Here is a 994,749-nt window from a genome sequence, read left to right as displayed (position 1 = left end):
CAGCTAATTTTGTATTTTTAGTAGAGATAAGTTTCCACCATGTTGCCCAGGCTGGTCTCAAACTCCTGGCCACTTAAGAGATCCGCCCACTTTGATCTCCCAAAGTGCTGAGATTACAGGCCTGAGCCACCGTGCCCGGCCTCATTAGCTAGTGACTTTGAAAAAGTTATTTATACATATGTGCCCTCACTTACTCATGTCTAAAATGGTAATGATATAATAATAGTAACTACCTCATAGGATAATTACTATTTATTTCATTGCAAGAAAATAGGAAATAAAATGTCTTTGCCTTTGTGAACTATAAGGTGATTTAGTTTCTTGGGATTTTGGTTTTTGAGACAGAGGATAGATAGTACATTTACATAATTTAAAAAGGTGTACATAGAGAAGCCTCACTCTCACTCTGCCCCCTCCACGCAGTCCTCATCTGGTCGCCTGTAGGTAACAGTTTTTATTCATTTCTTGTTTATCTTTCCAGTACTTTTATAAGCAAATACAAGTAAATTAAAATATAAATGCTTATTTCTCTAATTTTCTTATGGAAAAGAAGCATAGTATGTACGCTTTTTGACCCCCGAGTTTTTTCAACTTTTCATTTTGAAATGATTTCAGACTTGAAAAAAAATTGAAAAAGTAGTACAAAGAATTCCCATAATCCTTCACCCAAATCTCCCAAGTGTTGACATCTTACATCACCCACGGTACAAAGATCAAAATCAGGAAACTGGTCAGGCGCAGTGGCTCACACCTGTAATCTCAACACTTTGGGAGGCCAAGGCAGCCAGATCACTTGAGATCAGGAGTTCGAGACCAGCCTGGCCAACATGGTGAAATACTGTCTGTACTAAAAATACAAAAATTAGCTGGGTGTGGCGGCGCGCACCTGTAATCCCAGCTACTCAGGAGGTTAAGGCAAGAGAATTGCTTGAATTCAGGAGGCAGAGGTTGCAGTGAGCCAAGATGGTGCCACTGCATCCAGCTTGGGTAACAGCCAGACTCTGTCTCAAAAAAAAAAAAAAATCAGGAAATTAACATAAAGACAATACTACTATATAATTGACAGAGCTTATTAAATTGTCACTGATTGTCTATCTAATTATCTAACTTCCCCTTTCTTCTTCAGGAGCCACTCAGGATCCCACACTGCAGTCAGTGGTCAAGTCTGCGGTCTTCTCCCATCTGTGATAGTTCCTCCATCTTTCCTTGTCTTTCATGATCTTGAAATTTTTGAGGAGTACTGGTCAGTTACTTTGTAGAATCTCCCTCATTTGGAGTTTAGGTTATCCATCCTTCAAAGAATATCACCAAGGTAATAAACCCTCAGTGCATCCTATTAGTGGGATAGGATGCTGTTATGTCCTACCACTGGTGATGTTAACCTTGGTTGCCTGGTTCACGTTGTGTCTGCTGGGTTTCTTCACTGTAAAGTTACTATTTTTACCTTTGTAAGTAATAAATATCTTGGGAGAGATAGTTTAAGGCTATGCAAATATCCTGATTCACCTCAAATTTTTGCCCAGTCATCTTAACATCTATTAGTACATTGTGCCTGTAATAATTATTACTATAGTGTTTGCCTAATGGTGATTTTTCATTTCCCTCATTAATTATCATGATTTCCTCATTTATGATTATAAGTAATTGAAATTCTATCTAGAGAATTGCTGTCCTTTCTCATCCATTTGCTTGCTTATTTATGAGTATGGACTCATGGATATTTATTTTATGGATTATACTACCATCGTTATTTTATTGCTCAAATTGTCCCAGCTTGGCCATGGGGACCTCTTTCAGATTGGCTCCTGCACACTTGTGGCATGCCCCATCCTTTCATGAGCACTTCCTTACTTTCTTGCATTTCAAGATGTTCCAGGCTCTTCTTGTATTTTCCCTGCCTAGGGCCTGGAATCAATCCCCTCTCCAGGGAGGCCTGGTTCCTTTTATTTAGAAACAAAAATCTGGCCACTGAGTGTGTTTATTGCCACTGGATGTCATTGCTTCTAGGGTGTCACAGAGAACAGAGCTTGAAATAATACATATGTATACTAACCCATGCACATCTATATTTCTGTAACTGTATATACATAAAATGTTAAAAAACAAATTCATACTGTGATATCTCAGATTCCAATCTAACATGACAGGGTTCATTCTAGCCCCACTTCCTCTTATTTGTAACTTCTTTGGCAGTGAGAAACCTGGCTCTCAACATCTCTAATACATTTACATTTGACCCTTGAACATTGTGAGAGTTGGGATGCCACTCCTATGTAGAGTCAAAAACCCACAGATAATTAAAAAAAAATTTTTTAATAGAGTCTTGCACTGTTGTCCAGGCTGGAGTGCAGTAGCACGATCATAGCTCATGGCAGCCTCAAACTCCTGGGCTTAAGCAATCCTCCTGCCTCAGCCTCCCCAGTAGCTAGGACTATAGGCACGCACCACCATACCCGGCTAAAAATCTACATATAACTTTTGACTCCCCATAAACTTAAGTATTAATACTAATAGCATACTGTTGACTAGAAGCCTTACTGATAGGTTGATTTGCATGTATTTGTATATTGCATATCCTTAAAATATAGTTAGAGAAAAATGAAATGTTCTTTTTTTTTTTTTTTTTTTGAGAGGGAGTCTTGCTCTGTTGCCCAGGCTGGAGTACAGTGGCGCAATCTTGGCTCACTGCAAGCTCCGCCTCCCAGGTTCACGCCATTCTCCTGCCTCAGCCTCCCGAAAGAAAATGAAATGTTCTTAAGAAAATCATAAAAAAGAGAAAATATATTTACTGTTCATTAAGTAGAAGGGGGTCATTCTAAAGGATGGTCATCCTCAGCATGTTTACACTGAGCAGGCTGAGGAGAAGGAAGAAGAGGGGTTGGCCTTGCTACCTCGAGCGTGGCAGAAGTGGAAGAAAATCCCTGGGTAAGTGCACCCTTGAAGTTTAAACTTGTGTTGTTCAAGGGTGAACTGACCTATTTGTTCAGCCTTAGGATACACAGAAAGTAGTTGCAGAATCCCTAACACCCCATGAGAAATGTATTAACCATATAGTATTTGTATATGAGGTCAAAACCCTATTTTCCCTAGGTGCTCAGGTTGGTTCTTTTCTTCCCCACCCCCTTCAGTGTGGTTATGTTATTCATCTGTATTATGGTTGGGTTCTTTTGGGTTTTTTTATTTTTAAGAGACGGCGACTCACTCTGTCATCGAGGCTGGAATGTATGGAATGTAGTGGCACGATCTCAGCTCACTGCAGCCTCAATCACCTGGGCTTAAGTGATCCTCCCGCCTTAATCCCCGAGTAGCTGGGACTACAGGCGTGCGCCACCATGCCTGGCTACTTTTGTATTTTTTGTACAGACGGGGTTTCACTATGTTCCCCAGGCTGGTCTCAAACTCCTGGGCTCAAGTGATCTGCCCACCTTGGCCTCCCAAATTGCTAGGATTACATGTGTGAGCCACCATGCCCAGCCTGATTGGGTTTATTTGTGATAGTTTGTGTTCCATTTGGGGCTCCCAAACATCTTGATTAATTTTTTAAAATTTGCATTCAGTAAAATTCACTCTCTGTAGTTTGCAGTTCTATGGGTTTTGACAATGTAGAGTCATGTACCTACACCACAGTCATGCAACACAACAGCTGCCTCAGTCCCCCAAATCCCTCATGCAGCTCCTTTATAATCAACTCCCCCCCAACACCCCCTATTTTTGGCAACCACTGATCTGGTTTTTGTCCTTATAGTTTTGCCTTTTCCAGAATGTCATGTAAGTGGATTTGAATGTGTAGACTTTGGGGTCTGGCTTCTCTCACTTAGCAGAATACATCCATCGTACTCTACAGGTCACAATCCACTGTTATTTATTCTTATTGGTCCGATTTCCTAGGTTTGGCTGTTTAGAGCCCTTTCAAGCTGGTTCCTGTGATCTCTTGACACATCTTCATCATTTCTCTAGCATTTCCTTACTTCCAGGCACCACAAGCTGGTTCAGGATCATCTTACACTTTCCCTTTCCCAGCCCTGGAGTCCTCACCCCATTTTTCCAAGGACTGGTGGAGACCTCGAGAATCCCCCTCCAGTGGGCAAAACAGCCGACTCCAGAGAAGGCATGGAGAGAAACTCACTTATCCACTGCAGCGTACAAGAGAGGAGAGAGAGGAAAGAGCTCTTCTCATCAGAAGGTGGCCAGGTAGAGGGGCTAAGTGCAGACGGGTGGTTAATATGTAATTCAGGCTGGTGGTGGCACATACCAATGCTGACACCATTAAGGATCTACAGCTTCTGCGATTCCCAGCAAGATTACCAAACAGCATTGGGCATAAAGGGCTAGTCAAGGTTTCCAAATACCATGCTAAGCCTAGGATGCCCCCTTCCATCTTGATATGTAATCTCATTGCCTTTATACCCACTATCCCCCCACCTCCCTGCCATTAATAGCCTCAGCAGCGAAGCTACACTCATTGACTAAAACCCCACCAAGTCGGTCAGTTACCTCAGTTGAGAACCCCCTTGACTGCTCCCTAAAAATTGTGTATAAAACTTGTTTTTAAAATACTTTTCAACACCCCTTTGCTAAAGCAGTTTGTGTCAGGGGCTGCTGTGACAGTCCCCTGGGGGTTGCTATGGGACTGGTGTCCATGGATTGTAAGCGACACCTAGCTAGCAGTGGGCAGCTGGCAAGCTACATGGAAGGAGGGTTGCTTTTCCTTTGAAAGGAGAACATTTCTTCCTTCAGGTTGTGAACAGTTAGCCACAGGGGGTGGGATTTTACTTAGGAAAGAGAGGCTGCTATGGGACTGGGCACCCACTTGCCATGGCAGCTGGGAAAGGAGAGGAGTCGGTGAAAACTGGCTGGGACTCATGCTCCGAGGACGCACCGGCTCAAGCTACCATTTACCAGCTGAGTTCAATGACTGTGGGTGAGGCAGGGAAGCCAAGGGGAGCCTAGGGGTGAAGGATTGCAGTGGGGGTCAGAGAAACTGCAGGTAGCAGGAACCACACTGGGTGCTTCGGTGCCTGTTAGGGCTCCCTCCCTGCCCAGGGCCAACACTAAAGACCAGATCCCTGACCTGGACTGCAGTCCCACTGCTGCACACAGATGCCCTTGTGGTCATTCAATGAAACTTTGGGTAAGTTGCATTTGTCAGTTGGACGGATCCCCACATATTCCTGCATTCCAGGCATGACTCAGAAGCCATTGCTCCCAAGAGCCTGCCCCAGGGGGGCAGGTTTGGATGAGACTCAGGTGCGTGGACCATTATAATAGCCCCACTAAGATGGGACTCAGGTCAAGGAGGACAGAGCATCTTCTAGTATAACAAGTAAGGGTCGCCGGGCGCGGTGGCTCAAGCCTGTAATCCCAGCACTTTGGGAGGCCGAGACGGGCGGATCACGAGGTCAGGAGATCGAGACCATCCTGGCTAACATGGTGAAACCCCGTCTCTACTAAAATATACAAAAAACTAGCCAGGCAAGGTGGCGGGCGCCTGTAGTCCCAGCTACTCGGGAGGCTGAGGCAGGAGAATGGCGTGAACCCGGGAGGCGGAGCTTGCAGTGAGCTGAGATCCGGCCACTGCACTGCAGCCTGGGCGGCAGAGCAAGACTCCGTCTCAAAAAAAAAAAAAAAAACAAGTAAGGGTCCATGGATGTTGGTCTTTAGATACTAAAAAATAATCGTTTTTGTAAATAACAAAGGGAATGGCAGGAGTAGCCAGTGATCTAAGGCAGTGGAGTGGTTCTCAACCCAGTCTGCACATAAGCGTCACCTGGGGAACTGTTTCAACCCAGTGATTCTGTGGCTAGAGTGCAGCCTGGCTTGGATTTTTAAACACTCCCGCCTCAAGTGATTCTAATGGGTGGCCAAAATAGAGAACTCCTGCTCTGAGGAAGAATCACCTCTAAGCTAAAGAAAAGTTGGACCCCATGAGTATAACCGATACTGTCATACCTTGGAGGTAGCATGCCATAACGTGGTTCAGTTCCTTATTAGAGGAAAGTTTCCTCGAAGCTGAATCTGCATTTGCACACATTATATCACCCTCTGGAAACAGAGGTAAGAGTCAGGAAAGCAGATTTCCCCACAAGCACTTCTTATACTTGCAGTGTAGCTCGCCCGTTAGATAGAAACACAAGGCTTCATTTTCTCTTCGCGTTGATTTGGTGATTGTCCCTGGTCACTGAATAGGGGAGCTTAGGGGTCACACACTGCTATGAGGAAAAGCAGCATTCACAGTCAAAGCTCTGGTGAGACCAGCATCACAGGTCCCGGGGACGTCCCAGTGTCTGACCCTGAGCAAAATTGTGCAGCAGGCTTTGCGCCCACACTTCCTGGCTGAGAATAAGGAGGAGAGGTTTCCTATGGTTGGAGGTTTTGAGCAGCAACGTCTACCACGACCTCCAAAGTGAACCTGTAGGCAGAGGCCCCAGAGAGGGGGTGAGAACAGAGTCGGTGAGGGCCTGGGGTGCTAATTAATGACCTTGGCATTGGAGAAGGATGGTATTAGACTTTAAGAATGAGACCAGGCCGGGCACGGTGGCTCACGTCTGTAATCCCAGCACTTTGGGAGGCCAAGGCAGGCGGGTCACGAGGTCATGAGATTGAGGCTAACACGGTGAAACCCCGTCTCTACTAAAAATACAAAAAAATTAGCTGTGTGTGGTGGCAGGCGCCTGTAGTCCCAGCTACTTGGGAGGCTGAGGCAGGAGAATGGCGTGAACCCGGGAGGCGGATCTTGCAGTGAGCCGAGATCGTGCCACTGCACTCCAGTCTGGGCCACAGAGCAAGACTCCGTCTCGGAAAAAAAAAAAAAAGAATGAGACCAGTCAGAGAGAGGTGAGTCAGGAGATGTGGCAGTGGTTCCAGTGGTAACACATCTGAGAGTCACTTCAAAAGTCACCCACCCTTGAGGTCATCAACTGCCTTAATAGACATGGGAACATAGTCACTGAGAGTGAAGAGACCCACCTATGGTCACACAGCCAGACAGGGGCCTGGAGAGAGTAGATGCCTGCTCCTTCATCTCAATCAGTCCTGTCCATTCTGAAAATGCTTCCAAGCACCAAGCATAGAGCAAGTTTGAACTCCACGCTGGGGACGTAGTGGAGAACCCTGTCTTCAAGGAGGTCAGCCTCAGCTCACACACCCTGCACTGCTTTCCCATGCCTGCTGTGACCAATTACCACAAAGCTACTGGCTTAAAACAGCACACATTTATTATCTCACAGCTCCGTAGTCCAGGAGTCCAGCATGGGGCTCACTGGGGCCAAAATCAAGGTGTCAGCATGGGTGCATTCTTTTCTGGAAGCTCTTGGGAGAGCCCATTTCCTTCCCTCCCTAGGCCCCCACATTCCTACCACATGGCCCCCTTCCTCCATCTTAAAGGCCAGCAAAGCCAGGCGGATCCTTCTCGCACAGCAACACTGGCTACTCTGCTGCCTCCTCTTCCGCTATTAAGGACTTTGATGATGATATTGGCCCCACCTGGATAATCCAGGCTCGTTTCCCAGTCTTAAAGTCAGCTGATTAGCAATCTTCATTCCATCTGTTAACTTCACTCCCCTTGGCTGTGTAACAACACACTTAAAGGTTGCAAGGATGGGGACCTAGACATCCCCGGGGACCACTATTGTGCCTACCACACTTCCTGTGAGACTTCGTGACCACCTGGTTGTGGTGGGAGAAAGGCTGGGAATCCGAAAGCTCAGCAGAGCTGAACTAGGTGTCAGAAGAAGAAAACTCCCCCCAGGTGATCATCCCAGAATGGAACGTTTGTGCGGTACACAAAGCGGCCAGAGAAGGGCGGTCTGAACTTCAAGGATTTGTGTGTGCCAACCTCACCTGATCACCCAGACAGTGTTTGCCGGAAAGTGGAAATGTTATGCGCGGTCAGGGAGGCCAAGTTCTCTCCCAGGGCCAGAGGCATAGTGTCTGGAATGAGCCAGAAGTTTAAAAACTAACCTGTTACGAAATCAGCCAAGAGCAGAAAGGGCAAATCGTCCTGGTCCTGCCCCGACCCCACCCGCTTGCATAACTCTGAGCAAGCAACTGCGAGGGTTTAGAGACCCCAGAGGACTTCCCAGTTCCAGCCAGCAGGTGGACGGTCACGGAAACTCCAACCCGAGAGGATGGATTTGGACCGGAAATAGTCTCCCAACTGGTCGCCCTGTCTTTAGCTCCCTCTTCACCTCTCTGCTGCCCCAGCAGTCTTTCTAGAGGGCCAAGCAGAGCACACGCATCCAGCAGAAGCCCTGCGGTAACTTCGTGGATCCTTCACAGTAAAATCCTTGCTCCACAGAGAGTCAGGCAAGGCCCCACACAATCTCAGCCTTGCGCTTTGTGTCAGCAGCTCGGTTTCATGAAAACGCAACCATCTTTACATCTTCCAGGCCTCTGGAATGAATTCCGCTTCCTTTTCTTTCTGGAAAACTCTGAGTCACTATTCAACACCACGTACCACTTCCCCAGGATTCCCACTAGAGCTGTGTGGCCATTGCTGCTCTCTGTTCCCAGCCGGGATTCTGCTGTGCTGAGCACCTGGAGGGCAGGAGAACTGTGGTTTCATACATGTCCCGGGGACCTTCTGAGCCTGGCTCAGTGGGCGCTCCAGAAATGTTTGTCACATGAAGAAGGATTATAAGAGGTTGGCACGCTCTGCTTTTCCAGTTCTCTTGGAATTAGGAATTTGGAAATGGAATCCGAATGAGTTTTACTAATGTCTGAAATCGGACTAAGTTCACACCTAAAAGAAAAATCACATTGGCAGATCTGATAGATAGATGGCATTCGTGGTCACAATTAATGACCTACTGTATTCATGCCCTTGGCAATGTGAGTTTACAATGCCTCATTAAAAGGTAGAGCGTATTTTCTCACCCCTTGTACCTTGGCCGGTCTTGTGACCTGCTTTGGTCAACAGAATATAGCAGAACTGGCAATGTGTCCTTTAAGTCCAGGCCTCATGACGCCTTTACTGCTTTTGCTCTTCTCTTAGGACCCCTGACTCCGCTGAGAGAACGAGCCTGGACTAGCCTGCTGGAGGAAGAGAACAAGCACGGGTCAGTCTGTGGAGTAGAACCAACTCTTCCTACCTGAGGCCATGCTAGACAGGCCAGCCCCCAGCCCAGCTGCCAGTGACCACTGAACAAGCCCACCTGGATTCAGCCAGCCCAGGCCCAAATCACCAAAACCACCCACCACCATGTAGACATGTGCCATAATAAATGGTTGTTGCTTTCAGCTACTAGATTTGGGCGAGTTTTGTTACACAGCAAAATAGACAACAGATTAGGACAGCTGACGGCTTAGAAGCAAATGAGAATTGAGTGCTTGGTTATTCTAGGAGCGGAAAGGAGGGAGTTTATTGTTTTCGTTATTAAAGTTTCATTCTAAGGAAAATGTTCCTTCCTCCTTTGATCTACATACACTGTGATTGCTTTTCTTTTCTTTTTATTGAGACAGAGTTTCACTCTTGTCACCCAGGCTGGAGTGCAGAGGCACGATCTCCACTCACTATAACTTCTGCCTCCTGGGTTCAAGTGATTCTCCTGCCTCAGCCTCTCAAGTAGCTGGGATTACAGGCACTTGCCACCATGCCCGGCTAATTTTTGTATTTTTAGTAGAGATGGGATTTCACCATGTTGGCCAGGCTGGTCTCGAACTCCTGATATCAGGTGATCCATCTACCTTGGCCTCCCAAAGTGCTAGGATTACAGGCATGAGCCACCGCTCCTGGCCTATGATTGCTTTTCATTTGCTTCTTCCTGGAGTTCACTTGGGATCAAGAAGCAGCAATGGGCTCCAACATAATCTTTTCCTGAGTGGAAATAATTAATTCAGTGCTTCCTGAAATAAGGAAGCCATCGGAGACCTGTTTTTTGAACCTACCTAATGAGCCTGGGATCTGTGTTCTGGATGCTGGCTTAGAAAGAGGCTGGGTGCAGTGGCTTACGCCTGTAATCCCAGCACTTTGGGAGGCCAAGGCGGGCGGATCACGAGGTCAAAACATTGAGACCATCCTGGCCAACACGGTGAAACCCCGTATCTACTAAAATACAAAAAATTAGCTGGGCATGGTGGCGCATGCCTGTAGTCCCACCTACTCAGGAGGCTGAGGCAGGAGAATTGCTTGAACCTGGGAGGGGGAGGATGCAGTGAGCCAAGATCATGCCACTGCACTCCAGCCTGGGGATAGAGTGAGACTCCGTCTAAAAAAAAAAAAGAAATAAGTTTTGGGCCTGGTGGAAAAGATCAGTTGAAGAAGGGTTTATTGGGGACATCAAAAATAAGAACAAAGATAAAAGCCAACCTGATTCTGAAATTTTAACAGAGGTGGAGGTGAGATGTCAGGCCAGGGAGTCAAGGCCCTGGAATCTGAAGTGTGAGGTGGTGATGGTCATTTTACAGGTATTCTGAAGACCTGAGGACCCTATGATAAACTCAGCATATCCAGAGCACATTTATGTGTGTCCCAGATGGTTTGGGCTTGCTCTAACATTCCCTCATAACTCACCGGGCCTGATTCAAGGATAATTTGGGAATTGCCTCAAAGTAAAGTTCAGAATTTTTCTTAGCAAAGGTGAGTAAGAAGGACAGAGGGGTTGTTACCATCACTGATATGTATCCACCACTCCAAGCCCAGCTCAAATCCCACTGCTTCCCTAGCCACCTAACTGAAGATGCTCCCTCCCACAAGCAACTGCTGAGGGTTGCAGGGCACATATCTTGACTGGCTTGACATGTAACTTAATGTTATCCAACTGCTAGCCTTTACAAGGGTCCTACCTACTTCAGGTGCAAATGCTCAGCCTTTAAACTGGGCAAATAAATTTTGAGGGGGATCTTGGGAACCCAGCCACCACTTATAATGTTGCTTCCATGAGAAACATGTTCTCTGTTCTCAGAGAAAGGCTGGGAAATGACCTTTGGTTGGTGCACCAGGCATTTCCAAGACCGGTCAGCTTTGAGCATGGGGGAAGCACATTCTCCTGGAGGACTTTCTAATTTTACTTAAGAAACACATTCACATATATTTTGCATGATTTATGTGTCACTCCAGTTCAGTTCAAACTCCTTTAATTAGATTCTTCTCCAACCTCTGATGCAGAGGTAACCTCTCCCTTCCCTAACCCTCAGCACGCTCTCAGTCAAGAAGGCTTTTTCCCCTGACCCTTCTCAAACACCTCAGCTGTTTGCTTCCTGGGTTGCTGTGCTGGCGGAAGGGCCATAGTTTGGAGTCATTATTCCACAAAGTTTGGTGGCCATATGTAATCATCCATTCTTCGTGTCTTGATCCACAGAAGACAACTTTCTGCCTCCAGAAACAGTTGTGAGACCAGGCCCAAGAGTGCACAGCCATGGAAAGCACTCCCTCCTGAGAGGGGCTGTGGAGGATGGCTGTGGAGGATGCCCAGAGGCAGATGGCAGATTAGCAGAGCAGGCCTGGGGGCCTTAGGCCTGACACCCCACCTCAGACTACTACTTTGCCCAGGATTTCTCTTTTCCAATTCTTCTCTTCTTGTTTATTTTCCAATAAGAACTAAATATGGAGCTATGGAAAATTTCAAACATATACAAAAGTAGCTAGAACATACAAAAGCCCCCATACACCTATGACCCAGCTTCACTTGTTTACTTACAGCAAATGTCATTTTATCTATTCCTCCACCCAGTTCCCTTCATCATGATTATTTGGAAATCAATGCCAGGCATCAGATTATTTTTTTCTCTATTTCAGTAACTCTAAAAAATAAGGGCTGTGTGGTTTTTTTTTTAAAGAAATCACAATAAAAATAAATTAACAAAAATGCTTCAGTACTAGCAAATATCCAGCTAGTATTCAAATCTCCAAATCTGTCAAAAGCCACAATTTTTCTTTTCTTTTCTTTTTTTTTTTTTTTTTTTTTTTTTGAGATGGAGTCTAGCTCTGTCGCCCAGGCTGGAGTACAGTGGCGCGATCTTGGCTCACTGCAAGCTCTGCCTCCCAGGTTCACACCATTCTCCTGCCTCAGCCTCCCAGGTAGCTGGGACTACAGGCGCCCACCACCACGCCTGGCTAATTTTTTTTTGTATTTTTAGTAGAGACGGGGTTTCACTGTGGTCTTGATCTCCTGACCTCATGATCTGCCCACCTCGGCCTCCCAAAGTGCTGGGATTACAGGCATGAGCCACCGTGCCCGGCCCCACAATTATTTTTTTAATGGATTATTTGACTCCAGATCAAAGAAGGTCCACATATAGCAATTGGTTGATGTGTATCTCTGAAGTCTCTTTGAATCCATAGGTTCCCCCTTGGTTTCTTTATTTTTTTACTTTAGAATCTATTAAAGTAACTGGGTGGTTTATCAAATGGAATTCCCTGCAGTCTGGACTGCATCCCCTTGGTGTCATTTAGCCCATTGCTCTGCCTCTGTCCTTCCTGTACATTTGTACTGGAGCTAGGGGCTTGACCACAGTCAGGTTCACCCAAGACTCCTTGGGTAGGTGTGTTCCTCCACAAGAGGCACAGCATGTCCCCATGTCTCTGTTTACCATGTTAGTGGTGGTTGCTGCTTACTGCCTAGATCCTTAACTCACAGGAGCTGCCCTTGGTTTTTGCTTTTTTTTTTTTTTTTTTTTTTTTTTTTTTTGAGACAGAGTCTTGCTCTGTCGCCCAGGCTGGAGTGCAGTGGCGTGATCTCCGCTCACTGAAAGCTCCGCCTCCTGGGTTCCCGCCATTCTCCTGCCTCAGCCTCCCGAGTAGCTGGGACTACAGGCACCAGCCACCACGCCTGGCTAATTTTTTGTATTTTTAGTAGAGACGGGGTTTCACCATGTTAGCAGGGATGGTGTCGATCTCCTGGCCTTGTGATCTGCCCGCCTTGGCCTCCCAAAGTGCTGGGATTACAGGCGTGAGCTACCACGCCCAGCCTGGTTTTTGCTTTTAAAAGTAAAATATAATGCATACACTATAAAATTCACCATTGTAAAGTATACAACTCAGTGGTTTTTAAAGTATATTCACAAGGTTGTACAACCATCATCACCATCTAACTCCAGAACATTTTCATCACCCTAAACTCTGTTGGCATCATGCCTTAACCTCCCTTTTTCCCAGGCCCTGGCAACCACTAATCTACTTTCTGTCTCTACGGATTTTCCTATTATGAAATTTTCATATAAAAGGAACCATTTGTGGTATTTCATGGCTGGCTCCTTTCATTTAGTATAGTGTCTTCAAGGTTCACTCATGTGGTAGCATGAATCAGTACCTTATCTGTTTGTATTGCCAAATAATATTCAATTGTGTGAATCGACCACAGTTGGTTTATCCATCCACCAGCAATGGACGTTTGGGTTGTTTCTGCTTCTGGCGACTGTGAATAACACTGCTATGAACGTTTGTGTACAAGTGCTTGCGTGGATGTGTGTCTTCATTTCTCTTGGGCACAGCCCCTGGAGTGGGACTTCTGGTTCATGTGGCAGCTCTACGCTTAATCTTTTGAGGAAGTGCCAGGCTGCCTTCCACAGTGGCTGCCCCATTTTCTATTCCTACCAGCACTGTGAGTGGGTTCCAATGTCTCCACATCTGGGCCAACACTTGTTATTGTTGTCATTTTGATTACAGTCCTCCTAGTGGTACCCATGGTTTTTGAATCATTGCCTAGCCAAGCTCAAGCTGTGCACACATAGGAATACAGCTCAAATATACAGTATTTCCAAGGCAGGTAGCTCTGGCCTCCACCTGCTACTAGAGAGATAAAAATTACACACACGCTGTCACCTGTCACACACACTCTCACACTCACACATACTCTCTCCACACACACACACTCATACAAGCACGGTCCCTACCCTGTTGGTGTGCTGCAGGGAATGAAAGTTGAGTAAGGCACAATCCCTGCCCTTGAGGAGCTCAAGGTCAGTCCAGGAGACATCGCCTGGAGTTTCCGCTGGTAGGAACAGAGGCCCCTCCAGCAGCTCAGGTACAAGGGAAGGTTTGCTGTGAAGTCGCCCAGAGGGTCTCACAAGTGAGGACCTGATGGAAACCAGCCCATCCTCAGGAGCAGGGTCTCTCTCTACCCTGTTTGTCGCGCTCACTGTCTTTCCTCTGCTGCCTAGCTTCCTCAGTTTACCCCCAGCCCCTGCCCCCCAACCCCGGATTCTGACTGACAAGTGACTGTGACTTAGCCTGGCCCTTGCCCTCAGCACCAGCCGCCCTCACCCAATGGTGCAGCCTCCATGTCTCAATTCCACATTCTGCAGTAAGCACAGGTTTCCACACCAGGCCCCAAAAGACCTTTGAGGGGTTCTGCTTGATCGGGATCCCTTGATTCAGTCATCCGTGGCCAGGGAGAAGAGCAGGAGCCTGCAGAAGGAGAGAGAACTGGCCGGGCTTAGTGGCTCACGCCTGTAGTCCTAGCACTTTGGAAGGCTGAGGCAGGTGGATTGCTTGAGCTCAGGAGCTCAAAACTGGCCTGGGCAACATGGTGAAACCCTGTCTCTACTAAAAACTACAAAAAAATTAGGCGGGTATGGTGGTGGGTGCCTGTAGTCCCAGCTACTCAGGAGGCTGAGGCAGGAGAATTGCTTGAATCTGGGAGACGGAGGTTGCAGTGAGCCAAGATCGCGCTACTGCACTCCAGCCTGGGTGACAGAGCAAGACTCCGTCTCCAAAAAAAAAGAAAAGAAAAGGAAAAAAAAAAAAAGAGAGAGAGAACCTTCCAGCATAAGCAGTCAGGGCGAACACAGCCACATCAGAGGTGGTGGGGTCTGAGCCAGGCCATCAACCACAGGGAATCAGAAAGAGAAGAGCGCTTTCTACTCCAAGCACAAGGGTGGGACATGACAAGGGGTTTCAGGACCCCACAGGTGAGAGGTTTGGAGTGAATCAGAAGCGGAGGAAAGCAAAGAGGTGGCCTTTGTCTTGTTGATCCAGGTCTTGATTGTTAAACTGGAGAGCACCGGCCCAATAGAATTTTTGTCGTTTTCTAAGGTATTTTTAGCTACAAAGACCTTTTGTTTCCACATCAAATATTACCCAGAAGCTTCCTGGATGAATCCGAGAAAAGCAGGATGGCTCTGGTCACAGCAGAGGTGAGGACAAAGTCACTGGCCCAGGACCCCTCATCCCTTCATCGTCACCCCACAGCTTCCTGCAATGACTCTCCCCAGCTCCTAGGTCCTGTGGAACAGTGACAACCGCTGGTGGGCGATGGGGAGCTAGGGAAGGGTTTTCTGCAGGAGAGTGACGGGGCAGAGAGGCAGACACAAGTGTGAGAGCCTGGGCCACAGACATGGAGCCACCTTGAGAAGGAAGAGGAAGCAGCATTTGGGCAGTTTGAGGATAAAAGGAGAAGCCAAAATAACAGAGTGATTCTGAGCCTGGTGGTCTGGAGTCTGGATGTCAGGCAGGGGATGTAGTAGGTGAGGAGAGTGACAGCTGCTTTTTAGACATGCCGAGTTGATGGTAACGGCAAGAAAAAAAACAAAAAACAAAAAGGTTACCAGCTGGCCACAGTGGCTCACACCTGTAGTCTCAGCATTTTGGGAGGCCGAGGAGGCAGGATCACTTGAACCCAGGAAGTTGAGGCTACAGTGAGCCGGGATCCTGCCGCCGCACTCTAGTCTGGGTGACAGAGCAAGACCTTTTCTCAAAAAATAAAAATAAGCTGGTCTCAGTGGCTCATGCTTGTAATCCCAGCACTTTTGAAGACCAAGGCAGGAGGACTGCTTGAGTTTAGGAGTTCAAGACTGGTCTGGGCAACATAGTGAGACCTTGTCTCTACTAAATTGTTTTTTCTAATTAGCTGGGCATGGTGGCACAAGCCGGTAGTCCCAGCTAGTTGAGAGGCTGATGTGGGAGGATCACTTGTACCCAGGAGTTCAAGGCTGCAATTAGCTGTGATCGTGCCACTGTACTCCAGCCTGGGCAACAGAGTGAGACCCTGTCTCAAAAAATAAATAAAAATAAAAATAACGTTTTCTAAAAAAGGTTACCCCATACACTGCTGAGCTCTGAACAAAAGTGAGGTCACAGCAGCTGCCCAAAGAAGCAAAACAAGGTGGGCTTTCAGAGAGGCCCCACTGTCTCAGGAAGAAGGCAGGCAGCCTAGGCTTTTCCTGATTGGGATGAAGAGGTTTAAGGCCCAACACAAAGTTGGAGTTAATTAAATCACACCAAATTACAGTAGAACCTCATTGTTCCAATGTTGGTTCATTTAAAGTAACAACTATTTCTTTTTTTTTTTTTTTTTTTTTTTTTTTTTTTTGAGACGGAGTTTCACTCTTGTCGCCCAGGCCGGAGTGCAATGGTGCAATCTCAGCTCACTGCAATCTCCGCCTCCTGGGTTCAAGCCATTCTCCTGCCTCAGTCTCCAGAGCAGCTGGGATTACAGGTGCCCCCCACCATGCCTGCCTAATTTTTGCATTTTCAGTAGAGACAGGGTTTCTCCATGTTGGCCAAGCTGGTCTCAAACTCCTGACCTCAGGTGATCTGCGCGCCTTGGCCTCCCAGAGTGCTGGGATTACAGGCATAAGCCACTGTGCCTGGCCAAAAATAGCAACTATTTCAAAGTCACTGCTAGTCCCCAACCAACGAGACACCTTATTACTGTTTAATGAAAGTGCTGAGATAAGCCGGACCTGGTAAATGCAAAGACCAGCAGGGGTTGGAGAATTTTTCTTTTTGTTCTTTGGATATCAAATTAATAAGGTTTTATTGTAGGAGAAGTTGAGGTACCCATATGCAGTGATGCCAGCAGAACATTGCCTGCCAAGTAATATTGCTCTAAAGTAGTTAATTTTTCTCCCTGGCCTGGGAACCTAATACATTTAGAGCTATAACTTCTAGAGGTCCCCCCCTCCACCCGCCCAAAATATTTCCTTTGCATGTTAGGAGAATCTAGTCAGTCTACATAAAGCCAATTTTTGAAAAAGTACTATTCAGTCCATCAACTATTTATTTTAAAAACAGTTAGTAGTTAACTATTGTTTTCAAAATAGAGCACTGGACCGGGCTCGGCGGCTCACGCCTGTAATCCCAACACTTTTGGGAGGCCAAGGTGGGTGGATTGTTTGAGTCCAGCAGTTTGAGACTAGCCTTGTAAACACAGCAAACTCCATCATCACAACAATAAAAAATAAATAAAAATTAGAGCACTGGCCAAGTGTGGCCTCTCATGTGAGGTCATGGGTCAGCCTGGCCTCTGATCCAGCGCTGAGTGGGAAGCACAGGTGGGACCTGGCTTCCTACAGGCCTGCCCCATCCCCCGCCCAGATGCAGCATTTGTTCCTGCCCACAGGGGTCTTCAGCCCCTGCTCCGGGTCCTTGTCAATTTCACTGTGGCTGCAGGGCCCTGGGGATCACCTCACCATCTGGCTGGCCTTGCCCAAGTCCCTGGGGTTGACTGTACTTGTTTCTGACGCTTCCATGAGAGCTCAGCTGTGGCTCAGGGGCCAGCCACGCCTGCTCATTTATCTTCCCAAATTTGGAATCCCTGCCAGAGCCCGGCTTTGGTTAGCACGGGCCGGTCCCATCTAGAAGACGGGGGACTCTCTCAGGAGGATGACTGTCACTTTTAGGCCACATACAGTTTTGTAGAAACAAATGAACCTGTTTGCAATTTGAAAATTCATTATCCTCCCTTTTGGTGCAAAGAGCTACTTTAAGAAGACAGGTACAGATTATTCTGGGAAAAGGGATTTATCATTGAAAGAAGCTGTCTTAGCTCCCTCTCTCCTCATTGCCTCTTCCCTGTCAGCCTGCACAACGCAGGCTATTCATCTGCTGGGGCTGCCGTCATGAGGGAACAGTTGGGGTGGCTGAGCAGCAGTGCTGGAGGCCACAAGTCTGAGCTCAGGGGCCGACGGGGTTGGTCTCTCCTTGGCTTGTAGATGCGGCCTTCTCCCTGTGTCTTCACGTGGTCCCCGCTGTCTGTGCGTTGTGCCCTGATCTCCTCTTCTTATAAGGACACCAATCATATTGGATTAGAGCCCATTCCCAGGATGTAATTGTTCCCTTAACTCTTTTCCTGTTTAGCCCAAGAACACTCACCAGCAGCTCTTGCAGCTGCAGCATTTACCCCAAAGTAATTTGGTCACAAAACATTTCGCTTTTATTATTTTCGCTTTGCTCTAGTGTATCAACTTTGGAAACAAAAGACATCATTCTGCATATAGCATTCTGTCTTTAGTAGTGGCATTTCCATTTAGAAAATATAGTAATTCTCGATGGCTGAAAATGTCAAATCCGAGAAAACGTGGCATTCCTACGTGATCGTTCTCAAACAGTTGTTGGCCATAGATTCATTTGATGAATCTTGTTTTTATGAAATAGATGATTCTAATAATTGAGATGATTTTGATGTTAGTTCTGTTTAGAAATAACTCCAAGAACAGTTTTTAAATTTTACTTTGACATCGAAAATCAGTCAGGTTTGTTTATGTAAAATGAAATGAGCTCTGGCCAGGCACGGTAGCTCACGCCTATATTTTGGGAGGCTGAGGCGGACAGATCACTTGAGGTCAGGAGTTTGAGACCAGCCTGGGCAATGTGGCGAAATCCCATCTCTACAAAAAAACAACAACAACAACAACAACAAAAATATTACCCAGATGTGGTGGTGTGTGCCTGTGGTCCCAGCTTCTCGGGAAGGTGAGGCAGGAGAATCATTTGAACCTGGGAGGCAGAGGTTGCAGTGAGCCGAGATCGTGCCATGGAACCCCAGCCTGGGCAACAGAGCAAGACTCTGTCTCAAAAAAAAAAAAAAAAAAAAAAAAAAAAAAATGAAATGAGTGCTGGCAGTGGGCTGCACATTTTTTCTAAACAGGAAAAGCATTAATTATTTCTTTAAAGAATGTAGCACCTGGCTGGGCGCGGTGGCTCAAGCCTGTAATCCCAGCACTTTGGGAGGCCGAGACGGGCGGATCACGAGGTCGGGAGATCTAGACCATCCTGGCTAACACAGTGAAACCCCGTCTCTACTAAAAATACAAAAACTTAGCCGGGCGAGGTGGCAGGCGCCTGTAGTCCCAGCTACTCCGGAGGCTGAGGCAGGAGAATGGCGTAAACCCGGGAGGCGGAGCTTGCAGTGAGCTGAGATCCGGCCACTGCACTCCAGCCTGGGTGACAGAGCGAGACTCCGTCTCAAAAAAAAAAAAAAAAAAAAAAAAAAAAAAAAAGAATGTAGCACCAAATACAGTCACATTCTGAGGTGCTGGGGGTTGGGACTTCAACATATGAATTTTGGAGGGGCACAAGGCATCCCATGACACATGTGGGAACCGGTATAATCTCTACAGAGACTAGAATTTAGATTTAACAGCTTTAAATAGCTTCAATTTATTGGTAACATACAAAACAAAAAAAATTCGAAGCCCTTTACATTCAAATTATTGAATAAAAAATAAGTATTTCTACAATGTATAAAATGTATGCTATGTTTATTAGTCTCACTTGTTGCTAACCTACTTTATGTTTCCTTACAGAAAATTCTTGACCTTTTATGTTTCCTTTCAGAAAATTCTTGACATTTTATGTTTGAGAGAGATTATACAGAAGGCAAATTTTTGTGAGTTATACAATAATAATACTTTAATACCAATTCTGTTACGAACTTCATTGTCACTATATTTAAATGTCATAGTAATTATTTTTATGTGGCATTTTAAAATAATCTAGATTTCATGCAGCATTATAAAACTAATTGGGGCCGGGGGCACCGGTTCACGCCTGTAATCTCAACTCTTTGGGACGCCAAGGCGGGCAGACTGCTTAAGTCCAGGAGTTTGAGACCATCTTGGGCAACATGGTGAAACCTCATCTCTACAAAAAATACGAAACAAAACAAAAAATTAGTCAGACATGGTAGTGCATGCCTCTGGTCCCAGCTACTCTGGAGGCTGACATAGGAGGATCGCTTGAACCCGGGAGGCAGAGGTTGCAGTGAGCCGGGATTGTACCACTGCACTCCAGCCTGGGCGACAGAGCAAGACCCTGTCTCAAAAAAACAAAACAAAACAAAAACAAAACAGAAAACAGTGTGAGAAGGGTTCATTACCCACCCACCCCACCCCCAAAGCTGTCCAAGCTCCTGACCCCATACAAAGGCAAACGATGCACTCTGCAAAGCTGCCTGCCTGGCCCCAAATGCCAAGTCAAACCCACCACTGCCCTTGCATGACCTCTGACCCCTCCACCTTCAATCTAGACCCCACACCTTTCCCACCATCATCTCAGGTCAAGAAGAACCTTGATTAAAGGCCTCCTTCCTGTCCCTGCACCTCCAGACAAGAAAGGGCAATGTTTTCAGAGACAGATCAGATTCTGTTAAAACATTTAATAAGGTCAAGATATCTTAAAATAGTTACCAGACACAAATAGATGGACTAGTACATGGACAGCAGCTCAGGCATGGGATGCTACGTTTCTTATTCACACATCAGCTCTTGACACCATATTAGTAAAGGTGGGGGCAGGGGGCACATGCCACGGCCAGGGTGGAGATGCAGCTGGCCAGAGGGAGCTGACCCTTCTGTTGAGTTGAACCCTGGGGATATGCAGCTGCTGTGCAATGGTGCCACCTGATGGTACTTTGTAGAATAACCATTCTCGTAGTTTCTCTTCCGTCTGTAAGCTCCTAGAGACTGAAATTTCACATTGGTTTCCCTGTTGTCTATTGTTGTCAAATGAGAAGTGCAAACGTCAGTACTCACCTCTCTTAATTTTCATCTCTCTAAAAAATGAAATCTCAGCTATATTCACTGACATATTATGGAAAGAACACTGGACTTAAGAGATTTGGGTTCAGATCCCATTTTTGGCAACTTACTAGTTACAGGATTTGGGGAAGTTACTCAACATCTGCATGCCCATTTTATGATCTGGAGAATGGAAAGAATAGGATTCTTGTGGGGATTACGGGAGGTGATATATGCACATCTGCGCCCATAAATCAAGCCTGGGTGTAAATCAACCCCCAAGTAAAGAGTCAACATTATGCAGTCTCTGAAGGAGGCTCAGCCAGCTCTACCTTTAATGGCTGGGATGTACTTGTCTTTTGGTTCCTTTCCACCTGTTCGCCAGCAGTGGCTAAGGTTGTGATGGAGGCCATCCCTTAGCAGGTGAGTCGAGACCATCCTGGGCAACATGGTCAGGACCAACCTTGGGCCTCTGTGCAGGGCAGTGCCCACCCTGATGCCTACACTGGTCAGATTGAGAGCATAGACATGGGGCCATGACCTCCATAAACCCCCACCCAGTGCCACGTGGCAGCCCAAGGAACCCTCTGAGCCCTGGGTTCTTCATCTGTAAAATGAGGCTAACGTAACAAGGGGATCTACTTAGTAAAACAAAACAAAACTAAAATACAGTTCGTCTTCTGGAGTGTTTTCTTTTGTTTTGTATTGGAGTGTTATTTGTTACTTATTATTGTTATTTTACTCTATATTCCCAGAGACAAATAAAACGTAAGAGGCTGTTCTTGCATTACTATAAAGAAATACCTGAGACTGTGTAATTTATAAGAAAAAAGGGTTTTTTTTCTTTTAGGTTTTGGTGTTTTTTTTGAGACAGAGTTTTGCTCTTATTAGCCAGGCTGGAGTGCAATGGTGCGATCTTGGCTCACTGCAACCTCTGCCTCCCAGGTTCAAGCAATTCTCCTGCCTCAGCCTCCTGAGTAGCTGGGATTACAGGCATGTGTCACTACGCCTGGCTAATTTTGTATTTTTAGTAGAGACAGAGTTTCTCTATGTTGGTCAGGCTGGTCTCGAACTCCTAACCTCAGGGGATCTGCCTGCCTTGGCCTCCCAAACTGCTGGGATTACAGGCATGAGCCACCGCGCCTGGCCAGAAAAGAGGTTTGATTGGCTCATGGTTCCGCAGGCTGTAAGGAAGCCTGACCTCCGCACCTGCTCGTCTTCTGAGGAGGCCTCAGGAAGTTTACGATCATGGTGGAAGGTGAAGGGGGAGCAGGCACGCCACATGGCGAAAGCAGGAACAAGAGAGACAGCGTGGGGTGCGGGGTGCCACACACTCTTCAATGACCAGGTCTCACGAGAACTCACTCACTATGGTGAGGACAGCACCAAGCCATGAGAGATCCACTCGCATGATCCCAACACCTCCCACCAGGTCCCACCTCCATCACTGCAGATCACAATTCAACCTGAGATTTGGGCGAGGACAAACACCCCAACTGTATCAAGCGTCTTCCTTCCCCTTTCTCCCTTCCCCTCCTCATTCTGGGGAGAAGAGGCCGCTTTGTGTTTCTGAAGGGCTGAGTGTTCTCACCCACCCCCAAACCCCCAAGAACTCTTAGGTTTCAGGCCCATGGCATGTGGGGAGAGGTGGTCCCAGAGAAGCAGGGCGTGAGATCGGCAGCTTTAGTTGAAGAGGCTGGGATAGATGGGGGGCAGGGGTAGTGGTCTCAGCAAATGGTGAGGAGTGACGGGGAAGGGTGCCCAAGGCTGCTCAGGGGGTAGAGCCTGAATAGCCAGAGGCTGAGCTTTGACTCATCAGCACTGCTCCCAGGACCACCGTGGCTGAAGAGTGAATCTCTCCACAGTGCCCAGGGCATCCTGAGGCCCGGAGGGCCAGTTCCCTGAATGGTGCAAGACCCTCTCAGGTCCACAGGACCCCAGGAGCCAGGAAGCACAACAAATTGGATTTCCTCCCATGCTGAGTAGATGGAAGCTAGAAAACCAAAGAAGGCCAGGTGCAGTGCCTCACGCCTGTAATCCCAGCATTTTGGGAGGCCGAGGCGGGTGGATCACTTGAAATCAGGCGTTTGAGACCAGCCTGGCTGACATGGTGAAACCCTGTCTGTATTAAAAATACAAAAATTAGTTGGGCATGGTGGCACACACCTGTAATCCCAGTTACTTGGGTGGCTGAGGCACAAGAATCGCTTGAACCCGGGAGGTGGAGACTGCATGAGCCGAGATTGCACCACTGCACTCCAGCCTGGGCGACAGAGTGAGACTGTCTTTCCCCTCCTCCAAAAAAAAAAAAAGAAACAAAGAAACAAAGAAAAAGAAAAGCAATGGCCCTTGCGCCAGAGTGTCTTACAGGGAGTCCACACTGACACGCCCACGGCGGGAGCTGCTGAAATGGGTTCCCAGCCCAGTGCTGCCCTGTGACCGCCGCCACCTGTTTCCCGCTTTCCTGGCCACTGTACATACATTTGTTCATGTTTATAGACTCTGAATATAGAGACCCCACACAAGAAGAGAAAGACTCAGAAAAACAACGTTATAATCTGCTTCCTGAGGCACCCTGCCTGCAGGAAGTGCTTTTCACAGCAAGAAATTCTGACTCCAGGACCCATATTTTTAGCAGGAACGTGGTCAGTCAACACACATCCTCTGGGCCTGCCCTGGACCAGATGACCAGGAGGAAGCAGCCGTGAGTCACAGGGAGAAAGCCGGTGGCTCTGACAGGGATGCCTGCTGCTCCGCGGGGAAGCAGCTTCCCCCTGGTTTCAGTTAGAAATGTCAGGGGACGCCTGCCCACACAAGGCTCACGGGAACTGTGGAGGGCGGTCCCGCAGACCACACTCAGCAGGTGCCTACCATGGCTTCTCTCCTGGCAGGCGAGGACTTCAGTTTTTCTCCATGGCTTGGCCAACCTGCTCTTTTATTCTCAGAGCCACAATCACCCCCCTCCTGCCCCAGCCTGGAACTCTGTGAGTCCCTCCACTATAGTAATCAGCACAGCCTAGAGAGGGCCAAGTCCTCCCGTGCCCCCAACATCCCACCTTCATGTTACAGCGAGACCCAAAATGTCCCAGAAGAAAAACGAACTCCATCACACACCAAAAGACGTGAAATCACCTTCATAATTTGGGAACTATAAACCTAGTTCTATTTGTTCTGTAACGTATTTTTCATGATCAGGAAATGAAGACAAAGAAAGGCTCTGGGAATTGCATTATGGAGAGGACACCATCTTCCAGGCCCTGCCAGCTCAGGGCTCCTGCCTTTCAGCCCCTCCAGAGCTGAGCCCGCAGGGCTGGGGGGCCTCTCCCTGCTCCTGAGCCACAGAAGCCCAAGGCTGGCCCTGAAGACCTAGCAGCGTCAGGCGTTTGCAGCCCCCTTTGCCTATGAGGGCTGTTAAGAGAGGTGTGGACATGGGCCCTGCCCACTCACCCTCAGAGGAGGTTGGGACTTCCGTCCCAGCAAGAGTACCCCTAGGACTGTGGAGTGCAGACGACAGCGACCGGTGACGAGGTTTCCGGTGCAAGGTCTTCCCCTCCCTCCCTGCAGCCCGATATGGGAAGGGCCACGATCCGAGCCCATGTTCATGCTGCTTCTCCAGGAGGCCTTCCCAAGCATCTTCTCGATGCCGAGTGACTCACGAATTCCTCATAGAAACAGACCTTGAACGGGATCTCTCTTCTTGCAAATGAAGAAACTGAAGACCAGTGATGCACTGGAATTTGCCTCAAGTCACACAGCAAGTAAACCAGCAGAGCCAGGAGGCTCCTCTGCCCCCAGGCCAGAGAGGGCTTGCGATCTGGCTTCCGAGCAATAGTTCCCAGCTCCTGGGACATTACAATCACCTGGGATCCCCACCAGTGGCCTGACTCTCTGCAGGTGGTGCTTGGAAGGCTGCTCGTGGTTCTCATGCAGCCAGAGTGGAGAACCTTTAGATTCAGGCATGGAGGTTCCACCTGGTTCCAGATCACGTGGCCATGTGGTCTCAAGAAAGTCACAGCCCTCCTGAGCCTCGCTGGCAAACTGCTATATAATAACACCCATCTTCCTGATAAGGAATCCACAGAAGGTTCCAGACCCTGGACCTCCTTAGGAAAACAGAGCAGGCATTATAAGATGCAATTGAATAAGGGAAATTTTTCATAAGCTTGGAGGGCTATGGTTACTGGATTCAAAAGAATAGTTTTCTGTCTTATCACATAACCATTTGAAAAGTAGTAATACCCATTCTTTAACAGAAGTGTATTTGGGGCCAGGTGCAGTGGCTCTCGCCTGTAACATCAATACTTTGGGAGGCCAAGGTGGGCAGATCACTTGAAGTCAGGAGTTCGAGACCAGCCTGTCCATCATGGTGAAACCTAATGGTGAAACCTCGTCACTACTAAAAATACAAAAATTAGCTGGGTGTGGTAGAGCACGCCTGTAGTCCCAGCTACTTGGGAGGCTGAGGCAGGAGAATCGCTTAAATCCAGGAGATGGGGGTTGCAGTAAACTGAGATTGTGCCACTGCACTCCAGCCTCGGCGACAGGAGTGCAACCCTGTCTCAAAAAAAAAAAAAAAAAAAAAGCATATTTGGAATCAGTCCCCTCCCACGGGGACCTCTCTCAGAAGGTCAGCCCACCGCACAGTGGCAGGCACGTGGTAGCCCCTCCATAAACGGCTGCGCGAGTGCAGTTGAAGTGGGAGGCCGGCATCCTTTCAATACACTCTGCCGCATTGGAAGAAGCCTGTGCAGGACTAGACAGTTGTCCTTCTGGGGCAGGCTCTTGCCTCCAGGCCAGTTGCATGAGTGCAGCTGTCTTGAGAGACTGGCAGGCAAGCCACACCCCATGGGACTGTGAGGTGCTCTCACGGTGAAGACCAAGTGCAGGTAGCACTGGCTTTGTGGTTCAGAGAAAAGTAGACACTCATTTCCTTGGGGAAAAAAGTATTTATCAAAGCAGGTCTTTCCCTCTTGGCAAAGAACAGAAACATGTCATTTTCTCCAGCAGTCTGAGCTGAGATTTGGGGGCAAATAACCATTAAACAGAGACACCTGATGGGCACGGATGGTCCCTGTGGTAAAGGTTGGCTGAAGAATTACAGGTAATAGCGAGCCATTGTGGGTTCTTGAGTGGAGGAGGGGCATGACAAAGCTGGGCTGGAGAGCAGAGGGAGGAGGACGGTAGAGCGGAATGTCACAAGGTTCTGGGGCCCTGACTCCCTAAGTGCAGGAAACTGCTGAGTTTTGAGGTCACTTGGGCCTCCTGCCTCTCTGATAGCTCCCACCTGCCACCCCCAGAGGCCACCCAGTCCAAGTGTCTCATGAACTGCTAGCATATGCTGAGCAAAAGAAAGTGTGTGGCTGTCCCATTTTTTATGCACCAAGCCCTGAGGCCAGAGGCACCACCCCTCCACTTGGAAGATTCTAAGGGTGGTGGCAGTTGTCATCCTTCTAGGGAAGGTGTGGCCTTCTAGAGCCTAATAATAGTGACAGCCATAACTGCCGCTTATGGAGGATACTCGTGAGACTCATCTGCCTGGGCCTCACCCTGACACGGAGGCTCCCTGACCTCACCTTTGGCTACTCGCTCCTCCCGTCTGTCCCACTGGTGGACCTGATGCTGTCCTTGGCATGCTCTTACCTCACACCTGCTGTTCCAGCTCCCTGGGATGCTCTTCCTCTTGGTGTGCTCATAGCTCCATCCCTGAATTCATTCAGGTCCCTCCTGAAATGTCACATTCTCTCTAACACAGCGCCCACCCATCCATCCTCCCTCTTGATTTTTCTTTTCACTGACCACACCTGACACATGTAGTTGTTCCTTTGCCTATTGTCTGTCTCCAGCCACCCCACGCTTGCTATGAGCTGCCCTGGAGCAGGCACTTTGATTGGTCACCACCACCTCTGCAGTGCTGACAGCAGGCTTGGACCATCCCAGGCACTGGATTAATGCACCTGTGGAGTGAGCACCTGTGAGGGCAGGGCCAGAGGACCATTTGCCAACCCTAGATCAGGACCATGGCAGACACTGACCCTCTGAAACCGAAAGGCTGGATGGAGGTGGTGACCTCCAGAGGGCCCCCGCAGTGCCGGGACCCCTCGCTCAGTCGGGGAAGGAAAAAAGGAAGGCGCCTGTACAGCTCCCTGGATCTCCTTCCTTCCTCCAGGACCCAGGTCCCAGCCCCTCGCAGGGTAAGAAATGACTCATCCTGCGCTCACTCCCGGCTCCTCCCTCTCCTGGCTCCCCCTCCACCCCTGAGGCCACCCATCCTGACTGCCGGCATCCACCCACCCTGCACTGCTTCCTCCCTGGCCTGTTCCCCTGCTTGCAGGCACCCTTGTTCCGCATGCGTGCGCTAGCTTACGGTTTGTCTTTCCATCTCCAGCCACACTGTCCCTCAGCAATATCATGTGAGCACACACGTGAGCCACATATGTGGCTTTACATGTTTTAGTAGCCACGTTTTTAAAATATGCTCCTGCAAGCTCAAACAGGTAAGTAGCCACCACATTTTTTTTTTTTTTTTTTTTTTTTTTTTTGAGATGGAGTCTTGCTCTATCTCCCAGGCTGGAATGCGGTGGCACGATCTCTGCTCACTGCAAGCTCCGCGTCCCGGGTTCACGCCATTCTCCTACCTCGGCCTCCCCAGTAGCTGGGACTACAGCGCCCACCACCTTGCCCAGCTAATTTTTTGTATTTTTAGTAGAGACAGGGTGTCACGTGTTAGCCAGGATGGTCTTGATCTCCTGACCTCGTGATCCACCCGCCTCAGCCTCCCAAAGTGCTGGGATTACAGGCGTGAGCCATCGTGTCCAGCCGCCACCACATTTTTTTAAAAGAAGCATGGAAAATGATCTTTTATATACTTTTTCTTTAACCCCATATATCCAAAAGATATATAGTTTCAACGTGTGATTCACACAGGTTGCATATCCCTAATTTAAAAATCCGAGTTTTGGGCCGGGCGTGGTGGCTCAAGCCTGTAATCCCAGCACTTTGGGAGGCCGAGACGGGTGGATCACGAGGTCAGGAGATCAAGACCATCCTGGCTGACACGGTGAAACCCTGTCTCTACTAAAAAAATACAAAAAAACTAGCCAGGCGAGGTGGCGGGCGCCTGTAGTCCTAGCTACTCAGGAGGCTGAGGCAGGTGAATGGCGTGAACCCGGGAGGCGGAGCTTGCAGTGAGCTGAGATCTGGCCACTGCACTCCAGTCTGGGCAACAGAGCAAGACTCCGTCTCAAAAAAAAAAAGAAAAAAAAAATCTGAGCTTTGAAATTCTCCCAACTCCAAAAGTGTTTGAGTGCTGACATGACTCCACCAGAGGAGGGTTCCGCCCCGACCTCCTGTGCCGGGTCGCAGTCAACATCCAGCCAAAACTTCTGTTTCATGCACAAAATTATTTAAAATCTTATATGAAGTTAGCTTCAGGCTATGTATATATGGTGTATACAAAACATATATGAATTTCACGTTTAGACTTGGGTCCCATCCCCAAGATATCTCACTTATGTATATGCAAAAAGTATTCCAAAAAACAGAAAAAAATGCGAAATCCAAAACACTTCTGGTCTGAAGCATTTCAGATAAGGGGTGCTCAACCTGGTTAAAGTATGGAATTTTCTGCATTCTTTTCTTCTTACTAAGTCTTAGAAACTCAGTATGTATTTCACACTCACAGCACATCTCAATGTAGATTTAATCACATTTCACACAGCAGCCACAGCCAGTGGCTTCCTTACTAGACAGCACATGCCTGAAGGGCAGGGACTCAGTCTCCCCTGTTGCTCTGGGTTCCTGGGCCCAGACAGGAGCATACAGGAGCCAGAGTGGGTGCTCAGAACATGGTTATGATGAAAAAAAGTAGAATGTTGGCCAGGCGTGGTGGCTCACGCCTGTAATTCCAACACTTTGGGAGGCCAAGGCAGGCGGATCACCTGAGGTCAGGAGTTTGAGACCAGCCTGACTAACATGAGGAAACCCTATCTCTATTTAAAAAAATACAAAAATTAGCCAGGCAAGGTGGCGCATGCCTGTAATCCCAGCTACTCAGGAGGCTGAGACAGGAGAATCTCTTGACCCCAGGAGGCAGAGGTTGCAGTGAGCCAAGATCGTGCCACTGCACTCCAGACTGGGTGACAGAGCAAGACTCTTTCTAAAAGAAAAAGGAAAAAGAAAAGTAGAATGTTAGCGCATGACTCAGTCACTGGGTACCCCCGGAGCAGGGATGCACAGTCCAGGTGTGTGAGGGGGTGAGTATGTGTCCCTGTGCATTTGTGAGCTTGTGAGTGCCGTTGTAGTGTGCATGGATGAGAGAGTTCAGAGCTCTGAAATTAGACAAGCTGTATCAATCCATCTCTGCCCTTTCTTTTGGAACTTGGCTGTTTTTTCTGTGAAAAGGGGGATGGGGACACCTTCTAATCACGGAGTGCGGTTGGGAAGATTCAATGAGATGGTGCACACAAAAGCAGAGGGTGCCGACTGCATAGACGCCTCCTTTCCTCCCTTCCTCCTGCCTTCCAGCTCATGCACTTGGTCATTGTGCTGTGAGTAGAGTGCCCCGTACATGCCAGGCCCCATGGGCACTTGCTCACTGCTGTATTTCCAGCTCTTAGCACGGTGCCTGACACATAACAGGCACTCAGCATAAATATTTAGTGAGGGAATGAATAAATGAAGGAATGAATGAATGAATGAATGAATGGGTATCAAGGAGATTGTAGCTGCTGCAGCTGTCAGTGCACCCAGAAACCAGAGGAAGGCTCCCTGCTGCGGAAGAGCCTGGCAGGGTGAGAGGGATGGGCACGGCTGTGCTGTCCTGAGACCCAGGCTGTGAGCTCCATCCACCTGTGTCCCCACATCTGAGCAGCAGCGGTTTGCATTGGGTACAGCTGCGGGGACTGCTCAGCCTCCCTGCTAGAGGCAGTGGTGGGTTCTTCTGAGAAGATCCTGATTCCTTCCTTATCGTAACGTTTACACCACAGAACAAGGCCTCGGGGTTCAGCATGTTTGGCATTGGAAATGGGTAAAAGGCATCACCCAGATTTATTTCTAAAATGCGCCTGGAAAAAATGCTCAGGGAAGAATTTATTTTTGCAAGTGGGCTTCTGCCAGACACAGATTGTATCTTTTGGGAAAATGTTGTCCAGGCTAATGAGGGAGGAGAGGCACGAAGTAGGATCGTGTGTTTTACTTCGAGGCCATTGCTAAGCAGGGATCTGGGGCTCCGAGGGTACCTGGGGGTCCAGGAGGGACTCAGGACCCAGCCCATGGAGGCTGACTGGGGCTGCAAAGGGCATGACCTGAGCACTTTTCTCCTGTGGAGGAGCCCCCTCTCTTACTTCGAGTAACATCTTTTCTGTAAAGTCAGGTGGAAAGTGGATTACAGGATGTTGAGTCCCATCTCCAATGCGCCAGGAAACCCTCTATTTAGGGAGCGCATGGCTCTCCATCATCTGAGACGGAACCGCTTGATGAGCCTGAATCTGGCTCTAGTGCCTCATCCTTGCCATATGAACAGTGGCCCAGGTTCTGCTAAGCAAGGATGAGCTCCCTGGGCAGAGGTCTCTCCTTCGAGGTGAGGAGCAAGCTGACCGCAGAATCCTCAGGGGCCTTAATCCCCCAAGGGCTCTACTGGCACTGAAGGTGGCCATGGCAACGCATCCACCTCATAGTAGCTCGTGATTGAAAAATGCATCAGAGAGGTCTGGGGAAAGCATCCCAGCGAAGGAGCCCGCCTCACTCCCCTTTGCCCTGTCCTCCCTGGGCCTTTTCTGGGTGCTGGGGGAAGGGTGGGTACAATGCAGCCAGGGTACACAGGGAAGGTGTTGTGTCCAGGTTTTTGCCCACATTAAGGGTACACCATGAATGTGCCTTTGGCTAGTAGCTTCTCACTTGTTCACCAGGATCTGGACCCCCCAACCCTGGGACCCCCAGTCTTCACAGTGGCTCTAGCCACTTAGTCTCTACTCTCCAGGGTCCTGGTGTAGCCCTAGTCACCATCCCCATCCCCCATCCCTCCCGCCCTCCTAACAGCTGTGCGTCCTCTGCATTTCCGTCCGTGGTCCTGCTTTCCACCCATCCTGCACTCCATGAAGGCAGCAAGGGGGGTCTGCAACCTATTTTCGAGATATCAAAAAGCCCAGAGGAAACCATACGTTTACCTCAATGACGTTCCCAGACTAAATAAAACATTAAGTTTATTTGCTTTGGGCTGGAGTCATATCAACCCAGTGTGGCAACTGTGGTTATCTTGACTGATCAGAAGCACTAATTGGCAGTTGGATGTCTTTGATAAATAAAACTCAAAGAAATAAATTATTATTCAATAAATGTAGTTTGTTAGGTAGTTAAAAGCCTTTAAAACATGGAATCCCTTGAGGAAAGAACTAAAAAGGGTCTTTTTGTGGTGAGGGGGTGGGAACGTCTGATCTGCACCAATGTGATATTTTTATTTAAAAAAAAAAAAAAAAAGCACACACATTTTCCACAGCCCTCTGATGCCAGATTTCTCACTGGTGAGTTTGACTTCATAGCATTCCTACAAATAATACGTTGTTCATGCCTGCTTTTCCCAGAATGTGATTCACCAAATCCTGCTAATAAGTGTTTCTTGGGAATTCATACGAAAGGATCCATGATCAAAAATGTTTGGGCAAAACTATGAAGCAAAAGCAAACCATTTATTATGGGATTCTTCAGGGTTAATCGAGAATCTGAATCATAAATCCACAAGAAGGAGATAGAGGATGCGGCATTCCCAGCTGCTAGCCTCAGGATCCATTTTACAAAGCACTGTTTCAAGTAACAAGTGTTCCACCAAGCACACTTTGGAACACACAATGTTCCTGATATGATGACATAGGTGACTCAAGACCCCACTGACAGCCATAGGGACAGACAAAAATAAAGAGGAGGAAGAGGGATGGAGAGGCAGTGGAGGGGCAGAGGCGAAGGCAGGCCCCAGGACAGGGTGGACATTCCTAGCATCCCTGCAGCCAGAGCTCCCAGGACTGGACACTTGCTCCCCTACAGAATGGAGCTGCCAACAGGTGTGAAACGGGTGTGGCTGACAGGCCATGCTATCCCAGAGACCTGTACTCAAAAGAAATAGCTCAAGTGACCCCAGAAGATTTTGCTTCATTTCATCTCCAGTCCTTATCATGTAATTGCCTGTGAAAACCACAGGAAGTGGGAGTGCACCTTGCAAGCCACCGACTCCTCCCTTCTTCAGGCCCTCTGAATGACTCTTTCCTCCGGGGTCACACAGCACCTGCACTGGGCCAGGCTGGCAGAAGAGCAGAGCACACAAAGCCACCTCTTGGCTTGCCCACAGCACACACGACATGATTCTCCATGTACAGTTACGGTTGTGGCTATGTGACACGTCCAGATGTAACATGAAAAATTAAGGGACACCTCCAGATGTTCCCTCCACATACACACAATTCCAAAGAGGCAAGATCCTGAAATGGTGCAGGGAAGGCCAATATGGAAGGGGAGGGTGTCGGTGTGCTCCTCAGGAGGCCTTCTCCGAGCAGATGCACAGACATGGGGCCGGGTCTGCTTTCTGGACCTCCTTTGCAGGGAAACAATGCAGCGCCTTCCCAGGAGAAAGGAGACAGTGCCTGGTGGGCAGCTGTACAGGAAAGGAACAAGGGAAAAAGGAAAAGGACACACATTCAACTTCCGTGACACACCCGGCCCTTTCACCCATACTCTTCTTTGTTTTTTTTGAGATGGAGTCTTGCTGTGTCAACGAGGCTGAAGTGCAGTGGTGTGATCTCAGCTCACTGCAACCTCCACCTCCTGTATTCAAGTGATTCTCCTGACCCAGCCTCCCGGGTAGCTGGGTTTACAGGCACCCTCTAACACACTTGGCTAATTTTTGTATTTTTAGTAGAGACAGGGTTTCACTATGTTGGCCAGGCTGGTCTCGAACTCCTGACCTCAGGTGATCCATCTGCCTCAGTCTCCCAAAGTGCTGGGATTACAGGCGTGAGCCACTGCACCCGGCCCCCATATTCTTTTATTTCAAACTCATAGATGGCCAGGAATGTAGCTTCATTACCCGCATTTTACAGATGAGAAACCAAGGTTCAGCAAGATCCATGGATAATTAGTAAGGGTCTGTCTGGCTCCAAGGCCCACAGCTGCCCCCTATGCTATTCTGGCTCTAGGAAATCGGGAGACCTGATTTGCTTTAAGGAAGGTGGATTCCTGGCCAAGAATTCTGTGAGAAGACCCGGGAGACACAGCTGAGAAGCTGAGGAGGGCTGTTTCAGGAGGAAGCTGAGAAGTGCCTCTGTGGTTCTGGCTTCCCCGGTGTCCAAGTCAGAGCGAATGAGGCAATGGCAGAACAAACAGGCAGGTGCAGGCTGACGGCCCCCAAGGCTCTGGCTAGAGAAGAGGCAATGCCACTGACTCTTCGGGTTTTGCCATTTGAACTTGCACAGGCTCAGCAATGATGTGTTTTGGAAATAGTTGAAAAGCTTCAGCAGGAAGAATCTAGAAATTATTTCCGCTAGTGTTTTCTATTTGTGTGGAACTTTTCCCTTTGTAAGGCAAATTCATATCCATACTCTCTTCTTACTCATGTGAACAGCCCTGGAGGTGAGGAGTAGGTAAGTAAGTAATTAGCGTTTCCATCTGACAGATAAGCAAACTGTGGTGCAGGAAGCAAGGGAAAGACATCATTTATGCCTGACAACTGGCTGATGGACAGAACTCTTACTTTCCCGTCTTTGTAATCCAGGGCAATAAATATCTAGTCTAGAAACAACTCTAAGATGAACCAGTCAGTGACCTGAATAGCTGAGCCCAGTTAACATCTGTGGTGGAACTAGGACTCCAGGATCCCGGAACCAGAGTCTCAGTTTCTTGTCCTCCTGCCATCCCGTTTCTAGACTTAACATAAGAAGTCACCTTCCATAGCTTCCAAAGGCTTTCCACCCCACAGTGGCGTCCTGTCTTTGGAAACGCTTTTTGGTGTACTGAGAGATGATCACCAAGAGTCACACTGACCAGGATTCAGTGACTTCATGCGCAAGCTATCTTCCTCCCAGGCAGTTTCTGGAATTTACCCAGAGGTCTTGTGGAACCACATGCAGATGACTGTTTAGTAAATTAACCCTGGCGTTAACGGTAAATTTAATGCCAGCACTTCTTTCCAGTGACCTTATTTGTTGAGTCAGACTTAATTCGATCACAATCTTTCTGAGATCAAGGATCCAAGTCCCTGGGTGGTGTGTCTCTGAGGCATTCTCAGACTAGGTACTGCAACTCAATCGCCTTAAGTGACGGGAAAAAATTCTGCCAATCATCAGTTTGGCTGCCTTTATTATTATTATTATTTTTACACAGTGAACTCAACCAGGTACTTTGAAAAGCAGACATTAATTTATCATTAGTTTTCTATGAGTATTGTCATCAAACATTAGTAGGATTGAGTAAAACTGAAATTCATCTTAAAGGGAAAACATTCTAAAATCTCTGATTGGGACAAGCAGCCAGTTTAGGGCAGTTGAATTCTGGAGCTCAGTGATTTCCATTTGTTATTGACACAACTTCTATTCTGTGAGAATAGAAAAGGGCTGATTATGAAGTTCCTTATTAGGTCATGTCAGTGACAGAGACAACCAACATTTTAAGACACAAGAAGAGAGAGTTACAGAGTTACCAAGTCATGAAGATAAGGAAAAAAGAAACAAGATAAGTTAAAATAAATAAGCATGTTGGAGCCCACATCAAGTAAACAACTCTTTTTAATTAAGAAAGAAATTTAAAGCATGAAAGAAAAGGGGCTTAAAGGCAATTTCTGTTAGTGTGAGGTATTTTCAGGAAAGAATTAGGGCAACCAAGGATTATTATTTTCTTAAGCTTTTGATTGAAATCTCAGACTTTCATCCCTTCTTTCTGCAGTTAGAAAATCAAGAGACCAGGGGCCCAACCTCCGACTAGAGGAAACTAAAAGCTGAAAATAAGCTAAGACTATAGAGATTCCTAGGGGGCGGTCAGTGGGAGGGAGGTGGCTGCTCAACCAATCTTCTGAGTAACTGGGTTTTTCCTGCCTGGCTTTCTGTCTTGGCCACACAGAACATCAGATCACGTCTGACTCCACACCTGCCCTTCCAGGCTTCCTGCCAGAGCTGTACCCTCCCAGCGGGCCAGTCTCAAGCCCTCCCTCCCGCAGGCTCCGTGGAGCTCTCCTCCGTGCAGCTGCCAGAGGCTGTTGTCTCATGACCACGTGTGGCTCTGCCTCCTGGTAAAAGCGCAGACTCCTTGGGGCACAGTCCCTTTCTTATTCCTTTTTTTTTGGCGGGGGGGAGGGAGTCTTCCTCTGTCGCCAGGCTGGAGTGCAGTGGCGCGATCTTGGCTCACTGTAGCCTCCACCTCCCGGGTTCAAGCGATTCTCCTGCCTCAGCCTCCCAAGTAGCTGGGATTACAGGCACCCACGGATAGTTTTTGTATGTTTAGTAGAGACGGGGTTTCGCCATGTTGGCCAGGCTGGTCTCGAACTCCTGACCTCGTGATTCGCCCACCTCGGCCTCCCAAAGTGCTGGGATTACAGGCGTGAGCCACTGCGCCCATCCCATTTCTTATTCTTTACAGACATCCCACATACAAGACTGCTGAACTTGGCTTCTGAACAATACAGGTAGTTCAGCTCCTTGCCGTATGAAAAGAATTCACTAAAATCTCAAACATTTAAAAAAAAAATCTGTTTTCTCATTGGGGGAAAAAAATCTCTTGGCTGCGAAGGGGTCCTTTATTAAGTTCACACCATGTAATATTACACAACCATTAAAAAGAATGAGTAGGGACCCGGACCGAGGCGGAGGCCAGGGCAGCGCGTCCCGGAGCGGAGTCCGCGCTCACTGCAGCCATGCGAAGACAAGGATGTGGACCCCGCGCCCCCGCGCCACACGCCAGCACTGTCGTCTACCTGACTAAGGCCTTCAACCTCCTCGTGGACCGACCCGTGACCCTCGTGAGAGGTCCCAGAGTGGCAGCACGCAAAGAACAGGTATTACTACTACCACCGGCAGTACCGCCGCGTGCCGGACATCACCGAGCGCAAGGAGGACATCTTGCGCATATATGAAGCCGAATGCAGCGGAGGAGGGACTACAAAGTCGATCAAGAAATCGTCAGTATTATCCAGGAGCGGCTCAAGGCCTGTCAGTAGAGCGAAGGAGACAACAACAGGCAGAACCGGGCCAAGGAAGTGCAGCAGTTCACCCAGGTGGCCCCGGCCTACCAGGACCGCTAACAGGCCCTGGGGGCCCACTGTTCTGCCGGAAAGTGCCGGGCCAAGCAGAAGCAGAGGATGCTGGGAGAGAGAGCAGCTGCAAAAGCGCCGCTGCTGCCGCCTCCTGAGGCAGCTGTAGCTGCCCCTGCTGTGTGGCTCTGCTTGACTGTCGCTATGTTGCTGAAATAAAACCCTGCAACCTGAAAAACAAAAAAGAAAAAAGAAAGAAAGAAAAAAAAAAAGTAGTTAAGAGGCGGGGCACGGTGCCCAGGCCTGTAATCCCAGCACTTTCGGAGGCCGAGGCAGGTGGATCTCTTGAGCTTCGGAGTTTAAGACCAGCCTAGGCAACATGTCGAAACCCCATCTCTACAAAAAATACGAAAATTAGCCAGGTTCAGTGGTGCATGCCTGTAGTCCCATCTACTCGAGAGGCTGAGGTGAAAGGATCGACTGAGTCTTGGAGGCCAGGCGGCAGTGAACTGTGACTGTACCACTGCACTCCAACATGGGCAAGGGAGTGAGACCCTGTCTCAAAAAAAAAAAAAAAAAAAAAAAAGAATGAATAAGATTGATATCTACTCATCTGAAGGGATTTTCACAGTGTATTTATTGTTAGATGAGCAAAACAAATAGCAGATAATTGTATATGGTATGATCCAATTTTTGTAAAATAGTGACAAAAAGGAATGACAACCTTTATGTGTGAATATGTTAGAATGAATAAGGAGAAAAGTAGTTTTCAATAGCTGGTACCCAGGCTCCAGGCATAGGGAAAGGGACTGAAAGGATGTAAGAAAAAAGCAGTTTTAAAGAAAGCACTTACAAATAAGCAGAAAAATGCATGCATTTGTGTAGTTATTGCAGGTTATCATGTAAAAGTAAAATTAAAACATACACAAACCCTTAAAGGTCAACTTCAGAGTTTTAAAGTAATTGTGGTACAAACACACTTTGAAATTTCTCCTGCCCGTAAATGAAGACAGAGGGATGTGAGGGGAGGAGTGACCTGAGGAGGGGAAGGACAAGAGCAGGGGAGGGACCTGAAGGGGGAGCGACCTGAGAAGGGGAGGGACACGAGGGCAGGAGGGACCTGAGAGGGGAAGGGACCTGAGGGGGAAGGGACATGAGGGGGCGAGAGACACAGTGGTGGGGGAACACAAGGTGGGGAGGGATAGGAGGTTGGGAGGGACCTGAGGGGGAGGAAGACACCAGGCGGGGAGGGACCTGAGATGCGGAGAGACATGAGGACTGGAGGGACCTGAGAGGGGGAGGGACACAAGGGGAGGAGGGACACAATGGGGGGAGGGACACAAGGGGAGGAGGGACACAATGGGGGGAGGGACACAAGGGGAGGAGGGACACAGTGGGGGGAGGGACACAAGGGGAGAGGGATATGAGTGGGGGAGAGACAGGAAGTGGGGAGGGACCTGAGGTGGGTGGTGGGGGGGACCTGAGGGGGGAGTTCTGACTGAGGAAGAGCACAGAGCCCCCAGGACAGTTAAAGACAGAAAACAGGTTTTCTCCTCTTCCTTCCTCTTCCTCCCTTTTCTCTTCACCTCCTCCTCCCCTCCTTCCTTTCTCCCCCTCTGCACCCTGCCCTCCTCTTCCTGCCTTCTTCCTCTCCCTCCTCCTCCTCCAGGAAACTGCCTGGCTGAGTGGGATTTGTTCTTCGCCCAGGACGTGTCTGTCTCCAGAGAGCTGGTGAGCCTCTAGGGAGAGGGCAGGCCGGGTCTCACTCCTCCTCCTGCCCATCCCAGGATCTGGGAGATAAGTGACTCCTCCAAGGTCACAAAATTTATTACCCCCAAAAACAGGCCTAAGATCCCACTCCCCCAACCCAAAGGCCCCAAGTCACCGAATCAGGTGGCTGGAAGACATCAACGTGGGCAGATGTTCTGACTGCTCAGAAACCCCTGCGGCAGGAATTACCTCCAGCCCCGCCTCCCTGGGAGCCCATTGCAGAGTTTTCATTTTCCTGCTGGGAGGGCTCAGGGAGCAGAGTCCTGACGCTTTGTGCCTCAGAGACGCTTCCAAACAACCTGTCTGGTCCTTTGACCACATGGTGGGCTGTCCAAGAACACTGGTTGGCTTCCTCTGCCTCTCCGTACCCTTCCCCTGGACCACAGTGTGTCTCCCCAAGGGCTACTAGGATGGAGGGTGCCGGGTGGCGGGTGGGTACCCTGCCAAGGCCTGCTCCCCCCCCACCGCGGCCTCTGCCTGCGAGAACTCAAAGGGGTTACAGGAGTCTGCAAGGGTCCCCAGAAGAGTCTCCAACACCCCTTCCCCATGCTCTCAAGCTCAGTGGATGCCCCCTTTCTATTTATTTGCACGAGCTAGAAACTTGGGGCTCAATCCTGACAATTCCTTCTCTTTTATCTCATGGGAATTCATGGCCAAGCCTTGCCCTTTTCATCTCCCAAATGCCCCCGGGCCCAATCCCTCTGCCACCATCCCTGTCCAAGTTGCCCCCATCTCCCGGCTGGACCCCCGCAGGGACTCCAGGTGCACCCCTGATTCTCTTCTGCCTCCCTCCCAGCCAGGTGACTGGGGATGTCTGGAGTCTGGAGGGGAGGCCAGGGGATATGGCTCCTTCCACACAGTTTCTCCCAGGCAGCTGGGGCGGAGACCCAGTGCTCCAGGCCATTCTCCACGAACAGCCAGCATGATTGTTCTGAAATAAAAATTGGATCTGTTTCTCCCCTTTTTAAAACCATCAAAGGATTCCCAGATGGCTCCTCTGATCAAGGCACACCATCTACCTCTCCCAGCCTCAAGAGGCCAACCCAGCCCATTCACCTCTCCTGGCTCCCTTCCATGCCCCCAGCTCCGTGTTCATCCTTCCAGACCCCAGGCAAGCTCTCAGGAAGCCATTTTCTCTTCCTTCTTTACCCTTCCCTGTTTCTAATCATGCATGGATGAACATGATCATTTGATTCATGTCTTCCTGTATCGGAATTTGTCATTGTCACAGCACATGCTAATAATCATTCCGGAATATTTGTTGAATTGAAGGGCTAGAGAATTGCAATCGCATTCAGGTGAAGGCAGTGACTATGGATACGGGATTGGGAAGATCAGGACCCCCAAACTCAGGATTCCAGGAAGGATTGTTGAAAAGGGGGCCATCTTCATTGACAGCTGAAAGACTAACAGGACATCTTCAGGCCAGGGCACTGGGGCAGGAGGGGTGTGCTTTGCTGGTAGCAGGTGCGAACAAGGCCATGGAGGCTGGGAGGATAGAACAATAAGTAATCCACAGGAAATGGTGAGTGGGAGATTAAGACAGGACCGATGGGCTGGGATCAGGTTACCCAGAGCCTTCAGCTCAAAGCTGAGAAGGCTGGGCTTGGTGCTGTGGGCCATGCGGGATCCTGGAACACTGATTTTAGCATGGAGACCCCCTTACTAGTATTCCTAGCACAGGTGCAGTACACAAGCATCATTGCTGGAAGGGAACCAAGCTCATGGAAGCCCAGCCCTTTCACCTGGCAGATGAGAAAGCTGAGAGGGAGAGTGACTTCCTCAAGGTCACACAGGTGACAGCCAGTGTGGTACTCTTTTCTAAAGAAAAGAAGGATCATCTCAATCAGGTGTCCACCTGATTTGAGCTCCTCATCATTCTTTCTCCTTATCACTCCCAACAGCCAACTTTCTTTTTTCCTGATGTTGGAAAATAAGTTTGCTCATAAAATCATTCCTCCTGGCTCCTGCTCTGTTGGCCCTAGCTGCTTAGAAGGCCTGGCTTCCTAGCCTAAGTAACTGTATGTACTCACATATAAGGGGACCTGGTTCAGTCCCTCCCCTTTGTGTACCTTAGTTTCCAGTCTATGCTGCTAACCCCAGGCTTCCAGGAAAATCGGTGCAGGGAAAGCCCTCTGCCTGGCCAGACATAATGCAGATGACTGTGCAAAAGCCCTGTGGCACCCTTGGGCTAATAACTTCACCCAGCCAGCGAGGCTCAGAGGTGACCATGAAGACCCTTGTGGAAACTGACAGTAACTCTCCCCGTTAGCCTAGCTAGGAATTCCTTTTCCTTCCTTCCTTCCTTCCTTCCTTCCTTCCTTCCTTCCTTCCTTCCTTCCTTCCTTCCTTCCTTCCTTCCTCTTTCTTTCTTTTTCCTTCCTTCTTTTCTTTTCTTTTCTTTTCATGGTGGCACAACCATGGCTTACTGCAGCCTCCACCGCCTGGGCTCAAGTCATCCTACAGCCTCAACCTCCTGAGTAGCTGGGACTACAGGCATACACCACCACACTTGACTAGTTTTTTTGTTTTAATTATTTGTGGAAACAAGGTCTCATTATGTTACTCAGGCTGGTCTCGAACTCCTGGGTTCAAGTAATTCTCCCACTGCAGCCTCTCAAAGTGAGCCAGTGTGCCGGGTCCTAGTTGGCCATTTCCAAATTATTTTTAACACCTGTCCTCAGATGTCACAAAGAAGCAAATGGTGGTGCCAGAGTACCTGAGCCACTGGTGGGCTTCGTCCACCCATGAGGATCAAAGAGGAAAAGAAGAAAAGCCCGCCAACTGCAGCCCGCCACGGTTCCTCTTTTAAACCCTATTAGATCATATCGTCCCCAAGGATTGACTCTGTTCCTCCTTAAAGGACTTGTGAGTCACTATTTTTTCTGAAAACTTACTCTACAAATGCAGGAATCCCCATAGCAACCATTCTATGTCTTTGGAGCCAAGAGAAGGAAGTACAGTGAGAGGCTCCCTGTCTCCGGAGGAGCCACGGCCTCCTGTTTACAGACGTCTGAGAGACCACGAAATTGGCCTGATCTTCAGATTTCTGCTGAGGCAGAGGCTAAAAGGAACATCTACCTGGAGAGCATAGCCAGGGATGTCCGCACCAGGGCAACGCGTAGGGACTACAGAGGAGGACTGGGCTGCCTTGAGGTCTGCAGGCCTGGGAGACCGCCACCTGGTCTCCTCAGGAAGTGGCTGGGCCTAGGCTGGGCCCTAGACCCCTCCCCAGGCTGCTCTGCGGAGGACTTCCCTCACTTCACTTTCTTCCCTTTTCTCCTTCCTTTTTCCCCCTTGTATCACAAAGCATCTCCTCTGTCCTTGACAGAATGGGAAGAGAATTGGAAAAACCACCACAGGTCACTGTTAGTCTCTGGCGCTCAATTCAAAGGGAGGAAACCTGGCTGGGTGCCCTCCTTCCACGCGAGCAGGAACGGAGGGGCTGTGTTGGTCCTGGTAGAGGAGTGGGGTATGTGTGTGTGCATGTGTGTGTGCATGTGTGTGCGCATGTGTGTCATGCATTTGTGTGTGAGTGTATGTGTGTTCGTGCATGTGTGTGCACGTGTGCGTGTGTGTGTACATGTGTGTGCGCATGTGTGTCATGCATTTGTGTGTGCGTGCATGTGCGTGCATGTGTGTGCACATGTGTGTGCGTGCATGTGTGTGCATGTGTGTGTGGATGTGTGTGTGCTGTCACCGCGGTGGTGACGGCCTGGTGCCATCAGCTCTCTAGAGAGCAGTCTCTCTCTTCCCACACCACCTGCCACTGCTCCTCCCGCCCTCCCCTGGAATCAACTTAGAGGAGCACCTGTTTATAGCTTCAGGGATTTATTTCTACAGGGCCCTGGCAGGCAAGTGGCCAAGATGGTCTTCAACTCCTGAGACAGGAACTCTCACATCTCCTCCCACCCACCAGCCCACCCTGAACCTCCAAGGCACAGAGAAGCAAGGGGCTGGGAAGTGGAGGGTCTGGGCCCAGCCCAGCTGGAGGCAGAGGGCGCTTTCCCACTGTCTGGGGGTGCACTTGTCCCTCTCCGGTTAGGCTAGGTGTCTTCCGCGGCCACCCTCCTCCGTTCCGGGTCCGGGTCCCGTTCCGGCCTGCCCTGCTCACCCTGACCAGCCACACCCACTTTGCTCTGGGGCTTCTCATGAGGAGCCCGGTGGAAGGGAACGATAGGGTCTCAGGCTGGGTGAAGCATGGGTCTCCTCAGCACCGCCCACCCACCGCCTCTTGGCTTCCGTCTCTCACGGCAGGAGCAGGGCCACCGCCTGCCGCCTGAGCTCCTGCCAGCTGTTTCCCTCTCCCGCAGGACAGACCCTCACCTGGGGGTTGGGTTTGCCCACCCCTGGGGACCCTGGGGAGGGAGGGAGGGGAGCAGGAGGAAGGGAAGGCACAGCCACCCAGGGGGAGGGGTAGGAAACCCGGATACTCCCTACCCGTTTCCTACATGGACACCCAGAGCTCAGGGCAGCAGACTCCAGACTCCAGGCGCTTCCTCTGCGGGGCGGCGGGGCGTCCACACCCAGGTACGCGGGGCCAGGCCACCGTCAGCCGCTTCTCCTGCACTGTGCTCCGCGTGTGCTTGGGCTGCAGAGTTTGCTCCTCCTGGCGTGCCCTGCTCACTGCTCACCATCCCAGAGAAAAAGAGAAATGAGAGCCCCTTGTTCCCCATCCATATTTTAAGGGAAAATACCATGCAAAGGGCTTCACATGCATCTCCGTTTCCAACCTCCACGATGGCTGCTGTCAGTACCACCTTCTTCTTCAGTGTGTCTTCCTGTTCAGCATCCATTCACCGCACATTTCCTCAGCACCACTCTGTGCCTGGGCCTGTGTTCGTTACTGGGAAAAAGACAAGTTCTTGTGCTCAACTCTGAGCAACTGTTGCTGAGGAAGGAATCATCTATGAGATGTGGGGGTGTGCAGCCACCGCCCTCCTCCCTCCTCCCTCTTTCCTCCTCCTTCCATCCTCTTCTCTCCTTCACTGGGGCCTGCTTTACTTTTAAGGGCCTAAAATGGCCTTTCTTTTGTTATTATTATTATTTTTATTTTAGAGACAGCGTCTTTCTTTGTTGCCCAGGCTAGAGTGCAGTGGTGCAGTCATAGTTCACTGCAACCTCAAACTCCTAGGCTCAAGCGACCCTCCCAGCCTCCTGAGCGGCTGGGCCTACAGGCATACACCACCACGCCAGGCTAATTTTTTTTTAAAGATGGAGTTTCACGCTGTTGCCCAGGCTGGAGTGCAGTGGCACGATTTCAGCTCCCAGCAACTTCCACTTTCCAGATTCAAGCAATTCTCCTGTCTCAACCTCCCAAGTAGGTGGGACTACAGATGCACACCACCACACCCAGCTAGTTTTTGTATTTTTAGTGGAGTTGGGTTTTTACCATGCTGGCCAGGCTGGTCTTGAACTCCTGACCTCAAGTGATCCGCCTGCCTCAGCCTCCGAAAATGCTAGGATCACAGGCGTGAGCCACTGTACCCGGCCTAATTTTTGTATTTTTTGTAGAGACAAGGTTTCCCTATGTCGTCCAGGATGGTCTTGAACTCCTGGCCTCAAGTGATCCTCCCACCTCAGCCTCCCAAAGTACTGGGATGACAGGCAAGAGCCATCATGCCTAGCCAGCCACTTCTCACCGTAACCTCACATGGCAAAAGAAATGATGGTTCTCTCTGGGACCTCTTTCATAAGGGCATTAATCCCATTCATGGAGCTTCACTCCTTATGGCCCAACTTTCTCCCCAAAAGCCTATCTCCTAATATCATCGACTTGGGGGTTAAGATTTCAACATATGAATTTTGGGGGACACAGACATTAGGACCACAGCAAACAGTAAGTTTCTTCTTCTTACTAATGAATATCCCTGGGCTGAAGTTTGACCCTGAGTTATGAAATTAGTCGTTAGTTGGCCAGGCGCGGTGGCTCAAGCCTGTAATCCCAGCACTTTGGGAGGCCGAGACAGGCGGATCACGAGGTCAGGAGATCGAGACCATCTTGGCTAACACAGTGAAACCCTGTCTCTACTAAAAAAATACAAAAAACTAGCCGGGCGAGGTGGCGGGCGCCTGTAGTCCCAGCTACTCGGGAGGCTGAGGCAGGAGAATGGCATTAACCCGGGAGGCGGAGCTTGCAGTGAGCTGAGATCCGGCCACTGCACTCCAGCCTGGGCGACAGAGCGAGACTCCGTCTCAAAAAAAAAAAAAAAAAAAAAAAAAAGAAATTAGTCATTAGTTGTTCATATATCACTCACAATGCCACAGAAATGGGGCTGTTCCCTCAGGCTAAGCACAGCTGTCTCTAGCCTTGTTGGTGAACTGCCTTGGTGATTGGCCTGCCTTCCCCACTAGGCTGAAAGTGATTTGAAAGCTCTCTCCTAACCTCCAGCCCCACCCAGGTACCTTAGAAATCTCAGTGATTGACCCCTTGCCTGGCACAGAGTAGATTCAAAACAGTATGGAAGTTACCAGATCTTATGACCTTACCTGATGGGCAGAGGGAGCTTAGAAATGGGAATAGAGCTAGTCCTAGGGCACCCAAGGGGCATATCCTGGCCTTGCCACTTCCCACCTGGATAGGCTCTGTCCTGAACATCCTTGACTGTAACACAGGAATAACAATGTCCATGTCATGGGATTGCCAGGAGGATCTAGATTATGTACAGAAAACTGGAGCAACAGGTGGCAGGCACTCTCCCACAGAGGGTTCTCTAAAGCAGCTCTCACATTTGGAGTTGAAATTTCCAAGGAAGAGGTTCCCAGTCAACAAGCGTTTTTTGACTGAAGCAAAAACTACTGTGAACCCAACACTGCTCTAAAAAATTTGAGTAAATTTAAAAAGAAAAGGGAGCTTAGGATCAACGTGGAGGTTCCTGATCCTCCGTGCTAAGTGCTGGGGCTCTGAGGCCTGAGAACAAGAGCGCGATGACTGAAAAGTAGTGAAGGAGAGAGCAGAGATGGCCAGGACCAGATGGGGGCAGAGAACCTAGAGAGGCCAGGTGGGGCCTCACAGTGTGGACCGAGTGGGGAGCAGAGGGCCCTGCGGAGATTCATCCATAGACCAAGCAGGAGAATATAGCTTCTGCTGGTGGATCCTACGGCTGCCAGAATGGTGGCTTTGACTTAAAGCCAAGGAGGGTGGCTTTAAGGCTTTGAAGGAATAGGCTTCCTCTTCAGCGACCCCGGGAGAAGAAAGAGGGAGATGAGCCAAGGGGCTGGGGTCCACAAGAAGTAGCACACCCAGGCGGGGCCCACGAGAGGGTTCCCTTGAGCAGAGGGAAGTGACAGCAGGGGCACGCCCAGAAATGGCACCAAGTATTTCTGGGGATGGCTCCGCTGACTTGGGTCTGAGAAAGGTAAGGCAGGGGTGAGGCCACCCTGGCATGCATGTGGCGACAGGCAAGTGGAGGGCAAGCATAAAGTGCCACTTTAGGCCCAGGAAGGCCAGCAGATAGGGGCTTTCAGTCAGTGTGGCCCACGCACACGGTAAGTATGGAAGGCTTTTCCTGCTTCCAAATGAGGTGAGGTTCTGACTTCAATGATCAGGAACTTCCATGCTGATTCATCCTAAATTCCTTTTTTCTGTTTTAATACACTTTAGTTTTTAGAGCAGTTTTAAAATCACAGCAAAATTGAGCAGTAAATATAGAGATTCCCCACATACTCCCTGAGCCCGTGCATGCATCGCCACCCTCATTATCAACACCCCCGCCAGAGTGGTATATTTGTTGCAATTGGTGAACCTACACTGACAAGTTATAACCACTCAGAGTCCACTGTCACTCAGTTTACATTAGGGTTCACTTTGGTGCTGCATAGTCTATGGGTTTGCACACATCTCTAGTATGTGTCTACCAGTATAGTAATATACGCAGTAGTTCCAAAATATACAGAGAACTCTTACAAGTCAAGAATCCAGCCTGGGCAACAGAAGGAGACCTCATCTCTATAAAAAATAAAAAATGAGCAAGGCATGGTGGTGCATGCCTGGAGTCCCAGTTACTTGAGAGGCTGAGGTGGGAGGATAGCTTGAGCTCAGGAGGTCAAGTCTGCAGTAAGCTGTGATTGTGCCGCTGCACTCCAGCCTGGGTGACAGAGCAAGACCCCATCTCAAAACAAAAACAAAAACTCGACAATGAGAAAACAGACAATCTGGTTTTACAGCGGACCAGAGACCTTTATAGACACCTCATCAAAGAAGATATACAGATGCAAACTAAACATGAAAAGATGCTCCATGTCATATGTTATCAGGGAAATGCAAATGAAAACAACAATACCACCGCACACCTATGAGAACAGCCAAAATCCAGAACTCCAACAACACCCAGTGCTGGCGAGGACGTGGGGCAACAGGAGCTCTCATTCATCGCTGGTGAGAACGCAGCCCCTTTGGAAGACAGTTGGGCAGTATCTCACAAAACTAGGCATGCTCCTACCATCCCATCCAGCAATCACACTCATTGGTATTTACTCAAAGGGGTTAAAAACTTATATCCATGCAAAAATCCACCCATGAATGTTTAGAGCAACTTTATTCATGATCACTGAAACTTGGAAGCAACTGAGATATCCTTGTGCAACCAAGATGTAGGTGACTGGATACATAACTGTGGTACATCCACACAATGAAATATTGTTCAGCACTAAAGAGGAGCTACCAAGTGTGACAAGACATGGAGGAAACTTACTGTCAAGTGAAATAAGCCCATCTGAAAACACTACGGACTGTATGATTCCAACTAGATGACATTCTGGAAAAGGCAAAACTATGGAGAAAGTAAAAAGATCAGCGGTCGCCAGGGCTTAGCAGGAGGGAGGGATGAGTAGGTCTGCAACACAGAAGATTTTTAGAATATCGAGTTCCTTTTTTATTTTATTTTATTTGTTTTTGAGACAGAGTTTCTCTCTTGTTGCCTAGGCTGGAGCGCAACGACATGATCCTGGCTCATTGCAACCTCCGCCTCCCGGGTTCAAGCGATTCTTCTGCCTCAGCCTCTCGAGTAGCTGGGATTACAGGCGCCTGCCACCACGCCTGGCTAATTTTTCTATTTTTAGTAGAGACAGGGGTTTCGCCATGTGGGCGAGGCTAGTTTCGAGCTCTTGACCTCAGGCGATCTGCCTGCCTCGGCCTCCCAAAGTGCTGGGATTACAGGCGTGAGCCACCGCGCCTGACCGTGAGCTCCTTTTTCAAAAGATGAAATGCTACAGCCCAAATGCCCATCAGTGGATTCATGGATAAACCAAAAGGGACAGCTCCATACTATTATTCAGTCGCAAAAAAGAATGAAGTACTGACATATGCTACAGCACGAATAAGCCTCAAAAACACTGGGCTCAATGAGGACTGCTCCTCAGTCACTGTGCCCTTGTTCTCAGGCTTCAGTGCCCCAGCACTTAGCACAGAGGATCAGGAACTTCCACGTTGATCCTAAGCAACCTTTTCTTTTTAAATTTACTTAAATTTTTTAGAGCAGTGTTGGGTTCACAGTAGTTTTTGCTTCAGTTTTTGCAATAAGCCTGACCGGAAAAGGTCACATATTGTATGATTCCATGTATATGAAATATCCAGAAGAGGCAAATCTATACAAACAAAAAGCAGATTCGTGTTGGCCAGGACCCCAGGGAAGGAGGGGATGGGAAAGTAACTGCTTAATGGGTGCAGCGTTTTCATTTGAGGTGATGAAAATATTTTGAAATGCGATACAAGTGGAGTGTCCTACATTCATGATGTTGACATTCAACATCATGAATGTCATTAAATCCCACTGAATTGTACACTTTAAAATGGTTAATTTTGGCCAGGTGCAGTGGCTCACACATCTAATCCTAACACTTTGAGAAGCCGAAGTGGGAGGACTGCTTGAGCCTAGGAGTTCAAAACCAGCCTGGGCAATGTGGGACCCCATCTCTAGAACAACTTAAAAAATTAGCCGGGGGTGGTGGTGCACACCTACAGTCCCAGCTACTCAGGAGGCTGAGGCAGAAGGATCACTTGAACCTGGGAGGGGGAGGCTACGGTGAGCCATGATCATGCCACTGTGCTCCACCCTGGGTGACAGAGTGAGACCCTGTCTCAAATAAAATAAAATGGTTAATGTTAGGCCAAGGAAAGAGGATCAGTTGAGGAAAAGAGCTCAAGACCAACCTGGGCAACAAAGCGAGATCACATCTCTATGAAAAGTTTAAAAAATTAGCTGGGCACATCTGTAGTCCTAGCCACTTGTAGTCAAAGGCAGTAGGATCGCTTGAGTCCGGGAGGTTGAGGTTACAGTGAGCTATGATCGCTCCACTGCACTCCAGTCTGGGTGACAGAGAAAGACCTTGTCTTTAAAAAAATAAAAGAAATAGGCTGGGCATGGTGGCTCACCCCTGTAATCCCAGGACTTTGGGAGGCTAAGGTGGGAGGATCACTTGAGGTCAGGAGTTCGAGACCAGCCTGACCAATCTGATGAAACTCTGTCTCTACTAAAAATACAAACATTAGCCAGGTGTGGTGGCAGGCCCCCTAATCCCAGCTACTCGGGAGGCTGAGGCAGGAGAATCACTTGAACCCGAGAGGCGGAGGTTGCAGTGAGCCGAGATCAAGCCATTGCACTCCAGCCTGGGCAACAAGAGTGAAACTCTGTCTCAAATAAATAATTAAATAAATGAAATAAAATAAAAAATGTTAATTGTATGACTTTATATTATGTACATTTCGCCTCAATTTTTTTCAAAGTTTGCACGTTTAAAAACCAAGATGAAATGCTCTGAGGGGTTCTTCGACTACGGTCCAGCTCCTCAGGAAGGCAGGACTTACTCTCCCAGCTGCCCGGACACTGCCCACAGACAGGCCTCAGCTGTCAGCTCCTTCCCTTCCCTCCCTTCCCCTCCCCTCGCCTTCCCTCCTCTTCCCAGGTGTGGACCCCAAGAATTCGCCCTAAGTCAACCTCTTTCGTGCCAACCTCCCTCTCTGAGATGGCTTCCTGGGGACCCTGGCACTGCTATCCCCTATGTGAAAGCTTTATGTACACATGCAAACCGTGGGATCATCATCTTACTGCCTGGGGACCGGAGGCCAGAATGTACTCTTTGTCCTCACGTAGGACAGACTGCAAGGGCCCCGGTGCCTCTGGTGTTTCTGTTTTTATCATCTGAGGAGCAGGTTTGCAGAGTGGGCCCTGTTGTAGCATTTTGGTTTCGCAGTTGCTTTGGAATGCTGCCAGGACAGGGCCTCTGACTCGGGGGAGCTCTGCAAAGACATTCACCCAACCACTCTGATCCCCCAGGTTACTCGTTCCAAGGCTTTTAAAAATAGAAGCGTGAAAATCATTTAATTGCCAAGACGCCGTAAGGTTCTGGCTTCTATGGCCATGGCCAAGTTGGAAATGCAGCCTTGGAGATGCATGTGGAAAACAAGTGCTTGTTTTTCCTCCTCGCCTCTGACTTGGATGCAGCAGTCACGCTCGGTGAATATTATCTTGTTCCCAGGCCAAGAGTCATGTGCTGAGCAGCGGTCACTGGACCATTGGTGTAGCAAAGAGGTCGGCTGTTGGTACTGTAATTACACCCGGTGGCGCAGGTTTCCGAAGCAGCCTCTCCTTCCACCTTTGAGCGCAATGAACCGGGCTAAAGATGGGAGTGGCAGAGCCCAGGCAAGCCATGCAATCAGGGCCTCAACATTTCTGCCGTCTTATCTTCAAAAAGCAAACATCAGAACCGCCTATTTCCACAGGTCCAAGCAAGTGTTTTGAAAAAGCATTTTAAGAGCCCGGGATAAAGAAGGATAACATATCAAGAATGTTCTTAAATGCAGCAAATTGAAATGTGTGATATTTTGCAGAATCAGGCTTGACGTTTACTTTGGTGGAAATTATGAGAGCAGAGTCGGCTGAGCACGTGATGATGTAAACAAGATGTCGACGTAGAGGAGAAGGAACAGGCTTTTCCAAAGCTACAAAAAGCTTTCATTTCCGTCTAGTAATTGATAAGCTAATGATAAACCGTTTTCATGTCTTCATTAAAGATCCCGAAGGAGTTTTCCACCTGAAACTTATCTTGCCTAAATTTCCACGTGCGCTGGAAATAATAAAACTGTTTCATTTAAAACATATAATTCAGATTGCATGTTACTAATTTGGTGAGGCTTCCTCCACATAAGACAGATTGTAGTTGATGAAACGCCACATCGATTATGTAAAATATTAAGACATTGATGATGTGGAAACAATATAAATGATATTATATTGAAGGAAGGTTGACTCAGTTTTGTTGATGGAGTGCAATGCCAACACCAGCTGGTGTCAGCTTCTCAACAGGTGCCACAGTGACCGCACTGAACGGCTAGGCCACCAGAGGTGGGGAAGTGTCCCCAGGAAGAACTGCCGGGATAGGAAGCAGATCCTACTAAGCCTAACCTGGATTTTGAGTATAGCTGTGTCTGATAAATTTCTGCGCCATCAGCCTCCAACAAAACATTTGCTGTTTTGTGTGGGAAAGAAAGGAAGCAATAAGAAGTGTGTTTTGGGGCTGGGTGCAGTGGCTCACACCGAAATCCCCCACTTTGGGAGGCCGAGGCAGGTGGATCACTGGAGGTCAGGAGTTCGAGACCAGCCTAGCCAACATGGTGAAACCCTGTCTCTACTAAAAATTAGTCAGGCATGGTGGCAAGCACCTGTAATCCCAGCTACTCAGGAGGGTGAGGCAAGAGAATCACTTGAACCTGGGAGGTGGAGAGTGCAGTGAGCTGAGATCACGCCACTGTGCTCCAGCCTGGGCGACAGAGTGAGACTATCTCAAAAAAATAAAAATAAAAAAGTCTGTTTAGGGTGAAGGTGCCTGGGAGCAGAGGTGAGAGAGGTGAGGAGCAGAAAGAACCCTGTGGAGCCTGTTCCCCAGCCTGGCCCCAGGAGCTAACAGAGGAGCTCTCTGTCCCCAGTAGAGAACAGCCTGGTGGCCATTTTCACAAGGGTCTTGGTGGAGCACACAGCACAAGCTGAGGTTCCAGGCCTCAGTGAGAGGGCGGGACACAGACTGGAGAGTGGCTCTCATAGACGCACGCAAAGCACAATGTGGCCACAGGAGCGCTGAAGCAGTTACCGCACCGTTTAGCTACTTGGGAGGTTTGCTCTGAAGGGACACAGACCTGGACGCAGTGCCTCAAAGATGCCATGGCAGTGAGGGGACAGCACTCGTGTGTGCTTCACCATCAACACACACACGTGCGCGCGCGGACACACACACACACATACACACACACACACACACACACGTCACCCCAAGGCTCCAGTGGGAGACGATGAAAGGACCGGGAGCGGGCCCCGCGAGACTGCATCTGGAGGTTCCCAGAAGGGCCTGGATGAGTTTATGGGGAGCCTCTGTGGTTCTGGGTTATGCGAGTAAAGGAGGTGGATGAGGGAATGAATGCCCACGGAACTCTGGCTATGAACTTGACTAGCACTGTCCTGGCTTTGGTGGGAGAGTGAAACTGGGAAAAACAACGCGGATGCGAATTCCGAAAAGCAGGCTTGAGATTCTATCACTAAAATCCCCAGAAAGACTTCCTGCTTGTTCCAGGAACTTTCCGGGAAGAGGGCCGGGCAAGAGAAGAGTTTGTGGTTCACATTGCTGGCAAAGGCAAGGCAGCCATGAGCACGTCCCACTCCAAGTTTAAACTCTTCGCTCAGGGTAGTTTTGGGGATATTGTTATTCTGCGCAAGAAACTCTGGACTAAATGGCAATCAGGGTGGGATTTAGTGTTCCTCTAAAGTCCGCTCTGCATCTGGAGGCCTAAGCAGAGAGGTTTGCTTTGAAGGAGATGACACAGCTGCACTGTCTCCCTTGTCTCCCTCGTCTTCTACCCCCAGGAAAAATGTGGGCCAGGACTCGTGGTCTTCGGGTGTTAAGACAGAGCCAAAAGGATCACCGCCAAAATGAATAAGATTAAAAAGTGATCCTCCAGCTCCTTCCTATTTTACTAGCAGGAGAATCGATGGGCTCGGCACAAAGACCTGGCACTGGAGTGAGGGAGGGTGGCACCAGCTTGAATGATGCCAAGCAGCATTTTATTGTAAAAAAAATATGTTTTTTAAAATTTGCTGTTGACTTTGAAATACAGGCAGTAATTCTTTTTCGAAAAGATTCATCTTCCCCACTTTGTCCTCTTAGGCTTTTTGAAATGAACCTGACTCCTTTGAGCAGGTACCAGCCAGATGTGCAGGGCAAGAAAGTTGGGGGCAGAGGTGGGGGGCGCGGTAGCAGGGCCCGTGGGAGGTTAGTCTCTTTCCAAGAACGTTTGACCCAAGGACTGGATAAGCCTAGCAGGGTTTGTACAAGATTTCCCTATTGGACGGCTTCCTCCACGAGGTTCCCCATAAACTCTATTTATGAAGCTAGAGCTGTAGCCATTGAGTAATTATTGGAACAAAGATCAGAATTTTTGGTTTAAAAAAGGCATGTTAGGGGCAGGTGTGGTGGCTCACGCCTGTAATCCCAGCACTTTGGGAGGCCAAGGCGGGCAGATCACGAGGTCAGGAGATCGAGACCATCCTGGCTAACACGGTGAAACCCTGTCTCTACTAAAAATACAAAAAATTAGCCAGGCGTGGTGGCGGGCGCCTGTAGTCCCAGCTACTCGGGAGGCTGAGGCAGGAGAATGGCGTGAACCCGGGAGGCGGACCTTGCAGTGAGCTGAGATCGCGCCATTGCACTCCAGCCTGGGCGACAGATCGAGTCTCCATCTCAAAAAAATAAATACATAAATAAATTTTTAAAAAAGGTAGGTAAGGTCAGGGTACACACACAGTGGGTTAGAGAGCCCTCGGGGATGGGGTGCTGCTGGTTTCTAGTGTAAACCTTGAGTTCAAAAAAGTATCCGTGAATGTAGATCAAGGGGCTCTAAGTCCTTCCTGTTGACAATAACTATTTGCAAGGGCAGACCAAGCAGATCCACTCAGGGGACCCCTCTCCCCCAGCAGCACCTGCACGCTGTGCGGGTCTCAGCGGCGCTTTGTTAGCATCCTGGGCCCCACCGCCCTGGTCTGCAGCCCTCTCAGCTCTGTCTCACCGTTGCTGGTCGGATTGTCACCCCACACAAGCTCACGGTCTGTAGTTCTGGCAATTATTTCTGTGCACGGAAGTGGAGGTGGTGGTGGGTGTATGGACTGATTTGAGTCCCCCTCAAATTCACATGTTGAAATCCTAACTGTAGTAATGCACAGTGTGACGGTATTTGGAGAAGGCCGGGAGTAGTAGCTCACACCTGTAATCCCAGCACTTTCGGAGGCCGAGGCGGGTGGATCACTTGAGGTCAAGAGTTCAAGACCAGCCTGGCCAACACGATGAAACCCCATCTCTACTAAAAATACAAAAAAATTAGCCAGGCATGGTGGTGCATGCCTGTAATCCCAGCTACTCAGGAGGCTGAGGCAGGACAATTGCTTGAGCCTCAGAGGCTGAGGCTTGCAGTGAGCCGAGATGGTGTCATTGCACTCCAGCCTGAGCGACAGAGTGAGACTCCGTCTCAAAAAAAAAAAAAAGAGTCTTTAAAGAGGTGATCAAGGTAAAACGAGGTCATGTGGTGATCCCTAACCCAATATGACTGAGAGGAGATCAGGACACTGACAGGCATAGAGGGAAGACCCTGTGAAGACATAGGGAGAAGAGGCTGTTGACAAACCAAGGAGAGGGGCCTCAGAAGAAATCAGCCCTGTGGACACCTTGATCTCAGACTTCTGGTGTCCAGAATTATGAGAATACAGATTTCTGTGGTTGAAGCCCCCAAGCTGTGGTGCTTTGTTTGGCAGTCCTAGCCGGCTAAAGCAGTGGAGACGGTTGCTAGAACTGCTGAGGCCAGCGCTGAGGAGACATGGGAAGGGGTGGTCTGTAGAAAGACTACTGGGGAAGGCGGGAGTGGGGTGGTGCCAAACAAAGCCCTGGGGGCAGATCTGGGACCGAGAAGAAGACCAGCCCCAGAAGGTGAAGAAGGGATTGCAGGGAGATAAATCAACCTATCAGGGAGGGCAGGGCAAACAGGGCCATATCCCCTGCCCCAAACCCCCTGATATATGGCCCCTCCATTCCAGAGGGGTCAAATCTATAACTGCTAAGAACATGAAGGAACAGCCAAAAGTACACAAGACCCATTTCGTAAGACATGAAACACAAGCCACAGTTCTGTTTGTTCTCTGACAAATGTAAACATCATACATTTTTATTAAGAGAGAAAACGAAAAGCAAAGAATCCACATGAAGCTCTCTGGGGAGCATCCCGTCACTGCCATGTGCAAGAAATCTGGCCTTCACCCACATTTTAGCTCTGTTGGCCAGGGGACCATGATGTCCCGTCCAGGGCCACACTGGGATGTTCGTGGGCCCAGGCACTTCTGCCTTCATGAACTCCTTTATCCATCAATAGAATATTTAAAGTTATATTTTATGGCTGTTGGATAAAGATAAATATGTTAATATTGTCTACTAAAACATTTTCTTCAGCCTAAAGGTTAATGTCTTCCTTCTTATTTTAAAGACACAAAACGACTTCCACGGGCGCCCAGGGCACTGTGGGCCTGGCACGGTGCCGACTGGCCAGCCCCATAGGGAACCCGCCCTGGTCACGGTGTGGGGGGCCCTGGAGCCAGTCCAGAAGGCACACAGGTCAGGAGGGAAGGGGTGGCCTGGGCCCCCAGCTAGCTGAGAATGGGTTGCAGCTCTTGGGAGACGGTGAACCAGACTTGGTTCTTAGTAGGTGAGGCAGGGAGCAGGGCACACGGAGACAAGGCCGAGATCCAGGCACCGGTGCTACCTGGTCCCTAGAGAAGGCAAGGACTGGAGGGAGAGCGCGGCGGGGCCTGCAGCCAAAGGACCTCCACACCACCGCTGCTGACCTTCCCCTTGTGGTCCTTGGCTCTCCCTTGATGAGGGGCACGGCAGTCCCAGAGCCTGGGGCCGGGCGCAAAGATGCGGTCAAGCGGCCGTAGGGGTCGCGGCGCTGGGCGCTCCCAGAAAAAGGCAGGGGCAGGGGCGCGGGGCTGGGCAGTGCCGGCTCTTTTCTGATGGATCATCTGCCCCTCGGTTCGCTGTCCCGGGGCTGAGAACCCAGAGTCCCAGATGGCACCTCTGCCAGGTCACAGCCGCTTCCCACGGCAGGGGGCGCCCCCGCGCTGGAGGTGAGAGGCCAAGGGCCGGGGCGCGGGATCACAAAGGCAGCTAGGCCCAGAAAGAGCCCCGGGAAGAAGTCCGGGAAGAAGTCCAGTTGGAAAAATAAATCAAATGTTAAAGTAATGCATCGTTCCTACGCCGGCACCCCACCTCTAAAAAGCCCTTTCCCGTGCGGGGCTCTCCCTCCTCGGGCTGTGCGCGTCCTCCCACAAGGGCCAAGATACCAGCTCCCCGCACCCCGGCCAGGAACACACACGTGACTGGCAGGAAGCGCTGGGGCGAAAGCCCAAGCTGCCCTGCCCTCTGAAGGCTGGGAGTCCGGAGGGTCTCCCCGGGCCACTTGTCTTGGTCTAAAAATAAACACGGGGAAAGGGAAGCAGAGACACACCCTCCAGAGAGAGCCTGGGGGGCTGCCTCTGAAGACTGCGCGCGGCTGCTCCCGCCCTCACGCCAGGAGCCCACTCGGTGGTCTTATTTGTAATGAAAACAAACGTGGCCCTTTCAGCAGCTGAGGACAAACATGAGACGAGTATAGTCAGGGACAGATGTTGAGGAGAAACAAAGGGAGGGTGTGTAGGAAGCGCAGGGCAAAGGCAGGCAGAGCCAGTATTGCAGCAGCCTTTGCTGCAGGCTGGGAAGTTTCTAACAATGCCGGGCTCTTGGATGAGCAGTGAGATTGCAGCATTTGTTTTGAAAGCGAGGCAAGGAGTCACGAAGCCAGGCAGAGAGGGTCATGGAAAGCGGGGTGACAGAGGGAGAAGTCCGGGACAGTGGCTCTCCTCTAAGGCCTGGACCTAGTCCTCTTCTCTCTCCAACCTCTTTACAATTTTCATCCATGGAAAGTGAAGCCCAGAGAAGTTAAGTAACTTGCTTAGGGTCACACAGCAAGTTGACAAAAACAAACATACACGAAAAAATAAATCACGGCCAGGCACGGTGGCTCACGCCTGTAATCCCAACACTTTGGGAGGCCAAGGCAGGAAGATCACCTGAGGTCAGGAGGTCGAGACCAGCATGGCCAACATGGTGAAACCCTGTCTCTACTAAAAATACAAAAATTAGCTGGTGTGGTGGTGCATGCCTGTAATCCCAGCTACTCGGGAGGCTGAGGCAGGAGAATCGCTTGAACCTGGGAGGCGGAGGTTGCAGTGAGCTAAGATCATGCCACTGTACTCCAGCCTGGGTGACAGAGTGAGTGAGACTCCGTCTCAAAAAATAAAACACATATAAATATAAAATAAAAATAAATCAGGGATGCAAGCCCCAAGTAACTGGACTCCCAGTCCAGCGTTCTTGGTCGAGTTGCTCTTTGAGCCATTCAATCAACCAATAATTACTGAGAGCCAACTATGTGTTAGGCCTTACTCTGACCCTGATCTTCAAAGTGGTTTCTCAGGTGTTTGGTTCTTACCATCTTCTACCAAAGTCCAATCCATACACCGTACCTTGGCTGAGCTCCTCTGGTTCTTCTCCAGACCTGCTCCCTCTCTTAACTGCAAGGCAGTGCCTTTAATGGGCTTTTGGCATTCTGTCTCCAGACCTCCCCTCTCATCTGAAGGGCTCTCAGGAGAACAGAGAGAAAACCAGCCTGTCTCCAGACTGGCCTGTCTCAGGGACCGGGAACTTCACCCCCAGTGAAAGATGCAGACATCACAGCGCTGCAGAACAGTAGAGTTAAGTGGCTCCTGCACATGGCTGGTTGGGTCTCTGGATTGTTCCTGATCATAACATTTCACCTTTGTTAAATGCTTTCCACCTATCACGTAACCTTCTAACTACCTCCTTGGTTGGAGACAGGTATTAGCCCCATTTCACAATTAAGAAACTGAGACTTAAAAGGATTAAAGAGTTTTTTAGAGGAGAGAGAGCTCTTCCTTACAGAAGGATCCCAGGTAATAAATGTGAATGCTCCCCCTCCAGGAGGTGGCACTTCATTCCTTTGTCCTGGAGTTTGACCTCGCTTAGTGACTGGCTTCTGATGCATACAATGTGGAAAGGGAAAAGTGGTAACTCCACAGTGGAGGAAGCTGGCAGGCACCACCTGAAAAAAGAGATCAAGGTTAACATCAGTAGTGATAAGTCCCATAGGTACCATGTACCTCTCGAATAATGTGATGAGGAGGACATTTCACCTCTGTGTGGCACTCTTCCCCCAAAAGCATAACCCCAGTCTCATGGCAAAACACCAAACACACCCAAATTGAGGGACATTCTACAAAACCCCCCCCCTGCCCCACGTACTCTTCTAAATGTCAGAACTCAGGCTGGGCGAGGTGGCTCGCGCCTATAATCCCAGCACTTTGGGACGCTGAGGCGGGCGGGTCACCTGAGGTCAGGAGTTCGAGATCAGCCTGGCCAACATGGTGAAATCCCATCTCTACTAAAAATACAATTTAGCCAGGCGTGGTGGTGCGCGCGTAATCCCAGCTACTTGGGAGGCTGAGGCAGAGCAAATCTCCTGAGGCAGGAGAATCGTTTGAACCCAGGAGGTGGAGGTTGTAGTGAGCCAAGATGAGGCCACTGCACTCCAGCCTAGGCAACAGAGTAAGACTCAGTCTCAAAAAATAAATAAATGTCGGAAGTCATGAGAAAACGAGGAAAGATTGAGAAATGGTCACAGACTGGACACATCCTAACATGCAACCTGGTATTCTGCACTAGATCCTGGAACTGGGAAAGGACAAGATTGGAAAGCATGGTGAAATCTGAAAAAAAGTCTGTAGGTTAGTTAACAGTAACATACCAAAGTAAATTTCTTAGTTTTAATCGGTGAATCATGCTCACCTTCAGAGGGGAACTTGCCTCCTCTATACCCCAGTGTCGGCAGGAAGGGCACAGAGTTCTCTGCGACAGCGCCCCTTTTTCCAGGGAATCAACCAGCCCTGTTTTTTTCTGAGCACCCCTACAGTCTCTCTGGGCAAGGCGTAGTGATACATACTAGGGAGGAGACGGGAAGAGTCTGGCGTTGAAAGATTCTCCCATCTCATCTACAGCCTTTTTAGTCTCTATTGAAAACGATTTTAAACTTCGAAAAATGAATCTAATTTATTTAGTTAGTATAAATAATCTAATGTATTTAGTAGTCCAAATAATGAAATCCTTATTCAATGATTGAGGAATCTTTATGGCCCCAGTCCATATCCACCTCTACCAACTAAGAAGTGTGGTTTCTGCTTCTCAGTAGCAATGAGGTCTAAGCCAGCATTTCATCCGAGCTTAGGTTCCTAACTTGCGTTTGGCGTGGGAAGAATTCAGTGGCAGATGAGAATGCCAGGAGACAGGGGAGCCATAGGCGGGGGTGGAGAGGGGACAGTCAGGATTGGGACACCACAGCAAGCTCCCTGAGAAGGGAATGAGCCTTCCTCCTCATTGCTGCAGAAAGGAACATGGAGGAGCCTGGAAAGGTGGGACTTCTAGCTCCAGGATAAGTGGGATCAGATGTTAGACAGTCTTACTCTGATCGGATCATTTGCCCATTCCTAAACCAATCGCTGTAGCCGTAGGGATGAGGCACTGGGTAGGTTAGATGTGTAGCGTGTATTCTGGGGCCAAGGAGCAGGACCAGGACACACAAACCACGAAGACAGAGGTGGGTCCTGGAGGGATTGCTGCCAGTAGTCGGGTGGATACATATGGGGCAGGCACAAAACAAACACAGGAGACAAACCACCGAGATGAACCTTTGTCGTTGGGTCCAAATACCTCCTCTTCCTGAATCCATGCACGCACCAACAACAAGACAATCAGAGGGACACTTCGCTGTGCAATGTAAAGAGACAAAGTCTTTTCGCATAGTGACACCCAGAGGATGTGTTTACCGGAGGCTGAGCTTGGTTGTGTACAGCGTCTCATTGTCTTTCAGATGCTCCATCTGCAGGATCTGAGGGCCCCTTCCCTCTGCCCATCCAGAATAATTGGCAAATCCCTGGTCTGGCAAGAAAAGGTAGGACTCAGAAGAGGAAAGGGGGTGGAGATAAGAGGGTGCCATGAAGAAAGGGTGGGGGATAAGGCAGCCATCCTTGGAGGCAGCCCTGCAAGCTGTGTGCAAAGGATACCACGCATTGTGGAACAGGGTATAGCGCCGACTCAACACGCACACCCCTGCCCTGCCCCAGGCAACCCGTATGGGCTGAAAGAGATGACTTAAACTAGGAGTAAAGTACCAAATTGTACATTCTTTATACAGCCAGCCCTCTGTATTCATGGATCAAAAAATTCAGATAAAAAAATGAATTATAGCATTTGTACTGAAGTTGTACAGTCTTTTTTTTCTTGTCATTATTCCCTAAGCAATACAGTGTAGCAACTACTTACATAGCATTTACATTGCATTAGGTATTATAAGTAATCTAGTGATGATTTAAAGTATATGGGAGGATGTGTGTAGGTTATGTGCAAATACCATACCATTTTATATCAAGGACTTGAGCATCCATGGGTTTTGGTATTCACAGGGCTGGAGGTGGCAGTGTCTGGGATCAATCTGCCACAGATAGCAAGGGACAACTGTACTCCGTGAGTGCTTGGCTGGCTAACACAGGAATACAATTTAGTAAAGAACTCTCTACCAGGGAAGACTCACACCCATGAAGACTGAAGATTGAAGATTTGAAGATTTTTCTTTTTTTTTTTTTTTTTTGAGACGGAGTCTTGCTCTGCCCAGGCTGGAGTGCAGTGGCCTGATCTCAGCTCACTGCAAGCTCCGCCTCCCGGGTTCAGGCCATTCTCCTGCCTCAGCCTCCCGAGTAGCTGGGACTATAGGCGCCAGCCACCTCGCCCGGCTACTTTTATTTTTTATTTTTTTTAGTAGAGACGGGGTTTCACCGTGTTAGCCAGGATGGTCTTGATCTCCCAACCTCGTGATCCGCCCGTCTCAGCCTCCCAAAGTGCTGGGATTACAGGCTTGAGCCACCGCGCCCGGCCAGATTTTTCTTGTAGTATAGTAACTTTGTGTTAACCTATTTCCCATCTCCCATTACACTGTGATATCTTCGGGGTAGCCTATTCCTAGCCAATGCCATGTGGGGCACAAGAACTGCCCAGCTGAGCCCTGCCTGAATTCCTGAACCATAAACTCATACTAAAAATGATTTGTAATTGAATAATTGATTGAATGAGGGAATGGATGTGAAACTGAGAACTGCCTGGAAAATCTGATTTATTTCTACCAAGGGGACCCAGGGTCAATGGCTGGAGGAAGCTTTTAACATCCTGCCAATTCAAAGGGACTCCTTTCTTGGTGAGAGCCTCCAAATGGGTTGAGAGAGAATTCAGTGCAACTTAGCAATTATGAGAATCCACGTGCAGTGGAGGGGTCCCTGCTCTAAAACTCCCACCACATTGGGCCCGCAGTCCCCCAGACCAATGTTTGTGCTTGCAAAACCATTGCTCCTATTAACTGGCTTTGTCACCACGGTCAGGTCCTTCCTGACTTGGGCCCTCTTGAGTTAACTGCTCCCTCCTTAGGTCCCAGAGTCCTGTGTCCTCACCCTGGGGAGCATGTGCTACAATACCTTGTAATTTCTTACCACCTTCTTGGCCTCTCCTGCTGGTCTGAGTGGTGGCCGTCTTCAGATCTCCCTTGGCACCCAGCACCCCACATTTTTAGGGATGAGGGAGAAAAAGCAGCGGGTGCCATAGCTCAGCTTCAGCTCCTCCCAGCAGGGAACTGGAGCTCAAGACTGAAATGTATTTTGTTCCTTTATTTATTTAGAGATGGAGTCTCACTCTGTCACCCAGGCTGGAGTGCAATGGAGCAATCTTGGGTCACTGCAACCTCCGCCTTGGAGGCTCAAGCGATTTTCCTGCCTCAGCCTCCTGAGTAGCTGGGATTACAGGCGCTTGCCACCACGCCTGGCGACAATTTTTTTTTCTTTGTATTTTCTAGTGGAGATGGGGTTTCACCATGTTGGCTAGGCTGGTCTCAAACTCCTGACCTCAAGTAATCCGCCTGCCTCAGCCACCCAAAGTGCTGGGATTACAGGCATGAGCAACTGATCTTGGCCTATTTTGTTCCTTTAACTTATTATGAAAGTTTCCTAATGCACATGAAAGTAGGTGAGAATCAAAATTAAACTTTCGTGTATCTTCGTGTAGTTTCACTAATTATCAGCATCCTGACATTCTTATTTTGTCTACCATGTACTTTGGGCTAGAATATTTTAAAAATAAATACCAGTATCACATGATTTACCTGTAAACACTTCAAAATATGATGTAGAATCACTGATTTTGGGGTTAAATGAACTTCAGAAGTCCTCCTGTGTTCAAATGGGCCTGGGCTTAGAAGCTCTGCAGTGGGTGCCCGGCTCTGGGAGACGCCAGCTACAGCAGGAGGGGGATGCAACATGGATGCTGGAATCAGCTGTCTGCCTGGGTCCTGGGAAAACGCCTGACCAACATGGTGAAAGCCCGTCCCTACTAAAAATACAAAAAGTAGTTGGGCGTAGTGGCGGGCGCCTGTAATCCCAGCTACTCAGGAGGCTGACGCAGGAGAATTGCTTGAACCCAGGAGGCAGAGATTGCAGTGAACCGAGATCACGCCACTGCACTCCAGCCTGGGTGACAGAGCGAGACTCTGTCTCAAAAAAAAAAAAAAAAAAAAAAAAAAAAAAAAAAAAAAAAATTCCTCCACCCCTTATTATTTGCATATTACAAGCAAAGCAGTTTATGCTTGGAGAGGCTAAGCGACTTGCCCAGGGTTACTCAGGTAGTGGAGGGAGAAGCAGAATTCCCACCCAGCTCTGCTGAACTCCGATGCCCTAGCTTGCCTGGTGGCACCCACAACCTGCCCTCAGTGTCCACTTCTGAGTTTATCCTGGGCAAGAGAATGGTCCATAAACGACCTCCTGCCCAATGGTAAACAGTGGAAGGCAGGCTCCTGTGTTTCTCGTGGTTGGTGGTAAAGGTTGCTTTTGAAAAGTAGCTTTTGGGGAGGTTTAACCTTCGTCTGAGAGAGAGGTTTTAGGAAGTGTGTTAAATGAGTGGGGAAGTGTTACTTGGGGTTTCCCAGCACTCAACATGCACACTGCAGGGGCTGCCCTCCCCCACAGCACACTGCGAGATCCTGTCCTCCAGCGCTGCCCACGCCCAGCCGTGGGCCTCATTCCCCACTGAATCTCCTGTCTTTGATGTCGGGTATACCCAGTTCATCTCTTTCATATCACTACAAAGGAGCCTCCTAATTACTTTGTTTAGACAGCCTCTTCTCCAAATATTAAACATTTGGTCTTCCCAGGCCCCCCAAGCATTTAATATCATCAAGGTTGTTGCAAAATCCACTTTCCCCCAACTGGTTGGCAGATTCCTCTCTCTCTCCATTCCCAGCCTCCCTGGGCAGATCTGGACAAGTCACCCCACATATTCTTTTCCCAAGCAGGCTGCTCTTGGGACACAGCCCTTCTCTTCTGGTGAGAGGGTCGGAGCAGTGGGGTGAACCTTGAGCGTTTTCTTCAACCTCAGCCCTGTTGGGAAGGCCTGGAGAAGGCCTGGGGAGACCCAAGGACTCAGGGGTGACCTGTCATGCCTGACGCAGGCACGTGGGGCATCTCTGCCTCTGGTGGTGGCAGGCCCAGCACCAAGGCCAGAACATCTGCTTGCCTGTGGGGAGACAGACACTTCCTGGTTCCAGATCAGAAACTGCCTAGAGTAGCTGCGTCTCTCCGGACACCAGATGCTCGGTACCTGCGGCTACAGTAGCCTCTCCCCCTTCAAGAAAAAAAAGCCACCCTAATCCTGGAACCTGTCCCTCTCCCGAACCTCCACGGCCTTGCCACCACTTCCTTAGGTAGAGAAGTTGGTTCACGTTTCTTCCTATTCAACAGCTGCTAGTGTTCGCCCTTCTAATGCCTCCCTCCTGGTCCCGTGGCCCTTTGCCAGCTGATGTCATGGGCACAGCGCTATGTCATGGGTCTGTGCTATGCTCCCTGTTCTGCTCTCTCTCCATGGTGTGGATGGTCCCCAGAAGGACTCTGTGGCTTGGGACTGCTCTCCAGACATCCCTCCTGTCTCCTCATGGGCCTTGTTGCTCTGGCTGAGCAGAAAACAGCCTCCCCGTTGCCCCCGTCCCGTACCAACGCGGGGGTCAAGGAAGGTTTCCAAAGGGACATTTGAGCAGAATCTTTTCCTTCTCTCCTTCCCTTTCTCCTTTCCCTGCCTTCCCATCTCCCTTCCTTCTGTCTTTCAACTTTTTATTATGAAAAACTTCACTTTCAAAAGTAAAGTGTATAATGAACCCCCACTTCCCTATCTCACCCAGCATCGATGCTGATAGACTGGGCCAATCTTGTTTCCTTGAAACCGCCTAACCCCACTTCCCACCCTCGAACACTGGGTGGCATCGAAGTGGATTCCAGACAGCGATTGTATCATTCTCTCTGTAAATACTTCAGTGTGTATCTCTAACAGACAAGGACTTTTAGAAAAACATAACCACAGTATCACATCTAAATGTATCAACAGTAGTCCGGCCAGTGTTCGAATGTCCCCTATTGTTTCATAATTGCACTTTATTTAAAGTGGCTTGTTTGGATCAGGATGGCGAGCAGACAGACTTCAAGGGATTGAAGGGTGACACATTTTGGTGTGAGTGTGGGGTGGTGGTGGTGATGGGGAAGGATACTCTCATGATTCTTGGACACACGATTGGCCTACTGCAGACAGCAGGGATTCCCAATTTTTTTTTTTTTTTTTTTTAGACAGAGTCTTGCTCTGTTGCCCAGGCTGACCTGCAGTGGCATGATTTTGGCTCACTGCAACCTCCACCTCCTGGGTTCAAGCGATTCTCCTGCCTCAGCCTCCTGAGTAGCTGGGATTACAGGCAGGTGCCACCATGCCTGGCTAATTTTTGTAGTTTTAGTAGGGACGGGGTCTCACCATGTTGGTCAGACTGGTCTTGAACTCCTGACCTCGTGATCCGCCTGCCTCAGCCTCCCAAGGTGCTGGGATTACAGGCGTGAGCCACCGTGCCTGGCCAGGACTGCCAATTTTTATTAACCTCTAGTGAACTCATTTTCACCAAATCATTGTTTCCTGGCCAAAAATGTCATTTCAGACTCAGGGGTGTGTCACTCCCTCCAGGCAGCCTTCCCTGCATCCTGGTCCCCAGTCACCCAGGCAGGTGTTCTTGTTCTATACCTGAGTCCACTGTCTTTCCCAGGTTACATTGTTTGTAGCTCCTTATAATAAGCCTTCCTCAGGGGCAGCATGTGCGGGACACAGTCGGGTCTATTAGACATGTGCTACTGAATAAGGAGGAGGTCAGTCCTTATCCGCTTCTGATTTGCTGCCCTGTGGGTTTGCTTTCTTTAGGTGGGTTAGGAAGTGCCTCCTATGTGCAATGCATCTCTGAATTCCTCAGTTAATTCTCACAACCGTCACGTAAGCTGATGCGATCGTTGATTATCCCCATTTCACAGAAGAGAAATGGAAGCTCAGCATGGGTAAGTTGACTGGCCACACCTCACGGTTGCCACATTGAAGGTCCTTCCTACCTCCTGTTGCCCCACCCACCACCAGGGAAGAGCCATTTGGATCACCGGTCCTGGCTGGAACACTCTAGAAAATGCCCACAACAGAACAAGATGGCTGCTGCCTCTCAGCTGCAGGAAGTGCTTCCTTTCACTATTTCTGTTCAAGTCTCAGGGCCACTACCCCCTCCCCATCCAACCTTTCTTCCCCAGCCCAATGGAGCTGAATTCTCCCCTGCTTGCATCCTCAGCCTCTGGTGGCCAAGCAAGCCTAGAGCAGGTACTTCAAAGCTTCCTGCTTAATTGTGCCTTCCCTGCGCATTATTAGGCAGAGAGTAAAGCAAACAAATAAAATGCACATTTTCTTCTGAGACCTGTGCAGGATGGCACCGGCACCATCCTCGGTGTTGTTTGTGCTCATGGGGGGCTGGCTGCCCAGCTTTGGACTGGGCAAGAAGCACTCTGGTGCTGGGACATGCTTACCTGTTTCTTCCTCCTCCACCCCTGGACAGAAGGTCGGTGGTTCCTGGAGAAGAATAGTTCCTTTGTGTTCTCTTTCCTTTCTTCCCGTGCCTAATTAGGAATTATGCTTGGGAATCAAGCTAATTAATCTCTGCCAGTGCAGGGTGAGATCAAGCTGCTTGCATTATCAGTGTTGATCAATAACTCACTGCTGAAAGAATCTGAAAAACAACCCCGCTCCTTTGAGCACAGGCTTTAATGAGGAAGAGGCGGGATGGCCCCAGGGGGAGGCCTGGACCGAGGAGGCAGAGGATCCTCTGGTGAAGCTACTAGCCATTGCCTCCTGCATGTGAGGGCCCCACCCCCCGCCCCCCGCAGGCAGGGCTTTCTAATGCCCAGGCCCAAGCCAGGGGTGGGAGCTTCATTATTGTGCTGCCTTGTTGTGTAACCCAACTTGTCTTGAACTGCTAAGGGGGGTCACTGGGAATACTCAGAAGATGGCAGAAAACATGGCCAATGGCTGGGTTGTCTTTCAGGACAAGGTGACCCCTCTGGCTTACTGACCAGAGGCCAGCCAGAGGCCTGCTCCCAACCCTGGGCTGCCACCTCAGTCCAGCGAGGACCAAATATCCAGGAGAAAAGATGCAATCTTGCAGGAAATGGAGCTGCAGAAGGCCTGGAGAATGAGAGAAAGCAAAAAATCCCATAGGGCTGCAAGGGACAGGGGAAGGAAGGACCTTACCGTGGGAGTAGGAGAAAGGTGGTCTGGTTAGAGCTTCTAGAAAATTTGTGCTGTGTCTTGGGGTCCTCATGGCCTAGGCAGGTATCTTAGTGTGTTTTCTGATGCTATGACAGAATACCTGAGACTGAGTAATTAAAAAAGAACAACAGAAATGTATTTCTTACAATTCTGGAGGCTGGAAGGTGCAAGACGGAGGGGCTGGCATCTGTTGAGGGCCTTTGTGCTGCGTCATCCAAGGTGGAAGGCGGCAGGGCAAAACAGCCCCGGAGGAGAGCCCTCATGACCTCTTATTAGGCGCCCCCTCAACACTTTTGCATGGGGGATTACGTTTCCAACATATTCGAACTGTGGCAGAAGGTTAGATCTTCAGAGATACAGAGATGGCTCTTGCCTTTGGAGGGAAAGATGCAGTTGTTTTTCTTCCAAGGAGACTATCAAGAAGCCGGAGAACCAAAAACAGTGATAACTGAGAAAGAACTCTAGGACTGAAGGAACTTAGGATGGTTTTTAAGACTTTTGGAAGTCTCAACTTACGGGCTCACTTGTTGCCCAGGATGGTTTCAAACTCCTGGGTTCAAGCGATCCTTCTGCTTAGGCCTCCCAAAATGTTGGGATTATAGGCAGGAGCCACTGTGCCCTGCTGTCTTTGATAATAGCCATTTTGAATAGATTTAAAAGTTTTTGTTGTTGTTGGTTGTTTATTTTTTTTTGAGACCGAGTCTCACCCTGGGGCTAGGCTGGAGTGCAGGCTTGCTCTATGGACCAGGCTCACTGCAACCTCTGCCTCCGGAGTTCAAGTGATTCTCATGTCTCAGCCTCCCAATTAGCTGGGATTACAGGTGCATGATACTATACCCAGCTAATTTTTATATTTTTTATTAGAGACAGGATTTCACCATGTTGGCCATGCTGGTCTTGAACTCCTGACCTCAAGTGATTCTTCTGCCTCAGCCTCCCAAAGTGCTGGGATTACAGGCATGAGCCACCGTGCTCGGCCTAAAAGTTTTTTGACAAAAAATATTGTATGTATTTATTGTGTACAACGTAGTGTTTTGAAATATGTATACATTGTGAATGGCTCAAATGAGCTAATTAACATATGCGTTATCTCACATAATTACTTTTTGTGATGAGAACACACAAAAAATTATATTTTCAAAAATATAATACACTAACTATAGTCCCCATGTTGTATAACAGATCTCTTGAATTTATTTATCCTGTCTCACTGAAATTTTGTGCTCTTTGACCAACATTTCCCCAGCTCCCTCACTGCCCCACCTCTCGCCACCCCCAGCCAATTTTTCTTTTTTTCCCCAAGATGGAGTTTCGCTCTGTCTCCCAGGCTGTGATCGTGGCTCACTGCAACCTCTACCTCCTGGGTTCAAGCAATTCTCCTGCCTCAGCCTCCTGAGTAGCTGGGATTACAGGTGCGTGCCAGCATGCCTAGATAATTTTTGTATTTTTAGTAGAGATGGGGTTTCACCATGTTGGCCAGGCTGGTCTCGAACTCCTGACCTCATGATCTGCCTGCCTCGACCTCCTAAAGTGCTGAGATTACAGGCGTGAGCCACCGTGCCCAGCCTCAATTTTTTTTTTTTTTTTTTAACATTCCAGATATAAATGAGATCATGTAGTATTTGATTTGCCTGGACTATTTCACTTAACATAATGTCGTCTGGGCTCATCCATGTTGTCATATATGACAGCATTTCCTTCTGTTTTAAGGCTGAACAGTATTTAATTGTGGAAATATACCATGCTTCCTTTATCCATTCATTCACTGATGGGCACTTAGGTTGATTCTGTATCTTGGCTATCGTGAATAATGCTGTAATGAACAAACATGGGAGTGCAGATATTTCTTTAACATACTTATTTTATTTCCTTTGGATATATACTCAGTAGTGGGGTTGCTGGAGCATATGGTAGTTCTATTTCTATTTTTCTGAGCACCTCCATACTGTTTTCTATAATGGCTGTAGTAATTTACATTCCCACCGACAGTGTACAAGGGTACCCCCTTCTCCACTTCCTTGCCAACACCTTATCTTTTGTGCATTTTTTTTGGAGACACGGTTTCACTCTGTCGCCCAGGCTGGAGTGCAGTGGTGCAATCACAGCTCACTGCAGCCTCGAACTCCTGGGCTCAAGTGATCTTCCCGCCTCAGCCTTCCAAGTTTCTGGGTCTACAGGTGCACGCCACCATACCTGGTTAATTTTTATTTTTTGTAGAGACGGGCTCACTTTGTTGCCCAGGATGGTTTCAAACTCCTGGGTTCAAGCGATCCTTCTGCTTAGGCCTCCCAAAGTGTTGGGATTACAGGCAGGAGCCACTGTGCCCTGCCATCTTTGATAATAGCCATTCTACTATGTGTGAGGTAATATCTCACTTAGGTTTTAACTTGCCTTTCCCTGATGGTTAATTATGTTGAGCACTTTTTCATATACATGTTGACCATCTGTATGCCTTTTTTTGAGAAAAGTCTATTCAGGTCCTTGGCCAGTTTTTAATTGGTTTCTTGGTTTTCTTGTTATTGACTTGTATATTTTGGGTATTAACCCCTTATCCGAATGTGTGGCTTGCAAATATTTTTTTCCAGGTTGTCTCTTCACTGTTGATTATTGTTTCCTTTGCTGTGAAGCTTTCTAGTTTGATATAATATTATTTGTCTATTTTTGCTTTTGTTGTCTGTGCTTTTGGGGATCATATTAAAAAAACCATTGCCCAGACCAATGTCATGGAGCTTTTGTCTTGTTTTCTTTTTTTTAATCTTGTTTTCTTCTAGCAATTTTATAGTTGCAGGTCTTATGTCTAAGTCTTTAATCCACTGTGAATTTATTTTTGTGTATGGTATGAGATAAAGGTCTAATTTCATTCTTTTGCATGTAGACAGACGATTTTCCCAACACTATTTATTGAAGAGACTGTCCTTTCCTCATGTGTGTTCTTGATATCATTGTCAAAAATCAATTTTCTGTAAATACACAGACTGACTTCTGTGTTTTATTCTGTTCCATTGGTCTATGTGTCTTCTTTGTTGTCAGTACTGTACTGTTTTGATTACTGTAACTTCTTAGTATATTTTGAAGTCAGGTAGTGTGATGCCTCCAGTTTTGTTCTTTTTGCTCAAGGTTGCTTTGGCTATTTGGGGTCTTTTGTGGTTCTATTCAAATTTCAGGCTTTTTCTATTTCTGTGAAAAAAAGTCATTGAAATTTTGATATGGGTTGCATTAAGTTTGTAGATCACGTTGGGTAGTATGGACATTTGAACAACATTAACTCTTCCAATTCATGAACGTGGTCTATCTTTCCATTTATTGGCATCTTCTTCAATTTATGTTTTATAGTTTTTAGTGTATCAGTTTTTCACCTCTTTGGTTTAATTTATTCCTAAGTATTTAATTTTTTAAAGCTTTTCTGAATGGGATTGTTTTCTTGATTTTTTTTTTCAGGTAGTTCACTGTTAGTGTGTAGAAATGCTACTAATTTTTGTATGTTGATTTTTGTATTCTGCAACTTTACTGAATTCATTTGTTAGTTCTAAGTTTTTTGGTAGAATCATTAAGGTTTTCTGTATTACAAGATTATGTTGTCTGCAAATAGGGACAGTTAAACTTCTTCCAGTTTGGCTGTCTTTTCTTTCTTTTGCATAATTGCTCCAGCTAGGATTACTATGTTGAATAGAAGTGGCTAGAGTGGGCATCCTTGTCTTGTTCCTGATCTTAGAGGAAAAGCTTCTAACTTTTCACCAGTGAGTTAGGATGTTAGCTATGGGTTTATCATAGATGCTTCTTTATTGTGTTAAGGTACATTCCTTCTATACCAAATTTAATAAGATCAAATACATTAAAATGAGCTCAAGTTCCACATTAAATAGCAATTTAGTTTTGCTATAACAGTTTTGTATGACTTTTGTAATTGTTTTTGAAATTAATTTCATTTTGCATTTTTTTTTGGCACCGTAATATTTTTTCAGATTGCAAACATTTTCACAAGCTTTGAAAGACTTGGAAATCTTGCACATGGCGCTCACCAAGCCCAAAGACAAAATGGCTCAGAGACCCTGGGGACCCAGCGTAGTGGAACACTGACCCTCAAGAGAGAGAAAGCAGACCCTGGCAGAAGGCAGCAGTGGCACCACATGACAGTTTGGGGAAGGGATTGAAGGTCTATGTCAAAGAGAACAGAAAGCCCCTCCAGGCTGTCTTCTGGTAGTAACTAAAGAAAGATAACAAACATAGGAAAGCTATTTCTACTCCCATATACATGCTCCAGCACAGGCACACGTAAGAAAGCCTAGGGTTGAGGGCACTCACAGGGAATTGTGAGCTTCCTAAGCCAGGTGGCCACAAAGACGCGTGGACAATCTACTGACCCAGCAAGCAGGGACTGTCACTTGTCCTGTGAAGAACACCAGAATACAGCTGGCCTTTCTTATCTGCATGCAGGTCCCATATCCAGATTCAAGAAACCATAGATCAAAAATATTGGGGGGGGGAAAAACTAATTATAAATTAACAAGGGGCCACGCACAGCCATCTATAATCCCAGCACTTTAGGAGGCCAAGGCGGGAGGATAGGTTGAGTCCATAATTTTAAGCTCAGCCTGGTCAACATGGGGAGATTCCATCTCTACAAAAAATAAAAAAATTATCTAGGCACGGGGGTGCACTCTTACGGTCCCAGCTACTCTAGAGGCTGAGGCAGGAGGATTGTTTGAGCCAAGGAGGTTGAGCCATGTATGTGCCACTGTACTCCAGCTTTGGCAATAATGTACGACCCTGTCTCAAACACCACCACCACCACCACCACCACCACCACCACCACCACTACAGGCTGGGCATGGTGGCTCACGCCTGTAATCCCAGAACTCTGGGAGGCCAAGGCAGGAGGATCACTTGAGCCCAGGAGTTTGAGGTTACATTGAGCTAGGATCATACCACTGCACTTCAGCCTGGGTGACAGAGCAAGACCCTGTTTTCAGAACAAAACAGTGCAATACTGAAAATAATGCAGACAAAAAACCCATGCAGCATACTAATGATTTACATAGGATTTACATTGCATTAGGTACTATGAGTAATCCAGAGATGATTTAAAGTATGTGGGGGGATGTGTGTAGATTGTATGCAAATATCGTGCCCTTTTATATAAAGGATATGAGCATCCAGAGATTTTGTTATCCTTAGGGGATTGTGAAACCAGCCCCCAACAGACATAGAGAAATGAAGTTGCTAAACACAGCAACTTTAGGGGCTAGTATCCAGATTACACACCAGAGCCAAAGAAGATGGAGGAGGAATGGGATTCATTCTTCGGATAATACGTCTAGGTTTACTTGACTGTGAAATGCCAAAGGAGAAGGAACTGCAATTTTTAGAAGACTCATTGGCCCAATGAGATCAGCTATTGTCTCAGTGACTTCAGAAGACCCTTTGGTTTTATTTTGCTCTTTTGTAGGAAGATGATGAAGTGCTGTGGAAGCCATGAGGTGCACCTGAGGTCTCCTTTCAAAGATAACCTGTCGGGAAAGAGTGGTTAGCTGTCAGCTTCTGGCTGTTCAAACTGAGGCCTCAGTCTCCTCAGGTAAATCCCAGTCAATGACCGACCAAAACAGGGACACTGATACTACTTTGCCATTCCTGCCCAACACAAGCCTCCTTCGTCGGCAATCTTTGTGCCAGAACACCCCCACTGGGCTGCTCAGGCCTTCTTCAGAACTGCAGGCAGCCTGAGGCTCTCCCTGCCTAATCCTCCTTCCTTACACGCCCTTCTTTTAATGTCAAACCTGCAGCATGGTCTGAAGGCCATCCCTGTCTACTTTTGATTCCTCACCCCTTTGTTTTTCACAGGTACATCTCCTAATAAATCCTTTGCCCTTCTAACTTCCTCTTGGCATCTGCTTCTTAAGAACCCAAACTGATACAGCTGTCCACCCACACAGTGTGACTGGGTAAAGCCTACTGGCTTACTCTTTTTTTTTCTGAGACACAGTTTTGCTCTTGTTCTCCTGGCTGTCGTGCAATGGCGTGACCTCAGCTCACTGAAACCTCCACCTCCTGGGTTCAAGCGATTCTCCTGCCTCAGCCTCCCGAGAAGCTTGCATTACAGGCACCTGCCACCACAGCTGGCTAAGTTTTGTTCTTTTAGTAGAGACGGGGTTTTACCATGTTGGCCAGGCTGGTCATGAACTCCTGACCTCAAGTGATTGGCCTGCCTTGGCCTCCCAAATTGTTGGGATTACAGGCGTGAGCCACCATGCCCGCCAGACTCACTCTTGAAATGTGAAGGTCTAAAAAAAAAAAACCTCTTAAAATGTAGCCACGGGAGGGCACTGAAAAGAAATGCAATTATTTCATTGGATGGCTGCAAAAGAATGTAGACTCCTACAAAGATGGGTTGACATCTTCTGGGGGTTTATTTCACCATTTACCTCTGACAGGATGGCTGAAGAGGAATCATCCTGGGAGTTGGTTATAATATTATTTATTTAAAAATATTTATCATTAAGTACTTATTATGTGACAAGAACCATAAGAGCTTTCCATACATTGTTTCATTCAATCCTTACACAATTCTAATGTTATCTCCATTTTTCAGATAAGAAAATGAAGTTAATCAGATGTTGAGCTTAGATCTGAATCGAGGACTATTTAATGCCAAATTCTTTAAAGTCTCACACACACACACACACACACACACGTTTAAATTTTGAGTTTCCAAGGAAAAAGAAAACATGAACTGTAGGAGAGAAACATGAAATAAAACAAATATGGAAGAAAATGAAGACACTGAGTAGAATTGGCCTAGAAATCTAGAAAGAGAAAGTAAAGGCAGGGAGGTTTTGTAGGGAAAGTTGTAAGTGTCTTGATCTGTTACTAATTATGTGTTCTTAGAGACATACAATCTGAGTCTCAGTTTTCACAGATCTATTAATGAGGTCGTTTACTAGATGGTCTCTATATTTCATTTCAGCTCTTAAGATTATACATTTTCTTCTTAGAGATTTTTATCATTTTGTATAAAATCAACTTAACAACCTTAACAGTTTTCACTAAATCCCACAAGAAACAAAATGTTCTGTTAGGCACCCAATGTGAACAGTGGATTTCATAATTCACCAAGAGAAGCAATCTGCCAGCATACCAAGAGGATGTGACAATCACCATGGGTTTTGCATGCACAGGTCCTACAAAAAGTCATTCACTGTCAAAAAAAGTTTGTCCAGTTTGTTTGAGGTTCTTGCTTGGCATGAAGTCCTCATGGATAATCACTATGCTTTTTTTGTGGTTAAAAACTGGGATAAAAGCAAACTTTTATCTTTTAAACAATAAACAATACCATTACCTAATTATGACACACTTTTTCTGTGAGAAAGGGTATGGGAAATGTGAAAAGTGCTTTGAAGAATAACTTAAAAAGCCTCATTTGAGTCTTTTTCCATCTTCTTCATTTTTCTCTAGATCTACAAATGAGTAGATTTTCTATAACTAGTAATTGCTGTTTGGTCAATCTTGAGGAAAAGGGTAAAAGGCCACTATCAGTAGTGAGGGCAAGAGGAGAAAAGCACAAGCTGGAGAAGCTCTAGACCAGATTGCCAACTTAGCTCCACAACCCTGATTCTGTCCTGAAGGGTTTCCCAGATAATGCAGATAATGCAGTTAGGAAAAGCAGTGTGAGTGTTTCTGGGATGAATGAGATGGAGAAAAGAAAACAAAATACATTATTATTTGAGAAAGAGTAATGTAAAAAACTCACTAGTTTACTGTGTTAAAAAAAAGATGGCACATTTATTGCTACATAAATGTTATATACATATTGTGTTTTCTGTTACAGTGACAGAAAAAAATTTGAACTTCTTGCTGCTGGTTGAAAAGGTTTATCAATAATACCTTGAATTTGACACAAGATACAAATCTGCAATAAACCAACAATGGAAACTGGAGAACAAGATGAGAAGCAATTCATCTCCAACAATTAGCTCTTACAATACTCCATAGGTACTACACGGTATGCTAGAATCCTACTATGGTCTTAAAATGCTATTGTAAATTTCTGATATTAATGAACAGGTTATGGTAAATAACCCTACATTTTTACTACCTAATATAATAAAATAAAGTAAGAAACTTTTTACTGAAAACTTTTTGATTTCAAAAATCTAGAAAGAGTAATATTTAGAATTCAAGAAATTTTCTTACAAGATTATTGTATAAAAGACTAGCTACAGTGAAAAATAAGCCAAATGTTTTTTTCTTTCTATTTTATGAAGGAAAGCTTCTGGGCATACTGCAAAGTCTAATATAGCGAAAAAGACAACAAGCTCTGAAGAAAAAAAGGCCAGGCAGTGGCATATGTTCACTCACACATCATAAGCAACAACTTCTGTTTAGCTGATTAACACTGAAATGAAGAACAAGGCCACAGATAGAGTCTGATGTAACTGGAGAATATATGCAAATTAAAGTAACCAAAAAGTCCACTAAGTTCACAAATGACTGACTTGTTAGGAATCATCCTGATTAGAGTACCAGAAGTTCTGTCCTGTTTTTGTTCTTTCAAATTAACAGAAATCTTTAAGCTACATAGTGATTTGGGTCCTTTCCTCTGTGTGCTGATTGCCACTGTTGATGTTGGCTATAAGGAATTATTAAGCCAAGATACCTCGTTTAGCATGTTTTTCTCTCCCAGGGTTGTTGTGGTGGAAGACAGGTTTCATGGAAGTTCAAAGTGATTATGTCTTTGAAAACAACTCCTAAGGATTAGAGACAGAGAGTGCCTTCATGAACAGTATTAAGATGGACTGACAAATACTGGTTTAATGCTAATCTGGCTCATCATTTTGGGACAGGGGCAGATGGTTTGCAGTTGATTAAATCACCCACTGAATTCTTCCCCATTGACCAGCCATCCAAATGACAGAGAAATAAAGGCTAGGATAAGGAAACACGGGTGACCATTGCTCTTGTATTCCATTAGGTAATTAGCCTCAGAGTGGTGTGTTCATTTATCACACTACCTGCCTTGGTGACTACTGGGTTTTGTTATGTTCACCATAATCACAGCCTGAAAAAATCGTCTTTGTATTTTAAATGTATTTTGTGCTTACTTACAGCTAACACTTTACAAGTACTGTATGTAGTACTTACTGCTTGGAAAACAAAGCAATTTCTAAAAAGTAGATTCTTCCCTTGTAATTTACAATTTTGCTGTTACAAGCTTTCCTATGAGATCTAGAAGCTTGAAAAGTCTTGGTTATTATTAGAAATAAAGCAATGTTTATTTGGGGGAAAACCTAGAGAACAAAATTTCCCCTTTTAAAATCCTAGCTAGGCTATGGTCACAGATGGTCTCTGCTTACCACTGTAAGGTAAATGTGCAAAGCACACAGGGCTGCATGGAGGAGGCTGGACTGTGACCATAAACTATTCAGATTTAGAAATCAAATATAACACCCACAAAGAGAAAATAAAAATAAATCAAAAAATGAGAGCAAGAGAAATGCTATTCCAAGTGATATTTTCCTATTTCATGGAAAACACTATTCATATGGCAAAAGGATAGGAGAGGGCAACAAAAGACTTTTCCCTTCCTTTTTAAGACACTAATAGGTATGCCGGGAATGCTAAGGGCCAATGGTTGTCACTGCTTTGTTCTCTGCACGTGAACCGCTTTAATGTATGCTGGCATCAGCTGAGTGTAGATCAGCTTTCCACATTAACTTTTTCCCTTTATATGTAGACCTTACAGTTTCATAACAATAAATAAAATTTGTAGTTACAATGCATTTGTCAATTCAGTTTAGGCACAAGGCAACTTCCACGGTGAGTGGAGAGATCGAGACAGTCTCTGATTGTGCAGAAGCGACACACTGCTTGCAACAAAATGATTTGTTGCAAACATCTCATGGGCTGATGTTCTATCTGATGAGCTTCCTATCTTCACTTCTGATGGAAGTGTTGACCAGTTGCTTTGATCGTAGGATTACATTTGAGTTTCTTGCTTCAAGTGTTTTGTTTTTTCTTCTCCCTCCTGTCAGGTCTGTGTCTTCAGATAATCTGAGTTGTCCAAGTCCTTATGAGGAGAGGTCACCTTCTATCTAGCCTACTGATAACTCTGGAACTGTGGCAGGGACAGCCAAGGGAGAGGACAATACCAGTTAGTACATAATTATTAAAAATAAAACATCTTCCCCCTCCCACCAACAAAACAAGCTGGTATTCCTCATCTATATCCATGTCTGCACTAAATTTGTAGTCTGCTAAGTGACTTCATGAACTTCTTCCTTTTAAGGTATAATGAAATGGTTTTACTTGATGTGTATGGTAAGGTTTTTTGTTTGTTTTCAGACAGTGTCTTGCTCTATCACTCAGGCTGGAGTACAGTGCCATGATCATGGTTCAATACAGCCTTAAACTCCTGGGCTCAAGTGATCCTCCCACCTCAGTCTCTGAGTAGCTGGGACTACAGGTGTGCACCACCACACCCGGCTATATGGTAAGATTTTTAAAGGAGATCATGTGATTACAGAATCACAAACTATAGGAGTATAAAACAGCTGCAGCAATGATGCAAACTTTCATTTTAACAACACTCAAGTTGGCAATAACTGAGCTCTGAGGTGCTACTCATTCATTCCTCAGTAGTGAGACAACAGTAAAGCCCTCAATTTGCTGCTGCCTCCACGCAACCACACTGTGTTAACAGTTTACATTTATTTCATCTGAACTGAGAACACTTGAGGTCAGAGGCCATTTTGCATTCATTTTCATATTGGTCCCAGTTCCTGGCACACAGTAGGTCCTCAATAAATGTTTACTCAATATTTATTAACATTTTATTCTATTAGTACAAATTCTATACATACTTATGTTCCCAATATAATATATATAGTGGTAACTCTGTAAATATATTATATATATAAATATATATATATAATTATACAGATGTATATAATATACATCTGCCCTGTCTCTTGTTGCTTTTAATCTGCTATCCAATTCATGAAACCAGGTAACTATCTTTATGAAATTAGCAACCTTAACTCTTCCTTTCTTTTACCCTAAATGAAATCTTCTGTGTGGTCTGGTTTGACCCCATATATGTAGTGGTGGTAGGAACTAAATCCCTCAGCAAATGGTGAGTTACTAATATTTGTAGTTTTTCTATCAAATTCCAGACTTTCAGTTCAAAATGAGATAGCCACAAAACTGACCAAATGAAACATATATATATGTAAATATATAATATATATCTATTTAGTTAAAAATTAACTAAATTAATAAAATAGTTTTAGATATGATAGAATCGTAACTTTTACTTCCTTATTAAACAATAACCACAGTATTGTTTAGGTACACAGCGATGCTCTTAGGGATGGAAAACTAAGATATTCAAAGCTACTTGGCCTACATTACATGATAGCTAATTTTTGTATGTTTATAACCAGTCATTCTGTGGTCACGTCTTAGCCATTTTGATTCTAGTAGCATTTTTCCTGCTGCCCTGTCTCTTGCTGCTTTTAATCTGCTATCCAATTCATGAAACCAGATAACTATCTTTATGAAATTAGCAACTTTAGCACATATTCTAAGATGACAAACACTAGCCTATACAACCTACGGAACAAAGTGCATTCACTACATGTCTCATATCTTGATGCCTTTTTAAACTTAAAAGAATTCTTGATCCTTTTTTGATAGGTGGGAATGCCCAAAGTTTAATTTTAACCTAAGTGAGAAAATTTCCACATTATAAAGAGATAAGGGTAGAGCTATGAAAGCAGTATGAAATACAGAAGTAGTAAAAGCACAGGAAGTAAACAGAAGGAAATGAGACATGAGAATGAGAAGACAAAGTTGAAGGAGTAAGAGAGAGACTGGGAAGAAAACAAGAGGAAATGGGTAGAACTAACTAGAGCGAGACAAGAAAACTAAGACATAGGCTCCAAGAGAAGTGTTAGGGCAGAATGACTAGTGCTCTTTTTCACAGCTTGGTGGTTATCTGGGACCTGGGCTTAAGAAGTTACCTCTCCCATCACTCTTCTTTGAAATAATCTATCAATTTAGAAAGTCTCTTTTGCACTGATAAATAGTGGCATGGTTTTATTTTAAAACTTCAAAGTTAAATTTTTTAGCTGGGCTCGGCGGCTCACACCTGTAATCCCAGCACTTTGGGAAGCCGAGGCGGGCGGATCGCTTGAGGTCAGGAGTTTGAGACCAGGCTGGGCAACCTGGTGAAACCCCGTCTCTACTAAAAATACAAAAAAATTAGCTGGGTGTGGTGGTGTATGTCTGTTATCCCAGCTACTCAGGAGGCTGAGGTGGAAGAATTGCTCAAACCCAGGAGGCGAGAGTTGCAGTGAGCTGAGATGATCGCGCCACTGCACTTCAGCTCAGGTGACAGAGTGAAACTCCATCTCAAAACAAACGAACAACAAAACCAACAACAACAAAAAATCTCGAACAAACAAAAAAACTTCAAGGTTTATTTTTGAAACAAAAATACTTATTGTTTCATAGTAGTCTATATTTTCTGTAGAGTATGAAACAATGATTTAGGTTTTAGAGGATCTGTAAACTAGCTCTTGCCTAAAGTCTCTGACATGTACAATCTCTTAGACTGCTGGATACTTTCTGTGGGGGAGGTAGTTTGAGGTTTTCTCCAGTGTGCTAATGTTACAGTTATAATTGACTTATGAAATAACTGCCTTAACTCTTTCCTTCTTTTACCCTAAATGAAATCTTCTGTGTGTTCTGGTTTGACCCTATATGTGGTCTCATTTGACCCTCTATATATAGTGGTTGTAGGAACTAAATCCCTTAGGAAAAGGTGAGTTAGTAATATTTGTAGTTTATCTATCAAATATTCTATCAAATCCCAGACTTTCAGTTCAAAATGAGATAGCCACAAAACTGACCAAATGAAACTGCACTTGGTATTTTTTCTGTTCCACACCCCACACTCATCTGCCTTTACTTACTACTTTTAATCTGTTGATAAAATTGGGAAAACAACTACATACTGCTGAAGGCAGGTTATAAAAGTGAAGTTACCAGCCGGGTGAGGTGGCTCACGCCTGCAATCCTAGCTCTTTGGGAGGCTGAGGCAGGTGGATCACCTGAGGTCAGGAGTTCGAGACCAGCCTGGCCAACATGGTGAAACCTCATCTCTACTAAAAATACAAAAATTAGCCAGGCATGGTGGTGCACACCTGTAATCCCAGCTAGTCTACTCGGGACGCTGAGGCAGGAGAATCGCTGGAATCTGGGAGGCAGAGGCTGCAGTGAGCTGAGATTGTGCCACTGCACTCCAGCCTGGGCGACTCCGTCTTGAGGAAAAAAAAAAAAATCACAAGGAACTGAATTGTGTTTAGTCCATGAAGAGAAAGATATAAAGAATATTCCTTGAACAAGTAAAATTCCACCAGAGAGAAGGGCATTCTAGCTCTACCATATATAATAACTTCACATACATTAATAGATTCTAGAAGGTGTTAACTGATGTGCTTGCAAGTGGGGAGGAAGCATCATATCATAAACTTGCATTATTGATCCAAATAGAAGTAATAACTTTTTCATATATAAAGGCTTCATGACAAAGAGCTAGATAATTAGCAGAAAACTGGTTGATGATATAGTCAAGCATTTCTGAATAAAGAAATGAAGAACATGAGTGGTAGCAAGAGCGTTTTCTGATGGTTGAGTCACTTTATTATTTCTTCTTGGATCAGGAAGACACTCATGTAAATGGGTAAACATGACGATTCAGAACAGAAGAACCAAAGTCACAAGGTACTGTCACACTTTGAAGAAAATGGTAACTTTGTATAAAAGGACACTGGCTCTCTAAGTCTGATAATGTAACAGAAAGACAAACTGTTGTATTTCAAATTACCTGTGACCTTTACAATGGCCACTGCTCACTAGAGAATTCTGTTCAAAGATTCTAACCCAGTTTAAGATGAGTCTTCAGGTTATTTCCTTGTTTCTTTTCAAACCCGTACTTACCTGGCTGATGTTTACATATGACCCATAGGGTTGGTAGTTTCACTAAGCCCAGGATGGGTTCCTGGCAGTGTGGTTGGCGGCTCTGCCGATACGGCAGAAACTTTTTCTTCTTCCCTTCTCTTAAGGCAGGCTGCTTTGGGGTTAAGGTTCCTCTCTAAAACAGGAGGAAAGAATTTTTATCACTATGGTTTTAAGTTATAAATTAGGTCTCAAGCTGACCAAATTGCGTTATTTTCTTTCTGTGGGGATTACCAATCTCTGTGTAACTTCGTTCCAATACTAAGTACCATCACATAGAAGAAACAATGTGCTCACACAAAACCTCAGCGTTGAACTGAGCCTCCAGATTTATACTTCTAAGTGACCATTTTGTGTTTTCTTCATTTTTTTTGCTCATGATTTAGTCTTCTAGGGTTTGATTTGATTTAAATCAAAATGCTACTCTTCACTCAAACATTTTGGCAAATGCTCTTGTTATTAGGCTACCAAGTCTCTTCAATGTCCTGCTAAGACACGGTACACTGAATTGACATGAATGCTGACATCTTGTACTTAGAGAGAGACATCTGTGCTTTATCTAAAAGTTACCAGTTCAGAAAAGGATAAAGTAAGACATATCCTCAGCTATTCCTCTAAAGCAGTGATCCCCAACCTTTCTGGTATCAGGAACTGGTTTCGTGAAAGACAATTTTTCCATGAACTGGGTATGGGGGGAAGGGAGCAGGATGGTTTCACGATGACTTAAGCACATTACATTTATTGTGCACTGTATTTCTATTATTATTACATTGTAATATAAAATGAAATAATTATACAAGTCACCATAATATAGAGTCAGTGGCAGCCCTGAGCCTGTTTTCCTGAAACGAGATGGCCCCACCTGGGGGTAATGGGACAGAAGGACAGGTCATCAGGCATTAGACTCTCATAAGGAGCAGGCAACCTAGATCCCAGATACCTTGCATATGCAGTTCACAATAGGGTTCACACTATGAGAATCTAATGCTGCTGCTGATCTGACAGGAGGTGGAGATGCAAATGATGGGGAGTGTCTGCAAATACAGATGAAGCTTCGCTGGATTGCTCTCTGCTCACCTCCTGCTGTGCAGCCAGTCCGGTTCCTAACAGGCCACTGGTACCGGTCCAGAGCCCAGGGGTTGGGGACCCCTCTTCTATAGGAAATGTGCCAGTTCAAGGGAGAGGGATAGATAGCTGGTGCACATGTTACTTTTCTACTTTGATATATATGTGAAACGAGATGACTGAGTTGGTCTTTCTATTGCTGGAGGTGTTATTAGAAGGGTGGTAAAAACCTCTGCTGCTTCTTATTTTTATGATAACAAAGAAGACCGCATGGGATCTGTGACATGGGCATTTTCAAAAGAAGTTAAAGAATAAGCTGAGAAGTACAAGGATCACTTGAGCCCAACAGTTGTCAAAGGTGCAGTGATTGCACCACTGCACTCCAGCCTGGATAACAGAGGGAGACACTGTCTCAAAAAAAACAAAAACAAAAACAAAAACAACAACAACAAAGAGAAATAGGGTGCTATTGTGAGAAATAAAGGGAAAGAAAATCCATCAAATCAAAGACCCACTGGATCAAAATCTACTTACACACTACTATTCCTATTGGATTTTTTAAAAAATGAGTTTTAAGCCCAAGATATCCATAGCTTCTGATATAGTTTTTTATTTGGTTATTTGATTATAACATACAGGTTAAAAGTTGTTCCACATATTTTTATAAATGGATTAAAATGCCCTAATGAATATAATATAAAGGGATCATTTATAATTAGTATGGAATGAAAATAGTATTTTTTAGAAGTTGTAATATTTTATGTCAGATTTTCTTGAAATGAGGGCATAGCCGATGTATCATTATTACAGCTCTCCTTTTTCCATGTCTCCACCCCACCCCCGACCATTTTTTCAGAGATGGGGTCTCACTACGTTGCCCAGGCTTGCCTTCAACTCCTGGGCTGAAAGGATCCTCCCACCTCAGCCTGTCAAAAAGCTGGGACTACCAGCAAGTGCCACTGTGCTGGCTTTCCCTTTAAAGTAAGGTAAAAGTGGATTTGAATGTATATATTTCAATCAACATTTACAGCTTGCATTGAAGTTTTAAAAAAGTAAACAAAACTTCATTACGGTAAACTTAGCTGACTCCTGACTACCAGTGATGCATATTAATAAAATTTCATTTTAGAGTTCTAATTTTCTAAGCCCTTGTATTTACGTAAAGACACAGAGCCTAAACAACTATGAGAAGAATGAATGAATGAAGGAAGATATACTCTTAGTTACTGTAGCAGGATAACTAGTAGGAGAAAATACCATGTTCATCATTATGTAAAAAATATTAAGAGCTACTTTCTTAATAAGTAGTTGTGCACCTCTAACAAATAAAGAGTTTGTCCTTCATCAGTTTGTTTTTTATAAGAGACTGTGGGCCGGGTGCAGTGGCTCATGCCTGTAATCCCACCACTTTGGGAGGCCAAAACAGGTGGATCACCTGAGGTCAGGAGTTTGAGACCAGCCTGCATGGTCTCTACTAAAAACACAAAAAATTAGCCGGGCATGGTGGCAAGTGCCTATAATCTCAGCTACTCGGGAGGCTGAGGCGGGAGAATCACTTGAACTAGGGAGACGGAGGCTGCAGTGAGCTGAGATTGCCCCATTGCACTCCAGCCTGGGTGACAAGAAGAGCGAAACTCTGTCTCCAAAAAAAAATAAAAGAGAGACTGTGGAGGTTAAGTCTCATATAACGACCCGAGAGACTGAGAAGAGGGCATAAATTAGTATGTAAAACTTAAGAGGAGAACGTGAGATGTGAAAATTTTCCAACTGAAAAAAGGCTCACATTTCTCTTTATAATGGAAAATTGCTCTTAGCTAACAGTGACTCTATCACACCAGGATCTAAGAGACATGATGAGAAATGCTGGGAAGGACCAGCACCAAAAACTCAGTAAATTAGGCAAGATTTTCCAGATTCCTAGAGTCAGACAAAGAACACTTCTGGCAGGAGGAACAATACTATGGCAGACTCTAGGAAATGTGAAGTAAATACACAACTTTGCTTCAGAAAAAGCTAAGGCTACTCTTTCATACCTCTTGGTGTGAGACAGAAGACCACAGCAAACGTGTGTTAAGTAGCCAGAAATGTCTGGTACTTCTCATTACCTGCAGGGCATGAGAAATATGTCTTCCAAAATTTCAATTAGGGGAATTCAATCTATTGACTTCTTATGTAGCTGAGGACTTCACTCTCTTATAACATCAACTTTGCAACATGTTTATAGCAAAACTTTTGGCACTCACTAGTCACTTCTGACATTATTATGACTAGGAAAATATTTATGTTATTACGACTATATGGAGATAGCTGCCGAAGTAAGAATTTTACAGTAGCCTGGGCAAGATAGTGAGACCCTGTCTCTACAAAAATTTAAAAATTAGCGTTCTGGTACCCGCCTGTAGTCCCAGCTACTTAGGGGGTTGAAGTAGGAGCATCACTTGAGCCTGGGAGGTTGAGACTGCAGTGAGTCATGATTGTGCCACTGCACTCCCGCCTGGGCAAGAGAGCAAAACCCTGAGGAAGAAAGAAAAGGAAAGGAAAGAAAAGAAAATACAAGACAAGAAAAGAAAAAAAGGAAAGGAAAGGAGAAAGAAAAAACAAAAGGAAGGAAAGAAGACACAAGGAAAGAATGAAAAAGAAAGAAATAAAGGCAGAAAGAAAGCATAAGACAAAAAGAAAGGAGAGAAAGAAAAAGAAAAAAGGAGGAAAGAAAGAAGAAAAAGAAAGAAAAGAAAAGAAAGAAAGAGAGAGAGAGATGGAGGGAGGGAGGGGGAGGGACAGAGGGAGAGAGAGGGAGGGAGGGAGAGAGAGGGAGGGAGGGAGAGAGAGGGAGGGAGGGAGAGAGAGGGAGGGAGGGAGAGAGAGGGAGGGAGGGAGAGAGAGGGAGGGAGGGAGAGAGAGGGAAGGAGGGAGGGAGGAAAGATTTGATCCTTTTGTAGTTCATGAGCATGATGACTGGGTGTTTACGAGTGTGTGTGAGATGTGCCACCCTCCAAATTTGTTATGACCTCAGCACATTGCCCATCTGACCTTAACTTGGAAAAAAAAAAGAGAAAGAAAAACTTTTTTTTTTACAGTAATTGCTCCCTTGCTCATATAACTGTTTATTTTTCCTATAGTTACTTGTTTTTTCATGTTAGTAATGCAAATTCCATCTCCCCAACCCCACCACTGAATGCTCCAAGAGATCTAACAAATGTCTATCAATATATTTTCCTAATCTTGAACACATCGTATTATCAATTAATTCCATTTTCTTTCCTTGGAAACCTTTCTTCTGCTGCTAATAATATTCAATTTTCAATGGATTAGTTGCTCTCTAGGCCCAGTAGCTCTTGTCATGGGATTTCTTTTTGCTGTTTTTCTATGTTAAATCCTTTGTTTCCTGGATTCTATAGCATTTGTCTTTGTTGATTATGCACTTATTTGGCTAAAGCATATGTTCCAGATGCTTTCTGAAGAAATATACATGAGCCAGGTGTGGTGGCTAATGCCTGCAGTTCCAGTTACCTGGAAGGCTGAGGTGGGAGGACTGTTTGTGCCAGGAGTTTGAGACCACCCTGGGCAACACAGTGAGACCCTGTCTCTATTTTTTAAAAGAATGTACAAGGAAGGTAAATTTTTAAAGGATTTGCATATCTGAAATATCTTTTTTTTTTTTTCTTCTTTGGGATAGGTTCTCACTCTGCTGCCCAGACTGGAGTGTGGTCCTACAATCATAGCTCACTGCAGCCTCAATCTTCTAGGGCTCAAGCGATCCTCCCACCTCAGCCTCCCAAGCAGCTGGTACTACAGATGTGAGCCACCATGCCCAGCTAATTTTTAAAAATTTTTAAGAGATGGGGCCTAATTATGTTGCTCAGGCTGGTCTCAAGCCATCCCCTAGGCTCCAGCGATCCTCCTGCCTTGGCCTCCCATGTGCTGGGATTATAGACATAAGCCACGGTGCCTAGCCAACTCAATTTTTTTTTTTTTTTTGAGACGAAGTCTCACTCTGTCGCCAGGCTGGAGTGCAGTGGTGCAATCTTGGTTCATTGCAACCTCTGCCTCCTGGGTTCAAGCGATTCTCCTGCCTCAGCCTCCCTAGTAGCTGGGACTTCTTGTGTGCACCAGCACACCCAGCTAATTTTTGTATTTTTAGTAGAGACGGGGTTTCACCATGTTGCCAAGGATGGTCTCGATCTCTTGACCTCGTGATCTGCCCGCCTCAGCCTCCCAAAGTGCTGGGATTACAGGTGTGGGCCACTGCGCCCGGCTGCCAACTTAATTTTTATTTAGAGACAGGGTGGACTTGGCACTGTCACCCAGGCTGGAGTGTAGCAGCATGATCATAGCTCGCTTCAGCCTCAAATTCCTGGGCTCAAGTGGTTCTCTTGACTCAACATCCCAAGTAGCTGGGACTACAGGCACACACCCAGCTTATGTGGAATAGTTTCACTCTACTTTCACCTTTGATTGTCTGGCAACGTATAGAATTCTAGGCTGAAACTGGCCAGGTGTGGTGGCTCACGTATGTGATCTCAGCACTTTGAGAGGCTGAGGTAGGTGGATCACCTGAGGTCAGGAGTTTCAGACCAGTCTGGTCAACATGTAAAACCCTGTCTCCACTAAAAATATAAAAATTAACTGGGCATGGTGGTGTGTGCCTGTAATCCCAGCTATGGAGGAGGCTGAGGCAGGAGAATCACTTGAACTCAGAGGGCAGAGGATGCAGTGAGCCAAGGTCACACCACTGCACTCTAGCCTGGGTGACAGGGCGAGACTCTGTCTCAAAAAAAAAAAAAAAAAAAAAAAAAAAAAAAAAAAGAATTCTAGGTTGAAATTATTTTCCTCAGAAATTTGAAGGTACTGCTCCACTATCTCCTGGAATCCAGTACTACTGTCCAGAACGCTGATGATATTTTGATTCTTGTTTCTTTATCTGTAAGCTATTTATATTTTATCTCCAGAAGCTTTAGAATATTGTTTTTACCCTAATGCCCTGAAATTTTATGATTATGTATTTTAACTTCAGGGCATTTAAGAAATCAATGTGTTTAGCACAAGATTAGATCTTACCACTCTTGAGACATGTATTCTTTGGTACTTAGAAACAAATAAGTAAGTACCACTATTCCATCGACTTTCTATCCTACATGCAGCTTTTGCTATTTCATCTGCTATGGTCTCCTCTCTCATTTGTCATTGTGGGTTAAAATAAATGTCATTTTTATTTATGTTAGTGGGAATGTAGGAAAGACTGTAGTATCATCACTGCATATGCTAAGTCTACCACATTTAACCATCTCATTGCACCAGAATCCCCTGGGGGCAAGGTTTGGAACTGTTTGAGAAAAGAAAAGCTTCAGGTGCTTCTGGGACCAGCCAGATTTCAAAACCACTGTCCTAGACCATTTATCTTCAAACTCACTTGGAGAACAGGAAACTGAAAATCTAATAGTTCTCTTATCACTAAATTATCAAAAGAACAGTGAGCTGACTGAGCTGACCTGTGAAAGAGCTTGAGAGGAGGAAATGTTTAACCACTGAGTCCTGAGTAATGCCGACAGTACAAACTTGAAGGTCATTTGTTTAATAAAAATGGCAAAGGTATAAATAACGTAGTCAGGAAAATGGAAAAGCTTAAATTGGCAGTGGGGACTTAGGGTTTGACAGGTGGGGCAACAAGGCACAAAAAATGCTCTGGCACAATCTGAGGCTTAGAAGAGAAGCCACTCTTCTCACTCTTCTCTGGGATGAACTGCTAGACCTGGGTCAGCTTGCCTCCTGGTAAAACTACTTATCCAGGGATTGTGACAGGTTGGGTCACAATCAGATACAGTCTTGAAGCATCATCCCAAACCAGAAGGGAAGCCCGAGTGCAGAGGATGCCCAAATAGGTCATGTAAACAAAAGCTGATTTTATAGAAAGTGCTGGATCAGGGACTGCGAAGGAGGGTCCCTGTAGGGATGAAGAGGCTCTCACAAGTGATCAAGTCACCAAAATAACTCAAAACTATAGGTAAATCAAGGAAAAGACAGTGGCTATACAAAACTCTGAAGGTGTTGCCAAAGACAAGGCACAGGTACTGTGGCCTGTATGAAGGGTTCTAAACCCTATATGACAGCCACCATAGTGTCCTTCAAGGAGCCTGAGCCCAGGCATGGTGGCTCAAGCCTATAGATGCTTGAGGCCAGGATTTCAAGACCAGCCTGGACAACAATGAGACCATCTATACATACATACATACCTACATACATACATACACACATACATGTCTTACAAAGATCCCTGGGCTTTTATGTAAAGTCCTAAGACAAGGCTTCAAGCCCAGCCTGAAGGCAGGGGAGAAGTAGGCTTTTCTGAATATCAAAGCAATCCCTAATGAAGTTACAGTTCAGTGTATTTGAAATCTGTTCAAACTCTCATCAAAGACTCCTTAGACAGAGCTTTGCAGAACTGTATGAAATAGTCAGTACCCATAACAGACCAGAAAGTCAGTAGTAAGAAAGCCTAGATGATAGATTTTCTCTCAGACTCAGCTTTTCTGTTCTAGGTGCCCACATGGAACCACCGCAAATTCCAATGTTACAAATGAATAAGGTCCATCTAGGCATGGTAGAATTTATGTTTTATTTATTTATGTTTGTGTTTTTCAAACACAGAAGTATTTCTCGTTTTAATGGCTTAGATCTGAAGTAGGTATCTCTGTGTTTAAAAAAAAAAGTTTTTTAAAACACAAATGACTGCATTCTGATTCTAATGCACTACAGGAGGAAAAGATGCTGTGTACTAAAATAAATTCTGGTACTCCTCTTGACCAGACAGTAAGATTTTCACAGCTGAGATGGAGGCAGTGGCTTTAACAATAAATGGCTGGGTGAGGTCAGGGTAGAAGATATCCTGGGCTGAAGAGGAGGAGGAGGAGTGTACTTGAACTACTGAACATAGGTGCCTTGCTGCCTTCAGAGCGAGACAAAGGGTGTCAGACACAATTCAAGAAAAAAAAAAAAAAAAAACATTGGTAAAGTGACAGGAGGTATCAGTAGTTCAAGGAACCACTGCTTCTGCCACAGGTGAGTGGGTAACAATCTGCCTCCTTATGGATATCCCAAGGGAGTCTATAACTCTTTGAAGATTAGGTTTCATTAACATTTATACTCCACAGATATTTCAAGGACCTTGGGAGAAGAGGAGCAAGTATCCATTTTTAACGTTAGGTTGATTATACACAAAATGATCTATCCCTCATTCTTATTCATTAAATATATTGGAGGGAAGTGGATGAATTAACTACTACTGTATATATTTCTGCAAGTTTGTTTAAGTTCTCTAACTCTGGTTTTCCTAAGAAAGAGTACCCGTTCTGCAATTTATGCTGAGGCTCCATGGCTGTAGTTTTCAAGCATCTGCCCACCCTATTCTTTTTTGAACCTTCTTCACACAAAATCAAAAGAATTCCTCTCAGAGAGACTAGTGGTCAGATCTGGAACCTAGGGCCACATCTATGAATTCCTTGCAAAAAGGCTTAGGATATTTTAAGACAATATGTAAGTATATGGAGAAACTCAAGCTTGATGGTAAAACCTCTTAAAGACAAGAAGTTTCTATTATTTGATAACCCAGGGTCTAGGACATCGCTGGCTGGAACACAGGAGGTATGCAATAAATACACATTGAACAAATGAAGTTTCAAAGGTTCTTCAAGGCTGCAACAAACTTCCTGAAAAATGAGAGTCAGCAGTGGGTGAGCTGTTTTGCCCTTAAGGACACACAGGCATGCCAATGTATGTTAGCCCAAAAAGTTTTTGGTGTTCCTGATCTGGGGTCAACAAAGAAGCCCTGAGACCTTATTTATATGGGTGTAAAGGTATCTGGCAAAGGCAGAAGGGACCATGACAAGGCATCCTATTAACCAGCAGGGCATGGTAGATACTCTAAAGTAGAGCAGGCAAGAAAATGAATACAGAGAAGTAGGAAACACATAAAGAGCAGGGAGGAGGGCAGGTCCAGGCAGGTAAATTTGATGGTTGAGAGATCAGAAGCAACCAGAGCAAAGGGACACAAAGCACTACTGCTGAGCAGCAGGTAGAGGCTGTTTGTTCTCTGCTTTGTTTCACAGAATTACTCTCTAATGGTCGAGAACACTGAGCCCACAGATACTGGGTAATACAGTGAGACAGAGGTGAGAATACAAGAAAAACGACCCTGATGATACAGTAGCAGAAGTACTGGGAGAAATAACAAACAACTTCCCCAAGCAGAAGAGCAACTATAAACAGAAATGTCTGCCCATCTGAAGCAGAACAGTTATACATCTCGGCTAAACCTACTTACCTCTGACTTGCTGTTCTAGACTAAGGATGACTGCCACAGCTTGATGAAGAATAAGGAGTTTTGTTTGGGGTTTTTCACTCTTCAAGTGAAGTTGACACATTCGGCCAAGCTCTTTGAATGCTTCATTAATATCCCGCACGCGTAAGCGTTCTCTGGCATTGTTAGCCATCCGCCTCTCCTTCTCCCTTTCTATCTTCTGTTCAGGATTCAAATCCTCATCTTCATTAGTACTGCTAGAAAATAAAGTAATGACAAAGTCTATTAGGTTCCCTATAAAGTAAGATATGCTGATTGTGCATAACTATAAAGTGTAAAGATGGATATGAAAACTACCTATAAATTTTGTAAACAGTTGTAATAGGTGCAGTTAACATGACTGTATATTCCTTTCCAATTTTTCTTCAATGCACATATGCAGTCATATAGTTGAAATATACCACATACACACACTCTGAAGTGCATTTTTCATTGCACATTATAGCATAAAGATTTCTCCAGAAACTCTTCATAAATATAAGATCAACAACTACATAATATACCAGCACCTTGCTACACAAAATGTGATCCACAAATCAGCAGCATCAGTATTACTGGGAGCTTATTAAAAATACTGGAGTAGAATCTCTCAGGTTCTACTCCCATCTTACTGAATTAGAAGCTGCATTTTAACATGTTCCCCAGATGACTGATACATTACAGTTTGAAAGCCCTCCTAGTACATGAATGTATAATTTACTTAGCTTATGCTCTTAAATATACTCTGGCGGTTACCTGGTAAGAAGAAAGAAGGAAAGCTTAAGATACAGATTGAGAGAAGTATCTCAGAAAATGGCTATTTTTTGTTCTAGAGAGAGATTATCATCAGTGGTGATGATTATAAAACACGGGAGAAAAGACACAATTTTTTTGAAGGGCAAATTGGCAAAATGAATCCAGAGCCTTAATGTTTATTACCTCTTGATCAGCAATTCCAACTTTGGAAATTCATCCTAAGGATATAATTAGAGATGCACATAGAAATTTATGTAAAAGGAGATGATCACAGAATTATTTACATTAGAAACATATTGGGATCTAATAATAGGAAATAGGTTAAATAAATCATAGTACATTCAGACAATGCACCGTTATGTAGTTTCTAAAATCAAGCTGCAGATTATGCTAAGTAAAAAAAGCCAGTCATGAAAGATCACATACATACTCTACAATTCCATTTACGTGAACTTCTAGAAAAGACAAAACTATGGGAACAGAAAGCAGATCAATGGCTGCCAAGGACCATGGGATTGAGGAAAGGGACTCACTACCAAGGGGAATAAGGACATTTTTTGAGGTGGTGAAAATATTCAACATTATGAATATGGTGGCTGTTATATAACTTTTACACTTGTCAAAATGACAAAATATACACATTTTAACATACATACAGACTGTATATTTAAAATTAGTGAATTTTATTATTACATGTGTATTAAGCCTCAATAAAGCTGATCCAAAACAAAAACACAACACTTTAAAAAAATACATTGTTGAGGTGGGTCACTTCCAAGATGGCCGAATAAGAAGAGCTCTGGTCTCCAGCTCCCAGCAAGATTGATGCAGAAGACGGGTGATTTCCGCATTTCCAACTGAGGTACCTGGTTCATCTCATTGCGAATGGCTGGACAGTGGGTGCAGCCCATGGAGGGTGAGCTGAAGCAGGGCGGGGCATCGCCTCACCCAGGAAGCGCAAGGAGTTGGGGGATTACCCTTTCCTAGCCAAGGGAAGCCATGAGTAACTGTACCTGGAGCAGCAGTACACTCCTGCCCAAATACTGCGCTTTTCCCATGGTCTTTGCAACGAGCAGACCAGGAGATTCCCTCCCGTGCCTGGCACAGTGGGTCCCAGGCCCATGGATCCTTGCTTGTTGCTAGCACAGCAGTCTGAGATTGACCTGGGATGCTTAAGTTTGCCCGGAGAAAGGGCATCTGCCATGCTGAGGCTTGAGTAGGCAGTTCTATGCTCACAGTGTAAACAAAGTGGCAGGGAAGCTCGAACTGGGTGGAGCTCACTGCAGCCCAGCAAGGCCTACTGCCTCTCTAGATTCCACCTGTGGGGCAGGGCGTATCTGAACAAAAAGCAGCAGACAGCTTCTCCAGACTTAAACAGCCCTGCCTGACAGCTTTGAAGAGAACAGTGGTTCTCCCAGCATGGCATTCGAGCTCCGATAATGGACAGATTGCCTACTCAAGTGGGTCCCTGACCCCCATGTAGCCTGACTGGGAGACACCTCCCAGGAGGGACCGAAAGACACCTCACACAGGCGGGTGCCCCTGTGGGACGAAACTTTCAGAGAAAGGATCAGGCAGTAATATTTGCTGTTCTGCAGCCTCTGCTGGTGATACCCAGGCAAACAGGGTCTGCAGTGGACCTCCAGCAAACTCCCTACAGACCTGCAGCTAAGGGGCTGGTCTGTCAGAAGGAAAACTAACAAACAGAAAGGAATAGCATCAACATCAACGAAAAGGACATCCACACCAAAACCCCATTTGTAGGTCACCAACATCAAAAACCAAAGGCAGATAAAACCTTATCTTTGTGGGGTTTTATCTACCCAGCCAGAGCAGAAAGGTTGAAAATTCCAAAAGCCAGAACGCTGTTTCTCCTCCAAAGGGACACAACTCTTCATCAACAAGGGAGCAAAACTGGATGGAGAATGAGTCTGACAAGGTGAAAGAAGCAGACTTCAGAAGGTCAGTGACAACAAACTTCTCCAGGCTAAAGCAGCATGTTCTAACCCACTGTAAGGAAGCAAAAAACTTTGAAAAAAGGCTAGACGAATGGCTAAATAGAATAACCAGTGTAGAGAGGACCTTAAATGACCTGATGGAGCTGAAAACCACAGTACGAGAACTTCGTGAAGCATACACAAGCTTCAATAGCTGATTCGATCAAGCAGATGAAAGGGTATCAGTGATTGAAGATCAAATTAATGAAATAAAGCGAGAAGACAAGATTAGAGAAAAAAGAGTGAAAACAAATGAACAAAGCCTCCAAGAAATATGGGACTACGTTAAAAGACCAAATCTACGTTTGATTGATGTACCTGAAAGTGATGGGGAGAATGGAACCAAGTTAGAAAACACTCTTCAGGATATTATCCAGGAGAACTTCCCCAACCTAGCAAGGCAGGCCAACATTCAAATTCAGGAAATACGGAGACCACCACAAAGATACTCCTCAAGAAGAGCAACTCCAAGACACATAATTGTCAGATTCACCAAGGTTGAAATGAAGGAAAAAATGTTAAGGGCAGCCAGAGAGCAAGGTCAGATTACCCACAAAGGGAAGCCCAATCAGACTAACAGCGGATCTCTCAGCAGAAACCCTACAGGCCAGAAGAGAGTGGGGACCAATATTCAACATTCTTAAAGAAAAGAATTTTCAACCCAGAATTTCATATCCAGCCAAACTAAGCTTCATAAGTGAAGGAGAAATAAAATCCTTTACAGACAAGCAAATGCTGAGAGATTTTGTCACCACCAGGCCTGCCTTACAAGAGCTCCTGAAGGAAGCACTAAACATGGAAAGAAACGACTGGTACCAGCCACTGCAAAAATGTGCCAAATTGTAAAGACCATTGACGCTATGAAGAAACTGCATCAATTAATGGGCAAAATAACCAGTAGTATCATAATGACAGGATCAAATTAACACATAGCAATATTAACCTTCAATGTAAATGGGCTAAATGCCCCAATTAAAAGACAGAGACTGACAAATTGGACAGAGTCAAGACCCATCAATGTGCTGTACTCAGGAGACCCACGTCACGTGCAAAGACACACACAGGCTCAAAATAAAGGGATGGAGGAAGATCTACCAAGCAAACAGAACAAAAAAAAAAAAAAAAAAAAAAGCAAGCAGGGGTTGCAATCCTGGTCTCTGATAAAACAGACTTTCAGCCAACAAAGATAAAAAGAGACAAAGAAAGCCATTACATAATGGTAAAGGGATCAATGCAACAAGAAGAGCTAACTATCCTAAATATATACACACCCAATACAGGAGCACCCAGATTCATAAAGAAAGTTCTTACAGACCTACAAAGAGACTTACACTCCCACACAATAATAACGTGAGACTTTAACACCCCACTGTCAATATTAGATCAACGACACAGAAAATTAACAAGGATATCCAGGACTTGAACTCAGCTCTGGACCAAGTGGACTTAACAGTCATCTACAGAACTCTCCACCCCAAATCAACAGAATATACATTCTTCTCAGCACTACATCGCACTTATTCTAAAATTGACCACATAATTGGAAGTAAAACACTCCTCAGCAAATGTAAAAGAATAGAAATCACAACAAACTGTCTCTCAGACCACAGTGAAATCAAATTAGAACTTATCAGGGGGGAAAAAAAAAGTAAACAGTGGTTAATTCTGAATAGTGGGGTTTCTTGTGATTTCTGTGTATACTTTTCTGTATTTTCTAAATTTCTGTAATGAAAACAGACTACATAATCAGAAAAAAAATATGAGGGAGATGCTCTGTAACAGCTTATAGAAAGTTCTATTTATGATTCAGATATAAATTACTGACCATGGCTTCTCAGAACCTTGAAATAATGTGCAAAAATATCAGACATTTTTACCTCTTCTTTAATACCCTGAGTATTCTAATAAAAGAACAAGTACACAGGCCAGGCATGGTGGCTCATGCTTGTAACCTAAGTGGTTTGGGAAGCTGAGGCGGGCATGGGGGAACTACCTGAGTCCAGCAGTTTGAGGTTATTGTCCACTGTACTCTAGCCTGGGTGACAAACAGAGACCCTGTCTCTAAAAAGTATGTAATATCTTACCTACTAATCACTAAGAATTATATAAATGCATTCTTTTGACAAAAGAAAATCACTGGTTCTTTGACTTCAAAAGGGCTTTTAAAGATCAATGAGCCCAATGGTGTCCACAGATAGCCACTCACTAGAATCTCCAGGAGCACTTAAAAAACACAGCTTTCCAGATCTCACTACCAGGGATGCTAGACTCACTAATTTAGTGAGTTTGGGTTGGGGCCTAGGCACCTGTATTTCTAAAATGTTCCAGGGTCTGTGCAGCAGGGCTGAGAACCACTTCAAGACCTAGGATCACATAGCTAATTGGTGGCAGTATAATGATGAGATGTCAGGTCAGTGCTCCATGGAAGCAAGCCTACACCATACACTTAAAATTATCACCATAACATTACCACTGTAACAGTAGATACAGCATCGTTATTGAGTGCTTACTGCGTGCTATACAGTGTGCAAAGGGTTTTACATGCATCATTTTCAGGTTATTCCTACAAGAATCCTGTAACAGAAAGTCTGTTTTTAGAGAAGAAGAAACTGAGCTCAAAGACTTGCCCAAAGTCACTTGGCAAGTATGTAATGGAACCAGAATTCAAACCCTTATTTTGTCCAAGGGTCATGTTATTAACCTATTCATTATTATGGACTATTACTAACCTATTACGCTGCCTCCTAATTTCTGATGACCTATAATATGGGTCAGCAAACTGATCTATGAGCTGGTCATCCGTATTTGTAAGTAAAATTTTATTGGAACAGCGATACCCATTTGACTTTGGCTACTTTTGTGCTATGATGGCAGAGGTGAGTAGCTGTGACAGAGACTGTATGTCCAATAAAGCCTAAAATAGTCACTATTTGGGCCTTTATAAAGAAAGTTTGCTGATTCCTGATCTATAAGATGATGAATACAGAGGAAAGATGTAAATTGTTTCCCTTAAAATTCTATTTGAATGAAAACTATGTAAGAGTTAAGATGCCTCCATAGAGTGGTCTCTGAATTCCTTGACACAGTTTTTCCTTCCTTATGCCCCTGATAGTTGAGTACAATGCATATTAAAGTAACAACATTAACATCATAAGATTTCCTTTTTCCCAAGATAAATGTTTAGGTGTTGAAAACAGTGAGAATGTCAAAAGAGCAAAAGGACCCGTTTTAAGTACGTGAATGACAGAAAGGACCATTCTGCTTCTTTTAGTTTTATCTACTATCCTCATTGCGCCATAATTCACCACAAAGAACGATGTTTTAAATCTGTATAACATATATACATATCATTGATAAATAAGTATGTATGCCAAGAAATAGGGTGTACCACAAATATACTAAATGATCTAACTTTTAAATTTTCATCAAAAAAAGTATTTTTTTTTAGAGACAGCATTTCTGTGTGAGCCAGGCTAGAGCGCAGTGGCATGATCACGGCTCACTACAGCCTCAAACTTCTGAATTCAAGCAATCTTCCTGCCTTACCCTCCCAAGTAGCTGGGACTACGGGCGTTTGCCACCATGCCCCGCTGGTTTTTATAACTTTTTGTAGAGACAGAATCTAGCTATGTAGCCCAGGCTGGTCTTGAACTTCTGGTCTCAAGTGATCCTCCTGCCTTAGCCACCCAAAGTGCTGGGATTATAGGCATGAGCCACTGTGCCTGGCCTAACTCATCTAATTTTAATGTAGAACTGGAAGAAAAATTTGAAGGAAAAATCTGGAAATCACTTGAAACTAATGTACTATGTGTCTTTATTCACACTTCAAAGCAAGGTCAAGTCCATTTTCTAGAAAACTCCATGACATCATTCTGTCTAGAATACTTCCTTTTTCATACTTTTCTCAAATTACTATTTAAATGTTTGTTAAAAACAAACATTTTTTGAGAAGGACCGATGGTAAATATTCTCAGCTTTGGTGGGCCATATAGTCTCTGTGGCAACTATTCTAGTCTGGCAATGCAGTATGAAAACAGTCACAGACAATGGGTAAATGAATGGGGCATGGTGGTGTTCTAATAAAACTTTATAAAAACAGGCAGCACCCGGGCGCAGTGGCTCACACCTGTAATCCCAGCACTTTGGGAGGACGAGGTGAACAGATCACTGGAGGCCAGGAGTTTGAAACCAGTCTGGAAAATATGGTGAAACCCTGTCTCTACTAAAAATACAAAAATTAGCCAGGCATGGCGCCTGCCTGTTATCCCAGCCACTTGGGAGGCTGAGACTGCAGTGAGCCAAGATCACACCATGGCATTCCAGCCTGGGTGACAGCGAGACCCTGTCTTAAAATACACATGTGCGTGCGCGCGCGCGCGCGCGCACACACACACACACACACACACACACAAATAAAATAATAAAAAAAAAAATAGGCAGTGAGCTGGGTAGGCCCATGGGCCATAATTTGTAGACCCCTTGTTTAATTAAATCAGTCTTACCATATATTTAGCCCTTATATTAATATACAGTTATGAGCCCATAATAACATTCTGGTCAATGAAGGACTACATATATGACAGTGGTCTTATTATATTGGAGCTAAAAAATGTCTACTATCTAGTAATGTAGCTGTGGTAAGGCTGCAGCACATTAGTCATGTAATACATTGTTTGTACAGGTGCTGATATAAACAAACATACTGTGCTGCCAGTTGTATAAAAGCATGCAATGAAGTACAGTACACACTACAGCAAGTCCTCAATGTCATTGATCAGTTCTTGGAAACTGCAACTTCATGCAAAATGACATACAATAAAACCAGTTTTATCATAGGTTAATTGATATAAATAAGAGGTAAGTTCCTAGAGTACATTTCTGGTGATGAAATACCACCAAACTTCTAAATAAAGACCAAAATACACTTCTAATATTAAACAATGAAATAAATGTGAACTATTCATACATTTAAGAAAGACTCATAAAAATAAGTAAGATTATTATTTACCCAATTATTCCAGTTCAGGGTCAGTGGGAGGCTGGAGCCTAGCCCAGCAGCTCAGGGAGCAAGGCAGAAACTACCCTGGACAGGATGCCATTTCATTGCAGGGCACACTCTCACACACACCCACACTCTCTCATACTGGGACAATTTAGACACATTAATCAACCTAATGCACATTTTCGGGGTGAAGGAAGAAACTGGAGTACTCAGAGAAAACCCACATGAGGAGACGTGGGAAGAATGTGCAAACTCTACAATGAAAGAGGCTCCAGCTAGGAATCAATTTTTTTTCTCATCATTTCACAAAATGATGTTTTTTGAGGACCTGCTGTACTTGATAATAATAACTAGTTATGTTATTGGTTTATTTATACTATACTATACTATACTATACTATACTATACTATACTATACTTTTTATCATTAGGGTATACTTCTAACTTAAAAAGAAAGTTGGCTGGGTGCGGTGGCCCACGTCTGTAATCCCAGCACTTTGGGAGGCCAAGGCAAGCAGATCACTGGAGGTCAGGAGTTCGAGACCAGCCTGGCCAACGTGGCGAAATTCCATCTCTACTAAAAATACAAAAATTCACCGGGCGTGGTGGCAGGCACCTGTAGTCCCAGCTACTCTGGAGGCTGAGGCAAGAGAACTGCTTGAACCCGCGAGGCGGAGGCTGCAGTGAGCTGAGATTGTGCCACTGCACTCCAGCCTGGGTGACAAGAGCGAGACTCCATCTCAAAAAAACAACAAAAAAAGAAAAGGTTAACTGTAAGACCTGAAGGCAGGTCCTTTAGGAGGTATTCCAGAAGAGGGCTTTGTTACCATAGGAGATGACAGCTTCCTGCATGTTACTGCCTGTGAAGATGTTCAGTGGGACAAGATGTGGAGGTGGAAGACAGTGATATTAATGATCTTGACCTTGTGGAGGCCTAGGCTAACATGTGTGTTTGTGTCTTAGTTTTTAACAAAAAAGTTTGAAAAGTAAAAAAAAAAATTTAAATAGAAAAAAGCTTACAAAGGCCGGGTACAGTCGCTCATGCCTGTAATCCCAGCATTTTGGGAGGCTGAGGTAGGCAGATCACTTGCGGTCAGGAGTTCCAGACTTGCCTGGCCAACATGGTGAAACCCCATCTCTACTAAAACTACAAAAATTAGCCTGGAGTGGTGAGGGGTACCTGTAATCCCAGCTACTTGGGAGGCTGAGGCAGGAGAATCATTTGAACCCAGGAGGCGGGGGTTGCAGTGATCTGAGATGATGCCACTGCATTCCAGCCTGGGTGACAGAGCAAGACTCCATCTCAAAACAAAAAAAAACCAAAAAAAAAACAAAAAAAGCTTACAAAAGAACTTAAAGAAAATATTTTTGTATAGCTATATAATGTGTTTGTGTTTTAAGCTATCACTACAAGAGTCAAAAAGTTAAAAATAATGTAAAAGTTTTTAAAGTAAAAGACAAACAGTAAGCTAAGGTTAATTTACTATCGAAGAGAAATATGTTTTAATAAATGAAATATAGCCTAAATGTACAGTGTCTGTAAAGTCTACAATAGTGTACAGAAATGTCCTAGGCCTTCACATTCACTCACCACCTGCTCATTGAATCACCCAGAGCAATTTCGAGTCCTGCAAGCTCTATTCAAGATAAGTGCCCTATACAGGTGTACCATTTTTTATCTTTTATTTTTACTGTGCCTTTTAGGTGTTTAGATACATAAATTCTTACCATTGTGTTACAAATGCCTATAGCACTCAGTTCAGTAACATGGTATACAGGTACACAGCCTAGGAACAGGTTAGGTTTGTGAAAGTATACTGTATGTTTGCACAATGATGAAATTGCCTAGCAATGCATTTCTTAGAATATATCCCGTTGTTAAGTGACACCTGACCATATTCAAATACTAATTGATAAAATCTAAATGTCCGTAACACACAATTTAACTTCTTTTAGCTATTTTACCTTCTACTTGTCTAACAGACTAAGCAACTTGAGCGAAGAGATATAATTATATTTTATATATAGTCCCTCAAATGGTGTAGTATGAAGGAAAACATAATTTTGAAATCAAACCTTCATATACTTCTCTTTTATAGGGATGATATGGTGATTGAGACAACATACACAAAAATCCTAACACGATATCTAGAACATAGCTGGCAGTTAATAAATGCATGACACCCAACTTCTCAAGTATTTTTACCTACGGAAAATGAGTAAAATTTAAAACCTGGATGCTAACAAATACCTTGTTCTGCCTCTAGATGAAACCTTGATGTCTTTTTGGGAGGATTCATCATCAGACTTCATGTCATCTGATGAAGGAGGTTCATGAAGGTTTTCATCCTTTTCTTTGTTTTCAGTCTTGATTTCTGTTGTAACAACAGTTCCAGACTGACTCTGCAAGCCACCTAACAAAGAGGCAAAGGAAAGATAAAAGACGAGACGCATTTATGAATTAGAGCTAAGACAATAAAAAGCTTTCTAGCTGGTGAATATCCTTAGCAGTTACAGGGTTAGGATGGAGGTTTGAAGATGTAGGAAAGTATACTATTTAGAGCTGAAAAGAATATGTCCACATCCTTGTGCTTTTTAACAGCATTTATATTTAAAAGAACAAGTCTGACCCCTATGACCAGTCTAATGCTCACTTTTAGGCACTATTTAACAAAAGAACAAGGATGAGAAACAATGGATTTTAGAAACTAACTTCTAAGATGCTGCAGAGGTAAAGGACATAAGCTTAACATCTTCCTGGATACACAGTAAAATAGGCATCACGGTTAAATGTAACTGGGAGAACTTTATTTTGGTGATCTTATTTGCACTTTTAAGTGCTCTATCTTCACACTTATTTGTAAGCTCTATTGGAGCAGTGATCAAGTTTGTTTTTTATCGAAACTGTATGTCTCTTCAATCAAACGATAATCTCTAAAACAACAGCTTCCATCATTCAGAGCTCTCAGTATAGTCAGAAATATCTGTCACTGCCTCTAGGGACCATGAAGACACATTCATGAGGGAAAATGTCTGAGGAAGAGGGACATGACAGAACAGGAAGAGGTAAAAGATAACTGGTAAATACTGAACAATAGTCTATACGTGGATCTATTCACCAATAAGTATCTGTAATTGTCAACCTAGGTGGGCCAGTTGGAACCCTAAATATCTGCTCTCCACAGTACTATCTGGAATTCCCTCACCTAAATGACTTTTGATTCACAGATGTCAATCCAGCTGTGAGAAAGGTGAGAGTGTTTCAAATGGTATCTCTGTCTGCATTAAATCTGAAAACCAACAATACAGTTACCTCTATAATTTTCTTGTGTTTTATGGTTCAGGTCTGTGCTTGAAGTAGTGACTGTACTAGACAGGACTGAATGATTGCCATTGAGACTGACAGAGTCTTCCCGATGAGTTCCAACCTAAAGTTAAAGAAAATCCACAAAAACCCAAAAATAAAAAAATGATCAAGATAGTTCAGGGGCAATAACTGTCCAAATTATTCTACTTGGTTTAATAGAGAAAACAGTATCACTCATCTGATTTCAGCAACTTTTTCTGGATGTCATTACTCTGGTTTTTGGGGAGAATTTCAAAATATTAATACTTCACAGTAGTACTGCTTTTAAATCAAAAGAACACATACCGTTTTTTAAAAATGAAACTTCTAATTTGTAAATTTTAAATCCCACAGAGGGTGTTTGTGAGAAACAAATGAGCTGATAAAGCATTCTATAAGTCACAATGCACTACACATCATAGGGTCTATTAATAATCCTATATAATCAGTCGGAAAATCTATTTCATATAATACCTAAATACATTAAAGTATGCATGAACTGGCATTGAACAAAATACTTCTACATTCCAAGCAATAGTAGTATTTATCTAAGTTTGTCCCTCTATCATATATAGTATCTTATTTTTTCTCTGTCTCCCTTCAAAATTTTTGAAAGAGCAACAAAAGCAATACAAAATTAAAAGAATTTAGGCCGGGCGCGGTGGCTCACACCTGTAATCCCAGCACTTTGAGAGGCAGAGGCAGGCGGATCACAAGGTTAGGAAATCAAGACCATCCTAGCTAACATGGTGAAACCTTATCTCTACTAAAAATACAAAAAATTAGCTGCGCATGGTAGCAGGTGCCTGTAGTCTCAGCTACTTGGGAGGCTGAGGCAGGAGGATGGTGTGAACCCGGGAGGCGGAGCTTGCAGTGAGCAAGATCGCGCCACTGAACTCCAGCCTGGGCAACAGAGCAAGACTCTGTCTCAAAAACAAAACAAAACGAACAAACAAAAAAACAAACAACAACAACAACAACAAAAGAACTAAACAAAAGTTGTGCATTGCTAGGCAGCAAAATTGGCATGTATTTTTATTTTTAGCTTTAATCAAACTTATATGAGTCACAGTTAACCTGAAATAGAAAAGCTAAAGCATGCAAACACCATCAAACAGTCAGCTATTGCAATATTAATATACATAGAAAAACTTGTTACAGATGAAGTTTTCATTAGAATAGTAGCAGACGTGTCAACTAGAAGATTAAGTTTTTAATTAAATAGGTTTATTGCCTGGAGTTATACATGAGAACCACGGTTTTTCAATAAATCCTTCAATCCTAGTAAACTGCCAAGCTTTGAATCCCTCTTGAGTAATTAATATAGCTTTTATCTTCCATGACTTTGTATGATTTTACCCTAAGAGGAACAAATACCCCTATGCGAGTTTATCCTTTGGTTTTTCTGTGAGCTAAACAAAAGGAACCAAAGCAAAATTTTAGGTAATACAGGTCATTTGGTAGTAGATCTAATTAGAATAGATTCGTTCTTCCACCACACTTTCTAAGAAATGTTTGTGTTTTACACTTATTCTCATCTTTATTTTTAAGAAGCCCATTTAGCGGATTTTAAAATTTAATTCAATAGTTACTTTTAAAACGATTTTAGGATTGGTCATTGCTGAGCACTATTTGTGTCACTACTCCCTTAGGTAATAATCATGCATCCACTACACCCTTTTCCTAAACCACACAATTTCACCATGTATTGGAATCACAAAATCTTAAAGCTGGGAAGGGACCACAGAAACTATGGCAGACTTCCATCCCACTTCCCACTTTCAGAAAGTTTCAGTATTTAGTTGTTCCCCTAAAAAACTTGAGAAGAATCTGAAGTACTCAACCTAACAATCAGTAAAGAAATGGACTGTGAAAATTGTATTTAAGAGAGCAAATTATTTTTAAAATGTTTCAAGAAATTCTGTTTCAAGGGTATCATGGTCTTGTTTATTCTTAACGAACGAGGGTGCTTTCTTACTATGAAGTACTCAGTGATCTAAGAGGAAAGGAAGTTCAAAATCCCATTTTATAAAAATAGATATGGGCAAACACAATATAGGGCTGCAAATTCTTTGGAACCTTGGAAGATAAGGCCTACTCTAAAGATTAAATACATCTAGGAGAATTTTGATTGGCTGGGGAAATAATTGTAAGTTAAAGTAAAAGCTGAGGTGTATTTGTATTTATAATAATGTGGACTTGAAACTTCGATGATCCCTGGCAATATGTGCTAATTCTGTTTTTACATAACATTTTGAACTATCACACCAAGTAATTTAAAAGGAAATAGCCTTCTAAAATTTAAATTTTAAACATATGTATACTTAGTGTATGTTACACATGTGAAACATTTTATAGCTATGTAAGGCAATACTACTGACAGTAACAAATTGAATTTTCACTTATCTAAGTGATGATACATCTGCTGAATTCTGATTTCCTTTTACTTCAGTATAAATAATTCTTTGATTTTTTAAAAACTCAACTGTTAAAAAAATGTCTGATCATTATCTAAATAATAAATCTTAGAAATTGTACTTTTCCCTTAAGGAAAATCAGAAAGGGTGCTAGATTTGTTTTGCAACAGAAACACCAGCAAATATTTTTACACTATAGAATAATACAAACTAAGTATTTTCTCACATGAACTTAAACATAGTTTACAAAAGAAAAAATTTAACTGGCACACACAGCAAAAATATAAGCCTTTAAAAAAAAGGCCTCAGACTAGAAGAAGGCTTGAAGTCTGGAGTTTTTCATGTTAATGAAGTTAGCAGGAACTTTTTCTTTGTAACTTGATTCCCCTTGCAAATGGCCCTCATATATTTTCTGGAGAATTTGACTTTCACAGTTCTTACAGTTCTCTTTAACCCTTGCTCTCCTGGGCTCCCAAGTCTTCCCTTTAATCTGCAGCTCCACATTCAAATGGCTCTGTCTACACATACAACAGGTGTATAAACAGTTCTTTGTCTGAGCCTAGAGCCTGTGGGGCCAGCCAGATAGGACTCAGTTTAATTGTTCACCTCGTTAGCATACAGCTGACAGGCTGCGGCTGTTGGGGGAGTAGCAGGGCAAGGCAAACCCCAAGGCCTGCTACCCTCTATGTTTCAATGATTATGAAGAGCTCCAGTTCAGAATAAAAGGCCCATGCCATTAAATGACACCATCCTGCATACTCAATCTTCGCCATCTATGTATGGCCTTACTTTTCTGGGAGCCAACAATGGACTTGTTTCCATTTAATTTGGCCAATGGCTTTAGCACTCACAATGGAAAAATGTTAAATCGAATTAGTTGATTAATAAGAGGTCTTGTGAATTAAGGGACAAACGGAAAAACAGTATGAATTCCTCTTGATTTTGAATTCTATTCTAATAATTTGTTCAATTTGTACTATTCACTGAACACTAATGATTTAAATTAATCACTATTAATTTACAGATTGGTTAAAGGATCTTTATATACTGCCTACTCCAAGATTTTGATTTATCTGGAGAGAGGTTTTACTAGAAACTTGGTAGTATTACATTTGTTATGGTTCCTTTTAAATATTTCCATAAATGTATCACCTCTACGTTTTTCAAATTTAAAAAAAGTTGCCATTTTGAACAATTGTGAATTTTAAAATGTTACCAAAAGCCTTAAAAAGCACTATAATGTAGTCTTAATAAAAATAAAAATTTTAAAAATTGCCCATTTAGGAAAAATTACTTGGAAAGAGTAAAAGAGTGGTTAAAAGTAAAATCCTTCTACTCAGTTGAAACATAGACACACAACTTCTACTGTATTACAAACCCCTTTACTAAAATTAAATACTGTCCAAATGGAAGATTAAAATGATTTCAAATTTATTTTGATAAATGACAAAAATGCCAAGATAATTTTGAATAAAATATTACCCTATTTGCCTATCAGTCTTTACTTAGTCTTAAGTCTCCTGTAACTAAGAAACATATAGTTTCTCTAACTGCTTTAAAATTTAGAAAACAGATATGATTTATATTTTTAAATGATTGTATAAGGCAGACTTACATTTTATAATTTAACATTATTTACTGTGCTCTCATACAAGAATATGTCACTTCTTCAACCACCACTTAACAACAAAAAACCCAAGCAATACCAGAAACTAAGAGAAATGCCTGGATTAAATTTTATCAGGACTTGTAACAATGAAATCAAAAGATCTCACAGATAAAATTTTATCCTATGTCATGAATAATAAACTGTTTTAGATCTGCATCAAGTTTCCATTAGTACAAAATGCTTCGAATTTCATTTAGTTTTGGTTTGAAGTTACTGTCTGATTGAGAAATAACAGTACTTTTCATTAAAGAGAAAGGTCCTTCGATGGAGTTATCTTGTTGGGCCTAGGTACTTAGGTATTACAGCCATAAATCGATGGGATGTACACAAACTTTATACTGCAGAGAGCTCTCTGAAATGCTCAAATGAAATTCATGATTCTCTCTTTTTTTAAAATGGATACAGAATCTCACTCTGTCACTCAGGATGAAGTGTGGTAGTGTGATCATGGCTCACTGCAGCCTTGAACTCCTGGAACAAGTGATCCTCTCACCTCTTCCTCGCAAGTACCTGGGATTATAGGCAGGAGCCATCACATATGGCTAAGATGAGGTCTCCCCATGTTGCCCAGGCTGATCTTGAACTCCTAGGCTGAAGCAATAGTTCCACCTTAGCCTCCCGAAGTGCTGGGATTACAGGTGTAAGCCACCATACATTGCTAAAATTCGTGATTCCTTTTATTTTCAGTTTTCTACTAAAAAATTTTTCTTCTCAGTAGTTTATTCTAAAAGTTTAGCCTTAGCTAAATAAATGGGAACAAAACTAAAGCCAAATGCTGACATTTCAATAGTTCTAAAAACTCTTGATTTCGTGTTTTAAAATTTAAATGACATATCAATATCAAATACTAATGAGGACAAGGAAATGCTTGGCCAAATGGTTACTGTGTCTGTGTAAACTTTACACTGCTAGCAGCCTTGATCACTGACTTGTCTGTACTGCAGATTGGGAGCTGACCTGTCTGTACCTCTATCTAATCAATCTATCAATCTATCTATCTATCTATCTATCTATCTATCTATCTATCTATCTATCTATCTATCTAATCTATCTAAATATATATTATACATATAAATAAATTTATATATATATATATATATTTTTTTTTAAGAGACAGGGTCTCACTCTGTTGTCCAGGCTCAAGTGCAGTGGTATGATCATAGCTCACTATAGCCTCAAACTTCTGAGCTCAAGCAATCCTCTTGCCTCAGCCTCCTTCTGAGTAGCTGGGACCACTGGTGTATGGCACCATGCTCACTTAATTAAAAATTTTTTTTTTGTAGATACAGGTTCTCACTTTGTTGTCTAGGTTGGTTTCAAACTCCTGCTTCTAGCAATCCACCCAGCTTGGCCTCCCAAAGTGCTGAGATTACAGGTGTGAACTACCATGCCTGGCCTGTACCACTTTTATCCTGCCATCAACTCTTACTCTTCCACTATCAGTGTGTCTTGGCTCGCCTCAAGTATTACAATTACTTCAACAAAACTCTCAAACTACTCATGAACATAAGCCAAATGTTACAGGCTCCAAGAAAAAGAAAAACATGCTAGCCCCATTATATCTGCTGGGGTGCCAATTTATGTTATAAATCAGGAATTCCCAAGGTCTGGCCTGGAGCCAAATCTTGACCTTTGTTTTTGTAAATAAAGGAGCTTGTTTTTGTAAATAAAATTTTATTGGAATACATCCATGCCCATCTGTTTTCATATTGTCTATAGCTGCTTTCATATTATATTGTCAGAGTTAAGTAGTTGTGACAGAGACTATATAGCCTACAAAGCTGAAAATATTTACTCTCTGGCCCTTTATAGAAAAAGCATATTGAACCCTTTTCTAAATACTTGGAGGAAAAGTGATATATTTAAACCCTACAATTAGGATTCTGCCCATTAGGATAAAGTTCCATTATAACAAAAATGTCATCTGAATGTTCTGTGGAGGTTGTGAAAATACCTACATTTATCAGAATAATTCTATTCTCTGCAATAAACAAATGGAATAATGAAAAGCAAATGTTTTTGAAAGCAGCTGACCTCATGAATTCTATATGGTGGTACAAAATTGCTGATCAACAAGTGTGTCTGTGATCACTTTGTAAGTTTGGCCACGTAGCCTCCATTATCAGGAGCCTAAAACACACTGAACAACAGCTTGGGCTAGTTGCTGTGGCACTAATGTTGCAGCTCAGACTAAGCCAGACTCACCTCATGTCTCAGGAGACCATTTTTTCTAGACTACTTTGAGATTTTTTTCTTTTTAACTTATGCGAATGCAGAAAAAGATAGACAAACTTCTGGAAAGTTGTAAGAGACCAAAAACAAGGCGGGGAGGGAGGGTGGGGAATTGATTCCAGAATGTAAAACCACATTATTTCTTAGTCATGATCAGTTAGGAGGATGTATGGTTGTGACCAGGGGAAAATAAAAGCTGGAGATTAACTCTTGGAGACAGTTGGCAAGAGTTACAAAAACGTGCTCCCAAAATCACACACTCTGCAAGAATATGAAGAGTTGATGCCATACAGGTGGGCGCTGAGCATGTAAACAAAGGGATCCCAGTAGTACTAATGGAAGTCCTCAGACATGGAAAAGAAACCACCACGATAAGACAGTCTTCCTCAGTAAGATGCCTACGACTCTGAGGGGATAGTCAGTGGCAGACTAATCTTCCTTTCATTCCATCCTTTGGTCTTTTTGCTGAAGCTGAGAACTGAGGACTCAGCAGCTAAAAGGCTTACTTCAGAAGGACAGGAGATGAATACTGACTCACCTAACAGTGTCAGATTTTGTCAGCTAATAACTTTATATTTTGAGGCTAAGCCTGGCAGGTACATCTTATCTCCACTGCTAAAAGTATTACTGATTGTGTCTGGATGAGATGAAAATAGCAGATGATTTCTGGCAGATTTTCCACAGCTCTGTACCCACTAAGGTGGTAAGGACTGAAGAGAAGGCCGTGATAGACACACTGAACAACAGCTTGGGCTAGCTGCTGTGGCACTAATGTTGCAGCTCAGACTAAGCCAGACTCACCTCACGTCTCAGGAGACCATTTTTTCTAGACTACTTTGAGATTTTTTTCTTTTTAAGAATATCTCTGGCTGGGTGCAGTGGCTCACGCCTGTAATCCCAGCACTTTGGGAGGCCAAGCTGGGTGGATCACAAGGTCAGGAGTTCGAGACCAGCCTGGTCAATATGGTGAAATCCCATCTCTACTCAAAATAGAAATATTAGCTGGATGTGGTGGCGGGTGCCTATAATCCCAGCTATTCAGGAGGCTGAGGCAGGAGAATCACTTGAATCTGGGAGGCAGAGGTTGTAGTGAGCCGAGGTCACGCCATTGCACTCCAGCCTGGGTTACAGAGCGAGACTCCATCTCAAAAAACAAACAAAAAAACTATCCCTGCCAGACCTTCTGTTGTTGTTCTGAAGTGGGCAGTACATTCCTTCAGCATATAGTGGGAGCTACTTTCTTAGTTATAAGTTTTAGGGTGCCATCCAATGAAAGAATTTTTCCCTCTAACAGTCCTACTAAAATGCATTAGGTTTTTAGGTGGCTTTGGAGGACTAGATTTTGATAAGTCTCCCTTCCTATTATGGAATATCTGAAATTGGTAAAAAAACAACTTTCTCAAGACAGAAGTCCCATTTTATGCAAACTCCAACTGGGAGGAGCCAGATACATATTAAATACTGTAGCTGATAAGTTGGAATAGGAGCAGTAAGCTAGTAAAAGTGAATAATTAAAAAATCATTAAGAGGTAAGGAATAAGAACTGCAAATATTGCTGCTGAGACTAACTTAAAATTCAAGCATATTGATTTTGAAGTCATGCTTCTAAATAAGGATAAACAGTATTTCAACAAATTATTAATATTCTGCATTCATATTTGTAACAAATTCCTTTAATTATACCATAAAATCATATTTTTTTCTTTCTTTCTTTTTTTTTGGTGAGACAGGGTCTTGCTCTATTGCCAAGGCTGGAGTGCAGTAGCACGAACATGGCTCACTGCAGCCTTGACCTCCTGGGATCAAGAGATTCTCCCACCTAAGCCTTCCATGTAGCTGGGACCACAGGCACACGCCTCTGTGCCAGGCTAACTTTTTTTTATTTTTTTGTAGAGATGGGGGTCTTACTTTGTTGCCCAGGCTAGTCTTGGAACTCCAAGCAATCCTCCTGCCTTGGCCTCCCAAAGTGCTAGGATTACAGGTGCGAGCCATGTGACATTTCCTCATTCTACTAGTTTAATAACTTACATATGTTTTGACACATATTAGCTTATCAATAGCAATAAAAAGTACTTTAAAAGGAGACTGATTTTCAAGATTTCCTGACATTAAAAAAAACAAAGGAACACAAAACAGGCATCTAATGTTACCCATGCTGCTGAAAATACAGTTCTCAGAAAATAGGCAGCCTTGTGTGATGTTTAACTTCAGAGGCTCAAAAATGAGTATATATGTATGTGTATGATATGTGAGTGTGAGAATCTGGAACCAATCCTATCTTACAGAATACAAGCCTTCAGCATTTGGGGCGCATAATTATTTTGATGATAGGTAATGGTTTACACCTAAAAATCTGCTTCGTAGAAGAACATTTCACAGCATGCAATGAACCTTAAAAATCATGCCATAAACATGCAAACACATGGTATAAGTTTAAAATATCAGGTTCAAAAAGAATTTCATTTCTTTAAAAGATAATTTGAATAAAAAATAATGTAAGATGGTAAACACAGAATTTTTGATGTGTATGGCTGTAGAATGAACATCCCCTCTAAAAAATTACCATTTTTTTTTAAAAGATGGACTGAGTTCTTAAAAATTCTCTTTGTGGGTTAATCTAAAATTGTTTCCTTTATTTATTACTGAAATTACAGCCATTCTTAAAACTACATCCCCACCAAGTTTGGGAATAAAGTTTAAATTTGGACCTGTATAAATTACAGTTTCACATTCTTTCTACCATTGAAGGCTGGTTCTAAATTACAATAAACAACTTTTCTAGACCAGAACTCTTGCTATTCAGATTTCCTATGCACTATTTCAAGGCAAAAACTGTGGTGCCAATTATTACACATCTGGAAAAAAATCCAAGTTTAAGCTAAAAATGATCTTTGTAGAAAGCTTCTGCTTTTTGCACAAGGTCACAAGAAGATTTTATGGACTAATACTTAGCCAATACTTTACTGCCAAAGACAGCAAAGAAAATTCTGAAAAGTCAGTCTTTACCTTCCTTTCGGAAAGATCCTCTTCCCAAAGATTTCATTAAAGACATTTAGGACAACAATCTTTAGGGTTTACTACAAAAAAGATGAGCACGATTTTACCATTGAAGTTGATCGACTGCTTGCAACAAGGCTTGATCCTCCATAGTTTGAATTGAGGCTTCCAATTGGTGCATTATGGGATGGTCCCAATAAACTGTGTATATCACTGTGACCAGTAGGCAAACTGGTGGAAGGTCCCACAGCATGGTTCCGCAGCACATGGATTGCATCATCCAGTCTGTCTAAACGATCCTCCATTCGAGACTGCTGTATGGATTAAAAAAAACATGGAGGTTATTGCTGGCATCTGTTAGATTCATTAACTGCTATGTTTCCTACTATGTGATATGTGGAAGATAGCAAGTGAAATGCAGTATCAAGTAGCTTCAAAAGCAACCACCTGAACTATAAATCAACAGCAAAAAAAGCCTATCTGTCTGTAGATTATGCTAAATTTTCAAAGCTTCAGAAACAAATCACTGCTTTATAAAATGAATTTACCAAACTACCATGAGGTTATTTCTTTTAGCCTCTACAAAAGATGAAGGACACTATGTCATTTCTCAATAAGAGTTTCTTAAAAAAAAAAAAAAAAAAGTACAACCTATATTTTAATACTGATCTTTGAATGATGGCAATTTGGGGAAGGGACCTCAAATCCAGTAAGTTTAAGTTTTAATTTTGTCTTAAGTATATAAAGCACATGTATCTTATATGGTGAACACATCCAGATATGTTCTTTGACAAAACTAAATAAATGGTATTGTCTGTGTGTGGATACACACATGCCCCATACACAAACATATTAGAATTAAAAAAATCAAAAGCACATGCCAGTAGAGCTGTTTTAAAAAGGATCACTTTCAACAACATAAGAGACAAAAGTATTCCTATATACTATGATAAAAACTGAAATAGTCAATTGTTTGATTTTTAAAGACTGGAGTCTGTACAACTTAAAGATTTTAAATGAATAATGGGAAGTATAATTAATTGAAACACAAAAAAGGCACCATCTAAAAGAAATAGTACCTCACAGACATCCTTTAAGAAGGACATTGCATCTTGCAAATGCTCGTGAAGTTGCTGCTCAACTCGATTTTTCTGGCAAAGTCAAGACAGAACAGGAGGCAAAGCACAGGTTAAGATTAACTCCAAAAGAGATGAGGAAATAGCTGATATGCATGTCAGCATAACATGTTAGTAAAGTTAACGCCAAGACGTGCGAGATCTATTTTATTAAGATATGAAAAGGCTGGGGTTCAACAGGGAAGTTATGAGGTTAGCATCTAAACAGCACACATTGCTTATAATTGCTTGCAAAATACATGAAAAGCAAATGTTCCTTCAATTTAAAATGTTCTGTTAGTCACAGAAAAAGAATGTTTCTCTTTGCAACCTGGAATTACGAATGAGAGCATGACTTAGCATTCCATCAAATCATCCTTATTTTGTTTTTATTATACCATGTAATTCTGGGTTACAAATACAAGTATACAAAAGCAACAGTAGTCAACATTCTCCCACAAATTCTTCACGCTCAAGTATCTAGAAGGTTCCTTTACTGCCTTGTTAAATAATGTTTTGCTTGTATGATTTCCACAATACACTTTTTTTTTTTCCCACAAGAAAACATGGCAAATAACACTTTCATGACAAAAAACACTGGTATTCACTTAAAATTTTTAATGGAAATGTAATAAACCACACACAGTATTATGAGAAAGGGTAAAATACAAAAGGGTAAAAATTTTGCATTGCTGGATTAAATTCTCTTGCTTTTACTTGTCTTTTTAAAAAAAGTTTCCCTTTATATGTAGACATAGAAGTATAGAATGATTAAGCCCTAGATTTGTCAAAGAAACAAAAATCCTCCTAACAAAATTTTAACATCAGCTGTCCTGACACCAGAAGCCTGATGTCCCAAAGAACAGATGGCAAAAAGCATACCCAATGTGTCTTATATTGTTCAACTGAATCAGCCATTTGTTAGCAAAGAATTCGTGTGCAATGCTAGCCTACTGTTTCTTTACTGTTATGCCAGATTTACTAAAAACAAACAAACTCTAAGCTATCAGATAAAATTGGTGTATAAGAGGCTCTTACCAGGGAGTGGAGTGAGTTTTCATAGCTTGGGGATGAAGGTGCTTGCCCTCCAGGTCTGGGCCACTGACTGGTACCTGTTAAAACCCAAAAGTACCCACACACCTGGGTTAACTCAGTGATCTTGATAATGTTGTGAAGGAAAGGGTAAAGATACTGAATAAATAAATTTACATGAATATTTTTGTTCGGCCTTCAGCACAGTATTGGCTACTTATAAGCCCAATACATTTTTAAAAATCTTTCATTATTAATAAAAAAAAATGTAGGGAGCTGAGAAAACAGAAAAAAAAAAAAAAAAAAACCCTGTAATTTAAAATACAGCTACCTTTATGTTTGCACATTCTTTAGACTTATTCCACACACCTATGTATCTTGAGAAAATGCACTTACAATGTACACACTTTTAAAATTCTGTCCCCCTTCCTCTAGCATTGTACAGAAATTTTGGTAATACTATTAATGATTACATTAATATTCCCCTTATTCTCTACACTTAGTTTTTTTTGTTTGTTTTTGTTTTTTGTTTTTTTGAGATGGAGTCTCACTGTCGCTCAGGCTGGCGTGCAGCGGCATGATCTTGGCTCACTGCAACCTCTACCTCCTGAGTTCAAGTGATTCTCCTGCCTCTGCCTCCTGAGTAGCTGGGACTACAAGCGTGTGCCACCATGCTGGCTAATTTTTTTTTTTTTGAGACGGAGTCTCGCTCTGTCGTCCAGGCCAGAGTGCAGTGGGCCAGATCTCGGCTCACTGCAAGCTCCACCTCCCGGGTTTACGCCATTCTCCTGCCTCAGCCTCCCAAGTAGCTGGGACTACAGGCGCCCGCCACCTCACCCAGCTAGGTTTTTTTTTGTATTTTTTAGTAGAGATGGGGTTTCACCGTGTTAGCCAGGATGGTCTCGATCTCCTGACCTCGTTATCCGCCCGTCTCGGCCTCCCAAAGTGCTGGGATTATAGGCTTGAGCCACCGCGCCTGGCCTTTTTCTTTTGTTTTGAGATGGCATCTCGCTCTGTTGCCTGGGCTGTAGTGCACTAGTGCCATCTTGACTCACTGCAACCTCTACCATCCAGGTTCAAGTGATTCTCCTGACTCAGCCTCCCAAGTAGCTGGGATTACAGGCACACACCACTACACCACGCTAATTTTTGTATTTCAGTAGAGACGAGGTTTCACCACGTTGGCCAGGCTGGTCTCGAACTCCTGACCTTAAGTGATCTGCCAGCCTCAGCCTCACAAAGTGGTAGAATTACTGGCGCGAGCCATTGTGCCTGGCTTCTACACCTAATTTGCTTAGCCACTATTGTTTCACTGCTAGACATTTTGGTTGTTATCACTCGGCTATTATGAACAGTGATATAAGTAAACATTACTCTGAGTTTTTTTCCCCCAGGGGAAAGGATGTTTTGAGGATAGTTATCATTTCTGAATCAAAGGGTATACATAAATTAACGTAAGGACAAACTGCCTTACCAAGGGGTAATATTAACTGATTGTGCCTTTAGCAATACACAGATGAATAAATTTCCCATGATTCTAAATGATCTTGGGTCATCTGTTTAAAAATTTCCCAAAATAGTTTATACTAAATACATTAACTAGGAAAATATTATAAAAACTTCTGTAAGATGTTGTTTACCCTGTGATGTTAGAAAAGTAGAAATCTAATTTAAAAAATAAAGATAGAAAAAGAAAAGATACAAGTTCAGAGTATAAAAAGAAAAGCATAAAAAAAAATTCATCCATATGTTAGACAGAAGGCAATGTTTTAATGGTCTTGTGAAAACACCTTTAAAAGCAAAAAGACAAAAACAACTGATCAAAATCTTCATTATTTCATGATTGTGCATCTGAAAATAAGTCATTTACAGAATAAAGACTATTTAATTAAATATATATTTTTATTCTTAATAAAAGCTTCAGTGACAATTTGAATTATATTAGAAATCAAAGTTGGAAGTTGAAGGTTTAATTTGTCTCACTCTAGAACCTTTTATTGCAGGTCAATTTGCCATATTTAGGAAGTTAATGTGACACTACAATTTATTTGTCTTAGAAAAACTTGAGGTAAATTAGAACTATTATAGTTCATTTTAGCTGAACAAGACTATTTATTTATGAAACAATGTAGTAACTGTATTCATCAATTATATACATTTTGCAAGATGAAAAGTTGGATACAGATTCTTCATAACCTGATTATATTTCACAATTATATGCATACTGTTATGATTACATAAACACACTTTAAATACTAAAATTGTGAGAAAAAATATGCACTTCAGTTAATTTTTTTTTTTTACTTACAAGCAAATTATAAACAAATTATTTTGAGGACCATTAAAGGCTTCTTGCTAGACATACAAATGTAATCATAAATCAACTACAAACAAATTATGGACAATCTAAAATTGCTCATTGCTTCAAAAACTTGTGGGCTAATTTTATAATTAAAAGGCTGAACTGATCAACCAGAAAATCTCAGTAACTGACTATATGCAAAATATATAAAAACAACCAGCCAACACCTTAATGCTAATTTCAGTGCATTACTTCTTTCTAAGCACTGATGTAGAATTATGAATTTTAGGTGACCAGTTTAATCATAATCGATTTTGAAAAATACCTTTAATTATTAAAAAAGAATTTATCTTAATGTTGGTAATACTTTACTTTTCAATCATTTTGTTCTACTCCTTTCGTAAGCCCCCTGTAATAGGAGCCTGATCATCAAATTACTTAGTGTGCAACATTAACACAAGTTTTATGTTCAAATGCCTCAGAATTGTCAGCATGCATCTGCTTTTGCAAAACATGCAGTTTTTGTGATTCTTCACTAGCTTAATATTGAGGAATCAGATGTGCACACTAAATTACTCGGGTAATAAATCATCTAGATAATTTTTGGTGCTATTAAAAAACTGTACAAAGGTCTATCTTCAATGTGTAACTCATTAAACTGGGAAAAAATTTAGATATACTTAAACTTACTTTGTTTTTATTACAGGCTGGCCTGTTCTAGTGTAACGCACTTTGTTAAAGCATGCTGAAGTCAGGTAACTGACTTAACATCAGGCAGTCTGACAGGTAATAAAAATAAGTAGCTCATCAATTAGTAGAACTGATTAGAATTTCTCTTTCTCTCATTTTTATTTTTTTCTGTGAATGCTCTGAAGATTACTATTGAGTACTACAATTATTGAACTTTTATTCACTTATATTCCAGAAGGAGGTAATGAAAGGCAAAGGAAGACTTTGCTTGTTTGCCTTCCAAGCTCCCTTAGTAAACTTATTCTCTTACTGCAAATGCTCATCTTTTCCTAAATAACTGTAGTAAACAAAGCCATTCCTCTCTTCTATCTTGTGGCGAGAGCACTGATTTTGTTCACAAGGGGTGTGGGAGATGGGTCTGTCGTTTCCTAATAGGAACCAGGAGAGAACAATTCTGTTCTTAGCCCTAGGGATAAATCCAGATGCTAAGATAAACATGGTGGCACCATTTCTGTTGCAAGTAACTGCATTAGGCCCAGTGCTGGCCAATAAGACATAAGGGGAAATCTGTTTAAGAGGCTTCTGGAAAAGGATCCTCAGAATAATTTTTAAAAGACTCTTAAAAGAAATAGATGGGATACTGAACTTGAGTTGGAAGAGGTGAGTCTGGTCATCTGGTCTCAAAATGAAGGTAAAACTGCTGCCTGGTGGCCCCCAGCCCTCCGGCCGTTGCCACCACTGTAGGGGTGGGTGGTGGGGGAAGACGGCCATGATTCAAAGGAACCAGAGCTTTTGAGAAAACTTTTTATGGTGGTCTGAGCTTTGAAACTACAGATGATAGTTTAAGAGACATTTTGAGAAATGGGGCACACTCACAGATTGCGTGGTAATGAGACCCCAAACAAAACGTTCCAGGGGCTTTGGTTTTGTGACTTATTCTTGTGTTGAAGAGGTGGAGGCAGCAAGGTGTGCTACACCACACAAGGCTGATAGGTGTGTAGTGGAACCAAAGAGAGCTGCTTCTACAGAGGATTCTGTAAAGTCTGGTGCCCATCTAACAGTGAAGAAAACTTTTGTTGGTCGTATTAAAGAAGAAACAGAAGAATATAATTTGAGAGACTACTTTGAGAAGTATGGCAAGATTGAAACCGCAGACGTTAGGGAAGACAGGCAGAGTGGAAAAAAGAGAGGATTTGCTTCATTAACTTTTGAGGATCATGATACAGTTGATAAAACTGTTGTTCAGAAATACCACCACACGGGCCGGGCGCGGTGGCTCAAGCCTGTAATCCCAGCACTTTGGGAGGCCCAGGCGGGCGGATCACGAGGTCAGGAGATCGAGACCATCCTGGCTAACATGGTGAAACCCCGTCTCTACTACAAAATACAAAAAAACTAGCCGGGCGAGGTGGCGGGCGCCTGTAGTCCCAGCTACTCGGGAGGCTGAGGCAGGAGAATGGCGTAAACCCAGGAGGCAGAGCTTGCAGTGATCCGAGATCCGGCCACTGTACTCCAGCCTGGATGACAGAGTGAGACTCCGTCTCAAAAAAAACCAAAAAACAAAACAAAAAAAAGAAATACCACCATGGTATTAATGGGCATAACTGTGAAGTAAAAAAGGTCCTTTCTAAACAAGAGATGAAGTCTGCTGGATAACAAAGAGGTCATAGAGGTAGATCTGGCAATTTTATTATGGAGGAAACTTTGGAGGTGGTGGAGGTAATTTTGGCTGTGGTGGAAACTTTGGTGGAAGAGAAGGCTATGGTGGTGAAGGTGGTGGCAGCAGAGGTAGTTATGGAGGAGGTGATGGTGGATATAATGGATTTGGAGGTGATGGTGGCAACTATATTGGTATTCCTGGTTATAGTAGTAGAGGGGGCTATGATGGTGATGGACCAAGGATATGGTGGTGGTGGTGGAGTGATGGAGGAAACTTTGACGGTGGTAACTATGGTGGTGGTGGAAACTATAATGATTTTGGGAATTACAGTGAACAACAGCAATCAAACTATGAACCCATGAAAGGGGGCAGTTTTGGTGGAAGAAGCTCAGGCATTCCCCATGGTGGTGAAAGTGGTGGATATGGTAGCAGAAGGTTCTAAAAACAGCAGAAAAGGGCTACAGTTCTTAGCAGGAGAGAGAACAAGGAGTTGTCAGGAAAGCTGTAGGTTACGTTGAGACAGTTGTCCCAAATGCATTAGAGGAACTGTAAAAATCTGCCACAGAAGGAACGATGATCCATAGTCAGAAAAGTTACTGCAGCTTAAACAGGAAACCCTTCTTGTTCGGGACTGTCATAGCCAGTTTGCAAAAAGTGTAGCTACTGACTAATGCAATGTAGTGACAATAAGATGTATATTCCTGAGGTCTTTTATCTGTTGTAGTTTTGCCTTTTTCTTTTCACTACATCAGTCATATTGCCCTGTAAGTTGTGGTAGTGGCACCGGGAATAAAAAATTAGGGAATTTTTAACTGAAAAAAAAAAAAGAGAGATGGTCCTTTTTTCATCTATTGGAGATTGTTACGTCTGCATGTAGTACCTTGAACCACACTGTCTTTCTACCAGTCTGAGGAAGAACTGCAAAGTAGAGCATGAGCCCTGACATAGGGGGCCAGGACCTCACCACACAAGATTATAAATCCTCTTACTGTTCAGTCTAGCTGAGACAAGAGTTTCTTTTCATTTTAGCCTAAAGCATCCTAACTGATACAATATCTCAGAACTTTCCTCCTAAGCATTCTCTGTGTAGAAATGTATGCTCTTGACCTGAAAAGTTTCTAAGGAAAACATTGGGGATTTAAAGAATGACAGCCTTAGAAGCTGCTTATGTGGCTCTGCACATGTGTATCTATCTTTAAAAGACTTGTGCTAAGTCTAACTGATGCTCAAAAGCATAAGGAATAGGGCAAGTGTGGAGAATTCCACCCACACAGTGGGTAGAATTTTTTATTCTAGATAACAGGCCATTGCCACACAAGATGCAAAATAATGTCCACATATTTATATAGGAGCTCTGGTTTGCTCTTATTCTTTTCCTTCTCCCTTTGACAGTGAATATTTTATCACACAGTGCTTTCCTTTCTTCTTTCCATCTCATCTCTGCCCTGCTATGGGTGGGCAGGGGTGTATGTGCGTTTAGGTAAGAACCATAGATACAGGAGACAGGAGAGATGGACCTGCTTAAAATCAGTCTTTGATTTGCTGTTTCAACACAAGTATGTGAAAGTACTTTTCTTTGATTATGACTGCTGAATTGAAAAAGAAGCCTTCATTACATAATTCAACAGTCCAGATTTTCATTAACAACCTGAATTAAAGAGAAAAAGAGAGCATCACCCATTAAATATCAAATAAAGATGAAGGAGAAAATGTGAGATTTTACTTGTGACCACTAGGTTTTTGGAAAATGTCTAAATCTTGGATTCTGCACTTGACTGATGACCCTTCATAGATGCTGAGCTCTGCCATGGCCTGCCTTCCTACTCAGTGTTTATTAAAACCAAAGGATACTTTGGCAGCTATCTTACTAGACAGACAAGGAGAGGTAGTGGGAATGCTGATACGGATACCTCAGATGAGAAAGTGAAACAAGCTGTGACAAAAATGACATTGATAATTTTAGTAAAACTGTGCAAAGAGGGTGAGTAGGGTTAGAGTTACATCCTTCTTCCTGTAATTTCAGCTCTGCTAAACAACAACTTTAAGTCAATGGGTCTTTCATAGTCTTGTCTATGTGGGGAACAGCTGTTTAACTTTTACTAGACAGCTGAAGCCCTGGTGTCTGGGAGAGTGGCAGAACCTGCTCATAGCTGAAAGCAGCTGCCAGCAGTTCATCCCCAAACCGGAATGCTTCTTAGTAGAGCCACAAAGCTAATACACAAAGCATAGGTGATGGTCCATGCAAAAAGGCTTAACAACAACAACAAAACTGCATGGACTTAACTAATGGCTTGATTAGGAAAACAGAATTGTTCCCTCAACTGTTGTTGGAGGAATATGATAACTTTATCCAGTTGCCTAATGCCTTTTCCTCAAAACAATCTAATATATTTTTTCTTCAGCAAGGCTTTTCTCCAAACACTGCTCAGAAAAAAATAGTTCAAGTTTTAAAATTATAGCTTAAAAGATATTAAACATTTTTATATATTTATTCCTAAGAAATAAAAAAAAAATCCTGTTTACAATAACATCAATCATGTCTCAACAAATTTATACTATAGGATAGTATTTAGAACTTGTCTAAACTAATGTGAAAAATATTAAGGAAAAAAAAAATGTGGGCCAGGCGCAGTAGGTCACGCCTGTAATCCTAGCACTTTGGGAGAAGGATGAAGCAGGTGGATCACTTGAGGTCAGGAGTTCGAGACATGCCTGGCCAACATGGCCAACTCCATTCAAATGGAGTTCATCTCTACAAAAAAATACAAAAATTAGCCGGGTGTGGTGGTGGGTGCCTACAATCCCAGCTACTTGGGAAGCTGAGGCGGGAAATCCCTTGACCCCAGGAGGTAGAGGTGGCAGTAAGCCGAGATTACGCCACTGCACTTCAGCCTGGGCAACAGAGTGAGATTCGGTCTCAAACAGAACAAAACAAAACAAAAACAAATGTAAACCACTTATTTTCACTAACAATATTCATCCACCTTCACAGAGAGTTCTTTCCTTAGCAGAAAAACCACATCATTCCCAAGAATTTTTTCTATGTGAAATAACTTAGTTGACCTAAAAATAAAAACAGACTATCTAGCAGAAGTAGTTATTCATCTTTGAATCTTACCTGCTGTACATGGTAAGTGTGGAGAACAAGGAAGAAGTTACATGTATTTTAAAATAAACTAATCTTATATATTTTACATGCTATCTTATAAAAACAAATTTTGGGGGGGGGGTGGGTATGGTGGCTGACACCTGTAATCCCAGCATTTTGGAGGGCCAAGGTGGGAGGATGCTTGAGCTCAGGGGTTCAAGACTAGGCTGGCCAACATAATGAGACCCAGTCTCTACATAAAGTAAAAAGATTAGCTTGGCATGGTGGCATACACCTGTAGTCCCAGTTACTCAGGAGGCTGAGGTGGAAGGATCATTTGAGCCCAGGAGTTGGAGGCTGCATTGGGCCGAGACCATACCACTACACTCCAGCCAGGGCAACAGAGTAAGACCCTGTCTCTAAAAAAATTACTTCAGAAAAATTTTTGATTTCATTCTTTCTCCATATTTTATCTTAATTCCAATTGCCTTGTCTTATTTTTATCCTGTTGTAACTACTGTTCTTAGAAATGATCACAAATTACATTAAGAATCAGGGAAGATATTAATAAATAATTCAAAATTAGCAAATATTTTAATATTCTCCAAAGTGAATTCAAGAGGAAGGCTCTCTTTACATGCTTTCTTATAGTCAAATCTAAATGATTTTTCACAAATTTTCATTAAAGTTTGTTGAGAAATAAACTAGAAATATTTCTAAGTAGCCCCACACGTTAGAAGTTGTTAGATAAAACACAAGCCTACCTGTGAGAGGTGAAGGTGATCCAACTGGTGTTGATGGATTTGATGGAAAACTACTGCTGGTATGGTCAGGAGAATAAATCTAACCAGAAAACAAGAAATATACATGTATCAATAAGTGACAACAGCACATACACAAATCCATTCACATGGAGTTATTTTTATAATCTAGTTGTCACCCTTAAGACTTCAGAGTGAAAAAATTTCTCATCAAGTTTTAGACTGTTTCATCATACAGAAGCCGCAGTTTAAAAAACAGATTAAAAAGTATATATATTCTAATATGAGAGGAATAAAATAGATCATAAGTATTTATCTTTCTAGGTGAAAATAACGAAGTATTTGTTAGAACAGAAAAATAAGAAGTACCTACAAAGTTAACAAATCTGACAATCTTTCTAGAATGTGGTATCTTTAAAAATAGTCACCTCAGAAAACTATTAATACTATCTTTTAGAATGGTCTTTAAGGACAGTTTAAAAGTTGAACAAAGAAAATAATCTTTTTAATGGTTACCCCTTATCTCTCATTTAAAAAGTTACTCAGTTTGATCAACCACATTTTTGCCAATTTTAGCTCCAAATGATTGAGTGTTGTAAAACATTAAACTTATTCTCAGAAGACACTTTTGTCACCCTTGAAGAAAGTGAAAAAATCCTGATATGCTTCAAAAATTGTTTCCAAGATGATTTGTGGACTTCAAATCCCAATAGGTCAACTTTGAAGAGGATAAATTATCGGGATGCATAAATTTAGGTATTCTAGCTTAAAGTTTTGTTGCAATACTTTATATTTCATATTGTCAAAAATAAATGGTGACAGACATTAATTCAAGTTTATCTAATTCAACAGTGAACACTTTTTTTGAGATGAAGTCTCACTCCGTCACCCAGGCTGGAGTGCAGTGGTGCAATCTCCGCTTAATGCAACCTCCGCCCTGCCCCAGGTTTAAGCCATTCTCTTGTCTCAGCTTCCCTAGTAGCTCAGACTACGAGTGCGCAGCACAACGCCTAGCTAACTTTTTTTTAGTAGAGATGGGTTTTCGTCATGTTGCTCAGGTTGGTCTTCAACTCCTGACCTCAGGTGATCCACCCACTTTGGCCTCCCAAAGTGCTAGGATTATAGGCGTGAGCCATGGCGCCTGGCAACAATAGTAAACACTTTAAAAGTCCCCTTAATCCAGGCACCAAAGGCCCATCCCTAAGATCTCTTCTTGGACAATCCTATTCTTTTAATAGGCATAATGATCATTTTCATTATCTCGGCACTTAGGGCAGAGAAAACAACTTATATGGATAAATTGTGGTTAAATATTTCAAAAAGGAAAACTACTTGCAAGTGCAAAAAGTCATCTGAGCGCAAAAAGTCATCCAGTAGAAATGACCTTGCTTTGAATAAACTTAGACCTCTAATGAATTTAAAGAGACCCAATTTACAGCATACAAGGAATTTCAACATTGTTTTTAAAGAAAGCATAATAATGTTCTTTCAATATTTGATAAAGTCAGATATTGGGACAGGTTCATATAAAACAAAACTCTACAAGTCACAATTGACAAATTTCATTTTTTTTTTTTTTTCTGAGATGGAGTCTCACTATGTTACCCAGGTTGGAGTGCAGTGTTGCAACCTCCACCTACCAGGTTCAAGTGATTTTCCTCACTCAGACTCCCAGTAGCTGGGACTACTGGTGTGTGCCACCACGCCCGACTACATTTTGTATTTTTAGTGGAGATGAGATTTTGCCATGCTGGACAGGCTGGTCTTGAACTCCTGACCTCAGGGGATCCACCCACCTCAGTCTTCCAAAGTGCTGGGATTACAGGTGTGAATCACCACAGCTGGTCAAATTTCATTTTTTAAAAAGGTAACAAGCTTTCAAATAGTAAGCAGCCCAAAGTCTACCTTCCTTTGACTACAAATGAATATATCCACTTCAAATAAAATATGCCAGTTTGTATGATGTTAGTAACTTATAATTGTAAATGCCTTTATACATCAACTATCTCAAATAGTCAGGATCTAGACACTGTAATACTCTCTTTAAAAAGCTATTTTGGAAAAGTAAAGCTATGGAAAAGAGTTCAAAACACTTTGGGAGGATCTAGTAACAGAGAGATAGTATAAGATCAATATTAGGCTGGGCACGGTGGCTCATGCCTATAATCCCAGCACTTTGGGAGGCTGAGGTGGGCGGATCACCTGAGATCAGGAGTTTGAGACCAGCCTGGCCAATATGGTGAAACTCTATCTCTACTAAACATATAAAAATTAGTCGGGTGTGGTGGGCAACTATAATCCCAGCTACTCGTGGGGTCTGAGGCAGGACAATCGCTTGAATCCGGGAGGCGGAGGTTGCAGTGAGCTGAGATGGAGCCACTGCACTCCAGCTTGGGTGACAGAGTAAGACACCGTATGAAAAAAGAAAAAACAAATCAGTATTATTGGTTTTTAAGTTGTTACCTTTTAAAACATTCATAGGACATGTGGTAAATTAGCTTGGAAAGGTATATTTTTGTTCTTAGTGGCTTTGCACACATACATTGATTTATTTCAACCACATAAGTAAATTAGGGAAGGTCATCAAACTTCAACAGAAACAAAACATGTTTCAACGTACCTTTTCCTTTTCTTTCTTTTTTTTTGAGACAAGGTCTTACTCTGTCACCCAGGTTGGAGTGCAGTGGTGTAATCATGGCTCACTGCAGCCTCAACTTCCTGGGCTCAAGCAATCCTTCCACCTTGACTTCCCAAGGAGCTGGGACTATAAGCCCCCACCACCACACCCAACATTTTTGTATATTTTGTAGAGATGGGGTTCCGCTATGTTGCCCAGGCTGGTCTTAAACTCCTTGAACAAAGAAGCGATCTGCCTGCTTTGGCCTCCCAAAGTGCTGGGATTACAGGTGTGAGCCATCGCACCTGGCCCTCAACATACCTCTTTACCACTGTAAACCACCATTTCTTATGTTCAAAATTCAAATAATTATACCATTTATGAGCAACTGATGCTCATCTTTATGAAATATGTCTTGACTACAATTTTGGCAAGGGAAGGAAAGGTTGATAACACTGATGGTGGATGGATGAGTGAGAAATTTTCAGTTCTATGCAAAACTGTGATTATTACAAACTAGCCCAACTCATGAAGCAGCATTTTCTGTCACATGCTCCTGCTTACACTGTATTTCTAATCATCTACATTTGTTTGTTGCCTGTTTTTTTCCTTTCCCATGGTAAAATGTAAGCCCCAGAAGAACAAGGAATTTGTCTTATTAATGTAGCCTCAGATTCCACAAGAGTACAGATAAATGGTGAGGGTTCAATGTATAGATACACAGCTGTCATTAAGAATGAAAAGCATAATCCTTGCTAGGAATTTCCATTTAAGTGCTTCTTTTCAGTCCTTGTATTTGATAAGGTCCCTAGGGTCCACCTATTTCACTCTTCCATTTCCCTTAATGTATGATTCCCCAGAGTTCTAGTCTCAGTTTTCTTTCATTTACCTGTGCTTTATCTCTTGGCAATAGTAATCTTTGTCAAATATCAACTAACACATCCAGGTGAATGACTCCTAAATTGATACCTCTCTTGTCACACTGGTTGCTAGACTTTTCTATCTGGACATGCTCTTTTTTCATCTCAAGCTCAGTTACGTCCAAACCTAAATTTTATATTACTACCCTAAGCTTCCCATCCTTCCCATCTCTTTTCTTCTACTTAGGTTAGCAGCACCATGCTTATGGTTACCATAAGTACTCTCTCCTCTTTTCCTCTACTACTCTACTCTTCCCTCTGGAGACACCAATATCCACAATTCTCTAATGTTTCTGGGACAGGCACATGTCATAATCACTGCCATGACACCACTTTAAATTTTTACTCAAACTTGCGGCTGGACTACTTAAGTGTTTATATTTCTAGTTACTGCCCTCTCTTTCCATCCTATACATAATTGCCCTGAACTACTCAAATGTACTCAAAAACTTTTTTTTTTTTTTTTTTTTGAGACAGAGTCTTGCTCTGTTGCCCAGGCTGGAGTGCAGTAGCATGATCTCGGCTCACTGCAACCTCCGTCTCCCAGGTTCAAGTGATTCTACTGCCTCAGTCTTCCAAGTAGCTGGAATTACACAGGCGTGTGCCACCACCCCCGGCTAATTTTTGTGTGTTTTTTTTTTCCTCTTGTTTTGTTTTTTTTTTTTCGAGACAGAGTTTCACTCTTGTTGCCCAGGCTGGAATGCAATGGTGCGATCTCAGCTCACCGCAACCTCTGCCTCCTGGGTTCAAGCTATTCTCCTGCCTCAGCCTCCCGAGTAGCTGGGATTACAGGCATGCACCACCATGCCAGGATAATTTTGTATTTTTAGTAGAGACGGGGTTTCTCCATGTTGGTCAGGCTGGTCTCGAACTCCCAACCTCAGGTGATTCCACTGCCTCAGCCTCCCAGCCCTTATAATCTACTTTTAACCTACATACCCTATTATGCAAACAAAATATTTTTTCATTTGCTAAACACAGCCTGTCATCCTTTCAGAACGCTTGTTTCTTAACCTCTCCCAGATGGAATTCTACTTATCAAAGTTCAGTTCCAATGTCACTTCCCCATTTAAACATTTTCACCTTCCTTATACTCTTAGAAAATAGTATGAACTTCTCTTTGCTCTTTTACTTCACACTGTGTTATGCATTATCATTATTTGTGTACCTGTCTTCTCTCCTTGACTACAAGCTCTTTGAAGACAGGAAACTTATACTGGTCAACATTGAATCCATTATTGTATGCCAGTATCTTGTACAAGCAGGTGCCCAATGTATGTATTTTTAACTTGAGCAATTAAACTACAACTGAAATTTCCTATAATACTAACTGATAAAAAGCAGGACTCAATAAATAGTAGTATTTATCTTGGTATTTATACAATGTGGGTCAGCAACAGAAATACTAAGGGCAAAAGAGCTTGTTATAAATATGACTTAATTTCAAATCAGTTTTATGGCATAAGCTTTGAGAATAATCATATGGTGAGGTTTCACTATTTCTGGGAATTAGTGTTGATGTACTAAGCTGTCCATATCACACTGTTAGGTAGGCATGGGCTTTTGAGGGTAGAAATGGACTACCAATCCCGATTTTCCTTGAAAACTCTGTCCTTACACTTAAAACAATCCCTAACCATGTCAACAACTGGTGAAAGCTCCTTTATATCAAGGAAAGGAAGTAATAGTTTAGAGTCATATAAGAGCACTATCTTTAAATGACTTAGTGAAATGCCCCAATGCTGTATGTAAAATTGGTGTAGACTTAAAAAAAAAAAATCACTGTCTAAACAGGAGAAGCAGCACCAAAAACATATCAAGTATAAAAATAAGTCATTTCTGATATTTTTTCCAAAAGCAGCTTCTCTATTTGTACAATAAAAGCCAACTTTTTCACTCATCCATCACAGTCACTGGTTCTACTTTACCAGTTAAAGTGATGACAGACAGAATTGTTATCAATACTTTTCCTAAATTTACAGATAGCCCTGTAAGTTACAGGCCTTTTTAAAAAATCACTTTTACTTTCATAAAAAGAATGTCTATGGTGGGAGAGGAGGAGCAATACATTTGAAAAGTATGATAACACAGCCTATTGGATCACAGGTCATTTCACTAAGCTTTATATCTGAGTGTTTATTTTATTACCAAATCACAAACAAATCATACTTATTCCATAGAAATTGTGCTACTTTAAGTTCTAAACACAGGCTTTATTTGGCAGAGTATTCTAAATCAGGAATACGTTTCTTTTCATACTTCCTGGCCTTAAAAGAACTCCTACACTGATGTTTGAAGGTAAGAATAAAAAGAAGAAAAAAAATCAGTTACTTAAAAAAATAGGGGTAAAGAGTGATTTAGAGTCTAGAGTCTAAACAAAGTAAGCACTCATTCTGCATGCAGTCCATGGTCCTCATACTGTTAAATGACCAATAATGAGTAACTCCCAATACCTTCTGCCAGGCTTAAACGGTAATATGCCTCATTTTACTCCAACAAATGAGACTCCTCCTCCTATCAGTCATGGTCTATTCCAATCAGCAGGGTGCCAATAAGCCAGAGGCTAATGAAAAGGGCTTTAGACAAAAAAGAAACAATGGACTGCTACCAAGCCGAACCCCGGAACTGTGAGCCCAATTTTTTAAACACTACAGTGCACATTTCAGTTAATCTTTATTATGCTAATGTTATTGAGTCTAAGGAACAAAGAAAGTTATTTCATGAATTACTTTTAAACATCAACTTCCCTGAATTTTCTTTTCTTTTGTTAGAGACTACTGACCATTTATCCAGATTAATACACACATACATACACACATACACACACACACACACACTCTCTCTCTCTCTCTCTCACTTTTTCCCTTGCTCTGAGGTAGAAATCAAAACATACATTATCACAAAGAAGTCTGATATAATCAACAAAGTTAAACAGTCTTCTTGTTTGATCTCCTCTAAATTAAAGACCAAGTGTTTTGATATGGTATTAGGCACTGAAATAAACCAGATGTTTCTTCCTCTATATAACTCTCCACGGGCACAATCTTAAAGGGTTATTGTCTGGCAAACGTTCAGGGAAACACATTAGAAATGGCACGAATATCCAGATTTTCCTTTCCTTCTATCTACCCTAGTTTTTCTTTCTTTCTTTCTTTCTTTTTTTTTTTTTTTTTATCTAAACTAATGCATAATCCACAGGGCTTTGGGAACTTTGTGTAAATACTTTCATGTACAATTCTCTTTCTTGCTATCCTGAGATTAAGACCACAATTATCCAGGCTTAAACCTAAAATAAAGGAACCTTTGCAAATGCATTATCTGGCCTTACATGTTTAATCACACAGTATTCTGTGTGCTCTTTAATACCTAAACTGAAGAACAAAGGTTGTACCCTCTGATGTTTCACAATATGAAAGATCTTTTAAGACATATATCAGACAATTGGGGAAATAGAATTACTTTTTAATGACAATAGCATAGTGTTCTCCATCTAAAACCAGATGCTATATTAAAAGCGTCACATTCTAAAGAACTTAAAATTTCAAAATAGTCAGAGTCACCATTTCAAAAGATCTATAATACCTGACATAAAATTATGATATGCATGTCAGACTCTCAAATGTAATCCTCATTAAGTTCCTTCTCCTCATCTCTTCTAATCCTTCCTATCCCCAGATAATATAATGTTTTTCTTTTTCAGTACATTTTGAGTGCACTAAACATATATTAAAGTGAATGTGCGTCTGTAAGGAAAGTTGGAAAAAGAATGTATTTGGGGAGGTGTCCGGCTAGGAAGTGGGGAAGCAGATGGACTGAAGGAAGGGATTTGAAATGTGCAGACTATGGCATGCAGTGATGGAGCAGATGGAATGCATCACCATCAGCTATGACAGAAATGATTTATGGAATGACCTGGCTGCTCCTGCCTAGTAACAACACAGGATGACAGAGCTGAGTTTCTATGACAACCAAAGCCCACCCACTAACTAGATTAAACATTTCTTCACTGGATTCCATTCACAGTGAATTTGGGTTTTCTTTTCCAAATGCCATTTTGGTTTGGCTAGTATGCTGTTTATAATACGGGAAGATACTCAAGGATGTGAAGGGTAACAAAATGAACTTGAAGGGCCACTGAGAACATCACAAATTCTTGCCTGCCTATATGCCAAGGTTCCCTGATAGAAGCTTTTCTTTAATAAAATAAACAAACGACCTTTGAGACAAAAAGCCCCCAAAATGCAGCTTATATTTTAAAAAGTTATTTAGCACTGAAAGTTCAAATGTTATTTGTCCTGCTACATGCGAAATATCAGTTACTAGATTCTTCCAGAATCAGGAGAAGGAATATGGCAAGCCAATCAAATACCTGGGGACCTCTCAGATTTAGTATAGAATAAAATTTTCTTCCTAAATAGGTCATTTTCATCAGGTGACAGTAAGTTGAGAAAAGGGTGAGATAATTTTCTTTCATTCTCATCAATACCCTGTAAGAAAATTACCATAGCACTGCACTTTCTGGATGTATGGAGCAGTGGTTAGGAGCAGAGTCTGAAGCAGGTCTGATCAGGGTTCTAATATATATGGGCTTTATCCATGCTAGCTTATGAGTCCCCTAGGGCAAGCTGCTTAATCTTTCTGAGCTCAAGTTACTTAACCTTTTAAACCGTAGTTCCTCATCTGTAACGTGGGGATAACAATGCCAACCTTACAGGGCTTTCTTGAGGATTAAATGAAACAGGGCATGTAAATACTTAGTATAGGGCCTAGCACCTAGTAAGCATTCAAATTATAGCTGATAAATTTTGTGGGTTTTGTTATTATCATTATTATTATTATTATATGATCCAAGACAGAACTCAACAAACATTCACTGAGCTCCATTTTGTGTGTGCTTCATCTCTACTGTGTAGTAGATGAGTCTGACTTGGCTTCATTTTCCAAGAAGCTAGTATTCAGCTGTAGAGAAAAATTTATTTACAGAAACAATATACAAAGAGGTTTATCTCCTTAAATATTCAACAGTTGCTTCCTACTACTCAGGTATTAAAAGTGCTCTGCCTTCTCCATGAATGGCAACGAATGTATCTGCAAGTTAATTGTACTTCATAGAAAATAAAAGACAATTCTGTGGGAATTATAAGAAGCATACTGCTCAGAAAACAAGAAGAAAAAAAATCATCTAAAGTGAAATTTTAGCAAGTGCAAATCACAAGTGCCCCTTTTTAATAATTAGATTTGAATCTGTTGTAGATTTACTGAAAAATGCTCTCCCTTCTAGTTTTGGCATTCTGAAAGAAGAGATTTTAATGTTTTAAGAATCAGATATTAAAATATAATCACTGCTTTGTCATTAATGTTCTGATGTGATGTATGTGAACTAGTTGCTCAAGAAAATACTATCAGAGTCCTTCAAATCAGTTTTACTCATTTTAGCATGATTCTTCAATGAATCTGGCTTTTTTGCGGAGAAGGCTCTCATTTCCTATCCCTTGAGTAAATTAGGTGCAGTTGACCTTTTGGAAAAAAAAAAAAAATACCGTACATAAAATGCTTTTGATCTTGGAAAAGCTCCTTATAAAGGCACTTCATTCTCTGGATCAGAATACTGAGTTATCTTTCGTGGCTCCACTTGACTTATATTAATGGGCCACTTACTAACTATGTATTTAGAAGAAATAGATTTAATGATTATTCTTGGCAGTTTGTGCTTTAGATGACTTCTTTTTCCTCTTCCCAGCATTTGCTGTACCATAGGCATAGCATTTAAGGGCACATATCAATACAAACCGAGAAAAACTCTAAATGTGTAATGAAATTGATTTTGTTACGTCTACACTCTTTAGATACTTATCACCTACAAAATCTAATCACTGTATTCAGCAGTGTAAAATTCATTCAGTAGAATGTGTAAAATCAATACTTACAGATGCCAAAGCCTTTCCAAGTGCATCACCTGTCTGTGAGCTTCCAGCAGCATTCCCTCTGGTTCCTGGATATTTCATAGAGAAACAAATCAAGAATTTTACCAGCAAATATATTTTAGTACTCTGCCATTATTTCAAGGGTGTTCTCTATTGCCATCTCACATCCATTACAATAAACTAGGAAATACTCTGCATGTGTTGTACTTATTAATAAAGATGAGTTCTTTACCAGTCTCTATATTGATGAAAATAAAAAAGCTTCTTGTCTTCCTGTCTTTCACTTTTAAATTCAACACCAAAAAATATACTGAAAGAGGGGCCAAGGCCAGGTGCGGTGGCTCATGCCTGTAATCCTAGCACTTTGGGAGGCTGAGGCAGGCGAATCTCTTGAGCCCGGGAGTTCAAGGCCAGCCTGAGAAATGTGGAGAAACCCCACCTCTGCTAAAAATGGAAAATTAGCTGGGCGTGGTGGTGTGTGCCTGTAGTCCCAGCTACTTGGGAAGCTGAAGCTGGGGGATCACCTGAGTCTGGGGGCGGAGGTTGTAGTCACAGAGTGAGAGAGCTAAGAGAGTGAGACCCTGTCTCAACAACAACAACAACAACAACAACAACAAGGCCACATGTGGTGAGTCATGTCTATAATGCTAGCATTTTGGGAGGCCGAGGCAGAAGGATCACTAGAGGCCAAGAGTCTGAGACCAGCCCTGGCCACATAATGAGACTCTGTCTCAACAAAAAGTACAAAAAAAATTAGCTGAGTATGGTGGTACATGCCTGTAGTCCCAGCTACTGGGGAGGCTGAGGCAGGAGGATCACCTCCTCAACCTTGGAGATTGAGGCTGCAGTGAGTCATGAGTGTGCCAGTGCACTCCAGCCTGGGTGACAAAGAGAGACTCTGTCTCAAACAAACAAACATACATACATATATATACACACACACACACATATAAATATATATACACATATATAAATATACACCCATAGATATACAAAATTATATACATATATAAATATATATACACACATATATATAAATAAAAAAATATATAAAAAGATATGGGGGTCACTGAAAATCCCCAAACTAGGTTTTAGGAAGTTTTGCCAACTCATAAAACTCACCTAGAATGCTATCTGATCCATTGATGGGAGGAGTGTGTGAGGCAGCAACATAAGGTGAACTGCTGGTACTGCCGCGATGAAAGCTGGACATTGGTGGAAGACTCGTGTTTATGTCTGTTGGTGAAACTGAATGTGGAGGATAACTCTAGATGGAAAGAGATACGATCTATTAAATATATTTTCTGAATAATATTTACATATAGTGGACAACTATAACAGGTCAAAAAGAACATTTATAAGTTAGCAGCTAAAGAGTGCTGCTTATAGTCATTTATTTTTTAAAATGGCATGGTAAATGCGGTAAGCCTTGAAGTACTTCAAACTTCAGAAGTTTTGGCAGAATCAGATTTTACACTTCTAATCCAAAATGAAACACAAGTGAGGACAAAGTGTTGCTGTACCCTAGTCATGTGTTATAGCCTACCAAGCGGTCATGTGAATGAAGGTTGCCATAACTACTGGATTGAGACATGTGGGAAGTGGAGGTCCCCAGAATTCCACCAAAACCAGGCTGGCTCATCCCATTTGATGAACTCCAAAGGTCAGAAGAATTGTGGGTCCCATCTAAGACAAAAAGAGAAATACAAAATTTTCCTTAGCTAAAATTTTTCTTGTATTTTGATGTTGCTTATAAAAATTCAAGGGGTACCCTCCAGATATTTTTCCTCCCTTTTCCAACCTAGTCTTCTACCCACTTTTCTTCCCTCTAAACTGTAAAATTACCATTTAAAAAGGAGAAATTAACATTTTAGTTAGGGAAAAAAGTAATCTAATCTGTAATAGGCAGGCCATTATAAAAATCTTCAGAAGATCTAAATTCGTATCAAGGAAGATAATAAAAATTCCAAATTTGGAAATAGGCTAGATTTATTTTTAGTTAAGTGGTATACTCATAAATACACAGAAAGTTATTAATCCATAACATGCAATGTGCATAATATCAAACATTTTGAAACTGTGGAATAAAGAAGTTTCTCTAAGAGTAAAACTAAGTAATTGATAATTACCACATTATAGTTAGCTTTCAAATGAAATGTGTTAGCAATGACTTCACTCAACAATATAAAGTCAAGGAACCATTTATGTAGTAATTTATTGCTCCCATATATTTGCTTCCCATAGTACAAAACCACAGGAGACCAAATAAAAATGATTTGCTAGACATGAAGTAAAGGAAATGCAACACTTTTTCTCTCTTAACAAGTCTTACTCTGTTCTATGATATTCAGTCTTTCTTTATATCGGTAATTCTAGGCATGATATGAATCCATAAATGAAGCAAGAAACTAGAGTTAACAACTTTCATACACTTAAATTCTAAAATGAGCAAGAACAGCTCTATTTTTTTCAATTTAAGACCTTTATAAATTCAATCAATACTGGAACAGCACGCCAACGGTTTGCTAGATAATTCAATTAAATTGCAGTCAGTAATAAACAGCACTGGAAAATTATAAAGCTAAATTTTAATTTCCTTTAGCCAAAAAAATACCTAGATAAGGCCTGAATATAGGTATTCTCTTTCCTAATACTTTAAAATACTGGCTGATATACAGATGACTGCAGTAGTATTTGGCAGTTATTTGGTAGTACTTACCTTGCATAAAGAAAGTGCTAGCGAACATACTGGTTGGTGGCTTAGGAGATGGATAACTAGGAGATTCACGGTTGAAATCATCTGAATTTGGGGATGGTGCATATACCTTAAAATTAAATGGTACATTTAATTAAAATGTAAATGACTATCATATTACTTACATAAAATGAGTTCTATATTCTGTAAGGGGCTTAAAAAGGCCTATCTAATTTTTACAAAGGGCTACCACAAATGAAAAGAATATTGCCTTAAATCCACATAAATAATGTCAAACTTAATTACCATCCACATGTTTTTTTTTTTAAACTGGTTATTAGAGAAAAATACAACTCTAAATATCTCTGTAATGCATCTTAGTATGACAGTTACACCAAGTGACTGAATAAGCACTGAACTGGCTTACCAAACACAAACCTCACGTAGGCTCATGATTCAAAATCTGATGGAGCAAACAAGTGTCCTTTGAATACAGCATAACATAAAACCTGGGTTCATAAAATTCATTCTTTTCAGTGTTACAAGATTCACCAAATAAAATCAAAATGAGTATGATTAAACGTTGCTATCTTTGTTATAATTAGAAGGTAACTATCAAAGGCATAACACTTCTTAACTTGGTAGAGTTAGCAAATAAATTAAAAACACATTGCTAGTACACTTTCAAGTCTGGCAAAGCTTTAAGAAAAATCTCATTTAATTTATTAGAGCAGTATTAATTTCCTTTGATAAACCCTTGCTTTTAGATAAGCAAACTGCAAACATTTTGAATTAGCAAATGGCCAACATTTGCATTCCTCTGGAAAACTAAATGGGCAGCCAAATAACCTTAATGATCAAAATGTGATCACACTATTCTCTTAACTACTGAAACAAAGGTGGAAAACAAATAATATCTAAAGTGATACACAGTCTACAAAAGTCAACCAGAAGTCAGGAGGAAGAGAAAGCTAAGCTATTGTGAGCAGTGAATGAAATAAACTAATTTTGTTTTAGTTTGAAGTGATACATCCATTAAATTCAACAAAATAAAAATTTTAAATGTTGATTGAAATAGAATAACATTAAAATTATCATCTATTATAAAAATCATATATCAATTTGTTTGCATAAGCATAGAAAATTTCTAGAATTACACACAAGAAACCTGACAGTGGTTAGTTACATCGTTAGACTGCGAATTGGGAAGGAGGACTTTTACTTTATGTTCTTCTACATAATTTGATATTTTACCCCAAGTTTAAGGAAGCGCACCAAGATTAAAATGGGATCCCAACTTTTTATTTACATAAACTGTCAATTATATTAATTTATTCTTTCTTGGAGGTATTAACTGTAAAGACCTCTTGCAAATTACCCTAATCTTCCCAAGACTCAATTCCCTCTTTTGTAAAATGGTGTTAACACTGCTTGCATGAGGAGATTGATGGGCAGATCAGATGAGATTATATATAAAATGTTTAGCACAGTGCTTTGTACAAAGTATGCAGGCAATAAGTATTAGTTAACAGTATCATCTTTCATTCTAATAGGAGCAGTTATGTTGCTAAACATTACCTGTTCAATACTCAAATGCTGTTCCTTACAGTGTTTGTCTAACGTGAGCCTAGTTATATACACAGTTTATTCTAAATAAAAGGTAATTTTTACTCTGTGTGCTGGTCCTGATAATGCTAGCACAGGTGATTTTTTTTTTTTTAATGGACTGGCATTCAGGTTTGTTTCCTACCTTTCACATCCCAGAGATAAAAACATGCATCTGTGGTTCCTGAGAAGTCTTGGAAAAGATACAGTATATTCCTAAGAATTATCTAGAAGGATCCCCTAGTTTGAGGAATATGGCAGAAAAAATGGTTTGTTCATCACACATATTAAACATACTTTTCTGGTTTAAACATATTTCACAAATGATTGTGTTGAAATAAAATAACTGACTATATACAAATGTGTCTGCAACGTATTGTACAGCCTGATAGGCAGATGAGGTTTTCAGGAAAGGAACTTTGGACTATTTTCTTTTAATCAAGTTTCATCTTTTAAACTTAGCCCTAGCTAGAAATCCTCGTGTCCCCTTTCTATATAGATTTCCTCAAGCCAAGCTAAAACCACGAACAACAACAAAATAGAATAAATCCATAGAACTATCCAGAAAATACAATGAGAATCAAATTTAGAAGACAGCACCCGAACATATGCTTTCTATCACAAATGTGCACTTACTATACACACCATCCTTGATATGTACGGATGAAATATAAAATTCTCTAATTCCATCTAGGTTATAGACTGAAACAGTATGTAAGACTCTCATACTTGATATTTACGAAAACACTCCAGTTTTGATGTGTCATTTTACACAAAAATGGACATAATTTGTCAGTTTAAATTTTTACATAATTTATCAATTTATATTTCTTTATCCTTATTCCCATTCAATTCACTGTATTCCACACATTAATATACTTACATTTTTAAAATTTGAAGATGGTTACAATTACAAAAGGAAGTAAAAGGATAAACTTTACTGATTTACAAATCACTGCTAAATAAAAGAGAATATGCTGATCAGATAATGGTTTATTGACGGTTGTCATGGAAAGCAAGAAAACTAAGAAAAACCACACAAAGCACAGAGACTTGCCTTCCCTTACTCAAAAAGTTTGAAGTTGTATGGAGAAAACGGCACATTTTAGAGGTAAAGTTTGTTTTTAATGCTATATCTTTCAAACAGATTTTGAAAACAATGGACTTTTAAAGGACAGACCTTATAAATGAAAATGGCAAAAAAAAAAAAAAAAAAAAAAAAAAAACACACAAAAACAAAAAACTCCTACTATATCATTTTTGTACTAACACGAGTTCAAAATTTTTATACTAAGAATGTTTTGAAATATATGGCTTTCAAAGAGGTACATTTACCAGCATTTCTAACACAGGCTAAATAAGCTAAATAACTTTACTTTTGGTATCTTAACTATAGCTTGCAAAAACATAGATGCAATGTTATGAAGCAGCAGTCGTGCCAGTCTTGATTTTTCAGATCAAAGACTTCTTGCGGCAAAGCACAACTGATGTGGTCTCAAAGGCTTTATTAACTCCAGATGTAGGGAAATAGTCAGCCAATTCCACAAAAAGAGCAAGTCTCTCTTAGTTACAATCAGTACTGGCCACAAATTAAAACCAGACTGCTTATGTCATCTGATCACCTGAACACAGATGCCAGTTTTTTCCCCCTAGTTAATGATCTAATCATTGGTTGAAATCTGAAGGATGATTTTGTATCATGACAATCAATCTTAAAATTAAGAGAAAGGAATATATATGCTTTAAGATGATTAAAATCTACCAGGAGTCTAGGAGTCAAACTATTTTAAAGAGAATAGAAAAAGCGTAAAATTAAGTAATTTAAGATGTTCTATTAAAATGTGGTAGACATTTTCTTTAGAATTCTATTCTCCTTTTCAGAATGCCAAGCTCACAGTAGCTACCATGGGACCAACTTTTTTCCCAAGCACTTATACTCTCCCCTGTAAGAATGGTGTTAAGAGAAATTTTGGATGTGTAGTGAACGGACAGTTCTAACTTGAAAGAAGAAAATAGAAAATCTAATGGATACCTCCCCTTCATTATCAAGTCTGTTGAAAAGAACACATTCACATTAATAATATCTTGCATGTCCTCATCAGACTCACCATAAAGCAACTTATAGCATACTTTGGGGATGAATATTTACGGTTACTCTTTACAGTGATAACCCAATTATCCTGGAAATGTTTTAGTTCATACAACAAATTTGAGTAAAACTGGCAAAGACAGATCTCTTTTTTCCTGCTCAGATGATTCAGTTTAGTCATATGGATAACCCCAAATTCAGGGCATATACTCTGTTCAACTCTAGAGGCTGGAGCTGTGTACTGTGCTCCCGATTTCTATACATCTTTCCTATAATTAATACTGGAAACATTCCTGTGAGGCAGGGAGGCATAATGACTTTCTGTTACTGAGAAAAAATGCAAAGACGCAGAGGTTTTGCTAAAGAAGATAGTTCTTTTTATCTAGTCACATTCAGTGATAAGACAGAGTTAAAGCAAGATGTGATTATCCATACTTCAAAAAATAGATCCACAGCCTATGTGGTGGCATTTTCCAAGTGATGAAGAGACAGGAATTTTCTTTAGTATGTGAGAATAGTTATATATCCTAATTGAGATACCCTTCCAGAGAAAATGAGAAGAATGCTTTACATGAGTATTGTCCAACAGATTTCTGTGATGATGGAAATGTTCTGTATCTATGCTGTACAATACAGTAGCTATTAGTCACATGACTATTGAACACTTGAAATGTGGACAGTGCAGTTGAGAAACTTAATTTTAAATTTTATTTTATTTAATTTAAATACCATTTGTGGCTACTGGTTACTATACTGAGCAAGACAGATTTAGATCCTTCTTATCCAGCAGTTTAAGATTGTATAAATTATTTTGAAATATATTCTAGAATTCTTAAAAACTCCAAGGCCTATGAAAACCAAAGTCAGCCTACATTCTGAAACATTTTGAGAACACCTTCACCTAATTTGGAATAAAGAAGTATGGAGAAGGCTATCTACTTTTCTGAACACGGTCTGACACAGAACTAATTACCAAGATTTCATTATGTTTGGGCTTCTATTAGATCTTCTGTCAAGATGGTTTGAATAGCTGTTCTCTTTAAGTTCCAATATGTTCAGTATCATTAAACACTTTAACACATGCTAATGTGGGCCTCAAATATGTGAAAGGTCTGTGCTAATAACAGAAATTATACTCAGCATAATTTACATCAATTTACCAAAATAACAAAACATAACAAAACTATTTGGCTAACTTGCCCTGCCATAATAATTTTAAAATGAAAATATGATATTATATTCAGGAACATCCACTTTATCCGGTATCTTATATAATTACATTTAGTATTAAACAATAAAAACTTTACTAGATCTAGCTAAGTACCTAAAACCTGAAAAAAAAAAAAAAAAGGTCTAGGTCAATGAAATATTAATAAAAGAATATCCCAACCTAGGCCAAACCCTATATTAAAAAACTGTAATTAAGACTCTAGGCCTATAATTTTAAGAATATGTACATTTAAGAGTCAGCACTAAAAAAACTAGGTAATTTTAAGATTTTTAGTGTTTAAATTATTAATTTAATTTAAATTGATTAATCTCCGCAAGTTCCACACGTAGCAATATATACAACCAACTTCTCTTTCTCAATTTTGTGGGATTGAAATTTAGTAAAAAGAGGCTGTTTTAAGAAGAATAAATAAAATTTTGCTTTAATAACTATACCCATTTGTATAAGAGTTCTAGGAAGATATCAGAAAATTAAAGACATTTCCTAAAAACCATTTCCTATATATTTTTCTGATCATTTTCAGATCATTCTGATCTGTTATTTTGTATCAATACCAATCTTATATATATTCTCAGATAAAAAGTATATATCCTTGGCTGGGCGTGGTGGCTCACGCCTGTAATCCCAGCACTTTGGGAGGCCAAGGAGGGTGGATCATGAGGTCAGGAGATCGAGACCATTCTGGATAACACGGTGAAACCCCATCTCTACTAAAGATAATAATAATAAAAAATTAGCCAGTCGTGGTGGCGGACACCTGTAGTACCAGTTACTCGGGAGGCTGAGGCAGGAGAATGGCGTGAACCCGAGAGGCGGAGCTTGCAGTGAGCCGAGATCGCGCCACTGCCACTGCACTCCAGTCTGGGAGACAAAGCGAGACTCCCTCTTATTTAAAAAAAAAAAAAAAAAAAAAAAAAAAAAAAGAGAGAGAAAAAAGAAAAAGAAAAGCATATATCAGTAACCTAAATGGTAACATTTAAAAATTTCTGAAACTTACGCCTTCTCACTTTCCTTGTTCCTTCTGTAATCAAAATTTAAACAATGCAATCCCAAAGAAAATAACCTAAAAATCTAAATATTAAGATGAGTCTAATTTAATAATTCCCTAATATCTAAGAATATTTCAACAAATGACAGATTTGATAAATATCTCAATGCTTTCAGTATTTTCATATTACATAAAATGGCGAATTCTGCCATAAAATCCAATCTGCTACTACAGTTTTTAATGGTAATTTCAAGCCTGAGGGGGAAAATATTTAGATAGTTCCAGTAAAAATACCACAAGAACTGAAACCACAGGTATTATAAAGCAAAACGTCTGAAGTACAAAGACTGACTCAGGCACATACAAGCCATCTCTACAGAAGATTCTTTTTATCTAATTAGCCTGTTAAAAATGCAACTTGAAATTCTGCAAAAGGGATAAATATGTGTTTATATTTTCAACAGTTTCCTAAGTAAAAGGACCAATATCTCTTTCCAAAAATTTCCAGAGACATGTTTATTTTCCAGGGAAAATAAAATGAAATTTCTTTTCTAACAACAGTAAAAAAAATGAATTCTAGTTTTCAGTACAAAGCATTTTAAAATCAACTGCTGCTCTTACTGTGTAACAAACACAGTTGAATATTACTGGTTTTCAACTGTGAGAAAAATTCCTTCTAAGCACATTTACATTAATCTTAAATTAATATTACTGGGCATATCACTGGTTTTCTAGGTAAATCAAGCACATTTTAATTAATCTTAAATTAACATTACCGGGCATATTACTGATTTTCTACGATAAGTGCTATCATTTTTCTAATAATCTCAATGTTTTTCTTGAATTATGGTTCTAAGGGACAGGGTTTGAAACTTGTTTGCTAGGATAATATACTGAACAAATTAATGACTGACACACATTACCTACCTACTTAAAAAAATTGAGATTCAACAATATTACACCTGATCCCCTTTGATATACAAGTAGAAAGAAACATAAATTTCTCTCAAAAACATTCATAAAGTTGACCAGTGACAACATACCCTCTAGTATGTAAAACTGTAGCAGGAGCTAGTTTTAACTCACTAGTATTTGTATTCACTTGAATCAAGAAGAGAAAACTTTCTTGAGCTCACACACTATAGTCTCAGATATTTTTGGTAAAGGGGAAAAATGCGTAGTAGGTTTATGCTGAAGTCCTTGTCATTCAATGTCTTCAGCATTCTATATTAAGAGAGTTAAAAAATGACTTCATGTTTTCCCTATTATAAAAAATGTTAGATTTAACTCTTTTGGGCCCATGGACAGTCTGGAAATTTAAATTAATTTAATTGTATATTCTTCTCTCATGTTAACGAGTAATAAATATCCCAACGGAACACGAACACAGCTGTATACAGTCACATTAGTTTTTGTTCTTTTATTAACTGAAAGTGTTTATTTTAAAAATAAGTCTTATAAGTATTTACAATGTAATCTTACTTACTTGCTACTCTAATTCTTACAAAAAAAAAAAAAAAAAAAAATTCATTGGTAGGCAGGTGCCAAAACCATGGCTAAACCAATTTTCAGTATGATTAATTCTACTAGAAGAGGAGACTTGCTAAAACATATATGAAAGTTTTAATTTTAAATTCTTAAACAAAAGTTGATAAAAATCTGCTTGACTAACCACATCAATTAGTATTCATGAAATTGTTACTCTGACCACACATGCAAAAGATTTGTAAGAGTGGCTTAGTGTTTTTACCGGTTACATTTTCTTTGCAATGTAGTATACATATGTATTTTTACATATCCAAATACACATTGGATCCAATGTAGTGTATTTTAATGTAAATGGGTAGTTAGGATAAATTCAGTTTGACCCTTTGCTATAGAGAATAATTTACATGTCCTTGGATAAAGGAGAAAATGTGCTTCTGGGGGATTGACCTGGGTTCAAATTCTGATCTCAGTACTTACAAACTAGGTGAGGCTGAACCTCATTTTCCTTATTTATAAAATGAGCTAGTTACAGCTAAATGACAGTGGTTGTGAAAATTAAATCAGATAAAGTTCCGAGCACAGTTCCTGGCACAGAAGAGCCCTTACAATCACGTTAGTTTCTTTCTGTTTTTTCCCAGATTCCATTCAAAGAAGCTTAATATTCAAAATGTGTGTCTAGCATGAATTTTAAAACTTGGATTTCTGTGTTGTTTCTCAGAAGATTAAAATAATTTCCTCATACAATGAAAAGGCCATCATGTCTGTTCGTGTGGCAATTTTTATACCTGGAATACTCTATAGAATCTTTTAGTCTAAAACCAAGAAAAATGGAGGCTGGTCAGAAAAATGGAGGAAGGCACTCCAAAATCTTAAAGGTAAAAAAAACATGAGAGTCCTTTTCTCCCCCAAAACTTTTCCTTCCTTTGCTCTTAAGACTTTTCTAACTTTCTGTGTAAAGGACAAAATTTATTCAAATCAGCGAGAAAACTGAATTGCAGGCAGAGTTCTTTATAAAGAAGGAATCTCAGAAACCCACTATTCTCTCCTATTTTTTATATTTCAAAACAGTATAAGGTGCAAAATAGTTTTAATTTTCATACTTACTATAAACCCATATTAATACCTTATAACATGATACAGAATATAGCTACACAAAAATTACATATAATACAAAACATTAACCCCTTCTCTTTTTAAGCAGTAGGAAAAATTGCATTAACATTTTTGGCTTTTCTTTTCTACACCTATATACCCAAGTCTGTTACATATCTAACAATACAATAATGGCCATACAATTTTAGGTAGCAAGATATCAAAAAGCTCTTTGGTCTTCAACTAAAAAACAAAAAAAGAAAAAAAACTGGAAAAAAGTGAAAGAAAGCTTTCTGTTTAAGAGCAGGCCACTTAGGGTTTGTCACTCTCTCATAAAACCTGAAATGGGATGTTAAAAATGAAACAATGTGAACTTATTATTAGCATTTCAAAATACTATTTTGTTCTATCATTTAAAAAATCTATAAAATGAGATTAAAGAGTTTAAATTTAACCTGTTCACCACAAGAAGTATATTAAAATTCTATAACTTAAGTGAAGACGTATATTTCACTTAGAGTCTAGAAATGTTAATGAAAGTGCTAGGTTTTACTTTAAGGCATTGACAAGTAGGTATTTCCCAACAGACACTAAAATAATACATTTATATAATCTTGAGACAATGTAATTATATACCATGATTTTCTTATTGAAGAAAACTGAAGTCATCACAAAATAATAATGTTGCTAATGATTTCTAATAATTACTAAAGAATAATTTTAAAAACTAGAGGTGGGTAAAAATAAAATACATACAAGTCTAGGGTCTTATGATTTGGAGAACTAAGTCAATATATCATCTCTTTATTTATGTATTTTTCCAGAACATGAAAGTCACCTTTGACCTGTATTAGGCACAGACTATCAATTTTTCCAGGCTACACTTCTCTACCATACCAGCTATGCCACCTACCATAAGCCTGGAAATACCACTATCAAAGCTCTCCCCACCCCACTCCCAATGTAGAACAAAGAGAAATGTAATACCATAACCTATGCTTTCGAAAGAATAAAATCTAAACTCACTTTGAGTTAGTCTTGAAGTTTCAGGGTTCTATATAATTAATTTTACTGAACTTATACACGTGCACGCGCGCGCGCACATCTCCCCCCACACACATACCCACATACCATCTTCAGACTGTTTTACTTAAAATCAGACACAAAAGAAAATTATTTTCACATTTGAAAGACAGCTGGCAAGAAAATTACATAGAGATTAAATAATTCACTCATCCATCTAAATCTACTTCTTACATTATCCAAAGCTCTTCTTATATGGGCAGCTTGAACATATACTTTTTATTAAGTTTAAAGATGTTTTGACTTGCTTCTCATCTTTTTTGAAAGCTTACCCAAAAGTTCACAACCAAACACTGGCCCAGTCCAGAGAGCCCTTACTAAAGCAGTCAGCAAATGAAAAAGTGCTTTTATTAGTTCTTCGTACCCTAGTTGTAGCCATAGGCTACTTTAAAACATTTCCAAGTGATAAAAAGGGAAGAGACAACCATATCTAATTTTAAGCCTATTTTAGTAAAATGTAATTGAATAATCTCTATAACTTAAAACATCAACATTAAAAATGCTCCCCCCTCCCCTTTCACTAAGCCCATATATGCATTTTTTCATTAGACATCTGAGGGTAAAATTATTTTTGAAAGATTTAGAAGGAAAACACTGAGTTTCTGACATAAACTAACACTGTTATTCATTAGTGTACCTTTTAGTAATATTTATCAAGTATCTTACCAAGATAGCTCCTATTGAAACTTTCAGAGTTTACTCTTTTTTTTAGAATATATAAAATCCTCTGGCTTATAGATTTTTTTGTAGAAACACAGTAAATTATTAACACTAGGTAATTAATTTAAAGAATAGAACTCTTGTTTAGCAAAAAAAAGTATTATTTTAAAACACCTAGTCATGTGCTTGCTATAAATCAACCAGAAGTACAGTGCATTCTTTGGAAAATGTATAAATGCATTCTTTTAAAAAATAGTGATTTATTTCATGAATCCACACAAGGTCAAAATTCTAGTTTGATTGGAAACAGATGGTATCCCAGAAAAGTCAGGCTCTGGACTTGAAACTCTAAACAGGAAATATGGCCCTTACTAGCTGACTGCTTCCCTAATCATTACCAGAGCTTCATACTTGTTATTTTTATGAATCTCCTAGATGACTTTCATCTTTTCCTTCCATCTACAAAGCATCAAATAATTCTCAATACATATGTGTGTATATACACATTTTACATAAGGATTTGTTTACAAGATACGAAAACATAAAAACAAATGTACTTTCAAGCTCATTGCTAGTAAATATCAGGCTAATAATAACTCAGAAATTCAAGTTTATTTTCTACACTATCTTAAAAATAAAACGAAAGCCAACAATTATCGGGTAGCTATGTAGCAGACAGGACTTTACTGACACTACTTCTAAAGAAATCTACGATCTAGGCTGGGCGCGGTGGCTCACGCCTGTAATTCCAGCACTTTGGGAGGCCGAGGCGGGTGGATCACCTAAGGTCAGGAGTTCGAAACCAGCCTGGACAACATGGTAAAACCGTGTCTCTACTAAAAATACAAAAATTAGCCAGGCATGGTGGTTGGTGCCTGTAATTCCAGCTACTCGGGAGGCTGAGGCAGGAGAACCGCTTGAACCCGGGAGGGGAAGGTTGCAGTGAGCTGAGATCATGCCAATGCACTCCATCCTGGGTGACAGTGCAAGACTCCATCTCAAAAAAAAAAAAAAAAAAAAAAAAAAAAAAAAAGGAAATATACAATCTAATATATTGCAGAAAAAGATAAAACAAAATCTCACAGATTTTAATAAAAAGCGATTAATATATACTGCTTTCCATTAAACAAGTGAATTAGAAGCTATATGAACAAAGAAAAAGGCTTACCGTTTTCCCATTGTAGTAATACATCAAAGAATTGCTGCCCATTCCAGGGACAGGATAAGCACAATACATGTTGATTTTGAAAACGTTACTATTTGTAGCTAATGCACACAGCTTCTCTCCAAGACATATATCCAAACAGGCAAAGGGAGTAAGTCTTCAGTACTATGCATCCACACATGGATCTACTCAAAAGGAACTTATGCAAAATAGGACTGAACCAACTCACAGAGCACAGAGGGAGGGTTTATGCTGTAAGTAACCTCTTTCAATTTCTTTCAAGTCCTTGCATTGGTGGAGGATACCAAGAAGACAAAATTTGAGGTATTAAAAAAATACAAGTCACTTGTAAGTGCTAAATAGACAGATATGTCCTGAATAAAAATAACCCAAGAAATTATTAGATTTGTCTCATATATACATATATACACACACAAAGGCAGGCAAACTGACAGATTTTCTGCTAATCTGTTTTTAGTTTTAATTAAATTAGAGCACTTGTGGCAGAGAAACCTAGCTTGCTACACCTCCAGCCTTACCATCTGGCATGGTCTAAAGTTGCTTCAACTTTGATAAACACATGATCAAGTAATCAGGAATTGGAAACACTGAATCATGTGTAACAAGAAGGATCTAGACAGTTAATCTTGTATAAAATCACTTCCTGGAGAAAGCGGACCATCATGCAAATACCTCTTAACTAGCTATAACAAACCATACTTTAAGTTACAAAAATTATGTTGAAGAAAATTGAAAAGAACACATTTTATTAAAAAGCGTAGTCCAAAAATCAGATAGATTATCTTGAAAATAAATTACCTGTTTCTAAAACAGAAACATTTAATAATACAGATTTTGTTATAAACCTCCTTGAATTCTTCATAAACACCAATTAAAAGTTCATAAGATCTTGCAATAGGATTGCTCTTAAAAAAAAATCCACACATCTTTCATATAAAGTATGAAAGAATAAACTGAACAGTTTCCTATAAGTCTTTCCTCTGTTTGTTATTGTTCTTAATACTTTGTATATTCATATTTTTATGTTAATACTCACATTTCTCAGACAGGAAAAATAATAAGTGTGGGAATAAATGTCTTACAGACATTTCTAACTCATACTTCGAAGTCAAAAGGTTTTGAAAGTTGTCTACAAAAACATACGTCTCTCACACAGACACGTCTTGCTATTTAAATGTTTTCCAATCAATCTTTTGCTGTAATTATAACCTGGAAAACAGAATAGCAACTTTCCCTTTTTGTCTCATTTCCCTTCATCAAAACCTCTTTGTACTATCCTTCTCTCTGTGCCTTGTAGGTTCTAACGGGATTGTATTAATCAGAGGAGAGCTCACAAGCTGCAAAAGGGGCACATCACTTTTTTTAAAGGTACCTTTCATGAAGCACAAATCCTCTATGAAATATTCTAGGAATATACACTACAAGGGACCCACTATCTCCCCAACCTCATTTTTATTAACACATTGATCAAATTATAGTAACAAAACTAAATCAGACAATAAGGCCAACTAACTTCACAATATTTTAAAAGCTGATAGTATTGGAACAACAATAAAACCTCCCCACACTCTCCAGATATAGAAAAGGCTAAGCAGCAGCTGCAAAAGAACATCGCTGTACAGCAGACTATTAAAATGCCAGTCTACGGAGTGGTTTGTAACTTCCTCCCTCCTGAGAGACCACAAAGACCCATTTCAATCCTTGCAGAACTGTGTAAAAAGCTTTGATTTACAATTAACAATAGCATGCCTTAAAACCATTCAAGTAAATTTTAGTCTTCCATACACAGTCTTTCTATACTGACAGATCGGCTACTCTAAAAACAAAAAACAAAAAATAAAAAACAAACAAAAAAAGGAAAATCAAAACCTAATCAATAAAATTTTCCTTATTAATTATTAAAAACACTTACTTTTCAATAGAAATTGAGGAGGAACAGGGAGAAGAGAGCCACAAAAAACTGACAATACTTCAACATTTTTATAATCATCGCTTCAATCTGAGAAAACTTTTTTATATTGGTTAAAAAACATCCACCTATTATGACAGTTAAGCCCATTTCTCTGACGCCTGGCAGAAAACAGAGAGGGTACTTACTATGTTGTCTGATAAAACAAACATCATAATGTAAACCCAACTAAGCAACCTTGGTTATTAAAGCACAATGAAAATTTTAATATTTTAACACCAGTTCTTTATTTTAGAGGCAATTATATGATAATCTGAAGAGAATAAACATATATTCAGATAAAAAAGAAATTCATGGTAAAAGCCAAACAGTATAATCAAATTTCCTTAATGAAAAAAAAATGCACTTATTTATTAAACACCTAGGTAAGATTTAGTGTTAAACATGAAACCTGAATGTGAAACATAGTTTCTAAAGAGAGTTGAGTAACTAATTAAAAGCTTTTGCTTCTACTTTTCATTATTCCCCTAAAAAACATAAATATAAAACTCGTACATGTGTAGGTAAGACCTCCCCTGCCAATACACACCACAGTCACTTGGTATACGCTACTGCCTAAATTGATGATAGATATAAAAACTAAAAACCAAATCAAAACTCTATGCCTGTATCTATAATTATATGATACTAAAAGCTCATTCTTCAAAAACAGTAAATCATCAACAAAACTGGTGGAATCTACATAAAATGCCCCTATATTCTACTTGTATGCTATGGAAAAGTCTTTTAAGTTTGTTGCTCCAAAACAGCATTTTTCTTGAAGCCTGTCTTACCCCCCAAAAAACTAAAACTGTTTGATGTAGATGGTCATTGCTTGATTGCCATTATAAATTATCTTGTACAATAAAATCTTTTTTTCTCTGCTCCCAATTTTTTAAAAAATTAATTTAATCTATGCAACAGCTGTAGCACAATTTCTTGTCCTAAGGAGAATCATATTACAGGAAAAAAAATGCATATAGATGGATCAAGTGCTGTTTTAGTCAATGCAGTTGTTTAATCTTTGCTTTTTTTTTTTTAAAGGAACATGTCAAGGGTTAATCCTGTGACTCAGTCTGACAAAACGAGTCAGCTGGAGACAGGGCCAATTTTTAAACCTGATTTCAGACAGGCGTGCAGTCTGCACAGGAGCTCTGAATTGTCATGCACTTTTTATCCAGAATTGTTTCCACCTACAACTCTACATAATCACTTATGTGTTACTCTAAGATTATGTGATCTGACTCAATATTCATGTCACCTAGTTCAAAAATATAAAAAATCAAGTTTTACACAAGATAGGAATCATTGTACACACTAGCAAAATGATTAATGAAAATGCCAGAGGACCCTGAAAAAACACATAACTTGGAACCATACATCTTTTATTAACAAACTGATGATTCCTGGTTTAAAGATTATTGCATTTCACCAATTTTCAAATATGCCTTTTCCTCCCAAATGTTATCAGGATGTTATGTTTGTTGCTATTCCAGCAGTCATTAAGCACAGAACTAAACTAGGCAAGAAACAACCATAATGTGCTTTGCCTAAAGAAGTTAATTCTTTACTGATGATTTAGGAAAAGATGTTTTCAAAAAGTCCACCAAGTAAGAGCTCTCTGGAAACTTCAGTTTAAATTCCAGGCTCCCATGCAAAATTTCCCTCTTCCATCTTACATTTCTGTTGATTGGGAAGCAGATCTTCCTTGGAGAACTATATAAAATTTCTTAGAGTTATCCCTGTAGTATTTTTATCTACTTTATTAGCTCATTTTTATCCTTATATTTGGATCACTATAACAGTTATAGCTATTTTTAAATGATCCTTAAGCAAGAATGTTTCCAAAGGTAACATAAAATTCTAAATAGTTTTTGAAAGAAAATTTTTAATGGAAGTGAATTATGTATCTTGAATTAGTTAACATAGGCCAGTTAGTGGTTAATCTTACTGTATATTCTTCTAAAACAAACAGGCAACATTCCACTGTCCCAAAAGCCAGAAGATCTGACTGGAAAAGTAAACCTAAAACCCACTCATAAGATTCCTCATGAAAAGTTTCAACATTATTTCTAAGTGAATCAAATCTTGGAAAATAGACTTTCAGAGTAATAAATGAAGTCAATCTTAAAACCTGACACATGAATAACTCCACGAATGAACTCTATATTTTCCTAAAGGATGAACTCAGCAAATAATAAATTATTGGCTGCAAGGGAGGTAGGGGTGAGGATAGATTTAAGAGAATAGTGAGAGAATCTGTAAGTGAACAAAATTCAGAGCAAAAGAACTTTCCACAATGCCTCTTCTTCCTCCTCTATCTTGTAAAGAGATGACATGTGAGTGAATGCTGTCTTTCAACTGTGCAGTGTTTTAGTTAGCCTTGCTAATTAAGTCAGATATCAAAATTCCAGGTTTTATATCTGAACATTATATTGCAGACTTTTCTGGTAGTATATGCTACTTTGTAAATACAGTCATTCCTAAATGTTCAGAAAGTTGTTCTTCTGATTTTCTAACATCCTCACATTTTAGAAAATTTACTTCTGCAAGAAACAAATTAAGAATATAAAACTCCAGTGAAATAATACACCATTTTCAAACCAATTCACTAGAATTCAATGCATATTATTTAAAGTTAATAGTGTTATAGATCTAAAATCAGTAGTGCATCTTCTAATTCAACAATCACTCTCATCTTGCTGATACCCAGTCTATCAGTGAAAAGCCTTCTAATTACTATCTTTCCACTGTATGAAAATCTTAAAAATCGAAGACTTGATTTTGTGATCTTTACTCAAGTGACATTCCATGAAAAAAACTGTTCCAATTAAGCCTTAATTGTGATTACCAAAATCTTAACCAAACCAATAACAGGTGGATATTAAAGATTAGTCTGAGTACTGGTAAACGACTTATTTGGATATCAACACATATAAATATACATTTCTCAACACAGTGTAAAGACACATGGTAAAATTCATAAAATAGCATCTGACTCGGATACAGGATATCAGATGACTGTTTCTTTACAAATATCTCAAGTCTAAAATGAGTTTTAGAAATGCTTAATGATTAACAAAATAGAAAACCCCTACCTATAGAGTCAATGGAAACAATCACCTCTGTAAACTGCATTTTTAAGGTAAAAGAACAATTAATTTCCTTTTGACAACCATATGACTATAATGAGGATATGTAAAAACAGCCATATCTCCTGGAGAAGAAAGCAAATAAATCTCTTTCTGAGGTGAATAAATAGTATCCCTCCGATATCAACATGAATAGAACTGACAGATCATACAAAGCTTCTAAAAGGCAATCATTAGATAACCCTTCAAATGAGACAGAACTATATAATTACTGAGAATATGTAAAATCTGAAGCAAATTGCATGTTTCTTTTGATCACAAACTCACAATGACAAAGCAGTTTTCTTTGAAAAATTAAAGAGGGGGGGATCCCGCTGCCCCTGCATCTCTTGGCTGTCCTTTCCCTTTCCTTCCCTTCATGAATTGCAGTTTGTCACTTCTCATTTACCACTTGAAATAACACAGTAAGAGAATCATTAACTATGTTGCAACTTGACAATTTTCCTGCAGATGGCTCTATAATCACAGGACTGCCTAATGGTGTGTGTATGCACACATTAAAAAAAAAAAACGATCAGGATGAGCCCCAGGTTTTTAAATTCCTCAAGAAACCAGCACTTCTGAAGATGTTTCAAGACTGACATAAGGCTTTGCACTATTGACTCGTTAGGCAATCTAACAACAAAACAAAACTGTAGGCAAACAAAGCTATCGTTTAAAATCATCTGTAAAGCTAAATAATTTTTGTGAACATGATGTCTTGGGTCAAATTAGCTGTCTCTTAAAGAAAGTGCCACCCTTTTTTTGTTTCTTCTTTTGGCCTGTGTGATTTTCTATTCTTCTGAACTGGAAAACACCAGATCCTTTCAATTTATGAGAAATGGAACAGCACCAAGATATTCTATTCTATTTAAAATTTATTTTTAAAAAGACTAGAAGTAACATCTGCATCTTAGCCCAGAACCATTTCAAGAATCTGCAATCCAAAGCTGTAAGTAACTTATACATTAAGTTATTTTTGGTCCCCAATCTATATTTTTGTTTCAGTAAAAATTCTTGCTAGTGGTAGTAATTTTTTAATACTTCTTACCTCTAAATAAATACTGAGTCTACCAAAACATCCTGCCTCACATCTGTGATAATAAAGCAAAAAAGCAAAGCTAATTTTTGCTATATTCACTGGAAGAAATCATACAGATCTTGAACTTATGAAAAGATGTATCTTTTAAGAATGGTTTCTTATTACTAAATTCTGGTGACCATTCTCAACAAAAGCCAAAAAATACTTCAGTTTGAACACACATCTAAGAAGAGTGAAATCAACAGGGAAAAAGATGGGAAATGGTGTCAGTCATACATTTTCAACAAAGAACAATGCAAAACAAGCATTGTCTGACAAGTATTTGGTATGCTTCACCATTCCTAACAATGACAAGTGTCCCTAAACAGACGCTGGGAAACAGATACAAAACTTGGAAGAAATTTGTTAAGCTACTTGCTCTATGTAGCTGTAGCACATGTGTATGCAGTAGGGCAGAAGTATTCTCCCTATCATTCTATGTAATATAAGATGGGCTACTCAGGTCCCAGAACACTGTGGCGTTATATCACGTAATGCGAAAGAGCACTAAACTGGGAGTCAGGAGATAGGGATCCAGGTTTCAGCTCTGCCTCTCAAGAGGCATGAGAGCTTAGAGTAGGTCGTCGACTCTCCCTGAGCCTAATTTTCCATTTCTGTAAAATGCAGGCATTAAACTAGGCCAAAGACTTCCTAGCCATTTCACCACTAATAAAACATTTTATTATGCACTCCACCCCAAAACTCTGAATTCCTATTATGAAAGATTTTTGTCTCTCAGAATTTTTTAATTCCATTATGATAAACATTTTTCTCTCTTAAAAAGAAAAATCAAGGCAGGGTATGGTGGCTCATGCCTGTAATCCTACCACTTTGGGAGGCCAAAGTGGGAAGATCCCTTGAGCCCAGGAGTTTGAGACTAGCTCGGGCAACATGGCAAGAACCTTGTCTCTACAAAAGTCAAAAAATTCGCTGGGTGGTGTGCACCTGTAATCCCAGCTACCTGGGAGACTGAGGTGGGAGGATTGCTTCAGCCCAGGAGTTCATGCCTGCAGTGAGCTATGATTGTGCCACTGTACTCTAGCGAGGGTGACAGAGAGACACCCTGTCTCTAGAAAAACAACAACAACAACAACAAATGAACAAAAACAAAAAAGAAAACGCAAAGCCATGTAACTGCAGTTCAGAACTTCAGATTAAAAGGTAAATGAAGCATTGCCATGCTGAGCTGAAATAATTCCAGTGAAAGAAACCTAATGTTTAGTTACCACTTTATTTCAGTAAACTACAGAATCCACAGAATTCGTTAGGTTTTTCTGATGTGTATTGAATCTTCTTGTATTCAAGATTCAAGCTGTGATCCACTGGCATAGATGATACCAGGTGTCCACACCGATCTTAAATTGTGTGTGTGTGTGTGTGTGCGCGTCTCTGTGTGTGCGTGTGTCTCAAAGTCTTGCTTTGTTGCCCAGTCTGGAGTGCACTGGTGCAATCTTGGCTCACTGCAACCTCCACCTCCCAGGCTCCAGCCATTCTCATGCCTAAGCCTCTAGACTAGCTAGGATTACAGGTGTGCGCTACCACACCCTGCTAAGTTTTGTATTTTTAACAGAGACAGAGTTTCGCCACGTTGGCCAGGCTGGTCTTGAACTCCTGGCTTCAAGCGATCTGCCAGCCTCACCCTCCCAAAGTGCTGAGATTACAGGCATGGGCCACAATGCCCAGCCTTAAATTGCATTTTTATAATCATATCTGCAAGAGGCGTAATTAAAAGTCTAAAGCCTCACATGAAATGAAAGGATGAACCAAAAAAGGAATCTGAAAACATAATTACAACTTCTCAGTTCTAAGACAAGAGTCCAAAAGCTTTGTATTCTAATAATATTTATGCCAGCAAATGAAGTATCTAAAAGACTAGTTATATATAACTCCATTGCCTAGTAATATGTTCATTTAAAACCATCGTCTTTCTTTTTTATTTTTATTTTTAAAGTATAATTGACACAAGGTCTCACTTTGTTGCCCAGCCTGTTCTTGAACTCTTGGGCTCAAGCAATCCTCCCACCTCAGCCTCCCAAAGTGTTGGCATTAGAAGCGTGAGCCACTGCTCCCTGCCCTATCAACTTTATCTTGAACAAAATAGTAAAACAAAATAAAGAAAAGCAGTGACATCCTATGATTGGTAACAACTCTTACCTAACCTTGTCATTGTTTAATTTACTCAGTAACTCTTTTGATTTCTCAGTAATGTGCAATTTATCTACAAGTCATATATTTTATGTTTAATATAGCATCACCTGGAGAACAAAACATTTGTGGCTATGCCCTTCAAATAATATATAATCCTCTCCAGAGATGGCCTTGTTATAATTTTAGCAAGCAACACAGAGTTAAGGAGTCAATATGGGAGCTCATCTTAAGTAAGTGGGCTGCAGCTCCTGTACTATTCTATAATAAAGATGCAGTGCCCATCTATGACTTGTTTCTTTGCTCCTTTTGGCTGGAGAATTTAGTAGAGCAGTAAACAGGACTATGACACACAAATATGGCTGTAATGAATATGCAGGATGGAAAGTTTACAGGATAAAGTAAGGGAGTAAAAGGTGAAAAACGGGTGGCAACACTACAGTAACTTTATAGGTGCGCGATCTTGAGGACACTTCCTTGCTGTAACACTGGCGATTTCAGACTGAAATGATTGTTATATAAAAAAGGTTCAAACTGTGTTACTGTTGTTAAAATGGGAATAAAGATTATATGAATATAAGAACACGATCTTCTAATGCTAAGACCTCACATCGGAAAACAAATGCATGACTTCCTAGCGCTAATCTAATTCCTAGCTAATAATCTAATTCTTATCTAATAATTCCAATCTAACCAAGGGGCACACTGTCCATGTAAATAGAAATAACTACAGTGTTCTTTGCTGCTGAAAAGACATTTATTTTTCTGATGAAAAACTGGAGCTCTCTCTTTTCCTCCCCGAAAAGTGTTTACAAAGTTTAAGCATGTTATATGTTTTATAATATAGTGAGTTAAAATATACCGTTACGTAGTTATCTTTCTCCTGAAGATAATTCAGATTATCTAGCATGTAGCTTATACCTTCTCTGAGTCAGCTGAGCATGGTCCAGAAAGAAGAGCTATGGCTGTATTGCTAATCACTTGCCTTTGTTCATTTATTCAACAAATAGTTATTAAATATCTGTTATGCACCTCTGTGCTGCAGGTGCAATAAACAACATAGATAAAATAAAATAAAACATTATGTTGGTCCTGGGTAATACAGATAAAGAATAAACAAATTAGGGCAAATCAGATGGCATAAAATACTGTAGAGAAAAATACATCAGGAAAAGAATGAGGAGGTACTAGGGGTATGTTGCGCTTTTATATAGGATGGTCACAAAAGATCTTCATTGACAGAGTGATATGAGATCAAAGAGAAAACTAGTCATTTGGACACTAGGGAAAGTGTGTTCCATGAGAGAGAACTGCAAATGCAAAGGCCCTGAGGTAGGAGTGTGCTTGACATCTTTAAGAAGCAGTAAAAAGGAGAGAATGGCTAGAGTGAAGTGAGGGAAGGGCAGAGTTGTAGAAGACGAAGTCTGAGAGGTGGCAGGTGTCTTGTAAGCCATTTTAAAGATGTTGGTTTTACAATAAGGGAAGCGTCTGGAGGATTTTAAGCAGAGGAGTATATGACCTGACCTAGATTTTAAAAGGATGCTCCTGTGTTAAAAAAATAAAAACAAAAACAAAATAAAACTGGGAGACCAGTTGTAAAGCTGTTGCCATAATTTAAGAAAGAGGTAAAGGTGGTTTAGACAAAGATGATAGCAACATAGGTGACCACAAATGGTTAAATTCTTGAAGAGAATTGTAGTAAGATAAATATTATATAAGACTGTCTCTGTTTTAAATTTATGTCAATGACACCATAACTTACTTCCTTTAGAAAAAGAATTCCTGTATTGTTGTTTTCCATACTTTTCTTTCACGTGAGGACCATGGCCCTATATTTTTAATTAGGTCCTCCTAAAACAATGTAGAATTAATGCTGATGGCTGAATTACCTGTAATTTTCCTGCTTTTTGTTTTGGTTTTGGTAAAATACTCCTATTTTGACAACTAGGAATTAACTGCATAATTGAGGGGAGAAATGGGACAAATAATTCAGTTGCTTTTACAAAGAAAGCCAGTTAACTTATTGAAGGTTTGAACAATCAGAGGAGAAGTTAAAAAGTACAGCTTAGAGCAGGAAGTCATTAACAGGTGATGTTTTCCTATTATAGATACATAAAATAATGGCCTTGTAGTCCTTATTTTTATCCCTTTAATTCAAAAAGTATTTCCTAAATACTACATCATGTGTCTGGAGAACAACAATTATGCAACAAAAAACATTTTGGGCTGGACACAGTGACTCACGCCTGTAATCCTAGCACTTTGGGAGGCCAAGATGGAGGATCACTTGAGGCCAGGAGTTTGAGACCAACCCTGGCAACACAGCAAAACCTCTTCTCTACAAAAAATAGAAAATGTAGCCGAGTGTAGTGGCATGTGCCTGTAGTTTCAGTTACTCAGGAGATTGAGGTAGGAGGATTGCCTCTCTGCTTGAGCCCAGTAGTTTGAGGCCACAGTGAGCTATGATGGCACCACTGTACTCCAGCCTGGGCCACAGACTGAATCCCTGTTTCAAAACAAAAAAAAATTTTTTTAAGTTCTTTCTTTCCAGGCTGGGCACAGCGGCTCACACATGTAATCCCAGCACTTTGGGAGGCCAAGGTGAGTGGATCGCTTGAGTCCAGGAGTTTGAGACCTCCCTGGGCAACAAGGTGAAAAACCCTGTTTCTACAAAAAATACAAAAATTAGCCAGTTGTGGTGGCACTCGCCTGTAGTTCCAGTTACTTGGGAGGCTGAGGTGGGAGGATCACTTGAGCCCAGGAGGTGGAGGTTGCAGTGAGCCAAGATTATGCCATCACACTCCAGCCTGGGTGACAGAGTGAGACTCTGTCTCAAAACAAAACAAAACAAAAAACAAAAAAAAAAAAAACAGGATGTTTTTCCAAAGATCAAGGTTATCTTTTGACTATAAGAATTCTGGCCATGTGCGGTGGCTCACGACTGTAATCCTACCGTTTTGGGAGGCTGAGGTGGGTGGATCACGAGGTCAGGAGTTCAAGACCAGCCTGGCCAAGATGGTAAAACCCCGTCTCTACTAAAAATACAAAAAAATTAGCCAGGTGTGGTGGCGGACGCCTGCAATCCCAGCTACTTGGGAGGCTGCGGCAGAGATCTGCTTGAACCCGGGAGGTGGAGGTTGCAGTGAGCCAAGCTCGCACCACTGTACTTCAGCCTGGGCAACTGAGCAAGACTCTGTCTTAAAAAAAAAAAAAAAAAGAATCTTGAAGACAGAGTCCATATTTTATTCATATTTAAATCCCTAAAGTCTAAAGTAGTTCTTCATTCACAATAAAGACTTAGTATATATTTGCTGATTTTGACAGAAGGGATTCATATTCTCCTCACTGGGAGTCTACCAGATGGAGCCCATACTAGTAGCAAAGAAGTTTTCTAATTCTCATTTAAGTTACTGATTTCTGAAATTTTAAAATATCTTTTGTGTTACTGGAAAAGATACTGAAAACCATGATTTCAAATAATGATGAGTTTGACAGTTTAAAAAACTAACAAGCTCAAGTCAGAAAACTTGAAGTAGACATTCTTACTTATTATTTTTGTTGTTTTTTGAGACGGAGTTTCACTCTTGTTGCCTAGGCTAGAGTGCAATGGTGTGATCTTTATCTCGGCTCACTGCAACCTCCACCTCCTGGGTTCAAGTGATTCTCCCGCCTCAGCCTCCCAAGTAGCTGGGATTACAGGCATGCCCCACCATGCCCGGCTAATTTTTGTGTTTTTAGTAGAGACGGGGTTTCACCATGTTGGTCAGGCTGATCTCGAACTCCTGACCTTAAGTGATCCACCTGCCTTGGCCTCCCAAAGTACTGGGATTACTGGCGTGAGCCACTACACCTGGCCTATTTATTGTTTATTATTAGTACTAGACTCATAAAAGCAAAAACGGGAACTATTTAAGAACCATATAAAATTTACTTAGATTTCATAGGGATTAACATTGAAAAAATGAATTTTCTAGGAATAGAAGATATTCTTAATTTTTCTATTAAGCTTTTATGTTTAGATCAGAAACACGTCGCATGATTCAAAAGAACTGGTTTCACAGTCATACTTGGGTTGGAACCGATTCCCAAGGTGCCAGCAACTATCTTTAACTTTAGGTTCTTCTGATTTTAGTTTTTTGGGTCAGGGTCTTGTTCTGTCACCCAGGTTGGAGTGTAGTGGCATGATCACAGCTCACTATAGCCTGAACTGGCTGAAGTCATGCTTCCAACCTTAGCCTCCTGAGTACCTAGTACCACAGGCACACACCACCACGATCAATTTTTTTTTTCTTTTTTTTTCTGTAGAGACAGGGTCTTGCTATGTTGCCTAGGCTGGTCTTGAACTTCTATTCTCAAGCACTCCTCCCATCTTGGCCTCTCAAAATGCTGGGCACATGGCCCAGCTTTAGGTTCTATCAGAAAGTTGGAACAGGAAAAAAGATAGAGATTGGCACAAGTATATCTAAGTTTAAGTTAAAAATTTTAGTAGGACTGTTTATATTAGTCAAATTATTTAAATACAAACCATTTGAATTTAAATCTAATTGTTTCAAATAAGCATTTATTAATACTTCTATACATGGACTGCTTTTGATGTCCTGCATATTATTACCTAACATGACACTTAAATCCGAGAAAAGTTATGACACTGTAGCACCCACTGTATAAACTGAGGCTCTACCATTATTCTACCTAGGAATATTTTAGAGTAAGGCAAATAATAGTGCTGGAAAGTATCTGTCAATACAATAAACTCTGGCCCAGGGTCTTAAGGGACTAAAGAATGCAAGATAATGAGGCCGGTTGTGATGGCTTATGCCTGTAATCCCAATACTTTGGGAGGCCGAGGCAGGCAGATCACTGGGTCAGGAGTTCGAGACCAGCCTGGCCAACATAGTGAAACCCCTTCTCTACTATAAATACAAAAATTAGCCAGGCATGGTGGTGCACACCTGTAGTCCTGGCTACTTGGGAGGCTGAGGCCGGAAAATTACTTGAACCCAGGAGGTGGAGGATGCAGTGAGCCAAGATCGTGCCACTGCACTCCAGCCTGGGTAACAGAGCGAGACTCTGTCTCAGAGAAAAAAAAAAAAAAAAAAAGAAAAAAGAAAAAAGAAAAAAAAGAATATAAGGTAGTGAATCTTAATAAAACCAAGGAACAGGCCTAAGAAGTATTTAATTTTATTTTTAACTCGTTAGGTCTGTTTTTCACTGGAACTACATTTACCTTTTCTTTAAATCTAGTGCAGGTTGGCAAACTTTGGTTTGTGGGCCAAAAGTGGCCACCATCTATTTTCATAAATAAAGTTTTACTGTAATACAGCTATGCCCATGTATTATGTATCATTTGTGGCTGCTCTTGTGCTACAACAGCAAAGCTTAGTAGCACATCAGAGACAACTGGCCCACAAAACCAAATATATCTATAACATACCCCCTTTATAGAAAGTTTGCTGACCCCTGGTCTAGTGCATTGAGGAAAAGTAGAAATTCATGCTAAGATATAAGTTGGTTCTAACAAATTTGGCATAAAACATAATTCCTAGAACCAATTATTTTTGAAAACTGATAAAATATTGGCACATTACAGATACTGGATTAGGTATTAAAAAATTATAGATAATAAAAAGAGAAAACCTTTGAATGGTCAGTACTTTAAAATGTCTTTGAAGTCGATTCAATGAATATAAACATAACAATTAGAAACCATCCTGAGACTAGCAATGTTTTTAAAATGCTTAGAAGTTTAACAACAATGTAGCTATACAGCATACATTACAGTCCTTGAAATAAGATATAAGTAAAACAAATAACTTTTCAAAGCAAAATCATTACAAAGGGAGTATTAGTGAAAGTAAATTTCATGTAAGCAAATTACTTAGAATGTAAATGCCTTTCCTAACTTAGAAATCTAGAGCCCCAAGCATCCCTGGTGATAAAAATGTGAATTTCTTAATCTAATCCTTCTTTTTAATACTTGAAAAAAAATCCTTAATCATATTAGGTAAAAATTTAAAAAAAAGTCACGGTTCTACTAATGCTGAACACCCTGTGAGTGGCCTTAAACTCTAAAAGCATTTACATAATTCAACCATATATCCTTTAAAAACCGTATGAGTTACACACACACACACACACACACACACACACACACACACACACACACACGCACACACACACACAGGGCTTTATCCTAGATCTGGTTTGTGAAGTCTCAAAGATCTTATCAGCAGCCAAAGAGTTCAATAAACCTTAAAAGCTACCTGTAAATGAAATGTAGTCATGTTCTTCTTTTAAAAGGAATAGAGAAGTCAGAAAATAATAAATAACAAGTATCACTGTATACAGCCATATCAGTACAAACAATTGGATCCATAGGACTCACTCACTGGTTACTTTTCCTTCTGCTTTTTGGTTTGAAATTACATCAAAGACATTACTGACTTCTCACAAAAATCAGCATCTGAGAACTACACATTAAAGGCTATTCTGACACTGTTCTAAACAGTGGTTATTGTCAGCATAAACAGTGGCTACTTCTTATTAATGTATGAAAAAAATCACTTATGACTAAACTGAATATAAGTTTGCAATGGATTATTGGATAATCCATTTACATACTTAACATACAAAGGTTTTTCTGCAAGTCTGACCCATAAGGTCAGAGAATGAATAAGCCACTTTGGAAATTTTGTATCACAGTAGCCTTCAAATAGAGATACCTTATCTAGCAGTCCGAAATAAGAACTCTTAAGTACGTACAGTTGTTGTGTGTTCTCTACGCTGTTTGCCCAAAGAACTAAGCAAATATCTATTCTAATTCATGTTCAAGTTCTGGAGGGTTTACTCATGAAGTTCAGCAAAAGCTGGTACTTCATGTAAATACTATTTATTCCAGAATCAGTAGATTTCTTCCTAGTCTTAAGGGCCTTAGATCATTGTTTATTTTTATTTTTTTTAAGACAGGGTCTCACTCTGTCAACCAGGCTGGAGTGCAGTAGTGTGATCCCGGCTCACTGCAATCTCAACCTCTAGGGTTCAAGCAATTCTCTCTCAGAGTAGCTGGGACTATAGGCACACACCACTATGCCAGCTAATCTTTGTATTTCTTCATAGAGGTGGGGTTCTATTATGTTGGCTAGGCAGATCTCGAACTCCTGGGCTCAAGTGATCTGCCTGCCTCCGCCTCCTAAAGTTTTGGGATTATAGGTGTGAGCCACTGCACCTGACCGGGCCAGATAATAGCCTATAAACACACTCTGTTATCTTGACTTCCTAGTGACTTCCACAGGACTCTACTCACAGAATATTTTTCTTGCTGCTCATCTTACTATTTTCATGGATAAATTGGAGCTATCAGTTTCTCTATAGTTCTGACTCTTGACCTTTTTCTTACTGGTTCAGATGGCTAGGAAGCTCTTAAACCATAGTTTTGTAAGTATTCATTTCCACTCATCCGTTCTGTTTGTCATCTCTTTCCAATTAAAAAAAAAATCTTCAATTTAGACACCCTCAGGATTTAGTATTTTTTTTCTTTTGAATATTCTTATTCTACTTAGTATGTACAGGAACATGCTAGATTATTAGACATGGTCTAGTAGTCTTTATGGTTTGGGAATACCTCAGGATATTTCCAATTGTCTCAAAAGGTATCCCTACATTTTCAAGTTTACTACAACAAATGACTAAAAATTCACATTTTTTTTAAAAGAGCCATTCCCAACAAAATGAAATTCCATAAAAACTTTAGGAGAAAGAAAGGCATCACTTTCTTACTTTTTTTCTTTTTTTGAGACAGAGTCTCGGCTCCGTCACCCAGGCTGGAGTACAGTGGTGAAATCACAGCTCACTGCAGCCTTGAACTCTTTCAGGGTCAAGAGACGCTCCTGCCTTAGCCTCCCAAGTACCTGAGACTACAGGCACATGCCACCATACCTGGACAATTTTTAAAATATATATTTTGTGTGTGTGTGTGTGTGTGTGTGTGTGTGTGTGTGTGTGTGTGTAGACAAGGTCTCACTATGTGGCCTAGGCTGGTCTCAAACTCCTAGATTCAAGGGATACTCCCACCTTGGCCTCCCAAAGTGCTGGGATTATGTAAGCCACTATGCCTGGCCCCATCACTTTCTAAATTACAGTCAATGACTAATTCAAGGGCCACTGAGCTTTGTACCTGTCTGCATCAAACCAAGAAAAAGTAGAGTCTAAGCTGCTTTGATTCATGTCAGAAACAATAAAGTTCCTGATACTGATGGAGAAGAGTTAGCAAATTTTTATTTGCAGGCAGAGCCTTCCTCTGTCACCCAGGCTGGAGTGCAGTGGAGTGAACATGGTGGGCTCAAGTGATCCTCCCACTTTAGCCTCCGAAGTAGATAGAACCACAGGGGGTGCCAATCACATCTGGCTAATTTTTTTGCAGTAACAGGGTCTCACTAGGTTGAACTTTTGGGCTCAAGTGATCCTCCTGTCTTGGGATTACAGCCACTGTGCCCTGACAAAATATTTTTCTTGATGGAGTAAATTACACTTTGAGAGTTTAACCAAGAAATGATGGTAACAGCTTTTGTGGGAATATATACATACACACTTTAAAACAATGTACAAAAGATAGCATGACACTTGATTAAGAAACAAATAATCATTCATCAGGCTATTTATGGGACTGCAAACAAGTTATATTCAAAACTTGTAAGACATGTCGTTTTTATGCAGAGTTAATATTTGATACGAAAAGGGTATTTTCAAATGCTATAGAACAAGAACATAACTTTAGGTATTTGGGTCTAGGAAGGCATTTCAAATCTCTCTAGGTATTTACTTACATTTTGGAAAGACTTGTTCTGATATATCTTGCTTCTTCAGAATTCTATTATCTACTGTAGCATATAAAAAAAAATGAGCTATGTTTGGAAATACTAACACCAACTTAAGAAATAAAGAATAAAGAGCAAAGAAACTTTTCTCCACCTAAGAAATGCTTCAGAGGGCCATAAAGATGTTCAATCAGTGATTTAAAAAAGGAAAAAAAAAAAAAAAAGCGCTGACTCCTGAGAGTTCAGAAAACAAAAATAATTGGAATGAATTCTAGGGGCAGCCGGATTTGATTCAACAAGTTTTCCTTCCTTTCGTAGATTGTTTTTCTGCAAGTGAATGCTTTCTAAACAACAATAGGAGCTGCTACAATTTACCATGCGGTCATTAAGTGCCAGGCACATACACTATATACACAGGTGGAGGTAATGTGAAAACTTTTTATTTCACTATAAGACTTATCCTTTTTTATATCTTCAAATTTTTTTGTTTGCTTTTCATCCAAATTTGGTAAAAATGAAATGCTAAACTTCTTTAAATTTCAGGCTGTAGTGGTATGAACTAGCTATAATAATGAAGAAACATGTACTGAATATCTAGGATACACCACACATATAGTAGGTACATAATACTCTCACAATAACATCTATGATAGGAATTATCATCCCCTTTTACAAATAGAAATCGGAGGTTCACAAAAGCAACTTCTCCAAGGTTATAAAATAAAAAGCTAAGGGCAGGCTGCGCGCAGTGGCTCACGCCTGTAATCCCAGCACTTCGGGAGGCTGAGACGGGTGGATCACGAGGTCAGGAGATCGAGATCATCCTGGCTATCTCACATCTCTACTAAAAATACAAAAAATTAGCCGGGTGTGGTGGCGGGCGCCCGTAGTCCCAGCTACTCGGGAGGCTGAGGCAGGAGAATGGCGTGAACCCGGGAAGCGCAGCTTGCAGTGAGCTGAGATCATGCCACTGCACTACAGCCTGGGTGACAGAGCAGGACTCCATCTCAAAAAAAAAAAAAAAAAAAAAAAAAAAGCTGAGGGCAGATAAATAAAATCCATTATATGCTTCATTGGGAAGTCTGTGGTTTTCTACTACTGTAGGTCCTTAAACAACAAAGCCAAATGAAAATAAATTTGATCAGTAAAAACATACTTGACAGAATAAATTTGTTTTAATTTAATATACTAAGCAAGATATTTTCTGAATAAACCAAGGTATTAAATAATCAGATTTTAACACTCAAAAATAAAATGGTGTTTGATATTAAGTTAGGTTGTAATCTTGGCCCTATGTGTGATTTTTGGCAAGTTAATTTATGTTTTTGAGTCTTAATTTTCTTACTTGTAAGTAGGGAATATTAGTTACAGAGTTGTTTGGCAAAAGGTTGAAGATTAGAATATGGGTAATGGTTAACAAAGTTCCTCACACATGAAGTGTTGCACCACTAACACAGTGACACTGAGGCTGTAAAGGATGCTAACAAATACATTACAAATGTTTCCTTTTTTTTTTTCCCCCACAAATTACCAGGAAAAAATCCTGCCCCAAATCCCCACCCAGAGATTCAAAATTCCCTTGAACTTTGTATCTTAGTAAAGATCTGATACAGATGAAAAACAGCTGATGTACATGCAAAGAACAAAGACAAGAGTTGGCAGTTAGAGAATGGGAGGGGAGGTTTAAGAACCCTAAAAGGGAAGGAAAACACCCTGCAAAGCCAAAGTACCACCCATGCCTTTGGAAACTCCCAGATAAAACTTTAACAATTATAAATGCCTTCCATTATCTCTTGGCCAGAATAGTTGAGGTGTTTATCCAGGGTAGACTGCTATGACAACTTATCTCTTCTCATATCTGTACTGATTTCATGTGTTCCCCAACTCAGTCTATCTCTGGAGTAGAAGAGTGGGTTTGCTACAGGAAAATTACAAAGGTTGCAACTTGTATAGAATCTAGTAACATTGTACTTTTAGATGTGACCTCAACATGTGTTTATTTTTTCACACCTCTATGCATTTTACCTGTCTGGTTCATTCTCTCCTTCTCTAACAGATGAGCTGCTACACATCTTTCCAGACACAACTTAAAGGTCAACTCTTCCTGAAGCCACTATAGTAGGGTTAGTTCTACCTACCCTATGTCACCAGAGCACTTGGTACACACCCTTACTTGCTTCACTGCAATATAATTAATTTCCTGAATGCCTGTTTTTCGTATAAGATAGTGAAGTCCCTGAAGACAATTATGGTGTTTGTATATGTTTGAATTCTCAATGTCCAAGCATTATTCTACTGTTGCTGCTACAAAATTCCACTTTTCCCAATCTTTAAATCTGTCTAGAGAAGCAAGTGGAGAATCTCATGTGCTTAAAAAACATCACTTCTTCATCAGGAGGAAGAAAACTATGCTCACTATTTTTTTTTTGGTTATTTATTGAGCATATCAGTTTTAAAACTGTAAGTATGTAACATTTTAGACCTGAAAGGAACTTCAAATTTCCCACTCCAGACATCCTAAGGGCTGACTAGTCTAAGGCTATACAGCCAATCAGTGACTGAGCTGGGCAGATTTGGGTGAACCATTCACTTAATGTTACTGCCTATACTGCTCTAATGATATTTAATACGCCCTAGTTAGACCTTCATCCACAAGCAAAAGTTACTATTCAGTTGTTCTGGAGAGAGGAAAAGAGAAGCTGAGGTATGTACTTATGATACCTAAATATAAATCAGTTTACAAAAAAAAAAAGTCTCTCATCAATGCTTCATGATCAGATTATACAGATTATCAATGCTCTGCATGCTAACTAACTCTGCCTATTATTTTTTGTATCAGTATCAGCAATACCAACCTAGTCCTTTCACTGTTTTAGAAAAAGTAACACATATTTTACAGATCAAAGATAGAATGAACAAGCAGCAAACTGATGAAATCTGAATGTTACTGCCAAATTTCCAATATGGTTTGGAAAGTATAATAGTCAAATCATCATCAAATAAAATATACATAGTCAATTTTCATTTTTATACTCAATTTTTCTTACAGTTTACATGTCAAAAGTTTATAGTTTGCGTATTTTTCAATAAATGCTCTGAAACAGGAAATCACAACTTAAAATTCCATTTTAGATCCGGAGAAGGTAAACAGTATAATCTTAAGTGTTCTTAGGACTTATTTTGTCATTATTTATTAAAATACCTTCTTTTAAAATCTTTCACAGTTAATTCTAGAAGTGGGAAAAGTATCTGTCTTTAAGGTTTTGTTGTTTTCTTTTTTAAATACTTGAGATTTCAGCCGGGTGTGGTGGCTCACACCTACAATCCCAGCACTTTAGAGGCTGTGGCAAGAGGAGCACAGAGCCCAGGAGTTCGAGACCACCTTGGACTGGAGAGAGACCTCCTCATCTCTACCAAAAAAAAAAAAAAAAAAAAAAAAAAAAAAGCCAGCCATGGTGGCCAGTCCCTGCAGTCCCAGCTACGTGGGAGGATGAGGTGGGCGGGTCGCTTGAGCCACGGAGGTCAAGGCTGCAGTTTGCAGTGATTGTGTCACTGCTCTCCAGCCTGTGTGACAGAGTGAGATCCTGCCTCAAAAAAACAAAATAAAACAAAAAGGCCCTGAGGTTTCAACACAGCATTTTATCTAAAACATATTTTCAAATAATTAAAATGAATTATTTATACGTCCTTAATAACATTTAATGTACACTAATATAGCTAGTAAAATACAATATATAAGTAGGCTTGGCTTGCAAAATTTCCTAATGGTTCTCAAAGAAATCAAGGTTTCATCAGAATTCAGTGACTTGTTACAGATACCTGAGACAATACAGAGAACTATCTATAAAGAATGCATAGTTACAGAGGTAACTATTCATTACCTCCAAGTAATGAATGTTATTATGATTACAAATGTAAGAAATGCTGGTGACCTCCAGTGTCTACTCTCTTTCCAGGCTGTTCTGTCCATTTTGCTTTAAAAATCAAAGGACTATGGAACACTGAAAATACATTGTTTCTTAATGTCAGGTTAAGAAATGAGATGAATTTTTCATTCACTAATCTGTTTTTTTAACCTGTATAGTTCTACTAAATATTAATGTGCAATTTAACTTTTATTACTTTCATTGAATTATAGTAATAAATTACAAGAAAATTGCACTGTTACATGTTTTAGCAGTACTGTCAGTTTTAATATGATTTTCTGTTAATTTAACAGAAATCATCTGTTATACTGTTGAATCACCTACCCCTGCATAGCACACAACTGTTAAAATGTAAATTGCCCAACTATTTTTAGCTGCTGCTGAAAAAAATTCCTGTCTTCGGGAATAATGATTTGAGGCATTGTGTTCATTTTGTTTATCAAGCAGCTATTCAGCCTCTAGTGGGCCCAAGTGCTTATGCAAGCAAAAGCTTTTTAAGAATGCCTGCAGCTGCAAGCCAACCTTCCAGGTAGGCTGCAGGTTCAGAGCACAGCTGCCCTAGGCTGCATAAAACTCAGATCCATCTGGAACTGAGTTACAAAGAGGATTTCAAATTCGACTTTTCATGTATCACACGGTAGAGAAGGCGGGGGAAGAACACAGAAAAGAAGGCAGGCAAACAACCGAAAAGATGGTATCTCTACTTTAGCCTTAATAAAAAATAAAAAGCTCAGACCCATGCTGCTCCTTCTAGATTACTACTTGCCAAGCCGGATATTCCATTCAGTCTATACTTCGATGAGCTGACTCATCCGGCAGCACCTGCGCCCATGTGTTAAGTACTGCCAAATAAAAGCCCAACATCCATTTACACAACAAAAAGATGTACCCTACAAGGCACTGGGGCCTCAATCCAACAGCCTCATGCCCCATTTGTTCTAAGCAAAGGGAGAAGAAAAAAACACTTCCTTTCTTGCACCAGAGATTTAAAAATTGTAGGTAGATTTATGGTGCAGGTTCATTTACAAGTACTTTTACTTCTTTAAAGAATAAAGTATATTTAATAGCACAATTGCCCCTACAGTATTAGATTATCATGGCCATTAATGATTGTTCCACCAAACCTTTCCAACCTTCTTCATCAAAGCCCTTTATTCTCAAAGGATACATTTTTGAGCAAAGAGGGATCAACAAACTAGTTGCTTGAAAGCTTTCCTGATGCTAGGCTGAAGTTAGGAAAGGCTTAATGAAGGCTTTAAAACCCACAAGGGCTTCACAATGAACATCTGACTTTGTGATTTATGCATATTAATAACCTCAGTCCTACCGAGGCAAGCTGAGCCAAACATGTACTCCGAATCTTAATGTCTTTAGCTCCATTGGGATTATTACAAATGTAAATTTCTAAGATTTTCAGCTATTAATCTCTGTCTGTCCTCCTGTTCAGCAACATAATGACTAATTAAACATCAAAAGACCTGTATAGGAGATCATCTTTGACAGCTACTGGCCTAGTCCTCTTCCCAAGAGGGGAATTCAAATGACAGGGACAAGGAGTAAGAGCATATGAGTAAGCTACAAATCATTCCAGAGAAATCTAAAAACCAAACATTAAATGTGGATTTACCTCAATCAATGATTTTGTTAAGCACTGAACAATTACTATGTAAAGTATGCCCACTGGCATCAACCGAATGTACCCATGTAGCAAGGAAATACTGAACACTTGAAATCAGTTTGTTTACCAACAAGTTAAAAAAAGATAGGTACTTACAGAAGAAGGCAAACCAGGAGGCACCTTTCTGACTTTTTTTGCTTGCAAGGGATCTGCAAATGGAAAACGATACATTTCATCAGCATATTATACTGGAAAGAAATTAAGACTTCAAATGAACAGAATAACTTTTCCCCTAGTGTCTTTCTTGTTTTCCAATATTTGGGAGTAAGCAGCAAAATACAGTAATGAGGGCCTCATTCCTTTTAACTAGTCCCAGCAAAAAATAGGTTCTCCTAAAAAAGTGATACATTCTGAAAATACATACCCCATAAATTTGGGAAGATGACAGCAAATGAACTAATACAAGAAAGAAAACAACGAACTAGTACGAGGGAAAGGAATGAAAATTACTTTTTTTTTTTTTTTGAGATGGAGTCTTGCTTAGTCGCCCAGGCTGGAGTGCAGTGGCGCGATCTCAGCTCACTGCAAGTTTCGCCTCCCGGGTTCACGCCATTCTCCTGCCTCAGCCTCCCAAGTAGCTGGGACTACAGGCACCTGCCACCACACCTGGCTAATTTTTTGCATTTTTAGTAAAGACAGGGTTTCACCATGTTAGCCAGGATGGTCTCGATCTCCTGACCTCGTGATCTGCTCGCCTCGGCCTCCCAAAGTGCTAGGATTACAGGCATGAGCCACCGCACCAGGCCTAGGAATGAAAATTTCTTAAGAAACTGTTCTGCCGGACGTGGTGGCTCAGGCCTGTAATCCCAGCACTTTGGGAAGCCAAGGTGGGCGGATCACCTGAGGTCAGGAGTTTGAGAGGAGCCTGGCCAACATGGCGAAACCTCTCCTCTACTAAAAATACAAAAAAATTAACTGGGCCTGGTGGCAGGTGCCTGTAATCCCAGCTACTCGGGAGGCTGAGGCAGGAGAATCACTTGAACCCAGGAGATGGAGGTTGCAGTGAGCCAAGATGGCACTATTGCACTCCAGCCTGGGCAACAAGAGAGAAACCCCGTCTCAAAATAAAAAAAAAAGAAGCTGTTCTGTGCCAGGTACTATACTAGGTACTTCAGAGTTTCATTTGTAGAGGGGCACTTAGTGTAATAGGTCATGTTGATAATATGACTCCTTAGCAGAGTCACATTTAGTGTCTGCATCACACTGAGAATTAGGCTTAAAAGCATATTTTAAAAACTGAGAGCTAATGCCATGCTTGCTATCCTATAGATTTTAAAAATATTAAATATGGGCACTGACAAATGCAATGTCATTCAGTATTAGACACATTTACTTTTAACATTATATTGCTATAACCACAACTACAGCATTAATTATTGTAAAATTTGTCCTTGAATGTTTATATTTCCAGGAAACAACCTGACAGAGAAAGTATATTTCTTTCTTAGAATTTATCAATATAAACGAAAACATGAGTATTTCATATGTAACCAGTCTCACTTGATGTGTTAATTTTACTTATATGTAAAATATAAAACTTGTTCATCTTATTTACTGTAAAACAAAGTGATAAACGCAGCATTCCAGGTTTACACAAAAAATGCATCAGATTCAGGATTTTCTGAGGAGCTCATTATTAGGAACACATGAAGAAGCTGATGTATACTTTTGAAAGCTGTAAAAATGGGAATTAAACAATCACAGCACAATCATTCCTCAGTATCAGTGGGATTGGTTCCACAATCCCTGAGGATACAAAAATCCACAGATGCTCAAGTCCTTTAAATAAAATGGTGTAGTATTTGCATATAACCTACATACATCCTCTTATTTACTTTAAATCATCTCTACATTATTATGCATAATACCTAATACTATGAAAATGCTATGTAAATAGTTATACTGTATTGTTCAGGGAATAATAACAAAAAAACCTTAAGTCTATACATGTTCAGTACAGACTGAATCACCCATTATAAAGTTTTTTTTCTATCTGTGGTTGGCTGAATCCGCAGATGAGAAACCTATGGATGCAGAGGTGGCCTCAAGTGATTCTCTGGCCTTGGCCTCCCGAAGTGCTGGGATTATATTTTCCTGGTCCATAAATGACACCATACAATAAAACATGCAGTTTAACCCATTTGTTTTTCAGAGACAGGGTCTTGCTCTGTTGGCTAGGCTGGAGTACAGTGGTATGAGCACAGCTCACCGCAGCCTTGATTTCCTGGGCTCAAGCAATTCCCCTGCCCTGGTCTCCTGAGTAGCTAGACTACAGGTGTGTGCACTGCACCCAGCTAATTAATTTTTTTTTTTTTTTTTGTAGAGAAGTGTTTCACTATGTTTCCCAGGCTGGTTTTGAACTCCTGGCCTCAAGTGATCCTCAGGCCTTGGCCTCCAAAAATGCTGGGATTATAGGCATGAGCCACCATGCCTGGCCCCAGCTTAACCCATTTAACTTTGGGCTGGGAATTCTCTACAGTGAATATCCCAGGAGGCTGCAAAGTTAAAAAGGCAACTTTATATGTAGCATATTAAGAAAACTGTACACAATAGCGAAGGGGGAAGCATTCATTTCCTACCCCAAGAGGCAAGCCTATATTTCCTTAAAACAGAAGTGCCAAAGATGAACAACATCTGGCACACTCTATATTTGTAAAACCCCAACTACTCACAACTAATATAGCATTCCCTTGAACAAAAGTCACATTCTTTGTACGAAAACAGTCAACTGAACTGTCCCTACCAGTTTAGAGCCTATCATTCTACTTAGAGGTCACTATTAGCAAAAGATTTGTTTAGGCCAGTTTTTCCGCTGCCATGTGAAAAGAAGTTTTTCTTTTGTATTTGGTTACCTACCACTACACAATCAAATACAAAATGTCTGATTTAAAATCATGAGAGCCTGGGATTCACCAATCACTTCTGGGAGGTTGCAAAATATAACAGCTAAGAGATGGCTGGGTGCGGTGGCTCATGCCTGTAATCCTAGCACTTTGGGAGGCCAAGGCAGGCAGATCACTTGAGGTCAGGAGTTTGAGACCAGCCTGGCCAACATGGTGAAACCCCTTCTCTACTAAAAATACAAAAATTAGCCAGGCACTGTGTCGTGTGCCTGTAATCTCAGCTACTCAGGAGGCTGAGGCAGAAGAATCGCTTGAGCCCGGGAGGCAGAGGTTGCAGTGAGCTGAGATCATGTCATTGTACTCCAGCCTGGGGAACAAGAGCGAAACTCTGTCTCAAAAAAGAAAAATACATAAATAGAATAAAATAGAATAAAATAAAATAAAAGAGAGGAAGCTGGCTGGATTCTAATTTCAGCTCCATCACATAGCAACTAGTTACTTAACCGTCTTTGAGCTTCAGTCACCTCCATGTAAAAAGGGGGTAACACATCCTTTTGTGTATTTCATGTATTGTGATAATACATGAAAGACGCTTAGGGGAGTGCCTAACAAGAGCGAGAGACTTAACACATTTTAGCCATTATTATTAGGTTTCCATTAAAATGTGGGGGAAAATGATTATAAATTGGGTAATTAGAAACTGTTGTGCAGCATGTTGATTTCCTAAAGCATCTAAATAGTTTGTGAAGATGCTGAGGTTGATGCAGATCATGTCAAGAGTCCTTTTAAACTCTGAGATTTTTATCAATAACTGCAATGCTAAGAAAGATCGGCTAACACTGAGAAATAGCCATAAAGAACGTAATAAGAACCCACTAAATGACATTTACACAGGAAATGGGTGGGCCTCTCTGGGCATCAAGAACTACCATATCCCAACTCAGCCTTGGCCAAGTTATTTAGCTTCTCTGGGTCTTGCTTCCTCATTTGTAACATGAAGTTAACATTACAACCTCATAGAGGTTTTGTAAAAATGTAATGTGTACAGCAACACTCCTGGCATGGAGGAGACAATCAATAGTGTCTATCATCATAATCAAAATTAAAATGAAGAAGATACAAGTTTTAATTTATAGAAAACCTGAATTTTAAGTCTGGATTTTTCTGAAATTTACTCCCCTCTTTCCTAGTTATTTCAATAATTAATTTTCCCCCTGAACTTAATAGTGTGTTAGCTTGTATTAAGTGCTTCTTGTCACAGTATATACTCATACAGCATACTAACAAGTTATTTTTCTAGAGTAACACTGACACATCTAGACTCCAATGAATGTTCCTATTCTGAATAACTCATTAGGTAGGAAACAAGATGGGTGATGGAAAAATGCATTTACAATTTATCCTTTCTTTTTTTTTTTGAGACGGAGTCTTGCTCTGTCGCCCAGGCTGGGGTGCAGTGGCCGGATCTCAGCTCACTGCAAGCTCCACCTCCCGGGTTTACGCCATTCTCCTGCCTCAGCCTCCTGAGTAGCTGGGACTACAGGCGCCCGCCACCTCGCCCGGCTAGTTTTTTGTATTTTTTAGTAGAGATGGGGTTTCACCGTGTTAGCCAGGATGGTCTCGATCTCCTGACCTCGTGATCCACCCATCTCGGCCTCCCAAAGTGCTGGGATTACAGGCTTGAGCCACCGCGCCCGGCCTTATCCTTTCTTTAATAACAAAAAGCGTACTGGTCTAAATCACCTGGGCTGACTTAATAGTACACATACTAAATCATCCATAATACTGAGAAGTGGATACATCTAATCAGAGTTCTCTATGCTGAATATGATGATCTATCATAGTGCCAGTTTATACTCACAAGCAGACCCTAGACCCAGAGACCAGGAATATTTCACCAAAACACAGATTAATATAAAGTAGATACATAAATATGAAGCAGTCAACAAATGCCTGTGCAATAAAAAACTATGACATAATCTTTTGGTGGACTATATATTAGAAGCTGGCCCACTTTTAATTTAAGAATGCTTTGCAGCTTTAATTTTCTTGTTTAAAAGATTTTTGGTAGAAATCACCAAAAATTCTGACATTTAAACACAGTTTGGATAAAGCATCAAGGAACACCTAAGGCTTGCTGTAAGCAGCAACACAAAATAGACTGGCCTGGTTAGGCTACGTATAAGACATAAAAGAAGGAAGCTAATGAAAAAATAATTGGGTTTGAATGCTTCATATGCAGTTTCCTTTTGCAATAACGTTTCAGAACTAGATAGGGGGGATAGCAACACAATGTAGTGAATGTAGTATATGCTACCTAACTGTACAATTTAATATGGTAAATTTTACCTCAATTAAAAAGGAAGTGGAGTGTAGAAGCAAGTAATATGCAAAAGACAATGAACCTGGAGTTAGAAAATCTTAAAATTTTATCCTAAGTACTAATTATATGAATGTGCCTGCCCTCCCTTTTGACCCTCAGTTTTTATGTTAAATCTATTTATAGCAACTGACTAGCAGGATTGGTGAATTGATAAGATGAGAATGTACATAAAACCACCTTGGAAATTTTGTTATATGATTTTTGGTAAAGAATAAGTTATTAACATTAGAACATGAATTTCTAATTACAAGGAGGAAAACTAGTTAAGTCTCATTTTTCACTACTTAGTTGCTCATATGAGGACCAAGCAAGAGCATTAAACTGGCTGTTTGAAACTTGTTAAAATTATGGCTTACAAATTGAACAGTCATCCAAAATTATTCATGGTCAAACCTTTCATTAAAAACTTATAATGTATTTGTAAAAGTAAGAATTTTGATAATTGATAATTTCTTTTATTAAATATCTAATGGATGTATTATTTTTGTGCAATTAAGCCCTGACATCAACATGACACCCAAGAATCCAACTCTCTTCTAATTAAAAGCACAGACAGGGCTGGGCGTGGTGGTTCACACCTGTAATCCCAGCACTACGGGACGCTGAGGTGGGCAGATCACTTGAGCTCAGGAGTTCGAGAGCAGCCTGGGCAACATGGCAAAACCCTGTCTCTACAAAAAAGAAAAAACTAGCTAAGCAGAGTGGCACGTGCCTATAGTCTCAGTTACTTGGGAGGCTGAGGCGGGAGGATGGCTTGAGCACAGGTGGTTGAGAATGCAGTAAGCCAAGATTGTGCTGTTGCATTCCTGCATGGGTAACAGAGTGGGATGCTGTCCGAAATAAACAAACAGGAGAAAAAAAAAAGCACAGCCAGAAGTACACACTATGGGGGGAAAAACAACGTTATTTGTGGGATGGGATTTGTTGTGTGATACACTCACCAAGTGCTGCAGAGTCATGGAGTGGTCTCCTCCTGGAACTTGTAGCAGAGAATGAATAGTATGCTGTCCCAGGTTTTCCTGAAGAAGATAGCTGTGCTGGGCTCCCAAGCCCCAGATCTTGTCTCAGGAGACTAGACTATAAAATAAGGCCAAGGAAACAAGTTATTTTCCTGCTGATACCGATCCAAACCTAAAAATTTCATCACTTCTGAATTTAAAGTAACTTCAGCAATGTCTTAACTTAGAACGCACCGAATAAGTATGTTTTGAATTCAATTAGACCACTGCTTTCAGCCCATACCTACTTTCTCTTTTTTTCTCCACCCTCACGTTGTCTGCCTTTTTTTCTTTTTTTTTTCTGAGATGGAGTCTCACTTATTTGCCCAGGCTGGAGTGCAGCGGTGAGATCTCGGCTCACTGCAACCTCTGCCGCGAACATTCAAGCGATTCTCATGCCTCAGCCTCCTGAGTAGCTGGGATTACAGGCGCGCACCACCACGCCTGACTAATTTTTGTATGTTTAGTAGAGACGGGGTTTCACCATGTGGGCCAGGCTGGTCTCGAACTCCTGACCTCAGGTGATCCACCCGCCTCGGCCTCTCAAAGTGCTGGAATTACAGGTGTGAGCCACTGTGCCCAGCCACATTATCTGCTTTTTAATAATTATGTAGATCCATACAATCTAAGAGTTAAAAGACACTTTAGTGGCTGTGTAGTATCACATTTTTAATCATCAATACTTTTGAAAAATGGTCACTAGTCTTTAATACTTTCATGAGCACATATGGCAGCAGAAATTCTGTTCTTCTTCCTTTCCTTTTTTCTTTTTAGAGATGGATCATGATCTGTCACCCAGGCTGGAATGCAGTGGTACAATCACAGCTTACTATAGTCTGGAACCTGGGCTCAAGTAATCCTCCTGCCTTAGCCTGCTGAAACACCTAGGACTACAGGCATGTGCCACCACACCCAGGTAATTTTTAAAACTTTTGTAGAGATGGGGTCTCCCTATATTGCCCAGGCTGGTCTTGAACTCCTGGGCTCAGGCGATCTTCCCACCTTGGCCTCACAAAGAGCTGGGATTACTGGTGTGAGCCACTGCAGCTGGCCCATTCCTGCTTTCTTTATTTGTGTCTCATGACATGAGTTTGAGAGTCCTCCTCACCATCTCTTTTTAACACCATATTTAAGCAATCTATGTTAGCTCATATTAAGAGGTTAAGAACGATCACATGCTTATGTGGTTCTTCATTTTGTTGCATCTGCTGCTATTAAGTCATGTCCCTCCAATGTTGTACCTGTTCGGTTTGTGCTTTTTGGTCCCAAATATAAGATTTAACATTTATCTCTGACAAAATTCATCTTGTTATACGTGGTCCATCATCATCATCCATTCCTATCTTTTGCAGATTCTTAGTCTGTCAACCAATGTATTTGCTAGCCTTTTTAATGTCTTAGGCATCGAAAATGTGATTAAGAGAAAACCCATCAGGATGACAAGGGTGAGGAGAGAGCCCTGAGGTATGCTACAGTGACATTATGAGACTTTGTCAAGTGCTTCATTTATAATTCAGAGATTCAGCAGCCCTAACCTACTAACACAGTAACCCTATCACAAAACAAATGAGGTTAGTTTGGCAGAATTTTACTCCAAGATTTCTGGTAGCTGGAATGAAATAGGATCACAAAGATTTGAAAGATAGGAGAGGGAAAGAAGACCTCAAAAGGAAAGGGGGTTGAAATACACTTGAGAAAATACTCTCCAGGGAAAAGAACTGTGATTCTTCTGGTACATTTACGAATCCCCCATCATATATTTAATACCCCTTACTGCCATCACCATACTCTTAAAAATAGTTGTTTCAGCCACCGAGTATCACAAAGGAACTGAGAAATAAACCTCAGTTCTGGTCAAAAAGCGGCAGCAGAACTTTGGAACAGTAGCCCTAATAGCCCAATCTCTGCCTCCAGTCTAACAGTAAAGAAAAACTCTCATTTAAATGACTTTTCTTTGGTGTTTAAGCTTTTTAAAAAGTTGAGGTGGAATTTATATAACATAAAGTTAAACACTGAATGTTTTCAATCAGTGGCATTTAGTACATTCATAATGTTGTTCAATCGTCACCTCTCTATGTTCCAGAACAGTCTCATCACCCCAAAAGGAAACTCCATATCCATTAAGCACTTACTCTCCATTCCAGCCTCCCCCAGCCCATGGCAACCACTAATCTATTTCTGTCTCTATGGATTTGCCTATTCAGGATATTTCACACAATTGGACTCATACAATATGTGGCCTTTTGTGTCTGACTTCTCATATTTAGAATGTTTTTGAAGTTCATCTATATTATAGCATGTATCAAAGCACTTCATTCCTTTTTAGGATAATATTCCATTGAATATGGCTATACCACAAATTGTTTATCCATTCATCCACTGATGGACATTTTAGTTGTTTCCAGCTTTTAACTACTGTGAATAGTACTGCTATGTATATTCATGTACAAGTATTTGAGTACTTGTTTTCAATTCTTTTGGGTATATAACTAGCAGTGGAATTGCTGGGTCGTATGTGTAATTCTATGTTTAACTTTTTGAGGAACTGCCAAACTGTTTTCCACAGTGGCTGCACTATTTTACATTCCTACTAGCAATGTACAAGGGTTCCAATTTCTCCATATCCTCGCCTAGTTTCTGTTTGCTTTTTAAATTACAGCTATCCTTGAGCGACAAAGTGGTATCTCATTTGCAGTGGTTTTGATTTGCATAACCGTAATGACTAATGATATTGGACATGTCTTCATGGGCTTGAGGTACATCAGAATATCTCCTTTGGAAAAATGTCTAGTCAAGTCCTTTGCCCATTTTCCAACTGGGTTATCTTTTTGTTGTTGAATTGTAAGAGTTCTTCATAAACTCTGGATACTAGGCTTATCAGATATATGAATTGCAAAATTTTCTCTCATTCTGTAGACTGCCTTTTCACTGTCGTGATAATGTCCTTTGATGTACAGAAGTTTCCAATTTTAATGAAGTTTTTTTTTATATTGTTGCTGATTCTTTTGATGTCATATCTAAGAATCTACTGCCAAATTGAAGGTCATGAAGATATACTCCTAGACTTTCTCCTAAGAATTTTACAGTTTTTTGCTCTTATATTCAGGTCCTTGATCCATTTTGAGTTCATTACTGTGGGCTAGGCGTGGTAGCTCATGCCTGTGATCCTACCATTTTGGGAGCCTGGGCTACATAGGGAGGTCCCATCTCTACAAGAAATTAAAAGAATTAGCCAGGTGTGATGGTGTGCACCTGTAGTCCCAGCTACTCAGGAGGCTTGAGGTGGGAAGATCACTGGCGCCTGGCAGGTTAAGGCTGCTTGAGCTTTGATAGCGCCACTGCATTCTAACCTAGGTGACAGAGTGAGACCCTGTCTCAAAATAATGATAATTATTATAATTTCTGTATATGTTGTGATGAAGAAGTACTACTTCATTCTTTTGCATGTGGATATCCAGTTATCCCAGAACCATATATTGAAGATAATACTATTTCCCTATTCAGTAGTTTTGGTATCTTGTTGAAAATCAATTGGCCATAGATGTTTAGGTTTACTTCTGGACTCTCAATTCTATCCCATTGGTCTATGTTTTAATAACTGTAGCTTTGTAGTAAGTTTTGAAATTGGAAAGGGTAAGTACTCCAACACTGTTCTTTTTCAATATTGTTGTGGCTACTTGGGATCTTGAAATTCCATATAAATTTAAGGATCAACTTTTTCATTTCTGCAAAAAAAAGGCCATTGGAAGTTTGATGGGAATTGCATTGAATCCACAGATGGCTTTGGGGAATACTGACATCTTAATATTAAGTGTCCCAATGGACTGAATACCAAATGTGTTTACATTTATTTAAGTCTTGTTTAATTTTTTCTGGCAGTGTTTTGTAGTTTCCAGGGTACAAGATTTATATTTCATGTTTAAATTAAATCTTAGTGACTTTCAAGGGAAATGAAAAAAAATTAAAGAAATTAATTCTTATGTATTTGATTCCTTTAAATACTATTGTAAATTGAGTTGTTTAATTTTTCGTTTATTACTAAATAAACTATATATCCTGCAACTTTACTAAATATATTTATTAGCTCTAATAGTTTTACTGTGAATTCCTTAAAATTTTGTATATATAAGATCACATCATCTGCAAATAAGGATAGTTTTACTTCTTTTATAGTTTGGATACCTTTTATTTCTTTTTCTTGGTTAACTAATCTGTTTATTTTTTTGAGATGGAGTCTCATTCTATCGTCCAGGCTCCCAGGCTGGAGTGCAATGGCACGATCTTGGCTCACTGCAACCTCCACCTCGCAGGTTCAAGCGATTTTCCCACCTCAGCCTCCTGAGTACCTAAGATTATAGGTGTGCACCACATCTGGCTAATTTTTGTATTTTTCGTAGAGACCGGGTTTCACCATGTTGACCAAGGTGGTCTTGAACTCCTGACCTCGTGATCTGCCCACCTCAGCCTCCCAAAGTGCTAGGATTACAGGCGTGAGCCACCGTGCCCAGCCACTAATCTGTTTAGAACAAGCTTGTCCAACCCACAGCCTGTGGGTTACATGGTCCAGGATGGCTTTGAATGTGGCTCAACACAAATTCGTAAACTTTCTTAAAACATTAAGAGATTTTTTTTGCAATTATTATTATTCTTTTTTGCTCATCAGCTATCATAGTGTTAGTGTATTTGATGTGCGGTCCAAGACAATAATTCTTCTAATGTGGCTCAGGGAAGCCAAAAGAATGGATACCCCTGGTTTAGAATTTCCAGTACAGTGATGAATGTAAGCAGTAAAAGTAGAAAATACTGTTTTGTTCCCAATCTTAGGGAGATGGTTTTCACACTGTTATCATCAAGCATATTAGCGCTGGGTTTTTTGTAAATGACCTTTACCAAATGGAGTAAGCTCCCTCCCTCCTATTTCCAGCTTGTTAAATATTATCATGAAAGAGTGTTGGATTTTGTCAGATTCCTTTTTTTTTTTTTTTGAGACAGAGTCTTACTGTCACTCAGGCTGGAGTGCAGTGGTATGATCTCAGGTCACTGCACCTCCACCTCCAGGTTCAAGCAATTCTTGTGCCTTGGCCTCCTAAGGAGTGGGATTACAGATGTGTGCCACCACGCCTGGCTAATTTTTGTATTTTTAGTACAGACAGAGTTTCGCCATCTTGGCCATGCTGGTCTTGAATTCCTGGCCTCAAGTGATCTGCCCGCCTTGGTCTCTCAAAGTGTTGGAATTACTGGTGTGAGCCACCATGTCCAGCCGAGATTCCTTTTTGGCATCAATTGAGACAATCACATGGGGTTTTTTCCCTTCTTTCTATTAGTGTGGTGAATTACACAGATTAATTTTCATAGGCTGAACTATCCTTGCATTCCTGGAGTAAAACTCCCTTAGTTGTGATGTATAATCTTTTCGATATGTTGCTGGAGTCACTCTGCTAGTAATTTTGTAGAGGATTTTTACATCTATATTCAAAAAGGATATTGAGCTCTAATTTCCTTTGTCTTGTAATATTTCTGTCTTACTTTGATATCAGAATTATGCTGGCTTTACAGAATTAGGCAGTGTCTGAGAAGAACTGGCATTATTTCTTCTTTAAATGACTGGTAGAATTCACTAGTGAAGCCGTTTGGTCCTGGACTTTTCTTTTTTTCTCTGAGATGGTCTCGCTCTGTTGCCCAGGCTGAAGTGCCGTGGCTCAATCATGGCTCACTGTAGCCTTGATCTCCTGGGCTCACGTGATCCTCTCATCTCAGTCTCCTGAGTAGCTAGGACTACAAGTGGATGCCATCACACTCAGTTAATTTTAAAATGTTTTGTAGAGATCAGATCGCACCATGTTGCCCAGGGTGGTCTTGAACTCCAGGGCTCAAGTGATCCTCTGATCTCAGCCTGCCAAAGTGCTAGGATTACAGGCATGAGCCACTGGGTCCTGCCTTGGACTTTTCTTTAATGGGAGGAGTCTTATTACTAATTCTATCTCTTTACTGGTTTTAGCTCTCTTCAGATTTTCTATTTCTTCTTAAGACAGTTTTGGTAGTGTGTTTGCATCTAGGAATTTGTCTATTTCATCCAGATTATTTAATTTTTTTTAGCACACTATTATTATTCATAGTAATCTCTTACAATCCTTTTTATTTCTGTAAAGTCAGTAGTAATGTCCTCTATTTCCATTTGTGATTTTAGTAATTTGACACTGCTCTTTTGTTTCTTAGTCAATCTAGCTAAACGTTTGCCAATTTTGTTGGTCTTTTTACTTACTTTTATTTTTGTTTAATTTTTGAGACAGGAGTTTGCTCTGTTGCTCAGGCTGGAGTGCAGTGACACAAACATGCCTCATGGGAGCCTCAACCTTTCAGGCTCAAGTGATCTTCCTACCTCAGTCTCCTGAGTAGCTGGGACTAGATGTGCACCACCACACCTGGCTAATTTTAAAATTGTTTTGTAGACATGGGGTCTCACTATGTTGCTCTGGTTGGTCTTGAACTGGCCTCAAGCGATCCTCCTGCCTTGGTCTCTCAAAGTGCTGGAATTACAGGTGTGAGTCACAATGTTGATATTTTTAAAGAACCAATTTTGATTTTGTTGATTCTATTGTCTTTCTTGTCTCTATTTTGTTTATTTCTGTTCTAATCTTTTGTTATTTCCTTTCTTCTGCTGGTTTTCAATTTAGTTTGTTCTTCTTTTACTTGTTTCTTTTTTTTTTTTTTTTTTTTTTTTTTTTTTTTTTTTGAGACGGAGTCTCGCTCTGTCGCCCAGGCTGGAGTGCAGTGGCGCGATCTCGGCTCACTGCAAGCTCCGCCTCCCGGGTTCACGCCATTCTCCTGCCTCAGCCTCCCGAGTAGCTGGGACTACAGGCGCCCACAACCGCGCCCGGCTAATTTTTTGTATTTTTAGTAGAGACGGGGTTTCACCGTGGTCTCGATCTACTGACCTTGTGATCCGCCCGCCTCGGCCTCCCAAAGCGCTGGGATTACAGGCGTGAGCCACCGCACCCGGCCTTTACTTGTTTCTTAAGGTATGAAGTTAGGTTATTGATTTGGGTGTTTGCTTCTTCTTAAATGTAAGTATTTACAATAATAAATTTCCCTCTGACTATGGCTTCTGTTGCATCTCCTAAGTTCTGCTATGGTGTCTTTTCATTTCCATTTAATGCTTCAGTTTCTTTAAAGCTTATTCTACAATGTTGGAGCATGAAGCAAACAATGTACTAAACCAGCCAAAGGTCATTCATCACATCTTTCAGAAATACTCATAATTAAGAATGTAATTTTGCAGACTCCTCAAAATGTACAATTTTCTTTAGATAAAGCTGATACATTCCCGTATTAGAGGAAAGTAGAGAGAAGACAATTTCAATTACCAGGCAATATAATGTGTATATGAAGACTACATAATAATAATTATTTAGCATTAATTGTACAAATTCCAATAGATACAACATTTGATACACTGGGAGAGAAAGATGTGATTATCAGACCTAAAGGAGAAATAGTCTCCATTAAAATAATAACCTCCAGAAGAATTGATCAAAAGAAGAAAATTATCAATATAAATATAAACAATAGGCATATATGTATTCTATTTATATGATAGACCATCAGCTATGAATTTTCTGATGGTGTTATCTGCCTGAGAGTAGTATGACCTAGAAATCATTAAATCTCCCATAGATACTATACTGAAATTTCCATTGTCACGTCTGTTTTGAATTTCTTCCTTTCATTTTGCCCAGGCAGGGCACATTCAACGCTGCTTCAATGGCAAGATCAGAATACGGCTCGTAGTACACTAGATGGAACATTATTATTACCACATGCTTAAGGGCAAGGTCAAGTACCTTGAAGTTTTCCTTTAAAAATCATTGGTATTTCAACAGGATTTTTCCTGCTAAGTGCCAAACTGACTTCCATTGATATGTTTTGAGGTACCTGCTGCATTTATTACTTCATTTGCATTTTCTCACGTGAAAGACACATATGAAGCTGGTCATAACATACACATAAATATATCGGAAGGAGGGACATGTGTATATCTCTCAACAGTGTCCCTTACACTAACATTCCCTGGCATACAAATTCTTATGGGAATATAAGATAATGATTTATATTAGGGGTAAAAAAAAAAAAAAAAACAAAACAGAGCTTAGAGGAGAAAGTGGGTCTGTTTTTGAAAATACTTTTCTTGAAATATAGTCTCAAATGAAACACAATTCATTTATGTATTGGCTATGGCTGTTTTCATGCAATGGTGTAAGAGTTCAGTGTTGCAACAGAAAAAGTATGGTCTGTTAAAACCTAAAATATTTGTTATCTGGTCTTTTTGGAACTTTTTTTTTGGCTGCTAATCTAATACGTCGGAGGAGGGACAAAGGACTAAGTCTGCAGGGTGGTGAAGATAAGTCTGTTTGCTTAATAAGGTAAAGACAAACTTTCAGATGAGTAAAAGTTAGCCAGTGAGCTATTTCTTCAAAGAAATCAAACAGTAGTCACAATAAGGGCTAAGAGAGGAACAAAATAATCTAAATGATGAAAAGGAAGTGTATTTCCTGTATTTCTAAAAGTAGACTGCAAGTCTACACAAATACTGATGTTCTGGAAACAGCACTGGTTTTGGAGTTAGGTATCCTGAGTCCAAATCCTGACTGGTAATCTTGGGCAAATTATCTAACACTAATGAGTCTATTTCCCTCTTCTACAAATAGCTCACGAGGTTGTTGGGGGAAGTAAACAAGGCCTAAAAGTAAAAGTATACAGCACACTTATTGGCCCTGGTTAATACAAAAAACTCAGTTTCATTTTTTTCTTTCCCCATTAATTCACTACATTCTAAATACTACAAAAGAAATAAGATGAATATTTTTATTCTGTTTCCTGGGCATAAACATTTTGTCTTAAGTAAGAGATCTGAGATTTCAGGAGATCTTGTCTGCCCTGAATCCAAGCTGACTGGGTTACAACTCCCAATGGCTATGGTAAGAAAGGATGTTGGAAACAGGCAAGAGAATAGGGGCAGAAATGACAGATCCCTAGAGAGGACTGACAGATGCTAAATCCAAAGAGGATGTGACAGATTCAAGCAATATCAATTAAGATCAAGAATAAATAGGAAAATATCAACTCATTCTCAAATGATTTAGCAGAAGTATATTTGTGTATATAAAATCACATGCAGCACACAAACATATATTCATACACGCAGAGTGAGTAGAAAGAAAAGGAGTGTGTATACACAAATGTGGTGAAATGTTAACTGATGTCTCTTGATGAAGAGCACATGGATGTTCACTGTATTATTCTTCAACCTTTTCTGTGGGTTGGTAACTTTTCAAAATAAAAAGTTGGACTAAAGAAGAAAGCACACTTTCAAATGTACCATCTCATTTAGGATTTACAGCAATCTTAAGCATTATATAGATTTCATATATCACAGTGATAACAAGTAGTGAAACCCTAATTTGAATCTAGGTCTGCTCAGAAAGTCCTTTCCTCAATATAACAAGACTTCTACAGTAACTCGGGAACATGTATCATTTTTAAGATTGTTAACTTGAAAACAAGTAAGTGATTTATAAATGAACTTGTGGATTAAAATCCTAAGGCTGAGATACCTACAGAACACATATTGGCAGATTTTTTATCTATGCAATAGTAAACAAAGAAAAAAATGAGAACAAATATTTTTTAAGGAAAAAACAAGCTTACTTGCTACCAGTTTTAGTGTTGATAAACCTTCTTCCTCACTATAGATAAATCTGGATATGTGGTTAGGAAATGCCCTGTCTTCTTGTTCCATAGTGAATACTAATGCCAAAAAAGATGCAAAGGTTACACTTCACTCAGCTGTCCTAATCAACAGAAATAACCATTTTCTTCTGTTTAATCTGTATCGTGATCCATATGATTAGGCAAAATAAATATAGAAAAAATTGTTTCTTTTTAAGAATACAAAACCATATTTTATCTTATTAAAATGAATCGTTCAGTACTCTAAGAAATACAAAAAGTTTAAGAAAAAAATTTCTCCACAAGGACTTGACAATCTACAAAATAATATTTAACAAACCAAAGAAAAAATACAATTAAAAAATCAAGTGCTAAACTATAAAAGCCTAAGATTTTGATATTCTAACACTAAGAAAATAATATATTTTTCTTTATTTGATTCTTCAAACATTTAGGCAACACTGAAATGCACATAAACTATTTTTTCTTTTCCTAAAATAAAATTAGATATCAGCTCATATTATTGATTTTTCTGTCTTCCTGAAATAAATGAGAAGCATTATTGATTACTTCTGATCTTGTCCTGGAGGTATCTCTGGCAAAAAGAATACAGAAATATCCCAGAGGATACAGAACTAGGCAAAGCAGTTTTATTGTGCCAAGCTATCTTATTCAAGAGAGAATTAGTATTCTGAAATTGCATAGTACGAATTTCTTAACATATTTTTGGAAAATAATCTTTTTTACAGTCATCTAGACTATCTTTTATAGAAAGATATATATATTCTCTGTGAAAAATATATCAATACTATTAATAAAAGGTTATCTCCCAAAACACTAACGCAGCCTAGATGACTGGCCTAGATTATGTGATAAAATCTACAATAAGTAAGTTATATTTTGAATTACATATGACACACCTCTAGCCTGTGAACAAAATTTCCAATTTTTAAAACTAAGGAACTGTAACAGCCTATGTGATACATATATTTTAAGTTTTTTCTCCCTCTTCATCTGTAAGAAATAGCCTAATTTCCAGATGTGAACTTGATGAGTATAAGACTTGGTGGTGATAATGAACGAAAAGTAAACAAAAGGAATAAAGTAGTAGGTAGACTTGGCCAACATCCTTTATTAATGAGAACTCTTGTTAATTATATTAGAAGGTACTCTAAATATGATTTTGTAGGAAGATGGAAGAATATCCTGTGTAAAATGGTGCTGTTCAGTAAGCTAGGAGGATTCAGAATTATACTGCAATAATTTGGATAGTCTTTATTCTCAAAAGGGAAAATAAACTAGGCACAGTGGTATGCACCTGTAGTTACAGCTACTTGGGAGGGTGAGGCAGGAGGATTGCTTAAGCCTCAAAGTTTGAGGCCAGTCGGGGCAACACAGTGAGACCAAAAAATAAAAAACAAACAAACAAACAAAAAAAACAGAAAGGGAAAATTAAGTGTTGAAAAACAGGCTTGCTTTCTCAGAACTGAGTTTTGTTAAATGGCTTGGCTTAAACGCCAAGCCACTCATAACTTCACATCAAATAAGGGCCTAATTAACCCTAGGTCAAAAATTATTAGCATCATTTTATGATTAAGATTTAGAAGTACTAACCTATTAATTTATTTAAGAAAATTAGATGGAGAGTACCTAATATGTTATACTCACATATCTCAAAAAATTTAAAATATTGGTATGAATTCATGGAACCTCTGCTGTGTTATAAAAGAATTCTATAGACTTCCTTAATTTCAAGCCTATCTTATACCCCTGAAATTGTATGCAGTTTTAAATATGTAAAGGCAAGCAGCTGTTCAAAAGATTGATCTTTTTGGGGAGGGAGTATGTGGAAATTAAAGGAATAGAAAGGTATAAAGCACAATTATAACAGAATACATAAACTGTTAAGATTTCACAGATTCTTTATGCTATAGTACCACGTGTTTCTTTTGTCACTGAGGGATCAAGAAACAAAATTGTTCTAAGAGCAGAATTATTACAGTATTACCATATTTGCAGTTGTTCTAATTTTGAAAAATCACTGTGTTTTAGCTGTAAATCCATTTGAAGTTTCAGAGATTATGACAGAGTAACCCAAGAATGATAAAGAAGCCTCTTACCCCAAGTCATAATCAGATCAAAATCAAAGGGTGAGGGCAACTCAGGGCAAAGTATAAATGTTGGGCTTTAATAATATTTCAGTCTTTGTTAATTTTCTACAAACGATTAAAAAAACTAACACATTTCAAATTTGGAAAATATGGCCATTTGTGAAATAATTGTATTATGATGCAAATTCATTTACATTGAAATTTCAGGGATATGTTTGCAATTATCAGCATGTTGTTAAAGAATTCTATCCTGAGAATCTCATTAGATAGTGATGCAAACTACAGTTATCATTCTGAGAACAAAGGGATCTTGAATGAGTAATCAATAGCAACTGGCAGAAAATGAGACATTAATTATGATCCTCTCTAGTGTTTTGTCTAAGACAAGATTTCATTAAATGCTTTGTGCAACCTGAATAGTTCTAAGTCATTACTAACACTTTGGACAATATATTAATTTGCAGGAGGAAGGAGGGGGGGAAACAGAAAAACAAAAGTGAAAGAAAACCTGAGATGCTTCTAATCCTTTCCTAAGGTCAATAAAAAACCACCAGCCACCACTAGCCAATTGTTACATTGGTTCTTTTAGAAATCCCAAATCTTATAATCTCAACATAGCCTCTTGAAAACTTAATATTGTCTATACTTAAAGTATCATGCAAGTTTGAGAAGATAATGACAGTCATCCATCAAATGTATCCTGCCAACGAAATCAGCCCAATCTTTAAAAAAAATTGTTTCTTTTTTCGAGACAGAGTCTTGCTCTGTTGCCCAGGATGGAGTGCAATGGCATGATCTCGGCTCACTGCAGCCTCTGCCTCCTGGGTTCAAGCAATTCTCCTGTCTCAGCCTCCTGAGTAGCAGGGACTGCAGGTGTGCACCATCACGCTTGGCTAAATTTTTTTTGTATTTCTAGTAGAGATGGGGTTTCACCATGCTGGCCAGGCTGGTCTTGAACTCCCGACCTAGTGATCTGCCTGTCTCAGCCTCCCAAAGCGCTGGGATTATAGGCATGAGTCCCGTGCCCAGTCAATCAGCCCAATCTTTCTAGCTTAAAAAAAGAAAATAAACTACGCATGTAATATTACAGTGCTAAAACGTGATAATCTAGCAGTTTCAGTTTCCTAATCTTCAATTACGAGTCGCAATAGGAAATTTTACCATCTTAATTTTTCTTTTTCACTAATTTTTTTTTTTCTCAACTTCCCTCCCAAATCTTTTATCAGCCAATGAGAAGATATCACAGTAGAGAGATCTGGGATGTAGATCACTAAAGACAGACTTCTTAGAAATAAAAGAAATATGAAGAGAACAAGCTAAATGTCATTTTAATATATCCAATATTTAAATAATTACATATATGCAATAAGAATGACTTTCCTTTAGGAATGTATAGGCTTCCATAAAAAGTTCAACTTCCAAAAATGCTATAGGGGATTTTTTGAAAGCAGTCTTATGAGGTTAGTAGTGAGCATATTCTAAGCATGTCTACTTCAAAGTGAGTTTTTCTGAATGTCTGAATTTATTACTCTCTTATTAAAAAGGCCTAACTGAATGTTTTCCTATGTGTTACCAGTATGCCTTTGCGACTTTTCTTTAATGAATACAAAGAAGCCAGCTGTGTGAGGTACTAACATTAGAAGAACAGGAGATGAAATCTTACTTCTCTTTGGTATTTGTGGAAATGGTGTTATGTAGTCCTACTATTTTCAGAAGAGTTCTAATACTTTGAAGTCACTGTTTTTCTCTTTAATACCAGCTTTAACATGGAACAACTAAGTATCCTCTCTTCTCAATTCCTTGCATTTTCGTAAGTATAATTAAGAGTAAATAAACCCCAATATAGCATTAGGCATATAGTTAGGCATGCAATACTTCAAAAACTGAAAATTACACACTAGACATCTTCAAAACATTAAACTTTTTAGTTTAGAAAATTTCATATACACGAAAGTAGGAAAAAAAAAAGTACAATTAACCTTCATGTTAATTGTATCACCCAGCTTTGACAGCTGTCAACCAGCTTTGACAGCTAGCTGTCAACATTCTGTTGTTCCTGCTTCATTTGTTCTGCCATCTCCTACCCCTTGTTACATGCTCCAAAACTGACAATAATCCCTTATCATGTAATAGCCAGTATGTGGTCACCTCTTTTTTCTGTTTTGAGATGGCATCAAATCTCTACCCATTATTTAATAGGCTCTTTTCTCCTGAAATAAGTTTACAAAAGAATAAATGGACTTTCTGAAACTGCTTCCAAAGAGCACTAAGTATCATCAAAAGTATAACCATCAATTTTCATGGAGAGAACAGAAACAAAGAAACAATGAATGCAGCCTGGGCAACATGGCAAAACCCCGTCTCTACCTAAAAAATATAAAAATTAGCCGATTGTGGTGGCACATGCCTGTAGTCCCAGGAGGCTGAAGTGAATTACCCAAACCTGGCAGGTCGAGGCTGCAGTGAGCTGTGATCACACCACTGCACTCCACCCTGGGTGACAGAGTGAGACCCTGTTTCACAAAATAAATAAGTAACTAAATAAAATAAAATAAAAATAAAAGAATGAATGAAGCTTTTTCCCTGCCAAGTAAGCCCTGCATAATCCAACACTCTCTCTCTCTCTCGCATTTTAACAAAAATAGGACACTACAAGTGTCTATTGACTGGGCACGGTGGCTCACACCTGTTATCCCAACACTTTGGGAGGCTGAGGCAGGTGGATCACCTGAGGTCAGGAGTTCGGAGCAGCCTGGCCAACATGGTGAAACCCCGTCTCTACTGAAAACACAAAAAGTTACCCGGGTGTGGTGGGGGGAGCCTGTAATCCCAGCTACTCAGGAGGCTGTGGCAGAAGTGCTTAAACCTGGGAGGCAGAGGTTGCAGGGAGCCGAGATCATGTCATTGCACTTCAGCCTGGGAGACAAGAGCAAGACTCCATCTCAAAAAAAAAAAAAAAAAAAAGTGTCTATTGCCTGATACTCCAAGATTAGACTTTCTTTCCACAAAACAACTATGTTCCAAACAACCCACGAAACGTAGATCACTCCGCAGGCAGCTGATGGCTTGTTAGTCTTACTTATACGCTCTTTTCTAGATTACATGGTTCAGATTCAAACAACATTTTCTCAGTGCCTACTGTGTGCCAACTAGTGTGCATGTATGTCCCTTTCACATGCTACCTTATGAGTCAATCATCTCTGGATAGCTTCCACATCAATCCAAGAGCTAGTCTTATGTTTTCTTAATCTTCGTGACTCCAACAATTCCCTAAATCACCAATCTACTCCCCAAAGGAGGACTAGATTGTTAGCCCTGGAAACCACTTGACTTGTGAAATCTGCAAGTCCAATATTTAACTCTTTGACATAACCTCTTGTTCTCATAGAGCCATTATTCTCTTATTACTTACTGCAAGTGTTCTTTCACTGCATAACCACCAATATCTTGACCTTTTTTCCAGTCACAAAGTTTAATCATGGCTTCATTTCCTTCCTTTGAAACCTGGTCTATTACTTTAACCATTCTCTTATCACTACATCAATTCTCCTATCCTTCTAATATTGACCAGTTATGAAATCTTGGGAAAATTATATAACTTCTTGAGGCTTCAGGTTCCTCAGCAATCAAATGGGAAGGATAATAGTAACAGATGCAACAGCAGCAACAATACCACCATCTGAGTATGTGGGGACTAAATGAAATTATGCTTATAGGATCAAGTGACTGATACATGCTAGTTATTATGTAGCATCATCATTGCTAACCTATCTAACTGGCCTGCAATCCTGATCACTATATTGATTCAACCATTTGCTGTCTGTGCTTACACATGTAGTTTGCTGGGTAGTATTAGCATAAAAGTTGAAGCACATACACATCCATATAGGTTAGTATCAACAGTAATTTCTGGTCACCAACCTCAGATGGATCAACACCATTTGGAAAGCCTTTTACTTGTCACTAGAGAGTTCATGGAATTGAGAAACATTTTAAGGTCTTCTACTTCTTTTTCTTTAGAGACAGGATTTCATTCTGTCACCTAGGCTGGAGTGCAATGGTGTGATTATAGCTCTTAAACTCCTGGGCTCAAACAATCCTCCTGCATCCACCTCCAGAGGAGTGGGAATACAGGCATGCAACACCATGCCCCTTTTAAGGTCTTTTATTTCAGTCAAACAACAGGTACTGTAATCTCTCTATTATAAAATGCCAGTAAAGTGGATGTGTACCCTCTGCTTGGAAACATCCAGTGAGAGGAAAGTCATTTATCTACCAAGGTTTAATATTCTACCCCATTAACAGCTCAACACATGACAATATTTCTTTTTAAAATTAAGCTGAAATCTGGAATGCTTAATTTCTACCCATTGTCCAACTTTTTAACCTTCAAAGTTACAGAAAAGTTGAATTATGCTTCAAAAACTTAAAAGATGCTCTTCATGTTACTTGAGTAACTAACTTATTAGTTCTCTGAATGAGTTGGTTTACTTATGCCTGTTCTGAAACACGTTTGCTCAGAATAGAATACAGTGCCAACTTTCCTGTTCTAAATATTATGTTTCTAATAATTCTGCCCAAGACTGAGGCTACTATTAGGTTTGTTGTTACATAAAGATCAAAATTGCTGTTTAAAACAACTAGTTTTAATTAATCCTCTTGGGGAAACAGCAGGCCAGTGTAATCATGTTACAAAGCAGAAATGATCTTGTTCTTGACATTACCATAGAACAAAAGTCTAGAAAGGACTGGAAACTTGTTAATTCACTGTACCTAAACCTCCTGCCATGAAGAGAAAAACTGTAGAAGCCTTAGGTAACCTTACAGAGTTGTAGAAATTCTTTTTTTTTAAGAGACAAGATCTCACTCTGCCACCCAGGCTGGAGTGAAGCAGCATGAACATAGCTCACTGTAACCTCAAACTCCTGGGCTCAAGTGATCCCCCTCAATCACTTGAGCGATCAGCTTCCTGAGTAACTAGGACTACAGGTGCACACCACCACCTGCAGTTAATTTTTAATCTTTTTTTGTAGAGATAGGAATCTTGCTAAGTTACCCAGGCAATTTGAACTCCTGGCCTCAAACAATCCTCCTGCCTCAGCCTGGAATGCTTTATATATCCTGGATATCAGTCCTTTGTTAAACATACGCTTTGCAAATACTGGACTTCTAGACTGTGGCTTGCCGATTTATTTTTTTTTAACCTATGTCTTTTGATAAGCAGAAGTCTTTAGTTTTTGTTTTGTTTTCTTCCCCTAAAGAGACAGGGTCTTGCTATGTCGCCCAGGCTGGCCTTGAAATCTGTAACCCAATTTAGGAAGAACTAACATCTAAGTGACAGTAAGCCTTCCAACAGATGTTTGAGTTTTCACTGTTGACGCTTTGCCATCTTCTGTTACATTTTTCCTCAGTATTTCATGCTTTTGGATACTACTATAAGCAGTACTATTCTGTTAATTTTATTTTCTAATTTTCACTGCTAGTGTACAGAAATACAATTAACTTTTTAGATTCACTTTGTATCCTATGATACAGCTAAAAGTACTATTTATTTTTAGAAGTTTTCTTGATGATTCCTTAGGAATTCCTATGTACACAAACATGTCATCAGCAATTCAACTTATTCCTTTCCAATTTCTATGACCTTCTTTCTTGTCTTCATACACTGGCCAAAACATAAAATGGTGAGAACAAAAATTCTTACCTTGATGCTGACATTAGGTGGAAAGCATTTAGTCTTTCATCATTAAGTATGCTGTTAGCCATATATTTTTCCATGTTTGTCTTTTATCAAATTGAGGAAGCTACCTTCTATTAGCTTGCTGAGAGAGAGATTTTATCATGAGTATTCAATTTTGTCAAACACCTTTTCTGTATCTATAGAAATGATCATATTGTTTTTCTTCTTGATGCTGTTATAATGTGGTGAACTAAATACATGGATTTTCAAATCTTAATCCAAACTTTCACTTCTGATACAAACTACACGTGTTATTTGAGTATTGCCAGGATATTGCTCACCTGATAAAAAGAGCTGAGAAATGTTCACTCCTCCTGTTTTCTAAACTAACTTGTATAAGATTGGTATTTTTTTTTTCCCTAAGCATTTGAAAGAATTAATCATTTGAAAGAAGCCATATGACCCTTATGCTTTCTTTGTGGGAAGGTTTTTGACATGAATTTACTTTCATTAACAGATATTCAGGCCTGGTGCAGTGGCTCATGCCTGTAATCCCAGAACTTAGGGAGGCCAAGGCGGGGGGATCACAAGATCAGGAGTTTGAGATCCGCCTGGCCAATATGGTGAAAATACAAAAATTAGCTGGGCGTGGTGGCAGGCACCCGTAGTCGCAGCTACTCGGGAGGCTGAGGCAGGAGAATTGCCTGAACCCGGGAGGCAGAGGATGTAGTGAGCCGAGATAGCGCCACTTCACTCCAGCCTGGGCAACAGAACGAGACTCCATCTCAAAAAAAAAAAAAAAAAAAAAAAAAAAAAAGATAAACATCTATTCAGATTTTGTTTCAATTTGTCTCCTTTTGGTAAGTATTTTTCAAGAAATTCATTTATTTAATCCAAGTTGTCAAATTTACTGAATTAAGTTATAATGTTTATTATATTCTTAATGTATATATGATTCACAGCAGTAACCTCTCTTTCATTCCTGGTACTGGTAATTTGTGTTCTTGTTCCCTTCTCCTTGTTAACTGATCTAGTTAGGGGTTAACCTTATGATTTATTTCGAATAGCCAAATTTTGATTTTGTTAGTTTTTTCTATTACATTGATTTCTGCTCTTATTTGTAGTATTTCCTTCTTTCTATTTATTTTGGGTTTACTTTGTGCTTCTTTTTCTAGCTAAGTTCTTAGGGTAGAACCTAGGTCATTCACTGTACATCTTTTCTAATATAAGCATTCAAAGGTACATTTTCCTTCCAGGCACTCGTTTAACTGCACCAACACGTTTTGTTATCATATTTTCATTATTATTCAGTTAGAAATACCTTCTGAATTTCCTGTGGTTTCTTTTTAAAATGATGCGTCATTTAAACATGTTGCTTAACTTCTGAACATTTGGTGTTTTTCTAGATATCTTACTGACATTGCTTTTTGAGACAGAGTCTTGCTCTGTTGCCCAGGCTGGAGTGCAGGAGTGCAATAACTGCTCACTGCAGCCTTGAACTCCTGGGCTCAAGCAATCCTCGTGCCTCAGCCTCCTGACACCACACTTGACTAGTTTTCTTTTTTTTTTTTTTCTTTTTAATTTTAGTAGAGACACAGTCTAACTATGTTGCTCAGTCTGGTCTTGAACTCCTGAGATCAAGTGATCCTCCTGAATCGGCCTTCCAAAGGGCTGGGGTTACAGGCATGAGTCACCACACCCAGTCTTATTGACTTCTAATATAACTTTGTTTTTTATTAAACTTTTATTTTATATTCAGGGGTACATGTTCAGGCTTATTATATAGATAGACTCGTGTTGGGGTGGGGGGGTTGTTGTACAGGTTATTTCATCACCCAAGAAGTAAGCCTAGCACCCAATAGTTATTTTTTCTGATCCTCTCCCTCCTCCTACCCTCCACCTTTAAGGAGGCCCCAGTGTCTATAGTTCCCCTCTTTGTGTCCCTGAGTTCTGATCAGACTTCTTACTTAAGTCTTTTGTGTCCAAAGAACATACTTTGTATGGTTTCAAACCTTTCCAATTTACTGACACTAGTTTTATGGACCAGCATATGATTCCAGCCTGTTAGTGTAATGTGTGCCCCTGAAAGGAATTTATGTTCTTCAGTTGCTGTATGCAGAGTTCTATACATATCATTTAGGTCAAGGTTGTCGATAACTAGTTAATTTTGTTCTACATCTTATACTAAATTTTTTGTCTAGTTATTCTGCAAACTGCTAAGACAGAAGTATTCAATTTTTCAAGTATGATTGTCAATTTGTTTATCCCTCTCTTTAATTTTATCAATTTTTGTTTTGCTTCATTTGTTCTGAAGCTTTCTTATTAGGTGTATACACATTTATCATTGTTATGTCTTTCTGATGTATCAACTCTTTTATTATTTTACTATTATAAATGTCTGTATATGATACTGGGTATAACAGGAAAAAAGAACAAGGAAAAACCAAATGGTATAAGCTTATTTCCAAACAACTAAGAGTTAAGTAAGGTACAGTTTTTAAAGTTGTCATTTTCTCAAGGGTGTAATATCTGAACTCAGATGAAACTTCACACTTTCTGGAAAAAACCAAGACCCTGCCATCTTCTACATTTAAATACTTAGAGAAAAACTTAAACTACTTGAATAAATATTTGCTTAAGAGGTATAAAGGAAAAACTTTGTTATACTGATAAAGGATTTTTCACTTAACTGGTAGTTTTTAAAGTAATATATCTATTGTTAATAAAGATGCTGGCTTCTATGCTCTGTGTTTGATCAATAAAAAAATTTAATTGCAGAATGATCTATCAGTGTTTCCAGTAATACTGTGACATGAGTTTCTTTTCAATGGCTCATCAGTTAATGTGATTGCTGTGAATGTAATATGAGGACACTCATTTAGCAACATATTATTACATCATCTTAACATGAAGTAAGGCCCATCAGGCATTATTAAATTAGTCTGAATTTTGCAGTATGTCAGCAGCATTTTATGTACATTAATAGCAGAGTTAATGCCCCTTGGGGGATTCTGTTGAAGAAAAATGGTTTCAACGTGGTGTTTGGGTATCATTTTAGAGTCACTATTTATATTTCCTTGGATTTGCTTTTGTCGCTTGTGAATAGGTAAGACAAAATGGCAGCGTTAAAGTGTATTTTTTGTCCCTCCTCTGACTCATTATAATAAATACTGTCTGGAATACGTGTTTTTCTTTGAATAGTTTGTCCTTGCTGCAGAATAATGTTTCCACTCTGCTGAATTTTAGGCTTCCTCTCTGGGGCTCACAAATTGCTTCTACGAATTCTTAAAAAAAAAAAAGGTATCTTTCTGTCATTTGAGTATCTTTAAATCTTGTATATAGCAATATTGTTATTTTGTATCAAACATTCTAGTAGCCTTGTTCTTCTCTTTTCCATAGGCCTTCCTGATCTCTCCAGAATATTTATAAACTGTTTGTCAAACAGCAATCATATAGTTTCCTCTAAGGATAACTCCTATTGGCTTATACAGAGGAGTTGGCATGTACAGAGGAGTTGGGTTTCTCAAAGCACGAACTCGAGTCCATGTGAATCAAAATCACCTGGACATTCGTTAAAAATCTAAATTCCCTCTGGGAGTGGTGGCTCTTGTCCGTAATCGCAGCTCTTTGTCAGGATGAGGCAGGAAAATTACTTGAGCCTAGGAATTTGAGACCAGCGTGGGCAACACAGTGAGACCCCATCTCTAAGAAAGAAAATACAGAAAAATTAGCAGGGCATGGCGGGTGCATGCCTGTAGTCTCAGCTACTCAGGGAGGTATATGAAGACCCAAATTACCTTTTGTTATGTGGGCCACATGAATTTAGAAATTTAATATTATGTATTTATTTTTTGAAATGTTTTCACAAGCCCATACACTTTAACTTTCAGAGACCTACTACGTAGGTGGAAGCAGAAACTGCTTATCTTATCTTTCAGATGAAGAAATCAATGCAGAGATGAGACTTGAACCTAGGTCTCTTGACTAAACCTTATATCCCTTGAGCCCAGGAGGTCTTGTGAGCGCCACTGTACTCCAGCCTGGGTGACAGAGTGAAACCCTGTCTCAAAAAAAAAAAAAAAAAAAAAAAAAAATCCCTATCTCCTTCTCAAACAAATTAAAATGAAGGAAGGTAATAAGGGCACAGAGTTGAAATCTGAGGGATTCCTATGCTAAAGTATAGTCATATAGCCAAAACACTCAAGCATGAGTTTAGGTTTCCCACTTGCTAGATATGTAACCTTAAGCATAATACCTTACAAGAACCTCTGTTTACTACTCTGCAAAATGAGTTGTTGTTAAAAGAATTAAATGTGATTATGTTTAGTTCAATGGCTAGTTCAGTTAGTGCTCAGCAAATGGTAGCAAATGTTATTACAGTGCCACACATTTAGATTTAAAATAAATGTCTTTTGATATAAGAATTAAATCTGGTACAAATGCACATTAATCCTTGGTAAAAACTGTTAAGATTCCCCTTTGCAAAAATGGACAATTACATTAATAGAACTTATTGCTGACTAACTAAACAGCAATACCTTTGCCAAGAGGGTATAAAAATGTTGAGTGAAAACATTTGAACATAATAAAAACATTAATATAAGCATGGACTATGATTTTAGATGTAGCTGTGGTCTCAAAAAGCTTACAATAGTGTTTTCCTCCCCCCTCAAGTTTAGCAGTAACGTTAACATTAGACCAGTGGCTCTCAAACACTTAGGTATCTTAAAAATAATATTAAAGATCCAAAATATCTTTTGTTATGTGGGTTACATGAATTGAGAACTTTAGAATTATGTGTTTATTTTTTGAAATGTTTTCATAAGCCTATACAGTTTAGCCTTCAGAGATCTACTAAGTAGGTGGAAGCAGAAACAGCTAATCCTATCTTTCAGATAGAAATCAGTGCAGAGATGGGACTTGAACTTAGGTCTCTTGACTCTAAACGTTTTGTCTTACCCCCCTCAACTGACATTTACTGACCTTCTAGTGTATGATCAGGAACTGAGAAGAGCACTTTCATATATCTGATAAGTAAACAAATTTGTTATGGTTATAAGGTATTCTTATACTATGATAATACATATAAGATTCAACACTGCCTAACTAAGCTGCTGTCTTATATTTAAGATGAAGATGAAAAGACTTTTAAGGCCCTGAAGCAGGGTGGCAGACAAGTTAACTTAATGATATGTCACAGACGCAGTCTGCAGAGCTTACAAGCTTAAACCTACATGATTCTTTGTAGTTACTTTTATCAATCATTCATTGTCCAAATGATATAACTTAGTTTGGTTATTTATTTATTTATTTATTTATTTTTGAGACAGAATCTTCCTCTGTTGCCCATGCTGGAGTGTAATGGTGCAATCACAGCTCACTGCAACCTCCGCCTCCTGGGTTCCAGCAATTCTCCTGCCTCAGCTTCCCAAGTAGCTGGGATTACAGGAGCCTGCCACCATGCCCCACTAATTTTTGTATGCTTAGTAGAGACGGGGTTTCGCCATGCTGGCCAAGCTGGTCTCCAACTCCCAACCTTAGGTGATCCGCCCGCCTTGGCCTCCCAAAGTGCTGGGATTACAGGTGTGAGCCACTGTGCCCGGCCGCAACTTAATTTTTAAAATTTGGTGTACTCTGAAGAGATTCAGAAGAGTGATGGTTAGGTGGCCTACAAAACTCGCACAATGAGTACTATAGCCAAGATCAGAAATTAGATCCACAGCCTCCAGTTTAGGTCATTTATGAACTAAAATTCAGACTATGAAATTCAAACAGTAACTTCTTAAAAAAGAATGAGCTCTGATATCAACTATGAATTGCAGAAATATTACAATCACCAATCCACATCTGATATAGACCAAAAAAGAGGGTATTTTGGTTTTCATCAATGGATATTGCTAAAACTATACAGAATAAATCGTATATCTTGGTTGGCCTTAAAGTACTGTTACCTTTGAAAGAGGTCAGAAAGGTACCTTAATGGAGGCTAGATGTTCAACTGCTGCTTTTCTATTTTTTACTGTGATCTGAATAAGCACTTACATTCTTTGGTTCTCTGCAATTTTTAACTAGGCATGATCGGTATGCTGGTAAATGTTTAACAACTGTTTAAGAAAATGGAAGCCCTGAATTGTAACATTTTTGGATTTCCACAGTGTAAACACTTCCTTGATGGCCATTTTTTTGTTTTTATTTTTATTTTTAGAGATGCAGTCTTGCTACATTGCCCAGGCTGGAACTGTACTACTGTGCTTAAGTGATCCTTCTGCTTTGGCTTTCCAAGTAGCTGGGACTACAGGTATGCACCACAGTGCCCAGCTCATAATAGTCAATTTTAAGATACCAGTGTGATGTCAACCATGCTTGCTAAATTCCTAAAAGTTTAACAGATTTGGCTCTTGTGAGCTAGTAAGAGCTGGTAAAGCAAAACACTGGCTATGACACAATGCTAATCTATATATATTTTAAATGACTAGGATAAAATAAAGCTAACCATAAATGGAAAATAAAGCAATCATTAGTAACACTAAAACTTTAAAAAATCACTTGGATGAAAATAGAATAAGACTGCTTGGTCTGAAGCCAAGAAATCTGAGTGTTGGTCCAGTTACTACCCCCAACTCTATGAAACTTAACAAATCACTTACTCAGACCATGCCTATTTGCCATTAAGGACATGGGAATAGATGATCCTTAATTTTTACAATATATTGATTTTCTCTCTCTCTTCCTTCCTTTCCTTCTCCCTTCTTTCTCTTCCTTCCTTCCCTCCCTCCCTCCCTTTTTTTTTCTCTCTCTCTCTTTCAGACAGAGTCTCACTGTCACTCTGGATGGAGTACAGTGGCACAATCATGGGTCACTGCAGCCTTCAACTCCTGGGCTCAAGTGATCCTCCTGCCTCAGCTTCCCAAGCAGCTGTGACTACAGGCATGCACCACTACACCTGGCTGATTTTTACATTTTAAGTAGAGACAAGGTCTCACTATGTTGCCCAGGTTGGTCTCCAACTCTTGAGCTCTAGGGATTCTCCCACCCTAGTCTCCCAAAAGTACTGGGATTACAGGCGTGAGCCACCGTGGCCAACCTACTACAATACATTATTTTATAATGGGAAGGCATATCACAAAACAGGATGTTATGTAAAACTCTCTTAGAGGCACAATTATGAAATATGTATTAAATGGAGTATTATTAGCACAGCAGTTAAAACTGGCTCACATGCCCATGCCTGCCTGAAATTAGGGTAGGCCCTCATGTAAAGCATGCAGATGGCAGAAAACAAATTTAATATGTTCTGCCTTTCCTTTCTATTCTTTTTGGCTTGATTCTGATGGGAATCTGCAGGTGAATTGTGTGTTCAGGATTCTCAGTCTAAAGATATGAGGAAAAAGGCAGAGAAGATGCCCATTAGCAGAAGCACAAAATGCTAGAGAAGGTGGACAGTTGAAACAAAAATTCCAAGTCGGGGAGGGTGTGAAGCCTAAAAATTGGTAGACGCAGGATTGAAAACAAAATGCTTCCAATATTAATGATCAGTTTGACATTACAGGATATTCAAGCTATGCAGATCAATCATGTAATTTTTATGTACCAGCAATTATGTTTTCTGTGAGAAAATATGCAAGAAAAATTCTCAGAAATGACAGGCATTTTGGAAAGGGGTAGAAAGATAACTGCTACTTTGTTTCTAGTTAAAATGGAGGTGGGTTATGAAAATCTTTGATGATAAAGACAGCCTGGTAAACTGGGGAACTGAAACAATTTTAAGCAGAGAGAGCAAAAAAACAACATTTAGTTACAAATTAAACAAACAGTAGTGAAATAAATTCATCATTTCTATCTCATCTATTAATAGAGTCTTTATGTGTTTAAAAACCATCTCATTGCTTTTTTTAATTATTAAACTTACTTGACAGCCTGGTAATCCAGTATCTCTGCTGTACAGGGAAAATGAGCCTCTCTCTGATGTTTTTCCTATAAAACAAAAAAATTAACTTTATATAAAACTCCTCATTTATTGACAATCAAAATTCTAGACTATTCATGGTAATTATATTGCAGTTTAAAAATAGAACAAATTAGAAATAAGAGGATACAATCCAATAATTTGTAAAAACTTGCTATCATTTCAGTCAGTCTGAGTCAAATTCTGGGCAGGATATAGTGACTCACGTCTGTAATCTCAGCACTTTGGGAGGCTGAGGTGGGAGGACTGCTTTAGTCCGCTAGCTCAAGACTAGCGTGGGCAATAGTGAAGCCTGTCTCTACAAAAAATAAAAAATTAGCATGGTGATACATGCCTGTATTCCCAGCTACTCAGGAGGATGAGGTGGGAGGATCACTTGAGCTATATAAAGTAACATGTAAATACTTTATTTTCAATGTATAGTATTTTAAAACACAGTTAAAAGAATGAAAAAGACATTTATACAGCCAACAATATGGTCCATGTACCCACTAGTTATAATGTTTTCCCATGTTTGCGTCAGATTGAACCTTCTTCTCTTCTTTCTCTCTCAAAAATTAATACAGTATTGGGCCGGGCACGGTGGCTCACACCTGTAATCTCAGCAGTTTGGGAGGCGAAGGCGGGCGGATCATGAGGTCAGAAGATAAAACCATCCTGGCTAACACGGTGAAACCCCGTCTCTACTAAAAATACAAAAAATTAGCCAGGCATGGTGGCACGCGCCTGTAGTCCCAGCAACTCAGGAGGCTGAGGCAGAATTGCTTGAACCCAGGAGGCGGAGGTTGCAGTGAGCCGAGATCACACCACTGCACTCTAGCCTGGGCGATAGAACAAGACTTTGCCTCAAAAAAAAAAAAAAAAAAAAAATTAATACAGTATAGACATAGCTCAAACCACACCTCTGGATAACTATTATCATAATATTGATGTGCATATTTACCATGTATGTTTTGTACTCTTAAATATATATTCATATTCTCGAACAATATACATTACTGTTTGCATTTAATACATTTAACAGATGGAATTACATGCTATTTATCTTGAAACCTGCATTTCCATGTATTATGTTTTGAGCTATGTGTTCATAACAGATCCCTAGTTTGAGTATCTTTACTGCTATACAATGTTCCATTATACAAATAAAACCAGTTTATATATTCCCCTACCGAAAGATAGTTTTTATATTTGTTTGTCATGAGCAGTATTGAAACAAATATCCTTGCACGTCTTGTAAAACACACACACACACACACACACACGTCCCTTCAGGATAGACACAAATAAGGGAAACTGGTAGATTAAAGGATGCTAACTTTCAGCTTTACAGGCATTGATTACCTTACTATTCTCAGAAGTCACCATGCCCATTTATATTCTTCCCAGAGACATGTAAGAATTCTTGCTGTGGTGGGGGGCAGTGGCTCACGCCTGCAATCCCAGCACTTTGGGAGATAACATGCCAGAGGCAGGCAGATAACCTGAGGTCAGGAGTTCAAGACCAGCCTGGCCAAAATGGTGAAACCCCATCTCTACCAAAACTACAAAAACTAGCCAGGTGTGGTGGCACACACCTGTAATCCCAGCTACTCGAGAGGCTGAGGCAAGAGAATCATTTGAACCCAGGTGATGGAGGTTGTGGGCAGTCAAGATTGTGCCATTGCACTCCAGCCTGGGCGACAAAGTGAGACTCATCTCAAAAAAAAAAAAAAAAAAAAAAAAAAAAAAAAAAAAGAATTCTTATTGTGACTATACCCACTGATACGGTTTGGCTGTGTCCTCACCCAAATCTCACCTTGAATTGTAGGTCCCATAATCCCAACATGTAGTGGGAGGGACCTAGTGGGAGGTAACTGAATCATGGAGGTGGTTACCCCCATGCTGCTGTTCTTGTGATAGTGAGTTCTCACAAGATCTGATGGTTTTATAAGGGGCCTTTCCCCTTTTACTTGGCACTTCTTGCTGCTGCCATGTGAAGAAGGATGTTTGTGCTTCCCCTTCTGTCATGATTTTGAGTTTCCTGAGGTCTCCCTAGTCATGCTGAACTGTGAGTCAATTAAACCTCTTTCCTTTATAAATTACAGTCTTGGGTTATGTCTTTATTAGCAGCGTGAGAACGAGCTAATATACCCACAGTTCAAAACTTTCATGGCCAAGTATCAGGAATAGAATGGGCCAGTTCTTGAGGGAGAATGGATGTTAAGTCTCACAGCGTTAACAGTAGGGTACTCATTCATAGGTATTCAATATACTAAGCGAATTTGCAATGTAGCATTTTTGAGGTTCAGTAACTAACGCCCCCAAACATGGTGCTTTGACATGCTGGATTGAAGCAGCAGCCTCAAGGTCTGTCTAAGTCATGCCCTCTCCACCAGACCCCTCCCCACAATCTTCTGTTTTTTGCAAAGCACAGAATGAAGTTGTTCTCTGAAATTCCCTATCTATTTAGAAAGCGGACCTGCCAAAGAAGAACACAACTGTCTTCCCTGAGTTTCAATTATTCCTTCTATGCCAGTCATTCTAAGTTGGCATTTCCCTTCAGTCTCTGCCATCTTCTTGTTCCAAGAGGATTTCTGATCCATTTTGATTAGATGCAGGGAAGGCTGTGTATGTCAGAATTCCAAGTGTACAATCCTGTAATGGTTTTATTTTGTAATAACTAGTTTTATTTAATTCATTTATTTATTTTGAGACAAGGTCTTGCTCTGTTGCACAGGCTAGAGCATAATTACATAATTACAGCTCACTGCAGCCTCCAACTCCTGGGCTCAAGCAATCCTCCCAAATCAGCCTCCCAAATAGCTGGGACTATAGGCGTTTGCCACCACGCCTAATTTTTTAAAATTTCATTTTTAGTAGAGACAGGATCTCACAGTATGGCCTAGGCTGGTCTCAAATTCCTGGGCTCAAAAAATCCTCCTACCTCAGCCTTCCAAAGTGCTGACATTACAGGTATGTGTTACCACGGAGGCCTGGCATTATTATTACAAGGATTATTTTCCCTATCTAAAGGGTTAATAGATGTCAGATTTAGAATTGTAAAACTTCTACATCAATTAGTCAGCATGACATGTATACTTTAATGAAAACGATACTAGTCCATTTCTGAGGCTTTAAAAAAATAATTATGTATCATATCAATAAACAATTTTCAACATCCTATTCACGTGTAGAGTTTTTTTAATTAGTGAACTACATTTTTTATTGATTGATTTTTTTTGAGATGGAGTCTCACTCTGTCACCCAGGCTGGAGTGCAATGGCATGGTCTCGGCTCACTGCATCATCCGCCTCCTGGGTTCCAGCGATTCTCTTGCCTCGGCCTCCCAAGTAGCTGGGACTACAGGCGTGTGCCACCACACTCGACTAATTTTTGTATTTTTAGTCAAGATAGGGTTTCACTATGTTGGCCAGGCTGGTCTCGAACTCCTGACCTTGTGATCTGCCCACCTCAGCCTCCCAAAGTGCTGGGATTTCAGGCATGAGCCACCACACTCAATCATGAGTTAATAATGTATTGTATTTTGACTCAAATGTCCTAGTAAGAACTCTTAAAAAAAAATGTTGAGGTGGAAAAAGGAACAAGGTTAGAGGTGAATATTAGCTCTGTTTTTAATAATGTACAGCTTTTAAATACAATCTTAATTATCTGTGTGGAAGCTACCCACATAATAGATCATTTTAAAAAACCTAAAGTTTTAAACTTACTTTCCTGTGCTTATTAACATTCCTAAAATTTCTTATCCTTTCATAAAGGACATTGAATTCAGAGAGAACGAAAACTAATTTAACATAAGCTGAAGATGTTGCAAAGTAAAAGTTTCTTCTGAAATGAAAGTTGATAGCTTGTTTTCAAAATGATACTTAATCTATTCAAATAAGAATTTGAAATGCAAATACATTTTTATTTCACCTTTCATTTATTAGAAACTAGTTATTTTCTTAAGGACTTATACATTTGAGTATCCTTGAAATATAATAATGCATACTCAGTCTAAGACTTAGGAGGCATTCATTTTTAATTCTTTCAAAATTATTTTTCACAAGAACTATTTTCATGAATTAAAATTAATCATATACATTGTCTTTGTTTTATCTCAGGCATCTGATGTCAAAAATCTTTGGCAATTTTTAAACATAAAAATACATGAATGAAGTATACAGACAATTCAGCTGAAAACAGTTTAAGAACTACTAGTAATGTAACACATATCTAATTTTCCTTGAAGCACCTGTGAAAAAATTATTACAAAGAACTTTCTGGGATAGTCTAATACAGGGTTTTTACTAGACCCTTGTGTTGTGGGGGTGTGGGTGTGTATAGGTATGGATGTGTGCACATGTGCATGAGCCTCTTGAGCGGACTTCTCAGAATCATGATTATAAATGTACAAAACAAAATATAAGTATTTTAATGTACAATGCCATGTAATTGTCAAAATGTTCTTTTAAAAACCTCATATTTCCTATAATTTATTAACACATTAATAAGATTTAGCAGCAGGACTAATAATAATTTGAAAGCATAAATAACAGTTTAAGATACCTGCAACAATTATGATATGAAAATATCTATTGTTCTACTGGTGACAAAGACTGTAGGTACTGTCTGGACTATTTTGCTATCCTTATTCAAAATGGAAGGCCATGCAAACTTTCACTTAGAGATTGGTAAAAATAAAGATGACAATTTTTTCCCATTCAAGTTCATTGATTCTCCTTCTGTCCTGGGATTCTCTGGACCCCAGGTTAAGAAACCCAACTCTAGTAGAATAGCAACATATTACTGGAAAATATACAAGAATAATACATATATATGTATATTAAACCATTAGATACATAACATGTGTGCAAAAGTATTTTAAGTAGCTAAACTTACATGGTTTACATTAACCAGATCCAGCATTTTCTGACCTAAACTAAAAATTGCTCAAGAAACGACAGATAATTTTGACTAACTTATACAGTATTTAAAACATTTATTCAATTTATACAGTATTTAAAACATTTACTCAAGAAACAGCAAATGACTGAAGTTCATAACATTATTTTCTCCAGACATATAAACTCTTAGAGGCATTAGTTACCCTAACAAATATTCTCAGACTTAAAAAAAAAAAGTTATCTTGCTCTACTTAGTTGCAACCTTTCAATGCTTACAGAAATACAAACTTTTGCTATTCTTTTGACATAAGATACAATGGGCAGTCAAATTGAAGGTGGGAGTGGACAGGCACAGTTCTACATTCCCATTTCTCTCCATCTCAATTACAAATATCCAAGCATTGACTAGACAGAAGAATCTAAGATCCATACATTCCATCAAACATTTATGGGCTAGTCACTGACAGATGAAGAGGTTAGGAGATGAGGAAGACACAAGCTTCTGGCCGGGTGCTGTGGCTCATGCCTGTAATTCCAGCACTTGGGGAGGCTGAGGTGGGAGGACTGCTAGAGCTTAGGAGTTCAAGACCATCCTAGGCAACACAGTGAGACCTGACCTTTATTAAAAACAAACAAACAAAAAACTTAGCTGGGCATGGTGGTGCATACCTGTAGTCACAGGAGACAGAGGTGGGAGGATTGCTTGAACCTGGGAGTTTGAGGCTGCAGTGAGCTATGATAATGCTACTGCATTCCAGCCTAGGAGACAGAGTGAGACCCTGCCTCAAAAAACAAAAAACAAAATACAAACAAAACAACCCCTGCAAGCTCTACCCTCAATAGGTGCCAAACAATGAAAAAGCTTATAGCCTACTGGATGACCAAGTTTTAGAAGTACTGCTACATTTGTTAGATATTTAGCTCTTTTTAGTGACAGAAATCTAGTATTTGATAATATATATTTATTAAAAATACCACAAAGGTTTGAAGGTGCCTGATATGGTTTGTGTGCCCACCCAAATCTCATTTAGAATTGTAGTTTCCAAAACCCTCACATGTTGTGGGAGGGACCCGGTGGGAGGTAATCGAACTATGGAGGTGGTTACCTCCATGCTGTCCTTAAGATGGTGAGTTCTCATGAGATCTGATGGTTTTATAAGGGACTTTGCCCCACTTTGCTCTGCACTTTTCCATGCTGCCACCATGTGAAGAAGGATGTGTTTGCTTCCCCTTCCACCATGATTGTAAGTTTCCTGAGGCCTCTCCAGCCATGCTGAACTGTGAGTCAATTAAACCTCTTTCCTTTAAAAATTACCCAGTCCCAGGTATGTCTTTATGAGCAACCTGAGAACAGATAAGCCACAATCCACACTTGGAGAATGGTGTTCAGTTTCACTCTTCCTTCAACATGCAAATTTAGACCAAAGCAATTCTACAATACTCTCATGGTATGTGCTCTGTTCTTATCAACAGAAAATAATGTATTGATGAGGAAACAGCCAGAAATAATGATATTATGGAATATAAAGCCTGCTCAGCATTTCTTTCTGCAGCAATACAGTAAATACCTAAAAATTTCCAGACAAGTTTATTAATTTCAATGAATAGATACTATTCAAGAAATAACTGTTGCCTTCACAAGTAGCAGTACAAAATAGAATAGCTTCCCTATCTGTATGAAAGCCAATATTATTTCTGTTCATTTTTGTCAGATATTCTGATCTGCATTCATAAATTTGAATTCAGCATATTTAACACAGAAAAACTCCGTGTGTTATAATTTAAGTATTTAGCATGAGACTGGTTTTTCTTAAAAGCTAAAAGCTTAACCTAGAAACAATTCCTGGATGTTTCAAAAAAGTTAATGAGATCAACATTACTATGTTCAAAATGAAGTATTTCAATGTGTAACTCATATGAGCTTTTCCATATTTACTTTTCATAGAAACAATGTGAAACCCTTATATAGACAAATCTAAATGTTTGTGCACAAATCTAAATTTGAGGACAGTTTTATGAGCAGACTATCCTCCTCCCCCTTGAGTGTCTTTGAAAACTCATTATTTACCTTACCTTTTTGTTCGTGGAGAACCTACTCTTCTTTTGTAGGCAAACTCTATCAAAAATACCATACAATTTGAATCATACTAACCATATGGAGAAACACAAAATGCTAACTTACAAAGTGGGCAAATCTGCAATGCCGTAGAGTATGAGAGCAAAGACCTGGGAATTCTGAGTACTGGATTCATCTCTTGGCTCTTGCTTTGCTCTCACTGAGTGAACTGGGAAAGTTACATGTCACTTAACATCAATGACCCCACTCACTCTTTTAGTAAAATCAACTGAATAACATGTATCTCCCACAGACCCTGCACAGTTTAATTAATACTTATAACGTATTCAGAAATTCTTGTCTAGAAGATACTGTTAGAATTACAGACTTTATTTTGGTAGTAATCTGCTCAAACGTACAGAAAAAGAATCTAAAAAGGATCTTAATTGACCAGATTTTTTGTTTTTAAAGAAAAGAGAAAGGGGATTTTAAAATAAATGCTTGCCTATTTTCTTCACAACAATTTGTTTAAGCATTATTGGCTAACATTTGTGCCAACCACACTGCTGGCTACATTGAAGATACTTAAATATCTAGTGCCAACAAGCACAGCTGCTGGACTTCTATGCCCTCCTCTTGTTCACTCCATGCCAAATTACTCACACAGCTATGAATGATGAGGCAGCAGCATAGGAAAATGCCAAGTGTGAGTGAGATTAGTGATAAACCATAGGATCCCTATAGAGGTCAGTGATTAGCAAGTTCCCAGTTGTAATCACTTTTCTAACCCGGCCTTTATCTCATCACATATGCCATCTTAATTTTGCACCAGCTTCCTGTGATGTGCATCAGAACTGTAAGCAGCTTCCCAATCAATAATTCTGGCAGAATTGCTAAGGTGCCAATGGAGTATCCTATTATCCTGATAAAAGCACACAGTCAGACCTGGGCAATTTGAATAGGCTTTATAAATGACTTCCTAGGCTGAGTGCACTGGCTCATGTCTGTAATCCCAGCAGTTTGAGAGGCCGAGGCTGTGGATCATTTGAGCCCATGAGTTAGAGACAAGCCTGGGCAACATGGCAAAAACCCAACTCTACCAAAAATACAAAAAATCAGCTGGGCATGGTGGTACACACTTGTAGTCCCAGCTACCAGGGGGGCTGAAATGGGAGAATCACCTGAGCCCAGGAAGTCTAGGTTGCAGTGAGTCATGATTGCACCACTGCACTCCAGCCTAGGCAACAGAATGATATACTGTTAAAAAAAAAAAGAAAAGAAAAGAAAAGAAAAGAAAAAAGAAACAACTTTCTGAGACTTTAAAATCTATGATGAAGTACTCTAGGATGGAAGCATTCACCAACTCAACTATCCTTCCTCATGCTCTCCACCTCTCTCCCCTTAACATCAGATTTGCAAATTAAATATAAATAGGTGAGGATGAGAAGGACTACAGAAAACAGTTTACATTTCCATCATTAGAATGGCCAGAAGAGCACAATTCGATTTGAGAGGGTGAGGTGGGTGGGTAGTAAAAAATTCTAAAAGAATGAATGGGGCAGAATTACATAAATACATTTTGATTAATTTCAGTCACTGATCAGAACTTTCTGGGCCTGGCATGGTGGCTAACGCCTGTAATTCCAGCCTTTTGGGAGTCTGAGGCAGGCGGATCACGTGAGGTCAGGAATTCAAGACCAGCCTAGCCAACGTGGTGAAACCCTGTCTCTACTAAAAATACAAAAATCAGCTGGGCATGGTGGCACACACCTGTGGTCCCAGCTACTTGGGAGGCTGAGGCAGGAGAATCTCTTGAACCTGGGAGGTGGAGGCTGCAGCGAGCCAAGATCGTGCCATTGTACTCCAGCCTGGGTGACAAAGCAAGACTCCGTCTCAAAAAAAAAAAAAAAAAAAGAAGAAGTAAACTATAATTATAGGTAGCTCAAAATCAACTTCCATTTTTGAGTCACTTTTCTTAACAGCTGGATTTTCTAAATTGTCCTTGATAACATAATTTACATCTGTATTGTACCGCTGCTTTGCCTAAAGTTCAGAATTTGAGTTTTCTTAATGTCGCCACATTTCCCTAACCACATGTTGTTTAGATTTAGAAATAAAGACATTTTCATTTTTTATAGCAATTCAAAAGATTATAGAACTAGGGGGCTGTTTTTCATGAAAAAAAAAAACACAAAAAACAAAAACCCATCATGAATGTGTATTCTTTAAAAATAATCAAGTCACCTTGGTGTCTTAATGTGTATCTCATTCTTAAAAAAGGATTTAAAATAATTTAATGGTTTACAGCTTTCTAAGGACTACATAAACTGAGCTAATCATTCAATGCCTTAACCTTATTTACTCCAAAACATTCTTTTTTTTTTTTGAAACGGAGTCTTGCTCTGTGCCCCAGGCTGGAGTGCAGTGGCGCAATCTCGGCTCACTGCAAGCTCCGCCTCCCGGGTTCATGCCATTCTCCTGCCTCATCCTCCCAAGTAGCTGGGACTACAGGCGCCCACCACCACGCCCGGCTAGTTTTTTGTATTTTTTTAGTAGAGACGGGGTTTCATGGTGTTAGCCAGGATGGTCTCGATCTCCTGACCTTGTGATCCGCTGCCTCGGCCTCCCAAAATGCTGGGATTACAGGCTTGAGCCACCGCGCCCGGCCCACTTACTCCAAAACAAAGAAAAAGTCAAGTAACAATCACATCACGAGATAATTTGGGGGAAGACAGAGGGAGCAAATTATCATATACATCTACTTTTGGCATCTCATTTCCTTCCTGACATTAATGTATCTTGGTATTCACACACTTAAATAATTTACTCCTTCTGACACACTGACTCTGTTTCCACCAAATCCTTGTGTCAATGCTCGTCTAAGAAATTTCTTGCATTATACAATGATAAGCAGCACATTAGGATCATTGTTGCTAAATCCCATTATTTTCTCACATCTTTTTTGTATTTTGACTCTTTAATTTAGACCATGACCTTACCAGGCAAGGTCAGGGTCTAACTCTGTTTTTTATGGCACCCAGGGACCAGAAGGCAGATGCCACTTGTTCAGACAACACTGGTCTGGAATTCTAGCCTTGTTTTGTTTGCGTGCCAGGGACAGATTCTACTCCAAGGCTCCATCTATGGCATAAAGCCATGTGAAGGCAGAGAGACAGCTTAAGAGAACTGTGCTCTAAAATAGTAGATAATAAATGATTGTTAATTAGCCAGTTCCCCTGACAGCAAGAATTGGAAGAGAAGGAAAGAAACTAGTCAATGGAACTGCTACCATTCATCAACTATCTGGTCATAAACAGGCCAACGGAATGAAACAAACATGGAAATAAGAGTCAAGAGGATCTATTTCTGTCTCTGATGTGAACTAGCTATGTGAGATACATAAGTCATTAAACCTCTCTAGACCTGTTTTTTTTACCTGAAAAATAGAGTGGGGTGGGGCAAGTGTGGACTAGATGATTTCTTTTAATGCCCCGTGAAATTGATATACTCATCAACTCTTTGCTATTAATAAGACATACCCCTCTGATGGAATGTCAATTTGGGCACTGCACATAGTAAAAAGGATAAGCCGCTAAAAATGGAGGGATTTTTATAATAATGATGATGTGCAGTTATAAAACCAAAGTGTAAACACTTGTTTAATACATTGAGAATTTAGCTATGAATATATTTGCTGAATATAGCAAACTGAAGTCAGTATATTTAAAATTACCAAGACTTAATTCTATTCAGATTAAGAAAAACAAAATGTCAATAAAATTTTTTACTGAGACTCAACAGCCTCTACCTATGTAATACAGAAACGAAGCACATTTTGTACACTTTGTGTGTAAAGAAAATACATAGATAGCCACCAAATGGTAACTATTTCATTTTGTTGAAACACATGGAGAAAGCCCAGAAGGGAGTCTTAAATCCTGCTTAGGTTCTACTAAGACTGTATGTATGTGTTTTATGTTCTCATTTATTTATGAATGACAGGGTCTTGATCTGTTGTCCAGGCTGGAATGCAGTGGCGCATCACAGCCTTGAACTTGGGTTCAATCCTCCTGCTTCAGCCTTCCAAGTAGCTAGGACTACAGGCACACACACAGTGTGTTGCCCAGGCTGGTCTTGAACTCCTGGCCTCAAGTCAGCCTCCCACCTCAGTCTCTCAAAGTGATGGTAGTATTACAGGGGTGAGCCACCATGCCTGGCCTGCTAAGATTTAAATACAGTTCTTGCTACATGAGGACAGAATATGACACGTTCAATTTTCACTGAGCTGTCTCCAGTACTGCAATTTACTGCCATCCTATGTTTGAGTTTGAAAATAGGTAAAGGCCAGTCTCAATTTCTTGATGGGTCATAATCCAAAGTTCATTTGTGAGTAAGGCATAACTCAAAAATCTTATACATTAACTCATTATAACTGGATACACAAGTAAATTCAGATCACAGTGTGTCTGAGTAGATATTTGGTGAGTGGAGGAATGAGGAATGAAGAATGGAAGGAAAAAATGAAGAAAGGAAGAAAAGAAAAAAATCCTAACACAGCGTAACAATAAATTAGAGAGGAGGCATGGGGTAATGGTAATGAACGAAGACTCTAGATGTACACTAACCAGGTTTAAATTCCTACTTTGTTGCTTATTATCAGTATTACCTAACGGCTCTATCCCTTAGTTGCCTAATCTGTGAAACAAGGATAAAAATAGTTCTACCTCACTGGGTTTTTGTGAAGATAAAATGCATTAACATCTTAAGTGCGTGGAACAGTGACAAACAACTGGTAATAAAATTGTAGTTATTATTTTTGAACTGAAATGTACTGACTAGAAAATACATTTGACTATATTATACAATACTATATTGTCTATATATATCTTAAATGTTTGTGCTTAAGGAAAAAGTCTTAATTAGAACAGAAAAAAAGTAGATTCTAGGCAAAGAATTTAAAGGAAACTTCTGGATACTTTCAGGTTTTAAAATTCTTTATGCCTTTCATTTCATGAAAATTTAACAGTGTCGGTCTTCTTAGCATTAATGAATGGATATCTGGATCTCTGTATACATAGTCATAATCTGTTCACAACTGAAACATACAAAGATTCACCAAAGAAAGTATGCAAGATACAGAGAAGGTGGTAGAAACACCTGAGAAGTAAAAACATAAAAGAACAGTCTAAAATGAATTTCAACAGAGTTTTAGATTTTGTAACATAGAGGAAAAAGGGTAGACATATCTGAATATAATCTTTAGCCTGCCTATTCCTTTTTCCCTAAGGTCTGGGCAAAGTGGTTTTAGGGGAGCACCTTCGGTCTGATGGTTCCAAGTTACTAGTTCAAGATAGCTTGGTTGTTGTTTGAAGCTCACGGGGGAAAGAGGGGCAAACCATTTTTATTCAGTAAAAAGGAGGGCCAGTGTTAGCAGTGTGTAAACAGATGTTAAGTAGTTCACTGTTTAAATGTTTTTATCTAGGCAAGGCCCTATTCTTAAAATTATGTGCAAAAACCACTGGAAAACAGAGAATCAAAAAAGCCAAATGCTTATTTGCTCTATCTCTTGGTATCTCTCTGTCTCATTTTAAAAATTTGCATTATATTACTGATATGGCTGAATTTAAGTCTGCCATTTTCTTAGATGTCTACTGTTTATCTCATTTGTTCTTTTATCTTTCTCAAACTTTTTTTTCCTTTTTTTTTTTTTTAAGACACAGGGTCTGGTTCTGTCACCCAGGCTGGAATGCAATGGCGTGATCACAGTTCACTGTAACCTTGAACTCTTAGGCTGAGATCCTCCCACGTTAGCTGCCCAAACAGCTAAGACTACAATTAGCTTTTTTTTTTCTTTTTTTGGTAGAGACAGAGTCTTGCTCTGTTGCCCCAGCTGGTCTGGAACTCCCAGCCTCAAGCAATCCTCCCACCTCCCAGTGTTGGGATTACAGGTGTGAGCCACTATGCCCAGCTCTCAGCCTGCTTTTAGAATGAGCATTCCATTTAATGGCCACTATTGGTAGATGAGTTACATTTCTTTTTCATTTTTTAGCGATTGCCCTCAGTTTACAATATACATCTTTAACAGCATCTACTTTCCAAAATCCTTCCTCCCATATTTTAGGTTACTGTTGTTATATATTTTATAAAACCCACAATATAATGTGCTAATTTTGCTTTAGACAGTTATTTTATAGTGTGATTTAAAAGGATGAAATGTATGTCTTTTATATTTACTTTCATTATTACCATTTCTGGAGCTCTCATTTCTTTGTATAGATTATGGGTTGGCACACTATGACTCATGGCCTGCTTCCTGTTTTTGTAAATAAAGTTTTACTGGAAAACAGCCATGCTCACTTGTTTAAGTATTGTTTATAGTTGCTTTTGTGCTACAATGGCAGAGTTGAGTAGCTGTGACAGAAACAGTCTGACCCACAAAGCCTAAAATATGTAATATCTGGCTCTCTACGAAAAAAGTTTGCTGAGTCCTGGTGCAGATCCAAGTTTCTGTCTGGAGTGACATTCCCCCTGCTTGAAGAACTTACTCTAACAGTTATTGTGGTCTGCTGGGAATGGATTTTCTCAGCTTTTCATATAATCTGAAAGTCTTTATCCTCTTTTTTAGGAAAATATTTTCAACAGATAAGTAATTCTGGGTTGACACAGTTTAAAATTTTTTAATACATTAGAGATGTCACTATCATCTTGCTTGCAAAGTTTCTTAAGAAAAGTCTGCTGCAGTTTATCTTTGTTGCTCTATACATGATGTGGCTTTTTTTCTGCCTCTGGTTGTCTTCAAGATTTTCTCTTTATCTTTGGTTTTCAGCACTTTAAATATGTCTAAGGGAATGTGTGTGTGTGTGTGTGTGTGTGTGTGTTGGGGAGTTCTTGTTGTTTCTTAAATCTTGAATCTATGGTTTGATGTCTTTCATTGCTTTTGGGAAATTCTTGGCCATTATTTCTTCAAATATTTCTTCTGCATTATTATCTATCCCTCTCCTTCTGAAACTTTAATCATACACCTATTAGACTGATACTGTCCTGCAGCTCTGATCTTTTTTCACTTTTTTTCTCTTTGTGTTTTAGTTTGGATAATTTATACTGGCCTATATTCAAGTTCACTGATTTCTTCAGCAACTGGGTTGTCTACTGATGACCACAAAGGAATTATTTACCTCCGTTTTATTTTATTACTACCATTTCAACTTGACTATTTCCATCTATCAGTTAAATTCCCCATTAATTCATGCATGCTGTCTACTTTTTCCACTAGATCCTTTCATATCTTTGTCTGATAGTTCCAACAACAGGGCCACCTTTGAGTCTTGTTTTGTTAACTCTTTTGCCTCTTGACAATATTTGTTTTGTTTTTCTTTTGCTTAGGTGCGTGACTTTTACTTTTGATGGATGCAGGAGATTGTGGGTAGAAGAGCAGTACATTTAGGCCTGGAAATGGGTATGCCTCTTTCCATATAAGGACTTTAGAGTGAGAAATTCAGACAATTACTTAGGAGTTTAGCTTGGTATGACTGTTGTTGTGATGTCTCTGAGTTTACGAGAGGCTTCAATTCCCTCTAGAGATCACCTGTTTTGCCTAGTGTTTAGCATGTGGCTGGGGTGCTGTAAAACTTTTCTGTTAGCCTTTCATCCTCAGCTTTTAACAGATGGTATAAACCTGTGCTTGAGAGTGGGTCTCTCTTCAAGTGTTTGCCCCTGCCCCAGTGGCAGACTGCTATTGCTTAGTACGCCTTAGGCTTGTGATGGAGGTAGTTCTCTGTTGTTTTGGTTCAGCCCCAGTACTTACAGAAACCATGTGCTTGGGCCTCTTTGAAGGGTTCAAAAAAGTTAAAAGTTTGTAGTTTATCAGGCTTTCCTCCCTTACCACTAGAATGAAAGCAGCATTCTTTTTTTTTTTTTTTTGAAACAGAGTCTCACTGTCGCCAGGGTGGAGTGCAGTGGTGCAGTGGTGAGATCTCAGCTCACTGCAACCTCCACCTCCTGGGTTCAAATGATTCTCCTGCCTCAGCCTCCCAAGGAGCCGGGACTACAGGTGTGTGCCACCACACCCAGCTAATTTTTGTATTTTTAGTAGAGACACGGTTTCACATTGTTGGTCAGAATGGTCTCGATCTCTTGACCTCATGATCTGTCCTCCTTGGCCTCTCAGCGTGCTGGGATTACAGGGGTGAGCCACCATGCCTGGCCAAAAGCAGCATTCTTTATAGTTTTCCACATCCTAGATAGAAGCTGGAGGTCCTCTGATCTTCATTTTGAATAGTTTCTGTTTCTATGCCTACAAATTCACTGATTTTTTTCTTCTGAAGTGAATTAGCTGCAGTTAGTATCAACCAGTATATTTTCCATTTCAGATACTGTATTTTTCATCTCTCTAGAAATGACATTTAGGGGGCTGGGTGTGGTGGCTCACACATATAATCTCAGCAACTCAGAAGACGAAGGCAGGAGGATGGTTTGAGACTGGGAGTTTAAGACCAGCCTGGGCAACACAGTAAGACCCTGTCTCTTAAAAAAAAAAAAAAAATTGGCCAGGAATGGTGCATCCTTGTAGTCCTAGCTACTTGGGAGGCTGAAGCAGGAGGATCACTTGATCCAATAGTTCAAGGTTACAGTGAGCTATGACAGCTCCACTGCACCTCAGCCTGTGTAACACAGAGAGACCTTGCCTCCAAAAAGGAAGAAAAAAGGGGAAAGGGGAAAAGGGAAAGGAAAAGGAAAAGGGGAGGGGAAAGGATGGGAGGGAAGAAGGAAGGAAGGGACGGAGTGGGGAAGGGAGGGGGAGAGGGAGGGTGGGGGGAAGGGAGGGGGAGATGGAGGGAGGGAGGGAAAAGAGGTAAATAAATAAATTCTGTTTTTTTCATAGCATCCATTATCCCTACATCATATTCATTATTTTACTCTACATTCTTGAGCTATCAAGCATATTTATAAAAGCCATTTTAACACCCTTGCTTGGTTACATCATCTCTCTAATTTCCTGGACTCTTGTTTCTACTGATTACTTTTTCTCTGGGTTACAGGGTATATTTTTTTTCTTGTTCTTTTCATGTCTAGTAAGCTTTAAGTCAATGCCAGACCTTAAAAGGTCTGTATTTCTGGGTGCTAGATTTTGCTGTATTCCTTCAAAAAATGTCAGACTTTGTTCTGGCAAGCAGTGAAGTGACTTGGAATCAGTTTGCTTCTTTTCCAGGTTTGTCTTTAATATTTCTAACAGTGGGTCAAGAACACCCTTCAGTCCAGGTCTAATTTAGCACCACCAACACAATATCCTTTCGAAGACTACACACACCCTGTTAATTATAAGATCTTTCCACTTTGGTTCGTTGGAGGAAGAATTATTCCCAGCTTTGTGTGAGCTTTCCCTGGTCTCAAGTTGTTTCCTCTCATGCATATACATGCATGTACATATCAGTACTTGGCCAAAGACTTGGAAGCAAACTCTGAAGATCTTGAGCTCCCTTGCTATCTCTGTGCTGCTTCCTTTTTACCCTATAAATCCCAGTCCCTTGGCTTCTCTGAATTCTGATTTTTGTCTTCTCAACTCACAAAGACTGTCAGGCTGTGTTTGATTACCTTGTTCTCTTTTTGTTGTGGCCCAGAATCTTCCTCCAGGCAGTGAGAGAGTCGGGTAACTGCAGGACTCACCTTGTTTTCCTGCTCTCAGGAATGCCTATTGTCAAATGTCTGAAAAGTAATGATTTAGGACCATGATGAAACTTCCTAAGATTTTTATACCTCTTAGAAACCATTCCACACACCCCTTTAAAGGAAAAAAACAAAAAAGCTTTTTCCTAGTCTTTCTCTCTCAAACCCATTTTTACAGATCAGAAAAAGCTAGAACATAACAAAACTTGACTTCTGTAAATAATCAGACTTTCAACAAACAAAAACTGCTTAGAGTAGTGCATAAAGTAGAAGATAACCTGAAAAGATGGATCTACATTTGCTACTATCTTTACTTTTTGGAGTAGCCTAAATTAAAAACATCCTACTCAGGGAGACTTTACCGTAACAGATAATGGGTTTGATAAACTCTTGGACAATCTAAAAACTTTGTTAAACTACTTCTGTTTTTATGATATTGTGCTCATTTCCAACATTAGATGTTTTATTTCTAAAATACTTTGAATTCCACTAAGTCTGCTGACATATTTGAATTTAGAACAAACTGCTCTAAGAATATGATCTCCTGCACTAACTACACACATAGCTATTTCTAAAAGGTTGAAAAGCTGGCAATTTTCCAGTTCTTTCTCATCATTTCAGTTATGAAATACAATGTCCAGTTTCTTGTTCTCTTCTATTTTCTTTGGCATGTTGTTGACCAGTTCTCTAAATTCACTATCATGTATTTTGTTGTGTAGGTCTTTAATTCCTGGCCCCAACCCCTGCCCACATGCATATATTCTAAATTTATGCTACAGATAACCACAGGGCATGAAAAATACTGGTGAAAATTGCTATTATTAAATTATGCTGCTTCTTAAATTAGAGGTCTGTCTCTCACTATGCAAGTTAAGTCATATTTACATTTATTTTGACACTTTTATATTCAATAATTTAAAAACTCACCGATTTCATTAAAATATTTTCACAAAACTATATGCTAAATAACAGTAAAATTTATACTTAAAAATTTTAAAGCACTCCTGTGCTTTCTTTGAGGGATGTGTATATCCTGGCATTGTAAACATAGATTTAAGACCACACCTAGACCTGTCTCACGTGAGAAAACTGGTCATGTTGTTAGTTATAATGCTTGTAAGTACATTTGAGCTTTTTGTTGTTGTTGTTAAGATGAGGTCTCATTCTGTTAACCAGGCTGCAGTGCAGTGGCACAGTCCTGGCTCACTGCAACCTCCACCTCCGGGCTCAAGCTATCCTCTCACTTCAACCTCCTGAGTAGCTGGGACCACAGGTGCACGCCACCATGCCCAGCTAATTTTTGTATTTTTTTTTTTTTTTTTTTTTTTTTGCCACATCACCCAGGCTGGTCTCGAACTCCTAGACTCAAACGATCCACCCACCTCGGCCTCCCAAAGTGCTGGGATTACAGGCATGAGCCACTGTGCCTGGCCATTTGAGCATTTTTTGAAAAAACAATTTTTCTAAACTTGCATTTTATCATTTTCCTGGAACATTCGAACCTTCCAAGTTCTCTCCCACTGAAGGCTGCTGGTTTGGCTTGTTAGCCCCTCTGCGTGAACTATTCTTTTGCCACAGCATTTAAGTCTGCGAGGGAAACTAGACATTTTTCCTTTTTTTTTTTTTTAAACAGTCTTGCCCTACTGCCCAGGCTGGAGTGCAGTGGTGTGATCATAGCTCATTCCAGCCTCCAAACCCTGGGCTCAACAGTCCTCTCACCTCAGTCTTCAAATAGCTGGGACTACAGGTGCATTTGCATTTATTCAAATATTATTTCCTCAGAGAAGGGTTCTTTGACTATACTATCTAAAATAATCCCACTCTAGCCTTTTTTTTTATTATAATGTTAAAAAAAATTGACCTGGTACAGTGGCTCACACCTGTAATCCCAGCACTTTGGAAGGTCAAGGTGGGAGGACTGCTTGGGCCCAGGAGTTTGAGACCAGCCTGCACAACACAGCGAGATCTTGTCTCTACAAATAATAATAAAAAAAATTAGCTGGGCATGGTGACGTGCACCTGTAGTCCCAGCTATTTGAAGGCTGAGGTGAGAGGATTGCTGAGCCCAGGATTTGGAGGCTGGAATGAGCTATGATCACACCACTGCAATCCAGCCTGGGCAGCAGAGCAAGACTTTGTTCAAAAAAAAAAAAAAAAAAAAAAAAATTGTCCAGTTTCCCTTGCAGAGATAATGAATCTTGGTCAGTAACCTTTGGTAAAATCATTATAACTCGCAATTTCCCCTTTTCCTATTATAAAGTTTAGGAACTCTGTTTTAATTTGTATTGCCACTTTATCTACATTTTACTACCATTTTCCATATTTGTATTTTGCTATTATCACATATATGATAACTGAACCCAAAACTCCTTTGCATTTTCTGTTCCCGTGACTGTCTCTTTCCATTCACAACTTTATAAAATATGCACAAGGATTTAATTGCATCTTTATAGGTTTTTTATTTTATACTTTCTGTTTTTTGCCCCAGAACATGCAATGATCTCAGTTAGTGCTTTTATGGTTAAAAGTTTATTTTGGGTAAAGCTTTAAAAAAAGTATAAAATGCCTTAAAATATTTCAATGAAAGATTATAGCAGATAAGCAGGATTAATTTAAAAAACAAACTATTTGGGTATCAGAAGTAGTTGTTTAATAGGATATAGATTTAGAGTTCCCAAAAGGTATCTTATGATTAAGGAAATAAATATAAAGATAGATCTAAAGGGTTAGATAACTATTAATACTGAAGTTAAACAAATACCATGCTTACTGGAATTCAACTTTCTAGAAGCAATAAGTTTAATAACTGAATATACAGTTATACTGTTAGTACTGAGAATAAAAGAGGGGATCCAGAAATGATTGCATTTATTTCACTTTCACTTCCTCAACTTTTTGGATTATATTCAGCCAATATCTATTTAAGGAACTGCTTTGGAAGGCCCTTATGTTTTATGCAAGGCACTGCTATTTTCCCAGATGAATAGAATATCCATTCTCCAGCTCCAAGTTTCCATGACAATAAAAACAAAACATTCATCAGCACCAACTTGGTATTTTATGGCAAATGCAGCTGCAGCTTATAACAGTTCAATCTTTATCCCAACTCATTTCTGCCTAACAGAGGCACTATATTTCTCCAAATCAACTGAATTATTTTTACAGTGATTTTCCCCACCGCAGACCTAAACACTAACAGTGTGTTATACCATCTCTAATTATCATCCACTCTTTCCAATTTCATGCCAAATACAATTAAAGGTTCCTGAATGTTGCTAAGAGCACATTTGATTTGTGAAATCTGAAAGCTTAGTTGATTTAAGTATTACAGCTTTAGAGAAAGGTATAATATTTAAGCTTTCATGATTAACTACAGAGAAGACAGAATTTTGGAAACGAAAGACACAGTAAACAAAAAGCTAAATTAAATTCAGTCATATTATGGTAAGACAGTGCCCCCTTGTGTCTTGGTATTTCTGCCTTGACTAAATCCAGTATTCATTTCCTTAGAGTTCTATAATATAAATTTGAATATTTTTTTGTATCACAGAAATAAATAGAACTTGATAACTCTCCTAAGACAAAATCCTAATTTAAAACAATATGAATACACTGGCTATTACATATCAGTGATTTTTACATGGATACTCTGTAACATGGCGAAAATGTAACGAATTTGTATATTTAGTAATTTTATTTTAAATTTCACATTTAATTTACCATTAGTGAGAGATGTTGACAAAGTTTTAAGAATGAAAGAAAAACTTGGTATTGGTTCTCCTGTGTAACCACTTTATGCTAGTATTGGTTACCCTCATTATTACCCTGGGGCAAAACTTGGTATTGGTTCTCCTGTGTAACCACTTTATGCTAGTATTGGTTACCCTCATTATTACCCTGGGGCAACTAATGAGTTTGAGGCTTTACTTACACAGAGAACAAGACTGTATTAAATAGAAGAAATTAACATGAAATGTTAAAGAGTATATGTAATAACTATATGAGTCATACTGTTACAAATAGCTTCAAAAATAAAAAAGTCACATAAAAACATCATTCATGTTTTAACTCCACTCAAAGTGTAATATTCAGACCAGAGGCAAGGCCATGAAGTTTGTAAAAATTATGAATCTCAGGTACCACACCAGATGATCTGAACTAGAACTTGCATTTTACAGCAAGATTCTTGGATGATTCTTATAAGCATTAAAGCTTCAGAAACGCTGCTCTAAACCCAAATGCCTTCCTACCCTCAACTATCATGCAGTAGGAGCAGAGTAGCATAAGGAGAGGCTGATTGACCATTTGGGCATAGTTAGCTTTTAGAGATTAGGTGGATTCAAAGAAAGAAAGAATCAGGAACAGCTCTAGGAAGGCATCCCTGAGTATATAAGCTGAAGCTATGTCAGCCTGCTTACCAAAGTGATTTCTACACCAACTCTTTTTCCCTTTTCCATTCTCTGAAATATATATTTTTTAAATGACCATCTAAGATTCTATCAATCTGTGGTCAATATGAGTGACCAAAAAACTTCAAAATGCAAATAATGTAAGAATTAGAAGTCCATCACTCATTGTCAATGATTCCTAGTATGTATTTTTTTACATATTTCAAACTACATTTACTATGCATTTTCTATCTTATTTCACATTCACCAATCCCTTGATAATCAAGTTTTATTATTCCTATTTTATAAATGAGAAATCATTTATAAATGAGAATCACTGAGGTCAACCTCAGTGATTATACCAAAGCTCATAAATGTAGTGAAGGCTGAGCACATTGCTAAGATTCAGGTTCTGATTCCAAATCCTATGTTCTCTGTACTATAACACATTATCAATACTCATTAATGTAAATAAGCTTAATTAGATTGCCTTTCTCCCAACATTAGCTATGGATAGAGTATCCTGCAGAATAACTTGAGAGCAGAAGACTAAAGCAGCACAGTAGCCCTGGGCATATAGAAATGTTCTTATTAAGATGTTTAATGTTCTTAAATAAAGGATGTTCTTATTTTCTGGCTCATCCATATTTTGATTTTCTACAACAAACATTGTATTTAATATAGAAAAAATATTTTTAAAAGGATGTAGTATATAGTATATTCCTTACAGATAAGCTAAAATCTTTAAAAGAATTCATGCATGTGAAGTATCCCATATAACATGCGCACAAAGAAGTCAGGTCTGCCAGGCATAGTGGCTCATGTTTGTAATCCCACCACTTTGGGAGGTTGCGGCAGGTGGATCTCTAGTGCTCAGGACTTCAAGACCACCCTAGGCAACATGGTGTGTGACTGTAGTCCCAGCTACTTGGGAGGCTGAGGTGGGAGGATCGCTTAGGCTCAGGAGGCGGAGGTTGCAGTGAGCTGAGAGTATGCCACCACACTCCAGCCTGGGCTACAGAGTGAGAACCCGTCTCAAAAAGAGAGGGGGAAAAAAAATGAAGTTAGGTCATTTGATGATTTGACTTATCCAATCATCAGTACAAAACAGTCAGAAGTACAGGAACACAAGTATAAGAAAACAAAGCCTATAAAGTGTAAGAACTCTAAGTAATTTATATAATTAAATGCTACTTATTTACATTAAAAGCATTTACATTAAACAGTAAGATGTCATCAAATTATTTTCAAGTAAGTTCAGGAATATGCCCTATTCTGGTCCAGAATGTAAACTTATTTGTACTACGCATCATCTATTTCTCTGTCACTTTCATTTTAAGAGTTAACAAATTCCAAAAGATAATCCTTAGTATGTGCCTCGTATCTATCCCTTTCTTTCTGCCCATAACAATCACAATCTTGGTTTAGATACCTGTGGATGAACACATAAGCATTTGCCTCCCAACTGATACCCCTGCCTCTAGTTTCTCTTTGCTCCCATCTATCCATACCAGAACACCTTCATCATTACATTCCACTGTTCAAAAACTAATAAAAGTTTCCCAGTGCATATGAAGGTGGATCAGGATATGCTATCCTAAAATATTCCACTTTGGCATAAGAATTATTTTGTGCTGAAGGCATTTCAATTTCTGAAATCCTTATCTGCCTAAAAGCAGAGCCTCCTAAAAGAACTCAATTGTCATAAAAACCCTCCCCAGGAGGAACTCTAATCTCTCTTCCTGAAGACAGAAGTCAGCACCACACCCAGAGAGACACTGACACAAAGTAGCCTATCTTCAATCTATTATCCTGAAGACCCAATTATTTTTATAAAAAGTCATTTGCTTACCATAAGTGCCCTTACTTTCCCCTCTCTTTCCTCCACCAAGTTAGGTATACAAACTCCAAATTTTAAACAGCCTTTTGAGTAACTCATCTCTGGGTACACTCATGTGTATATGCAATGCACATACGAATAACTCTCTGCTTGTCTTTCTCTTGTTAACCTATTGCCACACAAATTTTCAGGGCCCCAGTGAAAAAACCTAAAACTCAGCTTAAAACCTAAAATTTTTTTTCCTTCTCTATACATGGAATACAAAATCCATTTTTTAAATATCCTGACACTGAGATTTCCACATTCAGGTACAAAACAACCCTTTGTGTTGCTGTTTTGGTTTAATTTTTAAAATGTCCCAAGCTTACAAAAAAGTTGTTAGTAAATGAAACTTTCTCCCCTTAGTTATTTTTGAGAATAAACAGCAGACATGATGCTCTACCACCCACAAACACTTCGGTGTGTATGTGCTGATGTGTATTGTACAAATAAGCATGATAGAACCATCAGAATCATCTAATTAACATTTGTACATTACTATTTTCAGACCCTATTTGAATTTTTCCAAATGTCTCAATAATGTCCTTTAACAAAAGGACCAAGTTCAGAATCGTGCATTAGCTTTACTTCTTTTTTTTTTGGTGGGGGATGGGGGGTACATAATAGGTGTATATATTTATGAGGTACATAAGATATTTTGGTACAGGTAGACAATGCATAATAATAATGTCAGGGTAAACTGGGTATCCATTACCTCAAGCATTTATACTTTGTGTTACATACTATCAGTCCAAATATACTTTTAGTTATTTTAAAACTTACAATTACTTTATTAAGTGCAGTCACATTGTGTTATCAAATGCTAGTCTTATTCTTTCACTTTAACTTTCTTGACTTTCGCATCCTTGATACTGTAGCTTAGAATGTCCCTCAATTTATTTTGCATGGTATTTCCTTAAGATTAGATTGGAAAGAGTAACACAGAAATTATGCTGTGTTCTCAATGCACCCTGTTAGGTGGCACATGAATCTGAATTATTCCATTATTGATGTTGAATCGACCACTTCATAAAGGTGGTGTCTGCCAAGGCTCCTCAACTGAAAAGTTACCTTTTCCCACTATAGTTGATAAGCATTTTGTGAGAAGGTATTTTGAGACTAGGTAAAAATTCTATATCTCATAAAACTTTATTCATTTATCAGCACAGTTTACATATCGGCATAGACTCATAGTTTCCTACTTTATTCAAAGAAGTATAAACCTATTACTATCACTATTTATTTTGTTGTTTGAAATGTACAAATTTGGCCAGTGGGAGCCCCTTTAGCCTGGCTTTTGTAACCTTCTAACAATTCATCATCATTCTTTGAGCACATCCTTCCTTTCCAGAATAACAAGATGCTGCTCCAGGCTCATCTTGTACTCTCCCTGCCTCAGCCCTACAATCAGTCATTTCTCCAAGAAGCCCTGGTTCCTTCTGGTGGAGAATGGTATGCTGAAACCAAGATCTGGACACTAGAAGAGGACACTGATATACTGATACTGGGGTTTTGCTACTCTCAGGTTCTTTGAGTGAACACAGCTGAGGAAATCTGTATATACATATCCATATACATACACATACATATATATACACAACATGGTTATATCTGTCTATCTATCTATCTATAACAATATGAGTAAATCCTGATATAATCAATTCACATCCATGCTCTTCTGCACAGAAGCTTTTATCTCACCTCCTCTTATTTTTGCTGTGATTACTGGCTTCAAAGAGAGTGCTGCACAAAACCAAGGAATGTAGCTATACTCTTTCTCCCTTGAACTATTAAACACCCAAACTATTCCTCCAGTTTGTGCTTCTTCCCTTTGTGTCATTCAAGGTTGAAATACTCTTCAACCAAGACTTCCTAAATTTTTGCCTAACCTTTCCACAATCTATCTAATCTTCCTGTTCCTACCTACCTATAGCAACTGCCCCCCTGTGATCTGTCACTGCAAATTAAGGGAGATGTGCCTAGGCTGACTGATTTCTGATACTTGAATGCAGAATTATACGGTCCACATAATTTAAAAGGAAAAGATAGTTCTTTTCTGAGTTGCAAATTTTTCAGCTATTTCCAGTGAAATAACTGCTACTTTAATTAAAAACAACAGCGAGTGGGCTGGGCGCAGTGGCTCATGCTTGTAATCCCAGCACTTCAGGAGGGCAAGGTGGGCGGATCACCTGAGGTCGGGAGTTTGAGACCAGCCTGACCAACATGGAGAAATCCCATCTCTACTAAAAATTCAAAATTAACCGGGCGTAGTGGCGCATGCCTGTAATCCCAGCTACTCGTGAGGCTGAGGCAGGAGAATTACTTGAACCTGGGAGGCGGAGGTTGCGGTGAATAGAAATCGCGACACTGCACTCCAGTCTGGGCAACAAGAGCGAAACCCCATCTTAATCAATCCATCCATCCATCCATCAAACAGTGAGTGGGGAATGGTTAATGTCTGCTTTTACCACTTTCATTGAAGAGTGTTTGCTGTCATTTCTCCACATCTGGAGAAAATGCATCACTATCTGGGGCCACAGTAAGAACAATACAAGCAATCTAAAACTTGTTCACGGACAGTGACTAAGAAAACAAATACATTTGAAATCACAGGATTTCATACTAGTGGAGAAGTATTTCTGGAGAAAAAAGGTGATAGCCTGATTTAAATGTCTGAAGGGCTGGTTGTCATTGTTTGGTGTGATCCTCAAAACATATTTGGGACCAAAGTGGGAAAATTCTAGAGAGACTGATTTTCTAAAAACACATCATAAAGACCTACCAGAGATATCCAAAGATAAGATAAGTACCTTGAGAGAGAGAGAGTATTACATTATTAGAGATGTTCAAAGCACAGATGGGACAATACCTTAACAGAGTTGTAAAGGCATGCAAAAAGGCAAAAAAAGGGAAGTACTGAACTTGAGGTCAGAGGTCATAATATACTGGTTAAAATCAAACTGCAGAGTCAGATAGACCTGGGTTTGCAGCAAATGTAAATTGTTCAATCCTGTGCAAACCAATTACCTCAGCATCAGTTTCCTCAAATATAAAATAAAAAATTTTGTTTGTATCTCATAGAATTTGAATTTAATGCAAAAATATACACAAAAGCTTAGCCCACTATGTGTCCCAAACAAATACTTAAATAAATGCTCTCTGTAATAATTAAATGGCACTTTGTAATCAGCAGGCCCTAAGTGATGGAAGGCTTTACTATTAGGCCTTAGATCTATGAATGCAGGAACCTTATCAAACTTGTTTCCTTTGTTTCCCCAGTCCTTAGTATAATGTCTGGCACTTAGCACATGATCTATAAATATTTGTTGAATAAAAGGAGATTAAAATACTCAAGAGTTGTTGGATGATGAACCTTTTAAGGTTCTTTCTGATCCCGATAACCTGTCTTTATGAATCTGACTACTCTAGGTACTTCACAGAAATGGAATCATAAAGTATTTGTCTTTTTATGACTGATTTATTTCACTTAGCATATTCATTCAATTAGGATATTATCAAGACTCATCCATGTTATGGTATGTGTCAGAATTTCCTTTCTTTTTAAGGCTCAATAATATTCTGTTGTATGCATATACCACATTTTGTTTATCCATTCATCCACCAACAGACACTTGGTTACTTCCATCTTTTGGTTAACTGGGAATAATGCTGATATGAACATAGGTGTACAAATGTCTCTTTAAGATCCGGCTTTCAATTCTTTTGGGTATGTACCTGGAAGTAATATTGCTGGATCATATGGTAATTATGTTTGATTTTTTTGAGGAATAAACTATTGTTAATTAAATGGCAAATTGCCTGTCCGATTCCTGTGGGAAAGAGGGCATCTACTATACTCCAAGTGTTAATACTGATGATAACTGAACCATAGGACTGTGAGTGAATGAAGTTTACTGTCTCCTTTTTTGGCTTACTGTAATTTCCCGATCTTCTATAGGGAGATTATGGAAATTAAAGAATGAAAACATAAAGCTTTTTTGGTACTATTACTTTTTTCTTGAGTGTCATAGCAAATGCTTAAATATTCCTAGCCCCTAAACATTAGTGCAAGCATACTTTTTCTACGAGTGCAGGCCACAGCTATAATGCTCTAACTTTTTTTTCTTGGTTTAAAGAAGTAAACATTAGAGATTTTTTAGTGTTTGCAAATAAAGGTGATGGCTAGGAACCTGGAAGATCTCCCTGGAGGTTTAGTTATGCAGGAGCAAAGTCCTATGTAATGAGTGATACTATTAATTTTTCCGGGAAAAGGGCTAAGATTCACTAAAGTTTGCATAGTCTAGAGAATCTATCTTGTGCTTCCAATTATCAGAATCACTGCTAACACCCTTAAACTGTTTAGGGATGGATAGCAACAGGCAGCTGAAATCTAGTTATATGTATGACAATTTCTGAAACATCTATACAATAGAACATTAGGTCTTTGCTTTGAAAATTTAGTGTATGTAATTAATAGCCATAAAATGGATTATAAAAGACCATCATTCTTGTGGTACACACGAGTAAGAAATTTTAAAGCAGAGAAGTAAGGGGACAGAGATTACGAGATTACGAGAGCAAGAGGAAAGGATATTGGAGAAGGAAGAGTAACCAGAAAAAGAGAAGTCAAGGAGAGGTGAGAAGGGAGAGAGAAAAACAGACTGAGACTGACTGAGATTAATTTTGTCTAAATTATAGACTAATGTGTTTGGGACAGTCTAAATATGATCTTATCTAGAGGACCTCTCAAGGTCCTTTCTGGAACTGGAATTATGTACAAAGCTTAATTTTAGCTCAAGTTTTCAACTGAAATAAGTAAATGATCTCAGCTACTGGTTAATATAATTATATATTCACTTACTTAAATTTTTCTGTTTCAGAAATATTAGTTACAATATTCTAAACCTGAAATTTTGATCATTTAGTAACAGCAAAACTCTTCATTTAACTGAAAACATCAATTGGTAGCATGTGCTTAAAAAAGAAATGACTATATAATGGTTTATAATGAAAATACCTGGTCATTTGATTTTTATCCATTAACCCCAATAAACATAGTTAGGCCTCTTCTAGCTCTACCTCTTTCTGCCTGTTGCCTTATTTTAACTGTCCCCAAATGAACTCTTTTGAGAATAAGGCATTTTGAAAACAAACAGCTACCATCTTCTTACAACTGGCTGCTAGAATGGCTTATAAAGTGGAATATATGAATTACCCATCTAAGCTTTACACTTTTCCTATGGTTAGATAGGAAACAGATCTGATTATCTGTAAAGTACTTGTCTGGAATAGACATAGCAGTTGCCTAAATTTCCACTGGAGGCAGCAGATTGCCCAAGCAAACGCACATCCCATGACTTCTGAAGGTTTTAAGCCAGGAATGGTTAACAGGGTAACAGAAGAAGGCTTTAAGATAAGGCACATTCCAATCTTAGAGAAAGCTTCTTCCAAGATCTGATTTAAACACTGAAACCCAGGCTCAGCTGTAGAGAAGCAGTGTTAACTGAAAAAACATGAAAAACAGAAATATTTAGTTAATGCTGAAGTGTCATTTCAGACATGAGCATCAAAGTTTAATTTCATGAAATATTTAGCCATCAGTGATATTAACAAGTAAAAGTAAAATGGAAAAACTGGAAATTCTTCTCTTTTGCCTGTCTTTGTTCTCTACCAAGGAGAGAACTGGCTTAAGGACGGGCCACTGAAAAGAGAAGAATAAGTAGAACTTGTGGTAATATTCTATTTTTTTTTTTTCTTTTGAGATGGAGTCTCACTCTCAGCCAGGGTAGAGTGCACAATGGTGCAATCTTGGCTCACTGCAACCTCCACCTCCTAGGTTCAAATGATTCTTCTGCCTTAGCCTCTCGAGTAGCTGGGATTACAGATAGCTGCTACCACGCCAGCTAATTTTTGTCTTTTTAGTAGAGACAGGGTTTCACCTGGTTGGCCAGGCTGGTCTCGAACTCATGATCTCGTGATCTGCCAGCCTCAGCCTCTCAAAGTGCTGGGATTACAGGCATGAGCCACCATGCCCGACCTAATATTCTTTAAATTAAGTCTTTCTTATAAGCATAGTACCTCAGAATTATAATCTCTGCCAATATAAAAATAAACAAAACATATGCAAATTATTACACTCCACAAGTGAAACAAATCTAGATAGCAGTTGCAGAGTCACTGTATTATGGAAGCAATGCCATCACAACCAAATACCAATAGTTAAAATGTATTAAACCCTACAACTCTTCCTACATTCTCAGTTAATCCACAAATATTTTTAGAAATAATATTTTAGGCAATTTAGATGAGTAACTTCTAAAATATTTTGTTTGAATATCATAGATATTTTTCAATATAATATAAGCCCTTTATACCTGTGTCAAACTTTTACCAAAGTGGAAAAAAATTTCATTATTCATTAACACATCCTTTGTAAATTACAGTATTTAAAATACATGGGGGAAAATGTGCTTAATTTATAAGCAATGCTGGGTATCACATTAAGAAACACTGCCAGGGCCGGGTGCGGTGGCTCACGCCTGTAATCCCAGCACTTTGGGAGGCCGAGGCGGGTGGATCACGAAGTTAGGAGATCAAGACCGTCCTGGCTAACATGGTGAAATCCCATCTCTACTAAAAAATACAAAAAATTAGCCGGCGTGGGCGCCTGTAGTCCCAGCTACTCGGGAGGCTGAGACAGGAAAATGGAGTGAACCCTGGAGGCAGAGCTTGCAGTGAGCCGAGATCACGCCACTGCACTCCAGCCTGGGAGACAGAGCGAAACTCCGTCTCCAAAAAAAAAAAAAAAAAGCACTGCCAGGAGCAGTGGCTATTGTCTATTGTCTGTGATTCCAGCATACTGGGAGGACAACAAAGGCAGATGACTTGAGTCTAGGAGTTCAAGACCAGCCTGGGCAACATGGGAAATTCTATTTCTATAAAAATTAGCTCAGTGTGGTAGTCCCAGCTACTCAGGAGACTCAGGTGCGAGGATCACTTGAGCTTGGGATGTAGAGGCTGCCATGAGGCATGATAGCAACACTGCACTCCAGCCTGGATGAGAGTGAGACTTTGTCTCAAAAAAAGAAAACATCTATTACAAAATGGAGGAAAAGGGATCTTCAAATCTAAAATACTTATTTTGATGTCTCTGAAAATTTTATTGTTTCTTTGAGGGAAAGTTCACATATTTCCTTTATACGTATTAGTGTGAGATAACACACTAGAAACTGACAGCTATTTCTCATACCTTGGAATGTAGAAATAAGAAATATACGTTGATCTGTTAAAAGCTGTGACTTAAGTCATGGGAATTATTGTTTTTATGTTCAAACATTTAATTCATAGTTATGATAGGACACTGTGACTTCATAAGAGGAATAAAGAGCAAATGTCTCCCGAGAGCAAAGAAAAAAAAAGAAAGCATGGTATTCAACATGGCTTCCCAGCCTAGTTTCCTTCCCACTTCCAGTGTTTTTTGACACAGCAAAGATGGTTAAAAAGCTTGGCCTTTGACTTCTGTGTATGTCCCAGGTACTCAAAATAAACTTGCAAAGATGTCAGCAATTTTTAGTGTTTAGAAGCTGCAAGGAATAGCTGTCTTTATCTACTGTGCTCAGAGACAGCACATTACCTAATGTGTCAAGGACACTGTAGATCAATATTATAGATCAATGATTTTATTTAGATACATTATAGATTTCCACATTATTTAACTGATGACATCAGCTCTATATTCCACCTAAATACAGAGCAGAAGATAAATGAAGATCTAAATTATTTAAAAAGAAAGTGAAAATAACCAAGTCAGCTAGTTTTTTTTTTTTTTTTTTTTTTTTTTTGGCATTACAAGCTCATTTCATGAAAAAAAATTCCAGATTTTTTTCCCCTCTAACAGAGCTAGAATAGATCTCAGTTCTTAACAACAATGTATTTAACCATTCTAGGTAACCAGCCTTTCGTTACACTGATCATTTTGCCAAAGTGGCTTTTAGTTTTCTTATTTCCACCAGATAAATTAAGAGTAACTTTCACAGGGATACATATAAAACAAAGAAGCCAACAGTCAGCAACTTTATTACTGCTTGGCAAAATAACAAACCTTTTCTTCTATTACATGTGATATACTGCAGTTAAAGAAAAACTGGATGCTTTTTAAGAAAGGTTTTCTATCTCAAATCTTACAAATCAAATTCATCTCAGAGAGGGCTACTATTTAATAAGCATTACTAAAATAATTTCATAATTGACACTGCTTGATCATTTATGTTTACAAACCGGAAACATCTGTAAGATTGATACAGACAATTTTCTAATCTTGAGAGGAAAATTCATTTTGGATACTACTGTAAAGACAAAAGCAGTATCAGCTTATATACACCATGCTTTTAATGTGCTAAATATACAGAAATAGTCTCTTTCGTAGCATTTTACCAAAAAAAGTGCTCAGAATCCATGTTTTCATTTTAACAATTTTCCCTTCGTTTACTTTTTAATATTTTGATTTTTTTAAAAAAAGTTATTTTACCAATTACAGGAAGGAAATAAAAATAAATGCAACTCTTTTATGTAAAGTAAATCCATCTGGATGTTTGCTGCATCCCATACTATAAACCTGTGATCCCCAACCAGAATGAGTTATAGTAAAGCTGCAGGCAAAATTGTCTCCATATACCACAATCCATTATCCCTGTCAAGTTAATGTTCCATGTGGAGCCATATGGCACGGGTACACATTCAACAAAGGAAATTCCTTAAACTTGTTATAATCAGCACTTGCAGTCATCCAAAAAACTGACATAAACAGCTTTATTGTGTTTAGTGCATTTCAGTTAATATCCATGACAAAAACAGGAAACAGTACAGGAAAAGGAGGAGGAATGTGGCAGTGCACAGCTATTAAAAAAAAAACACACAAAAACCCTCAAACTGTACATTTCATAATTAGATTTTTTTCCCTAAGCAAGTGATTTTCAATTACAGTAAGCTCCAACCTCTTGACAGTGATCCACTGGGCCAGATTTAAGAGAGAGAGAGAAAAAAATTAATGGCATCAATTTTCCATGGTATGAGCAAATCTAAATCTTGAAGTCTTAATTGTATCTGATTCATATAAGCCATTTCTGGCAAAATAATGAATGATTTGAATTTTCATGTTTGTTTTCTTTCTACAGTTTTCTCATAATTGCTAAAATCTAACGGTGCTTCATTAAAAAAATAAGGTAATTTAAATAAAGTATCTTTATATGCATTAAGTGTAGGTCACAGATGAATCAAGGGCTCCCAGAAGCCTTTGGTACCTGGCACAGCCCTGCACATCAAATTCCAGTCAAGGTACAAGTAGAGCAGAACTTCATTTCAGCCCCCGCAGTGACAACAATAAAACGCTGAGAAAACACACTATCAAATACTGAACTCAGCATCAATTTCTGTTAATTACAGCCTTGTCAGCAACGTGATTATTCAAACAACTCATGCAAATGTTAATGAGGCCTTATTTGCATATTTATTTTTTCCTTTGTTGAAATGTCATTGATTATTACATTCTACTATGATGAATGTGGCTGATGATGTGCTCTGATATGTAATTAGTCATTAGGTGGAATGAATAGATCAATTATGAAAAAGGACTAAGATTAAGAAATATCAAACAAGACCGCCCAATATAACTATAGAATCTTTTAAAAAAAGAACCTAATAAATAATTTCTTGACATTTAAACTGCAACATCAGTAGTTTTCAATAAATAAACCACCACTCTTGCGAGGTTAAATGAAAGCTTAAAAATACATCAGTACTCTGATAATCCAATTATGATCACAGAAACTATCTTTTAAAAAATTGCAAATCACTCCAAGTGGCATATCAAAACAGCAAACAGCAAAAAAGAACAGATTTTGCTTTAAACTTGCACAAATTAGAAATACAGAAAGTGTAATCTAGTATGAAGAGGAGGTAAAAATAGGTAAAAAGAGAAAAGCACATAACATCCTAGACAGAAGGAGTAGGAACCTGATGGAGAACGACTACCTAAAGGCAAGGTACGCAAAAACAAACTCCTTCATATCCCAATTTGTTCTTAGAGGAAAAGGATTATTTGGCTTCTGAAACTGTTTGCTGTAACTATTCAGCCAGCACTTGCTATTCACAGATGGAAAAAAAAAAACAACAACAACAACAACAAAAAAAACACATTACTGCAGACCAGATGGGAACATTCCACATGACCAAACCAATCAATCACCTCGGTGGGGCGCAGGTGCAACACAGCCGTGTAGCAACACACCATTTCACAGTCTATCGGGCACAAACACATGGCCACCAATCAATGGCACCCTGAGGACCTCGGAGGGGGCAGGCTCTCTGGAGTCTTACTGGTCCATGCCTGATGACTTCATAATCACACATCATTTCATTCACTAGAGGATACAAACTAGCATTCTAATAACCTTCCACTGAAAATGGTCATGTTGTGCATATTAATACAGGGTTGTTTGGAGTGAGGCAACTGACTTTACACGGCAGGCGAGGCGAGGCACGCAGTGCTAAAACAACCTGAAGCTACAAACTTCTTCCTATTTGAAGATGGCTATTCTGTTCAGGCTGAGATCAATTGTAACATGATTCATTCTGCCACATCAAAGTTGGCATGCAAGGCTCGTATCCTACACAAACAACTGTTAAACAATAGTATGCTTGAAAAGATAAAGGACAAAGGAGGATGAAAGTAAAAATGGTAGTTGGTAATCTTGTATGAAGGATAAGAAGGTTTTGCATTCTTCTGAAATAACCTAACTAAAACTGAATTGCAAATAAAAATTAGGTGACCATGAAAAAAATTTAAATGTATAGTCATTGGCTTTTTCCTTACATTCTCCCGGTGTGTGAGGGGTGACTCTGTATAGTGTATAATTACAAGAGAAGATAAATAGAACAATTTTCAGCAAACATTGCTATAATTATACAAAGGCAGAGCTCCATGATCTGTTAGGTAGCATCCACAGAGCTCCTCTCAGTTCCTTTAACTTAGAGAGCATGTAGGCAGGGATATTTTGGATAACTTAGTATTATGAATAACTGATTCACTATATGCCATGTACAGATGACCCAATTTAAAAAGAAAAACCAGGAAAAATAGGTTTCATCCTTAAAAAAAGCAAACCAGCAAACTCAAATCCTTGACGGGGCAAGAATGGGCATACACGTGTTTAACCAGTAGATTTCTTTGATAATTCAGAGGGCAATTTGGCACCTTAAAGATCCTTAGATTCCATTAGGAACATCAATCATGAGAGCCAGAAATCATGTGGAAACCAGTGTAACACATGTAGCCGAATCTGAATTGACCCTTTGACAACCCTGAAAGTTGACTTGGGTGATTAATTTTTGCTGCCAATATGTCGATTTGATCTCGCTCAAAAACAACAGGTAGAAAATCTAATTATTTCACATTTCAGATATGGATGCTGCATTTTTACTCGTAGATATAAATACTACACTTAGCATAAAAGGCTAATAGTGATTATATACTCTACAGTCTAAAAGAAAAAAAGGTACACATTTGATGAAAATATGCCCACTACAACAGAGATTCCCTTTGGGAAAGAAATCTAGGGATTAGTCAAAATAAGATATTATTATTATTATTATTATTATTATTATTATTGGTCGTTTTGTTTGTTTTAGTGAGGGGGCTTGCTCTGTCACCCAAACCAGAGTGCAGTGGCACAATTTTAGCTCACTACTACCTGGAATTCCTGGGTTCAGGTGATTATCCTACCTCAGCCTCCCAAGTAGCTGGGACTACAGGTACATGCCACCATGCCAGGCTGGATGATGTTATTATTCCACAAAGAGAAAGCTGACAAGATAAACTCACTGGTGGTTTATTATAAACCATTCACTTTAAAATGCATACCTAACTTCTTTTCCAAATCTCAGACTAGAAGAAGATACAAGACTCAAATCAGAAGACTCAGATTCTACTTCAGGTTCTTACTATTTCTTGTTTAGCCTTCATCAGATGAAATTATAACAATGACTTCAATTTATTAATCTGTAGAACGTTTAGAGAGGACCTTGAAGTTTCTCTTCATTTTATAATCTCCCTTTGTGGTCTGACGTAACCTTAAAGGCTCTGTCTAGTCATCTTCAGGGATGAACAGAGATCAAATGTGCCAGTTCCAAAAGTACAACAGGAAAAGCATTATGAGATATACTTATTGTTATAAGTGGTCATTTAAAATTGATCATGAGTGACTGCTTTTATGAGGATACAAAGACCACCACTCCTTTGGTTTATAGAAGCATTAGTAAGTAAAAACAGTAATACTGGACTTAAAGTTTGCTTGCTTTCTAAACAGAATAACACCACCATTTAAAAAATGGTATCATGTTACCCACCCATTCCCCAAACAACATAATAAAAAGATCATAAAATCTCTCCAAACAATTTTCTGAAGTACCTAACAGATAGGTTGAGCTTTCCATGCAATAACTCGGTTAAATCTCAAAATAATGCAGATTATCCCCATTCACGAGAAATGGAAAAACATAAAGAGTAGTGACTGGTCTCATCAAAGCAGCAGGAATAATTAAACAGCATTCAAAGCTCTTAACCACCAGGTTTATCTTGTGTAACCACCAAAAGACATTTTCTCTCTTTTTTTGATTCCAAATTCAATCCTAAGTGAAAGCACCTACGTCTGAACCTTCTGCCTCCAAAGACATAGGAAATATCTTATAAAAAATATGACAATAATGCTCTGAAAAGCAAAACAGAAATGAACCCTCACTTTTTAACTACTATGAATACAGAATTAAATAAAAAATAATATAGAAAGGAGAGGAGGGGAGCTCTGGAGTCATATAAAATTTAGTTTAAATCCCGATTCCATGACTCACTAATTTTGACTTTTGGACCAATTATCTAAATTTTCTAAACTTCAATTTCCTGATATGAAAAATACATAGTAATTCAGGCAATACATACAACTCATAAGTTGTGAAGATTTTATGAGCTAATATATGTAGTACTTAGTAACGTGCATCACACAACAAGCACATTTTTCACTATCATTTAATATTAATAATTAAAAATAGACTAATTTGAAAATATCAAAACCAGAAAAAAAAAGAATCTCTTTAATGCTCTACTTTCAGTTCAGAAACAGTTCTGATCCCAACTCTGTTGTTTAAAATAATAGTACTTCACAAGAAAATGGATGGCTCTCTTCTGGTATCAACAATAACTGCAGACACTGGCCAATGTATTCCTCAGCTGGTCCCGATAATACACTCTAGAGAACCTGAGTTTGCAAATCCTGCCAAAAGAGTAGGGGTTTCTCTTTTGTCTAAAAAGATTTCTATTTTTTTCTTTCTCTGGAGTTGTGTGAAGTTAAAAAAACAAAAACAAAAACAAAAAGTCAATATGCACATAATTTACAGATGCTGCCTCTCCAGAATCCACAAAAAAATCAAAATGGTCAATAATACATGTCAGTGGTCCTGCTCACTATAAACTACATTTAAAAACAGGTTAGCTTTAAGGTAATAACATCATCTGGAAACCATAGTTCTTCAACCATTCTAGCTGAAACAGTCTTTGGTGGTCATGCATCAAGACATTCATCCAAAATTGAGCCTTTCATCTGTTACAGACATTTTATCCTAGAGAGGTCAAAGTGTAAGGAAAACACAGTTCCTTAGGGACATTACATTTCAAACGAATCTAAAGACAGAGTCTGTTAAATTAAATTCCTTGAAAAGTTTTTTTTTTTAATAAATCAGCTATTTTTGCTTTTACAGCAAAGATATAAAAGTATCATATACAGCAGCTAAGTTTACCTACTCCAGGGAGCCATTTCACAGTAGAGGAGCATAGGCAAAAAGGAGGGGTTGTTGGGGGAGTACAGTGTTGAATCTAGTAGGAATATAAAAAATCTGCATTTGAATCTAGCGTTCACAAGCTAACTGTCAGATGAACCCTGGTGAATTACTTATGTGTCTTCTCTCTAAGCCTCAGTTTCTTCATCTGTGAAACTGGAGAAGGAATGGGAAAGAAGAAATTAACGTTTAATAAATGTCTTCTAAGTGTTAGGCTCTGTGCTGGGGGATTAGATATGTCTTTTTATTACATCATTCTCAAAAATAGTGCAAGGCCAGAACCACTATCTCCATTTCAGAAATTAAATCACTAAATCTCAGATAGAGTTTCCTCCAAAGAAGACATACGAGTAGTCAATAAACCCATGAAATTATGCTCAATATATATTTGAGACAGGGTTTTACTCTGTTGCCTAGGATTGGAGTGCAGTGGCGCGATCACAGATCATTGCAGCCTTGACCTCCCCAGGCTCAGGTGGTCCTTCCACCTCAGTCTTCCAAGCAGGTGGGACTACAGGTGCGTGCCACTACACCTGGATAATTTTTGTAGAGATGGAGTTTTGCAATGTTGCCCAGGCTGGTCTCGATCTCCTGGGCTGAAGCGATCTGCCTGCCTCAGCCTCCCAAGGTGCTGGGATTACAGGCCTAAGCCAAAGCATCCAGCATATGTTCATTATTAGTCATTGGAGAAATGCAAAACCTCAATGAAGTTTTCATACCATTAGGATGGCTAAAATAAAAGGAACAGACACATGTTGGCAAAGATGTGAAGAAACTGGAACCTTCATAAGTTGCTGATGGGACTATAAAATGGTGCCAAGCCATTTTGGGAAAAAGCCTGGCAGTTCCTCAAATGGTTAAACACCAGAGTTATATTACCTGGTAATTCCACTCTTAGGTATACACTGAGAGAACTGAAAATACGTCCATACAAAAACTTGTACAGCAAATTCACAGCAATATTATTCATAACAGCCAAAGAGCAGAAGCACTTCAAATCTCAGTCAACTGATGAACAGAAAAACAAAAAGTGGTATATCCATACAATGGAATATTATTCAGCTATAAAAAGAAATGAAATATTGATTATGTAACATAACACAGATGAATCCTGAAAATATGCTAAGTAAAAAGAGTCAGTCACAAAAGACCACAAATTATGTGTTTCTATTTATATGCAATATCCAGAATAGGCAAGTCTATATATAGAGAAAGACAAACTGTTGCCAGGAGATGGGTGGAGGGGGAAATAGGAATTGACTTCTAATAGGTATGGGGTTTCCTCATGGGGTAACAAAAATGTTCGGAAATTAGTGGTGATGGTTGCACAACTCTAAATATACTAGAAAACCCTTGAATTGTATACTTTAAAAGGGTAACTTTATAATATGTGATATATTTCAATGAAAGTATTATTAAAAACACTGAAGTAGAGAGCAGAATTGTGGTTACTGAGAAGGAACCCAAAAACCCCACTGAATTTCAAATATTTTAATAAATGGCAAAACTTCTCACATAGGGTTATGAAGATTAAATGAACAGTGCAAAAGCACTTTGCGTGGTGCCTAGGATAACTGAAGGTTCTTAATGAAATGGGACTTCCTTTTTCCTTTGTCAAATGCAGAAACAATAGAAGTTAAATATGATCTTGATTCTAACTTGATAGCTTAATAAAGCTACCTGTTTGTCATCTGATTAGCAAAAAAGGAGTGCAATTACATGTTTACAGATGTACAGTAGGAAAATCAGTATATACCTATCATTAGTATAAAAGAAAATGGACTTACTAACAGCCCACACTTGAAGCGGACATATGTATAATGAAAATATACTGAAGACAGCCAAATGAGTTATGCACAACTGCACAAAACTCCAAGGGATCCCCTCCAAATGAGTCAGTCATGGATCATCTCAGGAACAATGGAGTTGTATCCATGAACATTATATCCCCCTTTTTAAAAAGGAACATTATTGTTAAATGAATTTGGTAAGCTCATAAAATTGTTCTAATTTCAGACTTAGATATTCTGATGTCCAGGAACAGTACTTAAATGTCAAAACAAACAAGCAAAAAATCTGTGTTTCATCCCATTAGATGGCTCCCCTGAGAATTGTAACAGTGATCAAAACAGGACCCTATATGCCAATTAATTCATCAACCGAGGTAATAGTGAAGAATAAGTAGGGACAGCTCTTCCTATGGGGCACTATAACCTCTAGAAAGAGTTCTCTGTATCTATTCTTACACTTTCACTGTGAGTGACTATTTGAATTATTAGGTAAATAATTTTTACTATTTACTATATACTCACACTCATTCACTCAACATTTCACAAATACTTCTCAAACTCAGAGGACTCACTTTGTTTAAATCGGTGCAGGAAGCACTGGGAAGATACTCAGAATCCTGAAATGTAAGGAGATGAAAAATTTTTCTATATAAACAGTGATGGTATTTATATGATAAACCCTACTCTATTACGTTGTTGCTTTTACTTGTGTGAACTATGAATGACCAAAAACTATTAATGATGAAAATATTAACCATTTTTGCCTCCTCCGAGTTTAGCAGAACTTCTTGTATATTGTAGTTGTTTTATAAATATTTACTGGATGTATGAATAAAAAAAGAAGGAAAAGTACAAGCGGGCCAGGCAAGGTGGCTCACGCCTGTAATCCCAGCACTTTGAGAGGCCGAGGCGGGTGGATCACCTGAGGTTAGGAGTTCGAGACCAGCCTGGCCAACATGGTGAAACCCTGTCTCTATTAAAAATACAAAAATTAGCCGGGTGTGGTGGTGGGTGCTGGTAATCCCAGCTACTCGGGAGGCTAAGAGAGGAGAATCGCTTGAATCCAGGAGGTGGAGGTTGCAGTGAGCAGAGATCGCGCCACTGCACTTCAGCCTCGGCAACAGAGCAAGACTCAAAAACAAAAAAAAAACAAACAAAAAAAAGTGCAAGTGAAGAGTAAGAAAGAATATATATTTATTGTTTTGATTTATTTCCATGAAGAAAGGACCCTACCTATGTTCCCAAGACACAAAATAGCCACATTGGACAGACAAAATTATGGCCAATTACAAAGAATCTTGATAATCTATAGTTTCCGTGTACTGTCTTGTCACAGAAAATTTCCATTAAACATTAACAAACATGTAGCATAGAGATCCTCACTGTGACCTTTTGGGAATCACTGGGGAGACCAGATATTAAGGGACATCAGATAATAAAGCAAGATTGGTAGATGCAGGCTGGTTTAGGGCACATCAATGATAAAAAGATGGAATCTAACTAAGGAGCCCAAGACTGACATGACCAGAGAAACATATTTAACTTCCAGCAACTGAGGTTTTTCCAACATGTAGATTAAAGGAAGGGTTTTGGTTTTTTGTTGCTTAAAGCAATATGCATGAGAAATGATTCTCCAATACGACTGAGACAGAGCATGTTATACTGGAAAGGATGGAGAGTAGAGATTATGAAATCTGAAATACTCAGTTACCTTTTTGGTTTTATAATATAAGTAGAAGGCTCAACCAAATTTTTGCTAATAACGTTATAAGGATGATTCAACAAGGAAGCACCTTTGAAAAAAAAAAACACCGCACTTATGACAAATTACTATGGATTGTCGAAGTCTCAATTTAAAAAATCAGATGCTTTGTGTTTTTTTGAGATGGGGTCTCACTCTGTCACCCAAGCTGGAACGCAGTGGTGCAATCTTGGCTCGGTGCAACTTTCTCCTCTTGAGCTCAACTGATGCTCTCACCTCAGCCTCCCAAGTAGCTGGGACTACAGGTGCGTGCCACCATGCCCAGCATTTTTTTTTTTTTTTTGTATTTTTCGTAGGGATGGGGTTTCATCATGTTGCCCAGGTGGGCCCATGCAATCTGCCTGTCTCAGCCTCCCAAAGTGCTGGGATTACAGGTGTGAGCCACTGTGCCCAGCCCTAAAATTAGATTCCTTATACACAAAATCTAAGTATGATAAACCTAAAGATTATAAAATACCATATTTACTGGAGTTACTAGTTGATTTAATATCTTTCTACAATTTTATTTTTCTATATGTGAAGAAAACAAGCTGAGAATTGCTTCTATTTACAAAAATGTATGCCTTTTACTTAAAGGGCTATGAAATAATTTTAAAACTACAATAAGCAGGAAAAAATTTTAAGTACAGCACATTCTGTATTTACCAAAAATACAAGTATTAATGTTAAATTCACCACTGTAAAGAGAAAACTTCTTGCTTTCTAGAAATTAGCTATGTGTCACAAAGTAATAAAGTAAAACTTAACTAGCCCATTACCATGGCTATTCAGAAATTCATTGTTAGGTTGTCTGGTATTTTGAATTTTAAAGGCTAATACGTAATAACTTTCTATTTATTTATTTCACGAGTCTCATCACTCATTCTACTTGTAGGTTTGCCTGATGTAACAGTAAAATAATAATTGCTTCATTTGTTGTTTGCCTTAAGTTAACAAGGTACATCCTATTACCAATTATAGCAGTAGTCATATGATTTTATTCAGGCTTAGCTGGATCCACTACAATAGAACTTACAGAAATATTATAAAGTCTTTGGTCAACATTTTATTTTCAGACCTTACCACTGGATAAAGGAGAACAAGACCAGTTAGTTACATTTCAGGCCTCAAATCACGCTTGGTTTTCTTAGGTTTCCCTGCATATAAAAGTTCCAAGTAAGTTTTCATAACGATCTGGTCAGACTGCTGAACCTCGGCATGAAAGCTTGGTTATCTGTCCCCAGTGGGATCTGTATCATCACCCCATTCAAATTTCCCATCCAGTTGATATTTTCTTCCTTCTAAGGCAATGCTTAGACATAATGCCAGGGGATATGGGGGTGGGGGAAGAAATATAATCAGGTTGATGCAACCAATCTAAGAAAAAATAAATATTTCTGAGAGCCAAGACATTGTGTCTGGTGAAAATGTCAGGGCACTGACAGGATATTAGCAGTTGGAGGCCAGCACAAGGGCTTCTGGAACATGGCTGTCTGCATTTCTTCATTTTGTAGAAGAATGTAGCTGTTACCTGCAATACCTGGGAATTCTGGAACACCCATTGTAACCAATTCAGTCGGCTCCATGAAGAAGGCTCCCATCACGCTGGCCAAGGTGAAGTCAACCAGAGTGCCCAGAATTCTACAGGGGATTACGGAGCCAAAGACGCCCAAACATGCTGGCTCCCAAATTCCCTAGCCAGTCCCCGCACTGTTTGTCATAGCTGTACTATTTAATATTTTCCTCACATCAATGTTTTGCTGAAATCAAGTAACAGAAAATTAAAATGATAAACCTTTATGGAACAAAGTAGAATCAAAAACATGGAAACCAAAGTATATGAAAAACTCTACAAGAACAGAATGGAAAATCAGCAACATTTGCTATGAACAGAAACTTTCTGCTCTAGATTCTGAGCCAGAGGCCTTTAGAGGGGAGACTCAAGAATTAAACCAGACACAGTGGCTCACATCTATAATCCCAGCACTTTGGAAGGTTGAGGTAGGAGGATCACTTGAGCTCAGGAGTTTGAGACTAGCCTGGGCAAGAAAGTGAGACTGTGTCCCTATGAAAAAAAAAAATTTTTTTTTTTTTTTTTTTTTGAGACAGTCTCGCTCTGTCGCCCAGGCTGGAGTGCAGTGGTGCATCTGGGCTAACTGCAAGCTCCGCCTCCTGGGTTCATGCCATTCTCCTAACTCAGCCTCCTGTGTAGCTGGGACTATAGACACATGCCACCACGCCCAGCTAATTTTTTTTTGTATTTTTCTAGTAGAGATGGGGTTTCACCGTGTTAGCCAAGATAGTCTTGATCTGACCTCATGATCCGCCCGCCTCAGCCTCCCAAAGTGCTGGGATTACAGGCGTGAGCCACTGTGCCCAGCCTTAAAAAAAAATTTTTTTTTAATTAGCTGAGTGTAGTGGTGCTCGCCTGTAGTCCCATCTACTCAGGAGGGTGATGTTGCAGTGAGCTGAGACTGTGCCACTACATTGCAGCCTGGACAACAAAGCAAGATCCTATCTTAAAAAAAAAGAACAAAAAAATAGAGAAGTGGTAGAGTTGCCTTAGCAGCAAATGGAGACTGTCTACCTAATTAGAAGAAGTGAAAGACTTTCAAATAAAAGACTTTCAAAGAATCTTACTATGGAATTCAAAGTTATTTAGCTCTGTGTCAGTATCCCAAATAAATCATTTAAAGAAACAAGAAAATTAAAAAATTTTAAACATTGTTAGCAGTGGTTTCAGCTTCAAAATAAAACTCATTACCAAAAATAATGCTAATTATATACTTTCTATTGCAAAAGCCTCAGACTTTCATTCACTTAAGAATTATTTTCTTTCATGCTCATTCACTTCATTTAAATCATCAAAGCCATATAAAAGCAAAAATTTTCTCACATAGCAAAGAGCTAAAGTTTAAATTTAACAAGAAAGAAACACACATAAAGGCAGGAAGTTTACTATTGTATCATTCACTGTTGTGAATGAAATCTGTCTTTTTTGCTTCAACGTTGGTAATTACTTTGCATTTAGTTTAAATGTTTGATTTTCTCATCCACTCAACCTTTTCTCCACAATAATTTGAGATCCTTTCCATTAAATTGTTTTAAAAAGCTGGTTTTTAGTCTGCTCTGCTTATCTATTTTACGTAGAAAGAATAAATCCCTTTCAAATCTCTATTCTTTTTTCTACAACTAATGAACACATCCTAGTTTATGAGCCTCACTTTTACAAGGCTTAGTTTATGACCAGTTTGTAAGAGATTTAGTGAATACACATTTTTCTAAATACTGCATTCCAAATTTAATTTTATTTAACAGATACATTCCAAAGGTCCTAACAAAAACAAAACCAGGAAATAAAATGATGAGATGAATTGGCTCTTCTGGTGGTTCTCTTTGAAGCTGAGAAACTATAATAGTAGCACAGCACTGCATTTTAAGAACATGTACTTTGGAGTCAGAGAAATCTGAGTTCGTCCTACTTCCTCAATCACAACTTAATAGCTGCTAAGGCAAGTTTGTTAGTTGATCTCTCAAGTTTTGTTTCTATACTCATAAAATAATGCTGTTAAAATAATTGAATGAAATAATGAATATAAACACTTCTTACAATGTCTGGCTCAAAGGTATGTGCTGAACAAACGGTAGTTACTAGTGTATGATCATTATTATGAGAGTTACATTCTCTTTCTGTTGTTTTTGGCCACAAACATGAAGTGCAGTGATAATGTTTCAGGAGATCTAACATACACCTCTCCTAAGAATGCTTAAGCTCTGATGAAGGGGACTTAAAGCTGTAACACAAAGCAAATTTTGTATTTCCTCAAAGGTGCCATGGCGAAAAAAAATGTGGAAAAAAAAAATCAAGCAAGACTTTAAAAATGAGGTGATGTTTGAACAGGACTATGAAGCATGGGCAGGTTTGGGGGTGGTTTTTTTTTTTTTTAATTTTATTTTTGTACAAGGAAACAAGGAGACAAGCTGCAGGAAAAGTGAAAACATTTTAGATAGAATAGCATATAGTAGACAATAAATGTTGGCTAAATATGTAATAGACAAATAAAAATCTCTATTTTATTCTAATCTCACCCATGGGTATACTGTGTTCACCCGCCATCATAAAAATACGGCAAAGACAATCTAATAAGTTATATATACCTCCACAAAACTCCAAAGAATCTTACCCAAGAATTCCAGAAGCAATAGAGCTGTATCCATGAACATTATTCCTTTTTAAAGAACATTGTCAGACCATTTGTGCTGTTGTAACAAAAATTCCATAGAATAGGTAATTTATAAACAATACAAATTTATTTCTCATGGTTCTAGAGACTGGGAAGTCTAAGATTAAGGCGCTAGCAGGACTGGCATCTGATAGGGGTTACTCTCTGCTTCCAAGATGGCACTTTATTGCTGCATCCTCTGGGGGGAGGAATACTATATCTTCACATGGCAGAAGGGCAAGAGATAAATGCTGTGTCCTCACAGGGTGGAAGAGTGCAAGTGCAAGAAGGTGTGCCTTTTGATCTTGAGCCACTTTATAAGGCGTTAATCCCATTTATCATAGTGAAGCTCTCTCATAATTTAATAACCTCCCACAGGCTACACCTTTTAACACTGTTGCATTGAGGGTTAAGTTTCGACATGAATTTTGGAGCAGACACCATCATTCAAACCATGGCAAACACTATTGTTCAAATAAATTTAGTGAACTCATAGAACTGCTCTAATTTCAGAGTGAACCGAATTCATATTTAGCTAATAACCATAAATGTATTATTTTAACAGTGACAAAGTCTGGTTCTATTCATCAGTGAAGTTAAGCTTCATCTTTATCCTAGACTAGCAAATGAACCTCAGTTTCTATGTCAGTCATGTAGCCTCACAGGTAGGTGTCATCATCTACACAGCCTATGGAATGTATATCAGCTCCAGATCATGCCAAAATGTTACTTCAGTTTCAAAAACTGATATCCATAAAACTCTTCTTCCAGATTACCTTTCAGTATCAGCTCATTTGCAGAGGAGAGACAACAGGCATTTTCCTTTCCTTTCTTTTCTTTTTTTGAGACAGAGTCTCACTTTTTCACCCAGGCTGGAGTACAGTGGTACAATCATGGCTCACTACAGCCTCGATTTCCTGGGTCCAAGAGATCCTTCAACCTCAGCGTCCTGAGTAGATGGGGCCACAGGCTTGCCACAACAGACATTTTCTGAGCCCACTTAACAACCAAACTCTTCCAGTCTCTCATTAAAGAAATTGTCTGACTTTCCTACACATTGAGATTACTCACTCAGGTGGCTCTCACAGGAGATCAGCATTTACCAAAAACATTTTAGGAGAAGGATCAAAATCTTACAGGTCCCATATGTAAAATTAGATATGGTGGGGCATAGCAAAAAAATATAGAAATATAATTGTCCATATAATATAAATAAAATATGATAACATTGTATTCTTCAAGAAGCTGGCAACCTAACAGGAAAGACAGATATGCATCCAAATAACTATAATGAAAGCCAAAACATATTCAGAACTGTAAGTCCTGAGATCTCATCAATGGCAGGCATCATATAATCTATATACAGTTTAAAAGCAGTTCAACAAACAATTATTGAGCACTTGATATATATCAGGTATTGGATAGGGCCAAGGGGAGAAATGAATCAAGACATCCTATCTTCAAGAAAACTCCAACCTAAAAGCAAGTGTACACAAACAGCAAATTTCAGCATTACATATACAGGGAACCACAGACAAAAGAGGAAGAGAGCACTGAATCCAAGCTGGGAGGTTAGGCAAGGCTTCTAGAAAAGATAAGCATGAGTTGAAAACTCTAGGACGGCAAAGTCATAAATGCTTCCATTACCTATGTATATCCAAGGAGTTAATACAGTGTGTAGCATATGGAAGAAATGCAGTAAGTATTGATAAATGAACTGACAGATTTAATCACGCAAAAAAAGGTATGAAGGGCATTTCAGTTAGGGGAAATAATATGAAAGAAAAGCATGCAAACATAAAACACTTCAAACTAAATGGGTAATTATAAGCAGGTAAATAGTAGGACCTGAGACTCATGACAAGAAATGACAGGAAATAAGGATGGGATATTTGAATATCCTATATTTAGCTAAGGTTCTGAGACAGAAACAAGGTTGGTGGTCCAAAAAACTTGTAATGTAGTAATGTAAACCACTGACTTTTTTAAAGAGATATAAAGCACTATGGGAAAGCGTAAGAGAAAGAGATGAATTCCTATTTAGGATTGCCACAGGATCACATGATGAATATTTACCAAGGATCTGCTAAATCAGTGATATTGTGATTCCACTGCCCCTTCCTTTAAGAGTTAAAGTATTCTAAAATCCAAAGTATACAGTATCCATATGGAGTGAGGGCTGTTGGATAAAGCAGGAGGAAGAGACTCTATTTCTTAATTTTGTTTCCAAATAATGCAAGGATGAAAAAAGAAACTTCAATTTTACTAGCTGGTTTACAATTATACTTGACTACAGAGTCTCAAAAATAGCATACAGTATCGTATCTAGTATGAAGAAGATACTTAAAAAAAAAAAAAAAGTTCTCAGCCAGGTACTGTGGCTCATGCCTATAATCCCAGTGGTTTGGAAGGCTGAGCGGGGAGGATTGCTTCACATCAGGAGTTTGAGACTAGCCTGGGCAACAATGTGACACCCTGTCTCTATAAACACTGCCCACCCACCGACCTGCTGCCAAAAAGCAAACAAACAAACAAACACCACTAGCCAGTCATAGTGGCTCATACTTGTAGCCCCAGCTACTCAGGAGGTTGAGGCAGGAGAAGAATCACTTGAACTGGGGAGGTGGAGATTGCAGTGAGCTGAGATCGCATCACTGTACTCCAGTCTGGTGACAGAGTGAGACTTTGTCTCAAAAAAGAAAAAAAGAAAGAAAACCTGTGAGGGTAGGCATGAGATAAATAGCCCTTCATTAACTGCAAATTCATGACTAATCTATCACAGTACATGATAAAACAAGTGAGTTATTCTGAGAGAGTGGTTGATAGATAATACATTACCTCCTTTGGGGGAAAAAAAGGAAAAAAATGCTAACTTTGAAAATCTGAACACTTTCTTTTTAACTCTATCTTAGGAAAAAATAAAATATCTTCAAGCAACTATGTAGATACACAAATATCAAATTCAAGTATGGCTAGTGAAAGAATTACAAATCAGTTTCTGGAATTCTAGCTAACTCTAAAGACACTTAGATTGCCTTTACACTGGTTAAACAAGACAAGAAAAACTGGAAAAGAAAATCACATTAGACATAAAAATCTGAAAATATACTGGTTGCTTGGCTGTCTATCTGGCTGTCGAGGCAGAATGACTAGTGATTTGATCCAGATAGGTAAGTCTGAAGAAGTAACACGTATATGCACAATGCAACCACTAACTGAAAAATCTAAAACTGAAAATGCAACCACTAACTGAAAAATGGTAAAAATTTCTCCACAGGTTAAGTTCAGAAGGTTTCTGATAACTGGGAGGCAAGTTAAGGGTAACAGCACTGTCTGAAGCTTAATCAAACTGGTAAGATGTCAAAGTATAATTCAAAAAAAGAAAAAAAAAGATACTTCAAATGAAGAGCACATACTACTGATCGAAAGCACCCATTAAAGGGAAAACAGGACCTTCATCTGTATAGTTTCTAGTTCAACTGCATCCAAAGTCTCAAGAGACAGTCAGTGATTCTTTAAAATGGGTTAACAGAAATAAGAGTTAACTTGCTCAGACAAAATTCTTTCCTAATGAATCACTGCCCTTCAATTTGCTCTTTTATTTAACGTTTACAAAGGTTGTTATTGACGTTTGCTGTATATCACTGCCAGGGGACCAAGCTGTGTCTGTGCTTAGAAAGAATACAATGGTGACAAGGCAGAGTTATAATCAACATAGAGGCTTGCCTTCCTCATACTGCCAAATATATCCTGGCGAAGCAACCTCATCCTAGACACTGCATAGCCAATTAAATTGATCATTGTACTGAATACAAGATAAGCTTTCTGCAATGCAAGAATTGATAGAACAAAGATAACAGACAAAAATGACTCAATGAAATTATCAACAACAAAACTTTATTTAATATTCCTTCCCCCCCTTATATTTCTATGGACTACTGAAATATAATCTCTTCACAAAATAAAAACAATTTTTATAAAATATCTGCAAGTTTTCCATATTTACAGTCTATAAAACCACTGTGGAAATAATACAAGTATTTTAATAATAGTTTTCATATTAATAATGGCATGATTCTAAATGAAATAAAATGACCTTCATCCTAAGTGGGGGGAAATGTTATTACAAATTTTAATTTACCAATAACAGAAAATGCTTGAGTACTATCAGTGTGCCAGGTACTACTGCATCAAGTATGTCCTTTAATTCTCAAACCAATATTACATTGTAAGTGTAATTACTATCCACATGTATATATTAAGAAACTGATGCTTACAAACAAGAGCCAGAATTTGAACCCAGATCATACCTGAAGGACAGTAGCGCTAATCCACAATAACAAAGAAGTTTTGCTCATTCACGGCAGAGCTTAACATTATAGCAATATAAGAGGCTATTTTCTTTTTTCTTTAGAGGCTATTTTCTGTCAAAGTTAGTAATATCTAATTATAGACCTAATTTTTACTAGTAAAGAAGACGTTAAGACCCTTTTTTACTACCTCTTTTATTAGGTTTTAAAGATGCTAAGAAGACCAGGTGCAGTGGTTCATGCCCGTAATCAGAGGCACTTTGGGAGGCAGAGGCAGGGGGATTGTTTGAGCTCAACCTGGGCAACCTAGTGAGACTCTGTCTCGACCGAAAAAAAAAAAGGCCGGGTATAGTGGTGCACACCTGTAGTCACAGCTCCTTGGGAGGCTGAGGTGGGCAGATCACTTGAGCCCAGGAGGTCAAGGCTGCAGTAAGCCATGATTGCACCACTGCACTCCAGCCTGGATGACAGAGCAAAACCCTGTCTCGAAAAAGAAAAAGAAAAAAAAAAAAGAAGGTGTTAACAGCTGAATTTTAACATAAGGCTTTTTCTTCTACTTTAGCTCTGTTCTTCCCCATAAACAAAACTGTCATTAAAAGAACAAACCTACATGACATGGTTAGCAGTTTGACACTGACGCCAAACGATGATGAAATTTGGAAACTTTTAGTATTCAAATCAACTCACACCCAAAAAAGGGAGTCTTTAAAAGTTGTTAATAAATTACTTCATTATACTGTCCCCAAGCTTCTTCTCAGCTACCCTATTGCAATTAACCAAAATACTTCCTTCTCAGGTATTAAATTACACAGAGAAAAATAAAATAACAGAGCATTATAAAGGACATGAGAATGGCAATTATTACATAAACTGTAACCTCCCAGATGGTAAGATCTTATAGCTCTATCATTTAAATAATTATTAAAAGAAAATCTGTACTTAGAAATATTACATAATAATATCTACCACTGGGTTCAGTGGCTCACTCCTGTAATCCCAGCACTTTGGGAGGCCGAGGCGGGTGGATCACTTAAGCCCAGGATTTTGAGACCATCCTGGGCAACATTGCAAAACCCTGTCTCTACAAAAAATTACAAAAATTAGCCAGGCATGGTGGCATTTGCCTGTAGTCCCAGCTACTCAGGAGACTGAGGTGGAAGGATCTCTTGAGCCTAGGAGGCAGAGGTTGCAGTGAGCTGGGACCATGCCACTGCTTTTCAGCAGAGCCAGAACCTGTCTCAAAAATAAAATAAAATAAAAAATATACCACAGTAAAAAATAACAGATTATTCTTCAACCTCTGAGATCCATAATCTTATCTGAAACTCAGCTACATAAGGAATCTAAAGTTTATTGGTTACCTGTGAAAATGTGTATATGCAGAACCCAGGGTCAGTACACAGGATAGTTAAAATAGGCTTTGGAGTCAAGGATACCAGTACTTCCCTGTCAGTACTGATAGTGTCAAGTAAAAAGATACTTAATCTTGTCATGCTTCAGTTTCCTCATCTGTAAAATCTGAGGATAAAATGAGACAATGTTATGGAAACAATCAGGACAGAATCCAAAACAGTAAGGAACTATGTAAATGGTAGTCTGGGAACTAGACAGAAGAGAGAGAGAAGGAAAAAGGCATTTTTTCCCTATTTTTCTGAGTTCAGGCCTGGAAGGAATACATCTTTGTCTTCCTCTTCTCTCTCATCTTACAATCTTCTCCTATTGCCTAGCATCTCTCTGCTTACCTGGTGCCCAGGGTGCTAAACTCTTTACCCTAGATCCCATCCCTTCAGTAAATTGTCATCCATAGTACACCACACTCCAAAATGACTGACCTTTCTCACACAAAACTTCTCTGCTAGGAATTAAGCAACCAAACTTGACTAATTTATAATAATATATTAACATTCTGACAGATTATACTTATGAACCCAAATCAATCACTAGTGGAATATAAAGCATTAGTGAAACAAAATTAAAATCTAGGCAAAAATAGTATGGCCTTCCCTAAAAATCTGCCTACAGGCTTGTGCTTTTTCCTACTTACTACAGATTCTTCCAATATAATTCACATCTTCACCAGGTCCTAAGTATTTTCAAAATAGCCTCCATGACAGTATGCAGGTAGTAATAGTTGTTTGTAAGATGCTAATGCCACTAATGTCACTGCTAATTTCACCAAAAATTATTAGAACGTATATTCTGATGTTGAAACCTTAAAAATTACATATATTCTTTACAACCAGAAGCTAACATCAAGACTAAAATACACTTATGTTTCATTTATTAGTTTATGTAGCTCACTTCACAAATAAATGAAATGAAGTACATTAGAGTTATTGCAACAAGAGGAACTAAACTATAATGTTTGAATAGAACCCTGAACCTTTGATCTTTAATTCTTCCAGTTAAAGGGTGGATAACCATTATCTATCCCATGAGGTAAACAGAACCCAAAAGAATATTTATTTTCCAAAACTACAGAAAGAGAACAAATCTAAACATTCAAAGTACTGTCAGTGCAAACCAAAGCTCAATCAGACATTTAACTGTTTGAGAATTAACATTGCAGTCATGCAACATAAACAGAGAGCAAAATAAAGATGCTTCCTGTTGTCTATTTTCCTTCCTTGTTGGATTACAAACCCCTCCCCCCTCATTTTAGTACTGAGTTTGGTAAGAAATAGCTTTCATTCATTCACTTACTCAATATATATTTCCTAGTGCCTCCTTCAGGCAAGGCATAATGCTAGATGCCAAAGATATAAAACAACCTAAAACTCAACCAACTATATCATGAAACCAAGAATGCTATTTGGAAATACAAACATTGAGATTTTTGTGAAACTAGAAACAACTGAGAGGAATTCATGTATCCTAAGAAATGCTTACAAAGGCTAACCCTTTCCACCCTACCTGTCCCACTACTACCTCCCTTAAAATCATAACTGTTTATAAAAACATTGTATGTGGGGCATGGTGGCTCACACCTGTAATTCCGGCACTTTCAGAGGCCCAAATGGAAGGAATGCTTAATTCCAGTAGCTCAAGACCAGCATGGGCAACAAATTGAGATCCCATCTCCACAAAAAAATAAAAATAAAAAAATTAGCTAGGTGTGGTGGTGTGCACCTGTACTCCCGACTACTCGGGGAGCTGAGGTGGTAGGATCATTTGAGCCCAGGAGGTCAAGGCTGCAGTAAGCCATGATCATGCCACTGCACTCCAGCCTGGACAACAGAACAAGACCCTGTCTCAACAAACAATTACAGTAGGTTAAATGCCAATATTTTCTTCTACTGGCTGTAAGTACCTTGGGATGATTGCCAACTACAACCACTTCCCCAAGTAACAAGCTCCTGATAGAGTAATAAACAGAACATGTAATATGCTCCTATGTCAAAGAGTAATAAATAATCACATATTACTGAGATAAACAAGTTTTCAAAAAGGGATCACAAAAAATTAGTTGTCAGGCTTAAATACGGTTCTCAAAATGGAAGTCACTCACTAAAGTCCTCCATCCCTATTGAGAAGATCTACGACTCTAGTTCAAGAATGGGGCCAAAGCCAGGTTTCATCTCTAAATTTACTATTTTATTTTCTTCTCTTTCAGATAGGGTCTCAGGTTGAAGTGCAGAGGCATCATCACAGCTTACTGCAGCCTCAACCTCCTGTGCTCAATCTATCCTCTTGTCTCAGATTCCTAAGTAGCTGGGACTACAGATGCATTCTACCACACCTGGCCCAGCTGATTTTTTTTTTTTTTTTTAAGTAGAGATGAGCTCTTGTTATCTTGTCCAAGCTAGTCTTGAACTCCTGGTCTCAAGCAATACTCCTGCCTTGTCCTCCCAAAGTGCTGGAATTATAGGTATAAGCCACTGAGCCCAGCCTAAATTTACTTTTCAACAGGAGTTCTGTATCTTCCAGCAGACAGTGACAGTACTCCTTTCTTGAAAGGTAAGGGGGATGTTAGGAAATGAGCATTAAAAGAAAAAGAAAAAGAAAAAAAGAAGCAAAAGAAAGGTTAGGGATTGCCAGTCAAGAAATGCTAATTTCCTGAATACTGCTGTATTTCGGGCATACTGTAGAAGATATAGTTAGAAATATAAATAATAAAGAGACCTGCCCTCAAGCAATTTATAATTCAGCAGAAAAAGACAGAGGTGTACACATATGTCTATGATAAATGGTACTAAGGTATGCTACTCAGCAAGCTGCACAGATCATTAAGGAAATACAAAAGAAGCAGTGATTGTCTATTTCTGAAGCTACAGATGTCAAGCATAAGCTAATCCTTGATGGATAAGAAGAAATTCAGTGTCATCTAGCAAAGGCAAAAACTTGTGAAAGTGAATATTAGCTCTAGAAATAGGGAGTCACTGGGATATGGCTAGAGTGTGGGATACTTGGTAGAGACGAAGATGAGAAAAAAACAAAGCTTGAGCCAGAAAATGAAGATCTTTAAGTGCCATACTAAGGAGCCTAGAGGCTTTATCCTAGAGGTAGGACACACAGAACAATGATGTGCAGGAGATCCACGAGAACTTCTTGCCATGAAAAAGCAGAATTCTTAATTGAAACTTAAAGTATTCAAACTGAAAATCATGTTTTAGTTAAATGAGTTTGGATTTTATTTTTTTTTCTTACTCAAATAAAATGCTCTATATCCCTACAGCTTAATATGGAATGTAATGTCTAGACAGTATTCTATTTTTATACTCATCATAAACTTATTAAGTACCAAGTCAGAGTCTTTAGTAATTCTTTTGAAGGTAATGTCTTTTTCATCTTGATATTTCCCATACTTTTAAGCATAGTGTTTAGCACATAAAAGGTACTCAATAAAATATGAGATAGTATAGTAAAACTCTTACAGGAAAAATTATTAGAATTTGTGCTATACCAAATCAATTTCACAAAAATGATTGTCTGTCCACTGGTTTTCCACAAAAAATCCAGGCCACCTACACCTTGCTGGAAGCATGGAACCTCAACTGCTATACTCCTTAGATTGCTATACAGCAATCTAAGTGGCCCTATCACAGTTCCTCTCCTTGAACATTTGTTGAGATCAAGTTGCAGCTGGGCCAGGCACAATCTGTCACAGTTAGACAGCTGAGGGCATTCCAAAGAGTAGTGTTCCTTCCTCCACATTATCTGCCAAAGTAGTCATCTACCTTCAGGCAAAGCTAACCCAAGGCCTGTCCCTGAAAAAGCTACCTGAGACTTGGCTTCTTTGCACTATAGTCTTAGATCACTGGAAAGTCAGATCACCTGAAAATTCAAGTGAGATCAGGCCACAGGGCTAGTCCTGCCTGGAGGATATTCCCACCCCCAGGTCTTTCTACCCAAATCTAGAGAGCTGTAGCCCTCAGCTGTCAGCAGGCTCATGTTTCTGGACTAAAAAATTTTGAGTACAATTTTCATTCCCACCTTAAGACTGGATGAGGGGCAGAGGATTTCCTTCCCTTCTAAATCACATGGAAAATATAAACTATACTCCAGAAATATTCCTGTGATTACTATGAAGTTAGATTTCTTTGGTAATCTAAAAGAAGTGGAGGAGAGAGGGGTTAGCATCTTGTTCATATGGCATTTTTGGGTAACTCTGCACTTTCTCCTCTTCCACTTACAAACTGTTTATCAACAAGCCAGCCAGGTGCGGTGGCTAATGCCTGTAACCCTAGCACTCTGAAAGGCTGAGGCTAATGGATTGCTTGAGCTCGGGAGTTCAAGACCAGCTTGAACAACATGGTAAAACCCCGTATCCACAAAAAATACAAAAATTATTTGGGCATGGTGGCTTGCGCCTGTAGTCCCAGCTATTTGGTGGGGCTGAGCCCAGAGGATCACTTGAGCCCAGGAGGCAGAGGTTGCAGTGAGCCAAGATTGTGCCACTACACTGTAGCCTGGCAGATGGAGTGAGACCTTATCTTTAAAAAAAAAAAGATAAACAAACCAAACCTACCTATTCCTCTGTACCACACAAGCAAACCAAGAGAGGAGATGGGAGTTGGGCCTCCTGTGGCTGATGGTTGTCATGGGTGAAGTCCAAATTGGGTTGCAAGGCTTACTGATTAGTTCTATTCCCCTTTGTGTCATCTTCTCTCAACAAGAATATACCAAGGACCTCAGTCTAAATGATCTCTCTTGCTTAGGTCTTAGAGAGAGAAGGAATTGTCCCTACCCACAGTGATCCCTGAATTTCTCTTTTATGAACACAATGAATACCTAGCAAAAGTTGCAGACACTGTTTTCGTAGAGTTTGGCTTGAAACTCACTGGGATCTGGACACTCCACGCCTCTGTCCAGGGTGAAATAACACATTCCTTCTACCAAGAAGCCAACCAGAATTCGGCACTAGCTAGTTGTCACAAACTCCATCTTTAAAACAAGAAAAAAGCTACAGTACAGTAGGATCACAGCAGGCCAAAAAAGAGAGGGCATTAAAAAGATGATTCCATTTCAAGTCCAATGTATGGGACTAACACCAGGCACAATGCATCTGAGACAGAATATAAATGTGTTCCTCATTAACTAGAATTCTACATTTCTGTCCGCTGACCCATTTTAGCCCAGGAAACCACACTCTGCCATTTTAATCTCCTATTACCATATCAAACTTTCCCCCCTTTTCGCATAATAATTAATGTTGGCAATAATCTGAAGGTAAAAATTCTAGAGTGTTTCAACCTTTTAAATCAGTTGGCATTCTAACCAAACACAGGGGCTTACTTTCAGTTTCCTCATTTATATAGTGAGATGAACCAAGTCCCTTTTTCGTTTTCAACACCCAATGTATCCATTCTATCTAGGGCCAGCCCAAGCAACCTGTAAAGACAGACTGAGCTTCCTAAATTAAAGGGTTTTGTGGAACTAGACAGAAAGCAGCAACCTTCATTACTACTCCTGCATTATTTTCTTCCTGTACCCAAAAAATCTCAGCTTCTCCAATTAAAAGCAAACTTTCAACCAAATTCATATGAGCAAGTCAGAGAAAATAAGTAATGAGCACCATGGAAAGAGGACTCCAGTTTCTCAACTGGCAAAGCATTTGTTTAGATTCTGTATTAAAAATGAAAATGTGATACACATTAGGTCAGAACCTATTAACACAAGCCAAAAAGATTCAGTGTGATAGTTTCACACTATCTGTGTCACTAATCTATTCTGCCAGTGCTTTCAAGGCAAAAGCATGGTTCTTTTCCCCTACCATAGTATATTTAAAAAAGAATTCCTTAAAATTAAAAAATCTTAATACTCAGATAAACAAATATTCATTTTTTAGCCTACCTTGATCACGTTAATTAAATCTTTCTTATTGTGTGCTTTATTGACCCTTAGAACCATTATCTTTCAAGGTAGTCAATTATGACACTAATCAGATATATTATACATTGTTATGCTATCATGAGAATGCATGCTGAGAAAAGTGTATCTTTACAACTTGCTGGGTAATTTAGGAGTCATTTTTACTTTTTCCAAATTTCTACTTTGCTCTCCTACGACATTAAATGATCTACACACTCTCTCATTAGAAATATTAGAACTATTTGTGTATTCAATTAAAATATTTCATCTATCATATACAGCTCAATAGCAATTCTAACCACTTTAATTTGTTCCCTCACAAATTAACGTTTTCTAGATACCTTACGTGTTCATTTGCATTAAGTAGGAAACCTTTATGGCTGACTTAATACAACTGTGATTTATGGTAATACATAAATGATTTAGATAAGAATATTTAATGACATTTTAAAAATCCCTTAACATTTTTATGAAGATAGAAAGTCAACTTAAGCTACCTTTGACAAGTTCCATGCATTTTAAAATATACAATAGTATCCATCTCAACAAAAACCTAAAATACTATATGCAACAATAGGTTAAGATAAATAATCTCAACTAGTCAGTTAATGGCTAACCTAGGCCATAGGTTCAAGTTAACTAACTATAAGAACAAATTAAAATATCTGATATTAAGACAAGAAACAGAAATTCGAATACTCATAGAAAAAGGATAAACAAAATACAAGGAATTTCAAAATTCTTTAAATGTCACATAAATTGATATCCTATTTACAATATTAACAATTATCATTATTGTGCAGACTTCTAACTGCCTTATGGGAAATAAGAAATATGTATTTTTTAAAGACTGGATGTCTCATTCCCTTCCTAAAACAGGATCTCAGTACCTTTACAACAGCTGACATCTTAGCCCTTTTAGCTTTCCCCAGCGGACTCCACACACTGAGGCACAGCTACAAATGCCCAGAGAAAGAAGACCTACTGGGGAAAATTGTACTCTGCTTAGCTTTGCATGCATCAGTGGGCTTCACGTGGATAAATATATCCTACAGCCAGATTAACTGACACACTGAAGCAAAAAGGGAAATTTGAGATTTAGCCACTTCATCCTAAACCTCTTTTTAAGCAAGGGGTGGTTTACTTTTACTTCAGATTTCACATATACAAGAAAACAAACAAAAAAACACCTGTCCCAAGGACCCATCCACACAAATACTAATCATTTGAAAAATATTTCTGAAAACTTTAAATTTATAATGCGCCATAGTTTATTATGACTTTAAAAGAGCCACTATTATAGTTTTTGTGTTGTGGACAACAAAATTTTTGACAACACAGAGGAAAGTATATTTTCATCTGTTATTGGCTCTTTGTACACATTTTTAAAAAAATAGAACTTTTAAACAAATTGAGGACAATTTTAACAAATTAAGTAGAATCTTTAAAAACCCAAAGGGAAGTTATGAATTAGCTCACTGACATTTTTCTCAACTCCATTTGCAAGAACCCACTCCTACCCCCAACAATGTCCCTCACCCCCACACCAAGAGCCTCCAATCCAAGCCAGATCTCTAAGGAATTGTTTGCCTACAACACCCAACCCTGGGGACCACCAGAACAACCTCACCCACATTCTCAAACTCTCCTTGTAGAGCCAGTTTCTTCTGGCTAGTAGAAAACTGAAATTGTGTAAGAGTTTCCTAAGTAGTAGTATCATTTTAGGGGAGAAAAAGGGACTCTTCAGATTTGATTGAGATTAGAAAAGACAGTCAAAACCTAATCCTCAAACCCCACTTCTTACCCAGTAAACTTGAGGACAAACCCAGATATAATTTGTTTCTGTGTCTTTCTGTCTATCTTGCTCTGGGGTTGGGGGTAGGGGAAGAAGAAAGGTGACAGGAATCAGCCCTAGGTAAAATTTTATCACTAAAGAATTAACTCTGAGATGTTCCAATATTTTCCTCCTATACTGCCTTTCCCTTACCCCAGACATCAATATGTCTTCTTACTAAGATGTTTTAGATAAGTACTTAATTATGAAATACAGATTATCTTGATTTTTGAATATTCTCAAGTTGTTGATGGTCTTTGATGCTTCCCATTTCCTACTGCCCAAAGGTACAAGAGTACTATGCACTCAAGGGAAAGGACTAAATGTTGACCAAAAAGTTCTTCTCACTTGCTAATATCACTCATTAGAATTGTAGTTTCCTAAAAATAAAAATCCAAAAATATTCTTGACTTAGAAATTCATGGATCTTCAGTATATGTGTATTTTATTTATTTAGAGACAGACTCTGTCATCAGGCAGGAGTGCAATGGCATAATCATGGCTCACTGCAGTCTTTACCTCCTGGGCTTAAGCAATTCTCCAACCTCAGCCACTGGAGTAGCTAGGACAACAGGCATGCGCCACCAACCCATTTTATTATTATTTTAAAATTTTATTATTATTATTATTATTGTTACTATTTTGTAGAGACAAGGTCTCCTTAGGTTACCCAGACTGGTCTTGAACTCTGAGCTCAAGTGATCCTCCTGCCTCTGAAAGTGCTGGGATTACAGGTGTGAGCCACCATGCCTGGCCAGTGAACCTATACTGACACATCATTATCACCCACAGTTTATAGTTTACATTAGGGTTCACTCTTGGTATTGTATATTCTATTGGTTTGAAAAAGCACAGATTTCTTGTATATTCTTTCAGAGATACTCTAGCCAAACACGAAAGTGCCTACTATTTTTTAATTAAATTTTTTATTTTGGAATAATTTTACATTTATAAAAAAGTGTCAGTACAGAAAATTCCCATATACTTTTCATCCAGTTTCCCCTACATCTTACATAACCATGCTACATTTGTCAAAACCAAGAAATTAACATTAGAGCATTACTATTAACTAAACTCAAGAATTTATTAGAATTTCACTGTTTTTTCCACCTATGTAATTTTTCTGTTCCAAGATCCAATCCAAGATACCACATTGCATTTAGATATGTATCATTTCTAACACAAATCAGAACAAGCTTCTCTGCACTTAGCCTTTTTTACTTAATGTATCTCAGAGATCTTTCTATCAGCACCTAAGGATATCACTCTGATGGCTGTGTAATATGCCATGTATGGATATGGAGTAATTATTTACTTAACCTTTTCTCTAATTTCTGGTTGCTTTGGTCCTAGACAGGAATTGTTGCTGTCTCCCATGTGATTTGCTTTTTATCCCTATGCTGACAGTAATCAACCACTTTTTAAATACCCCTTATAATGAACCTAACAACTCATATTTATGGAACACTTTGTACTTTATGAAGTGGCCACAATGTTCAATCCAACAGTCCTGTAAACTTACACTGATGTCCCCATTTTGCAAGTGAAAAAAATAAGACTCTAAGTGACTTGTTCAAGAGCATAAATAAAGACCAAACCAGGGTTTCTCATTAAAAACTTTTCGAGATCGCCTGGCCAACTTGGTGAACCCGTTTCTACTAAAAATACAAAAATTAGCTGGGTGTGGGATGCACGCCTATAATCCTAACTATAACGCACGCCTATAATTTGGGAGTCTGAGGCAGGAGAATCGCTTGAACCTGGGAGGTGAGGTTGCAGTGAGCAAAGATCACACACGCCACTGCACTCCAGCCTAGGTGACACAGTGAAACTCTGTGTAAAAAAAACCACCACCACCACCACGAAAACAACTTTACATAATTATGCAGGTACAATGAGGCACACACAAAGGTTTAAAGACATGTTCCCTCACCAGGGAGCTGCAATTTAACTGGAAAATCAAGTTTATAGGAACATTAAGAGATAGAGATACAAGGCAGTATCTATTAAGGATATTCATACAAAAAGAAGAACTTGTGTTAGAATTTGAAAGCTAAACAACATATATGCGTTAGGAAGATAAAGACCAGCAAGATTGGTCGGGCACAGTGGCTCCCGCCTGTAATCCCAGCACTTTGGGAGGCCAAGGCAGGTGGATCATTTGAGGTCAGGAGTTCAAAGTCAGCCTGGCCAATATGGTGAAACCCCATCTCTACTAAAAGTACAAAAATTAGCTGGGTATAGTGGTGGGCGCCTGTAATCCCAGCTACTCGGGAGGCTGAGGCAGGAGAACTGCTTGAACCTGGGAGGCGGAGGTTGCAGTGAGCAGAAATCATGCCACTGCACTCCAGCCTACGTGACAAAGTGAGACTCCATCTCACAGAAACACCAAACCAAACCAAACAAAACACCAAAGACCAGCAAGATAGGTGAGAAAGGAGGAGGGATAGGGAAGAATGCCTAAATCCTGCTCAAAGGAGAACAAGGAGATCACTCAGACCAAGTAAAACCTAAACAAAATAAAGATTTATGGCCGGGAGCAGTGGCTCATGCCTGTAATCCCAGCACTTTGGCAAGCCAAGGCCATCAGATCACCTGAGATCAGCAGTTTGAGACCAGCCTGGCCAACGTGACAAAACCCCATCTCTTCTAAAAGTAGAAAAATTAGCTGGGTGTGGTGGTGTGCACCTGTAGTCCCAGCTACTCGGGAGGCTGAGGCAGCAGAATCACTTGAACCTGGGAGATGGAGGTTGTGGTGAGCCCCCATCATGCCACTGCACTCCAGCCTGGGCAACAGAAAAAGACTCCATCTCAAAAAAAAAAAAAGATTTGTTCTTGTGGCTCCACACAGGGAATCCTGCTGAAGAACCAATGTGCTTAGTGTATCGTGACAACTGTCTTATTAAGCCTCCCAAGAAAAGTTTGCCAATAATATTTTTGGATTTTGTGGCTAAACATTTTTTCCCTTCCTCTTATCTTCCAATTATGTTACGAGATAGTCTTATTTAAGTATTTTTTTCTGTATAAACATAATACATGCTCACTGTGAAAGTATAGTATCTTTTCAGATATACGGTGTATCTCCTGACACTTCCAATCAGACCAATGTTAATTTTTTGATATTATTATTTAGATTTTATTATCTACACATATTGCAGTAATACATTACTCTGCCTTTCCACTATGAAATACTGTATAAAAATCCTATCACAAAATACTATTTTGAAAAGTAAGTGGGTTTTTTTTTTTTTTTTTTTTGGAGACAGAGTCTTGCTCTGTCACCCAGGCTGAAAGGCAGTGGTGCAATTTTGGTTCACTGCAACCTCCGCCTCCCGGGTTCAAGCAATTCTCCCTCCTCAGGCTCCTGAGTAGCTGGGATTACAGACTCCAACCACCACACCCAGCTAATTTTTTTTTTGTATTTTTAATAGAGACCAGGTTTTACCATGTTAGCCAGGCTGGTCTCAAACTCCTGACCTCAAGTTATCCACCTCTCCCAGCCTGAAAGGTAAGTTTTAATGAGTGCAATGTTATTCATCATATGACCATATTATAACTTAATTAGTCCCATATTGGGTGATGTTAATTTTTCTTTACAAAATACTGTGTGTGGCAAACATTGTTGCATACACATCTTTATGTGTATTTTCAATTACTTCCTTGGGTTAAATTTCATTGTGGTAGAGCTAAGACACAATGTCTTCTTTTATTGGGTATAAAAATTCATTTTCATAACTGTGTTTGGGACTGTTTTCTTTATACAATTTGCATTTAACTTTTCCAAACGTACATCTGAAAAGTAGCTGGGACCACAGCAGGTGCCACTGCACCTGGCTAATGTTTCAAAAAATATTTTGTAGAGACAGGGTCCCAGTTAAACCCTTAAGACAGAAGACAGCCTTAAGTTGAAAGTGAATAGCATATAATAACCAAAAAATTCCTCAAACCCTAACCATTAATCACTGTACATGAAATTTTTAAATTCTGTATTTTATAAACTGCATCAAAATCCATAATTTACATTTATCTTACAAAAATTACTTATACACAGCCTAGAAAATGCTGTATTTTTATTGCACATATACTTTGGGGAGATTCTCATATGTTGGGCAGTACAGTACTGCCCAACAGTACGCTTTTTTCATTACTGTGCTATTCTCACACTATCCTCTCATCATAGATTCCCTCGATAGATTCTTTGCAGCTGTTCTCTGAAGGCTTCTCTCTACATTAGGCTGCTCAACAGAGATGCAACTGCCCAACTGCCACACCTCTATTAAGCAGCCTAATTTTTACCTTTTCCTCTTCCAATGCAGTAGTACACTAAAGCTACAATCTTATATTGCTATCTTGAGAAGTAGGGTTTTTCTAAAAGATTTCTGATTATAGAAAACTAAGGGAAACAAAGGATTTCAGAGGGAGAAAAATCTGACATTTGCCTAGAAATCTGCCCATATCATATTTGAAAGCAAAACAGAAAAACAACTCACCTAATTGGTAACTTACCATTCTGTATAGAGGCAGTATAGCTCCTCAAACTTTAGTGTAATTCACCACTACAACCACCAACCATCGTGTCTGAATTTGTTTTTTAAATAAAAAAGAAAAAACCTGGTACTTTCTATAAAATTTCACATATATAACTTTTTTTTTTTTTTTTTTTTTTTTTACAAGAGTCTTGCTGTGTTACCCAAGCTGGAGTGCAGTGATGTGATCTTGGCTCACTGCAACCTCCGCCTCCTGGGTTCAAGTGATTCTTCTGTCTCAGCCTCTCTAGTAACTGGAATTACAGGTGCGCGTCACGACGCCAGCTAATTTTGGTATTGTTAGTAGAGACAGGGCTTTGCCATGTTGACCAAACTGGTCTTGAACTTCTGACCTCAGGTAATCCACTTGCCACAGCCTCCCAAAGTGCTGGGATTACAGGCGTGAGCCACCACGCCCGGCCATATATAACTTATTAACTCTTCAACAAATTGGCAGAGTTACTACTATTTAAAGTATTTTTGTTAAATTATCTAGAGCAAGACTGGCAAATGTAGCGTATGGAACAAATCCAGGCCACCAACTGTTATTTTTATAGCCCCAAATCAATGATATCTAAGTACTTATATAGCTATTTAAACATGTAGGTAGTTACATGTTTATGGCTTAGTTCATAAGCCATGAATTATATGTTTATGGCCTAGTTCATTGATTATCATTGATTTTGGTATCCTGGACCACAGACCTTAGACTATTTTCTATCTGGCTCTTTGTGTACAGTTTGCTAATCCCTAATCTCAGGGACAAGCGTGGAAAAGTATGTAAGAGAAATTAATAAAATTTAAAATTAACTATACATTTACTAATTGATTTAATTTGCTGTGAAGTGGCCTAGTAATGTACTCCCATTTAATTGTGACTCCCTAAAAATTTCATGGAACTTAGAAATGTGATAATCCTCCAGAGGTATACTCAAACTAAAAAACAAATATGTAATGCAAGAATGACTGTGGAACCACCAAACCATACCACATATATGGAAATACCCAAGCAAACATTTTTCAAGATAAAGAAGTATTTAAAAACTCATCCTCATATATGTATGTGTGTGTGGGTGCATATGTACGTGTGTGTGTATCAGAAAGTCCTGAAATACAGGTAGAATGGCAAGTTCTAGTGTTCACAGAAACCTAAAATCAGGGGCTAGGCATGGTGGCTTATGCTTGTAATCGTAGCTCTGTGAGAGGCCAAGTCTGGAGGATCGCTTGAACCTAAGAGTTCAAGACCAGCCTGAGCAGCGCAGCAAGACCGTGTCTCTACAAAGAATAATTTTTTAAAAATTAGCTGGGTGTGGTGGCACACACCTGTAGTCCCAGTTACTTAGGAGGCTGAGTGGGGGGATCACTTGAACCTGGGAAGTTGGGGCTGCAGTAAGCCATACATGTGTCACTGCACTCCAGTCTGGGCAACAGAGCAAGATTCTGTCTCAAAAAACAAAAATCAAAAAAACCAAAAACCACCACCACCAGAAAAAGCCCCTCTAAAATCTAAAATCACAAATAAAAACAACAAATACCAAACTGGAAGTCACAAAAACCATGAATTATGAAAGGCAAAGGCTGAATTTTCCAGGAAAAAAAAGAAGCTGAGATGTGGATATAAGGAGGTTACAAAAATGGTGAACTGACACTCAAAATAGGCAACTGTTTTATGGGGCTTCACATAAAACGTGAGGCTTATTCAACTACAGCAATGTAGTAAAAAACCTATACAACTAAAGGATCAGAATGTAATGGAAACCTTCAAACAATAGTAATATTTGTACAATTTAAACCAAAGCAATTCAGTATATGCTTTCAAATTTTTTTAAAAAATTAATTTGATGGCTAATTAAAACTTATATAAATACCATTGCCACTAATCAAGCTACTGTTAATTCTTCACTTTGAAAGAGGCCCTAGAGTTTTCAGGGTACGGGTAGTACCAGTAATACCTTCCCGTACTTCTATTCTTTATGACATATTATTTATCCAGTTCAAACATCTATGAGAATTTTAATATGAAAGCATTTATTTTACATAAAACATTCTGAAAGCCTTTATTAAATGATGAAGGCAGCATCTTTACTATAAGAAGTGAGTCTGGGCCAGGTATAGTGGCTCATGTCTATAATCCCGGCACTTTGGAAGGCCAAGACAGGAGGATCACTTAAACCTAGGAGTTCAAGACTAACCTGGCCAAGACAGCAAGACCTCATCTCTATTTAAAAAAAAAAAAAAAGAAGAAGAAGTGAATCTGAAATGTTACCACATAGGAGGCATGATCTGTTAATGTTGCTCTAGGACTTTTCTTAAATCAAAACAGTGTCCCAAATTCTCAACTGCGTGCTATGGTCTGCTTCTGAAATTATATGCATACAGCAGAACTGTCAAGCTACAAAAGCTCCTTAAAAGCAATCTTTCTCTTATTCTCTAGTGACCAAGTAGCCACAGCCCCTGTCATCCACCTCACTACAGGCAAAACTCAGAACATCTCTGGTTAAGAGTTCACGTTCACTTGGCTAGAACTAGACACAAACAATGGGATGATTCAAAGAAGAATCATTTATCAGATCTATGCAACTGGCCCACTATAAAACAATAAGGATCCATAAAGATGACTACTGATCATAGACAATGCACACCCAAGTGACAATGAGGAAATGCATTGGATAAACAAATAACAGTAAAGGTGGTCCGCTTCATTTAAGTCTTTGGAGTTTGCAAGGACACACAATTAAGCCAATGTTGTGAGCTCATGAAAAAATCCATTAGACCAGATAACTTAAAAAAAAAAAGAAAACAAAACTCTGTGAAATATCCTCTACAGATAGTACGGCAGTCTCAAGCCAGAGTCAATCGCTTTGATCAATCTTCTGTTGAATATCTCATAATATATAAACAGAACAAATCCACTGTAAGTTGAATACTATGCAAAAGACTGAAGACTTGGTGAGGTCCATGAAAAAGGTGTTAAGGAGCCATTTAATCAAATATAAAGTCATTAATGGATTAGGATCTGAGTTAGAAACAGTGGGTTAATAACTAAGGAGAAAAAGCAACAAGATTCAAATGTGAAATATAAGACATATATTATTACCATATAAATTTTCTGAGAAAAACATGCCAAAAAAAATCAACAACTAATTCTTTGTTTAAGACCTAGTGAATAATATATAGTTCACTTTTTAATATTATATTAATTTTAATTTTTGAAATAGTTTTTAAAAATTCAAATAAAACATTTTTTTCCCTGTATTTTCTGAAATCCTGGTTACTCTTTCAAGTAATTCATTCTAGGATGAATTATCCATAGATAAGAGGGATCTGAGTCCATACAGGATTCCTCTGGAAAGTGTGGAACCTCTTTCAAACTAAGGCGTTGGTATTACTTTGGTCTCTTGCAGACTGGGTAGAAAAGAAGCCTTCAGGTCATCTCTGGCTCACAGAAACAGCTTCAGCTTCAAAGAATGGCTATCAAAATTCATTCTAACCATAGAAAGAGAACTGCTTTTTAGGCTGTAGAGGCAGGGCAGGGGCATGGAAAAGGTGATACTGCCAGGAACAGGATGTTATAAATTAAATGCACATTTCCACTGAAAGAAAACATTCCATACCACTAAGGAATAAGGTGTCTTACAATATAATATAGCAACCAGGGAGCAATCTGGAAATATTAGAGTGAGGGATCTAGAGAAGGAGAGACCAGAACACTGTATTCTCACCTTTTCCCATTTCTCACATCCCCTATTCTTGGCCCAATTTGCCTCTCCAGTTCTTATTCTTTCAACAAAACATTTGTAAGGTGAAAGAGGGAGGCCTGATGACCTTGTTTAAACCCCTAGGTCCCCCATGCTCCAAATCAATCTACTCCTAGCCTTCTTAGATAAATGGGTTAATAAACACCACTTTTTGTTTCACCCGGTTTAAGTTAGGTTCTGTCACTTATAACAGAAAGAGTGCTGACTGGAATAAATGCGACCCACAGTAAAACTTTTCCTTATCACCTCTAGTTGTGCCTGAATGTAATCTCTTCTGAATGTCTGTAAGAATTTATTCGTATCACTGACATTCTGCCATGTATATTAATTATTGAAATTCTTATCCCTCTATCACACTAAAATAATAAAGTCTGAAAAGATAGACTGAATATTATTCACTTTAATATTCTACCATTCTCCCACACAGTACTTTCCTCTGTAAAAGGCAGAAAAGGCAGAAAAAGGGCACGGTAAAGGGCAGAAAAAAAAATGGATGAATGAATACATGAAAAAGATGGAGGAAGGTATTCAACAACTCAGACTGGTTAATGAGAGTTAAGCAGTAGTCAAAGAAAGAAAAAGCAGAGCTATAATGCAAAAAAAGGTAGCAAATGAAACAAATGGTTGAACACGAGAAGTTAAAAAAAGGGAAAAAAAAGCAACGTAGAAGAAAGGGACTGTGTACTAATTAGAATCAAGAGGGTCAAGGCCATGTTTCTTTTTCTGTTTTGTTTGTTTGTTTTTTAGAGATGGAGTCTTGCTCTGTCATCCAGGGTGGAGTGCAGTGGCGCGATCTCGGCTCATTGCAACCTCTGTCTCCCACATTCCAGCAATTCTCCTGCCTCAGCCTCACAAACGGCTGGGATTACAAGCATGCGCCACCATGCCTGGCTGGTTGTTTTTTTTGTTTTTGTTTTTGTTTTTTGTATTTTTAGTAGAGATGGGGTTTCATCACGTTGGTCAGGCTGGTCTCGAACTCCTGACCTCAGGTGATCCTACAGCGAGCCATTGTGCCTGGTCAGGGCCATGTTTCAAACTAACGAGTCATTTCATTTTTCTTGGCTTTAGTGCCTTCAATTGTATCTAGGCTCCTTTCATTCAAGTTTCTCTTGGTGCCAACATTTTGTGTTTGTCAGTACAGCCAAAGGTCAGAGAATGTAGATCAATGAATATACAATCATATTCTTTCATGAAACTTAGGCTTAATAAAACAGTAGAAAAAGTAAAAGGCCTCATCCTTATGAAATACTATCAAATCAGATACTATTTCCCTTAAACACTTCATAATCATTTTCAATATCTCATCTAGTGAAGAAATTTCAAGTACATCAAACTTACACATTTTTTTTTTTTTTTTTTTTAAAGACAGGGTTGGATCTATTGCCCAGGCTGGAGTACAGTGAAGTGATCTGGCTCACTGTAACCTCCACCTCCTTGGCTCAAGCAACCTTCCCTCCTCAGCCTCCCAGGTAGCTGGGACCAAAGGCATGTGCCACCATGCCTGGCTAATTTTTTGTAGAGACAGGGTTTTACCATATTGCTCAGGGTGGTCTTAAACTCCTGGGCTCAAGCAATACTCCTGGCTTGGCCTCCCAAAGTGCTGGGAATGTGAGTCACCCCGTTCAGCCAAAATCGTTACTTTTGAGGGCAGGGTTGTATTACCCTTCGATAGTCTGAAAATGGTGATTCTACATATTTTGTAACTCTAGGAGATTTCAGAATTTTTCATAGGTTATAGAGCAAGCAGTATCAAGTTTACAAAAGAATTTTCTCTGAAATTTGGTTGAGGTACCAGATATATGGAAAAATAGTATACTTGGGCTTAAATTCCCAGACAAATCCACTGAAACCTATGTAATCTACAATGAAATGGAAATAAAACATAGAAGTTTTACCAGAGGGGCCCTTTAAGTTCTGAGATACAGAAGGTGGAGTTAAGCAAAGACATTCCAGCAGCAATGCGAAGACACTTGGTTTGCTTATAAGTCAAATGCTTATAAGCAGAGGTTTGACAATAATATACTTGAGCAATTAGACCCAACCTGTTAAATGAGTTAACATGCCTAAAATAAGTTTCAACAGTATATACAGTCTGCCCTCTATCTGTGGGTTCCACATCTGTGAAATCAATCAACCACAATTTGAAAATATTCAGGGGAAAAAAATGGATGGTTGCATCTGTGCTGATGTACACAGACATTTTTTTCCTTGTCATTATGCCCTACACAATACAACGTAAGAACTATTTACACAGCAATTACATTGTGTTAGGTATTATATGTAAGTTATAGATGATTTAAAGTATATAGGAGGATGTGCGTGGGTTATATGCAAAAACTATACCATTTTATATATACAAGGGAGTTGAGCATCAGGGGACCCAATCCCTCACAGATACTAAGGGATGACTGTATAGCAATTCTATTAACATCATGCTATTTTACTTTTCAGAGATCTTTCATGATCTTTTTTTTTCCCTTAAAAAACCAGAAACATTTCTCAGTGTCCCATGGAAAACTAGTTTCTCAGAAGCTAATGATGCTTTTTACAGAAAGCCTTCTGTGCCTAATGTGATTTTGGGGTGTAGGAAGCTAAACAAAGTTAAATCAGCTTCTTTTTTCAGAGTCTTTAACATTCCAAAGAACAATCTGAATTTCTAAGAGGGAACAACTGACACAAAATGGTGTCCAAAGTTATTTCACTGTGGAATCGTGACTTTTTTCAATGGTCATCCCTCAAGATCAGTGTCTCCGTAATTATGGTTTAAGAAAATGCTGCGCTAGTAAAAAACCTGAGATATGAAGAAAGAATAGGTATCTTAAACACCTAAACAGTGTGGCCTAATGGAAACAGCATTTAACTAAGAGTCAAGAGATACAAGTTCTACATTTAGTTTTGACATTTACTGGCTTTGTGACCTCAGAAAGAAACACTTAATTGTCCTCTGCCTTAGTTTTAATCATTTGCAAAATAGCAATTATAATTCTAGTTGCAGCCTTTTTCAGGGTTGAATAAAAGTTATTAAATTTATGAGATTATGGAATTGTAAAATTCTAGAGCTGTATAAGACCTCTGAAAATTCTCAGCATTACCTTATCAGAAAGGCAATGATTATTTTCAGAATCTAGATTAAAATCCACACCTCCTAACTCTCAGCCCTGCAATTTCCCCCGTACCACCACACATTACATTCACTCTTGAAAAGAAAAATTGTTAACAAACCATCTCTAGAGGCAAAATAGGGTCTCAGAAAGGAACACAATTAAGGGTCTCAGAAAACAAGCAAAAGTGAAGATAATCTTACACCTTAAGTCTCCCTTTTATCACATATAGACATACATACATCCTAAAATAAGTAAAGCTTATAAACAAGTAGGGATAAAAAGATAATAGTAGTTTATTACACAATCACTTGGGGATGGAAGGCAGGTAATTCTGTGAGAATAATTTGTTTCTAAGTTCAACCAGTAAACTGATCCTGCCATCATCAAAAATATGACTAATTATGAATAGGTAAAGGAAAACAAATATTACTGAAATTAACGAGAGAATCAAGGGTGGAGAAATGGACCAGAGCCGGAAGAAGCTTGAGATAGACAAGGGTACTTGGTGATAGTAGACTTGAACTGACCATGGGATTCACTGCTATGGTCAAAGCTTTTCATCTAGTTGTAATATTACAGAGTACAGAATTGCTTGATGCTAATTACCTAGTGATGTGTCAAAAAGATGTACTTATTTCACTTGAAACATAAGAAAAGCCCTCTTTCCCATATTGACATATCCACAGGAGAATTCTGCAATTCATAAAAGAAACATTAACTGATTCAGCATAAAACACTTCAAAATATCTACATGAATATATAAACACACTTTTTGTCGCAAATAGTTCATTACTGAATTGTTATCAACCCTTGTTAGACAAAATTTCACATTTTTGCAATGTACAAAATCATTAAAGTGCCTGGAAGCTCTATCACAGAAGACAGTAGTGCTTTATAATCCACAATTTCTTCAGGCAAATGTGCTTATGGCTGAACATAATACTCAAAATAACAACATTCCCTAGATCTACAATCCCTCCCCTACTTAATGGTGTTTTTATATGTTGACAGCAACATGAAATGTTACTGCTTTCCTTTTAGTTTTAACTGTTTCTGAACATTCATCATTCACAGCACCACTCTCAACTGTTACCTGTAGAGATGACTGGGTATCAACAGTTCCAAATGCTTCGAATACTACCATACACATCTCAGCAGAACTTTAACAATTTAGGTTTTTCAGCCAGAAACTCCCTTAAATTATCAAACAGCCAGAAAAGTCAGTCTATAGATTGTAATTCTACATATTGCTATAAACCCACATGTTTGGGTGTCAGTTCAGTTACTTCAGCTCATATCGAGTTGGACTGCCTGTTGCTATATGGAACTGCATTGTGATTTAAGAGGCATTCATTTCCAAAAGCAAGCTATTGTTGTGCAGATTGTTTACACTGTTGTTAGACTAAGGTATCTCATTTGATCATTTTTACTGAAAATAAAGATAAGTGAAGTATATCAGATATTGCCAATGACCAGTGAATTTCTTTTGAACCTATCTGCTTAATCATTTCAGGGTTCTCTCTCCTTCTTTTATATATAAGTAAGTATTTTTACATTAGGTAGTTAAAACTCACAAATAAAACGTATGGTCTGGGCCAGACATGGTGGCTCATGCCTATAATTGCAACATTTTGGGAGGCTGGTGCAGGAGGATCACTTGAGGCCAGGAGTTCAAAACCAGTCTGGTCAACACAGTGAGGCCTCATCTCTACAAAATAAAAAACAAAAAAAGTAGCTGGTGTTGTGCTAAGGAAGGAGGACAGCTTGAGCTCAGGAGTTCAAGGCTGTAGTGAGCCATCATCATGTGACTGCACTCTAGCTTGGGTGACAGAGTGAGACCCTGTCTCGAAAATAAGAAAAGAAAATGTATGGTTTGTATATCTGCATCTGATACAAAGTAGTACCTAAACAATGTAGTTCAGATGAATGCAGAATTTTTCATTTGAATTGTTAAGAGATCAATCTACTTACAAATAATTATTTACTTCAAGACTTTTTTTAGATGTTGATTTTATACACAGGGTATGGATGACTATTAAAAGTATTCTAAAAATCATCTGAAAACTAAAGAAACCAACAAGCACATGCTTGTAATTGCTCCAACTGAGAAAATGTTACCTCAAAGTGAATTACAGAAATATTGTTAGTCAACATCTGCTCAGAGCAAGTGACTGACATATACACCTCTTAGTATTCATTTAATTTCCACACTTGTCCTGTACAAAATTTTAATCGTCATCTTGGCACAAAGCTGTGCTAATGATGAAATTCCATTGGGCCTAAAAGTCATCTCTATGAGTGAAGAATAAAGGTAAGAACATAAATACAAAAAGAGCAATTTCTGATTTTTTACAGTTCAGAGTTATATTCTCAATTAAGAAAGCTTAGTTTAATCCAAAATTACAAAAACATTGACTTTTACTTGCCCTACTACACTTAATATAAATTAAATCCTACTTGGGGAAAAGTTATACTCCAAAAGGAAATTATTTGGAGTGTTACATGGATTTTACTTTGATGGCAAGCTGAATTAAAACTTTAAAAAATAAATTAGAAAGTTTTCCCTACGCAAATAATTTACTATAAACCTAACTCTGATTTTTTATCTGGAATGATAACACATTTAATACCGTGATTTTCAACACAAGTTTCATTGCTGATTAGATTTTTTTCACTCTTCTGTCATACTCTAATGGTTCTTCTGGCTTCAAACTGTCAACCACCTTAGGCAAAATCCACACTAGACAATCAGACTCTGTCTCCTCAACACTACAGAGAATAAAGGAAACAAAGACTGTGCAAAGCAAATCATTTTACAGAAATTGCAGACCACCAGGATTTGGGATTTGGGTAATCTACTTAGATTAGTATGGCTGTGTCTTAAAAGGATGATTCTAAGATCACAATATAGGTCATGTCCTTAAGAAATAAAATAAGTAATGAAATCAATGTCTATTACACAAACTTTCAATATTTATATGATGCCAATAACTGGTAAAACAGTTATAACTGGTAAAACAGATGAAAGTTTTTGTAATATGCTCAGCCCCAGCATAAGCAAGAAAAAAATGTCATAAAACATACAGATTATTTTCAATCAGGGTTTGCAAAAAGGTAAAATATTTACACATTTAAAAAACGGTATTCAAACTGAAAAAAAACACGCTTGGGTTTATAATTTTAGACTGAACAACTTTAAACTTTCATTTGAGACAGAGAAGGAGAAAGGAAAGGAGGGGTGTTTTGCAGAGCATGATTAACCACAAAGGTTTTGCCAAAACATAAAAATCAGGTTTAGATGGTAATTCATACCCTTCTTGAAAGTGCAACTTCACTTCTTCAAATCAAAACTTTTAAAAAGTCCTAGTATGAAGCCAAGTGCTTAAAACAATGCTGCAATATCTAAATGTACTATGTTTTAATCAAATTGTGCCAGGAGAAATAGTGTCCAATGCAAGTAAAATCTGCCTAAAATCACTGCTATGTTACATTTTTAATTACAACATAATACTACTGTTAAGAGAAATAGTAACATCACAAATGCCCCTAAAACAATACTTCTCTGCCCCAGAACACATGTAATGCTTGAGGTCACAAAGACATTGTCAAAACTGACAATCAAAACACTGCCACTTCCTTTTTTGACACCAAAACAATAATGCTTTAAGAGAAGACTCCAAATTTTCTGGACATTTGATCCTCAAGCTGTGCTGAACAAGAAAAGCCCTAAATGCCGCTAGAAACTCAAGAACTTTCTTCTAGATACTTACCTGTCCCTCCTGGACAAAGGGATAAAAAATGTCTCTGACCAAAGAAGCTTTGAGAAGACTACTTGCAGAGAATTACCAACTTACCCATCAGATTTGAGTTCATGAAAGGTGTTGGGGACAAGCCGTCATGGGCTCCTAATCGACTGTCGTTCAAGTGATCACTGTAATGAGGGCTGTCTGTAAAACCCTAGGGGGAAAAAAGATCAGAGTATTAAAGAGATTATTTGGCAGTCCCGCTAATTGAGCATAATGACACTCACCTAATTAATATACAGACTTACTTACACATGGTCATCTCTAACCAAGTTTCTTGTTCATTATTTGAAAAGCTAACAGCAGAAGTGCTTCTTTTATTCCTTTTAAGATGTTAATGTCAAAAAACATTTTCTCAATGATCGTAAAGCAAAGTGGATTTCTATAAATAAACACTAACCATGAGCACCAATGTTTTCAAAGTATCAGCTTTTCTGATGGGATGGGGAGCTATAAGAATTCTGTAAATTATTACTAAAATTACCTCTAAGATTACTTTACATCCAAAGGGAAGTACAATGGATAATTTTTTTAAAAAAATGAATTAAGAAAATATATTTCTCAATTGTAATAAATTAGGGAAATGCTTATCTTTATCCTCCTATTCAATCCCTTCCTCCAGACCCTAAAAATAAAGGGTTAGGCAATTACAAGTTTGACTTAAAATACTAAAACTAATCCACAATCAATATGCTAGAAATGAATCCTTTCCCAAATGGCAAATATTCAACAAAAAAGGTCTATTTATACTCATTTTAATACTACTGTAGTATAACAATATATATTCCTACAGAAACCGAGCTATGTAAAAAGGAAAACAATTATTAAAAATAGCTGATTTAAATTATTAAGAAATTACAAACACCATAAAAACAATAAAGCTAATGTTACTTTTCACAGTAGCTGTTATTACATTTCTCCTTATAGTTGAAAACATACTTTTTTTAAAGCAAAGGGGAAAAAAGGTAAAATTTACAAACAAAAACAAGTGTTACAAAATTACTATGTAATGAAACCTGGACTGGTTCTCAGACTTTTACACACTCTTAAGTACAGCATCTCTTCCAAAATCATATTGTTTCTAAAGAAGGCTTTGAACTCTATTAATTAAAACTGCAGGTCATATATATCTCTGCCAATTTAAAACCGACATGGTAAAAACCAAACAAATGTATAAGAAGCCCAAGTAAGAGACAAAACTACGCTGGCTCACAGAAACCAGAAACCATCCAGAATCCCCTGGGACTAAAAAAATCATGAATCACTGAACATTTATCATTACCCAGACTGCAGGCTACCATTTAAGAGGACATTAGTGCGACTGGAACAGGCCTCACTATCTTTGCAGGCATGCTGTCAGTTCAATGAAAGGGCTAGGAATAGAGGGCTAAATAACTGTCAAATCATTACAAAGTTGCTTATAGATGCATGTCACAACTCCTTCTGCTGTTCTGTTTTAAAACTAATCTTCTGGGAGTGCTAACTCCCAAATAAATCTTTGTTTCATTTTTACATACTTTAGAATTACTGATAGACATGTGATAGATAGACATTCAAGAAGAATCTGGGTGACATTCACAACTTATGACCACAAGTGTTCTCTGGTAACCACAACTGTAAGTCCTGCCTGATACAGCCACATTTAGTAGACCCTATATATGAAATAGGATGGCTCTTAGCTAACGTCACCCCATAGAGTTTACCTTTTTTTTTCTTTTTTGGAGACAGGGCCTTGCTCTGTTTCCCAGGCTGGAGTGCGGTGGCGTGATCACTGCTGACTAGCCTCAACCTCCCGGGCTCAAGTGATCCTCCCACCTCAGCCTCCCAGGAGTAGCTGGAACTATAGTAGTGCACCACCACACCCAACTAATTTTTTAAAAAAATTTAAGAGATGAGGTCTCACTATGTTGCCCAGGCTGGTCTCAAACTCTTGGGCTCAAGAGATCCTCCAGCCTTGGCCTCCCAAAGCGCTGGAATTACAGGCCTGAGCCACCACGCCTGGCCCATAGAATTTGCTTTTACTACTTAAAATGAATACTAAGTGACAAATCACTATCTCACATACATCTGGATGTTCTCTCTGCCACCCTTCCCACTGTCATTCTTAGGCACACAAAGGAAGGCATCAAAACCTATAAACATACTCACTTAAATATTGTTTGTCATCCTAAAACAATACTACTCTAGAAAAATGGCAATTAAAATGTGCTTGCGGAACAGCTACATTGTTCACACTACATTTGAATGCTAAAGGAGAATGAAAGAGTAATTTTGCATTCTCCCAGTTCTCCTCATTCTTGAACAACAAAAAGTAAAAACACTGCAGTTTTTTTTAAAAAAATTATTTCCTAAAGCACCACTATATAAATATATCTAAGTTTGAAATATATTTATGGTGTCGCTAAATGACTACACATAATTTATTAACTTTGTAAATTACACGTAGTGTCTTTTACCCTGCTAACCTAACCTTTTTGCTGTTCCCACTGCTAATGACCGGGATTGTCATAGTGCACCAGAAAATAGGAGTCTATAAATTTTTTTCCTCAAATACAAGCAAGAGTTGGACATGAATCCTCAATATGTACTTATTGGGATTATATGCATATACTATTAATCCACATATCAAGTATCAGTAAGGCATAATTTCTCTCATTTAAGGATAAAAATTAGATATTTTCCCCAACACCTTAGAGGTTCAATTTAGCAAAAGCAACTTTGTTTAAACGTCACTGTCCAAGAGACAAGAAGGGAATAATAATTCTTCATCTACAGGTGCAAACTGATGCTGGGAGAAGGAACAATAGACTTGCAAAATGTTTGTCACAGTTTTACATTACATACAACTGTACACCAAAACTTCACTTCAAGGACTGGGGGTAGTTTACTGTTTGGGATTATTCCTGTCATTCCTTTCACACAGTAGTAGTAATACCCACCCAGAGTATAACTTTTGGTGAAACAAGGTGAATAGTTATGAGATAATTCACAAATATTTAAATAAGATTAGCACAAGTCATATGTTTAAAATCGGTTCTAGAAATGTACAACTATTAGCATGTCAATGTATCATCTAGTTGACTGATACCTACAGCAGTGCTTTGCAGACTTCAATGTTCTTATCAAACAAGTAGAGATCTTGCTAAAATGCAGATTAACATGCATAAGGTCTTGGGGGTGGGACTTGAGATTCTGAATTTCTAACAAATAGGTGATGCTGATGCTGCTGGCCTACAGACTACACTTCTAGTAGCAATAACTTAGACAACTTGGAATAAAGATCTCTTTGATAAACACAGAATAAAAAGGTCTAGAAAGGTGACAGTCAGGCACCCCCCACTGAAACCATATTAAAACACCAGAAGTTTCCAGATAAGTATAAATTAGGCAGAAACCCCACAGTTTAAAGAGAAAAAAAAAAAAAAACTACAGCAATTAGAATAGCAAAATGTTTTTATGTATGTATTCATCCATGTAGTTTTAAAAGTAGAAGGTAGCTTAGCTATCAAATAGAGTCCCAATGAAAGAAATAGGTTAGTTGACTAGGAGTTTAAACTTCTTCTCGAATACCAATAAGCATGGTTGCTCACAGAGCAAAAGGGAAAAATATCATAAACCAGAGCACTCACAGGGCTGACAGAATAGAAGACAACAAAGCAAAATAATGTAGTAACTTCCAACAGGCTGGAGAACACAGGTTGAAGGTAAATGGCCTAAGGGAGTGGTTGCAGTGACAAGAAAAGAACAAAAACCAAGCAAGCAATGGTTAAGTTGGAGCTGGAGTGGATCAACCAATGGGACTGGTAAATGAATGCTATTTCAATTTTAAAATATAAAGGAAGTAAATCAGTGAGATCATTAAATATACAACTATTATGCTGCATATTCTAAATTGATAGAAAGTTACTATGCTAACAAAACGGGTCAAACATGGCTCCCAGGACTCTTAATTAAGATCTTCAATTCTATTAATAGCCACTAAGGTAAATGAGATTTTTTAAATACATGAGATGATATACATCATGAAGGACAGAGCAATACTATCAGAATTATCTATTACACCAGCCTTTTAGCCACAATATGCTATTGAACACAAAAATATTTCCAAATACAGCCTAAACAATCACTGTTCCCATCTTATAAAAATGGAAAGCACTCGTTATTAATAATTGATAAAATCAGTTGATGCATGGAAAGATTACAAAAACCATTAATTTCTATACTTAAAAATATGTCTAAAATTTAGTTGGTAAATCTTAAATAATTCCATCTATGAATGCATAATACTTCACAAAAGCTTTGATACTACAAAATGTGGTCTATAAAGATTTCATACTTTTCTCTATGTTCATTTCCTGATACAGGAACTTAGAAATGTTAATCTCTGCTACAGTATGACAACAGACCTGAAGTGATCAAAGCAGCTTCCATATTTAAACTAAACAGCACATAATCAAAAAAAAATTTTTTTTTGAGACATGGTCTTGCTGTTGCTTAGGCTGGAATGTAGTGGCATGATCACAGCTCAACGTAGCCTCAATCTCCTGGACTCAAGCAATCCTCCCACTTCAGCCTCCTGAGTAACTGGGACTACAGGCACACACCATTACAGGCACACACCACCATGTCCAGCCAATATTTTTATTTCTTGTAGAGATGGGGTCTCCTCTGTCGCCAAGGCTAGTCTTGAATTCCTGGGCTCAACAGAACCTCCCATTTTGGCCTCCCAAAATGTGGGCAATCAAATCTTTCGTTGTATCCAAGGTGGCGGGGGGGAGTGAGGGGGGGAGAGAGAGCGAACACATCTAGTATTATTTATATAATAGTACTCTTATCTGGTTTCTCACTTCAAAAATACAAGAATTTTTTTCTTTTGGTTAATTTTTAAAATGGCTCATTTAAATAATTTATCTCATCTAATTTATAGAGTATCATCACCAGAGGATCTTTCCCAGTTCAGAATACACTTACAATTTTACAAACATATGTTGTTATTTCTTTGTATGAAAATCAGTTTAAAAAAAGAAACCACTGTTTTTAAAATTCTACTAAAAAAAAAATCTTCAATTCTTTTCAATGGCTTTTTTTATGCAAGGGAGGAAAAGATGCTCTTTGAATAAAGATTACTTTCTCAGGAAAGCTTTCCCTGACCCTAACAAGACCAAATTAGGTGAGCTTATTCTGTGCTCCCACAGCAGTGAGCATTCCATCATTGCATGGCTCCTACTTATTAAAACTGTCTATGTAATTATCCATTTAAATTAAATCATAATTATCTGTTATAATTACACAGCATAGTGTAGTGGATAAATGTGAAATTTTTGGAGCCAGACTGGAAGGTAATTCCATCTTTGGTACATACAAGCTGTGTGGCATGGGGCATATTAAAACTTTCTTAGCTCAGTTTCCTTATCTGTAAAAATGTAGATGATGGTAATAATAATACCTTCGCTTCACAGGTTGTTACAAAAGGACTAAATGAGTTAATATATGTAGCACTTGGAAAAGTTCCTGGCACATAGTAAGCACATAATAAATGCTAGCCATTATTATTATTATTATTATCATCATCATCATTATCCGAGTTACAGACTATGTCTTACAAATTCTGATAGTACAGGGACCCTATGTTTTTTTCTTTTTCCCCCAACAATGACATCCTCAAAATGATGCCTGCCACATACATAGCAGATGCTGAATAAATGACAATGACAAAGGGATAGGAGGAGGTTTTAGCTGCTAAATCTTTAAAATGCTGCTGAGTTTTCGGTATTATATATGTCCAATCAGTTTCTCCATAGACCTCATGGTAACTATCAGAAAGAAAGGTGGTAAGAAACTAGCTTATCTAACCGGATTGAACAAGTACCCACAGGTTTCTGGAATTCAAAGAGTTATAAGATTTCCCACGAATTACTGAAATCTTATAGCCTCTAAGTGGACAAAAGCCAGCAGAATCAGCCAAAACCCATAAGCCATCAGAAAGCTCTGGACAAGGCCTGGATATAAATGAGTGTTTATGCTTCGAAGTGAAATACTAATAAAATGGAAAGTTAAAAAAGAAAGAATAAATGCAGTTTCAAAGAGAGAAAAGTGCTCTTACTGTACTTCTGTACTTATCCGATGATAAATTGCCAACATTAATGTCTAGATAAATAACGTTATACTTCATAAAACAAATCCTTGAATGTGACTGTCTCTCAGTTAAACACAACTATGAAAAACTCAAGTGGGTTGACTTGATCACAACAGTCTCTTACCTGAGACTGGGAATTATGTTTCTAGTTATCACTCGACTCTCACAACGGACAAGCACACTAATGGGCATGCAGTAGGTGACTAATAAAATCTGTTAATGTAATGAATGAATGAAAAATAAACACTACTCCAGTTAATGAATCAGGTCTACATCTGAAAAAGCTACTTAATAGTATTTTAAGATTCTGATATCCTTTAACAGGTCAATACTAATATATAATAAAATTTCTTAACAGGGAGATGGATTCTGTCATCCAGGTCCATAAATTTCTACAGGGCAAGAACTTTTTATTCCTCTTCATAATCCCAAAAGAGACTAGCACAGAATTTTGTGTGTAATGAAGTGCTTAAATTTTTGTTGAGAGGATGAATAATCTCTTCAGGTAACATTTTATGCATGAATGCTAAGTAGTTTTATAGAATTACTCTAATCCAAGGAAAAGCGAGCCTTGAATTGGCCTAGGTAGAAGGAAGAGAAGAATCAAAAACTTTTAGAAATAGAAAGAATATTCAGAAAATATGATGGATACATGAGATGCTGCTTAGCACAAGGGCCAGTATTTTTATAAAATTACCTGTCCTTAAAAACTGTACTATAAAGTGTGATATATCTAAACATTTTTTGGAAACAGTTTATTCTAATGTATTGACTCTATACCCGTAAAAGGTTTACTGAAAGATTACATTCACATTAATATACAATTTTATAATATACATTTATAATATACAATATACAATTTTCTCCCTTTGCCTTCTATACATTCTTTATTTCCAAGAAGTATTCTTCTGTGAAATACCAGATAATATTTTTTAAAAGCCAGTCTTTCGCAGATAGTTTGAGAAGCACTAATGTACATCCTCAGTACTAAAAATGTGGTCCTTAAAACTGACTTTTTGGCAAATTCTGGGAGTTTGTTGAAATGCAGAAGCTCTGGCAGAATCCTAGGCCTAGTGAATCCAGAATCTGCATCTTAACAAGATTTACAGGAGATTTATAAACAAAATGAAGTTTGGCAAGAACTGGTTTATATTATCCTGTAAGCCACAGGGTCTGGTACACCGTAAAACAGTATTAGCCCTATTATTTCTTTTTCTAGTACCACTAGCACTACATCAAATCCTAAAGAGCTCACATTGTAAAACCACAATTCCACTGTCATGTTCATAAATCTGTCTATCACATACTATATACAACTAGTAAAATTAAGAGTTAAAATATTACTGTCCCCCTCCCAAGAAAATCTCACCTTTTACATAATTTAAAGCTTTTATCTTCTACTACTATAAATAAATGGTATTATCACTGAGCATGTAACTGCTCAGTAAATATTTTTATTATTTCCTGATATTTGTAAAATCAGTTAAAACAAATCAAACATAAGGTACAACATAATTTTATTAAAACCCATGCTTAAGAAGTAACAACTAATTGCAAGAAGAGAGAACATCAGCCAACGAGCAAAACCATGTTCTTACATTCAGAGGATAATATATTTTAAAGTAACTTTAAAATACCAATCCCATATGTTGAATGTTTATTTTATAACAACAGGCTGGAAAAATAGGAGCAAAAAAATACATAATAATGCTTAACTTCTATAAAAATTTATAGAGCTGGTGCGGTCGCTCACACCTGTAATCTCAATACTTTGGGAAGCCAAGGTGGGAGGATCACTTCAGCCCAGGTGTTCGAGACCAGCCTGGGCAACACAGTGAGACTCTGGTGCTACAAAATACAAGAAAATTAGCCAGATATGGTAGAATACGCCTATAGTCCCAGCTACTTGGAAGGTTGTGGTAGAAGAATCCCTTGAGCCCAGGAGTTGGGGGCTGCAGTGAGCCAATATCACGTAACTGCATTCCAGCCTGGGCAACAGAGCCAGAGCTCTTCTCAAAAAATTTTTAAAAATTAAAAACAAATAAAGTTTACAGAAAGAAGACTAGAAAATTAATTATAAAAAGTTTTAATATTTTTTCATTTTATTTGCCTATATTTTCCAAAAATTCCTAAAACAATCATTTATTTTTCTAAAAGATATATTATTTCTCAGTTTTTCCGTTAACATGATTAAAATAACATATACCCATTGCAGAAAATAGAGAATGTACAGAAATAGCATCAACTAAGCAGGAAAAAAATCTCTCATTTTACCTCCACTGAAATGCAAACGTCAACAAAATATGACATATTTTCTTTCAATTTTTAAATGTTTCTAAACTAGTCCAGACATATTAAAATGTACATAATAAAAAGCCATGTGCCCACGACTCAACAAATAGAACATTACCAGTATAGTTTAAACCCCTATGTAATTATAATTCCCATTAGAAGCAAACACTATCCTAAATTTATCATTTTCACACATTACTTAATACTTCCATTACATATATTATCTAAATGATATATAGCATCATTTTGCATGTTTCTACATAGTATCTTTTTTTCTTTATTCAGTTAACATTCAATATATAAGACTGATGTATGTTGACAATGTGTAGCACTGGTATATACATGTCAGTCCTATATAATATTCTACTTACAAACATACCACAATTTATCCAGTTCCCTATTGACATTCAGCTTGCCTCCAATTTGTCCCTATTACAAATAAGGTTGTTATAAACATTTTAGGAGTATGTCTCCTTGAACGAATTTATATGAAAGTTTCTCTTGGGATCAATTATCTAAATGTGAAATTACTGGTTTGCAGGGTATGCTCGTGTTCAAATTTACCAGATACTGCCAAACTGTTCTCTAGAATAGAAATATATTATCATTTGGGGGAAAGTCTCATATCTCTTGCTGCATCATGAAAGCCCCAAACTTATGAAAGGTGGCTTTCAAAATCCCCTTGTAAGTTGTATGTAATTTGTGACACACTTCCCAAACGATAAAAAGCAAAGCAATCATGATTACATTTCCTTATCAGTTCACTTAACCCTTAGTGTAGCTACATTCTTATCTGAAATAGTTTGGCTTGGATCCAAAGGCAGTCCTTTTCCATAAAAAATGTTCAAGGCACATTTGTTAAATGAGTTAATCTTTGCTAGCCTCCTCAGTTCATCTTAAGTTTCTATAAATAAAGTTGCATACATTACTCCAGGCACCAATAGATTAAAATCTGCAAGAAATACCATATATTTTTAGTTTGTCACTGGTATCCTATCTTGATAGCCAGTGTTGTGTGGACTGTTAAGAGTCATGGCAACAAGGTTGGCTGCTCCTGATTTTTAGATTCTGACCCATGGCCGTAATAATACATAGTTCATGATTAAAATAGTACTGCATTATCTTGGTAGGAACCATTAAGACAGTACTTTTGAATTCTGTTACTAGTCAGGGAAGTTGACCATGAGCCATTTATTTATACTGCCTCTTCCTACCCCATGACTAAAGCCAATCATCTTTAAGGGTAAGTTCCAATTCAAAGTAAAATAGGGAAACAATGTTTCTTTAAAAACTGGCTCACGTATGTGCTAAATCCCTGACCTAGATTCATTTCCTTGAAGGTGAAAGTAGATAAGCCACAGCTGATAGATCAGTGGTTCCTTCCAGGAATATATTACCAAACTTTCACTCATCCTCCCTAATTTGAGGTTTTGTGTAACAGTATTAACCATAATAGCATGGGCCAGCTGCAGCGGCTTTTGCCTACAATCTCAGCACTTTGGGAGCTGAGGCTGGTGGATCACTTGAGGTCAGGAATTCGAGACCAGCCTGGCCAACATGGTGAAACCTTGTCTCTACTAAAAATACAGAAAACAAACAAAACATTAGCCGGGTGTAGCGGCATGTGCTTATAGTCCTAGGTACTTGGGAGGCTGAGGTAGGAGAATCACTTGAACCCAGGAGGTGGAGACTGCAGTGAGCTGAGATCGCGCCACTGCACTCCAGCGTGGGTGACAGAGTGAGGCTACATCTAAAAAATAATAACTATTATAATAAAAAAAATAATAGTATGAGCATACATTTGGCGATACCATTTGCCAGAACTTAGGCTAAAGGCTTTATTCATTTAATCTTTACAACACTATGAACTAGTCACTATTATTCCCATTCCACCGATGAGGCAAGAGGCACAGAAAATTTACACAGCTCACCCAAAGTCTAACAGTAAATAGTAGGATGGGGATTTGAATCCAGGCTGTCTGTCCAGAGCCCACCATGCAATGTTGCCTTTCTAGTAATAACTGCTCCTCCCTACAACTATTGTGAATTGAACGGCTCAATGATAGGCTGAAGCCATACAAAATGAATAAATCTGTTCAAACAGTAATTCATAAGTGATAAAGGAATGAAAGTAGGAAAATGCAACAACAAAACAAACAAAAACAAAAACAAAAAATTTTTAACTACCCAGTTTGGCAAATGGTGCTCACAATAGTGGAGACAGTCATAAGAGCTTTAGTGAGCTGTTTGGACTGGGGGACTCTGATGAAGCCACAAACAAAATGGGAAATGGAAAAACCTCCGCTGCTAAGTGGACATCTACTGCAGACATTTTTATCTACCGCAGAACTTTTCTCTTGCCCAAGGTGGGAATAGGTACAGTAGTCTTCTGGGATGCTAAGATAATTACCATGGAAAATGTAAACAGAGGCATCAAAAAACTTAGAGGCAAATTTCTACAGCATCAGAGCCAGTAGTAGAGTACCCTTATGTTAGATAAAGTTTATGATAATGATTTGGCAATTATAGTTAAGAATTAATATTCATTAATAATTAAATGGGAAAGGCTATGTAACTCTGTTCTAATAAAAGGCATCCGAATGGCCTAGTTGTAATGCACTGACAACTGCAGAAAAGGAAATTATTCACATAGATACAAAATCTTTAGGGTCAGGGCCCTAAATCCAACATCAATTGAATGCTCAACAAGAGAAACAGCATGATAGGGGGCACTAGTCTTACTTAGGGACTCTGATTTGTTGCAGCACTGAAGCTTCCCAGAAACAGCAACTGAATGCAAAAAGGCTTGTTAAGAGACAGACCTATTATCTCCTTCCCCAATTCCTAGACCTCTGAAATCAACAGTGATTATCTGGCTAAAGGACACAGGTGTCATGTGAATATTCCAACAAAGAACGGGCAATGAAGGAAGTCTTCATGTCTATTTAACACCAAAAGCAGACAGTACCCCTGCTTTCAGATGTACAGTATACAGTTTCTCTTGCAAAGTGTTCAGCAGTTGAAATGCTAGAACTCCCTTTGAAAAACAGAAAGGTTTCACTATCAAGTTATGAGAGGTAGGTGTAACTGTGAGTATATAACATATACAAAACCTAACTTTTAGAGATAATCTTTAAATGATAAATTAGCTTCTTAAAACTAAAATATAATCCTGTCAGTAGAGACTTGTATTTTCAATGAGCAGCTTAGTGAAATAACTCAACAGGTTTTTCTTGGATGTGGAATAATTCCTCATTTTTAACTTTTGTAATTTTTCAATTTGAAAGAGCATCTAAATTATTTTTTAAGAAAGTTACTGTTTTAATTTGAGAAAGCATTTTTAAAACGATCTTTAAGTCTCCTTAAATATCCCAAAATCACAGCTTCAGAATCTGTGAATCTTCCTATTAGTATGTTAATACTTTATAGATTTATTTAAAGAAAATATCTCTTCAGGTTAGCCCTTATAAATACGAAGAATAAAGGAAATAAATTCTAAATACACTGTCCTCCCATTTCCATAGCACTTTTGTAACTAAAGAACATTTTACTTATTTCTGCATGGTTGTCAGTCTCCTTTCACTGGAAAAAATCAGTAAATAAAGGCATTTCCTTCTCTAATGACGTTGGAGAACAAGGCTGAGGAACAACCGCCAGGGGCTACTCATTTCCCAGTTTGAGAAACATCTACTAGAATTGAATAAAATCACACAGCGGAGGGATTTTGTGGTTATTTGTGTGTCCAGATATACTGACTCGTATCTTACCTCAATTGATCTACTCAAACTATGTGAATTTATAAAAAATGAAAGCAGAAAAAGAACTACTGTTCCACTCCATCCCTACTCTACCAAAAAGCATTGATTTGTATCTTGGAGTAAGCATGAGATGTGGAAGTGCCAGCAATTCACATGGATTTTTTAATGCTTCTCAGTGGAAGCATCTCCATCCATGGCCATGATTCTAGTGTGAAAAGTAATATTCTCCATATAACATGGTATGAAAACACAAGTCAGCAACTTCATCTAGTACACAATCGAAGAAATAACTATCTGACCCATTACCAGAGAAAAACTCTATTCTGATGTGTGTATGTAAACTGTGAAGCAAGTTTAAGTGGCATTACTTTATTGGAATAGTTCCAGCTAATACATGTAATTAAAAGTAAAAAGCAGTTATTTCCTAAAAAGTAAAATTACACTTGAATTCAGACATTTAGTCCAAATTGATTCTGCTTTACTATATTTGCACCCAATGCAAACTTTTCACATACTTACAAAAATGAGTTAATTACATTTGCACAAAATATAAAATTTTCAGATACTTACATAGAAGACCAGCATTCCTTTCATAACAGGTCACAGTATTACCTTTCTTTTCTTATACCCTTCCTAGGAATATTAAAGCTAATTGTGACACAAACTGAATTGTCCATGTGATCAAATATGAAGGTTTTCATCAGCAGCAATAACTGAAATGAATTTCCTGTCTGCTTTGAGTTCTAATATTTTTAATGCATACTGTCAATCTCTATCCTAAATGCCAGGTGTGTTTTTTGATACTTCATCTTCTCGTCTTACCTTCTCTCGATTTTTAGCCCCCATTTTCTCCTTCACTACTCATCTTATTTTTTTACCTATCTCTTCATATATGTCAATCCACTTATTAATGAAATTAAAGAAATTAAAATATGTATATGGAAGAGTGACAATGCCTATGTATATATGTGTAGTATTGCCTATAATATATTAGGCATTGTGCCAGATGATAGGATGCAAGAATAACTAAAAGTCTTTGCCTTCAAGGAGCTTACAGTCACAAGAAAAGAGAGACATTATCTGAAAATATTTTAATAAACTGAATAACCTTTTCATGAGGTCTGGGCCTGACATGCATGTACCACATTACAGCTTCCAAGGTTTGATTACTACAATTGGACTCCCTAGTAGTCTAGGGGGCAGGATGATAATAAACGGTAAAAATTTAAATGAAGTACAAACCAGTCTGCCAAATTACAAGTTAAACTTGCTGGGTTTTGTATGAAGAGTTTAGAAGATGCTGATACACCAGCACAGCTTCAAATGGGAGCACCAAAAGCAGAACAAATACTGTTAGGCAGGCAGAAGTCACATTAAGATTTGCTAAAGAATACCCTAAAGCAAAATGAAACATATTGATAACTGGAAAATAAAGTGTCAATCACAACTAAGTTTTATTGAGTAACGTGCCAGCACTGTTAACAATATCCATGCCATTCTGTCAGTTAATTTAACCCATATAACTTATATATTGAATAATACTATATTTCCCCCATCTGATAGATGAGACAATAAATGTGTTATTTAAGTTTGTGGTATCTAGTTAACAACAGGTAACTAACACAAAAATTAAAAAGAAGAAAATATTATTAACAATCTTGTCAATAAATTTGAAGAAGTAATACTTCTCAACTAATTCTTTCAGGCCAGGATTAGCATGATAACAAATTCTTACAAAGAAAGTACACATACAAGTTTTTTTTAAATAGCTACAGATCCGCCAGGCATGGTAGCTCACGTCTGCGATCCCAGCACTTTGGGAAGCCAAGGTGGGCAGATCACTTCAGGTCAGGAGTTGGAGACCAGCCTGGCCAACATGGTGAAACCCTGTCTCTACTAAAAAAATACACAAATTAGGCAGACATAGTGGCGGGTGCCTGTAATCCCAGCTCCTAGGGAGGCTGAGGCAGGAGAATCACTTGAACCTGGGAGGTGGAGGTTGCAGTGAGCTGAGATCGCGCCCCTGCATTCCAGCCTGGGTGACAGAGCAGGACTCCATCTCAAAAAAAAAAAAAAAGAAAAAACAAACAAAACTACAGATCGATATTACCTGAATGTAAAAATTCTTAATATTTTAGCAAATTAAATCAAACAATTTAAAAATGGCAATACATACTAACCCAGTACTAGATAGCCCAAGAATGCAGCGTTGCTTTAATATTTTTAAAATATTAATCAATATAACTTCTATAGTGACACACTAAAAAGGAAAAATCATCTGACCATTTCAACAGATGCAGAAAAAATCTTTTATAAAATTCAACATCAATTTTTCTTAAATACTCTCAACAAATTACATTGACAAAGGAACTTCCTCGATCTAACAAATCACATCAATAAAATCTATAGCAATTATCATGCTTAATGGCAAAACACTGTCTATCCCTAACATTAGGAACAAAGTCCATTCTTAACCACATCTATTCAACATCATACTTGAAGTTATAGCCAATTCCATAAGGAAAAAAAAAATCTGGATTAGAAAGGAAAAAGTTAAATTCTCATTAACTGACAGACAACACATTCTTCAAACAAAATCCTCCGGAATGTCCAAAAAAGCTACGATAACTAGTGAGTTCAGCAAGGTTTCAGGACGCATCGTCAATATACAAAAATCATTGTCTTATATATTAGATATGAGCCAAAAAATGCAATTAAAATACTTATAACAGATCAAAAATTATGAAACATTTAGTTAATAGATTAAACAGAAGATGTGCAAGACTTGTTCACTAAAAACTATCTAAAAATACTAACAGAGATCATGTCACTGCACTCCAGCCTGGGCGCCAGAGCAAAGCCTTGCCAAAAAGTTAAAAAAAAAATAAAAAAAAAAAAAAAATATATATATGGAAAGTAAAGATTTAAATATGGAGATATATCATATGCATGAATTGAAAGCCTCCACACTGTTAAGATCCCCTCCAACTGATCTACAGACTCAATGTAATCCTAATCAAAATCCTACACAGCTTAGTAGAAACTGACATACTGGTTTTAAAATCTCCAATGTATATGCAAACAACATAGAATAGTTCAAACAATTTTGAAACAGAATAACAAGGTGGAAGACTTATACTACCTGATACCAAGATTTATTTTAAAGGTATAGAAATCAAGACAGTTACGGTATTGGTGTGAAGATAAATCAGTAAAACAGAATACAGAGCCCAGATATCGATCCTCACATATATGGTCAACAGACTTTTAACAGAGATAACAAGTTAACTCAATGGGAGGGAAGAAAAATCTTTTCAACAAATGGTGGTGGCAAACTGGACAGCCTTACGAAAAAAAAAATTAACGTTGACCCTGACTTGACATCTTATACAGAAACAAACTCACAAAGGATCATAGATCTAAGTTAAGAGCTAAATGTTTACATTGCCTAACTTGCTATTTCTTGAGACTGCTACTAGCAGTCAAACTACATTTCTTAAGTAATATCGAGGGCATTCTATGATGGAAAAAAATGTAGGAAGAAGTTTATTCTTCTCCTTTCGTAAAGATTTATTATTTACTACCACCTATTAAAAACTAAGAAATCTAATACCACAAAGAGCCCATTTAACTAATACATAAATGTTTTAGACTACGAAGCTCTGTATTTGTACACTGCTTGTTAATATGCCATTAAGGACAGTTTGAGAAATTATGATCTTATTCAAAATTTTTGTTTTACACATTAGAAATCTGATGCCCATCCGAACACAGTGGCTCATGCCTATAATCTCAGCACTTCAGGAGGCCAAGGCAGGAGGATCACTTGAGCTCAGGAGTTTGATAACAGTATGGGCAACATAAGTGAGACCCTGTCTCTACAAAAAATTAGCCAGACATGGTGGCACAGGCCTGTAGTCTCAGCTACTTGGGAGACTGAGGCAGAGGATCACTTGAGCCCAGGGGGTCAAGGCTGCAATAGGCCATGATCGTGTCACTGTACTCTCTAGCGTGGGCAACAGAGCAAGACCCTGTCTCAAATTTAAAAAAGAAAAAAAGAAAAAAAAAGAAAGGAAGAAACCTCATGTCATATCCAGAAAAAGTGACCCATTTGACCAAGTTCATTTGTCTAATGAGAGAACTCAGGCTTAAATTCTCTGTTCCTTGTGTTACAAAACAGATTATCATTTTCACTTTGTATACAATATGCCCTGGAGGTTTCATAAGCAAATATTCCTTCTATTTCTGGACTTTTACGCTCCCCTAGGCCATCCTTATCACAGCTTTTATCATTCTACTGTACAATAATCTCTGTTTTTCCCATAAGAATGAGGACTCCCTTTATGAAATATAAACTGATGATTTTTGTTTTGCACAACTAATTTCAGTGACAAGAAAACAGTGAAATCTCAGTAAAAGCTTCATGAATGAAAGGAGTTGGAAAAAAAGGATTTCCATGTTAACAACATAAAGATGTGCCTACAGAATTCCAAGAGACTACAAAACTCGAAGTAGGAAAGAAAGATACTGAGGAAAAATAATATAAGGAAGTAAGGCAAAATTAGTGGAAAATCAAGAATAATATGCAGACAGCAAAAACTCAGAAAAGTCAACTCAATAAGATGCAACAGTATTACCAACATGGAGAAGATATTTGGTTCAGAACAGCTGGCACTTAATTGCTTAATCACAAAATAATTTCTAGACCTAAACACCAGAATATACTCTGCTCCACGCACAAAGCAACAAACTGATTACGATGTAAAATGACATTTAAGTAATTATTTCATTTTATAAGAAAAAGGTTAAAGCATCAGTTCAATATGTTGAAGGGAAACATTTCAAGCTTGTTCTCAGAATAAAAGTGTTTAAGTATATGACAACAAAAATACATGACACAAAAATCTAACAATTATTGATGATACCAATCCTTTGGCCTACATAAGCTAATTTAGGTCTCTTAAATGCCTTAGAGATGCATATCCCTTTAAACAGATTTGAGGAACTGAAACCTCTTCCTTTCCTAGACTGTATTAATCTGCAATCTGTTATAAGAATATAGATTTGCATAAATTTACATTCATAAGAATGTGGGTTGCCCTATTTCTTTTCCCCAATAATCTCCAAATCCCAAGATGTGCAATACAGAACTTTCCAAAAGTTCAAGTGTGGTGCTACACCTCTCTAATCCCAACTATTCAGGAGGCTAAGGTGGGAGAGACACTTGAGCCTGGGAGGTCAAAGCTGCAGTAAGCCATGACTGTGCCACTGCATTTCCAGCCTGGGCGACAGAGCAAGACCCTGTCTCAAACAAACAAACAAACTTCTTGCTGGGTATTTAAAAACTCCAATAGTTCATCATCTTTTCAGGACATACTCCAGGAATTCAAAACAGCTGCCTCTCCAATGACCATCCAAGATTTGAAAAATTCCTAACATCTTTCTTATTTTTTAAATCAAAATGGGCATGAAATTTCTCATGGGAGTGTAAAAAGAAGTACAATGTATAGATTTCCATATGAGCTAAATACTGTATAAAACTTCCTCTATTAATTCTTGCACACTTCCTATGAGAAAAATTTCTTTGGAGATGAGAAATCTGAGGCTCAGAAATTAACTCTCTCGTCCAAGGTAAAATAGAGTGAGTGGTAAAAACTAGAAGCAAACATGTCTGATTCATCCTATAGCTCATTTTTTTTTAATGTATAAAATGTAAATACTGTTTTTATAAGAAGTAAGATGGCAGTACCGTTATCTTAAAACTTCTAGAGACTCTGTCCTTAAAGTCCTGCACAAGTAGAAATAACCGTTCTGGGGTCTCTTATAATTTGGCAAATGCAACATAGTAAAAAGGGACAGTAATTTAGAGACAGCCTGGATAAAGTCCTAAGTATTTAATATAATATCTGGTAAGTTATCTACCTTTTCTTTTTTTTTTTTTTTTTTTTTTTTTTTGAGACGGAGTCTCGCTCTGTCGCCCAGGCTGGAGTGCAGTGGCCAGATCTCAGCTCACTGCAAGCTCCGCCTCCCGGGTTCACGCCATTCTCCTGCCTCAGCCTCCCGAGTAGCTGGGACCACAGGCGCCGCCACCTCGCCCGGCTAATTTTTTGTGTTTTTAGTAGAGACGGGGTTTCGCCGTGTTAGCCAGGATGGTCTCGATCTCCTGACCTTGTGATCCGCCCGTCTCGGCCTCCCAAAGTGCTGGGATTACAGGCTTGAGCCACCGCGCCCGGCTATCTACCTTTTCTAAGCTTCAATTCTGTCACCTCTAAAATGGAGAGGATTTTAAAAACGGCTTCTTGGTGAGCTGGTGTGAAGATCAAAGCAGGTAACGTGAAAGTGTGTAAGCTAAATTGTGACAAGTGCTGGTTACGATTTCATTGTTATTAATTAAAAAACCCAAGTGGGTTCAAAAAAACACGTTCAGCCAGAATTTATCCTACTTTTTATTCCCACGAATAAGCAATCTCTAAACTTACGGAAAAAATATTAAACAGGCTGTCAAGAAAGACCTCAACAATTACAAAAAGGGACATAAAGATTCAAAGATTAATATGCTTTGATTTTTACTTATTAACTTTAAAATCTGAACAATTAGTTAGAAGATTAAAAAAGAAAACTAGAGATTAGATCAGTCCTGATCAAGATGTTATTTCATGGGCCTACAAAGTTAATTACAGTAAGGTGAGAAATTGACATGAAGGTTATTTCCAAAAAGATCTACAGCAAAGCTTCCCAGTAAGTGTTGTCCCCAGGAAGAAAGGCTAGTCTGAAAAAAACATGAAGCTTTAATTGTCTTAAAATGGAAGCATGGGCAATCTGATCAGTAGGTGCCTTCTTTCACTTTAAATATCTGCTGGCAAGAGATTTAAAGGTGCTTACATCATCACAACCCAATTTTTTCTTATCCAAAAACATTAACGTTATAATTTATAGGCAGGTGCTGTTTCAAACAGAACTAAGAGTAAAAACATTTTACTCTTATGGTTTTATTTAAATCTAACTTTAAAACACACCCTTTTTCTTACTCAAAGTTTTCTTCATATCAGAGCATTCAGAAGGAGCAGTTATATAACAAAACAGAGATTAATGGGAACATAGATGCAATATATAGAAAACACTTACTTTAATTCTCTGACCCTTCTGTCTTGCTTTGCTATTTAACTGCTTCATCTCGTGTATTGTACCTGAGATCAAGAGGCATAAAATACTATTTCAAAATTTGTGTGTCCTTTCTAATTACTGTATTTGATCTCCTAGTAGCTATGAAATGTATACTTTTTTCCCTTCAAAAATAACAACAATAGCAAACACACAATTTTGAGAAAATATCTATACTAGAGAAGAAAAAGTAACACTAATCTTTTACCCATCAATGCTGACAAAAGGGACAACTGAGTAAAAGCTATTTTATATTTCTTTATTCACACAACTCGATTTTCCCAGGTATTAATATAAGGAAAACTATTTATCAAAATCAAGCAATCTGGTTTAATACAATCATAGCTAACTTGACAAAGCCTAAATAAAAAACACATCAAGTTTAATTCAGGAGTTATCATTTTGTGGGTGAAGTGAGTCTACATGATTTTATATCTTTCCCAGTCACCTAGTTGTACCAGTTTTGTGTTTTCCCCTTTGTGAAATTTCTTATATAACTTTGCAGTCTGGCTCCTATCCTCCGAATCCAAGTCTTATTTCATTATGAGTGGGTCTATGTACCATACTTTCTTTTTTTTTTTTTTTATTTTTTTTTTTTTTTTTTTATTATTTTTTTTTTGATTTATTTTTTTTTTTATTTTTTTTTTTTATTTTTTTGTTTTTTTTTTTTTTTTATTTTTTTTTTTTTTTTTTTTTTTTTTTTTTTGTTTTATTTTATTTTTATTTTTTTTTTTACTTCAGATCATCCTATTTTTTGCCACTCTTTCACCTTGGATCCATTCTTCATACCACAGTAAGTTAATATTTATAAAACATTTTGTGTATAAAATCTATTTTTAATTGGCTCCCAAAGAATAGATAACATTTTTTTTACAGAAATGTTATCCAGCCTCATCTCATACTATTTTCCCACAAAGTAAGCTGATTTATTATCTACCGAATTTTGTAATGAGACCACTGTACTGTCTCCATCATTCCACATTTCCAGACTTTCTTCCAGCCCTATTCAAATGCTATCTATCCTTTAAGAGTCTACTCAAACACTTCCTCCTCTATTAAGTCTTTCTTGACCATCCAAAGTAATCTCTCCCTCCTCTGGAATCTCATAGTAGCCAATAAAATTATTTTGGTAATTAACTATTTGCTGTCTAATTATAGCGTCTCCACTTCTGTCTTAAAAGAGTTAAAAAGTTTTCTGGTTTTTTTTTTTTTTTTTTTTTTTTTTTTGAGATCAGGTTTCACTCTGCCACCAGGGCTACAGTGTAGTGGTGCAATCTTGGCTCACTGCAACCTCTGCCTCCCCAGCTCTAGAGATTCTCCTGCCTCAAACTCACGAGTAATTGGGACTACAGCCAACACCACAACTGGCTAAATTTTTTCTTTCTTTCTTTTTTTTTTTAAGAGACGGCGTTTCGCCATGTTGCAGAGGCTGGTGTTGAACTCCTGGACTCAAGCGATCCACCTGCCTCAGCTTCCCAAATTGCTGGGATTACAGCTGTGAGCCAGCAACTTTTTTTTTTTTTTCTTCACTACAGCCTCGATCCCTGGGTTCAAGCAATCCTCTCACTTCAGCCTCCTGAGTAGCTGGGACCACAGCTGCACACCACCAGGCCTGGCTATTTTTTTTTCTCTATTTTTTGTAGAGAGGGTGCTCTCATTTTGTTGTCCAGGCCAGTCTCAAACTCTTGGGCTCAAGCAATCCTCCCATTTTAGCCTCCCAATGTGCTGGGTTTACAGGCGTTGAGCTACCATGCCCAGCCTAAAAAGTAACTCTTTAGGCAAATATGACTTATATGTCTAAGCATATTTCCTGAAGTATAAGATACACATTTATTCACCTTTAACATTTAAGAAACTGAATGCATTTACAAATCTCAGCATCTTAAAATTGGGGGATCATGGTTAAGTCCAACCTCCCGAAAAGCAGGCCACCTATACTGTTCTTATGCCACTGGGCTCTGCTGGAGGAAGGAAACTACAAGTTGCCTCTGCCCACAGACACATTCTTAAGGCATCTGCTGTCAAATGTAAATGAACTACCCACCAGTTCCTTCTACACCTCCAGGCAGTATCACCCTGCTGAGGTCAGAATGACTTCTGTTTTTTGTATAGATAGCACATTAGAAAAACCAAGGTTCTATTATCCTATTTCTAACTCACTACCTACAAACTATAGAGAGGTTCTTAGCCAAGCTCGTCCACATTAACGAAAAAATACTGAACTCCTGTTAAGAATGGAGAGAGCACTAAACAAAATTAAAGTTCCCTTTAGCCATATCTGGCAGGAATGGTCCAGGATTTGCAAGAGAAATGACATTAATCTCATCCAGATAATCTTATAGGCTGATTTTAGTTTCCATAAAATCTGAAAGCTTATGTTTACTTTCATTGAGTTTTTATTTAATTTTGTTTCCCTTATCCCAAGTCCCCAATCTATGGCTTTGCCTATGAACTTTAGAAGACTGAAGAAATACTTAAATCCTTGTATCCATGTATTTTCATTTTCAACCTAGTTGGGTCTATGAGGTTGCTGTCTGTTTGTGTTTTTGACATCTGTTAAATGACCACTGCTGATGCTTTTTAAATGAACGGAATCCTCTTATCCCTTCATTGCTATAGGTATCAGAAGTCATAGCATATATTAAAACAAAAAGCCTCAGAACATACCTACTATTATCCCTTAATAAAAAAAAAAAATCTCTGATATCATCTTGTGCTGAATCATATACAGCAGCTAAATCAAGTATTTTAAAGCTAAATCATTATCACACACTGGTTTTCCATTTTCTACTAACAGGTATAAGCCCCAAACTTTAGTGAGGTAGTTATTATTAGTACCCATCCCCTTTAAATCAATGGAAAAAAAAAAAAAGATAAAAGTAAAAACAAATAACTTGCCCAGAGTCACAGAGTGAGGAGGTAGAAGTGCCAGAAATAGAACCCAAAACAGCTTGATTTTAATGCTCAAGCTCTTAAATTCTATGCTATTCTACCCCACAATACACTATACTTGCTAGGTAAACTGTTCTATCATATTATGTCCCATGTCCTCTTTTATCAGCTGCAGACCCTCTTCTCTTTTCACCTTTCTCTTCTGTCTTGTCCCATTCCTTCAGGATATGGCAGAAAATGTATAGTTCTTTGAGTTGGGAAGTACTAAAGTAAAGGGGTTAAAAAGCACTAGCATAAGATTCAGAATATCTGAGTTCTGTCATGCCAGAGGCTGTCATTAACTAGTCACACAGCCTAGCCAAATCTCTACATACAGCACAAATCTACACTTGGTCAAATCTCAAACTTGTCGTTTCAGTTTCCTCATGTATGAAATAAAGAGACAGAATATATATAACCAATGCATCTTTCAGTTTTGAAAATTCCATGATACTGTAAAACACAGACGGAAGAAAGAGCAAAAAGATAAATGACTTTCATTCTGCAAGCCATAATACAGACAGAAGAGAAAACCATGGTGGATATTTAGCAATTTATTTTTTTAAAAAGCACCCAAGCTCTACTCAACTTAATGTAGCTTCTTTTTTAAAAAAATAACTACTATAAGATTATATATAGGCTGAAAAATGTTCATGATTAAAATGCCAACTCTTGATCACTGATGATTCCTATAAATCTAATTCCTATCAGCAGTTTCCTATCAATGAACTCAATTCTACCTTTTAAATTAAGGATTGACCAACTCTGTATCTTAGAAAAGAGCATCAATATACTTCTCTCTCTCCCACTCCTACCCCAGGATGCAAAACTCAATGGTACTTTAATACTCCAGAGCTTGGCATAGGTTGGCTAACACAGTTAAAAAGGCAGAGAAACCAAGATGACCTGGCCTCTTGACATTACCACAAACTCAAATAACTAGACATTCTAGAAACAGAATTTGTACATCAAGAAATATAACTATGAAAATGTACTTCAAATTACTATAATAGTAATAGCAGTTATCACTTATTATATCAATAAATGAAATACTTCACACCTATTATTACATTTCATCTTCACCAAAACCCTACAAAATACGTGTAAAATTATCATAATTTTAGAGACCAGAAAACTAAGACACACAGAAGTAACTTTCCCATGGTCACACAGTACGTTTCCAAATCACTTATTACCATTAATACCACCACCACCTACTTCAAGCTTCATCTTAAATCAACGTTGATTCTTTCCTTCCTCAACCTCCCAGCTTAATTAATCTAGTAAATCTAATGATTGTTCCCCGATTTGATTATATTCAGCAAACATGTATAGAGCACCCATTACGTATAAGGTGTTATACTAGAGAGACTGGTAACTTTTATATCCAATTTTGGCAGGAAGAGACTGTTGCTTTCCCAAGAAAGAAATGAACAGCTGAAGAAGAAGGGAAATTGATTTTATTTATGTCCTTCATACATTTAAAAGAAATAAAAGTAGTTAAATTAAGCATGACTGAGTTGGCAAATAATTCTCACATATGACACTTAGAATACAGCATATTTGCAAATGTATCCATGTGTTTAAATTCATGTAATTGTTAAATACAGATCTAGTGAATTCTGAGATACATAGGTTTAAGGCCAACACTTATATAGCACTCATCACATATCAGACATTGATCTATGCAATTTCCATATATTGCCTTATTTAATCCTCAACAACCTCATGAAACAGATATCATTATCCCCATTTCACAGATGAATAAACTGAAGTACACTAGATTTAAATAACTTGTCCAGAATTTCACAGGTAGTAAGTGGCAGAGTTATGATTTATACCCAAGCAGTATGATTTCACAGTCTGCTCTTAAGCGCAGCCTTCTGAAGACAAAAAAAAAAAAAAAAAAAATCTGAAACTAGAATAAGTCATTAACACTTTAGTGAACAAGAACCACCACAATATTCTCTGGTCTTTATGCCTAGTACACCAACATTTCTATGTAATAAAGAATAAAAAACAAGGGAGAGAGGGAACAAACTCATTAACTAGATCTCTTGCCCATGTCTAAACTACCTGAGATTTTAATCACTCCTTTCAGTCTCAGGTGCTTTACCTTTATCACCACATTCACAAATTTCTAAAACTGGAAGTGCTATTCACAACATGATTCTATCTATATGTTCACGTGTGTGTCTATGCTCTCTGTACAGGTGGGCAGCAGGTGAAGACTGCAGAAACCAGGACTCTAACAAAAGTCGAGAGGTCTGCAGCTTACAAACCACAAATGTTGTGTTCCTTCCCTCTGGGTGTCTCAAACATGCTGAGACATGCTTAGGAAATGTGAAATCCACATTGCCTAAGAATGCCGACCATGCCTACCATTTCTTCTATAACCACTCTTAGGCACAATGTCTATTTTTATGTCAACCTAGTGAAATCTCTTCACTGAATGGACTGCTGTAGGTACTTCTGATAACCAGAAACTTAACCACCTCTACACTGCAAGGCTACTTTTCAGGTGGATTTGGTAAAAGCAGGGGCAGACACAGACTGCAGCTGTGCTAGAGTGACTTTTCCTAATTCTGAAAGAATGGGTATAAGCCTAACACGGAGATGAGAAGTTTGTGACCACTTAACTACGTGACTCAGGTGGAGCTCATTTATGCACCAAGGCTACTATAGTAGCACGGTATCTTACAATTAAAGTCAGGACCCTGTAAGGCAACTAGCATACATAGCAAACATTTCCCTTGAAAAGCTATTAAATAAAGAATAAGTTCAATCAACATGACTTTGTGTAGCTACTCCCATACAGTAACATATAATTATACAATATTAATAGGGTTCATTTGCCAAATACGGTTTCATATTATTGTAAAGAAAGTATTGTTTCTCCCTTATAGTTTAGCATGGGAATGGGAGAGGGATAGAATGGCAGCTCAGACAGTTCAATTCATGTAAGTTTAAAGCATGTATATTGTATCTCCAACAAATTACTAATTTTGCAGTATCTAATACCTTTTTTTTGGTCTACTAAGCATTTTTAAATGTCATAAAAAGTATAATAAAAAATTTCCATTTAGTGATGTTACTGAAAATCAAATTATTTTTAAATAATGCAATTTGCTGACAGAAATGTAATAGTTACATAATATGATAAAGTCTAAATAAATTTCATTTACGTGATTTTTACTGAAGTATCTGCAATTTCACTGTTTAAGTTGACAAATTTTTAACAAGTCAAAACTAGTCTTTAGCCAACATTAATATTTATTTTTGAATTTAAGAACCTCAATGTACTTAAATAAGAATTTACGAAATTCAATATACTAAAATAGGAGAATGAAGTACTTTAGTTGAGATTCTTATTAACACAATTATACCCATTTATGCTTATGATTATGAAAAAAAATGGTCAAGATGGTGAATGGTGTTAAAAGATGAAACCCCAAAAGCTGATAATTTCCCTATAAAGTAGTACTGAGGGAGGCTTCAAAGACAACCATAAAGTTCTCCTTGGCAAGAAGAGTTAAAGGGAATAACAGCTGGAAATTGGATCCAGATTTCTGTTTGAAAATGATACCAAAAATCTCTTAACTATCTCACCAAACCTTTTAGATTTAGACGATGACTAGGATAGAAGGAGAAAAATTAGTGAAAGAGTGGATTTCAATGGCAACAAAAATAAAGAAGGGTAGCATTAAATCTTCACTCTGTCTGATCTCTCAATAGACAGTTAGAAATACATATGCGGTTCTATGGTTCTATGAAAACTAGCTTACTACATAATCAATTTAACTTTTCACTGTACATAATACATACTAAAAATAAATAAACTAAGTAAAATACAGCATTTCAGTTTAACCTATAAATAGCAAAAAGAAAAGAAAGATTGCTTTGGATTTCATGTCTGAAGGCAAACTTAATTTGAAGATCATAAATTACATAAGTGTTTGGATACATTAGTATGTTTTTTCCTCCTAAAATCCTATGCAGCACTCAAGGGGGGCGGTAGAGGAGTGGGGAACAGTGAAGAAAGCCTGAAAGAGAGATAAATATAAGGCACCCAGCCACCATTTAATACATTCTAAGAAATAACATGTTATTACAAAGTAACTCAAGCGTCTGAAAAAAATAATCCAATATTAATTAGTAGTATTGTGGGTTTCCCACTACATAAAACTCCTACCTTCAAAATCTAAACTGGATCCTATCTCACATGTTCATAATAATACTCAAAGAATCAGAAACGTTTAAGAGTGGAAGGAAATTTGGACATCAACCAGTTTAAGTAGCCTCAAGACAAAAACAATGCGTCCAAGATTAAATGGCTAAGACAAAAATAATGTGTCCAAGATTAAATGGCTGATTCACAACACAGTTGATAGTAAAATTCAAGTCCTGACATACTCAGCATACGGCTCTTTACACTACAATGTAGCTTTCTCAGCCTCTGATTCCCAAAAGTGAAACACAAAAACCCACCTTTAACAGCCTCTTTATGCATCTTTTTGGATTCCATATGACTATCCCAGTTCTTTCCAAAGGATTTAAGATAAGTTATACATAGGCTACAGCCAAATACAACAGTAAAACCCCGTATTTTAAAAGGTATTTTAACTCAGCATTTTTCAAAGCAAACTTGTGTAATCCATACTGAGACTATGCATTTCAATCACTTACTCAGTTTTCCTCCCATTAAGGCAATTTGCTTCTAGGGTTAACTACCCATAAATCTTAAGCTTGTCTCTTTCTTCTCTTGGTTAATTCTGAGAGAAATGAGAAATTCATTCACTTAAAGTATGGCCTTTTGGAAAAAAGTCTCTCTCTCTCTTTCTCTTTTCTTTTCTTTCTTTCTTTTTTTTTTTTTTTTGAGATGGAGTCTCACTCTGTGGCCCAGGCTTGAGTCCAGGGGCATGATCTTGGCTCACTGCAACTCTGCCTCCCAGGTTCAGTGATACTCCTGCCTCAGCCTCCCAAGTAGCTGGGACTACAGGTGCCCACCCCCACGCCTTGGCTAATTTTTGTACTTTTAGTACAGACGGGGTTTCACCATGTTGGCTAGGCTGGTCTCGAACTTCTGACTTCAAGTGATCCACCTGCCTTAACCTCCCAAAGTGCTGGGATTACAGGCATGAACCACTGTGCCCAGCCTGGAAAAGTCTCTCTTAACCCCGTCAGTTTACCAGAGAAAGTCTGGGAGCAGAGTGCTTAATTTTATTCCAATTCTTTGATCTAATTTTCCATTTCCTGGTCTCATTTTATAAAGTTTTGGGGTTTTTTCTTTTTGTTTTTTGTTGGAAAGGGCTCTAACCTTGTGACCTTAGTGTGCAGAAAGATGGCTTGGTCCTATTTCCTCTTAATTGTTAACCAAGAAATGTCATCCGTAATGTCTGTTTTGATATGCTTCCAAAAGGCAGGGCTACTGAGTTCCTGATGCAAAGGGCTGATGACTGTTGAAGCAAGGATGAGGGAGAGAGGCTGGAAGCTGGTACGTTGAAAGCCACTGCCATCTCGCAAAGCAAATAAACCAAACATATAGAAAAATGGCTAAATACATATGGAGAGCACTTAGGCATTCCAAGCTCTTTAGTACAGAGTACTGTAGACAGTTCAGGTGTACAAATAACACCAAGAATATTTAACTGTAGGAAATAAAATAAATCTCCAAAGTTTGACAGCTTATAAAAAGAACTAAATGTACCAAAAAGGTACTGGGTATTCTACTATATTTCCATGAAAAGAAATTAATTTTCATTTCTCATAAGAAACAGAGAATATATGAAAGAAATTACTCAGTCTGCCAAATTACAGTTTTAATCAAGGGTTGATCAGCAAACTTACTCTAGATGAATCATAGGAAGGACTTGGTTGACCACTTGTTCCCCAAGATGTTGTACCTCCTCTTTCATCCATACCTAAAAAGAGAAGAGAATAAAAGATGTATCTGAAAACATACTTTTGTGGATTTTTTTGGTATGGGACAGCAGAGTACAATTCAGCAAGTGGTATTTGCGTTTTCATGGAACAGCTAAGTACCAATCCTTGCCTCAGAAACCTGTAAAATATAAGTTACTTCAAAGTATCTTCATCATTGTTCCATCAATCCTCAAGCAATGCCCTATGTAAATTATAGAAATTCAGAATTAAAATATTTCTTTGCAGACTTTAGGATGGGTCATAGTCTCTCCATCCCGCCCCATGCCCTGCACTGCTACTTCTAGAAGTAGATGAACTCCCAAACTTTGTCTGGTTTAGTATTGCCTACATGAAAACATGAATAATTCATTCTTCATAGTTAAGCCCTAGAAAATGAAGCAAGACAATCATTTGATTTAATAAAGTTGGTTTCTTTCTGATCACTGATCAGATATTCTTAACTGATGACATCAAACTGAATCTAACTATATCAACCATATCAAATCAACATTAGTTATATAAAATCAAAATGACACTTTTGTGGTAGCAGTTCCATCTCTTCTAAAATAACACACAATTTGATTTCAAATAAACAGTTCCACTCTTATGAAGGTGGCAAAAGAAAATTCACAGTGAGAAATAATGAGTTGCCATAACCAACAAAACAATTCATTGTGCACCCTTAATGCATCTTCGGATACTTGGGTTCCATTATTTTCACCTCCCAATCAGTCCCCAGAAAAAGCTGGAAGACTTGGATATCTCTCAATTCAGTCATTTCTACCTCTTCTGTTTTGAAGACTCCAGTCTTTTTCATCTTCGACTGCTAGCAGAGTACACTTCTCTAACCCCTTCTGAGTTTCATTCTATGATGAAATTCATCAACACAGAAATAGTTGACTTCTTTCTTTCATTCTTTCATGAGAACAGCCTGGATATTACAACGATAACATTCTGCTAAGTTTAGAAATTATCTTTCTTTCAAGATATTCCTGGAAGTCCCTCTGTAATTTCCCTGTAATTTAGGTGAGAATGTGGTATGTAATAAATTAAATGCCACACATTCTCCACTAATTTGCAATGATTACCATGGCTCTTTTATAGTGACAGAATTACCAAATTGAAAGGATGGGTAACAAAAAGCAGGGAAGGGAGATGGGTCAGCTTCCAAAGTAGAATGTACTAATTACTAACTTAGTTATTAGGACCCTATTATTTTTATGAATCTGTACTTCTTGTATCAAATGATTAATGCATATTTTAATAACTTTTTTAAAAGAGTTAATACAAAAGATGAGTATCTAGTATAGACAACATTGCAGGCACAATTTCAAGTGAACCAGAGGCTTTGAAAACACAGAGATTATGTGAACAGTGTTTTGTTCATTCCTGTGGAGCTCGTATTAAAGTTCCAAATTTGAGAGATATTCTACGAGTTTGGGGAATGTGGTGTAAAAAACACTGTTACTGGCTGGGAGCAGTGGCTTCCGCCTGTAATCCCAACACTTTGGGAAGCTGAGGCGAGTGGATCATGAGGTCAGGAGATCGAGACCATCCTGGCTAACGCGGTGAAACTTCGTCTCTACTAAAAATACAAAAAATTAGCCAGGCGTGGTGGCGGGCGACTATAGTCCCAGCTACTTGAGAGGCTGAGGCAGGAGAATCGCTTGAACCTGGGAGGCGGAGGTTGCAGTGAGCCGAGATTGCACCACTGCACTCCAGCCTGGGCAACAGAGCAAGATTCCATCTCAAAAAACAAAAACAAAAACAACAACAAAAAAAACACTGTTACCATCTCTCCAGTATCATTAGATACCACTGAGCTATCTTCCAAGCATTTTCTTTGCAACCAACACTGTAGAATAGCAGCAAGTATTCCTCTAAGAGTCAATCCAAGAAAAAGGCGACCATAAACCTACAAAATCCACTAATAAATGGAACTGCAAAAAATTTTATGAAAAGTTGTATTTTAAAAAATCACTTTTATTGAACATATAATGGAAAGTGATTTTGATGAATGTTGTCCTAATGAAAATAATCAAACCATAACTTAGTCTTTTTATGACTTTATATTTTCTTATATCAAATGATTAATAAATATGAGGCTTATGTGTATTTTAATTTTTATCTCATTTAGAGGCAGGGTTCTTGTTCTGTCATCCAGGCTGCATTGCAGTGGCATGATGATAGCTCACTGCAACCACAAAATCCTGGGCTCAAGTGATCCTCCCGCCTCAGCTTCCCTAGTGCTAGGACTATAGGAACATGCCACAATGCTCAGCTAATTATTATTATTATTTTTTATTTTGTAGAGACAGAGTCTTACACTATGTTGCCTAGGTTGGTCTTGAACTCCTGGCCTCCAGCAATCCTCCTGCCTTGGCCTCCTAAAGTGCTGGGATCACAGGTGTGAACCACCATGCCCAGTTTTGCATGTATTTTAAATACATTTGTAAAAATATAGAGAGGGAGGAAAAATGGGGGCCAGTTACAGAGAACATCTCAAGCAAAATTTAAGACACACACAAAATTATGTGAAACTATATATTCAATTTTCATCAAGTGACTTCTATAAAACAAAGAAAAAGCAAAGATTAATGAAATAAAATGGTAATTAATTAGGTGATGGAATCACCAGCTAAAGAGTAGTATATACCACTGATATTGGACATGACAAGGGGCTCAAAGAATGCTATAGAATAACAAGAATCTGGCTAGGTTTTAAACTCAAGCTCTGTAGTTTTATTGTTAACATATCCAGACTCTTAGTAAAAGGTCGTGGCTGGTACTGACAAAGGCAAGAGTCATCTTTTAGCATCAATGACTCCTTTCTGCTAAAGACAATGGCTGTACAAACACAGAAATATGACAGGAATAATAAACTTTCCAAAGCTTCAGCCATAAGACCAAGGTAAGCAGAAAAAGGAAATTACACACAGAAGATAAACCACACAGATATTATACAAATTGACCAAAATCTGAAAAAAATACTTATTGACAAGAAAATACACCACAGTTGCAATACAGTGATGAGGGGTAACATTTTTCCTTTTAAGGTATTTCTGAATTATCATTCCCAGATTATTTTCATCATTCCCATTTCTAGTATATGCATGCCAATTCAACAATTTCAGAGAAGTTAGTTCCTTGACTCATATACTAAAATGGTAGATGTAAGAGAAAGTTCAGCAATAATTAATGATAGAAACACTTTTGAGTCTTATTTGACTTTCTAATAAATTTTTTCCATTTCTATTCAACATGATTAAAAGGGGTGATCAATAATAGAAAGACTTCAATTATCCTTTTCCTTGTTAATCTTTTATGTAAATAATCTCTTAGTACCTGCTTTTCTGAATGGAACCAATTAAGCAAAATGCAATATATTCTGATTCTATATGCTCCATTTTTAAAAGCATGCTGTTTTAACTTGGTATTTTCCAGTAAGGAACATTAAATTCTAGACCTCATACCTAAAAACAATAGTTTGTGAACTTAACAAAAGCAATCTGCCACCTTCTTTTGTGAAAACATTTAACAAGTAACTAAGAGCAATCATAAATTACTATATATACAGGCAGTTCCCTAAAAGGCTGAGACCTTAAAGAAGGAATAAAAAGGTGAAATTCAAGTTTTTAAGGTTTCAGAGAATAAGACTCTTAGAGGAACAGGTAAACTTCTTGGCCAAGTCCAACATTTGCCATTACTCCCCTTTCTAGGAAGAACACAGATTTAGACTACCTTCTTATGCTCTACTCCCATCTTAGTATTTGACCAAGAGTATTTTCTTTCTAGTGTCAATAAAAAACTATCCCACAGCTTCTCTCCTATTTCTTCCCTTTCATCAAGCCACCAGAGTCCTACAGGCATCTCTAGGTTTTGATCTACTACCAAAAACTGGAAACTGGATTTTTTTTTTTTGGTGGGAGGAGATGCTTTTCTATGCCCGAAGCACCTATTGTGTTTCCCTCCATCCTCTCCCCCACCCCCCACCACATATAGGCCCTGTGAACAAATTATTATTAACACTGTGGAGTTTTAGTAAGTAAAGCAGCCTGAAAGTAAAAGGGAGGAATCAGGAGCAAAGCTGCTGACATGAACACCAGTTCCTTCTCTTCCCACTTGCCACTACCAGACCTATCACTAAAGACTCCGACACCCTGAACTAAGACTAGGGTAAAGTGAGAAATAAGACAGGAAATGGGAAAATATTTTCAGTTAGTAGTGGTGAGTCTGATGAGCCAAGAAAGAATGAAAGGATGAAACAGGGAGACAGCATACAAGAATGAGAGAAATGGTCAGGATATCCCTGCAGCAAAAGCAGTAAGAAAAGCAATTCAATCTGGCCATACTGGTAGGGTATCATAAATGAGAGCCTTCCCTGTGGGAAAGAGACACACATATAGTTGGGAGCAAGGGCACAGGGAAAATCACATACACATTTCTCTCTTTTTCACCCCCACCCTCTGATGCACATGTGCACTGTGCCTTTAGTAGCACTGAAATCAAATTTTTATTCAAGAAAGTAAAATGTACTCTAAAAATATCAAATCTCAGCACTGTCATAAATAAGGGAAACATAATATACTTTGCAGGATTGCCATCTGCTGTAGGGGGATCCAGCAAATGATTTGATGAAAGAATTCTGACTGGAGATAGCTATATCACATAACCAAAGCTATGAATGTGTCTGTCTTTAATAGTGTCTTTATTCAATTCTATTTGTAGAGTAAGGATATTCCTTTAGATAAGACTCAAAGGCTGCAATCAATTGTAAATTAATATATACTTAAAAAATCAACACCAAGATTTTTTATTGTATTTTTCACATTTTAGATGCTCATGAAATAAATCTACAAATGCATTTTCCCAGAAATACATTGTGAAATAGGATCAATTAGAATATAATGACAAGTGCTTTGTTATTTTGCTACACATTAATAAAAAAGGAAAAGCTAGGAAAATATTAAAATTGCAAGGGAATTTAATAGAAGTTAAAACATGCTACCTCATCTGAAGTATAAAACATTATAGAGATTTTTTTTACTTGTAAAAAATTTAGGTTCTGTGCAGTGAATTGTCAAATAAAACAGTCTAAAAACCAAAAACACATATGTAAGAAAGTAAGTCCGGTAGAAAGATTAGAAGGAATCGCCCTTTCTGGTCATCCTTAATAATCCAATCAGAATTTTTGTTTGGCATTGTTGAGACCAAAGATTTACAAGTACAGATGTTCCATTAAAGTCTTTAATGCCACAGTACAGTACAATAAGGTAATGAACACATGGCTAATTTCATTAAAAAAAATGGCTAATTTTGAAAATGACTTTCAAACACAGATTTTGCTATATTATTGTTACTAGCCATATCACCCTGATACAAATGCCCTGTAAAGATACAAAAGGAAAATCCAGTGACCGATTTAATCAAAGAAGTAAGAGTACAGGGCCAAAAGGAAATGCCAAGTCTGTCTCTTTAAGAAAAACAGAAACTGCCTGATGGCCAGGAATTGAAAGTAATACGTTCCCAGGGGTCGACTTGGGAATTGTCTAATGGGAACTATAGAGTGATCTGGTGGTCACTGTATCTTAAAAGATTTGTTCTGTCTGAACAGACATTCCAACCCTGACAAAGCCTCTTGAGCTACCTTTAAAACTCCCCTAAACTAGCTGTCAAGTTTCTAGAAAGAAGGAAGGGTCCTCCCTACATACCAGAGAAGCAAGTATTCTCCCAATCTAAATACCAAAGCCCTGTACCTGAAGACCAATGCCAGTGTTTTCTTCCATAGAAGCACTACAAACAGTTTTAAAAAACGAAAAACAAAAAACAAAACCTTGATGCGATTTTTAACACAATCAAATCATCTCTGACCTGCATTACTATAATAGTTTCCTAAATGTTTTTTCTTCTTCTTGCCTCTCCTACTAAAGCAACCTTTTAAAAACAAACCAAATCATGTCCATCTTGTGCTCAAAACCTACCAATGGCTTCCCAACTCATTCAGAATTATTAATAAACGCAATGGTCTACAATGTTTTACAGGTTCTGCCTCCTACCTCTCTGAACTCATCTCCTACTATTCTTTCTCTTACAATAGTTACTATAAATCCTAGGGCTGGTGGAAAGAAAATATCTAGCTAGCTTGCTATCAACTACATAAAGGCTCTGGGGAGTGAACAAAAACAGGCTGATTTTGGATGAAAATATAAACTTGGAAGAAGAGACCAGAATGGGTGAGTTTCTCTTTTTATCAGCGTTCAGGGACCAGCACAGGTGAGTTTTCCATTCTGAAACCTTTGTCCTGCAGGCAAGCAGCCATAACCTATAGTAACTAAAATTCCAACAGAAACCCCACTGTCTTTTTGGCCTGAAGGAAAAGAGGACAGAGACAGGACGACCACAGTCACCAGAAAGAGAGGATAGAATCCGAAAAGGGAGAAAGCCAGAAAAGAGAGGTCCCAAATTTTTTATTTATCTCTGCCCAAATATTTGGCTGAGTACTGGAACACCATTCACAGGGCAGGCATAAGGCAGTTTGTAGCTGAGACTAAAAGAACCGAATTGAGATTTGAGCATCTACCAACTTCAGGCAGGAGATAATTTTTGCTATGAGTCTAACCAAAAGCAAATGGCTCACTAAAACAAATACATCAAAACTCTTTGGAAGAACATGAAATAAGCCAATTTTTCCACAAATAACATACATAATATCCAAAATTCTTTGACAGTAATATGTAACTCAATCTCAAGGGAAAAGATAATCAACAGAGGCTAACAGCAAGATGACCCAAAGTAAAATTTTCAGACAAGGACATTAAGGCAGATGCTGTAACTATGCTCAATGAAGTAAAACATACATGCTTTTAATGAAAAAAAAAAAAGTGAAAATATCACGAAGAAAAAACATTTAAAAAAACTAAAATTAAGCCAGGTGTGGTGTCTCATTCCTGTAATCCCAGCACTTTGGGAGGCCAAGGCAGGTGGACTGCTTGAGTCCAGAAGTTTGAGACCAGCCTGAGCAACATGGCGAAACTCTCTACAAAAAATTAAAATTAGCCAGGCACGGCAGTGTGCTCCAGTATTCCTAGCTACGCGGGAGGCTGACACTGGAGGATTGATTGGAGCCCGGGAGGCAGTGGGCGCAGTGAACTGAGATTGCATCACTGCACTCCAGCTTTGGTGACAGAACGAGATTCTCTCTCATAAATAAATAAATTAACTAAAAATAACTAAAATTGGCTGGGTGCAGTGCTCAAGCCTGTAATCCCAGCACTATGCAAGGCTGAGGCAGGTGGATCACCCGAGGTCAGGAGTTCGAGACCAGACTGACCAACATGCGGATACCCCATCTCTACTAAAAATACAAAAAAGTAGCTGGGAATGGCGGCGGGCGCCTGTAATCCCAGCTACTCGGGAGGCTGAGGCAGGAAAATCGCTTGAACCTGGGAGGCAGAGGTTACAGTGAGCTGAGATCGCACCACTGCACTCTAGCCTAGGCAACAAGAGAGAAACTCTGTCTCAAAACACACACACACACACACACACACACACACCCCTAAAATTAAGTATCTGAAATTTAGAAAGAAATTTCCTGGATGGTTTTAAGAGTGAACAGAGACAACAGAGTAATAGTAAGTGAACCTGATGACAGATCATCAGAAATTATCCAATTAATAAAAAGAGAAAAAGGATTAAAAGAAAATGAACAGCGCCTCACAGACCTAAGGAAAGATATTTAAAAGACTAACCTAAGTATAATGAGAGAATAAAGAAAATATGGTAGAAAAAAGTGATTGAAGAAATAAGGCCAAAAAATTCACAAATGCAGTGAGAGACACAAATTTACTGATTAAAGACTGTATACAGTGAACCCCACAGAGTATAAATAAGAAAACCATACACAGACACAACATAGCCAAGCTGCTGACAACCCAAAAATAAAGAGAAAAGTTTGAAAATGGCCATAAAGTGACATACTAAATTGAAAGTAACAACATTTCAAATAACTAAGAACTTGTCTTCAGAAACTATGAATGCTGGCAGATGTGAAAAAAATATCTTTAAAGCGCTTGGGGCTGTGGGATGTGGGAGAATGATTATTAACCAGAATTCTATACTCAGCAAAAATATCCTTCAAGAATGGAGTTGAAATAAAGACCTGTTCAAATAACAGAAAATTAAGAACTCATTACCAGCATAACTCTGGTATAAGAAATATTAAAAGAAGTTCTTCAGGCTGAAGGATAATTTTTTTTTTTTTTTTGAGACAGAGTTTTGCTCGTTGCCCAGGCCAGAGTGCAATGCTGTGATCTAAGCCTACTGCAACCTCTGCCTCCCAGGTTCAAGCGATTCTCCTGCCTCAGTCTCCCAAGTAGCTGGGATTATAGGTGCGCACCACTGCGCCCAGCTCATTTTTGTGTTTGCAGTAAAGATAGGGTTTCACCATGTTCACCAGGCTGGTCTTGAACTCCTGACCTCGGCCTGATTCGCCTGCTTCGACCTCCCAAAGTGCTGGGATTACAGGCGTGATCCACCGCACCTGGCCCAGGTTGAAGGATAACGTTATCAGAGGAAAACCTGCATCCTAGGGAATAGTATCATATATAATAAATAAAAAGACTAATTTTTCCTTTAATGTTTTAGAACACATAGAGCTTAGGAGAGAAAAAATGATTTTCTCTCCTAAGAGTTACAATGAATTTAGATGTAATACATATGATAACTATACTATAAAGGAAGGCAGTAAACAGACGTATAAAGTCAAAAGAGTTCTGCCTTTTACGTGAAGTGGCACAATATTAACTCTACATAGCCTTTGAGAAGTTAATGATGTATGTTAACATCCCTAGAGAAGCTACGGGGGGGGGGGGGGGAAGCAGAGGCATTGCAAAAAAGCCAGCTAATAAAAGGAGTTCTAAGAAAATCCCACCCCAAAAGAATGGAGATACAGTAAAACAAAATACAGTTTGAACACAGAAAACAAACAAATTAGTAGACCTAAATCCAACCATACAATAAAACGTTCCACTTCTGTCTGGGAAAGAAGACAGAGAAGTGATGAAATAGATACTCCTTTTCTCAGTGGGAGCACACCTCATTGCTCTGTGAGCTCATAAGGTTCATGTTGCTGCCCTTCTTGAACAAGACAATTAAAATTGGGTTTGGTGGTTAGAAAAGGAAGATGGAAACACTACAAGTGCACTTACCCATTAAACAAAAAATATACAACACAAACCAACGTGAAAGTGCAAAGGCTTTTTGTTTTTTGTTTTTATGGTACTCATTAGGATCATAAGTCAGTACCAATAAAGCAGTTTCTGCATAACTATCAAGCACATTTTAGTGGATTTTTGCTGATTACCTAACACAATTTGCTATGTAAAAACAGCTGTGTGAGCAATTACTATTATTAACTTAATTCCACAAACAATTCTATTCATTTCCTGTAATGAGGCCCATGCACTCCCTGGTTCAAGTCTTAGACCATTAATTCCTATAATGACAACACACTCTGCCTCTCTCAGAGGAACTCTAAAAATTTTCCTTTCATATTTTCCCTATATTTAAAAATTTCCCTCATAGTACCAAACTACCACCCAATTCTTTCCATACTCAGAAAGAAAAATTTATATTCATCACCTTCACTCCTTACCATTTACTCACTCATTAATTAATCTCTTGCTATCTATCATCTTCTGGATCATACCAGTAAAACCAAATGCCAGGCACACAGCAGGCTCTCAGCAAACATTTGTTTACAGGATAAAACTGAACTCTTTCAGGTCATCAAAGCCATCCTAGTCATAAAATATAACTCTTACTCTTATTCTTCATTTCTTTGATCTCTATAGCATAGGTCAGCAAACTTTTGCAATAAAGGGCCAGATGATAAATACTTTACGCAACTGGAGGCCGATCCCTTCCATACCAACTACTCAACTCCACAACTCTAGCAAAAAAGCAGCCACAGGCGTTATGCAAACAAATGGGAGTTGCTGTGTTCAAATAAACTTTATTTACAAAAAAAAAAAAAAAAAAAAAAAGGCGATGGGCTACAGGTTATATTTACCTCTGTTCTGCGGTGCCTGATCCTGTTAACCACCTCACCTTCACCACATTGGTCTTGTGAATGTCTTGGATGTGACAAAATAAAAACAGCCAAAAAAGCAAAAACAGACAAGTGGGACTACATTAAACTAAAAAGCTTCTGCATAACAAAGGAAACAACAGAGTGAAAAGGCAATCTACAGAATGGGAGAAAATATTTGCAAACCATAACTCTGATAAGGGGTTAACGTCCAACATATATAAGAAATCCCTACAATTCAACAGCAGAAAAATCCAAATAAGCCAGTTTAAAAATAGACAACACATGTGAATAGACATTTCTCCAAAGAAGGCATACAAATGGCTAACAGGTATATCAAAAGCTGCTTGGCATCATAAATATCAAGAAAATATAAATCAAAATCACGGTAAGATATAATCTCACACCTGTTAGAATGGCAATTATTAAAAAACACACACACACAAGAAAACAAGTGTTGATGAGGATACAGAGAAACTACAGCCCTTGTACGTTGTTGGTGAGAATATAAAATGGTATAGCTGCTATTAAAAAAATGGTATGAGGTTCCTTTAAAAATTAAAAAACAGAACTATCATAATGACCCAGCAATCCCACTACTGATTATCCAAAACAATTACAATCAGCATCTAAAAGAGATATCTGTATTCCCATGTCAACTGCAGCATTATTCACAATAGCCAAAATGTGGAAACAACCTAAATGTCCATTAATGGATGAAGTTATATTGTTTACATGAGCACTATCTAACATGTCTCAAATTAACAGCAAAGGCCACATTCAGGTCTTACTCTGTATCACCTTCAATGCTGAATACACAGAAAAGCTCACTAAAGAAGTTTTTTATAAACAACATGACACTGCTACTTAATATAAGGACAAGTTTTCTAGTAGCAGCCATAGTTTTTTTGTTTTTTGTTTTTCTTTTTTTTTGAGATGGAATCTCACTCTGTCACCCAGGCTGGAGTGCAATGGCATGATCTCGGCTCACTGCAACCTCTGCCTCCCAGGTTCAAGTGAATCTCTTGCCTCAGCCTCCCAAGTAGCTGGGATTACAGGCACCCACCACTAGGCCCAGGTAATTTATATATTTTTAGTATAGAAGGGGTTTCATCATGTTCGCCATGCTGTCTTGAACTCCTGATTTCAGGTGATTCACCTGCCTCAGTCTCCCAAAGTGCTGGGACTGCCACACACCTGGCCTAGCTATAGCTTCTTATCCACTTACGTTCACTCTCCCAGTCTCCCTGGTGAAGGGCATGACATTGCAAGGCAGCCTTCATAAAAGATACAAGCGATGACCAAGGCACAGAACAAAGGTAATCACACCAAGAATGCACTCAGCTGAAAGCCCTGATACAGCACACTGTTCTCATGAAATGGACTAAAAAATTCATACAAATTTGTTATATGTATGAGTGTACATATGTAAGCAAAAATTATTGCCATGTAGATTTCTAAATTCTGAACTCTCATAATGTCTAAACCTTCCTGATTTCAAAATATTATTACAAAGCTCTAGTAATTAAAACAGTATGGTCCAGACATAAAGTCATGTCATTAAAAACAGAATCACAGACCAATGGAACGTAATAGAGAACTCAGAAATCCATGCATGTATGGTCAACTGCACTTTGACAAGGATGCCACGAATACATAATAGGGAAAGGATAGTCTCTAAAAATGGCAATGGGAAAACTGGACGTCCACATGCAAAAGAATGAAATTGGATGCTGATCTCACATCATATGAAAAATTCAACTGAAAATGGATTAAAGACTTGAACATAAGACCTGAAACTATAAAGCAAAGAAAAAAACCAGACTCTCTGGGTAAGATCCAAATCTATATGGTTAAATGAAGGCACTCCCCAGTCAATACGGCATGTGGTGGCTAGACAAGCAGAAAGCCAGTGTCTTCTTTGCTTAAGAAGTCAGAAAACAGGCTAGGCGTGGTGGCTCATGCCTGTAATCCCAACACTTTGGGAAGCAGAGGCAGGAGGATCACTTCAAGTCTAGGAGTTCAAGACCAGCCTGGGCAACATAGAAAGACCTCGTCTCTACTTTAAAAAAAAAAAAAAAGAAGAGGAGGAAGAAAAGGCAGAATCCAGAAAACAGAATTTGAGAATGCCAATGTGACTGGAAATTATGGAGGGAAACACAAGGGAGCAGAAAGCCACAGCTGAGAAAGGTCCAAAAATTTACATTTAATTTCCCCTTCAATCTTTATGACCTCTCAACATAAACGTGAGGAAGAATACAAGAATCCCAACTAAAAGCAACAGCTGGAACACTAAAATAACTGATCACAGATTTCAGATGCTGGCTACCACAGCAGAGACTAATTAGAAAGGCTTGGTAAATAATCTGGGCTTTCTACAGACCTGCCTTAACAAAGCAAAACACCATGCCTCAAGATAATTAACCAATAATGTAACTACTTACCAGAGCAAAAACAAAACTGCAAAAATTAACAAAAGCCAAAACTCCTACAATGTATCATTTATATTTTCCAATATGAAATTAAAAATTACTAGATGTGTGGTGAAATAAAAATGTGACCATTAGTCAACATATCCCAAAATGACAAAGATGTTGGAATAATAAAGGGATTTTAAAGCAGTTATTATAAATATTCGAACACGTTAAGAAAAAGATAGTCAAAATGAATGAACAAATGGAGGCTCTTAAGAGAGAAAATCTTTTAAAAAAATAAAATTCTAGCATTGACAAGTATAATATCTGAAATGAAAATTTCATTGGATAAGCTTAACAATGAACTGGAGCAGCAGAAGAAATGGTAAGTAAAACTGAACACACATCAATATAAAATTATTCAATATTAAAGCACAAAAAATACTGAAAAAATTAATAGTTTCAGCTACCTGTCAGATAACATTAAATGGTCTAAATGCATGTAATGAGAGTATCAAAAGTATGTAAGACAAAAAAACTGGCAAAAATTTCCCCAAATCAGTGAAAACAACTTGTAGATCCAAGGAACTCAGCAGTCTCTAAGTTGGAGAGAACTACAAAGCAAACCTCACTAATGCACCAATAGTCAAAATGCTAAAGTGCAACTGCAAAGAAAGAAATCTTCAATTCACCAGAGAGAAGATAAATTACATAAGGGGAAAATGATACGAAGACTTATCAGAAACAATAAAGGAATGACACCCTTTAAGCATGAAGAGGGAAAAGGAATGTCACCTCAGAAATCACTGACTAGAAACCCAAACTACAAGACATGCTAAGTAGAGTTTTTAGGCTGAAGGAAAATAATACCAGATAAAATTCACAACTACAAGAAAAAAGAAAGCATACAGATGGCAAATATGTGAGTACGATAAAGATGATTTCTCCTCTATTTTGTTTAAAATGCACGTGATTGTTCAAAGCAGAAACTATAAAGTTGTTTTGAAAATCCTGTAACATTTTTATGACAAAGAATAAGAAGAGGTATACAGAATAATACTTTTCAAGATCCTTAATTTTACATTGATATAGTAAACTAAAAGCTCTGAGTAAACTGTGATTATACTGTAATTCCTAGAGGAACCCCTAAAAATAACCGAAGGAGGTCCAGCTAAAAAGCCACATTGAGGAATTAAAACTGAATTTAAAAAATTTGATTAATAAGTCAAAAAGGGCAAAACAAAGACACAAAATAATTAATGGCACAAAAGAAAACAAATAGTAATGTTACAAAACTAAATATATCAATTAGCACAAAGAATTAGAGAGAATGCAGAGCAACTAGAACTGTCATGGTAAAATCAGTCTGGAAAACTGGCAATTTTTCAGAGTATTAAAATAATTCTAAACTCTGACCTAGAAATTCCAGTTCATGGTAAATGAAAAAATATATATATCCACAAACAGAATTACACAAAAGTGTTTATAGCAGACTTATTTGTAATAGCCAAAAACTTGAAAGAGCCCTAATGTCTATTATTGATACAATGAAATACTACCATTCAGCAACAGAAAGAACAAACTGCTAATACACACAACAAGGTGGATAAATCTTGTGAGCAAAAGCAGCCAGACACAGAAGAGGACACAGTATCTCATTCCATTAATGTGCAATTCCAGAAGTAACGAAACTAATCTATGGTGACAGAAATCAAAACAATGGTTGTTTGGAGTGGGTAAGGGTTGACTGGAAGGAGACATGAGAGATCTTTCTGGAGTGCTGCTGGGTAGGTTCCTGGGAAGCAGACGGAAGTATCTGCAAAATAGATTCACTGAAAAATGCTCTCATGTTCAACCTATGAGTTGAAGGTGGGGCAAAGGGGTAAAGGGAGAAGCTGAATTGAACTACACAGCAACAAATGCCTCAGCTGATCACATGGGAAATTCGGGAGCTGGGATGACATTTGAGAACTGTCCCAAATTGCTGCAAGTGGGCCAAGACCTTTATACCTCTCCCTCCATCCCACGGCCCCCAGAAAGTGGACACAGGCGGCCTCCAGAAAGTGGATGTGACCATGGTCAAGATGGCTCTCTTTAGCCCAGAGGGTAACTCTTGAAGAGCAACTGTGGTTGAGTCTTTCACCAACACTTCCAGCAGCTGGAGGAGTAAGTAATACTATATTTTTATTGTACCTTTTCTATGTTTAGATACACAAATAATCATCATTGTGTTACAACTGCCCACTGTATTCAGTACAGTCATATGGTACAAGTTTGTAGTCTAAGAACAAAAGGCTATACTATACAACCTAGGCGTGTAGTAAGTTATACCATCTAAGTTTATGTAGGCACTGTACCCTTTATGACGTTAGCAATAGAATGAAATCACCTAACAAGGCATTTCTCAAAACATATCGCTATTAAGTGACACACAACAATGGGGATATGTTTTGAGATATTGTATATTTACACTTGATATTCAAGAGGGAAAAAGGTTTTTTCAGTTGAGGCTAATATTTTCTTTATAAAATTTCCAGAAATATTTATTTTCTCTCACAATCCAAATAGAGAAAGGTGAAAAATCAAGAATTCTTTTCTGACATTTTTGTAATATTGCAAGATAGTTACTGTTCAAGGCAGAGATCTCCATAAGTCAACCAATTTTTGCTCATCTAACCCCATTACAATTTCTTATATTAAGAATCCTTATTAAACTACTCAAATTATTATTGTTGAGTAGTTTTAGGTATACAAAATCACTTATCTTGTTCAGTCTTTCTGAAAGTAAGATGGTAATCAAGATAGCAACAGAAGACAGTAACTTAACAGAACTATTTATAGAACACACTTCCCTTTGGTAACCTTAAAATACAAGTGAAGGGCTAAAATCTCACCATTTATTCTATAAACATCTACGATAAAGTAACTTGTTTGTACTACCAAGCATCATTTTAAATGTTCTAAGTATTATACAGAATACCTATCAAGTATGTAAAACCCTTTAGAAAAAGCAATGTCAATGGCAAAATGCTGGCAAAATACTTATAGGTGACAATATTTCCTTAAGTACAAATTTATTCTAAATTTGCTGTGTCCTTTAGCTGAATTAGCCATGATCCCCACTTTAAAATTTTCAAACCAAAGAACTTGTAAAGATGAAAGGCATAGTTTAGTTTCATCTCTGCCTATGAGCAAGAAACCAGACTGAGCTTAATTTCCTCAGTTACAACATTAACAAGATTGGGGAAAAAATGGGTAAAATATGAGAAGTTTATATATTGTTCGGAGCTGCCTCAGGAGGCAAGAAGGGAAATACTGTTTCTCCCTTGGTGTGCCTTTAGTTAAAGGAAGATATTTATCGATAGTGTGAAGGAAACTTGAGAGATTAAGAACATTTAATATATGCATTCCAATAGTTAATTTAAGAATGTCAGCCAGGCATGGTGGCTCACGCCTGTAATCCCAGTACTTGGGGAGGCCAAGGCAGGTGGATCACTTGAGATCAGGAGTTCGAGAACAGCCTGGCCAACATGGTGAAACCCATCTCTGCTAAAAAATAAAAATAAAAATGAAAAAAACATACAAAAATTATCTGGATGTGGTGGTGTTAGCCTGTAGTTCCAGCTACTCGGAAAGTTGAGCCAGGAAAATGGCTTGAACCTGGGAGGCGGAGGTTGCAGTGAGCTGAGATCGTGCCACTGCACTCCAGCCTGGGTGACAGAGCGAGACTCCATCTCAAAAAAAAAAAAAAAAAAGGTCAGAAAAAACGAATCTAATTGATGTCCTTCCATAACCAATTTCTCAAACTAGTTTCTGAGTTTCTCTTCAAGTCAGCCAAGAAAGCAGAATATAGTGAACTCTGTAATAACTATGTAAGGTGACAAACTCAAGAAAACATGCTTTAGAATTAGCTAGACCCAGGTATGATGCCAAGTTTTGATATTTGCTAGCTATGTGATGACCCTATCTAAGTCTGCTTCTTCCTCTGTTAAATGTGGGTTGATAACAGTATGTAACTCAGAGTGAGGCTGAGAATTAAATGAGATGACGTTGGTAAGGCATTTAAATACAGTGTCTGTTATACAGTTAAATGCTCAATAAATGTAAACGATCTGAAACTGTAAGGAAAGGCTTTTCACTCCTATTGTTAGAGAACTCATTTGACAATTTTTTCAGTGAAGAAAATCATGGAAGGCAGGCATCTGCTGCTTTATGAAGTTGCTGGGTCTGAGTTGGATTTCCCATTTGTGGTACTGCCTCTTCCGGTATCAGTTCCTCTCTGACTGGAGTATTGACAGCCTGCTGGAGCAAACAGCCTCTGTACATAAAACTTCTCCACATGGCTAGGCACAGTGGCTCAGGTCTGTAATCCCAGCACTTTGGGAGGGCAAGGAGGACACATCGCCTGGGTCCAGGAGTTTGAGACCAGACTGGGAAACATAGCGAAACCCTGTCTCTACAAAAAATACAAAAATTATCCAGGCATGATGGCATGTGCCTGTAGTCCTACATGCTTGGGAGGTTGAGGTGGGAGGATCGCTTGAGCCCAGGAGGTAGAAGCTGCAGTGAGCCATGATTATGCCATTGCACTACAGCCTGGGTTACAGAGGGAGATCCTATCTCAAAACACAAAAACAAAAACACAAATAAAAAAAAAAAAACCTCAACATGAACGACTTATTATAGCAAGTGATACATAAGATATTACCACAGAGCGTAACATTGACACAATCCTGATCCCACTGCTCTTTAAAGGCAATCAGGCTGCAAAGATACTCATTTTTACCACAAATCAACTCTTTTCCTACCTTGATGAGAATAAAAACCTAGAAAATGAAAAAGAAACAGTATTCATCTTATGGGGGAAGAAAGAATTTGAGGTATTAATCTAGACATAGTTCAAGTTGTTTGTCTTGAATGCCACACCCTTTTTTGCCCCAGTTTCCTTTTCTGAAAAGGAGATAACATAGGTTTTGCCTACTTAAGTGGTTCAGCATATAATATGTCTGGAACACATTTTACACGTGGTCATTTCTAGGTGTCTATAATCACTTACCATCACAAAATGGTCTCCCTGCACTGTTTCACTGAGTTGTTTTAAAAGATTAACACATGACAGAAAATATGTTACTGTTTTCTACAATGATCTAATTATATCTGCTTTCCACTGCTGAACATTTTCTACTCAATAAGCATTTAGTGAAAATCTACTATGATTCTGGATGCTTTCTCATTCACTCCCCCACCAAGTTTATCTTCATTGCTTTTTGTATGGTAGGTTCATCAGTATCACAAATGATCAAGAAAGTTAAACTCAATAAAACAGATGTTTTCTCCCAAAATAGCCCATTCCACTTTAAGTCCACTAACCTCAAAACATGTATTTGTATGGAAAACATAACAAATCCATGAACATTTGAAAATAATGAATTATTACTAAGCAGATGTCATCCTAAACACAGTCTTATTAAAAAAAAAAAAACTACCTGAAAAATCACATAACTAAAGTCAGCATGAAAGGCTCTACTTCAAAGAAAACATCCATAAAATTTTGACCAGAAAAATGGATAAAAGCAAGGCTGGAAAAAAAAAATTAGAATAGCTAGAAAAGAAAAAAAAAATGGTAAGGCAAATTAGTCACAAATCTGGAACTCTCTCTGAGAGTGATGATTCATTCAACGAGTAGAATATATGCCCTGTAAATTTATCTAATGAACAAAAAGTTCATTTTAAAAACTAGTAATTAAATGATGATATAAGTAACTTCACTTAAAGAATCCACAGGTAAATTTTTTTTAAGAGATGAGGTTTCATCATGTTGGCTAGTCTCATCTCAAACTCCTGACCTCAAGTGATCCGCCTGTCTCGGCCTCCCAAAGTGCTGCGATTACAGGTATGAGCTGCCATGCCCGGCTGGTAAATTCTTAAACAGTGAAAAATTTAAAACTCAAGCAGTAGAGCTTATATTATCATATAAATTTACTATGTGTTCTGACTCTGTTCATGTTTCTAAGAGTATATAAATTCAGTAATACAGTATTAGCTACTATTTATCCTTTTTTTTTTCACTTTCCCATTTAATTCAAAAACTGTTTCTTCTTGTTTCCAATTTGAAAGTGTCCAATCTGAATGTAAAAATTGTACTACTTTTTCTCTTTTATATGTTAAGCTTTTTTAAATAAAAACTTTCTTTCCATCACAGTTTTTGGTAAAAAAGCAAGATACAAGAAAAAAGTTTAACGTGTTAACTTTAAAAAGAATGCATGAGGGGGAAAACTGAAGGGAACTAAAAAAATAATTTCACTTGCAAAGTTGAATTTTTTTCTTCCTTTTACTATTTTCCAAAATTTCTGAAATAAGTTTATAAGTTAAAAATGGGTTTTCTTGAAGAAATAACTTAAACCAAAAACAATCAATGGACAAATACAAAACTACTAGCCTAACACTTCACAGAATTCAAATACAATCAGAAAGACTTCTAGAAATTCAGTATCTTTTACTTTGCTAACATTCTGTTGATCTAAATATTACTTTAAATCAATTAAGAATACCCAATTTCTCCAAAGAAGACATACAGGTTTCTTCTTTGTATATTCTTATAGGTATATAAAAATGTGCTCAACATATCTAATCATCAGGGAAATGCAAATCAAAACCACAATTAGATATATATCCTCACACCCATTAGAATGACTATTATAAAAACACACACACACACAAAACATAAGAACATAAGTGATAGTGAGGACATGAAGAGACTGAAAGCATTGCTGGGGGGAATATAAAATGATACGGTTGCTATGGAAAACAGTATGGCAGGTCCTCAAAAAATTAAAAATAGAACTATCATAATGATCCAGCAATTCCACTTCTGGATACTTATCTAAAAGAGTTAACATTAGGATCTCAAAAAGGTATCTGTATTCCGTTTATTACAACATGAATAGCCAAAATGTAGAAATAACCTAAATGTCTATTGATGGATTAGTGAATAAAGAAAATGTAGTTTTAGTGGGTCTTTAGATGAAAAATAAAGAAAATGTGGCACACACATGCAATAAAATATTATTTAGCCTGAAAGAAAAAATTCTATTACTCGTGATAACACGAATGAACCTGCAGGATAACATGTTAATAAAATAAGCCAGTCACAAAAGGACAAATACTGCATAATTCCACTTATATGAAGTATCTAAAGTAATGAAACTCACAAGCAGAAGGTAGAATGGTCATTACTGTAGAGTGGGGAACTGTTACTCAATGGGGACAGAGTTTCAGTCATGCAAGATGAAAAAGTACTAAAGATCTGCTGTAAAACAATGTGCACACAGTTAACAATACCATACTGCACACTTAAGAATTTATTAAGAAGACAGATCTCATGTTTTTTTAACCACAATAAAAAACAAAAAAGTAGACCTAAGAATTTATAAGAAAAAATATTTATATGTAAGGCTGGGCACAGTGGCTCACATCTGTAATCCCAGCACTTTGGTAGGCAGAGGCGGGAGGGTCACTTGAAGCCAAGACTTCGAAACCAGCTTGGGCAACATAGTGAGATTCCCGTCTCCACAAAAAAAATTTGTGGAGAACGAAGAATGCTGCCTTTCACTCTTATTTAAATCAATTTGTTTACTTAATCCCATTACTAATGTACTGTGGTTCTTCATATTTATGAAAGTCATTTTGGATGTCATAAGAAGAAGACATGACCATTATACATCAAAAGTTTACTGAACACATTTTTTCCCTAAGCCTTGGATTGGGACCTGGATTGGGAATCCAGGTATGGTGGTGCATGCCTGTAGTACTGGCTCCTCAGGAGGCAGAGAGAGGATGATCAATTCAGCCTGGGAGTTTGAGGTCACAGTAAGCGATGACTACGACACAAACTTCAGCCTGGGCAACAGATTAAGACTTTGTCTGTATACATTACAGCAGGAAAATCACGGTTTTTTTTGCATATACCAAAAAGTGATGCCCATTTCTTTAGCCATTATCTTTTTATTTCCATAAGAACACTCTGTTTTCAATCCTTTATCTTCAAAGAAACATTACTACTTTTGTTTCCCTTCATCCATGTCCACCTGATGAACCACAAATGAGCCAGACCCAAACTTGCTAAGGATTCACTTTATTCCCTCCCACATGAGACAAGAGGTTGCAGTGAGCTGAAATCATGCCACTGTACTCTAGCCTGGGCAACAGGGCAAGACTCCGTCTCAAAAAAAAAAAAATAATAATAATTGAAAAATAAAATAAGGTAAAAGATACTTTTGTAATTAAATTGACTAAATGGGCATGCAGGCAACAGCTTGAAAATGGCAATTATATTAATATAAAATATGTTGCCAATATACCAAGAAAGGATTCTAATTACAGGTCCCAATCCAAGGCTTAGAGAAAAAACGTGTTCAGTAAACTTTTGATGTAATGGTCATGCCTTCTTCTTATGACATCCAAAATGACTTTCATAAAATGAAGAACCACAGTACATTAGTAATGGGATTAAGTAAACAAATGGATTTTAACAAAAGCGAAAGGCAGTGTTCTTCATACAAACTAACTGGCTACTATAAATTTTGAAAGACCATTTTCCCATTAAAAAAAAAACCTCAATTATTTTTGCCTTTGTGTAAGTGATGTCTTTTGTATTTTTAACTCCAAGAGTTGCCAAAATAAGCCCATTTACATGTGATGCCTGCAAACTAGCAAATTTACATTTGGATTTTGTTGGCTTTGAACCTGCATTCTGTTCTCTTCTTTGTGCCATTGTTGTTTTTAGGTTTGGCAGTGGCTCTAGATCTTTGTTTAACTTAGTTTCTTTGTCTAACTTCTGCAGTATACACACATTATAAAATTAGCATGAAAGAACACTTTAGCTTTCATCACCACAACGAATTCCCACTGTGGCAAAGGCTTTTTTGCAAATTATGCTTATGTGAATACAAAGGGAAAAACATAGACATAACACCTAATTTATCCACCTGAAGACAACATAAAAAGTAAATAAGAGAAAGAACTATTTGGTTCAATAGTATAAAGAAAACATTCATCGTGAAGATTAACATCCAATTTTAACGTACTCAAAGCTGAGTAATTAGAAAACAGAGACCCCAGCAGTCAGAGCTAAATTTGTTTGACTGCCAAATTGACCATCTTTCTTTTAATCTTTATTGTACTTTTCTATCTTCCAAAGTACTGCATCTGTCTTCCAAAGCATTTTTAGTTTTACCAAATGTAGAAGTAGTACCTGATGTCAGGTAGGACGTCCTGCCTCAAATTCTTCATGTGATTATAAACATAATAGTTTAATTTGTTAAAGATAATACATAAGAGCCTCATCATAGATTCACGTAAGTTAATCAGGCAACAAATATCAGTAATTTAAAAGGGATTTTTTTCAGTGTGGTTTTCAGAACACTATGAGGAAATGTTAAATTGTACAAAAATAGCCAATATGCACTTAAGCAGAAATTTTGACTGTAATAACATTCACAACACCCAACTACATAATCACAAAGTCAGTTGCCTTCACATCCATATTATACGTTAATTACCCTAAATGTAATTTTTCTCCCTAATCAAGGCAGTAGTATAATTAGGAAAATTCAAAAGAACTACTTACATTGGCTCTAAACTGTTTTTTGTGTTTACATCTGATCATGAGATATTCTCAATATCAAGAGAGCTCATGTCTCTTCAAAAATAAAGAAATCATAGGGTAAAGACCTCGTTTGAAACGGCTTTTATCTTCTCCTACTGAATACTAGCCTAAAAACAGCTGTCTCTTAGTTTGAAGGTTGAGCTCTTCCTCATATCACTTCTGGAGGAAAGGAAAGGCAGTAAACTTTTCAGAAAGTCAAACTCCTACTATTCAGCCAATTTTTACGGAACTCCTTTCCATCTGTTCCCTGACATTTCAGTCAGGTTATGCACTTGCCAAAGAGCTTTCTTCCAATACTGAATCCACTGGTGAAGACAAATGGAATAAGATCAATTTACTTTTAACCAACTATAATTAAAGGATAAAAAGCCATCGTGATGTCAAGATAGGCTCTACAATCAAATATGCAGCCCATGTTATAAACAAAATCAGGAATCTAGATTGAACGATAAATCAGTGGTTCACAATTCTTTGTTCTTTTGTTGCACTAAAAATGTACTCTACAATGGGGAGATAAAAAAGGATCCATATAATCATGTATTCAGAGACAGAAGATACTTTTTCAAAAGAAAGAAATAAAAATCCTGAAGAGGAGTTTGAATATTATTTATAAGTTACTCAAAAAGCCAATAATAGAAGTTCTTATTCAGGAAAGAAAGTGAGATAAAAGAGATACTCATGAACTCTGGTTCAGTATTTACTGGAAAACTTAATCAAGAGAGACCTGAAGTAATTTCTGAAGCAGAAGTTAGAATGTTGGATCAAAGAGTAATACAGTTATATTAATATAAAGAAATTACTAGGTCTGGATGACAGGCAATCATGACTTCTGACAATCTCAAAGAGCTGTGGCACCTAAGTGATAGTTACTGTGTCAGAGGGCAGGAATGTTACTAGTAACTCTTGTCCTTTAGGAGGTCTGGAAGAAACCCAAAACTGTATAAGTAAATGGGTCTCATGATTCCTGAAAAGCCATTCTGCAACAAGAAGGTCCACTGACTCAGTAAGTAAGCATAACCCACAGACAGACACAAAACAAAGTTTATTACAACGTTTATTTTGGGGGCAGCAGGTAAAAAAGATTCTACCACGTGGACTATTCGAAGCAACAATAAAAATAAAACCTGAAGTTATGATAAAATTAAGGATTTTTTTTGGTCATAGGTAAGGAAAGGTCTGACAGAGAAACAAAACCAATGACCAGAAAACACTTGCTGAAGTAGATGGAGAGGTATGAATTGAATTCCACTAATGATCAGAAAATATAAATAGCCTGAATGGGAAATCAAGTTAAATACCTGGGTATACAAATGACAATGAAGTAACTGGCTAACAAAATGCGAAGATTGAGGTTGAAATATTTCACAGAGCCTCAGAAATGGGGTAAACCAGGAGATGAGTTTCAATATGAACAAATATGTAACAAAAAACAACCCAAGCTCTATTTATTAGACATCAGGCATTAATTAATGACCTCTCAATTATAGCATCAATTACACAGAAAAGTGAACACGGATGTGTTCACTCAACCTTAATACAGTAGAAGACAGCCTTCAATGTACCTTTAAACAAATTAATAAAATCAAAAAGGCAACAAGTGGAAGAATACTTTGTAAGTTTTGTGAATTAATGGTATGGAATGAAGATACACCAAGCAGTCTAGGCTACAGAGTTAAGGTGAAAGTATCATTTGACAATTAAGAGCTAGGCACATATCACAAAAATCATAGCATTTGGAGTACCTTTTCCTTTTTCCTCATTCACACAAGAAAAAAAATCAAAGGCCTAGTCACCTATCCAGTGTCCTCTCAGCTAACTACAGTACCAATAATGTACATATATTTGCATATACCCAAGGAACCACTGAACTTCATCACAATTCTAACGTTTACCCCTATGTCTACAATATACTTGGAACAAGGACTAGCTAAAGAATAATGCAGATCTCCCTAATCTTCCTTTCCCCTGTTCCCAAAGTAGCAGTTTCCTACCAAATATAACAATAATGCTCACTACAAAAAATTTTTACATAAACTCTATGGCTTCTTTGTCACTTTTCTTTTTCTTCACGTTACAAGTTACATTTTATTATCCTCTCCTAATTAAAGGAAGGACATGCTTTGGCAAGAATGCAAAGGTAAGAACAGCATATTTTCAGGCTGGTTGAATCACCTCTAGAACCCTGAAGTCGAAGACTCAATCTGTGATATCACAAAATAGTACCCAGATATTTTTTCTTTTCTTTCCCTCCCTCTCTCCCTCCCTCCCTCCCTCTCTTCCTTGTCTCCACCACCCCCACCTTCTTTCTTTTTGAGATGGGCTCTCTGTTACCCAGCTGAAGTGCAAGTGGTATGGTCATGGCTCACTGCAACCTCTAACTCCTGGGCTCAAGCAATCCCCGTCTCAGCCCCCTGAGTAGCTTGGACCACAGGCATGCACCCTCATGTCCAGCAATTTTTTTTTTTTTTTAATAGAGATGGGGCCTCACTACGTTGCCCAGGTTGGTCTCAAACTCCTGGCCTCAAGTAATCCTCCTACCTCAGCCTCCCAATGTGCCAGGTGTGAGCCACCACACCTACTCCATACTTTTCTATTACTGAGAGTTTGCCCTACCCCAGCTTCCTAACCAGATGTTGTAAATAAATAACTATTAATCCCTTTTTAATAGAACAGAAATTTTTTCACTTAATTTTGTTTTTACTCAAACTCTTATGAATATTAAGAATCTTACAGTTCTGAATATGATAATATCCTATGATTTGGTTCAATATACATACATGTACTAGCACTGGAAATAAAGTCCTTCCTGAAAAAGGAATACTGGTTTTCTGCCACTTCTAATTAAACCACATGTGTAAGTACATGTGTGTGAGACAGATCAACTACATATTCATAAGTATAAAAAAGGAAACGGAAATCAGTACTAAAATTGATACTACCTTCCAGTTAATTTGTCCATTAAAAAGCAAGGGTACTATTTACAGCATCAGAGAATCAAAGAAATGGAACATATGCTCATAAGAAACCAAACAATTTTCCAAAGCAGTCAAAATTGTTACCAAGACCCAACACAACGTAAGAGGACAATCCAGAATGGCTTCTTTTTTCTCCTTAGCCTCTATTCTCACTAGAGCTCTTGATCTTCTCCTGTCCACTTACTTCATCCTACAGTTAGGGAACTTACACTACTTTTTTTTTTTTTTGGAGACGGAGTTTCACTCGTCACCCAGGTTGGAGTGCAATGGCACGATCTCGGTTCACTGCAACCTCTGCCTCCTGGGTTCAAGCAATTCTCCTGCCTCTGCCTCAGCCTCCCGAGTTGCTGGGATTACAGGCGTGAGGAACCATGCCCAGCTAATTTTTGTATTTTTAGTAGAGATGGGGTTTCACCATGTCGGCCAGGCTAGTCTCGAACTCCTGACCTCAGGTGATCTGCCTGCCTTAGCCTCCCAAAATGCTGGGATTACAGGCATGAGCCACCGCATCTGGCCACTTATACTACTTTTTAAATTTGCAGAGGATGTCATTTTTTAAACTACCTTAATTTTCTTACCAGATTTTATCACCTCACAGCAAACAACATAAGAAAATGATTACACTTTAAATCACTTACCTCCCTGTCCAGTTAAAAACAACTGACTTCTTCCCTTAACTGAAACAACCACATCATCTCAACACGCTATTTATGTGTAGCTGTCCTAATCCTTTGACTTACTATAAGGAAATGTTCAAAAACTTCTTCTACACAGAGGAAAATAATATAGGATTTGCTTCTCTCTTTTCTCTGCTCCCCTTAAAAGTCCCTCTGAGAGATGATACCAAAAACACAAGCAATAATTTTTTTAGAAGGGTAAACAGGACATCATGAAAACGAAAAGAAACCTAAAACAATCTACAGAATCACATAAGGAATTTATATTTAGAATATTTTATAAAGAAATATAACAACTCAGTAATTTTTTTAATTTTCAATTAAAAATGGGCAAATAATCAAAATAGTTCTCCGAAGAAAATAAATAGCCAATAAGCACATAAAATAGATGTTCAACACCATTAGCAGCCACTAAGGAAATGCAAATCAAAACCACAATGAGATACCATTTCACAACTACTAGGCAGTCTACAATTAAAGAGACAAATAAAAACAAATGCTGCCAAGGATTTGGAAAATTAGAACCCTCATATGCTACTGGTGGGAATGTAAAATGGTGCAGCTACTTTGGAAAACAGTCTGGCAGTTTCTCAAAATCTTAAACAGAGTTATTACATGACCTGGCAATTTTACTTCTAGGTACCTACCAAAGATAAATGCCGGATTATAAATCCAGTCAACCCCCCCTTTAAAATATCTCTTCTCCAACTCTTTTATTCCATTCCTATGACTTCTTCAGTGAAACAAACAAACAAAAAAACCACCTTTATCTATATCAAACTTTTATCTATATCAAGATACCTTAATTACCATTATCACTGGCGTGCTGTTCAACTAATTCCACACATTTAGGGAAAACCAAAATGCTTTGAACAGCCACCGTTCAAAATCTTTCAAGAACCTCTCAAAGCCCAAAACTATTTAATGTGTCAGTCAAGGCAGCAGTCTCCAACCTTTCTGGCACCAGGGACTGGGGGTAGGGGGTGGGATGGTTTCGGGATGAAACTGTTCCACCTCGGATCATCAGGCATTAGTTAGATTTTCATAAGGAGTGCGCAACCTAGATCCCCCCCACACATACAGTTGACAATAGGGTTTGGTTCCTGTAAGAATCTAATGCCACTGCTGATCTAGGAGGTGGCTCAGGAGATAATGTCTGCTTGACCATCACTCACCTACTGCTGTGCAACCGGGTTCCCCAGTCTGTGCCCAGGGGGTTGGGGACCTCTGAGTCAAGGCTTCTCACAATCTGATCCTGATCCAGTTTTCTAATTCCATAAGACCTCCATTAAGAGTCTTCTAATCCTGAAAGGCCAGGCTTTTGATGCTTTTTCCCCCAAAATATAAACAAAGAAAAAATTTTAACTTATCTAAACCACCCTTCAAAGTTCATTAAAAGCACCTTGTGACAAGACTACAAACACTTCTCATGCTCTTATTTGAATAAAATTATTGTTTCAGAGACTGGGCACCAGTGGCTCACACCTATAATCCCAATACTTTGGGAGGCCGAGGTGGGAGCATCACTTGAGGCCTGGAATTGGCAACCAGCCTATGCAACATAGTGAGATCCCATCTCTACAAAAAATTTTTTAAAAATCAGCCAGGCATGGTGGTGCATTCCTGTAGTTCTAGGTTCTTGAGAGGCTGATGCGAAAGAATCGCTTGAGCCCAGGAGTTCAAGGCTGCAGTGAACTATGATCAAGACACCGCACCCAGAATGGGTGACAGAGCAAGACACTATTTCTGAAATAAAATAAGATAACATTACTCTTTCAGGAAACACTATCATTTAATCACTTTGGAAGTTTAAATCCCCAAGTCATTCACTGTGTGTAACTTTGTACAAATTACTCAGATTCCCAAGACTGTTTCTTCATCTGATAATTAAGGTAACTGTACCTATCTCATTGCGGGGTTGTAAGAATAAAAGAATTTGTGTTAAATACACATAGAAGCACTAAGAAAATGTTAATATTATTAACAGTTTCTAACATATGTGCAGTGATCTGGAAACTTATATGTTGAGGAAAATATTTTATGTTGATATTATTTCTTCTATGGCACCCAGAAAATGGGAAATTATATGTTCCTAAAAAAAAAAAAATAGGAGAATCACAGCAAACAGAATTTTAAATGACAACATCACCTATTCAAATAGTAAAACTTACAGATTATTTCTCATTGTTTTGTTAAAGGCAGTATTGTGAAATGGAAATAACACTGACCGGGAGACAGTGTACTAGCTCTGGGTTTAAGTCACTATTATACTGCTTATTAACTATATGGTTTTGGGAAGCCATTATAATTAGATACTGGTCCTTCATAAGTAAAATAGAGACAATAGCACTATTAAAAATCACTGTATCATAAGTATGAAATGGAAAGTATACAGATATGAGATTACTTTTAAAACTACATACATATCCTTATAAATCTACATATATGTATCATTTAAAATATTTTCTATTATGTATTATATTGTCATAATTTATGAACCTGTTCACAACAGTAAGACACAAGTCTGAACATATGAAACCATAAATGATCTTAAAATCAAACATTATTAATTTCCTTTGTTTCTCCAACACTGCAATCCCTTTCACAGGCGGCAAATTTTACTGAGTTCAGCTACAAACTCAACTAAATAAAGGGCGAGCTCTTCTTACCCAGAAGTGGTCAAGTGTAATGACAAAACATATGGCAAAAGGAAGAAAAAAAAAAGTCATCAACAAGAAAAGCAAAAACCTAAAGATTCTTCCATTCATAACGTAATAGTTTATTTAAACCAAAAACAACAACAAAAATAATCTCAGTGACTCAAGTAAAATCTGAAAATGTGATCATTCCAATATATATCAATTAGGTGATCCAAGCACCCCTAAGTAAAGAGAAGCCATTTGCTTAATGAAGTGTTAAATTGTATCCAAATCCAAACAGGTACTATCAAAACTAATGTGGTGATCAAAGATTTAAAGTAGCTCACTAATAAAATTAAATTGAACTATATACTACTTATGTCTCAATTTCATCACCAGGATACCATTAAACAAGTCTGCAGGATGAATAGCTCTAGGTAAACATTCTTTTAGAGAGCAAACAGCATTTACATGGACTCTTACATGTCATTTCATCATATCCATTTCTAAACCATTCTTATTTGTGTTCCCTCGTAATAGCTACTCTGGTGTTTACTTTCCTTTTGGACCTGTATAATCCCTACCAAACATCTACGGAGCTGTGAAATTGGAGGATTTTAGTTAATGGTACATCTTTAGAATTAAATAAGCAAGAAAGCTAATAATTTTTACTAATATATCATAAAATTCTATAAGTAGAAAAACAAGTAAGAACCTACTTTCTTTCTCAGGGCTGTTCATGTCCCTGCAGTACCTCACAAGTAGAACATTTCTATAGATTAGAAAATAAAGGCCATAAAAAGCCAAGCTATTGTACATACCAAGAACTGCTCTTTAAAAAAAGTCAGTATCTTGCCACCACTATTCACACCAAGTTTTGATTCAGTTCAGACAATAATGTGGGAAAAACATTTGCCATTACTAACTGTGAAATCAATAATTCCCAAAGTCACAGGAGTCAGGATTTACCTACTATAAAATAAAAATTCCATGTTACTGCCTCAATATAATACCAGTTCCTTTTTAAAATTATTTTTTAAATTCTCATGCAGTAAAATTGACTTTTTTCACTTTAATGTATACTTCTGACTTTTAACACAATCACAGTTTTCAGCAATTATTTCTTCTTCCTTTTTTTTTTGCATCACACTACTTTTCTCTCCTTCTGGAAATTTAATGATATAAATTTTAGCCCTAATGTTACCAGCCGACAGTTCTCTGAAGCTCTGAAGTTTTTTCCATTTTTCTCTTTATTGTTCAGATTGAAAAATTTCAATTGACCTGTCTTTATTCACTGACTCTTTCCTCTTTCATCTCCATTCTGTTATTGAATCCATCCACAGATTTTTAGGTTATAGTTATTGCTTTTTTAGTTCTAAAATTTTGTTTCCTCTTTACCTTTTACTTCTTCGTTGACACTTTTAGTGTAACATTTGTGGCAGAAATGTTTACAGTTGCTTATTCAAGCATTTTCATAATGGAGGGCTTAATGTCTTTGTCAAATAATTCCAACATTTGTATTATCTTGTCACTGGTGTCTGTTATTGCCTTTACCATTATGAATTATTTATGGCCTTTTGTATATCAAGTAACTTTGGATCATATCCTTGACATTCTGAATAATGTGCTATAAAACTAAGGATCAGCCAGAGGCAGTAGCTCATGCCTGTAATCACGGCACTCTTGAAGGCCTAGGTGGGAGGATCACTTGAGCCCAGGAGTTCAAGACCAGCCTGAGCAACACAGCGAGACCTCCTTTCTACAAAAAAATTTAAAATTAGCCAGGCGTGGTGGCATGTGCCTGTAGTCCCAGCTACCCAGGAGGCTGAAGCAGGAGGATTGCTTGAGCATGGGAGGTCCAGGCTGCTGCGAGCCCTGATTGTGCCAGTGCACTCCAGCCTGCATGACAGAGTTAAGACCCTCTCTCAAAAAGCCAAAACAATACAAAAAACTCAGGATATTCTTAAATCCTATAAAGTATATTTATATTTTTGTTTTAGCAGGCAATCAACCTATTTAAACTCAGGCTGCAAGTTCCAATATGCCCTCTGTAGGTTGTGGTTCCAATGTCAGTTCAGTTTTCAAAGCCTTTGCAGTGTTATTTGGATTATTCCTGTAGGTGTGCCATCCAATGGTAAGTCTACAAACCTGGGTGGAGTTCTATCCCATACCTGTTTTTAAAGTCTTTTTAAAATATGCAAATTAAGATCAGATTCATGAACCCAAGTGTCTGTATATGACTTCACGAGGTCTCTTTCCCAAGCTCTTTCCTCTCTTTTCCAGTTTCCTGAGGGTATCTTTTTCTGTCCTCCTGCCTGAACGAGGTCACTTTTACAACCGCACTGGTTTGGTGAAAAACACTGAGAGGATAGAGTAGAAAAAGCAATGGGCTTTGGCTCTGCCTCTTGGAACTACAGTTCCATCAAACAGAGCTGAAGGTACCCTCCGTCAGGGTTTTGGTTCCTGCACCCAGCGGTTGTCAGCTGATGTCATTACCACGTGATTGCCTGGGACTAAGTTGTAAGAAAATAGGGGAAAAGGAAAAGAAAAAATAACAAGGGATGACCTTAACTCCCTCTATGCTTTTCATCCTTTCTCACAGCTCAAGCCAGAGCTAGAGAGCTTCTGGATCTGGCTATGTTTTTCTGCAGTGTTCACTTCTAGGTTTCTGGCTGTACTGAAAGAGATCTCGGAGGTTTGTTGGTATTTTGAAATCTGATGTTCTTTCTCTATCTGCCTGCAGCTGCTGACCACATATTCTGTCCAGATTTTATAATTACATTCATTTCTAAAGAAAGAGTGCTGTCTGTTCACTCCATATTACCCAGAACCGGAGAATATTATCCTCTTTTAAATAAGTAAAACAAGCTGAATTACTTCATGTCTAAATTCTGAGTTATAGGGTCTGATTATTAGCTTAATGATACTGTCTAATATCCAACCATGGTGAGAAGCCAGGTCAGAAAGCCTCAGAAGATTGATCTGATCCCCCAAACCTCAAGATAAACAATCCTTTTAGCCAAGCTCCTGGCCGCAAAGATGACAAGGAGATCACTGATAAACACTTCAACCAAATGCAGAGAAGAAAATGTTTATCCGAGTTCTACAAGGCCACATCAAGCCCTTAGCAATCACTTGACAGGAGCCAACATTCTGAAAACAGGAGTAGCCCACAACACTTACAAATAAAGGTAAGAGGTAGAAAAATATAGAGATAGTGGCATCTGATTTCTAAAACTACGTGGAAATATTTGCATTCTATTCCTTTTGAGAATACAAACAACATTATTCTTAATTTAGAAGGCAAGTTACTATAGAAATAATTATTCACACAATAAAAAATGACAAGTATGTAGCTGCCTTTAGGCTTTATTCTGTCTGAATGGCAAGTCAAGTGGTTGGCATCAACTATATAATCCTTGAGATAGGCAATTGGTTGGATTTGATGAATAAATAAAGGTTGGTGAGTCAAAACTATCTCACATGAGCCAGTCACATTGCCTAAAATCCCACTAGAGTAATTCACTTCTACCAATGTGAATTATGGTTATACACATGGCAGATAATGTGTCACATACTAATCAGAAAATTACTAAGAACTGAATCTCATATATATACAATTAAGATAAAGATGGAAATTAAATTATATTTTCAAAATTCCTGCCACTAGGTATAAACAGAAAAAGAAGAGGAAGAGGAAGAAATGGAAACAAACTAAAATTTCTACAATGTCTGAGTTTCAGCAGAAAGACAATGGGCGATAGTTTTCCTATTTTTTAATTATGTCCACATATCCTAAATCTTTCTAATGAACGTGATTACTTTCAAAATAAGAAACAAACACTTATTAAAAATAAAAAAGGCAAGACACAGTGGCTCTTTCCTACAATCCCAGCATTTTGAGAGGCTGAGGCAGGAATTTGAGACCAGCCTGGGCAACACAGAAAGATCCCATTCTCTACAAAAAAATAAATAAAATTAGCCAGGTTAGCCAGGTGTGTTGGCTTGCACCTGTGGTCCCAGCTACTCAGGAGGCTGGGGTGGGAGAATCAGTTGAGCTCAGGAGCTTGAAGGCTGCACTGAGCTATGATCATGCCACTGCACTCCTGCCTCAGTGACAGAGCAAGACCATGACTCAATTAATCAATTGGTTAATCAATCAATCAATAAAGCAAACTCCTGCCTCAGTGACAGAGCAAGACCACTACTCAATCAACTGATTAATCAATTAATTAATCAATAAAGCAAACTCTACAAATTATCATATGATCCAGTAATCTTATTCCCAGGTGAGATTTGAAATGAAAACTATAGAAATGAAAACTTATGTTCATACAAAAACTTGCACAAAAATGTTCATAGCCACTCTACTCATATCTCCAAAAACTATAAACAACACAAATATCCTTTAACATGAATAAACAAATTATGGTATATCCATATAATGTAATATCACTCAGCAATAAAAGGGAAGAATCTACTGATACATATAACATAGTTGAATCTCACATGTAATTATGCTTAGTGAAAGAAGCCAGTGTCAAAACATTACATACTGTATTGTATTATTACATTTATATACAGTCTCCAAAAGATAAAACTACAGTAACAGAGATCAATGGCTGCCAGGGATTAAGAGTTGAGAAAAGGGGAAAGTAAAAGCCTGAACATGGTTTATAGGGTAACAGAACTGTACATATCTTGACTGTGGTATGAATTACACAGAGCTACACATGTGTTAAAGTTTATTGAATTATATGCCAAAGAAGTCCATTTTACTCCATGTTAATTTTTTAAAATACAACTTAAAAACAACACAACTGAACAACCCATATAACATATTACAAAGTATACTTTTCTCCAAGTAATAAGGTGGAGAAATAGTAAAAAATAAAAGAAATAATAGATATAATTCCAATCAAACTTCTAGCAAGCCTTTCTAAAATGAAACTGCAAGCTGATTCTAAAGCGCATATGGAAGTACAAAGGCTCAGAATAGGCAACATAATTTTTAAAAAGAAAAACAAAGTCAGGTAGGCATAAATTACAATAGACATAATGATTAAACCAAGAATAGAGAGTACAGAAATATAATCAAATACGTGTGGTCAAATGATTTTCAACTAAGGCACCAAAAAAAAAAAAAAAATTCAATGAAGACACAATAGTCTCAAACAAGTGATGCTGGAACATCCAACTACGTAGTGGAAGAACCACTCTTTCACAGTGTAAATGAAAATTAATTTGAAACGGTTACGATATATGTAAAGCCACGTGTGGTGGTTCACGCCTGTATTCTAGCACTTTGGGAGGCCAAATTGTTCGAGATCACTTGAGGCCAGGAGTTCAAGACCAGCCTGACCAACATGGTGAAACCCCGTCTCTACTAAAAATACAAAAAATTAGCTGGGCATGGTGGCGCACATCTGTAATTCCAGCTACTCAGGAAGCTGATGCAGGAGAATCACTTGAACCCAGGAGGCAGAAGTTGCAGTGAGCTGAGATCGTACCACTGCATCTCAGCCTGGGCAACACAGTGAGACTGCCTCCAAAAAAAAAAAAAAAAAAGAGGACTACATATAAAATCTAAAACCATAAAACTTATGAAGAAAACAAGAAAAATTCTTCACAATTTTGCAGTAAGCAAAAATGCTTTTTAGACAATACAATGAAAGCTTTGGTAAATGATCCCATCAAAATAAAATTCTAATGCCCCTCAAAAGACTATTCAGACAATGAAAAGGCTGGGAGAAAATATTCATATTACATCCACTGACAAAATATTTTATATCCAAAATTATGAAGAGTCCTTTAAATGTAATAAAAAGCTGACAATTTGATTTAAAAACGGGCAAAAGAAGATACATAAATGAACAACAAGCACATGAAAAAATGTTCAACATCATCAAGCATCAGGGAAATGTAAACTAAAACCATAATAAGATACTACCACATGAATAACAAAACTTAAAATGACTGACGATACCAAGTGTGACAGAGAATGTTGAGCAACTGCAACAATAATGTGTTACATGTGTTTATTAGTACATTTTCACATAGCTATGAAAAAATACCCAAGACTGGGTAATTTATAAAGAAAAAGAGGTTTCAGTTGGGCACGGTGGCTCACGCCTGTAATCTGAGAGGCCGAAGCGGGCAGATCACCTGAGGTCAGGAGTTTAAGACCAGCCTGCCCAATATGGCGAAACCTCGCCTCTACTTATTAAAAATACAAAAATTAGCTGGGTGTGGTGGTGCGCGCCTGTGTTCGCAGCTACTCAGGAGGCTGAGGCAGGAGAATAGCTTGAACCCAGGAGACGGAGGTTGCAGTGAGCAAAGATCGCACCACTACACTCCAGCCTCGGCAACAAAGTGAGACTCCGTCTCAAAAGAAAAGAAAAAAGAAAAAGAGGTTTAATGGACTCACAGTTCCACATGCCTAGGGAGGTGTCACAATCATGGCAGAAGGTGAAGAAGAAACAAAGGCAATGTCTTGCATGGCGGCAGGCAAGAGAGCATGTGGAGGGGAACTGCCCTTTATAAAACCATCAGATCTCATGAGACATTCACTATCATGAGAACAGTAAGGGAAAACTCACCCCCAGGATTCACGTGGGGAATCCTATGACACATGGGGATTATGGGAGCTACAGTTCAATATGAGATTTGGGTGGGGACACAGCCAAACCTATCAATATGGGACTGTAAAGTGGTACAACCACTTTAAAAAAGCACTTTTCCACTCTCTCAGAGTATTAACAATACAGTTAACAATGTGACCTGGCAATTCCTCTACTCAGTATGTATCCAACCAAAAAAAATCACCATAAAAAACCTCACATAGAATTTCACAACAGATTTATTCATAATAGCTTAAAAACTCTAAAATGTCCAATTATACATCAACGAATGAATGGCCAAATAAACACTGGCATGTGGCAAACTATTATTCAACTAAGATAACTAATTTCTGATGCATGCAACAACCTGGATAAATCTTGAAAACATTCTGAGTCAAAGAACCCAAATACAAGAGTTTATCCTTACAATTTCATTATTATGTAGTTATTTCTAGAACAGGCCAAAGGTAATTTACAGTGACAGAAATCTGATGACCAGTTCCAAGACACACGTGTTAAAGAAAACTAACTGAAAGGGGCTACTTTCTGGAGTGATGGACATGGTCTCTATCTTGATTAGAGTGTATACATCTATCAAAACATCTCAAAACTAATTTTATCATACATTAAAATGTGTATGTTTTATTGTATATACAGTCAGTCCTAGGTATCTTCAGTTTCTGTATCTGCAGATTCATTCAACCTCAATCTGAAAACATTTGGGAAAAAAATAAAACAAAATAAAAAAAATACAAATAAAATAAAAAATAATACAAACTAAAAAATGTAGTATAACAACTATTTACATAGCATCTACATGGTATTAGGTATTATATGTAATCTAGAAATGATTTAAATTGTATAGGAGGATAAGCATGGGTTATACGCAAATACTAAGCCATTTTATATAAGGGCCTTCAGCATCCATAAATTTTGTTACCTGCAGGGGTCCTGGAACCAATGCCCCATGGGATATCAAGAAGTGACTGTATGTATGTTATATATACAATATTTACACATATACAATAAAATACATATTATGTAAAATGCATATATAAATTAAAATATATAAAACGAAACACTACACCGGATAAAATACAATGAAACTATAAAACAAGCAGTCATACAAAGCAAAGCTTAATACACACTTATTTACTGGGTTGAATGTTTTTCCCTTAAACTGTAAATGTTAATGACTAAATCAGAAAATTTTTATCAGAGAAGCACAGAAAATTTGTGGAGAAAAGTTGGCAGAAGTCTTAGGATTCCTCTGGTCCTCTCTTCTAGTTAGTTCAAGAGTCCTACCAACAGCAACGTGGACTGCTGCTTATAATAAATCAGTAACAGGACACTAGGCCTCTCAAGACAGTCTTTTTCACTGCTGAAACCCATATTCTCTCGAAAGTTCTCTTAAACTCTTAAGTTAAACTTTTAAACTGGCATGGAAATCACGCTCTTTCAGAGAAGAGTTTGGCACACTATTGGCTGGTGAAATCTAGCCCACTACCTGTTTTTACAAATAAGGTTTTGTTGGAATACAGCCATTCCCATTTGTTTACCACGTATTGTCTATGGCTGCTTGCTTTCATGTTACAACTGCAGAGTTAAGTTGTGACACAAAGCCGACAATGTTTACCTGGTCCTCTGCAAAAAAAAAAAAAAAAAAAAAAAAAAAAAAAAAATTCCTAACTCTGTTATAGAGGAACACGAGAGAAATCTATATTATCTTCTACATGACAGCATTTATAAATAAAACTCTGGAGAGTATTATTGCTGTACATTCTCAGTCTTCCCATTCCCAGTTTTTTAACTATTCCTACAAGAACATTTTCAGTAGCACAAATCCAAACATGTCTTTCTAAGACATTACAGTTGATGAGTGACCCTCTTAAAGTATGAAAATGAATTCATCATCTCAGCTAAGATTAGAAAGGAACACTACCATCCATGATTCTGACACCATATTTCTATTAACATAGTTTAAGGTTTCATTAACTTCTACATTGCATCACACTGGTGACTATCATTTTTTACGTAAGAACTTTTTTTGTAATTTGATGTACAATAATTACTTTTATAAATAAAAACACTGCATGAGGAGCTGTCCACCAATTCTTTCAATGTAACTTCTCTGCCTCTGGAGACCAGGTGCATTTCAAGCATTTAAAGCTCTTAGGTGGTGATCTTCTCTTTCTCTTCACTTATTATAGGCTACAATTCCATCCCATTGTGTCATTTAATACATGATTTCCAGATTGAGGATTATTCTAACTGAAACAAAACAGGTTCTGTGGTCAAAGTTGCAAGGGGAAAATTCAGGTGCACAGGTAAGAAATGTAAAAAAGCAAGCAGGAGTGTGCCCCCAAAGAAACCTCAATAAATGTGATTTTAGTGAAAAAGGCACAGGCTGGGGGCAGTGGCTCATGCCTGTAATCCCAGCACTTTGTGAGGCCGAGGTAGGCGGATCACTTGAGGTCAGTAGTTCGAGACCACCCTGGCCAACATGGTGAAACCCCGTCTCTACTGAAAATACAAAAATTACCTGCACATGGTGGCAGGCGCCTGTAGTCCCAGCTACTAGGGAGGCTGAGGCACGAGAACAGCTTGAACCCATGACGCAGAGGCTGCAATGATCTGAGATCGTGCCACTGTACTCCAGCCTGGGCAACAGAGCCAGCCTCAGTCGGGTGGGGGAGACACAAACGTATAAATCATATAGGACTAGATTTGAATTTAGGTTCTGTTCCATCTTAGCTATGCAACACATTTTCATAATTTCAAAAGTAGATTAAAAATACAATGAATAAGCCAGATACTACCTTTCTATCTTTAAACATAAAACATAACCTAACATTTTAATGTAGGATTTACCTTTTCCTAACCTCAGCCTTCTAGCTTGAAGAATTCCTCCCTCTCCCTTACCTACCTTATCCCAAAGGGAAGTGAGCTTGTTGACTAATGTGCATGGTTCTTTTATATGTGGAGCTAGTGTAATAAAAAGCTGCCAACATTACTGATTGGCAGTATTCTTCCAATTACTGACTGGCACTATTCTTCCTATTATGGAATGGTCTAAGGCAAAAATTCTGGGGTTTTTTGTTTTTGTTTTTTGCAGTATCGGCAAGCTCCTTTGGCAGCAGCTCTAAAGCCATGAATTCTGATCATCTTATCATTAATAAAGCTGACATTCTAGTCTTCTTATGTCACTCTCTTGTATCTTATTTTTCATTTGGTTCCAAACTCAGGATCAAGAACCTTTTTTGGGTCGGGTGCAGTGGCTCATGCCTGAAATCCCAGCACTTTGGGAGGCTGAGGCAGGCAGATCGCTTGAGATCAGGAGTTCAAGACCAGCCTAGCCAACATGGTGAAACCACATCTCTACTGAAAATACAGAAAATTAGTTGGGTGTGCTGGTGGGCACCTGTAATCCCAACTACTCAGAAGACAGGAGAATAGCTTGAATCCTAGCAGAGGTTGCAGTGAGCCGAGATCGCACTACTGCACTCTAGCCTAGGAGACAGAGCAAGACTCCGTCTAAAACAAAACAAAACAAAACAAAACAAAATAAAACAGACCCATTTTTGAGTATGGGTCCTCGGATTACTTTTCTACTTTGCCTTTCTTGCCTGAGCCACACTCCTAACACATTATCCACAGTTATTTGTCTTGTTTCTTTAAAGCAGGGGTCCACAACCCCTCGGCAACAGATTACTACCAGTCTGTGGCCTATTAGGAACCAGGCTACACAGCAGGAGGTAAGCAGTGGGTAGGGAGCATTAAGGCCTGAGCTCTACCTCCTGTCAAATCAGTGGTCACATGAGATTTTCATAGGCACATGAACCCTGTTGTGAACTATGCAAGGGATTTAGGTTGCACGTTCCTTATGAGAATCTAATGCCTGATGATCTGAGGTGGAATAGTTATATCCCAAAACTATCCCCCACAACCCTCACCATCCACAGAGAAGTTTCTTCCACAAAATCAGTCCCTGGTGCCAAAAAGGTGGGCACCTTTAAAGTATAACAAAAACTAATGCACTTGCAAAGAAATAAATACAGAATCATACAGATTTGTTTTTTCTCCAATTTATTGTTTTCTTATTTACACCTAATTCAATAGCAAGTTTTGTACCTCCTTGTGTTTGAGTCTTTCCAAACATTCACCTCAGTTTTCACAAAAAAACTTCTTTATGAATCCAATCTGCTTCATTTTAAATAAATAATTATTAAGAGGTTTGGGAACCAATATAATTGGCTCTTGGTAAGGGTACAACTCATATGATTGGTGCAGAAGTATGAAAGTAAACTAGAATATAACTGACAAGATACAACGATCAATAAGTTGTGATCATCAATTGGTGTATTTTTCAAGCAGAATGGGGAGGGGTGGTTACTCTGTTTGGTAAAGAGAGCTTCAATGTCCTCACCTTTTAAAACTGAAAATACCACTACCTTTCTTTTAAAGTTCCCATGAGGATTAAATAAAATAAAAGACATAAAGTACCTAGAAGTATCTGGCACATATCAAGTGCTCAATAAATAAGCAAGCACTGAATAAAACCAAACTCCATACTTAAAAAATAATCTCTATGAAACAAGTCAATGTTGTTCAAATAATCTGCTTGAGGTAAAAATTGGAGGTGTTATCTAGGATTATTTCTTATAATCCCAGCTAAACTTTTAGTATGTCAACCAAACAAAAATTTTAAATTTAAAAATTTTAAATTTAAAAATTCCTGAACAGCACAATTATGACATTTAATGTCTCTTATACAGCAGAAAGAGGAAGAGCCTCAACGTACTTAAAAGAGAAGGAAAACCACCTGGAGCTGTGCACATTATTCACCTCCCACCTGTGTAAGCTAGAAATAGTAACCTGTTCTCCTTTCAATTCAGAAATCTCATTAAATTAGGGTATTACCATTTCCTTCTACTAGTCACATGGCCCAACAAGAAAAGATCTGTCTGACCACATTAAGAAATGCTCATCGTCACTGGTCATCAGAGAAATGCAAATCAAAACCACAATGAGATACCATCTCATGCTAATGAGAATGGTAATCATTTAAAAAGTGAGGAAACAACTGATGCTAGAGAGGATGTGGAGAAATAGGAACGCTTTTACACTGTTGGTGGGAGTGTAAATTAGTTCAACCATTGTGGAAGACAGTGGTGGCGATGCCACAAGGATCTAGAACTAGAAATACCATTTGACCCAATGATCCCATTACTGGGTATATACCCAGAGGATTATAAGTCATGCTACTATAAAGACACACACACATGTGTGTTTACTGCAGCACTCTTCACAATAGCAAAGACGGAACCAACCCAAATGTCCATCAATGATAGACTGGATCAAGAAAATGTGGCACATATACACCATGGAATACTATGCAGTCACAAAAAAGGAGGTGTTCATGTCCTTTGCAGACATACAGATAAAGCTGGAAACCATCATTCTCAGCAAACTGTCACAAGGACAGAAAACCAAACGCCGCATGTTCTCACTCACAGGTGGGAAATGAACAATGAGAACACTTGGACACAGGGCGGGGAACATCACACACTGGGGTTTATTGGGAGGTGGGAGGCTGGGGGAGGGACAGCATCAGGAGAAATACCTAATGTAAATGACAAGCTGATGGGTGCAGCAAACCAACACGGCACATGTATACCTATGTATCAAACCTGCACATTGTGCACATGCACCCTGGAACTTAAAGTATAATAAATATATACATACATACATATGTACATACATACATAAAAAAAGAAAAGATCTGCTTGACAAATATTGATCACCAGGGTTTACGATTAAAATAAAAAAAAATGTTAAACTATTTGAAATCGTACTTCCGACCATTATAGGTCAAACCCACAAAATAGAGTATACAGTTGTCCCTCAGTACAAGCAGGGGACTGATTAAAGATCCCTGCACATACCAAAATCAGCACACACTCATGTCCCTGTGGAACCCGCCTATAGGAAAAGTTGGCCCTCCATATATGCAGATTTCACATCCCATTAATACTGTATTTTTGATTCACGTTTGGTTGAAAAAAAAAATCTAAGTATAAATGGACCCACACAGTTCAAACCCATGTTGTTCAACAGTCAACTGTACTAAATATAAGAACTCATATCTGTTAGGTTTCAGTCACTGTGGTAAAATCGTAGAAAGACCAAACACGTCACTTCTGTGTAAAGAACAAGCATTTTATCCTTGGTGCTGTCCTATATAAGCCTGTTTTCCTAAGACAGATTCTGAGGCATGTAGCTCATTCTGAACAGCATTCTCAAACTGCTTCCTTATGATTGGCAAGAATCCTGAACCACACCTGTATGCTAAGCCACTGTTGATGCCAACGTTTCCTGTCCAATCACTAGTTTAACCTGCTAGCTCAAGAGCTTACCTATGCCTTCAGCATGACACAATGGCCTCAGCTTTGCCCTTGAAGCTAGAAATGCTATGAAGGTTCTGCCCCAGTTCTTTGTCCCATGCCCTCTCTTGACCTACACTCTGCCCAATGATTAATAAGAAATGCTCACACCTTCCATATTTGAAAAGTTAAACTTTTTTAACTGAGATTTTTGTAAGCATGTTCATAATTTTGTTCTATATGGGACACCAAAGAAGCAGAAGAGATAATTCCCACTCTCAAGATGCTCTTAATGTAATTGAAGAGCATATGGGGAAAGAAGTAAACATAAAATTAGTATAACATACATAAAGTCTAAAAAAAAATAAGGTGATATGTCTTACCCTCTCCATCTATCTCATATAATAAAAAAATTAAACCTTGTTACTCTTGATTTCAAACATGATATAGTTCCCCCTTGGTTTTGAAGCTCTTCACAAAAATAATCCATACCCCCTCAGTTTCTTATGCACACCCTACTCATGCTCTTCCGTGAAGTCTTCCATGACTAACTAAAAGAAAGCTTAGCATTGTTACACCTACACATAGTCCCAAAATGCTTCCACATATGCCACCTGAAATAACATGCTTACCTAAGAAAAATAAACCACTTAAACAATATGTTTATTTATTTGAACACATTCCCCAAGTGACCTTATCCATCTATTTAGTAGATGGTTATACTAGCTTTGAGTAAGACATAGTGGTTCTCTATACTGCTTGTCTACCTTAAATGGCTTGAGCATTTGGAAAATTTAATGTTTGAGGCAAAATATAATACATGGAAATTAGGCAACAGGTTAAATAACAAGAGGTGTCCCTCTCACTACTTCCACATTTTTTCCAAATGAAAATAAAGTACCCTTTAAAAATGGTTAACCTACTAACACCTGCAAAACATTGCCATGCAAAATACTGTTTCTCCACTTCTATACTTTAAGAAATACGTATTGAAGTCTCTGCAAGAGGACCTCAAGATGAGCTCAGTACATTTGCTTCTGCTCCTATCCCAGTTATCAGCACTTTCACCACTCATCCCCTAACCACGTGTTAAAACTATGCTATGTAAATAAGGCACACGTGTCCTAGACTTTCTGGTGCAATTCCTATCTTACATACTTTTCATGAAGTTGTCAAATGTACAATTAAATATAACTGGGTTTTTCCTCAGAAAAACAAGAAATGGGGAAAGGATTCCCTATTTAATAAATGGTGCTGGGAAAATTGGCTAGCCATGAGTAGAAAGCTGAAACTGGATCCTTTCCTTACTCCTTATACGAAAATTAATTCAAGATGGATTAGAGACTTAAATGTTAGACCTAATACCATAAAAACACTAGAAGAAAACCTAGGTAATACCATTCAGGACATAGGCACGGGCAAGGACTTCATGTCTAAAACACCAAAAGCAACGGCAACAAAAGCCAAAATTGACAAATGGGATCTAATTAAACTAAAGAGCTTCTGCACAGCAAAAGAAACTACCATCAGAGTGAACAGGCAACCTACAGAATGGGAGAAAATTTTTGCAATCTACTCATCTGACAAAGGGCTAATATCCAGAACCTACAAAGAACTCAAACAAATTTACAAGAAAAAAACAAACCCCATCAAAAAGTGGGCAAAGGATATGAACAGACACTTCTCAAAAGAAGACATTCATACAGCCAACAGACACATGAAAAAATGCTCATCATCACTGGCCATCAGAGAAATGCAAATCAAAACCACAATGAGATACCATCTCACACCAGTTAGAATGGCAGTCATTAAAAAGTCAGGAAACAACAGGTGCTGGAGAGGATGTGGAGAAATAGGAACACTTTTACACTGTTGGTGGGATTGTAAACTAGTTCAACCATTATGGAAAACAGTATGGCGATTCCTCAAGAATCTAGAACTAGAAGTACCATAAGACCCAGCCATCCCATTACTGGGTATATACCCAAAGGATTATAAATCATGCTGCTATAAAATCACATGCACACATATGTTTATTGCGGCACTATTCACAATAGCAAAGACTTGGAATCAACCCAAATGTCCATCAGTGACAGACTGGATTAAGAAAATGTGGCACATATACACCATGGAATACTATGCAGCCATAAAAAAGGATGAGTTTGTGTCCTTTGTAGGGACATGGATGCAGCTGGAAACCATCATTCTCAGCAAACTATCACAAGAACAGAAAACCAAACACCGCATGTTCTCACTCATAGGTGGGAACTGAACAATGAGATCACTTGGACTCGGGAAGGGGAACATCAGACACCGGGGCCTATCATGGGGAGGGGGAAGGGGGGAGGGATTGCACTGGGAGTTATACCTGATGTAAATGACGAGTTGATGGGTGCTGACGAGTTGATGGGTGCAGCACGCCAACATGGCACAGGTATACATATGTAACAAACCTGCACGTTATCCACATGTACCCTAGAACTTAAAGTATAATAAAAAATAATAATAAATAAATAAATAAAAAAACCTGGGTTTTTATAAATGTGAAATCGCCTTTGCAAAGATTATGACAGTGAGAGAAGTCTAGTATGGCTGACCCCACCTTGCTTCTAGCCTCACAGGATGGCTGTCCTAACTCATTCCTAGATACTGGCCAAGTTAACCATGGGAGAAATGTAGTTTATGATTTAACTTGGAAGCAAGGATGATAACAGTCCCTCCCTAAAACTAATCCCCCTCCTTGCTCAGCGAATGAAAATTAATGAAAGGTCACAAGGTTAGAATTACAGGAGGGACATGAATTCTAATAAAATGTAGGCATAGTCTATAATCTTTTGCTTCTAGCGAGTCTTGTGGCCAGAGGTCACAAGACTTGTGACATTCCCAATTGCTCCTATAGAACCTAAGGCTGGTCTTTTGAGATATTTTTCAGAATTTTTCATTCTGACAACAGACTGGCTCGACTGGGACCCGTGACTCATATCTCAGTCGGTCCTGTGGACTCCACCCAGAGGTGGGTGGACTCAGCACATGAGAACCGTTTTTCTGTACCCCTGTAATTTCATCCTCAACCAATCAGCAACAGGATAATTCCCTATCCTCCTGGCCACCACATTACCCATTAAAAACTTTAGTCTCCCTCTGAGTTCTCAGGGAGGCTGATTTGAGTAACAATAAACTCTTGTCCTTCTGTTTGGCCGGCCTTGCATTAAACTCTTTCTTTATTGCAACAACACTGTCTCAGTGAATTGGGTTTATCTATGCAGCAGGTAAGAAGAGCCCATCAGGAGATTACAAGTATATGACACTTTGAAAACAAAAGAAGTTTAATTCCAAAGGAATTAAATAATACTAATCTGTTCAAAACACATGGTCACTACATTTATAGTAAAAGGCAGTGAGTAAAATACTTCTGAAATACCTTCAATATTGTCTGCTAACAAGTTGTACTTCAGCCAGTGCTGGCTACCAAAGTATTAGAACTTTGCCTACTTTCTCATTAGGTTGATTCCTAAAAAATCTTTTCTACCAAGGTATCAATTCCTCTCATTCTTAACAGCTACCAAATTCCAAAAACACTTTGGTCTTGACTTAGGCCCTGACTCGAAAAAAATAAAAATAAAAATAAAAATAAACAAATAAATAAAGCCCAGAGAGGCTTTAAAATGAGACAGCAATTACATCCTACTTCCTGCCTCTTGAGCTATGTAGTCATATGTTGAAACTGCTTGCTACTGCAACAAGTAGCTATAAATTAACCTAATGCCACACACATAGCTTAACAATGTATAGCCAATCACTAATCAATGTTATTTCTGTAAACAAAAATTCCTAACAACTTTGTATCAGTCCACCTGTTTTGCCTCTAAAAATTCACCTGTAACTGCTGCTAATCGATGTGTATATTCAGAGCAACTTGAATCTATGCTCCCAGGTTGCAATCCTCAAGCTTGGCCCCACTACGCTCTCTCTTTACATTAATTTTGCCTCAGCTTGTTCCTTTCAGGTCAACACTTTAGTTTCCTAAGTTACTTTTTGACTGGCTTTCCAAGATCCTTCTACTAAAATGTAAAATTCAACAGCAGCACCTCAACCCTCACTGGGTGATTGATTCTTACACTCCCTGGAGTTTGTGATACACATATGTTTACCAAATTAATCTGGTGTCCCTTGCCTTCTTTCCCAGATTGTATTATCTGACAATCCCTTTTCTAAAACTGAGTGAAGAAGAAATATACATGTATATTTAAAAAACAAGTAAGTAAGGCCATATACCAGAGTCACCAGGAATTCAGTGCAAGGTATGACTTTTTAAAATCTAAAGAATGAGGCAATGTTCAGGCAAAAAAAAAAAAAAAAATTAGACCTTCTCACATTTCCTGAGGTTGTTTACAGTTTACTTGGTGGGTTTTAAAAACTATTACCAATAATTCTGCACTGAACATCTTTGTATACCTATTTTGATATACCTACTTTTGCAAATATATTTAAAGTAAACAACATTGGGCTAGCATGCTACAGCAGGGCTCTGCAAACTTTTCTTAAAGGAACAGATAAGAATTATTTTTGGCTTTGCCCATATGGTTCTGTTGCAACTACCCAATTGTGCCTTGTAGTGCAAAAGCAATGATAGGCAATACAAATAAATATTGGTGCGGCTGTGTTACAACAAAACTTCATTTACAAGAAATAAGCAGTGAGCCAGATTTGTCTCAAGGGCGATAACCTGTGACTCTCCTTAAGTCAGCTAGAGGGCATATACATTTAAATGGCATTGCTAGGCTGAAGGGTATATGCCTTTGGAATTTTTATTTACTTCTCAAATGGATCTTTTATTACATGGGGCTACGAGGCCCTCAAATGGACACTCTAGAGAGAGCACCCATAATCTCAGTGTCAACTGTGTCAAGGGCCTGAGATTTTGCCCTACTTATAAACTAACAAGGTAGCCTGCCACCCTTTCAAGGATGAAGATAGAAGACAGGAGACTCAGATCAGAGACAAATGACTTTATTAGTCACATCCCAGCAAGGAGCATAAATATCAGCATATCTGCATCAGTTCCCTTATCCCCACATGTCATGACAGCAACTGGATGGGCCCAAACGGATGTCTGCATACCCAGTGCATTTACAGGAAGGAAGCCTGAGTTTAGGAAGCCCAGATCTATAATGCACAGTAAGCATGGCTGACTTTTGCTCTGGAGAGAGAAATTATCTCTATTATATACACAGTAAACATACCTGCCCTTTGTTCCAGAGGGAGAAACTATGTCTATTTTCCATGGTTGTTTACTATACAAGCATCGTTGAAAGGATAGTCCGAAACAAAGGCAGTCAGTGCCTCTGCTTGCAAAACATGGAAATGCAAGAGGCCCAAGGAAAATCACCTTCTAACAATACGTACCCCTTGTTTCTATATTGTCTTAGGCTCCCAGTGAATTTTTCTATAAGTATGCCATTCCATCAACCAAGCTGATTAATGTGATCAACAAAGGGAGGACCAAATGTATTTAACTTGCTGTATGAATTATGTAATTAAAGCTGCTACAAACAGGAACTCCAAGCAGTAAGGTGAGGTCAATCTACAGTACTGACTTCTAGTAGGTCCTCTAGGGTCTTGGACAAAATCAGCTAAACAAATCCCATCAACCATCAAAGTCTACCTCAGAAATTCAAGTGGCTTCCTCCTTATGTTTCTGTGTTGACACTTCCACTTAAACTAAAGCATTAATCCAAGTATAGCAAGATGTACTGGCAATTACACGGAATCTACCTTGTAATCTGTCTGACCCACGAAGAAGTCCAAGGCAATTCTATCATACACAGCAATTCTGGCTAGTGACTTGATGCTGACCTGAATACCTTTTAAGAGATAAAATCGTAACACGAATCATTTCAGCTGAAGTCAGGGACTGATTTCATAATACCTATCCTAACTGGATGACTCCATCCTAGAGATAAACTACCTGCAGGGTACATGTAAATAATGAATGAGTCAGCCCCTCCAGGAAATTCCCCCAAGTAATAATCTAGGTTAGCCTTATTTTGGAGAAATCTCAGCAATCATATGAGAACTATATGATGTTTCCTTAAATACCTAAAGGTCTCTTAAAATCACTCTTACAATACAAGTCATTATGTTTCTGGTATGGGGGCAAATTAATGTCTGGCTTCTATATAAGAACTAAGGGACTAAGAGGTCTTAAGATGGCCCTGGAAAGAAAAGTGTTGTTTACAATTGTTGGAACTCCACAAGCAAGATATAAATCAGTCAGGGCACAAGCCCACAGAACTTCAAACAAGGTCTTCCATCAGTTAGGATTCTTATTTTAGTTCAAATAATTGAGTCTCTAAGTCCTTGGTTTTTTTTTTTTTTTTTTTTTTGGAGAAACTGTCTAAGAAACATGGCATGGGGCTATGTAGCCCTCAAAGGGACACTCCAGAGAGACCACCCATAATCTCAGTGTCAGCCATAAAGGGTCTGAGATTTTGCCCTACTTCAAAACTCAGCCAAACCTCTCCTGTTTGTCCAAAGAACAGTCAGCTGGCATTCAGCCACTTTATGGAATAACTGAGCAATGGCTACAAAAATGGGGGTAGGGAAGACATCTGAAGATATTGACAGGTATTTTGCATGGAAGGTTAGAGTGTTGGGGCTACCCTTGCCTATGGGGAATGACAACCAAACCATGGGGTGAGCCATCTGGAAAGGGGTGGTAGACTTAGCACTATGTTAAATTTAAAGCGTTTGAATTTTGGTTTTGGTTTTTCAATTAAGACAAGGTCTGGCTCTGTCGCCTAGGCTGGAGTGCAGTGGCACAATCTTGGCTTACTGCAACCTCTGCTTCCAGGGCTCAGGCGATCCTCCCACCTCAGCCTCCCAAGTAGCCAGGATTACAAGTGTGTACCACCACATCCGGCTAATTTTTTATTTTTTGTAGAGACAGGGTTTCACCATGTTATCCAGGCTGGTCTTGAACTCCTGAGCCCAAGCAACCTGCCTGCCTCAGCATTCCAAAGAGCTGCGATTACAGGTGTGAGTCACCACACCTGGCCTATTTAAGGCACTTGGAACTGTTGATAATTATCTCCTCCTCAGACTCAAACCCTTCATCTGGAGCAGTCAGTACAAACGAAACAAGAGCATTAATAATAATAATAATAATAATAATAATAATAATAATAATAATAAAGGTCCAGAGAACCATTATACCTCTCCACCCCCATATGTTGACCCACAAGGACCACTGTAGGGAGACTTAGTTATCTGTATATTCACCAAATGGTTATCATACATCTGACGTAGGACTGTCAACCCTGCAAAAGAATCGGAGTTGTTGAGCCAGAAATAATTTTTAAGCCTCTAATACCCTTTTAGGTAGGCTGCCACCTAGAGGGTGTACCTAGCAGGCTGGCCTGTGGCAACCTCTGAGAGAAAGAAAAAGAAAAAGACACATCATGCCCAGGAATTTTCAAAGTAAGATCTATGAATTCCCAACCTCTTTCATCCTGATCATTAACCAGGAAGCAGCCTATCCCTCTCTGGGGATAAGCCACATTCAAGTGACCAAATTGCTTACTAAGGACCAGGAGGAAATGAGAGAAGGTCAGACTTCTTTTTTTTTTTTGAGTCAATTTTGTGACCACTCCAACACTCAAAAATACTGGATTTCCACTGATGGTAGGGAATGAGGAAGGCCCACTGAATATCCTGCCTAAGAACCCACTGCAGAGTGGCTTTTGGGATAGAAGGCATACCATCATGAGGATGCAAATGGCCCCACAGGCTGAGTAACACATAACATAAATTAGTTTCAAAGTTCACAAGTGTGGAGAAGTTGGCTTATCAGACTGGTGCATCAACACTATGATATGAAAAGGTATCAACAGCAGTAAGGTAGTATCAATAGATCTAAGGAGTCAAAGGTCCAATGTAGTCAAGATGTCAGCAGCAGACAGGAACCCATGCAACATGACCTAGATTACTGCAACACAACAATGTCAATTTTGGGGAGGAGCCACAAGTTTGAAATACAGTAGTGTCCTCTCCATCAAAAACACAGAGTACTTTATATCACCAACATCTTGCACCTTACCATTTTTATTTTTCAAAAGAGATGAAGGCAAGTATCCAATTGCTAGGGTATTTAGATTTCATTGGATACATTTAAAAGAGCAATGCAACCGCTTTATTTTTAAATGTCAATACCAAACATCCAAATTATATCTTTTGCAATTATTCAACTTATAATTTAGAAATTTAGGTTTTAACTTAAAAATGCACAAGTAGTTTCTTCAGGTAAAAAAAGTCTGATGAACTTCTCTACACTATAGTATCTCCTCTACACTATGGAAGAAATCCTTTAATTTCACTATTTCAGGATCGGATCTTAATGAGCCACAGGACTTTCGAAATGCTTCAACTGGACCAGATGCAGTGGCTCACACTTAAAATTCCAACACTTTGGCAGGCCGAGGCAGGCAGATCACTTGAGGTCAGGAGTTCAGATCAGCCTGGCCAACATGGTGAAACCCAATCTCTACTGAAAATACAAAAATTAGCTGGGCTAATTTTCGCATGGTGGTGCACACTTGTAATCTCAGCCACTTGGGAGGTTGAGACGGAAGGATTGCTTAAACCTGGGAAGTGGAGGCTACAGTTAGGGGAGATCATGGCATTGCACTCCAGCCTGGGTGACAAGAGCAAGACTCCATCTAAAAAGAAAAAATGCTTCAACTGTGGCAATACCTGCTTGTCAAGCTCATTTTCTTACTGTAAAATTCTATTTTCCCCAAAGTCTATATAACATTACCTGGAATATAGTAGGCACTCGATAAATATTCACTGGATAAATGAAAAGTCTGATGCCAAATATTAATTTTTATTCTCTTTGCCTTCCTAACACACTGCCACGCCATGTGAGGCAGATTATCTCAAGAAACCTAGAGAAGAGACTATGTATATGGAAATACCATACTATCATACAGTTTCACACACATAAAAAAACATCTATGGTATCTTACATATAATGATCCCAAAACAATTTCTAAAAGTACTAACTCTTAGAGACTTTTAGTAAATCTTTAAAGCAGTTAAATCAAAGCCTCTTCACTGTACTCCAGCCAGGGCGACAGAGCCAGACTCCGTCTCAAAAAAAAAAAAAAAAAAAAAAATCAAAGCCTCTTACTCTCAATCAGAGAAAAAGAAAGAAAAGTAATATAACTGATCCCTGAGGCATAAGGGAAACTAGAAAGAAAAATAAGCAAAGAAACCAAACCAGATTCAATGGAATATTCCTGTAGAGAGTATTCTGACAAACCACCAAGTTCCCCTTAATGGAGGACTCAGAGTCCCTGAGCAGACTGCCCAAGATTATGCTCCTTTCCCAAGGCAGCCCACAACCAATGCAAAGCTACAAGGGCCTAGAAATCTAAGTCCAGCTCAGGACTTAGTCGAGGATGTCATTGGAACCGAATCACAACTCAACTTTTCCCTCTGTCCAATCCTGCTTCCTTCCCCTCTGTTTCACAGACGTTGATCCAAAGGGTACTCACTGAACATCCTGCACACTAAACTCTATCTCAGGCTTCCCATGGAATCCAACCTGCAATAATTCCTGAGAGCCACACTTGTAGATCAATGCAGCATACAAGAGTTAGAATAATAGTTTCTACTTATGTATCTTAACAGGTGAAGAAACAATACGGAAGAATGAAAAAGCTACCACTACTTCTCAAACAGTTCTAATGGAACCAAAATATTTTCCTTTAAAAAAAATCAATATATACCAAGTTACGAACATATTAAACATCTCAGTGTATATATCTATTACCATTATTTTGCAGGCTAGGACAACACTTCTTTCTAAACCCAAATAACAGTAACTGAATATATATATTAATGTAGTATATTAAATGTCAGATTATTCATGGTCTGTTTTATGTGGTTTTTATATTTTAATTTCTAATCAGAACAGAAATTCCCCATGTAAGTATTCCATTTTCTCTAAGCAAATTAAAAACCAGAAATATATTCTCCTATTAAGATCCCTGCTTAAGAAGAAAATCCTGTCCTGAAATGTAACAGCAGAATGCAAACACTTAGAAATGATTTAGAGATCCTATCAGTAAAAGTATCATTTCCTATATATGCCATTACAAGCAGCAAGGTTAGAATATGAATTAATTACATGAAGAAATGTATAAAAACACATCCAAATCCATTTTCATAGCTGTTTCTCAAAATGTAATCACTTCTCTTACAAGCCCTTGAAATCATAAAATAGTTTAAAAATTGATGGAAAGTCTGCCCACAGACTCTCTGTAAATACCTGACTGAAAATCAGTTTTTGCATACAAGGTACTGGGGGTTTCTTGAGGGTGCAGACGGTAGGAAGACTTGGGGGTCCTGTAATTAGTACTTCCAGGATAGTTTTGGTGTCTGTAAATTAGGGGTGACAGTGGGCTGGTTATGGTGAGTTTCTTCTTGAGGGGTAAGAACAAGGGTCTTTGTTAATGAAGGTAGTCTCTGGCTGATTGTGGAGGGTGCAGATGCTTTCGTAAAACACAGTTTTTGTATTAAACCATTCTTACATTGCTATAAAGAAATAACTGAGGCTGAGGAATTTACAAAGAACAGAGGTTTAATTGGCTCACGGTTCTGCAGGCTGTATGAGCAAAGACCTAGAATGTGCTCCTGATGAGGGCCTCAAGAGGCTTACAATCATGGTAGAAAGAAAAGCGGGGGCAGGTGTCTCACATGGGGAGAGCAGGAAGAAGAGGGGGAGGATCCCTGACTTATAAACAACCAAATCTCACATTAACTAACTGAATGAGACCTTACTTACCACCAAGGGGATGGTTCTAAACCATTCATGAAGGATCTGCCCCCACGATTCAATTACTCCTACCAGGGCCCCACCTCCAACACTGGGAATCACATTTCAAATAGAGGTTTGGAGGGGACAAACACCCAAACCACATTAGTTTGTTTCTTTAACATTTATTTTTTTTAAAAAAATGATTGCTACTGTGAACAAAATTCTTATTAACCATTTTATACAGTTTAGATTGATGGTGTCAAGTTGAGTCCAGTAGAAAGCCAGCACAAACTCAAAGTCCTGCCTCACCTTAAAAAGGACCTGGGAATTTTCCAACTCATAAAAATTTTTAAAAGTTCAGTTCTACCTGTCCAACTCTGACTCACAGCAATATGACTAAATAAAAATGGGGCCACATGAGCTGCCAGAAATTATATTTTAAGTTATATAACACCAAGAACATCTGAGGACTTAACCTACTGAAAGAAGAGTTTTTAATCATCCTCCAAAATCAAGAGTCTCCAAACCTTTTCTAGAAGTAGACTGGCCACATCAGTCATATAAGAAACTATCCATCAACTTCAGTAAACATGTTTCTCACTCACCCTGGAGCTGTTTTTAAATACTCAGCAAATTAGGCAGTAACGATTTTCCTTATTTTTGCTTTAAGGAGCAGGAAAAAAAGCTTCCCTTCATAAAGAAGTACCTCATACAAAAGAGATCAGCTCTGACCACCTAAGAGTCGAAAAATTCTCTTCCAGTGAAAGAAAGTGAACTGCTTCTAATGTGTCTTTCCTTTTTTCTACTCTTTGTCATATCAGTACTATGGACAGGCTTATTTTAAAATCTTACTTTTATAAATAATTTATTTTATTTTATTTTTTACTTAAAGATAGGCTGCATATCTTGGTTATTTTTGTTTTCTGGGCTTTTTCTGGTAAAGGTGGGGGCTGGTCTTGAACTCCTGGCCTCAAGTGATCCTCTTGCCATGGCCTCCCAAAGTGTTGGAATTACAGGCTGACTTCTGCTTGCCCACTAGCAAATAAAATCAGCGTTATCCATGTTCTCCACTTGAGTCCAAATTTCAGACTCTGAACATTCCCCGACTTTCTCTTACAGTTAAGGAGTTTTTTAAAAAAGGGAGGGGACTTTGGGATTGGAGACAATTAAGTAAAACATATTCTGCATGCAAAAGGAAATAAAATCAGTTATATGCAGAGTAAAGAGTCAGAACTTGCTAATAAACCTATGTTAAACATACAAACCCACAATGGATAAAGAAAGCACTAGCTGTAAACCTGACTTCCACATTTACAGAGTCCCTGTGCTTTCCCCAACCGGTTACTTATATTTACCCTCAAATATATAAATCCAAATACCTTATTTCATCCACAAAACAATTAGTTTTACATAGAGTCACACAGAGCTTTATGTTATTTTCAAATTGTATGTGGGAAATTCTATGAAAAATGTTTAACTTCAACTTGGGCTAAGTATACGAGCCATCCAGGGACAAAAAGGACATCACCTGTGGAACCTAGAACTTTATGTAACACACAATAAATGTGAGTCGAGAAATTAAGAAATGTCCCACGTGAACTTAATCTTTGCTTGTCTATAATCCTGATATTTTTTCAGTGTTTCTTCTGTTTTCCCCATCTCCCTTTCTGTAAAAGTAAGAGCATCAATTTAACACACTTATAGGATACGAACAGTAAAGAAAAATATTCAATGAATGTTTTCTAATGGTGACAGCAAAAATAGTACTGTGTATCAGGAAATTTTGCCATTCTCATCTTTGGCTATAAATCTACAGAATACTTAGTATTCACAGATAACTGGCACTGGATTTTTTAAAAGCCACCTAGTTCATCCATATAAAAACAGGACTATTAGGCCATACACAGTGGTTCATACCGTAATCCCAGCACTTTGGGAGGCTGAGGAGGGCAGACTGCTCGAGCCCAGGAGTCTGAGACCAGCCTGGGCAACATGGTGAAACCCGTCTCCTCTAAAAATACAAAATTAGCCAGGCTTGGTGAAGTGCGCCTGTAGTCCTCCCAGCTACTTGGGAGGCTGAGGTGGGAAGATCGCTTGAGCCCTGGAGGCAGAGGGCACAGTGAGCCAGGATTGTACGTTTGCACTACAGCCTGAGTGACAGAGAAAGACCGTGTCTCAAAATAACAACAACAAAAAAGCAGGATCAAATTGTCACAGTTAAGTATTGAAAAGAAGGTTTGACTGGGATTTTAATTTCAAAATGAAAATTATTTTTAGAAGAACTTATACCATTTTATTTTACAAATTTAGGTCATTATTAAAACCATGTGCTAATTCTGAGGAGAATCAACACAAATTGACTTTGCTTATCCAAACAAAGGTAATTTTTCCACAAAGTTACCTCTTAATTCTTTGGTATCTAAACACTTCAGATACCAAAGGCCCTTTTATGGACATCATGAAATATTGCAATTTTGCATTATCTACAGTTTTGCTTTATGTTCAATTTAAACTATACTGTCACTAGAGAGCAACCAATAAAGATTTTGACTCAATGGACGTGGCTAGACTCTACAGCTGTGGGATGTTTGAATGGAAATGACTGAAGAGATGAAAACTTTTGTTTCCCTCTGTAATCTCTATCTGTAAAAACCTAGGATTATGAATACTTGTACAATAAGGACTTCAATAAACTAATGCCTGAGGGATTTAAGAAAATTTAAAAATAAACATTAATTAATCCTGATGGCTTCAAGAAAAAGCTATTGAGTAAAAATAGTTAATATAGCCAAGCCTGGTGGTGCGTGCCTGTAGTCCTAGTTACTTGGGAGCTGAAGCAAGAGGATCACATGAGCCCAGCTATGACTGCACCACTGTACTCCAACACGGGTGACAGAGCAAAACCCTCTTAAAAAAAAAAAAAAAAAAAAAAGAGTACTTTTACATGGCTAATGTGAGTGGAGTTACCATATATACCACAAATCACAAATAACAATTTTTTAAAAAATTAAGACAATAAAATGTATCCAGAAGAACACACAGCCAGGCACAGTGGCTCACACCTGTAATCTCGACACTTTGGGAGGATATGTTTGAGGCCAGGAGATCATGACCAGTGTGGGCAACAAAGTGAGACCTCATCTCTACGGGGGAGGAAAAAAAAATCAGCCAGGCCTGGTGGCATGTGCCTGTAGTCCCAGCTACTCAAGAGGCAAAAGCATGAGGATGGCTTGAGCCCAGGAGTTCAAGGTTGCAGTGAGCTATGATCATGCCACTGCACTGCAGTGAGAGAAAGAGAAACAGAAAGAGAAAAACAGCTATGATCATGCCACTACACTCCAGTGAGAGAGAGAGAGAGAGAGAGAGAGAGAGAGAAAGAGGGAAGGGAGGGAGGGAGGAAGGGAGGGAGGGAGGGAAGGAAGGAAGATTTGTTATATCGTTTTCCTTGATTTTTCAGAAGGTATTTCTCAATCTGTCAGCATCTCAGACTTACTATATTAGTCAGTCTTCATTATACAAAAAATCACTGGAAAGCTAGAAAAGACCTTAGAGATAATCTATTACTACCTCTTCATTTTACAAAGGAAGAAAGTTGGGACCAAAAAGGCAAAGTGACTCATCCAAACAGTTTATGGCAGGGCGAGGGATCTCAATACATAATTCTTTCTCTTATTACAACGTGAAGAACATTTACCATACTCCAAAACACTCTCTTAAACAAATCCTTTATTTTATCTTTTTTAGTGGTTGTCCTCCTCAAACAGACAGAATACATGTCAAACAGAACACATCATACCTTTTTCGTTTTTATCTACTCAAAGTAGGTTTGCTAGAAATATCTTCCTACAGGTAATTGTGGGAAAAGACAGAAAATACTGACCCATGCTTGCCTTTCTGAAAACATTTTAAATTTGGTAGATAAGGAAATAACCTTATTTTCATCTACATGATTTACTGTTTCTTGCAGAAGAATATTTAGGTATATATTAGGATACTTAATTTTATTTAAAAAGAAACTGAGGAGGAAATGTTTCACATAATTATATGATGTGAATACCTATGCTTTGTAGAATACAATGTATAGACTGTGAAAGAGAAGCTATTTAAAACATTTCATTAACCTTATAAATGACACAATTACTATACAGTAATTCCTCAAAGTATTTACCTAAAAAAATCTACTTAACATGGTGCCAAATATGCTTTATCTAGCTTGTTAATTGCCATACCTCATTATGTTGTTGTTGCTGTTGTTGTTATTGTTTGAGATGAGGTCTCACTCTGTCACCCACGCTGAAGTGCAGTGGTACGATCTCGGCTCAGTGCAACCTCTGCCTCCTAACTCAAGCAATCCTCCCACCTCAGCTTCCCAAGTAGCTGGGACCACAGGCGCATGCCACCACACATGCTAATTTTTTGTATTTTTGGTAGAGATGGGGTTTCGCTGTGTTGGCCAGGCTGGTCTTAAACTCCTGAGCTCAAGCAATCCACCCTCCTCAGCTTCCTAAAGTGCTGGGATTACAGGGATGAGCCACCACACCCAGCCAATCACTTTTAAAAGGAAAGCTATTTTAAATCAAGAGCTATCTCGAACTCCTGACCTCAAGTGATCTACCCACCTCCATCTTCCAAACTGCTGCTGGGATTACAGGCATGAGCCACCATGCCCTGGCCAACATGATGAAAGCTGGTCTCTACTAAAAATACAAAAATTAGCTGGATGTGGTGGTGGGCACCAGTAAACCCAGCTACTCGGGAGGCTGAGGCAGGAGAATCAACTGAACCCGGGAGGTGGAGGTTACAGTGAGCCACGATAGCACCACTGGACTCCAGCCTGGGTGACAAGAGTGAAACTCCATCTCAAAAAAAAATTAATAGCCATCTTAAAACAAAGCCAGTCCTGGCAAAGTCATAATTTCTGGCAAAAATAAGTATAGTCTGTGAGAATAAAAACCTTATCTAATCTCATCATGAAATTCCAAATATCTAATACATCACTGGTTCCTTGTACTTTTTGTGGCAATAATATACTGAAATTAAAATCATAAAAGTGTTCAGCTCAATTTATTATTAAGCACATAGTACATGAATGGTGCTATGACAGACATTGCAAACCACAGAAAAATTAGACATCCCTTGCCATAAGTGACCTTACAGTCTAATAAAAGTAATAGCAGTATATCCAATAAAATACAGTAAGTTTGGCAAAAAGGTCTATCAAATAAGAGTATAATAATCCACTGAAGGGCAACAGACTTTTCACCTGGAAAAGAAAAGGCTTAGGGTACTATTTAGCTTCTGTAAAATACTCAGGCTGAGGGTGGTGGCTCACATCTGTAATCCCAGCACTTTGGGAGGCTAAGGTGGGAGAATGGGTTGAGGTCAGGAGTTCGAGACCAGCCTGGGCAGCATAGTGAGACCTTGTCTCTACAAAAAAATATATTAAAATTAGCCAGGCATGGTGGTGTGCACCTATAATCCTAGCTACTGGGGAGGCTGAAGTAAGAGGACCGCTTGGGCCCAGGAAGCCAAGGCTTAAAGTGAGCCATGATTGCACCACTGCACTCCAGCCTGGGTGACAGACCAAGGCCCTGTCTACAAACAAAAACAAAAACGAAAAATTAAAATAAATTTTTAAAAAATAAAATACTCAAAAGGCTGTTATATAGAGGAGGATACAGGTTCATTTTGTTTTGATAAAACAACAGAAATGAGATCTATGGGAGACAGTTGAAGGAAGGCTAAGTCTGCATTTCCTCAAGTTTATTCCATAGATCACTGATCCCTTACCTCTCTCACAAAAAATACCACGATCATATAAATCTAGGAAACACGTGCAGTGTTTATATAATACATGCAATACTAGAGTTCTTCTGGGAGATTAAAAAAGGTACATGAGTATTAAAGAGGTATGCTAAGGAAATCAATTTAATTTTGTTTAATCAAGTGTTCTCCAAATATTTCACCATAGTTTTTGTTGCTTTATCTATTTTTATTTAAAGAATACCTAAGAACACCCAGAAATACTAGGAAGTGTCAATTAATAATGCTTTTCTAATAATGACACCCTGATCATAAGTCTTAGAAGGAAGGACTATGCTTAAAAATAGTAGTAGAGAGGTATTTATATCATAGTGTTTGGCTGGTATCTCTCCCTCAGGCACAAAGTTTTGAACATGAAATGATTTCAATGAATGGAAGAAAAAACAGTCCTCTAAAACTGCATATAGTATAGCTAACACTTTAAAGAGCAGAATGAATTTCTAAATTTTCCTGAAAACTTAGAGAACTGAATGTAAACTCACAATTTAACAAATGAACAGGCCGGGCGCGGTGGCTCACGCCTATAATCCCAGCACTTTAGGGGGCCGAGGCGGGCAGATCATTTGAGATCAGGAGTTTGAGACCAGCCTGTTCAACATGTTGAAACCCCATCTCTACTAAAAATACAAAAATTAGCTGGGCCTGGGGCCTGGGGCCAGGCGCGGAGGCTCACACCTGTAATCCCAACACTTTGGGAAGCCAAGGCAGGTGGATCACAAGGTCAGGAGACAGAGACCATCCTGGCTAACGTGGTGAAACCCTGCCTCTACTAAAAATACAAAAAAATTAGCTGGGCATGGTGGCATGCACCTGTTATCCCAGGTATTCAGGAGGCTGAGACAGGAGAATGGCGTGAACCCGGGAGGCGGAGCTTCCAGTGAGCCGAGATCATGCCACTGCACTCCAGCCTGGGCGACAGAGCGACTCCGTCTCAAAAAAATAAAAAAATAAAAAATAAAAAAATTAGCTAGGCACAGTGGCGCGTGCCTGTATTCCCAGCTACTCGGGAGGCTGAGACAGGAGAATCGCTTGAACCCGAGAGGTGGAGGTTGCAGTGAGCCAAGATTGTGCCATGGCACTCCAGCCTGGGCAACAAGAGCAAAACTCCGTCTTGAAAAGAAAAGAAAAAAGAGAAAAGAACAAATGTTAAGACCCACGTTTAGGTTCTTTAGCTCAATTTTTAATTATCAATATTCTCAGGAGAGAAGAGAATAATTATACAGCTAAAATTAATTATATGAAAAAAGGCAAAAGTTTATCTTAACTTAAAGTGAGAGTCGATCTTTAAAGAAATTACATCACTGAGAACAAAACCAATTTTCTTCAGTTAAGGTCAACAGCCCATCTATCCCTCAAAATGAAAGCAGACTGGTGCACTGCCATATAAGAAGCCTGAGCCAACAAACCTTTACAAAATGGAATCTGAAGAAAACGTTCTATTTGATTTTAAATTTGCTATGAGACCAACCAAGTACTGAGGAGAAAAGAAGAAGTTGAAAGCACAGGAAACAAATAAGAACACTAGCTTCCCTCTTCAGTCTGCACAGGTACCCAAGGACCATTAGATTCAGTTGATCTTTATTATTCATGGATTCAATATATGCAACTTTGCCTATTTAATGAAATTTATTTGTACAGTAGCTGGGCCTTCCAGTCATTTGCAGACACACACGGGATAACAAAAAATCTGAGTCACCAAATATGCACATTCCCAGCAGACATCGAGTAGGCTTTCTTGCTTCAGCTCTTATAATGTAAACAAGAGTCCTTTCTGCAGCCTATTGTGTGCCACGTTTTTTGCATTTTTGTGTTTCTGTTGATTATTTCACTATTTCATGGCCCCCAAGTCATTTTAAGTGCTGCCTAGTGTTCTCAAGCACAAGAAGCCCACAATGTGCATTATGGAGAAAATAGCTGTGTTAGACAAACTTAGTTCAGGAATGAGTTATTGTTTTGTTGATTGTGAGCTCAATGTTAATGAATCAACAATATATGTCTTTAAACAGAAACACACATAAAACATGTTTATGTATTGATCAGTTAACAAAAATGCTGTGACCAGATGCTCACAGGTACCTAACCCTGTATTTCCCCTAGGAACAATGGTTCAGTATTAACTAATTTGGTGTCCATGACAACTTTGTAGACCATACTACCTTGACTGAGAAGCCACCAAAGTTACCCATTACCCTGTGTTACATTACCTCCAGATTTCCTCAACCCACAGAAAGTGGGCATTTGCAGAAAAAGTTTTCAGAAATGAATAAATGTTGGTTAGATTTCTCACGTAAAAGCCCTTAGGAAATGATCATGTTCCTCTTGTAGAAGAATGAATTTTTCTAAGTTTGCTGTTAACCTAGTAGTGGCATACTATGAAAGATGTACAGTAGTTTTAAACCGTAAACTCTCAGCTTACCAGTAAATTCAATTCACTGATTTTAAAAGTGATCCTCTTTTCTCAGATGCAGAATTCATATCATCTGTTGGTTTTCCCGGTGCAAGTATGTAAAGGATTCATCTGAATCAATCATTGCCTGCAAACTGTTACAGCAGTACAGCATGAGAACAGCCATAGACTGTCTGCTTTATCTGTTTAAACGTGAAGCTTTACAGAGACATACAGAATGAAAACTAAGTCTCCCTTTCGATTGACAGCTCATCAGTCAAAAGGAAAGCTTTTAGAAACTTCTCTCAAGTCACTTAGTTTTCTTTTTGAATTGGGATATATCTATGTGGGAATCTAGAAATGACATGCTTGACTGATAACTGTCTTTTGCTAGCTCAGTACTCTGTATTATGTCAAAAAATACATGAAGGAGTCAATTAATTACAGTCAGTCAACACGGGTAGATGTCACTACACAGGAAGAAATCTCAGGTTTATGAATATGAAGATATATGTGTTAGGTGGATTGTATTTGTTTTAATACACTTTATATGGTAAGTAATGTAAACATTGTGACTGAGTATGATTTTAAGGGCACTCGCCTAGGGAGGAAACACAGAAGGTTTTTTTTTAAAGCATATTTGGTTATTCCTTTGTGTTCTCAATTTTCTGGAGAGTAAAATGTGCAAGAAGTGTTTGTTTTCTCATGGGGCATGTGGAACAGGTGACTATACCAAAAACAACTCCCACCCCATCTCTTCATCTGGCACACACAACACAATCACCATCATGTCATTGCCTGTTGAGACAACTCCCAGTTTTACTCTTTTAGAGCAACTAAGCACAGGTCACCACTTGTGCTCCAGTCGCTGACTTCTGAACATGGAAAATGAAAGCTATACTAAAAAAACTAGGGAAAGAGATAAGCTTCTCAACTTCAAAATACCTATCATCTCAAATCCAAATTCAAGGCTTATTGATTTCTCTCTTTCTAGAAAGTTTCATGTTCTCCTTCAATCCAGACAGTTATGTAAGGGTTGTTGTAACACCTTCCATATCTGGACTCTTTCACTCCTATGGCTTTCCAAAGACAGTGGCAATCCTTCTCTGGTGGCTTTCACCTTGAACTCTTACAAAAAAGACAACCTCTAGAATAAACAATGGAAGCAGGTTGAACTAAGAACCAGTAACTCAAAAGTATGTCCTATTGATGTGATTATATATAACAGCAATTAAGAAATTTTATTGACAAAAAAATTAATGTTTCAGGAAAAACTGGAGAGTATGGAACACATGAATGACCCTTCAAGGAAAGTCAGACAAATCCAGAATGTGAGACATCCCTAGACAGGTGCTCTGCTTTCTGAAACATCAGGTATAAGGAAAACTATTTTAAATGAAAAGAAACTAAAATATGCAACAATCAAATCCAATGAATATTTTTAAAATCTATGGAAGACATTTTGGGAACAATCGGGAATGTAAATAGAAATCATGTCAGAAAATTGCTGTTAATTTTCTTTGTTATAATAACGCAGGGTAAGTAGGAGAATGTCCTTTTTGGTGGAAATGCTTACTGAAATATTGCAGGCTGGTATTCAAATCTGTGAAACCTACAAAAAACAATACAATTTGTGGAATTCCGGGACAATGAAATATAAATAGGCACTAGAAATCCCAGCACTGTAGGAGGCCAAGGCAGGCGGATTACTTGAAGTCAGGAATTTGAGACCAGCCTGGCCAACATAGCAAAACCCTGTCTACTGAAAACACAAAAATTAACCAGCCATGGTGGCACATGCCTATAATCCCAGCTACTCAGCAGGTTGAGGAAGGAGAATCGCTTGAACCTGGGAGGTACAGGTTGCAGTGAGCTGAGATCGCACCACTGCATTCCAGCCTGGGTGACAGAGCAAGACTCCGTCTCGAAATAAATAAATAAAGAAATAAAAAATAAAAAATAAATTTTAAAAATTTAAAAATTTAAAAATAAAAGCACTAGAATTATAGAAAAGAAAGGTAAAATTTATTTCTAGAAAAAAAATGGTTGTAGAGTCCTAATAAACAGGACACCTGCAAAATAAAGCACTAAGAAAGAATTTCAGCAGTGAAAAACTAAAATAAAGAAATAGGAGCCAAGCGCTGGTAATGGTAAATTTGACACAGATCATACCTCAGTGGCGAAAATTATCAGGCTTGGTGTGCAGAACTAGAAATCATTAATAAGGAGGCACAAATAATAAAAACAAAGTGAGACTCTGAGAAGTGGCAATGGAAAAAATCATCCTTTATGTTTTTGAAGAACCAGCTTTTGTGTTCACTGATTTCTTATTTTTAATTTCATTGATTTCTGCTTTAATTTTTATCATGTTTTATTTTGCTCATACTGGATTTAATTGTACTTCTTTAGTTTCCTAAGGCAGAAGCTCGGATGGTTAATTTTCAATCTTTCATCTAGTTTCTACATTCAATGCTACAAACTTCCTTCCAAGTACTGCTTTTGTTGCTGTATCACAAATTTTGATAAACTGTTTTTATTTTCATTTTGTTTAAAACACTTTCTCTCGAGGTTTCTTCGTTGATCCCTGTGTTATTTAGAAATGTATTATCATCCCTTATTTTATATGTTTAAAAAAAAACAGACTTCTGACTTCTGGCCAGGTACAGTGGCTCACGCCTGTAATCCCACCACTTTGGGAAGTCAAGGCGAGAGGATCGCTTCAGCCCAGGAGATGGAGGCTGCAATGAGCTATAATGGTGGCAATGCATTCCATCCCTGGTGACAGAGAGAGATCCTGTCTTTAAAATTTAAACAAAACAGATTTCAAGAAATGAAGTAGATTACAAAAGGTCAAAAAGAAAGTTGGTCACAGATTTTGAGTACAGGAAATATGTTTTGTCTTTCAAATACTAGTGCACAAGTGAATGAATACTCCTAGTTATGAACAAGAGAAAAATGAGAAAGTTTAGCATTTGATTAAGAAATGAAATTTAGGCCAGGCACATGGCTCATGCCTGCAATCCCAACACTTTGGGACGCTGAGGTGGGTGGATCACTTGAGCTCAGGAGTTTAATATTTTTTATTAATTATGAATTTTTCATTAATTATGAATTCAACTTTTTTATTGAGACAGTCTCATTCTGTCACCCAGGCTGAAATGCAGTTGCTCCATCTTGGCTCATTGCAACCTCTGCCTCCCAGACTCAAAGGATTCTCAAGGGAGGCTCAGCCTCCTGAGGAGCTGGAACTACAGGCATGCACTACCATGCCCAGCTAATGTTTGTATTTTTAGTAAAGATGGGGTCTCACCACATTGGCCAGGCTGGTCTGGAACTCCTGACCTCAAGTGATCCTCTCATGTTGCCCTCCCAAAGTGCTGGGATTACAGGCACGAGCCACTGCACCCAGCCAAATTCAACTTAATAGTTAAAAGGCTATACAAGATCATCTGCTTCATCCTAGGTGAGTTTGGTAGTTACTGTTCCAAGGAATTAGTGTATTTCACCTAAGTTGTCAAATTTACGTGCATAGAGATTTTTAGTATTCCTTATTACCCTTAGAATTCCTGTGGAGTTTGTAATGATATCACTTGTTTGGTTGCTGATACTGGTTTTTTATGTCTTCCCGTTTTCTGCTGTATTGCTAAAGATGATCAATTTTACTGATCTATAAAAAAGGAAACTCAGCTTTCAATGTCACTGATTTTGGCTAGTTTTACTGCTTTTAATTCACTGACTTCTCCTGTCACTGAGGTTTATTTTGTTCTTTGACTAGTGTCTTCCCCCACCACGCTCGCTTTTTTTTTGAGACGGAGTCTCGCTCTGTCACCCAGGCTGGAGGCGCGATCTCGACTCACTCCAAGTTCCGCCTCCCAGGTTCACGCCATTCTCCTGCCACAGCCTCCGGAGTAGCTGGAACTACAGGCTTCCGCCACCTCGCCCGGCTAATTTTTTGTATATGTAGTAGAGACGGGGTTTCACCATGTTAGCCAGGATGGTCTCGATCTCTTGACCTTGTGATCTGCCCGCCTTGGCCTCCCAAAGTGCTGGGATTACAGGCAGGAGCCACTGTGCCCAGCCTCTTTTTCCCCATTTTTTTTCAGAGACAAGTCTCACTCTGTCACCAAGGCTAGAATGTAGTCACGTGATCATGGCTCACTGCAATCTTCACCTCCTGGGCTCAAGAGATCCTCCTACCTAACACGTACAAAGAGCTGGGATGACAGGCACACGCCATCCATGCCCAGCTAATTTTTTTAAAAACTTTTTGTAAAGATAGATGGCGATCTTGCTATGTTGCCCAGGATGGTCTTGAACTCCCAGTCTCAAACAATCCTCTCATCTCAAACTCTTAAAGCACTGGGATTACAGGCATGAGCCTGCAGCCTAGATTTTTTGAGCGGGAAACACAGATTATTGATTTGAGGTATTTCATGTTTTCTAACAGCGCTGAATGTACTAACTTTCCTTTTAAATACTGCCTGGCAGCATAAATTTTGATACATTAATATCTTCATTTACATTTAGTTCAAAATTTTCTTTTATTTCCCATGAGGCTTTCTCTTCTACCCAATGGATTATTTAGAAGTCTGCTGTCTAATTTCTAAGTATTTGGAGATTTCTGTGTTATTTTTCTGTTACTGATTTCTAATATGTTTCCATTATGATTTGAGAATGTATTTTTTACGAGTTCAATTCTTTTCAACTTGTTAAGGTTTGTATTAAGACCAAGATACGGTCTGTCTTAGCGCATGTTCCATGTATACTTGGAAAGAATGTGTATTCTGCTGTTGTTGGGTAAAGTATTCCATAAAGGTCAATGAGATCTAGCTAGTTGATAGTGCTGTTCAGACATTCTGTGCCCCCTGGTGATTCTGTCTACTAGTTCTATCTATTCCTAAGAAAAGAATGTTGAAGTCTTCAATTATAAATGCTGAGTTCCTTGTGTACTTGGAAAGAATGCATATTCTGTTATTATTGGGTAAGGCATACTACAAATGTCAATTAGATTTAGCTGATTGATAGCCTCCTTCAAGTATTCTTTTTTTTTTTTTTTTTTTTTTTTTTTTTTTGAGACAGAGTTTCGCCCCTCTCGCCAAGGCTGGAGTGCAGTGGCACAATTTCGGCTCACTGCAGCCTCCACCTCCTGGGTTCAAGCAATTCTCGTGCCTCAGCTTCCCTAGTAGCTGGGACTACAAGCACGTGATACCACAACCAGCTAATTTTTGTATTTTTAGTAGAGAGGGGGTTTCACCATGTTGTCCGGGTTGGTCTCGAACTCTTGACCTCAAGTGATCCACCTGCCTAGGCTTCCCAAAGTGCTGGGATTACAGGCATGAGCCACCACGCCCAGACCACCTTCAAGCATTCTATACCATTAGTAATTTCTCTCTACTAGTTCTATTCGTAAGAGAAGAATGTTGAAATTTTCTATTATAATTATTGAGTTCCCTATTTCTCCTTTAAGTTCTATCAAATTTTGCTTCACGTATTTTTAAATTCTGTTGTTAGCTACTTACACATTTAGGATTGGCAAATCAATTCTTTTATCAATATGTAATGTTCCTCTTTATTCGGGTATTATCTTAGCTCTGAAGTCTGCTTTATTTATTAATATAGCCACTAGGATTTTCTTTCCAATAGTGTTTGCATGCTATATCTTTTTCCATCTTTTCACTTTTAACACACCTACATCGTATTTAAAGTAAGTTTCCAACAGACAGCATAAAGTGAGTTTTTTTTAATGTACTCGACAAACTCTTTTAATTGATTTGTTTACAGCATTTAAAAATTCAATGTAATTACTGATGTATAAGAACTTACATCTACCATTTTATTATTTGTTTTCTCATTGATCCCTGTTTCCCCTTTCCTGCCTTCTTTTGGGTTATTTGAATTTTTTTTAACTTTTATTTTAGAATCTGGGGGTGTATGTGCAGGTTTGTTACACAGATACACTGGGTGGTGAAGTTTGGAGTACAAATGAATCCCTCCTCCAGGTGGTGAGCATAGTATCTAATAAGTAGTTATTTTTCAACCCTTACTCCTTTCCCTTCCTCCCCGTCTCATATTACCCAGTGTCTAGTGTTCTCATTTTTATGACCATGTGTACCCAATATTTAGCTCTCACTTATAAGTGAGAACAAGTGGTATAGTTTTCTTTTCCTGCATTAGTTCCCACAGGATGATTTTCAACTGCATCCATGTTGCTGCAAAGGACATGATTTTGTTCTTTTTATGGCTACATAGTATTCCATGTATATGTGTACCACATTTTCTCTACCCAATCCACCACTGATAGGCATACGTGTTGATTCCATGTCTTTGCTCTTGTGAAGAGTATTGGAATGGACATACGGGTATATGTGTCTTTTTGGCAGAACAATTTATTTTCCTTTGAGTATATACCCAGTAGTGAGGCTGCTGGGTCAAATGGTAGTTCAACTCCCGGGTCTTTGGGAAATCTCCAAACTGCTTCCCACAATGGCTGAAATAATTTACACACTCCCACCAATGTGTTCCCTTTTTCCATAGCATTGCCAACATCTGTTATTTTGTGCCTTTTTAACAAAGCCATCCTGACTGATATAAAATGGTATCTCATTGTGGTTTTGATAGGAATTACTCTGATGATCAGTGATTATGAGCATTTTTTCATATGTTTGTTGGCTACTTGTAAGTCTTCTTTTGAGAAATGTCTGTTCATGTCCTTTGTCCATTTTTAATGGGGTTATTTGCTTGTTGATTTAAGTTCCTTATAGATTTTGGACGTTAGATCTTGTTGAATGCATAGTTTGTGAATATTTTCTCTCATTCTGTAGGTTGTATGTTTACTCCCTTGATAATTTCTCTTGCTGTCCAGAAGTTCTCTAATCAGGTCTCAGTGGTCAATTTTTCTTCTAGTTGCAACCGCTTTTGAGGACTTAGTCATAAATTCCTTGCCAAGGCTGATGTTGAGAAGGGTATTTCCTAGGTTTACGTACAGGATTTGTAAAGTCTGAGGTATTACATTAAAGTCCCTAATCCATCTTCAGTTAATTTTTGTATACACTGATAGACGTCTAGTTTCATTCTTCTACATATGGAAAGCCAGTTATCACAAGCAACATTTATTGAATAGGAAGTCTTTTCCCCATTGCTTAGTTTTATTGACTTTGTCAATGATGAGATGGTTGCAGGTATTTGACTTTACTTTTGGGTTCTCTATTCTGTTCCATTGTCTTTTTTGTGCCAAGACCATGCTGATACCAAAGCTGGCAGACACACAACAAAAACAGAAAACTTCAGGCCAATATCACTGATGAATACAGACACAAAAATCCTCAACAAATACTACCAAACTGAATCAATCCTCAACAAAATACTACCAAACTGAATCCAGCAGCACATCGAATGGTACTTCACCATGATCAAATAGGCTTTATTCCTGAGATGCAAGCCTGGTTCAACATACACAAATCAATAAATGTGATTCACCGCATAAATAGAATTAAAAACAAAAACCAAATGATCATCTCAATAGATGCAGAAAAAGCTTTCAATAAAATCCAACATCTCTTCATGATAAAAACCCTCAACAAACTAAGCCTTGAAGGAACATAACTCAAAAGAGTAAGAGTAATCCATGATAAACCCACAGCTAATATCATACAGGGCAAAAGTTGGAAGCATTCCCCTTGAGAACTGGAACAAGAACGCCTACTCTTACCACTTCTATTCAACATAGTACTGGAAGTCCTAGCCAGGGCAATCAAGCAACAGTAAGAAATAAAAGCCATTCAAATAGGAAAAGATGAGCTCTCTCTCTTCATGGACCATATGATTCTATACCTAAAAAATGCTAAAGACTATACCACAAGGCTCCTAGAGCTGATAGGCAACTACAATAAAGTTTCAAGGTTCAAAACCAATGTACAAAAGTCAGCATTTATATACACCAGTAACATTCAAGCTAAGACCCAAAACAAGAACATACTCCCATTTACAGTAGCCACAAAAATAATAAAATATCTAGGAATACAGTTAACCGAAGATGTAAAAGATCACTACAAAGAGAATTAAAACACTGCTGAAAGAAAATTAGAGATGACACAAATAAATGGAAAAACATCCCACGCTCATTGACTGGAAAAATCAACATCATTAAAACGACCATACTACCTAAGTACCCAAAGCAAATTACAGATTCAACACTATTCCTATCAAACTACCAATGTCATTTCTCACAGAACTAGAAAAAACTATTCTAAAATTCAAACTGAACCCAAAAAGAGCCGAAATAGCCAAAGCAATCCTAAGCCCCCCACCCCACTCAAAAAAAAAAAAAAAAAGCTGCAATCATCACATTACCTGACTTCAAACTACACTACAAGGCTACAGTAACCAAAATAGCATGATACTTGAGTATTTTTTAGTATTCCATTTTAATTTATCCATTGTAATTCTAACCTACCTATTTATTTTGTAAGTAGTGGCTCTAGGGATTATAACATACATACTTAACTTTTCAGAATCTATTTGGAATATTTTACTCTTCAAGTGGAACACAGATGTTATATATGATACCACAGCCACTGAAAATCACATCAGATAATGTTATAACTTTTCCTCTCAATTGTCCAATGCATTTTAAAGAATTCGTGTGGAGAAAAACCATCTACAATATTTACCATTTCTGTTTATCTTCTTTCATTCCTAATGTCAAGTTTTCTTCTGATATAAATTTCCCTTCTGTCTTAAGAACATCTTTTAGCAATTCTTTTAGATCAAGTCTGCTGACAACAAATACTCTTAGTTTTTCCTTTACCTGAAAATGGCCTTATGTCACCTTCATTCCTAAAAAATACTTTCGCTAGTTATAAATACTTCTTTTCTTTCAGTACTGAACAAATTATTTTTTCTTCTTTATTCTTACTCCCATGGTTTCTGATGCAAAATCTGAAGTCATTAGAATCACTGCTTCCCCCAAGGAGCAGTCATTTTCCTCTGGCTGCTTTCAATAGTTTTTTCCTTGTTTTTAGTTTTCATATTAATTATGACACATCTGGGCATCAATTTCTTTGGATTTATTCCATTTCAGGTTCTCTGAATCTGTATGTTTGTGTCTTTCAATAAATTTGTGACGTCTTTAGCCACTTAATTCTTCAAGTATTTTCTCAGAACCACATTCTTTCTATATGTTGATCACCCCTTCCATTGTGAGTTGAAATCTTCCTGGTTCTTCATGCGTTAGATAATTTTGGATTACAACCTGGATGTCTAAAAATATTGTGATGAAATTCTGGTTCTTGTTTAAATGTCTAACACTTTATTATTTTCCCATAATATCCTGAGACTCTGTTCAATTTTTAAAAATTCTTTCTTCTCTAACATTCAGATTTAAAAATTTCTATTTACTTATCTTCAAGTTCACTGATTTTTTTTCCTGTCATTGCATTCTGCTATTGAGCCATCCAGTGGTCTTTTTCCCCCCACTTACTGTATTTTTCAGTTCTAACATTTCCATTTCTTTACATCTTCTATTTCTCTGCTGAGAGTTTTTCATAAATTTCAAGAGTATTCACAATTAGTTTGTTGAAACATTTTTATAATAGCTACTATAAAATCTGTCAGATAATTCCAATGTTATTATCATGACAAGTATATGTTCACTGCCTCTTCTCATGTGAGTTGAAATTTTCCTGGTTCTTCATATGTTAGATAATTTTGGATTATAACCTGGGCATTTTAACATATTGCTATGAAACTCTGGTTCCTGTTTAAATCCTGTGGACACTGGTAATATATTTGTTTTAACAAGTGATTCATTTGGTTAGGCTTAGGCCATGAGCTCCAACATGGCTTCTATAGGCATGGTTCCAGCATCAGTTCAACTTTCAAAGGCTTATGCTGTGCCATCTGAATTTGTCCCACTTTTGTATCATCGAATGGTTAGCTTGGGTGGCAGTCTTTATTTCCAAGTATGCAGAGCTCACGGAACTCCTCTATGAAGAACTTTATGGTATTGCTTTTCCAAGCTTCTCCTTACATGTGGTCTCAGCACTTTTCAATTCCTGAGGCATCCCTTTTTATTTCTTCATCCAGAATGCTGGATCTTTGGTACTCTGCTTGGGTCACACTTCTGATACCGTATCTGACTTGGAAACAAGAAATGGAAGGACAAAGAGATGAAGAAGGAAAAATAAAAAGCAATGGGATTTGTCAACTGGAGAGGAAAGTTCTCATCCCTCAGTTTTGACCATGGGCTCCTGCTGTAACTTCTGCTGCCATTACCACAGGGTTGCTTGGGAATAGGGCATGAGAGATGGAGAAGAGAAAAAAATGGCAAAATTTTCATTCTGAACTTAGCAGTTATCTTTCCTTTTCCTTGAACCAGAAGTAGCAGGCATCTTTTAGAGCTTTCTGTTTCAGATTGCCCCACTATTAGGTTTTAGACTGTGTTAAGTTGTCTGGGGAGGCTGGAAGAAAAGAAAAAGGTAAACTCACAGCCAGTGACATGGTACTCTGAAAGCTAGTCTTCTTTCAAATCCCACCTGGTATTATTTATTCTGCAGAGTCCAGGAGAGTGCCATCCATTTTCCCCAGGTTTTACAGATGCATTCAGTGAGAAAGACAGTGCGTATGTGATTAATCCATCATACTTGCAAAATGGAACCTCTAACTTCTTCTCAGTTGCTCAGTTCTCACTGACACATGAACTCCTCAAACATCCTTATAAAAAGATATCAGTAATTTAAAATAAGACAATAGTCCTAAGCATTCTCCTTCCATTCAGCAAAATTGCCCCAATTCACATGGTAACTAACTCATGAAAAGATAGCACAACACTATTAACAAAATCCGATCATGTTTTGGCTAAACAGCTTTTATGACTACAGACGATCACTGCAAGGTCCTCAAAATTTTATAGTGCATTATCAGAAAAGAAGAACTCCACTTCCTCACTCTTTAGCCTTTATAAAATTCACAATGGCATAATGTACGGCACATCACTGGGTATTTACGTCTGTGATCCATTTACAGGTAATTAGGCACGAATCACCATTTAACAAAATGTTATGTGACTTTCAATAGTAGATCCAAATTAAAATTATTCAGGACATGTTTTATTTCAGAAGAATGGCCCTTAATCTCTTTTAAACTTTGGCTGCTACGTGAGAAACAAAAGTTTTAAAATTTAGTTTTAATAACTACAAGTAAAAATCAACAGCAGAAAGAATGTAGCAGTAAAACTTAATTAAAGGAGACTGGATTTAGCAGCAAGGCTTAAATTTTTATTTATTTATTTACTTTGAGACAGGGTCTCACTCTGTCACCCAGGCTAGACTACAGTGTAATGATCACAGCCCACTGCAGCCTCAACCTCCTGGGCTCACATCATCCTCCCACCTCAGCCTCCTGAGTAGGTGGGACCAGAAGCATGCATCACTGTGACCAGCTAGGTTTTTTTTGTTTTGTTTTGTTTTGTTTTTTGGCTTTTTTTTTTTTAGTAGAGACAAGATCTCACTGCATTGCCGAGATTGATCTGGAACTCCCGGGCTCAAGTGATCCTCCCACCTCAGCCTCCTAAAGTACTAGAGTACAGGCATGAGCTACCATGCCTGGCATAGGAGATCAATTTTTAAGGAAATCTGAAGAATCATACGACAAGAGTGTTTATCTCTATAATAAACTTAAAAGTTGTTTTAACCAACTTACTTTTTCTATACCCTGATTGTTAAAAGACAGTTAACTCTTGTACAATGTATTAATCAATTATGATAATTATTTCCCTAAATAAAAAAGGGTACTATAATTGAGATTTAACTTTGTATTTCTGACAGAAGAGTATTTGAAAGGAATTAAGGTACACAAAAAATGAGTAGTAGCTCATCTTACTTTAGTTGAAAAATGTTAAATGTCTTGCATGAAAAGTTACCCTAAATGTCTTTTAAATCTTTAGACCATCTTCATTCAAGAGGCAGGTATATCTCTACATTCACAGACTAAAAAGAACATTTTCCACAGTGCATATTGATGAGATAACATTTCCTCCAAACTTTATATAAATAGGTCCAAACTTTACTGTCAAGCAATTAGATATTTGAATTGAGTAAATTAAAACCTTATATTGTAGCAATTAGAATTATATGGACGATAACATAAGGTCACAAGTTCAGCCCTTTCAATGCAAATTCAATATTCCACTTTTTCCTATGCCTCTATATCTGATCAACCATTTTATCTTGTCCAACGTGGGACACTAGTCATTAGATGGAAACGGAAGATTGGTGAGGAAAGAGGGGGAAAAGTAAAGGAATCAGGAAAGAATTGGATGCATAAATCAGTGCAAATCCTTCACTATTAGTGAAAATCAACTGCATACGTGAGATGGTGGGTGGGAAACATCATCTTTCATTACATGACGAAGTTACATAAGGGAAGCTTGGGAGATTAAAGCACACCCCTGAGATTTGTTAACAAATCTGAAGACTGGCCAGGCACAGTGGCTCACATCTGTAATGTCAGCACTGTGGGAGGCTGAGGTGGGAGGACTGATTAAGCCCAGGAGTTTGACAGCAGTCTGGGCAACATGGTGAGACCTCATCTCTACAAAAAAATTTAAAGATTAGCCAAGTGCAGTGGTGCATATCTGTGGCCCCAGCTACTGTGGAGGCTGAGGTAGGAGGACTGCTTGAGCCTGGAAGGTAAAGGCTGCAGTGAGCCATGATCATGCCACTTCACTCTCCAACCTAGGTGGTACAGCAAAACCCTGTCTCAAAAAAAAGAAAAAGAAAAAAAATTCTCAAGAGTTATGAAGAAATTTTAACATAGGTGTTCTGGTCAAAGTTGCTAAAGTTTTTAAAGTTCAGCGGTATTTCAGAATCATGACCCAAGAACACTGGGCTATCAAGCTACAAGTTCTGCAGTAAGGATGCTACAGGCCTACAGATATGTAGAGAAGTGTTAATAACAAATCTGCAATAGAATTTACCCCAGAAACCTGTAGATCCAATATGTTTTAAACTGCTGATTAGAAGGGCAAAGAAAAATAGATACACCATGTCCCTCTAAATGTTCCTGTAAAATATAAGCACCATGAAAAAAAACCATCTTATGATGGAGTTTTCTTTGAATAAAGCTTTGGCATATATTTATCCTATAACTACAAGTCTATAAGTTTGTAAATCTGTCCTAGAAAAGGGGCCAAAACACTCTGAATTTTGTATCACTTGTTAGGGATACAGTTTTGAAGTAACAACATTAAATCTTATTTTGCTCTACTGATGTTGCCTAAAACACATTTTCTTTAACACACACACACACACAAACACACACACGATAAAGATAAACTGGAAAAGCTTTGCACATTACATTGAAAATGGTATAATATTTACCACATAAAAAAAAAAACTATGCTTAAAAATAAACAGTATCACTGTAACACCAAAACTACTGAAGTTTTTGACTGCTGAATACATTTTAAGGTATTAATACAATTTTTATCCTAAAACAAGTAAGACATTTCATTTTTAACTACTTTATTGTCCTTTCAATCTTTACTTGTTCATATAGACATATAATCTAATAAACTCTACTGTTTAAGTCCATCTCTGAAGTTAGAAAAACAACCAGGTCAAGGAAAACTAGGTTTGGGAGAACAACCTTGACATTTCAAGGCCAAACACTTTAGGCAGGTCCAACACCTCCTACACAGTATCCTCATCTCCTAGTATCACACCCATATGTAACAGTTTCCTGTTTCCTGAAGAGGGTGCATTAAGTTCACTTTGAAGCTCAGTTAGTACTTTTACTAGGGAAACAAAAAGTACTATACTTTACTAAGTCAAGGTCAGCCCACCCTCTAGAAACCAGCAAATTGACTCCTACAGCAGTAAGACTAGAATTACAGTCTGGGTCCTTGGGTTTTAACACATACTGTCTCAGTGCCTTTGAGGCAGTAATGTCAAGAAAGATTTAGACAGTCACACACACTGTAAAATATAAATACAATACAAGCAAACGAACCTCTAAAGCAAAGGTTTGCAAACTACAGCCAGGAATTCCAAATCCACCCAGCTGCCTGGTTTTGTTTTGTTTGTTTTGTTTTAAGTCCTGCAAGCAGAGAATGCTACAGACAGAATTTGTAGGAGAACACAGTTTTTCCTTTAGAGAAGAGTTCAGCAAACTTTTTCTTAAAATGTCAGATATGAAAATATCTCAGGCTTTGCAGGTCAAGAGGAAAAATTAGGATATAATGTAGGGTCTCATAACCATTTAAACTATAACCATTTAAAATGCAAAAATCATTCTCTGCTTGCAGGACTTAAAATATTTTTTCTAATGTTAAAATCTAATACATTACAGAAGCAGTATGATCCCAATTTAAATGTTGGTATATATATAATATGTAATATATGCAGAGAAAAAAGATAGGTAGGAAATCAACATCAAAATGTCAATAAACAGCCATCTCTTGGAAAATGTTATTTTTAAAACCTTTATTTTTTTATGTACTTTCCAAAGTAAATTATCATTGCTATAACCAGTAAACAGTTTAAACAGATTATAGTATACTTTTACAAGAAAATATAGACCAGAAGTATCAATTACTTAAATTTAGCTATTTAGTTATATGATACAGCTTCAGTAACACTTTGGTATTCACCACTACCTATACCTCACACTGTTAAGAATGAAGATGGTATTTTTACATCTTTTACCATTCATAAATAAGAGAAGGCCCTTTGTTTTGAATATGTGCAGTCAGACTTGCTGATCTGGACTTTCAAGGTCACCACTCTGGAATTAATTTCAGACACATAATACACTTTAAAGTTCAATTCAAATACTAATTGTCTACTATATTCACATTAGCTTCAATGTTTCTTTGAAAACACAGTGCAAGGCCGGGCGTGGTGGCTCAAGCCTGTAATCCCAGCACTTTGGGAGGCCGAGACAGGTGGATCACGAGGTCAGGAGATCGAGACCATCCTGGCTAACACAGTGAAACCCCGTCTCTACTAAAAAAAATACAAAAAACTAGCCGGGCGTGGTGGCGGGCGCCTGCAGTCCCAGCTACTCGGGAGGCTGAGGCAGGAGAATGGCGTAAACCCGGGAGGCGGAGCTTGCAGTGAGCTGAGATCCGGCCACTGCACTCCAGCCTGGGCGACAGAGCGAGACTCCGTCTCAAAAAGAAAAAAAAAAAAAAAAAAAGAAAACACAGTGCAAATACTTTGACCAAAACCCTAACATTTAAAGTCATATTGGACAGTACAATTTCTTGTTGACAGTCACTAAACAGTTCAAACAAAAATACAGCCATGCACCACATAGTGACATCTGGGTCAACAACAGACTACATATATGACAGGTCCCATAAGATTATAACAATATTTTTATTGCACTTTTTCTATGTTTAGATACGCATTGTGTTACAAAAGTCTACAGTATTCGGCATACTAACATGAGCAATATGCTGCACAGGTTTGTGGCCTAGGAGCAACAGACTATACCACACAGCCTACTGTAGTAGGCTATATACCCCCCTAGATTTATGTAAGTACAATCTATGAAGTTCATATGACAAAATCACCTAATAACTAATTGCTTACAACTTATCCCTGTCAAGTGACACATGACTATATTTTTACTGACAGAAAATAAAATGTTACTATCTTTTAAAATGGTATTTCTGCTAAAAGATACAATTAAACAATTCTGAATAGTATTTTAATGTTCTTGTTTAATAATCACTGCCTATATGTTTTAGCTGTTATTTTTAAGCACATTAACTTTATAAGCATAAGACAACATACTAATATAAGTGATATATGAAAAACCACACGACCAATTTAATTTTAACTTGGTAAATAGAAGGTTTACACTGAATGATTAGAAAGCATTTTCAAAGTTTCATCTTCACTGTGTTCTGAAGCAAAAACGAGTGTTTGCTACATGGTTTATTTCCTGAGTTTATCTTGAAAATGCACATAACTTTTACTTCTGGATGATGTTAAAATCCAAATTTAATTCTGCCAAACCACGAATTTAAATTAGAATACCACACATCAGTCTACAAATGACAACTTTTCTTTCCAAGTGTCAGTCATATTTCTGTTCCCCTTACAGCACAACGTTAATTGGTAAACAATTTAATCTCATTAAAATGTAAAAATAACTTTTTAAAGTAAAAATTATTGAACCTGACATGCACCAAAACTGTAAAGCAGTAAAGATTCCAGTTACTTAACAACGACTAGTCTTAAACGCATATAAAATAGCAGCAACAAGAAATTTTCTCCTCTCCCTCTTTTCCTCATGACAGAAGCAGACACTCGAAGCTTAAGCATTTATTCTGAAGACACAAACCACACTCCTCAGATTCTGTTAGTAACATTTAAAAGTAACTAATTAGGCCAGGCACTGGTGGCTCACGCCTGTAATCCCTGCACTTGGGGAGGCCAAGGCGGGTGGATCACCTGAGGTCAGGAGATCGAAACCACCCTGGCCAACATGATGAAACTCCGTCTTTACTAAAAACACAAAAAATTAGCCAGGTGTGGTGGAGGGCACCTGTAATCCCAGCTACTCAGAAGGGGCTGTGGCAGGAGAATCGCTTGAACCCAGGAGGTGGAGGTTGCAGTGAGCCTAGATCGCGCCACTGAACTCCAGGCCTGGGCAACAAGAGCGAAACTCATGTCTCAGGGAAAAAAAAAAAAAGTAACTAATTAAGCTCACTTAATATTGCATTACTGCATGTTGCAAGAAGATATCAAAATTCAAGTATTGGCGTTATCCTCAAAAACTTATATTATTCATTAATTAGTAATATTATAGACCAAGATTCCTTTTATTATCAAAAAATAGCCCAAGATCTTCAATAAATCAAAAAATGAGTTCCTTACTTAACAGAAAACACTATTGAATACTTTGAAGTTTTGTTTCATCCCAAAAAAGTACATCCTGCTATGTATTACATGTACACTAATTTTGTCAGAATTATATTTAATTCACATATTTTATAGGTTAACAACACACCTTACAAATCTACTAATGAGAGATAATTTTGTCATTCATTTTGGGCTAGGGTTTTCTTTTTTTAAAAATGCAGACATGTATTTAGTAAATTGAGTTTAAAAGATACTGTGTATATAAGGATATACATAAGAATATATAAAGTAACTTCTGTTGTGAACAGCCTCTTTTTAAAACTTTAAATAATTTACTCCAAAAGATATGCAAGAATATAATACATTATAAAACTTCTGGTAGATTTCTAATTCTGGTTTCTGCCATAATAAAAAGGAGGGGTTTAAGCTGAGCTGATTTTTTGACTTAAAAGATTTTTACACAGTCAGCTACTTACAACAGGACATACTGTAATACCAAAATGGAAACTACTTAATCAACATTTCCTCAAGAAAGCACAGATCATACATAAAAGCCTATAAGCGTAGTTTTTATTTCAAAAAGTAGCATTTACATTTTATTTATCAACAGAAGCTCAACTTTTTTCTCTGGTTTTGTCACCACATTCAGTTAATTTTGGTCAACATTGATAATATACACACCAAAAACCAGAAATGTAAGCAGAAATATAAGGTAATTCATTTATAATGTTAAACAAAAGCATACTTTCTGTAACCAACACAGACTGCTGGTTACAGAATAATTATGATCCTGTTCTCATGCTATGTCTTTTAAAAACTGTTTCTGTAAAGGATTTCAGCCATTCAGAAAACCCAACAGTTTGTGAATCACCCAATACACAAAATTTCGTATTTGAAGTTTCAAATTGTAGTCATCTATAGCATCACAAAAGAACTGACAAAAGATCAAAAACTGCTGGGTGATCTCAAAATGTCCCTCTTCCCTTTCTGTCCACTTCTCAAAACATACAGTTTAAGTTGATAAAAATTAAAACCTCATAACTGAAATTCCTTCAGCCTCACAGTTGGTCCTGTTGGTTTTACTACATATAACTTCTATCATCTAAGAAAACTTGCAGGAAATCTTTAGTCACTGAGTTCTTCATTTAAATAGGAAAAACAATTATTCAGAATTAAACACATTATTGTAATAGGCTTCATGGGCTTTGGTGTCCTAAAAGGAATCATTAAAACTAGATTTCATTAGGTAGGTACTATGGGGTAAATAATGATATCCTCTAAGGACCAGCTTTTCTTCACTAAATGCCATCTGTTCTGTAACCTTAATTTACATGGCTCAAATTCATTCATACATTTTTATAAAGACAAGAACTATGGTTATAAGCACACTTACTTCGCTCTTTGGTATGAAAAGGGAGAGTTTGATAATGCCAATTTGGTACCATCTACGTATCTGGACAAATTAACCAGCTAAGTCAAAATAAGCCATGGTATGAAGATCGGTAGGCCTGAGGGAAGTAACTATATTAGTTTAGTAGCCAAAATTAGTTTGGCTTCTGACTCACAATTTTAGTAGTCAAAATTAGGTTGGCTTCTGACTCACAATTTAAAATAATCCTTTGCAATATTCTTCATTTAATTGCCTCATTCTTTGTGCTTCCTCTTCACAATGTCTAGGCTCACTTCCTAAGAGTTTTCTTGCAGAAATCAGCATTTATTGACCTCTCAAAGAACACACACTTGCTGTTGTCAGCAAAGAACACAGGATTGGAGAAAAAGCATTGTAGAAGCACTGGAAGGAAATAAAAGTATATCTTCTCATGAAATAATAATTGTACAGATCTGGGACCTTAAAGAAATACTGAACATTTTGATATATAAAAAGAAATTATGTGCATTCCAACCCTAGAGTTCATTTCCTCTGATTCAGGGCCTGACTTTTAGTTGCTATAATTTGAGTAGAAAGATAATTTCTACCACATTTACTGGTACTAAGATGGTTAAGCAATATTAGAGCCTCACTATTTTTCAAGGTGTCTTAGCACAGTCTTACAAAGGTTCTTAACAAAAGTACAAGCCTCTTGAGGTCATCGGAGATCTGAGGGGACTTTTCATAATGGTAGGGTGTTAATCTCTATAGTCTGGCCTTTCTCCAATTTAAACCATTACCTAAACTGCTTACCTAAACTCCTATTACTGATTCAATTGGCTCACGTATTCTTCATTCCCAATCTTGAACCACAGTCCTTGCACACATTTTTAAACAGGCAAGGTAAAATGGCTTCTTTGGGTGCCTACCTACTACAGAAAATATTTCTTACTCCGTAAGAATTAGTAAAACAGTAGTTTAAGCTATACTGTGGTATGACTATTTGAATATTTTTACCATTATTTTGTATGGTACACAGAACACTCTAATTGTTTGTGATTCTACATAGTCTTGGAATTTCAAGGTTTCATCTCTGACAAGAGAATTTGTTCATGATCAGCTGACGTGCTAAACACAGCTGTGAAACTGCAATTAAGGTCTTATTTCACACCATGTTAGGTACCAAACCTGAGCTAGCACAAGGATGAAACAATGCTAACAGGCCCGGTTAACCACTCCCCTTGTCCCAACCATCCACCTCTCTCTCCTTCCCCACTCCTCACACATACACTCACACACACCATGCACATGCTTTTCCTAAATTTGTATATAGTTATATGTACACATATGTATAATGTATAAATGTGTTCATGTGTTTATATATTTACATAATTTCAACCAGAAACATATATGGTTCATAAAGGTGAAAACAGAAGAACAATGTATCTTCCTCTCTTCACAAGAATAGGTTCTACATATCCTAAGAAACACTAAAGAAAAAGAGGTCAATAATCCAAAATTCTTTTTTTTTTTTGAGATAGGGTCGCACTCTGTTGCCTAGGCTGAAGTGCAGTGGCACAATCATAGTTCACAGCAGCCTTGACCTGGACTCAAGTGATCCTCTCACCTCAGCTTCCCAAGTAACAGTGATGACAGGCATGTGCCACCCTACCCAGCTAATTTCATTTTTATTTTTGTAGAAACGGAGTCTCAGTTTGCTTCCCAGGCTGATCTTGAATCCTGGGCTCAACTGATCCTCCCGCCTTGGCCTCCCAAAGTGCTGGGATTACAGGTTTGAGCCACCATGCCTAGCCCCTTGTCCAAAATTCTAAAATCTACAAAGTTTCAAAGACAAAAGTTTTACATAACTTATTTGATGGTAAAATCTGACCTGAACTGAAATGCATATTAGTATTTTTCAATTCAGAAATGCTGATATATTTGATTATAGGGTTCTGCCATAGATCTCTCTAGGGAACGTTACATAATATATAGTATTTACCACTAATTCAGTTTTTAAAATTCAGAATATTTTGGATTCCAAGGCAAATCTAATTTCATGGTTTGAGGCTAAAGAACTGTGCAGTAATATCTTTGTATTTTAAAACAGGTTTATACAATTATTTTCCCTCTACAGCTTTCTTGCAAAAAGAAATGCAACCTTCTATCAGTTCCATTCACAAAAAGAGAAAGGAAGGAAGGAAAGAAGGAAGGAAGCAAACAAGCCACAATAAGGCTCATGTCTTTAACTTCTCTCTCTAATAGTTACCAATCCCCCTTTTGCCACGAAAGGCTTACACTGGACTACAGGCAGCAGCAGCAGCCAAAGAATGACTATGGGTGACAAAGTTAACAGGACAGAGCTGAATACATACCAAGGTTCACAGAAAATAGGTATGCCAGCAATCTTGAATCATTAAGATTGTCCATATTCTCACCGCTACTACTATTTCTAATAACTACCTTGTATAAGAATATTTTGTTTCTCTCAACGTGCTTCCAAATATGTCATTTGACCTTCATACACTGTGTAGTTCCTCAATATGACCATTTCATATAATAATTCATTTGCAGAACTGTTACATATTTTAATCCCAAACTAACACCTACCATATATTTACCACCTACTCCAAAGCTACTTCAAAAGCAATTCAGAATGTATATCTACTACAAGAAAAATCAGATAATGTATGCTAAGACAGACTATAAATGACTTCTCAATTAGCAGTTACTTTTTGAATTAGATGAGCAACTGTTTCTCTTGCAGATACAGAATTTGTTTTTAATTAAACCAATTTAAATCACTAGAGAGAAGATTCCATTTAATCTATTTTCTACAGAGAACGCATTCTTCCTCCTTGAAAGATTAATGTATGGTTTACAGAATCAAGGTATAAATTTAAATTTTTTTTAAAAAATGTAATAATATGTTGTTTAAAGCAGCAATGTGTTCAATAGTTACTAAGGTTAATTCTGCAAATTTGTTTGAAAACTGACTTGGGTAATTCATTCACAATGGCAAATGAAGCAGACAGTTATTAGGTCACTGCAAAGTGAGTCAGCACCAATTCAACAATTATGGATTTTTCTGGAAATCTGTATTACATGTAATCACTATCAAAATCAAAAGATTTTTGAATTTGCCTGTATTTTTAAAAAGCATAAAAATTCTAAACCTTGTTTGGAGCATTTTAATTACCTTAATTAAACATATAAAATGTGATTGTCTAAAATTAAATTCAGTTACATCAACTAAAGAAACCTTAGAGCTTTGAAATATTCATCATAGTCACTCTTTACCTACTTTATTCTTTTTTAAAACAAGCCCCATGAGCTTACGTGTGCCTTGCTCCCCACTATTATTTCTAAAGCCTACCTGAGTCTCTGGAGCTTCGAAGATAGTCAAAAAATAATTGTTAAGTGAATGAATTGGTAAATTATATCTAAATTTAGAATCAAGAAAAGCTGCAGTTGACCCTTGAACAACACAAGTTTGAACTGCATGGGTCCACTCACATTTGGGCTTTCTCTCCCCAGTAAAAGTTACACCGAGTGTACCTGCCTCTCCTGCCTACCATTCCACCTCCCCACCTCTTCTGCCTCTCCCACCTCTGCAAGACAGCCAGACCAACCTCTCTCCTCTTCCTCAGCATGAAGACAATGATGAAGACCTTTATGATAATCCACTTACACTTAGTAAATACATTTTCTCTTCTTAATTAGGACTTTCTTAATAATGTTTACATTCCTCTAGCTTACTTTCTTGTAAGAATACAGCATATAAAACATATAAAAATATGCTATCAGTAAGGCTTCTGGTCAACAACAGGCTAATCGTAGTTAAGTTTTGGAGGAGTCAAAAGTTATATGCAGAGTTTTTGTTGTGTGGGGAGTCAGCGCCTCTAATCCCCATGTTGTTCCAAGACTGACTGTATATAATATAAGTGTTATAGTTTGAGTGTTTTTGGCCTCTCCAGAATTCATGTTGAAACTTAATCCCCAATGCCACAGTGTTGAGAAGTGAGGCCTAACAGGAGATGTTTATGTCATAAGAATTCCACCCTCATGAATAGATTAATACCACTATAAAAAGGGCTTGCAGAGGTGGTTTTGTTTTGCTTCTGCTATTCCATCATGTAAAGACACAACATTCCTTCTCTCCAGAGGACACAGCAAAGAGGCATCAATGCATGGCTCCATCAAGACATCTCTTAGAACCAGAGATCAAACCTACTGACACCTTGATCTTGGACTTGGCAGCCTCCAGAACTGTGAAATAATACATTTCTGTTCTTTATAAATTACCTAGTCTCAGGTATTCTGTTACAGCAGCACAAAACAAACCAAGATATAAAGTAAACTTTCAGTAAAGAATCTCCTGAAGAAAGCTTATTATTTCAGTAACCTCTGATAAATGCAGTATCCCCCACATGACTTCTACAAGTTCATATTGTTAGATAAGTCATCATTAGCCTGGAATTTATTACTGAAAATGCAGAAATATGAGGCTTCTTGCTTAAAACCTAAATAAATCTATGAAAGTGATGACCTAATCTTCCATAAATGTCAAATACCAACCTCTAGTTTTGAGTATTGAGAATTTAGGTGATTCAATAATTTATCCAACAACTATGTACTGTGTGTCCGGCATTATGCTAGGCATCCCAAATAAGCATATAAATAATATCTATCTTCAAGAAAAGCACAAATCTGAGAGAAGAGAGCCACATGAGGAAATAGCCAAACGTGACTAGCAGAATGAACAAAATCTTACAGGAAAAGAGAAGACAACTGAAATTGGAGACTGTGTGCACAGATGACATGACAACTGATCTGGCTGTCACAGTAGTGGGAGTAAAACATGGGAGATGAGGAAATGCTAAATCTAAGGTGTCAGATAAAGACTTTATGAACAGCAGGCACAGCATGAGCAAAGTGTCTTAGTCTGTATTGTACTACAACATCAAAATACCAGAGACTGGGTAATTTATAAACAGAAATTTACTAGCTCACAGTTCTGGAGACTGAAAAGTCTAAAGTAAGGGCGCCAGCAGCTTCAATGTATTGTGGCACCATCCTCTTCTGAGATGGCACTCTGTTTTTTTTTTTTTTTTTTTTTTTTTTGAGAGGGAGTCTGGCTCTGTCGCCCAGGCTGGAGTGCAGTGGCCGGATCTCAGCTCACTGCAAGCTCCGCCTCCCGGGTTTACGCCATTCTCCTGCCTCAGCCTCCCGAGTAGCTGGGACTACAGGCGCCCGCCACCTCGCCCGGCTAGTTTTTTTTTTTGTATTTTTTAGTAGAGATGGGGTTTCACCGTGTTAGCCAGGATGGTCTTGATCTCCTGACCTCATGATCCGCCCGTCTCGGCCTCCCAAAGTGCTGGGATTACAGGCTTGAGCCACCGCGCCCGGCCTGAGATGGCACTCTGTACACTGCCTGGATTCTTATACGGCAGAGGACAGAAAGGCAAGAAGCAAAAGCGGGCCAAACTCACCCTTTTGTAATGGCATTAATCCCACCCATGGCCTAATAACATCTTCAAGGTCCTACCTATTAATACCGTTACAATGGCAATTAAGTTTCAACATCCGAGCTAACTGGGAGCCTGAGACAGAGGGGCGTGCCACTACCCCCCGCTAATTTAAAAAAAAAATTTTTTTTTTTTTTACATAGAGAAAGAGTCTCTTTTATGTTGACCAGGCTGGTCTCCAATTCTTGACCTCAAGAAATCCTCTCATCTCGGCCTCCCAAAATGTTGGGATTACAGGCATGAGCCACTACGCTCAGCCAAAACAAAAATCTTGACTTACAAATGAACAATGGCTGATACATATGTAAACTATCAGTATATAAATCTATAATAGCTTCATCTATTCTACATTTTGGACCTGGCCTTCAAAGTTGGATATACTAAGAAAACACAATACAGACACAAATCCACTGTTACGATTAACAGGAAATTTTCAGTTACATTACACAGAGTATCCAATAAAACTTCTGCAAATGAATACAAATAACAAAGATTTTCAGGGTACAGGTCACAGAAGTTATACATTAAGAATTCACAACATTTAGATAGCAGGAACAGTACTGCTAAGAACTTTGATGCCTAATCTTCATGACCATCAAGTGACCAAATAAAGAACATACTAAGTAGAAATCTGTAATTTTTTTCTTCTAAGGAAAGCAACACTAAAAATCTATAAACATTTTTCATTGGCCCCTTCTGATTCACATACTCTCTTACTCTATTCCTTTAGCTATTACATGACCATTCAACATGTTTCTCTCAGACACATTCTGCTTCCTAAAAACACTTTCAAACATGCTACAATAGAATGTTTGCCTTCCATAGTTTATAAGCATATCATAAGTCAGGATCTATTTCCTCTATCATTGCTCATCTCTCAGGAATGCATGGTTCACAACAAGCAAGTAATATTTACTGAATGACTCAAGGTATAGACTAAATTAAGTAAAAATGATTTTGTTTGGGGGCTCAGAAAAGTCAATGGGAGAGATATTTTAAATAAAATCAATGAAAAGATGAAAAGTAATTTAAAAACTGACCAAAAAAAACATGATTTTTTGAAAATTTCAAATAACTTTATGGGTACATATTACTGTTGACAATAAACTTTGTCCGGTAGCTTCTTATCCTAAAGACTCAATTTTCAGAATATAAAGTGTAAGAAAGTAAATCAAACTTCCTATTAAACGTAAGAAACAAAAGTAGGAGTCAAAGTAAACAAGAAAACAAAAAGGAGTGACCTAAGCAAAATGTCAGCCATCCAAACACTGCATGTTCTATAAAAGCATTATTAACAGACTAACAACTCAAGTGATAAGCTATGTTCTAAACTGCCTAGAGTTGTGCTGTCCAATGAGGTAGCCACCAGCACATTTTACATAATTAAAACTACATAATTAAAATTAAAAATTCAATTGCTCGGTCACAGACACATTTGACAGGACAAATTAAAAAGAAAACTTTCCATCATTGCAGAAATTCTATCTTTAGAATTTCTTATGAAGAATAAAGCTCCCTTGGGCTCTTTAGTTGGGACTGCTGAATACTTAGGCCAGCAATATCTGGCCTAAAGAGCTAAAGAGAGCTTTCATTCTTCACATTTTTCTATCAAGGAAATAAGAGTATTTTGCTTTAGTATTTAACTATTCTTATTGACTACTAAAAACAAAAGAATTATTTATATCATGTATGTGAGATACAGACAAATAATGGAATAAAAATATTCTCTCCTGGAGAAGTAACCACAATGCTGAATTTAATTTTTATCATTCCCTGCTTTTTAAAACAATTCTGGCAAATATGTTTCCCTAAAAATGTACTATTTTGTCTGGGTAACTCTCTATTAGTGGAATCATGATTTTTCTTTATATTAGGTATTCTTTTCACTATTTTCACTAACTCTGAACTTCATTCTCATTCATATAAATACTACTACTACAATTTAAAACAATTCTGTAAAATATGTTTCCCTAAAAATGTATTGTTTTGTCTGGATAACTATTAGTGGAATCACGGTTTTTCTTTATATTATGTATTCTTTTCATTATTTTCACTAACTCTGAACTTCATTCTCATCCATATAAATACTACTACTACTTGATATAATACCAAAAAAACCCAGTTTTGTTCAGAAAAAAGTAGAAATCATCATCCGAATATTGAAGCTGTTCAAGTTACAAATACAAGACTTAAGGTTCCAAATGATTCTCTATCACACAAATGCATGCTTTTTAATATACATTTAACTGATTATAAACTAAAATGAGAATAGCTTCATGCATCGAAGACAGATCTTTGTTACCATACATATTTTATCTTTTTTTATTTTTTTAATTATTGAGCAGCAGTTGTCAAAGAGTGATCCTGCAACCAGTAGCATCAGATCAGATGAACCTGTTAGAAATGCAAATTCTAATTGTCTGCCCCATCTCCAAGCCAGTAAGTCGAAAACTCTGGGGATGAAGTCAAGCAGTCTGGTTTTAAAAGTCCTCCAGGTGATTTTGATGTGTGCTACAATTTGAGAAGCTCTACAGAAGCATCCTAACATCAGTATACATAAGATATTAAAAAGTTGAACAAACAAATTTCTAACATTTAGCCAATAACCAATTGCCAAAAACAGATTACTTTTTCCTTTTGTTGAATTTTACAAACTTCAGCTCAAAAATATTGGATTCAAAACAATTTTCAACAGCCAAAACACACAAAGCTACAAACGCCATCTCCGTCTGTCTCTACCTCTCTGTGTGTGTGTGTGTGTCTCTCTCTCTGTGTTTCTCTCTACACACACACACACACACAGAATATCGAATTTTTAAATTAACTGTTTTCTAATTCTGTTCACCCAGATTGGAGTGCAGTGGTGTGATCTTGGCTCACAGCAACCTCTAGCTCACTGCAACCTCAACCTCTGCCTCAGTCTTCCTAGTAGCTGGGATTACAGGCACATGCCACCACTCCTGGCTAATATTTATATTTTTAGTAGAGACAGGATTTTGCCACATTGTCAAGACTGGTCTCAAACTGCTGGACTCAAGCAATCCGCCTGCCTCGGCCTCCCAAAGTGCTAGGATTACAGGCGTAAGCCACCACACCTAGCCTTAAAAAAAAAAAAAAAGTTCCCCCATATGCCCTGCCAATACCTTGCAACATCTTAATTTTGAACTTCTGTCCTCCAAAAGTGTCAGGGAACAAATTTGTTATTTTAAGTCACCCACTGTGTAGTAATTTGTTATGGCAGCCCTAAGAAACTAATGGAACTGCTCAATATAACCTTCTGCAAAGACGGAAATGTTCTAAATCAGCACCATCCAATATGGTAGCCACCAGACACATATAGCTATTGGGCGCTTGAAATGTGGCTAGTGCAAATGAGGACCTAAATTTTTATTTTAATTAATTAAAATTTTAAAATATGTCCCCTCACATTTTTTCCTTGAGATTTTGTGGAAGGAGGAAGAAACCAGTTGTTTGTGCTATACAGTGTCCCAGAATCTCAATTTTTCTTGCTGCTAACAGCAAGGTTGTATCTCCTTGCTATTATTTACTATTTTCCTCTTCAGTATTTCCCGTAAGTTAGTAGGTGAATTTAGATGTTTGATCTGATTAAGATTCAACTGTTTGGCTGGGAGAGACCCCTTCACAGGTGGTACTGTCTTACATCAGGAAGGAAATGTGTCTGGTTGTCTTTCTTCTGGGAATATTAGTATTCATGATCCTCAACGCCTAGATTCCTTGATTTATTAGGGCTTTAAATACAAAATTGTGACTTTCTAATTTTGTAATTCCTTCCTCATGTAATAGCTGTAATAGTTCTATAAAAAGAAACTTCCTTTTATCTACTATTTAGTTGTCCAATGGTACAGTTCTTATAGAAAAGACAGAATGAAAGCTCAATTCTTTCCATTTTCCACTTTAAAAAAAAAAAAAAAAGTTTCCTGAGTATCCTCCACCAGTGTAACTAGTGATCTTTTAAAGAGTCATTATGAACTCATTCATTTAAACATAGACAGTGTGGCTCAATCCATAGCAAATATTATCTTTATTTCTGCTCAAGTTGTCCCATTTTTAGCCAGCTATTAATTTTTCAAATTGGACCCTGGGTCCTTCTGAAAAAGCCCAGTAGTGTTTGAAGCTTCCATTATCTAGTGTGACAAGATGTTTCATGTTTCTCTTGTACATTTCTTGCCTCAGATATAAAACCAGCCATTTGCCCAAGTATCTGATTATATTTAGTGATAAATACACAGGAAGCTCTCAATTTAGATACAAAGAAAATTTGTCTTTTAAAACCTAAAGTTTTATTAAAATTATAACTTGTAATTGGCTATCTGTTGCCTGTCTGATATAAAACTTAGAAGTGCCTCACATGAAATAGTAGGAAACAAACAAAACAAAACAAAAAACCCTAGTTTTTAGCATATGCCTAGCTACTGGCATATTTTATTTTTTAACATATTCACACAGATAATACAGCTAGGCCGGCTTTATTAGGTAAATTCATTTTTTTAGAATAATGAGATTCTATTAATTTGAAATGGCTAAAAGAAATTTCAGTCATTATGTGGATAGTTATTAACAATCATTAAAAGACCCATCATTCACAGATATTTTCTTTCTCAAAGTACAGTAATGCCATTATATAGAAAGTTTATTATTAACTATTTTAAATGCAAGGTTTAATAGCAAATTCAGTCACTCTAATACAGCTTTAATTCTTGCTTTAGACTGCATTTTGTCAACTACAGATAAAAGCATTTTGATTACTAATATTTTAAAGACCTGTTACCATACCCTTATTAGATGGCCATAAGCCAAATGCCAGTACATAAATTCAAATGTCAAAAAAAATTTAATCTACTAATCACAAAAGATATTATAAACACATTGTTGCCCTTTGTACATAAGGTAAAAATGTTTGCTATATATTGTCCCTTACTAACATTTTATGAATATTGCAAATGTTTTTATTAAAGAAAATGATGGGAAAACATTTATAAAATTAAACCAAATATATTTTAAGGAGGTCCACTATTCAAAACTAAAGAGCCATATGGCTAATGATTTTTTAAAATGTATTAAACAAATACATTCTGTAAATGGCTAAACTACAAAAGCAAAGATAGCTTCTAAATGAATTTTTTGGTAATGCCTTACGACACAAGTTTAACCAATGATAAAACTTTTTCATAAAAATCACTTAGAAAGCAGATCTAAGTAAAAGGTTGGTATAGAAAAAAAAAAAATACGAAATTAGTTGTTAAACAATTTAGGGCTGGAATCCTAACTCTGCCTCATTATTTTTCCAACTTCAGACCAGTCTTTTAACCCATTTGTTTCTCATTTTCCTCCTATATAAAAACTTACAAACTATTATCTAACCTCTAGGATTGTTGTAAACACAACACAGAAGTACTTTGCATAGTATTCTCTCAAGGAATCTAACAAAGTGGATATTTAATAATTTTGTTATTCTTCCTTCTCTCAAAAACATATGCAGTTTCATTAAACTTTCTGTAAAGTATCTTTTTATTTTTAACATTTTATTTTACATTATTTGCAAAAGAGTACAGAAAAGCCGCAAAACTAGCACAAAGAATCCCAAGTCTTCACCTAAATCCCACATGTGGTAACATTTTGCCACAATTACTTTATCCTGTTCTTTTTCAAAGAATCACATTTGCTACAACCATTTCTTCCTCTCTGTTTTCCTGTCTACCTGCATATGTTTTCTGAACCATCGGAGAGGAAGTTTCAGACATGATACTTTATTACTCTGAATATTTCAGTGTGTTTCCTAAAAAGAATATTTTCTTAAAATCAAAATACAATTTTCAAAATCAGGAAACTTAAAACACTGAAACAATACCACCATTTAATATATAGGCCTTATTCAGATTTTACCAATTGTTCCAACAATGTCCTTCACAGCAAAAGAAAAGCCACGAACACTGAATGCACTTATTTGTGGCATCTTTAATCTGAGTAATTCCTAAATTTTCGTCTTTTGTGATACTGACATATTTGAAGAGTACTTCTCAGTTGTCTTGTAGAATGACCTTTAATGTGAGTCTGTCTCATTCTCATGATTAGATTCAGGTTTTAGATTTTTGGCAGGAGTAACACAAAAGTGATGGTATCTTCTCAGGGCTCTATATCAGGAGACACTTGTCAACTTGTCCCTTTACTGGTGATAAAACTTTAATCACATGGTTACAATCCTGTCAGCAAAATTTCTCCACTGTAAAGTTACAACTTTCTCTCTGGAAATAGCATCTTGTGAGGCAGTACCCTGAATCTATGTATCTTGTTACTCATCAAACTTTCACTTTGGTAGTTTTTAACATCCATTAATAAATTACTTATCAATGTATGAATCAATTATTACCATAATGGTTGCCAAATGGTGATTTCCTAAATCCATTTTTCCTTTTATATACATTAGTTGTTATTCGCTACAAAAGAGCAACATTGCCCTCTTCATCTATTTACATCTGTATGTACTCATAGATTCTTATTTTATTAATGAGTTATAAGCCATCACTATTATTATTTATTTTGATACTGACAGTAGCACAGATAAGGCCAGTGAGAGTCCTACAAATGCCCTGTGTCCTTTTGCTCATCCCTATCATTCTTTGAGCACTCCTGAATTTCTCAGACGTCAGTGCTTTGTATGTACCTCTTACCAGATAAAGTCTGGAAATAAATTAATGTATACACATGCATACATAGTCATACATACACATTCATATATGTACATACCTGTCTCATCTATAACTATTTCGATTGATGATCGACTGACAGATGGGAGGGAGGGAGAAGGGAGGGAAATGAGTTTATATTGATACTTTGAATTCTAGTGGAAGATTACAGTATCTCTTCCTTTGAGTCTTCTCCCTTTCTACTTTTAAAACTCCCTCCTCCAACACTAAAAAACCTGGCTTCTATTACCCATAAAATATTTATCTGTTTGCTTAATCCTGGTATACCATAGAACATAGTTTTGGTTTGCTAGCCTGTAGCTCTGCAGGAAAAAGGAAAGCCTAAAAACTAGAGTTCAATATTTTTTAAAGTTACTTTTGTCTTCCTTCCTGAAGCTATATAGTCCAAACACTGTGTTCAAACGTTGTTCTGTTACCCTTTCCCCATAATTATGTTACTCATTTGAAATACAGATGAGTTCATTTGTCTCTACTTTAGTCTATTTTGATTTTTCTCTGTGATTTTTTTTTTAAACATGAGAAACATTAACATGGTTCCAAGTTAGAACTATACACTAAAGGTATACTCAGTACTGTCACAACCTCCTCCATTTCCTTTCATCAGATTCCCATCCTTCATTATTTCTACCCTAAACCTACTAACTGTGTCTGTGGTTCCTGGTTTATCTTCTCTATGTCTCATTTGCAGACAGATGTATATTATCTTATCTTGGCTTCTTTCCTACCTAAGGAAGTGTGGTATAGATGCTCTTTTACACTTTGTTGTACTTAATCATACAATCCTAAAATCACTATCAATTCATAGAAGTTTCCTTTTTCTTTTTCACATCTGCATTTTGTGGCTATACCATAGTTTATACAATCACTTTCCTATGTAGTGACAACTAGGCTGTCTCCTAGATATAACTGTATTTTGCAATTACAAATAATATGTATTATTTTATTGCTGGAAGCAAATCTTCAGGGTGAATGCCCAGAAGTGGAATTGCTGGATCAAAAGTAAATGCATATGTAGTTCTGTTAGATGCTGCCAAAGTTCCTTCCAAAAGGCTGTACTAATTAGCATTCTCATTAACAATGTACAGGAATGAATCACAGATATTTTAGTGATGGAGAAAAACCTTTTGAGCCATAAATCACTAAGCATAGGTAACTCACTTCTTTTATAACAGCTTTATTGAGATAAAATTCAGAGACCATATAATTCACCTATTTAAAATATAAAATTCAATGGTTTTTAGTATATTCATAAGAGCTGTGCAACCATCAAATTACCACAAGCAATTTTATAATATTTTCATTACCCCTTCCTCCAAAAACCCCATATCCTTAGTGGTCACACCTCCTTCTTCCATCTACTCCCGCTATCCAACTCTAGGTAACCACTAATCTACTTTCTGTCTTTATATATTTGCCTATTTTGGACATTTCATTAAAATGTATGGATCTTGGTTGACCAAGGGTAACTGAATCCCCAGAAGGTGAAACCACGGACAAGGGAAGACTTCCCAGAGTCCAGAAATATTAAATGGAAAATTCCAGAAACAATTCATATGTTTTAAATTGTGTGCCATTCTAAGTAGCATCTGAGTAGCATGATGAAATCTTACACTTTCCCACTCCAACAGAATATGAATTATCCCTTCGTCCAGCATAAACCAAAAATAAAAATTCTAAGCCCCGCAACTAACTGTGAGGACCCCACCTCTCAGCCAAGGGCATTCTAAAGTAAACCTGAAACAGTAGTTCAGGCCACGGTGGAAACTGTCCATAACTTTGACCTATTTTTCTGTTGGGTGTCTTGCTGTTTTCTTTTTCCACCATTTTTTTTTCTTTTTTGAGACACAGTCTTGCTGTTGCCCAGGCTGTAGTGCAGTGGCGTGATCTCGGCTCACTGCAACCTCTACCTTTTAGGTTCAAGCAATTCTCTACCTCAGCCTACCTAGTAGCTGGGATTACAGGCGACCACTACCACGCCAAGCTAATTTTTTTATTTTTAGTGGAGATGGGGTTTCGTGATGTTGGCCAAGCCGGTCTTGAACTCCTGACGTCAAGTGATCTACCCACCTTGGCACCATGGCTCCCAGGCCACCCTCTATTTTTAAAGGTTCTTTATACATGAAGGATAGCCCTTAGTCCGTGGTAAACATTTTTCTTACAATTTTTTTTGTTTGTTTGTGTTTTGAGACAGGGTCTAACTCTGTCGCCCAGACTGGAGTGCAGTGGCACAAACACTATAGCCTCAACCTCTCAGGCCCAAGCAATCCTCCCACCTCAGCCTCCTGAGCAGCTGGGACAAAAGGCATGGACCCACGCCCAGCTAATTTTTTTATATTTTTTGTAGAGACAGGGTCTCCCTATGTTGCCCAGGCTAGTCTCAAAATTCCTGGGCTCAAGCAATTCTTCTGTGTCAGGTTCCCAAAGCGCTGAGATTACAGGCATGAGCCACCACACCCAGCTGTTTTCTTCCAATTTTGTATCTGTCTTTTGACTTTGCAATTACTGTTTTTTCCCACGCACAAGTCTTCTCTTTAATTTTTACAAGTCAAATTTATCAGTCTTTCCTCTTCTTACATTGGGATTTAAGACATAGAGAAAAACTCTCCCTATACCCAGGTTACGGAAGAATTCATCCATATATTCTTCCTATATTTGTAGTTTCCTTCTTTTACTTTGGGATCTCTGTTCCACTGTTCCATTTAATGGGCCAAAGACAGAAATCTCTTTTTTTTTTTTTTTTTTTTTTTTTGAGACGGAGTCTCACTCTGTTGCCCAGGCTGGAGTGCAGTGGTGTGAACTCAGCTCACTGCAACCTCCGCCTCCCAGGTTCAAGCAATTCTCCTGCCTCAGCCTCCCGAGTAGGTGGGACTATAGCTACGTGCTACCATGCCCAACTAATTGTATTTTTAGCACAGATGGGTTTCACTATATTGGCTAGGCTGGTCTCAAATCCTGAACTCAAGATCCGCCCACCTCAGCCTCCCAAAGCTGGGATTACAGGAGTGAACCACCGCACCCGCCTGTAATCTTTTTTTCAAATTAAAAAGTCCACCTTTACCCCAGTGCTCTGAGATGTCAAGTTTACCATATAATAAGTTTCAATATACTCTTAGATCTATACCTCAGTTCTATTCCACTGGTCTGTCCACATGATATTTTTTAAAAAATCTAATTCACAAAATGAGACAGACTAAATGTAGTTTAGGATTCCTTCCATCTAACTTTTTTTTTTTTTGAGATGGAGTCTTGCTCTGTCGCTCAGGCTGGAGTGCTGTGGCGCGATCTGGGCTCACTGCAAACTCCACCTCCCGGGATCACGCCATTCTCCTGCCTCAGCCTCCCGAGTAGCTGGGACCACAGGCGCCTGCCATCATGCCCGGCTAATTTTTTGTATTTTTTTTTTTTTTTTTTTGTAGAGACAGGGTTTCACCATGGTCTCGATCTCCTGACTTCGTGATCCACCCACCTCAGCCTCCCAACCATCTAACTCTTAATAGGAAACTTAAACCACACACACAGTCAGCCATTAATTATGTCACCTATATGTCTGGATATGCCTTCTCAAGTGTCTTTTGCTGATCACCCCAACTTCTAAATGCTGAACTGCATACACAGTCTTCTGATGTCATCTTCATCCTGTGCTCCTAACACTCACTCCAATCCCACAGATTTAAATTGCATATATATTCAGATGACTCCCAAATTGATACCTCCTACTCACATCTCTACCTAGAGATCAAGACTAGACCAATTCTCCACTAATACCTCCAACTGGGCCAGGCGCAGTGGTTCACACCTGAAATCCCAACACTTTTGGAGGCCGAGGTGGGAGGATTGCTTGAAACCAGGAGGTAGAGGCTGCAGTGAGCCAAGATCGCATCACTGCCTTCCAGTCTGGGTAACAGAATGAAATCTTGTCTCAACAACAACAACAAAAAAATTCTCCAACTGAATGTCTAACAGTATAGTGTATCTTTTTTTTTTTTTTTTTTTTTTTTTTTTTTTTTTTTTTTTTTGAGGCGGAGTCTCGCTCTGTCGCCCAGGCTGGAGTGCAGTGGCTCGATCTCGGCTCACTGCAAGCTCCGCCTCCCGGGTTCCCGCCATTCTCCTGCCTCAGCCTCCCGAGTAGCTGGGACTACAGGCGCCGCCACCACGCCCGGCTAATTTTTTTGTATTTTTAGTGGAGACGGGGTTTCATTGTGTTAGCCAGGATGGTCTCGATCTCCTGACCTCGTGATCCGCCCGTCTCGGCCTCCCAAAGTGCTGGGATTACAGGCTTGAGCCACCGCGCCCGGCCAGTATAGTGTATCTTAACATGGTTTCCTAATCATATGTCTCAAAAAAGAAACCAAAACCTATTCCTCCAGTTTTCTTCATTCTCAATTAATAATAACTCTATCCTCTTTCTGTAGCACAGGCCCAAGATCCTCAGTTCTACCTTCAATATATATCCAAATTTTAATCACACTTTCTATAGTCTCCTAACTGGTCTCTTCTTTCTACCCTATTCTCTACACAGCAGCCAGAGTGATCCTACTGAAGTTTATGAAAGGAAAACAGATCTCAGGACCCCAAAATCACTAAGCCAAGTGAAAAGTCAGGCTGGGAGCTGTGTCAGGTAAACCTGCCTCCCATTTTATTTCTAAATAAGATAGTTACAAAGATAAAAAGCTACATACCTCCCTCACAATTTGCCCACAAGGAAACTCCTTGTGGACAAAGGACAAACAGAACACAATCACCCCTCTGAGGCTCACCTGAGACAAATGCATATGATTGCTTCCGCTGCCCTACTGTTTATGAAAAAATGCAGATTAACTAAGTCAGACTAAAGTGTCTATTAGTGGAAGACTAATCAAGGACTCAAAAGAATGCAACCTTTCGTCTCTTATCTACTTATGACCTGGAAGCCCACACCTCAAGTTGTCCCGCCTTACTGAACCAAACTGAACCAATGTACATCTTACACATACTGACCTATGTCTCATGTCTCCCTAAAATGTGTAAAAGCAAGCTGTACCCCAGCCACCTTGGGCACATGACATCAGGATCTCCTGAGGCTGTGTCACTGGCACGTCCTTAACCTTGGCAAAATATGCTTTCTAAATTGACTTGAGACCTGTCTCAGATATTTGGGGTTCACAAATCCAAGTCAGATGTCAGTGACTTGTCTCTTAAATGTTAGTCTTGTCATTTCACTCAGAATAAAAGCCAAAGCCATGTTGTACAACCAAATAGCCATGTTTCTCAAATTGACTGAAAAGCAATCTTATTCCTCTTAGGTTAGTGCTATAAAAGTGATATGAGGCCAGGCACAGTGGCATGCACCTGTAGTTCCAGCTACAGGAGGACTGCTTGAGTTCAGGAGTTCAAGGCTGCAGTAGCTACGACTGTACCTGTGAACAGCGACTACACTCCAGTCTGGGGAACACAGTGAGACCCCCATCTCAAAAAGACAAAAAAGGTAATATGAATGGATGCAAAGGAAAATAACGAGAGCCAGCTTTTTCAACTTTTTCTTATGAAACCCAAGCCACAAAACAAAAATCAAAATTACATTCTTGACTGCACGCGGTGGCTCACGCTTATAATCCCAGCATTTTGGGAGGTCAAGTCAGGTGGATCACCTGAAGTCAGGAGTTCGAGACCAGCCTGGCAAACATGGCAAAATCCCGTCTCTAATAAAAATACAAAAATTAGCCAGGCGTCGTGCCACGCACCTGTAATCGCAGCTACTCGGGAGGCTGAAGCACAAGAATCATTTGAACCTGGGAGGCAGAGGTTGCAGTGAAGCTAAGATTGCACTACTGCACTCCACCCTGAGCCACAGAGCAAGGCTATGCCTCAAAAAAAAAAAAGAAAAAAAAAGAAAAAAAGAAAAAAACATAATTAGCAACCAATAAGAAGCTAAAACGATATTTTTTATCTAGCTAAAAGACAATTTCCTCTACATAACTAGCTTAATATAAAACAACATTTACACTTTTCTGGCAATTCCACTATGGTTACCATGTTTAAGTTCTTCCCAGATAAGAAAAGCTCCAATGGCTAGAAAGCATCTGCCTTGACACTTGATCTTCAATTTGTATCCTAGTGCAGCTGAGTTGTACAACCCCAGCCCCTCCATCCTTGGCAACTTGTTAATTTTTCTTGAACCCAGAACAAGTCCCAATGATCTGATCCTCTACTTTCTCTCCTTTGGGTTTGTACTAATACCTTACATATAAAAGTGAGCAAAAAACCAAGAGCAAGAAAAGAAGCACATCTGGTCCTTGGCAGACACAGTCCTACCTGTCCTCCTCACTCAATGAATTAAACAAATATACAAACAGAAGAAAGAGAAGGAGACAGATTTAAAGAAAGGCAAACAAGAGCCAAGAGTTTCAGGAACTACATAGAACCATCAAATCAGTAAGCTAATTGTGTTCCATCCAGTACCAAAAAGTGTCCTTGACAAGTATTTTCAATTGGCAAATCCAGTCTCTATTCTCAATCATCAAAATCCCGACTCAAGCGTTTTTTTTTTTTCTTTGTAGTTACAGAAAAATTACTTCACACCAGGACAGGCTCACAGGTAGTCAAAACAATGTCCACTAGCAAGGTATATTATAATTTAATCCAGTTCATTTAAATATTTGTAATCACTATCAATAGCTATGAAGTCCTTGATAGCTCAATTTATAATCATTGACACTACAGTTCAGGCTGAAACACATTTAATATATATAAGCCATTTACTTTTATACCTTCTCAAATTTTGCTAGGTGAGCAAATAAAAAAAAATAAGTGAAATTTTTTTTAGAATCAAAGTCACCTGAAGAAAAAATAACAACAGTCCGGGTATCTGGTTGGTGGACATCAAGTGACTGCAATCAATCAACTATACCCAGAGACTAACAGAGAAATAAGACAGAAAAAGAGCTTCAACAAAGCTCATGCATTCTTCTCCACAAGAAAAGCAAAAACCATTCCCAAGGTCTCTTGACTCATATCAACACAATGTATGATTTTAACAAGGCTTACCTACCTTATTAACCTCAGGGGGTCCATTTTTAGTAGGTTAGATTACACAGCACAATGTTAGGCTGGTACAAAAGTAATTATGGTTTTTGCCATTGAAAATAATGGCAAAACCTAGGGGTTTTTTTGCCATTGAAAGTAATGGCAAAACCTAGCTTTTTTGCCATTGAAAGTAATGGCAAAACTTAGGTTTGCACCAACCTAAATAGAAGCCATAAAAAAAAAAGGGGCAACTAAAAATTCACAAATTAAGAAATAACTATAGATAACAAGGAAACAATTAAAATGCTATATATAAATACACAATAATATAAAAAATTAGCATATAATCAAACATTCCTTTCTCTTTTTGTTTTTGTTTTTTGTTTTTGGTTTTGGTTTTGGTTTTTCAAACGGAGTCTCGCTCTGTCACCCAGGCTGGAGTGCAGTGGCGCCATCTCGGCTCACTGCAAGCTCCGCCTCCCGGGTTCACACCATTCTCCTGCCTCAGCCTCCTGAGTAGCTAGGACTACAGGCACCCACCACCACGCCTGGCTAATTTTTTGTATTTTTAGTAGAGACGGGGTTTCACCGTGTTAGCCAGGATGGTCTCGGTCTTCTGACCTCGTGATCTGCCCGCCTCGGCCTCCCAAAAGTGCTGGGATTACAGGCATGAGCCACCGCACCCGGCCCAAACATTCCTTTCAACCTTCATCGTAAGACTATAAATTATCATTATATGGTCTCATGATGCAAAGTACAACAAATATTCATGACTGTATCCCTGATAAAGCTAGATATTTGGTAAGCTTTTAGAAAATAAAATATAATTGTAATACATTTTCTAAAGATTTCAATAAAAAAATCACTAACACAAAATATTACTTCAAGAAAATTCACATAAATGTAACTTATACTATCAGAGCCACTGACTAATTGTACGTGAATTATTAACCATCAAACCATTTCCCATCATGGACAACTGAGTTGTTTTTTACTCGACTTGCACTAAGAGAATAACTATCCCGCAAATGGGGGAATATCCCTAAAGTTTTATCAGACCCAAAAGACCCTGGCACTCCTCTAAGTCCTATACATTTCCCTAGACCTGCTCAGCGAACAAATGCAAAGAGCAAATGGTGATTTTGAACTTAATTCTGTATTTTAACTATTTCTTTAATGAATAATTACTTTTATTACCATTTCCAGATATAATATACATGCAAATAACTAATGATTCTTTCCCAAACAGGATGAAAAAAATTCTAAAAATATTTGATTCAGCAGCTAGTTTCACCTTCCTCTTCATTCAGATTGTAGGAAGAAAATCTCAAAAAGTTTTTGTAGTACTAAAAACTTCCCAAGTTTATAATAAATGGGTCTAAAAAGTGAGAACTGTATTTTACATTTGCATGCAGTAGTGTTGCTTAAAACTGGGTTACTGTTTCAATATTTTCTAATAAATCAAAATAGCAAGACTTCTACCAGGTCCCTAGAATTACTTTCCTTGCCATTTTTAACAACATTTACTTCTTGGAAAAAAAAAATAGAAGAGAAAAATATAATTAATATACAGATTCAGCCAAGCCATTCAAATATGAGGAAACTGAATATAAAATAGAAATGATACTGTATGTCCCATTCTCAAGAACCGTTTCACATAAGAATTAAGTGCTAGTGCCTTTAGTCATCCACTGTAGGCATCTCCTAAGCATCTACAATACTACTACTTAAGTGTCATCCTTGAGAGAACTGAAAAAACAGTTCTCTAAATCATTTTCTGGGTTCTTCAGTTTAAATGAAGAATAGTGGTTGAAAAAGATCTATACAAATTATCACTGGCTCTAGGACCAAACATTAAAAATAGGAGTATCCCTGATCTAGGACATTATCTATGGTGACTACTTATACAACTTATCAAAAAGCTAAATAAATGATCTATTATTTGAATATGATTTTTGCCACTGACCCATTTAAAATTAAAACTATCAATTAACTAGTTGTTACTAGGTATTAACTATGTGCCTGGTCCTTTATTATAAGGCACAAGAGTGGAGTACAAAAATTCTGACCACAAACTTATTACTAAGGAAATAAGTTCAACACACAACACATAAACAAAAATGTGTAAAATCTTATTAAGCTCCAAATGATTTAAAACATAAATGTTAATCAAAAGTTAGAAAAGGAAGAAATCCCTGTTGGTTACAAAAGTCAGAGGAAACTTAATGACAAAGGTAAAACTTGAGTAGTGTTTAGAGAGGCAGAAAAATGAGAAGACATGCCAGGCAGGAGATACATCTTGAGTAATGGCTGGGAAGCAAGCATGAACAGCCAAAGAACAAAACCATGAGCGAAAGCTGAGATTCAGAATGGAAAAGAGAGAGAGAGAAAGTTGGTGAGGTAAGATAAGGATCTTGAAAACAGCAGGCAGATCACAGAGTCTGGGAATTTATTTTTGTCACTAGTTTTTAAGCAATACCAAATTCTAAGCTGAGTGATTTGTAATGATTTTTATCTACTCTTAAAATTAGAAGCAATTCATATCAGAATGTATTACACCACAATGATTTCACCAAAACTTTAGACAATTTTAGGCCGGCTAAAACATTACATGGTACATGCTTGGAAACTTGTTCTTGAAACAGCAGACTTGAGAAGACAAAACCTCATATAAATAAATGTTTTGAAGAAAAATTAGCATTGAGGGGGAAACTCAAAATGTATTTGCCATCAAGTTAAAGCTCAAAATATATCTGACCTCAAGTTAAAGCTAATACTAAATGCTTTTATTCCTTGACTACTAGCCTACAGTTGTATGCGTATTCCTTTCCTGTCAACACACAGCAGCATTTCAAAAGACCCAACTACTCTGCCAAGATTTTTGCCTTCAAAGAACCTTTGTTGCCATAGCAATCTCATGTTCTCCCAGGAACCAAGTTATGATACATATATGAACGTTGTCCAATCTCCCCAATTCCTCCTTGAGACACAGGGCACAGCCTAGCACAGCTGTACCAATTTCTACTCGCTATAACACAGGGTATCAAACAGTATTTGACAGTTCATAAAGAACGAAGATTACTTAAAAATAAGTAGGTGCATCCAAAAAGGTGAGAGAAGGTTGTGGGTAGGAACCTCCTTTCATATTACAAAGCAGATGTTCTAAAGTACAAAGGCAATGAAATAAAACACTGAGTCCAACTCAAATTTAATCAGAGTTCCCCCTTTTCACATATCTCAAAACACTCTTTCTGAAAAAAAAAAAAAAAAAAAAAAAAAAGCAAAGATAAAAACCATAGAAGCCTGGCACTTCAGTTAAGAATGTCCCCTATCCTTATATTTTCACTTGACTAAAGATTTAACACCTTAATCGAAACCAACAAAGCTAAATTCTGCCTAGAACTAAAGCTTTCCTCAGGAGAAAAACAGCATATACTGTCAAAATTTCATAAAGAACATATCTGCTAATAAATGGCACATGTGGAAAAACCACAGCCAGAGTTCAAAGGTATGTTTCCAGATGTAAAATATTTCTGACCCAAAGAAATTTTTTCATCTCTTTTCAAGTTATATTGCCCCACATTCCCAAGTTGAAGTTTTCTGTATGCTCAATTAGTCCCCAAGTTAACACAAAATACCATGACAATAAAAAACAAAAACAAGTACTATAATAGAAAAGGCTAGAATAAAGAGTATTTAAATGCTGGATTATCTTTTGTACTTGATTTTTATTACAATTTCAGAAGATGATTGTACAGAGGGTAAAAAAAAAAATTGGCCTTAACACACATTAAATTTGCTCCAAAGAAACACTTCCAGGAAAACTCTAAGATTTTTTAAATATACAAATCATGACCATTTAATTCTTCTGTATAAACTTCATCAAATCAACAGTCTAGACACAGGCTACTGTAAAGTCATTAAATGCACACATAACACAGCTAATTTCCACTTCATTAGGTGTTCTCACTGAACTGAGTTCTTGAAAGTCAAGCTGTTCACGTTATCATTCCAAATATTTGGTAGGATTCCACAGCTTAAAGAGACATAAAGATGTCTCAAGAGTTGCAATTTTGTATCAGAAAGTAACCTAAGAGATGATCTAGTAACAACCTCTTCTTTCTTTTCAATAGGAAAACTGAGGCCTAGGTAGGTTACATCACTAATTGGAAGCATTTTCTCTTATTTGAACTGTGGTGGTCCGGTTCGCTTTTTGTTGATTTGTTTTTTACATAATTACATTCTAGTCTTTTTCTTCATGTTTCTGGAATCTTTTCTTTAACATGGATAGTAATGTTGATTGTCCCCACTGCCAATAAAGCTGTTTTCTTTCTTCAAAGGAAGCTGTCCAACATGAATTGAAGATCAGTGACTTCAATCACTGGTGTTTAAACTGCAACATAGAGCACTTTGCTAAGCAGCACTGACAACAACTAAACCCATCAAACATCAGTTACACAAATTCAACCGTTTTCACACCTTACAAAGTAGTAAAGAGAAATCGCACTTTAAAAGTAGCTAAAATTAACTACTGAAGCTGTGGCTTTCCAAGTTATTTGACCACAATTCACCATTAAATATATTTTATATCACCATCAAGTGTACACAAGCATATACTCATGTAACATACATTTATATACAACATATTTATACAACAAACTAAAATGTCATAAAAAACAATCCTGTAACTACATGTGATACACTCTCATAGCTTCCATTCTATTCTACTTTTTTACCATGCTGTATGAGATTTGAAGTGTTTTCTCAACCCACTAACTGGTAATGACCAGTAGTTTGAAACATGAGGAAAGTTATCTATTGTAAATTACATTACTGATACAAGCCCCAAAAAGAAGTTTTCATAGGCAGTCATTCTGCAAACATTTATAAACATTTACCACATGCACAATACTATGTGTTTGACTATGCTGTGCTAGATACCGGACTATATGGTTTTGCGGTTACTTACACAAATCTAACTATGGAGCCTGTACTCTGGTGGTTTTTATTTTAAAAACATGGTTGGATACATGATACTTAAAAATGGAATGCAGACATGCTAATCCACTTGCTCATTAAGAGGTTTTTTCTAGGTATTTTTTCTAAGATGTTTACAAGAATCCCAAACGGTATATGTTTCTATTGCAATTATTAGTACAGCATACAAGATTTCTCTCATCTATCAGACGTATGGAGCTATAATGACCATATCCAATACACCTTCATTATCCTCAAAGCAATCAGCCCAGTGCCTAGCTAGCATACTGCAGGTACTTATTTAATGAATTGATTCTTTTTTTTTTGAGACGGAGTTTTGCTCTTGTTGCCCAGGTGGGATCTCGGCTCACTGCAACCTCCGCCTCCCAGGTTCAAGCGATTCTCCTGCCTCAGTCTCCCCAGTAGCAGGGATTACAGGTGTCCGCCACCATGCCCAGCTAACTTTTGTATCTTTAATAGAGACAGGGTTTCACCAGCTTGGCCAGACTGGTCTCGAACTCCTGACCTCAGGTGATCCACCCACCTCAGCCTCCCAGAGTGCTGGTATTACAGGTGTGAGCCACCGTGCCCGGCCTAATAAATTAATTTTTTAAACTAATTCTTCGAGGTTGAGAATCGAAATACTAATTTTTAAAAGAATCATGATTAAAGAGAGGGAAAGGGTTTATATATCAAAGAATTGGGATAAAGTACAATACAGTAGGCCGGGCACGGTGGCTTACGCCTGTAATCCCAGTACTTTAGGAAGCCAAGGCAGGCAGATCACCTGAGGTCAGAAGTTTGACACCAGCCAGGCCAACATGGTGAAACCCTGTCTCTACTAAAAATACAAAAATTAGCCGTGCATGGTGGCACGAGTGAGACTCCATCTCAAAAAAAAAAAAAAAAAAAAAAAAAAAAACACACAACATACAATACAGTAGCTTTTGGTCGACAAAAGCATTTTGGGATATACCTATCAAAATACCTGAAATATCAAAGCAAATCTCTTTAAGACTAACTTTTGCAGCAAGTATTTCGTGGGACTTTAAAAATTACTTACAAAAATAGAACTTTATTGTAAAGCTGACTCAAACTAAACCAAATCCCATAAGGTATTAATGAAATCACTATTCTAAAAAGGAAATTCATCTCACCATTAGGAAACTGTAATTTAATCATTTCTATACTGAGTAAATATGTCCAATTCAAATTATTTGGGAGCTAAGTCAGAATACAAATAAATTACTTGTTTGACAAATGCATTTTCAAATGTTACAACTCAGAAGACAGTGATTTTATCTGTAAAATATAATATTGGGTTGGTGCAAAAGTAAGTGTGGTTTTTGCCTTTTTTAATTGCCTTTTTTAATGGCAAAAACTGCACTTACTTTTGTACCAACCTAAGTTTACAGCAGCTATGTTTTTTTTTTTTTTTTTGAGACAGAGTCTCACTGTCACCCAGGCTGGAGTGCAGTGGCGCGAACTCAGCTCACTGCAAGCTCCACCTCCCAGGTTCATGCCATTCTCCTGCCTCAGTCTCTGGAGTAGCTGGGAACTACAGGTGTCCGCTATCAGGCCTGGCTAATTTTTTGTATTTTTAGTAGAGACAGGGTTTCACCATGTTGACCAGGATGGTCTCGATCTCCTGACCTCGTGATTCGCCGCCCTTGACCTCCAAAGTGCTGGGATTACAGGCGTGAGCCCCTCACCCAGCCTACAGCAGCTATTTCTTTTGATTTTTTTCAAGTTGTCAAAACACTGGAACAATAAGCTTGCTACTTTTTTTGTAAACCAAAGCAATTGACACAGATGCCTGTGAACTTCTAATTCAATATGTAAGAAGTTTTGCTTGCACCATTACCAATACATGACCAATTTCTAAACAATTTTATTATTTTTATTTGTAAATAACAAACACAACCATTTTAACAAAATAAGCATGATACCCGAATGTAAAACTTTTTCTTCTGTAAGTAGATTAAACAGCCAAGTCAAAACAAGAAACTTAAATATTGATTAAACTGTCCCCAATTTCTCAACTTTTATTGGATTAGACTCCTCGAGAAAAAAAGGTTTAATATGTAAGGTGTTTCTCCTATAAAAACTGAATTATTGCTTCAGCTTTTCATGAACCTAGGTGGTTAACTAACATTCCTAGCAACTTCAAAAGTTGTCATCAAACAGAAACTTTGTTCTCCCTACATGAAACAGCTGACAGCTACTAGGGAAGGGAGAGCACTATTTTTTTCTCAAGATTTTAAGGTAGCTCAGCTGTGCCATTTCACATCTCAGGTGACAGAGTGACTGAAAATCTAGTTTAAGTTTTTGAGATGCAGATATATCCTACCATTAGCAAGTTGTAGCCTCTCCATGGAAACAACGGATACTCACAGGCTATTAAATTCATAACAGAAATCAATCTTTCATCCATATATACCAACAAGAATGCCAGCTCATAGTAAATGCTCAAATATTTTTAAATAAACAAGTATTAATATTTGAGCACCTACTGTGTGCCAGACATTGTGTTGGACCTAAGAATACTTCAAGAATATAGACAAAGTCTCAGACTTAAAAAGAAACAACAATATTATCATCCAAATGATACCTGCCACCAGAAATAAACAAAAAAATTCAAAATAAGACATGACCCAATAAGCCAGAGATTTCTCATTCTCACCTGCTGTAGAAGACAGCATAACATATATATATAAAGGGCACTGAGGTTGAAACTCATTTCCGGTTTCACAATCCACTAGATAAGTAATATAAACCAGGCACCCCAAAAATTAAAAGCTGAATTTATTTTATTTTACTTATTTATTTCTTTGGTAGAGACAGGGTCTCACTATACTATTCAGGCTGGTCTCAAACCCCTGGCCTCAAGTGATCCTCCTGTCTCTGCATCCCAGGCCTCCCAAAGTGCTGGGAGGCATGAGCCAGAATGCCTGTCAGCCTTATTGCACTTACACACACACACACACACACACACACACACACACTCTCTCTCTCTCTCTGTCTGTCATATATATGCATACTGTATATACTGTCCAACGCTGCACAATCCAACAAAACTTTCTGCAGTGATGGGAAAAGTTCTATATTTGTACTCTCCAGTATGGTAGGCGCTAGATACTTGGGGCTTTTAAGCATTTGGAATGTGGCTATATCAAAAGAGGAATAAATTTTTTTTAACTAATTTAAATGTAAATAGTTAGAACCTCTGACTGCCATAAAGATAAGAGTAACAGAATTAGATTTACACTTCATGTGAAAAAAGGATAAAATGGAGAAAATAAAAGAAATAACTATTTTCCAGACAATGGACAACAGGCAACAAAGGACAGTCATCTCTAAGGGAAAAGAAACAACTAGATGAGTTCCACAAATGCACAAACTTAACAAAGCTAAGAAAGTTTGCAGGCCAGGGTGCAGGAAGAGGAAAGAAGATGGGAGACTGACAGACTCACTGAGATCAGAACATGACTATGGATCTCACATAGTCAGCAGGGCAGAGAACCTGAGAGCAGGTAAAAACTCCTGCAAAAAGTTCAACTTGAGTACTAATTGGCACGTGCATGTGAGGAAACTACCTGAAGACTGAATAAATCTAAAAGATAAAAGGTACCAGTGCCAAGCATTCACACAAGGCCAGTAATAATGCTGTTCTCAACAGCCAGACTGGAAAATTTCAGGAATCCTGGGACACCGAAAGAGCACATAGAACACATTTCCTCAGTAGTGGAGAATAATCAACCCTAGACTGAGCACTGCTCTAGACTTACCTAACATATCTTTAAAAGCAAGACCAGAAAAAATCAAGTAGTTTCAAAGTAATTTAGCTAAATTCCAGAACAAACCTCTAAAAGTTCCTAGAAAAACAAAATATACAGCACTCGCCAAGATAAAAGCCACAATGTCGGGAATCCAATAAAAAATTACCAGGCAGATAAAGAAGAAAAAAAGTACAAACCATACAGAGGGACAAAATTAATCAATTAAATCTAAGCACAAGTGACAGAGATGTTACAATCAACAGACAAGGATGTTAAATTAGTTATTATGTGCTCTATATGTTCAAAAATTTTAGAGACATAGAAGATATGAAAAGACACAAACCAAACTTGCAGAGGTGAAAACTATAATGTATGAGATGAAAAGTACACTGAACAGAATTAATGGCTAATTAAACATTGCAGAAGAAAAACCAGTAAATTTGAAGTCGTGGAAAAGAAACAATCCAGTAAAAAATACAAAAGACAAAAGAGAATTTTTTTAATGAAGTGAGCTGTGGCACAACTTCAAGTGTTCTTCTATATATATAATTAGAGTTTCTGAAGATCGGGAAGGCCCAGTAAATTATCTGAAAAATAAAAAACTTCCAAAAATTTTCAAAATTTGGTAACTGTAAACTCAATGTTTTACTCTGTTTTGTGCTGCTATAACAGAATACCAAAGACTGGGTAATTCATAATGAATAGAAATTGGCTCACAGTTCTGGAGGCTTGGACATCCAAGATCAAGGAGCCAGAATCTGGCGAGGGCCTTCTTGTTGCATCATAACATGATGGAAGCATCACAACACAGAAGGGCAAAAAGAGGGCAACAGACAGAGCAAGAGGGGGCAAACCAACTGCCATGATAATGGCATTAGTCCATTCTCGAAGACAGAGCCCTCATGACCTCTTAAACATCACACCTTCCAACATCATCAGAATGGCAATAAAACTGCAACATGAATTTTCAATGGTACAAACATTGAAATCACAGCATTCACAGTTCCAGAAAGTTGAGCAAATACCAAGCAAAAGAAACATGAAAACATCATAACAAGGCACATAATAAAATTGCTCAAAATCTGTAATTAAAAAAAAATCTTAAAAGTAGTAAGAAAAAATATATACTTTATATGGAGGAATAAACATAAGACTATCATTAGATTTCTCACTGGATATTATAAAAACAAGACAAGCAAAATTTAATATACTGAAAGAAAAAACCTGTCCATCTAGAATTCTGTACCCAGGAAAAATATTTTCTTAAAAATTAAGACAAAATAAAGGCATTTTCAGACATGAAAAAGCTGAAAGGAATTCATTATCAGCAGATCAGTACTACAGAAAAGGGTAAAGAAAGTTGTTCAAGCACAAGAAAAATGATTAAAGAGAGAAATATGAATCTACAGAAATATGAAGAGCAATGGGATGGTAACTCCATTAACTATATGGAAATGACATAATATCACTTCAAGTCCACTGATAAAAATTGAAACTGAATACTGTAAATCATAAAACCACTAAAATAATAACGGTTATATCTAATAAGGCAACAAGGTGACAAAACAGAATAAAAAATATTCTATTAATACAAAAGGAGGCAAAAAAGGAGGAAAAGGGAACCAAAGAACACACGAGATAAAAAGAAACAAATGGCAAGATAATGGATTTAAACAGAGCCATATCAATAATTACATTAAATGCTTCAAATTAAAAGCAAAGATTTCAGACTGGATAAAAAACACAGAACCCAATTTTATGCCGGTAACAATAAACACACTTTAGATAGAACGCAGTTAAACGTAAAAACAAGGAAAAAAGTGTACAATGCTAACATATCAAAAGAAACCTGAAGTATATATATAAACATCACACAATATGGATTTCTGAGCAAATATTATCAGAAAAAAGGGGTCATTTTATAATGATAAAACAGTCACCTGATGAAGAGTACATATAATAATAACACTAAGGAGTAATGCACTTAAGGACAGAGCTTCAAAATACGTGAAGACAAACTGATGAAACTGCCAGGATAAATACAAAATTCACAATTCAAATTAGAGATTACAATTTCCCTCTTTTAATAATTGATAGATCTCCAAAACAGAAAACAAGAGAGAATATGAAAGACTTGAACAACACTACAAACTAAAATCACTTGATACTTAGAAAACACTCCACAAAACCTTGCAGAAGACACACATATTTTCAAGTTTCTACAGAGCATTTGCCAAGGCAAACCATATTTCAAACCATAAAACAAGGCTCAATATATTTAAAATGACTCAATTCACACAAAGCATGTTCTCTAACCACAATCAAATTCTTTTTTTTAAATTTTTATTTAACTATTTTTATTATACTTTAAGTTCTAGGGTCCATGTGCACAACGTGCAGGTTTGATACATAGGTATACATGTGCCATGTTGGTTTGCTGCACCCATCAACTCATCATTTACATTATTTCTCCTAATGCTATCCCTCCCCCAGTCCCCCACCCGTCAACAGGCCCCGGGTGTGATGTTCCCCTCCCTGTGTCCAAGAGTTCTCATTGTTCAGTTCCCACCTATGAATGAGAACCTGTGGTGTTTGGTTTTCTGTTCTTGCAATAGTTTGCTGTGAATGATGGTTTCCAGCCTTATACATGTCCCTACAAAGGACATGAACTCACCCTTTTTTATGGCTGCATAGTATTCCATGGTGTGCATGTGCCACATTTTCTTAATCCAGTCTATCACTGATGGACTCGGTTCCAAGTCTTTGCTATTGCAAATAGTGCCACAATAAACATATGTGTGTATGTGTCTTTATAGTAGCATGACTTATAATCCTTTGGGTATATACCCAGTAATGGGATTGCTGGGTCATAAGGTATTTTTAGTTCTAGATCCTTGTGGAATTGCCACCACTGTCTTCCACAATGGTTGAACTAATTTACACTCCCACCGACAGTATAAAAGCATTCCTATTTCTCCACATCCTCTCCAGCACCTGTTGTTTCCTGACTTTTTAATGATTGCCATTCTAACTGGCGTGAGATGTTATCTTGTTGTGGTTTTGATTTGCATTTCTCTGATGACCAATGATGATGAGCATTTTTTTCATGTGTCTGTTGGCTGCACAGATGTCTTATTTTGAGAAGTGTCTGTGTTCATATCCTTTGCCCACTTTTTGATGGGGTTGTTTTTTTCTTGTAAGTTTGTTTGAGTTCTTTGTAGATTCTGGATATTAGCCCTTTGTCTGATGGATAGATTGCAAACATTTTCTCCCATTCTGTAGGCTGCCTGTTCACTCTGATGGTAGTTTCTTTTGCTGTGCAGAAGCTCTTTATTTAATTAGATCCCATTTTCTATTTAGGCTTTTGTTGCCATTGCTTTTGGTGTTTTAGTCATGAAGTCTTTGCCCATGTCTATATCCTGAATAGTATTGCCTAGGTTTTCTTCTAGGGTTTTTATGGTTTTAGGTCTAACATTTAAGTCTTTAATCCATCTTGAATTAATTTTTGTACAAGGTGTAAGGAAAGGATCCAGTTTCAGCTTTCTACATATGGCTAGCCAATTTTCCCAGCACCACTTATTAAACAGGGAATCCTTTCCCCGTTTCTTGTTTCTGTCAGGTTTGTCAAAGATCAGATGCTTGTAGATGTGACCCACAATCAAATTAAACTAGAAATCAATAAGAGAAATATCTCTAGAAGGAATATTCCCCCAAAGTATTTGGAGCATGAATAACACACTTCTAAATAACTGGTAAGTTAAAGAAAAATGAAACGAAAAATATTTTAAGCTAAATGAAAATAACAACCCAACGTATCAAAATTGGTGTAATGCTACTAAAGCTGAACTTAGGAGAAAACTTACAGCGCTAAAGGTCTATGTTAGAAAAAAAGAAAGGTCTCAAATTGATGACCTCATAATCCACCTCAAACCAGAAAACAACTAAATTACATCCAAACTAAGCAAGAGAATGCAAATAATGAAATCACAGCAGAATTCAAAGAAATGGGGGAAAAAATAGAGAGAGAAAAAAAAAAGCCAAGCAACTCAAAAGCTGCTTCTTTGAGAACATCAAAAAAAAAAAAAAAAAAAAAACCCAACTGATAAACATTCAGCCAGAGTGATCCAGAAAAGAAGAAACAATCCATTTCAGGAATAAGAGCAGGAACATCACTATGTATTTTACAGATACTAAAAAGGATAATAAGTTAATGTTATAAATAACTAACATATTTGACAACTTAGATGATATAAACCATCTTTGAGAAACACAAATTATCAAAGCTTAATCAAGAAGAAATAGATTATCTAAAGAACGTGGCTCTGGAACTATTCCAGAAACCAAATTTGTAGTTAAAAACCTCCAATGAAAATCTCTACAGCTGGTTGGTTTCACTGGTGAATTCTACCAAACAGTTGTAGATTTAAGGGGAAAATAATACCAATTATAATCAAACTCTTCTAGAAAAAAGAAACACACCAACTATAAGAAAACTCTTCTAGAAAATTAAAACTCCTCTAGAAAAATTTTTTAAAGCAAACATTGTAGAAAATAAATATTTCTGCATGTATTTTACATATCTAGCATTACATCGATGTCAAAACCAGACAAAAACACTGTAAGAAAAGTACAAAGCAATATTCTTCATAAACACACATGAAAAATTCTAAATAAAATTTAACAAATCTAATATAACAACACATATAAAGAATAATGCCCCATAACCACACGAGGTTTATCTGAGGAATGCAAACTTAGTTTAACAATAAAAAAATTAATCACTGTAATAAGCCATATTAACAAATAAACAAAGAAAACCTGTGTGACAATCTCAATAGAGAAAAGACATCTGGCAAAATCCAACCTCTATTCTAGGAAAATCTCTTAGAAGCTAGGAATAGAAGGAAACTCCCTCAATTTAATAAAGGGTACTATAAAAAAAAAAAGGCCACAATTAACATCATATTCATAGGTAAAAGACTAAGGCTTTCTAAGATCTAAAACAAGACAAGGATATCTGTTCTCACCACTATTTAAAATTGTACTAGAGTTTCTGGAAAGTACAATCAGGCAATTTAAAAAAGGCATCCAGATTGGAAAGCAAGAAGTAAAATTATCTTTATTCACAGACTACATGACCGTTTATGAAGATTATCCCATGGAATGGAATCTACAGAAAGTACCAGAATTAGTGAGTTTAGTTTGCGCAGTATACAATGTCACTACATAAAACTGTATTTCTATATTCTAAAAATAATGAGAAATCGAATTTTTACAACAATGCCATATATAACAGTATCAAGTATGAAATAGAGATATATGTGACAATACATGTGAGAGATCTATACAGTGAAAACTACAAAACACTGCTGAGAAAGGCTAAAAACGACCTAAATAAATGGAATGCTACAGCATCTACATGGATCAGAAAACTCTATTAAGATGTCAATTCTCCCCAAATTGATCTATAAATTTAATGGAATTACAATCAAAATTCCAGAGACTTTTGGTAGAAACTGACACAACAGTACTGACACTTACAATGTGGAACTGACACTTACAATGGAAATGTGGAGGACCTAGAATAGCCAAAATAACTTTTGGAAAAAAACAAAAGCAAAAAAAAAAACATGGAAGACTATACAAACTGATTGCCAAGATTACAAAGCTTCAAGAATCAAGAAAGTGTAATATTACATAAAAACAAGAGATCAATGGACTAAATTACAGAATGCAAAAAAACATACACATGTATTTGTGTGTGTGTATATATATACACAAAAAAAGTCTTTTTTATAAATGAAACACTATTTTTGTTCACAAACATGTAAAGGTACTCACTTGAGAAAGTAATTTATGGAATGTGTTCAACAAATGGTGTTGGAACAGTGGCTCATCATATACAGACACAAAAAAACTTCAATCCATACGTCACGCCATATTACAAAAACTCAAAATGGATCACAGACCTACATGTAAAACAAAATCTTAAAAGTTCTAAAAGTCAGGCCGTGTGCAGTGGCTGGCACTCTTAACCCCAGCACTTTGGGAGCCCATGGTGGGAGAATCCTCTGAGCCCAAGAGTTCAAGACCAGTCTCGGCAACATGGCAAAACCCCGTCTCTACGATAAATAAGAAAATAAAAATTAGCCAGGCTTATTCCTGTAGTCCCAGCTACTGAGGAAGCTGAGGTGGGAGGATCGCTTGAGCCTGGAAGGTCGAGGCTGCAGTGAGACATGATCATGCCATTGCACTCCAGCCTGAGCAAGAGAGCGAAACCCAATCTCAAAAAAAGTTCTAAAAGTAGGCATAAGAAAAAACGTTTGTGACCAGTTAAGGAAAGATTTCTTAGATACAACACCAAAAGCACAATCCTTAAAAGAACAACTTGATAAACTGAACTTCACCAAAATTAGAAACTTCTGCTCCTCAAAAGACACTTCTTAGAGAATGAAAAGACAATCCACCTTGTAGAAAATATCTGTAAATCATGTATCTCATAAAGGACTTGTACCCAGAATACACAAAGAAATCTCAAAACTCAGTAACAAAAAACAACCTAATTTTTAAAATGGACAACAGATATGATGATATTTCCGCAAACAAGATAAAAGATGGCAAGTAAGTACATGAAAGATACTCAACATCATTAGTAATTAGAAAAACGCAAATGAAAACCACAGTGAGACAGCACTGCAAACCTATTCTAATGGCTAAAATTAAAAAGAATAACCATACAAACCATTAGAAAGTACAGAGAGGAACTGAAATTCTCATACACTAGAAGTGGGAATGTAAAATGATACAAGCGCTTTGGCAGTTTCTTAGTGAGTTAAAGATATATCTACCATATGAATGTCCACACAAAGACTTGCATAAGAATGGTCATAATGGCCGGGCACAGTGGCTCATGCCTGTAATCCCAGCACTTTGGGAGGCCAAGGCAGACGGATCACCTGAAGTCGGGAGTTCAAGACCAGCCTGACCAACATGGAGAAACCCCATCTCTACTAAAAACACAAAATTAGCCAGGTGGAGTGGTGCATGCCTGTAATCCCAGCTACTCAGGAGGCTGAGGCAGGAGAATCGTTTGTACCAGGGAGGAGGAGGTTGCGGTAAGCCGAGATCACGCCATTGCACTCCAACCTGGGAAACAAGAGCAAAACTCTGCCTCAAAAAAAAAAAAAAAAAAAGAAAAAGTAAAAAGAAAGAAAAAGAAAAAGAAAAAAAGCATGGTCATAATAGCTTTATTTGTAATATCCCAAAATTGGAGACAACCCAAATGGTTCATTAACAGGAGAGGAAATAAACAAATTGTGATATATGAATTACAATTAAGAAAAAAGAATAAACTACTGGTACACAAATGAATCTCAAAATAATTATGCCAAGTTAAGCCAGACAAAACACAGCATTCTGTGTGATTTACTTATTATAAAACTACACAAAATGCAGCCAGGCACGGTAGCTCACGCCTGTAATCCCAGCACTTTGGGAGGCCGAGGCAGGCAGATCACCTGAGGTCAGGAGTTCAAGACCAGTCAACATGGTGAAACCTCATCTCTACTAAAAATGCAAAAATTAGCTGGGCATTGTGGCGCGCACCTTTAATCCCAGCTACTCAGAAGGCTAAGGCAGGATAATCGCTTGAACCCGGTAGGCAGAGGTTGCAGTGAACCGATATCATGCCACTGCACTCCAGCCTGGGCGACACAGCGAGATTCCATCTCAAAAAAACAAACAAACAGAAAAACACAGTATAGAAAATGCAAACTAACCTACCATGACGAAAAGATCAGCAGTTATGTGGGAGTAGGGACGGGAGTATGAAGGAGTACAGACAAGAGGAATTAACAAATGTAGAGGAGAAGCTCTTGAGAATAATGTGTACATTCGATCATCTTGATTGTGGTGATGGCTTCCCATTTAAATTAGCACACTAAATATGTGCTACTTATGCTAAATAGTTGCTAAAAATTTAACCACACATTGCTAATGGCTACTGTACTTACTAGCACAGGCCTGCTATAAAGTAAATCTAGAGCCTTTCCCTTTTCCTGTCTTCCCCACTAAACATGCCTTTGCCTAGCACACTAGCAAAAAATGCACCAATTCTCTAGACACAAGTAGCTGCTTTAACCTCTGTAACCCCATGACACTTTAACCATTTCTGTTAAAGCACTTTCCAGGTTGTATTATTATTTATCTGTTCACGATGCCTTCCCCAACAAATTAGCTCTTCCAGAAGGGTCATATCCATGTCACCCTTCTATCCCTGAAACCAAGCACAGAGACTGGCACAAATTATGTGTTAAGTATATGTTAAATAAATGTCGGTTAAATAAAGCTTACAGTTCAACTCTTTTTTAAAAAAAGTTTTTCATAAGCCAGTCTTCTTGCATTGTTTTTCTCTTCCAAGAAGCACCGTGACAATTAGCTAGGTGTATATAAGAAAACTACTAAATCATCCTTGCCTAAAGGAAATGCTTTTAATTCATACATAACCGAGTTTCAAGCCTTCTTCCTTTTTGCAGACTGAGTTTTACATCCATAATTGTCATATAATAAAATTACTGAATGTCTGCGTGTAACAATGTTCTATGTACTCAGAATAAATATTAAATAAAACAAAGTTTTTTTTAAAAGGAGTTTACATTCAGTGGACTGTCATGCTTTTGGTAATTTTTTTAAATTACTGAGATAAAACTGCACATTAAGACATATTCCTAATAATACCAGCAAATGCAGAAATACACAAATTGTGTTTAATTAGGGTACAGAGTAATGCAACAAGCCAATGCGATAAGTAGCTGAGAACACCTAGAAGATAAACATTTAAAATAATTTAATGTAATCAAGACAAAATCCAAAATTTCAATATATTTTTTATGGTTAACAACTATTTTGCCTTTTCAGAGGTCTGTGAAAGTGACCTTTCTTGGAAGTCATGAAATTGGATATTTTGTCTCATGCATAGTCACCCAAAAAAATCTGCCTGGAATCAAGAGAAATCAAGCCAAAAAACCAGTTAACTTAAAGGTAATTTGATATTTGGCCTTGTCTATTTCTTCTAGGCTATAATATCTCTGGGGAAAGAATGTGACTTTTAGTGTCCTTACCTGGGAAACGAGTGAGCATTTTCTTCCTTCTAGTGATACAGCAAGATGAGTGCAAGTGGAAGAGGTAGGAAGGTGAATAGGCAAGTAATGCTTGCAATACATTTTGATGTTTCTACAGAGGTCTAAAAACTGTTGTTACCTCTGTACTTCTGGCTGTAACCTCTAAGCTTATTCCATTATAAACTTCAGGCCCCAGCTTCATTCTGAGGAGACTGCACCATTGAGATCACTGGTTTGTTTTCTTCGACTCACACAAAACTTTACTGGTATTTGTTATTTCACTGGTATTCACTCCAGTTTAAACATACTCTTCTAGAGTCAAGGTATTGTTTTTCAAGGACTGTTTTATACAAAGATTTCCCTGAAGCTAAGTAAGCTTTACATACTAAATTCTTCAAAAAAAGAAAACTTTTCCCTAAATATGAACTCTAATGTTCTGAAGTTACAGTAATTTTAGATCATTTTTTCCAATTATCATGACATCAGGGCAACATTATGCAGGCTTTTCTGTATAAATCCAAAGCATGGACTTTAGCAATAAATAATACTTCACATTGTATACTGCACTGTCATTTAAAAAGCATTTTCAGGTGCCAGCTACTTAGGAGGCTGAGGTGGGAGGATCAATTCAGTCCAGGAGGTCAAGGTCGCAGTGAGCCATAATCAGGCCACTGCATTCCAGCATGGGCAACAGAGTGAGACCCCACCTCAAAAAAAAAAAAAGTATTTTCGTATGCATCATCTCATTTAAACTTCACAAAATTCTTATATATGACATTTATTAACCCTTACAAAAGTGATAAATAAATCACACAAAATCAAAACCCTGACATCATCTCAGATGATATACTCTGCCTTAGAGCCAACTAAATTAAGATGAGTTCCTGTCAATTACATCTGCAGGCTCTCACTTGTATTCTCACCCAGCTCTGCTCCATGCAAGGCCATCATTTAGACTGTACACCCAATACCCCCAGGGGCATCACTTACATTGCACTGTAGTAACTGACCGGATATATGTGGTTGTCATGACTTCATTAATACTGCCCTCATTCAAGTACCCTGCCTCCACTCTTCCACTACACATTTTCTGTTAACCGTATTTACCTTCCAAAAAGGAAAGAGGATTTCTGATTTGAGCCATGATGCAGTAACTGGGACTAGAGAAATCTTCTACTGCAAACAATTAAAAAATTAGAAAACACCCATCAAAAGACTGCTTTCCAACACTGGAAAACAAATAAGACTGTGATCCCTGAGAAAAGAGAAACTACTTGAACTCTACCATCATCCTGATTTCCTATCTGGAGACAATTTGTAGATTACTGTGCAGAAGAAAAGGGATTTTTGAACAGAGCAGGCACACTGAATTGAGGGGACAGAAATTAAGAGTTCTGGGAGGAAAAGGCAGCCGGAATTTGTAGAGCAGAGGTCTAGAGGAGGAAGCCAGGCAGAGAAAGATTTCCAGAAACCTGCAGGGAGTCTCCTTGGAGTCCCGCTATACTACTAATAGCAAATCACACACACACACACAAACACACACACACACACACACACAAACTCCACAACTGCAGGCTAAAAACAACCAGAGTTGTAAACTCAACAATTCCCAGAGCTCAAACAGGATTGGGAGATGTTTTCCGTTTGAAGCAGTGTGAATACAGCCTAAACGCCGAATGCCCAAAGCATTCAGTAAAGAACTCAGAATGCTTAGTAACAGAGCTAAACTATTCCTAGCAAAAAAGTTTCTCTAAGGCAGGACACAGTGGTGCATGCCTGTAATCCTAGCAATTTGAGAAGCCAAGGAAGGCAGATCACTTGAGGTCCGGAGTTCAAGACCTGCCTGGCCAACACAGTGAAACCCTGTCTCTACTAAAAATACAAAAATTAGCTGGGTGTGGTGGTAATCCCCGCAACTTGGGAGGCTGAAGCAGGAGAATCGTTTGAACCCAGGAGAGAGAGGTTGGAGTGAGCCGAGATCGTGCCACTACACTCCAGCATGGGCGACAGAGCAAGACTCTGTCTCAAAAAAATAGTTACTCCAGACTCACTCTCACAAAAGCTTAAAAACAAGTCTTGAAGGGTCTGAGTTGATCTCTAATAACTTAATTTCCTGCCCGAAAAAAAGCCTTACATCTTCAAAAAACAAAAAATGACAAAATCCAAACACTCAATAATATAATGCTCACTGTGTCTAGAACTGAATCAAAATCTACCAGGCATGTGCAGCAGCAGAAAAATGTGACCCATAACCAGAAGAAAAATCTGCCAATAGAAATAGACCCAGAATAAAAAGGAGATACTAGCAAAAACTTGAAAACAACTCTTATAAATTGCTCAATGACTTAAAGAAAAACAGGAATATCTTGAGGAAAGAAATGCAAGACAATCTAAAAACAAAAGAGTTTCTAGAAATAAAAAAAATACACTTTCTGAAATGAAAAGTTTATTGGATGGAATAAACAGATTAGATACTGCAGAAGAAAAGATCAGTAGTCTGAAGACACAGTAAGAGAAACTATTAAAACTGAATTGTAAAGAGAAGGAAAATTTAAAAAAAAATTAGGAGAACCCGTGGAACGGTATCAAGAGTGCTAATATATGTGTAATTGAAGTCCTACAAGGAAAGGTAAGAGAGTGGACCAAAAAATATTTAAAGATATAGTGGCCAAAATGTTCTCAAATTTGATGACCCACTATAAACATACATCTCAAATACCCATACACAGAGAAACCTTGCCTTAGTCTGTTTTATGCTGCTACAACAGAGTATGTGAGACTGAGAAATTTATAAAGAAAAGAAATGTGTTATCACAGTCCCGAAGGGTGGAAGTCCAGTATCAAGGTGCTAGTATCTGGTGAGGGCCTTCATGCTATGGCTGTCTCAGACTATGGCAAAAGGCAGAGGGAAAAGCAACACCATGCAAGAAAGAGACACAGAGGGCCAAACCCACTTTTATAACAACTCATTCTTGAGATAACAAATGCACCCCTGAGATAATGACTTTAATCAATTCATGAGGATGAAGCCCTCACAGCCTCATCACTTCTTAACAATATACCTATTAATACCTATTAACACCATTACAATGGCAATTAAATTTCAATGTGAGCTTTGGAAGGGACATTCAAACCATGGCAAACCTCAATCAAATTAATGAAAACTAGAAAATCTAACAGCAACTACAGGAAAATATTACATAGAAAAAATAAAGATCATTATTGCAGACTTGAAAAATAATGAAAGCCAAAATACAATGGAAAGACACTGTTTCATTGCCAAAAGAAAAAAAAAAGGTCAATCTAGAATTCTACATCTAGCAAAAACATCCTTCAAAAGCAAAGGCAAAATTAAAACTTCTCAGATAAGCAAAAATAAAGAGAATTTATTACCTGCAGTCCTGCACTATAAAAAATGTAAAGAAAATTCTTCGGGCAGAAGGAAAATGAGACAAGATGAATACCTGAATATACACAAAGAAATGAAGACCACTGGAAATTGAAAATACATGGATTAATATAAACTCTCTCTTAAGACGGATTAAGAAAAAAGCAAAAAGACACAATTTCCGGTATCAGGCAGAAAAGAAGAAACATGACTACATACCTTAAACACAATAAAACAATAATGGAATATTGTGAATAATTTCATACCAATAAGTCAATATACAAAAATCAACCACAATTTTTATATATCAGCAACAAACAATTGGAAATGTTTTAATGCCACATGTAATAGAACCAAAGAATGTAAAAACTCTTACGGATAAATTTAACAAAATGAGTGCAAGACCTCTAAACTGAAAGTGTAAAATATTACCAAGGAAAATTTACAGAAGATCTAAATAGATAAGAGATATGTTCATGTATTGGAGGACTCAGTACTGTTAAGATATCAATATTCCCCAAATCCCAGCAGGCTTAATAGAAATCGACAAGGTAATTACAATTTATATGGAAAGAGACTCTCTTAATATATCAAATGGAAGAATTAAGCCCTTCCTCCAAACACCTCTATTTACCATTTTTTACACAGTCTGTATCATATTCCTCTATTTCTCATGCTATTTTGCAGTTGATGTTACTCAGTGTTTGTTTAATGTAGTGTGACTTGCTAACTTCACTGTCCCCATGGCAAGAAAGTTCACAGAACAATCAATATTCTAAGAAAATATCTTGCACACTAAAATTTACAATGCCAGGAATACTGCCAGCCTGTCTTTCTACTCTGGCTCCTGGCAAGTAGAACCCCTAAAGAAGGGAAAAGAATTTTTTACTTATTTTATACAGGTTTACCAAAATGCAAAAAAATATATATATATGAAAAATAAAGGCCACTAAGTGATTTATTTTTTAATTCCCTTGTCTTAGCAGCTTGGTAATCTAGGCTCAACGTTTAAAGCAATTACAAGGCAACATATCTAATCCACAATTATTTATTTGGATAAGTATTATCTTGCTCTCGGCTGAAAATAAAACTGACAACCTGTTTCTAAAGCCTTCAGAGTCTCAATCACTTAATTCTTTTCCAATCTATGCATTTTACAAAGTAGTTTTACAAAGTGTTTTCACAGTATTTGCTTCTGCAAGAGACAAGATAAGGTTTCAGTTTAATTCACCGTCTGTTATAATATGGCCCTATGGAAATAATAAAATCCATTTAACACAATACAATATATAGCTCGACAAATGAAAACTTTTGTTTTGAACACATTAAATGAAATTTCAAGTTTTTCATGTTTGTTTCCACTAAGTAATGCTTCATTATCTTCAGAAAGAAAACAAGTGGAAAACGAAAACCTCATATTCTAAATTTGAAATAAAAGACACACACTTTAGTGGTTCTAAACTGCAGCCAGACTGGCTGCCTAAAAATTAAGTAGGTAGTTTGTTAAAAATTAAGATTCCTAGGTTCAACACCAGTTTCATGACACTGGAATGCCTGGGGTTGGAGATCCAGGAATAATTTTTTAAAAGCTCCCCAGGTGACACTAACACAATGTTAGGTATGGATTAGGCAAGAGCCAGTTCCCTTTCTAGAACAATCCCACCATCAAATACATTATAACAATGACTTCACCAAGTTTTTATATTAAATGAGATATTTGATAACAGGATATTAAACCACTGTCCATGAGACTCACTTTTAAACAATTTGAACTAGCTATTCCTGCATTATTTTATGGATCAGCTTTGAAATCTAATTCTGCTACTTAGTAGCTTTGTTACTCAACCTCCTGAAGCCTGTTTCCTTTTCTGCAAAAATGGGAGTAAAACTGAATCAGCTTCAAAGAGTTATTATGCAGAGTATGTTAAATAAATCATATAAAAGTGTGCCTTGTACAAGGGCCTATACATAAGGAACTATTTTATTGAATGATTTTTATTACAGTAGGACTTGTTTGTTTTCTAAACAAGGAGAGTAAACTGAAATCTTATGATTCTCAAGAAATGCTAATGCTCTTTATTTTTTTAGCTTAAGTCATACGTATGTAGAATTACGTATAATCAGGTCAAATCATTACACGTATTTTAGAAAATTATAGATCCTACTAAAATCAGTATGGGCTCAATAATGTCCTTCACATAGTGATCCCCTACTATCCTCTTGTTAAATGAAAAGGTGAAGTTGCAGAACTATTTGTTCCCTATTGTGTAAAAAATAAAAGGCTATGCATCATTTACATATACATGAAAAGCTCTAAGAAGAAACTGAACAGAGGAAGATCTCTGCCAAGGGAGTGGGAATGAGGCATAGGAAGGAACGACTGTGTTTCTCACCAAATATCCTTCCATACTGTTTAAATTTTTTAGCTTAGGCTTAAGTTCTTGCAATTTTTCAGAAGTAGTTAAAACATTTTCAGTCACATGACACAGGCTTTCAAAATTTTTAAATTTGACACTTTCTTTCTATGTCACCTAGAAGGCTGGCGAAAGCCACTGCAAACAGATATAACACACTTCCTCTGCAAACAATACGTTCATATCTGAACTGACAATTTCATTAAAAAGCCAACAAAGTCTTTAAAAAAAGAAATGGAAAGGAATATAAAATTAAAACCACTTTAATTTTAAAAAACTGAAGACTTACTTTAGATTTTGCCTCAAGGCTTTTATACTATTTATTTACACCTAAACCAGTTGAGCCGTATCAAAACAGTTCTATGTTATCCATATGATACCATAGCAACTTGCTCATCTTACATCAGGCACTAAACAAACGCTTTCCTACAGTTTTCCAAGACTATCTTTACATTGAAATATATTGCTTATAATATCCTCTTATAAACAAAGACAATAGTTGAAAAACTCCAAACTGGCAAAGAAGCATTTGATACCAGAAAATATTTTCCTAACACAACCCAGCCTGAGGATTATTTTTAAAACAAAAAGTTCTAAACATCAGGTACTCTTTAAACATCAATGAGATAGTCAATGAAAACAGTCAGATTATTATTAAATGTTAACAAAAGCTCCTTTTTCTGAACTTTCTTGCTATTCAGTGAGTATCTTCACCAAAAAGTGGCATTTATATTTTTTGAAATGTGTTTACAAACATAGCTTTGTTTCACAAAATTCAAAAATACAAAGCCTCCATTCAAATCATAAAAATACCAATTATCTCATCTTAGAATCACTGAATAAATGCAAACCTGCTCTTTTCACAGACAGCAAATGGGCACTTTCACAGAACCAAAAATCAACCTTAAGACTGGCAAGGCGGCATCTCAGAAATCTGGAGGTTTTACAATCAATGAAAGTTACTATTTGAAAAACAAAACAAAACCAACTCTATCAGGCTACACAAGAAAATATATCCTACATATTTCAGAGGTAAATCATATGAGGATTGAGACACAGAAAAGAGTATTCTAAGAGACAAAATCTCAGATCAAGTAGCCTTAAGTTAATGAGAAGCTTACAAATGAAGAATGTTTTGTTCTAAGGAAGATGACTGAGATGAGAATTATTATGTTTATCAGAGATCATACCTCCAGATTGATATAGCCCTAGAGCTCTCCTCATAAAATGCCTTAACCTTCAAGAGATGCTTTTCCGGCTGGGCACAATGGCTCAAAAAAATAAAGAGAGAGATGTTTTTCCTAAAACAGAATTTTTCCAAATTCCATATACGAGAGTAACAGTGTCTCTCCAAATTACATCAAGGCAGTCAGCTCAATTCCTAGTTTTAAAAAAAAACAAGAAACAAAAACAAAGGCCGGGCGCATGACTCACACCTGTAATCCCAGCACTTAGGGAGGCCGAGGCAAGGCAGATCACCTGAGGTCAGGAGTTCAAGACCAGCCTGGCCAATATAATGAAACCCTGCCTCTACTAAAAAATACAAAAAATTAGCTGGGCGTGGTGGCTCATGCCTGTAATCCCAGCTACTCGGGAAGCTGAGACAGGAGAATTGCTTGAACCTGGAAGGCAGAGGTTGTAGTGAGCCAAGATGACACCACTGCACTCCAGCCTGGGCAACAAGAGCGAAACTCCATCTCAAAAAAAAAAAAAAAAAAAAAAAAATCTTTTTTGAGAAAGGGTCCCATGCTATCATCCAGGTTGGAGTGCAGTGGCACGATCATGGTTCGCTGCAGCCTCAATTTTCCTGACCTCAGGTGATCCTCCCACCTCAGCCTCCTGAATAGCTGGGACTGCAGGTACATGCCACCACACCTGGCTAATTTTTTTAGTTTTTGTAGAGACAGGTTTCACCATGTTACCCAGGCTGGTCTCAAACTCCTGGGCTCAAGTGATGCACCCGCCTCAGCCTCCCAAAGTGCTGGGATTATAGATGTGAATGACTGCACTGGGCCTAAAATAATAAAAAATAATTTAAAGGCCTGGCACGGTGGCTCACATCTGTAATCCCAGCATTTTGGGAGGCCGAGGTGAGAAGACTGCTTGACGTCAGGAGTGTGAGACCAGCCTGGTCAACATGGTGAGACACTGTCTCTACCCAAAAAGAAACAAAAAAAAAAGAGTAGCTGGGCATGGTCATGCACACGTGTTAACCTCAGGAGGCCAAGGCAGACGGATCCTTGAGTTCAGGAGTTCAAAGATGCAGTAGGCTATGATCACACCACTGCACCCCAGCCTGGGCAACAGAATCAGACCTCGTCTCCAAAAAAAAAAAAAAAAAAAAAGAAGAAGAAAGAAGAAGAAGAAACAATTGCTAAACACATCATGTCTAGATGTGCAGTCTAACTTCAAAATATGAAGACAACATAGTTCCTACAATCAACAAAAGCAGCTTTGGCCCCAAATTCTAAAACCAAAGACGACAGAGTATTAAATAAAAGGTTCACCTCTATCACGAGTTGACCAGGAAAATGAACTCTTAATTCCATTAAATAAGACTAACTTTTTCTGCTTTTATGACAGTTTCTTCACATCTACTATAATACTAGATTATATAACCTCTCCTCCCTGGCCCAACTGGACAAAAAAATCAAGGTTGTTTTAGAAAAACTATTGTTTCTAAAGTGTTGGCCAGCTACTGGCTTCCTAGAGTCCTCATAAAACAGAGCTCCCTACCCAGTGAATCCCAGAATCACACAAGCCATTCTCCCCTTAGTCTCACATTACTAAAAACCAAAAGTGCTATATAACCTGTCACAAAAACAAAACAAAACAAAACAAAAAACGCACTATGAAAGTTTCACTTCTTTTTGCTTTTCAGAGTTAGAGCTGACTGTGGTTCTACAGAACCAGCTGTTTTCACATACAACCTCCATGGGTTTACTACTTGGCCACCTCTTGCTCATCCCTGAGCAGAGTAAGTAAGAACACAAGTGGAACATTCTCAAAAATGAACACCTCACGTCTCCAGTCAGCTAATCAACATAAGTTTCAGTGCTTCCTTAAAGCCTCACCATGCAGCTTGTGCTAGGAAAGAAAACGCAATTTGGGGAATTTAATATCTTTCCACCAACCTATCACACATCTCCAACCCTAAATCAAATGGTCAGTTACCAAGTGTTTGTTAACCTCAAAACATGGTACTGTGCAGAAACACAAGTGTAAAGCACTATCTTTGCTTCCACAGAGTTTATAATCTAATATACATACAGTAAACAACAAAAAAATCCAAATGACAGTATTCTAAAAAATGTCATGGTAAGTAAAACCTCAGAATTTCCCAACAGAAATACTATGTTCAATATTCATCAAAAGCAGGCATCAGACTTTTTCTAATCATAGGGTTAAAACTCTGGAGGCTGACCAGCTATTATACAATAATTAGTTGCACTCAAAATCTACTGACTATAGCTGCCATACTGACCTTAGCTCTGTCTTCAGTGGTTAAAAAAAGGAATTAGTACTTTCCTCTACCCAAGAGTCCTTAAAATATGTGAATGCTACATTTGTAATGTATATATCTGTATATGGATGTATACAATGTATACATTTTTACAAAATTATGACCTGAAAAGGCTGGGGAAGATTTCATAAATGAAAGAGAATTCAAATGGCATAAGAATGGCAAAGAGTATTCAGGTTGGGAGTAAAGAATAACTGGAGTAAGAAGTCAAGTGAGGAGAGACCAGTGTAACTGAACCACACAATTCAGACTGAAAAGCAGTGAATATAACACTGGCTAAGGTAAGTCTCCATCAGATTATTGAAGAACATAAATGCTAAGGTGATGCTTTTAATGGTTTTTATAGCCAACAGGGAACAAAGTAGATCCTGAGACAAATCACAGGAAGAAGAGGTTTTAAGTGTATGAAATGGACTATGTTATGGACTGAACGCTTGCACTCTCTCAAAATTCGTGTGTGGAAGCTTTAACCCTGAATGTGATGGAGCCCCAATGGAGATAGGGCCTTTGAAAGTTAGTTTAGTCTAGATGATGTCATGAAGTGGGGCCCTAATGATGGGTTTAGTGCCAGGGAACATCAAAGAAACAAGCAGCAACACTGAAATGGTAATAAAAAAATTACCACCCCAAAAAAAAAAAAAAAAAAAGGCTCGGACCAGACAGATGCACAGCAGAATTGTAACAGACATTCAAAGAAGAATTTGTACCAATCCTATTCACACTATTCCACAAGACATAAAAACAGGGAATCCTCCCTAAATCATTCTATGACTCCAGTAACACTGTAATACCAAAACTAGGAAAGGACACAACAGAAAAAGCAAACTACAGGCCGGGCACGGTGGCTCCCGCCTGTAATCTCAAAACTTTGGGAGGCCAAGGCGGGTGGATCACGAGGTCAGGAGATCAAGACCATCCTGGCCAACATGGTGAAACCCTGTCTCTATGAAAAATACAAAAATTAGCTGAGCATGGTGACACGTGCCTGTAATCCCAGCTACTTCGGTGGCTGAGACAGGACAATCGCTTGAACCAGGGAATCAGAAGTTGTGGTGAGCCAAGATCGTGCCACTGCACTGCAGCCTGGCAACAGAGCGAGAAAAGAGAAGAAAGAAAGAAAGAAAAGAAAGAAGGAAGGAAGTTAGGAAGGAAGGAAGGGAGGGAAGGGAGGGAGGGAGGGAGGGAGGGAGGGAGGAAGGAAGGAAGGAAGGAAGGAAGGAAGGAAGGAAGGAAGGAAGGAAGGAAGGAAGGAAGGAAAGAAGAAAAAAGAAAAAAAGAGCAAACTACAGACCAATACCCCTGATGAAGACAGATGCAAAAATCCTTAACAAAATACTAGCTAACCGAATCCAACAGCATATCAAAAAGATGATCCATCATGATCAAGCGAGTTTCATACCAGGATACAGGAATGGTTTAACAGACACATAAATGTGATATGCCACACAAACAGAACTAAAAACAAAAGTTACATGATCATCTTGATAGATGTAGATGTGGGAAAAGCATCTGACAAAATACAGCATCCTTTTATGATTCAAATTCTCAGCAAAATCGGCCTATAAGGGCCATACCTCAATGTAATAAAAGCCATCTATGACAAACCCACAGCCAACATAATACTGAACAGGGAAAAGTTGAAAGCATTCCCTCCAAGAACTGGAACAAGACAAGGATGCCCACTCTCACCACTTCTATTCAACATAGTCCTAGCCAGAAAACCCGACAAGAGAAAGAAAGAAAGGGCACCGAAATCGGTAAAGAAGTCAAACCGTTGCTGTTTGCTGATGACATGATCGTACACTTAGAAAACCCTGAAGACTCCTCCAAAAAGCTCCTAGAAGGTTGCAGTGAGCCAGGATCACGCCACTACACTCCAGGCAGGGAGACAGAGCGAGACTCTCTCTCAAAAAAAAAGTTCCTAGAACTGATAAATGAATTCAGCAAAATTAACGTATACAAATTTAACGTATACAAAATTAAAGTATACAAATCAGTAGCTCTACTATACGCCAAGAGCAACCAAACTGAGAATCAGATTAAGAACTCAACCCTTTTTAAAATAGCAGCCTAAAAAAACTTAATACTTAGGAATATACCTAACCAAAGAGGTAAAAGACGTCTACAAGGAAAACTACCAAACAGTGCTGAAATAAATCACAGATGACACAAACGGGAACACATTGCGTGCTCATGGATGGGTAGAATCAATATTGTGAAATTTCACACTGTCATTGTGAAAATGACCATACTGCCAAAAGCAATCTACAAATTCAATGCAATTCCCATCAAAATATCACCATCATTCTTCACAGAACTAGAAAAAAAAATCCTAAAATTCATATGGAACCAGAAAAGAGCCAGCACAGCTAAAATAAGACTAAGCAAAAAGATCAAATCTAGCATCACATTACCTGACTTCAAACTAGCTGTAAGGCCATAATCACCAAAACAGCATGGTACTAGTATAAAAATAAGCACACAGACCAATGGAACAGAATAGAGAACCTAGAAATAAACCCAAATACTTAAAGCCGATCTTCAACAAAGCAAACAAAAACTAAAGTGGGGAAAGGACACCCTATTCAACAAATGGTGCTGGAATAATTGGCAAACCACACGTAAGAGAACGAAATTGGATCTTCATCTCATATCTTATACAAAAATCAACCAAGATAGATCAAGGACTTAAATCTAAGATCTGAAACTTCAAAAATTCCAGAAGATAACATTAGAAAAACCCTTCTAGACACTGGCTCAGGCAAAGACTTCATGACCAAGAACCCAAAAGCAAATGTGACAAAAACAAAGATAAAGAGGTGGGTCTTAATTAAACTAAAGAGCTTCTGCACAGCAAAAGAACAGTTAGCAGAGTAAACAGACAACACACAGAGTGAAAGAACATCTTCACCATCTATACATCCGACAAAGGACTAATATCCAAAATTTACAAGGAACTCAAACAAATTAGCAAGAAAAAACGAATAATCTCATCAAAAAGGGGGCTAAGGACATGAATAGACAATTCTCAAAAGAATATATACAAATGGCCAACAAACATGAAAAAATGCTCAACATCACTAATGATCAGGGAAATGCAAATCCAAACCACAATGCAATACCACCTTACTCTCACAAGAATGGCTATAATAAAAAAATCAAAAAAGAATAGATGTTGGCATGGATGCAGTAAAAAGGGAACACTTCTACATTGCTGGTGGGAATGTAAACTAGTACAGCCACTATGGAAAACAGTGAGTGGATTCCTTAAAGAACTAAAAGTAGAACTACCATTTGATCCAGCAATCCCATTATTGGGTATCTACCCACAGGAAAAGAAGTCATTATATGAAAAAAATACTTGCACACACATGTTTATAGCAAAAAATACGGAATCAGCTCAAATGCTCATCTATCAACTAGTGGGTAAAGAAATTGTGGTATACATATACATGATAAAATACTGTGCAGCCATAAAAAGGAACGAATTAATGGCATTCACAGCAACCTGGATGGAACTGGAGACTATTCTCCTAAGAGAATTTAACTCAGGAATGGAAAACCAAACAACGTATGTTCTCACTCATAAGCGGGAGCTAAGCTATGAGATACAAAGGTCTAAGAATGATACCTTGGACTTTGCGGATTCAGGGGAAAGGGTGGGAGGGGGGTGAGGGATAAAAGACTACATATTTGGTTCAGTGTATACCGCTTGGGTGATGGGTGCACCAAAATCTCACAAATCACTACTAAAGAACTTACTCATGTAACCAAATACCACCTGTTCCCCAAAAACCTATGGAAACAAATTTTTTTTTTTAAAAAAAGAGAGAGACACCACACGAGACCCTCCCACACACACATACACTGAGGGCACAGTGCGAAGGTATCCCTCTGCAAGCCAGAAAGAGAGCCCTCACCAGAAGGCGACCATGCTGGCACCCTTATCTCCCCTTATCTCAGGCTTTTAGCTTCCAAAACTGTGAGAAAATAAATTTCTGTCATTTAAGCCACCAGATCTATGGTATTTTGTTATGGCAGCCCAAGCAGACTAAGACAGACTGGAAAAAGAGAGCAACTGGCAGCAAGAAGACTGCTCTAAAGAGACTACTGCAATGTCCAGTAGCAAAGCAACAGATTACAGAGCAATCAATTAGCTACAGAGAAAAATAAGCTACCTCACTTGGCCCCAGGATTTTTAGAAGTTATATTCAAGAACCCTCACTACCCATTTCCAAGGTCTTTAGTTTTGCTGTTTCACCTACCAGCTATTCTCATCGTTGCAATTTAAGGTAGATCTTCAAGAAAGCATTAGGAATTATTACAAAGGGAGAAGCTGAGACAGAGGCCCCAGAATTTTCTTGAGTCCAGTCAAGCAACTGTCAAATCACCCCATAACCCTTTTCTCCCAAACCCAGTAATGTCTTATTCTGAAGAACAATCAGCAAATAGCTCCTATGAATGCCACAAATACACTGGCCTCCATCAAAGCTACCTCAATGGCCCTACTGGCACTGGGTTCCAAAGGAACCCAATAGTCCCCTTACTTTGATTTGTCAATTCCCTTCTTCAAAGTAATGTGAAAACTTCTGAACAATACAATCACATAAAGAGATACTTAGAAAGTCATGGAAAATACCAATATTTCCCAATATAAGGTAAGACAGGTGTTTTATATACCCAGACAAACACTCTAAATGGAAAGGGACAATACTGGATGCTGCAGGAACATCCTCATCACAAAGTCCTAATCACAAAGAACCAGGAAACAGTAGCATCATCAGCAGACAGCTCCAAGTCCTGTCATTCAAGGATATGACTAAGTCTCAGACTTTCTTGCTTCAAGCACAAGCATACAGCAGACAAGAGAGTTCCTCTTGCGTTTTGTAACCTCATCTCTGCATCCTCTCCTCATCACTCAGGAGTATAAAAGTATATCTGAACTTTTAACTCGTTAACTCTTTAGTGTCACTAAAATTTTGTTGAGATTACTGCTTATCAGTACAAAGTAAAAGCAGACTCTTCCTAAGAACTATTCAGCTGTCACACATTCATACTTAAGCCTGGGGTTAACCTTGTCACTACAGCAGATCCTCAACAAGCATTTTAAAAACTGAGCTGAGAATAAAGGACTCAAGGGCACTAATATGGGGGCTCTATGGTTTGGAATATAATTAACAAAATCCTCAAAAAGAATATGCCTGAGGATTTATTTTACTTTACTGCTTCAATTCCCCCATTTAACCAAAAAGACTCATCCGAACAATTCTGAGATTCTGATGAATTATATACAAATATTATATATATTTCATTCTGATGAAATATATATTTATATATAAAATATGTAAATTACATATTTAAAATGATAAAGAGTTCCATAGGCTAGTGTTCCTCTCAGTCACCTGATTTAATCTTCAATAACTGACCATCAGAAATGTTTAAGTTTTACATGAAGATTCCCTTTCTCCATATGTATATGAAAAGCTTGGAATCCCTTTCAAGACTTTCTACGCCACCTAATAAAATAACTAATATCTGTACAGACCACAAACCTCCACATTTTAGAATTTTCATAAAAATTTTTAATCTGCTCATTATCATAACCCCCTAAGGCAGTATTTTTATTGTTCTCATCTTAGACATAAGATAAACAGACTCAGAGAGGTTAAAATATGCTGCCCTAGGATCACATATCTAGTAAATACTAAAGCCAACACTAAACCAAAACTTTGTATCTCCAAACTGCTCCTCTTTCAAATATACCATCACAATGTATCTCTATTCTCCACTACCTTAAACAAACCATTCTACACAGAATAAAAAACAGTGCATTAGTAGATACTCACTCAAATACCTACAAATGCTCTTTAACAACAGCCCAATCTATTTCTAAATAAACATACAAAATGAACTAATCATAACCCTTTCAATATTAGCATTAATACCTTTCATTTAATGAATTAAAAGTTCTGTTCTGTTAAAATATCTTCTGTATGTTTAACAACATTTTTAAACTACTTTTGGAATAAACATTTTCCATCCACTTTAACTTGTTTTTATAACTAAACACTAAATCTTTGAAAAAAGGGAAATAGAAAAATTAAAATTGTCCATACTATGAAGCAACCGTTCTTTTCTCTGACCTCAACTAAATGATAGCTGTGAATATTCCAGTATCTTCCAACTATCAAATTTCATATTCTTCCCAACGCACAAAGTCTAAAGACAGCTTAGCAATAAGACCACACAAAAAAAGAATTACGCTTTTATAAAGATATCTTAGGTTGTAGCTATTTATATTCAATGTCTTGAAATACTAAAGTCCTTAATTAACCATTTTATGGAGGCTTTTAATTACACTGTTTTCTCCTTAATAAAAATAAATCAGCCAGGCACAGTGGCTCACGCCTATAATTCCAGCACTTTGGGAGGCAAAGGTGGGCAGATCACCTGAGGACAGGAATTAAAGAACAGCCTGGCCAGCACGGTGAAACCCCATCTCTACCAAAAATTACAAAACTAGGTGTGGTGGCAGGTGCCTGTAATCCCAGCTACTCGGAAGGTGGAGGCACAAAAATCGCTTGAACCCGGAAGGCAAAGGTTGCAGTGAAAGCTGAGATCGCACCACTGCACTCCAGCCTGGGCGACACAGCTACATGCTGTCTCCCAAATAATAATAATTAAATAAATAAATCTTGAAGCACTTTTGGAGAATATCAACAGTACCCCATTTAAGACTTCTTTTTTTCTTTTTGTCACCTTGGCTTCAGATAAGACTTCTTATTACAACAAATTTCAAAGATTTCTAGAGATACTAAATTCCTCCTCAAGACAAACCATGCTCTTGTAGATTGGTATCAGTGCAGGTGCAACTACAACTGATTAGAGTTTGCTACTTCTGAGGGGCAATAAGAAACCACAGGCAAATGTATTTCACTGTTGATTTCTCTATTTCCTCTGTAAAATTAACAGTTACCAACTTCCTACAAGAGTTATGAAGCAAATAGCATATCAGTAAATATTTATGAAGTACTGTTATCTTCACTGATTTTGCTTTAAAACAGTAAGACTCCTCCCCTTCCCCCAATCATTCAGTGGACAAAGTCCTACTGCTATTATAACGTATTCCGCAAGTCTCCGGAGTCAAACTCCATGTGAATAGAGTCTGCTCACTACAGGCACTGTTCTTAAGCTTGAGAAGAGGGATTATACAAATATGAAGGCAAGAGAGACCCTGGCACTATGGCATGTTTTGTGTTCCTGCAGTACAGCATCTCAAACCCCTACAAACTTTAAATGGATTTAATTACTCAACATTGTATCATGGTTCTTAAGACATAACACTAGCAACAGTACAAGCAACAGGCTTGCAAAGCCACCAGAAAAGTCAATGGCCTACTGGTCTACCTCTCAAAACAGACTACCGCAAACTAGTTTATTATACACTTCATTACTACTTTCATAGTTTATATTAAACAGTAGTGCATCTGAGCCAATAATAAGCTCCTGAGGAAAATTTCACACTCAACAGAATCATAACTTGTTTTTAATTAAGATGCCTGTAATGAGTGTATTTCAGGAATAAACATCATGATACTAATCTATGAAAACTTTTCACCAATAAAAAGGAAAGAATAAAGTTTACCAAAGACTGATTTTGTGTGTTCCCTACAGCAAAGTATCTTGGTTCTACTTTTTCTTCTTGAAGATGACTATTAGGATTTTCTTAACTGTTTGCTCTCAGTCAGAATTCAAAAGAGTATGGTCAGAGTTGAGGCTTCCTGGTAGCAGAGCTCATATAATGCTTCTTATGTATACAAAATGGGGACCAAATGAAAAGAACTCTACTCTCCTGATAGTACCCTGAAAATTTCTCCGCATGCTTTAACTGATCAGAGAAGTATCAGCACACTCGTTGGCCCAAAAGATGAGAAAGCTTCTCTCTCCTCAAAACAGATCTTGATTCCCTAAATCAATGTATTGGATGGACTACTCAAAGCATAAAACTCAGCCTGAAAAGCTTATATTCCAAGAAGAATTTGCTTTATATAAACAAGTCCACCACAATTTTTCTGTTCTGTATTTAAAATAATGAAGTCTTTAGTTTAGACTTTTGAGAACAAAAAGTTCTTACTGTGAGCTGAAAACAATCCCTGGGGTGGGGGGTGAAGGAAGGAGGGAGAGGAGGAGAGAGAGACAGATCTCCATAATACCTTTTCTAAAATCCATGGGGCCAGGTGGGTTTTAGAACTGAGTTTTTCAGACTTTAGAAAGGAAACATAGTATATAGGTACATATGTCATATGCTACAAATCAGCTCCTGGCAACCACACAGGAACTAGGAAAATAGAGAATGTCAACGGCCTCCTTTCAGATAACATCAGATTTTGCCATCAAAATACTTCATGCTGAAATTAATTGTGGTTCAGATCTTTTTGGATTTCAAAATTGCAGATAAGGGGCTGTGGATCTCTAATAGGGAAAAGGGGATCTTGACGAATAATAAAATATGCTATCACCTAGAATAAAAAAAAAATTGCTGATGCTTAGATAAAAGATATTTAGGATATTTAGGACTGTCTTGAAATGGCTCTAATTACCTACCTAATTGGAAAGTTATAATCATTTCAAGTTATATGTTCCTATCAAGAGATTCAACATGAAACACTTTTCCCTTTAACTTTATTCCCAACTGGGACTAACACTAAAAAACATTTTCTAAAATCTGAGTATGTCAGTACCAAGCAGATAAGTAAATGGGCCTCTGAACCACATGACAAAGTTGGCTAGATATAGTGGGGTTTCCAAATAGGAAAAACCTAGAAGGATCCTGCAGGAGAACTCAAAGATTCTTACCCTTGGCACAAGGGCCCATATAAGCTCAGATTCTCTAAACTGACCTGTGGCCAAACCACACTTTCGTTCAAAGTGAGCCTAGCATTTTTTCTTCTCCAAAGGTACAAACAAACCGCTTACTTATCCCCAACTACCTCAGAACAACAACATGCCTCTGGGACCAAGAAGCTGGATAACGGTAATTCCCTCCCAGCAGGGAGACCTGCCATGCCTAACCAACATTCACAACTCTGGCCGACAGCAGCAGCGCATTCGCTCACTGACTGGAGCAGCCATGATTATATTAAGTCCAACCTGTGTTCATGTATCAGCTACCAATGAAGTGATGAAAAAGTAATTATGAGTCTATCTTGCTCATTTTTAAAGCCTGACAATAGCTCACAGGCAAAACTACCAGAAGCAAACAAACTGACAACCTTTGAGGGAGGCTGCCTCCACAAAGACTTCCATTTGGCAACTAGAATGATCTTCCATAGATTACCACAAATGTAGAGAAACCCCCTCAGTTCAAATTCAGGCACCTTCCTAATACCACAGAGCTGACAAAATGACATCTTGGGCCAAATCTTCCCAATTTTAATAACCAAAATATAGTAAGTTATGGTAGTAGTGTTTTTTTAAGAAAAAAAAAGGTAGTATTTTCTGTCCTGTACCTTATCTCTAATTGTTTTATTACATTATGTTGAAGGTTTCATCCCTGAGTCACCACCCAATGCAATAAAAATTAGTAACCAATCTCTAATCCGTTTTCTTTTCTGTGTGATCTTTAAATGTGATCTTTAAGTCCCCAAGCAGCTTACAGTAGCTTAGATGACTCACCATAGTCTTTATGAGAGCACATTTTTAACCTGGAACACATAAGAGCACATTTTAAACATGCAACAAAAAAACCAAAGCTCTCTCTATAAAAATTACATTTTCTTTCCAAGTCAAGGGTATCTTTAAAAACTACAGGATGATCTGGCTGGAAACAGAAAAAAGTTTCAAGTAACAGTCATGTTATTAACAAAACTATCTGTGCTTCAGTTTATGAAAATAACAGTTTTCTTTCTACCAAAACCATGTTTCCCCCTGATGTAATGATCCCTTTTTACAGGCTTCTATAGGAGCAAGAAAAGGTGCATGAAAAAATACAGCTAAAGATATGCTCTAGAGTTGGGCTTCTCATTAAGGATTGGCCAGCATTCCATTCCACCTTGACCCTTACCCTCAAAGATACAAACCAAAACGAGAGGAAGGTAATGCCATAAGCTGAAAATGATGCAACTTTAGAAATTCAGTTTTACTCAGTGATTAATGAAAACATATTTAAATTACTGCAAATAGTTGTGGTAGCAAGTAGAAAATAAAATGTACATGAATTTTTAAGATACAATTTCTTCCACTCACTTGCGACATGCTGCTTCAGGCTACCAAGGGAGTTTATGTTCCTTCTTCTCTGCCATTAAGGAAAAAAGTGAAGACGCTCTACCCTAGAGACTCTTAACATTCTCTCTAACCTGTTCCCAGGCGTTCTATCCTTTCAAGTCAGGTAATTTTTATTTTACTTAATTATTTAGACTATGCCTTACTCCAGAAAGAATTTCAAGTACCTGGAGAAATAATATGGACAAAATACTACATTTAAGTGGTGGCGATACCTAAGCATGGAAAAGGAGTTTCAAAAGGTGTACACATTCTGTTCATTATTCTGCACTCTACAAAGTAGAGTCTACAAAATAATAACATTAAGAAGAAATCAACTAAAAAAGAAAAGTTAAGTTTCTTAGGTACTTCATGACTTTTCAAAACTACTTACATGCCTGATAACTTCTCAGACTTCATATACACAATTTTATGGCACTAAAAGCAACTTTGATTTGTTGCTCTTGTAGGGGTATTTCCTCACTTCCAACCCCACAGACAAAACATTTCATTTTATCCAAAGTAAAATGAGATAATGCCCATAAATTGCTTATCACAATGCCTAGCATATAATAGGAATTCAATAAACACTAGCTATAATACTGGCTATATAATGATTTCTAATAGAATCATTAGTATTACCAAGAATACTAATTAGAAGGTACCACAAATAATAGCAGCTACCATTTCTGAAGCAGCTTTGTAGGAGGAAATATATAGATAACCTTATTTAATCTTCACAAGGATTCCATAGGTGGGCATTATTACCCACTTCTCACAACTGAAAAAAGTATAGCTCTGATTACTTAAATGTCTTGCCTAAGGCCATCCTACTAGTAAGTTGCAAGTCATCGATTCCAATCCAGTTGTCTGGCTCCTGAGCCCAATTCTTTCCACTACACTATACTGCCTCTCTCACAAAAAGTCAGGAATTCAAGGGCTCTCTCACTGACAAGACTCCAATTAGATTCCACTCCACTTCAATAAGCACAGGTCAAAGAATGACAGGAATTCCCTCCAGTCACCACACAACACATTTGTATACAAGCACAAATGTGCTCCAAATGTCATAATGCATTCCATTCACATACTAATAAAATTTTGTATTGTTACATTAAATAATCAACCAAAGTCACTAATTTTATGCATGTAACTCCACCATTAACATCAATCCCTGGTCTGATAAATTATCTCCCTCTGTGTTCATTTCCCTAAGGGAATTCATTAGCTTTAATTATTAACTTGTAGGCACAAAAAACAAAATTTGCATCTCCTAACCAAAAGAAATCAAAATGTGGGCAAAAACATACACACAAAAAGGTGGTCAGTACTACATTATTTATCATATCAAAAAGCAAATTAACAAAAATCCCTAAATGTCAAGTAGTAAGAAAATGGATTTGTTAAGATATGCTATATTCATTCCACTTAAGAGCATGTAACTATTTTAAGCCAAGTTAATAACAGGAGAAAATGTTAATGGTAGAAAATTAAGTGAAACAAAAAATAGGACATAAATGAACTAACATTAAGTTACCAACTTTGTAAACAGAACTATAAGAAAAAAAAAGACAAAAAGGAAATAAACAATTTTCTCTGGATAGTGAAATAAAGGTAATTTTTCCCCTTTTGCTTTTTCTGTTCTCCAATTTTCTTTTCAATTATGACTATGTAATAACTTTATATGCAGAAAAAAGATGGTCTTCTTTTTAACCAACATCTTTACTGAGCATACTTCCCTCATAAATCTTCAAATTAGCCAGAAGAGTCCCCGGTCATGTGAAATATAAAATGCAAAAAACAATTCAGCGTCTTTATTACCTCCAGCATTGCTATCCTCCAATTATGTCAGAACTGCAATCTTGAGTCATTTCTCTTACCTACAGAAAGCCAATCCTTCAAATTCTATCAATCCTTCAAATTCTATCAATCCTTTACTTCTGATATTTTTCCTTTCTATTCCCTACACTAACACCAAATGCAATCCCTCACCAGCTCATCCTAGATTGGCATAAAGGCCTCCAAAGTAAATAAATGCCTTCCTTATTTTAGTGTCTCACCACTAACAATTTACTCCACCACAGCTAACTATGTGCTAGGCACTATTCTTGGAACTTTACATGTATTAACTCATTGAACACTCCTAACAACCTTATAAGGATAACTACTATTATTAGTCCTGTTTTACAGATTAAGAAACAAAAGCAGAGAAGTAACATACCCAAGATCACCCAGATATTCACTGGTAATTTCTGGATCTGAACACCTGTAGTCCAGCTCCAGATAATATGTAAATATGAGCTCCCCCAGGAATTAAGGAGTGGTGACAAATACAAACCAGCTTCTCTCTCTCTGAACTGTACAGGCCCTTGGATCAAGCTAAATTCTTATTTCCAGGTCTCTCCTCATGCTATTCCTCAACTGGAAGACCAGTTCTTCTCTTCCCTAATTCATTGTCCATATCTCCATCACAACTTAACTCTAAACTCAATATTTTTGAGTTTTCCTTAAGCCAGTTCCCTGACTCTTCAGCACAGCCTCTTTCTTATGGACTCAATGTGAACTACAATAATGTGTGTTTGCTGACATATTCTATGTTAAGAGAAGTATTTTACTTCCCATCTAATAATAAATGTCTCCACCTTTTTTTTTTGACAGTCTCCCTCCGTGCACCCAAGAGGGAGTGCCATGGCGCAATCTCGGCTCACTGGAACCTCTGCCTCCTGGGTTCAAGCGGTTCTCCTGCCTCAGCCTCCCCAGTAGCTGGGACTACAGGCACGTGCCACAACACCTGGCTAATTTTTTGTATTTTTGGTAGAGACAGGGTTTTGCTACGTTGGCCAGGCTGGTCTCCAGCTCCTGGCCTCAAGTGATCTGCCTGCCTCAGCCTCCCAAAATGCTGTGATTACAGGCATGAGCCACCACGCCCGGGGGAAATGTCTCCACTTTTTCTGAGCAATGACCTTCTCCATTTCCCATCTTCCCAAAAACTGCTAGAAGAATGCATAGGTAGATACTAAATAGTTAATTGATAAAAATGAGATACTTATGGCACAACTATTTAACAAAGGAAACTGTCATTCATTAGTCTTTTGAACTAATACATTTAAATATTTGTCTTCTCATTATCTTCCCTAAACACAAACACTTTTAGATTTGTAATTTCAACATTCCCATCCATAAACATACTTTCAAGTGATACCCAAAAGCAGTCTTATTAAATGATCTTTTAAAAAGGCATTCCGGCCGGGCGCAGTGGCTCAAGCCTGTAATCCCAGCACTTTGGGAGGCCGAGACGGGCGGATCACGAGGTCAGGAGATCGAGACCATCCTGGCTAACACCGTGAAACCCCGTCTCTACTAAAAAATACAAAAAAAAACCCAGCCGGGCGAGGCGGCGGATGCCTGTAGTCCCAGCTACTCGGGAGGCTGAGGCAGGAGAATGGCGTAAACCCGGGAGGCGGAGTTTGCAGTGAGCTGAGATCCGGCCACTGCACTCCAGCCCGGGGGACAGAGCAAGACTCCATCTCAAAAAAAAAAAAAAAAAAAAAGGCATTCCACACATTGTCCAGAAATACCACTTTTTTTTCTTTTTCAGGAGAGCCTTTCTAATAGTGTTACTTTTACTTTCTTTCAGTGAGATTACCCAAGTCTTTGACAACACTAGGCAGGCAATGACATTCCAGGAAAGATTACCAATTGTTTAAGAGCAGAAAAGACTATATGGCTTTAGTAAGACAGTATTATTTATTGCCCAAATAAGTGTAAAATTTGAAAGTTGTTTATAGTCAAGGCTGGATATCTTCATCTTTATCTTCCCATTTCAAAAGGCTTGTTTAAAAACTCAAAGATACAGCAAAGGATATCTTGAAGACAGAAACTTGAATTTGTGTTTAAATGGCTAATGAAAACAAAAATATTAATCGTAGGTATGCCTCACTATATACAATAAACAAGCCCCTAAAATGTTGTGATCTAATCAAATTGTTTTTCAAATCCATGACAAGCAATGAGTACGGCTGGTGGGGAAGGGAGAACACCATTTTTTGTTTGTTTGTTTCTGTTTTTGGAGACAAGAGTCTCACTCTGTTGCCAAGACTAGAGTACAGTGGCGCCATCTCAGGTCACTGCAACCTCTGCCTCCCGGGTTCAAGCAATTCTCCCACCCCAGCCTCCTGAGTAGCAGGTGCCCACCACCACGCCCAGCAAGTTTTTGTATTATTAGTAGAAACAGGGTTTCACCATGTTGGCCAGGCTGGTCTCAAACTCCTGACCTCAGGTGATCCACCCACCTCGGCCTCCAAAGTGCTGGGATTAAAGGCATGAGTCACCGCACCCGACCTTGTTTTTCAATTGTTCAGGAATTGTTCTGAAAAGTATACAATACTCATGGTTGTAATCTTGTCTCTAATTTTTATGTTTTCCAAGTTTGAATTTTCATATACAGGTTTTCTCTAAAACACTCCCTTGCTACCTTTTACCTTAAATGAGCCACTTAATACCAGACCATATTTGTCCTAAAATATATTTTTCCTCACACACCTGCTAACTCTGTGGTTACTCTCATTAATCACTACAGCTTACCTGAAGCAAATGTCTAACATGGCTCAATATTAACAAGTATGTATTACTACAAATTATAGCTATTATAAATTTCAACACTAATATGTACATCATATGAACCACACCCTACTCTTAACCTTAAAATACCTTAAGTGAAAGGTCAGACCTGGTTTCCTCTCTCAAATCACCACTTCTATTTCTATTATAGTTCAGTAAAAACCCACAGTGGTACAATTTTGGTTTTCTCTTGATTTTGTTCTTGATATGTTCAAGTAATGCTATGGCAACTTGAAAAGCTTACTCCTCGTTTAACAGGGTAAGAAGGCATTTAGTAATCTTGCCATTTTTTAAAATTACTTGAAAAGTGGATGCAGTTATAAAAGGCCAATACCAAGAATCCCTGGGGTGACAGAACAGTTTCTGTATCTTGACTGTATCACTATCAATAACCTAGTTGTGATACTGTACTAATTTTGCAAGGTGCTATTATTGCAGGAAACTGGGTAAAAGGCATATAGAATCTCTGTATAGTTTCTTACAACTGCATATGAATCTATAACTACCAAAAAATAAAAATACTGAAGAGTAATTTAATGAGAATTCATTTTTCTGGCCCTATGTCAGTATTTTCAAAAAGCCTATAAGTACATCTAAAAATTTCCCCCCCGACCAAAAAAGATCAGTAACTGAAAAATGAAAATCTGTATTCCTTTTTAAAAATTAAGAGCCAGTAAATACTTCCTACAATTATCTCTGAAAAATTTGGGCAAAAAGAAACCTATACTGTTACAAAAGTCTGAATTCAATAAGAAAAAGTAAAGCTTTACATAATACTCAAAATGACATTCTAGATAGAAATATCAGAGAGATGCTCAATATCTACAGATGGCTTACAAAATGACAACATCCCTTACTATTCGGATTCCAAAACAAAGGAAATTTTCAGATATCATAACAAACACTTAAATCTACTAAAAACTAAACCCAAAATCACAATTTAGACATACACACTCAAACCCTAAAGTTGAGGACATGGATTTAAACATCTGAACCATTTCCATGTTGTCAATCCTTTTAACAAACTTTCCACACACTGCCCTTTCTTTCTAAACACTGCCCTAATCAGAGTACCCCACTTTTCACTCCTACAGAAAGAAAAGCTTCTCTCAAGGTCACTTTAGGAACACTTCACACAGCCCATCATACCAAGTGAACAAATTCACTCTCACCATAATGCAAAGAAAATTTTAACACCTTGATGAAGGAATAACATAACAGATCCTCAAGACAAATTAGTAGTAAACACACCTTTATCTTTTCCATAGTGACTTCTGACACGCAAATAACTCAGCTATCATGAGTTATTTGTTTTGCTTCAGGAATAAGATTAAAGATAACATCACATACTATAGTATATATATATATTCTTCCAGTTAAAAAAGTTTCTGAAGGTATTATATATTGTTTCTCAAAAACAGCCCACTGTGAAATTGAGTCTTCCTCAAAAAGGACAAATAAGAAAGGAAATTACAATACCCAACTATAAACTCTAGTTTTCATAAGTCAAACAGCATGAGGTTTTTATAAATATTACTCCAAAGACAAAACAGAAAACAAACAAAAAACTCTAATCTTTACTACGGCAGCTCTTCAAAAGGAAAGTCAGATCTTTAGCTCCTTAATAGCTGCAAATACATAGGCATTAGGGTGTATTACATAATATCCTTTGAAATCAGGGCAGAAGATTATTCAAATGTCAATAAGGTATACAAATATAAATTATATAACTAAAATAATGTTACTATACCAATTTCTTTTAGACATTCCCTTTAAGAAATGGCCACAGAAAAATTATATCTACCAGTACATCTTGATTTGAAAAACAATCACATGCCATTTTCTCTTCCCCAAATTCAAATTCATTCACTAATTTATTAAAAGTCACAGCTTATTACAACTTTTTGTAGCATTTAAAACAAAACACACAGATAAATAATGCTAAGTTCACTGCATACAGGTGTATAAGTTCAAACCTTTCAATGGATAACAAATCTAACTTTTAAAACTAAAAGTTCCTACTCCAAATAATCAAATACGGTGATCATTTGTAATGTAGAAAAATAATTTTTTCTTTGTGTAACGCAACATACTAAAAGTAGTCCAAAAATTGCTCCAATGTCATGCTTGTAATCCATATCCCGGTTCATATATATATACTTTTAAATTTCACAGACTACATAAATCCTTCTTAAGTTTAAAAAGTGAAATAAATATAATTGCCTTTATTCTAAAAATAGAATGCACTTCTAATAGCAAGTTCCTGGAGTTCATGTTTGTATCAGTGAGTGTCCAGTTATATATATTTACCACAATTTAAGCTGGAACAGTAGGCAACAGTAATATCATGACTTATTTTTAAAAAATACTAAGCATCATCTACTATGTATTCGTCAAAGTAAATTTGAAGGTTCCTGAGAATGAATTATTAGTTGCAAAAAATGAGATGTATCAACACCAGTAAAGAAATACAGCCATCTTCTACAACTTTAAAATTATTAAATTTTCTCCCCCCACCACAAAAAAGTAACAACTTTCAAATGATTACCAGTAAAAGGAAGGAGATGAGAGAAGAGTTGGGACTTGGCTATCGTTTCATGATGTCCTTTTGATCAAGAATAATATTAGTCTTTAACCTACTTAAAATTCAAAAAAACACCTTCATTTCACTCACTTAAGATGATTAAGGACATACTATACTTTCCCCACAAGCTGTAATTTCATAATTAAAAATGAATTTTAGTAAATTAAATTAGTATACAATTTTTAAAAACAAACTTTTTAGAATGTAAAGTGGTATGAAGTGTTTAGGTGGTTATGAAATTAACCTTATTTTCTGATGTTTTATTCTCACAGTATTTTAAGAAATCAACTATTATTTTACCAGGGGAAATAAAAAGCACCCATCAAAGAGGAATTACTGAGTTTCAGCCCAGAGATCTGACAGTTGGTTTTCTTAAGATGATGCTGTCATAGCTTCAGTTATTTTTTTCATCTCTGAGCACAAAGAAATAAATTTAAATTAAATAAAAAGTTATAGCTTTTGTACACTGGAATGAACCTTGCTTCTAAAATATTTTAAAATTAGGAGTTTTTAAAAGTTAAAAAAATGAAAAAATGCACTTTTAAGAAAAATGGGATAAATGTTTTAAAATGGAGCACAGTAGTTATAAATGTACTGAAAGTAAACTTAAAGAGCACTAGTGTGTAGATCTACTTTAACTTACTCTAAACATTACCAGAATGTAATCTGGATATAGGACAGAATTCAGTCATCTAATAGGTATTTACAAATAAATCTAAGTTTCTATTCATTTTGAAAAGTTAACCCACTAACATTTTAAATAATTGTCAACGAAACTACTGATTTCCTACAGATTTCTGAGGGAACTGTCATCTTTTAAAATTAATAAATCTTACTAATTATCACTTGACTCAACTCCACCTTTTATATACATATATTCAATAATATTTAAATGTCATGCTTTCTATTTTTCTACTAAAATGTATCACACCACCAAAATATGAGTCTTTAGTTTAAGACATCATCTTACCTGATCCACTGAATTGACTGCTTCCCAGTGTAGTTGGTCTAGTTTTCCCACTATTAACAGGTGGGGAAAACATCTGCGAAATAACCCAAATATATCTGTTAGTCCTGAAATTCTTCTAGATTCCTTGCAAACAAAAGTCCACCAAAAGTCATTTATCAGTCATTATACTTCGGAGGAAAGTTAAAATAAAATTGGAGATACATTCAGATCCAGAGAGGCAAATACACTGAGTGATACTATTTCCTAATTAATTGGAAATAATGGCTACATTTCGTTCTGAAGACCCGATCATTTACATGGAAGATTCCAAGATTATTAAGTTTACACAGTATATTATTATCCATGATCTTTACTGTGGAACTAAATGAATCTCATTACGTTTACATTACATCTTAATATACAAATACAGTCAGAATTATGGCCAATGAAATTACTACATACAGTAAGGATTATAACTGAATTGTATAAAGCAGGTATAGGTGCTGCCTCCTAACAGCAGTTAATAAAGGAATTAGACCCATTAAAAATAAAAGCAGTGGGCCCTTCGGTTTCAGTTGATGGTTTTAAGTTATTTCCCATGTTAAGAACATAATACACACACACGTGTGTGTGTGTGAAGGCTAGAAATTCTAGCTCTGGACTACTTTTCTTGTCGCTGACATCTTTCAGGTACCATAAACTACATCTGATATTGGAAAGGAAAATGGTGAGGAGCGTTGAAGAAAAAAACAAATTTTCATATAAAGTCCAAGATTCCTAATAATCATCGGGGTGGGAGGGTGACTCAACCAAAGGTCATAATTACATTGTTCTCCTTTTAACTGGTTAAATCAAATGACCCCTCTGGCATTAAAGTTTTAAATGTGCAAGTCTAGACATTACATCAAAGTTCAGGTGTCCAACTTGGGAGAGCTGGACTCCGGCCCTGAGAACTACTGCTCAAGCAGATGGAGTTCACGCTGTCTAGTCCCCACGTTGCTTCCCTCCACCTTTTTTTTTTTTTTTTTTTTTTTAATCCTCAGCAGAACCCCAAGATGTCGTAGAAAGCTCTCATACCGCACTGAAGTCCAGCAGGTCGCTCAGCTCCTTGTCGGTCCCTATAGCGGCCATGCGTTGTTGCTGGGGATTCATCTTCGGCCACTTCTAGCAGGTCCTAGGGCAGAGGAAACGGGCTCAACGAGAGACCACCGAGGCCCAAAGTGTGTGAGGGGACACAGAGCCGTACTGGGGAAGATTACGGAAGAGCGCTGGGGGCGCCGGGATGACTTCCAGGACCCCGACTCGCTCCCACCGCCGAGCGAGGAGGGGGCGGGAGGGCTCAGTGCCCGCGCCGGGTCCCGGAATCCACGCGTTCCTCGGCGCGGCCCGAGACCGACACGGCGGCTCCCGCAACTCGCCGCCTCTCCCGCAAGTTTCCGAGCCAGTCTCTGGCCCCTCCTCGGCGCCCCCTGCTCCGCGCCGCCGCCGGGTGCTCAGCGCGCGGGGCCCGGCCGCCGCTGGGGTCTCGAGGAGCCGGGTGAGGGGCAATTCGGCGTCCAGCGAGCGGAGCGGCGGCGAGCGGAGATGCGAAGTGACTCACTCGCTCGGCAACAATAGAACTGACAAGTTGCAGGGAACGCGCCGCTCGCAGGCCCGCGTCTGCGGCCGCCGCCGCCCGGACGTCCCCGGCGGGCCCAGGGGGTCGGAAAGCACCCCCGGCGCATCCAAGGGCGTTTTAAACAGAAAACAGAAACGCCGACAACTAGTCTCGCTCTCGTCCGGCGTCCTCCTCCCCAGGCTCGGCCTCCTCCCACTTTTGCTGCCCTGCCCCGGACCTGCCGAACAATGAGCCTGGCTCCGCGGCCGAAGCCGCCCGATCTCCCGCGCGCCCCGGAGCCTGGGCGCCGGCCCGAGTCGAGAGCCGAACGGGGCGCACAGGCCGAGCGCGCCGCCAGCGGGCCTGAGCGCCCGCGACTCGAGCCTCCGCCTCCACTCCGCTCCCCAACTTGGAGGGGACCCCGGGTTTGGCGCTGTACAAAGGGGCGCGGAGTTGAGGCGGGGGACGGGGGCGCCCCCGCTCCAGGAGGGACGCGGCGGCGTCCCGCAGCCCCCAGCCCCGCCGCGCCGCCCCCTCCCGCTCGCTAGCCCGCAATTACCTGCCGCCCCGTCTCCGCATCCAACCACCCCGATTAAAGTTCACTTTGGCCGGGAAAGCGGGCTTGGGCTTCCCCTTGCACCGCCCAGCGGCTCGGTTCACTTTGCCCCGCACGAGCTCTCTGGTCTGGGCGGGGGAGGCGGCTTTCGGGCCTGGCCGCCCCTTCCTCCCGGGGCGGGCTGTGGGTCCCCCCGAATAGAACTTGTGGGTCTCCTCAGGCGGACATTTTTTTCGCTGAGGCGGCCTCACCACCGCGCTCGGCTCGCCTCCGGATCCCTCCGCGCCGGGAAGAGCCGCGAGTTAACCCTTTCCTCCCCGGCCCGCTCCGCCGCCTAGGAAGTGGGGCCGGCAGAGGGGGCGGGGAGGAGCCGGCGGGGGACTGGGAGGAGCCGCACCGCGGCGGGTGGACAAAGCCCGCGGTCGGGTGAGGCGGAAAGGAGTTGGGGCCGGCAGGGAGGTGCAGGAGGCGCTCGCAGGCACCTCGAGAAGGAGGCCCCGACCGCTCGCCGAGGAAGCCTCGTCCGGGCCCCCTGGGAGCGGGGCGGCAGGCACTGTGGCGCCTCCTCGCGTTGGTCTTGCTGGTGGTTCTCGGCCCCCGAAGCGGAGCGACGGGGACACAACTGTGGGAACATCTGGATCCACAGCCCAGGTCCCCGAACTTCCCGCAACGCGAGGCCGCAGAGCACTGAAGGCTGCCATTCCCGAGCAGGTCACGCTGGACGCCACCCTAAGCTGGGCCCAGAGGCTCCCGCCCAGGAGGGCTGCAGTGGGCGCAGACACCGCGCGCGTGGGGACGGGAGACCCAGCCTCCTCGGCCGTTCCGCGAGGAGGCGCGGCCGCTCAGATTCGATGCTGAGCCGAATGCAGGAGAAAGGGCAAACCTCCCTCAAACCAGAAAAAGCCGTGTGAGCTTCAGGTTCTCAAATACCCCACTCACCAAGACCCCACATCTCCAATCACCTCCTCCCACCCAAATCCCATTCGGAGCCACAGAATTGCACGTGGGACGAGTTCTTGGGAATGGATCAAGCCAGTCTCTTCATCTAACGGAGACAGCCCAGGGTGGCTCTGTCACACAGCCACTGTCTTGTGCGCAAGTTCTGAACTTGGCCTCAAAGAAGCCCCAGAGTAGAAAGAAGACAAAATAAACCTCAGTTCTTCGATTCTGGGCTGGAAGTGAGATTTTCTTGAATGGCAGCCAGTGTTTTGACTCTTAGGTAAGTGAGTGGGTAAAGACCAGTAAGGCCCACGCAGAAGAAACACTGAGGAAAGAAGACACAAAGTAACAAATGGAAGGAAGCAGCCGACGCCTGAGGACAACATGGCAAGAAGGAGCCTTTGGATTCCGGACTGGCATGGAAAGAGAGGTAGATTCAGCTACCATATGCCATTACTGTACTTAGTACAGTTGTCTCTGTATCCGTGGGATTGGTTCCCGGACTCTGGATTTTCTAAGATGTTCAAGTCTGTTACGTAAAAATGGTGTGTTTTCCCATATACTTTAAATCATCTCTAGATTACTTATAAAACCTAATACAATGCAAATGCTATGTAAATAGTTGTTAAAGTGTATTTAGGGAATAATCATCCAAAGAAATCTCTATATTTTCAGTACACTTTCAGGCTATATTTCAGGTTCTGTATTTTCCTATATTTTCAGGCCTGATAAGCCTAACTACCTTTTTTGTTTTCAATTGGTTGAACCCCAGAATTTGGAAACCCCAGATACAGAGGGCGGATGGTACAACCGGAGCTGTCAGGTGGATTTCCAAGGCTCTGCATTGGCTGTACCTAAAATTTATGACAGATCCTGTGGTGGCCTAGACTCCCCAATATCCACTCTTCCTTATCTGGGTAAACAAGCCCAGTTCTTAGTCACATCCCTGCTCTGCCTACTTACAGGGGCAGGTGGTTCCAATCTAAGCAACGTAGCACAATTCCAACCTAAAACAGCATAATCCCATTCCCTGCCACAGTTATTGGTTGGCAATGGGCGTAACGTATTTGGGCCAATGAGAGAAGCAATTTCCTGGTCTTTCTTGGGAAAAGTTTTTCTTCCTTTTTGTGAGAGCGCTTTTTTCTACATGTCCCCAAAAATCGGGTCCCCTGGATGGTGGGTAGCCATCTTCCAAACACAAGTCTAGTCAGGTTAAAATAAAGCAGACATCAAGAAAACATACATTGAGATCTGATCTTAGGTGACTTTTTTTTTTTTTTTTTTGAAACGTAGTCTGGCTCTGTCACCCAGGCTGGAGGGCGGTGGCAGGATCTCAGTTCACTGCAACCTCCATCTCCCAGGTTCAAGCGATTCTCCTGCCTCAACCTCCCAAGTAGCAGGGATTACAGGCGTGTGCCACCATGCCCAACTAATTTTTTATTTTTTTAGTAGAGTCATGTTTTCACCATGTTGGCCAGGCTGGTCTCAAATTCCTGACCTCAAGTGATCTGCCCTCCTCAGGCTCCCAAAGCACTGGGATTACAGGCATGAGCCACCACACCTGGCTTTGGTGACATTTTTGAGGCTCCGAATCAAGCAACTTCTGAGTTCTTCACTGATTAGACCAATCGGATTCGAATTTTCTGTTGTCTGTAATCTAGTATGGTCTACACAGTGCCAGCCCAATGACCATTTTTTTAGTAGCAAAGACATAAACATAAACATCAGGTAGGAAGTCTGATTAGATAACTTAAGGCCCCATTCCCATGTGTTTGAGTTCATTCTCTCCTGCTACTAACAGAATACCATAAACTGAGTGATTTATAAAGAAGTTTATTTGGCTCATGGTTCTGGAGCCTGGTAAGTCCAAGAACTGGCGTCGCTAGAGAGCCTTCTTGCTGTGTTATCCCATGTAGAAGGGCAAGTGAGCACACACAACAGAGAGTAATCCATTCATGAGGACTCTACCCTCTTTGACGTCCCTCTTAAAGGTCCCAGTTCTCAACACTGTTGCATTGGGGGTTAAGTTTTCAACACATGAACTTTTGGGGGACACATTCAAACCATCGCACTGCGATAAGATTCTATGACTCCATGGTAAAACTGGAGAGAAATCTTGGGGAAGGAGAAGGTATGTGATCCCACATGTAGGATTTATGCTGTTTTCAAGATTTTCTTCTCATCCTTCTCACACAACTAGCGCAGAGGAAGAATATCTGTCTGCCCAAACCTTTAGTCATAGGGGCTCCCTCATTACTTAGGGACTGATTGGTGAAGTTTTTCATATCTATTATGGCCCATATAGCTTTACTTTATAATTTATTTTCTTTATTAGATTGTGAACTCCTTGAGGGTTCGGACCGACATGCATCTGCCAGTACCATGCACCTAACATAGTGCCAAGAGCATAGCAGACCCAAAAAGGAGGAGCTGGAATTAAAGGTATCATTCATTTGACGTTATAACTTGAAATTATTTTTCATAATACAGCCTTTGCATGTGTCTTTTTTTTTTTTTTTTGAGACGGAGTCTCGCTCTTTCGCCCAGGCTGGACTGCAGTGGCTGGATCTCAGCTCACTGCAAGCTCTGTCTCACGGGTTTACGCCAGTCTCCTGCCTCAGCCTCCCGAGTAGCTGGGACTACAGGTGCCCGCCACCTCGCCCGGCTAGCTTTTTGTATTTTTTAGTAGAGACGGGGTTTCACCATGTTAGCCAAGATGGTCTCGATCTCCTGACCTTGTGATCCGCCCATCTCGGCCTCCCAAAGTGCTGGGATTACAGGCTTGAGCCACCGCGCCCGGCCGCGTGTGTCATTTTTAATAAGAGAAAATGATTCCCACCAGTGAATCTCCTATAATAGCTCTGACTTACAAAGAAGACAAAAAGAATATAAAAAGTGGAGTTTTGTATCACTTTTAACTCATTTCTGGGCCTTTGCTGACCCATCTAGATAGATCCAGAAGCCTTTATTGAAAAGTTCAGAGAGAAACAATTAAGTAATACAAATTCAGCATTAATTAATAGTACTATTTCTGTAGTATAAGTTAATCACTATCAATAAATTAATATTGAAAAGTATTTAATGTGCATTTCTTACATGCCAGGCATGGTGTTAAATGTTTCAGGACAGAAAGTCTAAAACCCATACTGCCCTCAAGGAAGTTACAATCTAATAGATTTTTTTTTTTTTTTTTGAGACAAGGTCTCACTCTATTGCACAAATTAAAGTGTTGTGACACAATCTCAGCTCACTGCATGTTTGCCTCCTGGGATCAGGTGATCCTCCCACCTCAGCCTCTGAAATACCTGAGATTACAGGTACATGCCACCATGCCTGGCTAATTTTTAAACTTTTCTTTGTAGAGACAAGGTATCACTATATGGCTCAGGCTGGTCTCAAACTCCTGGGCTCAAGTGCTCGTCTCACCTCAGCCTTCCAAAGTGCTGGGATTATAGGCACGAGCCACCATGCCCAGCAATCTAATAGAGCTTAATTCACTGTCCATTCACTGTAATCCACTACTGGACAGACATAGGAATTCTGTCAACATGGTTTCAGCCTCCCCACGCACACAACACACACACTTCATCCTTGAACACACCTATGCATATTTTATCAAGGACACCTGAGTTGCCCGGAGAAACCTTTATAGTCAAAAGGAAAAGTAGCCAAAGCAATGGGCTTTTTGCTTCCTTGGCAGATTGACTTAGCCTTGGCCCCTTTTTAGAAGACAAGTATTCTAGGAAGCTAAGAGGAGAAGGAGAGAAGAGAATCAAGTCAGGTGTTAAGTGGGAGTAGTAAATTGCTATCTGGATGAAGTGACTGGCCTCCTAACGTTATCCACTAGGATCCAAGATTGATGGCTAATAGACCGTCTGGTAGCTTCCTGCTCTATAGGAGAATAACTGGCCAGGCGCAGTGGCTTACGCCTGTAATCCCAACACTTTGGGAGGCTGAGGCTGGTGGATTGCTTGAGCCCAGGAGTTTCAGACCAGCCTGGGCAGTATGATGAAACCCTGTGTCTACAAAAAATACAAAAATTAGCTGGGCATGGTGGTGTGTGCCTGTAGTCCCAGCTATTTGGGAGGCTGAGGCAGGAGGATTGCTTGAGCCTGGGAGGCGGAGGCTGCAGTGAGCCAAGATTGCACCATTGCACTCCAGCCTGGGCAATGGGAATGAAACCCTGTCTCAGAAAAGAGAAAAGGAGAATAACTATCCCCTTGTGATCAACAGGAACAATTTCTGTAACAGTGAGTTTAATAAGAAGTAGTATCCTCAATTCATGGCACTACCATCACTGATGAACGAAAAGCCAAGACCTTTTACTCTCTCATGAGCCAAATTCTACTAATGACCAATGAGATCATTCTACTAATGATAATGAGAATGTCTACTCTCAGCATTCTTTTCCACCAACCAGCAAGAACCTCCCACTTTTGTGGTATTTCCTGGTAGTGATTTCGTTTTTTCTCTCTGAATGTTGATAGATAAAATAGTTCTCTACTCTTTGCTAATATCATTTTTATCCACTATTTAGGACACTTAGATGGCTTATACAAATGCTATATTCAGATTTGAGGACATGCCCCCCCCTAATTGTCACTCAATATCTTACACTCAATATCTTTTTCCCCTTTAGAATCTCTTCTTTCATATTTTAAAAAAACACACATTTACACCAAAATCAAGACAAATTCAGAGGCCAAGAAAGGAAAAAAAACTGTTAAACAATCTAGGGCATCAAACTTAGAGAGAGATTTCCATTTTTTTAAACTTAGTAGAGTTAATCAAGCAAAATGAGTAATAACCTTTCTCCATATTTCTATGTATATCTTGGCACAGTGCCTAGCAAGTAGTAAATGCTCGAAAAACATGTATTGAGAAATGAATCGTTATTCACTTCTAGGTAGAGATGGCAGTTGAACACATGGTCCAAATTTTGTTCCTTCCCAAAACCACATTAAGACATCAGTAATGAAATTTTCAAAACAATTTTTTTTTTCAAACAGGGTTTTGCTCTGTCGCCCAGGCTAGAGTACAGTGGTGCAATCATGGCTCACTGCAGCCTCAACCTCGTGGGCTCAAGGAATCCTCCAGCCTCAGCCTCCCGAGTAGCTAGGATCACAGGCGCACACCACCATGCCCGGCTAATTTTTGTATATTTTTGTAGAGACAGAGTTTCACCATGTTGCCCAGGCTAGTCTGAAACTCCTGGGCTCAAGTGATCTGCCTGCCTCAGCCTCCCTAAGTGCTGGAATTACAGGTGTGAACCACCGCACCTGGTGCCCCAATTTTTTGTTTGGTTGGTTTTTGTTTTGTTTTGTTTTAGACGGTGTCACGCTCTGTTGCAGGCTGGAGTACAATGGTGCAATCTCGGCTCACTGCAACCTCCACCTCCCAAGTTTAAGCGATTCTCATGTCCCAGCCTCCTGAATAGCTGGGATTATAGGCACCTGCCACCATGCCCATCTAATTTTTGTATTTTTAATAGAGACAGGGTTTCACCATGTTGTCCAGGTTGGTTGCGAACTCCTGACCTCAGTTGATCTGCCTGCCTTGGCTTCCCACAGTGCTGGGATTACCGGCGTAAGCCACTGTGCCCGGCCATATTGGGTATCTTTTTAAGGAAGGAGGGCCTAACTCATGTGTTCTTGTAATAGCATGATGGAAGTCAGCTTACATATTTAGAGATTTGTGTAGGCTACTCCCACAGATTAAGGATTAATTATTCCAAAATAGATACTAAGAAAAAAATCAAAAAGCAAAGAATACCATATCAAAGCACGTGAATAAATCCTCCCTTTTGCCAGTAAAGTAAAACTTGTACAGACTAAAAACTTAAGTATTTGGTGATTTGCCAGTCATATGATCAGAATAGGGAAGGGATAGCTGTTGTTAAAAGAATCGTTGTTGGATGCAATGGCTCATGCCTGTGATTCCAGCACTTTGGGAGGCCGAGGTGGGTGAATGGCTTGGGCCCAGGAGTTCAAGACCAGACTGAGAAACAGGGAAACCCTGTCTCTACAAAAAATTTAAAAATTAGCTGAGCATGATGGCACATGCCTGTAGTCCCAGCTACTCAGGAGACTGAGGCAGGAGAATCGCTTGAGCCCAGCAGGTCGAGGCTGAAATGAAAATGTCATTTAATACCACAAAAATGTCCTTTAATGTAGTATGGTTGTTTAACATAGTGGCCCACACCTGTAATCCCAGTACTTTGGGAGGCCAAGGGGAGGATTGCTTGAGCCCATGAGTTTGAAACCAGCCTGGGCAACATGGCAAGACCCCATCTCTACAAAAAATAAAAAAAAAATAGCTGGATATGGTAGCATGCACCTGTGGTTCCAGGTACCTGGGAGGCTGAGGCGAGAGGACTGCTTGAACCTAGGAGGCTGAGTCTGCAGTGAGCCGTGTTTGCACTACTGTATTCTACCCTGGGTTACAGAGTGAGACTTTGTCTCAAAAAAAGAAAAAAAAAATTGTTTAAAAAGATGATGGTCATTCATCATATTGGACTATGACAAATATCCACTACCATTCTTTTGCAGGTTTGGTTGTAAAGGTAATCAGTAGAAAGTTATGAATGAAAATTTAATTTTTCAAAAGCTTGAGTACTTATAAATTCAGCTGCTATTTTGTAGACTCTTAACTGTCTCTGGCATTCATTTATTCTTTCAGTTTTTCATCAATTGAATAAATATATATTAAATACATACTTGGTGCCAGAACTGTCTTCTATGCTTGGACTATACTAATGAAAAAACTAGAAAAAAAAGGAAAAAAAAAAAATCCTGGCTCCATGGAGCTTACATTCTAATGGGTTGTCTTCAGTCCCTGTTGGTACTCAACATCAATTTTCAAACTTTTAAATTCCAAACAAGGACAGGTTAAATGGGTAAAGCAGAATAAGTAATCTAGTCTTTTTTCAGATTTTGAATACAGTTCTATTTGTTGGCTTAGTTCCTAAGCACCTGCCTTTTCTTTTTTTTTTTTTGACACAGAGTCCCACTCTGTCACCGAGGCTGGAGTGCAGTGGCACAGTCTTGGCTCACTGCAACCTCTGACTCCCAGGTTCAAGTGATTCTCTTGCCTCAACCTCCGAAGTAGCTGGGATTACAGGCGCCCACCACCATGCCTGGCTAATTTTTTTGTATTTTTAGTAGAGATGGGGTTGTTGGTCAGGCTGGTCTCTAACTCTTGACCTCAGGTGATCTGCCCACCTCGGCCTCCCAAAGTGCTGGGATTACAGGCATGAGCCACCACGCCAAGCCTGCACCTGCTTTTTCAAATACATGGCAGGGATGTATTCCAAAAAGGTATTTGGTGTTTGGAACGCTTCTCTCATTCTAGTGGGTAACTTGAGATCTAACTATTAGAAATATGCATATGAGAAGCTGGGCGTAGTGGGGCACATTTCTTGTCCCAGTTATGCTGAAGGCTGAGGTGAGGGGATTGTTTGAGCCCAGGAATTAGAGGCCGTAGTGTGCTGTGACTGCACGTGTAACAGCCACTGCACTCCAACCTGGGCAACCGAGTGAGACTCTGTCTCAAAAAAAATAAAAGAATATTTGAAAGTCTTGTTCCATTGCCCACTTGCTTCCAATGTTGTTGTAAAACAATGGATGCCATTTTTTACTTTCAGTCCTTTCCATTTGTCCTCTTTTGTGTCCTGTCTGGAAGCTTAAAGTTCTTCTCTTTGTCTGCTGTGTACTCAGATTTCCTGATCACAGACTTTGGTGTAGATGTATTTTTAATCCATTGTGGTGTCCACTGGATGAATTCATTAAATTTGGTAATTTATACTTCAGTTCAGAGAATTTTTCTTAGATTATTCATTTACTTCTTTTTTTTGAGCTCTTACTATTTGAATTCTGAACTTCTTGAACTGGTCTTCTCTGTCTTTCTGCTTTGCCTTCTAGGAAATTTCCTTCATTTTCTTTTCTAATCTTTTTTTTTTTTTTTTTTTTTCATTTCTACTTTCCTATTTTCTTTTCTTTTTCTTTTCCTTTATTTTTATTTTTATTTTTTAAGTAGATACAGTGTTTCACTGGTTTTGCCCAAGCTGGTCTCAAACTCCTGAGCTCAGGCAATCCATCCACCTCTGCCTCCCAAAATGCTAGGATTAAAGGCATGAGCCACTGTGCCCAGCCTCCTATTTTCAATCCTAAGGCTCTTTTTTTTATATCCTGAACACTATTTCTTCTTTAAAAAAAAATTATTCTGTCTGCTTTTGTTTCATGGTTGCAACTTTCTCCTGACTCTCTCTCTCTCTCTCTCTCTCTCTCTCTCTGTCTGTATATATATATATCTCATGTAACTCTAGAAATAGTAAATATTTCTAACTATATATAGTTTTCTTTTCTTTCTTTAGTCTCTGTTTTCACCAGTTCACTTTTTGTTATTTCAATTTCTCTCTCCCACAAGAGAGTCCTCCCTCAAATGTCTGATATTTGTTGGTTGTGTGTCATATTTAAGAATCGAGCAACAAAATGCTGATGGTGGGTGCCTGTAATCCCAGCTACTCGGAAGGCTGAGGCAGGAGAATCACTTGGACCCGAGAGGCAGAGGTTTCAGTGAGCGGAGATTGCGCCATTGCACTCCAGCCTGGGAGACAAGAGCGAAACTCCGTCTCAAAAAAAAAAAAAAAAAAAAAAAAGACACCCAATACCAGAACCCTGCAGAAGGGAAAAGATTGACGTTGAATACATGAATACACAGAACCAGACCTGAGATTTTCAAGGGAATAAGAAAATTCTTTCTTGGTTTCTTCAACTCTTCTTGTGATCTCAACTATCTTACCTGAAAACAAGCAAATAGATATCACTTGGAACGGTGGTTCTCATATTGTGATTCCTGGATGAGTAGTATTACTATCACCTGGCAACTAATTAGAAATCCAAATTTTGGGGCTCCATTCAAGACCTACTCAGTGAGTAGAACCCCATTCCAGAAATTCTGAGGGTTGGGCTAACAATCTATTTTTGTTTGTTTGTTTGTTTATTTGTTTTTTGAGACTAGACAGAATCTCGCTTTGTCACTCAGGCTGGAGTGCAGTGATCCGATCTCGGCTCACTGCGACCTCCGCCTCCCGGATTCAAGCCATTTTCCTGTTCCAGCCTCCCGAGTAGCTGGGACTACAGACGCACGCCACCATGCCTGGCTAATCTTTGTATTTTTAGTAGAGATGGGGTTTCACCATGTTGGCCAGGATGGTCTCAATTTCTTGACCTGTGATCCGCCCGTCTAGGCTTCCCGAAGTGCTGGGATTAGAGGTGTGAGCCCCCCGCGCCCAGCTGCAACCCATTTTTTTAACAAGCCCTTCCTGTGATTCTTATGCCCACTGAAGTTTGAGAAACAATGTCTTTAGAATAGTGGCCCTGTGAGGTCCTTAACAGCTCAGGAAAATTAAGATGAACATAAGTTGGGCTGCCAGAGTACATTTACCTTGAATAGATAAAAACTACTGGAGAGATGTATTTAACAAGATACAGCAACGCTAAAAAGAATAAAAATGCATTTAAATTAACCTTTTTTTTCTTTGAGACGGGAACTTGCTCTGTTGCCCAGGCTGGAGTACAGTGGTGCAATCACGGCTCACTGCAGCTTCTACCTCCTGGGCTCAAGTAATCCTCCTGCTTCAGCCTCCCAAGTAGAGGGAACCACAGGCATGCACCACCACGCCAGCTAATTTTTGTATTTTGTGTAGCGAGATCTCACTATATTGCCCAGGCTGGTTAAATTAACCATGTTTAAATGGTTGCTAAAAGCAAAACTTATTACTGGTGAAAAGTCCAGAAAAAGGACACTATGTGACACCAAGTTCAGCTCTCACCACGTGTCAGATCTTGTAAATCTTTTCTTACAAGTCACTGGCATCTTAGGAAAATTCAGTCTGTTATAATAGTCAATCTGTTGTTTATTTGAACATTCATCAAAAAATCATGGTCAGTATTCTCAAATTCTTAGTTGCATATGATCAGTTTCCTTCAACTAGGAGTTCTTCAACGGTAAAGGTTTATATTGTATTTATTTTTTCTTATTAATAGATGTGTCTTCCTACTAATGCCAATAATCCCTCAGTAGTTGTTTATTAATTAAATGAGAAATTGTATTTTCAGTGAAAGTTACCTTGTCTTGATTCCCCTGGGTGATTTCATAAAAACGAATTGATTGATTTGGATTAGATGATTTAAATTGCATTTAATTATTCACACTTTTATTTAAGAAGAGTTAGGGAACAATTGTTCTTATATACTGCAGAAATATTTTATTTGGGGACCATCTGTTGAATTTCTAATTTCACTCCACTGGCATTTTTTATGCAATTACACATTAAGTTTTTGTGATTGGGACATTGTTCTTTAAATTTGAGATGTCTTAGTATAATTTTTCCTATTCTATTTGCATTATAAGCCTACTGGAGTTTTTTTTCTTTTAATTGTTTCTAATCTTTAAACATTAAGCTCAAATGTTCACCTTAAGCTTTCAAACTGTGTTCAGTAGCACAATAAAAGAATGCCATTGAACATTTTAAACATCTTTTACATTGAGGGATATCTACTTCCTCTGGAATTGGGAACGAAAGCTGAGGAAAATCGTAGATGAGATTTGCTCATTATTTCCTGGGTCTTTGGCTACCCTCTTCCACTCTATTTCTAATGATCTGATATTTTCCATCTCGGCATTATTCAAGTTTTCATAAAGTATGGTTGATGGGATTAAAACTGCCAAATATATAAATTTTCTTTGCTTTCTAAATCTGAGTTGCATTTAGTCTTTAGATATGACTTAAAATAGAATTAAAGAAAGTGAAAATGAAAGCATTAATAATCATCTAGAATATACTTTCATTTACTTCAGTAACATTTTTATTTGAACAAGGGATCTAGTATTTTATTTCCCTTTTAGCCAAATAATACAGTTTTCTCAGAAATGTAGCTTTGTTACATTCATTTATTGAATCAAAAGTGCTCTGATTTGTTTTTCCAATGAACTCTGTAAGAACAGAAGCATTAATCTATAAAAAAAAAACAACTCTAACTTGGCTCTCCCAAAGTGCTCCTGTATTGACTTGTGTGACTGTCAGTCACACTTGAATGAAGCTCATGATGCTAATGAGAAATCAAAATCATAGGCTTATCCCCAAAGGATCTGTTAACTTCTCTCAGAGAAGCAAGGGTCTCTTCACACAGATCAGTCTTCTGTTCCTGACCACCTCAAAAAGTATTGGTCCCAGAAGGACAGAGCACAAGAATGTGGCTGACCCATCAATAACATCCATGTGTGTTTTTTTTTTTTCTCCGTCTGTAAATTGAACTGATTTACAGCTAGGTACACACATAGGGAACTTAAAATAACTATCTGAAACATTAGGATGATTAGCATCAAGTAATAGGTAAAACAGTGGGGGTGGGGAGGAACACATATGCTCAAGTGGGAACTTGTTCTCTGCATTTCAAAGATATCAGTGCAATATTCTTAAAACCTGACTCTTTTAGTCAATATGTCTAAGTGGTTTCATTGTTTATTCTGTCAATTAAATAGAAACAAAGATCTAGACACAGTAGACAGTTCAAAAGATTTACATTTTAAGACGAAGTACCTAACAGAATATTTATGAAAGACGGCTTTAAAATAGTTAATGTGAGTACCTATCAAGGATATGCAAGTAAAATGAGATCCCATGTTACAACTGCCAAATTAGCATGGATATTTTAAAAAACATGATGATCAATGCTGGTGAATATGCAGTGATAGGCACCCATAAACACTGCTGGATAGAATGTAGATTAGGAATTAATAAATTAATAGTAAAAACCACTATGGAAAGCAACTATTCAGTATATCTCAAGAGCCTTCTAAACGCTCATACTCCTGACCTAGTGATTCTACTTACAAAAAATTTCTACTTTCAGGAAAATAGGGTAAAAGTTTTATTTGTAAGGAAAAACATTATAAGATTTAAAAGTAGATATCCAGTAAAGAGGAATTAATAACAAATTATGGTAGATCAAGAGAATTTTTAAATCTATGGCATTTTTTTTTTATCCATGGTATTTTTTTAATGAAATTCACAAAGTTTTTCTTACAGTTGGAAAAGGCTTGTATCAATGTTATGGAGAAAAAAAGTAGGCTATGAAACCATAAAAGCATAATCTCTTTCTGAACTTACTCTTTCTTACATTTGATAGTAAAATTCAGTTTCTCTGATTTAACCAACCAGTGACATTCTCTGAAACACCCTGAAATTTACCCTTTGGTTTTTTCCATTCCTGGTTTCCTTTGCCAGCCCTTCTCTACACTCTTAGTCCAGTGCTTAATTTCCCTTTTAGGCAAATAATACAGTTTTCTTAGAAATGTAGCCTCATTGCATTCATTTGTTGAATCACAAGTGATCTGATTTCTTTTTCCATCCTTGCCTTAGTGTTAATCTGCCAAACAGGCATGTAAAATATAAATAATGTTTCTTACATCTGTATTTTTTTTCTTGTTTTTCTTGTTTGTTTGTTTGTTTTGAGACAGAGTCTCACTCTGTTGCCCACATTAAAGTGTAATGACGCAATCTCGGCTCACTGCAACCTCTGCCTCCTGGGCTCAAGCAAGTCTCCTGCCTCAGCCTCCTAAATAGTTGGGATTACAGGCATGTGCCACCACACCCAGTTAATTTTTTGTATTTTTTTTTTTTTTTGTAGAGGTCTCAAATTCCTGACCTCAGGTGATCCACCCGCCTCGGCCTCCCAAAGTGCTGGGATTAGAGGCGTGAGCCACTATACCAAGCCTAAAAACTATACCTGTATTTTTAAAAAATCTTGTATACATAAATAATTTTGTTTATCCTTCATAAATTAATTGTCCCTTTAGATTTAATATTTGTTGGTTTTCTGAATCCTAAAATGATGCCCTGTTATATTAAAATGGAAAAATACAGAAATGTAAAAAAACTGAAATAAAATCTCATATAGTTCCACCGTATAAAGACAACTTTTAGTAGTTGAGAAAATTTTTTTCTGGTCTTCATTATTTGTCAAGGTTAAAGAGTTGAAAATAACTGGATCTTGTGCCTCTTAAACTCTATTTTCCCTAAACAAAAAATAAGAAAGAAGAAAGAAATAAGAATAAGAAAGAATGTATATTTCATTTATAATCTCATCAAAACGAGATAGCCTAAAGATTTTTTTGGTATGTTTCCTCTCCTTTCTAATCTGTGTTTATGTACATTCATGTGTATACATACATAATATATATTACAAACTTAAGATTATGCTCTCAATACAAGTTTATAAACTAATTATTTTATGAAAATTTTCAAACACATAAAAAAGTAGGAAGAATAGTATAATGAATCCCTTTGAACCTCCACCCAGCTTCAACATTTATTGAAACATTTCTACCTCCAGATTAATTTGAAGCAAATATCAAATCATTTCATTCACAAATATTTCTTCATTTACATCTAAAAGATAAGGACACTTCTAAAAAATATAATGACAATATCATTGTAACATCTCACAGTTTTCATTTAAATGTTTTAATATCATCAAGTATTCAGTGTTCAAATTTCTCCCAATTGTCTCATGTTTCTTATAGTTAATTTGTTCAAAATTGAGATCCAAATAAAGTTGCATTATTTGATATGTGTCTTAAGCCTCTTAATCTTTTGCTTCTCCCTCCTTCTCTTCTATTTGATTTGTTGAGGCAAAATTGAGTTGTTTGTCCTATAGGACCTTCCTTCCTTCCTTCCTTCCTTCCTTCCTTCCTTCTTTCCTTCCTTCCTTCCTTCCTTCCTTCCTTCCTTCCTTCCTTCCCTCCCTCCCTCCCTCCCTCCCTTCCTTCCTTCCTTCCTTTTTCTGTTTTTGAGACAGGGTCTTGTTCTGTCACCCAGGCTGGAGTGCAGTAGTGCAATCAGGGCTCAATGTAGCCTTGACCTCCTGGGCTCAAGCGATCCTGCCACTTCAGCCTCCCGAGTAGCTGGGACTATAGACACAAGTCACCACGCCTGGGTAAGTTTTTTTTTAAACTCATACAGATCAGGTCTGATTATATTTTCCAGGCTGATCTTGAACTTCTGGGTGCAAGCAATCCTCCTAACTCAGCCTCCCAAAGTGCTGGGATTATAGGTGTAAGCCATCACGCCTGGCCCATAGTGTGAATTTTCTAATTGTAACTCCTTTAGTGTAATTTAACATGTTTCTTTATCTTCTCTATTTTCTTATTATTTAGATACATAGGCTTGATCAAATTCTAGTTTGATTTTTGGCAAGAATATTTGATATGTAATAATGTAGGAGACAAGTATCTGCTTGTTAATCTTTTTGAAAAGTTAGTCATCATTAGTGATCATTCCCTAACTGCATTATTTCACTAGGGATTACAATATGATGATACACTGTCATTTCTGTGTCAATTATCAGCTGAAATATTCTGTAAAGAGGAAGTTCCTATCATCAACTATTGGGTTACCCTGAGGTACAATTTATACATGAGAAATGAACTAGATGCTTAACTCATTCTCTGTATTTACCAGTTTTTAAAATAATAAGTTGGTTTCTTTGCATCTTCCAAAAGTACCAACAGAGGTTTTTTTTTGTCTTAGAGTATCAATCTGAGCTGACTAAAACATATTTACCATGCATCTATCCATTACGGATGTAATTCATGCTCAAGCTGTTCCTCACCTCTTTGTTCAATGGCAGCATCTCCAAGTTTGTTCCTGAGTCCCTTTTGACATGACTTAGAAGTCTTTTATACTTACTTTCTGATGTGACAGAGAACCCAGCAAAAGGTTATTTTGTTTGTTTGTTTGTTTTTGAGACAGGGTCTCACTCTGTCCCCCAGGCTGGAGTGCAGTGGTGCCATCATGGCTCAACTTCCTAGGCTCAAGTTATCCTCCCGTTTCGGCCTCCCAAAATGCTGGATTACAGGTGTGAGTCACCTTGCCCAGCCAAAAATGTTATTTTTAATGGCTGCATCGTATGCATATACTATTATTTATTTAACAGGTCCACTGTTTTGGGGAAGGGGCTTTATATAATTTCTAATGGTTCTCTACTATAAATACAGTGATGCACCAAATAATGACATTTTGGTCAATGGTGGGTATATATGATGGTATATATGATGGTGTATATACATATGTATATACACCATCTATATATAGATGGTAGTCCCATAAGATTATAACGGAGCTGAAAATTTTCTATCATCTAGTGATGTAGTAACTGTTGTAATGTCTTTGCACAATGCATTACCTTTTCTATGTTTAGATACACAAATAATTACCATTATATTCCAGTTGCGTATAGTATTCAGCATAATAACATCCTATACAGGTTTATAAGGCTATAACACATATCCTAGGTGTATAGTAGGCTATATCATCTAGGTTTGTGTAAGTGCACTCTATGATGATTGCACAGTGATAAAATCACCTGATAATGCATTTCTCAGAACTTATACCATCGTTAAGTGACACATAACTATACTAAGCTATTTTATAGAAATAGTGTGCATAGGTGACTGATAATGTACTTATAAATGTTTTCTCTATTATTTCTCTCTGTTTTCTCTAATATTTCTGTATTATTATTTAATGTTTAAAGAAAGGTAGCCGGGTGCGGTGGCTCACGCCTGTAATCCCAGCACTTGGGGAGGCCGAGGCGGGTGGATCACTTGAGGTCAAGCGTTTGAGACCACCCTGGCCAAGATGGTGAAACCTCATCTCTACTAAAAACACAAAAATTAGCCAGGCATGGTGGTGCATGCCTGTAATCCAGCTACTTGGGAGGCTTGAACCTGGGAGGTGGAGGTTGCAGTGAGCCGAGATCACGCCACTGCACTCTAGCCTGGTTAACAAAGCGAGACTCCATCTCAAAAAAAAAAAGAAAGAAGGTAAGGCTAGTTGACTGGTCTATTTGTGGTCTTGCCTATAGACCAGGGTACATCATTCAGTCATCACAGATATCTGCCTCTAGGGTGGGGCTTGCAAACAATGAATTAAAAAGTGGAAACAAATGTGATATAAAAACTCGGAGAGATGGGGGCAAATACATATTTAGGTTCCCAACACTCATTAGTCCCTGAGGATATTCTGCTTCTTGAAACTGTAATCCCTCTCACAGTCCCTGGACAATTCATTGCTCACCAAGAGGATAAGATAAGCCTTGGTGGGAGTATGATAAATGGAAAATTTTTATTGGTAAACTGTATTGGAGGTGGCCCACTTTTAACTACACAAAAGGTAATAAAAGGAAAGTCAGTGTCTCCCAACCACCCAAAATTGCCTGTTTGGCCAGTTGGAAATAACTGGACTAGCTAAATGTTAAAAATGAATTAAGCCATCTTACAAATACATATAATTGTCATACATTTATTTTATTTTACTTTGGAGACAGAGTCTCAGTCTGTCATCTAGGCTGGAGTGCAGTTGTATGATCTCAGCTCACTGCAGCCTCCACCTCCCGGGCTCAAGTGATGGTCCTGCCTCAGCCCCCCAAGCAGCTGGGACTATAGGCACACATCACCACGTCTGACTAATTTAATTGTATTATTTGTAGAGACAGGGTTTCACCATATTGGCCAGGCTGGTCTCCTGGGCTCAAGCGATTGGCCTGCCTCAGCCTCCCCAAGTGTTAGGATTACAGGCATGAGCCACTGACTACATTTTAAAGTACTAAAAGTTTTCTTTAATTTCTGAATGTGATACTTCTAATTCTGATTGACATATCATACAATCTGCCTCTTTCCCAGAACGTTTGAAAACTATTTTTCTAAAATTGCTGGGCATAGGCAGCAACTCTTTTCTTTTTTTTAAGTTTAATTTTATTTTAGGTTCTGGGATATAAGTACAGGACATGCAGGTTTGATACATAGGCAAAATTGTGCCATGGTGGTTTGCTGCATATATCAACCCATCTCCTAGGTATTAAGCCCCACATGCATTAGCTATTTATCCTGATGCTCTCCCTCCCCCCGCTCCCCTACCCCCGACTGGCCCCAGTCATGTTGTTCCCCTCCCTTTGTCCACGTGTTCTCATTGTTCAGCTCCCACTTATAAGTGAGAACATGTACTGTTTGGTTTTCTATTCCTGCATTAGTTTGCTGAGGATAATGGCTTCCAGCTCCATCCATGTCCCTGCAAAGGACATGATCCCATTCCTTTTTATGTGTGTATAGTAGTCCATGCTATATATGTACCATATTTTTTTTATCTAGTCTATCACTGATGGGCACTTGGGTTGATCCCATGTCTTTGCTATTGTGCTATAATAGTGCTACAATGAACATACACATGCCATGTATCTTTATAATAGAATGATTTATATTCCTTTGGGTATATACCCAGTAATGGGATTGCTGGGTCAAATGGTATTTCTGGTTCTAGGTCTCTGAGGAATCACCATATTGTCTTCCACAATGGTTGAACTAATTTACATTCCTACCAACAGTGTAAAAGCATTCCTACAGCCTCGTCAGTATCTGTTGTTTCTTGACTTTTTAATCACCACTCTAACTGGTGTGAGACAGTATTTCATTGTTGTTTTGATTTGCATTTCTCTAATGATTAGTGATGTTGAGCTTTTCTTCATATGTTTGTTGGTCACATAAATATCTGCTTTTGAGAAGTATCTATTCATGTCCTTTACCCACTTTTTAATGGGGTTGTTTGTTTTTTTCTTGTAAATATAAGTTCCTTATAAATTTTGCATATTAGATCTTTGTCAGGTGGATAGATTGCAAAAATGTTCTCCCATTCTGTAGGTTGTCTGTTTACTCTGATGATAGTTTCTTTTGCTGTACAGAAGCTCTTTAGTTTAATTAGATCCCATTTGTCAAGTTTTGCTTTTGATCAACTCTTCTCTTCAGGAAGAAAATGAAGTTGTAATAGCAGTCTCCAGAAGTAACCCAGCAATGATATAACCGAGTCATCACATACTTTCTTTATTTACTCAGTCTATATGGTCAGGTTCTGTGAGATAAAGGTGTTATTGGTCAAAACTCATTAAGTGAAATTAGTTAAAATTCATAGGTATATTAAAAAAATAACTCTTACCTCACAGAACAGTTAACATTCACCCTTCAAATTATAGAGGACCTCAAGCATCAAATGCTTAAGCAGAATGCAGAGTGTGCTTGGATTTGTGCAGTTTCCATGACACTTATAGTCTACCATGCCAAAATAGAAAACTGATATAAATGCATTTCAGTAGGCAGTTATGTTAATTTCCCATTCTTTTATTTCATTTTTCTTAATTATAAGGTGAGGGTTGTGTGGATGATTGTAAGGATGATTACTGGATAACATACAGGATGTCCAGTTAAATTTGAATTTCAGATAAACAAGGAATAATTTTTTAGTATAACAAATATTGTATGGAACACACTTATTTTAAAAATTATTCCTTGTTTATCTAAAATTCAAATTTAACTGAGTGCCATGTCCTGCATTAAATCTAGTAACCCTATGAATGAGTAGAGCAGAATGATGAGTGATCTTTGAAAATTTTTTTTAAAACAGTATGTCTTATAGAGTAACACTTCTCAAACTGTAATATTCATACAAATCACCTGACTGCTTGTTAGAAAGCTATATTAGTCCATTCTCACACCACTAATAAAGACATACCCAAGATTGGGTAATTTATAAAGAAAAAGAGGTCTAATGGACTCACAGTTCCACGTGGCTGGGGAGGCCTCACAATCATGGCGGAAGGCAAAGGAGGAGTAAAGGCACGTCTTACGTGGTGGCAGGCAAGACAGCGTGTGCAGGGGAACTGCCCTTTATAAAACCATTTGATCTCATGAGACTTATTTACTATCATAAGAACAGCATAGGAAAAACCTGCCCCATGATTCAGTTACCTCCCATTGGTTCCCTCCCATGATATGTGGGGATTATGGGAGCTACAACTCAAGATGAGATTCAGTGGGGTCACAACCAAACCAGGATCTGAGATTCTGGAAAGGATCTGAGATTCTGCATTTCTTTCTTTCTTTTTTTTTTTTTTTTTTTTTTTTGAGACGGAGTCTTGCTCTGTTGCCCAGGCTGGAGTGCAGTGGCACGATCTTGGCTCACTGCAAGCTCCGCCTCCCAGGTTCACGTCATTTTCCTGCCTCAGCCTCTCGAGTAGCTGGGACTACAGGCACCCACCACCACACCTGGCTAATTTTTTGCATTTTTTAGTAGAGACGGGGTTTCACCAAGTTAGCCAGGATGGTATTGATCTCCTGACCTCGTGATCCACCCACCTCGGCCTCCCAAAGTGCTGGGATTACAGGCGTGAGCCACTGCACCCGGCCTGAGATTCTGCATTTCTAACAAGCTTCCGTTTGATATTGATGCTGCTGCTCCATGGACCACTCTGCAATGCTGTAGTGGATATCTGTTTTGGGGGGAATTTTTGTTTTTGTTTATGTTTTCCCAGCTGCCCAGCATCTGAACTGTCTAAGCTTGGAGAATGCACTGGTATGTGAGTCTTAGAAGGAAGTAAAGCCTGATTCTCACTTTCTAGAAACTGATAGAAGTTGAAACATAGTCACTTCACCATCCTCCCCTGCAACTTGGATTCAGGTGCATGAGCTACCCTCCTCTAATCAGAAGCACCTGCATGACTTTGAGTCAGGAACTAATAACACAAAGGAGCAAGGATAGCTGTCAGTTCTCTCTCTCTTGCAATGGTGCAGTTGTGGACAAATTGAGTTCCCAAAGCAGTGGTGTTGGTGCAGAAAGGAGCAGAGTCTAACATGTCCAGCAGCATTAGTAATAGTAATCTTCTCACTGGACTGCCTCTGCAGCATTATTTTGGACTTTGGTCTTGGCTGCACCGCTTTGAGCTTGGTTCTCAACTCACATAATGATTCTGTGGGCTGTCCAATTCCTTTGCTACCAAATCGTACAGGATTGATTTTTGTTGCTTGAAACTAAAATCCCCAGTGAAGCCAAAGGGTCTGCCAGAAACTAGCTGGCTTGCACAGCCCTTTCAGATGGCAGTATGTTTATGGAATGCCACCTAGGTCACCACACAGCATGATCTTTGCCTCACAGAGTGAGGAGGGTTCACAGAAAGAGGCAAATGCCCTCTAGGTTGAAGGGTACCTATTTCCTGGCATACATTTCTATACCTCCTCTGAAGAGGAGGTTTCCGACAATGACTGCTTTTGGCTTAATAGGACGAGATTTATATGCTAACCCTGTCACCAACTAGTTATGTGAGTTTGGGCAAATTAGCCTCTATGAGCTCCATTTCCTTGGCTGTGAAAGGGAGTTAAGACGTGTTTTTATTATTGGATTTTTTCACATTATACATGATTATTTTACAACTTTTTTGAAGTATAATTTACATATCATAAAATTCACTCATTTCAAGTGTACAATTCAAATACTTTTAGTAAATTTATTGAGGTGTGCAGCTATTATTATAATCCAATTTAAAAGCATTTTCATCACCCCCAAAAGATCCTTCATGATCATTTATAGTTAATCACCATTCTCACCCCTGGCCCAGGAAACACCAATCTGCCTTCTGTCTCTATATGTTTTCCCTTTCTGGACATTTTATATAAACAGAATAATACAATTATAACTACTTTTTACACTAGCTGTTTCTGCTATACAGACAGTCCCTGATTGACAATGGTTCCACTTAGGATTTTTTGACTTTATGATGGTGCAAAAGTGATTTACATTCAGTAGAAATTTTACTGTTGAGTACCCATACAACCATTCTATTTTTCACTTTCAGTACAGTATTCAATAAATTACACAAGATACTTAGCACTTTATTATAAAATAGACATTGTGTTAGACAACTTCCCCCAACGGTAGGCTAGTATAAGTGTTCTGAGCGTGTTTAAGGTAGGCTATGACATTCAGTAGGTGTATTAAATGCATTTGTGATTTACAATATTTTCAACTTAAAATGGGCTTATTGGAATATAATCCCTTCATAAGTGGAGGAGCATCTGTATAGTGAGTTTCCTAAAAGCCTATGTCTCTATATCTAACTGAATTGTTTATCTACAAAAGGCATAGCACAGTGTTTTATATATAGTTAAGTGCTCCAGATAAGAAACAAAACACTGATACTTTTCCTATGAGGTGGTTGTGGTGAAGATTAAATAAATCCATTAGACTTTTGCTACTCCAAGTGGTATCAGCATCACCAGGGAGCTGGTTAGACATGTAGTCTCAGGGCCCATCCCAGACTTAGTGAATTAGAATCTGTAGTTTCACAAGATCCTCAGGTGATTCATAGTCTCATAAAAGTTTGAGAAGCACTGTTATATTGTAAGTTCCTTGAGGGCAGGGATTACGTGTGGCACATAGCATGTTCTCAGTAGTATTTTTTGTTGGAATAAATGAATGGTGCCACATAAGAAAGCATTGTGTAAACTTAAGTCTTACATACACAGGACTTTAAGTATAGGACTTTAAGTCCTATGTACACAGGATTGTGAAAGAACAGCAGTATAGATTTTGGGCTTAACTATAAAATCTTTTAGAGAAAGTTTGGACTGGCACTTACAGTTCTAGTTTACTTATTGAAGCAAGTATATTTATTTTTCTTATATCTGAGTGACAATTCCATAGGAAACCCAGTTTTTGATAGGAAATATAATAGTCCCTTAACTGAAATTGACTTTATAGTGAATTTATTAGCATGACAGTTAATTATGAAACTTCGAAGATTGACAAAGAAAATTTATTCGGTTCCATTTTCTGTAAGAGATAAGACCTTGATGAACAACTAAGAAGCTGATGTCAGGCTTTAAGGGACAGGATTGCTAGATGTTGTATAGTTATTATCAACCTCTAACAAGGAAAACCCATCTAGTTTTCCACTTACAGTGTTCCAGCTTGAAATGCTTTAATTTATTCATTTAATCATTCTTCAAATCATCAAACATTTATCAAATTTGTCACTCTGTGATGAGTGCTGTGCCAGGACTTTCTGATGGATTGCCAGGTACAATATTCTTGAGGAGTTCCATATCAATACAATGACGATACCTTTTCAACTACATGGGCTAACGATAGGCTTTTTATGATTTATGAATTCACGAATGTTAAAGTCTTAAAATGCTATTAAAATTAAACCACATTGTTATATATTTAGCAAGTCTATTGAAAAGGGTAAAGTTATCTTTTCCAGATAAATCCAATCGATATGGTTAACACTTACAGAATAGGAATTGCTTGTACTTAGGGTTGTTCAAGGAACATAAGAGGAGTATCCTGGCAATTTACCATTTACACCTACAGGTCCATTTTTTACCCTATTTGTCTTGAATTTTACTGGAAGCTGAACTCTACAGACTGTGCCACACAAGCCCTCTGGTTTCTGGATTGGTCAATAGGTGGTACCAACAGAAGTTTGGAGGATGGGAAGAAAAGAGGACAAGTGTTTATTCCCCAGTCCTTTGCTGGGCCACATTTCGGCAGTGACTGTATTTCTTTATTTATAGTAACAGCCTTTGTCAGGCATCCCTTTCCGAGCTACAGCTCTTACAGGGTTCCACTAATAGCTCCCCTCGCCTGTTCCTTCAAGCTTAAGTTCTCCCATTGTTGCCAGTCCTTAAGTGCTTTACCATTCCTTGTTGGTTCCCTTAACCACTTCCATCCCTCTATAAATTATCCCTTTATTAAGCTCTCGTTACCTTCGTAGAGTGTGCCATCTTTAGTAATAAAAGAAGAGGCCATAAATCAGCTAGTATCTAAGGACTGCCTGCTGAGTTGGCACTGTTAAGACATATAATACATGATCTTGCTCTTGAGACACTTACAGTCAGCCCAGTGAAGGAGATAAAACCAACACATGTGAAGCAATTAGGAAACACTACACATTGGTATCTAATGAGACACTCCGTTTGTTTGCCTCTTACTAACCATTCACCCTTCTTCTGACAACCATCGCCTGATTTTCCTCTTCTGTTACTTCAGTCAATGTCTTTTAGGTGGAGTAAACTTCATTTTCAAAAACATTAATGACATGAATCAGCTCTGAGCTACTGGATTCCTCTAGCCACATGTCCCAATCAGAGCCAATGAAATGTAAGAAGACTATTGCTGGCACCTGTGAGAAGGAGGCATGCACTCTTCCACTGAGATTGCTAACAGTAAGGATTATGTAAACTTGAGCTGTTAGCAGCCACCACATGGAGCCTAAAAATGAAGCCAACACAAGACAGAGTCAAGAGATGAAAAGAAATAGAATTCTAATGACATTGCTTAAGCCCTTGGATCAAACTATGCCTTAAGCTACATACATAACTAGTTTTTCACTAAAATAGCTCTAACAATTCATAAATTGGTACCAGGAGTGGGGATTAGTAACAGAAAGATCCAGAAATGTTGAAGTAGTTGATTCAGATGAGGCCTCATTGGTATCAGGCTGGGACTTTAATAGCAAAGCAGTAGGTTAAACTGACACCTGTTGTATAGGGGGATTCAGAACATGTGCCTATCAAGGATAAAATGTAAAAGGGCCTGTTGTTAAAAGGTCAGATACTAAAATATATAAACTATTACTTGTTAGTTTTTAGTAATGTCCTATAAGAAAGACTCAAACTTAGGACTGAGATTGATTTATCTAAGGCAGAGAGGAAAAGATATCACTTTGCTACAAGTGAACATTTTTGCTTATAGGCTGCAATAAAAGAGGACAGAAACATCAATAATCTGAAGCCATAAAGGGTTGAAAAAGCCCCAAGAGAATGTTAATGTTAATGAAAGCAAGAATGGATAAGATTGGCACTAGGGAGAAGTCTTAATACACTCAGGCCTCTTTCAAGCAATTCCTGCCTGCTGAGAAAGGTAATAGTTATTCAATTCTACTCCCTCCACCACCAGCTCACTCCCTCCCCTTGCATCACTCCCTCCCCTTGCAAACCCAGTGGCTATTGTTTCAAATTGTTATCAGGCAGAAACCAAAATAGAGGCCTTTAAGTTAGAATACCAGGGCCTATTACTAAAAGACAAAAATGCTCAGATGAAAATCTAGATTCAAAGACTGAAGCTTAAAAAAATCCTCTGGCTTTGGAATTCCCCCCCCCATGGAATTGGCCAGATGCAAATAGACTAGAAGTTTACTAAGAATTAAAGAAAACTGGGCCAGGTGCAGTGGCTTACACCTGTAATCCCAGCACTTTGGGAGGCCGAGGCAGGCAGATCACCTGAGGTCAGGAGTTCAAGACCAGCCTGGCCAACATGGTGAAACCCCGTCTCTATTAAAAATACAAAAATTAGCCAGGTGTGGTGGCACATACCTGTAATCCCAGCTACTCAGGAAGCTGAGGTGGGAGAATTGCTTGAACCCAGGGAGTGGACATTGCATGAACCGAGATCACACCATTGCACTCCAGCCTGGGCAACAAGAGCAAGACTTTGTCTCAAAAAAAAAAAAAAGAAAAAAGAAAAAAAAAAAGAATTAAAGAAAATTGTACTGTGAGAGAAACCCTAAGTGTGGAGAAGAAAGGCTCGGTTACTTAAGCTTAACACAATAGATATTTATTTTTCACTTTTGTAAAGTCCAACATCAGTGCCCCTAAGTAGCAGGTGGTCTTCTACAAAATCATTCAACTACCCAGACTCCTTCTATCTTATGGCTCTACTGTCCTCCAGGTCCTTAGAGACCTCTCGGTGCAACCAGAAGAGGGAAAAAAGACTGGCAAAGGCATACCTACTACTTAACCAAATTGGCTAGAAGTGGTACACATTACTTTCACTCATATTCCAGCAGAGATAGTCATGTGACTTCAGCAACATTAACAAGGAGGCTGGGAAATGTAGCCCCTGGCTAGGTAGCTAGTTCTCAGCAACAATTGTATACAACAGAAGAGCTTCACAACTCTTGGATGGTAAAAGCTAATTATCTTTGCCATAGGAAGTGATTTTTCAATTCCCACTAGATCAGGAAGGAGAATGCTGAAGAGGTGTAGTCCCTAAAGGATTCTCCTCCCCATTGTCCGTTACAGACGTAACCATGGAGGAAATAATGAATGAGAGATCCTCCAAAAATAGAACATATGGCAGCCAGATTGGTTGATCAAAGAACTTTCTCCCCACTCATGTTACGAAGCCCTTGCTATCCCTGTCTAGTAAGATATGACATATGCTATGAATTGGAGACATTTTGTGTTTGTCATTATTCATATTTCCAAATAAGAGTTTTCATTGCAGTTGTTCTTTTTTTCTGTCATTATATATTAAGTATTTTCTAGTTAATTTTATCATATATCCTTAGGTTACTAGGCCATGAAGAACTTTATCAAATTGCTTTATGATAGAGAGGCATGCATATCACCTTACTATCCTGGACTTGGGAGTTATTTGTAGGACCTAGATGTGAGTACATTTTGGGTGGTAAAAAAAAAATGTCATTACATTGAGTAGCCATAGATATCAGTGAAGGCATATGTAGGGAAAGAATGTTTGGAGACCTCAATAAAATACCAGGGATGTGTGTGTGTCTGCTGTTTCCATTACCCAGGACACATCTGCTCTTTTTCTGATAACCATACCCCTATTTTAAGTCAAATCATCTGTGCCATTCATGTGTTACCGATAGACACAACTCCTGGGATGGGCTTGTGAATCAGTCCAGGCCAATCTGAGCATCTTATTCTTTTGGCAACACTGATTGGCTGACAAAAGAATGGGCGCTTGACCTTTGTTGGTAGTGAGGATGGTCTGGAGCTTCTGGTTGCTCATTTGTGGAATGAATGAAGCAAACAGCAGAGGGGAGTGCTAACATGTGAGGAAGAATCTGAATCTCTCTCTCTCTCTCTCTCTCTTTTTTTTTTTTTTTTGAGACAGAGTCTTGCTCTGTCACCCAGGCTGGAGTGCAATGGTGCGATCTCAAGATCACTGCAACCTCTGCACAGGTTCAAATGGAGAATGTGAATCTTGATGATATAGTTGGAACTCTTCAGCCAAGCCATATCTAACAGAACTATCTTCAACTTTTCAGGTATGTGAGAATACATTCCCTTCTCACTTTACACCAATTTGGGTTGGATTTTATGTCACTTGTAACCAGTGGATCCTTACTGAATCAAATACTAAGTTATGTGAGGATAGATCCATAAACAAATACATATAGGAATGAGTGAATATAAATATACTTCTGGGGAAAACCTAACTAAAATGGAAGTGGTAGACTGAGGAGTGGTTCACAGGGTAGAAGGGAAATAGACTAGGGAAAGAGCTTGAAATTCAGTCAGCGCCGGGCACAGTGGCTCATGCCTGTAATCCCAGCACTCTGAGAAACCGGGGCAGGTTGATCACTTGAGCCCAGGAGTTCAAGACTAGCCTGGGCAACATGGCAAAAACCTGTCTCTACAAAAAATAAAAAAATTGCCGGGTGTGGTGGCACATGCCTGTGGTCCCAGTTACTCAGGAGGCTGAGATGGGAGGTTCACTTGAACACTGAGAGGTAGAGGCTGCAGTGCGCTGTGATCACACCATTGCACTCCAGCCTTTGCACGTAGGCAACAGAGTGAGACCCTGTCTCAAAAAAAAGAAAAATAAATTCAGTCAGAAGAGTTTAAATTTAACAAAATAGAAAATTTAGCCATAAAGGTGCTGAAGCACAAAGAGATGTGCTAAGAGTGAAGATTTAAAAGAATTATTCTGGCAGGTTAGATTGGAGTAGAGCAAGAAGGAAGTCAGAAAGGTTACGTAGAAACTGCTGAACTAATCGTAGCTGGCAACATTTAAGGGCTTAGACAGAGACCCTGAAGTAGAGTCAGAGGAAGGGATTTGACATGAGGTATTTTAAAGGATAAATTGAAGGCCCTGAGATGACTGGTTAAAAGAAATAAAGGAAGGAATGGGTAAAAAATGACATCTATGTATTCAGCTTGGGTGGCAGAGATAGCAGTGGTATCAATGAGAAAGAAGGGAAGTGATTTTGGAAAGATGAGATTATGAGATTGGTTTTTGGACCTGTCGAAACCGGAAGATGGCAAGATGTCCAATTAAATACATTGATGAGATAAAGAGGCAAATATACAAGTTGGGGGCAAAAAAGGTAACATTAAAGATAAGGATTTGCACAGAAGAAACACTTGAATCAATAGTTGTAGATGAGTACAAGAGGGTGAGAGAAAAGCAGAAATAAACACTGCTAGACCGGGAGGAAAAAAAATGGTGTCTCATGGTGTCTCTGAATGAAATGAAATGTAGTGTCTGGTGGAGACACAGGAAGAATGTAGGACACTTTAGTGCATACAAAACTTAGAGAACTTTCAAATTATGTTAAAAGTAAATACCAAGCACGCACATACTCATCACCCCATCTCCAGCCTTATTTCCAATTGTTTTTCTGGCTTACTGCACAGCATTCACACTGGCCTCCTTTCTACTAATTCAAACTCACCAAACTGTCTCTGGCTGCAGAGCCTTTGCACTTGCTCTTCCTTCTGCCCAGAAACTTCTCCCCACCCCCTACAACCCCAATGTTTGCTTGGCTTTCTACCTCATTTCATCCAGACCTCTGTTTAAACATAACTTCCGCAAAGAGGCCTTCTTCAATCAACTTATCTAAAATATAAAATAGTGTCCAACTCTCATCTGCATCCTTCTTTGTCCTTCTGCTCTGCTTTTTCTTCATAGCGCTTTTCCCTACATGACATTATACAATTGTGTATGATTGTAAATGTACTATCTCCCCCACTGGAGCAACTGTAATGAGGTTCCAAGAGTGCATTCGTTTTACTCACTGATGTATGTCTGATAAGTAGAACAGAGCCTGGCACAAACAAAGCCTTCAATAAGAGTTTCTTTCATGATGAATGAGTGAAATGCGGTAATTAAGATGAAAAGAAAAAAAATCACAAGAGGTCCCAGTCTAAGTCACAATTCCTAGAACATGCCTGTCATTTCACCCAAAAACTCTGCTTAAGGCTCTCACTCTGGCTGCATCTCCTCAAGGGGAAAGGAATTAAGGGAAGTTTGCTACTGCCAACGCAGGGACTTGGGATACGTTCCTGGATGATAGTGGTAAGAATGCTGTTTTCTCCAGAATTACTTCGTTAGTAAGAGACATGTCCAATTCCAAACTTCACAGACTTCACTTCCTTCTCCAGCTGAGCTCCAAGTGGAGCTTTGAGAGAAAAACAGAAGGGTGATGGCTGGAAGACTCAAGGCTTCCAAAGTATTCCTCTCCTGAGTATCAGCAACCAGGTGAATCTCACAATGAGTAAGACAACTTGGAAGGGGCAAGAGTCACGTGCTTGAGGGGAAAGGGCACCAGGGTGCAATCTCTGCTAATCCTTCTCTATACCCAGCTTCCCGCTGCGGCCTGTACAGAAACAAGCACGCAGGCACTTAAGGGGACAGTGGTTTCACCGCGTCCCTCCCGGCGGCGGCTCCCCACCTTTCCCTCCTCCCCACATGCCCCTCCCAGGCTGCAGGCTCGGCAGCCGACTTCCGCTGATCCGGGCTGGAGGGAGCCCAGAATCCAATTACTCTTCCCTAGGGAGCGCAATCCACCCGTCTGGCCGCAAAGAGCGGAGCCGGGGTCGGAGAGCCGCAGAGGCCGACCCTGCTCCGCCCGCCCCCACTTCCCGCCGCCCCAGCCTCAGGTTCGGCAACCAGGGTGGGGCGAGCAGAGCCACGAAGGGGCGCGCGGCACTGCCGCCGGGACTATTTGTCCTTCCGCGCGCGGCCCGGCACGGCACGGCGCGGCGAGAGGTCCGCGGCGCTGCAGCCCCGGCGCCGACGTCGGCCGGGCTGAGTGGCAGGAGATTAGCCAAGGGCTTCCCCCGCCGCGCGTCCTGGCCAATCGGCTCTGCGGGCGGTGCTCGAGGGACGCGCACACGCACTTTCCAGAATCCACGCCTTCCAGTAACAGCCTCCAGCCCCGCGACGCTGCCCTTCCGGCCCCCTCTCTCTGTCGGGCCTGCTCCGGTTGCGGGCCTGGACCCTGGCCTCTGGCCTGTGGGCTTTTGCGTGCTGCTCCCTAAAGTGACAGGGAAACGGGGCAGGAGGTCCAAGGGTTCCGTAGGAGAAGGAGACTTAGTATCTGTGGCTCTCCCACCGTCCCGGCTTCCCTAACCGACTGGGGAGTGAAGCTCTAGAGATGGATCTTTGGGAGGAAAAAACTGGACCTCCCTTCGGGTTCTTTAGAGTTTAGGTGAAGAACTCTTTCAGTACCATTGAGTGTTCTCTAGTAAGATGATCTTAGACTGATGAGTTTCTCGCTTGCTTTAAAGCTGTGGTCAGAGTACTTCATATATCCTTTCCTTTCTGCATCTGGGGGAAGGAAAAAAACAACACTTTTTACACATTGTCAGGCCGCAACGCAACTGACATACATGCTAGAAGGAGAAGATGTTATATTATGCCTTGTGTCCTCTTTTGAATCACATTCTCCTGAGATGTGGCTGACCCTTAGGCCCATGGTGTTCTTGAATGTGATTGACATGCGTGTTTAGCAAGCTAGTGAGAAAGAACCAGGGAAATTGCTATCAAAACAATTACATACAGGGACATCAGAACAAAGGCTTGAGACCACTGGGGAATGAGGGACCATCCCAGTTCTGCAACGGATGCCCTCGGGGTTGGTGGCCAAGTCAGATCTTTGTGTCTTGCTTCTTCGTAGCATACTGAATAGAACTGTCTTCACCACGCTCACTATTTCAGTGTGTTATAAAAATAAGGTGAAAATGTTGAAGGTTTTGTTTCGGGTGGAGGGAAGGTGGTGCCGTTGAAAGGCACTCTCTGAAGGGAAGATTCTGTAAAAGGAAGCCATTTTATCTGCCTACAATTTGGTCATTTCAAAGAAATTTAATATACATGTGTTAAGACTATATGCTGAGTTGTGTGCTATGTGGTCTTCATAAGAGTTATAATCTAGTAAACCCAGCTAACTCCTGCATTCTCAGATGGTTTCCCATGTCTGTGCCAGTTTCCATCCCTAAATTCTGGCCATTTTAATTCCCTATTTCTGCTCAAAGGCTACAAAGCATTGCTAGATACAGGTACAGAACGGTGCTGTGGTAGGAGCTCCCCAGTTGAGTGTAAACTGTGGCTGTAGTCCAGACGTGTGATGTATCTGTGGAACTGATGGCTCTAGAAGCCATTTGACTGGAGCGATTGAGGAGCCTCCTGGGACAGAACAATCTTTGAGGAAGAAGGAGCCAGACACACTGAGCTTGAGCTAGGAACAAAGACAAAGTCTTGGGAAGGGAGAGGTCCTTTTGTATTCAGCCTTGTGTCCTGACCCTTGTCTGAATCCTGTAGGAGTTGGGGAGGAGGAAGAAGATGGAAGGAGGCTGTAAGTGAAAACTGAAATACCTGTGTCAAACTTTTTAACTTCCAGATTTCACATTCATAACACATGCCCTCACTTCCTCCTTTAGTAGAAAAAAAAATCAAGGTGTCAACAAAAGTGCAAACAACAGGAAACCTGACTAGAGGTGGAAATATGAAAAATATGGAATTTATTATCTCATAAAATAAGTTTGGAGAAAGGTGGTTCCAGTATTGGTCGGTCAAATAACTTAGGGAAGTTGTCCATATCTTCACATGATAGTAATTTCTCCTGTCATGTCGCTTCATGGCTAAACGATAGCGTTTGCTTGTCTTGATGTCAAATACAGTCGGGCATCCAGCAAAGTAGCAAAGTATAGGGATACTATTTCTCTCTCCCTCTCTCTCTCTCTCTGCCTCCCTCCCTTCCTCCCTCTCACAGTAAAGGAAGGGAAACCCTTTTTAGAGGCTTCTAGCAGAACTGAGTCCCACTGGGCAGAATTGTGTCACACATGAATCCTAAACTGATTATTTGTAAGGGGGGTGACACTAATCGTAATCTACTCCTCATGCTGGGGAGAGAAATCACCCTTTGTGAACACATGGAAGGATATAATCAGAACAACATCAAATTTTGCCAGAAAAAAAGTGGCTATGGCTTAAGCCCCAACAAGTTCCTTAATTTTTCCTTTCCTCTACCTCAGAATGTTTCTATATCTACTGTTCTTCATCACCTCCAAATTGTTCTCTTTATCCATCCCCTCCCTTCCCCTCTCCTCTCCTTCCCTTCTCTCCCTCCCTTCTCTCCCTTCTCTCTCTCCCTTCTCTCTCCCTCTCTCCCCTGTCTTCTCTTTCTTTCTTTTGGCAAAAGGGTCTGGCTCTGTTGCTCAGGCTGGAGTGCAGTGGTGTGATCATGGCTCGCTGCTCACTGCAGCTTCAACCTCCTAGTGTCCAGTGATCCTCTCATCTCAGTCTCTTGAGTATCTGGGACTATAGGCACAAGCCACTATGCTCAGCTGATTTAAAACACTTTTTTTGGGGGGGCCGGGTGCAGTGGCTCATGCCTGTAATCCTAGCATTTTGGGAGGCCGAGACAGGTGGATCACAAGGTCAGGAGTTCAAGACCAGCCTGGCCAAGATGCTGAAACCCTGTCTGTACTAAAAATACAAAAATTAGCCAGGCGTGGTGGCACACATCTGTAATCCCAGCTACTCAGGAGGCTGAGGCAGGAGAGTCGCTTGAACCTGGGTGGCAGAGGTTGCAGTGAGCCAAGATTGCGCCACTGCACTCCAGCCTGGGCGACAGAGCAAGACTCCATCTCAAAAAAAAAAAAAAAATTTCATAGAGACAGGATCTCCTTATATTGTTCAGACTGGTCTCGAAATCCTGGGCTCGAGCGATCCTCCCACCTTGACCTTCCAAAATACTAGGATTACAGGTGTGAGCCACCACACCCAGCCATATTCTTTCTTTACTACCTCAATAGAGAGGTGAACCAGCTCCATTTCAAGACCTGGCCTTCCATCTGTCTGTCTTCCTAAGATCTTACTCTTCTCCTAGCCCCTCACAGTGGTTAGGGGCTAAAATACATGCAGGCTATTCTACCTGGCACTGTGTTATTAAGAATCAGAGGAGAGCTGAAGCCCCTTTGGTTGTTCCAAGAGAATTCAGATTGAAAACTGCAAGAACATATCCAGATCTTATTGGGTGGGATTGGGGAGGATGCGGGGAGATGGGAAAGGGCATACTTTATCCTCTTCTCCCTTGGTTCTATACCTGGGGCTTCTCCATTGGCTCAGCAATGTGAGAGTTCCATTGGCTGAATTGGGGGAGGGTGAAAGGGAAGCAATATGGGAGTCCTTGTCCCCTGGAGATTGAGTCCGACCTCTATTTCTTTGAATCACATCCTGGAAGAACTCTGATAATGGCTTGGCTTGAACCTGAAATGTGTTCCATTTTTTCCTTATACTCATATTTATTCATTTCTTTCATTTAACAAATATTACCTGTTGACTGTTTTCCAAGTACTGTGCTGTGTGCTAGGGAGACATTGGTGAGTAAGCCAAAGTGGAGTTTACTTTCTGGTGGGGGAACTCTGTTTCTCCACCAGGCTTGGCTTGAAATTCCAGGTTATCTCACAGGACTAGAATAAAAAGTAAACCTAAAAGCAAGACTGAGTCATTAACTCTATGCAGCATAACCTGTGTTTTAATCCTTCACAAACAACTACCATTATTAGTACAAATTATTTTGGTTTTTACACAGCTCATAATGTTTCATATCTTTTCACTGAGGCCATTGTTTCAAACAATTACAGTTTCCAACAAGATAAACACCATGTAGGGCAATGCACTTGTGGTACAATATGCTTTATTAATAACATGGCTTGTCAGCTGAGCAGGCGAGGCTATGGATGGATGATTACAGCAGAAATGGAGTCTGTATCTGATGCAAGTGTATGTATCATCCGAGTTGTTACCCTATCTCTGCTCACAGTCAGGAACCTGTCAGATCTTATTCAGCAGAATGGTTTGTAGATGCATTGAAAGGAGATAAAAATATTTACTGTTACCTACCTTCCTTTGGCTACACTTGCCTGAGGATGTAGAGTAAAATAAAATTTGAATTTTTTTAACGTTTCAAAATTCACCAAGGTTTGTTACATCCACTTTCATTTTTAGTAGAAAGTACATTCTCCAAAAAAGTGCTACACTATATTGAAATATAAAACTGCTTATATATTTCCTACTAATAGCCGTTCTGCTTCAGATGGTATCATGGACCCTTGGTGTCTAATTTATCTGGACAGCATCTGAAGTGGAAGTAAACCAATTCGGACTGCAGGTTCTGAAACGTAAGTCAGAGAAGGTGCATGTAGTAGAAGTGAAATGAGAGCATTTAAATGAAATATTAACCCAAGTCAATCTGAATGAATTCCCCTAGCACCTTGGTCCATGAAAGAAGCTGTAACCATTTTAATCAGTTGCCCCACTTATGACCAAGTGCATCACCCTAAGAAGTCAGTTAATTCATCTCTGTGTTTTTGTGCTCTTATTTTTACAAGGTTAAAATCTCTAGTGCCCCTGTACTTGGAATTCAGGAGAAAAGAGAGTTATACTCTTTCTGAAATGTAGCTGATAATTATCAATCAGTTATCAACAGGAATTTATTGAGCCCCACACCTACCCATCATTATATACCCAGGAACTAGCAAGCACCTTACACATAAATGCTAAAGAAATCTTTATTGCATGAGTGAATGAGAAAATAAATCAATAAGTCACCTACTGTGTACCAGATTCTATAGTATAACAGACATGAAATACATTCCTACCTTTGAGGAACTAATCATCTATTGAAATGAGATACATATAAATACAAATGTACTTAACAATTAAAGTATTAAAAGCGAAATAAATGTTATACTCCATCATCTTCAAAGTAGAATTTCCAAATTCTCAGTGCTGTGAATTCTTTCCTAAAGTTGTCCCATTGCTTACGGTTTTGTTGCATAAAAGTGTTAGAAGATGTTTAATCAAATACTTCTAAATATAGAAATGTTTCATTAGGAAAATATTCTGTAGGGTTTATATTCTTTTTATATTTTAATTAAAGTGTGACATTGACATTCATACAGTAAAATGCACAAACCATTACCCAAATAAAAATATAGAACCAGAATTCCTTTCCCCCATGACCTTTCTCAGTTAATTCCCTTCTTCTCCCGACCCCCATAGGTAACCATTATTCTGACTTCCTCCATAGAGCAGTGTAGCCTGTTCTTGAAAGTTGTATAAATGGAACTACACAGTATGTTCTCCTTTGTGCCTGGCTTCTTTTGTTTAACATTGTACCTGTATGATGCATCCATTAGCAGTTCATTATTTTTAATTGTTGCAAAAATGTTATTTTCAAAGTGGTCTATGGACCTCTTAGGGTTCATGAGAATTTTCAGGGGAGACTCTATGAGTAAAAATTATTTGGATAATAATTTAGGATTTTGTTTATGTATTTATATTTATATTTTATTTTATTTTACTTTATTTACTTTTTGCTCTGTCGCCCAGGCTGGAGTGCAGTGGTGCCATCTCAGTTCACCACAACCTCCATCTTCCAAGTGCAAGCTATTCTCCTGCCTCGGCCTCCCGATTATCTTAGATTACAGGCATCTGCTACCACGCCTGGCTAATTTTTGTATTTTCAGTAGAGACGGGGTTTGACCATGTTAGTCAGGCCGATCTCGAACTCCTGACCTCAGGTGATCTGCCAGCCTCGGCCTCCCAAAGTGTTGGGATTACAGGTGTGAGCCACTGCACCTGGCCAGATTTTATTTATTTACTTTTTTCAGTGCATTGAGGTCTAAAAGCAATGATGGTTAAAAGTGCTGGCATATTAGCACGAATATTTTCTTTCCTTAGGTTTATACTTTTTGTGTCCTCTCTGGAATATCGTTGTCTAACCCAAAGACACAAATATGTACTCCCATGTTCTTTTTCTATAAGTTTTATAGTTTTAGGTTTTACATGTAGGACAATGATCCATTTCAAGTTAATTTTACATATGGTATGATTTTAGAGTATAAACAGTCTTTTTTTTTTTAAATTTTGGAGGAGATGTCCACTAAAATTGTTCCAGCACGACTTACTAAAAAGGCTACTGTTTCTTCCTCTCACCATTGAATTACCTTGGCACGTGTGTCAAAACTCAGTTGACCTCATACATATGGGTCTATTTCTAGACTTTGCAGCCTGCATGATTAATCTGTATATCTATCCTTTTGCCAATGGCACAATTTGGGGAGAATTGTTATGTTAATAATATTGAATCTTTTGGTCCATAAACATGGTATATATCTCAACATATTTGTATATTATTTTATTTCAATGTAAATATCTTTTGTTAGATTTATTTAAAATTGTTTTATATTTTTGGTATTATTGTAAAGGGAATTCCTCCTTAAATTAAATTTTTCAGTAGTTTGCTGTTAGTATATAAGCATATACATTTTAATGTTTGCCTTACATAGATTTTTATATATTAACCCAGTATCCTGTGACCTTGGGAAATTCACTTATGGATTCTAGTAATTGTTTTCTAGATTCCCTGGGATTTTTGCATTAAAAATCATATAATTTGCAAATAGGGACAGTTTTACTTCTTCTCTTTTGATCTTCTTTGCATTTATTTTTCTTTCCTTCTTATAATGGTTAAGACCTCCAATACGATGTTGAGGAGAATTTTAGAATAGTGGTCATGGTATCTTTGCCTTGTTCCTATTCTGGGGGAAAAAAATTCAGCCTTTCATCATTAATTATATTGTACTTATTTTATAGATGCCCTCTCTTCATTTGAGGAAGTTCCCTACTATTTCTGATTTGCCGTAAGTTTTTATCAAGAATCAATGTTGAATTTTTGTGAAATGCATTTTCTGTATCTATTGAAGTGATCATATGGGTTTTCTCCTTTTTTTGTTAATATAATGAATTTCATTTATCAATTTTAAAATGTTAAACTAACCTTTCATTCCTGAGATAAGCCCTACTTAATCTTTAAGTGTTACTCTTTTAATATTCTATTGATTTGATTTATTAGTATTTTGTTAAGGATTTTGCCTCTATGTCAGTAAATGATATTGAGCTGTAAAATGTAAATACAATCTTTGTCAGGTTTTGCTATTAAGCTTATGTTACTGTATTAGTTTGTAGGGCTACTATAAAGAAATGCCACAGAGTGAGTGGTCTAAACAATGTAAATTAATTTTCTCACAGTTCAGGAGGCTAGCAGTCCAAGATCAAGGTCTTAGCGGGTTTGGTTTCTCCAGACGTCTCTCTCCTTGGTGTGTAGATGGCTGCCTTTTTGCTGTGTCCTCATGTGGTCTCTTCTCTGTGTACATATGTGCCCCTGGTGTCCTTCCCCTTATAAGGACGCTAGTCATATTGAATTAGGGCCCTACCCTAACAGCCTCGTTTTAACTTAATCAGCTCCGTAAAGACCTTATCTCCAAATATGGTTACAATCCGAGGTGCTAAAGGTTGGAACTTCAGCATACAAAGTTTGAGGAGGCACAATTCAGTCCGTAAAAATTAACCTCGTAAAATTAAGTGGATGGTGTTTTCTCTTCCTCTCTTTTCTGAAAAACATATCCTCCTCTCTTCTCTTTTCTGGAAAACATTTGTGTAACTTTGATGTTTTTACCAGTGAAACCATCTGGCCCTGAAGTTTTCTTTTTGGGGAGGTTTTTCATAACATACTCAATTTGTTTATTAGATATAGGCTTATTCAGATTTTCTGTTTTTTTCTTGTGACTATTTTGGTGCATTGTAATAGTTTAAATGTAATAGTGCATGCTAATAGTTTAAAACCTACAAAACCATTGTATTGTTGAATTTGTTGGCCTAATGTTGTTCTCTTATTATGCATTTGATGTCTTGCTGGGCATGGTGGCTCACACCTGTAATCCCAGCACTGTTGGAGGCCAGGGTGGGAGGATCACTTAAGGCCAGGAGTTTGAGTCCAGCCTGGGCAACATCCCAAGACCTTGTCTCTACAAAATGTTTTTAAAATTAGCTGGGTGTGGTGGCATGCTCCTGTAGTTCCAGGAACTTGGCAGGCAAGGTGAGAGAATTACTGGAGCCCAGGAAGTGGAGGCTGTAGTTAGCTATGATTGTGCCACTGCACTCCATCCAGGAAGACAAAGTAAGACCTTATCTCCAAACAAACAAACAAAGAAACAAACAAACAAACAGAGCTTTCTCAAACTCTTCTTATTTAAAATGTTATACCTTTTAAAAATAAGAGGGAAAAAAATCAAGATTCATCTGATTATTCTGGATGCTTAACTTTTCCATATAAATTTAACAATTAGTTTGTCAATTTCTACAAATAGTTTGCAATTTTGATTGAGAGTGCAGTTAGCCTGTAGATTAGTTTTGTGGAAATTGCCACCTTAACAATTTTACATCTTTAGATCCATGAACATTGTATGTATCTCCATCTATTTATATCTTCTTCAAATTCTCTTGTCAGTGTATTGCTGTTTTTAGAATACATATCTTGCACAAGTTTGTTGGGTTTATCCCTAAGTATTTTACATTTTTGGTGGCATTAAAAATGGTACTGTTGTCTACATTTCAGTTTCTAGCTGTTAGTTTAATATATTTTTATATATTGACATTATATCCTGTGAACTTTCTAAACCCATTTATTAAATCTAGCAGCTTTCATGTAAATATTTCTGGGATTTTAATGTACATGATATGTTACCTGTGAATAAACACAGTTTTATTTCTTCTTTTTTTTTTTGAGATGGGGTCTTGCTCTGTTGCCCAGGCTGGAGTGCAATGTTGAGATCTCAGCTCATTGCAATCTCCATCTCCCTGGTTCAAACAATTCTCCTGCCTCAGCCTCCTGAGTAGCTGGGATTACAGACGCCCACCACCATACCTGGTCAATTTTTGTATTTTTAGTAGAGATGGGGTTTCACCATGTTGGCCAGTCTGGTCTTGAACTCCTGACCTCATGATCTGCACACCTCAGACTCCCAAAGTGCTAGGATTATAGGCGTGAGCCACCATGCCCGGCCTATTTCTTCTTGTCCAATCTGCATGCCTTTTATTTCTTGTCCTTTTTAAAATTTCTTTTTCTTTTCGTATTGTATTATACTAGATTCTCAAGTAAAAGCAATGAATGAAGACATCTTTGCCTTGTTTTTGGCAATAGGAAGAAAAACATTTAGTCTTTCATCATTAATCATCATATTAAAAATAGGTTTTGCTTCATCTTTCATGAGATTGGGGAATTTCCCTTCTCTTCCTAGGTTGCTGAAATTAGTACATGTCTTTAATATTCTATGTGACGAAATGGGAAGTACATGTGAAGTACTATTGCTGCATACAGAAGTATGACGATTGCCTCAAGAAAGCACTTGTGTGATTGAGTAGTGAAGTGAACTGATTACTTCTTTTTGTGGAACATTATTTTTACTTAAAATAACCAAGGACAAACTATGACTACGTAGACTTAAGTATCTGGCAGATATTTTCTCAAGAAAAAAAGAAAAAAAAAAAGGTTGTGTTAGACGAGGAAGACAACTGACTATATTTGCTAACATTTGTAACATTTGCATTTTAAACCAAAAATTTGAATTTTGAAAAATGTATTTCACTATCCTGGGGCTTAACATCTTCCCAGTACTTTAAGACTTTTTTGTGGTGGTGATATCAGCAAATGTGATTTTTCTGATGTAAAGAAAAATGTCAACATTTGGAAGATCTATATAATTTAGTGAACCAATTTTTTTTTTTTTGAGACGGAGTCTTGCTCTGTCACCCAGGCTGGAGTGCAGTGGTACAATCTCGGCTCACTGCAACCTCCGCCTCCTGGGTTCAAGCGATTCTCCTGCCTCAGCCTCCCGAGTAGCTAGGATTACAGGTGCCCGCCACCATGCCCAGCTAATTTTTGTACTTTTAGTAGAGACAGGGTTTCCCCACGTTGGCCAAGCTGGTCTTGAACTCCTGACCTCAAGTGATCTGCCTGTCTCGGCCTCCCAAAGTGCTGGGATTTCAGGCACAAGCCACTGTGCCCGGCCTCAGTTGTATTCTATTAAACCAAACTTTAAGAGATTTGCAGGCCAAGACAGGCAGATCACGAGGTCAGGAGATCGAGACCATCCTGGCTAACATGGTGAAACCCCGTCTCTACTAAAAAAAATACAAAAAAAACTAGCTGGGCGAGGTGGTGGGCGCCTGTAGTCCCAGCTACTCGGGAGGCTGAGGTAGGAGAATGGCGTGAACCTGGGAGGCGGAGCTTGCAGTGAGCTGAGATCCGGCCACTGCACTCCAGCCTGGGTGACAGAGCGAGACTCCATCTCAAAAAAAAAAAAAAAAGAGATTTGCAAAAGTGCAAAATAATTTTTTTTTGGAATATATAGTTGTACATAAAAATATATGTGTTAAAATGTACTGATTTACTACTGTTATTTTTTTGTTTTGTAAAACATATATAACATACAATTTACCATTTTAACCATTTTTTGGTGTACAGTTGAGTGGCCTTAAGTGCATTCACGTTGTTGTGCCACCATGACCACCATCTACCTATCTCCAGAAATTTTCGTCTTCCCAAACTGAAACTGTACCAATTACACCAATTACACAGTAACTCTCCATTCCTCTCTCTCCGGAGCCCCTAGCAACTACAATTCTATTTTCTATCTCTATGAATTTGACTACTCTAGATGCCTCCCTCAAGTGCAATCATACAATGTTTGTCTTTTTGTGTCTGGCTTGTTTTACTTAACATAATGTCTCTAAGATGTATTAATGTTGTTACTGTTATTTTTAAATTAAATTAATGAATATAATTTTTTTAAAAATCTCAGTCTTAATTTTTTTTTTTTTTTAAGAGACAGGATCTTGTTCTGTTGCCCAGGTTGGTTCAACGGTGTGATCTAGGCTCGCTGCAACTTTGAACTCCTAGCCTCAAGTGATTCTCTCACCTCAGCCTCCCAAGTAACTAGGGCTGCAGGTACACACCACCATGCCTGGCTAATTAAAAAAATTTTTTTTTGTAGAGACAGTGCACAGACTGGTCTCAAACTCCTGGGCTCAAGTGATTCTCCTGCCTCAGCCTCCCAAAGTGCTGGGGATTACAGGCATGTGCCACCACATTTGGCCTAATTTTTTTCTTTTTGAGATGGAGTCTTGGTTTGTGGCCCATGCTGGAGTGCGGTGGTATGATCTCAGCTCACGGCAACCTTTGCCTCCGGGGTTCTAGTGATTCTTATGCCTCAGCCTCCTGAGTAGCTGGAATTACAGACTACGAGTAATGCCCAGCTAACTTTTTGCATTTTTAGTAGATGTGGGGTTTCACCAGGTTGGCCAGGCTGGTTTTGAACTCCTGGCCTCACGCGATCTTGAAGAGATCCCCACCATACTATTTAATGAAGCTGGGGCCAGCTTAGAAATGAACTCTTATGTTAATTTACCCTCCTTTCCTGCCTCATTTGCCTGTTCTGCACTCTTAATGTCCTCAGATTACACCTCTCAATAAAGTACTGGTCCTTAAATTTGCTTAGACTTTGTTTTCTGGATAACTCAGGCAAAGACAATGCCCAAAACAGTATAGCAAGTGCTTAAGAAGATATTTTATAAATAAACTAAGAAAAAAATTGGCTGTAAATATAGAAATATAAATAGTTTTCCTTTAGTAAATTGAGAATTCATGACAATAGGAGCCGTAAAATTGAGATTAAAAAAAAAACACAACACTTTCAGCTACGTGTATGACATTGACATTTTTGTAGAATATTTCCTTTTTAAAAATATAATGTTTATTATTTAGGATTTGTCTAATGTTTCCTCATGATTACATTCAAGTTCTGCATATCTAGTGAGAATGCTTCATAAGTGATACTGTGTCTTTCTTAGGGAGTCATATTTACAGGTTTATACATTATGTCTGTAATATCAATTCATCATCTGGCCAAGATTGCTATTCCTTTTTTTTAACACGTGCATTTAAATGTCTCTACTTTTCTCATTTATCATCTCATCATTATTATCCACCTCAAATAATATAGTAGGCTTCATTTTTATTGCCTCCTGTTTCAGCCCCTCACGACTACCAACTAAAAGGTAAAAACCACAGAGGCAAGGATGTCTGCCTGTTGTTTTCAAGGATGTAATATTTTCCAAATGTGTGTACAGTGCCAACCACATATTTATTGAATGCATGAATGAACAGATGATGATTCAGATTAGTAGATCAGAGAATTTGTGTCCTTTATGACAGAACATTATTTTAATTTTTTTAGAGTCAGGGGATCTCACTATGTTTCCCAGGCTGATCTTGAATGCCAGAGTTCCAGCAATCTTCCCGCCTTGGCCACCCAAAGTATTGGGATTACAGGCATGAGCCACCGTGCCTAGCTGTGCCTAATTTATATATTACATTTTATCATGGATACATATATTTAGGAAAAACATAGTATATATGGGGTTTGGTACTATCCACGGTCTCAGGCATCCACTGGGGGCCTTGGAATGTATCACCCTCAGATAAGGAGGGACTACTACTACAAAATAATAGCTTTACTATTTTTTCCAGTTCTGTGTACATTTGTAATCAACAGTAAGAGAGTTTTAATGTTTTGACAAACATTTAAAGGTCACAGGATAGTCATAATTGTTCCATTGATTATTATTATTATTATTTTTAGGACAGAGTCTTGCTCTGTCACCAGGCTGGAGTGCAGTGGCGTGATCTCAGCCCATTGCAACCTCTGCCTCCCAGATTCAAGCAATTCCCCTGCCTCAGCCTCCCAAGTTGCTGGGATTACAGGCACGTGCCACCATGCCCGGCTAATGTTTTGTATTTTGGTAGAGACGGGGTTTCACCATGTTGACCAAGATTGTCTCCATCTCCTGACCTCGTGATCCACCTGCCTTGGCCTCCCAAAGTGCTGGGATTACAAGCGTGAGCCGCCGTGCCCGGCCTCCATCAATTATTAAGATCACTTTGCACAGTTTCAGCTTGCACTCTCATTTTTACGGTTCTGCACTGCCTGCACTCTCTGCATTCAAGGGAAGGTGCAAGTTAAATGCTTAAAAATGAAAAACAGAATGTTCTTACCATAGACATGATCTGAAAAAAATGAAGAACCACTGACTGGAGATGATTAGCTGTAGATATTAGCCTCCCATTTGGATCAATCCCAAATCTCTATCTCCAGCTTAAGTTTCCAAGTGACTTTCGGGCATTCTACCAGCACTTAGTATGCAATACATCCAAAACTGAACTTCATCCTAACCCTCCCACCTACCAAAAAGTGCCAAGCAACTTGATTCTCTATCATAGAGTATCAGTTAGGATTAGTTTTGATGGCTAAACAGAGACCTAAAATAACAGTAGCTTAAACAAAGTAAAGATGAATTTTTCTATCAAAATAAAACTCTAGGGTTAGGCAACCCAGGGCTAATTCCAGTATAATGAATCACCAATTATCAGGAATCTAGGCCTTTCCTATTTTTTGTTCTATAATCCTTACCATTAAGCTTTTATCTTCAAGTTACTTCGTGGAAACAAACCAGCTGTGGGTGCTCGAACCTTGCCATTCCAGGCAGAAAGAAGAAAGGTAAAGAAAAAGTGCCGCCACTGCTCTTCGAGATACTTTAGCAAACTCTCACGGATGCCCCATCCCAAAATGTCTGCTTATGTCTTATTAGACAATCCGATCTGTAATGGAGACAGAGAGACGTGGTTTTTAGCTGGGCACGTTGCTATCTTTTATATTAATACCATATGGGTCAGTTACATAGAAAATGAGTAGAATGAATATTAGGCAAGCAATTAGTGATCTCTTGTCAGACTTCCTTAATGATCCTACGATTCACCTAGTCATCAAGCCAGAGACTTGGGGGTTATCTGAGACTCTTCTGTCTCCCTCACTGCCCATATCCAAGGTTAGTTTATTATACTTTCTAAATATCTTTTGCATTTGGAACTCCAGTTTTTCCTTTGATGCTCTATTGCCTAGAATAGTACATGACAGAGATTGTTGATGTTTATAAATGTTTGTAAAATTCTGATTCAATAGCTACTTTTCCTACAACTGGGGGAAGTTATGTCAGTGAACTTTACATCAGAGTCTTCAAATAATATTCAAAGAACATTCCTATTATATTATAAAGTGTAATTTCTGAAGTTCTTTAAGTTACAAAGCAATTTCCTATTCTCCAATACTAGTGGGAATTGAATTAGTTATTCAATTTCAACAATATGAAACGTACTCCGCTCTCTGATATTTAATGTTTCTTAATTGTATAACTTTGTTAGTAGCTTCTTTCTCTTACACTCTCTCCTCCAGAAGACCTCTATGGGACTTCCCTCAACCTGCCCGCGCGCGCGCGCGTGCACACACACACACACACACACACACACACACACACACAGTGGTGGCCTCAAGAATCTTGTTCCTTACGAAGTCAAAATGTCAAACATCTCAATGGCAGGTATGAAAAACAGTAACTCTGTCCCTGCTGAGCCACCTGCTGAATATTCCATATGCCAGGTGCTAATTTTAGGAGAAAGAAAGGAAAGTTTAAAAATGTATTCTCTTCTCACTGCTCAGCAAGAGCCTCCTTTCCTTTTCTTCTCAAGCAGCTGCAGCAGAAGCTTATGTGAATGCAAAATACAAGTGGTATTAGAAACAAGGCAGAATTTAAAAGAATTCACCAGATGACTTAAACAAATAAACCTATTGGGTTAAGCTTATTGTTCTGGAGAGACTAAACACTGTGACTGGCCTTGGATTGATGGAATTCACTGGAATAGAGCAGGACCGACAAATTGGGATAAAATATTTGGCAGTTGTACTTTGTCCGAGGACAAATGACCAGCTTACTTTAAATTCATTCTCTGCAGCTGGGGAGTGGGTGGCCAGGTCTGCATCATACCTATTGTAGCCGAGTAACATTTCTTGACTTTGACAGGCTGCCCCCATTTGATTAGGTATTTTACAAAACAATGTACACCGCAGATCATTTGCAAAATGTTTTTGTTTCTCCAATTCCTGACATTCTGGGATAAATGAAGACCTCTGCAAGCTCTGAACATGCTCACACACACAGTGGTGGCCTCAAGAATCTTGAGGTTGTTTTGACAAGCTGGAAAATAGACTATCTGCCAGCAGTCTGCAAGCCAGAGCTTTAATAGTAGTCATATTACAAATGCTATTTTCTCTTTGCCTTTATCGTATTCCTTTATAACTCTAAGTATTTTATTTGCTCAAATAGTTTATTTGAACACAGCAGCATTGGAGTGGGCAGTGGGAGCGAAAACACAGAGACCATTGTTGCAATTTCTTACTGCATTTGAAATAATAGTTTTATTAATTTGCTTTTTCCAACTAACATTTCATGCAAAGTTGATGCCATTTCAACGTGATTCTGTATGATAAGTTTAATGTGTGGAAATTCGGATATCTAGAAGTTATGAAACAAGGAACCAATTAGGTATACAAAAGCTGATGACTCACTATAGAAGTATTCTTGGCCTACTGTGTTGTGTGTTAGTAACCATGGCCTACCCCAATTCCCATTTCTTTTAGTTGTGGAAGCTCTTGTGACTGCTTATCCCTATGTTTATTTACTGCTCTTTTTTTAAATCTGTGCCTCTGTGATGTTTCCTCATCTCCTAACATTTCTATTTATTCATTTTAGAAGCTAGACGTCTGCAGAAAGTGCTAGCTAATCAGTTAAGAATTATTCTTTATCCCTTTAGTATTTGTGTTAAATGTAAATGTAATCCTAGGCATTTTATATTTTAAATTGGGGGCTTATTTTGGAGATTTATTATTATTTTGTCAGTAATTATATTTGGAATTTTTCATTCTTAAATCGGATTTTATTTTTATTATTTATATATTCTTTTGAGACAAGGTCTCACTTGGTGCCCGGACTGGAGTGCAGTGGTGTGATCTCGGCTCACTGCAACCTCCACCTCCGCCTCCTGGCTCAAGCGATCCTCCTGGCTTAGTCTCCCAAGTTAGTAAAACTACAGGTGTGCGCCACTACGCCCCGCTAATTTTTGTATTTTTGGTGGGGGTAGAGACGGGATTTTGCCATGTTGCCCAGGCTGGTCTTGAACTCTTGGGCTTAAGTGATCCACCTGCTTGGGCCTTGCAAAATGCTGGGATTACAGGTGTGAACCACTGCACCTGGCCCAAATCTGACTTTATGATTGAAGACAGATCTTCCTAAGAGTCTGCTTTTTCCCACAAAAATAATTATTTTAGGAAGAACAAATAAAAATTTAAATAAAAGGAGCCTCTAATTGACCTTCAACTGATAGTCACAATTTTGCAAAGGAGAGGACTCTATCAGCTCTCTCGTTCCTACCTCACATCTTCCCCACTTAGTGCAGCATGGTCTTGGGCCAGTTACTTAACATCGCTGAGCCTCAATTGCCTTATCTGTGAAATGTGGATAAGAATAGTACCTACCACTAGGATGTTTATAAGGATTAAGAGTTAATGTGTACAGGCTGGGTGCGGTGGCTCACGCCTGTAATCCCTGCACTTTGGGAGGCCAAGGTGGGCGGATCATGAGGTCAGGAGATCCAGACCATACTGGATAACATGGTGAAACCCTGTCTCTACTAAAAATACAAAAAAAAAAAAAAAAAAAAAAATTGGCCGGGCGTGGTGGCAGGCACCTGTAGTCCCAGCTACTCCGGAGGCTGAGGCAGGAGAGTGGAGTCAACCTGGGAGGCGGAGCTTGCAGTGAGCTGAGATTGCGCCACGGCACTCCAGCCTGGGTGACAGAGCGAGACTCCATCTCAAAAAAAAAAAAAAAAGTAAAGAGTTAATGTGTACAAAGTGCAATGAACCACACCTGGCACGTAATAAAAGTTCCAAAAAATATTAGCTATTGTTATTGTAAAATTACTTCTATATAGATACATTTTCCTATCCTTTCTACTTTTCTTTCTCCTTCCCACATCAGCTTGTGAGAGAACAAGTCACTTCTAAGGATGCTAGGAGATTAGGAAGTGTGACCTGAAGCTGTAGTCACAGTCTAATCGTTTTGATAAACCCAAATGTTTAAATCCCAAAGAAAAAAATGTTCACGAAGACTGCCATATTGCACAACTCCAGGGGGCACCATCCACTTGGTAGTCAGAGTGACTGCTGTTCCTAAAATTGTGCAGTGGACAATCCATGCAGCTATACATGGTAGCTCTGCATCCCACCATTCAATTACTTTGTTTATTTTCCTCACAATTCATTGTTTTCTGTTTCATGTAAAGTTATGTGTGCATAATGACATTTTGGTCAGTGATGGACTGTGGACTGTGTTTAGGGTGGTGGTCCCATAGGCTTATAATACAGCATTTTAACTGTGCCTTTTCTATGGTTAGCTATGTTTAGAAACACAAATACTTACACTGTGTTATAATTGCCTACAGTATTCAGTACAATAACATGCTGTCCAGGTTTGCAGCCTCAGAGCAATAGACTATAACATGTAGCCTAGGTGTGTAGTGGGTTATATCATCTAGGTTTGTGTAAGTACATTCATGATGTTCACACAATGACGAAATCACCTAATCAGGGATTTTTCAGAATGCATCCCCATTGTTAATGCATGACTGTATGTGTAGTTATATACACTCACTATATGACACACACACATAAAGCTTATCCATTGTTTTCCTTATACAAGTCTTTTTTTTTTCTTTCTAAAGGTGTTGACATTCAACTGGGAGTTATATGTGTTTGTGTGCATCAAGGTTTATATTCACACCTACATGAAGTATTATAGTGATAGAAAAATGCAAGAAGGTAAAGAATAAATTACATTTAACTGAGTTGAAAATGCTCATAATTTATAAACATGATTGCTTTTTCTTACCTCTATGAGATGATTACAAATGGCTCAAAGCAGAGTATGTGAATAGAACCAAAATATTTAATTAATTGATCATTGAAGTGATAGGGGCTGATAGTAGATTTCCTGTCACTAAATAAAAGACATAGTCAAGCTGTGATAAGTGTGATTGGCTAAATATCTCCACGATGTGTATGTCCGCTTTCTGTCATGTGTCTGTAGACACTGCTGGTGATTTGAATCAATATAACTTTTTTTATTATTGTGAATAAAATGCTTCATTTAGTTAGTTGTTTCTTTGACATGAGGAAAAATTGTTCTCTGATGAACTACTTCAAGAAATATCCATTGAATTTTGAATACTGTAATAGTTTTATTTCAACTTATGACCAGGAATGGAACTACATACAGGTGGTACTGAATTTCTACAAGATCCTCACTGCCATTTAAGCAACACAGATGTTTTCTTTATTCTTAATGAGTTAATCCCACTGCCATTCAAGCACAAGGAAGAAGCAGAAGATGCCCAAAGGCCTGTGTAGTTAAAGGGAGTAGAATAAGCAAAAAGCCTAGCTAATCTACAAATTTGATAATTCACCCTTGAATAATTGAAAGTTTGATATATTTGCATTAGGAATGTGTGAATCAAGAGCACTGAAGTTCAACACATGCTGTGCTAAAATTAAAACAGTACTCAGATGGACTGAACCATGATTTATGATGTGCTTTTTTCAGTCTTTGGCATAGAATTTCCCTACTTACAAAAGAATCACAATGGAAAATACATAAAACTGTAGCTTTCCCTCTTGAGATGAATATTCTGCATATACTGATCTCTTGCTTCTTAAGTTACCATTCAATTCACTTCAACAGTCGTATAGTGAGCACCTTATAATGCTATTTCTGAGGATTCAAGGACGAATAAAACATAAACACTGTTCTTAAGTCGTTTTCTCTCAATCTAAAGGATTGAAATAAAGTCAAGGCATCAAGGTACTGGGTTGGGGAGGCATGAAATAAAGTGTGAAAGGATGTAGGGCAGACATTTGGGTCTTGTTGTTTATAGCACTTTTTTTAGTAATCACTGTTAAATTGTTCTCCTACCCAGATTGCTTCCCCTATCTTTGTCAGCTCTTAGTATTGTCAACCTATCTTGTCTTGGGTTTAATAAAATATTCATCTAATAAATATGTGTGTTAAATTCTTAACGTACAAGTAACTTTTTGGGTGTTGTCAGTGACACAAAATGATTATCTTATAGCTGCTCACAATTTTCAATATTGGTTGAAAAGAGAGTCACAGGAACTAACCCCCAAACAAGTCAAATGATGATTAACTTTATCATAGGATTATAAATAGCACTCAATGGGGACAATGTGAAGTCAGAGTTTAGTGTGGAGAATCAGGTTCTTGACCAAGATTACACCACTGGTAAGCAGCAGAGCTGGGGTTTGAAACCAGGGCTACCGATCGCCAACATCAGCATTCTTTTTACTTTAAAATTGCAACACAAAATAACATCATAAACATCATTGCTTATCACAGACATAGGCAACGTTAAAATTGTTTTCAGCATTTTGTGTGGAACGTTTACTTATTATTATACTTTTGATCTATTGAGGGTCTTTTAGGGCCTTTTTCACACTCTGGTCTTCCCTTCACCTAGAGAAAAACTCCTTTCTTTAGGATGCAGTGTAAAGAAACATGGACACTGAAGTATATCGCTGGTTATGTAGAGCCGGGGTCGTCAATCCCCGGGCCATGGACAAACTTTTCCCCCATCTGTGGAAAAATTAACTTCCATGAAACCGCCACTGGTCCCAAAAAGGGTGGGGAATGCTAACATAGCGTCTTCAGTTTCCTCATCTATAAAAACCTTGCAGGGTTGTGGTAGAGATTAAATGAAATAATTAATGCAAAGTCTCTAGTATAGCATGTCACTGACGGACCACTCTGGAAAGGTGAGTCATCTTCCCTTGAATTAAGATAAAATATGCCTTTAAGTCAATCTGAGACAATACATTACAGCTGACAAGGATTGGAGGCCTATCTTGTTTACCTCCGTTGTTGCCCAGAGTGGAGCATGGAAATCCAGTGCACTGATACTCTTCTCTCAAGGTCATATTGACGAATGTAAGCAGAAGAAGTTTGATCATGTTTCTGTTTCTGTTTCTCGGGAAGTGACAACCTACTCCTAAAACATATTAAATAACTGGTCTGGATTTGGGGGACTGTTATCAACATTTAATAGTTTCAATAATAAGATTGTGGGAAAATAATTTGACCTTCTGTAATTGTTAATGATGTTGAACAACTTTTTATTGGTTTATTGGAAATTTATATTTTTTTCCAGCGATTTGTCTGTTAATGTTCTTTGTCCCTTACTTAGTAATTTTCAGGAACTCTTGATAGATTATGGAATGTAATTTTTTTTTTTTTTTTTTTTTTTTGATACCGAGTCTCGCTCTGTCGCCCAGGCTAGAATGCAGTGGCACAATCTCGGCTCACTGCAACCTTAGGCCTCCCAGGTTCAAGTGGTTCTCCTTTCTCCTGCCTCAGCCACCCAAGTAGCTGGGACTACGGGCATGCACCACCATGCCTGGCTAATTTTTTGTATTTCTTAGTAGAGATGGGATTTCACCATGTTGGCCAGGCTGATCTGGAACTCCTGACCTCATGTGATCCACTCACCTCTGCTTCCCAAAGTGCTAGGATTACAGGGGTGAGCCATGGCATCTGGCCTGTTGGTATATCTTTTAAATATATAGCTTATCTTCAAAAGATACACTGCATATCTTTTAGTTAGTTTACGTTATCTTTTCCATACATGAATTCTAAAGTTTTATGTAGCCCAATCTGCCAAATCTGACATGCCCTGTGAAACTCTCTACAATTCAAGGCTATATATATGTCTTCCATGTCCTAGTACCATGTGTTCAAAACAGTATACTTTCTCCTCTGAATTGCCTTTTCACCTTTGTCAAAAATCTGTTGTCTATATATGTTTGCATGGTTTTATTTCTGGACTCCATCCTGTGCCAACGATTTCATTGTCAATCTTTATGATCAATAATTGCACATTGTATTGGTTACTGTAGCTTTACGATATGTGTTGAAATCAGGTAGCATTAGCTCTCCAAATTTTTTGTTCTTTTTCAAAATTGTTTTGGCGATTGTAGATCCTTTGCATTTCCATATGAATTTTATAATCAGCCTGTCAAATTCTGCCAAAAGGCCTGCTTGAGATGGAAATGAATGTACAGCTCAAATTGGGAAGAACTGATAACCATATTGAGCCTCCTGAAGCATGGAAAAGGTATATTTCTTCATTTATTCAGATTTTCTTTAATCAGTGTCAGTAATGTTTTGTAATTTCCAGTATGCAGGATTCTTACATCTTTGGTCAGATTTATCCCTAAATATTTTCTAGTTTTTGATGTTATTATAAATGATATTGTTTTAATTTTTTTAAATTTTCACTTGTTCATTCATGGTAAATAGAAATACAATTGATTTTTTAATATATTAATTTTGTATCCTGCATGCTTGCTAAACTCATTATTAGTTCTAGTACCTGTTTTGTAGATTCTGTAGAATTTCCTACATAGATGGTCATGTTGTCTTCAAATAATGACAGTTCTTCTACTTTCTTTTCAATCTGCGTGACTTTAATTTATTTTTCTTGCTTACAACCTCCAGTTAAATGTGTAATAGAGGCGGTGAGAGCAGACATAATTGTCTTTTCCCAATTTTAGAGGAAAGCTTTCTGTTTTTACAAGTATGATGCTAGCTGGGTTTTTTTTTTTTTTTTAATAGATGCTGTTTATTAGATTGAAGATTCCCTTTTATATGTAGTTTGCTGAGATTTTTTTTTTTATCAGAAACTGACGTAGGATTTTTTTTGAAGGCTTTATCCGTGTCTATTGAGACGATTATATGCTTTTCTTTTTCTTTTTCTTTTTTTTTTGAGACGGAGTCTTGCTCTGTGGCCCAGGCTGGAGTGCAGCGGGGGTATCTCAGCTCACTGCAAGCTCTGCCTCCCGGGTTTACGCCATTCTCCTGCCTCAGCCTCCCGAGTAGCTGGGACTACAGGCGCCCGCCACCACGCCTGGCTAGTTTTTTGTAATTTATTAGTAGAGACGGGGTTTCACCGTGTTAGGCAGGATGGTCTCGATCTCCTGACCTCGTGATCCACCCGCCTCGGCCTCCCAAAGTGCTGGGATTACAAGCTTGAGACACCGCGCCCGGCCGCTTTTCTTTTTAAGTTTGTGTTTATATGGTGTCTTATATCATTTTTTTGAAAGTAAAACAACTTTGAATTCCTGGGATAAAGCTAACTCAGTCATGATGTTTTATCCCTTTTAAATATTGATTGATTTGCTAAATTTTGTTTAGCATTTTGCATCTATGTTCCTGAGGGATACTGGTTTGTAAATTTTTTTTTCATTATGTGTCTGTCTGGTTGTAATATCAGAGTAGTGGAGAAATCACAGAATTAGTTGGAAAGTATTTCCTCTTCAATTTTTTGGAAATTTATGAAGAATTAGAATTATTCATTAACTGTTCATTCATGAATGTAACATTCATTAAATGTTTGGTGGAATTCACGAATAAAGCCATCTGGATCAGAGTTTGCTTTGTGGGAAAGTTTTTTAACTGAAAATTTTATTTATTTAATAGATATATATATTTTTGTTTTGTTGTTTTATTTTCGAGACACAATCTCAGGTCACTGCAACCTCTGCCTCTTGGGTTCAAGTGATGCTACTGCCTCAACCTCTCAAGTATCTGGCACTCACCATCATGCCCTGCTAATTTTTCTTTATTTTTAGTAGAGTCAGGGTTTCACTGTGTTGGCCAGTCTGGTCTCGAACTCCTGGCCTCAAGTGGTCCACCCACCTCGGCCTCCCAAAGTACTGGGATTACAGGTGTTAACCACCTGATGCCTGGCCTATCTCTTTATATTATCTTTTTTCTTCTTGAATGGGCTTTGGTAGTATGTGTCTTTCATGTGTTGGTCCTTCATCGAAATTGTTAAATATATTAGTTTGTGTTTGTTCATAATATTGCCTTATTATCCTTTTAGTATCTGTAGATATCTATATTGATGTCATCTCTCTGACTCCTGATATTGGTAATTTGTGTCCTCACTCTTTTTTCCTGATCAATTTAGAAATTTATCAATTTTATTAATCTTTGCAGGGTACCAGCTTTTAGTTTCCTTTTTCTTCCCCCCAACCTTTTTTTTTTTTTGAGACAGAGTCTCACTCTGTCACCCAGGCTGAAGTGCAGTGGTGTAATCACAGATCACTGCAGCCTCGGCCTCTGGGGCTCAAGTGATCCTCCCACCTCAGCCTCCCAAGTAGCTGGGAACACAGGTGTGCATCATTCCATCCAGCTAATTTTAAAATTTTTAGTAGAGACAGGGTCTAGCTATGTTGCCCAGACTGGTCTCGAACTCCTGGCCTCAAGGGATCCTCCTGCCTTGGCTGCCCAAAATGCTGGGATTCCAGGCACCAGCCATCTTTCCTTTAGCTTCATTGATTGTGTCTCTGGTTTTTCTGTTTTTGATTTTGTTTTATTTCTTTGATTTCTTCTCTGATATTTATTAATTCCTTCCTTTTGCTTATTTTGGGTTTAATTTGCTTTCTGTATGACTTAAATCCTATTATGTTTATTGTAACTTGTTTTGTGGCACAAAATATTGTTTATCTGGATAAAATATCCCATTTGCACTTGAAAATAATGTGTATTCTGCTATTGTTTAGTGGACCTGTCTATACATGTCAATTAGGTCATCTTGGTTGATAATGTTTGAAAAACCTGTATCATTACTGATTTTCTGCTGACTTGATCTATGAATTATTGAGAGGGGGTATTGAAATGTTTTATTAGAATTGTTGATTTTCTATTTCTCCTTCTAGTTCTATTAATGTTTGTTTCATGTATTTTGAAGCTCTTGTATTAATTAGGTGAATAATGTTTTTAGAATGTCATATCCTTTCGGCTCATTGACCCCTTTATTAGAATGAAATGACCTTTCAAACTCTCTAGTAACAATCTTTGCTCTGAAATCTAGTTTGTTGGTCATTAATATAGCAATTTATTCTTTCTTTTGTTAATGTTAGCTTTCTTTTCCATTTTTAAAATTAACCTATTGGTGTTTTTCATATTTAAAGTATATTTTTTATAGAAAGCATAATATTTTCTTGCTTTTTAATCCAATCTGATAACTTCTGTCTTTTAATTTGGTGTGTTTGGACCATTTACATTTTTTTCTTCATATTTATATATCTTTTATTGACAAATAAAAATTGTATATATCTATGGTGAAAAACATGTTTTGAAACATGTATACATTGTGGAGTGGCTAAATCAAGCTTATTAACATATGCATGATTTCACAGTTATCTTTTTAAAATTTTTATTTTTAAAAAATTTTTGTGGATGCATGGGTAGGTGTATATATTGATGTGCTACATGAGATGTTTTGATGTAGGCATGCAGTGTGTAATAATCACATCATGGAAAATGGGGTGTCCATCCCTCAAGCATTTATCCTTTGTGTTTCAAACAATCCAATAATACTCTTTTAGTTATTTTTAAATGTACAATTAAATTGTTTTGATTATAGTCCCTATGTTGTTCTATCAAATATTAGGTCTTATTCATTCTTTCTAACTATTTTTTTGTACCCATTAACCATACCCACCTCCCCAACACAACTCACTACCCTCCCCACCCTCTGGTAACCATTCTTGTATTCTCTAACTCCATGAATCCAATTATTTTTATTTTTAGATCTCACTTGTAAGTGAGAATATGTGATGTTTGTCTTTTTGTGCCTGGCTTATTTCACTTAACATAATGCCTTCCTGTCCCATCCATGCAGTTGCAAATGACTAGGATCTCATTCTTTTTTATGGCCAAATAGTACTCCATTATGTATAGGTACCACATTTTCTTTATCCATTCATCTATTGATGGACACTTAGGTTACTTCCCAATCTTGGCTACTGTGAACAGAGCTGCAACAAACCTGGGAGTGAAGAAATATGCTGACTTCCTTTCTTTGGGGTGTATACCCAGCAGTGGGATTGCTAGATTCTATGGTAGCTCTCTTTTTAGTTTTCTGAGGAACTGTTAAACTGTTCTCTATAGTGGTTGTATTAATTTACATTCTCACCAACAGTGTATGAAGGATCCCTTTTCTCCACATCCTATCCAGCATTTGTTATTGCCTGACTTTTAAATAAAAGCCATTTCAACTAGGGTGAGATGATATCTCATTGTATTTTTTTAAAACCTTTCCTATGATGCTGATCATTGTAGTTTTTATTTGCATTTCTCTGATGATCAATGATGTTGAGCACCTTTACATATGCTTGTTTACCATTTGTATGTCTTTTGAGAAATGTCTATTCAAATCTCTTGCCCATTTTTAATAGGATCATTAGATTTTAGTTATCTTTTTTGGGTGATAAGAACTTAAAACCTACTCTCTTAGAAATCCTCAAGTATACAATATGTTGTTATTAAATATAGTCACCATGTTCTACAATAGATCTCTTGAACCTGTTCCTCCTAAATGAAATTTTGTATCCTTTCATCAACTTTTTCCCAATATCAGCCTTCAACCCTGAATCCCTAGTAACTACCATTTTAATCTCTGCTTCTATGAGTTCAGACTTTTTTAGATTCTACATATAAGTGAGATCATACAGTACTTGTCTTTCTGTGCCTTGTTTATTTCACTTAACATAATGATAACGTCCTCTAGGTTTATCCATGTTGTTGTAGATGACAAGATTTGCTTCTTTTTTTTTTTTTTTAAGGCTGAATTTCTTTAACCATTTATCTGTTGAGGGACACTTAGATTGATGTCTTTTTTTTTTTTTTTTTTTTTTTTTCAGTTGAGACGGAGTCTTGCTCTGTTGCCTGGGCTGGAGTGCAGAGGCACGATCTCGGCTCACTGCAACCTCCGACTCCCAGGTTCAAGCAGTTCTCCCACCTCAGCCTCCTCACTAGCTGGGATTACAGGTGCATGCCACCATGCCCGGCTAATTGTTGTATCTTTAGTAGAGACAAGGTTTCGCCATGTTGGCAAGGCTGTCTTGAACTCCTGACCTCAAGTGATCTGCCTGCCTCTGCCTCTCAAAATGCTGGGATTACAGGTGTGAGCCATTACGCCCGGCTGCCTAGCTTGATTTCATATCTTGGCTATTGTGAATAATGTTGCAATGAACATGGGAGTGCCAATAGCTCTTTGATATATTGATTGCATTTCCTTTGGATATATACACAGCAGTGGGATTGGATCATGCTATAGTTATATTTTTAATTTTTTGAGGAACCACTATACTGTTTTCCATAATAACTATACTGATTTATGTTCCCACAAACAGGCACAAGTGTTTCCTTTTCTTTTTCTCCATATCCTTACCAAGACTTGCTATGTTTTCTCTTTTTTGATAATAGTTATTCTAACAAGTGTGAGATAATAGAAGTATCTCATTATAGTGTTTTGTTTGTTTGGTTTTGTTTGTTTGTTTGTTTTTGAGTTTTTGAGACTGAGTCTGGCTTTGTTGCTCAGGCTGGAGTACAGTGGTGCGATCTTGGCTCACTGCAACCTCTGCCTCCTGGGTTCAAGTGATTCTCATGCCTCAGCCTCCAGAGTAGCTGGCATTACAGGTGCGTGCCACCATGCTTGGCTAATTTTTTGTATTTTTAGTAGAGACGGGGTTTCACTGTATTAGCCAGGATGGTCTCAATCTCCTGACCTTGTGATCTGCCTGCCTTGATCTCCCAAAGTGCTGGAATTACAGGTGTGAGCCACTTCGCCCAGTCCTGTTGTTCATTCTTTTATCTTTCTGTTTCATCTCATTTAATCACCATAATAACCCAACAAGACAGGAACTATTATTATCCCCATTTTTCTTTTTCTTTTTTTTTTTTGGCGGTGGGGAATGAAGTTTCATTCTTGCCACCTAGGCTGGAGTGCAACGGCGCGATCTGCGCTCACTGCAACCTCCGCCTCCTGGGTTCAAGTGATTGTCCTGCCTCAGCCTCCCAAGTAGCTGGGATTACAGGCATGCACCACCACGCCCAGCTAATTTTTGTGTTTTTAGTGTTTTAGAGATGGAGTTTCATCATGTTGGCCAGGCTGGTCTTGAATTCCTGACCTCAGGTGATCAGCCCACCTCAGCCTCCCAAAGTGTTGGGATTACAGGTGTGAACCACCATGCCCAGCCTCATTGTAGTTTTAATTCACATTCCCTGATGATGAGTGGGTTGACTATTTTTCCATATACCTGTTGGCCATTTGTATGTCTTCTTTTGAGAAATGTCTATCCAGGTTCTTTGCTCATTTTAAAATCAGGTTGTCTTCTCACTGTTGACTTGTTTGAGTTCCTTATATATTTTTGATATTGACCCTGTATCAGAAGTGTTGTTTACACATATTTTCTCCTACTCTGTCAGTCATCTTTTTACTCTGTTGATTGTTTCTTTTGCTGTGCAGCAGCTTTTTAGTTTGATGTAATTCTATTAGGGTTTCCAGTATGACTGGGGGAATAGTGTATTATGTATTCTTTTGTGTCTGGTCTGCTCTTCTCTCCACTCAACATTGTATCTGTAAGATTTATTTGTGTTGTTTTATGTATCAGTAGTTTGTTACTTATTGATTGATATCTAACATTCCAATATGTAAACAAACTACATTTATTTACCAATTTTATTATTGATGGACATTTAGATTGTTTGGGGTTACTATGAATAAAATTGCCGTGGACATTTACGTAGGAGTGGTTTGATAGGTATATGACAGCACTATGCACTAGATGCTGTGAGAGCGCAGATGGATGTTTCTGGGGAAAGTGAAGCTTGAGCTGAGTTTTTAGGGGCGTAAGAGGTGACTGATGGGAAAGTAAAGGAGAGGTTTCTAGACAGGAAGAAGAGTCATAAGCAAAAAGGAAGAGAATCAGTAATAAATTATAAGAAAGGAGGCAGAAAAGAGACCAAAGTGGTACGTGGACATTGTTATGATAAATTAAAGAGCTCAAACTTCACCCCAAGGAATTTCAAACATGGTAAGATTTTCTTTCAATAAAAGTATCTCTGATCACAGCATGGAAAATGGATTGGAGAAGGGTGGAACTGGAGACTGGGAGACCTGTTAGGAAGTTTTGGTGAGGGGCTTTCCAAACCAGATAACAAAACATTATGTTATAAAGTTACAACAGTTAAGTCACCATGGTAGTCTACCAAAAAAAAGATAGATTTGAATGTAAAATTTGTGTATGGTAAAAATAACACAATGCTACTGAACAAATAATAAACTAGGGAGAAAATATTTCAATATATATAGTAGACAAATTGTAACTATATTAATAATTCCCTAAGATAAATAAGAAAAGAGCAAAAAATCTAATAGGAAAATAGGTAAGGAATACAAAGGGGCAATCTACAGATGAAATACAAATGGACAATCATGAGAAAATGTTAAACTACTGCCTAAGTGATTATGTCTAAAATTAAAATAATGAGAAAAAATTTACATCTCAGAGTAGCAAAAGGTAAGAATATTTATGATATCAAATGCTGGCTTGAGAATAGGGAAACACATGTTTAAAATATAAATTGGATGGCCGAGTGTGATGGCTCACGCCTATAATCCCAGCACTTTGGGAAGCCGAGGCAGGTGGATCACCTGAAGTCAGGAGTCCAAGACCAGCCTGGTCAACGTGGTGAAACCCCATCTCTACTAAAAATACAAAAATTAGCCAGGCCTGGTTTGCCTGTAATCCCAGCTACTTGGGAGGCTGAGACAGAAGAATCGCTTGAACCCGGGAGGCGGAGGTTGCAGTGAACCAAGATTCCACCATTGCACTCCAGCCTGGGCAACAAGAGTGAAACTCTGTCTCTAAAAAAAAAAAAAAAAAAAAAAATTGGTGCAATCATTTGGAAAGCAACTGGCACGTATCTTTTGACCTTGAACACGTTACAGGAAATATTTGAAATATTTACACAGAAATTTTCCCAGAAATATTTTCACTATAAAACAAAGATATACTTCCAATGATATTCATTTGAATGTTGCTTATAATAGTAAAAGCATGGGATAATCTAAGTAGGGTTTTGAGAAGCTGTGTTACATCTATACGGTGGAACACTCTTCCTATTTTTTTAAAAATTAAGCATATATATATATATTTCAAGAATAGAAAGGTATCGACAGTATGCTATTGGGTGAAAAAGGTCAAGTTCTAGAAAATAATGGAAGGTATGATGTTATTTTTACAAACATTTTTTAAATGTAGCATATGTCAGAAACTGGGCCATTAACTAGTGATCCAGAAAAGAACAAGATAGAAAAAGTTCTGGCAATTGTGGAGTTAAAAAATTGTCAATAGGTTAAAAATCATTAACCCCTGGGGAATGCAAATGACAGAAGTGAGAGGGGGAAGGATGTTTACTTTTTCCTTTATTTACATATTTGGATTATTACATTTTTGTCAATAAGCAACTTTTGCTTTTGTAATTTAAAAACTAAGCCTTAAAAGAAGTCAGTTATACTATTTTTATCAAATATTTAAAGCAGTGGTAAAACCAATTAACATTCTTGAAAGTGTGAAGAAATGGATGCTCTTATACTCTGTTTTAGAGAGCTTTCATTTGCATATACATTTTGGATTGCAACTTGGTAATATATATTTTTTAAAACCTTAAAAATTTGCTTTGATACAAAAATTTTCTAGGAATTTATCTTGGGGAAAAATTTAAAAGTATGAAAAAATCTACAAATATGTTCATTGCAGCTTTCTTTATAACAGTGTAAAATTGGCAACAACTTAAATATCCTTCAACATGGGATTGCTTAATTAAATCATGGTACAAACGTAAAATTTAAAATGACTGTTGGCAGCATGTCGGTTGCCACCCTAACCGTCATTTTCCTTTTCTCCCTTGCTAACAGAATTGCCATTTTTTGAAGATATTGAGTGGCAAGATGATCAAGGAAGACGGGTGCAGTTCAGGTAGTGAATTGTGATTGATGATGGTCACCTTACACCCACGTATTTGGTTTAGGAGTTGACAGATGGTCTATTTCCGGTCAGTGAGACATCAAAGTAGTTATTTATGGAGTTTTTTGGAAGTATGCATTATATTTAAGAGGTGTATGAAGAGAAAACTGTTTATTTTCACCTTCTTTGGATATTTTGTGTGAAGATGTAAGAATGTGATGCTTGGAGCTATGTAGCTATCTGAGGCTCTTGAGAGAAAGCCATGAGTCACAGAGAAACCACCCAAAGCCTTCACTGTTGAATGGTCATGACCAGTTTTGAAACTGTCTAATTCCAGACTTTTTAATTATTAATTTTTTTTGGTTGAGCATCAACATTACTTACAAGTAAAATTGACCTGATTGATAAAGCTCTATACGCAGTGAAAAGATGTACAACTCTGGAATTAGCTTATGTTGAAATCATGGGTAGCTCTTACTAGTGCTACTCACCATTACACCATGAACTATTTACATAAATTATCAAAGCCTTAGTTTTCCCATCTGTAAAATGGAAATAATATAGTTTCTATCTTATAAGGAAGTTTTTAATGTCAGTGACAAATCTTTATGTATATATAGAGAGAGTTTAGCAGAGTGACTTTAGTGAAGCTCAGTATTAACTATTGTTAATAAAGTAACAATATTAATCTATACTGATATAGAGGGTATACATGTAATATTAAGTGCTGAAAGCATCATTATGTACAGCAGTTACCATTTTATAAAAATAAATATATATCCCTAGAAAAATTCTAGAAATGCATACCAATTAAGGTATTATTAATAATAATGCTTATCTTTGGGTATTAGGATTACTGATACTTTTAATTCTGTTCTTTTTATTTTTCTAAATGTTCTGGAATTTTAAAAGTAAGCATATATTATACACATACATGTATATATATACACACACACACATATATGTTTTAAAGCAGTTAAATTTGGTGGGTGGTATGAAGAGGCAGAAAGAATGGAAAAACCTGCAGAGAATATTCAGAAGGAGTGAGGAATAGGGAGTGAGAACAGCTGCAGAAGCAAAGGGAGGAACTGATTTTAGGAAAGGGGTAATCAACATTATGGAGTGCTTCTGGAGAGTGACAAGTCAGATAAAGATTGAAAAGCATTCACTGACTTTCGTCTTACGGAGACCAGTGGTTACCTTAGAGAGAACTGTGTCAACTAAGAAACCAGAGTGCAGTGAAAATGAGAAGTAAATGCTCAATTAAGAAAGGAGTTGAAAAACGACTAAATGGCAAAAGTAAATGTATATTAATCTTTCAATAAGCTGGACTGTGAAGAAGAAAGAGAGGGAGTGTTTCAGGAAAAATCCAGCAAAGAAGAGATTTAAGCTACAGAATGGGAGAGAGAGTAGTTAGGGCAGGGGTCCCAAAGAGGCAGAAGAAAATGGTATCCAGTTGTATTTGTGTAGGAAAAAATCTTTCAGTGAGAATTTTCATCACTTCATTTAGTGGTGTTTTTCGCTCCTTTAATGGTGTATTTTGAGGGACAGAATTTCATAATTTTAATGTAAAATATTTTTCATTATTGTCAGTGATTTTATGTCTTATTGTAAAAATAATTTCTTATCCCAAGGTCATAAAGATGCTCGCCTATATTCTCTTCTAAAAATGTTTAAAATTTGCATTTAAGTCCATAGTTCATCTTCAATTGATTTTTGTTTATGGCATGAGGTAGACATCTTATTTCATCAAAAAACGATAGCCAATTATCTCAGGTTTGTTACTTTTATTCATTGGTATTTGGTGGTACCTCTGCCATGCACAATAGTGATTTGTAAGAGCTAAGTGTTAGCATCTCTCCCCAACTGTGCATTCCCTGAAGTGATACTGGTACCTTGAAAGCAGGCAAGTTTTAGTATTTACACATGGAAATCAGCAGGCAACTACAAACAAGGCTGTTTTGGCTGGGAAGCTGGCTAGTTCGTGATGAATGGCTTTTGCAAAAAGAATCTAGATTCTAGAATCTAGATGCTAGATTTGAATTGCTAATATTTTGGTAGATTTAGCATAGATTGTTGCATCTATGTTCATGAGTGAGATTAATCTGAAATTTTTTTTCTTGTAATACTTTCGCTTGGCTTTTGAATGGAAATTGTGCTATCATTGTAAATTAACTGGGAATTGCTTTCTTTCTTTCTATTCTCCGGGAAAGTTTGATTAAAACTGAAATTAACTCTTTCCAGTAGAACTTATCGGTAAAATCATTTTGGGCCTGCTATGGGGGGGTGTGTGTGTGTGTGTGCGCGCGTGTGTGTGTGTGCGCGCGCGTGCGCACACGTGTATGTGCATGCATGCACATGCCTGTGAAAAGATTTAGGGTACTGACACAATTTCTTTTTCTTTTTTTTTGAGACAGAGTCTCATTCTGTCACCCAGGCTGGGGTGCAGAGTCGCCATCTCGGCTCACTGCAACCTCCACCTTTTGGGTTCAAGTGATTCTTGTGCCTCAGCCTCCCAAGTAGCTGGAACTATAGACCCCCGCCACCATGCCTGGCTAATTTGTGTATTTTTAGTAGAGATGAGGTTTCACCTTGTTGGCCAGGCTGGTCTCGAACTACTGACCTCAAGTGATCCACCTGCCTCGGCGGTGCCAGGATTACAGGCCTGAGCCACAGTGCCTGGGCAACAATTTCAATATTGGTTGTAAGACCATTCATGTTTTCCTATTTTTATTTCATTTTTTTTCTGTTGTTTTTCTGGAGTCCATTTTCTAAGAAGTTGTCCTTCTTACTTAAGTTATCAAATCTATTGGTATAAAGATTTTCTTAACATTCCTGTGTTAGCTTTTTAATTATGCTTGATCTGTAGTTTTTAAAAAATTTTCAATATTTTAATATGTGTCTCCCTTTTTATTGATCAACCTTGCCAGAGGTTTGCCAATTTTGTTGGCATTTCAAAAACAACCTTTTTCTTTGTTGATGCTCTTTGGTGTGTATTTGTTTTCCGTTTCTTTAATTTATGTTTTGATTATTTTCTCACTTTTAATATCTTGTTCTGTTGCCCTTTGTCTAATGTTAAAAGTCTGGCCGGATGCAGTGGTTCACTGCACAGTGGCTCACTGCCAGACCTAACTTTTAACATTAGAAAAAGAGCATTTTTGGAAGCCAAGTTGAGAGGATAGTTTGAGGCCAGGAGTTTGAGATCAGCCTGGCCAACATAGTGAGACCCCTGTCTGTACAAAATAAATAAAATTAGGTCTTATTACTTTTTAACCTTTTCTTTTTTCTGAAATTTGGCTATATATTTTCTCCTAGCACTACAAGTTTTGATCTGTACTATTTTTGTTATAATTTAGGTCAATTTTTTAAACTTCCATCATATTTTTCTTTATTCCATGAATAATTGCTAAATATATAACTTTTTGAATATTTTAAAAATTTATTTATTGTGACTATTATACTGTATATAATACTGATGCATCAACATTTATCAAGACTTGCTTTATCTCCTAACACATGGTCCATTTTCATAAACACTACATGTGTATTTAGAAGGTTACAGTTTTTGCAGTTGCTGGGTACAATGTTCTATATATTTCTATTAAATGAAACTGTTCATATATTCCTTATCCTTACAAGTTTTAAAAATCTGTTTTACTGTTAATTATTAAGAGAGTTTCTTAAAATCTGTTATCTTGATGGTAGACTTGTCAATTTCTCCTTGTGATTTTGTCAATATTTGATTTATACTAAAGGTGAGTTACTATTTGAATAAGTTTTTCTCAACATTTTATTGACTTCTACATGAAACTGACCTCTACATTAAACTTGAAATAATAGTTCAGTGAACATTTATATATCTTTTGCCTAGATTTACGAACCACTAACCTTTGCCACATTGCTTTCTCTATTTCTATATGTGTATGGATGAATATATATGTATATATTTTTTAACATAGAGGTGAAATTGACATAAAATTAACAATTTGGAGTGCACAATTCAGTGGCATTTAGAACATTCACAATGTTGTGCAACCACCACCTCTATTTCTAAAACATTTTCATCACCTCAGGAAAAGCCTTATATCTACTGAGCAGTCACTTCCTACTCCCCCAACCAGCTCTTGGGAACCACCCATCAATATATCTCTACGGATTTACCTATTCTAGGTTGTCCATGTAATATGGGATCTTTCTATTTGGCTTCTTCATTTAGCATAATCTTTTGAAGTTCAAGCACGTTGTAGCATGTATCAGTACTTCATCTCTTCGTAAGACTGAGTAATATTCCATTATATGTATGTACATTTTGTTTATGTATTCATCTGTTAATGGACATTTGGACCATTTCTATTAATACCTTTTGGCTATCGTGAATAATGCTGCTATAAACATTTGTGTAAAAGCATCTGTTTGACCTTCTGTTTTCAGATCTTTTGGGTATATAGTTAGGAGTGGAATTGCTGGCCATATGGTAATTATATGTTTAACTTTTTGAAAAAATCGTTATCTGTTTCTACAGTGGCTGCATCATTTTACATTCCCACTAGCAATTTGTGAGAGTTCTAATTTCTCCACATCTTACCAATACTTGTTATTTTCCAGTGATGACAATGATGATTATTACTATTATGGCTCACCTAGTAGGTATGGAGTAGTATCTCATTGTGGGTTTGATGTGCGTTTCTCTAGTGACTAATGATGGGGAACAATTTTTCATGTGCTTGTTGACAATTTGTATAATCTTTTTCGGAGAAATAGCTATCAAGAACTTTGCTCATTTTTAAATTGGGTTGTCTTTTTGTTATTGAATTGTTAAAATTCTTTAAATATATTATGGACAGTAAACTCTCTCTTTTTTTTTTGAGACAGAGTCTCGCTCTGTTACCCAGGCTGGAGTACAGTGGCACGATCTTGGCTCACTGCAACCTCCACCTCCCGGGTTCAAGCAATTCTTCTGCCTCAGCCTCCTGAGTAGCTGGGATTACAGGCATGTGCCACCACGCCCAGCTAATTTTTAGTAGAGACGGGGTTTCACCGTCTCTACTAAATATTGGCCAGGCTGGTCTCAAACTCCTGACCTTGTGATTTGCTGGCCTCGGCCTCACAAAGTGCTAGAATTACAGGCGTGAGCCACCACACCTGGCCTCTGGACACTAGACTCTTATCACATATATGATTTGCAAGTATTTTCTCCCTTGTGTCAGTTGTCTTTTCATTTAATAATGGCCTTTGATGTATGAATGTTTTTCATTTTGATAAAATCAAGTTTATCTATTTTGTTGTCTGTTGCTCACGCTTTTGATAGCATATCTAAGAATCCACTGTTCAAGGACATGAAAATTTACCCCTATATTTTCCGCTAAGAGTTTTATAGTTTTCATTCTTACATTGAGGTCTTTGATCCATTTTGATTTAATTTTTCTATGTGCTGTGATGTAGGGGGTGCCTGTTTATTCTTTTGCATGTGATATTCAGTTGTCCCAGAACCATTTGTTAAAGAGACTATTCGTTCCCCATTGAATGGTCTTGGCATTCTTGTTGAAAATCAACTGGCCATAGATGTATGGATTTACTTATGGACTCTCAATTTTACTCCATGGTTCTACAGGTTTATCCTTATGCCAGTATCACCTTGTTTTGATTACTTTAGATTTGTATAAGTTTTAAACCAGGAAGTGTGTGACTTCCAGCTTTGTTATTCTTTTTTCTTTTTGAGACGGAGTCTCGCTTCATCGCCCAGGCTGAAGTGCAGTGGCACGATCTTGGCTCACTGCAACCTCTGCCTCCTGGGTTCAAGTGATTCTCCTGCTTCAGCCTCCCCAGTAGCTGAGATTACAGGCGCCTGCCACCAGGCTGGCTAATTTTTGTATTTTAGTAGAGACGAGTTTTCACCATGTTGGCCAGGCTAGTCTCAAACTCCTGACCTCAAGCGATCTACCCACCTTGGCCTCCCAAAGTGCTGGGATTACAGGCCTGAGCCACCACGCCTGGCCTGTAATTCTTTTTCAAGATTGTTTTGGCCCCTTGTAGCTATATGAATTTGAGAATTGGCTTTTACATTTTTGTGAAAAGGCCATTGGAATTTTGACAGGAACTATGTTATCTCTGTAGATTTGGATAGTATTGCCATCTTTAGTTTTCCAATCCGCCAACACAAGGTGTGTTTCTATTTATTTAGCTCCTCTTTAATTTCTTTCAGCAATGTTTCAGTGTAGATGCCTTTCACTTCCTTGTTTAAATTTATCATGAGGTATTTTTGTCTTTTGGATGTTATTATAGTGGAATTGTATTCTCACTTTCTTTTTCAGATTGTTTAGTGCTTCTGTATAGCAACGGAACTGATTTTTGAGTATTGTATTACACCTGCAATTTGGATGAATTCACTTATTAGCTCTATTATTTCTTCTGTGGATTTTTTTTTTTGAGACTGAGTCTTGCTTGTCGCCCAGGCTGGAGTGCAGTGGTACGATCTCGGCTCACTGCAAGCTCCGCCTCTTGGGTTCACGCCGTTCTCCTGCCTCAGCCTCCCGAGTAGCTGGGACTACAGGTGCCTGCCACCACGCCCGGCTAATTTTTTGCATTTTTGTAGAGACGGGGTTTCACCATGTCAGCCAGAATGGTCTCGATCTCCTGACCTTGTGATCCGCCTGCCTTGGCCTCCCAAAGGGCTGGGATTACAGACGTGAGCCACCGCACCCAGCCTTTTCTGTGGATTTTTTGATATTTTCCATATAATAAGGTCATCTGCAAAAAGGAATAGTTTTACTTTTTCTTTTTAATCTATATTCCTTTTACTTTTTTCTTGCCTAATTTCTCTAGCTAGAACTTCCAGTAAAATGTTAAATTGTACCTGTGAAAGTGGACATACTTGTCTTATTCCTGATCTTGGGAGAAAAGCTTTCAGTCTTTCACTATTGAGTACAGTATTAGCTGTGGGTTATTCATAAATGCCCTTTATTATGTTAAGGAAGTTCCTTCCTATTTTTAGTTTTCTGGGTGTTTTTGCTCATGAAATAGTATTGAATTTTGTCAAATGCTTTTCTGCATCAATTGAGATGATAATATCGTTTTTCCTTCATTCTATTAATGTGATATGTTACATTGATCGATTTTTGTATGTTGAATCATCCTTACATTCTGTAGATTCCTGGTATAAAACCCATGTGGTCACACTGTGTAATCTTTTAATATGCTGTTGAATTTCATTTGCTAGTATTTTGTTGAGGAGTTTTGCAACTATATTCATATATGCTGAGTATATTGCATATTCTCCTGTGGTTTCTTTATTTGGCTTAGGTGTCAGGGCAATGCTGGTTTCATAGAATGAGTAGAAAGCATTCCTTTCTCTTCTTTAGGAAGACTTTGAGAAGGATTGATGTTAATTCTTTATATGTTTGGTATAATTCACCAGCGAAGTCATCTGGTCCTGGAGTTTTCTTTGTTGGGAGTTTTATTATTATTATTACTGATGTAATCTCTCTCTCTCTTTTATTTTTTGAGTCCTGCTCTGTCACCCAGGCTGAAGTGCAGTGGCACAATCTTGGCTCACTGCAACCTTTGCCTCCTGGGTTCAAGCAATCCTCCTGCCTCAGCTTCCTGAATAGCTGAGACTACAGGTGCATGCCACCATGCCGAGCTAATTTTTTGTAGAGGCAGGGCTTCACCATGTTACCCAGGCTGGTCTTAAGCTTTCCTTCTGCCTCAGCCTCCCAAAGTGCTAGGATTACAGGTGTGAGCCACTGCGCCCTTTTAAATGTAAATGGTTGTTGCTTGATGTTCCCTCTGACCCCTGCTTTTTGCTGTATCCCATTGGTTCTGGTATGTTGTTTTCATTTTTATTTATATCTAAGTATTCTCCAACTTCCGTTGTGATTTCTCCTTTGATCTATTCATTGTTTAAGAGTGTTTTTAAATTTCCCATATTGGTGAATTTTCACAAATTTGTTATTTGTGAATAAAAATAGTTTTCCTTTTGTTAATTGATTTTTAGGTGCATCCCATTGTGGTCAGAGAATATACTTCCTTTGATTTCAATTTTTAATAATTTATTGAGACTGTTATGTGGCCTAATATATGATCTCTCCTGTAGAATATTCTATGTGCATTTGAGAAGATTGTTTATTGTGTTGTTGGATAGAGAGTTTTATCTATATCTGTCAGGTCTGGTTTATATAGGTCTAGTTGGTCTAGGTCAGTGCTATTCAATCTTTTGGCTTTCCTGGGCCACATAGGAAGAACAATTGTCTTGGGCCACACATGAAATACACTAACACTAACCATAGCCGATGAGCTAAAAAAAAAAAAAAAAAAAAAAAAAAAAAAAAAAAAAAAAAAAAGAAATCACACACAAAAAATCATGTCTTAAGAAAGTTTACAATTTTGTATTGGGCCACATCCAAAGTCATCCTGGGCTGCATACAGCCTGTGGGACTGCAGGTTGGAAAAGCTTGGTCTAGGTTGTTCAGATCTTTTATTTTCTTACCAATATTCTGTCTGGATGTTCTAACCCTTATTGAGAGTAGGGTATTGAAGTTTCCAAATAATATTGTAGAGTTCTCTATTTCTCTCTTCAATTCTGTCAGTATTTGTTTCATATATTTTTGAGTTGTTTTGTTTGGTGCAAATATGTGCATAATTTTTATATCTTGTTGATAAATTGACCCTTTTATCAATACATGATCACCTTCTTTTTCTCTTGTAGCAGTTTTTGGCTTTAAGTCTAAAGTATAATCATTCCTACTCTTTTTTGATTACTATTTGCATGGAATATCTTTTTCACTCTGTATTAATTTCCTAGGGGCACTGTAACAAAGTATTGCAAATAGGGTGCCTTAAAACAACACAAATATATCTCTTACAGTTCTGGATGCCTAAAATTATAAATCAAAGTGTTGACAGGATTATGCTGTTTCTGAAGCCTCTATGGCAGGATCCTTTCTTGCCTCTTCCAGCTTCTGGTAGTCCCAGGAATTCCTTGGCTGATAGCTACATAACTTCAATCTCTGCCTCCTTCTTCACATGTCTTTCTTCCTGTGTCTCTTCTCCTCTTCTCTCTCTCTCTCTCTTTTTTTCTTTTTTCTAAAATCTTGTTTTTATTTTATTTTATTTTTTTTAGAGACAGGGTCTCACTCTGTTGCCCAGGCTGGAGTGCAGTGATGCAATCATGGCTCACTGCAGCCTCAACCTCCTGGGCACAAACAATCCTCCCACCTGAGCCTCCCAAGCAGTTGGAAATACAGGTACATGCCACCACACTTGGCTAATTGTGTGTGTGTGTGTGTGTGTGTGTGTCTGTGTGCATGTAGAGGGTCTTACTATGTTGCCCAGGCTGGTTTCGAACTCCTGGCCTCAAGTGATCCTCCTGCTGTGGCCTCCCAAAGTGCTGGGATCACAAGTGTGAGGCACTATGCCCAGCCTTCTCCTCCTGTTATAAGCACACCAGTCATACTGATTTAGGGCCCATCCTAATGACCTCATCTTAATTCGATTATGTGTGCAAAGACCCTATTTCCAAATAAGGTCACATTGACAGGTGCTGGCTGTTAGGACTTTAATATATCTTTTAGAGGAACATAATTTAACCCACATACCATCCTTTCACTCAAATGATTTGTGTCTTTGGATCAGTCACTTGTGGATAGCATACAGTTGCATCGTTTTTAAAAACACACTGTGCTGGGGCCGGGCACAGTGGCTTACACCTGTAATCCCAGCACTTTGGGAGGTAGAAGTGGGCGGATCACGAGGTCAAGAGATCGAAACAATCTTGGCCAACATGATGAAACCCCATCTGTACTAAATATACAAAAATTAGCTGGGTGCGGTGGTGTGCTCCTGTAGTCCCAGCTACTCAGGAGGCTGAGGCCGGAGAATTGCTTGAACCCGGGAGGCAGAGGTTGCAGTGAGCCGAGATCGTGCCACTGCACTCCAGCCTGGTGACAGAGCGAGCCTCCATCTCACAAAACTAACAAACAAACAAACAATAAACCAAAAACACATCATGCTAATTTTTCTGCCTTTTGATTTGAAAGTTTAATCTATTTACATAAAGTAATAACTGATAAGAAAGTACTACTTATGCCATTTTGCTCTTTGTTTTCTGTATGTCTTTTTAAAAAATTCCTAACCTTTGTGTAAATACTACCAGAGTAAAGACTTTTCTAAAATGTCAAAAAAACAACAGATGTTGGTGAGGATGCAGAGAAAAGGGAAACTCATACACTGCTGGTGGGAATGCAAACCAGTACAACTTCCATGGAAAACAATATGGAGGCTCTCAAAGAACTAAAAGCAGAACCATCATTCCATCCAGCAATCCCACCACTGGTTATCTACCCAAAGGCAAATAAGTCATTGTATCAAAGAGACACCTGCACCCATATGTTTATCACTGCACCATTCCCAATAGCAAAGATATGGAATCAACCTAAGTGTCTATCCACAGATGATTGGACAAAGAAAATATGGTATATGTATACCATGGAATACTACTCAGCCATTAAGAAAAAGAATGAAATCATGTTTTTTGTAGCAACATGGTTGGAACTGGAGGCCATTATCTTAAGTGAAATAACTCTGAAATGGAAAGTTAAATACCTCATGTTCTCACCCATAAGTGGGAGCCAAACAATGTGTACACATGGACATCAAGTGTGGAACAATAGACACTGGAGACTTGGAAGGTGGGAGGGTTCGAGGGGGCTGAGAAATGAGAAACTACCTTTCGGGGACAATTGTAGACTATCTGGGTGATGGGGACACTGAAAGCCCAGACTTCACCACTACATGGTACGTTCATGAAACAAAACTGCACTTGTACCCCCTAAATCTACAAAAATTTAAAAAAAAATACTTTTCTAAAAGAACTTTTAAAGACACCTGGTTTAATCAAGTACAATTTAGTTAACTATGCAGTTTTAGCATACTTCTAATTAAGTATTATAATTCATAATAATAGCAAAAATATACACGATACCTAGAGTTAACAGTGTTCACTCTAAATGTTTGGTCATGATATCATTATGAAGGCTTCAAAAAGTAAAATTTATCATATGCTTTATTCTTAATTCCATATTTTTCTATCAGCTCTTCTGCTTTAGAAATAAAGGCACTCATTGTATCTTCCTTTGATAATCCTTTTTGGAGGTTCTGTGCTTCCCATTTGGCCTTGCCTTTTAATTCTAGCATTTCTGGACACTCAATAGTAATGTTTCCAATTTACAGCTTGTTTCTAAAACCCATAGAGTTCTTTCAGTTCTTCATCATCTGGTCTTGTTTTCAGCTTCCTCACATCTTCCGTGATCATGTCAAAATCAGCCTGCAGGGACACGGTAGCTGGCTGGGCTGTTGCTGCTCTCCAAGCACTCCTTCTGTATGTCTTAGGCCTTTTTTGTTCCTCATTTCCTCCATTACTGCCTTCTTTTGTCTTGCATTGATTTTTTTTTTTTTTTGTAGTGTACCATTTAATACCCTTCTAATTTTCTTGACCTTTTTTAGAGACAGGGTCTTGCTCTGTTGCCCAGGCTGCAGTGCAGTGGCATGATCATGGCTTACTGCAGCCTCAAACTCCTCTAATTTTCTTATCAGTATGTTAAAAAATTTTTTAAGTAGTTACCACAGAGGTTACAATTAACATCATAAATTTATACCAACCTAGTTTAAACTGATCCCAATTTAGCTTTAATAGCATACAAAAATCTCTGCTCTATACAGCTCTGCCCATACTTTATGTTGTGATTGTCACAAATTATATCTTTATATGTTGTGTGTCCATTAACAAAAATATATAAGATTTTTTTCTTACTTTTTTTGTTATTTAAGCACCAAGCACAGGAGAAGCAAGGATACAAGAATTTTTATGTATTTATCTCTTAAATCACGTGGGAAATAAAAAAAGGAGTTATAAACTAAAAATACAGGAACACTGAGTTTTATATTTATTTATATACTTACCTTTACTGGAGTTCTTTATATGGCTTCTTGATATGGCTTCCAGTTTCTGTCTTCATTTCAGCCTAAAGGAATCTCATTTAGTATATTTTTGTAGAGCAGTTTCACTGGGAATAAACTTTCTTAGCTTTTGTTTATCTGGAAATGTCTTAATTTCTCTCTCCTGTTTGAAGGACAGTTTTGTGTTTCTGGATTCTTGGTTTACTTAAAGAAAAAGAGAAGTGGGGAGAGGAGGAAAGGGCCAGGGAGAGAGAGAGGGAGAGAGAGAGAAAAGGTAGAAAAGGAAGAAAAGATGTCTCTTAGTCGGCTTTGTATTGGAGCGCTCCTTCAGTGTTTAGACAAGCTGTTTATAGCTCTGCCTTCGCCTTCACTTCCTGCTTGCATTGAACCTAGAGATCAGCCAGAAGTGGAAGCTAATCTTCCACATAGATCTTCTCAGGTCTTTTCCAGCGTGTGTTCTACCTTGGGTATGCACATGGCTTTCTAAGTTCCCCAATATATGTGGACACTTTTGAATGCCTAATTTTTCAAAGAAACTCTCTCCCTGTCTTTTCCTTCCAGGCTTTCAGCATATCTATGGTTTGCCTCAAGTGTAATTTTTTGTCCCAGGTGTAGCATGTTGTTTATTGGTCTTATAATGTTTGCAAGGAATGCTCTTTGCACAGCCACTTTTCTTCCATGAGTAAGTCTGAGTTAGGTGAAACAAAGGCAAGCTCCTTGTGTCAGTCCTTCAGGTAACTTTCAGACAGGTTAGAAAAGACAAACATGATTCTTTGTGAATACGATCTGCTCTTTTATCTCTGGAGCCAGAGTGAAGGGTCCAACACTGGCTGCTGTCTTCAAGATTTTCACTTAGTCTGGGAGAAAGGTGGAGCAAAGGCAAGTGAAAATTGAGCAAAGCTTTCTGGCATTTTTAATGTTTGTTTCTTGATTTGGTGTTCAGTTTTTTGCTGTAAACCTTTGACTGTTTTCCAGAGTTTTGATAAAGTTGATTGCTACAATTTTGCTCAATTTATCAGTGTTTCTGTGGAAGAAGAGAGTGGGGGAGAGGAGGAAAGGGCCAGGGAGAGAGAGAGAAAGACGCTCCCTCTTGCACCATTTTAATCAGTGTCACCATATATCCTTTTTAATGAGCCATTTGAAAGTAAATTGCAAATATCATAGCACTTCCTTCCCCCAAACTTAAACAGTATATCTTAGGAAAATACAAGTGTATAGGTATACTCTCATCAAAGACATTTAACATTGATACCATATTATTATCTAATATACGTTCTATTATTAATTTTCCTCAGTTGTCCTAATATAGCTTTTCCCTCCATTCCTATTCAAGTATCACACAAAGCATGGTGGCAAATGTGTTTTTAATTGCTTTATTTTCCCAGTGGATTGAACCTTTTGTTGAGTGAAGATGCTGAAACTAACTTTCACTCATAAGAGCTGCAACCCATAAGAGCTGATGTTAAATTTTTAGAATTTTGTGAGTCAGTTAACTTCACATTGGTGGCTTGAAATTGGCCAAGGTAAGGATATTTTCACTGCAGAAACTGAAAAACACTAGAAATAAGTCTTCCCCTTCCCCTGAGTGCCTATTAAATATTTACCAGTGTACTATAGCTTTTTATCAATGTCTAGGGATTCATTTTATTTCTGATAATGTTTTTTTCCTTAAATATTTGTCTTAATACTATCATATATCTCCTGGATTTTATTTCCCTGGTACATTGTTTTTCTTTTTTTCCCCACTTTTAATCTTTCTTTGTCTTTATAGTTGAAATAAATCACTTTAAGGCAGCATGGGCGGTGGCTCACGCCTGTAATCCCAGCACTTTGGGAGGCCAAGGTGAGTGGATTACCTGAGGTCAACATTTCAAGACCAGCCTGGCCAAAATGGCGAAACCCCATCTCTACTAAAAAAAAAAAAAAAAAAAAAAAAAAACAATTAGCCAGGCATGGTGGTGGATGGATGTAATCCCAGCTATTTGGGAGGCTGAGGCAGGAGAATTGCTTGAACCTGGGAGGTAGAGCTTGCAGTGAGCTGAGATCATGCCACTGCATTCCAGCCTCGGTGACAGAGCAAGACCCCATCTCAAAAATAAAATAAAACAAAATCTCAATTTGACAATCTTTGATTGTAACTTAGAGTTTAGTCCATTTGGACACTAGTTATTATTGATATATTTGAATTTATCTCTGTTTTCCTTGTGCTGGATTATGTCCTATTTGACCCCCTTCTGTCCCCCACTACTCCCTGTAAGTCACTGATACTATGTGCTGCTCTGTGGCCTATGAGGATGACCTCTACAGCATCATCTGGGTTCCCTTGCCATCTGGTTTTGGGTTAAGTTCATAAATACGACAGACCCATAGGTTTGGGAAGGTGTTCCTCCCTACCTGGCTACCATCTGTCAGTGGCTGCAGTCTGTTATGACTTTAGCTCCTGTTGGGAGGTGCCTCTTTCTTGGTTCCAACTCTTACTGAGCTCCGTTGACAGAGTCCTCATCTCTTTCTCTACCAGGCTTTGGGTTAGTATTGGTTTCCCACTCTTGCTCATCTCAGTATTTTTCACTCCCCCTTACTGGTTCCCTTAAACCTGCCCTCATCTCGTTAAATGTTTCCTTCACTAAACCCTTTTCATGTAAGCACTTCAAATGTGTCATGTGTTTCTTTTGGGACTATGATTGATATAATCTTCTTTGCAGCTTTTAAAATGTCCTTGCTGTTTCCTTGTTTCTTTTTTCTCATATCCCCCATTCTTTCAGCTTGAAGTTTTTCCCCCTCATTTTACTTTTTCCACTCTTTAGAAGTTATATATTCTGTTTCTATTCTTTTAATGATTACTCAAAATATTTCAACAGAAATAATTTGCTTAAGAGATTTTTAGGACACTTTAACTCTGATAACCTTCCTCTTAGATTATAAGCAATTTTACTCAATTCTTTAATTCTGTATTTTATTAAACAAACAAATTATATATTAATAAATATGATCATATATACTCGTGCCTGTTTAGAGATCTTAACATGTTTAAAATTTTCTTCATCAACTTTCTTTTGCATTACAAACTCTCCTGATAGGATCATTTTTCATTTTTCTAAAGTACATGCTTATAGATCCCTCTGGTAAGGGTCTATTGGTAATACATCTTCCATGGTGTTCTTTATTGGAAAGTGTATTTATTTTGTCATTATTCTTCAAAGATATTTTCACTGGGTATGTAATTCTAAAGTGACATTTTTAATATTCTAGGTTTCTACTTGTTGCAATTGAGAAGCTAGCAAACTTCACATCTACCTTCCTTCTTTTTGTTCTGGCAGCTTTAAAATCTTGTTTTGTCTTTGGTATGTCATAATTTTTCAGTGATGGTCTTGGTCTATATTTCCGTTTTATTTATTGTACTTGCAATATATTGGACTTTTTGAATCTAAAGATTCATGTCTTTAATTATGTTGGAAATATTAGTAACTCTCCTTCATTTTTTCATTCATTCCCTTTCAGTATTGCAAGTATATATTTGTTAGAGCTTCACACTCTACCCATTTTTTTGTTTATCTTTATTATGTATATTTTATCTCTCTGACTTTCTATGTTGTACTCTATGCAGTTTTTTCAGATTTATCTTTCAGTTTACTAATTATTTCTTCATCTCTGTCTAATCTGCTGTTTAATCCCAATACCATAGTTTGAATTTTTTCAATAAATATATTTTACATTTCTTAAAGTTCTTGTTGGTTTTACTACTCTACTCATTTATTATAGACTCATTATTTGGCTATATTTTATTTTATTTAAAAATGTATTAGATGTGTTTATTTTATATTCTATATCAACTTTATATCTGAAGCTTTTGTGAGTCTGATAATGCAATTTTTAAAGGCTGAGACTTGTCCCTGATAACTTATTTCTTCATGTCTCACTATCTTTTATTATGGATTTATGTTCCTTGAGATTTTATTAGTGGGGTTTTTTGAAAGTCCCAGTTGAAACTTAATTTCTTGAGAGAAATTTGCTTCGGTTTTTACTAAATGCCTGGGGACACTACCAACCTAAGACTTATTTAAATACAAATTGTTTCTTGTGTTTTGGGGGGGACATTCAGATTCTGTATATTCTGTCACTAAATCCACTTGAGAGCTTGCTTGTAGTTTTGAATTATCAAGAATAACTTATTTCTGAACTTTATTTATGGCCAAGACTGAGACAGGCAATTTTCCTTACCATTTTCCTCTATGAGTAGATTGTTTTCTAGTTCACTCACTGAGAATATTGCTTTTTTGGGATTCCTTACTTTATGCAAAGTCCAGTATGATAGCCTGCCTCCCTTGGGCCCAGGTTCTGTCTCTTGTCTGTCATTCTGAATGTTCAGTGATAACCAGAATAGGGGAAGAGGAAGGTGGGGAAGAAATGGGGAGATGTAGGTCAGGGGATGCAAAGTAGCAGATGTGTAGGATGAACAAGCCTGAAGATCTAATGCACAACATGAGGACTATAGTTAATAAAATTGTACTGTATTTCGGATTCCTGCAAAGTGGGTAGTTTTCAGCTGCTCAAAAACAGTAACAACAAAATTAATGGGTTACTATGTGAGATGATGGATATGGTTATTTGCTTCACTATAGTAACCATATCACTATCTAATATATCCCATAACCTCATGTTGTATACTTTAAATATATACAATAAAATTTATTAAAAAGTTTTTTTTGTTTGCGAGCTAGCCTGCCAAGAACCATAATTTTATATTGCTCCTGGATAAGGATAATCTTTATCTTATTTAGTTTAATCTTTCTCCTACTCTTAAGCGGTCATGTTGTTTCAGTTTTTCCTTATTAAGTACAATAGTGGAGTGAACATCTTTGCTTTTATGTTTGTTGCTTCATTAATATTTAAATTGTTTTCTTGAGATAATTTCTGAGTAGGATTTCTGGGTCAAAGGAAAAATGACTATTGATGCAAAAGAAGTTTAGGAAGTAGGATCAACAAGATTTGGGTGTAGGAGGTGAGGCAGAGGAAGGAATCTAGTATGAGACTTAAGGTTTTGGCTTCGGTAACTGGGTAGATGATGATGTCATTAACTAAGATTGGGAATACAGGTTAAGGTGGGTGTGTGCGTGGGGAATGATAACAAGTTCAGTTTGGACATGTTGCCTCTGAGGTGACATGTAGGTAGAGAAATTTTTAGTAGGCAGTTGGAAATACAGGGCAGAAGCTCAGGAGAGGGTTTCAGGCCATAGATACGGATCTGAGATTCACAAAGTTGGGATCCTCAGATCCCTGAGATTCCTTGGATATATTTTCAGTGGTCTGTGTTCACTAGGTTGATTTTTACATTTATGCTTACATTCATGCTTTCATTTCAATAATAATCTGAATTATTTGGATGACCACTTCATGAATGAATATTGCCAACTTACTTCGGTGTCTGAATTGATATTTATGTTCATAATCTTGCTGGTGCCAAATATCACAAAGCTAGGCTTAATATGTGAATGATGCAAACAGGTCAAGTGCAGACACAATGGTGTCACTGTGTGCTTGCCCATGGGAATGAAGGTTTCACAGTAGTTTGAACAGAGAAAAGAGGTGGGAGAGCTGAATCATCACATGGCACACAGTTCTATTTTAATTAAAAAGGAACTATGTTATTAGCAGCCAGTCCTATATTCACATTGTAAGCTGACAATTCAGTTTCAAGAAAACAACATAACCACATAAATTAATGTTCATTTCATTTTATGAGTATTTTGCAATTTTAGTTTTATTTGCATTAACTTAAAAAAGTTTTTAGTTGTATCACTGTATAAGAACTATCAACATGGCTGGGTGTGGTGGCTCATGCCTGTAATCCCAGCACTTTGGGAGGACATGGCGGTGGATCACTTGTGGTCAGGAGTTCGAGACCAGCCTGGACAACATGGCAAAACCCTATCTTTAGTAAAAATACAAAAATTAGCTGGGTTAGGTGGTGGGCGCCTATAATCCCAGCTACTCAGGGGGCTGAGGCAGGAGAATTGCTTGAACCTGGGAGGTGGAGGTTGCAGTGAGATGATACCATGCCACTGCACTTTAGGTTAAGTGACAGAGCGAGGCTCTGTCTTAAAAAAAAAAAAAAAAAAAACCCAAACCAAAAACAAAACCAAAAACAAAACCCTGTGAACTCAAGTAATTTACATTTAGTTTTATATTTAAGTAAGTAAATAATAATATAATTTAAAAATTTTAGTCAATATTGAAAACTTAGGAGAGATATTTTTCTTTAAATGACATTTGTACATTACACAAATTTTTGTGCAAGGACTGAGGCATGAATTTCAATGGGACTTATGATTTGCAATATAGAATAAGAAGAAAAAGGTACTAAGATGGAACCCTGGAAAGTATCAGAAATTAAGGAATTAACGAAGGGAGAGAGAAAAACTTGAAAGTAAACCCAATGGTAAGAGAAGAATAAGAAATCTAGAAGAGAAGAGAGTTCTCAAAAGGAGAAAATTGAAAAACATCCTTGAAAGGCACAGAGATAGCCTTGGCCCAAACATTTTTGATTGAATAGTAGTGTCAAAAGTCAAATTTTTGAAGTTGAAGAAATGAATGGGAGGTGTGACTGTGGAAACTTTCCTAAGTTTGGCTATGGTGAAAACAACGAATGCTTCCAGAATGGGGCACAATGTCACTATGAATGCAAGTGTTTGAGCATGTTTATTTGTTGAACAGAACAGGCTGATGGCGAGAAAATCCATATATAGGTGAAAGAATGAGGTTTAACATTAACAGAATAAGATTTTAGAAGAGATGGGACTCTGGCCAGGCATGGTGGCTTACGCGTGTAATCCTAGCACTTTGGGAGGCCAGCCCAGGCGTTCAAGACCAGCCTAGGCAACAAAATGAGAACCTGTCTCTACGAAAAATAAAAAAAGTAGCCAGGTGTAGTGGCGCACACTTGTGGTCCCAGCTGCAAAGGAGGCTGAGGCAAGAGAATCGTTTGAGCCCAGGAAGTTGAGGCTACAGTGAGCCATGTTCACATCACTGTGCTTCAGCCTGTGTGACAGAACAATACTATGTCTCAAAATAAATAAATAGATAAATAAATAAATAAAAACAGAGACTTAGTGTGATACAGATGACAAATGGCAGGATTACCCTGAAGGGTAATAATATTGTGATATTCTTCTTTTGAGATGAGATATGAGGAAGTTTAAAAGTGGAAACTGGAGTTTATGCTTGGTGGCTTCCAATTTTCTGTGAAGTAGGGCCAGAGTGATAGGGAGACAGTATTATGAGGTTCATGAAAGCAGTGGTGAAGATTTGTAATAGTTATTATGGGAAATGATCAGGGAACTTAGCAATACCGAATGCCTTGCTGAGATCTGAGTTCTAGTCTTGGCGGTGTCACTGACTAGCTCTGCAAATTAGGCAACTCGTTTATCTTGTCTGAATATTTGTAGAATAAAGAATTTGGAATAGGTAATTTCTGAAGTGCTCTCTAGTCTGCAAATGATTTAATTTATAACTCAGGCACTAAATCCTTTACAATAAGTAACCTAACAAAATAAATGCTTTATTTTCCTCTTATAAGAGTTACTTGCAGAGCAAAAATCTTAAGCCATTTTGGACAACATCTAATCTGAAAGCCCATGTCAATAATTTAAAAGCCAGTTAGAATAGGAAAGGAAAAAGAAATGGAAGACTTACTTTTTCTCCTCACTTGTGAAATGTAGCAATCATCCACCAAAACTAAACAACACGAAACAACACTCATAGATCCATGAACTACAATAAGAAAAATAGTGAAAGAAATTATTGTTAGTGTCTTTTTGGCTTCTAGCTCCTGAGAATTTCTAAGTGAATTCAGCTATGAGTTAAATCATTATGAAATTCCAGTGAGGAATTGAGGAAAATGGGACAGCCTCAAGGAATTTCTTGTAACAGAATTCACTCCAAAGATCTAGCTACAGTGCCTTTTAAAGGAAAGAATGGCTCTGAATAAATAGAGGCTTGACAGTGACTGAAAATGTAAATTTAATGGTTCTTTTCTCTGTGCTCTCAAGCATTTTGTTCATAATTACACTTTTTAGAATTTAAATTTAATTTATAATTTGAAGTGTTAATCAACCAAAGTAACTTCCTGAAGATCATATCTGGCCTTGCAAAGAAAGTTAAAACTACAATGATCAATGACAGGAAAACTAACTCTTTATTTTTCCATTGAAAAAGTTTTTTTGCTTTAAAAAGATCAAAGCAATAGTAAAGCATCTCAATGCCTGACATGCCAGAAAATCCAGGACCGTATGATTTGCTGAACAGCTTATCCTGGGACACTGGGAAAGCGACTTTTATGGAGCCATGTGCACCCGCTAGACTCCATTGTGTCCACCTGGCTGTGCCTCTGTGGAGGAGGAAGAAGCCTCCAGTAGCAGGCAAGGTGCTCGCCTTGCCAACTTTCACACCATTTATCTATTTACACTTCTGCTTCCCACCAGAATCTGAGCTCCTGGAGAACAGGGGAATTGCTTAATTCATCTTTTTTTCCCTAGAGCCTATAACAGCAACGTGCATATAACAACTTCCTAAAATATGCTTATAGGATCAATGAATGAGGCAAATCTATGATCCAGTGTTGCAAATAATTAAGTGAAGAGTATAGAATAATTTCCAAACATTTTTAAGGTATGGGCAATAATAGTTCTTTTCAGTTATACTAACATGGAAAGAAATGACATCTGGCATCTTTCAAAATTAAGGATATATATATATATATTCCTGAATACATCTATGAGCATATGTTGTTTTGATTATTTCCACATATCTCTTGCCAGGCCAACTTTTCTTTATTTTGTTATTCCCCTGATTAAGGATCCATGATGCTTTCTAGGTGCATGATGTATTGGTTTGGAGCCTTAGGACAATCTAATAAAAAGCAGAGTTTTCAATTAAGTCCAAGATTTCATCAGCATTGTGTAATGGAAATTACATAGAATCATATTATGTGGGCATAATTATTACTCAGTTCTTATCTGAATGCTAAGCAAAAACAAAAAAGAAAAAGAAGAAAAAAATGTATCTGAGTAACTGGGAAGTCCGGGAGATTGCATCTGGCTGTAGGCACAACTGTTCCAAAGACTCAAACCATGTTGCCACGACTTTGTTTCCATCTTTATTTCTCAGGTTCACTTATTTCTTCTTGACTTCAGTCTTCAGTTAGGATTTATCCTCTACAAAGGCAAGATGGCTGGCCTCCAAATGCCTCAGGCTCACATCCTTCAAAGTAATCTCCAAAGTAGAGAAAATCTTCCCAATTAACTTCAGAGGAAAAGTCTGGGGGAGGACTCTGCTTGGCCTAAACTATGTCTTTATTTGCTAAATCTGGATTGCATGCCCTGGCCTTGTGGCCTAGGGAAGGTAGAGTCCCATGCTGGCCATTTCCTTTCAGGGAGTGCAGTTCTCCAAAGGAAAATGTGTGGCTGTTACTGGAAGGGAAGTAGAGACAGATGAATGTAGGTTTAACAGTCTACTACACCAGAGCTGAGACGTAGCTGGGATGTGCAGGTCCAGTGAACCAGCTGACATCCTTCCAGATTGTTCAGGAGTCCATTCTGAATGGCTGGTGTCTATGCCGTACCATTGTTAACTATTTAGAATACCATTCCTGCGTGACAGTATCTCACTACTTATGAGTTACAGATAACATATGTAATGCAATATGAGCACTGTGGAACACATAAAAAGGACATTTATCTTTATGGAACAAAATTTACCCTTTGCACTTAAAACATTTGTTTTTGAATAGGCAAGGTATTTTTTCAGAGTCTGATCAGAGGTAGAGGAGGGAAAGAGAATTGGTGAAACCCAGTGCTCTTTGTTTCTCATTAAGAAAAAATAGCACACATGTGCACACACATGCACACACACACATATATGAAGTATTTATATGATATTATCACTCGCCACAATATTTAAAAGTGATTTGACTTTCTGATAATAAGACCAAATATTCCCCTCAGTAGTGAGCTTAGGGAAACTAGCACCAAAGCAAAGCTAAGTCCCAAGTCCCTAAGATGCCCTTCAAAAGCAGTCATCCATTTAATTTGATCTATTAAACAAACTTAGCAGTTGGGATGCCCACACAGTGAGAAAGCCTGCTTAGAGATGAAATTTTGGCTTTAATTGGAATCTTCTGTCCTTTATTAGACAACCATAAGCTTCCAATTATATACACCATCTTTGTTTCAAATATGAAATTTTGGATTTATTAAAACATAAATTTTTATTCTTAGCAACAGATTTAGGAATAAAAATGAGCTTCTGTCATGAACAAATATTATGAGGGTTTTTCTTCTTTCTTTCTTCCCTTTTTTGGCCACACCCCAAGCAGTTATTAAGAACTGACTAAACACCCACTGTGTATCCAGAACTGTGTTAGCTACTTGGAATTATTAAAAAGAAGTTGGAAAAGTGATTCCCGTCCTTGAAGAATTTAGGTAATATATCTCAGGAGAAAAAATTAATGTACCCAGAACAATCAGGTAACAAATAAACAGTTGCTTTGCTGTCTCCACTAATAGTATAATGACTTTCCCTCCATTTCAGTCTGTTGAAATTTTACCCATTCTTTGGGCTCTGTCTCCAGAACTGTCCTTTCTATAGCTTCACTGATTTCTTGAATGTAAGGTGGGGCCCATATTCCTGTGAACCAACCACCCAAACATTTGATTTAAATTGTCCCTCTTCAGATGTCTTTGGCTCTTTATCATCTACAGGCTGCAGTTCAGCCCTGACCACCTCTCTTGTCTTTTCCCCACCAGCTCTTCTAGGTACCTACTATTTTGAAGGCAAACCAAATCCTAGTATCAAACTCAAACCTAGTTTGGTACAGAACCTGGTACCCAAACCAAAGTTGCTAAATGCTGTGCATTTCCACATCCAGTCTTTTCTTCCTGCAATAACCCTTTCCTTCCCTTTCCCCCAACTTAGTCCCTGATGAAGTTCCACTTATCTACTAACTGATCTCAGACCTCACTCTCTACATGAGGTCTTCTCCCTTTCCATCTACTAGATCAGAATGTCTCTGTATTTCCTGTACCTATTTTTATGATTCTGGGTGGTAATGATTTTTTTTCATGTTTGCATTCCCCTTCTAGCCTCTGTACCCTGAGGGTGGCACCCATGCCTGACTTATTTTGGAGTCTTGAGTGCCTTGTAGAGTGCGTGACACACAGCAGGTTCTCCATAAAATTTTATTAAAATGAGTTAAATTAAATAGGAGTCTAGAGAAGACTTGAGGTAGCCGAAGGTCCTTACTGAGCCTTGGGTTTTCTTTTAATGTTGAAAAAGGGACAACAGGAGCAACACCCCAGAGATGGGCATGAACCTAGCAAAAGCTGGGGACCATGAATGAACACATCTGGCTTGAGTGGAGCCTGTAGAATAGGGAGTGTTGGGAAATAAGGTCAGAAAGGCCAGGCAGAGCCATAGAAGACTTTGTCAAAAGCAGAGGAGGTGAAACCTGATGTAATACCTAGTGCAATTCAAGAAAAGAAAAATTTAGAAATATCTGTACACAAAATAAGCCTCGTCCCTTCTATAATACCTCTACTTTGGAATTTATCATTTTGTTACTATTAGTATGTCACTGTTCCAAAGGGCCTTGCATCACTAAAGCATAACAGTGTGGGGTTTTGAAGTGGAGTGTGATGCATGGGAGTCGGAAGCCCTGGAATTGAATTTCCACTCTGGCACTAATTTGTGACTTGCTATGGTGAAATTGTTTTGAGTCACTAATCCTCAGTGTTCTCATCTGTGGAATGAAGGCATGAAGGTGCATGACATGATCCATGAGTTCCCTTTGATCTCTAGTACTCAACATATGGAAGGATAATGAATTCTTAGCCAACTTATTAATCTACCCTTGTTTTTCTTTTTCTTTTTCTTTTCCTTTTTTTTTTTTTTTTTTTTTTTTTTTTTTTTTTTTTTTTTGAGATGGAGTCTTGCTCTGTAGCCCAGGCTGGAGTGCAATGGCACGATCTTGGCTCACTGCAACCTCTGCTTCCTGAGTTCAAGTGATTCTCCTGTCTCAGCCTCCCGAGTATCTGGACTACAGGCACGTGCCACCATACCTGGCTACTTTTGTATTTCTTTTTAGTAGAGACAGGATTTCACCATATTGGTCAGTCTGGTCTCGAACTCCTGACCTCGTGATCCACCTGCCTCGGCCTCCCAATGTACTGGGATTACAGGTGTGAGCCACCGTGCCCAACCTGTTCTTGGTTTTATTTGCTTGCTTGTTTACCAGTTTTCTGGTGTCAGAGTTGCTTTATTAAGCTGGTCTCTGACAGTCCCACAATATGCTCTGCTGAAATCAGCCTCTGAAGCTTAACCATCTTGTCAGACCTGGAAAGCCCTCCTCAACCTCCACTTCTCCTTCAAATCCCAGCCCCAGCCAACATCTTTCTTAAAGTTTTCCTGACCTCTCCATGTCTTTGCTATTTCCCTCCACTTTTAGAGTTTAAAGATAATTCGTCTTGAGTTACTACTTGCTTCATATTGGCTTTTCTCTCTCCAATTAGTTTGTAAACATCTTAAAATAAGTAACTGTTAAGTGTAATATTTGCTTATCTCCCCCCGCCCCCACCGCCCCACCATCACCATACCTGGCATAAAGCGAGGCGCAAAATAAACATCTAAGGAGGTTTTTGAATATTGAACTGAATGATGTACAAGGGATATTAATAAAAATAGAAAAACTGAACGTCAAAAAGGATAATCTATAGGAATTGGAATGGAAATAATTGTAGCATATCAATAATTTTATACATGGTATTTTGTACCCAGCAAAAGACTGTTTTAAGACAGAGTGATCTGTGAAGTTTCTGGTCTGTGGGCTTGTCTTGAATTAAAGAGTGGGTGGTACTAGGGCTTAGAGATATTCCAGCCAACTCGAGGAAAAGAGAAACAGAGAACTGTTTACTGAGTGACTTTGCTGTTGGAAATGTCCCAACTGCAGCTTGGGAACATCGGGCAGAGTTACCACCCCGCTGCCACAACCTCTGCCAACTTGGATAAAAAGCAGTGAAGTTGACCTGTCTTTTGGCTCTGGAACAAGGCGAGGGAGCGCACCAGCAGGCATGGGAAGGAAGACGTTGTGAAATGAAAGACATGAAAAAGAGATGACTCTGATCTTCTTTCTCCTCACTACCCTGAGTCTCTCTCCTGCCTCCTTGACACCTGTAAACTGGTATAAAGCAGAATTCTCTACCTTACACCAAGTGGGGCCTGGGGCCCTTGGAGTCCAGCTTGGGATAACAAGACAGCAGTGAGAAACGGTTGTTTTGTTCTCTAAAGTGGTCCTAGGTTTGAAAAGGTTTGAAATTAGTGCTCTAAGAAGGTAATTAGCTTTTAAACAACATAACACTTCAAAAAATCAATGTAAAATATAAGACAAAAAGTCGCTGTTTAAAGTAGTTGAGTTCTAGATCTGACAGTATCATGGCTCTCTCGGTTGTAAATTAGCTCATGGAGATAAAATGTCTTGAGTTTAGGACTTCAGATCCTGCCTTTGCTGTCAGAATGCCTCAAGCTGTCTCTGGTAGGAAAGTCTAGAAACATGGATTCATTGTATACCACCCCCCCACTTTCTGACATGCTCCAAATCTGTTAGTGTTTGTAACAGAACTCTGCATTGCACTGATTTGTCTTACTGTGTGGGGAAATTGTAGGAATAACTCCCATGTGTCATCAACCATTTAGTCGGCATGCAGTTCCTTAGCAGGGAAAACGGTAAGATTTATTAGGGAAAGTATCTGTCATCCCATATAAATAGATGCACAGTTAACGCAGATGTAGCAGGCAGGGTGTATGTTTCTGTGTGACTGATCATGAGGAACTTATTATCAGGAACACTGTAGAAAAATCAGTCATTTGGGAAGGTGGCAAGTATAAGGGTACACTTATACTTCATGCAAAATGCTCCTCAAAATAGTAATTTTGGCTTTAAGTGCATTGTTGTGGTAGGAATCATTTTTATTAAAAATATATTTTTGCTTTAATTTTTTTACTATTGAGAAAATATATGCAAGTGATAAAAACAGCCAAATAATAGAAAAAGGATGTAAAGATCTTTTTCCTCTGCTCACCCCAGTCTCCTGCATCCCTCTCCCTCAGAGGCCATCACTGTTGCCAATTTATTTTGTGTCATTAGGAAATCTGCACAAACAAGCTCATCCTCTTCTTCAGCGTTACAAACATGGTAGTCCACTCCCCACACTCTTCTGAAGTGGTTCTGGAAAGCATTTCTTACTAGTCTGCAGTATGATCCAGGCTTATTGTTTTTCACAGATTTAACCAGTGTTGACATCTTGCCTGACTTGAGTTTTTTGCTTGTTTGTTTTAACATTACAGATACATTTTAACCATAGCACCCACTGCCCAATTCCATTGCTCTCTGCCCAAAGATAATCACTATCCTGAAATTAGCATATATCCTCCCTGCCTGGTTATTATATATTTTGCACATACATAGTTGGTATTTCATTGTATGACTTTGGCATTTGTATGACCATTTATTGATCCAGCATTTTTTTTTTTTTTTTCGTTTTTTTTTTGAGACACGGTCTCATTCTGTCACTCAGGCTGCAGTGCAGTGTTGTGATCTCAGCTCCCTGCAGCCTCAACCTCCCCAGGCTCAGGTGATCCTCCCACCTCAGCCTTCTGAGTAGCTGAGACTACAGGCATGAGCCACCATGCTGGGCTAATTTTTGTATTTTTTGTGGAGGCAGGGTTTTACCATGTTGCCCAGGCTGGTCTTGAACTCCGGGGCTCAAGAGGTCCACCTGCCCACATTGGTCTCCCAAGGTACTGGGATAAAGGTATGAGCCACTGAGCCCTGTCCACAATTATATTTTTGAACATTTAGGTTGGTTCCAATGTTTTGCTGTTAAAAACGGTGCTACAAAAAACATTGTATTTCATTTCTCCTTGGGCATATGCATGAGAATTTTTCAGGATACATACCCGCAGGCAGAATTGCTAGGTCATAGGTTAGCATGTGCTCATCAACTTTGTTTGATATTGCAACATTGTCCTCCAATGTGATTTTCAACAATACACATTCACACCAGCCATATTTACAAGTTCTTTTTTTCTTTTTCTTCCACATCCTTACCAACACTTGGGCTTCTCAGACTTCTAAATTTTGCCCATCTGATGGATGTTAAATAGTACTTTGTTGTGGTTTTAATTTGCATTTATTACTGAAGTTGAGTATCTTTTATGTTTTTTGGCTATTTAGTTTCCTTCTAACAATTAACTGTTGATACCATCGACAAATTTTCTACTGTATTGCTTGCTTTTTTCTTACTGATTTATAGAGATTTAAAAATATTCTTGATGCTAATACCCAGTAATATATACTATAATTAACTTCTCCAGTGGCTTGCATTTTCACTGTGTCTGGCGTCTTTTGTTTAATAGAATTTTAATATTTAAATGTATTCAAATAATCATTGTTATTTATGCTTTTGTTATTTTATTTAAGAAACTTGAAAATGTAATAAAGACATTCTCCTGTATTTACTTTGTGATTTTAAGATTCTCCCTGCCACCCTACCATACAGTTAAGGTTTTTAGTACATGTAGGATGTATTTTGTTGTGGTATGAAATAGGGATGTAAATTCCTTTTTCCTGTACATAGTCAGTTGTCTTAGGATCACTAAGGTAATGTTTGCCACTCCCTGCTGATATGTAAGAGACTTCTGTTCTATATCAACTTTCCATGTATGTATTTGTCAGTATCTATACCCTTTATTCCATTCTTTTGGCTTATTTTTACTTTTTAATTTTTGAGACAGAGTCTCCCTTTGTCACCCAAAGGGTGGAGTGCAGTGGCATGATCTCGGCTCGCTGAAACCTGCGCTTCCTGAGTTCAAGCAATTCTCATACCTCAGCCTCCAGAGTAGCTGGAATCACAGGTGTGCACCACCACACCCAGCTAATTTTTGTATTTTTAGTAGAGACAGGTTTTACCATGTTGGCCAGGTTGGTCTCTAACTTCTGACGTCAAGCGATCGTCCCGCATCAGCCTCTCAAAGTGCTGGGATTACAGGTGTGAGCCACTGTGCCAGGCCCTTTCAGCCTATTTTTATATTCCTGTCCCCAAAGCCACACTGCTTAAAGAATTATAACCTTATATAGTTAGCCTGGTAGGGCAAATCACCTCTCTTTAGTTTTCTTTTTCAAACATTTCTCTGCTAGTTGAGTATCTAATCTTCCACACCCACTTTTGGGTTAGATTGTTAAATTCCATGAAGCCTTGTTGGGATTCTGGTTGGAATTACAATGATTCATAGATTCATTATAAATTCACAGGGGGATCTGCCAGATTGACACAATTATCTTTCCATTCCTCAGTGTCTCATCATTTATCCAGTGCATCTTTTATGTTATGTTTTATAATTTTGACTAAATAGGTCTTGCAGATCTTTCTGCCTAGATATCTATCCTAAATGGGAGAGCACACACACAGACACACACACACACAATTTTTTTCCACTCTCATACCATACCCTGAACATGTATTCAGAATACTGAATTTTCTTGTTTGAATTGTTTGTCTACACATTCTCCTGCATTTTTAATGTAAACTATCAGATAGTTTATAAACAGGGACATTTTTTCCCCTTCTTTCTAATTCTTATTCTTTTGAAGAGTATTGGCACTGGCTAGGACTTTTAATATTAATATAAGGGTTAAGAGAAGCTGTGATAACAGGCACTCTTGACTTGCTCCTGACTCTAAAGAGAATGCTTCTAATGTTTGACCACTAAGTATCATGTTTTTCTTGGCTTTTTGGCAGCTGTATACTTGGGAGACATTGCTGATCCCTCCCTCTCACACTGGTTCTCTCTTTTTTCCTCTGTAGAATCTCTATTTTATTTGGAGACATCACTGTCAAGAAAATTGCCTGCATTTCACTGCCACCTTCAAGTGGGTGAGGGCATATAACATAGTTCCTGCCATTGGGATGTAAGTAGAAGTGATATATGCAAATTCCAGTAGTACCCCTAAAGTGGAAACATAATCACTCCTCCCTTTTCTCCCTCCTGCCCCCTAGAATGCAGATGTAATGACTGGAATTGAAGCAATCATGTTGTACTTGATGTGATCTTAGGAATAAAGATCTTACCAAATTTCAAAATATTAGAGGGAACTTGGCTCTGGGCCACCTAATCAGTCTTTTAGTTGCGAGATAAATAAAATTCTATATAGTTTGGAATTTTCTGCCACTCACAGCCAAGCTCAATTATATACTTATATAATTGATGAAAAAGCAATTTATGGCAAAAGAAAGCTATTGGCAAACTGGAAATGGACTACAACCTCATTTTCCTGATAAAATTTGTCATCTTTATCAATGAGGTGAATTACATTGGTAGATTTTTAATATTCAACCATTCTTGGTATTCTGTGATGATATGTTTTTACAGGTGGTAAATACAGAATGATTTTGTTTCTTACTTTTTTCAAGGTTTTAATATGAAAAACTTCAAACATACAAAAAATTTGGCCCATACAGTGAACACCCTTATGCCCACCAACCAGATTCTATAATTATTTTATTATATTTGCTTTGTGCCTTATCTAATATGATGTCTTAATGCATTGCTGAATTCAGTTAGATGCTATTTTAAAATATTTGAGCACATGTGCTCAAAAGTGAGAAAAAACAACTATTTTCTTTTCTCATTTTGTCTTTTTCCAGTTTGGGTATCAAAAATATACTTATAAAAGAAGTAAAGAGAGTTCTCCTATTTTTGTTTCACTGAATGAAAAAGTCTGTTCAATACAGGAAATAAACTTTGAAGATTTGGTAAAACTCACCTCTTTGGGTAAGTACTTGATTGGCATAGTATTTAATGAATAGATTTTTTTAAAACTGTAGATTCAGTTCTTTTAATGGGTATAAATAAATAGATTGCCATTTCTTTTTCATGTCAGTTTTAGTGATTTACATATTTCTAGAAAACTGTCCATTCCATTTAAATTGTCAAATGTGTTAATATAATGATGTTGATTGTATTCTCTTATGCTTTTAAAAATTTATAGTCAAGCCCTTTTTTCCCACTTTTTTCTCTTACACTCTCAATCAATCTTGCCAGGTTTTGTCTATTTTATTAGTCTTCTAAAAGAATTAGGTTTTAAATAGATTGAATCATATTGTCTTCATATAGAATATGAATATATGAATCCTTATTGAGTTATGAACTGTTATTGTTTCTATATGAAACCTTATTGATTTTTTCTCCATTTGGCTATTTCTCCTCTTATTTTTGATTTTTTTTCCTTCTACTGTCTCTGTTCTAATTTTTTTTTTTTTTTTTTTTTGAGACGGAGTCTCGCTCTGTCGCCCAGGCTGGAGTGCAGTGGCCGGATCTCAGCTCACTGCAAGCTCCGCCTCCTGGGTTTACGCCATTCTCCTGCCTCAGTCTCCCGAGTAGCTGGGACTACAGGCGCCCACCACCTCGCCCGGCTAGTTTTTTTTTTTGTATTTTTTAGTAGAGACTGGGTTTCACCGTGTTAGCCAGGATGGTCTCGATTTCCTGACCTCGTGATCCGCCCGTCTCGGCCTCCCAAAGTGCTGGGATTACAGGCTTGAGCCACCGCGCCCGGCCTCTTTGTTCTAATTTTTAAACATTTTGACCTTTGGGGTATGTGCTTCCTTCTCTTCCATTATAGGCATTTAAAGCTCTAAATTTCCTTCTAAATACTGCTTAAACTCCATGCCATATGTTTTGGTACTCATGTTTTCATTGAGCGGTGTTACACATTTGGTATTTTCTATTCATTTTTCTACCTTAATAATTATTTAGAAGTTTCTAAAATAATGGGGCAGTGTAACTATTATATTGATTTTTGATTTTATTGCATTGCTGTCCGAGAATGTTTTATGTGATTTTGGTCATTGGTGTTTGTTTGAAATTTGCTTTTTGACGTATTATGCTTTTTATAAATGTTTCATGTGTGCTAGAAAGAGTATGTTTCCTGGGAATCTCTGAGCCTCCTCTGGCTCAGGAGGCTGCCCATAACAACAACAAAAATAATGAAAAGAATGCGTTTCCTGTAATTTTGGGTGTAGAAATTACCTGTGTTCTTTACATCTTCTACCACTATGATTATACATTTATCATTTTCTCTTTATAATTTTGACAGTGTATTGTGTATACACACACATACATACACACTGAAGTTCCAACTTACTATTTCTTCAATGTGAATTCTTTTTATTCTTTTATCATTATATAGTGGCCCTCTTTTTCCATTACTTTTATTTTGCCTTAAAGTTTTAAAAATGATGATAATATTGTTATGTTTAATTAAAAAAATATTTTTCTAGTACAGTTTATCCATCTATTTACATAATAATCTCTCTGTCTTATCATGTTCTAGGTAGTCTCTTGGCTGAATTTTTAAAAATCCTGAAAATTTCCATCTTTTTGTACAGAAATTCAATATGTTAATATTTATATGTATTTTGATTATTGATACATGGTTCATGTTGTGCTTTCTATTTATCTTTTTTTTTTTTTTTTTTTTTTTGAGTTGGGGTCTCACTTTGTCAACCAGACTGGAGTGCAGTGATGAGATCTTGGCTCACTACAACCTCCACCTCCCAGGTTCAAGCAATCCTCCTTCAGCCAGTTATCATTCTTTAACTTTGATTCTTTATTCTTCTTTTCTACTTTCTATTAGGTTGAGCTAGTCTTTTTCTTTCTTTTCTTTTTCACTCTGTTGCCCAGGCTGAAGTGGTGCACTGGCATGATCTCAGCTCACTGCAGCCTCCACCTCCCAGGTTCAAGTGATCCTCCTGCCTCAGCCTCCCGAGTAGTTGGGATTAAAAGTGTGCGCCATCACACCCAGCTAATTTTTGTATTTTTGGTAGAGATGGGGTTTTGCCATGTTGGTCAGGCTGGTCTTAAACTCCTGACCTCAAGTGACCTGCCCTCCTCAGCCTCCCAAAATGCTGGGATTACAGGTGTAAGCCACCTTACCCAGTCGTTTTTAATTTATTCTCCCCTTTTCTTCATACTGGAAGTTAGAAGGTAGGATTAAAATTTAAAAGATCCCCGGGAGAAACAAAAAGCCCAGGATTCCATACTAATTTTTCAGACTGAGGAGTTGGACTTTTCTACTTCCCTCTTCATGGCTGGAGTAGCTCTTCAAGGGTTTTCCTCCAACGACACCTCCTGGGTCTCCAGAGCCTGGGTCTCCAGAGCCTGTGTCTCAGGAAGTTCAGGCAGTTCTCTTTTGCAGCTTCTGAACCTAAACAGAGAAGGCGGCCCGGGGCCTGGGTCCCCCAGGCCCGAAAGCCAGGAGTCAATATGAGCAACAAGGGCATCCAAGGAGAATTCTGCACAAGAACCACTGAGCCCATCAGCTGAGCTGGGGTCAAGTCAGATTGAACCCACTGTGGCTTTGTCTTCTGTCTTTATTCTAAAACCTTTTTCTTCCTTTTGCTTCAGCTGTTTATTTAAAAGTTATTTTTTACTGCATTTTGCCAATATTTCTATGTGTAGGTACCAATCTGCTATACTCTAAAAAGCTGTGGGAGTTAATTTACTTATCTTACAGACTGTTTACAAGTTCCAAGTCTCACCTTCCACCTCACATCTTTTTGTTTTTGTCTGCTTTCCTCTGTTTCCATCTAGTTCACTTACAAGTAGACTTTTTTTTTTTTTTGAGACGGAATTTTGCTCTTGTCACCCAGGCTAGAGTGCAGTGCGTAATCTCAGCTCACTGCAGCCTCTGTCTCCTGGGTTCAAGCGATTCTCCTGCCTCAGCCTCCCGAGTAGGTGGGATTACAGGTACCTGCCACCACACCCAGCTAATTTTTGTATTTTTAATGGAGACAGGATTTCACCATGTTGGCAAGGCTGGTCTCGAACTCCTGACCTCAAGTGATTCACCTGCCTCAGCCTTCCAAAGTGCTGGGATTGCAGGCGTGAGCCACCACACCCAGCCTAGATTCTTTTTCTCTGTCTTGCTCCTCTGTACTGATGATTCATTTTGAAGTTCTGAGTGGCTGTCGTTCTGGCCTCCCCTCAAATCCCTTTGCCTCTCAGGTTGGGGAGGTAAGACCTCCTCTGCACACAGGCTCCTGGACCCCATGCTCTGCTCACAGCCAGAGTCCAGGTAAGAAAGCTGGCCATAGTTCTCTGTGCTGTAGTTCCTGGGCGTGTTGCCTTTCCCCCATCCTTCAGCAGTTTCTAATATGATGGACTTGACAGGTCTCAGCCTTCCTGGCTGGACACACCCCTGGCTATGATAGAAACATGCCCAGCTGGAAGCAGCTGACATGCCCAGAGCTTCCAGCAATGGGCTTTCCAATACAACATGTTGGGGCCCTTATTTCCTGTCACTTCTTTTTGGCTGGGTGGCTCCCTCTAGCCACAGGCATTCCCTGGGCAGCTGTCAGAGTTAACATCTGAGCCTGGCCAGCACTAGTGCAGCTGTGGGCTCTGGCATTGCTGCTCTTGAGTAAATTCCCCAGTGAGCCCACAGTGCTGCCTTGACATCTCTGTTGGGTGCAATTCTCTTCAAAGAAGGCCAGCTTCCTAGGTGCGAGCCCTATGCAGTCACACTGGGACCCGCCCTCAGACCTTGTACTTGGATTCATGCTCTGGTGTTGATAGCTTGAAATTCAAAATAATTTGTGAATAAAGTTTTGCTTTTTACTGGGCTCCATAAATTATGTAGCTCTCCTTAGGAAAAACAGAGAAGAATACCACTGGCACTTGGGGAAGTGGGTGGGGTTTATTGACTAACCCAGCGTCTTGGGAGTGCAGAGCAACGGCCATTATAAGTAATTGTTTTTTCTTCTGGGAAGCTCCCACCCATCTATAAAAGCATTTTAGGCCAGGAGCAGTGTCTCGAGCCTGTAATCCCAGCGCTTTGGGAGGTCAATGTGGACCTTGGGGTCAGGAGTTCAAGACCAGCCTGGCAAACATGGTGAAATCACGTCTCTACTAAAAATACAAAACTTAACTGGGCTTGGTGGCGGGTGCCTGTAATCTCAGCTACTCCGGAGTCTGAGGCAGGAGAATTGCTTGAACCTGGTAGGTGGATGTTGCAGAGAGGTGAGACTGCCCCGCTGCACTCCATCCAGAACAATAGAGTGAGACTCCATCGCCAAAAAGAAAAAGCGTTTTGGTGCCTTAGGAAAGGGAAAAGGGTAGACAGCCTCTAGAATAACTGTCCAATGTAACTTTCTGTGATGCTGCTAATGTTTTATATATTTGATGTCCAATATAGTGGCCACTATCCCCATGTGGCTTCTGAAACCTTGAACTGTAGCTAGTATGACTGAGGACCTGAATTTAAAAATCTTAATTATTTAAAAATTAAAATTACATAGACACATGGAGCTGCTACCATATTGCACAGCATAACTCTAAAACGACAAAGTAATTTCTGACCTTTGTGCTTTGATTATTGTTCATACTGATCTATAGCAAGACTTAGGCTTTGTCCAGAAAGGATTTTTAAATTCAGATTTAAGGCATACCATGAACTAAGATGGGGCCCTCGACTCTTAGTGTTTTTTTCTTAAGAATAAAGAAGATAACCTTACCACCTATGAAAGCTAGGTCACGATATGCATCGCTCTACCCTGGAAGGGAGATAGTACATGGGTGAATGAGTTGCCCAAAGACTGCCCCTTCCAGTTCCAAGGAATTATGGAAGAAATGAGGAAGACAAAGAAGAAATGAGAAGGCCAGAAGCCAGAGTCTTGGCAAGGAGTGATGGTGAGGAGGTGGTATAGTAGGCGAGTTGATAGATGAACTTGAGCCGTCACTCCTGGGCCTACATGGCCTGGATGTTGTACAAGTGATCCAGCAAGTTCCATGGTTCTGATGAGACACAGAGGTTTTGAGAGCACAGAGGTACACCAGAGGGCTCTGGTCAAAACAAAGAGGTACCTGAGTAAAAACTTTGAGATGACCCAGAACCACAAATTCCAGAGGGAATTACTTTCCCTCAAAAAGCCAAACCAGAAAAATCAACCTTCAGTGGTCACCAGTCCAGTAAACAAAAAATCTAGCCACTTCACCTTTGATCAGTAAGAATTCAGATAACATCTCTGCTGTGTGGCTCATCTAAATTCTTACAGACCCCACTGAACAGAGACAGAGTCACTAACTTGGAGGAGAACAAAGAGATGGAGAGAAAATGTAAAGACCATAGTTTGCCTAAAGAAACTAAAGATAATTTACATAAAGAAGGCATCTGAATTATTGAGCTGAACTAAGTTTAACTGAAGGGGATAAATTTAGGGTTCTTTTTCCCAATTCCCTGTGGATGAGTAGATGAGTTATGGAGAAATATAGAAGCTACATTTTTCTTGCACATCTGAGTACAGAGTGAATGAATTTGTGACCCCACTACAAATATGTGTGGCTTCCTGCCAAGCCAGTGATGGACAGCAATTCTATTTACAAGGCTTTGGCGGGGGTGGAGAATGTGTGGGGAAAGGGAGGATGCTAACTTCATGTACTGAGTCTGGGAGCAGCAACACCAGCACCATGATGAATTGGCCACTTAACCCACAGATGCCCTCTCTTTAAAGGCACTAGCAACCTCACGTGGGAAGTGCATTTTGAGTGTATCTAAGAGGGAGTTTTTCTCTTATCTTCTGCCTGAATAGGGAGGAGGTTGTAGATAACCCAGCTTACTGGTCCAAGAGCTTTGACATCAATGGGATAGGGGGGATCTGGCAGATTATGGTGTCATTTTGGCTGTGCAGGCCCTAGTCATCTTCTCATGCAGGATCAAGGAGGCACGAGCTACTTGGACGAAATCCTAATATACGAATCTGAATCTAACATCTTGTGAGTCCTTTGTCCATACAGTCCTCTGTAGTCCTCTGTGGGCTACACCACCACCTGCAGGCCAACCCTGAAAAGTACATGTCCAAGAGAATGGAAGAATTACTGGGCTGTATTCTGTCTGGTCAAGATATCTGCAATATTTTGGGCACTTCAAGTGTTTGTAGTCCCAGAGGAAGAGTCCACATGATTTATCAAATATATTTATCAATTCCTGGAATTCATTAGACAATTCCCTACACATTTCTTTTCATGGTCTGTTGTAATAATTGACGTGCTTAAAAGGGATGGAGGCTTTTCTTGGTTCTCAGATGCAAATGCAGTCTCCTAACAAGCCTTACTTAAGTTACTTCAACCTCCCCCTGACCTACCTGACCCAGCCCAGTCCACATGAATGTCTCCATCCACTGAGATGGGCAATATGTAGTGCTTGGAAGACCCAGCCCTGAAGTCTCCACCCCTGGGTTTCCTTCTCTAGGAAACTGGCTTTTGAAAGAGTATAATTGCTTCTCTTCCTTGGGATTAAGAATCACTTGTCATAGAGCTGGAGCGGCTAAATTAGATGCAGAAACTCAGTTTGCACCAGAGTCACCTTCCTCAAGTACTTTGGGTTTACCATTTCATACCCAATCGTGGGAGCCATAGACACATGAGGGAAGACTACAGCACCAATCCTGGAAATCGTCTGCTGGGAATTTTGAAGATAGCCTGGCCATCACTAATGGAGGTAGTCAGGTCTGGCAGGGGCCCACACAATTGGATTTTTATGATATGTGAGTGTAAGAGGAATAGAGTGGTCAAGAATGAGCCTCAAACCTACATCCTGAGCTGCTGGATGAATGGTAAAGCCAGGAGCTGCAGCATATAAAACTGTAAGAAAAACAGGTTTGGGGGATAAGACCAAGTTCTATTTTGAAAATGTTCAATTTGAAATGCTTATTAGACATCTAATGGAAATGTCAAGTAGATGGCAGAATATGTTAAGGCTGGAGCTCAGGGGAAATGTCAGGGCTAGAGAATATAGATCTGGGAGTTATTGACAGAGAGATAGAAATTAAAGCCATGGGACTGGATAAGATCTCCTATAAAGTGAATGAGTGTATTTAAAGAACAGAAGATGTTTAAAGAAATTTAAAAATGAGGAATAAGAGGAAGGAGCCAGCAGACTCAGAATAAGCCAATCTGGGACACAGGAGGAAAACTGAGACAGTGCGTTGACTCAGAATCCAAGTGGTTCATCAAGTCAGATCAAATCCACTGAGAGGTCGAGTAAGAGAAGGGCTGGGAAATTGTTCAAAGGATTTAAGACATGTGGAGCTCACTGGTGATCCTGAGAAGAATGACTTCAGTGCAGTCATAGGGAAGAAGACATGATTGGAGAAGACTGAAAGATCATGAAATGAGGAAGTGGAGAGACACTGAGTTTGACAACTTGCTTTAGAAATAATGATGTAAGGAGGCCTGAGAAGCAGGAGGGAGTAGTTGAAGGAGGGTGTAATTCTAGGGAAGACAGGTTTTTTAAAGACAGGAGATATTATATCGTGCGTATATGCTACGGGAATGATCAAATAGAGAGTGGAGATGTAGAGATGGTGGAGACGGTGAGTGATGAAAAGAGCAAAGCCTTTGAATAGATGACGGGGAATCCAGGGCTTAAGTCACAAGGTCTATGAGGACTGAGAGTCCAGTACAGTTTTTCCATCACCAAGGAAGGAAAGGCAAAACTTAATGAGAACGATGATGGGAAATGTTATAGTTGTCTTCTGCTTGTTTCTATTTTCTTAGTAAAAGCAGAGATGAGGTCTGTTTCAGCCAGCTCATGCTAGCTCAGTTCACTGCCCTAGACCCAGAGCCCAGTAATTTACCCTGACAACTGAGTTAGAAGAGCCCACGCATCTTGCAAAAGGTTCTGGATTTTCAGAAGTACCACTGCCAGATCTGGTACCTGTCCTTGAGAAAGGATGTCCGCTAGAGAAGCGAACACATGAAATGCCCCCACCTCAACTAAGAACCCACCTAAACATGTTAAGACTTTGTAGCCACCCAGTGAAAAACACCACCCAATGGAGTGGAAGAAGAGCCAGACCTGGTTAGAGCCTCCTCCCCCATCAGGCTAAGGCTGCTGGCATCCTATAAAAACAGTAAGAAAACTACCTTAAATATATATATTTTTTACCTTCTCCCTCTGTACCGTGTTCTAAACTTGCTTGCTCACAATGGATTTTCCGTTTGTCCTCGTATTTGGATGGATACTCTGTCTCTACCCAACCTTTTAGGAAAGATGGTTCTTCGGTACTGCCCAAGTGGTTTTAAATTCAGCTTCTCCCTAGAATGCTTCCGCTGAATCTCTACCTCTTCAGCTCCAATGAGCCTCAGACGTGTCCCAGGCTCCCAGCTACCACATTTCTTCCCAGCCTGCGTAGGCCCTCACTTCTCAGGGATGAAGGTCCTCACACATATGAGAAACCATGTAAAGTAGATTTTAGAAGGATAGCACAGTGTAACCGTGTTATTCAAAGCAGCAGCAGAAGCAACAGGGCTTTCTGAGCAAGGCTTCGCTATTCAGCCTTCTTTATCTTTCTCTAGCCATTAAAAATGCCTTCTAAAGGAATAACACACCCCTTGGGAAAATGAGCGGAAGTACAAATGAATTAGGGTTTGGAGAAGATGAGGATAAAGAAGGTTGCTTCCCCATGGAAGACCACACACACGCACACACGCTTTGATTACTACACATAGTAACTACACGTATTGTAGCTTACAGATGAATGACAAACAAATTTGAATGTCTTTTTCAAAGCAAGATTTTTATAATAAAACACAAAGAGATATATTAATATAAAAATAAAACATGCGTGATGGCACATAAATCTTCTAATTAGGTAAATAAGCTTTCTTCAACCAAACATTTGTAGAGAGGTGTTTGGGCCCTGTATTTGAATCAAAGTATCTAAGTAAAGGTACTTCTAATTAAACAGGAGTCAGGGTGAATATTTATTTTCTCACATAATATGTGACTAAATGAATGAGGCTGTTTTGTTTTTGTTTTCTAAACAACCCTTATATTGGAAGCCTAGTTTGTCAGGTGCTATGACTCTAAGTGATTTTGGAACTTCTTGTTAGGAACTACCTTCAGAGCTCTTTTGATGAATAGGGTGACTGATTATTTCTCTTTTCCAGAATGTGGGGCTATAGAACTGGGACAGTCTTAGGCAAATCTTCCTGATTTACCTGGAACTGAGGGAGATGTCCAGTCCTAAAACTGGTAAAGTTCCAGGCAACATGGATTAAGTTTGCTCACCCTATTCACAAACCACACAAGAACTACCAGCTCATTGCTTTAGAGTCATACAGTGTTACTCAGTTTGATCTCCTCCTTATTTTTAAAACTGGCCCTTAATGTCCTTTGGCTGGTTCAGAGACCAAATGTGTTCCCCTGCAAACAACTTTGTAACAACGTACAGAAGAGCCTGAATTCGGAAGGCAATTTTACTAACTTTCCTTTCTTCCTCCCTCCCTTCCTTTCTTCCCTTCCTCTTTCCCTCCTTTTCATTCTTACCTTTTCATATCCAAGTCACAGTATTTACAAGTATGTTGTATGAGTGGTGGATATGATAAAGACTTCTTTACCAAACTTCAGTCAGGTTCCCCTGAACCCTCTTCTCGACTAGGCCTCTCCCCTGGTCCCCATCCTGTCTTTGGCCTGCCTAACTTAGTTTTAGGAAGAATCCTGCCAAGTCAGTTTATTGAGAATACCTTCCCTTGATGCCTGATCACCCCTGGTATCCAATGAAATTCATTTTATCCTGTCTCCTACCCAGTTTTGGAATCCCTCAAACCTCAACTTGTAGCTCAGTACATTATCCCTTCCCCTTACTTTTAGCTGCTTAACACATTTTATGGTAATCACTAATTCATCACATGGAACTGAATAAGAACCATTTAATATGATTATCTTCTCCATTAAAGCTGTCATCATAATTAGAGCTGCAGTGAACTGTTTGCCAGGAATTATAACTTCTGCCAAGAAAAACTTGGGTGTCATTTTAGAAAAATTCTTAGGTGGGGGAGGAGGAGATCAGGGCCATCTGTGTGAGGATCCAAAGCTGAATAATGATAGGCAAAGCCCCTTTCTCCTGTTCTCTGCCAAACTCTGGCCAGCCCTCCAACTGGACCCTGCCAAAGACTTTCACATGAACTAGCTTTCAAGGTAGTCCAAGGAGCACACCCTCTCAGGGGAAGAAAGCCTTTGGAAAAGGCAGCAACAAATAAACATTAGGCCTCTGTGCATAAGGCTTTCTAAAAGTTGTTCCAAATGGTTTTGTTTGCTACCCCACTGTTTCCAGGGCAACCACCTAAGCCAGGACAGAAGTAGAAGGAGACATGAGGCTAGAATGGGACCACCCACTGCAATTCTCATTTTATCCTGATGGCAAGAACCTTTATATCGACTCAAAGTGTTTGTCAGGACTCTCGCTGTGAATCGCTGGAATAACATTTTGCCCTCATGGAAGTGTGTCACAGGCTGCTGCTCCCACATCCCCCCATACTGAGGTGTTTTTAAATGGAACCAAATATCCCAGGGGAATTTTCTCTGCACTACTAGCATTGCTTTGTCGCACATTTTTAGATTACACACTGTAAATTATAGCTGAAAAAATACATTATGCTAATTTCCTCCTGCATGTCTTTGAGTTATTTTTAGGGAAAGTGTCTTTGGAATTCGGCTTCTCAGGTAAATGTTTAAAATGAAGAGAATAATAAGACTAAGGCAGAGGGATGCTTCAGGCTCAGACTGCAGCTGCATCATAGTCTGGCACTTTGTAATGAGCACAACTTGTGTGTCCAGCACGGATTTTAACTGCCAATAGTGGAAGAGGCCCTGGACTGGGCATCAGTAGATTTGGGTGTGCATGCTGGTTATGCAACTTTTTGGATATGTGACTTTGGAGGAATTTGTATCATGTTCCTAAGTCTTGACTTCCTCATCTATGGAGTGAGAGTGTTCAGTGAGATCTCTAGAGTACTTTTCACTTCTCATACTCCGTGGCACTGTGTGCTAAACTAAGTGAAAGGACCTCAAATCACATGAGCAGATTATGTTGACTGTCTTTAAAAAGAATGAACAAACTCAGATCAGGCCCCATTGGCTCATGTCTGTAATCCTAGCACTTTGGAAGGCCAAGGTGGGTGGATCACTTGAGGTCAGGAATTGGAGACCAGCCTGGCCAACATGGCAAAACCCCATCTCTACTAAAAATACAACAATTAGCTGGGCTTGGTGGTGCGCACCTGTAATCCCAGCTACTCAGGAGGCTGAGGCAGGAGAATCGCTTGAACCCAGGAGGCAGAGGTTGCAGTGAGCCGAGATCACGCCACTGCATTCCAGCCTGGGTGAAGAGTGAGACTCTGTCTAAAAAAAAAAAAAGAATGAATAAACTCAATCTGTGAGCCTTATAAAATTAAGCAGCACAAAGTACTTCAGCCTGCATTCTTCATGATCTCTTACTGCACTAAGGTTGTTGATTTTTTCACGTGGTGTGCTAGATCTCTCCCATTTGCCCTTTAGATCCACATTCCATCTTTCTCCACCCTGGCAGACTGTCCTATGAGGACTACAGCACGGGCTTGTGTCCTGTGGCTTCCAGGTGAGCTCAGCAAATGTGCAGGAGATTGAAAAAACAGTTGAGTGGAGGTTGCTCCCTCCCTGCGCCTTGCCTGTGAGGTTGCCATGACTGCATTCCGCAACCAGAGGTCACAGCTCCAGTAAAGCACCCTCTCTACCTAGCTGTCTTCAGGTTTCCATAATAGATTCCTCCACTTGTTGCTTCAGGTCTAGGGGCACTGTATGACCCCTGTGGTTCTCTATGCGCAGTCTATATTTTTAAAAACTCATTTAGGCTGGGCATGGTGACTCACGTCTGTAATCCCACCACTTTGGGAGGCCAAGGTGGGAAGAATGTGAGACCAGCCAAGGCACATAGCGAGACCTCGTCTCTATAAAAGTAAATAAATAGAAATAAAAAATAAAAATAAGTAAAAACGAGTTTATTTATTTATTTATTTATATTTTAAAGAGGGTCTCACTCTGTCACCCAGGCTGGAGTGCAGTGGCGCAATCTTGGCTCACTGCAACCTCTGCCTCCGGGGTTCAAATGATTCTCCTGCCTCGGCCTCTCGAGTAGCTGGGATTACAGGTGCCCACCACCACGCCTGGGTAATTTTTTTTTTCTTTTTTTTTGAGTAGAGACAGGGTTTCGCCATGTTGGCCAGGCTGGTCTCAAACTCCTGACCTCAAGTGATCTGCCCGCCTTGGCCTCCCAAAGTGCTAGGGTTACAGGCATGAGTCACCGCATCCGGCCAAAATTAGTCTTTATTAAAGTCTCCTCAGAGTTTCCATTGTGAATGAGCCTTCTGTTTCCTGCCGGTACGCTGACTGATACACCCAGTTTCTGGAGATTACAGGTGTGGCAAGAGCACAAAGTCCACGGTGCTTATTATTGAAATACATAAATTTACCTTGAATGCATGCTTTTTTTTCCTCTTTAATTGCAGCTCAGAAAAGATAAGAATCTCTGTGTACTGCTGCTTGGTTATGTAGTACTTGACCTCTATCCATGCTCGTATTAAACAAGATTCAGAAGCAGATAATGGAAACCATTCTAGTAGTTTTAGCAAGAAAGGATTGGCTACGGGAAATCCCATGCCCACAGTTACAGGGACTGGAGGAGTGGGCTGTGGGCTGGATTCCAGAACAACATTACAGAGCTGACCTGTCTAGAGAACTGTCTCTGCAATAATCTGGAAGCTGCGGATCAGAAAACCACTATACCACTCTCCAGATCCAAGATCACGCTACCTTGCCACAATTTGGGAATCAGAAAGTTGTGGCCTCAACTGTTGGCCCCAAACCATACTGTAACTGATTCGTACCATCAAAATGAAGGCCTGGGCACTGCCTTCCTTCCTACTTGACTCAGTGCTAACTTAAATTTTCACACAAGTACATCTTATTGGTGGATCCTAATCATATTCCTAGCTGCGTGAAAGTCTGGGGAATGTCACTTTTAGTTTTCTAGCCTCTGCAGTATAGGAAGGCACTCTATAAGAAGAGTAGAATGAATTCTGCACAAGCCTGTCTACTCTATCTGCCACAAAATTATTTCAAAAACATGGACTTTGGAGATTTAAAAAAGAGCAAAATTCAAATCTTTACTCTAGGATTTATTAGCTGCATGATCTTGGACAGGATGAACTTAATATTACTGAGCCAATTTTTCCTCTGTACAATGGAAGTATAATGTCTACCTCGCAGAATTGCCATTCATTCATTTATATGTCTATCAAATTTTTACTGATTTTTACGTTAGTACCAGAAGTTTTAGTTGAAAGTGACAAAAACTAACTGGTTGATTAAGCCAAAAAGAAAACTATTAAAGGATATTTGGTAGGTCACAGAATTGCCAGGAGGGCTAGAGAGCCAGGCTCAAGGATGAACTTCCAGGATACCACCACAAACAGTTGTCAGGACTAGCCTGAAGACGCTGCTACTGCCTTCACCTCCTAGCATTCAATGCTACATTTTGTACTGCCAGCAGGAACTTTATTGACGCAAGCACTACTGCCAGCCCTGTTATAGGAACTCAGTAATGCCACCTCTGAAGGCCAAGTGGTAGTGGTGTCACTCTCACTGGCAAAAATGGATTCCATGTGGCATTTCTTTCTCACATTGCTCTCATCTCAAAGAAATTTCACAAGGATGTCTGATGGGGCCTGAGTCACATGCTTGGGCCCAGCTAGCTACAAGCGGGGTGAAGAAAGCATAATTTCTGATGTCTAATTTGGGGAGAAAAGAAAATTCCTAACCAAAAGGAGAGCCTTCACAGGTGCTGAGCTCCAGACAAATAGACTACACCTACTCCAAATGGCTAAGCAAAAAGGATATTTATTGGCTCTCATTTTCTCTTTCTTACTCTTGTTCTCACTTTGCTTTCGCTTCCCCAAGCTTCCTTTTCAGGCATTCTCTCCCTGGTGGCAGGATAGTCCCCAAGAGCTGCAAACGTACATTCTACCGGCCAAGCAATCCCTTGGAAAGTATGTGTCTTTCCCAATCATTCCTTCAAAACTGTGGCTGACTCTATTCATCTGACTTGGATCACGTAAGCTTTCCTAAATCATTCACTGAGCCGAGAAGATGGAACAAATTTACACACCAATTTTGGGTTACGTGCCAACCAAGCTGTAGAGGTATAGGTTCAGCCCTTCTAGAACTGTTTGGCTCAAGCATCGGGGAAGAAAGCTTTTATAAAGGAAACCTGGGATACTGGCAGGTGAAAAAAATTATTGTCCACTATAATCTCCTGAGCTGTTTGATATCCATACGCACACTCTCCTTCTCATACATGCAGCATCATAATTGTTATCACCTGCAATAGTGCAACTCTTTTACATACATCTCAAAACTCCCTCCTTCCCCAGGTGCTAGGCCAGTTACTGCATCCATCTCTCAGCAACATGCATTATTCTCAGGTTGGTCCAGAATAGCTCCTTGTGTATTGGCAACCTGAGGTTAAATGATAAATTTAACCTGATCTACAATGGTAGAAATAGGTCAGGTTATCTTAATTAAAGAAAAAAAAAAAAAACTCACATGGAAAAGGGAAGGGGAAGAAACAGCTTAGAGTGGTCATTGACCAACAAATTTGTCACATCCTGCTTCTCAGGAATATAAAGTGCTCTCTGCTCCAGTGACAGAGTGGATATATTGGTCAGCAAAAGTAGTTGATTCTGGTTCTCTCCTCTAGGAGAAGAGTCAGTGTCTAGTATCCACTGTGGCCACCTCTGAAATGGACAATGGAGAGGATCATTTGTGAGGGTTAAACTAATTTAGAACACACTTTGCCATTGAGAAGAGTTCAGGGGCCTGGAGATTACCTTAGGTTGGTAAGTGTTTATCCAGAAATAACAATTTTCTTAGAAACCTAGTAGGCTCTCCGTGCACATCCAACACTAGGATGTCCTCTCTCATAGCAACAGGCCTTAGAGCTCTGCCCTTCCCTCTAGCTCTCAGCCCCAAAGCCTTCATTTTTTAACATTTCCTGGGGGCAATGACAAACAATAGCTTGAGTCAAAAGAGAGAAAACCAATCTCAGCTCCAACATCCCATGTATTTCAGTGGTTGGGCTATAAAGTGGTGACTAAGTGAAGTCTTATCAGTCAAGGAAGGCCAAGAAGAAGGTGCTTAGTAGAGCTTTTCCAGGAGCCTTTTTTTTTTTTTAATCTCCTCTTAAGTTTTTGGAATCTTAAGACATTACTTCCACTAACTTTATCTCAGGGGAGATAATTCAGCTCAAGATTATCTGACTACTATCCCTCTTTGATCACAGGCCACAATTAGAAAGGGCTTCCCTTAGCAGTTTCTGTTCTCTCTCTCTCTCTGCTTTCTGATGAGCCAGTTGTCTCTTACTTGTAGTAACTTATCTTGGGCTAAGAAAAAGTATCCAACCTGATCCAATGAGCTGACATTTTTCTACTGATTCCCAAATCTCCACCTGGACAGACACATTGCCTGAGTTTCCAGATACAACATGCTTATGAAGATAGGCATTTTCCCAGCCAGAGAAGGGGAGGTCCACACTGTCTCCTGCCTCACCATGACCCTTCCAACTTCACATTGTCATTCTAAGTGTCAGTTGTAACTGCTATGTCCAGGAATCAATTTCTACTTCAGTCTATTTCTGTATCTGCACAAAAGAAACTCACTCTGGCTATCTTAAGCTAAACAAGAAATGTGCTCAAGGATGTGGACTAGCACAAAGAATTAAAAGAAATGCTAAGTAAGCACCAGGCTGTGAAAAGGCCAGGAGTCAAAACAGCTCTAAGTATCCAGATAGCAGCAACTAAAGGTCAGTCTCTTTTCATGGCACTGTTAGCAGGATAAATGACCTCTGTCATTTTCTATCTCTACATTACTCTACTCGAGATTTAATTTTTGGGAGACAGAGTCTGAATGGCATTCTTGGGTCACACATATACTCACCTCTTGAGGGTAGGGCAGAACATTTTGAATGATTGCCTCACCAAGACTAGCAAAAAGATTGTTTCAAGGTGTTTTCACCAGAAAAAGATGGAGTGAATGCCAGGCAGGCAAAACCCAAAGATGGTCAATATTTGCTATGTGCTAAGCACTGTGCTAGTCTATCTGGATCCAAAGATAAATAATGACGGCTAACATTTATTAATCATTTGCTAGGTGCCAGGAACTTTCTATGTATTATTTCAGATAATCTTTTTAATAAATAGCATAAAATAGATACTTTTTTTTTTTTTTGAGACTGAGTCTCACTCTGTCACCCAGCCTGGAGTGCAGTGGCGTGATCTTGGCTCACTGCAATCTCTGCCTCCCAGGTTCAAGCAATTCTCCTACCTCAGACCCCCGAGAAGCTGAGATTACAAGCGCGTGCCACCATGCCCAGCAAATTTTTGTGTTTTTAGTAAAGATGGGGTTTCACCATGTTGGCCAGGCTGGTCTTGAACTCCTGACTTCAGGCGATCCACCTGCCTCAGCCTCCCAAAGTGTTGGGATTACAGGCATGAGCCACTGCACCTGGCCATAGAGTAGATAATTCTTATATCTTAGTGATGCAGGATTTTTTATTCCTTAGCTTGGCTAGATCTGGGTTTTTGTCTCACAACCAGGAAACATTAGTCACACAGACATCAAAGAGTGAATGGAGTATCATTTATTAAGCAAAAAGGAAAGCTCTCAGCAAAAAGAGGGGTCCTGAAAGCAGGTTGCCGGTTGCCCACTCTTCACAGTTGAATACAATGGCTTCTATATATCTGCTGATGGGGCTGGGTTCCTGTGTTAGTCCATTTTCATGCTGCCAATAAAGACATACCCAAGACTTGGCAATTTACAAAAGAAAGAGGTTTATTGGACTTACAGATCCATGTGGCTGGGGAGGCCTCACAATCATGGCGGAAGGTAAAAGGCACATCTCACATGGCAGCAGACAAAAGAAGAGCGCTTGTGCAGGGAAATTCCCCTATTTAAAACCATCAGATCTTGTGAGACTTATTCACTATCATGAGAACAGCACAGGAAAGACCCGCCCCCATGATTCAATCACCTCCCACCAGGTCCCTCCCACAACACATCATCATTCAAGATGAGACTTGGGTGGGGACATAGCCAAACCATATCAGTTCCCTATTTGTGTAATGTGTGAATTCCTGGTGGCTCCACCCCATCCTTTCAGTGCACTTGTGGGGCCCTTAGCCTGAGCCCCTCCACATTGATTTATTTCCCTTACTGCGCATGTGCTAAGGGACAGAATTTTTCACCATGGGCATGTTTAGGCAAGCCTCCTGTGCAAAATGACCTTGGTGGGTTGGAGGTTCTCTGGGGACCCTCTCCTATCTGTCTAGGATAGTTCTCCACCTCCTGCCTCTATCATTAGGTCAGTGTCATAGGTTTAATTGTGTCTACCCTAAATGCATATGTTAAAGTGCTAACCCCACTATATCAGAATGTAATTTTATTTGGAAACAGTCATTGCAGATGTAATTAGTTAAGAGGAGGTTATTAGAGAGGACCCCAATCCCATATGACTGGCATCCTTACAAAAAGGGGAAGTCTGGATACAGCAAGATGCACACAGTGAGAACACCATGTGAAGATGAAGGCAAAGAGTGAAGTGATGCTCCTACAAGCCATGGAATGCCAAGATTGTCAGCAAACCACCAGAAAGGAAAGGCAAAGCGTGGAAGACATCCTTCAGAATGAGCCAACCCTGTTAACACCTTGATCATGGATCTCTAGTTCCAGAACTGTGAGACAATAAATTTCTCTTGTTTCTACCACCCAGTTTGTGGTACTTCGTTATGGCAGCCCTTGAAACTAATGCAGCTGGGTTCCCTAGAAGCAGAGCCTGAGATGAGCTTATTATCCAAGAGTGCAATCATAGGAGTACCTTCCTAGGCTTCTCCTGTATTTTCCAAAATGGCCACAACATTATTTCTGGTCCCATATACTCCACTAGAATATTGCCACTCCTTCCTCAACAAGAGGAGTCTTTAAATTTGAGTGGGCCTTGTGACTGTCTTTACTGATAGAATAAAGTAGAAATAACACTGTGTGGCTTCCAAGTTTAAGTCACAGGAAGCAATTTAGCTATCATCAGGCTCTTTGGCAGGGTACTGTCTCTTAGAACCCAGCCACCATGCTATGAGGAAGCTAAAACTAGCCCATGCAAAGAAATCACAGGGAGAAGGACCGAGGTCCCAGTGAATGATGAGGGATGAGACCTCAGATGATTCCCATCCCCAACCTTTGTCTTCCATCTCACAAATCTGTTAACACAGAGACAAGCCACTATCTCAAAGTTCCTGACCCACAGAATCCATGAGCCTAATGAATGGCTGTTTTAAGCCACTAAGTTTTCGGGTAATTTATTTTGCAGCCATAGTAACTGGAACAGTTTTTTATCTGGAAGTGGGGTATTGTAATACAAATCTAAAAACATGATAGTGGCTTTGGGGAAGAAGGTGAAAGTTGTAAGGACCATGAAGATACTGGTAAAAGAGTCTGATGGTTCTCAAGAAGGCTTGTAGAGAGAGCTTGAAGTAAAGTAAGAAAAAGTTCTTGGAAATTGGAGGAAGATCTTTGTTATTTAGTGGCAGAATGTTTAGCAACACAGGGACCTGTAATAAAGTAGAAAGCAGAAATTATACCCAATGAACTGAATTATCTAGCTAAGGAGATTCTCTGCAAGAATGTTGAAGGTGCCCTCTGGCTACTTCTTCTTGTTTATGGTAAAAGATGAGAAGAAAGAAATAAGATGAACACAAAATTGAATTTGAAAATAAAACTGTCACTTCTAGGCTCTGTAAGACTGTCAATTAAGGAAAATGCTTCAAGGCAAAGATGAAATCCGGGTAAGAACAATTAGATCCATTGATATGATCTCAGAAAAATCTCAAGTGATTCCTCAGAGAACAATTTAGTTAGATAAAAGATCCCCTAAGGATCTTAAGGGCATATCCCACAGATCATCTTTATCCAAAATGGGCTTCTAAGAATCTTAAAGATGTTGTTCCTTGGGAGCCTAATAGGAAGACCAAGGTAGAGAAGGGCTTATCTTAAAGGAGACCTTTGGGTAAGAATTCCACTTAATGGAGTGGATTATAATATAATTCATTAAAAACTCAAAGATTTTAAAAGAGTTATATCAACTTGGACTGAAAGATATAGAAAGTACAAAATGAAATCCAAATTTCTGTGGGCAGAAACAGGCTGCAAAACTTATTCAGCCATAAACATAGACTATTTTCCATGGAAAATGAAGAGGGTAGAGCCAAGAGCCAAAGTGAATTGTTCCCAGGCAGTAGAATTGATCCTTTAATCAAGGAACTGGCAACATATGTCCAGCTAGATTTCAAAATTGCTGTGGACCAGTGAATCCTGTGTGTATCAATTTTCTTTCTTTTTAAAAAGCAGTGTTCATAGCAGTATTTTATACCTGTTCAATTACTGCATGTTGGGAATGTGCAAGAGAGAAGTTTTGTTTCTTTAGTTTATAGTCTACAGATCAAAAGGAAATGTTCCCAATAGGAAGTGCGCTGTTCTGGGGTGAAGCCCTCAGAGGGATATCATTTTGAATTATCTTTTTGCCTTCCCCTTAGGGGCTCTTCCTTGTAATTCTACATGTTGAGATACCTCTCATCCTTCAAAGAATTCAAGATGTGCTGGGAAAATAATTGTGTAGCAGACTCTGATACTTCTCTTCCAGTGTCCATTCTCCTCTTTTTCAGTAAAAGAACCCTTGAATTCTAGCTAAACACATGTCTGCCAGGAATAAAGATTGCATTTTCCAGCTTCCCTTGCAGCTAGGCCTGGGCATTTGTTTGAGTTATTGTCAATGGGATGTCACTTTCAGAGAGTATATCTAAAATAAGGATTATGCCCTTGGTTGTATTTTCTTCTTCCTGCTGGTGGGAATGCAGATGCAAAGACCAGCTCTATTCAGCAGTCACATTGGATCATGTCTATACAGTCATACCCTAGGGTTGATAAAGAACAAAGCAGGAAGGATCCTGAGTCCCTGCCAAATTGGTATTTTATACGAGAGAATAAAATCTTGAGTGTTAAAACCACTATAAAATTGGGGTTTCTGTCCCATGCTATACCATCTCATCCTCACAAATAAGATGTCATAGATGGTAGAATTATGGCTCTCTGAGAGCAGGGACCTTGTCTGCCTTAGTTATGGCTATGTCTCCAGCATCTAGAATTATGCGTGGTGCATTATTTATAAAGAAATGAGTGAATAAAATATTATGATAATTAAGAATGAAGAACCAACACAAAAACTGAGACCAGCATTTCCCACATCCAATGTTTCTTTCTGTTTTAGGTGTAGTTAAATATACATAACATAAAATTTACCATTTTAACTGATTTGTTCAGTTGTGGTAAAATATACATAACATAAAATGCACAGTCTTAACTGTTTTTAAGTGTATAGTTCAATGATATTAAGTACGTTCACATTGTTGAGCAACCATCACTACCATCCATCTCTAACGTTTTTCATCTTCCATTTTTCATCATCATCCTTAAAACTTCTTTCATCTTCCAAAACTGAAACTCCATATCCTTAAACAATAACTCCTGTGGCCTCCTCCCTTAGCCCCTATCACCATTCTACTTTCTGTCTATATGGATTTGACAAATCTATGTACCTCATATAATTGGAATTATATGATATTTATCTTTTTGTGACTGGCTTATTCCACTTAACATAATTCTTTAAGATTCATTCACGTTGTAGCATATGTCAAAATGTCCTTCTTTTTTAAGGCTGAAAAATACTCCATTGTATGTATATATAACATTTTGTTTGTGTGTCTATCTGTCAATGGGTTGCTTCCACCTTTTGGAGATTGTGAATAATGCTGCTATCAACAGGGGTGTACAGAAAATGTTTTTATTATTTACTTATTTTTTGAGACAAGGTCTTGTTCTGTTGCCCAAGCTGGAGTGCAGTGGCATGATCTTGGCTCACTGCAATCTCTGTCTCCAGGACTCAAGTGATCCTCCTACCTCAGCCTCCCGAGTAGATGGGACTACAGGTGTGTGCCACCATGCCCAGCTACTTTTTGTATTTTTTGTAGAGAGGGGGTTTTGCTATGTTGCCCAGGCTGGTCTCGAACTCCTGAGCTCAAGCAATCCACCTCTCAAAGTGCTGGGATTATAGGTGTGTGCCACCACACCAGGCCAGAAAATATTTTTAAAGATTTCAGATTCCTTAGATGTTCTAATTTACTGACTCAAATCTTGGAAGTGGGAGAGGCAGGGTGGGGGGCAATTTGGAAGATGTATTTTAAGTGTTTTCCAGGTGATTTGGAGTACAGATAGTATAGTCCTCGAATTGACAATTGGAAGTCACTGATACCACACAGTGAGTACTACTTGTACTAGTCTACAGATATAGAAAAAACAGAACAATCAGGTTATGGAGTGAGAGCTCTTTGTGTTGTTGAAAATGAAGGAGAACTTGAATTTGGCACAAATGAGAAGGGAGGGCATTTCAGGTTGGAGAAAAAAATTAATTTAGAGATATAAGCATTTCTGATTTTAAAGTAGTTCCCACTTATCAGTGGTTTTGCTTTCTGTGGTTTCAGTTACCCACAATCAACTGTGGTCTGAAAACATTAAATAGAAAATACCAGAAATAAATAATTCCTAAGTTTTCTATAGCATTCCATTCTGAGTTTTGTGATGAAATCTCACACTGCTCTGCTCCATGCTGCCTGTGACACGACTCATCCTTTTGTTCAGTGTATTCACGCCAAATATGCTGCCTGCCCATTTGTTATTTGGTAGCTTTTTGGTAAATGAGATAAACTTCCGTGGTATCACAGTGCTTGTGTTCAAGTAACCCTTATTTTACTCTCTGATGGCCGTAAAGTGCAAGAGTGGTGATGATGGTGGATATTCCAAAGAGGATCCATAAAATGCTTTCTTTAAGTGAAAAAGTGTAAGTTCTCCACTTAAAAAAGAAAGAAAAAAAATTACGTACTGAGATTACTAAGATCTACAGTAAGAATGAATCCTCTATCTGTGAAATTGTGAAGAAGGAAAAAGAAATTCATGCATAGTACACTTGCATGTTTAGTACTATCTGTGGCTTCAGGCATCCACTGGAGGTCTTAGAACGTATCCCCCACGGTAAGGGGGATACTGCATTTTTCTAGGTGTCTCTAATTGTGCTGTCACAGCTCTTTCCAAGTCTAGACTCATGATATATATATATATATTTTGTTCAACTATTATTGAAAACAACTAAGTGTCGTTCCACTAAGGATAGAATAAATTTTGTTATATTTATGAAACTTTCATTAGAGCAACAACATTGTTAGTTTAGCCTTCCTATACATATGTGTTTTTTCCTCTGGAGTGAGGATAGAACAGCAAGGGAAAAAAAAAAAACTGATTCAATAATATGACCTCTTTAAACTGAAATTCATCTAAAATGGTCTTTTGACGATGATGGACTGCATAAGTTGTAATATAACAAAATCATTTCAAAATCTTTTTTCCAATAGCTGCACGTGTATATTATTTGATCCAACATTGAAACGAAATTGCAAACATTTTAACAGCTTCTTTGTTGCAGCTCTGAATCAGAAGGGGAACCTTGCCAGAAATTCTGTTTTTTTTTTCCCCCCAAATCATTCCATCCACTTCTAAATTAATGCATTGGTTGTATTCTGCCCCCTTTGGTTGAATTACATTAAAGACAAATTTATTCTTTAACCTTCTACACTAAAAAGATGTTAATTCAACTATTTAATTTATTTTCTAGATAGAATGATATGTGTTTCTGATACATCTGTTTTTAAATTTTCCCATTTTTATAAGTTGCTTGGATGTGACCAGGAAAATTCCTCCCATGATGGCTTTAAAATAAATTTTATTAACCTATTTTCATTTTGTGAGTGAACCAGTGATATTTACTATGACTTTCTTCTTCCTTTCAAGTATAATTCAAATTGTTATTTAATAGTGTTTTGTTAACTGAAACTTATGGAGAGTTTCTCACATGTGACTTAGAGTTAAGTGAGAGAGACAGACATTTATGAAATAATCTCACAAATAATATTTTATAAGTACCAAAATTGAATCTTTCCTGGACTTTCAGAGTGAATATTAAGGGGATTTTGTCTGTTTAAGGGGTCATGAAGGGAATTTGAGCTGAGAGTTAAAGCATAAGTAAGATAAAATGCATAATATTGGGTGTGTGGGAGGCCAGGAAGGTTTCAGGAAGAGGGAAGGGCATGAACAATAGTTAAAAGTAGGCTTCTGTGGCTAGAGCTCAGGCAGCAAATGCAAATGAGCTTCAGGCTATATTAAGAACTTTGCCTTTATTCTATCTGCAATAATACATTAGCTTGGATGGATATTAGCTAAGAATCTTTCGGTTGCCAGTAATAGAAAATTCAATCCAGCCTGCCTTCATAAAATAAAGAAAGGAAGAAAAAGAACCATTGGCTTACGTTATGGTAAAATCCAGAGTTCAGATCCCACCCTAAGGACAAGTTTTATTCATAGGATGATTATCTTTTCCTGCCCGTTTTGGCTCTCTGGGATCCCATGACTCTACCCTTATCCTTAATCTTCAGTCTGGCTCCTATCATGGTCCCAAGAACTAGTCAATCTTTCTGATTGGATTTGCTTAAATCATATGCCCACTCTGAAGCCAGTCTTTGGCTAGGGGAATGCTGTCCTCTATATGGTTTAGGTATGGGTTAAGTGCCCATCCCTAACATTATCTCTGTGGCTAGGGAAGCCAATTAGGGCATCCATAACTCTGGAGCTGGAGGTGGGGGTAATCCCACCGCCTTGGGGAGGGGTGCTTTCCTAAAGTAAACTTAGGGTGTTACTATCATAAGGAGGGTAGAAATTTTCTGGACAGACATTATCAGATGTCCGGCATAGTTTGGAGATTTTTAAGGAGATTGAGAAAGGAGGAAGTAATATAAACAGATCTGCATTAATGACAACAACAAAACAGGATGGGCTTTGGAGTAGAAAATGGTCTGAAATGGCTTGGAGGGGATCAAGACTGCATGCAGGGAAGAACAGTTAGTAGGTTAGAGTAGTAATCCAGTGTGATGATAGCCTGGACAAAGGAAGTCACAGCAGAATTTGAAATAAGCAGAGAGATTTAAGAGACATGTAGAAGATGAAATGGATGCAACTCATTGGATTTGAAGGAAATGAAGACAAAGAAGTTATTAAAGATAACCCCTAGGTTTCTGTCTTACACATAAATTGGATAAATGGCCATGACATTATACTGATAAGGAGTACTAAAAGAAGACCAGATTTGGGAGTTACGGTTTCAGTTTCACATAAATTTTCGTTCCTTTTGAAACCAGCCAGAAGACACTTAGATTGTTTTGGTTTACTCAGGTACATTTATTAAAGGATTTGGAACAAATCACCTTTCACGCTTGGCTAAATTTCCCTAAATCTTCTCCTTTCAGGAAGAAATAGCTTACCATTCTACATAACCTCCAGGAAGAATTATTGACATTTCTTCCATTTTTTTTTATTAATTGCATAAAGAGAAAAGAAATAATCTCTTTTCTTTCTGAAATCCCCTTCAGCTGGATACACTCTAATCTCTATTAACAGAATCCTCTAGTGTACAAGGGATGCTGCTGCAGGCTCCTAGACATCTAGCACGTGATGCAATGGGAGACACAAAGACACACACTCATGGCTTCTATTGATGTTCATGTTCTTTTCTTTCTCTCTTTCTCTTTCCTTCCCTCCCTCCCTCCCTCCCTCCCTCCCTCCCTCCCTCCCTCCCTCCCTCCCTCCCTCCCTCCCTCCCTTCCTTCCTTCCTTCCTTCCTTCCTTCCTTCCTTCCTTCCTTCCTTCCTTCCTTCCTTCCTCTTTCCCTCTTTCTCTTTCTTTCTTAATCTCACTCTCTCACCCAGGCTGGAATGCAGTGGCTCTAGTGATCCTGCTTCAGCCTCCTGAGTTGCAGGACACAGGCACACTCCATCACACTGGGCTAATTTCAAAACTTTTTGTAGATCAAGGGTCTCACTGTGTTGTCCAGGCTGGTCTCAAACTCCTGGTCTCAGGTTATCTTCCAGCCTCAGCCTCCCAAAATGTTGGGTTTACAGGTACTATCGATGTTCTAATGTGCTGTAAGAACTGAGATGCTGGTGAGGTGTTTGCAGGGGAAGGGCTTCAATTTTAAAATGTATTCCTGTCAGTTTTAGAGTTAGTTTTTCAAGTTGTGCATATAGTATCTTGTTTGGTTGCAAGTGATAAAAACCAAACTAAAAATAACTGAAAATTAAAAGGGAATTTATTGGCTCTTATAAAATACAAGGTGATGGTGGTTGGAGAACTCTGGAGACAGAAAACATTGCTAGATCTTCCTCTCTCTCTCTCCAGGCTGTATTTTCCTATGTGTTTCTTTCAACCACATCTACTGAAGACAGCCTTTTCTTTTTGTTGTTTGGTAGGAATGAGATGTGAGGGGTATGCTAACAAAGTCACACATTAACACAGCTTGGCAAACTCAGGAGGTTAAAAGAGCTTTCCTCTCCATAGCCCCTTTATAAAACTCAAGGGCAGAAGTTTTATCTGGATAGGTCATGTGCCAAACCCCAGGAAGATAAGGAATTATGATTGACCAGTTGTGGGGACTATATACCTTCTTGGGGGCAGGGACAGAAACCCAGGAATAAAGGACAAGTAGTTTTCCAAAGGATGTGTGCATGTTTGTGGGGAAAGGAAGTTAGGAGAAGGGACACAGAAACCATAAGAAGATAGAAAGGGATGCTGAGTACAAAAATAATAACAATAATTGGTCCTTCTAGTTACAAAGTATGAAAATTTCTTCAAGTGTTTGCTCCATGGAGGGGAAAAAGACTTTTTCATAGCTTTTCATAGCTAAGACTTGCCAAGTAGTCCTAAACCTAGGTAAATCCACATCTACCATTAAAATACTCCTCCCATTTGTTCATTAGACATATTAACTGAGTGTCTACTTTGTGCAGAGCTTTACTTTAGCTGCAATACAGGAAGCAAAATATAGTGCCTCCCGAGTTATAGTTTAGTGTCAAGGAAGAGAAATTCTCAAACTCAAGTAAGTGGGATTGGGAATGCTGGTGTTCATTATTGTTAGGGTACATATAAAGCTATAGAATGAAAGAATCTCATGGAAATAAAAGGAGCTGTAATAGGGCACAGTCTTATCAAGATTAGGATAGAGGGTTGTTCTGCATCCGAAGAGTGATACCTCTGGGCAGGAATTTTTTTGTATCTTTCCTTTAGCGTTTCACCAAATATGTGGTTCTAATAGTGATGACCTATCTGTTTCTCTCTGTCCAGCTAAAAAAGGTTTTTTAAAAAATACATATATACCGGAGAGAATGTCTGTTTGGCTTTACTAATAACCATTGTGACAGCTGAGCCGTATCTTAAGTTGGTTTCCCACAGACCCTAAGTTGGAGACAAGGATTTAAGAGCTGGGAGTCAATTTGGAAGATAGTTCCTGGAAGCACTTTTAACGGAATAGGAAATTGAGACAAGGAAGGGAAGGAAGCTCATCACTGAGCTACTGCTGTAGGCAACTGGATTTTCATCCCATTGGGAGACTCTGGGAGACAGTGTAGAATATTTCTCAGAGTTATCCCAGTTGAGAGGCAAAGAAGTTGGGTATTTCCCCTCCAACTCCCATGTGTCAGTGGCTGAAAGCTAATTCCAGGGGCATTAACGTTCATGTCCATCTAGCATATCCATTTCCCTCAAGTGGGAACAACAGCAAGATGCTGTCAGCATAAACTGGATCAGGGAGGATGGGAGGGGACACAGGCAGGGAACCAACAGCATCTGTTATAGGGAAAACCCTATTCCTGTCAAATCATAGGTTGATGGCCTTTGGGTCAGTGTCTAATCAGCTTTGGCTCTTGTAGGAATTGTACTTTAAACAGAATCTAAGACTCCTTTTTCAGGAGGACTGTGAACCATGGCAGGAATGGTTGATTAACATGTCTAATACAAGGTGATAGAAATTAGAAGATAGTGGCTGGGCACTGTGGCTCACGCCTATAATCCCAGCACTTTGGGAGGCTGAAGTGGGCGGATCACCTAACGTTAGGAGTTCAAGACGAGCCTGGCCAACATGGCAAAACCCCATCTCTACTAAAACTGCAAAAATTAGCAGGGCGTGGTGGCACATGCCTGTAATCCCAGCTACTTGGGAGGCTGAGGCAGGAGAATTGCTTGAACCCGGGAGGCAGTGGTTGCAGTGAGCCGAGATTGCACCACTGCACTCCAGCCTAGCAACACAGTGAGACTCTGTCTTGAAAAAAATGTTCATCATGAAGGCCTGAAAACAGCAATATCCCAATAGTAATGAGCACATTTAGCATCCAGATCTTGTTGTGTTTTTTTTTCCTTCATTAAAAGCAACAAGGCAGAGTCGAGGCAGGGAAAGTACAAGATGAGCCTGGAATATCTTGTCGTTGGGTCAGAAAGTAAGGACATGCTCAAAGAAAGATGAGGATGTTAAAAGAACAGAAAAGCTGTATTTTGGAGGCTCTAACTGGCCAAAATTTGGGACAGTTTGGTCATCAAAATAAATAACATGGATTATAAAATTGAATTAAATATGAATTTATGAGTCTATACTGACATAAATAAATAAATAAATAAATAAATAAATAAATGTAGAGAGGGTAAAGATTTTCCTTACAAGTAAATGTAGAAGGAATGATGGAATTAGAAAATCATTATTTGACAACCACTATAGAGATAATTCAGAAAAAAATCAATAAATACTAAAACTAATGGATAAAATTTGAAGAATGGAATAAATTACCTCTTAATAAACTCTTACTAATTAGAAAGTCTAAAAAGTATAAATTTACAGTGGGAAAGCTTGACAGACACCACCTTAATCAAATGTAACTAAAGACTCATTCAGAGGAGTTTTCTTTTTTTTTTTTTTTTTTTTTTTTTGAGACAGAGTCTTGTTGCCCAGGCTGGAGTGCAGTAGCATGATCATGACTCACAACTCACTGCAGCCTCAGCCTCCTGAGTAGCTAGGAGTACAGGTTCACACCACCAGGCCTGGCTAATTTTTTTTTGTATTTTTTGGTAGAGACAGAGTCTCACCATGTTGGCCAGGCTGGTCTCAAACTCCTGGCCTCAAGTGATCTGCCCACCTCAGCCTCCCAAAGTGCTGGGATTACAGGCATGAGCTACTATGCCAGCTAAAACAAAAGGAGTCTCTCCATAGCAATAACCTCTTTACCTCCAAGGATTAAAATTCCAGCCACCTCCTATTTAGTACCTCCCACATCTTCCCTCACTATCTCCTCCTCAAATGACCTTTTTAACCAAGCTACCCATTAAAAATAAAAATGAGATAATTCCACTGTGAGTCTTAAAAGACCTCTTTTATTTTCATAACTGCTTCCTTTACACAAACACTTCAAAATATTTTAAATGGAAATTTTGATTAATTCTTGTCTCTTGCTTAAGTTATGGCTGTGTTATTTACAGTGAGAATTGTGACCATAATACACAAAGTACTGGTGAGTTTCAAAGTAGGAAAGCTGCTGGTAAAAGTCTCCCAGGAATTGATACGTTGTTTTGACAGTTTACTTACTCGCTGTAGTGAATTTTAAATGGGCACACAGAAGTCAAGAAGCTTCTGCTTTTGTCCCCTTGGAATCCAGCTACTGTGTGAGAAACCCAGAGCTACCCTACCGCAGAGGCCATCTAAAGGCAAACTGAAGCATGCAGCCAACAGCCTCAGTCAACCACCAGACATGTGAGTGTGACCATTCAGGACCAATCAGCCCCAAGCCACCCTGCCCACTGACTACAAACACATATGCGAATCCAGTCAATCACGGAGAGCAGAGATGAGTCATTCCCATTGAGAGTCCTGCTCAAAATATCAACCCATAGAGTTAGCAGCCTTAATAAACCAGGAGTTAACAAACTCTAGAGCTTGTGGGCCAAGACTGGCCTACTGTTATTTAAAAATGTTTTAAATTTTAATTTTAATTATTTTTAGAGAGCATCTCACTCTGTTGCCCAGGCTGGAGTGCAGTGGTATGATCATGGCTCACTGCAGTCTCAAACTCTTGGGCTTGAGTGATCCTCCTGTCTCAGCCTCCCAAGTAGCCAGGACTATAGGTGCTCTCCATCATGCCCAGCTAATTTTTATTTTACTTTTTGTAGATATGGGGTCTTGCTATATTGCCAAGGCTGATCTTGAACACCTGGCCTCCCAAAGCACTGGGATTATAGGTGTGAGCCACTGCACCTGACCATATTGCCTGTTTTTGTAAATATAATTTTATCAGAATATAGGCACATCCATTTGTTTACATATTGTCTATGGCTGCTTTTGAGTTACAGTGGAGTTGAGCAGTTGTAACAGAGATTGCATGGCGCACCAAATTTAAACATACCTACTATTTGGCCCTTTACAGAAAAAGTTTGCCAACCTTTATTTTAAGCCATTAAGTTTTGGGGTGGTTTGTCATGCAGCCATAGATAACCCAAACACTTTCTTTACAGCAGAAGAGGAGTCAAGTCCTAGTTTGAACTATAATTAATTTCTATAATTTCATGTACACATGCTTGAGACCTGTGAAGGCATTTAACTTTATCTAGAGCAACATCTGTTTTCATATGAGTAGCAATGTCATTTTTCTAAATAGAATATGTTAATAATGCTTGGCACAATATCCACTTTCTTGATACAAGGCCCTTTTTGAATTTAATAACCAGATAAAATCCAATATGGCTCTTTTCCATCCTCAAAAAGCATTTCATTTAGAAATTATTCATGCTAAAGTGATTTCAACTTGATGTCAGAAATGAGCCTCAGCAGTATATGAGAGTCTTTCAAAGTATAATAATTCACTGCAGAAAGCAACTTCTAAGTATTACTGCTACATTTTCACAAACTTTGCCTGACAGTTGGTCTTTATCTTTTTTTTTTTTAAGAAAAGTAAAATATTAGCCTGTCTTCAACCTTCAGAGAGATGAGCCATGTTTTTGACTTGTACAAGGTATTTTTAAAAACTAATTTTAGGGATTGGCAGATCTGTGTACTCCTGCCTTGTTGAAAAGTATGTGAATAGATTTCCACATGAGCTTGAGAAATATGAATAAATATAATGCCTAAAACATTGTCAAACTCAGATATTTATCTGTGTACTGCAGAAGTTTACAATCTATTCTTTTATGCCTAAATACATGGACAATCAGTTAAAGCTGATTAAATGCTACTATTTCTGCAACAAACTATGAAATATAAGTCAAGGAGATGAGAGATACAATGCGTTTTTTCAGAAATATGAAACATACAGCAGGGCATTAAGGGATGTGGTTGATTCTTCTGGGTCAGTTTTGAAGGAACTATGAAAGAAAATACTGGTTGTCAAAACAACGTAAAACTCAGGATCTAAATTGCCATCAGTAGGAGTTATTGTGATTCTGAGGCCTAAATTTAGGTTAGCAGTCAGACCTGAAGGTCTTTCCTCCAAGATATTTTATATCACCCAATCAAATGTTAAGAAAACCTTTTATAGCCCCTACCTCGATTTATATCTTTCCTGCCTGCTCATAATTTATAACACAGATCCAATATTTTAATATTATTTTAAATAACATATTATATTTTTATTGTTCTTGATCCAGAATTGTAGGATTTTAGAACTGGGAGAGACCTTAGAGATTATCTGGTCCAGTTGCCTCATTTTACAGAAGAGAAAATTGTTTCTTTTCATGTGTATATATACCTTATCTCCAAAGGACGAATTTATATGATACAATTTTCACAAACCTAACAAACTACCATATTCTAAATCCTTTTAAGTCAAATAGCAATAATGTGCATCAACCAGGTTAATTCACTACTTTTAATAATTTAAAGAAGAAGTTGACAATATTCTGGTTGTTTACAGATTATAAGAACTTGGTAAGAGTCTTGAAAGATCAGCGATAAAATTTAAAGGGATGTAAAAATGAGAATAAATTATGGATCTGTCAGTAGGCTTGTGTTATGAGCTGAATTGTGTTCCCTCAGAATTCATATGTTGAAGTCCTAATCACCGGTACCTTGGAATGTGACTGTAGTTGGAGATAGGGTCTTTAAAGAGGTAATTAGCCTGGGTGCAGTGGCTCGAGCCTGTAATCCCAGCACTCTGGGAGGCCAAGGTAGGTGGATCACTTGAGATCAAGAGTTTGAGACCAGCCTGGCCAACATTGTGAAACTCCATCTCTACTAAACATACAAAAATTAGCCAGGTATGGTGGCAGGTGCCTGTAATCCCACCTACTCGGGAGGCTGAGGCAGGAGAATTGCTTGAACCTGGGAGGTGGAGGTTGCAGTGAGCTGAGATCATGTGCCACTGCACTGCAGCCTCCTGGGAGACAGAGCGAGACCAAGACTTTGTCTCAAAAAAAAAAAAAAAAAAAAAAAAAAAGAAGAAGAAGAAAAGAAAAGAAAAGAAAGTAATTAAAGTGAGGTCAGTATAATGGATTATAAGCCAATGTAAATCCATTGTAAAATCCAAACCTTTTTCCTCTTGCCTGATTCATAAATCTCACTCCTTTTTTCTTTTTCGTTTTTTTTTTTTTGAAACAGAATCTCACTCTGTTGCCCAGGCTGGAGTGCAGTGGCGCTATCTTGGCTCACTGCAATCTCTGCATCCCAGGTTCAAGCAATTATTTGCCTCAGCGTGCCAAGTAGCTGGGAATACAGGTGCCCACCACTACGCCCAGCTAATTTTTGTATTTTTAGTACAGACGAGGTTTCACCATGTTGGCCAGGCTGGTCTTTAACTCCTGACCTCGTGATCCATCTGCATCAGTCTCCCACAGTGCTAGGATTACAGGCATGAGTCACTGTGCCCAACCTCCATAATCTCTTAACAAGGCCAAGGAACTGAACTTGCCAAGAAAGAGCTTTCCTTGGCCAAAGGAGAAAAAGGAGAGACTGAACAGTTAGCCATTAAATTTTTTTTTCACTTTGGTGACAATGTGAAATGGCTGTCAAAAATTGTAATGCATTTTGCACATTAGATTGTGCAATATCATTGCCAATATTAAATTTACAGTAATGCAATGTGGCTGGTGTCTTTATAAAAAGAGGAGATTAAAGACACAGACACACACAGGGGAAGGACCATGTGAAGACACAAGGAGAAGATGACCATCTACAAGCCAAGGAGAAATGCCTCCAAAGAAACTAACCCTATCAATACCTTGATCTTGGACTTCTAGCCTTCAGAATTGTAAGAAAATAAACTTTGTTCAAGCCACCTAGTATGCAGTACCATTTTTATAGCAGCCCTAGCAAATCAGTGCACTTTGTAAAAATGTGGCACCTAGGGCTGAAGATAATAAGGCAGATGTTGTCTGACCAAATGACATAATTGTCATCGTTGTTGCGCTGAACACCATAGCTCTGTTGATGCAATGTAAGATTTTGTAACCTGTACATAGCTGAGATATCCTGTGACTGCTTCTCAGCTCAAAGTTCCAACCAAAGACACATATTTCAGACATCCAAAAATAATTGGAAAAATATTTAAATTTTACTTAAGTCTCTTAGAACACATGCAATGTGATGCAATATTCCTAACACATGGTAACACTTCATTAAAAATCTCTTTCCTCATCTGAAAAGCTCCCCTTGCCACGATATAGCAGCTAATCTAATTTCTTTCTCTTTTCTCTCCTTCATAAGCTTCCCAAACTTGCTCTCTTAGCCATTGCTTATTGGCTTTTGCCTTTCTCAGCAACTTCTCATCCTCAGGATCTTCTTTTATCTTGCGCAGCTCTCCAACTTTTCTAAGAGATTAAATCAAACCTTTTTTCTCTTACTCGATCCATCAATCTCTTAACAAGGCCAAGGAACTGAACTTGCCAAGAAAGAACTTTACTCGGCTGAAGGAGAAAAGGGAGAGACTGTGAACAGTTAGCCATTAATTTTTTTTTCCACATTGGCAACAATGTGAAATGGCTGTCAAAAAATGTAATGCATTTTGCACATTACATTGCACAATATTGTTGCCATTAAATCACGGCAATCCAAAAAGTTTCAATGTTTAGGTGTTAAGGGAAATCATCCCTATCTTGTACTCATGTTGTTGTGTTTTTTTTTTTAACATAAATGAAAAGCTTTTTGTGGTCTTCCTGATAAACTTCAATTTTTGGCCCAGGGTTCAAAATCCCAGGATCTTTTCAAATATTTTTTTCTGTCATCTAACATATTAGACATCATTTCTAGTTTAATAAATTTGATAGGCTTGAGACCACCAGCTGAGTATGAGTCAGCAGTATAGTATGGCTGTTTTTATAAAGCTAACTGTGATAGTGAAATATATTAATAGGTCTATGACATCCAGGAGCTAGGAAAATATCCTTCTGCTAAACTTAGAAATTGGTCACACCCTTAAAGTATCATGCCAATTTTGGGCACTGACATTTTAACGCACATGTGAAATGGCAGGGAGGATTTGAGAGTAGGATAACAAAAATGAACCCCCCCCCCAAAAAAAAAGAAATAAAATGCAGTTAAAGTAGTGGTGATTATTGAAACGAGAAGAAAAACTTACATTTTTAGAAAGACACTCAATAAGGAAGACATTTGCCTGTTGCTCTTCAGTTTCTCAGGGAGTCCAGGACAAAACAAGAGGATATGGCCTTTGGAAAACTGGAAACAACATAAAGGTCATTATAGGACTGTCTAAGTAAATTATGGTGCCTCCATATAATAGAAAAATACCATGAAACAATTGATAAAAACATAGGGAACATATATTTTTTGTCATCTTGGAGTAAGGAAGGCCTTTCTAATCATCACATAAAATCCAAGCCATACAGTAAAAAATTTAACTTTGAAATTCCTATTAGAAAAAAAAACAAGAAAGAACATTTAAAAGAAAATATCTTATTCCTCTGCATATGGCTAGCCAGTTATCTCAGCACCATTTATTGAATAGGGAGTCCTTTTCCCATTGCTTGTTATTGTTGCCTTTGTCGAAGATCAGATGGCTATAGGTGTGTAGCTTCATTTCTGGGTTCTCTATCCTGTTCCATTTGTTTATGTGTGTCTTTGTACCAGTACCATGCTGTTTTGGTTACTGTAGCCTTGTAGTATAGTTTGAGGTCGGGTGGTGTAATGTCTACAGCTTTGTTCTTTTTGCTTAGAATTGCTTTGACTATTCAGGCTCTTTTTGAGTTCCATATGAATTTCAGAATAGTTTTTTCTAATTCTGTGAAAAATGATGTTAGTAGTTTGATAGGAATAGCATTGAACCTGTAGATTGCTTTGGGCAGTATGGCCATTTTAACTGTATTGATTCTTCCAGTCCATGAGCATGGGAGGTTTTTCCATTTGTTTGTATAATCTGTGACTTATTTCAGCAGTGTTTTGTGGTTTTCCTTGTAGAGATCTTTCACTTTCTTGGTTAGATTAATTCCAAGGTATTTTCTTTTGTGGGTGTGTGTGGCTATGATAAATGAGATTGTGTTCTTGACTTGGGTCTCAGCTTCAGCATTATTGGAGTATAGAAATGCTACTGATTTTTTGTACCTCAATTTTGTATCCTGAAACTTTAGTGAAGTCATTTATCAGCTCTTTTGGCAACATCGTTAGGGTTTTCTAGATATAGAATCATATCCTCAGCAAAGAGAGACAATTTGACTTCTTTTTTCCTGTTTGGATACCTTTTATTTCTTTCTCCTGCCTGATTGCTCAGGCTAGGACTTCAAGTACTTTGTTGAATAGTAGTGGTGAGAATGGACATCCTTGTCTTGTTCTAGCTCTTAAGGTGAATGCTTCCAGCTTTTGCCCATTCAGTATAAAAATTTGGCTGTGAGTTTATCATAGATGGCTCTTACTGTACTGAGGTATATTCCTTCAATGCCTAGTTTGTTGAGTTTTTATCATAAAGGGATGTTTGAGTTTATCTAAAGCTTTTTCTGCATCTATTGAGATGATCTTATGGTTTTTAATTATGGCTTATGTGGTGAATCACATTTATTGATTTGCCTATGTTGAACCATCCCTGCAACCCAGGAAAAGAGCCTACTTGACTGGCTAGCCACATGCAGAAGAATGAAACTGGACCTCTACATTTCACCATATACAAAAATTAACTCAAGATGGATTAAAGAGTTAAGTGTAAGATCTAAAACTATAAAAATCCTAGAAGAAAACCTAAGAAATACATTCTGGACATCAGCCTTGGCGAAGAATTTATGACTAAGTCCCTAAAAGCAATTGGAACAAAACCAAAAATTGACAAGTGGGACCCAATTAAACTAAAGTGCTTCCACACAGCAAAAGAAACTATGAACAGAGTAAACAGACAACCTGAAGAATGGGAGAAAATATTTGAAAACTATGCATCCAACAAAGGTCTTATATTTGGAACTAAAAGGGACTTAAACAATTCAACAAGCGAAAAATGAATAACCTCATTAAAAAATGGTCAGAGGACATGAACAGACACTTCTCAAAAGAAGACATACATGCAGCCAATAAATATATGAAAAAATTCTCAACATTGCTAATCATTAAAGAAATGCAAATCAAAACCATAATGAGACACCATCTCATACCAGTCAGAATGGCTACTATTAAAAAGTCAAAAAATAATGGATATTGGTGAGGTTGCAGAAAAAAGGGAACACTTATAAACATTGTTGGTGGGAATGTAAATTGGTCCAGCCACTGTGGAAAGCAGTTTGGAAATTTCTCGGTAACTTAAAACAGAACTATTATTTGACCCAGAAATCCCATTACTAGGTGTATACCCAAAGGAAAATAAATCATTGTATCAAAAAGACACATGCACGCATATGTTCATCACAGCACCATTCACAATAGTAAAGACATGGGATACACCTGGATGCCCATCAGTGGTGGACTGAATAAAGAAAATATGGTACATATACACCTTGGAATACTATGCAGCCATGAAAAAGAACAAAATCATGTCCTTTGCAGCAACATGAATGCAGCTGGATGCCATTATCCTAAGTAGATTAATGCAGGAACAGAAAACCAAACACCACACATTTTCACTTAAAGTGAGAGCTAAATATTGAGTACAAATGGCCATAAAGATGGGAACAATAGACACTGGGCACTACGGGCTCCTGGGGTGGGGGAATGGTAGGAGGGAGGGTTGAAAAACTACCTATCTGGTACTATGCTTATTGTCTGGGTGATGGGATCATTCATACACCAAACCTCAGCAACACACAATTTATTCATGTAACAAACCTGCACGCATACCCCATGAACCTAAAATAAAGGTTGAAAAAAAAGAAAACATTAGAGTAAATAATTGTCAGAGAGCTAATTTCTTTAAAGTACAGAAAAACTGAACAAATTAATAAGAAAAGACTAACCACCCAGTGGAAAAATGGACAAAGTATTTTTTTAAGTTTGTATTAAAATAAATGCAAATGGATAATAAAAATAGTAAAAGTTGTTTAACTTCACTGATAATTAAAGAAATCTATTTCCTAAGTAGAATTAGATATGCTTTGAAAAATCCTGTTCAGCTGAAGTCTAAAAAAAAATCCTGTCAAAGGGACAAAGATGAAAAAGTTAAACCTAGAATTGTGAAGAATGTAGGTAAGCAAGCATCTTAGATTCCAGTGGGAGTAATATGAATTGGTATAAACTTCTTGGAGAATAATTTGGCAATATTGACAAAAATGTAAAATATGCACACTCTTTTATCCAATCATTTCACTTCTAGAAATGTATCCTGCAGATATTCTTGTATAAGTACAGAGAGATACAGAAACAATTGCAGTGCTGTCATAGGGAAAAAAGATCCCTAAGTGCCCATCAGTTAGAAATTGTTTATAAATTATGGCTAATATATATAGATGCTCTTTGACTTATGGTAGAGTTATGCCCCTATAACCCATTGTAAGTTGAAAATATCCTAAGTAAAAAATGCATTTAATGGCCAAGCACAATGACTCTCACCTGTAATCCTAATGGTTGGAAGGCTGAGACAGGAGAATCCTTTGAGATAAGGAGTTCAAGACCAGCCTGGGCAACATAGTGAGAGCCCTGTCTCTATGAAACACAAAAAAATTAGCTGAGTATGGAGGTGCATACCTGTAGTCCTAGCTGCTCAGGAGGCTGAGGTGGTAGAATCGCTTGAGCCCAGGAGGTCAGGGTTGCAGTGAGCTATAGTTGCACAATTGCACTCCAGCCTGGATGACAGGGTGACACCTTGTCTCAGAAAAATAAATAAAATAAAATGCATTTAATATACCTAACCTACTGAACAGCATAGCTTAGCCTAGTCTGTCTTTTCTTTTTTATTGACAGGAAAACAATAATGATTGTTGTTTATTCATACTAAAGAGACATGAATATTGAGCAATTTACCAACTAATTAAGAGCACTTGCTTATACAGTACTATATGAACTTTGGCAAGATTACCCTATTCCGACCTAAGTTTTCTGCTTTTTTTGTTTGTTTGTCTTATTTCTACTTTGTCTTTATGTTAGTATAATTCTTGCATCTCCATAATGACTTCATTTTTTTCATAAAACTGAGGTATTAATCATGGTACTCCTGTGTCAATTATATAGGTATATTTTCTTTTTTTCTAATTTAAATTTTTTTTCTTTTTTATTATACTTTAAGTTCTAGAGTTCATGTGCACAATGTGCAGGGTTGTTACATATGTATACATGTGCCATGTTGGTGTGCTGCACCCATTAACTCGTCATTTACATTAGGTATATCTCCTAATATTATCCCTTCCGCCTCTCCCCACCCCACAACAGGCCGTGGTGTGTGATGTTCCCCTTCCTGTGTCCAAGTGTTCTTATTGTTCAATTCCTGCCTATAAGTGAGAACATGTGGTGTTTGGTTTTCGGTTCTTACAATAGTTTGCTGAGAATGATGGTTTCCAGCTGCATCCATGTCCCTACAAAGGACATTAACTCATCCTTTTTTATGTCTGCATAGTATTCCATGGTGTATATGTGCCACATTTTCTTAATCCAGTCTGTCATTGATGGACATTTGGATTGGTTCCAAGTCTTTGCTATTGTGAATAGTGCTGCAATAAACACATGTGTGCATGTGTTTTTATAGCAGCATGATTTATAATCCTTTGGGTATATACCCAGTAATGGGATGGCTGGGTCAAATGGTATTTCTAGTTCTAGATCCTTGAGGAATTGCCACACTGTCTTCCACAATGGTTGAACTAGTTTACAGTCCCACCAACAGTGTAAAAGTGTTCCTATTTCTCCACATCCTCTCCAGCACCATTAAAATGGTGACATTTTAATGATCACCATTCTAACTGGTGTGAGATGGTATCTCATTGTGGTTTTGATTTGCATTTCTCTGATGGCCAGTGATGATGAGCATTTTTTCATGTGTCTATTGGCTGTATGAATGTCTTCTTTTGAGAAGTGTCTGTTCATATCCTTTGTCCACTTTTTGATGGAGTTGTTTGTTTTTTTCTTGTAAATTTGTTTGAGTTCTTTGTGGATTCTGGATATTAGCCCTCTGTCAGATGAGTAGGTTGCAAAAATTTTCTCCCATTCTGTAGGTTGCCTGTTCACTCTGATGGTAGTTTCTTTTGCTGTGCAGAAGCTCTTTAGTTTAATTAGATCCCATTTATCAATGTTGGCTTTTGTTGTCATTGCTTTTGGTGTTTTAGATATGAAGTCCTTGCCCATGCCTATGTCCTGAATGGTATTGCCTAGGTTTTCTTCTAGGGTTTTTATGGTTTTAGATCTAACATTTAAGTCTCTAATCCATCTTGAATTAATTTTTGTATAAGGTGTGAGGAAGGGATCCAGTTTCAGCTTTCTACTTATGGCTAGCCAGTTTTTCCAGCACCATTTATTAAATAGGGAATCCTTTCCCCATTTCTTGTTTTTGTCAGGTTTGTCAAAGATCAGATTGTTGTAGATGTGTGGTATTATTTCTGAGGGCTCTGTTCTGTTCCATTGGTCTATATCTCTGTTTTGGTACCAGTACCATGCTGTTTTGATTACTGTAGCCTTGTAGTATAGTTTGAAGTCAGGTAGCATGATGCCTCCAGCTTTGTTCTTTTGACTTAGGACTATCTTGGCAATATGGGCTCTTTTTTGGTTCCAGATGAACTTTAAAGCAGTTTTTTCCAATTCTGTGAAGAAAGTCATTGGTAGCTTAATGGGGATGGCATTGAATCTATAAATTACCTTGGGCAGTATGGCCATTTTCACGATATTGATTCTTCCTATCCATGAGCATGGAATGTTCTTCCATTTGTTTGTGTCCTCTTATTTTGCTGAGCAGTGGTTTGCAGTTTTCTTTGAAGAGGTCCTTCACATTCCTTGTAAGTTGGATTCCTAGGTATTTTATTCTCTTTGAAGCAATTGTGAATGGGAGTTTACTCATGATTTGGCTCTCTGTTTGTATGTTATTGGTGTGTAAGAATGCTAGTGACTTTTGCACATTGATTTTGTATCCTGAGACTTTGCTGAAGTTGCTTATCAGCTTAAGGAGATTTTGGGCTGAGACGATGGGGTTTTCTAAATATACAATCATGTCATCTGCAAGCAGGGATGATCTGACTTCCTCTTTTCATAACTGAATACCCTTTATTTCTTTCTCCTGCCTGATTGCCCTGGCCAGAACTTCCAACACTATGTTGAATAGGAGTGGTGAGAGAGGGCATCCCTGTCTTGTGCCAGTTTTCAAGGGGAATGCTTTCAGCTTTTGCCCATTCAGTATGATATTGGCTATGGGTTTGTCATAAATAGCTCTTATTATTTTGAGATATCTTCCATCAATATCGAATTTATTAAGAGTTTTTATCATGAAGGGCTGTTGAATTTTGTCAAAGGCCTTTTCTGCATCCATTGAGATAATCATGTGGTTTTTGTCTTTGGTTCTGTTTATATGCTGGATTACGTTTGTTGATTTGCATATGTTGAACCAGCCTTCCGTCCCAGGGATGAAGTCCACTTGATCATGGTGGATAAGCTTTTTGATGTGCTGTTGGATTCGGTTTGCCAGTATTTTATTGAGGATTTTTGCATCGATGTTCATCAGGGATATTGGTCTAAAATTCTCTTTTTTTGTTGTGTCTCTGCCAGGCTTTGGTATCAGGATGATGTTGGCCTCATAAAATGAGTTAGGGAGGATTCCTTCTTTTTCTATTGATTGGAATAATTTCAGAAGGAATGGTACTAGCTCCTCCTTGTACCTCTGGTAGAATTTGGCTGTGAATCCGTCTGGTCTTGGAGTGTTTTTGATTGGTAGGCTATTAATGATTGCCTCAATTTCAGAGCCTGTTATCAGACCTTTGTCAGATGGATAGATTGCAAAATTTTTCTCCTATTCTGTAGGGTGCCTATTCACTCTGATGATAGTTTGTTTTGCTGTGCAGAAGCTCTTTAGTTTAGATAGATCTCATTTGTCAATTTTGGCTTTTGTTGCAATTGCTTTTGGTGTTTTAGTCATGAAGTCTTTGCCCATGCTTATGTCCTGAATGGTATTGCCTCGGTTTTCTTCTAGGGTTTTTATGGTATTAGGTTTTACATTTAAGTCTTTAATCCTTTTTGAGTTAATTTTTGTGTAAGGTGTAAGGAAGGGGTCCAGTTTCTGTTTTCTGCATATGGCTAGCCAGTTTTCCCAGCACCATTTCTTAAATAGGGAATCCTTTCCCCATTGCTTGTTGTTGTCAGGTTTGTTGAAGATCAAATGGTTGTAGATGTGTGGTGTTATTTCTGAGGTCTCTGTTCTGTTCCATTGGTCTATGTATCTGTTTTGGTACCAGTACCATGCTGTTTTGGTTACCGTAGCCTTCTAGTATAGTTTGAAGTCAGGTAGCATGAGCCTAGTCTATCTTAAATGTGCTCAGATCACAGACATTATCCTAGAGTTGGGCAACATCATTGGCAACACTATTGACTGGAGAGTCTGTTGTCTGCCCTCTTGTTTGATTGATGGGTGATTGGAAGCTGAGGCTCACTGCTACTGCCTAGCATTACGAGTATTGGACAGCATATTGCTAGGCTGGGAAAAGATCAGACTTCACAATTTGAAGTACGGTTTCTACTGAATGCATATCCCTTTCACATCATTGCAAAGTTGAAAAACTGTAAGTTGAATCAGCATAAGTCAAGAATAGTCTGTAATATGAAATTCTAGGTAGCCATTTTATATTCCTGTGCCTACAGACATGAATGGCTTGGATATATTATTAGATGAAAAACAAATTTCAGAAAGCATTATGTATAGTATAATCTCACTTGCAGAAAAATATATACGGCAACTTGATAGGCTGGTGGTCAGGCCTACATTCCCTAAAAAAAGCAAATGAAAGTTTCTTTTCTAGTGAAAGGGATCAGTCTAAAAGAAGTACTAGCAATTAGATTTTGAGGTCCTATTCCTTCTATAGCGGTGAACTCATCAGTTAGGAAGCCTCACTCAGGTACACAGAGCTTCCAGTCAAGTCAGTTTTTAGTGACTTGTTAAATATGAAAAGACAAAATTATAAGACATTTGAGGAATGCCTCCAACATCAAGTAGAGACTGAAACAAAAAAATAAAGCAACTCAGGAAACAGGTAACCCAGAAATAATACTTAGAGAAGAAAAAAAGTTGTTTAAACCATTAATACCTTCAGCTTCCATGACACAAAAAATAATTCTATTTTCTATAAAAGACCGCCATTCCCCCAAAAGAAAAGAAAGCTTTATGGATAATAAGCAGCTATGGAAAAATTCAGTCTGGGCATGGTGGCTCTTGCCTGTAATTCCATTCCTTTGGGAGGCTGAAGCGGGTGGATCAGGAGTTCGAGACCAGCCTGAGCAATATGGTGAAACTTTGTCCCTACTAAAAATATTAGCTGGGCGTAGTGGTGTGTGCCTATTATCCCAGCTACTCGGGAGGCTGAGGCAGGAGAATCACTTGAACTCGTGAGGCAGAGGTTACAGTAAGCCAAGATCATGTCACTGTACTCTAGCCTGGGCAACAGAGTGAGACTGTCTCCAAAAAAAAAAAAAAAAGGAAAATTTAATAGAAGAGTTGGAAGGTAAAGCTCCCACTTCATCTCCCAAAAATAATACAGAAAGAAAAGAGATACAAAAGAGGAAAGAAAAGATCATCAATCCAAGAGAGCCAATCTGAGTAACAGAAGTTCCAAAATTAAAAAACAAAAACAAAATGGAGGAAGGAAGTAATCACACAAACACCAAAAGTTCCCCAGAACAAAAGGATACAAGTTTCCAAATCGAAAGTGCATAAAGAGCATAATAAGTGCTAGCACGCTGAATGAAAAAACACCCATACCAAGGCAGATTCATTGTGAAATTTCAGATCTCCAGTCATAATGAAAGAATCTTAAAAGGAAAAAAACACACAAACCAGATGACATACAAAGTTTTAAAACTCAGATGGCAGATGAGTCAACAGCAATGCTGATAGCTAAAAAACAATGAAGTGAGGACTTCCAAAATTCTAAAGGAAAATTGTTTGCAACCTAAAATCGATAGCCAGACAAACTACAAATTAAGTAAGGATAAATAAAGACATTTTCAGTCATTCAAGATCACAAACAATTTGCTGTTCATATTGAGTTTTTCAGAAAGTTACTCAAACATGTGCTTCATCAATGAAGAAGTTAAGCAGAAAAAAGTACAGTACTGGAGTTTAGGAAAGAAGACATCCAACATAGGAGAGAAGTAAGATAAGTTCAAGGTGAAAACTTACAGTTCAAATGGAGTGGGACTATGGAGGAGGCCAAAAGGGATGTCAAAGGAAAAACACCAAAAGGAACTGATGTGTTTGAGCTACACTGACTTAAATTTTATGGTTCTATTGGAAGGTCTGGGATCTGTTTCATAAAAAAACTAAGCCAATAGGAAAACAAAAACAAAAACCAAGGTGATTACTGACTCCAGGAAATGTAAACGTTGTAATAGAAATGAAATGTAGTACAGTGCATTAAATGACTGTGAATGATGCTGAGACAGATATATATCTATATCTATCTATATAGATACATATTATATCTATATCGATCATTATGTATTATATATTATATATAGATATCTCATATATAGATAGATATTATATCTATATCCATCGATATATTGTATATGTTATATATATCTATATATAGTTATCTCATATATATATATTTTTATTTTTGCAGCTTGTGTTTCTTTTTAAAAGATGTGGTTTAAAAACCCCAAAAACATTTGTGGTAAAATAAACATGATGTAAAAGTTACCATTTTAACCATTTCTAAGTGTAGAGTTCAGAGGCATTAAGTACATTAACATTGTTGTTTTAAGGCAAACACTAAATGGTGATTTTGTAAAAATTGTTATATAACTCCGTAAGAAGGAAAAATATGTGTGTGCATTGAGGAAGAGTTCATGAGTTCTAAATCCTTGTCTTTTATCATAGAAGACATTTTTCAGTGTTTATAGTTTAAAATCCAGAAATAATTGTAAAGGCATATTATTTAGAAATATATTGATATATTTCCAGGAGAAACAAGATAGTTGTAAGTCTGACCCAAGGGGATAAAAACCAAGGATGAGGAGGGCTGGGTCAGGGGATTGCTGCTATTTTTTATTATGTCTTAGGATACTGTATGATTTTCAAACTATATATATATGTATATGTATAATTTTAGTAAGATTAAAAATTAAATTTTAAAAAATGACTGGAAAAGAAAACTGTTATAGCACATTATTAATGAAAAACAGATTATAAAACAAAATGCACAGAATGATACCATTAAAAAATATACACAATCTATATGTATAACAGCAAGGCTGAAAGGAAAGCACACCAAAGTGTTAATCATGGATATTTATTTAATCATGGATGGTGAGATTATGGATAATTCCCATTTCTTTTTTGGTTGATCTATATATTTTTTAAAAAAATGTTTTACAATAAATAGGCCTTACTTTTGAGATGAGAAAAAGAATAATCAAACGTTATTATTTGTATCAACAATATAGGATATAAGTGTAATTGTATGGTAGGAGGGGTTTGTTTAGATATTAGAGCACACTGAACTCCAAAGGTAACTAAACACTTGGACCCATGGGAAAGGACAGAGTCAAGAGGGATAAGGGGAGAAGGGTCAAAGAGCTTCTTACAAGCAACTGTTGAAAAAGCACTCAGGATGAGAGGGAGCAGAGTCAAACGATGTGATAGAATGATAAAAACTTGAAAACTAGGCCAGGCATGGTGGCTCATGCCTGTAATCCCAGTACTTTAGGAGGCTGAGGCAGGAGGATCACTTGAGCCCAGGAGTTCCAGACCAGCCTGGGCAACACAGGGAAACGTTGTCTCTACAAAAAAGAAAAAAAGAATTAGTTGGGGCATGGTGACATGAGCCTGTAGTCCCAGCAACTTGGGAGGCTGAGGTAGGAGGATCACTTGAGCCTGAGAGGTCAAGGCTGCAGTGCGCCGTGATCATACCACTGTACTCCAGCCTGGGCAAGACACTGTCTCAAAATAAATAAACAAATAAATAAACAGAGTAAGACACTGTCTCAAAATAAATAAACAAATAAATAGGAAAAAGAAAAAGAAAAATTATGTCTCAGAAACCTTGAAGTCTAGAAATGACCTTGCTTGGCTTTTAGTCAGGGGCTTGGAATCTTGCTGAGAATGTATTTTAAAGGGGAGAAGAAATGGACTCACTGGGACACATACTGGTGTAAATTCAAAGCAAAAAGGAGTAGAAGAAAAGGAAAAAAGAAAGGAATAAAAGAAAAATAAATATTGGCGGTGACTTTTATCAAGACATGGGATAAAAACAGGTCTTACACTGCCTAGGCAAAACAGTCAGTATTTCCTGCTGGAACCCTGCCCTTGGCTGCATTTCCAGGACTCGGAAGGTTTCTGATTAATTGATTGACCAAAATGTGATGGGAACACGGAGCCTTCCTTTCCTATTGCCATATGGTTGTAACCAGGCAAATGTTCCCAATATCCCATCATGGAACTCTGAATATATTTTCCTGTGAAAAAACTTAGCACAAATGAACCATGTGTACCTGTAGTCCAGCTATTCTGTAGGCTGAGACAGGAGGATTACCTGAGCCCAGGTACTCAAGACGAGCCTGGGTAACAAAGTGAAACCTCGTCTTAAAAAAGACTTTTTTTTTTTTTCCCACAAATAAACTTTTAGATTTGTCCTTGGCTCGGTTTGGCTTGTGTCTCCAGTCTTTATCTCTTACCAATCTTCTGATATTCTATCATCTAGCTATACCAACTATTTGTAATTCCCTAAACAAGCATAAGCAGAGCATTTTAAGTTGCTTACATCATATCTTTAATATATTTTTCCTTCTTCCATTTTAACAGAATTTTGATTTTATTGGGAGTAATTTTGTGCCCAGCTTTAAAAGGGTAAAATAAATAAGGAAAAGAAAACTTCTATTCCTTAGCTTTCTTTGGAGATAGGTGCAGCTATAGGATACGGCTCTGACCAAAGAGATTTAAATGGAATTCTGCTGGGGAGTTCTAAGAAAGTTTTACTTCCCTTGTATGGGCACTGGAGCTTCCTTCTGTTACTGGAAAGGGCTCCTGATCCAAACACCAAGAGAGGGTTCTTGGATTTCGCACAAGAAAGTATTTAAGGAGAGCCCACAGTGCAAAGCGAAAGTAAGTTTATTAAGAAAATGAAGGAATAAAAGAATGGCTACTCCATAGGCAGAGGCAGAAGCATGAGCTGCTGGTTGGCCATTTTTATGGTTATTTCTTGACTATATGCTACAGAAGGGGTGGATTATTCACAAATTTTCCAGGAAAGGAATGGGCAGTTCCCAGATCTGAGGGTTCCTCGCCTTTTTAAACCATATAGGGTAACTTCCTGACATTGCTGTGGCATTTGTAAACTGTCATGGTGCTGTTGGGAGTGTAGCAGTGAGGATGACCAGAGGTCACTCTCATCGCCATCTTGGTTTTGATGGGTTATACTGGCTTCTTTACTGCAACCTGTTTTATCAGCAAGGTCTTTATGACCTGTATCTTGTGCAGACCTCCTGTCTCATCCTGTGTCTTAGAATGCCTTAACCTGCTGGGATGCAGTCCAGTAGGTCTCGGCCTCAATTTACCCAGCCCCTATTCAAGATGGAGTTGCTCTTGTTCAGATGCCTCTGACACTTCTTTCTGCTTGAAGTATGGAACTTGAAAGCCAGAGCTGAAGTTACCATCTTGAGACCCCAAGGGATAGGCCAAAAGAACCCCAAAGACCTAGGACCTGACATCCTTCAGCCACTAAGTCAATACCACCAAGTGCCTACCTCTAGATTTCCAAGTATGTAGAAAAAGAAGCTCCAACTTTGTTTAAATCCCTGTTGTTGGTATTTTCAGGTAAATGCAGACCAATGCAATTCCTCTCTTCTTTACATTTTTGTTACCGGAAATGGGTACTAATCTAGACCACAAAAGAGGGTTCTTGGATCTCACACAATAAAGAATTCAGGGCAAGTCCACAGAGAAAAGTGAAAGCAAGTTAATTAGAAAAGTAAAGGAATAAAAAATGCCTGCTCCAAAGACAGAGCAGCCCCAAGGCTGCTGGTTGGCTATTATTATGGTTATTTGCTGATCATATGCTAAACAAGGGGTGGCTTACTCATGAGTTTTCCAGGAAAGGGGCAGGGAGCTCCTGGAACTGAGGGTTCTCCTTCCTTTTAGAGTTATAGGGTAAACTTCTGGAAGTTGCCATCGCATTTGTAAACTGTAACGGTGCTGGTGGGAGTGTCTTTTAGTAGGCTAATGCATTATAATTAGCATACAGTGAGCAGGGAGGACAACCAGAGATCACTTTTGTTGCCATTTGGTTTTGGTAGGCCTTGGCCAGCTTCTTTACTGCATCCTGTTTTATCAGTAGGATCTTTGTGACTTGTATATTTTGCCGACCTCCTATCCCATCCTGTGACTAAGAATGTCTAACCTATTGGGAATGCAGCCCAGCAGATTTCAGCCTCATTTTACCCAGCCCCTGTTCAAGATGGTGGCACTCTGGTTCAAATGCTTCTGACAGTTTTACATATTATTTTCCCACCTGGCATGGGTCTAGCAGAAGAAATAATGTGGAGCAGGTGAACTACAACTAATACTTCAAGACTTATCTAAAGGCATTGCTTCCTTGCAAAGCTTTCCCTTACTTCTTTCTGCAAACAGCCTATTACACATTCTTCTGTGCTCCCATAACACTTGTATAAACTGCTAGTACTTACCACAAACCCTTTTGATCATCTGTGTGTTGATATATCTCACACTTGACTTTGAACTCCTTGAGAGCAAGACTGAGTTGTACCATGTCTGTATCTCCTTGCAGAGCCACAGACACAGAGGCACAACAAATATCCATCAAATGAATGTTGAATAAACTCAGACTATCTTGAGAACCCAAAGTACCTGTTAATTTCTTGATTGTCAATTTATTCTCCCAAATGCAAATGTGATGCAATTTTGCCTTCTGTGGCACAGACTTTAGAACCATCTAAAATACTGAAGTGAGATACGTGGGTGTTCACTAACTCAAGCTATATTAATAGTCAGAAATAAAGGCTTTTAAAATTCTGAATTAGGCAAGAAAAGGAGGGAAACAAATATTCATTGAGCACTTATTATGTGTGAGGCATTGTGTTCTGAGGCTTATCTCATTTACCAAAGCAACTCTACAGGATAGTTATTAATCCCGCATAACAGAAAAAGAAACTGAGGATACAGATATTGATTAATATGCCAAAGGTCACAGAGCTAGTAAGAGGCAGCCAGAGAATGCCTTCAGACTTCAAGGGGCTTTCCCTTTTCCCACCATATCAAGCTACCACTCGTTTTAAAAAGTGAGAATGTAAACTTTAAAATGCGGTGTAGTGTTGCATTATCCCCTCCTCTAGACTTTCCCATTCTGGCACAGGGCAAAGCCCAAAAGTGGGGCTCAGTCCAGGAAGCCACACGGGTCATTGGTTCAGCACATGAAGGAATTTAAGAGCCAGCCGACAGAGTAAAGTGAAAGCAAGTTTATTAAGAAAGTAAAGGAATAAAAGGGCTGGGTGTAGTGGCTCATGTCTATAATCCCTATAACCTTTTGGGATGCCGAGGCGGGCGGATCACTTGAGGCCAGGAGTTCAAGACCAGCATGGCCAACATGGTGAAAACTTGTCTCTACTAAAAATACGAAAATTAGCCGGGTTTGGTGGTGGGCTCCTGTAATACCAGCTACTCCAGAGGCTGAGGCAGGAGAATTGCTTGAACCCAGGAGGTGGAGGTTGCAGTGAGCCAAGATCGTGCCACCGTACTCCAGCCTGGGTGACAAGTGAGACTTTGTCTCAAAAAATAAAAATAAATAAATAAATAAATAAAGGAATATAAGTTACTCCACAAGCAGAGCACCCATTGTGGGCTGCTGGCTGGCTCTTTTTATGGTTATTTTTTGAAGACATGCTAAACGTGGGGTGGATTATTCATGAGTTTTCCAGGAGAAGGGTGAGGATTTCCTAGAACTGAGGGTTCCTCTTTCTTTTAGACCATATAAGGTAAGTTCGGGACATTGGCATGGCATTTGTAAACTGTCATGGCGCTGGTGGGGGGATCTTTTAGTATGCTAATGCATTATAATTAGCATATAATGAACGGTGAGGACAAGTACAGGTTGCTTTTGTTGCCATCTTGGTTTTGGTGGTTTTTGGCTGGCTTCTTTATCTCACACTGTCTTATCATCAGGGTTCTGTAAAAGAAGTTCAGATGAATTCTCATCTCAATTCCAATTAGACCAATACATTGTGGTCAAATTCATCTACCTTAAACACAACTCAATTTTTTTTTTTTTTGAGACAGTCTCACTCTGTTGCCCAGGCCGGAAAGCAGTGGCACGATCTCGCCCCACTGCAACCTCTGCCTCCCAGGTTCAAGTGATTCTCTTGCCTCAGCCTCCTGAGTAGCTGGGATTACAGGCACCTGCCACCACGCCCACCTAATTTTTGTATTTTTAGTAGAGACAGGGTTTCGCCATGTTGGCCAGGCTGGTCTTGAACACCTGACCTCAGGTGATCCACCCACCTCGGCCTCCCAAAGTACTGGGATTGCAGGTGTGAGCCACACTGCACCTGGTCAAACACAACTCTAATTATGACACTCATCTGAATAGAGCATCAATAGTTTTCCACAGTCTAGTGAGAAAAGCCTCTAATTTGTGTTTCTCTCTAGCTGTTTCACCAAGGTAACTGTATCCCAACCAGACTCTCCTTTTGCTAACAGTGTTCCAAAATCCTGGACAGACCTTCCTACAATATTGACATAGTATTTACATCTCACTGCCTTCAGAGACATTGCTCAAATTTTGTTTCTACCAACAAGTTTTAAAAATTTTTCGCATAATTGGGGTGAAATAATCTTTTTTTCCCTCTACTCCTACTATATCTTATTCATTTTACTCCTTTTTGCATTCAACTTTGTTTGTAAACAGCTTATTTGTAAGCTCCTAAAAGGTAGGACCATGACTTCATTTTGGAATCCCTCTATTATGGACATGGTATCAGGTGCTCAATAAGTAAATGAATGATAAAATGTCCAAATAATTGCACCTTGCTTGTCGTTGCTTTTTGTTCTGTACTTTGCCTTTGCCCTAATTTCAAACATGAGTGACAGTAGGCTCACAATTTCAGCATTATACTTTCAAAAGTTTAAGTTTATTTTATCCCTCTATATTTCACAGTATGGTAGAAAAGCAGTAAATAAAACCATGCATTCTAAATATTTCAGCAGCTAAAAAGATTAAGAATCAGTTCATTGCCCTGAAATAGAAAGCTCATTTGTTTACAACTTCTCCCACAAACGGAAAAGTAGTGCCTTCTGAAATGCTCAACCCCACAAACATTCCTTTAAATTCATAAAGACGTTCTGTAGGCAATGAATAATATAAAATGACCACACAAAAACAAAACAAAAATGAAAAAACTATCCCTGTCTTCAGGCAGGAATGTACTGGTGAGGATTACTCTAACAGATGAAAATCCAGGTCATTCCAGAAACTAATTTGAAAACAGCAAAGCTAACCTTGAAGTGGAGCAAGGACCAAACCCTGAGAAATAAGGCACAAGACCCAGAGCACAGGATGAGGCTGCTTTCCTTATCTACCTAGAAACCGGGCCCTCTAAAAGGAACCCAATCGCCTTTGTTACCCTTCTGTGAAACTTAATTAACCAGAGAAGAGGAAGAGCCTGAAAATCACACACTACACCTAGAGCCCAGATAAACTTTGTCTCAAACTACTTCTGCTCTCGGGTCCCGTTCAATTCCCAAAGAGAATTATTTGCTAATCATTGACTAAACATTGGGTCCATTCATTCCCCTTAAAAAAGTATTTACTACCCCTCAAAATGGCTACACCTTCCATCTCCCCTTCCCTTACGAAGGTGTATAAACATCTGGCTCTCATTGGGTTATTGGCTAATCATTCTCCTGCAAGTTCCCTGTGCTAGGCATATTAAATACATCTGTATGTCTTTTCTCCTGTGAATCTGTTGATTGTCAGTTCATTTTCAGCAAACCTTCAGAGGGTGGAAGGAAACTTTCCCTTCGCCCCTACAGATTTTTGCTGAAGAACCATAATTTTTCCCTGCAGAGACTTGGTACATACAGAGCATAAAAAATGTTTGTGGATTCAACCATGTATAAAAGAAAAAGATAAAATCATAATTAGCAAAGGGAATTAGGATATAAACCTTTGTAGGTCTTCTTAGAAGTAGAGATTTGGGGCCAGTGAGTGTATGTATCTTGAAAGATAGTCAAGTAGCTTGTAGTAAGTGCTAAAGGAATTTTAGGGAAAGAAAGATTATTGAAGATTGACATGTATAATAAAACTTCAGGGTGGAGGTAGCTTTTGAGCTGTTCTTTGAAGAAAGTGTTGTAATGTGAAGGCAAGACATTTTAACTAGGTGAAATGACATGACTAAGAGGGGAAGGAACACAGGTGTTATGTATGGGGAATCTGAACTTGGAGAATGGAAGGATCCTCTGAGGAGCACTACAAGAAAAGGTTGGAAATAAGACTGCTGACTAGGCTGTAAGAAGACCGAATTTCAGGCTGAAGAGCATGGGGCGGGAAGGTATGATCCTTTTCCTCATCCATCATAAGGGTCACAGCCAACACCCCTATAACAAAAACAAGTTAACAAGAGAAAAGCATAACAAATTTATGTAATGAAAGTTTTATGTGAAAATTTTAAGACAGGAAATTTTAAAAATGAAGACGCTAGGAAGACCCAGGAAAAATGATTTTTTTTGTATTTGTTTATATTTTTTTGAGATGGACTCTTGGTCTGTCGCCCAGGCTGAAGTGCAGTGGTGTGATCTCGCTCGCTGCAACCTCTGCCTCCTGGGTTCTGGCATTTCTCATGCCTCAGCCTCCCAAGGAGCTGGGATTACAGGCATGTGCCACCACACCTGGCTCATTTTTGTATTTTTAGTAGAGATGGGGTTTCACCATGTTGGTCAGGCTGGTCTCAAAACTCCTGACCTCAAGCCTTGGCCTCCTAAAGAATTACAGGCATGACCCACCATGCCTGGCCCTGTTTTTATGCTTAGGTTTGATAAAGAATGCACAGCCATGTAGAAATGTGATTAGACAAAAGGATTTGATCTAATGCTAACGGACTGAGGATGGGAAACCCAGCAAGGCCTGTATATTCAGACTCTTATTGGCCTCTCTGTGTAGAAATCTTCCTTATTTGGTGTGGAGCAGGACCCCTCCGGAATGAGGATTTTCAAGGGAGAAGGAAGAGAATGACCTTTTCAGATACTTGTTTGTTTGTTTTTGAGATGGGGCCTTACTGTGTTGCCCAGGCTGGAGTGCAGTAGTGTGATCATAGCTCACTGGAGCCTTGAACTCCTAGGCTCAAGCAATCCTTTTACCCCAGCCTCCCAGATAGGTAGGACTACAGGCAAGTACCACCCTGCTTAGCTAAGTTTTCATTTTTTTATAGGCATGGGGTCTTACATGTTGCCCTGACAGGTCTCCAACTCCTGGCCTCGAGCAATCCTCTCTTTGGCCTTTGAAAGTGCTTCGATTACAGGTATGAACCACCCGTTCCAGGTTTTCTGGTTTGCTTTAGGGAAGAGGGGTGACTCATCTTGGAGAAGAGGAATTCTGGTTTCTATGACTCCCTTAGGAGGAGGAAGAGGAGTGGGACACAAGAAGACAGGAGAAGGTCAGACGGACCTTGGTACTGATGTTAGAGGCGTTCGAACCAGAGCGACCTGATCTTTTTTTATCCTGCGTATACAAGTATTGTACCTAGGGGGGACACGTTCCTCCTCTTAGTTTCGGGAATGCCCTTAGTTTCGGGAATGGTCTATGGGAATGGTCTATGGAGTAGCTGTTCTTTCACCACTTTACTTTCTTAAGAAACTTGCTTTTGCTTTGCACTGCCAACTTGCTCTGAATTCTTTCTTGTGTGAGATCCAAGAACCATCTCTTGGGGTCTGGATTGGGACCCCTTTCCTGTAACACTGAGACCTTTCCAATTTCCTTCAGTTCAAAGTACTTAACATGCCAAGGTGCCATAGTTTTGGGAATCATGTTCTGAGTCCAAGAAGAGTTTGATTTTATTCTGCAATCAGAAGATGGTCATTAAAAAAAGATGAGATGGGGGTTAGTGGGTATGTAAACAATGATCTTTTATAAAAATCCATCAGCATTGTAGAGAATTGACTGGAAGATAGAGGGACCCATAAGGTGGTAGAAGCAATTAAGGGACTATAGTAATTATGTAATCATAAGGCAGTTGAGACCTTGACTAGGTGGGTAGTGGTGACACAAAAACATAAGAACAGATTTTAGACACATAAGACATCTGGGTAAGATGGTGTATGGTGATGTATGCATACTGGTTAAAAGAAAAACTTAACATATGGCTTCCTTAAGGAAAAAATCAAAGCAGGGAAATATCTTTACAGACTTTACCCTCTTTGTAAATGCAGAAGTTTTTCATTTTTGTGACCCAGCATGTTCTTTTTAATGGCTGTTTAAAAGCATACTGAATCTGTTTGGATCTGTTTAAAGCATACTGAAATAGGAAATGGTGCTGATAAAAACTGGTTCTCCTTTCCTGCTTTTGTGTTCTCCTGGCCAGCTTTTTGGCCAGCTAGGTGACAGTGAGCAAGTCATCAGTGAGGAGAGGAATATCAGTGCTGTGCCTTGCAGAAATATTTTGAGTCTCAAATTACTCTAGATTAAATTACTTCAAAAATATTTATTGATCATCTACAGTGTATAAGCTCTGTGCTAAGAGCAACAGGAGATATAAAAACAAATGAGACAGTCTCTCTCTGTGGAAGACTAAAACAAGTATAAATCACAAGGTAAGCTGGGCGCGGTGGCTCACATCTGTAATCCCAGTACTTTGGGAGGCTCATGCAGGCAGATCAACTGAGGTCAGGAGTTTGAGACCAGCCTGGTCAACGTGGTGAAACCCCATCTCTACTAAAAATACAAAAAAATCAGCTGAACGTGGTGGTGCATGCCTGTAATCCCAGCTACTCAGGAGGCTGAGACAGGAGAATCGCTTGAACCTCAGAGGTGGAGGTTGCAGTGAGCCAAGATTGTGAGACTGTGCCAGTGCATTCCAGCCTAGGCAATAGAGTGTGACTCTGTCAAAAAAAAAAAAAAAAAAAAAGGCAAAACAAAAATATAAGATGGAATAAGTGTCTCAGGAGATAAAGCCCTTAGTGTTCAAATCAATGAAATCAAGAATGGCATCATGAAAGAGAGAACATGTGAGGTAAGGAATCAATAGGTAGAGAAGGAAGATAAGGGAAGAGTAGTTCACTCATCCATCCTCTCAGCCATATATCCATCCATCCAACATTTTGAAGTGACCCTCTTCAGTGGGAGACCGTGGAGATAAATAATACTCTGCTCTTGTGTAGCTCGTAATTTAGGTAAAAGCTTAGTTCAGAGCACAAGGAGGTTGAATGAAAAATAATTCATTTAGTACTGAACAAATTGAGACAATGGGTGTAAATTGCACAAAATCCAAAGTGGAAGAATCCTACGATGAATGCAGTAGCAAAATATAGACTGTCAAAGGTAGAGATTGCCTGTATAACTAGAAGATTTCTTCCTGTTCAGAGGGTGGAGGGGCTTCAGTTACATTTAGGGTGCAGGGACCAGGTTTGAGAGAGAAAATATTTAAATGATCAGTGAACAATCTGACTAAAGGCTACTTATTTGCATATGTATTCTGTTTACTTTGGTTTCTGCATCTTGATCACCCTTCATACATACTGCACAGGGCTCTAAAACATGGAGCACCAGTGGAAAACCAGCCAAAGCGATAGACTTCTAGTTTGCACAGTTCAGCTTCCTCTCAGTTGTCTCCTATCTATAACTGTCAATGTGGTTTTGCTCCTCTGTGGTGGATCTTGAGAGTTCTTCTCTTTCTCTCCACTACATATCATTGGTGACTGATCTTCCTTTCATGAGGAAGATAGTTTATGAAGAAAAATATGGGGCCAACACTCACATTCTAGAGCTTCTTATCAGGAATATTTTCCTATTGGAAGAGGAGAGGAAAAAAGGAGAAGGGTAGAGAAGGAGAGATGAACTGATATAATTGGTTGACTAGCTTTGACGTACAGGAAGGCTGTGTAACGTGAAGTGAGAACTATTGCTATTTATATTCCTATAATGAAAACAACAGAAAGTATCTTTTTGTAAAAAGAAAACATTTGGAATAAGAACATAAAAATTAAGCAGTTGAAAGCTTAAACAAGTCAGGAAGGGTGTATTATTTGGTACTGTGATCAAGGAATTCAGGAAAAAATAAATGATCTGCTCCTTCTTGATCCTTAGGACCTGTTAATAATTAAGCCTCCTTTTGTCCACCCTTCCCTGACTAAAGAATTTATAGAAGTGACACCTGTTCCACCTCATTAGACCAATCAAATATGTTTCCTTAGATAGAGAGGGGAATCTTTTCCCATCCCAAGCATCATTATATATCAAGAGAAATTAGTCACCTGCCTCTATCACAACCTTCCCACCCCCTCCTCCACCCCAATGTGCTCTCATTATTCTTTTTTGAATGCATTCTTGTGGTCTCCCATCACAGGAACCTTAAAGCTATTACGGAATTTTAGTATGGCTGTATCCCTGTAAGCTCAGTACCCTTAATGGTTCATTTCTGAACTATAGCCAATGCTGGGCACCCTATACAAATGCCTACAGCACTGCTCTAGGGACTCAGGAATTCTTCTTTCAGCTTTGAACCTTCTTGTTCTGGTCTGAGGTATCCCATCATCTGCCTTGTCGCCATACGCTTGGACTTTGTACTGGTCAGCTGGCATCTTCAGAATGATACATCAGTCAGATGGAATGCCTGACTTTCTATTTTTGTCTGTGGCAGTGTTTATTGAATAGCCCAGGACTCCTAAATATGAGCTCCAATTCTGCCCCACACTGACACCCAAGTCTAGTGCAATCATTCCCAGTCTACCCACTTCTTTATACCATTTATTCAACCTTTTGCCTTTTCTTAGAAGCAACAAGGTGTAGTAATAAAAGCAATACTGGCATTGGAATAAAAGGAAATTGTTTTAACTCTCAGCTTTACTCTTTCCTAATCATAGAAACTCTGGAAATTTACTTAAGTGCTGTGAACATTAGTTTTCTCACCTGTTATGTGTAGAATACTAATGCTTGACAATTCATGGGATAGTTGTGAGGATAAAATGAGATAATGTGTGTTAGAGAATATTTGCCCTAGAAGGCCTCTTTCTGGCTTTGAAATGCTAAATGAACTATGGAGGAGGTATAGAAGGGAAGATACTGGCAGCTGCCTGACCCCTGTCTGTGTGCACTGGATCCGTTTCCTTTTTGTTTACTCAAGCATTTTGTTCCTGGAACTGTCCTCTCTGTCTCCTACACCATTAGTTTGTATTTCTCTTTTGGGTAATTCTGGTCAACATACAACCATGCTGTAATAGCTCACATCTGTAAGACCTCACAACAACAAACCTAGACCTTCTGTTCCCCGACCAGGTGTAATTTGTCTGCTCCTCTTTATAATGTTTATTTCCTCCTGCTCTTTATTTTTAAAATTATTATTCAAAACATTTTTTCTTTTCTAGAGACAGGGTCTCACTCTGCCAACCAGGCTGGAGTGCAGTGTTGTGATCTTGGATCACTGCAGCCTTGAACTCCTGGCTCAAGGGATCCTCCCATCTCAGCCTCTGGAGTAGCTAGGACTGCAGGAGCACAGCACCACACCTGACTATTAATTTTTTTTTTTTTTCTTTGTAGAGATGGGTTCTCACTATGTTGCCCAGGCTGGTCTTGAACTCCTAACCTAAGGGATCTTCCTATTTTGGCCTCTCAAAGTGCTGGGATTACTGGCACGAGCGACTATGACTGGCCTTCCTCCTGCTCTTTATTTAACCTATGCTGTGTTAGTTTGGGTACTCTGAAAAGCAGATACCAGGATGGAATTAGATGGGTGAGAGATTTATTGGGGAAATATCTGTGGAGGATAAAGGGAGGGTGGAAGAGTACCTGGGGAGTGCCTTTAGGCTATCATCCAGGCCTGCTACCTGGGAAAGGAGAGGGGGAAGGAAGGATAACTGGGGAGGAAAAGTCTCAGACTGAAGCACAGTTCTCATTTTCCTTCATTTTACAGACAGACTAGGATTCTTTGCTAACACCTCCTTGTTGAAATCTCTCAATGTTGAAATGCCCCAGGACTAGGTCCTCAGCTTCTTCTCTATGTAGACTTACTCCTTTGGTTATGTCTTCCAGCCCCATAGTTTTAAGTGCCATCTGTATGGCAATATCTCCAAAATTTACATCTCCAGTTGAAAGCTTTCCTTGAGCTTCAGAATTGAAGATCCATCTATATACAAGACAACTACTTGAAATCCTCTTAATTGTCTAATAGGTCTCAAAACTTAAAATGTTCAGAACAAAATGTCTGGTTTTGCTGTGAGGATAATTATCTACAGTGGGCAAAAGTAGAACAGTGGAGACCAGACAGAAGGCTGGTGCCATAATCCAGGTGAGATACAGGTGAGAGATGATGCCGGCTTGGAGGAGTGGTGTAGGGACTTTGTCGATGATTAGGTTACAGACTTTGAGAAGACGAATTCGCCTGGATTATCAAGGTGGGTCCAATCAAATCACCTAAATCCTTAAATATGGAGAAGCTTTCCCGGCTATGGTCAGAGGTGTGGTGATAGAAGGGTCGGAGAGATGTGATGTTACTGGCTTTGAAGATGGAGGAAGGGGCCATGAGCCAAGGAATGAAGGCACCCTCTAGAAGATAAGAAAGGTAAAGAAACAGTCACACTTCTGGCCTAAATAATTTTAAGATAATAAATTTGTGTTGTTTTAAGCCACTAAATTGTGGCAATTTGTCATAGCAGTAACCAGAAACAATTGCAGCATATGGGTCCCATTCCCTGTATCAAAAGCGGGTACAGACATTAAATGAAGTTCAGAAATGTGATTACTTATGGATATGGGTATTCAAATTTCTGAACTGAGATCATATTTATGATTAAAATGACACAGGTCTTTCTAGTACCTTGGAGTGGTCATAAAAGTGATGATCTTTCCGTATGTGCACGCAGGGATGAGAGGAACATCACCCACTTTATCTCATCCTGACGGAGTTAAATTTTAAGGACAATGATAAGTAATGCTTTTTTTTTTTTTTTTTTTTTTTTTTTTTTTTTTTTTTTTTTGGAGACGGAGTTTCACTCTTGTTGCCCAGGCTGGAGTGCAAAGGTGTGATCTTGGCTCATTGCAACTTCCACCTCCCAGGTTCAAGTGATTCTCCTGCCTCAGACTCCCATGTAGCTGGGATTACAGGTGTGCACCACCACACCCAGCTAATTTTTGTATTTTTAGTAGAGATGGGGTTTCGCCATGTTGGTTAGGCTGGTGGCAAACTCCTGACCTCAGGTGATCCCTCCGCCTCAGCCTGCCAAAGTACTGGGATTACAGACGTGAGCCACCGCGTCCGGCCGTAACTTTTTTTTTGGTAAACAAAATGCATACATGGACATGAAAGGACAATGGCACTAAATCAAGGTGGACAACAATATGACTCAATGAACAGACCACAGTGTAGAGAACATAATCAGACCTTAAGTAATGTAATCAGAAAACCTAAGATGGCTACAGGCCAGTGAAATAGAGGGAATTTAATAAGGTCACACTATTAAACATAGCCTTCCTCAAATTAAAATTTTAAATTTATTAATTAAATTTGAGCTAGAAGTTACTCTTTTAGCCAGAAGGTAAGATGAATGGGAAAAGTGCCAGAGAAGAGGTGTGAAATGCACAGAGCAGAAACTTGCCACACAGAGGCAAAGAAACCATTCCACTTACAAAGTTCCAAGTGGCATTTCAGAGAAAGGATATTGGAGGGTATTAAGAGGGAATAACTGTGAAAATCCCCAAACAGGGACTGAAATTACTCTGGCAGCAATCATGGAAAGAGGAAAACTAATGTTATAACCATTGTTTTAAAGCCTAGTAGGCCGAAGTTCACTAAGCAATATCTGCATGTTTACATGGGGCACGAATGAATAGCATTTACAAATTCCATGTCTAAAGTTCCCTTGTTTAGAAATCTGACTTGCTTGATTTATGTCTCCTTAATCTACTTAGGCAAAGACCTTTCCTTGTGTTTTAATATCAAATAGGCTTTAGCATAGACCAGTCTAATGGGACTTTGCTGTTGGTGGAGGCTTAATAGGGCATCAGGAGATTGTAAGTAAATTTCATTGCGAAGCTACAATCTCTACCTCAAGAAAGATTACATAGATATACGTGTGTATATATATACATGTATATGTGTGTGTATATAAATATGTAAAAAAGTCAAACATATATACTTTGTAAGGGGTCAGGATATCCCCATCTTTGCTAGAGCAATATTCTAGAAATACCCTACAGGAATTACCTGAAGGTGTCTTATATTCCATCTACTGTTCACCTCCAGTTATGAACAAGCTACATAAACTCAGGGCCCAGGATTGCTTGGACAACTGAAGTTTTCCCCTTTCAAGCAAACAGCTGAAAAGATCATGGCTAAAATATAATTATTGTTTGGACATTGAATTTGATAGAAAATAAAAGAGCATATTAATCACATTTGACTGGTAGGTAATATTAGTTGCTAGTAAGGAGGGGAATTAGGTGGCTGTATTGTAGTTGCTTTCTGTTTTTTAGAATCCTGAATTTCTGTCTAATTGTTACCAAAGAAGTAAACTATGAGTTATTGCAGAGAAGGGAAGTTTTCCTAATTTGGCAGACTCTAAAACAAATAAAAGAAATCCTCCTTAAGATTAATGCAATTAAAAAACAAATATAGTCAGAGGGTTATGAAGATTTCTGTTCATAAACTTATAGGTATTTGCATGTGAATAACCATGAGAATTATTTGAAATTTGTCTTAAAAGCCTTGCTGCTAAGAAGCACCATTCTGAGTCAGGTGATCAGGGAACTATGAATAGGGTAGGACTCCAAAGAGGGTGGGAGATAGCCCAGAAATGGGTTGATAAAAGAAGAGGCAGCCTAGGATAAGGGCGTTTCCCTTAGCCACTACTGGCTAAGGGAATTCACAAATTCCACAGAAAAGAAATTACATGTAAATAACAGAATCACACATTGCTTGCTTATTTATTTACTTATGAATAGGTAATGAATTAAGATTTCAAAATTCTGATTGCTCAAGAGTATACAGCAATAAATTCTCTTTAATTCCAATACAGCCACCTACTTCTCCTCCTCACAGGCAGCTAATATTACCAAAATCTTATACATCCTTCAATGCCATATGAGCAAATATAAACATACAGTTTTGCCTTTTACACAAGTGATAACATTCTATATACTCTGAAGCTTTTTTTTTTTTTCCACTAAACTATACTTGGAACTTACTACGTATCCGTAAAACATTTACCCTTCTTTCTTCAGCAGCATCATATTCCATAGAATGGATGCATTATAATTTATCTGATCAACTTCATCTTGATGGATATTTATTTGCAGTCTTTTGCTATTACAAAGAATGCTTCAAAGATTTTTCTAGAACATATGTCATTTTGCACATATGTAACTAATCTGCAGGATAAATTCCTAGAGGTAGAATTACTGATTCAAAGAGTGTATGTGTTTGTAATTTTGACAAATGTTGCCAAATTATCCTACATAGAGGTTGTACCAATTTATGTTTCTAACAGCAATATATGAAAATGCCTCTTTCACACTCATATTTATGCAGTGTTACCAAGCTTTGTTATATTTTCCAATTTGATGGGCTAACTATAATCTTTCAGTTTATTTTATTTTAATTTTTATTTTTTGAGATGGAGTCTTACTCTGTCTCCCAGGCTGGAGTGCAATGGCATGATCTTGGCTCACTGCAACCTCCTCCTCCCAGGTTCAAGTGATTCTCCTGCCTCAGCCTCCCGAGTAGCTGGGATTACAGGTGCCCGCCACCACACCTGGCTAATTTTTGTATTTTTAGTACAGACAGGTTTTCACCATGTTGTCCATGCTGGTCTCAAACTCCTGACCTCAGGTGATCTACCCTCCTGGGCCTCCCAAAGTGCTGGGATTACAAATGTGAGACACCGCATCTGGCCAGTTTAATTTTAATTTGCATTTCTCACTATGAATGTGATTCAGCATCTTTTCATATATATTTTAGAGTCCTTTTTATTTCCTTTCATGTAAACCGTTCACATTCTTTGCTCATTTGTCTTCCGGGTTATTGGTCTGTCTATAGTTTTATTTTTTTTTAATTCTTGTAGATAAAAAAGTTGGGACTTTGTGATATGAATTGCAAATGTTTTCCAACTGTTTCCATAGAGTTCATGGATATTAAAAATTTCTTTGCCTTTATCATTTGAATAATAATTTGGATGATATAAAATTTTGGGGTCATGCTTTTTTTTTAATGAAGATTTCAGGGGCATTTCCCTACTGTCTTCTAGAATTGAATATTATTGTAGAGACAGCTTATGTCAGCTTGTTTTGTTTTTACCCTGCATAGATGACTCATTGTTTTTGTCTGATTGTTCAAAGGATTCTTTTTTTATCTTCAAAGTTCAGCAGTTGTATTAGGATATGTCTCAGTGTTGGCCATTATGCGTCAATTTTTCCTGAGACCTGACATTCCCTTTCGAAATGAACATTTTCTTCCACAGTATTTCAGATACTTTTTCTAATTCATTACATAGAGATTTTGAATAACTGTATATTGCATTTCCTTTGCCTGTCTTCCCTACTTATTTACATTTTATCTATCTCTAATTGTTTTAAATTCTATTTATTTTCATTCATTTTGCTTGCTTTTCTCATTGCTAACTTCTGTGTTTCTTTTCTGTATTCTCATCAGTATCTAATCTCCACGGTGCTACTTCTGATTTTGACTCCATTTCTATTTTTAAGCTTTCCTGGTCTCTCCATTTTCCTGAGTCTTTTTTTTTTTGAGAGACAGAGTCTCGTTCTGTCATCCAGGCTGCAATGCAGTGGCACAATCATAGCTCGCTGTAGTCTCAAACTTCTAGGCTAAACTGATCCTCCTGCCTCAGCCTCCAGAGTAGCTGGGACCACAGGCATGTGCCACCACACCTGGCTACTTCCTGAGTCTTGCATATCTGCTGTATGTTCTTGTCTTTTTAAAAAAATTGGTAAAATATACATAGCATAAAACTTACCATTTTAACCATTTTAAAGTGTACAGTTATGTGGCATTATGCACATTCACCCTGCTGTGCAACTATCATTGCCATCCATGCTCAAAACTTTTTGGTCTCCTCCTGTTGAAACTGTACCCGTTAAATGCTAATTCTCATTCTTCCTTCCCCAAAGCCCCTGGTAACCACAAATTTACTTTCGGTCTCTATGAATTTGACCACTCTAGATATCTCATGTAAGTGGAATCATATAGTATTTGTATTTCTTGTGACTGGTTTATTTCACACAGCACAATGTTTTCAAGATTCATCCACGTTGTAGCATGCGTCAGAGTTTCCTTCCTTTTTAAAGCTGAATAATACTCCATTGTATGTACCTATGTGCTCTTATTTTATACATAGATTTCTCATTAACTGTTAAATCCATGGCAAAATATTTGGTCAAAATTATCATCTGTTCCATGGAAATACTTCTGTGACCAGATTTCACCTGCATTTGCTTTTTTCTGTTCCTTTTCTCCGTGTGTGTGTGTATGTGTGTAGTGTATTCTCATCATACTTTTATATATATATAGTATATATACACACATATAACGAATATATATAATGTGCATATATATACACACATTATGTATATAATGAATATATGTATATTCATTCATTCTGGATGGTTTATTCTTGATTTCTCATTTTGGATGAAACGGCTTTTCTTGACTAGCTACTTGTAAATGCTTCATATGATGGAGATGGTGGAGCTGTGTCCAAGGCTAGCAGCTCTCCTTAGGGTCCCCAGCTAAGTGTGAGAGTCCATTTAACCTCTCCCCAGCTGACAGAGATAGGCAGCTCTACGATATACACCAGGCTCTTTTTTTCAATCCCCTGCCTCATCAACAGATTGTTTCTTAAAATACGGCTTTATCACATGAGTCTGTTCAGTCCTACCACCTCTACTTCTCAGAATCAAATGGTCATGGATGCTTCTGTCACCACCCCGCCGTCCCTGTTAGGACACATGAGGATTAGAGCTCTGCAACTTGGGAGTACTCTGCATCTTGGGGTAGTGCCAGTTGTCTCAGGGATTTGCATTCACAGGCATCTCCTTCTGCTTCCTCCCACATCCTGTTTGTTCTTCATTGCTTTTGGCAGCCCTTCTACCTATTTGTGGCTTAAAGTTTCATATGCATCCTAGCTTGTGTTTCTGTTTCTCATTCTTCTTTTGGGTGATTTCCTAGAGCAAAAGGGGGAAATGCCAATTTTACTTCATTATATTCAAACTGGAAATCTGTATTTAATTCTTCTTCCATAGCTTAGGATAAGTGATTCTCAAATAAATGTACTATTGTTTTTATAAACCTTCAAGTTAGAGAACCTTTCAGGTAAGATTATTTCTATTTGAACCAAGAAGACCCAGCTGACAATTGCAATCACAAGCATGATGATGAGAGGGCAGAGAAAAAGCAGCAGCCTCACAAAAGGAGGCTGGCACTGGCTTATTTCTAGTTGTGTATGTTGCATGCGACACCTTTATGTCCTCTGAGTCTATGGTCATAACCATCGATATATTTTCTATCACTCTATCTTTCCTACAAGTTTCAGATTTGAAGGAGAACAGCTGTTACTAGCCAATACTGTGATTGTGATCTAAGAATAGCCCTTGCAGCTGGGCATGGTGGCGCATACCTGCAGTCCCAGGGAATCTAGAGGCTGAGATAGGAGGATTGCTTGAGTCCAGGAGTTTGAGACTAGCTTGAGCAACATAGCAAGAACCCCATCTCTCAAAGAAAACAAAAATGACCCTCAACTTTCTTCCAACTAAACATATTTATGTATGAAAAACTTGACTTTAGATGCGCACGGTGGCTCACACCTATATTCCAGCTCTTTGGGAGGCTGAGGCGGGTGGTTCACCTGAGGTCAGGAGTTCGAGACTGGCCTGGCCAACATAAAGAAACCCTGCCTCTACCAAAAATACAAAAATTAGCCAGGTGTAGTGGCGCAAGCCTGTAATCCCAGCTACTCAGAAGGCTGAGGCAGGAGAATTGCTTAAACTTGGGAGGCAGAGGTCATAGTGAGCCAAGATCATGCCACTGCATTCCAGCCTGGGTGACAGAGTGAGACTCGGTATAAAAACAAACAACAACAACAACAAACAAACAAAAAACCCCACAAAAACCAAAACAACAACAACAACAACAAAAATTTGACTTAAGTCAAGTTTTTACGTCTATGAGTGTATAGCAGGGGCTTGCTCTACTGTGAAGATAGTGTAGTTTCAAGAAGGCCCTGAAATTGTACCTCTGATCTATGTACAATATGTGAAATCTCATCAGTAATAATTTACTGTTTTGTGTTATTAGGATCTCTTTTAAAATGCCTATATTTCTTTGAAAATAAGCAAGTTGTCATTGACATCTTTATGGAAATTACTTTTAAAACCTGTTTCTAGAGGAAGGAACATTGAGAAAGGAAACAGAGGAAATGGAAATTAAGAAACATCCAAGATAAACATTACCCTCTTAACAATTTGATCTAGCTTGCAAGTCAAGTTGCTACCTCACAGTATAATCATACCTGTGGGGAAACCACATGTAAAATTTGGTAGGTGAGTACTTCTGGGGAGAAGGCAAAAACTTTTAAAATGCCTATAAGTAATGCCTGCATTCTTTCCTTATATTATGGAATTTTTAAGCCTTTCATTCCGCACTAAGTCCAGTTGATTTTATTGTTCTTCCTAGAGCATACCTCTGCTCTATGGAAGCTTAGCTACTGTTCTGTTTATATCCTGTGAAGCAATACTGGCCAGACCAGCTAGTTTAAGGGAAATTAAAAGAAGCTCCACCCTGGGATTTTGCAATATCAACAGCTCTTATTTTATATGAAGAGTGATGTTAGGATTAGAATTAAGCTTTCCTGTACCAGGCTGGCATGGATAGTTGTTGCTCAAAGTCATAATTATCCAGTCATTTCATTTTTAGAAATGAATTTTTAAAAATAAAGTGACAGAGAAATGTAGACGTTCAATATGATCTGAATCCAGCAAGGATTCTAATGTGAAAAATAAGTTTTGTGAATTGGAAACTATCATCTGACAGAAATGCTGTTTTGATTGACAGCCTCATATGGGTATAATATAATCATCCATACATTATGTATAAATTTACCATCATTTCCAAAGCCAAGCAGAACACATTGTTACTCCTTCTCAAAAGTACTCTTAATCCTTTGGCTTATACAACTGGAGTGATACTGCCAAGACAGCTATTTGAATTTCTTGTCCCATAAACAGAAGCACTTAGGCACAAATACTTGCAATAAGAACATATTTTGCAAGGCATTTTATTAATAGTTATGGTTTTGGAAATGATTAGTTAATAAGCATTGCACCTATAATAAATATTGTGTTCTGATAACTTATTTATTCAGTGATCATTCACTTAATTGAGAATTTTTCCAGGATCTACTACTTTCTTTTTCTTCCCTTTTATTCATTTCACATTTTAGTACTAAGATCAAGAAAAAGGAAAATGATAATAGCCAAAAAGGTAGAAACAATCCAAGTGTCCATCAACTGGAGTGGATAAATAACATATGTATATCCATAAATGAAATATTATTTAGCAAGAAAGAGAAATGTAATACCAATACATGCTATGACATGAATGAACCCTGAAAACATTATGTGAAGTGAAAGAAGCCAGTCATAAAAGACTACTTACTGAACTGTATGCTTCCATTTATATAAAATGTCAGAATAGGCAAATCTAGAGAGACAGAAAGTAGCTTAGTGGTTACCTAGGGCTGGGCAGAGGGGAGCACGATGGGAGTGACTGCTAAAGGATATGAGATTTCTTGTTGGAGTGATAAAAATGTTCTAAAATTGATTGTGGTGATGGCTGTACAACTCTGTGAATACACTAAAAATCATTGAATTATATACTTTAAATGGGTGACCTATATGGTTATGTGAATTATGTCTAGCTTAATCCATTAAAAAATGAAAAAAGGAAAGTGAGATTCTTATATCAGTCACATTTCTGAGATAACGAGTCATAGGGAACAAAATCTGGTGGCATTTTGATATGGAGTGTCAATGAAAACTGAACAATACAACGGGAATTCTTACAAGCTCTAAAAATGTTTTATCTAGCAAAATATTTTGGCTACTTTAATGCCCAGTTATTGGTCTCGATATCGATATAGATGTACACACCCCCACAACCCCCCCACACCTATTAAGACCAATATCAATATAGATATACAAAGACTGAGAGAGAGGGGGAGAGAGAGAGAGAGAGAGAGAGAAATTTATTTTAAGGCATTGGCTGACGTAGTTGTTGGGGCCAGCAAGTCTGAAATCTGCAGGGCAGGCTGCAGGCTGGAGACCCAGGGAAGGGTTGATGTTGCAGCTTGAGTCCAAAGGCAGACTGAAGGCAGAATTCCCTCTTCCTTGGGATCCTTTTCTCTCTGAAGGCCTTCGACTGACTGGATGAGGCCAACCCACATTATGAAAGGTAATGTGCTTTACTCAAAGTCTGTTGATTTAAATGCCATCTTAAAAATACATTCAAAGTGGCACCTAGACTGGTGTTTGACCCCGCCCCCCCCAGTTTAGATGTCCAAATATGTGTATATCCAAATATATGGATTGCGTGGTCTAGCCAAGTTGACATATAAAATTAACAATTATACCCACTTATGTGGGGAAGTAACTACAGTAATTTTATTTTTTTATTCCAATTTGGCTATAAACTGTTGAGAGCAGAGAAAGAGCAGGCCAACTGTTGAGCAGAGAGAATTTAAAGTAATCAATACAAGCACTATGGTATTTTGGAACTTAATTTCTTTTCAGAAGAAAAATTAAAATGCCTGTTTATTATTACACATTTTTTAAATGTCAAAAAATAGAATAAATAAAACAAAACTCACTCTGTCCTCGTAATCCTGAGTTATATTTTTCAATTAGACTTTGTCTAGGATTGCTTCATAAATTGGGAGTTTAAATAAGGAGTATTTTAAAATCAAGTTTACAAAATGTATTAAGAATACTTATTATGAAGCAATTAAATACAAACTGCCTACAGTATGCAATAGGTCATTGCCACTTTTTAATACAAACAAGGAAGTGAAGAGAATCAAACAGCAGTGTTCATGGAAGAGGAGCTTTTTATGAGGCCCTGGTCCTTACATTTGCAACTGCTAATCTTGCATTTAACACAAATAATGACAATGTTTTGCCTTTCTTACTAAAACTTTTGCACCCTACTCTATCACCCACAAACATTTTCTCCACAAACTTAAATAAGCTGGCTATGAACTTCTGTAGTGAAAACATTTTATCTTAATTATGAATCAAACCACAGCCTACATTTGCTCTGGGGACCACATGTGTAGAAGATCAATAGTTATTAACTGAGAGTATACTAAGTCACAGCAAGTTATAGTTAATTTATTCTACAACGTTATCCACATGGGAGAAGAGGAAGGGAAGAACAGAAAAATGAATATGAATGTACGCTATGCACCATGTTTGCAGGCCTATCACATGATTTAATACAACAATCCTGCAAGGTAGGTAATGCTTTTCCTGTTTCTAATAGAGTAGCAAACTAAAGCCTGGATAGGTTAACCACATTGTTCTAGGTCACACAGCTAATAAACTGGGAAGCCTTTCTTCTTCCCAGAGATTATCTTTGTCTTCAGTAGTCTCAAATAAAAGAAAACAGACGTTTTCTGAGCCTCAGGCCTTGTAACTGGTAATCACTTTCCACTTTCTTAGGATCCTTCAAGCATGTTTGAGCTCCCATGTTTCAACTTACCTAAAAATGCTCTGGTTTCCCAATTGATGTAGTAAAACTTGGATTGTTGTACTTCCCCACACCCGCTGAAGCTGTCTTGGCAATGGTCCAGTGGCCAGCCTGTCTAGCCTACATACAGAATCTGGTTTCTTTCTCAAAGCATAGTCTTTGTGAAATTCACTGGAGTTTTTGAAACTAGCAGGAGTGTCTGAATTTGGCTCTGTTTCCAGTCTGAGCTTTTTGATAAGGTATGATAAGGTGTACCTGGATTCTTATAATTCCAGACAAGTTCCCACATATCCCAAAAGTTGGGATCAAGCTTTATAATGGATTTGATGAAGAATACAATGAATAAAGTCTGAGCCTCAGATTTTCATTTTGAGGTACTAGGTAAATGATGGTGCAATCAGAGACTGGTAAGACCGAGAAGCACTTTATTGGGGAAGTTGCAAGAAAATGGGCTGTTCTGAACTTTAAGCACTTTCCTCATGCCACATATCCAATCCTTCATCAATTCTGTCTTTTCCACCTTCAAAATATGCCCTTATTCCAAGATTTCTCACTAATCCATTACCTCCTCTGTACCAGTCCAGGCTAACCCAAGAATACAGAAACCATTTAAAACAGGAGATTTAGTGCACAGAATTAGTTGCACAATGATGAAAGAAGTGAGAAGCCAGAGGGGATGGTAAGGTTACCTAGAGATTAACCACAGTGGGAATAGCAGAAGCTAGAGCCCTTGGGTTCCTGCCAGAGATGCTGCTTGATTGGGACACACGAGAGAGAGAGAGAGAGAGAGAGAGAGAGAGGAGGAGGAGGAAGAGGAGGAGGAGGAGGAGGAGGAGAAAGAGAGAGGGAAAGAAAGAAATGAACTTTCTTCTCCTTATTCCATCTCCAAACAGTGCCTAAAACCAGCCAGAAGCCAGATGAAATGGACTCTGGAAAATGCAGAATGCAGGGACCAGCTAGCTAGGCAGAGCAAAGAAAGGGAGAAGAATGGGTCTGAGAGCAAATAGGCCCAGCTGGCACAGAACCTAATTCAAGCCACCATCATCTCTCGATGCATTTATTACAATGGTCTCTTAAGTCATCTCCCTGCCTTTACTCTAACCTCTCCTGCTGTTAGGGTAAGATTAGGCTATGGTAACAGAGACCTAATGATACGACAGCTTGTTGCTTAAATACATTGCTTTCTCTCTCACAGGTTGATAGGTTGATGGGAGCTCTGCTCTTCAAAACCCCAAGACCAGGGCTGCTTCTGAGTCCTTGCTTCTGGTCTCCTTGTGTATTGTCATCATTTGCATATCAACACTAGGTCTCTACTGTGTCTGAGTTGTGGCTTTCAGGAAGGGAAAAGACATTCAGGGCAAGGAATTTATTCTTTATCCAGTGACTCAGAAATTTCACAAATCATTTTGCTCACACTTCATTCCAGTAGGGCCTATACTTAGACACATACCCACATGCAACTGCAAGGAAGGCTAAGAAATGTAGCTTTAGCTGAGCAGCTAATTGCACACAAGAAGAAGGAGAGATTGAACTTGGAGGGTACAATCATATCCCCTATAATCTATACTCTGGTTAGCAACCAGGATATTCCTTTTATAACAGGAGTCAGATAATGTTTCTCCTTTGCTCACTACTCTTCAAAGGCTTCCCATTATCCTTATACTTAAATCCACATTCCTCATTATAGAATACAAGACTTCCTTGAGAGCTTGTTTGGAGGTTCTAGCAGGGGAGCGCAGCTACTCGTATACCCTTGACGGAAGACCGGCCCTCCTCTAGCAGGGATGGTGGTCCTCTTCGAGCGAGCGCGCAGCTTCAGGAGGGACATACATGGAGCGGTGAGGGAGGAAGGGGACACCCACCTAGCCAGCCAGATCAGCCGAATCAACTCTGGCGATCAATGGGGTGACAGATGTCGCAGCCAGATCGCCCACATGGCACATGTACATATGTAACAAACCTGCATGTTGTGCACATGTACCCTAGAACTTAAAGTATAATAAAATAATAATAATAATAATAATAATAATAATAAACGTTGAAGGGCCCATAAAAAAAAAAGAATACAAGACTTCCAATTCTGGCATCTCCCTACTTCTTTGACCTCGTCCCTACCACCAGCAGCAGGATCCTTGATTTGTAGCATTTGTCCATTTCCAAAGTATTAGTATTCCTACCATGCCTGATATCAGCTACCAAGGTAACATCACTGATTGCAAGATTGGAAAGAGATGTAAAATTTCAGCTCTTGTGAGCTAGTATAAGCTGCCTTCAGTACACTACTGCCTACCATTGTCTCAGTTACTCAAATTTAGCCACATTAGTTTTTCTCTTGTTCCTCTAAGATAGTACTCCTCAAAGCGTGGTCCCCCAGACCATCAGGATCAGCATTACCTTGCTAGAAATGCAAATTCTTGGGCACCATCCCAGACCTACTGATTCAGATGCTCTGTGTGTGGAGCCAGCAATCTGTTTTAACAAGCCCTCCAGTTGATGCTGGTGTGAGCTCAAGTTGGAGAACCACTGCTCTAATATTTACTCAGCTTCCTCCCAACTTGGGGCCTTTATTCTTTGGTATTCTCTTCTACCTGATATTCTCTTCCTCCAGAGCTTTCATATTATCCAGGTCTCTGTGCAAATATCGCTTTCTCAAAGTGGACTTCCCTTCTGCCAATTCCACTCTAGTCCCCTCACTAGAATATAAGCTGACATCAGGGAGTTTGTTCTAACTTCTGCATGTCCAGTACCAAAAACAGGGCATGACACATGACAGGTAGAAAGAAATATATGTCAGATAAATTATTATATAACCAGTGTTAAAGTTAGTTTTATATTCTAAAGTTAGTTTTATGATTGCCTCAAGTACCTTGAGAAATGACTAGAAAATAAATATAAGAAAGAGAAAGGAATTATATTCATACTGTTAGAGACCATTTATCCTCCTTCTCTTACTTGTTAACCTGAAATTCAACATGGTAGTTCAGGTGTAAGTGATCTAAAATACTTTAAGGGCTAAAAATCACAAAACTAATCCTTCCTTCCTTCCTTCTTTTTTTTTTTTTTATTTGACAGAGTCTCTCTGTGTCACCCAGGCTGGAGTGTATTGGTACATTCTCAGTTCATTGCAATTTCCACCTCCTGGGTTCCAGCGATTCTTGTGCCTCAGCCTCCCGAGTAGCTGGGAATACAGGCACCTGCCACCACACCTGGCTAATTTTTGTATTTTTGGTAGGGATGGAGTTTTACCATGCTGGCCAGGCTGCTCTCAAACTCCTGGCCTCAAGTGATTCGCCCCCTTTGGCCTCCCAAAGTGCTGGGATTATAGGCTTGAGCTGCCATGCCAGGCCCACACATTACTATTTATCAACTGTTACTGGTCCCTTTTTTGGTAAAATCCTTACTGATACAGAACATACACCACACAATTCACCTGTTTATAATGTTCAATTCTGTAGTGTTTAGTATATTCACGAAGTTATGCATCTATAACCCCATCAGGTTTAGAATATTTCATTATTCCACCAAGAAAGTCCATATCCTTTAGCAGTCAACTGCTCTTGCCCCATTTTTCTCCACTCTCCCAGCTCCTAAGTAAGCAACGGTTAATCTACTTTCTGGCTCTATGGGTTTGCCTCTTCTAGACATTTCATGTAAATGGAATCATAAAATATGTGTTATTCTGTGACTGGCTTCATTTACTTGGCATAATGTTTTCAAGGTTCATTCATGTTATAGCATCTATCAGTATAGAGGGCCTACAATATCCATGGTTCCACATGTATGAATTAAAACAATAGGAGATTGAAAATAGTTGGAAAAATAACAACAAAGATACTAAAAATAAAAAATACAGTATAATTATTTATGTAGCATTTACATTGTATTACAAGTAATCTAGAGATGATTTAAAGTATGAGAGGATGTGCGTAGCTTATGTGCAAATACTACACTATTTTATATAAAGAACTTGAGCATCCATGGATTTTGGTATCCTCAGGGGGTACTGGAACCAATCGCTTGCAGATATCGAGGGACAATGGTACTTTGTTTCTTTTTATTGCCAAATAATATTCCGTTGTATGGATCTATCACATTTTATTTATCCATTCATCAGTTGATGGGCATTTGGGTCTTTCCACATTTGGCTATAATAAATAATGCTGCTATGTACATTCTATATAAGTGTTTGTGTAGACATGTGTTTACATTTATCTTGGTTATATACAGTACCCAGTGGTGGAATTGATGGTACCTATAGTAATTGTATGTTTAAACTTTGAGGAATAACCAAATTGTTTTTCAAAGAAGCTGCACCATTTTGCATTGCTACAAGCAGTGCATGAAAGTTTTAATGTACCTATACCTTTGTCAACACTTGTTATTATCTGCATTTTTTATTATCAGCATCCTAGTAGTAATGAAGAGGTATCTCATTGTGGTTTTTTAAATTTTTATTTATTTTAATTTTTTTATCATTTTAAAAAATGTTTTATTTTTAATTTTTATAGGTACAAAGTATCTTATGGTTTTGATTTGCAATTCCCTGATGACTAATGACATCAATTTCCTTTTTATGTTCTATTAGCCATTAGTATATCTTCTTCATAGAAACGTCTATTCAAATCCGGTGCTCATTTTTAAGTTGGGTTATTTGTCTTTTTATTATTGAGTTGTAATAGTTCTTTATATATTTTAGATAGAAGTCCCTTATCAGAAATATGATTTGCAAACTTTTCCCCCATTCTATGGATTGTCTTTTCACTTTCTAGATGGTATGCTTTGAAGCACAAAGTAGTAGGTCTACATTATTTTTTTCTTTTGTTGCTTGTGCTTTTGGCATCGAATCTCAGAGCTATTGCTAAATTACAGGTCATGCAGATGCCTATGTTTTCTTCTACTTCTAAGAGTTTTATAGTTTAGCTTTGATTCATTTGAGTTGGTCTTTGATTCATTTAGATCTTTGATCCATTTTTACTTAAAGTTTGTATGTGGCATAAGGTAGGGGTCCAACTTTATTCTTTTACATGTAGATATCCAATTGTCCCAACACCATTTTTTTTTTTTTAAAGACTGTTCTTTCCCCATTGAATTGTCTTGTCACGCTTGTTAAAAATCAATTGACTGTAAATGTGAGGGTTTATTTCTGATTGTCAATTCTATTTCATTAATCTGTATGTCTATTCTTCTGCCAGTGCTCTGGTCCTTTTAATCAATGTCTGTTTGGTCATATCTTAGGGCCCATTTCACCGCACAAACATATGTTTTATTCCAAAGCAATTTTATCTGCATGTTTTCTTTCACAAATGCAGTTAGTTTCCACAAATGTAGTTTGTACATTTAACAAAATGTAGTCAGTTTTACCATCTGAGGGGAGAGAAGGACGGCAAATAATAAAAGACAATGTCTCCTACTTCAAATCAGTGGAAACTCTTCTGAATACCAGAAGAAGGAATTGGATGATTCCAACCAGAAGAACAGTAATATTAAAATTATGATTGCCTCATCTGGATCCCAGATGTGGTAGCTGTCTCCTTCTTATAAAAACAGAGAGAGAGCTAGAGAGAGAAAAAGAGAGAGAGAGAGGAAATCATAGGCACAGTGTATCTAAAATATTTGGAGACACATATTACTTGGCAATGTTAGTGAAAAGCTTTAATATGTTGATGAAAATTTAGCTGATTAGTTCTCCTGCCTTTCTGACAGAATAAATTATTCTTCTTGGGAAATTGTGGTGCTACATTTCCCCAATACTTCTCCACTCATTCCTACTCCAATACTCTAATGTCTGAGGTCCTAGGGTTACTTCCATGTGAACATTTTATGTTAATGAACACAATTGCTTTCTCTTTTGTCCAGGAAAAAAAAGATTAATTCTACCCCCTGTGAAAATGGAAATACCTAAAAAGTCTCATCAGATGGAGCCTTGGACACTATCCTAAAGCAATCTTATCTCAAAATCAAACACATAAGATATGCTGTGATCTCTCCAAGAGAACTTCAACCCATAGCACTCTAGAATTTAAATGAAGCTTGCCTCATTTTGGGGAGCACCATTTTTAAAGAGTTTTGATTTAATAATACACAGGACACATTTTTTTCCCAACTATGTTTTCAGTTTCAAAACCATGTGTTATTTACAGAAAATAGAATTCGTGTGTTTTTGATTCATTTACACTTAACTCATTAAAAAATTCCTGTTAAACTACTTGGTATTCAAGGACTTTCAGTTTTCTAAATAAGTTTCCAAAAGCCTTCTTAAAGATATGAAATGGTGTTAAATAAATATGTACATGAGTTTCCAAACCATGTTCATAATTTTTCTTTGGAATTTTTTGCCTTTAATTAGTAAAATGTGCTTTTCTCCTAGCCAGAAAGAGATTAACGTGTGAAAATTTATCATTTGTCAATGCAAGAAAGCCTAAATCTACAAATAAGAAGTTTTAAATATCACCAATCAACAAATAATTTGATTCACATATATGCCACAAAATAAATGTCAGATAAACGTCAGAGATTTAGGAGGAAGAAAGTGGATTAACAATTACTGAACACTTCTTGGGTGCTATGTACTTAGCACTTTATGTATGTAGAATTTAATTCATAGGAGATGGGTATTTTCATCACACTTTAGCAGATGAGAAAATTGAGGCTCAGACAAGCTAAATAATCTTCTCAAAGCCACATGGTTAATAAGACAGAGCCAGGATTCAAAGGTCTGTATGAATCTTCAGTTCATGTTATTTCAATTTCAGCTACCCATTTTTGAACCTCACTGGATTTGAAATTAAGAGATCTGGTTTTTAATTACTGCACTTTTACCTAATACAAATGTGAATAAGTCTTAGCTTCCTTGACTATAGATTAGGGACAGTAATATCCACCTTATAAAGCTGTTGTTAGAGGAAATGAAATAATGCATATATAAGTGCACCTAGATTGAATTGAGTTGGTTCTCTTAACAACAGAGAACCTGTTCTCTTCAGCCTTGTCCCTTGTCATAACCTGTGTCGTATGAGACTTCTATACATTTTTTATGCAGCACAGGTTAACACTTTGAAATTGTAGATTGCATGTCTATTCCACCTTGCAAAATTGTCAGATTCTCCTAGACTGTAGAATATAATTAAAAGTTCATACTGATTTTATTCTAAATTTACATATTCATCTCCTTTTGTTTCCCCAATAAAACTTTAATCAGAATAATTTACTCCTACACCCGAAACCCAACATATACACTATACTTTTTAGAAAATTGTGGTAAAATACACATAATGAAATTTATCATTTTAACTATTTTTAAGTTTATAATTCAGTGGAATAACTTAATAGTACATTCCCATTGTTGTAACCATCACCACTATCCCACACTATGCTTTTCCAAGTAGCATTTCATCATTCCCTACGTTGAAAGTTTCTTTCTACTTCTATTTATCAACTCTTAGTCTTCATCCAAGATCTGACTCAAGCCCCCTCATTTACGACTCTTCCTTTAGTGTGCTTGTCTGATTTGTATCAAATGTTGGAAGTCAGTTTTGCATAGTGGTTAAGTGTATAAACTCTGGGTCAGGTTGTTCAAGTTCAAGTTCTTTCTGTGTTACTCCATAATTATATGGCCTTGTGCAAGTAAATCAACCTCTAAGTGCCCTAGGTATTTATCCAAATGATTTAAAAACTTGTGTCCACACAAAAACCCGCATATGAATGTTTATAGCAGCTTTCTTCATAATTGCAAAAAACTGGAAGCAACCAAGATGTCCTTCAGTAGGTGAATAAATAAATTTTGGTACATCCATGCAATGAAATATTCAGTAATAAGAAGAAATGAGCTGTCAAGCCATGAAAAGACATGGAAAAACCTCAAATGCATGTGGCTAAGTAAAACAAGCCAGTATGAAAAGGCTACATACTGTACAATTCCAACTATATGACACTCTGTAAAAAGGCAAAACCATCAATATGATAAAAAGATCAGTGGTCCAGGGGTTTGGGGCGAGTGGTGGGGGTAGGCGAGTGGAGGAGGAATGAATAGGTGGAGCTCAGGGAATTTTAGGGCAGTGAAACTATTCTTTATGATACTATAATGGTAGATACATGACATTGTGCTTTTGTCAAAACCCATATTACTGTACCCTAATGTAAACTATGGAGAATCACAACAAAGGTACTACATTAATGCAATATGTTAACAACAGGGAAAACTGGGGTGGGGAAGGCGAGGGGATGTATGGGAATTCTCTGTAATTTCTGCTCAATTTTTCTGTAAGCCTAAAACTGATCTAAATATATATATATATATAAATTTAAAAAGCAAACTAAAAAATTAACAATCAATAACAAAAATGTATCTGGGAAATCGTCAAATATTGGAAAATATATATCATACTTCTAAATAATCTATATGGCAAAGAAAAAATTAAAGGATTTTGAAGTGAATGAAAGTATATAAAAACACAACAAATTAAAATGTATGAGATGCAGCTAAAGCTGTACTTAGAAATTATGGCACTCAATGTTTGTGTTAGAAAATAAGAAAGTCCTCAGGTTTTCTACCTTAAGGAACTAGAGAAAGAAGAAAAAACAAAAATTCAAAATAAGCAGAAGAAAGAAAATGCTACATACCAGAGTAGAAATCAATGAAATAGAAAACAGAAGAACTAGAGAAAATCGGTGAAAACCTAAATCTTTGAGAAGGTTGAATAAATAATTAAGTAAATAAATCTCTAGCCAGACTGATCTAGAAAAAAATGAGAATACACTAATAACAATATCTGAAATGAGAGCAATAACATAATACAGGTTATGGTTCAGATGTTAAAAGGATAAAAAGAATATTATGAACAACCTTATGCCAATAAATCTGACAACTTAGATGAAATGGACAGATTCATTGAAAGATAAAACTGCCAAAGCTTATCCAAGAAGAAATAGATAACATAAATATCTATATATCTATTAAAAGATTTAATTTGTATTTAAAAACTTACCCACAAAAAATCCAGGCCCAGATGCTTTCATTGGTGAATTCTACCAAACATTTGGGGAAGAAAATAATACCAATTCCACATAAACACTTCTAAAAAATTAAAGAGGAGGAAATACTTCCAACTCATTCTGTGAGGCCAGAATTACTGTGATCCCCAAAAGCAGTCAAATAGATTATAAGACAGGAAAACCACAGACAAATCCCCCTCATAAAGTTTGATGTAAACATATTTTTAAAAATTTAACAAATTGAATCCAACAGTATATAAAAAGAACCAAAAAAGGTCTAGGAATACCAGGCTGACTTAACATTTGAAAATCAGTCAATATAATTCACTATTTTGATGGACTAAAAAAGAAAAAATGATAATCTCAATAGTTTCAATAAAAGCATTTGACAAAATCTAGCATCCACGCATGATAAAAACTCTCAGCAAATGAGAAATAGAAGGAAATCTACTCACCTTGATAAAGGACATTGACAAAAAAAACCCTATTGATAAAAAATTAAATGTTTTGTTTCTACCTTCTGAGATCAGAAGCCACAGAAAAATGTACACTGTTGCTGGGCAAGGTGGCTCACACCTGTAATCCCAGCACTTTGGGAGGCCAAGGCGGGTGAATCACGAGGTCAGGATTTCAAGACCAGCCTGGCCAACGAGGTGAAATCCCGTCTGTACTAAAAAAATACAAAAAATTAGCTGGGCATGGTGGCAGGCACCTGTAATCCAAGCTACTGGGGAGGCTGAGGCAGGAGAATTGCTTGAACCCAGGAGGCAGAGGTTGCAGTGAGCCAAGATTGCGCCACTACACTACAGCCTGGGCGACAGTGCGAGACTCCATGTCAAAAGAAAAAGAAAAAGAAAAATGTACACTGTCACTGCTTCTATTCAACATTAGTACAATAATGTAAGGAAATGAAAGAAGGGCATCCAGATTGGGAAGGAAAAACTAAAACTGTATTTGCAGACCATGCGATCATGTATGTAGAGTATCCCGTGGACTCTACAAAAAAGCTGGTAGAGCTAGTAAGGGACTTTAGCAAGGTTACAGGATACAAGGTAAATTTTTAAAAAACTACAATTTTATTTCTACATATTAGCAACAAACAATTGAAACAGAAATTTAAGAAATTACTATTTACAGTGGCATCAAAAACATGAAACACATAGAAAAAAATCTGACAATGCATGGGTAAGACCTGTCCACTAAAAAGACTAAAATATTGCTACTAGAAATTAATGACCCAAATAAATGAAAAAATAAACCACATTTATGGAAATGAAAGCTCAATATTGTTAAGATGCCAATTATCTCCCAAACTGATCTATAGATTCCATGTAATCTCATTCAAAATCCCAGCAGGCTTTTATTGAATAAATTAACAGTCTGATTTTTTCATTCATATGAAAATACACAGGACCTAGAAGGGCTAAAACAACTTTGCCAAAAAGAAAAAAATTGGAAGACCAACACTCTCTGATTTCAAAACTTTTAGTAAAACTATTTTAATCAAGAGAGTATGATAAATAAAGCTATTTTAATCAGGAGAGTATGATATTGGTAAAAATATAGACAAATCAACCACACAGAGTAGAGAATCCACAAATAGACCTACACGTATATGATCAATTGATTTTTTGACAAAGATACAAAGGCATTGCAATGGAGAAAGGTTTTCAGCAAATGATTCTGGAATAATTGGATATCCATATTCAATAAGTATATAAATAAATAAGTATCCTCAATTCATACCTTGCACCATATACAAACATATTCAAAAATTCATCCAAAATAGATCATAGACTTATGTCTAAAACCTAAAACTATAACACTTCTAGAATAAAACAGGAGAAAATATTTGTGATTTTGGCTTAGGTAAAGACACATCATCACTCAAAGCATGAGTCATTAAAAAATGTGACAAATTATACCACAGAATTAAGGACTTTTGCTCTTTGGAAGACACTGTTCTGAGAAAGAAAAGACAAGCCACAGACCGGAAAAAATAATTTCAAGCCATATATTAGATAAAGGACTTGTATTCATAATATATAGAGATTTCACAAAATCTAAATATTTAAAAATATCCAATAAAAATGGGTAAAACACTTGAACACACACTTTACCAAAGAAGATATATGGATGGCAAATAAACACATGAAAAAATGCTCAGTATCATTAGTCATTAGGAACATGCAAAATTTTAAGCCATATATGCGTTTATTAGAATGTCTAAAATTAAAAAAGATTGATCATACTAAGTATTGGTAAGGATGCAGCAGTTTCTTAAAAAGTTAAACATAACACCTGCCATGTGGGCCAGGACTGGAGTGAGATGACTGAGGAGACTGTCTCCTTTAAATTGCATCCTAGGTGCTTCTCTGGTTTCACCCTAGTCCTGGACTTGCATGTAACTTAGCCATTCTGCTCCTTCTCTTGAACTATTATATTTCCAAGAGTTTCACAACTTTGTTTTCACAAGTTTGTTTAAAATGGAAAAGTTGAAGTCTGAATCTCCTAGTGCTCTCTTAGCATTTCTCCAGAGCCAATAAAAATTATACAGAACATTCATTCGATTGCTATTTTACTAAGGATGCTTCCCAATTCCCTTAGGGATGGATGTTGAATTTTATCAAATAATTTTGGCATCTACTAAGATGATCATATGACTTTCTCCTTTAAACTTTTAAGACACTGAATTAAGTTTTATTTAACATGTTTTAAATTAGGAAACATTTCAAACATACTGAAAAATACAAACAATAATGTAACAGACACATATGCACCCACTACCAGTATTTATAGACATTAGCATTTTGCCATATTTGCTCAGCTCACTCTCTCTATTTTTTTTTCCAACATGGGGTCGCACTCTGTCACCCAGGCTGGAGTGCAGTGGGATGATCACTGCTTGCTGCAGCCTCCATCTCCCAGGTTTAAGCAATCCTCCCACCTCAGCCTCCTGAGTAGCTGGGCTACAGGCACGTGCCACCATGCCCGGCTAATTTTTTGTATTTTTGGTAGAGATGGGGTTTTGCCATGTTGCCCAGGCTGGTTTCGAACTCATGAGCTCAAGTGATCCACCTGCCTCGGCCTCCCAAAATGCTGAGATTACAGGCCTGAGCCACCACACCCAGCCTCACTCTCTCTTTTTAGATAAACAAAATGCATACAATAAAGTTTTCCATTTTCTCCCTTTCATCCTTTCCTTTCTGTTGAACTAGCATTTCTACTGAAGTTGGTATGTGCATTATCATGAATATTTTAATACATTCTATGTGATTTTATTTTATGTTTTAAAAATTTTATATAAATGGTATCATACTGAATGTATCATTGTGCAACTTGGATTAATTTCTATTTTAATTTATGTTTTTTATTTTCCATGCTTTTAGTTTGTGTTTTTTTGCCTTCTGTGATCAATTTTTCTTCATTCCCTTTTATCTCCTCTCTTCATTTTAAAGTTATGTATTTTATTTCTATTCTGAATCCTCCTGCTGAAAAAACTAAAAAGTTGGAAAAAATACTAATTTTTTTCTCAGAAGCATTGTAGAACTGTCAAAGTAGTAAGGACTTAAGGGCCAAAATCTAAGAAAACACTGGAATCTGGAGAAAGAAGCTGGGCATGAATGTACTGAAGATGCCTTTTCTCTGAGGGAACTTGTTGATCTGAACAGATTTGAACCTTGGTTTTAGCAGATGTACGCAGGGCCTATCCAAGGAGGGGATCCTACAAGATGACCCCTCCATAACTGAGCTAGCACCCCAAAGGGTGTCACCCTCAGAGTAAAAGAAAATCTGAAATATACTGCTATGATTTCAACTCATGTTGAAACTTAATCGTCAAGGAAACACTTTTAAGAAGTTGGCCTTTAATAGGCAGAGCCCTCATGACTGGATTAGACCATTCATGGATTAATGAGTTAATAGATTAATAAATTAATGAGTTATCTTGGGAATGAGTTAATTATCACCAGAGTAGATCTGTTATTTAAAAAGGCCAGTAGGGCCACCTATCATAAACCCCTTTACCATGTGATGACCTATACTGCCTGAGGACTCTGCAAAGAGTCCCAACCAGCAAAAAGGCCCTCACCAGACGCAGTCCTTCAATCCTGGACTTCCCAGCCTCCAAAACTACGAAATACATTTCTGGCAGGGCACGGTGGCTCATGCCTGTAATCCCAGCACTTTGGGAGGCTGAGGAGGGCAGATCATGAGGTCAGGAGTTCAAGACCAGCCTGACCAACATGGTGAAACCCTGTCTCTACTAAAAATACAAAAATTAGCTGGGCATGGTGGTGTGAGCCTGTAGCCCCAGCTACTTGGGAGGCTGAGGCAGGAGAATCACTTGAACCCAGGAGGTGGAGGTTGCAGTGAGCCGAGATCACACCACCGCACTCCAGCCTGGGTGACAGAGTGAGACTCTCAAAAAGAACAAAGAAAAGAAAAGAAAAGAAAAGAAAAAGACATTTATTTCCTTTATAAATTACCCAATCTCAGATATTTAGTTATACTACCCTCCCATACTCCCAGGGGTAGAAGGGAATATTGCCTTAACACTGAGAAGAACAGATGTAAAAAGAAAAGGAGAGAACTCTTCCCTGAAAAGTTGTGCCCCACCAAGAATTACAGAGCTGGGTTTGGATAGTCAGGGAACATGAAACCATGGAGTCGGATAATGTGGTTCTGACTGGTAGAGGAAAATTCTCAGTGAAAGAAGGTAACCTTCATCCTAGGCCTCGAAGAATTCCTTTACATAATATTTTAGGGACAATAATCAGTGCACAGTAAAACATACATGTGCACATGCACATACACACACAAACAGAAGAGGTCTCATGAGAAAAATATAGATATGAAATTTAGCAGATATATGAATTATCAGAGTCTATTTACAATTTAAAACATCAAAATATTCTAAAAAGTGATCATATTTGAAAAGAACCAATGGTATTGTATAGAAATAAATATAAAAAATGAAAAAATTAAAAAATCAGTGGACAGGCTGTGCTTGGTGGTGTGTACCAGTAATCTCAGCTACTTGGGAGGCTGAGGTGGGAGGATTGCCTGAGCCCTAGAGCTTGAGTCCAGTCTGGGCAACATAGTGAGACTCTGTCTCTTAAAAAAATCAGTGGATAAATATAACAGCAAATTAGAAGACATATATGTTAAGAAATTATGCAGAATGCAGCATAGATAGACAAAAAAGGACATATAGAAGAAAAGTTAGAAGACATGGAGGAGACTGGGGGAATCTAACATTTTTAAATCAGAGTTATAAAGGAAGAGGAAGTAGAGAAATAATGACTAGGGATGTTCCAGAACTAATGAAGAAATTCATTTCAGATGACTTGGCCATCTCACTATAGACCTCAAATGTTTGCAACACAGGCTATTCCATTTTAAAAACACTACTCCACTCATCATCTACAAATTAGAAGCTTCATTTATGTGTTGCTTATTTAATATGTCATTTAAAATTCCACTTTCATACCTGATAAATTGCAGCTGTAGCCATCTGGGCCAATATTAAGTTCAAAAAGCAGGCAAGTTTCAGGTGGGCCATTCTATAATAAGAAATTAACACCTTGATGCTCTATGGATATTTTAGTATACAAATATTATTGTTAAAGGGTGGTGGTGGTATTTAACATTTTCCATACTAAAATTATTGCTGCCATCTTTTATGGTGTGGAACTCTGAAACATCGGCAACTCATTTGTCTGTAATTCAGAGGGGACACAAATTACTTTCTGAAGACAATCTCATCCTTACTCCTAGTACTTTATTTCTTTGGCACAACTCCAAGTACCAGGTGGACTGACTTTCTATCCATGCAGCTTTTTTCATGTTTTAATATTCGCCAGAAAATGTCAATGCTACCCCCCAGCTCTGCTGATTATTAAAACATAAGGCTCTGTACTTAATTAGTGACAATGAATAGATGTTTTCTAGGTATTTCTCAGGAGAGTTAATCTCAAATTCAGAGCTGTTCACTGTATTTTAAAAGCTCAGTTGAAAGAAACACTAAGGAGGGCCATTGGAAGGATTTGCAATTCATTCATTTTTCTGGATACAAGAAAATCTACCTCTGGATTAAGACATACCATACGTAGAATCTTGCCTACGATGACCCAATAGAGAAATTATTTTCTGGTTTTAATTTAAGCAGTTTTGCTTTTCCAAGAAATTGATTTGCTTTCTGCATTATAGACAACATATCTATTTATGGTCCAGTACCTTACTACTACTGCTTTAGGGCTTAAACTTAGGGAGACAGGATGTACTCATAGCTTTCAATTCTGTTTTTGACATGGTCACTTTGCTGTAGTTACAGACTCATCAAAATGGCCATGGTTATGACAAAATATAAATTCATTTTTATTGTTTATACCTCATTCCTTATACTCACTTCATTCCTGAGCCTCATCACATTTCTGATCTTCACCCCAGCTGAGGATGTCAGTAATTGCAGGAGGCTCAGGAATGGGCTGAAAACAGTCATTTTGCACAATGTGTCAAAATGAGAAAAAAAAATTTATAAGAGTTTCTATTTTCGTCTGTACCAAAATGTACCCTAGTCAAAATGATTGCATCAAAATTTTAATTACTCAGGAGACTATTAATATAACAAATGCCAAATTCATTTAACAAACTTTTATTGTGCCTCAGCTATGGGTTAGGCATTTGGTACATGAAAGTGATAATGAGATACTACAAGATAAACCCAAATTGATAGCAAAGAAATTAATCTAATATTTGAGAGTGGAACTAGCAGGATCCGTAAATAATAGAAGTAACCAACTACCTATAAAGAAGTAGAAGGGTCTGTGTGTAAATCAGTAACTAAGGAATTCTGGAAAGAAAGTTAAAATGAAATTCATTGAGCATATTTATTAGGAGCTGGTCCTGTGTTTTTCCCTGAGTGAGGAGTGCCCAAAACTTCAAACAAGATAAAAAGAGAATAGTCTCAGGAAAAGATGAATGTATTGCTATGCTATAATTCAATCCAGCTCAATCTAATCAATTTTACCATACTTTGGTAGAAGAAATATTTTAATAAAGACATACTGTTCTGCATGGCTCCTGTAGTGGTGCAATAGACCAAAAAATGCAAAGAATGCTTGCCATTTCTTCCTTTATGTGTTTATGCATTGTCAAACATTCACAGAGGCTTGGTGTAGGTTTTGTGATAAGCACTGAAAATGTAAAGACCAATAAGACACAGTCTCCACTCACAACAAACTTACAGTCTAGTAGAGAGCAACAGACCAGAAAACCAATCATTATATTATAGGCTGACTATGACTGTAACTATTAATAATAATTACATGCTGTATTAGTCAGCTATGGACACAATACTGCATAAGAATGCAGTGATTTAAAATAGCAGTTGTATTCTCTAGGTCTGTGGGCTAGATAGGTAAGACTCCAACCCCTGGGTTTTGGGCTCTCGGATACAGGTTGGGTTTAGGTCAGCTCCATATGCTCCTCATCTTTGGACCAGAAGCTGCCTGGGGTATGTGGTCTGTTCCATGTGTCTCACTCAGGGACTAGGCTGAATAATCAGCAGCAACCTGGGAAATACTCGTCACGTAACTGGAACAGGAGGGCAAGCTCAAGCACACAGCATATGTCAAACCTCTGAATTACAGATGCTAACATCCCATTGGCCAAAACCCAAAACATATAACCAAGACTAATGTCAATAGGATAGGAAAGAAACTATAATTGGAGTCTACAGGAGCAAATATTTGCTGAACAATAATCCAAACTCACACATACACAGTGCAACTGGAAAAAATAGAGAAGGATTATATAAGTCAAAGTTCTTGATTATAACCAGTAGAAACAGACTCTGGAATATTTAAGCAGAAAAGGCATTTACTAAGGAGCCCTATTGATTAGTACATAAAGTCTCTTGAAAGGTCTGAAAACCAGTCCCAGAGACTATGCAACCAGGTACAACTTCCAAAATCATACAAAAGTAGGCTGGAGAAGACACCACTGTTATTGCCAGTAGCACAGACACTCCCACTATAACTGCCCACACTACTAATACAATACTGTTGCTAGAACTACTGGCACTATTGCCTCTAAAAATTGATTTTAGCTGCCTTTTTTGTTGCTATACATTGTCAGAGTTCTGAAAAAGATGCTCTTTTTCATGCCATTAGCTTCTAATTCAAAATCTGGAACATATGTATTTGATTGGCAGATCCTAGATCACATGCATATGCTCTGATTACAGGGGATGTGGGAAAGCAAGCATGTGGCTTTTTCAGTTTTTAAAGAGGGGGAGCCTCCATCTCATAATGGCAACATCTCAAACACAGGGAGGGGACTCAGATGCTGTGTGGCAAGAAATAAGAATGAGGAATTTCCATTATAAGCACACAGATGGAGGCAGAGGCATCAGGAAAGTCTTCCCAGAGTAGATCAGGTTCAAGTTGAATCTTAAAGAATAAACAGGAGCTAGAGAGTTCAGAAAGAAGTAGTAACAATGTAGCTAGAGAGTTCAGAAGAAGTAGTAACAATGTAGCTAGAGAGTTCAGAAAGAAGTAGTAACAATGTAGCTAGAGAGTTCAGAAGAAGTAGTAACAATGTAGCTAGAGAGTTCAGAAGAAGTAGTAACAATGGCCTTTGAAATAGAAAGAGTCATGAGAAAATGGCACACTTGTGGATGTGCAATAGTTTAGTACAGCTTAAGTACAACGTATGGGGATGGATGTGTATGGAGCAGTCATGGAAGAGTGTCATGAGATTGTTGGTGAAAGAAATAGGAGATACATCATGAAAGCCTCGATTTTTTGTTTGTTTGTTTGTTTTGTTTTTGTTTTTGTTTGAGATGGAGTTTTTGCTCTGTGGCCCAGGCTGGAATGCAACAGTGCAATCTCGGCTCACTGAAACCTCTGCCTCCTGGGTTCAAGTGATTATCCTGCATCAGCCTCCTGAGTAGCTGGGATTACAGGCGCCCACCACCATGCCTGGCTAATTTTTGTATTTTTAGTAGAGACGAGGTTTCACCATGTTGCCCAGGCTGGTCTCGAACTCTTGACCTCAGGTGATCCGCCTGCCTCAGCCTCCCAAAGTGTTAGGATTACAGACATGAGCCATGGTGCCCAGCGAAGCCTTGTGTGTTATGTAATGTTATTTGGTCAGGTTATAATGTAGGAGAAAGAGAAAATCGGTATTTCATATAGAAAGGTATTTAATTCAGGGAAATATAACATTGGCAGAAAAACTGGAAGAATAGAAATCAAGAGGCTGCTATAATTTCATAGCTGAGATCTAGGGTTCAGGAAGCTGCTGCTGCTGTTGCCATTGTGGCTGCATCAGTTGCCTCTCACATCCGTGAAACTGGTGAATAGATATCAGGACTCCAAGTTTAACTACTGCAATTGTCTCTTAACACCAGCATCTTCATAACTTTGCTTGCCAGTATCAACAACAACAGAATATCGCCTCTACCTCATTTTTGTCTTCCAAATCTGGTGGTAGTGCATCAAATTGGCAGAATCTACTACATCTAGAGCTCCGTGGCACTATTGTATGGGGAATATAGGGTTTTTTTTGTTTGTTTATTTATTATTTATTTATTTATTTATTTTTAGATTTCCATCATCTCTGATTAGGAGAATGGAGAGAAATTAAAGTAGTCAATCCATAGTGTCTAACACACCATGTATGTCATTTTATGTATGAAGTTTATCTCAAGGACTATGAAAACAGTTAATATATATCTAAAGTATGGATATTACACACTTAGATTTGCTTTCTGAAAAGTTGTTTCTGCGACACTGGAAGTAATTAATTACAAGAGTATACAATAAAATATTTTTGTAATAACTCAAGTGAGATAGGGTAGAATAACTAGGAATTGAGAGTAAAGTAAGTGCTGGGGAAATACAGAGAAGGTAGAATCTTCAGAACATGGTACAGGGTCAATTAGTTATACTGGGTTGGAGAAAGAGAAGATGAGGTTTACTCTCAGTTTTCAGAGTTGGATAACTGAAGAAGTGGTGATATGATTCAACAAAATGGAATAGAGAAAGAAAAAGAGAAAGAAGCATAATTAGTTCTAGAAATGTTGAGCTTTTAAGTCCTGTAGGACAGTTAAAAGGAGCTTTCAAGTTTGTGATAAGATATATGGCTCTGATGCTTTGGAGAGGGATGTGCTTTGAAGGTATAAATTCAGAAATTATGGGCATATATATAAAAGTCAGTATCACAGGAAAATTCAATGACATTGTAGTTGGATAACTAACACTAGCTACTAAAACAAATTACCAAAAATTCTTGGTGGCTTAAGATAATAAGGTTTATTTTCTACGCACCTCATGGTTCAGAGTAATCCTATGATTTTGGTGGGGGAGATATTTCTGTTCCATCAACCATTCAGAAACCCCAGGTTACTTCTTTGCAGTAGCTCCCATGTCTTCTAGAGCTCGAAATACATTGGTTGATCTTCTGCATCTGACTGACCCAAGAACCAAAAAAGCCTGGGAGAATGTTAACAAGTTTTAGGGGCCAGGCTAGAAGTAATGTTAGAATGGAGCTTCTCCAGTTGGGTGCAGTGGCTCATGCCTGTAATCCCAGCACTTTGGGAGACCAAACCGGGTGGATCACCTGAGATCAGGAGTTTGAGACCAGCCTGGCAAACATGGTGAAACCCCCATCTCTACTAAAAATACAAAAGTTAGCCAGGTGTGGTGGTACACACCTGTAATCCCAGGTACTTGGGAGGCTGAGGCAGAAGAATTGCTTGAACCTGGGAGGCAGAGGTTGCAGTGAGCCAAGATTGCACCACTGCACTCCAGCCGCGGTGACAACAGCGAAACAACATCTCAAAAAAAAAGAAAAAAAAGAAAAAAATGGAGCTTCTCAAACTATCCGTAGGAAAGGACCAATTAAAAAAAATTCCAATCTGCTGCAGACCATTACTTTTGTAAAAGACAATAAAAATGTTGTGATGTTGTGAGCATAGAGGGAACATATCTCAAAATAATAAAAGCCACATATGAAAACTCACAGCCAACATTTTACTGAAAAGTTAAAAGCATTCCTCTTAAGAACTGGAACACATGAGGATGCCCACTTTCACCACTCCTATTCAATATAGTACTGAAAATACTAGCTAGTCCAATCAGGCAAGAGAAAGAAATAAAAGGCATCTGAATTGGAAAAGAGAAAGTCAAATTATCTCTGTTTGCTGATAACATGACCTTATATTTAGAAACTCCTAAAGACTCCTCCAAAAGACTGCTAGATTTGATAAATGACTTCAGTAAAGTTTCAAGATACAAAATCAACATATGAAAATCAGTAGCATTTCTATACTCCAATAACAGTCAAGCTGAGAACTGGATCAAGAACTCAATTCCATTTACAATGGCTGCAAAAGGAAAAAAGAAATAAGATACCTAGGAATACATTTAACCATGGAGGTGATATATCTCCACAAGAAGAATTATAAAACACTGATGAAGGAAATTGTGTATGACACAAATAGAAAAACAACCCATGGATTGGAAGAAACAGTATCACTAAAATGACCATACTGCCTAAAGCAATCTATGAATTCAGTGCAATTCCCATCAAATTACCAATGTCATTTTTCACAGAATTAGAAAAAACAATCTTCAAATTCTTATAGAACCAATGCCGGGCATGGTGGCTCACACCTATAATCCCAACAGTTTGGGAGGTGGAGGTGCACATTGCTTGATCCCAGGAGTTTGAGAACAGCCTGGGCAATATAGCAAGACCCCACCTCTACAAAGAATTTAAGAAAACTTAGCGGGGTGTGGTGGCATGTGTCTGTAGTTCAGCTACTTGGGGAGCTGAGGTGGGAGGATCACTTGAGTCCTGGAGGTTAGGTTGCAGTGAGCTGTGATTGTGCCACTGCACTCCACCTGAGACTGTCTCAAGAAAAAAAACATCTTATGGAATTAAAAAAAAAAAAAAAAAAAAGCCTGAAGAGCCAAAGCAATCCTAAGCAAAAAGAGCAAGGCTGGAGGCATACATTATCTGATGTCAAAATATACTATGAGGTTACAGTAACCAAAACAACAAGGTACTACTATAAAAACAGACACATAGATCCATGGAACAGTATAGAGAGCCCAGCAATAAAGCCACATACCTACCACCAATTGACCTTTGACAAAGTCAACAAAAGTACACACTAAGGAAAAGACACCCTATTCAATATATGGTGCTGGGAGCCTCTGTTACAGGATTGAATTGTCACTGCTGGAGTGATGAAAAGTTGCTGGATTCATCATGACAGGAAGATAAAGAAAAAACAGGCAAACAGGAAGGAGCAAAGCCCTTCTTCCTCCTCCAGTCTTCCAGTCTTTCTTTAGTTCCCCTTATTGGCAGAGCCTAACAGCAACTGGAAAAGCACAAAGTTGTTTTGTAGAGTCCTAGCTCCCAGCATCACAAAGCAAGAAGGGTGGCTGTGGAACTGGAATAAATAGTAGTTTAACATGCCCACAAGCCAAGGATACAGCTGTAGGTAAAACCCTAGAGAGGGTATATTCAGCTTGATCCTACAGGGAAATTCTGGAGTGTAAGTTATGTGTCTAAGTTGTTCCTACCCAAGACAGGGGGAGCTAAAGTTTCCATACTCCTGTATTTATCAGTCATTGGTTAAGAACTGCGCTTGAGGAATATAATTTCCCAGGGACTTCTAGTCCCTGTGAAAGAATGCAAAGTAGTTCGAAAAGCCTAAGGACAGTCCTGTGAAAAAGAGTTGCAGATCCCAGCTGTTGAAAATAGAAGCACAGTGAAACTTCAGGTAATGGGAACACTCAAAAAAGGTAGATAAATATCATCTACCTTTAAATACTGAAGCATCAACAGTATTTATTCTGCAGACATAGTTCTAAAAGCTGCCTTATTTTTCTGCTTTTTTGACTAAATTTTTCTCATTTTCAATTTAATGGCCGTTACTTTGAGGCTATCTGAAATAATAGGTGCTATCTGAAACACGTGTAATCTGATCTTTTCCTAAGTGCAAGTCACTTTTTTCAAATTCTACTGGTGCTTCCTTGCTCAAAGTCTTTTAAAGTCACATCTCTGTTTGGAATGTAGAAGAAGTAGTGTTTTCCAACCCTGCAAAGTCCCCCATTGGTGGACTCTCTCTATTCCCTTTCATTTCTGTTCGTAATGTCAGGGCTCAGAGAACAACACCTCAAAGTATGGTGCTTTGGGGTGTGCTGAGCACTTCTGAATTAAAGAAAATTGGAAAGGCTTAGAAGTTGCCCCAGAACAAAGGACTTTCTAACATTCTTCTGTCCCCCCAACCCCCAAACACAGGGAGAGGCTCTCCCTGGAAGTTCCCTTATCTTACAGAAGAAAAGTTTTTTCAAAAGAAATGCAATTGTTCTAAAGCCTCCTCCCTAGGAATCTCATCAAATAACCAGCCAAGATTAACCATAAGAAGAGAAAAGACTAAAAGTCATCATCATGCCCAGACAGACTGTTCCTCTATTCTTCTCAGGGCAACTGAGATTACCTGGGAGACTTTATCTGCATAAGAAGACCATCTTTGTTCATTTCTGTTGCTCAAGCTGGAATGTAGTGGCAGGATCATGGCCCACTGTAGCCTTGAACTCCTGAACTGAAGGAATCCTCCTGCCTCAGCCTCCTCAGTAGCTGGGACTACAGGTACACACCACACCTGGCTGCTGCTGTTCTTACAATAGTAACCTGGAGTAACCTGATATTAACCAATCAGTTTTCTTTCTATTATTCTGTCTCACTGCCCCACCTTACAAGGAAAGTAACTTTGAAATGACCAACTTGCTTTTTGTTGTTTCTTCTTTCTTCAGCCCTTTTTCTGTCTATAAAGCCAACCACATCTGCTCCATTCATGGGAACACCTATTCTATCTGTGTTCAATTGCCCCTCACCTTCCTTCAACTTTTTGCCACCTCCCCCAGAGCTCGGAGGAACTTTGTCCCAGACCATTGTCTGTTCTTTGAGCTCATTCATGTCTTCTGAAAATAATTTGCTACCCCTCAAAATTGCTTACGTCCTCTATTTTCTTCTCCCCTATGAAGCGAGTACTTGAGTGTCAACTGTCTGGCCCTTCTTTGAGTCTTATGTTTTGTATGACTCTTGTGCACAGTATCACGTTAATACCTTTGTATGCCTTTTCTCCTGTTATTCTCTCTATTGTTGGTAATTTCATCAGACTCAAACCTTCAGATGTGAAAAATTTCCTTTGCCCCCAACAATAAACTGGTTAATTCTGTTCTATGCTAATCTCCTTCTGATAATGTCTTGCTAAAAACATAAAAAATCACCAACATCTACCATTAATATTGCTTTCTGAACTCCTCCCTTAGCTTTACAAGTTATGTAGATACTAATCTGCCTTGTGAGATATTGTAAGCAAGAGTTTAGCCACTGCCTAATGTGAACCTTCAACTGTCCACCCTCCTACATCTATTTCCTCAATTCCCACCTGATTACTGTGCTAAGCTAATGACACATATTTTAGTTTTTTGTTATTGTAGGCCATCGCTATTGTCAATCAGAGTTAGTGATTTTAGCTATTGCAACAAACCACCCTCAAATCTCAGGGTCATAACCCAATAAAGATTTATTTTTTGCTCCAATCTGTCCAATGAGGATAAGTGTGTTGATACAATTATTAAGAAACCCAGAGTCCTTCTATTTAATGTTTCTGCCATCCCCCAGCTTCTCAGAGTTTTCTGTATCTGGCTGACTGGTGTGTGAAAAACAAACAGGAACTATAAATTACTGGAAGTTTTAAGGTCAGGCTTACATGGGAGGGTCACTGCTTCTGTTTACATTCCACTGTCCAGAATTAGTCACACAGCCCAATATAAAGGTAAGATAGCTGGGAAACATAGGTTTCCTGGGTGCAAAGAGGAAAATAAGATGGTGAATATGTATCATTATCTCTGTCACACTTAACGATGATTTCAGTTGCAGGTAACAGAAAATTCAACTTAAATTGGCTTTGTTGGGGAGGAAAAACTTTTCCTTCTACCTTTTGAGGTTCTATAATTGGGGGCCTGTGAATTAAACTGACAAAGGACAAGAGAAGACAGATTTTAATCACATATATGTAAGGGAGATCACAAAGAAGTGTGACTCCAGAGGCTGGTTAGAATTTGGGGCTTATAGAGTGATACTTCCCTGAAGGGGAGGGGGAGAAAAGCACTTATGGGAAAACAAATGACTTCTTAGAAGGGGAAGGAGCGGAAAGGGCACTTATGGAAACGACTTTCGGGAAAGATAAATGGGCCCTTTGGAGAATAGATGGGAGATATCATAGTTTTTTGACAATGTCTGTTTAGATGTGGTGACAATTCTCACAGTCTCTGACGGTGACTCAATCTTCCTTGGTTGCTCCCTGGAGGGAATTTATAACAATTGAGTTCTTTTGGGTTCTTTTGAAAGGCTCTGCTTTTAGGTAGATAAGGGATTTCAGGAACTTAAACATATTCAGCTCAAAATAATTTTTATGCCACAATGGCTTATTCTGGATCCCTTCAGCTTAAACAACAAAGGGAATTTATTGGCTCATAAACCAGAGAAGTCTAGAGGTAGTATGGGTTCCGGTGATGTTTTATTTGAAGGTTTATGATTCTCTCAGGGATTGGCTTCCTTTCCCTATGATTGATTCTCCCAACCATTCCTCCTCCACGTGTTGGCTTTATTTTCAGTTGGCTCTACTTAGTAGCAAAGGAAAAAAAAAAGAGAGAGAGAGAGAGAGAGAATGTAGCTCTTCCAGTATTTACATTTGAATGCTATACTATTCAGAGAAAAAAAATAACTTCTCTGTTCTTTGCTATAAAACAAAAATCCTAGGCTTCCCTCTGATTGGCCTCTGAAACAAAACTAGTTCAAAGGGTGAGGATAACTCTGATAACTTTTGGCCAGTTGGACAATTCTTGGACCTGTTATGGGGTGTATTACGTCTGTCCAAATTGCATAGATGAACACAAAGTACTTGTGGAATGAGAGCTGGGAGATCACCCATATTCATTGCAGTAATTCAGGTAGGGATATGGAGCATAATCTCACTTAAGGAGAATGAGTACTGTGAGGATATCTATAGCAAGTGTGTAACATGTAAAATAGGCTGAGAACGTAAGTCAGAGAAGCTCGTAAAAAACGATGGGAAAGTTCAGACAGTAAGTCAGGAGAACCAAAAGAATGGCGTTCTAGAGGCCAAGGGCGTATGATGTCAGAAGTTTGAAGTATGATGTCAGAATCATCCAAATAACTTCCTGTGTGCTGATTCTATACTCACGATTCATCTTTTGTAATTTGGCTTCTCATGTAAATGTTCCTTTGAATGAAAATGTTAACCAGCTTTCTGGTCTCCATGGCAGTTGTGTTTTTCATGAACAACAACAAAAAACAATTGCAATTCTCATTTACACATCAGTCTCAGTAAGTTTGGTTGGTATGAATCATCCCGCAGGATTCAAATTAGTTCTGGAGACTGGCAACATTGAGCTTTTGTCTCTACAAAGTGAGGACTAGACTCTAGAATACAGAGTGCAATCTTCTCTTTCATCCTGTTACAAATAAAAATAATAGGATGCCATCATTTTGTTTTATTTTTTATTTTTATTTTTTATTTTCATAGGTTTTTGGGGAACAGGTGGTGTCTGGTTACATGAATACGTTCTTTAATGGTGATTTCTGAGATTATGGCGCACCCATCACCCGAGCAGTATACACTCTACCCAATGTATGGTCTTTCATGCCTCACTCCCCTCCCACGCTCTCCACGGAGTCCCCAAAGTCCACTGTATCATTACTATGCCTTTGCATCCCTACAACTTAGTTCCCACTTATGAGAACATACAATGTTTGGTTTTCCATTCCTGAGTTACTTCACTTAAAACAATGGTCTCCAATTCCATCCAGGTTGCTGCGACTGCCATTATTTCATTCCTTTTTATGAGGATGCCATTGTTTTGGACCAAACTCCTGCACTAAGCCCCAACAGACTAGACTAAAAATCAACATGGAGTTACCCATGCTCACAAAACTGAAACTGAGTTGTTATGTGGCCTTCTGAGAAATCAGGAGAGAGGTAACAGCCTAATTTCCCAAACAGGCCAGTTTAAACCTTCAATCCCCATAATAATGAAGTTCCCTGTTTTAACTCTTGTTTGTTTGTTTTTGAGACAGAGTCTTGATCTGTTGCTCAGGCTGGACTGCAGCGGCAGGATCATGGCTCACTGCAGCCTTGAACTCCTGAACTGAAGGAATCCTCCTGCCTCAGCCTCCTCAGTAGCTGGGACTACCGGTACACACCACCACACCCGGCTGCTATTGTTCTTACAATTGTAACCTGGAGCAACCTGATATTAACCAATCAGTTTTCTTTCTATTATTCTGTCTCACTGCCCCACCTTACAAGGAAAGTAACTTTGAAATGACCAACTTGCTTTTTGTTGTTTCTTCTTTCTTCAGCCCTTTTTCTGTCTATAAAGCCAACCACATCTGCTCCATTCAAGGGAACACCTATTCTGTTTTATGGAATGAAGTGGTGCCTGAATCTAGAATTGCAATAAAGCCAAGTGAGATCTTTAAATTCGTTGTAATTTTGCCTGACACTGTAGCATGCTTTGCTAACCTGTAGGGACTGTATTTGAAAAACGACGTCTTAAGAATATTTCAAGATTTTGGAATTTTTAAACTTTCCATGTTTGCTGTTTTGACTATTTTCTGTCTTTTCCTGTAAAGTTTATTTTCAGGGCCAGCAGGAAAGGGAAAGCTGGGTAGATGATCCCAGGCCCATTTGGGAGAAGGCTAGGTCATGGTTACCTCCAAGTACACAAGATCTGTAGGAGTGATCCAGGTGGCCTTTGGGGAAGATTAATTTGGGGGCAGTAATCAACATGGAGACTACAATAATGATAAACACTTGAGGAAAGCTAGGGAAAGCTGGATGAGAGAGAAGAAACGGAATTCAAATAGGAAGACGAATTAGCAAGATTCAGTGATTGAACAGGGTGTCTGTTAAGGATCCTACCAGGCAAGATTTCAAGTCTTGGTCACTCACAAGCTGCACCAGTAATGCCATTGCTCTTGAGAAGACAATCAGTTTAGGAAACTTTCCTTACAGATCAGAATACAACTTTTAGCAAGTATTTATGCAAGCAGTATCTTGGCAAGTGTTCTTCTTGTAAATTCTTATACTTCTCGTTGTCATAACTTTTGAAAATGCTATTACAGGTTAATATCCAGATGGCAGAATTAGGAATTAGAGTGTGAAAGTTAATCATTCGAATTGGGTCACTCTTGTCATAGCCAACTAAAAGAGTGGAGAAGCCAGTGGTGGGGGAAGCAGGGCACATAACATTGCTCCAAGAATAGAATTCTCTGCAAGCCTGGCTGCTGAAACCACCTGCTGTTACCTGAAGTAAGTTTTATCTTCAGGTTTTAGCTTCTGAAAGAACCTGCTGCAGCTGTAGGGCAAGTTTTACCAACCCCCTTCACTCACCAATCAGAACTAACCAGCTGCCCAAAACTTTACTAAATGTCAATGAACTTTCTGGAAAAACAATAGATAACTTTTTTTTTTTTTTTTAAATAAAACCCTCCAACTCCTCTTTGTTCTTCTCACATACTGAAGACCACCCTGTATTTGTAATAACCTGAACTTGCAATTACTGTGTCCCAAATGAAACGCTAAATGTAGAGATTCGTCTCTTCGTATTTGACTTCGACAAGGTCGCAAGCAAAACCACACATTTAAAACAGACTTGGTAAAATCAGCCAATTATGAAAAGAAACGGACGATTCCTTTTTCTCTTCTGATTTAGTCTTCGCCCCGCAGCCTCCACGATTCTTTCGAACGGCGGTTCTACCCCGTGACCTTTTCACTTTCCAAGTCAACGGACTGGGGGTCGTTACACACGCGGAGGACCCGGAACGCACGGCTCCTCGCCTGCAAATTCCGAGCAGTCCGGATTTTGGGGCTGCCGCCCGGCCACACCAACGAGCAGCTCGCACCCACATGGTGACCGGGCCCTGGCCCTCGCCCCCGACCGGCGCGTGGGTCTTCGAGGGCCCGCGACGCGGCGCACATGTCGGTGCCCGCCTCCCGCGTCGGCGACAAGACAGGGAGCTCGGACACGGGGAGTCTGACCCGGAGCCTACCCATGAGGCAGCGCGCCGGCTGCACGAGAGCCCCCCCTTTCCACGGCTCGGCTGCCAGCTCCGCAATGGGAGCCGCCGCCGTCGCCGCAGTGTAGTTTTTCGTGCTCCTCCTTTTCCTCCTCCTCTTTCTCCTCCTCCTCAGGGCTCCAGTCAGGCCGATCCGCTCCGCTCACGGTAAGCGCCCCCCGCCCCCGCCCGCCCTGCGCTGCAGCAGGCAGAGGCCCTCCCGCGCGGCCTGCGCCGCCTCACTCCGGGGGCGCTGGACTGGGGGTCTTGAGGCCGGCGCGGGTCGTCGGGAGCGCCCAGGGCGCGGGGGAGGAGACCGGCTGCGCGGCGGCGGCCGGACCGCCATCTTGCGTCGGCCCAGGCGGGGGAGGAGGGATCCCGGCGCGACGCGGCAGCCGCCTCGGCTGCTGCAGGCCTGGGCCGCGCGGGCCGCCGCCTTCTGCTCCTCCACCACCTCCCCTCCCAGGCCTGTGCGCCTGTAATGCCCCAGCCTGGTTTTGGCTTTTCTCTCTGGAGGCAACTCCCTTTGGTACATTTTGTGCCGATGTTTGGCCAAGACCCATGCTTCTCACACCACAGCCCACCCCCGTGTCTCTTCAGTCGTAGGAAAGGAGACCAAAAGGGGGTTCGGGATTTGCAGGCACAGGGCCCCTCATTTGGCCCAGATGACCGGTCGTTCCACGTTTGCACCCTCATTTTTGTCAAAGGGACCTCCCCTGCTCTGCCATAGAATTCCCGTTATTGTCTACAGAAGAAGGGCCCTGAGGAGAAACGTGGAGTTGGAGACACAATTTTCTGAGCTTTGCAAGGTTCACTTACTGAGACGGAAAGAATGATCTCACTCTGAGGTTTTAGCCTGCTCCAGCGGTGGAAGGAGTTCCTCCCAACTTATCTCAAGTTTTAACGCTTTTAAGGAGAAATCTGCTGGAGAGGAAAAACGTCAAGGTGAACCCGCTTCTGCAAGCACGGGAGACCTTTGGCCAAGAGTCTTTGTTTGCGAAGATTCGTTAGTTTAAAAAAAAAAAAACTGTCATCTTAAATATTTGGCTTTATTGTTTTCAGGTTTGGACAGAATTTGTCTTTTTTAGTGCCATGAAACATAAAATGGAACGCTGGAAGGAGAGTTTTAAAGCACAAAAGCTGCCTCTTAGCATCTGTAAGGTGTCCTGCTTTGGGGGACTACTGTGCCAACTCCAGCTGTCTCCACGCAGAAACTTAACCAGGGAAGGCACTGGTTTGCTTATACCATTGTTAGGGCTGTGCGCCTCTGATGTTTTAACATCATTACAAATACCGTTGTAATTGTGTCTTGCTTTTGTTTCTTTCTTTGATAACCCCTGATTTGTATCTCTTAGCAAACCCTTTTGAAGTGGTCTAGGTTGCGGGAATCATTTTGCAGGCAAGGAAACAGCCTCAGGGAGAGGACTTGAATGAGGTCACTAACTAGGAAGAGCCAAGGCCAATTATATTAATAGAACCGTAGGTCTTCTGACTCCTTCTCCAGTGCTCAACGCTAGTATATACCATTTTTGTGGGAACGAAGTAGATGAGAATAGGCAAGGAGGCTCACCTAAAGATTTTAAGAAATACTACTCAATTGCCCTTTCGTTGATATTTTTATGTTTTACTTTTGAAATGCGGGTGTTATGTTGCCCAGGCTGGTCTCAGACTCCTGGGCTCAAGCTGACCTCTCAGCCTCCGTAGCTGGGATTACAGGTGTGCATCATCTAGCCTGGCTTTTATATTTTTATTTTCGAATGAATTTATTAACTTTGCAACTTGTTATTTTTTTCGAAAATATTGAAAAGTTAAATAGCCCATTTGAACACCATACCTACCACCTAGTTTTAACGCTACCTTTTTGCCATATTTGCGTTTTCCACTTCCCTCACATTCTGTTTTCCGAACATTTTCAAAGTGCGTTACGGATATGACAGTTCAGCCCTAAATGCTGTATGTGTGTCAGTATGTATTTTGTAAGAGATCAAGGCCATTTTTCTGTGTAACAGTACCACAATCACACTTAAGAAAGTGAAGAATATTCCTTACACTCTAACATGTGGTGTAGTATATATTCACATTTCCCCCCATTTCTTCGAAATTCCTTTTCAATCGTTTTTTGTTGTTGTTGTTGAGATAGGTACTTGCTCTGTGTCCCAGGATGGAGTGCTGTGGAGCAGTCTTGGCTCACTGCATCCTTGACCTTCTTCCTGGGCTCAAGCCATCCTTCCACCTCAGCCTCCTGAGTGGCTGGGAACCCAGGAGCACACCACCACACCCAGCTAATTTTTGTATTTTTTGTAGAGATGGGGTTTTGCAGTGTTGCCTAGGCTGGTCTCAAACTCCTGGGTTCAAGTGATCCACCTGCCCCGGCCTCCCAAAGTGCTGGGATTGCAGATGTGAGCCACAGCACTGGGTGACATTGATCTTTTGGAGAGACCAGGTCTGTAGTCTTATAGAATAACCCATATTCCATGTTTTAGTGATAGTTCCTCCTCATAGTGTTTAAATTTGTTCCCTCTATCCTGTTTTCTGTAAACTTGGAATTGGGTCTAAAGGCTTGAATATATTCAGGTTTAATACTTTTTTTGATAGGAATACTTTGTAAGTCATGCAGTATACTTCATTGCATACAACATCCAAAGGCACATAAAGTAGGCTTGTCTTACTAATAATCCTAAATTTGACAGGCTATCTTTCCATTGTAAGCATTTCCTTCTGCAATTAGCAAGTAATTTGTGGTGTGATATTTTGGCATTAGGGTAAGAATTTACCTGCAGTAATCTGATAAACACAGTTGGGAGCAGTCCTTTAGGTATGGGTTTGGAAGTTAGGAAGAAGGAGGAGTGGAGACAATTCTGGAGGAAATGCTAACCTATCTACTTTAGGGAACTTGGAATGCTACTGTGTGTTGGCATCAGAGCCTAGGGAGACTAGGAGAGAGGAGGCAGAAAGTAGATGTCAGAAAGACTTTGCCTTCTTTGAAAGTTTGCTTAGGACCATTAGTAGTAAGCTATGGTAAGTAGAAAAGTTCTGAAGTAGTTTGATGTTGAAGGATTGCAAGTGCTTCAACTGGAACATCTGTCCAGTTAGGCTACTAATCCAGTCTTTTTTCATTCCAGTGTTTTATTAATCAGCATTGGCTCACTGAAATAGCAATTTTCACAAATGAAAAGTCAACTGTAGTTTTAGGTGACAGGAAATTGGAAATTTCTATTGACAACATATTTTGTTATTCCAAAATCAAGTTTTGGAAGATGAGGAATGTTTTTGATATATTCACTAATTAAATATATAAATCCTGAATAGTTTTTTTCTTGCTTTAGAGAAGAATTAAAAAACTGTTTGAATTTTCAGTCAGATTTCTTTAAATAGTGATTTAAATAATGACTTGATTTACTTAGTGCCTTGTATCAAAAATTGTATGTTTAGAATTTTAATTCATTTCTCCAAAGCAATTTTAAGGATTCTCTTAACCCTCAGTATAGGAGGAAAAGTATACAATTATCATTATCATCTGGGTCAAAAGGGACTGTTACTTTTTTGCATTTTAAGTTATGTATAATTTATAGGAGTAAAAATATATCATAATTGGAGCTTAATAAGAATTTAAATATAGCAATTCTCTTTTTATATACTTAGAAAAATAAAAAACAAAATATCTATTTCATGCATTTAATTACATGACACCCCTACAACAAATATACATCACATTTGAACGCTTTATGTAAACATTCTTATTATTTAATAACACCCATTTTTTTCCTTTTTGAGTTTTTGTATCTATACAAAGAACATCTTCCTTTCTTCCCATTTTCAGATATGTGCAAAAATCATTCTGGTTAGAGGATAAGACAACATTCCCTTCCTAGTTTCTGCAAGTTATTTTCCTAGTTGCATGAGGAATTTCTTCTTGGTAACTTACAGTTTTGTAACTGAAGCTTTTCCCATACAATGAAAGTATACTCTGAACTAATACCAGTCATAAGCCATCTTCAAGTCATTCTCTTCCAAGTATTGTTTCTGACCCACTTTTTGAATGTATCACTCCTGTAGTCTTTTTGTAATACAGATCACTTCAGGTTAATTTATGTAAGGATTTAAAATTCATTGATGGTTGAGATGAATTGAGCTGAGAATTCTGGGTAGGTATAGTTTTCCTTAGGACAATAAGAATCATGAAGTATATTCGAAATCCAGATTTTGTGCGATTGACTTCTTTTGCTTTTCCATTTGTGAAAATTCATAGAAGTTCAATGCTATTCTTCATAAGAGTGCCAACAAGGAGAGTTTGATGCTGTATGATATTCAGCCAAGTCTAAATTTGTAAAAAATTTGTCACAAGTTATATGTCTGACAGAGTTTTGAAATTTTTCTGGCATTTCCTTTTTTTTTTTTTTTTTTTTTTTTTTTGAGACGGAGTCTCGCTCTGTCGCCTGGGCTGGAGTGCAGTGGCCAGATCTCAGCTCACTGCAAGCTCCGCCTCCCGGGTTTACGCCATTCTCCTGCCTCAGCCTCCCAAGTAACTGGGACTACAGGCGCCCACCACCGCGCCCGGCTAGTTTTTTTTTTTTTTTTTTGTATTTTTTAGTAGAGACGGGGTTTCACCGTGTTCGCCAGGATGGTCTCGATCTTCTGACCTCGTGATCCACCCGTCTCGGCCTCCCAAAGTGCTGGGATTACAGGCTTGAGCCACCGTGCCCGGCCACCTGGCATTTCTTATATATCAATCTTGATTCTGCTCTCATACCTTTTCCAAATCTCTGTGTAGATCTACATTGTCCAAGCTTATCATATTTCATTGTCACCTGTTGCTCAGATTTTCATTTCCTGTTTTTCACCTTTGAAGGTATTTCTACCTGAAATGGGCAACATCATCTGAATGGAATTAATTATAGATGCTCCTTGAATTACGATAGGTTACATCCTTGATAAACCCATCATTAGTTGAAAGTATCATGAGTTGAAAATGCATTTAATGCACCTAACATACTGAACATCATACCTTGGTTTAGCCTACCTCAAATATGCACAGAACATTCACAGTAGTCTACAGTTGGGCGACATCATCTAACTTAAAACTTATAATAATAAAGTGTTGAATATCTCATGTAATTTATTGAGTACTGTACTGAAAGTGAAAAACAGAATGGTTGTATGAGTACTTGAAGTAATGAATGCACTTTGACACCATGATAGAGTTGAAAAATTGTTTTAAGTTGAACTATCTTAAGTTGGAGACTGTCTGTACTTAGCACCTTTCATACATGACCCTGGAACTATTTGTCTTATGAATACTGATTCTAAATTTCAAATGCTTCCCTAATAGGTTCTTGCTTGTCATTCCTTCTGGGTTGCCTTTTTGCGTGTACATCATCAAAATGCGATACTGGAAGAGTTTTTGAAACCTTTGATAGTTCACAATTTTGTTGAAGACAGTACATCTATCTTCTTTGCTCCACAATTGCAAGATATTTTCAATTTCAGATTTGTAAATAATTAGAATGATCAATCCGATGAATTTTTAAAAATGTCTTCATTTTCTGTTTCCTTCCAGTCACCTTTGCATACACCTGCATTCAATACTTGTGCACTTAAGCGTTGTATCAAGGCTGGGTGTGGTGACTTATGCCTATAATCCCAGCACTTTGGGAGGCCAAGGCGGGATTACTTGAGCCTAGGAGTTTAAGACCAGCCAGGGCAACATAAGGAGACCTTGTCTCTACAAAAAATAAAAACTTAGCTGGGTGTAGTGGCGTATGCCTGTTGGCCCAGATACTTGGGAGGCTAAGGTGGGAGGATCACTTGAGCCTGGAAGGTCTGGGCCGCAGTGAGCTGCGATTGTGCCACTGCATTGCAGCCTGGGTGACAGAGTGAGACCCTGTCTCTTAAAAACAAAATTGTATTAAGTAAAATTTTAGCACACACTTGTAAGGGATCAAAGACTGTCACATTTTCTTTGAGCAGAACAGCATGGTCCATATTCTTAATGTAAAAATACTGTGTGATGAAGTTCTTCCTGCTGAATGAGAATGCCATATTTCCTTTTCGTTTTTAGAAATACGATGTTCTCTCATCGATTAAGTTTGAGAGGATTTGTCTAGAATAACTCATCTGAGGGCTCAGTCTGAGATTTCCCTTACAAACTCATTTTCACTGCCATCATTAAGAGTCTAAAGTGTGCTATCCATCTTTGTGTTAATCTTCTGGTTCATCTAATAGTTGTGAAGTGCCTTCCTCTGTTAATTTTCTTCTCCCATTTTGGTCAGAAAATGAAGTCTGAGTTCTTAACTGTATTCAGTGAAAACTAAAAACAGATGAAGGGGATCAGAATATGCCACTCAAGCATAAGGATTATTTTGAGTTGAAGGGAAGTGAGAATCAATAGATGCAGGAAGAGTTCTGTGCCCTCCCCTTATTTGCCTAGTAGTAGCAGAGCATTAATTTCTATCTTTTTTCTTTCCTTTTTTTTTTTTTTGAGACGGTGTCTTGCTCTTGTTGTCCAGGCTGGAGTGCAGTGGCATGATCTTGGCTCTCTGCAACCTCCATCTCCCAGGTTCAAGTGATTCTCCTGCCTCAGCCTCCCGAGTAGCTGGAACTACAGGCATGCATCACCATGCCTGGCTAATTTTGTATTTTTAGTAGAGGAGATTTTGCCATGTTGGCCAGGCTGGTCCCAAGCTCCTGACCTCAGGTGATCTGCCCACCTCGGCCTCCCAAAGTGCTGGGATTACAGGCATGAGCCACCACGCCCAGCCAATTTCCTTCTTGCAACAGGGAGGAAAGAGCAATTCTTTTCCCTTGAGATGGAGAGTCAAGGCAGAGATGAGTTTGTATAAACAAACTTTACTGAAATAACTGTTATCTTCCATTAGTTCTCCCATCTTTTTCTAGCCACTTTCCCATGGTTTATTGTCCCTGATATTCCAAGTTCCCTTTTTTGGGGGAATTAAAACAGTATAAAAGCCCCTACGTCTAACTACTTGTTTGAGTTTCACTTCTTTTTTGTGAACTCCTGTGCATGTAAATACTAATAAAAATTGTATGTTTCTTCTCTTGTGAATCTGTCTTTTCATAGTTTAATTCACAGGCCATGAGGTACTGAACCAAAGATGATAGAGGAATTGTTTTCCCTCCCTGACATAGACTACAAAAATGTCTTCAGTTTTCCATATGTCTTTGAAAGTTGATGCAATATTTTTGCAAAACTATAAGAAAACTGGAAAATAAATGAGAAAAATGAAGGCTAATGCATTAGTGATGATTTATTTCACTATGATTCTTTTAGGCAGTCCCATTTTCTTATTTTTTTAGCGTAGTTGGGATTAATTGATGAACAATGGTGAAATAATACCTAGAATGATGGAGTTAACAAAATATTTCAAGATGTAGGAAGAATAAAGTCACTAACATCCCATAACGTATTTTAGATTGATAAAAGGATTCTGTTATAGACCCACATAATAATTATAAGATATAAAGAGTTTTAATCTATTTAAAAGTAGTAAGTAAATTTTCCCCTCTTTGTTTAAAGATCTCTAGGAAACAATGTGAATAATAAAATGTCAGTCTTTCTAAGTAGTAACTGCTGAAGAAAGAAAGTAAAAAGCTAAAATAGTTTCCTTTGGACTCTGATAGTACACTGAACTTCAATGGTTAATTTGGACAGTTAGAGTTCCACCCCTCTCCAAGACACACATTAAACCTACCTGCCTCTTCTACTTCCATAATAGATTTTTTTAGCCTGTTGTACTTTAATACATCTCTAATGAATATAGGCAGTACCTAGAAAGTTATTCCTTGAGGTTTCTTTCTAAAGTTTTTTTGTTGTTACCAGCTTGTTGTTGTTTTTTTTAAACCTTTCTTCCAAGCTTTACCTTCAGAGACCTTTCATAATAAAAAATTATTAATTGGAACCCTGGCACATCAGGTGTTGTATTTAGACTTTTTGGTTAAATGGATTACACCAAAAGTGTATTTCATTTCAGTCATTTTCTTTGCAAACATTCCTGTTTTTCTGGTTTTGTATAACAGGATGAAGACAAAGTGATTTTTGGGATGATGTATGCTTTGCTTCTTTGTATTTGTAAATACAATGCCTTACATGTAATTAATGTTCAATAAATACTTTTTCTTAGTGTTTTTTTTTTTTTTTTTAAATCACCTGAATATTCCCCAACAGTTTAAAATTACTGCTTTACTTTTTGGGTTGTTATGTAACTTACACATTTTTGACCAGCCAATATAGTAATTTAGCTTTGTTTTTTAAAAGGGCTTTGACTTGTGTTTCTCTAGTACAGTAGTTCTTTAAATGTGGTCTTGGGCTTGAGACACTTTGAAGGATTCTACCGGGTCCTCCCTTTACCACATACTTTTCTTGTGAAGCTGTATTTTCTTCACTTCAATGGAAGAGTGTAGTGCAACAGGTTGAATGCAGAAGGTTGTAAGAGAATCCAGCTGTCTTTATTAAGACATATTAATGAGGTATGCAAAAATGTAGCAAAAATGTAAAACAATACCACTCTTCTCCAAATTTTTTGTTTTGAGAAATACACTTATTTTTTGTAAAAATATGTAATGCTTTCATTATTATCATCTTTAAGTAAATGAATGCATATTGAAAAAAATTTCTTAGGTTTGGGGTTTGTGGACTCCCAGGCAAAGATTCCATCCGTAAAGGTTAGTCAACCACACATCTTTTTTTGCTCAGATTTGGGATTTTTTTTTTTTAACGTTATTAACTGAATGCTGTTCAGTTGATATGCATTTTGACTAGGGCTAGTCACCAAAGCAAAGATGATTAGTCTATGAACTAATTTGCCTCTTGCTTCTAGGCTTCACTCCTGTGCATTCCTTATTTTGTGGGTTACCTTTGGCAAGTCTAAGCTAAGCCTGGAGGGGCTTGGGAGAGGTCTGGGGGTTTTAGGTATAATCCTAATCTCTGTTGTATCTCTTGCTCTGCTTTTCCTATTCAAGGTTTAAGATTATCTGACTCTCAGCTATACAGGATTGCTGACTGCTGCTAGAAAGGCCCTCATAACCAAAATGCAACACGGAAATAGCTTTCTTACATTCCATGAGAAAAAAAATAGATCTGACAACTTTATTGAATAGAAAAAGGTCAATAAGAAAACTGGCACTACTTTGGTGACACTACATTGTAGTGTCTGTTCATTTGAGAAGTTATATGCGAGAGATGTCTTTCTGTTCTTTGATTTCTTTTTTTGTAGTGTTTAAGAGATTATAAAGTATGCTCACAGTTACCATATTCCATCATCAGAACAAATACTTCTTTGGAAAAGGTGGCGTTATCATCATCCATCCTTTACAGATGAAGAAATCAAGTCTTAGAAAAAGTTCATTTTATTCATTGGAATAATACTGGGTGCCAGATACCGTGTATTCATTTTATAAGATATGGTGCCTTGGTTTTCCCTCACTTCACCCTCAGCCTTTTTATCTCAGAATTACATGTTCTCTTCTATTTGGGCTAGACAGTGCAGGCTAGCCTTACAGGCTGGCAGTGACAACAACTGTTAGAAGTGCTGGCTCCTGAAGCATTTGACCTATTCTGCACCTCACTGCACCTAGAAGCTTTTAGCAGTAGGATAACCTAACCCAGCTCTGTATAGGTTGATGGGAAGTTATTAAAGAATTTGGAATTGGTAAATGACAGAATGAAAGCATTATTTTAGTAAATTGTTAATTTGGGGGCTCTTTATTGAAGAGATGAAAGCAAAAATCTGGATGCGGAGAGACCAAGTACAGATAGTCCCCACCTTAAGATGGTTCAACTTAAGGTTTTTTGACTTTATGATGGTGTGACAGTGGTATACGTTTAGTAGAAACTGTACTTCAAGTTTTGAATTTTTATCTTTTTCTGGGCCAGTGATATGTGGTATGATAGCATATTGTGATACTAGGCAGCAACAGCAAGCTGCAGCTACCAGTCACTCACATGATCATGAGGGTAAACAACTGATAACATACGGTATACTATGTTGTCAGATGATTTTGCCCAACCGCAGGCTAATGTAAAGGTTCTGAGCACGTTTAAGGTAAGTTAGACTAAGCTGTGATGTTCGGTATTTTAGGTGTATTGAATGCATTTTCAACTTACGATATTTTCAACTTAGGATGGGTTTAATCAGGACATTACCCCATCATAAGCTAAGGAGCAACTGCATAAAGTGAATCTTATAAAGTAAATCTGTTTCACTTTAGGTGTGAGGTTCTATGGGCATGGCCAAGTATTGAGTGGATGGAGAGGCAAGGGTGGTGTGGGAAATATTTTGAAGGAAGTCTATAGGACTGGGGAATTGACTAGATATAATTAAAAGAGGGAGACATTGAAAAAAAACCTCCAGGGATTCAAGATCGGAAGGATGCCGGGCGCGGTGGCTCAAGCCTGTAATCCCAGCACTTTGGGAGGCCGAGGCGGGCGGATCACAAGCTCAGGAGATTGAGACCACAGTGAAACCCCGTCTCTACTAAAAATACAAAAAATTAGCCGGGCGCGGTGGCGGGCGCCTGTAGTCCCAGCTACTCAGGAGGCTGAGGCAGGAGAATGGCGGGAACCCGGGAGGCGGAGCTTGCAGTGAGCCGAGATCGCGCCACTGCACTCCAGTCTGGGCAACAGCGTGAGACTCCGTCACAAAAAAAAAAAAAAAAAAAAAAAAAAGATCGGAAGGATGGCAGTTTCATTAGTAGAAAAAGGGAAATGCAAAAGTAAAACTAACTTTTATAATTTAAGGTAAGACTCATATAACATAATTTCACCATTTAAAAATGTACAATTCAGTGGCATTTAGTACATTGATAGTGTTGTACAACTGTCAACACTATCTAATTCCATAATATTTTCAGCTCCTCAAAAGGAAACCTATTACCCATTATTCTGGATATTAGATATAAATAGAATCAAACAATGTGTGACTGACTTCTTTTACTTTCAAGGCTTCATGTTGTAGCATGTATCAGTGCTTCATTTTAAAAAATTGCTAAATAATGCTACATTGTATTAATATACCACATTTTATTTACTAGTTGAACATTTGGGTTGTTTCTGCTTTTTTTGGCTTTTATGAATAATGCTGTAGAAATAATTTCTATTTTAAGATATTGCCACAGCTACCCCAACCTTCAGCCAAGCAATACCCTGATTAGTCAGCAGCCATCAACATGGAGGCAGGACCTTCCTCCAGCAGAAAGATTATGACTCACTGAAGGCTCAAATGAGCTTTATCTTTTTTTTAGTAATAAAGTAGTTTTTATTAAGGTATATATGTTGTTTTTTAGAGACAATGCTATTGCACATTTAGACTCTACTATAGTTGTAAACCTAACTTTTATATTCACTGAGAAACCAAACAATGCGTGTGACTTGCTTTATTGCAATATTCACTTTATTGTGGTGGTGGTGGTCTGGGACAGAGCCCTCAATATCTCCAAGGTGTGCACGTACTGAATTTGAGGTGTTTTTATTATTTTTAAATATCTAGATAGCAGTTTTCGGTAGTAAAAGAGGAAGGACTGTGACTTAGATGAGATGTCAGGTTGTCTTTCTCCGTCTGTGTTCTTATAAATAAATAAATCCCTGAGGTTGGGCATTTTATAAAGAAAAAAGGTTTATTTGGCTCATGGTTCTGCAAGCTGTACAAGTAGCGTGGTACCAGCATCTGCTTGGCTTTTGGTGAGGGCCTCAGGCTGCATCCATTCATGGAAAAACAAAGGGGAAGCTGTGTGGGTAGCAATTTATAAGGTGAGAGAGAAGCGAGAGAAAGAGGAGGGAGGTCTCTCAGGCTTTTTTTTTTTTTTTTTTTTTTTTTTTAAACAACCATTTCTTGTGGGAACTAATAGACTGAGAACTCACTCATTACCGTGAGGACAGCACCAAGCCATTCATGAGGGATTTGTCTCTTCCATCCAAACACGTCTCATTACCCTACCTGCAACATTGGAGATCAAATTTCAACATGAGGTTTGAGAGACAAACATTGAAACTATAGCAGAGGTGATTATTTTCTGATCATATAGGCTGCTGTTGAGAATTGATAGGTGAGACTATGGAATTTATTAGATCTGCTGTGGGGAACAGTTTATGTAGGACTGAGGTCTAAACTTTGTGGAAAACCTGTTTTTACATTATTTAAGGAGGAAGTAATCTGGAGAATCTGTAAAGAGTTAAAAAGGAGTAGGTGAGTACACAGGACTGTTGGTGTATAGAAAATTACTGAGCATGATATTTCAAGAAATGGGGTTAAAATAGCTGCGAGATAAACAAGGAAAATACAAATGAAGAAAAGGTAATTTGATTTGGCTATTGGGAGGGTTTTTGGGATCTTCAGGTGGATACTTGCTTTTAGTAAAGTACTGTAGAGTAGATAATGCTATAGCTGCCCTGCTGTGCTCAGCTCAGTTTTGACTGACAAAGTGGGTAGCAGTAACTAGAGCAGGTGGTTTGCAACCTGGATCAGGTTTGCAGGAGGTTATAGTTGGGTGAAGAGGAAGTGATGAAGAGATTCTCTGTACCCTTTGTGAAAAAGTTTTCGTTCATAGCAAAGCTTTTAATAACTGTACTGATTTAGATTCGTTTGTAGATTTAAGTAGTCTGTTGAAGCATAGCCTTTCTATGTATTAATATTATATTAAAAGACCTTTGTGTTTACAAAAATGTTAAAATTCTAAAAGGTTGAGTTATCATGATGCTATAATATTTGAGATGTTTGATCTGAATCGGTGTCTGTGAAGCAGGTGATTTCATTGAGAGTTTTGATTTAAGCCATCAAACAGCTTTATTAAAATGAAATTAATTTAAGATTATTGGATGTTACTTTTTTAAAAGAATTTACTTGTTTTGAATAAACTCAAGACTTTTATTCTCAGTGTTGAGCTTCAACCTAACTGCTTCATTCATTATATTGTACTTGCAAGGTCCTAGAAAATATTTGGATGTAGCAGGTTGATTACCAAATATTTTATTGCCAATTCAAAAATGAAGTTTTATAATTCAACATGTCTAATTAGAATAATTTTTTTTAGTGAAATAATTAAAAATCTTCCATATCTTTCAGTCTAGGCAGAAATTTACATACCTCTACTAGATGGAAATATTTTCGGTGTTAGGGTTGGAAGGGTTCTTGAAGGGATCTTGAAAGTGAACATTTTCAATCACATAATGCTTAAATTTTTCATATTTTTCTTTGGTGAGCTTTCTCACCTAGAGTTCGTCTTAGTTTTTGATATTTTAACTGCTAATTGTTTTGTTCTTGTATTGAGATGAAGTTTGCCTCCCTGTAATTTGGTATTCCAAATATTCCAGTATTCCTGGTGGAGGCAAATAGTGTCATATCTGAAATATTCAGCCTTAGAAGTGCCTGGGTTTGAATCCTTGCTCCTTTACTAAGTTTTGTTACTTTGGACAAGGTACTTACCCTGTGTAACTAAATTTCCACAGCTGTAAACAGGGGATGATGATAGTGTCTACCTCATAGGAGTTTTTGAGGATTAGATGAAATAATATATGCATTTAATGTTAGCTAATGTTAATAATTGTGTACTAATTACAATTATTTTATAATTATATATTTATCATTATATTGTATAATTTATAGTGATATTTTATATATATAAAATATAGTATATAATATTCTACTATAACATAGTAGAATGTAAGGAATGAAGTAATGTTAAAGCTCAATACTAGCAATTCTCTGGTTTGCTCAAAACAAGTAAATATTACTATTGTTGTTATTGTTACTTGAGCCACACAAAGATCAAGTCACCTTCTTTCCTTCTTTCTCATGACAAACTTTAAAATTTCCGTAAATAGCTTTTACTTCTCCCACCCTATAGTCTCATGTTTTTTAGGACTTTAGTCCTTTCAACTTGACCTAGACAAAGCTCTAGTTCTGAATTCCTTGTAGTGGACATGTTATTTTTGCCACCCAGCATCTATTTACCCTTACTTGGTTTTCCTTTGGAAAACCATTCTTTCCTCCAATCTTTATTCTTGTGCTTTTTGATTAAGACTCTCCCTCTGGTACCAGGGAGAGCATGTGATGTAAGCCCAAACCTATCACAATGCCTTAGCATTCCCTTAGTGATTGGCTTAGTGAAGGGCATGTAATTTTAGCCAAGCAAACCAACTCCAATAATAGCTGGGTCTCTTGTCATTGTCCTGGATTTCAGTTTTGAAGAGTGTTAGACTGGAGCTGTTACAGTCATCCTCAATGGATATTATGAGGATAGAATCAATACAGAGGAAGCGAAGCCCAGGAATGGAGAAAGAAACCAGATTCACATGATATTGTTTGAATTATGTCTAGTTATTTTTACAAATGAGCCAATAAATATCCTTTTGCATAAACCAGTTTGAGTTGGGTTTTTGTTACTTATAGTTGAAAGAATCATGACCAATATGTAGTATTTCAAGTGGGGGTGTTGATTAGTATAGAATAGGGTAAAATGACCTTCTCTCTGATTTAATACTCAAATTCTGTTATTTTGACACTGTGTCACAAATCTGATATCAGTCCCCACTTAAAATCCCTCAATGGTTTTTCATTGTTCTTAGGATAAGGACAGAATTTCTTAACACAGTCCATAGGTGCTTCATTGTTTAACTCTTAACTCTTGTCTATCTCTGTTGTCTTATCTCTTCCCATGTAACTCCTTGCTTTTTTTTTTTTTTTGTCACAGTGGTTTCTTTGCAGCTTTTCATATTTGCTGGCCTGCCTTTTGCCATAGGTCTTTTGCACATGCAGTTCTTTCTTCATGGAATCCTCCCTTCCTTCTCCTGTTTGCCTAGTTAACTCCAACCCTTTCTTCAAATAACAGCTTAATCATCACTTTTTTTTTTTTTTTTTTTTTTTTTTTTTTTAGCAAAACCAATTTTGATTATACTGGCTATAATTCCAGATTCATAACCTTCATAGCACTTACCATTGTCATTTTACATCCCTTTGTATGAGTGTTTGTCCCTATCTCTAGACTACAGGTTTCATGAATGCAATAACTATGTATTAATTTTTGTTCATTGTTGTATTCCTACCCGACACACAGTACATGTTCAATCAGTACAGCTGTCCCTTAGTATTCATGAGAGATTGGTTCCAGGACCCCAGTGGATAGCAGAATCTGAGGATGCTCAAGTCCCTTATATAACATGGTGTAGTACTTGGATATAACCTATACACATGCTCTCATATACTTTAAATCATCTCTAGATTACTTATGATACCTAATACAAAGTAAATGCTATGTAAATTGTTGTTATATGTTTTTAAATTTGCATTTTTTATTCCGTTGTTACTGTTTATTGGTTTTGTTTCTGAATATTTCAGTCCGTGGTTGGTTGAATCTGTGGATGTGGAACCACGGATAGGGAGGGACAATTGTATACTTTTGGAATAAATGACCTTCCGTCTTATAGATCTTCTGGTACATCTTCAACAGTACATCTTCAATTTGTATTTTTGTTAATTTTTTTGGAGGGGGGCAAATACAAAACTGTTACTACCATTCGTTCTCTTATTGAGATCTTTTAAAACTTCATTCCATTTATTTATGTATTTAACATATTCCTTCATTTGTTTTTCGATCCAGGGACAGACTGGGTAAAGCCTCATTCTGCTTGTTTACATGTATTACACTCTCTACTCATGTATAAATTTAATCTGCACACAGGATAGGCTTTTTTCAAATTATTGCTGTAAATACTGCCCTTAGTTAAGTCATTCAAGGCATTAGAATACCCTTTTTACCCCTTAACCACAACTCTGTCTTCAATCACTATTATCTGTTGTATCACACACACACCAAACTACTGAGTGGGATTGGGAATAGGGCAGGAGAGGGAATAGATTCTTACTTTGTACTCTATATACTTCTGTATGTTTGAACCATTTTCAGTAAACATGTTTTATTTTTTTAAAAACAGTGCTAATGAAAATATTTTTACTTTAAGGATTAATGTATATGTTTCTTCCATGATAGGGTATTTCCTAACCCCTGGCTAGTGTGATTGCTTTTATTCAAACTCCTAACCTAGAAACTCTTAACTTTTTGGTTCATAGGCTGCTATGAGAATTTGATGCACTGTCTTATCTTTCCAGAAATTGAGTATTCACAAAATTTTGCTAACTTTTATATTTCTGTGGTGCCCCAAACCTTATCAAGAACCTCTGCTGTACCACTTTTAGGTTTTGTAATTATAGCAACCATATCCTCTTTTATAAGATATTTATGTATTCATCATAATCCCCCTAATAGGTAGCTTTTTGAGATAGGGTCCTTTTTATATCCTATGAAAAAAGTGTTGCGATTTGCACCTTGCATTAGAAAGAAAACAATTAAGGATATTATTTTTCAAATTCTTAATCGTTAATATTATTAAGTATTTTATTGTCCTTTCAAAGTCTGATTGAGCTCACTAACTTGGAGAATTGTTTTGGCTTTAAGGAATCCATCTGGATTTATCTTAATTTCAGAGAATTAAAATGCTAATTATTTGATAAGTTACCTTCAGAGAACGAAGTTTTTTGTGTAAGTGAGGAGATGGGCAGGGAAAGCTGGCCTCATTGAGGACCTGGATTTTCCCTGTTCTAGTCCTGATCACCTTGAAGGCCACTTCTTTCAAGACTGAATTCCAACCTTTTCCCTTCTCTTTGCCTGTTCATTGTTAAGATTCTCAAATATGTAATCTTTTAAAAATAACATTTGATATTTTTGGTTTGTTTTAAAAATAAAAACTATGGTGTATCCATATATTCCCTTTTTAAAGATCTTTTCTTTCTTAGAGTGCTTATTATCAGAAGACAACATTCTTCATAAAAATTAGAATCTTTCAGAAACTGAGTGAGATTTATCTTCTGAAGTCTCTTAAGATTCTATAATCATCTAGTGTTTTGTCTCTAGTGTTTTAACTGCTGATCAGGTGTTTTTAATAATGAAGTTTGTGTGGTCCGAATGTGCCCTTTTCAAGAATAAGACTGGTTTTTAACAGTAACAACTAGACTGATTCTGAAAAAGATACTTAGTTTTCTAACACTAAAACATTTGTAAGAAATGCTTGAGGCACAAAAGAAAGTATTGATTTAAATTTCATGTGCTTAAAGATTGTAAATAAAAAATATAAAAGTTAATTTCTTTATAAAATTTCATAGCTAAATCCCTAAATTTTTAAAAATCATTTTAATCATAGGTCTCTCTTTTAATTATATTATTATTGCTTATGATTTACATTTTCTATCACACAGATAGTGCCAAAGTAGATATCATCATTCACTGCTTTTCTAATCCTGTTACAGTAATTTCCAATTTTCCATAATGGAATCAACAGGCAATGGATAGTAAGGGGATATACAACAGTAGTTTTAAAAATTGCTGTTTTTACTCAAAAGATTTCATATGATTGTAAGGTGATGAACATTAAATAAAAATTAATTTTCAAATACTTTCTTGAGATAGTTGGAAGTGCTTGAGGGATCACAAAATCAGGGTTTGAAATTTAGATTGGTATTCATAGTTAAGAATTCACTTTGTATCCTTTAAGTTCTATTCATTTGAGATTAGAATTCAAAAATGATAGTCCTCCATTTCAGTATGCCATTGGTGACAGAAAGACTAAAGAATTGCTTATAAAATGAAATAGAATATAAACAAAAGCTGATTTAAGTAGAATTACTTAAATGCCTGATTTCTTGGAAAATTTCTGAGAGTAAAAAATGGAAGATCAAACTTTACTGAACCAATAAGCCAGTGTCATCTAAATGATTCCACCGAAACACTCATTTTAAGTATATAAGTAAATTGTTAGTTTTTTATAGATAGAACATTATCTTGAGCTAACTTTATGAGTTAGTTGAAGTTCATTTTTATGTGCAATACTTATTTTGCATATAAGTTTTTGCTATTTGAAATGGTTTTCTTTTTTGTACCTGTTTTTTTGTTAAGTTGATCATATCTTGTTTTTTTTGGCGTTGCCAACTTCTTGGTTAGTAATACAATCCCCAATTAAAATATTTTTACGATGGGGAGACAAAAAGAAAGATTAACTTTATAATGTGATTTTTTGGATTATTTCATTGATTATATATCTTGAATTTATGGGATTGGGGAAGATGTAGAAGTTAACTGTTCTGCCGGGCATGGTGGCTCACACCTGTAATGCCAGCACTTTGGGAGGCCAAGGCGGGCAGATCACTTGAGTTCAGGAGTTTGAGACCAGCCTGGCCAACATGGTGAAACCCTGAATGTACCAAAAATACAAAATTATTCGGGCGTGGTGGTGCGCGCCTACAGTCCCAGCTACTCGGGAGGCTGAGGCAGGAGAATCACTTGAACCTGGGAGGCTGAGGTTGCAGTGAGCTGAGATGGTGCCACTGCACTCCAGCCTGATCAACAGAGCAAGACTCCATCTCAGAAAAAAAAGCTAACCATTCACCATGTTCCTCATAATCTCTTTTGTGTTTTAATTACTAGCTATTCATTTATTTATTTATTTTTTAGAAAATAAAATACTAAGATACATGTAGAATGAGTGCTTTTTCTTACCTTTTCTTTCTTTTTTTTTGGAGTGAGGGTCTCACTCTGTCACCCAGGCTGGAGTGCAGTGGCCCAGTCTCGGCCTATTGCTGCCTTGACCTCTTGCAGCTGGGACCATGGGCATGTGCCACCACTCCCGGTAATTTTCGTGTATTTTTTTGTGGAGATGGGGTTTTGCCACGTTGCCCAGGCTGGTCTTGAACTCCTGAACTCAAGCCATCCTCCCACCTTGGCCTCCCAAAGTGCTGGGATTATAGGCATGAGCCACTATGCCCAGCCTGAATGTTTTTTCTTAATAGAAATGTCATAAAGATACCTTATCTAAATGTTAATTTTTATATGTTGGTACTTTTGAATGGGATACTTATTCTGTTAGATTAGTAGTATATAATTTAACAGTGTGTTATGTTTATATGAGGGTAAAATTTTTTTTGGTGTAAATTTTAATTAGTTTAGAAATGCTTTTTTTGTATATTTTAATTAGTTTAAGAAATGCTTAGCTGATAGCACATAAATTCCAGTATAATAGAATTGGAATTAGTTTTTTTTTTTTTTTTTTTTTTTGAGACTGAGTCTTGCTCTGTCGCCCAGACTGGAGTGCAGTGGCGCAGTCTCAGCTCACTGCTGCAACCTCTGCCTCCTGGTTAAAGCCATTCTTCTGCTTCAGCCTCCCGAGTAGCTTGGATTGCAGGCACGCTCCAACATGCCCGGCTAATGTTTTAATTTTTAGTAGAGACCGGGTTTCACCATGTTGGCCAGGCTGTTCTTGAACTCCTGACCTCAAGTGATCCTCCTGCCTCGGCCTCCCAAAGTGCTGGAATTATAGGCGTGAGCCACCGTGCCCGGCCTAGAGTTTTTTAAAATGGGATTTATCCCAGAGTTAAAAATAGTTAAACATTATTAAGTGGTTTCTATGTGCCAGGCACTGAGATGTGTTTTATATATATTATCTCATTTAATCTTCATTATAATCCAATGACATAAGTCTATTTTTATTTTATATGTATATGTAAATGGTAAATGTATATATAAAAAGCAGTAAACAAGGCACTAGGTTAACTAACTTGTCCAACATCATATGGGTAGTAAGTGATTGAGTCAGAATTTGAATTTGGCATTCATTCTTCACCATGTTTTACTCTTCATGGTTACTGAATGTTTAAGGTATACAATAGATTTTGAGCTGAATTAAGCCAGAATCTTTTCAGTTGAAATATAGTATAGCCTGAGAGCTAGAATTGAAGATGACTTGGCAGAAAGTTGTGGCCATGCTGGTACTATGACTTGGTTCTCCTGATTTCTAGTGTGGTATTCTTTTTTCAAATGTGCATACACTGTAGTTGTAGTTTGTGAAATTACTTAATTTTTTTCTTATCAGAGAGTAAAGAGGACTATGTCTAGTATATAGCACACCTGTGTTCGTAGTATGTGCTCAGTACTAGATCACATACAGTATTAATATTATTTAATACAGCAACATTACATCAGGTGATATCTATCAATGGATGAAAGTGAAAATTTCAGTTAGTGAAAATACTTAGACCCACATTTCCATTGATTTCTAATTTTTTATAGAAAAAGATATCGTTTAATTTTAGATAAAAACTGAAATCAAACATTTATAAAATAGGAATTATAATTATTTATGTGGGCAGTATCCATAAATGAACGGATTTTATTTTAAGTCAGTTACTTGGAATTCATTTTTCCCCCATACAAACAGTATATTAAATATGGGCATGTAATCTGTACCTGAGTTAGTAGTTGAACTTGAGAGTCTCCCTTTTTTTTTTTTTTCCTGGCTATTTTATTTTATTTTATTTTTTTGAGAGTCATAGTCTTGCTCTCTCTCTCAGGCTGGAGTACAGTGGTGCAGTCTCAGCTCACTGTAACCTCTGCCTCCTGGATTCAAGCGATTCTCCTGCCTCAGCTTCCCAAGTAGCTGGGACTACAGGCATGTGCCACCACGCCCAGCTAATTTTTGTATTTTTTCATAGAGACGGGGTTTGACTCTGTGTTGGCGAGGCTGGTCTCGAACTCCTGCCTCAGGTGATGCACCTGCCTTGTCCTCCCAAAGTGTTGGGATTACAGGCGTGAGCTGCCACGCCCGACCTTTTCTGGCTATCTTAAAGAGCCAACTCTGAGCTGATGCCTTTGACGTCCCCGTTGCATATCTTTGTTGGATATACCACTTCTCTGGCAGCAGATTTAATGTTTCATAGAATTCTGTGCTTTACCAACAAAATTCTGAAGCCAGTAGATACTTATGTGGTCACTTAAAAACATTATATATGAGTCCATCGGATATGTAATTGTGAATCTTAAAAATATTCTGTGTTCCTGGTATTGGTAAGTCCTTAATGTGAAGCAAGAATTATCATGTATTTATCTGAAATAAGCATTATACTGTTGCTAGTGGGACAAGCTACAGCTATTCAAAAATTGAGTTAAAGAGATTTTTAATAGTACAACTTTAGAACTAGGGGATATTAAGTTAAACACAAGATTCACTAGAGTCTCTTGTGACAGTAACTCTGAATAACTGAATTAATAACAATAACTTCTGGAATTAAAGTAATAATTTTTTCCTTTGTGCTATTTCAGTTTACATAATTTGGAAATTGAAAAGTAGGAAAGCTTGCTTTTGTCAGCCTAAGGATAAAGAGGAAAGTGAAAGTTGAATTAGTTGTGTATTCTAGTGTTTTAGATTTCCATTGTTTAATTTTTGACATTTTTTTGCTTTATAACTCAGTTTTATAAAAGCTTGTTTATTTTGTAAAATTTATGCTATTGCGTGTGCATGGAAATTCAAAAAGCAGATTCTCAGTTTGAATAAAGCAATTCAAATAGTTTTTTATTTTCCAAAAAAATGTGTATTCTAACAGCATTTTTAAAGCCAAATAAATTATTGACATACTAGATTGTAAACTTCCGAAGTCTAGGAATGTGACTTACTCATTTTTGTTTTCCCCTGACCTTAGCACATTACCTTGCATACAGAAGGCCATGAGTAGTTATTTTTTGAATGAATTAATCTATGATGAAATATTTCCAGTGAATTTTCTGTTCCCATTTAGTTGATAAAAAACCAGAAAGATAAAACTAAAATTTATTTAAAATTGTGTTTTCTTACAGAAATAATTACATGTATTTCTGAAATACAAAGAAAAGATAAACAGTTAAAGATTAATGTCACTCAGCATTTGAAAAGTTCGATTTCCAGTAACAATACATTGTAAGGTGATTACTCATTTTTACTAAATAATACTTTAAAAAATTATTTGTAATTTATGAATCATGACATTTCTTCAAGTATTAAGTGCTGAGTATAATAATCATGTTTTTATTAAATTTGGGTTTATTCAGGAATGAACCAGTTATATAAAATGAACTATATGTGTATATCAAATATATCAAACATAATTGATCTCTGTATAAGAGAAAAGATTAAATATGTATACGTCTAATTTAATGAAGTCCACGCTAATAGTTGGTATCTTTATTTTATAGGAAGGAAAACAGAAATAACTTGCTGCCTTGTCTGGAGTCACATGGTGAGTTTAGAGATTAAAGTTACATCCAATAATTTGTGAATCCCAAGTTTCATGTTTCAATATTTGGTGTTACTTAAAGTGACTCATAAAATTGACTGATGTCATGTGTCAGTACTTAGGTGACAATTTACAGAAAGTCATCTCTGCAGCTTGATGGGCGACAACCCTTTTCAACCAAAAAGTAAGTGTTGCTGCCACGACTAATACTAGTATATGTGACTTTCGTATCACTTTACTTCAGGAGAAAGGATGAAAGTTGGGAGACATTTAAAAAAAAATGCTTAAAATTGTTAAAGTAACAAATGTTCACATAAAACAAGTAATATAAATAAAAAAGTGAGTAAAATAGAGGTGTTTTCCCCCATTATCAGAAGAAACTACTTTTACCAATTTGATACATATAATCTTACATGTTTCTTCTGTACATAGAGAAAAAGTAAATTGTTTCTTAAAAAGTTGTAAAGCTATTATGCCTTAAAATATTTTTTTCTCAAAAATATATCCTGGGTATATTAACAATGGCAGTGCCCTGTTAAAAAGAACAAGGAAGACCTTTGTATACTATATGAGTTTGCTAGGACTGCCATAACAAAGTACCGCAGACTGGGTGGCTTACAGAGTGGAAATTTTTCTCATAATTCTTGAGTCTAGAAGTCCAAGATTAAGGTGTTGGTAGGATTGATTTCTTCTGAGGGCCATATGGGAGGGGTTTGAGGCCTCTCTTCTTGACTTGTAGATGACCGTCTTCTCCTTTTTTTTTTTTTTTTTTTTTAAAAACGGATTCTCACTCTGTCACCCAGACTGGAGTACAGTGGCGCGATCTCGACTTATTGCAATCTCCTCCTCCTGGGCTCAAGTGATTCTCCTGCCTTAGCCACCTGAGTAGCTGGGACTACAGGTGCTCACCACCAATCCTGGCTAAGTTTTTTTGTATTTTTAGTAGAGACTGGGTTTCACCGTGTTGGCCATGCTGGTATTGAACTCCTGACCTCAGGTGATCCGCCTGCCTCGGCCTCCCAAAGTGTTGTGATTATAGGTGTGAGCCACTGTGTGCATCCTCCATCTTCTTCTTATACCTTCTTGTGATCTCCTTTCCTGCTTGTGTCTGTGTCCTAATCTCCTCTTCTATTAAGGACACCAGTCATACTAGATTAGGGCCCACCCTACTAACCTTATTTTAGTTTAATTACTTCTGCAGACCCAGTCTCCAAATATAGTCACATTCTATGGTGGTGAGGGTTAGCACTTAAACATATGAATTTTGAGAAAATGCAGTTCAGCCTATACATGTAACAACTGGATGTAAATGATACTTTTGTTATTACTATACAACGAGTGTCCCTAATTATTTAAAATTATGCATTTTCTGACTTCGCCTAGTCCATATATTATTATATGCTATGTGCCTACTGCCTCTCTAATGTGTGGGGGGAATGTATTCCTATATGACCTTGAATATATAAAATTAACACACATGAAAAAACAGTTTGAGATCATATATGTTAAATCTTGAACTGCATGATATTGATTATCAGTGTAGTTCAGATTTTGAAGGAAAGTAAAATCTAATGGTTTATTAGAGGAATTATAATTGAACCAAGAGTCGGGAGGGCCAGGGAATTAATATTTTGTTGAATATTCACTTGATGTTAGGTGCTTTATGTGGCATTTTCTTGAATCTATGTGATACTTCTATTAGGTAGATATCATACTTCTATTATAGATGAGGAAAATAGGTTCAAGTAACTTCTCTAGAGTCATATGATTATAAACAGTGGAATACAGATTTGAATTACTCAATTTGATATCAAGTCTCTGCTGTCTTTGCTGCAGACTGGAGTAATATAGGCTAGAGCTGAGAAGGAAGGATATTCTAGGTAGAAGAAGTGGTGTAAATAATAGCTCTGAAACACACAATAAGGCTGGTGTTTCAAGTATTTAAAAAACACAAATGCTAAGTTATGACTTGCCAATGAAAATTAGTATTTTTAATTATTAGATTTGAAGAACTCTGTATAATTAGTCAAATAGTACAGTTTAGAGAAAAAAAGGTTGCTGATATTGATGGCATTTAGGAAAATGGGAAGGCCTTTTTTTTTTGGTAGGTGGACTACACTATAACATTAGACTAGAAAATGATTTGTGACTTTCTTCCTGTGAGAAATATCTACTTTGCCCTTAATTGAATAAGCCTAATTCGTTTTCCATATTCTATTCTAGCGTCTCTTCCCTGCTGTGTTCTGTGCCTGCCATTATTATTATTATTATTATTATTATTGTTATTATTTATTTTTTTAAAGACATACTCTCACTCTGTCACCCTGGCTGGAATGCAGTGGCATGATCTCAGCTCACTGCAACCTCCACCTCCTAGGTTCAAGCGATTCTCCTGACTCAGCCTCCCAAGTAGCTGGGATTACAGACTCGGGCCACCACGCCCGGCTAATTTTTCTGTCTTTAGTAGAGATGGAGGTTTCACCATGTTGGCCAGGCTGGTCTCGAACTCCTGACCTCAAGCAATCTGTCTGCCTTGGCTTCCCAAAGTGCTGGGATTACAGGTGTGAGCCGCCTCTCCCATCCTGCCTGGCATTCTTGAATCTGCTTTAGTTTATCCCATTTATCTCCCACCTGTTGCCTCTTATTCTTAGTTTATCTGCCTTTTGTGAATACATTTTTAAAAAGACAGTGGGTATAATCCTTTTTGTAGAGATAATCATATTCTATGTATATGACTAAAACTCACTTTCACTGAATTTGACTATTCCAGATTTTCTGTCTACTGTAAATAACTACTGTCATCAATGATCTGTTTATCTAAATTTTATTATTTAATATTTTAGAGAGTAAGCTCTGCACTTCTCACTGTTGTTACCACATACTGACTACAAATATCAATTCAGAAATTCCTATTAGGGTTATTAAAGTACATCTTAAATTTAATGCTATGTATTACAAAAATGTTTTTATCTTTATTTTCAAAAATGAGGTTTACTTCTCTCCTTTTGAAAATCAGGTAATTCAAAAATGGCAGAACTGTTTATGGAATGTGAAGAAGAGGAGCTGGAACCATGGCAGAAGAAAGTAAAAGAAGTTGAGGATGACGATGATGATGAGCCAATCTTTGTTGGAGAGATATCAAGTTCAAAACCAGCAATTTCAAGTAAGCATTTACTTTTAGTGAAACCAAACTTTATAAGGTATTACTTCTAATAGAAAAACTTGTGAACTGTTTAATAGGTACTTGGTGTTCATGTTCCACTGTAAAGAGTTAGGTGTGAGAGATTGGGTGGGAGGCCAGTAAGAGCTTGAGAATCAGGATGGCGATGTGTTTGGGGACTTGAGGAAGGAGGTAAGAGGTTAAATATCAGATGTCAGAAAAGAGAAATGGACTGAGATTAGCTGGTGACCCTGGAGGTCTTCTGAGATTAGAAATCGTAATTTTTAATGGAGTTAATTTATTTATTTATTTATTTGAGACAGGGTCTAACTCTATTGCGAGACTGGAGTGCAGTGGTGCAATCACGGCTCACTGTAGCCTCAACCTCCTTGGCTCAAGCGATCCTCCCACTTCAGCTTCCCGAGTAGCTGGGACTACAGGCGTGTGTTACCATGCCTGCCTAATTTTTGTATTTTTTGTAGAGACAGGATCTCACCATGCTGCCCAGGCTGCTCTCGAACTCCTGAGCTCAAGTGGTCCACCTGCCTCATCCTTCCAGAGTGCTAAGATTGTAGGTGTGAGTCACTGCACCTGGCCTTAAGTAACGTATTTATCTGTTTATTCTTTTTTATTTTTTTCAAACCCAGGAGAAAAGAAAATAAAATATTTGGAATGCTTTGCTTAAAATTTCAGAATATACTAAGTGAGTTTTTGTTGGTCTCAAATGGGACTTCTCACATCCAGTTCTCACTGTAGTGTCATCTATACATGGCCACAAAATGTATAGGTGATGAATGATTGCACAGTCTCTGGCCTGTGTACCAATAGAAGCTGCAGCTTCTGACCGTATCCATCTTCCAGTAACTCCTTTTTATATTCATGAAAGATAACAGCGCTGTCTACAACTACTCTACTTGGATGATGTAGCGTTTAGTACATTTAAATCCTTAAGGCTTTTGGGCAGAACAACTTGGTACCTTTGTGGCTTATTAGCTTTGAATTAGAGAATTGGTCTTGACATTGTTATAATATTAATGTGCAGATACTGTGACATTTGTTAAAATGTCCACTCAAAAATGTATGACAGTGCAGAGAAATAATGTACAAATTTCAGGGAGAAAGAGAAAATAGATCCTTTTGCATTTCATTTACTTGTTTGAAGCCAGGAGAATTTACCAAAGAATGTTATGTACCCAGTTTACTAGTGTGTGTGTGTTTACTTACCATGGTAGTGCTTCAAAGTGTGATTAAGAGACTAAAATTTTCTGAAAGCCTAGTTCTTGCTTCGCTTACCTCTAAAATCGGATTGGCACCTTTATTCAGTTTTATTAGAGAGACAGTAATTACACCAATCGGATTTTCAGTACCCTTTCCTGTGGCACGTTGGTCATCTCTCATGGAATGCTAAGCGGAGTGCCACTTGGATTATAAAATGTATTACGCATGATGGCATTGTTGGTAATAGTGGAACATAATATTCTCTTGATTATTGTTTTATATTGAAATGTTATATTGCAAAATTATTCAAACTCTTACCGAAAACATGACAGTTAAGATTCAAGTTGAATTTATACTGATTGTAGATGACTCTTCATGGTATTCAAGTAGAATGTTGTACATTAGTTTTAAAATAATTCCATCAAGAAGGGGATTGACCCCAATAGAATTTCTTTTCTACAGTGTTAAGGTGAATAATTTAAATGGTTTTATTGTTATTTTTTGTGTAAGCCATAAAATATGTTAACGTATGGAACATGAGTTAAATGTTTGTATAAAACTGCAAGAAAGGAGGTCAAAAACTTGTGATCCGTAGACTACACCCAGTAAAAAGTACGACAGCAATAGTTCTTTCATGGTCTGAGTAAATATTTAATCCTGAATTTCTGAGTGAAAACAGTTTCAAGTTCTTTGAGTAGAACTTTCTGTAATAAGATTTCTGTAGTGTTTAATTACAGAGCACTGCATTGACCTTATCAGAAAACAACCATATTTCTGTTTGAACCATTATTTTATAGAATTACTTAATGGGATCTGGTTCCTTTCTACTGTGAGGAAGATACAAGAAATTTTTATGAGATTTGGTGGGTTTTTTTTTTTTTTTTTTTTTTTTTTTTTTTGGTGCTTTTTACCTTTTTCTAACCAGCAATTTTAGGCAAATCCTCATGCTTCCAAACCACAATTTGATAAGCTAGAAGTTACAGAGTTTACATGCATGCAAGAATGAGGAACTTTAAATTGATCCTCAAAGTCATGGCAGGCTCAGATTGACTTCTGGTGTAGTGGTAGTTTTGAAACTTCTTAACTAATAAAATGCTATGATAAACTGTTGGTTCACTTTAGTCTGCAATCTCTGATAGTTTTTCTTTTTTAACTCAAAACTAATAGTAGATAATCCAATGAGATTTTCCGTAATGAAACTTCAAGGCTTTTAGAGGAGTGAATGCAGTGTAGAGGTTGGGCAAGGATTTGATTTTGAATCATAGGAACTTGACTGTATGTACAGCCCTGTCATCATGCAAAGAAAGATATACATTTAAATTACAGGTTGTATATAAATATATTTTTGGAAAATTTTTATTAACTATGTGATGTTTCTTCGCAAGCACAATGTTTTGAGTCACATGTAGTCAGATTTGTCATTCCCTTACTTCTGGCTTTTGGATTTTGAGTTACAATGAGAAATATTGTTCTTAGTCTATAAAACAAAGCCTAGTTATCTTGTTTCTTTTGTTTCTTTAGTAGATAAAGATGTATGTATTTAAAATGAACTATATTCTTAAATCAGTGATTAGTTATATACTCTTTCCATAAATCTGTTTAAATGTTTTCAATTGATGATTTCTATTATCTTAATATGTATTTCATTCAAACAATGAATTTTAAAATAAATAAATATAATCTTTTATAGATATTTTGAACAGAGTTAACCCCAGCTCATATTCAAGGGGACTAAAGAATGGTGCACTCAGTCGAGGTACAGTATTATTGTACTATTTTATTTTTAAAGTGAAGTATTTTGACAAAATTGATTATGTACAAATAATTTCAATATATTGTGTTACTTTAAAATACAGGTATTACTGCTGCATTCAAGCCTACAAGTCAACACTACACGAATCCAACATCAAATCCAGTGCCTGCCTCACCAATAAATTTTCATCCTGAGTCTAGATCTTCAGATAGTTCTGTTATTGTTCAGCCTTTTTCTAAACCTGTAAGTGTTTCTAAAACTATACAGCCAGCTCAGGGATCCATTGGATGTTATTTATCAATATCAACAATACCCAGTTAAAATTCTGGACTGTCATAAGTAGTCATCCAGTAGAAGCATAGTTAGCATCAGAAAATGTCACCATATTTTTGGTAACTCTAGCAGTACCCCAAGTAATAACTGAAGGAGCTAACTACCCAATCTGTTAATAACAGGCAGTATGCCTAAATAGGTACAGTAATGAAAACTATACTATCAAAATGTGAATAAAGTTATAATCAGTAATAAATATTGCATAATGACAAATATTTAAGATTGCAAACTGGGCCAGGTATTCTTAATTGGGAAAACAGTCAAGAGACCATCATAGCTTTTTATTCTGAAAACATTCCTTTATAGTTCAGTTAGTTTAAAAAAAAATGTTTTTTTCCTATTACGAAATACTCCCACTTTTTTTGTTACAAAAAGTAATAGAAAATGGTAATAGTTAACATTCATTGAGCTGTTAGTATGTATAAGGCTTTGTGCTGAATGCCATAGGTAAATTCATTTCATTTAGTTCTTAAACATCCACGTGAAGTAGACACTATAATTATCCTCATTTTTTAGTTGAGGAAACTGAGGCTTATAGAGGTTGAAAGATTTATTCAAAATCCCAAAGTTGGCAGTTGATGGATCTGGGATTTCAATCCAGCCTAACCCATAGTTTATATGTATATGCACACATACATACATATATGTTGTATATAAATGTACACTTTTTTAGTCATGAAAGAATTGCCTTAGTCGAACAGTTCTTAGACTGTATTTTGCAATCCTCTGGGGTTCCCCAAGACCCTTTCAGAGATTTGAGAGTCAACAGTGTTGTCATTATAATCACAGACTGTTTTCCTTTTCCACTGTGTTGTTATTTGCACTGGTGATGCTGAAGTAATGGTGGGTAAGCTGCTGGTACCTTAGTGTGAATCAAGGTAGTGCCACCAAAGTGTACTTACAGTTTCTGTATTAGTCACCTGCCATGCACTCACAGTAAACTATATTACTCAACTGAGTATTACTCAGTTATACCCAATTTCCCTGATGAAGTATTAAAATGTTATTAGTTTTGTTAACTCTCTACACTTGAATATGTGTTTTTAAAAATATTCTGTGTGATGACATGGGTAGTATGCATAAAGTACCTCTGTGTCTGAAGTATGATGGTTGTCTTGAGGAAAAGCACTTGTGTGATTGAATTGTGAGGTAAACTACCTGATTTTGTTGTTGTTATTAATAGAGCACCATTTTTACATGAAAGAATGACTGACATACCATGGTGTATTAGATATTTATTTCTGTGTATCAATATTACCACAAACTTACACAGCTTAAAACAACATATACTCTTTATCTCATGGTCTCACAGTTTCTGTGGGTCAGGAATCAAGCCATGGCTTAGGTGGGTTTTCTGCTTAAGGATCTCACAAGGCTGCATTCAAGATATGGTCCCTGAAGTTGCAGTTTCATCTGAAATTCTATTGGGGAAGTATTTGCTTCCAAGTTCACATGGTTGTTGGTAGCATTCAGTTCCTTAAGGGTTGTTGGAATGAGAATCTCAGTATCTTGTTGGCTTTTGGCTGGCTCCTTGGCAGGTAGGTTTTCCCAATAAGACTGCTTGCTTCCTCAAAGCTAGCAGGTGAGAGTGAGTCCTTAGCAAGATGCCCTTACGGTCTTAGGTAACATAATCATGTACACAAAAATCATATATATCCTGTCACCTTTGTTGTATTCTATTGGTTAAAAGCAAGTCAGAGGTCCTGCACACACTCAAAGGGAGGGAATTATACAGAACATGAATACCAGGACCCGGGGTTTATGGGTAATGACATTTACATGGAGGCCAATTTAGAGTCTGTCTGCCACACACTTACTCAATCTTGATTGTTTGGCAAACATTTCCTCAAACCTCTCACTTCAACAAAAACAATTGATAGTAATATTTCTTGCCAATGGTAAAATTTGAACTTTCAAGCAAAAATTAGAATTTTGGAGAACTCATTTGCCACCGTGATCTTGGCAGCTTTTGAATACCAAGAGTTTTCTGATGAGTGGTGGCGTTCATAAATAATGATTTAAAAAAATTGTGTAATGAACTATGTCACCATTTGGAAGACCTGTATAATTCAGTGAAACCAGTATTTTCCACATAACTAGTATATATATTACAAAAGTATGTATGGGTAAAACATCCATTTAAAAGCTAAGATAGATCAATGATTTTAATGGAACAGGGATACAGTTTCAGATTTCACACTGCAACAAACCTTTAAGAAAGTATCAACTGTTCAGTTTTGGTATAGTATCAAAATAGTATATCCACAGTTAATTAAAACCCTGTTAAAACACTCCCTTTTCCAGTTACATATTCCTATGAGGCAGATTTTAATAATATTCTTCAACCAAAACAACATGTCCTAGTAGATTGAAGGCAGAAGCAGATAAGAGGCTAAAACAATTTTTGATTAAGCTAGATAGTTAAGAGCTTTGCAAAGATGTGAAACAATGCCACTTTTCACTAGCTTTTTTTTGTGTTTGCAAGTCAATTTTCATTAAAATGTTATTTATGTTAATCTGTAATGAGTTTGTTATTTTAAAATGAATAAATAAATGTTATAAAATATTCTCTGTTTTAATTTCTAATATGGAAAATACTGATAGACATAACCAATGTAAACAAAATCTTTTTGGGTTCAACAATTTTAAAGTGCATAAAATGGTTCTGAAGCCAAAGAGTTAGGGCACCACTGTCTCAGAAAAATAGTAGTGAATTTTCCTAAAAATGTATATTCTTTAAATAATAAGAACAAGGGAGACTGCTGAGTCTCTGTCTTGAATCATCCAAGGTTCCACAGGCTATTTCTAATGTTTTAAAAAATGTAATAGATGGCTGGGCGCAGTGGCTCATGCCTGTAGTCCCAGCACTTTGGGAGGCCAAGATGGGCGGATCACCTGAGGTCAGGTGTTCAAGACCAGCCTGGACAACAGGGCAAAACTCTTATGTCTCTACTAAAAATACAGAAGTTAGCTGGGCGTGGTGGTGGGTGCCTGTAATCCCAGCTACTTGGGAGACTGACGCAGGAGAATCACTTGAACCTGGGAGGCAGAGGTTGCAGTGAGCTGAGATCATGCCACTGCACTCCAGCCTGGGTGACAGAGTGAGACTCCATCTCAAAAAAAAAAAAAAAAAAAAGAAAAAAGAAAAGGAAAGGAAAAAAAAGGTGTTCCTGAAGGTAGCTGGAAGGCTACCCAGAATGTAAAAATTATTTGCTATTAGTTGGAATCAAATTAACTCAGTGGTTTCTTTCATGCTTCTTATAAGCTATTTGGCATTTGAGGGAAAAAAAATAGAAAAAGAAAACATTGTTTAATAGTTTGTTAGGTAAAAATCTTTCCAACATTTGACCGAGGGAGGGGAAAAAAAAATAAAAGCAAGAGTTTGTACATTTGGTAAAGGAATTAGGAATTAGATTCTTTTCTGACTCAGAATGTTTTGGGCATAGTTTTTAAATGAAAGCACCTCAGTTGATGGTTCCTATACGTGGGTTCTTTTTAAAAATGAGAGGTTTTGCCAGTTGGTCTGGGTGGAACCCAGAAATGATAGCTTCTTAAAAACTCTTCAAGTGTGATTCTACTGTGCAGTTAAAGTTAAGAATGACAGTGGAGTATTCTGGAATGAATTGAGAATCCTGTTTAAGGGACTTTTCTCTGAATTTTGGAAGTTATTTTAATAAATTATAATTAGTAATTTTTTATGTCATATTTTGTGTGTGTGTTTTTACTTTTTCATGGAATGTCGTATCTGAACATCGCTTTCAGGTTGGCAGGGATGGGATATATTATTATTACCTAGAAAGTCAATGTGATATAGCTTAAGTGCTTGGGCTTTGTAATCAGTCAGACCTGGATTCTATTTCCAGCTCCATCAGCAACAAGTGGGGCTGTACTGGGAGCCTTATTAGACCACACCTAACCTTAGTTTACCTATTTATAAAATGGGGAATAATATTAGGTCTTTATTAGTATTGTTGTGATAGCTGCTTAATATGATACATGTACCATGAAGAGCAAGTACATTTAAAACAATTGTGATTATTTCAGTTTGAAAGGTGAATAACTTGAAACTCAGAAGTAACTTTCCCATTTTTTCACAAATATTTGGAGAAAATGTTTACTTTGAAGTGTATGTTTTATTACTGTTAAATCATAGGGCATAATTGATTTAAAAAAAAATACCACATGTTGAGGCCCAAATGCCTACATCTGCCTATTAGGCCTCAAATTCTAGGATTAGTTTGAGTTACATCAATAGCTTGTTTCCATAACTTCTTAACAAACCCGTGTCAATAGAAAAGTTAGTAACAAAGCAAAATTCTTCAAACTTAAATATTCCTTAATTTATAATAAAACATTTATGTTTCTCTTATGAAATAATATGTATTTGGGGACAGAGTTTAGAACAGTGAAAAGAGTATATCAGGACCCTATAGTATATGCAAATACATATTTCCGTTTTTTCACTGAACATTCTACTTGGAACATTTCCTAAAAAAATTTGGCCGGATGCGGTGCCTCACACCTGTAATCCCAGCACTTTGGGAGGCTGAGGTGGGCAGATCACAAGGTCAAGAGATGAAGACCATCTTGGCCAACATGGTGAAACCCTGTCTCTACTAAAAATACAAAAATTAGCTGGGCATGGTGGTGTGTGCCTGTAGTCCCAGCTACTCGGGAGACTGAGGCAGGAGAATTGCTTGAACCCAGGAGGTGGAGGTTGCAGTGAGCCGAGATCACGCCACTGCACTCCAGCCTGGCGACAGAGTGAGACTCCGTCACACACACAAAAAAGTTAATTTTTGCACAATAGTTTATCAGTTTAATCATTTCTCCATTGTTAGACATACAGGTTATAATTGCTTTGCTGTTATAACTAGTTTTCCCTTAAACATTTTTATTTCATTACCATAAATTCTTAAAAATGGAATAATTAGATAAAAGAGGGTAAACTGGCTGGGCACAGTGGCTCACACCTGTAATCCCAGCACTTTGGGAGGCCAAGGCAGGTGGATCACTGAGGTCAGAAGTTCAAGACCAGCCTGACCAATATGATGAAACCCCGTCTCTACTAAAAATACGAAAATTAGCCAGGTGTGGTGGCATGCGCCTGTAGTCCCAGCTACTCAGGAGGCTGAGACAGGAGAATCACTTGAACTCAGGAGGCAGAGGTTGCAGCGAGTGGAGATCAGTCCATTGCACTCCAGCCGGGGCAACAAAAGTGAAACTCTGTTTCACACACACACAAAGGAAGTGAACATTTTAAAGCCTTCAATAGCTACTGCGAAAGCTTTTATGCAGAAAAATTATGCTAAAATATAAGCTCTACTTTGCCAATAATGAATGTTACTACTTTTTAATTCAAACTAATATTAGACAGAGAAAAAATAGTACAAACAGTTCCCATATACCTCTTACCCAGTTTCCCTTTATGTTAACATCACAACTGGGTAATTAACATTAACCCAACTATAGACCTTCCTGGAATTTCATCAGTTTTCCCATTAATGTTTTTTTTCCTGCCCAGTATCCTGTTCAGGATCCCACCTTGCAGTTATTTCTTTTTAATCTCCTTATATTTTCTAGTTATTCATTCTTTCTTTGTCTTCCATAGCCTTGACACTTCTAAGAGTAGTGGCTAATTAATTTATTTTGTAGTAGATATTATGGTAACATGCCAATTCATTAGTTAAATATTGCTATTGTTTTTATTTGCATTTCTTTGGCTAGCAATTTGGAAAAAAGGTATTTCGTATGTGTTGTTCATTAGTATTTGATATCTGAATTCTCTCAGTTTATGGCCTTTGCCCATATTTCTCCTAAAGTGATAGTCTTTTTGCTTTAATTTTTAATCATTGTTAATCTTGAAACTTTTGCTTGTTATATATTATGACATGTAGAATGGTCCAAAAGTCACTCTGAGAGCTTACTGTCCACAATGAGTATCTTTTAAATGTATTAATAGTACTGGAGTAAATTTGTGTGTGTGTGTGTGTGTGTGTATGTATCATTATATTTAATGTATAATAATATTGGAGTGTATGTCCCTAAATTATATTGACCATATTTTTCATAATTATGTACACTATATATGTATGCTCATATATGTTATAACTTTATACTGCTTTATACTTGACCACATTATCATGCATCTCATACTTTTCACTCCTCTCTTCTTAAGATCTTCCTTTTAGTTTGGACCACCCTTTCTCCTGATGGAAGGGCTAAAACTTCCTTTGAGTCCCAAGGCCTCCAGGGGCAGGACAGCTGGCCCCAATTATTCCTATAAACAACTTCTGTTCTAAACCGTGTCTGCCTGGCATTCTTATTTGTTCACTCTACTGACCGGTTTGCTTTCATATTTGCCTGATGAGACGGAAGATTCCTGGCCTAGCATGGCTTTCTATGGGATGATGGAAAGGGTGTGGGGCCCATTTTTTCTCCTTCTGATGTGTAGCTTATACATTTCTCCAATAAAGATGATTTCAAAATTCATATTATGTGATATATCCATCCTTAACACTGATGCATAATACTGCAGATTGATTCTGTTTGTTTGCCCTGATATCTCAGTTGTGAGGTTTTTAGAGGCATAGAAGCTTTTAATTTCTTCGGTCATGTAAATATGGTTTTTAGTTTTCTCCTTGCTTATGCCCAAAGATTTTGCTAAGTTCTATTATTTGCCCTTTAATGAGGATACTGCATCTTTAGAAGTCATCTAAAGTGTATCAATCTTATTGATATATAAGTTGATTTATGTTTCTTTTACCTTGAAGAAGTTGAACTAAGAATACGCCCCCCATTTTAGTTTTCTAGTCAGCAGTAAACCAGCTCTAAGTAATAGCTTGCTTTCAGTTTCAGTAGATGATAATTTTGGCAAAGTAGCAATTATCTTTGTGTTTTTAACTTATTAATAATTGAGTCATCAAAGGATTTCCTTAGAATATTGGGCATACAATTAAGTTTACTTTTGTAAATGTCTATGAAATAAAATTCTTACATAATTATGTAAAATTACATAATATATAATTATATTGAAATAATTATAACTGTTGAATAAACGTATTATTTTTCCTTTGAACTATTTAACAGGGTTATATAACAAACTCATCACGAATTGTGTCTAATAAGTCATCAGAGTTACTATTTGACTTGACCCAGGATACAGGATTATCACATTACCAAGGGGGACCAACACTTTCTATGGCAGGTTGGTTTTAGTATTTTTTTCATAAAGATTATAAAAAGAAACTTGATAAATATACATATGAGATTGACTTTCTGTTTTGAAGCCCCTACCCTTGTGTGAAGTTTTTCATATATTGTAAGGTGGAACATCACTAGTAGTTCTTGAATACCTTTCTTGGGTAATTTTCTGTAAAATCCTATTTAATGACAGAATATTTTATTTCTTCCTATTAAGTAAGTAACCAACTTTGAACTCATTCTCACTTGGAGCTAACCATAGCTGAGATACACTAAAATAATCTGTGAGTTAGAGAACTTCTCAGGTAGCCTAAATACTCTGTTTAAAAAAGTATTAATTAGTTTCTATGGACACTAGTGTGAAAAATATATGGTTATAGTTGATTTCCTAATTAGTGTCTTTCTGTTCTAATTATTTCAGAGTGATAGTTCAATATGATTATAAAGTGCTATTATAAACTGCCAACAGTAAATAAATAGTGATTTGCACATAGTAAGTACTCATTAATGTACGTTGAAGGATTAATGAACTTTCCCTGTTGAGGAACATTGAAAGTTATTTGATTGTATACTATAACAAAGTTCTTCATTAATCTAAAATAAATTAGTGTACTATAAAAGAATTTTATCTAATTGAAAATTCCCTATAATCAAGGCGGTTATTCTTTGTATATTCGCGATTTGTATCTATTCAAATATGTGACTAAACAGACGTATACATGATTTTTTGGAATTTTTAGATTTACTAACAAATCAGTGCAGAGAATTTACCAAACCCTCTCCTAGTTTCTTTTTAATGGTAATACTAAATGTATTATAAACTTAAACTCCTTTTCCATTTTGATAATCCTTGATTTGATATTCACCTCTCTGGGTGTCACTTACATATTTAGTAACAATCTGGTTTGTGAAATAGCTAAGAACCAAAAGAAACAGGGAGAAAAAAAGTTGTCTTAAAGTCTGGTTTCATAAAGCATATAGACTTTATTCATAGAAAAAGTCTAAATTCTTGAAACTTCTTGGGAATAAAGAGAAATAATGACTCCTATTCTTCCTGTAAGTGTTCTACTTCAGCGAGTGGGACTTTAGCCTGAGCAGTAAGTAGGATGATTTGATCCTCTATTCTTAAGATTTTTGTAGTCTCTGTTAAGTTACCTAACCACTTTGGTTTTCACCAATTGTTAAAAGGGAGATTTTAATTTTTCTTGCAGAATGCATTCATTCTTCACATCTGGAACCATTCATTTGGACATGTAATTTTAATTCTTGCTCTACTTAGGGATTTTTTAATGCCCAAATCCAAGTGAAATGTGAGAATACATTATAAGCTTTAAAAGACTTGACAACACAGTTATTCTGAATGATAATTATGAATGGTATGTGCCACATGTTCAGTAACATGATTAACAGACTACCATCTAGGGAGATTATGGGGGTTTGGAGAAGACTGGATTTGAGCTAAATCTTGAATGAGAATACGATTTTTACCAGCAGAGAGAGAGCTGTTGCGGGTAGGGAGCAGCATAAGCCAAACACAACAGAGAAATAAGTTAAAGCATCAAAATTTAAAACAAATACAGAGTGATGTTATTTAATCTTGAGATTTCTTGTTTTAAAAATTCTTAAAGCAGTCTGTTTCTACTGTCTAGCCTGCTGTATAATCAGATGCTTAATTCAGAATTCCAGCATTCGTTGGTTTTTCAGGTAACTTAAACATCTCACAAGAATGTGAATGTGATTATACAGAATCTTTCCCATGTACCTACAGTATATCTATCAGTAATCGAGTATTTTGAAGATGGAAAAAAATCATTTTTATGTTATCTGAAAAGGATGAAACAGAGAAGCCAAGTAGTGTAGTACTCTTAATTTGCTGTAATGTTTGCCCTTATTAAAAAGCTGACAAGTGAATCTATTATATTTTTCCCCTTTAAGGTAAGTTAAATATAAAATATTTTGTTAGTAATGATAATAGCTGTGATTTATTACTGAGTGCTTTCTGTGTACCAAATGTTTTGTTGGGTGCTTTAAGTACATTATCTTATTTGGTCCTTAAAGCAGCTCTGTAAAATAGGGTATTATAACTTATTTTATAAAAAAGGAAACTGAAGCTTAGAGAAATTAAGCTAAGAATACGTAACTAGAGAGTGACAAGGTGTGGATTTGAACTTATCTTGTCTGACTTAAAAACCTGGAATATTTCAAATATAGTTACCTTACCATTTCTACTTTTAATGTATAGTTGGGAGGACTAAAATATGATGTACAGTTTTAGAATCTCTTTTACAAAGTACAGTTGTGTGTTATTTTCAAAATAAGACTTTTCTGAGCCTTATTATAGCCTGGATATCCTCATTTCTCTTGCGAATGCATTAAATAAAACTAAAATTGTTTAGTCTCAACAAATTGGTTTTCAAATGGGAAAGTGTTTTTAGGAAAGAAATCCTTATATAAACAAAATTTAAATAAATAAAACAAAAAAGAGTTTCTCTGTTAGACATGCTCAATATATTCTCTAAAACAAACCCATTAATTTCTGGGGAACATAGTGTGAAAATCATTATACTTACTACTTCCATGATGTGTCCTTTCATATAAATGAATGAAGTATTATCATTCAAGATTAGTTGTTTCCACTTTGTACATAGCGATAAATGAGTAATACCACTCAAAGCCATGAGTAGACCACTCTTACCACTCTTCAGTTTGTTAGGTAGGAAAGAACTAAGTTTCCATTAGACATTTTAAGTTGTTAAATTAAAAAAGGCATCTTAAGAGCATCTCTAAATTTTTGAAACAGGTAATTGTTGTTTTTTTTTTTTTTTTACAAACTCTAATGTACTCAATGCACTTAAGCGTCTAAAGATAATTCATTTGTCAGAACTTATTCATAGTATACTTTTTTTTTGGCTTGGAGTATTGGTCTGGCTTCCTTTATGATAGCTCTTTATATATTTTTTTATTTGAAGTCATATTTAGAATTTTCTTTCATAGAGGGATTCTTTTTTAAATTATTTAAATGTATGTAGTCCATGAAAATATATGTGCAATTTCTTTACACCCTTGAGTTTGGATCATATCAAGTTTTATCATTATTGTCATGATATGATAATTCAATTATATTACCTTTAATTTAGCTCCAAAGTATTTTTACTCATATGTAAGTAATATTCTAATTTTTAAAAATATATTTCTCACTGTTTAAATTATTGTAGGTATGAATGAAAGTTCATTTTTATCAAAACGTCCTTCTACTTCTGAAGTAAATAATGCTAATCCAAAGAAGCCTAAGCCCAGTGAAAGTGTTTCTGGAGCAAATTCCTCAACTGTATTACCTTCAGTTAAATCCCCTTCAGTGACATCTTCCCAGGCTATGCTAGCAAAAGGTAAATATGAAATCTGGTATGTAAAAAGAAGTTATAGTATTTATACATACATTTTAGAAGTGGCTATAAATTTAAAAAGTATTATTAGTGGTTATTTAAGGTTAAAAAATGATGAATTTTGAGTCATAAAAGTTCTGAATTTATTTTAGGTGCAAATACCTCATCAAATCAATCTAAAAATGGAACACCTTTTCCAAGAGCCTGTCCAAAGTGCAACATTCATTTCAATCTTTTGGATCCTTTGAAAAATCACATGAAGGTGAAACTCTTTCAAAATTTAATTTGTAAAAAGTTTGCACGTTTCTAAAAATACTGATGATTATAGTAATTAATGGTTTGTCCAGAAATAATCTTACTGGTATATCCATTTAAGTAACAATTTACATTCGTAATGATTATATAGATTCTCAAATTCCTTCTAAATCCTCAAATTTTAAAACTTAAATTTGTATATATTATAATGTATGCTTATTGTATTTTAATTTTAAATAAAAATAACGTATTAATCAGATTATTTTATTTATCTGGTCATATTCTTCAAACTTCTTATAAAACAGGCATTTTATTACATGTTTACTTTTGCATATAACTTAAAAATTCTGTTACCTTATTTTTGTGTCCATGTTAACATGTACATGTCAGAATGAAAATCTGAGTTTTATATTTTAATTTTTAATATTCAGGTATAAACTCCAAATGTTGGAGCATTTCATATGAAATAATTGTTTTAAGTCAGTCCAGAATATAGTTCATATAATTGTATAAATTAATTTGAGCTTTTTATTGGTACAGGAAGCCCTTGAATTTAGGTTTTAAGAAATGTCCAAAGTACTAATGAAGTATGAGATTTAGGTAACACTTAAAGTATTTTAGTAGATACTATAGTATCCTGTGTTTGTGTAGAGATGGTCTGTACTCCCCTTGAGTGCCCAGGATAAATGACAAGAAGGGAGAAAAGAGATCAGAAAAAAGGCAGTGTAGATTATATAAGGAAAAGAAAGAAGGAGAGGGGTGCAACGGCAGAGAAGTAACTTAGGAAAAGTTTTTGCTGTTTCAGAGATTGACACATTTTTATTGAAATTGAGCATTTTACAAAAAAAGTAGAAAAAAGGGAACTTAAAAAATTATAAATACAGTCGTCTTATTCATGTACACAATCATATTTGGTCTGTCCTTACTCTCAGAGTATAGCCCTGGATAACTGCACATTATGCTTTGGTCTTATAGGAGAATTATCCTGTAGAAGTACTTTCAATTTTCCTCTTCTGTGTAATGTTTTGGTGAGATTTCTGATGTTTTTTATGTTTTGCATTATAAATGAAGAAAAAAAAGACTACGTTCTTTATCTCTTTAATTTTTTAAGTAGGTAGCAATACAGTCACATGATTCAAAACTAAAAAGCCTACAGAGATACACATGTGAAGAATCTTACCTCTGTGTCTTTTTTACCTGGTTCCTAGTATGACTCAAAAAAAATAATTTTTTATTAGTTTCTTTTGAATCCTCTATGGTTTTCTTTCTAGACGTACAAGTAAACCTGAATGTTCTTATTTTCTATTTTGTACAGAAATTGTAGCATGTTATATATACCTCTGCACCTGGAGAGAATGGCAACATTCTCCAAAATGTGGCTTTTATGTGTTACTTCATGGTTGTAATTACGTATAGTAGAAACAACCAGAACTTCATAGAATTTTCATATTAATATAATAGAACAATATTACATTTTAAATAAGGAAAGTATCTCTATCATTCTAAGAAATTGTATTTCTTACAACTGAACTAAGTTGAAGATAATATGAACAGTGTATGTGTTTGTATCATAAGGAAATCTTGAAAGAATGGTCTCCAAATCTGGGAAGGGAAAGTTTGAATCTGTGGGAACTTTTTACTTTCTAGTTTATATATTTTTATGTATCAACTAAAGTTTTAATGTTATAATAACTTTCATTTTGAAAAGAATGATTTTTAGATTATTTGTGAATGATTTTTTGCACACTAGCATGTAAATAATGTTTTCTTTCAATGGAAAAATATTTAAAATATCAAATATTCTACAATAATAAAAATGTATTTATCTGAGAGCATGTGTCAGGACACAGTACTAAGCTTTAAATACATTATTTCATTAATCCTTAGAAAATTCTTTGAGTTTTTTTTTCATTGTCGTATAACCAATTAACTGGCATAACTAGCTTTCAAAACTCAGTTTCTTTAATGGTAAAGCCCAAGCTTTCACAAATACTTTTTTTTGTAAAGTATAGGGGGTATTCAATATTACATGGAAGCTTGAAAATAGGTATATTATTTTTCCTTTGGGGTATGGAATTTGATATTTATCAGCCAAATATAGCTTATTAATTATATTTATATTTCTGTGTCTTCGCTTCCATTTAGTCCACTTGGTCTGTCCTGGATTGACAAACACCACGTTTCAATCCACATCTTTCACTACCAGTATTTTCTTTCATACATTGCAATTTTGTTTCAAAGTTGTTGCTGTTGTTTATGATATAGAAGAATCTAGCTTTTATAACTGTATTGTGAGGCCAGGAGTCATGGCTCACACCTGTAATCCCAGCACTTTAGGAGGCCCCGAGGCTGGCAGATCACCTGAGGTCAGGAGTTTGAGACCAGCCTGGCCAACATGGTGAAACCCCATCTCTATTAAAAATACAAAAAATTAGCCAGCCATGTTGACACGCGCCTGTAGTCCCAGCTACTTGGGAGACTGAGGTGGGAGAATCGCTTGAACCTGGGAGGCAGAGGTTGCAGTGAGCTGAGATGGCACCACTGCGCTCCAGCCTGGGCGACAGAGTAAGACTCTGTCTCAAAAATAAAATTAGAATAGAATAGAATAGAATAGAATAGAATAGAATAGAATAGAATAGAATAGAATAGACTAAACTAAAAAACTGTGTTGTGAATGTATCCTTTAGCATTTTAAAAAAGTATCCTTTTCTTGGTTTTAATGGTTAGTGCCTTTTAGCCCAAATTCTACTTTGATGTTAGAGTCACAACCCCTGTATGGTTTCCATTTGCCTGCGATATTCTTTGTTTATTCTTTTATTTTCAACTTGTCTGAATTACTTTGTTTTAGGTGTGCCTTTTGCTTTGAGCAAAGTTGACTTTTCTTTTGTGATCCTATATGAAAATCTCTTCTTTTAATAGTGGGTTTAGATTTACCAAAGTGATAGTTTTTTTGGTCTTAGTTCTGTTAATATTTTTCATTAATCCTTTCTTTCTCTTTTTTTAAAAAGACTTTCACAATGTGGTTGCTTTATGTGTGGTTAGCTTGGGTTTCTAAGAGAGTTGTAGTTGTGTTCTCCTGGTTATTTTTCTAATTTTAATGTATAACTCCACTAGTCTTCTATTCCTTTAGCAGTTCTCTACTGTTCTTTTCTATGAGGAAGGATTAAAGTAGCATGAAACTTCCTGTTTTCAACCCACCTGTCTTTCTCTTCTTTTTTGCTACTTGATTTTAGTCAGTATTGTCTGAGCATTTGTTTGCCTTTGCTGTTAAAATGCCTATACCTATATTAGTTTTATTTGGTGGCTCTAACTGATATTCCTTTATGAACTACTACTATATGTGAGGCAATCTATGAACTTTTGAGATCATACTCTTTGTCCTTTTATCCTCTTCCAATTTTTATTCATTGTATTATTTTTCCATTGTCAGGGCACATGACATTACATTTGTGGTTTTTTTTGACCTTGTGTCATACTTGTTTTGATCTTTTTCTACAGTAAATATATCCAGTGTTCATCATCAGTGTTTTTGTCATGGTTTATTTGGTTTTCTGTTTAGCTAAAGTTCATTCTGTAGTAATTTCATTTAGGAGGAGTCTGAAAATGTCTTTCTTTGAGGTCGTTCATGTTCAAAGCAATTTCACTATAGTCCATTCTGGAAAGATAGTTTGATCTAAAGTTGATCGAATCCCACTATCAGGATTTTGTTGGTGTAGCTCCCGTTTTCTAGTATTCAATATTGCTGTTGAGGAATCTGGGACAAGCTGAATTATTTTGCCTTTTATAAGTGGTTTGATCTTTTTGTTTGGCTGTCTATAGCCTTTTGGTTGTCTACATTGTTTTTGTTTTGAAGATGGATAATTTTATAATGATATAACTTGGTGTTGGGAATTTTGGCTGAGTCCTCTCTGGCATACTTCTTGTTCTTTCAACCTGTATATTTGGATTTAGCACAGTTTATTTGAATTGTATTTTTAAATATTTATTCCATACAAATTCATCTCCAATATGAATTTATTTTATCTTCTTTCCCTGGCATATGTCTGAATTTTTTTTTAAATGGACTTTTCTCTTACTAATATGTTTCCTTTATTTTATTTGAAATGTCTGCTCACCACTGTATTCCTTCCTAATTTGTCTTCATGTCTCTGATTTTATTTTTTTTCCTATACTTTCACCCTTGATTTTGCCACTCTTTTTTTTCCTTCTAAATGTCTTGTCTTGGCATCTTTTCTTGCTTTGTGGTCTTCCAAATAGAGACAATTGCTTCATTATGTTTTTAAAATGTGTGGCTACTGTTTTCATCTGCATCTGCTCCATGGCAGCATATTTCTGATGTTTTTGTTAGAATTTTATATTTTTCTGTTATTTGCCTTCTTTTATTATATGGTATTGTTGTTTAGATGTGAGTGCTTATCATGTTTACAACTTGGATTTTCTTGGGCCAGCTGTTGTTATACAAGCTTCTTTTAGGAGAAAGCATAGGTTGCCAGGATAGTCTCACAGCTTGCTAGCTGGTTTAAACAGCTTTTTGCTGGGCAGAAGGCTTCCTGCCATTGTGACTTGTGTGTCTGATTCTTTATGTAGCACTGCCTTTCTGCTTCTCTGTACTGAATCAGGTCTGGGGTACTTCTCCTGCCATCCTTCTCGCCTCAGCTTCTGCACCTGTTTTTGCAAACAAAGGGTATACCCTTGTGATTCAGAATATGTGTTTCGCCTTTAAGATGTATATTTTTACTGACTCTTTAAGATCTGTTACCACCGGGTCCCCTTTACTTCTCTGGTTTACTTCTAGCTAAATGCCATCTGCCTGATGTTGGCTGCTTTGAATAGTGCTTTCATATATTATGGAGTCTGTGGATTTTATCTGACCCTTAGTTTCAGTGATAAACCAATGTGTGGAATTTGCTTGTGTGGTTTTTAGATGACTCTCAGGAGGAAAAGGGGAAGATGTTGACTGATGTCAGATGTTCTCATGAGAAGGCCTATTTAACTATAAAAATAGGATCCTTTGCTCAAAAAAATGCACCTAAATTTTTAGGGCACTAACAAAGCAACAGAACATGGTCTGTGTACTGGGAGGAGTAAAGATAAGAATGATACATAGATGATGTCTGGTATTTGTCAAACTATAGTATACGGCATTAAAGTACATATTTAATATTTGCAGAATGTTTAACCCACAAAAATAAGGGATAAATGAGGAATTGCAGTGAAGATCTATTAATAAAACTAAAAGGTACTAGAGCTGAATAAAACATGACCAGTTGATATTGTACCATAGCTCAGCTATGCCCCCCATAGCTTACTCTATCCTCCTATAAAACCTAAAATCTAACTTTGGTTCTCATCTCTTAAGGTGCTTATTTGTTTTTTGGATAAGCAAAGGGTACTTTGCTGTTCTCAATGACTAAATCCTTCACCCTAATTCACTACACGTTGTTGTCCATTTTTGGTTATCAATGGTTTATTATTCAGCTCTTTTACAGAGATAAGAAATGTTTAAAAGGTACTCTGTGAACAAAGTTTATACGTTTATTTTAAAAATCTGATCCTATCCTACTTTTCTGTTAAAAAAAAATAGAAAAACAGCAAGTAATTTATCATCTATTATGGGTATCATAATTTATAGGTATTTTAGGGTAATCTTTAATGTTCATAGACGTTACATTTTACAAATGTAAATTACATTACAATGTTCATAGACATTACATTTTACAAATGTAATTATAAATTACAATGTAATTTGATAATTTTACATTTGGGACAGAAGATTATCCACATTTCTAATTAGTGAGACTATTCTATATTATGTAATTTTTGTATAATTTTTCCCCAACCAGGCTTTATGAAATTTCTAATTAGGGAGACTATTCTATATTATATAATTTTTGTATATTATAATTTTTCCCCAATCAGGCTTTATGAAATTTTGTATATCACTTGATAATTAAATATATACATCAAGGCATATAAACATTTCCTTTCTATACATCTTGACATGGACGTGAGATGAATGATTTTTGGTTAAGGAACAAATTATTATTAAATATTTACATCTAAAAAAGCAAATTGCAAGGGTAAAACTGTTAGAGCTACAGCCGTGTCTTGGTTTTAGGGTTTCTCAAATCTTTTTGAATTCTTATATTAAGATAATAGGTGTTTATTATTTGAATTTTTAGACTGTATATATGCACCACAAATTTTTGGTGACTATTTTTCTAGATATGTTACAAGCATAGTTTTAATGGTCTGGCCTTAGGTGTAAACACACAATCACCTTTTGGTGTATTTTTTTTTAAAGAATAAGTAAGGCTTATATATTTTTTTTCTCTTTCAGTATTGTTGTCCAGACATGATAAATAACTTTTTGGGACTGGCTAAAACAGAATTTTCAAGTACAGTAAATAAAAACACAACTATTGATTCAGAGAAAGGAAAATTGATCATGTTAGTTAATGACTTTTATTATGGAAAACATGAAGGAGATGTCCAGGAAGAACAGAAGACTCATACAACCTTTAAATGCTTCAGTTGCTTGAAAATTCTAAAAAATAATATTAGGTATGTAAATACTTGTTTTTATTTCTATTGAAAATTGAAATGCTGCAAATAAAAATGTTACACTTTTATCTTGTGTTTTCTATGCCATTCTAGGTAAGCGATTTTAACACTTTCTACTGAGAATAGAGGCAGATTCTCTTGTTGGAAAGCTTCTGTTCTTTCTTGTGTTGTGGAGTTTGACTCTTGGATCCAGTTAGTTGTATTTCTTTCACATAGCTTAAGAAAGGACAGTTTATTTTAACTTAAGACAAAATGAACTTCTTTTTTCTGTTTTAGTAGTGCTCTTTGAATTTTTATTAGACATTTTTTATTTTCTAGTTGCCTTTGAATTTTATATTTCTTCACATTACAAGAAGAACCACTTTATGTTTGTTCAGGTTGAGCTCCTCCATACTAATCTGTGTAATGCTCAAATTTTTCAATTTATATTTACAGTTTTTAGAACATTCATCTTGCAGGAAAAGTTACCTGTTTTGGAGATGTATCAGTTATAGGAAACATGTCTGTTTTGATTTTAAAATTTAACACCTTTAGAAATTAGAGATTTAATTCCCAGTGGAATATATAAATGCTTTAAATACTGGAAATTTGCACTTCTTAATCGTTCAGTTGTAATCTTTGAAACTATTCTATATAAGTTAGTAAGAAGAGAAAAGTAATAAGAAATTGAATGATATTATTTGTTGATTATGTAGCCTGATATTCAAAGTGAATAATTGTTAACAGTTAACATTAAATATCTGATATTTATGTTAGATAAGGGTTTTTCTGTCACTTTACTATAAAAATTTTCAAATATTAAGCAAAGTTTTGAAAATTTCACATTGGACCCTTGTACACTTAACTACCTTGATTCTACCAGTAACATTTTACTATATTTGCTTTATTATGTATCTCTTCATCCTTCTTAGAACTATCTGATTTTTTTGGTGCATTTCAAAGTGATCTGCAATATGTTTGTGCATGTGTGTACAAGCATATACATATACGTATGCCTTTTGTGTTCTTGTTAACTGTCATCTGTAATTAGCATTTCAAAGCACCTGTAGTTACTTCTGAGTTCAGCATTTATTTGTTTTCCTGTGAGTTCTTTGGTCCAAAAAGAAGCATATATTAAAATCCTGAAATACACTGTGATATACACCTATAACAGTTATTAGTGGTTTCTTTATGATAGTGCTTTATAATTTTCAAAGTTTTTTAACTTATTTTATATGAGTTTTCTTATTTACCTCCTTTTATCAAGTTTTAAGGGCCATCAATAGCTAATGGTTGCAGTAGTTTCACAAAAGGGAAAGTGTATTTTGAGATAAAACACTGAAACAGTGTTGCAGTAGAACTCTACCACCTATTTCTGATGTCATGCCAACATCAGGAAATCATGTTAGCAAATAGGGTAAAATGCAAAGCAATGTGGTTCACTGACTTAATTTCTTGTACTGAAATATGAGGTTATAAGTTATTTCAGCAGTATTTTTTTGACCTTTCCTTTAAGATTAGCCCATTTAATATCAAACATGAAAATGAGGCTGGGCATGGTGGTTCATGCCTGTAATCCCAGCACTTTGGGAGGCTGAGGCAGGACGATCGCTTTAGCAAAGGAGTTCGAGACCAGCCTGGGGAACATGGTGAAACCTCATCTCTACAAAAATTACAAAAGTTTGCTCTGCGTGGTCACACGTACCTGTAGTCCCAGCTACTTGGGGAGCGCTGAGGTGGGAGGATCGCTTGAGTCTGGGAGGTTGAGGCTGCGGTGAGCTGTAATCGTGCCTCTGCACTCCAGCCTGGGCAACAGCCCAGGACAGTCTCAAAAAGAAAATGAAAAATTCATTTTTTTGGTAATTTTTTATGAAGACTAGCTACATATGCCTAGATTTTCATAATATTTACAGATTTTAAGAAAATTGTATCTGATAATATCCAGGAATTGAGTATTTTAAAAAATACCGATCTTTTATTAAATGTAACCTTAATGGTAAACACCTCATGAACAAAGAAGTTAAATGTGTTATATAATATTTTACTTTAACAGTAAAAACTGGGAAGGCAACTTGATATTTATAGAGAATGATGAGAAATTGATAGGTCAACATTTCATTTCTATTCTCTGCCATGTCAACATATTGTGGTATGGTGTTTCTTTCCTATATTGAGTGTCACTAAAAATATTTAGATTTATCTTGTTCTGTGAACGTCCTTGCAAGAGGTTTTGCTATTTCCCTCATTTCTGTTGGTTTGAGAGGTACGAGCTCCTGATGGGAACTCATATAACTGGGAAAAAGCGAATTGGAACCAGGGAACATTTTATGTTACTAGACTTTAAGCGCCGAAAGCTGTGAGCTGAAAGTTTAATGGCTCATTATCTTTACTCTATATGTAAATATTTAACCAATACCAGGATTTTCTGTAAGCATTTGTAGAGCTGTTTTTAAAACCAAAGGAGCAAAAGATATTTCAAGGTGTACCATAGCCCGTTCTAAAGAGAAGTAGTGCTGTAAATTTGTGAAAAGAGGTGTATATTATAACCTTCATGATGATTGCTATCCAGATTGATGACATTTTCACTTAGTTTCAAGATAATTTCTTTTAGGGATTCAAAGTGAATAATTGTTAACAGTTAACCTAGTCTAAAAATTATTGTTTTTATTGAATAACTTTACTCTCAAATTCAGCAAAAAGCTTTAGTAAGCTCTTTTAAATATATTGCCATTTGTATTGCACCTTCTGCCATTGAAGGTCATAGTTCTTGCTCATAAGAAGCCTTTTAAGGAAGCTGAAGTAGCGGTATGTAAAACTGAAAAATGTATGTTGCCTACAAAGGGCACTGTCTGCAGGTTAAGATGAACAGTCTGTGCTAACAGTAAACCAGTATCATTAAATAAAACAAAAGGTTCTTGTAATTGTAGGCATTAAAACTGCTATTACATGTATTTAGAAACCAAGATACAAGTAAAAATACCAGTAATTTGTCATTTAAGCAGCTGGAATCTACTGCATATTTTCAAGGCCTTAAAAGATTTCCTCCTGACTCTGTAGCTGCCTTTGGTGATAGGGTTTCCTTTCTTTTAGTATTTCATTTTAAAATGTAAATAGGATTTCAAGTATGGATCAGGAACCTGCTCTTTTATCTAAAAAAATTTTTAAAATAATCTGAAATGATTAAGAGTTATATCAAATTGGTGATCTTTCAGATTAATTACATGAATGAATTATTTTAAAGTAAAGATTAAAAAGATGTTTACTTAGCCACTTAACGAAAGTGATTATTTAAAAGTGTATACTTTCCTAGACAACTTTAAGACTTTTGAGAGTTTGAGTAATAACATCTATATTTTTAAGATTTAGGTTCAGATTATTGTTTGTGAGATATCCTTTTTGTTTTTAAATCTCAAGTTTTGCACCTGTTGACAACCATTTATAGGTTTATGAACCACATGAAACACCATTTGGAACTTGAGAAGCAGAGCAGTGAGAGCTGGGAAAACCATACCACCTGCCAGCACTGCTACCGTCAGTTTCCCACACCATTTCAGTTGCAGTGCCACATTGAAAGTACACATACCCCCCATGAATTTTCTAGTAAGTTACCAAAACATTTAAATATTCCATATTATTGATTTCAACAATATAAATTGTGAGAAAACCTTAAGTCTGTTAGAAAAATGAGAATAAGAAACAGACTTTGGAATTTGAGGGCACAATTGAAAGGCCAAGTTTTAACTGTGATAAACTTTTAAATAGAATTGGTTATTAATATTAAAGTGCCTCTTACAAATGATTCAGTATGGTAATTTCCTTGACATAACCTATGCATTATATGCTGGGGACTAAATTAGAAGCCTAGTATCATAGTTTTAAAATATGAAATAAGTGCTCTTCATTTAAACTTTAATAGGAAAGGGAACTACAGTTGTAGTTAAAAATCACAGGCCGGGTGCAGTGGCTCATGCCTGTAATCCCAGCACTCTGGGAGGCCAATGTGGGCAGATCACTTGAGGCCAGGAGTTCGAGACCAGCCTAGCCAACATGGCAAAACCCCGTCTCTACTAAAAATACAAAAATTAGCCAGGCATGGTGGTGCTGCATGCCTGTAATCCCAGCTACTTGGGAAGCTGAGGCAGGAGAATCACTTGAACCTGGGAAACGGAGGTTGCAGTGAGCCGAGATTGCGCCATTACACTCCAACCTGAGTGACAGAGCAAGACACTGTCTCCAAAAAAAAAAAGAAAAGAAAATTACAGATGTTGGAGCAAGATAGCTTGGTTTTAAATCCTAGATCTGCCTCTTAATATAGCTACAAGATTTTAGCCAAGTTACTTAATACTTGACTAATGCAGATAATAGAAATACCTTCTTTATAGGGTTGTTAATAGAAGTTGAGTTAATGTAGGTGAGGTGATGTGAGTGCTTAGAACTATTCTTTGCACATAGTTAACAAGCTATTTAACTGTTCACAACTGTCCCTACTGCTACTGTTATTGTTGTTGGTATATATGTATAAAATGAATTTTTATATTAATATCTTAAATATTGTAATACTGTTTTTCTCCCACATTTAGCTATTTGTAAAATCTGTGAATTGTCATTTGAAACAGAACATGTTCTTTTACAACACATGAAGGACAATCATAAACCTGGTGAAATGCCATATGTCTGCCAGGTACACATACATTTTATTGTTTTCTTACATGTTTGGTTTGTTTGTTGTTTCGGTTATAAAATTTAAGCCTATTAGACCAGCGGTCAGCAAACTTATGCATAACTTGGCATAACTTATACATTATATGAGGGGTAGGCAGCAAGCTGGGTTTGGTCCACAGGCTTTTGTTTGCTCACCTCTGTACTGGACAAGGATGAGCCCTGTTGTATGTAGAAAAACAAACATATGGGCTTACTGTGCTATATAGGGAAGAATGTAGGCATACAAGGGAAATACAAAGTGCTGTTAGATACAAAGAACCCTACCAAATGCTTTGGCAGAAGTATTTTTCCAAAGAAGAAGAATTTGAAGGAAGAAGAAAGCAAGGAAAAGATAAATTGCCATTGCCATAAACCTGGAGGTTAACAATCCAAAGGAGAATGCTGTTTCATGTAGCAGAAAAACATTTTATAGGGCAAGAGGTGCCAAAGCTTGAAACTTCAAGTCAAGACAGAAGGTGACAGACAAAAAGATTTGATAAAGAGAAGGAGATCTAGTTGTCTTTTGAGATGTATCCCTTAACTTTGAAAGCTACATTTAATGTCTCAAAGATGGTCTTTTGGTGTTGCCTGAGTGAGATTCTTGGTTGCAAAGGCATCAGAGCTAGATTAGTAGCATATAATGTTCTCCTGACAAATTATCCATCGTTGTTACTTTGTAATTGCATATCAGTTACAAATTTTCAAGTTAAACTAAGCCTTCTTTCTGTTTTTAGGTTTGTAATTATAGATCATCATCATTTTGTGATGTAGAAACTCATTTTAGAACATCCCATGAAAATACGAAGAACTTGCTATGCCCGTTTTGCCTCAAAGTTATTAAAATTGCAACACCATATATGCATCATTATATGAAGCATCAGGTGAGATTTACCAGTTCTTATTTGTTTATGTTGTCTTAGTGAAAAAACTGATTATGACTTGGAGAATCTTTAGATTTGTTCTTCAAGAAAAGCAGAGTTGTTCCAAATGACACTATTAATTTACACTTCATGTTGAATTGCTTGTGAAACTTCCACTTCTTTTCCTTACTTCCTTTCTGGTGATGGTGTGGGTCATAAATTATGAAAATTCTGAAAGATAGCTAGGAATAGGAAGCCTAGGATTGAGAGAAAATAGAAAAAGTGAGTGGAATATCCAAAAGATTGAATATTTCAGGGTCTAAAGGTAGATATGAGAATGATTTTGAAGGGAGTTATCAGGACAAGGGGAAAAATGAGTTTGAACTGAGGAAGAAAAGATTGAGGATTTATAATCTTATTTTTCCTTTTGCTCTTCAAACTTTATTTCCACTTTCTAACCTCTTATCATTATGAGAAGACATGTTGTCATTGACCTGGAGTTGTCTTTTATAGTTGTGTGACCATGGGAATAGTAATGACACTTACTGATCAATGTATGAACTCTGGCAGAGAACCGTATTTAGATCATCACTTGTTCCCTGGATGGCTTCCACCAGTTTTGCTATATAATTTTGGAACTCAATATTAGTGCTTGTACCCCTCCCTTGAATTCTGATATTATGCTTATTGGCTCCTTTCCTGAAGCAATTAAACCATCTTTTATTTGGGCTAAAAATTTTGATGCAGCACTAGTCTTGTTCTTGAGTGCTTGAAAGAACAGCAGTGCCTTTGCCAAAATTAGTAGCCAATGGATTTACTGAATCTGATCATGTAATCAAATTTTGCCAACTCACTACAAAGCTCAATGCATTCTCTTATTATTGATAAAATTGACATGCCAATTTATTCAGCATTGGTGCTCACTTTGCTGTCATTTTCAGTTGTTAGTTAATCATGAAATTGACTTGCTGTTTTTAGTTGGAGAAGATCATGAAAGTAGAATTTCCAGATCAATTTGGGATCGTCTGTGTTGTGACTGGGATGCCACACATCCTTGAGAGTTTCTGGCAAGATCTTTTCTAGGGTTTCTCCAACAGTATTCCATCAGGTGTTAATAGATATTTTCCCCCAAATCGTCACTGGTCAATAAATTTATTAAATGCCTGGATTTCTAAAATCAAGCAGTTTCGTTTTTTTTTAAAACAGGACTTCTCAGAGCTTTTAATATGCCAGTGGACATTGTAAATCTCCAAGAAAGGATATAGTATGTGTCATTCCCCAAACTTATTTGACCATTGACTTCTTTTTTAGCGTAGTATCTATTAATATTTTTTGATGAACAGAGTTTGGGAAACACTATTCTTGATACCCTGTATTTCATCTTTGGACTTTAATTTTGAAAGGGAGAATGAGATATAAAGCAGTAGCTCTAGTTCATGATGGGGCTTTTAAACATGATATTTCCCAGGTGCTTTGCCAAACTATAGAGTGAAATAGAGATGTGGGAAGAATAATAACTATGGTAGAGATTTGGGGACCTGCTATGTGGGCTGTGGGATTTATAAGCAAGTTGTTACGCCCTGAGTTGTATGTTTTAACTTGCCATGGCTGCCAATTTTCTTTTTTGTTTGGAGTGCCTGGGAGGTAGATAGCCAGCAGTAAAGAGGGGGCAGTCTATTAATAAGAACAGTCATCGGGCATCCTTGAAGGTATTTACAATTTGTGTAATTATTTACAAGGCTGGAAAACCATAGCTGAGTGGGATTATAAACTTGTAGTTGAGATGACATTATTACGAAAGTATTAGACAATCAGAGTAGTTGACTCCATGCCTCATTTTATTGTCTTTGAAGAACTCAGTTGTAAGTTTTTTTTAAAGATTATCTTACTACGTCTTTAGTGATTTTAGAGTTAATAACCCAGTTTGTGTGACTTTTAAGAAATGTTGATAGCAATTCCAGATGTGTTAAATACTCTCATTAGAGCTTTAATAAAACAAGCAGTTAACATACACTAATTACTTACCTTATGGGAGCAGCTGGTACTTTACATGCATTTTCTTATTTAATCCTCTCAACCACTAGATGTATATTATTATTTCAGTTTTATAGATGAGGAGACAGAGGTTTAGAGAAAGTCACTTGCCTAATGTCACATTGTCTAATAAAGCCAGAGTCAAAATTTGACTTCAGCATCCAAGCTTTTACTGCTCTACCAGAGTTGGATTTCACATTGGCATTAGGTCTAAAGGTAGGAATTACATATAGTAAGAATTACCTATAAATCTCTCAAGTATCCCAAACAATATAGTGTACTTATAAAAGAATTTAATACAGATATTTATTTCTTAATGCTTGGAATAGATCACTGTTTCTTTTGTTGAACATAGTGTTATAAAAAAAGTACTCTATCTTCATCACCCTTAATGCATTGAAATGCATGCATGCATAAAAGAGTTGTAAAGGCGTGAGTCCAACTGAGGGACTAGTAGATTAATATATTCTACCTCAGGACTCTGGACAAACATTCGTTGAATGAAAAGGCAGATATTTTGAACTAAATTGTACATGCTACTCATGCATTTTCTCTGTTAGTCTCTTTCTTTCTGCCTCACTATTCATTTAAGAAATATTTACTGAGTGCCTTCGTATGTGCCAGGGGTTGCTTTAGGTATCATATAGCAGTGAACAAAAGCAAGTTTGTGCCCTCTGGAATTTACATTATAGTAGAGAAAGATAATGCATTTGTGTATGTGTGTGTTAGAATGTATATGCTGGCAGTAAGTACTGTGGGAGGAAAATGTGGAAGATGAGGAGTGCTAAAGATTGGGGTGGTAGGAGTAGAGTAGAGGTCAAAAAAGGGTGTTGTATAAACGCTGTTCAAACATGGCCCTCTCTGAAAGATATAAAGGAGTAAGCCCTGTGAATTACCTGGGAAAGGTAACGTTATATAGGGTTGAAGTGAGTATATACCTAGGATGCTCAAAGAATAGCAAGGAGGCCAGTGTGGCTGGAGTAGAGTAAATTAATAGGAGGAAGAATAATAGGAGATGAGGTTATAGCAATAGAATGCAGACCAATTCATGTGGAGCTTTGTAAGCCACAGCCAAGACTTTGGAAAGCCACTAGACATTTTTAAGCATGTAAAAGATGTGCCATGTTTTTATTACTGGCAGCTATGGAAAGAAAAGTCCATAAGGAATAAAGGATATTAGGGGGAGAAGATAGAAAGTTTTTACAGCAGTCCAGGTAAGTGGCTTGGGCCAGTATGGTAGCAATGGTTGAATGAGGTAATGAGAAGTGGAAAGATTATGAATGGTTTTGAAGGTAGAGCTGACAGGTTTTACTAATGTGTTTGACAATGGATGTAAGAGAAAGAGATTAAATTTTTTGTCTTGAGCAGTTGCAAGAATGGAATTTTAATATACTGAGATATGAGGAAGACTGAATAAGGAACAGATTTTTTTGGAGGAAGGGGACAGGGATAAAGGAAGGAAATATTGAGTTCAATTTGGTTCAGGTTGATTTGGGAAGCATATTAGACATCAAGCAGTAATGTTAAGTAGGCAGTTGCATAGATGGTATTTAAAAACCATGACACTGGATGATATAACCTACTGAGTGGTTATAGATAGAGAAAAGATTTCTGGGAACGCAACTGTAGTGAACTTTTTACCTGCTCTATTGTTTTGCTATGTATTTCTTGGTCTTTCTCTTCTTCCTTGAGCACATATAAGCGAATTTGTTTAAATTGCCTGTACCTATAATGTAATCCGGTGTATCACACTTGTCAAATAGTCTTAAGAGCCCAGGAGGTTGAGGCTGTAGTGAGCCAAGACTGCACCACTGCATTCCAGCCTGGCTGAGAGAGTGAGACCTTGTGTTAAAAAAAAAAAAAAAAGTCTTAAGATGCAGCTATTAATAGAATTGTAACACATATTTATATATTGCTTTGAATTTTATAAAGAACTTTCATTTATGAAGTGCTTGCTGCATGCCAGTAACTGTGCTAGGTACTTCCCTATATATTACTTCATTTGATTTTTAGAAATAATTGGTTGTGCAAAAAAACAAAAAACAAACAAAAAAACCACACACACAAAACTTCAAGCCAATATCCTTGATGAACCTCGACGCAAAAATCTTCACCAAAATACTGGCAAACTGAATCCAGCAGCACATCAAAAAGTTTATCCACCATGATCAAGTAGGCTTTATCCCTAGGATGGAAGGTTGGTTCAACATATGCAAATCAATAAATGTGACTCATCACAAACAAAACTAAAGACAAAAACCGCATGACTATCTCAATAGATGCAGAAAAGGCTTTCGATAAAATTCAGTATCCTTCATGTTAAAAACTCTCAATAAACTAGGTATTGAAGGAACATACCTCAAAACAATAAAAGCCATATATAACAAACTCACAGCCAATAGCATACTGAATGGGCAAAAGCTAGAAGCATTCCCCTTGAAAACCAGCACAAGACAAGGATGCCCTCTCTCACCACTCCTATTCAACATAGTATTGGAAGTTCTGACCAGGGCAGTCAGGCAAGAGAAAGAAATAATGCGTATTCAAATAGGAAGAGAGGAAGTCAAACTATCTTTGTTTGCTAATGACATGATCCTATATCTGGAAAACCCCATCATCTCAGCCCAAAAGCTTCTTAAGCTGATAAGCAACTTCAGCAACGTCCCAAGATACAAAATCAATGTGCAAAAATCACTAGCTTTTCTATATACCAATAACAGGCAAGCCAAGAGCCAAATCATGAATGAACTCCCATTCACAATTGCCAGAAAAAGAATGAAATACCTAGGAATACAGTTAACAAGGGAAGGGAATGATCCCTGCCATGACAATTATTATACAAATCACTGCTCAAAGAAATCAGAGATGACACAAACAAATGGAAAAACATTCCATGCTCATGCATAGGAAGAATCAATATCATGAAAATGGCCATACTGCCCAAAGTAATTTATAGATTCAATGCTATTCCCATTAAACTACCATGGACATGCTTCACAGAACTAGGAAAAACCATTTCAAAATTCATACGGAACCAAAAATAGCCCAAATAGCCAAGGCAATCCTAAGCAAAAAGAACAAAGCTGGAGGCATCACACTACCTGATTTCAAGCTATACTACAGGGCTATAGTAACCAAAACAGCTTGGTACTGGTATAAGAACAGACCCATAGAACAGTGGAATAGAATAGTGAACCCAGAAATAAAACCACACACCTACAACCATCTGATCTTCAACAAACCTGACAAACACAAGCAATGATTCCCTATTCAATAAATGGTCCTTGGAAAACTGGCTGGCCATAGGCAGAAAATTAAAACTGGACCCTTTCCTTACATAATATACCAAAATTAACCCAAGATGGATTAAAGACTTAAATGTAAAACCTAAAACTCTAAAAACCCTAGAAGAAACCTAGGCAATACCATTCAGGACATAGGCATGGGCAAAGATTTCATGATGAAGATGCCAAAAGCAATTGCAACAAAAGCAAAAATTGACAAATGGGATCTAATTAAAGAGCTTGTGCACAGCAAAAGTAAGCAGACAGCTTACAGAATGGGAGAACATTTTTGCAAACTATGCATCTGACAAAGGTCTAATATCTAGCATCTATAAGGAACTTAAACAGATTTACAAGAAAGAAACCAACCCCATTAGAAAGTGGGCAAAGGATATGAACAGACACTCTCAAAAGAAGACATACATGTGGCCAACAATGATATGAAAAAAAACTCAACATCACTGATCATTAGAGGAATGCAAATCAAAACCACGGTGAGATACCATCTCACACCCGTCAGAATGGCTATCGTTAAAAGATCAAAACGTAATAGATGCTGGCAAGGTTGTGGAGAAAAGGAGTGCTTTTATACTGTTGCTGGGAGTGTAAATTAACCATTGTGGAAGATAGTGTGGTGATTCCTTGAAGACCTAGAGACAGAAATACCATTCCACACAGCAATCCCATTGCTGCATATATACCCAAAAGAATATAAATCGTTCTGTTAAGACACATGCACACATATGTTCTTTTTAGCACTATTCACAATAGCAAAGACATGCAATCAATCTATATGCCCATCAATGGTGGACTGGATGAAAAAATGTGGTACATATACACCATGAACTACTGTGCAGCCATAAAAAGGAATGAGATCATGTCCTTTGCAGGGACATGGATGGAGCTGGAGGCCATTATCCTTAGCAAACTAATGCAGGAACAGAAAAACAAATACCACGTTTCTCATTTATAAGTGGGAGCTAAATGATGAGAACACAAGACACATAGAGGGGAACAACACATACTTTGGCCTACCAGAGGGCAGAGGGTGGGAGGAGAGAGAGAATCAGGAAAAATAACTAATGAATACCTGGATGATGAAATAATCTATACAAAAAGCCTCCAGCTTACACGTTTACCTGTGTATCAAACCTGTGTAACAAACCTGTACATCCTGCACATGTTTCCTGAGCTTAAAAGTTAAATAAATAAATAAACAAACAAACAGTTAGTTGTATTTAATGGACATGGTGATGTATCTGGCAGAGATACAGCTTTAGAGAAGGCATTCCTTTATATGTTGTATAATTGTGTGTGTGTATATGTGTGTGTATATATGTAAAACTACATATAACTACAAAGGAGTGATTTCTCTAAATCCATTACACATATATATATATATAAAATATATAAAATATATTAATGAGGGTAAAAGTTGCAGTTGATAATCTGTAATAGAAGGAATACTGGATCAGGGGTCTGGTAATGTCACTAACTAGCTATGGGGAAATGCCTTAGAATTTTTTCGGGTCCCATTTCCCATCTGTAGAATAATGACAGGACTGGGTTTGAGGAGGGAGTCAGTCAAGGGGTTCTCAATCAGTAAGTTCAGTTGTTCTGTTTTATGCCTCTTCATCCACATTGTCTAATGTAGTAGCTACTAGCCACATATGGCTTTTTAGATTTAAATTAATTAAAATTAAACAGTATTAAAAATGTACTTCCTTAGTCACAGTAGCTACATTTCAGGTGCTCAATAACCACATGTGGCTAGTGGCTACTGTGTTTGACAGTACAGCTCTAGAATATTTCTTTATCATAGGAGATATTATTGGACAGCATTGGTTTATATAACCATTTCTATAAACTTCTTTGAAATGTCTGGTTAGATTTATTTGGTTTTAGAGAGTTTAACTTATTTTACCAACTTTTCAACCAACTAGAAATAGCAAAAATTAGAAATAATTTACTTTTTCTAGGATGAAAACGTAGTACATCTCATTTTCACAGTATCATGTGTTTACTTCAAGTTTATAATTGAGATTTCTCACCACACTTAATAGAAGTTTTATTAGAACCTATTGATAGAACTTTCATGTACAGTTCCTACATAGTAGCAAACACTTTTGAAACCCAAATACTAATGTAATGACTTTTTAAAAATGAGGCATTTTGGTATTATTTATGATAGGAGATGTTAAACTGCAAGTTTTTACATTATTTAGGTATCATTAAAATTAAGCCAGAGCAGTTTCAGGACACAGGATTTGTAGTTGTTGAAATTATTTTCCCCCCTTTTTCTGTTTTCTTTTCTAAACAGAAAAAAGGAATACATCGTTGTACAAAATGCAGGCTGCAGTTTTTGACATGCAAGGAGAAAATGGATCATAAGACTCAACACCATCGAACATTTATAAAACCTAAACAACTAGAAGGGTTGCCTCCTGGAACAAAAGTGAGTTAATATATTGTATTTTAACATTTTGTATGATAATAGAAATTAACTCCTGCCCAGCTTTATCTATTGAATATATTTTTAAATGACTTTAGATTTTTGCTCAGACTTTAATTTTAGGGTTTAATTTTATGCGTAGAAAGAAAAACTTCTAACCATTGTTTTGAGTTCAATGATAGCTGTTGGGTTAGAGTAGTAGTCCTTTCTAAAAAGTACAACTCAATTAACTTTTCCTGGGTCAGTGGGTTGTTTCAATATTCTATAGGCTTTTTTTGAGCTTTCAGTTGAAAGTATATGTTGACTTTCGTTGCTAAACTATAAGATGCTTGAGATCAGGAATCATGTTTTATTTATCTTTGTGTCCCCAGCATCAGGTATAGTGCCTAGAGTGCCATAGGTTCTCAGATGTTTGTTGCAGTTGTTATTACTGAGTTTACTCTGAGAAGCAAGTTCTGCTGGATAGCGTTGTGTTTTAAGTGAGCAAACACATGTCTGACTGCATACTGATGATTGTAATTTACTTTTCCCTTTTTGCCTTATATACATCTGTTTTCTCTGACTTCTTTATATACAGTCAGCTCTTGAATATTTGCTCCAGTGGAGGGAAACAGAGGCATGGATAATCCAAAGTGAATAATCCCCAAAACATTTATTTTTGGCTTTGGGTACTTACCTTTGAATGTGGGTATGTCTGTTATTTGAATTAACTAAAACAATATAAAGCCATGCTCTGAAGACATGATAGCAAGAGAAGCTATCCAGCATCCTTCCCTGCAATCCATTCATTCCATGTTGGGACTAGACATGCAGAACACTAATGTAAGCAGTGCAGTCCTCTCTCATTTTTTCCCTTATTAATAATAATAATATTAATGATAATGATACTAAATGTTTTTATAGCACCTTAGAATTAGACTTTCAGTGTACTTTTTCATACATTTTATTGTCTAATTCATACCACAATCCACGGAGGTTAATAAGGCAGGTATTACCCCATGTCATAGATGTGAAGAAGCATAGAGAGGATAAGTTCCTTGTTCAAGGTCACGTGGCTAGGAAGGCCTTTTGATTCCTGGTCCAGTGCTATTATATGTTACCCAAGCACATGTATGTCATAGGACTTCCTTATTGACTGTTCCTCAAATACAGGAGGGTATAGTCAAATGATTAACCAGAATGTTGGTAGGCACTGTGTTTTTCATTGTCAACCAACAGATAAAATTAAACGTTTTCTCATTCTGAATACTAAATGATGAACTTTGTATTAGTTTACTTTAAGAAAATTCTAAATCTTATTTAGCCCTCTATGCAGTATAATAACTTGATGTAACTCCTCCTATAACATTTGTAAGCATAAATCTTGGGCACTGAGCCCCTGGAAAGAGGAGATCACATTTACTGTAGATCTGTTTCTTTTATAGTTGTTAAAGGGTAATTTAGGCCTTTCTAGAATTATTTTTCAGGCTTGAGATTTAAATTTTGAGCTCTATGTTTGTGAATTTCTTAAAGTTAAGTCAGGGCATAAAACTAGCTATGGAATGTGCTCTTTGTATATTCATATAATTTGTATTAACTCCTAATTATTCACTGATAACTGTGTTAACATATAACTGATAGCAATACAAGATGTAATATTACAACTTAATATCATTTAATGGTTTGAACATCTAGAATAAATGGGAGACTTACCTGATTATAGTTTATATGTGCTTTTTTCAAAATTCTTGATTTTTAACTATTTTTGGTACCATGATATTTTAATATTAATGTAATGATTAATCTTTTAAAGCAAATCTTCTCTTTATTTTTGTAGGTTACTATTCGAGCTTCAGTTGGACCTCTGCAATCAGGAGCTTCACCTGCACCTTCCATTAGTGCAAGTGCTTCTACCCTTCAGCTTTCACCTCCAAGGACTAAAAATATAACTGCTAAAAATCCTGCAAAATTTAATACAAGTAAACCTAATACAATCAAATCCAACGCAAGTAAACCTAATACAAGTAAGCCTAATGGAAGTAAATCTAAATACAAACCAAAAATCTCTAATATGCAAAAGAAACAAAGCACATTGGCTAGTAGCAATAAAAAAAGTAAAGTCAATACAGCATTGAGGAATTTAAGGTAATCTTTTATTCCTGATATACAATATAATTTAAACTTAAGTATAAAAACTTGTACTTTAGTTAACAGAACATTAATAAGGCTCTTCCTTATTATTTTTGTTTTAAAATATATTTTTATCATTTTTTTATTTCTCCCTAAGGTATCGTCGGGGCATTCACAAGTGCATTGAGTGTTGTTCCGAAATAAAAGATTTTGCAAACCACTTTCCTACGTACGTCCACTGTAGTTTTTGCAGATACAACACTAGCTGTAGCAAAGCCTATGTAAATCATATGATGAGGTAAGATGAATTAAATGTGTAAATTACCAATGAAAATTATAGTTCAGCAAGTTTCTGTTTTGAAAACGAAGTTATCTATTAGAAGCCAAGGAGCCTATTAGAAGCTCCTCTTCAAGGAGTTGAAAGGATCTAACAGTAAGGAACTTTTAGGGTATTGCCTGGTCCTATTTCTCAGCATAGTAACTAGAAATTATGGGACTAAAATTGTAAGAAAAATTAAGCTAATGAAATTGGAATAGGTTTGTTAGAGAAATAGTTTTTCTTTTTCACTTTTTTGAGATGGAGTCTCACTGTGTTGCCCAGGCTGGAATGCAGTGGCATCATCTCAGCTCACTGAAACCTCCACCTCCCGGGTTCAAGCAGTTCTCCTGCCTCAGCCTCCTGAGTAGCTGGGACAACAGGTGTGTACCACCATGCCTGGCTAATTTTTGGATTTTTAGTAGAGACAGGGTTTCACCATGCTGGCTAGGCTGGTCTCAAGCTCCTGACCTCAAGTGATCTGCCCGCCTTGGCCTCCCAAAGTGCTGGGATTACAGGCATGAGCCATTGCACCCGGCTGGGAAATAGTTTTTCCATGAACGTTTTTATTGCCCTATTGGTGTTTATTTTCCAACAGAATTTTAAATTTTTAAATATATTAACTGGATAAATATTTGTAAAATCATAAGTGTCATCCTCTTTAAAGCAGTCACTTTGAGAGACTTTAAGATTTTCAGTGGAGTCTGTTTCTCTTTCTGTATTCCAACTGTCTTTTTATCCATCTGTCAGGCCATCTATACTTGCATCCATTCAGTGAAAATGAGGCACCGTTCTGGTCATGATGCCACTTTTGGAATTCTTTTTCATTAATTCATTCAACTTAGATTATTTGAGTACTTACCATTTACACTATGTTAGGAAAAGCCTTCAGAGTCTGCGTTACTTTCATTTAGATCTCACTGGGGGAATACTTTATTCCTTCAGAATGGGTCTGTATTTTTTTTTTTAAGTAGGCAAAAATTGTTTAGATATAAATCTGAGAGTTTGCTTATTCAAAGTAAGTTTGTTCAATTTTTTAAAAATTAGGATTAATGTATTATAAGTGACTTTCTTGCGGATTACACATGACTTCTCTGTTACTTGCTGGTCATTATCAACTACTGCTTTCGAGGATTCTCCTACCGTTCTTGGTGGCTTCAGCACTTCTCTCAGTTTTTCCACATCTTGATGATTGGCCTGACCTCATGGTATCTTGCTTCTTTAGTGCCAGAATTTCACATCAACTTTTAAGTTCATATATTGTCTTTTTTTTTTTTTTTCTTGAAACTACAGTACCATTTAAATCTCTTCCTATAAACTGTGCATTCCTTTTGGATTTCCATTACCCCATGATGTTCAGGGCTTTGACTCCTTTTTGCAGCCTAGTAGCACCCATCTAATTTTGTGTCAACCTCACTCTCAGGATCATCTGTTCTGATTGCGGCTTTTTGTCCTAGAATCCTTTACATTTTTAGTCATGCTCACTTGGCATAAAGGCCAAGGTAAGATTTGAACCTCTTCCCTTTTGAACTTTTTCTGTGCTCACTTCTAAACTATCAAACGGTCCTTGATTTAATCAACTCTGATTTCAAAAACTTTAATTCTGATTAGGTCTTATTTTTTCTTTTAAAAGACCTCTTTATTTTTACCTTCAACATTTGTTTAATCCTTCTTCAGTACCCTAAAGATTTTATTTTAGTTTCTCAGTTGTTAACCTGGCCTATTAGTCAATTGTAGGTCATCCTTTTTATTTTTCCTAAAATTAACTCTTGCAACCCCACATATTTGTCCTGTTACCTTCAATCAGATATTAATCTTAAAAATCTAACATGTCCCACTTCCCCATTAACTGTCCTTTCTCCCCCAGTTCACCGACCATATTCAGTTAACTTGGATCTTCATCTCTTTTTCTCTATATGGTTCCTTCTGCTTACAAACATTTTCAGGTATTTAAAAAATTTTTTGAAAGAGGACAATTTGTCCCAACTACTTATTTTCCTTATTTCTTGTCTTCCTTTTTACTATTAACATTTGTAAAAGGTGTTTGCTACCAGCTTTATTGTGATTCATTTACCCTTTGAGTATTTCCCCCACCTACCAACTAACATTCCCCTTTTAAAGATTATCTATTATGAACATATCACCATATTTACTCACTGTTTTTCATTCTTACTCCTCTGTGACTTCTTTAGAGTATTTGACATTGGTGTCACTCACTTTTTAAAACTTAATTTGTTTAATTTTCCTGACAGCCATGTGAAATTAATTAATTTAAAAAATTTTATAGAGACTAGCTCATACTTGTGGAGTACATGTGATATTTTGTTACAAGCATACAATATGTAATAAACCCAGAATAATCATCACTTCTAATGTTTATCATTTCTTCATTTCTTCTTTTTATTTTTTTGAGATGGGGTCTCACTCTGTCACCCCAGAGTGCTAGGTGGTGCAGTCAAAGCTCACTGCACCCTCAAACTCCTGGGCTCAAGTGATCCTCTTGCGTTACCCTCCTGAGTAGCTATATAGGTGTGTGCCACCATGCCCATCATTTCTTTGTGATGGGAACATTCAAAATATACTCTTCTAATTATTTTGCAGTATACAGGAAATTTTTGTTCATTGTCATCACACCCAGCTCTTAGTGTCATATGGAACTAAAAGCTTCCATTGCCACTCTTAGGGTTTGGTAGGTCTTTTTGTCTTTTTCTCAACTTCACTGGTACCCTTGCTTCCCTCATTGCATTAGGTGCATCCCACTGAATGGCAGACTCTTCTCTGCAGTGTTGATTCTTGTTAGAAGCTTGAGGTTTTTATATATAGAAGCCTAATTTTCTCCAAAGCACGAGAACCTTTAATTCCTATCCCGTACTAACTCTGTAGCCTCTCAATTGGTCTTTTTCCCTCTGGTCTCATACCTGCCCCAATCCATCCCTGTAAGTTGGTTAATCTTCCACAGAGTATAGTTTCTTCCATATTAATTTTCTTTCTTTTTTCCTTTTTTTTTTTTTTTTTTTTTTTTTTGAGAAAGGGTCTCACTCCAACCCAGGCTGGAGTGCAGTGGCTCCATCACAGTTCACTGCAGCCTCAACCTTCTGGGCTCAGGTGATCCTCCCACCTCAGCATCTCGAGTAGCTGGGACTTACAGGCATGCACTACTATGCCCAGATCATTTTTCTGTGGAGATGGGATTCCCCCCCGCCGCCCCCGCTGCTGCGCCAGGCCACATGTTTGTTTTCTACAGTGACTTCTGTATTCCTTGTTAGTTCCCAGAATGCCCTGTTCTTTCCTCTCAGTTTACCTTCTTTTTTCAAGTGTCTGATCACCACAACCATTACTTTCTTTGAATAATTGTGTACTATTCATCTATTTTGCCTTTTTTTTTTTTTTTTAGAGACAGAGTCTTGCTCTGTCATCTCTCACCCAGGTGATCCACCTGCCTCAGCCTCCCAAAGTTTTGGATTACAGGCGTGAGCCACTGCGCCTGGCCCTATTTTGCCTTTTATTGTATTTACTTGTGTTTGCATTATCTTCTTGAAAAGAAGGGGGTCTTTGTATTTATCATACCACCTAGCACATTACAAACTGAAGATGATAGTCATCATTTGTTTTAATTATAAAAGGTCCTAAATAAAATCTCAAAAGAAGGTGTTCAAAAATCTTGAAGCAGTTGAAGTATTGTTGGAGTAAGATCCTTTCAAAGAAAAGCATCATTAAATGTGTAATTTTTAATTTTTTTAAGCAGCATTTTTTAGGTTCAGTTGTTTAAATTATTGTGCCTTATTTGCTTATAGCTTTTAGGTAGTAATAGAAATTATCTGAAAAAATGCACATAAATTACTCTATAATACTGCTATTATTCCTCAAAATGATGTATAAGAAGCATTTTTTTTTTACATAAAAGAGAATTAAGTTAACATACATAAGTAGTATCTCTTTTTTGTAGCAGAGTTTTATTTCAACCAGGTTCATGTATTTCATTATGTACCTACTAGGAAGGTATTTAATAAAATTTGCTAAGAAGTATGGCAAGCTGGGGGTGAAGAATCAAACAAGTCTGGATTTGAATCCAACCTTCACTGTGTATGTGTGGAACTTTGAACAAGTTACTTAATCTGACTCTCAGATTGTGTTTCTTGAAAAGAAAGTTACTGTGATTATTAGAAAAACTGTATTAAAGTGCTTAATAACAATTTGCACTTAGGAGATATTCAAATAATGATAGCTATTAATTTCTAAGTTATCATTATTAGGATTGGGGGAGTCCTTGATTGTAATTTTCACAATTTAGAAGGGGAAATAAATTTACCTAGCTTAATGTGATAACCAAATGACTATGAAAGTACAAAGGAGGTAAAGATGAAATCTTTAAACAAGAAGTAAGGGAAGATTTTCTGTAAATTTCACTTAGGCTTTGAGGGATGATATTTAAAATTTCCAAGGAAAAAGAAAGCTGGTATAAAAATCTGTTTCTTATGCAGTAGGTAAGACAGAGTACTGAATTTTAAAAAGATCTACTTGACTTCATTATAAATTTTACATAAATTTATTGACACTAAATGATAATCATAGGACTAGTTAGACTATTATGATAACATCATAACTGGTCTTCTGCCTACAGTTTTCCCTCTTTTTTCCAGTTCCTCCTTTCTTTTACCATAGGCAAATCTGGGCAGGTCATTCTTTGGCCTAAAATCCTTTCCTAACATTGATAGAATGAAGTTCAGATTTTCTGGACAATATAATACCTTTCCATATCAAATTCCTAACTACTTTTCAACTCCTTCAACTCCTTTTATTCTCTTGAAAATCCTTCTGTATCTCCAGTTACTCTTTGCTTTGCCCAGAAGTGAAGCAGTAAGAACCTTCTAACTGCAGTGAACTCCTAATTGTTAGCTGGCTTCTACCTCATTTGTCTGCAGCTTTCCTTCATGCAACCACAAACTCTCTATGTGTCACTATTGATTTTTATCTTGTGTTAATTATTTATGAATATGTATTCATTGATTTAGCAAATATTTATTGGGCATTCATTCTGTGCTGGCCCCTCTCTCCCTCAAACACTCCCCTCAACCAACCATAAGCTCCAGGGCAGGCAGCTTGCCTTTGTTATTGTATCATCAGTTTCTAGTCTAGTGTCTTAAAATTGTTAAGGAAATTGTTCCTTTTATGTTTCTTAGAAAGTAAAGTTGTTATTTATATGGAATCAAGATTATGAAGAAAATACGGTTAAAGGAGGTTTTTGACCTTAGTTTTCTTGAGGTATAATTTATACACAATACAATTCAACTATTTTTAGAGAATTGCTTAATGAGTTTTGATAATTATATACTGTCAGCTAACCAGGTAAGGGATTTTTAAAAATTAGGTTTTAACATTATATTTTTACTATATTGTAATAAAAAACATTTCTTAGATTTATTTCTGTATTGCTGTTACCTTTATGGAGAGCTAATAGGAAGAAGGGTAGTATTTTTTTTTCTTTTTATTTGTGAGCTATGAATTCACTTTTCCCTTCCTATGATACACAAAACTGTAAGTATGGAATTAAATAGAGGTAAATCAAATAGATGGTAGAAATCCCTTTTTATAGATGAGAAACTCTAAAACAGAATTCAGGCAACTAAAAATTTTTAATTATCAACATTATGATCTGGTATAAGTTGTAGACAGATGTAGAGGCTATCAAAAGACTCTATACTGTAATATTTTCTCTCCTCTTATATTTAATATATAAATAAACCAAAAATAGTCTGCTTGTTGGAAGAGAAAGAATAAAGAGCTTTTAAATCTCATTTAAAAATAACTTATTTTGGTTCAATGTTTCAGTAATCAAACAAAATCTTAGACTTATTTCTCTGAGGAAATATAGTTGTGTATACAAGTTTTTGCATATAATTTCAGGGCTTCCCAACTTCCCAATGTACTCTTCTAACAAAACTGTTTTTGTGATACCATCTTAAATTTGTAAACTCTAATAGTAATTACTCCTAGGTTAAAGAAATGACTATTAGAAATCTGAGGATATTTTCTGGGGATTACAGCTAGTGACACATACAGAGTCTGTGATTGCATGAAGGAAAGCTGCAGATAGATGGGTAGGAAAAAAAAAAAAATATATATATATATATATATATATTTTTTTTTTTTTCAGCTACATCCATGTCCCTACAAAGAACACGAACTCATTCTTTTTTATGGCTGCATAGCGTTCCATGGTGTATATGTGCCACATTTTCTTAATCCAGTCTGTCATGGATGGACATTTGGGTTGGTTCCAAGTCTTTGTTATTGTGAATAGTGCCGCAGTAAACATACGTGTGCATGTGTCTTTATAGCAGCATGATTTATAGTCCTTTGGGTATATACTCAGTAATAGGATGGCTGGCTCAAATAGTATTTCTAGTTCTAGATCCTTGAGGAATCGCCACACTGGGAAGACTACATTTTGAAATACAGTAGTCCCCCTTATCCGCTGGGGTATATATTCCAAGACCCCCAGTGAATGCCTGAAACTGTGGATAGTATTAAGCTCTATGTACTTAATACATAGAGATACACTGCCTCTGTAGCCTGCCTCTGTAGTTTTGGCTACGGAGGAGACTGAGACAGAAGGATCACTTGAGCCCAGGAGTTTGATTCCAGCTGGGCAACATAGTGAGATCCATCTCTCAAAAGAAGAAGAAAAAAAGTCTACTAGTAATTACAAGGAACACTGTAAATGTTTGAATTTACAGATGGTAAACAGTGGCATTTAGCTCAAGTTCTGTTTACTTCCCAGATCATTTGGATCCTACTTCCCTCCCCCTACACAAACATGTTAAGATTGGAGAGTAATAAAAAAGAATTATTATTGATAACTGTTCATATTATAGCACACGTGTTATTAACAAAAATTTAGAATTGTTTTCAACTCTTAGTAAATCAAAATATTTAATTTGATGCTCTTTACATATTTAGTTTGATGCTCTTCACATTTTTTTAATTCTCAGTATTTCCTTTTTTAATATGATGGTAAGGTACAGTGCTAACCATCTAAGAATATGCCTAGGAAAATAGTGTCATTAGAATATAATAGGTAAGATGGAATATAAGGTAAAATATTGAATTAAATGGAAGTAACGGGCTTCCATTTTATTACTTACATTATAATCTTTTATTAAAAACTAGAAACTTTGCTATTGTGAATAGTGCTGCAATAAACATACGTGTGCATGTGTCTTTATAGCAGCATAATTTATAATCCTTTGGGTATATACCCAGTAATGGGATGGCTGGGTCATATGGTACATCTAGTTCTAGATCCTTGAGGAATCGCCATACTGTTTTCCATAATGGTTGAACTAGTTTACAATCCCACCAACAGTGTAAAAGTGTTCCGATTTCCCCACATCCTCTCCAGCACCTGTTGTTTCCTGACTTTTTAATGATCGCCATTCTAACTGGTGTGAGATGGTATCTCATTGTGGTTTTGATTTGCATTTCTCTGATGGCCAGTGATGATGAGCATTTTTTCATGTGTCTGTTGGCTGTATGAATGTCTTCTTTTGAGAAATGTCTGTTCATATCCTTTGCCCACTTTTTGCTTGGAATCAACCCAAAGGTCCATCAGTGACAGATTGGATTAAGAAAATGTGGCACATATACACCATGGAATACTATGCAGCCATAAAAAAGGATGAGTTTGTGTCCTTTGTAGAGACATGGATGCAGCTGGAAACCATCATTCTTAGCAAACTATCACAAGAACAGAAAACCAAACACCGCATGTTCTCACTCATAGGTGGGAACTGAACAATGAGATCACTTGGACTCAGAAAGGGGAACATCACACACCGGGGCCTATCATGGGGAGGGGGGCGGGGGGGAGGGATTGCACTGGGAGTTATACCTGATGTAAATGACGAGTTGATGGGTGCAGCACACCAACATGGCACAAGTATACATATGTAACAAACCTGCACGTTATGCACATGTACCCTACAACTTAAAGTATAATAATAATAAATAAATTAAAAATAAAAAAATAAAAAAATAAAATAAAAAAAAATAAAAACTAGAAACTTAAGTATGGACTTGAAATATAAATTAAGACTTACTGTATAATAAAATTCTTACAATCTCTTTTGTTTCTCCAGCTTTCATAGTAACCGTCCAAGCAAAAGATTTTGTATTTTTAAGAAGCATTCAGAAAATCTCAGGTAACTAGTTGATCTTTTTTTACTCTATTGAAAAATTGTAATGACTTAAATTTTTTTAACACAACAGCTTTATTGAGGTAGAATTAGCATACCATACAATTTACATGTTTATAGGTTTTAGTATATTCACAGAGTTCTGCAGCAATCACCAGTTAGTTTTAGTACTAAAACCCAGTACCTATTAGTGGTCATTCCCATTACTCTCTGGCTCTCCCCATCCCTAAACAACAACTAGTCTACTTTCTGTCTGTGTAATATTTGCCCATTCTGGGCATTTCATATAAAAAATGATACATGATATGGTCCTCTGTGACTGGCTTCTTTCATTTAGCATAATGTTTTCAAGATTCATCTGTGTTGTAGCATGTATCAGTATTTTGTTGTTAAAAATTGCTGCATAATATTCCATTGTAAAGATATATCATAGTTTATTGATTTAGATTGCCTTCATTTTGAGGCCTTATGAATAATACTACTGTGAACATTTGTGTGCATGTTTTTGTATGGACATGTATTTTTATTTCTCTTTAGTATATACTTACAATTGGAATTGCTGGATTATTGATAACTCCATGCTGAGCCTTTGAGGAACTACCAGACTGTTTTCCAAAGTAGCTCCACTGTTTTACATTCCCACCAGCAGTGTTTGAGGGTTCCAGTTTCTCCACATCTTTGCCAACACTTTTTATTATCTCCTTTTGATTATAGTTACCCTAATGGGTATAAAGTGGTATCTCATTGTGGTTTGCTATAACTTTTTTTTAAACCTGATGTTAGGTGCCTAATTTGAAAATATAATTGATTGCTACTGGACATTAGAGAGTGGTGTTCATTGTATTCTTAGACCAGAAGTGTGATGAGCCATTGTTCTCTTGCTGAATTTATTTCAGTGGAAAGGTGGTGTCCAGAGGAAACCTTGATGCTTTTACATTGTAAAATGAGAACAAAAATAAGACTTTGCAACAATATTTGAATATTTAAAAGATAGCTAAGCTATCTAGTAAAGGAATGAACACTTTTTTAGTTTTGAAGTAAATTTCCTTTAACCACTGGAATTCTTGAAATCAGTATATGATTTTTATAATTCTTATATTTTCTTTTGAAAATAAAGAGAATTATACAATTTTATTACTATACAGAAAGAACTGTTGATAAAATTTTCTAAAGGCATTAATAGTTATCTTTGGTTATACTACACACTTAGAATCCACTGAGCACTATTGTTTCATATTCTTGTGATTTCTTGGATTTTGTTTGTTCATTTTATGTTGCCATTGCTCCTTGAAATGTCAGTGTCTTTGTTCCACCAAGCTGATCTGTAGAGATAAGTTTAGCCAATACTTATTTTGATGCTTTGGATTAGTGGAAAATGTAGAAGAGGGGATGGTATGTCTCAGGACCTTTGCATTTATTATTTCCTATGCCTAGTTTGCTTTTCTCCAGATATTGTATGGTTAGCTCTTTTGTCTCCTTTAGGCCTCTACATTGATTGAGTGAGTCTTTCCTTGACTACAAAATTTAAAACTGTATCCTCTTCCCTTTGCTTTATCTCAGCATTCCCTATCTCCTTTTTATGTTTTACTTTTCTCTAGATCATCTAACATACTTTTATTTTACTTACTTATTGCCTCTGTTCTCTCACTACATTGTGTGTGGTTTGGTTTTTTTGTCTATGCCTGGCACATAGTAGGCACTTAGTAAATATTTCTTGAATAAATTAATGTATATATGAAAAATGATGTATGTGGAAAATAGGTCCCATCTGTGATGTTAGACTAGTAGCTCACAGGGAGAGAACATTTCATTCAATTTTTAAAATATATTAGTACTACTTTTAAAATATTTACTGAATCTGGGGAAATAATTAAGGTACATTAGATGTTACCTTTACTAAAAACAGTTACAAGAGTGAATATGGTATTATTGCATGCTAAGAATGAGAGTTTAATTAAATTTTTACCTCATTGTTGTCAAGCTCAGTTGTGTGTTTAGTTTCTCAACGGGGACTATGTGATTTTAAAGATCTGGGATGTTTTTTCACTTAATTTGGGTAGTCTCAAATTGAAAACTGTTCAATTTCTGTGAATGGAGCTTAGCATATTTATAATTCTATATGATACTAATTAATGTAATTACTCTTATTGAAATGGACTATTCATACTGTAACTATTTTTTATGTATCTATCTTGCACATAAAGTAGCAGGTCCTGTAAAGGTAACAGTGATAAAGCAGTGCTGGAATCAACCTTCAGGGAATGTGCAGTAGAGTTTATTGGGTGGGAGTTAAGGTCTGAACATAAATAACTATGAATTTTAATAAGTGCAATGAGAGTTATTTCAGAGAGGAAAAAGATTACAGTTCTTGTAGTGATCTGGATAGGTATTAGGCCTACTTGGCTTTAAAGGATGGGTATTGTTTCTACTGGTAGAAGAGGCACGGGGGCATTCTAGTTCAATAGACTAAATTTTTTTCAAGAGTTCTGTTTTATAATTTAAATTACTTTAGGCAACTTAACATCATTTATACATTTAACATAATTGATTTTCTTTTAAATAGCACTTCAAATGCTTGGTGTAACAAACTCCCAAGTGCTTAACTCTTATAAGAAATTAAATATATAGTGGCTAAGTTCTCTGAAGTATTTTACAGGCTTAATATTTTAAAACACCTTTCAGCTAAAAATCACACAAGTCTAAATGCATTTTAAATTAGAATCTTAATGTACTTTATGTCAAGTATATTCAAATACTTCAAATAGCAAATGCTAAATAGTTAGATCCAGTGAGGACAAAAGCTATTCCTGTACCCAAAAATAAAGTATTGATAACTAGGGACTTGTTTCCTAACTTCTTTAAAAATTTATAATAATTACACATTTCATTTAAGAACTACAGCACTCAGGCCAGGCGTGGTGGCTCATGCCTGTAATCCCAGCACTTTGGGAGGCCGAGGAGGGCTGATCAGACAAGGTCAGAAGTTCGAGACCAGCCTGACCAACATGGTGAAACCCTGTCTCTACTAAAAATACTAAAATTAGCCGGGTGTGGTAGCATGCACCTATGGTCCCAGCTACTCAGGGGGCTGAGGCAGGTGAATCGCTTGAACCCAGGAGGTGGAGGTTGCAGTGAGCTGAGATCACACCACTGCACTCCAGCCTGGGTGACAGAGCGAGACTCCCTAGTTCACAGTGCTGAGATGATGAGGAATTCAAGTTTGCAGACTTTAGTATTTTATTAACTACTTTAGCTAGTTCAGTGTTAAATAAGAATAATACCAACCTTGATGGTTATAGCGAGAATCAGATGAAATAATACATGGGAAAACTCTTGACACATAATGTACAGTTGATGGTGGCTATAACATGATCTATTTTTAAAGCCTTCCCGTTTTTCTTCTGATTTTATCTCCAACTAAATAAAACACCAGCTTCTAAGTAAGCTCCATTTGAGCATAGACATTACTATTTTTTTGTTCACCATTATATTCACAATACCTAGTAGTACAGTATGTATAAAAATAGCTCTAGTAAATATCAAGTGAATGAATATGCTATCTTCACTTTGCAGATGATGGGAGAACAAATAGAGTGTGACTTGCCTAAGTTACACAAGTTGGTTGTGGAGCCAAGACTGACTCTAGGTCTTCTGACTCCTAACTTTTAACAATTGGTATGACAGGTAAAAGTATAAAATAAATACTTCCTGTAAATAAATGGTAGCATAATTTGGACATGGCTGTGTCATTTTCCAGAGAATAATTTCAGTTTATATCAAATTTATATAATAAAAATGGGAAGTTATAATTATGTATGACACAAAAAGCAAATTATGGAAAAATAATCATCGAAAATATATGGATTTTCGTAAAAAATAAAAATATTTTTTTAATGCTGTTTTCTTTTTTTTAGGGGCATTACTCTAGTGTGCCTTAATTGTGATTTCCTAAGTGATGTTTCTGGCTTAGATAATATGGCTACACACTTAAGTCAACATAAAACTCATACTTGCCAAGTTGTAATGCAGAAAGGTATGTCATATGTAACCGTGCTACTTTAGATTTTTGATTTTTATTCCAGTATTTTTGGTCATCCACAATATGGTCTCTTTACTAGATCGTTATTCTCACTCATCATATTTCATATGCTGTTGTAAATGTAAAACTTTTCTTCTAATTTCAGTTTCTGTTTGTATCCCAACTTCTGAGCACCTTTCTGAGTAAGTTTATTTTTTATTCAGTGCATTTTACTTTGATGGATTTTAGCACTACTGCATTTTTAAATGTATCATTAATACGAATGAAAAGTATTAAAGTATTTTGTTTTTGTTTTTTTTTTTAAAGCTGCTTGTTGAAATAGGTTCCTGCTCTATGGAGCTCGTGACCTGGTGCAAGACAAGTTGGAATTTCCTAAGTTCAAAGTTCTGAGATGTTTTCTTACACAAAGGCAGTTGAGCAGCCAAGTTCATGACACTAGCTCTCATTATTCAGCTCTTTTCAGCTTTCAAAGGGGATTAGATTCTTATTCCACCTTATCTTTGTGTCAGGTTGACATATCTTAACATATTTTTTTCTCCAGTTTGCGCTGTCTAAAAATAACATTTGTTGCTATGGTCTTTTCTTTGCTTACAATAATTTTTGTTTTTCTCTGCTGTACTTGCCTTCAGAATAATAGATTCCAAATTATATGGCTGTTTGTCTTTTTGTCTATTTGTCTGCTTTCTTAATTTCTTATACGTCTTAAGTTTTAGGCCAGATAATTGTCTTTTTCCTCATTCGTTGTCTGTCATTGTGCTGTTTTTCTTATTTTTCAGATGCAGAAGCAGCCCAGAGATTTCAAAAAATGTCCAGGGTATACCTGGACAGTGTCCCCCTTCGATGGACACAACTGATGCCTGTTCTCTCTTTCCAAGGAATGTGAATAATTTGACTGTGGGACCTGCTCTTAGGTTGTGGCCTCAAGAAATCAGATCTTGGGGTGACTCCCTTTCTACATGGCTGGCCTCCCATAAGGCTGATGCTGTTTGGCCAGAGATGGCTTTAAGGCCCACCAAATTGAGCATACTTCCCACTGGGGGCTTTGGCTTATGATCTTAAGCTTATGAGTCGATTACGACCAAGAAAAGCCCATCATATCACTGCTTCAGCATCCAAGTTGAAGTTTAGTCATTTTGGCTGCTGCCTTTAAATCTTTCTGTAGCATGAATGCAGTCCAAGGAATATAAAAACTCTAGTTGTTAGGAAACCATGGCTACTTTCATATCCTTGGAACAACAGGTCTCCACAATTATGTTCCAAAATTGCAGTTATTTTTACTGACATATAAAATCTATTAACCAGTATTTATTCTGTAATTTGTTTAACAATACCAATTCTTGCATTTTGATTTTTTAAAAATTAATTTTAATAGCTTGGTTTTATGTTCTCAAAATTTATCAATGTCTATTTTATGATGTCTATTTTTATATTACATTATTTAAAATTTGTTTAGTGTTTGTTTTAAGAACTCCAAGAGATTTCTTAGAATTCTCTACAGATTTTGTATAGCTGCCTATTTGTAGATTTTAAATTTGGCTGTTACTCAGCCCATTAGACATTATTAGATACTCTGTCCTATTGGGATTATTATTAATATTACCTTAATTGTGAGTTCTTAGGTGTAAAGAATTGGCAGTACTACTTGCAGACGTTAAGAGCCAGTTTTAAAGTTACATATTTGTGGGTCTAGGATGTAATATCTACTTAGCCATTAATGTAGCTCCTTTGGGTAAAGGTAACATGTTAAAAAACATACTTATGGTAACCAGTAATGCATGTATTTCTTTCCTTTATATATTTTAAATTTGTCATGTGTTTATTTTAGTTACATTGAATATAGATCTGAACACTTTTGATACTATTATTCTTTTAATAAAAATTATATTGTTTAAGTGCCTCAGGAATTATTTGCTGATGAATAAAGGGTGTAGATTTTATCTTATAAATAGGAACATTGCTCTAATTGTTATATGGAAGCCTTGTTACTTGGCTGCAGACAGTGCTATATCTACTTAGTATACCTTGCATTTTTTTTCTTGCAGCACAATGGAAAGGTTACTATACTAATTTCTTAAATTTTAAAGACTAGTAAAGTGCCTTTTGTGATCTTAATAGCCATAAGGATAGGCAGGCCAGTTTAGATGACCAGTTAAAGCCAGTTTAGATGACCACTTATTATATGATGTGTTTCTTGCAATTATCAAAAGAGTTTAATAGTTCTGAATTTCCAAACTAATTTATATTTTAAGTGAAAGGTTTTCCAAAATCTCCACAAGTGGTTTGTTTCTTAGTAGTGGACTTAGTGATATACTAGTTTTTTTTTTTTTTTCCTTATTTGTCTCTAGGAATTTTGGTTATCTACTCTCTCTACCCAGTTTTTAAAAGTTTATCCAGAGACAATAACTTTTTCCATTTTTAACATTAGTTCATTTACAGATACTCACCTTACCTTGGTCATAGGTCGAAAATAGGATAAGCCACATTCTTAATATAGTAATTTAGGAGTACAGTCAATCCTTCATATCCTTGGGTTTTATGTTTACATATGTAGCCAACTATGGATTGAAAGTATTTTGGGGGAAAAACCATAACAAATAACAGTACAACAATAAAAAAATACAAATAAAAACAATACAGTTTAACAGCTGTTTACATAGCATTTACATTGTATAAGTGACCTGAGCATCTGAGGATTTTGTTATTCCTGGTGGAGGTTTGGGGAGGTACGGGGACCTATGGGGTGAGGGCAGTTTCTGTAACCAGTCCCCTACCAACACCAGGGAATGACTGTACTGCTTTGTGGTCTTATATAAAATTTTATTTTTTATAGTATATATCAAGCTCATTTTCTTAAAGATGAACTCTTAAAGTTCTCTCACCAGTAAATTCATTTTTTAAAAAAATTGGTTCAAATAAATCACTTGGCAGTCAGTACAGAGTTTGCTTATTGTAAGCAACTAGTTGAATTTTCAGTTTGGTGCTAATGAGTTTTAGCTTGAGTCTAATCCCTCCTTATCATCATGTTATTCTGGTTTATTCATCTGGTCAGATAGCCATTTCATGCATATGTGCTTTTTGGTTACTGTTGAATAAAATATGTGATTGGTTCAGTTTGAGTCCATCACCATTCTTAGAAAAATAATTATTAAACTACAGAGGCTCAGATTCTTGCCCTATTTTTGTCACATTTTGGCAAAACACTTTGCTTCTTTGGGTGTCATATATTCAGCAAATATTTATTGAGCATCTACTTTGTGCCTGGCAGTGTCCTAGGTGCTAGAAATATAGACTGTAATCTCTGCTCTTATGGAACTTACACTATAGTTGTGAAAGACAATAAAAAGTAAATAAAACATATAATATGTTAGATGGTGATCAATACTATGGACAAATATGAATCAGAGAAGGGGGATAAAGGAGTATGGGGTAGGAGTTGGAAGACTACCATTTTTATTTTAGTGAGGCCTCACTGAGAGATGACATTTGAGTGAAGACATGAAACAGGCAAAGTCAAACTCAGTCATGAAATTGTTCTTTTCTGTTTCTCCCTTACTTCCATTTTTCCCCTTCTCTGTTTTCTCCCATATCTACCTGGATGGATGAATTATAACAAAATAGAAGTAAAGGTTTGAGTTTTGTAAGTTTATTTTTCTTGACAAAAAGTTGAGAATAGAATGATAATTTCCTCTAACAGATCTGGAGAGTGTAAGAATCTGTGGTAAATACATAATAACTCAAGCTTGCTAAACTAGGCTACTTAACTGGTTACCTATTTTATTGTTGAATCAAATATCCTAAAAGCCACAATTTGAAGAGATTTTAAAAGCTGATTTAGTTCTCTGAGTGACATCCATGTTTGTTCTAAGCAAAGTACAATGGGAAAGACATTGATCGCCAAAATATTAGAGTTAAAGGACCCAGCTGCCTCACTAGCTTTATTTAAGGTAAAGTTACATCAGTTTCTTTTTCTGTGAAATGGGGTTGAAAATATCTTTGTTTTGAAGATCTTAGAAATATGTAAAATGTGTTTTACAGATGTTAATATGTGTATTTTACTTTACTAAATCCCCCTAATTTAATGAACTTTATACTTAGCACCAGTAGCAACTACATGGCTCATTTACAGTATGATATAGATAACTCTCCCATATATTCGTTGTCACTGAACATTGATATCCTACTTTTTATGTGTGCAAGATTCTGTGTCAGGTGTTGGAAATGGAAACATGAATAAAACATGGTTTATAGCACCAAAGCAATTACAGAATAAGGGAATTAGAAATGTAGACACTGAATCCACATTTTTTACAGGGCCTACAGTCACCTGATTTTGTAATCAGTTAAACCATTAATATCATGAATATATTGCATTATGGGATTTTTTGTGAAATGCTATATCAGGAGAGAATCTGGACCTATTCTCAAGGTGAAATATCACTTTATTCTGCCACTCTCAAACCAATAAGTCATTAATTATCTTTCATAAATGTAAGCAGTAAGTAAACTCTTAGGAACAGAATGACAGCCTTTTTCTATAAGTGTTATGTTTTAAAATATTATTTCTGTTAAGAGATACTTACTGTCATTGAATCTGTGACCACTGAAGATATATAAGGATTCATTCCATTATTTTCCTGTGAAATTTTGAACTTACATGGAGGAATTATTGGCTCTGGTCATAATCCTAAATTATAACTCTGTAGTTCCTATGTGTTCAAAATTGTCAGGAGTCTTCATTTCATTTATTTAGCAAGATTTTTTTTTAAAAAGCAAACTGATCTATTGAGTTCATTTTGGGCTTGTTTCCTTTAAACTTTTGAAATGGGACTGGGATTGTAGCCCCTAGATTCTCTTATCCTACCATGGACATTAATACCTCAAACCAGATGTTTAGGAACTGTGAAATCGTTCTTCCTTTTCAAAGTAGACTTCCTGGTATGTAATTGCAAATCAGTAGGTAGGACCTGTGCATCAAGATGTGGTGGTTTCTGGCAGTTTGGACTTCTGCCTTTGATATCTGATAAGCAGGGAGAATTTGAGACCCTATGAGATGGAAAAATAAATGAAACTTTAGTGTAGTCTTTCATTTAGGACAAACTGTGCCAATCTGTACCAGTGATTCTGAGGTTACTACCATTTTTTTCAGTCTCTGGTTCCTGAGGGTTGGTGCTTATAGATTATAAATTAAATATCCAGGGTATAATTCAATATTACCAACAAACCAAAATAATAAAACAGAGTCCTAGACTGTCATTAAAATCTTCTGCCTACATTGATGGTCTTATTTTTTTCTTCACATTTTTACACGTGATTATTTTGGTCTTTTTTATTTCTTGTCTCTCTGTCTTTACCTAGTTCTTTCTTCCATCTATCTAAAATGATTTTTCTGCTCTATCTTTGTTATAATAGCTTTAGATGGCCAAATCATACCCTGGTGTTCTAAGATTAGTAGATCATTTCATACGAGAAAAGATAGAATTAGTCCTAAGGAGAGTAGACCAGCAATCAAAATTATGTCTGTTGGGTTGAGGATGAGGTGGAAACATGGGAGTAGAGATATTTAGATGGTATACTAAATTTGTTGTATACTCTCAAGCAGATTCTGAGCAAGAAGATTGATTCGATACTCTACCCATGCCCATGACAATAATAGCTAACATTTCCTGAGCACATACAGTGTGGCAGACACTCTTCTAAGTTTTTTGCATTTATTTACTCATTTAATTCTCACATATTTGTGAGATATGAGCTGTTACTGTCTGATTTTATGGATGAGACATCTGAGATACAGATATGTTAATTAATTTGCCCAGGGTCACACATACCTGTTAAGTGGAGTGCCTCAATTTAAATTCTGTCAGGCTGTCTTCAGAGACTAAACTACTCAGTAGTATCCTCTATTACTTCTCTGCTTCTGCTTGTAGTTTCAGGTGTAAATCCTGCCTTGTTTGTGACTGGCCAAGAAACTGCATAGGACTAAGATTAGTGTTAAGGTCCTCTTTCTGCAGAAGGGTAGGCAGCAACTGACACAATCATAGGATTGGGACAGTAATCTAGCATACCAGTTTACTATCCCAATCCTATGTTCTGTTGCTCAAACTTCATCGAAATACTGCCCTAATGATGTTTGGGCAATATAACATTTGAGCAAATAATGGTATAAATTGGTCTTTTAGTAGGATTAATTTGGCAGTGATACTCAGCACGTTTTAGAGTGGAAAACATACAGAGGCAGAGAGATCAGTTAAGGTTTTCGGTTTTCTTGGCATGATCATAAGAGAGCCTGATTCACAGGAGAGGAATGGGCTTGAGGCAGTGCAATGGAAATTTGAAGTAGAACCCACAAATTTAATCTTCATTCTATTGCTTAATGGCTTTATAACTTTAGCTTTTTTAGGCCTCAGATTTTCTCATCTGCAAGATAGGGGCAGTTGAATTATATAATCTCTTAGGACTCAAGTCTAACTCTAATACACTGTAATGTTTCTGAACTGAATTGTCAACTGTTTGAAAAATAATAAATTGTATTAAAAATGGAGGAGTCATTCTCTGGATGTTGATTTTGAAGTTGTAAGAGAAGTGATGGTTGGTGGCCAGGTGTGGTAGCTCACACCTGTAATCCCAGCACTTTGGGAGGCCAAGACAGGTGGATCACTTGTGCTCAAGAGTTTGAGACCAGCCTGGGCAACATGGTGAAACCCCATCTCTACAAGAAAGTATAAAAATTAGCCAAGTGTTGTGGTGTGACTGTAATCCCAGTTACTCAGGAGATGGAGATGAGAGGATCACTGGAGCCTGGGATGTGGAGGTTACAGTGAGCCATGATCGTACCACTGCACTCCAGCTTGGGCAACAGAGTGAGACCTTGTCTCAAAAAATAAACAAATAAATAGAAGTTGTGGTTGGAATTGTGTATAAGGATGAGATACACAAGAGGCAGGTCTGAGTGGTAAATATTTCCATATGAATGTTCTATAAGCACCAAAATTCCAGTATGTCCAAAATTGAATTTATTTTTCTCTCAAAGAATGCTTTCTGCCTCCTCTGAATTCCGTGTCATGAATAATCTCTTACTATCCAGGGCAGGCATTTGAGGGGGTCATATTTGTTCTCCACATTTACCTTTATCTAGTATATACTTACATTCTTTTGGTTTTAACTTGTTCTCATCTCCTTAAACCAACCTTTTCTCCATTGACACTGTTACTGTTTTAACTGAGAAAGTCATTAACTGTCTCTTAACTGGACTCTCAGTTTGTCTTCTACCAATACAGACCTTTGTCCTTCTGATGCACAAATTTGGTCATACTTTCCTATTAGCATTAAAGTTCTTAGCATGAACACTTTAGCATGGCAATCAAGACCTTCCCTGAAGAGGCTTCATCTTGACTACTTTGCTTTGTGCCTGACATTTCAGTGATATGAGACCACCAATTCTCATATTGTCATCTTGTTTCATACTTCTTTGCTTTTTCATACTTTCTTTGCTTGTTTTATACTTCTTTGCTTTTTCTCTGCCTTGGATCTCCTTACTCTGCTTTGCGAACTCCTGCTCTTTTTGCAAATCCAAGTTCACTGTAGTATCTTCACTGCTTCCTGGCCTCTTTCCCTTTCATAGTGGCTTAATTCTCTGAACAAAGATGTCTCTTCCAAAACTTCATAATGTAAACATTTGCTTCGTTTTGTTTTCTTGACAGTGAACTCCTTGAGAGGAGAGACAGTCTTTTTTAACTTTGCACTGGAACACTTAGTACAATACCGAAATATGTACAGCCTGATAGATGTTTTGCTCAGGCATCCTTTCCAAATATAAATGTATTGATAATTCTCAGAACAAATGATCAGAAATGGTAGAGTAGATGTTTTCCTGTTATTTCTTAGTCTGATGATTACTATATTAAATTTAGTCCCTGAATGTCTCAGTGAATAATCTTTTTATTTTATTCTGCTGTTTTTTGTTTGTTTGTTTTTTGTTTTTTGTTTTTGGGACAGGGTCTTGCTGTTTTGCTCAAGCCAGGGGGTTGGTGTGCAGTGTGCAGTCATGGCTCACTGCAGCCTCAAAGTCCTGGGCTCAAGCAATTCTCCTGCCTCAGCCTCCTGAGACTGAGATGGGACTCAGGTATGTACAACCACGCCTGGCTAATTTTTATTTTTATTTTATTTTATTTTTTTGGTAGAGATGAGGTCTCTCACTATGTTGCCCAGGCTGGTCTCAAACTCCTGGTCTCAAGTGGTCCTCCCATTTTGGCCTCCCAAAGCATTGGGATTACAGGCATGTACCACCATGCCTGGGCTAAGTGGAAGGTCATGATTACTAGCTGACTTTACTACTAGTTGCTTTACAGCCTCTTTTCAACTTTTTTAGTATGCTTACAAATATTCTTAAAGATTACATTTCTAACATTAGCATTGAAATTTTTGGCTTTTAAATGTCATCAGAAAGAAAGAATGTGGCCTAGCTGAAATGAATCTGAATATTTTTCCCCTTACAGTTCTTCCCCTCACCCCATGGTATGTTTATGGTGTGAATGAAACTTCAAAGGAACATACTACTATAAGTGAGCCAGAATGTTAAATTTTGTATGGATTGGCTGGGCACAGTGGCTCATGCCTGTAATCCCAGCACTTTGGACGGCTGAGGCAGGCGGAACACCTGAGGTCAGGAGTTTGAGACCAGCCTGACCAATATGATGAAACCCTCTGTCTACTAAAAATACAAAAATTAGCCAGGCGTGGTGACATGCTCCTGTAATCCCAGCTTCTTGGGAGGCTGAGATGGGAGAATCGCTTGAACCTGGGAGGTGGAGGTTGCAGTGAGCCAAGATCATGCCATTGCATTCCAACCTGGGCAACAAGAACAAAACTCCGTCTCCATAACAAAACAAAACAAAAATTTTGTATGGATTGCTCCTAAGACGTGCAGAAAAATGCAAATAGGGCTATTTTAGTCTTTAGAGGAAAAAGCTTATCCTGTAGAAATACATCAGAAAGATCTATTTCAGCAGGTTTTCATAGAGGGGAAAAATTATTTACTTGCAATCTTGATCACTAATGATGTTGAAATTGATCACCAGTCAGTCCTTCTGTTCTCTTTGCATTTAAGTTTTAAATAGTGTTTGCTATAAATACTACACTATATTTTTCTATTAAAAATTACTGTAACATTCACAGGTGAAAAGTATAATTACCTAATGGTGGGTCATTAGCTCAGAACTTTGAGCTTAGCAAATTTCACTGTCTTCTACCAAAGTAATTGAATGTCTAAAATAATGACTATTTCAGCAGGTATCTTTAGTAAATAAGAATTATAGGTAAGACAATTTTTCTTTTCTAAAAGTATTAATGATGTGTTAGTAATTGTATTAGAATTTATTAATCTTAAAGTATACTTTTATAGTTCAAAATTTTAGTGTGCATTTTAGTGATGCATTTTATAATTTAAAATTTACTGTGTGTTTTTCTAAATATTTTTAAGATTTATTTTTCTGAAGGTGTTCACTAGTTATTACGATTCTGTTCCTTAAAGAGAGTACTAATAAGGTAAAAGGCACAAAACAAGATTGAAATCATAGGCCTCTTAATGCAAGTTATTTCAATAACTTACTGTGTTCTCACCTACCAGTTTCTTGTCAGTACGATAAAGAGTAATAAAAACCTCTGTCACCAACCCCCATCGCAGGGATAGCAAGAGGACTGCGTTTCCTCTGTTGAAATGCCAGCAATAATGAACATACTTAATGGGGCTCGTTTTAATAGCTGCATACAATTAATGTATTATAATAGGCGTATGCTAAAATGATTAGCATGGTAATATTTCTTTTATAAGAATATAAAAGGTCTTACTTTGATAACATTTACAATGATAAGCTGAGGGAGAAAAATCTTTTATGAAATATTTAAACTGTTCTATGACCAATTTGTTTTTCAAACTGAATTTAAAATGACTAAATGCTTAGAAATAAAAATGAGTTGTAATATACACATTTATTTCAAAACTTCATTAATTTGCTTTTTCATGCTTTTTGCTTTTTTAGACTAATGTTTCACGTTTTCTTACTACTTTATAACTAATTTTATTCTTAAAACTTATTTTCCTTTATACTTCCTTAAACCAGTGAAGTTATACTGTATACTTGATGTGATCTCATCTTTATAAGTATTGTGCGCAATTAAATACTCGAGACAATTACAAAATCTTTAGCCCCCAAAATGATTGACATTTGTGTCTTTTGTCAATTTTTTGTGCAAGTTTTACTCATTTCAGTTGGCTTAACAAGTTGGTTGTAAATTATTGTAGTGCACTGCCAATATAGTGGTTTTACAAAGGACATAATCTATTTTAAGTAGCAGTTTTGCCTAATAACTAAAATATAGATAAGTAATTTCATATAGTTAATTATTAATATTTAGCAAAGTATTAACATTTATAGCCCTAATTTAAAAAACTGTGCCCTCAAAGGATGGATAAAGAAGGAGGGTTTTGCCAAGTCTGTGTCATTCATTAGCCATAAGGGTAGCTTTTAGGATGGCTGACATTTCTATCCTATTAGATATCTTTTTTTTGTCAATGAAATTTAAGATAATATAGTTGTTGCTTATGTTTAATATATTATTCCTTAGGTATAGCTATTAAGCCTTCATAAAATTATGTATCACTTAACTCCTGATTAATGACATTTCACATCAGATAGGTACCCTACTTACACAGATTAAAACTGAGTTTAATATATAATATCACAAGTAATATTTAGTCATTTCTGCAGGTTCTAAAACAAAGATCCTTTGGATAAGCTAGCTCCTAGATTAACTTGATTATTTTACAAGATTTCCTGGATGGCATATACCTTTGTTAATGTTTTAATAAGTTATAATTAATATTTTTTGAAATCAATAAGTTTTAATATTTGAGCAGTGCTTATGGAAGTTTTAAAGAGAATATATTCCTCAAAATTCTAATTATTTCTGTGATTTAACTGCCTCCGGAGTAAGTTAATTATAATATATATTTAAGTGGCATTATCATGTTGAATTTCACAATAGATAAAATATTTATCTTTTTTCATTTTTTAAGTCCTGTAATCATAAATACTGATGCATATTACTTATAAAGCATATAACCTGCTTTTAATTTTTAAAGAGTAATTCTTTTTTTGAAGCTGTTTTACTAATATGTATGTCTTTTATTTTAAATTGTACTTAGCAAAGAGAACATTTCTTAAGTGCCCTTGTTTTTAGAGAACAAGGAAATATATGTCTTTATTGATTTAGCACATTTATCGAATCTACTATTTAGTCTCATACGTTTAACTTTTACCTTAAGACATTTACAGAGGTCAATTTACTATTAAAGTATAAAATGTACATTAGTTTCGATCTACATTTTAATTATTTTAGGCTGGCAGAGAAAGAACTGTTTCATATTTTACCATCGTACGTATAAAATAAAATATTCAATACTTATCTTGTTTTCAAGATTAAAAAAAGAAGCTCCCACAAAGGAACAAGAACCTGTGTCTAAGGTAAAGTTTGTTTTACTTTATACCTTAAAGGTTTATACATTGAAAGTATTATTGGTATGATATAAAAATGTTTTTCAATTTCAGCAAGCATACATCAACAATATTTGGGATGTTGTAAGGAAGAAAAAAATTGAGATTTAAAATTTTTCATTACATATAAAAATGTCTAGCCCTAAGTAAAATTTTAAGGTATTCTTGTTTTGACAAAGACATCTTTTATTTCACTTGCCTGTTATTTAGTTCAACTAGTGAGTAATGGAGATAAATTTATGAATTAAAAATCCCCAAATCAATAAAACGTCAGTCATTTGGCACACTGGAAAAATTAATCTTTCCAGGTTTAATTTTCTGGGATAATTTTTAACTGTCAAAAGGTTAAACTAATTTTTAAAATAGAAATATTTTGAATGTATGTTAAATATATTTTAGCTATCTTGAACAAGTACTCTGAATGCAAAACTCAGAATGATCATATAAATGTTATTTACCGAACAGTCTAATAGATGAGTGTAGAAATAGTTTTGCTCAACTACTTGCTTTCTTGATGTCAATTTATGTTGTTATTACTTAATGACTGCCTCTTTTTGAGTGTAATGAAGTGAGGTAGATTTGGCATTTATCTTTTGAAGACTTTGTCTTGAATGGTGCATAATATAAGTGAAATCCAGACAGAAGTATCAGCCTTCTTCCAAGCAGCTTTCTTTTGTACCATAGGAAGTTTTTTGTTTAAAAATTTTTTAACTACAAATTTCTTTAACAGATGCAGGGTTTTTTTAAAATCTATTTCTTCTTGAGGGAGTTTTGGTAGTTTTTTTTTTTTTGAGGAATTGTTTCGTTTTACCTAATATGTTGAACTCTATAATCTTATGTATTTGTATAATGAGAAAGTTTCTTATAGTATCCCTTATTGTCTTTGTAATCTTTGGAATCTGCAGTGATATCCCCTCATTCCTGATATTGACAATTTGTATGTTTTTTCTATTCTTACTGTTTATTTTACTTTTAAACATGTTGTAAATACACAGAATGCAGTGTTACAGTTTTTACTTTAGACAGGTTTTTTTAGGGCAATTAAAAACTTTAAAATTAGCTTTATATTTACCTTTATTTTGACCATTTCCTGTGCTCTTCATTTCTTTATGTAGTCTTCATTTCTATTTATCACATTTACATTAAAAATTCTGGCCAGGGATATAATGGAGCAAATGTTTCAGGTGTATACAGGGGTATACAAGCCAATGTTTGCCCCCAAAATAATTATACCAAATTTGTTCCTTGTTTAACTCATCATAATTTAACAGGAAAAAATGCTGTATTCTGTGAATTTAAATATGATCAACTTTTTTAGTATTGTACAAAGGATATATATTTTAGGGGCAGGGGGATTTGGTGAGCAAACGGGATATTCTTGTCTGGTCTAAAAACGACATTAAAATCACATATACTTACCTTATGGACATCAAGATAAATGCAGTTGAGACACTTTGCACACAAAGATGATTATCAAATATTAAGAGATATAATATCAAATGACAAAATACATTATGCTGAAATTGAAAGCATATTGATACAAATAGATTACAGATTGTTATGCAGATTGTCTGTATGTATATTTTGAGCCAAGTGGAAGAAGCCAAGGCTTTACAGTCAGTAAACATGACTATATATAAAGCTACACACTTAATAAAAATCCTATCCCTTTGCTTACAATTGAAGGTAATTTTGAAAGCGTATTTGATGAACATAAAACTTGAGCAAGAGATAATGCATATTCTTCTCAAATTTGAAAATAAATGAAAAAAGTAAACAAATGAGAAGTGCATGAATCACTGGGTGAAGCGTATTGATAATTATGAGGGCAGTGCTTATTAAATAGAAATGAAGATTATAAATGCCCTAATTTCATATTTTATATAGAGAAAAAAAAATTCAGTGAAATGTTTTCAGATTTTGAATTTCTAAACTGGAGAAAAGTTGTTTTGTATAAATACATCTGATTTACAAAAACGAGCCACTAAGTTTGCACTTAAATATTCTGACAATTTAAATTCTGTAGAAATTCTATGTGAAATAGTTTAAAGCAGCATTTGATATCAGTAACATGCAATCAAGTTTGTGTTTGGGTCTTCTAAATCTTCTTAACATACTTTGCTTAGTGCAATCTTAAAGAGATTTGGAAATGGTATTCAAAAATTTTAAACAATTCCAGCCAAAGTGGAATCCTGCAAATGAAGCTTACTGTAAACTGAGGTTAATATAACATTTTTTAATGATTGTCACTTGTTCAAGAGAAATTGTTGTACATGACGGTTTGCTCATTTGAAAACAAAATAAGAAAAGAGTTAGATTTGAAAATGTACTATTGATGCATTTGCTTCCATTAGCCAGGAGAATAAAATAATACTGTTTTTGGCATAAATAAAATTTTTAAATTTAAGCTAATATGAGTTTAATTCTCTGACTTTTAAATTTTTCAATATTTTTCTGACTAACATTCTAGAAAACAATTTTTTTAAGTACACAAAAACAGGCTGGGCACAATGGCACACACCTGTAATCCCATCACTTTGGAGACAGAGGTGGGAGGATTGCTTAAGTCTAGGAGTTAGAGACCAGCCTGGGAAACAAAGTGAGACCCTGTTGCTAAAAACAAAAAACAAAACAAAAACACACTGCACACAAAGCAAAACTTACAGGGCCATTCATTTTTTCTTTTGCCTCAGGCTCCAATATGGCTTGGTATAGCACTGATTGCAAAATAGTTACATCAAAATTTTTGAGACTGTTATGCTGAGCCAGAAAATACCCCATGATTTCTTTTCCTTTTCTATACCTTATTTTATTTTTCTGGAGTTAAAAATATATATCTCTTTTACTTGTTTGTTTAGTTTTCTGTGTACCTAATGCTGTATTTTTTTCTAATGTTGCAATTTCTCTCTCTAATATTTGGAAATAGTTTTTCCAGTATTCACACACATAAAAAATATTGTTGGGGGGTGAAGGGGTCTGAAGATCTCCTCCCAGACTCCCCACCTCAACTTAAACTAGTTGCTCTCTAAGCCTGTGCTTAGTTTTGTTACGTCAAGATTATCCTTTGCCACTCTATTGTGTTGGATGTCCTGTTTGCTGAACCGTGAATTATTCCTCATTTCTTGCTTACTCATCATTTTGATGAATTGTGTCCTCTACTAGCTTCCTCAGAAGGTGTGCATCTTTTTTTCAGTCCAAAAATATCTAAAAATATATTTATCCGAATGATAATTTGGCTGAAGTACATAAAAACAATTCTCACGCAGTTTTTAAAATGTTGTTTTTACTATCTTCTTATGTCCAGTATTTTTATTAAGTCTAATGCATGTCTTGCTCCAGTTTCTTGGTATAGGTTACTTTTTTTCTTTTTGGAAACTTTAGTGATTATCTCTGTCACTGGTGTTTTGAAATTGCATGCTATGTTCACCCATCCTTTTTTCATTCATTACATTAGGCATCTGACAAACCTTTGGAGTTTGGAGATTTCTGTTTGGGAGAAGTTTTCTTGTTTTATTTCTTTGGTAAATGCTCACTTTTTTTTTCTATGCTCTCTCTTTTTTTTAAGAAACTCCTGTTACTCTGATATTGAGCCTCCTGCATCAACTCCTTTTTTTTTTTTTTTTTTAACTCCTTTAATTATATGTTATTTTCTTTATGGCCTTTCATCTTTTTGTTTTTTTGTTTGAATCTTTTTAAATAATTTTCTAAACTTAATTACTTATTTTAGTTGCCATATTTGTAATTTTGAAGAGCTCTGCAATTTTTTATTTGTTCTTTAGTTCTCTTTTTTACAGTTTTGTTATTATTATTATTTATTTTTTTAAATTTTTTTTATTTTTTGAGACGGAGTCTCGCTCTATCACCCAGGCTGGAGTGCAGTGGTGCGATCTCAGCTCACTGCAAGCTTCGCCTCCTGGGTTTACGCCATTCTCCTGCCTCAGCCTCCCGAGTAGCTGGGACTACAGGCGCCCGCCACCTCGCCCGGCTAGTTTTTCATATTTTTTAGTAGAGACGGGGTTTCACCGTGTTAGCCAGGATGGTCTCGATCTTCTGACCTCGTGATCCGCCCATCTCGGCCTCCCAAAGTGCTGGGATTACAGGCTTGAGCCACCGCACCCGGCCAGTTTTGTTATTATTTAATAGATATAATAACATATACCTCTTTGGGGATATTAAATATTTTATATACACTTTTTTCTTTTGTTCCCAGCAATGTATCTGATGTCTCCAAGCCCCTTTCTTTATTCCTTTTTATTTTGGTATTTTTCATGTTAAGGTGTATCTTTTGTTATGTGGTGATCCTTGCCCGCCCCTACGTAATTAAAGAATGAGGCTAAAATAATCATTGAAAACCATAAGTGTTTGAATGGGGACAGGGCTCTCTTGCATAGCCATTCAGGTTGAAGACTGCAGAACTCCTGCAGATATTATTTACGTATATCCTTTGTAGTCTCAAAAATTACTAATGTTTACCATATTAGAAATTGAAATAATAGTATTTTAAAACTATTGTCAAAAATAAAAATAATAAATATATGTCAACATACATAACATTTTTTCTGAAAAATAACTATTTTCCAAAACAACAGAAATTTAGTGAGAAAGAATGGCTTTATTTTACACTTTTGCATGTTTCTTTAATGTCAGGCTTTGTAGAAAAAAATTGTATTCTCATGTTTCTGAATCCAATCTGTTGTGATACATTCTTTTGGTTGAAATGTATGAGGAATACCCGGCCTCACCCAGTACTTTAATAATATTTTCCAATAATTGAGATTATTTTCCTTTGATACTACACCAAAAGTAGACAAGTGGAAGTTTTCTTGCTTGTTACACTGTGGAATCTAACTCCGTATCACTGACCTTTTTTGCTTTGTTACATCAAAATCTGTTAGTCTGTTTTACAATTTGAATGGATCTTTTATCCATGCCTAATTTTGTAATATCATGCATTGGTCATTTGGAACATATTGGCTCACTAAGTGCCCTAGATCTTCCAAATGTTGAAATATTTCATTATATAATATCAAGTACTCACAGTAAATATTAGCATTAATCTAATCAGTGATAGATAGGAGTTTTTGCTTGATTTTGTTACTGGAAACGAATGCTGTCAGTTGTTTTCCTTGATACGACAGGCTCACTTCATTGATTTTTCAAAAAGAAAAAGTCCACTGAAACTCAAGTCTAAATATTCATAATTTGACAGTCATTCTTTAAAATAAAAATGGTGTTCTATGAAAAAAATGTAGGTAAGTACAACTCACGACTCAATCACAGACCCAAATATTTTCAGTAGGCAACAGTTGTATCTTATGCGTACTTTGCATTTTGTCACACAAAATATTAATAAGATATGAGCTCAAAGATTGAGATTTAGTAAAATTATTACTTTTTAAAATTTGTGTCGGTGTGGTGTGAAGAATACTATGTGTATGGTGGTGAGGGATGCAATGACTACTGGTACAGGTTGGGTTTGGTGCTCCTGCCTTGAGTTATATTAATTTGCCACCATTTTTACACACTACTGTTTTTATGCCAAAGTTGTGACTTCACATGCCTCCTGAAAGTGGCTTGGAATCCCCAGGTGTCCATATATCTTACTTTGGGAACGGATGATATGAATTACAGTTTGTTGCCTTCTGGATTTGTGCACTGTACAGTATGCACAATCTGCATGAGAATTACGTAGACTTCAGTGTGGGAAAATTAGGTGCTGAGCTGACTGATTCTTTGTTGAGGAGAATGGTCTCAAAATCATTATGGAGAGGCCAGGTGTGGTGGCTCATGCCTGTAATCCCAACACTTTGGGAAGCTGATGCAGGAGGATCCCTTGGGGCTAGGAGTTTGAGAGTAGCCTGGGCAACACTGGAGACTTCGTCTCTATTTAAAAAAAACTTTTTAACTAACCAGTCATAGTGAGCACATAATGTGTAGTCCTAGCTACTCAGGAGACTGAGGTGGGAGGATTGCTTGAACTCAGGAGTTCGAGGTTGCAGTTGAGCTATGATCATGCCACTACATTCGAGCCTCGGTGATAGAGTGAGACCCTGTCTCTTAAAAAAAAAAAGAATCATTCTGGAAAATTTTTTCTTTGGGGTTGATCATTTTCTTCAGAGAGAAATCTAGCTTCTAGCTGAGGGTGCTAGGTTGGGGAGTGAGTTCTCTGGCTGTTGGCATTCTGGAAGCCAGGCATGGAGAAGAATTGTTAAGTATGTGGACTTCTACGAAATCTTTGCGTTTTCTCAGTATCTCCTGCGTGCCTTTTGCTGTTCCTGGTGTTCATAAGTCTAGACTATCTCCAGTTCAGAAAGTTAACTTTTAGGCCTGGCACGGTGGCTGACCCCTGTAATCCCAGCACTTTGGGAGGCCAAGGCAGGCAGATCATTTGAGGTCAGGAGTTCACAACCAGCCTGACCAACGTGGTGAAACCCTATCTCTACTAAAAATTAAAAAATTAGCTGGGCATGGTGGAATATGCCTGTAATCCCAGCACTTTGGGAGGCCGAGGTGGGTGGATCACCTGAGGTCAGGAGTTGGGGACCAGTCTGGCCAACATGGTGAAACTCCATGCCTACTAAAAATACAAAAATTAGCCAGGCATGGTGGTGGGTGCCTGTAATCCCAGCTACTGGAGGGGCTGAGACAGGAGAATCGCTTGAACTTTGAAGGTGGAGGTTGCAGTGAGCTAAGATCGCACCATTGCACTCCAGCCTGGGTGACAAGCAAGACTCTGTCAAAAAAAAAAAAAAAAAAAAAGGAAGGAAGGAAGTTAAGAAGGATGCTAACTTTTAGCCTCTTTGGTAAGGGAAGGTATAGGTACCTGTTGTGTAAGCTTCGGGGAAGGAGCATTTAGATTTCCCAGCAATGCTTTGTTTTTACTTTTTGTGTGCTAAATAGTATACTGACCACCTGCAAATACCAGATATTTTTGGTTCTCTGGGCAAATTGATTCTCTTCTCCTTGCACTCCTCCACTGCAGACATTCATTGTAACTTCCTCCATACTGCTAAGTCAGTACCAACTCTTCCAGTGACTTTCCTATTTCTAAAAAGTTGGTGAAATCTGTTTAGCAATTAGTATACTTTGATGTTTTCTTCATCTTTATGAGTAAAAATATTTTATTTCTTTGCCCTCATTTTAGCAGGGTTTTGAGAGGGTGAGTAGATGAATGTGTGTGATAAATACACCATTATCAATTTTATAGGCTTGAGTTGATCTACCATAGTGGTTAAGAGGTAGATGTAGATTTGAATCTTTACTACTAATTGTGGTATTGCCTTGGTTCTTTGCCAGTTATTGTGGTATTGCCTTGGGTTCCCACTCAGTCTTATTTCTCATGTATAAAAATAGTGTTCATAAAATCTAATATGTAAATTAAATGAGATAGTGAATGTAAAGTTCTTAATACACTGCTTCATGCATCATATGTACTGCATAGCTGGTAATTGTTACAAGCTGTTAGGTTGGCCTATGGCTTACTGAGGTTTTACTCTTTTCTTTCTTCCCTGTAAAACATTTGAAATAAGTAGAATATTTCTTCCTTAGTGGACTGTTTCATATTTTTGGTTTGACAGTGGAAGGGTTACCGTGACTCACTATGAAATCATAAATTCAAAAATGTTTTATCTAAATATCTGTGCTTAATATATTTATATAAAATACTATGGAGGCATCTTGTTATTCAAATTCAAGTTGTGTTTTACTAGTTTTCTGTTTAAGTAATTGTAATTATGACCCACATTTGAAACAGCAGTTAAGAAAAGCAGATATTGACATGGGTGGGTAACTGCTTTTTTACCTTGAATCAGAAACTTTTGGTACACTGAAACTTTTATAAGTTTAAAAACATTTTTAAAACCGCATATAATTATGATAATTATTCTAATTATATTTTATATTTAATAAATTATTTTTCTATTTCTGTGTTATATTAAGTTGCACACTTAAGTTTCTTTTATCCAGAAAGTTTAGCATAATAAAAATAGTTTTCTTTAAGATTAACTGTGAATGTAAAAGAAAAGTATTATTAATTATTTCAGGAAATTGGAAGACCTAACATGGCTGAAAGAGAAACAGAAACATCGAATTCTGAAAGGTAAATATAAGGAAAAAATGAGTTTCTTAAAATTCAAGTATACGAAATAACACTTGAGCTGCATTATTTCACAGTTAACTGGCAAAGGACTATTTAAATTTTTGTATATAGTGCTATTTTCTATAATGGCTCTTAATTAAAATAAAACTTAAAAACTTTAATCCAACAAAAATATCCTCTATATCCTTCGTTTTTAAATATTTTAAACACATAGAGTATATTTTGTGTTGTTAAATTTTTGAAAAACTACTTACTAGCAAGTAAAATGTTGGCAGATTTTCTTTGCCCCTATTAAATGAATACATTTACAAGATGCTACGTGTTACTGGACAGGAACAGTTATTGCAAATAGATGATCTTAAGATTTTTTAAAGTATTTTCCAAAAGCTATAAGACTACTTATGTGGTAGGATTTCAATAGTTTCAAAATTCAGGGATTGGCTTTTAAAATTTTCATACTTTGGTAGAATGTTAAAGAACACAAGATGTTTCACAGTCTTTTAGCAGAAGAGAATCTGAACATTCCAATTAGAACTTTATTCCAAAGAAGGGTAATTTTATTTTGTCTTTTAAGTAATTTCACCCATTTATATCTGTATGCTATATATTTTACAGTAGGTTGCCTGTTAGTCTGTTGAGATTAATCTTTTGTCCCTAAAAGCAAATTATTAATTAAGTTCCTATGGAGGTGTTTCTTATACTTCATTAGTAAAGTGATCTCGCCCTTTCTTCACCTGGCATTTTTTGTAAGTTCTCAGGGGACTGTTAACAAAAAATCAACTAAAGAGTTAGAAAATGCGGACTAGTCATCTCTGTATTATGTAACGTTTTCTGTAAATTGTAGTTAGTCCATTATGATCTGAACAAAAATAAGAATTATACAAATTTGAAATGAGGAAAAAAATAATAGTTTTTCTATATGTAATTAGCCAGTTAAGATCCAAAAAATGAGTTAAGAATGATTGAAATTAATGAGAATACTGATTAAAGTAGCCTGGTGTAAAAATCAGAATCTTTCTAATCTACCACTTAACATATGATTACAAAATATAGTGGACAAACTTGCCCAATCATAATGTAACAAAAATGATACAACTGATTGATCACAGCCAGTTGCAGAGTTCTTTGTTCTTTTTCCACTCCCACCGCTTCGCTTGACTAGCCTTAAAAATATCTATATCTATATATAGAGAGAGAAATGGGGAGGATCCAAATCAAGAAAAGCAAAATTTTACCATGATAAAAAATAATATATTAACTGCATGATAGACTATTTTACAAATTAAATTATGAATTGAATAAACATTTATGGGATTTGTTTTGGAAACTGACAAACTTAAAAAAAGATTTATATTTTTCTACTTAGCAATACCATAATGTATTTAATCATTCCTTTCTTGTTGGATAAGATATTAGGTTTTTGGCTGGGCACCGTGGCTCATGCCTGTAATCCCAGCACTTTGGGAGGCCGAGGCGGGTGGATCACGAGGTCAGGCGTTCGAGACCAGCCTGACCAATATGGTGAAACCCCATCTCTACTAAAAATACAAAAATTAGCCGGGCTTGGTGGCATGCGCCTGTAATCCCAGCTACTCGGGAGACTGAGGCAGAAGAATCACTTGAACCCAGGAGGCAGAGGTTGCAGTGAGCCGAGATCATGCCACTGCACTCCACCCTGGGTGACACAGTGAGACTCTGTCTCAAAAAAAAAAAATTAGATTTTTAATATTCACTATTTTAAACATTGTTTTAATGAGCTTCCTTGATAAATATCTTTTACATTTTTAAAGTATGAAATTTATGGGGAAGAGTTGTAGAATATAGGTGATTTGTTTAGTTCTAAAGTATATTGTTAATCAGTAATTGTTAAAACTGGGTGCTATTGGTTTAGGAATAGTCTAAAGACAAATCAGTGGAACAAAACAAATAGCAGAGAAATAGCCTTATATAAATAACAATTTAGTAAATAATAAATTGCCTTTTGGAAATGTTGCTAGGATATTTGTGCAATTCATTGGGAATGCGTCTAAATGTCAGATTGATTAAATGTAAGAAATAAGGTATATGTAATCATTAAATTTATTTTTGTAAAATAAGCATCCTTAGATCTAGATAATGGATTGGTGATCTTCTTAGAAATCTTGTTTCTCGTATTTTATGGTTCACTAGATAGTTTCTGTTAACACATCAGGGCCAGAATAAACACACAGAAGCACACACATATAAATATATATGTGTACAAACATGTCCACACACTTAGATGTGTATGTATGTTATATATTTACATACAGTTTTTCAGGCATGTGTTTATGTTTTTAAAATTAGGCTATTAAAAATTAGAGAATATGTTTGAATGATTATCTGATTTTATGTATGGAAAAACATCCTAAACATAAGAGGCTATTTAAATCATAAAGGAGGCTGGACATGGTGACTCACACCTATAATCCCAACACTTTGGGAGCCAAGGCAAGAGGATTGCTTGAGCCTAGGAAACCAGCCTGGGCAACATGGAAAGACCTTGTCTCTGTGAAAAATAAAAAAATTAGCTGGGCTTGGTGGTGTGCGCCTATATTCCTAGCTACTTGGGAGCCTGAGGTAGGAGGATCACTTGAGTCCAGGAGGTCAAAGCTGCAGTGAGACATTTGCACCACTGTGTTCCAGTCTGGGTGACAGAACAAGACCCCGTCTCAAAAAAGAAAAAAATCATACAAAAATATAGATTTTTTCCAAATATATTTTTTTATTTTAGGTACTTTTGCAAGTTAATAAAAATACTTAAATTTAAACTAGAAACAGGCAAGAGATATGAACAGATGAACATAATGACAGCCAGGACTAAGACTAGTTGATAGACATCTTTTAGTATGTGACTCCAGAGTTTCTCAGAATCTTGCCTAAGAAAATGGCCTCCTGCTAAATTATACTGGCACAGCAAGGATGGGGAACTTGGACTTGTTTTCCTTTTTGATGTGCAAATGTACCTTGACTTTTTATTTTTTAGAGCATGTCTTTATTTTGATAGTGTTCAAAAACATTGCTTTATGAAGAAATACATAATAAATTACTTTATTTTTCAGTAAACAGGATAAAGCTGCTTCTTCAGAAGAAAAAAATGGATGTAATGCAAATTCATTTGAAGGTTCATCAGCAACAAAAAGTGAAGAAAGCCTAACAGTTTCAGATAAGGAAAATGAAACCTGTCTTGCAGACCAGGAAACTGGCTGCAAAAACATCTTCAGTTGTGATTCAAATATTGGTGCAGATAAAGTGGAAAAGAAAACACAAATACAACATGTTTGTCAGGAAATGGAGTTGAAGATGCGCCAAAGTTCAGAAAACATAATCTTATCTGCTCAGATTAAGGATCACAACTCCAGTGAAGCCAGATTTTCTTCAAAGAATATTAAGGATTTGCGGTTAACATCAGATAATGTTAGCATTGATCAGTTTTTGAGAAAAAGAGATGAACCTGAATCTGTTAGTTCTGATGTTAGTGAGCAAGGCAGTATTCATTTGGAACCTCTGACTCCATCAGAGGTACTTGAGTATGAAGCCACAGAGATTCTTCAGAAAGGTAGTGGTGATCCTTCAGCCAAGACTGATGAAGTAGTGTCTGATCAAACAGATGACATTCCTGGAGGAAATAACCCCAGCACAACAGAGGCAACAGTAGACCTGGCAGATGAAAAAGAAAGAAGTTGAAATTAGTCATTTTAAGTTTCAGTGTACCAACGATAAGGGCATTTGGAACAGTGCTATCAGGTGAGCTCAGTGGTGCTTTTGTAGGTTCAGAAATGGAAATATGTAAGGGAGGTCACACATACACTTTACCTGTATGTTCAACCTATGTTATCAAATCAATTTGCCAATAATAGCATGATTAGTAGGGATTCCCAAGAAGTTATTAAAAACATGAACAAGATTTTAATGATAGTTACAGTTGCAGTGGAAAGGTCTTGTTTAATGGTTTTCAAGGAAATGGGATTTGGTTGCTGACATGAATTGATGATATTAGTTATATTTATAAAGCCTTTCAAACTTCCATCAGTCCTAAGCTAAAAATCCTTATTACTTATACATCCTTTTCAGTGAACTGAGAGGAAAAAATTTGGAAACCATGTACTTTTTGGGAGTAACTGATTTAAAATAATGGCTGATTGGCATTGTTAATGAAGGCTTAATTTTTTAGGATGATGCTGGTAAATGGAGCATGCTTAGAGTACGAAATTGACCTAATGAGAATTTGGATGAACATAAACTTAATTTTGGATTTAATATAACATTCCAGTCTGTCAGACGCATGTAAACAGAATATTTGAATCTTTGTACCTCCATACAAGTGTTAGCCTGCTAGGCTGTAAGCTTACCTTAATTAAACTTTCAGTGAAAGTGGAATTATTAAGATATAAATTTATATTTGTGCTTTTTGTCAGTGTGTAAGCTGTGTAGAAATTCTTCGATGTATTAGTTGTATTAATGTAAAGTAGACACCCATTGTTGAAACTCCTGTAGCTATTATGCTTTTAATATTGTTTTAATGATCTGCTTTAGAAATAGGCCCATAAAAATGGTCTGGAAGCCAAACCAAAGTATGGTATAATGTAGATATTGTAAAACAGTAAACTGAAAACATATCCTGGCATGTATTCAGCCATGTTTAAGTGACTTTTCTGTAATTGTAAAATAAAAACTTCAAATGGGACCTAAAACAGTGATGTAAAAAACTGGCTTTGGAGATTTAGCCTAATTTATCTATAAGATGGCTGCTACATTGATTTCTCAGTTTTTTTATCATCTAGAATATAATAGATATAGAAATGAATAATATGAAGAACAGTAGTTTGCTTTGAAGTACTAATAAACTTTTATTTAAAATGCTTCATTTTTACTTCTTAAAATGTGCTTCGGATTCTTAAATTTTGTTTCACTGAATGTTCAATGTTTTAAATGGCGATTAAAACTCTGCTGTATATAGTAGTTTTTGAGTAAATATTTGCAATAAAAATCTATCCCCGAATAATTCTATTTTTCCAATCACTGCTTGATTCAGATTACCTTTGGTTCCTTTAGAAATTATATACTTGTTTAAGAAATTTAATATCAGTGTTAGTGGTGAGGATTCCATTCTACGTTCTTTAACTGCTGATGCATTATTTTAAATTAGGACTTAAAGTACAGGGGACAATATTGCTAATATTTATTTATTTTATTTTATTTTATTTTATTTTTGAGACGGAGTCTTGCTCTGTGCAGTGGCCGGATCTCAGCTCACTGCAAGCTCCGCCTCCCGGGTTTATGCCATTCTCCTGCCTCAGCCTCCGGAGTAGCTGGGTCTATAGGCGCCCGCCACCTCGCCCGGCTAGTTTTTTGTATATTTTAGTAGAGATGGGGTTTCACCGTGTTAGCCAGGATGGTCTTGATCTCCTGACCTCGTGATCTGCCCGTCTCAGCCTCCCAAAGTGCTAGGATTACAGGCTTGAGCCACCGAGCCCGGCCAATATTGCTAATATTTATGAGAATAGATTTGCTTTATAAATTCTTTTACTTCCAGATAAATAGAATTTAATATCTGCTTTTTTATCTGCTCAACAATTTAAAGAGGCTAAATAGGCAAAATATATTATGAATTATTTTGAGTATTTTGAGGAGGAGAGCTAATATTTTTATCTTTCCTGCTCCCAAGGAAAGATAGGGAGAGAGGGAGCCATTAGCTGTCATCCTTCACCTTGTTAAAATGTAATTCTGTATCATGGAAGATTTTTGGAAAATATGAATCTTAGAAGAGCAGAGTGTAGGGAAAAGGCCTGTCTCTATAAGGACCACTTTGTGAGTCTCATTCAGTGTGTTGCCACATTATCACATTATACCACAAAACTCTAGAGCACTATGCCAAAATAAGCCTCTAAGTGCTCAAAATAAGTCTATAATCCCTTTGGAGCTTTGCTACTCCGGCCCCCATATACCTTTCGAGTTGTGGTATTCAAAGTAGCAGGTCAATGAACTGTTTGTACCTATATACTATGAGAAAAGGAACCTATACTGGACTGTAACTGCTTCATTGAGAAAGCCTGGCAATGGAAAAAAAAAATAGTTGAATTAAGAATTGTACTTGGAACCATAGCTGGTTTACATTCTCTCTCAATCTCCTTATCTCCAGTCAGGAACAACCAATCCAGGTATGCAAACCAAACCTTTGGTAGCAGTGCTTTAGAGCAGTGGTTAGGAAACTTCCTCTACAGGGCCAGACAGTAAATAATTGTGGGCCATGTAGTACAGTTACCCAACTCTGCCTTGTATCATGAAAGCCAGTGTAGATGATATGTAAATTTGAAACTGTGTTCCAGTAAAACTTTATTTACAAAAATAGGATGTTGACTGGATTTGGCCCATGGACTATAGTTTGCCTACCCCTGCTTTGTAGTGCTTAAACTCCTTTGATAGAAATATGAAAGCCAGTGATGCACTCTAGTGACTGTTTGCCTAAGAACCATCAAGACGCCTTAGTATGTTATAGTTCGCTGTTAAAACAATAGGATTATGCTGGATTATAAGTGCAGTTTAATAATATCAAGAAGCTTTACTTTATAGGATGCACTGTTAATTTATATTGAAAATCTGAATACCATATTCACATATGCACTTCTTGTTACTCCGAGACTACTCTTTGTATTAACTTTAATGAAATAGGAAGTGTGTATGCACTATAAGAGGATTGCAAGTGTTTTATTTTTACTAGAGTATTATAACACTAAGACTTGTTTACTCAGCTAAGAAGCAAAACACTTGATTTACCTATTTCTAAACATAAGAGGAAAAACAATTATCTTTTAAGTACAGTTATGTGCCACATAATGACGTACCCCATGTATGATGGTGGTCCAATAAGATTATAATGAAGCTGAAAAAATACTCTTGCCTGGTGACATCTTGATGATGCTGACCCCACATAGGCCTAGGCTAATGCGTGTGTGTGTCTTAGTTTTTAGCAAAAAAGTTTAAAAAGTAAAAACAAACTGTTTAATAGTAAAAAAAAGTTATAGAATAGGATATAAAGAAAGAAAGTATTTTTGTAGAGCTGTCAAATGTTTGTGTTGTTAGCAAAACATTAATAGAAAAGAGTCAAGTAAAAGGCCAGGCACAGTGGCTCATGCCTGTGGTCCTAGCACTTTGGGAGGCCAAGAGGGGCAGATCGCTTAAGCCCAGGAGTTTGAGACTAGCCAGGAAAACGTGGTGAAACTGCACCTCTGCAAAAAATAATAATAATAATAAAAAAATTAGTCTTTGGGAGGCTGAGACGGGTGGATCACGAGGTCAGGAGATCGAGACCAACCTGGCTAACACGGTGAAACCCCGTCTCTACTAAAAATACAAAAAATTAGCCGGGTATGGTGGTGGATGCCTGTAGTTGCAGCTACGTGGGAGGCTGAGGCAGGAGAATGGCGTGAACCCGGGAGGCGGAGCTTGCAGTGAGCCGAGATCGCGCCACTGCACTCCAGCCTGGGCGACAGAGCAAGACTCCGTCTCAAAAAAAAAAAAAAAAAAATTAGGCATGGTAGCAGTTGCCTGTAGTCCCAGCTACCCAGGAGACTGAGGTGGGAGGATCACTTGAGCCTAGGAGTTCAAGGCTACAGTGAGCTGTAATCGAGCCACTATACTCCAGCCTGAAGGACAGAGCAAGACCCTGTGTCAGGAGTCAAGTAAAAAAATTTTAAATATATAAAGTAAAAAAGTTATTGTATGTTAGGGTTTGTTATTGAAGAAACATTTTTAAATTTAGACCAAGTGTACAGTATTGATAAAGTCTACAGTAGTGTACAGTAATGTCCTAGGCCTTCACAGTCACCATTCACTGACTCATCCGGAGCAACTTCCAGACCTGCAAGCTCCGTTGATAGTAAGTACTCACAGGCGTACAATTTTTTATCTTTATACTATATTTTTACTGCACATTTTCTATGTTTAGATACACAAACACCATCGTGTTACACTTGCTTACAGTATTTAGTACAGTAACATGCTGCCCAGGTTTGCAAGCTAGGAGCAATAGACTATGCCATATAGCCTAGGTGTATAGTAGGCAGTACCATCTAGGTTTGTGTAAGACCACTCCATGATGTTCACACAATGCTGAAACTGCCTAACAATGCACTTCTCAGAATAGATCCCTCTCATTAAGCGATGCATAACTATTTTTTTGACTGAGGCACATCTGCAGATCAATGTAGACAAAATGAATAAACAGATTTTTGAAAGCCATGACAATATTTAATTTTCAACTTAAAAGCTTCAAATTAAAAGATACACTCAGATCATTTGTGAGGAACTAAACACATCTGTAGCAACAACTATAACATCTTTAAGAAATGAGATATGTTGGGTGAAATTGCTTTTTATAGTTAGCTCTAGCGAACTTTTAATTGCTTGTTAAAAGTCTTGTAAAATTGCCTTCACTTTTAACAAATATTTTCCACATAATTTGGACTTCATTGATGGCACAGTGTGCCATTATTATGAAGATTATTGGGCCACACTTTAAGGGAAGCTGTAGCTGCAGAAGTTAATGACTTGAAAGACAGTTGATCACAGAAGTTACCTTGGGTTTTGGTTTCTGGAAAATGCCCCAGGTACATCTAGGATCATTAGACTTATCCAAAAACAGAATAGAAAAATTGACTGTATTGCTGATCCACTCCAACACCTTTTTTAAAATGACTTTTCTCCCCTGAATATTAAAGTAAGGCATGCTGTTTGTGGAGATTTGGAGAAGTATAAAGTATGATTTTAAACTTTTTTTTTCAGATGGAGTTTTTGCTCTTGTTGTCCAGGCTGGAGTGCAGTGGCGCGATCTCGGCTCACCGCAACCTCCACCTCCCGGGTTCAAGGAATTCTCCTGCCTCAGCCTCCTGAGTAGCTGGGATTACAGGCATGTGCCACCACGCCCGGCTAATTTTGTAGTTTTAGTAGAGACGGGGTTTCTCTATGTTGGTCAGGCTGGTCTCGAAGTCCTGACCTCTGGTGATCCACCTGCGTCAGCTTCCAAAGTGCTGGGATTACAGGCGTGAGCCACCGCGCCAGACCGGTTTTAAACTTTTAATGTATTTCATCTTTATCCGGTACCTTAAAGACATTTTTTTTTTTCTTGAGATGGAGTCTCGCTCTGTTGCCCAGGCTGGGGTGCAGTGATGCAATCTCAGCTCACTGCAACCTCTGCCCCTCAGGTTCAAGCAATTCTCGTGTCTCAGCCTCCCAAGTAGCTGGGATTACAAGTGCCTGCCACCACACCCAGCTAATTTTTCTGTTTTTGGTAGAGATGGGGGTTTCGCCACGTTGGCCAGACTAGTTTTGAACTCCTGATCTCAAGTGATCCACCTGCCTTGGCCTCCCAAAGTGCTGGGATTACAGGCGTGAGCCACCATGCCTGGCCTCCACTTCCTTGAAAACATTTTAATTCTCTGTGTTAGGGGTTAGCAGACTATGACCCACAGTTGACTACCTATTTTTATAATCAAAATATTAGAACAGCCATACTATTTAATTACATATTGTCTGTTGTTACTTTTGCACTACAACAGCACAGTTATATGAGACAGAGACCATAGGGCTCACAAGCCTAAGTTATGTACAATCTGGCCCTTTAAGGAAAAGTTTGGCCCTGACTTTATATTTTCATATAGTCCATATCATACTTTTATAACCATTCTTTAATTTTCATTATTGTAAACATTACAGTGGAACTTAGTTTATAAATTTGGTCCACATTTCTTACTATTACCTGTTCTAGAATTACAAGTTTGCAATTTTTTGAAGATTATTCAGTTTTTAAATTAAGAGACTTTCTCTGTCGCCCAGGCTGGAATTCAGTGGCATGATCTCAGCTCACTGCAACTTCCACCTCCCGGGTTCTAGCAATTCTTCTGCCTCAGCCTCCTGAGTAGCTGGGACTACAGGCGCACGCTGCCAGGACTCGCTAATTTTTTGTATCTTAGTAGAGATGGGGTTTCACTGTGTTGCCCAGGCTGGTCTTGAACTCCTGAGCTCTGGCAGTCCACCCGCCTTGGCCTCCCAAAGTGCTAGGATTACAGGCATGAGCCACCATGCCCGCCCTTTTTTTTTTTTTTTTTTTTTTTTTTTTTTTTTGAGACAGAGTTTCGCTCTTGTCGCCCAGGCTGGAGTGCAATGGCACGATCTCGGCACACTGCAACCTCCACCTCCCGGATTCAAGCAATTCTCCTGCCTCAGCCTCCTGAGTAGCTGGGATTACAGGCGCCTGCCACCATGCCTGGCTAATTTTTGTATGAGATGGTGTTTCACCATGTTGACCAGGCTGGTCCTGAACTCCTGACCTCAGGTAATCCACCTGCCTTGGACTTCCAAAGTGCTAGGATTACAGGCGTGAGCCACCACGCCCGGCCAAAATATCCATTATTATATTAACATAATCTTTATAGAAAAATAGTAAAATAATACTTAAGTTTGTAAGGTAGAAATGGAAAATTCTCTTACCACAATATTAGCGGAAAGCTTCTTGTCCTGGCATAAACTTCAAAGACTTGATGTTTTCATCTAGATTTTTTTTCTTCAACTCTTCAGTTTTATTTATTAATTTTTAAAAACCTAATGTGATTTTCATTCCTACAATTCACCAAATATTTCTAGTGTGTGTGGCCGTGTAACTAGTTCCTGGCCAGTGCATTGTGAGTGAAAGTGGCTTCTGGTTTGGAGCATATAATTGTTGATGTGAAACTCTTCAGAATTTTTTTTCCTTTGTCGTGGTGCCTTGTCATATTTGAGATGGTGACTGCTCCATCAGGCTGGGTTACTGAGGGACTACTATGAACAGAGCCTCCCTGTTTATTCAGATGGGCGTGTGAGAGAGAATGAGTATTTTTGTTTTAAGCCTCTATAGTTAGGGAATTTTTGTTTCTGCAACATAACCTGGCCTATCTTGATAAATACAGTCGTGAATCCTGGAAGTGTAGTGCTACCATGAAAAAAATAAAATCCAACTTAACTATTACAGTGGCTTAGGTGACAGATGGTGTGGCTACATGAGGTGATCCAAATTCTGATGTGAAAGATTTGGTAAACTATTTCCTGTAATACTTGGAAGACAAATAATATTCTTAATAAACTTGTATGTCTATCAGAAGACTACTTCGGATAACAGAATGTTAACAGCATGTTTTGATTTCTGTATTAGCTGCATTTGACAAGATTATTATTATTATTTTTTTTTTGGATGAAGTCTCGCTCTGTCGCTCAGGCTGGAGTGCAATGGTGTGATCTCGGCTCACTGCAACCTCTGCCTCCTGGGTTCAAGTGATTCTCCTGCCCCGGCCTCCTGAGTAGCTGGGATTACAGGTATCCATCACCACACCCAGCTAATTTTTGTTTTTTGGCTTTTTTTGTATTTTTAGTAGAGATGGGGTTTCACAATGTTGGCCAGGCTGGTCTCAAACTCCTGACCTCAGGTGATCCATCCACCTGGGCCTCCCAAAGTGCTGGGATTGCAGGTGTGCGCCACCATGCCCGGCCTGACAATGTATTTTAAGAAAGAAATTAACTTAGCTGAAAAATAAGAAAAGGTAGGATTGCAAATGAGAACAAAAGAGAACACAGGAACTCTAGAAATTCAGATATACGGCCGGGCGCAGTGGCTCAAGCCTGTAATCCCAGCACTTTGGGAGGCCAAGACGGGCGGATCACGAGGTCAGGAGATCGAGACCATCCTGGCTAATATGGTGAAACCCCGTCTCTACTAAAAATACAAAAAACTAGCCGGGCGAGGTGGTGGGCGCCTGTAGTCCCAGCTACTCGGGAGGCTGAGGCAGGAGAATGGCGTAAACCCGGGAGGCGGAGCTTGCAGTGAGCTGAGATCCGGCCACTGCACTCCAGCCTGGGTGACAAAGCGAGACTCCATCTCAAAAAAAAAAAAAAAAAAAAGAAAAAAAAAAAGAAATTCAGATATATGCAAGGCTGGAGAGGCAACAACTTCTTACCTCCAACCATTAAAAGAAGGCCTTTAAGCAACAAAACTTAATTAAATAAAGAATATGGCCATTACAGTAATTGTTAAAACTTTTAACTAAATTAAAGAGAGGTCCCATAGTGTTTCTATATGGGAACTCCTAACAGCATATTTTGGGAAATTTATATATTTTCTGAATTTCAAGACAAATCAGTCAAGAAATTGTTGAGACAGAGAAAAGTATTGTAACTCTCCTCTTAGAATTAAAGCTTAATAATCAACTTAGAGCCATTATCCTTTGAAGGAATTCATTGAAGTCACGCCCAAAAGCAAGAGCAGGGAATGCTGACATGTGGAGTTCAAGGGTAAGGTCAACATTTCCCAGAACCAGAACAGAAGCACTTAGAAGGAAAGTGGTCACAATTGAATCACTCAGTGATTGCCATTGCCATATTGTAAGTCTGTGTTCTTGCCTCATCTGCTGCTGAGGGTTAGTCATTCTTGTAAATGTAATAAATATCCATGGGTTTATGTAGATAGTATACTTTATACAAATCCTATCAATGGTGTTCCAAGAAATAGCACAACATAGGAGCAAAATAAGCCCTTAAATTGGCAATTTTGACTGTGCTTCTGTGTAATGCGTTAACCTTGCCAAGAGATCCAAATGTTACGTATTTCAAATACTACTAAATCAATTTTTTGGCACTTTCAGTGTTTAAGTATTTGCCAAAGTCTACTGTTCTTTGCAAATACTTTAACAAGAAATGCAAAGAAAAGAAGACATGAATGTTATGGAACATTTTAAAAAGAAATCAGAAATGGATCTAAACTATAAATTAGCAAAAGCAGTATCAATTTCAACAGCAAGACCAAAATCAGGGCAGACAAAATACTTTCATCATTAAAAAAAGTAAGAGGTTTTTGAACTGGACTAATATCAATGCCAAATAAAAGAAATTTTTATATCTGAAACATTTGTAACCAAATAAAGATAAAGACGATTGGGTAGGGCAATTAATGCCTTATGCGCTTTAAATTTTTCTTTTTTGAATAACTTTTAAACAAATATTTGTAGTCTTCCAGTTTTTAAAATGATTTTTTATTTCACATTTATGTTACTGTTTCCTTCATTTCTGTTGTCAATGTATCAGGTAGAAATAATGATATTAAAATATATCATCTTGTCACAGTATATTGGCTCATAGTAATAAACCACATTTTAATTTTTTAGCAAAAAATTTCTGAAACAGTATAACTACTACAGAAAAATGATTCCATATATATTAAGGTCACTCACAATTATTAAAAACTACATTAAGTATAATGTTATAAAAACTGCAGAATGATGATTCTGTATAATTTAGGAATTCCTGAGAATTTTCAGAAATTTTGATTCCTCATTCTCACATCCCAAATATTAGTATGTCAGAAATTGGGAAATACTAATGACCAATATGTCTTTTCAATGAGACAAAATGGCTTAGGAAGCAGGTACTAAAGGGTCAGACTTCCACCAATACCCGATGGTCTCAAGGTACTCCAGTTAAGTGTGGGGAGGAGCTGGGGGAGACCTACTTTAAAAATTGTGGTTGCCTCTGGGCTCACTGCTGACTCGAATCATATAAACAAAAAACAAAATTTTTGAGAGAATTGTACCGTTAAAGGAACCATGGGCCTGGATTAAAAGTTTATGACTGTTTGAGACCCATGAGCCCCCAACTTTCTATAGGAAGCAGCAGAGTGAGAAAGCTCCTTGGGCCCCAAAGAGGACATATTCCTTAATGTCTGCCTCAAATGCGGCCAAGAAGGATAAAACTAAGAGATGGGACTTCCTAGATAATAGGATCAAGAGCCTTGGACACGAATACATTGGGGATTACATCCTGAGAAACAGAATCAGGCTTGAATCAGGAATTTGTGCACCCCCATTGCAGAGGAAATCGTAGCAGAGAATTGCTTTGGCCCACTAACTGATTTTATGTCTCCCATCTTTCCCTTTCTGACTAGAAGTGTTTATTACAGTTTTTCTATCTCTTTTTCAATCTTGTATGTGTAGGGTATGAACAACTTTTTAGTTCATTGATTAACAGATCAAGAGGAGACTAGGGCACGCCATCTACTGATTTAGAAACTACAAGGAGATAGTGGACTTTGAGTTTGATGCCACTGATGCCAATAGGACTTTCGATGCCACTTTTGATGCCATTTGATGGCAATGGGACTTTGGAGTTACCTCTCTTCAGAATAGAGAATGTTTTGGCTGTGAGTCATAGGGCTATCTGCCATATAATAGTGGTTCTCCCTAGAGAACCAGACACAGCAGGATTACACATTCCTCATGGTTGAGTGGGACCATCTGTCTGGTTTTGGATTGTGAACTGTGGGCAAATATGACATGTCACTTATAAACTGAAGCATTAAATTACTGATTTGAGACCCTCTAGATTTTTGCCTCTCCTCTAATTTGTTTGCTGATGATGTCTGAGATGGTTGCTCTGTTATCTGAGTTACTGTAATGAACAGAAAAATCACTGAACTTTTAGAATGAATGAGAACTTTGTCAACAGATTCAAATGTTTATAGCTATGTTTTCAAGAACTTTTGTTTTGAGATTATATTATATGCAGACAAGTTTAGTTTATTTTTTCTGGTGAATTGAACCTTATTTTTTTCTGGTGAGTTGAGCCTTAGATTGATAGCAGATTAAGTCTATCAGTCAGGATAGGTTAGAATGACATTGTAATAATCCCCCAAATCTCAATGACTAAAACCAACAAAAATTTATTTCTCATTCATTCTAAAATTTTTCATGCCGGTGCCTAAGGACCCATCTCAGATTTTCTAACCTTTTTGATCTATCTCAGCAGCTCCTATCTTTTACTAATGCAAGCTGTCCTCTGGCATAGTAATTTTACCGTATTAGTCCCTGTAGAGATTTTTCAAAAATTATCTTATTGCATAATTTAAAAAAATAGTTTTAGGACTTTCACTTCTCGCCAATTTGGAGTAATAAGGACTGGATTTACCCTACCACCTGAAACAAAAAACAACCTGAAACAATGGTGTTAAAGTTAGTAACATCAGGATTGAAGGACAGTGATCCATGAGAGACAGAAAACAAGTGAAGTGAGCTCTATGATTACCTCAGCTTACTGCTTTGAGTTTCCGAGTCATAGCACAGGAAATAGGGACTGAGGCAAAGTCAAGAGAGACCTTGAGTTGAGGAGGAAGAACTGAGGGCCCTGAGAGTTCGAAGAACTGAGGGCCCTGAGAGTTCTTAGGACCGAGTTACAGAGAGCAGAGAGCTGCATGGAGAGATGTGCAGTATTCAGCAGAGCACTATGTTGTGTGTCAGGTAACTACCAAAGGCTGGGAAAAGAACAATCAGAGGTGTAGGAGAAACAATGCTTGGCAGTTTAAACAGGACCAGAAACAGTGCATTCCCACTAGCCACAATGAAAAACCTTATAATTTATGGGGCATGGGTGGAGAACTCAAGAAGGTTTGCCTCAGTAGTATGGGAATAATTAACCATAGACTGAGTACTGCCCTGTACCCAACAAACAAAGGATAAAAACAAACCTGCAAAGGTCAAGTAATTTCTAAGTATACTGTGTCCCAGAATAAAACTCAAGGTATACAGAAATATAAAAATATTGAATATCCACAAAGGTAAAATTAACCATATCTGACATCCAATCAAAGATTAGCAGGCCTACACAAAGGCAGGAAAACATGACCATAATGAGGAAAATCACTAGTCAGAATGAACAGATATCAGAATTAGTAGGGGGTACATTAGAATAATTAATATAACTGCTGTATCTTCCAAAAGTCAAGAAGTGACCTGGCACGGTGTCTCACACCTGTAATTCCAGCACTTTGGGAAGCCAGTGAGGGAAGATCACTTGAGCCCAGGAGTTCAAGACCAGCCTGGGCAACATGGTGAGACCCTATCTCTCCAAAAAAAAAAAAAAGCATAGCTTGGTAGTGTGCACCTGTGGTCTCAGCTATTTGGGAGGCTGAGGTGGGAGGATTGCTTGAGGCTGAGAGGTCAAGGTTGCAGTGAGCCATGATTGTACCGCTGCGTTCCAGCGTGGCTTGTAGAGTAAGACCCTGTCTCCAAAAAAAAAAAAAAAAGTTAAATTATTTTTAAAAAGACCCAAATTGAACTTTCAGGGATAAGAGCTACAATTTCTGGGATAAAAATTATGCTGATTAGATTAATGGCAGATTAGACATAGCAGAAGAAAAGATCAGTGAGTTTGAAGACAGAAATAGAAATTATCCAAGATGAAATAGAGAGGAAAAAAGGAGTTAAAAAATTTATTTAAAAAAGGAAAAAGCATCAGTGAGCTATTGGACACCTTCAAGAGTTATAATATTTTCCAAACCTGAAAATGATCAACTCACAGATCCAAGAAGCTCAGTGAACCCCAAGCACAAGACACATGAAGAAAACTAAACAAAGGCAACATAACTTGCTCAAAACAAGTAATAAAATTTTAAAAGCAATCAGATAAAAAAAGACATGTACATTTTGAGGAAAAAAGATATGGATGTCTTCAGATTTCCTTAAAAGTACTGAGAGAAAAAAAATGTTAACCTAGAACTGTATTCCCAGCAAAAATGTCTTTCAAAAACAAAGGTGCAGTTACTCGGGAGGCTGAGGTGGGATGATTGCTTAAAGCAATTAGTTCGAAGCTGTAAAGAGCTATGATCTTGTCTGTGGAGAGCCACTGCACTCCAGGCTGGGCAACATAGCAATATCTTGCCCCTTAAAAAAACTTTTTTTTTTAATTAAACAAAGTCAAATACTTTTTCAGAAATTTTCATCACAGACCTGCACTACAAGAAATGCCAAAAGAAGCCCTGTGGACAGAAGGTATATATCTGAGAACAAATTATTTACCTGTATTTAAATTTTCCATGGCCTTACAGATTTTTCTTTCTCTCCTTGATCTATCAGTTACTGAGAGAAATGTTTTAAAATCCCTCACTGTGGTGGTAGATTTGTCCATTTATAGCTGTGATTTCATGAACTTTTGTTTTAATTTGAGATTATATTATATGCAGACAAGTAATTTTTCTGGTGAATTAAGCCTTATTAATAGTGACAATGCAGAACGTTTATTTTGTTTGAAACAGTCATACAAGCTTTCTTTGGTTAGTATTTGCATGATATATATTTTCCACTGCTATACTTTCAACCTTTCTGTAGTATACACACACATTTTAAAAATACAATCAGATAATCTTTGTCTTTTAATTACAGCATTTAGTCCACTATGTTTATGGTAATGATAAATTGTGAACATTCTGTTTATTGTGCATTCTATTTTTATTTTTATTTTATTTTTTTGCTTTCTTTTGAAGTATCACTTTTCTCATCTTATTTTAATATTCTACTGGTTTTGGAGTTATATACAGACAGTCCTTGACTTACGATGTTTGACTTAGTATTTTTCAACTTTACAATGGTGCAAAAACAATACACATTCAGCAGAAACCGTGCTTGTGAGTACCCATAGAACCATTCTGTTTTTCATTTTCAATACAGTATTCAATAAATTACATGAGATATTTAACACTTTATTATAAAACAAATGTTAGATGATTTTTCCCAACTCTAGGCTAATATAAGCATTTTGAGCATGTTTAAAGTAGGCGAGGCTAAGCTATGATGTTCGGTAGGTTACGTATATTAAATGCATTTTCAAATTATGATATTTTTACCTTTCAATGGGTCTGTTATGACCCAACTCCATCATAAGTCCAGAAGCATCTGTACTTTATAGTGTTATTTAAAATTTTATTTTAATCTTTTAGTGGGTGCTTTCCAGGAATTTATACCATGTATTCTAAATTTATTAAAGTCTATAGTTAATCATATTTACCCTTTTCCCAAACAGGAACCCAAAAATACTTAAATTCCACTTGAGACCATATACTCCTTTCTAAAAGGTGGCCTCTGCTACTCAGTTCTAGCCCAAGACTGCCCAACAAAAATGCAGGCTCAGAATGGGATATTACATCTTTTGATTTTTAAGTGTTGTCCAGAAATGTGTGAGCAAAACAAAAATATGTTAACAGTTCACTAGTTATAAGCCGCTTTTAGGCCTAAGAAAGAGAATATTTCATGATGGCTTTACTCAGTAGTGGCTGCTACTGTTATCTACTCCTTGCCACATGTGGGGTGCTTTCTCCCCTGTTAAATAAGAGAAGTAAAAACTTCTAACAGCTTCAGTTTGTCTCTTCAGAAAATTATACCATGTATCCTTAACTTATTAATGTCTAAAGTTAATCAATTATTTTCAACCTCATCCCAAACAAGGAGGTATAAACACTTCAATTCCAATCTCCCATGGAGGAGTAGACGCCCCTTCTAAGGTGGCAGCGGTGAGTCAATTTAAGTCCACCGTTGACAACCAGGAATGTAAGCCCAGTACTTGGTACAAAATATCCTGTTTTGTTTTGCCTTTGTCTTGATTAATATTTTGTTGGCCAAACAAATTGTTTACAAACCAGAAATGGCTGGCAAGCAGCCAGTTTTTAGCCTTTGCTAGAAACAAGTAGAGTTAATCATGATATCCATCTATGTACTCATTCATTCACTCAGTAAATGTTTGTTGAGCCCTTACAACTGTCCTACAATTGTGCTTTTTTTTTTTTTTCATTATTATACTTTAAGTTCTAGGGTACATGTGCACAACGTGCAGGTTTGTTACATATGTATACATGTGCCATGTTGGTGTGCTGCACCCATTAACTCATCATTTACATTAGGTATATCTCCTATTGCTATCCCTCCCCTCCCACCTCCCCACAATAGGCCCTGGTGTATGATGTTCCCCTTCCTGTGTCCAAGTGATCTCATTGTTCAATTCCCACCTATGAGTGAGAACATGCAGTGTTTGGTTTTCTGTTCTTGTGAAAGTTTGCTGAGAATGATGGTTTCCAGCTGCATCCATGTCCCCACAAAGGACATGAACTCATCCATTTTTATGGCTGCATAGTATTCCATGGTGTATATGTGCCACATTTTCTTAATCCAGTCTGTCACTGATGGACATTTGGGTTGATTCCAAGCCTTTGCTATTGTGAATAGTGCTGCAATAAATACACGTGTGCATATGTCTTTATAGCAGCATGATTTATAATCCTTTGGTTGAGTACCCAGTAATGGGATGGCTGGATCAAATGGTATTTCTAGTTCTAGATCCTTGAGGAATCGCCACACTGTCTTCCACAGTGGTTGAACTAGTTTACAGTCCCACCAACAGTGTAAAAGTGTTCCTATTTCTCCACATCCTCTCCAGCACCTGTTGTTTCCTGACATTTTAATGATCACCATTCTAACTGGTGTGAGATGGTATCTCATTGTGGTTTTGATTTGCATTTCTCTGATGGCCAGTGATGAGCATTTTTTCATGTGTCTATTGGCTGTATGAATGTCTTCTTTTGAGAAGTGTCTGTTCATATCCTTTGTCCACTTTTTGATGGGGTTGTATGTTTTTTTCTTGTAAATTTGTTTGAGTTCTTTGTGGATTCTGGATATTAGCCCTCTGTCAGATGAGTAGGTTGCAAAAATTTTCTCCCATTCTGTAGGTTGCCTGTTCACTCTGATGGTAGTTTCTTTTGCTGTGCAGAAGCTCTTTAGTTTAATTAGATCCCATTTATCAATGTTGGCTTTTGTTGTCATTGCTTTTGGTGTTTTAGCCATGAAGTTCTTGCCCATGCCTATGTCCTGAATGGTATTACCTAGGTTTAGGTCTAACATTTAAGTCTCTAATCCATCTTGAATTAATTTTCATATAAGGAGTAAGGAAAGGATCCAGTTTCAGCTTTCTACTTATGGCTAGCCAGTTTTCCCAGCACGATTTATTAAATAGGGAATCCTTTCCCCATTTCTTGTTTTTGTCAGGTTTGTCAAAGATCAGATTGTTGTAGATGTGTGGTATTATTTCTGAGGGCTCTGTTCTGTTCCATTGGTCTATATTTCTGTTTTGGTACCAGTACCATGCCGTTTTGGTTATTGTAGCCTTGTAGTATAGTTTGAAGTCAGGTAGTGTGATGCCTCCAGCTTTGTTCTTTTGGCTTAGGACTGTCTTGGCAATATGGGGTCTTTTTTGGTTCCATATGAACTTTAAAGCAGTTTTTTCCAATTCTGTGAAGAAACTCATTTGTAGCTTAATGGGGATGGCATTGAATCTATAAATTACCTTGGGCAGTATGGCCATTTTCACGATATTGATTCTTCCTATCCATGAGCATGGTATGTTCTTCCATTTGTTTGTGTCCTCTTTTGTTTCACTGAGCAGTGGTTTGTAGTTCTCCTTGAAGAGGTCCTTTACATCCCTCGTAAGTTGGATTCCTAGGTATTTTATTCTCTTTGAAGCTATTGTGAATGGGAGTTCATTCATGATTTGGCTCTCTGTTTGTCTGTTACTGGTGTATAAGAATGCTTGTGATTTTTGCACATTGATTTTGTATCCTGAGACTTCACTGAAGTTGCTTATTAGCTTAAGGAGATTTTGGGCTGAGATGATGGGGTTTTCTAAATATACAATCATGTCATCTGCAAACAGAGACAATTTGACTTCTTCTTTTCCTAACTGAATACCCTTTATTTCTTTCTCTACCCTGATTGTCTATAGCCAGAACTTCCAACACTATGTTGAATAGGAATGGTGAGAGAGGGCATCCCTGTCTTGTGCCAGTTTTCAAAGGGAATGCTTCCAGTTTTTGCCCATTCAGTATGATATTGGCTGTGGGTTTGTCATAAATAGCTCTTATTATTTTGAGATACATTCCATCAATACTGAATTTACTGAGAGTTTTTAGCATGAAGGGCTGTTGAATTTTGTCAAAGGCCTTTTCTGCATCTCTTGAGATAATCATGTGGTTTTTGTCTTTGGTTCTGTTTATATGCTGGATTCCGTTTATTGATTTGCATATGTTGAACCAGCCTTGTATCCCAGGATGAAGCTCACTTGATCATGGTGGATAAGTTTTTTGATGTGCTGCTGGATTCAGTTTGCCAGCAATTTATTGAGGATTTTGTCATCGATGTTCATCAGGGATATTGGTCTAAAATTCTCTTTTTTTGATGTGTTTCTGCCAGGCTTTGGTATCAGGATGATGTTGGCCTCGTAAAGTGAGTTAGGGAGGATTCCCTCTTTTTCTATTGATTGGAATAGTTTCAGAAGGAATGGTACCAGCTCCTCCTTGTACCTCTGGTAGAATTTGGCTGTGAATCCGTCTGGTCCTGGAGTGTTTTTGATTGGTAGGCTATTAATCATTGCCTTAATTTCAGAGCCTGCTATTGGTCTATTCGGTGATTCAACTTCTTCCTGGTTTATTCTTGGGAGAGTGTAAGTGTCCAGAAAATTATCCATTTCTTCTAGCTTTTCTAGTTTATTTGCATAGAGGTGTTTATAGTATTCTCTGATGGTAGTTTGTATTTCTGTGGGGTCAGTGCTGATATCCCCTTTATCATTTTTTATTGTGTCTATTTGATTTTTCTCTCTTTTCTTCTTTATTAATCTTGCTAGCAGTCTATCAATTTTGTTGATCTTTTCAAAAAACCAACTCCTGGATTCATTGATTTTTTGGAGGGTTTTTTGTGTCTCTATCTCCTTCAGTTCTGCTCTTATGTTAGTTATTTCTTGCCTTCTGCTAGCTTTTGAATGTGTTTGCTCTTGCTTCTCTAGTTCTTTTAATTGTGATGTTAGGCTGTCAATTTTAGATCTTTCCTGCTTTCTCTTGTGGGCATTTAGTGCTATAAGTTTCCCTCCACACTGCTTTAAATGTGTCCCAGAGATTCTGGTGTGTTGTATCTTTGTTCTCATTGGTTTCAAAGAACGTGTTTATTTCTGCCTTCATTTCATTGTGTACCCAGTAGTCATTCAGGAGCAGGTTGTTCAATTTCCATGTAGTTGAGTGGTTTTGATTGGGTTTCTTAGTCCTGAGTTCTAGTTTGATTGCACTGTGGTCTGAGAGACAGTTTGTTATAATTGCTGTTCTTTTACATTTGTTGAGGACTGCTTTACTTCCAATTATGTGGTCAATTTTTGAATAAGTGCTATGTGGTGCTGAGAAGAATGTATATTCTGTTGATCTGAGGTGGAGAGTTCTGTAGATGTCTATTCAGTCCACTTGGTGCAGAGTTGAGTTCAATTCCTGGATATCTTTGTTCACTTTCTGTCTCGTTGATCTGTCTAATGTTGACAGTGAGGTGTTAAAGTCTCCCATTATTATTGTATGGGAGTCTAAGTCTCTTTGTAAGTCTCTAAGGACTTGTTTTATGAATCTGGGTACTCCTGTATTGGGTGCATATATATTTAGGATAGTTAGCTTTTCCTGATGAATTGATCCCTTTACCATTATGTAATGGCCTTCTTTGTCTCTTTTGATCTTTGACGGTTTAAAGTCTGTTTTATCAGAGACTAGGATTGCAACCCCTGCTTTTTTTTGTTTTCCATTTGCTTGGTAGATCTTCCTCCATCCCTTTATTTTGAGCCTGTGTGTGTCTCTGCACATGAGATGGGTCTCCTGAATACAGCATACTGATGGGTCTTGGCTCTTTATCCAATTTGCCAGTCTGTGTCTTTTAATTGGACCATTTACTCCATTTACATTTAAGGTTAATATTATTATGTGTGAACTTGATCCTGTTATTATGATATTAGCTGGTTATTTTGCTCGTTAGTTGATGCAGTTTCTTCCTAGCACCGATGGACTTTACATTTTAGCATGTTTTTGCAATGACTGGTACCAGTTGTTCCTTTCCATGTTTAGTGCTTCCTTCAGGGTGTCTTGTAAGGCAGGCCTGGTGGTGACAAAATCTCTCAGCATTTGCTTGTCTGTAAAGGATTTTATTTCTCCTTCACTTATGAAACTTAGTTTGGCTGGATATGAAATTCTGGGTTGATAATTCTTTTCTTTAAGAATGTTGAATATTGGCTCTCACTCTCTTCTGGCTTGTAGAATTTCTGCCGAGAGATCTGCTGTTAGTCTGATGGGCTTCTCTTTGTGGGTAACCCGACCTTTCTCTCTGGCTGCCCTTACCATTTTTTCCTTCATTTCAACTTTGGTGAATCTGACAATTATGTGTCTTGGAGTTGCTCTTCTTGAGGAGTATCTTTGTGGTGTTCTCTGTATTTCCTGAATTTGAATGTTGGCCTGCCTTACTAGGTTGGGGAAGTTCTCCTGGATGATATCCTGTAGAGTGTTTTCCAGCTTGGTTCCATTTTCCCCTTCACTTTCAGGCACACCAGTCAGACATAGATTTGGTCTTTTCACATAATCCCATATTTCTTGGAGGCTTTGTTAATTTCTTTTTAGTCTTTTTTCTCTATACTTCTCACTTCATTTCATTCATTTGATCTTCAATCACTGATACTGTTTCTTCCAGCTGATTGAGTCGGTTACTGAAGCTTGTGCATTTGTCACACAGTTCTCGTGTCATGGTTTTCATCTCTATCAGTTCTTTTAAGGTCTTCTCTGCATTGATTATTCTAGTTATCCATTCATCCATTCTTTTTTCAAGGTTTTTAGTTTCTTTGCGCTGGTTATGTAGTTTCTCCTTTAGCTCTGAGAAGTTTGATGGACTGAAGCCTTCCTCTCTCAACTCATCAAAGTCATTCTCCATCCAGCTTTGTTCTGTTGCTGGCGATGAGCTGCGTTTCCTTGGAAGGGGAGATGCACTCTGATTTTTTAAATTTCCAGCTTTTCTGCACTGCTTTTTCCCCATCTTTATGGTTTTACCTGCCTTTGGTCTTTGATGATGGTGACATACTGATGGGGTTTTGGTGTAGGTGTCCTTTCTGTTTGTTAGTTTTCCTTCTAACAGTCAGGACCCTCAGCTGCAGGTCTGTTGGAGTTTGCTTGAGTTTCACTCCAGACCCTGTTTGGCTGGGTATCAGCAGTGGAGGCTGTAGAAGATAGAATATTGCTGAACACCGAGTGTTGCTGTCTGATTCTTGCTCTGGAAGCTTCGTCTCAGGGGTGTACCCAGCCATGTGAGGTGTGAGGTGTTGGTCTGCACCTAGTGGGGGATGTCTCCCAGTTAGGCTACTCAGGGGTCAGGGACCCACCTGAGCAGGCAGTCTGTCCATTCTCAGATCTCAACTTCCCTGCTGGGAGATCCACTGCTCTCTTCAAAGCTGTCAGACAGGGACTTTTACATTTGCAGAGGTTTCTGCTGCTTTTTGTTTAGCTATGCCCTGTCCCTAGAGGTGGAGTCTACAGAGGCAGGCAGGCCTCCTTGAGCTGCAGTGGGCTCCACCCAATTCGAGCTTCCCAGCAGCTTTGTTTACCTACTTAAGCCTCAGCAATGGCGGGTGCCCCTCCCCCAGCCTGGCTGCCGCCTTGCAGTTAGATCTCAGACTGCTGTGCTAGCAATGAGGGAGGCTCCATGGGCATGGGACCCTCTGGGCCAGGTGTGGGATATAATCTCCTGGTGTCCCATTTGCTAAGACCCTTGGTAAAGCGCAGTATTAGGGTGGGAGTTACCCAATTTTCCAGGTGTTGTGTGTCTCAAATTCCCTTGGCTAGGAAAAGGAATTCCCTTTCCCCTTGAGCTTCCCAGGTGAGGCGATGCCTCACGCTGGGAGCTGTAGGCTGCAGGTGTTCCTATTTGGCCATCATGGGCACCCCCCCACAATTGTGCTTTAATCCTTTGTTTTGTTTTAACTACTTGATGAAGAGTGCCCCCAAATGCTTGACAGAACTAATTTTCTTTAGAGGAACCTGCCTTCATTCCAAGACTTAAAGAATTTCCCATGAGGAAAATTAGCATATCACAGTCAGGTTCTCTCAGATTTACCATAATATTTACCATTTTCTTGTTCCCTACCTCTTAAATTTCATTTCTTCTATCTGGATTGACTCTCCCCGCTGAAGTACATCCCTTTATAATGTTCTTCAGTGGGAGTTTTCAGATTGCAGATTTTCAGCCTTTGCTTGTTTGAAAATGTCTTTAAGTCCTCACTGTGGAAAGAAATTTTCTGAGTATAGAATTGTGGGTTGAACAGTGATTTTCTTTCAGCATATTGAAATGCCATTTATTTTCTTCTTACTTCTATATCAATTGCTAAGAAGAGAACTGTCCATTTAATTGTGCTTCTTTCTCTCAGGCTGCATTTAAGATCTTTTGGTCTTCTGTGTTCTGTAGATGCATAGTGATATGTTTAGGTATGGATTTCTGTTTATTATTCTGTTTGATTTATTAAAGCTTTTGAATCTGTGAAATGGTGACTTTTTGGAACATTTCCAGCCACTATCTATTCCAATATTGCTTCTGCTCCACTCTTTCTTTTTAAAACTGATAAAGTTCATGTTAGACTTTTTTACTGTATCCCCTATGACTCCTAACATTTTTTTCCTATTAACTCTGGGATATATTCTGCATACCTTAATTGTTTTAATATGCTCTCTTTGTATTGAATCTGCTGTTAACTGTATCCATAAAATTTTAAAATTTTCAGTTATTACATTTTTCATTGTAGACATTCTCTTTTTTTCCTTCAACTCTACTTGTAATTTACTCATTTTCACGCTTGCCTTTTATTTACTAAAGCGTATTAGGCAAAATTATTTTATGTCTGAATATTCCAATGTCTAAACTTTTCTCAGGTCTGATTCTGCTATCTGTGGTTTCTGTTTGTTCTAACCTGTGGGATCTTATTTCCTTAATGTTTGGTGATTTGTATTCTGTCCTAATGTCTTAATTGTCCTCACATGGTAATTCTTAGCAGCCTGGAATAAAGAAAGTTTCCTCCAAAGAGGATTAGATTGTGTCAAGCATCTGAAGATCTGGAAGTACTATTAGTCCACTACCACTTTATATTTATTATCTGAGGTTTTGGAGACTACCAAAATAATATAAAATTAGGCTGCAAACCTGCTCAAAGACTAGATTGTGAATACAGATTATCAGGAGAAATCCTGCCTATCTCCAGCGTGCTAAAGTTGGAGACAGATAATTTTTCTTACAGTCCTAATGGTTGTGTTAGCAGAAGGAGGGCCTTGAGTGTAAGTTGTCCAGGTTTTTGGCGTTTTAAACAAAGAATTAGACAAAACCCACGAACAAAGTAACAAAAGAATGAAACACAGGAATTAAGCATCGAAAGCAGGAATTTATTAGAGAAAGCACTCCACAGGGTGGGAGTGGGCTCAAACAAGCAGCTCATGGGCCCCGTTACAAAGTTTTCCGGGTTTTAAATACTCCTGTTGAGGTTCCTACTGTTACCCGTTATCTGGATGAAGGATTTGGTTTGTGGCTAAAGGCTGAGGTGAATGGGTGCCCCACGCAGATGAAGGGATGGTCCCTGCTTGGCCCCAAGGCCAATCCAAGGCACTCTGCCTTTCCATCTGAGACATGGAGGAAGGGGAGGGTGGCAGGGACAGTAGCCTTTGATCCTTTGCTACTCAGGTGGTTGTAGGGAGATGGAATTTATCCTTTGGTTTAGCTTTAGGAAGTTGGCCTGAATTGGCCTTAGAGTCCTTGCCTCCAGACTCAGGTGTTTTCTCTCTTAGAAAGTTAGCATAAATTGACCTCAGATTCCGTGCCCCCAAATCTTGATGTTTTTCCTTGATTCAGCACGAAATGGCCTTCAGTTCCCTGCCTTCAGACCCTATTCTCCTACCTCAGTTGGGGAAATGTGTAAGTATTTCTAATTCACCCTTATACTAAAGGGTAGATCCTTGTGGTTGCAGCATTGTGTGAAGTTCTCCTCGTAGATATAAATTGTATTTTCCATCTTCTGTTGACAAGGCTGTGAAAACCCGTGCTCACGTTCATCCGGTTCAGCAAACGTTCTCAAGGAAGAAGTCATCTCTCTGGGTTCTGCCTTCAATTCGTTTTTCTCCAGAGTGTTTTTTTTCTCTCTTTCCAGATTAAAGACCTATTTAAGAAAACTTTAAAATATTTTTGGTTATTTTCAGTGAATTTTTTTTTCCTAGCTCTACTTAATAATTTTTATTGGGTGGTTTGGCGTTTTCATCTGCAGATTCATTTTAAGTGGTATTTTTTTTCCTTTGCCTCTTTCTGTGCTCCCCCTTCTCTGTCTAGCAGTTCTGTGGTTTCTCCCCTCTAGTTGTCTAGGACTCTGCTCCAAAATTATGCCTCAGTGGCTAGAAACTCCTGCCTCAAAGTGGCAGCTGGCTCAGCCTCTGAGGCCGTATGTAGCTTTGCTCACATTTCTGTGCAGTTTTCTCTTATGCCACTCCCAACCATGAAGTTAGACAGGTTTACATAAGCAGTAACCTCAGGCAGTGATCACAACTGTTTTCACACAGAGAGCCCAGCTGTACAATGGTTCCATGCCACATACATAGTGCTTTCGTTACATCAAAGGAGTAAAAACTCCCAGTGGCCCCTGGCTGCTTCCTGGACCTAGACATCTGCAGGGCTGCAGCGCTAGCCCCAGCTTACTACGTTGCCGCCTTCTGTTTCTGACCCAAATAAATGCTTATTTTGTATCTGAGTGTACATGAATCTGTCTTTTTCTTGTTAATTGAATCTATAATTCACATTTGTAGAGCAGGAGGAGAGTTCAGAGTGTTGAATTTACAGCACTCTTGACCTAAATTGTCCCCTTCACACATTTTCCTCAGTTTATTTTGTTGTTCTTTTTCTAGCTGCTTCATTTGGATGCTTAGTTCCTTTTGAATTATTCTTATTTTCTAAAAATGAGTTTAAGGTGAATATTTTGTATAGCTAACATTTACTAACTATTTGGCATATGGCAGGCACCAAGCTAAAAGTACTTCACATTGATTATTTGCTGTAATCTTCCCAAAAGCCTTTTGAAGTAGAAACTATTAGTATCTCAGTTTATAAATGAGAAAATTGAGATACACAGTGAATAAGAAATTAGTTAAGTGTAACCAAATAGGTACTCTGACTCCCAAAAGCCTGGACTCTTGACTAGCATTAGATACATACCTATCACAGCCAGTTAAGTGATGCATACATAGATATAAAGAACAACTTAATAGACATTTTTCATTTCTCACTTTCCTTCCTCCTACCCAATATATCTAAAGTACAATGTATTTTTTGTTTGTTTGTTTGTTTTTTGTTTTTTGAGATGGAGTCTTGCACTGTTGCCCAGGCTGGAGTGCAGTGGTGTGATCGGCTCACTGCAGCCTCCGCCTCCCAGGTTTAAACGATTCTGCTGCCTCAACCTCCCGAGTAGCTGGGATTACAGGAGCCTGCCACCACGCCCGTCTAAGTTTTGTATTTTTAGTAGAGATGGGGTTTTACTATGTTGCCCAGGCTGTTCTCGAAGTCCTGACCTCAGGTGATACGCCCGCCTCAGCCTCCCGAAGTGTTGGGATTACCAGCGTGAGCCACGGCGCCCAGCCAATACACCCATATTTTGAACTGTTGCACAATTATCTATTCAAAAATAAATTTAAAATACCTATTTGAAGCCACTAAATTTGTAGGAATTTGTCATGCAGCACAGAAAACAAATACAAACTATTTCTGATTTTTAGCTATTATGAGCTGCTCTGAACATCGCATACAAGTCTGTGTATGGACATAAGCTCTGATTTGCCTTTGTTAAGTAGGAATAGGATGACTGGGTGGCATGGTGAGTATGCTTTTAATTCTTTAGGAAACTGCTAAACTGTTTTCCAAAGGGGCTTTTTGTTATATTTTCATCAGCATTGTATGAGAGTTCCAGTTGTTTCCAAATTGTCACTAACACTTGGTATGGTCAGTCTCTTTAATTTTGTCCATTCTAATGGGTGTGTAGAGGTAAACCAGAGAATATGCTTTCCATAATTTTAGTCTTTGACATATATTAAGATTGTCTTTATGGCTGAGTATATGGTGAGTTTTGGTAAACGTTTTATGTGCACTTGAAACAAATATATATTCTGCAGTTGTTGGGTACAATATTCTACATATGTCTGGTAGGTCAATTTTCTTAACTTTGTTATTCAAAACTTTTATATCCTAACTGATTTTGTTTGACTACTTGTTGTATCAATTACTGGATACCGTGAATTAAAATCTTCCACTCTGAATTCATTTCTCTTTTCAGGTCTTCAGTTTTTGCTATATTTCAGCCACTGATAGTTTTTCTTTTTGAGAGTATCACATAAATGAAATTGTTACCGGAAAGGCATCCCGATCCAGACCCCAAGGGAGGGTTCTTGGATCTCGTGCAAGGAAGAATTCAGGGTGAATCTGCAGTGCAAGGCAAAAGCAAGTTTATTAAGAAAGTAAAGTGGTTAAAGTACCACTACTCCTTAGACAGAGTAGGGCATTCCTGAAAGTAAGAGGAGGAACGCGTCCGCCCTAGGTATGATAGTTGTTTATATATAGGATAAAAAAAATCATAGGGAGATGTGCTCAGCTACAAGGGTTTGTGATAAAGGATTAATTTTCTTAATTACTGTATTTTACAATAATCGATATTACCATTAAAGCAAAACTAGGAATGCTTCTCTTCTCAAGATATTGGGATATCAGGACACTCCCAAGTCTGGATCTGTTTAGTAAACATTATCAGTCTGTTCCCTTAACCATAAACATCTAGAGGTTAGGAATACCTTACTTTCTGGGAATGTAGCCCAGCTAGTCCCAGCCTCAGTTTCCCAGCCCTCACTCAAGATAGAGTCACCCTGGTTTGAACGCCTCTGAAAGAATGACACGTTATGTAACACTTTGAGACTTTGATTCAGCATAAAGTCTATGAGATTCGTACAAGTTGTTGCATGTATCAATAGTTCATTCCTTTTTATTACTGAGTAGTAATCCATTCTATAAATAATACATTTATTCATTCACCATTAAAGGACATCTCAGTTGTTTCCTGTTTGATTATGAATAGAGTTGGTATAAACATTCATGTACATATTTTTGTGTGACCATACGTCTTAATTTCTGTTGTAAATACCCAGGAGTAGGGTTGCTGGGTCAAATGGTAAGTGTATGTTTAACTTACAAGAAACCAGCAAGCTGTTTTCCAGAGTAGCTGCACAATTTGCATATTCACTTTTCACTTAGAATCAGTATTTTACTTCAACTGGAATGTAGAAGCCTCACCCACATATGTTCTTTTATCCTGCATGCTTTGTTAAAATTGTCATACATATTACATTTATATTCATTAAAACCCATTGGATAATGTTATGAGTTTTGCTTTCAGTCATCAAATATATTTTAAAGAACTCAAGAGGAGAATAGTCTATTATAGTTACTTAGGTAGCCGCCATTTTCGTTGCTTGTCCTTTATGCATAATATGCCAAGTTTCCTTCAGGTATTATTTCCTTTTGGCTGAAGACCTTTCTTTATAATTATTTTAGAGCAGATCTGATGACAACAAATTATCTTAGTTGTCCTTTTTCTAATGATGTCTTTATTTCATCTTAATTCTTAAATAATTTTAATAGTCTATAGAATTTTAGGCGGACAGATTTTTTTTCTTTGTTTCTGCACTTTAAAAATGTGCCATTTCGTTTGAGTCTCTCTGGTTTCTGGTGAGAAGTCAGTAGTCACGTGAGTCAATGTTCGTTTCTATAATAAAGCATTGTTTTTCTTTGCTACCTTCAAATTTTTTTTTCTTTGTCTTTAGTTTTCAGCAATTTGATTATGGTGTTGTCAAAGTCAAATAAAATGATAGAGATGAATCTCCAAAGAAAATGTTTTATTTGGAAAAACGTAATTACAGTTCAGGGCATATACACAGACCTGGGTGGTCTTTGGTATCTTCAAAGAGCAAAAAAAAGGTTGGGGGTTTTATTAGAGAAATGGTATGTATTGTTTTGTAAGAAAACTCATGGGCATTAGGAAAGTTTTTGGGGGCTCATAAGCTCTGATTGGTGAGTAATGATGGCTAGGTAAAACTAGGCTTAAAGTCATGGCAGTTCATCTTAGCAGCTACTAGGTAAAAATAGTCTTAAGGTTATAACAGGTCATTTTGGCAGTTGGCTTAGGAGACAATCCCTGGGCAGGCACTTATGCCCTAAGTGCTTTTCTTTTCTTCCTGTGGTCTCTTGACTCTAATTTAATTGGGCGTGATAACTCCAATTCGTATAATCAATTCTCATAGTGTTTGGTTGTGGATTTGTTTGGGATTTTTCCTGTTTGAGATTCACTGAATTCTTGAATCTGTAGGTTTATATCTTTTGTAAAATATGGGAGGGTTTTTTTTTTTTTGCCATTATTTATCCTCCCCCTTTTTTATTGTGGTAAAATATACAGAAAATAAAATTTACCACTTTGACATTTTTAGTGTATAATTCAGTGGCATTTTTTATATAAACAATGTTATGCAACCATCACCACTATTTTGAGAAATTTTTCATCATCCCAATCAGAAACTCTCTGTTGAGCAATAACTCCCCATTCCCCCTGCCCCTAGTACCTGGTAATTTCAATTCTATTAATCCTTTCTGTCTTAATGACTTTGTGTATTCTAGATACCTTATATAAGTGGAATCATATAATATGCGTTTGTCCTCATGTCTGAATTACTTCACTTAGCATACATTTTTCAACTTCATGTTGTAGCATGTATCGGAATTCATTCTTTTTGTGGTTGAGTGATATTCCATTGTACATATATATCAAATTTTGTTTGTGCATTCTGCTTGTCCATCTTTTGATGGACACTTCAGTTGTTTCCACCTGTTGGCTATTGGGCATAATGCTGCCAGAAATATTTGTGTACAAGTATCTGTTTGAGTCCCAGTTTTCCATTCTTTGGGGTATATACTTAGCAGTGGAATTGTTGAGTCATACGGTAATTCTATATTTAACATTTTGAAGACTGCCAAACTTCCCATAGTGGCCGCACCATTTTATATTCCCACCAGCAATGTACAAGGGTTCTGTCTTGGGTGAGTGACGACTATCTGGGTTGGTGGCATGGAGGTAAAAGGATTTACCAAGACAGTTGTAGGTAAAGAAAGGCAGATTGGTTAAAGAAAGTATAAAAGTACGTTGCCAGGGAGCTATGGGTGGAATCAGCAGAAGAATAGTTGACTGCGAGGAAACAAGACTTGCTGGGGATTTCATAGATTGATTCTTATGCTGAAGAGTGCTACAGGCCATACTGATAATGCTAAGGTTGCACTGAGCTAACTTGCAGATGTCTGGTGATAGTTGGACCCAGGAGGGCTCTGTGTCCTGGACCCGTGAAGAAAGGCAGACTTGAAGCTTATCTGCTTTCTCTTTTTGCTTTGCCTTGGTCCAGCCAGCCTGACTCCTTTTCCCCAATTAGGAATCTATAGGTTCCAATTCCTCCAAATCCTTGCCAGCACATGCTAATTTCAGGAATTCTGGGAGTAGCCATTCTAGTGGATGCGAAATGATATTAGCCATTATTCCTTTCTCCTCTCTGTCAGTCTCTGATAACACAAATATTAGATCTTTGGTACTGTCCCACAGGCTCCTTATGTTCTGTACTTTAAGAAATATTTTCTCTGTTTTCAGATCAGGTAATTTCTGTTAACCTATCTTTGAATTCACTGGGTTTTTTTTTTTTTTTTTTTTTTTTTTGTCATCTCCATTCTGCTATTAAGACTATCTAGTGATTTTTTTTTTTAAAATTAGCGATTATATATTTTTTTCAGTTCCAAATTTTTCATTTGGTTCTTTACGTCTTCAGTTTCTTTGCTGAGACTTTATATCTTTTTATTCAATTTAAGAGTATATGTCCTTACTTCCTGGAGCACTTTTATACTAATAATAGCTGCTTTAGCATTTTGGTCAGATAATTCCAACATTTGTGTCAAATCAGCATTGGTGTATGTTGATCATCTTTTTCTCATGTGAGCTCAGATTCGCCTAGTTCTTCATATACTAAGTAGTTTTGGATTGTATCCTGGAAATTTCAAACATTATGTTAAGGGACTCTAGGTTTATTTAAATCCTATGGAGAGTATTGATATATTTGTTTTAGTAGGCAATTGACTTTATTGGGTTCTGGCTGCAAGTTCCAACCAGTTTCTGTGGGTTGTGGTTTCAATGTCAGTTTCATTGTCAAAGCCTTCAGTTTTATTCAAATCTGTCACACATACATGCTACTCAGTGGCCATTCTGAAACCTGGCATGTGGTTTATCTCTTAGTTTAGTTCAGTCTTTTTGATATGTTGTTTATGATCAGAACCACACGTGCATCCCTCAGAAGTGATACCAGAAATTCATAAACAACATTATCTGGTGATTTCCCAAAGATCCTCCCTTTAAGTACTTTCCCCAGTAACTTCCAGTCCCCTAAGCCTCTTTTTTGATTTTCCATCTGTAATACTGTGGCTTTACTTACCCCCACCCTGCCCTACATTTCCCATGTCTGCACTCATATCCAGGTACAAGTGGAGGGAAGTTAGAATTTAAAGAGCAATGATGTTCACCTCATTCTCTTGAGAGTATAGCTCCTCTGACTGGAAAGTAACCCTCTCCCTCTCAGAATTTTGGTGTTCCTGTAGCTACCGGGAGATCTCTATCTTCTTTGATCCTGAGTAGAAGTAGAAGTCTTCTCTGGAAGCTTTCTCTAGCAATTTAGCCGTTGCTTAAATCCACACTGGGAAATACTAAAGGGGGTGAAAAGGGTCTATTCACTACCAGTTAGGTCTACTTCACTTAAAATGTTGTTCTTCAGTCTTCATACTATTATCTTGTATTCACAGCCCTTCCACATTGTTATATGCATTCTGTCCAGATTTAATAGCCACATTCAGTGGGAGAGTCAAAGTGGAGTGTGCTTATTCCATCTTACCCAGAACTGCAACTCCTAAAATAATTTTATAATTAACATCAATAGTAAGGGAGACTATGCATAAAACAAATAAACAAAACCTAACAAATTTGACATGTAAGCACTCTCACTGCCAGGCTAACATGTTGTTTAAAACTGTCCATAGAAATTGAATCTAAGTAAAATTTCAGGTAGAAGCAAGCTTTATAATTCCACCAAACCAAGAGCAAGTCAAGAATGCCTTCTATGCTACCCTGACTTCTTATTTTCAGGATGCAGAAGAGCTGCTCTGGCTAGCTTAAGAAAAATAACTTACTAATCAAGTATTATAAGAAGACACAAATACCTAAATCAGAAATGAAAGTGGGGACACAACTATTGACCTTTCAGAAGTAAAAAGGATTATAAGCGAATACTCGAAACAATTGTATGACCAAAAAAAGATAACCTTGATGACATGGACAAATTTCTAGAAACGAATTACCAAAACTGACTCAAGAAGAAATAGAAAATCTGAATAGAGCTATAACAAATAAAGAGAGTGAAACGTTAATCAAAAACTTCCCAATGAAGATAATTCCAGGGTCAGATGTCTTCATCAGTGAATTATATCAAACATTTAAAGAAAAGTTAACACCAATCCTCAATTTAAAAAAAAAAATAGATGAGAACACTTCCTAACTTATTTTTGATGCCAGCGTTATCCTGATACCAAAATCAGATAAAGACCTCACAAGAAAAGAAAGTTACAGAGCAACATCCCTAAGTAATATAGATGTAAAAATTCTCAACAAAATACTAGCAAGTCAAATCCAACAACATATTAAAAGATTATATACCATGACCAAATAGGATTTATCCCAGGAATCCAAGGGTGTTTTGACATGAGAAAATCAATGTAATATACCACATTAATAGAATGTAAAAATACCACATGTTCATCTCAATTGATGCAGAAAAAAATACTTGGCAAAATCCAACACCTTTTCATGATAAAAACTGAGAAAACTCACTTTGGGAGGCCGAAGCGGGCAGATCACGAGGTCAGGAGATCGAGACCATCCTGGCTAACACACTGAAACCCCGTCACTGCTAAAAATGCAAAAAATTAGCCAGACGTGGTGGTGGGCGCCTGTCGTCCCAGCTACTTGGGAGTCTGAGGCAGGAGAATGGCGTAAACTTAGGGGGCGGAGCTTGCAGTGAGCGGAGATCACACCACTGCACTCCAGCCTGGGCAACAGAGTGAGACTCCATCTAATAAAAAAACAAAAACAAAAACTCAGAAAACTAGATGAAAGGGAACTTCTCAACACAAGAAAGGGCAATTATGAAAAATTCTTAGCAGAAATCATACTCAATGGTGCAAGACTAAAAGCCTTTTCCCCAAGATCAGGAACAAGACAAATATGCCTGCTTTCACCACAGCTATTTGACATTGTATTGGAAGTTTTAGCCAAAACAGATAGGTCAGTCGGTAGGTAGGTAGGTAGATAGATAGATAGATACATAGATAGATAGACAGACAGACAGGTGAAAGATAAAATGGCATCCAGATTAAAAAGGAAAAAGTAAAACTATTCACAGATGATATGATCTTATATGTAGAAAATCCCAAATAATCCACAAGAAAGCTACGGGAGCTAATAAATTCAGTAATCTGTAAGATACAAGATCAACATGCAAAAATCAGTTGGGTTTCTGTATACCACCAATGAATAATCCAAAAAGGAAACTAAGAAAATAATTGATATGGTTTGGCTCTGTGTGCCCACCCAAATCTCATGTTGAATTGTGATGCCAAATGTTGGAGATGGGGCATGGTGGGAGGTGATTGAATCATGGGGATGGTTTCTAATGGTTTAACATTCCCCTAGTGTTGTCTCATGATAGAGTTCTCATGAGATCTGATTATTTAAAAGTGTGTAGCACCGCCATCTGCTTGTGCTCTTCCTCCTGTACCAGCCATGTAGGATGTTCTTCTTTCCCCTTTACCTTCTACCATGATTGTAAGTTTCCTGAGGCCTCCCAAGCCAAGCTTCTGTACACAGTCTATGAAACTGTGAGTCAATTAAACCTCTTTTCTTTATATATTACCCAGTCTCAGGTAGTTCTTTATAGCAATGTGAAAACAGACTAATACAACAAACAATCTACTTACAATAGCATCTGAGAATAAAATACCTGGGAATAAATTTAACCAAGAGGTGAAAGACTTGCACACTGAAAACTGCAAAAAAAATGCTGACAGAAATTAAAGAGGAACTAATTAAATGGTAAGACATACTGAGTTCATGGATTAGAAGACTTTACTATTTTTAAGATGGCAATACCCAAAGCAATCTACAGATTCAATGCTATCCCTATCAAAACTCCAATAGCCTTTCTTTTTTCAGGAATGGAAAAGCCAATCTTCAAACTTTTATAAAATTGTAAGGGGCCCCAAATAGACAAAACAGAATAACAAAGTTGGAGGGCACACACTTCTTGATTTCAAAACTTACTACAAAGCTACGGTAATCAAAACAGTGTGGTGCTGGCACAAGGACTGACATATAGATAAATGGAACAGAATTGAAAATCCAGAAATAAACCATATATGTATGGCAGATCATTTTTTCATTTTTTTGTTGCTAAATATACATAACATAAAACTTACTCTTAACCATTTTCAGGGTACAATTCAGTGGTATTAAGTACATTCATATTGTTGTGTGACAATTGCCACCATTCATCTCCAGAATTCTTGCATCTAGTAAAACTGAGACTCTATACCCATTAAGTAATAACTATACATTGCCCACTTTCCCTATCCCCTGGCAATCACAATTCTGCTTTCTACCTCTTTAATTTTGACTATTCTAATACCTCATACAAGTGGAATGATGTAGTATTTGTCTTTTTTGTGACTGGGTTATTTCATAGTGTCTTAGCATAATGTCCTCAAGGTTTATTCATGTTGTAGGATATGTCAGAATTTACTTCCTTTTCAAAGCTGAATAATACTCCATTTTGTATACCTATTCATCTGTCAATGGGCACTTGGGTTGTTTCCATATTTTAGCTATTGTGAATAATGCTGCTATGAACATGAGTGTACAAATATCTCTTCAAGACCCTGGTTTTAAGTTTTGCATATAGGAAACAGTCAAGCTTTATAAAAATAAACCCAGTGCTCAGGCTATAGTCTGGACAGAGGAATTGCTGTGGTTAGGACCCAGGCTTCCCAATGTTGAGACTTTAAGGGTTAAAACTAGGACAACTATTGACCTAGAACATCATAACACATAATAGACATTCAATGAAGGGCTGAATGAATGACTTAACTTGAGAAAGGCAATAGGATAGGCTGAAAGTAGCAGCTTGATGATAAATGTTCTGGCTTTCAGAAGCATGGTTACTGATGCCAAGTTGTTACTGACAGATTAGGATGAATTTAAAACCTAATTCTGGAGGCTACCTGAAGCCACTAGCAGAAAACAATCAGTCCTTTCCTAGGACAGATGGTGGGAACCTTTACCTACTAAAACATTATTGTCAGACTAAACGCAAGGCTTCTAAAGCTCCTTCCAGATTACAGCATCAATAAATAAAAAGATAAAGACCTATGAATTTCTGGATTCAACCAACAATTAAATTTCTTTAGTAGTTAAACACACTGTTTCTAGTACTTGATCTTATCCTAAATGCCAAAAATGTTTTCAGGATGAGGAAGATGAAGTAGCATGGGTTTAAAACTTGGTTTTAGTTGTTGTTATTAGGCCAATTTATAGACAGTGCTTTTCTAGAAAAAGAAAAACTTTTATATTTTCAGAACTTTATTACTTCACTTCACTAATGTGTTAAGTAATTATACTGAACCATATCAACATTTCTTGAAGTATATACCACACCTTGGTTCTAAGGCATGCAAACAGAAATTCTGTATAAATAAGAATTACCTGGAAAATAAAGAAATATCATTACATCTGGATTAGGCAACAATAGGTGAGTTTCTATATTTCAGAATTTCTCAGCATGAATCTACAACTGGGATGTATAGCATAAGGCTTTCTATAAGGTTATTTGACTTTTTATTTTTGAGAGAGATTTCTCGAGTAGAGCTCCTCAAAACAGATTTTGATAAATATTATTCTGCATGATTATCTTTTTTAGGAGATGGGAAACTGTGGCCCATGTGTCCAATCTATCTCTGCCTGTTTTTGTACAGCCTGCAAGCTAAGAGGAGTTTTTACATTTTTTAATGGTTTGGAAAAAACAGCATATCTTATGATGCCTGAAGCTTATATAAAATTTAAGTTTCAGTGATGAATACAAATGTATTAGAATACAACTATGCTTATTTGCTCACATAATGCATATGGCTGCTTTTACACTACAATGGTAGAGTTGAGTAGTTGCAACAGAAATCATATGTGTCACTCTTATTAATTCACACTGCTGCTTAGTACACTATAAGTCACAGTGATGTAGTTATAATTGGATAGAATTCCAAGTGTGTACCACCATACCACAATATTTTTTTTTACTAGTCTTACAAATCATGCCAAAACAAAGGAAGGGAATAGTAGACTCTAAATGTCATGTTTTAAAGATGCAGTGAAGTGTGGATTATTTTGTTGTCAAATTAGATGGCAAGGTATTTTATTTATCATGGAATAACATTAGAGCTGTGCTATAAAAATATAGTGTACATCTGCTTACCAGACTAAACACTTGTGATATTCCCAACTCTCAGGAATACAATGGTCAGAAAAATTAAAAAATTAAAAACTGAACATTTTATTATAACATAAATTATTTACCAAGAAACAGCGAAGGAGACTGCAACCAAAGTGAGTTTCCAAATGGCTCATTTGTTAGTCACATGAAGAAAGCCATTTACCATTGGTAGGTTAATAAGATTGTTTGATTGCAAGAGAGAAAAAAATGTGTCTAGAGAAAATTATTTAACACTATTAGGCTTATGGTGAGAAGAGTTACTTGAAGAGAAGAAACATCGGTAACCAACTAAAGAATAAGGCAAATGATTTCAAGTTGTTTTCCTTGACTAAATGAGCCCACAGATCATATTGATACTGAGCAAGTGTTTATTCCTAGAGACAATGCCAAATTTGAAGTGAAATAAATATTAGACTCTTTATATAGAGAAACTACAGGTAAGATATATTTTCAGAGAAGTTGGGAAAACACTAATTCAGTAAAATCTGAAATGGAATCTACCAAGATGTGTTATAATTGATGATGCTAAAAACATCTGGAGCAGGGGAAGTCTTTGGTTGACAAATTTACAAAGGTGTAAAAGTGTAAGTTGATTAAAACCTTGGTTTTTCATTGTATTACTCATCCGTAGGTATTTTGAGGAAAATATTTGAATCTATCATGTGATATTGAAGCAGTAGAACAACAATGAACTTCATTTGCTCTTGTGGACTTTATTACTTCCAAGAATTTTTGTCTGAAGTATAACTTGAATACTTAGATTTTCTCCATGAAACAGTAGTTTTCTGGCTTAGCAGTGGTAAAGTTTTACTGTGATTTTTTGAGCACAGGGCTGAGATTGCAATTTTTCTGAACAATAAGAACCACCTCAACCAGTATATCAAACACTGAATGGCTTTAGAAATTACCTTTTGCAGCAAACTTAATAGCTATTTAATAAATTCAACCCAAAATCACAAAGCAAGACAATGGTTAGATGTGAAACATACTGAATTAGTCATTTTGACAATAAATTTTTGAATCATAAAAAATGACAAGTAGCTTTATATACTTCCCATGCTAGCAAAAATTAAAACAAGAAACAAGATCTTCAATACTATACAGTTTGCAGTGGATATATTTTCCAAGCTCAAACTACCTTTCTAGTAGAGTTTTTGGGACTTTGATGCAAGTGCAAAGGGCATTTCCATATTTTAAAATTAATTTAACAGTGAAATTGAGGAGGTTCCACCTAACCCTTTAACTAGAAAGTGATTAACCTGCAATGTAATGACATGCTAAAATGAGATTCTATAAATGCCTTCCAATTGATGAATATGTTCAATAAAAGTCATATGAGTGGCTCAATATTAGTATTTTATAGTAGTTACTGTGTATAAAAAGATATTTTTCATGATGAAATACATAAACTCTCATTACAAATTAGCATTAACATATAAACATTTGCAAATGATTTTTATGATAGGGAACACTAACTATGAATCCCAATTTAGCAAAAATATTATCCCTGCCATTAAAAAAAAAATTCAGTTCTTCTCACTAGTAGACCACTATAACAAAAATTTGTACTCAAGTTTTATTATATTTTGATTTTCATCAATTAAAAATTTGTGGATGTTTGTTTTCCTTCTTGTTATGTAAAAATCTATACAGTATCTTCAATTTTGCATCTTGGCCCACAGAGTCCAAAATATTTACTATCATGATTTTTTATTTAAGAGTCAGGGTCTCTGTCTGTCACTGAGACTTCAGTCTATTGGTGCGGTCATAACTCACTGCAGCCTTGAACTCTTGGGCTGAAGTGATCCTTCTCACCTCAGCCCCCTGAGTAGCTGGGACTACAGGCACATGCAATTGTTTCTATGTTTTGTAGAGATTGGGAGTTGGAGGGTCTCACTTTGTTGCCCAGTCTGGTCTCGAACTCCTGGCTTCACATGATCCTCCCACTCAGCCTCCCAAAGCGTGGGATTATAGGTGTGAGCCACCACATCTGGCCACTATCACACCTCCTGACCCATAAAAAAGCCTTTATAAAAAAGGCTTGCTGAATTATTAAACAGACTATTGAATTAGAATAGGAAGCCCAGAGCAAAAACATGCATAGATGGATGAACCTTAATTTAGGAAAAGGTGGTACCACAGTTTAGAGGGGAAAGAAAATTCTATTCAGATGAAAAAAACATAAACTTTACCCTACCTCACATCATCATGAAAACAATTCAGGGTGGGTTATAAATCTAAGCATGAAAAACTAAATAATAAAACTTTGACAGAGAATATAAAAATGTCCTTATGACTTTGAAATATAGAAAAGTTTCTTGAACAGAATATAAAAATTATTAACCATAACAGAAAATTGATAAATTTTACTATATTATAATTAAGATATAATTATCAAAATATACTATGAAGAGAATAAAGAGTCAAGTGACAGTGTGATATAGTTTGGATGTTTGTCCCTTCCAAATATCATGCTGAATTCTGATACCCAATGTTAAATGTGAGTCCTAGTGGGAGGTGTTTGGGTCATGTGGGACGTTTCCTCATGAATGGCTTGATGCCCTCCCCATAGTAATGAGTGTGTTCTTACTCTGTTAGTTCACATGGAATCTGGCTGTTTAAAAGAATCTAAGACCTCCCTCTTCTCTTTCTTATTCTTTCTGGTCATGTGACACACCTCACTCTTCCAGCATGATTGTAAGCTTCCTGAGGCCTTCAGCAGAAGCAGCCGCCAGCACCACACTTCCTGTACAGCCTACAGAATCATGAGTCGAAATAAACTTTTCTTTATAAATTACCCCCCTCAGGTATTCCTTTACAGCAATGAAAACAGCCTAATACACAGTGCTTTAGATTTAAATAGACAAATCTGTGACAGCAAAAGTTTCAGTAAGTGGCCCTTGTAGGTATCAAGTTCCATTTCAAAAGGATAGCAGTCACAAAGCTCAAGGTTTACAGAAAAGAGAGCTAACAATCTTACCTTTCCTAGTTGGTAGAATTTATAATAAATCTAGAATACAAATTCTCAAATATGAAACTTAATTTATTAAATGAACAATGACTTGTTCTTGTTGCTATTAAGCAGTACTTTGAAAAGAACACAGTAGATGGTACTAGAACTAAGATGTTCAGACATTTTACAAATAAATTATTTTTCATTCATATTATACCAACCACAACATTTTAAAGGCACTAGTTCTATTAGATACAAAATTAAACCTGATTAAATTGAAAAGAAAACACATTACAAAGCAATTATCCATGTGGCTGTCATTTAAAGCACTGGCTCCACTGAAATAATCATTAGAATAGTAAATAAACCTCAACAAAACCAGTGTGCTGTTTTACATTAGTAAATGCGTTAGCTTTATTGTAGCTAGTGGGCAAAACAATTTGATGAAACTCCTGGAGGATGACACATTTCACAGTGAGATATTTTTCCGTCCTTTTTCTGATAAAAATAGGAACCATTAGCAGTTTAAATGTGGCCAGTTTAGGTCAATAAAAACTATGAATATAAATTTTTTAAGTTAGTATTTCAAATTCAGTAATAGAATCCAGCAGACAGATGTTAATGTGCCTCAATCAAATGATCTTATGGCTTTTATATATAATTGCTGATCTGATGACTAGAGTATTAGTCATAACAATTTTTCTCATGTAACCTAATCCTTCATTTTAAAAAGAGCTTTTAAAACTTGGCCAGCGCTGTGGCTCACGCCTGTAATCATAGCATTTCGGAGGCTGAGGCAGGATCATCTGAGGTCACGAGTTTGAGAACGGCCTGGCCAACATGGTGAAGCCCCATCTCTACTAAAAATACAAAAATTAGCTGGGTGTGGTGGTGGTGCATACTTGTAATCCCAGCTACTCGGCAGGCTGAGGCAGGAGAATCACTTGAATCTGGGAGGTGGAGGTTGCAGTGAGCTGAGATTGCGCCATTGCACTCCAGCCTGGGCAACAAGAGCTAAACTCCATCTCCCAAAAAAAAAAATTATTTTAAAAAAATGTTCTTCACACAGGGCAATTTTGGAACTTATCCCACTGTCTTTACTTCATACTGTGTTACTATTTTTTACCTAATATTTAATTCATTTAGTCATTCAATAAACAAATTATTGTTTGATTTGGAGGATTCCAAGAAAACTATTTTGTCAGATATTAGAAGACAGAAGACCCATAAATATTCACAACGTATTTATTATGTACCAAGAACTATACTAAGAATTTTGTATGCATTATCTCTAAATTTTATTTGGAAAAACTATTGAGATCATTTACGGACGAAGAAAGTAAGCCTTAGGTATGTTAACTCAAAAACATCTAATGCTGAGGTCCAAGATGAATGTTCTTTCACAGGCAGTTGAAACCAAAGTCTAAATTGAGAAAAATTTTGCTTACCTATTAAGGAAGACATGTCTTATATATTAAGACTTCACCGATAGAAAAAAACAAACAGTGGCTAAAAATATGATAACTTCATTATGACAAGGAATCTAAAACCAATTGAATGAAATCAGTTAAAATAGCTGATCACTAAAATTTAAGAGTGAGCCTAAAATCATATATTAATCCAATGAAAACATTAAACTATGTTAACTGTTCCCATTAATGATAGATATAGTATGTCTGTTTGTTCAAGATTTGTTTTTTATCCTTAGACAAGATTTTAGAATTATAGTCCTAACATTTTGTTATATGTTTTCTTAGTTATTTACTACTTTTTTAATCCTATGGTAATGGAAGTTTTTCAAATATCCATTTCTAATGAGTTATAAAACCTATTGGTATTTGTATATTCATCTAGTATTTAGCCATTTTGATACATTTTGTCAGTAGTTCTTGGAGTTCTTCACTGAGTGTTCCAAGCATGTCATCTGCAAATGGAGATATTTTCCCCCTTTTCAATATTTATATTGAGTATTTTAGTTTTTTTATTTCATTAGCTGGAACCTCCCAAAAAAAGGGTCAAATATACAGTAGACATTTACCATTTGGAGAAAAGCCTATTCAACATCTGAACCATTTCTTTGTTGAGGAATTTTTTTGCCCTGTGAATTGGTTAAACCTCTCACTATATGAGCAGAAAAAGTCAAATGCTTTACCTTCCCAACCTCCTTTGAGCTAGGATATTGGCAATTGAATTAGAGTCAGCTAGTCAGATGTGCCTGCTAAGGAGTCTAAGATAATAAACCCAAGATGCAGATACAATGAAGAATTAAATTTTTGACAGTGGCACAGCATTCTTCCAGGGAGTAACACTGCCTGTGCCACCATCTGCAATTGGATAGAGAATGCTTCTCTTCAATCTGTGGAATGTGTCCTCAGTCTCAGAGCAGCAGTGTCTCTCCACACTGATTCTGTCTCATGAATTCTATGTAATTCTGGCTGGCTGAACTCCCCTTTTTCCTGTCAGTTTTCCATGCCTGGTTCTTCAGCCTCTCTGGCAATTCCATGAGCCATGTGGAATATTCTTTTTTTTTTTTTTTTTTTTTTTTTTTTTTTTTTTTTGAGGCGGAGTCTCGCTCTGTCGCCCAGGCTGGAGTGCAGTGGCGCGATCTCGGCTCACTGCAAGCTCCGCCTCCCGGGTTCCCGCCATTCTCCTGCCTCAGCCTCCCGAGTAGTTGGGACTACAGGCGCCGCCACCACGCCCGGCTAATTTTTTTTGTATTTTTAGTGGAGACGGGGTTTCATTGTGTTAGCCAGGATGGTCTCGATCTCCTGACCTCGTGATCCGCCCGCCTCGGCCTCCCAAAGTGCTGGGATTACAGGCTTGAGCCACCGCGCCCGGCCGGAATATTCTTTAAAAAAAAAATCATCGAGGTGAAATTACATAAAATTAATTATTTTCAAGTGAAGAATTCAGTGGAATTGATTCTATTCGCATGTTGTTCAACTGCCGCCTCTATGGTATCTCCAATACTCCAAAGTAAAACCCTCTTACCAATGAAGCAGTTTTTCTGCACTGTCCACTTCCCCTGGTTTCTGCAAACCACCAGTATGTATTCTGTCTCTACAGATTTACCTATTCTGGATATTTTATTATAAATACTTATTTTTAATTATAAATATATAATAGTTGTACATATTTATGGGGTACATGGAGTACATGTGATTTTTTGATATAGACATATAATGTGTAACGATCAAATCAGGATAATTGGATTATCCAACACCTCAAGCATTTATTTCTTTTGGTTAGTAACATTCCAATTCCACTTTTAGTTATTTTGAAATATACAATAAATTATTGTTAATTATAGTTGCCCTACAAATCTTATTCCTTCTGTCTAACTGTATTTTTGGACCCATTAACCATCCCTAGTATAGTCACCCTACTGATCTATCAACACTAGGTCTTATTAGGTCTTATTTCCTCCATCATACTGTATGTTTGTACCCATTATTCAACCTCTTTTCATTCCCCCACACCTTCCTGGCCTCTGGTAACCAATCTACTCTCTGTCTTCATGACAACTACTTTTTTAGCTTTCACATATGAAGGAAAACATGCGCTATTTGTGTTTCTGTGCTTGGCTTATTACACTTAACGTAATGACCTTCAGTTCCATCTATGTTGCTGCAAATGACAGGATTTCATTTTAAGGCTGGATAATATTCCATTGTGTATATATACTACATTTTCTTTATGTATTCATCCACTGATAGGCACTTAGGTTGATTCCATATTTTGGCTATTGTGAATAGCGCTGCAATAATCATGGGAGTGCAGATATCTATTTGATTTATTGATTTCCTTTCTTTTGGATATACACTCAGTAGTGGAATTGCCAGATCATCTGATAGTTCTATTTTAAGTTTTCTCAGGAAGCGTCATACAGCTTTCTACAGTGGCTATACTAATTTACATTCCCACCAACAATGTACAGGTGTTACCCTTTTTCCATATCCTCCTCGTTAGCGTTGATTATTCCCTGTGTTTTTCATAAAAGCCATTTTAACTATGGTGAGATGGTATCTCCTTGTGATTTTGATTTACGTTTCTCTGATTCGTGATGCTGGGAATTTTTTCATAAACTTATTCGCCATTTATGTCTTTTGAGAAATGTCAGTCCTTTTACCCATTTTAATCATATTATCTGGGAGTTTTTGCTATTGAGTTGTTTGAGCTCCTTATATATTCCCTTGTCAGACAGGTAGTTTGCAAATATTTTCTCCCACTCTGTAGGTTGTCTCTTACTTTGTTGATTATTATCTTTGTTGTCCAGAAGCTTGTTAACTTGATGTGATCCCATTTGTCCATTTTTGCCTTGGTTGTCTCTAGCATATTTGAGATAAGGTAGTGCGATGCTTCCAGCTTTGTTCTTTTCAATCAGGATTGCTTTGGCTACTTGGGGTCTTTGGTGGTTCCATATAAATTGTAGGATTTTTTTTTCCATTTCTGTGAAGAATGACATTGGTATTTTGATAGAGATTTCATTGACTATGTAAATCGCTTTGGGCAGTATGGACATTTAAACAAATACTGTTTCTTTCAACCCATGAACGTGGATTATCTTTCAATTTTTTTCAGTGTCTTCTTCAATTTCTTTCAGCAATGTTTCATAGTTTTAATTGTAGCGGTCTTTCATTTCTTTAAGTTTATTCCTAGGTATTTTACTTTTTTGTAGTTATTGTGAATGGGATCACTCTCTTAGTTGCTTTTTCAGATTGTTTGCTGCTGGCAAATAGAAATGCTACTGATATTTCTAAGTTGATTTTTGCATACTGTAGCTTTACTGAATTTATCAGTTCTAACAGATTTTTTGTTTTGTTTTGTTTTGTTTTTTGGTGGAAACTTTAAGCTTTTCTAAGATGTCATCTGCAAACAGGACTCATTTGTCGTCTTCCTTTACAATTTACATGCCCTTTATTTTCTTTCTCTGATTGATTGGTCTGGCTAGGGCTTCTAGTACTATGTTGAATAAAAGTGGTGAAAATAGGCATCCTTGTCTTGTTCCAGATCTTCGAGGAAAGGCTTTCAGTTTTTCCTTTTTTAGTATACTAGCTGTGGATTTTTAGTATATGGCTTTATCATGCTGAGGTATGTTACTTCTGTACTCAGGTTGTTTTTATCATGAAGTATGTTAAATTCTATCAAAGGCTTTTTTAGAATGTATTGAAATGATTATATGGGCTTTGTCCTTTATTCTTTTGATGTGATGTATTACAGTTACTGATTTGTCTATTTTAAACTATCTTCGCATTTCTGAAATGAATCTCATTGATTACACTGAATGATTGTTTTAATGTGTTGTTAAATTTGGTTTGCTGGTATTTTGTTGAGTATTTTTGCAACTACATTGATCAGTGATACTGGTACAGTTTTCTTTGTCTGGCTTTAGTGTCAGGGTGATGCTTGCCTCATAGAATGAGTTTGGAAGAATTCCTTCCTTTTTGGTTTTTTATTTTTTTAAAGAATTTGGGTAGAATTGTTATTAATTCCTCTTTAGATGTTTTGCATAATTAAGCAGTGAAGCTATCAGGTCCTGGGCTTTTCTTTCATGGGATTTTTTTTTATTTATGTCTTCTATCTTGTTATTTATTATTGGCCTATTCAGGTTTTGGATTTCTTCATGGTTCAGTCTTTATAGATTGTATGTGTTTAGAAGTGTATCCATTTCTTCTGGGTTTTCCAATTTATTGGCATATAGTTGCTCAAAATAGACTTTACTAATCCTTTGAACTTCTGTGGTATCCAGTTGTCATGTCTCCTTTTTCAAATCTGATTTCATTTATTTGGATCATCTCACCTTTTTTTGTTTTTAGTTTGGTTAAAGGTTTGTCAATTTTGTTTATCTTTCCAAAAAAAAAAAAAAAAAACACAACTTTTTGTTTTATTGACTTTCTGTCTCAATTGTATTATTTTTGCTTTGATCTTTATTATTTATTCGGTTCTATTAATGTTGGGTTTGGTTTCCTCTTGTTTTCCAGTTCTTTAAGCTGCATTGTTAGGTTTTTGAAGTTTTTCTACTTTTTTGATGTAGGCATTTGTTATAAACTTCCCTCAGTACTACTTTTGCTGTATGCTATAGGTTTTGGTATGTTGTTTTTCCATTCTCATTTGTTTCACAAATTTTTACGTCTTCTTTCTTAATTCCTCCATTGACCCAATGGTCATTTATGAGCATATTCTTTAATTTCCATGTGTTTGTATAGTGTTTAAAGTTCCTTTCGTTATTGGTTTCTAGTTGTATTCCATTGTGATTAGAAAATATATTTGATATAATTTCACTTATTTTGAGTTTTTTGAGACTTTTTATGGCCTAACGTGTGGTCTATACTTGAAAATGTTTCATGTTTGAAAAGAATTTGTATTCTGCAGCAGTTGGGTGAAAGGTTCTGCAAATTTCTATTAGGTCCATTTGGTCTAAAGTGCAGGTTATGTCTGACGTTTCTTTGTTGATTTTTTGTCTAGATGATCTGTGCAATACTTAAAGTGAGATGTTGAAGTCTCTTACTATTGTCGTAGTGGGGGGTCTATTTTTTTTACTATAATATTTACTTTGTATATCTGGGTGCTCCAGTGTTGGGTGCATATATATTTATAATTGTTATAGCTTCTTGTTGAATTGACCCCTTTATATGATGACTTTCTTTGACTCTTTTTACCTCTTTAATTTTAGTTTACTTTATCTGATATAAGTATAGCTACTCCTGGTCTTTTTTGCTTCCATTTGCATGGAACACTTCTTTGCACCAATTTATTTTCAGCCTATATGTATCTTTATAGGTGAAGCAAGTTTCTTATAGGCAGCATACGGTTCGGTCTTGTTTTTTAATTCATTCAGCCACTCCGTGTCCTTTGATTGGAGAATTTTGTTCATTTACATTTATTCAATGTTGTTGGTAGTTAAGGTCTTACTCTTGCCATTTTGTTATATGATTTATGGTTGTTTGTTGGTCCTCCCTTCCTTCCTTCCTGTCTTCCTTTGTGTAAAAGTGATTTTCTCTGGTAATATGTTTTAATTTCTTGCTTTTTTTTGTGTATCTATTATAAGTTTTTGTTTTGTCATTATTATGAGGCTTGCAAATAACATCTTTAACCAATTACTTTAAACTGATAACAACTTAACTCTGATTAGAAAGAAAACACAAAATTACAAACAAAAAGAAAACTAAAAAAATTTTCACTTTAACTTCAGTTCTTTCATTTTTTGTCTTTTTGTTGTCTCTATATATTTTTATATTGTCTATCTCTTAAAAAGTTGCTGTAGTTATTATTTTTGATAGATTTCTCTTTACGTTTTCCTACTAAAGATAAGTGGTTTATACACTGCAATTACAGTGTTAGGGTATTCTGTATTTGTCTGTGTATTTACTATTACCAGTGAGTTTTAACCTTTAGGTGATTTCTTGTTGCTCATTAACATTCTTTTTTTTTTTTTTTTTTTTTTTTTTTTTTTTTTTTTCAGATTGAAGAACTCCTTTTTATCATGTCTTGTAAAACAGGTCTGGTGTTGACAAAAATCCCTCAGCTCTTTTTTGTTTGGGAATGTCTTAATTTCTTCTTCATGTTTGAATGATAATTTTGCTGAACATATTCTAGGTGGGAAGTTTTTTTTTTCCTTCAGTACTTCAATATGTCATGCCACTTCCTCCTTAACTGTAAGGTTTTCACTAAGAAGCATACTGCTAGATGAATTGAAGACACTGATGCATTCTTCACTGTGCCAATTGCATTTTTCAGCTCCAGAATTTCTGCTTAATTCTTTTTGATCATTTCAATCTGTTTGTTAAATTTATCTGATAGAATTCCGAATTCCTTCTTTGTGTTATCTTGAGTATCTTTGAGTTTCCTCAACACAGCTATTTTGAATTCTCTGTCTGAAAGATTACTCTGTTTCTCCAGGATTGATCCCTGGTACCTTATTTAGTTCATTTGGTGAGGTCATGTTTTCGTGGATGGTGTTGATGCTAGTAGATGTTCTTCAGTGTCTTGGCATTAAAGAATTAGGTATTTATTGTAGTCTTCACTATCTGGGCTTGTTTGTACCTGTCCTTCTTGGGAAGGCTTTCCAGATATTTGAAAGGACTTGGATGTTGTGATCTAAGCTGTATCTGCTGTAGGGAACACCCCAAGTCCAGCAACACTGTGGTTCTTGCAGACTCATAGGGGTCCCACCTTGATAGTTTGGACAAGATTTTGTGGATTACCAGATAGACTCTTGTTCCCTTCCCTTACTTTCTCCCAAACAAATGGAGTCTCTCTCTGTTCTGAGCCACCTAAAGCTGGGGTGGAATGACATAAACACCTCTGTGACCAGTACAACTATGACTGCACTAGGTCAGACCTGAAGCCAGCACAGGACTAGGTCTTGCCCAAGCCCTGCTATAACCACTCCCTGACTACTGTCTATGTTTTCTCAAGGCCCTGGGGCTCTACAATCAGCAGGTAGCAAAGCCATCCTGGCTGTGTCCTTTCCTTCAGGGTAGCAAGTTCCCCCAGGCCCCAGGTTGGTCAAGCAGTGCAGTCCAGGAGTCAGGGACTAGAGTAAAAGTCCTTAGAAGTCTACCTGGTCTTCTACTGTACTGCAGCTGAGCTGAGTCTCAAACTGCAAGAAGCAGTCCTCCTCACTCTTCCTTCCCTTTTCCAAAAGCAGATGATATGGTTTGGGTCTATGTCCCTGCCCAAATCTCATGTCAAATTGTAATCCCCAATGTTGGAGATGGGTCCTGGTGGGAGGTGACTGGATTATGGGGGTGGATTTCCCCTTTGGTGCTATTCTTGTGATAGTGAGTGACTTATTGCAAAATCTGGTTGTTTAAAAGAGTGTGGCACCACCCACCTCAGTCTCTTCCTCCTGCTGCAGCCATGTAAGATGTGCCTGCTTCCCCTTTGCCTTCTGCCATAATTGAAAGAGTCCTGAGGCTTCCACAGCCATGTTTCCTGTAGAGCCTGTGGAACTGTAAGCCAATTAAACCTCTTCTCTTTATAAATTACCCAATCTCAGGCATTTCTTTATAGCAAGCAAGAACAGACTAAAACAGTAGAGGAGCCTCCCTTCATGGCCACCACCACCACCACAGGTTGCAGGGAGTACTGCTAGACTACTGCTGATGTTTCCTTAAGGCTCAAGGGCTCTTTAGTCAGATTGTGGTGAATGCTGTTTGGCCTGGGACTCACCCTTCAGGGCAATGGGCTCCCCTCTGGCCCAGGGAAGGACCAGAGATGCTGTACAAGAGTCAAGTCCTAGAACTGGGGACCCTAGGGGCTTGCTTGGTGATTAATACTGCTAGGACTGGGTCCTTCTCTTCAAAGCAACGGGTTCCCTTCTGTCACAGGGTGTGTCTAGAAATGTCATCTGGGAGCTAGGGCCTGGAATGAGGGCCTCAACCACTCTAACCAGTGCCCTATCCTACTGTGGTTCAGCTGGTATCTAAGATGCAAGACAAAGTTCTCCCTGCTCTTCTCTCTCCTCTCTTCAAGCAGAAGGAAGGGATATCTTTTGGAGCCATGAACTGTGCAGCCTGGGGTTAAGGAAGAGGTGATGCCAGCACTCTCTTAGCTGCTGCAGCTGGTGTTTCAGTAGGTTGTATGCCCCTCAAGTCCACTGTCTCTGGGCCCAGTTCAGCACTAGGACTTGCCTGAGAGTTGCAGTCCTTATGGCTTAGACTACCTTTCAAGTTTATTTAGAGACCCATAGCACTTTCGCCCATGGTGGCAAGGTTTGCAGGAACTCAAGTTCTTACTACTGGGATTGGCAATTCCTCCTTGGCTAGGGCTGGTTTAAATGTTCCCTATGTGGGCAGGCATCAGCTGAGTTTGGTCACATTTTTCTTTCTACTCTAACAGTACAGCACTGAGTTTATTGCCTCAGAGTTGGTGAGTTCTCCCTTCCCCAGCACCCAGAGAAGCTCTACACAGCACTCCACTGCCACTGCAAGGGGGTGGGGAGTGGGTGGTGTCAGCGATTCAAGACTGTTTTTTCTACCTCTTCAGTGCCTCTTGGTGATAGGAAATTAAAAACAGGTACTGTGAGTGTTCACCTGATTTTTGGTTCTTATAAAGTTTTTTTGTTTGTTTGTTTGTTTTGGTTTTGGTTTTGGTTTTTTTGTGCCTGTGTGTAGATGTTAAATTGGTGTCCTTGCAGGAGGGACAATCAGTAAAGCTTTCTATTCCACCATCTTTCTCTGCTTCTCTATTTATTTTTTGGTTTCTATGATAACATATTTTTGCATTGATAGTTGTTCAATTTAGTGTTCCTGTGGTGGAACAATTGTTCAATTGTTGGAGGGCTCTATTTGGCCATCTTTCTCTGCCTTTCCTGGGGATTTTATATGTATTTTATATATATATTTTTTTCTGTGTGTGTGTGTGTGTGTTTGTGTGTAATCCTGGTTTGTGACATGTTTCGTGTCTGGTTTCTTTTACATAATATTCTGAAGATTCACCTACTTTATAGCATGTATCAGTACTTCCTCCTTTTTATGGCTGAATAATATTCTGTTGTGTTTATGTACCATATTTTATTTATGTACTTATTTGTTGATGGACACTTGGGTTGTTTCCACCTCTGGCTGTTGTGAATAGTGCCGCTGTGAGCATGAGTGTAAGTGTACTTGTTAGATTACATTTTCGATTACTGTTTCAAATACTCTGGGTTAAATACACTTATTATTGAAATTGTGGAGTAGTATGGTGATTCTATACTTGACTTTTTGAGGAACCACCACCAAACTATTTTCCACAGTGACCAGGCCATTTTACTTTACCACCGGCAATGCGCAAGATTTCTAATTCCTCTACATCCTTATCAGCATTGGTCATATTCCTTATTACTATTCTTATTGCCATCATAGAGGACATGATGTGGAATCTCATTGTGGTTTTGATTCACATTTTCCTAATGATGGACATATTCTTATGTTATTGTTCATCATTTCCATATCTTCTTTGAATAAATATCTTTTTAAAAATTTTGCCATTTAAAAGGTTGGATTGTCTATACTTTTTGTTGTTAAGTTGTGAGCACTTTTACATATCATGGATCCTAGTCTCTTGTCAGATGTATGATTTGCAAATATTATCTCCCACTTTGTAGATTGCTTTTTCACTTTATGATAATGTCCTTTGATTTACAAAAATTTTAATTTTGATAAATTCCAACTTATCTATTTTTTCTTTTTTGCTTGTGTTTTCAGTGTCACTTGTAAGAATATACTGCCAAATCCAAGGCCATGAATATTTATTATGTTTTCTTATAATAGTTTAAAAGTCTTAGATTTTATATTTATGTCATTGATCCAATATCCTATTGTCCCAGTATAATTTGTTGGAGACACTATTCTTTTCTCATTAAATGGTCTTGGCATCCTTACCAAAAATCAGTCAGTCAGTGACACCACAGGCACAGGCAAAAAAGGAAATATAAAGGCAAATTGGACTACATCAAAATTTAACATTTCTTGCATCAATAGACAGTATCAACAGAATAAAAAGGCAACAAGAATGGGATAAAATACTTGAAAATCATATATCTAATAAAGTATTAACACCCAGAATATATAATGAACTCCTACAACTCAACAACAACAAAAAACAATCTGATTCAAAATGGGCAAAGGACTTGAGTAGACATTTCTCCAAAGAAAATATACAAATGTCCAACAATCACATAAAAACTCAACATCACTGATCATTGGGGAAGTCCAAATCAAAATTACCTGGTACTATCTCACACATATTAGCATAGAAAATATTTAAAAACATAACCACAAAATAACAAGTATTGGTGAGAATTTGGGGAAATTGAAATACATGCACTATTGGTGGGAATGTAAAATTGTAGTGGTCCGACAGGTTCTTTTTGCCCCCTGCCCAGCTAGATCCAATTTACCAACAGTGAAATTGTGATAGAGAAGGAGTTTAATAAATGCAGAGACAGCTAAGCAGAAGACCAGAGTTTATAACTCAAATCAGTCTTTCCAAAAATTCAGAGACCAGGGTTTTTTAAGGGTAGTTTGGTTAAAGGGGCGTAGGAGATAAAGAATACTGATTGGTTGGGTCGGGGATGAAATCATAGGGGATTGAAGTGGGTTCTTACTGCTGTCATTAGTTCTTGCGTGGAATTGCAAAACTAGTTGAACCAGTTTATTTGTCTTGGTGGCACAAGCTTGTCCATCACAATGCAGGGTCTGAAAAGTATCTTGAGCAGCAGTCTTAGGTTTTATAATAATGAGGTTATCCTAAGAGCAACTGGGGAGGTTAGGAATCTTGTGGCCTCTGGCTGCATGACTCCTGAGTCATAATTCCTAATCTTGTGGCTAATTTGTTAGTTTTAGGGCTGTTTTCATCTCTGTTTCAGTTAAACTATAAAATAAATTCCTCCCATAGTTAGCTCGTCCTATGTCTAGGAATGAACAAGGGCAGCTTAGAGTTTAAAAGCGAGATGAAATCACTTAGGTCAGATTTTTTTCATTGTCGTAACTTTTCTATGTCAGATTTTTCTCACTGTCATTTTTATAAAAGTGGTTTCAAAATGGTACACCTTTTGTGGAAAACAGTGTGGTAGTTCCTTACAAAACTAAAAATAGAATTATATCCAACAATTCTTATAGTTAGGTATGTACTCAAATGAATTAAAAGCAGAGTCTTGAAATCTTGAAGAGATATTAATACACCTATGTTCAAAGCAGCATTATTCATGATAGCTAAAATGTGAAAGCAACAAAGTGTCCATCAATAGATCAATGGATAAGCAAAATGTGCTATATGTAATAAGAAAAGAATTGTGAGCATGACATGAGCAAGGTGGCAGAATAGTAGGTCCCAGCCCCTGCCTCCTCATAGAAACACTGATTTAATAACCACCTATGGTGAAAGTACCTTTACAAGAGCTCATGCATCCAGGTGATAGGTTCCAGCACCCTGGTGGATCACAGAAATTAGAAGACATTTAAAAGAGTGAGGACAGTGGCTTAACTTTACCCATGTTATCCTCCCTCAAGTTGGCATGAGAGATCTCAGCCCTGCTTTTCTCCGGTAGGGAATAAAAGAGTGTAAAGGGAGTGTTAAACCTTCCCAGCCTTTTAGGATGCCACCCAAGAAGCCTGTTTCTTTCACACTTCACCCAGAACACTGAGAGAATAGGCATGGCTAGATCACATAGGAGTATCTATGAACAAAGTAAAGGAGCAGGGGCTCTCAAAAATTTGCACATGGATCTCAACAGCTAACCTGTGAATCTCAACAGCTAACCTGTGGATCTCAACAGCTAACCTGTGGCCTGCAGTAGCAGGTCCACCTGCTCATGAATCCTTGCAGTGTGCCTGCTTGTCTTTCCACAATCCCTGGCAGTTGGCCTGATGGCAGACACTGCCAATCAGCCCATCTAGAATCTCTGATCAGGGTGACTAGTAAAAGGCTTTCCCTGCCAAAGCCAGTCTGTAAAGATGCAATATAGTCACTGCTTTTTCAAATGCACAGATACCAACCTGAGGCAAGAATCATAAAGAATCAGGGAAACAATGGCACTGAAGGAACAAAATAAACTTCCAGTAGCAAACCCTAAAGAAATAGAGTTTGACTAACTTCCTTAAAAAGAACTCAAAATAATCATCTCAATGTAGTTAATTGAGCTACAAGAGAACACAGATGGACAACTAAACAAAATAAAGAAAATAATACATAAACAAAATTAGAAGTTCAACAAAGAAACAGAAACCATAAAAAGAACCAAATGGAAATTCTTGAGCTGAAGAATATGACAACTGAACTAAAAAACTCGATAGAGAGATTTAACATCAGACCTGATCAAGCAGAAAAATCGATTACTTGAAGATAGGTTAAACTATAAACTAAATTCCTCCCATAGTTAGCTTGTACTATGCCTAGGACATTTGCAATTGAGTCAGAAAAGCAAGAAGGAAAAGAATGAAAAACAGCAAAGAGAGCCTATGGGACTTATGGGACACCAGCAAGGGAATCAATATATGCATAAGGGAGTTTCCAAAGGAGAAGATAAAGAGATAGTAAGCTTATTTAAAGAAATAGTCACTGAGGGCCAGATGTGGTGGCTAACACCTGTAATCCCATCACTTTGAGAGGCCAAGGTAGGTGGATTGCTTGAGCCCAGGAGTTCATGGCAACATGGCAAAACCCCATCTTAACAAACAAAAACCAACTAGAAGTTTGCCAGTTTTGATGGTGTATATCTATAGTCCCAGCTACTTGGGAGGCTGAGGTGGGCAGATTGCTTGATCCCAGGAGGGCAAGGCTGCAATGAGCCATGATTGCATCACTGTACTCCAGTCTGGACAAAAGAGTAAGACCCTTTTTCCGAAAAAACAAAAATTATTGAAAATTTCCCAAATTTGTGAAAGAAAATGAACATCCAGGTTCATGAAACCCAAAAGACCCAAAATATGTTGAACCTAAAGGAATTTACACAGACAAACAATATAATTAAATTGTCAAACATAAAATACAAAGAAATAATTTTGAAAGCAGCAAGAGAAAGAAAATGATGACTTGTTGCATACATGTAACCCCGCAAAAGGCTGTGAGAGGATTTCTCAGCAGAAACCTTGTAGGACAGAAAAAAGTGGGATGATATATTCAAAGTGCTGGAGGGGAAAAAAACAACAAAGAAATCTTGCAACCAAGAATACTATACCCAGTAATAGTATCCTTTAAAAATGAAGGCGTGACAGGGCATGGTGGCTCACACCTGTAATCTCAGCACCTTGCTAGAGGCCAAGGCAGGCAGATTGCCTGAGTTCAGGAGTTCAAGATCAGTCTGGCCAACATGATGAAACCATGTCTCTACTAAAAATACAAAAAAATTAGCCAGGCATGGTGGCATGCGCCTGTAATCCAGGCTACTCAGTAGGCTGAGGCAAGGGAATTGCTTGAACCAGGGAAGTGGAGGTTGCATTGCAGTTAGCCAAGATCGCGCCATTGCACTCCAGCCTGGGTGACACAGCAAGACTCCATTGAAAAAAAAAAACAAAATGAAGGAGTGAGAAAAACTTTCTCAGATAAACACAAACTTAGGGAGTTCTTCATCACTAGACTACCTTACAAGAAGTGCTAAAGAAAGATAGTTCTTCAAGTTGAAATGAAAAGGTACTCAGCGGCAATACAGATATGAAAATACACATCTCCCTGCTAAAGATAAATATATAGATAAATACATAAAATATAATAATAGCACATTAATCATTTCTGATCCTACTATTAAAATTCAAAGACAAAAGTAATAAGAATAAATACAACCACAAATGTATTGATGGATACACAATACAAAATAAAATAAATTTTGACATCAATAATATAAGGTTGAGGGGAGGGAAAGAACAGTGTCAGATTTTTGTATGTAATTGAAGTTAAGTTGTTATCAGCGTAAAACAGACAGCTATAACTGTAAGTTGTTTTATGCAAGCTGTATAGTAACCACAAACCTATAGTACATACAAAAATGGTAAACAATAAAAGAATCAAAGAATACCACTACCAAAAAAAATCATATCTATAAGGAAAACAACAAGAGAGGAAGAGAGGAATAAAAGAAGTACAAAACAGAAAACAATTAACAAAATGGCAGCAGTAAATCCTTACCTATTAATAATTACATTAAATGCAAATGGACTAAACTGAATCAAAAGAGAGTGGCTGAATGGATTAAAAAACAAGATCCAACCATATGCTGTGGGAAGAAACTCTCTCTAGCTTTAAGGACATGCATAGGCTGAAAGTGAAGGGGTGGACAAAGTTGTTTCATGTGTCAACCTAAATAGCAGAAAGAGACTCTCTTTAAAAATGATATTTATTGGCCAGGTGCGGTGGCTCACGTCTGTATTCCCAGTACTTTGGGAGGCCGAGGCAGGTGGATCACGAGGTCAGGAGATCAAGATCATCCGGGCTAACAGGGTGAAACCCTGTCTCTACTAAAAATACAAAAAAAAAAGTCAGCGGGGCATGGTGGTGGGTGCCTGTAGTCCCAGCTACTTCAGAGGCTGAGGCAGGAGAAAGTCGTGAACCCCGGAGGCGGAGCTTGCAGTGAACTGATATCGCGCCACTGCACTCCAGTCTGGCCACAGAACAAGACGCCGTCTCAAAATAAAAAAAAAAAGATATTTATTTGGAAATGGGTATTGCAATGGAAATATGTGTGCCATAGTAACCTATATGTATATTCAGGAGGTTAAGGAAGACAAAGGTTTTTAAAGGAAAAATGATGAGGATTATATAAGTTTTGAATCAATTATTTTTGGCTATGAGGATCAATAATAAGGGTGGTATCAGTTTGATGTTGGACAAGCAGTTACTGGGCATATGTCCTTGTAGGAGTGTTTTTTGTATAAGATTGTGATGGCTTTTGTGCAAGGCTGCAATTTTTATAGTCCTTTATGCCAATTCTTATTATCAGTGATTTATGCATGAAAACCCTCCTTTTATGGCCTTCCCTGGCTCCATTTGTCAGGCTTTTTTTTTCTTGTTTTTGTTTTGTTTGTTTGTTTTTTGTTTTTTTTGTTTTTGAGACAGAGTTTCACTCTTGTTGCCCAGACTGGAGTGCAATGGTGCAATCTCGGCTCACTGCAACCTCTACCACCCAGGTTCGAGTGATTTTTCTGCCTCAGCCTCCGGAGTAGCTGGGATTACAGGCGCCTGCCACCATACCTGGCTAATTTTTTGTATTTTTATTAGAGATGGGGTTTCACCCTGTTGGCCAAGCTGGTCTCAAACTCCTGACCTCAGGTGATCCGCCTGCCTTGGCCTCCCAAAGTTCTGGGATTACAGACATGAGCCACTACGCCCATCCTTGTCAGAGTTTCTAACATGAGTATCTCCATTTTGATTCTGGCAACTTTTCAAAGTACCCCACTAATCCCCCACCTTTTCTTTGGAGACAGGGTCTCACTCTGTCACCTAGGTTGGAGTACAGTGGTGTGATCATAACTCACTGTAACCTTGAACTCATGAGCTCTAGTGATCTTCCATTTCAGCTCCCTAAGTAGCTAGAACTACAGATGGGCACCACCAGACTTGGCTAATTTGTTTTACTTTTTTGTTGAGATGGGATTCTGCTATGTTGCCCGGGCTGGTCTCAAACTCCTGGGCTCAAGTGATCCTCCTGCCTCAGCCTTCTGAAGAGCTGGGATTATAGATGTGAGCTACTATGTCCAGTCTTCCTTCTTATCAGTATCTTTCACTAAAAGCATTGCTGATTAATCATCCTGTGGTTAGGTTTTTGTTGTCTCTTGATGCCAAGATAGACTTGTCCCAATTTGTTGCTCTGGTCCCATGTTTTAGGTAGTAGTTGGCAACTATGAGTCAGTGTCAATGCTCTTTAAGCCATATTTAAGCAACAAGGGAGGTTTGGAGGAAGTGACTCTGAGGCTAAGTTTACATGGAGTTCATTGTTAAGTTCAATTTTTGTCTGTTCCATAGGCATTGCTACCATCTCAAAGTACAGGGCCAGCATTATTGTGTTAGAAGTTGTACATCTGCAGATATTGAACAAGTATTGGTAGTTTTTAGCCATGAATGTAGGCTTAAAGGCAACCAATTGAATAAAGGAAATGACCATAGGGAACTAGGTGGGATCTGATATAACCATGTGGCCTGTTTTCTTATTTTGTATATATGGGCCTCAATTTCCTCAGAGGAATTTGTCCAGGTAAAGCATGTAGTATCCATAGTATATACATTTTCTTATTTAACCAATAGATAATATAGAGCAATTTTACCATCTAGTAGTCCATGATTGGGTTGAATTAGAGCAGAAAGTGAGCAATAGTTGCATTAGGAATGTTGCTAAAGTTACCCACTAAGGGGACTAAGGGATCTCAGTTCAGGTTCTATCAAATTACCAGTGCAATGTACTGTCTGGAAAATTTCAATTACACTGTTTTCCTGCTGAGTGCAAAAGGTAGGCATTAAGAGGGTAAGAGTCCCATAATATAGAGTCCTGTTCTGATGTCTTGGGAAAAGCTGTTTACAGTATGAAGCCATCAACTTATTATCCTGGTTTGCAGCTTGAGTGTCTTTGGTTATGGCAATGGTTTGGTGAGCTTATCTGTGTGGCTCATACATCAGGCAAAAATTTGTCCCTTAAAATTCACCTAAGTTCAGCTCATAGGGCTTCAGGAACAGAGCAATTCCCATTTTTTAGTGGTCCCATAGAAAAGAGTTGAATTGGAGAAACCTAGAATAATTCAGGATCTAGTCTGGTCTACAGGTAGATAATAAAAACTTGAAAACAATGCATAGGGCTACAATCTAATAAATGGAGTATTACAGCTTTTCTTTAGAAATACAACTTTTCTCTCTATAGTCATCCCAATTTTTATTAAAGCTAATCAGCAAAAAATTATTTATAAAGTATATTTAATTTTATCACATTTTGGTATGATCATTTACATAAGTGCAGTAAGAATAGTGGTTGACCGCAGAGAAATCTCAGATTTATAAATCTCTCAAGATTGGGAAGCCAAACTAAGGCAGACTTTAGATTTCTTCTACAGTCTTAAGGTTCCTGGGCCTGCCAGGAAGTGACAATTTTTACTCACTATAAAGCTAAAAACTCTTGGAGCTAGGGATTCTATGCACATTCTCAAATATATATTCCAGCCAAAGCCTTGAAAATATAACCATTTGTTCCAATTGTGTCCTGTTATAAAGAGAGTAGATTCTTACTGAACTTGTGTAAACAATTATCCTTCCATAAAGATAACAGTACTCGTGAATACTTTCTGAATTTTGGAGGGATCAAGTAGAGTGCAAAAGTAAATGTTTTCACTTTTGTTTATAAAAGTACACTTTACCAAATTACTATAAACTATAGATAATTTAAGAGAAAACATTCCTTTAAATCTGGAAAACAAAATAGTTAAGTAAATAATAAAAAATTTTCAAATAAAAGTCTTAAAACATTGTCTTAATCAGTTATTTTATTTCATGTAATTAATTTTCATTTGGCTTTGAATTGATTAGTAGTTTTGCAAATTTTCCAGTTTTTTTATTAGGGTTCTGGAAAATTTATATTTAGTCCATTGATCTTAAAGTTTAGAAAAATGTATTTAGGAATACTTGCAATGACTCTTATTACAAATGCTTTTAGAGAAGATTCAAAATTGTGGATGACAGAGATTTAGAATAGCCATGATTAAAAATCTGATGGAAGTTTATTCTAATCAGCAGTTGACAATAAAATTTGGTTATTTTTGTGGCATACAACATAACCAGAATTATGACTGATGATATATTAGAATTCTAAGAGTTCTATATAATTTTGGAACATTCATATAAATAACATACCTATAAATATAACTGAAAGAAGATCTAGCGTCACTTATCATTTGGCAATGCTTCCCATACAATTTACCAAATAAGCCTAATTATTACAAGATGACACATCTGTCTATTGAGGCTCTCCAGGGGCCTAGGTTAATTCTAGGTCAAAAACACTTAATTTAGAATTTTGTTACAAAGGCAGCTCATCAAAGATGTGAAAGGTTTAAAACAGCGATCAAAACAGAATCACAGGTCACTGTGGCCCATAATCATGTCATCACTATGATACTATAATCATTCATTTGAGCAGAGTGATCAAAAGACTTCAAAAGCAATATAGAAAAGTCACTTGGATGTAAAAAATGCCTTAACCCTTTCAAAATTCAGTTTTCCTAAGTAATAAAAACAAACTAGTTTTTGTTTTAAACCCAGGGAATTACTGATAAAACATAAAATCTTTTTTTTTTTGGACAGTTTTCAAAAATGTAAACAAAAATGTTTTTCCATGTGATTGTTTCTCCTTATGGGAAGCTATTTAGGTAACCCGGAAGTCAAATCTAATAAAAGACACTTAAATTTAATCAGATACAGGAAGAGCATGTGCCCAAGGTTATGAGTGTATATCAAATCACGGAGGAAGGTAAACCAGAAAATTAATACCTTGAGCATGGAAATACGTGATTCTTGTAAAAGCATGGGAAATTTTCTGAGTATGTGAAACAATTCAGACATATCTGGAAAAGCCAAGAGTACAGAATCAAGTTATACTAGTGCAAACATTGCTCTAAAAATGTAAAGCTGCAGTTCAGAAGATGGTTGAAAATTTAAAGAAACATTTCAGAATTAAAAATCAAAACCTCTCCTAATTTTTTACTAAGAGCAGATTAATACCTTAGGAAAACCTTGTGCTACCATAGTAGACCAAATTTGTAATTTTGTATCACTGTGTATTTATAGCATGCACACATAAGTCAAAATTAATCTTTAGAAAGACTCACAATTTCCTTCTAATTATAGCCAGTACACACAAATGTTTTTCTTTTCTTTCTTTTTTTTCTTTTTTTTTTTTTTTTTTTGAGATGCAGTATTGCTCTTGTTGTTCAGGCTGGAGTGCAATGGTGTGATCTCGGCTCACCACAACCTCCACCTCCCAGGTTCAAGCAATTCTCCTGCCTCAGCCTCCTGAGTAGCTGGGATTACAGGCATGTGCCACCACGCCCAGCTAATTTTTCTTGTATTTTTAGTAGAGCTGGGGTTTATCCATGTTGGTCAGGCTAATCTCAAACTCCTGACCTCAGGTGATCCTCCCACCTAAGCCTTCCAAAGTGCTGGGATTACAGGCGTGAGCCACGGTGCCCAGCCCAAATGTTTTTCATAAATTCATTCCTCACAAACTTTCCATGACTTACACCAACCTTCCATGACATGCTTAGACTATTAGTTTTGTTCCCTATTTCTTCTTTGTTAAATAACCAGGCATTTTACTTTAGGACAGAAAATTTACCACACAAGGTTCTTTTTAATAAAAAAAATTCCCTTAAATTTTTAAAAATTATTTTTAAAAATGTTTGTGGATACACAGTAGGTATATATATTTATGGCATCCATGAGATGTTTTGATAACTTTCTTTACATCTCTCTCTCTGTCTTTCTTACTGGTTATTTTCTATCTTTGTATTTCCTTCCTTAATTTTACTTTTTGAAACAACTAGCCTCTAAATGACATTTTTTTAATGACTTACAATTTTTCTCATCAGAAATATGTTCATTTCTGTATAGTTTGTATGCAAAATTATATATGTTAATTAGAATGTTTAACTCTTAGTAACCTTAATTTCTAGTGATAACCTAGGAAACAACAAATTTTGAACTGTCTGTTGCATGTTGGTGTTTTGTAGAGAAGAAACATTTTATAATTTTTAGAAAGAAGTTTTTCCATAACATAATTTTTATGCACATTGATAGGCTCAACTATATTTAGTCTTTTTATAAAATTTATGAAGCAAAGTAAAATCTTATGTTCAGCAATATATGTTTCATTATTTTATCTTCTTGGGAAATTATCCAGACATTTAATGAGTATTGGTAAATTTAATATAACATAACTTTAAGATTTCAAATTATATAAAAGTTTGTTTATAAACATTTATCTCATTTACATTTACCTAATTAATTTTTATCAATTATACCTAGATTACTTATGAAAACTGAAATATTAGACAAAATTAGCTATTATTTCAGGTTATTTTTCTGCTAATGATTTTTACAGCCTGTGAATATTAGGTGTTCACCCAAGTAAGAAATTTGCAAGAGTATTTTGCCAATAAATTAGAAGATACAGCTATTTTCATTATACCAACAGTAATAAATTATTCTTATTTATTACAGTAATTATAAATTATTGTAGAATAATTATTAAAGTAATTATAAACAAAGATCATTCTGTTTTCAGGCTGGTTTTGTAGTATTTAACCTTTGTATCAAACCCTGATACCTTAAAACATCTAGCAAAGACAAATATAAAACTGACTAGTAAGTCCAAGCAAAAATATATGCTAACAATTTTGAATTACATTTTTATTTTTTTTACCAAGAGTTTCAAAACCAACTTACTTATTAAAGGCCTACTTACGTCACATAAACTAAAGGCATTTGGGTTAATTATTAGATATTTTAACAGTTTATATGAGTACTCGCTTATCTAAGCCAGTTTGAATGGAATTCCTTAAGGGATTTTTGGTCAACTATGCCAAATTCTACCATGTAGACACAACATACAACATAATACATGTGCATATATATAGACATATCTAAACATATATATACACACATAGATCTTTTGCCTTTCATTTTAGAATTTTAGTTACGAGTCAGTAAAACATATTAATACATAGTATAAACTCATGAGTTTTAAAAGGCAGTTGAATCTAAATAATATTTCTGACAAAATGGGACTGGTTCACTTGACTAAATTTTATTTTCCCTGATAGGTAGTCTAACGAAGGCTGTGGGCCAAAACTTTGGATAAACCAATTAAAAAAAAAATTTTTTTTTTACTCTCCCCATTTTTCAGTTTCAAATGAGTTTAAGTGGTTACATTTTTTAAATGTTTACATTTTAGGTGGGATGATCCAAATTGTGTGAGAAAAACAAAATCTCCAAGTAGTCTTGAATTTTAGTAACAAATTTGTCTTTTATTTGTTGGTTTTGTTTGCTTGACTAGTCAATTGTGCAAGGAAGTACTGGAGGAAAAGTTATTTGCAGTTTTTTTTCCCCAGATTTTTCTGGTTCATGCATAGCAGACAATGAAATTCTCATGCCAGACAGAGATATCTTAGATTATGGCTCTGAATTTAAGATTTTGACCCCTTTGATCTGACAGCCTAACTTTGATAAACATTTATCTATTTATTTCCTTTTAGAATGTCAATCTTTCAATTAATTCTTCTATCAACTTAAGTGATTGTCATCCAGACAAACCTAAATATATATTTCCAAAAGGTATCTAGATTGTTGGTTACCATGGAGCTGTTGTATTTAACCTTTGTATCAAACCCTGACACCATAAAACATCAAGCCCTTTAAACCTAAAAAGAATCTTAACTGGAATTCCATAAGCAGTGAGCTTATCTTAATACCAAAAGAAAAGTCAGCAGATTCAAAGTAGGCAGATAAAAATAGAGATAGACACAGAACTTAGAAGGTTCTACATGTTAATGCTACAGTTGGTGGCAGTTTCTAATTTAGTTATAAGAAAAACAAGGTTGGGGAGTTTGAATGATCTCCTTTAATGGCCATAAATTATCCTCGGTGTAATTTCTGTCCATTGATTTAAAATGTATACCAGGCTGGACCATAAGTCTTGAATTTATAGCTGTTTGAGGTCCTAGAGGTTTGGCATGATTTAGAATTTCAGGGATCCCATTCCATTCCTTTTTGTTCTGTTTGCTTTATTTTATTTTATTTTATTTTTTATTTCCATAGGTTATTGGTGGAACAGGTGGTGTTTGGTTACATGAGTAAGTTCTTTAGTGGTGATTTGTGAGATTTTGGTGCACCCATCACCTGAGCAGTATACACTGCACCCTTTGTGTAGTCTTTTATCCCTCACCCACTTCCCACCCTTTCCCTCTGAGTCCCCAAAGTCCATTGTGTCATTCTTATGCCTTTGCATCCTCATAGCTTAACTCCCACTTATGAGTGAGAACATACAATGTTTGGTTTTCCATTCCCGAGTTACTTCACTTAGAATTATAGTCTCCACTCTCATCCAGGTCACGGCGAATGCCATTAATTTATTCCTTTTTATGATATATCACATATATATGTGAGAGAGATATATATATATCTCACAGTTTCTTTATCCACTCATAGATTGATGGGCATTTGGGTTGATTCCACAGTTTTGCAATTGTGAGTTGTGCTGCTATAAACATGCATGTGCAAGTATCTTTTGTGTATAATGACTTCCTTTCCTCTGGGTAGATAGCCAGTAGTGGGATTGCTGGATCAAATGGCAGTTCTACTTTTAGTTCTTTAAGGAGTCTCCACACTATTTTCCATAGTGGTTTTACCAGTTTACATTCCCACCAGCAGTGGTGAAGTGTTCCTTGTTCACTGCACCCATGCCAACATGTACTATTTTTTAATTTTTCGATTATGGCCATTCTTGCAGGTGTAAGGTGGTATTGCATTGTGGTTTTGATTTGCATTTCCCTGATCATTAGTGATGCTGAGCCTTTTTTCATGTTTGTTGGCCATTTGTATGTCTTCTTTTGAGAATTGTCTATTCATGTCCTTTAAACCACTTTTTGATGAGACTTTTTTTTTTCCTTGCTGATTTGTTTGAGTTTGTTGTAGATTATGGATATTAGTCCTCTGACAGATGTACAGATTATGAAGATTTTCTCCTACTATGTGGGTTTTCTGTTTACTCTGCCGACTGTTCCTTTTGCTCTGCAAAAGCTCTTTAGTTTAATTCCCTGCTATTTATCTTTGTTTTTATCACACTTGCTTTTGGGTTCTTGGTCATGAAATGCTTGCCTAAGCCAATGTCTAGAAGGGTTTTTCCAATGTTCTAGAATTTTTATAGTTTCAGGTCTTAGATTTAAGTCTTTAGTTCACTTTGAGTTGATTTTTATATAAGGTGAGAGATGAGAATCCAGTTTCATTCTCCTACACGTGGAGATTATCCAATTATCCAGCTAGCCAATTATCCCAGCACCATTTGTTGAAAAGGGTGTCCTTTTCCCACTTTGTTTTTGTTTGCTTTGTCGAAGATCAGTTGGCTATAAGTGTTTGGGTTTATTTCTGGATTCTCTATTCTGTTCCATTCGTCTATGTGACTTTTTATACCAGTACCATGTTGTTTTGGTGACTATGGCCTTATAGTATAGTTTAAAATCAGGCAATGTGATGCCTCCAGATTTGTTCTTTTTGCTTAGTCTGGTTTTGGCTATGCAGGCTCTTTTGGTTCCATATGAATTTTAGAATTTTTTTTGATTCTGTGAAGAATGATGGTGGTTTGATAAGAATTGCATTGAATTTATAGATTGCTTTTGGCAGTATGGTCATTTTTGCAAAACTAATTCTACCCATCCACAAGCATATGATGTGTTTCCATTTGTCTGTGCTGTCTAGGATTTATTTCAGCAGTGTTTTGTAGTTTTCCTTGTAGAGGTCTTTTACCTCATTGGTTAGGTATATTCTTAAGTATTTTAATTTTTTTTTGTTTTGCAGCTATTGTAAAAGGGGTTGATTTCTTGATTGATTCTCAGCTTGGTTGTTGTTGGTGTATAGAGAGCTACTGATTTGTGTACATTATTTTTGTATCTGGAAACTTCGCTGAATTCTTGTATCAGTTCTAAGAGCTTTCTGGAGGAGTCTTTAGGGTTTTCTAGGTAAACAGTCATATCATCAGCAAATAACAACCGCTTGACTTCCTCTTTACTGATTTGAATGCCTTTATTTCTTTCTCTTGTCTGATTGCTCTGGCTAGGACTTCCAGTACTATGTTGAAGAGGAGCCGAGAGAGTGGGCATCCTTGTCTCATTCCAGTTCTCAGCGCGAATGCTTTCAACTTTTCCCCATTCAGTATTATGTTGACTGTGGGTTTGTTAAAGATGGCTTTTATTACATTGAGGTATGTCCCTTGTATTTCTGATTTTGTTGACAGTTTTAATCATAAAGCGATGCTGGATTTTGTTGAATGCTTTTTCTGCATCTATTGAGATGATCATGTGATTTTTGTTTTTAATTCTGTTTATGTGGTGTATTACATTCATTGACTTGTGTATGTTAGACCATCCCTGCATCCCTGGTATGACACCCACTTGATCATGGTGGATTGTTTTTGGTATACTGTTGGATTTGGTTAGCTAGTATTTTTGTTAAGGATTTTACCATCTGTGTTCATTATGGATATTGGTCCATAGTTTCCTTTTTTGGTTATGTCCTTTCCTGGTTTTGGTGTTAGGGTGATACTGGCTTCATAGAATGATTTAGGGAGGGTTCCCTCTCTATCTTGTGGAATAGTATCGATAGAATTGGTACCAATTCTTTCAACATCTGGTAGAATTCTGTTATTAATCCGTCTACTCCCGGACTTTTTTTTGGTAATTTTAAAATTATTTCAGGCTCACTGCTTGTTACTGGTTTGTTCAGAGTATCTAATTCTTCCTGATTTAAACTAGGAGGGTTGTATCCTTCCAGGAATTTATCCATCTCTTCTAGGTTTATCTAGTTTGTGCGCATAAAGGTGTTAAGAGTAGCCTTCAGTCATCTTTTGTATTTCTGTGGTGTCAGTTGTAATATCTTCTGTTTTGTTTCTTATCGAGCTTATTTTGATTTATCTCTCTTCTTGGTTAATTTTGCTAATGGTCTGTCAATTTTATTTATCTTTTCAAAGAACTAGGATTTTGTTTCATTTATCATTGTATTTTTTTGTTTGTTTCAACGTTACTTAGTTCTGCTCTCATCTTGGTTATTTCCTTTCTTCTGCTGGATTTGGGTTTGGTTTGTTCCTGTTTCTCTAGTTCCTTGAGGTGTGACCTTAGATTGTCTGTTTGTGCTCTTTCACGCTTTTTGATGTAGGCATTTAGGCTTATGAAGTTTCTTCTTAGCACTGCCTTTACTGTATCCCAGAGGTGTTGGTATGTTGTGTCACTATAGTTGTTAAGTTGGAAGAATTTTTTAATTTCCATCTTAATTTCATTTTTGGCCCAATGATCATTGAGGAGCGGGTTATTTAATTTCCACGTATTTCCGTGGCTTTGCAGGTTCCTTTTGGAGTTGATTTCCAGTTTTATTCCACTGTGGTCTGAGAGAGTGCTTGATATAATTTCAATTTTCTTAAATTTATTGATGCTTATTTTGTGGCCTATCATATGGTCTATCTTGAATAAAGTTCCATGTGCTGTTGAATAGAATGTATATTCTGTGGTTGTTGGATGGAATGTTCTATTTATATCTGTTAAGTCCATTTGTTCCAGGGTATACTTTAAATTCATTGTTTCTTTGTTGACTTTCTGTCTTGATAACCTGTCTAGTGCTGTCAGTGGAGTATTGACATCCCCTTCTATTATTGTGTTGCTATCTCATTTCTTCTTAGGTCTATTAGTAATTGTTTTATAAATTTGGGAACTCCAGTATTAGGTGCATATATGTTAGGATTGTGATATTTTCCTGTTGGACAAGGCCTTTTATCATTATACAGTGTCCCTCTTTGTCCTTTTTAACTGCTGCTGCTTTCAAGTTTGTTTGGTCTGATATAACAATAGCTACTCCTGCTCACTTTTGGTGTCCATTTGTATGAAATGTCTTTTTCCACCCTTGTACCTTAAGTTTATGTGAGTCCTTATGTGTTAGGTGAGCCTCTTGGAGGCAGCAGATAGTTAGTTGGTGAATTCTTATCCTTTCTGCAATTCCGTATCTTTTAAGTGGAGCATTTAGGCCATTTACATTCAATGTTAGTATTTAGATATGAGATACCATTCCATTCATCATGCTGTTTGTTGCCTATATATCTTGGTTTTTTGTTTTTTGATTTTGTTTTCTACATTGTATTTTTATTTTATAGGTCCTGTGAGGTTTATGCTTTAAAGAGGTTCTGTTTTGATGTGTTTCCAGGATTTGCTTCAAGATTTAGAGTTCCTTTTAGCAGTTCTTCCTTTATAGGTCTTCCTTTATAGGTTACCTGGTGCTTTTGTTTCAGTTCTTAAGATTTGTTCCTTCGTCTTAACTATAGATAAACTGATGTCAGTGTGCCTAGGTAATGATCTTTTTTTCAAAAAATTTCCCAGAGATTCTTTGTGCTTCTTGTATTTGGATGTCTAGGTCTCTAACAAGGCTGGTAGAGTTTTCCTCAATTATTTCCCCAAATACGTTTTCCAAAATTTTAGATTTCCATTCTTCCTCAGGAATGCCAACTATTCTTAGGTTTGGTCATTTAATATAATCCCAGACTTCTTGGAGACTTTCTTCATATTTTCTTATTTTTTTCTTTGTCTTTGTTGGATTGGGTTAATTCAAAGACCTTGTCTTCAAGCTCTGAATTTCTTTCTTCTACTTGTTTGATTCTATTACAGAGACTTTTCAGAGCATTTTGCATTTCTGTAAGTGTGTCCACTGTTTGCTGAAGTTTTGATTGTTTTTTATTTATACTATTTCACTGAATATTTTTCCCTTCACTTCTCAATTTTTTTAAATTTCCTTACGTTGGACTTTGCCTTTCTCTGGTACCTCCCTGATTCGCTTAATAACTAACCTCCTGAATTCTGTTTCAGGTAAATCAGGGATTTCTTCTTGGTTTGGATCTAGTGCTGGTGAGCTAGTATGATTTTTGGAGGGTGTTAAAGAACCTTGTTTTGTCACAGTACTAGAGTTGGTTTTCTAGTTCCTTCTCATTTGGGTAGGCTGTGTCAGAGGGAAAATCTAGGGCTGAAGGCTGTTGTTCAGAATCTTTTGTGCCACAGGGTGTTCCCTTGATGTAGTAGTCTCCCTCTTTTCCTATGGATGTGGCATCCTGAGAGCCAAGCTGTAGTAATTGTTATCTCTCTTCTGAATCTAGCTACCCAGCAAGTCTACCAGGCTCTGGGCTGGTACTGGGGGATGTCTGCACAGAGTTCTGTGATGTGAACCATCTGTGACTCTCTTAGCCATGGATACCAGCACCTGTTTTGGTGGAGGTGGCAGGGAAGTGAAATGGTCTCTGTGAGGGTTCTTAGCTTTGGTTTAATACACTATTTTTATGCTGGTTGGCCTCCTGCAAGGAGGTGGTGCTTTCCCGAGAGTATCCGCTGTGGTAGTATGGAGAGGAACAGGTGGTGGGTGGGGCCCTAGAACTCCCAGGAGTATATGCCCTTTGTCTTCAGTTACCAGGGTAGGTAGGGAAGGCCATTGGTTGGGGGCAGGGTTAGGCATGTCTGAGCTCAGACTCTCCTTGGGCAGGTCTTGCTGTGGCTGCTGTGGGGATTGGGGGTGAGGTTCCCAGGTCAATGGCGTTATGTTCCTAGGAAGTTTATGTTTGTCTCTCCTGTGTCATGCAGGTTGTCAGGGAAGTGGGGGAAAGCCAGTAGTCACAGGCCTCACCCAGCTTCTATGCAATCCAAAGGGCTGGTTTCACCCCCACCGTTCCCCACAACCCCAGTAGCACCGAGTCTGTTTCTAGGCAGTGGGCAAGCAGAGCTGAGAACTTGCCCCAGGCTACCTGCCTCCCAGCTGTGAAAACAAGTATGGCTTTCCTTCTTCCCCTGCCTGTGAAGTCTGCACACCGGATTCATGCCCTCCCCCGAGTTCTGGCCAGGAGACTTCTCAATCAGTTCAAATTGTTGCAAAGTTCAGCTGGAGATTTCCTTCTCCCTGTGGCCTTTCCAAGTGCCTCTGGCCACCCTAACGAAGGACAACTGTGAGACCAGGCAGAAATAGTTTGCTAGGGTACCCAGAGAGCTCACAGGGCTTTTCCTGCTGTTTCCTCTTCCCCTGTATAATGCTTGGGTCTCTCATTTGACTCAGCTCAAGGTAAGATGAGAATCTTCTCCCATAATCTAGACCTTCAGTTTCCTTAGGGTGGTGTGTGTTCAGAAGCAGACAATCTCCCTTTCCCACTTCCATAGTTTGGGCACTCAGTATTGGGGGTGTCTCCCAGGTCCTGCAGGAGCAATCTGCTTCCTTCAGAAGGTCTGTGGGTCCTCCCCGGTTTCCTGATTTATTCCTGCTGTCATTGAAGAGAGAGGCGACTTCCTCCTTGGAGACTTTAGATTCCACTGCTCAGTCTGGAAAAGCCCATTCCATTTCCTACTAATCTCTTGAGGGCAATGACAATCCTGAAAACCCCATAAAGGAAAGTCAGGAGTTTGGACCAGTGTTTTAGATGGTGGCCACTGCCCTCATGACGTTTAATTAGCCATCTTGCACCCACCATTTAGAATGGTTATTTTTGCTTGCAAAAGATAATCAGAAGAAAGCCGGGGAAAAAAGTTAAAAAGCCAAATTATTTATAAACATGCATAACCAAACCAAAATAACAGTGCTCAGAAAAATTTTAAGCTAGGCATGCAGAACAAACAAAGTATTAGACATATAGAAAGAATCAAAAGTGAATTCACCAGAAAAGGCATGCCTTACACACAGAAGATAAATTCTATAGAAACCAGAGTACACTAACTAGAAGCACACATGGCTTTATACCAGAAAGGGTTTGCCAAAAACAAACAAAAAAAAAATTTTTTTATTATTTAAGTTCTAGGGTACACGTGCACAACGTGCAGGTTTGTTACATAGGTACACATGTGCCATGTTGGTTTGCTGCACCCATCAACTCGTCATTTACATTACGTATTTCTCCTAATGCTATCCCTTCCCCAGCTGCTGACCCCTGACAAGCCCTGGTGTGTGATGTTCCCCACTCTGTGTCCAGGTGTTCTCATTGTTCAACTCCCACCTATGAGTGAGAACACGTGGTGTTTGGTTTTCTGTCCTTATAATAGTTTGCTGAGAATGATGGTTTCCAGCTTTATCCATGTCCCTGCAAAGGACATGAACTCATTCTTTTTTATGGCTGCATAATATTCAATGGTGTATATGTGCCACATTTTCTTAATCCAGTCTATCATTGATGAACATTTGGCTTGGTTCCAAGTCTTTGTTATTGTGAATAGTGCTGCAATAAACATATGTGTACATGTGTCTTTATAGTAACATGATTTATAATTCTTTGGGTATATACTCAGTAATGGGATCGCTGGGTCAAATGGTATTTCTAGTTCTAGATCCTTAAAAAATTGCCATGCTGTCTTCCAGAGTGGTTGAACTAATTTACACTCCTACCAACAGTGTAAAAGCATACCTATTTCTCCACAACTTCTCCAGCATCTGTTGTTTCCTGACTTTTTAATGATCACCATTCTAACTGGCATGAGATGGTATCTCCTTGTGGTTTTGATTTGCATTTTTCTGATGACTGGTGATGATGAGCATTTTTTCATGTGTCTATTGGCTGCATAAATGTCTTCTTTCAAGAAGCGTCTGTTTGTATGCTTTGCCCACTTTTTGATGGGGTTGTTTTCTTCTTGTAAATTTAAGTTCTTTGTAGATTCTGGATATTAGTCCTTTGTCAGATGGGTAGATTGCAAAAATTTTCTCCCGTTATGTAGGTTGCCTGTTCACTCTGATGGTAGTTTCTTTTGCTGTGCAGAAGCTCTTTGGTTATATTAGATCCCATTTGTCTATTTAGGCTTTTGTTGCCATTGCTTTTGGTGTTTTAGTCATGAAGTCCTTGCCCATGCCTATGTCCTGAATAGTATTACCTAGGTTTTCTTCTAGGATTTTTATGGTTTTAGGTCTAACATTTAAGTTTTTAATCCATCTTGAATTAATTTTTGTATAAGGTGTAAGGAAGGGATCCAGTTCCAGCTTTCTATGTATGGCTAGCCAGTTTTGCCAGCACTATTTATTAAATAGGGAATCTTTTCCCCATTGCTTGTTTTTGTCAGGTTTGTCAAAGATCAGATGGTTGTACGTGTGTGGTGTTATTTCTGAGGCCTCTGTTCTGTTCCATTGGTCTATATCTCTGTTTTGGTCCAGTACCATGCTGTTTTGGTTACTGTAGCCTTGTAGTATAGTTTGAAGTCAGGTAGCATGATGCCTCCAGCTTTGTTCTTCTTGCTAAGGATTGTCTTCGCAATGCAGTCTCTTTTCATATGAACTTTAAAGTAGTTTTTTCTAATTCTGTGAAGAAAGTATGTGGTAGCTTGATGGGGATAGCATTGAATCTATAAATAACCTTGGGCAGTATGGCCATTTTCACAATATTGATTCTTCCTATCCATGAGCATGGAATGTTTTTCAATTTGTTTTTGTCCTCTCTTATTTTCTTGAGCAGTGGTTTGTAGTTCTCTTTGAAGAGGTCCTTCACATTCCTTGTAAGTTGGATTCCTAGGTATTTTATTCTCTTTGTAGCAATTGTGAAATGGGAGTTCACTCATAATTTGGCTGTCTGTTATTGGTGTATAGGAATGCTTGTTATTTTTGCACCTTGATTTTGTATCCTGAGACTTTGCTGAAGTTGCTTATCAGCTTAAGGAGATTTTGGGCTGAGACAGTGGGATTTTCTGAATATACAATCATGTCATTTGCAAGCAGGGACAGTTTGACTTCCACTTTTCTTAATTGAATACCCTTTATTTGTTTCCCTTGCCTGATTGCCCTGGCCACAACTTCCCACACTATGTTGAATAAGAGTGGTGAGAGGGCATCTTTGTCTTGTGCCAGTTTTCAAAGGGAATTTTTCCAGTTTTTGCCCATTCAGTATGATATTGGCTGTTGGTTTGTCATAAATAGCTCTTATAATTTTGAGATACGTTCCATCAATACCTAGTTTATTGAGAGTTTTTAGCATGAAGGGCTGTTGAATTTTGTCAAAGGCCTTTTCTGCATCTATTGAAATAATCATGTGTTTTTTGTCATTGGTTCTGTTTATATGATGGATTACGTTTATTGATTTGTGTATGTTGAACCAGCCTTTCATCCTAGGGATGAAGCAAACTTGATCGTGGTGGATAAGCTTTTTGATGTGCTGCTGGATTTGGTTTGCCAGTATTTTATTGAGGATTTTCACATCGATGTTCATCAGGAATATTGGTCTAAAATTCTCTTTTTTGTTGTGTCTCTGCCAGGCTTTGGTATCAGGATGATGCTGGTCTCATAAAATGAGTTAGGGAGGATTCCCTCTTTTTCTGTTGATGGGAATAGTTTCAGAAGGAATGGTACCAGCTCCTCTTTTACCTCTGGTAGAATTTGACAGTGAATCTGTCTGGTCCTGGATTTTTTTAGTTGGTAGGCTATTAATTATTGCCTCAATTTCAGAACCTGTTACTGGTCTATTCAGAGATTCAACTTCTTGCTGGTTTAGTCTTGGGAGGGTGTATGTGTCCAGGAATTTATCCATTTCTTCTAGATTTTCTAGTTTATTTGTATAGAGGTATTTATAGTATTCTCTGATGGTGATTTTTATTTCTGTGGGATTGGTGGTGATAGCCCCTTAATCATTTTTTATTGTGTCTACTTTGATTCTTCTCTCTTTTCTTTTTTATTAATCTTGCTAGCAGTCTATCAATTTTGTTGATCTTTCAAAAAACCAGTTCCTGGATTCAATGATTTCTTGAAGGGTTTTTTGTGTCTGTATCTCCTTCAGTTCTGCTCTGATCTTAGTTGTTTCTTGCCTTCTGCTAGCTTTTGAATTCATTTGCTCTTGCTTCTCTAGTTCTTTTAATTGTGATATTAGGGCGTTGATTTTAGATCTTTCCTGCTTTCTCTTGTGGGCATTAAGTGCTATAAATTTCCAGCTACATACTGTTTTAAATGTGTCCCAGAGATTTTGGTACATTGTGTCTTCGTTCTTATTGGTTTCAAAGAACTTCTTTATTTCTGCCTTCATTTCGTTATTTACCAAGTAGTCACTCAGGAGCAGGTTATTCAGTTGCCATGTAGTTGTGTGGTTTTGAATGAGTTTCTTAATCCTGAGTTCTAATTTGATTGTGCTGTGGTCTGAGAGACAGTTTGTTGTGATTTCTGTTCCTTTATATTTGCTGAGGAGTGCTTTACTTCCAATTATGTGGCCAATTTTAGAATAAGTGTGATGTGGTGCTGAGAAGAATGTATATTCTGTTGATTTGGGGTGGAGAGTTCTGTAGATGTCTATTAGGTCTGCTTGGTGCAGAGCTGAGTTCAAGTCCTGGATATCCTTGTTAACCTTCTGTCTCATTGATCTGTCTAACATTGACAGTGAGGTGTTAAAGTCTCCCATTATTATTGTGTGAGAGTCTCAGTCTCTTTGTAGGTCTCTAAGGACTTGCTTTATGAATCTGGGTTCTCCTGCATTGGGTGCATATATATTTAGGATAGTTAGCTCTTGTTGTTGAATTGATCCCTTTACCATTATGTAATGGCCTTCTTTGTCTCTTTTGATCTTTGTTGGTTTAAAGTCTGCTTTATCAGAGACCAGGATTGCAGCCCCTGCTTTTTTTTTCTTTCCATTTGCTTGGTAGATCTTCCTCTATCTCTTTATTTTGAGACTATGTATGTCTCTGCATGTGAGTTGGGTCTCCTGAATACAGCACAGTGATGGTTCTTGACTCTTTATTCAATTTGCCAGTCTGTGTCTTTTAATTGGGGCATTTAGCCCATTTACATTTAAGGTTAATATTGTTATGTGTTAATTTGATCCTGTCATTATGATGTTAGCTGGTTATTTTGCCCGTTAATTGATACAGGTTTTTCATAGCATCAATGGTCTTTACAACTTGGCATGTTTTTGATGTAGCTGGTACCAGTTGTTCCTTTCCATGTTTAGTGCTTCCTTCAGGAGCTATTGTAGGGCAGGTCTGGTTGTGACAAAATCTCTCAGCATTTGCTTGTCTGTAAAGGATTTTATTTCTCCTTCAGTTATGAAGCTTAGTTTGGCTGGATATGAAATTCTGGGTTGAAAATTATTTTCCTTAAGAATGTTGAATATTGGCCCCCTTACTCTCTTCTGGCTTGTAAGATTTCTGCCTAGAGATTTGCTGTTAGTCTGATGGACTTCCCTTTGTGGGTAGCCCAACCTTTCTCTCTGGCTGCCCTTAACATTTTTTCCTTCGTTTCAACCTTGGTGAAACTGACAATTATGTATCTTGGGGTTGCTCTTCTCAAGGAGTATCTTTGTGGTGTTCTCTGTATTTCCTGAATTTGAATGTTGGCCTGCCTTGCTAGGTTGGGAAAATTCTCCTGGATAATATCCTGAAGAGTGTTTTCCAACTTGGTTCCATTCTCCCCATCACTTTCAAGTACACCAGTCAAACATAGATTTGGTCTTTTCACATAGTCCTGTATTTCTTGGAGGCTTTGTTCATTTGTTTTCACTCTTTTTTTCTCTAAACTTGTCTTCTCACTTTATTTCATTAATTTGATCTTTATTCACTGATATCCTTTCTTCTGCTTGATCAAATCTGCTATTGAAGCTTGTGCCTGCATCGCGAAGTTCTCGTGCCATGATTTTCAGCTCTATCAGGTCCTTTAAGGTCTTCTCTACACTGTTTATTCTAGTTAGCCATTCGTCTAACCTTTTTTCAAGGTTTTTAGCTTCCTTGTGATGGGTTAGAACATGCTTCTTTAGCTCAGAGAAGTTTGTTTTTACCGACCTTCTGAAGCCTACTTCTGTTGACTCATCAAAGTCATTCTCCATACAGCTTTGTTCCGTTGCTGGTGAGGAGCTGCGATCCTTTGGGGAAGAAGAGGCACTCTGGTTTCTAGAATTTTCAGCTTTTCTGCTCTGGTTTCTCCCCATCTTTGTGATTTTATCCACCTTTGGTCCTTGATGTTCGTGACCTACAGATGGGGTTTTGTTGTGGATGTCCTTTTTGTTAATGTTGATGCTATTCCTTTCTGTCTGTTAGTTTTCCTTCTAACAGTCAAGTCCCCCAGCTGCAGGTCTGTTGGAGTTTGCTAGAGGTCTACTCCAGACCCTGTTTGCCTGGGTATCACCAGTGGAGACTGCAGAACAGCAAATATTGCAGAACAGCAAATATTGCTACCTGATCCTTCCTCTGGAAACTTCGTCCCAGAGGGGCACCCACCTGTATGAGGTGTCTGTCAGCCCCTACTGGGAGGTGTCTCTCAGTTAGGCTAGACAGGGGTCAAGGACCCAATTGAGGAGGCAGTCTGTCCGTTCTCAGAGCTAAATCACTGTGCTGGGAGAACCACTGCTCTCTTCAGAGCTGTCAGACAGGGACGTTTAAGTCTGCAGGAGTTTCTGCTGTTCAGCTATGCCCTGCCCACAGAAGTGGAGTCTATAGAGGCAGTAGGCATTGCTGAGTTGCAGTGGGCTCTGCCCAGTTCAAGCTTCCTGGCCACTTTGTTTACCTACTCAAGCCTCAGCAATGGCAGACACCCCTCCCCTGGCCAGGCTTCAGCCTTGCAGGTCAGTCTCAGACTGCTGTGCTAGCAGTGAGCAAAGCTCCATGGACATGGGACCCACTGAACCAGGCACGGGAGAGAATCTCCTGGTCTGCCAGTTGCTAAGACCACAGGAAAAGTACAGTATTTGGGTGGCAGTGTCTCATTTTTCCAGGTAGAGTCTGTCACGGCTTCCCTTGGCTAGAAAAGGGAAATACCCCGCCCCCTTACGCTTCCTGGGTGATGCAACGCCCCACCCTGCTTCACTTCACTCTCCATGGGCTGCACCCACTGTCCAGCCAGTCCCAGTGAGATGAACCAGGTACCTCAGTTGAAAATGCCAAAATCACCTGTCTTCTGTGTCAATCATGGTGGGAACTGCAGACCAGAACTGTTCCTATTCGGCTCTCTTGAAATGGATCCCCCAACAATTTTACAGTTCTAAGAGGAATACAAGTTTCTTTCTTTATAGCAAGCTTATAAGCAAATCAGATCCTGAATAAAGTAAAAAAGAACCCACCAGAGGAAAGAATCTAAGAATTCAAGAGATTCACCAAAGCCAAAGAGGTAACTCACGGAAGTGGAGAATGCCAAGGGCTCAGTATTGCACTTGATTCCAAGGGCCATTGATCTGTCTGTAATGAGGTTGCTTTCTTTCTGCTTAGTGAACACCAAATTAGATCAACCTATATAACAGACAGAGAGAAACTTTCTAAAAGCAAATGATGTTTATTTGTGAACGGACATTGCAATGGAAATACAGGTTGGTGCAAAAGTAATTGCAGTTTTGGACCATGAATTTTAAATCATTATAACTAGGCTCAATCACATCTTTATTAATCAAAATAGGAACCATTATAATCAATACATTTTTTGTCAATAAGAAATAAGTTTGTTTATTCCTATAGCATAAAAATCCATGCTTCAGGATTTGACAAACTCTTGGAAAGCTTTTTCTGCCTCCTGCTGGTTGTGGAAGCATTGTCTCTGGAAAAAGTTGTCCAGATGCATGAAGAAGTGGTAGTTGGTTGGTGAGAGTTGGGTGCATACGGCAGATGAGCTAAAACTTCATAGTCCAATTTGTTCAACTTTTGAAGCATTGGTTGTGTGATGTGCAGTCGGGCATTGTTGTGGAGAGGAATTTGGCCCTTTCTGTTGACCAATGCTGGCTGCTGATGTTTCTGTTTTTGGCACAGCTCATCGATTTGCTGAGTATTTCTGAGATATAATAGTTTCTCTGGGATTCAGAAAGTTGTAATGGGCCAGGTTCGGTGGCTCACGCATATAATCCCAGCACTTTGGGAGGCTATGGTGGGTGGATCATTTGAGGTTAGGAGTTCCAGTCCAGGCAGACCGACATGGTGAAATCCCATCTCCACTAAAAATATAAAATTAGCCAGGTGTGGTGGCATATGTCTGTAATTTCAGCTACTCAGGAGGCTGAGACTGGAGAACTGCTTGAACCCAGGAGGTGGAGGTGTGAGCTGAGATCACGCCCTTGCACTCCAACCTAGGCAACAAGAGCAAAACTCCATCTAAAAAAAAAGAAGAAAGGAAGGAAAAAAGGAAAGAAGGAAAAGAAAGAAAGAAGGAAAAGAAAGAAAGAAAGCTGATCAGACTGGCAGGAGACCACCAAACAATGACCATAACCTTTTTTGGTGCAAGTTTGGCTTTGGGAAATGATGTGGAGCTTCTTCTCAGTTCAACCACTGAACTGGTTGTCATCAGTTGTCATATAAAATACACATCACAGTCTGATCAAGAAATGATTCATTGTTGTTGCATAGAATAAAAGAGGACAACACTTCAAAATGACAATTTTTAAAAATTTTCACTCAGCTCCTGAGGCACCCACTTATTAAGCTTTTTCACCTTTCCAATTTGCTTCTAATGCCAGATTATCATCGAATGGTAAGCATTGATTTCTTTGACAAACTTCTTGTATAGTTGTAAGAGGATCAGCTTTGGTGATTGCTCTCAATTGGTCCTTGTCAACTTCCGATGGCTGGCCACTGTGCTCCTCATCTTTAAGGCTCTTGTCTCCTTTGCAAAAGTTATTGAATCACCCCTGCATTGTACAGTTCATTAAGAGTTCCTGGGCCCAATGCTATTGATATTGTGGGTTATCTCCACTGCTTTACGACACATTTTGAACTTGAATAAGAAAATCACTAGAATTTGCTTTTGTCTAACATCATTTCTATGTCTAAAATAAATATAAAATAAACAGAAAGTAATACCTCATTAGCACAAAAACATAAAGAAATGCACATTAAAGTGATGTGTAACATAACCACATTTATTTAAGAATATGTTCCAATATCAAATGGAGAATTTAAACAATGCAAAAATGACTGTGTACATATTCAGGGAGGTTAAGGAAGACAAAGGTTTTTTTTTTTTTTTTTTTTTTTTTTTTTTGAATGACAGAATTACATAAGTTTTTGGAATCAATTATTCTTGGCTACAAGGACCAATAACAAGGGTGACACTAGTTTGAGATTGGACAGGCAGTTGCTGGGTAGATGTCCTTGTAAAAGAATTTGTGTGTGTGTATGGTTGCAGTGGCTTTTGTGCAAGTTTGTAATTTTTGCAGTGTTTTATAAAAGTTCTTATCAGGGATTTGTGCATAAGAACCCTCCCTTTGAGGCCTTCTCTGGTTCCATTTGCCAGGATTTTAAACATGAGTGACTCCATTTTTAATCTTGCAACTTTCACATATGTAAATGATAACCAAAAGAGAGCAGGCATGGATACAATTATTTAAGATAAAATAGACTTTCAGACAAAAGCTGTAACAAGGGAAAAAGAAGGAGATTATATAATGATAAAAGGGTCAATTCAACAGGAAGATATAACAAATATAGGTGTCTGACATCAGAATACCTACATATATAAAGCAAATACTGACAAATCTAGAAAGGGAAATAGACAGTAGTACAATAATAGTGTAGACATTAAAACTCCACTTTCAATAACAGATACTGCATCCAGATAAATTATCATAAAGAAAATGTCAACTTAAACAATACTAAAGACCAACTATTCTTAATAGACATACAGAACATTCCATATAACAACAATAGAGTACAGATTCTTCTCAAGTACATATGGAATATTCTTCAGGATAAATCACAATATGTCACAAAATAAGTCTTAATGTAAGCAGATAGAAATAATTCTAAGTATTTTTTCTAAGCACCATGGGTTGAAACTAGGAATCAATAACAAAAGAAAATGGGAGATTCACACTTCATGCAAGTTAAACAACACATTTCTGAACAACCATTGGGTCAAAGAAAAAACCAAAAGGAAAATTTAGTAATATCTCGAGGCAAAGGAAAACAAAAACACAGCACACCCAAACTTATGAGATACACAAAAGCAGTACTAAGAGGAAAGTTGATCCCTAATAAACAACCTAATATTTTACTTCAAGGAACTAGGAAAAAAATAAATCAAGTTCAAAGGAAAGAAGGAAGGAAATAATAAAGATTAGAGCAGAAATGAATATAATAGGGAAGAGACAATACAAAAATTGTCAATACTAAGAATTGATTTTGAACAGAAAAATATTGATAAGCCCTTAGCTAGACTAACAAATAAAAAAGAAAAGTTGAAAACAAAATCAGAAATGAAAGAGAAGATATTTCTGGATGTGACAGAAACAAGATAACGTAAGAGATTTAAGGGACTATTATGAACAATTATAGGAGAACTAAATTGGACAACTTAGAAAATTATGAATAAATACTTCAAAATGCCTACCAAAATGCAATCAGGAAGAAATAAGTAACCAGAACAGACTAATAACAAATAAAGAGATTTAATCAGTAATCAAAAACACCCCAATAAAACAAGCACAGCACCAGATGGCTTCACAGTTGAATTCTACCAAATACTTAAAGAATGAATACCAATCCTTTGTAAACTCTTCCAAAAAATAGAAGAGTAAACACTTCCCAACTAATTTTATGAGGCCAGCATTAACGTGATACTAAAGCCAGTCAAAGACATCACAAGAAAAAAACCACAGGCCAATATCCCTGATGAACATAGATGCAAAAGCCCCCAAAATATTAGAAAACTGAATTCAACAGTACCTTGAAAGGATCATACAGCTTGACTAAGTGGTATTTATTCCTAGAATGCAAGGATGGTTAACATATATGAATCAGTCATTGTGATATACCACATTGTGATATACCATTAACAAAATAGAAGATTAAAAAATCAGATGATCATCTCAGAAGGTACAGAAATTTTTTTGACAAAATTTAACACTCCTTCATGTTAAAAAAAAATTCAACAAATTAGATACAGAAAGAAACTTACCCTGAATAAAGAAGGCCATATACAAAAATCCCACAGCTAATATCATACTCATTGGTAAAAAACTAAAAACATTTTCGTCTAAGATCCTGAACAAGACAAGGATGCCCACTCTTGCCACTTATATTCAACATAGTTCTAGAAGTCCTAGCCAAAGCAGTCAGGAAGTAGAAAGTTATAAAATGCATCCAAATTGGAAAGGAAGAAGTTAAATGCTCTGTTTGTGGAAGACGTGATTTTATATGTAGTAAGTCTAAGATTATACCAACCACTCAATCCAAACCTGTTAGAAATCATAAATGAATTTAGTAAAAGTTTCAGGATACAAAATCAACATAAAAATTAGTTGCATTTCTATATATGAACAACAAATGGTCTGAAAAGGATTAAGAAAACAATCCCATTTAATAAGCTCAAATATTTAGAAATAAACTTTCACAGAGATGAAAGACTTGTACACTGAAAACCATAAAACCTTGAGGAAAATAATTAAAGCAAACCAGTGAAAAGATACCCCCTGTTCATAGATTGGAGGAATTAATATTGTTAAAATATTCATACTACTCAAAGCAATATAATGCAATCCCTATCAAAATCCCAATGACATTTTTTACAGAAATACAAAAAAATTCATAAATTCTATGGAACCACAGTAATCTCTAAGTAGTCACATCTATTTTGATCAAGGAGAACAAAGTTGGAGGCATCACACTTCCTGATTTCACAATACATTATAAAGCTATAGTATTCAAAACAAGATAGTACTGAAATTAAAATGCACATGTCTTAGGCCACTGGAACATAATAGAACAGAAATAAACCCTTACACGTACAGTCAATTGATCTCCCACAAAGATGCCAAAAATACACATGGATAAAGGATAGTCCCTTCAATAAACGACACTGAGAAAACTAGATGTCTACATATAAAAGAATGAAATTGGAACTTTATATTACACAATACAGAACAATTTACTAATAATGGATTGAAGACTTAAATGTAAGACCTGAAACTGTAAAACTCCTAGAAGAAAACATAGGGAAAAAACTTATTGATATTGGCTTTGGTAATGATTTCAGGGATATAACCACCAAAAGCACAGGCAACAAAATAAAAAAACAAGCAGGATTACATCAAACAAAAAAGCTTCTGCATAGCAAAGAAAAAAAAATTCCACAAAAGAAAAAGGCAGCCTATGAAAAGGGGGAAAATATTTGCAAATCATGTATTTGATAAATGGTTAATATCCAAAATATCCAAAATATATATAGAATTCCTATAACTCAATAGCAAGGAAAAAGTCCACAAATAACCCAATTTAAAAATGGGCCAAGAAACTAAACAGACATTTCTCCAAGAAGATATACAAGTGGCTACCAAATATATGAAAATGTGCTCAACGTCACTAATTATCAGGAAAATGCAAATCAAAACCACAATGAGATATCACCTTACACTTGTTATGATGGCTGTTAGCAAAGAAACAAAAGATCACAAATGTTGGTAAAAATGCGGAGAAAAAGGAACCATTGTACACCGTTGGTGGGAATGTAAACTTGTAGCCATTATGAAAAACAATAGTTTTCTCAAAAATTAAAAAAATTACTATTTGATCCAGCAATCTCACTTATGGGTGTATATCCAAATTGAAGTCAGAATCTTGAATAAATATCCACAATCCCATGTTCATTCCAGCATTATCATAATAGACAAAATATGAAAGCAACCTAGATGTCCATGGATGGATAAAGGACAAAGAAAATGTGGTACTATACATATAACGGAATATTACTCAGGCTTTATAAAAGAGTAAAATCCTGCCATTTGAAACAAAATGGATGAACATGGAGGACATTATACCAAATAAAATAAGCCAGACACAGAGAACAAGTACTACATGATTCCACTTACATGAGGAATCTAAAATAGTCACAGGAACAGAAAAGAATGGTGGTTTATGGGGGATAGGGAACGAGGAATATGGGGAAGTATTGGTCAAAGGGTACAAAGCATCACTTATGCAGGATGAGTAAGTCCTAGAGATCTAGTAAAACAAAACCAATAGGAGTAAGTGTATTATATATATGTATACACACACACATATAAAACAAAACCAATATATTACACTTCTATTTGTTTTGTTTTATATATATGTGTGGGTATATATATACACACATGTATAAAATAAAAAATATACAATTTATATATACATTATATAAAATATGCAGTTGGCTCATATGATTATGAAGGCAACAATCTACAGTCTATGAGCTGGAAACCCAAGAGCTGATGATATAGTTCAGTCCCGTCCAAGTACAAAGGAACAAGAACCAGGAAAACTGATGGTATAATTTTTAGTCTAGGTCCTGAAACCAGCATAATAGTCCCATAGACTGTTCTTTTGGATAAACATAGAAACTGACTTTTCTGGTCTTAAAGCTTGAAACTTTTTGTTTTATCTGAGTTCCTTCCTCAGGAAAGGACCTTCAGGCTTCTCAAAAAAAAAAAAAAAAGAAAAAAAGTGTCAAAGAACTGAAATTAACCAGATCACCACATCCAGAGGATGAGACTTTGGACCCCCTCATTCATCATGATTGCTTCCTTGCCCCTCCCTAGTTCCTGTTTTCTTACACATTGTTACATTTCTTCCCTGCTATATAAACCCCTGGTTTTAGTTGGTCAGGGAGATGGATTTGAGACTGAGCTCCTATCTCTTTGGCTATAGTACTGGATTAAAGCCTTCTTCCTTGGCAATACTTGTTGTCTCAATGATCGGCTTTCTGTGCAGTGAGCTGCAGGACCTAGACCAAACCCCTGGTGTTTCAGTAATAGTCCAAGTCCAAAGTCTGAGCCAAAGATTGGTGTACCAGCTTGAAAACAGGCAGCGAGAAAGATTTCTTTCTTACTCAGCCTTTTATTCTATTTATGACTTCAACGGATTGGATGAGGCTCACCCACATTAGGGAGGACAATCTAGTTTATTCAGTCTACTGAACAAATGTTATTCTAATCCAGAAACACCCTTACAGACAACGTCAGAAATAAGGTTTAACTTAAAAGTGTCTTGGCACCTTGTGGCCCCGTCAAGTTCACACACAAAATTAACCATCATAACTGGTTCTTACCTGCAGCCAAGGCTGAGAACCACTACTCTGGGCACTGGAAAGAATGGCATTTAAATCCTGGAACTTTCTTCAAAGAATTAACAGTATTCTAAATGTTCAGATGCTTCTCAAAGGAAGTAGACATCCAAGATTAAAGAATGATTAAATAAGTCGGACTGGGACAGATAAATTGGAGGAAGTGGTATTTCAGCAAAAGTTTGTTTTACATAGATCTAGAAACGTACTCACTTTTTCCACAGCACTCCATACAAGGGGGCAGATTCTAAACACAAAAGTAGGAGTTTTTATCTCTTTTAAGCAACAAACTACTTTAAAATTCTAATTCAGGTTTGTTGCATTGAACTAAAAAGATGACTTTAATTTTCTACCATGATTTGAAAACTTGCCATTCATTTACTAAATATTTAAAAACTTTTCAGTATGTTTCCTCTTGTACTCTTATAAACCTTTTATGAGTTGGGTAAAAGTCAGTGTAGGATTCATGAATAAGTAAGTACAAAGTCTGGATTGATGCAAATTCAATGATCATCACTATTTTGTTTTGTCATTTGGCAGCAGGGATAATCTTAACATCTAAACATAATTATCATTGAATTTGTGATACTTTATTCTACAACCCCAATTTTCACAATACAGAATTTGAATTTGTGTATCCTCTGGCAGTATTAATATAGGAACCAAAGCCAAACTGTGGAATATGAATCCTCTTTCCTCTTGGCAAAGTGTAGTTGCATTCTCTCTTTAGGGAAACATCTTTTCCACAGCAACTGGGAAAAGGTACATGAAGAAATGAGAAGGGCATATGATCTTATCTCAGTCAAGGGCCTTTCTGGCTTTGTTCTGGTTACAATCAAGTTTCACAAACTCAGTCAACACTCCAGGCAAGACAGAAAACAATCTCAGAACAAACAAACCCGTGAGTTCTGAATTCTATTTCCTTATTCTGTGTGACTTTGTTAACATTGGGAATGTTATCAAAGCTCTCTGAGCCTCTGTATATTAATTTATTTAACAGGTAATGATAATATATACTTCATAGGCTTGTCATAAATATTAAATGACGGCCGGGCGCGGTGGCTCAAGCCTGTAATCCCAGCACTTTGGGAGGCCGAGACGGGCGGATCACGAGGTCAGGAGATCGAGACCATCCTGGGTAACACAGTGAAACCCCGTCTCTACTAAAAATACAAAAACTTAGCCGGGCGAGGTGGCAGGCGCCTGTAGTCCCAGCTACTCGGGAGGCTGAGGCAGGAGAATGGCATGAACCCGGGAGGCGGAGCTTGCAGTGAGCTGAGATCCGGCCACTGCACTCCAGCCTGGGTGACAGAGCGAGACTCCGTCTCAAAAAAAATAAATAAATAAATAAATAAATAAATAAATATTAAATGACATAACCTATTTAAAATCAATAGCACAGCTTTAGAGATATATTCAATAGATGCTGGTTCCCTGTGTCTACTAGTTTTCTATACCACTTTTCCTCTTCCCCTGTAAAATGTAACTGGACTTCACTTATCTGTCTAAACCTATAGTTCTGATAATGCAACATAATAATCTGAGGCTGAGGCAGATCTCAAATGAAAGGAAGAAAATAATCCAAGTGAAATTTCAATATTTGATGGAAGTGAGTCTGAGGTGTACAGTGAGTCCAGATAAATGGAAAAATCCTTAAAATTCTAGTAAAGTGAGCATACCAAAATGACTTCTTCAAACTGGATTGTCAGTGTATTGCATCAGTTCTAGAGGTACTGGGAGAGAAAGATTTCCTTTATAAGTAACTGAAGCTAATTTACAAATATTCTTAAAGGCCATATGACCAAATCACCTGATGTTGATTTATCCTTTCTGCCTGTTTTCCTTATCTGGGATCCATTCACATGAGTATGTTCAAATTTGACTATGATAACCATTCCCTACAGGTATCTATTGCCGTGAAGTTTTTCTGATTTTAGTCTATACTTCCCACATTGGTACCCGGGTACTATTATCTAAAACAAAATCAAAACCCAAAAACTTGTGCAACAGTTTAAATTCATGCCTTTGTCTCACTTTCTCCCACAAATCTATTAAAATTATAGTAAAGGGATAAAATGACAATAGATGGATGTGCCCCTTCCTAATCAAAACCCCTTCCTACCTCTCCAAAGGTAATCACTATACTGACTTTTTTAAAAAATTGTGTTAAAATACATATAAAATTTATCATCGTAATCACTTTAAAGTATACAGTTCAGTAGTAAGTTCATTCACATTGCTGTACAACCAATCTCCAGAATACTTTCCACTTGCAAAACTGAAAAATTATACCCACTAACAGCAAGTACCCATTCATCCCTCCCTCCAGCCCCTGGTAACCACCATTCTACTACTCTAAATATTTCACATAAGTGGAATCATAGAATACTTGTTCTTTGTTTTTTAACTGGCTTATTTCACTTAGCATAATGTCCTCAAGGTTTATCTAAGTTGTAGCAAGTGTCAGAATTTTACTCTTTTTTAAGGTTGAATAATATTCTATTGTATTTATATAAGATACTTTATTTGTTCATCTGTTGATGGATACTTGAGTTGCTTCCACCTTTTGGCTATTGCAAATAATGGTGCTATGAACATAGGTATGCAAATATCTTTTTGAGACTCTTCTTTCAATATTGGAGGGTATATACCCAGAAGTAAGATTACCAGACTATATGGTAGTTCTATTTTTTAAGTTTCTGAGGAATCATCATATTGTTTCCCACTGTAGTCGCACCATTTTTACATTCTCATCAGCAAGGCACAAGGGTTCCAATTTCGCCATATCCTCTCCAGCACTTGTTATTTTCTATTTTTTTGATAATAGTCATCCTTTGGGTGAGAGGTGGTATCAGTTTATTTTGATTCACATTTCTCTAATAACTCATGATGTTGAATGTCTTTGTATGTGTTTGTTGGCCATTTGTATATTTCTTTGAGAAATGTCTACTGAAGTCCTTTGTCCATTTTTTTAACGGACTGGGGTTTTTGGTGGTGTTGTTAGGTTGTAGAAGTTCTTTATATATTCTGGATACTAATCCCTTATTGGATATATACTTTGCTAATATTTTCTCCCATTCTGTAGGCTGTCTTTTCATTGTTGTGTCCTTTGATGCACAGAAGTTTTAAATTTTGATGTAGTACAGTTTGTCTATTTTTACTTTTTTTTGCCTATGCTTTTGGTGTTACAGCAGTTTTACTTGTAATAGACTAAAACTGGAAACAATCCAAATGTCTTTCAACAGCTGAATGGATAAATATATTGTGGTATATCCAAACAATAGAATATTACCCAGCAATAAAATAAACCAAACTTTTGATACATGCAGCATTGTGGTTGGATCTTAATATAATTAATCTGAGTCAGACAAATATAAAATTCTAGAAATGCACATTAATCTGTAGTCATAGATGGTCAGATGGCTTCACAGATGCATTTCAATGCTTATCAGATGCTATGCCTTAAACATGTGCAGCTTATTGCTTGTCAAATTATAACTAAAAAAATGTTAAAAAGAATTATCTCTTTGGTATTTCTACAGAATTTTGTTTTAAATCTCTATTACAGTGTTACCTTTGAAGTTAGAAACTTTAGAGTTAGAATGTCTGGAATGGAGTCCCATTTCCATTAATTATTAAGCATGTTACTTTAGGGAAGTTAAAATCAGTTTTATAATCTATAAAATGGATATAACTAAAGTGCTTCTCTCAGGATATTGTTCAGATGATTGAATGTAACAACTTGGCCTATTGCCTATCAATTGGTGAGTGCTCAAAAATATCCATTGCTGTTATCACTAATGCCACATGGTGACCACTTAATGACAGAGTTTGTGTTTTATCCATCCTTATATTCCTGCTGTGTAACTGTTGAACAAAAGTACACTCTCAATTACAGCTACGTAGGAGGAATAAATTCTGATGTTCTGTACCACTGTAAGATACCGTAACACACAATAATATATAGTTTAAAATACCTAGAAGGAGGATATTGAATATTTCCAACAAAAAGAAGTGATAAATGTTTGAGATATGAATATGGTAATTACCCTAATCTGATCTCTATATATTGCATCATTGAAACATCACAATGTACCTATGAATATGTACAATACGACTTGTCATTTAAAATAATAAGAAATTGAATGGGTTAAACCGGCTTATTATTGCAAACTTCCAAAGTATATTTAACCATTCCTTAGCATTTGAGCATTTGGAGCATTTCCAGTTAATTTTTTTAATGTTCAAATGTATGTAGCTATAATATGTTGGCACAGTAATCATACAAACCCTCCCCTACCCCCATTTCAACTTACTTCTTGGGATATATTCTCAGGAATACTATTATCACAACAAAGAGCATGATGAAAATATTGGATTGTAGTGGCTATTTTCTTTTGTCTAGGATGTTTTCCCATTTCCTGTCTTCTTGTTCACCATCCCCTTTTCTTCAGGAAATGCACAAAGAGGAGTGTGGTCCAGGGAGTGGTCATTTGTAGTGCTCACCTTCCCTGGCTGGGCTCCTCATTGTCCTATATTCCCCTGGGAAATGAGTGGTTTGTGAGGGTTGGGGTAAGGGCATGTAACCTGAGTCTGTCCAATCAGTGTCCATGTTGGAGACGGAAAGATCCAGTCCTCTGTTTCTCTTGGATCTTGAGATATAGGATTCAGGCCTTAGATGGCCAACAGCTCAGTCTTCAATGGTGTGAGCAACTCTGGGGTCCTTCAAAATTACAGAGGAATGCAATTTTTACTTACTTCAGAAAGCCTTGACCAATATGATTTGTTTTGTGATTTTTTTTCTCTAAATCTTCCTCAATTTGCTGTCCCGAAGGATTACTCATTTGCAATGTCACTAGCAGTGTATGAGTCAACCAACATCCCCATTGCCCCACACACATGGTTTTAGAATTTTTTTTAATTGCCTTTACTAATTTAATAGGTATGAAGGTCATCTAAGTTTAGAATTCTGGAACTATAGCCCATCTTGTCACATATTGCTTTTCTCAGACTCCTTAAGAAATGCAACACAGAGCACTCTGTAGCCCAATGCATAATCTACACTGCAATCTGAAGTTTCTCATTCAACCTTTGTCTGCTTTGCAACCCTGATGAGCTTGCCTTAACATTAACTCAATGACCCATGTTGCCCTTTTCACCGAAATCCTGAAACCAACACTGAGGTAGTCCTGGAGTCTGGCTGTGGCTCTGCCCAACATTCCTGAGCTTTCTCCACCCCTTGCTACTACTGGTCACAGTGGAGAGATACATAGAGGACAACAGGCAAGGAAGAGAGCCAAAGAAGATTTTCATTATTTCCTCACCCTTTCCACCAAAGATATTATCTCCTGGTCCTGAAATAGTAGTGAGTGAAGCATTGTTATCACATAGCTACCATTTATTATTTAGTGCTTATTAGGAGTTGGATTTTATGTTTTTTATTTTATTTTACTTTTTGAGATGGAGTCTTATTCTATCACCCAGGCTGGAGTGCAGTGGTTCCATCTCGGCTCATTGCAGCCTCCACCTCCTGTGTTGAAGCGATTCTCCTGCCTCAGCCTCCAGAGCAGCTGGGATTACAGGCACCCGCCACCATGCCAGGCTGATTTTTGTATTTTTAGTAGAGATGGGGTTTCACCATGTTGGCCAGGCTGGTCTGGAACTCCTAACCTCAGGTGATCCGCCTGCCTCTGCCAAAGTGCTGGGATTACAGGCGTGAGCTACCATGCCCAGACGGGTCTTATGTTTAAATACAGTCATTTTAACCCTCATAACAATTCCAGGTTGGTGTTGCTATCCTAGTGAACAGATAATGAAACTAAGTTTAGGGGAGGTTAAACTTCACATGTTAGTAAAGAACAGAGCCAAGATTTGATCCCAGATACCTGACCTTCCTGACACAAAGCATGCTGCTTTTCAGAGACAGCCCCATTCTGAGGCAGGATGCTTGGCAGTGCCCCTCTCCCCATGACAGGTACAGAAAGGTGATACACACTTTACTAACATGCTTTTTAATAAGAAAAATACTGCTGTCACCAAAAATAAATAAATTGTATTCACAACTTTGGGATCAAGGTAACTATCCTGAATGCCTTTTGTTGCTGTAGGAAAATCGATCAAAAGAAAAGGAAGGCATCAGTGCACATGAATTTTTTTTTTTTTTTTTTGAGACAGTGTCACTCTGTCGCCCAGGCTGGAGTGCAGGGGCGAGATCTCAGCTCACCGCAAGCTCTGCCTCCTGGGTTCACGCCATTCTCCTGCCTCAGCCTCCCGAGTAGCTGGGACTACAGGTGCCGCCACCATGCCCATCTAATTTTTTGTATTTTTAGTAGAGACGGAGTTTCACTGTGTTAGCCAGGATGGTCTCGATCTCCTGACCTCGTGATCCACCCACCTTGGCCTCCCGACAGTACACATGATCTTAATAGATTTTAAATGTTCTTTATGATCCTTGAGCCACCAAATCTACACCAAAATGCTTTCACGTTCTAAAGTGACTAGTGAAATTATTTTGTGCAGCCAATTTAAAATATGTTAGTTATATTCCTATTCCAAATGTGCTCCATTTGTAATTTATGATATGTTGTGATCCTTTGTATGAGCAATATATGTATAAGAATTAATTTGGAACTCGTAGTCTAAGTTTTCTGTTTTAGGATACAGTGGAGGGCAATAGTTGTATATTTTGTGAGTACATAAATACACAATTATGAACTTTTTCCTAAGTCAAAATATTAATGCTATATCGAAATTTCTAGTATCTCATATAGTAATACCCCTATTTCTCCCTTTCAGCTGCTCCTTGACACTCTCCTGAGATACCAGACAATAAAAAATGTAGATTTAAAAAAGTGACCATCACCTTATACTTTATAATAAGTCACAATTCTGTGCTGTTCTTATTCTATTAAAGACAATAACTACAATATATAAATATGGTAAGTAAGTGACAAAAATTCAATGGTTTCTAATTACTGTGAAAAACTTTGATTAGTTTTTCTTCCATGATTAAGTGTCAGACTTCTCTAAATCTTTTAAAAATATATACATTATTCTCTGTTCTTGTTTCCATCATTTCGCTTGAGATTTTTCAGAGCACTTTTGCTGTCAGTCTTGTGCCATTTTAAAATAAGATCTTTCACTACCTGTATCCAGTGTCAAAAAGTCCCTGGGTATAACTCCTATTAATAATTGAGAGTCCTGGTGGCTTTCTTTCTCTGCTTGTTAGTATTCAGCTAACTTATCTCTGCCAAAGAGAGTTAATAACAAGCTGGCTATTATACATTTTAAATGAGCTATGCATATTAAAAGGATTATTAAAATGTTACATGAGACATAAACTCAAAGGTAGAAACAATCATACATGAAGAGCAAGAACATTCTAATACTACACTCTGAATAAACAGGAAAGACATGGCAGAGGTTCACTGGTTTGCTGACACTAACAGCAATGAAGTCAGGAAAAGAGCTGGTACCTCACTAAAAATAACCTTGGGGGCCACCCAGGAGCAGGTTTGCAAATAACTAACACTTGAGTTACACCACCACTTGGCCTAACCTGAATGATATTGATCCATGTGATATTTAATAATAGTGTAATTATACAGCTTTTTAACCTTTTCAAATGCAGCTCCAATTTGAGATAAGAAAAATGACAAATCTACATATTTTTTCTTCTATGAAATTTGCATAAAGCTGAATAGTTGTATCTGTTAATAAATATTTATAATGACAGAATAGAATGTTTCATTAGGAACAAGACTGAGTGCCATTTTACTGATTCACTTACTTCTTTTGTATATCCATGTCATACCTTTTTTTGCCTTTGTAATTTTACACTTTATTCTAAACTATACATCAAATTTACTCAGGGATTTGAGGATCAGTTAGTTTCCTCACTTGCAAAATCAAAGGAGAGTAAGATAGATTATTTGTATTCAAACTGTTTTTAACATGTTTTTCAACATATGCAAAAGATGAGCTAGAGCCGGTAAGGCTGACAGGGAGTAGATAGGGACTTTCTCCCAGGTAAAATGCTGATTTTCCTTCCTTTCCACCCTACAAGAACTCTAGGGAATCTAGTTAAAAACAAAGCAAAGCAAAAATACTTACTAGAACTAAGAAGTAAGGTTAGCAAGGTCACAGGATACAAGATTAATATAGCAATCCAACAATAAAATTAATAAAACATTTTCTTTCACAGTAGTAGTATTCAAAAGAATAAAATACTTAGGAATAAAGTTAATGAAAGAAGGATAAGACCTTTATACTAAAAACTATAAAACATTATTGAGAGAAATGAAAGATCTAAATAAATAGTGATATATGTGTTTGTGGATTGAAAGAGTTAAGATGATAGTACTCCCCAAATTAAACAATCAAATCTATAAAATTCTTATCAAAATCCCAGTAGGTTTTCTGTAGATGTTGACCAACATATCCTAAAATTTAGATTATAATCTAGATTAAAAAACACCTAAAATAGTTTAAAAGAATTCCAAAGAAAAAGACTGGAGGACTACACCACCTGGTTTCAAAACTTACTATAAAATTCCAGAAATTAATACAGTGTGGCATTGGCATAAAGATAGATATATAAATTAATGTAAAAACAACAGAATTCAGAAATAAATGCACATATATATGGTAAGTTGATTTTTGACAAAGATTCCAAAACAATTCAATGTAGAGGAAGAACAATCTTTTTTTAAAAAAAATGGAGGTGGAGTAATTATATCTATGTATGTAGCTATCATATTATCTAAAAGAACATAGGCCCTTGCCTCACACAATAGACAAAAATTAGCTCTAAATGAAACATAGACCTAGGTGTAAAACTACAACTATAAACTTCTAGAGAAAAACATAGGTAAAAAATTCTGTAACCTTAGGTTAGTCAAATATTCATTAGATATAACACTAAAAGCACAATCCATTTTTAAAATAATAACTTGGACTTCATTACTATTAAAAACGTTTCCCTTTTAAAAGTGGTAAGAAAACCACAGGCTGGGAAAAATATTTGCAAATGATATATCTGAAAATTGACACATATTCAGAATATATAAAGAAAACCTACAACTCAATAAGACAAACATCTAACCAGGCATGTGGCTCAAGCCTGTAATCCCAGAACTCTGGGAGACTGAGGTGGGTGGATACCCTGAGGTCAGGCATTCGAGACCAGCCTGGCCAACATGGTAAAACCCCATCTCTACTAAAAATACAAAAAAAAAAATTAGCCAGGCATGGTGGCACATGCCTGTTGTCACAGCTACTTCGGGAGGCTGAGGCAGGAGAATCACTTGAACCTGGGAGGCAGAGGTGGCAGTGAGCTGAGATCACGCCACTGCACTGTAGCCTGGGCAACAGAGCAAAACTTCGTCTGGAAAAAAAAAAAAAAAAAAAGACAACACAAAATAACCAAATGATTTTAATAGATATGCAAATGATTAATAAGCATGTGAAAAATGCTCAAGACTTCTGGTTTCTGGTCTAACATGTGTAAAGAACTTGGAAGTTATCACTTCCATCCTCACAATAAGAAAGCTGAACAAATTGAAAATCAACAGCTCTTCTTAGATCCCTCGGGTAATTGAGGCCACAGGGCAAACTGCTGCCCCCAAAATGGCAGAGACAGGTAAATACAGAGAATCACAGCATACTGGGAACAGAAGTTGCTAGTGGAGACAATACTATGGATAATGAACTAACTTTTGGATATTGAGCCTTGGACTAGTTGGAGAGAACAACTCCTGGACATCCAGCTTTAGGGATCATCAGTTTTACCTCTAGGAGTCATATAAGGTCTTCAGGGTAAAGAACAGAGAAAAATCTCCTCATGCTCTGGTAGGGGAGATAAAGATGGGGAATAATCATTTTGAAATACATGCAGAGCACTCTGTTCTCCTTAACAAAGACTTGTTCTCAAGGGATCGATCTTAATAGTGCCTAGCTGGTTTGAGTTTTGCTAGACCCTAAATGACTCTGGAGAAGGAAAATACCCAACTTCAGCCTCCTCAAGGCTTTGATGTGGGAGAAAGGATTACAACTGAAACAACTATAAGACTCAGACACTATATGAGAAGGAGTCTCTAGGGAAACCCAAAGACAACAGAGAAAAACAAGGACACTAGGGGAAATTTTATTTTTTCACACCTACTGCAACAGCAGTAGTAAACACAGTCTAAATATGATTTAGATAAATGTAAAGCCTCACATGAAAGGTCTGTTTACCACAGTGCTATTTACCTGATACAGTATATTTGACTTTCAACAAAAAATTACAAAGCATGCTAAAGGCAAAAACCAAACAAACAAAAAACCCATAGTCTAAAGAGACAAGCAAACCAAATTCAGATACAGCAGATTTTGAAATTATCAGAAAATTAAAAATAACCATGATTAATATGCTGAGGTGCTAAAAGGTCTAATGAAAAGGTGAGCAACAAGAAAGAATCGATGGATAATATAAGCAGAGAGCTGGACATGCTAAAAAAGAATAAAAGGAAATGCCAGGAAAGAAACCACTTGTAACAGGAATGAAGAGTGCCAGTAGACTAGATACAGTAGAGGAAAGAATCATTGAACTTGAAGATATGTCAATAAAAACTTTCTATACCAAAAAGCAAGAAGAAAAAAGAATTTTTAAAAATGGAACAGAATACCCAAGAACCACAAGACAATTACAAAGGGTGTAAATATATGTAACAGAGTTGCCAAAAGGAGAAGAAAGAGAAAGGAACAGAAGAAATATTTGAAGTAATGATGATGAAAATTTTTCAAAATTTTCAAAACCACAGATCTAGAAAGCTAGGATAACATTGAGCAGGGTAAATACCAAAAAAGCACACCTCCATAAAATAATCAAACTGCAGAAAACTAAAGAGGAAGAGAAAATCTAGAAACAAGCCAGAGGAGAGAAAAACACCTATAGAGGAACAAAAATAAAAATGACATTGGATTTCTCTTGAGAAACCATGCAAGCAAGAACAGCATGGGGTGAAATATTTAAAGAATTGAAAAAAAAAAAAAAAAAAAAAAACTACCTAGAATTTTGTACCCAGTGAAATTATCCTCCGAAAGTGAAAGAAAAATAAAGACTTTCTCAGAAGAAAAAAATTGCAGTAGGACCTACCTTGCAAGAAGCATTACAAGAAGTTCTTCAGAGAGGAGGAAAATGATATAGGATCTGCTTAGATCTACATAAGCAAAAGGGAGCATCAGGGAGGAAGTGTAAGTAACATAAAATATTTTATTTTTCATATTAATGGATATAATACATTGTTCAAAATAACAATGAAGCAATATATCTGATGATTACAGCTTATGGACAAATGAATGACAGCTGTATTATAGGGATGGGAGGCCCTCCTCTTTCCTTTCCCTCAGGCTGCTGGATGGGGACATGATGAGGAGCCATTTAGATCATATGGACAGGGATGAAACGATGAGTAGAAGGAGCCTGGGTCCCTAACGTTACAGATTACCATATGATCTCTAGATGTTATTTGAAGGTCCCCATTAGAATTAGCTGAGCCTCTAACTACATACAAGAGTCTAGGACCGGTAGAGAAGTGTGGGAGGAATCCCGAGTATGCAGGGTTAAAGGGGGATCAGAGAATGAAGGTAGCTCAGGTGCACGGTTCTCATCAGTAGGTTGTCAATAAAAGGGTCATGAGAGAGAGATGAGAACTTGAAGAGACAATAAAGAACACCATTTGCTGCTTTCTGAATCCCTGATGAATCTGAGTCAGTTAAGGTATAAATGCTTCAAAAATAAATACTATGGTTGGCAAGAATGGACTCTTGTTAAGTGCTTTCTAATAGTAGAATTTGCATTTATTATAAACCTACTGCATTGATGTTGCACTTTTACCAAAATTAAAGCCATTAAGTCAAATAATCCTAGTTTGATTAAGAATAAGAGATGTATTAATCAGCTACTGTAAGAACATTATCACATTATTTAAAGAAAACTAAAAAAACATTATGACGAGATCATGTGCCAAACTTAATGAACATAGGCAGGAAAATTTGGGTTGCTTAAAGATTTTTAAAAACAAATTTGTATGGAGATTTTTGCAGCATAGATATGGATATAGATAGAGATAGATATACGAAAGATATATGAAACAAAGTCGTTAGCAATGTTTAGGTCTGGTTTATGGGATTAGGTAATATGTTTTCTTTTAGTATTTTTTACATTTTTGATCATTTTTTAAAAGAGGAAAAATAAATATTTTAAAAGTCCTCCATCTTGAGAGGCCAAGGTGGGCGGATCATGAGGTCAGGAGATCGAGACTATCCTGGCTAACACGGTGAAACCCTGTCTCTACTAAAAATACAAAAATTAGCCAGGCGTGGTGGCAGGCGCCTGTAGTCCCAGCTACTGGGGAGGCTGAGGCAGGAGAATCACTTGAACTCACAAAGCAGTGGTTGCAGTGAGCTGAGATCACACCACTGCACTCCAGCCTGGGCGACCAACAGAGTGAGACTTAATCTCAAAAAAAAAAAAAAAAAAAAAAAAAAAAAAAGGCCTCTGTCTCCCTAAATGTTAGTTGAAGGGAAACAGGTAGAAATAGTGGATATAAGGAAAGTGTACACTTGAAGTGCCTCACTTTTGTAAAGGAAGAGAAGAGACACTTCCAAAGGCATGCGCATTCTTCAGCTGTGAATGGGCCTTTGTCTGTGGTCATCTCTATCAGTCCTGCCAAGGACAGGGATTTTCCATGTGAGTCTAAGAGGATTAAAACGGTAAACAAGAGTGACTGTGACAAGCTAAGATGTGCCTTTAGGATAACCAAAGGTCAGAAAAGGATTAAGTAAACTGACCCAGTTGGAGAAGGTTGAGAAATACCCTATCAAGGAGAACCTGACATTCTGAGGACAAGAGTGTTTGCTCGGGCAGAGCTGAGGAGAATGACACTCAGGGTGTGATCCTGGGGACAGCCTCAGATCAGAGAAGTGGAGTCTGGAGTAGGAAAACTGGAGATTTTTCTGTGAGGAGAACCCAGGGAGGCTGCTGGCTGAGCTGGCGAGAATGTGGAGAAGCAAAGCAAAGACAAGACCCTGCTCCTGAGGTCTGGAGGTTGAAGAGAAAAGGAGTGTGGGTGAAGTAGTAATCTCAGAGACTGAGGCTAAGAGAAGTCTCTGGACTGAATAAAGGCACTGCCACTAGAGAAGAACCAGAAGGTCCCAGAGTGCGTTATATCAAAATACCGGGGAATTGTTCTTAACATTTGCTTCAACTGTGTAGCTGTATAATGCACACACCTTAACTTCCCCGTTCTGTAAGTAGCAATACCTGCGTATCAACACCACAGTGCACCCTGTTGGGAAAAGAAGCATTGTTGGTGATCAGAGAGTGAGGAAAGGAAGGATACTGACTTCAGTAGAGGGAATGCCATTTCACAAAATACAGCTAAGGATGTTATGCACGCAAAGTTGTCTTTTAATTATCACAGTAATCCTGTGCAGTCAGTAATATTATCCCTGCTCACAGACCTGAAGAGAAAAGAGTTGACTAATGTGGTCAAGCTGCCCATCAAGCTTAAGTCTGGTTTGAGCCCAAGCACTCACTTCCCACCTTACCATGCCCGTGAGCACTCTCTGATCTGACTCAGAAATGAAGAGTTAAATTCAGGTGAGTCAAAATAGATCATTCAAGTGGAGAATAATCTGTGTGGCATCCTTATTGCTAAAATGCATGATAAACTTTCAGTATTTTACCTAATTTCCTAAAGATTCCAAAGAGATACTTAATTCTCAAGACCCAAAAAAGCCAGAAGCATTCCATTCTCCAAATGAAAAAATTGCATGTAATATTTTTTAAATGGAGCATCATTATATTTGTGGCATTATGGAAATAGATATAATCAGGTGCATAAGCTGTATGCACAGTGTCCACATAATGTCTCAGACACACTAATCTGAGAGGTTGAAGAAATCAAATATTGTTAAATATTATTCAGAGATGTACAAAGGTAGCTCTCAGAGAGGAAGCCATCAGTAGGTTTATACCAAGTCCATGTTTTCCTTTTCTATTTTTGTTTTAGAGAATAGCTGTTGATAATCAAGAAAGATTATTTTTTTCCAGGGTTAGGGAGGGAGCAGAAGCAGCAACCAATTACACTAAATCAGAAGTATCATTTCAGGGGGTTGTAATAACTGATAGGATGGTGAGTGTTTTATTTAAAGTTCCAACAAATAATTTTAAGGAGAATGTTTCGTTAATTCACTTAGTCATTCGGTCTTCATTCTTTCCTGCCAGTGCCAGTACTGGTAAGTGTGAGAGAAAAATGAGTAGGACATGATCCTTTCCTTACAGTGAGGCAATAGACACACAGGAGTTAACTACAATGAAATATGATGGGCTTTGCAAGGACAGATGAGCAAAAGGTTGTGGGAGCCAGAAGAAGGGAAGCATCTATTGCACCAAGACCTATGTGACTGTTAAGGCTCCCCAAAGGCAGAGGCCAGGCCCCAGCCCCTGGAGTGGCTGCCAACATCGCAGCTGCAGAGCCGCGGTTACACCATTGTAGCAACAGCCAGAAAGCAAGATGCAGCCAGGCCCAGCAACCCCAGGGTTGTGGTTAACAGGTGTTGAAGCAAGTGTGAAGGAAGTGTGAGATCAAACCACAGCTGGGTTTGGAGAGGTAAACCTCTCTTAAATGCATAAAGAAATAACCTAAGCAGGCAATGTGGTCACCTGACTGAAGTTTAAGTTCGTCTTCAAATTTATCAGGATCCAGGGTTTTTCCCATTGTTTTTCTAAGCTTTGACACTTACCTGGGTTACAGCTCTGAGTTGGAAAAGGACAGAAATGTTGAGAATCAAATGCCTGGAAGTGAAAGATGAACCTCTGTAAGAAAGTGACCGGAGTATTCATTAGCACTTTGTTTGGAACTTTCTCACCTGCTAAGTCCTCATCTGCTTCTTCCCTTAAAAATTGCAATGCTTCATTCATTCATTCATTTGTTAATTAAGCATATATGGAGCACCTACTGTGGACTAAACATTGATGATTCATAGATGATTAAATGCCATCTCTCCTCTCTGGGAGTTCATCTTAATGGGAAAGCAACACTCAATCCCGATACAAGGCAATAAATGTGTAAAACATATCCTGGAAACACGATGGAGGAACCGATTGATCTGCCCAAGAAAGATGTCACAGGAGAGAATGTCTTTGAGCTTGGGTGTAAAAGACGTGTAGGGATTTTCAAATAGGGTGGCAAAGAGCTTTTTTTTAATTTAATTTTTATTTTGGAGAAAGGGTCGCCCTCTAACATCTACATTGGAGTGCTGTGGCACAATCATGGCTCACTGTGGCCTTGATTTCCCAGTCTCAGATGATTCTCCCACCTCAGCCTCCCAAGTAGCTGGGACTACAGGGACATATACCACCGCACCTTGCTAATTTTTTATATTTTTTTTGTAGAGATGTGACTTTGCCATGTTGCCCAGGGTGGTCTCAAACTTCTGAACTCAAGTGATCCGCCCACCTTGGCCTCTCAAAGTGCTGGGATTATAGGCATGAACCACCATGCCTGGCACAAAGAGTTTTTAAAGAGAGAAAACAGCCTGAGCTAAGTCACAAAGGCCCAGAATTGCATGGAGTATTCAAGAAAAGGGGCCAGCATTAGGTCAGGATTGGAGTGGCAGGAGATGTGCTGGAAAGGCAGATTCGGACTACCCTTATAGAAAAGAAGAAACAAACAATTATCTTAAAAGCTTTAGCCCGTCCCAACTTGTGGGTTCAGAGACAGTGGAGTTGCCTGTAGTTGACTCTAGCTTGACTTTAACCTGTTGTTTACTAGCCGAATTTCTAAGACACAGTTTTGAAACAGGCAAAGTACATGTAGAATGTCCCATTGTCCCTTTTCTGCTTCATCCCTCTAAAGAGCACTCTTTGTCTCCAGACTTCTTTCTAGCTTCTTTTATTCTGTGATCTAACAGAGTCTGGCAGCTGGAGGCTCCCTTCCTCTTGCCTTTACTCCAGGCTCAACTGAATCTGATAAACATATTAAAAAAAAAAAACATAGTAGCTTCACTGTGCTCCTTCTCAAAACAATACATCTCTCAGTAGAAGTGTTCAATATTTTACATAAACTAATTTTTGGATCTAGCAAGTATGTACCTGTGTGTTTGCATATGTGGCTGTGAAGATTTTGAGAAGAAAGGAGAGCAGATACTATTTGGTCTGCTGATGTCATCATCTGGATTCACACGTCACTGAGAGTGAGGAGCTGACCACCTCTAAGCTCTACCTTCTTACAGGTTGGTGTGGCCATGGTCCTAGCACCCATAGTCTGATGGTTGAATGGGGCTTCAATGTACAAGGTTAATATGTTTCAAATATTTATAATAATCCCTATTAAAGATGTAGTAAATTACCCTACCAAAAAACAACAAATTTCATTCACGATGTCCCACTCTATCTTGAAGAATCCATAGGCTTCCTACTTTGAGAATAATCAGTGTGTAATGGGCTGCTTTGAACAAACTAAAGTGAGAAAACACAAATAGAGCTCTACATTTTATGATAGTTGTGTTGTCAATATTGGTCAATGGCCTACAAACATAAATATCACCATCATGATCTATGGAACCAAAGGCCCCTCCTGGCCCCTAATACAGTCATGTGTCACTTAACAATGGGGATACATTCTGAGAAATGCATCACTAGGCGATTTTGTTGTTGCGCAAACATCATAGAGTGTACAGTAATTAAGCAAACCTAAATGGCATAGCCTCCTTCCTACACACCTAGGCTATGTGATATGGCCGATCGCTCCTAGGCTACAAGTCTGTACAGCATGTTACTGTACTGAATACCGTAGGCAATTGTAACACAATGGTAAATGTTTGTCTATCTAAACATCTGTAAACATAGGAAAGGTACAGTAAAAATAGAGTATGAAAGGTTAAAAATGGCACGCCTGTATAGGGCATTTACCATGAATGGAGGTTGTGGGACTGGAGGTTGCTCTTAGTGAGTGAGTGGTGAGTGAATGTGGAGGTCTAGGACTCTACTGTACACTACTGTAGACTTTATAAACATTGTACACATAGAAGCTACACTGATTTTTTTCTTTCTTCAATAGTAAGTTAACCTTAACATACTGTAACTTTTTTATTTTAGAAACTTTTTTAACTCTTTGATTATTTTGTAATACTTAAAATACAAACACATTGTACAGATGTACATTTCCTTTCTTTATATCCTATTCTATCAGCTTTTTTCTATTTAATGTTTTTTTTCACTTTCCAAACTTTTTTGTTAAAAACAAAGACACACACACACATTATCTTAGGCCTACAAAGGGTCAGGATGATCAGTTCTACTGTCTTCCACCTCCACATCTTATGGTCTTCAGGGTCATTAACATGCATGGAGCTGTCATCTCCTATGATCATAATGTCTTTTTCTGGAATACCTGCTGAAGGACCTGCCTGAGACTGTTGTGCAGTTCCTTTTTTTTTCATAAGTAGAAAGAGTATACTCTAAGACAATAATTAAAAAGTATAGCATAGTAAATACACAAACCAGTAACACAGTTGTTTTTTATCAAGTATTATGTCTGCACCACATAATTGTATGTGTTATTCTTTTTCACCTGCCAGTGCAGTAGGTTTGTTTACACTCACATCACCACAAACACGTGATTAATGTGTTGCACTAAGAAGTTACCATGGCTACAACATCACTAGGCAATAGGAATTTTTCAGCTCCATTATAATCTTATGGGACCACTATCATATATGCAGTCTGGCATCAACCAAAACATTGTCATGTGGCGTATGACTGTATTCTTTACTTACTCTAAATAGTAACTCACATATGGTCTATTACAAGAGATACAGATTTCTAATATATTCTCCATCTTCTACTGAGGTTCTAGAGGATTTGGGGATGAAGTGAGTGTTTACTATGATTGGTATGGCTAGAGGAATATATGTCTTTTAGTGCAAGCAGAACCCTGTACTATGATAGTTAAGCAAGAGCCATGTGCCTTTCCGTGTGTATAGTCTGAAACTTTTACAGTCTCTAGGGGCAGTATTGGGAGCAAGAGGAAGAGATGATACTAATAAGCTCTGATCTTGCAGATGCAGAATTCTGGGACAAGAACTGACTATAAAAGGCTTTGCCAACTGGGGATCCAGGACTGGCACTCAAATTAAAAAGTGAGAGCCTCTCTTTTTCTCTTTTTTGTGTGAACCTTTTCCTCTCTACAAAGTAAACGAGGCCTAAGGTACTCTTTTCCCAGTTCTACCGTGGGTGTTCAGCTTCATGAGCAAAGGGAGATGAAGGATTTGGTTTAAACCAACATCTTAAGCAGGTCAGTTGGGAACTCTTCTACACCTCCTGGGAAAGCTAAATATGGTAACATTCTCCCCAGGCCCTCACAGGGACTATGTCACAAAGCAGAGCTGGGTATATTGTATAGGCCTTCATAACGAGCATCACAATGCGGGGTTTGCCAAAGGTGCTGAGCTGCCTCCATGCAGTACTGGGAAACAATTGTTGGAGAGGAGTCGAGAATTTTGAGCATTATTCTCTTCTCCTGAGCTGAACTCTTCATCTTATTTGACAGTGGCTGTGTGCAACACAGGTTAACCCATTGCCTTGGGTAAATGAAAATCCAAACTGAGGGTCTGCAGAAGCGTTTTCCATCTGTGACTCAGGCAGGGCTTTTGCATATTAGCACAGAGCTCAACGAGCAGCAAGAGGGTTGTTTGTGCGTGGGTTATGTTTGCTGTGTTCCAAAACTAAGACAAAATCTGGCCTCAGATCCCTGAGGTCTAACTAATCCAGTAATGAGCTGAGACAGCTTGATAGGTGTTTCCACCCAATTCCCAGACTGTTCTGTTCTGGGAAGCTATTTTCTAAGTTGAATATGGGGTAAATGTAATGGGCCCTGCTCAAAAATGACAAATCTCATTGTAAAATCATCTACAAATGAGTTGAGCTGGTGATGCCTTAAAACACTCCTCTGTTTCTAAAGTTACATTAAAGAGTCTTATTGTCAAGAAAACATGATAGGTTTATCAAATACCCTGTAGAATACCGTACTCGAAGTGCCTGCTTTATCTTATGCAATTTTTCTATTTAATCTGAGCTGTATGTATGCTACTGCAGCTTCAAAACATCTGGGCACAGCAATTTTTTCTATCCTGCACCTGCAAAGGGTAAGTACACACATAAACAAAAAAGAAATTAAATCTTCCGCAGAGCTGGGGGAAAAAAAAAAAGAACCCAACCAGCCATGAAGCTCAAGGGAGCAGTATGACAAGTGCTGAGCTGTAAACAAGCTTGAGAGGGATTTAATTCTTATGACAAGTGCCAGTGGTGGCATCTCACATGGACTCAGCATATGCACACATTTCAGAGAGGAGCCACACAGGATTTCATGCAAATAGAAAAGAAGGAAAAAAAAAAAAGAAAAAAGAAAAAGCTCTCAGTGCATCAGCTTCTTCTCATCTATAAATAGCCAAGCAAATCAGGATGAGCTAGTGTTGTAATTATCTTGATTTTCAGAATTTTTTGCCACTCAGAAGAGATTTTTACAGTCTCCTCCCTGCTCTTTATAATTATAGCTGCTGTTCCAACCTCTGCCAAGGGTTGGTGGTTGCAATGTGATATTTGCCAGGTGGCTGCTCTGCAGCAGAGAAAATTACCAAGTTTCCTTGGTTTGTCCGGTTTTGTCTTGTAAGATCCAATTCAAAACTTCAGAAGGCAGCCATTCATCATCTTCTGACAGCCATTTCTTCACTTATCCTTGTAACTTCTAGACTGTGGCACCGTGGGTTCTTCCTGCACTTGAGTAAATGACATGACTAAGATACCAGAGTAGCCGTGCTTCACTTTGCACAGAATCACAGACACCAATGTCGGGAAAGGATTAGAAACCAAGCCTTGTGACAGCCCAGAAGCTGGATTCCTTCCAAACGTGGAATGCCATGTTTGCTGATTTGTATTTTCTTTGTGTGTTCAAGAACTACACTGCAGAGTGCGAAAGGAGGGTAGAGAATGATGATTGAAAACAGGCCGGTGGGATGGGAGATCCTGCTCGTTGCCTACCTAGTACCCTTCTCCTTGTCTCTCATATCAAGAGTGGGCAAACTGCAATCCACAAGCTAAATCTAGCCTTCTGGCTGCTTTGATAAATAAAGTTTAATTGGAATGCAGCCTCACATGTATTGCCTATGGCTGCTTTCATGCTACAAGGGCAGAATTGAGTAGTTGAAACAGATGCTGTATGTTCTGCCAGGCCTAATATATTTACTATCTGGTCTTTTATAGAACAAGTGTGCCAACCTCTGTCTTATATTCACAGAATTCCATTTCGATGGCGGCAGCCCTGTGCCAATTTTTTAAAAGTCACTTTCTTATAGCTGGAGGTAACCACATGATCCAGTTCTGCCTAATGAGATGCAAGAGAAAATGAACTTGGGGGAGGCCTCCAGGAAAACTATTGTTTGCCATATAAAGCTGGCACTGGCCACTGTCCTTCTCCTTTCTCTTTCTTTTTCTTCCTTGTGGAGTGGCTATGCTAACACTTTTGGGGGCATGGTTCCCACTTCTGGTGCCTGGTGGAAATGGTGGCTTTCTTGTGACTGTGAGGATGAAAGTAACATCCCAAGGACATAAGTGGGAACGTGGGTTCTTAATGGCTTCCTTGAGTAGTTGCTTTAGTCCTGGACTGGTTAACCCTAGGAAGATTAGCCCATTGGCTGACCCACCTACAAGGGTTTCTATACATTGTAAACAAATGGAATCCCAGCTGAAAACTAGGCTGGTCTTGATGGTATGAGTCAGAGAAAACGGATGTCAGAGAATGTAAGAAGCTGCCCTCCCTGTCCTACTTCTATGGAAACATTCTAGGTAAGATTAAAATCCCCAAGTCCTGTAATGAAATTTCTATCTTCAGTGTTAGATGGTCACTTGAATCTTTTTTTTTTTTTTTTTTGAGATGGAGTCTTGCTCTGTCGCCCAGGCTGGAATGCGGGGACCGGATCTCAGCTCACTGCAAGCTCCGCCTCCCGGGTCCACGCCATTCTCCTGCCTCAGCCTCCCGAGTAGCTGGGACTACAGGCGCCCGCCACCTCGCCCGGCTAGTTTTTTGTATTTTTTTGGTAGAGACGGGGTTTCACCGTGTTAGCCAGGCTGGTCTCGATGTCCTGACCTCGTGATCCACCCGTCTCGGCCTCCCAAAGTGCTGGGATTACAGGCTTGAGCCACCGCACCCGGCTTGAATCATTTTTTAATGAACAATTCAAACTTTCAATGCAAATTGTCTGTACTGTAAGAAGAAAGTTCCCTGAATTTCTTTCCTAAAAGTTATCTACTTTTGTGGCATATGCCTCCTTAAATCTATTAGCTATTTTCAGTGGTCAATAGCAGCATTATGGAATGGTGATAACTCCTTTTAACTTAGATAAAAATGATTGTATTTAGGATATGAGAATAGGTAGAATCAGGTGAATACTCTTAACTCTGTACATGAAAACTTTATGTTCATTCAGTTTCTGAAGAGTTAAAAACCATTTCTGCACAATTTCCACAGTTCTTCCCACAGTCATTGTCTTTTCCCTGCCCTCTTCTTCTTTCTTCTCTCCCCTGAGTTCCCATGCTTGATGCTTTAGGACATGGGGTTAGTGAGAGATTAGAGAAGGCTGGAGAGTGAGGAGTTCATAAAATAATCTGTGCAATTTCTTCCCCTCACTTTATCATACAGTGATCAAACTGAATCCATTAATTGATTTTTCGCAAAATATGATCATTGCAGTAACGAAATTGGTCCAGGCCAAAACAGCAGCTTTAATGGGGACACAGCCGAAACCACCCTGCTGCTCCCCACTGCTTTCTTCCCTGGGCCTCAGTAGAACAGCAAAGATTCTGAAAGAAAACTTTAAGTGCATGTTGAAATACCTAATCTTTTCTCATGAAATCCAAAGAAAATATGCAGTGTCTATGGAAAATAATTCCTCCTTAGGGTCCAAAAATGTCTGCAGTGAATATGACCTCACCGTGTATGAGATCTATGTTGATTTTTAAGATAGGAATTTTACTTCATTTTTAAATAACAAAATCTTTAAAAATAATTTCATTTGGCCATTTGTATGACTGCATCTGTCTCACAGACATCCTTTAAGAAAGCATAAAATATGCTTTGTTGAGGGTAAGTTTAAATATTATTTGGTTATTATTTCTATCTTGGTTTGATTGCTTTATACCAAAAAGGCCAGTAGTTGGTTCCGCTCTTGATGATTTTGTCTACAAATTATTATAGACTTTTGGCTACCATGCTTGTGAAGTTTCGAAGTCAAGCAAATGTGGTTAAATTATAAAAAAGTGATCAGAATGTATAAGGCAGTTGGTGTTTTAAATAATCATATTTCCGCAATTCAAAGGAATCATTTTCTCTTCTTTTCTATCTTATGAATGACAGCAGATCCACCACACTCCCTCAACAGAAAAATGGTTCTAAAATGTAAGCACAGCCAATGATGGCTCAGCCTCCTCTCCACGTATCTGTGAAATGACAAAGCGGTCTGGAAATATTCCTGATTTTTTTTTTTAATTAAAAACCCTAGAGTTTAAGGGTTCTGAGTCAGGATGTAAATAAACTGTTTACTTTAAATAAAATCTGGGAATTTAGGACGGGTGTGGTGGCTCACGCCTGTAAACCCAGTACTTTGGGAGGCCGAGACGGGTGGATCACGAGGTCAGGAGATCGAGACCATCCTGGCTAACATGGTGAAACCCCGTCTCTACTAAAAATATATTAAAAATTAGCCGGGCATGGTGGTGGGCACCTGTAGTCCCAGCTACTTAGGAGGCTGATTCAGGAGAATTGCTGAACCCAGGAGGCGGAGCTCGCAATGAGCCGAGAACGTGCCACTGCACTCCAGCCTGGACAACAGAGTGAGATTCTATCAAATAAATAAATAAATAAATAAATAAATAAATAAATAAATAAAATAAAATAAAATAAATAAAATCTGGGAATTTAGAAGGGCATGAGAACTTGTATCACTTGTGTAGGCAGAATTCCAAAATGGCCCTGAAGATTCCACCCTTTGGTGTGCATGCCCTGTATAATCCTTCCCTTTGTGTGCAGGCAGAACCTGTGAATATGATGGGATATCACACATCCAGGTGAATAAGCAATGGACTTTTCGTTAATCAAAAGGGAGGTTTGTGGGTGGGCCCTAGAGAGTGGAAGTGTGAGAAGGCCTGTGAGGGAACCACGTAGCTGAGACCTGAGGGCAGCCTCTAGGAGCTGAGGGCAACCCCAGCTGTTTCTCGACCAGCAGGAATCAGGGACCTCAGTCCTACAACTGCAAGGAAATGAACTCTGCCAGCAACCCGAATGAGCCTGGAAGAAGACCTTAAGCTCCAGATGAGACCCCAGACCCAGCCAATACCCAGATTTCTGTCCAGTGAGATTGATCAGAGGACCCAGCTAACCTGTGCCAGGATTCCTAACCCATAGAAACTGTGAGATAATATATTTGTGTTGTTGTAAGCTGCTAAGGTTGTGGTGATTTGTTATGCAGCAGTAGAAATCTAATAAAATCACACATCCAAAGCCTATCTTTGATAACACTTACAGCCAGGGAGCTCATATTCTATTTGTAGGAAAGAGATATCTCTCTCTAGAACTTTTCTTCTGGGGTTGACGGTCTGTTGGATGAGTGTTGTACTTGGCAAGGAACCCATAAAAGTTCATAAGAATGACTTGATTGACAGTAAAATTCATCCATTCATTTATTCATTTTAAAAAGATTTGAGTGCCTGCTCTATGCTAGGCATGCTTCCAGGTATTATTTTATATGATGATGCTCAGTTTTTTCTGTTTTCCCCTCTAGATACTATTTCCACTCTTCTGTGTCTCGCGATGCTTAATTTTGTAGACTACTCTGTAGGGCTTCCATGTATTATGGATGAAACATGAAATAAACTAACAGGAAGATTAAAGTATAGAAAGAGAATGAATAAGTCAGGACATGTATTTCCCTGAGTTTTTCCCTATGGGAGAACCTTGAATTAGCTGCCTTTCTCCATCTTGTTGGTCTATCTCTGAGTGGCCCCCTCCCCTTGTTCCTGGATGGTAAGGTCTCCCCACGTCACTAGTCCTGGTGTACTGCCCTCTCCCTGCTGGTATACCAAAACCTTTGCCATACCTTTATAAGAAGTTTCTTTATCAAACTCTCTCCATTTCTTTGATGCTCTTTCCTACCAGTACCTTGAGGATACAACAGCAAACATCCCCCCTGAATACTGGGTATTTGGAGCCATTGGATCGGGGGATTGGATTCTAGTTTCAGTTCATTTTCCATCTATCTACAGGAACATGGTCTTTCAGGAACACTGTTTCCTTATCTGTACGATGATAGAAGAATTTAAAGTATCTCTAAGGTTTCTATCAGGTCCCATAATCTATAAATTGGTAGGTGGGTTATAAAACTTACATTATGTGATGTTCGGAGCAAATATAATTTCTTTACTTGTGACTGATCTGGACTTCTCATAAATATAAACCCTTCCATTGGAGACTATATTCAAGCCAATGCAATGAAATAATGTAACTTTCCCTTTAGAATACAAGATAAAAATGTCCAGTCTCTTGAACTTCTTAGTTCAGTTTTTAGTCCCTTCTCCAGCTTCCCTCCAGGATGGTGTCTCGGCTCTGGTGGGTGGGCACCAGCTTATGTTTTGTGACCTCCTAAGGAAAGGAGTTTCTCTTCTTTGACTTGCCTGTATCCTTAGGCTCCTCTGATTTCCAAGGCATTATTCCCTGTCTGCCTCCTTGCAGCGTGTTCTGTAGACTTTCATAAGGTCTAGGGCAGAGATTGGCAAACTTTTTCCATAAAGGGCCACAGACAGTAAATGTTTTAGGCTTTGTGGATCATATGGTCTTTGTTACAACTACCCAACTCTGCAGCTGAAATGCAGCCAAAGATAATATGTAAACAAATGAGTGTTTCTTTATAAAAATAGGCCACTGGTTTGGATCTGACCCGTGGGCTGTAGTTTGCCGACTCCCTGTCTACATGCTCCTTGGCTTTCTCGACTTCCCTTGGCTGTCAGTCCTGTAGACCCCGGCCCCTGAATCCTCACCAGGCAGGGCTCCAACTAGGTCCATCTGGCTCCCTAGCCAGAGGAGTCCACTCCAAGCCGGTTAAGCCTTCAAGAATCTGAAACTCAGAACCAGCTCACACAGTAACAAAAGCAAGCTCCAGTCTTTCCTATGTACTTCTCCCAGCTTCATGCATATACGCCTCAGTTTACCTGAGTGTTTTCATAACCATTCTGTCCTAATGCTTTGCCCCAAGAAAAGAGTAAAAACAAAAACTCTGGAGGCCACTGTTTCTTGTTCCCTTTTTCTATCTCCTAGTGTTAGAAGGGTCCGATTTCCACTCCTGACCTTTATTCTTTTTCTGCCATATTCTTACTCTTACCATAGAATGATAAACTTCTTGGTCTAGATGTGGAAGGAATATATATATTGAGTGCCTTCTCTGTGATATGAGAGAACAATTTGTGTTCTTCATATGTGCACTCTTAGTTTTTAGTATGTTCAAGGGGAAATGAAGGAATTTTGAAAATCCTGTTTTGAGAAAATAGTCTGGTTTTGGGACTAATACCGTTCTACAGAAATCTATTTTGAATATCAAAAGCTGCATATCAACTCTCTCACTTTCTCTACATGCCTTTTGGCATCTGACACCACTAAACTTACACAAATGCTTGTAGTGGACTAGGGGGAAAGTCTTGTATTCAGGAAAGCAAATGAGAAATGCACATTAATATTTTTTCTAAGTAGTACCCCTATTACAAGTGAAAAGCAAAATGAGGCAGCTATATAAGATACACTGGAAAAGCATCCTCTTTCTAAACAGTTATACTTTATCTTTTATACAAATCAGGACTGATCATGCAACTTACTTAACAGAGGTGGCTCCAAATGACTGGGCTGTTCCTTAACCAGTATTACTTTCAAAACCCAAAGTTTCCCTACACAAAGATGTCGGAAACATATGCTGGTTGCTCTCTAAAGCACTTCTGAAAGAGATAAAGTGTGGAGCAAAGGGAAGAACTTAATCTCAGGGTTTTACAGGACCACATTCCCATCTCTACTTTGTTCCTCAATAGCTATGAAATTGTGGAACTAGTTCTTTACTCTTTCTGAGTCTCATGTTTCTTATTTTAAAAGTTAGCATTAAAATATGTACTTTAAATACAACTGCCTAGAATAAAACCTGATAAATAGTGGATACTCAAAAAAAAAAAAAAAAAAAGGACTTTGATACCTATGGCCATTATTATCAGAAATTTAAAATATCTTTAACTTAGTGACATTACTGGATAGTCACAACTCTCTTTCATAAATTCTGTGTATCTGTAAAGGGTCCTTAGTGAGTTGAATTGAAGTTGGACTGAATTGGACAGTGCCTAGATAAGTCCTCACTATCTTTGTGTTTCTTCACTCCTTATCGGTGACCTCCAGCAGAAGAAATCAATAATAGGTTGGCTGGTACTGGATATAAGTACAATTTGTGATATGAAACACATATATTGCCTTTATATTTTTAAAATCATAATTCTTCATTGGCAAAGCATACACATACTAATGGAATGTACTATTTTAATTGACTAGACTGATGTGTAGACCCTGTAGTTCATGTCAAGAAGGGAGTGGGTTTCAGATTTGTATAAGCAATTCAATCCTTTTAATAGTGTACTTCATTTGTCTCATTTTCAACAAACAGAGAGGAAACCCGCCACCCCTTCCTTTTTTCATTCTCAATAATACTTAATGAGAAATGCATTATCAAATTAGGTTAAAAAAAAAAAAAAAACAAGTTCCAAACCATTTAAAAGTTAGTACCCATTGTTACATTGCCCATAACAAATCCATAGCAGAAAATAATTAGATTAAGTATCAAACTCACTGTTGCTGTCTTACTCCATTGATTGCTATTCTCTGTGGAGAGGCAGACTCAATGTTATTGCCTGTAGATTGTTTTATAGATTTTTTTAAAAATACATTTTAGTTTCCTAATTCCCATGAGAGAGTTCGAATGGCCACAGCTGATGGATTTATCAAAGGGTAGCTGCAGACATCTGCACTGTGTTTCCTGATGTTTTTGATGTTCTCTGTGATTATTTAAATGTAATGCAACTGACCCATAGCCCAATCAGTTTAACTTTACATTGAGAGTTTACTGGAGATAGTGGAGGTGGGGAAAAGGGTGAACTTCATGATGAAAACTCATGTGTAGAGGTAAAAGATGTCTTGAGGAAGTAGACCAGAAAGAAAAAAAAACAATTACACCCTCAAAGGCTGCCCAGGTAAGACCCCATTATAAGAACTGAAGAACTGTGGAAAACTGGAAATGAACATGAGAAATGGATAATGGTTCCATGGTCCACCCTGTGCCTATTCTCTTTCCTTTGTCCATTCAGCATTTTCTCTCATGCTTTGTGCCCTCTCCTGCTGCCTATACCTGGCCCAGGGGCACCTCCTCTAAACCTCCCCTTCCTTTCTGCCATTTCCTTAATCTTCATTAGAAAGTACTGGATCCCTGGCCTGGGTAATGGAATTGCTAATGTTATAATCTGATACCAAATATAAATGTGTTGGTGTCTGCAAGGCACTGTCTTTAAATTGTACAATGAGGGTTTGGGTAACCTGGGACTTGTCTGACTGTAATGGAGAGAAGATAAATTGTGGAAGCAGGATAGTTGGAGAGATCATTGAATGCAGGAAGCTGCTCCAACAGATCAGATTTCCTCAACTCATACCTGCTTAATCTAAGGAATGAGCCAGCTCTGGACATGCACATCAGAACATTCCATTTTAGTTTGATGAGGATAAAAGCGCATGACTGAGGGAAGATGGCAGAGCGAGAGGGCCCAAAGGTGATGACAGCTGTGGCAGGAGGAGCCCACTAAGGGAAAATCAAGAGGTCAGAGGTGCTAAGAAGGCATCACTTCCAACACTGTGCCTGCTGCTACTGTGTTTATAGAGTAGTGAAGATAGAATTCAATAAAAAGGAGGGGAAGTGGCAGGGTGATTGACACAAGTTGTATTTTTCCTATATTGTTAAGAGTAGGGGCCAGATGGTGAAAACTCTGAATGTATGCCAAGGATCTTGGGTTTCATTTTATGGGTGGTGAGGCTGTGGAATTCCTAACACTCTTGTGCTATAAAGCATGGAGGTTAGTCTTGGGCCAACATGGTGCTCTGCACTCCACTTTCTCCCTTTGGGTCTGCTTCCCCTCAGGTGCCAGGAGCTGAATTCATACACACACACTTCTCCCTCATGGCTCCCTGTTGCCATGGAGTCTGTGCATAGGCTTTCATTTATTTCATTGTATTTTATTTTCATTTCATGTTTTTCCTTCAATCATGATCCCCACACCCATTCTTTGCTTCCCATAGAGGCATCTACTCTGATGGACTTGGCAGATGTCTCCAGATATTTATATATCCTTGTAATTTATGCTGTGCTCTTTGTTTGGTATGTGTTTGTGTTTTAAACACATACTAATTATATTGGAATGTAATTTTTTTTTCATTCAACAGTATGTTTTATGGCCTATCCTGTGGCTGTATGTCTATTTAATTTATTGCTTTCTATTCATGTCTAATAGCCCACAGAATCTGTTCACATTCTCTGATTTATTCCCCTAAAGTTGAGCAAGAGGTTCATTGCCTTCTAGAACAAGCACCATAACAATCAACATCTTCTTTACATTCTTTTATGGCTCTGTGCAGGAATCAAGAACTGGGGTTGCAGGTACGAGCTGTATGAAGAATTGGTTTCCCCAATTGCTGGCAGAATGCTCTCTAGAGAATAGCTAGCCCAGTTTACACTCCCACTAAAAATACATGAGAGTACCATACCCTTTCATCCCCACCAACATATTATATTTTCTAACTTTGTAGTTTTTGACAAACTTATGTTTGTCAAGTGGCATCTCATTTTTACTATATATTCTTCTCCACTAATGTGATTGAATGTCTCTTCAATGATTTGGTAACTGTTCCAATTTCCTTTTATGTGAATTTCTCATTTATCATTTGTCCCTATTTTTCTGCTGTGTTTCCTTTCTATTTCTTATTTATTTGCAGGTATTCTTCATGTATTCAGATATTAACCCCTTGGCTTCTTTAATTGTTGCATATATCTTTTCCCAGGGTGTCACCTGGTAATATTATCCATAGTGTTCTTCATCAAACAGAAATACTCAACTTTGATAAAGTCAGATCCATAAGATTTTTTTGTCTTTACCTTATGATACAAACATTTTAGCTCTTGCTTATGTTCCCCCTAACTCCCTAGTGAACAGACTCTTTTTTTCATTTTCTTCTACTGGCTGTATCATTTTACTCTTTTGTATAGTTAGGACTCACTGATCCGAAGTTCACTTTTGTGTATGGTGTAAGGTAGGGATCCAGATTTGTTTTTCTCCAAATAGTCATTCTGTCTGATGTGAAATGGTATCTCATTGTGGTTTTGATTTGTATTTCTCTGATGACTAGTGATGTTGAGCATTTTTTCATATGTGTGTTGGCTCCATGTATGTCTTCTTTTGATAAGTGTCTGTTCATGTCCTTCACACACTTTTTAATGGGATTATTTGGTTTTGGCTTGTTGAGTCATTTAAATTCCTTACAGATTCTGAATAGACCTTGGTTGGATGCATGGTTTGCAAATATTTTCTGCCATTCTATAGACTGTCAGTTTACTCTGTTGATAGTTTCCTTTGCTGTGCAAAAGCTCTTTAGTTTAATTAGGTCCCACTTGCCAATTTTTGGTTTTGTTGCAATTGGTTTTGAGGACTTATTCATAAATTCTTTGCCAAGGCTGATGTCCAGAAGGTTATTTCCTAGGTTTTCTTCTAGGATTTTTATAGTTTGAGGTCATATATTTAAATCTTTAATCCATCTTGAGTTAATTTCTGTATATGGTGAAAGGTAGGGATCCAGTTTCATTCTTCTGCATGTGGCTAGCCAGTTATTCCAGCATCATTTATTAAATAGGGAATTCTTTCCCCATTGCTTATTTTTGCTGAGTTTAGATGGTTATTTAGATTGCTTATTTTTGCCTACTTTAGATGGCTTAGATGGTTATAGGAGTGCAGCTTTATTTCTAATTTCTCTATTGTGTTCCATTGGTCTGTGTGTCTGTTTTTGTACCAGCACCATTGCTGTTTTGGTTACTGTAGACTTGTAGTATAGTTTGAAATCAATTAACATGATGCCTTTGGCTTTGTTTTTTGTTTTTTTGCTTAGGATTGCTTTGGCTTTGGGGCTCCTTTTTGATGCCATATGAATTTTAGAATAGTTTCTCATAATTCTATGAAAAATTATGTTGGTAGTTTGATAGGAGTAGTGTTGAATCTATAGATTGTTTTGGACAGTATGGCCATTTTAATGATATTGATTGTTCTAATTCATGAGCATAGAATGTTTTTCCATTTGTTTGTAGTCATTTCTGATTTCTTTCAGCAGTGTTTTGTAATTCTTCTTGTAGAGATCTTTCACTTCCTTGGTTAGATGTATTCCTAGGTATTTTTTGTGTGCATGGCTATTGTAAAAGGGATTGTGTCCTTGACTTGGCTCTCAATTTAAATGTTACTGGTGTATGGAAATGCTACTGATTTTTGTACATTGCTTTTGTGTCCCACAACTTTACTGAAGTTGTTTTTCAGGTTTAGGAGCCTTTTGGCAGTCTTTAGAGTTTTCTAGGTATAGAATCATATCATCAGTGAAGAGAGATAATTTGAATTCTTCTTTTCCTGTTTTCATGCATTTTATTTCTTTCTCTTGCTTGATTACTCTGACTAGGATTTCCATGACTGTGTTGAATAGGAGCAGTGGAGTGGGATTGGGCATCCTTGTCTTGTTCTTGTTCTCAAGGAGAGTGGTTCCAGCTTTTGCCCATTCAGTATGGTGTTGGATGTGAGTTTGTCATAGATGGCTCTTACTCTTTTGAGGCATGTTCTTCAATGCTTAGTTTGTTGAAAGTTCTTAGTCACTAAGGGATGTGGAATTTTAGCAAAATCTTTCTCTGCATCTATTGAGAAATAATATGAGTTTTGTTTTTAATTCTGTTTATGTGGTGAATCAGATTTACCGATTTGAGTATGTTGAACCAACCTTGCATCCCAGGAATAAAGCCTACTTGATTATAGTGAATTATCTTTTTGATGTGCTGTTTGATTTGATTTGCTAATATTTTGTTGAGGACTACTAGGTTCCTCAACATAGGTTGTATCTATGTCCGTTAGGGATACTAGCCTGTAGTTTTCTTTTTTCATTGTGTCTTTGCTAGATTTTGGTATCAAAGTGATGCTAGCTTTGTAGAATAAGTTAGGGAGGAGTCTCTTCTTCTTGATTTTTAAAAATAGTTTCAGTAGAATTGGTACCAGCTCTTCTCCGTACAACTGGTAGAATTGGATATGAATCTCTCTGGCCCAGGGCTTTTTTGGTTGGCAGTTTTTTTTGTTTTCTGGTTTTTTTATGATGGATTCAATTGTGGAACTCTATATCGATCTGTTTGGGATTTCAGTTTCTTCCTGATTCAATCTTGGCAGGTTGTGTGTTTCTGTTTCCTCTAGATTTTCTAGTTTATGTGCATAGAAGTGTTAATAATAGTCTCTGGGATCTTTTGTATTTCTGTGGGTTTGATTGTAATGTCACCTTTGTTGTTTTTTATTGTGTTTACTTGGATCTTCTCTCTTTTTTGTTAATCTAGCTAGCATTCTATTGATCTTGTTTATTCTTCGAAAAGACAAACTCTTAGTTTTGTTAATTCTTTGAATGAATTTTTTGATATCAGTATCCTTCAGTTCTGCTCTGATTTTAGCTTTTTTAAAAATTTTCTGCTAGCTTTAGGGATTAATTTGCTCCAGTTTTTCTAGTTCCTCTAGATGTGATGTTAGATTGTTAATTTGAGATCTAACTTCTTGATGTAGGTGTTTAATGTGAAAAGCTTTCCTCTTAACACTGCTTTTGCTGCATCCCAGAGATTTTAATATGTTGTGTCTCTGTTTTCACTTACTTAAAAGAATTTTTGCCTTAATGTTGTTATTCACCCAAAAGTCATTCAGGAGCAAGTTGTTTAATTTCCATGTAATTGTGTGGCCTTTGAGGGATCTTCTCGGTATTGATTTCTATTTTTATTCCACTGTGGTCCAAGGTAAATTGGTATGATTTCAATTTTTAAAAATTTATTGAGGTTGGTTTATGACCAAGCATGTGGTTGATCTTAAATTATGTTCCATGTACAGATAAGAATGTATATTCTATGATTGATGGCTGAAGTAGTTTGTAGATGTCCATTAGGTACAATTGGCCAAATTGATGAAATTTAAGTCCAGAATTTCTTTGTTAATTTTATGCCTTGATGATCTAACACTTTGAGTGGGATGTTGAAGTCCCTCACTATTATTATGTGGATATCTAAGTTTTTTCATAGGTCTAGAAGTACTTGTTTTGTGAATCTGAGTGCTCCAATATTCAATGCATATATATTTAGGATAATTAAATCTTTTTGTTGAATTGAACCTTTTTTCATTATGTAATGTGTTTCTTTTTCCTTTTTTACTGTTGTAGATTTCAAGTCTATCTGATACAAGAATAGCAAACCATGTTCTTTTTTTTTTTCCTTTTTTTTTTCTGTTTGTGTGATAGATCTTTCTCCAATCCTTTCCTCTGTGCCCATGGATATCATTAAGTGTAAAATGGGTCTTTTGAAGATAGTAGATGGTTGGGTCTTGCTGTTTTTTTTGTTTTTTGTTTTAATTTAACTTGCCACTCTGTGCCTTTCTGATGGGCAGTTAGACCATTTACATTCAAGGTTGGTATTGTTATGTGAGGTTTTCATCCTATTGTGAAGTTGTTAGCTGGTTGCTTTGCAGTATCTATTGTATAATTGCTTTATAGGGTTTGTGGACTATGTACTTAAGTGTGTTTTTGTGGTAGCAGTTACAGTTCTTCAGTTTCCATGTTTAAAACCTCCTTGAGGATCTCTTGTTAGGATGGTCTAGTGGTAAAAGTTTACCTTAGTAGCTGCTAGTCTGGAAAAAATTTTATTTCTCCTTCGCTTATGAAGCTTAGTTTGATGGGATATAAAATTCTTGGTTGCAATTTCCTTTCTTTAAGAATGCTGAATAGGCCCCCAATCTCTGCTGACTTGTGTAAGGTTTCTTCTACTAAGAAGTCTGTTGTTACCCTGATGAGGCTCCCTTTGTAGGTGATCTGACCTGTTTCTCTAGCTACCCTTAGGATTTTTTCCTTAGTGTCGACTTGGGGCAGTCTTGTCACTTTATGCCTACATGATGTTTGTTTTGTATTGTATCTTGCTGATACTATATGTATTTCTTGTACCTGGATGTCTATCCTTCTAGCAAGATTAGGGAAATTTTCTTGGATTATTCTCTCAAATATGTTTTCCAGGTTGTTTACATTTTCTCCTTCTCAGGAATGCCAATAATTTGTACATTTTATCACTTTACATAGTCCTACATTTCTCAAAGACTTGGACTTGTTTATTTTTTAAAATTCTTTTTTTTCTGAATGGATTAGTTTGAAAGATTGACCTTCAAGCTCTGAAATTATTTCTTCTTGGTTTAGTCTATTGATAAAGTTTTCAATTGTGTTGAGAAATTCCTTATGTGAATTTTTTAAGTTCAGAAGCTCTGATTGATTTTTTAAAGATGTTTGTCTCTTCATTTCCTGGATTGTTTAGAAGTTTCTTTGTGTAGATTTTGAAACTTGTCTTGAAATTTATTGAGCTTCCTTGAAATCCATGCTGTGAATTCTTTATCTGTCATTTCTGAGTTTCCATTTTGGTTAGTGACCATTGCTGGAGAGCTAGAAAGATCTCAAATTAACAAATAGTGTCACAGTGTTCAGATTTTTCATGGTGCCAGAATTCTTATGCTGTTCCTTCTCATCTGGAGATGTTGGCACATCTAAGTTTTCTGATTATTTTCATATGGATAGAATCCTTTCCCTTTTCCTTTCCTTTCCCTTCCCTTTTCCTTTTCCCTTCCCTTTCCTTTCCCCTTTCTTTTCTCCTTTCTCCTCTTTCTCTCCTTTCTCCTTTTTCCTCTTTCCTCTTTCTTTCCTCTTTCCTCTTTCCTTTCCTTTCCTTTCTTCCCTTTCCAGTATTATTACTGTTTTTCTCCTTTGTTATTTTCTTCCCCCATCCAAAGGGATGTGACTATAGAAAATGTTGGGTGGAGTCTTTTGGCTTTGCTTCTATAGCCCTGTGTAATTCTGTGAGCTGGTTTTATACTGGACTGTGTGGTTTATCCTAGATGGCTAGTAAGAGCTGGCTGTGGTCAACACAGATGGGTATATATTTGATCTTTGTTTACTGGGAGAAGGTCTCAGTTGCTACAGACAGTGGGCTAATCTGTGAAGTACACAGTGGTCTGAGCTCTCTGCTCAGCCTCATAGAGGGCGACCAAGATGAGTGGGACCAGACTGAGCAGACCCACCTACAGGTCACCCAATGGCAGGCACACACACCAGTGCTTGAGGGAGGGTCCAGGGGATGGCCATCAAGTATCCAGAGGCATATCTAGTTTTGGGTTTTACCTTTAAGTCTTTAATTCATCTTAAGTTAATTTTTGTATATGGTGTAAGGAAGGGGTCCAGTTTCAATCTTCTGCATATGGCTAGCCAGTTATCCCAGCACCACTGATTGAATAGGGAATATTTTCCCCATTGCTTGTTTTTGTCAGGTTTGTCAAAGATCAGATAGTTGTAAATGTGTGGTATTCTGGGTTCTCTATTCTGTTTCATTGGTCTACATGTCTGTTTTTGTACCAGTACCATGCTGTTTTGGTTACTGTAGCCCTGTAGTATAGTTTGAAGTTGGTAGTGTGATGCCTCCAGCTTTGTTCTTTTTGCTGTGGATTGCCATGGCTATTCATGCTTTTTTTTTGGTTCCATATGAATTTTAAAGTAGTTTTTTCTAATTCTGTGAAGAATCCCAATGGTAGTTTAATAGGAATAGCATTGAATCTATAAATTACTTTGGGTAGTATGGCCATGTTCACAATAATGATTGTTCCTAACCATGAGCATGGAATATTTTTCCATTTGTTTGTGCCATCTCTGATTTTTTTGAGCAGTGGTTTGTAGTTCTTATTGTAGAGATCTATCGTTCACTTCCTTAGTTAGCTGTATTCCTAGGTATTTTATTCTTTTTGTGTCAGTTGTGAATGGGAATTTGTTCCTGATTCGGCTCTTGGCTTGACTGTTGCTGGTATTTAGGAATACTAGTGATTTTTGCACATTGACTTTGTATCCTAAGACTTTGATGAAGTTGTTAATCAGCTTAAGAAGCTTTTGGGCTGAGACTATGGGATTTTCTACATATAGGATCATGTTGCCTACAAACAAGGACAGTTTGACTTCCTCTCTTTCTATTTGAGTGCCATTTATCTTATTCTCTTGCCTGATTTCCCTGGCCAGGACTTCAAGTACTATGTTGAGTAGGAGTGGTGAGAGAGGGTATACTTGTCTTAGGCCAGTTTTCAAGAGGAATGCTTCCAGCTTTTGTCCATTCAGTATAATGTTGGCTGTGGGTTTGTCATATATGGCTCTTATTATTTTGAGGTATGTTCCTTCAATACTTAGTTTATTGCGAGTTTTTAACATGAAGGAATGTTGAATTTTATCAAAAGCGTTTTCTGCATCTATTGAGATAATCATGTGGTTTTTGTCTTTAATTCCGTTAATGTGATGAATCAAATTTATTGATTTACATATGTTGAACCAACCTTGCATCCCAGAGATAAAGCCTAATTGATAATGATGAATAAGCTTTTTGATGTGCTGCTGGATTTAGTTTGCCACTATTTTGATGTGGATTTTTGCATTTATGTTCATCAAGAATATTGGCCTGAAGTTTTCTTTTTTGTTGTTGTATCTCTGCCAGGTTTCATTATCAGGATGATGCTGGCCTCATAGAATGATTTAGGGAAGAGTCTCTCCTCCTCAATTTTTGGAATAATTTCAGTAGGAATGGTACCAGCTCTTCTTTGTACCTCTGGTGGAATTCAGCTGTGAATCCACCTGGTCCTGGGCTTTTTTTGTTGCTAGGCTATTTATTAGTTCCTCAACTTCAGAGCTCATTACTGGTCTGTTCAGGGATTCAATTTCTTCTTGATTCAGTCTTGGGAGGGTGTATGTGTCCAGAAATTTATCCATTTCTTCTAGACTTTCTATTTTGTGTGCATAGAGGTATTCATAATATTCTCTGATGGTTGTTTGTATTTCTGTAGGGTCAGTGGTAATATCCCTCTTGTTATTTCTGCTTGTGTTTATTTTAATATTCTCTCTTTTTTTCTTTATTAGTCTAACTAGAAGTGTATTTTATTTATTTTTCCAAAAAGCAGCTCCTGGATTTGTTGGTGTTTTGAATGTTTTTTTTTCATGTCCCAATTTCTTCACTTCTGCTCTGGTTTTGGTTATTTCTTGTCTTCTGATAGCTTTGGGATTCATTTGCTCTTGGTTCTCTAGTTCTTATTAGTTGCAATGTTAGGTTGTTAACTTGAAATCTTTCTAACTTTCTGATGTGAACATTTAGTGCTATAAATTTTCATCTTAACACGGCCTTAGCTATGTCCCAGAGATTCTGGCATATTGTATCTTTGTTCTCATAGTTTCAAAGAACTTCTAGATTTCTGCCTTAATTTTACTTACCCCCAAAATCATTCAGGAGCAGGTTATTCAATTTCCATGTAATTCTATGGTTTTGAATGAATTTTATAGTCTTGATTTCTAATTTAATTGTGCTGTGGTCTGAGAGACTGTTACGATTTTGGTTCTTTTGCATTTCCTGAGGAGTGTTTTACTTTCAATTATGTGATCAACTTTAGAGTAAGTGCTATGTGGCAATGAAAATGTATATTCTGTTGTTTTGTGTGGAGAGTTTTGTAGATATCAGGGCCATTTGATGCAGTACTCAGCTCAGGTCCTGAATATCTTTGTTAATTTTCTGTCTAATATTGTCAGTAGGGTGTTAAAGTCTCCCACTATTATTGTTTGAAACTCTAAGTCTCTTTGAGGTCTCTAAGAACTTGGTTTATGAATCTAGTTGCTCCTGTGTTGGGTGAATATATATTTTGGATAGTTAGATCTTCTTGTTGAATTGAACTCTTTACCATTATGTTATGTCCTCCTTTGTCTTTTTAAAAAATATTTATTGGTTTAAAGTCTGTTTTGTCAGAAATTAGGTTTACAATCCCTGGTCTTTTCTGTTTTCCATTTACTTGGTAGATTTTTCTTCATCCCTTTGTATTTTAACCTATCTGTGTCTTTGCATGTGAGATGGGTCACCTGAAGACAGCATACCAATCAATGGGTCTTGGTTCTTTATCCAGCTTGCCACTCTGTGTCTTTTAATTGGGATATCTAGCCCATTTATATTTAAGGTTAGTATTGATGTGTGGATTTGTTCTTTTCATCATGATGTTAGCTGGTTATTTTGTAGACATGTTTATGTAGTTGCTTTATAGTGTCACTGGTCTGTGTACTTCAGGGTGTTTTTGTAGTGGCTGGTAACAGTCTTTCTTTTCCATATTTAATGCTTCCTTGAGCACATGTCTTGTAAAGCATGTCTGGTGGTAACAAATTCCCTCAGCATTTGCTTGTCTGAGAAGAATCTTATTTCTTCTTCACTTAGGATGCTTAGTTTAGCCAGATATGAAATTCTGGGTTGGAATTTCTTTTCTTTAAGAATGTTGAATATTGGCCCCCTAATCTCTTCTGGCTTGTAGGGTTTCAGCTGAGAGGTCTGCTGTTAGTCTGATGGGCTTCCCTTTGTTGGTGACCTGCGCTTTCTCTCTAGCTGCCTTTAACATTTGTTCTTTCATTTTGGCCTTGAAGAATCTGATGATTATGTGTCTTTAAAAAGATCTTCTTGTGGAGTATCTTACTGGAGTTATTTGCATTTCCTGAATTGAATATTGGCCTCTCTAGTTAGGTTGGAGAAGTTCTCATGGATGATATCTTGAAATATATTTTCCAAGTTGGTTCCATCCTCCCCATCTCTTTCAGGTACACTTATCAGTCATAGATTCAGTCTCTTTACATAATCCCATATTTCTCCAAGGTTTTCTTCATTCCTTTTCATTCTTTTTTGTCTGTTCTTGTCTGCCTGCCTTATTTCAGAAAGGCAGTCTTCATGCTCTGAGATTCTTTCCTCTGCTTGGTCTATTCTGTTATTAATATTTGTGCTTGCATTATGAAATTCTTATAGGGTGTTTTTCAGCTCTCTCAGGTTGGTTACATTCTTTATACTGACTATTTTGTCTGTCAGCTCCTGCAATATTTTATGATTTTTTAGTTTCTTTGCATTGGGTTACAATGTACTCCTGTAGTTCAATGAACTTCATTCCTATCCATATTCTGAATTCTACTTCTGTCATTTCAGCCATCTCGGCCTCAGCTTGGTTCTGAACCCTTGCTGGGGAGGTGATGTGGTCATTTGGAGGAAAGGCACGCTAGCATTTTGGGTTTTTAGCATTCTTGTGCTGATGCTTTCTCATCTTTGTGGGTTTGTCTACCTTCAGTCTTTGAGGTTGCTGACCTTTGGATGGGTTTTTCTTTTCTTTTATCCTATTTGATGATTTTCAGGATTTGGTTGTAGTATAAGATGGATTCAGCAAACTAGTTTTGTTTCTGGGAGATTCTAGGCAGCCAATGCTCAGCTCCCAACTCTTGGACTATGTGCTCTATCTCTGGAATCTTATACTGGGCCCCAACTTTGTTCTCTGGCTCCTCAAAGTTTGGAGTTTACTGTACTTGGGGGACCAAGGTGTGGCAGCTGCAGCAGACTGCTAACAGATGTAGGGCTGCCTGCCTCCCTGTGGATGTTCACCACAGTGGTGGAGGCAAGGTAGCTGGTGGACAGCAGGGGGCCTCTGCTGGATATTGTGTGCACTGTTGTACTGGAGGTAGTGTTGGATTGGGGTGGGGTGTTAGTCAGCAGAGGTCTAGGTGCCTTCTCTGTGCCTTGCTAGCAGGAGTGATTGCTCAAGGTGTGGGAAGATCCCCTGTTCTCTGCATAGCATTAGGGCAAGGACAAGGCACTGGCAGGGGTGGGGATTGCTGGCTCTGTGCCCACCAAGGATCTGTCTGCAATGGTGGTCAGCGGGGTTGGTGGGGCGTACTGCACTCCTCTGTGCTGATGGAACAAGTAAAGCAAAACCTACCCTTGTAGACATGTGCCAACAATGTGATGTGGGGAGTTTCTGTGGGCTCAGGGGAAGCTGCAGTACGAGGAGGGAACATGTGGGCTGGTGTGCAGCCATAGTGGCTGCCTCACTGGAGCTCTCCAACCAGTCAGGCATGGTCCACCTGCGCAGAAGCCATTGTGTGGGCCCCCAGGCCACCAAAGACTGCCCTGTAAGTGTAACCAGGTTGGGGCCCCAGGAGAGGCCAGCAGCCCAAGGAGTACTCAAGTTGGACCAGCCCTATCTGATGTGCAAAACCGCTGATATGGCTTGGCTGTGTCCACACCCAAATCTCATGTTGAATTGTAGCTCCCATAATTCCCATGTGTTGTGGGAGGGACCCTGTGGGAGACAATTGAATCATGGGCTCGGTTTCCCTCATACTGTTCTCATTGTAGTGAATAAGTCTCATGAGATCTGATGGTTTTATAAGAGGTTTTCCCTTTTGCTTAGCTCTCTTTCTCTCTTACCTGCCGCCATGTAAGATGTACCTTTTGCCTTCCACCATGATTGTGAGGCCTCCCTAGTCCATTAAACCTCTTTTTACCTATAAATTATCCAGTCTTAGGTATGTCTTTATCAGCAGCATGAAAATGGACTAATATAACTGCCCTGCAGAGATCAGGTCTGACAGTTCCCCTAGGGCTAAAGTCTCTTCTGGGAGCAACTTGAGCCTAGAGAGATGGCCTTCCCTGGCCATGCTCTGCTACAGATGTTCCTTCACTAAACCCTCTGAGCTGTATATTAGCTGGATTGCTGCCCCACCACTTTGCTTGTCTCCTGGGGGCTCCACTCCAGAGAGATGTGAGTCAGCAATCACTCAATGCTATCAGCCCAGGATGGAGGATCTATGCTGTGGGCCTAAGCCACAGGTTCCCTGTATGGTGATGAGCAGTGGAAGGTATGTGGGACTTGTGAAAGACAGTCTTGCCTCCTCTCCCTGGATTGACTGCAGCTCACTGGAGGTGTGGATAAGGTACTTGGGATCTTTGCTCCTTCATTAGTCCGAAGGTGACAAGGACAGCTCTATTGCAGAGACAATGACAGAGAGGCTTTCAGTTGCCCCTGGAGGCCCTGTCCAGGGAGTTGATGAGTTACTACTGGCTCGAGAGCTCTGGTGTGTGGTGGGTGGAGGCCCAGGCCTGGAGGACTTTGCCAGTGAGGAGATATGGGTATGGGCACCCATGTAACAGACTGACCACTTTTCCATAGGACTGCTGCAGTATGCTGGGAGGTCCACTCCAGTCCCTAGTTGACTCAGATTTTCCAGTACCTGGAGGTATCACTAGTAAAGGCTGCAAACAGAAAAAATGGAAGCCTGCCCCTCTCCCTGGGAGCTCTGTTCCAGGGAGGTATGGATCTATGGCTGGCCCAAACACATCTATAGGATGTGGCTGGAGACGCCCAGTGAGGATGAACAGGATAAGGGACCTGCTTTAAAAAGTAGTCTGGCCACATCTTTGTAGAGCAGCTGTGCTGTGCTAGAGGTCTGCTTCAGCCCCTGGTGATCTTGGACGCTCCAAAGCCTGAAGGCTGAAACAGCTAAGTTGCCCAAACAGCAAGGATAGTGGCCCACCTCTCCCCCCCGATCCCTGGGAGTTCCATCCCAGGGAGGCACAATGCTGCTACTGGTGGCTGGCTGGAATTCCAAGCCAGTGGGTCTTATCCTGTGAGGGACTATGAAAGTGGGGCCCAGAGACCATCACTGCCCAGCCCCTAGATTCAGTCCCTTTCCTAGGGATATGTGTGGGGAACTAACCTCCCACTTTTGTGGAGCTGCAGCTACTCTTGCTGGGAAGCCCAAAAGGCTGGAGTAGCTAAGGCTCCCAGGTCTCTGCATGTGCCTGAGTGGCTGCTCTGTCAAGACTCCACATGGCTCTATGTGTCAGACTGAGGGCCCTGGTGGAGTGGGTTCACAAGTATATATCCTGACCTGGGGATTGCAAAGACCTGTTGGAGAAGCATGGGCTCCTGGGGTTGCACATTCACACACTGTTTCCTTGGTTGAGGGAGGTTCCCTTGGCTCCATGTCACTCCCAGGTGGGCTGTCAACCTGCCTTGCTTTTCTCTGTTCTCCATGGGTCGACTTGTTTTGTTTCCTTAATTAATCCCAATGCGTGTGTTAGGTTGGTGCAAAAGTAATTGCAGTTTTTGCCATTACTTTTAATACCTGGATGTTTCAGTTGAAGATGCTGTATTTACTCACCTCTTCCATTCCTCTCCCTGAGAGTCACACACTAGCTGCTTCTAGTCAGCCATCTTGGCCACTCCCCCTTTATTTGATTTTTATATATGATGAGAAGTAGGTGTCTAGTTTCATTCTTCTACATATGGTCATCTAGTTTTCTCAGCACCATTTACTGAAAGACTGTCCCTACCCCACTATATGTTCTTGGTGCCTTTGTCAAAACTGGGTTAGCTGTAAATGCATGGTTTTATATCTGGGTTCTCTTTTTTATTACATTGGTCTATGTATCTGTCTTTGTGCCAGTACCACCCTGATTTGGTTACCATAGCTTTGTAGTGTAGTTTGAGGTCAGGTAGTGTGATGCTTCAGGTTTATTATTTTGGTTAGGATTGCTTTGGCTAATTTGGTATCTTTTGTGGTTCCATACAAATTTTAGGAATGTTTTTTCTACTGTGAAGAATGACGTTGGTATTTAATAGTGATTGCATAGAATCTATAGATTGCTTTGGATAGAATTGTCATTTTAACAATATTAATTTTACCATCTCATGAGCATGAAATATCATTCCATATTTTGTGTATCCTCTTCAATTTCTTGCATCAAAGTTTTTTATAGTTTCCCTTGCATAAATCTTTCAATTCTTTGGTTAAATTGCTTTCTAGGTGTTTTATGTTCTTTGTAGCTATTGTAAATGGGATTGCTTTTTTAATTTCCTTTTCCAATTGTACTATTGATTTTTGTATGTTGATTTTGTAACCTGCAAACTTACAGAATTTGTTTTTCAGTTCTAACAGTTTTCTTGGTGGTCTTTAGGTTTTTCTAAGTATAAGATTACATTATTTGCTAACAAGGCTAATTTAACTTCTTCCTTTCAAACTTGGATGTCCTTTATTTCTTTAGACTAAATGCTCTTTCCAAGACTTCCAGTATTATGTTGAACAAAAGTGCTGACAGTGGGCATCCTTGTCTTGTTCCCTATCTTAGAGGAAAAACTTTCAGTTTTTCCCCATTCAGTACAATGTTAGCTGTTGGTATGTCATGTATGACTTTTATTATGTTGAAGTATGTTCTTTCTATACTCAATTTGGTGTGGGTTTTTATCATAATTGAATTTTATTGAATGCTTTTTCAGCGTCTATTGAAATGATCATGTGGTTTTTCTTCCTGGTTCTGTTAATGTAATATATCATGTTTATTGATTTGCATATGTTGAACCATCCTTCATCTCTGGGATGAAGTCTCACTTGATCATGGCTAATGATCTTTTAACATGTTCTTGAATTCAGTTTGCTAGTATTTCATTGAGAATTTTTGCATCTATGTTCATCAGTGTAATCGGCCTGTAGTTTTCTTTTTCTATTGTGACTTTGTCCAGTTCATTGATTTTTTTTTTAAGAGATAGGTTTCACTGTGTTGCCTAGGATGCACTCAAACTCCTGGGCTCAAGAGATCCTCTCACCTTAGCCTCCTAAATAGTTGAGACCACAGGTGTGTGCTACTGTGCTCAGTTTGTCTGGTTTTGGTATCAAGGTGACGATGGCCTTGTAGAATGAGTTTGGGAGTGTTATCCCCTCTTCAATGATTTTTAAGGAGTTTCAGTAGGTCGGTATTAATTCTTCTTTATATGTTTGACAGAATTCAGCACTGAAGCCATTAGATTCTGGGCTTCTCTTTAATGGAGAACTTTTTATTATGGCTTTGATCTTGTTACTTGTTATTGGTTTGTTGAAGGTTTATACTTCTTCCTGATTTAATCGTGGTGGTTGTATGTGTCCAAGGATTTATCTATTTCCTCTAGGGTTTCCAATTTGTTGGTGTATAGTTGTTCAGAATAATCTCCAATTATTTGTATTTCTGTGATCTCAGTTATATCTCCTTCACTTCTGATTTTATTGATTTGGGTCTTCTCCCTTTTTTTCTTTGGTAATCTAGGTAAAGATTTATTGAGTTTGTTGGCCTTTAAAAATCCAATTTTTTGTTTCACTGATACTCTGTATTTTTAGTCTTAATCTTATTTAGATTTTGGTATATTATATGTCCATTTTCATTCATTTCAAGAAATTTTTCAATTTCCTTCTTAATTTCTTCATTGACCCAATGGTTGTTCAGCACCATATTGTTTAATTTCCATGTGTTTGTGTATTTTTCAAGGTTCCTCTTGTTATTGATTTCTAGTTTTATTCCATTGTGTTCAGAAAAGATACTTGTTATAATTTCTATGTTTTTGAATTTAAGATTTGTTTTGAACCCTAAGGTATAATCTAGTCTAGCAAACGTTCCATATGCTGATGAAAATATTGTGCATTCTGTAGAAGTTGGGGGAAATGTTCTAAAACTGTCAGTTAGGCCTAACTGATGTTTCTTTGTTCATTTTCTCTCTAGATGATCTGTTCATTACTGAGAGGAGGGTGTTGAAGTCCCCTACTATTATTGTATTGCAGTGTATCTCTCCCTTTAGATCTATTAATGCTTGCTTTATGTCCCTGGGAGCTCTGGTGTTGAGTGCCTAGATATTTATAATTGTTATATCCTCTTGCTAAATTGACCCCTTTATCATTTTTAGTGACCTTATTTGTCTCTTTTTCAAGTCTATGATTTGTGGTTTATTTCATCTGATAGATATTATAGCCACACCTGCTCTTTTATAGTTTTCAGTTGCATGGAACATCTTTTTCTACCCCTTTACTTTCAGTCTATGTGTCTCTTTATAGGTGAGTTTTTTGTGGGCAGCATATAGTGGGTCTTGTTTCTTTATCCATTGTATGGCTTTTAATTGGAGAACTGAGTCCATTTATGTTCAATGTTATTATTGATAAATAAGGACATACTACTGCCACTTTGTTGTTTGTTTCTGGTTATTTTGTAGCTCCTATTTTTCTTTTTTTCTTACTGTTTTCCTTTGTGGTTAAGTAATTTTCTATGGTAGTATGTTTTAATTTGTTGCTTTTTATTTTTAGTAAATTGATAATAGGTTCTTGCTTTGTGATTTCCATGAGGCTTACAAAAAACATCTTATATGTATCACAAGTTATTTGAAAGAGATGCCAACTTATCTTAGATCATGAAGAAAGTAATATAAACAAATAAAGAAATAATGAAAAATGTCCTCTATACTTTATTCTCCCCTGACCATTTTGACTTTACATTCTATCAATTTACATATTTTTATTTTGTCTGTCTCTTATCAGGTTGCTGTAGGTATTATTGTTTTTGATAGTTTTGTCTTTTAGACTTTACACTAGAGTTAGGAGTGGATTGTACACCATAATTACAGTATTAGAGTCTTCTGGGTTAGTTCATGTACTTAATTTTACCAGTGGGTTTTATACCGTCAGATAGTTTCTTTTTGCACATTAGTGTTTTTTTCCTCTTCTTCCAGATTGAAGAACTCCTTTTAGCATTTCTTGTTAGACAGATCTAGTGTTGGTGAATTTTGTCAGCTTTTGTTTGGGCAATACTTTATCACTTCTTCATATTTGAAGGATAGCTTTTCTGGATACAATATTCTTGGATGGCAGATTTTTCTTTCAGTGTTTAAAAAATGTCATCCCTCTTCTCACTGGCCTATATGGTTTCTATTGAGAAGTCTGTTGGCAGATGAATTGAAGCCCCTTTGTATGTTATTTGGTTAAGTTTTATTTTTTTCTCAATTTTCTTAAGATAGCTATTCTGAATTCTTGGTCAGAGTTCACATATTGCCATCTTGTTAGGGTCAGTCACTCATTCCTTGCTTTGCCTATCTGAGGAGGTTGTGATTCCCATTTTGCCATTGTTTCTTGTGCATGTATATCTATGTCTTATAATTGAAGAATTATTTATTGCCATCTTCTCTGTCTGGCTGTTTTCTTTTTTATTGGATACATTTGCTTAGAGAGTCTTTGTAATTTACTTGTTGGTTTTGTTTTTAAATTTTTGTTCCTGCTGGGTTGCTGCTGCTTTTTCAGTACTAGATCGAGCCTTAGGCCTCGGTTTGCTTTGGTTCTAGGAAACATTCAGAGTACCACCCATCTAAGATAAGGGAGGTCCCAAAGGGGACATCCTAGTAGTGTGGGAAGGCTGACTTTTGCACAGAGGACCTGTGGAATGGAGTTCCTACAGCACGGTACTGCTGAACAGCCTCTCTGACTTGGCATCTCCTTTGGTTGAGTTACAAAGAAGTTTCCAGGGCTGAGAATGGTAGTCCCACTTCCCCCTTTGTCTCTGGCTGTCCTGAGGGATAGTTCTCCCTTCAGGTACTCAGTGCTTCCTGTGAGTTGAGGCAAGGATTGGTCTCCTGCCTGAGAACCCAAGATGGTGGAGAAGCTGATTGTTCACCTCAATCTGACTTTTTTTTCAGTGAGAAATTTTTGAATCAGGGAGAAATTTTTTTGTGCACTTAGTGCTGCGGGGCGGGGAGCAGCATAAGAGGTGCTATAGATATGGAAGCCTGATTCTCTTACCATCTTCTCATAGATTTTTCACTTCTTTATGGCCCTGGGAACTGTCTCATCCTCATATTTGAGTTCTGGAATTTTGTTGGTGATAATCTTGGCACTGTATATTTGATTTTGGTTTTCTGAGGGGGACAAGGAAATGGAGTGAAACTAGCTTGTTTTGATGCTACATTTGAAACCAGAAGTCCTCTTGGGTTTTTTTTTTTTTTTTTTTTTTCTCTCCCTGAACAGAAGTTGGCCATTTGGACTTAAAGTATCTTAATCCAGAGTTGAGTAAGTGTCAATGAATCGAGATTGGCCATAAGGCTGGATGAAGGTGGAAGGAGTTCTTTTTGTTGTTGTTTTTAACCTTCTGTATCCAGTTTGAAGTATGCTGAGAACGTATCCTTTATAGAGGCGTGTGTTTTATTTACAGTCGTTGTGAGAAGAGTAGAAGTGGAGAAGGAAGTGAGGCTTGGCTGAATGCTTCTTCACAATGGATGATGAGTTAAAGAAAGCGGTTTCAATTTAGGTTCTGTGGGTGGTATATAGCTTGGAGAAAGGCAATGTATATATGTGAATGTGCAAGTGTGTGTGTGTACATGTGTACCTTTCATGAATTGGAACACTAGGACATCAAACTGCCTTACTTTGGGACATCTTAGACATTGAGAAACACAAAGAGAGGGAATACTTTGTTATCACCTCCAGACTGCTACTGCCTAGATAAAATGAGAAAGCTCTGTGCTTTGGTTGGCAGAAGTGGCTATTTAAATTGGAACCACCTTTTTTTCATAGTTTGTGCTTTGTGTGAACTAATGTAAAATTTACCAGAAATGTAAATAAAGGCTACACATTAATGGGTGGTTGAGCCTGTAACTAATATTTTTTTAATGCATGTGAGCATTCCTGGGGCTCTCAGAAATATTTTGGGATGTGAACTTTTTAAAAAACCAGATAAACAGAAGAGGGACTTAGGGCCATTCTGGTTTGGCTATTAAATGTTAATACGACTTGGGTTGTACTCATGGGATGGTGACATACTTGTTTTTGCTTTGTTAGAAACGGGCCTTTGCTCTGTTGCCCAAGATAGAGTACAGTGGTAATAATAGTTCACTGCAGCCTTGAACTCCTGAGCTAAATTGATCCTCCCATCTCAGCTTCCTGAGTGAGCTGGGACTACAGGCATGCACCACCATCCCAGCCAATTTTTGTTTTTTTTTTTTTTTTTTTGTAGAGACAGTATCTCACTATGTTGTCCAGGCTGATCTTGAACTCCTGGCCTCAAGTAACCCTCCCACCTCGGTCTCCCAAAGCTGACATACTGGTTTTTATGTGTGTGTGCATTACCACATTATATGTATTTGGAAAATAAATATATAACATATATATCACTTTTATTCACAATAGCATACTGCTGTGTTAATCTGCTTCACTTATCAATATGCCATTGATATAGTCTAACAGTCAATGAAAATTTCTAATAATAATCAGAAAGAATTAATACATTCGAAATGTTTAGGTATTCACCCACTACTAGTCTGTCTGATGAGGCCCAATTTCCTTAGCAGGGAAGTTTCCAAACATTTATATATGCAAATGTATAAAGCCAAATGAGACATCGTTTAATTTGTTTATTGTCTTACAGTGAAAGAGAGCAAATGAGCAAGTTGATGGCTTTATGCCAATTATTTTTAGTATGATTTCTTTTGTGCTAAGGTATAGCTGAAGGCAAACCTCAAATTCTAGCATGAACATGCAGCAGCAATAACATGAATATTTTAGGGGCTATACAATTCTTTTTGTGCGTTATGGTTGGAAATAAAATTTTAAGTTACAACTCCTTTGGCAAATACGTAATAAACTACTGGGACTAAGTCAGAATGTGTTTAAGGCCTCAGCCTCAGACCTGTTTCTATGAGACCCAAGTCCTAGGTGTCCAACATTTTCCGTGTGATCCTCTTTCCTATTACTCTTTTACCATTCACCCCACTTAATTCAACCCTAACCTCCCTCTAGTCATATGAACTTACCTGAACAGGACATGCATTTTCATAGTTAAGGAATGTGACCAACTGACTATCTTAAAATACCAGGGCCAGCAAACCTGCAGTACAACGGCGGCAGCACTGACAAACTCAGCGTGACTGGCTGTGCTCAAGTGCAGTGGCCCACACGACTTGGTCACGGGTTTGATCCATACCATGGAAGCTCCATTTCTTCTGTTCTTTTCTACCAGACTTCACGCTTAACTTCACCTAGTCATCGGTAGAATGGTTCTGTCGGTCAGAACGGGGTTTGCATAAAAGCCCTGCCTTCAGCCAACTTCAAAGCCCTGTTCCAATGACAGCTGGTCTGGAACAGTCATGGAAATTCAAAGGGAGATGTTATTATTCTTGAGGAGAACTAACCAATCACGGTACTAAACCTATTTAATGATGTTTTCACCCTTCAAAAAAAGAAAACAAAGTACAGAATTTCTGTGTTTAAGGCATTTCAAGAATTAATGAGCCTCATTCTCTTTTTCTTACCCAAGGCACATCGCTGCTTAAAACCACAAAGTGCTGACCTAGCCAGTGGTTCCAGAACCCAGGGCCTCAGCACAGCATTTTAAAGCCTCATCCTTATAATACATTACTATTTTAATGATAGTCCTGGTAACATATGGCAAACGGAAAACACTTTCTGTAGATTAAGCAACATAGTTTTCATTAATGGTTTACTATACTTGAGACCTTAAAGAGATTTAACTAATTGTTCATTTGGTACAGTTGCTGCTGAATTATTTAAAACACCTCCTTCCTGCTTTAACTTTGAATTTGCATTAGAAAGCATAATACCAATTAAGACTCCTCTATTGCCTCAAATGATCTAAAAATAATTGCAAATGAAATCCTAATCACAAATACATTTCTTTCCCTGTGACCTCTCGGTTATTGTAAGTTTAAGCGAAATAAACAAACAATACACGGAATTTACAGACGAGACAGCCAGAAGGTTAGGAAATTGCTTATTAAGGTAACCAAAAATTAAAGACTAGCGGATGGCTTTTGGAAGTGCTGGAGACATGCGGTTCAGAGTTCTACATTTAGGTGGAAAACTCAGTGTTTCCATTTGACTAAGAGATGTTGAATTATCTCCAGAATTACATAATGTAAAATATAAATGTAACCACTACACTTCTGTACAACCCCAATGGTGGCTCAGTTGGCTGATTTGAGTTTTCTTTACTATGATAAATAATCAAAAGTGAAAATTGGATGCCAGGCATAACTTTGGCTGACCATGTCTTGTTTGCTTATTTTTGCTAAGCTTGTGTTTCTCTTGCCCCCTCTGCACTTTCTCCTCATGATATGAAGCTTAAATATTGACTTTAAGCCTGTCTCAGATGACTTCCTCAAGGTAGACCCAAACTATTTCACATTCCTCATACCTGCTTCTCTGGTTACCTTCCTAAAGGCCACATGTTCCTAAAGGCTACCTTCCTAAAGGCCACATATCTGCTTCTTGCTGCCACATGTTCCTTCCATTCCATTCCATGAGGTCTACTTAATGAGCCCCTTCAGTAGAGAAGTTCTCAACTAATCCTTTCTGGATCCAGGCATTCTGATTACTGTATTATGCCTGTGTACTCGACCCATGTACATGTCGGCTTTCCTAAAATAATCTGCAAATCTTGTTTTAACTTACTTTTGTGTTACTACACATTTTCACTTGAGTACATTAGTATAGTTTGCTTACCATTACTACCGAACAGTCGATACTGCTGGACAACAGGGAGCTTAGAATATCAATCTGAATCAGAGTGCCATCTACTGGCACAAATGCTACAACACTATCAACAGGATTACATGATGCTCCCTAAGCGTTCAATATGTTCACGCTCACACATACACATGCATTGTTCTCACAGTTTGATTAAATAATAAAGAATATGCTATATACATATATATAAAATGAATACTTTGCTATCACCTTAGTAATATCTATGTTTTTGAAAAAGATACAATGATGACGTGAGAAAATACTTCCATTTGGATCCTCTAAACAAAACTGTCATCTCCAAAAGATGAGTGTGAATTCTGGATTATTCCCTCTGGTTATTTTGTAACTTAGATTTTTAAATATTTATTGAAAATCATATTTGAAATAAGGAACTGAAACAATGTACAATGAAATTTCTAAATGCCATTAAGTTCCTAGACAAGTAGCATTGTGTTGTGAAGAAGACTAGTTTTTGTTTTTATTTAAATCCAGGAACTTAGTTCTTTTATAAGGCGAGCCACCCCTATGGGACTGACTACACCTTCATGTCACGAATGGCTGAGAAAGCACGATTTCTCAGCACAAAGGAATGTGGAAGGACTGTATAAAAGATCAATATTAAAAGCATTTAATCTCTGCTTGTCAGGGTAACATCTTAGCCTGTTAAATATTTTCTCAAACCCTTTAATAAATCCAATATTTTTACTCATTCTAAATAAGATTTCCTTGTGGGTAGATTTAAATAAAAGGCACAGAAGTACGTCTGTCAATTAAGAGAAAACTTGTCTGCGCTCACGTAGAGGCTGATTTGGATAGCATGGAATCGTTGGCAGCAAAACAGACACCCTCATCTATAGGCCAGAGACAGCTCTCAGCTGTACGGAGAACATTTCATTTCCAACAGAGAGGTGAACTTAGAACTTGTCACTGATTTTTGCACCCTCTTAATCTTCCTGTTTATTCTGTGCTTCATTAAAGTCAATCTCCACAGGGCAGACTGTCATCCGAGCCCGGCCTGTCCTGCTGTCTGCTCTCTCCAGAGAGCATCCTTCATCCTGATAAACAGGCAGCGAGCTGGGCACGTGACTGAGCTCCTTAAGGTAAATAGATTACAGAGAGTTGTTCCTTCCACGCTGGCTCAACAGAATTTGATAAGCGGAATCATTGACGTGGGCATCATCGTGGAGACAATGCTTTTCCAAAAGATGGGGTTTCAAAGTTAACTGTTGTAAAATGAGATAGAGGATATTTATGTTTATCTTTGTGTCACACCATGCCTTTAAAGGCTGTATTAGCTAGTGTCATTCATCTGCCAAGTGGCTCCCTCAGGATTCTGCATCATTTATAGGATGTCTTTGCATGCCAGTTCTGGGCTAGGCACTGAAGATGTAAAGACTTACATGGGGAGGGAAAATGGTGGCCATGGTAGGAAACATAGCAAATCTCTCTTGGGAAGCCATAAAGCATGCCATATTAACAATGCCAGCCTGTGTGCTGAGTGTAGGGTACGCCTGTTTGTTGGACTCGCAGATCACATTATTCCAGAGCAATTGTTTTAACTGGATGAAAGGGCAAAACTGGGGCCCCAGACTGGTTCACTCTGTCTCATGTTGACAGGGGTAAGCACAAACTTACCCCTGAGGGTCCATGGCTTTCTGTCTCACCTATTAAACCAGACCTCGACCAGACTCTGGAGAATGAAAGTCTAATCTCTCAGGTAGAGGGGCTTAGAGAAATCTTATATACCTGAACTGAGGACAGTTAAGTTTCCATGGCCACCAGCTGAGTACTGGAATTACTTTTCCAATAGCTGGATGATGGGAACTCTGAACAAGATACCCCAAGTGTCATGGCAAGGGTAAAGCCTCAGATTTGGGTGGCCCCATAAGAAGTGGGAAGGTTTCATCCTGGTAGATCAGGGCAAGGAAGGTCTGTGTTTGACAAGTGGAAAGCATTGTAGTGAGACTTGTTCCTACTTAACTGAGAAGGAGGGTGAAGTCAAGGAGGACTCTCAGCCAGCCCAGCCCAGTTTTCTCAGTTTATGAGGAACAAAAATCCAAAAAGTGTCCTGATGGTTGTCCCTTCTCAACAACTCCTGCAATTTCTGCTTGGGAGGCATAACCCACGACAAGAAAACCAGGACAGCTCAAGGAGATGGGTCACTCCAGGCTCCAGGCCCGGGGCAGGGCATCAAGGGCAAGGGCTGCAACATCAGTAGGGCTGTCAAACCTGTGCAAATCCGACCCATCTTCAAAGCTTAGTGTAAACAACTACTCTCCCTTTCAGATCTCCCTTCCCTCCCTGGACCACACGCAGCTCTCCTGCTTCTGATCTCCTCTTACAATGTGGTACAATTAAGCTTTTTTATTATATTAGTCTCATAGTCTAATTGTTCCTTCTATGTTGTGTTACCACAATGAGATCACAATTGTGTCTTTCATTTCTTTGAAATCAGAAACACACAAGGTCAGATATGTGGTAGGTATTTAATACTTAATCTAAATTAGAGAATCAGAAAAATGACTTTGGGGAAACATTTATATAGCTTCTGCCTTTAATACAATAGAAAACAGATCCAGAGAATTGCTGCTCTATTTGTTCTACAAGCATCTAGTGAAACTTCCAAGCCACTGTGCTGGGTGCTGTGGGGGAGGCAGAGAGCCCAAGAAATGAGCATAGCCTCACAGACCTTTCAGTGAGGTGTGAGAAAGAGTACGTGTGCACCAGTTATCAAAGATGGAAACCCATATGGAAGGTGAAAACAAGGCTGTGGAATTTCAGGTGAGGGAGGTAGCGGGTTAGCTGAGAGACTCAGATGGTTTTATGGAGACAGTGGCACCTGAACCCAACCTTGAAGGATTTGATATGTGGGGTTTGGGGAAGAGTACCCAAGTGTGAATGCATTTTGGCTTTTACCAAGCTTTAAGTCCAATTCAAAACCAGACCACAGAGTCATATGTGACAACTGTGATTGTGGCGACAATTCACACTGAGTGCTGTCGTTTGAATGTCCCTCCCCGACCCACCAAGGTTTGTGTGTTGAAAGCTTGATTCCCAAAGCAATGGTGTTGAGTGATGAGGCCTAATGGGAGGTGTTTGGATCATGGGGGCTCTTCTCTCATGAATGAATTAATGCAGTTATGGCAGGAGCATGTTCCTTATAAAAAAAAAAATGAGTTTGGTCCCCCTCTCTCTGTCCTTCTACCATGTTATGACACAGAAAGAAGGCCCTGGTCAGATGCTAACACCTTGATCTTGGACTTGCCAGCCTCTAGGAACACGAGACATAAATTTCTGTTTTTAGCCACTCTTCTTGGGTATGTTATGTTATAGCAGCACAAAACAGACTAAAACACTGAGCCTCCAGGGGGTTTACTGGAAGAACACTTTGATCTGCCTGAATTGGAGCTCCTCTTGATGTGGCCAATCCCAGCTCCCCCACAGAAAAAAAGTTGTCTCTCTTCTTGTTTCTCAATTCCACTTGTCCCTTCTTACCCACACCCCACAAGCGCAGGGAAGTTTCCAGTCCCACTCTCCTTTGGCAGAGTCAGGCAGAGACGGGGCACTGACCCCACCTGCTCTTGCCCCAGCACATTAGACCGTGTGTTTACTCTACCTGCTGCAGTCCTGGCCCCGGCTCTGTTTTATGTAGGGTTCAAACTGTGCTCCCGGAGTCTGGGCAGGAGTGCTGGCCACTTCTCTCTCAGCTCAGCCCACACTCTGCCTCCAGAGTTTGCACTTGATCTGGAGGGAAGCCAGGTGGAGCCTATTTCTGAGAAAAGCCACAGTGGTTGAGCAGCTCAGACAGCACAGACAGAAGCTACCCAGCCCTTTGCAGCTCAGACCTCTCCTCTTAATCCCTCACTCTTCCTTGGGGTTGGCTTTCCACAGCCCTCCAGCCTGCACAGCAGGTTCCAGACAAGTCAGGACACCCTTGTTTCTTCTCCCTGATGCTGCCTGGAACTCTTTCTGTCCTGCCCCACCTCCAGGAGTAGCAGCTCCAGCCTTGTTCTTGATTCTGCTCATCTGGCTCACCCTCACTGGGCATCTCTGGTGGCCAAAGCAAGTCTCCGCACAATATCCTTTTTTTTTTTTTATTTTCTGCTTGCTTGCTTTTATCTCCCTTTTCTTATTCCCTTAGGATTTAGAGGGAGAGGAAAAGCATGAGGATGCCGGGACAGCAGTATGGGGTCACAGAGGAGTACTGGATAATGCACTGCTTTTTGCAAACTCAACTTAGAAGACTGCACCCACAATTTGCTCTTCTATCTTCTTTCCAGACATGAGTCTTCAGTCTCCTGCCCTCAACTTAGCTGGAAGCTGGATGACAGCACATTAAGAGGCTTTCTGGAAGTGGCTTTTCGATGAAAAGGGGGCCTCTCAGGTACTCCACTCTCACCTTGCAGGCCCTGCAGCAGCTGGTCTATCTGGTGGCACTTGGAGTAGGTGGTATGGGAGACCCCTCCATGCCGGGGTCCCCTGGAGTGTCTTCCTCGTAGCATGAGGGTTCTTCTCAGGGATACTCAGGATAATTCACAATGGCTTTATAGTCACAATATCCTTTTTTTATTTCTTAAGTTCCTGTGTCCCAAATTTTAGTACAAATAAACATTTATACATGGCAAGAAAATATCCAGTGCTATATTCTTTAGTAAATATGTGATTTCATGTAATTTCACCTTGTCTAGTGTCACCCTCTTTGAGGCAGGGTAGTCAATCAGGATATTAGCCAATTTACTTTCCCTCACCTTCCAGCTACTCCTTACTCTTATCACCTGACTGTGAATGGGAGCCTCACTCCTTCACCCTGAGCTATCCATCAAGACCCAATACCAGGGCCAGGTCTGGTGATGGTGATCAGACTGAGCTCACACAGCTGCCCCAGAATATCCAGGTACTTTAAAACACTACTTGCTTGGGGCTTTCTGTAGGTTTGGACCGAGTGAAAAGGCTAGAGATGGGTGGCCATAATTGGTCCCACAGGCTTGGTATTTGAAAATATGGGTAGTAACCTCTAGACCCCGGCCTGATGGTATGAGAGCCTCAAGCTCTGAGAAGTGGTGGGTCCAGGACAGCCCAGCTCCCGGCCAGTCTGATTAGGTGGGAGGGGAATAGAACAGGATCCCACCTGATCCTTCTCTACCTCCATCCCTAGAAACCCCATTAGGGGTTGTTAAATATCTTAGATTAGCTCACCAATAAGTCTCAGGATATAGTCATTGGCAAAAATGGCATGAAATGCACAGACATTAAGTTCTTAATATTAATCTTCTCCAAAGAGGTTTAACACTATTAAAAACTGAAAATAAACTCAACATAGCTTGCATTTTAGAAATGGTCCTCTAGATGCATTCAAATGTGTGATAAAGATGATCCTTTTCAATCTGCTAAGCAAATGTTTTAAAATATGTGAACTCAAGGCTAATTCAGCCGAAGCACGTTCTGCAGATTGCAAGCCTTGTCTCCCTCTAGTGGCCCTGACTTAGCCTTTGTTCTAGGCTTATAATGTTCAGGACTTAACTGTATGGGGATTTCAAAGCCCAGTTCAGCTAGCACCTCTTCCTTGTAATGCTCTGGTGACTCTTGACTACATGTATCTCCTCCCGCTATAAGCAACTTCGTTATTTTCTGTTGCTAACAACTAGCATTTTAAAATATTCAGTTTATAGGTGAATTGTTTCTTGTGTATTGTCTTTCCCCCCAAAAAAATCACAATCGTGTCTTTGAAATGGAAAACACAGTGTCAGGCATGCAATACTATCGAATACTTTAAATTTAGGAATTATATTATTAGAGTTAGTAGAAATGTTCGTATGTTAAGAAAGCTGCTCCTTTCACAAAATGGGAAACAGATCCAGAGAATCACTGCTCTATTCATTCCACAAGTGTCTGTCAAGTGAAACCTCCAAGTCACTATGCTGGGTACCATGGAGGAGACAGAGACATCCAGGAGAGAAGCCCAGATCTCACGGACCTTTCAGTGAGGCGTGAAAAAAAGGACAGGTGCACCAATCATCCAATATAGAAACCCCTAAGGAACGTGAAAGTAAAGCCCAAGGGATCTCAGGTGAGGGAGGTAATGAGTCAGCTAAGGGACTCAGCATAGTGTTATGGAGATGGTGGACCTTGACCTTGGCCTTGAAGGGTGTGTAAGATTTGATTATATGGAATAAGGGGAAAGTGTGATGGTGTGAAAGCACATCCAGGAAAGGTAATGTAAAGGGAGAATATCAGAAACTAGGACATGGGTGCCTTAGGGTCAAACTACAGAAGGTCTTTTTATTTTTTATTTTATTTTTATTTAACATAGGATCTCACTCTGTTGCCCAGGCTGGAGTGCAGTGTCGTGATCATGGCTCACTGCAGCCTCAAACTCCCCAGGCTCAGGTGACCCTCCCACCTCAGCCTCCTGAGTAGCTACAGGTGCACACCGCCACGACAGGCTAATTTTTATATCTATTGTAGAGATGAAGTGTCACCATGTTGCCCAGGCTGTTCTCAAACTCCTGGGTTCAAGTGATTCTCCTGCCTCAGCTTCTCATTCACTTTAGTTTTTTAAGAGACAGGATCTTGCTGTGTCACCCAGGCTGCAGTGCAGTAGCATGATCGTGAGTCACTGGAGTCTTGACTCCTGGGCTCAAGCAATCCTCCAACCGCAGCCTCCCAAGTAGCTGGGACCACAGGAGCATGCCACAATGCCCCGCTAATTTTTATTTTATTTTATTTTATTGTAGAGACAAGATCTCACTGTGTTGTCCAGGTTGGTCTCAAACTCTTGGGCTCAAGCGATCCTCCCATCTTGGCTTCTCAAAGTACTGAGATTATGGGTGTGAACAACCATGCCTGGCCTACAGAAGGTCTTGAATGGCAATGAAGAAGCTTGTACTCTGTTGAGCAGGAAGAGGGACTGAAGGAAGAACTTGTAAAAATTCTAGCTTCTAGAATATGTTTTTGGCTCCTTTAAAAAAATGGATTCTCCATCCAGCTGTCCATTTATCATATATAAAGAGATTCATATAGGAGATTCAGGTATGGACTAGACATCTGCTAAGTTTACTTCTTTTTTTTTTTTTTTTTGAGACGGAGTCTGGAGTGCAGTGGCCGGATCTCAGCTCACTGCAAGCTCCGCCTCCCAGGTTCACACCATTCTCCTGCCTCAGCCTCCCGAGTAGCTGAGACTACAGGTGCCCACCACCTCGCCTAGCTAGTTTTTTGTATTTTTAGTAGAGACGGGCTTTCCCCGTGTTAACCAGGATGGTCTCAATCTCCTGACCTCGTGATCCGCCCGCCTCGGCCTCCCATGCTAAGTTTACTTCTAATCGATATTACATGATTGAGATTTTTGAACCATAAATTGACCCTAGATTGTAGGAGGGAAGACCTTGCATTTCTTTTTGTACTTAGTAGGTGCTCAATGAATGCTTCCTCAATTAACAGATGACATGAACAGGGTGTGTTTTAGAAAGAGGAATTTGCCAGCAAGGTTTAAACTAGATTGGCAAGAAGGGGGAGACTGGATACAGGAAGGCTGCTGAGGACATTATTATTCATTTTCATTACCTAAACTAGATGAGTGGAAATAAGAGTAGAAAGAAGAGTAACACTGGGGAAGTAGAATCAATATTGCTATTTTGTTGTGATTATTTGTGACCCTCTTCCTCAGTGAACTGACAATGTCATGAGAGCAAGAACTCTTACTTGGCACTGTATCCCCACTACCTAACAATAACTAGCACATGTAAGTGCTGAGTATGTATTCAGTGAGCTGTGGAATAAATGTTGACTGGCTTTTTGAATAAGTAATTTGAGATAGTGTTATTTGAGGGACATTGACCATCCAAGCCCCTGAACAAGGAGCAGCCAGAGATGCTGGATGTGAGCCTCAGATTTGGGTGACCCTGGCCCAGGGCAGAAGGGACACAGCACACAGCAGCAATCCCCACCTTCTCAATATCCTCTCCCTTTAGCCTGTGCTGGGCAGGCCTTCATCCCTACATCCTATAAAAACTTCACGTTTGGGTCACCCACACCCTCATGTCCTTCTCTCCTCTCTCTCTCATTTTACTTAATGTGTCATTAGCATTTGTCACAGTTGACCATTCCATACTTGCAACAGTCTCTTCACTTAATTTCCAGGATACTACTGTCCTGGTTTTCTTCCTACCTCACTTATGGCCCTTTTCATTCTAGTAATTCCAGCTTAGCCTTCTCTTCCCATTTTTTTTTTAAAGAGTTGGGGTCTTGCTCTGTCACTTAGGCTGGAGTGTAAGGTATGAACATAGCTTACTGTAGCCTTGACCTCCTGGGCTTACGTGATTCTCCCCACTCAGCCTGTCAGACAGCTGATATTAACAATTTTTAATCAGTGGTTTCCACCTTAGCTACGCATTAGAATCACTGAGTTTTAAAATTTCTTGATATTCAAACTGAACCCCAGAGCAGTCCAATCAGATCTGTGAAGGATGGGTGGAGTTTCAACATTTAAAAAAATTCTAGTAATTTCAATGTGCATGGAGTGTTGTAAACCACTTCTGTAAATATTGAAGTTCCTCAAGGCTCAGTCCTTGATCTCTTATACTTTTGATCTCCTTGATACGCCTAGTCTCATGGGTTTCAAAAGCATCCTTATCAGTTGATGTGTAGAACTACACTTCTAGCCCCAGCTTCTCTTCTGAACTATAGATTTATATATACAAGTGTCCTATTTAAGATTTTCAGTGAGATGTAGACATCTCAAATTTAACATGTCCAAACATAACTCTTTATTTTTCCCTGGCCTCCAAGTCTACTCCAGTGTTCTCCATCCCAATCGATAGTACCATCATTCATTCAGTTATGCCAGCAAGGACACCTGGGAGATATATTTGAGTCATCTCTTTGTCATTCTTTACACCTAATCTATTGCCAAGTCCTGTTGGTTTTATTTCTAAAATCCATTCTGAACCCAGTACTTCCCATAACCTCTACCACCACTATGCTCAACCTCACCCGCTCTGTAACTCTACCTTTCCAACTGACTTCACTGTCATTCCCTCAAGCAGCCGTTGGAGGGATCTCTGCAAATTTAGATCACATCAAATGTCTCATTCTTTACAAAAAATCCTTCAGTGACTTCTGTAATTATTTAGAACAAAATCCAAATTATTTGATCTGACCCCTGCCTACTGCTCCAACCCATCTGTCATTCTCCCCTTTGTTTGCTGTGCTCCTAATACAGCGTTTGCCTGGGATGCTCTTCTGCCTAAATCTTCACGACTTGATGTTCACCATTCAGGTGTCTGTTCACATGTCACCTGTTCAGAAAGCTCTTCATTGACCTCACTTGTCACAGCTAAAATGGTCACCTGGTTGTCCTCTAACTTAACCTTGCTTTATTCTTGTCTTAGCCCTTCTTGCTATCTGCAACAATGATATTTGTTTATCTGTTTGTTTATTTGTCTTCCTCCAGTAGAAGGCAGGGACCTTGTCTTGATTGTTTACTACTGTATCTCTGGCACCTGGTAGGTTCTCAGTAATTACTTATTGAATGAATTGTCAAATTCAGAGTTGAAGTTCAAACTGATAGTGAGGCAAACTGTATGACCAAGGTGTCAGTGTGGGGTGGAGGAGTAATCACAGCACAAGGCACAATTAATCAAAGGCTCTATTAAAGGTGTTTGGAAAGATTATCTGGCTCAACACTGGGTAGACTGTCTCCCCTAAATTACCATTTCTGCTCTTAGTTATAGTATCTGAAACTCTCATTGGCAATTCAGATTCATGCTAATATGTTGAAAGATTATACCTTCTTTTGAATTCTCTTCTAAAATTCAAATATCCTCTGCATACTTCTATTGGCTAATAAAATATTAGGGGGAAAAGATGTTCTGAGAGACCAACAGCAGAGGGGACTAAGAACAGAGAGAAGGCAGATGATGGCTACACAAAGTCATCTTCACTATGCTGTAATGCCTTTGACAGAGCCCTTTGTGGGAATCTGTCCTAGCCTTCAAGAAGCTGTATGGCTAGAGGCCTTAACAACAACAACAAAAACTTCGTGTGGATCCCACTGGGACTAGCAACCTCCTAATTTCTCTCCCCTCTATGTAAACTCCAATGCCATTTCCCAATTCCCAGTATGGTTTCTCAAGTATGGAGACTTAACAATTTTGTAGCCTACTTTAAATGCCCTTCACACTCCTGATTGTTTTTCCATCACAGCAAATCAACCAGCCCTACCTGTTTCCAGAGGAAAGTGGTTCTGTGGCAGGTAATTTTAACATATCCAAACAATAGCATATTTTTAAATGATTATTAAAAATGTATACATCTTTAATGTAAAGCAATACATTTTAATAACATCAGAAACAAGAAATTTGATTACATTGGTATTGCAACTTGGGTTTCCTGAGAAACAGTCTTAGAGATGGATATTTGCATGCAGAATACGTATTAGGGACTCTATTAGTCCATTCTCACGTTGCTATGAGGAAATACCTGTGACTGGGTAATTTATAAAGGAAAGAGGTTTAATTGACTCACAGTTCAATATGGCTGGGGAGGCCTCAGGAAACTTACAATCGTACTGGAAGGGGAAGTAAACACATCCTTCTTTTCATGGCAGTGGAAAGAGAAGTGCCTAGCAAAAGGGAGAAAATCCCCTTATAAAACCATCAGATCTCGTAAGAACTCACTCACTATCATGAGAACAGCATGAGGGAAACTGCCCCCATGATTCAATTATCTCCCACTGGGTCCCTCTCATGACATATCGGGTTTATGGGAACTACAATTGAAGATGAGATCTGGGTGGGAACACAGCCAAACCATATCAATCCACCCATGGCCCCTTCCGAATCTCATGTCCTCACATTTCAAAACACAATCATGCCCTTCTAACAGTCCCCCAAAGTCTTAACTCATTCCAGCATTAACTAAAAAGTCCAAGTCCAAAGTCTCATCTGAGACAAGGTAAGTCCTTTCCACCTATGAGCCTGTAAAATCAAAAGCCCTCTTCTCACAGCACCACTAGGCAGTGCCCCAGTGGGGACTCTGTGTGGGGGCTCTGACCCCACATTTCTCTCTCACACTGCCTTAGCAGAGGTTTTCCATGAGGGCTATGCCCCTGCAGCAAACTTCTGGACATCCAGGCATTTCCATACATCCTCTGAAATCTAGGTGGAGGTTCCTAAACCTTAATTCTTGACTTCTGTACACTTGCAGGCCCAATACCACATGTAAGCTTCTAAGGCTTGGGGCATGCACCCTCTGAAGCAATGGCCTGAGCTGTACATTGGCTTGTTTTAGCCCCAGCTGGAGCTGAATCCACTGGGATGCAGAGCACTATGTCCCAAGGCTGCATAGAACTGGGGGTGCCTGAACCCGGCCCATGAAAACATTTTTCCCTCCTAGGCCTTCAGGCCTGTGATGCAGGGGGCTGCTGTGAAGGTCTCTGACATGCCTTGGAGACATTTTCCCCATTGTCTTGGTGATTAACATTCAGCTCCTCGTTACTTATGCAAATTTCTGCAGCTGACTTGAATTTCTTCTCAGAAAATGGGGTTTTCTTTGCTATCGCATTGTCAGGCTGCAAATTTTCCAAACCTTTTTGCTCTGCTTCCTCTTGAACACTTTGCCACTTAGAAATTTCTTCTGCCAGTTACCCTGAAATCATCTCTCTCAAGTTCAAAGTTTCACAGATCTCTAGGGCAAGTGCAAAATGCCACCAGTCTCTTTGAATAGCAAGAGTCACCTTTATTCCAGTTTGCAAGAAGTTCCTCATCTCCATCTGAGACCTCCTCAGCCTGAACTTCATTATCCATATCACTATCAGCATTTTGGTCAAAATCATTCAACAAGTCTCTAGGAAGTTCCAAACTTTCCCACATTTTCTTGTCTTTGGAGCCCTCCAAACTGTTCCCACCTCTGCCTGCTACCCAGTTCCAAAGTCACTTCCACATTTTTGGGTGTCTTCATAGAAGCACACCACCCTCTACAGTACCAACTTGCTGTATTAGTTACTCTTTCACATGGCAGCAGGAAGGAGAAGGGGGAAGCCCCTTATAAAACCGTCAGATCTCGTGAGAACTTAATATCACGAGAATAGCGTGGGGGAAACTGCTCCCATGATTCAGTTACCTCCCACAGGGTCCCTCCCACCACACGTGGGGATTTTGGGAACTACAACTCAAGATGATATTGGGGTGAGAGCATAGCCAAACCATATCAGAGACTGCTCAAAGGATCAACATTTGTGGAAGGGAAGGAGGCAGGTCTGGAGTGAAGGAAAAGCTGAGCTTACTGCAGTCTCAACAAAGGCCTCAGCTATTCCCTCAGGAGCTGTAAAGCTAGATGACCCTTCAGGGTTGACTCCCCTCACAGTGAGAAGGCTAGGCGTTCATGGATGCAAGCTGATACTGGGTGAAAGTGGTCTACAACCAAGGATAATTTCTGGAGAGGGCTGACAGCTCAGGGCTGTCTACTGGCAGCACTCCCAGAATCTAGGAAAATAAGTCCTCAGACCTGGAGACAGCATCCATTAAACCTAGTGTTTTCAAATTGATGTCATTTTTTGGTTGCTATTAATAACATTATTCTGAGTATCTATTGCAAGGCAGTTGGATAAAATGATGTACTAAGAGTCTCTAGTGAGCTGGCTTTGCTGCAGAGGACTCTTTTCTTGTTAGTGTTGTACTTCTTTTTTTTGTTTGTTTTAGAGCAGAGTCTCGCTTTGTCGCCCAGGCTGGAGTGCAGTGGTGTGATCTCAGCTCACTGCAAGCTCCACCTCCCGGATTCACACCATTCTCCTGCCTCAGCCTCCCGAGTAGCTGGGGGACTACAGGCACGTGCCACCACACCCGGCTGATTTTTTTTGTATTTTTAGTAGAGACAGGGTTTTACTGTGTTAGCCAGGATGGTCTCGATCTCCTGACCTCATGATCTGCCTGCCTTGGCCTCTCAAAGTGCTGGGATTACAGGCGTGAGCCACTGTACCCGGCCTGTACTTCTAAAATACTTGCACTTTTCTATCTCTGATAGGTGTTGCCATATGTAGATAACAGTGTTGTTTTGTTGTTACTGACATTATTGTTGTTAGTTGACATCCTATGAGGGATTTACATTATGCACCAGGTCCTGGGATTGTGTCTTAACCATCTGCAGTGGTCATTCTGCTTCGTAAGAAAGATAAGACTCGACTCTCATTAATTCTACAGATTCATTTGAATCCAATTCCCAGGACTTTTCTTTAAAATAAACAAACCATATTAACTCCTCAGGTTGGATGGTGTTGGAAGAACTAATGATTTGTGCTTCCCGTTACAGTTTCGTCCACATAAGGACTACAGATTGCAGCACTGAGTAAGTGTAATTGAGAATTAATATGTTCTGTGGCTCAGAGGCAGAAAATAAAACTGAGGCAGACCATACAAGGAAAAAGTGGATTCTTGTCATGTAAGTGAGGTCACGAGGACACATGACTGTGGCCTTTATTGCTGTGGCCTTTATTGCTCAGGCCTGCCCAGTGGATACTAGGAAAAGGACCCTCTTTTCAGTATGTTTTTTCACCCTGGCAAGTTTAGTCTCTGAAATAAAACTAAATTATACCTTAGCTCCTTCATCTTTCTGCAAAAATATGGCCATGAAAGGGCAAGGATGTTATAATTAGTAAATTCTGCGTATGTCTGAGCAAGCATTTGGCAAATCATAGATTCTTATTAGATATGTTCTACTAGTCTGAAATTATAATTTTGGGGCTTGTAGTTGGTACCAGGTGTTTCTTATACCCAACTCCCTCTCACTGCACTACTCCCAGCATCTGGGAATGGTGAGAGGAGAGTTTATCTGATTGTTCACGGCTTCAGTTTATTGCTGAGGAGGCTCTCAGTGTTTGCCTGGATGGTAACATGGTTCAGTGGTTCAGCATGTGGATTCTCAAATCCTGGCCTCATCACTTCATAGCTGAATTATCTTAGGCAACCAAGATTAGCTGTTCAGGTTCTTTCTCTTTTCCTCTCTAAAATAGCAGTACTCATAGTACTTATGCCTGGAGTTGTTAAAAGGGTGAAAGAAGATAACAGATGCGAAGTGCTAATAGTACATAATAAAACAAGTACATATTAGGTATTATTATTTGCTAGGATTCAGTTTACAGCTATAAGGATCACTTGGATAATTTCTGGGGCAAAGAGTAGAGCATCCCGGTCTGGTTAAGCCAAAAATACTTTGAATGCATAAAATTAAGTAAATAAAATACTAATAAAGAAGAGTTTTCATGCAAGAAGAGTTTTCATGCAGAGTTGAAATCAATGAGATAATTCCCTCATTAAAGTTAGATGTAACTGTGGGCACAGGATTAGACAGCTTACTGGTAGCAAAAGCAGTATTAAATGTTAAATTGGGAGCAGCTATTGCTGTCAATAATATTCCAGGGATACGACTGGGCGCAGTGGCTCATGCCTGTAATCTCAGCACTTTGGGAGGCTCAGATGGGTGGATCATGAGTTCAGGAGATTGATACCATCCTGGCTAACACTACGAAACCCCGTCTCTACTGAAAATACAAAAAATTAGCCTGGTGTGGTGGCACACACCTGTAGTCCTAGCTACTTGGGAGGCTGAAGCAGGTGAATCACTTGAATTCGGGAGGTGGAGGTTGCAGTGAACCGAGATTGCACCACTGCATTCCAGCCTGGGCAACACAGTGAGACTCCATCTCAAAAAAAAAAAAAAAAAAAAAAAAAGTCCAGGGATAGCTATTTTTATCAATCATAGAACATAGGAGTCACTTAAGGAATTGGCTTTTCTACACCAGAAAGCCTTCCCCAGCTGAGCAGAACAAAATGTCAACTCACTAAACTCATAACCTGCTTTTCTCATAAGAAAGCATTAATTATATAAGTAATATTTTACTTATTTGTTAAACCCTGAAACACACTTTCAGATTTTGATTTGCTAGCCGTAAGTCCCTATTCTTCTAAGCTATAATTAACTGGGCAAGAGGAACTGGTCTTTCTGAAGCCTAATACATTTCTAGTCCTCCTTTTCCGTGTTCTAGGTGCTTTATTTGGGTATATTAGATTTCTATGTTAGAAATAACTTTTTTTTTTTATTTTAGGGAAGTGTTTCTTACACATAATATTGCTTTTCCTAATAGAATTTGCTCCGTATTTATTCATTCAACAAGTATTTATTGAATGCCCACTATGTGCCAGTTAATAGTAGATAGGTGTTCTGAGTGGAGGCAAAAGGAAAACGATTTTTAAAAGAAGGCTAATAGTCAAATATATTTTAAAATCTTTTTTTTTCATTTTATATTTATAAATCTGCGTAAACTCAACTCTATGCTACCTTAGCCTTGGGACCACATCTCCATGGTGTTTTGGTAAAATTTCCATGGTCTCTGATACCGTATCATGTATCTACTTGACACATTTGTTGATTGATGCTAAAAATATTGTCATAATACAGTGGAGATAATGACTCCAAGGGCAATGTGATTACCAGTAAGATAATTTCTCTTGTAAGAAGAAAGAACATTTAGAACACTAGAAAAGTGCCTTCTCCCCTTTCCCTTAGGCTCAGGAGTAGTAATATTTCCCCAAAGTTACTGGCTCCTGAGTACTGTACACTTCCTGTTTATCTCCTTAAACCTTGTCTGCATCTTTTTAAATGAGTCAATTTGAGGGTACTGTTTCCTGTTTCGACCCCAAATAATATAGATATTATTTATGACAGCAACAAATAATTTAAAATACCTAGGAATAAATCTAACAAAAAAGCATGAAATCTTTATAGAGAAAATTATAAAACTTAAAAGACATTTTTAAAGAGACATAATAAAGATGCACCATGTACATGAATAGAACTTAAATTGTTTGGCTTTTTAAAAATTGATCCATAAATTCAATTGAATTCCAATAAAGTTCTCAACAGTTTATTTCCATGAAACTTGACAAGGAATATCAAAATTTATATAGAAGAACAGAGGGCAAAGAATAGCCAAAAATGTTCTGAAGAACAAATTAAGACCTTGCTCTACAAGGTAGCAAGTATTATCATAAACAGATCATAATTAAAACAGTATGAAATCAGTACATTATAGATTAATAGGGAGAGATAGTGGTGCGGGGACAACTTGTTATCCCTATGGACAAAAGAGTAATAAAATTGGACACCTACCTCACATTATCCAAAAAAAATCCCAAGTGAATTAAAGGTGTATTGTGAAAAGCTTTATGATCTCAGATTAGTAAATGATTACTGAAGGCAAAAATCACAAAACATAAAGAAAATGATAAGCTTGACTATATTAAATTTAAAGTTTCTGTGCATTAATAGACATTTCAGAGAAAGTAGAAATATAAGTCATAGCTTGTCAAAGATAAAGTAGATGTAAATATACTACAGTGGAATATTCTCACAAACATGGTGTCTAATTTAAAGAGATTTGCAGAAATATGACTCAATCTTATTACACATGCAAAATAGTATCACATATCTCTTACAAGTTGAAAGTATAAAGTATAAAGGCATGCACAAGAATGATTAACACTATTAAATACAGTACAATGATATCTCTGGGTGGAAGAAATGGGACAGGAAGAGGTGCACTGATGGCACAGAGCCAGGTTCCACAGTTTTTCATGTGTCAGATTATGGATACATGTGTGTTTATATTATTCTTCCTGCCTTTCTGTATGTCAGAGATATTATTGGTGCAAATAAACATGACCCAGAAGTAGAAACTGGATATTGGAAATCAAAGTTCAATAAACTAAAAGTTGTGAGATTTAATTTTTAAATCTAAAGTAGATATGAACTATAATATTTAAGAGAAAAATAGAAAATATCAGTACTGCTTAAATACATAAGCATTAAAAGGAGTATATGGGCTGGGCATGGTGGCTCACGCCTGTAATCCCAGCACTTTGGGAGGCCGAGGCAGGCAGATCACTTGAGGTAAGGAGTTCGTGACCAGCCTGGCCAACATGGTGAAACCCCATCTCTACCAAAAAATACAAAAATTAGCTGGGCATGGTGGCAGGTGCCTGTAGTCCCAGCAACTCAGGAGGCTGAGGCAGGAGAATCACTTGACCTGGGAGGTGGAGGTTGCAGTGAGCCTACATCACACTACTGCACTCCAGCCTGGGCAAGAACTCCAACCCAAAAAAAGAAAAACACCCACACACAAAAGGGAGGATATGATGAGATACTTCTCTATCAACTGGAAATCCAAACTGATTTTTTTTTTTTGCTAGAAAATAAACCAATATGTTTTTCTATTAATAATTCAATGTTGACTCAAGTACAGGTAAAGGCAAGGGAAGGGAAGGCAGGCAGAAAGCCAAAGAAAAGTAAAAAGAACGTAATGGAATTAGATAAAGTAGGTGTGGGCAGAATTAAAGTCCCTGATCACAGATATCCTTGAGAATTTCAGAAATTGGTGAAGAACTTCATAAAACCACTTTCATTTCATAAAACTGTAGCAGAGTGCCTGCTGAGCTTCTGAATACTAGGGGGTGATGGGGCGGGGGTAGGGAAGTCAGTACAACTTTTTGTAAATAGAAAAGAATGGTTTAAGTATTACAATGTGTCTATCAGGTCAAATTTCTTGGCCTGAAAGCTTTTGAACCTTTTGTGAAAGCATTAATTTGCAATCTTAAAAAATAATGTTGGACTTAAAATCAACATGAGTTGGTGAAGATTAAAATCTGTCAGTTGAATCTAATTTTCTTCTGTGATGGGTCTGGTAAAGGGCAGCCACAGTGTAATTAATTGCTTGAGGCTCAGAAACCCAATTAATCTCTAAGTTGACTTTTATTTCATAGAATGTTAGTGCTAGATGAGGCCTCAAGGATATTCTACCCTACCCTCTTCATTTTATAGAAGAGGAAATAGACATCAGGGAGGTTAAATGACTTGTTCAAGGTCAAAGATACTGTCTATTCTTGCCGCCATACCCTATAAATTGATTCAGTATTGCATCCTTAAAGCTTGTATGAGTTTCTGTGTTTCTGATCATGACATATTATTTGAACACAGATGGTTCTTTTGTTATAGCCTTTTATAAAATACCTGGACATTCATCTCACGAATGTTTTCTTGTAAGGGTTTTCAAGCCTCAGTTTTAAAATTTTGAAACCTTTTCCATACTCTTTATGCAGTAACAGTTGTAAAAGAGGAGTGGGGAAGAACTGTGTCCTAATTTGCATACTTAGCCGGTGAACTCTGGGAAGGAGATGCAGTGGGTGTTTTGCCTTAAGTGGGAGGTTGGGAAACAGGCATTGCAGTTCGACCATGTGAGTGATGTCTAATCCAGGTGGTACTTGCAGGCCATGCCATCCCTCAGGGATTCTATGTGTCTGATTCCAAGATGTGGGCAGAAAATCTAGCATGTAGAGTAATTTTAGAGAAGAGTTCAGTGAGGCAGCAATAATAACAAATATGATGTATGAAACGATTGGAGGAAATGAGAGCCACTATAAATGTGGGAAGCGTGGTAGCATGCCATATGTCAGTGTGGCAGTCGTGGAAGTGCCCTGCTCAAAATTGTTCTTAAAGGAACCTACTGCAAGGAAAGTGCTCTTCCACAAACCTCCAGATGCTACCACTCAGATTTGCTGCTGCGTCCATGCTGAGACCATGCTATCCCCTGAGTACTCCTGGCCAATGCCAGGATATGAGAGCCAGGGCTTTTGATACAACATGGGACATATCTATTGGGAAGTCTTTGCTTGGAGATTTCCCATTAGCCTAGTAGAAACTCTCTCAGAATTGTGCTGCTGCTTAACACTCCTTTTTCTTTTCCTCTCTGCCTTTATGGGTTAGATCTGTATTATGGTCTATCTCTTTTTCCCCTCCCTCTTTTATCTTTCTTAGGACTTTCCCCAAATAAACCTCTTGACCATCAAATTCTATCTCGGCATTTGCATCTCAGAGGACTCTAACTGATGCAGAGTGTAGCGATTGCCCTGGTTGATGCCAAGGAGGGATAAAAATGTATATAACTTGAGTAGTAATTAGGATCTTACTGTGCTGGTGGGGACTGAATAGCAATGGTTTCTCTTTGGTTGTTGTAGTTACCATTATTGCAGTTCCTCATTTACGCTCTCTTATGATGGCATGGCATTAGGATAAATGCATTATAGTAAAATTTACTTCCAGAGAGAGAAAAAAAATCCATGTTTTCACAGATTCTAAGACTTTTTTTCTTTGCATTTTAACCTTTCTGAAATTAGGATATCTTAAAATAGATGATTTGCTACAATTTAATTAGTAGGATTGTTTTCTTCTTTACTGATGAATAAAATAATGGTGCATATCATTGATGATGTCATAGATTTGATCAAATTTATCAGCTCAGTTCAGGTCACCAGATGCCAGGTACTATAATAGATTCTAAACCACTAAGGGGCTGGATTAGGTTTTGTGAATTATTATTTGACTATTTCTTAGGCATATCCACCAGGAAAGAAAGAAAAACCCTAAGGAACAGAATTACATGGTGGAGAGGTACACAGTTGGTAATTGTTGCTCTGAATACATTAGTATAGAAATAGCCAAAGAAGCATTAAAAAAAAAATAGGAAGCAAGAACATCTCTCATCACTTAGGGTGCTATTCACTCTTTTACTCTTCCCATTTTCTTTCTTTTTTTTGCTACTTTTATGACTGATGCTGTCTTAGAAGCCACTATTACCTTGTTCTGGTTATTCTGTAATCCTCACAGCAATATCTTATAAAACAAGAGACCTATGATAGGGTAGGTTTTCACTCTATATATTGAACTCTTCATTGATATGTGGACAGAAATCACCAAGTAGAGGACCAAGGCAACTAATTAAGTTTACCCACCATCTCCACTGGGACGGGTCAGATGGAAGGATCTGTTTCCTTGATTCCCGTCACATGTACCTGTTGATCTAATTGGATCCCTTGGCACTACCTGCTTATAAAATTAATATTGAAACCGTTGTTTCCATTCTCTCCAGATGCTACCTTTATGCCTGCATCAGTTTTCCCTAGCATTCCCCATACTTCCAAATTAGAAAGTCTCTGCTTCTAAAAAAATACCATTGTTATTACTGATCTGGACACAAATCAGCAAGTACTGGATACCCAATAAAATTTAGTAATTGTCATTATTGTTCTATAAATACTATGTAGAACATATATTGTATATTCTACGAGCACATCACATTTCATTATGTATAAATTGTTATACCATCTATGATATTGTTAACATGATGTCTTTTATTATAGTCAGAGTAATTAATTGTAATACAAATTTTAATAAAACAAAGTTGGGTTTGCCTAGGAAAGAGTAAACGAGGAATCACTTTGGGTTACTACTCTATAATCATTGGAAGGATTGGTACAACTTGTTGAAAATACCTCAAATATGTCGGATTCAGTGATTCTTTGAAAAAATTATTTGGAGTGGAGTGATGCCCTCAACATTGTGGGAAAAATTCTTAAAATGTGAAATGTGCTATAATTCAAAGAAGCATCTTCTTAAGATTGAGAAAGAGAGGCAATATGGTCTAACTCATTTTCAAACCTTTTTGACCTTCACCCTTAGTAAGATACATATTTTACATCGTGATCCAATGTATACATTCTATCTATCGACAGGTCAATCTATCATCTATCTAGAACTAAAAATTGTCACAAAACAATACCTAGTTAACTAGATTTGATACACTCTATATTTTCTGGACTATTCTATTCCATTTCTTTTTAAATACTGTTTGTGATCCATAGTTTGAAAAATGCTAGATTCATGAAAAGAGCTATAGAGACAGACTTCATACAAATCTCTGTCCCACTATTACCCCTTTCTACAAGCTTGCCTAGTTAATTCTTTCCTTTGAATCTTGTTTTCTTCATATATAAAGTGAATGGGGTTGCTCTACTAAGTAAAGACAATTATATGTGAAGTGATTGGCATGTAGGAGGCACTCAATAAATCAATAGATGATAAGGTAGCAGATAATGTTTTCTAATATTAATCAAGTGTTTTCCACTACACTTCCTTATGCGCTTTGTCATCTATTATCGAGGCAAGGTTGTTACAGAACTGCTGGACTGTTCTTATCTGTTTCATCTTTCAGTTAATTGATTCAGTGTCTCTTTCTCTTTCTCTGTCTCTCTCCCTCTCTCCCTCCATCCCAGACATCTATCAGTAGTCCAGCAGTCCAAGCAGGGTGGGTCCAAGGACAATGTAGACAGCCCTGGGCCTCTGCCTTACTTCCTGTGCTCACAGCAAGCTTAGCCTCTTTGGCTCTTCCTCCTTGGTGACCACATTCTTTATCTGCTGTTCCCCATGGAGGGCAGCTGTGTTCCTCTTTTTCCCTAGGACCTTAGAGTCAGTGCCCAGCTTCTGAGTGCCCAGTTATTCTCCTTTCCCAAGATGCTGCTGCTCAGGCTTTCCAGTTTGCGTCTTCTGGGCTGGCCCCTCTGGCCCTCCAGACACACTTCTCTAGGTACATAGCTGATATACCACAATTTAATTAGCCAGTCCTTTAACACTGCATGTTTAGATCACCCATTTTTGTGTGTGTTTTTTTTTTTTTTTTTTTTTTTTGCTAAATTAGAAAATTTTGCAGTAAATAAAAAATCATGCATTTAGTTGTTTTAAATTTTTGGTCTGGTTTTCACTAGAAAAATTGCCATAAATATATCAAATTTCATCAAATTTGGTACCTTTTTAAAGTTAAGAAATGAAAAAAATCCATATACACGTAGTTTATACATGTATATATCTCTATATAAATATAGGTATATACATATACTTTTCTTTTTACCAATAAGAGCTTATATAATTCAGAAGGGGATTCCTCCACTCTTCACGATGAATTTAATGTGGTCATCTTTACTTCACCACTAGCCAAATTACAGTCTCTATGCATCATATAACAAATTTCTAATGACATCACAAGTTATTTGACATCACAGTTCTATATTCTGTTCCTATATATATAATATGTAGATGCCAGTCTTCTATTTTACTACTCATTTACAAAAAGTGGCTTTTAAATAAAATTACCCAGGTAAATTTTTATTCATATCTACAATGAATAAGCATTCTTTCTGTGTAGTGTTCTCAACCCTGGAAATCAAGATATAACAATTCTGTAGTTCTTTCTCAGTGTTATTCTAGAATTCATGAAGTCAGCAATCTCCTATTCCTGTAGACATGGCGAAGATAGATGCAAGAGCAAAAGTGAAAGTGAGAGAACAGGAACAAAAGACATCCACTAAGCCTGGTTTCAGTGAGGTCACCAACCATTTCATTGTGTCTCTTTACCCCTAACAATTATTTAGCACTTGATCACATCATTACACAGTCCATATGATTCCCAGATTATGATGGCTAAAATATCCAGAAACAGATTTTATTGTCTTAATGAAACAATCAAATTCAACATATGGAAGCTAGCCTATTCTGCATCAACTAGAAAGTAGTCACTTTCTAACTACATGACAGACAGAAAAAGTACTAAAGGAAGTTGTATACAATGAAACCATTAAATGCAGATTTGCCACAAGGCAAGATGGTAATACTTGAACATTATGAAGTGCAAAAACTGCACGAGCACATTATATTTTAAACACTTCATCCATTTAACAAACTATGTACCCTCTTCAGCTAAATAAGATGAATTGAGATTCAAGAGGCAGCACCATACTGGCAAATCTCATCCTAAAGGCATCCATTAAATATAAATCAACAGCAGGAATTTGGTTTGATCATTTATTTGCAAGAATCATTAAGGTTTATTAGCATAATTGTTCCCTCTGGGATTTCATGTCGAGGAAATGAAGAATGGCATTATCAATATTTAAAAGATAAGTGTGTGATATTCAGAGTACTTCAACAGTCATCTGCAGGTGGTGTCCAGCTGCAGCAAATTAGATTAGATTTGGGCATTTTTCTGAATGAAAGAAAAATTGTTTTGTTCTAATTGCTTTATTTTATAAAGCAATACCATTTTGTAAATAATTTTTACTGTATAGTTACATGTAACAGTGCACATCTATTAACATGCTTTATTTCAGATCAGTAACTGTTAACTTCAACCCCGTTATGTTGTAACTATTGGGGGACATTAATCAGTATAATTCATCATTTATTATAAGGAAAAGTTCCTTCCCCTCAGTACTCTAGACCTTTCAGTCTAGACCTGTAGGTAAAAAGCTATTTTCTAGAGGGAAATGAACAAGAAGACTTCCTTGTAATGTTGGGAAGGCATAAATCCTCCCTTAACAATGAAGTATCATTTATGATAGTAATAATTTAGTACTAGAAACAATATTTAAATGTAATAATTGTTTTTTAATAATGACATGCAATGGAATGTTATGTAGTGATAAAAATAAATGAGCTATCAAGTCACATAAAGATTTGCAGGAACCTTTAAATGAGTGTTGCTAAGGGAAAGATGCCTGTCTGAAAAGGCTACGTACTGTATGATTCCAATGATATGGCATTCTGGAAAAGGCAAATCTATAGAAACAATAGAAAGATTAGTGGTTTCCAGGGGTTTGTGAGGAAGGAGTGAGGGAGAAATGAATAGGTAAAACACAGCGACCTTTTAGGCAATAAAACTATTCTGTATGATACTGTAATGATAGATACATGACAATATGTCTCAATTTTCTGACCTCAAGCAATCTTCTTGCCTCAGTCTCCCAAGTAACTAGGATTACAGGTGCAAGCCACCACTCCTGGCCAGATACATGACATGATGTATTTCTCAAAACTCGCCTGGGAGCAGTGGCTCATGCCTATACTCCCAGCACTTTGGGAGGCCAAGGTGGGCTTATCACTTGAGATCAGGAGTTCAAGACCAGCCTGGCCAAATTGGCGAAACTCCGTCTGTACTAAAAATACAAAAATTCGCCTGTAGTCTCAGCTACTTGGGAGGCTGAGGCAGGAGAATCACTTGAACCTGAAGGGCGGAGGTTTCAGTGAGCTGAGATCATGCCACTGCACTCCAGACTGGGTGACAGAGTCAGACTCCATCTCAGAAAACAAAACAAAGCAAATCCTCATAGACCTATACAAAACAAAAAGTGAACCCTAATGTAGATTATGAACTTAATCATATTATTGGTTCATCAAGTGTAACAAATGTACTACACTAATGTGTAATGCTAAAAGTAGGGGAAATTGTATGGGTGTGGTGGGGAGGAGAGGTGAGATGGGGAATTCTCTGTATTCTGTAAATTTTTCTGTAAATCTAAAACTGCTTTGAAAAAAGAGCAAAGTCTATTAAAAATGTAATAATTGTTAGGCTAATGTTTTTACAGGTTAAAATCAGCTAATTGTTACAATTGATTAAATTTGTCTTGGATTTAGGTCAATATTCTGGCCAAAAATCTTTTTCACAGATTACCTATTAAATTATATGAATCCTTCTACCATATCCAAGGGTATACTGGAAATGAGGAATTAAAACTGAAGTTCCCTTTAGAAACAAAAGTCCTCAATTCGAGAAGCAAACAAAAAACATAAATGTTTGCTGAAATACTTTGCAATGTCACTATTTCACTATTAGGAATTAATAAATTAAAACCCACATTCTATTAACACGCTATTGAATGTGTTATACCCTGTTCAACCCTGAACCCATGCCTGACTTCTATCCCTTCTATAGAGGGCCCAACCCCTTGCGGAGATAGATATGCTAAGAAGAGAAATTTATAGCCGGCTGCCTGCTTTGCTCCATTCCAGATCAATTTACACAGAACACCCAGGGGGCAGGTTTACGCCTTCTCTCCATTCCTCTCAAACAGTGATGGCAATGAGTGGAGTAGTAGTGACAACATAGATATGCAACCACGTGATAAATGACCAAAGGACAGAGAGAGGAGCGACCTCAGTTGTATGATGGAGCCAAGAGAAGTCGCTGATTTTTAGTTGTTTTTTTCTGGTTGTAAGGATGGGGTGACAACTTCCAAGCTTTTACACGTCAGCACTGAAACTGGAAGTTCTATTTGTTATTAATCTTTAAGCAGTCATATTGCTACAGAAGATGGACTTCAAATTAGAATAACACAAAGTTATACCACTAATCGCCTTTTAAAAATATTTTAGTGTTGACAAGATTTCTCTGAATGTATCATTTCTAAAATCAGTATCGAATTTCTCTAATCCATTATCGTTTTTAAACTCTCCCATTTAAAATGGACTTTAGTGTCTAACCTGCCTATGAAATGAACCAGATCAACATCCTGCCATCATGTAACGTGCTCTCTCTTAGTACCTGGACCACATAGCAGAGTAAGATTCATATGGCTCATACATTTTAGTCCCAAAAATTACCAGCGGCTTCTGCAGGGTGTGAAGTGAAGGCTGCTGGAAGGTCATGCTACCTCAGTGCCTCACAACCCAGCAAAGGCGACAGCGACCTGGACTCCCACAGCTGAGGATTAAACCAGTCATCGTCCCTAGCAGAGCCTGGCTGACTAGGCATTTAGTGTGCAGGATGCTCCATGCGTGGAAATTGCCTTTGGCTCCAGGTATTAGGCAGTAGTTTGTGTATTTCTCTGTGCACAGTTTCCACAGGCCTGATCTTCGCTCCCAAACCCACTCAAACCACAGTTCGGCCGCTGGAGGGAAATCGAGCTTCCCTAGCCCACTGCAAAGTCCTTGGGGTCAGGCCACAATCTGAACGTCCCGCTTTTCTAGTTTAGACCTATAGAAGTAGCCCTCCTGCCCAGTTCCTAAGAAGCTCAATGCCGATTGGATCTTGCCGCGCCCAATGGGAGGCCACGTCCTGCGTGGGTCAGGCTTGGTCGAGCGGAGGGCGCGCAGCTCCACCGTTGCCAGGACGCCGCGTAAACACCCGAGCGCGCGCAGCCAGGTGCGCTCCTTGGGGCTGCTGGCTGCTGCGTTTGCGGCGGGAGGTGGTGGCCGCGGTCCCACGAGAGAAGGTATTTTTCGTTAGCCAAGATGGTGAGCCAGTTGGGGGACTCGAAACTACTTGTTTATTTGTTGATTTAAATCTAGTTTGGCGCTCATTTGCTTCTAAAAAAGGATTTTAAGTGCTTAATCTGGGCATTAATTGGGGAACTTGTATTTGCTTTCGGAGGCCTCAGGTGCTATTAGAAGGGACGCTCGCGGTGGTTTCCAGCCTTTTTGGCTCTTTTCGGATAGTGTATTAAATACATCTTTAAATCTGCCCAATAGAACCTCTGAAGAAATAAGTAGAAATAAAGATGTAGGAGAAAGCGAATGGATAAATAGCAGCAGCGAGTTGACCTGTTAGACTTATATTAGGAAAACCTGAGCAGCTTCTGAACAGCAGTTTATGGCCCTGTGTTGGTAGTCGTGGTGGTGGTGGTGGGTGGAATGAGGGGAGGAGAAATTCCCGGGTGGTAGTAAAGATATGGGTCTGTAGGGTGCGATTAATCCTAGCACAGCTATTTTTTAGCTGCAGAAACTTGGGTAAAGTTACTTTTCATGTCTCATCCATAAAATAGGAAATAATAGCAGTACCTATCTGATCGATATGTGAACATATTTATCTACCACTTTTACTTTTTATTCGGTATACTCCTTTGAATTTAGGAAGGAAGCCAGGCTCTTTGTGTCCTTTGTTACTAAGGTTTATATCAATATATTTTTTTAGATTTTGGAATATCAAAATATGCATCTTTTTTTCTTCCATCGTAGGCTTCCAAAAGGAGAAATATGAGCTGTAGTGAAAGGCATCAGAAATTAGTAGATGAAAACTACTGCAAGAAATTACATGTCCAAGCGCTAAAAAACATCAACAGTCAAATCAGGAATAGAATGGTGCAGAATGAAAATGATAACCGTGTTGAGCGCAAGCAGTTTCTCAGATTATTACAAAATGAACAATTTGAGTTGGATATGGAAGAGGCCATTCAAAAGGTAAGTTTTTCTATTCGTTGTTACATTTTGTTTTCTCCATTTTGCACCTTGGAAATGATGAAAGTGAGCTGCTAATGCTGGAAATGAGTAGATAAACAGCAGCAGCAGGTAAGGGATGCCGGATTGTGCCTCAGCTCAGTGTAATCGGAAAGAGCTGGGTTTCTGGAGCCGGCCTGTCTTTGAATCCTACTACTGCTATACCTTAGCCACGGACCCTTGAGTAAGTTGCTTTTACTTTTTTTTTTTTTTTTTCTTTTTTTTTTGAGACGGAGTATCGCTCTGTCACCCAGGTTGCAGTGCAGTGGCACGATCTTGGCTCACTGCAACCTCCGCCTCCGGGGTTTAAGCGATTCTTCTGCCTCAGCCTCCCGAGTAGCTGGGACTACAAGCGCCTGCCACCTGGCCTGGCTAATTTTTTAATTTTTAGTAGAGACGGGGTTTCACCATAATTGACCAGGCTGGTCTGAAACTCCTGACCTCGTGATCCGCCTGCCTCGGCCTCCCAAAGTGCTGGGATTATAGGGGTGAGCCACCACGCCCGGCCTGCTTTTTTATGCTTTTTCTATAAAATGGGGAATAATAATAGTACCTCCTACTTAGGGTTGTTTTAATAATGAGTTAATACATGCAAGGCCCTTGGAATAATGCCTGATGTAGAATAAGCACTCAGATTTTTTTAACATAAATATGAACTCAGTCATTACTACAAGTTTTGTTCATGTAAGTACAATTGTGTTGCCTTTCATAAATTTCTAAAAACAAAAGTTTAAGGGTGCCTTTAAAAAATTTACTGAAATTAACGTGTACATTATTAAGTGGTAGAAAATGAACACTTTGGTATATCTCAACATTTTAAGGGATTAAGGTGGTAGAAAAGGGAAACTAATAAGAATCGAGACATGACAGAAGTGAATTCTTATAAATACATGAAAGGTATTCTGCTATGTCAGTAGTTTTTGAGTACCTGCTGTATGTTAAACATTTTGGAGGATTTTGTGGAGAATAACAAAAGCAAATTTAAAAAATGGTATCCACCCTTCTGTGTTCCAAATTCAAAAGCTTAGATACGATTTTTTTTTTTAACTCTGCGAAAGCAGATCTTAGGGGTTGGACATTTTTCCTATTCTTTTTATTATTTTTTCTTTAATTTGAAAGAAAATCCCAGGTATCAACACCAACTCTTTCCTACATACTTAAGAATACATCTAACAAAATATGGATGTTTTCTTATATGGAGTACCATACTATTATCTCGCCCATTCCATAAACACATTTCTGTGATTGTGTCAAAAATCTGCTTTTACAGTTGGTTTGTTTTAACCAAGATCCAAGCAAGGTTCATACGCTGTATTTGGTGGTTATGTCTGTTTAAGTCCCTCTTAATTGAAAACAGCCCCTCCTTCACCTTTTTTTTTTTGACTTCATGTTTTTAGCTTGTTAAACTAAGCCAGTTGTTTTATCCAGTAGCCCACATTCTGAATATATATGTTTGCTTCCTCATGGTCCTTTAATTTATTTCCCTATCTGTTATATTTCCTCTAAATAGAACCTAGTCATAAAGACGCAGTTAGATTGCGGTCCACCTTTTTTTGTGAGAATACTCCATAGGTGACACTGTCCTTGTCATTGTGTCACAACAGGGAGCACATGAGGTCTGGTTGTTCCACTTTTAGTGATACCAGTATTGATCAGTGGGTTTAGGGAGACAGTCTGGTTTTTCCACTGTAAAGGTTCCCATAAACTTTCATCTGTGGTTTCACAAAAGAATTTTTTCTTTCATTAGTGGTTACAAAAACTGATTTTCTGATTCTTTTACTCCTTTCACATTTAATTAGCTGAAATTCCTTTGTAAAGAACGTTAGCTCGGGCCAGCGCAACTGCTCACTCCTGTAATTCTAGCACTTTGGGAGGCCAAGATGGAAGGATCGCTTGAGCCCAGGAGTTCAAGGCTGCAGTGAGCTATGATCTTGCCACTGCACTCCAGCCTGGATGACAGAGACCCTGTTCCCCTGCCCCTGCCCCACAAAAAAAAAGAAAAAGAAAAAGAAAAAGAACTTGTATTATTGACTAGGGTTATTTATTCTTACTGAAAAAGATAACAGTTAATTTTCAGAGTAAAGAGTTGGTGTCCTATTTTCTTCCATTGGTGTCTACCTATCTTGTGGTTGTTTTATAAAATTTTGTTTTTAGTTTTTGATTTTGTCTCTTTTTAAAAATACCTTTATGGACTAATAGATATTTATGTACTTTATTGCATTTATTATTTTTGATGCTCAAATTATCTCATCCTTGGCCATTGGATGCCCTTTTATATTGCCTCTGTGTTTTTTTTTTTTTGTTTGTTTGTTTGTTTGTTTTTTTGAGACAGAGTCTTCATCTGTCTTCCAGGCTGGAGTGCAGCCGCACCATCTTGGCTCACTGCAACCTCTACCTTCTGGGCTCAAGAGATTCTCCTCCCTCAGCCTCCCAAGTAGCTGGGATTACAGGCCTGCACTACCATGCTAGGCTAATTTTTGTATTTTTAGTAGAGATGGGATTTCACCATATTGGCCAGGCTGGTCTTGAACTCCTGACTTCAAGTGATCCGCCTGCCTCGGCCTCCCAAAGTGCTGTGATTACATGTGTCAGGCACTGTGCCCAGCCCTCTGTGCCCTTTTGACAATATTTCCTTAATCTTTGATAGCTTCCTTGCTTTCTGTCAAAACAAAATGTTCTAGGCTTGTGATAATTTTATGTGTCAACTTGACTGGGCCTTGGGGTTTCTAGGTATTTGATAAAACATCATTCTGGGTGTTTCTGTAGGTTGTTTTGGATGAGATTAGCATTTAAATCTGTAAACTGAGTATAAAGCACATTGCCCTCCCTAATATAGGTGGGCCTCATCCGATCTGTTGAAGGCCTGAATAGAACAAAAAGATTGACCTTCCTTTGAATAAGACAGAATTCTTCATGCCTGATTGCCTTTCAGCTGGGACATTTGCTTTTTTTTTCTTGTCATTGAATTGAAACTAAAACATTGGCTCTTTCTGGGTCTTGAGCCTGCTGGTTCTCAGGCTTTAGGACTCAAATGAGAACAAAACCATTAGTTCTTCAGCTTGCCAGCTCACCTTGCAGATCTTAGAACTTGCCTGCCTTCATAATCACTCACTCTAGAGAACCCTGACAAATACAAAGCTTATCTCTTATATTTCTTGTCCTACACCTGGAATCAGCCATTGTGCTAGGAAGCCCTGTTATCATTTAGTGGAAATAATATTTCAAGAAAACTTGGGTGCTAGGTTTACTCATAATTCTTGGGTTATAATTGCTTCCAGGTCTTTTCAGTGAACAATCTTGGAAATATGCATATTTTTAACTTTTTATTTTGAGATAAGTTTATCTCAAAATTTATAGGAGAGTTGCAAAAATAGTGTTGAGAATTTGCATATACCCTTCACCTGACTGCTTCTTAACATCTTACATAGATGAAAATCATAAAAAAGTTATCAAAATAGAGAATTTACCTTTGATAGAATACTGTTAACTATGAGATTTATTCAGATTTCATCAGTTTGTCCACTAATGTCTTTTTTTGCTAGTTGAGGACCACAGATTGCATTTAGTTGTCATGTCTCCTTAGTTTTTAGCCTTGAGAGGAATATGACTATGTCCTGAGTCACATAGCATGCTGCTACAACTTCTGCTTTTCCAATTACAGATTAAATCCTCCTTATTCTTGTTCTGTAAATGATTAGGAAAGACACCAGAGATAAGACCCCTCAAGATCATTACCCTTTCTCATGGAATGTTCCTTGGAATGCAACTAATTAAATTGCTATAATATATACACTGACCTTATATGGAAAATGTTGCAACCCTGTTAAGCTTCTCTATCTCTACGTATATAAGTTAAACCTTAACTTCCCCACGTTGGAACAATGACCCATTATTTTGCAGTTTGTGTTTCCTGAGTGGCTATCCTCAAGCTTTGCACTTGAATAAACTATAGTCATATATATGTACACACACACACACACACACACACAAAAACACACACATATATATATATATTTTTGAGGCAGAGTTTCTCTCTTGTTGCCCGGGCTGGAGTGCAATGGTGCAATCTTGGCTCACTGCAACCTCTGCCTCCTGGGTTCAAGTGATTCTCCTGCCTCAGCCTTCCAAGTAGCTGGGATTATAGGCATGCGCCACCACGCCCGGCTAATTCTGTATTTTTAGTAGAGACGGGGTTTCTCCATGTTGGTCAGGCTGGTCTCCAACTCCCAACCTGAGATGATCTGTCCTCCTCCGCCTCTCAAAGTGCTGGGATTACAGGCATGAGCCACTGTGCCCGGCCAGTCATTGTTTCTCCTCCATTCTTTGTCTCCTCTAGTTTGTAAGAATTCTTCACTTTTTCCTGTCTTTCATGACCTTGACAATTTTGAAGAGTACACGTTAGTTGCTGTAGTAATTTTCAATTGCTAAGTAACAAATTACCACAAACTTAGCAGCTTAAAACAACACCCATTTATTATCTCAGTTTCTGCAAGTCAGAAATCTAGGTGTGGTGTAGCTGGGTTCTAAATATATTCCTGAGAGATAATTGAAGGCATATATCTACATAAAACTCATACATGAGTGTATATAGCAGCATTATTCATAACACCCAAAAAGTAGAAACAACCCAGATGCCAATCAGCTGATAAATGGATAAACAAAATGTGTTACATCTGTACAACGGAATATTACACAGCCATAAAAAGGAAAGAATTACTGATACATGCTACAACATGTTAAAAACATTATGCTAATTGAAATAAACCAGATACAAAAGGCCACATATTGTGTGAATTCATTTATATGAAATATCCAGAATATGCAAATCCATAGAGACAAAAAATAGATTAGTGGGTGGCAGGGATTGGGAGAAAAGGTGAGAGGAATAGTGAGTGACTGTTAGTAGGTTACAGGTTTCTTTTGGGGTGATGTAAACATTCTGGAGTGTTGACATTTTATGCCACACACAAATGTAGACACGGATGTGCTATATATAGTGTGTACACACAATCATCTATATAGATCTATGGCATTTATAAAAATATATTTATAACATGGCAGCTTTATAGCTGCCATTAGCACAGATGTTTATAATATATAGCAGAATTATTCATAAATGTCAAAATTTAGAAGCAACCAAGATGTCCTTCAATAGATAATGGATAAACTGTGATACATCCAGATAATGGAATATTATTCAGTGCCAAAATGAAATGAGCTATGAAGCCATGAAAAGATGTGGAGGAATTTTAAATGCACATTACTAAGTGAAAGAAGCCAGTCCAAAAAGGCTCCATTCTGTATAATTCCAACTATGTGACATTCTGGGAAAGGCAAAACTACGGAAACAGTAAAAATGTAAGTTGTTTTTTTAGGATTTTAGGTGAGGAAGGTTTGAATAGACAGACCACAGAGGATTTTTAGGGTAGTGAAATGATTGTGTACAATACTATTATGGTAGATACATATGATTATGCATTGCCAAAACCCATAGAATGTGTACCACCAAGAATGAACCTTAATGTAAACTATGGACTTTGGGTGATAATGATGCATAGGTTTAAGTAACGTAAATACAGGTTTATTGAGTGTAACAAATGTACCAGTCTAATGGAGGAGGTTGATAGTAGGGGAGGCTGAGCATGTGTGGGGACAGGGAGTATATGGGAACTCTGTGTACTTTCTGGTCAATTTTGTTGTGAACCCAAAACTTCAAAGTCTATTTTTTTTAAGGATCTGGAACGAAATAGTGGTTATAGACACACAATATTGTGAATATACAAAATCACTGAATTGTGAATTGTAAAAGGTGAATTTTATGCTATATGAATTATATTTCAATTATTAAAAAATAACATGTACTAAGAATATTACATAAATAGCATCAAACTATATGTAATCTTTTGGAATTAGCTTTTTTCACTTAGCGTAATTCCTGGAGATTCATCCAAGTTTTGCTTGCATTCTTTTTTATTGCTTCATTTCTTTTTATTGCTGAGTACTATCCCATTGTATGGATGTACCACAGTTTATTTGACCATTCACAGGATGAAGGATGTCTTGAGTATTTTCAGTATTGGCTATTATGAATAAATCTGCTGTAAACATTTGTATACAGGTTTTTAAATAAAAAGTTTTTATTTCCCCTTTAAGAGGTAAATGGTTAAGAGGTACAATTGTTGAGTTGTATGATAATTGCATGGAGGCTTTTTTTTTTAAAGAGACAGGGTTTGCTCTGTTGCCCAGCTGGAGTGCAGTGGCGTGATCGTGGCTTACTGCAGCCTTGAACTCCTGGTCTGAGGTGGTCCTCCCACCTCAACCTCCTGATGTAGCTAGAACTACAGATTTGTGCCACCACACCTGGCTAATTTTCTGTAAAGACGGCATCTCTCTATGTTGCCCAGGCTGGTCTCAAACTCCTGGCCTTAAGGATCCTCCTGCCTTAGCCTCCCAAAGTACTGGGATTACAGGTGTAAGCCACAGCACTCAGCTGCATGTTAGTTTTATATCAAACTATCAAGCTGATTTTCAGAATGCCTGTACCATTTTACATTCCCACGCAGCAATATATGAGTAATAGTTTCATGCCAGCATCTGGGGTTGGCACTGTTTTTTGTTTTGGCCATTCCAATAGGTACGTACCAATATCTCATTGTAATTTTAATTTGCATTTCTTGATGGCTAATGATGTTGAACATCTTTTCATGTGTTTTCATTAGATACTGAATTTAATCAAGCCTCAAGATCTTTCTGCCATTTTACAGGAAATATAAAAGAGAAATAAGTTCAGTGATATATCCTGGGGAAGCAATCAGTCAAATGCAAAATGTGGAACATTCTACGGGATGTGTGTCCTAATTTCTATAATAAATCAGTGGCTTGGGGGAAAAACGTATGTAGAGAGGTGATTGTTACAGAATATATAAGAGACTTAAGAAAAATAATAATTAGATGCAATATGTGGATCTTGTTTGGATTTTGATTTGAGCAAACCAACTAGAAAAGTATCTTGAAACAACTGGGGAAGCTTGAATATGGACATGGTATTAGACATTAAGGAATTATTGTTAATTAGACATGTTGATATGATTGTTTTAAAAAATTCTGATCAGGTAGATATTTGTACTGAATTATTTACATGGTAAATGACATGATGTCTAGGATTGTTTTAAAACACCCTAGCAGAAAAAGAATAAGGAAAAAAAGAGTGAAATGGAAGGTAGAGAAAAAAGATTAGCAGAATGTTGACAGTTTTTGAAAACATGGGTGGTGGGTACCTGAGAGTGTACTTTAATATTCTTCTTGCTATTGGCAATACTTGAAATTTTCCATGATAAAATGTTTTGAAAAAGTATTTATTAAAACAACATTTTGTATTTTAAAATAAAACATCAATTGTTGGCCTTAAGGAATTTAGTTTTCTGTTATAAAACAAATTCAACCTTGATGAAAAAAATCTGATTCTAGAGCACAAACAACAAAGTTACATTTTTCGTTCAGGCAGAAGAAAACAAGAGATTGAAAGAACTCCAGCTCAAACAAGAAGAAAAACTGGCTATGGAATTGGCAAAACTAAAGCATGAAAGTCTAAAGGATGAAAAGATGAGGCAACAAGTAAGAGAAAACAGGTATCTTGGTTTCTCTAAATTTCATTTATTTAGTCTTTATCTTTAAACTCTTACGTAATTCTTAGCACCTGAAAGTGAAATTTCTTTGTTTATATCTTTTCACTTAGTTAATATTTTGCCTGGAAATACTTATTGCTTTAAGTTCTATAAATATTTATTTGAGAAAATAAGTTGTATTCATGGAAGTGCGAATATTTACAGTGAAAAATAAATATCAGTCCCCCTGCTCTTTCCTTTACGCATAAATTTTAAAATGACCTCTTATAAAAAATGAATTCCTAATCTTAAGAGGAACCTTAGGTAATAACTAGTTTAATTTTATACCTCTACATACATTTCCTACAGTATTTTTGGAATGACTCTTGAGCCTGTGTTTCAGTACCTCTAGTAACTGCAGTAGGAACTTTTTAAAAGTTTAATGTTAAATAATCTTCCCCCCCATTGTTTTAAAATTAATTTCTCTGTAACTTCATGCATCTATCTTCTTTAGGATGTCCTTTCATACATTTGAACACACTAAATGTTTTCTTCTATAAGTTAACTATCCCTTGCTCCTTCAGTTGTTTCTTATATAACCTGGCTTTAAGTTTATTCATCATCCTGGTTTCTTCTCTGATTACAGTTTAAATTATTAGTGTTCCTTAGTGGCCCCCACCCTTCTGTGTAATACTCCAGGAAAGACTGCCAGCTACTCCAGATGACAGGACATTATTCTAGAATGTTTCTTGATCCTGCCTAAGGTCGAATTACTTTTTAGGAACAGCCTTGTCACAGTGTTAATCAAAACTCAGGGCCAAGTAAATGCTAATCATATACTTATGTAATTGAATATATTGGAAATGTACTTTGATAGTTATTACATTTTATCTTAATTGAGCAGGATGTCTACAGAATATTACAGGAATCATGGATGAGCTTCAGGGATTTTTGAACCTTGTTAAATTATATTAATATGTTTGGCAAATGTATCCATGTGTATTTTTCTGGCTCCACAACTCTAATCAGATTATCTAAGAGATTACTGATCCTTAGAAAAGAAATTTAGAATTACCGCTAAAATCTGCATATTGTTCTAGTCTCAAACTATCTTTTTGGACCCTAATTCTCCAGTCATCATTAGCTGTTACTCATGGTTTTTTTTAATCACCTGAAGATGAAATATTTCTTATCTCTAATTCACTGAAAACAAGAATTAAATAGAAGAGCTTTTCACTTGTAGCAATTGCAGATTAGGTTATTCAGATAAGTGTTCCTCCTGAGAAAACATCTAGGAAAAGCATAAAATTAAGATCTGTGAAAGGAAGGAAACCAGAATGTGAGCTTGGCATTTGTAGTGGCATTTCCTCTAGAGGTTTCTGCTGATTCCAAAAAATGGCTGAGAGTTAAGTGAAGCAGAGCTTGGCCAATAAGCATATGGCAGTATGTTCAACAGCATTCTACAAGCTGTACACTTAAGATTTGTGCACTTTAGTGTGTGTTTTACTTCAGTAATACAGAATTAGATTTTATTAGAAAGACATAGATTAAGGGATAATCTATGAAAAGGTTCTGGAAAATATTCAGAATAAAGCATGGAGAGACAAAAGGACAGAAAAATACAGATGAGAATTTAAAAGAGGTATGGGCTATGGTACAAAATTCTAGCAGATGTATTAATATAATTTTAGTCCTGGTAGAGAGGTGAAAGAGGATAATACAGAAGCATTATTTGAAGAGATGCTGGCCAGGAATTTTCAGAAAATTGTAAGTAATGAAAACTATACTTTCAATAATCCTAATAAAACTTTTAAAATCAAACAGTAATAGAAAATCATTAAAAAAGCAGCCAGAACAAAAAAGATTATTACCTCCAAAGAGACAACAGTAAGAAGTATGACATAATCCTGAATAGAAACAGTTGAAATTAAGAGAGAGCAGATTTACTTGGGTATGAAAAAAATAGAATGAATGAGTAAGACCTAGTATTTGATAGCACAACAGGGTGACTAGCGTCAATAATAATTTCACTGGACATTTAAAAATAACTGAAAGAGTATAATTGGATTATTTGTAACACAAAGGATCAATGCTTGAGGGGATTGATACCTCATTTTCCATGATGTGATTATTATGCATTGCATGCCTACATCAAAACATCTCATGTACCCCATAAATATATACAAATATATACTGTGTACCCACAAAAACTAAAAGGAAAAAAGTGCTTGAGTATATACAAAAAAATTTACAAATCACGCAGAATTGTATACCTTGTGAAAAATGTTTTCAAACCAACTCATTCAGTTGAGTACTCTTTCACATAGAGTATGCTTCCTCTCAGCAGTGTCAGAATTGCTAAGAGTTTTTTTATTTTGTGCAAAAGCCATACTAAAATTTTGACTGTCATGCAGAAATGGACCATATTTCAAATTGGTATATTCATGTGCAAATTGGCAGGTCTAAATTCAGGGAAATGCTCTGGTGCTTAAAATGTATCCTAATTTATTTAAAACCACCTATATTAAGATTAAGTTTTTTTAATGTAAAAGAAATTAATTTTTTAAATGCATGGCACATTTAAAAAATCTTTGAAGTTTATTTTGAAAATATTTCTTTGAGCTCAGAAATGATAAGACTCCCGTTAATTGATTTTGGAACACATGGTTTTGTACTCCAAGAAAGTACTTAAAAGATAATTTAACTTTGCTGCTGTTTTTAACTGGAGTTGGGAAACTTACTGTTTATTTTTAGGAATCCTATTTTAAATTATGGCACTAAACAATTAGTAGTTCTAATTAATTGCCCAATTAATTAAATGTATTTATTACACAGTTAACACATACTGTTATGAAAGCAAAAGCAAGTACCTCATATCTCATTTATATTTAAGTTCAGCAAGAACCATTTCAAAGAAAAGACAGACACAGTTTTTCCTTCTTAATACTATTACCATTACCTTGCTAATACCAGTACAATTATGTTCTGGACTGATAGTCAAGCTGTTAATTCATAAAATAGATGAGATGAACTAAAAGAGCACAAAATAACATTTTCTGATAATGTTATTCTCAGAAATAACAAAAGATTGATCACCAATAGTCCTGCATTAAAGGGAATACTAGCAGTTCTTCATTAGGTATTGATAGAAGAAGAAAAATGACCCCAAGCTTAATTTTGGAACTGCAAGAGGTACATGTGTAGTAAATTTAGGTGAAATTTGAATGTATAAAACATTATGTCTTTTGGGAATTAAAACATGTAAAGAGTTAAAAATATGACAAAAATGAGATAGGAAGTAAATGAAGTTAAAGTCAAGAATCTTGCATTGTCAAATAATAATGGATAAATTTATTCTCCTGGAAACAAACATGCTGTAATATCTGTAATAAAAACTTGGAAAAGAAAATATAACTGACTAATAGAGAATAAAATGTGATAATGGGAATTGATGATTCCAAAAAAGTCATATACAAAAGAGTTAATATAGCAGGCTTGAAGCTGCTATCTTAGAAAGTCCTGCTTGTAAGTTTGGTCCTTGGCTGGTGTCTGGAAACTGGCTTTTTGAGAAGTTTCTTACCACCTTAACTGCTAAGAGTGACTCACTGTACCTAAACTGTGAAAACAATATGGATTATACTGAATACCCATTTTCTTTCTGGGAGTCTGAGATATTGGTACATTTTAAGTAGAGGGTGCCTAAGTTACCACCCCCAATTAGCACCCTGGGCACTGAGTCTCTGATGAGCTCTAATGTCTGGCAGACATTTCACACGTCACAACTCATTGCTGGGGAATTAAGCATGTCCTGTGTGTTTCCACAGGTAGAGGCCTTTTCCACCTAGTTTTCTCTGGATTTCACCCCATGTGCCTTTTTCCTTTGCCAATTTTGCTGTGTATCCTTTCTTTAAAGTAAATCATAGCCGTTGAGTATAACTATATGCTGAGTCCTGTATCCTCCTAGTGAATCATCTAACCTGATGGTGGTCTTGGGAACCCCCAACACAGAAGCAAAAGGGAGAGAAGAGAGAACACAGGACAGGGAGGACAAGTAGAAAGAAGATACAAGCTTGTAAATGGAAACCCAATTATATTAGTAGTTATAGTAAACATATTTGAACCATTTACCAAAATTGATGAAATGTTGTATCAGAATAAAAAGAGCAACAGATTTTCAGAGGAATCCATTTATACACACTATTTTCTCTGTCCGTAGTAGAATTAAACTAGATGTAAGCAATTAAAAAAAAAAAAAAACTAGGCAATCTTTATATGCTTAGGTACTTAAAAATGTGCTTCTACATTACCCTTTGGTCAAAAAGTACAGCTGCTTCTTGACGTACAATGGGTTCAGGTCCCAATAAACTACATTTCCAATTTATGACAGGTTTATTGGGATGCATCTCCATTGTAAATTGAGGAACCTACTGTAAATGCATATGGTTTTCTCACCATTGTAAAGTCAAACCATCATTAGTCAGAGACTGTCTATAATCCAAATTGAAATTAGAAAGTATTTTTAACAGAATAATAATGAAAATACCACATAGTGAAAGTGGCAGGATTGGATTGACATTAGCAAAATAGCAGAGTAGGCAGCTCCCAGCTCCCAGCCCATCCCTCCACCAGAAACATCAGAAAACAAGCAGAAACTCGCCGAACCAATTTTATAAGAACTTTGGACAGCATTCAAAGGTTTACTGCAATCAAGCGAATGCTGAAACAAGAAAAAGCCTAAAAATGGTAGGAAAGTTTTGTGATATCTTCACTTGCCCTTTCCTCATTCCCTCCTAGCTCAGAGGCAGGTAGCCTTTGTTCCCAGTGCAGGACCCTGGTCCGTGGTTCAGGAGGAGCAGAGCGGATCTTATTCACAAATTGTTGGGCATATCTGTTCTAACCTACCTTGGGGCTACCTGAAAACCTAACACAAGGCACCTGTTTTACCTCACTCAGAACTCATTTAGGCCAGAAGGACAAATTGCATCTCTGACAAGGATTTAATATCTGAAATATATAAAGAACTCATACAATTCAATAATTTTAAAAACCCAGTTCAAAAATGGACAAAGAACTTAGACGTTTCTCTAAAGAAGATGTTCAGTGAATGATAAGTACATGAAAATATACTCAACATTATTTGTCATTAGGGAAATGCAAATCAAAACCACAAGAAGAAACTGTTTCACATCTAATAGGCAATTTTAATAAAAGTAGTGGAAAATAATAGGAATTGCCAAGAAAGTGGAAAAATTGGAACCCTCAGAAATTGCTGTTAGAAATGTAAAATGATGGAGGTGCTATGGGAAAAAGTTAAACACAGGATTACCATATGAGCCAGCAATTCCACTCCTAGGTATAAATATACAAAAAATTCAATAGTGAGACTTAAATGGATACTTACATACAAGCATTTGGTGCAGCATTATTTACAATAGCCAAAATGTTGAAACAACCTGAATGTCTATCAGATAGGTAGATGAACAAAGTGCAGCATATATACACTATACAATATCCTTCAGTTATAAAAAAATAATGAAGCACTGATACATGCTAAAACATGAGTGAACCTTGAAAACATTATGCTAAGTAAGCCAGACATAAAAGGACAAGTATTGTATAATTCCACTTCTGTGAAATATCTAGAATAGGCAAATAGACAAAATGTAGATTAGGAATTAGCAGGGCTTAGGGAGAGGGAAGAATGGGGAGTTACTGTTTAAGAGGCACAGCATTTTGCTTTGAGGGGAATGAAAAAGTTTTGGAAATAGTGTTGATGATTGCAGATCACTGTGAATGTAATTAACACCACTGAGCTGTACACTTAAAAATGGCTAGGATGGCAAATTTTTGTTACATATATTTTCACACAGTAAAAAATGGTATAGAACTGAAAAAAAAAAAAACAACCAACTTCTGGCATATAGTTAAGGCTGTTCCTCAAGGGTAGGTCTTAATCTGAAATAACTATATTAGAAAGGAATACTCCATCTGGAATTATTAGAAAACAAACTGCAAATTCTCTTCTGGAATGATTACAAGAAGAATGTAGGAGGAAGGCAATAATAAAGATAAGAGCAGAAACGAGTGAGTTAGAATATAAACATAGAGTAGAATAAATAAAGCCAAGAATTGTGTCATAAAAAGGTGAATAAAATTGATGACCCCTTGGTAGGAATGATAGAGTAAAAGAGAATGCACAAATAACCAGTTTTTGGAATGGATAATGGGATATCACTATAGATCATACAAACACTTAATGGACCAAAGCAGGATATTGCAAACAATTTTATGAAAATAAATTTGAAAACATAGATGAAATAGATAAATTCTTAGCACATTTTACCAAACTGATTGGCACAAGAAGAAATAGCTAAATGTTCCTATAACTTTTAAAGATATTGCATCTGTAATTTAACCTTGTCCACAAATAAACCTACAGGGCTATGTGAATTTTACCAAACATTCAGGACATAGTAACACCAGTGTTACATAGTTCTGTAGAACAGAGAAAGAGGAAGCACTTCCCAATTTGTTTTAATCAGATCAGTACCTGAAGAGGATATTATGAGAAACCTGTAGACTAATCTCTCTCATGAATTTAACTCCTGTAATCTGAAGTATTAATCAATATGAAATCCAGTGCTATATAAGAAAGATAAATCATCCTGACCAAATTTAATTTATTCCAGGAATGCAAAGGTGGTTTAACATTTTTAAAAATCAGTAAATGTAATTCATTTTATTAAAAATTATATGATTAGAAAAAGCGCATTGATATGAATCATCACTCTATGATTTAAAAAAAAAAAGAATGTAGCAAACTAGGGATAAAGGGAATTTACAGCAATATTACCCTTAATAGCAAAATGTTAAACACTTTTCTTCTGACATTGAAAAGAAGACAGGGATGCCTGCTCTGACAACTTCTAGTCATCTTTGTGTTATACATACTAATCAGTGCAGTAGGGCAAGAAAAAGCAAAGACAGGTGCCAGGATTGGCATTAAAGGAATAAAACTTTAATTATTCACAGATGATATGATTATATGTGTAGAAAATCCCAAAGCATCTACAAATAGCCGGATGGCTCATGCCTGTAGTCCCAGCACTTTGCAAGGCCAAGGCGGGTGGATCACCTGAGGTCAGGAGTTTGAAACCAGCCTAGCCAACATGGTGTAACTCCATCTGTACTCAAAACACAAAAAATTAACTGGGCATGGTGGCACACAACTGTGGTCCAGAGCTGAGACAGGATAATCGCGTGAACCTGGGTGGCGGAGCTTGCAGTGAGCTGAGATCACACCACTGCACTCCAGCCTGAGTGACAGAGCAAGACACCGTCTCCACACACACACAAAAAGAAAGAATCTAAAAATAAGTAAGAATTAATAAATCATTCTACCAAAAAAGCATATGCACTTATATGTTTACTGCTGTGCTATTCATAATAGCAAAGACATGGAATCAATCCAGTTGCCCATCAGTAGGAAATTGGATGAAGAAAATGTGGTACATGTATACCATGGAATACTCTACAACCATAAAAAGAATGAAATTATGTCCCTTGCAGAAACATGGATGGAGCTGGAGGCCGTTATCCTAAGCAAATTAATGAACTAACAGAAAACCAAATACTGCATATTCTCACTTATAGGTGGGAGCTAAACATTGATTACACATAGACATATATGGGAACAACAGACACTGTGGACTACGAGAGGGTGGAGGAGGAGTGGGTGAAAAAACAACCCATTTGATTCTGTGCTCACTACCTGGGTGACAGGAGCTGTACTCCAAACCTCAGTATCACACAATATTCCCATGTAACAAATCTGCACAGGTACCCCCAGTATCTAAAAGTTGCAATAAAAACTTAAAAACCACTTTAGTAGACAGTTTGGCAGCTTCTTAAAAAGCTGAACATGCATCTACTGTATGACCTGATCATTCCACCCCTAGGTATTTATCCAAGAGAAATGAAAGCCTATGACCACAAATAACTGGTACTCAGATTTCCATAGCAGCTTTATTTGCAATATCCACATACTTGAAAGAACTCAAATGTCTGTCAGCATGCGAATAGATAAGCATGTGAGTGGATATCGATAATCTAAAATAATATCCTGCAATAAAAAGGAGTAAGCAATTACTATATACAATAAATGGATGTATTTGAAAATACTGAGTGAAAGAAGCCAGAGAAAAAATGGTACCTGCAGTATGATTCCATGTATATGAATTCTAGAAAATTCATAATGCCTAAAGTGACAGCAAATTAGCTTGCCTCAGGATAAGTACAAACATAAAGGGGTAGAAGAGAGGTACCACAGGTTTATAAGGAAATGATTGGAATGTGTTCATGATCTTGATTGTGGTGATGGTTTCACAGGTGCATACATACGTCAAAATTTAACAAACTGTATCCTTTAAACATGTTCAGTTTATTGAATACTGTACATCAATAAAACTGAAAACTAAAAAATTCAGTGATGTTGGGTATAAAGTTAGTATATAAACATTGTATTTCTGTAAATTATCAACATTTAGAAAATGAGATTTGAAAAATCTGTACAAGAATATGAAAAATACCTAATGAAAAGTATAAAACTACCAAAATAAAACACAGATATAAAACATTGATAGACTTTTAAAAAACCAAATAATTAGAAGGATATACTATGTTTATTGAAGACTCAGTAATGTAAAGATATTAGTACTTTCCAAACCAATTTAAGAATTCAGTACAATCACAGCCAGTTTTGTTTATTGTGAAGTCTGACAAGCTGATTCTAAAATGTATATGGAAATGAAAGTATCAAGAATGGCTAAGACAGTCTTTAAGAAGATGACAAAAATTGGAGACTTATCCAGGATATGAAGATGTATTATAATTTACGGTAGTTGAGATAGTGTGGTATTGACACAGGATAAGCAAACAGATAAATGTAGTAGAACACAGCAGTCCTTTTCAACCAGAAAATGTAAGCCCTCATGCCCTAACGACTTCCATTAAATATAATGAATGATCTCTCCTATGGATGTAAAATAATAACCCACTGTATTCCCTCTGAGTAAATTAAAAACACAGTCACTCAGTTTTCTGTGAGGTTTTCATTTTCTTATGGTCCTAACAGTTAAATTTGTTTTTGTTTTTTTAAACAGCATTGAGCTCAGAGAATTGGAGAAGAAATTAAAAGCAGCTTACATGAATAAAGAAAGGGCAGCTCAGATTGCTGAAAAGGATGCCATTAAATATGAACAAATGGTAATCAGGTTTCTGGTCATTGTTTTTAGCTTCATTTAGAAAATAAAAATTAGACTTGTTCCTTAAAAAATTGTCATATTGTGTAAAGAATTTACATTGCTAGATTTCTTAAATATTTGTAAATTTTCAGATCCTTAAGATGTAGAAAATCCTGGGTGATTTCATTTTTAGTATTAGAGCCTTTCGGAAGCACAGGTTGCTGCTTAGAATGACCAGCTATATTCAGTAACTCCCAGCATTCTTTACAGTCTCTGATTATTCATTGACAAACTAGTACAGTACAGATTGTTAGCACGATAAGTATATTTTAGAATGTTATGAAATTTTTAATTTTTTAAATGTGTTTTTTAAGAGTAAAGTACTTGATAATTTTATGTAGGAAACTTTCCTGTTTTATAAAAGCTGTCTCTTTTTCTCGTGTTTCTCTTTGCTTTTATCCCCTTTTCTAACTCCTGATAGGGTACCAAGTTGAAGATAAGAGTTACTCTTGGACAAAGGAATCTCAGGCATACTCACTAGGAGTGTTACGCTGTATGAATATAAAATAGGGTTTACTGAATTAACAGTTAATTAAAAGGGTCCACATCATCCCATGAGCTCTCATTATCAAACAGAAGAGCCGGACAATTATATATGAATGTATATATACACATACATATCTATTGTGTATGTCCACATAAACATATGTACATACACACAGACACTCTTATAGGGGTGATATCAAAATACTTAACCAGTGCAGTGCAATATGGGTATCAATTAAGAATAGATGCCATAAATGACACATATATGTGTGTGGTGTGTGTGTACAATTGTGTTAGTATAGAAAATGTCTAGCGGGTACACAGCATGCTGTTAACAGCAATACCTTTAGGTGTGGCAGGTGATAAGAGAAGGTGGAGAGACTTCATTTGCTAAGACATATAGTTCTGTCCTTTGAAAAAGAAAGTAGCACAAACAATATCCTGTTTGTCCAGTGGTTTGCAGTTTTAATTATCCTGATAGTTGAGGTTATTCAAGGTAGTTGTAGACGTTTTAATCTGACTCCTAAGAGAATTGCTATTTTCCAAATAAAAATCGATCCACAAAATCAAAGTCAAATACTTTTAGGACTTGACAAGGTGTCATGTAAGTACTAGTTTTGGCTTTTTCTCTGAGCCTTAGTTTTCTTATCTGTAATATGAGAACATTGTTTTCTGTAAGTGTGTGGTAATCTACACATAAATGTTATTGTCATCTCGTTTTTTAAGAAAGAATTTAGTAGAGCATGTACAAAGAAGATAATCAGAACAATTTTTGGTCAAGTCATATTATCAGAGTATATGTTAAAGGCTTCAGTCATGTCAGGGATGACATTCAGTATTCATATTTTAATCTGTTTACTCTTTATGTTTGATGCTGCTGACCATTCCATCATTTGGGATGTGATCATAAAAGTAAAGCGTAGTTTAAAAAATTGCCTCAATATATTTCATTTAAAACTTATTTTATTAAATGATTTGAAAAATGCTCAAAAGAAATAAGGGATTTAACCCATCCAAGAAGAAAGACTGTCTCTTGACAATGGGAATGGTCTTGAGTGAATCAAAAGCTGCAGAAAATACACATAATAGCATCTGTGATTCTTTTCAGATAAAGGGCCTTTAATAAATCAGAAAGAGGAAACATCAAGGGCCAATGGCAGGAAAGAAGGTTTAGGCTAGGAGCTGCTCAAAGCCATTTAATAGCAGACCTGTAAGAAAGAGGTAGTACCATCTTTAAATAGCAGCTGATAAACAATGAAGCTAAAAATGATGAAAATTGCCTAGCTCAGTTTATAAATAGAATAATAAGATAATGACTGCTTTAGCAGCTAAACAGTTATTAAGAAAGTACTTATAATTTTATTCATTGTTTTTTGAATGTGGAGTTATTAATAATCCTTATCAGGTATTGTCCTGGGAGAGCTACTTGAAAGGAGAGGAAAGCTTCTTTAGGGTCTGACTCATTATTCATACTCTGCAGGTAATAATAACTTACTTTCGCTTTTTAACCTAGACAGATGAAAAAATTTATGTAAAAGACTTTATAATATTCAATAACATTGGTGTAAATTATACTATCATACTATGTTCAAATTTGAAAATGGAAAGATCAATTTTGTTTGAATAACAGAAACGTGATGCTGAAATAGCCAAAACCATGATGGAAGAACACAAGAGAATAATAAAGGAAGAGAATGCTGCAGAAGACAAACGAAACAAAGTGAAAGCACAATACTATCTTGACTTAGAGAAACAACTTGAAGAACAAGAAAAAAAAAAGCAGGAAGCTTATGAGCAGTTGCTAAAAGAGAAACTCATGATTGATGAAATTGTTAGGAAGATCTATGAAGAAGATCGGTTGTAAGTTTATCCTAACTTTCTTACATGCCTAAATGTTCACTTTAGATTGATCGTAGGTTTGTTGTGAGGAACTGAAACACCTAGAACAGTGCCTAATACATAGTAAGTGCTCAATAAATATTAGTTATGAACACATAAATTGGGACCAACTCATTGTCATCTCTGTTAGCATGATTAATAAATGAATTATCTGATGATTAATAAATGCTTGTGATTGAATGACCTAAACCTTTGTTTTTCTTATATATGCCCATATCATATGTCAGAGGACATGTATTCTGATGAATTTTTTTGGTAGACAGCTTAAATATAGAGTGCTGCAAAGCTAATGTTTGTAGCATTTATGAAATAAGATGCATAAAACTTCATTAATAGGTTAGAGGAGACTATCACAGTATTTTACCCAAAGAAAAATTCATACCTGGCATTATATTTAGCACATAGTAAGCATTCAAAATGTTTGTTGCATGCACGAATGAAAAAAACTATAGTGTTTTTCTGTACATTATTATGAACAAAATGAAATTACTTTTTTATATTTTATTGTTTATGTTAAATCCGTACTTGTAACTGCTTTTCAGGGAAAAACAACAAAAGTTAGAAAAAATGAATGCAATGCGAAGGTATATAGAAGAGTTTCAGAAAGAGCAGGCTCTCTGGAGAAAAAAGAAACGTGAGGAGATGGAAGAAGAAAACAGAAAAATCATAGAGTTTGCTAACATGCAGCAGCAAAGAGAAGAAGATCGGATGGCAAAAGTTCAAGAAAATGAGGAGAAAAGGCTACAGCTTCAGAATGCGGTATTAAAATAACCACTTCTTTAACACTACTAAATTCTGAAATATTAGTTACAGAATTTGGGTCCTATAAATATTTATGTTTTTTAAAAAATTTAATAGTTGACACAGAAATTAGAAGAAATGCTGCGGCAACGTGAAGATTTGGAACAAGTGCAACAAGAATTATACCAGGAAGAACAAGCTGAAATATATAAGAGGAAGCTAAAAGTAAGTTTCAGAAATGGAAAGAATGATTAACATAAAGAAGAATATAATTTTGAGATGAAGCAGAAGAGAAATAGTACATTTAAATCCAACCATACTGGTAATTACATTATATGTAAATGGTATACTACAGTTAAAAGACAGAAATTTTCAAGCTGGCTAAAAAGATAAACTCAGGCATCAATTTATAGACTATTATAAAAAGCATGATGCAACTATGTTGTCTAATCATAACTTAAATATCAAGACACATAGTTTAAAAGCAAAAGGATGGTGAAAGATATATAACATACAGACGTTAGTCAAAAGCAGGTTGGCGTTGCTATGTTAATATGAGACAAAGTCAACTTGAGGACAAGCAATTCATGATAATACAGTAAATTCATCTAGAAGATGTAATAGTCCTAAAGGTGTGTGAACCTAAATAATAAAGCTTCACAATACATGAAGAAAAACTGAAAGGAGAAATAGGCAAATCCACAATCAGAGTTCCAAGATTTTTTTTTCTTTTTTTCTTTCCAACTTTTACTTTAGGTTCAGGAGGTACATGTGCTGGTTTGTTACAGGGATAAATTTGTGTGTCATGGAGGTTTGGTGTAACATTATTTTGTCACCCAAGTAATGAGCATAGTACTTGATAGGTAGTTTATTGATCCTCACCCTCTTCCCATCTCCACCCTCAAGTAGGCCCCAGTGTCTGTTTTTCTTCTTTGTGTTCATGTGTACTCAATATTTAGCTCCTACTTACATGTGAAGACATGTAGTATTTGGTTTTCTATCCCTGCATTAATAAGCATAGGCTAATGGCCTCCAGCTCCATCCATGTTGATGCAAAGGATGTGATTTTGTTCTTTTTTATGGCTGTGTAGTATTCTGTGGTGTATATGTACATTTTCTTTATCCAGTCCACCATTGATGGGTATCTAGGTGGATTCCATATCTTTGCTATTGTGAATAGTGCTGCTATAAATACACACATGCATGTGTCATTATGGTAGAATGATTTATATTCCTTTGGGTATATACCCAGCAATGGGATTGCTGGGTCAAATGTTGTTTCCATTATTTGAGGAGTCACCACACTGCTTTTTACAGTGGTTGAATTAGTTTACATTCCCACCAACAGTATATAAGCATTCCTTTTTCTCCACAACCTTGCCAGCATCCATTATTTTGTGACTTTTTAATAGCCATTCTGACTGATGTGAGATAGTGTCTCATTGTGGTTTTGGTTTGCATTTCTCTAATGATTAGTGATATTAAGCACTTTTTCATATGCTTGTTGGCTACATATATATCATCTTTTGAGAGGTGTCTGTTTATGTCCTTAGCCTATTCTTTATTTTTTAATTTATTTTATTATTTTTTTTAGACAGAGTCTCACTCTGTCGCCCAGATTGGAGTGCAGTGGCGTGATCTCGGCTCATTGCAAGCTCCGCCTCTCAGGTTCATGCCATTCCTGGGACTACGGGCACCCACCACCATGCCCAGCTAATTTTTTCTTTTGTATTTTCAGTAGAGATGGCATTTCACCGTGTTAGCCAGGATGGTCTCAATCTCCTGACCTCATGATCCACCTGCCTCGGGCTCCCAAAGTGCTGGGATTACAGGTGGGAGCCACCACACCTGGCCAGCCTATTTTTTAAATAGGGTCGTTAATTTGTTTACATTCCTTAGAGATTATGGATATTAGACCTTTGTCAGATGCATACTTTACAAATATTTTCTCCCATTCTGTAGGTTGTATGTTTAGTCTGTTGATAACTTTATTTCCTGTGAAGAAACTCTGTAGTTTAACTAGGTCCCACTTGTCAGTGTTTTTTTTTTGTTACAATTGCTTTTCGAGTCTTCATCATGAAATCTTTGCCAGGTCCTATGTCCAGAATAGTATTTCAATGCATAGTTCTCATTAATCTATAGACTAAGTAGTCAGAACCGCAGGATATAGTGTTGAAAGCAGTATCAATAAATTTGACCTGACATTTAGAGAATACTCCACCCAACAACAGCAGAATACAAATTCCGTTCAAACATGGAACATTCACCAAGATAGATCATATTCTAGGACATAAAGGAAGTCTCAATAAATTTTCAAGGTTTTACATAATACCAGATATGTTTTCTGACAACAGTGGAATGAAATTAAAAATCAGTAATGAAAATATACCTGCAGAATCCTTAAATATATTATAAACAATATATTTCTAAATAAGCAATAAGAAAAGGGGAATAAATCATATTGGAAATTAGAAAAATATTTCAAACTAAATTATTTAAAAAACAGCATATCAAAATATGTGACGTGCAGTTAATGCAGTGCTTCGAGGAAAGTTTCTATCTTTAAATGCATGTATTAGAAAAAAGAATGGTTAAAAATTAATGAGCCTATGTCTACCCACTTACACAGAAATGTTTATGCAGCATTATTCATAATAGTCTAAAAGTAGAAATAACCCAAAAGTAGAAATAACCCAAATGTCTGATGAATGGATAAACAAAATACAGTATATCCATGTAATAAAATGTTATTCAGCTATTAAAAGAATGACAGACTGATCATGCTAAAACATGGATAAGCCTTTAATTATAAATTAAAAAGTATGTGCCTCAAGAATGTTATATAAATGATATCAAACAGTATGTAACTTTTTCGAGTTGGCATTTTTATTCAGCATAATTTCCTGGAAATTCATCCAAGTTGCTTGTATTGATCATTTGTTAGTTTTTATTGCTGAGTAACATTCCATTGGTATGTATGTACCATTTTATTTGACCATTAAAGGGCATTTGGAATGCTTCCAGTATTTAGCTCTGATGAGTAAACTGCTGTGAACATTGAGGTAAAGCTTTTTGTATAAACATCAACTTTCATTTCTCTGCAATAAATGCTGAAGAATGTATTAGCTGGGTTTTGTGGTAATTGCATGTCAGCTGTGTAACAGACTACCAAAGTGATTTCCAGAACAGCTGTAGCATTTAACATTCCCATCAGAAATGTGTGAGTTACCCAGTCTGTCTGCATTCTCACCAGCATTTGGTGTTGCCACCGTTTATTTTTTAATTTTTTTCCTCCTCTGTCCTCAGAAGCTCAACAATTTTTTATTATAGCCACTTTTAAATATCCATGTAGTGATATCTTGTAGTTTTATTTTGCATTTCCCTGATGGCTAATGATGCTGAACGTCTTTTCATGTGCTTATCTGCCATCCTCTTCGGTGTAAGATCCCCTTTGGTGAAATAGTTCTTCGTGTCTTTTGCTGATTCTCTAATTGGGTTGTTTGTCCATTTATTGTTGGGTTTTGAGAGTTCTTCATATATTCTAGATACTAGTCCTTTGTCAGGTGGGTGGTTTGCAAATATTTTCTCCTACTTTGTAGCTTTGTCTTCTCATCCTTTTAACGTGATCTTAGAGCATGGTTTTTCTTAGAGCAAATGTTTTCCATTTCTATGAAGTTCACTTTATCAGTTTTTCTTTTTATGGATCATGCCTTTGGTGTCAACTCTAGAAACTCTTTGCCTAGTTCTTGAAGAATTTCTCCTTCTTTTTCCTAAAAGTTTTTTGTTTTTGTTTTTGTGTTTTGTTGTGTGTGTGTTTGCTTTTCCATTTTACATTTCAGTCTGTGATGTGTTTTAATTTTTGGTGCAAACTATGAGACTTAAGTCAAATACGGTTTTTGCCATTGGATTTAGTCCAATTGTTCCACACCATTTGTTGAAGTGGCTGTTTCTCCAACGTTGAATTGCTTTTGCACCTTTCTTAAAACACAGCTGGCATGTTTGTATGGGTCTATTCCTGTGGTCTCTATTTTGTTCTGTTGGTCCTATGTATCCATCCCTCCACCAATACTACACAGTTCTGAATACTGCAGCTGTACGGCAAGTCTTAAAATTTTTTTTTCGCTATTCTAGTTCCTTTGCCTTTCCATATGAATTTTTGAAGAATCTCTGTAAATAATTTTTGCTGGGATTTTGATAGGAATTGAATTAAATATGAATATCAGTTTGGGGAGAATTGATAAATTCACTATATTAAATTCATGAACACAATTTGGCTCTCCCTTTATTTAGATCTTTGAATTTTTTTCATCAGGATTCTCTAGTTTCAGCATACAAATCCTGTATGTGTTTGGTCACATCTGAGTATTTCATTTTTTGAGCGATTATAAATGGAATGTTAGCTTTTATTTTGGTGTCCGTGTACTCATTGCTAGTGAATTGATATTTTTGTGTTTATCTTGTATCTTACAACCTTGCTGAATTCACTTGTTAGCTGTAGGAATTTTTTTCCCTACATAGTCAGGCATGTCTTCTGCCCAGAGGTACAGGCTGTTTCTTCCTTTTTGATCTGTATATTTTTATTTCCTTTCCTTACCTTACATGCTGGCTAAAATTTCCAGCACCACTGGCTAGAGCTATGTTGAAGAAGAGTGATGAGAGTAGACATCACCTTTCCTTGTTGCTGATCTTAGGGGGAAGCATTAAGTTTTTAACCATTAAGTATAATGTTAATTATAGGTTTTTTGTAGGTGTTCTTTATCAAGTTGAGGAAGTTCTCTTCTATACCTGTTTTTCTGAGGGCTTCTTATCATGAAGGAGTGTTAAATTTTGTTAAATGCTTTTTTCTACTGATACAATTATATACTTTTTCTTCTTTAACCTAGTATGTTACATTGATTGATTTTTGAGTATTGAACCAGCCTTGCATCCCTGTAATAAACACTGCTTGGTCATGGTGAATAATTCTTTTAATGGATGATCTATTTTCTAATATTGGGTTAAGGATTTGTGCATCCATATTCATGAGGAATATTGGTCTGTAATTTTTTATATTGGTTGCAGGGTAATACTGTCTTCCTAAAATTAATGGGGAAATGTTTCCTCCTCTTCAGTTTTCTGGAAGAGATTGTGTAGAATTGGTGTTAAACATTTGATAGAATTTTCCAGTGAAACCATCCTGACTTGGGGTTTTATTTTGGGGGAATTTCAAGTTATTAATTCAATCTCCTTAATAGTGATAAGACTATTCAAATTACCTTATTTCATATTTGGTGAGTTTTGGTAGCTTGTGTTTCTCAAGGAAGTGATCCATTTCGTCTAAGTTGTCAAATTTATGTGTGTATAATAATTTGTAGTATTCCTGTATTATCCTTTTGTTGTCTGTAGGATCTCTAGTGATATCCCATGTTTTATTCCTGATATTGGTAATTTGTTTATTCATTAATTTTTTTTTCTTGGTCAGCCTTGTTAAAGGTCTGTCCCTTTCACTGATTTTTTTAAGAACCAGCCTTTTGTTTCACTGATAATTGTCTATTTTCTATTTTTAATTCCATTGATTTCTACAGTTTTCTTTATTATTTTCTTCCTTCTGCTTATTTTCAGTTTACTTTACAGTTCTTTTTATAGGTTCTTGAAGTGGGGGCTTAGATTATTGATTTGAGACTTTTCCTACATACATGCATTTAGTGCTACATATACCTTTTCCTAAATGTATGCATTTAGTGCTATAAACGTCTCTCAGAACTGCTTTAGCAGCATCTCACAAATTTTGCTATCTCATTTTTATTAACTACAATGTATTTATTTTCCTTGGCTTTCCCTCTTTGGCCCATGAATTATTTAGAAGTGAGTGACCATTGTAAAATTATATTTTTTAGTATGTATGAAATTTTTCATAATAAAATGTTCAGAAAATAAAAGCTTATAGGAAAGGACTTAACTGCTCCAACTATATTTGAATCTCCCTAAAGAAGTACTGATTGTCATTGATAGATAATTGTTTTTAAATTTTAGAGAATTTTGGAGAATGAAGGGAATATTAGAAAACTAGAGACGGGTAAGTGCAGTTTTGATTTTGAGGAGGACGTTGGAAACTGAAAAATACTTATGGGTGGTTTGGACAGCTTTTATAATCAAGAATCTAGAATGATTCATAGTTACCATAGACTTCAGATGAATAAACTCAGGTGTGCAAAAAAAGCTTCTGTAACAGCTTTTTTCAAAGCAGTTATGTGTTAAAACTGAGTTGAGAAACAAGATGGTAAATATAAAATTTATTCATGAGTAGCAGAAAACAATCCAAAGGTAAACATATTCTTTATCCAGCTAGTTTTAAAGGGATGGACAATGTGTTATCATGAAAAGCCTTATAACTTTCTCAGTTTGTAATACTAAATTTAACCAATACTAATTTAACCAAACTCTATCACTCTTCCCTTATAAATCTGGTGTAAGCAAAGAGTTACTAAATTAACTTTTAGCTGTATTGTTGTTTAGGAAGAAGCAGAAAAGAAACTGAGAAAGCAAAAAGAGATGAAGCAAGATTTTGAAGAACAAATGGCCTTGAAGGAATTAGTACTACAGGCTGCAAAAGAGGAAGAGGAGAACTTTAGAAAAACTATGCTAGCTAAATTTGCTGAGGATGATCGGATAGAATTAATGAATGCTCAGAAACAAAGAATGAAGCAGCTGGAACACAGGAGAGCTGTGGAAAAACTTATTGAAGAACGTCGCCAACAATTCCTTGCAGACAAAGTAAGAAAAACTTGTGGGGTTTTTTTGGTCATTATCATTAAACAGCAATTAGCTCATGTATCATCCACTAAACATTTACTGAGAAGCTTTATATGCCAGACAATGTTAGTATGTTTACTAATATATATATAAATTTTCTGACCATTTTTGCTACTAGAAAATATTTATTGATGCTTTCTATGTGCTAAACACTGGTTGGTATTGAGAACATGAAAGGTAAATAAAACTAAGTCCATGTCACCCATGAATTTATGGTCTTGGTTAAGAAAAATATATAAAAAGTAATTATAAATATGTCATGTACATGTGATAATAGGTTACAGAGCTATGGATGTTTTGGTATGGCAGAGAGAGAAACAGATCATGAACACCCTGCATGCTATTTTAAGAAGGTGGGCTTTTCTAAGGGAAGCCACTGAAGATTGGAAAGCTGTATGTTAAGATCTGCACTTTGAAAGACAATTCAAGTGAGAGCATTGAAGGTAGATAAGAGATGAGTAAGCTTGGAGATAGGAAGATCAGTAAGTAAGTTATTATAATAATCCCAGTGACAACTGGTGAAACCCATGCAAATGGAGAGGGGATCCACCCAAGAGATATTAAGGATATGGAATTGATGGGGCTTGGTGACCAGTGAGATCTAGAGAGGTGAGAGAAGACTTAAGGATACTACTAATAAATAATACTGTCATTCCATCTTTTTAATTATTTTTGATTATTTTTATTTTAAGTTCCAGGATGCATGTGCAGAACATGCAGGTTTGTTACACAGGTATATACATGCCATGGTGGTTTGCTGCACCTGTCAACCTGTCATCTAGGTTTTAAGCCTTGTATGCATTAGGTATTTGTCCTAATGCTCTCCCTTCCCCTTATCCTCCCCTACCCCCCGACAGGCCAACAGTGTGATGTTCCTCTCCCTGTGTCCATGTATTACTACCGTCTTTAATGGGTGACTGGGTGATATCCTAAGGAAAGAGTATAGAGGAAAAGAAATGATTTTGAGGGGGCAAATAATTCTATTTTGTCCACCCAAAATGATTTGGGTGGCCCAGGGGAAGATTACTAGTTGGAAATGCAGATTTAAGTGTTGGAGAGGGAATTAAGTTTTTGGCTTTGGACACATTGATTTATGTCTCATCCGTAAAACTAAATACTTATATTCTCTCACTGGATTTTCGTGGTTTAAGAACCAAATGGATAATATGTAGGTGTTTTGAAAACTGGTAGGAAGAGAAGAATTTACTTTTAAAAGGAAGACTCAGTGAGACTTACATGACTTCTTTTAAAACTATACAAAGTAGGAGTCAAAATAATGCAAATGTTTCAAATATGAGAAATTTATGGGAATACAAGTGCTGTTATATTTCATATTGGAGCTCATCTGTTCTCAGAAGCTAAGCAGAAATCAGGCCTGGTTAGTAATTTGGATAGGAGAAAGCTCCTGGAAAAATTAGCAAGACAACTAACTAGAAATCAGACTAAAAACTAAATGGAAATCAGATAAAGTCACCTAATGCATAGACACTTATACAAATAATTTATGTCTTAATTTTTAAAGACTTATAAATGTTCCCAATATGAAGCTGTCAGCTTAGTTTTGTCAGTTCGATTGGGCAGCATTTTTGTTCTGCCCCCAAGGCAAGGACAGATCTTCATGATGAAACTCATTAACACCATTATACAATCCTATAAGGTCTAACTATGTTTTCTGGATTTCAGAGATATTCCTAAATAGGTATCTATAATTCTGTCTACCTCTACAAAAATCATATGGTCAGACAAAATCTGAAACTTCCCAGGAGGTAGTTTCCTACCACCAAAGCTATTCAGAATTTGTCCTAAATGGATACGTTGATTTCATAACTACCTAAACTATTTAATTTACTATAAATTTTTCTTTTTAGGATAAACATTGAATGTGGCCTACCAGATCCTTCTTAGGAAATCCTGCATTAGCCCAAATTAGACTCTACCATTGGACAAAAATCTATCAAGTTTGCTTTCCCCTGTAACATTACAGAACTTTCCTGTATCTCCTCTTTATAAGGAATGGGTGAATTAAGATAGAATTAGGTTTGAATGCAAGTACAGTCTCAAATTAACAGTGGCTTAGTAGATTACTGTTCTTTCACATAGTTCAAGTCATCTTTTCTGTATGGCCCAGAATTTTGATGTGATTACGAGTATTCAAGAGCTCTTTCCTAAGAAATACTAGTGGAATTCTCATGCTTCGTATCTTTTAAAATGTATATATATATATTATATATATTTTTAAAATATATATATATTTTTAAAATATATATATTTTAAATATATATTTCATATCTTTTAGATATTTCTGATCTTCTTTATTCACTTTTTGTTTTACACTGAAAACTCTTCAGCATCTGGCATATGGTAAGCATTCAGTAAATATTTACTGTATCAGGCAGTCACTCCTTTGAATATTTTTTCCCTTGGTAATGAAGACACTTTCCTGAAAATATTTGTTTGCCTCCTTGTAATTTTAAAGGAATAACGATAGTAAAAAATGTGTACAGACTACAGGTATGTGTACAGACATAAAATATATATTATCTAGAATCTTTTGAACTTAATGTCATAAATAGTTCATCAATTTTATCTAATTCATTGCATGAGTAGTTTTATTTGAAAACTTCGTATAAGATTAATGTACTTTGTGATAACAAAATTTGATCTGCATTTCCAGCAACATGAACTAGAAGAGTGGCAGTTGCAGCAAAGGCGGCAAGGATTTATTAATGCAATTATTGAAGAAGAAAGGCTAAAACTTCTCAAAGAGCATGCTACAAACTTACTAGGCTATCTCCCTAAAGTAAGTGAGATTTATCTCAAGCTGTAATCTTCATGACCTTTAATAATGAAAAAAACATAGTATTTGGAATTTAGAGTGCCTAGATTTTGCTCACTTCTTGCTCGGTTATGAAGCAGTGATGGGATCCTGTCCAGGCACTGAACCTCTCTGGGCCTATTTCAGTATATCTACAATGATTGGTCTTGGCACATTATTAGAGGTATGAGCTTGATTTACTGAATTTGTACTTTATTTATCACCCAGGCTGGAGTGCAGTGGCAGAATGTCAGCTTACTGCAATCTCCGCCTCCCAGGTTCAAGTGATTCTCTTGCTTCAGCCTCCTGAGTAGCTGGGATTACAGGCGTTTGCCACCACACCCAGCTAATTTTTGTATTTTTAGTAAAGACAGGGTTTCGCCATGTTGGCCAGGTTGGTCTTAAACTGTTGGCCTCAGGTGATCCATCCGCCTCGGCCTCCCAAAGTGCTGGGATTACAGGTGTGGGCCACCACACATGGCATGAGCCACCACACATGGCATGAGTTTGTATTTTAGAGGTTCTTTTCTTCCCTTTTAGTATATGAAACCTAAAGCTACCCTACAACAACTGTGGTACTTATACGCCAAAGCTGAGAATGTGTATGAAAACATTGTCATTGGTAACACCAGTAATAGGAACATGCTTGAACCGAGTTTGAGACAGATCTGCTCTATAGTAGGAAGTTGTAACTAGCTAAACTTGATTTTTAAAATTCCAGAAGATAGTGAATTTTAATGTATACCTGAGACACACTGTGACTTCAAATAAAATAGTAACTGGCTGGGCATGGTGACGCATGCCTATAATCCCAGCACTTTGGGAGGCTGAGGCAGGAGGATCACTTGAGCCCAGGAGTTCAAGACCAGTCTGGGCAACATAGGGAGATCCCATTACTACACAAAATAAAAAGTTAACTGGATGTGGTGATACACGCCTGTAGTCCTAGCTACTCTGGAGGCTGAGGTTGGAGGATTGCTTGAGCCTAGAAAGTTGAAGCTGCAGTGACCCATGATCTTGCCACTGCACTCCAGCCTGGGCAACAGAGTGAGACCCTGTCTTAAAAAAGTAGTAACAGTTTCATAGGACACATAAACATCTAGACTCATATAAATAAGATCACCATCTTTCAGCTATAGAAATGCCGTTTCATATTTTATTCAGTAGAATCAAGTGCATATTTTACATTCAGTCTGGTGCTAAGGAAGGAAAAATATATAAATATATAGGTAATTATTGCCTGGCCACAGGACTTTTGATAGTCTAATTGGTTACATAGGATTAAGGAATGCAAAATGATGTATTAATGATAAAATCCATATGTAATTAATAAATTTCATAAAATAAATTATAAACTATAGGAATGTCTTTGGGATGTGATATTTTTGTAGAGGAAATAATTGTGGAGGCAGCAGGAGTGATTAATAAACTTGATATCCAAAAATGATCTTTATCCTTTAGATCCTAATGGCGCCAAATGACCTCAGTTATCCTTAAAATTCTTTAGATTGCAAGATAAGTAAATATTTAATTTTGTTTTAAAGAGCCCTTTGCAGTATACTATAGGGGAAAAGAAAAATAGAACAGTGAAGAATTCCAGAGGGTTTGCTTAAATGGCTTAGCTCCAAACCTGGATTCTTTTCTGCAAGACTGATTGATTGCTGATTAGCCATAGAATTGACACATGAAGAACTAATCCCATGCATGAATCTATCGAAGCTCACCCTTATATCATATTATAGAGCTATTTAAAGAAAAGGGTAGGGTACACTATAGATGAAGTGCCTTCCTATCTAGGTTATCCAAGCAGTAGAACTTGAGAAGAGCTCAGATTCATATGACAAGCTCCTACACTAGAGCTGATAAATCAGAAAATTGCGTCAGTCTAGGAATATTCAATATATATGTAAAGTCTTATTTTGTTGAAAAGTGTTGATTTTTTTTTTAAAGTTTCATTAATCTATTGAACAGATTTCATTACCTTGGCGATAACTTTACTAACCTCATGTCTTTGTCAGTCTTAAAAGCATTTAGTGAAATATTCTGATATTCAAAAGTAACCCACAAAATATTTTTCTTGTAGGGAGTATTTAAAAAAGAGGATGATATTGATCTGCTTGGTGAAGAGTTTAGGAAAGTGTATCAGCAAAGGAGTGAAATTTGTGAAGACAAATGATAACATCAAAATTGGGTAAACCCTAGATTTTTCGTATGTTACCACTAGATGTCAGCATAACTTTTGTTTTACAGTTCAGCGGCAGTAGGAATCCATTGTCTATTTGGATTTTGTAAGTCATCACTGAATTTATAACTTGTAAACAATTATCAGATAAAAATTAATTTTAATCAAACTGTTATTTTTTGTACTGATAATTTGAAAATCCGATTTCTACCACACTACAGAGCATTGTTTGCATCCCCATCCTCAAGACAGTGTATGTACCTTGACTAATACAGAACTCTACCCCAAAGTGAACTAACTGCCTTCTCTCTGTATTTAGGAACTTTCCTTACTCGATTTAGCCAGGGAAATAAATATTTGGAATTTTCTTTTAAAGCATCTTTTTCGGTCTACTTCAAGGGAGGAGAACTGTAAATGAAAAGAGTCAAGAATTTTATTATCTAATGTGCTTAATTGTCACGTTCAGTAAGAACTTAACAAACTCAAAAATAGCTAATAAGTCATAAGATAGCAGAATCAAAAGTTAAATTGTTGCTTTATTTTACAAAATTTTTTCTAATAACTTACATATTAGAATAATGCATCAGTTTTATATCTCCCAAATCTAAAAAGGGAATTCTTTGAAATTATTTTGATTTCATAATCAACTATATTACTTATGAAGAGTAAAAATAATTCAAACCATTACAATAAGTAAAATGGGTATCCACCACATACTGTCATAGAGACTAACTGAAGTAGGGATCACTTATGAATTTCCCCATTCAAGTGCTTTCATAAATTCCTCCTCAGTGAAAGACAGCATCTTGGCAGCTTCAATATGCATCTGTTAAAAAAAAAATCAGTATTGTCTGATTTAGTATTAAGAGTAGGCCACCAAACAACAGGAAGTTTGTAAAAATGTGTGGATAATATATTGTCAGAATGTAAGTTCTGTTGTAGGAATGTATACTGTTAATTCCAATAAGCATGATATTTGAAATGGTAGTAATTACATTCAAGGACCAACCTATAGAATACTTTTTGTCTAACAGTAGTATTGAACCAACTTATTTTTAAGATAATAATTCTATAATATTGTAATACCTGACCTTTGCAAAGAAGGAAAGTGTCAGAACTATGAATTTTTAGATAAAGCAGCAACAGTGGTTTGGAAGCAATGTTCACTCTAAGGTTTGAAGAGGCAAACAGTCCCCTAAGATAATAGTCATTCTTTAATGTGGTACTTTCTGTAGTTGAGACATACCTGTACTGTATTTTCCAGTCCCATTTTCTACACTAATTTACTTATGTGAAAATATCCACTTGCTTAGATGACACATACATAAATCTCACTATACATGTTAGATTTCATATGAATAATGCATTTTATATGAAATTCAGTGCCTAAAGATGTCAAAAATTAAACATACCTAAAGTGAAAAATGCTGAATTGTTTAGTAAGAAAGGTACAGATAATATGATGATTTAACTTTGACAGACTCACCTTTTGCCTTTTTAAAACATCAATTAATTTTAACTGTTTCTTGAACCCTATCATTAATTCTCCTTTTTGTTTTTCTAGCTTCTTGTTTTCTGATTTTAACACTTCAATTTTTTTATGTTCTTCATTTGCTATGTCCTACAAAAGGAAAAAAAAGTGCCATATATTCTTTTTTAATATACAGCCTTTCAATGGACAGAATTATAGACTACCATCACAACAGTAATAAAAAGTACTTTTTAAAACTGAAATATAAATTTTTTTGTAGATAAAAATTGCTTTCCATTATCGAATTACTGGAATTTGATAGCTTTTAGTCATGCTCAGGTATTTCCCATTTTTAAAAAAGTTTTAAAAATAACTCAGTTCTAATTCTAGTAACAGCAAAGTAGCTTGTATTGAACCAACATAAACTCTGGATTTGTGAATTTTAAAAAATATATTTGAAGGCACAGATGAATAATCAATAATAAGTAGAAACTGGAAATGGTATGATCTTTGAAAGAGCAGAAATACTGGTTTAGATCCACATTCAACTAGCTTCTCCTGAAAGCGCTTTCCAGTTCGTGGGTTCACAGAGATAAGAACTCAAGCAAAAAGTAGTAGTCTTATTGGACTGAGGAGTCAGAGAGCAGGGCTGCCAAGGTGGTACAAATTTTTAAGTAGGAAATTCTAGAAAAAAGAGACCCCTCAAAACATGCATACGTATTTCCCTCAAATGCTTGGCAGACATCTAAATACCATTTACAGGGTGAGACACCTAGGTACCTGTGAAAGGAAATGGCTGTAGTCTTTAGCTAAGCAGAGAATTTACCCACTTCCCATGACAAGGGGGAGACCAAGTTTGTAATCTTGGTAAAAATGGACTGGATAAGGTCTTTAGCAATTTGAGCAAAGCAGAAAAAGGGTCAGTAGAAATCATTAAGTATAGGAAGATCTATACTTGAAATGTTAAAGGAAGTAATTCATACAAAAGGAAAATGATACCAGAAGGAAATCTGAATCTCTGTACACACACATAAAAAAGATGGAGAAAAAAATAGAAATAGTAATGTGAAATCTATCTATAGATATGTGTGTGTGTGTATAGAATTTTTCTTTTCAAAAAAAAAAAAAAAAAAAAAAAAAAAAACACCTCTTTAAAAGATACAGCGTTAGCAAAATGGTGGATACCCAGACCAAAGTAGCTTTGGGAGAGCTCTAGAAACCAGTCAGTCAGCCAGCAGAAGCAACCAAAAGAATGCCTAACTAAGAAAAGGCCATACTCAAAATAGTAGGAAATGTCATGGTGTTTTTCTTACCCTTTCCCCACATACTCCCTCGCACAGCACAGTCAGGAAGAAGCCACCCAATTCCCAGTTCCCTCCCTTGGAATGGAAGGAAAAGAGTAGACTTGCTTGCAACATTCTGGTTTTTCTGGGGCCTGCCTGAGGGACTGGTATCTGTCTTGCCTGACTCAGTACTGATGGGAACAGCTGCGTCATTTGGATATCAGGTTGGAAGCTGCAGAAACAGGTGGTTGGTACCACTGAATGTGAGAGGTGCAGTGAGTCCACAGAACTGCAGGAACCTGGTGGCAAAAAATTATGGGCAGAGGAATACAATACAGCATCTAAATCTGTGAGAAGTAGGTGAGACTTTTAGGTAATTAATTAGGACATTTAAAAGAAGCCATGTGTATGGAAAACTGGAATAAAAACACACAGGCCCAGGAAAGACACATCCCCAGAAAAGGTTTGAGAGAACCTCAAGACTTTACACCACGCTGATTAGTGAAGGTCTTTGCTTGCATGCAGCCAGTCTGCAAGACTGAGAGAACTGACTGTTTTTTCAAACACCCATTTTTCAACGTTAAGATCACAAGACATCCAAAGAAACAGGGAAACATGGACCATATTAAAGGAACAAAATTAATATCCAGAAATTTATCCTAAAGAAACAAAGGCTTCTCACTTATTAGACAAGGACTTTAAAATAACTGCCATAAATATGCTCCATGAGCTGAAGGAGAATATTGACAACTAAATGAAATCAGGATACCTATATATTAATAAAATGAGACTATCAACAAAAATTACAAAAAAGAACAAAACAAATTCTAAAGCTGCAAAATACAGTAAATGAATTGAAAAATTCACTTGAAGGGTTCCAGCAGAACAGGTCTTATACCTGCTGAACAGGTATAAGAAAGAATGAGCGAGCTTTCAGACAGGTCATTTGAAATGAGCAGGTCAGAGAAGCCAAAAGTAAAAGAATGAAGAAGAAAAGTGAACAGCAGCTAAGCGACACCATCGAGTGGGCCAATATGTATATTAGTGTAATCTTAGGAGAGAGAGAAAAGGAGACAAATAACTTATTTGAAGAATTAATAGCTGAAAAATTGCCAAATTTAAGGAAAAATGGATATACAAATACAAAAAGCTCCATGAACTCCAAGTAGGATAAACCCAAAGAGACCCCACAGCAAGACACATTTTAATCAGTCGAATGTCAAAGAGAAAATCTTGATAGCAGCAAGACAAAATGGCTCATCACATGCAAGGGAGCATCTGTAAGATTATCAACAGATTTTTCAGCAGAAACTTTGCAGGCCAGAAGTCAGTAGGATGATATACTTAAAGTGCTGAAAGAAAAAACACCTAGAAGAATACTATATCCAGCAAAGTATCCTTCAAAAATGAAAAAGAAATAAAGACATTCCTAGATAAAAGCTGAGGAAATTCATTACCACTATATCTTCCCTACAAAATCCTAAAGAAAATCCTTCAAGTTGAAACAGAAGGATACTAGACAATAACGCAAAGCTATATGCAAATATGAAATTCTCCAGTAAATGTAAATATTTGGACAAATATAAAGGCCTGTATTATTTTAATTTTGGTTGACAACTCACTTTTCATTCTTTCATAGAATTTAAAAGACAAAAGCATAAAACATACTATAAATCTTTGTTAACGGGTACATAACCTAAAGATCTAATTGGTGACACCAGTAAAACAAGGTAGGACAGGGGCTGAAAAGCAGTAGAGTCTTTATATATGATTGAAGTTGCATCATTACACAAAATGAACTAAACACTAAGGAAGGCAATAAGGGAGGAAATGAGAGGCTAAAAGTCCTCAAGACATACAGAAAACTGTGAACAAATAGCAACAGGCCTCCCAATAACTTTAAATGTAAATGGACAAAACTCCCTAACCAAAATAAATTGAATAGAAGAATGGATTTTTAAAAACTAAATTCCAACTTTATGCTGTCTACATGCAACTAACTTTAGATCCAGAGATATGCATAGATTGAAGGTAAAAGGATGGAAAAAGATAATCTGAAATTTTGTAACCAAAAGAAAACAGGAGTGACTACAGTAATATCTGACAAAATAGACTTTAAGTCAAAACTGTTAAAACATACCAAGAAGGACATTATATAAGAACATATGAGCCAAACAAAAGGGCCAGTTCAGCAAGAAGATAGATACAATTATATATGTACCAAACATTAAAGTACCCAAATATATGAAGCATTGACAGACTTGGAGAAAAGACCACTCTACAATAAAAGTAGACTTCAATACCCCATTTCCCATAATCGATAGAACCACTGGATAGAAGACCAATAAGAAATAAGGGACTTGAACAACATTACAGACCAATTAGATTTAAGAGACATAAAAAACAATTCTCTAACACAAAGGCATAAGAAGGATATAATGGACTCTAGGGACTTATGGGTGAAGGATGAGAGGGATAAAAGATTAATTGGGTTCAGTATACACTGCTCGGGTGATGGGTGTACCAAAATCTCAGAAATCACCGCTAAAGAATTTATCTGTGTAAGCAACACCACCTGTTCCCCCAAAAAGACTGAAATAATAAAGAAAAAATAGAATCATATGCCACAACAGACAAATATGGAGAGACAGGAAGTAGATTAGTGGTTGCCTAGGGCTAGAATGTGGTGCAGGGTGTTGGGGGAATATAGAATGGCTGTGAATGGGTACAGAGGTTCTTTTTGCGGTGATAAAATTGCAAAATTGATTGTGGTGATGGTTGCACAACTTTGTGACTACAAAAAACAACTTATTTATATATTTTAAGTGGGCTGTATGGTATATGAATTATATCTCAACAAAGATGTTAATGAAAATAAATGAGGAGAATACAGTTTTCTCAAGTGCACATGGAACATTCCCCACATTTTATAAGACTGAAATCATACAAATTATATTTTCCAATCACAGTTGATTCAAACTAGAAATCAATAGTGGATGGAAAACTGGAAAATCCACAAATATGCGGGGATTGAACAAAATACTCAAACTACCAAGGGCTCAAATAAGAAATCACAGTGGAAATTGGAAAATAATCATGAGACAAATTAAAACAAAGCTACAATATGCCAAAACTATAGGACAGAGTATAAACACTGCTAAGAGGGAAATCTGTAGTTGTAAATGTTTACATTAGGAAATGGAACAGAACAGAGCCCTCAGAAATAACACCACACATCTACAGCCATCTGATCTTTGACAAACCTGACGAAAACAAGAAATGGAGAAAGGATTCCCTATTTAATAAATGGTGCTGGGAAAATTGGCTAGCCATAAGTAGAAAGCTGAAACTGGATCCTTTCCTTACTCCTTATACGAAAATTAATTCAAGATGGATTAGAGACTTAAATGTTAGACCTAAAACCATAAAAACCTAGAAGAAAACCTAGGTAATACTATTCAGGACTTGGGCATGGGCAAGGACTTCATGGCTAAAACACCAAAAGCAATGACAACAAAAGCCAAAATTGACAAATGGTATCCAATTAAACGAAAGAGCTTCTGCACAGCAAAAGAAACTACCATCAGAGTGAACAGGCAACCTACAGAATGGGAGAAAATTTTTGCAATCTACTCATCTGACAAAGGGCTAATATCCAGAACCTACAAAGAACTCAAACAAATTTACAAGAAAAAAACAACCCCATCAAAAAGTGGGCAAAGGATATGAACAGACACTTCTCAAAAGAAGATATTCATACAGCCAACAGACACATGAAAAAATGCTCATCATCACTGGCCATCAGAGAAATGCAAATCAAAACCACAATGAGATACCATCTCACACCAGTTAGAATGGCAATCATTAAAAAGTCAGGAAACAACAGGTGCTGGAGAAGATGTGGAGAAACAGGAAAGCTTTTACACTGTTGGTGGGACCGTAAACTAGTTCAACCCTTGTAGAAAACTTTGTGGCAATTCCTCGAGGATCTAGAACTAGAAATACCATTTGACCCAGCCATCCCATTACTGGGTATATACCCAAAGGATTATAAATCATAGCTATAAAGACACATGCACACGTATGTTTATTGCGGCACTATTCACAATAGCAAAGGCTTGGAATCAACCCAAATGTCCATCAGTGACAGACTGGATTAAGAAAATGTGGCACATATACACCATGGAATACTATGCAGCCATAAAAAAGGGTGAGTTCGTGTCCTTTGTAGGGACATAGATGCAGCTGGAAACCATCATTCTCAGCAAACTATCGCAAGAACAGAACACCAAACACCACATGTTCTCACTCATAGGTGAGAACTGAACAATGAGATCACTTGGACACAGGAAGGGGAACATCACACAATGGGGCCTACTGTGGGGAGGGGGGAGGAGGGATAGCATTAGGATATACACCTAATGTAAATGACGAGTTAATGGGTGCAGCACACCAACATGGCAAATGTATACATATGTAACAAACCTGCACATTGTGCACATGTACCCTAGAACTTAAAGTATAATAATAAAAAACTTTTTTAAATTAACAATGTAGTTTATAGATAAAACATATGACAATAGCAGAAAGGTGGGGGGTAATGGAAGTATACTGCTAAAAGGCTCTTAAATTATTCATAAAATGCTATATTACTTGAAGTAGACAGTGATGAACATATATATATAACAAATGCTGAAATGCATACAAAGAAGAACAGATAATGAGCTAATAAATGCGATAAAATGGAATCTTTAAAAAAGCCATTCACAAAGAAAGGAAAGAAAACATATGGGCCAAATAAAAATAATAGCTAGCTAACAGACTTAATCCCAACCATATTATTAATCATTTTAAATGTAATGGTGTAAGCACCTCAGTTAAAAAGTTAAGAGACTGTCAGATTGGATTTTGACAGTCTTTTGTTTTGACAGGATTTTGACAGATAGTGAAGCAAAGTCAACTAGATGCTGCTAACGGGAAGACACAAAGGAGTTACAAGTAAAAGAACGGAAAAAGATAAGACAATGCTAACACGAACTAAAATAAAACTTCAGTTGCATGAATATCAAATAAAGTTAATACAGGTTGAAGTCTGAAATCCAAAATGCTCCAAAATCTAAAACTTTTTGAGTGCTGACATGATGCTCAAAGATGAAATGTCCACTGTAGCATTTCTAAAACACTCTGGTACCAAGCATTTCAGATAAGGGATACTCAACCTGTATCAGAATGCAGGAACAAAAATAAATATAAATAAATAATAAGAGGTCAATTCATTCAAGAGGATTTAACAATCTTCTTAGATATTGGGTATTAATACACCTAATAACCAAGTCTCAAAATACATGATGCAAAAATTGATAAGACTGAAAGGGAAAATAGACAAACTCACAGTTCTATTCAGAGTTTAGTACCCCTCTCTTTATCACTGATAGAACAAGGACACATAGAATACATAAGATACAGAAGTGTTGAACAACACTATCAAGCAATTTGACATAATTGACATTTATAGAATACTCCACCTAACAAATACAGAATGCACATTCCTATCAAGGGCACATGAAATATTTACCAATTTAAACCATATTCTGGGCCAAAAAAAGTATCCATGCATTTAGAATGATTCAAGTAAAACCAAATGCATTCTCTGTCCACAATGGAATTAAAAATCAGTAAGAATGCTATTTGGGGGAAAATCCCCAAATATTTGAAAAATGAAATGACAAACTTTTAAAGTTTGTCATGGCTCAGAGGAAATAAAAAAGAAAATTAGAAAGTATTCTGAATAGAATAAAAATGAAAATACAAAAAATCAAAATTGGTGGGAAGTAGCTAAGGAAATTCATAGAGAAACATTTACAGTATTTAAAATGCTTATATTAGAAAAGATGAAAGGATACAAATCAATAGTCTCCACTTCCATTTTAAAAAATTAGAAAAAGAGGCTAGGCGCAGTGGCTCACATCTGTTTAATCCCAGCACTTTGAGAGGTCGAGGCGGGCAGATCACGAGGTCAGGAGTTCGAGACTAGCCTGGCCAACATGGTGAAACCCCCTCTCTACTAAAAATAAAAAACTAGCCAGGCATGGTGGCGGGGGCCTGTAATCCCAGCTACTCAGGAGGCTGAGGCAGCACTGCCTGAACCCGGGAGGCGGAGGTTGCAGTGAGCCAAGTTTGCGCCACTGCACTCCACCCTGGGCGACACAGCAAGACTCTGTCTAGAGGGAAAAAAAAGGAGAAATTAGAAAAAGAACAAATTGAACCCAAAAGTAAGGAGAGGGAAAGAAGAGCAGAAATCAATAAAAAAAATAAAAAACCAGTAGAGGAAAATCAATAAAACCAGAATTAGTAAACCTCTAGTGAGACTGATCAGAAAAAGTAAAAAAGACACAAATTATCAATACAAGAATGTGAGGGGGGAATGACCCACAGGAATGTAGGAGGACTATTCAAAGGAAAATAAGGAACTAGTGTAAAAAACCGTATGCCAGTAAATTTGACAACATAAATGGACAGATTCCTTTACAGATACAAACACCCAAAACACAATAAAATATAGCCTCTATAAAGAATACTTCTGTATCTATTAAAGAAATAGAATTTGAAGTATAAAATCTTTCCACAAGAAAACCTCAAGCCCAGACGGCTTCACCTGTGAACTCTACCAGACATTCAAAGAGAAAATAATACCAACCCTACAAAAACTCCTCTGAAAGTTGAGCTTCTCCAGAATGATTTGGAAGTTCATTTAATAAAGGCAGCATTACCCTGAAACCAAAACCAAAACAAACGCAAAGCAAAAAACCTAAAGATGAAAACAATGTGTAAGAAAACTAAAACAAGACTATAGACTAAACAGACTAGAACTATGTTCCCATGTATACAGACATTCACAAAAATGTAACCAATAATATATAAAAGAGATAATGATACACCATCACCAAGTGGAGTATATCCCAGGAATACAAGGTTGTTTTAACATTTGAAAGACTAAAAAAGAAAAATATAATTTCAATAGATCCAGAAAAAAGCATTTGACAAAATTCAACATTCATTCCTGGTAAGATCTCTCAGGAAATTGCAGTCAGTTTTTCTAAAACTTGTGAACTAAAAATGATTTATTTTGAAGGTGTTAAATAAATTTTAAAAAAGAAAACCAGTGAAGAATACACAAGGGACCATATGTAGCCCACAAAGCCAAAGCATTTACTAGTTGGTCTTTTACAGAAAAAGTCTGTAGAAAATCCTAAGGCTTCTAGAGTAAGTGAGTTCAGCAAAGTTGAAGATATAGACTCAATCTGCAAACATAAATTGTATTTCTCCATTATAGCAACAAACAATGGGAAACTGGAATTTAAAGAACATTTATAATATCAAAAATAGGAAATACCAAGAGGTAAGTTTGAAAAAAATGTGTAAAACCTGTATTCTGGAAACCATATATATATATATAGTTTGAAGAAATTGAAGAAGGCTTAAATAAACAGATATTCTCTATTCATGATTTTAAAGACACTATTAAGATGTCAATTTTCCTAAAATTGATCTATAGATTCAATGCAATGCCAATCAAAACTCCAACATGTGATTCTAAAACTTACATGGAAATGCAAAAGAACTAGAATAGCCAGTTGTAATAAATGCTCATTGGATCTTTAAAAAAACAAAAGGCATTTATTGGCCATTTATTGGCTTGGTTACTTGCTCAAAGCACCATATACTTTCCACAGCATTTATTACAGTTGCAATCTTAGCTTTGATAGATTATATAAATTCAATAATTATCTAGGTTTTGCTTCATGGATTATCTAAACATTCAATTTCATTATAAGATAGGTGCACAGCTACAAGGATTACATCTTTTTTTTTTTTTTTTTTTTTAATTTTTATATCTTTACCCTCCACTAAAGGTCTGGCAGGTACCTAGCAGGCCCTCATAAATATTTCTAAGTGAATTAATAAAGAATTAGAAATTACCTATTCCTAAATGAAGTAACATGAACTCTGGTGTCATATTTTAAATGGATTTCAAGACACCATCTAACCCAATGCCCTGTTTTTAGGTAGAATTCCAGTTAAACTATACTTCCATCATTCCTTCCTTCAGTGTGTTTCAGAGCACTCCTACAGCATCTGGTTTAAGTTTACTGACTTTTAATTTCAAAAGCTACTGTTACTTTAAAGCATAATTACTTATTTCCTAACCTCTGTGGAGAAAAAGTTTATCATTTTTTTAAAGTAGATCTTTAACTTTCTGATGATTATGAGGTAATCTTGTTCTATTTTTTGGAAACCTTACTATTTCCCTGTCATATTTTCTTAAATTTATAGACTTGAATAATTTTAATTGCCTGTTAACTATTATATGTCTATTCAGAATGGGAAGCAAAGTACAAATAATTAAAATGGAAAAAATACACCTGCTCACAAAAGAAAATTTATATACAGATTAGACTCTCCGGAAAAAGTTATTGCATATCCCAAAAATCTCCCTCAAAGATAAAGCCTAGAAATAGGCAAAATAATTGAAAATCAAAAGTTTGAGATACATAGTTTTTCAGAAACGTAAAATAAGTTACATTTAAGAATTCTGACATCAGACTGGGCACATGGCTCATGCTTGTAATCCTAGCACTTTGGGAGGCCGAGGCGGGTAGATCATTTGAGGTCAGGAGTTCAAGACCAGCCTGGCCAACATGGTGAAACCCCGCCTCTTCCAAAAATGTAAAAATTAGCTGGGCTTGGTGGCGGGTGCCTGTAGTCCCTAGTACTTGGGAGGCTGAGGCAGGAGAATCGCTTCAACCTGGGAGATGGAGGTTGCAGTGAGCAGAGATCACGCCACTGTACTCCAACCTGGGCGAAAGAGCAAGACTCTGACACACACAAAGAATTCTGACATCAAAAGTCTACTTTCTAGTAAATAGTGGGCTGGGCACAGTCGCTCACACCTGTAATCCCAGCACTTTCTGAGGCCAAGGTGGGAAGCTTACTTGAGCTCAGGAGTTCAAAACCAGCCTGAGCAACAAAGTGAGACCCCCGTCTCTACAAAAAATAAAATAAATTTTAAAAAAATATTTAAAATATGATAAATAGTAATGCAATATATACACAAAATGTTATCCCACTGTGTTTAAATCAATTACCCATAGTGCAGAGCTGAGGTCAGAAGTTTGTATCTTGAACACCTCTAGATTATTTTTATTACTGATGGTTCTATTCCGAGTTGTTCACATATCAAGTCCTCATTACTTGAATTTTCAAAATGGGGGACTAACCAGGGAAACAGCTTGATCCATGGAGAATGAAGAAAAGACAGTACAAAAGTCCACCCAGGAGTAACACAGAGCCAGAGGATGCTCCCCCGCCCAGGGAAGCAGTGAGTGAATGTGATGCCGGGAAACCACACTTCTCCCAGGGCTGTTTGTAACCGCGGGTCAGGAGATCTCTTTGTGAACTCACTCCACCAGGGCCTTCAGTCTGACTGACAGAGCTACTTGGAGTCTTGGCAGAGCAGCCACTCAGGTATGCGTGGAGACCCTGGAGCTTAGATACTGGGGCTTTCTGGCAAAAGTAGCTGCAGCTCCTGCAAAGTAGGAGGTTAGACCCACATATATACCCTTAAGAAAGAGAGGCTCAATCTACAGGGCTGAGCGATAGCCTGCAGGCCCCACTTCCACGACACCTCACAAGATAAGACCCACTGGTTTGGAACTCCAGCCAGCCACTGGTTAGCGACATTGCACCTCCCTAAGAAGGAGCTCCAGGGGTGGAGAGGGAGCTCTTTTTTAAAGGAGGCATGGGGTGGGCTGCCATCTTTGCTGTTTGGGCAACTTAGCCATTCCAGCCCTCCAGCTTTGCAGAGTCCGAGCCAACCAGGGGCAGAAGGGCTCCCCCAGTACAGCACAGCCCCTCTCCCAAAATGTGGCCAGACTGCTTCTTTAAGCAGGTCCCTGATCCCACTCCTCCTCACCAGGCGAATTCCCCCTGGGACGGCACTCTCAGAGGCAGAGGGGCAGGACACCATCTTTGCTATTTGGGCGACTTAGCTGATCCAACCTTTGGGCCTCAGAGTGTCTGAGGTGACCAGGTACTGAAGTGGAACACAGCATAGCTACTCTACCAACATATGGCCAGGCTGCTTTTTTCAACAGGTTCCCAAATCCCCTTCCTCCTTACTGGGTGGGACCTCCCAACTGGGGTCTCCAGCGACCTCCTACAGGTCTGGCAACAAGCCCATACCTCCCTGGGATGAAGCTCCCAGAAGGAGGGACAGGCTGTAATCTGCTGCTTCACAGCCTTCACTGGTGATACCTCCAGGTTCTGGAAAATCCGAGGTCACTAGGGACTGGAGCAGGCTCCCAGCATACCATAGGAGCCCTATAGAAAAGTGGTCAGACTGTTATGTGGGTGCCCATTCCCATATCGCCTCACCAGGAGGGTACTCTAGGCCTGAGCCTCTAGCCACCCCCTACCAGAGCTATCAAGCCAGTGGCAACTTGGCACCTCCCTGGACAGAGCCTCCAAGGGCAACTGAAAGCCTCTCTGCCACTGCCTCTGCAGCTGCCCTTGCCACCCTCAAACTAATGAAGAAGCGAAGACGCTAAGTCCTTTATCCATACCTCCAACAAGCTGCAGTCAACCCTAGGAGAGGAGGCCAGTCCCTCTCCCATGGGTCTGACAACACCCCAACCCCCACTGCTCATCACCAGACAGGGAACCCCTGGCTTGGGCCTACCGCACAGACCCACCATCCTGGGCTGATTGTACTAAGCAATTGCTGACCCGCATCTCTCTGGGGTGGAGCTCCCAGCAGACAAGCAAACAACCTCTGGTCACAACCACTACTAAGATCCCTTCCTCTGCTTCCTCCAAGTTGGGGAAGGAACATAAACACTGAGATAGCCCCAGAACTGCAGTGGGCACCCCAGGAGTGCCAAGTTGTGATCTACAGCCAGCACTCAAGCAAAGAGGAACCCACACTTTCACAGCATTAAGAAGAAACATGGCTACAACTGTGAGAAAACATAGGGGAGCCACACAACCAAGCAAGAGTCTACCAACTGACCAATAAGCCTAAGTGCCAACTACAGGATCACATTCCTCAAAGCTTTAACACCAAAAATACCTGAAACATACCCTTCTGTGAAACCAGATACAAGAGGTCAGCTTCAAATAAAGACCCTGAACAAAGCATCAGCCCAGTGAAAGCATCCAGAAGAGAAATGTACTGACTATATTCAATCTACACTGCAGTTAAAGTTTAGAACACCCACACACACAGATGACAAAGAACTAATGCAGAAACTCCAGTAACTCAAATGGCCAGAGTGTCATATGCCTTCCAAACAACCATACCAGTTCTTCAACAAGAGTTCTTAACCAGGCTGAACTGGCTGGAATGACAGAAATAGAATTCAGAATACGGATGGGAACAAAGATCATCGAGATTCAGGAGGATGCAAAACCCAATCCAAGGAAAATAAGAATCACAATAAAGTGGTACAAGAGCTGAAGGATGAAAGAGCCAGTATAAAAATGAACCTAATGGGTCTGACAGAGCAGAGCTGAATAACACAATTAAAGAATTTCCCAATGCAATCACAAGTATTAACAGCAGAAAAACCAAGCTGAGGAAAGAATCTCAGAACTTGAAGATTGGTTCTCTGAAGTCAAAGAAAAAGAAAAAATAAATAAAAAGGAATGAACAAAACCTCCAAGAAGTATGAGATTATATAAAGAGGCCAAATCTATGAATCATTGGCATCACTGAAAGGGAGGGGAGAAAACAAACAACTTGGAAAATGTATTTCAGGATATTGTCCATGAAAACTTACCCAACCTTGCTGGAGAGGCCAACAGTCAAATACAGAGAATTCCTGCAAGATTCTACACAAGAAGATCATCCCCAAGACACATAATTGTCAGATTTTCCAAAGTTGAAATGAAAGAATGTTAAAAACAACTAGAGAGAAAGGGCAGGTCCTCCTACAAAGGGAATCCCATAAGGCTAACAGCAGACCTCTCAGTGGAAACCCAAAAAGCCAGAAGAGATTTAGGACCTATATTCAATATTCTTTAAAAAAAAAAAGTCCTCAAGAATTTCATATTAAGCCAAACTAAGCTACCTAAGTGAAGGAGAAATAAGATCCTCTTCAGATAAGCAAATGTTGAGGGAACTTGTTACCACCAGATCTGCCTTACAAGAGCTCTTGAAAGAAGCATTAAACATAGAAAGCAAAGACCACTACCAGCTAAGACAAAAACACATTTAACCACACAGACCAATGTCACCGTAAAGCAATCACACAAACAAGTCAACCTGATAACCAGCTAACAGCAAAACAGCAGATCAAATCCACACACATCAATACTAACCTTGAATATAAACAGCCTAAATGCCCCCACTTAAAAGGCATGGAGTGACAAGCTGTATAAAAAAGCAAGACCCGGCCAGGCACGGTGGCTCAAGCCTGTAATCCCAGCACTTTGGGAGGCCGAGACAGGCAGATCACGAGGTCACAAGATCAAGACCATCCTGGCTACCACGGTGAAACCCCGTCTCCACTTAAAAAAGAAAAAATACAAAAAAAAAAAAAAAAACAAAAAACTAGCTGGGTGAGGTGGCGGGTGCCTGTAGTCCCAGCTACTGGGGAGGCTGAGGCAGGAGAATGGCATAAACCCGGGAGGCAGAGCTTGCAGTGAGCTGAGATCCGGCCACTGCACTCCAGCCTGGGCGACAGAGCGAGACTCCGTCTCAAAAAAAGGAAAGGCAAGACCCAAATGGTATGCTGTCTTCAAGAGACCCATCTGACATTTAATGACTCTCATAGGCTCAAACAGATAGAGAAAAATCTACCAGGAAAATAGAAAACAGAAAAAAGCAGGGGTTGCAATTCTAATTTCAGACAAAACAAAGATCAAAAAAGACAAAGATCAAAACCAACAAAGATTCAAACCAACAAAGATCAAACCAACAAAGATAAAAAAAGACAAAGAAAGGCATTACATAATGGTAAAGTACTGAATTCAATAAGAAGACCTAATTAGCCTAAATATACATGCACACAACACAGGAGCACCCAGATTCATAAGGCAAGTTCTTAGAAACCTACAAAGAGACATAGACTCTCACACAATAATAGTGGGAGATTTCAGCACTCCATAGTATTAGATCATTGAGGCAGAAAATTAACAAAGATATCTGGAACCTAAACTCAATGCTGGACCAAATGGATATTATAGACCTTTACAGAACTCTCCACCAAAAACAACAGAATATACATTCTTCTTAGTGCCATATGGCACATACTCTAAAACTGACCACATAATTGGACATAAAACAATCCTCAACAAATGTAAAAGAACCAAAATCATACCAAACACACTCTTGGACCACAGCACAATAAATTGGAGTCAAGACTATGAAAATTGCTCAAAACCATGCAATTACATGGAAATTAAACAGCACACTCCTCAATGACTGTTGGGGTAAATAATGAAATTAAGTCAGAAATCAAAAAGTTGAAAATAACAACAAAGATACAACATACCAGAATCTCTGGAACACGGCTAAGGGAGAGTTAAGAGGGAAATTCATAGCAGCACTAAATGCCCACATCAAAAAGTTAGAAAGATCTCAAATTAACAATGTAACTTCAGAACCGAAAGAATTCAAGAAGCAAGAAGATATCAACCCCAAGGCTAGCAGAAGATGAGAAATAACAAAAATCAGAGCTGAAGTGAAGGAAATCAAGACATGAAAAACCAGTCAAAAGATAAATGAATCCAGGAGTTGTTTTTTTGAAAAAATTAGTAAAATAGACCACTAGACTAGTAAAGAAGAGTGAAGATCCGAATAAACACAATTAGAAATGACAAAGGGAGTGTTACTACTGACCCCACAGATATAAAAACAACCAGCAGAAACTACTATGAACACCTCTATGCACACAAACTAGAAAACCTAGAAGAGATAGACAAATTCCTGGACATGTACACCCTCCCAGGACTGAACGAGGAGGAAACTGAATCCCTACACAGACCAATAATGAGCTCCCAAATTGAATCAGTAATAAAAAGTCTACCAACCAAAAAAAGCCTGGGACCCAGTGGATTCACAGCCAAATTCTACCAGATGTACAAAGAAAAGCTGGTACCATTCTTACAGAAACTATTACAAAAAACTAAGGAGGGACTCCTCCCCACTCATTCTATGGAGCCAGCATCATCTTGATACCAAAACCTGGCAGAGAGACAACCAAAAAAGAAAACTTCAGGCCAATATCCTTGATGAACATTGATGCAAAAATCCTCAACAAAATATTTGCAAACCAAATCCAGGAGCACATCAAAAAGTGTATCTACCATGATCAAGTAGCATTCATTCCTGGGATGCAGGGTTGGTTCAACATACACAAATCAATAAATGCAATTTATCACATAAACAGAACTAAAGACAAAAACCACATGATTACTTCAATAGATGCAGAACAGGCTTTCAGTAAAATTCAACACCCTTCATGTTAAAAACTCTAAATAACATAGATATTGGAGGAACAGACCTCAAAATAATAAGAGCCATCTATGGCAAACCCACAGTAAACATTATACTAAATGGACAAAAGCTGGAAGCATTCCCCTTGAAAACTGTCACATGACAAGGATGCCCTCTCTCAACACTTCTCTTCAACATAGTATTGGAAGTCCTGCCAGAGCAATCAGGCAAGAGAAAGAAATAAAGGGCCTCCAAATAGTAAGTCAAACTATCTCTGTTTGCGGACGGCATAATTCTGTATCTAGAAGACCCCATAGTCTTGTCCCAAAAGCTCCTTTGGCAGATAAACAACTTCAGCAAAGTTGCAGGGTACAATATCAATGTACAAAAATTACTAGCATTCCTACACACCAACAACAGCCAAACCGAGAGCCAAATCAGAAAAGCAATCCCATTCCCACTTGCCATAAAAAGAATACCTAGGAATACAGCTAACCAGAGAGATGCAAGATCTCTACAATGAGAATTACAAAACACTGCTCAAAGAAATCAGAAAAAACACAAAGGGAAAAAACATCCCATGCTCATTGATAGGAAGATTTATTAAAATGCCTATACTGCCCAAAGCTATTTACATATTCAATGCTATTCCTATCAAACTACCAATGACATTCTTCACAGAATTAGAAAAAAACTATTTAAAAATTCACATGGAACCACAAAAGAGCCTGAATAGCCAAGGCAATACTAAGCAAAAAGAACAAAGCTGGAGGCACACTGCCTGACTTCAAACTATACTACAAGTCTACAATAACCAAAAGAGCATGGTACAAAGACAGGTACTGTTACAGAAACAGGCACATAGACCAATGGAACAGAATAGAGGGCCCATAAATAAGGCGCACATCTACAACTGTCTGATCTTCAACAAACCTGACAAAAGCAACAGGAAAAGGCTCCCTCTTCAATAAATGGTGCTGGGATAACTGGCTAGCCATTTGCAGAAGATTGAAGCTGGACCTTTTCCTTCCACCTTATACAAAAACCAACTCAAGATGAATTAAAGACTTAACTGGAAAACCCAAAACTATAAAAACCCTGGAAGACAACCTAGGCAATACCATCTTGGACATAGGAATGGGCAAAGATTTCATGACAAAGGGAGAAATAGAAACTGCAACAAAAGCAAAAACTGACAAGTGGGATCTACTTAAATTAAAGAGCTTCTGCACAGCAAAATAAATGATTAGCAGAGTAAACAGACAACCTATAGAATGGGAGAAAATTTTTGCAAACTATGCATCTGATAAAGGTCAATATCCAGCTTCTATAAGGAACTTAAACAAATTTACAAGAGAAAACCCCATTAAAAGGTGGGCAAAGGACAAGAACAGACACTTCTCAAAAGAAGTCATACATGTGGCCAACAAGTATGAAAAAAAGCTCAATATCACTGATCAACAGATAAATGCACATCAAAACCACAATTAAATACCACCTCACACCAGTCAGAATGGCTATTACTAAAAAGTCAAAAAGTGAAGTTGCAGAGAAAACGGAACACTTACACACTGCTGGTGGGAGTGTAAATTAGTTCAACCATTGTGCAAAGCAGTATGGTGATTCTCAAAGAGGTAAAAGCAGAACTACCATTGGACCCAGCAATCTCATTACTGGAATTATACCCAGAGGAATATAAATCATTCTACCATGAAGACACATGCACACAAATGTTCACTGCAGCACTAGTCACAATAGCAAGGACATGGAATCAAGTAATGCCCATCAATGACAGATTGGATAAAGAAAATTTGGTACATACACACCATGGAATACTATGTAGTCATAAAAAAGAACGAGATCATGTCTTTTGTGGGAACATGGATGGAGCTGGAGGCAGTTATCTTTAGCAAACTAATGTAGGAACACAAAACCGAATACTGCTTGTTTTCACTTATAAGTGGGAGCTAAATGATAAGAACTTATAGAACACAAAGAAGGAAACAAAAGACACTGGGGTCTACTTAAAGTGAGGAAGGCAGAAAAAGGGAGAGGAGCAGAAGAGATAACTATTGAGTACTGGGCCTAATACCTAGGTGATTAAATATATGTCAACAAACCCTCATGACACCTGTTTACCTACGCAACCTTCACATGTACCCTCAAACCTAAAAAAAATTAAAACAAAACAAAATGGCTGGCTAGAATATGGAGAGTCATCTGTTTCATGAAACCATTTTCCTTCTATTTTCTTAATATGTGAATACAATATAGAGATCAAATCTACAACAATTAGGAAACCCTGATACCTAGGTGGTTATTCTTCCTTTTATTTTCTTCAAAATCCCTTTAAAATGCACCAAATTGGAAATAACACTCTAATAACAGGCTAATTACTGGTAAGACTATAAAGATGACTTCCTAACTTGTTAATTTAATAACTTCCATTAATAAATCCCAGTTATGCCATCACTGATGGCCCTTGAATATGAAAATGACCTGACCATATAACAAACTACCTCACAGATGACATCTTAAAACTCTGTAATCACTATGCCACATATTTGCCTCTCAAACATGTTAGAGGACATATCAAGGTCACTTTCAGTCTATTCCTGTTAAGTGTTACTAACTTAATCCAAAATGTATTATCTGTATATATAATGAAAGTGGTTCCTAATTTCATTATCCAAGTCATGGTTAAATTATTAAATATTGTTCTAATTATTAAGCAGAGTCCAATGGACTATCACTTATTACCCTTTTAGGTCAATACAGAACCAAAAAGTAACCAATATTTATAGAATGTACAAAGGGCTTTCATGAACACTGGTATTTGAACTTTCACTTATTCAACAGATATTTAAGGCACCGCATGCTAATTCTATGCCAAGCATTGGCTAGACACTGGAGTTACAGTGATCCTTACAAGTTCCCAGGTAAATTTTTGTTAAAACTGCGAATTCTCAGGCCTCACTCCAGACCTATTAAATCAGAAATTCTGGGGATGGGCCCCAGCAATCTGATTTAACAAGGCCTCCCAGAGATTCTGATACATGCTCAAGTTTGAGAACCACTGCCCTGTAAAATAGAGCCTTACTTTATATATTAGAAAACCGAGGTTCAGAGAATAAAAGACGAGATACGAAAGATACTTTTTTAAAACAGCTTTTTCTAAGAGCTCAGAAAAGTATCTGACATATAATATAGGCACCTGATAAAACTGGTTGAAGAAATTAATGTTCCAAAGAGTTGTGCCATCACCCAATTATGGCGATAGACAAGCATATCATCCTAATATGTTAGAAATGCGTATACTGCTAATGAATATATTTCTTCTGAAAAGACAAATGTTCAGCATGACAACAAGAATTATAATTTAAGTATTATTTTTGACATGTTCATAAAAGAAGTAGTTACCAAAAGGGATCACTACAAAAGCTATTCAGTTTTTCCATACCTTGTTATTTTGCCTTAATTTACTTAACTCCAGTTTATACTTTTCTGCTTCTTCTAGAGCTCTATTCAAGCGAACCTCTGTGGCACTTTGACTACTTGCAGCCTGTTTTTGCAGTCTTCTTTTATTTTCTAATTCCTGTATAGTAAAAAAGATTATGGAACATTTATAAATGTATCATAGGTTCCCCCTTGATCATTTTGCAGTATCTTCCATATCCATATTCCTTGCATTCTCTCAAACTTTACACACACACACACACGCGCGCATGCACGCACACGCGGGGCTAGAGGCTGAACACTAAGTGTTAGAGGTCTCAAGGAATTCTTGCCCCAAATTAGTATTAGAGAAATATATCCTAAAAAATGTACCTGTGAACTGGGCTTTCAAATTACTTTTTGTTTGGAATTTTGTCTCTCTTTATTGACTCAAGACACAGTATACCTGTCCTCTATTTTATAAACAACTCTTTATAACTGTATTTCTTCTTCTGGGAACCTCCCAAAAAGACCAATGTTAAGAGAAACTCTCCACTGTTTTTCTGTATACCTGACAAAGTAAATCATTTAAGAATATATTCATCACAACATTCTGTATAGCCCTATAGGAAAATCCCAATTCTGAGTAGAAACAACAGATCTTATAGATTATTTTCCACATCCTGGGGTGAGTTTAGTCTTATATTTCTGCAAACATCCTAGGATATTCTGTTGCAGAGAGTCAACAGGCCAACACCTGAAGAAACACGAACGTAGAGGATAAACTGTGAACTCCACCATAATCTTTCCCCTGTCAACCAGCTTCATCTCCTGCCAAAGATGTTACTTTTAGTAATACGAGCAGTAATTGGATCTCTCCCAAACAGCCATGGTGTTTCCTGCCTCAGTCTTTTGCTTGTGCTCTTCCTCCTGCCCTGATCTCTGCCCACTCATTTTCACGTAACTAGCACCTACTGACTCAGCTAGGTTTGTACCCTAGGGCATTAGCTCCCCCAAGACATATTTCCTTTCTAATCTTCACTATCCACCCAGATTATATTAAGTGCCCTCTTCAAAGCTTGTATAGCACCTTAAGACACATTTATCATCGTATCTGCTACGTGGTACTGAAACTATCCCTTAACTTTATTTCCCCCACTATAGTTTAAGCTCCTTGAAGAAAAGAACTGTCTTAATTTCTGTATACTCAGCACTTCAGTGGGATATAAAAGACACTAACACACATGTTAATTAAACTGAACTTATTTTGTAATACTAAACTCACTCTTCTTTATATCCCCTACAAAGTAACGCCTAGTCCAGAGCCTTACTCAATAAATTGAGCAGATACTCAATATATTATAGAGTTGAAATGATGCAGTTAAAAATAGAGATGTCTATTTTTTTATAATTTTTTTCTGGCTATATCACTATATTTTATTTAAAAACTAGTCTCCCTGGCTCTGAGTAATTAAGGGGAAAAACAAAACAAAACACATGCTGCTCTTTATGTAGGTTTCTAAACAAATCAAACTGTGTATGGATACCATCTGCTATCACAGCCTTCTTCACAGCTTTGTGGGTGGTAGCAACAGGAAGAGCTAGCCTGATTTATCTCACTGTTCACATAGAAAAGGCAAAGATTCTCATTAGCTACAAAGTCCACATTTCTTGCTGCCTCATTTCAGTCTTCCTTCTTAAGAATATAGAACTGAATCTTTCCTCTTGCCTGCTGATGACTCTGTAACCTATTTCACAGAAAAATGAAAACCATCCTGTACCATATGATGTCCCCTATCCCTGAACCAATACTGCCCTCTTCTTGGGAGGTGTGGGGAAAAAATGGTACCCAGAAGAATAGTAAAGTAGGAAATAAAGTTTTTCTATATGAGTAATCCACTAAACAAATTTCTAGTGTTATAAAAATTTAAGCAGTTACATGTCGCTAGACAAAAATTTCATGACAAATCTGAAATCCTGAGTTGCACATTAGTTTAAAAAAAAAAAACTAAGAAAATCAAATTTAACATTAAAATTAAAATACTGTTAGCTTCAGGAGGAAATGATGTACCACTCTCTCATGATTATTAAAGCATTCATAAAAGGCACTGGGGGAGAGTAAGAAAAGAGAGGGGCATGCATCAGCCATAGCAGAAGACAAATGTAATAAATGCTCTGGGAATAACACAAAGCACCACAGAAATTCAGATAAGAAATAATCAGATGAGGATAAATCATCAGATAAGGTTTCAGAAATAAGGGGCTAAGGTAGAAAAGAATGGACTTGGAGTCAGAAAACCTGCCAGCTGTAGTAGACTTATTTCCATATCTGAAATTGTGAGTAATATTATCTATACCTAATAGGTTTCATTCATTTATTCAACACATTTATTAAGCACTTACTACATGCAGGATACTATTCTATATCATGGGCACACAAATTAACCAAATTTCCTCCTCTCATGACGTTTGCATTCTAGAGGAAGAGACAGAAGATGAACACATATTTACACATACATATATGCAATATCTGGTAGTGATAAGGGCTATGAAGAAAAAAAAGGGTAAAGGGACAGAACAATGAAGGGAGGGTATAACTATTTAAAATAAAGTAGTCAGGGAAGTCTTCCAAATGAAGTGAGGTAATGATTTAAGTTAAAATCTTGGGGAGGCCAGGCACGGTGACTCACCCCTGTAGTCCTAGTACTTTGGGAGGCCAATGTGGGAGGATGAACCCAGGAGTTCGAGACCAGCCTAGGCATCATAGGGAGACCTTTTCTCTATAAAAAAAATTTAAAAATTAGCTGGGCATTGTGGCGTATGTATGTGGTCCTAGCTGCTTAGAAGACTGAGGCAGAAGGATTGCTTGAGCCGGGGAGGTGAAGGCCGTAGTAAGCCATGATTGCACCACTCCAGCCTGAGCAGAGTGAGATCCTCTCTCTAAAAAAAAAATACAATAATCAAATAAGGATCTCGGGGAAAGAATTCCAGATAATAAGAACAATAAAGACAAAGATCCTGTAGTAGGAATCCACTTGATACATTAAAAAATCACCTAGAAGGTCAGTGTGGTTTCAGCTGAGTGACATAGGCACAGCGTTAGGTTTTGAGGTAAGAGAAGTGGGCAGGGCAAGCCTAGGTGAACCTTGTAAGCTTTACTTATAAATTTGGATTTTATTGAGTGACACGGGAAGCCTTTGGAGGATTTTAAGTGTGTATGCATATGTGTATGTGTGTGATGATCTGAGTTAATTTTTTTTTTTTTTTCGAGATGGAGTCTCACTCTGTCACTCAGGCTGGAGTGCAGTGGTACAATCTCTGCTCTCTGCAAGCTCCGCTTTCTGGGTTCATGCCATTCTCCTGCCTCAGCCTCCCAAGCAGCTGGGACTACAGGCACCCGCCACCATGCCGGCTAATTTTTTGTACTTTTAGTAGAGACGGGGTTTCACCAGGTTAGCCAGGATGGGCTCAATCTCCTGGCCTTGTGATCTGCCCACCTCGGCCTCCCTAAGTGCTGAGATTACAGGCGTAAGCCACCGCACCCGGCTCTGACTTAAATTTTATAGGGATTGCTCTGGCCACTGTGGTATTGCCAATCTAGGAGGTTATTATGATAGTTTAAATAAAAGACAGTGGCTTGGGCTTGGGTAGAAGTAATTAATGTTTTGAGAAGTGGTTTATTCTATGGATTTTGAAGACAGAATTGACAGGATTTGTTGGTGAGCTGGATCTGGATATAGGAAAAGAGATAGATAAGATGACTCTTCCATTTTAGACTGAACAACTGGGTGATGCCTTTTACTAAGAGAGGGAGAAGGAAGAGAAGCAGGTTTGCTAAGGGCAGGGAAGCAAGAGCTTCCTTTAGGACATGTGAAGTTTAACACACAATAGAGATATCAAGTGGGCAGAAAGGAAGAGGTAAGGGCAAGAAACGGAAATGTGAGTATGAATAACATATATATATAGATGGTATATAAAGTCATGGAACTGAATGAGATCATCTAAGGATTAGATATAAAGAGACTTGAGCACTCTACTATGTAAGGCCAGGAAAATGAGGGAAAATCATGACTATGGTGCTCTAGAAGCCAAATGAATAGTGTTTCAAGGAAGAAGTAATCAACTATTTCAAATATTGCTGAGATATAAATTCATGTCAAGAATAACTGACCAAGTACAGTGGACCACAACTGCAATGTGGATTATTGGTGACCTTTTTAAGAGTAGTTTCAATGGCAGGGTAGAGATGGAAGCCTAAGCAAAGTATTTTCAGGAGAAAATGGCACATGAGGTATAGAGACATTGAGTATAAACAATAATTTTGGGAAGCTTCGCTATAAAGGGGAGCAATGATATAGGACTGGAGGTAGATGTAAGATCTAAAGAAGTTTTAAAATAAATAAATATATGAATGATTCTATGAAATGTTTGTACACTAATGAGTATAATCTCATAAGAATAAATTTGATTTTGCAAGAGAAAGGACAATTGCCAGTGCGAAGTCCTTGAGGAGAAGAGAGTATATGGTATTCAGTGCACAAGTGAAGGGGCCAGCTTTAGACAGAAGAGGTACTAATTCACTGTAACTGGAGTGGGGAGTGGTACAGAGGCAGCGAGGTTGTAAATTTAGTGAAAGGATGATCTTTTGATTGTTTCCTTAATGAAAAAGGAATCTGAGTCATGAGTCAAGAATAAGGATGTTGGAAGGGGTGTTAGAAAGTTGAGGAAAAAAGACCAACTGTTTAATAATCATCTCCAAAAATGGGAGAGGGAATCGACTTCTCAGAAAGTGAGGGTAGAAAATGCATTATTCTTGAGATTTGTAAATAAATTTAAAGTAGGACTGATTAAGAAAAAATGACAGAAGAGACAAATTATCAGTATCAGAAATGAAAGAGGGGCCATTATTACACATCATACAGGTATTATAAATATAATAAATATAATAAAGGAATATTATGGACAAATTTATGCCAGTAACTCTGACTTAGATGAAGTGGACAAATATCATGAAAAACATAAATTAGCAAAGCTGACTCAAAAAGCAGCAGAAAATCAGAATAGACTTGTATCCATTAAATAAACTGAATTAGTAACTGAAATCCTTCCAAAAGAAAACTCCAGTGCACGTGGCTTTCCTAATGAATTGTATCAAATGTATATATCAATATAACAGAATAGTTCAAAGAAGATCCATACATAAATACAGCCAATTCATTTCCTTCACTGGTGCCATGGTAAGCAAATGGGGAAAGAACTGGATTATTATCCATACGGAAAAAAGTGAACCCTGACCCTTATCACACACAAAATGAACTTGAAATAGAGTACAAGTCAATTTATATATGATTTTGAGGTACACACACACACACACACACACACACACAAAATAACACTTCTAGAAGAAATCAGGAAAAAACTCTCATGACTTTGGAGTGGATAAAGATTTCTTGGATAGAATGAGGAAAAAAAGCACAACCCCCAAGAAAATAATATTTTGGGGAAAAAAGCACAAGCCACAAGAAAATAATATTTTTTAATTCATCAAAATTTAAAACTTTTGAAACACACTGTTGAGAAAATAAAGCCAAGTCAGATTGGGAGAAACTATTCAAAATATATATTCTTCTAATAAAGGAATTACATAGGGAAACAAAGAATTTGCAACTTAGTATTTTTGAATGGGCAAAAAAAATGAACAAATACATCACAAAAAGGATATATGAATGGCCAATAAACACATGAAAAGATGTTCAATATCCATTATAACTATGGATAACTAAAGGAAATATAAATTAAACCACAATGAGATACTATTTCTTCCCCTCTAGAATGGCTAAAATTAAAAAGATAATAATCCCAAGTGTTCATGATGATACAGAGTAACTCTAATTCTCATATATTGCTAGTGGGAACGTAAAATGGTACAATCACTATGGAACACAGTTTAGCATTGCTTAAAAAGTTAAGCATACACTTTCCATAAAATTCACAAATTCCACTCCTAAGTATTTGGTATATACAAAAACATGTGTTCACACAGAATACTTGTACATGGAAATTCACTGTGGATTTTTGATAGCCACACTCCATAAATAAATAATATGGAGCAATACAAGGAAATTAACCACAAAACATGTAACAACATTGATGAACCTTAAAAATATTATGCTGAAGGCCGGGCGCGGTGGCTCATGCCTGTAATCCCAGCACTTTGGGAGGCCGAGGCAGGTGGATCATGAGGTCAGGAGATCAAGATCATCCTGGCTAACACAGCGAAACCCTGTCTCTACTAAAAATACAGAAAAATTAGCCAGCCTTGGTGGCGGGCGCCTGTAGTCCCAGCTACTCAGGACTCTGAGGCAGGAGAATGGTGTGAACCCGGGAGGCAGAGCTTGCAGTGAGCCAAGATCATGCCACTGCATTCCAGCCTGGGCGACAGAGCGAGACTCCGTCTCAAAAAAAAAAAAAAAAAAAAAAAAAAAAAAATTATGATGAAGAAAAATAATCAGATATACAAAAGTCCATATTCATGATTCCACTGGTATGAAATTTTAGAAAAGGAAAATCTAATTTATAGTGAAAAAATATAGCTCACTGGCTGCCTGGGGCCATGATTAGAGGTCGGAGATTTATGGGGCAGAGTACAAAGGATATTCTGGGAGGGTAATATAAATTTTCATTATCTGAATTACGGTGGTAGTTATGAGGGAATATTAATTTGTGAAAACGTATTGAATTATAAGCTAAAAACAAGTATATTTTATTGTATGTAAGTTATTCTTCAATAAAGTTGATTTTAAAGAAATCACTAACAGAAAAACAAAATCCAATGCCAAAACAAATTGGTTTCTGTTTTTGTATTTTAGAAAACTCCATCTGTTAGCATTAGAAGCTTAAGTTATATATAATAATTTTTAAAACGGTTGGCTTTTGCACATTTATAAAAGCAAGTCCATCAAACTCAAGCTCTGGCATTTCTGTGAACTGTACACTGAGGTTTGTTTGTATAGAGATATAAAATGAGACTTAGCAAAGAATGTTTCAATCTTGAGTTCTCATGGTTACATAACCCATGAGAATTATTATGCCTACCTGGCAGGGTAGATAGGGATGCAAGCTGGAAAGTTCAGAGCCAATGGAAGTTTTTATAAAAGCCTTCAGATAGCCAATATATCATAACCGCTTAGTACATTCATTGTGAAATAGAAGTTTAAAGTATTAAACTCTTAAACAGTGATAAGATTTTGAAATAGCTGGTACTTACATTCATTTAATTTTGGGGGATTCGGGAATGATATGATTTGTGGAAAAAACACAGACTGTGGTGTCAGACACAGTTTGAATCCTATTCTGCCACTACCTATATATAAACTTGGGTAATTTGCTTCACCATCAAACTCAGTTTCCCTTTGTTTTTTGTTGTTGTTGTTGTTGTTTTGAGATGGAGTCTCGCTCTCTTGCCCAGGCTGGAGTGCAGTGGCGCCATGTAGGCTCGCTGCAAGCTCCAACTCCCAGGTTCACGCCACGCCATTCTCCTGCCTCAGCCTCCCGAGTAGCTGAGACTACAGGCGCCCGCCAACGCGCCGGGCTAATTTTTTTGTACTTTAATTTTTTTTATTATTATAGTTTAAGTTCTAGGGTACATGTGCACAATGTGCAGGTGTGACACATGGGTACACATGTGTCATGTTGTTTGCTGCACCCATCAACTTGTCATTTACATTAGGTATTTCTCCTAATGCTATCCTTCCCCCAGCTCCCCAGCCCCCAATAGGCCCCGATGTGTGATGTTGCCGCCCTGTGTCCAAGTGGTGTCATTGTTCAATTCCCACCTATGAGTGAGAACATGCGGTGTTTGGTTTTCTGTCTTCGTGAGAGTTTGCTGAGAATGATGGTTTCCAGCTTCATCCATGTTCCTGCAAAGGACATGAACTCATCCTTTTTTATGGCTGCAGAGTATTCCATGGTGTATATGTGCCACATTTTCTTAATCCAGTTTATCATTGATGGAGATGTGGGTTGGTTCTAAGTCTCTGCTATTGTGAATAGTGCTGCAATAAACATACATGTGCATGTGTGTTTATAGGAGCATGATTTATAATCCTTTGGGTATACACCCAGTAATGGGATTGGTGGGTCAAATGGCATTTCTAGTTCTAGATCCTTGAGGAATCGCCACACTGTCTTCCACAATGGTTGAACTAATCTGCACTCTGCCAACAGTGTAAAAGCGCTCCTATTTCTCCACATCCTCTCCAGGCATCTGTTGTTTCCTGACATTTTAATGATCGCCATTCTAACTGGTGTGAGATGGTATCTCACTGTGGTTTTGATTTGCATTTCTCTGATGACGAGTGACAATGAGCATTTTTTCATGTGTCTGTTGGCTGCATAAATGTCTTCTTTTGAGTCATGTCTGTTCATATCCTTTGCCCACTTTTTGATGAGGTTGTTTTTTTCTTGTAAATTTGTTTGAGCTCTTTGTAGATTCTGATTATCAGCCCTTTGTCAGACGGGTAGATTGCAAAAAATTTCTCCCATTCTGTAGGTTGCCTGTTCACTCTGATGGTAGTTCCTTTTGCTGTGCAGAAGCTCTTTAGTTTAATTAGATCCCAGTTGTCTATTTTGGCTTTTGTGGCCATTGGTTTTGGTGTTTTAGTCATGAAGTCCTTGCCCATGCCTATGGCCTCAATGGTATTGCCTAGGTTTTCTTCTAGGGTTTTTACAGTTTTAGGTCTAACATTTAAGTCTTTAATTCATCTTGAATTAATTTTCATATAAGGTATAAGGAAGGGATCCAGTTTCAGCTTTCTACATATGGCTAACCAGTTTTCCCAGCACCATTTATTAAATAGGGAATCCTTTCTCCATTTCTTGTTTTTGTCAGGTCTGTCAAAGATCAAATGGTTGTAGATGTGTGGTGCTATTTCTGAGGCCTCTGTTCTGTTCCATTGGTTTATATCTCTGTTTTGGTACCAGTACCATGCTGTTTTGGTTACTGGAGCCTTGTAGTATAGTTTGAAGTCAGGTAGCAAGATGCCTCCAGCTTTGTTCTTTTGGCTTAGGATTGTCCTGGCAATGCGGGAGCTTTTTTTGGTTCCACGTGAACTTTAAAGTAGTTTCTTCCAATTCTGTGAAGAAAGTCACTGGCAGCTTGATGGGGACGGCACTGAATCTATAAATTACCTTGGGCAGTAGGGCCATTTTCACGATATTGATTCTTCCTATCCATGAGCACAGAATGTTCTTCGTTTGTGTCCTCTTTTATTTTGTTTAGCAGTGGTTTGTAATTCTCCTTGAAGAGGTCCTTCACATCCGTTGTAAGTTGGATTCCTAGGTATTTGATTCTCTTTGTAGCAATTGTGAATGGGAGTTCACTCACGATTTGGCTGTGTGTTATTGGTGTATAGGAATGCTTGTGATTTTTGCACATTGAGTTTGCTGAAGTTGCTTATCAGCTTAAGGAGGTTTTGGGCTGAGACGATGGGGTTTTCTACATATAAAATCGTGTCATCTGCAAATAGGGACAATTTGACTTCCTCTTTTCCTAGCTGAATACCTTTATTGCTTTCTCTTGCCTGACTGCCCTGGCCCGAACTTCCAACACCACACCATGTTGAATAGGAGTGCTAAGGGAGGGCATCCTTGTCCTGTGCCAGTTTTCAAACGGAATGCTTCCAGTTTTTGCCCATTCTGTATGATATTGGCTGTGTGTTTGTCATGAATAACTCTTATTATTTTGAGATGCATTCCATCAATACCTGGTTTATTGAGAGTTTTTAGCATGTAAGGCTGTTGAATTTTGTCGAAGGTCTTTTCTACATCTACTGAGATAATCATGTAGTTTTTGTCTTTGATTCTGTTTATGTGATGGATTACGTGTATTGATTTGCATATGTTGTACCAGCTTTGCCTCCCAGGGATGAAGCTGACTTGATCGTGATGGATAAGCTTTTTGATGTGCTGCTGCATTCAGTTTGCCAGTATTTTATTGAGGATTTTCATATAGATGTTCATCAGGGATATTGGTCTAAAATTCTTTTATGTTGTGTCTCTGACAGGCTTTGATATCAGGATGATGCTGACCTCATAAAATGAGTTAGGGAGGATTCCCTCTTTTTCTGTTGATTGAAATAGTTTCAGAAGAAATGGTATCAGCTCCCTTTGTACCTCTGGTAGAATTTGGTTGTGAATCCATCTGGTCCTGAATTTTTTTTGGTTGGTAGGCTATTAATTATTTCCTCAATTTCAGAGCCTGTTATTGGTCTAATCAGTGATTCAACTTCCTCCTCGTTTAGTCTTGGGTGGGAGTATGTGTCCAGGAATTTATCCATTTCTTCTAGATTTTCTAGTTTATTTGCATAGAGGTGTTTGTAGTATTCTCTGATGGTAGTTTATATTTCTGTGAGATCCGTGGTGATATCCCTTTTATCACTTTTTGTCTATTTGATTCTTCTCTCTTTTCTTCTTTATTAGTCTTGCTAGTGTTCTATCAATTTTGTTTATAGACAAAATTCAAAAAGTCAGCTACTGGATTCATTGATTTTTTGAAGGGTTTTTCGTGTCTCTATCTCCTTCAATTCTGCTCTGATCTTAGGTTATTTCTTGCTTTCTGCTAGCTTTTGAATTTGTCTCCTCTTGCTTCTCTAGTTCTTTCAATTGTGATGTTAGGGTGTCGATTTTAGATCTTTCCTGCTTTCTCTTGTGGGCATTTAGTGCTATAAATTTCCCTATACACACTGCTTTACATGTGCCCCAGAGAGTCTGGTATGTTGTGTCTTTGTTCTCATTGGTTTCAAAGAACAACTTTATTTCTGCCTTCATTTCATTATTTACCCAGTAGTCATTCAGAAGCAGGTTGTTCAGTTTCCATGTAGTTGTGTGGTTTTAAGTTAGTTTCTTAAATCTGAGTTCTAATTTGATTGCACTGTGGTCTGAGAGACAGTTTGGTGTGATTTCTGTTCTTTTACATTTGCTAAGGAGTGCTTTATTTACAATTTGTGGTCAATTTTAGAATAAGTGTGATGTGGTGCTGAGAAGAATGTATATTCTGTTGATTTGGGGTGGAGAGTTCTGTAGATGTCTATTAGGTCTGCTTGGTGCAGAGCTGAGTTCAAGTCCTGGATATCCTTGTTAACCTGTCTTGTTGATTTTTCTAATATTGACAGTGGGGTGTAAAAGTCTCCCATTATTATTGTGTGGCAGTCTAAGTCTCTTTGTAGGTCTCTAAGGACTTGCTTTATGAATCTGGTTGCTTCTGTATTGGGTGCATATATATTTAGGATAGTTAGGTCTTCTTGTTGATTTGATCTCTTTACCATTATGTAATGGCCTTCTTTGTCTCTTTTGATCTTTGTTGGTTTAAAATCTGTATATCAGAGACTAGGATTGCAACCCCTGCTGTTTTTGGCTTTCAGTTTGCTTGGTAGGTCTTCCTCCATCCCTTTATTTTGAGCCTGTGTGTGTCTCTGCACATGAGTTGGGTCTCCTGAATAAACCACACTGAAGGATCTTGACTCTTTATCCAATTTGCCAGTCTGTGTCTTTTAATTGGGGCATTCACCCATTTACATCTAAGGTTAATATTGTTATGTGTGAATTTGATCCTGTCATGAGGTTAGCTGGTTATTTTAATTGATGCAGTTTCTTCATTGCATCGATGATCTTTACCATTTGGCCTGTTTTGCAGTGGCTGGTATTGGTTGTTTCTTTCCATGTTTAGTGCTTCCTTCAGGAGTTCTTGTAAGGCAGGCCTGGTGGTGACAAAATCTCTCAGCATTTGCTTGTCTGTAAATGATTTTATTTCTCCTTCACTTACGAAGCTTAGTTTGGCTGGGTATGAAATTCTGGGTTGAAAATTCTTTTAAGAATGTTGAATATTGGTCCCCACTCTCTTCTGGTTTGTAGGGTTTTTGCCGTGAGATCCACTGTTAGTCTGATGGGCTTCCCTTTGTGGGTAACCCGACCTTTCTCTCTAGCTGCCCTTAACATTTTTTCCTTCATTTCAAACTTGGTGAACCTGACAGGTATGTATCTTGGTGTTGCACTTCTTGAGGAATATCTTTGTGGTGCTCTGTGTATTTCCTGAATTTGAATGTTGTCCTGTCTTGCTAGGTTGGGGAAGTTCTCCTGGGAAATATCCTGAAAAGTGTTTTCCAACTTGGTTCCATTCTCCCCATCACTTTCAGGTATACCAATCAAACGCAGATTTGGTCTTTTCACATACTCCCGTATTTCCTGAAGGCTTTGTTCATTTCTTTTTACTCTTTTGTCTCTAAACTTGTCGTCTCACTTTATTTCATTAATTTGATCTTCAATCCCTGATACCCTTTCTTTCACTTGATCGAATCGGCTATTGAAGCTTCCGCATGCATCACAAAGTTCTCGTGCCATGGTTTTCAGCTCCATCAGGTCATTTAAGGTCTTCTCTACATTTTTTATTCTAGTTAGCCATTTGTCTAACCTTTTTTCAAGGTTTTTATTTTCCTTGCGATGGGTTTGAAAATGCTCCTTTAGCTCGGAGTTTGTTATTACCAACCTTCTGAAGCCTACTTCTGTTAACTCGTCAAAGTCATTCTCCATGCAGCTTTGTTCTGTTGCTGGCAAGGAGCTGCAATTCTTCAGAGAAGAGGCACTCTGGTTTTTAGAATTTTCAGCTTTTCTGCTCTGGTTTCTCCCCATCTTTGTGATTTTATCTACCTTTGGTGTTTGATGTTGGTGACCTACAGATGGGGTTTTGGTGTAGATGTCCTTTTTGTTGATGTTGATCCTATTCCTTTCTGTTTGTTAGTTTTCCTTCTAACAGGTCCCTCAGCTACAGGTCTGTTGGAGTTTGCTGGAGGTCCACTCCAGACCCTGTTTGCCTGGGTATCACGAGTGGAGGCTACAGAACAGCAAATATTGCAGAACAGCAGTTATTGCTGGCTGATGCTTCCTCCGGAAGCTTCATCCCAGAAGGGCACCCGCCTACATGAGGTGTCTGTCGGCCCCTACTGGGAGGTGTCTCACAGGCTACTTTGGGGTCAGAGACCCACTTGAGGAGGCAGTCTGTCCATTCTCAGAGCTCAAATGCCGTGCTGGGACAACCACTGCTCTCTTCAGAGCTGTCAGACAGGGACATTTAAGTCTGCAGAAGTTGTCTCCTGCCTTTTGTTCAGCTATGCCCTGCCCACAGAGGTGCAGTCTATAGGGACAGTATGCCTTGCTGAGCTGCGGTTGTCTCTGCCTAGTTCAAGCTTCCTGGCCACTTTGTTTACCTACTCAAGCCTCAGCAATGGCGGACGCCCCACCACCAGCCAGGCTGCCGCCTCGCAGTTCAATCTCAGCCTGCTATACTAGCAGTGAGCAAGGCTCCGTGGGCGTGTGACCCGCCAAGCCAGGCACAGGAGAGAATCTCCTTGTCTGCCGGTTGCTAAGACCTTGGGAAAAGTGCAGTATTTGGGCAGAAGTGTCCTGTTTTTCCAGGTACAGTCAGTCACAACTTCCCTTGGCTAGGGAAGGGAAATCCCCCAACCCCTTGCACTTCCTGGGTGAAGCAACACCCGCTCTGCTTTGGCTCGCCCTCCATGGGCTGCACCCACTGTCCAACCAGTCCCAACGAGATGAACCAGGTACCTCAGCTGGAAATGCAGAAATCACCTGTCTTCTGCATCAATCATGCTGGGAGCTGCAAACCAGAGCTATTCCTATTTGGCCATCTTGGAATGGCATTTTTTTGTATTTTTAGTAGACACAGGGTTTCACCGTGTTAGCCAGGATGGTCTCAATCTCCTGACCTCCTGATCTGCCTGCCTTGGCCTCCCAAAGTGCTGGGATAACAGGCATGAGCCACCATGCCTGGCCACTCAGTTTCCCTTTCTATAAAATGCATTTTATCTGGCATATGGCACTCAAAAAATCATCCCCATACAAAGGGAAAAAAATTATCCCTCTACAAAGGGAAAAGTATAATCAATGTGACCCTCTGGGAACATTAACCTACTGACAAAGTACAGGATACAATGGATAAGAAATGGAAAATGGACACAAAATGGGAATTGAAAAGAAGCGATGAATGAAAAACATTTGGAAGAAAAATTGCACAGGATTGGAGATGACGTCCAAGAACATGAAAAGAATCAAAAATATAACCAATGTTTCAAGATTATGTGAGACTAGAACAGTGATGTGACCAGAACTTGGGTGCATAATGGTAAATGGTAAAGTCATGACAAATTAAAACATGGATGTTCCCCTAGACACTACAGCTTTTTCCCTTTACACCCATTATATATATTTCTTAGACCAACAGAAATAGAATACAGCATACTTACGTAATTACAAAATTTCTAGTAGCCACTTTAAAAGGTGAAACAGAAACTGGTAAAATTAATTTTAGTAACGTATTTCACTTAACCTCATATATTCAAATATTATTTCGACATATAACCAATACAAAAAATATTAAGAGATTTTGATATATTTTACATTCTTCATTCTGTTTTACATGAATTTTTCAAAATCTGATTTTTACTTTACACTTACAGCACATCACAATTTAGCCACAAATGTAAGTGGCTACCATATTGGAAACACAAGTTTAGACTATTAAATACTATAATTAAGTTTTATTACTGGATGACTGGGGAAAGAAACTGAAGTATATTCATTCAGTGTTTACTCAGCAATAAAAAGAAATGGACTATAATAGGGATAAATACTGCATGTTGTATTAGTCCGTTTTCATGCTGCTGATAAAGACATACCCAAGACTGTACAATTTACAAAAGAAAGAGATTTATTGCACTCACAGTTTCACATGTCTGGGGAGACCTCACAATGATGGCGGAAGGTAAAGGCACGTCTCACATGGTGGCAGACGAGAGAGCTTGTGCAGGGAAACTCCCATTTTTAAAACCATCAGATCTCCTGAGACTTATTCACTATCATGAGAACAGCACAGGAAAGACCTGCCCCCATGATTCAATTACCTCCCACCGGGTCCCTCCTGCAACATGTGGGAATTCAAGATTAAATTTGGGTGGGGACACAGCCAAACCATATTCTACCCCAGGACCCTCCCAAATCTCATGTCCTCACATTTCAAAACCAATCATGCCTCCTAGGCCTCCGGGCCTGTGATGGGAGGGGCTGCTGTGAAGACCTCTGACATGCCTTGGGGGACATTTTCCCCATTGTCTTGGGGATTAACATTCATCTCCTCATGACTTATGCAAATTTCTGCAGGTGGCTTGAATTTCTCCTCAGAAAATGGGATTTTCTTTTCCCCTGCATTGTCAGGCTGCAATTTTCCAAACTTTTGTGCTGTTTCCCTTTTAAAACTGAATGCCTTTAAGAACACCAAGTCACCTCTTGAGTGCTTTGCTGCTTAGAAATTTCTTCCACCAGACACCCTAAATCATCTCTCAATTTCAAAGTCCCACAGATCTCTAGGAAAGGGGCAAAATGCTACCAGTCTCTCTACTAAAACATAACAAGAGTCGCCTTTGCTCTAGTTCCCAACAAGTTCCTCATCTCCATCTGAGACCACCACAGCCTAGATTTCATTGTCCATATCATTATCAGTATATTGGTCAAAGCCACTCAACAAGTCCCTAGGGAGTTCCAAACTTTCCCACATTTTCCTGTATTCTTCTGAGCCCTCCAAACTTTTCCAACCTCTGCCTCTTACCCAGTTGCAAGGTCACTTCAACATTTGCATCAGCGCCCAACTCTACTGGTACCAATATACTGTATTAGTTCATTTTCATGCTGCTGATAAAGACATACCTAAGACTGGGCAATCTACAAAAGAAAGAGGTTTATTGGACTCACAGTTCCACATGGCTGAGGAGGCCTCACAATCATGTTGGAAGGTGAAAGGCATGTCTCACATGGCAGCAGACAAGAGAAGAGAATTTGTGCTGGGAAACTCCCCCTTTTAAAACCATCAGATCTCCTGAGACTTTTTTGTCATCACAAGAACAGCACAGGGAAGACTTGCCCCCATAATTCAATTACCTCCCACTGGCTTCCTCCCACAACACGTGGGAATTCAAGATGAAATTTGGGTGGGGACACAGTCAAACCATATCAAATCTTTTATGCTAACTGGAAAAAAAAATCAGATTCAAAAGGCTATATCCTATGTGATTCTATTTATGTGACATTTGGGAAAAGGCCAAAATTTAAAAAGCAAACACATCAATGGTTGCCTGGGGCTGGGATTAGGGAAGGCCTTGACTGAATTCACAGGGAATTTTGGGGGTCTGATGGAACTGTTCTATGTCTCAATTATAGTGATACTTACATTACTGCATACATTTGTCAAAACTCATACAATTGTACACTAAAAAGTATGAATTTACTGCATACAAATTATATCTAAGTGAATCTGATATTAAAACTTATTACAAGATAATGCTAATTATACAAGACCAAAATGTTTAAAAAGCAGGGTTTTTAAATATGACCATACAAAAGAAAAATGTAAGGGTATTAATAAAGGGGGCACATTTTCTTACTAAATCTCACGATGTGCTATATTACATAATTCTTATCACATTTTACAAAGCAATCGCAAACAGTATATTTTTATTTTCACAATGGTACACTAATATAAAATGTTTTAAGCTAGGATAGTTTATTTAAAATACATTCTCCCCTTAAATATGACACCAAAAGCATAGGCAACCAAATAAATGTTAGATAAACTGGACTTCATCAAAATTTAAAACTTTTGTGCCTCAAAGAGTACCATAAAGTGAAAGACAACCCACTGTATGGGAAAACTATTTGCAAATCATATATCTGATAAGGGACTTGTATCTAAACATATAACTTAAAAGTTCTTATTATTAATTTTTAAAAATCCAATTTAAAAAATGGGCAAAGATCTTAAGGACATTTCTCCAAAGAAAATAGACAAATGCCATTAAGCACATGAAAAGATGTTCAGCATCATTAGTTATTAGGGAAATGCAAATCAAAACCACAATGAGGTAACTCTTTTACACTTGCAGTATGGCTATAATCAAAAAGATAATCTAGTAGATGTTGGTGAGGATGTGTAGAAATTAGGACCTTCATGCACTACTGGTAGGAATGTAAAATGGTACAGGCAGTTTGGAAAACAGCAATTCCTCAAAAGGTCAACACAAGATTTCCATATGACCCAGCAATTCCATTCCTGGCTATATAACCAAGAGAAATGAAAACATATGTGCACACAAAAACTTATACATGCATATTCAAAGTATTTAAAATTGCCAGACAGTAGAAACAACCCAAATAACCCAAAGCTACCAACTGATAAACAGGTAAATTAAATGTGTTATATATAACAGAATATTACTTGCCAATAAAAAGAAATAAAGTACTGATAGGTGCTGCAACATGGATGAACCTTGAAAACATCTTAAGTAAAAGTCAGTCACAAAGACCACATATTATATGATTCCATGTATATGAAATTTCCAGAACAGACAAATTTATTGACACATAAAATAGATTAGTGGTTGCCTAGGGCTGTAAGGGATTGAGGGGAGCAGGGTCAGGGTGGGGTGGCTAAAGGGTATGAAGTGTTCTTTAGGGATTATGAAAATGGTTGTGGTGATAGTTGTACAATTCTATGAATACACCAAAAGCCACTAAATTGTATACTTTAAAAGGGTGAATTACATTACATCTCAATACAGTTGTTAAAAAATATTCTATGGCAGGGGAAAGAGTTTTCAGTAAATACTAATAAAATAACTGAAATGTCAAAATGGCATCTATACAAATGTGTAACCTTAATAATTTTATTGTATTTTTGGCATTAAGTTAGGAAAAATACTAAAATAATTACCCTTTCTACTGAAGACAACTGCTGCTGTAATCCATCACACTTTTTGTTTGCTTCTTCGAAAAGAGTCTTATATTTTTCTACTTGAGACTGCTGCATGTTAATTGTTCGCTGCTGTCTCATAAAATCTTCTTCAAATTTTTTTACTTGAGACTTTAAATTCTGAATTTCATCCTCCTATAGTTATGAAATTACAGATTATGTGAAAAAATATGTAAGATTTGTTATCAAAACAAAGCAGAGAAAAAGAAGTTTCATATGTTCTTTGACATTTATACACATTTCATGAAAAACAAATTACAGTCTATTTTTACCTTCAAAAATGGAAGTCAAATGTTTTATTTGCATTTAATAGCTTACACTACACTTGTAAGACTAATATAGAGAATACTAATTATAACAAAAATGTAAGATATTTCAGCTCTGTGAAAATTCAACATATCAGAATAAAGTTCAGTACTTATATACAATTTTTGATTTCAAAATTTAACTATGATTTATATCTAAATAAAGTTATTCAAAATGTAATGGAAATTGCTCCTAAAATGTCTTTGAATATTGCAGCCTTTTAAGAGGTTTTTAAAGCTTACCTTTTTATTGCATTCACATACAACATTATCCAATTCCTCCTGCATAACACGGAGTTTGGCCTTTAGAAATCTGATCTGTGCTTCTGTGAATTTAAATAATTATATTTACTGTCTTTTGCTGAATCTAAGATGACATCAATTGTAAGACAGGCCATTACTTTATAAAGAAGAAAATACTCAAGATGGGGAGTCAAATAGGAGATATCTCTTAGGGGGCACTATAGGTACTAAACAGTCCTAATGAAAAGGTCAATGACGAATAAATCCAGTCAACAGAAAGAAATCACAGGTAGTATTCACATAAGTTTGCAGACTAAATTCACACTCACCAGGGTGGTCCAAACTACATCAGAGAATTTAAAGTGTTCTCAGGTCAATAATGTCCCTGAGTGTTTGGTAGAAACAAACAAATCTTTTCTAGCAAAACTCAGCTTCAATCTAGTCATTGTGATTACAAAATGCCACTGACTGTAATGCAGATGCCAATTTCTGAGCAGTTAAAATGTAATATATGTGTCTTTGAAGCAAAGAAATACACTAATACCTTACTGTCTAAGCTTTCTCCCACAAACCTTCAAGATCTATGTTTGGTATTTTACTGCCAGCAAAAGTTCATTATTCAATAATATCAGCAGTAAATCTTTGAAGTTTGTAGGCCCGTAAAGTAAATAAAGTGAAAACTGAATTAAGAACTCACTCATAAGTCATTCAGTCATTTGTTCAAAATGGCATAGTAGGAATATTATAAAACAATCATGAAATTTATCTTGAGGAAACACTTGGAACTGCTCTGAGAAGTCATTAGGACAAATCCACTAAGCCATACACATGTGATGTGCACAGCATAAAACATCTCCATACACACTTCTGGCTTTTTTAAGTGCCCTCAGTGTTATCATCGAGCTGATGAATTATGGGTTGGCTCTAACTCTACCTAGGTCTCTTTGGCCTCAACTCTCCTACCATGTAACTCCAGGTGAGCAGGGAATAGAGGGAAATGACAAATTAAAAAGTGTGAAGTTGACAGTAGTTGGCCTCTGAGGGAAAGAAGGAAGAAAAAATAGGAAAGCATGACTTTTCCCATTTCTTTTTCTCCCTAACTCTAACCTTAGTAACTCTACCTCAACTCTAACCCAAGGAGCAGAGTGCTCCCATGTCTGGAGGCCCACAGTACTAAACTCTGCTCCCCACTCGACCTTAGCTTTAATCTTACAAAGTAATCTGTGCTCCCAAACTACTTCTTGATCTTTTTCTCCCACATATAACCAAACCATTCCAAGCAATCACCTGAAATAAGAGAAAATTCTCCCAAAGAAGAAGATACCTGGACCAGTGATACTAAAAAGGGAACACAGGGAGGCAGTTCTAACAGGGCCATGGGACCTGGGACCATGTTCCTCTACCGAGGAACAATCAACACCTGGGTATCACATCCTCAAAAGCATCTTAGAGAGACCTAAAGGCAACTTACTGCTCCACTTACATTTCCTTACCATAACTAGCCCTAGAAAGCTTGATTCGGTCAGTAAATATAGTAAGTGCAGAAGAAAATTGCTCCCTACTTATGACTAGTATATAACACAATAATTATTACATATATAAATTATGATTTCTCACAGAATCAAATAATTTTAAAGATAAACTGATATGGTTTGGATCTGTGTCCCCACCCAAATCTCATGTTGAATTGTAATCCCGTGTTGGAGGTGGGGCCTGGTAGGAGGTGAATGGATCATGGGGGTGATTTCTCATAAATGGTTTAGTATCATCCCTTTTGGTACTGTCCTCATAATAGTGACTTCTCATGAAATCTGGTTGTTTAAAAACATGTAGCACCTCCCCCCTCTATCTCTTGTTCGTGATCCCACCGTGTGAGGTGTCTCACTCCCTGTTTGCCTTCCACCATGATTGGAAGTTTCCTGTGGCCTCCCCAGAAGCAGAAACTGCTATGCTTCCTGTACAGCCTGCAGTACCATGAGCCAATTAAACCTTTTCTTTATAAATTACACAGTCTTAGGTATTTCTTTATAGCAGTGCAGGAACAGACTAATACATAAACTTTATGATCATCTAATACAAACTGCTAAATTTTCAAATGAATAAACTGCTATTACAGAGGGGCTAAGTGGCCTGCCTGTAGTCACAATTAATTGTATTATAGTTCGGCAGTAACTAGTTCATATATACTCAATTGTCTTACTTTTTTGCTTCAATAGCATAGGAGGCTCCTCATAAATTTAGTAATGTTTTTAGTTGATTGAAATTTAGTATTATTCTAGTGATACACAAAGAATGAGTTAATAAGAAAAATTATATACATTAGAAAATTCATTTATTTTACCTGATGCAATGTCAATTCATTTGTCCTTTTGCATGTGTTGATTTAACACGCAATAAATAAAATATAGTAACAGTAAATGAAAAAATTCAGAAAAACTTTTTAAATATTGTAACAATAAGTGATGGGTATTTTAACTTAAGTTGAAATGTATTCAATCAAACCAGTAAATACAGTCTTTTTTTACTTTTTATAATGGAAAATATGAAACATAAAAGTAGGCAAGTTCAATGAACCCCATTTACCCACTGCCTATCTTTAACAATGACTGACTCATGGCCAGTTTTATTTCATCTATAATCCCATTCATTCCTCCCTCCACCACATCCTACTAGATTATACTGAAACAAACCAAGACATCACAATACGTTTTTTTTTAATGTAAGAAATAGTTCCCCAAGACTTCCTCTTCTAAGTAACTGTGCTATAAAGATAAAAATAAGAAACAAAAGAAAAGCTACCTGTTCCAATGTCATTACTAACACCAGAAAAAATATCATCTGTATATTCAGGTAAGCCTTCTTCCTCCAGTTGCCCTTCAATTTTGCTAATTGTTTTTGCAAGGGAAAAGTCTGAGAAATCCTCTGGAATGGCAACATCGTCAGCAGTTTGGACATCGGAGTATTTCAATTTAACACTAAAAAATAAAAATTAAATACATATGTATGTATATACGTATATGTGAACAAAATAGAAAGGTAGAAAGGATATATGCCTTTTACCCAAATAAGCAGATCAAAATTATTATAAATTTAAATTTATGATGAAATCTGTAATTGATATTAAGGTTTATATTACAAGAGACTACTGTTACACATTTGAAATTTATGATGAAATCTACATATGATACTTTCAAGGACTGTATTACAAGAGACTTAGCAGATTTTTGGTCTTTATGAATCACATGACCACAGAGCTAGAGAAGGCTTTATGAGGCCAGATGGTCTAGACTTTGCCTCCATATAAGGGAATACCAAAACTAAGAGTACTGCACTTGGCCTCCTAGGTCAAATCCAGCCTGTGGCTTTGAAATTTACATGCCTCTGGAGAAAAACTGTATAAACTGACATCACCCTGGCCATAATTCTGCAAACAGCAAAGAAAAATACCTCCTGAGAAAAAATTACAGAGTGAAGAGCTAATAGCTCAATCAAACAACATTTTTTTCCACCCAAAGAAACACATTCTTACCATGATCAATATTAACCAAAAAGTTGGATTTGATTTTTTTTTAATGAAATGGAGAAGACCGACAAAATAAAACTCATTTCTAAAGGCACTGAGGAATGGGCCAGGCCTAATTCATTGACACATCAACAAATTTATGGTTCTGAAAGCCAAATTCACTTTTAAAACATAAGCAAATGCTTTAGAATTCTTTTCTTTTCATTTTAATTTTTTGTGGGTACACAGTAGGTGTACATATTTATGAGATGTTTTGATACAGGAATGCAATGTGAAATGAGCACATTATGAAAAAGGAGGTATCCATCCCCTCAAGCATTTATTGCTTGAATTACAAACAATCTAAATACACTCTTTAAGTTATTTTAAAAATACAATTAAGTTATTATTGGCTATGGTCACCCTATTGTGCTATCAAATAGTAGGTCTTGGTCTTTGGAATTCTATTTGAAAAATCAACTTTAAAAAAAAAAAATGTGAAGTCTGAAAAGATAACCCTTTCCAGTTATGTATGCATGTATGTGGCCTGTAAGTTCTTTTCTTCAATCTATTGTATAGTTATTTTCTGTTCCTTATCACTTTACTCTATTTTTTCCATCCCTTTTATTTAAAAAAAACAAAAACAAAAAAGTTATTTAAACAATTAAAAGACACAAAAATGAACAAAGATTTTTCCAAAATTACAATGCAGTGATCAGTTTGGGTAAGTAATAGACATCTAAATGTAATAACTGACTGAAGATGGTTGGTGCAACTCAATCCTCCACCTTTTCTAGAAAGCATCCTATCCTAGGGAGCATCTTGGGTCCCTTTTTATGCCTATAATACTAAGAACTGTCTTGAATTCTTTCTCACCAAAAACAATAAAATGTAAATTATAATTATATTATAGTCCTATTTAGAGCATGGCAAATAATTCTGTAGCTCAATAGACAAAATAATGTATGCACTTTGTCAAATACTCAAAAACTAGACTATTGAGCCTATTTGAGAGAACTAGGCAGCGATCAAAAAACAAAACAAAACAAAACAAACCTCAGTTGCAGTCACAGTTCTAAGAGAATAAATCACTAGAAATAACATTTATAAAAATTTTAGATTTAGAATTTTTCTTGAGAACAATATAAAGTATTTGTTAACTGCTGCAAAACATTTCTGAGTAGAAAATGTTCTAAATTACTGAATATGGATAAGATATATGCAGGGTAACTTAATGTTTAGGGTATAAAAAGATCTGGAAAAACAAACAGAGCTTAAAAATTAAGAATGATGGTATTGTGAATTATACAACTAAAAAAAAAGAAATACTTTGAAAACTATACTATACCTTGAATTTCTTTTCCTTCCTTTATTTGCAGAGTGTAATTTGTTTTGAACCTTGTTTACAGGATCAATGTTTTTGGTCTTTGGCTACATTAAAAGAATTGAAAGTATTGATTAATTAGAGTCTAATTATTTGCCAAAGAAAGCAATTCTGTAACACATAGAATTGCTATTTTGCTACACAGAAAAACTGCTATTTTGATGGAATTACCAAAAATGTCTTTTCAAGAATATCACAACTGTACAGCTGGAAAAGACCTAGATAATACCAAAACCAAGAAATTCAAGGATAAGGAAAATGAGTCCTAAAGATTCAATGGTATTCAGCTAGCCAGTGGACTGTCGTGAATAAATCTGGACATTCTGACTCACAGAATTTAGTTCTCCTCAGGAACCAATTATTCCCCAGGCAGGCCTTCCGTGGCCTTCAGGTATACAGTTCCCTTGGCTTAGGTCTCCATGGATGGGAAACATAGATCCCAGTATGTTCTACACCTAGAAGAGTGATCTCTACACTATAAATATTTAAATGAACGAACAAACTTTTCAAATCACCTTCTTTGCATATGAGTATCATTCTTTTTCAGGTCTTCGCTCTACTAGATGTAAGCTTCAGAAAAAAAAAATAAGCCTCAGTTTACAAAGTCATTTCACCTAGAATTTTTTCCACTGTACCTCCAAATTATTCAGTGAAATTATGAGACAACAAAGGATTCCATTTATTATATGAGTGACATTTCATAAATGCATCCCTCTGAGTATCAAGGTTTATATTGTTTCTGTTGAGTCATACCCCTTCTCTGCTTTGTCTAAGAAAAGTCTAAAAAAACCTAAGTTCTACAGAATATAATTGTATTCAGAGAAAGTTTAATTTCATACCTTAGTTTCTGAATGAAGATGAACTATCCCTTCAGATGGTAATACACCTCTACAGACCAAAAATAAACATTATACATTAATAATAGATGACATTGAGCTGAGACAATGATATTCAACAATTGTATTTGAAAGGGAAACTATTCAACTATCAAATAATCTTTGCTATAATTGTAGTTATCCACATGTTAATTTTTTCTGAATGAGTACCATAAACAAGAAAAATGCTTTGGTTACATAATTCACCTTTAAGAAGATACACTATAATGCCAATATTCTAGTAGGAAACTAGCAAAAATTTTAATGAATGGAAATCATCAAGAGTAATTGTGGGCTATCCACAGCAATTACCCATTTTACAAACGATTCACCACAGGGCTTTTTATTATGAGCCGACTCAATGTTATCATTCTTTTAATCCACTTAAAACACTTGGTCAGTGCCTGTTTTCCTCATTATACTGTGAACTCTATGAGGGCAGAAATCATGTCTGCCTTGTTCAATATTCTATGCCTAGTCAATATAAAGGTTATATGCCAGGTACTACTACTGGCTTAAGTATTTGTTGAGTGCATGAATAAACACATCTAAAATGCAATTTATTTTTATACACAAGGTTTTCCAAATATATTTGTAGTTTAAAACAAGGAGTGTTGGCCAGGCGCAGTGGCTCACACCTGTAATCCCAGCACTTTGGGAGGCCAAGGCGGGCGGATCACAAGGTCAGGAGATCGAGACCATCCTGGCTAACACAGTGAAACCCCGTCTCTACTAAAAACACAAAAAATCAGCCAGGCGTGGTGGCGGGCACCTGTAGTCCCAGCTACTTGGGAGGCTGAGGAAGGAGAATGGCATGAACCCAGGAGGTGGAGCTTTCAGTGAGCCGAGATTGCGCCACTGCACTCCAGAGCGAAACTCTGTCTCAAACGACAACAACAAAAAAACAAGGAGTGTTTATGGAAGTCTGCAAACTATGGCCCACAGGCTGAATCCACCCACTCATTCATTTATGTCTGATCTATGGCTGTTTTCACACTACAACCTTAAAGTTAAGTAGGTACAACACAGACTGGCCCACAAATCTAAAAATATTTGCTATCTGCCCCTTTACAGAAAAAGTTTGCCTAACACATTGTCTTGGGCATTGTATTTACATCTCTGAAAACATACCATGTTAGCATCCATTATTGCTATGAAAAAACTCCGTCATATCCCCTGAGAAGTCCTAACCATTGGAGAGGACATACAACTAAAATTATTTTCCATCAGATGCCTCCCACTGAGCTAGCCATGCATAAGTTTTTTCAGTATTAAATACAAAGATACACTTAGATAAATAAACCTCTTAACTATTAGAAATACCTCTGGGAAGAAAAAAAAGGCTTTCAAAATATGTTAAAAATTACAGAAACTAAATCACTCTCACAAATGACATGAAAATGTTTCCAAATATTATACAAATTTTAAGTGTCCTCTTTAATCTTCCTCATTTTAAATTAATGTTTGTCATTTCTTTAGTACATTTTCTGTACCTCTCATTCCATTCCCCAACACACATGCGTACATATCAGTCAAAAGACATTTAAGGGTTATCTGTCTCCATCAGATTTTGCAATGATATTACTTTGCTAGTGTATTTCCATCAAAAATAAGCTATAATATGGTATTCTTACTTTTGTTTAACTCCATGAAATGTTTGTAATATGATGGAAATGACTGTATGGTAAACCATGCTTCAAGCAGACTGGAGGATATGTATACTACGTTATTAGGAGATTAAACTCTGGTTTCCCATCACAGTTTTTGACAGAGTCATCCTGGGTGTTGAAGACCTATTTAAATATATTCTTCCTTATTTAGGTGGAATATCATTGTTCCAACCTGAAATGAATGGTTTCTTTACAGAATTATTTCCCATATTCAGGAATTCCCAACTGATCACCAAATGCCATGTTTTACATGGTAAAAGCCATCTGTTCAAACAGTAGCATTAAAAAAAACTGATAGATAAACAGAGCGTTATCATCACAACATCATCTGTTGTTAGTATCATTTCAGTTCTTCAGTTTACTGGATAAACACCATGTTAAATCTTATGTATAATCCAAATTTTGGAATTTTGATAACTTAAATATCTTTTTTTACAGAATATCAGAGTATTACAGCTAATAAAGTGGTTTCATGTTATATGTATGCATACATATGTATATCAAAATATAAAAATGTGTAATTGAGGTACTTAAAAAATACTCAAAAGCAACACATATTAACTTCTTGGAAACAAGATCAGGTCTGTTTACTCACCACTGTAATACCAGTAGCTAGACCTGGCACTAACAGTGTTCAAAAATTATTTTTCTCAGGTTTGAGATATAATTGATATATCATACAATATACTCTTTTTACATATACAGTTCAATATGTTTTAGCAAACATATATTGTCACATAACCACCACAACCACAAGACAGAGAATATTTCCATCATCTCAAAAAGTTCCCTTGTGTTCCTTGGTAGTCCCCTAACCCCTACTCAAGCCCCAGACAACCATCTTGATTTCTGTCCCTAAAGCTCTGCCTTTTCCAGAGCATCAAATAAGTGGAAACATAGATTATATATGTTTTTTAGCCTGGCTTCTTTCACTTAGCAAATATGTTGTTATTCTACTAGTAGTTCATGGCTTTTTATTGCCAAGTAGTATTCCACTGCATGGATATACCATAATTTGTTCATCCAGCCACCATTTGATAAATATTTGAATTATTTCCAGGTTTTGGTAATTATGAATAAAACTGATCTAAAAATTCACATGCAGGTTTTTTCATGGATATATGTTTATATTTCTCTTGGGTAAATATCTAGGAAAGGAAATACTGGATTGTATGCAATAATTATTTTTGAATACATGAATAATATCCCAATATTTCACATGAGCCAAATATACTGCCATGTAGGAATAAACTTTTCTTTTGTCTCTAAACCCTGTAGGGCTGTGCACCTCTTACAGCCTGCTTCTTGATCTTAGAATACTGGGAGGTGGGGTACCCATAGCTGTTTTAATATTTTAAAAGCCACAAATAATTTTAGTCCATTCCTAGAGTTTCTTTGCTGATAAAACTTTCCCCCAAACTAGTGGGTTTCTTCCCTATTTAATTTCAGTCAGTTCTACATGCCATTACATCACCTACAATTCTTTCCAAGACTAATTCTTTATTTCTTCACCTGACCTCTCTTTCTCAATTTAAAAATGGGTTAAACAGTGTCAAGCTTCTAAGGAGAGACTTTAACTTTAGTTAGGTCTTTGCCGTGGGTCATTTTACCCAAATGAAAAGTTTCACTATGTGCCATTTAATCTGATTCTTGCCCTGAGAAGCCTTAATCCATTGGAAAATTTTATCAATAGTCATAAAGTCCACATGTTTAGTCTGATATTTGCCTCAAGGTTGAATTTTGATAGGCTTTTGTTCCTTATAGATTTTCTCGATTTTATCTTGTAATTCTTGAGGTCTAAAACCAGTTTACTCCACAACTTGACAATTACAACAAGGGTAATCAAGAGTGTGCTACTGGCATAATGACAGCTATATAGATCAATGGAACAGATATGAAAGTCCAAAAATAAAACCATATGTCTACAGTCAACTGATTTTTGACAAGAGTGCTAAGAACATTCAATGGGGAAAGAATAGTCTTCTCAACAAATAATGCTGAGACAAATGGCTATCCAAGTGCAAAAGAATGGAGGTTGACTCCTATACCACATACAAAAATTAGATTATCTGAATTAGATAATTAGATTATCTAATTAAATTATCTGAATTAGATAATCAGGTATTCCCTTTTATTTCTGCTTGCAAATCAGCCAAATCTATCCCAAACTTGTCTCTTCAAGAGCACATACTGAGGCCGGGCACGGTGGCTCACGCCTGTAATCCCAGCACTTTGGGAGGCCGAGGAGGGCGGATCACGAGGTCAGGAGATTGAGACCATCCTGGCGAACACGGTGAAACCCCATCTCTACTAAAAATACAAAAAAAATTAGCCGGACGCGGTGGCGGGCGCCTGTAGTCCCAGCTACTCGGGAGGCTGAGGCAGGAGAATGGCATGAACCCGGGAGGCGGAGCTTGCAGTGAGCCAAGATCGGGCCACTGCACTCCAGCCTAGGCGACAGAGCGAGGCTCCGTCTCAAAAAAAAAAAAAAAAAAAAAAAAGAGCACATACTGCTAATATTGTGTTTCAGCCTCTTTCCCCAGAGAACAAGTTCATTAGACACCTGTTGTGCCTCCCAATTTACCACAGATGACAGTTTTACTAAATTCATTGCCACTACATAACATTCATCCTTTATCTTTTCAGCCTCCAATATCAGTTTCCTTGCTGGTTCCCACCTAACTGCTAAGGTAATGCCACACTTCTGAGTTTTTGTTATGCAGCATTCCATTCCCAATACCAATTTCAACATTAGCAAAGATAAGCAGGCTAGTAACCTAAAAATTCCAGCGGCTTAACCCATTCAATGCAGCCATAGTGAGGAAGAAGGACCCTTTTTTCTACATGTTCCACACATGGTCACCCAGAGACCAGGCTAGGAGATTTTACCAATTGGAATTTTACTCATCTTCATGGCTAGAAAGTCAGCTGGAGGTTCACACACCAATTCTTGTCTGTTTTGGCTTGGAAAAGATTAACTAAACTTCTATTCATAGCCCACTGACAACTATAAGAGACCTGGAATGTTTGGTGATCATCATTGTGTCTGCTACAATATGATTTCATAGTTTTATTCACATCAATTATATACTTTTTCCTGTTTCCTCTCTAAAGTTTTTAAAATGAGGACAAGAATATACATTTCAAAATAATATTTTGAAAATTACATGAGATAAAGGGCTTCCACTGTGTCGGATTGGTATAAGCCCCCTATATATACATTATTCTTAAAATTATAGAATTTTCAATGTTTGCATGCAAAAAGATCTTACATAGTTAAAGATCCATGTACATCAATTTAAAAGAAGGTGCTTGAGAATTTAAGTTACTTACCTTAAACTGTAATCATCTTCATCATCACATGATTTCATTTGTTTTGAAACAGGCCTAGATCGTACTTCTTGCCGATCTCTCTTAAATGAGTAGAGAAAGGTCATATATCATACAGAAAAAAAACCAAACCACTAAGATATACTCAAGTGCCTCTCTGAACATTCATCATTTCATAACTGTCCTGGGTTTCCATAACATAAAGGCACAGAATTCTAAATGCTATAGTATGAAGATAAGGTCTATAACACTAGTTGCACCTTTCATTTGTTATGGGTTAAAAAATTCCATCCTAAGGGGAAAATGTAAGAATATCAAGGCCTTTACATAATATTTCTAATTCCGGCTTCCCCATCCCTTTAGAGTCTTTCAACTTACACAGCATACAACAGAAATTAGAAGTAGGCATAAGACATTTTTTTAAAAATTCACTTAATGGGTAGAAAAATTTGTCGCAAATCAGGAAAAACTTCAATGTTGAGAAGGCTGTGAAGATGCTAAAAGTGAAGTATCAGGAGTAAAAGCTTTTGACAAAGACACATCAAGAAATTAAAGTAAGGCAAGATGGTGGAATAGAAGCCTACACTATTCATACCCTCTGCAGGAACACCAAATTTTAACAACTACCTGCACATAAAAACATCATCATGAGAGCTAAAAATCAGGTGAGCAATCACAGTACCTGGTTTTAACTTCATATCATTGAAAGAGTCATTGAAGACGGTTGGAGAGACTTAAATCGCTGATACCACCCCTCCCTGACTCACTCCTGCAGTGGCTGTGCAGCCTGAAGAGTCTGTGCACTTGGGGGAGGGACAGCACAGTGAATGGGGGACAGTACACTGAACTCAGTGCTGCCCTGTCAGAGTGGAGAGCAAAGTCGTGTGGGGCTGAGACAGTACCCATGCATGGAGGAAGCATTTGGACTAGCTATATCCAGAGGAAAATCGCCCATCCCGTGGGTCAGAACTCCAGTTTGTCAGCAAGTCACCACCACTGGCCAAAGTGCTCTGGGGTGCTAGGTAAACTTGAAGGCAGTCTAGGATACAATGACTCCAATTTCTAGGCAAACCCTAGTGCTGGGCTTGGCTCAGAGCCAGAGGACTAGGGTGGCACATAGGGAGACACCAACTGTGACCTAGGGAAACACCAACCGGGTCACTAAAGGATTGCTTCCGCCATGCCTTCCCCAACACCAGGCAGTGCAATTCGCAACAACAAAAGTGTCTCCTTCCTTCTGTTTAAGGAGAGGAGAGGAAAGAGTAAAGAGGACGTTATCTTGCATCTTGGATACCACCTTGGCCATGGAAGGCATCCAGTGGGGTGCCAGGCAGAGTCACACAGCCACCATTACAAGCCCTAGCTCCTGAATGACATTTCTAGACACATCCTGGGCCAAGAGGGAACCTGCTGCCTTGAAGGGAAGGACCTAGTTCTGACAGCGTTCATCACCTGCTGACTAAAGGGACCTTGGGCCTCAAATAACCAGCAGTAATACCAAGGTGTTAATAGTAAGCCATGGCCCTTGGGCTCTGAGACATACTGACTTCAGGGGTGGCCCAGCACATTCCCAGTTATAGTGGCTACAGTGAAAGACTCCTTCTGCTTGTGAAACAGAGGGAAAAGTAAAGGGACCTTTGTCTTGCACCTTAAGTACCAGCACAGCCACAGCAGGGCAGAGCACCAAGTGGACTCTTGGGGTCCCTGATTCCAGGATTTGACTCTTAGACAGCATTTCTAGACTTGCCCAGGGCCAGAGGGGAGCCCATTCCCTTGAAGGATGAGTCCCAGGCCTGGCAATATTCACCACAAACTGACTGAAAAGCCCTTGAGCTTTAAGTGAACACTAGCAGTGGCCTGGCAAAACCCCGCTATGGACTGGTGGTGGTGGTGACCGCAAGGAGAGGCTCTTCTGCCTGTGGAAAGGGGAGGGGCGAGCGTGAAGGACTTTATGTTGTAGTCTGAGTGCCAGCTTAGCCACAGAACACTAGAGCACCAGATAAATTCCTAAGATTTCTAACTTCAATCTCTGACTACTAGACAGCATCTCTGGACCCACCCAGGGCCTGGGGAACTCGCCACCCTGAAGGAAAGGACACAAACCTGGCTGGCTTCATCACCTGCTGATTGTAGAGCTCTAGGGCCGTGAGTAAATATAGGTGGTAGCCAGGTAGTGTTTATAGCAGGTTGTGGGCAAGATCCAGTGCTGTTCTGGCTTCAGGTTTGACCCAGCACAATCCCAGTGGTGCTGGGTACAGGGGTGCTTGCATCACCACACCCCTAGTTTCAGACAGCTCAGCACAGACAGAAAGAGACTCCGTTTGTCTGGGAGAAAATAAAGGAAGAGAAAGAGTCTCTGTCTGGTAACCCAGAGAATTCTTCCGGATCTTATCCAAGACCACCAAGACCTCTATGAGTCAGCAAGAACCCTAGTGATATTGGGCAGGGGACCCAAGTCCCTTTAAAAAACTGGAAAGCCTTCTCAAGAAAAACTGGCACAAATAAGCCCAGACTGTGAAGAGTACAATACTTAACTCTTCAATGCCTACACACTGACAAACATCTACAAGCATCAAGATCATCCAGGAAAACATGGCTTTGCCAAATGAACTAAATAAGATACCAGTGACCAATCCTGGAAAAACAGAGACATGTGACTTTTCAGACAGCGAATTCAAAATAGCTGTTTTGAGAAAGCTCAAAGAATCTCAAATATTGAAAAAGGAGTTCAAAATTCTATCAGATAAATTTAACAAAGAGATTGAAATAATTAAAAAGAACCAAGCAGAAATTCTGGAGTTAAAAATGCAACTGACATACTGAAGACTGCATCAGAGTCTCTTAATAGCAGAACCAATCAAGCAGAAGAATTAGTCATCCTGAAGACATGCTATTTGAAAATACAGAGGAGGGCCGGGCGCAGTGGCTCAAGCCTGTAATCCCAGCACTTTGGGAGGCCGAGACGGGCGGATCACGAGGTCAGGAGATCGAGACCATCCTGGCTAACACAATGAAACCCCGTCTCCACTAAAAATACAAAAAAATTAGCCGGGCGTGGTGGCGGCGCCTGTAGTCCCAGCTACTCGGGAGGCTGAGGCAGGAGAATGGCGGGAACCCGGGAGGCGGAGCTTGCAGTGAGCCGAGATTGCGCCACTGCACTCCAGCCTGGGCGACAGAGCGAGACTCTGTCTCAAAAAAAAAAAAAAAAAAAGAAAATACAGAGGAGACAAAAGAAAAAAGAATGAAGCATGCCTACAACATCTAGAAAATAGGTTCAAAGGGACAAATGTAAGAGTTATTGGTCTTAAAGAAGAGGCAGAAAGAGAGATAAAGGTAGAAAGTTTATTTGAAGGGAAAGTATCAGAGAACTTCCCAAACCTAGAGAAAGTTATCAATGTTCAAATAAAAGAAGATTATAGAACACCAAGCAGATTTAACACAAAAAAGACTACCTCAAGGCATTTAATAATCAAACTCCCAAAGGTCAAGGATAAAGAAAGGATCCTAAAAACAGCAAAAGAAAAGAAACAAACAACATACAAACTTCCAATACATCTAGCAGCAGATTTCTCAGTGGAAAACATACAGACCAGGAAAGAGTGGCATGACATATTTAAAGGGCTGAAGAAAAAAAAATCTTTTACCTTAGAATAGTATATCCAGCAAAAATATCCTTCAAACATTAAAGAGAATAACAGATCTTCCCAGAAAAACAAAAGCTGAGGCATTCCATCAACATTAGACCTTCCCACAAGAAATGCTAAAGGTAGTTCTTTAATCTAAAAGAAAAGGATGCTAATGAGCAAGAAGAAATCATCTGAAGGTACAAAACTCACTGGTCATAGTAAACATACAGAAAAACACAGAATATTATAACACTGTAATTGAGTGTAAACTACTCTTAAGTAGAAAGACTAAATGATGAACCAATTAAAAATAATAACTACAACAACTTTTTAAGACATAGACAATACAATAAGACAGAAACAGTAACGAGTTAAAAACTAGGGAGATAAAAGTGTAGAGCTTGTATTAGTTTTCTTTTTGCATGTTTGTTTATGCAATCAGTGTCAAGTTGTCATCAGCTTTAAATAATGGGTTATAAGATAGTATTTGCAAGCCTCACAGTAACCTCAAGTCAAAAAAACATACAATGACCACACAAAAAATAAAAATCATACCACAGGAAATTAAATTATACCACAAGAGAAAATCACTTTCAATAAAAGGAAAACAGGAAGGAATACCACAAGACAACTGGAAAACAAATAATGAAATGGCAGGATTAAGGCCCTTATCAGTAATAACATTGAATGTAAACGGACTAAACTCATCAATCAAAAGACGGACTGGTTTAATGGATGATAAAACAAGACCCCATGATCTGTTGCTTACAAGAAACATACTTCACTTATAAAGATATATAGAGACTGAAAATAAAAAGGGTAGAAAAAGATATTCTACACCAAAAAGAAAAAAAAAGCAGGAGAACCTATACTTAGACAAAATAGATTTCAAAACAAAAACTGTAAGAAGAGACAAAGAAGGTCATTATATAATGCTAAACAGGTCAATCCAGCAACAGGATATAATGATTGTATATATATGCACACAACACTGGAGCACCCAGGTACATAAAGCAAATATTATTTGAGTTAAAGAGAGAGCTAGACCGCAACACAATAATAGCTGGAGACTTCAGCACCCACTTTTGCCACTGGACAGATTTCCCAGAAAGAAACTCAACAAACATCAGACTTAATCTGCACTACAGAACAAGCGGGCCCAATAGACATTTACAGAACATTTCATCCAAAGGCTACAGATACACATTATTCTCCTCAGCATGAATATCACTCTCAAGTACAGACCATATGTTAGGTCACAAAACAAGCTGTAAAATATTTTAAAAACTGAAATAATATCAAGCATCTTCTCTGACCACATGGAATAAAACTAGACGTTAATAACCAGAACTTTGGAAACTATACAAAGACACAGAAATTAGATAACATGCACCTAAATTACCAGTGGGTAAATGAAGAAAATAAGAAGGAAATTGAGAAATTTCTTGAAACAAATGATAATGAAAACACAACATGCCAAGATCTATGGGATATAGTGAAAGCAGTACTAAGAGGGAAATTTATGCAGCTGTAAGTGCCTACAACAAAAAAGAACAAAACCTTCAAATAAATGACTTAGCAATACATCTTTTCTTCCCTTTTTTTTTTTTTGTTTGTTTGTTTGTTAGTTTGAGACAGAGAGAAACTCTGATGCCCAGGCTGTAGTTCAGTGGCATGATCATGGCTCACTACTGACTGGACCTTCCTGGGCTCAACCATCCTCCCTCCTCAGCCCCCCAAGTAGTTGGAACTACAGGCGTGCACCACCACATCTGACTAATTTGTATTTTTTTCTAGAGATGGACTTTCACCATGTTGCCCAGGCTGGTCTCAAACTTCCAGGTTCAAGTTGCATGCCTTGGCCTCCCAAAGTGCTGGGATTACAGGCATCAGCCACCACATCCAGCCAGCAATGCATCTTAAAGAACCAGAAAAGCAAAAGCAAACCAAACCCAAAATTAGTAGAAGAAAAGAAATGAAGATTAGAGCATTTGAGATTACAGCATAGAGAATTTGAAATGAAGAAAAGATTGATGAAACAAAAAGTTCATTTTTTTTAAGATAAGCAAAATTAACAGACTAACAAAGAAAATAAGGGAGATGACTCAAATAAATAAAATTAGAGATTAAAAAGGAGGCATTACAACAGACAATGCAGAAATTCAAAGGCTCATTAGTGGCTATTATGAGCAACTATATGTCAATAAATTGGAAAATCTAGAGGAAACAGAAAAATTCCTAGACACATACATACAACCTACCAAGATTGAACCATGAAGAAATCCAAAACTTAAACAGAACAATAATAAGTAATAAGATTGAAGCCACAATAAAAAAAATTTTCCCAGTAAAGAAAAGCCCAGGACCTGATGGCTGCACTGTGAATTCTATTGAACATTTAAAGAAGAACTAATACCAAACCAACTCAAACTATTCCAATAATTGGAGGAGGAGGGACTACTTCCAAACTCATTTTATGAGGCTAGTATTACCCTGATACTAAAACCAAAGACACATCAAAAAAAGAAAACTACGTGCCAATATCTCTAATGAATATTGATGTAAAAATCCTCAAAAAATACTAACAAACAGAATTCAGTAATATATTAAAAAGATTATTTGTCATGACCATGTGGGATTTACCCCAGGGATGCAAGGACAGTTCAGCATACACAAATCAATCAATGTGATACATCATATCAACAGAATGAAGGACAAAAACCATATGATCAGTTCAACTGATCCTGGAAAAGCATTTGATAAAATTCAACATCCCTTCATGGTAAACACACTTCAAAACTGGGTATAAAAGGAACAGACTTCAATACAATAAAAGCCATACATGACAGACCCACAGCTAGTGTAATACCGAATGGGAAAAACTGACCGTCTTTCCTTTAAGATCTGGCTTACTTTCACCACCGTTATTCAACATAGGACTGAAAGTACTAACTAGAGTAATTAGACAAGATAAAGAAATAAAGGGCATCCAAATCAGAAGGAAGAAGTCAAATTATCCTCATTTGCAGATGATATGCTCTTATATTTGGAAAAACCAAAAGACTCCACCAAAAACTATTAGAAATGATAAACTCAGTAAAGTTGCAGGATACAAGATCAACATACAAAAATCAGTAGTGTTTCTGTATGTCAACAATCTGAAAAAGAAATAAAAAGTAATCCCATTTACAACAGCCACAAATAAAATACCTAGGAGTTAATATAACCAAAGCAGTAAAAGATCTCTACAACAAAAACTATAAAACATCAATGAGGCCGGGCGCGGTGGCTCAAGCCTGTAATCCCAGCACTTTGGGAGGCCGAGACGGGTGGATCACGAGGTCAGGAGATCGAGACCATCCTGGCTAACACAATGAAACCCCGTCTCCACTAAAAATACAAAAAAATTAGCCGGGCGTGGTGGCGGCGCCTGTAGTCCCAGCTACTCGGGAGGCTGAGGCAGGAGAATGGCGGGAACCCGGGAGGCGGAGCTTGCAGTGAGCCGAGATCGCGCCACTGCACTCCAGCCTGGGTGACAGAGCGAGACTCCGCCTCAAAAAAAAAAAAAAAAATCAATGAAAGAATTTGAAGAGGACACAAAAAAATGGAAAAATATTCCATGTTCATGGATTAGAAAAATCAATATTGTTAAAATGTTCATACTACCCAAAGCAATCTACAGATTCAATGCAACCCCTTGCAAAATACCAATCACATTTTCACAGAAATAGAAAAAACAATCCTAACATTTATGTGGAACCACAACAGACTCAGAATAGCCAATGCTACCCTAAGCAAAAAGAACAAAACTGGAGAAATCACATTACCTGGCTTCAAATTATACTATGGTGCTATAATAACCAAAACATCAGAGTACTGGCATAAAAACAGACACACACACCAATGGAACAGAATAGAGAAAATCCAGAAACAAATCCATACACCTACAGTGAACTCATTTTTGACAAGGTTGCCAAGAACATACACAAAGGGAAAACGGAATATCCACATGCAGAAGAATGAGACTAGACCCCTACCTCTTGCCATATACAAATATCAAATCAAAATGGATTAAATACTTAAACCTAAGATCTCAAAACAATGAAATTACTATAAGAAAACATTGAGGAAACTCTCCAGGACATTGGAGACAAAGATTTCTTGAGTAATACCCCACAAGCAAAGATCACCAAAGCAATAATGGACAAATGGGATCAAATAAAGTTAAAAAGCTTCTGCACAGTGAAGGAAACAATAAAGAGACAGCCCACAGAATGGGAGAAAATATTTGCAAACTACGCATCGACAAGGGAATACAAGGCAGAAAATATAAGGAGATCAAACAACACTATAGGAAAAAAAACTAATAATCCAATTTAAAAATGAGCAAAAGATGTGAATAGACATGTCTCAAGAAAAACATACAAATGGCAAACAGGCATTAAAAAGGTGTTCAACATCATTGATCATCAGAGAAATGCAAATCAAAACTACAATATCATCTCAACTCTGATAAAATGGCTTATATCCAAAAGACAGGCAATAACAAGTGCTGGTGAGGATGTAGAGAAAGGGAACCCTGGTACACTGTGGGTGGGAATGTAAATTAGTACAACCACAAAGGAAATAGTTTGGAGGTTCCTCAAAAAACTAAAGTTACCATATGATCCAACAATCCCACTGCTGCGTATAGGTCCAAAAGAGGGAAATCAATATATCAAAGAAGTATCTGCACTTCCATGTTTGTTGCAGCACTGTTTACAATAGCCAAGATCTGGAAGCAACCAAAGTGTCCACGAACAGATGAATGGATAACTAAAATGTAGTACATATACACAATGGAGTACTATTCAGCCACAACAAACAATGAGGCCCTGTCACTTGCAACAACATGGATGTAACTGAAGGTCATTGAGTGAAATAAGCCAGGCACAGAAAGACAAACTTCACATGTTCTCACTTATTTGTGGGATCTGAAAATCCAAACAACTTAACATATGGAGATAGAGAGTTGAAGAATGGTTATCAGAGACTGGGAAGGGTAGTGGGGGATGCAGGGGTGGGAAACAAGGATGGCTAATGGGTACAAAAAATATAGTTAGAAAGAATGAATAGTACCTAGTATTTGATAGCACATGTTTATTATAGTCAAAATAATTTAATTGTACATTTTAAATTAACTAAAAGAGTATAATTGGATTTTTTTGTAACACAAAGGATAAATAGTTGAGGGGATGGATACCCCATTTTCCATGATGTGATTATTATACAATGCATTCCTGTATCAAAATATCTCATTTACCCCATAAACACTTACTATGTAATCACAAACATTAAAAAATTTAAAAAGAGAAAGTGAGTAAACAAAAATTAAATATGAGAAACCTTATATTGTTCGCTTCTGCAGGGGTAGGAATCCACTCCCCAACCCCTTTCCTAGCTTGTCCGTATTCTATTCTGTTTTTTATTTGCAGGGGGAGATTTTTTTTTTTTTTGAGACGGAGTCTGGCTCTCTCACCCAGGCTGCAGTGCAGTGGCCGGATCTCACCTCACTGCAAGCTCCGCCTCCCAGGTTTATGCCATTCTCCTGCCTCAGCCTCCTGAATAGCTGGGACTACAGGCGCCTGCTACCACGCCCGGCTAGTTTTTTGTATTTTTTAGTAGAGACAGGGTTTCACCGTGTTAGCCAGGATGGTCTCGATCTCCTGACCTCGTGATCCGCCTGTCTCGGCCTCCCAAAGTGCTGGGATTACAGGCGTGAGCCACCGCGCCCAGCCTGGGGGAGATTCTTTTTATGGGGCTCTCTGAGCAGAAAACGTAAGGAATCCGTCATCTACTATAACATGGGGTCCTTTTGTACAAGCATTTTCCTGCTCTTCAGACACCGGCAAAAACTAAAAAATGAAATAAAAATATTTTTAGTAAAACATTTAATTATAAATTAGTAAAATGTAATTATAAATTTAATTATAAATATTTTTAGTAAAACATCTACTTATAAATTATAAAATACAAATCTGTAACCATTATCAAAATACATTACTTGAAATGTTATATATTATACATTTCTTATTCCTAAATTAACAAATAATTGTAGATTTGTATAAGGCATTAAGAAAAAATATTGCCTAGGTTTCCTTCCCTGCTTCCATCAACTCCACTGTGGGGGACAGGAAGGACAGAAAGTAAGAATCAAAATTAGGTAAGAACTGGTAAAAGTTTTAAAGTAGACTCTACTCCTCTAAGGAGAGTCACTCTATCCTATCAATTAATAATGAGAATTTATAATGAGAATTTAGAAGACTGGAGCATCTAAATGGAAAGTACTTTTTCAGTGGCTTTTAGAAAATGTGTGCTTACTAAAAACATATACATATACACATTCCTATATCTGTGCATATACATTCATGTTCAGTTTGTAATAATTCATTGAACTGAACACACATGCTTTGGCTAGTTTTTTGTATATATGTCATATATCAAATGAAAAAGATAAAAAACTAGCATTTATATGGAATTATTAATAATTGTACATTTACTTACTATTATTTCCTTAGCTTGTCGAACCACATCAGCTGTTTTTGCCTGTAATTCTGCATTTAAACGCCTAAAAGCAGAAAATAATTGGGATATACTGAAGATCCTAACAAAAATAAAAATTAAACTTCAGCAGTTACACGTTATCAAGTGACCTAATCAACAAATGCCAAAATATACATATGGTATTCTTACTCTAAAATGAACACAGCCATTAAGAACTTATCCTCAACTCCCCATGATTCCTCCTTCCTTGTGGTAGGACCTCAAACACTAAGTGTTAGCCTTTCTGTGGCCCTCTACTAATTTCAAGTGAAGCAACTTACCTAATATATTTGGGAAGAATAAGCTGGGTGAGTTCAACAGAGTTGTTATTAGCCTACCTGCAAAGAATACAAGTTCTAATCTTGCTTCTCCAGAGACAGGCCCTGTTCTAATTGTGGGCAGAAGTGGGCAGGGTATGGGGGAGACCTGTTCTGGTTTGGGGTGTTGCTTTAACTGGGGAGCTAAATGTGAGGTTTAGTGAGCAGCCCACCAGCTGAGCTGTGAGGTGGCTCACACCTCAGCTACACACTTTAACATCAAGCTTCCTTGGAAATAAAGGTGACTATCTTGACCTCGACCTGTCACTCCTTTTTTAATTATGATTTTTCATTCTACCTGGAATCTAGCAAGAAAAGGAATACTATTTACTTGGTCCTATATTAAGACTGCAAGAATGACATTATTATTGAAAGAAATTGTTTTTAAAGGAAAAACTGCCCATAATCCTACCACCACCATCCATTTTTATTTTTAATATTCCCTTCCAATTTTCATCTATAGCATATACACAATTTTGTACTGTTTGCCCACAGCAATATAAAAGGAATATCTATCTCCACATAATCTTTATAAGCATGTTAAACGGCTATGCAATTCAATAAATTGCAAAGAACATAATGTACTGAACTCTGTCCCTATTGTTAAGTCCCCTTTTTCACTTTTAAAGGTTAACACCATAATAAACATACTCAGAAGCATATAACTTTTTTCTCCTGTTGAAATGTCACATTTCTAGACCACCTACGATCTTCTGAGGTTATGTGAAGGAGACATAAGGATTTGAAAAATTAGTTATCTTGTTTTTTTTAGACATGTGATTCACAAGTAACACAAAACACAACCTCCAGCCCAAGGGAAAAAAAAGAAGAGGGAGATCAGTACCATATCCTTTAACAGTCTGAAGCTTTAAGAAATATTTTTATATCTTAGGATTACGTGGTCAAAAGAAAAATATCTAAGAAAGACTTAAAGGTGCCTTTAAAGTGCCATTACCTGATTTTTCAAATTTCCCTAACAAGGACTAGATCACAAGGACTTAAATGGAAGTTTCCAGTTAATATAGTGGACCAAGATGACTGAGAAGACTATTCTACTCTAAATCCATGGACATGCCAGATAAAATGTAATGGAGGAAATATTGCTAAGCTCAAACTCAGGCAAGGGAAATGCCCTGGCACTAAGAATAAAGCAGCAATTCAAAGTGAGAGCAACAAACAGGAACAGAAGCCAAAATAGCTTAAAAGCTAGAATCTGATGCATGTGAGTCATGAAGGGATACACCTGTGAAACACAGACTACAAAAATTCTACCCACAACCTTAGGTGAGCAGAAATGAAACTAGAACCATGGGTAGAAAAAGATTCTCTTGCGAGTAATTAAAACAAACAAGAGGGAAGTCCAAATTCATCTTACCTAAATGATACATGCCAAAACTTTAAAATAGAAGAAAGCTGATGTGGAATCAATGAAAACTTGAAACTAGCAAAGGTAAATTGAAAACCACCCTATAGGGACATTTACTCATCTAGAATATGCAGGACTCTCTCAAAAAGCAAATTGCTAATGATGATTTCAAAAAGGTAACAAATTGCGTAAAGAAACAAGCTGCGAAAAGAAAGAATCAGCAGACGTGAGGAAAGAGAAAATTTGTACTATAAGAAGAAGAGATAATATAACAATTCAAAAAAGATTTTAAAATTAGCATTAATTTGTAAAATAATGCGTACAGAAAAAAACATTAGGCAAGAGCCAATTTTATCACAAAAAAAATGCTGAATTAGATTGAAATAATAAATTACACAAATGAAAAACACAGTCACTGAACTTAAGAAGAACTCAAGGAAATTTGACGGATATGTTGAACAATATAATGGACATAGAAGGAATGAGTGAATTAGAAGGCAGATATAAAGAAATCACCTACAAGGAGATACAAAAAACAAGGGGATAAAACCACAAAAGACAGGTTAACATCCATTGAAGACAGATGTTCTGTACCTACTATAACAGAAGTTTTAGAAATCCCAGAGAGGCCCGGGCGCAGTGGCTCACATCTGTAATCCCAGCACTTTGGGAGGTGGAGGAGGGAAGATCACTTGAGGCCAGGAGACCAGCCTGGCCAACGTGGTGAAACCCCGGCTCTACTAAAAACACAAAAATTAGCCAGGTGTGGTGCTGCATGCCTGTAATCTCAGCTACTCGGGAGGCTGAGGCACCAGAATCGCTTGAACCTGGGAGGCAGAGGCTGCAGTGAGCCAAGATCATGCCACTGCACTGCAGCCTGGGCAACAGAGTGAGACTCTGTCTCCAAAAAAGAAAAAAAGAAATCCCAAGAGGAGTGAATGACAGTATTTCAAGAGCTAATGCTAAGAATTTCCCAAACTGAAGACATGGATCTCATGAAGAATAAAGAAAACAAATCCACCTGTGCATACATCACAGTGAAAGTACAGAATTTTAAAGATAGAGAGTACTCCCTAAACTACCAAATCATTATTTTAAAAGAACAGAGAAAAAGTCTACCAGCATAATTATCTAAAAAGCTGACAGCAGATGGCTCATTAACACTTCCAACATTGTAACATTTATATTGTCTGTGACAATGTAAGGATATCTTTAATGGGCTGAGAAGGAAAAGTTGGCCATCTAGAACTATATTCAGATAAACTGTCATTGAAGAATAAGTGCAAAGTAACAATTTTCAAAAAGACTGGAGAGTTTAAGACTCAGGTTTTCACAGAAAATAACGAAGGGTCTACACTTCAGGAAGGAGGAAAATGAATCTGGAAAAAAAGAATCATGAAGATATCAGAAAACATGATAAATCTAAATTAGTACAGACTATAAAAATACATTGATGATTAACTGGGTGTGGGTGTATTCAAAACAACAAAGTAAAATATTATCTAACTTAACAGAGGAAACCAAGTTAAAGAATTCTAACATCTTTCCAAACCAGTAAAAATAAAGACATAATGAAAACCCATTCAACCAGCAGAAGACAGACAAGAACCAAAGACAAGACATAATAGAAAACATAAAAAATAAGGTGGCTAAGACAATTTCAAGTTATGTAATAACATAAATAAATTAAATTCACTTATTAACAGGCAGAAATTATCAGACTGGTTATAAAAAGAATGCTCTTACTGATAAATGACATACAAAGTTTGAAAATAGAGGGATGAAGAAAGATATAACAGACACTGCATAATAATGAAAGGAATCAAGAAGATTTCAATAAGTCAAATAAGATACTCCCAAACAAAAATGGCCACAATCATAAGGATTTTTTAAAACTATAATTATAATTGATGATTTTTAATACACTTCTAACAGAAACCAATAAAGCTGCAACAAAAAAAAGCGAGGATACCGATGTCATGAAGAACAGATATAGAACAGATTAGACAACAAATAATAAATACATTTTCTATCAAAGAACACATAGAACTTTTACAAAAAGGGAACATGCACTTGGCCACAAATAAGTCTCAATACATTTAAAAACTTAATATATCAATTCTCTAATCATATGAAATTTAAAATAAACTAGGCTGGGCCTGTAATCCCAGCACTTTGGGAGGCCGAGGCAGGTGGATCATTTGAGTCCAGAAGTTAAACACCAGCCTGGGCAACATGGCGAAGCCCAGTCGCTACAAAAAATATGATACAAAAATAAGCTGGGCATGCTAGCACATGCCTGTAGTCCCAGCTACTCAGGAGCCTGGGAGGTGAAAGTTGCAGTGGGCTGAGATCACACCATTGCACTCCAGACTGGGCAACAGAGTGAGACTCTGTCTCAAAAAAAAAAAAAAATTACCATGGCATGGTGGCATGCGCCTGTAGTCCCAGCTCCTCAGGAGGCTGGGGTGGGAGAACTCTTAAGCCCAGGAGGTCAAAGCTACAGTGAGCCATAATCACACCACTGCACTCCAGCCTGGACATCAGAGCAAGACCTTGTCACATACAAACTTAGAAAAATAAAAACTAGACAACAGTAAACAAACAACCCTATGTGCTTGCAAACTAAAAAACACACTTCTAAAAATTACTATGAAAATCATATAATATTTAGAACTAAATAACCATAAAAGAAATATACATCAAAACAAGTCCTGGAATATAGTTAACCTATAGTTGAAGAGAAATTTAAAGACACAAATATATTTATTTAAAAATAAGAAAAACAATAAATGAGGTAAAGAAATTAAAAAACAAAAAATCAATCCACCCCAGTTAGAAGAGATCATTTGTCTTTATTTCTATAAAGATTAATGAAATTTTAACATCGCACAGATTAGCAAGAAAACCAAAGCTGGTTCTCTGGAAAGACCAATGAACAGATAAATCTCCCAGGAAGCTTGATAGAAAAAGAAAAAGACAAAACTAAACAATATTGGAAAGCTACCAAAAGGAGGGGTGTACATGGTTATGCATACAGTCAAGATTTCAAACGTACCACCATAGAGTCAGTTTATGCTAATATATTTTAAAACATACATGATATGAACACTTTTCTAGAACCAAAAATTATTTTAGAAATAACCAAAAACTATTCTAGAAATAGTACATCTAAATAATCATTAAAGAAGCTAAATTCATAGACAAAAAGAATCCCCTTGAAAAAAGAACACTAGACTCAGACAGTTTCACAATTTTAATCAAAGGGCAGAAAATCTGTAATTATAAAAAGCTTCCAAGAAAAGAAACAAAAAAGGAAAACTATTTGGCTTCTTTCATGTAGCCAGAATAATATTGATATCAAAAACGGAAAGGAAAAGAACTAGAAAAAAAAAGTTTAACACCCATTTCACTTTTGTTCATAGATGCAAAAAACCTACATAAAATTATAGCAATCATATCTAGCAGTCTTTAAAGTAAAACAAGAAACCTGCCTTTGTAGTTCAGTATGTTAAAACATTAAAGGAGGGGAAAAGAACATACCAATACCCGAATTAATTGGGGAAAAAATAAGTTTTGATACGTTTAACACTCATTCAAATTAGGAAATAAGGGGAAGAATTTTAAACATAATAAAAAGAATCTACCAAAACCCTAGGGAAAATCTCAAATGTAGTGATTATTAAAAGTGGGCTTCTCAAAATCATAAACAAGGAAGCTCACCATCACTTTTTCTGTTCCATATCACATGGGAAGTCCTAAACAGAGAAAAAGAGAGAATGCAGGAGAATTATCAAGGGACAAAATGATCAAAATTTGCATATAATTGTCTTCATCAAAAATCCAAGGGACTTCACAGAATGAATAAAAGAGCCCAGCAGGACTGAAGATCTGTGTGTATATAAATACAGATGTAGCATCAACATCTAAAAATTCTACATTTATAACCAATTAGAAAATGTAATAGAAAAAAATCCACTTATTATATAGCAACTAATCAGTACCTTGAAGCAAATTATATATGCAAGAATTTTATGTAGTAAAATGATAAAACACTATTAAAGGTCAAATAAATCCCATAAATGGAGAAGTATCATATTCATGGAAGATTTAATAGCATAAATAACTCAGTTATCTGCAAATTAATCTGTAAATCCAATGTGACTGGGATTTATGAGGGTGCTTGCCCTACCAGTTATCATGTTATCTTATTGTTAGCTATCTGTATTATAATACAGGAATGAAGCTTGAAAAATTTATCCACTTGAGCGATTACCATCTTCCTTAGTCTATCCTCTTAGATAGTGATTATTTCCTCCAACAGGAGCAGAATTGCAAAGGTTTTGGATTGAGGTCTCTGGGAAGTAGCATTCTAATGATTAATGCCAAGACAACAGGTGGCAAAACAGATACCATACTGTTATTTCATATTCTTGCTTACAGGGATGGCCAGACATTTTACTCTTCTGGATGACACAGAAGTACTCTAGAAGATTCAGGTAGTGTAGGGAGTTACTCTGTTCATATGCTTCAGAGTGCACAACTCAGAGTACAGATGACAGAACAAGTAACAGCTGGCCACCATATAATACTGTTTAGCTATCTCGTTTTATAAAACAACTCGTGCTAGAATAGAATAATGGTCCCTGTATATTTCTCATTTTAAACAGGACTATATCCCTAAAGATGCACCAGAACTAGGTGCAAAATACAAAATACACTCTCAAATAACTGAACAAATAAACCTAATCCAGGTATTTAATACTATATGGTTAATGATAATGAAAATTACCGTTTTGATTCAGACACAGCTGATAAAGAACTATATATAGAAAATAGATTAAGTTGCTTAAGTACACTTTTGAACTGGGATAATCTGCCCATTTCATAAGAGAGAAGAAGATATGATTATCTTCCTACTTGCTGTGGTAAATTGGTCGGTGTATAGTTCATCTAAACACAGTACCCTTCAGTTTTAATTTCAAATATGCTTTAATTTTAAATATATATCATATGTAGATCATATGGTAACTCTAGTTTAACTCTCTGATACAAACTGTCAACTATTTCCAAATTTTAATCTAGTTATTTTATATTAAATTAAAAAGAAAGGGAGTCGTTAAAAGGCACTTTTTTATAAGGGTATGTACGATGGCAAATAAAACAGGCACGGTCTCTGCCCTTAGAACTTACAGTCCAGTGGAGGAGACAGACAAAAAGGAAATTCACAAATGAATTTATTGTAACAAATTATGCTAATTAGAAAGAAAAACCAGTGAGACAATGAAAAAGACCAACAAGGGAGCATACTTAGCATGGTCAAGGAAGGCCACTCACATTACAGGTTGAAGGCGTGTGTGACTGCCTCTTTCCAGAGACAGAAAGAAAACCTGGGAGTTTTCGGAACTAAAAGGCCAGTGAAGCTGGAGAGATTTAGGATGAAAAGGAGAAGAGGGAATAAGATCAAATACGGGAGGCAGGAGGAGCCACATCGATCAGAGCTTTTGAAACGCAACAGGAAACTATTGTACAATTTTAAGAAAAGGAATGATATGATCAAATTAAAAGATTACACTGACTGCTGTGTGAAAACTTGGGGATGAGGAGTGGAATGGGCCAAAAATGAAAGCACCGTTGTCAAGATAGTTGTAATTACACCGAGAACAGGTAAGAAAAGGAACATTTGAACGAGAACGGTAATTCTGATTGCAGTGGGAAGCATCCTTTCAATTTAGAAACCAACCTAAAGGAAATTTACCCAAGGTAAACTCTATGAACTTGAAATTAAGCGAAATAACCTAAACTATCAAATGAACTATTTGCGGCAATTCCTGCTACCCGAATAACTTTCAACAGTATCTTGCTGTTTACTTGAGCTACATTTCAAATTAAACAACATGTTTACTTGGGCTAAATTTTCGCCCACTTCAAATATCTTCGAATACGCAGGCGAACTACTCAGATCAGAGATAAAAGGATCAACGGCAGGTGAACGAGATGACGAGAAGGGAATGCTGCAGAGTGAGTGGTCCCGAAGATCCAGCCAGTCTCCAGGAAAAAAAGCCTCATTTAGATGAAAGAAAGAAGGAAAAGCTCAACCGCTGAATTTCTTACTTATATTCTTCCTCCAAGGCGAGGAGGTCGGGTCCAGATGTAGAGGGTTGCTGAACGGGTGGCGGGAGCGGAGTCCCTGGAACGCTGCTTCTCTGTAAAAGAGCCAGAGACTTTCAGAGCCAAAGTTAAAGGAGGTTAGGCGTCCTAGTCGCCGGAGCCTAGACGCTCCCCAGGAGCCTGGAGTCGAACTGACCTTAAGACCCAGACTTCGCCCCGCCATCTTTGGCGACTGCGACGCGGTTACCGAGGCAACGACGCATCTTCCCGCGAGAGTTTCCACATCCCGGGCAGCCTCCAGCCCGGTCGCCTACGCCTTCCCACTCCCAAATTCTGTGCGGAGAGCCGGGCGAGACTCTGGCAGCCGCCCCGGCCTTTGCTCGCACCACTCGGCACTGCCCCAGTAACCCAGGAAGGCTTCTTAACTGGAAATTCGACTTACAGCCGGTGTAAATTCTCAACTTGGGGGTTGGAGGAGTTTCAGCCCAAAGGGGCAGGTCCGTTGCTGCTACTCTGTAGAAAGCAAGCTGATGAGGCAAGTTCCTCCCTGTTGTGCTCTTCAAACCGTTAGTGGCTAATCCGACCTTCACCCCTTTTGCTTAAAGTGAACTCTTCAGTGGAATTCAGAAGTTTTGATTTCTAATTTTTGTTTACAGCATGCATGGCTAAGACTCAGGCTCTCAAGTTAGTAAACCTAAATTCTATCCTGTCACTGCCACTTACTAGTTATATGGCCTTGGGCAAATCACTCTGTATCTCAGCCACTTCATTCGTCAAATGGGAGTGAGAATAGTGCCCACTTGACACTTACGAGAAGCAGATGAATTCGTGCTTAGGATCGTGCCTGAAACACGTAAGCAGTTAATTATTTCAGTTGTTTTGGAATAAAATTGACGTCCGGAAATAAACCGTGATATGTATGGTCAACTGATCAAGGGTGCAAGACCATTCAATGGGAAAAGAATCGTCTTCAACAGATGAGGAGACAACTGGATATACAAATTCAAAACAGTGCAGTTAGACCCTTACCTCACAACATATACAAAAATTTAAATGTATCAAAGACATAAACTTAGGAGCTAAAACTCTAAAACTCGTCAAAGAAACTGTTGGTGTGAATCTTTATGACCTTGAATTACAATTCTTAGAATCCTTGATGGATTCTTAGATATGACACCAAAAGCATTAGCAAAAAAAAAAAAAAAAGAAAAGAGCCTGGGCACGGAGGCTCATGCCTGTAATCCCAGCACTTTGGGAGGCGGAGGCGAATGGATTACCTGAGGTTGGGAGTTCAGGACCAGCCTGACCAACATGGAGAAACCCTGCCACTACTTAAAAAAAAAAAAAAAAAAAAAAAAAAAATTAGCCAGGTATGGTGGCTCATGCCTGTGATCCCAGCTACTCGGGAGGCTGAGGCAGGAGAATTGCTTGAACCTGGGAGGCAGAGGTTGCAGTGAGCTGAGATCACACTCCAACCTGGACAACAAGAGTGAAATTCTGTCTCAAGAAAAAAACAAAAAAGAAAAAAAAAAGAAAAATAGATGAACTAGACATTATCAAAACTAAAAACTTTTTGTTTCAAAAGATACCATAAATAAAGTAAGAAGACCACAGGAAGAGGGGAAATTCTTGCAAATTATATATCTGATAAATAACTTGTATCTGGACTATAGAAAAAACTATTAAAATTCAAAAATAGGTGAATGCAATGGCTCATGCCTGTAATCTCAGCACTTTGGAGGCTAAGTCAGGAGGATCACTTGAGCCCAGGAGTTCCAGACCAGTCAAGCCAACACAGTGAGACCCCATCTCTACAAAAAAAAAGGAAACAGATAAATAAAAATTAGCTGGGTCCAGTGGTACATGCCTGTAGTCCCAACTACTAGGAGACTGAGTTGGGAGGATCGCTTTAGCCAGGGAGATCAAGGCTGCAAAGAGCCATGGTCACACCACTGCACTCTAGCCTGGGTGACAGAGTGAGACCCTGTCTCAAAAAAAAAAATTTTTTTTAAAGACAACCCAAGTTAAAAATGGGCAAAGAATCTTCAGTAGGGACTTCTCCAAAGAACATATACAAGTAGCCAAAAAGCACATGAAAAGATGCTCAATATTATTTGTCTTCAGGGAAATGAAAATTAAAACCAAAATGAAATGCCACTTGACACCCACTAGAATGGCTATAATCAAAAAGATGGACAGCTAGACGCAGTGGCTCCCACCTGTAATCCCGGCAATTTGGGATGCTGAGGCGGGCAGATCACCAGAGATCAGGAGTTTGAGACCAGCCTGGCCAACATGGTGAAACTCCATCTCTACTAAAAGTACAAAAAATTAGCCAGCGGTGGTGGTGCATGCTTGTAATCCCAGGTACTCAGGAGGCTGTAGCTGGAGAATCGCTTGAACCCAGGAGGTGGAGGTTGCAGTGAGCCCAGATCGTGCCACTGCACTCCAGCCTGGGTGACAGAGGGAGACTCCGTCTCAAAAAAAAAAAAAAAAAGGATGAACAATAACATGTGTAGAGGAGGATGTAGAGAAACTTGAACCCTCATAAACTGTTAATGGGAATGGGAAAATTGTGCAGCCACTGTGGAAAATGGTCTAGCAATTCCTCAATAGTTTATACACAGAGTTACCACACAATCCAGCAACCAGCAGCCACTGCTAGGTATACCCCACGCAAAATGAAAACACACCCACATGAAAAGTATATATACAAATGTTTATATCAGGATTATTCATAGCAGCCAAAATGCAAAACGAACCCATAATGGTCATAAACCGATTAGTGGTTGAATAAAAAGTGGTATATTCATACAATGGAATATTATTCAGAAACAAGAAAGAATGAAGTACATATATAGCACAATATGGATGAACCTTGAATATATTATGCTAAGTGAAAGAAGCCATTCACAAAAGACCAAGTATTATCTAATTTCATTAACAAAAGATCACATACTATAGGATTCTATTTCAATATGACAACATATTGTAGAAAATGTCCAGAATAGGCAAATCCATAGTAACAGAAGTAGATAGTAGTTGTCTAGGCTTGGCAGATGATGGAGGGTTAGCTAAGGAGTTGCAGGGTTTGGGGGGTGCTAGTGAAAATATTCTAAAATCAATTGTATTGATGGTGTACATGTCTGTGAATACATTTAAAGCCAATAAGTAGTACACTTTATATGGGTAAATACAGATATGTGAAATGAATCACTCAAGCTGTTAAAACATCTTAAAAATAACAATTATTTACAACATCAAGGGATAAAGAAAGGAATACTATGCTAGCACTAATCAAAAGGAAGCTGGAGTAGCTATATTAATTTCAAACAAAGATGACATCAGAACAAGTAAAATTATCAGGGACAAAGAGGAGCATTAATGATAGAGGTCAATTCTCCAAGGGGATAGAACAATCCTGGTGTATATGCTCCTAACAATAGTGTCAAAATGCATGAGGCAAAAACTGATAGGACTTGCAAAAAGAAATAGACAAATCCATCATTATATTTGGAAACTTCAACATTACTCCTTCAGTAATTAACAGGTTAAGCAGGCAGAAAATCAGCAAGAGTTGCTCTGGACAGCACCATCAATCAACTTGATCTCATTGACATTTATAGAATACTCATTTCAGTAACAGCAGAATACACATTTTTCTCAAGGTCACATGGAACAGTCACCAAGCTAGAAAACATTGTACCCATAACACACTTTAATAAATTTAAAAGAATAGAAATTATATAGTTTAGGATAGCTGTAACAAAGTACCACCAAGTGAGTGGCTTAAAACAACAGAAATTTATTGTTCCATGGGTCTGGAGGCTAGAAGTACAAAACCACAGTATCACCAGGACTATGTTTTGCTTGAAACCTGAAGGGGAGACTCTTTCTTTGCCTCTTTCTAGCTTCTGATGGTAACTGTCACTTCTTGACATTCCTTGGCTTGCAGCTGCATCACTACAACCTCTCTTTGCCTCTAATCATGTAGCATTTCCCCTGTGTGTTTCTGTCTTTGCATGGCATTCCTGCTTTTCATAAAGACTCCAGTAGTATTGGATTTGGGCCACCCTAATGACCTCATCCTAATGTAATTACATCTGTAAAGACCATATTCACAGGTACTGGGGGTTAGGAATTCAATATATGGTAGGGAGGGGGAGGTGGCACACTTTAACCTATAACAGAAATTATACAAACTGTGGTCCCAGACCACAATAAAACTAAACTAAAAATCAATAACAAAACAGCTGGAAACCCACAAAATATTTGCAAATTAAATTCATACTTCTAAATAATACATGGATCAAGTAAATATCTAGAGGAATTAAAAAAACATTTTGGGCTGGGCGCGGTGGCTCATGCCTGTAATCCCAGTACTTTGGGAGGCTGAGGAGGGAGGATCACAAGGTCAGGAGATCGAGACCATCCTGGCTAACACAGTGAAACCCCATCTCTATTTAAAAAATACAAAAAATTAGCTGAGCATGGCGGCGGGCGCCTGTAGTCCCAGCTACTCGGGAGGCTGAGGCAGGAGAATGGCATGAACCCAGGAGGCACAGCTTGCAGTGAGCCAAGATCATGCCACCGCCCTCCAGCCTGGGTGACAGAGCGCGACTCCATCTCAAAAAAAGAAAAAAGAAACATTTTGAACTAAATAAAATTTGAAATATAACTTATCAAAACCTGTGGAATGCTATGAAAGCAGAGCTTGGAGTGCTTAGCATTCAATGCATGTATTAGAAAAGAAGAAAAATCTAAACTCAATCTAAATGTCTACCTTCAGCAGCTAAAGGAAAAATATTAAACTTAAAGAAAGCAAAAGAAAAGTAACAATAAACATTAGAACATAAATCAATGGAACTGAAACAGGGAAACAGTAGAGAAAATCACAGAAACCAGAATCTAGTTAAAATCGATAAACTTATAGCTATGCTAACCAAGAAAAAGAGAAGATCCAAATAACCTGTTCTGTGTTCTTTTCTGTGATGGTCAGGTGTGGCCATGAGAGGAAAACAACTAGAAATAGAAAGCATGCCATGTCATATAGGGTTACATGGGGAAGCCTTGGGGTAGTCAGGAGACAGAAAACAGGAGCAAGAGAAAAGCCTGGACTAGAGCCTCTATTGGAGTTTCCACAGGAAAAGCAAGGTAGGGCAGAGTAAACCAATTAGGATTGGCTAGTATGAATAATTTCAGATGGCCTCGTAGTATACAGGTTGTCCTTAGTTATCTGGTACATAGCTCTGCAATGGCTAAGACAGAGGAAGGCCTGTTGTATATGGGCCAGACAGGGAAGGTAAGGCTTCATATTAGTTTTTTACATATCAAAGCCATGCTCCCTGGCTAAGCCCTTTTGCTTAGCTAAGAATTGGCTTGCCCCAGGAGGGAGCAGTTTTTCCCGAGCCAGAAAGGATTTTTTTAAGATGTCAAAACATCATAATATACAGAAAATTTAAAAATCTAAACAATACAGTACCAATATTAGAAATGGAATATAAGTCATCATCAGTTGTCCCATGAAAATGTAAAGGATAATAAAGGAATACTATGAACTCTGTACCCCAACATTTAATAAATTAGATGAAATGGACCAATTACTTGAAAGATACAAACTACCAAAACTCATGCAAGGAGAAATAGATAATCTGAGTAGACAAGGACATTGAATCAATAACCTTCCAAGAAAGAAATCACCAGTTCCAGATGGTTTCTCTGGTGAATTCTAACATACATTTAAGGAAGAAACACCAATTCTACATAATCTTTTTCTGGAAAATAGAGGCAGAAGGAACACTTCCCAACTCATTCTATGAATCTAGCATTACCCTAATACTAAGAGCAGTTAAAGACATTATAGGAAAACTACAGACTGATATCCCTCATGAATATAGATTTTTAAATCCTTAACAAAATTTTAGCCAATATAATCCAAAAATGTCTAAAAAGGATTATGCAACACACTGGAGTGGGATTTCTTCTCAGTATACAAGGATGGTTCAATATTCTAAAATCAATGAATTCAGCACATCAAGAGGATAAAGAAGAAAAATTATATGATCATATAAATTCATGCAGCAAAAGTGTTTGACGAAATCTAGCACCCTTGAAGGTACAAACTCTCAGGAAACTAGGACTAGAGGGAAATATCCTGAAGTTGATAAAGAACTTCCACAAAATATCTACAGCTTAATGGTGAGAAACTAGATTTCTCCCTAAGATCAGGAACAACACAAACATGTCCTTTATCATCATTATTATTTAATATTACATCTGCAGTTCTAGCTAGTACAATAAGACAATAAAAGGGAATAAAGAGTATACAGATAAGGAAGGAAGAAATAAACCATCTTTGTGTATAGATGACATGAATGTCTATAAAGGAAATTTTTTTAAAAAGGAAAATCCGAAAGAAGAAATAAAACTCTCCTGTAACTAATAAAATGATAAAAATAAAATTTGTGGATTCATAGAATGGACAATACGATAGTATTCAACCTTAAAAAGGAATGAAATTCTGAGACATGCTACTACATAAATGAACCTTGAAAGCATTTTGCTAAGTGAAATAAGCCAGACACAAAAGGACAAACATTGCATAATTCCACTTATTCAAGGTGCCTAGAAATGGTTAATTCACAGAGACAGAAAATAGAGTTTACCAGGGACTAGGGAGAGAGGAAGTTAGGGAGTTATTTTTTCATGTACAGTGTTTCTGTTTGAGATGATGAAAAAGTTCTGAAAATGGATAATGATTATTAAATTATTGCACAACTTTGTGAATATATTACACTTAATACCACCAAATTGTATATTAAAACATGGTTGACATGGCAAATTTTATGTATATTTTACCACAATAAAAATTTCCACTAGAGGGGTATCCTATAAAATATCCAACCAGTACTCCTCAAAATTGTCAAGGTCATCCAAAACAAGGCTGTGAAACTGTCACAGCCAAGAGGAGTTTAAAGAGACATAACAGCTTTGTAAAGTGATTATATTAGTCTGTTCTCACACTGCTGTAAAAAATACCCGAGACTGGTAATTTATAAAGGAAAGAGGTTTAATGGACTCAAAGTTCTGCTTGACTGGGGAGGCCTCAGGAAACTTACAATCATGGTGGAAGGGGAAGCAGGCATGTCTTACATGGCGGCAGGAGAGAGCAAGTATGTGAAAGAGGAAATGTCAGACACTTATAAAACCATCAGATCTCATGACAGATCACTCACTATCACGAGAACAGCATGGGGGACACCACTCCCATGATCCAATCACCTCCTACCAGGTCTCTCCCTCAACACGTGGGGATTATAGAGATTACAATTCAAGATGAGGTTTGGGTGGGAATACAAAGCCTATCAGCATATCAATGATATACTGGACCAAACCCTAGAATAGGAAAAGACATAGTAAAAAACAAGGAATTCTGAATAAACTTTGGACTTCAGTTAATGTATCAGTAATGTACTAATTTCAACAATTTAACCATATTAATGTAAGATCTTAATAACAGGGAAAACTAGGTGCAGGGTGCATGCGAACTCTATGTATGATAGTCTTAGTTTTTCTGCAAATGTAACACTTCTAAAAAAATAAAACTTTTTTTAAAAAAAGTTAAAAGGGGTTTTTTTCTTCAACAAAATTGTGAGCTAGATGATCTGGGACACCCTTCCACTGCACAACAACCAAATTCTGAAAAAAAAAAAAAAAAAAAAAAAAAAAAAAATCCTTATCTGCATTACTGAACTTGAAGAAAGCAGGAGAAATTTCCATGTGTCCTCCTGACATCTCATTCTCCAGATCTCTTCCCCACAAATAAACAAAACCTTCTGATAGTATGCAGTTAAGAATAAAAACATTAAGCTGAGAAAATGCCCAGGGAATTGTATTCAGAAAACAAGGTTTACGCCAACAGCAAATATGGAAGAGCTGAATCTGAGACCTCTGTGCTAAGTTAAAAACCAAAAGAAGGTACAAGTCGTTTAGACTGGTAGTGCCCCAATGGTCGTAGGAGATTCAAACACAAATCTTCTTCAAGAAAACGTTTCTAGTTAAGCCCACTAGATTCCCAGGTTAAGATTAAGAAAATGCGAGTTCACCATCAAAAATTACCAGACATAAAGGAAGTAAGTCACCATAAGTGCAAAATTAGAAGCAATAACAAATATTCAGAATTTCAAGACATTCAGATATTAAAATTTTGTCAGCTGTGAAATACAGAAAATCTATTTTAAAAAAATAGAAATAGGCAGAGCAAGATGGCCGAATAGGAACAGCTCCAGTCTCCAACTCCCAGTGCGAGTGACACTGAAGACCAGTGATTTCTGCATTTTCAACTGAGGTACTGGGTTCATCTCACTGGGGAGTGCCAGACGATCGGTGCTGGTCAGCTGCTGCAGCCCGACCAGTGAGAGCTGAAGCAGGGCGAGGCATCGCCTCACCTGGGAAGCGCAAGGGGGAAGGGAATCCCTTTTCCTAGCCAGGGGAACTGAGACACACAACACCTGGAAAATCGGGTAACTCCCAACTAAATACTCCGCTTTAAGCAAACAGGCACACCAGGAGATTATATCCCACACCTGGCCGGGAGGGTCCCACGCCCACGGAGCCTCCCTCATTGCTAGCACAGCAGTCTGTGATCTACCGGCAAGGCAGCAGCGAGGCTGGGGGAGGGGCGCCCACCATTGCTGAGGCTTAAGTAGGTAAACAAAGCTGCTGGGAAGCTCGAACTGGGTGGAGCTCACAGCAGCTCAAGGAAACCTGCCTGTCTTTGTAGACGCCACCTCTGGGGACAGGGCACAGTAAACAATAACAAAAGCAGCAGAAAACTCTGCAGAGGCAAATGACTCTGTCTGACAGCTTTGAAGAGAGCAGTGGATCTCCCAACACGGAGGTTGAGATCTGAGAAGGGACAGACTGCCTGCTCAAGTGGGTCCCTGACCCCTGAGTAGCCTAACTGGGAGACATCCCCCACTAGGGGGACTCTGACACCCCACACCTCACAGGGTGGAGTACACCCCTGAGAGGAAGCTTCCAAAGCAAGAATCAGACAGGTACACTCACTGTTCAGCAATATTCTATCTTCTGCAGACTCTGCTGCTGATACCCAGGCAAACAGGGTCTGGAGTGGACCTCAATCAGTCTCCAACAGACCTACAGCTGAGGGTCCTGACTGTTAGAAGGAAAACTAACAAACAGGAAGGACACCTACACCAAAACCCCATCAGTACGTCACCATAATCAAAGACCAGAGGCAGATAAAACCACAAAGATGGGGAAAAAGCAGGGCAGAAAAGCTGGAAATTCAAAAAATAAGAGCACATCTCCCCCGGCAAAGGAGCGCAGCTCATCGCCAGCAATGGATCAAAGCTGGACGGAGAATGACTTTGATGAGATGAGAGAAGAAGGCTTCAGTCCATCAAACTTCTCAGAGCTAAAGGAGGAATTACGTACCCAGCGCAAAGAAACTAAAAATTTTGAAAAAAAAGTGGAAGAATTGATGGCTAGAGTAATTAATGCAGAGAAGGTCATAAATGAAATGAAAGAGATGAAAACCATGACACGAGAAATACGTGACAAATGCACAAGCTTCAGTAACTGACTCGATCAACTGGAAGAAAGAGTATCAGCAATTGAGGATCAAATGAATGAAATGAAGCGAGAAGAGAAACCAAAAGAAAAAAGAAGAAAAAGAAATGAACAAAGCCTGCAAGAAGTATGGGATTATGTAAAAAGACCAAATCTACGTCTGATTGGGGTGCCTGAAAATGAGGGGGAAAATGGAACCAAGTTGGAAAACACTCTTCAGGATTTCATCCAGGAGAACTTCCCCAACCTAGTAGGGCAGGCCAACATTCAAATCCAGGAAATACAGAAAACGCCACAAAGATATTCCTCAAGAAGAGCAACTCCAAGACACATAATTGCCAGATTCACCAAAGTTGAAATGAAGGAAAAAATCTTAAGGGCAGCCAGAGAGAAAGGTCGGGTTACCCACAAAGGGAAGCCCATCAGACTAACAGCAGATCTCTCGGCAGAAACTCTACAAGCCAGAA

At 38.0% G+C, this 994,749-nt stretch overlaps 6 protein-coding genes, 1 long non-coding RNA gene, 1 other non-coding gene and 1 pseudogene across 25 annotated transcripts; 5 read left to right on the top strand and 4 right to left on the bottom strand.

The window, feature by feature from the left end:
* Positions 1-26,693: 26,693 nt before the first annotated feature.
* LOC126959293 (uncharacterized) lies at positions 26,694-36,115 on the top strand (annotated as a pseudogene).
* Positions 36,116-73,244: 37,129 nt separating this feature from the next.
* TCF12 (transcription factor 12) lies at positions 73,245-957,773 on the bottom strand. 7 transcript variants are annotated; one of them, XM_050796814.1, is made up of 22 exons: positions 957,762-957,773; positions 445,091-445,323; positions 444,012-444,108; positions 442,956-443,028; positions 299,259-299,332; positions 271,185-271,287; positions 197,921-197,985; positions 172,438-172,573; positions 166,367-166,419; positions 132,151-132,256; positions 130,978-131,117; positions 130,554-130,698; positions 129,435-129,499; positions 119,974-120,052; positions 111,476-111,549; positions 110,402-110,473; positions 109,430-109,636; positions 99,975-100,089; positions 98,913-99,075; positions 88,893-89,125; positions 79,493-79,646; positions 73,245-75,605 (listed from the first exon to the last, which is right to left on the bottom strand). In XM_050796814.1, the coding sequence occupies exons 3-21, from the start codon at positions 444,084-444,086 to the stop codon at positions 79,504-79,506; spliced, it is 2,121 nt and encodes a 706-aa protein (XP_050652771.1). In that variant the 5' UTR covers positions 444,087-444,108; positions 445,091-445,323; positions 957,762-957,773; the 3' UTR covers positions 73,245-75,605; positions 79,493-79,503. The 7 variants fall into 7 exon arrangements, with proteins under 7 accessions (XP_050652771.1, XP_050652772.1, XP_050652773.1 ...); XM_050796815.1 differs by lacking the exons at positions 444,012-444,108; positions 445,091-445,323; positions 957,762-957,773 and adding an exon at positions 328,512-328,564 and having other exon boundaries at positions 442,956-443,029; XM_050796816.1 differs by lacking the exons at positions 442,956-443,028; positions 444,012-444,108; positions 445,091-445,323; positions 957,762-957,773 and adding an exon at positions 290,445-290,506 and having other exon boundaries at positions 299,259-299,334.
* LOC126960458 (small nucleolar RNA U13) lies at positions 83,503-83,606 on the top strand. Its single transcript, XR_007728002.1, has one exon. It is a non-coding gene; the product is annotated as a small nucleolar RNA U13 (small nucleolar RNA).
* On the bottom strand, positions 445,390-446,450 carry LOC126959292 (atherin-like). The gene has a single exon (XM_050798185.1). The coding sequence runs from the start codon at positions 445,786-445,788 to the stop codon at positions 445,390-445,392; it is 399 nt and encodes a 132-aa protein (XP_050654142.1). The 5' UTR covers positions 445,789-446,450.
* On the bottom strand, positions 515,711-531,788 carry LOC126959291 (uncharacterized). Its single transcript, XM_050798184.1, is given in 4 exon segments — positions 515,711-515,908; positions 515,910-516,164; positions 527,241-527,320; positions 531,644-531,788. Coding segments are annotated over 4 exon segments (678 nt in total).
* Positions 532,484-535,007, top strand: LOC126958490 (uncharacterized). Its single transcript, XR_007727202.1, has 3 exons — positions 532,484-532,600; positions 533,551-533,654; positions 534,391-535,007. It is a non-coding gene; the product is annotated as an uncharacterized LOC126958490 (long non-coding RNA).
* Positions 629,641-728,896, top strand: ZNF280D (zinc finger protein 280D). Of its 11 annotated transcripts, none has more exons than XM_050796783.1 (23): positions 630,384-630,459; positions 651,973-652,077; positions 652,348-652,391; positions 652,511-652,572; positions 655,405-655,551; positions 658,457-658,522; positions 658,623-658,762; positions 665,942-666,059; positions 669,271-669,441; positions 669,591-669,700; positions 676,034-676,257; positions 679,679-679,836; positions 680,817-680,917; positions 681,672-681,818; positions 689,436-689,570; positions 691,384-691,691; positions 691,834-691,974; positions 700,131-700,193; positions 704,102-704,220; positions 704,372-704,408; positions 715,700-715,745; positions 723,818-723,873; positions 726,954-728,896. In XM_050796783.1, exons 4-23 carry the CDS (start codon positions 652,545-652,547, stop codon positions 727,576-727,578), a joined length of 2,940 nt encoding a protein of 979 aa, XP_050652740.1. In that variant the 5' UTR covers positions 630,384-630,459; positions 651,973-652,077; positions 652,348-652,391; positions 652,511-652,544; the 3' UTR covers positions 727,579-728,896. The 11 variants fall into 11 exon arrangements, with proteins under 11 accessions (XP_050652736.1, XP_050652743.1, XP_050652740.1 ...); XM_050796780.1 differs by having other exon boundaries at positions 652,504-652,572; XM_050796784.1 differs by lacking the exon at positions 652,511-652,572.
* MNS1 (meiosis specific nuclear structural 1) lies at positions 883,836-917,116 on the top strand. The gene is made up of 10 exons (XM_050796829.1): positions 883,836-884,023; positions 884,744-884,965; positions 892,502-892,629; positions 901,767-901,869; positions 904,024-904,253; positions 904,835-905,051; positions 905,151-905,258; positions 911,529-911,786; positions 914,500-914,625; positions 916,724-917,116. The coding sequence occupies exons 1-10, from the start codon at positions 884,021-884,023 to the stop codon at positions 916,814-916,816; spliced, it is 1,488 nt and encodes a 495-aa protein (XP_050652786.1). The 5' UTR covers positions 883,836-884,020; the 3' UTR covers positions 916,817-917,116.
* TEX9 (testis expressed 9) lies at positions 917,358-985,222 on the bottom strand. 2 transcript variants are annotated; one of them, XM_050796835.1, is made up of 12 exons: positions 985,131-985,222; positions 984,692-984,783; positions 976,856-976,919; positions 966,690-966,769; positions 961,651-961,699; positions 960,776-960,858; positions 958,725-958,900; positions 955,926-956,008; positions 955,339-955,512; positions 937,534-937,668; positions 918,309-918,443; positions 917,358-917,648 (listed from the first exon to the last, which is right to left on the bottom strand). In XM_050796835.1, the coding sequence occupies exons 4-12, from the start codon at positions 966,725-966,727 to the stop codon at positions 917,571-917,573; spliced, it is 951 nt and encodes a 316-aa protein (XP_050652792.1). In that variant the 5' UTR covers positions 966,728-966,769; positions 976,856-976,919; positions 984,692-984,783; positions 985,131-985,222; the 3' UTR covers positions 917,358-917,570. The 2 variants fall into 2 exon arrangements, with proteins under 2 accessions (XP_050652792.1, XP_050652791.1); XM_050796834.1 differs by lacking the exon at positions 985,131-985,222 and adding an exon at positions 984,885-984,949.
* Between the last annotated feature and the right edge of the window lie 9,527 nt (positions 985,223-994,749).

Source organism: Macaca thibetana, chromosome 7 (assembly GCF_024542745.1).
Source record: "Macaca thibetana thibetana isolate TM-01 chromosome 7, ASM2454274v1, whole genome shotgun sequence".
Classification (NCBI taxonomy): domain Eukaryota; kingdom Metazoa; phylum Chordata; class Mammalia; order Primates; family Cercopithecidae; genus Macaca; species Macaca thibetana.
Note: the sequence above shows the minus strand (reverse complement) of the source record. Positions and strands in the feature narration are given on the sequence as shown.

Coding starts and splice junctions, on each gene's coding strand:
- TCF12 (XM_050796814.1), bottom strand. CDS start 444,086: ATGAATCCCCAGCAACAACGCATGGCCGCTATAGGGACCGACAAGGAG. Junction 197,986..271,184: donor CATGAACTCAAATCTGATGG/GTAAGTTGGTAA, acceptor TTTGTTTTATAG/GAAAAACATCAGAGAGAGGC. Junction 111,550..119,973: donor ATCACCTTCACCTCTCACAG/GTAGGCTTGTGT, acceptor GGGTTTTAACAG/GTACCAGTCAGTGGCCCAGA.
- LOC126959292 (XM_050798185.1), bottom strand. CDS start 445,788: ATGGCAGCCTTCAGTGCTCTGCGGCCTCGCGTTGCGGGAAGTTCGGGG.
- ZNF280D (XM_050796779.1), top strand. CDS start 630,143: ATGGTGACCGGGCCCTGGCCCTCGCCCCCGACCGGCGCGTGGGTCTTC. Junction 689,571..691,383: donor GGTTGCCTCCTGGAACAAAA/GTGAGTTAATAT, acceptor TTATTTTTGTAG/GTTACTATTCGAGCTTCAGT. Junction 723,874..726,953: donor GAAACATCGAATTCTGAAAG/GTAAATATAAGG, acceptor TTTATTTTTCAG/TAAACAGGATAAAGCTGCTT.
- MNS1 (XM_050796829.1), top strand. Junction 905,052..905,150: donor GGCTACAGCTTCAGAATGCG/GTATTAAAATAA, acceptor AAAATTTAATAG/TTGACACAGAAATTAGAAGA. Junction 905,259..911,528: donor TATATAAGAGGAAGCTAAAA/GTAAGTTTCAGA, acceptor ATTGTTGTTTAG/GAAGAAGCAGAAAAGAAACT.
- TEX9 (XM_050796834.1), bottom strand. CDS start 984,911: ATGGCGGGGCGAAGTCTGGGTCTTAAG. Junction 984,784..984,884: donor GGCGAAGTCTGGGTCTTAAG/GTCAGTTCGACT, acceptor GCTCTTTTACAG/AGAAGCAGCGTTCCAGGGAC. Junction 917,649..918,308: donor ATGTTTTAAAAAGGCAAAAG/GTGAGTCTGTCA, acceptor TTTTTTTAACAG/ATGCATATTGAAGCTGCCAA.